General features: G+C 36.9%; 1 protein-coding gene, 2 long non-coding RNA genes, 1 other non-coding gene and 2 pseudogenes across 35 annotated transcripts; 4 read left to right on the top strand and 2 right to left on the bottom strand.

The window, feature by feature from the left end:
• Positions 1–42627: 42627 nt before the first annotated feature.
• Positions 42628–43268, bottom strand: LOC126061649 (UV excision repair protein RAD23 homolog B-like; annotated as a pseudogene).
• A 41668-nt stretch (positions 43269–84936) lies between these two features.
• On the top strand, positions 84937–252726 carry USP25 (ubiquitin specific peptidase 25). Of its 8 annotated transcripts, XM_049858414.1 has the most exons (28): positions 84937–85086; positions 129299–129376; positions 130730–130870; positions 132479–132623; positions 136583–136666; positions 153021–153144; positions 166939–167101; positions 173913–173999; positions 186252–186389; positions 191117–191193; positions 193330–193403; positions 198457–198605; positions 204690–204817; positions 205211–205306; positions 206642–206803; positions 207441–207667; positions 210719–210789; positions 211456–211684; positions 213060–213260; positions 221324–221463; positions 226032–226145; positions 228276–228371; positions 238467–238645; positions 240460–240538; positions 242885–242964; positions 246718–246841; positions 251688–251883; positions 252194–252726. In XM_049858414.1, the coding sequence occupies exons 1-28, from the start codon at positions 85039–85041 to the stop codon at positions 252364–252366; spliced, it is 3603 nt and encodes a 1200-aa protein (XP_049714371.1). In that variant the 5' UTR covers positions 84937–85038; the 3' UTR covers positions 252367–252726. The 8 variants fall into 8 exon arrangements, with proteins under 8 accessions (XP_049714371.1, XP_049714374.1, XP_049714372.1 ...); XM_049858417.1 differs by lacking the exon at positions 130730–130870; XM_049858415.1 differs by lacking the exon at positions 136583–136666.
• Positions 252727–443412: 190686 nt separating this feature from the next.
• On the top strand, positions 443413–1041387 carry LOC126061472 (uncharacterized). 22 transcript variants are annotated; one of them, XR_007513794.1, is made up of 11 exons: positions 443413–443697; positions 498125–498218; positions 502847–502973; positions 655362–655422; positions 744457–744524; positions 751597–751793; positions 755780–755948; positions 768268–768321; positions 845000–845079; positions 931541–931586; positions 983065–1028347. It is a non-coding gene; the product is annotated as an uncharacterized LOC126061472 (long non-coding RNA). The 22 variants fall into 22 exon arrangements; XR_007513786.1 differs by lacking the exon at positions 744457–744524; XR_007513797.1 differs by lacking the exons at positions 443413–443697; positions 744457–744524 and adding an exon at positions 452173–452266.
• On the top strand, positions 470416–470501 carry LOC126061852 (uncharacterized; annotated as a pseudogene).
• Positions 717346–717452, bottom strand: LOC126061848 (U6 spliceosomal RNA). The gene has a single exon (XR_007513902.1). It is a non-coding gene; the product is annotated as a U6 spliceosomal RNA (small nuclear RNA).
• An 85-nt stretch (positions 1041388–1041472) lies between the features above and the next one.
• LOC126061475 (uncharacterized) lies at positions 1041473–1138153 on the top strand. Of its 4 annotated transcripts, none has more exons than XR_007513804.1 (6): positions 1041473–1045150; positions 1045544–1045657; positions 1052078–1076403; positions 1118714–1118777; positions 1128067–1129160; positions 1136640–1138153. It is a non-coding gene; the product is annotated as an uncharacterized LOC126061475 (long non-coding RNA). The 4 variants fall into 4 exon arrangements; XR_007513805.1 differs by lacking the exon at positions 1136640–1138153 and having other exon boundaries at positions 1052078–1069439; positions 1070810–1076403; positions 1128067–1131915; XR_007513806.1 differs by lacking the exon at positions 1136640–1138153 and having other exon boundaries at positions 1064306–1076403; positions 1128067–1131915.
• Positions 1138154–1153433: the final 15280 nt, after the last annotated feature.

The raw sequence follows: 1153433 nt of genomic DNA, 5'->3' as shown, positions 1-1153433 counted from the left end.
AGTTATTAGCACAGTGAATTGTAGACAGTAGGTGTTCAATAAACATATAATAAATTTATTTATATGCATAGAATGTCAATTTCCAAGGTATTTATTCAACTTTACTATACTAGATAGCCTTGCCTTTAAGTTGCATAAATTATACAGATGTGCTCTGCTTTATAAAAACCTACTTAGAATCTGTAATTTTTTACAAGTTCTATAGTGAAAATTTTGTTTCATTCCTTTAGCATACTACATAAATGCCACAAACCAAAACAATCTTGTAGACTTTTTATTTATGCAATATAATTCAATTACATGGCTTTCTCATATTTTGGTGAGGGACTATCTCATTCATAAATATAATGGAAAATTATGGACTTTAACATTTCCATAAAAGATAGCATATAGCAGTGTGAACCTTCTCTTCTTCTCAGGAGTGTGTATTCTGCTTTGTACGTTGCTAAGATACACTAAACTTAAAAGAACAAAAATGTGATTTGACTCTTTAAAAATAGGCTAGGCAGCTTTCTTATTTCTGACAAGATTAGTCTCTAGGGAATATATTCAATCTCAGCACAATCACTTACTGTTGTTGATTTCTGGTCTTGCTTTGATTAAATTGTGATTTGTAAAGATTTAAATCTTAAGTTTTACTGTTGAGATCGGCAAAATTATTTGCAAGCTTTACCCAAGTACCTCTGCCTTTGGCTTCCCATCCTTCATTTAGGCAATCTGTACAGAACAAGCCAGATTCATTTCAATGAAAAGCTACTGATCTCAATTTCTCCAACTTGCTAATTCGTGTTCTCTTCCATTTTTTCCTCCTTTTCCCAAAAAAGTGAGGTTATGCCACAGGCAAAGACCTATATTTTGAGGTGGCATGGTGGTAAAAGGGGTGGTCATATCATACTGAATTCCTACATTATGACAATCTTTTATAGTTGACCCAGTAACAAGCATTCTGGATATCTTTAAAAGGTTTAAGTTTTTCCTGTGGTGGAGTCTGACCTCAGAATCAATTATTTGCTCTTAGTTGTCAGTATTTCCAAGATGAATGACACTCCTGGTCATATCCGTAGCCACCAATCTCACAATCCATTCATGAATAAGAACTAAACAGAAAGTTGCTTTTACAGGATCCTATCCTAATGTACAAACATGTTATTATAATACTTTACCCTGTTTTCTCGAGCCATCCTTTGAAATCTTCTGTTCAGTTCTTTTATTTCATCATTTTTTTCTTTTGCTTTAGCTGCTCAACTTTTGAGAGCAAGTTTCAGAGTCTCTTCAGAATTCCATCTTGGTCTTTTCTCTTTCCTGTCTTCTCAATGACCTCTTGCTTTCTTCATGTATGATGTCCTTGATGTCATTCCACAACTCATCTGGTCTTCGGTCATTAGTGTTCATAGCGTCAAATATTTTCTTGAGACGGATCTCTAAATTCATACTCAGCGTTTCTCAAGCTGAAAGAACTGAAGAAAAAATTCAAGCCTCAAGTTGCAATAGTGAAGGATTCTACAGGGAAAATACTAAACAACGCAGGAAGCACCAAAAGAAGATGGAAGGAATACACAGAGTCATTACACCAAAAAGAATTAGTCGACGTTCAACCATTTCAAGAGGTAGCATATGATCAGGAGCCAATGGTACTGAAGGAAGAAGCTCAAACTGCACTGAAGGCATTGGCAAAAAACAAGGCTCCAGGATGGAATATCCACGATGGAATATCAATTGAGATATTTCAACAAATGGACAATGCGCTGGAAGCGCTCACTCGTCTATGCCAAGAAATATGGAAGACAGCTTCCCGGCCAACAGACTGGAAGAGATCCATATGTATGCCTACTCCCAAGAAAAGTGATCCAACTGAATGTGGAAATTATGGAACAATATCATTAATATTACACACAAGCAAAATTTTGCTGAAGATAATTCAAAAGTGGCTGCAGCAGTATATCAGAGAGTTGGGGACCTCATACCACCAAGGAAGCAGGGCCAGGAGCAGAGCTCATCCTTTGGACCTGAGATTCCTGTACTGAGATGCTCCCAGACCAAGTGAAGATTGATGACAAGGAATCTTCCTCCAGAGCCAACAGAGAGAGAAAGCTGACCCCTGGAGCTGACACCCTGAATTTGGACTTGTAACTTACTACACTGTAAAAGAATAAATTTCTCTTTGTTAAAGCCATCCATTTGTGGTATTTCTGTTATAACAGCACTAGATGACTAAGAGAGTGGTGGAGCTAAGCCCAGTTCCATAACCTGCAATCTTAACTAGTGCTAAATGCTTCTCATAATAAAATACATACGACTATGATATTTTAACCAAAACCCTACTGATGCATATTTAGGTATATCTAATCTTTTGTTTTTATGAAAAATGTTGTAATGAATATCCTTGTACATACATCATTGTGCACGTGAGTGTTTATCTACAGAATCAACACCTTGAAGTAAAACTTTTAAGTCGAAGGGCATGTACATTTTAAATCTTCATAAACATTGCCAAAAATGTCCTTCATCAGGAATAGTTTGATTTTATATTTCCAAGAACCACATATTAGAGTAATGTATTTTAAAGTTTCAAGTTATTTTTGGAGTGTATCTACATGTTCTTTGCTTTTCTTCTCTGTCAGGCTCCCTCCTACACTGAATTGAAACAATTATCTGAGGATTTGGGTCACAAATTGTTTTGTTCAAATATTCAGAAACTAAGCAAAGGTATGTCTTGGTTTTTCTAAAGGATAGGGATGGGTTGTTTTCTGGATAATTTGACCCATTCTTCATTTCAACTGGCGTACTTAAGTTTATGGATGTGAAGTAGAGAACCAATTTGTCACTGAGTTTCATGAAAATCAAACACCAACTAGACATGGAAAACTTCAGTTCCTGTATATAAGTTGTGAAATATCTGAAATAAATACAAAGTGAACTTACTACAAAATGATTTAAGAAAATAAACTTGAAAAGTAAGATGAAAATTTTGTCTCAAAGGAAATAATTGACAATTTGTACTTTGGTGACTTTTTAATGCGAAATGTTTCATCACACAATTTCAATCTAAGTGGATATTTTATCATGCCTTGATTTTTTTCAAATGCATAATGAAAATTTAATTGAGCCTCAAATCACAAAAGAAAAGCTAGATAATTTTATGAAAATTTATAATAACGTTTAAAGATACAATGTTTAAATTAAATCATACAAATAGAAGTTTTAATTAATTTTTGGTTTCAAGAAAAGCTGCATTTTATGAATAATTTAGCTTGCATTATGATGACATATTTAGAATGATTTTGAATTGAGTGACTATTAACGATCAGGTACCTTCCCACGTGTCAGCTCATTTAAATTTCGAAGAATTCTTCATCTCCCTTTTAGACAAAATTGGATATCAGAGAGGTGAAGTGACTTACTCATACACATACATAGACATAGTCAACCATGCCAGACCTCAAGTCTCACAACTTTGAGGCAGCAGAATTTGTGATGAACGAAAACATGTATGTTCTACTTCTGAATGTCGGTTGAATTAACCGTAACTACTTTTAGACCTCAGATTTTGAATATTAATTGTTGCAAGATTACCTACCACTCTTTAGATTGTCTAAAATAAACCGAAGGACATATATTATTTCTTGTCATTAAATTATATTTAGCCCTTTGCATTGCCAAGACTTTGAGGGCCTTGCGGAGGTCAGAGCGTCTTCAGTAGCATTACCAAGGCTCCTTCATTGTGCTGGCATTATTATTGTTAACAAAGGTGTCAACTCATTAGAGAAGACGAATGGTTTTACATTTAGATGTCACAAGTTCAAACGTCTTCCAGAGCCCCACAATTCGAGGATTAGGCTGGAATGAGTTGGTGAAGAGTTGTGGGCCCAGAGGCATAAGGAAGAAGCTGGTGCTTGTGAAGGTATACAGCTTCAAAAACATGCACATTATGAACCAGAGAAACCAAATGTACAGGTTGGGTGTATTGTTTTTGTGTCAGTGTCTTAGGTGCTTTATTACAGTTGAAGCTGAATAGTTACAGTATTCAGGAATAAAATAATAATAATAGAAAATAATTGTAAATTGAATTCTAAAATAGACATTTGTTGTTAATCATAACAACTTAGCAGAATAAATAATATTATATATAAAATTTGATTTTCAGCCTTGCTTGGAGAGAACACACTAATCAATAAATAAAAATTAAAAAGAACTAACTGGATATTTATCGAACAATACCATTAAGATCACACACAAGTAAAATTTTACTGAAGATCACGCACAAGCCGCTGCAGCAGTATATCAACAGGGAACTGCCAGAAATTCAAGCATATTCAGAAGAGGACTCAGAACCAGGGATATCATTGCTGGTATCAGATGAATCCTGACTGAAAGCAGAGAATACCAGAAAGATGTTTACCTGTGTTTTATTGACTGTGCAAAGGCATTCGACTGTGTGGAGCATAACAAATTATGAACAACATTGTGAAGAATGGGAATTCCACTTAATTGTGCTCATAAGGAACCTGTACGTAAATAAAGAGGCAGTCGTTCGAACAGAACAAGGGGATGCTGCATGGCTTAAAGTCAGGAAAGGTGTGTGTCAGGGTTGTATCCTTTCACCATACCTATTCAACCTGTATACTAAGCAAATAATCCGAGAAGCTGGACTATATGAAGAACTCAGCATCAGGATTGGAGGAAGACTCATTAACAACCTGCGGTATGCAGATGACACAACATTGCTTGTTGAAAGTGAAGGGGACTTGAAGCATTTACTAACAAAGATTAAAGACCACAGCCTTCAGTATGGATTACACCTCAACATAAAGAAAACAAAAATCCTCACAACTGGAAAAATAAGTAATATTGAGATAAACAGGGAAAAGACTGACGTTGTCAAGGATTTCCTTTTACTTGGAATCACAATCAACAACCATGGAACCAGCAGTTAAGAAATCAGGACACATTGAACTGGGCAAATCTGCTGCAAAAGATCTCTTTAAAGTGCTGAAAAGCAAAGATGTCACCCCGAAGACTAAGGTACGCCCGACCCAAGCCATGGTGTTGTCAATCACCTCCTGTACATGTGAAAGCTAAATGATGAATAAAGGAGACCAAGGAAGAATTGACACCTTTGAATTGTGGTGATGACGAAGAATATTGAATATACTGTGGGCTGCCAAAAGAACAAACAAATCTGTCTTGGAAGAAGTACAACCAGAATGTTCCTTGGAAGCAAGGATGGTGAGACTATGTCTCACATACTTCGGACGTGTTGTCAGGAGGGATCAGTCCCTGGAGGAGGACATCGTGGTTAGTGAAGCAGAGGGTCATCAAAAAAGAGGAAGACCCTCAATGAGATGGACTGGCGCAGTGGATGCAACATTGGGCTTAAGCACAATGATGATTGTGAGGATGGCGCAGAACCAGACAGTGTTTTGTTCTGTTGTACAACAACAAATGGATATTTAGGCATAAGAGGGTAAATGTCTTCCCCGATATCAAATTTAACTACACTGCTGTTATGATCTAACAACACAAGCTTAGATATCGGCTCTCAAAAGGAACGTGAACTAGAAACTTTGTGTTGCCCATACATTCTCAGCTACATTCAACAGAGGTTGCAACCATCTCTTCTTTTTGGGAAATTTTAGAGTGTTATAAAGATTTACACTATCCTTAGCTCTGGGGAGGCTTTTCTTCTCTAAATCCCTGATCTCCTGTTTGTAGAACCTTCCCTGTGAGAAAACGAAGTTGTACATATTTTTATATAAGAAATGACAGAATAAGCTAGAACCACTCTAATAAAATCTCTGTGTCCTATGTTGCCCATTTAAAACTAAGTTCTATAATATTTTATACTTTCTAAATGAATGAATACTGAGTAAATCATCCAATTATTTGAGGTATGTCAAAGTTGTTTTCAGGTTCTAGCTAAAAATTCAATTAGCTAACACTTAAAATATCTGACTGACAAAGGAAATCCATAGAACCTTATTCATAACCAGGACTGAAGAGCCATCTGTCACTCAATATGTTTATACCCAAACTATCTTTGCTCCATTAAAACATTGTCAACATAACCTATAAGTTCTTCCAGGTGCAGAATAAATAATCATCCATGACATAGTTTATGATTACCCTGATTACTGATACCTCTTTTCTGTCTTCAGAAACCCTACAGCATTTGTCCACATTACTAAGATATTTTATTTTATCATAGTTATTTGCACATATTTACCCTCTCCGATAGCACCAAGAAAACCCTGGTGGCATACTGGTTAAGAGCTACAGCTGCTAAACAAAAGGTCGGCAGTTCAAATCTACCAGGCACTCCTTGGAAACGCTATGGGGCAGTTCTACTCTATCCCATAGGGTCTCTGTGGGTCAGAATTGACTCTACAGCAATGGGTTTGTTTTTTGGGTTTTTTTTTTTTTTTTTTTTTTTCGATAGCACCAAAAAGGCAAGAGCAATATTATATTTCTTAACTACATTGTACCAAGGAGATGAATATGGGAATAGTTAAGAGGTAGTTCCAGCTGTCAAGGAATCAGAATTCTAGCTTGGTTTAGTGTTCCACAGAGTACCTTCCATATGATAAGTGCTCAGTAAAAGCTTTGGAAATTTTTAATGAGGGTCTGAGCCCATAATAATAGCCAGAAAAGAAATTCAGGCAGTGACTTGTTTTTCTTTTACTGGACATTGTATAAATATGCCAGTTAAAAAAAATTACAGTACAGAAAAGGAAAAAGGCAATGAATCAACGCTTTTATACTAATATATATTTTGAGAAAAGGTGGAAACTATAATGAATAATAGCATTACAGTCTCTGTTTTCTCTATTTGTTCTTTAGTTTTAAACCAAAAATCAAGAAGAATACATTTGAATTTTAGTCACATTCTTTAAATTTAGGAAAATATTTCCTAATAAACTAAAATGTGCACTTACTAAAAAAATATACTTGGCAGTTCATACGTTTCCACTATTTCACATTTTTAAATACAAGTAAAAACTCCAGGTAATCAGAGTATTAGAATTAAAGTAAATCACGTTCTATTTCTTTATCTTTACAATGTGCTCTCTTCATTTATTTTGAATCGACTGTTTAAATTTAGGAATATGTGCTATCACAGGTGTCGGAGACAGAAATTGCACCCAAAGAAAGCTCAAGCAATGCTGATTCCTTAAAAACTTACTTTTGGAATGAACTTGTAGAGCTGATTCACTGGTACAGAGGTGGTGTAGGGAGGGGAGGCGCTATATCACTGAAAAATTTCCCAAGTAACTGCCATATAGAACACGATCTTCATTGAAGGATGCTGTTGTTGTTGTCTTGTACCATTTCCATGACCATTGTGATATAGAGGGTTTTCACTAGCAAGTTTTTTAAAGTAGATCTCCAGGCCTTTCTTCCTACTCTGTATTAGTGTGGAAGCTCTGCAGAAACCTGCTCAGCATCATCACAACACACAAGCTTCCGCTGACAGATGGGTGGTAGCTGCCCATGAGGTACATTGACCAGGAATCAAGCCAGGTCTTCTGCATAGAAAGAGACAGTTGTACCACTGTACCACACTGCCCCTTATTAAAGGATAAGTAATATGGAAAAAGTGCCAATTTGAAGCTTGCATTTAAGAAACACATGCTGCCGATGAGTTGACTCTGAGTCATAGTGACCCTGTAGGACAGAGAAGAACTGCCCCACAGGATTTCCAAGGCTGTAAATCTTTATGGAAACAGACTGTCACATCTTTCTCCCACGCAGCAGCTGGTGAGTTTGAGCTGCCAGCCTTTCAGTTAGCAGCCGAGCACTTAACCACTGTGCCACCAGGGCTCTTATGCATGCATAAAACTCAGTAGTAACCCCAACAATTGTTTAGAACTCTGACCAACACAAGTTCTTTTTCTGGCAAGAGTATTTTATCATTGATATTACTTAAGGATGTGGTGACTGGCGATAACACAAAGCAGGCTGACTTTAGCTGGTTTTATTGTTTTCGAATTTTCCACACACACTGCTCTCCTTGATCCAAACCCTGCCCTTTGTATTCTCAGCCTGAACCTACTTTCGAAACATCATACTGAGTGAAATAAGTCAAACGTAAAAGGCCAAATATTTCACAATCCCACTTACAAGCAAAATCTAGAATAGGCAAACGCATAGATAAAAGTTTATTAATGGTTACCAGGGACCGGGGGGAAGGAGGATGAGAGTTACTGCTGAAGGGGCACCGAGCCGCTGCTTGGGGTGATGAAAAGTTTTGGAAACCAATGGCGGCGTTGGTAACACAACGTGCTGAATGTAATTGTCACCGAGTTGTACACTTAGAAATGATTAAAATGGCAAAGTTTTTAAAATTATATTTTACCAAAATTAAATGGAAAAAGGAAGAGATGATACTAGGTAGAGATAATGGTAGGCCTCAACAATTTATTAAACGGTGCCAACGGCAGTAATGAGCATTAATCATTGACAGGGTTTATCCTTTGCAAAGTACACAGAAGCTCTCTAAAAGCCTTTTTCAAGTTTAGCATGTCAAACTAGGATTTTTGTTTGGGTTATTACCAGAAACAGACTTAAGCCAATTTCCATGGCTACTATGGTTTTTTTTTCCCTTAACACTAAAAGGCATACAAGCTCTTACCTGTCAAAACTGACTAGATAAGGAAAAGGCCCTGCTTCTCACTTTTCACTGGCAGTAACATCTATGTAATGAAGAGATTAGAGGTGAAGCTCCAGAGTAGGCTTAATAACTAAGCTTCACAGTCAAACCTGTTTCTTTTTTTCCCCAGTTTTACCACAACAAGCAGTGTGACCTTGGGCAAATTTCTTAACATCTTTAAGCCTCAGTAAATTGATGATTATGATGGTACTTGCTTCCACAGAGTTGTTGTAAAGATCAAACATGGTGATTTGTATAGGTAGGATGCATGGTATCTGTGATATTGAATAACAAAGCACTCAAAATTTTTAGCTACTACTATTTTTAAAGGAGCCCTGGTAGCACAGTGGTTAAAGAGCCAGATTGCTAACCAAAAGGTCAGCAGTTGGAAAACATCTGCGACTCCGCTGGAGAAAGACGTGGCAGTGTGCTTCCATAGAGATTTACAGCCTTGGAAACCCTATGGGGTCGCTATGAATCAGAATCATCTAGATGACAGTGGGCACTATTATTAAAATTAAGTAATCACATAAACGAAGCCAAAAGCAGTCCCTTCTCTATCTCCCTCTTTTATCTCATCCTAAATTCCTTTCATATGGCTGCCATCAAAAAGATGATTAAACTGTCAGGACTTTTTTTTTGTTTTCAGTCTTCTCTCTTGGGATTTAAACATCCTCTTGATTTAATCCCCGAGAGAGATCTTCCTCTGTCACCGCCAACTAGCAGTATTTTTCTGCGGTGTGGCTGACACATGTTGCGTTTGCAATTCTGGTTTGCAGTCTTCCAGTAAATCACTCGACTTTTATTACTACAACATCAATTGTTTTGTCAGTGTCATATTATTGTGGGAGATCTTTAAATCTGACCTTAGAATCATATAAGTTTTGGGGATGCATTTCAAGTCCAGGGTTCGTTTCATTTGTGTAAAAAGATATACCATGGGCCAGTCTGCATATCCAGGAAAAGAGCTGTTGTGTAAATATCAGCAACCATATTGAGGTCTTATAAAGACACAACTGCAAAAAAGAAATCACTTTCCAGTCCAAAGACATTCAGAGCAAGTAGAATGTGAGCACAGCTGTGTGTTAAAATCTTCATCAACGGGTAACGAAACTAAAGGAGATCTCAAACCCAAAATGTTTTATTTGGGGGAGGGGGGGAACTTCAACTGGGCAACAATAAAAGGGTATAGCCCTTCAAAAACAACAACAACAACAAAAAGGTGTTCAGAAAGCACTTTATCAAGTTATCAAATGAGATACTAGCTTGTTTGAAGATGGTAACACAGGAAAATACCTTGGGTCAGCTGAAAACAAACATTATAGCTCCCCCGGCCAGCCCACCTCAACTGGTTTAAAGTCAGAAAAGCTTTGTTAGCAACTGGAAATTTTTTCACAAAAATATTCTTATGACTCAACTATGACACAACTGATTTATGTTGGTTAAAAAATCAATACATTCCATTTTTAATATATTATGACCACATTTTTCTCATTTTATGTACTATTCACTTTATTTTTAATTGAAATTTTACTTTTATTAATCTATCCTGCTAATCATTTATGTTAGAATAATAATGTATATTTATTGGTTTTGTTATCAAATTTAAGTTACGTTTGATAGTAATTTTATAAATGTTTTATAAAAATAAGTGCCTATTTATAAATATTTTATAAATTTGTACATAAAATGTATTAAATCTTTAGTGGTATAGTGTCATTTTATTAATTTCAACAATTCTTAATGAAAAACTGATGTCTATAACATAGTATTTCTTAAATTAAATACCCAAAATACTGGCATTGTAGTAACTCTATGTACACTGCCCTAGCTTGCTTTAGAGAAAAGAGAGCATTTGAAATCTATCTTCAAACTCATCTGACCTCATACAAACTCTGGTTAAGCCAGTAATATGCCAGATTAAAGAAGTACAATAATCAAACAATTTTTTCTTCTACGTTGACATTTCTTTCATCTTTTATACCTCCGTTTTCTTTTAGTGCATTTCACAAAAAATCATCTCAGCAAATTTAGACGTGTCCTTAACTTTCACTTATCTCTGTACTCAAAAGTCTATCAAATGTCTGTTTATCTTGACATTTTGGTAATGAAAATACATTCTATCATAAAAAAAACTAGAAAACATACTGGTGTTGAAATAAGCAAGAAACAGTTTCATGGAATGTTTTTATGTCACTTGAAGAAATTGTCACAGAGCAGCAGCTGGTTTATTGAGCATACAGGGTGGCAGTGCTGATGGATTCTTCTTTAACAAATGATACATATTGACATAATCTCCAGCCATAACCTAATGGCCAGAAACATACCAAGGTGCTTTGGAATACATTCAGTTTAAATTATCCATATGTCCCCCGTATTTGTGAAGTGACTAATACCCTTAATAATCTGTTTTGTCTTACATTGTGCTACGTTTATAAGACCAGTAGGTGTGTCTTTCAGTCCAGCTCTCAAATAAGCAGGTTAACAATCTTTCCCACCTTCATTGTCCTTGTGTGTTGTCATCTGAGAATTCTTACCCTGTAAAGAATGTGTAGGTTGATAAGAGGTCAGCCTAGTAACATGTCGAGAATAATTTAGAAACCATTCTCTCTGTTTTTATTTCCTGGATTTATTAACAAGAATGTGGGAAAAAGATTACAACTTTAGCCTAGGAATGAGAATTACTCCATAAATCGTTAAGATCGAAGATTTCAGTGACTCCTGAACAAGAAGGAAATTAAAGACAACATTTGAGCAAAAAAAGTTGGGAGTTCAGATATGAGTAATGAAGAGGAAGAGAAACTGCTGTTATAATTAATAAATATCTAATTTAAAAATAAATAAAGGACACATTTATGAATCATGTGGAAAAAGTTTGTTCAATACTTTAAATATCTCAATTTTAGAACTTCGCTTATGAACACATAAGCTGAAAAATTCAAATAAAATTGAAACATTCACCCAATTATTAGATCACTAGTATTTTCCTATTGCTTTATAATTTTCAGTATTAGGGTTCAGTTCAGGAAGTGGAAATCATTCTAGGTACTTTAAGGAAAAGGAGTCAAATCATTGAATTATGTGGTTACAAAATCTTTGCAAGAGTTGAAGAATTGAAACCTAGTATTGGCCTCCAAGACTGAACTAACAAGGAAATGACTCCCTCTGCTAGAATCAGGAAGTCAGGAAATCAAACTATTGAGTTAGTAGGGAGGCCAAGATGGCATCTTAGTCAGAAACATCTTGAAGTCTCTCTACAGAAAAAACCCAAGAAACCAAAAGAAATACAGATAACAATCCTCGAAACCTGAGCATTAAATGAAAAGATAAAAAATTAGTTTGGACGCTGATTAGAAGAAACTGATCCAAAAAGGTAAACAAAAAGAAATATGAAGCTGAGGGTAACTGACAGCTGACCAGCCATAGTGTGGCCATCTTGAGACAAAGCTAACAGAGATCTTAGGAGAGGAGCACAGAATGGCAACCTCACCAAATTCCCAACAGTAGAGAAAGAAACTGCACTGACATACACAGAGTGAAGCAGGGTGAGGAGGATATATGAACCTGACCTAGGGAGGAAAGATGGAGGGGGAAGAGCAAGAGCTCTCAGGATCCTGGCATCCACGGAGTAAGGAGGGAGCCAGGACCCAGAGACAGGGTGGTTACCAGTGGAGACCCTGACCATTGGAGTAGATGGTGCACACAGAGTGATAGATCCTCAGAGTGTTACCAGATTTCCCACCTGACCAGACTACGGGCAGCCCACTCTTCCTTGCATCTGATTGGGACCAGGCCTAGATTGCTGACCACAGCCAACAAGAAGCGGCCAGGCACTCTCACATGGTGAACTGAGGAGCGTGCTCCCCCTTCCCTACACTTCTGGTGATTAGAGGCACAACTCCTTCCCCATCCCTGCAGCCCCAGACACCAGGGACACAGTCTGAGCCCCTTCTTTTTCCCTCCCACCTAGCCCCTTCCACCAACTACCCTGTGCACCCACCAAGCAGTGGTAGTTGTAGAGCTCCCAGCCACCCAGCCCCACTCCCATCCCACCCGCCCAAGCAGAGAAGAACATCCTTGGCAACCATGCCCACCAGACCACACCACCCTACAGCCACATTGCCCCCACAAGTGGCACAAGACTGCACCAGTGACCCCACCCACCATCCGCCAACCTGCCACTCCAAACAGCAGTGGGCCACTCCAGTGACCCTTCCCACCAAGGCATGTATAGGAGAACATACTCCAGTGTCCTTCGGTCAGAGAACCAACAACATCAAACAACACCCTGAATTTAAGATACATGACAGCATCACCCAGATACTAACCTAGATAAAGAATTTTCAAAAACAAAGCTACAAGAATGAAAACAGGACACTAGAGATGTCAATCTGTAAACAATGACAACTTCAAAATAAAAAGGGGTAATAAATGGTATAGTTATAGAATTCCCATATGGAGAAGAAGTCAAGGCAATATCAAGATATAAACATAGGAAAATATAAGTAAATTTCAGGGTAAGGTAGCCACAAAGAAAACTAACAAACCTACTCACCAAAATAAAAAAAGAAGAAAATCATAAAGACTCAGTAAACAAAAAATCAGCAACAGAGAAGAAAATCCATAAACAAAGAAAATTAGTACAGAAAAGTAAGTAGAAAAAAGAAAGTAAACATACACATACACACACACAACAAAATGACAGCAGTAAATTCATACCTATCAATAATCACACCGAATGTTAGTAGTTTAAATGCACCTGTTAAGAAAAAAAAGAGTGGCAAAATGGATAAAAAACATGAGTCATCAATAGGTTGCCTACAAGAGACACACCTTACACGCAAAAATAAAAATAAGCTAAAAATCAAATGAAAGAGAAAAATATATCAAGCAAACAGTAATCAAGAAGGTGCAGGAGTGGCAATATTAATCTCTGATAAAATAGACTTTAAGGCAAAATCCAGCATAAAACTACATAATGATTAAAGGATCAATTCACCAAACAGCTCCAAAATACATTAAAAAAAAACCCTAACAGTATTGAAAAGAGAAATACACAATTCCGCAATAATGGTAGGAGACTTTAACACATCACTTTCAATGAAGGACATTTTATTTAAAAAAAAAAAAAAAATTCTGCTATAGTCTTTGTTATTTCCTTTTCTGGTGGCTGTGGGCTTCTTTTGCTTCTCTTTTCCATTTGTTTGAGTTGTAAGGTTAAGGTATTGACTTTTGGCCCTTTCTTCTTTTTTGATGTGTGTGTTCATTGCTATAAATTGACCTCTGAGCACTGCTTTTGCTGTGTCCCAAAGCTTTTGGTATGTTGAGTGTTCATTCTCGATTGATTCTAGAAATTTTTGGTATTTCATTTTCAACTTCTTTTATTACTCAGTGGCACTGGGTTTTTTTTTTTTTTTTTTTCCTGGATATAGCAGAAATAAATGAAACAGAAAAACATAGAATCAGCAAGACTGGAAGTCAGTTCTTTGAAAGAATCAATATAATCAACAAACCACTGGCCGAAATGACAAAAGACAAGGACGAGAAGATGACAATAATCCAAATAAGAAATGAAATGGGTGACATTTCAAAAATAAATAAATAAATGTAACACAACTGAAAAGAATCATAACAAAATTGTGAAATACCACATACACTCTAGCAAATTTGAAAACCTTAGAAGAACCGCATAATTTCCTGGAAACACACTACCTACCTGAACTAACACACACAAAAAAAAAAAGGAGGTAGAAAATCTGAACAGACCACCAACAAAAGAAGAAATCGAAGAGGTCATTAAAAAAAACTCTCAACAGCCACAAAAAAAGGCCTAGTCCAGACGGCTTCACTGGAGAAATCTACCAAAATTTCAGGTAAGGGTCGACACCAATACTACTCAAACTATTTCAGAACATAGAAAAGAAAGGAATACTCCCAAATTAATTCTATGAAACAGCATAACCCTGATACCAAAGCCAGGCAAAGTCATCACCAAAAAAGAAAATTATAGACCAATACATCTCATGAATATAAACATAAAAACTCTCAAAAAAAAAATTCTAACCAATAGAATTCAACAGCATATGAAAAAAATAATACATCATGACAAGTGAGATTCATACCAGGTATGCAAGGAACTTTCAACATTAGAAAATCAATCAAAGTAATCCACCACGTAAATAAAACAAAGGAAAAGAATCACGTGATCATCTCAGTCAAGGCAGAAAAAGCATTTGGTAAAGTCTAACACCCATTCCTAATAAAAACTCTCAGCAAAATAGGAATAGAAGGAAAATTCTTCAGCATAATTAAGGGCACATATGCAAAACCTACAGCCAACGTTATTCTCAGTGAAGAGAGACCGAAAGCATTCACCTTGAGAATGGGAACAAAACAAGGATGCCCTCTATCGCCACTCTTATTCATTTAATATTGTGCTAGAAGTCCTTTTTTTTTTTTTTTTTTTTTAGAAGTCCTAGCTAGAGCCGTAAGGCAAGAAAGGGAAATAAAAGGCACCCAAATTGGTAAGGAAGAAGTAAAACTACCCCTATTCTTGGATGATATGATCCTATACATAGAAAATCACAATGTTTCCATAAGAAAACTACTGGAACTAATAGAAGAATTCAGTAAAGTGGCAGGGTACAAGATCAACATAAAAAAAAATCAATTGGATTCCTCTACGCCAACAAAGTGAACTCTGAGAGGGAAGTCAGGAACACAATACCATATACAACCGCCCAAAAAAAAAAGATAAAATAGTTAGGAATAAATGGAACACGGGATGTCAAAAACTTATACAAAGAAAACTACAAAGCCAAGAGACCTACACAAATCGAAAAACATACCACACTCATGGATGGGAAGACTTAGCATTGTGAAAATATCAATACTACCCAAATCCATCTACAAATACAATGCAATCCCCATCCAAACTCCAACAACATTCTTTAATGAGATGCAAAAACTAATCACCAACTTCATATGGAAAGAAGCCCTGGATAAGAAAAGCATTATTGAAGATGAAGAAAAAAGTTGAGGCCTCACACTGCCTGATCTCAGAACCTACTATACAGCCACGGTAGTCAAAACAACCTTGTACTGGTACAACAACAGACATAAGACCAATGGAATAAACTTGAGAGCCCAGAAGTAAATCCATCCACTTGGACAGCTGATCTTCCACAAAGGGTCGAAGTCCATTAAATGGAGAAGAGAAAGTCTCTTTAACAAATGGTATTGGCAAAACTTGATATCCATATGCAGAAAAATAAAACAGTACCCATACCTCACACCATACACAAAAACTAACTCAAAATGGATCAGAGACCTAAATGTAAAACCTGAAAAAATAAAGAACATGGAAGGAAAAACAGGGACAACACTAGGGACCCTAATATATGGCATAAATAGAATATCAAACATAACTAAAAATGCAGAAACAGCAGAAGATAAACTAGATAACTGGGACCTCCTAAAAATTCAACAGTTATGCTCATCATAAGATTTCTCCAAAAGAGTAAAAAGAGAACCTTCAGACTGGAAAATAATTTTGGGCTACAACATACCCAACAAGGGTCTGATCTGTAAAATTTACAGAAAACTTCAACATCTCAATGCAAAAAGGACAAACAATCCAATTAAAAAATGGGCGAAGACATCCAGGCGGCTAACAAACAGATGAAGAGATGCTCGTGATTATTGACCATTAAACCAAAAAAAACCCAAACCCACTGCCGTCGAGTCACTTCCGACTCATAGTGACCCTTTAGGACAGAGTAGAACTGCACTGTAGAGTTTCCAAGGAGCGCCTGGCAGAATCCAACTGCCGACCTCTTGGTTAGCAGCCATAGCACGTAATCACTGTGCCACGAGGGTGTCCCATTGACCATTGGAGAGATGGAAATCAAAACTACAGTGAGAAACCATTTCACCCCAGCAAGAATGGCACTGATCCAAAAACCAGAAAACCACAAAAGGTGGTGAGGTTGTGGGGAGATTGGAACTGCTGAACACTACTGGTGGGAATGTGAAGCGGTACAGGCACTGTGGAAAACAGTATGGTGCTTCTTTAAAAAGCTAGAAGTAGTAATACCATATGATCCAACAATCCAACTCCTACGTATCTACCCTAGAGAAATAACAGCAGTGATAAGACTAGACATATGCACAGCCATGTTCATTGCAGCATTATTCACAATAGCAAAAAGATGGAAATGACCTAAATGCTGATCAATGGACGAGTGGGTAAAAAAAGCTCTGGTACATACACATACTGGAATACTAAAAACCCAATGCCGTCGAGTCGAATACTACACAGTGATAAAGAATAATGACAAATCCAGGAAACATCTCACAACGTGGATGAATCTGAAAGACATTATGCTGAGTGAAATAAGTCAATCGCAAAAGACAAACATTGTATGAGATCACTATTATAAAAGTTTTTGAAAAAAGAATTTACAGACATAAAGTAACATTCTTTGATTGCTACCAGGGACAAGAGGGAGAGGGAGGGAAAACCATCAACTAGATAGTAGGCATATGTTAACTTTGGTGAAGGGCAAGACAGTTCACAATATGGGGGAAGCCAGAACAACATGGCCAAGGCAAAGACAGACACTGAGAGATCTGCAACAATAAAAGGCAGCTATTTTATGCTAAATTTTGCCCTGGTGGTGCCGTGGTTAAGAGCTAAAGCAAGCCATGGCTGCTAACCAAAAGGTCAGTTCAAATCTACCAGCTACTCCTTGGAAGCACTATGGTGCAATTCTATCATCCTATAGGATTGCTATGAGTTGGAATCAACTCAATAACAGTTTTGTTTGGTATGCTAAATACTACAACATACACAACTTGCAATAACAGTAATAACAAACAATAATTTCCCAGTGGATACATAGGCAGATAAGTATGCTGGACAGATATGGGAAGGCATATGGGAATATACCCATTTGCATATACAAACTAAGTTGTGAATATCCCTACGTACATATTTGTATGTGCTGCATGTATAGTCATATATACAATGGAATACACAGGGACTGCAGTCAGGGAAACTTCTTAGACATAACCAAACACTTTGAGGGCCTGAGCTACTGGGCTTGAGGGATGAGAGCCATAGTTTTAGGGGACATCTAGGTCAATTGGCATAGCATAGCTCATAAAGTCAACGTTCTATGTCCTACTTTGGTGAGTAGCCTCTGGGGTGTTAAAAGCTTGCAAGCTACCATTTAAGACACAACTATTGATCTGTTCCCATTCGGAACAAAGGGGAGTGAAAAAAACCAGACTCAAGGAAGCAGTAAGTCCAAAGGACTAACATCCCACAAGAACTACAGCCTCCGCTAACCTAAGACCAGAACTACATGGTGCCCAGCTACCACCACTGACTGCTCTGACCAGGATCACAACAGGGGGTCCCGGACACAGCAGGAGAAAAATGTAGAACGAAATCCAAATTCATAAAAAAGACCAGATTTACTGGTCTGATAGAGACCATTGGAAGCCCTGAGACTATGGCCCTTAGTCACCCTTCTAACTTGGATCTGAAACCACTCCCAGGATCACCTTTCAGCCAATTAATAGACAGGCCTATAAAATAAACACAACACTCATGAGAAATTGCTCCTTAGAACAATCAAGTATACGAGACTGTCATAGTTATCTAAAAGCCCAAACCCAAACCCACTGCCATCAAGTCAATTCCGACTCATAGCGACCCTATAGGACAGAGTAGAACTGCCCCATAGAGTTTCCAAGGAGCACCTGGCGGATTCGAACTGCCGACCCTTTAGTTAGCAGCCGTGGCACTTAACCACTACACTACCAGGGTTTCCTCTTGGTTATCTAGTGCTGCTGTAATAGAAATACCATAAATGGATGGCTTTAACAAAGAGAAATTTATTCTCTCACAGCCTAGAAGGCTAGAAGTCTGAATTCAGGGCACCAGCTTCAGGGGAAGGCTATCTCTCTTTGTCGGTTCTGGGGGAAGGCCCTTGTCCTCAGTCTTCCTCTGGGCTAGTAGCTTCTCAGTGCAGGGACCCCAGGTCCAAAGGATGCACTATTCTGGCTCCTGTTTTCTTGGTGATATGAGGTCCCCATGCCTCTCTGCTCACTTCTCTCTTCTCTCTTATGTATCTCAAAAGAGATTAGCTTTAGACACAATCTAATCTTGTAGCTTGAGTCCTGCCTCATTAACATAACTGCCACTAATCCCATCTCCTTAACATCATTAAAAAAATAAAATAAAAAATCTTTTCCCCTTGAGTTGATTCCGACTCATAGTGACCCTATAGGACAGAGTAAAACTGCCCCATGGGGTTTCCAAGGAATGGCTGGTGGACTCGAACTGCCAACTTTTTGGTTAGCAGCTGAGCTCTTAACCACTGTGCCACCAAGGCTCCATTATCATAGAGATAGGACTTACAACACATAGGAAATTCACATCAGATGACAAAATGGTGGACAATCACACAATACTGGAAGTCATGGCCCAGCCAAGTTGACAGACATTTTGGGGAGATTACAATTTGATCCATGACAGAGACCAAAAAGAAAACACTTGCCCAAAAGCAAAGATGAGAAGGCAGGAAGAGACAGGAAAACCAGACGAATGGAAATGGGGAACTTAAGGTGTAAATAGGGAGAGTGCTGACACATTGTGGGGATTACAATCAATGTCACAGATCATTTGTATACAAATTATTGAATGTGAAACTAATTTGCTCTGTAAACTTTCACCTAAAACACAATTGGAAAAAAAAATTTTTTTAAAGCTATTGAGTTCAACTCACCACCACTGCTGCCCTCCAAGGGTAAGGAAAGCCATTTCCAGGACAACTGCCTCAGCTCCTACAGAATGAGCCCCTTGAGATCAGCTGCCTTCCCCAAGGTAATTGTCTGTTGACATTTTTGAAGCCAAGAAGAATTCCACTTCTGCCAGCAGAACATAGCGATTATACTTTGAAATCCTCCCCATTAATACCACACTGCCTCTACAGGGGTTGACTTGGCAAAGCCATTATCTATTTCTTGGTTATTCAGTTTCTATATAAGAAAGACCCATTTAGTTAAGATTTAAAAGAAAAAAAAAATCCAGTGAAAAATAGCATATAAAAAAAGTATATATATATAATAAAGACAAAGAAGGAATACTCTGAAACTTAAATAATAGACTACATTTATTGCATCAATGAAATGGATTGTTTAAAATTGATTACCCAAAGAAATAGTTGAGTATCAAAAATCCCGATAATACATATGGCAAATGTTCATTTTATATTATTATCTTTTTAATTTTTAAAGTATTTATTCATATAATTGCAGGAACATTTGCAACAATAAAATTTATTTCATAATATAAAGCATGTTGTTTCCTTGATACACTTTTTTTTTTAATTTGATAGCACAGTATGTATTTCATAGATTTGTATTTGATTACACCCATGAAGAGGAGCCCTAATGTACAACTTGTTCTGATGTTTCATTTTTGTCACTGTCACTATCAAAAATTCTGTTTCACACAGATGTGAGTAAAGATGGAAGCACCAGCCTTAATACTGTTTCATTTAATTTGAAATAGTCTAGGCAAACCAAGGCACTATGTAGGGAAGAACAGTTCCCACATCCCAAGTTCTTTCTTCCACCTCACTCACAACGGAGGGCAGGAAGGCCAATAGAGCCAGACGAGGTGAGAGGCTGAGGCACCCAGGCTTTAAATGACAGAAGAAGGTTATGAAACACTGCATGCAGTATGACCTCAGCTTAGGGAAAAAAACTGAAGACTGTATCAAAATTTAAATGACTATCTGCAATTCAGGAGCCCTGGTGGCGTAGTAGTTAAGAGCTTGGGCTGTTACTTAAGAGGTCGGCAGTTCAAATCCACCAACTGCTTCTTGGAAGCCCTGTGTAGGTCGCTATGAGTCAGAATCGACTCAACTGCACCTACCAACAAAAATCTCTGATTCATGGTATCTGGAGTGTCTTTATTTCTTAGAGGTTTTTTTTGTCCCCTTTTCCAAATTGTCTTTTTTTAAATAAATAAATTTTAAAAAACAGCATTTCTTTTAAAACAAACAAAACGAAAACTTCTAAAGAGTGTTGAATCATTAATAAATAATAGGCAATGATAGGTTCTGGGAACAAAGACAAGAGTAGATAGAACAGTGGTAGGCAAGTAAAGTTATCAAAATAAATATATGTGAAGATAAGTTTTGAGCACTATGGCTCCTATGAAGAAGAAAAAGAGAAAATGTTCTCAACTCCTTACCCTTATTTTTTTTTTTAATAATACTAATCCAGCTGAGTAAGAAACATTGAAGAGATCTTGTGGCACAGTGGTTAAGTGCTCAGCCGCTAGCCAAAACGTATGAGGTTCAAACCCGCCAGCCGCTCCTTGGGAGAAAGATGTGGCAATCTGCTTTCCTAAAGGTCGTAGCCTTGGAACTCCAGTGGGGCAGCTCTATCCCTTCTGTACAGGTCACTATGAGTTGGAATTGACTCGACAGCAACATGTAAGGAGCATTAAAGGTTCTGAAACAATATATAACAGAGTCAGGTTGTGCTTGAAATGAGTTTATTTCTTTTTAAACCACAAAACATCACTCATACATTACATTATTTTAAAAAGTCTTACTATAAACCCAATTCCTCGGATAATTAATAAAAACCAGAGCCGTGTATGAACATTAGACAGTGTTTGTCTTCAGTGTCATCTCTAAATATCTTGAATAACACTTTTTTTCTTATTTCCTAAACTTGTTTGGTGTGTAATAAATCAAACGATTTTTAAGTCTTAAATCACCGTTTTGTGTTTTTCAATATGTCGTTACTCAAAATGAATTTAAGTTTTTCTATAAAATGCCACTTTAATAAGAAAATGAATGCTATATTAGTTTCATTAGCGTCTTTCAAAAATAAGTTTTGCTTAGTCCATTCAGTAAAGAGGAAAACAGAAAATAATCTTCAGACAGGTCAAGTAACCTAAATATAAGAAAATACAGATGGGAAACCTGGAGTCTAGCGCCCATAATTTCTTATTTGGTCTCAAAGAGGTGACATGAGGCTAAAATAGGAGAATGCATAGAAAATGAACTTTCAAATTACAAAATACTATATATATGTGTATATATACGTATATGGTGGTATGAGCATCTAATTTATTTTAATTGGAAAAAAATATATATTGCTAACCCAAGATTTTTACAAAGGATCATAATCTGGATGTATAATTCAACTAATGGAATGAAAAAAAAAATATTGAAAAATTTTCTTTTTTTAATATACTTCATAATTAAATAATATAAAAAATAATCGCTAGGGGTGAAAAGAGTGTAATCCAGCTTCTCTTTGTTCCCCAAATCCACTGACATTTAGTCTGGAGAATAAAAAGGCATCAAAATCTAAACAAATAGTATGATTAATTGAAAAATGATTGACCCTAATTTGTATCTGTCAAGTTTGGGGGGTGGTTTTTGGTCTTAGTTTGGGTTTAGCTTTCTGGAAAAGATGACTTAGAAAAGCCAATATGATTTTGAAATTTTATAATTGTTGATATTTAAAGTCTGTTCTTAAACTGAGAAGCTTCTGTTTAATTCTCATCTCATAATGTGTTCAGAGATGAATCACCAACAAGAACTTCTCCGCTCATGTTTTAATTTCAAAGAAGATAGTTAACTGTGTAACTGCCCAAAAGGAATATAGAAATAATCATTATCGAGTAATAAGTTTATAGTTTGTCAGCAATTATGATTTCTGTATAGTTTAGTAGTATGGCCACAATATGTTTTTACGTATTATGGTCTTTTTCCTTCTAGTCTCAAAGACTATTTCTGAAATTAAGTCTTAAATCCTGAAGTTCATTATTAAGCCAAAGCAGGAGTTTATCTTAAACTCTTAGAAATGATAATTTTATGTTTATGCCAATTAAATAGGATAATACATTTTTCCCTCTGTGGTCTTGAAAAACTACACATACACATACACCCGCAACTTTAATTCATATAACATGATTTTTAAAACCATGTCAACTTGCTTGTGAATTATTATACCAATAAGATATAATTCACCATTAATTTATTTCCTCTAAGCATATACTGAAAATCAATAATGGTACTGCTCAAATGACTTTTCAGGCTTCACCTCTGGATCTTAGCACGTGGTGTTCTGAATCATGTTATGGATATACCCTTGTACTGAATGAAACACAATTTAAGGAGTTAAATCATCTTGAAAACAGAAATCAGCAAACACTGTACATGAATACAGATCCAAGTATCCATGGATAATTTATACCTTTCTATGAGTCAGAATTGAATCAATGGCAGTGGGTTTGGTTTGGTTATGTCAATGTTGATGACAATCATTGGAGAACAGATTGTGGATGAAACAGGGATGAAATTTCAAATGGACTGAAAGGGGATTAGCTGCTACTGTTTTGGAATCTCAGGCCTATGGAATGCTAGACTGCTAAACTGCTCTGCTCAGATTTTCTAGCTCAACAGAGTCCATAGTTACCGTTCCCACTCACTCCAAAATCTATGCCATCTCCAGTGGTAACCAATATTCTGTTTCTTAATTGCTCACTTTTTTTTCCTGAAATACATTCTGGTTCCTTTCAGGAACGATTCTTGTGTTCTTCCAAGTTTGGCAGCCTCCTCTCTCGCTTGTCTATTCAGAAATGGCCCTTAATCCAGGCATTCCTAGTAGATGATTTGTCGTCTGCATTACTACCATTTGGAGCACTGGTTGGAAACCCTGGTGGCGTAGTGGTTATTTTGAATCCACCAGCCGCTCCTCGGAAACTCTATGGGGCAATTCCACTCTGTCCTATAGGGTCGCTATGAGTCAAAATCAACTCGATGGCAATGAATGCTTTGGGTTTGGAGCCCTGGTGGCGCAGTGGTTAAGAGCTCGGCTGCTAACCAAAAGGTCGGCAGCTCGAATCCACCAGCCATTCCTTGGAAACCCTAAAGGACAGTTCTACTCTGTTCTCTGGGGTCACTGTGAGTTGGAATCGACTAGACAGCAATGGGTTTGGTTTTTTTTTTATTATTATTATCACTATTACTGACAGCATCAAACACCCAGACGCCAAGAAGGAACTCCTATAGTTATACTACATGTCTACATCCATGTGGCTCATTCATATTTGCTTAATTATCCAGGCTAATTTTTTCCTGTTACCCACCCTGCTATCCCAAGATGCGATATGTCTGTATGTCCTTGCGCATTGAGATAATGCAAAAAGATTTTAATATTCGCTGAAACAAAATATTCCAGTATTAATCTACTATAAAAGTATGTCACGACCAATGCAAATAATATGTGATTAAGTTATTCCTTTTTTTGGAGTAAAATGTATATTTACATAGAATCATAAAATTTAGAGTTGGGAAGAAGTTGCTCCTTATTTGGTAATAACTAGGAGTTGCCAGTGCTAAAGGGACTGGTCCACATAGATGTCCTTGTGACTTTGAATAGACCGAAGGGGTGGGAGAGATGTATGCTAAAAAATTCAATTTAATAATACATGAAGCCAGTGATGCATGTTTCCAAAGACCTCACTAAGCACATCTACCTTACTTTCGCTGCATGTGTTGCCCTATCCATTTAACTTCTGCTACCTTAAAAACCTTAAGAGGCTAGTAGGGTTGAGCTAGGGAATAGCTGGGAAGTGGTTAAGGTGAGGAGAATGGAGTCCAACAGAATTTTGAGGCTTTGAGGAGTGGTGGAAGGATTGACTGAAGTTTCTACTGTCACTGGTGAAGTGAGATTGATGAAGTAACAAGGGCTCCTGTTGTGAGCTGAGCAGGCAGTGATTTCATTTCAAAGCAGCTATAACAGAGCTCCTTCAAGAGAAAGAATCAGTAACTGTTTATATAAAGGGCAGAATCACCCATCTTCAATATCAAGAAAGTTACTTCACCTGTCTGTTAGATGGGTGTTGGAATGATTTAGGATGACTCCCACTATTCCCAATTACAGGAAATAAGCTAGCATTGTTGGAGGAGAATTTTGGGAAAGGCTTTTGACATCCACCTGCCCACACCTTTCAGTGAGGAAACAAAAAATTTTTATATCAGTAATGTGGTGGAACTGTCAAAAGTACAAGAAATCAGCTCAGTCAAGTATAAACCTAAAGTTGCAGTCCTATGTGCTTCTAAACAGTGTGAAAATTTTATTTACAAAAATCAGTACAGAGTATGTTATTGTTGCTGTTGTTAGGTGCTGTTGAATCCATTCTGACTCATAGCCACCCCATGTGACAGAGTAGAACCGTCCCATAGGGTTTTCTTGGCTGTAACCACTACAGAAGCAGATTGCCAGGTCTTCCACCAACCTAGAAAAATATGATCAGTATTTTGGCAAAAGGATGATATAAAATATTTGACAACTGGTAGCATGAGCATTGACCAATCAAAATGGGCCCAGGTCAGAGCATTGGAGAAGGGCCCTAGAATGTTTGGCAGTCCAGGGGAGAAGTTGGAGTGACCATGGTACAAACATGAGCACGTATTTCAATACTTGTACTTCAGTACTGTACTTGTACTGGCAAAAGAGTATATGTACCACCTGAGTATCAGCCTGCTTTGATATAATTCAACTTTTGATGACACTACCATTGCATGGTCCCTAACAACCTAATGTTTTGCTGACCAACCAAAAGGAACATACTTATTTTCAGAGATATTTGCACAGCTTTTCATTACTTGCTACACACATATTTTACTCTCCATCAATCATTTAGTCTTTTAGCTTTGGCTAGTTATGGTTTCTTTACAAGAAACTTTTATTCATATGAAAATGACGTCAAAACAAATTCTGTTGTTTTTCATAAAAATTCTAAGAGTTTGGTTGTCATACTAATTAAGGGTACAAATGTCTGGGACAATGATATATTTCATCAAAATTAAGTCAATATATAGCTAATACCAATATAAACATAGATAATAAAGTTTCACTTTGGGAGTCCCCACCAAAATTTATTAATAAAGAACAAAATTCAAAACAAATATTAAAGGTTTAAAAAGCATTGGTATTAACATTTTCCAATATTTAGATTACTTTATATGTGTACTACTCTATAACTGTAAAAAGCTTAGATATGTTTTCCTCAAGTTCAGCTGGGTATGCTTTTTATCAATGGCTTCAGCCAATTTACTGATTAACACAGTGATCATGGACAAACCTATTAATCTGTTTATACCTATGTACACCTATCAAATATTTGTACCTATTAATTGATTGAGTTAATAGTGTCAAAAAATAGCTAAGTAAATAACTATTTATACAAACTATCTGCATTTGTGCAATGTTTACTGAATCTTTTTAAAATTATGTTTAGAGAGCTTCCACATTGCTGTAAATACCTTCAACTATGCTGAACTTAAGAAGGTGCATAAAATTGTTTGTGTGAGTTTTAATGCCTTTCTAAACCTTTTTAAGTGACTGAAATCTTAAAAAGTGCAAGTACAAATAATGTTGAACTGGTTTTGAGAACTCTGAAAAGAAATCCAAATAAAACAGTAAAAGAGAAATCAAATGGACTAAAAATTAGGACAAACTCTTTCACAACTAAAATGGAAAAAGTACTCTGACAAAGCAAATAGCATTTGGAAATGCAAAGACCCCGTTGTGATAGGACTATTCAACATGGAGGAATATAACTTAGGAAAGGTCTTCCTACCATGAGTACTTATCTCAGTTAGAATACTTTGCTAGAACAGAAAACTTGACTCGAAGTGGCTTAAAAGTTAAAAAAAAAAAATGTATTGGTCAGATAACTAAAAAATCCAAAGGTAGGAATTCTTTATTTGGGACTTGGTCTACGTGTATAAACATGCCACCATGGATGACTCTCCTTGTAATACCATGATGACACATGCTTCCGCATGTACATTGTGAAGAAGTATGTGCTTAATTCAGCATTTCCAGCGAATGTCCCAAGATTAACACTCTTCACCCAGGTTGATGTCATCTGCCCACCTCCTGAACCCCACATTGTGTCCAGGGAGGTAGAATTAACTGATCGATGTAGCCCAGGTCACATAACCCATAGCTAGAGTGTGCTTTTGGCATCCTTGGAGCCATAGGGACTCCCCTCCAAAAACTAATTAGATACCGTTTGAAAGAGGGAATGGTGCTGGGAAAATATCCAGTGAATGCCCTCCATAGCAGAGCAATGCAAAAATATTGGGGAGAAAAATAGGCATATTAATTAAATACAATAATTGATGTCATGATGAAAAGTTTTCCTCAGCCGTGTCTTTCATATGTCTATGTTGCTATTAGAGCATTTTATAAGGTACACAGAAATCAAATCAATAGATAAAGTACAACCAGATATTCAGCAATGGTTTACATCGTTTGGTACCAAGATTAAATATATTACTGCTTGTTTTTGGTCATTGACAACTCACGTAAGTTTGGTCACTGGATACTAAATATTACATCTGAGCATGATGGGATTATCAATTATTCTTAAAATATATGAATGAATACAAAAAAGAAAGTAATATTTAATAACTACTCTGCCAGAACATCTTTCTGGCAAACATCTTTCTGATGTTTACCTGTGTTTTATTGACTATGCAAAGGCATTCAACTGTACGGGTCATGACAATTTATGGAAAACATTAAGAAGAATGAGAATTCCAGAACACTTCATTGTGCTCTTGAGGAACATGTACTTAGACCAAGAGAATTCATTCAAACAGAACAAGGGGATACTGAGTGGTGTAATTTTCAGGAAAGGTGTGTGTCGGGGTTGTATCCTTTTCCATACTTATTCAATCTGTATGCTGAGCAAATAATCCAAGAAGCTGGACTGTATGAAGAAGAATGCAACATCAGAATTGGAGGAAGGATCATTAACAACCTGTAATATGCAGATGACACAACCTTGCTTGCTGAAAGTGAAGAAGAACTTGAAGCGCTTACTGATGAAGATCGAAAACCACAACCTTCAGTATGGATTACACCTCAACATGAAGAAAACAAAAACCCTCACAACTGGACCAATAAGCAACATCATGATAAATGGAGAAAAGATTGAAGTTGTCAAGGACTTCATTTTACTTAGATCCACAATCAACACCCATGGAAGCTGCAGTCCAGAAAGCAAAATGCGCATTGCATTGGGCAAATCTGCAGCAAAAGACCTCTTTAAAGTGTTAAAAAGCAAACATGTCACTCTAAGAACTAAGGTGCGCCGACTCAAGCCATGGTGTTTTCAATCATCTCATATGCATGTGAAAGCTGTACAATGAATAGGGAAGACCTAAGAAAAAGTGATACCTTTGAATTATGGTGCTGGCGAAAAATATTGGATATACCATGAACTGCCAAAAGAACAAACATAACAGCCAGAATGCTCCTTAGAAGCAAGGATGGAGAGACTCGGGTTCACATACTTTGGGCATGTTATCAGGAGGGACCAATCCCTGGAAAAGGACATGCTTGGTACAGTAGAGGATCACAGAAAAAGAGGAAGACCCTCAATTAAATGGATTGACATAGTAGCTGCAAAAAATGGGCTCAAGCATAACTATAATTGTGAGGATGCTGCAGGACCAGGCAGTGTTTCATTCTGTTGTGCATGGGGCCATTATGAGTCGGAACAGACTAGATGGCACCTAACAACAACAACATTCTGCCAGAACAACGTATTTTGCACTAGTTACAGCTACTGATAAAAACAAACAGCGTTCTCTTGTTCCCATTATTCTGCCAAGAAAAATTCAATTGTTAGGGGAAAGTGGCAGTTAAGTACTTACATTTGGATAAAAGTTCTGGGAAAACCCTGAAGACTTCTAAGTGGAATGCATTTGAAACTAGAATTTTGTAGGAAATATAAATTTTTGATAAAACTGTTACTAAAAATACTGATGGAATATTTTAAACAGGCTGAAGAACACAGAATGTATGTGAAATTATTATGTAAAAATAATATTTCTTAGAAAATAGCTTTTACTTTAAAGAGAGGGAGTGATGAGATTAATCTGAGAACAAGAATACAATTTTTAGAGGTAGAATTCAGGGGAAAAGATGAAGACAAAATTTTTTACCTTTCTTTCTTGTACAAATTAAAAGTGAAATAACAGAAGTAGTGAAGGCCAACTTTGCAAATCATAGCCATGGCTACTCAGCTTATTTAACAGGCAAGGAGACAACTTAGGAAATAATAAAATAGTTCAAAATGTGTTTAAAATACTAGTTGTCGTTGTTAGGTGCTGTTGAGTCAATTCCAACTGATAGCAACCCCATGAGTTACAGAGTAGAACTGCTCCATAGGATTTTCTTGGCTATAAGCTTAACAAGAAGCAGATTGCCAGGCCTTTTCTTCCATGGTACTGCTGAATGCATTCGAACCATCAACATTTAGGTTAGCAGTCGAGCGTACACCATTTGTACCAACATAAAAAAAAAATTAATTAAAGAGAGTTTCTTAGTTTTGAACTTTGTTGAAAAGATGACTGAGACCAAGTTTTACAAGATAAATAAAAACCTTACCCACAACAGATCTAAATTATAGCCAGGTTTGTGATGGGTCATCTAATCTGAATTAAAAAATACCAAGTTTGTACCATGTTTAGGGAAAACACAAGGGTCCCATAGACATATTTTCATACAATACTTTTGAGATTTAGCAGTAATTAGGTTTCATGAAAACAAAAGAACCATTAAATGTTTTCAACAGCGTCAGTTCAAGATTAAAGTACACTAAAGACACATGACAAGGAAATGGATTGCATGATAGTGAATTGGACCTTGAACATGGGCTGGGGAATTGGAGAATGGAGGAGAGAGCTTTAAAGGGCATTATTCATTACTGGGACAACTGATAAGATTTGAAAAAGGAGTATGTGTTAGATGATAGTATTGAATCCTTATTGATTTTCCTGATTTTAATTATTATAATGTAATCGTATAAGAGCTTATCTTGTTCTTTGTATTTAGGGGTTGAGAGGAAATGTTTCTACAACTTAGTCTCAAATAGTTGAGAAAAAGTTTATTGAGTGATAGGATGATTAAGTAAATGAGGCCAAATATAAACATTTTGTCAATCTTGGTCAAGAATATACCCATTTACAAAAAAACAAAACAAAACATTGCCATCTAGTCGCTTCTGACTGATACCAACTCCATAGGACAGAGTAGAACTGCCCCATAGGGTTTCCAAAGAGCTCCTGGTGGATTCGAACTGCTGCCCTTTTGATTAGCAGCTGTAGCTTTTAACCACTCACTACCAGGGTTTCCCAAGAATATACAAGAGTTATTTATATGATTCTTATAACTTCTCACTAAATTTGAAGTTTTATCAAAACATAACTTACCCTAAAAAGCAATTTTTATGATTTGTTTCTCATAATATTGATTTTTCTCTGTCTTTCAAAGTGGAAAACTCCATCTCAAGGTATTTTGGCTACAGCTCTGTCCCCTAGACATTTAGCTCTAAACAAACCCCATCATTTAATTCTTTAAGGGACTTATGAGCTCTCTTTCCCACAATTAACTCTGAATTTGATACTATGATTACTGTGAAACCTATGAGTTTGGGTTTCAGATTGCTGTAAATCACAAACCAGCACAAAATCAATTAAAAAGTGTTTAGAGTTAGGAGACTAGGCTAATAGTCAAGAGGCATGATTCTATTATTATATCTGAACATTGCTGTTGCTGTGGGGTACCTTTGAATTGATTCCGACTCATAGCGACACTGTAGGACAGAGCAGAACTGCCTGATAGGGTTTTCTAGGCTATAATCTCTACAAGAGCAGATACCCAAGTCTTTTTTTCTAAGGGGCCACTGGGTGAGTCCTAACTACCAACCTTTTGGTTAGTAGCCGAGTGCTTAACTGTTGAACAACCAGGGCTCCTAATTTGAACATTAACAAATGTAAATTAGCCCAGCTTTACTCATATGAGTACTACGGCTCTTATTGCTTGAAAATTATTTTATAATACTGTTAAGCATTTTTTAATTTAAAAATATCTTTGTGTGTGTTGAGTTTAAATATAGAAGAGATAATCAGATTCCTCCAGAAGGTAATTATGATATAGATACATACAAAAATATTTTTAGTGGTGACAGCAACAGAAAAAAAGAGTCACCCTTATTATTCCTCCCACTGATTAGCCCTCGTTGAAAACTACATGTTTGGTTTTTTGTGTAGTAAAATTCAGAAAATAATTGGGGAGAAATTACTCATTCTTTTAAAATATTAGTTTCTATTTTAATTTCCAGTTTAAACATAGAAAACTCAAGACAGAAATATTATTTGTTCAATATTATTAATTAAAATACTCTAATTCTATCCTTACCTTGGAAACCCTGGTGGTGTAGTGGTTAAGAGCTACGGCTGCTAACCAACAGGTCAGCAGTTCAAATCCACCAGGTGCTCCTTGGAAACTCTATGGGGTAGTTCTACTCTGTTCTATAGGGTTGCTATTAGTCGGAATCGACTGTACGGCAATGGGTTTGGTTTTTCTGAGATCGTTACCTTACTCATTGCCATCGAGTCAATTCTGACTCATAACGACCCTACAGCAACAACAGCATCAATCCTGTGAGTTAAATTTTCAGAGACTGAAAACAGCAATGAATAAAAAGAGTATATTTTCAGGAATATAGAGTTTGTTATTAAAAAAGAAAGATCATAAATTCTGCATGATTACAATTCTGAATATGAATCTTATTTCTTACATATGAACATAGTTTGTCATTTCATGAGGAATTAAGCTTCAGTGGAAAATATGATTTGGAGGTTAGAATTCTTAAAAAATCATTATTGCTACTGAAAATAATTGTAATTTTCTTTAATAGTCTTATAATACAATTCCATTTAGTACAATGGTAATGCAAAATTTCATTTGTTCTATAAATTATAATTTAAAAAGCAAAGCATTGGTGTGTTATATTCTGGCCATTAAGAACCCTTGATTTCTTAAACAGGCTCAAATCAAGCCTGGCATGAAAAAGTAAATCATATTTTATATATATATGTATTTATAATTCTTGGACACTGAAGCATTAGGTTCTCTAAGAAAAATAGATATGATTGTCTACAAGTATTTTGGATACCTGCCTGAATAATGGAATGAAAGATACATAATGGTTTTCCATTGCCTTTCAATTCTTTGATTAGAATAACTTTTTCAATGTATGAAGTTGACACATCTTTGACGTAGATGAGTGTCTTGATGAGTCATTATTGTCACTGCATTTCTTCATTAACGGTAGAGAGTATGTTTCTGCCGTGTTTCTGGAGTGTTATGATAGAATTGTGCCGATCCCTTTTCGATGTCTTGGCCCGTTTGTGACTAAAGGCAAGCGTTGGAAAGATGACTGTCCCAATCTCAAGTACTGCCTGTTAATTGACTCTGTGTATGAAATAAATACGTCCTCTTAGCCATAATCATAACATGCTTTCCTACAATGGCCTGTGGAGAATGGCCACTGCCTAACGAAGTACCTTCTTGTGTAAGATGCCTGTTGCTCAACTAAAATTTATTTGCAATATTTATTTGTAATATTGCATTCTGAATCCATAAATGCACCTTCAGGGCTACTGCTCTGGTTCAAGCCACTACCATCTTGTCCACAGACTAACGTAATATCGTAGCTAATCTCCCTGAATCTTCTCTTGCTCAGTTAAAATGCATTTTCCATACACACTGAAGTGATTTTTTAAACACTATGACATTTCTGCTTAATACCTTCCAGTGACTTCTAATTGCACTTAAAATTCAAACCTATTTGATCAATATTTTGTGCTTTGTTGTGTGTTGTCTTTGGCCCATCTGACTCCTTCTGTTCCTCTGATATGCCAGCACGGTTTCTGCCTTGGGTTTTCTGCATTTCTTATTCCCTTCCATTCTAACATTGAGGTCTCTGCCCAAATCCCCCCTTTTCAGGTCGACCTTCCCTCTAGCTCTCTGTCTCCATATATCCTTGCATTGTCTTCATCATACTTATCACTATCTGTCAATATCTTACTTGGTAATGTGTCTTCTTTCTCCCCTAATGAAAACATATATTCCATGAGTGTCCCTACAAGAATACCTGGCACAAAGTAGAAACTCAATAAATATTCACTGTATGAACTAATCTGTAAAAAACGTTATCTTTTTTCTTCTTCTGGCTAGGAACTGATAATTTTGGTGAAATTCTGAAGTCTCATAAAGTGCTTCTTGACTGTTCATCAACATGGAATTTCTTTGATACTAAAAGTGTTTTTAGTTTAAACTATTTAATGCTCTTTTACCCTTTTAAAATTAAAAATTGTAGGTAAAACTCTGTTTTGTGGCTTTAGGGCAAATATCAGAATGTTTGCCTTTAGTTCAAATTCAACTGCGGTAGAAGTATTGTTGCTGTAGTATAATGAATTATGTAGTTTTTTTTTTTAATCATCATTGTTGAATTTGCAAATGCCAATTAATTGAGAGGAGGAGGTGGCAAAGGCAATGCCTTGTTTCATTGGTAGCGAAATAATGTTTATATATTCTATTGTTTAAAACATTGAGGAGGCAGTCCATACAGGCCATCTTCCTGGAAATGACATGAGTCAGCTTGCTAACCATGTCCTGACTTCATATTCTCCATTGTAATCATAGGTTTAGATCTGAATGAAAACTGTGAACAGACCTCTCTCTGGTCACTTGAGCACTGCACAGCCAACTGGAGTTATTTACTAGGCTCAGCTGTACGACAAAAGGAGCCCTGCTTGGTGCAGACATATAACCCCAACCAACATCTGACATAGTTAGTGGTGATGTATGAAAAATGAATAGATAGTATAGGTGAAGACTGATCAGCCTGTGTATTGTCAATCATCAATGAATAAACAAGTTTTGTTCTAAAAGTTCATTTCCAAACCAGCCATTTTTTTTACAAGAAAATATGCGTCTGTTTCTAAAGTTAGCTTTCTAGACAAGCCTATTAAGAAAAAACAAATTTTTCATTCATTCCTTCATCAGTATTCGTCAAACGCCTTCTCTGGTTCTAGGCAATACAGATGCAATGGGGAATAAAACAGACATATATACTCCCTTATGGAATGTGCTATCATCCAGGGAGACAAAGTATAAGTCAGTCACCCAGGTATATAATTATGAAATGTGACAAGTCAAATTAAAGAAGGTATAAGGTGTGTGGCAAGGACGCTTGACTTAACCTGAGGAGTCAAAGAAGGCTTTGATGAGAGACGACTTTTGAGTTGAGATTAGAAGAATAATGAAGAATTAAATAAGTAAAGAAGTTACCTGTTGCTGTCAAGTAGATTCCAACTCATAGCGACACTATAGGACAGAGTAGAACTGCCCCACAGGGTTTCCAAGGAGCAGCTGGTAGATTTGAACTGCTGACCTTTTGGTTAGCAGCAGAGCTCTTAACCACTGCACCACCAGAGCTCCAGTGAGGAAGTTGTGAAGAGTTATATTCAGTGCTAGAGAGAGTAGGAGTACAGGCCTGAGTTAGGAAGAAGAATGGCACTTTGAAGGAACTGAAAGAATAGGCTGAAATGAAGCCACAAATGAGAGAGAATGGAACAAAATGAGGCAGGATATAGACCACGCAGGATTTTGTAGACATTAAGTGGCCACTTATATTGTAAGTATGCATAACAGGATCAGATTTGCTGCATGGGCTGCTTTTACTGCAACATATTGGATGTAGAACATAGCTAAATGCAAAACTTCTACCGGAAGCTTAGAACCTCCCCCAGGTTAAGTAAGGAGTGGGAAAGGGGGCTAGCTGATGGCATCTAACCTCTTGATCCAATGGATTCATCTGACCCATTAATGAACAAGCTGTTATAATAAACTGGTAGAAACCTGTCTTGAGCATATACTTGATGTACCTGTTGAAGGAACGCAAAGTTTGTCATGATTACAAAGTCATTGATAGAGAATTATTTAATGATGCCATCAGCAATTACGAGAGACATTCACAACCTCGAGTTCTTGACATAAAAAAGCTTTTCATTTCCAAATAACCATTGAGAAGAACTTTCTCTTTGCTACATAAACTGAGATCTAGGAAGTATGTAGTTTGGATATGTTTAATTTATAAAAGCACTGAATTCAAGCATTAGAATCTATGGCCCTCAGATCCCCTATGACTTTGTTATTTGAAATGTGATCCAGGAGCTAGAAGCATTAGCAGCATCTTGTTAAAAATACAAAACCTCAGCCTCTCCCAGACCCAGTGATTCAGAATCTGCATTTTAACCAACTCTCCAAGTGATTTTTTGCACATTAAAGCTTGAGAAGCGCTGCCCTAGAATTTCATTCACATCTAGTACAGGAATCTCCATTTCAATACTTTCAAGGGTTTAGGTGTATGCTGGTTTTATTCAATCCTATTAATTTTTTTTTTTTATTAAAGTTAGTATCTCTGCCCTTTCAATATGTTGCTATTTAATAATGAGTTGTAAGAGCCAATTTGGAAGACTTTGGAAAATCTTAGACTCTTATTTTTAGAAGTTCCTATTCTTCAAGCTTTCTTCTCTTTCCCTCCAATAAGCATATTATTTCTACATCCCTATTTAAAATGCACGGTATAAAAAAAAAAAAATAGTATACCCAATTTTACTTCTAATGCTTTCCTGGAAGAGAGATAATGTTATTTGTAGAATCATTCACTGAACAGTGAATTTGTGGTAGAAATAAAAAGATTTTTATATCAATGACAAGAGGGCTTGGGCATGACAGAGCTCTTTTTCAGTAATTTTAAGAAGAGATGGTTCATTTGTAAGGGGAAGTTTATTAATGTTCTTTTTAATTGGCAAAGGAAGGTCTCAGAGCTTATTTGGAGCAGATTTTGAGTCAAAAGAGTTACGATGTTTCACGTCATAAAATAAGAGAAATTTTGTTTTGATATCTTGAACCTAGTATTACTTTTCTATTTATTGCCTTGACAAATTACCACAAATTTACTGGCTTAAACCAACACAAATCTATTACCTTGCAGTTTTGTAGATTAAAAGTCCAACAAAAGTCACACTGGGCTCAAATCAAGATGTTGCCAGGACTGAGTTCCTTTCTGGATACTCAGGAGAAAACACCTTTTCCAGCTTCTAGAAGTCGCCTGTATTCCTTGGCTCATTTCTCCCTTCCATCTTCAGGGCCAGCAATGGTGGGTTGGGTCTTTCTCACATATCATCAATCTGACCCTAACTCTCCTGCCTCCCTCTTCCACTTTTAAACCAAAAAAACCCACTGCCACTGAGTCAATTCCTACTCATAGGGACCCTATAGGACAGAGTAGAACTGCCGCATACAGTTTCCAAGGATTACCTGGTGGATTTGAACTGGCAACCTTTTGATTAGCAGTCATAGCTCTTAACCACTACACCACCAGGGTTTCCTCCACTTTTAAGGACCCTTGTAATTACCGTGGAGTCCCTGGATGGTACAAACCGTTAATGTTCTCAGCTGATAATCAAAAGTTTGGAGGTTTAAGTTTGCACAGAGGCACCTTGGAAGAAAGGCTTGGCAATCTACTTTTTAAAAATCAGCCATTGAAAACCCTGTGGAACACAGGTCTACTCTGACACACGTTAGGCTGCAATGAGCGGCAACTGACTACATGGCAACTGGAGATTACATTGGCCCACCCAGATAAGCCAGGTTCATCTCCCTATTTTAAAGCCAGCTGATCAACAGCTCTAATTTCATCTGTAACCTTAATTCCCTTTTGCTATGTAAGGTAATACATTCCATGGATTAAGACATGGACAGCTTTATCAGTTGCCATTGGGTCGATACTGACTCATAGCAACCCTGTAGGACAGAGTAGAACTGCCCCATAGGGCTTCCAAGGAACAGCTGGTGGATTCAAACTGCCAACCTTTTGGTTAGCAGCCAGGCTCTTAACCACTGCACTACCAGGTCTCCTGGACAGCTTTAGGGGTCCTTTATTCTACCTACCACGGCCCTTGTAAGGAGAAGTGTGTGCTATGGAATGGGGAGAAAAATGGAGAAGGAATTCTGGGGAGAGATAAAGAGAGGGCAGCCCTGGAAAGGGTGGCATGCTGTGACCACATGAGAAAGATAACCAGTGAGGTTTCCCTGTAGTAGGTACTGACTGACAATGAGATTTAAACTTTTTTGTTTTGTTTTTAATCATGGTTTTTAATACTCCATTTTTGGTTCATTCCTGTTCTATACAATTCTGTATTTCTCCATTAATCCCTAACATTTAAGGAAAAATCTGTCACTTAAGATTTCTTCTGGAATGAAGAAGGAGGGTGGCTGAAACTGCAGTTACCCATCCTGGAGTAAAGCCAAGCTCAGAGGAAACAGCTACAGGGCACAAATGAGTAGAAGAAATTGTGAATCAAGTCAGGAGCAGAAAGTCACAGCAAGGGACCACAGGAAGATCACCTCCTTCCCCAAGCACCACCACCCACAGGAGTAAAGAGAAGGTATACCTATGATAATTTATTTCAACTAAGCCGCAGGGACCATTGATTCAAAAAATACAAATGGATTTCCTCATATAAATTAGACACTGAGATACAAAGGAAATAAGACATGCTTCTACATTCAAAGTGCTTACAACACAGAGAGGGAGATTGACAAGTTAATCCCTATTATGGTGCAACGTATGCATAGAGAAAGGCATAGGGAGAACATGGGAGCAGAAGGAGAAACTGCAAAATCAGACTGCACACAAGGAAGACTTTCCAGAAGCTGTTTGGAATTATGGCTAGGATTACCATCTATGTGTACATGCAGAGAGGAAGCTGAGTATTTCAGAAACAGCTAACTACCACATGTACAAATGCATGATTTTAATATAGACACTAGAGGCATACTCCAATTGTCTTTGTTGCCACTCATTCTTTCTCACATTCATCACAGTGTCCCCGGGCTTTTTCTTCCTATAAAAGCACTGTGCTCTGATACCATCCACTCCTGCCACCTAAGGGTCTTCTGCTTCATCAGTTATACTTTTCCCCACTTGAGTCTTCAATTTTTTCCTTTCTTCTAGCTTTCTGTACTTATAAAGACTCTAATGTCTCCCATTTGTAATGAATTTTTACTAAGTCCTCTCCCACTCCCATATTTCTAGTTAAATACTGCCTTCTCTTGCTTTTCCTTCACTGCCAAACTTCTTGAAAGGATTATTTATACCAGATTTTTGCCATTCTGTTTACCCACCAATCTTTGCTCTCCCAGTTTTAAATTCCTCGGCCAGCGTTCCTAAAACTGCTTTCACTAAAGATACCAATGACTTCTTTGTTAAAATCCAATGGACATGTTTTAGTCATTAATTTTCAGAGCTCTCTAACACATCTGACATTGCAGCTAACTTTCTTTTGGGAATGCTCTCTCATTCTCTCTTCTGGGATTACACAGGTTCTGAGTCCCTTCCACCTGCCTAGCCAAGTCTCCATCCCTTTCTCAGCTTCCTCTTCCTCTAACTCTCCAATAAGAATCAATGTTCTAAGGTACATTCATACACATTTTTTATTCTAAATGTTATTCAGTGAAACATGTTTCTCATTTTAAGAACAAATATCAATATCCCAATCTGAAGCCTAAGTATGTACTCCAAAGAATTGAAAGCAGGAATAGAAACAGTTACTTGTACACCAGTATTCATTGCACCACCGTTCACAATAGCCAAAACGTGGGAACAATACAAATGTCGTCAGTGATTAAGTGGATAAACAAAATGTAATATGTACATACAGTGGAATATTACACAGCCATAAACAGAAATGAAGTCTTGAAACATGCTACAAAATGGATGAATCTTGAAAACATTATGCCGAGGGAGATAAGTCGGTCACTAAAGGACAAATATTGTATGATTGCCCGTATATAAAATATATGAATGCATAGAGACTAAAGTTTATTAGTGGTTATCAAGGGAGGGCAGAGGGGGGAAGAAAGGAGGAAAGGCTTTGCTTAGAGAGCACTGAGTTTCTGTTAATGGTGGTGGAATAATTTGGAAACAAACAGTGGTGATGTTTGCACAACATGATGAGTGCGATGAACATCACTGAATTGTACACGTATAAAATGTTGAATTGGCAAATGTCATGTTATATATACATATTTCACCACAGTAAAAGTTTTAAAATATATATTTGAAATGGGTTTTAGAATTCATTTTCACAGGTGTAACCTGTTACAAGAGACGTCCACATATTGCTTCAGAAGGCTGGCATTATCAGTAGAAAAATAAATTCTGAACCAGTTGCTGTTCAGTCGATTCCAACTCATGGCGACCCTTTGCGTGTCAGAGTAGAACTGTGTTCCACGGGGTTTACAATGGCTGATTTTTCAGAAGTAGATCTTTAGGCCTTTCTTCTGAGGCACCTCTGGGTGGGCTCGAATCTTCAACCTCTTGCTTAGCAGTGGAGTGAGAGTGCATTCACAATTTCTATTCTCTAGGGACTCCAAATGAAGCCTACAGAGAATGTAAATAGGGTTGTTATAAGGAATACACCAACCAAACCCACTGCTGTCGAGTCGATTCTGACTCTTAGCGACCCCATAGAACAGAGTAGAGCTGCCCCATAGCGTTTCCAAGGAGCACCTGGCAGATTCGAACTGCCGACCTTTGGGTTAGCAGCCGTAGCAATAAACCACTACACCACCAGGGTTTCCGTTATAAGGAATACAGTATGAGCAATATGCTGCCTTGGGCTGGTCCCCACCCAGATTTTCTCCCTGACATTTCTGTTATTGCTATTCTATGAAAGCAAATACGCCAACTTTATTTTTTTAAAAATTTGTTTGATTCAAGTGTGGGAACGGGACAGTGCAGTGGAGGGGAAAGGGTAGAAAGTAACTGTTTTTGAACTTCACTTTGAAGTTCTTAAAGACTAGCATAAAAATAATTAAAAGTAATGAGCTAACAATATCTAAATACAATTCCCCCTTTATTTTTTAAGTTAGTGGTAATTTTTCAGCAGGAAAAATTAAATTATCAATATCAAATAAACTACCATCTCTACTTTCTCTCAAATGATTGAGGTTGATTTTTTTTTTAATAGAAAACATCCTGAAAAAATAAGTCAAGAATATTTTTTTCCAGTATTGAGAAATATTTTACTACTTCTAAGGCTCTACCACAGCCCTCTGCCCACACAGTGTAGTTTTGAAATAACAGTTCATTTTCTTAAGAAAAATAAAGTACTTACATAGTGCTAGCCAAAACAAGTATCTACAGAGTGAATAGAAATACTAAATGGTCCAGGCAGCTGGAACCTGAGGGTACTTGCACAGGGAATACAGTGTGGATGAATGGAAACCCTGGGGTTGGGCAATGAATCAATGTGGCTGTGCTGACACTTAGAGAATTATCCCACATTTACTATAGAAACTTGATTTTTTTAGATTCATCCTTGTAAGTGCAGACAAAAATAGTCAAAATGATGTGCTAGTGCTGATGTTTTCACTTAAAGTCCACAGAAATATGGCAATCCCTAGTTCAGACTAAAGACAAACAGCACTTTGCCCAATTGATGTGTTCTGCAAAACTTGTTGGGAAGGTGCGTTTATTTTCTAAAAGTCATGTTGTTGTTATTGTCAATAGGTGCTGTTGAGTCAGTTCCAACTCATAGAGACCCCACGTACAACAGAACGGAATACTGCTTGGTCCAGCACCATCCTCACAATCATTACTATGTTTGAGTCCATTTTTGCAGTCACTGTGTCAATTCATGTTGTTGAGGGTTGTCTTAGTCATCTAGTGCTGCTATAACAGAAATACCACAAGTGGATGGCTTTATCAAAGAGAAGTTTATTCTCTCATAGTCCAGTAGGCCAGAAGCCCAAACTCAGGGTGCAAACTCCAGGGGAAGGCTTTCTCTCTCTGTCGGCTCTGGAGGAAGGTCCTTGTCATCAGTCTTCCCTTGGTCTGAGAGAATCAGTGCAGGAACCTCAGGTGCAAAGGATGCGCTCTGCTCCCGGCACTGCTTTCTTGATGGTATGAGGTGCCCGTGTCTTTCTGCTCACTTCTCTCTTTTATACCTCAAAAGAGATTGGCTTAAGACACTACGTAATCTTGGTGACCTCATCAGTATAATTGCCACTAATCCATCTTATTAAATAATAGTGCTAGGATTTACAACATACAGGGAAATCACATCAGAAGATTAAATGGTAGACAATCATACAAGGGAATCATGACCTAGCCAAGCCGACAGATATTTTTGGGGAACACAATTCAATCCCTGACAAGGGTTTTCCTCTCTTTTACTGACCCTTTTCTTTACCAAGCATGATGTCTGGCTCAGCTTGGATTCTCTAGAGAAACAAATCCACTGAAGTATATATATATGTAGAGAGAGAGAGAGAGATTTATCTCAAGGAAATGGCTCGCATAGTTGTAGAGGCTGGCAAGTCCCTAGTCCATAGGTCAGGTGTCAGGCTGGAGGCTTTTCTGACTCACAGAGCTGCAGGGGCTGACGAATCAAAGATTGTAGCTCAGATGGCTGCAGAGGCTGAAGAATCCCAAGACTGGCAGGCAATATGGCAGGCAGTTGGCTCAAGCCCCAAGAACCAGAGGTCAGATGATGACGAGCCTGATGCAGGATCTAGAGCAAGCGAGCTTTGCCAGAATGTTCATTTATATGTATATATGCATAGACAGATAGATGGATGGGTGGACGGATGGACAGATAGACGGACGGACAGATGGACAGACAGACAGACCGACAGACAGACAGACAGATAGACAGATAGATATAGATGCAGGCCACACCCCTAAGGTGATCTGATCACCACAGATCATATCAGGGAGGATAACTACATCCATTATATAACTGCCATACCACTGAGAATCATGGCCTAACCAAGTTGACACACAACCTTAACCATCACAATGTCCTTCTCCAGGAACTGGTCCCTCCTGATAACTTATCCACAGTAAGCAAGACAAAGTCTCACTATCCTTGCTTCTAAGGAGCATTCTGGTTGTACTTCATGTTTTTTTAAGGTTCCAAATAAAATTTGATATTTCATGAAAGTCTGGGATAAGACTTTTTTAATTTGAATAATTATATTTTTACATGTTTTTAAAATGTTAATTTTTTTATGTCTGACTCAGACTAAGGCTTCTCTTTTGTAGTTTATAATGGAGTAGAATTTTAGGTAAGGGTTTGCTTCTGGAGTCAACTTGTAAGGGAAAAAATTGCATCATATAATCAATGTTACCTTGAAAATTTATTACATTGTCTATAAAATATTGTCTATAAAACATAAAATATATAAAATATTGTTGTCAGTTGCTGTCAAGTCATCTCTGATTCATGGCAACCTTATGTATAACAGAATGAAATGTTGCCGAGTCCTGCACCACCTTCATGATTGCATATTTGAGCTCATTGTTGCAGCTACTGTGCCAATTTATCTCACTGAGGGTTTTCCTCATTTCACTCACCCTCTACCAAGTATAGTGACCTTTCCTAATGATTGGTCCATGGTATTTCTAAGCCGCATTGGAATATAATCTACCCTCTCTAGTCCAACATCCAGCTTCTCCCTCTACCTTGGTCCAGATTTTTGTTCCTTAAAGAACAAATAATATAGCTGTCTTATGTTTAGGACTACATTAGAAGATAATTATGTATATATAAACACTAGAATTATACTCAGGGGATAGATGCTTAACCCATGAGGGGTGCATGAAAACTACTGAGGAAACAACAAATAAAATCACTCAAACTATTTTTTCTTGCCTACCTTGTACAGCAGATTTTATTATATTGTGTCTGATGAATACTTAACACATTTTCTAAAATACTGAAAGAACATGTATAATAGACATTAAATAGGTTATTTCTAAGATCTGTGTAAAAAGATCCTACATCTTGGTCTAGAGCAGTAGGCCTCAATGGGGGATGATTTTTATTACCCTTTTGCTATGTCTGGAGACATTCTTGATTGTACGCTGATAAACCTACAATGCACAAGACAGCCCCCACATAATTTCCTGGCCCAAAATGTTACTAATGTCAGGCTTGAGGAGCCTCACTATTAGCTGCTTTAGGGCAATTAGCCATAGCCTGACCTTCTTTATCTTTAGGATTTCCCATTAAAAGACACTTGGCTATTCTGTCAGAGTGGTCAAAGCCAGCTCGCAGAGCTGTAATTATTTGTCCCTATTCAAAGTCCATTGACACAATCTCATTACCATATTCTTGTAAGACAGACCTGTCACAAATGAGCTTGTTGCATCTTCAGAAATTTTTAACTATGAAGAATCTCCTGACGTGCTGTCAGTTGACGTCAGACTGCTAGTCATTGGTGTTTCTGCTGGCTTTTCTGCAGGTGTCTCTTGTTTCGTTGCACTAGTAGGTGAAGGTTCAGAAGATGCTGTTGTTGATACTCCAGTGGTTGGTGCAGGTGTGGAAGAGGAAGCCATAGTCGGGGCAAAGGTTGGGGTTTGAGCCACAGCTGCCACTGTGGATGAACCAACTGCAATAGTGGTAGAAGGATTTGATTGCTGGATTATAGCTGGGACTGGTGTTGCCACGGCTTTGGGCTTTGTCATCATAATCACCACAAAATTCTCCTAAGTTTCTATTCTTCGAGGGCAGTATCATCATTAAGGGTTTTTGCCTGTGGAAATCAATATTTGTCCCACTACCAAAAAGGCGTCATTTGCTTCCAGTGTTCCACCCAACATGTAAAGAGCTTGAAAGTCATCACTCCTGTTCTCACAAGAAAAAATGTTAAAAACTTAAAATAAGCAACTCTTCTTAAATCTGTCAGAGAATAGCAGTGACAGAACAAACCATTGCCCCCCAAACTGGAGATACAGGCAGAAACAGAAAATCACAGCTTACCAGAAGCAGAAACCGACACTGGACCCAGAATTGGGTAGGGATGTTGTTGTTGTTGTTAGGTGCCCTCGAGTTGGTTCCGACTCATAGTGACCCCATGCACAACAGAACAAAACACTGCCCAGTCCTGAGCCATCCTTAAAATCATTGTTATGCCTGAGCTCATTGTTGCAGCCACTATGTCAATCCACCTCATTGAGGGTCTTCCTCTTTTCTGCTGACCCTGTGCTCTGCCAAGCATGATGTCCTTCTCCAGGGACTGATCCCTCCTGACAACATGTCCAAAGTATGTAAGACACAGTCTCGCCATCCTTGCTTCTAAGGAGCATCCTGGTTGTACTTCTTCCAAGACAGATTTGTTCGTTCTTTTGGCAGCCCGTGGTATATTCAATATTCTTCGCCAACACCACAATTCAAAAGCGTCAACTCTTCTTCGGTCTTCCTTATTCATTGTCCAGCTTTCACATGAATATGATGTGATTGAAAATACCATGGCTTGGATCAGGCGCATCTTAGTCTTCAAGGTGACATCTTTGCTCTTCAACACTTTAAAGAGGTCCTTTGCAGCAGATTTACCTAATGCAATGCATCTTTTGATTTCTTGACTGCTGCTTCCATGGCTGTTGATTGTGGATCCAAGTAAAATGAAATCCTTGACAACTTCAATCTTTTCTCCGTTTATCATGATGTTGCTCATTGGTCCAGTTGTGAGGATTTTTGTTTCCTTTTTATGTTGAGGTTCAATCCATATTGAACGCTGTGGTCTTTGCTCTTCATTAGTAAGTGTTTCAAGTCCTCTTCACCTTCAGCAAGCAAGGTTGTGTCATCTGCATAATGCAGGTTGTTAATGAATCTTCCTCCAATCTTGATGCCCTGTTCTTCTTCATATAGTCTAGCTTCTCGGATTATTTGCTCAGCACACCTTTCCTGACTTTAAAACAATCAGTATCCCCTTGTTCTGTCCAAACAACTGCCTCTTGACCTGTGTAAAGTTTCCTCACGAGCACAATTAAGTGCTCTGGAATTCCCATTCTTCGCAATGTTATCCATAATTTGTTATGCTCCACACAGTCGAATGCCTTTAAATAGTCAATAAAACAAGTAAACATCCTTCTGGTATTCTCTGCTTTCAGCCAGGATCCATCTGACATCAGCAATGATATCCCTGGTTCCACGTCCTCTTCTGAAACCAGCCTGAATTTCTGGAAGTTCCCTGTAGATATACTGCTGCAGCCCTTTTTGAATGATCTTCAGCAAAATTTTGCTTGCTTGTGATATTAAGGATATTGTTCTATAATTTCCACATTCAGTTGGATCACCTCTCTTGGGAATAGGCATAAATAAGGATCTCTTCCAGTCAGTTGGCCAGGAAGCTGTCTTCCATATTTCTTGGCATAGACAAGTGAGCACCTTCAGTGCTGCATCTTTTTATTAAAACATCTCAATTGATATCCATCAATTCCTGGAGCCTTGTTTTTCACCCATGACTTCAGAGCAGCTTGGACTTCTTCCTTCAGTACCATTGGTTCCTGATCATATGCCACCTCTTGAAATGGTTGAACATCGACTAATTCTTTTTGGTATAATGACTTTGTGTATTCCTTCCATTTTCTTTTGATGCTTCCTGCATCGTTTAATATTTTAGGGACACTTCAAAGATTATTGACTAATGGTTGGAGACTGAGCATGGACCACCTTTGAGAGATAAAGTTTCCTCCTTGCAGCTGTCGGGAGGGGGACCCATACTTTAGAGAATTTTACCTCCAGGAACCCCACCAGGTTCTCACTATAAAAACAGGGGGAAAAAAAAATCTCAGAATGCTTCCAGCAAGAGGAGGGGAAATTCAACTGTTTTGAAATATCCCCAGAGTGCTCTGTTCTCTTTAACAACAGCCTGCCCTCAAGGGAAACTATTTTACCAGAGCCTAACCTATGCAGGGAAACCCTAGTGGCATAGTGGTTAAGAGCTAGGCTGCTAACCAAAAGGTCGGCAGTTCAAATCCACCAGGCACTCCTTGGAAACTCTTTGGGGGCAGTTCTACTCTGTCCTATAGGGTCACTATGAGTCAGAATCGAATCGACTCAATGGCAATGAGTTTGGTTTGGTTTTTAACCTATGTGGGGTGATAGAAATACCCAACTCCAACTTCTAGTCTTCCAAATTGGGGAAGAGGAATAATCAAAAGGCACCATTCACCATCTGTGCTTTTACCACAAATCTTCAGCAAACTCTAAGAGGTCTAGTCCCGTGCACCAAGCCGAAGTTCAGAACACAGGCCCTGCCTGTACTTACAGCCAACAAGCCATGTTACATCCCCAGAGGCAGACCTTCTCACAGAACCCTGTCCAGACCTAAGCTCTCTTCTCCTCAGACCCACCTCCTTGCACTGCCCAAATTATCTTTTTCTGAGCGTTTTCTTGTGGTTTAGGTGAAAGTTTACAGAGTAAATTAGTTTCCCATTCAGCAATTTTTTACACATCTTGTTTCATAACATTGTTTACAAACCCTTCAGTGTGTCAGCACACTCCCCACTTCCTCCCTGGGTTTCCCGTTTCTATTCACCCAGCTTTCCTGCCCTTTCCTGCCTTCTGAACTTTGATTTGGGGCAAATGCTGCCCTTTTGGTCTCATGTGGTTGATTGTTCTGAGGTGCACCTTCCTCACACATGTTATTTTTTCTTTTATAAGCCTGTCTCTTGTTTGGCTGAAAGGTGATCTCTTGGAGTGTGTTCATTTCCAACTTTGAAGGGTATGTATGGGCCATAGTCTTAGGGTTCCACCAGTCTCTATCAGACCAGTAAATCTAGTCTTTTTAAGGAATTTGATATTTGTTCTACATTTTGCTCCCACTCTGTCCAGGACCTTCTGCTATGATCCTGGAGAGAACAGTCGGTGGTGGTAACCAGGCACCATCTAATTCTCCTGATCAGAGGCTGTAGTTCATGTGGTCCGATAGTACTTTGGACAAATTGTTTCCTTGAGCCTTTGGTTTTCTTCATTCTTCTTTAGCCCAAGTGGGAAGAGACCAATAGTATCTTAGATGGCTGCTTGCAAGCTTTTAAGACCCCAGTCACTACTCACCAGGGTAGGATGTAGAACATTGTCTTTATGGCCTGTGTTATGACAATTGACCTGGGTGTCCCCCAAGACTATGGCCCTAAACTCTCAAATCCAGTGCTTTAATCCCGCCAGGTGTTTGGTAATGGCTGAGAAGTTTTCATGGATATACATTTATATATTTGCAGTATATAAAAATATGCACGTAAATATGTATGTAGAGATTTCCATTGCCAAACCTATGTATGCTCATTAGTGTACCCCCATGTGCCATCCTACACCTGTTGAGCTTACATATCTGCCTATGTATCTACTGGTAAATTATCATCTCTTATTACTGTTGTTGCTGAATCATATATATAACAGCGTTTATCGTTGTTGCCTGTTACTCTCAGTGTCTTCCTTTGCCTTGGCCATATTGTGCTGACATCTCCCATATTGTGTCTTGTCTTTTCCTTCACCAAAGTTAATGCATGTCTACTATCTAGTTAGTGGTTTTCCTTCCTTCCCCCTTCCATGCCTGGTAATCATCAAAGAATATTTCTTCCTTTGTGTAAACCTTTTCTTGATTTTTTATAATAGTAGTCACATGCAATATTTGTCCTTTTGTGATTGACCTATTTTATTCAACATAATGTCCTTCAGGTTCATCCATGTTATTAGATGTTTGGCAGATTTATCATTCTTCTTCATCGTTCTGTAGTGTTTCACTGTGTGTATGTACCACAGTTTGTTTATTCATTCATCTGTTGATGGGCATATAGGTTGTTTCCAACTTCCTGCTATCGTGAACAGTGCTGCAATGAACCTGGGTGTGCATATGCCTATTCATGTCACGGCTCTTATTTCTCTAGGATGTATACCTAGGAGTTGGATTTCTGGATCATATGGTATTTCTATTTCCAGCTTTTTAAGGAAGCTCCATACCATTTTCCACAGTGGTTGAACCATTTTACCTTCTGACCAGCAGCGTTCTAAACTCCCCACAACCTCGCCAGTATATGCCATTTTCTGTTTTTTGGCTCAGTGCTATTATTACAAGGATGAGAAGATATCTCATTGTAGTTTTAATCTACATCTCTAATGGGTAATGATTGCGAACATCTCTTCATGTGCTTGTTGGCCACCTGAATGTCTTCTTTGATGAAATATCTGTTCATGTCATTTGCCCATTTTTTAAATTGGATTGTCTTGTTGTTGTTGAGGTGTTGAAGTTTTCCATAAATTTTAGAAAATAGTTCCTTGTCAGATATGTCGTTGCCAAAAATTTTTTCCCAGTCTGTTGGTTCTTTTTTTTACTCTTCTGAAGTCTTTTGATGCATAAGTATTTAATTTTTAAGAGGCCTTAGTTGTCTAGCTCATCTTCTTCTGTTTGTCCATTTTAATTATGTTTGATAGTCTATTTAGCTGTAAACAAGGGCCCCTACATTTGCCCCTATTTTTCCTTCCATGATCTTTACAGTTTTAGGTTTTGAGTTACTTTTTGTGCATAGTGTGAAGTAAGAACCCTGTTTCATTTTTCTGCAAATGGATATCCAATTTTACTAGCACCATTTGTTAAAGAGATTATCTCTTCTGCATTTGATGGATTTTTATTTTGTATGTCTTTTACATCACTGGTTAGATTTATTCCCAATTATTTTATCTTTTTGAGGGTCATTGTAAATAGCATTTTTTCTTGATTTCCTTTTCAGAGTTCACATTGTTAGTGTAGAGGAATCTGGATGATTTTTGTACGTCGATTTTGTACCCTGACACTTTGCTCAATACTTCTATTAGTTCCAGTAGCTTTCTTGTAGAAACTCTGGGATTTTTTATATGTAAAGGATCATATCATCTGCAAATAGGGATAGTTATACTTCTTTCTTACCAATTTGGATGCCTTTTATTTCCCTTTTTTGCCTTATTGCTTAGCTAGTACTTCCAGTACAACATTCTCTGGTTCCAGTTCTTAAAGAGAATGCTTTCAGTTGCTCTCCGTTGGTAATAATGTTGGCTGTAGGTTTTGTATATATGCCTTTAATTATGTTAAGGAATTTCCCTTCTATTCCTATTTTGCTGAGTTTTAATGAGGAATATGTGTTGGATTTCATCAAATATCTTTTCTGCATCAATTGAGATGGTGATGAGGCTCTTTTGTTTTATTAAATGTGATAGATTACATTGATTTTCTATGTTGAACCATCATAGCATAACTGGTGTGAATCCCACTTGGTCATGATGTATTATTTTTTGGATATGATGTTGGATTCTATTGGCTAGAATTTGTTGGGAATTTTTGCATCTATATTCATGAGGGATTTTGTTCTGTAATTTTATTTTTAAGAAGTGTCTTTATCTGGTTTTGATATCAGGGTTATGCTGACTTTACAGAATGAATTTTGGAGTGTTCTGTCTTTTTCTATGGTTTGAAATAGCTTGAGGAGAACTAGTGTCAATTCTTCTCTAAATGGTAGAATTCTCCAGTGAAGTCATCTAGGGCAGGGCTTTTTTTGGTAGAGATTTTTTATGACTTCTTCAGTTTCTTTCTGTGTTATGAGTTTGTTCAAATTTCTACTTCAGTTTGTGTTAGTTTTGGTATGTAGTGTATTTCTAGAAATTTGTCCATTTCTTCTAGGTTTTCAAATTTGTTGGACTACAGTTCTTCTAGTATTCTTTCATGATCCTGTTTATTTCTGTTGGTTCTGTTGTAATGTCACCCATCTCTTTTTTGTGTGTGTGTTATTTGCATTTTCTCCTTCTTTTGTCAATTTGACTAGTGGTTTGTCAATTTTATTGGTCTTTTCAAAGAACCAACTTCTAGTCTTGTTAATTCTTTCTATTGTTTATGTGTTTTCTATTTCATTTATTTCTGCTCTAATCTTTATTATTTCCTTTCTTCTGGTGACTGTGGCTTCTTTTGCTGCTCTTTTTCTATTTATTGGAGTTGTAGGGTTAAGATATTGATTTTGGCTCTTTCTTCTTTGTTGATGTCTATGTTTATTGCTATGAATTGGCCTCTTAGCTTTTTTCTGTGTCCCAAAGGTTTTGTTATATTGTGCTTTCATTATCTTTTGATTCTAGGAATTTTTTAATTTTTATTTTTTATTTCTTCTATGATCCAGTGGTTTCAAGCAGGGCATTACTCAATTTCCATGTATTTTATTTTTATTCTTTTTCTTCCTGTTATTGGTTTCTAATTTTGTAGCATTGTAATCAGAGAAGATGCTTTGTAAATTTTCTATGTTCTTGAATTTATTGAGGCTTGCTTTGTGGCCTAACATATTGTCTATTCTGGAGAATGATCCATCTGCACTGGAAAAGAATGTATTGTGCTGTCACTGGGTGGAATTTTTGTATATATCTATGAAATCAAATTGGTTGATTATGTTGTTTGGATCTTCTATATCTTTGTTGAGGTTCTTTTTAGTTGTTCTATCCTTCTTTGAAAGTGGTGTGTTAAAGTCTCCTACTAGTATTATTAAATTGTCTCTTTTCAATTCTGTTAAAGTTTGTTTAATGTATTTTGGAAATTTGTCATTGTGTGTGTAGATATTTATTATGGTTATGCTCTCTTGGTGGAATGACCCTTTAATCATTACATAATCCCCTTCCTTTTCTCTTATGCTAGTTTTTACCTTAAAGGTTATTTTGTCAGAAATTAATATTGCTACTCTTGCTCTTTTTGGTTACTGTTAACTTGATATAATTTTGTCCATCCTCTGATTTAACTTATTTTTACCTTTGTGTCTAAGGTATCTATCTTTTAGACAGCATATTGATGGGTCATTTTTCTTTTATCTATTCTGCCACTCTCTTACTGGTACATTTAATCCATTTACATTTAGTGTGATTATTGATAGGTATGAATTTACTGCTGTCATTTTGTTGCACTTTTTTTGTGGTGTTGAAGGTTTCTTTGTTGCTTGTACTTTTCTGTGCTGAGTTCTTATTGTTTATGCATTTTCTTTTAATTTACTTCGTTGATGTTGATTTTGTGTTTACTGAGTCTTTATGATTTTCTTTTTTTTTTTATTTTAGTTAATAAGTTTATTAGTTTTCTTTGTGGTTACCCTGAACTGTACTTTTATCTCCCTAAGTTTAAGGCAGTATGTTGTATCCTGAAATTGCCTTGACTTCCTCTCCATATGGAAGTTCTGCAACTGCATCATTTTTTCTCCATTTTTATTTTGAAGTTGCTGTCATTTACAGATTGACATCTCTGATTCCCTGTTTTCAGTCTTGTAGCTTTATTTCATTTTATTTTATTTTATTTTAGAAAATTCTTTATCTAGGTTAGTATTCGAGTGATGGTGTCATGTGTCTTAATCTTAGGCTGTTGTCTGACATTGTTGATTCTCTGTTTGAAGGACTCCTTTTATTATTTCTTTTAAGATGGGTTTGGTTTTTACAAATTCCTCTAATTTCTGTTTATTCAGAAATGTTCTAGTTTTACCATTGTATTTGAGAGACAATTTTTCTGAATGTATGATTTTTCATTGGTGTCTTAGTTATCTAGGGATGCTATAACAAAAATATCATAAGTGGATGACTTGAACAAAGGGAAGTTTGTTCTCTCAAAGTCTAGGAGGCTAAAAGTCCAAATTCAGGGTACCAGCTCCAGGGGAAGGCTTTCCCTCTGTTGGCTCTGGGGGAAGATTCTTGTCATCAATCTTCCCCGACTAAAGAGCTTCTTAGTGCAGGGACCCCAGGTCCAAAGGATGCGCTCTGCTCCCAGCACTGCTTTCTTGGTGGTATGAGGACTCCATGTGTCTTTGCTCACGTCTCTCTTTTATATCTCAAAAAATATTTACTTAAGACATAACCTAATCTTGTAGATTGAGTCCTGCCTCATTAACATAACAGCCGCTAATCCCACCTCATTAACATCTAGAGGCGGGATTTACAACACATGGGAAAATCATATCAGATGACAAAATGATGGACAATCACACAATACTGGGAATCATAGAGTAGCTAAGTTGACACACATTTTGGGGAGACACAACTCAATCTATAGCTATTGGTAGTTTTTTTCTTTCAGAATTTTATATATGTCATCCCATTGCCTTCTTGCCTACGTAGTTTCTGCTGAAATCAGAGTTTAGTCTTTTTGGTTCCTCTTTGCAGGTAACATTTCATTTTTCTCAAGCTGCTCTCAAGATTCTTTCTTTGTGTTTGGGTTTGGAAAGTTTGATTGTGATTTGTCTTGCTGATTTTCTTTTGTGGTCTACACTCTGTGGGGCTCATTGAGCTTCTTGGATGGATATCTTATCATCTTTCATGATATTGTGGAACTTTTCTGACACCAAGTCTTCAAAAAATTTTCTGTGTGTGTGTGCGTTTTGTCTCTTCCTGCTCTGGAATTTTGATTATACATAAATTATTCCTCTTGATAATTTCCCACATAACTCTTAGGGTTTCTTCATTTTTCTTTACTCTTTTTTCTGATTGTTCCTTTAACAAATTAATATCAAGGAATTTGTCCTCTATTTTGATGATTCTGCCTTTCATTAATTCAGTTCTACTCCTTTCCCCTGCCATTGAGTTATCTATTTCTAAAATTTTAGTATTGGTCTTCTGGATTTCTAATTACTGTTTTTGTGTTGTTTCCAATTGTCTATTTTGTCATTTCATTTTTGTATTGTTTCCCTGAATTCTTTTAGAATTTTGTCTATGTTTTCCTTGGTTTTGTCTGTGTTTTCCTTGATCTCTTTGAGTATCCTATGTATAATTATCTCAAATTCCTCATCAGCTAGCTTGATTACCAATTTCTTCTTCAGGAACATTTTCTGGTCCTTTATTTTGGTCACCTGCTTGAGCTATCTTGTCTTGTTTCTTTATATGATTTGATACTGTCTGTTGTCTTTGAGGCATTAAGGTGTTTTTATGTTAACTTATTGATTATGTGTTCATTTCCTTCATTCTGATTTTTTGTTTTGTTTTGTTTTGCTATATCTGGGTTGGTGGGGTTTGTGTGCTACACTGGTCTCTGGTCTCGTAGCACTGGAGTGTTCACTACCTTCTCCAGGAGAGCCAGGGCAATGGCAGTAGTGTGATTTTGGGTCTCTGTTCATTGATTGTCCAGGACAGTTGAGGAAAGACTGGATAGGAACTGCTGCTCATGAGTATACCTGACTTTGTATCCTAGTGGGTAGGTGGCAGGGCAAGGCGGGTGACTGGGTGCTCATGTGGAGTGTTCTGTGCCGCTAGGGCTGGTTGGGAGGAGCCACTGGGCAACTGAGTGTGCACATGGGTTGCTCTCAACAGCTCAGGCCAGGTGGGTGGAGGACAGCTGGCAACTGGGCACACGTGTGTGGCACTTTCCACTACTCAGGCTGGGTGGGTGGTGGCTGGTGGGCAACCTGGCATATGTGCAGGATGGGCCCACAGCCTGGGCTGAGTGGGCAGGGCTGGCAGGCGATTGAGTGCACATGCAGGGCACTCACCTCAGCTCAAGCCATGTAGGTGAGCTGAGGAGGAGTTGCAGCAAGACTGGGCTGGGGCAGCTCACACCTCAACAGGTGGGGAGAAAGGGCTATGGGGTTCTCGTTTCTCTACTCACCAGGGAGGTGCAGGCATATGGAGTGTGCCTCTCATCACAGGTCAAAGGTGCTGGGCCACCTTCTACTGGCTGCAGCCAACAATCCAGACTTGGCCCTGTCCAAGTACAAGGAGGGAGGTTGCTGCCTGGAGTCTGGTTGGGTGAGGAATCTCTTGCTGACCCTCTGGATCTATCACTGTATGTGCGCCACCCACCCTAATGATCAGGAGCTGCTGCTGGTGAGTAGTCCTGCTTCCAGGTCTCAGCTCCCTACCTGCTCAGTGGACACCAGGGTCTCTGGTGCTCTCATCCTCCTTCTTGTATGTTTCCTCCTTAAGATTCAGTTTATGTTCTGCTCATCTTGTTTCACTCCAGGCATATCTACAGTTTCTTTTTCTCCTAGCTGAGATTCTGTGAAGTTGCCCTCCTGTGCTCTTCTCTCAGAATTGCTGCTGGGTTTATGTTGAGATGGCCATGCTGTGCTGGGTTCCCTGGCCAGGTACTTCTGCTCTGTATCTCTCCTCGTTCACTGTTTTTGTTCAGTTTCCTTTTCCAATCAGTGTTTGATAATTCTTTATCCTTCCATTTGATGCTGTGTTCCAGGATTGTCATCTGAGTTTATTTTTTCACTTAGCTTCTTGAGTTTTTGCTGGAGAAGGGTGGCATGGTACATCCAACTAGTCTACCACCTTGATCCCTCCCCCCAAATTATCTTTTAAGTAACTAAATAGAATAGTGTCTTACTCAGGGTTCTCTAGAGAAACAGATGCTGATATATATAACCTGATACATATATATAATACATATATAAAAAAAACCGATGCACACATATGTATGACGTATATGTACGTGTGTATGTGTGTCTGTGTGTCTGGAGCCCTGGTGGCACAATGGTTAAGACCTCGGCTGCTAACCAAAAGGTCGGCATTTTCAATTCACCACCCACTCCTTAGAAACCCTATGGGGCAGTTCTACTCTGTCCTATAGGGTCGCTTTGAGTCAGAATTGACTTGATGGCAATGGACTTTTATATATATATGTGTGTGTGTGTGTGCGCGCGTGTGTGTCTATCTCCAAAAAAACACCAGTTGCTGTCACATTAGCTTTAACTCTGACTCATGGTGACCTTATTTACCTCAGAGTAGAACTGCAGTCCATAGGGCTTTCAATGTCTGAGTTTTTCCAAAGTAGATCATCAGACCTATCTTTCAAGGTGCCTCTGGGTGGATCAAATTTCCAATCTTTTACATAGCAGCAGAATGCATTACCTGTTTGTACCATTCAGGGACTCTGAGCTCCCTCTCTCTCTCTCTCTCTCTCTTTAAACAATTGTCTTGCTCGATTGTGGAGGTCTGAGAAGTCCAAAATATGTAGGTTGGGCAACTGGAAGAGTGAAGAGTAAGTTCTGGAAAAATGTCTACTTATAGTCGGGAGGAAGAACATACCGTTTAGGAAGCTTCCTTTTTGCTCCTGAAGCCTTCAACTGATTGGTCAAGGCCCACTCACATTATCAAAGGTAATCTGCTTTCCTTAGGGCCAAGTACATTCAATCACATGTACTACTCCATAGCAGCAACTAGACTAGCAGTTGACCAAATAACTAGGCACCGTAGCCTAGCCACATTGATACATAAAATTAACCATCACAATCAGTTTTTCTGATTTAAAAAGAAAAAGAGAAGAAAAAAATCATCCATTAGTATGTGAATTTTCATCATTCTAAAATTTCATACTGGAAAAATTATGTAATACTGTACTAAAAAAATTTTTTTAACTATTATTTTTTTAAGATCATCTTTCTTCTTTCAGCATTTTTCATTTAGTACTTGAAAAATAATAATACTCAAACATATATGATGGGGAGAAGGACGAGTTCAATCACGAGCTTAGTTTTGGACCTGCTATGTGTGAGGACCCTCAACGAAATGGATTGACACAGTGGCTGTAACAGTGGGGTCAAGCATAACAATGATTGTGAGGCTAGCACAGTACTGGGCAGTGTTTTGTTCTGTTTTACACGGGGCTACTATGATTCAGAACCAGCTCAATGGCACCTAACAACAACATGTGGAAATGCTTATAAATACCCATATGGAGTTGTTGAGTAGGCAGATATTAACTTTAGAATTTTAAGAGAAATGTCATGAAAGCTATGAGACTAAATAAGATTACCTACAAACTGAAAGTACATAGAAAACTAGAGTCTCTAAGGCAGACCAATTTAGAGATTATAAAGGTAAGGTAGAATGAGAACCAGCAAAGAAGGCTGGTGAGGAGTGGCCAGTGAAGTAGAAGGAGAAAATGAGAATCAAGATTGGGGAGAGTCCTGGCTTAGAGCAAAGGAACTATTTTAAGAAGTAAGGGATGACCATTTGTATCAAAGGGTATTTATTATGGTTAAATAGTACTGGGACTGAGAATTGGCCATTGAATTAGGTTCTCAGGGCTTTACTAGAGAGGGATGGCATGGTGCCTCTGACTAGTCCACCATCTTGACTCCTCCCCACAAAATTATCTTTTAAATGACTTTGGAAATATACAATTAGAAAAATATTTAATTAGGCTTCTAATTTCACTGCAACATATAAAAACATTTGGAAATGGTCACTCCTTCCCTTACAACAAGAAAAAACTGGACAAACTGAAAATCAACAAATTTTCTTGAATACATCAGGAACTGAATTCTCAAGACAAACTACTACCCTGAAATCTGGAGAAACAAGCTAATCCACAGAAACATAGGCCTAAACACCTGCAGTGGAAACTGCTGGAGCCATAAACTAGTACAGACACATAAATAGTAATTTTGATGAATTTCTAGATGCCAAGTGTGGACTAGAGTCCCTGGGTAGTGAAAATGGTTAAAATATTCAGCTGCTGATCAAAACGTTAGAGGTTGGAGTCCACCCAGAGATGCCTCAGGAGAAAGGCCTGGTGATCTATTTCTGAAAAAGATTAGCCATTAAAAACCCTTTGGAGCACAGTTCTAGTTTGACACACATAGGGTTGCCATGGGTCAGAACTGAGTTGAGGGAAATTGGTTTGGTTTGTTTTGGTTTTCAGTGTAGATTTGTGTGAGAATGAGAAACTTCTGGGAGCTACAATATTAGGGAACCCTGTTAAGAATTGAGTTCTGTACCCAAAAAATATGTGTTGACTTTCTGGTCCTTGAACCTCAGTATGTGATCCTATTTGGAAATAGGGTTTTTTGTCTTGTTAATGAGGTCTTATCAGCAAAGGGTGGATTCTAAACCTAATCACTTCTGAGTTATAAAAAGACTTGACATATATGCAGGGAGACAGACACCATGTGAGGGTTGTCTGCAAGTCAGGGAACACCAAGGAAACTAGGAACACCTAGGACTACCAGTGAGGAAGGAATCAACATGGCTGAGACCCTGATTCAGACTTTTAGAGTCCAGAACTGTGCAAAAATAAATCTCTGTTCTTTAAAGCCACCCACTTGTGTTGTGTTACAGAAGCAGTGGGTAACTAAGACAGGCCCTCATACTTCCTTTACTTCCAGCGCAGTCTCCAGGTTTTCACTGTGAAGATTCAAAAGAAAATCCTTGTGACTCTGGCTGGGGGAGGAGAAGTGTAATCTTTGAGAAATATACCCAGAGACTTATTTATAACAAAGGCCTACACTCCAAGGGAAAGGACTTTTCCAGAGCTTTATCCCAGCTGTTGGAAAAGAATTTGTTGCATCCCAACCCTCTCCAACTTTCCCGTGTCACCTAAAAAGGAGAGAGAAAAAAAAAAACGTAGACAACAGGGTTCAAGGTTTCAGGGAAATAGTTTGGGAATGTTGCAACCAGGGAAGAAAGTAGGGGAAGGGAAATGGGGAGAGGAAGGGAAACATACCCCTAGAGAAATGCTTGTAAAGGTCACAGCCCTGAGATACAGGCCCACTAAAAGAATGAGATTTAATTCAATGATTATAGCATGTTCCTTCTCTCCCACATCTTACCATAACCCCAGAAGGGCTCCAGAATAAAAACAGTGCATTATAGCTGAAAGGTGCAGACTCTCACTGAGGAAGGGTATTTAGGGAAGCCCAAGGTCAAGAGAGGAGACAAAAACAAGGACACTAGGGAAACTTGAAGCTTCTAACACTTATAGCTACAAAAAAAAAAAAAAAAAAAAAAAACAGCAAACATTAAACACAGCTAGATTAACTAATGGCATATTTACCTCAGTTCCTATTACTTGATATATAATGTCTACTTTTCAATAAAAAATTATAAGGCATGCCAAAAGGCAAGAAGAAACACAGTCAAAAGACAAAACAAGCATCAGAACCAGACTCAGACATGCACAGGTTTTTGAATTATTACACTGGGAATTTTAAATAACTGCGATTGACATGTTAAGGGCCCTAGTGGAAAAAGCAGACAACAGGCAAGAACAAATGGATAGTGTAAGTAGAGAGGTAGATACTCTAAGATAGAATCAAAAGGAAATTCTAGAAATCAAAAACACCGTCACAAAATAGTGAATTTCTTAGACAGACCCAGAGTCTTTTGAGTAGTGCAAATGGTTAACACACTTGGCTGCTAACTGAAAAGTTGGAAGTTCAAGTCCACCCAGAGATGACTCAGAAGCAATGCCTGGTAATCTATTTCCAAAAAAAAATCATCCATTGAAAAACCTATGAAGCACAGTTCTACCCTGATACTTATGAGGTCACCAGGAATCAAAGTCAACTTGCTGACAACTAATTTTTTCAGTGGGCTTATCAGCAGACTTCACATGGCCCAAGAAAGAATCAATGACCTTCAAGATGAGTTAAAAGAGATAATTTAAAGAATCTAAGCATTGTAAGAAGCATTAAAAATTATCTAGAGTATCAACTTATTTTTCTTTGAATAATTAAATTAAAAATATATTTTTTGATGTGATGTCAATTATGTAAATAATTAAACACTGCTTGTTTTCAAGACTATTGCAACTAGAAATACATAAGATTAACACAATTTTGATAGATGAAACTACCTATTTAAGTACCATTTGGCCATTGATGGACAATGCAGCACACAAGTTATGTAAGGCGATTATTTAATTAGAATTAGAGAGTCCATATTTTCCCACATTTGCATAGCATCTTGACTAATTTCTTAGCGTCTTTGAACTGTTACTTTTTCACAAAATTCCCTTACATTCTTCCTGCTGCATCTTTTACCCTTATCTACTTTGCTACTTTGATTCTTTCTGGGATTAAGGATCAGTTGTCAAATATTGGAGCTGACAGCTCTTATTTATGGCCTTGACTCCTTGGACTCCAGTGTTTAACGTCACTCCAGTCAGTGTTCAATTTCAGGTCAGCTGTTCATGTTCGAACATTTAGGTAACTTGTCTCGAAATATTCATGACACTGAACTATTGAAGGTCAAGTTACTGCTATGTGGACTTTTTAATTTATTATAATGTCAGGGGAAGAATAGTGCAGCAGTTTCTCATGATTATTAGATTTTCCTATTTCTATTGACTGAGAATGATATTTGAGTTCATATTATATATGAGGCATTGTGCTGGCGTAGAGGTGGCTAAGACCTGGCTCCAGCCTTCAAAGCATGATCAGGCCACAGCTGTGGTACTGGAATTACCTTGGGAACTTTTAAAAACATTTTGTCATTCAGGTTCCAGACTTGTGTGAGATGGGGGCCCACATATCAATATTTTTTTAAAGACTTTCAGATAATTCTAATTAACTGCAGAGCTATATAGTAAGGAACATATCACACACATGAATCTGGAAGTGATTGATAAGAATGACATGCACACACACACACGTTGGATTTCAGAGAACGGGAAGACCATATCCACTAGAGAAATCAGCAAAGATGTCTGAGCTTAACGAGCTAAAAAATTTTGAAGAGAAAAACCTGACATGAGTGGAGAGGGCATCCTGGCAGGGGAACAGTATGACTGAAGGAAGGGGAAAAAAAGAAAAGAAAAGAAAAGAAAAAAAAAAATATATATATATATATATATATATATGTATATATACATCTGACAAAGGCCGTCCTGAACACTAGAAGGGAGATAGACTTAGCAGGAAACCCTGTTAGAAATTATTGAAAAATAAGAGAAGGAGCACGGCTTTAGATGGAGAAGAACTTGAATTTCAGGGTGCTGTCATTACAAACTATTTCTGAAATAGTTTTTATCTTACTTAAATATAGAGAAGTGCTATTTATGAGCCTGACATCCAGCTTAAATTAAGACTCAGACATTTTTAACACAGTTGAAATCTCCTGTGATCCCTTCCCTAATTATAGCTGCCCTCACCCTCAGCAGAGGTAATTATCATCCTAAATTTGATGTTTATTATTCCCAGGCATTTCTTATGCTTTTACTATAGATGCTGATACTCCCAAACAAATCAAAATTTCCATGTTAAAAATATAAAGTATATAAGAGAAAAAATACAGAGCATAATGAAAAACGTGTTTCAGGATGTTAAGCCGAGCTGTAACATGCAAGAAGTTTTTGTGTCAGCTGGGAGTATTTGGACTAGTGTGTGAAATTAGCTTAGAGAGAACGGGATACAGATAAAAGAAAGTGAACGACATCTTAGTGCCTTAAATAAAGAGAATGAGGAAGCAGGATGAGTCAAAAAAAGATATTAGGCTTTGGACCTGAATCATTAAGATAATGATAGTGGTGTTGACAGAGCCTTTGAAGAATGGAGGAAGAACTGGTTTCCGGGAGCTTTGAAGTTCTTTTGTGTAATTTGGCCCTGTTGACCATTCCCTCATTCCTGAAGCACTCTTCTCCCCAGCTTTCTTCCATACCTCTGTTTTGGCTTTGCTTCTACCTCTCCAATTGTTTTTGCTGTCTCCCTTATGGCCTTCATTTCATATCCACCTCTTCTCTTCATACAGCTCATGCTCTCCTGGACGAACTTATTCATTCCGAAGCTTTAAACCACAACAACTGATGACTTCCAAATTCTGCATTGTCAACATGTATATCTTCTCAACTCCAGACCTGTATTACTAATTGCCTGTGCTCATTGCCCTGGTGGGGCAAATGGTTAAGTGCTCGACTACTAACCAAAAGGTTGGCAGTTCAAACCTACCCAGCAGCTCCATGGGATAAAGACCTGGCGACCTGCTTCCATAAAAATTACCAAAACCCACTGACGTCCAGTCAATTTCAACTAATAGCAACCCTATAGAACAGAGTAGAACAGCCCTACAGAGTTTCCAAGGAGAACCTGTTGGATTCAAACTGCCAACCTTCTGGTTAACAGCTGTCGCACTTAACCACTACACCACCAGGCTTTCCTCCATAAAGATTACACCCAGGAAAGCCCTATGAGGTAGTTCTATTCTGTCACATGGAGTCACTGAGTCGAACATGGATTTGATGATACCTAACAACAACCACAACCTTGCCATAACCACTTTTGACATGTCCAAAATTAAACTTTTTACCATCTTAATCATTTTCTGCTTTGCCCATCCCCTTTATTTTTAGTTTTTCTCTTGATTTCTAATCTCTGAAAATGTTTCCCAAGGTCCATCTTACCCAAGGTAAAAAACTGGAAGCTTTTTCTCACATATGTCCCCTTACCTTAGCTGTTCTATGTCTTCTCAGCCCATCAGTGTCATGTCTTGCTTAGTCAACCTCCTTTATCGTGTTTATATCACACCCACCTCCCAACTCTCTCCATTTTCTAATCTCAGATTCTTTCTCTCTTCTCTGGTCTATTATAATAGTCCCTAAGCTTGGGGTTAAGCTTTCCTCCTCAGTCTTAGTTCTGTCCAACTCCTGCCGTGGATCTCCCATACTGTTCTGAGTGATTTTTCTAAAACATGATTAATCATTCCCTGCCCATAGTGGGTGTGCGGGGCAAAGAGGGAAAAGGAAGACTCCTTATTACATTCTGCAGAGGCTTCCCGTTGGGTTTTTTCAGCCCTGAGATTCCACAGTGTTGACTAAAAAGCAGCAAATGGTACCAAGACAGAAGCTGAAAGAGAAGATGAATCTTTGGGGAGCTAAAAGATTTGGATTAAAAAACACAGGACTTTTACTTTTTTTTTCTCCTGCCATTCTGCTAAGTAATTTATTCAGCAAATATTTATTGAGCACCTACCACGTGCCAGAAACTCTTTCACTTGCTGTTATATATTAACTATTTTAACTCTCATAACAACTCATGAATGCAGATAATATTGTTCTTTCCCTTTTATAGATGAAGAAACTGAAGCACTTGTATGTTAAATTACCCAAGGTCCCACAACCTGGCAGGTAGCAGAACCAGGATCTGAACCCATGAAGTTTGCCTCTAGAGTCTTGTTACTCAACATGGATCAGAAGCATCGTATTACTGGGGATAGTGTTAGAAATGCAGACCCTCTGTCCCCACCACACACCTACTCAATCAAAATATGCATTTTTACGAAATTCCAAAGTGATGTGTAAGATTACTAATGTTTAAGAAACACTGCTTTTGAGTCTGGGTTCTTAACCAGTGCATTGTCCTCATGTATTAGTTGTTGACTTGTCCTCTCTTCTTCAGACACATGAGTTGGTCCTTCTTTTTACTGGCCTGTCAAAAAACAAATACAAGAATTATAACCCCAAAGACCTTGCTCCTTTACTTTTCATGTAATGGATGATAGCAGAAGGAAGCCTGTATGAGTGCTCTGAAGGCGAGCACCCAGTAGATAGCTGAGCTGCCCTGAACATTCTCTCTCCTTTTGTGGTTTTTAAATCATTTGTCTTAAATCTGGAATCTGATACTCTGAGCATAGTTAAGACAGGAAAGTAAGAGGTTGGCACTTCTCTGGTCAGGGGGAATATGAATGTATATCCTGAATATTTATTATTCTGACCAGTCCTTGGCATGGAGCATTTTATAACTCCTGAAGAGGAACTAAGTCACTGATGTTCGAAATGACCCCTGACCACTTTATGGTTGTCCGAACACTTGGTATTAATATAGTACCAATTGTTAGACAGGAGGGAAACAGAGGTGAAACCAACTATAACCTGGAGCCCAAGTATCTGGGATAGCTGGAGATTGGATGCCATTACTGCTATAACTGACAACACAATCAGACATCATGATCTTAAAGTGAGTTAAGTAACACGTATCTTCCAAGTTAATGGGGTAGGGGGGAGTGGGTTTCAGGATAAACTATAAATGACTTATCCTTATGAAACTCACTCATGGGAGCCTTTGGGGTCAGCCTCAGCCTTGACTTCTCACCCCTCTAGAGATTGTCTCCAGCACTTTGTTGGGTCTACCACTTAGTACTCAAAACTCCACCAAGCAGTGATATGAGAAGTGGATGGTTTACTAAAGATTTTGCAGTGGGAGAGAGAAGAATTGTCACATCACATACCTCGTAGCAGAAACATGCTAATCTAATTCCTTATCAGACAATGTTTCCTCCTCAATCCAAATAGCCTCTTTCTGATTTCTTTTTTACCTTCTTTCTCCTTTCATGCAATATCTAGCAAACCCCAGTCTTGTTCCTGCAATCAGTTCTAATCTCAGGATTAAATAATTTAAGCAAATCATAAACTGGATTTAAACAAAGAATGATGCATCTCCTAGCAGGTTTCACAATCCACCTCATCTGACCTCATTTTTAGGACAAGCAGGTCTCTTCCTAGCTGAGAGTGAGGATGTCTGCTATCAAGAAAACAACACTTTGCCCACACTGCTACGTTCTCCTCTGCTGTAGTACTTCCTCGTTTTCTCTGTAGGACTAGGAACAAAAGTCTTTTTATCCTCATAGCAAAGGGCTAAGTGGACATGCCACCCCACCTCCCCAGGGTTCAAACCACAAGGTGCCTGCTCTTTGGATGTGTATATGTATTTATGTGACAAGTATTAGAAACAGGTCTTTGGACCACAACGGTGACTCTGGGCACCTCACACTTCAATCAGAGAGGACCTACTTATAGATATATTTTTATATTTCCACATAATATTTTTTTGGAAAAGGGGCTCTAACACTAAAAGTTATTTTAAAAATATCAAAAACAAGTGATAGATGACAACATTTTACAAACTCAGCATTTATTACATGGTACAGGGCTCTATATGACTTAGCCTCTGCCAGCCTTCTCAACCTTGGCTCCTACTGTACTCTCCCTACCCCAATCATGGCCGGATGCTGCCAACCAATGCTCTTAAAGTTCCCAGAACGCATGTGATGTTTCAAATTTCTGTGCCTTTGTTCGTGCTGTTCTCTCCTTTTGCCTTGGGAGCACCTACATATATTTTGAGATGGTTTTTACCTTCTTTATGAAGACCTTATTGACCTTCCCCATTAGACTTGATCACATCTGTCTTTGTTACTCTGAACATACTCATACCATTGCACTTATATCACTTTTATTTGCATGTGCTTTATCTCTAGAAGACAATAAGCTTTTTCACAGGAAGAATTATCTTCCTTATTTACTCTTGAACCTCAGCCAGTGTCTGACTATTAGAAGATGTAATTTGAATCTTTGAGTGGATACTAATTGGAATGGTCATTTCTAAGCTTAAATGACAAGAGGCTTTGATGAAAGATAAATATTGTTGATGTACAACCTGTATTAGAGCATAATTATGCTTGGGAAGAGTTAATATGTTATGGGTCTTTTTTTTTTTTTTTTATTCTTTTAAAATGCCTTGGGTAAGCATACAGCGTTAGTAGTTTTGTCTAAGCTAGTACCTATTGTGTGTTACAGATAAAGGTGTACTTTTTAGTGCTCTAAAGTCTCAAAACCATTGCAGTTGGTCAATTCTGACTCATAGCAACCCTATGGAAACCCTGTTGGTGTAGTGGTTAAGAGCTATGGCTACTAACCAGAAGGTCTGCAGTTTGAATCCACCAGGCGCTCCTTGGAAACTCTATGTGGCAGCTCTACTCTGTCCTACAGGGTTGTTATGAGTCAGAATTGCCTTGACAGCAGTGGCTTTTGGGTGTTTTAAAGTCTCAAAAAAAAAAAAAAATCCTGGGAATTAAACACAATTATTTTTTATTTCCATTTCTAAAAATCTCTGCTCTGTTGACCAACAGAATTTTTCTTAATTGAGAAGAATTCTATATATCCCTCACTGTATGTTCTGCTTATTTTAGCAAATAAAGTCATTCCGCATCTTTCAGAATGTTTGTTATAGATATATGTAACACATGATACTCAGCTAGTTGTTGTCTTTAGACATATTATTAATGGTAATTTTTAATGTAGTATCAAGAAGAAGGATAATATTTCACCCATGTTAGAAAAATAAACTTAAAAATATGGTTAATGTGCCTGGAAAAATGGTTAGGCAAGAGAAAGATTTATAAATTAATTTCCCCACTAAAAAACAGGAGATATATTTATATTTGAAAGCATGTCAATAAAGTAGAATGCCTCACAGCTGAAAAGTATTATGAAAAATTATCACGGCCTTTAAGAACAAAAACAGCCTGGATATTAAGAAAATAAATAAGTAAATACAGACCAGACCATTTATAAGCTGGAATTAGCATGGACTTGAATTAAAACTTTGAGATTGTTAAAGTTCTTTTTGAATTGTACTAAGATAGGAAAAATCTATTTCTAGACCTGTGATTTATTCGTATTCATTCTATGACTCATATTTATGATTCAATTTGGGGCATTGGCTGGATATACATTCTACACAGAAGGAAAAGAGAAAAAATCTGTTTGTTACAGTAATAATAGAATTAGTAAAAAGAAAACTAATATGTGGAAAAATGAGCAGCTATTAGTATGCTATTTTATCTAAACATAAAAAGCAACTACTAAACTTTGGGGATCCAATTAAATACTGTTTGTGCCACAAACTATAGGCAGTATATGCTATTGTCAAATGTTAATCTCATGTTCAGGAATGATCAAAATACCAAAAACCAAAAAATCTAAAAAAATATTTTAACCTTCAAAAATAGAAGAAAATATTTCCCATGCATGTACACTGTACTTGCATTCCACAGCCACTTATGCCAAGAGTGAAGAATTGTACTGTTAAGTCTTTATTTAGTTGAGCTGAAGGATAAAAATATGTAAAATTCTTTTGATTTTTATCTATATCTATCATCTATCTATCTATCTATCTATCTATCATCTATCTATCTCACCCAGAAAACTATATATCTATCTATATATTGTATTTTGATCGTTCCTGAACATAAAGTTAATATTTGACAAAAGTATATTCTGCCTATAGTTTGTGGAACCAACAGTATTTAATTGGATCCCCAAAATTTAGTAGTTGCCTTTTATATTTGGATAAAATAGCATACTAATAGCTGCTCTTTTTTCTACAGATCAATTTTTCTTTTTACTAAGTCTGTACATACACACACACATGCACACACACACCCATATACATATAATTTCTGGCTTTGAGGATATCCCTGAGTACAATTTTGTTGTTGTTTTTAAGTTATTTTATTCTTCAGTTTGCCAAAAGGTAACTAATATTGAAACTCAGAAACCAATTCCAATTTGTTTGAGTGCATGTCTCATACCAATGAGGCTTTCTATTTAATATTTAAACACATTCATTAATATTTAAACAGCAAAATACTTGTGCTGAGTAAATTCTAACTAAAGTAAGGCAGAAACTATTTCACTGTTCCACTGTTCATAACCGTAAGTTTGGGGTTCTCATATATGAGGGGTTTGTGTGTGTGTGTGTATGTGTGTGTGTGCTTAATCACTTCAAGTCTATTCAATGTGATGTAATTTCCAGATTAAATTTGGTTCTAGTTGAACAGGCAAAAAAACTCAATTTAAACAAATTTAGAACATGACTTAATCGGAATTTAAAATGGCTTTTCTTAAACTTTTGTTTAGCTATATAATTTTAAAACCAAATAAAATCTTCAAGGGAACAGTAATATTTTTTTCAAACTCAAATTCTCAGCCATTGGTATATAAGTCTTTGCATTTTTGTTTAACTTATTTTAGATAGTCAGTTAATATTTTGCCCTTAAGAAACAGTTTAGAGACTTAAGAGGATAAATATTTGCAAACGAAACCCTTTGTTGCTCTCTTAACTGCCTGCATGTCAAATATCAAAAGTGAAGTAATAAGAAGGGTAATGCTTTATGAGGAATAGTTATTCCCCAGATCCTTAGGTTTAGTTGATTAGAACAAAAGTCCTAGTGTACCAGGTGGTCCCATTAGAAATTTGTATTTTAAATGACAATCAAAAATAAGTTGTAGGTAAATTTGAGTTTTTAGATAAGGACAAAGACAGTGTGGATTAAATGGGATATTTAAGAGCAGTCTGAATCTAGCTCAGAATTACCCTGGAAAAGCCAATAAGGCATATTGAATATAATTGCCAATGTCTTCAATCTATTGAAATAATTTGAGAGAATGTGTTTTAAAGGGCATGAAATGATTGCAAATAAATATTATTACATGAAAAAAAGCAAGCTACAGAAAGAGTGTATGGAATGGTACCTTTTATCCTCAGGATTAGATTCATAGAACATATCTAGAAGGAGAAAAAAACTTGTAAGATTAATTGCCCTCGGAAGGAAAACAATGGGATGGAATGAAAGAAATTTTTTCATCTGTATATTCTTTTGAAAATGTAAAATTTGGCACCATATGCACGTATTGTCTACTAAAAAAACAAACCAGCAAAAACACAGATGCCCAGGACCCAGTCCTACTGAACCAGAATCTCTGGTGTCTAGACGAGGCATTTGAATGCATATAAGCCCTACCTCCTATTTGGTACTTGCTGCCTTCTCTTAAGGCACATGAGAATATAACTTTCATTCCCTGAACTAGAGACGTACATGGGAGGAAGTCTTATGCTTCCTGGTTTTCGCAACATTTCCAGCTTAAAGAAGAAACCACACAATCCTATTGATCAGTGCGGTGCAGTAGTATAACTGCCATCCTCCTATTTTCTTACATTACAATCAGAGGTCTTCATAGATAAATTTCAATGTAACAGGATTATAAGACTATTAAAATTTTCAATTTCAAAGGGCCAAATATCAGTTAAGTGCCAACAATATGGTATTCTCACCAACGTTTGTGTTTTGCAAAGAGAAATTGTGAAGGCCTTGGGGAGGTGTGAGTACCAGACTCAGAGGGAGTAGCATTATATTACAGAGAGACTTATCCTCTCTAGGGTGATAGATGTGGGGCTGCCCATGGTTCCCAGCTTTCTCTTTTATCAATTTGTCCCCAGCGGGGTGCACTTGTTCAGGTTTTGCATGACATCCATGAAGATCAAGTGCCCCACCATTTTCTTCTTTTGGACACAATGCTGCAATTCAGGCCCCTTCCAGCCTTGAGCCCATCTCAGATCACTGATCAGTTCTTTGAGGTGTTCTTCAAGATTTCCCAGGATTTGGTATTGTCTTTTGAACACTGCCTTCTTGTTCCATTGATAAACCACTCCGGGGTGGTACGTGGGAAGGTGGTTCCTGCTCCATAAGGATCCAAAGAGCCAGCCTCCCCACAACCAGCATCCTGTACATTTCTGAGAGGAAGAAATGGATAGTTCACTCAGGAAGAGGATGGAGGCGGCATCCTACCTTCTCCTCTTACATGGGACCAGAATGGTGGGAATCAACTGGGCCTTTCCCAAGCTGCTTTCTCAATGTATGGTTTAAAAATCACAACAAAAGGTAGATCATTCATGCAATGAAAAGTAACCCTTGTACCTTTAGTTGTCATTAAGGGGAAGAGGGCCCTCTCATATCCTCTGGTACTAACTAGATGTTTTCTGGACATATTGGTGAAATGAGGGTGGGAACTCCATAAAAGAATTAGCAGGTCACTCCATACCTCATCCCATATGTACATAAGCTCATTAATATTAAATCGAGTTTGTGCTAGATGGTCTCAATCTTTTCTCTAAATTATGGGAAGAACCTGTCCCTGGACAGGGACATGTACAAGGATATAAGTGAAATCTGGGGGCTTGAAAAACAAGGATAAATACAATAGGCTTAAAGAAGGGATGAAGTATTGAATCACTGCTAATCTGAATGCTTGCTAATATAAGTTTGATAGAAGGCATGTCCTTGCCTAGTTTTTCCATTAGGCTATAAACCCATTAAAGGCAGACCCTTCTTATATTCCCCGGGAGTTCCATGGACTAGAATGTGTTACAAAAAGCTTTGTTGAGTAAATTTGAAAAGGTGCCCATATTTGCCTTGGTCTACTAGTTATAAACTTGATTCCTGCATGTGAGGGAAGGCCTTTACTCCAATGCAAGGGCTAGTTTAATAGTTTGAGTGACTTTTCTCTCTGACTTGTCACTCACCCAACCACCATATTCCTTCTTGGGCAAAATGTTGAATGACACAGAAAGCATAAAAAGCAGATAGAAGGAATACACGGAGTCACTGTACCAAAAAGAATTGGTCTATGTTCAAACATTTCAGGAAGAAGCATATGATCAAAAACCGATGCTATTGAAGGAAGAAGCCCAAGCTGCATTGAAGGCAATGGACAAAAACAAGCCTCCAGGAATTGATGGAATACCAATAGAGACATTTCAACAAAAGGATGTAGCACTGGAGCTGATTACTCGTTTACACCAAGAAATTTAGAAGACAGCTACCTGGCCAACCAACAGGAAGAGATCAAGATCAATATTTGCGTCCATTCCAAAGAAAGATGACCCAACAGAATGCAGGAATTATTGAAAAAATGTCATTAATATCATGCACGAGTAAAATTTTGCTGAAGATCATTCAAAAGTGGCTGTAGCACTACATTGACAGAGACCTGGCAGAAATTCAAGCCAGATTCAGAAAGGATGTAGAATGAGGGATAACACTGCTGATGTCAGATGAATCTTGGCTGAAAGAAGAGAATACCAGAAGGATGTTTACCTGTGTTTTATTGACTATCCAAAGGCATTGGACTGTGTGGATCATAACAAATTATGGATAACATTGCAAAGAATGAGAACTCCGAAACTCTTAATTGTGCTCACGAGGAAGCTGTGCATAGACAAAGAGGCAGTCGTTCAAACAGAACAAGCGGATACTTCGTAGTTTAAAACCAAAAAAGGTGTACATTAGTGTTGTATCCTTTCACCATACCTATTCAATCTGTATGCTGAGCAAATAATCTGAGAAGCTGGACTATATGAAGAAGATCGTGGCATCAGGATTGGCGGAAGACTCATTAACAACCTGCAATCTGCAGATGACACAATCTTGCTAGCTGAAAGCAAAGAGGACTGGGAGCACTTATTGATGAAGATCAAAGACCACAGCCTTCAGTATGGATTACACATCAACAAAAAGAAAACAAAAATCCTTACAACAGGGCCAATAAAAAACATCATGATAAGTGGAAAAAAGGTTGACATTGTCAAGAATTTAATTTTACTCGAATCTGCAATCACCGCCCATGGAAGCAGCAGACAAAAAAATCAAATGATGTATTGCATTGGGCAAATCTGCTGCAAAAAAAAAAAAAAAAAAACCTCCTTAAAGTGTTGAAAAGCAAAGACATCATTTTGAGGACTAAGGTTGCCTGACCCAAGCCATGGTATTTTCAATCACCTCACATGCGTGCAAAAGCAGTACAGTGAATAAGAATGACGGAAGAAAAATTGATACCTTTGAATTACGGTGTTCGTGAAGAATACTGAATATACTATGGACTGTCAGAAGAAAGAACAAGTCTGTCTTGGAAGAAACCCAGCCAGACTTCTCCTTGGAAGTGAGGATGGTGAGACTTCACCTCATATACCTTGAACATGTTATCAGGAGGGACCAATACCCCCAGAAGGATATCATGTTTGGTAAAGCAGAAACCAAAACTCAAACCTGCAGCTGTCTAGTCAATTCCAACTCATAGCAACCCTATAGGACAGAGCAGAGCTGCTCCATAAGATTTTCATGTAGCGGCTTGTGGATTCGAACTGGTAACCTTTTGGTTAGAGACCAGGCTCTTAGGTAAAGTAGAGGGCCATTGAAAAAGAGGAAGACCCTCAATGAGGTGAATTGACACAGTGGTTGCAACAATGGGCTCAGATATAATGATTGTGAGGATGGCGCAGGACCAGACAGTGGTTAGTTCTGTTGTACGTAGGGTCGCTGTGAGTCAGAACCGACTCGATGGCACCTAACAATGGTAAGCTGCGGTAGGAAGAATTCTGAGATGACTCCCAATGACCCACAACCTTATGTTACTCTCTTCCCTTGAGTGTGAGTAGGACCTGTAACTTATTTCTAATCAATGGAATATGGCAATGGTATTGGAATATGGCTCCTGAGATTATGTTGTATGGTAAAGGTGAAGATATTTTGCAGACATAATTATGGTCTTTAGTCAGTTGACTTTAGGTTAATCAAAAAGGAGATTATTCTGGGTGGACCTGACTCAATCAAGCAAGCTTTGTAAAAGAAGGTCTAGAGGTCAGAGATGGAGAGAGTCAGGGGCTTTGTCTTTCCTTCCAGCCTTGAAGAAGCAAATCACTATGACTTCTACAGCTAAAAGGAAATGTATTATGCCAACAACCAGGTGAGCTTGGAAGGAGACCCTCAACCTCAGAGGAAACACCAGTCCCAGTTAACTCCTTGATTCTAGCCTGTGAGAGCCTGGCCAGAGGATCAAGCCAAGCCAGGCCTAACCCATGGAAAACGCGAACTAATAAACATGGGTAATTTTAAGCCACTTTTTAAGGGGGTATTTAAGTTTGCAATAATTTATTACGTAACACAGAAAACTAATACACAAGTCTATGAAATTTTGTAAGTCTATTAACTTTGCACCACATAAAGCTGGTGCATATATCCTCATGTATTGCACGCTGCTTAAGGGAAGAGCTCATTTCTGGTTCTGTTTACAACTAAGTGCCTTCACGTAGCATATAAAAATATTCCTTAAATGTTCTTTGTATTAATAAATTCATGGCTGAATTTGTTTTTATAGTGCCCTTGTTTTTCAGTTCAATCCTTATGGTATCAAAGTGCCCTTGCCTATTCCGATTTTATTCCTTCTTGCTACTAATCACAACTACAGAACAAATTGTATCAATTAACCAGCTACGTTTTGATTATAATTAGCAAGCTTTAACATTGTGTTGTCTGGGGGAATTTTATCTCTTTGGGTTTGGGGTTCATGTGAGCTACTCAATGTATCTTCTTTCATATTTAATCATAAAGACATTCTTCCTTGGAGCATAATCACTCGTCACTTGACAATTGTTAAGGCATTCTTAAAGTGCATTTCCCATAGATGTTGTCCAATTAGAAGTACTGCTAGATACTGTTGCATTATACATTCTGTTACTCAGGAAAAACTGAACCACTCAGGGTTCCATGTTACAAATGTCAAAAATCAATTCTGCCTTTACAAAAGAAACAATCATATTGGAAATTTACCTGACAGCTCACAGAATAAAAGAAAGGATGGAAAACAAAGTTTGGGAAATGGGTAGGAACCGGAGGGGCTAGGTGGCTAGGACCCCAGACAAAGAAATCGCCTTCCAGCAACGAGGGCAGTGTGCTGCTACAGCCTGAGCCGGACAATGGACACTACTCATGATGTACTGACCACCACCATCTCTACCACTTCCCACCCCCACCAGAATGAATTCCAAACTGTCTCTGTTTCTCTGCCTTACTAGGTGAATATTCAACGGGCTTGAAGTAGCATCTGGTTGACAGAGTTCATTCTACGGATCTGAGACAGCATGTATCTGGCATTTTTGGCTTCTGCGGCAGGAGGTGGAGCTCTACCTCTTATCAAGACTCACACAAAAGTCAATTGCCCAAATATGGGTTCAGATAGTGGGCTACCCCTACCCAAAAACATGACCTCTGACACACATCTACTGCAAAATGTTGGTATCTTCTAGAAGAAGGCTCCCAGAATTTGCCTACTAGTATGTATTTTTTTTTTTTTATGTGCAGCTATGGGTAATTCCAATAAAGGAGAGTGAGGATTCTGCAAGCTTTAAGAAGTGCCATTTGCCCTTCGAAGTTTTTTTTTTTTTTTTTTTTTATGTTCCTTACTCTCAGCCTGACTATTGTAGAGACTCTGGCTACAGGACTTTCTGCTTGCAGCATGCAGGTATTATTTAAAACTAGCCAATATATTCGTGATCATTCACTTTGAGTTTTCAGTTTCCATGAAACAAAGTAAAAGAAAGGTCAAGTTTTTAGGATTTTCATTCAGCAGGCTCAAAACTGGGACCTGAGTGGGGACCTTTTTATTTTTTCATGTTTTAGATAAACACTTATTCTACTATGCTATCAAATTTAAGCTTAAAAAAAATTACATTATTTCTCCAAAATTCCTTGTTTAGCTGAATACCTTATATAGTGTGGGTATTCAATGCTCAGTTATGTATGCTGAATGTTTAATAAGCAAGCTTTCATTTTCTTTAAAGGGTGAAAGGAAATGTGATACGTAAGCCCATGCCTTTCTCCCACCCAGCGAAACACCCACACGGATCAGACACCCAAATGTGATGACACTCAGAAATAACGGATGTGTCAGCATGTTATCAATTGCTCTTACTACCATTCTTTCTCTACCAAGGCCTATAGCAGGTGTCATCTTCTATCTGAAACTTCGCTTTTTTCTTCCCAGACTGAGTCCATTGCTCCTTCCTCTGGGTTCCAGTAGTTATTTGTAAATAAATTTCCTTATTAACCAATGAACTTCCATTGTCTATATGTCTGTTTCTCCCACCAGACTGTGAATCATATCAGCGTAAAGACCCCGTGTTATTCTGGCAGTAAAGTATTCTCTATTCTGGGTTTCCAAATGACCTTGAATATTACTACATTTTTTTCTGTAGCTGACTGCTCACCAGGTTGCAAGCTCCTTCAGGGTATAGTTTTCTCATCTTTGTTCATGATACTGAAATTTAAAAGAGCAAGTAGGGAGTGACCATCAGTTTGTCTTAAATGAACTTGACACATACAAAACATGGACTGAATTTTCATTTATTTGGCAAAACTATTTTACTTTTGGAACACCAATGAAACTTTTGTGTGTGTGTGTGTCTGTCTGTCTGTTTTGGATGTTAATGTTAATCCCATTATGCCATGTGAAAAAGAGTTAGCATTACCCTTTGAAGAAAGAAAAAGATAAATATGAGGCTTGAATATAAGCCCTTAGTATAAGAATGCATATCCTCTTCATCTTTTACTGCACTTCTAATAAAGATCTGCAGAAGTGAGTGCTAAATAGATACCACAATATGTCTTTTCAAATTCTTTTTGAATAATGATGGCAAATGAGCCTGTTGCAAAATCCCTAACATTCTTTTAATCAGCATATGTCAAAGCTAAGACACCGAGTTCTTTACCTTTCTCCATTCAATACATATTTTCTGAGTCATTATTCTAATTACAAGTTTTAGTACAGTCACTTACCTGCTGTGTTGTGTTGTCAAGTCACTCAACTACTCTTAGACTAAGGTTTGCGCAATGGTTTAAAGTGCTTGGCTGCTAACCAAGAGGTTTGTGGTTTGAACTCACCAGCCATTCCGGGAAAGAGATATGGCAGTCTGCTTCCGTAAAGATTTACAGCCTTAGCCTATGGAGCAGTTCTACTCTGTCCTATAGGGTTGTTATGAGTCAAAACTGACTGGATGGTGCATAACAACAACAGCAACTACTCTCTGAGACAAGACAGGACATACAGATCCTAAAACCCACTGAGTGGTGGTTAGTAAGGGTCAAATGAGACACACTGTATGTTTAAGTAATTTATATATGGTAAAGTTTTTTTAAAGGATATAAATAAATATAAAACCTGTACCAAATCCCTTGCCGTCGAGTTGATTCCAACTCATAGGGACTCAGGATAGAATTATTAATGCAATAAAGTTGTATTTCTTAAATAGCATTATGGTTGTCTATCAGACCCAATTCCTAACTTCCAAAATTTCTGTACAACCACTGTATTAACTCATAACAGTACCATATATTAGGATTGTCCTTTGCTGTCTTGAGAATACTTCAAAATAAATTATCTTTGGTATTTTTTGTCTTCTAACAATAGAGAAGGTAGAACCACATTCTCTGCTTTAGTTTTTTATCCACACGTTTCTAGGGCTCCACTTTTTAATGTGATACAAGACCATTTCTAAATCTAGAGCTCAAATAGCTTTATTAATAAAAGATATTTTTAAAGATTTATTTTAATAAAATATAAAACCCATTGCCATCAAGTTGATTCCAACTCATAATGGTCCTATAGGACAAAGTAGAGCTGCCCTATAGGGTTTCCAAGGACAGCCTGGTAGATTGGAACTGTCAATCTTTTGGCTAGCAAATGAACTCTTAAGCACTATGCCACCAGGGTTTCCATAATAAAATATATATGATGTATAATTTATCAGTTTTGAGTGTACAATTCAGTAACATTGATTACACCCATGGTGTTATGCAACCATCACCACTATTTCCAAACTTTTTCATCACCCCAAACAGAAACTCTGTACCCATTGAGCAACAACTCCCCTCCTCTAAACACCTGGTAGCTCCAATTTACTTTCTGTCTCTATTAATTTGCCTGTTCTAGATATTTCATATATGTATAATCACACAATATTTGTTCTTTTGTGTCTGGCTTATTTCACTTAGCATAATGCTTTCAAGGTTCATCCATCTTATTGCACGTATTAGAACTTTGTTCCTTTGTGCAGCTAAATATCAAATAGCTTTTGAATGGTACTTGGATAAGGAAGAAATTTTGATTCAATTTATTTCTACCCCAATTTCTCAAAGAACCACATATACATGATACCTGAGAGGCATAGCTTCTTAGTTACCTAGTGATGCTGTAATACAAATATTACAAGTGGGTGGTTTTAAAGAACAGAACTTTATTTGCACAGACTTCTGGAGGCTGAAAGTCCAAATCAGGTTCTTGGGCATGCTGATTCCTTCCTCACTGGTAGCCCTGGGTGTTCCTAGGTTCCTTGGTTTGTAGATGATCCTCACATGGCATCTGTCTTCCCGTGTGTGGGTGGTTTCTAGGTCTCATCCGCTCTTTTTAATCAGAAGTGATTAGATTTAGAACCCACTCTACTGCTGTATGATCTAATCAATATAACAAAGAAAAACCTACTTCCAAATAGGATTACACCAACAGGTATACAGGTTAGGATTCTAACACATATTTGGCAGGGGGCACAACTTAATCTATAACACATAGAGAGCTGCCAAATCATTTTTTTCCTAGTTCTTACAAAATGTGTGATGGCAATGGAAGTCCACACAATAGGTTTTAAGTTTTTGGACCTAGGACTGCTTTATACTCTTAAAAATTAGTGAAGACCCCAATAAGCTTTTATATCTGTGAGTTAGGTCTATCACTATTATAAGTTAAAACTGAGAAATTAAAAAATATTTATCATTATACCATTTTAACATAAGTTGTACTTTTATGAAAAAATAACATATTTTCCCAAACTTAAAAAAAAAAAAAATTTAGGGAGAAGAGAGACATTCTTTAACATTTTTGCAAATCTCTTTAATGTCTGGCTTAACAGAAGACAATAGAATCCTCTGAACTGCTTTTATATTCAATCTCTTGCCATATGTTGTTTTGGTTGAAATACATGGAAAAAATCTGGTCTCACGAAGATACACAGTTGGAAAAAAGGGCACCTTGTAGGCTCCCTGAAGGGGTCTGAGGACCTCCAGGAATCCATCAAGCACACTTTGACAACTACTGGTCTGCAGCATAGGGCGTCTAAGTGCAGAAGCTTTTAAGTCAGACAGACCTTCTGCCTGGTTTCAAACTGGTTTAACACAAATTGTTGCTTGAACGCCCTTGGGCAATTTACTCAATCTATAAACTGCCGTTTCTTCCTCTATAAAAAAGAGTGTAATAATTCCAACTTCCTGGGGTTCTTGCAAGGATTAAATAATAAGTGTAAAGTACTTGGCACAGGTCCTAGCACATAGTAAATGCACAAAAATAGTTGTTATGTTGAGTTGATTCCAACTCATGACTACCCAGTTTGTGCAGTATAGAACTGCTCCATAGGATTTTCAAGGCTGTGATTTTAGGAAGAAGATTGCCAGGGCTGTCTCCTGAGATGGCTCTGGGTGAGTTTGAACCACCAACCTTTCGATTAATAGTGACATGCTTAACAGTTTTGAATCCCATATCCGCATTGAAAAAGAAGCCCAGAATAGTGATGACAACTGATATGACAGTAAGGTCAAGCTTAGAGTGAAGATCCTGAAATCAAAACCATAAAATTTAATTTTAAAATACGCTACCCTATTTTCACTTGTACAGGGCTTATTCCAAGAAATTATCCCCATTTAATTAGGGGGTAACATGATAGTGCAATCTGATGCTATGTTAGATTTCAACAGAACCATGCAGCTAACCTTACCATAAAAAAATTCAATGTGATATTCTTGATGAAAAAATAGACCAAACTAATATGTCAAGATAATAGTAGATTATTGCATTAATATCTTATTTTACAAGATGATATTCAATACACTAATCAGTTGCCGTATAGTCAGTTCCGACTCTTGGAGATCCCATGTGCGTCAGAGGAGAACTGTACTCCACAGGGTTTTTAATGACTGATTATCCAGAAGTAGGTCGCCAGGGCTTTCTTCCAAGGCACTTATAGGTGGATTCAAACTTCCAATCTTTCAGTTAGCAACCAAGCGCATTAACCCTTCACACCATCTAGTGACACAAGTTGTTGTTGCTGTTAGGTTTTGTCAAGTCAGTTCCAACTCATAGCAACCCTATATACAACAGAACAAAACACTGCCCGGTCCTGCACCATCCTCACAATTCTTGCTATGTTTGAGCCCATTGTCAAAGCCACTATGTTAATCCACCTCATCAAGGGTCTTCCTCTTTTTTGCAGACCCCGCCAAGCATGATGTCCTTCTCCAGGGACTGGTCCCTCCTAATAACATGTCCAAAGTATGTGGGATGATGTATCGCCATCCTTGCTTCCAAGGAGCCCTCTGGCTGTATTTCTCCCAAGACAGACTTGTTCGTTTTTGTAGCAGTCCGTGGTATATTCAGTATTCTTCCCCAGCACTATAATTCACAGGTGTCAATTCTTTGGTCTTCCTTATTCATTGTCCAGCTTTTATCTGTATGTAAGGCAATTGAAAATACCATGGCCTGGGACAGGCACACCTTAGCCCTCAAAGTGACATCTTTGCTTTGCAGCACTTTGAAGAGGTCTTCTGCAGCAGATTTTCCCAATGCAATATATCTTTTGATTTCTTGACTGCTGCTTCTTCCATAGATGTTGATTGTGGATCTAAGTAAAATGAAATCCTTGACAACTTCAGTCTTCTCTTTATCATGATGTTGCTTATTGGACCATTTGCAGGGTTTTTTTTTTTTTTTTTTTTTTTTTTTTTTATGTTGAGGTGTAACCCAAACTCAAGGCTGTCAGTAAGTGCTGACTCCATCAGTAAGTGCTTCAAGTCCTCTTCATTTTCAGCAAGCAAGGCTGTGTCATCCGCATATCCCAGATTGTTAATGAGTCTTTCTTGAATCCCGATGCCTCATTCTTGTTCATATAGTCCAGCTTCTCGGGTTGTTTGCTCTGTATACAGATTGAATAAATATGGCAAAAGGATAAAATCCATGTGCACACCTTTCCTGATTTTAAACCATTCAGTATCCCCTTGTTCTGTTTGAATGGCTGCCTCTTGGTCTAAGTACAGTTTCCACATGAACACAGTGAAGTGTTCTGGAATTCCCATTCTTTGCAATGTTATCCATAGTTTGTTATGATCCACAGAGTCAAACGCCTTTGCATAGTCAATAAAATATCTTTCTGGCACTCTCTGCTTCCACCCAAGATCCTTCTGACATCAGCAATGATATCTCTCATCCCACATTCTCTTCTGAATTCTGCTTGAATTTCTGGCAATTCCCTGTTGACATACTGCTGCAACCATTTTCTAATTATCTTCAGCAAAATTTTACTTGCATGTGGTGTTAATGAAGTTGTTTGACAATTTCTGCATTCTGTTGAACAGAATCCAAAAATGAATATTTTCTGCTTACTACTTAAGTTTTCTTCTTTTTTTCCTACTTGCTATAGGATCATTTGCCCAATGATAAATTTCTGAATTCTCATATCTCTAGTATGTATTTAAAGAAATTAAAGACTTTTACACTTGAATGTTGTGTCTTTTCTCCTGTTTAATTGAGAATACAAATAATCACCATGGTTCTTAGACCGGAGGTAAAATAGCTGTCTAGTAATAACTAAACAAGATCATTGGATATGATTTGATGTATTGAATTACTGCAGAAATGTCAGCAGAACAGTTACTTCTTGGTCTTCAGATATTGGACTTCACTTGACCTAACTATGTTGCTTGCCTTGTTTTTCTAGACTGAGAATATACGATTCCAGCTGACTAATTCTTCTTGGTGCTCACCTAATGGTTTTAGCATACCTACTTATAGGTTGAAAACCCTGGTGTCATAGTGGTTAAGTGCTACGGCTGCTAACCAAAGGGTTGGCAGTTCGAATCCACCAGGGGCTCCTTGGAAACTCTATAGGGGCAGTTCTACTCTGTCCTATAGGGGCACTATGAGTCAGAATCAACTCGAAGGCACTGGGTTTGGTTTTTTTGGCTTACTTATAGGTCACAGAGATGCCCTAATAATAGTAGTGAAAACTAGCTCACATATATTTAGTACCTATGCCCTGGTGGTCCAGTGGTTAAAGCACTGGAGTGCTAAAGGAAAGGTCAGTGGTTCGAACCCACCAGCTGCTCTGTGAGAGAAAGATGTGGCAGTCTGCTTCTTTAAAGATTTAGAACTTTGGGAATCCTATGGGGCAGTTCTACTTTGTGCTATAGGGTCGCTATGAGTCAGTATTGATTCCACAGCAGTGGGTTTGGTTTGTTTATGTGCTGTAAGATGAGTTCCCTAGGTTGAAAGGCACTGAAAATACGTAATGGACTCAAGTATACCAATGATCATGAATATGGTGCAGGACCAGGCAATAGTTAGATCTGTTGAGTCAGAGCCAATTCAGCAACTTACAACAATAATCACAAATTATGTGCCTTGCCATGTTCTAAGCACCTTACATGTACTAAGTCATTTAATCATCCAAATAATGTTATATTATTTTTCCCGTTTTATAAATGATGTAACTGATGAGTGAACGTATATCAGTAAGGGTCCTGTCAGAAAAATAGAATACTCTCTAAGTGTTTAAAACAGGGTTACTTAATTCAGGCCATAGGTTTTAAAGGTAATGGAAGAGCTGAGAAGCCAAACAGTACAGTAAGTTAAGCCAGAGGTTAACAATTGCAAGAAGTTATTACCACCTTTCATTTGGAGGCATTTAGGGAGAAGTCAAGGTTTCCAGCGAATCTTAGGACCCTGTGATGGTTACTGTTACGTGTCAACCTTGGCTAGACTATGATTTTCAGTGGTTTGGCAGACACTGGATTGGTGCTCTTCCATTATGTAATATAATGTAATCACTTCCCATTATGTGATCTCATGTGATCAGCCAACCAGTTGAAAGGGTGTGTTTCCATGGGGGTATGGCCTGCCTCCAGTATATAAATGGATATTCTGGTATAGCTTGTACTTTCTCTTTCTATCTCTCTCTCTCGACCCTGCACTCTGTCACCCGACCTCTGGTTCTTGGGACATAAGCCTGCAGAAGTCTTCAGTCTTCCACCTGACTCACAGATTCGGAACTTGCCAGTCCTTACATTTGTGTGAGCCATTTCCTCTCAATTGTGTGAACCATTTCCTTAAAGCAGATTTCTCTCTCTATATTTATATATATGTTTCACTGGTTTTGCTCCTCTAGCGAACTCAGATTAAGAAAGGCCCTGTCTCAAGGAGGAAGCTGGAACCAGGGTGAGTCACTGTGGTGAGAGATGGAGCTACAGAAAAGACATAGCCCAAGGAGAGTCCACCCAAAATGAGAGGGAGAAGGAGAAATAACCTAGCTTCTCCCTTTCCACCACACTTCAATACCTCACCTCTGCCTCTTGCTGGCCAAATTCATTCTGAAGCCAGCTGACCTAAAGAGGGGAATATGCAGGGGTAGTACTTCCTGTGATTCAGAGCAGAGCAGTAGAAGTGCAAAGAATGCATATAGGCAAGGACTATTGGGTTTGGTTTTTATACAAAAGGGTTAAGTGACTTGCCCAAGGCCACAGGGTTAGTAGGCCCTGTGGTTATTGGGAATTTGTATATATGTAGTGATCATGTCCTCTGAATACAGGAGAGACAAACCTTGGGAAGTGACATTAGTCATTTTTTAATATGTTGTTCCCTCTGCTCAGATGTTATTAGGATGATTTCAGGGAAATCTGCGACTATCACTGTAAAAGGGGAGGCGTTTGACTCTTGAGTACAGTATAAATGGAAGAAAGGAAAGAAATGAGGGGGCAAGTGTCTGGGGCCTCTTAGCCATCTTCGCCATAAGAGTAGGAATTTGGGCATGTTCAAGGTGAGGGAAGCAAGAGGTAACAGGCGAGAAACTTCTACTTGCGCTGGCTCTCAGTTGATAAAGTGTGGCTATTTCTCTATATAAACCTTGCTTTCTAAGTAGACCTTGCAGAGCAAGAGTTCAGAATAGACTAGGTTCCTTGTTCAATTCACAGAATGCTTTCCTCCATAACAATTTTAATTGTAAGTGTCAGTATTGATAGAGAATGTTGTGATACTATTCTTTAAGACATCTCTTACTAATAATCTGTGTGCTCATGGGTATAGGGCAGGAAAAGGAAGATTCGACATGACAAATGTTTGAAATGCACAATGAAGCAAAATAGATTGGCTATGACCAAAGAAGCAATATCTGGTGGCTCTCAGGGTATGAGACACCATTGAGAGTTGGAAATCCTAATAATGCCATACTTTGTCATGTTCAGAACCACAAAGCTGTCCACTTGGAATGAGAAAGTAGAGTTGGGTGTGTGCTGTAAACAGCATAAATAATTTTGTTTTCTCTTCTTCATGGCTGCCCAGTTAATTCAATAAGCATTTCATTGCACATGTATTAAGCAGACGATCCTAATGCAGATTGTAATCTATAAACACTCTATCACTGAATAGTACCATTGAGACATCATAGAAACCTTTTCTTCGAATTATTGCTTTTTGTTTCCTTATTGGGGAAAATAAAATTATTTCTAAGATATCAGTCCGGCATTATGAATGAGATGCCTTCCTAAGTCTGCCTGTAAGCTGAATTTGCAGGTGAGTTGGAAGAGGTACATACGGTTTTTATTTAGCATCAGTTAGTCAAACGTTTGTCTTAGTATATAGCATATATCTCACCTTTCTATGCATATGAAACACTTAAGAAACACTTCCAAACCTTACAATGCTTTCACGAGCATCACAAAATAGTGCCTGCGTTTGTTATTACAAACCATTGTATTTAACTTACATTTTTAATATAATTGGCTTTATGGTAGTATATTCTTTAGTACAAGCTTTCTGTAAGTCAGATGTTTTTAACTGGGGACTGTCTGTATACCTAAAGGAGGAAGATAGTTCTGATTTTTATCCAAGTACATTTAACAACTATTCTTTTGTCATGAAAATTGTTCACATCTACCCTATGAATTGAATGCTGCTCTTTTACTAACGGCTTACAAATGTGTTTTGGTAACAGAAGACTTTTGGTCTCCGGGAATGGATTCTCAAACCCTTTGTCAACAGAAAGAAAGGAATACTCAAGATGGAGGAGTACTAATTTCTTTAGTTCACATACAAAACACAACACTGAAAATTGTTAGAAACAGCATTTTGATGCAAAATAAATCTGTTTACTTTTAGACCTATGATTAAAAAACAAAGAAATTCATTTTATATGAAATCTATCACTTCATGTTTTTATCTGAATGTCCACGTTCCAGAGTAATGCAACAGTATACCAAAAAGAGTTATGAAATAGTATCCTCAGGGTATATAACTCCTGCAACCATATGTATTAAATCTGAGTCCTGAGCAAGAAAACTGGCATAGGGACAGATTTTGAAAAAGAATTAGGAAGTCCTCTCAATGGGTTTTATGTGCAAACTTATCTTAAATTCTCAAATTTCCATCTTGTACTTTTGCACTTGTGTGTTAACCAAAAGGTTGGTGATTAGAACCCACCCAGCAGTACCGTGGAAGAAAAGGCCTGGCAATATGCTTCTGTAAAAGATTATAGCCAAGAAAGCCCTATGGAGAAATTTTGCTCTGTAACACTTGGGTTGCCATGAATCGGAATTGACTCAATGGCATAAGACAACAACAACAATATTTAATTCATTCCAATTGTAAGCTTTCTAAAAAGAAATACAAGTAAGGAAACTTGAAAGTTTCTCCTCAAAGTTCTAGAAAATTACAGCAAGAAAAAGTAAGTAAATTATAGGAAATTATCAGAAATGAACTGGAAATCAAAGATCCAAGTAGGTAAATCTGTCTACCCTATGAAGAGTTCTGGAGTGCCAGGCGGGAGCTAAGGAGACCTGGGGGTGCAGGGGTTAAAGTGTCTGACTCCTAACTGTAAGGTCAGTGGTTTGAAACCACTAGTGGCTCTGTGGGAGAAAGATGTGGCAGTCTGCTTCCGTAAAGATTTACAGCCTTGGAAACCCTGTGAGGTCACTATGAGTCAGAACCGACTCTACGGGAGTGGGTTTTAGGTGGCTGCTAACCAAAATGTTACAGGTTCAAGTCCATCTGTAGGCACCTAGAAGAAAGGCCTTGTGATCTATTCTGAAAAATTAGCTATTAATAACCCTACGGAAATCAGTTCTATACTGACACATGAGTTGGAATTGATCTGACAGCAACTTTTTAAAAAATATTTTTCATGAAGAGATTTATCTTTTTTACCTGTACTAGCAGTATGAGGCCCTAGTTTAAAAAAATGTATATGTATATTTGTAGAGCTAAAAATTTTAACTCAGAGGAACACTGTATTGCCAAATTCTTGAAGCTAAACTTTAATGTCTGTCACTTTTTTAACCATGGTCCTAAATTTTTATGCTAAATTTAACTTTCTTAAGTTTAAATGTTATGAACCTGACAGATTTAAAAAAATACACATCTCTAATGCAGAGATACATGAGATTAGCATGTTGGAAAGATCTTTGGGCTGTAAGTGAGGAAAAATGGGCTCTTGCATGCTATGCTTGACACGTCACCCTTTTGGGGCCTCAGTGTTCTCCCAAAAAGATTTTTGCACTTGATGAGAACTGTTGCGTTATTCCTAATATTCTGAGTTTCCAACCATTCATGACTTTTCAAAAAGTTCTTACAAATAGGTAGGCCATCAATAAAATGAAATTTGCAATTTCTCAAAATCAAATGAGCAAATAAATATGAAGATTCAAGGGAATGATCACAAAAGGTGGTTGAAGGTATGTAAAGGGCAGACCAAAGAGGGTCGTAAAGCGTACAGGATTGTACAAAGCTTTATTTTAGAGTTACTATGATCCATGCTTATTAAATAAAACCAGATACTATTTCAGTTATCATTTACTAAACTTGCTTTTGTCATAGGATTAAAAGTTCTACCTGGATTTGCAGAGGTGTGTACCGTATTTGAGACAATATGAGCTCACCCCTCACCCTGCCAGTCCCCAGTGTAGCCCATGAAACTCAAGATGTTTTTCCAGCTAAAGATTGCTTTCTCAACGTTATATTTTCCTTTCAATTCCATATATAGTCAAGTATTTCACTTATGGTAGTTCATTGTTTGCTTAATATTATTAACTGGAATATTAGAATTATGTATCGTCTAGATAGTGATCCTCCTTTATAATGTTGTTTGCAGTGTAGGCCATATGTCATTTCCATTAACAGAAGCCCTGATGCTACAGCGGTAACCAAAAGGTCGGCTCAGACCCACCAGGAGCTCTGCGGGAGAAAGATGTGGCAGTCTGCTTCCCTAAAGATTTATAGCCTTGAAACCCTAAATCTCCGGGGAATAAATCCTATTTTTCTAGAACCTAGTAGAGACTGATGTATTTGAATGAATGAAGTAGATGGAAAAGGTCAATATTCATTTATGTAATGATTAGTCAAGTACATTTCAACGCAAGGACCTCTGACAGTCCTTTGCTTAAATCACACTTGGCTTTTCCCTTTGAGCAAGTTTGTTGCTTCTCAAATTCCTAGAAAGGAGAGGGGCGGGACAGGTTACATGGAAAGAAGCTGGGGCTAGGGACCCAACGCGGTTTTGGGACGTACCAGGGCCTGGAGGGAAATATTTGTTTTGGAGGCATGGGAAAGCGGGCGATCTGACAAGTCGTGGGCACAGGGAGGAACGCGGCCGTCGGGCTTCGGCTCCGAGATTCTCGGAGCCAAGGGCTGGAGCCGCGCAACCTGCCGCAGGGGCGGCACCCCAGCAGCCCCGCCCCCTGGGCGCGCCCTCGCCCAGCTCGGGGAGCGCAAGGCTCACGCGGGGCGGGGCGCGGTGGGGCGGGGCGAGGATTGGGGGCGGGCCTCCGTGCTGGCCCCGCCCCTCCCCTCCGCCCTACGGGTCACAATGTAGGGTTAGGGCGGCCGGCGGGCGGGGCTCGGCAGGGGAGGAGCCGCCGGGCGGGGGCGGTGACGGCGGTTGGGGGAGGGGAGGGGAGGAGGAGTCGCGGAGGGAGGAGAACAGCGCCATTCCGGCCGGCCGCTCCCTCCGTCCCTCGCTCCCTTCCTAGCAGTGACCCCTTATCAGCCAGAGCAGGAGCGCGCGAGCGCGTGACGCGTCCCGGCTAGCTCGCGCCCTCTTGCGCCCCAGCGTCCGCCGCCCGCTCATGGCCCGGGCCGCCGCGGCCGAGCCGCGCTGAGGCGGGCCGAGCCGAGAGGTGGGGCCGCCGCCGTGGCCCTCGCAGCCCGCGCCTCGCCGCCTGCCCGCGGTGCCCGCGCACGCCGGCCGCCATCGCCTTCGCGCCTGGCTGGCGGGGGCGCTGTCTTCCCCGGCCGTCCGCGCCGCTCCCTGGAGCTCGGCGGAGCGCGGCCGCCTGGGCCGGCGGAGTCCCCGGGAACCGGACGCTGCCGCCTGTGTCGCCGCCGCCGCCGCGGGGGCCATGACCGTGGAGCAGAATGTGCTGCAGCAGCAGAGCGCGGCGCAGAAGGTAAGGCGAGCCCGCGAGCCGCTTCCGACGTGCCGGCCTCGCCTCCGCGGCCCCGGCTGCCTCCCCTGCCACCCACCGCTCCGACGCTTTGCCCTGGGGGCGTCGCGCCCAGCGCGGGGTCGCCTGTGGGGAGCAGGGTGTCCTTAGCGTCTTTCCGTCCCCGTCTTTCTGCCGGTTATTTTCCTAGCACTGACGGTGCAGGGTGTGGAGAGCCCTCACATTCCTACACTCCTCTTCTTTACGCCTTCCTAATTAAAGTTTTGTCTTTCTTTTTAAGAATAGCCAGTTGTCATTTCTCCTGAACTCAGTTTGTATTTCGAAGGTAGGAGCGTTCCAGGCCTGCTATTTTGCAACGAGTCTCCACCAAAATCCAGTTGCCTGCCTTGAGGGACAGGTACATTGCCAGGTGGACTCTATGTAGAAGTAGGGGATTTGGTGGGTTCCTTTTTCTTTTTCCTTTTCTGGTTGTAGAAATTATCCCTGAAGTAAGGAAACCTTTTGACCATGTTTATTCCAGGAATCTTTTGTCCCCTAAGTTTGACCTTGTTCTACTCTTCACCCGTTAACTCCTGCATCAATCACACATTCTCATGGTCGCTCGCTGAAAAAAAAAATTTTTTTTTTCCTGTTTGGGAACCTTCAAATCTGTCATAGTGGAGAGTGAGAGGCTCTCTAAATACTGTAGATTTTGCTTTCAGAATCTTAAATGCACCATCATGGCTTGCACCATATTCTGAAGAGCAGTTGACCGTGACTTACGTTTTTTTTTTTCCCGTCGTTTGTGTGAAAAGCACTTTGGGCCAAAGGGAAACGTTGCTTTAGTCGTGTTGGAATTTTGGGGTCATTGAGGTTTACTGTGAGCCATCAGCAAAGCTGTGTTTGGTTTGTCGGGGTGAGTAATGAGTGCCCCACCCTGTTGTAGTTTTAGAGTAGTAGTTAACGCCTACCTGTGATTGTTTAACTTGAGCATAAGGCCTCCGTCCCTAACACAGCCTTTGTGTAAATTAAGCTTTTGCTTTGAGATTATTTTTAGGATTTTATGATAGTGCTTGAGGTAATTGAAGATGCTAAAGAATTTCAGAAAGCAAGGATAGTGCATTGTTATTTTAGGAACTTTGGGTAAGTTGTTTTTGGAACTTTTGTATGTTAGCTGTTACTGGGAAATTTAGAAGATTTATTGCAGACTGCAATTTATTTACAGTGAAATAATTCAAGATTTAATAGTAGGAGTTTAAAACAGTAACCTCCTAAACCTTCTCTCTTCTGTTTTGAAGACCTTAAACTTTAGTTTTTGACACCGTGTATGTCATGAATGTTAGTACTTAGGACAGGATCCTGAGGCCCTGTGAGTGCGAAGCAATCTTTAACAGGCTTGGTATCGTTTTGTCTATAGTTGTCTTCAGTGTTGAATATTAAATCCTGTTATTTTAAAGTGGAAAGAGTAGTTCATATTTTTCATACCTCTTAAGTTTGAACAATGGCAAGGAATTTGTTCTTTTCTCCCTTGACTTTGCTGGAAGTACACAGAATCAGAAAACGCAGAATAAATTTGTAGAATCAAGAATCAGATCACTGACAGTGGTCTTGGCAGTCAAGTCAAATTTCTTAGTTTAGTGAACCCCCTCCTTATACAAAGGAAGTAGTTGTTATTCCGGAATATTACCATTTTGTGTCTGGGGTGTGTGTGTGTGTGTGTGTGTGTGTGTGTGTGTTTTAAATCTTTTCATTGATATTGGGGAATTTTTTTTCTTGAGCAGTGTAATATAATTTTGTTTTGTTGTTTGCTTTCCGTGTTTACATGCTACTGCTTTGTTATCCTAGAGTAAAACTATTTATATGACTGCAAATATGTTAAACCATCTACCTCAAATAACTTGACAGATTTAAATCCACCAAGCTGGTAACTGGGAAGTGGACTTCAGACTTCAGAAGAAACAAAAGTGAAACTCTTCCTTTTCTTTTAGAAACTGTATGGAATATCAGTAAAAGGAGATGTGTCCAGTGTGTCTTGCACAGTCAGAATTTTAACCTGTTTTCTGTCCTTCTTAAAAAAAAATACATATATGTGTGTGTGTATATAGAGAGAGTGTGTGTGTAATATTGTATTAAAATAAATAGCCATATTGTGGTTGGAATGATTCCTATGTTTTCAAGATATTTTTTTTTCTTCCAGAGGGATGTAGAAGAAATAACCTTTTTTTCAAAAAGCAACACTACACAAAACTTTCATAGCTCTGTCATAGTTCACCTACAGAATAGCTTGTCACAATGTAGTATGAGAAGGCAAGTGGCTGCCTTGATGGGTTTTTTGCTTGATTGCTGAAGTTTGGCCAAGGCAAGGACTTAATGGGATACAGTAGAATTGCAGAGAGCTGCTTTTCTTAGGTTTAGATGCTATAAGTGAGGTGGTTTTGGCTGCAAATTAGTTACAATTAAATCCTGCGGTAATTTTGGTCTTGAACATGTATCTTTAGTCTTTGTGCTTGGTATTTACCTAAGTGGAGCGTCCTTTGACACATCTCGGATATTTGATGCACAGATTCAAGTTTCAAATGAGGATTCTTAGGGCAGCATTAGCATTTGGTCCTAGGGACCAAATTAATTTATAGAGCACTCCCCAATAAACAGGATATACTTACATTTAATACATCGATTTGAGTTGAATAAAGTGTAAAGTTAGGAGAACAAGCACTTTGCCTGTTATGTTTCACCCTAGGGTTTATAGCACTTCTTTGCCCTTTTTTTTTTTTTTTTCTCCACATGCTGTCAAGTCCATTGCGACAGAAGGGGACCCCATGTGTGTCAGAGTAGAATCGTGCTGCATAGGGTTTTCAGTGGCAGATTTTTGGGGAGTAGGTCATCAGGCCTTTCTTCAAAGGAGTCTCTGGTTGGACTCGAACCTCCAGTGTTTTGGTTAGCAACCAAACATGTTAACTGTTTGTACCATGTGGGGACTCCATTGTAGGAGTCAGTAAATATTTGTTCAGTGAAGTAAGGAATGAATGGCTTCTACAAGGGATGTGCATGTCTTAGTTCTTTAACTGATTTGCAAGTTTTAAAAATTATTCAGAAAGAATCAAAGCTTGAAACTGTGGAAAATTGTTAATTCTAAAAAAGAGTATTATGTGATAGGAAGACAGTAGAACTTGGGTTAGATCTAAATCACCTTTCTGTGACCGTGGGCAAGTCATTAAATTTGTCTAAATCTACTTTTAAAGCCTTATAGTTAGCATGATTAAACATGAACAACTTTGTATCTGAGTGTTTCCAGTTTAGCTAAGCAAGCATTTATTCTGGGAAGGGAGGGTAAAAAAGAAATAGTACAGGTAGTCCCGAATTAGGACGCATCAAGTTACCATGAGCTGCACTTGTGACAAACCACACTTACAACGGTTGGTTGGTTTTGTTTTTTTTTGGACATTTTATCGTTAGTAATATGTTGCAAAGCCTATGGGCTATCGGATTAGGTTTGAGAGTTACAGTAACTCATAAAATGATTAGAAAGCTTTTTATGTTTTCCTGTTCTTTGTTGAACATGGGATTAGATTGACCTCTTCAAAGTTGTTAGCATTTGGCCATATTTCACTTAAAAATTTAGGTGTGGTTCAACCTAAGTCCTTGTTACTTTGGAGGTTTGGCGAATATGACTATATTATATCAGGGCTGAGCATCTTATTTACAGCAAGTTTTAGATAAGGCTTACAGATTTTGCCTATTGTCTTTGTAGGTTTTCTGACTCTTCCAGAGTCAATTTTCTAAAATGTTTTATAGTTCTTAAAAATTTAGCAAGAAAATCTTAATTTAGATTTTCATAAATCTGTGCATAGGTGGGTATATGCCCTTTCTCATTCCTGTTTGTTTCCTTCTCAGTTATGATTGCCAGTATTGAACTGTTTTATCAGTCTTACCAAAATTTAGCTCAGTTTTTTTTAATCAGTTGTTTTGTTTTCTAATTTATTTATTTTTGCTTTTTTCTTTAGTGTGTAATTCTACCTCTCTATTTTTTTTTTTGGTGTATTTTTTTCTTTTTGCTGCTTAAATTCAGTACTTAGTGAATTTACCATCATGTTTAATAATGAAAAGCATTTTGGGCTTTGGATCTTAGCCTGATTTTGTTATGGATTTGACTTTCTTTTTCTCTCATTTTTTTTAAAGTTTTTTTTTTTTAACTTTTCAATATGTTACATTTTTTAAGTCTTTTAATTCTTCATTTCTAGATTTGATACACTGTTTAGAAAGTATGATTTGTAATGGTTTTATGTATTTATTGAGATCTCATTATCAAGTATATGAGATTTTGATGAACATATGAAAAGAACGTATATTCTTTGAAAGTTAGAGTTCTATGTTTATATGTTAAATGAACACAGTATTTATTTGACTATGTCTTTTGTTCGTTTTCTTGATATGTTAAATTCAGAGAGATGTTGATGACACCACTTTTGATGTGATTTCATCAAATTCTTTTGGTATTTCTAATGGCTCTAATTTGGACTTGTATTTGTTTATATTTTAGTAGGATTCAGCCACTCACATATATGGTGATAGGTGATTGTTTTCTGATTTTCCATTTTTTAGTCTTTTTCTCATTGTTTTGATGTATTGATCAAGTTTTCTTCGTATCACTTCTTCTACCCTTCATTTTTTAATTCTTTAATAGTTTGGAATTTTTCTTATTTCTCTTACTTTGAAACTTTTACTTTTAAACAAATATATCTAAACATAACTTTTCTGATAATGTCAAGAATTAATAACTAGGTTGCCCTCCTTCCCTCACCCCAGTAGGATAAAACCTTTAGCATATTTTCACTTATCACATTCCTGATGTTGATGGGATAATATAGAATTGTAATTCGAGATGACTAATTTTTATATTTTTTGAGGTATATTTCTTGTGTTTACTTTCCATTTCTTATATTTACAGACCCATTATTAATAGGTAATTAGCTTTTTGGAATTAGGTATTTAATTTTAACTACATGCTTTGTATTGTATAATACTGTTGAATCTCTCTCTTTTTTTTTTTAAACAGGTAAGTTAACTCTTAAGCTTTAAGATTTCCTCTTTGGTTTTAGAGTTCAGAAATTTCACCAGCATATGTGTTGTTCACGTATATATCTTTTAACAATCCTACGTAGGATTTTTCATCTCAAAAACTCAGTGTTTTTTCTCAGAAGGAATATATATTTTAAAATTATTGCTTCTACTTTATTCTTTTTCTTCTTTGTTAAGTTGCATTATTTGAACTTTAGGTGCTGTGGAAACCCTGGTGGCGTAGTAGTTAACAGCTATGCCTGCTAACCAAAAGGTTGGCAATTCGAATCCACCAGGCGCTCCTTGGAAACTATGGTGCAGTTGTACTTTGTGCTATATGGCCGCTGTGAGTCAGAATCAACTCGATGGTAATGGGTTTGGTTTGATTCATCTCACTTATTTCAAATTTTATTTTATAATTCTTATCTCTCCCTTTTTGCTGTATATAGTAGGCTAAGTTTTTAATCTAGATTAATTTTGTAATGTGCATTCTATATTTACTACTTCTATAGGTGATCAGTGGAAACCCTGGAGGCATAGTGGTTACGTGCTATGGCTGCTAACCAAAGGGTCGGCAGTTTGAAGCCACCAGGCGCTCCTTGGAAACTCCGTGGGGCAGTTCTGCTCTGTCCTGTAGGGTTGCTCTGAGTCGGAATCAACTTGATGGCACTGGGTTTGGTTTGTTTTTATAGATGATCAGTACTTTTCTGTTGTTCTAGTATACATTTTTAGTTGGTTCTGAGGTACACAGAATTGAGTTCATTATAAACACTGGTTTGTGATTTGGAGCCCTAGTGGCTCAGTGCTACGACTGCTAACCCAAAAGATTTGGCATTTTGAATCCACCAGCTGCTCCTTGGAAATTCTATGGATAGTTTTAGTCTGTCCTATAAGGTCACTATGAGTCAGAATATATATATGTTATATATATTCTGACCTTCTTTTATTGAAAAGTTCATCCTGTTTCCATTGAACCGAGATCTTACCTTGCCATATACAAAAGTTTTATATAAAACATTTTTTTTTTTTTTACCATGGCTCTCTATTCTATTCCATTATTCATTTTGCCCACTCCTGTGCCAGTGCCATCCTGTCTTACTGCTCTAGCTTTATAATAATCTTTAATGTTTTAATAATCTCTAATATCTTGAAAAGTGGATGGTGCGGTGGTTAAAAGCTCAGGCTGCTGACCAAAAAGTTGGCACTTTGAATCCATCAGGTGCTCCCTCAAAACCTTATGGGGCAGTTCTGCTCTGCCCTGTAGGGCTGTTAAGAGTTGAAATTGACTTGACAGCATTGGGTTTGTGGGTTTTTTTTTAATCTTGAAAATAAGTCCCTTCTCTTTGTTCTTCTTCAAAAATGTCATGACGCTTTATTTTCTTTTGAAATTTTAGAATAGTTTTACCAGGTTCTCCAAAAAACCCTGTTTGAGTTTTTTATTTATTTTGTTGAATCTGTAGATCAATTTTGGGATTATTGATATCTTTATTTTTTTTTTTATAAGGAGTTCTGGTGGCATAGTGGTTAAGCTCACAGATCGGCGGTTCGAACCCACTTGACTTCATGGGGGAAAAACCTAGGCATCTGCTTCCATAATGATTATAGTCAAGAAAACCCTATGCGGCCATTCTGCTGTGACGCACGGGGTCATTATGAGTCAAAAATTGACTTGATGGCACCCAGCAACAGTAACAACATCTTTATTACATTGAATCTTTCTGTCCATTAACATAACATACCTCTACTTTTAGTTAGGTCTTTTTAAATATCTCTTTTACAGTTTGTAATTTTATCTGTAGAACTGTTAAATGCATCTTTTGTCACAGGTAGTCGATAATTTCTGGTAACTATCACACATGGTATTCTTTAAAAATTACCCTGCTTAATGATTTGTTTCTGATGTGTACAAATGCAAATGATTTTTGTCTATCATTCTTATATCCAACCACCTCGTTCAACTTTACTATTCTAATAATTTCCCTGAAGATAATTTTGGAATTTCTATGTAGAAAATTATATTAAGCTTATGTAATGACAGTTTTATTTCCAATTTCTATGCCTGTAATTTCATTTTTTCATGTTTTCTAGCTGAGACTACTAATAAATGCTGATCAGAAGTGATGATACTGGATATCTTTATTGTATATATATATATTTTTATAACTGATTTTAAAGAGTGGATCCTTACTTTTCTATCTAATATACTTCTAAAATATTTACATGTGAAAGTTACATGAATTTCTTGAAGAACTGAAGAGTATCGTTGTGTTTTTAATTTTGGTTCCTGCACGTACTTTTTCCTTTGGGTCTTGGTGACCGCTGTGAAAGTTTTCACTTCCTAGGCTTCCTGGGATGGGGGACAGCCACTCTTCTGTCATCTTGGGTCCTCTGAAGTCTGGCAAGGTGCTTCCTTTTTATCATGGGTCCTCCTCCATCTTCTTCTCCAAGGATCAGCTTGGCAGTTATTCATCTGTGCCCAGATGTACGTAGAGTTGTTGTTGTTGTTAGTTGCCATCAAGTTGATTCCACCTCGTGACGAGCCCATATGTAGAGGTGGTTAAAAGGTCTTTCTTCCTCTGACACTGTTGTTGTTAATTGCTGTTGTGTTGGCTCCGACTCATGGTGACCTTATGCATAACAGTGAAATGTTGACTGGTCCCATGCCATTTCCATGATCTTTGATATGGTTGATTGTTATCTATAAGATTTTCATTGGCTTATTTTCAGAAGTAGATCACCAGATCTTTCCAGTCTCTCTCGGTCTGGAAGCTCTGCTGAAACCTGTCCACGATTGGTGACCCTGCTGGTATTTGAAATGCTGAGGGCATAGCTTCTAGCATCAGAGCGACATGCAAACCACCACGGTGTGACAGAGTGTCAGATGAGTGGTAGACACTGCAATACACTTTTACTCCAATGTCCTAGAACTGCTGTAAGTACTGATCTCCACCAGTGGCATTCCTTTTTCCTGCAAACATAACTGATGAGTATGGCACCATAAATAGCACATAATAATCATAGATGAATATTGTATATGAAAAACCAAATTTGTCTTTTGAAAGACAGTTTAGGGATGTCACTATGCAATGTGTTGTTGTTGTTGTTAGGTGCCTTCGAGTCAGTTCCAACTTATAGCAACCCTGTGCGCAACACAACGAAACACTGCCTGGTCCTGCGCCATCCTTACAGTCATTGCTGTGCTTGCCTTGTTGCAGCCACTGTGTCAGTCCACCTTGTTGAGGGTCTTCCTCTTTTCCACTCACTCTGTACTTTGCCAAGCACGATGTCCTTCTCCAGGGACTGATCCCTTCTGATAACATGTCCAAAGTATGTAAGACACAGTATCGCCATCCTTGCTTCTAAGGAGCATTCTGGTTGTACTTCTTCCAAGACAGATTTGTTTGTTCTTGTAGCAGTCCATAGTATATTCAGTATTCTTCACTAACACCATAATTCAAAGTCATCATTTCTTCTTCGGTCTTCCTTATTCATTGTCCAGCTTTCACATGCTTATGGTGTGATTGAAAATACCATGGCTTGGGTCAAGTGCACTTTACTCTTCAAGGTGACATCCCTGCTTTTCAACACTTTAAGGAGGACCTTTGCAGCAGATCTACCCAATGCAATGTGTCCTTTAATTTCTTGACTGCTGCTTCCATGGGTGCTGATTATGGATCCAAGTAAAATGAAATCCTTGACAACTTCAGTCTTTTCTCCGTTTATCATGATGTTGCTCATTTGTCCAGTTATGAGGATTTTTCTTTTCTTTATGTTGAGGTGCTGCAAGTCCTTTTCACTTTTCAACAAACAAGGTTGTGTCATGTGCATAATGCAGGTTGTTAGTGAGTCTTCCTCCAATCCTGATGCCCTGTTCTTCTTCATATAGTCCAGCTTCTTGGGTTATTTGCTTGGCATACAGATTGCGTAGGTATGGTGAAAGGATACAACCCTGATGCACACCTTTCCTGACTTTAAGCCATCCAGTATCCCCTTGTTCTGTATGAACAGCTGCCTCTTGATCTATGTAAAGGCTCCTCAAGAGCACAAATTTAAGTGTTCTGGAATTCCCATTCTTCACAACGTTATCCGTAATTTGTTACGCTCCACACAGTCGAATGCCTTTAAATAGTCAATAAAACACAGGTAAACATCCTTCTGGTATTCTCTGCTTTTAGCCAGGATCCATCTGACTTCAGCAATGGTATCCCTGGTTCCCCGTCCTCTTCTGAAACTGGCCTGAATTTCTGGCAGTTCCCTGTCGATATACTGCTGCAGCCGTTTTTGAATGATCTTCAGTAAAATTTTGCTTGTGTGTGATACTAATGATATTGTTCTGTAATTTCCACATTCAGTTGGATCACCTTTCTTGGGAATAGGCATAAATATGGATCTCTTCCAGTCAGTTGGCCAGGAAGCTGTCTTCCATATTTCTTGGTATAGATGAGTGAGCACCTCCAGTGCTGCATCTGTTTGTTGAAACATCTCAGTTGATACTCCATCAGTTCCTGGAGCCTTGTTTTTCGCCAATGCCTTCAGAGCAGCTTGGACTTCTTCCTTCAGTACCGTTGGTTCCTGATCATATGCCACCTCTTGAAATGGTTGAACATTGACTAATTCTTTTTGGTATAATGACTTTGTGTATTCCTTCCATCTTCTTTTGATGCTTCCTGAGTCGTTTAACATCTTCCCCATAGAATTCTTCACTATTGCAACTTGAAGCTTGAATTTTTTCTTCAGTTCTTTCAGCTTGAGAAACCCCGAGCACGTTCTTCCCTTTTGGTGTTCTATCTCCAGGTCTTTGCACATGTCATTATAGTACTTTACTTTGTCTTCCCGAGATGCCCTTTGAAATCTTCTGTTCAATTCTTTTACTTCATTAATTCTTCCTTTTGCTTTAGGTGCTCAGTGTTGGTGAGCAAGTTTCAGAGCTCTTCTGGCAACCATCTTGGTCGTTTCTTTCTTTCTTGTCTTTTCAGTGACCTGTTGCCTTCTTCATGTATGATGTCATTCCACAACTTGTGTGGTCTTCGGTCACTAGTGTTCAGTGTGTCAGATCTATTCTTGAGATGGTCTCTAAATTCAGATGGGACATACTCAATGTCATATTTTGGCTCTTGTGGACTTGCTCTGATTTTCTTCAGTTTCAGCTTGAGCTCGCATGTGAGCACTTGATGGTCTGTTCCTCAGTCTGCCCCTGGCCTTGTTCTGACTGGTGATATTGAGCTTTTTCATCGTCTCTTTCCACAGATGTAGTCACTTTTATTCCTGTGTGTTCCATGTGGTGAGGTCCATGTGTATTTTTGTGTATAGTCACCATTTATGTTGTTGAAAGAAGGTGTTTGCAGTGAAGAAGTCTTTGGTCTTGGAAAGTCGTTGGTCTTGACAAGTTGTGCCACATCAGCAAATGAAGGTCCCGAAAGCTTTATTCTATCCATGTAATTAAGGTCGACTTTACTTTGACGAGGCAGGTCTTTCGCAGTCATCTTTTGAGTGCCTTCCAACCTGGGGGGCTTTTCTTCTGGCACTGTATAGCATTCCACTGCAATTCATAAGGTTTTCACTGCCTGCTTCTTTTCAGAGGTAGACTGCCGGGTCCTTCTTCTTAGTCTTTCTTAGTCTGGAAGCTCAGCTGAAACCTGTTTTCCTTGAGTGACCCTGCAGGTGTCTGAACAGTGGTGGTATAGCTTCCAGCATCACAGCAACATGCAAGCCCCCACACTACGACAAACTAACAGACACGTGGGGGCTATGCGATGTGGCCAAGTAGGTCGTGTGAAAAGTTGGATTTATAAAAGGACCACTTGTTTTTAATTTATTTTGGTAAACTTGTTTTAATTTCCAAGAATATATTGTTTGTCATGGTATCTTGTTTTATAAGTGCAGTAAGTAATTTTTCAAAGTTTTCTCTTTTTTTTGGTCTTAATTAACTTTGGGTACAGACCATCTGCTTTATTCTTATTCTTGGATCCTCTGAGTTGCTAAATATTTTTAAATGACCCAGTAATGTTTTCCTTATTTCTTTAGCCTTGTCAGAATAGGTCTAGATCAGAATTTCTTACAGTGTGGTTTGTGCACTATCTGTATTACTTGTAGTGGTTTCTAAAAATGCAGGTTTTTGTGCTTCTCTCTAGACCCACTGTTTCCAGACTCAGTTAGGCTGTGGCATTCAGAACAATAATCAACCCCATTGGTTGAAATTAATTAGTGTTCTTACAGATGGGCATGTCTTTAGCATTTGTGTAAATTGAGTACAGTGGTCCTCCAGGGGTTGAATTATCACAATACATCCAATTTAGTATAAAAGAGAGTCTGCTTCCCTTGAACACATGTTTCAAGTGTTTCTCCCCATCAGTGCACTGACATGCTTTCTAGTTGTGAAGGAGATGTCTCCTCCCTCAGCCTTTCATGGCAAACATCTCTATGGAAACCTAAAGCTTCAGGTGTGTAGGTGGGGCACTTGTCCCACCACCCCCAGAGGGACAAATTTAGTCTTTTTTTTATTCATTGTATCACTACAGCAGGGAATTTAGAATCAGTCAACTGTATATGCTAAAGTTGGAGTCTTCCTGTTGTTTCTTTTCCTCTGTTTTTGTTGTGTGTGTGTATATAAATCACTTCCGAAAGCTTCTTTTAAAAATTGTGAAACGTTAAAACTTATGATTTTTTAAATATAATAAATAATATGTACACACATATGTGTGTGTGAATATGCATGTGCGTATATATGAAGCCCTGGTGGCACAGTGGTTAACAGCTTGGCTGCTAACCAAAAGATCGGCAGTTCGAATCCACCAGCCGCTCCTTGGAAACACTGTGGGACAGTCCTAACCTACCTTATAGGGTCGCTATGAGTTGGAATCAACTTGAGAGCAATGAGTTTGGTTTGTTTTTTTGGTTTTTATACATAATGTTGTTAGTTGCTATTGAATGTGTTCCTGTTCATGGCAACCCTGCCTATGCAGAGTAGAACTGCTCCATAGGGTTTTCAAAGCTGTGAACTTCCAGAAGCAGGTTACTAGGCCTGTTTTCTGAAGCACCTTTGGGTGGATTTGAACTGCCAACCTTTCAGCTAGTAGTCTAACGCTTAGTCATTTGTACCACCCAGTTGTGTATGTGTGTGTATATATATATAAATAAGTACATATATACGTACAAAAAATGAAAAAAAAACAAACGCATTGCCGTCAAGTTGATTCCGACTCATAGTGACCCTATAGGATAGACTAGAGCTGCCCTGTAGGGTTTCCAGGGAGTGCCTGGTGGATTCGAACTGCTGACCTTTTGGTTAGCAGCCGTAGCTCTTAACCACTGTGCCACCAGGGCTTTTATATATGTATATGAATATGTATGTGTGTGTATATATACACATACATACACAAACACACACACAGAGTGATCTGCTTTCGTAAAGATTATAGCCAAGAAAACCCTGTGGGACAATTCTACTCTGTCACATGGGGTCACTATGAGTAAGAATCGAGTCAGTGGCACCCAACAACAACAACAACCTTTTGTAGCACCCTGGACATGAAGTAGTGTACGTTATTATCCCAGAAGTTGGTTTTGTGCTTCAGCCAAACTGCTCTTCTCTTCCGTATTTCAATAGCTGCTATCTTGACTTATTTTAAATTAATGTTACAGTGGTATAATTTACATAAAATGAATGTGACCATTTAAAGTGTGTATTTTGATAATTTTGGCACATAGATAATTTCCAGCACTCTAAAAAGTTCCTTGTATCACGTCCTGTTCCATAATTGTACCATCTTCATTTTACGTAGCCACAAATCTGACTTCTTTTTCTTTATGTCAGTTTGACTGACTGTTTTAGGTCAATCAAAATTTCTTTGTATCTGGCTTCTTTCTTTCAGTAAAATATTTTTGTGCTGCAGCCATGTTGTTGCATGTATCAGTAGTTCCTTTTTATTACTGAGTAATGTTTCATTGTATGACTGTTCCATAATCTGTGTATTCATGCACCTGATGGTGGACTTTTGGGTTGTTTCCAGTTTTGCCTGTTATTAATAATGCCACTACACGTACATTCGCGGGCAAGTTTTTGAGTAGACATATATTTGCCTTTCTCTTGTGCAAATGTGTAAGAATGGAATTATTATAAGATATTGCGGAACTATTATCTGAAGTGGTTGTACTATTGTACATTCTCATCAGCAATGTATGGGGAGTTCCAGTTTGTTGACATTCTTTTCTACAGTCGGTATTGTCAGTCTTTTAAGTTTTAGCCATTTTAGTGTGTATGTAGTGGCATTGTATGTGGTTTTAATTTGCATTTCTCTAATGACTAGTGGTTTTGAGCATCTTTCATGAGCTTATTGGCCATTTTTGGATTTTTTTTTATACTACATTTCATAAATTATCTTGTCTCACATTCTCAACAGGGACCAGGAATAATGATAGCTGCCTAGTCTTCCATGTCTGAAAATGGCAAGAATGTCACAGATGTAGCTAAAGGTAAAGCACTTCAGGACCAGTCACTATTATGTTCACAAAATTAAATTCCACAATTTTGCCTTCATTCTGTTTTTCTGAAACTACTGCCTATCAAAAAAGCTCATTGCTGAAGAATGAAAACCTTTTTCTTCTTTATGCCTGAAACTAAGCATTAAAGTTATCTGGAGAGCAAAGTGTCTTTAATAATTAATTGATTTCCCACAGAGAAGTCATTTATGATGCATATTTTATTACACAGAGTATAAAAATACCTTCACATCTCGGTTGGTTTGGCAGTTTGCAAAGAATGAGGACCAGTGGGAGGAGTGGAACGAGCTATGAAGAGGTAAACAAACTAGGCCCAGAAAGACTTTTCTTACAGATGCTGGCCCATCTAAGGACAAGGAAGAGGATGATCCTGATTTGAACTGGAAAAGAAAACATTCTGCTCGTTGTTGCTGTTCGGTCTGGCAGTTGGTGTGGATGGAGTGGGGATGAGGGGTGTTAGGCCATCAGGGCAGAATTGGCTGCCGAGCTGAGATTGCTGTGTACTCACTGAAGCAGGATGGATTTGTGGGAAGGGGTATGGAAAGAGGAACCAGAAATGATGAGCCATGAGTGGTTAGGACCTTTGCTATGGTGGCACCAATGTGAGAGCCAACTGTAATCTCACCTGTGCACCAATTCATGCATCTTAATTCATGCCCCAAAAAATGCAAAATCAAATGTTGCGGTTCCCTTGAGGTGGAGTTACAGAAACAAGTTTGGGCTGGAGATCTGGGGCTTGCCTCTTTTACAGAGGCTCTGAGTTGTGTCTGGATGCCTTAGCAAGAATGCCCCTGGAGTCCTCCCATGAAGCCTTCACCAAAGACTTTGGGGCAGGACAGGCCTGAGGAGAAGAGGATTGAAAGGAAACGAGAAGGTGTCCACTGAGTACGGTTTAAAATTCCCAGAATTTGGAGGGAAGCAGCAGCTCTCTGCAGGTTGCCAAGTGACAGTGGAAACTCTGCGTACCTATTCGGGTACTGTCATACAGACTCCCAGAATGGACTCCTGGGATTCCTCACCTGTGGGGCAGGGATGTCAAGCAGTATTAAGACTGCAGAACTAAGAGAGCAGACCTTTCCATCCTTTCTGGGTGGCATCAGAGGGAGGGCACCAGTGCAACTGAGCATGTAAGGTAGGGGCTGGGTAGGTGAAGGCAGCATATGAATAGGCCGGGGTCAGCACTGTGGCGTACAGTGGGTAGTACCCCAGGCTTCTGGGGTCACAGGAATTAGAACAGCCCCTTCAGATCACAGCGGTCCCATTCAAGGACATGTGGTCCTATAGCTTCATGAATGTTGGTGGAATTTGGTGTTGCCATTAGCTTGCTCTTAGCCATCTGGTGTTGGCTTGGTCAAACTTCAGCCTCAGGGTCTGTGGTGGTTCTCAGATGGGAGCCAAGGCCTTTCTAAGCATTCTTGGTCACTTTAGCAATGCGAATATGATCAGGGACTCTTCATACCCCTTGAGTTCTCTGAGCTTAATGTCCACAAGGAGGTGTCTAACAACATCTAGACCACTTCCTCCATTTTCTTTTTCTCCTTTTCTGGTGCCAGTACCAGTGCTGTGCTGCGCTCCACTGCTAACCTAAAGGTTGACAGTTTGAATCCACCCAGTGACGCCATGAAAGAAAGGCCTGGTGATCTGCTTGCATAAAGATTACAGCCAAGAAAACCATGTGGAGCAACTCTGCCCTGTAACACATGGGGTCATCATGAGTTGGAATCAATTTTACAGCAGTGGGCTATCGTTTACAGGTCTTTGCTGTCTTTTATTAGATTTGATCCTTTTTAATACTGTTGTCAATTATATTTTTTGTTTAGTTTTATACTAGAATCGTTCTTTGCTTAATAGAAAACAGTTGATTTTTATGTATTGAACTTCTGTCTCCTGACCTTGTTAAATTCACTTACTAGTTCTCTTTTGGGTGTGCAGATTCCATAGTTTTTTTTAATTATAATGTCATGCTGTTTGTGAGCATCACTTTCTGTATAACCTTTATGTCAATTTTTTTCCTTGTTTTTATTGCACTCTATGTGGTCTCTTGTAAAATGTCACATAGAAGTGGCGATAACATACATCCTTGCCTTGTTCCTTATTTTATGTAGAAAGCAGTCTTTTACCATTAAGTGTGATGTTAACTGCAGGGTTTTTTGTAGATGTTCTTTAAAGGTTGAGGAATTTTTCTTCTATTCCTTCATCGCTAATATTTTGTTAAAGATTTTTATGTTGTAGTGTGTTTAAGAGGAGCCCTGGTGGTGCAGTGATTAAGAGCTTGGCTGCTAACTGAAAAGTTGGCAGTTCCAACCCACTAGCTGCTCCATGGGAGAAAGATGTGATAATCTGTTTCTGTAAAGATTACAACGTAGGAAACGCCATGGGGCAGTTCTCCTCTGTTCTATAGGGTTGCAGTGAGTTGGAATCGACTTAACGACAACAGGTGTGGGTTTTTTCTTTTCTTTTTTTTCCTTTTCAAGTACTTTTATACTTCTGGATATACTACAGCTTAACCATTCTACTGTTGATAAACTATTTGGTTACCTTTTTGTGTGCTTATGGACCGCTGTAGTTCTTTTCTGTGAAATTTACATTTGTTTCTCATTTTGGATTGTTTATCTTTTAGGTTTGAAGGAGTTCTTTATATTTTAGGTACTACTTTTTTTTTCCCGGCTAATATATTTTGCAAGTATCATTTCCCAATTTGGACTTGTCTATTTATTCTCTTGATGGTGTCTTTTGTTGACTAAGACTGTGTAGTTTTAATTTAATCTCACGTATAGTTTGTTTTCCCACGTGCTTATCAATTTTTCATACTTTGGTGGCTTGCGTGTTGCTGAAAGCTGTGCCAGTGATATTTCAAACACCAGCATGGTCACCCCTGGGAGACAAATTTCAGTGGAGCTCCCAGACTAAGACAGACTAGGAAAAAGGACCTGGCAGTCTACTTCTAGAAGAATTGGCCGCTGAAAACCTTATGAATAGCAGTGGAACATTCTGTGATGTAGTGCTGGAAGATGAGCCCCTCAGGTTGGAAGGCACTCAAAATACGAGTGGGGAAGAGCTGCCTCCTCAAAGTAGAGTTGATCTTAATGATATGGATGGAGTCATTAAAAAGACAAGAGAGAAAGAAAAGATCACATGGATTCTGAAGAAATTCTGAAACTTGCTCTTGAATGTCTAGTAGCTAAAGTGAAAGGAAGATATGAAGTAAAAGAGCTGAAGAGAAGATTTCAAAGGGCATCTCGAGAAGACAAAGTATTATAATAAATTGTGCAAAGACCTGGAGTTAGAAAACCAAAAGGAAGAACATGGTCAGCATCTCTCAAGCTGAAAGAACTGAAGAAAAAAATTCAAGCCTCGAATTGAAATATTGAAGGATTCTATGGGGAAAATATTGAACAATGCAGGAAGCATCAAAAGCAGATGGAAGGAATATGCAGAGTCACTGTACCAAAAAGAATTGATCGATATTCAACCATTTCAGGAGGTAGCATATAATGATACTGATGATACTGAAGGAAGAAGTCCATGCTGCACTGAAGGAAATGATGGAAAACAGGGCTCCAGGAATTGACAGAATACCAAGTGAGATGTTTCAGCAAATGGATGCAGCACTGGAAGTGCTCCCTCGTCTGTGTGAAGAAATTTAGAAGACAGCTTCCTGGCCTACCAACTGGAAGAGATCCATATGTGTGCCCATTCCAAAGAAAGGTGATCCATCAGAATATGGAAATTATTGAACAATATTATTAGTATAACGTATGTAAAATTTTGCTAAAGATATTTCAAAACTGGTTCCAGTAGTACATTGACAGGGAACTGCCAGAAATTCAAGCCAGATTCAGAAGAGGACATGGAATGAGGGATATCATTACTGATGCTGGTGGATCTTGGCTGAAAGCAGAGAATACCAGAAAGATATTTACTTGTGTTTTATTGGCTATGCAAAGGCAGTTGACTGTGTGGGTCATAACAAATTATGTATAACAATGTGAAGAGTGGGAGTTCCAGAACACTTGAGCTCATGTGGAACCTATATGTAGACCAGGAGGCAATGGTTCGAACAGAACAAAGGTATACTGCATGGTTGAAAGTCAGGAAAGGTGTGTGTCAGGGTTGTATCCTTTCACCGTATTTGTTCAATCTGTATGCTGAGCAAAAAAGCCGAGAACTTGGCCTATATGAAGAAGAACTCGGCATCAGGATTGAGGAAGAGTCATTAACAACCTGTATTATGCAGATAACACAGCAGTGCTTGCTGAAAGTGAAGAGGACTTGAAGTACTTACTGATGAAGGTCAAAGATCTACAGCCTTCAATATGGATTACACCTCAACATAAAGAAAACAAAAATCCTCACGACTGGACCAACAAGTAACATCGTTATAAATGGAGAAGATATTGAGGTTGTCAAGGATTTCATTTTACTTGGATTCACAATAAATGCCCACAAAAGCAGCAGTTAGGAAATCAAATGATGTATCACATTGGGCAAATCTGCTCCACCTTTCCACTTCAGATTTCCTGTGTCCATTTAACCAGCTCCTGTCCTTTTCTGCCTTCACATCTCAACTCCAGACAGAAGCTGCCCATTTAGTCTCATACATCTACTTGAACTAGAAGTGCACTCTTCACAAGTATCATTTTATGTCTATAGCCTGTCTAATCTTTGTCTGAAGAGTTGGCTTCCGGAATGGTTTTAGTTCTCGGTTAATAGTAAGTCTTCCAGGGTTCCTCCAGTCTCGGTCAGACCATTAAGCCTGGGCTTTTTACTAGAATTTGAGTTCTGCATCTCACTTTTCTCCTGCTGTGCCAGGGAATCTCTGTTGTGTTCCCTGTCAGGGCAGTCATTGGTGGTAGTGGGGCACCATCTTGTTCTTCTATTCTCAGGCCGAAGGAGTCTCTGGTTTATGTGGCCCTTTTTGTCTCTTGTCTGTTGAACACTTTTTAATTGGACTGTTTGTTTTCTTGTTGAGTTTTAAGAGTTCTTTGTTTGTTTTGGATATAAGTCCTTTATCAGATATGTATTTTGCAGGTATTTTTGCCCAGTCTGTTGCTTTTCTTTTCATTCTTTTGAAGGATATTCTCTTAGTATGTTACTGTAAGTGGCACCTTAGGGAGTAAATTCTGTTATTATTGTCATTCATACTACACCTGTGACCTGTTACTCAGTTAATAACTATGATTTTAGATGGTCTTGAGTCATAACACACTCCACAGCAACTGGTTGGTTTAGGTGTCCCTGGGCTGCGCAGATAGTTAAACACTTGGCTACTAACTGTAAGGTTGGTGATTTGAAACCACTCAGGTGCATCGTAAGAAAGGTCTGGCAGTTTACTTCTGAAAGATCACAGCCATTGAAAACCTGATGGAGCGCAGTTATACGTTGAAACACATGAGGTTGTGGTGAGTCTGAGTTGATTGTACGGCATCTGGTTAGTAAAGCAGTGTTCTCAGCCTGTTTGTTGCAAAACCTTCATAAATGTGCCACCAAGTGTTGATCAAAGTTCAAAACATCTTTTCGATATAGTCCTATTAATGTAATGTAATTATTGCAGTGTTCTTCTAGAGTTCACAGGTGAAGAGGAATCTTCGGAATTTTGACTTGGAGTTGATTTAAGACTTTTGCTATGATGAGATGATTTGAATGTGTTTTACATGTGGCAAAGACATGAATTTTGGGGGACCAAAGGGTGGAATGTTGTGGATTGAATTGTGTCCCCCAAAAATGTGTGTCAGCTTGGCTAGTCCATGATTCCCAGTATTTTGTGATTGTCCATGATTTTGTCATCTGATGTGATTTTCCTATGTGTTGTAAATCCTACCTCTAGGATATTAATGAGGTGGGATTAGTGGCAGTTATTTTAATGAGGCAGGACTTAGGTTGTGTCCTAAATCAATCTCTTGAAATATAGAAGAGAGAAGCAAGCAGAGAGACATGGGGACCTCATTACCATCAAGAAGAAAGTGCCAGGAGCAGCACGTCCTTTGGACTCAGGATCCCTGCCCTTATACCTTCCCCCAGAGCCGGCAGAGAGAAAGCCTTCCCCTGGAGCGGGCACCCTGAATTGGAAATTCTAGCCTACTCGACTGTGAGAGAATAAGTGGTATTTCTGTTACAGCAGCACTAGATAACTAAGACAATGCCAAATAAATGTTATTTATTGGAACTCGTGAGTACTTTGCCTCGTGAACATATCTCAGAGCCTGGATAGTCAAGAGAGTAACTTATTGCTGTGCAGTGTGGTAACTGCTTTTGCTGACACTGTAAGCTGATATTATTATACTGGACTAATAATTATGTTGTGATAATTGGATCTTTTGTAGAGTTATTGTACTTTGTTGTGGTGAAAGTTTTAAACTCTTTTCAAGTGTGCTGCCAACATTTTTAATATTTGCATGTATATTACGAACACAAAGAAGTTGAGAATTATTGGCTAAGAAGATACTAAGTAGCAAGTAGGTCTAGATATTGGACAAGAATTTTGTGAGCTTACAGCCTTTTGCTGTGTGAACTTTAACCAAAAACATCAAACCCGTTGCCCTTGAGTCTATTCCAACTCATAGTGGCCATATAGGAGAGAGTAGAACTGACCCATAGGGTTTCCAAAGCTGTAATCTTTACAGAAGCAGACTGCTGCCACATCTTTCTCCTGCGGAATGGCTGGTGGGTTCAAACTGCTGACCTTTCAGTTAGCATCCAAGTGCTTAACCGCTGTACCACCAGGGCTACTGGTGTATGAACTCTGAGTACGTATTTTTAAACTATTTTCATTTGGGCTATACGGCATGGTAAAAATTTGGCTGCTAATACGTTATACTGTGTTTTCATGTCTTAACTGTAGGAATTTTCCAAGGATTAGTCCTTGATTTTCTACTTTATTTTTGCAAGCCATATCTTTGAAGATAGCATGTATTTCCTGAGTCCTTTGTGTTTGCTAGGAGTTGGAATTGACTTCATGGGAAAGGGTATGTGTTCATTTCTGCCAAGTTTGTATAATCAAAGTAAGTATAATTTTACATTCTCACATAAACTCTAGTTTCACATTTTCAACCTCCTTACTGTGGATTTTTTTTTTTTTTTTTTTTTTTACTGTGGATTTCTGCTTAGATATTTAGTTATCAGTCTGTACCTTGTCCATCGATTCATCCATTTATTTTTTGTTTTAAGCAGCTTGAAAAATAAATAAGATACAAAAAGCATACAGTTTGGTGGTGGTAGGAGACAGAAATGCGTATGTCATTAGAAGTTAAATGAAGTACTTACAGGATTTAGTGGTAGGATCAAGGAGAGACTGGGTAGTTGTATCCAGGAGGAAAAAGAAAAGATTCGTAGAGGGGGTAATGGTTGAAATGAACTGCTGAAGATACATATGTGGATTAAAAGTATTCCAGGCAAAGAGAAGCCCGTGAGCCAGGACAAAGAAACACAAAATGCTTTGGTATGTTGTTATCTACAAGTAGCTGTACATATATTGCTAACCATATAAGGCAAGGAGCTATGGTGGCACAATGGTTAAGCACTTCTCTACAAACCCAGCAGCTCTGGCGGGGAAAGACCTGGTGATCTGCTCCCATAAAGGTTACAGCCCAGGAAACCCTATGGGGCAGTTCTGCTCTATCCCATAGGGTCTGTGTGAGTCGAAATCGACTCAACGGCACCTGATAAGAACAACAACCGATAAGGCATATAATGTTGTATGGAAGTAGAAAGGATGAGTTAGGCTGGGACTAGATCGTGTATAGAATACTAAGAGGCTGGAATTTATTATATGGGGAATGGAAAGATTTAAGCTGGAATTCTGTGATTGGACTTGAATTTTACTTATAAATGCGGTCATAAAGTTTAATAACTGTTTTGTCTTGTTTAAATACAGGACAATTCATAATAAAAGACACTGATTTAAGTTTTATGAACCTGTAATTTTTTTTTTAATGAGGCTGAAGTTAACTTTTCCTTAGTTAATTTTTTAGTTAGCATATTCTAATGGGTTTAACACATTTATTTTCAAGAGGTGTGATGCTTTAGTGCCTGTAAACACTTGTAATAGGATTTTATACTTATGTCATTATTTCATCATAATTCTAGTGAGATTTGCTTGGAAGCCATTGTCCAGATGCTGGATGATTAGTGGTAAGGTTTTAGTTCATTGCTTGTCATTGAATGGCTTTCAGAATGAATTTACTGGTTTTATACTTTATACTATATGCTAACATTTGAAAGTCTAATTCAATGGATATTCTTATTCAGTGAAAAATAATGTCTGCATTCTGGCTTAATGATAGTTTTACTTTGCAATGAAAAGTTAGAATTTGTGACTCAAAAGAAAATTGACTTAGCTTTATAATTTTCGTGGCCCTCCTCACCTAGTGGTATTTCTTTTTCAGATATTAAAACATGGCAACATAATTTTTAAGATTATGAAAGTTTACACTTTTCCAACTATATGGGTATACTAAGCTATATAATAAACACTTATGCATAAGTTACTGTCTTAGTTATCTAGTGCTGCTATAAGGGAAATACCCCAAGTGGATAGCTTTAACAAAGAGAAATTTATTCTCTCACAGTCTAGGAGGCTAGAAGTCTAAATTCAGGGTGCCAGTTCCAGGGGAAAGCTTTCTCTGGGTCGGCTCTGGGGGAAGGTCCATGTCGTCAATCTTTAATGGTCGAGGAGCTTCTCAGCGCGGGGATCCTAGGTCCAAAGATGCAGTATTCTCTGGCTCTTGTTTCTTGGTGGTTTGAGATCCCCATGTCTCTCTGTTCACTTCTCTCTTTTATATCTCAAAAGAGGTTGATGTAGGACACAGCCTAATCTTGTAGACTGAGTCTTAACTCGTTAACATCCTCAAAGTAGGATTTACAATACGTAGGAAAATCACATCAGATGACAGTATGGTAGACGGTCACATAGTACTGGGAATCATGAACTAGCCAAGCTGACACACATTTTTGGAGGACACAGTTCTATCCATAACAGTTGCTATTCATGGAAAATGTTTAATTTCCTTTTCTTTTATATAAAAATCATAAGAGGAACATTTTCAGCATCAGATGATGAGTGGCAAGAAAACAACGATTTTTGCAACGTGTTCAAGCCAACACCTTTTAGGAATTCTTTTGCGTGTATTCTACAAAGATTAACTGTGTTTATAATTTCATTTGGAAGAATAAAATGCTGCCGAGCCGTTGCTTTAGGTATATGTTTTGTATTTTTTTTTAAATAATTTTTATTGTACTTGAAGTGAAAGTTTACAAGTCAGCCTCTCACATATACACTTATATACACTTCATTACATACTCCCAATTACTCTCCCCCTAATGAGACAGCCCGCTCCCTCCTTCCAGTCTCTTTTTTCGTGACCATTTTGCCAGCTTCTAACCCCCCTACCCTCCCATCTCCCCTCCAGACAGGAGATGCCAGCATAATCTCAAGTGTCCACCTGATGCAAGTAGCTCACTCCTCATCAGCATCTCTCTCCAACCCATTGTCCAGTCCAACCCATGTCTGACGGGCTTCGGGAATGGTTCCTGTTCTGGGCTTACAAAAGGTTTGGGGACCATGACTGCCGGGGTCCTTCTAGTCTCAGTCAGACCATTAAGTCTGGCCTTTTTATGGGAATTTGGGGTCTGCATCCCACTGTTCTCCTGCTCCCTCAAGGGTTCTCTGTTGTGTTCCCTGTCAGGGCAGTCATCGTTGTGGCCGGGCACCATCTAGTTCTTCTGGTCTCAGGATGATGTAGTCTCTAGTTCATGTAGCCCTTTCTGTCTATTGGGCTCCAAATTACCTTGTGTCCTTGGTGTTCTTCATTCTCCTTTGATACAGGTGGGTTGAGACTCATTGATATATCTTAGATGACGCTTGCTAGCGCTTAAGACCCAGATGGCACAGTTCAAAGTGGGATGCAGAATGTTTTCTTAATAGATTTTATTTTGCCAATTGATTTAGGTGTCCCCTGAAACCATAGTCCCCAAACCCCTGCCCCTGCTTCGTTGACCTTCAAAGCATCCAGTTAAGTCAGGAAACTTCTTTGCTTTTGGTTTAGTCCAGTTGCGCTGACCTCCCCCATATTGAGTGTTGTCCTTCCCTTCACCTAAAGTAGTACTTATCTACTATCTAATCAGTAAATACCTCTTTCCCACCCTCCCTTCCTCCCTCCCCCCTCTCTTTACCAGAAAAGAATGTTCTCTTCTCAGTTTAAACTATTTCTGAAGATCTTATAATAGTGGTCTTATACAATATTTGTCCTTTTGCAGCTGACTAATTTCACTCAGCATAATGCCTTCCAGGTTCTTCCATGTTGTGAAATGTTTCATAGATTCATCACTGTTCTTTATCGATGTGTAGTATTCCATTGTGTGAATATACCCTAATTTATTTATGCATTATTCCGTTGATGGGCACCTAGGTTGCTTCCATCTTTTTGCTATTGTAAACAGTGCTGCAATAAACATGGGTGTGCATATATCGGTTCGTGTAAGGGGTCTTATTTCTCTAAGATATATTCCTAGGAGTGGGATTGCTGGATCGTATGGTAGTTCTATTTCTAGGTTTTTAAGGAAGCGCCAAATCGATTTCCAAAGTGGTTGTACCATTTGACATTCCCACCAGCAGTGTAGAAGTGTCCCAATCTCTCCACAGGCTCTCCAACATTTATTATTTTGTGTTTTTTGGATTAATGCCAGTCTTGTTAGAGTGAGGTGGAATCTCATTGTAGTTTTGATCTGCATTTCTCTAATGGCTAATGATCGAGAGCAATTCCTCATGTACTGTTAGCCACCTGAATGTCTTCTTTAGTGAAGTGCCTGTTCATATCCCTTGCCTAATTTTTAATTGGGTTGTTTGTCTTCTTGTGCTTGAGTTTTAGCAGAATCATGTAGATTTCAGAGGTAGGCGCTGGTTGGAGATGTCCTAGCTGAAAATTTTCTCCCAGTCTGTAGGTGGTCTTTTTACTTTTTTGGTGAAGCCTTTAGGTGAGCATAGGTGTTTGATTTTTAGGAGCTTCAAGTTATCTGGTTTCTCTTCATCATTTTTAATAATGTTTTGTATTTTGTTTATGCCGTGTATTGGGGCTCCTAAGGTTGTCCCTATTTTTTCTTCCATGATCTTTATCGTTTTAGACTTTATGTTTAGGTCTTTGATCCATTTGGAGTTAGTTGTTGTGCATGGTGTGAGGTATGGGTCCTGTTTCATTTTTTTGCAGATGTATATCCAGTTATGCCAGCACCATTTGTTAAAAAGACTATCTTTTCCTCAATTAACTGACCCTGGGCCTTTGTCAAATATCAGCTGCTCATATGTGCATGGATTTATATGTGGATTCTCAATTCTGTTCCATTGGTCTATGTGTCTTTTGTTGTACCAGTACCAGGCTGTTTTGACTACTGTGGCTGTATAATAGGTTCTAAAATCAGGTAGAGTGAGGCCTCCCACTTTGTTCTTCTTTTTCAGTAACACTTTACTTATCCGGGGCTTCTTTCCATTTTGTATGAAGTTGGTGATTTGTTTCTCCATCACATTAAAAAATGTCATTGGAATTTGGATCAGAAGTGCATTGTATATATAGATGGCTTTTGGTAGAGTAGACGTTTTTACAGTGTTATGTCTTCCTCTCCATGAGAAAGGTATGTTTTTCCACTTATGTAGGTCCCTTTTGGTTTCTTGCCGTAGTACCTTATAGTTTTCTTAGTATACGTCTTTTACCTCTTTGGTAAGATTTATTTCTAAGTATTTTATCTTGGGAGCTACTGTGAATGGTATTGATTTGGAGATTTCCTCTTCGATGTTCTTTTTTTTGATGTAGAGAAATCCTACTGATTTCTGTGTTTGTCTTGTAACCTGATACTCTGCTGAACTCTTCTATTAGTTTCAGTAGTTTTGTGGAGGATTCCTTAGGGTTTTCTGTGTATAAGATCATGTTGTCTGCAAATAGAGATACTTTTACTTCTTCTTTGCCAATCTTGATGCCCTTTATTTCTTTGCCTAGCCTGATTGCTCTGGCTAGGACTTCCAGCACAATGTTGAATAATATTGGTGGTAAAGGGCATCCTTGTCTGGTTCCCGTTCTCACGGGAAATGCTTTCAGGCTCTCTTCATTTAGGATGATGTTGGCTGTTGGCTTTGTATAAATGTCCTTTATTACGTTGAGGAATTTTCCTTCTATGCCTATTTTGCTGAGAGTTTTTATCATGAATGGGCGTTGGACTTTGTCAAATGCCTTCTCTGCATCAATTGATAAGATCATGTGGTTTTTGTCTTTCGTTTTATTTGTATGGTGGATTACATAAATTGTTTTTCTAACGTTGAACCGGCCTCGCATACCTGGTATAAATCCCACTTGGTCATGGTGGATTTTTTTTTTTGATATGTTGTTGAATTCTATTGGCTAGAATTTTGTTGAGGATTTTCGCATCTAAGTTCATGAGGGATATAGGTTTAAAATTTTCTTTTTGTGTGGTGTCTTCGCCTGGTTTTGGTATCAGGGATATGCTGGCTTCATAGAATGAGTTAGGTAGTATTCAATTCTTTTCTATGCTTTGAAATACCTTTTGTAGTAGCAATGTTTACTCTTCTCTGAAAGTTTGGTAGAACTCTTCAGTGAAGCCATCTGGGCCAGGGCTTTTTTTTTGTTGGGAGTTTTTTGATTACTTTTTCAATCTCTTTTTTTGTTATGGGTCTATTTAGTTGTTCTACTTCTGTTTGTGTTAGTTTAGGTAGGTAGTGTGTTTCTAGGAATTCATCCATTTCTTCTAGGTTTTAAAATTTGTTAGAGTACAATTTATCATAGTAATCTGATATGATTCTTTTAATTTCAGTTGGTTCTGTTGTGATATGGCCCATCGCATTTCTTATTTGGGTTATTTGTTTCCTTTCCTGTATTTCTGTAGTCAGTCTGGCCAATGGTTTATCAATTTTGTTAGTTTTTTCAAAGAACCCGCTTTTGGCTTTGTTAATTCTTTTGTTTTTCTGTTCTCTAATTCATTTAATTCTGCTCTAATATTTATTATTTGTTTTCTTCTGGTGCCTGATGGATCTTTTTGATGCTCTCTTTCTATTTGTTCAAGTTGTAGGGACAGTTCTCTGATTTTGGCTCTCTCTTCTTTATGTATATGTGCATTTATTGAAATAAATTGACCTCTAAGCACTGCTTTCGGTGTGTCCCAGAGGTTTTGATAGGAAGTGTTTTCATTCTCGTTGCATTCTATGAATTTCTTTATTCCCTCCTTAATGTCTTCTATAACCCAGTCTTTTTTGAGCAGGGTATTGTTCATTTTCCAAGTATTCAATTTCTTTTCCCTGATTTTTCTATTATTGATTTCTACTTTTATGGCCTTATGATTAGAGAAGATGCTTTGTAATATTTCGATGTTTTGGATTCTGCAAAGGTTTGTTTTATGACCTAAAGTGTGATCTATTCTAGAGAATGTTCCATGTGCACTAGCAAAAAAATGTACACTTTGCAGTTGTTGGGTGGAGTGTTCTGTATAAGTCTATGAGGTCGGGTTGGTTCATTGTAGCAATTAGATCTTCCGTGTCTCTATTGAGCTTCTTACGGGAAGTCCTATCCTCCGAAAGTGGTGTGTTGAAGTCTCCTACTGTAATTGTGTAGGTGTGTATCTCACTTTTCAATTCTGTTAAAGTTTCTTTTATGTATCTTGCAGCCCTGTCATTGGGTGCATAAATATTTAATATGGTTATATCTTCTTGGTCAATTGTCCCTTTAATCATTATGTAGTGTCCTTCTTTATCCTTTGTGGTGGTTTTAACTTTGAAGTCTATTTTGTCAGAAACTAATATTGCCACTCCTGCTCTTTTTTGATTGTTGTTTGCTTGATATGTATTTTTTCCATCCTTTGAGTTTTAGTTTGTGTCTCTGAGTCTAAGGTATGTCTCTTGCAGGCAGCATATAGACAGATCGTGTTTTTTTTTCCCAGTCTGCGACTCTCTGTCTATTGGTGCATTTAGTCCATTTACATTCAGCGTAATTATAGATAAGTATGAGTTTTTTTTTTATGAGTTTAGTGCTGTCATTTTGGTGCCTTTTTTTGTGTGTTGTTGACAATTTCATTTTTCTACTTTTTTGTGCTGAGAAATTGTTCTTTGTAAATTGTGTGTTCCTCATTTTTATAGTAGTTGAATTTAGTTTTGCTGAGTCGTTATGTTTGTCTTGGTACAGAATTGTTAGACCTCTTTGTGTTTACCTTAATATTTACCCCTATTTTTCTATGTAAAAACCTAACTTGTATCATCCTGTATCGCCTTGGTTTCCTCTGCATATGTTAGATCTATGGCTCCTGTATTTAGTCCCTCTTTTTTGATTATTGTAATCTTTTACATAATGACATCAATGATTCCCTGTTTTGAGCATTTTTTTTTTTAATCTTATTTTGTTTTTGTGATTTCCCTATCTGAGTTGATACTAGGATGTTCTGTGACCTTGTGTTGTGTTGGTATCTGATATTATTGATTTGATGACCAAAGAATTTCCTTTAGTAATTCTTGTAACTTTGGTTTGGTTTTTGCAAATTGTCTAAGCTTGTGTTTATCTTTAAATGCCTTAATTTCACTTTCATATTTGAGAGAGAGTTTTGCTGGATATATGATTCTTAGCTGGCAGTTTTTCTCCTTCAGTGCTCTATGTATGTCATCCCATTGCCTTCTTGCCTGCATGGTTTCTGCCTAGTAGTCTGAACTTACTCTTACTGATTTTCCTTTGTAGGTGACTTTTTGTTTATCGCTGGCTGCTTTTAAAATTTTCTCTTTATCTTTGGTTTTGGCAAGCTTATGATAATATGTCTTTGTGATTTTCTTTTGGGGTCTATCTTGTATAGAGTCCGATGAGCATCTTGGATAGATATCCTTTCATCTTTCACAGTGCGAGAGAAGTTTTCTGCCAACAGATCTTCACCTATTCTTTCTGTATTTTCTGTTATCCCTCCCTGTTCTGGAACTCCAGTCACGCGCCAGTTATTCTTCTTGATAGAGTCCCACATGATTTTTAGGGTTTCTTCATTTTTTTTAAATTATTTTATCTGATTTTTCTTCAACTATATTGGTGTCATTTGCCTTATTCTCCATTCCCCCACTCTGCATTCCTATTCCTTGATTCAGGTCCTCTGACTTCCTATTGAATTGTCTAATTCTGTAATTTTATTGTTAATCTTTTGGATTTCTGAATGCTGTCTCTCTATGGATTCTTGCAGTTTATTAATTTTTTCACTATGTTCTTGAATAATCTTTTTTATTTCTTCAACTGCTTTATCAGTGGGTTCCTTGGCTTTTTCTGTGGATGCCTTATTTAATTACTGAGGTCATCCCTGATGTCTTGAAGCATTGTGTATATTAGTTTTTTATATTCTACGTCTGGCAATTCCAGGAATGTATCTTCATTTGGGAAAGATTTTGATTCTTTGATTTGGGGGTTTATAGAAGCAATCATGGTCTGCTTTTTTATGTGATTTGATATCGACTGCTGTCTTTGAGCCATCTATAAGATGTTGTAATGATTTATATTTGCTCACTGAGTCTTCTTGTTTTGTTTTGTTTCAGTACACCCAAATGGGCTACTAGATTGTGCTATCTTGATTGTTGTAGACTTTGAATCACTTATGTCCTATTACCCTATGGTTTGAGCTGTTACCAGATATATGAGCCTATGAGTCCATTCACTCTTCTTGAATAGAATCAGCTTAGGTGTCCTGATAGTGGGTCACGTAGTGTATGGTGTAGGCTGTCATCTATTAATGTAGAGGAGTAGTGGAGATGGTTGTATGCACCAGATTCTAGTAGTGGAAGGGGGTCACACTCTGAGGAGGGCAGGATGCTGACAGCCTTCCCCCACATGCCAGTGAGGTTGGAGTGTCTGTATTCTCTCACGCTCTCTGGTGCGTGGGCTCTGCAGCTGTACTTTAGGCATCCAGTGCTTGTATCTCTAAAGATTGGTAGGCGTCACCATCCTCAGACCCCTATAGCAGGTGGCTAGTAGTGTGGGTGGAGCTTCAGCCCTCAGTTCCCTGCTGTGGATCAGTGAGGGCTCTGTTTAATAGGTAGAGAGGCATCAGACCTCCAGAGCTTGCCTTTCCACAGCTCAGGTAAAACAATTACAATCAGATCTCTATCAGAATTGCCTTTGCATTATAATAGCCACCTTGTTCCCTGTAGGGATGAAAGCCAAAGACTATGGATCTCTTATGCTTGGCTGGAGCTGGTTTTGTATTATTATTCCAGTTTAGGGAAGCCAGGAAGGATTTTTTCCCCATTGTTAATTGCTGCTTCTCTAAGGCCAGGAGAAAGGGTTAGAAGAAGAAGAAGAAGAAAAAAAAAAAACACAACCCTGCAGAGCACTTTACTCCCTGGCCCAGGAAATTCCAATGTTAATGAATCCTGCTGAGGCAGGGAAGGGAGGGATCAGATAGATACGAGAGAATAGCTGTGGCAATATAGACAAAGTTACTTATCTTGTTTGGTGAGGACTGTTTTATCTGAGATGCCAGAGGGGCGTAAGGCCTGTGTGCACTGGCTGGGTTGAGATTGCCCCTGAAGATTGGGGCTGCGTCCAGTCCAGTGCTTTCTCTGTCCCGTGCTTTCTCCATCTCAGGAAGCCGTGATGAGCTCCTCCGTGTTTAGTCCAAAGCCCAGTGCCAAGGTTTTCTGACTGGGACGCTGGCTCCAGGCTCTGAAACGAGTCGCTGCTTCCCTGTGGTTTCTCTTTCTCCTGTCAGCCACGTTGGTGTGCAGCCTGCGTGCACTGGCTGGGTCCCCGCCGAGGTTACTCCAGGGGGTTAGAGCTGCGTCCTGTGCTTGCCCCATCTTAGTAAGCCGCGATCAGCCGCTCCGCTCTGGCACCAGGGAACCTCGAGGCCTTAAGGCTGTGGCGCGGGACGCTTGCTCCGGAAGCGGTTGCTGCTTCACTGCGTAGCTTTTTGCTCCCCTGTCACTCAGGTCAACTCCTTAGTTCTGTGTTTGATGGTCAGGGTTCGTAGATTGTCACGTATATAATCGAGTCACTTGTTTTTTCGAGTCTTTGTTGCAAGAGGGATCGGTGGAAGCTTCTACCTATTCAGCCATCTTGGTTCCGCCGCCTATGTTTTGTATTTTTAATAGATTAGTATCATGCTCTCAATTTTGTAATCTTATGCACTTCCTTGTCTTTTTAATTTTGGGGGCAGAGCTTTTATGAAATTATTTAAATGGGAACATACCTGTTGGTCGATACTGTACTTCTTTCAGGTGATTTGGAGCATGCAGTGTATAATTTTCGCCGTACCTTTCAAAGCGTCCCTACCATCACTTTTAAAGATGAGTATTTGTGCCAGAGCTGTTTTACTGCATATTTGAATAGTAATTCATGGTTTTGTTTGTTTGGTTTTGTGTTTTGCTCGGTTGTTCCAGAAAAATGTGAATAATAAAAGTACTCCAATACAAAAGTTGTACTCTGTGCTTACCGGTATGGATTTGGAAATTAGGGAGACCTAGGTTCACATGTCAGTTCTCCTGCTTTCTGTTTGCATAGTTGAGGTGGGTCAGTATTCTTAATCTTTAAGCCTTACCACCAGCATCTGTAAAATAAGGAAATACTTTGTAAATATGGTGTTGTGGAGGCATCTGACCTCCTCGTCTAACTTTGAAGCAAGGGGGAGAATCACCATCAATATCAGCCCAAGGCTGATTCCTGTGAAACAGAGGTCAGTCATAGATCCTTTCTGCAACCTTTTTTCCCAATTCTGATACCAGCCGTCCCTTCCACAGCACTGTCTCCTTCTCTGCTGGCTGTGATAATTGTTTGCAATGGGTATACAGAACTCACAGACCACACTCACAGTTACGGGGTTTATCAGGGAAGTAACAGGTTACTATTTAGGATTAGGAATGACTCATGATACAGTTCTTCAATCTGGACAGCCTGTTCTCAGCTGTGGTTGCATGCAGGCCTCTCTCTGGCTCACGGCCTCTTGGCCTGGCCTCTGCCCTGCTAGGGCAAATGTTATAAAGTTCTTTAGCTCTGCTAATAAGTGCCTGGGGCACCCCACTGTGCTAGGAAGCCTCCTGCTGAAGGCGCTCAGTTCTCTTGCTCAGTGGGTCAGCACATCCATTGTAACCGCCTTGGTCCTTGAGCTGGGAAGCCTACTGTGCTGTCTCATGCCAACCTCCTGGTTTGCTGCCACTGCTTCCCTGCCATTGCTGCTTGCCACCTTGTGCCATCTCCAATGTTACAACTCTTTCTGTTTCCTGGCTCTAGAAAGTTCTAAGCACAGGGATCCCAGGTCCACAGGATATGCTTTGCCCTCTTCTTCTTGATGGTAGACAGGCCCTTCCTTTGTAAAACTGACCAATCCCTTAAAGAACAAAGGAAGGAGTAAGGAGAAGTTCTGAGACTCAGTTCTAGCTTCCTGGATGGTGAAGAAGTTTGCTGAGGTGCTACAGGCTGAGACATTCCTGCAAATTTAGCTTTTATGGATTCGCAAAAGAAAATGGCTTAGACAGGGCTTTGAACTGGCTCTTCCCTGTTAAGTCATGGCTGAGGAAGTGAAACCAGAACAGACTCAGATTTGTAAAATTTGATTGAAGTAGAATGATAACCAGAACAGGAGAAATTACACGTCGAAGCCCAGGTAGAAACCTAATCTCCCTCTTAGAAAACAAGGGCAGTATACGAGTTGCATAGCAAGCAGGTCTCTTGCCCCTTGCGTTTTGAGCAGAGTCAGAAACAGTGGTACCCTTCTCAAAGATGGCAGCCGACCATACTGCTTTGAATGTATATCGCTCTCCACAGTCCTGTCAATAATCCCATCTCATGCATCAGGCTCTTGAAAGGGCTCACTGGCTTCTTCCGAACCTCTCATTCCAGGGCTTCAACATGTAATTTTTCCCATTCCAGTTATTGTTCTGGATCACCCAAAATTTGAGTCTGTTCTGGTTTCACGTAGTTGGCCATGACTGAGCCAATTTGAAGCTCTGGATTTAGAGCATATGCTTTATCAGAACCCAGCATATCTAGATGAATTTTTTGTAATAGTCAACAGGGTTATTACATGTGTTATTAGTCTGACCAAAAATTGTATTTGTTTGAAGAAGTTGTTCAGAGCATACATAGCTTTTGGGAATTACACCTACTGCTCACTTACCAACTGTCTTGTTATCTGACATTTCACTTACAACACTAGTAAAAAAATCTACTGACTGTTTCGTGCATTAATGAGGAGTTGGGATGACAACAGCAGCTCTGAAGCATCCCTTCCCTTGAGGAGGATGTCTGGCGGCCTCCGTGAAGCTGGGCTGTACTGCCCTGTGCCCTTTACTCCTCCTGCCAGTGGGAGCACTATATCCAGCTGCCACATGGGGCCAGCCTCCTCATTGGCCATGGCCTTTGGGCAGATGAGCAGGTAGCACCAAGCCAGCAGGCGCCTGTTCTGCATTCCCAGCTCCTGATGTGGCCTGAGGCCCTGCAGCTCATTCCTTTTTTTTTTTTTTTTTTTAAATTATTATTTAGGTGAAAGTTTACAGAGCAAATTAGTTTCTCATTAAACTGTTAATACACAAATTGTTTTGTGACATCAGTTGCCAGCCCTGTGATGTGTCAGCACCCTCCCCTTCTCCACCCTGGGAACCCTGTTTCCATTCATCCAGGTTTCCTGTCCCTGCCTTCTCATCTTTGCTTTTAGGCTGGTGTGCCCATTAGTCTCATACACATGATTGAATTGTGAAGCACGTCTTTCACATGTGTTACTGTTGGCCCCATAGACCTATCTAATCTTTGGCTGAAGGGTGAACCTTAGGAGTGACTTCAGTAGTGAGTTAAAAGCATGTTCAGAGGCCGTACTCTCAGGGTTCTCCAGTCTCTGTCAGATCAGCAAGCCTCGTCTTTTTTTTTTGTGTGTGAATTTGAATTTTGTTCTACATTTTTCTCTTGCTCTGTCCAGGACCCTCTATTGTGTTGCCTGTCAGAACAGTTGGTGGTGATAACCAGGCACCATATAGTTTTTCTGGGTTCAGTCTGGTGGACGTTGTGGTAGTTGTGGTCTAGTAGTCCTTTGGACTAATATTTCCCTTGCATCTTTGGTTTTGTTCATTCTCCTTTGCATCAGCTGGGATGGAACCAATAGATATATCTTAGATGACCGTTCACAGGCTTTTAAGACCCCAGTTGCTACTCGCCGCAGTCGAATGTAGAACATTTTTTTGTAGACTACGTTATACCAATTGAGCTAGATTGGTATAACACATCCCCCAAGACCTTGGTACCTAGCCCTCAGCCCAGTAGCTCAGTCCTTCAGGGCGTTTGGATGTGTCTGTGAAGCTTCTATGACTTTGCCCTGGTCCAGTTGTGCTGACTTCACCAGTATTATGTACTGTCTTACCCTTCACCAGAGTTACAACTTATCTACTGTCTAGTTAGTGTTTTGCCCTCCCTACTTCACCCCTCCCTCATAACCATCAAAGATTTTTCCTTTTTGTGTGGAAACATTTCCATGTGTTTTTGTAATAGTGGTCTCGTTCAGTATTTGTCCTGTTGTGATTGACCTATTTCACTCAGCATAATGCCTTCCAGATTCATCCATGTTGTGAGGTGTTCTGCAGATTCGTCATTGTTCTTTATCATTGCGTAATTTTCCATTGTGTGTATGTACTATAGTTTGTTTTTCCATTCTTCTGTTGATGGGCACTTAGGTTGTGTCCTTTTTTTTGCTGTTATGAATAATGCTGCAGTGAATATGGGTGTGTATATGTCTATTCTTTTGACAGCTGTTAGTTCTCTAGGATATATTCCTAGGAGTCGGCCTGCAGCTCAGAGTTGCTGTGGAGTGGGAAGGGAGGAAAGAAAGAGGCATTGAAGAGGGTATTTGGAAGAAATACATTCGAATTTAATGACTGGAACTGAAGCCTCTGCCTCGGTGGGACGAGTTCTCCTCCAGGTTCCCAGAGCCCTCACAGAAAGCCCGGACCCTTGATGACTCCCCAGGCCTGGAGGGCAGAGCAGGCTCTGGAGTCTTGAGTGCAGAGCTTGCAGGAGCTTGGGGTAGGTGGGAGCGTAGCCCTAGAGGCGGCTCTGCAAAGGAAAGTCTGACCCAGCACACGAGGAAGGTAAAGTGGTTAAGCCCTGGGCCCTCTAGTCACGTAGCCTGGCCTTACCTAGCTTTCTCTCCTCCAATCCTCCTTTTCCTCAGAGGAATAATCTATAACTGGACTCGTCACACTGATGAGCACATCAGTAAATCTTGTTGTTGTTAGGTGCCGTATAGTCGGTTCCAGCTGACTCACAGCAACCCTATGTACAGCAGAACGAAACACTATCTGGTCCTGTGGTGTCCTTAAAATCGTTGTTATGCTTGTTTGTGCCTGTTGTTGCAGCCGCTGTGTCAGTCCATCTCATTAAGGATCTTCCTCTTTTTTGCTGATCCTCTACTTTTCCAAGCACGGCGTTGTTCTATAGGGACTGGTCCCTCCTGGTAACATGTCCAAAGCATGTGAGATGAAGTCTCACTATCCTCACTTCTAAGGACCATTTTGGCTGTACTTCTTCCAAGACAGATTTGTTCATTTTTCTGGCAGTCCATGGTATATTCCACATTTTTTGCCAAGACCATAACTCAAAGGCATCAGTTCTGCTTTGCACTACGTTATTCATTGTCCAGCTTTCACATGCGTATGAAGTGATTGAAAACACCAGGACTTAGGTCAGACTCACCGTAGTCCTTAAAATGACATCTTTGCTTTTTAACACTTTAAAGAGGTCTTTTGTAGCAGATTTTCCCAGTGCAATTCATTGTTTGATTTCTTGACTGCTGCTTCCATGGGTATTAATTGTGGACCCAAATAAAATGAAATCCTTGACAACTTCAATCCTTCTATGTTTATTATGATGTTGCTTATTGGTCCAGTTATGAGGATTTTTGTTTTCTTTATGTTGAGGTGCAATCCATATTGAAGGCTGTAGTCTTTGATCTTCATCAGTAAGTGCTTCAAGTCTTCTACACTTTCAGGAATCAAGGTTGCTTCATTTGCATATCTCAGGTTGTTAATGCATCTTCCTCCAGTCCTGATGCTGAGTTCTTCTTCATATAGTCCAGCTTTTCGGATTATTTGCTCAGCATACAGATTGAATAAGTATGGTGAAAGGATACAGCCCTGATGCACACGTTTCCTTGACTTTAAACCACTCAGTATTCCTTTCTTCTGTTCGAATGACTGCCTCTTGATCTATTTACAGGTTCCTCATGGGCACAATTAAGTGTTCTGGAATTCCCATTCTTCACAATGTTATCCATAATTTGTTGTGATCCACAGAGTCTAGTGCCTTTGCATAGTCAGTAAAACATAAACATCTTTATGGTATTCTCTGCTTTCATCCAGGATCCATCGGACATCAGCAGTGATATCCCTTGTTACAAGCCTTCTCCTGAATCAGGCTTGAATTTCTGGCAGTTCCTGTTGATATACTGCTGCAAGCACTTTTGAATGATCTTCAGCAAAATTTTACCTGTGTGTAATAGTAATGTCATTGATGATTTCTGTATTCGGTTGGATCACCTTTCTTTGGAATAGGTGTAAATATGGATCTCTTTCTGTCGGTTGGCTGCGTAGTTGTCCTTCACATTTCTTGGCATAGATGAATGAGCGCTTCTAGCATGGCATCTGTTTGTTGAAACATCTCAATTGGTATTCTGTCAATTCTTGGAGTCTTGTTTTTCACCAGTGTCTCCTGTGTAGCTTGAACTTCTTCCTTCAGTACCATCGGTTCTTGGTCATGTGTTCCCTCCTGAAATGACTTAATATCGACCATTGCTTTTTGGTACAGTGACTCTGTGTATTGCTTCATCTTCTTTGATGCTTCTTGCATCATTCAGTATTTTGCCAGTAGAATCTTTCAGTGTTGCAACTCAAGGCTTGGATTTTTTCTTCAGTTCTTTCAGCTCGAGAAATGCTGAGCATGGCCAATGCCAGGCCATTTCAACTCACTAATGCCTAGGATATCGATGTTCATGTGTTCCGTTTCATTTTTGACGATTTCCAATTTTCCTAGGTTCATGCTTTGTACATTCCACATTCTGATTATTAATGGATGTTTGCAGTTGTTTCATTTTATTTTGAGTCATACCACGTAGCTGATGAAGGTCCTGAAAGCTTGACTTCCTTCACATCATTAAGGCCGACTCTACTTTGATGGGGCAGCTCTTCTCCAGTTGTATTTTGAGTGCCTTCCAACCTGAGGGGCTCATCTTCTGGCACCATCAGACAGTGTTCTGCTGCTATTTATAAGGTTTTCACGGGCCAATTTTTTTTTAGAAGTAGACTGCCAGGACCTTATTCCTAGTCTGCCTTGGTCTTGAAGCTCAGCTGAAACCTGTCCACCATAGGTGACCCTGCTGGTGTTTGAATACTGGTAGCATAGCTTCCAGCGTCACAGCAACTCGCAAGCCCCCATAGTACAACAAACTGACAGATGCATCAGTAAATCTTAGCTGTTATTATTTCTGTGAATGTATTTTCTAAATTAAAAAATTTGGACAAATGGATGGTCTGACAACAAAACAAAACGAAATCCTCCGTTTTCGCATATTGCAGATTTTCACATAATGACCTGGTCTTTGGGCCTGACCGTGTCGTTAAGTGACCATGACTGTTTATATTATCCTACTTTGAAAGTTCCTTTTTTTTTTTTTTAGTTAGTATAAGGGATTTTATTTTTTGATTGCAAGTAATTATAAAAATTTAAGTATGAGATATAGTAGAATCTAGAGATACATACAGATTTAATCAGACAAGAGAGAACTGCATTAGGAGTCAATGAAATTATTAGCATCAAAACAAGTTAAATACATGTTTTGTTTAAACTTTATACCTGGTAATTCAAGATTATAATTTGATTCACGAAAGTTTTTTTCCTACGTGTGTTCTGGAATATAGACACTCTGATTAAAAACAGACTGTTTCCCAAAAGTTATTGTGATTTGGATTTTTGTAACTCAAAATGCATGTTGCCATAGAAACCATGTTTCATGGTATTTGATTCTTATTTAGCTTGGAAATGTATTTAATTTTGCGTAGACTTAGTCCGTGGTGCTGTATAGCTGTATGTATGTATATGTGTATATATATATATATTTTTTTTTTGGGGGGGGGGGATTTCATTTAGTTTCTACTTGGGATGTATTTCTTTTAGTGGCCAGTTAGTATAAAAAAAAAAAAACCGGGGAAATTCTCTTAGAAGTATGGACATGATGCAAATTTCTTTTATTTTCTCTCTCTCTCTTTTGATTACTTGAATGCCTAAGATCATTTGTAGCCTTGGTTTCTAAGGGAAGAAGCTTTTCTTTAAATTCAGGATTCCTGGCATTTCTAAGCCTAAAAGGAAGTAGTAAAGAATAAAATTACGTCTTCAGACTTATATGGACTTACATGTATGTGGTTAAATTTAATACTAGTAGTACTGTTAACCCAAAAGGTTGAGATAAGCCTTGATCCCGTGGCAGTAGGAAATACAGCATACTCGAGCCATTCATATGACTACTATATAGATGACTTTCAGTAGGAAATTTCATAAATATTGTACTGTATATTCACCTTCAAGCAGGATGGATAGAGGTAGGAAATGGAGATTGTCTACACAGAAATTCTAGATAAAGGAAAGTGTAGAAAATTTTTCTTAGTAAGTGGGCCTGATTTATATTTGTTTCTTGAATCTAGAAGAATATAGCAAACTTACTTAGTTATTTGTTCTTACCAGCTTCAATAGTTTTTGCCTCTTCCCTGAGGATCAGCTCAGCTCTATGTTCTGATTTACTCCAGTTCGTCTCTGCAAACCCTTATATTCATTTATTTAACTAGTATTTATTGAATGCCTACCAGGTACTAGACTCTGTACCAGATACCAGGATTACAATGCTAAGCAAAATAAACAGTCCTTGCCTCCTTCAAACTTATGGTCTGGTGATGAAATAAGCATAAGTTTATAATTACAATCTGTAGTAAGTGTTAGGAGAGTCTCAAACCTTAAAAGTAGGCACCTGAATGTGCAGATGCCTTTGAAGTAGGGAGGAGAATGGTGTTTTGTAGACCCCCAAATACAAGTCTGGAGTAGAAGTTAAGAGAGGGAGTGAGTAGTGCAAGATAAGGATGGAGATAGAGATAGAGGTTATGGCATGCAAAGACCTGTTAAGCCATGGTAAGGATTGTCCTATGGGACAGTTCCTCAGAGAGCTGATAGGATATTACATTTGATGGGAAACAAAAGGTCATATAGTTCCCCTTAAAATTACAGATTAAAAAACAAAAACAACAGCACATAGCCCGACTCAGGAAATTAAAATCCTTCATTGCTCATATAGCTGCTTAGAGGCAAGTTTGGGGATTCCAAGAAAACTATATGCAAGACATGGTATGTACTTGAAATGGCCTGTCATACTACCTTGTGAAGAGTAGTATGAATGACTCCTTTCATTGAAAGGTAACTTTGACATGAGTACCACTTGGTGCCTTGCCTAGCAGTGCTTTAATTTACTGCATGTGATCTGGAAGTCTAAGAATGCTTTGTGATTTTTATGAAATCGTTTTTTTCCTCTAAGAACATTTTTAAAGTTTCTTAGAGGTCATTCTAACTTTGACCACCCCCCCCCCCCGCCCCGATAATGGAAACTTCTTTCTTCTTTTGTACTAAACGAAGTTTCATGTATATATTTGGAGATTCAGTTAAAGGAGCAAAGACTGACTTAGGAGTCACTTACCCCTTAATGTAAAAAGCTCTCCTGCTTTGCAGGCATCACTGCTTCAGTTGTTTTTGTACCATTATCTTAAGTTTTTAATGTCAATTTAATAGTGGATTTTGGCGGATAAGTTGTAATTTTTCATTGAATTATTAATCTCTAATATCAGATACCACAGAGAAAATATGGAAGAGATAGGGCCAGGGATTGGGAAAGACCTGGTTTTATTCCTGTCTACGCACTTAATGATCTCTTGACGTCTTCATTAGCTGTAAAATGAGAGCAGCTTTTTGGAGGATTGGGATGTGTGTATTAAATGAAATTATATACTGGAAGCACTTGAAACAGTCTGGCATACAGCAAGAGCATAATAAAATCTAATCTTTTTTTCTTGGTCTGAGCTAATGATCCCCTTTTTTCATCTTCAAAAAGTTACTCTAATATTAAATAATTTTGTAGCCTTCACTGAAACAAATTTTAAAAGACTCAGCATTAGGGTCAACTGGGGAGGGAAAGAATTTCTGTGAAATCCTTATTGATTTTTATGGCATCTTCAAGCCATTATATCACTTTGGGAGGTCCTCGGGTGGTGCAAAACGTTAAGCACTCAACTACCAGCTGAAAGGTTGGCAGCTCGCATCCACCCAGGGGCAGGAACACAGGCCTGGTGATTTGCTTCCAAAAGGCTGTAGCCTTGAAAACCCTATAGGGTAGTTCTCTGCACACATGGGGTTGCCATGTCTGAATTGACTAGACGGGAACAACAGCAGCAACAACATCAACAATACATCACTTTGGACGTTGTAATGTCTTGCCCTTCTTAGTCCAGCAGTGGGAACAGATTGAACTCATCTCCTTTGTTCTTTAGTAGATACAAAGTCCATGAAAGGAGGACCTGGGAGCTCAGAAAAGGAGCTCTAGAGATGGGAATGCATTGAATCCATCTTGGATCTGAAAATGCTAGTCAAGTAGGAAAGAAAAATAGGAAGTTTCTAGTTGAGGATCAGGGTATGTAGCAGACCAGAATTTTCATACATAGAAAGATACAAACCTTGAAAGACTCGAAATAGCAGCAACAAAAATTGCATGAATTGAAGGTGTAGGTTTTCAAAGACAGGAAAAGTACAGCTGAAAGATGCCAGTAACAAAGTAGAAAACTTTACAGACGAGATAGCTTCTCTGCCTTAGAGTTTTTCTAATAGCTCACTTCTTTTGACTGGTTTCCCATTTTTTAACTTAAAAAAACAGTAAGAAAATTCTTTCACCTTCTCTCCTTTCCACACAGTTGACTTGCATGCGCGCACGCACTTTCCTTCTCTCTCTCTTCCCTCATTTATTTTCTCTTCCTTCATTGTTTCATTTTCAGTTAAATTTCATGAGATAAAGAACCATGCTAGAGGTTCATCTGTTACTTTTGTCTAGTATATTTTTCTGTCTTGAATGAAACACCACACCACAACAAAATTTCAGAGGCCTTGCTTCTCTCCATAAAATAGTGTTCTTACTGTGTTTTGTGTCATTTAACAGTTGCTCTAGTTTTTATAGGAAACTACCCCAAAGCTCAAGGTCGTTAAAAAAAATACCATCATGTTCACGGCATCGTAGATTGGCTGAGGTAGCTTTTCTCCACAGGTGCCTGACTCTTTGGGTCGAGGCGTGCTACTCAGGTCCTGTTCTTCTTAAGGCGGTTGCAGAAGCTTAAGAGGCACGCCCAACCATACAAGCACTTTTCATGTCTGCTTGCAAGCTGTCTGCTAAAATGCTGTTAGTCAGAGTGAGTCACATTGCCTAGCCCACCAGTGGAACAAGGAAATACATTGTGTCTCTAGTGAGAGAAAGTGAAAAGTGACAAAGGGTATGGCTGCACGAATGGGTGACAAATTGGAAATCTACCTCTGGCTCTGTAGTCCTTTCTGAGCATTATAGCTGCGTGTACATTTTATCTGGTAGTAACTGGTTTGCGTATATACTATTTTGTATTTCACCTCTTTAGCTTAATATGATTTGTATATGTAACTTGTATATAAAAAACTTATAGATTATATATATATATTTTAAATGTATCATTGTTTGCTTAACTCAGACTGTGCTTCTAGGTCCATCTGCATCAAAATCGTTTGAGGTGCTTATTATAAATGCAAATTCCTAGGCCTTAACCCACACCTCTGGAATCGCAGTCTCTGGTGGTGGGGTGGGAGAATTTCCTCATTAACAAACTCGTCAGGTCTTTTTGTGCAGGCTAAAGTTTCAGAACCACTTCTTCAGTGGAAGGACATTCTCAGTGCTTCCATTTTTCCAGTATTATAAATTATAGTCATAAACATTTATACAAATGACTCAGTTCCTTGGGGGTGTTTAATACTCACTCCTTTTTTCATGATTGAATGATTTGTAGTTGAGGAAAATAATACTTTGTATATAAAAATGGGGTTTGGAGTTGTGGTGGTGATAAGGTTATAAACAAGCTTGTAAGATCTTTTAAGGTACTTTGTTTTTACTAAAAGAAGACATTGAATTAGATAAAGTGAATTCCTGTGACATTTTTATGCATCTTTTTTTAATGGTGAATGTCTCATGACTTAGTCATGGTTCCATTGATAGTTATTGGTAATTTTCTAAATGAAATTAAAAAAAAATTGGTAGGTTAAAGAAAATTATGCTTTTCATATTTCAGCTGTGTTAAATTTGGCAATTTGGTCTGTTATTCAACTATTCTAATACTTCAGGCATTATATATGACCTTGTTTATATGCTTTATTGTTAGATATTCTTGGTTATCTCAGCCCTTTAATAAGATTTTTATGGAAATGAAAATTTACTGATGGAATGACATGCACTGCCAATACCTATCAAATACATAGTCTTTTCTTTTTTTCTTGCTGACAGAACCCTGATTTCTTTTTCAGGGCAGCATTATGCCTAGCTGGAAAAAAAAAGAAAAAAAACTACTTCTCAGGCCCCTTTGTCACTGTGAGTGGGCAGGTGACATTGTTCTGCCCAGTGCAGTTTATGGGGAACAGTCACTGCTAAAGAAGGCAGATGTATTTGGCAAACACCTTTTGTCCTTTGTCGTCCCTTTATGCTACCTTTGTCGTCCCTTTATGCTACCTGGGACTTGGAAAGGAAACTGAAGGAGGGAACTGTGGGGTGACAAACATAATGGTGAATGTCTCACACTAAGGATGTCTGAGTGGGAAGAAAGGAGCTTGGATCCTTGATGCCTTGTGGGGTGTCCATATCAGATCTGTACTGCCCACCTCTAGGCTTCCTGTGTTAGAAATAACAAAGCAAAGCATTCTAGTTTGAAACCACCTTTTAGTTAGAACTTTGTTCTATGTAGCTGAATATAATTTCTGATACAGATAGTTTCTGTAAAAGATATTTGGAATAGTTTGTCTCAAAGCTAACTTGCAAAAAGAAAAAATCAAGCGTGTTTTGAAAGGCGCTTTTTGCTGTTCTGACATCGATGTATCTATATGCAGAATATTTTTAAGTTTTGTGCTTTGCAGTAATTTGAAATTTGAAGAAAAGTTGCAAGGTTAATGCAAAGACCTTCCATAGCTTTTTTTTTTCCTCTGAATCATTTGAGAAGTTGCATACATCATCATGCCTCTTTACCCCTAAATATATAGTGTGTATTTCCTAAGGATAAAGATAATCTCTTATATAACTATAATGTAACTATCAAATCCAGAGAATTTAATTTTAATATAATATTTCTATCAAGCAGTACATATTCAGATTTCTCTACTTGTCCCAGGAAATACTACAGATCATTTTTTCTTCTTCTAATATAGAATCTAATCCAATCTCATACATATACTTGGCTACCATGTCACTTTAAAACGAAAAACCCCAAACCCGTTGCTGTTGAGTCGAATCCAACTCATAGTGATCCTATAGGACAGAGTAGAACTGCCCCATAGAGTTTCCAAGGAGCACGTGGTGGATTCGAACTGCTGACCTTTGGTTAGCAGCCATAGCACTTAACCACTATACCATCAGGGTTTCCCATATCCAGTGAGCTTTCTTTATTTTATGGTGCTCTCTTAAAGTTTTTGGGAACTTGTTTTCAGAAATACAGAGATATAGGGAGGAACATGATTCTTACTTAGGGAGGTTTGATACTAGAATCCTATCCTGCTGCTACTTTTTCTCTCTAGAGTTCTGACCAATAGAGTATAAACAGATTTGAAACCAGTGGGAGCAAATGATCGATTCTGTATAGGGACCTTTTTTAACAGCTAGATTGGAGAACGGGATGATTGTCGTACTCCTTGAATAGACCTTGGCATCCTCATGATGCAATATACCTACCCAAAGTGTAGCCTGCCGAAAGCAAGCCTTTTTCAAGCACCCCAGGTGCCTGGATGTGGTCTGCCCTAGGGCTGGGGAGATATTACCAGCCAAAGAAAGCCATTGACATGGAGTCGATTTCGACTCACAGCAACCCTATGGGACAGAGTAGGACTGCCCAAAAGGGTTTCCAAGGAGCAACTGGTGGATTTGAACTGCTGGCCTATGGTCAGCAGCCAAATGCTTAGCCACTGCACCACCAGGGCCCCGATATTACCAGAGCTACCTGGATTTCAGTCAGTGGTCTCAAACTCATCTGTTGAAAGCATTAAACAGATGTTAACAGATAATCTGTTTTCTTCAGTTCTTCTCGGTCTTTATCAGTCCTTTTCTTGTTAGGAGGCAAAGATGAGCGTGTGGAGAATGGGGCTACAAACTGTTACTCCATTAAGACTTCTTTTAAGGTAGAAGCCCCCTTTTGGAAACTTGAGAATGAAATGAAAGCTTCGCACTACTGGTTCATTCTTCCTAAAAGAATGACGTTCAGTCTCTCTCAAATTTTGTGTGTGTGTTTCTTTTTACTCTAGTTTTAATTTGTTTTGTTTTGTTTTTAACCAAAGATTGTTTTTTTCCTCATTGTATGTTTTCAGAGTGTAATGGTTTTGTTTCTTTTCCCTTCCCCCAGCACCAGCAGACATTTTTGTATCAACTCAGAGAAATTACTGGGATTAATGACACTCAGATACTACAGCAAGCTTTGAAGGTATGGCCTTTGTTTTATGACATACAGTTTATGGTTTACCTACCGTATTTGAGAGTTGAGTTTTCTAGTTATGCCCTGTGATAGTAGAGATATAGGAATGGCCTTCTGTAATGTAAGAGCCTTACTTAATTTTGAGCACATTAGTTTTTAGCAGCCTGGTGTTCCAAAATAATCTTGTAGCAGATGACCTTTCTTCATGTGAAACACGTTTCATGCAAAATGATGGGTTGAGAATCTGAATGTCAATTGTAGGTTTTACTAAAGAGCCATACCTTGAGGTAGCAGTGGGGGGTGGGGGGGGCCAGGGCTGGTGGGGGTGGGCAAGGTGGTAGAGGAAGAGGGAGAAGAAGAAAATTAATAGAGGGTCAAAAGCATAAGTTTTTTTCCTCCCAATAGAAGAAATAGAAATTAGATTCCATTCAACTAATTCTACTTTAAATTAAGAACTTTAAACATCAAACTGTTCAGTATACGCAACAAATGAAGTGCATATTTTGGTCGTGTCTTATGGTGCACCCTCATGTCCACACCGAGGCACCCACATCAGCAATATATACATTGAAAAAGATCAAGCGAATGAAATATGTTCAAGAAATAGAACTCATCTTAGACTTATTTGTATATTGCTACTAAAGGCTTAAACCCAAAAAAACCCAAAGGCTTAAAGCAATATACAAATAAGTCTAAGATGAGTTCTATTTCTTGAACATATTTCATTTGCTTGATCTTTTTAATAAGCCTAAGATTGAGGTTTTTTTTTTATTTTAATTTTTGCCATTACAGGCATACTTGTGGCTCCAATCCCCGATTCTGAGCTAGGTGTATTTCATTTTTTCTAGAAATAATGTGCTTATCTTTTAGATGATGACAATCACACTCATCAGAGTAATGATAGTAATAGCTAGCACATGGTAAGGACTTACAGTACCAAGCACTGATCTAAGTACTTTACGTGGGCTAACTCATCCTCATAATAACCCTGTGAGATAGGCATTATTTCCATGCCCTCTTTAAAGATGAAGAAACAGAGAGGTTAAAGTAACTCCTTCAAGATCACACAACTAGTATGTGGAGGAGTTTGGGATAGAAACCAAGACAGCCTGATCCCAAAGTTACACTCTTAATCACTTTCTTTTACCGGAAGCTCTGCGTCACCTTATTTCCCCATCAAGAAAATGATGAAATAGTACTGTTTAAAGCATTAATGTAGGGTTATAGGAAGCCACTGAGGTACTTTGAGAAGAAGCAAAAGTGTTAGGCCTCAGTTTTGGTGATTATGACATTAGATGAAAACTCATTTTTTTCTTTATTCTGATATATGTCGTGACTCAGTCACGCCACTTCTGTTTTCAGAAAGTTCCATTCCCATTTTATATCTCTGAGTGTGAGATTACAGCCAATCACCTTGTGAGGGCAGAGTTTGGAAAATCACTTTTTTTTTTTAAACGTGCGAAACTATTGCTCAAATCAATCTTTGCCTACATTCCCTTAAAGGTAAGTTATGTGAACTGAGTATCTTTTTTTTTTCCCTTTTGTTTCAGTTACAGTTTCAGCTGTGGGGAAACCATTGTGTCTGAACCTTAAATTTTACCGCCCATACATTTGTAAGATGTTAATAATGAGTTGATACTCTTACAACTATACTGATAAGGAGTCTGCTTTTGGTAGTCACAATGTCAAATATTGATTTTACCACCTTTAATTTGAGAACCTTTTTTTACCCTCATAAGTAAATTTTGTGAATTCTTATATTCAGTGTATTATTATTATATGAGATGTTATTTGCAAAGCACATAGCAAATGCTCAGTGAATGCCAGCCATTGTTATTATAAATTATTTTAACAGTAGCATATTTTGGATGAGTCCTTTACTAATCTTATAGTGGTTGTGGTTGTGACAGATAACATACTTTAAAGCAGTGGTGCTTTTCAAACTTTGCTCTTATTTTTCTCTCCTAACTGGTTACTAGATTGAAATTGGAAAAGGTGGAGAATTTTGTTCTTCCAGTTGCTCAGGCCCAAGATCTTGGAATTATCCTTGACCCTTCTTGTATCACATCTCACCTTTAACATGATAGCAAATAGTACTGCACTCTTTGCTTCTGCCCTTTCTCTCCTGTTGTCTGTTCTCAACACACAGCCAGAGCGTCCTTGTATAATGTGACTCATACCATGTCAGTCTTGTACAAAACCATTCACTGACTTCCTGTTACACTCTGCATGTATGCTAAAGTTCTTAGAGCCCGCAGAACTTTACATGTTCTGGCTTTATGTTACGAAGATAACTTCATTATTAATATCTGGATTTTCTATGTTGTTTCAGTTAGCAGTCTTCGAACTGTGTTTTACTGATTGTCAACTGTACAGGGAATATGAATACATAACTGGGCAGGTTCCGTCTCATTATTTTTGCTCTTTCAGAAACTCTTGGTTATTCCAACATCAGCTTTCTCCCATATGAACTTTAGAATCGTTTTGTCCAGATGTGCTTTGCTTGAGAACTGTGTAAGATTTATAGATTTAATTTGGGTAGAATTGTCTTCTTGAACAATATTGAGTATTCCTGTATATGAGCTCTGTGTGTCTCTATTTACTATCAAGTGTCGGTACATTTTTTCTGTTTTCTTCATATGAGTTCTAGACATTTTGCTTATTACTTTTGCCACTATGTATGTATTCAACGCCCATGATAAAGGGAGTTTCTTTTATTGTCCTTGTTTGTAGAAGTACTGTTTTAAATATTAATTTTGTGCTCTTTTATATGGTTAGTTCCAGAAAACATTTTTTTACTTTTTTCATTTGCTTAAAAGTACAAGTTTGTTGTTACTGATTTTTGTTAAGCAAATATGAAAACAATGGAACACTAATGAATTAGTTATAGAATTAATTCTTATATTTGATAAGTAGTTTTAATTCATAGAACGGATTAATATTTAATATTTGGTATACTTTGTGTACCAAATAAATATGAATTGACACTATAAAATTAGAATCTGAAAGTTATTTTTGCCGTTAAGTAATATTTTGGAGAAAATCATAGAAGTCGTGAGAACTTATAGAGTTATTCCAAAATATTTGATGTTCCTGTCTTGATATTTGAAGGATAGTAATGGCAACTTGGAACTAGCAGTGGCTTTTCTTACTGCAAAGAATGCTAAGACCCCTCAGCAGGAGGAGACAACTTACTATCAAACAGCACTTCCTGGCAATGATCGATACATTAGTGTGGGAAGCCAAGCAGATGCAAGTAAGTTTTCTTCTTTTTCTCAATATTTTCATAAAATGTGATGAAAACCTCTCCTTAGGAATGTGTTAATTTTGTGTAATAAGCACAGGTGGAGGACAAAATCTTGGTCGATCTTGTTTTTATTTTGGGGGGGGGGTAGTTGAAAGGAGCATATTTTTTTTATCAGCTACCTTGTATTTTTTCCCAGATTAGAAGTAAAAGATTGTATTTAAGTGATACAGTCTTTCATAGAGCATGCCACATAGTATTCATTGATTTGAAACATGGAATAGTTAAAGGTCTCATTTATAAAATGAAACAAATTCCTAGAATTTCAGTGGGCACAGTCATTTGTTTTACAGGTTTTAAGTAGATGTGGAGGCCTTAAATTATTTTTGAAGGGAAAGTGTTGTTTCTAATTACTGACAGTTTACCATTTAAGAAGATTTTCCCTCTCTCTCCTCCCCCACACGCAAAAATAAGTAAATAAATAAAGACTTTGGAAAAAGGTTTACCATATAACAAGTTCCCCTTACCCCAATAAAATAAATTTGGGAAAAGTATATGAAAAATTTTACATGGACTCTGCTTTTTCTCCATAATATGTATACCTTGTGCTTATATGGCACTCAGAGTTTTTCAGAATATGTTGTTACCTCAATATCTCGTGGTTTAATAACTGTACTGTATAAAAATGCACCAGCTACCAGTATCAGTTGCCATTGAGTCAGTTCTGACTCATGGTGACCCTGTGTGTCAGAGTAGAACTCTGCTCAATATAAAAATGCTGTGTTTATTTTTATATACTGTGGATTTGGGAAGTTTGATAACTAAAGGGTATTTGAAGAGAACTTCAGATTTTTAAATAGACCTTCTCAAAGCTAGGCAGCCAGGAAGAAAGAGTCCATCCACATAAATATTTTCAGCTGTTGATTGGCGTTAAATACCGCTTACCCAGACCCAGTACCGCTTAGTGTTTATCTATTGATAAACTATTTTAATTTCCAATTTTTAGGGTGATCATAATAATTTTGGTCCATAAATGACCTTGCATCATCCAAAGCTGGAATACACCTTTCTCACATACATAGTAGGTGATAAGAGACATTTAATGTATTTAAGGCAGACCCAGTTGGTTATCTCCAAGTTCAAGGCAGACTGACTTGGTGCCTCTATTTACGTCTCTAGCTTCATTTTACCCTATTTTTCCTGTCCCACTTCATACTGTGATGAAGCAAAAAGACTTGATGTTTTTATACACCCAATGCTGTTCCATTTTTCTTTGTCTTTCCAATTGCTGTCCTTTCTGTCTGGGATTTCCGCCCCCTAATTTCTTTTGGTGTTAAAGTTCAGTCAGGAGCTACTTGCACTAGAATATTTTCCCTGAGTGTGTAGGTTGGACCAAGTACTTCTGCAGCACCCAGAACAAATTTCTATCTCAGTGTATCGTGCTTTGTAATTATTTACTTATGCCTGTCTTCCTTAACAAACTGGATGCTTAACAGGACAAGGGACCATCAACATTCCTACAACTTGTACATAAACAGTGCTTGGCACATTGTAGGTGCTCAAAAAGTGTTTGCTGAATTGTTTTTGATAATATGTGTAGAAAAGCTGCTTCAAAACCAATGGAAAGAAATTAAGAAGCTTTTTGTAAAAAGTTGGAAAAAAAGAGAAGTAGTATAAAGAATAAAGAAATTAGTATTTGATAACGTTTTTCAAGGTTCTGAGATGTGGGGGGAAAAGAAACTGGGTAGGCAGAAAAAGGAAAAAATGATTTAACAGAATGCTACTGGTTAAAGTGAAGGAAACAGGAAATTGACTAAACTTGTTCAGTGTTCTGGTTCAAAGAATAAAAGATTTTAGAAAGATAGTTGTGAACTTTTATTGTAGATGGTTCACTTTGTGATATGTGTGTGTGCGTGTATGGGAGAATGAGGATTTTAAGGCTCATAAAGAAAAGAAGATATCATATTTGTTGTGCAAAAGTGAGTAAATATTGCCAAGCCAAATAAGTGATAATACCTGTTCATGACTTTCCATAAAGGAATAGTGACAGTGTTATAGGGGACAAGAAGAGAAATTTGAATAGGTGCCCTTAGGGAGAAGGCAACCTGGTTTCAGAAGGCTTGTGTTTGCTGATAATTAAGAAAAAGAAAATTGTGTATGTGTGTTTATATGTGTGTATCTCTTGAAAAATATCCACTAAGTATTTTTATTTTCTACTTAAAAGAAAAATAGGGAAGTGGAGTTTCTGATTTCATTTCAACTGATTGTTGTATTGAGCAAATTCCTTGCTGTTTTGGTTTCTTTGTGTATGAAATGTGCCATCCTTCTAACCAGGATGTACTGTCTTATGTAATTGGGAAAGTGTATCCATAAAGTTGATTTGAGATTGTTGAGAAACAAGCTAGAAGTTTAATGTGATTGTATCAATAAGACAGTATCAGTTTGGAAGAAAATAGCTTATGAGGTAATAATCATATTTTTCCATTTAACATACTTGTATCATGTTTTATAAAGTTCTAGGAAGTAGCGTTGCCCTTGGGAAGTAGCCTTGATTCAGGATTTGCCTTTAATAGTGTCATAATATAGTGTTACATGGTTTAAAACCACAAAAGTAAGAAGTCATGCATTCAGCAAGTATTTTGAAAATACACTTTCTTTAAATTACTATTAAATTATTGTTGGCAAGAAATAAAGTCTTTTGAATTCCTGATAGGAGTGACAAAATTTACCTGTGGGGAAAAAAGAGAATAAGTAAAAATGAATATGTATTACAATGCAGGTTTCTTGAAACTCTGTAATTTCTGAAGGAAATAGAGTAATAAAATGATCAGAGTGTAAAGAAGTTCTCAAGGAATTGTACGTACACAAACCCTTTTTAAGCATTTTCTTAATTTTATGTGAAATGAATTGTTACCTGCAAGTTGATCATATTTACCTTAATTCTTTTAAATATGGCAGGGATTTTTATTTTTGGTCAAAATTTTTTTCTTCTTTTTTTAAGTATAGAATTTCTTAGAACCAGGGCTAAAGTTTAAACAAAGCTTTCAGTATGCTAACTTTACGTATGTCACACGTTTGGTTGCAATGCTGATGGAAGATCTATATTTTGAAATATAAGTCTTCATTAAATGCTAACTACATTTTTGTTGTTGTTGTTGAAATCTTCTGGTACATAACTGTTAGCTGTTTATAACTGAGAATTTCTTTTAGAATGAATAAAATGCATGTTTTTTGGTGAGTAGAAAAATTTAGTTTTTAACCATTATCCCCTGGAAGTCATGTTTGAGGCTTGTGGAGAAATTTCCGTTTATGTGTACCCTGACATATGACAGGATAAAGCAAATTATGTAATTTGATTTGAAGAATACTTACATTTGTGAGATTTCATATAATATTTATTTAAGAAGTAATTATATTTGTAATAGTAGAACAGTGATACGCTTTAGTGCATTTTACATTTCACATTTGGAGAAAATGAGGAAATGTTTTAAGGAAAGCTTGTAGTTTACAGAGTAGGGAATTCAGAAGTACCGAACCTGGTGTCTTTATTTTACTTTGGGAAATATTCCATACTATAATTTAATAATCTATAGAATTCTGGGAAAAGCTCAAATCATTTGTAATATAACTAGCAAAAATTCGAGGTACCTTTTTTTCATTTCTTAGGTCTCCTGTCCAGATGGGATATCATGAATTGTCAAATGAGTGCCTCCCAATCCCAGTTTAAATTGGGAATAAAGTTGTTTTGGGGATTTGCAGTCGAAATACAGATGGTAATGGGACTAGGGCACAATGCAGGGTGTTGTTACCTATCGTAGGTGTACTTAATCATCAGAGTAGAGAGTCTGTGAAGTTTTTGTGTCACGACAAACTCTGTCATAGACATGACTCTACAAGGCTTTGCCCGATTTGAGCTCTAATAGGAACATTCTTTGATGACCATTAAATTCTTCTGAACTTTCTTAAAACAGGAACAAAACAGTATATGCCTACCAGAACAAGATGTGCTACAGTTGAGCAATCAAAGTGTGGATCAAAAGATAAGAGGGATTTGGGTAGGTAATTTTAACACAGAAAGTAATGCCAAGTATTGACTTAAGTTTTAGAGAAATTGGTATAACAGATTGGACTGAGTGTTAACTGATAGACTGTTCACAAATTTATAATCAGTATACTTTTTTTTTGCCCCCCAGAAACCTGAAATATTTGGGAATGATTGGATAGAAAGTGAGAAAAATGTTGAGGCTCTGTCCTAGAACTCTGGCCATGGCTTTGTAGCTCACCCAGACTGATAGTGGTTTATACCACAAGTGATTAAACGCACTCCAGTCAGCTTAGGGTTTTAGTAACTGAACACTGATTTTTCACTTTCCCCAGGTTTGGTAAAAAAGATAGAAAAAATAAATAAATAAAAGTTAAATCTTTTTCTGAAAACATTTCTATTGCATGACACTATTTTGATGATTTAAAAAAATCAAGGTTAAACTTAAAAATGCAGTGGTAAAACGGGGCAAAAGTTGTTACTTTTAATTGATTAAACTTATATTCTGTTAAGACGTGAACTCTAGAATGACTTGTATAAATTTATAAATTACTTTTAGGGCAGAAAAATACCCATTGGCCTTTGAACTTTTTACTTACTAATATGGAATATTCTAATTTTTCTGTTCCATAATCCAAGTTGAAAAACAGTAAAATTAATGACAAAAACATAAGGCTTCCTCACTATGGCCCTACTTTAGTGCCATTCTAATTTTTGTAGCTATTATTGAAAACAGAACTAGACCATTGAGAGCTGAGCTGTTTCATAGCGTAGTCATTAGTAACATGGATCTACTTAAATATTAAAAGTATCAGTTCCTTGAGTGTACTCGCAGAGTGTTTTAAATGCTCAGTAGTAATCACAGGTGACTAGTACTTTCTGCATGGAAAGTGCAGGTATCGTACATTTACATCATCACAGAAAGTTCCATTGGACAACACTTTTAGAGTTCTGCAGTGAGAAATTGGACAAGCAAAGATCTTAGTGATGACTGAGGGCAGGGAAAAGGGGAGAGTAGAGTGAGAAACACAATTTACATTGCTTATATCTTTTTGCTTTTAAGTGTTCCTTTAACATGACACTTTTTACCCTGTCCTTTCACTTATTAAACAAAAATTTTAAATAGGATAGAACATATGTTCTCAGGTCTCAAAATTACTGCAGCTATGAAGATGAGTCAGTTATCTGTCTTCCATGGTCTAGATCTTGACCTTTTCATTTAACAGATATTTATTGATTGCCTAATATGTATCAGATACTTTTTTAGGACACCAAACAACCAAACAAGTAATCCCAGCTTACACAGAGGAAGGACAGACAGTAGACAATAAACAATGCTAGATAGTGGTGAGTTCACAAAGAACAATAGAGCAGGTTAAAGAGACAGCCTATGAGGATGCCGTTGTTGGCTGGATATGAGATATGCTTTTTTAGATAGAGAGCGGTCAGGAAATGACTCATGGATGAGGTCACATTTGCACTGAGACCTGAGTGGAGTGGGGAAGTGAAACTTGCGGATATTTGAGGGCAATGCATCCTAGCCTTGGGCTGTAGTGTTGTTTGGTGAAGAGAGGAATGGTAGTAACAAGGGCATGACTGAGGCTGAAGCAGAGTGAGCGAGAGCCAGAGTGGTAGTATTCTTATTTCGGATCTCCTGAATAGCTTCATGTTCGTACCTGCTTGTTTCTCTTCCTTCTCATGGCCCAGTTTTTTACAGCTCTTCTTAATTTTCCAAAACAACCATTCAGTTTACAGTCCAATCAGTTCCTGTATGTGGACTTTTTCCTTCAGTTGTTACTGCCCTGGTACATATTCTCAGTACTTCATTCCAAAGTCTTGTTCAGCACTTAACTCCTAACTTCCAAAATGGAATTCTGCTCATGCTGCTCCCCTGCCTAGATATCTCTGCTGGCGGTAAATATAAACTTGGCTTATTAAAAGAAAAAAGGTATTTCTCTTAGGCTTAGCATTATGTAGATAAGGAGAAAAACAGAACACTTTTGTTTCCCTTCCAAAATAAAAGATCTTTTGCATATGGAATTTGTATTTTAACTAGATTATGGGCTAAATGGTGGAAACCCTGGTGGCTTAGTGGTTGTGCTACAGCTGCTAACCAAAGGGTCGGCAGTTCGAATCCACCAGGCGCTCCTTGGAAACTCTATGGGCAGTTATGCTCTGTTGTATAGGGTCACTATGAGTCGGAATGGACTCGATGGCACTGGGTTTGGTTTTTTTTGTTTATGGGCTAAATAGGCTTTTGTGAACTCATTTAATATACATGTTCATGGGGAAAGGAATTATAAATTATAAACAATACATACATTTGAAGCCTGATTTATTGATAAGTTGATGGTTATATACATTTTGGAGTTAGCAGAGAGTGTTTGGTAGTTGGCATTTTACTCAAATGGTATTTTTTTGGAAAGGGAGAAATTTACTAGTGTGAGTTTCATGTTTTGATGTATATTCTGACCTAACAAGAAAAATGTTTTAATTTGTTCATTCTTGAAAATATTGGCAATTACTGCTTATATACTTTTGTCACATGATTTTCTATGAGTGACATCCAAACAACCAGAATGCTCCTTAGAGGCAAGGATGGCGAGACTACGTCTTACATACTTTGGACATGTTATCAGGAGGGATCAGTCCCTGGAGAAGGACATGATGCTTGGTAAAGTACAGGGTCAGTGAAAAAGAGGAGGACCCTCAATGAGATGGATTGAAACACAGTGGCTGCAACAGTGGGCCCAAGCATAACAACGATTGTGACATGGCACAGGACTGTGCAGTGTTTCATTCTGTAGTACGTAGGGTCCCTATGAGTTGGAAGCGACTCTATGGCACCTAACAACAACAACAACAACAACAACAACACTTATTCTCTGTTCATTTTTGAGTGTAAGCATGTGGAAAATCATAGGGGGCTAGTTTTCATTCTAAAATTGGTAGTTCATGTCACGTTTTGTGGAAATGGTTATTCTGCTCATTCCAGAGAAAGAAAAAAGGCAGGTTTACCTGTTCTATGTGAAACATTTTTCTTCTTAATATCTGGTCTTAAAAGGATTTGTATTTGGTATGTAGGTAGATTATAAAAATGATTTTTTCAGGATTGCTGTATTGTTATAAAATATCCTATGGAAAGATGGAGCTTTATGGAGTAACTCGAACATCATGGAGAAAATTGTTATTACAGTGAAACTATAAACAATGAATAAACCATTTCCATTGCTTAAAGGATAGAGTCCCAGCTTTTCAATTAAGTACTGGCCTCAGCCAGCCTTTCTACCGTTAAGCCCTATTATTCCTCCATACCAGCGGTTGCAGACTCAGATGTCTTCAGCAGAGCGTCCCAGCTGGTTTACAGATGTGTCTGTATAGTGACCCCTCAACTTCTGGAGCTGCTAGATGGGACTGGGGGTAACTTGAGTCATTGAGTCTGGTTATTCTAGCCACTAGCAGTTTTATCCTTTTACCCCAGTGTAAGGTACCATTTTTTTTTTATGTTTTCCATGATAAAAGGGTAAGGCCAAGTGTAAGATATTAGGAAGTGTTGGGGATGGGTGCAGAAATGGAGAGTGAATACTCTGTCTACAGGGCGCTACTTGTGCTGCGCTCTGGCTTGGGTACCGTGGTTATTGCTGTGCAGGAATCATGTGACCAGGTCTTCTTTTTTCCCCCCCCAAAAGAAGGAAGAAATCTTTGCTATGTTCACATAAAATCTCCTGATCTTTATATCTTGTGAATTATTTTGTAATTTTTTTAATCATATTGTAAAAATCAAAGAAAACAATTTTCAGTTATTGTTTGTTAAACATTCAGATCTGAGAATGTGGCATAGTGATTGTTTCCTTTTTGATTTCAGGATCCCTTGATACTCTTAAAAATTGAGGACCTCAAAGAGCTTTTGTTTCAGTTATTTTTGTTGATATTTACTATATTTGAAATTGGAGCCCTGGTGGTGCAGTGGTTAAAGAACTTGGCTGCTAACCAAAAGGTCAGCAGTTTGAATCCACCACCTACTCCTTGGAAACCCTGTGGGGCAGTTCTACTCTGTCCTATAGGGTTGCTGTAAGCTAGAATCGACTTGATGGCAATGGGTTGGAGAAAAATTTGGAATATATCTAATTCATATTAAAATAACAATCCTTTGTATGTTAGTGTAAATAATGTACTTTTTTATGGAAAAAAAAAAAACTATATTTTCCCAAACAAAATAAATTAGTGAGAAACCTACATTGTTTTACATTGTTGCAAATCTCTAATGTCCACTATAATAGAAGATAACTGGAACCTCATACCTGATTCTGCATTCATTCTTGGTTTTGGTTGATGTAGGTGAAGAAAATCTGGCTCCACACAGATGTATAGTTAATGGATCCCTGTTATCATCATCCCCTTGGCCATCGAGTTAATGGATAGCCTTTTTAAATTCTGTACCAAAACTCTTCGACTGGTAATTTCTTAAATATTAGTTACAGTGTGGAAACTGAAATCGTATCAGTGGCCTTCCCAAACTCTTGTTACATTAAAATTCATTAGTCTGTCTTGCCCTCTGAATGGATCTTTTACCCATGCATGATTTTATAACTGTGCATTGATAATTTGGAAAACATTTTCTTTTCGTTGTTGGAACAGTATTTAAAAAAAAGAAAATTGTTTATACTACCATTCATCTCACCAGTAAAGCTTTTAAGTACTGAGAAGATACCAAGCTCACAGTGGTTGAAAGAAGTTTTCCAAAATTCTGATTTTTTTTTTTTATAATTTTTATTGTGTTTTAAGTGAAGGTTTACAAATCAAGTCAGTCTCTCACATAAAAACTTATATACACCTTGCTACATACTCCCAATTACTCTCCTCCTAATGAGACAGCCCGCTCTCTCCCTCCACTCTCTCTTATTGTGTCCATTTCAGCAGCTCCTGACCCCCTCTACCCTCTTGTTTACCTTCCAGGCAGGAGATGCCAACATAGTCTCAAGTGTCTACCTGATCCAAGAAGCTCACTCCTCCCCAGCATCCCTCTCCAACCCATTGTCCAGTCCAATCCATGTCTGAAGAGTTGGCTTCGGGAATGGTTCCCGTCCTGGGCCCAAAGAAGGTCTGGGGGCCATCACCACCGGCATCCTTCTAGTTTCAGTCAGACCATTAAGTCTGGTCTTTTTATGAGAATTTGGGGTCTGCATCCCACTGCTCTCCTGCTCCCTCAGGAGTTCTCTGTTGTGTTCCCTGTCAGGGCAGTCATCAGTTGTGGCCAGGCACGATCTAGTTCTTCTGGTCTCAGGATGATGTAGTCTCTGGTTCACGTGGCCCTTTCTGTCCCTTGGACTCATAATTACCTTGTGTCCTTGTTGTTCTTCATTCTCCTTTGATCCAGGTGGGTTGAGACCAATTGATGCATCTTAGATGGCTGCTTGCTAGTGCTTAAGACCTAGATGCCACTCTTCAAAGTGGGATGCAGAATGTTTTCTTAATAGATTTTATTGTGCCAGTTGACTTAGATGTCCTTTGAAACTATGGTCCCCAAATCCCTGCTCCTGCTACACTGGCCTTCGAAGCATTCAATTTATTGAGGAAAGTTCTTTGCTTTTGGTTTAGTCCAGTTGTGCTGACCTCCCCTGTATTGTGTGTTGTCTTTCCCTTCACCTAAAGTAGTTCTTATCTACCATCTAATTAGTGAATACCCTCTCCCACCCTCCCTGCCTCCTTCCTCTCATAACCACAAAAGAATGTTTTCTTCTCAGTTTAAACTATTTTTCAAGTCCTTATAGTAGTGGTCTTATACAATATTTGTCCTTTTGCAACTGACTAATTTCACTCAGCATAATGTCTTCCAGGTTCCTCCATGTTATGAAATGTTTCACAGATTCCTCACTGTTCTTATTGATGCGTAGTAGTCCGTTGTGTAAATATGCCATAATTTGTTTATCCATTCATCCGTTGATGGGCACCTTGGTTGCTTCCATCTTTTTGCTATTGTAAATAGTGCTGCAGTAAACATGGGTGTGCATATATCTGTTCCTGTAAAGGCTTTTATTTCTCTAGGATATATTCTGAGGAGTGGGATGCTGGATCGTATGGTAGTTCCACTTCTAGCTTTTTAAGGAAGCGCCAAATCGATTTCCAAAGTGGTTGTACCATTTGACATTTCCACCAGCAGTGTATAAGTGTTCCAATCTCTCTACACCCTCTCCAACATTTATTATTCTGTTGTTTTTTTGGATTAATGCCTGCCTTATTGGAGTGAGATGAAATCTCATTGTAGTTTTGATCTGCATTTCTCTAATGGCTAATGATAGTGAACATTTCCTCATGTATCTGTTATCTACCTGAATGTCTTTAGTGAAGTGTCTATTCATATCTTTTGCCCATTTTTTAATAGGGTTATTTGTCTTTTTGTACTTGAGTTTTTGGAGTATCATGTAGATTTTAGAGATTAGACGCTGATCGGAATTGTCATAGCTAAAAACTTTTTCCTAGTCTGTAGGTAGTCTTTTTGTTCTTTTGGTGAAGTCTTTGGATGAGCATAACAAAAACTAACAGTGCCATCGAGTCGATTCTGACTCATAGCGACCCTATGAAATGAAATGCCCCATAGAGTTTGATTTTTAGGAGCTCCCAGTTATCTAGTTTTTCTTCTGCATTCTTAATAATGTTTTGTATACTGTTTATGTCATGTATTACGGCTCCTAACCTTGTCCCCATTTTTTTCTTCCATAATCTTTATTTTTTTAGATTTTTATATTTAGGTCTTTGATCCACTTTGAGCTCATTTTTGTGCATGGAATGAGGTATAGGTCTTGTTTTGTTTTGTTGCAGATCGATATCCAATTATGTCAGCACCATTGGTTAAAAAGACTGTCTTTTCTCCATTTAACTGTTTTGGGACCTTTGTCAAATATCAGCTGCTCATACGTGGATGGATTTATGTCTGGGTTTTCAATTCTGCTCCATTGGTCTATGTATCTGTTGTCGTACCAGTATCAGGCTGTTTTGACTACTGTGGTGGTATAATAGGTTCTAAAATCAGGTAAAGTAAGACCTCCCACTTTGTTCTTCTTTTTCAGTAATGTCTTATTTATCCAGGGCCTCTTTCCCTTCCATATGAAGTTGGTGATTTGTTTCTCCATCTCATTAAAGAATGTTGGGATTTGGATTGGAACTGCATTAAATGTATAGATCGCTTTTGGTAGAATAGACATTTTTATAATGTTAAGTCTGTCTATCCATGAGCAAGGTATGTTTTTCCACTTATATAAGTCTCTTGGTTTCTTGCAGAAGTGTACTGTAGTTTTCTTTGTATGCGTCTTTTACATCTCTTTATTCCTAAGTATTTTATCTTCTTGGGGGCTACTGTAAATGGCATTGATTTGGTGATTTCTTCTTCAATGTTCTTTTTGTTGGTGTAGAGGAATCCAACTGATTTTTGTATGTTTATCTTGTATCCCAATACTCTGCTGAACTCTTTTATTAGTTTCAGTGGCTTTCTGGAGGCTTCCTTGGGGTTTTCTGTGTATAAGATCATGTTATCTGCAAATAGAGATACTTCTACTTCTTCCTTGCCAATCTGGATGCCCTTTATTTCTTTATCTAGCCTAATTGCTCTGGCTGGGACTTCCAACACAATGTTGAATAAAAGTGGTAATAAAGGGCATCCTCTTCAGTTTCCCGATCTCAATGGGAATGCTTTCAGGCTCTCTCTATTTAGGGTGATGTTGGCTGTTGGCTTTGTATAAATGCCCTTTATTATGTTGAAGAATTTTGTTTCTATTCCTGTTTTGCCGAGAGTTTTTTTTTTTTTTTTTTATCATGAATGGGTGTTGGACTTTGTCAAATGCCTTTTCTGCATCAATTGATAAAATCATGTGATTCTTGTCTATTATTTATGTGGTGGATTACATTGTTTCTCTAAGGTTGAAGCATCCCTGCATACCTGGTGTGAATCCCACTTGGTCATGGTGAATTATTTTTTTGATATGTTGTTGAATTGGCCAGAATTTTGTTGAGGATTTTTGCATCTGCATTCATGAGGGATATAGGTGTATAATTTTCTTGTGGTGTCTTTACCTGGTTTTGGTATCAGGGATATGGTGGCTTGATAGAATGAATTTGGTAGTATTCCATTCTTTTCTGTGCTCTGAAATACCTTTTGTAGTAGTGGTGTTAACTCTTCTCTGAAAGTTTGGTAGAACTCTGCAGTGAAGCCATCAGGACCAGGGCTTTTTTGGAGGGGAGTTTTTGATTACCTTTTCAGTCTCTTCTTTTGTTATGGATCTATTTAGTTGTTCCACCTTTGTTTGTGTTAGTTTAGGTAGGTAGTGTGTTTCTAGGAATTCATCCATTTCTTCTAGGTTTTCAAATTTGTTTGAGTATAGTTTTTCATAGTAATCTGATATAATTCTTTTAATTTCAGTTGGGTCTGTTGTAATATTGCCCATCTCATTTCTTAATTTGGGTTATTTGCTTCCTATCCTGTTTTTCTTATGTCCGCTTGGCCAGTGGTTTATCAATTTTGTTGACTTTTTCAAAAAGCCAGTTTTTGGTCTTGGTAATTTTTTCAGTTGTTTTTCTATTTCCTGTTTCATTTAGTTCAGCTCTAATTTTTATTATTTGTTTTCTTCAGGTGCCTGTGGGTTCCTTTTGTTGCTCTCTTTCTATTTGTTCAAGTTGTAGGGATAATTCTTTGATTTTGGCCCCTTCTTCTTCTTGGATGTGTGCACTTATTGATATAAATTGGCCTCTGAGCACTGCTTTTGCTGTGTCCCAAAGGTTGTGATAGGAAGTGTTTTCATTCTCATTGGATTCTCTGAATTTCTTTATTCCATCCTTAATGTCTTCTATAATCCAGTCTTTTTTGAGCAGGGTATTGTTCAGTTTCCAAGTGTTCGATTTCTTTTCCCGTTATTGATTTCCACTTTTATGGCCTTAAGGTCAGAGAAGATGCTTTGTAATATTTCAGTGTTTTGGATTCTGCTAAGGCTTGCTCTATGACCTAATATGTGGTCTATTCTAGAGAATGTTCCATGTGCACTAGAGAAGAAAGTATACTTGGTTGCTGTTGGGTGGAGCGTTCTGTATAGGTCTATGAGGTCAAGTTGGTTGATGGTGGCATTTAGATCTTCCGTGTCTTTATTGACCTTCTTTCTGGATGTCCTGTCCTTCAGTGAAAGTGGTGTGTGGAAGTCTTCTACTATTATTCTGGAGCTGTCTATCTCACTTTTCAATGCTGATAGAGTTTGTTTTATGTATCTTGCAGCCCTGTCATTGTGTGCATAAATATTTAATATGGTTATATCTTCTTGGTGTATTGTCCCTTTAATCATTATATAGAGTCCTTCCTTATCCTTTCTGATGGATTTAACTTTAAAGTCTATTTTGTGAGAAATTAATATTGCCACTCCTGCTCTTTTTTGAATGTTGTTTGCTTGATATATTTTTTCCATGCTTTGAGTTTTAGTTTGTTTGTGTTTCTAAGTCTAAAGTGTGTCTCTTGTAGGCAGCATATGGACGGATCTTGTTTTTTAATCCATTCTACCACTCTCTTTCTCTTTATTGGTGCATTTAGTCCAGTTACATTCAGGGTAATTATGGATAGGTATGAATTTAGTGCTATCATTTTGATGTCTTTTTTTGTGTGTTGTTGACAGTTTCTTTTTCCCACTTAATTTTATGTGCTGAGTAGATTATCTTTATATATTGTCCTTCCCTCATATTTGTTGTTGTTGATTTTGTTTCTGCTGAGTCTCTATTTTTTTCTTGTATTTTATTTTCATGAGTAGGATAGTTTGTCTCCTTTGTAGTCACCTTGTTATTTACCCTTGTTTTTCTAAATTTAAACCTAACTTTTATGTCTTTGTATTGCCGTATCTCCCTCTCCATATGGAAGGTGCATGATTACATTTCTCAGTCCCTCTTTATTATTCTAATGTTGTCTTCTTTTATATAACATCGCTGTTACCCTGTTCTCAGCTTTTTTTTAAAAAAAAAAAAAATAATAATCTTGCTTTGTTTTTTTGGACTTCCCTGTCTGGGTTGACTTCTGGTTGCTCTGCCCAGTGTTCTAGTCTTGGGTTGATACCTGGTATTATTGATTTTCTAACCAAAGAACTCCCTTAACTATTTCTTGTAGTTTTGATTTGGTTTTTATAAATTCCCTGAACTTGTGTTTATCTGGAAATGTCTTAATTTCACCTTCATATTTAAGAGACAGTTTTGATGGATATATGATTCTTGGCAGGCAATTTTTTTCCTTCAATTTTTTAAATATGTCATCCCATTGCCTTCTTGCCTGTATGGTTTCTGCTGAGTAGTCTGAGCTTATTCTTATTGGGTCTCCTTTGTAGGTGACTTTTTGTTTATCCCTTGCTGCTCTTAAAATTCTCTCTTTATCTTTGGTTTTGGCAAACTTGATTATAATTATGTCTTGGTGACTTTCTTTTAAGATCTGCCTTATGTGGAGTTTGATGATCATCTTGGATAGATATCTTCTCACCTTTCACGATATCAGGGAAGTTTTCTGCCAACAAATCTTCAACAATTCTCTCTGTATTTTCTGGTATCCCTCCCTGTTCTGGTACTCCAATCACTCGTAAGTTATTTCTCTTGATAGAGTCCCACATGATTCTTAAGATTTCTTCATTTTTTAAAATTGCTTTATCTGATTTTTCTTCAAATATATTAGTGCCAAGTGATATATCTTCTAGTTCAGAAATTCTAGCTTTTACTTGCTCAATTCTGCCCTTCTGACTTTCTGTTGAGTTGTCTACTTTTGTAATTTTATTGTTAATCTTCCAAATTTCTGATTGCTGCCTGTCTGTGGATTTTTCCAGTTTATTAAACTTTTAATTATGTTCCTGAATAATTGTTCTAATTTCTTCATTTGCTTTATCTGTGTGTTCCTTGGCTTGTTCTGCGTATTGCCTCATTTCCTTCCTGATGTCTTGAAGGGTTCTGTATATTAAACTTTTTTATTCTGCATCTGGTAATTCCAGGAATGGACTTTCATTTAGAAGATCCCTGGATTCTTTGTTTTGAGAGCCTGTTGAGGTGATCTTGGTCTGTTTCTTTATGTGACTTGATATTGACTGTTGTCTCCGAGCCAGGTATAAGTTATTGTGTTAGCTTATGCGTGCTTACTGTGTCGTAGCTTCTTGTTTTGTTTTGTTTTGGTATCCCCATATGGGTTGCTTGAGTGAGTTATCTTGATTATTTTCGCCTCTGGAGCTCTGACGTCCTGTCCCCAGCTGGCTAGAGCTGTTATCAGGTATATCTGTCTAGGAGTCCATTCAGTTTTCTTGTATGAATTCAGCTCAGGTTTCCAGGTAGCTGATTATCAAGTGTGTTGTACAGGCTCTGTCCTACAGGCTTAGAGGGGCAGAGGTGATTGGCGTATATACCGGTATCTTTTTGCAGCAGGGGGTTACGCTCTGAACAAGGTAGGCGGCTGAGAACTGACCACCGAGTGTCTCTGAGGAAAGTATGTCCCTGTTCTCTAGAGCGTCCAGGTGGTTGGGTTCTGCAGACAGACCATGGGCACCCAGAGTTTTTGGTTGTAAGGATTGGGAGGTGCCACTTATCTTTGGGCCCCTGTTACAGGTGGCTGGGTGACCTGAGTGGAGCTACCAGTCCTTAGGTCCCTGATGTGGGCAGGTGAGGACCTTGTTTAATAGGCAAAGCAATGTCAAATGTCAAACACCCACCTCTCCACCGCACAACTGAAATGGTTGGAGCCTGCCAACAAGGGCCTATTCTCCCAAAAAAGCCCACACAGGTCCATGCAGAATGGAAAGATGCTCAGAGTCCACGAGTGGTTTATGCCTCAACAGGAGCTGCTTCTGTTCTGAACTCCCCTGGTTAGTGCAACTAGCAAAGTATCTTTTCCCCCAAATGCAATTTCTTTCCTTCCCCAAGGCCAGAAGAATGGCTCTAGGTGCTCAATAGGGCCTATCTCAGGCCCAGGGATTCAGCCGCTGAAGCTGGTTGGAGCGGGGGGAGCGTTAAAATATACGGAAGTACTTAGCTTTTGCCGTGAGTGCTGTTCTCCTCAGGTTCTGGAGGTGTGAGTAGGCTGTGTGGCTGGCTGCTTTTCCCTGACGAAACTGCAGCCCAACGCTAGTACCAGCCTGCTGCCGCTCCGGGAATGGTGCCTGAGTGCTCTTTGCGATTCAGGTCCGGTAACTCCTCTCCGCTTCTGAGCCATCTCTTCCTTCCCCTGCCCCTCAGTTCATTTTCTAAGGTTGCCTTTGAAGCTCCGGGCTCCCAGCTTGCCACAAATATACTCATTTCACTTGTTTTTTTCTGGTCTTTGTTGTAAAGAGGGCTCACCAGAAGTGTCTGTCTATTCCACTATCTTGGCTTTGCCCCCCAAAATTCTTGCTTCGAAGCTTGAAATTCATCATTGGCAATAAATACTCTCATTTGTTTTTCTTAAAATGACAGCCTTACTTTTTTCATTTATGAGGAAACACCTGCCAGATACTCATCTGAATAACCATAGTTTGTCAGCTATACTTGCAAATAAAAATTATGTTACATAAAAAAACAGTTTGTTTGCATCTCAAACATTATGCTAGTGTTTTTTCTTTAGACAACTACATACTTTGGGTATACAGCAATAGTACTTCAGGTATATTCCCTATTTCATCACACAGAATATAGAATTAAAAAAAAAAAAGAACGTGTAAATCAAGATTTGAAATTTAATAAAATTAAATTTTGCTTTTTCATTGAGGACATTCTTAAATGAAATTGACTTTTATTTTTTAAAATAGCGTGCATGATTTTGACTAATACAATGAATGTTCATTTACTTTGGTGCCACTGCCTTGATTTGCGGAAACCCTGGTGGCATAATAGTTAAGAGCTATGGCTGCTAACCAAAAGGTCGGCAGTTCGAATCTACCAGGCGTACCTTGGAAACTCTATGGAGCAGTTCTACTCTGTCCTGTAGAGTCACTATGAGTGAGAAGCGACTCGACTGCAGCGGGGTTTTTCAGGCCTTGGTTTGTGCTAACGTGCAACAGTTTTACACCATCAGTGCAAGTGTGACCATAGAGGAAAGGGGAAATAACATCTTAGTATTATTATGAGAATATTTTTTCCTTCCTGGACCCTCCCCTCAAAGGGCTATGGAGGGTTACCAAAATCCATGGACCACACTTGGAAAAGGCTAGAATAGAGAGAAGAACACTGCATTTAAACTGTCCAAAAACCCAAACACCAAACCCATTGCCCTCGAATTGAATTGTGATTCAAAGTGACCCTAAAAGATGGAGTAGAGCTACCCCATAGGGTTTCCAAGGTTATAAATCTTCATGGAAGCAGACTATTGCATCTTTCTCCTGTGAAGAGGCTGGGTTTGAACCATCGACCTTTCTGTTAGTAGCCAAGCACTTAACCACTGCACAACCAAAGTGCTGTATTTTAAATGGTAGATGACTTAAATTTGCTGTCTGGCCACCGTTCTCAAGTCTTACGATGTGCTTTATGTCGCAGAATCTCCGTCATCTCATCTATAAAAGAGGGTTAAAAACATTTTTGTTTTTGTGTGCTTCAGTTACAGTTAGTAAATTGGAAAAAGTTGTAAGTGCAAGTTGTTGCTCTTTCTAAATGAGTTCCTACTCTAGCCAGTTTGGTTTACTTATCAGTCATAAAACAGTAAACATCCTAGATGTTTTCAAAAGAAGGTATTTAGTACAAAGAATTAGAATCTTAAATCAATGGAAGGAATGGAGGAGGAGTTTCTAGCTCAGCCTTCCAAAATGACTCCCAGATTATTGCAAGACTGACCAGCCAGGGAAGCTGCACCCTCTGCCACAATCATGAAGACAGTGAATCAGGAGGCTGCCTCTGGGACTGCTGAGTCCAAGAACATGGTTCGGTAGCTGCAGTCCAGGGAACAGGAAGCCAGGATTAGGTAACTGCTGTTGAACTGTGCCTGCGCGTTGGAATGCAGAGGTCCCTTGCCACTTCTTTCTACCGTAACAATCTCTTGACATCCCTGAATCTGGAAATTGGATACTGGAATGCTTCTGTGGAGCAACCCATGTCTGTTCAATCATGCGGGAGAAAACAGCCATAAGCAGCAGCATAATGGCTTCCACCTCTCTCCTGCCTTCCAGATCTCATATGAGCGCATCCAGGTGGTGGAACTGAAATTTTATCCAGAACCTTAACTGCAAATGAACCTGAGAAGTAAATTTTTAAAAAATCTTCCTACCCATTTTCTGTAGTTGAAGAGAGCACTCTAGGAGGATGAGAGTATGGAGTCTGAGGGTTAATTGATCAAAAACCTGTTTTTCTGCTTCTCTGTGATTTTCAAATTATTTCATCTCCTTCCATCCTCTTACAAAGTTCTAGCTATCATTTAATGATTAGCGTAGTTCTCAGTTTTATGAGGCCATTCCATACTACTTCTCTTGTCCAAGGTTTTTCTAATAAGTTATTTGAGCTGAATGGGGTCACTACACCCAGGTGACACCCATTCTTAGCGCTGGTCTGGGTGGACTTCTGGAACTCTTTGGTTGTTGTTTGTAGGCATGCTCTGTCATTTCAGTTACCTTGCTATAACTCTGTTCCACATTTTACTTGATTGAATTTTTTTTTGGATTCTACTTATTATGTTATACTGTTTTTATTATACTGTCTAAGGACTTTAAAAACACGTACATACACCTTCCACAGCCAACTGTTATTTCTGGTATTTTTAATATTTTTCTAGCTACTGTTTGGAAAATCACTGTAGTTTTTATTGACATAGATTTTTGGAACTAACAATATGCATAATTTTTTTCCTCATTAAATTTTAGAATATTTGTTTCTAGTAGCTGTGTGTAACCCTACAGCCAGATATTAAAATATAGCTACCTTCTCTCCCATTTGCTACCTTTTTGTTTGTTTCCCTCTTGTAAAATTCTAGGATTAAAAAGAGAAAAAGAAAGAAATCAGTTTTTTAACATACCTAAAATAATTTAAAATACAAGTAAAATTAAGAGGAAAGCCCCGCCACTATAATTCTACCCACTCTAAAATAAGAGAATAGCAGGAACAGTTCTTGCTCTTTCCCACTTGAATTTTAACTCGCTATCCCTCTCCCACTTAACAATGTATTACAGTCCCTATCAGTGTTTAAATGATGACGGGAGATTGTAACATTGGCCTTTATATGGGTTAAGGAAGTTTACCAATATATACTGGGAATTGGATTAAAAAGTAGTAATATTTACCAATATATACTGGGAATTAGATTACTGAAGGTGGTAATAGCTGTAGCCTTTGTTCTTTGGAAAAAGGAGAGTGAATACTTGTAGCATCAAGGCTATTTTCTTAGTGGGAGGAGGCACAGTTAGTTTGTGTGTGTGTGTGTGTGTGTGTGTGTATGTTTTCATCCTAAATAAAAATCTCATTTTAAATTAAAAGGACTGCACGCTTATATTAAACAATTCAGATGCCACAGCTTGTTTAAAATAAAAAAAATAATAATAAACTGAAACCCATTATCATGAAGTTGATTCCAACTCCTGTCGACCCCATGCATTCCAGAGTAGAACTGTTCTATAAGATTTTCTTGGCTGTATCTTTATGGAAGTAGATCGCCAGGCCTTTCTTCTGAGGAATTGCTTGGTGGGTTCAAACTGCCAACCTTTAGGTTAGTAGTTGAGGGCAAACCATTCACACCAAAGGACTGCCTTGAAAAAATAGAAAGTGAAAGATCCTTATATTTCCTCATCCCATAACAGCCTTCCATCATTTCATACGTTAAACCATGTAACAGTTTGGCACATTTGTCTCGACTTAAAAAAAAAAAAAAATGCATATATAAATGTATACCTATGGTCAATTAGTTTCTGAAACATAATTTTGAGGCATCACTTATTAGGATTTGATAAAAAACATCTAGGTAGTACTATGGGCAAACTATAATGTTAATATCTTGAAAGGATAGTTGTTAAGCTGATAGGAGTTTTAATTGTATATTTGGGTTAATTTTAATTTCAGAAAACATAGATGTAAATGTTTAATTATGTTGATTTTAATTTTTATTGGTAAGGGAAATGTTTTCAGCAGTCTGTTATTAGCTTTTAATCAGAGACCTCAGTGAATCCTGAGATTGCTTTGCAATGAAAAATATTTTTGCTATTATTGCTTTAGATGTATTTTATAGAAAAGAAAGTTAAGTTAGGAAGTAATAACCAAGTTGAAATGTGTTTATTTGTATTCTCTTTGGGTAGGCTCTTATAAAAGAAATCTGGAATAAAGTTGGTGTTGATTTGGTTTGATAGGGTGTATTGGTTATAAAATCTCCATGATAAGAATTACTTTTCATTTTGTTTGACTTTGAATTTTGAGAAGATAGTTTTGCTTTTCAGATGTGATTGATCTCACTGGAGATGATAAAGATGATCTTCAGAGGGCAATTGCCTTGAGTTTGGCGGAATCAAACAGGGCGTTCAGGGAGACTGGAATAACTGATGAGGAGCAAGCCATTAGCAGGTAAAAAAATAATTTGTGTAAAGCAGCTATAAGTACCATTTATAACAATTTATAATTGGCTTTAACTTTCACAGGTAATAAGATATATTTTATGAAATTAAACTATTAATCATACTTCTGTTTGGGACGGGTATTGCTTTATGTTTTATTTTCTGATTCTTATGTGATTTGAAGCTTAGATTTCTAGGATTTGGGGGTAGCATTATGAGAGATTAAATTTAGGTGTATATTTTAGTATTTTTTAAATTTCCTTCCCCTTTTGGATGCACTGTCTGATTCAACTTCCAAACATTAGTAGCAGGGGTTAGCAGACTTTTTCTGTAAAGGGTCATTAGTAAAATATTTTAGGCTTTGTAAACCATATGGTTTCTGTTGCAGCTACTCAGTTCTCCTGTTGTAGTACAAAAACAGCCATAGCCAATGCATAAATGAGTGAGCATGGCTGTTTTCCAGTAAAAATGTGTAAAAACAGACCTGCCAGAGGGATTTGGCCTATGGCTGTAGTTTGCTGAGCCCTGATTTATAGTATGTTGATAGGTTTTCTTTTTCTTCCTTTTGGTCTTTTTTTTTTTTTTAAATAGCCAGGGTTCTAAGATGTGTGATAGAATACGTTTTTTTGATATAATAACAAACTTCAATTTGAAACAATTTGATCTATCCAGGGATCAAATAGATAAATTTGGCTTCATCGTTAATCAATGTTGATTAAAAACAAACAAAAAAACTCTTTAAATTACAGCTATAATCTTCTACATAGCTATTTCGAGGCAGTGGCAGCTCCATTTTACTGAAGAAGAAATTTGGCTTGTAAGAGGTTAAATGTTTTTTCAAAGATAGACAAGTACCATGACTCAAATTCTTTTCACTGTAATACAATTGATTGCTAGCAAGATGTACTAGCTTTCTCAGATAGATTTTCCTTGGAATAATATCAGTAGTATATTTCTTCTTAAATAACCTGAGATTACTGCATGGTAGGGTATATCTCAAATGCTATGTCTAGCAAAGGTGCATTATTTTCTTTTTAGTGTCTTTAATGTTGCTTTAGAAATTTCTTTGTAAGGCATTATATTAAGATGGGAAGACAATTAAAATGCATTGTTCCCCTCTTTAATTGTGGCTGATGTCATTTAATACCAGGGACTTTAAGTGAAAAGTGAAAATGGAATGGCTTTTTGGGGGCATCTTTTATTAGGCTTGTTTTCTGAAGGATCTGGAGAAGTTTGTCTGGAAAAGCATGTGTCTTTAAAATGGACATAATTATCTCAGTTATTAAACTTGACACTGCTTAAAGTTTGAAGATAAATATTTAATATATGAGTTGAATTTTGTATTTAAGGGGAATGATTATTATATGAAAAAGAGGTGATAAAATAGAATGAGTAATTGTAGAATTTTTATTTTAAAAATTATATGTACGTTTTGTTTATATGTATTTTTATTAGTGTATAAATAGTAAAAAGACTGGAAACATATGCCAAATTAATATTAGTATTTCAACTTATTTTGTGTTTTCTCATTTTTCTGAAAACATATAAACTAGTTAATAAAAAGTAAAAATAACTTTAAAGTTCAGTAATTAAAACTATTCCTAAGCTTATATTAAGTTAAATGTATATGTTCTATATTGTTTTGGATACCTATTTTTCCCCAACTTGGAAAAAAAAATCTAGGTAATGTTTTCTTTTTTATTCTTGGTCTTTTTATATTTTAATGTACTCTTAAAAGAGTAAATAGTTATATAAATATTTTTATTGTAGCTGACATAGTGAAGGTTTGACAGTGTAATATACTATAAAATTTTACATAAAATCAGAATCCATAGAAGTAAACATTTTGCAAAATGTTCTTTTTTCTTGGTATGTGTAGATTTCAAAATTTGCAGTTAAAAAGGGAATGTTAAATGCAAAATGTGCAATTAATAAGCACATATGTAAATCAAATTGTAGTAGCAAAGGAGGGAATGTGAGAATTCTAGCTAAAACTTTGGCAGAAATCTCTTTGTCCCCATTGGCTTTATTAAGGTTTAGGACTAAATTCAAAAGGGAAAATGATGTATTTTCAAGGAAGAATTCATATGTCATGTTTAAAAGTATACTGAAGTAGGTCACTAGGCCTTTTTTCTGCGATGCCTCTGGGTGCATTCGAACCACCAACCTTTCAGTTAGTAGCTGAGCGGAAACTGCGCCATCAAGAGACCTGAACACAGGTTAGTAGAAAATTAGAAACAACTAAAAAGATCATTAGTATACTGGAATTTGTATTAGAAGAAATTATCTAACCTGTAACACAGTCAGCTTAAAAGATGGAAAGTATGGAGGAAAGTTGAAAGACAGAGAACGTGGAGTGAGTAGATCTAATATACATTAACTGGTGTTCTAGAAGGAGGGGAGAGAGAGTGGTCCAGAGGCAAAATTTAAGGAGATAATCACGGAAAATTTATCAGAAATGAGAAGATGATCCCTAATTTCATGAAGCCCAACAAATTCTAATCAGGAAAATTAAGAGAAACCCATACCTAGATTCATTTATAGTATTACTCTAGAACACTTAAGAATAAGAGAATCTTATAAGTATTCAGAGAAGAAAAGGTATATTCCCCTTTAAAAATAGTGACAGTTAAGCGACAGATAACATTTCAACAGCAACAATGGACACCTGAAAAATAATAAAGTCATTTTCAATCAATAGAAGGAAAATAACTGACCAAATTGTATTCTTAGTGAAATAGTTTGGGAAAGTCTAACCAGAGCAGTTTCTTCATGATGAAAGCTCCAGGGACAGTAGTGAGAGACTAAGGTGTTCCATCCTTAGCTGTGGGGTAGTTGTTCTGTCACCACTGCTACAAAATCATTGTATCCTATTCCAGGAGCTATAATTTACTTTTTTGTCAATCATCCCTTACCCATACCTTGACCTCTCATGCAAAAAAGATCAGATAAAAGAGGAAAAAGGGCATTTTTATAGAATTTACAGAGACCCATTGTGCCTTCCACTTTGGCTCACATGGACCTTCTTAGGGGAATTGGGTAAGCAGTGCATTCAACCAAGTGGTTATTATCTTTATGACCTACTACCAATCAGTCCATCAGGAGAATTCAGACGTCTGAACTGCAGTTAAGTTTGGCGGAGAGACATTCAGAGAGCTTACCAACTAAGCTAGCCTGGGGTTGCCATTAGGGGAAAGGAAGAAGCATTGTGTCCAGGAATGGTCAGACTAGAATTCTGAATTTTTGAAATAGGACTGTATGACCCCTAGCCTTTTCATGTTGAACATTACCCAGGCAGCAGGGGGAATCACCTAAGAAAGTGTGTGGAGCCAGGAATAGGTGGTAGAGGTAAAAATGTTTTTGAGTTTTATTTGTGAGGAAGACATTCCAATGGCCAAAAATATTGCCTACCTTTTGGTGGTAGGAGTGTGAAAGGCTCATCAAGTACTTTGATTGTCGGCTATTGCTGTGTGGCTTTTACAATAAAAGGCGCATCATAGTTAGGTTACAAATGGGCTAGGAAAGTAAAAAATATGCAGATTAGTTTCAAGGCCTGTAAGGGTGTGGCTGGAGTTGGCTGATCAGACTGGAACAGCAACAAACACTAACTGGAAAAAGTATCAGCAGCAGTGAAGCACAGCTGATGGCCCCTAGAGGGGGTCAAAGGTCTGATGTCATCAGCCTACCAGGAGTGGGCAGGGATCACACTCCAGGCAGTGTGGCCGCCCTCAGCACAACAGAAACAGGTCAGTTTTGTCAGGAGTCACATATCCAGCGTAACAGTGGTAGCCTCTGTTTCAGAAACATAGAGTTCCTTAATTTTTACCCTTTATATGATTTCGTTATGTATTGCTCTGTTGGGGTTAATGATGGCTTATAGCATTGGTGGCGATCTGCATGGTACAAGCGTGATCAGCATCCTAATTCTAGTCATCTCATTAGAAAATAGACTTCACTACGTACCCATGACACTGGCTAAAATGAAAAACACTGACGATGCTGAGTATTGGTGAGTATATGGAGCAACTGGAAATGTCAGACCCTACTGGTGGGAAAGTACAAGGGTATAAGTACTTGGAAAATCTGGGAGCTCCTAATGAATTTCCATATATGCTATATACTAGCACTCTGTATTTCTACTCCAGGTACAGACCCAAGAGAAAAGAGTACATGTGTCTACAGAAAGACTCATGCAAAAATGTGCTTTGTTGATAATAACTAAAAACTGGAACAACCAAATGTCCATAATAGCAAAATGGATGAACAATGATGGTATATTCATGCAGTGCAATACTAAGCAATATAAAGGAAAATATTCCTGCTATTTGCAAAAATGTGGATGAATTCCCACACCAACATGTTGAGTGAAATAAAGAGTAACTGGTTTGTGATTTCATTTATATGATGTTCAAGAATAGGTACAACTAATTTATGGGTATAGCAGTCAAAATAGTGTTTATCTGGGGGATGGAGAGGACACTGTTGGATGGAGGACAATGAGGGTATGTTTGGGGTAATGGAGATTTTCTCTATCTTGGTCTGGTGGGGGACCTATAAGCATATAGATGTCTTAGTAACCTAGTAGTGCTATAACAAATAGTACAAGGGGATGGCTTTAACAAACAGAAATTTATTTTTTCACAGTTTAGGAGGCTAGAAGTTTAAATTCGGGTGCTGGTTCTAGGGGAAGACTTTCTCTCTCTGTCACCTCAGGAGGAAGGCCCTTGTCTCTTTGACCTTCTGCTCCTGGGCAGTCGTCATGTGGCTTGGCATTTCTCTCCCCCGTCTCTGCTTGCTAGCTTACATTTAATTTCTTTTATATGTGGAAAGAGATTGACTCAAGATACACCCTACACTAATCCTGTCTCATTAACATAACAAAAAAAAATTCCCAAATGAGATTGTAACCACTGGCCATAGAGGTTAGAATTTATAACATTTTTTGGGGGACATAGTTCAATCCATAACAATACATTATGTAAAAAAGTCACCAAATTATACATTCAAAATTTGTATATTATCTATAAATTATGTCTAATAAAATGCTTTAGGGGGAAATTTTACTGCATTTAGCTGTGTTGATGGATAATCACTATACAAAATTATATAAGAGACTGAGAAAGTAGATTTTTAAAAAGATAACATTTATAACATCTAAAACTATTAGAGACAAAGAATAAGTCTTATAAGAATTGCTCAAGAGACACATTAAAGAGTATGTAAATAATTGGAAATAAGTGCTATTTCACAAATTGGAAGACTGAACACCAAAAAACTGGTCAGTTCTCCTTAAATGAACTTATTGGCTCACTGCAGTCCCAAACAAAATATTCGTATATTTTTTCTTTTAGGAAACTAACCATGAGATTCTAAATTTATTTGATAATACAGAGAAAAAAGGGAGAGAATTTGCCATATCAGAAATCAAGACTAATTGCAGAGTTATAGTCATTATGAAAATGATCTGTGTTAGAGATGGTACCACTGCTCAGTGGAGAATGGAAGATCTATTTAATTAAACTGTGTTTGGAAAATTTGATATTTATGTGGAAAAAAATAAAATTGTGCTTCTTCCTTACACCATTTGATAAAGCTAATTACACACACGAAAACCCAAAATATAAAATGTTTAAAAGATAATATGGGAGAATATTTTTGTATTTTTTATTTTTATACCTCAGGATAGAAAAGTGTTACTTAAAGACAGAAAAAGCATCAATCTTAAGATAAAGATTCATAAGTTCCACTCTGTTAGAAATGAAGAGTTCTGGTTATCAGTCACATAGGGTCACTATAAGTAGGAATCTACTTGATGGCACCCAACAACAGTAACATTTATTGGTCACCCTAAGAGAATAGAGAGGTGAGATGTTAAAAAGTTATTAAACATTAAAATCTCACCCTGCTCTTTGGAGAGGTTTGTTTTCACATATACTATAGAGAGCAGCCTTCTTTTGTTTGACCTGGTTTGGGACCTCCTTTTTCATAATGCTAATGTGGTAACTTCAGTTTTTTCATCTTTGACATTAGTATTTGGTGTGTGATTTTGAATAGTAGTCATATTAACTGGTCTTCCTTGTAGGCTTGTGGATACTGTCATATCGCTGACAGTGTTTCATTTCAGGATAGGTCTTGAAATGTTCTTCTTGACAGTGAATGCGACACCATTCCTCTTCAATTTGTCATTCCTGGCATAGTAGACTGTATGATTGTCCAGTTCAAAAAGGCCAGTACCAATCCATTTCAGTTACTAATCCCTAGGATATCAATCTTTAAGCATTTCATTTCATTTTTGACAGTTTTCAGTTTTCCTTGACTCATGCTTCATACATTCCACGTTCTGATTATTAATGCATGTTTCCAGCTGTTTCTTCTCATTTAGAATTGGGCCATATCAGCAAATGAAGGTCCTGAAAACTTTACTCAATCCACGTCATTAAGGTAGACTCTCCTTTGAGAAAGCAAGTCTTCCCCCGTCATATTTTGAGTGCCTTCCTACCTGAGGGGCTCCCCTGCCGGCACTATGTCAGACAATGGTCTGCTGCTCTCCAAAAAGTTTTCATAGGCCAATTTTTCAGATGTAGATCTCCAGGTCCTTCTTCCTAACCTGTCTAAGTCCGAAAGCTCTGCTGAAACCTGTCCACCATGGGTGACCCTTCAGGTATTTGAAATACCAGTGGCATAGCGTCCAGCATCACAGCAACACGTAAGCCACCATAGTACAAGAAACTGACAGATGAGTGATGGAAGATTTTTGTCAACTTCTGCATTCTGAAATTGGTCAAATATGCAGTCAAGATGCATTGGTGATTACTGATGATTGAAATGTGAAAGTTGAAAATAAAGAAGGATCAGTAGTTGGAAAATATGGCCTTGATGATAGAAATGACGACAGTGATTGTGTGATAGAATTTTGCATGACCAACAACCCACTCACTGAAAATACCTTTTTTTAGCAGCATAAATGGCAGCTATACATGCGGACCTCACCAAATGGAATACACAGGAATTAAATCGTCTACATCTGTGGAAAGAAAATAGGGAGTAGCTCAGTATCATCAGTCAGAACAAGGCCAGGGGCCGACTACAGTTAATTGCTCAAATGGAAGTTCAAGTTGAAGCTGAAGAAAATAAGAACAAGTCCACAAGAGCCAAAGTGTACCTTGAACATATCTCACCTGAATTTAGAGACCATCTCAAGAATGGATTTGACACATTGAACACTAATGACTGAAGACCAGATGAGTTGTGGAATGACATCAAGGACACCATACATGAAGAAACCCAGAGGTCATTAAAGAGACAGGAAAGAAAGAAAAGACCAAAATGGATGTCAGAGGAGACTATGAAACTTGCTCTTGAACACAGAGTAGCTAAAAGGAATGGAAGGAAGTGATGAAGAGAACTGAACAGACAATTTCAAAGGGTGGCCTGAGAAGACAAAGTTAAGTATTATAATGAAATGTGCAAAGACCTGGAGTTAGAAAAACAAAATGGAACAGACTTGGCATTTCTTGAACTTAAAGAACTGAAGGAAAAGTTCAAGCCTTGAAGTGTAATATTGAAGGATTCTGTGGGCAAAAAATCAAATGATGTAGGAAGCATCAAAAAAAAAAAAAAAAAGGAAGGAATGCATAGAGTCACTGTAACAAAAAGAATTGGTCTACGTTTAACCATTTCAGTAGGTAGCATATCAATAAACACCAATGGTACTTGAAGGAAGAAGTCCAAGCTGTACTGAAGGCATTGGTAAAAAATAAGGCCCCGGGTATTGACAGAATACCAATTGAGATATTTCGACAAACAGATGGAATGTTGGAAGTGCTCACTCGTCTATGCCAAGAAACTTGGAAGACAGCTACCTGGCCAGCTGACTGGAAAAGATCCATACATAGGCCTATTCCGAAGAAAAATGATCCAACAGAATGCAGAAGTATCAAACAGTATCATTAACATCACATGCAATTATGCCGAAGATAATTCAAAAACCATTGCAGCGGTACACCAACAGGGAACTGCCAGAAATTCGAGCCGAATTTAGAACAGGATATGGAAAGAGAGATATCATTGCTGATATCAGAAGGATCTTGGCTGTGTTTTATTGACTATGCAAAGGCATTTGACTATGAGGATCATAACAAATTATGAATAACTTTGTGAAGAATTGAAATTCCAGAATACTTAATTGTGCTCATGTGGAACCTGTATATAGACCAAGAGTTAGTTGTTCCAGCAAAACAAGGGGATACTGCATGGTTTAAAATTAGGAAACCTGTGCATGAGGGTTGTATCCTTTCACCATAGTTATTCAGTCTGAATGCTGAGCAAATAATCCAAGAAGCTGTACTATATGAAGAACTCAGCATCAGGATTGGAGCAAGATCCATTAACAACCTGCTTATGCAGATGATACAGCCTTGCTTGCTGAAAGGTAGAAGAACTTGAAGCAGCTACTGATAAAGATCAAAGACTACGGTTTTCAGTATGGATTACACCTCACCATAAAGAAAACAAAAATTCTCACAATGGGACCAACAAGCAACATCATGATAAGCAGAGAAAGGACTGAAATTGTCAAGGATTTCATTTTACTTGGATCCACAATCAACATCCATGGCAACAGCACTCAAGAAATCAAGTGACACATTGAATTGGGCAAACCTGCAGCAAAAGACTTCTTTAAAGTGTTCAAAAGTAAAGATGTCACTTTGAGAACTAAGGTAACCCTGACTCACGCCATGGTATTTTCATTTGTCTCATATGCATGCAAAAGCTAGTCAATGAAAAAGTAAGATCGAAGAATTGATGCATTTCAGTTATGTTGTTTGTGAAGAATATTGTATATAAGCATGGATTACCAGAAGAACGAACAAATCCGTCTTCCAAGAATTACAGTCAGAATTCTTTCTTAGAAGCGACGTTGGTGAGACTTGGTCTCCTGTACTTTGGGCATGTTACTAGGAGGCACCAGTCCCTGGAGAAGGACATCATGCTTGGTGAAGTAGAGGGTCAGCGAAAAAGAGGAAGACTGTCAACAAGATGGATTGACACGTTGGCTGCAACAGTGGGCTCAAACAGCAACAATTGTGAGGATGGCGCAGGATGGGGAAGTGTTTCATTGTACATAGGATTCTTATGAGTCTGAAACGACTTGATGGCACCTAACAACAACAAATGTCGTAACTGAGTAGCAGAGGACACTGCTAGAAAGTCAGTGTTCCAAATTTAACTACATGAACGGATCTCTTGCCATAGTTCTGTGTTCCAGTTGCCAGTCAATTCAGTGTTGAGGACTATGGGAGTTTGGACTACATAACTCTTGAATTAATGTTCAACATACAGATTTCACCTTCAGTGTGGATAGTCCTTTCCCTGAAAATTTAAATTGTATGTGTGTCATTATGTGCACACCCACACAGACCTTTCTCTCCTCATGCAAATGTATTTGATTGCTTAGTTTTAATTTCATGAGCTTGGATAGTGAGAAATAGTGTGGGTTTATACTCACTGTACTTTAGTGTATAAGGTTTGTATTCAGAGTAAATACAATCATTCTGAACTTAAATTTTTTTAAGTCTTGATAGATTTTTACTGATGACTTAATCATGGTCCCCAATCTGATTTATGAAATTTTTCTTTTCTACAAAATAGTAAAGTGAATATATGTAATGAAACATTCATAAACAGATCTCATTTTTTTTTTTTTAGTTCATAAAAACCTCAGAATATAACTGACAGTATGTTTATATGTGAAGAGAGCCTTTAAGTATATATTAGGTGCTTATAGAAATTCAGTGAAAGAATCATCGATTTATCACACATCTTCAGTATTCAGCCTATGGGGGTAAAAAAGTAAAAATGTATTTTAAAAAACCCAGTGCTGTCGAGTCAATTCTGACTCATAGCAACCCTATAGGACAGAGTAGAACTGCCCATACATTTCAAAATCATAAACATTTTATTCTGTGTTCAAATTAAGTGGATAGAAGTATTTCACACGTATGTTTTAGGAAGATAAACATGCTGCCTTATTTTGTAACATTTTGACATTTATGGCCTGTATTATATACCTTTTGGATTATATTATCATTTAAAAATGTAATAGTTATTTGTGTCTCGTACATTTTAACCATATGCTCCAAAACAAATGATTTTCTTTTCTCCTTCCTTTCTTCCTTTTTTCCTTTCTTCTTTTAATTGGTTGATCTGTACAGCTTAAATGATAGTCATGTTTTTCAGTGAGTATGACGCTTCCCAAAAAGGGACTTGGTGAGTTTAAGTGGGTAGTTTTCAACATTACAGCTGTAAACAACACACATAAAACAGACAAAAAAACCCAGGAATCTATACAGTGAAATTTTAATGGCAAAGTGAAAATTCACCATAATTAAGCGCTTTAAGCATTCTGTATAGTGTGTGGAAAGATTAGACACCAAAGCATTTTGTCATCTTTTGTATTGCTGAGTGCCAAGGTCATGACCGGTGTTAGGGAGAATAAGAGAGCAGGTGATATGTGGCAGGGGTTGGTTTTTGATTTGTGGCTCATGGAGTTGCCTCCCTCAGCATGCTACATTTTGCTGTTGGCTATTTATGAGCTCCCTAAGATTTGTAGAATTTATTATCTCTCTCTGTTGGCAGCCTTAGTATCTGGAACTTAGCTGTTGTGTATTTTATACTTCAGAGCCTGACTTTATATTGGCGAGGCCAGAGAATGAACCCTTACGTAGGACCTGACTTTATAAAAAGCTTATATTCATAGTATCAGTACTGAACTTTAGGAAGGGACAAGGGCTTGGGAGTAGAGTAGTATTTTGGCTAGAGGCCGAGCTTTTGTTTAAAAAAAAAAAAAAACTAAGAGGTGATGGAATCTAATATCTGATCATCCATTCACTTCATACACTTGTTTAACTGCTACTATTTGTCATGTAGACTCTACCCAGAAACCCAGTGCCGTCGAGTTGATTCCGACTCATATTGAAAGACTCTAGGGATAAAAAAGAAAAAATGATAATAATTGGTGTTTCTGCTCTCTAAATACTGATGGGAGAGACTGCTTGATTAATAAATATTTTCGGTGCAGTGTAATAAATGTGCTTTTAAAGTTCTTTTGGAGCCAAGAGGAGGTGGTAGGAAGACACCTAATGAGGCACATTGTACTCATTGCTATCGAGATTCTGCCTCTAGGGACACTATAGGACGGGGTTGAACTGCTCCATATTGTTCCCAAGGCTGTAAATCTTTGCGATAGCAGACTGCCATGTCTTTCTCCCATGGAGTGGCTGGTGGGTTCGAGCTGTCAGCCTTTTACTTAGCAGCTGAGCTCTTTTTTTTTTTTTAATTGTGAACAGCTGAGCTCTTAACCACTGTGCCTCCAGGGCTCCTTAGGCATATTGAAGGGCCCCTGTAATACAGTGAGACCTGTGAGAGCCAGAACTCCACAGGACTGCCTTGTTCTTCTGGGTCTCACAAGGTTTCCATGCAGTCTTACCACTTTTCTGTCACTTGTTTTAGTGGAAAATATTTGAGTTTTCCTTCTCTGACAGGTTACCACCTTACACAGGTTTGGGTTTTCACAGGTTTTACTGTATCTGAATGTGCTGTAATCTCTAAATCAAGGAGGTCACAAAGTCACAGTATTCCTTTTTTGTCTGTCTTCTTTTAGCACCGTAATTCTACCATATGGTGTGGTTAAGGAATTTTACAATGAACCTGCTCCCATACTTTTGTTATAGTGAATATCGTATCTATAAAATAGAGAAGCCCTGGTGGTGCAGTGGTTTAGAGCTTGGCTGCTAACCAAAAGGTCGGAAGTTTGAATCTAGCAGCTGCTCCTTAGAAACCCTGAGACAGTTCTGCTCTGTCCTGTAGAGTTGCTGTGACTTAGAATCAATTCAATGACAGTGAGTTCGGTTTTTAGGTTTTATAAAATAGAAATATCATTTAGGAAATGGGTATTATTATTATTACGTTATCATTATTGTCGTTTTGTTCTTATACTGTGCTGTACCGCCCAAATAGGCCAGTGGGAGTTCTCTTAAGTCGACTCTTTGACCTTTTATCAATCCCTCTTGTGTTCTTGAAAACTTGCTTTCTGGTAAAAGTGGAAATCCTGATTTTTTTCTGCCCTTGTTTGTCTATCTTCCAAGAAATTCTGATTCTTTGTTATGGTAAATAGTTTAAGAGAAAAAGCCTGGGATGTCGGTTGCCTAGGACAGTTGATTTTGGGCAAAGAAAACCCTTAGAAGTGATAGAAATGTAAACAGTTTATTTTTAAGTACATCAGTTTACCTGGATCTCTACATTTTAGCATCTCATGTGGTGACCCACTTTTTTTTTTAGTGTATGGCTTTATTGCCACTGCCCCCCGCAGACTTTCCTCCTGTATCACAAAGGTTATTTTAAATAATGCTGTTTTATAACACAACTACACTGTATGTAATGTTGTAGATATTATTGTTAGAGATAAGAGAATAATTAATTTTTTCCATAATTATGAAATATAGCTATATTATTTTGACATTAACCTGATAAGGAAAACTCTTTAGGATAAAGATGGTGTAGCATGAATGAAATTTTCTCCAGAAGCTGAAAAGTTAGAAAAACTTATTTTTGCTGATAATAATGTCACTATGATTTATTCTACCTCTGAGTTTTCTAATTAATACAAAGTGGGTTAAGGCAATCTGCATATTACTTATGCTTATTTAGTATAGTAAGTAGCAGCATCTCTTGAGAAGGCAAACTTCTTGGGTAAACCAAAGAGGTTAAATAAGGTAAATTCATACGTGAAATTATGGGTCATTTAGTGATTTTAGGTTTATTTTTGTATGCTTAGAAGCAAGAAAAGCTTTATTATCAAACAAAGTAACATTACTTTGCCATGTTTAGATATATTGAGGGTATCCTTTAGAATAGTTTATCTTAGAGAGGTTAATAATCTTTTCTTATTCTGATAGTTAGGTATTTTCACTACTTTTATTCCTAAGCAAACTTTTAGGTGAAGAAGTGCATACAAAAGCATTCTTGTCCTTTCTTTAGCTATCATGTATCTCTAGGACTGAAAAAAAAAAAGGACCCCTAGAATTTCCCATATTTAACCTCTTTTTATAGAGGAGGTAGGAGCCCTGGTAACACAGTGGTTAGAGCACTCAGCTGCCAGCCGAGAGATCGGCAGTTAGAAGCTACCAGTGGCTCCACAGGAGAAAGACATGGCAGTCTGCTCCTATAAAGATTACAGCCTGGAAAACCGCATGGGGCAGTTCTCCTGTGTCCTGTAGGGTCACTATCTGTCGAAATTGACTCTGCAGCAGTGAGTGTTTTTTTTTTTTTTTTTGGTTTTATAGAAGAGGAAATTGATGCTTACAGCAATAAAAAGTATATGATTTCTTCAATTTTTAATATTGATGATTCGAAGTAATTGTTACATTAAAAAATAGTTATGATAAGTGGTAAGCATGTGCTTTAATACAATGATTTCTTAGAAAACTTACCTACTTGCTATATTCCTGATACTAAACCTCTAATTTGGTGAAAATTTATTCAACTCTATAATATTTTTTGTGTTTGATATGTGCTTTTTCTTAGGAAAAAGGCTGAATTTCTTTTGGTCTGTTGGCATTTTCAATTGCTATGTTCTTACAGAAAACTGGTAACTGGAATAAAGTTCATGTTAACTATTACTTCTCCAAATAGATGATCCAGAACTTGAGTAATCAAAATTGTTAGGGCTTATGGTTTATTATTGCTTAGGGTGTAGCCTTAAATTAAAACTACTTTTTTCAACATTTTCTCTCTATTGCTTAAGAGTTCTTGAAGCCAGCATAGCAGAAAATAAAGCATGTTTGAAGAAGACTCCTACAGAAGTTTGGAGGGATTCTCGAAACCCTTATGATAGAAAAAGGCAGGACAAAGCTCCTGTCGGGCTAAAGAATGTTGGCAATACTTGCTGGTTTAGTGCTGTTATTCAGGTAAGGTTCTTTATTTGAATCTTATTTGGTGGGCATGGTAGCAGGGGAAGTGGGTCAAGGTTGTGTTTCTTTTACGTTGTCTACTTTAAACATAAACATAGACCAGTGTTTAATATGCCCGTCTGTCTAATGAACTAGGTTGGGAATTGCAAGCCTCAACCCTCGTCAATCCCCAGCATGGAGTTTTAACAGTAGAGCACTACCTGTGCTTCTTTTACCTGGATTCATTTCTGCTCTGCTGTTAGGGATTGTTGTCAGGGTGGAAAGAAGACATTTTTTGAATGAACTTTTCCGTAAATTTAGTGAAGCATTGTAAACAAGATAAGAAATCAGAATTGGCTGTTTGTAGGTCAGTGCTCAAAAGTGAGGTGGCCTTACCTCCTGGTTTGCCGGTGCAGTCCTGGTTTACTCCCATTGTTGATCAGTTGGCAGCTAATGTCTTAAAGCCCTCTTTCACGCTCAGAAGGGTTGTGGATTGGATAATAAAATTATATAGTGACCTTACTCATAAACGATGTGATTCCAGGTTGCCTAAAATACAAGCATCCTGAAGGCAGAGAGCACATCTTCTGTTACTGTTCTATAACCAGCATATAGTACACTGTCTAGTACATTGAAGGAGCTCAGTTAAGTAATGAATGAATAAATTAACTGAAAAGGGATGTGTATGGTTTGTGCTATAATAGAAGACTTAAGATGCTTCTGTCACCCAAATGATATGTGTTATTTTTGTTAGTTGCTGTCAAGTTGGTTCTGACTGATGGCAACCCCAAGCGTGCAGAGTAGAACTGCTCCATAGAGTTTTCAAGGCAGTGACCTTTCAGAAGCAGACAGCTAGGCCTGTCTTCCAAGATGCCTGTGGGTGGGTTTGAACTGCCAGCCTTTCGTTTAGTAGTCCAGTGCATAACCATTTGTGCAACCTAGGGACTCCTCAGTGACGTATAAAATACCTAAACTATTAAGTGAGGATATTGAAAAAAGGTTGCATGTTTAAAAAAAATAGGATATTATTTATTGTGTTTAGCCATACTACTTGCTCTTATCTCTTTAATTTTTAAATTTTCATCAAGAAACAGAAGTGCATAGTCAAACCCAAAAACCCCATGGCACTACAAGGCTTAAAGCGAAAAAGAGCAGTGCTATGCCACAAACCTCTACCTCATAGTCTTGCTTCTTAAAGGCAGCCACGACCAGTTCTAGCTGATTCTCCCATCGGCTGTGCTCCCGTTTCTAAACTCCAGGCTTTTCTGTTGAGATAGCTGAGAATTTAGCTCTCCTTTTTCACCCAGCCAGAATTACCTTTTCCCTTCATTTCCCAACATAGTTATATATAACAAGCCAAAAAGTCAGTAGTCAGTGTTTATATTTTCTGTGGCTTTGTAAATATCAATCCCTAGTAAGCCAGTGATCCAGTGATTCACTAGGACTACCCCCTGTAATCTTTCATTTTCTTGGAGTCAACTGCTGCCTTCCCCCCCACCCCATTTTTTACATATGGATCCTTGAAAATTTCCAGATACTCTAACATCTTTATTATAGTCTTATCAATAATATTTTCTATATCCTCAAACATTATCAGTTCCTTTTTTTTTTTTTTCCCCACTTGGAGATAATCTGCCACAGAACATTTTTCTGCTTTAAATCTAGACAGGATTCTGATTCTTTGTAGTTTAAGCATGGTTGCTGACTTTACAAAAGTAGGTCTAGAGAAGGAGAGTTGGGATCTCGGGGTGGGAGTCATTTTGCAGGTTTTTATTTAACCTTCGCATTTGTTGTCCTGAATCTCATTCCCCTCCTCCCTCAACACAGACTATGCCTAATGATATTTTCTGAGTCTGAGCCTCTTAAATTGAGCTATCTCCAAAGATTATATTTCCCATATTTCACAGAGGGTAGAGTAGTTGTCTGACTATTCTGAGCCTGGGGAAGGACATAGGGCTTTAATTGCTCTGTACACAGAATTTCAGCTTTCAAGCATGCCATCTGTTTTTAGGCCCTGCCTCACCTTGAGGTTATCACTTACGTGATTGATATCCTTCCTTTTTTTTTTTTTTAATCCACCAAGGACAATTTGGAAACCCTGATGGCGTAGCGGTTAAGTGCTAGGCTGTTACACAAAAGGTCAACAGTTTGAATCCACCAGATGCTCCTTGGAAACTCTATGGGGCAGTTCTACTCTGCCCTGTAGGGTTGCTATGAGTCAGAATCAACTCTATGGCGATGGGTTTGGTTTTTTCGTTTAAGGAGAATTTATCATGCTTCTCCTCAAGTATCATCTATTGTAGATTCACAGTTATATTTCTGTCTACTTTCTTAATTCTGTAAGAGTACACTTTCTTTCTTCCAAAAGTTATTTGAACTCTCATATCCCGATAGCTCTCTGTTTTTAGCAAGAGTCGAAAACTTCATTTTAACAGGTGTTTTCCAAAATTCACGTTAGTTGTGGATTGAATGAATGGATACTTTTTTTCCTCATTGTGCATCAGTAACAAACATAATTTAGGCAACAGTGACAATTACCTTCCCTACCCCTTTTAAAGGAGTGTGTCAACCAATACTATGACTGTGACTTAGGATGTAAAGGGTTTGGGATTTTTAATTTCTTTGACTTGTTATATGGAGTTCCACTTTGGGTAATAGCAGGCTAGGTTGTTTTAGGCCACCTTCCTGGTCGTATTTTGCTACACCCCAAACAAAGCAAAACAAAAATAACTTGTTGAAGCCATTGAGGATTGCCAAAACAGTGAAGAACTTTGAGGCTAAGCTCTGGGAGAACAGGGATGTCCAGAGAGTAAGTCTGGCTACAGATTTTACTCCTTGAGACAGTTCCAGAAGTGTCTACTGACTCACTGAGAAGCTAAGCGAAGTTCTTCACAGACTTGGTGTCCGAGTAAATATCTCAGACTTTCAGTTAGAATTCCAGAGGACTAGAGCCTAGGATTAAGTAAGAATTGGGAGTAGTTAGAGCAGGTTTCAAAGTTTCTAAATTCCGTCTTCAAACCATCTCAGAATAAATTATATTAAGATGATCTAGGAAACCCTGGTGGTGTAGTGGTTAAGAGCTACGGCTGCCAATCAAAAGGTCAGCAGTTTGAATCCATCAGGCACCCTTTGGAAACCGTATGGGGCAGTTCTGCCCTGTCCTGTACGGTCGCTATACATCAGAAATGACTCGACGACAGCGGGTTTTTTTAAGATGATTTAGGATTGCAAAATAGCGCCAGTCTAGCTGCCTGTCAGAAAAAATGTAAATTATCTCTGGTAGAAGATAGTATCTAGAACTTTGAATTATCTCCTTAGTTTTTTACATACAATGTCTAGCACTCAGATCAGTCATAATCAACCATTTCAGAAGATTGGATGTTTCTGAAAATTAAGAAAGAAAAATGGGCAATAGAAATATACCTACGGGGAATTATTGGTCATAGGTAAAAATGAGTATGCTAAAGCAATCAAAAGCAAGACTGAGAAGTTTGGGAGAAACTTTAAAAAGAAGAAAAAATGAGTTTTAAAATTGAAAAGTATAATAACTGAAATTAAGAAGCTAGTGGGTAGGTTTAGCAGCATATTAGACAAAACCAAAGAATTTGTTAATTGGAAGATTGGTCTGAAGAACATTTTCAGACTGAAACCATGAAATACAGATAAGAGTTTATGAAATATTTTGAACACGGGGAAAAGTACTAATATAGTATATTTGTAATTCCAGAGAGAGAGTTAAAAGAGAACAGGGCAAAAGCAATATTTAAAGGATGATTATTGAAAATATTTTAAACCTGATGGAAGAGATCAAGCCACAGATTCAGAAAGCACTAGGAATTAAGTTGGATCGACGTAAAGAACACTGCGCCAAGGCACATCGTAATAAAACAGTGACGAACTGTAGACATAGAGAAAAGCCTTAAAGCAGCCAGAAGGAAAAAAAGACATATTACCTTTATACCCATTGCCATCAAGTCGATTCCGACTCATAGCAACCCCGTAAGACAGAGTAGAACTGCCTCATAGGGTTTCCAAGGAGCAGCTGGTAGATTCGAACTGCTGACTTTTTGGGTAGCAACTGAGCTCTTAACCACTGCAACGCTAGGTCTCCGTACTACCTTTATAAAGGAGTAAAAATAAGACTGACAACTGACTTCTCAATAGAAATGGTATCTTTAAAGTGCTGGTAAAAAATAGCTACCCATTTAGAATTCTATATCTAAAAAAAAAATATCCTTCAAAAATGAAGAAAAAACTATTTTCGGTCAAGCAGAAGCAGAAATAATGTGTCACCAGTAGTCCCGTACTCAACAAATGTTCAGGGAGAAGGAATCTCTTCAGTGGGAGTTCAGAGGGTAAAAATCCACTGGGATTCTCCTCCTTTGCCAATATTTTCTTTCCTGTTTAAATTACTTTTTTCCCTAGCTCTAAAGCCCATTTTTTCCCCAATACTCATTGCAGCTATCGTTCTTCTACCATTCTGCCCAAAAGGTGACTCCCCAGTTGCCAAATCCCAAGGATGTCTTCATGTCCTTACCTCATTGGAATATGGCAACGTTTAACACTATTGCTAATTCCGCCCTTCTTGAAACTTTGCCAGTGATTCTTTGATGTACTTCAGAATCTGCTGTGGTACTTTATCTTTGTTGAGAGGCTTTGGCATCTGAATTTTTTAAAGTTCTACGAGTTACTCTGCTGAACAGCTTCTTACTATTTCTGCTTTGTCTTTGCCATAGCTCCTTTTCCTCTGGCTTTTAAATACTGCTGACCCCCAAGGTTCAGATTTTGGTCTACCACCCCCACCACTCACTGCCATCAAGCCGTTTCCTACTCATAGCAACCTTATAGGACAGAGTAGAATGGCCCCATAGGGTTTCCAAGGCTTTAATCTTTACAAAAGCAGACTGCCACATTTTTCTCCCATGGAGTGGCTGGTACTTCAAACTGCCAACCTTTCAATTAGCAGCTGAGCATTCAACCACTGCATCACAGGGCTCCTTGATCTCGGCCATCTGCACATTCATTCTTTCTGGTTTATATTTTCTTCTCATTGTTTTAATGTGCTGTCTCAAGGTTGTATTCCTCTTGATGGCAGAGACTTTTGATGTATTCTGTGCCGTCTGTATTTCTTGTGTCTGGCATTTAGTGGGTATGCCATAAATATTTGCTAAATAAATAAGGTAATTATCTCTTGTGTTCATATTTCTTAGTTAAGTTCTTCCAGATCCACAAGAAAACCAAAATATGTTTCTATAATTTCTACAATTACGTTTATGGTTTTACCTTTCACATTAGGCCTTTAATCCATGTATATATCCAGCTGTATTTTTTTTTAATAGATTGGACCTGTTTTCCCAACACCCAACTAAACAAAACCTTGTTTTCCTATTGATTTGTGATTTATCTTCTATCAAGGTGGCTAACTCATCTTTTCAAAAAGTTAACACATTATTGACCCTTTACAGTGATTTTTAAACTTTGTAAACGGTGAATCACAGAAAGGCATGCATTTCATGTTGCAAGGCACTTTACGTATACAAATACACATGTACGTAAAATATCTACAGTGAAAATTTTACAAGCAGTACTGTGTGGTGCATTTACTGTGTGATGCTGCCTGATATTTTCTGTTGTATGACATTTCATTATTTAACAAGTGCTCTTCATGATGCCATACAGGTTACAAGCTGGAATTAAAGCAGGTTGCTCCAGAAAGCCTTCCCTTGAGCCATCTTTCCTCTGCTCCTGTTATACTCTGCAGGATCAGTATTACTGTATCCTGGAGCCACATTGCTATTGTTATAACTATGTCTGTGCCCTTTCTAGAGTGTGTGTCTCCTTTAGCATAGGCATTATATGTACTATCTTTGTGACACTGTCATCTAGCATCTGGCTCATAAATTTATTGGTGCTATATATTTTTTGAGATTTATTGTGATAAAAATGTACATAACAAAACATATATCATCTCAACAATTTCTGCACGTACACTTAGGTGACACTGATTACATTCTTCAGGTTGTACAACCATTCCTGCTATCCTTTTCCAAATCATTCCACCATTATTAACATAACCCCAGTGCCTCTTAAACAAAAGCTCTTTACCCTTTCCTCCCTCTCCTAGTAGCCACAAATAATCTTTGGTTTCTGTATTTCGTATACTTGGTATAATAAAATATTTACCGTTTTGTTACTGACCTATTTTGCTCAGCGTGGTTGTTTCAAGGTTCATTCATGTTGTGGCATGCATCAGGACTTCATTTCTCTTTTTAACATTTTGGTAGTTTCTGCCTTTTGGCTATTGTGATAAGTACTGCAGTGAACATTGATGTACAAGTTTCTATTTGCGTTCATGCCTTCACCTCTTCTAGGTATATACCTAGGGTTCGGATTGCTAGGTTTCGTAGGTTTGTAGAATTAATGATACTAACAGATAACTTGGGGTAAACATATCTACAAATTCCTAGACCTTGTGCTTGTTTACGTTTTTATTTTGAGGACATTGCTTATTAATTGCACAGCAATATAAAATATGAGAGGCTTTAATAATAGTACTTTTTAAAAGTTGTTCATGTATGATTTTGTGTCTTGGAGTAAAATAAGTATTGCTAAAGGCAGTGGGTTTTTAATGCTCAAAAGTAGTGTATCAAAATGTAAGAAATGAGACTTTTTCTCAGGGAAAGAACATGGGCCTCCTTACAGCTGTAAAAATTTTGTGTGAAAGTAATACAGTGGCCAAAAATAAGTGTCTGAGACTCGTCATATTTTTACAGTTCTGTCAGTAGGATTTTCCTTTAGATTTTCTTAAATTATTGTTATTCTTTTTCAGTCATTATTCAATCTTTTGGAATTTAGAAGATTAGTCCTGAATTATAAACCTCCATCAAATGCCCAAGATTTACCTCGAAACCAAAAGGTAAGATTAATAAAAGATTTTTAAGCAGAGATATATATACCCATTAAATTTTCTTATCTGTGATTGTTTTTTTAGGGACATTTGGCTCATCAAACCTGAAACTTAATGTCCAAATTTGAATGCCATCTCATTAATCTCAACTACTGCATTAATTTTCTATCCTTTATCAATATATTATAACTATGATTTTTTCTTCCTCTGCACATCAGAATAATACTCCATTTTTTGTGTCATTTTATTTTCATTTTTGCCTGTCAAATTTCATCAAGTTTTTAGGTTATAATTCAAGGTCTTTCCTGAATTGTCTTCTGAAAAATTGTGTAGAAATGGAATTTTTAAAAATTGATTCTCAGATGAGCCCTTCAAATAACTTTTGCATTGGCTATTTTTGCACAGATAGTCCCCGACTTACAACAGGTTTCCATTGCTATGACTTTGTCCTAAGTCGGTTCTGATGTAAGTCAAATACTTTTTTTTTAAGTTTTCATTATTATTACCTTTTGTTATCGGTATCTTTATAAATCTAATCTTTGTTGGGGGTTTGAAACACAATGTATATACTTACAGATATATTTCAATACATACATGTATAAAAAATTGCACAAATCATAGAAATTTACTGCGATGGAGAAGAAAAGTTAGACGATGTTGACATTTTGTCAGTTGTGGTAATAACTCCACTGTGGAAGGTTCTGTATCATGTGGAGTGTATCTGGGAATGAGGATAGCATTTTTAGTCAGAAAATTAGTGAGAGTTGTCTCTGTGGTCTTTTTCTTTTTTTCTTCACATATTTTGCAGTAATACAACACTGCTTCCTGAAAATGCCTCTCAACTTTAATAAAACAATCAGCATTTGAGTTCATGTTTTCAAGCAACTGAAACCCCTAATTTAGTTTATTAAAAACTCTAGCTAATTCTTCTCTCTGTAAGATATTTTAACAACTTTTCTCCTTCCTTTTCCTTATTATGTCTTCCTTCTTAGCATTTCTTTCCTCTTCAAAATCCATTAAATGCTTATCTGTCAGTTCCCCATATTTGTGACCTATGAGCTCTTCCACATTAGCGATATCAAGTTCTAAATTCAGCATTCTTGCCATATGGGTGATTTCTCCACCAATCTTTTCTGTCATATTATCCTGGTCAAATGCTTGGAGCGTGATAACATAACTCAGCAGTTTTTTCTAAATTCCCTGTACGTATCTTCCTGTAACTTCTTCCCAGGAAGATGCAATGTTCTGGATACATTGTAATGAAGAATATCACAATGAAATTGGCATCAGTGTTGTAACAGTGAGATTGCAGTCCTAACTGCTGTTGGGCGTGTGCACAGCTCAGCTGCCGTATGTCTTTAGAGTTATGCATTGCTCACCTTTCCATCCATTTTGACTCCCTACAGCAGAAACCGTCACAGTCTTTGTCATAGACCAGGCCATAGCCTGTTATACGGCAGTGTTGTGAACAGTAAATCATAACATTGAACATCTGTGTGTGAACATCTGAAAATGATGATGTCATCAAATTATGCACTGCCACATTGTAGTATATGTTATTAATGATAAGATATATTTAAAAAAGGATGGTTATAAGTGCAGTTTGTCTTAAATATGTCTCAAGTCAGGGACTACCTATAGTGTAAATACATAACTTTTTTTTTTTTGTATTTATTGTGCTTTAAGTGAAAGTTTACAAATCAAGTCAGTCTTTCATACAGAACTTATACCTTGCTATGTACTCCTAGCTGCTCTCTCCCCCTAATGAGATAGCACACTCCTCCCCTCCACCCTGCAAGTACATAACTTCTATTTTGTAAGTTAGCATTCTTATATAGTCACAATATAATGTGACTGAGAACACTGTAGGACCACATTGGCTGGGTTCAGGCTGTGGACCTAGAGAAAATTACTTGGTCTCTCTGTGCCTCAGTTTTGTCATCTGTGAAGTACAGATATGATAGTAATATTTTATAGAGTTGCAGGGAGGATTAAATGGGATAAAACATGTAAAATGCTTAGCAGTGCCTGGCACACAGTACTAGGTGTGAGGTATTGTTAGTTATATTTCTATATCTATTAGCTTTTTAAAAAATAGACCCAATTTCCACACAGAAATTCATACTTACTGGAAAAAAATTAGTTATGGAGATGAAATACTTGAATGCAGGGCTTTTGTAATCTTGCCGCAAAGAACCTACGGCAGTAAAGTAGCCAAGTCACAAAGATAATGGCATTAAAGCTTGAAGTTTCAATAAAGTGTTGAACTTAGAGTGACACATTGTCAGTCTTAGTGATAAATTAGTAAGCTGTTTTTCTTCTGGTGTATGATTTTTAAAAACTCTTACTCTGCAAACATCTGAAACATGTATAATGCAAACAAATGGGAATATAACTTGATTAATAACCTACTTTTCAGCAAATCTTTGGTCAGTAAAGTGTAAGGCTGATATATAGAAATCGTTTTCAAAAGGGAACCAAGATCCCCTGACAACTCCTTACACCTCCAGAGAAATTATGCAAAAATCATTACAGTTTTTACATTCAACTTCTTTGACTTTCACCTTCCCTTACTGCAGTTTGTTAGTATCAACAATTCTTCTCTCTTCTAATGTCTCAGTTGAAGTGTATCTATAATTTAACTTAAGTTATTTAGAATCATTATATCCAATTATGTATTTATATGTGACTTGATGTTTTATGTTCCTGGAGTTCAGTGTTTTTCAGAGCTTTAATTTCTTTTATTCTTCAAAGTGCTGAAAAAGATTTGTTTTGTAACCTTATTTAAAAAACATTTGGATGTTCTGATGTGTGTATTTTCAACAACAAAATAAAATAAATTATTAAGGAAAACTTGCGAAAACAAACAGCAACAGCAGAAACAATGGCAGTAACCCATGCTTTGTATACTAGGGCTTGTTTTAGATTCAAGAAAATGTTCAACTGAATACTAGGGAGATGTAAATCCAATCTTTGGCACCTTTATAAAGAAATTTGTTACAGTAGAAGAGCTAGCATTTCTAAATGTCTCTTTAGCTTAAGAATTAAAGAACTCTCTCACTTATATTCCAAAAAAGACACTTAGGAGAATAGTGTGCAATTTTACATGATTGTTCCTCAAATGAAATTTTTCTTTAATTTGACATGTTGACAGCAGTATACACTATAACTTAACACCTTTGAAACAAATGTGGGTTTTATAGATAATTATCAGCCACTGGAGCACTGGTAGCATAGTGGTTAAAGCTCTCGGCTACAAACCACTGGTGGCAGAGTGGTTCAAGCTCTTGGCTAGAAACCAAAAGGTCAACACTTCAAACCCACCAGCAGTTCTGAAGGAGAAGATGTGGCAGTCTGCTTCCCCTAAAGACTTACAGCCTTGAAAACTCTGTGGGACAGTTCCGCTCTGTCTTACAGAGACTCTGTGAGTCGGAATCAACTCGACAGCAGTGAATTTGGCTTGGTTTTTTGATCAGCCACTGATTGGTGCTGTGTTTACTTGAGGTGATAGAAGGGACAGTTTTATAAAAGGTGTTATATGACTTTTCTCACTTATCATTTGATAATGAATTTAAGTCTAACTCATATAATGTTTACAACTACATTGAGCTTGAAAACACTTGGATCAATTTGATCAGATCACAGAGATGTTATTTGTGTGCTATGATAAGCAAGATTTTTTTTTATTAGCAGTTAAGTTTCCACAGGTATTATAAACATGTCGAGTGAAAAAAAGAGATGGAATCTTTGAAATCAGCTTACACTTTAGGTAAAATGGGGCCAATATTATCAATCCATATTTATTTGAACTGTTGGACATGACAGTATCTAGGAGAATTATGAAATTACCAGAAATTTAAAGATAGATTCCCACTGTAACCATCTTCCTTTCCCACTTCCACATATTCTCTTTTGGCTTAAAAAGCACAAAATGATAACAAAAAGCTATTAATTTAAGGAAACAAAGATGCATACCAAAAACCAAAACCAAACCCGAGTCGATTCCAACTCGTAGCACCCCTATAGGACAGAGCAGAACTCCCCATAGGTTTCCTAGGAGTAGTTTGTGGATTTGAACTGCTGACTTTTTGGTTAGCAGCCAAGCTCTTAAGCATTATGGCACCAGGCTCCGTTAAACATGCATAAGCTAATAATATTCAGAGGAAATAGCCACATAAATAGCTAAAGTCTTTTTAATTATAAGGGTATATTATTTGTAAAGTCTTGATTTAGGGTGACTATTTCCAAACAAACAATATTTTCCCGACTTGCTACTACTTAGAAGTGAGAAGCAAATGAGAAGGGAATGTGTTTAGCTGAATACTGTACTATATTCCTGGAACAAATACCTGAAGATATTTTGAATTTTATAAATAAAAGAAGCATGCTGAGATTTTTGCCTCTGGCCATGATAAAGTAACAGAGACTGGATTTACTCTCCCATCTTAACCGCCCCCCCCCCAAAAAAAATGGATAAAACAACTGTTTTCAGTAACTGTACCATAGGTAGCACAGGAGAGGGTATCCTTGAGGGAAGAGAATCAGATGCGGTGAGCATTGTGATTGCTAGGCTAAAGCATAGGGACAGGAAACCCAATCAGAAACAGTGGTATCCCTGTAGTGAGGACATGGAGCTTATAGTTTGGGAACAGGAAGGCACCTAAACGTGTATCACGTAAGAACCTTACAGCACATAAAGTATAAGAGCCTTAGCACTAATACATGGTAGATTTAATCAAACCGTGTCAATAGGCACATTAAGTAAAAAATATGAATAATACAACCCTTTTAAAAGGCAGAGATTGTCATACTGGATTAAAAAAAAAAATAGAGCAGCTACATGCTGCCTACAAGAAAGCCCACTTTAAATATAAAAGCACAAATGGGTTACAAATAAAAGAATGAAAGAGTAATGCTAATCAAAGCGAAAGCTGTAGAGGCTATTACAATCTTAGTAGATTTCAGATCAAACATGTTGCCAGGAATAAAGAAGGTAAATTTCACGTTGATAAATGGGTCAATTCATCAAAGGGTTTATTCACCTAATAACAGAGTTTTAAAAGACATGAAGTAAAAACTGACACAAATGAAAGGTAGAAAAGACAAATCCACAATTAAGGACAGAGAGTTTAACACCCCTCTTTCAATCTACAAAGCAGGTAGGCAGAAAATCAGTAAGGATGTAGAAGATTTGAACAGCACTGTCTACCAGTTGCACCTGATTGACATTTATGGAACATTAAAGCTGACTGTGTTATAATATATATTCTTTTCAGGTATACATGAAACATTTACTAAGATAAACCATAATCTGGGCTGTAAATAAACCGCAATAAATTTTAAAGAATTTAAATAATACAAAGTGTGTTTTCTGGCCTCAGTAGAATTTAGACATTAACAACAGAAAAATATCTAGAAAATCCTCAGATTTTTGGAAACTAAATAATGCAACTTTGAATAGCCCATGGTGCAAAAAAACATACAAAAAAAAATGAAATGATGACAGAATATGCTGAACTGAATAAAAATTAACACATGACATATGAAATTAGTAGAATGTAGCTAAAGCAGTGCTTAGTGGAAAATTTATGAGCTGAACGCCTTATTAGAAAAGAAAAAAGGTTTAAAATCAATAATGTTAGTTGTCACATCAAGAAATCAGAAGAAAAAGCATATTCCAGAAGTGAAAAAAATAATAATAATAAAGAGCAGGAATCAATGGAATAGAAACCAGAACAACAGTAGAGAAAATTAATGTCACCAAAAGCTGCTGTTTTGAGAAGACCAGCAAAACTGATAAACTTCTAGCTAGACTGAGGTAAAATAGAGAACACATAAATTGCCAGTATAAGGAATGAAAAGGGGATATCATTCCACAACTTCTGGACAATAAAATAGGGAAATAGGTCAGTAGAGATTAGGGGGATATTATAAACCAGGGACAAATACCTTGAAAACACGGACTATTGAAACTCACTGATGAAGAACTAGAAAACCTGAGTTGCCCTATATTACACGGAAGAAATTGAAGCGTGGGTTGAAAACTTTTTCACCAGAAAATTCGGCAGCACAGATAATTTTGCGGCTGAATTATACCAAACATTTAAGGAAGGAATAATACCAATTCTCTATACTTTTTCCCAGAAAGTTAAAGAAGAGATAAAACTTCCCAACTCATTTTATGAGCCCAGGATTATCCTGATACCAATATATATATATATATATATATATATATATATATATAAAACGAGAAAACCACAGACCAATACTACTCATGAATGTAGAGGCAGAATTTTGTAGCAAAGCTTGGCATATTGAATCCAGCAGTATATGAAAAGGATGGTACATCATGGACAAATGGGGTTTATCCAGGCAAGATTGGCTTAGCATTCAAAAATGAACCAGTGTAATTCACCTCCTGATTAAAGGACTGCCTCTTGGCCTCTGTACAGGTTCTGTATGAACACAATTAAATGTTCTGGGTTTCCCATTCTTTACAACGTTATCCATAATTTGTTATGATCCACAAAGTCAAATACCTTTGCATAGTCAGTAAAACACAGGTAAACATCTTTTTGGTGTTGTCAACTTTCAGTCAAGGTCCGTCTGACATCAGCAGTGATAACCCTCATTCCTCATTCTCTTCTAAATCCAGTTTGAATTTCTGATAGTTCCCTGTTGATGTACTACTGCAACTGTTTTTTAGTTATCTTCAGGAAAAAAAAAAAAAAAAACAAAAATTACTTAAAACATGGAATACTTAGGGATAAACTGGAGAAAAGATATGTATGAAAGACCTCTGCACTGAAAACTGTAGAACATTACTGAGAGAAAGAATTGCTAAATATAAGGAGGAATATACTGTATTCATAGATTAGGAGATTCTGTACTGTTAATACATCATTTGTCTTCAAATCTATAAATTCAATGTAATCTCAAACATAATTTCAACAGGCTTTTTTCATAGAAATTGACTAACTCTAAAACTATGTAACAGTTTTAAAAAGAAAAACAATGTTGGAAGAATCAGTTATAATGCTAAAGTGATAAAGACTCTGTTATTGGCAAAAAAAGATAATCATAATAGAGCCATAGGATAGAAGTGAGAGACCAGAAATATGGCTCAGTGGTTAAGAGCTACCGCGAGCTACGGGTGCTAACCAAAAAGGTCAGCAGTTCGAATCAACCAGCTGCTCCTTGGAAACCCTATGGAACAGTTATACTCTGTCCTATAGGGTCGTTGTGAGTCAGAATTGACTCAGTGGCTGCAGGTTTGGTTTGTGTTTTGATAGTGTTGAATGGACTTTCGTCAAAGTTGTCAAGACATCAATGAGGAAAGGAAAATCTTTTCAACTACAGTGCCATATGTAGGAAAATAATCCTTAACCCTTACCTGATACTATATATAAAACAATTTATAATGGTCTAAAGAACAAAAACTATAAAATTCTTGAAGAAAACTTAGAAAATGTTAGTGACTTGGGTTAAGTGAAAATTTCTTAAATAGAACAAAAAACAACTTACCTGTACCTATAAAAGAAGAAAAAATTGAAAAATTAGATCTCTTCAAAGTTAAAACCTTTTAACCTTTGAAAAACGTATGCAGAAGAAAATGCAAGCTACAGACTGGGAGAAAATATTTGCAAAACATATATCAGACAAATCAGTTGTATCTAGAATATATATAGATCTTGTCTAACTCCATAGGAAGATAACCTATTTACTGTATTTTGAAAAAATATTAACAGACACATCACCAAAGAAGATAGGGAGATGGTAAATAACTACATAAAATGGTGCTCGATATCATGAGCCATTCGGGAAGGGCAAATTAAAACCAGAGATGCCACTGCATCCACTGGAATGGATAAAATTAAAACAGCAGACTACATTCAAGTGTTGGTGAGAATATGGAACTGGACCTCTCACTATACTGATACTGGATTTATGAAATGGTATAACAACTCTGAAAAACAGTTTGGTTGTTTCTTGTACATCTACCTTAGGACCAGCAATTCCCCTCCAGGATTTTCTACACAAAAACATGCACACCAATATTCACAGCCGCTGGAACAGGCTCATTGATAAATAAGTTCTAGTATATATGTGCAATGCAATACCACTCAACAATAAAATGGAATGAAATACTAGTACACATAATCATATGAATGAAGCTCAAAATAATTGTCAATTGCAACAAGCCAGACTAAAATGAGTACATCGTGTGTAATTCAAATAATATAAATTTTTAGAAAATACAAAGTGACTTTGGTGTATGGGAATGGTGAGGGGAGGGATGAGGGATGGGAAACTTTGGGCAGTGGTTACTTGATTGTGGTGATCCTTTCATGGACACATACGTGTGTGGAGCTCATAAATTATGGTACAGATTTTTATATATACAGTTTACATCAGTTATACTTTGATAAGCTGTTATAACAAAGACAAAAAAGTTGTCTTCAGGACTAATGGACCACAAGTACCACAGCCTCCACCAGACAGTCTAGCACAACTAGATGGTGCCCAGCTACCACCACCAACTGCTCTGAGAGGGATCACAATAGAGGGTCCCAGACAGACCTGGAGAACAATGTAGAATTACATTGTAACTCACATACACACACACACAACAAAAGACCAGACTTACTGGTCTGACAGAGACTGGAGAAACCCTGAGAGTATGGCCCCCGACACCCTTTTAACTCAGTACTGAAGTTTGCCTTCAACTAAAGATTAGACAGGCCCATAAAACAAAACGAGACTTAGGGGCATAGCAGCCCAGGGACAAAGACGAGAAGGCAGGAGGGGACGGGAAAGCTGGAAATAGGGAACCCAAGGTCGAGAAGGGGAGAATTTTGACATGTTGTGGGGGTGGCAACCAGTGTCGAAAAACAATGGATTGTTTAATGAGAAGCTTTTTGCTCTGTGAGCCCTCATCTAAAATACAAAAAAAAAAAAAAAAAACACAGATTAAAAGAAAAGTTGATTCTGTCACTTTTTGCCAGCTTAATGGTTGTTTCACTGGAGGGACATATTCTTGAGGCTGCATACTCTCTCATTTTCCATGAAGTCATTCAGCATGCATAGCACTATCAGCTGCTGGCTATATCCCAAGTCCCTATACCACACAGAGAGGCTTTGGGGCCTGTAGTCACACTGGCCTTTTTTCTCTTCTATTCTAACCAGAAGGAGGAGTTGGACCTCAAAAGTCATACCAGTTCTCTACCCTTTCCAAAAAAAAAAAAAAAAAAGTTGTCCCCATATAATATGGTGCTATTTTTGCAGGTTAGCCAAATTTTTTGTTCTCAGTTGCCATCAAGTCAATTCTGACTCACGGTGACCCCATGTATGCAACTCCATAGAATTATCAAGACTGCGACATTTCAGAAGCAGATTGCCAGGCCCGTTTTCCAGGGTGCCTCTGATTGAGTTCAAAAGGCCAGCTTTTAGGCTGGTAGTCGAGTGCTTAACAATTTGTGCCTCCTAGGTACTCCCGAGTAGTTTTTCTTAATAGTATTTTCATTTTGCTTTTTGAAATTCAGAAGCATTTTCTATCCACAGGAATTGTTTGCAAGCAAAACTATTTTAGTATATTACTTTTCTTCTGTGCTTCTTAGCAGAATTTTACTTAGTTTTCAAAAGTCATTACTTTTAACCTTGCTACTTTGCAGGGAATGTCTGAAAAAAAACTATTGATTTATGTGCAGTGGTAAATAAAGAAATTGATCTCAGAAAATTAAGGGTATTTGTGGAATTCATTTTGCGAATGGACATTTTTAATATTTATGCTTTTTAAATTTGTTTATATAGGGTACTTGGTGGGGGGGTAGGATGTACCAGAGAAAAATCAAGAATTAGTTTTCTTTAAAAATGTTGCATTTTAGTCTTTCACGTTGATGATGTTTATTGTACTTAAAGTCTCTATTTTCTGTAACTTAGTATTCTGTCAGACTTAGTGCACTTTGTGATTGATATAATGATACATAATTTTTAGATCTTGTGCCAAGTATTTGTAGCCTGTTTTATTCCCTTCCACCTATCACTTAGGACTGATTTGATGATATTGTTCTGGACAGCAACTATACAGACACACACACACATATACATACGTGCTTGTGCAGTTTTATACTGTTTATAATGTTGAGAACGCCAACTATGTAAACTTGGAAAATTTTTCTTATATTTAAGTAGTATACATAAACTTTATCTCTTAAAATTTTTATGGCAAGAAATAAATATTTTAAGACACTCTTGTCTGATTTGTTGTCTTGTGGCACAGTGGTTAAGAGCTCGGCTGCTAACCAAAAAGGTCGGCAGTTTGAATTTACCACTCATCCCTTGGAAACCCTATGGGGCAGTTCTCCGCTGTCCTATAGGGTCACTATGAGTTGAAATGGACTCAATGGCAATGGGTAAATGGGTATTTAAAAAATGGGTAATAATTTTTATTGTGCTTTAAGTGAAAGTTTACAAATCAAGTCAGCTTCTCACATGTAAACTTACATACACCTTACTACATACTCCCATTTACTCTCCCCCTAATGAGTCAGCCCGCTCCCTCCTTCCAGTCTCTCCTTTTTTGACCATTTGGCCAGTTTCTAACCCCCTCTACCCTCCCATCTACCCTCCAGGCAGGAGATGCCAACATAGTCTCAAGTGTCCACCTGATGCAAGTAGCTCACTCCTCATCAGCATCTCTCTCCAACCCATTGTCCAGTCCAATCCATGTCTGACGAGTTGGCTTCGGGAATGGTTCCTGTCCTGGGCCAACAGAAGGTTTGGGGACCATGACTGCCGGGGTCCTTCTAGTCTCAGTCAGACCATTAAGTCTGGCCTTTTTATGAGAATTTGGGGTCTGCATCCCACTGTTCTCCTGCTCTCTCAGGGGTTCTCTGTTATATTCCCTGTCAGGGCAGTCGTCTGTTCTAGCCGGGCACAATCTAGTTCTTCTGGTCTCAGGATGATGTAATCTCTAGTTCATGTAGCCCTTTCTGTCTCTTGGGCTCATAATTACCTTGTGACCTGGGTGTTCATCATTCTCCTTTGATCCAGGTGGGTTGAGACTCATCGATGCATCTTAGATGGCTGCTTGCTAGCGTTTAAGACCCCCAGACGCCACAGTTTAAAGTGGGATGCAGAATGTTTTCTTAATAGATTTTATTTTGCCAATTGACTTAGATGTCCCCTTAAGCCATAGTCCCCAAACCCCTGCCCCTTCTTTGCTGACCTTCAAAGCATTCAGTTTATTCAGGAAACTTCTTTGCTTTTGGTTTAGTCCAGTTGTGCTGACCTCCCCTGTACTGAATGTTGTCCTTCCCTTCACCTAAAGTAGTTCTTATCTACTATCTAATCGGTAAATACCTCTCTCCCACTCTTCCTCCCTCCCGCCTCTTGTAACCACAAAAGAATGTGTTCTTCTGAGTTTAAACTATTTCTCAAGATCTTAAAATAGTGGTCTTACACAATATTTGTCCTTTTGCAACTGACTAATTTCACTCAGCATAATGCCTGAATTACATTTTTTAAAGTTTCTTTTAAAAAAAAAAATTGATAACATGGGTGGTTTTTCTTCTTTCTGGAAGGTTTGGTTTATCCACCAATAAGAATTGTTTACTTTGTGTAGCAAAGAGGTGTGGAAGAGGTGTATAAATTCTAATCCCTGAGAAACTTGAAGTCTTTCTGACAAATAATACAAAATTAAGTTTTTGAAAAGGAAAAGTAGAAGGATGGTGTATTACTCTAAGTTCATCACACAGCAGTGGCCTTTGGTAATTCATTGTTGAATGAAAGGTGTTTATTTCAGTAGATGTGGAATTTGAAGGGGTCATTGACTTGGAAGTGTCTGGAAAGGCTACTTGCAGGAGGAGGAGGAATTTGCTTAAATGCTTTTATTGGGTATAAGAGCGCCTGGAACGTAGTGAGCACTCACTGAAAGTTGTTATTGTTGCTGTCATCACTAGCAGCTGGACCTTGCTGAATAGAAGGGTTATAATAAACAGGCTTGAATGAGGATCATATTCCTGCCTGGGCAATGACAGGCACAGAAGTTCTTCGTGGTTTGCTATGAATATGTGGTACTGGAGTTAAAATTGTGAGCCTAGTACCAGTTAGAGTCTCTGCTGTTCTTACATTAATTATGGTAGATGAGTGCTGAACACATCACTAATCTATATCCTTTAGTTTAATTGTTGATTAATTTAAATATCTGCTTACCAGCAAATTCTTATAATCTTCATTTAGGTTTTGTTTGTTTTTTAATAGGAGCATCGGAATTTGCCTTTTATGCGTGAGCTTCGGTATCTATTTGCACTTCTTGTCGGTACAAAAAGGAAATATGTTGATCCATCAAGAGCTGTTGAAATTCTTAAGGATGCTTTCAAGTCAAATGACTCTCAGCAGGTAGCTTTGTTGTACTTACTGATTTATTAACCATTTTGTATTTTATTTAATCTGATTGTTCTTTACACAGCGTTTTCAGTGATACATGACAATTTAAGATGTGGTTAAATAACCAGGAGCCACTTGGAACATTGTTTATTTAGAAGACTGACTTTTAGATTAAGGAAAAAAAAAGAGAATAAGGGCGTTGAAATTGTGAAGATAAATGATTTCTTAAAAATAATATTGGATATTTTCCTATAAAAATACAAAATGTCTATAAATGAACCAATGTTTTCACATATAATATGAGAAATCAAAGAAAGGAGGAAAGCAGAAGAGAAAGGAAAAAAGTAGCAGAGAATAATAGCGACAATGTTAGAAAAGATGCCAGTGAAGAAGTTTGTTTTTAATTAATTTTATTTTTATGTTCTAATTATACTGCACTGTGATTAGAGAAAGTTGCTTGTAATATTTTAACTAACGAAATTTTCTGATTCTTTTGTAACCTAACACATGATCAGGGAGTCCTGGTGGTACAGTGGTTAAGTGCTCAGTTGCTAACCAAAAGCTCAGTGGTTTGAACCCACCAACTGCTCAGTGGAAGAAAGATGTGACAGCCTGCTTCTGTAAAGATTACATACAGCCTTGGAAACCCTATAGGGCTGTTCCAGTCTGTCCTGTAGGGTCACTGTGAGTCAGAATTCAACTTTGCAGCATTGTGTTTGGTTTGGTTTTTAATTCATGATCATTTTTTCTGAATGTTACATTTATATGCTTGAGAAGAGGGTATTATCTCTATAATTTTTAAGTGTAGTATCCCATATAGATCTTTGGGATCTGCCTGATTTATATTGATCCTGGTAGATATGGTTGCTTATTTTTGTCCTCTTTACCTCTCTCATCCTGAGAAAACCCGTTGCCATCATGTAGATTCTGACTCATAGCGACCCTATAGGATAGAGTAAAACTGCCCCAGAGGGTTTCCAAGGAGCGGCCTGGTGGATTTGAACTGCTGACCTTTTCGTTAGCAGCCAAATGCTTAACCACTGTACCATCAGGGCTCCCTTATCCTGAGAGTGGTGTGTTAAAGATTATTTGTATTGGTTCCATGTATTTCTTCTTGCTTCTCCTGTACTTCCTGTTTTATATAGATTGTGTATATTGTTTGGTACAAAGATATCTATAATCATTAAATCTTCATTGTCAATTGTGACTTTTAGCATCATTAAGTATCCTGCTTTATCTAATAGCACAGTCTTAACCTCTACTATTTTATTATTTTGAGTTATTTTATTTTTAGTCTTTTTGTATTGCTGCATTTTAATTGTCTTTTGCACATAGCATACAGTTGAGTCTTCATTTATAAGTCCATTTTAAAATCTTTTTCATGTGGGAGATGAGTGTGTTAATTTCCTAGGGCTGCAGTAACAAATTACCACAAAGTGGATGGCTTAAAACTACAGAAATTTATTATGTCACAGTTTGGCAGGGCTATGCTGTTCTGAAGGCTCAAAGGGAGAATCTGTTCCATGACTTTTTCTTAACTTCTGGTATTCGGGCAATCCTTGGCATTCCTTGGCTTTTAGATACAGCATCCAGTCTGTCTACAGTGTCACATGGCCTTCTTTCTGTGTGTATATCTCCTCTACTGATAAGAACACCAGTCATGTGGGGTTAGGGCCCATCATCATGACATTATCTTAACTGGATTTCATCTGTGAAGACTCAGTTTTCAAATAAGATCACATTTAGAGGTACCAAGGGTTACGATTTTGACATATATTTTGGGGGGTTACAATTCAACCTATAACAGCAAGTTACACCCATTTACATTTAGTCATAAGACTGATCTCTTCTTGTGTTATGTCTTATTATTTTTTCCATAGCTCAGGTATGTTTTGTCTATAATTTTCTTCCCATAGTTTTTTGTATTCTCTACTTCTTAAACTTCTGTTTTTTAGATCTTGCCCTTCCTATTTTTACTTTTCTTTCTCCAGTCCTTTTCTCTCATGTTTTCCATCTTAGAATCTTTTTGTTATGTTTTCTGGGAGATTGTCTTCACTTTATTTTCCAAATCTTCTGTTGAATGTTTTATTTCAGCCATCATATTTTTTTTTTTTTAGGATGCTCCTTCTGGTTCTGTTTTTTATTTTTATACTTTTTTGTGGCTTTTTTTTTTTTTTTTTTAGTATATATACATATATATGTATATGCACACACGCACGTATACATATATATGCGCTGCCTCCCCCAGTGGCCTTAGTATACAATTAAACTTTAAAAATCACTGCTGTTTCCTGATACCTCTTTTCCTCTGAAACTATTTTTTTTTCTTTTTGTTTTACTTGTGTTGGAGGTATTCCACAGATGTGATCTTCGGGTATATTTTCATATTTAAGGATGAAGCTGCACAAAGTTTATTAGGAGTTATATGTGTAAAAGGAGACAACTAGCTGTTATTCTGTTATCTGCCCTGAATGTCATAGTGGAAATGCCTTTACTTTGAGCTAGCAGTGTAGACACTAATGAGTTTTCTCACTGTTGATTCTCTTTCTCTAGAGGTCTTTTAGAGGAGAACACACGTCAGTGCAGGCTACAAAGAGTTTGATTCTCTTCTGTTCCCCCAAACACTTGAATCTGAAGTACACATCAGTGACTTAGTAGAACAAATCAATAAGTAAGCATCATTATTTAAAAAAAAAATATGGATTCATACTTACATTTAGTATTCTTCCTAAATATTTTAAGTATAGTCATGCGTTGCTTAACATCCATGATACGTTATGTGATTTGGATGTTGTGCGAACATCAGCCTTGGCCACATAACATCCTTTCAGGCAACGTCCAACCATATATGTGTCCATGGTCCCATAAAGTTATATAGTACAGGAGGAGGTAGAGCCTGTGTCCCTGCCCCCAGCAGGAGCGAGGGAAGGAGAAAGGCTTTCAGGGAAGGAAGAGGAACAACAGTAACTGCTGACTGTCGCCAGAAGCTAGGAGAGAGGCATGGAGCAGATTCTTTTTTCAGAGCCCTTCAAAGGAGTCAACACTGTTGGTACACTGATTTCAGACTTCTAGCATCCAGTACTCTGAGAGAATAAATTTCTGTTGTTTTAAGCCACCCAATTTATGATACTTTGTTATATAGCACACTAGAAAACTAATACAATTTCTTAAGAAGACAGAGTATATATACTCAGAGAATGTGTGTGTGTATATATATATATATATACTTTCCGAAGAGTATTATGATAACTAGGAAACCAGTTTGTTTTCTGCTAGATATAATCTTTCAAGAAAAGTAAAGTTATAGAAAAGTATAAAAAGTTGTTTTAAGATGGTATTTTAGTTTCTTAGAGCTGCTGTAACAAATTGCCATAAAGCCAGTGGCTTAAAACAACAGAAATTTATTCTCTCACAGTTTGGAGGACAGAGCCTGAAATCAAGTTGTTGGCATGGCCATACTCCTGCAATGGCTCTGGGGAAGAATCCTTCCTTGCTTCTTCCAGCTTCTGGTAGTTCCTTGGCTTGTGGCAGCATAACTCCAGTCTCTTCCTGTCTTTATACGGCCTTCTACTCTGCGTGTCTTCTTTGTCTTCTCTTTTTCTGTCTCATACTGACAAGTGTGATTGAATTTAGGGCCCACTCTAGCGATCCTTACCTTTATTACATCTACAAGGACCTTTATTTCAAATGAGATCACATTCTGAGGTTCTAGTTGTAAGTGGTATGGATATTTATAACTAGATTTTTGTCCTGAATTATTTATTTTTATTATTGTAACTTTATGACTTTGGAGCAATTAAGCTTTCTAGACCTCAGTTTCAACATTTTTAAGATGCATAGTTTGGTCTAGATGGTCTTCAGCAAACTCCTAGCCGGAAAAATATATGATAGTAAGTTAATTTTATACCTGGGCCTATTTTTATTAGTAAAGACATATTGCTTATACTGATTTAATCTGCCTTTGATTGGACAGTCTTAGTGGGGTTGATTTATTTTTTCCTGTTTTCTATATGAACATATTTTCTATGTTCCAAGCGAAATTATTTGGAAAAATTATGGTAGCTGAGAAGTGCAACTTTTATCATCTATTCCTGTTTTCCTGTGTTAGGGAGCCAGGGCTGAAGCAAGGAAAGGTGAAAGGTGATGTATGTGTTGGTTCTGAGTAGATCAGGTTGAGGTTGATGGCGCAGTGATGTAATTCTGCTTCACTGAGAACTTGACAGTCGGGGGATCAGTGATTGGTTGGACTTAACCTTTCCAAGTTAACAGATACATTAGTTAAAGTGGATGTGGCTAAAAAAGTTGTGTAAGTTGAAGTTAGAAAATAAATTTATTGTCCGAAAGCACTTTTCTTCCTCCCATGAGAGATGCCATTAATAATCTTTATAAAAGGAAGACCCCTTTGGTAGTGAGGGCCCTTCATTTTATAAAGATTCATTACAGAACTCTCTTTTGGGATATAGCTCTTTTTTTTTTTTTATCCCATTCATAAGTTTGAATTTTAATATTTTTTCCTAACAGTGATGTCAGTATAACGCACGTTTTTCTTAAATATTGATTTCATACTGATTAAATTATAAAAATTTCTTGCATATAATATAAAACACTTGATATGATAACCATTGTATGGGGAGTCAGTAATTACACATTTAAATGACTGGCTATAGATTTTATGTTGTGATGTTTAACATCTTTATAAGTAGGCACGAATACCAGAAAGACTTTTTTTCTTTCCACAGCAAGACGTGAGTGAGTTTACACACAAATTATTAGATTGGTTAGAAGATGCCTTTCAAATGAAAGCTGAAGAGGAAACGTAAGTTACCATGAAGTTTAACAATGAGATTTTAGAAGGTCATTTTTTTCCTTTTATGTATTTAGTATCAACTGAAAAATGGAACCAAGACAGACTTATGGGAATCTAAATATTATCTGTGTTATTTACAAGCTATTTGTAGTTTGTGACTACAAATGCTGAATAGCTTCGGGTGTTTACTGTAAGATCAGAATCTATCCAAAAAGATCAAAATAATGAACCCCAAAAGGGTTGATCCACCCATGCACAGGTCTTTTCCTTAGATTCAACAGTCACCTTCCAAGAGGAGGAATAGGTTAGCGGTGGTGGTGGAGAAAGGCTAGGAGTATTAATTCTGCTGAAGTCCTTTTGCATGGAAACATGAGAACAGATAAAAAGTTTCTTCTCAATACTCCCTAGCTTGTTATGGTCTGCCATTTGGGTCTACTCATTAAGGCTGGTTATTTAAAATGTGTGACTTCGCCTCTGTAGAGGAGGAAATTAGCATGCTTTCATGATGATTGCCCCCTCTCAAATGAGATCACTCTCCTAATACAAACCCTTTGTTCCATTGTGTGCCTTTTTGAAACACTGGTGGACCATGTAGGCTTTGCTTCCCCATGGCTCTGACATGAGTCTTCAAGGTGCAGTAGTTAAATTACTGCATAAACACTGCATACCCAATACTGAAATTTTCTTTCTTTTTTTCTATTTCTAAATTATGTCCAGCTTCATTATCCAATAAAGATCATTATTAATGGTCTATAATGAGATTAAATTAAGGATGTTCTAATAATACAATGTTAACAGCAAAGATTGGTCCCAAACTCTCATAATGACCCCCTTTCATTACCAAATTTCCAAGGAAGACTTAAGTTTCCAAATGACATTCCCTTGATCTTTTAAGGTAAAATTTAAATAAGGCAAGGTCAAAAATAAAATCTCTTGCAATCCAACAAAAAGAAAAACCATTTGTAAGTTTTTTAGGTCATTCAGCCTCAGCTGCACATGCATCATTTCTGTGCCTAAATAGACTAGGGTCCTACAACTCTAGCCTGCACATCTCTATCCTATGGGTGTAGCTCCTGTAGGACTTCAGAGGCTGAATGACTCGTATAATTAATATTGGCCCCTTACTTTTGAAATAAAGAAACAAAAGCAAAAATTTAAACCCTTTAGCTGTTTGTCAAAATTATTATTTCCAGAACTTAATTCTTAGCGCAGTCCAGATACAAGCTGCCGTTGCTGAAGAATTGTCTTCGTTTTAGTTCTGCCAGGATGCCAGTCATAAAGGGTCAATTGGTTGCAGACAGCGAGCTGTGAACTTTAAATTCAGTTGGGAGAAATGTCTCAAGAGATTAATTATGACACTAAGGCCACAATATCTGAGGAGAAAAAGGAAATCAATTTTTTTGGAAGCTGTCTGCTGTCGTAGGAGGTGGCATTTGAGAGCTGCTTTGGCAGTGAGTTTTTGGAAAGTGCTTCTTTCCTTGTATCTGAAAGTGGAGGGCTGACCAGAAACACTTTGGAATAGCACTAAAGACTACCACGGGATTGTAGTAAGGATTCTATGAATCACTGACCATCAGTTGCTCTAAGTATTAAATGGTGAAGCATGTAACACCCTTATCAAGGGACAGCAGGCTTTCGTTGCTGATGGTCTGTGTACTCATCTGTGTAAAACAGGAAATGAAATATTAAAATTTTATAGAAATGTATGCTGGCTGAGAGTGGATTTCCCCCTTCTCAACAAGTTCAAATAAGTATATTTTGTTCAGACTGAAAATATGAGATTTAATTTTGTAACAATAATAAAAATAGCAAGCACTTACTGAGTATGTACTGTCAAGTACTCTTTGAAGTGTGTTCCGTATATAAACTCATCTTAACCCTTAAAACATTCCTGTGAGTTAAATTACTATTATCTTCAGTTTGCAGGTGAAGAAATGAAAGAATAAATTTAAGTACCTTTCCCAAGGTGACACTATAATTAGTAGGGCCTAAGTGCATTTTTTTTTTTTTAAGTGCATGATTAAGTGCATGATAACCACAAAAAACATTATTGTTGTATGTTATAGTTTGTTTCATATTTTGTGTATTTATTATTTATAAATCCAAAAATTATAGCCACATTTATGTTTTTGTAACATGCTTTAGGGATGAAGAGAAGCCAAAGAACCCGATGGTAGAGTTGTTCTATGGACGATTCCTAGCCGTGGGAGTGCTTGAAGGTATAGTTGGCTCATGTTTACTTTTTATTACAAGTGAAGGGATGTTGTTATCCAGTGGCTCCTCTATCTTGATAGTGACTCAGTATTTGTTGAACAATTTTTATTTTAATTTGACTCGCTCTGTTTAGCAGTTTCTGTTACATTGCCACTAATTATTTGCACAAGAACACAGAATCAAGTGACTGAAAAGGAAGGTACAGAGTGCCTTATCACATGCTAATTGGTATTTACTGAATCTTACCCTGATAATATTTCCAGTGAGAGTGCATCTTTTACACTGTGAGTTGTTGGAATATAGGGATTTATGGGATCCTTTAATTTTTTTGTTTTTTTTTTTTTAGAGAGAATATTGGGGCTTGGTATGGTGGTGACTTTTTATTTTGAAGAATTTCAAGCCCTACGTGTGCTAGTCTCCTCTTGAAAGCTGAACCTACCAATTTAGCATAGTCAGGGTAGTGTAGGGTCACCATTTTTTAAGTGATTATGAAATGCTTTAGACACTAGTTTTCAAAAAAAGGTATACTCTATTTTTTGCCAAATTGCTTAAGAGTGATATTACTTCATCTACCCCGAATACCTGTTAGTTATAATCCGGACCTAATCAGTTTCTCTTTGATTATCCTAGCAAGGGAAGGAAATTGGGCTCACTGTGTGTACTGCATATAATAATAAGTCCCAAAGCATAAATTTTTAAAAAAAATTATTTTCCCATATTTCTCAATCAGTCAATATTTGAAAATTATTTATCTCAAATCCCCCAAAGTATAAAATTTGGAAGACTATTTTTCTTTTAGAATCTTGAGTAATGAATTCTCATGAAGTTTTGTTTGAATATAATTTTTTAGTACAGGATACAGAACACAGCACAAGGCAGACATTAACTCAAAATTTATTCAGGCATTTAAAAGATTATATTGAGGTGTCAGTATATTTTTGTTGGCCTCAAACATGAAATATTCATTATTCGAGTGGAATACTTTACATGGTGCATTATGTTCCAATTTGGGATGCTCGTATTATTGTACTGGTTTTATTTGAAGTACAATACTGTATCTGAAGTGGTAGCTTTGTCAATTAATATTAAAATCTTTGTGCTCGATGCCAGTAAGTTGCTTCAAAGAAAGTGTGCTGTACAAACATGATTTTAATGCATTTCCACATGAATGATATGTTTGATTGAGCAAGATATTTTAGAGCACTTTCTTATCATTTTTGCATGTATTTTCCTATGCCTTATTTTACACCAGTGCTCCTTAATTAGAGGCAGTTTCACCCCTCATGGACATCTGGCAATGTCTGAAGACATTTTTGGTTGTCACAGCTAGGTGGGTGGGGGGGTGGTTGCTATTGTCATCTAGTGGATAGAGGACAGGGATGCTGCTAAACATTTTGTAATGCATGGAACAGATATCACAGTGAAAAATTATTTGGAACAAAATGTCAGTAGTGTCGAGGCTAAGAAATCTTATGTTAGACCACTGCTTCCCTACCTTCTTGGTTTAAAAAAAAATCCTGCTAAGTTGATTTATTCTATCAGATTATACCATCGTTTTTGATGAATTCATCAATCGACTTCCCCAATCCTTGTCTCTTTTTTTAATTGAAGATTAACTCACATTACCCTCTCCATGTTAACTCTTGCCGTCGGCTTCGGTTTCCCTGCCCACAAAGATGATCCTTTATATACTCTTGCTTTTCATTTCCTTGACTTCCTCATTGACACTGACTTTCCCTTGCCTTCTGCCTCAGCTGTCAGCTCCTGCTGTGATATGCTATCATTGCCATTAACTCCACTACCTCTGATAACTCCAATCATTTCCAGTTGTTTGCTAAAGCCCCCAAGTTCTTCAGCTTTTCCAGAACTTCTGGTTCCTTGACTCCTTTACTTTGTTCCTATTCTCCTTTCCTGTATTTCACTTGCTTCCTTGTTGATCATTACTTTCACTCTTACAAATATCTAACACTCTCTTCCTTGCTTTTCTTGTATTCCACCTGTGTATTGTCTGATCCTCGTTAAACTATCCATATTCTCTCTGCATGTACTGACTAAATGAGTGTTGGAGAAAAGTCACACAAATGAGCCCATCATATCAAGTATCTGTAGTGATGCTAAGCTCCACTGGTCTCAATCCTGTAACCTGCTTTGTGGTGATACTTGTTTTGTTTAATCACTGTCCTCGCTGCCATTTTCTTCAGGAACTCTTTTTATCTTTCCCACTCATTTCAAATCCAAACTTCTTAGTCACTTCATTCTCTGAGAGTGACATTAACTCAAACTTTCTGAATTTACCATGAAGCTAATGAACCTTAACCATGGGTCCTCTCCAGGGCCCTGAACCTAATTTCGTGTTTGTACTTTAGTGTTTTGTTTCTTAAGAAAGACTGCCTCAGATATCTAAGCTTCAGGCTCCACAACCTGGATCCATCCCTTCTCCACCATATAATAAGAGAATTATCCAGTCTTATATCAGAAGGCAACATGCAAGTCATCACAGTACAACAGACAGATGGGGCAAATCTACTGTAAAAGACCTCTTTATATTGTTAAAAACAGAGATGTCACTTTTATGACTAAGGTGCACCTGACCTAAGCCAGGGTATTTTCAGTCACCTTACATGTGTGCAAAAGCTGGACAATGAAAAACGAAGAGTAAAGAAAAATTGACACATTCAAATTGTGGTGTTTACAAAGAATATTGAACTGCCAGAAGAACGAACAAATCTGTTTTGGAGAAAGTACAAGTAAAATGCTCCTTAGAAGTGAAGATGACGAGACTTCCTCTCAGGTACTTTGGACATGTTATCAAGAGGGACCAATCCCTGAAAGAAGATTATCAGGGTCAGTGAAAGAGAGACCCTCACTGAGATGGACTGACATAGTGGCTGCGACAATGGCCTCAAATGCAGCTACAATTGTGAGGATGATACATAGTGAGCAATGTTTAATTCTGTTATACACAAAGTCGCTATGAGTTGGAGCTGACTCTGGCACCTAACAACAGCACTATCAAAAGGCAATTCTTTATACACATGCAGAAGACCATGCCTTCATGCTTTCACTAGACCTCCCTCTGTCCATTATCTTGCTTTTCTTTTGTATCTTAAGCTTCTCCCTCTCCACTGGGTCTTCCTCATCAATATTAAGACATGGTCTTGCATCTCACATCTTAAAAAATTTCTCCCTTCGCATACTATTTTCCAATGAATATTCTAACTTTGCTCCCATTCAGTGTAGAGCCTTTTAAAGGGAGGAGTTTGTTTTCACCTGCTTACTTTCCATTTATTGAACCCACTCCACTCTAACTTTTGACCCCACGCCTCACCTAAAATGGATCTTTCTAAGATTACTGATTTCCTACATATGGTCAAATCTATTGGCTCCCTCTCAGTTCTCATGTTGAACTCTTCTCAACTTTTAATGCTTTTTGACTCTACTCTCTCCTCCTGCTTCTCGTTTTTTCCATTCTTTCCTTGAAAATGCATTTCCCTGGCTTCTGTGGCACCAGATTCTCTTGGCTTTTTTCCTTTTCCTCTGGGTACTTCTTAGAAGTCATATTTGTAGTCTCTTCTTGCATCTGACTGTTAAATACAGGTGATCATTGGGACTAAGCTTCCTTTTCCTTGGTCCTTCTTTCTTTTCCTGCGAGCTAATTTCCTAGGTAATCACATTCACTCCCTCAGTTCCCTGCTATCAATAAGCCAGCAGTTCTCCAATTTATATTTTCAGACCAGAAGATTAATCTTAGTTATGGACTCAGATCCAACTCTCTTTTTAATTTTAAATTTCGTAGGTCATTTTAAAGTAATGATTGTCATTGCTACCTCAGCACAAAAGAAGAAAAACCCGTGCTCTCCAGTGGTGTCCTTTTCCATAAATAAAAAGCAGTCCAACTATTCACACTAGAAATCTTGAGTGTCATTCTTGATACCTTCCTTATTCTTCTCTCCTCCATCCTGCCAGCCAGCCAATTAATCAAGTCCTGTTGGTGCTCCCTCATTAATATATGTATAAATGTGTGTGTGTGATTTCATCTTTTTTTTGTGTGCATTTTTACCATTAACACCGTAGTTCACAATTCTTTTATTTCTAGATGGATTCTTATATCTTATAATTGTCTTCCACCCACTTCTCATAAAGGCCATAAGTATATTTCGAAGACATAAATCTGATCCTATCATTCCTAGGATTTAACCATTTGGAAATTTTCCATTGTACTCAGAGTACTGTGAAAAAAATTCCTTAACAGGGACAATAGGACCTTGTAGACCTTGACCCCCTACCTGACTGTCCATTGTTACCCTCCCCTTCCTCCCCCAAAGCTATATTGTCCTTCCTTCCTTATTTTTTTTGCAAACTTAGAGCCTTTATACCTTCTGTTCCTTGGCGGAGAATACTGTACTGCCTCCCCCCTCCCACTCCCACCCTCACCCACCCCTGCACCCACCCCAATCTCTCTGGCCTGGATGACTCCCACTCTCTGGACAAGTTTAGGTTTAAATGCCACTTTGTCATGAAAATCTTCCCTCCTCTACCTTCCAGCCCCCAAGACTTGGTTAAGTCCCCTTTTTATACTTCTCATAATGCCCTGTCTCATCACACCTTTCATAATACTTAAAATAATAAACAATTATTTATGTGTAATTACATGTGCAATTAATGTGTATAATGGCTTTCTTTCAAACGAGGCTGAGAGTTCCCTCAGTTTAGGGACACTTTTTATTCACTGCAGTATATATTCTCTGTTTAGCACAGTATCTTGTTCTTAGAAGTTTCTAGTTGAAAGAATGAATGGATGTACATATATATGTGTATATAATTACATACAGACAGACATCTGTGTGTGCAGTTGATACCTGTGGCTGAGTGTGAATGTACATGCATGCATGAATAAACCAACAGGAAATTTATAGTCACTCACTCCTCTGTGGAACATAAGATCAGTGGCACAGTTTTCAGGTTCAAGAGGTAATTCACATCAGCATCTACTTTTAGTAGCTAAAAGACTATTTTGAGAAACATTGATTTAAATTAACATTTCTCCCCCTCCTATAGGTAAAAAATTTGAAAATACTGAAATGTTTGGCCAGTACCCACTTCAGGTCAATGGGTTCAAAGACCTACATGAGTGCCTAGAAGCTGCTATGATTGAAGGAGAAATTGAGTCTTTACATTCAGAGAATTCAGGAAAATCAGGGCAGGAGGTGAGTTTAGCATCTTAATTACTTTTTTGCCTCCTCAGGGTCTTTCTTAAAATGTTACAAAGTATGGTGTAAGGCTGTAGTTACACAGCTACCTAGTAATTGAAAAGAATACTCAGAAAAATGTGTTTGGATTTCATTATGGTAATTTAAACATATTCAGAAGTCTCTGAGTGGCACAGATGGTTAAGCACTTGACTATTAGCTGAAAGGTTGGTGGTTCGAACCCACCCAGAAGCCCCTTGGGAGACAAGCCTGATGATCCGCTTCTGAAAGGTCATAGCCTTGAAAATTCTATGGAGCAGTTCTACCCTGCACACACGGGGTCACCATGAGTCCAAACCAACTTGATGGCAACCAACATCAACAACAAACATATTCCAGAAACTTATTCTGCACAGTCGATACAGTCTGTAATCTATGTTAAATTCTCATTTAAACAATTTACTTCAAAATTTTCTGTTAAAGTCCTTCTACCATTTTCACTAGAACCTTTGAAGAGGACATAGCTCAGTCTGAAGTACATTTTTAATTTTTTTTAAAGACTTTTCAATGAAAGTGCCAGCCATTAGCAGCATGCTTGTTCTGATATTAAAGAAGAAAAACATTGATATTAAGGTCAATTTTTATGTAGACACACACTACATCAAATATTATTGGAATTTCTCCAAGCCTGAATAGACAATACCAAATCCCCTTTACATGTCAGATTGCTGTATGATTGCACGAAGGGCAAATGGAGTGACTTGACTTCTCAGGAAAGAAATAATTTTAAAATATATTAAAAACCTATTTATTTCTACCTGTCTCTATTTGTGTACCCATCTCTGTCTCTACCCATCTCATAGCTCCATCTGTGTATCCATCTACCAAGGAGTGTTATAAAGCAAAGGACAGATTATGTGCTTCAGAATCAGCTGTAGTTAAACAATATCTGATAACTTGTCTAGATGTAAGCTCCATGTATGAGGGTAGGGATCTTTATCTGTGTTACTACTGTATCCATAGTGAATAACGTGCTAACTGCAAATGGTGTTGCATGATGGATATTTATTGAATGAATGAGTGAAATGTCTCTGTGCTTAACAAAACAGTGTCTGAGGCCTTTAGCCTGAAGAGGTACTTAATAAATATTAAGTGAGAATACATCTCTGTTTATCTAAAAAGGGACTGAAGTCTTGTTTCTTTGAGAGTAGATTGATGGCTTTTATCTGACTTGTAAGTCATCATTGTTTTTTGTTTTTATTTTTGTTTTCCTGTTCCTGCTCTATCCTTACATCCTCCCCTGTGTGCACATACCCAAACAAAAAAAGAAAGAATATGTAATAGCATCACTGATTCGGAATATGTAAGGTTAGCTTTTTTTTTTTTTAAAGAGAGAGGATATGTTTGGGATAGCTTTTCTCTGCCTGTCATAAAAAAATATATAGATCCTCTATTTCAGTGATTCTCAGAAGATGGCTAGGCCCCACTTCACGTCTATCAGATAGAGCCTAGGATAGAGATAGGGTAAAAGGGGTATAAGAGCTCCAGGGAGATTCTGATGTAGACATCTAATTAAGAATTTTTAAGTTTACCTTATTTATTTTGATTGGGAAACAGATCTCCAAAGCTTGGGATTTCCCCAGGCTTGCACAGTGGCACGAGAAAGCAGACCCCTTCTAAAAGATGATGGGTTGGGATGAAGGCAGAGTCGGGATAGCATTTTTCTTACCTATCGGAGTAGCTTATAAGTGAAATGAGCTATAGTTTATTGGTAAGTGATTTTTCTCACATATTCCTAACTTTTAAAATTTAACTTTGAACCTGAATCTCATTTTTTTATTAAAAAAAAATCTAGTTCTCCATTTTGTTTCTGGCTTCATACTTGGAATATCCTAAGCTATAATATGTAATTTCTCCCTAGGTTTTCTAATTAACCTAAAGAATAAAATACTTTTTTACCTTCTCTAAAGCTTCTGAGGAGTTTCAATAATAGCAAATTTGATTACCTGTGATTTCTATTACCAATTGCCTGGTTTTTCTGGCTATAGTAGTTTCAGTAATAATTCAGCTTGCTTAAAGAGAGTGTCACTCCTTAGACTAGAATATCTTACAAGTTTTTAATCACAGATTTAAATTATAATTTTACTGCATTATGCCCTTCAGAATAACCATTTTCTTCTTGAGTCTCCAACAACCATTGAGTAACATTTGAGGCTATTTCTAAATTGTCACACTGTCTCTGCACTATTATTTATTAAAAAATGTTGATCTTACTGTGACACGGAAGACATCTCTTGCTGAAACAGCTGGAGTCAATATAGGAAGCTCTTCAGTCTTCAGAATTGCTCAAGTTAAAGCATTCAGTGGCTGTAAGAGTTTAAATTTCTGGAGTGTCACACTAGACACAATTGAATAAATAAAAAAGTTATATGTGATATAACTACTTAGAAAAAAAATTTTTAATATAAATTTTGAATTTTAATTAACTGGTATGCAATGTATAAATTAGATTCTTCAGGAAACTTGGAGATACCTTTTGAGTGCCTATGAGAGAGAAAAAAAAAATCCCATGGTAAATACCTTACTTCTCTTGTGGATATTCACTACTAATAATATGTTGTGCCTTTTTGTAGACTTTTGCTATGCACAGTAAATACTGGATGTGTCTGTTCATACTGCCCTGAAACCTTCGTTTTTCACTGAGCGGTATATTGTGTACATTCTTCTATGTCAGTGCACAGCTTTACACGATTCTGTGTAAAACCTGCAGGCTATCACACAGCCAGTATTTATAAAATTAAATTGATTTAAGCAATAGCTAGACAAAGAGTGATTTCAAAGAATGTCTTTGAATACATACGTTTGTGCACGTATGAGTAATGTAATACAGTCAGAATTGGAGTCTGAGTTACAGGCCAAATGTCCCTTCACAATATTCTACCAAGTTATATTAAAGTACTAGAAAATGATTTCCCTAAAGAACTAAATTAGAGAAGTAGTATCTAAATGTACCCTATTAGGTATATGGAGATGTTACTGTACAGGTAATTTATCTTTTTAAGTGAATTGGCGTATGAATGAAGGCAGTTAGATAATGAGAATTAGCTTTCAATTGAAACAGAAAGTGCCTAATTTACATCCTGGCTTTGTTTAATGTTCTATGGTGAATTTGAAATTGCAGGTGTGGTTTCTCTGTTTTTTCTGCATTCAAGTAATCTTACCACAGAATCAAGATATTTTAAACACCCTAGTGGAAAAACCAGCTATTGAAACCTGTAAAAATGATTACATTCTCTCCAGAAACTATTTCTGTTAATAGGTCAGATTTATAGAGTCACTTTGCTAATTCACGAGCACTTGCTGCTAACCGAAGGGTCTGCAGTTCCAGCCACTCCAGGGGCGGAAGATGTGGCAGTGTGCCTCTGTAAAGAAATACAGCCTTCGAAACCCATGGGGCAGTTCTGCTCTGTCCTATAGGGTCCCTGTGAGTCAGAATTGACTTGATGGCAGTGGGTTTGGTTTCTATTTTTTTGAGTATGTTGCCATTGCCCGTTATAGAAATTAAGTGCTTTATTCACTAACTGCAGAAATATATTGCTCCTGTTGTTTCATCATATAACACCCCCATTGCCCCACCCCCCCAGAAAAAGTTAATAAAAATGTGTTTAGAGATATGAAGAACCAGAATCACTTTTACGTTTTATGACCTCCAGCCAATAGCACTACATACATACCAGTTAGGTTACCGAGAAATAAATGTAGTTCAGTGGAAAGAAAGTTTTTTTTTTTTGAAGGAAAAAAATTATTTAAAATTCTCATCATACTACTATACATGAATATAGCTTATAATCCTAAAATTGCAGAGATGGACATCCCCAAAATAATTTTTTAAAGTAAATTTTGGGAATGTCTGGTTGTCTCCTGTTGTCACCATCAGTTCTAGAATGAGAAAGTGAAAGCCTTCCTGTTGTGGCAGGAGAAATGGACGGAATGTAACAAGTGTAACGTGAGCACTCTTAGTAAGGCGTGAAGGCTGTTTCCTGTACTTTTCGTGGTATTACAGAGGATCATTTTATTTATTCTGGTCATTATAGGTTCTCCTGAAGTAAAATATGAAACTATTTCATTTTAATGGTGACAGTTAAAGTATTAACAATAAAATATGAAAGTAATATTTCTTGAATGGTACTCACTTGGACATAATTACTGAGTATCATAAAACAGAGTAGAGAATATTATCCTAAGGCATGAGAAGTTTTTTTTTTGTGTGTGTGACATATGTAGATATATTTATTTCTTAATTTTATGTGTAGATTAAAACTAATTTCAAAATTTTTTCGCCAATGCCACGTGAGAACAAAATAAGTAAGCAAACTTTGCTTCTTAAGTTTTAAAGCTTAAGAGATACTTCTGATATTAGAACTTTCATAACTTTATTCAATTCGTTTTAGTTAATGTCTGTGTAAAACAAATTCCCTAAAACTGAACTTTTGGCAAAAGACAAACTGAATCCAACTTGGAAAGTCTAGGTTCAGGTCCTGAGCATTTTGTCAGGGAGAAATAGTTGTGAATAACCGTTTTATTGCCGTTATTTAGAGAAAAGTAGCGTTCAAGAGCTAGTCAAATTCAGTTTGCCAGGCGCGCATCATTCCTTATCTGAAGGTTGGCGTTTACACCCGTGTGCTCTTAGCTTATTGAGAGATGTGTGGGTGTCTTTTGTGACATTTGAAAATATCACATACATGTGTTAGGTAGTCCTTTCTTTTTACAGTGCACATTGGAGGGCATATAATAAATGCTTCAGAAATGTTTGTTCAGTTATTTTTTTACTTCCATATTTGCTGATTACAAGTTAATTTTCGTTTCTCTTTAAATAATATGTTTATGTAAAACTTAAAGCTATTATATGAAAGCCATTGTTTTTTGAAGTTTTATTGAATTTCGTGCCTAATTGAATAGTTGCCTGTGGGGGAGGGAGGGTGGCAGGGAAGGAATACACCTGTTCTTACCATCATGATTTGGCTCACAGCAATGAGGCATTTAACTATTGAAGGTTAGTCCTTTAAAAGATTTTTAACTGTGCTTACCACAAATATAAATTTTACATGTAGATTAAAATATCATATGTGTAGATAAAATATAAATTTTATATTTGTTAGTGATCTTTTTCTTAAGTTAATCTAAATTTCAGCAGGAAAATAAAGTTTAAAACAAAATATCAGAGTTATATTTTTAGTTTTTAGCACTAGAGTTGTAGTCATTTCATGATACAAAAGTATTTTTTTCCTTTGCCACATCTTACAGGTTACTTTGTCACAGATATTTGACAGTGTGGTTGATTGCATCCAGTTTAAGTACCATTTCTAAGAGTAACACTGACAGAATATCGAAGTGTCCCAAAGATAGAGACTATGAAGTCATGATTTTTACGACTGTCTTTTTCTTTGCATTAGAAATTTTAATTAAAGGAATTATCATGGAAGAACAGGTATTAGAAGACTTTTCCCTTTCCTGATTGTTATCTCCACTCTGGGAATTTTCAAAAGATGTGAAGGATTTTTAGGGGGAAGTTGAGTTTTAACTGAATTGTGTAGCCAGTTACCTGTTTGCCGTGTCAGCATTGTGGTAATGCACATAAAAATGCCTAAAACTCTGAGACTAGAGAAGTCCCGGCGGTCATGGTCCCCAGACCTTCCGTTGGGCCAGGACAGGAACCATTCCCGAAGACAACTCATCAGACATGAAAGGGACTGGACAGTGGGTAGGAGAGAGATGCTGATGAAGAATGAGCTATTTGTATCAGGTGGACACTTGAGACTGTGTTGGCATCTCCTATCTGGAGGGGAGATGGGAGGATAGAGAGAGTTGGAAGCTGGCAAAATTGTCATGAAAGGAGAGACTGGAAGGGCTGACTCATTAGGGGGAGAGCAAGTGGGAGTATGGAGTAAGGTGTATATAAACTTGTATGTGACAGTTTGACTTGATTTGTAAACGTTCACTTGAAGCTCAATAAAAGTTAATAAAAAAAAAAAAAAAATGCCTAAAACTGTGGTGAGAAAATAGGAAGGGGATCGATATTAAGGCTTTTTTGTTTTCTTTCAGCATTGGTTTACTGAACTGCCACCTGTGTTAACATTTGAATTGTCAAGATTTGAATTTAATCAGGCACTGGGAAGACCAGAGAAAATCCACAACAAATTAGAATTTCCCCAAGTTTTATATCTGGACAGGTATGGTTTGGCATACCATTATGACTTCGTTTTAAAACAATTTAGTAACAAGATGAAGAATTACTGTGTTTAAATGAAAATATTGCTTAATTTTCTTAGAGTTAACATCCACTTTTTGCATAACATACCTAATACCATTTTTCGAGGGCAATAGAGTTCTCTTTGTATTAGAAAAGTATAGTTACTGGGGAAGATGTTGTAAGGAAATTAAAAAACAAGATTATTTCAACAGTCTTTCAATTTCTTTTAGAATTAATAATTATAGTATTTTGTATTGTTAGTCTAACATTTTGTTGTAAAACTTTGAATGAAATGGTGTCTAGACTTAATGTTGTATCTCCTTCCAGGATTTTTAGAAATGCTAATGATTGCTGTTTTTCTTTTTCTGGATAGATACATGCACAGAAACAGAGAAATAACAAGAATTAAGAGAGAAGAGATCAAGAGACTTAAAGATTACCTCACAGTATTACAGCAAAGACTAGAAAGGTATTTTAACTTTCATGAAATTATAAAATAACTATGAGAAATCACGTATTTAGTGACTATGTAAACCTTTACTTTTAAATTTGTCTTAAGTGATTTGCAATTCTAGGAGTTAATAATTCTTCATTGATCTTTTACTTGAATAAATTAGTTTTGACTTTCATTGGGCATTAAAAATAACCAGAGTTGGCTTTAGAAGATTATTTTAGCATTTAAAATTAAATAACAAGTAACGTTAACTGTTAACAGATAATGTTCATGGTGCTGAAAATACCATATTTTTACACAAATAGTGCGTGCCTTTTACGTTTGCCAGCCGTAACCCCGCAAGAGGTATTTTTGTAAGCACACTGTGCTAATTTTTCTTGATAGCAACATGTGAAGAAAAATTGGCATAGCCGCACTTTAGAGGACACACATTATTTGCGTGAAAACTGAGTACATATAAAGTAAAGCTAATCTAATATTGAGATAATTTCTTGCATAAGACGAAATATCACTCTTGAAATTTCCATTAAAACAAATGGTGACTGAACTTTTCTCCTTAACACGTAATACACAACTCTCAAATACCTATCAGGGCCTCACAGAAGCTTTATAAAAGAGCCAAAGGGGACCAGATATAACATGATGGTTGGCGGGGTGTGGAGCCTGGAGAACACATCCCTCTGTAGGAGGTAGTAGCTACACCCAGCACCAGTGAAATGGTGCCAGGTGTGAATATGATCTCATTGTCACCTATAGCTTTTGATTGTTTCCAAGAAAAGCCAGTATCCAGATTGTCCAGTGTTCTTCAGGTCAGACTAAAGTCTAAAGATTCAAATTTGGCCTGAGGGATCCCTGTTTGCAATCTCCGATCTAGTCTGTGTTGCCTTATTTTGGTATTACTTTGAAGATCAATAGCCTAAAACTTTTTATACAAAAGCAGTCTGTCATCGTAAGTTCGCAGTTTTTATACTTAAAAGTTTTGGTAATCATGCTGAGAAATAATCAGAGCGAAAAGGTAGAGGTTGATAAAAGTTAGCATCTTGATCATAAGATCAGATGACAGATCTAAAAATAAAAACAGCCTCAGGAGAAAAGTACCATCAGTTTTTTCTTCCTATTGAGTTACAACTTAGAACAGCCTTTAAAAATAATAACAGTATATACACACATTCAGTCGTAATTAGCTTTGTTTTTCTTCCTTTGCTAAACATTGAATTTATTTGAAAGCAAAATCAATTTAGTTGTTGAGGAAGATTTGTTGAAGTATTTTATCATGTTTTATAACAATTGTTGAAAAACTAAATGTGCTGTATATACAAATAAAAACGTTCACACATTTTATGTTAACAGATACTTAAGCTATGGTTCGGGTCCTAAACGATTCCCCTTGGTAGATGTTCTACAGTATGCATTGGAATTTGCCTCAAGTAAACCTGTTTGCACTTCTCCTGTTGATGATATTGACGCTAGTTCCCCACCTAGTGGTTCCATACCATCGCAGACATTACCAAGGTAAAAAGTTTTTTTGATGCAAGAGACAGCTATGTTACGTGTATGACATGATAAGTAATAGATTGCCTTTAAAGAAGGCCTTATAATGCATGTTTTGATTTATTTTAATGATCTCTTAAAAAGATTCACTTAAATTGCATGCCTTCTGGGTTTTTATGTGTGGGTTGAAATTTTTATCATATTTTTTTCTGTTCAGAATTATAGTTTCATTATTTTTGGTATATAAGTTTCAACTTTTATTGAACCATGAAAATAATACTGTTAAATTAGAATTCGTTTCTGTAATTAAGGTAGTGTTAGCAAGGGCAGTCTTTATAATTTCAGTGTACATGAAATTTGGCTCTTTAAAAAAAAAAAATCAAGCCATTTCTACTATAAAGTCATAATTTCAATCTTACAATAATATAAACCCATTGCTGTCAAGTTGATTCCGACTCATAGTGACCCTATAGGACGGAGTAGAACGGCCCATAGCATTTCCAAGGAGCACCTGGTAGATTTGAACTGCCACCCTTTTGGTTAGCAGCTATAGCACTTAACCACTAAGCCACCAGCATTTCCAACAATAATATAGTCCTTGTACAGCTTAAATTTAGAAAGTTTCGTAATAAATATTCTATTTTTTAAAAAAATACAGCACAGCAGAACCACAGGGAGCTCCTTCTTCAGAAGTGCCAAGCACATCACCTGCAGCAGTTGCTGCCATTTCATCAAGATCAGTAATACACAAGCCATTCACACAGTCTCGGATACCTCCAGATTTGCCCATGCATCCAGCACCAAGGCACATAACAGAAGAAGAACTTTCTGTGCTAGAAGGCTGTTTACATCGCTGGAGGACAGAAATAGAAAATGACACCAGAGGTAAGAAGCTTTTCACAGTGTAGCTACTGTCACCTCAAATGGATATGTATAATATTGTTAAAATTGAGAAGAGAATTCACCTGTGGATTTCATATTTTAAGTATTTTAAAATCCTTTTTTCCCTCAAAAGTGTTTTATATAAGATAATCTAGTCTGGCTTCCGAATTTTATAGTCTTAATATCAGATTCAAAGGGGTTGAAAGATTTTCCAGGATTACTTAGCTGATTAATGACATAACAGGTGGTATGAGTTCTTGTTTAGTGCTCTAAATTTATAACAAACTCATATTTACAGGTACTCCATTGGTGAACTGCCTTATAGCATCAAAGTTTTAATGTATCAGTTATGTACTTCCCCTGTGACTGCACAATGAAGTTTATATAATTAAAAAAAAAATTCTTTAGGGTTAAGAATTAGAGGTGTGAATTTTAAGTTTTAACCTGCTTTTACAGAAATTTCCAAATATGATCTCTGAACCCAATGCCAGTCTTTAACAGAGCTTTCGTTGGCATGAAACAAAATAAGAAAAATAAAACAATGCTTTGTGAGGGGTGTGGGGTGTGTGTGTGCACGTGCACGCACACGCACACATACCTGTGTTTTGATGTTAAGTTTTCTTGATCCTTTCTTGGAAGGAATGAACCTTTATTCTGAAATTATGTCTTCTTCCTGCTTTCTGTTGTTAATTTTTTAAAATAAACTGATATTAATATATTATGGTAGATTTTACTGTTATATTTTTCCTTGTCAAAATATAGTAGCCCATTCAATATTATCCTATCGATCCTTGAAAAAAGAAAAATGTAGGAACTACTGTTGTATACTACAAGGTTGAAATTGATTGAATGATGCAGATTGTTAGAGTTTAGATGAGCACCTTGACTTTTTCTAGACATTCAACATGTGAGTAAAGAGCAGTCCTAATTTAATAGGTTTAATAGGGTGTGATGGTGACTATTTAACAGTTTGTATTAGTAGCTGTAAAGATTTTCCTTAACATATTTCATATAGAAGGGAATTTCTTATGTTTGAATTTATTTGAGAAACATTCATTAAGCACATGGTATTTACTGAACACTGTACTAGATACTGGGTAATATTCTACTAGGTGTGGCAGATCCTGATTGTTTTTGTAGGATTAGATTAGAAGGGTAGAAAATAGGAAGTTTTTTCTCTAAATTGGAAAATCACAGTTTTTTTTTTTTAAAAAGATACAGAACACAGTGTTTCTCCATTACAGTATTTTGGTATTTGTGAGGAAAGTTAAAAGTAATTTATTTAGTAAAAAAAAAGTATCAAAGTTTGTGGCTGGTTTCTAAAAATAAGCACATTCACTTTAAAAATATCCCTCTATGTCCTTGAATTCCAGTGTAGAGAAGTAGTAGAATTACCAGTAGTCTATATTTTTTTTATGTCTGTTAATACCTGGTTGCTTTTGTAGAAGCATGTGGAAACTGTGAAATTATCTGCCTTGCAGGAAGAAGAGGTTGAGAACCACCAATATGTACATTATTTTTGTTTTGTTTTGTTTTTAATCAGATACTTTTAAAAGATAAGCTGAAGAATAAGAATTTATCATCTTTTTAAGGATTTCTAAATATGAAGACTTGCTTCCTCCATTACTGTCCTTGAATCAAATAACCGTTGCTCAGTATTAGGATATGGTTTTAATACTAAGCTGTCCCAGTTTTACGGTTTTCTCAATGTGATTTGCCATGTAGTAGGTAGTTATTAATTTTTTTTTTTTCCTGCTTGATTTTTTTTAAACCTTATCCTCAAATGTATGCCTTCGGGTATTCTGTTTAATATTTTACTATTTGAAATTTTAGATTATTCTATTCTTGAAATTCCATTCCTTTGGATTTTTCTGTGAAAACGAGTAATAAAGGTGGTTTGAACCAAAATATGGCTTGAGGGAGGAAATAACTTGAAATATTTTTTAGAAACAACCGACAGAGGTGGGTCATTGACGAGAGGTGAAAGGGAGAAATCAGGGATAATTATGATTCCCGTGTTGATAGCATGAGAAAATAATAAATGAATACGCTTTGGAAAAAAAGCCAAGCTGGTAGACTAGCCGGTCCCTTCCTCAGGAGAGGAAGTAGAAATATGATTAGCTCACTTTTTGGCCATTTTCAGTTGGAGGAGCTTGAGGGACGTTCCTGTGATAAAGTTTTAGATATATAATACTGTGAAACAGGAGGGAAGGTTTTCCTTGGCATATTTGTTTTCTTTTTTTCATCTCTGCTAATATTAGCTACTAGCATTATTTTTTACACTATAGTGTTCCAAAGTATGGATATACTGTAATTAATTTCTGTATTGATACTCATTGCAAATAGTGTTGGGTTTCTAAGTACGTATTTATACACTTCTGTAAGTAGAATATATTTGTGTAATATTGTAGAATGGACAATCAAAGTAGAATGCTGCATAATGGAATTCCCATAATTTTATTTCAATTGGTGACTATAGTGGATTTTTATTCATTTGTGTATACCATATTTTTACGCAAATAACGGCTTACCTTCTACATTTGTTCGCTGACTGTGCCCTCCCCCACGATGTGTTTTCATAAGTGTACAATGCTAATTTTTTTTACAGCAACATACGTGGGGTGAAGAGGGTGCAGTTTGCAAAACAAATGTAGAAATTGTGCATCATTTGCATAAAAATACGGTATATACAGGGTATGTGGTGAAGTTATTTTGTTTCACTCTAAAGTTCTGTTTTATATCAATATATAAAGGAGGAGTCCAGCTTTAATTTTCATTGAAACCTTTATAGATTTGAACAAATTTCATTTTTATTGGCTTCGTACATTTTCCATGTGAATGATATTTTATTTTATATTTTAATTATGCATTTGTACATTATCTTTCATTAAGGATAACTATACTTTATACAGATTCTAAATATTAATTTTTTAGGAACAGTTTTAGGAAATTTTCCTTACTCTCACATGTTATTAGGGAAATCTGGAATTCCTGCTTTAAGTCTCGGTGGAAACATACTCGATTTTAATTATTAGTGACACATTATATGCTTAGATTTGCAGGAAAGCATATCCAGAATCCATCGAACGATTGACCTAATGTACTCTGACAAGTCTATGATCCAGGTAAGTGAAATTTCTCCCTTACATATTTGGCTATAAAATTGCCAATCTTAAAGTTTCCAATTGATATTTTCCCCATTCAATTGTGTTCTCATACTCTACTTACTGCCTACATTTCTGTTTATTATTTTACAATAAGATGTATTCAATTTTTTTGGAAAGGCTTAATATTAAAAAAAAAATTCCTTTGGGAGAAAAATAGATGACTGTTTAAGGACACTAAGAAGACAATGGGAGAAAAGTTACTTTGTAGCTTTATATACATTACATAAGTTATTTTGTTAAACACAGCCGTCATATTATACTTGTGAAGATTTAGACAAATCATGTGCTATTTTTAATACTGGTCATCGTAAGTTCTTTATTGGGTTAATAACTAACCTAAATAGGTAAACAAATACTATATTCACAACAAATAAGTCTTCAAATTTTTGAAAATCATTCTCTTATCTATACTTCTACCTCCTTTATGTATCTTTAGCTTACTTAACATCCCTCTTTTTTATTATTTGTATTTCATAGATTTTTTTTTTGTATTCCGACCAGTTTTCTGTTGTTAGAAAATATGTTGTTCTCGTAATATCCTCCAGATGATTAGTTTGTGGCTACATGAGATGTGCTGTAATGGACGACGTAATTGCACTTTAACTCTTCTTTTTTCACATTTAGGTTCCTTATCGCTTACATGCGGTTTTAGTTCATGAAGGCCAAGCGAATGCAGGGCATTACTGGGCATACATTTTTGATCATCATGAAAACAGGTGGATGAAGTACAATGACATCACTGTGACAAAATCGTCATGGGAAGAGCTAGTCAGGGACTCTTTTGGTGGTTATAGAAACGCCAGTGCATACTGTTTAATGTACATAAATGATAAGGCACAATTCTTAATACAAGGTAAGAGTATGAAATTTATAGGTTGCGTATATGTTTTTAAATAAGTAACCCTTTTATGTAACTCTGGTCTGTGGTGCGAATGCGTAAGAAATTCACTCAGAGTGAGGGATATGAGGAGGAAGTGCTTGCTGTTGGGTTCTGGCACGTGAGAATGCTGAAATCGAGAGGTAGTGTGATCAGGGCTGAGAATTGGAATGTATTTTGTATTCAGCATTAACTACTAAATGTACATTTGACCTTATCTTTCCTTGCTAAAAAACCTTTAATAACTACATCCACTTATTAACTCATACTTAAACTTTTTAGCCTCTGTTTTCTGCCTTCTGACCATCTGCAGATTCATATACCACTGTTCTGCATATTGAACTTTATGTACTGCGCTGATATTTGATCCTCTTACTGTATTCTCCTTACACCATGCTGTTCTGCACATTTATATCTATGTGTTCTTATGTTATTTTTTTTTTCTTTTTTTACCGATAATGTTATTTCGTTCTTCCTTTGCCTAATTCCTGCTCATCTGTCAAGACTCAGTTGAGGTGTTGGCTCCTCTGCAAAGTTTTTCTTGATCTGCAGAAAGTATCCCATTTTGTGCTCTCACAGCATACCCCTGTCCGGCATTTATTGTTTTGTGCTGGAATTCAGTGTTGACTTGTCTTTCCTACTTCACTCTGATCTGCTCAAAGCCAGGGACCATGACATACCATGCCTTCAGATTTTTGTTTCTGATATTTTAATATGGGTGCTCCATCTAGGAAACAAGGCTTGTTGAAACTGATACAGTTAACTTTCCTTTTGTATTTAATCATTCAGTGAAACTAGGTAGGCGGTCCATTTATGACTGAAAAGTAAAGCTATTTGCATGCATTTTTTTTTTATGTATGGTAGAGGTTGAGTAACTTAAATATTATTCACATATGTTCTGAAAAAATCTTGCTACATAGTAGTTTTCATGAGTAAATATTTTTTTCTATACTTAGATAAAGAATTTTAGTTTTATTTCAAGAGTTTGAGTTATTCTAATTTTTTGAGGAGTTCCACTTCATGAGTAATTAGGCATCCCTTTTACTCTTATAATAGCAAAAAGTAGTAGTATTACAATGTTTGAGTAGCAAAAATTTTGGCTTTATATCTTATATCATTTCTACTCTTCAGATTTAAAAATAATGCTTAGAAAATTACTTATAAGGGATTATAGTTATTTGCATCATTGCTTTTCTGGGCATTTGAGTTTTCTTTAAAGTTGTAAGTACAACTGATTTGTTAAAGGGTAATAATTTATAGTTTAAATCTCTTTGAAATGCGTTCTGTTTTGAGCTTTGCATTTTTCCTTTAATTCTTGATTTTATATTGGTTTTTAAAATATGATTTGCAGAGGAATGTAACAAAGAAACTGGGCAGGCCATTGTTGGAATAGAAACATTACCACCGGATTTAAGGGATTTTGTTGAGGAAGACAACCAAAGATTTGAAAAGGAATTAGAAGAATGGGATGCACAACTTGCCCAGAAAGCTTTGCAGGAAAAGCTTTTAGCATCTCAAAAACTGAGGGAGCCAGAGTCTTCTGTAACAACAGGTTAGTCAGTCCATTTTTATTAAGTTGTATTTTTTTATTAAGTTGTATTTTATTATCAATAGTGCTATATTTAGTGTTGGTGTTTTGTTATTATATGATCATTGAAAGATATGCTCATTGAAAAAAAAAATCAGCTATCATAAGTATGAAAAAGCAGTAAAAATTATCTGAAATTCCATCACTCAGAGAAACCGTAAATCACAGTTTAGTTAACCCCTCTGCCGGGAAGCGCTTTCTGTATAATGCACCTTTATCAGGGTCAGTCAGAGGATTCTGTTGGTGGTTTCCTCCACCCGTCCTGCCTGCTCTGGGGCTCGGCTTGGCAGGGAACAGGAAAAGCTGTGAGATTAGCAGGCAACTCAACCAATTCACTAAAGCTGTCAAGGCAGTGAACTTCACTAAGTTCAGATTTGGTATATCCCTGAATACTTTGTGCAACATTGAAATACCACCATTAACAAAATATACTTTATTTGATTTTTTCAAAATTTTTAAAGTTAAAAACAAAACTAACCAAAACTATGTATTTTATATATTCCAACTAAAAAAGTGTATAGAAATGTAAAACAGGAGATACATTTATAAAAATATTTTAAAATTATTACCTGATGAAATCAATAAAATATTCAAAGTAAACAGTATATGAAAATGAACAAAATGTGTTCAGCAGAATTGAAACTAAAATGTTTTTGATCTTTTTTTAAAAAAAAAAAAAGATTAATTTCATTGTCACTAAATTGAGAATATATTTTAGGGTGATATATTTCCTGCTGCAGAAAAAGTACTATTTCTTTAGTCTAGTTGGAGAAATGAAATGAGATAAATTAAACTCATTTTCCTCAAACTCATTACTCTCTCTTTTTTTTAGTAACTACCCCTCTTCATTTTGTCCATTTTTCTTAAGTCTCTCCTACTTTACACTTAAGCCTTCTACTGCTAACTCACAGTAATACATATTCTCCATTGATATTCCTATATGATAAGGATTAGCCAACATTACCCAAACTTTTAATTTTGTTGTCTTTTCCTGGTCAATATTTTCCACCATATACTTTCCATACTGTTTGTAATTAAAAAAAAAAAAAAAAAATTTAGTGGTAGGTTTTAGGTATACATTTTTATTTCTTAGTATTTAAAATTAACTTGAAGAGATTACAGATATACTTCTGAGAGAAGCCAGAGTACCTAAGAGATAAAGAGAATGAATGTTCAATTCACATGTAACTATTATGACAATTGCCCAGTCTGGGTTTAAGAAAGCAGTAGTAATACTCTCTCAGTAGGAAACCATGTATCCTTTATTGAATTTATGAAAATATGTATTTTGTTTGAGTTAGTAGAAACTGAATGGATTAAGTCTATACATTTGGGAAGCAAGATTGTTATTTAAAAGTGATTTCTATTACTGTACTATCTTTCTTATATTAAGAAATCCATCCTCTGTTGCAGGGGCATTTAACGTAGCACAACTGAATAAGGGAACTGGGTACTGTTCACGGAACACTTATCATTAGTGGAGAAATTTTATTTCAACGCCCATATGATCCTCTTCCCATTTCTTTTCAGAGTTTTCAAAATAAGTGACTTGTCTAATTTGGTATAATACTTCTCAGCATCTCAAAGAGAACCTGTATTTAAATCTCCTAAGTGCATGCTAGGCTGATGAGTGAAAAGTAGAAACAGTATAAGGAGATCTTGGTCTTAAAATCCATCAGAGTGATTTGCCTTCCTTCCCTGCAAATCTTCTCAAAAAATCTGTACTGCAAGAACCATTAAAATCCAATTTCTTCTGAGTAGTATTATGAAGAATATTAATTTATATAATATTTATCAAATTAGTATTTGTCATTCTTCTGCTGAAATGTGATCAAGAAATCCGTGTGCATCTATTCTGTAGTACCATTCATAGTCTTACTGAAAGTAAAATAAATACTACGTGGTAGAAGACTATTGTTTGGTCTATCTTTTGCTAACTCCCTAACCTACTTTTGCAAAGGAAAACTTACCTGAATACTTTTGTTTTGATTTCTAATAATAGTCCCTTACTAAGGAGCAGCATGTAAGAATTAACCCAGGAGAGGTTTTCTGAGTGCAAGCAGTACACACCATCTATGGTCAGCTAAGAGTTAAATCAGGAACTCTGGAGGAGGGGTCTAGAATATGCATTCTTAAAAAAAAAAAAAAAAAAATTCTTAAAAAGATTTGGATAATTCTGAGGTATACACCTAGTTAGCAAGATGGCTCTAGGGTATGTTTATAAAACAGAGACATTGTCCTGATGAGAGAAGCGCTCTGCCTGAGTTACTATTTTATTTGTGTTACTCTCATCTTGTGTCAAAAGTATTTGAGACCCTTACAACATACCTAGCATACTCCAGTTTTCTTTTTTAATTAAGAAACCAAAACAAAGGAGCAAAAAAAAAAGTAGAAAAAATAAGGAGAATGTGGTTAATATTGGAATGAAATGTATCCCATAAGATTTGTTAAATTTCCCCAGAAGTGACATGCAGATTTGGCTCTGAGACTTCTTTACAAACACCATTTACAAGTAAAATATGCTGATGTCCCAGAAAAATACAACTGGTTCCTGAGACTACAACCTGGTAGAATGCATAGTATCCTCAAGTGTTCTTAAGTTCCTTAAAAGCAGGGACTGGGGTGGTAGTCTTACTTATATCTCCAGCACCTCATATAATAAATGACATATCATGTCCCATGAATGTTTTCTGAATCGAATTCAGTCCCTAGGAGATTCCAAAGAGTTTCCTAGAGACAACCCACGGTGTAACAGAATATCAAGATTTCAAAAGTATAGCCAAGATAATTCTGTAGTAGGGAAGTGAGGGAAAATCGTGTGATGCAGGTGTAGCACTCTCTTCTAGATAAATTTTAGGTTCAACTCAGGTGGTGCAGTGGTTAAGCATTCAGCTGCTAACCAAAAGGTTGGCAGTTCGAATCCACTAGCTGCTCCTTGGAAACACCATGGGGCAGTTCTACTCTGTCCCATAGGTTTGCCATGAGTCAGAATCGACTTGATGGCAACGGGTTTTTTATTTGTTCTGGTTCCTAAGCCCCTCCCTACCATTCCCCTGAGATTCTGTTTGGAGCAGGGTGGGGCCCAGGAATATGAACTTTTAAAAGTTCCACTGGGTGTTCTGTGTAGTCAGCTTAGCATGGTTCCTTCCATAGGCTGCCTTTTAAAGGTGATATTGAAGAACATAACCAGGGAATACACCTAAGTAGAAACACTCGCCGTCACCACCACCACAGCTCCACTGCTTCTACAGGAAGGTGGACCGAAGGAGCAGGCTCATCGTGCCCTCAAAATTTGGGGTTTTCTGTGACATCCAAACAAGTGAATGAAACCGCTACATTATTAACATATGACATGGCTAGAAAATCCCTTAAGTAAGATATAGCCATTCAAAAACTCAAATGAAGCACTCATAGAAAAAATAAATGATTTGGAGCCCTGGTGACACAGTGGTCAAGAACTCGGCTGCTGAACAAGAAAAGATCAGTAGTTCGAATCCACCAGTGCTCTTTAGAAGCCCTATGGGGCAGTTCTTCTCTGTCTTGTAGGGTTGCTATGAGTTGGAATCAACTTACAGCAGCTGAAAGTTTGGTTTCTGTTTAGGTGCAGGAATATTATATACCTCATAGAGAACTAACTGGTCATTCACAGTGAAATGAGTTTATTCAGAAATTTATAGCCGTAAGTAGGGAACCAGGGAACACTATCAGGATAGATTCACACGGGTTACAGAGGTAATCACCAGCTGTATTCTAAGTAGTAGCCTGAACGATATATACCAACTGAAGAATTAGTATATAAACTGTCAGTTAGGACATAAAATAAACAGCGTGGTCTCTTTTATTGAGTTTGTACCATTTACCCAGGCCAGCAGTGATGAGCTTTTTATGGGTTATAGGATGAGTAAAAATCATTGTGGTATTTCCATGATAAAAGCTGTTGTTTTTAATAAAGAAATGGAAATTGCCTAAATGTACAGTAGGGTATTAGTTATATGAGTCATCCATACAGAATACATTATAATAGAAGCAGTAAAAATTATGCTGACATAAAAATGTTTGCTATAAGTTATAAAACTGTATATTCAGAATAATTCCCTCTTCATTTAAAAACAGTATATGTATATAGATGATGTCTAGAAATATATAACATCAAATATATTAATAGCACTTATCTCTCGGTAGTGGATAACGGTTTATTTCCTCATTTTGCTTATTTGTTTGTTCTAGAAAACATGTTTTTACTCTTTTGGTTTAACAAAATGAAGCCAAATCCACTTTTCTTTTTATGCAGGTCCTCTATTATAATCTGACCCCCTCGTAATTCTTCCAACATTACTTTTCCTTTTAGTACCCAGAGTTTCATCTAAACCAGATTACTCCCTATTTCTCTTACATTTAGACAACTTTCCTATCCTTATGGCGTTGCTCATGAAGTATCCTTCACTTCAAAAATGTCGTCTTAACATCAGTGGTCTTGAAATTTTACCCATTCTTCAGACCTTTCTCATACCCCAAAGTCTTGATAAATCCCTCTCATATAACCCCTACAGCAACTATTATCCTTTTCCTCTGAATCCCAAACTATTCTCACTACCAAATGTATCATATCATCCTATCCCTCTTTCTGTCATTACAGTGCTTTTGCATATGCTATTCTTTCTGCCTGGAGCCTTCTCCTTTCTCATCTTCAAGATAATCCTTTCTACAAATCCTTCAAGGTGCAGCTCAGTTGACATTTCTTCTAGAAAGTCTTTCTTAACATGCACCATCATCCCACGTGTGTGTATTGGGTCCACAGTGCTTATCTAGATCCTTGTGCATAACTCTATTACTGCATTTAGCACACTGTGTTGCAATTAAGTGTATACGTACATGGTTTTTCTGAAAGTTTTTTAAAACAAGTATGTTGTGTCTTTGTTTCCCCCTACATTTTAATACCTGGCCTAGTACTGACAGTGGCGCAGGCTTGATAAACAGGTTGTGAATGCGGTTTGGGTTTTTTGATTCCTGTTTGTCAGGGTTTCAGATCCTTGTAGGTTCACCTACTGTGATTACAGCACCACTCATGTAAGGTCCCTGGGAGATAATCCACAGGGGAAACTCTAGAGGAAATGGTTCTGTGTGACATTAGGGCAAAATCATTCTGCCCTACTCATGAGGTTGTTGGACTCAAATTCCTGTGTGAAAAAAAATCTCGACCCTGGTGTCCTAAGGTGGATTGGACTATGTTGACCAGCTAAAAAAAAATTTTTTTTTTTTTCCTCATAAGTGCTTATTTTACATAAGATTCTGCAGGTTTCAGTGCTGTAGAGCAATGCCAGACCAAATAGATTTCTTTGATGCTTAATCATGGTAGGCTTACATCCTCATAACAATTTTGACATTTTATCTGTTATGGGGAGAAGAAACATAGAATAGAAAAAGCTAAGAAAAGCTTTATCAATAAGAGGTTTTGTTCTGTTCACCCCTAAAGCAACTGGCTTAAGCCATCTATCACAGAGCCTTCCAGAAATGGAACTCTCCTAAGCTGGAGGTAGCCCAAGGTTTTCTTTATCTGTCATAAAGAACTGAAAGAACATTGCAGTTCAGAGTCAGGAAGTACAGGAATGAAAACATTTATCTTCTTTTAACTTCTTGCCTTGTCACGCATATTATAAACTTTTCCACTTCTAGTTTTCCTTATCATAGAAAATTTTACCTCCACCAACCTAGTTACTCATGCCAGAAACCTAGAGTCATTCTTTATATCTAGTCTCTAAGCTTCAAGCACAAAATATATGTTGAATCAAGTCATTGCTTTCTACCTCTGTTGCTTTCTCTCTTGCCTGTACTGTTCTAGTACCTTCACTGACCTATAGTTTCAGTCTCCTCTCTAATCCATTCTTCAAAATATACCCAAAAATGATTTAAAAAAAAAAATTGCCATGTTGGCATCATATTTAAAGTCTTTATTTACTTTGTGTTATACTCAAAACTCTTTCATGACTTAAAGGCCCCTAATGATTTTGCCCCTACCTGTACATCTCTTGCCATCCTCTCTGCTTGTACTGTATGTAGTCCAATACACTGGGCTTCTTTTGGATCCAGCCTATGCTTGCTGCATGGGTTCTTCATTCTTCCATCTGGCAAACCGAGCCCATCCATCGCTCAGCTTAAAAGCCCTTTATCCCATATCCTACAACCTAAATTCACTACCATCCAGTTTTATTCCTAGAATGTGCTATTGTAATATTGTCATAATTCATAATAATGTGTGTGATTCTTTGTTTAATGAATTCCCCGTAATTGACTATAAGCTTCATGGGGACAGTGACTGGCTCTTTTGTTCACACCTGAATTCCCAGTGCCTGACCTAGTGCCTGTCACATAGATGGGTTAATTAAAATTTGTTGGGTAAATGAATGATCATGTATGTACTTTGAAATTATAATTTTTTGAAATAATTCACGTTGAGAAATTTTTTTAAATTAATATAATATTAGATAGGAATAAGAGGATTTACTTTGTGTTATACTCAAAACTCTTTCATGACTTAAAGGCCCCTAATGATTTTGCCCCTACCTGTACATCTCTTGCCATCCTCTGAGCACAGACCCACTTAGTCAATCCGAGTAGCAACATAGAACATTTTAGGGTACTTTCTTATTCCCCATATCCGTTCATTAAATTAGTTATTAGTTCGTTTGTTCCATTATGTTATTATATGCCTATTGTATGCTAGGTATTTAATTATGCTAGGTATTGAAGAATCAGCAATACAGAAGAGGGATAGCGTCCCTAGTCTTGAGATTCCTACGTTCTAGTAGGGGATGTAGCCTTTAAACAAATACAACAGTAAGTCATAGTTGTGGTAAGCACTGTTAAAAAGAAGGTATAAGTTACTCTGGGAGTGATTTTGCCCCACCAGGGGACATTTGGTAATGTCCGGAGATGTGTTTACTTGTCACTCCTTGGTGGAGAGTTGGTGGTACTACTTTCATCTTGTGGGTAGATGCTGGAGTACACTGGACAGCCGTCCACACCAAAGAATTATTCTGTCCAAAATGTTGATAGTGCTGAGATGGAGAAACCCCACCCTAAAAGGTTATCACTGGGAGACCTAGCCTCTTCTGGAGTAATCAAATACTTACATAGGGAAATGGCATTTAAGCAAAAATGACAAGTGGAAGTTACTAGATGGGGAGAGTGAGAGAGTAGGTCAACATACAGGCACAGGAAAGACTATATGGAAGGATCTGAAGGACATACCCTTCCTTTGGTGTATTAGTAAACACCCCCCCCAAAAAAAAAAAAAAATTCTTTATGCATGTTCCCCTTTGACCAAAGGATGAAGGGCACAAGATGATGGTGAAGAGATAGGCAGAGGTCCACTTATGTAAAACCTTATAGGTTGTGAAACGATTTTGAAGTTGTCTGTAAAGCACACTTCATTCAGAGTACATTGTTGGCTATAAGGGTTCTGAGTTCAGGAGGTGAGTAACAGTTGGAGATATATATTTCAAAGTTATCTTCACATGGATGGCATTTGAAGTCTTGAATTTGTAATGGTACCAGTTTGTGAAATTGTTTTTGTTTTTCCTCTGCCAATACTCAGCTTACCAGGGGCAGTTTCAGAAAACATAGAAGGTTGGGCTCATTCAGGGTTAGGGCTTTTTCAGGTGTGCTGTCTGTGGAAACTGAGACCAGGATTGCATACAAACCAAAAACTTCTTCTTTTGGTAAATTGCTAATGATTTTCCGAAATTAGATTTTGGTACTTACCATGTCAGAATAATTTATTGTGAATTCCTTAACTTAAATTACAATGAATGCTTCAGAAATTATTTGTGTTTTCTTTGTGTTTTTTTTTTTTTGGTGAATTCTTGGGGGGAAGTTCATTATGTTGAAGGATATTATACTTTAAATAGAACAGTAAAATTGGTTGTTATATAAATTCAGAATTATTAGAAATAAGTAATGTAGATTCATCTTAGTGTAGACTCTCTGTGATTTATATTAGATACACAATTGATTCTTTTCTCATGAAGCACAAGCGGGAGAACCAGAATACCTAGAGCAGCCATCAAGAAGTGATTTCTCAAAGCACTTGAAAGAAGAAACTATTCGAATAATTACCAAGGCATCACATGAGCATGAAGATAAAAGCCCTGAAACAGTTTTGCAGTCGGTAAGAACTTTTCTTTTAGCTCTCTGAACATAGCCCTGTTGGCAGCATTTCCTAGGAACGTGATGGTGAGTGACCTGTCTGGGAGTCAGGAGACACAGCGTCAAGTGATAGCCCTACTGTAGGTGAGCAGTGACCGGGGCACCCACCTAATCCCAAGGCTGTCACTTCCGAAGCTGTAGATACAAAGATGCTTTTCGTATAGGTTTCTGTCTGCCTGTTAGAGAATTATGAACAATCATAATCATAGACTAAATTGGCCATTTGATTTTGAACTTTTAATAGAGCAGCATAAAATTTAGCAGTAGTTCTGCTCTCCCCTAGCACTCTCTCCACCTGGAGCCTTATTACATTAGAAGAGTTGGGAATTTAAGGTGTTATTTTTATTGCTCCATAAAGTGTGGTTAACAATGAAATCATTAATGCCCTAGGTTAGAGTATTATTAGCAGGAGCGACGTGATCTTAAAAAATTGTTTATGCATATTTCAGTGGGATAGAAAAATTCTTATCTTATTATATTCTAATTCTCAGGTATATGTTTTTATATCAGTAAGTTGAACACATTGGTCTTATACTACGTTATTATCATATGATAGACTGAAAGGTGTTATTTGAAGAATTTAGAACTACAAAACCTTTCAGTCGCTATGATTATATTTTGTTTTTGTAGTAAGCGTGAGCACCTCTAATGCTGGTTTCCTGATAGCTGATTTTAGTATTTGAACATTCCCCTCCTAGAGAACTAGAAGGAACAGTGCATGACAAAATTTTACAGTGCAGAATTTTCTGCTAAGGAAGTAAATTTAACCTGCTAATTCCAGTGAGGTCTTTAACAAATAGGACTTGATCAACCAAAATTTTCAATAGAATATTTTGTTAATTACACTAAATAATCAGAAATTACTTTTTTATTTCATTTCCTGTTTGGAAATTTTTGAAAATATTTTAATATATCATCTTACCAAAAAAAAACCTTTTAATATATTAATGTAATTAGATTTTCTTCTTGAAGATTCCAAACATTGTATAAAAATAATGCCTCAGAGGCTCTAAATGAGCTTTGATGAACATCTGCTAGCTGTAAAGTATTTAATGAAACATGCTTTAATGAACCTGGGATGCGTGTTTCTTGGGGGATGGTGGAACAGGAAAAACTCTGGGCGGGAGAAGGAGCCAAGGGGTAGGTGCAAGAGAGACATTTTTGCCTGATACAAAAAATTATTTTGCCAGGGCCTTTGCTAATTAAGATTTTTGCTAGAACCTACATTATGGCTAGTGAGAATCATCCATTTAGCTCGAATTAGAAAAACAAAAGCATTACATATTATAAAATCATTTTTTTAGTTGACTATTCATTTGTTATTTAAATTCCCAGAAATTAGCACTTAAGTTTTGATTATGTACTTACTTACTTAACATCAGTATCGTCTTGTAAACTAACAGCCTACTGCCTCACTTTCACGTGAAAAGAGGATGACACGGAGAGAATATGATACTTTTTTTTTTCCCCATTTACTTGTCTTTTTGAGTAGTGCCCACAGTTGATCCTATTGTCTGTATAAATCCTGCAGCATGTCTAAGGATATGTCAGCGGCCATCTGGAAAGGCCTGTGGTTCTTGGTCTCATGGCCAGTTGCTTAAAAAAAGAAAGAAACCATTGCTGTTGGTTCGATTCTGACTCATAGCAACCCTATAGGACAGAATAGAACTGTACCATAGGGTTTCCAAGGCTATAAATCTTTGTGGAAGCAGACTGCCACACCTTTCTCCCATGGAGTAACTGGTGGGTTTGAACCACCAACCTCTCAGTTAGCAGCGGAATACTTAACCACTGCGTCGCCAGGGTTCCCGATCATTTGCTTAGAATCATGGTAATCACTCCTTGTTTGGGTTTTCTCATTTAATTCTATAGATCAGAAGCTTAACTGCATAGGCTAAAAAAGTCTTAAGACTTTGAATTAGATAGTCCTGGGTTTTTTAATATTTGTTTACTACTTACTAGCTACGCAACTTTGAATAAGTTGCTTAATTTCTCTAAACCTCACTTTTCTTTTCCACAAAATAGAAGTGATTGTAGGATTAATTAAGGTTATTCATTTGAAAATACCTGACATGTATAGGCACTAAGTAGCTGTCTCCATGGCACACAACAACGTAGCTGTTAGGTCCTCTGTGTTACTTAAACCTAGCCATCTTGCAAATGTAACAATACATTATTAAGTTCCAACTTCAGTGTAAGAAGAGCTCCTGGGAAAGCTTAGAATCACAAAAACCATAGAGAGATATTCTCAAAATATTTATGCAGCTTGAGCTTTAGAAGAATGCCTTCAATTTTAAATGGAATTCTTTAGAAAATTTGAGAAGTACAGAAAAGTAGACTTCAAGAAAGAATCATACATATTCCCACTACCAAAGTTAATCATATGTTGATATGTTGGTACTCTTGATTTTATAGACAGGTTTGGGATTTATTTTACATAGTTGACCTACTACTGCATATACAGTTTTATATCTTACCTTTTCTGTTTTTACTCTTCTAGCCTTGTAATCATTTCTCTATGTCACAAACTTTTGTCAAAAAAAAAAAAAAAAACACATTTAATGGCTGAGTACTATTCCATTGAGTGATTCAGTTCTTGTTTACTTACCCATTCCCCTGCTGCATATTTGTTTCTATTTTTACATTATTATAAACAGTCTGCTTGAAATAAAACTTTTCCGATTTCGTATTATTTCTTTAAGATAGATTCCCCCACAGTTGTTACAAGATTAAAAACTGTGGTCATTTTAAAGTTCTGTAGCCAAGGCGGTTGTAGTCATGCAGCTTTCTAACAAATGTTTTATGAGACCATCTTTTTATTTATTTTTCACTCGGGCTCTTAAGCAAGCCCTTAAGCACTGTGCCACCAGCGCTCCTGGATAGGTAATGAATTTCTGGTATTTAGCGAAAATATTTTATTTAACACCTTTTAAGTTTAGCCTTTTTGGAGGTGTTTGCATAGGGCCCAATTATAATAGAAAAAAATAAACACACATTTATTTTATCTCAGCGAACCCAAAAAACGTCACACTGAAATCCTTTGTGAAAAAATGTAGTGGCTTTGGATTACCTGAACTTAATGAATGATACCTGAGAATTATTCTGTGGCTGAAGCTTTTTTCTCCCACACTTTTCACCATGTAATTGATCAGCGTTGTGCTGCTGAAACTCTTCTGCAGTAAGTGGGGAGGCTTACAAAACATTGATGTTTCCTAAGTGCGGTTTTGTTTTTCAAAAGGAATATATTGTTTTATAAGGATCAGTATTCTAAGTCATAAATTTCCAAGTTGCTACTTGCCATAATTGCCTTAACTTTATGTTTTCTGTTTTAAGATAATTTCAGGTAATTAATAAAAATCTTTTAATTATTCTTCTAACTTCTTAACAGAGGAATTTATTGTAACACCTTTCAAGTTTAACCTTTTTTGAAGTGTTTACTGGGATTGATTTGCTGGTGAGGAATTCTTCACCCAAAAGTCCAGACAGATTTTTCCGTTTACCTGTTTATATTTCACTCTCTTGAACAGAAACCTGGTGGAAGTATTCCTCATTCATATGCTGGAAAGATTAAAAATCTGTAACTAAATATCATGGGCCAAATGTTTAGCTATAAGATACGTGTGATAGTCATATTTGAGCTAGAATTATTCAAATACAGCAACTTAAAGTAGCATAATAAAATAGTATAATATTGGTAATACCTGCCATTTATGGAACAACTTTAACGTACCCGGTGTTGGGTTAGCTGGATATTCTCTCTCATGATCACAACAACTCTGCAGGTTGGTCATTTCCTTTTGAAAAGTTGAGGATCCGGGTAAAGTAAGAAAATCTTTTCTAACATTCTTATGGTTAAAAATAACATTCATTTTAAAAGGGAAAAATTCCCGTCTTGGCCATTAGTTATGTTCTGTTGTTTAGTTATTGCCTGTGCACCTCTGGAAAACCAGAAAATGTTCACGTGCTGAAATTTACTCTAAAATTTACTGTATATTACTCATGCTAAAAATGTCTATTTTATGTCAGAACTGTGCTTAGGAAAATATCTATGCTTAGGGACACTGTTCTTTATAGTGCAAATTGAAATTAGTTAAGCAAGCTGCCTTCAAACACCTGAAGTACTTTAAAAATGTGTTTGTAGATAAACAGTAGGACATGCTAGTTATAAATCTGTTCAGTGAAATAAGACCTTTTTGGAGTTACTGGAATTTTTTTTTAACGTAAACTTTAGCTTTATAGATAACACTAGTAAATATAACTTCAGTGTTTATAATTTTTAAGTACTTGGAGTCCGGAATGCTTTGTGGGGTAAAAAAAAATGAAAACTTAGAGTTTGGGAGGTGAAGGCGAAGCTGTAGATCTTGTACTATCACTTGATTGATATATTTGCCTCTGTTGTTCAGTTTTAAGTGGCTTCGTTTCATACTAAGCAAATGCAAATATTTTAGAAGACCAGAGAGTCTGTGCACTCAAACTTGGTGTTCCCATTGTTCTGTTTCTAATGTTGATACTAATGATTCTCTTCTGCAGAAACCTGGAAATGCCACAAGCCAGCCAGCTTCTAACCAGCGAGTTGTAGAGGTGGCGATTCCTCATATAGGGAAATTTATGATTGAGTCAAAGGAGGGGGGTTATGATGACGAGGTACCTTTATTATAGCCCTCTGCACTATTGCTACTTATTTTTTGCTATTTAATAGAAGTACTTTGGGCATGCCTGCACCCTCACACTTATGTTTATTGCACATAATATACAGCTTTGCCACCCATGGTCTGAAATTACCTTACCAGTTGCTAACAGAACTTTGAATTTTAAATGCAAATTTAAGCTTATGAAATTTGTCAAAAGAATAATTTTACGTTTCTGGAATTCTTTTATGTAGAAATAGATTAATTTACTCTCAGGATGATGGATTACGATAGGATTTGTTTAATTAATAGAAAACTTTTGAGCATTTAATGATTTTATTTTCCTTTCCTGTTTTACTTGAATTATTTATAATACTTTTTGCCCAGCATTATCTACCAGAAAATCCTATAGCATCACTGCAAAATAGATAATTGATGTTTTTGTTTCTGCTACTTCTCTGCATGCCTGAGAATTGAATGATTTATCAACATCACCAAGTGCCTACAGGTGTTCATAGTGGCCCTTCCCTCTTATTTGTTTTTACCTCTTTGCTGTGAACACTCATTTATTTAGGCAGTTTTTCAACAGTGTAGGAGCCCTGGTGTCACAGTGGTTAAGAGCTATGGCTGCTAACCAAAAGGTCAGCAGTTCGAATCTACCAGCTGCTCCTTGGAAATCCTATGGGTCAGTTCTGCCCTTTCCTGTGGAATCGCTGTGAGTTGGTTTTGGTTTTCAGTAGCTCGGAGACATTTTCACTTCTCATGATACGGTTCTTAGGAATCCAAATGAAAATGTCTTGTTATCCTGGTCTATGAAATTATTTCTTTTCTTTTTTGCTTTTCTCTCTGAGATTCTTAGAGTTATTATTTTCCATATTGAAGGCCAATAAAACCGTTTCTGAATAGTAACAACAAAGAAGACCATGTCTGTGGCCGGGGGACGTTTGAGAAAAACCTTGATGGATTATATTAGCTCATTTGTTGATTTTTACTGGCATAGATAAATGAGAATTGAACATATATAAAATAGAGTTTTCCAAGTAAATTTTTTTCAGGTTTACTCCCAGGTTATAGGTTAACTATTAAAAAAGATCTAATCTCCAAAACCAGAAATGTTATATGTAATAACATTAATATCACTGCTAACATAAGAAAGCATAGGCTACGAGGAGAATATGAGGCAGATTTATGAGATGGGAACTGGTCTGAAGGGTTTTTCTTAAGTGTATAATGTTAGACATATTATAACTTTCAGTGTCTAATCCAAAATAAATCCATGGTTATTAAGCTTCAATGAATCAGATAACGGGTTGCAGTCTCTTGAATTGCTCTAGTAAGATAGCCTCATAGCGCATTGAACTATTCCATTTTGCAGATATTTTAAAATGTAAACAACTGAGGGTAATAAGCTATTATGAAAGCAAAGAAATACTTTAGTATTTATTTAGTCATTAATAACATTGTTCCAAGGAATTTTTAATTAGCATATTGGCTCTTGAAAATTAAGGAAACTGGCATGTTTTTAATAAAAATGTTAATGCATTGATCAAGCACCTAAGTGTTAAATGTTTGTATTTGAGTGAGCCTTCTGGCATTTAATAAGGTAGAATTGTGATTAATCATTTAACACTATCTTTTGTGTTAGTACTTGTGCTGTTGGTTGATTTTTTTTTTTTCTTAATAGTTGGACTGACAGTTTAACAGTGCATGTGCCTTGGAACTTTTAAAAATAAGTCATATGGATACAGGGCTGCTGCTTTCAGATATGCAGGTCGTATAGATATGCGGGGGGCCTAGCCAAAGGGCAGAAGTGGGGTTAAAATTGAGCTCACTCAGGGCAGCACACTTTTCTGATTTGTCTGTCCAAGTGAGTGTGCATTTTTTAAATTTCTCAGTTCAGAAAGGGTGCTTTTTTGCAGTTTGCACAAAGGCACCATGTCAGCTAGCTGTCCCTGTATGGATGATTTCAAAAGCTGCTTACCTGCATATCAGATTACATTTGGTGTATTTAAAAAATGCAGCATTTGATATATGTAAATCGTGAAACACAAAGGAGCTTTTAACTTGCATGTAAAGAATTTATTTTGGTTTTTGATTGTTTTATGTTAACAATTCAAAAACTCTTACTTTAAATCCCTCGTGGCAGATCATGATGACACCAAACATGCAAGGTATTATCATGGCGATAGGTAAATCCAGGAGTGTGTATGACAGGTGTGGCCCTGAAGCGGGGTTCTTTAAGGTACAATTAACGTTTTCCTTCTCTTCTTTTTTTTAAAGTAAACTTTAAAAAAATGTTTTATTTTCTTCATTTAAATCTGGTTTATCTGTATAGATTTTCTTTTCCCATCTTAGCCATGGCCACTTGACATCCCAGGGGGAGGGAGGCTTTTGTACATAAGTCAAAGACTGATTTTCTTCTTTTAATCCAGATAATTAAAGAAAAACAATGTATTTTACCTGAGTTTCCCTAATAGTACTCCTCTGATTTGTTAGCAGAAATTTGAATTGTGTTTTATATCTGAAGGGAAAAAAGGGAATTGATGAGTAATAATAGGGACTGAGTAACTGCTTCTGATAATAGTTTATTTTTTTTCATTGTTAATACTGTTAGTCCATATTATAATATTTTTTCTTTAATTTTATTATTATTTGATACTAAATTGCTGTCTTCATTGCATGTTTCTAAAATGATTTATTATCATATGGTTCTTATTTGTTTCTTATTCGCTTGTTTTCCTCATAATTAATTTTTGATATTCTACTCGTTTCAAGACATGTGAGACCATCAAGCTGATGCACTGCTCCATGACTAGATTTTTTTTCCTCTAATAGCAGATCTTTTAAATGTTTTTGTTACAGCATTATCTGCTGTCATATTTGAAGGCTGAAAACACCATTTATGTCTTGTCATTTAATTTAGATTAACCAGAAATCTTCCTTAAATTGTTTTACTCTCCTCCCTTTTTTTGAAAACAATTTTATTGAAGTATAATTAACACATAATAAACTATAGTCTCCTTTCTCTTTTGACGTCGTTAGTGGCCATCAAGTTGATTCCAACTCATGGTGACCCCATGTGTGCAGACTAGAACTGCTCCTTAGGGTTTCCAAGGCTGTGACCTTTCAGAAGCAGATAGCTAGGCCTGTTTGCCAAGGCGCCTCTGGGTGGGCTTGAACTGCCAGCCTTTCAGCCAGTAGTCAAGTAATTAACCATTCGCCCCACCAAGGGACTCCTGTCTTTTTTCATTAAAACTGCAGTTTTCCATGCTCTGCTCTCATCCAGCTCTGTCTTTAAAAGCTGTTTATTTTCCTTTTTTTCATTATATAGTGCAAAACCAAGACCTTGTGCCTTATATCAATACCATGTTTTTATGCAGATAACACACACATTCTATGTTTGTTTGCCAATCGCTCCCTCCCCCTCGAGGTATTTTCATAAGCGTGCTATGCTAGTTTTTATTTACAGCAACATGTTAAAAACAAAAAAATTGGCATACTGGTGGTTATGAAAACACCTTGCAGGGAGGAGGGCATGGTTGGCAAATAAACGTAGAAAGTGTGTGTTATTTGTGTTAAAATACAGTAAATATATTTAAATTTTTAGAATTTGGGTGACCCAACCATCCTTTTGTACCAAGGATTGGGGGATTTCCCAGGATTTAACACTTTGGATATTACACCAGAACGTCCCAGGTGATTTGTTCCAGTACAAGGTGTTCACCCTAATAGGATCCCATATTGAAAAACTGCTCTTAAAAAAAAAAAGAATAGGAAAGGAAAAGGAAATACTCTTTTGTAGTTATGTTTCCGTACTAATTTCTTAATTTTTTTATGTTAAAAAATTCATCCACATGCCTAGGTGGTCTACATTTCCTCTCAAAACAAAAAACACTGAATATATGTCTTAAAATTTTCACCTCTTTCTTGTGGAAAAGTTATCTGTAATTTACTGTGTATTGTCATTTTTTGTCAAATTATGTATCTTCAAGTTGTATTGGAAATCTCATTTTTATTAAATTAATACATGCATGTAGTTTAAAGAGTCCAACTAATTCTATACACTGCAGACAATAGTCACCAACTTCTCAGCAGTAACAACTTTCAGATATTTTATCTGATCCTTTTGGTTTTTAATTCCATATCTTTAAATAGCGTGCTTGTCTTTTGGTAATTTTTGTAATTCTCAAGTCACATGTTACCTGTGGAATTCTCTATGTGGTACTGTGAAAGATAAATATGTCTTCTTTCTTCTCTTGTCCCACATATACATACTGATACACGCAGTTCCCATCCTTCTGTCTTCATGTGCACGCACACACTCATACACACGATGTTTACATGTATTAAAATCTTTTGAATTTGATTAAATCAGAATTAAATGAAAAATTATTTACATTGTTACTGTGTATGCTACACAGGATTGAGCTAAGTCATAAACATTATATTCCTTTTTCCCTTAGCTTTCATTTTCCTTGGAGTTAATAATTATTTTGTTTTGGGGTTTGCTTAGTGTTCTGTGTATATCACTGATGCAATTTGAAACTCTCCACCAGTTGCGTAAATCTCCTCTTAGTCTGTTCTTGGCCAATTTTATCTTCTTGGGGAAGTCTAAGCTGGAGCTTTATGTCCTCCCCTCTGGACTGATTGGTCTTTACTCCTGATGCATAACTAGTATCTTGAGATTTCCTTTCACCATTACCCTGGGAGTTCCCTTTGCATCTTTCCTCTTTTGTGTTTTCTGTATCTGTTACCTTTCTCTTTTTTGGTTTGCCTTCTGATTCTGATGGAGCAGTAAGAAAGAATGAGCTATCAAAAGAATAAGAATCAGGATTGTGAGAAAGGTAATGGTCACAATGGTTTTCTTAAGCAGATAATGTTAGACATATTGCACGTTTCAGTGTATAACTGAAAATAATTTCTATGGTTAATAAGTTTCAGTGAATCAGAGGAAAGAGTGTTCAAGCATCTCTTTAGAAGTTTGAGCAGAGTTTGAAGTTTCACTTGTGGCTATAGCATAAGAAACTTTGGTCTTTTGTCAGATGTTAAAAAACATTGTTTCAGTATCTATTTCACTAACCACTCGCATTGTTGTTAGGTGCCGTCCAGTCAGTTCCGAATTGTAGCAGCCCTGTGCACAATAGAACAAAACACTGCCCAGTCCTGCCCTATCTTCACAATCAGTCGTTGCTATGCATGAGCCCGTTGCTGCAGCCACTGTGTCAGTCCATCTTATTGAAGGTCTTCCTCTTTTTCGCTGACCCTCTACTTTACCCAGCATGGTGCCCTTCTCCAGGGACTGACTGGTCCTTCCTGATAACATGTCCAAAGCACTTGAGACAAAGTCTCGCCATCCTTGCTTCTAAGGAACGTTCTGGCTGTACTTCTTCCGAGACAGATTTGTTTGTTCTTTGACAGTCTGTGGTCACATCCTCTTACTGTTGAAAAGCTACTCAAGTCTGGAATGTACCTTAGGGAGGAAGTAGCTTAAAGCTTATTACAATCAGGTTGCTTTAAAGCCTAGGCCCACCACTTAGAGCTTGATCTTGGGCTTGTTATTCAGCCCCTTTGTATCTGTTTCTCTAGTTCTTAAATGGAGATGATGGTAAGAATAATAGTAGTATATATTTTATTGGATAATTGTGAGTGTTAAATAAGTTCATCAGTTTTATACACTTAAAGTAGTATCTGGTAGATAGTAAATGCTCAAAGTTTAGCTGTGTTATTGTAATTGTTATCACTAGCTTTATATTATGGATCCATAATTCTAGTCCTGATGCAATGGAAGATGGAAAGTGAGTCTGCTATTCTGCTATGTCAGTGTCAAGACCTTCATCTTCCAATATAACTTTTTTTTAACTTTTGTATTAGAAATTGCTGATAACCATTTCGAACCTACAAATCAGCAGTTTCATATGGCTCCGCTTACTACCTATAATCACAAAACCTTCCTTCCTACCTTTTTTATCTGTATAATGTATATGTGTTTATATTAGTGTACATTTTCAAGCATCTGTAATTGAAAAATACATATGTGTGTAAATCATATTAAGCACTGTCAGCTGTCTCTAATTAATGTATGTTCTTGGTAGAGGACCAAATAGAATAATTTTTTTTTATATTCATATTTTCTATCTTGGCAATTTATCCTAACCATTATCAACATTCAGAATTAATTCACAGAATATGTGAATGATAGTATCCAACACATGATAGCTGTTTCTGTCTTCCTGTTTTTCTTAAATTAGATATACTATATAAACATTTTTATTCTTTTTAGTGTTGTTGTTGTTAGGTGCCACCGAGTCAGTTCCGGCTCACAGCGACCCAGTGCACAACAGAACAAAACACTGCCTGGTCCTGCGCCATCCTCACAATCATTGTTATGCTTGAGCTCATTGTTGCAGCCACTGTGTCAGTCCACCTTGTTGAGGGTCTTCCTCTTTTCTGCTGACCCTGTACTTTGCCAAGCATGATGTCCTTCTCCAGGGACTCATTCTTCCTGACAGGTCCAAAGTATATAAGATGCAGTCTCGCCATCTGTGCATCTAAGGAACATTTTGGTTGCACTTCTTCCAAGACAGATTTGTTCATTCTTTTGGCAGTCCATGGTATATTCAGTATTCTTCGCCAACACCACAATTCAAAGGTGTCAGTTCTTCTTCAGTTTTCCTTATTCATTGTCTAGCTTTCACATGCATATGATGCGATTGAAAATACCATGGCTTGGGTCAGGTACACCTTAGTCTTCAAGGTGACATCTTTGCTTTTTAACTCTTTAAAGAGGTCCTTTGCAGCACATTTACCCAATGCAGTCCATTGTTTGATTTCCTGATTGCTGCTTCCATGGCTGTTGATTGTGGATCCAAGTAAAATGAAATCCTTGACAACTTCAATCTTCTCTCCGGTTACCATGATGCTGCTCATTGGTCCAGTTGTGAGGATCTTTGTTTTCTCTATGTTGAGGTGCAATCCATACTGAAGGCTGTGGTCTTTGCTCTTCATTAGTAAGTGCTTCAAGTCCTCTTCACTTTCAGCAAGAAAGGTTGTCATGTGCATAACGCAGGTTGTTAATGAGTCTTGTTTAGTTTATTATAAATGAGATAATGCATGTAGAGCCCCTCAGACAGTGTCCTGCCAGATAATGAACACTTAAAATTATCTGTTATTAAATTCATCATTACCATTTTTGTTGATGGGTATTTGGGCCATGTCCAATATTGCTGTGAACATTCTTGTACATATATTGTTCTTGTGCATATATCGTGAACATCGGCAAGTAGAATTGCCACGTTAAAGTGCTTGTGTATTTTAAATACCGATAATACTACAAATTGCCTTCAAATAGTTTTACTAGTTTATACCCTATTCATAGTTGTAGACAAAAATGACAGAATAAGCTTGTAATTCCATTTTTTAAGGTGTATTTCTTGATCTTTGGTGAGGTTGAGTATCTTTTCGTAAGATTTGTAATAGTTGCTCATTCTTATGTTAACTATCTATTCATCTTCTTTGTACTATCCAAATTAAATACATACATATATGAACTAAGCATATGATCTACTAATACAATTCATTTTTTAATCTGCTGATTGTTTTGTGCTTTATCATTTGTCTTTTAAATTTACGTTTGGTATCTTACTGTGCAGAATTTTTTTCATTTGTAAAATACAATCTTCTTTATAGTTTCTGGGTTATATGATTCTACCAAGATTATACACATATTTAATTCTTCTGGAGCTTTTTATGGTTTAACTTTCTCTTTAGATTACAAAACACATGAGTTTAGTTTCCCCAAAATAGAGAAATAACTCAGTAGTCCAAGTATAAAATTTTGATTAATGTATCTTTTTTTATGCTGACTTGAAATGCCATTTTTATCATATACTAAATTCCATTTACAAATTGGTCTTTATGGGATGGCACTGTTTTTTTTTTTTAATCCCACTGACCTTCTTCTGTTTTGAACAGCCTATCTGTTTTCACTCCTGGACATTTATAATATATTTTGACATTTTGTAGGAAAAACAGTTTCTCATTTTCTTTAAGGAAAAAGTTTGGTCTCATATATTTTTCTTTTTTGATACTTTTTAAAACAAGTTTGCCAACTCCCTCTTTAAATCCCATCAGATTTTGATTATATTAATGCATTAATTTAGTATGAGGTAGAGAATTCCACCTACTAGTATTTTCAGTCTTCAATGGGATATGATACACCTTTTCACTTTGTTTCCGTGTTATATTCTTTGGTAAAATTTTATTATTTTACTTCATAATGTTCTATACCTTTCTTACTTATTTTATTTCTAGAATTTATAAGAACTGGGTCATTTTTCTACACTTTTTCTACCAGGATATTTATTGGTAGAGTAGGTACTACGAAAACTAGAGTTTTAAATATTTATATTGTATCTAGTAACTTTATTGAACTCTTTTGTTTTCTAGTAGTTTTTCATTTGAATATTTCAGCAGACTGTCTCCTTGTTATTATCTCATTATTCCCATTGTATTCTTATTTTATTTCTGGTTTTAATACAGTGACCAGGAGTTTCAGAACATGGTTGAATATTAAGATAATGGTAGCATGCCTCTTTTTCTATTTCCTGATTTTAATGGGAATGTCTCTAGTATTTTATTATTAAGTATAATGTACAGTCTTGGTTTCTTATAGGTCACCCTGATAAATTTAAAAACATTTTCTTACAGTTCTTGTTTAAGAGGTTTTTTTTTTTTAAACTCATGGGTGTTGGAATTTAGCATTTAAAATGCATCTATTGAGATGCTGAAAAAATTTCTCCTTAATAGCGATAAAGATTTTAACATTGATTTTTTTAATCCCTGTAAACAGCATCTATCTTTTGTAGATTCTTTTTTTACACTATGCAGTTTATAAAAAATGAATATAGGTGTTGGTATCTAGATACATAGATGAAATTAATCTAGAGTTTCTTTTTTTAATATTTGTCTATTTTTGATATTCAGATTATACTAGCTTTATATAATCATTAAGGAGGTTTTTCCCCCATTTTTCAGGATCTGGAGCAATTTAGATGTCACAGAAATCATCTAGTCCTTGAATATTGCTATAACAGCACAGCTTTAAAATAGTGTGGGCCTGATTCCCTTGTTGGGTACAGATCTTGGGCAACCTTTTCAGTTATTCTAGTTTTGCTGGGTCTCTTCAGTTTTTCTACCTCTTAAAGATATCCCGGTAATTTATGTTTTCCTAGATAATCAGTTGTTTAATCTAGGTATTATGATTTTTTGGCCTAAAAGTTAGATGTATGATTCTTTTACAAATTTTAAAACTTTTTCTGTGTTTTTGGTGTTATTGCCTTTCTTATTCTTAGTGTTAAGTATTTTCTCCCATTTTAGTCTTCTGTTTGGCTTTTTGAAAAGAAAAAAGCCTTTGACTGTCAAATTACCACATTATTTTATTTCTTTTATTTTCGCTTATTTTCTTCTTGAAACAAATTTCATTCTATATTAAATTTGAATTTTCCTTTGCATATCACTGGCTGTATCCTATAGGCTTCCATAGCTCATATTCCCAGTATTAATATAATTCTGATCCCATTGAGTAAAGAATAGTTTAGAACACTATCATTAAATTCCTAAGGTTTTGTTTAGGAATTATCTTTATTATTTTTATTGTATTGTGGTCAAAGAATATGGTCTGTGTAATTCCTGTCCTTTGGGATTTGAAGTAAGTTTTCTTTATTTCCTGTTACACTGTCAGTTTTCAAAATATTGTCCTTAGGCATTTTCTAAAAAATGTGCTCAACTAGTATGACCGTTGAGTGGCTCAAACTGTTAAGCATTCGGCTGCTAACTGAAAGGCTGATGATTCACATCTACCCAAGAGTGCTACAGAAGAAAGGCCTGGCAGTCTACTTCTGAAAATTCACAAAACACAGCCGTTAAAAACCCTATGGAGCACAATTCAACTCTGATACACATGGGGTTGCCCTGGGTTGGAATTGAATCAATGGCGGTTGGCTTTTTTTTTTTAAGCTCAACTAACCTTATTTTAGATATAAGAACATTGAGAGTTAGAGGATTCTGTGACTTGCTTATGTCACAATTAGTAAATAGTATATATAGTTATTTCAATCTTAATCTAATCAATTTTGATTAGATCTTTCTGCCTTCAGATATACTGTATGTTTGTATAGCTGGTATGTGTATAGTCTTAAAGTCTTTAAGAAATTACAAATTTTAAATATAATTTAGAAAAGTAGAAAAAAATCCATGTAGAAATTACTTGGGTCTTTAAAACTGAAGGAGGCTTCAGAGGACCGAGACTTAAACCATTCTTGTTGAGTGGGTCCTCTGTAGATAGAGGAGGAGAACAAGAAAGGGCACCATACATGCCGAGAACTTAATGAGCAAAGGCATTTATGCATTTGTGGAAAGATTAACCTGATCTAGGGGAGAAGTAGTCCCTGTTGAAGAGGAATAGGAATCAAGACTGGATAGTTAACTTTGGATCTGATTAGGATAGGAGGACAATGGTGAAGGTCTGGGTAAAAGAGAGGTTAAAAAATAATTAGAAAGTAGTTCTGTCAGCTCATGACCAATACCACATTTTATTTTGTAGATGTATGGTATGGTTTCATTGAAGTATCTGCAATAATTAGTTACCATCATAGTCAGCCAAAAAATATGCAAAGGACAGACTTACTCTAGTGGTGGATTCTGAGGAAGAGTTACGAGGCAAATCAGACAGCTCAGCAGTGCTAACTTTGCACATAATGGCAGGTTGTGAAGACACCAGCTTGGAACATCTGTTGAGAATGTGAAGGACCGGATATGATGCCAGTATATTTTAAAAGTCAGAAAACTTCCAAAAATGGGAGGTTAAAAATAAAAATTAGTGGAGAAATAGATTTAAGCTGATGAAAGTTTTTTTTTTTTTTTTTTTTTGTCCGTTTGAAATATTAATCCTAGAAATTTAGAGGCGCCTTTCTATCTCTACTGGTTTAATAGATTGAAAGCACTGTGATCGTGACCTTAACTTGTGAAAATTCAGAGAATCTTAAAATAGAAAAGGAAAGAGGTAAACTACATTTTTTCCCCAAGTTAAAAAAAAAAAAAAGGAAGATTCATAAGAGTTTTAAGCAAGCCTTATGTGCGTTAGAATCTTATATATCAACATGTAATTAATTTTCGTGGTTATTTTTAACCACAGCAGTAAGACTTTGGAATGACATTCTGAAAATAAAGTTTATTCAAGGGACAAGTATTTTAATCATTTGTATTAGCAGATGCTTCTCATATTCTTTTCATAGTGCTAAGCTATATGGAAAAGACTTACCAGCCTTCTCCTCAATGAAATATAACTAGAATATTTCACTTAAAGTTTATCCCTTCTGTAACATGCAGCCAGATAGGTGGTAATTTCTGTATTGCCAAGAATTACTTAAGAAAGTCATGCATTTACAAAACAAAACTAAAAAAACCTTCTAAAGAGAATGGATTTTTTGTAATATATTTTGCATATTTTAGCTCCATATTTTTGTGGTTAATAGAGCTAAAATTTAGATATAAGTCTAATATAAATAAATATAAAAATGTTATCTAATTATATGGACTTCTTGTATACAGCAATATTTGATGTATGTCACCGCATAACTCTATATGAGCAAATAATTTCTACATTATTTCCCCATATGTGAAAACATGTATTGCTGTGTATTATTATGATTCCCCATTGTAATTAATTGTAAATTCTGAGGTGTTTCTGTTAATAAAGAAAAGATAAGCTCAAGCATCAAGGTAATAATATTGGTAACATTCATTAATAATCATTATACTAATAAAATTCAAACTTTGCTCAGTAACATGGGATTCATTCTGTGTTAGCTACATCAGGGCTGCTTGTATCATCCTTTATTTGTGGGCTGTTCAGCTCAAAAGAAGTTCAAGAGCCGGCCATTTTCTTCCAGATATGGACATTCTGAGGGGTTCCATTTCAGTCCTAGGGTTTGGAGTATTAGAAATGCAGATCATACGATAACAAAGTAAAGTGGGAGAAGGTAGCATCTCAGTGCCCAGGCTCTGAACATAGAAGTTTGACAGGATCGCTCACTCTGTGAGCTCGGATGTATTAGTCTACCACTTCTGTGTATGAAAGCAAAAAGAGCATTTGTATAGTGAAAGGATGTGGTCAATAATTTAGAAAAAAATTTTTAACTATGAAATATGAACAGTATTCTTTGATGTTTATAAAACTTAAAAAGGAGAAAATTGAATTGAGGAATAATTAAAATTATAATATTGAAGGATTTTAATTTTTATAATTAACCAAAATTAGCATTTTCATTGCATTTTCTAGGCAATAAAGTTGGAGTATTCAAGGTTGGTTAAATTGGCCCAAGAAGATACCCCACCAGAAACAGATTATCGTTTACACCATGTAGTGGTCTACTTTATCCAGAACCGGGCACCCAAGAAAATCATTGAGAAAACATTGCTAGAACAATTTGGAGATAGAAATTTGAGTTTTGATGAAAGGTAATTTGAATATACAAAATATCTAATTCATATGCTTAAAATTATCCTTGTATTTTTTTAAAAAATCCCCAGCGTAATTGTTAAATGTTTTTATTTCATGCGTACACAAACACATTTTTAAATAAATACAGCACAAAATTTGACTTCACCTAATTTAAACAGCTGCTTTGTAATTTCTCATGGACTTTTAAAGTTTGGACTGAAAAATAACTGCCATCGTTTAGTAAATTCCAATTGTGAACCAAGATGCTAAGCTAAACAGTATACACATAAGAGCATATAATATAAGGACTGCCTGATGGGACTCAATATTTTCACAGAAAAAAAAAAAATTTTTTTTTCAGCCTTTGCACTGTGGACCTTTTGGATTAGGTAGTTCTTTGGTGTGAGTAAGGGGGCCTGCCCTGTACTGTAGGATGTTTAGCAGTACCCCAGGCCTCTACCTACTCGATGCCAGTAGCATCCTCTAAATTGCGAGAGCCCAAAATGTCCATATTGCCCATTGTCCCCGGCATGGTGTGAGGAAGCAAAATCACCCCCGTTCGAGAAACACTGGAGCAAAGTGTTGAGTCAAGTATGTAACCAAACATCCTTTGACAAAAAGAGAAGGCATACAGTGGTTAAATTAATTTTGGATTTTCCAAAAATGTTTTTCTGTTAAGAATTAAAATTTAATCTGGTTAGAATGAAACAAAAAATATTTGGACCCCATGTAAAAGTCCAAGATACAGAAAAGTATTTTAGAATACAGAAACATTTATGCTATCTTGGAGCTTATTGTAATAGCATTTTAATTCTGAAATAAATGATTATCTTTTTACGATAATCTCTAAAAAATGTGTAGCCGAGGAGAATTTGAAGAAAAACAAAGTACCTGGATTCAAATCCTGCTTCACTAGGGTGCCTGGCATGAAATTAGTAATTAAATAATCAAGTAAATGGCTTTGAATAATACCTGGTAGATTTAGGTACTTGATGAATCTTGGCTAGTATTACTGTTTTGCTACATATGGCTGCAAAGAGCTAAGAAATGCGACTGATTATGGCCCTCATCATCTGGGCTGTCACTGTCCTATGTTCCCATCCGTATGTTCTTTTGAATTTGGTGAAGGTGTTAATGGAGTAATCCCATTAATTTTTTCATCCTTTGCAATTGTCTGTCCTCGGAATTGCAAGTAGTCAATCTATTTTGATAACCTGATTTATCTTTTGCTTGCAAGACAGGTATATATGATTAATTATAATGTGTGGGGATTTTTTTTTAGCAGTCATTCTGATCATAAAATCTATTGGAATGTTTCCATCCTTACCAAAAATGATAGGCACATTTTGGATTTCTCCTTTTTACTATTTAAAGATAATACCATTTGGTGGAAAAATAAGATTTAGTATCTGTTGAGCTTGCTTAATAGATACACATTGTACAAAAAAAACACTTTTCATATTTTTTCCATATGCAGTTTTTATTTCATCTTTCAGTATGTGTTCAAGTTATCTTAATTCCATTTGGGTGGCCTATTGTAAATTTGTATATTTATTGATACAGCATAATTTAAACACTACAGCCAAATATAAATATAACATGATAACATGGTAGATTTAAATTAGAGTCATTGATGCTATCTTTATACGCGTTGGTCCAAAAAACACATTTTTCACGTAAGGTTATTTGGGAGTTGTTTGCTCAAAAAAATATTGCCCAGAGACAGCGTATTTCATTTTTATATGTGCTTGGTAGTTTAGTTTTTGTGTAACACACGTTTTCAGTTTATGGATTTTGCTTTTGATTTGGGAATACATTTCTTTTTTTGAAGGTGTCACAATATAATGAAAGTTGCTCAAGCCAAACTTGAAATGATAAAACCTGAAGAAGTAAATCTGGAGGAATATGAGGTAATGTGCCTTTTTAGAGGTTGAACTATGGATTGTGGGATTCAGTAATTCCCTGACATTCCTTTAATTTCAGTACAAGCACAACTAAGTTTGAATTTGTTACGGTTGGTAAGTAAAAACTAAATTTCTAGGCCAATGCCCAAGTTATTAATAACTTTATAAATTATTTTAGGATTAATCGATATGATGGCACGTAAACCAAAAGATTTGAAACCAAAACAAGGAATTTTTTCTATTTTGTTTTTAAGTACAGTCTTCTTTTATATTGCAAGATTAGTTCCAGCTACTTTTTTGTGAACTTTTCCAGCTGAAGAACAATACAACAGATTATATTATTTTTGAAATTGGAATTACATCATAACTAACATTTATGAAGTGCCTGCTATATGCCAGGCATCCTTCTCAGCCCTTTGTATGTACTAACTAATTAACCCAGACAGTAACAACAAATAGAAGCTCAAAGGCATTTACCCATAAAGGACACCATTAACCAGAGAATTTTGACCAAGATACATGATCTGGAACCATAGATATCCAGAATATGTTTCCTCATGACCATGAGGAGCACATTGAGTCTTGTTTTAGTTAATAATGACTCCACATTCACGTCCTTTAAATGAGCTGAGCTCTCTAGCCATGTTCCCAAGATTCAGGTTGCAGGGTACTTAATTTTTAAATGTGATTTGAGCCTGCAACCCCTCAGGTTGCTTCATCAGATTGGATTCAACAGTTTTTATTCTGAAACCTTCTCATTTTCTAACTTCAGAGCAATTAAATCTTTAAATAGCATGTTCTTGGATTCTGTATATCCCCCATATCTTTGCCTTTCTCAAAGTCATGGGTCATAAACTTTGACCTGAAGACCAAATCTAGCTCACCACCTGTTTTTATAAATAAAGTTTTATTGAAACGCAACCATTTGTTTTATGTATTTGTGGTTGTGGCTGCTTTTGCATTACAGTGGCCAAGGTAACTAGTTGCAATAGAGACTGCAAGGCCTGCAAAGCCTAAAAACATTTATTATCTGGCCGTTCACAGAAAAAGCCTTCCTATTCTTCCTCAGTCACAACTTCTAAGCCTATTCTAATGACAGCATGGAATAGCAATTTGAATACCTTCCCCAGAAAAGCTAATTTAATACTTGCACAACAGCTTTTACCTTTATTTGTTTTGAAGGTCTACTAATATTATGAAAATTGTACCTTGAATAATTAAAATTGTTTATATTCAGGGAGAATATTATGGGCCAATAACTTGCCTGTGTGTTTCTTTCTTTCATTTGCTTTTAAAGATTTGTATATAAAAGCTTTAACATTTTTATTATTAGTATCTCTTTTATATTGAGTTTTACTCAAGTTTTTCTTGAATCTATTTTTATTAAATAAATTAAGAAAATCATGATTTTGTTGTCTTCTTGAGTTATAGTATGTCAGCTCCGAGTCATCTAGTTTTACATGCCCTGTAATTGTTTTTTGAGTTTTTTTTTTTTTTTTTTTGCAGAGGCTGGGGTGTGTGAGGAGCCCTGGTGGCACAGTGGTTAAGAGTTTGGCTGCTAACCAAAAGGTCGGCAGTTCGAATCCACCAGCCGCTCCTTGAAAACCCTATAGGGCAGTTCCACTCTGTCCTGTATGGTCGCTGTGAGTTGGAATCTACTCAACAGCAGTGGGTTGGGTTTTTTTTTTGGTTTAGGATATGTGAAACGTGCTTTCTTTGCAACTATCCTGTGAGTCGGAATCGACTCAATGGCAATGGGTTTGGGTTATGGTTTTTTTAATCCACTTTACCATTCCTCTGGTAAATAGACTATTCAGGTAACATATTTAAAATGAAATTTACCACAAATTTGGAAAAATTAAAAGGTTAAATAAATTTATAATTAGCATTTTTTCTATTCTTTAAAATTCTGTATCAGGTTACAGTGTTCAAGCTTTGATTCATTTCAAAGTAATAACTTCATTTTTATCTCCATAGAAATTTAGCAGACATTCAGTGTGTTGTAGGTACTTTAATAATACGCTTTTATGATGAAGAATTTTGAGAACAAGAAAGATAACCTGATTGATTATCCTGTTTTTATATTTTTTTATGTCCTAGTGAGATCTTTGCTAATTCCTCATCAATACTTAGTAACTTTTATTTTCATTATTATATTAGTAAGTGGTTTTGTTAAAAGTTAAAAAAGTCTTGAGTTTGGTCTAATTTATCTTAAATTTGAACTCTTTGCTTCCGTTTAATTCAAATAGTTATCAGAAAACTATTTGGTAGTTTTGTTACTTTATGAACAGTCTTCATTTCCAATTTTATTGTGTTACTCTATGTATTTTTAATATTTTCGTTTACCTACAGGAGTGGCATCAGGATTATAGAAAGTTCAGGGAAACAACCATGTATCTGATAATTGGGCTAGAACATTTTCAAAGAGAAAGGTAAGGCAAAGTGAAAAATTTTAAGCTTAATTTTTTAAAAATTTAATTTAATAATTAAAAAGCTTAATTTTTGTACTTAATTTTGGTCAGTGTTACCTTATTTAAAGAAAAAGTTTTAGTCACTATATATATTTTTTAATAAACTTTTAAATGACAGTTTTAGATTTACAAAAAAAAATCACAACGATAGTATAGAGAGTTCCCATGTACCTTCCACACAATACATTTTTTGAAAATATTTTTTCAAACTAAGTCTGTAAGATTACTATTAGTGTCTTTGTTTTTGTCAGTTCCCAAACACTCCAGGTGAAACATAGAACAGAATATCAGTCTAATCTAGACTTCAAAAAAGAGATAATGTTTCCAGTCTGTCTCTTTGTCTGAATTTTCAGGTATTATAAAAAATATAACTGTGGAAATCTGATTGCTGCTAAGTAATGTGACTCCAAATGTAGCTTAGATTGTTTTTCATTTGAATTATACATGGTTTTAAATGTAAGTTTAAATTTCTACTTACTAAATTATAATATTGTTATGTATTTTTTATTATTAAGAAGAAAGGATAGATCTTGATTCATAAATGAATCATAAATATTTCAGATTGTTCACTCTTTTGTTTTTACTTATTTCTCACATATTTCTTAATTCATATTCTCTATTAATTTTTAATTTAACCCTGGTGGCATAGTGGTTGAGAGCTCATCTGCTAACCAGAAGGTTGGTAATTCAAATCCACCGTCCACTCCTTGGAAACCCTAGGGAGCAGTTCAGCTCTGTCCTGTGGGGTCGCCATGGGTTGGAATTGACTCGATGGGCAAAGTGTTTTTACAATAACTTACTTGACTAGGGTTTTTTTTTTTTTTTTTTTTTGGACAAAATACTATATTTTAAAAAACAATGTCACATTGCAGCAAAAAGAAAGGTGTATTGAATTTTTTTTCAAACTTTCTGTCTTAGTTTTTTTGTATAAAGTGTAAGAACCTTCCACTGAGGTACAATGCTATTTTTTTTATGGCAAGATGGACTGTTTCTACTAGAGCTGTGCTCTTCAAGATGATGTTCATCAGCCATGCATGACAGTTTAAAATGAAATTAATTAAAATTATTAGAACTAGAATTTCAGTTTTTAGGTCAGACTAACACTTTTCAGATCCCCAGTAGCTGTAAGTGGCTAGTGGCTACCATATTGGCCAGCACAGATGTGGAACATTTCCATCACTGCAGACAGTTCTGTGGACAGTGCTGCTCTAGACACAATGCTGTCTGTTTACAGTTATCAAATGAGAAGATTATGGTGTACAAAGTAACGTGAATATTTACATACAGATTATTAAAGTCCTTGTCACTGTGTAGTTCGAAAGAATTCCCTTTGGTTATTGAGATGGAAAATTGTTTTGATTGTTAGCTCCATTTTATGAGTTTATATTTTAGTCAGGGTTTTATTTCATTAATAGGAATATTCAAACTCACTTTTAGGTTTTCTGAGATTTGTGCTGATGTGACAAAAGTATTAATAGGATATTGCACTTGAATAGAATGTCTAAGACCAAGGAAGGTATTTCCGTTTTGCAGATGCAGAAACATGTTTCCACAGAGACGAAGTAACTTTGTCAAGTCACACAACCAGGGGGCTAACAAAAATAAGAGACCCAAGTATTTTTGTATAATTTAAAAAAAAACAGACAAATACAAAAAATATTGTCCATGTATCTCTCACTAAGAATTAAAAAAGATGGAACTATCACTTTTTAGCTACATGCATAGCTCCTACATTAGCTTTTCTCAGTTAACATTTGTTAAAGGATTTTAAGATAGATTTCAGAAGTACTTTAAGATTTTATAATTGGCTAATCAGTTCTTAAACATATACTTGTTTGGAAAGCCACAATTTCGGGATAGTAAATGTTTATTAAATTGGAAAGATTATCTAGAAAATCAGTAATAGTAACAAATAATATGGAATATCTTAAAAAGAAATGGTAGTTTTTAGTTTTATCACTTTAAATATAGCAGTTACTAAAACTAGCAACATATAAAACATTGCCAAATGGTTCTGTGAAATTGTTTTTAATGAAAATGGTAATACTTGAGAGCCAGGAGTGAGATATTTACTGATGGGCCATTGCCACTTTGGAGTAGTGAAATGAAACCAGGCCTTTACGAACCATAATTTCAAATGAGTAAAGTGCAGGATAAGAGGTTTTAGCAGGGTACATAGTCTTAATGTATCTTAAATAAGAAAGCAGTGGTAACTGGAATGCTGAGTCTTATTCTGGATTATTTTGCAAATAAAAGCTTAAGCATTTTAAAGGTTGGTAAAATGTAGAACATTTGTATACCTCAGTAGAAAATTGGAACAAGATCATTGTTGCCAAGCTATTCTCAGAGGGGAAAGCCAGATATGAATGTCACTCAAGGGAGACCTTTTTAACAGGAAACCTGATAGCTATAAACGAAAAGAAATTTGTTCCGACTACCTATTAAATAACAACTACCTCAAAATAGTGGCATAAAATGGCGTTTAATATTATGGTTGCTTCCTTCTTTTTCATAAAACAGAAAATCTTCAGCTGAGATAATATCCATATTTCAAAATAAATTTTGCACTCTTAAGTTTTCTCAAAAACAAACTTCTAAGAAGTCATTTTCAAAAAATGCTTGTTTTAAAACTTATTTTTCGTGACAGTTTTAGGTACGTAGTTTGATTGTCACACGTGTGTATTAATTTCCAAATAATTTTGTATTTAACAGTTGAGATATAGAAATGATTTTATATCTGAGCACATTAATTGAACAAACAGTAACAGCAGTTGGCAGTATAGAGTTTTAAAATTTTCTTTAAAATATTTCACTCTAGACTGTTGTATTTTTCTTTATTAATCTATGATAAGATAGTTTAGATTGGAAATACTGACATGAAACAGATATCTTAAAGTATCTTTTGTATCTCAATTATACACATAAATGGATGTATAGGTTTTTTCCTATAGCATGCTAACAGAAAGTTATTTTAGAGACAAATATATTCTATTAAACATTTTTCTTCTACTCCCATTTATAAACCTAGTTTGAAATTCGTTAAAGTCTTGTATTAATTATATTAACTATAACACGTAGGCCTAACCCTGTCAGCCTTTTCTATCAGGTTTTTTTTTGTTGTTGTTGTTACTTTTTAATCTCACCAGACTGACCAGCTTTAAAAGCATTCTTTTCCTTTTCCACTTTCTCCGATTTCCTTTGGAAAATTCTTCCCCCATCCTCTACATTTTTCTGAATGCCTGGAGCAGTGCTTATACAAAGGGAAAAAGTACTGAGTAAATAGTCACTGAGTGAATGAACAATTGATGTTTGTGATCAAAAAAACAAGTAACCTGACCCTTTTCTTCATTTAAAGGTGACTTTATGTTTCTAAACAAGAAAATTGTTGGCTTTCATATCAGTCTTAATTTTTAGTCCAGAAAGCAGACATTGGAAAAATAAATACCTAAGAAGACGAAAGGAATTATCTGAATTCATCAATTTTTAGCCTTCTTAAGTAAATTTCTAGTTCCTAATTTTTTAAGTCTTAAGACTTAACTCTCTCCTTTTTTCAGATGTTGTTATTGTTAAGAATATGCTCTCAGCCATACAGTCTGTCCAGTGGTATTTTTTGCTGTAATGTTCTGAATAATCAAAATTTGAACGTTTTATAATTTAGTTTTTTTTTTTAATAAAGGCGAAATACTAATGTGATGTTTCTTTTTAATTTTTAAGTTACATAGATTCCTTGCTGTTTCTTATCTGTGCTTATCAGAATAACAAAGAACTCTTGTCCAAGGGCCTGTACAGAGGACATGATGAAGAGTTGATATCACATTATAGAAGAGAGTGCTTACTAGTAAGTTGAATGTATATCATGTGTTTACTTGGCCATTTTGTATTACTTTGGGCAAATTTCCAGGCTCGTGTTTTACCAGTGATTGACTCTATAACCTATGATGTCAAAAGCCATGGTGATATCTATACCATGGAGTCTTTAACACAAGATGAGGGAATGCCCTTAATTCTTTATTTTTCCTTCTTTATGGCTTCTAAGTGTTACAGCTGATAAACCAGAAGTGTTCTTAAAATGGGATCAGAATGTTTAAGTTCCTCTGTTTGGATTTCTTCATCACTGCTGTCACTTCTTTTTTGGTAAGGGAGAAGGGACTGCATAGAGCATGAAGAAGTATCATTTTTGTTTTCCAGAAAACTTATAATGAATTTTTCAAAGATTTTATAAATGATAATATGTTTAGTGTAAATAATGCTAAAGAATTCATTGTGTAATAGTATCCTTTTTTGTAGCCGGTGGTTGGTAGTTTTTTTCCTCAGATATTTTCAGTATGTGCTGAAGTATTAGTGTTTTATAAATCTTTTTTACATTTTAACTGTTTGCACCAGTTTACTCAGAGTGTCTAAAGACTTTATACATGTTCCCTAAATCAGCTAACCTATATGTCAAACCACAAATTTCATCTTTTATGTCTTTCTGATTAGATTTCACTATGTTAAATATTACTTCGCTCTACATTGTGAACTCCTAAGTTCTGATCTTTTTTTCTTTACAAAAATACGTATGTATATAGAAAAAGGTATTCAGGAGTGATTGGTTTTTGAGCCTCCGTAAGTTCGTTACTTGGTTTATGTGTACTTTAAAAACTTGAAGGAGGTGTGCCTGTGCAACATTTTCTTTCAGTAGAAATGTACAATGTGCATTAATTTTAGTCTGCAATACGTCTTTATAATTTTTGAATGGCAATATAAGACTGTGATCTTACTATTTTTCCTTTTAGCTGATTTTACTCGTTTGGGTGTATTTTTAAACTTGAGTTATGTGATGGTTTGTATTCATTGATGACAATATTCTTAATTTGGCCAGTTTCAAAAGGTTTTTGAATCTACCCCCTGAGAAGGAGGAACTGAATTATAAATATTTTCAACTTTTAAAACACAAACACACATGAAGATTTATATAAATATATAAAAATATGCGTTGAATGTATTAGAGCAACTTTTATTTAACTTAAAACATTGGGATATGGAAATATTTTGGTAAAGGTAATTTTATACATAAATGCAACCAATACTTAATGGTTGCGTTAAAAAACATTCAAAAAATGGTAGACTTTCTGTTTCCATTTGATTACAGTGAACCAGCCACACTCAGTTTGTTTTACGTAGGAACATAAGTGAAACTTCACGATGATCATTTTAGTATTTTTTTCAGGTGTTTTCATATTGAGTATTTACTGAGTGTCAGGTTTTGAGAGATACAAAAATGAGTAAGACACGTTCCCTATTCTCAGAGAACTCCATTTGGTGAGAGGCATAGACAATAATTTTTATGTTCTGGGATAAGTGCCATTATAAGAAATGTGCAAAATAATATGCCTAGAATTCTTGGGGAGAACTTTGAAAGATAAAATGAAAAGAGACACTATATGAAAAGACATGGAAAATATATGACAGAAAATGAAGATAAACTCATTGTGGTTAGGTTATGAGAAACAGGATTAGGTGGAAGTAATGAAGTTGACAGTACTTACTGAGGTCGAACTATGAAGAAGCTTACATGCCATTCTAATAAGATTGCATTTTATTTTATACATAGTCAAGAGCATTTGTCAATTTGATTAGGTTTGACATGGCCAGGCTTGATTTTCAGAAGATAATTCTGACCATATTGTACTAGAGGATGGCTAGAAAGGAGAGGAAATTGAAGTCAGGAAGCCTAGAGGGAATAGACAGGGAAAGGAGGATGAGAGTTTGAACTAAGGTAGAAGTGCATCAGATATGACGGACGAGTGTATAGAAGATGGTGAAAGAAATAAAATCAAGAACTTGGTAACCACTGGATGAGTGAAAAGAGAGAGGAGTCCAAACTGCCTGACTTTCTAGCTCTGTGTTTGACAATTGGGGGGATCTAAAAAGGATGAAAAAATAATTTTTTATTTTTATTTAAAAAGGATGACCAAGGTTGGTTTTGAACATCTTAAATTTAAGGTGTTTCCAGACACTCTTTGATTCAGTGAAATTAGAATAAAGCTTAACATTAACTTTCAGGATAATAATAACTCACATCTCCTTGAATACATGATACATGTTGCCAAAAATTACTGATAGTCCCTGACTCACAACATATTTGAATTACGGCAGACCATACTTATGGACCGTCCTTGTTTGTTTGTTTTTGATAGATCTTATTATTAGTACATCTTTCTGGGAGGAAGTTACAGGAACATGCGTGCAGGGCACATGGACAAAATTGCTGAGTTACATGAACACACTTCTAAGCATCTGATCAGAATAATATGATAGAAGGGACCGGTAGAAAAATCATCCACATGGCAAGAAAGCTGGATTTAGAACTTGGTATGACTGATGGGGAACAGCTCATAGATCACAAAAAAAGGGAAGCTGACAGATCACGACTTAATGGATTTTGAAACGGAAAGAAATGCTGAAGAAAGAAATAATGAAGAGGAAATACAGAAGTTGTCAAAAAAAATTTATAGTGAAAGGATTAGCTAGAATTTTTTCTAAACTCTATCAGGAGCTTCAGTTTCTTGAAAACATGGACCCAAATACTGATTGCTTTGCTAATGTTGGTTGAGAAACAGATTTGGGAAGCAGTGAGATATAACCATGAAATATATGAAGAAAAAAAGAAAGGGACCATCAGACAACTATCACTAATTTTCTGCCTGGAGACGCCATGTCCATTCCCAGGGATAATCCAGGTGATCCAGAACCTTCCACAAGTGGAGTTATTACTGTAACTGACAAAATGCTGTTGTCCAACTCTTCATCTTTAGAGTAGATTTTTATGATTTGTGTAATTTTTTTATGTATGTATGTGTGTATTAAATATATCTGTAAGTTTATGTGTAATGTTTCTAACCTCCAAAGACAAATAAAGATCAGATTTATAAAGATACTGATAATAAAATACAATAATAATGAAAATTATATAAAACAAAAAAAATGATTTATGACAGTCGTCAGAATGGAGCCCTGCCGTAAGTCGGGGACTATCTGTATAGTACATACTTTCCAGGCTTTATCACACTTAACCCTCTTAACCACTGTTGAAGGAAGATAAACATTCCATTTTTCATATAAAGATATTGAAGATGAGATTTGAATAATTTTCTCAAATTAGTTAATTAGTGTCTGAGTAGGGCTTTAGCACAATCCAGTCACCAAAGTCAAGAATAATTGTACAAGAATGATGTAATATAAACATGAGTAATATAATTCAGTTTAAAACTGATTTAAAAAAAATTCAGTTTAAAACTGATTATTTAAAAATAATATTTACCACGCTATAATAGCATAAGATTTCAGACACAAATCCTCAAATATATAGCTCTTATTGTATCTATATTCCTTATCTATATCTTAAATCTGTGTCTCTTATCTCATGGATTTCTTCTACTGGCTCAGAAGGTGTATGTATGGTCTCTGCTGCGGTTTGCTGCCAGTTTTTGTAAATAAGGTTATAATGGAACACAGGCATGCCCATTTATTTACATATTGTATATGGCTACTTCGTGCTGTCATGGCACAGTTGAATAGTTGGAACAGAGACTGTTTGACTCACAAAGCCTGAAATGTGTCCTATCTGGCATTTTACAGAAGAGTTTGCCATCCTTGTACTAGACTGTAAACTCTGTGTGAGTTTGTCTGTATTACTCCCTTGGTATCCCCATATCTAGAAAGTTTCTGACACATAGCATGTACTCAGTAAGAATTTACGAAACGAATAAATGAATGGATTACTTTAGGTTTTTGTAGCAAGGGATATAACAGTGCTTATTCATTTGACATTTATGGAGAAAGTGATGAGCTTTTCAAAATTAATATGGAGTCTGAATTTCTTTATTTTTTTTAATTACTTTCGAGTGCTGGTCAGATTTTAGATTGGGGAAAGTTCAGTGGTTTCAGTAGTTGGGACCTATGGATAAATCATTTTCTTTGGAGAATAAATAAAAAACGGCCTCTACAGTGATGAAAAAAGGAAGACAGAAAAAGAATTGATGCGTTCAGACTGTAGTGTTGGCAAAGAATACCGAATATACCATGGACTGCCAGAAGGACGAACAAATCAGTCTTAGGAGAAATACAACTGGAATGTTCCTTAGCTGTGAGGATGGCAAGACGTTGCCTTGCTTACTTGGACATGTCATCAGGAAAAACCAATTGCTAGAAAAGGACATCATGTTTGGTAAAGTAGAGGGTCAGCAAAAATGAGGGAAGCCCTCGTAGAGATGGATTGACACAGTTGCTGCATCAGTGGGTTCAAACATACCGCGAAGATGACGATGGACCAGGCAGCATTTCCTTCTGTTACATACAAGGTTGCTATGAGTCAGAGCCGACTCAATGGCATCTAATAACACCACCACCAATAGTGAAGACTGAAGTAATAGAATCTGAACATGAACTTTAAAAACATGTGACAGTATTTTCCCGGCTGCTTTCTGGTTGTGTTGCTGGTGCCATTGTTTTATGGCAGCTTTTTCTAAGAGATTTTCAGTGTTCAGACAGGTTGAGATTGTTTTTCCTGACTACCATTTGCTCTAATACCATTTGTGAACATACTTACTATGGTGTCTTCAGTATTAACACTTAAATGAAGGTCTTTTTATTTAATTAAAAAAAGAAACAAAATCTGTTGTTCTTTTTCTCATTGCATTAAGAAATTAAACGAGCAAGCTGCAGAACTGTTTGAGTCTGGAGAGGATCGAGAAGTAAACAATGGTCTGATTATCATGAATGAGTTTATTGTCCCATTTTTACCCTTGTTACTGGTGGATGAGATGGAAGAAAAAGATATACTTGCCGTGGAAGAGATGAGAAATCGATGGTGTTCCTACCTTGGACAAGAAATGGAATGTAAGTTTAAGTAATGCCTACTGGGCACCTGAGTTGTGATTAAAAGCGGATAGTATTAGATACTATTCATTCTTACTGCTTTTAATATTCTGTAATATTTTTACATGTATATCACTGCTTTTTTTCTTATTTACAAACTAAGCCATGCACACCACAATTTTACGTTTTATATTTTACTCCTTCCTAGCGTTTTACATATTTTGAAATGAAACATCCACTGACCACTCCAAGTTATTAAATAATGTGAGGACAACATTCCTCTCCCTCTCTCTCTCTATCTTTAGTTACATCTAATTGTTTGTATTTGCAGCAAACCTCCAAGAAAAGTTGACAGATTTTCTGCCTAAACTGCTCGATTGCTCTACGGAGATTAAAGGTTTCCACGAGCCACCGAAGTTACCTTCGTATTCCACACATGAACTCTGTGAGCGATTTGCCCGAATCATGTTGTCCCTCAGTCGAACTCCTGCTGATGGAAGATAAACTGCGCACATGTTCCCTAAACACACTGTATAAACAATTTTTAGTTCTTAACCCTTGCCTTCCTGTCACAGGGTGTGCTTGTTGCTGCTATAGTTTTTAACTTTTTTTTAATTTTAATAACTGCAAAAGACAAATTGACTATAATACTTTAGCCAGACTGCAAACAATAAAGCTGAGAATCGCATGGCACTCAGATTTTGTTTTAACCAGAACTGATGTATAATTACAAACCTGATTGATTTTATTATGGCAAACCATGCTTTTGCCACCCCTCTGTTACAGTATTACTTTGCTTTTACCTTTTCTTTATCAACAGCTTTGCATTCAGTCTGGATTCTTCCATGACTGTAGCCATTTAAGTGTTCTGCATTATGTACAATGCATAATATTTGGTAGCTTGTAAATGAAATTAAAGAATAAAGTTTTATTTATGGCTACCTATGTGTTTGTAAGCAGGTATATTGTATATTAGTGTATTATTTTAGTAATAATATATAAATGAATTTTGTCTTGGGATTAAGATTGGGTGATAAACAGATTGATACAGTCTTTTAATTTTGCTCTAATGTCAGCACATTGGACATTTACTAAATATTTGACATTTAAATATATTTATATTTTTTACTAAGTTTTTGAACTTAGTATGGCACCTAAACCTATTTAGAATTCAAATACTGTTTTCACTGAAATGAACGGCTGATTTTTAAGTCAAACCACACTGAAACTTTTAACCTTTTCTTAAATTAACCTTTTATTTTTTTATGTATTTATAACCAGTGCAGCAAGGTGATGATTTCAAGAGAAACCTGGAAAAAGTACTTGAATAAGGGCTACTTACTTGTGAAACTTATATGTGTATATATACATACACACACATACACACACACGTATTCTTCATAATGGAGAACAATGTTTTACATTATATAATCATTCTATTTTTGTAAATTGTATACCACTTTAATTGAAAATGTTCTCTACTAATCAGTGCTGTGAATGAAGTTGATATTGTTAAACTAGAAGTTGTGAGCATCTTTCCTGCTTTTATTTACCTCCTTTCCAAAAAGGAAATATCTGTAGAACCTTTTGTAGATGGAACTGCTGTTTAAGTTTGATGTAGTCATATTGTGAATGCCAATCAATGCTTTAAAGGTAATCATGTTATCAACAACATATTTTTGAATTTATAAAAAATTCTTTATAAACAATATTTTGTTAGCATAGTAAAATATTCATTATACCACGTGTTTGTTTGTTATAGCGACGCCAAAACCAATGCTCTTTGTAAGTGCCTCAGGAAATACTGGAAGGAGCAGGAAGAAGAAAATATTAAACGATTATGTGATACTCTTTATAGAGGTATCTTTGTACTGTTAAGATATTAATGACAAGAAATGGATACTGTGTCTGTTATAAAAGTTAGATCTTGCAGGTTTTAACTATTGCAGTGTGTTTTGGTTTCGGTTTTAAATTCTCTACTGAGCAGAATTAGTATTCTGTATTGGGTTTCAAAGCCTATGAAAAATTCAGACACTTCTTATGTATCATCAAAGCTTTTGTAAACTCTCCAGTTTTTTATGATATTCAGCAGTAAAGTTGTTTGTGTGCACGTGTATAATTGACCACTGAGACATAAAATGCTCAAACACAAAATGGAAATTACTTCTTTCAAGTGACACATCCAGGGAGTCATGTGGCTCTTGTGTTGAAGGTAAGTCAGATTGCTGTTTACTTTGTACTTAAAAACCCGATTATTCCTAATAATGAATCTGAAATACTTACTTTAAAGAAAAGACTTTTTTCTAAGACCTGGCAAAACAGCTTGTTTTTATATCAGCTGTTTATCTGGTCTTTGGTCAGTGAAATTCTCTTACATTATTTTCTGGGTTACATATAATTTATAGTTAGTAATTTAAAAATTGGAATCCCGTAATACTATCGTTTGCTGCAGGTTTCATTGTAATTTAAATGACTCTCCTTTGGTTACTGTGGTAGTCCCTTGTTTCTCCCCATAATTAGGTTTTGAAGTAATTCAGGGTAGAGTTCGTGGTGGAAGAACTTAAGACTTTATAGGAACTTCTAGTAAGTATAGGTTTTAGGAAGACTGTAGTCATGAGTGAGCTGATGAGGACAGGCCCTCTTAGCGCTTTTCACATTCACTAAAATAGATGGTGACCATACACTAAATCAGTACACGTAAAGTGTGGTCCCCAGACCAGTTTCAGCTTCACCCGGGAACATGTTAGAAGTGCAGTTCCTGAGCCCCTCCCACAACTATTGATTTGGAAACTCTAGAGCTATCTGATCTTCTCCAGAGAATTTGGATGTTTGCTGAGGTTGGAGAACTACTGTGCTACATAAGGCTGTCAGCATTCTGTGCATCTTCAACTGACGCCATATAATTTCAGTGGACTCATTAGCCCTTGTTTGTTGGAAACGTCTCTGTATTTCTCTCACCTTGAGCAACTTCAAGGAAGTGATTAGAAATCGTTTTGCTTGATTTGAGATTTAATTGATAATAAGGTGGATTTTCATTGTACCATGAATATGTTTCTGTTTTGCTACAGTGTTTTTATTCTTACTCCTTTGACTTCCCCTTTTCCATCTCTCTCTTCACCCCTAACCTGGAGATACCTACCAACTATTGTGGCCACACCTTGTTCCATGTTCAGAGAATATTATGAGGTGCACATAAGCAGTAGTGGGGTTTTTGTTTGTTTGGGGGGGTCATTGTTTTTTTACAGAAATGAAGTAACCATCTGTTTAACACGTTTATTTTCTAGACCCAATTCCTTCTTTTTCTAATTGGCTTTTTTAGGAGTAACTTAGAATTGCATAAGAATAATAATAATTAGTCATGATTGAGGGAACTATATGAAAAAATGAATACACATTTATACACATAAAACTAAAATTTCAAATATCTTTAATCATTAAATGTACAGCTCTTCTCAACGGCTATTGGAAACTTTCACTGCTATACACAACCTCCTGCTCAACAGATAGCTTTTCCTCTCCTTCATTGAGAAAATTGGGTATATTGGGTATAATTGGCCTTTCAACTTTGTGCCTCCTACCTATAAATTTATAGTGAATTATTACTTAACCAGGGTATAACAACAGGATGCTCAACATCAGTAACCCAAAATTATGAGGAAAGTATAAATCAAGTCAAAATTTATTATGAAGTAGACTTAGAAATTTAGTTAAAAAAAAAAAAAAAAAACACTGCTATTAAGCCAATTTTGAGTCATGACAACCCCGTATGTTACAGACTGGAACCGCTGCATAGAGTTTTTTCTCTGTAATCTTTACAGAGGCAGATTGCCAGGCCCAGTGAAGCCGCAGAGTGGGTTTGAACTGCCAACTTTTAGGTTAGCAGCCAACCACAAACCACTTGCACAACTCAAGGGAGTTTTTAGTAAAAAACATCCATTATAAACAGACATCCATTGTTCAACTTCCATTAGTTAACATCCATCCATTAACTTTTACAAAAGTTTTCCATAGTCTTTTGTCCTTCTAGTACTAGGCTGAAGCCTGTACATAGTTTGTCTTCAGCAGATCATCCATATGTGTGTAAGATAGATAGGTAGGTAGGTAGATACATAGATAGATACATAAATAGATACATAGATGATTGGTTGATTGATTGATATCTGTATATATATCTATATATAGCCTAGGGCTAGATCAGTAGTTCTCAACCCTGGTTGTGCATCAAAAGCATATGAGGATTGTCTCCATGAACAGCTGCCTTCTTTGCTGTGAGACCAGAACTGGATGGTGCCCAGCTACCATTACTGAGCATTTTGATCGAAGATTCTATAGAAGAATCCTGATCATAAGGGGGAAATGGAGAGCAGAATTTCAAATTCTCATGGACTTCATACTTTCTGGAGCCATGGAGGCTGGATGAACCCCTGAAACTATCTCCCAGACATAGTCTTTACCCTTAAGAATATTCCCTGAAGTCTTCTTAAAACTGAACAATAGTTTAGCTTAACTAATAAAAAAGGTCTGCCTTGAGCATTATGCTCTTCTCAGAACTATATGGGATCAAAGTGACAACAGCAACTCAAAAGATGACATAGGAACCTTAGAGGGCAATGAGTTTTATGTTAATGAGGGAAGAACAACTCAGAAAAGGAGGATGAGAATGGTTGTACAACTCAAACAATGTAATCAATGTCACAGAATTGTACATGTAGAAACAGTTGAATTTGTGTATCTTTTGCTGTGTATATTCTCAAAAAAAGCTTTTTAAAATAGGTGTGTGGACACTATCATGTGTATTCCTAAAAGTCTTTTAAGTTGAAAACTGGTTTCAGAATTCTTGCTCTAGATGGGTGTTTCTCCAACATTAATTTATCTGAGAATCATCTCTGGTCCTTTCTGAAAGACTGAGTATGCCTAGAGTAAGGTAGAGGAATTTGTTTTTTTCATTACTGTATGCACACGAAATGGTGGAGGGCTTAAATTTACCTGTCTACCTTAAAGAATAACCCGTTGCCGTTGAGTTGCTTCCAACTCATAGTGACCCTGTAGGAAAGCGTAGAAGTGCCCCATAGGGTTTCCAAGGAACAGGACACACCCACGTCTCTAACCAAAGATACACTCAGATGTTCTTCAGTGCTTAACTTTAGACTTTTCTCTTTCCTATGCTGAGTAGAACCAGACTGTTAAGTTCAGATCCTGGCTCTGCCACTTACTAGCTGTGAGTTGACCTTGAGTGAGCTATTTAATGTTTTTGTGCCTCAGTTTTCTCATTTATAAAATGAGAATCACAACCTTCCTTACAGAGTTATTTTAAGGGTTAAACGTGTTTCTACGTACAAAACACTTAGAAAATGCTTGCCACATAAAAACCAGAAAAACTAAACCATTGCCGTCAAGTTGATTCTGACTATTCAGTAATTGTCAGCTTTTTTTTTTTTTTTTTTTTGCAGTATGATACTATTGCTTATTTTTGCTCCTAATGTTCAAGATCTTTGGCTTGATAAGACAGCCTTCTTTGGGCTACTCTCATTCCTACTTGCATTCCTTGTTGCTTCCTTCTGTGTCTATTCCTGAGATAATCGTATTGCTGAACACACTGTGATTGGCCCTCTTCTCCCTGTCTTCACCTTCCCTGGATGATCCTGTCTACTAGTTTGTCTTCCTGTGCTACCTACATGCTGATGATTCACATATCCATATTTCCAACCAAACCTCCCTCCTGAGTTCCAGACCCGTATGTATCCAGTTGCCTGTTCAACATGTGTTCTGGGTGTTTCACAGGCACCTTAAATTTAGCACAGCTTCTGAATTCATCACTTCTTCCCAAACCTGATTCTTAAATTCCTTTGGTGAATATCTGCCATTGATCATCAAGTGTTGACAAGTCAAATTTAATACGTGCTGTCACTGCTACTGCTGATAAAGTATCTTATCTCTTAATTTGGGCTATTGGACTTGTCCTGGAATGGCCTCTCTTGTCTTTGATCTTGTCCCTGTAATCCATTGTACACACTGTTGGCAAAACAATCTTTCAAAGTGGTTTGATGTACAAGTATGTTGTCCACTTCTGGCCTGAGAGCCTTTAAAGAGAGAATGTGTCTCTTGTAACCCCAGAACCTATTAAAATATCTGGCAACATAACACATGTGCGGTCTTGGAGGTTCTCCAGCCCTCCAGTCACATTATGCTTGTACTGTCCAATATGGTAGCCACTAGCCACATGTGGCTATTTAGATAAAATATTATTGAAAATTATAGTCACACTAGTCACATTTAAACGCCGGCAGCCATGTTTGACTTTTGGTTACTGTATTGGGCAACACATTTGAGAACGTTTTCATTATCTCATGAAGTGTTTTATTGGACAGAGCTGCCCCAGATTCTTTCCGATGTGGATACCTTACACAATGCGCCATTATCAGGGCAACGCTAATAGAAATAGCAAGCAAAAACAAAGTAACTTTCTTTTCCCTCTCCTGCCATGCAATTTCCCTCTGGTACTTCTGATTGGCTGAATCAAATAGGCAGCTGTCAAAAGAGTCAGGGAAACGTAGTTTGCGGAGTCCCAGCCCCAGCATTACAGAGCAGAGGATAAAAAGCCACTGTTGTTGATTCCAAATCATAGCAACCCTAAAGGACAGAGTAATAAAACTGCCCTATAGCATTTCCAAGGCTATAATACTTACAGAAGCAGACTGCCACATCTTTCTCCCCCGGGAGCAGCCGGTGGATTCAAACTACCGACCTTTGGGTTAGCAGCCAAGTGTTTAACCACTACACCACCAGGGCTTCTCAGTCACAGGATAGAAGGGTGGTATTGAAGCTGATAGACAATAGGTAACGAACCAGCACACTAGTTTCCTCTCAAAGACATCTTTCTATCTAAAAATACTAATCATTAAAACTCCAGATATTCGGGAATTTCTGTATATCTGGGGGATGAACAGAAAATGTACTAGTTCTGATTGAGTTCTTGTTACTCTTTTCTGTCGAGTGAGAAACCTTAAGGGATCTATTTAATGCTTCTCTGTTTTATCAACAGGGAGGGATGTACATACTATAATATGAATTCATGCCCATCTTTTCATTCACACACCACATGATCTGTCGGGTGGTACTTACATAAAACAAAATGTAAATAAGTAATGAGACAAAAAATAATGCACCCAAATCTACCTACCCAGAGTAGTTACTAGGTGACGTTGAGTCGGTCCCTGACTCATGGGGTCACCGTGAGTGGACCGGGTAACCCAGAGTTAGGCACTGTTGCCATTTTTTGTGTTGATGTTTCTAGACTTCTTTCTATGCACATAGGCACACACAACTGTACTTAAATGATTTTTGACTCATAAATGTAGACATTTCCAAGAAAGTGTGTATACATCTACCTCTTACTGCTATACACAATTTGATTGTAAGAAGTACACTGTAATTTGTGGGCATATATAGGCTGCTATGTATGTCTACATACATATTTGTGTATTTTGTCTTTCAGCTACATTTCTAGAAGCGTAACTTCTTTCTGGGTTACTGGGTATGCAGATTTAAATTTCTGAGCTAAATTGTCAAAATACCTTCTACCAAAGTGATTCCAGTTTATTCTGCTGGTTTATATGTGCATGAGAGTGTGTGTCTTCATACATTAAACATAGACTACTATCAGTCTTTAATATTTTCCAAGAGTTTATTTGTAGGTTTTGTTTTATTTTTAGTGAGTGAACAAATTTAACTATACTGGTTGCCCGTATTTCTTGTGTGGTTAACTATTGGCTGTCTTTTGCACTTTTCTTTTTGGATGCCCACCTCTCTAAATTTGCAGTAGCTCATATTAGGAATTATTGACCCTCTAAATTTTTTATTATTATACACATTAAAAATATTTTTTTTCAGTCATTTAAGAGTGTTTATAATGTTTTATAACCATTTTTATGTTATCACATCTCTTGGCCTGCTTTATGATTTGTCTTTGTTATCATGTTGAATGAATTTTCCCTGTCCAAGATTATAAGCATACCTGTTTTTTTAATATTTTGTTTTTTCTGTAAGTCTTTAATGCACTTAGAAATTATATTAATTTAAAGGCTAAGGTATAGACTCAACATTTTCCACAAAAATTATCAATTTGTCTTAATACCATTTATAAAATCCTCCCCCCACTGATCTAAAATATAATCATCATTAGATAATATATTTTTATATTTTATATTGACAAACACTACTGAGTTCCATTTGTCTTGGTATTTATTCCATTACCATTACTAATTTAATTCCTGTTGCTTTATATTATGCTTTAACATTGATTTTAAAATATTTGTTGTTACTCCAACACACACACACACGCACCTTTATTTTTTCAAAATGTTCTGTAGTTTTACAGATAAAATTTAGAATTATTTAATCTCCTTTCAAATAAAAATTGTTATTTTGATTGTAGTTACCTTGACTACATTGATTGACAAATAGAGAAATCATGGTTTCTTTAAAATATTGAGCCTTCTTGCCTAGTATTGTTTGTCCTTTGATTAGGTTCATATGTCCATTAGTAGAGTTTTATTCTCATATTTTCTTATTTCTAGGCATTTTAATGTGTTAATATTTCTATGTTAATAGTGAATAAGCTTTAAAAAAATGTTTTCTAATGTTATAGAACAGTGGTTCCCAAACATTTTGGTCTCAGGACCTCTTCACACTCTTAAAAATTATTGAGACCTCAAAGTCAGTTTTTGCTAAGTTATGTCTATTGATATTTACTGAGAAAAATAAAACGTTTATTTTAAAATGCTAGTTTTAAAATGACAATATGTTAACATTATATATATATGCATATATATATATATATATATATATATATATATATATATACACACACACCCAGAACCCAGTGCCGTCGAGTCGGTTCTGACTCAGCGACCCTATATATATGGTTATTTTAAATGAAAAATAGCTAAATTTTCTGCCTGGTCCTTTTTAGGAGGCTGGTGTGCCTAGCCTGAGGTTTGAAAGAAATAAAGCACTAATTATAACTGCCCCCGCTCCTTAAAGTAATTACAAAAATTGTGCTGTGCACACACTTCCATATGAGCATATAGAATTAAAGTTTGCACTATGAAGGTCTAAAAAATGATTATTAAAAAAATCAGTTGAAATCATTTTTCAAAACATGATTCCTCAGAAATTTAGAGAATTTCTTAGATAAAAATTGTGTGACAATTTGGAACTTCAGTACACCTTCATAAGTCATGGAATTTTCACCCAATAAGACACCTGATATTTCCTTGAGTTGCATTTCCCTTACCCAATATTTTGAAAATGCTTCAGGGAAGAAAACTTACCAGGTATCCTTTACTTCTCTCAAATACTCAACTTTGCACTCTCCATTATTTAAACATTGAAAAGAGTTGCTTCATATATTTTTATTCAGTTTTATAGTTACTGATGTCAGGAAGGTCATTCTGATACCAGCTGTTCCATGATGGATAAATCACAGAAATCTATGAATCTTTTAGGAAGTAGCATAGGAGAGTATCTTTGAGACCTTGGAATAACAAGGAATTTCTTAAACAACATAGACAAAGCATTAAACATGAAATGTTTGATAAATGTAACCAATTAAAATTCTTTCCATCAAAAGATTAAGAAAGACATGTAGTGAGAGAAGATATTACAACATGCAAGATGACTGGACTAATATCAAAGTTATGTAGCGAATGGACTTACGGTTTGGGGAAAATAATTATGATGGCATAATTTCTGAAATGTTCCTAGATCCTTTCATAAAAACAGATCAGCTTGGATATATGAAGGAAAAACCCATAGACGGCATGCTCATAAACCACACAATATGAGTGGATGGAGCCAGATTACAAATGACCACAATATTTTTGCAAGACTTAGGCATGTTTAGCAGATGTGTGGAGGTAGAGTAAATAAAAAAGGGGAATTTTGTCTGTCCAAAGAGTCTAAAATGCAGGCATCACTAACAAATATCTGTAAAGAAGACCAAATCTGAGTGGAATCTGCAAGTAAATTGAGAACAACTGATCAAACAGGGAGAAGGATCCATTGGCTCAAATTTGTGTATGAGTACAAAAGGACATCAGGGATGCTAAGGTGTTGCAGAAAATCAGGGTGCTGAAGTGTCTAATGCCTAAGAAATTAAAAAATGCTTAAAAAAAAAAAAAAGGACAGAGATCATCCTGAGACCAAAGCTGCCAGGGAGAATAAAATCCAGTGGAGATGGACCTGAGCCAAAATTCAATCGATTGACCTGCATCAGCCCCTACTCTTACTGAAGCACTGCAGTGGCCCCCCTGTTGCTCCAGGAGTTAATATCATTTTAGATACAGTGTACTTCATCTCTGAAATGTTTGATTTTATCCTTTCCTTCAGTGCATGGTTATCTTGGTAGATGGCATAGGTCCCTTTAGGGGAAGTCTAGGAGTCTTAAAGTGTAGATATTTTTACAGTGTGATTGGGGCCTTCTTCAAGAGGACTAGACCTCCCCTTCGTTCAAGTGGCTCTGAATCTGTGAACTGGCCGAAATCTTGGAGTTGACTGAGGAGCCATGACTGTTCATTTGTCTGATTTAAGTCAAACAACCACAGCTTTTCTTTAATAAGCTGTCTATATTTCAGTCCCAGGGTGACATGATCAATTAGATACTGCCAACAATTTCTGCAGATCAAACCATTGAAATTACTTTGACTCTGTGGGTCATTATGGTAAACATGTCCACCTTGTCTGCTGGTTCAGTGATGTCACATGACCCCTAATACCCCTGGGATGCTACCATTCCCACTGAATTCAGGGAATGCATTCTGAGGGCAGCATTTCCCACTGTCATTTTTAGTGCACAGAGAATAGCCATGACTATTCAACAGCCACAGCTCTTCAAGGATGCTAGTGACTACTTCACCAAAGTATTTCCCTAAGATTTGATGAAGAGAGTGTCTTCTGGACTCACTAGAGACATAGTCAACAGGTCAGTGTGCAGATCCTACATAGTTAGCATTTCTTTCTACCTAAAACTTTGGAGACCTCTGTATACTGTATACCAAGGATGTTCTGGCATCCTAACTCTATTTAGTGTAGGCTCCTTTTGAATCCAAGTTTCAGTCAGCCAATCAAACTGTTAGATCTACTCCTAGCTACTGGAACCAACAATTTAATCTTGATTTTTTTTTTGAATTTTTATTGTGCTTTAAGTGAAAGTTTACAAATCAAGTCAGTCTCTCATACAAAAATTTATGTACACCTTGGTGTATACTCCTAGTTGCTTTCCCCCTCACGAAACAGCACACTCCTTCTCTCCGCTCTCTATTTTCATGTCCATTTGGCCAGCTCCTGACCCCCCTGCCCTCTCATCTCCCCTCCAGACAGGAGCTGCCCACATAGTCTCATGTGTCTACTTGATCCAAGAAGCCCACTCTTCACCAGTATCATTTTCTATCCCATAGTCCAGTCCAATCTGTGTCTGAAGAGTTGGCTTTGGGAATGGTTCCTGTCTTGGGCTAACAGAAGGTGTGGGGACCATGACATCTGGGGTGAATATTGATTCTTAATGCCTCTATATCAGTCCAAACAAATCTTCCATCACTCTAATCCAACATCCATTCTCACATATTCCTTTGGTCTCTCTCAATATAAATATTTGGTATGAATGGTATCTCTTCTTGGGTCATACTTTGAACTGTACTCACTGGGGCCTGCTGGGACTTGCACTTGGTTATAGGCTTAGAGGAAATGAAAGGCGGTGAGAGTAAACATTGAGGAGGACCATCAGTAAGCAGCAAGACAACGACCATCAGTAAGCAACAAGCCATTCGAGGTAATTCAGGCAAGGGAAGTCTAAACTCGGGAGGAAGAGATGCACTATTGACAAGATTCAGAATTTTGGGTTTAAAGTTTCTCAGCTTCATTGGAAATTATATATCCCCATCCCAATATTTACAGTCCCACTCTTTCCCTACTTACAGGAAACCTGTAATACTGTGAATTCCTTTGCTTTTTAACTCAGTCCCCCACAGAATTAGACTTTGGGTTTGGTTTTGGAAACCTTGACCCTGTGGCTACAGGAGATACAGGTTTCATTTAAGAGAGTTTCAGTATCTTTCTTGTCCTTTACCTGGACTTTGAGCTTCATATTTAAAACTCTGAGCTTATTCTTTGTTTCCCCAAATTCTTCAGAGCACTTAGAAGCAACTGACCAATCCCTTTATATTCCTTATCTCCACTAAAACATGGCAGAAGCTAGTCACCCAAAGTCTTGCCTTGCCATAAGCCTGTGATTACAGGTGACTTCAGGTTTGTGTCACTATTTTGCCACTGCAATCCATGAACTACCGTTGTTACCTTTACAAATGGCAACTTTAGCTTCTTTAAACCTAAACAGATTGGTGGGGGTGCTGAGAGGGGCTGGATTCTAGATGATTGTCATCAAGACTCTGTTCTGGAACCACTTCTGGTGCCAGTAACTATGAATCAGGTTAAATGAAGAATGGAAAACTACTATGACTTATGGTATAAGACACTTAATATTATAAGAATAAAAACTTACACAATTGTGGAAAGATCTGGGAGGTGGAACTTCGGGAGAGAAATTGGAGGATCAGAGAAGGTGTTACCGACCAGTAGATCTGGGGAGCCAAGCATGCCCAGTTGCTGGATGGGAACTGAGAAGAGAAGTCTCAGAGGAAGGGAGGTCTGCACAAAGATGTGCCCCTGAGTCATATGCTACCACCGGTTATGGTCCTAGGTCAACCAACAATCAACACGGTGAGCGCTCAAGAGAAGAGACTATCTGCAAGCCAATATAAAAAAAACTCTGACAATCCAATAAAGAAGTGGCCAAAGACTTGAACAGTCACTTTGGGGGGAGGGGGGAGAGGGGGTAATTTTATATATATATATATCTCCACATACTCCTCACTTATCAACTATCTCATTATCCAGCATTTCACATTTACAACAATAGTAAAAAAAAAATTATTATTTAACATATTAGGGATGTACATCTGACAGTAACAAATGCTAAGGTGTGAAGTGAGAGTAATGCTGGCTGTGATGGTTAAGGTTATGTGTCAACTTGCTGGGCCATCATTAGTGATTTGGCAGTTATGTAATGATGTAGTCATCCTCCATTTTTGCATAATGTTGATTTTCACATAATGACCTGGTCTTTGGACCCTAACCATGTCAGTAAGTTAGGAGTGCACGTGTGTGTGTGTGTTGCTGCAAAAGACCTCTTTAAAGTGTTAAAAAGCACAGATGTCACTTTGAGGACTAAGATGCACCTGACACAAGCCATGGTATTTTCAATCACCTCGTATGCATGCAAAAGCTGGACAATAAATAAGGAAGACCGAAGAAGAATTGATGCCTTCGAATTATGGTGTTGGCAAAAACATTGACTATACTATCCACTGCCAGTAGAATAAACTGTCTTGAAAGAAGTACAGCCAGAATGCCCCTTAGAAGCGAGGAGAGACTTCATCTCACATACTTCGGACATACTATGAGGAAAGAACAGTCTCTGGAGAAGGACATCATGCTTGGTAAAGTAGACTGACAATGAAGGAGAGGAAGACCCTCAACGAGATGGATTGACATAGTGGCTGCAATGATGGGTTCAAGCATAGCAACAATTTTGAGGATGGCGCATGCCAAGCAGTGTTTCGTTCCATTGTGCACAGGGTCACTATGAGTTGGAACCAAATTGACATCACCTAACAACAACAATGAGTGTGTGTGTGTGTATATATATATATATATATAATGACTGATAAACATGGAAAGGTGCTTAATCTCATTAGTAACCAGGAATACGATTAAAACTACAGTGAGATGCCATCAAATGCTCACAATATTGGCAAAATACTAATAATGCTTGATGTTACTAAATGTTGGTGAGGTTCTGTAACAATAGAAACACTCAAATGAACCTATTGGGTGTGTAAATTATTGCAGCCACTTTGGAAAAATGTTTAGTGTTGTGTTAAAAACCCAAAGTTATGAATATTTTCTTATTCAACAATGTCTAATTGTTTTCCCTAAAGATTCTTAGAGGAGCCTGGGTGGCGCAAATGGTTTGTGATCCACTGCTAATCAAGAGACTGGTGGTTCCAACCCACCCAACAGTGCTGCAGAAGAAAAGCCGTGGTGATCTGCTTCTGTCAAGATTACAACCAAGAAAACCCTATGGAGCAGTTCTACTCTGTAACACATGGGGTTGCCATGAGTTGGGGACCGATTCAGTGGTAGCTAACAAGAAAAACAACAAAGATACTTGGGTATACATGTACCAGTTTACATGTGAAAGAATGTTCTTAGAAACATTGTTTATACAAGCAAAAACTGAAAACAACCCAAGTATCCATCAATAGTAAAGTAATAAACTGTAGTATATTCATATAATGAAACATCAATACAGCAATAAAGAGGAACAAACCACAGCTTCGTATATCAATGTGGAAAATTTTTATAAAGACAGCACTGAGTGAAAGAAGCCAGACAAGTGTATGGAGTGTACCTCCATTTATTTAGTGTGTTTAAAAAAATTTAGGTAAAACTAAAATATGTAGGAATGCCTTCAGGAATGATAAAACTATAATACACTGTTTAAAAGCTATATTTAAAAAGGCAAGAAAATGGTTGCTATAGAAGTTAGAATACTGATTAATTCTAAGAGGCAAAAATGATGTGTCCTTGAAAAGGAACATCTGGGAGACCCCTGGACTTGTTTCTAACTTCATGTTTTGTTTAAATTATGTGTATATATGTAATTTTGCTTTTGGATTTATAAGCCTAGATTTTAGAGTGGAATTATCCCCTGGAGGTATACATTTCAGATTTATCAGCTCTGAGTTACATTTAATGCCAAGGGAATTAATGATATCGTGTCATAAGATGATGTAGAGAAAAGATGGCCCAGGACTGAGTTCTGAGTAGCATTAATAGGCCCTGAGTTGGTGGGAAAAGCAGCGAAAGAAATAGAGAAGAATATCCAATTAAATAGTGAAGTCTGTGTGTCTCTTAGTCCAAGAGAGAAGAGTTTTTCTAAAAATAGGAAGTGGCCAACTATGTGGAATGCCTCTGAATAAAATGAGGACAGGAGACAAGATAATTTTGACAGGCGTTGTTTCAGGAGAGTGGTAAGGACAGAGACATGTTGAAGTGGCTTCAAGAGTTCCAGCAACACTGTTGGTCACACAGCTAGAAAACACTCTCATTAACAGGGTACTTACATATTGATAAAATATTAAAAGAGTTTAATGTATGGCACAGACTGGGAAGATAGAAATAGTCTCAGTGGCCACGTTTCAAGAAAGCCCGAATCCATTTTAACCGACTATACTAGAAAGAAGACTGAATTATTTTCTAGCCTCTCCAAAGAAAATATTTCAAAATTGTTAACTTATGAAGGGATGCAGTCAAAAATGTAAGGAAAAAATATTATAGCGGTGACTGAATTCTGTGATAATTCATTGGTATTTGTAATCTTGTAATTATTGGATTTCATATTCTAAGTAAATATTAACTTTTCTGCAAAATGTTTTGCATTTTTCTATTTCTACAAAATATTTTGCATTTTTTCATTAAAAAGGTTCTCATTCCACCGTAAACTGAATCTGTGGGCCCACAAAATGTAATTCACATCAACGAGCAGGAGAACACAAAGCCCAGGACCCAGGCAAAATGAACTTGAGAAATTTCTGCATAAACCATGATTCTCGTAAGGCAAAACCATCAGGAAAAAAGAAGAAAACCTCTCCAACGAAGACAGTGAAGAATCTTGTCTTTTTATCCTTTTGTCCTTGATGGAAGGAGGAATTCACAACCACAAGCCATGTGTGTGGAGATGTGGGCTTGGAGCTAGAATTCACATTGCATACAGGGTCTGAAAGATCTCAGGATTCGAATCTGAGTGGCTTCGGTTTGGTAGTGACTATAGAAATCTGACAGTGTTGTTGTGTGTCCTTGAGTCAGTTCCGACCCATAGCAACCCTATAGGACAGAGTAGAACTTCCCACTAGGGTTTCCAAGCCTGTAATCTTCAAGGAAGGAGACTGCCATACCTTCTACCTGCGGCACCAGATCTTAACAACCAGAAATGTTGAAATAAAAGATGGGGAAAATGCTGGCCTGTGGAACATGTTTTTTAAGTTGATTTTATAGAAACAGTGACCAAGAAATAAACATTTGCAGAAACTGACATTAAGAGTCGCTTTAGAAGTTGATGTTAGAATGGAATTTGTATCAATTGTGATGGTGTTTTATAGTATAGGGAAGGGAGAATTTCAAAAGGTAGGGGACTGAAATGGAATAGAGGGAGGCCCTCTTATGTTTATCAGATTGATAACTCATCCAATAAATGTGTTCCTAAATTATTTTTAGAAGCTTTCTCTTATCCTACCTTGAAGTGGACACAGAGAGGAGTTGCCCAGCTTCCCTTCCCAGGAGCACTTATGGCGGCTGTCAGGTCCTTGGCTGCAGAGGGCTGCCTCACCCATGGACACGCCTTCCTGGGGTGGCCCCATCTAATCTGGGCAGGGGAAAAGGCCCAACACAGGGCCATATATGCTCCAGAGCTCTCGCATGAGTTGACCATGTCTTTGATCATCACAGTTCATCTTCCTCTACCCAACCCTAGTTTTTTCTTTTCCTTTCCTTCCACTGCCGTTTATCTCTTCTGCACACCAACATCATCTCAGTGTCTCTTCCAGAGAACCCAGCCTGTGATGCATGTTTACCCAAACTGCTGTGATTAGTATACTTATACAAAAATAGGGCCACATTAATTTCTCAAGCAATTATCTTTAATTATAGGTTAATAAACTGGTGTTTCGGTTGATAAATAAAGCTATTTATTAGTTTCATTAATCCAAACTAGTTCATCTGGGGATGATCATGCTGGTTAATAGTGAGTTTCTGAAATAGCAAAGATAAATGATTCAGCTGGAGGCTCCCTAACATGAAAACTTGCTAATTTGTCAGATTTCGCTATACCTTCACCGTGTGTACATGTTGTACGGTCTTCTAATGGCACTGATAATTTAAAAAATGCTTATGCCTGAAGAAGGGACAGTTACAGTAGTTACAGGGAGAAAACGTGATTGTTGTCTTCGAAATTCCCAGTAGGTGGTGTCCTAATACTGTACTTAGGGGATAGTGTTTTTACATGAAGTGGAGAAAGAAGAGAATGCTAATATACTCTCTCAAATGTGCATACTTTCATTTAAGAAGCTACTTTTAAGATGACACTGCTATAAACGTCTCAATACTTCATTTCTTCAATTCATATTTTTACAAGGAAACATGTACAAAGAGACAATCTTTCATTCTCTGTGGAGTTATGTAACACTACACAATCTGTCAAAATGTTCCCAGAAAGATTTCCCATGATCTATTTTTACACTCATATCTTAGACATACGAAAAACTGTGCTTGTCCTGGCAGTCAACCAGACAGGGGGGACCTGTGATAATCACCACCACCTTTATTTTGCACTCCAAATATTTTCCACTTTTAGCTACTCTTTTCAACTCTTCACATCCTAAATGACTGACCTTGCTGTGAAGCTAGCTATTTCTGGCTGAGTTGAATGTAATCTTAATTTTCATACCTGACATTTCACTAATCCTTATGTTTGCTTTGGCAATACATGCACTAGAATAGTTAGAATTCAGAGCTTAACGTGACCTCTGCAAGGATGACTTTCAATCTGGTGAAACGGTCCAGGTTAGGTCTCCCCAGCTAGATTATAAACTTGAAACCATGGTCCGTGGATTCGTTTTTTTTTTTTTTTTGTCTGTCTCTTTGTTTTGTGTTTTGTAACCTTCACAATGTCGGTTTAAACTGGGCAGAAGCAGAAAGTAGATGTATGGCCCCCGTATCTATAAGAAAATAAACTTCTGTTGTTTTAAGCCACAAAGTTAGTGGTAATTTGTAGTGGCAGCCACAGAAGGCTAATCCACTCGGATTGTGGCTCCTCATTGTCCTTTGAACACCTTTTTTAGTGGGTTCCTGGGACTGTGAAGGAAGTTAAGCAGTCACCAGAACCCCCTTTTTTTTTTGTCGTGGAGAAGGCAGAAGAACATTTTAGCACTGAGTGCCACGTTACCATCTCTGGTATTTTTTGGTAAGCTGGGATAAAGGTCGATAGGAGTTCACCATACAGAATGCACAGGGAACATGCAAAGAAAGTCTGTCTCTTCAGGATTATTTGGAGAGGCCGTGTTCCTGTTTTAACCTATGGATACCCCACCAGAGACTAAGTTTATCAGACTTTCGAGTCTTACCGTCCTTAACTGTTTGAATACATTCCACCTACCATTTTTCTGAAATCTCTGGTGCTTACAGAATGCGAGAGCTGACCTAAATGTAGTAGAAAAAATTTGGGGACATTCTAGTATCCTTTCACCCTATTGCAGCTAATATTTTGATTTCCACTGGGCTAATTACACCTTTCCCAATTTATGACATTTTGGAGATACTGCAAATCACGGTGTTCTCTCTTTTTCTAAGCGAGGGATGGGCATGGGACCTAAGCTAGAAGAGTTGGACTCACCCTCCAAGGACTTTGATTTTTGAGTCAAAAATTTAAGGACAGAAGGGTTCTTGGAGCTCATTCTGTCCTGCAGTGATCATTGCTGGATGCTCAGGTAGTGCCTGCTGCCTGAACCTCTAGAGCTGCTCTTGTTCAGGTCTTTCCTGAGCCTGGTTCTCCAGACTCCCTGCCAATTTTGTGAGCTTCTCAATAGCATTCAAATAAATTTCATAATTGCTTAGGGTGGACGTAGTAAGTTAAAGAACCTTAAGTCTACAGGAAGCTCCAACAAAGTAAGTTCTAACATCCTAAGAGTAATCTGCCCCTGGGGCAGAAGGATGGAGGGCACCTTTAAGTGGGAAAGCTATAAAAGGAAAAGCGAGCCCACGCATTTATTTAGCTAAGCAGAATAGTCATCCTGGTTATCTCTAAATATTTTCTAAAGTTCCTTTGACCCATGTGCTTTACAATGTTTACATTAATGATAGGGAGTAGCCTAGCATTCTGGTAATGTCAAAAAGTGCTTTCAATTATGTAATCCAACATATATACAAATCTGCTTCTATTTAAAAGTACACAGTTAATTCTAGTTTCATTTGGCATTTTTACTGATAAGTATCTGCGTGAATATTTCAGCAGTATTTGCACTAAGGAAAGTTTCTTTTCAAACAGCAGCTATAAAACAAATTAGCTTGGTAATATTTATTCTGTTAGGCAGTATATCCTATGTTGGTAGTAAGTGAATACTTCAAAATTAATGTCTCCTTAAAGAAAATTTGTGTGACAACATTTTATTAAGGTAAAGTCTTAGATTTCCTACATTATTATACAATGATTTTTTAAACAAAATATTTTTTGTCAGTCATTTTTTAATCTAAAACTGTTTGAAGGTATTTATCATTCAGGGTCTAATCAGAAGACAGGAACCATATCATAATTTTAAAGTAAAAACTTAATTTAAAGAATTATTAACTGTAGCAGGGGATTACCTTCACAGGGAGAAAAAGTACTCTAAAGAATAATGGAATAGCAGATAAAGGGAGAAGGCACTACTTTAAACATGAAGCAAAGCATCAAAGGAAGGAATGGATCCAGTAGAGGTACCTACCCACCCCCATTGGATAGGCTGTGGTCATGGCAATGACCGACTGGATGGTAGAGAAGTTCTCTAAGGTATATGGTCAGCAGAAATTACTGGGAAACTGCCTTCTGGGGTGGTTGGAAAAGTTGTTCATAGGGAGGTGCTGTTTCACGGAATTGCTGCCTAACTGGGTGGTGTTCTGAGAAGCTGCCCTCTGGGGTTCCAGGGGAAGTTACCATGGGGAGGTACCATGCAGTAGAATTTACTGATCAGAGAACTGCTGGGTATTCCAGTCACTGCTTCACGTTTTACTCCACAGAAGCACACAGAGAAAAACACTAGAACCAGTAAGAAAAGCACCTTTTTCCTGCAGTGTTGCTCCAGCTCCCCCTACTAGCAACATTTGACATCGTGTCATCTGACAAGAAATATTTGCAGGGTTCAGCTATAGTGCCACAAGCAGGGCAATGAAGGGTGTATTTGAAGCTGAGAGACACATTGATAACTGACACAAGGTATGTGGGATTTCTTTTTTTTTTTTTTTAAGTAAAAGCAATGAAGTTTTCAAGACTTCAAATTCATTGATGTATTTCAATAAGGAAAATCAATCCTTAAAGAAATTTTTCATAGGCTTTCATATAGGTGTTTAAACCGTATAAACAGGAATTAATATTCAGAGCTAATATTTAGTTTTAGCAATCTACCTTTGAAATAGTTACATCTGTGCACTGAAAGTGCTACAATTCTCAGTTTTAACTTGTGAAAATGCTCAACTGGAAAATAATTTTCTTATAAAAGGGTCTGCCTGCCCACTATCAGTTTCCTAAGAGAAAAATAACGGTTTCTCAAAAATTGAGTTCAGATTGTATTTGCACGGTTAGTGCCACACTGAGTTTTGTGTTCTGCTGAATTATCTAAGACATGGAATCATATTCCATCCAGTACGATTGAATGGGAATGAATAGGCCATCAGCTAAGGCACAATACGTTGCAGATTGTAAAGCAGTATGTAAAAGTACTCTAGAAGGATTTCTGTTTTGACTCTACCTTTCCTAAAGTTATTTAACGCATGCAAAACATTCACAATTCTATTGGTAAAAATGATTCTTAAAAGCTGTTGAAGTGACACGGCAGAACTTGTTAGGTGGGCCGCTTTACGATATAATCTTATTACTTTCTGTGACTGTTGGGATTTACTATAAAACAGATTCTAGATGTTATCTGGAGGAAAACTAATTTCTTCCAGGTGGGTTTGAACATTACTGGAACTTCAGACAGCTGCCACCCTCTAGGCTTTTCTCCAGAAATCCTGGCATTTCATACTACCCTTATACTGTTCATAATCCTTACTGTTCAGAATTTGTTTTTTGATGGCTGCAAAACTAATCAGAGAAGAATTAAATTGGACCAAGGGCTTGCTATTTCCTAGGGCATTACACAGAAATATGACCAACCCACTGTTGTCAAGTCAATTCTGAGTCATAAAGACCCTACAGGATGGAGTAGAACTTCCTCATAGGATTTCTAAGGCTGTATGTCTTTATGGAAACAGACTACTCGACATCTTTCTCCCACGGAGTCTTTGGTGGACTTGAACCGCAACCTTTGGATTAGCAGTCAAGCGTTTTAACCACTGCGCCACCAGATCTCCTAGAAAAAATGACCAAATCGTGAAGAATCAGAAAGAATGTTTTCTACAACTGAGATTCTTTGTATGTTAAAATTTCTGGCGTTTACATACTAACATAAGGCTTAACCATAACTCAAATTTAATTTATAAAGGTTTAGAAGTTTCCCAAAATCATTACCATATTTTCTAATCATGCATAAATAATTTATGATTTAAGCAGAAAAGAAAATTCAGCATAAGTAATCTCATATTTCTGTCTAAATTGTATAGCAGAGTGTCTGAGGTACCATAAAGTGGAGCACAGACCACTTCGCATATGCTGTTTTTTTTAAGTTTCTCTAAAAAGTTTTTATGTAATTAATAGTCTAGCTCCCTTCCCAAGATTAGCCCTGCCGACCAAACTCTTCATCTCTTAATTACTATAAATACTGGTTTCATTTTGCTTACAAGTAATTTTCTGCTTCCTACATTTTTGTGGTTTACGAACTTTGAAAAAATTATAATCAGTGTACTATACCTTGGATAACTCCGCAATACTACAAAGTCCAGTGTAGAAAAGCTCCATTTTCTGTGTTTTGGGAAATTTTTAAAAACTTTTGTTTATAGCACAGTCAGATAGTTTAATTTGTTCTATAAGACAAGAGGAAACCCTGGTGGTGTAGTGGTTAAGAGCTATGACTACTAACCAAAATGTTGACAGTTTGAATCCACCAGGCGCTCCTTGGAGCAGTTCTACTCTGTCCTATAGGGTCACTACGAGTCAGAATCAGCTTGATGGCAATGGCTTTTTTATAAGACAAGAACAATTCCTGACAGCTATGGTAAGCTGTTAAAAAAAAAAAAATAAGAGCTGCTAAATAAGAGAAGAGCTCCCTAGTTTCTTTCCTCCCTTCCTCCCTCCTCCCTCCCTATCTTCATCCCTTCCCCCCTTTCCTTTTCCCCTTCCTTCCTCCCTCCCTTTCTTCCTTCCTTCTTTCCTCCTTCCCTTTCTTCCTTCCTTCATTTTAATATTCAAATTGAATACTCTCCCCTTTTTTCTTAACAGGCTTCATCTCTGAGTTTCACAAACCTCCAAATAAAACAAGTAAAAGTCATTAATTTGTTATTTTATTTAAAAGGAAAAATTAGTCACCCACAATTTTTTTTCCCCTCTCTTGAGGGTAAGAGCCAGGTGAGAAATATTCTGTTAAGACAAATAACCATGCAGCTGAAGACGCCCAGTGGTTTTGAAACCCCGCTGGGGTCTGTCAATTTTTGCTTTTATAAATGGAGAGGTTTACAAGAACCAGAACTTTTACAGTTTTATCTCAGAATTAAAAAAAAAAAAAAAAAAACCTGTAAAAAACTTGAATGGCTTCTGACATGACATTATCTCATAATCATTCAGTATAAAATTTGACAAAAAAAAGAGAAAATAGTGCTTGCCCTAAATGGCAACTTAAAGGCTATCAAATTCAGTAAAGTCAGTTTGATTTTGTTTTTCAAGGAACTAGATTTTAAGAACTCTTTAAGGAAGGACGGTAGTTCAAAGGAAATAGGAAATTAACTATTTAATCTAAAGTTTAATGGACCACTTCTCTTCACTAGGTTCCATTCTCACAAATAACATCTGTAATTATGTTAGACAATATTTGAATAATTCTAATTTACAAGCAGTTGGGTATCTGGGCATGTGATTATAGGCTGTGTGTGCTGCGGTTGGGAAGGGTGGTGGAGGAAAAAATGAAAATAAATATTTATGGACAAATGAACCTACATCTATAACTCAATTCAAAATCATTTAATAATAATTTGTGTAGATGAGGTGGAACTTGAATTATTACCCTAATTCTTAATTTTTAAATCAATGTTCCCATTTCATTTTGTAAAAACCCATTATTAATTGATATCATTAATTTCTTTATTGTTTTTGATGCTGGGTAATCATCTTCAAAAACACATTTCATTAAATGAGAATTATAATTTACTAGATCTATTTTAATTGAGCTGGGCAACTTCACTGAGAAACCAATGCTTACGATAAAACTTCTAACAAAGAATGATTATTAAATTTCTTGTCAGGTAATTCCAACATCAGTGTCATCTTGGTGTTAGCACTAGTGATGGTCTTTTCTCATTCAAGTTGAGCTTTTCCTGGTTCTTGGTTTGAAGAGTGATTTGTGATTTTATTCTGAACATTTTTGTATTATGTTATGGACTGGATCTTAAGTAAATCTCCTGTTTTAGTAAGCCTCCTCCGACACTATTGCAGCAGGGATGGGGAGAACTTCCTCCCTACTGCCAGGTGGGAGTGGAAGCCAGGCTGCCTGTTAGGCTTTTTCTGACAACAGGGAGGTTGGTGATGGTTATCTTAATACCGCTGGGTAGGGGTGGAAATTTAAGGTCCCACTAAGCCTTTGCTGACACCTCCATATTGGTTCCCACATGGCCTCCACTGTTGGGGATGTCTTCCTTATCCCTAGGCAGTGGTGAATGTCCTGACTTTCCACTAAGCCTCTTCTCTTACTATCCCAGCAAGGGATAGTGAGAGTCTTTCAGAATAAAAACTTTATTCTGAAAGACTATTGTAGTAGACAGAATGCTCAGAATTCAGGAACTGCAAAACTCTCAAAATTAAACAGAAAAAGTCTTTTATAGGAAGGTAGTTGGACAAATGTGGGGAAATGACCAACAGGATCTGACTTTGGTCAGCTGATTCTTGGGATTAGTTGGTAAGGGGGTGTGTTCTCAGGCTTGGGTGAAAACAGGGTTCAAGGGCCTGTAGGGAGAAGAGAAGCTTGACTAAAGTTTGGCCAAGCCAAAGTAGAGGATAAAAAATGGACAATTGTGAAGATTTGGTGACCCCTGACATTGATGGTGGTGGTGAGGGGATTCCTAAATGCTTCGTGGAGGTGTACTTTCTGGCTGACGACTCAGCCTTCTGTAATACCACCCTAGCAGGGATGGGGCATGAAAGGATGCTTCATATAGCTGGGTGAGAGTGGCAGTCTTGGCCACCTATCCCCTTGGCTTTTGCTGACAGGGTTTGTGTAGGTCACATTATTTTTTTTTTTTTGCCATGGTCTTTGTTTGCAGTAGAGCGGTTACTGTTTAGGCTGCCCCTTTCATGGTCCTTTGGGTAGAGAGAGCAGGCTTTTGTTGGAGCTTTCTTCTATCTATCCCCATTGGCATTTCCTGGTTGCTGGTTTCTTCAGCTCCAAGTTGGGAACATAGAAAGCAAAAAGAAAATCCAGAGAACTCACTATACTACCTTTCCTTGGATCCATGATCCTTAGCTAGTCTCTCAACCATTCAGAGTCTTCTTATGTTTGCTTTATTTATAGCGTCCCGGGTATTTAACTGTGCTTTAGTGGGAGCTTTAGTGGGAGAAATAGGGAAAAGTACCTCTACTCCATCTTTCCAAACTGAGAATGAAGTTTTAGGGCTCGATAGCAGAGCTATTAAAAAAAAAAAAAGAGGCTAGAGCTACATGGGAATAGGATGGAAGGAATTTACTAAGAAAGCCCTCCGGCCCCCTGGATATGATGAAGCTGCACTTTGGCGTTGTAGCCAGCATATTCCCACAGCAGTATTTCCCAACTGTGACCACATTGTCCACAAATATGCACTTGCCCACTTTGCTCTCCCCCAGGATGATGGGCCATAAATGCACGTATCTTTGGGGAGAAATTGCCTTAAGCAATACCAGTGGCTTATTGAAGCTATCTCCAGGATTCTAGCTTAAGTGTGAGCAGATCCAACACCCAGTGTGATTATCTATTTACTGGTTAAGTGCTAAAAAAAAAAGTGTCATTTGTTTATTTTCTTTTTTATTTACCCATACAGAAACTTGACTTCTCTCAGCATGGTTTCAGGTGAAAGCAATGCAAAACTTGGCATTACCATGAGTTCCATTTAGACAGAGTTTTGTGGTTTTACCAGACTTACAAGCCCTGAGATTTTATTTTAACTCACATCTCTTAACCTCAAAGTTTCCCCAGCCAATGCAAATCAAGTTGTTTTTGGAAGAAGTAAATTCTGAAGAAACCTAAAAACCCCCTATTCTTCAGTTCTCCAATGTTCCAGCATTGCAGTTACAATTTCCCACTCTTTCATCATAGCCAGCTGGGGTGAAACTTTGTACAATATGGATTGATGTTTAAAACCAAGATAGAAATCACGACTGAGAAACCACTAAGATATTATTTTAGGAAACTTAAAACCCAATGTATCACCTGGGATCAGTGTGGAATTTACTCTGCAAATTTAATCGGAAAAGCATAGTTTATCTAACATCTTTCAAGTATATGATTTGAATATGTGCTCCTTTTTTCCCAGTTTAAGGAACAAGACAATTGTGGAAAAATTTGAGGCAGTTGGCAATATTCTTATATATGAGTCCTGTATCACAAAGCCTTGTGAGTACTCTCTGGAGGGAGTGGTGAGATAAGGAACAGTGTCTCAAGTCAAAGAACTGGACTGAGTAGGTACTTCGTTTCCTTGGACCTTCCCACCTCAGTCCACAACTCCTCTTCTTCAAGTCTGAAATAAGTTTAAATAGGTTTATGAGTTGCCAGACTCTATTATGAAAGATAAAAATTATGGTACAAACATAAAGCTTTAGAGGAAAATATGTTATTAATTACATATTTTAAAGTGTTTGATATGGTTAAAATACAGGCCAGAAAGTTAATACAAAGAGGCAAGAACAGGATTGCCAAACTTTTTCTCTAGAGGACCAGATTGTACCTAGTTCAGACTTTGAAGGCTAAGAGGAAAAATCCAGAATAAGCAAGTAGTTATACAACAATAAAGAACATAAATTTCTATGAAATGTTTATTGATAAAATTCAAAATATAATAATAATAATAACAGTAGATTTTGTATTGTAGGTCTACTAACGAGAATAATTGAAATCTTTTTTTAGGGAGACTAACATTTCACTTAGTTGAAGTTCAAAGTTAGTATTCTTGTTGAAATTGGTTACAAATGTTCATCTGTTAATGCTGATCTGCAAGGAGATTTTTTTTTTGCCTTTTTTTAATTGCGCTTTAAGTGAAAGTTTACAATTCAAGTCAGTTTCTCACACAAAAACTTATACACACATTGTAATGTGACTCCAGTTGCTCTCCCTATAATGTGACAGCACACTCCTCCTCTCCACTCTATATATCCCACGTCCATTCAACCAGCTCCTGTCCCCCTCTGTCTTCTCATCTCGCCTCCGGCAGGAACTGCCCACATAGTCTCATGTGTCTACTTGAGCCAAGCATTCTCTGCACCAGTATCATTTTGTGTCTTGTAGTCCACTGTAATCATTGCTGAAGAATTGGCTTCAGGAATGGTTTTAGTTTTTAGCTAAAGGAGATGTAAGGAGATTTGACGTATTTCATCTTCGGAAGTACGTTTTCACATGTTTTTTTTTTTTTTTTAGGTACTGCCAAATACCGATGTCAGTCCTCAAGCATATGATTTTCATCAATCATATTTATTATTTGGAATACATCTATAAAATTCTGTTATATTCTTTTCTCGACATTTGCCATTTAGCATACCATTATACTGCAGATAAACCACTTCCAATTGAAGGTTATGTGGAAACTCCCAGTTGCAAAAATGGAATTGTAAACATGGTAATTTCCTTTGCAGTCACATTGAGGTCTGAAAAATGCTTCTGGACCTGTAGGTTGAGTTTGGAAAATATACATCTTACAAATTTTGTGGGAATGGAGATCTCACTTCTTGTTTTAATTTTTGACAGCATGGGAAGTGTATAAAACAGTTTGAAATTTTTGTGATCCAAACAAAGTTAGTTGTGTCAAAATGACTTTACCACAGTATATGTGTTGCATATAAACACTGTAATTTAGGTTGAATTCATTAAGAAACATTAAAAGATCAATAACAAAAGGTAATTTCAAAGCATTCAGGGTTCGATAATAGTGGTTAAGGTCAGTTTGTCTCATTCAGAAAATTTCAATTTAAGCCTCGTTATAAAATTCACAATAAAAAGTTTACCACTACTAAGTCATTGAACTGGGGTGTGATAGGGCAAGTCAAAATATTCTGTTTCTAATTTGGCAAAAATTTACAGAAATAACGATAACAAGAGCAGATGAAGGTCTTAACTGAACTACTGGTTCAATAACGCGATAAATTCAAACACTGCAAATTATCTTCTGTTGAATAATATAATGAACAATTATAGGCTTTAAACATCTTGGATTTTTAGGAGATTTGTAAATTTTCCTATCTCCTCATGTATTTTTACCACTATCAGTTTTAACATATTTTAGCAAATTTCACTTCATTTTGTATTGAATTAATGTTTCCTCAAATTGAAAGTAATATCACCTGAAGTTCTTCCAGAGCCCTGGTGGCACAGTGGTTAAGAGCTGTGGCTGCTAACCAAAAGGTAACCAGTTCAAATCTACCAGCTGCTTCTTGGAAACCCTATGGAGCAGTTCTACTCTGTCCTATAGGGTCACTATGAGTCGGAATCAACTTGATGGCAATGGGTTTGGGTTGTTCCGTTTTGTTTCTCGGTAGTTGTTCCACGAATACTATTCACAAAGGCTAATTCTTTAGTCACTTCCAACCCAGCATTGACTCTTCTAATGGACAACAACTCAACAGTGTCGGTAACATCTTTCAAATTTTCAAGAGCCAAGGAAAATCACTCAAATAATTTCCTTGTTTTTTAATTGACGTTGCTTCTAATGTCCTAAATTCTTGGAGCAATCATTGTTGCTAAAATTCTAATAACCAAAAATCCATTGTAGCCAAGTCAGTTCCAACTCATGGTGGCTGCATAAGCTCCAGAGTAGAATCAAGCTCCACAGGGTTTTCTTAGCTCGAATGTTTGTGGAAGCAGATCTCCGGGCCTTTCTTCTATGGTGCCACTAGGTGGGTTCAAAGCATTAAAGCTTTCTGTTAGTAGTTGAGTGCAAACCATTTGCACTGCCCAGGTACCTTAAAAGGCTGATAGTTTTCTTGATATAAAGCCGTTTAATCAAAGACCATTCTTAGCACCCAGCCGATACAAAATTAGGCAGCAGGCCATACTTTGCTGATCCTTGGGCAAGAATATTGACCCAAAGAAGTTTCTTAAGCTTAAAATATAGCCACAATTCCTAGAAGAATATGGTTTAGATCAATGTGTCTAAAACTTGAGAGATACATCTCTTTTAAAGAAAGAAATATTTTCACAATATCTGGGTGTTGACTTAATTTTTTCATAATGTTTATGAATGAATATTAATGTTTATTGATGAATATTAATCAAAGAGGCTTGTTATTCCTACAATCCTCTAGTTATAATTTATTGAGAAATTAAATGGGAACAAAGTGGTAAAGCCAAAGATATTCCTACAAAAATTAGTTTAACGGGCAGATGGTTTTATTTTTTTGAAACAAAAAAGCTGCTTATTATGAGTATAATTATAACCCCCATAGCATTGTCTAGAAGCTCTGATGGTGCAGTGGTTAAGAGCTATGGCTGCTAACCAAAAGGTCAGCCGTTCGAATCCACCAGCCACTCCTTGGAAACCCTATGGGGCAGCTTTACTATGTCCAGTAGGGTCACTGTGACAAAGTGGGTGGCTTTAAAGAACAGGAATGTATTTTCTCACAGTTTTAGAGGCTAGAAGTTAAATCAGAGTATTGACTGTATTGATTCCTTCTTCTGCCTCTGAGAGGGAAACTGTTATGTGCCTCTCTCCTAGCTTCTGGTGGCTTCCAGAAATCCTTGACCTTCTGTGGCTTGCATCTGCCCCCATCATCCCATTGCCATCCTTCTTCTCTGTGACTCTCCATGTCTCTTCTGCTCTTTTATAAGACACCGCTGGATGAGATTAGGACCTACTCTACTCCCGAATGACCTCATGTTAACCCTTTCATGACCACCGGGATATACAATTGCTCACCCAATTTTCCACCTCTCAGGTTCATTGGAAAGCTGCTTTCCCACTGATGGTGCGTGCTGCCACAAGGCAAGTGCCTTTATACTGTTTGAAACTGAAAAAATCAGTCATGTGCTGCAAATTACTTTTTCTGTATGGTGTAGTATGAGGAGTGTGCATTTTTGGTAGGAGAAAGAAATTTTTCTTTTCTGGGATATATTATATCTTTCTGAGTTCTAGGGCGTATCCAGGGCTAGAATTAGTGGAACAACATATACACCTCAGGACGTGAAGGGTAGGGTTGTTGGAGGAGACCAAAAAAAAAAGAAAAAACCCATACTACCTACCAAAAATTCACCAATACTCAATGATTCAGCATGCTTCCATTAATGAAAACACTTGGTACCAACAAAAAATTCAAAACATAAAATAATATCTTCAAAGACTCTTTTTCCAAAGAAGGTCGTGTTCACAAGTACCAGGGGTTAGGACTTCAACATATTTTGAGGGGGGACACAATTGAATCCATAAAAAGCACGCTAAAAAATTTAGCGTGTCTCTATTTCCATGCCTTCCCTGATAAATCAATTCCTCTGAGGCCTTTTTCTCTCTTCGGGAAACTTCATTTACACAGCATATATTTATATCATTTGGCCTTTACTTTGTGTGAACACATCACCAAGGCATTGTGTTGGTTTCTGTTTCTCATTAGCCTGTACAAGTAACCTAGTATTACTAGAGCTTACATATATGTAAAGAAATATAGACACTGAGACAACAAAGCAGTATTGATACTCATGCAAATAATTAATAATTTTTAGTTTATGACCAATGTGACAATAAAATATTAAAAATTAAAAAAAAATTATTCTAGAGAAAACGCACAATCTAGCAGAAAAACTGATTTAGATTGCACTAGTGACAACGACAGAACAATATGGAGCCTCATGTGTGGTGGCCAGTTCTTCCTTGGGCTGAGGTTATTTTAATATTTTTAAGATTCTAAAATACAATAAATGCTTGTCCAATCACCCACGGACCCTTATTTGGGTTGTTGTTATTTGCCCTCAAGTTGATTCTGACTCGTAATGGCCCTATCTGACAGAGTAGAACTGCCCCATAGGGTTTCCAGGGAGCGGCTTAGTGGATTTGAACTGCTGACCTTTTGGTTAGTAGCCTGAGCTCTTAACCACTTCACCAGGGCTCCCTTATTTGGGTGGAGTGGCTTATATTATGAAAATGGCTTTCACAAAGGGCAAAAAACATATATAAAAATACCATTTTATAATTTTCTTTCCCTCACACTTTCTCACCATTTTTGTCCTAAAATGTCTTTGAACTAAATGTGTTTGAATTCCTGCCCTGTTATTTACTTAAGGAAATTGCTTATCTGTGTCTCTGTGTCCTCATTTGTAGAATAAAATAATAAACCCTGCCTCATAAGATTTTTTTTTTTCATAAGATTATTATAGGATTAAATTGACAACAGCAACTTGAATGATTAGATAGGAAAGTTAGGGGGCAGTGAATTTATGTTAACAGGGGAGGAACAGCTCAAAAAAAGAGGGTGAGAATGATTGCACAACTCTAAGAATGTAATATCTGAGAATGTAATGAAGCAATATGTCGACAGGGAACTGCCAGAAATTCAGGCCAGTTTCAGAAGAGGACGTGGAACCAGGGATATCATTCCTGATGTCAGATCTATCCTGGCTGAAAGCAGAGAATACCAGAAGGATGTTTACCTGTGTATTATTGACTATGCAAAGGCATTCGACTGTGTGGATCATAACAAACTATGGATAGCACTGCAAAGAATGGGAATTCCAGAACACTTAATCGCGCTCATGAGGAACCTTTACATAGATCAAGAGGCAGTTGTTCGGACAGAACAAGGGGGTACTGACTGGTTTAAAGTCAGGAAAGGTGTGCGTCAGGGTTGTATTCTTTCACCATACCTGTTTAATCTGTATGCTGAACAAATAATATGAGAAGCTGGACTATATGAAGAAGAACGGGGCATCAGGATTGGAGGAAGACTCATTAACAACCTGCGTTATGCAGACGACACAACCTTGCTTGCTGAAAGTGAAGAAGACTTGAAGCACTTACTGACGAAGATCAAAGACCACAGCCTTCAGTGTAGATTACACCTCAACATAAAGAAAACAAAAATCCTCACAACTGGACCGATGAGCAACACCATGATAAAGGAAGAAAAGATTGAAGTTGTCAAGGATTTCATTTTGCTTGGATCCACAATCAACAGCCATGGAAACAGCAGTCAAGAAATCAAAAGACACATTGCATTGTGCAAATCAGCTGTAAAATACCTCTTTAAAGTGTTTAAAAGCAAAGATGTCACCTTGAAGACTAAGGTGCACCTGACCCAAGCCATGGTATTTTCAATCACATCGTATGCGTGTGAAAGCTGGACAATGAATAAGGAAGACCAAAGAAGAGTTGACGCCTTTGAATTGTGGTGTTGGCAAAGAATATTGAGTATACCATAGACTGCCAAAAGAACGAACAAATCTGCCTTGGAAGAAGTGCAGCCAGAATACTCCTTAAAGGCAAGGATGGTGAGACTGTGTCTTACATACTTTGGACATGTCAGGAGGGATCAGTTCCTGGAGAAGGACATCATGCTTGGCAAAGTACAGAGTCAGCTGAAAAGAGGAAGACCCTCAACGAAGTGGATTGACACAGTGGCTGCAACAATGAGCTCAAGCATAACAATGACTGTAAGGATGGCGCAGGACCCGGCAGTGTTTTTTTCCGTTATGCATAGGGTCGCTAAGAGTCGGAACCGACTGGATGGCACCTAACAACAACAAGAATGTAATCAATGTCACAAGATGGTACATGTAGAAACTGTTGAATTAATGTATGTTTTGCTGTGTATATTCTCAACAGCAACAAAATTTTTAAAGAAAAGATTGTTATAAGGATTAAATGAAGAAGCATTTTAAAATTCCTGTAACACAGAAAATGCCAGAAATATTGGTTTTCTTTCTTCTTGGACATCAGCAGTTAAGTAAAAGAAAAAGATGCTTAAGCCAATTTTGGTTTGAAGTACAACCTAAAACAAGTATCCATGAGTTTCTCTCCACAGATCGAGGGACAAGTGAATTTTAAAGTTTGATGTGTTTTTAAAAATTACTCTAAAGTATTAATTCAATGGCATAAAATAATAATAAAAAGCTCACAGATATAACCCATGTTTTTGATATCCCACGTTATGATACTATATTCAAACTCGGTCCCAGGCACCATTCTACTCATCCAATTAAAGAAGATTACACGAATAGATTGCTGAAGACTACTTCCTTTCACGTGGCATTAACATTGATTAAGTACTTCAGAGTAGTATAGGTGATGTAATATAAGCTAGGATAATAATCAATTAAATGTAGCATAAATTCAATTTTAATTGTGAATTACATCATAAGGTATAATTAGGTAGAAATTATACATGGTTTCAGTTTATCTAATTACTGTGGTAAAAGATATAATACTTGAGTCAAATACTGAGGGTTTTTTTTTTTCTGTGTTTTTGTCATCCGGTTCTTTATTGTTTCCCTTAAGAGGCTTTGTTACCCCATCCCTTTTTTTAAGTTGCAGTTCACACTCTTATACTCAATTTCCACATTATTTCATTTTCTGTGAAAGAGCAAACAACTCAGGAAGGAAACGAGAACTACAGTATCAGTCTTCAGATACTGAGAGCAAAATGAAGAGGCACTTCCTCTTCAGATCCTCTTTGAATTCAAGTCAGTTAGCTCTTCCTGAAAACAATTTTGAGTTACACTCGTTGATACGAACATCTTCCTCAGATATTGTTCTGAGGCGCTACTACCTTATAGTCTGTGTGTTGAGATCGCGAGCAGGCATAAGGAAATGTGTTTAAACTGTTATTGTGCTCAAGGGGCATTAAAAACCTTGAGTTTAAAAATGACAAAGGGAATGATCTAATACTAACAAACTCATGGAAGTTTTAGGATTAAAAGCGATTAGTATATTTTCTTAGTGGCATCTTACAAATCTCTTTAAAAATTCCTATTTTTTTAAAACAATTTTCAGCACATTGCTAAAAACTATTCAGTGCTGGAAGCACGGCACGACATGTTTTATGTTTGCCTTTCCTGAACTCTCATTCATATATGTTAAACATTTTCTCTCTTTTTAAAATCATTTGACAGAATTCAGTCCACTGGGTCCTGACTCACTTCTATGTATTGTCACAACTTGGTTTTCAAAGATTATTTGACATCCAAAAACCAACATCCTTAGAGAAACTTTTTGGTTGGATTTTGGTAATCTGTTTTCCTTTTGAGCAAAACTTTAAAACTCCTTTGATTAAAGGAAACTTGTCTTAAGACTAAAAAAAATTATTTGGTTCCTATCCAAAATTAGAAAAACAAATTATGAGGTCAGTTCTCATTCTATTATGTGAATTATTATAATACGTCAAATTATTTGAGCACTTACTTAGATTTTAAAGTACTTTTGAAAGTATTTTCTAAAATCTATACATTCACCTTTTTTTTGGTATTGATTATGCCCATTTTGTGATAAAGGAGTAAAAGAGTGACTCGTCTGTGGTCACTTAACCCTAATTAGTGGAAACGGTGCCCAGGTCTTCTGATCCTCAACTCAGCTCTTTCCGCAAGGCTTCACTGCCAAATCCAGCCTCCACTCATTTCGGTTGCATGGTTTCCTGTTCACGTCCCAGAAAAGCAAGAGTAATGCAGCTGTCTGTGTTTTTGCAGCTGAGGGAAGTGAAATAAAGGGTCACCAGGGTCAAGATGACAGCGGAACTCTCAGAGCTTGACTCCCTGTGCTGCTGCTCAGCCCTGCCAGTCTTGCTGCCTTTGGAAACATCCAGGAAAGGAAACTCTCCTTTCTTGTACTCCAAGTATTCAAAGGTGGGCAAATCTTGTGGGGTTTAATAAACATAAAAAGAGTATCAGCTTCACCTAAGTAGCTTGCAAACAGAGGAAAGAGAAAACAGTGTGCATTAACGTGTCTGGTATGGGAGTTTGAGATGTGGTGAAAGATAGTGGAAATGATCACAAGTAATTAATAAATATGCAGATAAGTGAGATAACTAGTGGATAAGTGGGTGATTAATGGGTACCTCATTTTCCCTTCTCTGAACTATTGATAATAATAGTTTCTTCATAAATACAATGGGAGACTGTAAAAATTTCTTCCAAAAACTTTCAACCCTAAACTGTGTGGTTAGAAAAATATTTTTATGAAACTAATAAAGTCATTAGAACTTGTTGACAGAGCCGATCTGTTTAGAATGAATCTTACAAAAACATGCAAAAGGAATGTGTGTTGTTCTGAAGCTAAAGTTAAGAGAAAATATAAAGTCAGAATTATGGAAGTAAAAATATATATATATATATGTATTTCACCCAAATATGAGTCACTTCCCATAACCTTCACTGATGTTTTTACCAGTTGGGCATCTCTCAAGTTTGTGTAGCAATTTAGAAAGGAGCACTTTTAGGCATACACTAAAAGAAGGAATCCTGACCTGCTGGCACAACAGTTAAGCACTTGGCTGCTAACTGAAAGGTTGATGGTTTGAACCCACCAGCAGCTCTGTGGAAGAAAGACCTAGCAATCTGCTTCTGTAAGGATTACAGCCTAGAAAGTCCTATGGGGCAGTTCTACCCTGTCACATAGGATCACTATGAGCCAAAAATTGACTCTACGGCACGCAACAACAAAAAATACGAAGAGCTTTATTTTCCAGGTAGATTCCATTGACATGTTTTCCTAATAGGATCCCTGCTGTTAAGATTAGAAAAAAAAAAAAAAAAAGATAATTGGTGTAACCAATAACATCAAGTTTCATTTACATAATGTTATTGTTGACTGCTGTCCACTTGGCCCCCAGCTCACGGCAACCCCATATATTACAAAGTAAAACTGCTCCATAGGATTTTCTTGGCTGTAATCTTTACGGAAGCAGTTCACCAGGCCTTTCCTCCCTTGAGATGCTGGGTGGTTTGAACTGTCAACCTTTGTATTAGCAGCTGATCACAAACTGGTTGCACCACCCAGACTCCTTATGTAGCAAACCTCAATAACTAAGACCCATGTGCAGTATCCTATGCTGTTGATGCTCTATGACTTTGAAGTCAAGCATGCTGTTCGATTAAATTCTAGTAAGAAGCATTGCTTCTTACAATTCTATTAAGAACAATGGTAACGGTTTTATATATATGCATATATATATGCATCGTTGAAGCCCACTGCTGTTGAGTCCATCCCGACGCATAGCGACCCTATAGGATAGAGTAGAACTGCCCCATAGGGTTTCCACGGAGGGTCTGGTAGATTCGAACTGCGACTTTTGGTTAGCAACCATAGCTTTTAACTACTATACCACCAGAATTTCCGTATATATACGTAGTACTTTGCAATTTACTTATTTCCATATATAATATTTTATTTATTGTACTATCAGAGTTTAAATGCTGTGGAGAACAGAAATTTTCTGAAATTGATTACACAATCCAAGATAAAGCTTACTTCCCTTCTTCTCTACTCTCACATTCATATATTTTATCCGAATCATTCAAATAAAAATATTTAGGGTGAACTGAAGTTAAAGAATAAAGTGAGAATGGGTATTGTTGACAATAAGCAGCCTCTATCCCATCATCGTTCCCCCAGTTCAGCTTCTTGTAGCACTGTTCAGTCAGATAAATGCCCAGGTGTGCAATTGTTGGGTTGTACGGTAGTGGCCTATGTAGTGTCTCAACTGCCAAAGGGTTTTCCAGAGTGGTTGTACCATTTTACATTCCTACTAGCAATGCGTCAGTGAACCAATTTCTCCACATCCTTGTCAGCATTCGAGGTTGTTATTTTCTCGTTTTAGCCATTCTGATAGATGTGGAGTGATGGCACGCTGTGGCTTTAATTTACAATTTCCTAATGGCTAATGTTGAACATCTTTTTATGTGTGAACTTGCTGTCTGTATATCGTCTTTGGTGAAATGTCATCACGCCTTTTGTTCATTTTAGTTGAATTTTTTTTATTGTTGAGTTTTAAGAGCTCTTTATATAGTCTAGATACTAATCTTTTGTTGGATATGCAGTTTGCAAATATGTTCATCTAATCTGTAAAAAAATAAAAAAAATCTGTAGCTCGTCATTTTGTCCTCTTTTTTTAAAAAAAAATATTGTATTTTGGATGAAGGTTTACGGAGCAAATTAGTTTCTCATTAAACAATTAATACAATATTGTTTTGTGACATTGGTTGCCAACCTCATGACATGTCAACACTCTTTCCTTCTTGACCTTGCGTTCCCCATTACCAGCTTTCATGTCCCCTCCTGCCTTCTGGTCCTTGCCCCTGGGCTGGTGTGCCCACTTAATTTCATTTTGTTTCATGGGCCTGTCTAATCTTTGGCTGAAGGGTGAACCTCAGGAGTGACTTCATTACTGAGCTATAAGGTTTTCGGGAGGCCATGCTTTCGGGGTTTCTCCAGTGTCTGTCAGACCACTAAGTCTGGTCTTTTTCTTTTTATTTGTGAGTTAGAATTTTGTTCCACATTTTTCTCAAGCTCTGTTCGGGACCCTCTATTGTGGTCCCTGTCAGAGCAATCAGTGGTAGTAGCTGGGCACCATCTCATTGTACCGGACTCAGTCTGGGGAGGCTGTGGTAGTAGTGGTCCATTAGTCCTTTGGACTGACGTTTCACTATTGTTTTTAGTTTTCTTCTTTCTCCCTTGCTCCTGATGGGGGGAGATCAGTGGGGTATCTTAGATGGCCTCTCACAAGTTTTTAAGACCCCAGACGCTACTTCTTTTTGTCCTCTTAACAGGATTCTTAACACAGAATTTTTTTTTTTTTTAATTTTGATGTGGTCTAATATTTGTAAATTTTTCCTTTCATGAATCCAAATCTTTGTCTAGCCCTAGACCCTGAGTATTTTCTCCTATGTATTTTTCTATCAGTTTTTATTTGACATTTAACTTTGTGATCCATTTTGAGGTAATTTTTGCATAAGGTATAAGATTTAGGTTGAGGTTCAATTTTTTTTTTTTTTTCTGGGCATTCAATTGCTCCAGCATCGTTTGTTGAAAGACTATACTTTCTCCACTGAATTACTTTTGTACCTTTGTCAAAAGTCAGTTGGGCATTATTGTGTGGGTCTATTTCTGAGTTCCCTATTCCGTATTGATCTATGTGTCGATAACTCTACCACTATCATGCTGTATTGATAACTGTAGTTATACTATAGCTCTTAATATTAGGTAGAGTGATTCTTTCCACTTCATTCCTTATTTCTGAAATTGTTTTAGCTATTCTGGGCCAGTGCTTTTCCATGTAAATTTTAGAACAAGCTTTTCTACAAAAATCCTTCCTGCAATTTTGATAGTAATTGCATTAACCCAAAGGATCAATTAATTTCTTTCTTTTCTTTTTTTTTTAACAGCTTTAGTGGAGCTATAGTTCATATACAATACAATTTACCACTTAAAATCAAACCAGCTGCTGTCGAGTAGATTACAACTCATGGCAATCCCATGTGTGTCAGAGTAGAACCGTTTTCCACAGGGTTTACAGTGGCTGATTTTTCAGAAGTGATTGCCATGCCTTTCTTTTGAAGTGCCTCTTGCTGGACTTGAACCTCCAGTTTTTCGGTTATCAGCCAGGCATATTAGCCATTTGCACCGCCCAGGAATTTAAACCATTTAAAGAGTACAGAAAACCAAACCAAAACAAAAAACGGCCATTGCTGTTGAGTCAATTCCGACTCACAGTGACCCTGTAAGACACAGTAGAACTGCCCCATAGGGTTTCCAAGGAGCAGCTGGTGGATTCAAACTGCCAGCCTTCTGGTTAGCAGCTGAGCTCTTAACCACCGTGCCACCAGGGCTCCAAAGTGTACAACAAAGTGGTTTGCAGTATATTCACAGTGTTGTGCAATACCACAATCAATTTTAGAACATCTTTATCATCCCCAGAAGAAATCCTGTACCCCTAGTAGTCACTTCCCATTCCCCACCCCAACCTGTCTTGTCCTAGGCAACCACCGCTAATGTACTTTCTGTCTATACCAATTTGTCTAGTCTAGAAATTTCATATGAATGGAATCATACAATATGTGACCTTTTGTGTCTGGCTTCTTTCACTTAGCACAATGTTTTCAAGGTTCGTCCATGTTGTTGTATCAGTTCTTCATTCCCTGTTATTGCCAAATAATATTACGTTGTTTGGATATATCACATTTTATTTATCTATTCATCAGTTGATGGAATTTTGGCTATTTCCACTTTTTTGATGTTACAAATACTGCTGCTGTGAGCATTTATGCACAAGTAGTTACGTGGACATGTTTGTATTTCTCTTGGGTATTTAACAACTACGAATGTAATTATTGGGTCATATGGTAACGCTATGCTTAATCTTTTGAGGAACTACCAAATTTTTCCAAAGGGGCTGCACTATTTTACATTCACAGCAGCAATGTACGATGGCTCCAATCTCTCCAAACCTTCACCAGCACTTGTTATTATCTGTCTTTTTACTATAACCATCTTAGTGGGTGTGAAGTAGCATCTCATTATGGTTTTGACTTGCATTTTCTTAACGGCTAATAGTTTTGAACATCTTTTCATGTGCTTATTGGCAGTCTGCAAGCATTCTTTTGAGAAATGTCTATCTAGAGCCTTTGCTCATTTTTGATTGGCTTATTTATCTTTTTTGTTATTGAGTTATAACAGTTATTTATACATTCTAGGTATAAGTCCCTTACCAAATATGATTTCTAAACCCATTCTATGGGTTTTCTTCTCACGTGCTTGATTATATAGTTTTCAGTACAAACATTTTAATTTTGATGATGTCCAATTTACCTCATAATAGGACATCATCAAAATTAAAATGTTCTTGCTATGAATCGAAATCGACTCGATGGCACTGGGTTTTGGGTCCAATTTACCATTTTTTTTTTTCTTTTGTCACTTATGGTTTTTGTGTTGCATCTAAGAAGGCTTTGTGCAGCTCAAGGTCATAAAGATTTGCTCCTGCTTTTTTCTTCTAAGAGTTTTATGGTTTTAACTCTTGGGACTTAGGATACATTTTGAGTTATTTTTTTATGCATGGCAGAAGGAAGGGGGTCTAACTTCATTCCTTTGCATGTGGACATCCAGGCATCTTAGCAGCATTTGTTGAGAAGGCTACTCTTTTCCCACTGAATTGTCTTGGCAACCGTATCAAAAATCAATTGACCATATATGTAAAGCTTTACTTCTGAACTCTAAATTCTGTTTTATTGATCTGTACATCTATCCTTAAGCCAGTTCACAAGAACTTGATTACCTTAGTTTTTTGTGAAGTTTTGAATTCAGGAAATGTAACTCCTCTAATTTTGTTCTCTTTTATCATGATTGTTTTGGATATTGAGTCCTTTGTATTGCTATACAAATTTTATAATTAGCTTGTCAATTTCTGAAAAATAAATCAACTGGGACATTGATAAGGGTTGTGCTGAATCTGTAGATCAATTTGGGGAGTATTGCTGCCTTAGCAATATTATTAGGTCTGTGTCAATTGATTTTTGACAAATGTGCCAGCATAAATCAACAGGGAAAGTGTGGCCTTTTTAATAAATGTTGCTGAATCATACCCTAAATGCAAGAGCTAAAATTATGAAACTTCTACGAGAAAATTTTTATGGCCTTGGGCTAAGAACAAAAACTTTCTGGGTACAGCACCAAAAACACAATTTATAGTAGAGAAAATTTGATAAATTGGACTTAAACAAAATTGAGAACTTTGACCTTTAAATAACACCAACAAGAAATTGAGAAGACTAGTCACAGTTTGGGAGAAAATATTTCCAAATCACTTATTTATTTAGGTTCTGATATCTAGAATATTTAAAAAACCTTTAAAATTCAATAAAAGAAGAAAAAATTGCAATAAAAATGGGTAAAAGATTTCAGTATGTATTTCACCAAAGAAGATATAAAAATATTCAATAAGGACAGAAAATGATGCTCAACATAATTATTCATTAGAAAAATACAAATTAAAACCACAATGAAATATCACTACACACCCACAAGAAAGGCTATCATAAAATCTGACAATCTAAGCATTGACGAGTGTGGATAAACTGGAACCAACCCTCATACATTGCTAGTAAGAATGTATAATGTTGAAGTCACTTTGGAAAATAGTTTTTAAAGTTTTTTTAAGTGTTCCACTATCTCTCACTCTAAGACACAGCAATTTCATGACTAGCTACCTTCTCAAGAAAAATGAAAACATTTTTCTCCACAAAAACACTCAAATAAATGTTCATAGAGTCATTATTTATAATACGCCCCAAAAAGGAAATAGTAAAAATTTCTAGTAACAGTTGAATGGGTGAACAAAATGTGGTACATAAATACAATGGAATACTATTTGGCAATGAAAAGGAGTGAAGTACTGATAAATACAATAACCAACATGAACTTCAAAACATTATACTCAGTGAAAGAAGCTGGGCACAAAATTCTACATCAAGCGTGATTTCATTTATGTGGAGTTACAAAAAAGGCAGAACGAGAGACTGAAATCAGATCAGTGTCTGAAGCTGAAGTGGTAAATCATGGGTTGATTGAGAACTGGCATGAGAAAATATTTTGGCTTAATAGAATTTTCTGAAACTGTAGTGATGATTGCAGGTCTGTATGCATTTACTAAAATTCAGCCTCAATAAAGTTGAAAAAAGAAAAGAAAAATTAAAAAACAATATTTTACAATTTATAGGAATTTTAGGTAAGCTAGTTCTTTGGAATTTAGTTCTTTGGAATTTAGTTGGAAATTATTACTACTGATTTTCTGTTCTCTCTGCTAACCATCTTTCCTTACTTTCTGTTGCCTTAAAACATTAGAATGAATTTGGGAAAAATTTAAGTGGACAATTTCCTCTCATTATATAAGGTGACATTTATAAATCTGAGCTAATTTCAGTAAACAGATCTTGCTTTTGGATTCCTCTCTATCTGTTCTATCTCCTGAATTTTTCTAGTGCATAGGAAGTATTACCATGCGTATAGCCTCATTTGCTTTTTTCTCTTGTGGATGCTGCTTTTTGATTTGTTGCTGTTGTGTGTTGTTGAGTGATCCTGATTCATAGTGACCCTATAACGAAAAGTAGAAACGCCGACAGGATTTCCTAGGCTGTTAATCTTTACAGGTTAAGAGCTCAGCTGCTAACCACAAGGGCTGACAGTTGGAATCTACCAGCCGCTCCTTGGAAACCCTATTGGTCAGTTCTACTCTGTCCTCCAGGGTGGCTACGAGTCAGAATCAACTGGACAGCAATGGGTTTGGGTTTAATCTTTACGGGAGCAGATCACCAGGTCTTTTGGTCAGCAGAGCAACTGGCAGGTTCAAACAGCCCACCTTTCAGTTAGCAGCCAAGCACTTAACGATTGCATGACCCGAGCTCAAAAAAAGGGGGCCTTGTTCCTTTGCATTCCCTATTATTTCGCTCTCCCTTTGTTCTGTGTTTTAGTCACTTATCATACTTCAATTTATCCCCACCAGGTATGTTTGATTGATTCTGATGTTGGCCATCAGGCCCTTTAATACAAGTTTATCACAACATGTTTAAGCAGTGCTTCATACAGCTGTATCCTAGCCCTTTATAATAAACATATCCTGCCATCTCCCCATTTTTGTAATGATGGGCGTTGTTTGAGTGGGACGAGTGATCTATGTGTTCAGATAGGATTAAAAAGGTCAGTTTTCACAGATGAGCGTTATGCTTTGGATTGTAGCTATAGTCCCTCTAAATACCTGTCACTATAGCCACTATTCCAGTACCTATCACTGTCGGAATATGCCTCCTGGGCATGTATTTTGCCTGAAGGAGCAGGTTAAAAATACGGCTCAATAAAATTTCTTATGGCTACTGAACATTCAGTTATATTGGCAGAGGTAATTTTACACCCATTACATATTGCTTACAGCTGGGCTTCAGCGAATCTCTACGAGTTTCTTTTTTCTCTCTAGTTAAACTCTCACAGTTTTATTCTCAGTACTAGAAGTGATATCTGTTCTGTTGTCAAAATGTATATGTGTCCAACTCCACAGTTTTAACTTGTTTTATGATGAGCAGCTCTTTACTAGTAGTAGACTGATAATGGTAATGTTCAAGGATACTGATAAGATTACAGAGGGAGGAGTTGCCATAGACCTTTTATTCCCCAGTAAGCAATCAAAAATAAAATATATACAAAAACACAAATACATATCTTTTGTTATATTTTTATATTTATGATTTAAGATAAATATGAAGTAATAAAAAAATCTTAGCTGATGATTTTCTGTTATTTCATGCCTTTAATTTTGGAGGTTACATCTTAAAATGATAGCCTGGCATGGCAGGAGGCTGCCAAAGCCATGGCTTAATCCAAAGGCAAGAGAGCAAACGTGGTTCCTGGTGTTAGCTTATTTGGTATAACTAGGATGCTAATGAGGAGGAGGTTGATGCTGCTGCTGACTTTTGCCATGGAAGGCGGGGATATTGTTTTTGAATGCCATCCTGAAACATCTCTCGAACAACATGCTGTGTTGTGTGTCTGTGTATGTGTGTGTGTGTATACATCGATCACCAGAACAATGACAGGCATATTATGTATTATAAAATTATTGTTTCAAATGGCAAACTTTTAGGTATGCATTATATATCTCTCTATGTAACAAAATTAGCTAAATTAAATTTTCATCAGGCACTTTTCTTAAATCAATGGAGAATTCTATCCTATTAAAAAAAAAATCACTCCATTTTCTCAATTAAGAGAAAACATGGATTATAATGAAAATGCTCAAGATACGGCAATTGTTGCATGTAATTCTTGCATGCGTTAGTAAATATTTTGAACTCTTGTTAGTAATTATTTATTAAGTACATTACTTTTTTTTTAATTCTGTAATTCTGCTTTGTTTTACAATAGCAATAAATAGTAGGACCATGGATTTTCTACTCTGCTTTTAAAAAGTATGGCTTCTAGTTAAAACAAGTATTGCCAACCCCTCTCCGCCCCCCATGATGGTGAGTGTGCTGGTCAGTTGAGCTAGTGCTAGGATTCGAGTCTCAGAGTTAAAGATCCTGAGTCTTGCATTTATTTAGTCAATGATGCAATGACTGATGTTGACAATAACAATGCCTCCTTGAGACAGGCTAGATTAACAGAACAGGGTTAGAGTGAAAAAATATTAACTAATACAAAAGATAATTATTATAGAATGATCCTTTTTTATCAACAACCAAAATTACACATTTTCATGTATCTGGGTAATGAATGCTTGATTACTCCTCTATTGTGTTGAATTGAGATATAACTTGAGTTTCATAAAATATTTGTTTCTTTAGCAGGCTTGAAAATCCTTTTTTGAACCATAGATATCTAGTATATGAATCCATTTAGACCAACTGTATTTTTATAATTTTAATTCGTTGTTTCGTTGCAAAAATAATTCACTGTAGAATGTTTAGAAAACAAGGTTAAGAATAAAAGGAAATTACTCATAATCCCACTATCCAAAGATAACAACTGTTAATCACTTCTTCTATATCATTCCGTTTAAAAATGTGCACCTAAATTTTTGAACAAGAAATGGGAGTATAGTGCACATATTATTATATATTAAAAAAAATTTAATTGACTTCAGTATCTCCAGATTTTCTTTGCCTGTAGGTTTAGAGGTGTCTGTGGTAACCTATCCAGCTTTTTCCTGAATTTTCTCACACCTTCTCTACAGAATTTCAGGTTTTTCTCAAATTGCAATAGAGTTATGTCTGGGAATTTTCTAGTGGTGACTCCATTTGTTCCCAAGGTCCTCTTCCATGCATTCACAGTTATGAAGTTCCCGTTAGTGCCATGTCCTATTGGTACTTCTATATCCCACCAGACTGTTACGAGACATTATCGTGACCAGTACACTCCTTCCTTTCTTCACTGGGCATTGCCATTGATGTAATGGAGCTCTCACGGGGCATATTACGCAAGAAAATCAGCCACTTAGTAGAAAAGCCTGGCTGTACCTCCTTGGTGTTACAGTCTGTAAAAAAACCAAACCACACCCATTGCTGTTGAGTCAACTCATAGTAATCCTATAGGACAGAGTAGAGCTGCCCCATCATGTTTCCAACAAGCGACCAGTGGATTCGAACTGCCAACTTTTTGGTTAGCAACCGAACACTTAACCATTGCACCACCAGGGCTCCTAGAGTCTGTTAGAAGGATGCTAAAGAAATACTTCTGTACTCCTGTGTTGCAATAGGAAAATAGCTAAATAATCCACAGTCAATACAGTGGATAAAATGCAGCCATTTTAACTGATGCTTAGAATGACTTTTTTATAACATTGAGTGACCAACCATACGTAAAATCAGGCCTTGCAAAGATGGAGGCACCTGCTCACCGGAAGATGTTCCAGGCCCAGACTCTCATAACACAAAAGAGAGTGGACAGAACACACCACATGGTGTGAAGACAGTGACTCTATCTGAGGACAAGAAATTGAGACAAGGGGATTCGCCCAAATCTAATTCTTCCCACTAAAACCTCCACCCAGTCCCCTAAAACTATGACCTACAAGTCTCCCAGCATTCCAATTTTTCTTTTTCAAATCTCCTTTTTCTTGAGAAATGAGTGAAAATTTCAGGAGCGTTGAGCTTCCCCTAGAATGTGCCTCGATTAGTCTAGACTTTAAGCCTTACCTGAAAAAGACTTAGATTGCAATTTGCAGTCCAAGGTAAATAACATTTTGTTCTCACATGCTTTCCACAGATCTCTGCTAAACCCAAGGTATAGTTCCTCACATTTCTTCTTCCAGACCAGTTTGTTGAAGTTGTCTGATAAGAATTATTTACTTGCTGCTCAAAAATAATTTCCCAGGTATATACCGCCAAGATTGCCTTTCAAACTTAAATTCACCAGGCAAATTTGAAGTGCTTTAAAAGAAGAGTTCTTCATAAATTTTCTAAATAAGTTACTGTTTCCCTCATCACCCATGCCTAAACATGTTGGGTTTCAAACTGCCTTTGTTTATCTGCTTTGCCTCCAGCTTTAAAGAAAAATTGGTCATGTTTGCTTGTTGCGTTTTTAAACATGAAATGACACGATTAGATCCATTTTAAGAGTTCGGGGCAGCAAACATCTGAAATGGCTGTTATTTAGGTTGCAGCAGCAGGCATAGCTTAAAACATGCAAACCCACAATGAGGTGAATTGAGGACTGATTTTTTTTTCCACTTGCTGTTGTTGGGATCAAATCAAAATTTGTCAGTCAGTGAATGAGACCTCTGGATTTATTTGTCCTGGCTCTGCTAGTTAAACTAAGCCTACCACTTTGGGCAAGAAGCTCACTACATTTATTCTAACTGGTTGACAGTTTTATTTGTAGTCCCTATTTAAAATGGAGAAAGTGAGCCCAGTCCTTAAAACTTTGGCTTTGGCAAAACCACTTTGGACAAGATGCAGAAGGCTAAAGAAGGAGAGGCTGAATTTTTTCCCTTAATAAACCTTGCCTTTGTAAAGCTGGCAAACCACAACCTACTAAATGATGGGCAAGCTCAAGCATGTTCAATGCCAGCTTGACCTAGAATTTCTTTACCAGTCAGCACACTAGCTTCTTGTCACTGACAGTGTCAATACTTTTCAGCCTCATATTCTAGAAGAAACTCCTTAAACTTCTGAAGTTTTATAAATATCATCTGAGGCCTTGGCTTATGTATAGGAGCCAGGCTGTGGCTTCGTAGGTGCTTGATTACTGTTTGCAAATTTTTTCTTTTTGGTACAACTTAGAATAATGAATCAGCAATCAGAAAATCTTAAAGAATAGCCTCAAAGTGAACAACTTGTTGTAACAATGAGAAGGAAAATGTTTTCTCTGATTTTAACTACTTTTATCCCTCCATTCCCTGTATGTGAACAATAAGGTCAAAATGGTTGGGAAAAAAAAAAAAAAAGACGAGAGAAAGATTAATATATTTACCAGAAAAGAGACTGGGAGCTAATAGAACAGAGAACTACCATACTTTTACCCAAATAATGTACATCTTCTATGTTTGTTTGCCTGTTGCGCCCTCCCCCCGTGAGGTATTTTTGTTAGTATGCCAAGTTAATTTTTTTTCTTTAATAATTAGAATAGTGCACTTACAAATATGTCTCTTGCTGGGGGGCCGTGGTTGGCAAACAAGCATAGAAGATGCACATTATTTGGGTAAAAATATGGTAATAAATATTTCATTCAATTAAGCATCATTTTTATATCTTTATTGAACCATAAAAGGAGAGTTGGGAAATGAGTTTATCTGAGAGACTCAAAAACTGTCCTGTCCTCTTTTGAGGAATTTCGAAGCTGTTTATTTTTGGTGGCATTATATGTATGTTTGGTTGACACTCATTTCAACAAAACCGACCTAGCAATGCTTTTTCCAGACCACTTCTAGAAGAATGTTGGGAATACTAGACATTTGACAATTGTAAACTTCTAGGTCCACTTCCTGATACTAGCAAGGTGACCCATACACCTGTGAGTTAGTTCTTCACTTTCGTTGTTGACTTTGTTTTTGTTGTTGTTTTGCGTTTTATAAAGAGAACTGCTCCATTAAATTTTCTTGGCTATAATCTTTATGGAACCAGATTACCAGGCCTGTTTTTTCATGATGTCACTGGGTGGCTTTGAACCGCCAATTTTTTGGTTATCAGTCAAGTGCAAACTGTTTGCACCACCCAGGAACCTTAGTCCTCCACTTTTTATGGACACCAACTGGGCTCAGCCAGGCTCCACCCTTCAAATAGCTATTGAAAAAATGTGGGTTTTTTTGGTAAGATTTATTCACTGATCTACACATATTTATAAAAGTTTTACTATGACCCAGGTAAAGTCCCTAGTTGTCACAAATGGTTTGTGTTCGACTACTAACCAAAGAGTTTGTGGTTTGAACCCACCCAGTGGTGCTGCGGAAGATAGGCCTGGTAATCTACTTCTATTAATATTACAGCTAAGAAAACCCTATGAAGCATTTCTACTCTGTAACACATGAGTTCACTATGAGTCAGCATCAATGTCAACTAACAACAACAACAACCACCACATGACGCAGGTACTGTATAGATACTGGGATAATCCAGTGAACAAAACAGGTAAAATTTCACATTCCCATGGAGATTATAGTTTATGAGAGGAAGAAAGTGACAACACCCAATAAGCGTAATAAATGAATAATACAGTTTGTCCTTTAACTTTTTAAGAAGTTCATAAGGGTTATGAAATATAAAATGTGCAAAGATAAACAGGATTATGAGTATGGGGATTGTGGTAGTTCACCATTGTAAATAAAATGGTAGGGGTAAAAAAAAAAAAAAAAACCCACTGCTGTCAGGTTGATTTCGACTCATAGCGAACCTATAGGACAGAGTAGAACTGCCCCACAGAGTTTCCAAGGAGCACCTGGGGGATTTGAACTGTCGACCACTTGGTTAGCAGCCGTAGCACTTAACCACTACACCACCAGGTAGGGGTAGGGATCTTTAAAACAGCAAAATGCAAGAAAAATTGACAAAGGTGAGCGAGAAAGCCATCTGGATATCTGGGGGAGGTGTATTCTCGGCAGGGAGAAAAGCCACTCTTGAGGTGGGAGTGTGCCTGGCAGTTGAGAAAGAGCAAGAAAAGGGGCCAGAGTTGAGGGAGTGGAGAAGGGAGATACAGGAGATCAGAAGGTAATGCAAAGGCAAGTCAGAGAAGGCTTTTTTGATCACTGTAAAGGCTTTTACTCTGCTCGAGAAAACTACTGGAGCATTTTGAGTAGAGGAATAACATAAAAGACTCCTCTGGCTCCAATGCTGAGAATAGATGAGGAAAGAAAGGTGGAAGCAGGGAGACCAGCCGGGTGGCTAGTAGCAGTCATCTACGCAGATGATTGGAAACCCTGTGGCGTAGTGGCTAAGAGCTACAGCTGCTAACCAAGAGGTCAGCAGTTCAGAGCCACCAGGTGTTCACTGGAAACCGTATGGGCCAGTTCTACTCTGTCCTATAGGGCCGCTATGAGTCGGAATCAACTTAACGCCAATGGCTTCGGTTAGGCAGATAATGATGAGGGTTTGAATCAGGGTTGTCACAGTGGAGGTGGTGAAAAGTAGGTGGATTCTGGGTACACTTTGTAACAAAGCTAACAGGATTTCATGAAGGATTGAATATGGAGTATGAAAGAAGAGTCAAGGATGATTCCACGGTATTTGGCCTGAGCAATTGTAAGGGTAGACTTGCCATCTACTGAATAGAGAAGACGGAGGGTCCAGCAGGTTATGGGAGGAATATCAGCAGTACCATTTTGGATTTGTTAGGATTGATAAAGTAGAGGGTCAGTGAAAAAGAGGGAGACTGTGAACAAGATGGATTGATACTGTGGTTGCAAAAATGGGCTCAAATATACCTACTATCATAAGGATGATGCAGAACCAGCAAAATTTGTTCTGTTATGTATATGGTCACTATCAGAACTGACTTGACTGCATGTCTTAGTTATCTAGTGTGCTATAACAGAAATACCACAAGTGGATGGCTTTAACAAACAAAAATTTATTCTCTCACAGTCTAGGAGTCTAGATATCTGAATTCAGGGTGCCAGCTCCTTGGTGAAGCGTTTATCTCTCTGTAGGTTCTGGGGGAAGGTCCTTGTCATCAATCTTCCCTCGTTCTAGGAGCTTTTCAGTGTAGGGACCCTGGGCCCAAAGGACGAACTTTGCTCCTGGTGCTTCTTTCTTGGTGGTATTGAGGTCCCCTATCTCTCTTCTTTTATCTTTTGTAAAATAAAAGGTGATGCAACCATACCCCAGGGAAACTCCTCTCAGATCAAGGATATAACCTGAGTAAGGGTGTTGCATCCCTGGAAAGATCAGTCCCTGGAGAAGGACATTGTGCTTGGTAAAGTAGAGGGTCAGCAAAAAAGAGGAAGACCCTCAGTGAGATGGATTGACACAGTGGCTGCAACAATGGGCTGAAGCACAACAATGATTGTGAGGATGGTGCAGGACAGGGTGGTGTTTTGTTCTCTTCTACAAAGGGTCGCTAAGAGTCAGAACCGGTTCTATGACACCTAACAACAACAGCAACAACAACGACAATTTTTCTTCATTAACCATAGGCAGAGTTAGGATTTACAGAACAAAGGAAAATTACATCAAATCACAAAATGGAGGACAGCCACACAACACGGGCAATCATGTCCTAGCCAAGTTGACACATACTTTTGGGGAATACAATTCAATTCACGCACTGCAACTTACAACAAGGCTTGAGATGTCTATTAGATCGTCATGTAGAAATGCCCAGAGTCCATGGGAAAGGTTCAGGCTGAAGATGTAAACCCAGGCTTCATCTGAAATGGTAACTTCTGGACTAAAAAAGAAAATCAAGCAGACTTTAAAAGATCTTTTAATACCACTCAAGTCCACTGAGGACTAAGTACTTCTAGAAAGAACAACAGCCAACTATGAGTGTATGTTGCATACAGTACCTGCATGCCAGGTACTGTTCTAGGGTATTACCTGATTTATTCTTCAGGCCAATAGGGTTTCCAAGGAGCGGCTGGTAGATTCAAACCGCCGACATTTTGGTTAGCAACCATAGCTCTTAACCACTGCACCACCAGAGCTCCAGTAGGTAAAAGAGCCAGAAATCAAACCCAAGAAGATGGGCCCCTGGGTCTGCCTGTCCTTAATGCATGTGGATTCATGTTTTTTAAACAAAAGTATTCAATCCTTTGCTGAGGTGCTCAAATTGTTTCATCTTTGGGTAGTGAAACCGTTTCCTTACTTTAGGCCAAGATATTCTAGATTCTTCTTGTGCATTCCTACATTACTCCTGAGTCAGCCATTTCTCAGAATTCCTAGTTCCTTTTAGTAAAAAATAGTGTTCAAAATCACAGTCAGAATAACACATATTCTCAGTTATTTCCTGTACCACCTGCTTCCCTAAGCTCCTTGTTTCCTCAAATATCTTCTCTGCCCTGCAAATCATCAACCTCTGCATCCCTACAGAACAAGATCAAGTCTGTGCTTTCTCCAAAATGCCTTTCTTCTACCTCATGTCTCTTTCTTGTCACTGCCCTATTACTCTACTTCCCGTCAGAGTCAAACTTTCCGAAAAAGTAGTTTACTTTCTGTCTCTTATTTACTCAATAATCTTTTATTTCAACAGATTGCAATGTGGCTTCTGAGCTCTCTCAGGTCAATCATTTTGCCAAAGCTAATGGGCACTTTTCTGTCACTTTACTTGACTTCTCTGAATCATTTGACACTGCTAGCTATTTAACTCAGGATTTCTCAGCTGCGGCACTGTTGACGTTTAGGTGCTGGATAATTCTTTGCTGTGGCCTGTCTGTGCGCTGTTGAGCGTTTATCAGCATCCCTGTCCTCTACTTACTAAATGGCAGCAGCACTCCCCAAAGTGTGACAGCCCACAATATCTCCAGATATTGCCAAATATCCCTTGGGGGGGGGGAATATTGCCCCTATTGAGACTATTGCTCTAACAAAGATGGTGCAGAAATCAAGTCTTAAGGCAATTTTCCAAGTAAAAAATATGAGGAGGGGCAATTATCAAATGGAATTGTAAGTGCTAAGTTCCATATGCCTGAAAGGAAATCAAGCGTTTTAATAACAGCTGGTGTCAAGTCTGGCTGGATCTTAGGGGGCAAGTGGGGAATTATAGGCAGAAGCCATATGAATCAGGAATGTGTACGCCATATTAGGGTGTTCAGGCTTCATCCTGCTGCTCCTCTTCCGTACAGGGTGGATCCAGAGGCAGGGATCCTTTGTATCTGCCAACGACCTTTGGACACAAGAGATGCTCAATAAATATCTAATGAACAAAGACATGCTTGGTTCCAAAAAGCTTCTAACAGTAGTGGTAAGAATTAAAAGAAATATAAGCTCCTGTGTGTATAAAAAGGGCTAATAAAAAAATATTGACATTAACTTTAATAACTAGAGGTGACCTTTTCCTCAAAAATTTCTTTTTCTTTAAAAAAAATTTTATGTGGGTGAATTGTATGTCTGTATTAGTTTTCTGTTGCTACAACAACAAATTACCACAGAACCTGTGGCTTAAAACACTGCGTATTTATTTTCTCACAGTTCTGTAGGTCAGAAGTCTTGTTGTTAGCTGCCTTCAAGCTACCCTACAACTCTCAGTGACCTCATGCACAACAGAACGAAGTGCTGCTTGGTCCTGTGCCGTCCCCATGATTGGTTACCACTGGACTGTTGTAAACAATAGGATAGTATTAGCTCATTTTCAGAACTAGATTGCTAGGCCTACTTCCTAGTCTGTCTTAGTCAGATAGCTCCACTGAAACCTGTTCAGCATCATAGCAATACACAATCTACCACTAACAGATGGGTGGTGGCTATGCACGAGGTAAGTTAGCTGGGAATTAAACTGGGTCTCATGCATGGGAGACAGGAATTCCATCCCTAAACCACGAATGCCAGGTCAGAAGCCCGAGATGACTGAATTGATTTCTTTGCTCGGGGTCTCACAAGGTTGACATCAAGGTGCCAGTGGCCTGGGCTCATGCCTGGAGTCTCTAGGGGAAAAGCCTGCTTCCAGGTTGTTGTCAGAATCCAGTTCCTTGTGGTTACAGGACTGAGGCCTCCGTTTCCTTGCTGGTTGTCAGCTGGGGGCCCTCCTTAGCTCCGCTTCTCTTACTGACTGACACCTTTCTCTGACTGACTCTTCTCCCTTCCTCTTCTGCTTTTAAGGGATCATGAGATCACATTGAGCCTACCCAGGTAATTCATGATGATCTCCCTATTCTAAGGTCAAGTGCTTGTTGTTGTTGTGCATCATTGAGTCAATTGCAACTCCTAGTGACCCTATACGGCAGAGTAGAATTGCCCTGTAGAGTTTTCTAGGTTGTAATCTTCAAGAGAGCAGATCGCCAGGTCTTTTCTCCTGTGGAGCCACTAGCAGGTTCAAATCACTGACCTTTTAGTTAACAGAGAGCACTTAACCATTGGGTCACCAGGACTCCTTTGTTAGCTGATTAGTAATCTTAATTACATCTTCTAAGTCTCTTCCCTGCAGTAGCTGGATTTGTGTTTGGTTGGATAACCAGGGGATAAGAATCTTGGGATGATATCTTTAGAATTCTGCCTATCACAATGCAATATCTTGAGGTAACTTATGCCCAAATGACGGTGGTTCTTCTAGAACAGGACAGAGAGGAAGAAAGCCAGGTGGTAGCAGAACACCGGCTGCCTGGGGAGGAACTGACATGGAAGAAGTGATCCAGATACAGATACTGATGAAAAAGAAATGGCAGAGTGGGGTGTCCTATTTTTGAGGAATGTTGCAGTGTAATTTGCAGTGCAGACAAAGCCATTTTCCAATTAGGCCAGAAGTGGGAAAACCAGGAAGCAGGGGCTAAATGGGAGCCAAGTGAACAGTTGGTCATCATTTGTAGAACTGGCCTGTCCATAGGCACAGTTCTCTTGTACTGAATAGGGGTCAAGGCAGGGTCCTTAGTTGGTGGAGGCAACCGAGGTGCACGTATGATACTAGCTAGGGAACAGGTCGAAAATAAATTATTAAGCCAATTTCAAAATGAGAAGATTGGAGAAGTAGAGGTATAATAACAGCAACCTAGGAAGTCAACTGAATGCATCCCTCAATGTCACCGAGTTCTGGTTCTTAAATGAAGTAAGCCGTTTCTCTAAAAACACCTAACAGTTCCTCAGTGCTACTGTGTGAATACTAATATCTAGTCTGAATCCTTCTATCTCTAGGAAATGTCCCATGTCTCCCCTATATATGTGAAGACATAGGTGATTTAAAATATAATCTGGATCAATACGTTACTGTCTTTTACAGATGGAAGAGGGCAATATCCCTCAACCAGCTCTTGTTCCCTTGACTTCAAAACATTGTTTTATGCCTGTTGGTTTTCTTTTTATCATTTGTTATCTAGAATTTTTGAGGTCGTAGACAAAATATGAATGTAAACAGACAGAACTTTATTCCCTCTTGGTTGTAAGTACTTTAAAACATTTGTTTTTTGGTCTACAAAAAGAGCCTGTTTCTTGGTAGCTTAGAAGGAATCTTGTATCTGAGAGGAGAATCTTAATTGGTCCTTTGGGTAAGACTTATTGTCAATAAACCCGGGAGGCAAAGTGAAGAAGAATTTCAGAGTCTGTAGTATTTAGAGCTCTTTCCTGAGGCACATTTCCTGGACCCCTTGCTTGTTTGTCTTGTGGTCAAAGACTTTCATGCCAGATATCCATTTGCTATTAGATGTGTGTGTGAAAGAGGCGAGGAGGAAAGTGGTTGGGGGAAAGGTGAGTAATTACTGAGTGGTATCTCTCTGCTTTAAGTCAGCTCGCACCTTGATAATGAGCAAGTTTTCTGCTTCACATTTTTCCTCCAGCTAGCTGACCTGGCCAAAACTTAATCTAGCAGATGATTGACTGTGGCGTTAGCCAACACCACGCTGCTGCCAGCTTCCTGTCCTGGGCCTCCTCTCCCTGGGTTTATTGTATTTCAAGTGTGGTTCTCATCCAGCTGGCTCACTACCCCAAAGATTGCTTTAATTGTGACACGGACAGGCCATAAGCTGAATTATGTCTCAGAAACATCAGAAATACTTCCCTTTTTCTAGTCACTGATGGGCTCTGTCATTTACTTAACCACCTGTATCGAAATCCATATGTTTGTAAAAGGCAAAGGGAAAGCAAATGCATTAATTGGTGTTAATTAGTCTTTTAGATCATCACACAGCTTTGACTGATGTTGTACACTTTGCTATAGAATATTGGAATTTGTTAAGACAAGAATAAATTGGTGTAACAATGATTATGATTAGTGTAGCAAGTAATTGAAGTAGAACAAAAACAACAGGAAGAAGACAAAGATTGGATTCAACAACCACAACAAAAAAGTGATGAGATTTGAAAGGATGTTGTCTCATTAATATATGGTCAGTATTTCCCAGAAATCCAGGCTTCCCTTGCAGTGAATAAAGGTTGCCTTATTTAAAAATGCCTAGGTTGTTAACTGAACCAGTTGGTAGTAGGCACGAAATTAAACGGTCAGTTGGCTACCTGAAATTGAGTTTCAATATGTTGTTGGCAAAAGACTATGTATTGATGGCTCAGTACAATCTACCCCAAATCTGGAAAGTTAACTAAATACGTGTTTTTTTTTATTGTTGGAAAAATACCTTAACAGCTGAGCTCTTATCTACTTTACCACGAACGCTCCATAAATAACACAGATACATTTTATTAAGAGTGTATCAGTGAATATAATTTTTAGGTTCAGAGGACAGAATGATATATATATATATATAAATTAATTTAAATTCATAGAAGTCTGAGACATATACTAGAATGCCAGTTTTTGTTATTTTTTAAAAAAATGTAAATGCAACTTCCCCATAGACTGGATATGATATTGGTAGGCTCTAACATTCTTTAGACACACTGAAAGACAAATTATAATTGCAAGTGAATGTAAAGTCAGAATATGGAATTTATCTTGGACAAGATAACTTTGAACTCTCTTCTGTAGATATAGCACCAATGCTGTCTGAAGGACAAGATTGTCTCAAAGAGTGCAGAATAAGCCCAGATCAGGCTCAAGGTCACTTACCCCACTCTTTTTTTACTGTGTACTAAAAAAAAAAAAAAAATTTTTCCCCACTTTGGGTAATTATTTTGTTGATAACTTAAAATTATATGAATGCTATTATCTGTTCTAAGCTCAAATGGGATCATGGAAGTTATCTCTTCCTTGGAAAGTTGGTGTTTGGTAAACTCCTCAGCCATCCATTTATAAAATATTGCATAGTTGTATAAATTAACATATGGCCAAGTTTAGTCATTGTAAGTGGACTAAATTATATTAATTCTTTTTTTAAGTAATATTTTATTGTGTTTAAGGCAAAAGTTTACACAGCAAATTAGGTTCCCATGTAATAATTTCAACACAAATTATTCAGTGATAATGGTTACATTTTTCACAATCTGTCCTCATTCTCATTCATTTCATTCTGGTTGTACCATTTCCAGTACTCTTTAGTTTCCTGGTCCTGTACCTTCTCATCTTTGCTTTAGAGTAATTTATGACCATTTAGTCTCATGTAGATGATTTTTTAAATGAGCTTATTATTCATGGGTGATAATTTTTTATTTTATGAGCCAATCTTTCATTTAGCTAAAAGGTGACCTCAAGGGATAATTTTTATTGAAGGTTTAAAGAATATCTCAGGGCGGTCATCTCAGGGAGTACTCTAATCTCAACAGGTCCAGTAAGTTTGGGATTTTTAAGAATTTGAGTTCTGTTCCACATTTTTCTCCTATTCTATTAGGATCCATCTATTGTGGCCCTGATCAGAATGGTTGGTAGTGGTAGCTAGGCACTGTCTACTTTTTCTGTTTTCAGGGTAGTTGAGGCCGTGGTTTGTGTAGGCTTTTAGTCCTGTAGACCACTTTTTTCTCTGAGTCTTTGGTTTCATTTTTTCTCTTTTGTTCTGGGTTAGTAGAGAATATAACTTTATGAACTCTATTATGCCAATTAACTGACTTGTCCTATGAGACTGTGGTCTTACACCCTCAAAAACAGAAAACCAATCCTGCAAGATATTTGGTTATGTCTAAGAAATATCTGTATCTGTGTCCCCTATGTGGTTTATTATATATATAGATATCCTTGCATGCACACATATCTGTGTGTACATATGCCTATAGGTATATCTATCTATGCATACATCCAAAAGAGCCCATTGCTGTAGAGTAGATTCTGATTCATAGCAACCCTGTAGGACAGAGTAGAACTGCCCTGTAGAGTTTCTAAGGAACAGCTAGTGGATTTGAAGCTCTGACCTTTTGAATAGCAGTTGTAGCTCTCAACCACTGCTCCACCAGGGCTCCATGCACACACATGTACCCACATATTCATACCCGTACACATATATGCCTATATACATATTTGTGCACCCACACACATATTTTTGGTTGTTGTTGGCGTTGTTGCAAAATTATATTTGTCATATCCTTTACCAAAAACGTCCTTTTCTCTTGTACACTTCTCAGCGACATCGTTTACCTTGGCCAAACTGTGTGCATTTCAACCACATTCAGTGCTACCTTATCCATCACCAAAAATGACTAGTGTCTTCTATCTCCAGAGTGCATTTGCCCCACTACCTATTTCTCCACCCATCCCTGGTAACCACCGATGAGTGTTGGTCTCTGTATGTAGATCTATTCTTATCTTTTTATGAGTGTGATCACACAATATTTGTCTTTTTGCGACTGACATTTCATTCAGCATAATGTCTTCCAGATTTATCCACATTATAAGATTTTTTAAGACTCATTATTATTCTTTATGTTTGTATAGTATTCTATTGTATGTATTTACCACTGTTTATACATTCATCTGTTGATGGGCACTTACAATGTTTCCATATTTTTGCTATTGTGAATAAGCTGCAATGAACATAAATGTTCGTATGCCTTCCATGTACGTTTTATTAGATCTCTAGGTTATATACCTCCCCCACATATCTGTCAGTTTGTCATACTGTGGGAACTTGTGTATTGCTGTGGTGCTGGAAACTATGCCACCGGTATTCAAATACCAGCAGGGTCACCCATGGTGGACAGTTTACAGCTGAACTTCCAGATTAAGATAGATGAGGAAGAGAGACTGGTGGTCTCCTTCTCAAAGGAATTGACCAGTGAAAACCTTATGAATAGCAGTGGAACACTGTCTGATTTAGTGCCAGAAGATGAGCCCCTCGGGTTGCAAGGGACTCAAAATACAACTGGGGAAGAACAGCCTGCTCAAAGTAGAGTCAAGCTCAATGATGTAGATGGAGTCAAGCTTTCTGGACCTTCCTTTGTTGATGTGGCATGACTCAAAATGAGAAGAAACAGCTACAAACATCCATTAGTAATTGGAATGTAGAATGTATGAAGTATGAAACTAAGAAAATTGGAAATTGTCAAAAATGAAATAGAATGCATAAAGATTGATATCCTAGGCATCAGTGAGCTGAAATGGACTGGTATTAGCTATTTTGAATAGGAAAATCATACAGTCTGCTATGCTGAAAATGACAATTTGAAGAGGAATGCTTTGCATTCAGGGTAAAAGAAATTTCAAGATCTATCCTGAAGTACAATGCTATCAGTGATAGAATATTATCCATATGCCTACAAGGAAGGCCAGTTAATATGACTATTATTCAAATTTACACACCAACTACTAAGGCCAAAGATGAAGAAATTTAAGATTTTTACCAACTTCTGCAGTCTGAAATTGATCAAACATGCTATCAGGATGCATTGATAATTACTGGTGATTGGAATGTAAAAGTTGGAAACAAAGAAGAAGAACTGGTAGTAGGCTTGGTATATGGTATATGGCCTTGGTGATAGAAATGATGCTGGAGATCACATGACAGAATTTTGCAAGACCATCAACTTCATTGCAAAACCTTTTTTTCACCAACATAAATGGCAACTATACACGTGAACCTTGCCAGATGGAACACACAGGAATAAAATCCACTACATCTGTGGAAAGAGACAATGGAAAAGCTCAATACCATCAGTCAGAACAAGGCCAGGGGCCTACTGTGGAACAGACCATCAATTGCTCATATGCAAGTTCGAGTTGAAGCTGAAGAAAATTAGAACAAGTCCATGAGTGCCAAAGTACAACCTTCAGTATGTTCCACCTGAATTTAGAGACCATCTCCAGAATAGATTTGACACATTGAGCACTAATGACCAAAGACCAGATGAGTTGTGGAATGACATCAAGGACATTATACGTGAAGAAAGGAAGATGTCATTAAAAAGACAGAAAAAAGGAAAAGACCAAAATGAATGTTGAAAGAGACTCTGAGCATTGAGTAACTAAAGCAAATGGAAGAAATGATGAAGTAAAAGAGCTGAACAGAAGATTTCAAAGGGTGGCTTGAGAAGAAAAATTAAAGTATTATAGTGAAATGCCCAAAGACCTGGGGTTAGGAAATCAAAAGGGAAGACATGCTCGGCATTTCTAAAATTGAAAGAACTGAAGAAAAAAATTCAAGCAGTATTGAAGGATTCCAGGGGGGAAATATTAAACAACGCAGGAAACATCAAAAACTGATGGAAGGAATACACAGAGTCACTATACCAAAAGGAATTGCTGGACATTCAGCTGTTTAAGGAGGCAGCATATGACCAGGAAACTGAAAGAAGAAGTCCAAGCTGCACTGAAGGCATTAGCGAAAAACAAGGCTCCAGGAATTGACAGAATACCAATTAAGATGTTTCAACAAACAGATGCAGCACTGGAAGTGCTCACTCATCTATGCCAAGAAATTTGGAAGACAGCTACGTGGCCAACCAACTGGAAGAGATCCATATTTATGCCGATTCCCAAGAAAGGCGATCCAACTGAATGTGGAAATTATCGAACGATATCATCAATATCACAAGCATGTAAAATTTTGCAGAAGATTGTTCAAAAGTGGCTGCAACTGCCCATCAACAGGGAACTGCCAGAAATTCAAGCTGAGTTCAGAAGAGGATGTGGAATGAGGGATATCATTGCTGATGTCAGATGGATTCTGGCTGACAGCAGAGAATACCAGAAAGATGTTTATTTGTGTTTTATTAACTTTGCAAAGGCATATTTAATATGTGTGTGCATCATAACAAATTATGGATAGCATTGCTAAGAATGGGAATTCCAGAATACTTAATTGTTCTCATGGGGAACCTGTACATGGATCAAGAAGCAGTGATTTGAACAGAACAAGGGGATACTGCGTGGTTTAAAGTTAGGAAAAGTGTGCGCCAGGGTTGTATCCTTTCACCATACTTATTCAAGCTGGACTATATGAAAAGAACAGAGCATTAGGATTGGAGGAAGACTCACCAACAACCTGCGTTGTGCAGATGACACAACCTTGCTTGCTGAAAATGGAGAGGACTTGAAGCACTTGCTAATGCAGATCAAAGACCACAGCCTTCAGTATGGATTGCACCTCAACATAAAGAAAACAAAAATCCTCACAACTGGACCAATAAGCAACATCATGATAAACAGAGAAAAAATTGAAGTTGTCAAGGATTTCATTTACTTAGATCCACAATCAACACCCATGGAAGCAGCAGTCAAGAAATCAAGCAGTGCATTGCATTGGGCAAATCTGCTGCAAAGGACCTCTTTAAAGCGTTGAAAAACAAAGATGTCACCTTGAAGACTGAGGTGTGCCTGATCCAAGTCATGGTGCTTTCAATTACCTCATATGCATGTGAAAGCTGGACAATGAATAAGGAAGGCCAAAGAAGAATTGACACCTTTGAATTATGGTGTTGGTGAAGAATATCGAATATACCATGGACTGCCAAAAGAAAGAACAAATCTGTCTTGGAAGAAGTACAACCAAAGTCCTCCTTAGAAGCAAGGGCAAGAGACTATGTCTCACATACATTAGACATGTTATCAGGAGAGATCAGTAGCTGGAGAAAGATGTCATGTTTGTTAAAGTACACGGTCAGTAAAAAAAGAGGAAGACCCTCAATGAGATGGATTGACATGGTGACTGCAACAACAGGCTCAAGCATAACAGTGATTGTGAGGATTGCACAGGACCAGACAGTGTTTCCTTCTTTTGTACATAGGGTCGCTATAAGTTGGAACTGACGTGACAGCACCTAACAACAACAGGCTATATGTCTAGGAGTGGGATTGCTGGATCATAAGTATGTCTATGTCTAGCTTTTTGAAGAAGTGCCATACCATTTTCCACAGTGGTTGTACCCTCTTACACTCCCATAACAGTGGATAAGGCTTCCAATCTCCCCACATCCTCACTAACATTTGTTGTTTTCTGTTGTTTTTTAATGTGTGCCATTTCTTCAGGGGTGAGGTTGTATCTCATTGTACCTTTGATTTACATCTAAAATTTTTTTATTTTTATTTTTTTAATGGCTAATGATCATGAATATCTTTTAATGGGTTTTTTTGGTCTCACGAATGTCCTCTTTGATGAAGTCTCTGTTTATGTCCTTTGCCCATTTTTTAATTAGATTATTCATCTTTTTGTTGTTGAGTTGTTGAAGTTTTCTGTGTATTTTAAAGATGAGACCCTTATCACACATGTTCCCAAAGATTTTTTTCCAGTCTGTAAATTGTCTTTTTACTTTTTTGTTGGAGTCTTTTGATGAGTGTAAGTATTTAATTTCTAGGAGATCCCAGTTACCTAATTTGTCTTCTGTGTTTGTGCATTTGCAGTTGTGTTTTATAATCTGTTTTTTTATTTTTTAATTAGGTCAGATAGTTTTGTCCCTATCTTATCTTTCAGGAGCTTTATAGTATTAGCTTTAACATTTAGGTATTTGATCCATTTTGAATTAGTTTTTTGTGTATGATGAGAGGAATGGATGGTTTTTTCATTTTTCTTAAAGTAGATATCCAGTTTTCCCAGCACCATTTGTTAAAGAGACGTTTCTTCCCCATTAGATAGACTTGACACCTTGTCAAAAATCAGCTGCCCATTGGTGGATGGTGTCTTGGCTATCTGGTGCCACTGTAACAGAAATACTACAAGTAGATGGCTTTATTCTCTAGCAGTTTAGCAAACTCGAAGTCCAAATTCAGGGCACCAGCTCCAGGGGAAGATTTTCTCTCTGTCAACTCTGAGGGAAGGTCCTTATCATCAATCTTCCCCTGGTCTAGGAGCTCCTCATTGCAGGGACCCCAGGTCCAAAGGATACACTCCCTCCTCTCTTCTTGCTTGGTGGTAATGATGTCCTTCTCCTTTCTGCTAGTTTTTCTCTTTTACATCTCAAAGGAGATTGCCTCAAGATACAACCTAATCCTGTAGATTGTTTTCTGCCTCATTAACATAACTACCTTTAATCCTGTCTCATTATCATCATAGAGGTTAGGGTTTACACATAGGATAATTACATTAGATCACAAAATGGAGAAAAATCACACAATACTAGGAATCATGGCTTAGCCAAGTTGACACACATTTTGGCAGGACACAATTCAATCTGTAGCATTACATCCTTTGCCATCCCCCCAAAATTCATGTCCTTGCCACATGTAAAACACATTCACCCCATCATATCATTCCAAAAGTCTTAAATCAACTCCAAGTCCAAAATCTCATCATTTGCAAAATTCCTCTTCATCTGTGAAATGTAGAATATAAATTATCTGCTTCCAAAGTACAACAGTGGAGCATATAAATTATCTGCTTCCAAAGTACAACAGTGGAGCAGGCACAAGGTAGATATCTCCATTTTAAATGGGAGAAATTGGAGGGAAAAAAGGGATACCAGGCAACAAGCAAGTCCAAAACCAAGAACACATTACATTAGCTCTCAAGCCTTGAAAATAATCCTGTGTTCTCTGAGACCATTTAGGCAATGGCCCTGCCCTCTAGACTCTGTGCTTTGACCACACTGTCCAATTTCTGGGTGGATGCCCCTTGACCCTGGGCTTCAGCTCCACCTTCCAGACCACTGGGCTGGCAACTCTGCTCCTTTGGATTTGGGTGGCCCCCACTCTCCTAGTCTGTTAGTTGGCAACCCTACCCCCTTGGCTCTGGCAAGCCCCATTCTTCTACCCCTTGGGCATGACAACCCTGACCCCACAGGTTTGGGCAGCAGATTGAACCCATCTCCCTGGCACTAGTGAAAGGCAGCCCCACACCCAGAATGAAGTTGGTAAAGATCTGACTCTTTGAAACCTAGGAGGACGTGGCTTCACCCTTTGAGACCCAGCAGGCCATGGTTCCACCCTTTGAGACCCCAGAGGTTGTGGCCCCACCCTTTGAGATAGAGGTAGCTCTGCTTCTTATGCACCTTTCCTCATCAGCTTCTGTTTCCTGGTTCCTTGGCTTGTTGGCCTCTCAGCCCCTTGGGCCTCTTGGGTCAGTCCAGCCTCTGTCCTGCTTGAGCAAGTGCTAGAAAGTTCTTTAGCTCTACCAATAAGTGCCCAGAGGCGCTACACTCTACCAGTAAGCCTTGGCCCAAAGGCACTCATCTCTCTAGATCCATGGGTTGGGTACTGAGCCCTTTTGCACTGGCCTTCTAGTTCTGCTGCCGCCGTTTCTCTGTCACTGCTTCTTGCCATCTGCAGTGTTACAGTTTTCCTTACTTCCTTCTGATCCCTCTCCAGTATTGTCTTTGATGTACACCAACAGTCTCTTTAAGACAATCTAGGCTTTTATATTAGGTACTTGAAAACTCTTCCAGCCTTTACCCATTACTCAATTCCAAAACTGCTTCCACATTGTAGATATGGCACCCCCAATGCCAAACTCTGTCTTAGTTTTGCAGTGCTGCTATAACAGAAGTACCACAAGTAGATGGCTTTAATTTATTCTCTCACAGTTTAGGAGGTTAGAGTCTGAATTCAGGGTCTCAGCTCCAGGGGAAGACTTTCTCTCTCTGTTGGATCTGGGGGAAGGTTCTTATCGTCAATCCTCCCCTGGTCTAGGAGCTCCTCAGCACAGGGATCCACTCCTGGCTCTTCTTGCTTGGTGGTAATGATGTCCCTCTCCGCTCTGCTCTCTTCCCTCTTTTATATCTCAAAAGAAATCAACTAATGATGCAACATAATCCTGTAGCTTATGTCCTGCCTCATTAACATAACTGCTTCTAATCTTGTCTCATTAACCTCACAGAGGTTAGGATTTATAACACATAGTATAATTACATCACATTACAAAATGGAAGACAACCATTTAATGCTGGGAATCATGGCCTAGCTACATTGTCACACCTTTCGGGGGCATATAATTCAATCCATAACAGCAACAAAAAAAACCAAACCCATCATTGTTGAGTTGATTCAGACTCACAGTGACCCTATGGGACAGAGTAGAACTGCCCCACAGTGTTTCCAAGAACTGGCTGGTGGATTCGAGCTGCTGAACTTTGGGTTAGCAGCCAACCTCTCAACTAGTGTGCCACCAGGGCTCCGAATTCGTAATAGATGGGCTTATTTCTGAGTTCTCAATTCTATTCCCTTGATCTATGTGTCTATCATTGAATCAGTACCAGGCCACTTTGATTACCGTGACTGTATAGTATCTTCCTGCGAGATGGTGAAGTGTGAGGCCTCCTACTTTGTTTTTCAAAATTGCTTTAGCTATTCAGGACCTCTTTCTTTTCCATATAAAGTTGGTGATTAGTTTTTCCTTTTTCGGTAAAGAATGTTGGAATTTGTTTTGAGATTGCACTATATCTATAGATTGCTTTGGGTAGTATTGACATTTTCACATTGTTAAGTTTTCGAATCCATGAACATGGAAGGTTCTTCCACTTACATAGGACATTTTAGTTTCTTGCATTAGTGCTTTATAGTTTTCATTGTGTATGTCTTTTTCATTCCAGGTTATGTTTATTCCTAGGTATTTAACCCATTTTGTGGGCTATTATAAATGGTATCATTTTCTTGATTTCGTTTTCAGTGTTCTCCTTGTTAGTGTAAAGAAACCCAACTGATTTTTGTGTGTTGATCTTGAACCCTGACACTTTGCTGAGTTTTTCTATTAGATTCTGTAAGTTTCTTGTGGAATTGCTGGGATTTTCTGTGTATAGAATTATGTCATGTGCAAATAAAGATAACTTTACTTCTTCCTTTCCAGTTTGGATACCTTTTATTTCCCTTTTTTGCCTTATTTCTCTGGGTAGGACTTCCAGTACAATATCGAATACGAGTAGTGATAATGGTCATTCTTGCCTTATTTCCATTTTCAAGGGGAAGGCTCTCAGTCTTTCTCTGTTGAGAATAAATGTTGGCTGTTGGTTTTACATATATACCCTTAGTTATGTTGAGGAAGTACTCCTCTATTCCTATTTTTCTGAGAGTTGTTATCAGGAAAGGGTATTGGATTTTATCGAATGCCTTTTTTTTTTTGGCATCAATCAAGATGACGGTGTGGTTTTTTTTCCTTTGTTTTATTTACATGTTGAATTACTTTGATTGGTTTTCTAATGTTGAACATCCATTGCATTCCTGGATGAATCCCATTTGTTCATGGTGTATGATTTTCTTAATATGTTGTTGAATTCTGTCCACTAGAATTTCATTGAGAATTTTTGTGTCTATATTCACGATGGATATTTGTCTGTAATTTTCTAAGCTATATTAATTCCTGTTTGTAAGGTACATCAGTCTCACCACTAAGCTTACAACTATAATAAATGATATTTCTTCTAAAAGACTTCATGTAGCTTCTATGTAACCATACTTCCACTTTAGAACTCTGTAGACATTAGAAGAAGAATCTGAGCTCATATGTTTTTCCTATTTGCTCCCAGCAATAATAATATTAGAAAAAGAGCCTCTGTTTTTCCAGAGTTTTAGCATGTTTTACAAAGTCTCTGCACATAGTTATAGGATAATATTCAACAAAGAATTGTTATACACCCACTCCTCACTTATTAACATGATTAGGTTCTGAAGACCAGATCGTTATATGAAAATCAGCATTATTCAAAAATGGAGGATGACTATATCAGATGGCAAAATAGAGGATTGCAGCATCATTACATAACTGCCAAATTACATTATTATATAACTGCCAAACCACGGAGAACCATGGCCTAACCAAGCTGACACAGAATCTTAACCATCACAGCCAGCGTTACTCTTGCCTTGCACTTCAGAGATTTTTAATGCCAGTTGTTATGTCATTAATGTGCAAGATAGTCAGATAGTAGCTTTTTTTTTTTATTATTGTTGTTAATGTGAAACATCGGATAATGAGAGAGCTGATAAATAAGGAGTAGATGTATAATATATTCACTAAGTTTTCTAGTACTATCATACAGATACCTAGAATTTTTTGTTCCATTAGACATAATAGCTCCTAAAGAAATGGAGTATATCAAATTGTGGATTTACTTGAGAGTTGAAGGAATTTAGCTAAAAAGAATATTTATGAATTTGTGAGACACAAGATTTCCCATGTAGTTTTATTTCCATATGATTCCTGTCACCTCATGTAATGACTTTTTTTAGAAGTTATGGTGGAGAGCGACAGAATAGCATCCTGTTTCATTGTTCCTAGCATAGACACTTCATCCTGTGGCCGTGATGATGGGATTTTCTGGTTAAGGTGAAGGATGAGAACTTGTGTGGTCTCTGTGATACCTCATTGACCACTGGTGTCACTGTCTTTGACATTTGTGAGACTCATGCTCACATTTGTCCCCTTCTCCTTCTTTAGGAGCAAAAAAATCAGAGATTTTATATATAGTGCCTATAATTCAATCTCATAGCACCTACTAAGAGGTGCTGCTACGTTCTGCCAAAAAATGTAGCCACTTTATTTTATGCACAGCTATAAATTCATGACCTCATTTTCACTTGGTTAAATATAAGAAATAAACTGCTCTCTATATTCAAAGCATGAAATAGATTGCCTTGGTAGATAGTCACTGGAGGCATTGGAAATCTGGCTAGGCAACTTCTTCAGTGAATTTGGACTTTTTTAAATCAGAACTGTCCACTCTATCAATTATCCTTTGATCTCCACCATATTGAAAGCATTTTACCACATTTCATAGTTATTACACTCTACACTGAAGAAATAAAATGTGAAAATACTTGTAGTAATCCATAAAGAATGATGTTACTTTCCATTGTTTCTTCTGCAAGTTTTAGTATTGAGTTTTTTCATAATGAATAATAATTTGTAGCTACTAACTGCTAAACCCAGTGGCTTACTAAATGTTTCTACCTTTATTGCTAATTTGGTTATTTTAGCTGCTGTCGAGGTGGTTTTGATTCATGGTGACCTCATGTACAACAGAACAAAACATTGCCCGATCCTGCACCATCTTCAAGTTCATTGGTATACTTAAGACCCATTGTTCCTTCCACTATATATTTTGAGTGTCTTCTAACCTAGTGGGCTCATCTTCCAGCACTATTTTGGTTAATATTCTTTTGTGATCCATACTGTTTTCACTGAATAATTTTCAGAAGTAGATTGCCAGAACTTTCTTCGTCATTTGATGTAGTCTGGAGGCTCTGTTGAATTCAGCCCACCATGGGTGACCCTGCTAGTATTTGAAATAATAGTTTCTATCATCATAACAACTTGCAAGCCACTACAGTTTGACAAACTGACATAGATTGTGATTCTTGCTAATAGAACCCCAATTTTGAGGAGGATGGCAATGTTCCCAGCCCCACATGTTAACATATTATTGGTTTAGCCAAATATGGCATTTTTATTGTCCTTTGCCAGATACAGAATTTTTAAGAGTCAAAAAAAATAGCTAGTACAGGAGGGAGCATGTGACAAAATTTAAACCAATGAGATATAAAGAAAATCCACTGGGGAATCTGGATACATATTTTGATGAAAAGAAGGATTTCTTGCATCCGTTGCTGTTTGCAAGCCCCATTGAAAGTATTGTTTAAATTTTATCCAAGTTTTTCTTGTTATTACAGTGGGAGAAAAGGTTTTTCATATCCTTCAACATCCTAAATAATCTTTGAAGTCCATTAGTGTATCTTAATGCCATCATTTAATATTTAAAGGACAGTAGCAGGTGGATATTAGAAGGTAATGTACCTTCCCTACTTCTGGTAATTTTTTTATATCCTATCAGGTCATTACCATAACATTCCTGTTCCTCTGTGTGCTCATCCTCATTCTCTGAAAGAAGGAAGCATGGCACATTCTGGTGAGTTTGAAAGGGGAACCTAGGGATGCATAGTCAAGACTCTTCCTTTGTTATTTAGGACCAACTCATTCTCTTTAAAGTTGTTATCTTAGTTAGCTAGTACTGCTATAACAGAAATACCCGAAGTGGATGACTTCAACACGCTGAAATTTATTCTTTCACAGATTTCACAGACTAGGAGGCTATAAATCCAAATTCAGGATGCCAGCTCCAGGGAAAGGCTTTCTCTCTGTCAGCTCTGGGGGAAAGTCCTTGTCATAAACCTTCCCCTGGTCTAGGAAGTTCACAGCACAGGGACCCTGGGTCCAAAGGATGCACTCGCTCCTGGCTCTTCTCTCTTGGTGCTAAGAGGTCACAAGATAGACAGGTAAGCTGCTAGATCAAGTCCCAAGAACTGGAGGTCAGATGAACTGGAGCCAGCTGCAGGATCCAGAGCAAGCAACAGCCTATAAGCCTTGCCAGAAAGTCCACCTATATTGGATGGAGGCTACACCCTCAAGGAAACTCCCTTTCAACTGACTGGCTACTCACAGAAGACCTCGTCATGGAGTTGATCGCATTATTATACAATTGCCAAACTACCTCATAACTGCCAAAGCAGTGAGAATCATGGCCCAGCCAAGTTGACAACTACCTTAAAAATTACCATTGCTATTTTTGTTTGTTTGTTTTATATAACTAATAAGCCCAACAATGTCTGTGAATAAATGAGTAGATCTATCCAATTCATGGGATCAGCACTTTATTCAGAATTCCTGAATGCAATGACCATCTAATTCCATATCTGCTTTCTTAACCACAAAAGTGATGTTTTGGTCTTAATGGACTAAATCTTTTGATTATTGTTCAATTGGTTCAGAACTTGAGCTGCTAAGAAGAATGCTGGTTACTGGGCTTTCCTGAAATCTCAATTCATTGTTAAGCATTGCTATTCAATGCCTATATATAAAGATCTCATGTGGAGCACAAGAATATAAAGTACTTATTTATTTCCAATATATAAAGAATCATTTTTCAATATAGTAATCTATTTTTCAGGCTTTATACTGATATTGAACAATTTTTGAATAAAATTGCATAGATACAATAATAATGAATTAATGAAGAACATTAATTGTACTTTATGCATTTGAAAAGGGGTAGTTCTATTAGGAAGTTTTGTACATTATGAAGTAGTAAGTTATTAAATGGCCACATATATAATAATAGAAATTTTAAAAAATGGTGTCCAGAGATGGGTAAATAAATTCTACAGTGAAACCTGCAAGAGCTGAAACTTGATGGAACTGCCTTATTTTTCTGGATCTTGCAAGTTTTCCACCTTTGAGAGTGTGCAGTCTTACCACTTTTCTATCACTCATTTTCGTGGAACATATTTAAGTTTTCCTTCTCTGACAGATTTCTGCCTTACACAGGTTCTGGCTTTCACAGGTTTTACTATATAATCTTTCACAAATGATAGGAGCATTCAGAAAGCTGCCATAAATAACAATGAGAGGATGAAGGCAAAAGAGACAAGTCACATAACTAACTTCAAAGAAAAATATATTATGGGGAAAAGTTACGAAAATAAACATGTAGGGGAGTGTGACTTTCAAAAGTCAAGATCAAGGCAGCACAGTTGTAAGAGAATGGGTCTTTGAGAGTTGATGAACAATGGGTAAGGCAGAAGTAAGATACGGTGAAGTGGGTTAGGGTAAAGGGGAGTAGATGTAGTTGGAGAAGGTTCTGTCTTCCATTGTATGATGTAGGTTTTAGGGATAAAAATTATGTTTGAAATGGCCCTGGGATGCTACAAATATAATTTTAGTGTTAAATATTTTGTCTGTTTTCACATTGTCAAGTAAATGGTAACGTGTATACTAATTTGACAGACAATATGAGGAGAAAGAGACTTTTCAGTACAGTATTTTAATAGATTTAAAGTTCGGGGCAAGTGATTTAAAATTCTGTTTTTGAGAGTTATTGTATTTTTATTTAACTTACTTTGTATAGGAGTTTATTTTTATTTAGTTTGGGATTTGTATTTACTCAAAATGATTTCCTGCCATTGGTTGGAGAAATCAAATGTAATGAATAATTAAAATTTCAAGTGAAGACCTCATTAGTAAAGGTACATTACAGCTCTGAAAAATTCTATTATTGCCCAAATGATCCTGTGAATATTAACGACATTTTGATTTCTTTGTGTGTAAACCCTTATTTTTTCCTCAACTGTTTTAACTCTTGCTGGATATATATATATGTTTATGAACTTAATTAATGATTATACTAATCTTTGTAATTTGTTATTGCGCTTTGTTTTAGATATAGAAAATAGTAGCTGAGTCTCCTCTTTCATGTACACATACTCTGAAACCTGTTTCTTCAATTAGTTGAAGAAGTCCTCATTTGAATTTCATCGAACTTCTTCTTTTTCATCAATAAAGGACAGAATGTGTGGCTGCGTTAACTGCGAGCAATGTACTTACTCAATCACTGCGGAAGCAACCTTTACTTAGATTGTTCGTAATCAGAAAATTATGATCTTCACTGTTTAGGCAATCACCTTTGACATTTTATCAGAATTCAAGCATATTATTATTTTAGTGGAGTAATTGCTTCAATCACCTAATCAACCTCACTAGCTTCAAATTAAAAGGTGATGGAAACTGTCATCTTGGAAAGCTTTAGGACCCTCTCTGTAAAGAATGTAAGAAGTCAGGTTTTCTTCTGAAAGTACAGGCAGTGCTTAGAGTTCTCTCTTCCTTGTCTCCTGGGGTCACTGAGCTTTCCGTTCTTCAGAGGGCCAGAGCTCTAGGTTCAGCATGGATACATAAACCCAGGAAGAAAATTATGTTCAGGAAGAAAACCGTGACCTACCAGATTATCATAATCAGGAAAATGTTTATTTCTATGAAAGCCATCTCCTCGCTTGAGACTTTCAACTGAAAATATGTATCAGTCATTAGATAAAACTTTGAAAATCAATTTTTGTATGAAATTTCATCTTCATTTTCCAATTTGGAATGGTAATTTGAATGTAATCTCTCATGTTTTCTTTCATATGAAATCTTTCATACTTAAACCTATAAGTATCTTTGTTTGCATTTTCTAAGACAGATAGAGCTGAACTTCAAAGAACATCCAATTTTCCTAAACATATAAGCATCTTGAAAAACCAGCATGAAAGAATACATCTAATTGAAAAACAACACATTTTTTTTTTACAGTGCGAAATCTCAGAAGACCAGTTTTTAGAAATGTCACCACAGGACACAAAATTATACTTTAAAAAGATCTATTTATCCCAACTACCACCCGTCTGTCATTTTGTTGTACTGTGGTTACTTGCATGTTGCCGTGACGCTGGAAGCTATGCTACCAGTATTTCAAATACCGGCAGGGTTATGGTAGGTAGTTTTTATTGGAGCTCCCAGACTAAGACAAACTAGGAAGAAAGGCCTAGTGATCTACTTCCAAAAATTAGTCAATGAAAACCCAATAGATCATATCAGAATATTATCCAAAATACTGCTGGTGGAAGATGAGCCCTCTAGATTGGAAGACACTCAAAATACACAATGGCTGAACAAGGAACTTGAACATGCCAATGATGTTAAAGGTGGCACAGGTGGGCAATATTTTGTTCTGTTGTACATGAGGTCACCACGTGTCAGTGCCAACGAGGCGGCAACTAAAAACACCATTTATACCAAAATTCCAGATATTCCTCCCTCCTTTCATCCACGTGTTAGAAAAAAGTGGTCTCTTTTTTCCACTATTTCCCCTCATTTTCCAGTCACTCTGGCGCCTCAAATTTCATCCTGTCTTCTCCAGCCAGCAAGAATGATCCTGCTGGAGTTTGGCATCCTTTTGTCACCCAACCGCACCCCCAGGGGTTGCCTAGGGGATGTCCTCAGCAAAAAGCTATGTAAACAAGGTTTTTACCTGGTGAGCTTCCCTTGTTTCAAGAAAGACTCAAAGGCTCTCCAGTTTCTTCCTGAACTTATTTACTCTCCAAGGCCTTCTGAGTTGCCTTTTATGTTTGGTTCAGAATTTTGAATAGTTGTCTATAGGTGGATTAGCTACTTCGTTGTTCTTTTGGAATAAATTTTATAATAAGGGTTCGTATTATGCTGCAGGAAACCCTGGTGGTGTAGTGGTTAAGTGCTACGGCTGCTAACCAAAGGGTCAGCAGTTTGAATCCGCCAGGCGCTCCTTGGAAACTCTATGCGGCAGTTCTACTCTGTCCTATAGGGTCCCTATGAGTCGGAATCGACTCGGCGGCACTGGGTTTGGGTTTTTTTTTATTATCCTGCACACTTGAAAAGTAATTAAGGAAAAAAAAAAGAATAAACTCTCTGTGAGTGGCTTTATGAGACACAGAGAATTAACCCAGTAGGAGCAGTACACTTTTTCTGAGAGGAATATAGTTTATATTGGATATATAAATTGGAATGTAATAATCTATTTAAACAGTCTTATTAACATATGTAAAAAACTGAGTGTTTGACCAAAGACAAGGAAGGAACAAGCAATAAACCAAGGTAAAAAGTATTTACTGAACACATACTTCGTGCTTAAAAGATCACATTTTAGTTCATAAATAGAATGTGAAAATTTCTTCATCTTTCAAGGTCCCCTTTATCATTCAGCTTTTAAAATCATCTGGAGAATTTTAACTATTTGTAATAATTTAAAAATAATTTTTAATTATTTAATTGGATTTAATTTAATATTTTAATCAAATTTAAATATTTATTTTGGGAAGATAGAGGCAGTAGCCTAAATTTTGCTTCACCCTGAATTCTTCCGTAAATACAGAGATGTAGGAAAGAAAACCAACTGGAAAGCGTGGTTATGTGAGAACAGGAGTCAAAACTGTAAGGGGTCCTCAGGGTCTAACTGACCGGTTAGTTCATGGGGACCATGTAAGGCCTGACAGTGAGTTCCAAGCAGCCTGGACTCTAAGAATTCTGGAAAATAATAAATGGAAGCTCCCTTCCAGGTGAAAGCCTTGCACTAGGAGAAATTTATGGAAGTAGAATCCAAATTAGGGATGACAAAGCTGAAGGAAAATGTTGGTCCAGGATGTGGAAGGTGGCGATCTTTTTCTGTAAAGGGCCAGCTAGTAAACTTGCAGTTTTTATTGCAGGCCACATGAAGTCTCTGTTGCATGTTCCTTTTTTTGCAACTCTTTTGAAGTTCAAAGGCAGTACAAAAATAGGCCCAAGGTCCATATTTGGTCCACAGACATTAGTACGCTGTCTCTGATCTAGGTTAGAATGAGGAGGAGGTTCAGAGGAAGATGACCTCAGAAAATCAGATCCATGAAAACAACAAAAGAGGGAGCTCTAGAGCCACAATGCTGAGAAAGATAGCATGGCCGGCCTGCCTTTCTTTCAGAAAGGACAGCCTGCTTCAAAAGAGCAACAGAAAAAGGTGAGTTGTATCTCAAACCAATTTAATGTAAGGAAAAAGACAAGGAGCATCAAAACATCCCTACAGATAATGAAAGTACTTGAGAGACTAGCCCACAGACAAGTCAGAACTGCAACTAATAGTTCAAAACAAACTACACTGAAAAAATAATAAAAAATATAGAAAAACAACATAAACTAGAATGGTGAAAATACAGAAACATATTACTCTGAAGAAACTGTTCACAAATTTTTTTGTAATTAATTTTTTTTTTTTCATTGAATGTTGATTTTGTCTTGCTAATAATGTGGGCATAAGAAAGGCACCATCTCTTTCTAGTATTTTTTACCTTGGAGAGGATCTCTGGGTTTTGTAAAGGCTATAATCAGACACTGCCTTAATTCTTTGTTCCTTCTTTTACTAGGTATCTTGGCTGAGAGAGAATTATTTCCTATCTTTGCAGCTGTCCAATGGTAGGTGTATTTACTAAAATGATAAGAATTTAATTTGTGAGGAATTTTTTTTTAACAGGTACATGGTAACGGAAATAATATTTATAATTTCGGAAGTTAGAATAAATCAGCTCTGTTTTTAATAAGCAAATTATATGGTGAGATGGATGATAGTTCTTACTCCATTGTTGGTTTGATCAAATCTCAGGGGATGATTAAATCTACTGAAATTCATCAAGTTTGTCATTTATCTGAAAGATGACCTTTCTTAGGCTACCTAGTGCACTTAATCCATTATACGACTGTACACCATTCTGGGAGGAGAGGAATTCCATTTTTCTAGTATTACCCTTCTTGCAATCAATGCTATTCTCAGGAGAATTTTTGTTTCATGGACTAGATGTTCTTTGTAAATTCTCAACATGACTTAATATAAAAATCAATGCATCTTTAGGTAAGTTCATTTCTATTATTAGATCTAGCTGTAACTTCACGCTAGTGTGTTTTGAAATATAAGCAGCGCCATACCACAGGGCATGGCCCTTTCCTGGTAATGCATTAAATTTCATTATGGTAAAAACCATTACAACAATACAATCTACCACAGGTTTAAAAAAAGTCTTAGCTCCAGCTGATTGCCAACAATGTTTATGCTTTAAGGTTCTCATTACCTTACTAGTCTCCACTAAATTAAAAAAAATGCTTTTGTCCAGGTTATGTCTGTATTAGTGATCACACCTCCCAACAACTGAACACATGGGTTCTGGTTTAGCAAGAACTCAAGGAAACACTGTGACACTCAGAGGGAGGAGGAGTAGACAGCTTCTCTGGGAGCTCACAGCAAAAGAGGAAAGCAAAAGAGTGGATGCAGTGTTCAAGGAGTGTTTAAAAGATAAATGAATATGGACAATTTATTTCATAAAGAAACAATGATCAATTCTTCATTTTGTGTATTTATGAAGCATCCTGCCCAAATTAAAGAAAAGGCGTAAAAAGGACTCTTGAGGCATTTGAGGTCTGTTTTAGTTTATTCCATTTCTGACCGAGGAGGTGATTAATTATCCTGCGCCTTGGTTTTTCTAGCCATAATAATTATAACATTCCAGCACAAGGAAAGAATTTTGTCACTCTTTGAAGTGGTTGCAGAGGGATTTGCCTTGAACTATGATTTTTCTAGAATCTAGAGTACACAGAACACTTTAGTGGTTGCATTTTCTATTGATCTTACTTTCCCATTAGAGCACAACTTTCATGATCCCCACATATATTTAAAGCTGTGTGGCTTTCTATTGATCACCCATGTTTTTTATTATCCATGGAAAAATCTCACTTTCATATTCCAGACTTTTTAATTAAGTGCTTGATTGAAATAGTCATCCTATGTTTTACAAGTTTAACGTCATCAGAAGAGAGATCCTTTTGAAGAAAACTATTATTATAGGTACTCAGTCGGGTTTCAGCAACTTTACAGAAATTCTCTGAGCCTGAACTTGATGCCAGTCTGAAAGGTGCTCTCAAGACAAGTTGGAAAGTAGTATAGAGGCAATTATGAGGACAGATGTAGAAAATCGACTTTCGAAGCTTCATGGTGAAATTTCAGTATTTAGTTTGAACTATTTCTATAAAGTTAGACACCGTCAAAATAATTACACATAAAAATAGACTTTAAAGACAAGTAATTCTTGAGTTATCCACCAATTTGGATAATGAGACTGTCTATATCCCTTGATTAGCTCTGATTAGTTCTATGCCACTATTTATTTAATATAGCATATTTTCTTCATTGGTTAGTACTCTGTTGTTAAAATTTTGTAATATCACCTTCACTCTTAAAAGCATAGGTACGTCAACAACAGATACATAGACCAATGGAACAGAATTGAGAATCCAGAAATAAATCTATCTACATATGAGCAGCTGATATTTGACATAGGCCCAAAGTCAGCTAAATGGGGAAAAGACAGTCTCTTTAACAAATGGTGCTGGCATAACTGGATATCCATCTGCAAAAAAATGAAACAAGGCCCATACCTCACACCATGCACAAAAACAAACTCAAAATGGATCAAAGACCTAAATATAAAATCTACAACAATAAAGATTATGCTAGGAAAAACAGGGACGATGCTAGGAGCCCTAATACATGGCATAAAAAGTATATAAACACCAGAAGAGAAACTAGACAACTGGGAGCTTCTAAAAATCAAACACCTATGCTCATCCAAACACTTCACCAAAAGAGTAAAAAGATTACCTGCAGAATGGGAAAAAGTTTTTAGCTATGACATTTCCAATCTGTGCATGATCTCTAAAATCTACATGATACTGCAAAAACTCAACTACAAAAAGACAAATAACCCAATTAAAAAATGGGCAAAGGATATGAACAAGTACTTCACTAAAAAGACATTCAGGTAGCTAACAGATCCATGAGGAAATGTTCATGATCATTAGCCATTAGAGAAATGCAAATCAAAACTACAATGAGATTCCATCTCACTCCAACAAGGCTGGCATTAATCCAAAAAACACAAAATAATAAATGTTGGAGAGGTTGTGGAGAGACTGGGACACTTATACACTGCTGGTGGGAATGTAAAATAGTACAACCACTTTGGAAATCAATTTGGTGCTTCCTTAAAAAACTAGAAATAGAACTACCATACAATCCAGTAATACCACTCCTTGGAACATATCCTAGAGAAATAAGAGCCTCTACACGAACAGATATATGCACACAATGTTTATTGCAACACTGTTTACAATAGCAAAAAGATGGAAGCAACCAAGGTGTCCATCAACGGATGAATAGATAAATAATAGAATACTATGCATCGATAAAGAACAATGATGAATCCACGAAACATTTCATAACATGGAGGAATCTGGAAGGCATTATGCTGAGTGAAATTAGTCAGTTGCAAAAGGACAAATATCATATGAGAACACTATTATAAGAACTTGAGAAATAGTTTAAACAGAGAAGAAAATATTCTTTGTTGGTCCAAAAAGGGGAGGGAGGGAGGGAGGTAGATGGGTATTCACTAATTAAATAGTAACCAAGAACTATTTTAGGTGAAGGGAAAGCCAACACACAATACAGGAGAGGTCAGCACAACTGGACTAAACCAAAAGCAAAGAAGTTTCCTGAAAACAATGAATGCTTTGAAGGCCAGTGTGGAAGGGGTGGGGGTTTGAGGACCATGGTTTCAGGGGACATCTAGGTCAACTGGCATAATAAAATCTATTAAGAAAACATTCTGCATCCCACTTTGGAGAGTGGCATCTGCAGTCTTAAATGCTAGCACGCAGCCATCTAAGATGCATCAATTTGTCTCAACCTACCTGGAGCAAGGGAGCATGAAGAACACCAAAGATACATGGTAATTATGAGCCCAAGGGACAGAAAGGGCCACATAAATCAGAGACAGCATCAGCCTGAGAACAGAAGAACTAGATGTGCCCAGCTACAACCAATGACTGCCCTGACAGGGACCACAACAGAACCCCTGGGGGAGCAGGACAGCAGTAGGATGCAGACCTCAAATTCTTATAAAAAGACCAGACTTAATGGTCTGACTGATACTAGAAGGACCCCAGAGTTCACGATCCCCAGACCTTCTGTTAGCCCAAGACAGGAACCATTCCCCAAACCAACTCTTCAGACAGGGATTAGACTGGATTATGGGATAGAAAATGTTACTGGTGAGGAGTGAGCTTCTTGTATCAAGTAAACGCATGAGACTTTGTGGGCAGCTCCTGTCTGGAGGGGAGATGAGAGGGCAGAGGGGGTCAGAGGCTGATTGAATGGACATGAAAATAGAGAGTGGAAAGAAGGAGTGTGCTATCTCATTAGGGGGAGAGCAACTAGGAGTATATAGCAAGGTGTATATAAATTTTTATATGAAAAAGTGCCTTGATTTGTAAACTTTCACTTATAGCACAATAATAATTTTTTTTAAAAAAAGCATAGGTACACAAAATGTACTTTAAAATTCAACTCATTGCTAAGTGACATGAGCTGCTTTTTAATATTTAATATTCTATGTAAGTTAAAAGCATCGTGGGAACCATAACCTAATGTTAAACAATCAAGTGAGATGTGGTACAATTTTTTTTTTTTTTTTTTACCTCCAACATGGCTGGTCAAATGTGAGAAGGAAAACCTCCATAGCTGTCACAGCATGGTGAGTCTCTTTGTGGGTAGTAGAGTGAAAGTGGAAACAGGACTCTTTCAATAATTTCAAGAGTCCTTTTGGACCTTTGGTTTCTGTCTTAGGCTGGGTTCTCTGGAAAAGCAAAACCAGTAAAATGCATAAATATATATATATATATAGAGAGAGATTTACATCAAGGAAATGGCCCATACAATCCAGTAGAGGCTGGAATGTCCCAAGTTGGAAGATCAGTATCTATTCAGGCTTCTCCTGATTCACTCAGCCACGGAGACTGGTGAACCCAAGATCAGCATGTCAGACAGCAGCGCTGTTACTCACAGGCTGCGAAGATCAATGAATCCCAAGATCAGAAGGCAAGATAGAAGATAGCTGCTAGCTCAAGTCCCAAGAACCAGAGGCCAGAGTAGCAGAAGCCAGCTGCAGGATCCAGAGCAAGCAAAAGCCCAAGAGTCTTGCCAGAAAGCCCACTTATATTCTAGGCAGGCCACACCCCCAAGGAAACTCCCTTTCAACTGATTGGCTACTCACAGCAGATCCTGTCATGGAGCTGATCACATCATATCAAATTTCATCATGGAAGTGATCACATCATAATATGACAGCCATAATACATCGTAACTGACAAATCACTGAAAATCATGGCCCAGCCAAGTTGACACACAACCTTAATGATGACATTTTCTTTTTCTAAGGATTAGTGGAATCACCATGAGTAGGAATTGACTCTAAGACAACAGGTTAGTAAAGATTACAGTAACCATTTCTTCTTGTGTTTTTCCCCAGCTGTACATCACAATTGGCAAGCAACATTTTTCAATATGGTGCAACTAATCTTGATCCTCATGAACAAAAAAATAAAAAAAGAATACAAGTAGTCGTGATTAACAATGCATTCAAGTTAACAACTAACGGCACTTATCACAGTCTGTCTTTTTTGTTTTTTTACATCTTATAGTTAGAATACGTACTACTTACAATAAAATGTTGCAGCGGGTAATTTGCTGATGTTGTCATTCTCACATATTCACTGCCTGATGTTCAGTGATACGCTTTACTGTTCAAAACACTGCCATATAGCAGGAGATGAAAACTAAAAAAAAAAAACAAAAAGGGAAGGAGATACTTGACTTAGGTCAGAGCCGACTAACGACGGAATTGTCGAAACAGAACCCTTTCTTAGGTCAGGGGCTGCCTGTATTGAAATTGATTACAAATTGATAAAGCATGCAAGGTTTGTAGCCCATCATGCTACAATGCTGTTATTCAGTAGAAAGAACATACAAGTTGGCATGAGGGACTTCTAAGGAGCATTCTGGCTATACTTCTTCCAAAACAGATTCATTTGTTCTTTTAATCCTAATCTGCCCATTAACAGTGAAGTGGCCTTGGGAAAGACCCTCAATATTTCTGGGTCTTCATTACATAAAGGGCCAAACAATGGGATTTCTTAGGTGTCTTTGTATTGTAGCAATCTGTGAATGTTTTCTATTAGTTGCACTGCTAGAAAATTTGTATATTTTAGTTTATAAGAAAGGATCACATTTTCATTTTATGTGATTTGTCTGAGAGATGAAGATAAAGCCTAAAATAGTTCTAAGAAAGTTAGGCTATTTTACTCAACATCCCTTCTGGACTCCCTATAGATGTATTTAAGAGATTAAGGAGAGAAGACCAAGAAGAAAATTAACACTTTTCAGTTATACATCCTTCGGTGTCAAAGAACAATTTAAAATATTGAAAATATTTTCCACCAGAATTCTTGACTGGCCAGAGCATGTTGATATTAAATTCAGCGTTTTTTTTCTGGACAAGTAATGAATTTTATGCTAATCATGTCTTTGTTCAATTCTTGGACAAAATCTTAGCTCTTCAGTAACAGGCTTTTTAAATTCTATTTTGTGATTGCAGTAAGGCATCTCTAAGGATTTATTTAGTGATGCATGCCAGTAGGATGTGGCCTTTTCTTGAACCCGTCAGAATTGTGACTTTTCTTTGAACTCTCGGCTGCTTGGCGCTACTGACCTTGTTGCTCATTTATAAGTTGGGTGCCATTTATCACTCCCAGACTTACAGATATTGTTGTGGAAAGAGACTGAATGCAATCATTCATGCCATTGCCTCCTTCTAGTGCTGCCTTCCAGCTTCCTTCCTTACAGGATAAGTGATAGGGAGAGATTAGTGACAAAGCTGGGATTCTATTGAGGTATTGTGATGTAACTGTATCATAAACCACGAAAGTGAGGCTCAGGAGATTCGAGATCACCAGAATGCTGAGATTAAGTTACAGCAGCCACAGTCGATCTCTGTCAATATGTATTTTGTGATGGTTTGTAATCTGCCAGTAAAATATGAGCTACCTGTAGAAAATGCCTTTTTTTTTTTTTACAGTATTGACTTTATTATACAGCTTCTGCAAATTCAGAGCTTAAAAGAAATATTGATTTTTGTTTTTACAAACACATACAGACATTTAGATACCATTAAAAAAACTTTTTTTTTTTTTTTTTTAATTTAGCCATAGGTTTTAACTCTGAAACTCTATTGGTTTCTCATATACCACTTGAAATATTTAGGGCTTAATATTTTGAAACCGAACCTTTTATGTTATGTGTGAAACTTTACAGTAAAAATGTATTAATTGACTTGATATTTTATTTACTTAACTCTTCTTGTTGTTAGGTGCCATCAAGTTGGCTACAACTCATAGTGACCCTATGAACAACAGAATGAAACACTGCCTGGTCCTGCACCATCCTCACAATCATTGTTATGCTTGAACCCATCATTTTAGCCACTGTGCCAGTCCATCTTATTGAGGGTCTTCCTCTCTTTCGCTGACCCTCTACTTTTCCAAGTATGATGTCCTTCTCCAGGGACTGGTCCCTCCTGACAACATGTCCAAAGTATATGAGATGAAGTCTTACTACCCTCACGTTTAAGGAGCATTCTGGCTGTGCTTCCTCCAAGGCAGATTTGTTCGTTCTTTTGGCAGTCCATGGTATATTCAATGTTCTTTGCCAACACCATAATTCAAATGCATCAATCCTTCTTCAGTCTTCCTTAGTCATCCAGTTTTTGAATGCATATGAGACAATTGAAAATACCATGGCTTGGATCAGGTGCACTTTAGTCCTCAAAGAGATATCTTTGCTTTTTAACACTTTAAAGAGGTCTTTTGCAGCATATTTACCCAATGTAATATGTCCTTTGATTTCTTGACTGCTGCTTCCAAGGGTATTGAATGTGCATCCAAGTAAACTGAAATCCCTAAAAACTTCAGTATTTCCTCCATTTATCATGATGTTGCTTATTTGTCTAGTTGTAAAGATTTTTGTTTTTTTTTTATGTTGAGGTGCAATCCATGCTAAAGGCTGTAGTGTTTGGTCTTTATCAGCAAAGTCCTCTTTGCTTTCAGCAAGCAAGATTGTGTCATCTGCATAATTTAGGTTGTTAATGGGTCTTCCTCCAATTCTGATGCCACGTTCTTCTTCATACAGTCCAACTTCTCAGATTTTTTGCCCAGCATACAGATTGAATAAGTATGGTGAAAGGATACAACCCTGATGAACACTTTTCCTGATTCTAAACCACACACAGTATCCCCTTGCTCAGTTTGAACAACTGCCTCTTCATCTATGTACAGGTTCCTTATAAACACAATTAAGTGGTCTGAAATTCCCATTCTTTGTAATGTTATCCATAATTTTTTTATGATTCACACAGCCGAATGCTTTTGCGTAGTTAATAAGAGACAGGTAAACATCTTTCTGATGTTCTCTGCCTTCAGCCAAGATCCTCCTGACATCAGCAGTGATATCCCTTGTCCATGTTATCTTCTGAACCTGGCTTGAATTTCTGGCAGCTCCCCGTCAATGTACTGCTGCAACAGTTTTTGAATTATCTTCAGCATAATTTTTCTTGCATGTGATATTAATGATAAAAAAAACAAACAAAAAAACCAAACCCATTGCCATCAAGTCAATACCGACTCATAGAGACCCTATAGAACAGAATAGAACTGCCCCATAAGATTTCCAAGGAGCGACTGGTGGATTCTAACTGCCAGCCTTTTGATTGGCAGCCATAGCTCCTAACACCGTGCCACCAGGGCTCCATGATATTAGTGATATTGTTTGATAATTTCTCCAATCTGTTGGATCAACTTTCTATGGAATGGGAACGAATGTGGATCTCTTCCAGTTGGTTCGCCAAGTAGGTGTCTTCCAAATTTTTTGGCATAGACAAGTAAGCACTTCCAACATTGCATGTTTGTTGAAACATCTCAATTGTATTCAGTCAATTCCTGGAGCCTTGTTTTTTGCCAATGCCTTCAGTGCAGCTTGGACCTCTTCCTTCAGTACCCTCAGTTCTTGATCATATGCTACCCCCTGAAAAAGTTGAATGTCGACTTATTCTTTTTGATACAGTGACTCTGTGTATTCCTTCCATCTTCTTTTGATGCTTCCTGCCTCATTCAATATTTTGCCCATAGAATCCTTCAATATTGAAACACAAGGCTTGAATTTTTTTCTTCAGTTTTTTCAGATTGAGAAATGCTGAGTGTGTTCTTCTCTTTTGGCTTTCTAACTCCAGATCTTAACACTTAGGATAAATTAAAGTCATAAATTTGGTATATCCATATCATTTCAGCTGACTTGTGCTTTTAGCAACACATTTGTCAGCCATTTTGTGGGAGGAGGTTGTCCAGATACCACAAGTCTGTAGGGATATTGATAGATATTATTCATTAAGTGTACCAAAGAAAGCCTGGATTAAGCTAGTATAAACAAATGTCTTTGGAATCTTTTCAGGAATCTTTCATATTGTAATAATGACTTTGGCTTTACTTCTCTTTAGTCTAGAGCCACAGTAAACTGCATTGCCCAAATGATTTGACTATGAAATATCAATTTTCCTGGAACATCCTGATAGTCTACTGTTGAGCCCCACTCTTTGGAAACCAATAATCTAGGCCTACTCAAGATATTGCTGGAGGGTAGTATCTAAAATAGATTTTTATTAAAGGTATTTTAAGAAAATGCATCAGGCTTTTAAAGCTCATACTGACTCTTTGGTTAGAAGAGCAAAGGTCTGAGATTCAGGATTTCTGGATTTTCTTCTAGTAAGGAAAATAGTGGCTAACATTTTTTAAGCATTTTTTTAAATATATCATCTGTATTAGTAGCAATAACCCTGAAGGCTATTGTCACAATTTTATAGATGTATAAACTGAAGTGCATAGATATATTAGTTAATTTTAGCCCCATAAAATATCTTTCTTTGGGGTTAATTGACTTGTCCAATATCTCACAGCTCTAAATGGTGGTGTTGTACATCAGGTGGGATGAGTTCAAGTGCCAGTGTTTTGAAATTTTTCATCCTTTTTACTCTGTAGCAGTGTGGTATAATCTTGAGCTTGGTACTCTAGTTTTTGGACTTTAGTTTTCATATTCATAAAAGTGAAAGAACTCAACGATCTCTAAATCTCCTCAGCTTTGGAATTGTTATTTTATACTTAAATTATTATTTACTAGCCTGTCTAAAGATTTTAGTCAAAATATTTTTTGATACTCATATATCAGTTATCCCAAAAACTAAATAAAAATGTAAAAATACATTTCCTGAATAAATAGTTATAATGGCTGACCTTTATATAAAACTCCCAGAACTCAGAGTGTGTTATAGAATCAAGGGAGGAATTTTGCTCTGCATTTATAAATATACTTAAGACCAGTGTAAATACATGACTTGCCTTAAACACTGGGGTTTCTTAGACATGGATTGAACTTGTGAAGAGGGTGTGTGCCTGTTTGCCTTCACCTGGCTATCCTTGTTTACCAGATAAAGGAGTCCATTCTGGTGCCTGGACCTACAGCCAAGTGGGAGGAGAGGGGTGCTGAATGTCAAAACAGATTCACCAACATTAAAAAAGCTTAATCTTTATGTTATTAGAAGAAAATACAGAGTAAATAGAGTTGGTTAAATCTCAAATGACCAAATGAATTTAACTATTTTTTTCCTCCCACATTTAAAGCATTTTTAAGCTGTTTATGAACACCAGGGTTTCTCACTCTTTTTATAAACGTATGCCTCTCAAAAAAAATTCTTAAATTTTCCTTTCCCTAGATTACAACAAATTCTCTCAACATTACTGTATCTTATTATCAGCTATGAACTAGATTTTGTAAGCTATGTTTTCTGTGGTTTGCAATATTTATTACTATGGAACTGCAGAATACTTTTGTTTACTTCCTGAATTTTCTTTAAAAAATATACTGAATATGATTTTTAAACTATGTATCTCTCTTTTCTTCACCTTATACCTTGATATTCTGATGTCTTCCCTCAATCGTGTTCTATGTGGTGAATCACTGGCAGAATAAATGTCTTTCCAGGCTATAGAGTGGTTTTTCTTTCTCACTTCACCGTCATGGGAAAGATTCCTCTCCATTTTCAGATGGAGACCCTGGAAACAGTGCCTGCATTGGGCTGAGCTATTTGGTAAGTCAGTTCGCTGTAGGCTAACTGAGTCAAAATAGGAATTAGGTAAATGCTCATAAAGAATAATATTTTTACTCAACATTCACAGCTACTATGAAATAATGGATTTCAGGTAATTTTTTGAAGACAAGTAGGCTTTCACTTCACATTTGACTTTAATGATTATTGAAAAAGTCATCTTGGAAAAAAAGCAAAGACTTCATAATTTTTTTCCCAAGATTCTCTCTTAATCCCTTGATATTTAGTCATTTGCTTTTGAGTCAATTGTTTTTTCTTTGATTGCTAAATACTGTAAAATTTCCTTGTCAGTTTCTGCACATATAATGCAGTCCTCCACAATCACTTTCATGGATTTCATGAAATCCCACATCTTGTGCAAAGTTTGTAATTTTACCTAGCAATCAATTTCCTTTGTCAGAATTTTACAACTCCTGACAAGAGATGAGAGACTGATTCCATTAAGTGGTTGATACAATGGGCAGGTATAAAATTTATCATCAGGTGGAAAGGAATGTTTGAGTGAAGTGTAGTTCTTTTAAGTCACAATTTCATGGTGAATTTATTCATGTTATGTGGTTTTGTGGAAGTGGTGTGTAAAAGAAGAAACACCGAGGTGTCACAGACCCCTTTTATGCTACATAGCCTTCCTGAGAAATAGCTTTTGTGTAAATAACAGGGTTTATTCTTCATATTTGAATACTTTACATATATCTTCTTAGGTATCTCACCATCGTCCAGACTAAGAATTCAATGACATTTATGAGGCCATCCACACTTATCCCTTGTCCATCTCCGAAATGAAGAGACATTAGAAGCTAGCATACGGATAGTCACTCACAACTAGCTCTTGGATATACCCAAGACCTCACAGCTTATTGACTATACAATACCTGAAACACTACATATAGGTAAACCTGAATATTGACCTCTGTGTCTATGGACAAGGAGCACTGCTGTTTGGCAGCACGTGGAGGTCTGTGACACTCCCTGAGGGACACGTGGCTTGCTCTGACATGGGCATGGATCTATGCAAGGTCTCATAAAATCTGAGTGCTTTATCCAAAGCAAACATCAGATTATTGTCCCTCTAGATAGTCCATTCTATGGAGCCCTGGTGGTACAATGATTAAGCATTCAGCTTCTATCCAAAAGGTTGGGAGTTCAAATCCACCAGCAGTTTTACTTTGTCCTATAGGGTTGCTATGAGTTGGAATTGATTAGATGGCAGAGGGTTTGGTTTTTTGGTTTTAGCCCTTTCTATTCAGTGGGAATACCTAACAGGCTATTTTTGCTTTTCTTTAGAGAATGTTCATGGAAATTTTACTGACATGTTTCTTTGCCAAAATATTATTTTTTCCTATAGGAACAGTTTTGGTAGGTGATAGCTGTTATATTTCTGACCCAGCATAAAATTACTCAAAAAAAAAAATGCAACAGCTATAAATAAAAGACTATAACAATTGAAAGTAGCAAAATTGTGCTCAAAGCCAAAGAATAGGGGAAAATATATTGTACATTATCAGTTATATACCAAAAATATTACTATACATTTGACTAAAATGTATAGCTAGTTGTGATAAACACTTACTAAATAACTACTTTGTTTTCTTAGAAATTAGAAAGTATTCTTTGGATTTTTTTTTCAGTAAAAACTGTTCAAGGAAATTTGAATTAATGCCTTATTCTTCTTTCAATACATTTTTCTGCACCAAACAGATGTGTTTTGCAAAAATAAGTCACTCTTTCTCTTTTTTTGCCATTAAATCATTAAATATTGAGTGAGGCTTCCAAAGACATCAAAACTGATTAGGGGTGGTGGTGAAATTTACCTAAAGCAGTTGATGAATTGTGAGGACCTCATAGAAGTGTATTCAGGGAAAGTCCCTTGAAGCAAACATTTGTGCTCTTAGTGGTGGCCATGTAATGTTTGTTTATGGCATGTTCAGGTCACCTGAGCCCTCTCTGGAGATGGGGAGGTTTAAAGGAGGGTAGCAAGAGAACAACGTCTCCCTGTAGTTCTTGGCATTTTTTACTCTCACCCTCCTTGTGGTTGGCACCAGTTCAATATTTATTCTCTTCCTATCTTGGGGTGAACTAACTTGTAGGTTCCCAACTTGAAGGTTCTCTGTGACTGACCTCCATGAGCCAAAGACATTCTGCTTATCTTTCCCAGCCCTTAACTGTCTCTAACGTACAGCCATACTTCAGGTCCAGGTTAAGTATTCAGACAAACATACTCGTTCTAAAGAAATGATAGATGTAGAATAAATGAAGCAGGGAGACTGAGTTAGCTTCAGAGTCCATTTTGCATGTTAAATCACTGAAGTGTGGGAAGAATAAGTGGTGAAATTAGAAGCCTGGTGTGAAAGATAGAACCCAAGATTAGAATTCAGAAAATGTGTGCTACTGATGGTTCTACCACTGATTTGCTGCATGTCTTTGGGAAAGTGTTTAACCCCACTGAATTTCAGTTTCTTAATCTGTAAAGTGAGTATATTAGACCAACTTAAACATCAACGACTGTGTGTTTATGGATGTGATTTTCCTTTTTCCCTTCTGCCACATCCGAACAGACAAATGCCGATTACACAGACAAGAATAAGTACAAGGAAATTTTAATTTGGACACCTTTTTCTTAACTATTAGGATTTTTTGTCTTATTTGTATGTAGTAAAAACAGGAAATATGTGGGTAGCATGCATTTGCCCCTAAACTTCAATGTGAAATGCCGATGTCATACCAAGAGGCTTTACAGATGTTTGAGAAACTAAAAACGTCAGTATCATATGGGTCAGAGTAAAAGCTCATCCGACTCAGAAGCTTCAGACTTTAATAGGACCACTTGTGCGGAGAGGATGGGGGCTTTTTTCTTTGATCTTTATCACAAAGAGTAAGATTGGAGGTTCTAAAGTATAATTTCACCTTGATAAGGATCTTTTATTGCTGATGTTATCTAAAGCTTTTCTTGAACCTCCCGTTTTTAACCTCTACCACCTTTCATCAGGTAGATGAAACCAACTGAGTAAAAGTGTACATTAATTGACCAAAAAATGCCTCCTTCGAGATTGAAGGACATGCTCCCTTTTATGAGTATCCTGGACCTGACGATGAACATGTGATCATTCCCTACCTGTCCTTCATGTATTCATATCCTTCAGCTATATTTTTCTCACAGTCCTTCCCTTTATAAATTGAACATCTTAAATACCTTTATTCTCTTTCCATTTAGAAACTTTTATTTCACATGGATTATTTTAATTGCCCTTGAGTTGCAATAACCACAACCGCCACTACGTATGAGTAGGTAGAAATTGGGAAGTGAGAATACTGGATAACTAATGGGAAGAGAAAAATGGTGATATCAGGGTCAGAACCTTGGGTTTGCAGTTCGTGTTGTGGGGCACTTAACTTTTCCACAAATTCTTGCCCATCTTGTGAATATTGACATAGTTTCAAATACTCAGTTCCAATATCCATGTACTTTGTGATGCCTTCCTTCATTTTCCAACAACAACAAAAAAAACACACCTGTTGCCATCGAGTCAATTCTGACTCATGGCAACACCATTTGTTATACAATAGAACTGCTCCATAGGGTTTTCTTGGCCGTAATCCTTATGGAAACAGATCGCTGGATCTTTTTTTTCTCACTGTGCTGCTGGGTAGGTTTGGACCACCAATCTTTAAGTTAGCAGTTGAGAACAAACCATTCGTGCCACCCAGGGACCTTTCCTTGACCTTACCCAGGCACATTTGGTTTTCCTTTCCATTTTTCCATAGTATAAATGCATATTTACTATCAGGTTAAAGCCCCCCAGTTCCACAACCCCTGCTAGGAGTCTGTGAGAGGCAGAAAAATGTATAATCATAAATATTTCTGTTTTTCAAAAAATAGTTTGCAATTGGATATGATTTGAGTCTCATTGCGCTCATTGCAATGGCTACATTTTGGGGGGTAAAGATAAGCCATTTTAGCTGCAGGGGTTTTTTTTATGGAAATATATTTTAGAATTTTTTGATACAAGCAAAAAAAATCCACTTTTAGTTAGGAAGTTTATTTTGAAACATGAGAAAAAATTCATATAAAAACTAATGGAAGGGTGGAGCCAAGATGGCGGACTAGGCAGACGCTACCTCGGATCCCTCTTACAACAAAGACACGGAAAAACAAGTGAATCGATCACATACATAACAATCTACGAACCCTGAACAACAAACACAGATTTAGAGACGGAGAACGAACTAATACGGGGAAGCAGCGATTGTTTCCAGAGCCTGGAGCCAGCATACCAGTCAGGTACGGCACAAGCACAGAGACCTGCTCCACCCCCCTGAACTAACCCCGGGAGGGGGACTAGCCGGTTCCACGGGCGGCGTGGGACGCAGCCGTTAGGAGAAGTCCCCGGGAGGCAGTGACTGATCTTGGAGCAGAAAGAGTAGCATCCGAGCCGGGGAACCGTCCCACAGGGATTTGGACTGCACGCAGGCGGCTTCATTAACATCTGAATAGCCTGAGCCAGAGGGAGAACTCTGATAGGGATCTGACTGCAGTTTTTTTTTAGCGGATTTTCTGGAAAAACTAGTTTCCCAGTGATGGCTCGGAGACAACAATCCATATCAAACCACTTAAAGAAGCAGACCGTGACAGCTTCTCCAACCCCCCAAACAAAAGAATCAAAATCTTTCCCAAATGAAGATACAATTTTGGAATTATCAGATACAGAATATAAAAAACTAATTTACAGAATGCTTAATGATATCACAAATGAAATTAGGATATCTGCAGAAAAAGCCAAGGAACACACTGATAAAACTGTTGAAGAACTCAAAAAGATTATTCAAGAACATACTGGAAAAATTAATAAGTTGCAAGAATCCATAGAGAGACAACATGTAGAAATCCAAAAGATTAACAATAAAATAACAGAATTAGACAACGTAATAGGAAGTCAGAGGAGCAGACTCGAGCAATTAGAATGCAGACTGGGACATCTGGAGGACCAGGGAATCAACACCAACATAGCTGAAAAAAAATCAGATAAAAGAATTAAAAAAAATGAAGAAACCCTAAGAATTATGTGGGACTCTATCAAGAAGGATAACCTGCGGGTGATTGGAGTCCCAGAACAGGGAGGGGGGACAGAAAACACAGAGAAAATAGTTGAAGAACTTCTGACAGAAAACTTCCCTGACATCATGAAAGACGAAAGGATATCTATCCAAGATGCTCATCGAACCCCATTTAAGATTGATCCAAAAAGAAAAACACCAAGACATATTATCATCAAACTCACCAAAACCAAAGATAAACAGAAAATTTTAAAAGCAGCCAGGGAGAAAAGAAAGGTTTCCTTCAAGGGAGAATCAATAAGAATATGTTCTGACTACTCAGCAGAAACCATGCAGGCAAGAAGGGAATGGGACGACATATACAGAACACTGAAGGAGAAGAACTGCCAACCAAGGATCATATATCCAGCAAAACTCTCTCTGAAATATGAAGGCGAAATTAAGATATTTACAGACAAACACAAGTTTAGAGAATTTGCAAAAACCAAACCAAAGCTACAAGAAATACTAAAGGATATTGTTTGGTCAGAGAACCAATAATATCAGATATCAGCACAACACAAGGTCACAAAACAGAACGTCCTGATATCAACTCAAATAGGGAAATCACAAAAACAAACAAATTAAGATTAATTAAAAAAAAAAAAATACACATAACAGGGAATCATGGAAGTCAATAGGTAAAAGATCACAATAATCAAAAAGAGGGACTAAATACAGGAGGCATTGAACTGCCATATGGAGAGTGATACAAGGCGATATAGAACAATACAAGTTAGGTTTTTACTTAGAAAAATAGGGGTATATAATGAGGTAACCACAAAAAGGTATAACAACTCTATAACTCAAGACAAAAACCAAGAAAAACGTAACGACTCAACTAACATAAAGTCAAACACTATGAAAGTGAGGATCTCACAATTTACTAAGAAAAACGCCTCAGCACAAAAAAGTATGTGGAAAAATGAAATTGTCAACAACACCCATAAAAAGGCATCAAAATGACAGCACTAAAAACTTATTTATCTATAATTACCCTGAATGTAAATGGACTAAATGCACCAATAAAGAGACAGAGAGTCACGGACTGGATAAAGAAACACGATCCATCTATATGCTGCCTACAAGAGACACACCTTAGACTTAGAGACACAAACAAACTAAAACTCAAAGGATGGAAAAAAGTATATCAAGCAAACAATAAGCAAAAAAGAAGAGGAGTAGCAATATTAATTTCTGACAAAATAGACTTTAGACTTAAATCCACCACAAAGGATAAAGAAGGACACTATATAATGATAAAAGGGACAATTGATCAGGAAGACATAACCATATTAAATATTTACGCACCCAATGACAGGGCTGCAAGATTTATAAATCAAATTTTAACAGAACTGAAAAGCGAGATAGATACCTCCACAATTATAGTAGGAGACTTCAACACACCCCTTTCGGAGAAGGACAGGACATCCAGTAAGAAGCTCAACAGAGACACGGAAGATCTAATTACAACAATCAACCAACTTGACCTCATTGACTTATACAGAACTCTCCACCCAACTGCTGCAAAATATACTTTTTTTTCTAGCGCACATGGAACATTCTCTAGAATAGACCACATATTAGGTCATAAAACAAACCTTTGCAGAGTCCAAAACATCGAAATATTACAAAGCATCTTCTCAGACCACAAGGCAATAAAACTAGAGATCAATAACAGAAGAACGAGGGAAAAGAAATCAAATACTTGGAAAATGAACAATACCCTCCTGAAAAAAGACTGGGTTATAGAAGACATCAAGGAGGGAATAAGGAAATTCATAGAAAGCAACGAGAATGAAAATACTTCCTATCAAAACCTCTGGGACACAGCAAAAGCAGTGCTCAGAGGTCAATTTATATCAATAAATGCACACATACAAAAAGAAGAAAGAGCCAAAATCAGAGAACTGTCCCTACAACTTGAACAAATAGAAAGTGAGCAACAAAAGAATCCATCAGGCACCAGAAGAAAACAAATAATAAAAATTAGAGCTGAACTAAATGAATTAGAGAACAGAAAAACAATTGAAAGAATTAACAAAGCCAAAAGCTGGTTCTTTGAAAAAATTAACAAAATTGATAAACCATTGGCTAGACTGACTAAAGAAATACAGGAAAGGAAACAAATAACCCGAATAAGAAATGAGAAGGACCACATCACAACAGAACCAAATGAAATTAAAAGAATCATTTCAGATTATTATGAAAAATTGTACTCTAACAAATTTGAAAACCTGGAAGAAATGGATGAATTCCTTGAAAAACACTACCTACCTAAACTAACACATTCAGAAGCAGAACAACTAAATAGACCCATAACAAAAAAAGAGATTGAAACGGTAATCAAAAAACTCCCAACAAAAAAAAGTCCTGGCCCGGACGGCTTCACTGCAGAGTTCTACCAAATTTTCAGAGAAGAGTTAACACCACTACTACTAAAGGTATTCCAAAGCATAGAAAATGACGGAATACTACCCAACTCATTCTATGAAGCCACCATCTCCCTGATACCAAAACCAGGTAAAGACATTACAAAAAAAGAAAATTATAGACCTATATCCCTCATGAACATTGATGCAAAAATCCTCAACAAAATTCTAGCCAATAGAATCCAACAACACATCAAAAAAATAATTCACCCTGATCAAGTGGGATTTATACCAGGTATGCAAGGCTGGTTTAATATCAGAAAAACCATTAATGTAATCCATCACATAAATAAAACAAAAGACAAAAACCACATGATCTTATCAATTGATGCAGAAAAGGCATTTGACAAAGTCCAACACCCATTTATGATAAAAACTCTTACCAAAATAGGAATTGAAGGAAAATTCCTCAACATAATAAAGGGCATCTATGCAAAGCCAACAGCCAATATCACTCTAAATGGAGAGAACCTGAAAGCATTTCCCTTGAGAACGGGAACCAGACAAGGATGCCCTTTATCACCGCTCTTATTCAACATCGTGTTGGAAGTCTTAGCCAGGGCAATCAGGCTAGACAAAGAAATAAAAGGTATCCGGATTGGCAAGGAAGAAGTAAAGTTATCACTATTTGCAGATGACATGATTATATACACAGAAAACCCTAAGGAATCCTCCAGAAAACTACTGAAACTAATAGAAGAGTTTGGCAGAGTCTCAGGTTATAAAATAAACATACAAAAATCACTTGGATTCCTCTACATCAACAAAAAGAACACCGAAGAGGAAATAACCAAATCAATACCATTCACGGTAGCCCCCAAGAAGATAAGATACTTAGGAATAAATCTTACCAAGGATGTAAAAGACCTATACAAAGAAAACTACAAAGCTCTACTACAAGAAATTCAAAAGGACATACTTAAGTGGAAAAACATACCTTGCTCATGGATAGGAAGACTTAACATAGTAAAAATGTCTATTCTACCAAAAGCCATCTATACATTTAACGCACTTCCGATCCAAATTCCAATGTCATATTTTAAGGGGATAGAGAAACAAATCACCAATTTCATATGGAAGGGAAAGAAGCCCCGGATAAGCAAAGCACTACTGAAAAAGAAGACGAAAGTGGGAGGCCTCACCTTACCTGACTTCAGAACCTATTATACAGCCACAGTAGTCAAAACAGCCTGGTATTGGTACAACAACAGACACATAGACCAATGGAACAGAATTGAGAACCCAGACATAGATCCATCCACGTATGAGCAGCTGATATTTGACAAAGGACCAGTGTCAATTAACTGGGGAAAAGACAGCCTTTTTAACAAATGGTGCTGGCATAACTGGATATCCATTTGCAAAAAAATGAAACAGGACCCATACCTCACACCATGCACAAAAACTAACTCCAAGTGGATCAAAGACCTAAACATAAAGACTAAAACGATAAAGATCATGGAAGAAAAAATTGGGACAACCCTAGGAGCCCTAATACAAGGTATAAACAGAATACAAAACATTACCAAAAATGATGAAGAGAAACCCGATAACTGGGAGCTCCTAAAAATCAAACACCTATGCTCATCTAAAGACTTCACCAAAAGAGTAAAAAGACCACCTACAGATTGGGAAAGAATTTTCAGCTATGACATCTCCGACCAGCGCCTGATCTCTAAAATCTACATGATTCTGTCAAAACTCAACCACAAAAAGACAAACAACCCAATCAAGAAGTGGGCAAAGGATATGAACACACATTTCTCTAAAGAAGATATTCAGGCAGCCAACAGATACATGAGAAAATGCTCTCGATCATTAGCCATTAGAGAAATGCAAATTAAAACTACGATGAGATTCCATCTCACACCAGCAAGGCTGGCATTAATCCAAAAAACACAAAATAATAAATGTTGGAGAGGCTGCGGAGAGATTGGAACTCTCATACACTGCTGGTGGGAATGTAAAACGGTACAACCACTTTGGAAATCTATCTGGCGTTATCTTAAACAGTTAGAAATAGAACTACCATACAACCCAGAAATCCCACTCCTAGGAATATACCCTAGAGATACAAGAGCCTTCATACAAACAGATATATGCACACCCATGTTTATTGCAGCTCTGTTTACAATAGCAAAAAGTTGGAAGCAACCAAGGTGTCCATCAACGGATGAATGGGTAAATAAATTGTGGTATATTCACACAATGGAATACTACGCATCGATAAAGAACAGTGACGAATCTCTGAAACATTTCATAACATGGAGGAACCTGGAAGGCATTATGCTGAGCGAAATGAGTCAGAGGCAAAAGGACAAATACTGTATAAGACCACTATTATAAGATCTTGAGAAATAGTAAACCTGAGAAGAACACATACTTTTGTGGTTACGAGGGGGGGAGGGAGGGAGGGTGGGAGAGGGTTTTTTATTGATTAATCAGTAGATAAGAACTGCTTTAGGTGAAGGGAAAGACAACACTCAATACATGGAAGGTCAGCTCAATTGGACTGGACCAAAAGCAAAGAAGTTTCCGGGATAAAATGAATGCTTCAAAGCTCAGCGGAGCAAGCGCGGGGGTCTGGGGAACATGGTTTGCGGGGACTTCTAAGTCAATTGGCAAAATAATTCTATTATGAAATCATTCTGCATCCCACTTTGAAATGTGGCGTCTGGGGTCTTAAATGCTAACAAGCAGCCATCTAAGATGCAGCAATTGGTCTCAACCCACCTGGAGCAAAGGAAAATGAAGAACACCAAGCCCACATGACAACTAAGAGCCCAAGAGACAGAAAGGGCCACATGAACAAGAGACCTACATCATCCTGAGACCAGAAGAACTAGTTGGTGCCCGGCCACAATCGATGACTGCCCTGACAGGGAGCTCAGCAGAGGACCCCTGAGGGAGCAGGAGAGCAGTGGGATGCAGACCCCAAATTCTCATAAGAAGACCAAACTTAATGGTCTGACTGACACTGGAGGAATCCCGGCGGCCATGCTCTCCAGACCTTCTGTTGACACAGGACAGGAACCATCCCTGAAGACAACTCATCAGACATGAAAGGGACTGGTCAGCGGGTGGGAGAGAGACGCTGATGAAGAGTGAGCTAATTATATCAGGTGTACACTTGAGATTGTGTTGGCAACTCTTGTCTGGAGGGGGGATGGGAGGATAGAGAGAGAGGGAAGCCGGCAAAATTGTCAAGAAAGGAGAGACTGAAAGGGCTGACTCAAGACGGGGAGAGTAAGTGGGAGTAGGGAGTGAGATGTATGTAAACTTATATGTGACAGACTGATTGGATTTGTAAACGTTCACTTGAAGCTTAATAAAAGTTATTATAAAAAAAAAAAAAAAAAAAAAAAAAACTAATGGAAGATGAAAACAAATGCAAATTAATTGAAGTTATTCTGACATTGAGAAGCAAATTGTAACAAAACATGTTTAAATTATACCTAAAACAGTAACTCACTGAGAGGAAGAGACCATTTTTGAAAGGGCAAGGCAATGAATATACCTATTATACCCATTGCTGTCGAGTCAATTCTGACTCACAGCGATCCTATAGGACAGAGCAGAACTGCCCCATAGGGCTTCCAAGGAGTGGCTACTGGATTCAAACTGCCAATCTTTTGGTTACCAGCTATAGCTCTTAACTACTAGGCCACCAGGGTGTCCAAATCAATAAAGAATTGTTAATTAATTAATGAAAAGGAAAGAATCATAAGAACATATTGAAAAAAATTAAATTTATTGTTGATTCAACATGATTATTGCCTTTGATGAGGATAACAGAAAACTCCTAATGACATCAAAGCAATGAAGATATCTGTGACAAACTAGTTAACGAATGTTGTCAAGTCAAAACATATGTGAGATAGTCACAGTACAAGAAAGATTTTAATGCCTGAAAACTTATTTACGTGAAAGAAATTTGATAAAAGTTAAACCAAATTGAATAACAACCTAAATATTTTCATAACATTAACAATAAGTTGTGAGGCTGAAAAGCTTAACTATCAATAATAAAAAAACATATTTTAGTAAATTAGCTAGAGAAAAGACTGACTTGTCTGATGTTTGTGAAGTTTGTGATATTTTCATCTTTTTAAATTTTGCAATTTTTTGTGGTTTATTTTGTATCCTAAATATTCATACACATGCCTAATTTTACATTTATAACATCATGTAATCTTTCTTAAAGAAGGTTTCTCAAATGGAGTATGTTTCTGGCCCACAAAGCCTGGGTCATCTTCCATAGCACACTTTTCATACTTCAGTTAGTGTTTATTTTATTTTATTATTTTTGACTGTCGGTCTGTTTATCTCTTATGGAAGAAAACAAGAATTTTCACTTTTAAAACTCCCATGCTTAACAAAGTGCCTGAAACATAGGAGTAGAAATTGCTAGATAAATGATTGTAGGATGCAAGGGTATCTGACATCATGGGGCTAGTCCAGAGGGACTTTCTCATGGACAGTTCTCAGAGTCTCCTGCTTTCACTAATAAAATGTAATGAGGTGGTCAGATGAAAGCCAGTACATGATAGCAGTTCATCATTTTGGAAACTTACAGAATATATTTTTGAAAGGTTTTTTATTTCATCCTTCCCCAGTTGTGATGGAAAGTAGAAAATTCTTTCTCAAAACTAATGATGACCCTTTGGAATGTGAGGAGAAATTTATATCAGAAAAGAGGTTTACATCTCAACTTTCTTTTGGCTTTGAGTGCAAGTTACAAATAAAACAAACTCTTAATGTGATCTTCATTTAGCTTAAGGGTACATTTAGATGTGTATTATAATTTATTTTCTACTTTTTGAATATATGGAGAGCACAAAGTTAGAGTAACTCAATACTTTAAGTTACGAAAAATGCAAGATAACAGTAGAAACTGTGTGCAAAGGAAAGAAAGTGTATATGGGAGATCTCTGTACTTTCTGTGCAATTTTTCTGCAATCCTACAACTGCTTAAAAATAAAGTTTTTTTAAAGAAAAACTAACAATAAAGAAACATTCTGTTCCCCAACCCAAAAAACACTATTTTGTACAAGTCTCCTTCATTCGATCAGCAAATAATTATTGAATACCTAACACTATGAGTGCCAGATACCAAGTTATAGAGTGAGAATGAAGAAACACATAAAAACACTCTTTGACCCCGATGAATCCAGGTCTAATTTTGGGGGGTATATTATGAGTAGAAACAGAGTGGTATGGAACAAGGGAGAGGCAAAGGACTAACTTGGCTTGGATAAATTAGGAAAAAAGTCATCAAGCAAACTGTGTGCATGTTTGTGTTAGAATCATAAGCACTCCAGGGTTGTAAGACGATATAGAGATTATCAATCTGCAGATTAGGTACAAATTTTAAAGCAAAAGATTACAGGGTCTGGTATAGTCAAATGGTGAAACTTTTCATTGATTTATTCAACAAATGATTATTGAGTACCAACTATGGGCCTGACACAGTTGTAGGCATCAGGTTCACACTGTGAAAAAACAAAACAAACAAACAAATAAAAATCTCTGCCCTAATGGAGTTTACTTCCTAGTGGAGTCAGACACACAGTTCTACCTGCAGCACATCAGGTTGTGATAAATTAATAACTGTTAGATTAGCTTTTAGAATATGCGAAAACATTCATCTGTGTAGATCATAATAATGCATAACATTATGAAGAACGGGAATTCTAGAACACTTAATTGTGCTTATGTGGAATCTGTACATAGATAAGTAGAGACAGCTGTTCAAACAGAACAAGGGGTACTGCCTGGTTCAAAATTAAAAAAAGTGTGTGTCAGGATTGTATCCTTTCACCATACTTATTCAGCTTATATACAGAACAAATAATCCAAGAAGCCAGACTACATGAAGAAGAATGTGACATCAGGATTGAAGGAAGACTTATTAACAACCTGAAATATGCAGATGACACAACCTTTCTTGCTGAAAGTAAAGATGACTTTAAGCACTTACTGATGAAGATCAAAGACAATATCTTCAGTACAGATTATACCTGAACATAAAGAAAACAAAAATCCTCACAACATCATGATAAATGGTAAAGAAATTTAAGTTGTCATGGATTTCATTCTACTTGGATCAGCAATCAATGCCTATGGAAACAGCAGTCAAGAAATCAAATGCATTGGGCGAATCTGCTGCAAAAGACCTCTTTAAAGTGTTAAAAAGCAAAGATTCCACTTGGATGACTAAGGTTCCCCTGACCTAAGCCATGGCATTTTCAGTCACCTCATATGCATGAGAAAGGTGGACAATGAAAAAGGAAGATAGGAGTAGTGACACATTTGAATTGTGGTGTTGGTGAAGAGTATTGAATATACCACGAATTGCCATAAAAAAACAAACAAATCAGTCTTACACAAAATACAGCTGGAATGTTCCTTAACAGGGATGATGGTGAGACTTTGGCTCACTTACTTTGAACACATCAGGAAAGACCAATTGCTAGAAAAGGACATCATGGTTGGTAGAGAGTCAGCAAAAATGAGGAGAACCCTCAATGAGATGGATTGACACAGTAGCCACAAAAATGGACTCAAATATACCAATATTCCTGTGTCATGAAGGTGGCCCAGGACCAGGTAATATTTTTGTTTTACATAAGGTTGCCATGAATTGGAGCTGACTCCATGGCAACTAAGGACAACAACAACAATGATCAGCTAAAATAGGAAAGGGTGAGAGGGATTCTGGGAGGTATTGTAATTTTAAATAATTTGGCCAGATGAGACTACTGAGAGATGATATTGAAGGAAGACCTGAAGGAATTGAGGATATCTGGTTATATTGGGGGAGAATGTTGAAGGAGAATTTCTAGTATATGGAAGAGCACAACGTAAAGGTCATGAGGCAGAAACATGGCTGCTGCCTCTAAGAACAGCATGGAGGCAAGTGTGGCTGGAGCAGCATGAGTGGTTGGAAAGTGTAGGAAATGAGTTTAGAGGGAGAATGGAAGTTAAGTTACATAGGAACATAAGCAGTTATAAATTCTTTGGCTTCTGTCCTTAGTGAAATGGGACATAGAACTGTTTGAGTAACAGCAAAACATAAGATGACGTATATTTTCGAAGGCTTTCACTGACTGCTATGAAGAATAAAGGAAGAAAAGAGATTTATTTAGAAATCTGCTGCAATGACGCAAGTGAGAAGTGAAGTAACTTGGACCAGAGAGGTAGCAGTGGAGGTCTTGAGATGTAGTTGAACTCTGGATATATTTTTAAAAGTAGAATTAATAGCGTTTGCTAAAAAAAAAAAAATGGATGAGAGACATAAAAGGAAGAGTGGTCCAAGAGGATTCTCTAGTTTTTGGTCTAAGCAGCTAGAAAGATGGAAAGGATGAGGTAGACTGTATACGGAGCAAGTTTGGGGCATAATAATAGGTTCCTCCCACAGGCACACAAATATTAAGACTGAAATACTTAATAATCAAGTGGAGATGTCAAGTAGGCAGCTGGATATAGGGTACTAGGGAGGAGAGCAGAGCTGGAGATGAAAATTTGTTGATTTTCAATACATAGATGATATTTAAAGCACTCAGTGAGGGAAGTGAGCAGAGAAATTAGTGGAGGCCCAATAACTGGTTGCTGAGAGCTTGGTTAGAAAGAGACACCAGCAGAGTGAACTGAGAAGAAATGGCTACTGAGAAAAAAAGGAGATTGCTTTCTTCCAGAAGTGAGTAAAGAATGTGTGTAAGGAGGGAAAGAGTTGAGAACTGCTACCAACTTCAGCCAAATGCTGAGAAGCGTCAAGTAAAATGACTCCTTAGAACTAAGGATGCGATTGGTGACTTTGAAGAGTGTTTCAATGAAGTGGTAGTGTGAGAAAAGCCTGAATGGAGTAAGCCCCAGAAAGAATGCAAGGAAAATTGGAAATGGTCAATACAAACTCTTTTATGAGGAGTTTTGCTATCAAGAAAAATAGAAATGAAGTGGTGGTGAGAAGGGGTTTGTGAATAGGAAATGCTTTTATTTTATTTATTTAGTTTTTGAGGCTGGAGAAAAGATGATGTTTCTATGTTATCCTGAATGTTCAGAAGGAAAAATCACTGAAGCAGGCGTGGGGAAAAGATTCTTCGTATGTCTTTGATTTTGTCATAATTTTCTTTTTCTGGAACACAAGGGTGTAATTTTTGACAAGTGGGAATAAATAGATAATGGTTTTCAACCTTGTCTTCCCAGTAGAATTACCGGGGAACTTAAAAATAATAGTAATAATAATGCCCACACGCTACCCCCGCACAAATGAGTGAGATGCTCTGATCCATCTGGTAGATTTCAAAAGCTCCCAGGTGATCCTAATATAAAACTACAGAACTACAGAGAAATATAGAACTACAGAAAATTAGTAACAAAAATATAATTAATAACGAAGGTAATAAAATGTACTAGAACATATTCTTATCAATTCTCAGCCTAATGGAAGAAAACAAACAAAATGACGGTCCCACTGAAATATCTGCAAATATAACAAGTCCCAATTAGTTTAACAACAAAACATAATCTAATAATAAACATTTCTTTTTATTTATGATAGATTTCAAGTTGATACTTGCTGAATTCTTACAAATCAGAAGAGGGAATTTCTGAAGAAATAAAAGTCAAGTAAAAAAGTAAAATTTTCTGGACTGTTTGCAATAGAGAAATTAAGTGGAAAGTTCTTAATTGAGAAGACTGGCTGGGAAAATGGAGAAACAGATAAATGTTATAAATACGCTTTCCCATGGAAAAATAATTTCTACTCTATAAACAAGTATGAAGAAATGACAATACTGTAAATGGTTAAAGTTTAGCTACATTGCTTTGGGAGATTATGATTTGCCAAGTGTTTCTACCGTATTCTCTCATTTATCCTTTTTATAGAAATGGTAAAACCTAGATTCAAACACAAAACTTGGTCCTTCAACTCTGAAGCCTATGCTCTTTGCACCGTTGTTGGCTAATCTTTCAGCTTTTGAACTAAGGGCCAGCTACACACATAGTTTACAAAGCATAAAAAAAGGCTTTGACTTCTTAGAGTTAATGAATGAAGGAGATAGTTATTCTTAATTCCTCAAGCTTAGTATATCAAAGATAGTCTAAATTACAAAAATTTAACATAATTAAAAAAAAAATTCACTGGGGGCCTTGGCTTTCAGCTGGCCTGTATTTCGGACAAAGCTTATGCATCTGATTGAATATAATGGTTAATCTGGGATGTCACTAGTTTTCACACATCTGGGAAGAAAATATTCAAGGTTGTTTGAATATCCTTCAAACCCTGAAGACAAACCTGCTAATTTGCAGTAATTTTTCCTCATATTGTAGTTGATAATCTTTTCTTCTCTTTGGTCACAACCATTTCAAAAGTTGCTGACTCCTTTTCTCTATAACATTCAGCCATTTCTTTCTTCCTTCTCCGTATGATCTTTTTTTCTCCTTCTTTCTCCATTTTATTGGGAAGAAGATTTTGTCCCTATTTGTTTTCTGTTAATCAGTGGGGTTCATGATAGAGTGGTGAATTATGAAATCAGTTAACTGTGACACAAATGACATTTTTAAAAAAAGGAAACAGAAGAGAATAGAAAATACCAGTGCGTTTTTTTTTTTATAGCATATAGTAAGATTAGGTATTGTTTTATGAAACTTTTTTTTACTATATACATATGTGTGTATGTATATATACACATGTACTGGATGGGATATAAAATTTATTTTTTACTGGAAATCACAGTAAAAGGTTAAAAGCTATGGGACTAATAAATGTTAAGGACTTGAAAAAATTGTGCAAAATTATTTTGAGTAGCATATTCTAAAAACTCAACCAAGTATAGGCCATAGGCCAGGGTTTATGACTATTTTCCTTATGGTGATTATTTTAAAATTTTTGTGGTAGCAGAATTTGGCCTTGTTTGAATTTGCCATAATGTTCATTCATATTAAGTACATCCAGGTTGGAATGGATTCAGTTCACAGAACAATCTGGCCCTCAAAAAAGAGGTGAAATGAGGAGAGACTTTTTTATATTCATACCTAAGAGCCCAGACAATTTGTCTTTCTGGGAGCTGCTTTCACCTTCCTAGCCATACACTTTTATTAACAAGACTTAATTTAAAGGAGATTTTTCTCATGAAAAACTAACTTACCAATCATCCATGTATCAACTTACAACTAATAAATGCTTAACATGGAAATGACTGGTGTGGTTTTACATCAATAAAAGGAACATGGCCCATTCTTATTTTAGGATGACATGTTTTATTCTCTCCTTTTCCTTACTTTTCCCTTCCAGTCAGTGCTGTGGGAATATAAGAAGTATTCTTTAAATTCTTATTTTATATTTAAAAAAAACCTTTGAAAGTTAGAAATAGAAATACCATATGATCCAGCAATCCTACTCCTAGGAATATATCCTAGAGAAATAAGAGTCATCACAGGAGTAGACATATGCACACCCATGTTCATTGCCTTGTTCACAATAGCAAAAAGATGGAAACAACCTAGACGCCCATCAACAGGTGAATGGATAAGCAAACTATGGTACATACACACAACAGAGTACTACACACGATAAAGAACAATGATGAATCTGTAAAACATCTCACAATATGGATGAATCTGGAGGGCATAATGCTGAGTGAAATAAGTCAATGACAGAAGGACAAATATTGTATGACACCACTACTATAAAAAACTCATGAAAAGGTTTACACACAAAAAGAAACAATCTTGATGGTTACGAGGAAGGGGATGCGTGGAGATGGAAAAACACTAAACAACCAATAGATAAGTGTTGACTTTGGTGAAGGGTAAGACAGTACACGATACTGGGGAAGCCGGCACAACTTTTCCAAGGGCAAGGTCATGGAAGCTCCATAGACACATCCAAACTCCCTAAGGGATCAAATTGCTGGGCTGATGGCTGTGGGGACCATGGTCTCAGGGAACATCTCGCTAAATTAACATAACATAATTTATAAAGAAAATGTTCTACATTCTACTTTGGTGAGTAGTGTCTGGGGTCTTAGAAGCCTGTGAGTGGCCATCTAAGAGACTCTACTGGTCTCACTCCTTCGAGGAGCAAGGGAGAATGAAGAAAACTAGAGATAAAAGGGAAATATTAGTCCAAAGGACTAATGGACCACAACTACCATGGCCTCCACCAGACTGAGTCTGATACAACTAGGTGGTGCCCAGCTACCACCACTGACTGCTCTGACAGGGATCACAAGAGAGGATCTAGGACAGAGCTGGAGAAAAATGTAGAACAAAATTCTAACTCACAAAAAAGGACTAGACTTACTGGCCTGACAGAGACTGAAGAAACCCTGAGAGTATGGTTTCCAAACACCCTTTTAGCTCAGTAATGAAGTCACTCCTGAGGATCACCCTTCATCCAAAGATTAGACAGGTCCGTAAAACAAAATGAGAATAATAGGGTGCAGCAGCCCAGGAGCAAGAACTAGAAGGCAGGAGGGGACAGAAAAGCTGGTAATAGGGAACCCAAAGCTGAGAAGGGAGAGTGTTGACATGTCGTGGGGTTGTTAACTAATGTCATAAAACAGTATGTGTACTAACTGCTTAATGAGAAGCTAGTTTGTTCTGTAAACCTTCATCTAAAGTACAACTGAAAAAAAAGAATCTGAAAAAAAAAAACTCCATGTATCAAATAATTACTTGATTATTTGTAAAGCTGGCTTGGAAATTAATCAAGAAGCTACCAAGAATTTACTAAATCTGAATGGCAAAAGAAGAGTATGATGTAATTCCTACCAGGTAAAGTTTACAGTTGGGAGTAAGATGACTTTTTTCCAAAATAAGTAATAGAACACTAACAGGAGACAATATTGGGCATAGAAATGTATGGTGTTTGTGAAGAATATTGAATGGACTGCTAGAAGAATGAACAAATCTGTCTTAGAAGAACTACAACCAGAATGCTCTTTTGAAGTTAGGATGGCGAGACTTCATCTCATGTACTTTGGACATGTTACCAGGAGGGACCAGTCCCTGGAGAAGTACATCAAGTTGGTAAAGCAGAGGTTTAACGAAAGAGAAGAAGATCCTCAATGAGATGGACTGACACAGTGGCTACCACAACAGGCTCAAACATAGCAATGATTGTGAGGATGGCGCAGGACCAGGCAGTGTTTCGTTCCATTGTACATGGGGTCTCTATGAGTTGGAACCAACTTGAAGGCACCTAACAGCAACAACAACTCATTCGTCTGGTCCACCATTCCATATTACTACCAGTCTTATAAATTCCTTGAACATGTGCTAGTAGTGAGTAAACATAGTTCATTATTATAGTGGGGGTAATCAAAAAATTTTGTTGAGGGAAGGTGGATTTTTTTGTGCCCTTAAGACTCAAATAGTGCCATCAGGAACCACATAGAAACACAGAATGTTAGAAGTGGAAGGACCTTGTAGATTACTTTGTTTTGGGGATTTGGACACTTTCTCGTGCCCTTGAAACTCAAACAGTGCCATTGAGAACCACACAGAAATACAGAATGTCAGAAGTGGAAGGAGCTCAGAGGAGATCACTTAGTTTTAGGGATTTGGACACTGTACCAATAGTCCAGAGCTCCAGGGCCTTATTCACAACCATCAACTCAGAAAAAGAGTGGTTCTCAAATTCAGGGATTTGGAGTCTGGTTGAGTGATCAGAGCGCCTTTCAGGCCTCTTGAAATACCTACAAAATGACTGTGATCAAAAATGCCAGGATGAGGGCTGTAGTCAGCCACAAACACAAGCGTACTTGTAGTTATATATTTTATTACAAAAAAATCATAAAGATGTGTGTTTACTCCATAGTGTATCTAAATGTTTTCGATGATATACAACTGCATGAATCTTGTGTGCCAGGAAATTGCATTGCATTTCTGCTCTAACTGGTATACTCCCTGACACATCACCATGTACCTCTAAGGTACATATGCACCATCCCTTGCAACCTTTAACCTCCCTAGGCTGAGAATGAAAGGATAAAGGGAAAGAAAATGGGCCATTTCATTTCATTGTTATATGATGCTTATTGGGCTGTTGTGCTTAAATAGAACATCCATTTTCATGAGTCCCTAACATGATGACCTTGTAACATGGTTGTTGTTATTGTGTGCCGTTGAGTCAATTCCAACTCATAAAAAACCCGTACCAAACCTGTTGCCATCCAGTCAATGACAATTCATAGCGACCCTATAGGACAGAGTAGAGCTGCCTCATTTCCAAGGGGCACCTGGTGGATTCAAACTGCCGACCTTTTGATTAGCAGTCATAGCTCTTAACAGCTACACCACCAAGGTTTCCTTCCAACTCATAGTGACCCTATATGACAGAGTAAAACTGCCCCATGGGGTTTCCAAGGCTGTAAACTTTATGGAAGCAGACTCCCACATCTTAATCCCACGGAGCGGCTGGTGGATTTAACAGCTGACCTTTCGGTTAGCAGCTTAGTGCTTAACTATTGCCCCACCAGGTTATTTAAATTTGCATTAGATCATGTTACACCAAATTAAATTTTAAACTGATACAGTGTACTGTCTACAGTATATTGTTTTCACACGCCATCTTTTACCTACATTTAGTTGCTGTGTTCTACTCTTTTGATTTCCGGCAACCCAGCTATGTCTGTATGATTCCCTGGATCTCCAATTGTCTACACTTTGAGTGAATCCATCAATCACAGAAGTTGTTCTTTCACAATGTAATGACTCGGAACTATCTGTACCGAACTTTGTTTATAAACCACCACTAACATTTTAAAAAAGTTTTAACGTTTTATGAACTATTTTTAGCATCCACCTGGGATTTCTCAAATAATGCAGGAAGAACAAATGACTTGTGATGCTGTTCTCAGGTCTTAGAGATAAAACAGATGCTTTTTAAGGTTCTGTTCATCATTTATTTAATCTCAAGACAAATCAGAAGAGCCTGAGTCTTCTCAAAATGTTTCTGGAATGAAGTACTTTCATAATACTGTACTTTTCCTGCCATAGCACTCATCACACTTTCATGACCTGGCTTGAAAATTCTTAGTCCCTACACCATGTCACCCTGTCACCACTCTATCATTTGCTCTGATATAGCACCGAGTATGTAACATGTATCAAATGAATTTTATTGTATTAATGAGGGAGGACTTTGGCTGTTGGTAAGATTTCATCTGATATTTCATTTGTTTATTGGCTAGGACGTGATGTTGTTTGACTAGCACCGTATTTAGTTTACTGAGTATAATGATAATATGTGTGCATTTTTCTTCAGAACTTATTTCTTGAATTACCTAAGAGGCTCTTATCTTAGTTATCTGCTGCTGCTATAACAGAAGTACCATACGTGGATGGCTTTAACAAACAGAAATTTATTTTCTCACAGTTTAGGAAGCTAGAAGATTGAATTCAGAGCACCGGCTCCAGGAGAAGTCTTCCTCTCTGTCGGCTCTGAAGGAAATCCTTGTCTGTTCAGGTTCTGCTTCCTGGTTCCTTGGAGATCTCCTGCGTCTTGGCGTTTATCTTACCCCATTTGTCTGCTCGTTTGTTTGATCTCTTTCATATCTCAAAAGAGATTGACTCAAAATATACCCTTCACCAATCCCGCCTCATTAATACAACAAAGACAGCTCATTCCCAAATGGGATTATAACCACATGCATAGAGGTTAGGATTTAAAAGATTTATAATCTGAAAGCAGGCCACACCCTGAGAAACTCCCCTTCAACAGATTGATTGATTACATCATACTAGATTATATTCCGGACAGTGATTACATTGCGTTAGATTACATTAGGGAACAGCACCTAGTCTAGTGTTTGTCAAAACCACTGGAAATCATAGCTTACCCAAGTTGTACATAAAGTTAAGCATTACATATATGGAATAGGGTCTGCATATGTTCTGAAGTGCGTTCCCTGCTGGCATTGTAAAGAATTTTAGACGCTCTTACATATGCAGGGGTTTTCCTGAGCAGCAGTCTACCTTAGAGTAGAGCTAGCTCTATCCTTTGAACAGTCCTGATATTTTCAGAGTTGTTATGGACAGAGCTATGTCCTCCAAAAATAATTGTTTTAAATGTTGTGGGTTCCTTGACTATAGTCAGCATCAACAAGGGCTTGACTAGACTAGATTGTGGGTTTGTTAGTAGATCATTTATTGGAAAAGCACTGCACCAAGCCAACTGGAAAGGCCAGCTGGAGTAAGGAGATGCGTGGTATCAACTGCAGCAATGGGAGCTAGAAAACAGGAGCATATTATCTTGAAAGTAGTGAGGGAAAATAATTGTTAGCCTAGAACTCTCTATTTGCTGAATCTTTAAGAGTAAGACAAAATAAAGCTTTTTGCAGACAAATGAAAATGGAGAATATTTCCCACCAGCCAGCCTACACCGATTTTAACAGGAAGGTCTGAGATGTGAGCAGGAATGGTGGGCAAATAAAAAACATTCGTGTAAATCTAAGTATGTATTTACTATATAAAATAATTGCAATGCTTTCTAATTGATGGGGCAGAAATCTAGACAAGTAAATACAGAACAACTAGAGAATATAAACAGAAATGTCTGATTAGAATGAAAGCATTCTGAATTTGTTTAATTATTCAGGGTACTATTCACTTCAGTATTTAAATGAAACATACATATTAATTTTTCTAAGAAAATAGCTAATAGAATAGAAACAGAGTTAAATTACTCATTTAAACTTCAAGTTTTTCACCTCTATACTTTGGTATTTAAACATGCAAAATTATAATGCTGACAGCAGAGGGCAGGATATCCCTGATACTGTGTTGATCATTTTTTGAAATCACAAAAACTATCTAATGTTGTCCCTGAAATTGAATGTTTCATATGTTGAGCCAGATACTAGAGATTTTATAAATTTAAAAAATACTGAAGACACAATTTATATTTTATTAAATACAGAGATCCTGATATGACTTGTGCGACATTAAGATTTAGCTTCTTGACAAGCAAATGTTATATTTATTATTTTTGTTAGGTGCCATTGAGTTGATTTTCGACTCATGGAGACCCCATGTGATAGCGTAGAACTGCTCCATAGGGTTGTTTAGGCTGTAGTCTTTACAGGAGCAGATCACCAGGTCTTTTCTCCCATGAAGCCACTGGGTAGGTGTGAACCGTCAACCTTTTGATTAGCAGCTTAGCTCTCAACCATTGGTTCCCCAGGGCTCTATTGAATTTTACTAATATATTTTGAGAGTCATTTTCTTTTCCTTCTTCTTTGAAAATAATGTTGAAGCTTTTTTAGTTAAAAAAAAAAAAAGAGGGAAACAACAAAGCGACTGTATAGAATGGTGAGAATCGTATTTTCTAAGACTGTGGAAACCTTGGTGGCATAGTGGTTAAAGTGCTATGGCTGCTAACCAAGAAGCCGGCAGCTTGAATCCACCAGGCGCTCCTTGGAAACTCTGTGGGACAGTTCTTCTCTGTCCTATAGGGTCGCTATGAGTCAGAATCGACTCGATGGCAGTGGGTTTGGTTGTTTTTTTTTTTTTTTAATAAAACCCAGAAACAATGCCTTATGTGGTTTCTGTATATGATTCTCTGGTTATACCCTTTCCCATCCTATAAATAACTTAAAAATCCTTCTTCAATTCTGAATCTTTTACAAAGTCTTTGTGGCTCAGTGTGGATACAATTTGGTTTTATATCCTGTTGTAAGTAACTGCGTTAATATGTTAAAAAAAAAATTCAGATTCTTACTTTTCTCTCAATAAATGAGATATTTTATGCTGCTGCCATCTTTATGTTAATTATTCTGATTAAAGTGTCAAAGTACAGAGTGTAACTGTACCTTAAAATTTTCTTAAGTAGTTAGGTTAGAGTAGGTTATACAGTGATAAAAAATCACCCCAAAATTTCAGTGACTAATGACAACAAAGGTAGATTTTTAACTCATGCTACAGGGCCACATGGGTTGGCCTCAGCTCTCTGCCTTGTTGTCTTCACTCTGGACCCTATGTTGATGGAGCAGCCCTTATGTGGAAAATTCTGGTCTCAGAACACTAAAAATAATAATAATAATAAAACAGCCCACTGCATAGTTGCTCCAACAATTTCTGCTTGGAGGTGACATGTTTCACTTCTGTTCACTTTTCTTTGGTCAAAACAAATCATATAACCAAGGCTAGTATCAGCAGGTGGGCAGTGGTGGCTCAGTGACAGAATTCTTCCTTGACATGTGGGAGGCTTGAATTCGAATCCTGCCCAAGGTACCTTATGCATAGCCAACACCTATCTGTCAGTGGAGGCTTGCTTATTGCTATTTTGCTGAACAGTTTCAGTAGAGCTTTCAAATGAAGATAGACTTGGAAGAAAGGCCATATGAGGTACTTCCAAAAATCAGCCAATAAAAACCCTGTGGATCAAAATGATCTGATCTGTAACCAATCGTGAGGATACCACAGGACCAGAGCTATACATGGGGTCTCCATGAGTTGGGGACTGACTCGATGGCAGCTAACAACCACAACATCAGTGGAGTGGGAAAGTATAATTCCTCCCCAGAGATGGGCAAATAACACAACCTATTATAGCGTACTTATGATCTTTGTTAGAAATCTAACCAAAACTTTAGTCAACTGATTTGTATAAATTACTTGTTATAAATAGTGTTCTATAAATGTTATTGTTGTTTAGTATTCAGTCATAGAGAATTCTGAAGGAAGTATTTAGGAATCTAATAAGTGAAGCCTTTAGAAATGATTGTATCTTGTGTTGGTGATTACTAATGATATGGAGTATTAAAAAGGTACTTAAAAGTGAAATGGTAATAGGTTATGAATTTACTTTGCTTTTACAAGGTGATGAGCTGGCAAAGATTCTGTGCTCTGGGACTCTCCTATATGTTTCTGAGATTATAGGCCAAAAAAGAGAGAGAGGAAAACAAAACATTTTTCTTTGTAGAAATAGATCGTAAGTCTTAAAAGAATATCTTAATGAAGATAGTGTTTTAAATTTACAAGGCACTTGCATGAATTTGTTCATATAAACTTCACCATTACCCTGGTAAACTAACAGGTGATATAATCGACATTTTCCTATGGAGAATACAGAGGGAGAGAGAATTGACTCAAGGTCATATGACTAGTCTATGCTAATACAAAGATTGAGAGTTTAGTTTTCCAGCTCTTCTTTCTCTTGCCCATAGATTGTGCAACTTCTCAATTATTTTAGAAGTCTTATGTAATATTGATTCATTTGGTATTCGTGGATGTGGCTCTCAAATTCTGGTAAAGACCTAGTATTACAAAAATCAAATAGCTGATCCAGTCTGTTATTATTATTATTTTTTACTCTATAAGCAATAAGAAAAAATTAAATATGTTTAAATCAAAAATCTTTTCCCTACTGCCTTGAATTTCAAATAACTTTAAATGTCATCCAATATTATGACATTTAGGGGCAAATTTATTAAGTGGTAATAGTTTTGAAACTAAGAAAAATATATAGATAGTAGGATTTGTTAAACTAAATATTTCTATATCAAAAAAAGCACAAACTTGTCTCTTCCTTTTCCTTTCCATTTTTTAGAAGGTGAAGTACTGCCTAAATTTCCGATTTACATATTTGTTGTGAAATAATGTTGTTAAAGCCACATTTTGTTGGGGAAGCTACATACCTTGTTTACACTAGATGGTCATCTAAATCTTTTTGCTCTCCAAATCGCAATTCGTATTAACTGGTCCGTTTCTTTAGAACAGGTCTGTGTAGAAAGCCACAGGAATTATTTGAGAATGACTGAGCCTTCACTATGGAGAGAGAACCGTATTTATTTTACTTTTTCTTATTTTATGGTGGTTCATTATTAAAACACAGGCTTGAATGTGAATCTTGCTTTACCACTCCCTAGATCAGGGGCTGGCAAACCATGGCCCGTGGATCCAACACCCATTTTGGTAACACAGCCACATTCATTCAAGCATTTTATACGGATTTGTTAGCTCTCCACAGCAGAGTTGAATAGTTTTAACAGAACTAGCAAGTCCATATTAGTTACTTTCTGGCCTTTTTAGAAAAAGTTTGCCGACCCCTGATCTAGATGGATGATCTTGGCCAACCTACTTAAATTTCTGTCCCTCAGTTTTCTAATTATAAACTGAGAACTAAAATAGTGCCTACCAACTTGGGTTACCATGAGGATTAAATGAGTTACTGTATAAAAACAGGGTAGTGGTAAAAAAAAAAAAAAAAATTTGTAAGCGGACAGTAAATGTATCACAAATGCTAGCTACTGATAAAACCATAATCATATCTAGAAAATATAAGGTGGCCCATATTTCCTCCTCACGAGCTAACAAAAACTCCTGTAAGAATAATCTCTAGTTATGTTTGTCAAAGGTCTGGATTCTTTCTGCATTGTTTCATTTCTGCTGAGTCTTTTATTTACGTGTGTCCCATGAAATTCCAGCCTCATGCATGCCTGCTCTGGAGTGTCCCTTCCTGTAGCAGACCCTTTCTTATTGTGGAAAAATCTCCATTTCTGCGTCTGGAATTGCTCAAAGGTCACTGTAAGTATTGAGTCTTTAGTAATGATTAGTTCCCCTTCAAAATGCTTTCTAAAATGCCTGTATCCAGGCACTTTTATATGGGGAATTGTTTTCCTCTCTGTTTTCAGAGAGCTCACAGTTTTGCACTTTGTTTTCTCAGTGGACAAGAGAAAGGCTTTATCCTGCTTGCTATTAGGCATGAAGATTTTTCATGTGCTGAAAGCAAGTTCTTTGTTGGGCAAAAATATTTTAGTCTGGCATCTTTAGGCATTATTACTGGAACAAATTTAGGGGCTTTTTGTTTTATCATTTTATGTCCAATATCAGGTAAGCTACAAAACATGTAAAGACTCATTTCTTCACCTTTGTGAATTCCAATATTTTCTTAGCAGACTACTTTTTGAATATAAATAAAATATGTACAGTTTTTAGACATTTTAAGAAAGGCAGAAGAGGGTAAAGAAATTTAAAAAATCCACTCTAATCTTTTTTTCCAGTTTGGGCCCTTTGTGCCAGTGTGTTCTCTCCACATGTTATATGTGGTAATATATTACATACTGTAATATATTTACATCATTAATATGCTTTAGTATATTCTGTCTTTTTTTTCTTGTTATATTTTACCATGTCATTGATCTTTGCTGCATAGTGAGTGCACAGTCTGTGGAAGTATCATAATTTATTTAAACGTTTTCATAGTGTTGGAAAATTTCCATAAATTGTTGCAACTTATCTGGAGGATTTTTTGTTAATATTGTACAAAATATTAAATTGAGGTACCTTTTCAAGTAGAAAATTTCACTTTTAGGAATTTATCCTAAGGAAATAATCATACAGGCTCACACAAATATGAATACTGGAATGTTCACGTCAGAGTAGAGCTTATAATAGTGAAAGACATTTTGCAGCCTAAATGTCCCAGAGTAGAAGATTGCACAAGTAACTTACAGCGAATATTTCCGATGGAACACAATGTGGTTAAAAGTGAAGGGGCTCATTTTTATTTACGTACATGAAATTTTTTTTTTAAAGTGAAATAGAGAAAATCAGAAAAATTGTTTAGCTGATCTTAGTTTGGTAAAAACACACATATATAAGAATATTAATATCTGGAAGCATATACTTCATGATACCAACCATAGTTGTCTCTAAGTGCTGGCATCGGTGATGGCTCCTTTAAAAATTTTTTTCTTTGTAACATTTGATGGTGATCCCTGCATGTGTTACTTTTGTTATTAGGAAAGAAAACAAGGATAATTTCAAAAAGTAAAAAGGATTTATTAGGTATAAGACTCTTTATAGGTTTGTGTTTCAGTTTATTTACAATAGTTGAGCGGGTTATTAGAGACGGTTCTTCATAGTGGACTCTTCTTTTTTTTTTTTTTTTTAGTACCCATAGAACTTTATAATGACTCTCTCTCTGATTCAAACGTGCTAGGGAAATATTTTTTATACAGGATCGTTGGATCCATATACAGGTGGGGAAGGTAGGACCCCTCACGTAGGGTGGAGGGGCCTATAGCTAGAAGCACATGTTTTATATGATTTCTCCAGAAAGCTTCACAATTCATGGATGAAGGAAGGAGACAAAAAGGAGATTGAGTAGGGGCCTCATTTGCCAACATTAAGAAATTCTAGCACTTCCAGCTGAAATGGCAGCTTAGTCAGACACACCACGCTGTCCCTTTACAGCAAAGACTGGAGGAATCAAGTGAAACAGATACAGATCACGATCCTGGAATCCTAACCATCAAATGAAAGGATGAAGAACTAGATCACACACCAAATGGAAGAAGAAACTGACTGAAAACAGTGAATGAAAAAAGACAAAGTAAAGGGACCCTAACAGCTGGCCTGGCACAGTGTGGCTTTCCTGAGACAAAGACAGCAGCAATCCCAGGTAAGGAGCACAGGAAGCAACTTCCTGGAATTCCCAACAGGGCACAAGTAACTGTGTAGACATACCTGGAGTGAAATAAGCTCCTGATTGCTGGCTGCAGCCTATAGGAAGAGTCCAGGATAATTGCCCAGTGACCAGAAGAGCACACCCCTCCTACCCCCACCCACCTGGTGACTAGTGACACAAACCTGCCCATCCAGTGGCCCTGACCACCAAAGACCAAGGTAGGAGCCCCCCCAGCTCCAAATGCCACCCTTCCCCACCACCAACACATGCCTTGACTGCCAATCCCAATGAGCAGCAACAGGCTGCTCTGGTATGGTACCAGCCACTCTCAAATAGCCGAGTGGGAGTGACTGCATGCCTATACACTTGCAAACCAGTCACTCACTCAGCAAGTAATGGCATCTGAGTGCCTGCACACTCACCAGCTCATCACCCATCCCTCCCTCCCCCCACCCAGTGACTGGTGGTGACCAGGTTCCCACATGCTTGCCCACCCACCACCCAAACCCCCTGCCCTCCATCCTCCCCCTCACCACCCAGCAATCAATGGTGACTGCATCCTTGCTTGCTTGCCACAGCCACCACACCTGCAGCCCCACCCACTTGACAAGTGCAACCACCCACTCTTGTGCCACTGGACAGATGACAGACTGTGGTCTACACCTGCCCAGACTATATGTAGCCACCCAGCAATACCAAAGAACAGAGGCTCACATAATACCAACCTCTGCCCCACTCACCTGAAGACAGGTGGTGAGTACTCCAGTGCTGCCAGACCTGAGACCAGTGAACCAAGCAAGCCCCGCCAGCCTCGATATAACAAAACAAGACCAAAACAAAAAAATTAGAATGAAGCAAACAAACATAAAAACAATGCCCCCAAGACAACAAACAATATCAAATTATATGAAGAAACAGGACAACATGCCTCAGGAAAGTGACCAGAATAAAAAACCAGAAAACCTTCTTGAGGAAGAAATGATAAGGAATTCCAAAGACTTACTTATGTATAGAATCCTCAAAGAGATCAAGGAGAACACAAACAAAACTCTAGAATTCAGGAAAGCAATACAAGAACAAAATGACAAAATAAGTAGAAAATTAGAAACCATACAAAAACAGCAACTAGAAATTCAGAAGATTAACACTAAAATTTCAGAAATAGATAACACCCTGAAAGGACAAAGGAGTAGAACTGAAATAATGGAAGACAGAACCAATGAAATACAGGACAAATCCCTTGATATCAATCTGTTAGAGGAACAATCAGAAAAAAAAAAAATGAAGAAAGCCTAAGAGTTATGTGGAACACTATCAAGAGTAATAATTTTTGTGTGACTGAAATTCCAGAATGGGAAGAGACAACAACAACAAAAAGCACAGAGGAAATTTTTGAAGATTTGCTGGCAGAAAATTTTCGTAATGTCATGAAAGATGAGAAGATATCCATCCAAGAACCCCAACAAATCCCACATAGGATATAGCCCAAAAGAAAATCACCAAGACATATCATAATCAAACTTTGCAAAACCAAAGACAAAGAAAGAAACCTGAAAGCAACCCAGGAAAAATGAAATGTTACCTATGAAGTAGAACCAATAAGACTAAACTCTGATTTCTCCTCAGAAACTATGCAGATAAAAAGGCAATGGGAATAACATATTAAACCCTGAAAGAAAAAAAAAAAAATTACCAACCAAGAACTATATATCCAAAAAATTATATCTCAAATACAATATCAAAATTGGGACTTTTCATATAAACAGATATTAAGGGAATTTATATAAAAGAGACCAACCTTACAAGAAATACTAGAGGAAATCCCTTATACAGAAAACCAACAACATCAGACAACAATCTGAGATTAAGACACATGACAACATCACATGGATAGTAACCCAGAAAAAGAATTTACAGAAATAAAATAAAGCTACAAGACTGAAAAGAGGAGGAATAAATGGTGTAGTTACAGAACTTCCTCTCAGTGTGGAAGTTCTGTAACTATACCATGTATTCCGCCTTTTTATTTTGAAGTTGTCATCATTTATAGATAGATGTCTCTGGTTCCCTGTTTTCAGTCAAAAAAATGCAGAGCATATTATCTGATCACAATGCTATAAAATTAAAAATCAGTAATGGGAAGAACAAGAAAAAACTTAAATACATGAAAACTGAATAACACCCTGTTTAAAAACCACTGAGTAATAGAAGAAATAAGAAATGAAATAAAAAATTCATAGAATCAAATGAGAATGAAAGCACAACATATTGCAGCAAAAGCAGTGCTCAGAGGTCAATTTATAGTGATAAATGCACACATCAAAAAAGAAAAAAGAGCCAAAGTCAACACCTTAACCCTACAGCTCCAACAAATAGAAAAAGAGCAGGAAAAAAAAAGCCTGCAATCACCAGAAGAAAGGAAATAATAAAGATTAGAGCAGACATTAATGAAACAGAAAAAACAATAGAATCAACAAGACTAGACGTTGGTTCTTTGAAAAGGTTAATAAAATTGACAAATCACTGCTCAAATTGACTAAAGAAAGGGAGAAGAAGATGCAAATAACACAAATAAGAAAGGAGATATGTGATGCCACAACAGAACCAACTGAAACAAAAGGGATTATAACAGAATACTATGAAGAACTGTACTCCAACAAATTCGAAAACCCAGAAGAGATGGAGAAATTTCTAGAAACATACTACCTACCTAAACTAACACACTGAGTTAGAAAATTTGAACAGATCCATAAGAAAAGAAGAAATTGAAGAGACCATTAAAAAAAAAAAAAAAAAACTCCCCCCCCAAATGCCCTGGCCCAGACAACTTCACTAGAGAATTCTACCAAATATTCAGACAAGAGCTGACACCCATCCTACTCCAACTATTCCAGGACATAGAAAAGGACCAAAATGCTCTCAAATTCATTCTATGAAGCAAGCATAACCATGCTACCATAGTATGTTATCACAGTATAACTTTGTCTATCCTCATTAACACAGAAATTGGTTTTAGAAATGGAGTTCTACCATAATTAAGTGTTCTTGGAGGCAATGGGAAGGCAGTGAGAAAACCGATGCTGGAGATAACAAAGAGGAAAATCCATGTTATGTAGGTAAAACATTTGGTGAAACTGTAGCATGCTATAGCTTGGAAAGCAGACCCCATGCCTGGTCAACCTTTAGCTCCTAGATGGGAAGCTGGAAAAAAGTAGTTGTGTGTGTTATCCGCTATTGGCTCTGCTTGTTAAGGTATTACAAAAAAATAGAAAGATGAATTCAGAAAAGAATTGGCTGGTTTGCAAGCAGAGGTGGGAAGAAATGTGAATTACTATATTATTGGAAAAGCCAAGTGCTTTTAGCCCCTACACTGTAAAAAAAAAAAAAAAAAAAATTTTTTTGCAGAGGAATTTTACAGAGACTTTAAGTAACAAACATTAAATAAAACCTTTCAGTTGATTAAAATAACTGAAGGCAGAGAATGATTTAAGAGTGAGGCCTTCCCACCTATTATTACAGATAAACTTAAGGAACCCATTGCCCGTTGCTGTCAAGTGGATTCCGACTCATAGTGACCCTATAGGACAGAGTGGAACTGCCCCAGAGGGTTTTCAAGGTGTGGCTGGTGGATTTGAACTGCTGACATTTTGGTTAGCAGATGTAGCTCTTTACCAATGGGCCACCACTAAATTGAGAGAAAACTATATGGACTTGACAGAACAAAGAGCTATAAGAGATTTGAAAACTAAGTATTTAAAAGTATGGGTGTGGTTACTGGCACATGGAACTGACTGGAAAGAAGTAGGGAAGAAGTCTCTTAAGTATTTGAGAGAAATGTACTGCCAAAGAAACCACAAGCTTGTACGAGGCTGAAAATGACCTTTGTGCACACAATCTTATTTGAGCAATAAGGAGGCTGAGAAATCTGTGCAGCCCATGAAAAGACTTATTTTCAGATACAGCCAAGGAGGGAAATGGAAAAGAAAGAACCTTTCAGAGGGTGGAGACAGAAGCCACACACAAGATAGGGAGACTTCGCTTGTGTGTCCTACAGGACTTCAGGATTTATATGGGCTGCTGTTTATGTCCCGTTCTTCTCCTTTGTACAAGTGAGTGTATTGTTGTAGTCATTCTGTCCCTGTCCCATCTTGGTTTATTGAGTGTGTGTATGTAAGCAGATGGGGACAAGTCATTTGTTTTTAAATTCATAGGTCTCTAGACCAAGAGAAGCCACATCTGAACTTGGTAAGGACTTTGGCACTTCAGATAGAGATGCTGGACTCTGAGATTCATGCATTGAGTAGATGGACTTCAAGTTGTCTCCCATGTGGAAGTATTCAGTATGTATTGTGTGTGGCAAGAAGAGTGAGCTGAATGTTTAGTGAGAAGGAGTTAGTTGTTGTTGGTTGTTAGGTGCTGTCAAGTCAATTTGGACTCATAATGACCCCATATGTCAGAGTAGAACTGCCCCATAGGGCTTCCTAGGCTGTAATTTTCAAAGAAAGGAGCTCTGGTGTATAACGGTTAAGCCCTCAGCTGCTAACCGAAAAGATCAGCAGTTTAAATTTACGAGAAAGTTGTGGCAGTCTGTTCCATAAGATTACAGCCTTGGAAACTCTGTGGGAAAGTTCTACTTGTCTTATAGAGTTTTATGAGTCTGAATTGCCTCGATTTTTTTTTTTTTTTTAATATTTACAGAAGCAGATTGCCCGTCTTTCTCCTGCTGGGTGGGTTTTGAACTGCCAACCCTTTGGTTACAGCTGAGCACTCAACCATACTGCCACCAGGGTAATGGTAGAGATGACTGTTCTTTACCATAATTGGTTCTCCCTTTGCTTGCAAATTTCTCAACATCACTTGAAGTTATGTCAGGGACATAAGAGAGAGTTTGAGAAGGCAAAGCTCTTAAGAAAAGCATTTCATTACTGTTCACAGTTTATTGGCAAGTTATGCCCTTCAAATTATATCAGGGACATAACTTACCAATGAACTGTGAAAGGGAATGTCATGCTTCTCCCAAGAGCTATGCTTTCTCTAAGCTCTCTCTTCCCTTGCTGTAGCAAATGCTGAAGCCTGGTGTAAAATGGCAGCAACACGAGAGGGAAGTGTTCATTAGGCTAGGTCCCTGAAACGCTCTGAAGAGAAGCAGCTTTTGTTAACCCACGTCAGATATACATTATGTGCAAGGTGAGAACCTTTGCTGTGCTAAGCCATTGAGATTTGGAGTTAACGTCAATTTTACAACAGGTTCTCTGTTTTGAAAAGCTCACCTGGTGTAGACCACTAAAATAAGAAAGTAAAAGCTGTTCAGAATAAAAACTGTTTAATATAGGTTCAAGCTAGGGAAAAGCTGAAAGCTCCTTTTTTGGCAAATTCTGATCCCTAAAACTCTATCTCATGGCCCCTGAAATTATTCCTAAATCGTGAGAGGTAAATTATTTTATTCTAAACACATTCAATTTTTAACCTTTTAACCACCCCAAAAGACTGATTAAAGCCGCATGTATATTCTTAATACAATATGTTGTTTTTCATCTGTAATAATGGACATGCGGAAAGCTATGTAACACCTGATTTAATTAGGCTGGTCTCATTTCCCAAGTTAATTTATTTTTACCTAAAGACATCAGAGTAACTTGTTAAATATTTTATAAGAATCAGAACAAACAACGTTGTTTACATTAGGGAAATGAAGCACTCATTTATTAAAAAAGATTCACATATTCTTTGTACATTTCTATTAATATAAACATACCTTTATATTTGTATTATAAAGAAGATTTGAATTTTTTTACTAAGTGAACACTAATGTAAATTATATGGAGGTTTAATATGTGGTAATGAGTCAAGAATCTCTATCCAAAATATGCCTACAATGGAACATTTATCATTCGGCTTATTGTTTGTCCCTGCTCTGAAGAAGAATGGCATTTTCTTGTTGTTGTTGAGAATATACATGACAAAGCATACACCAGTTCAACCGTTTCTGCATGTACAACTCAGTGACATTGATTACATGAAGAAGAATGGAGGTTTGCAGGAAAGGTAAATAAAAGTGCTAAAATGGAGAGTTATTGCTGATGGAGAACCTATGGAAATTGAGATTTAGTTTTACAGGAACAAAGAAAACCAAAGTGGACAGATAAAAGTGAAATTAATTTTTTTTTCTAAGAAAGATACACACAGGCACACACACCTTTTTGGTTTACATAAATTATTGTTTCCAATTACACTGCATATAACAGTGTGGGGATTTGCAAATGTTCATGTCTGAAAATTGAAATTTGCATGCAAAACTGCCTGAATTTTTTAAAAACCGAAGAAATTCCCCAAGCTTTTTTAGGTTAATTTGCTAATGTTGCCTCTTCTTTCCTTGTTTCAACTCAGCCCTTTTCTTTTAGAGCGCAGTCTAGGTTTTATCTCTTTCTCAAGGAGATCCAGATTTTGCACTCAACTTGCCCATAACTAGAAGACAGGCAGAAATAAATAATCCCCTCGAAGATCCACTTGACACGAGTACTGCATTTTATGTCTTATAAGGCTGGAAAGAAGTCTGACTTTGAAGTCACTGCAGGATTATGTGACACTTACAGAAAATAACTGCCCCCTCCACCCCCACCCGCCACCCACCACACACACACACACACACACACACACACACACAGCTGGAGCTGTCTGGCTTTGGAATTCCCTGCACTCGTGAATTCACTGACGCTGAACTGTAAGGTTAATACTTCATTTCTAGGAAAGGAATGTTTACTGCAATTGTATAGTATGATTCTCTCGTGGCTCAGACACGGTTTCTTCCTAAGGGTCCTTCACACAGACCAAGGAAAGTGTCATTCATTTTTAGGACTGAGTCTGTATTGCTGCTTTGGAACCCGCATTTGTAAAAAGCTTTAAAAACCCTTGCTAATGATCGACTTAACAGCAACAGGTTTGTTTTTTTTGGTTTTAATAGTGATCATAGCAACGAATAGAAACAATATTATTTTTATTCCTTAAATTATGTTAATTACAAATCATTTATTTGTATTTCCTAGTGAGGTAGAATATTGCCTTCCTTCTCACGGCATCCCACAAATTCTCCATGAAATAATACTGCGTTGAGGATAACCCTTTGTTGAGAAGATCTAAATGAATTTCTTTGCTATTGTAAAATTTAAGCCCTTAGGCTTTAACTCACAAAGTCTTTTAATCATTGAAAACAAAAGTAAAATTATATTGGAATTGGAGACAACTATCCAACTTTTTTTTTTTACCCTAAAAGTTCAAATTAAAACAACTGATAAAAATACTTAGTGAGCCTACTAGAAGAACACCTGTGGAGCTAATTTTAGGTAAGCAGACAAAGTTTTAAGGCAGAAAGCATTCAGATGGCTGAAGCAGAAAACTGTCAATACTTTTGTAATAACCTTTCTGAGACTCATTGTTGCTGTTTACTTGAGCATCTCTGAGAGGATAATTCCTTTGCGTCTTTACTTGTTGAGTGGGGGCATGTCTCTATTTTTTAAATGATTGAGATAGTTTCACTTTCATGGATATTTTATCTGTGCTCAAAAACCCAAATAGAGCCTGTTAACTGATTAATCTGGATATTGGAAGCATAAATACAAATTAAAACCAACCCCCCTCTCCCTACCAAGTCTTTCTGGTTAACTAACAAAAATAAACAAAAGTGACAAGTTTATTTCTCATAAATAAACAAACAGAAAAAACCAAGACAACCAAACGCCAACTGTGACTTGGCTTATAAGCAATTTTTTGAACAATTAATGGAAAAATGATTTGGTTTAATAAATTGAGAGACTCAGGATATGCCGTTTAAACCAAACATGAATTTTTATGTATATACATAAATAATAAATGCTAAAATTCATAAAAAAAAAAAATTCAAGTAGGTAAAAGATGCCTTTTTTACCTCAGAACACTACATCATAACTTGACTCCACTTCATTGCGTTCTTCCTGCATTTTGATGATGACACATTCTAATTGCTCATGCTGCTGGAGAGTTCTAAAATGTGTACTTCTGATTGCTTTAGGAACTCTTTAAGAGACTGCAGAACTCTGATAAAAACAATTAATGAATCAGTAGATAATAAACAGGAAGAAAACATTAGAGGCTTTTCAATTACTTAGCTTAAGGAAGGGAAGCTTATATTGCCAGACGTCACTGAATGATGACATTTAGGTAGAAAATAGAAGAAATCTTTGTGATTATAAAATAGATTGTGAACTAAGAGTGGGCTTTCTTTTGTGGTGAGGTTATTAGTAGAGACACTTGGTAGTATTAGTGGTAATAACTTTTACCGATTGCTTACTATGCACCAAATACCTGATCAAAGCTTTATAAGAATTCTCATTTAATTCATTCCTCCTTGCAATCAGGAAGTTGGCTTTATGTTACAGATGAGGAAACCAAGGCTTAGAGAAATTTGCTTGTCCAAGGTCACAAAGCTAGAAGGTGATGGAACTGAGACTGTAAATGTTACTTAAATTCTTGGAGTCTTACCACAAGAACTACAGCCTCCACCAGTCTGAGCCCAGAAAAACTAGATGGTGCCTGGCTACCACCACTGACTGATCTGACAGGGATCACAATAGAAGGTCCCAGACAGAGTGGCAAAAAAAAAGTACAATAAAATTCAAATTCACGAAAAAGAACAGACTTACTGGTCTGACAGAGACTGGAGGAACTCCTCCGCTAAACTAGGGCCCCCAGACACCCTTCTAACTCAGAACCGAAACCACTCCTGAAGTTCACCTTTCAACCAAGGATTAGACAGACCTATAAAACAAACAATAACACCTGTGAGGACCGTGCTTCCCAGATCAAGTATTTGAGACAAAATGGGCAACACCTGACCAAAAGCAAAGACGCAAAGGCAAGAAGGGACGGGAAAACTGGACAAATGGGGAACTGGGGTAGAAAGAGAGAGGGTGCTGATGTATTGCAGGGATTGCAACCAATGTCACAAAACAATTTGTGTGTAAATGTTTGAATGAGAAACTAATTTGCTCTGTAAGCTTTCACCTAAAGCACAATAAAATTTAAAAAATTCTCTGAGTCTTAGATTTTTTCCTATGTAGAATGACGATAATAAGACCTATTTCCTAGGGTGTTTAGTAGTAAATGAATTAACACATATGGATACACCTAACACGTTGTTAGGTGCCATCGGGACGACTTGACTGCACCTAACAACAACAGCATGAGTTTATTAATTATTATTTATCCTCCTTAATCAACTACGCATATACAGCTAAAATGCTATCGTTAATAACATTATATTCAAATTACTTGTATACCCTCTTACTGATCTACGAGTTCTGGGAAGAGCTGGTTGGAAGAGTGTTTTAATCCTCTGGCATCACCAGATATAGCACTTGGTACACTTTGTGGTACATGGGAAGCATGTGAAAGTTTGTTGCATCTGTGACAATGAATGGCAGAAGGAAGCACATTTAACCATCTTAGTCAACTTGTGCTGCTGTAACAGAAATACCACAAGCGGGTGACTTTAACAAAGAGAAGTTTATTTTCTCACAGTCTATAGGCTAGAATTCCACATTCAGGGTGTCAGCTCCAGGGGGAATGCTTTCTGTTCCGTTCGACACTGGAGGGAGGACCTTGTCATCAATCTTGCCCTGGACTAGGGGCTTCTCTGTGCAGGAACCCTGGGTCCAAAGGATGTGCTCTAGCCCCTGCTGCTACTTTCTTGGTGGTATGAGGTCCCCCCTCTCTGCTCACTACTCTTCCTTTTTATCTCTTGTAAGATAAAAGGTGGTACAGGCCATACCCCAGGGAAACTGCCTTTATATTGGATCAGGGATGTGACCTGAGCAAGGGTGTTAGATCCCACCCTAATCCTTTTTAACATAATCTATTCTTGCCTCATTAACCACAGGCAGAGATTAAGATTTACAACACATAGGAAAATTATATCAATCACAAAATGGAGGACAACCACACAGTACTGGGGATCATGGCCTAACCAAGTTGACACATATTCTGGGGGGACAAAATTCAATCCATGACACCACCATTGACTGGAAAGCAGTTGTACTACATGGTTCCGGTTTTAAAATGTGCTTACTCTTTGAGCAATTTTACTTATAAAACTGTATCCTAAAGAAGTAATAAAGCATGTGCACCGAAACGTATTTTAAGCTAGGGCCATTGCAACACCGTCATCAATCAGGACAGATAGAAACATTTTGATTTGTCCATTTAAAAACTGTGACACAAGCATACAATGGAATAGCGCAAAGTCACTAAAAATGATGTACAAGAGCAATATCATGATAAATGGAGAAAACATTGAAGTGTCAAGGATTTCATTTTACTTGGATCCATAATTAATGCCCATGGAAGCAGCAATCAGGAAATCGAACAATGTATTGCATTGGGCAAAATCTGCTGCAAAAGACCTTTTTAAAGTGTTCAAAAGCAAAGATGTCACTTTAAGGACTAAAGTGTACCTGACTCAAGCCACGGTGTTTTCAATAGCTTCATATGCAAGTGAAAGCGGGACAATGAATTTCTGGCAGTTCCCTGTCTTTTTTTTTTTTTACCCTGTCAATGTACTTTCAATGTACTGTTGCAACTGTTTTTGAATGACTTTCAGCAAAATTTTACTTGTGTGTGATATTGATATTGTTCTATAATTTCTGCATTCTGTTGGATCACCTTTCTTTGGAATGGGCTCAATTGTGGATCTCTTCCAGTCAGTTCACCAGGCAGCTCGCTTTCAAATTTCTAGGCATGGATGAGTGAGCACTTCCCCAGCACTGCATTGGTTTGTTGAAACATCCCAGTTGGTATTCCATCAATTCCTGGAGCCTTGTGTTTCGCCAGTGCTTTCAGTGCAGCTTGGATTTCTTCCTTCAGTACCATCAGTTCTTGATCATATGCTACCTCCTGAAATGTTTGAATATTGACCAGTTTTTTTTGGTATAGTGACTCTGTGTATCCTTTCCATCTTCTTTTGATGTTTCCTGCCTCGTTTAATACTTTCTCCACCAAGCCCAAGCCTAGTGCCATCGAGTCGATTCCGACTCACAGTGACCCTATATAGAATCCTTCAAAATTGAAACTTGAGGCTTGAAGTTTTTTTAGTTCTTTCAGCTTTAGAAATACTGATGGTATCATTATTGATAACTAGGCTTTTGACATAGGGTCTCAATAGCAGATGATATTTCAGGTTTTTAAATTCTTGAGCAAACCATACCCTAAAAGAGATATTTCATATCATGAAATTATTTAAATCAATGTCATTTAGGTTAGCGGCCTCTTTGGTTTTGCTGCTGTAAATGAGTAAATATAAGAGTCTTTAAATAGTTTTTCAGTCTGCTTCCGTAAGGATGGAAACCCTGGTGGCGTAGTGGTTAAGTGCCATGGCTGCTAACCAAGAGGTCAGTAGTTCAAATCCACCAGGTGCTCCTTGGAAACTCTATGAGGCAGTTCTACTCTGTTGTATAGGGTTCTATGAGTCGGAATCGACTCGATGGCAATGCGTTTGGTTTTTGGCTGGGCTCTGTAAAGGTATACAGCCTTGGAATCCCTCTGGGGAAGTTCGCTGTGTCTATAGGGTCACTGTGAGTCTCAATCGACTCAACAGCAAGGGGTAAGTAGTTTCTCAGATTGTTTGTTTTCCACCCCTTGTGCTTACATGGTGACCCCATGTGTGTCAAGAGTAAAACTGTGCTTAGTAGGGTTTTCAGTGGCTGATTTTTTGGAAGTAGATCTCTAGGCCTTTCTTCTGAGGCCTCTCTGGGTAGACTCAAACCTCTAGCTTTTCAGTAAACAGTGGAGAACATTAATTGTTTGTATGACCCAGGGACTCCACATGGGTGCAACTGGTTCAGTTTTCTTGTTTTTTTTTTTTTTTTTTTTGGTGCTTCCGTGAAGGTCAGAGATACAGAACTTTGAATCCCTGCAATAAGGGATTTGATTGTGGGTTTGATGATGGGAAAAGCCACAGGATATTTTTGAAAACTTTTTTATGCGTATTTTTTTTAAAAGATATAAGTATTCATTAATATTAAATGAGCAGTTAGATTTCTGGCTATTTCAGAGAAATATTGACAATGGAACACTTGGTTCTACAGCAGGTTGGCTCTAAGCCCATTGTAGGAAGGGATTATTTTATGAGAATTCAGAAAACTTCCCCCATTCCATCTGTGGAGAGAGTGGAGCCTTGACAACTGTTGTTTGTCATAGTGGACAAAATGGGATGTAGGGGGGGAGTCACAGGAAGCAGGCCAGAAATATGGAAAAAATGTGCATATGAAATATGAGTAGAAGAGTAACTGTGATCCCAGGGATCAAATGTGGGATCAGATTATGAGACTTCAGAAAAACTAGACTCCTGGGGGTAGCTATAGAATATTTTTTATACTTTTATTTGTAATTTGTGGGGCTTTAAGCAATCTCTAGTGTGGCAAAAACTCAGGCAAATTTGTGCATAATTGCCCTGTACCTTGTCCTTAAAGAGAATGCCTTTCATGGTTTCTTATTGTCTATTATGATTTCTGCAGTTGAGCCTTCCCAAATGAAGTGAAACAATTAGAACACAGAGTAAATGTGAATATGGCTTGGAAGAATTTGGATGACTCTTTTCTATATAATTCCAGTTTTCATGTAAATAACTGTGACTGCAGTTTTTATAAAACTTACTCTTCTCATTGAAGGACTTTAAGTCTGAAGAATAAAAACTTAGTTTTGGGTATTGACCTATGGGATTCAATAGTGGAGACCACCAGGTCCCTACCGTTATGTGAAACAAATGAGATTTAGCTTACAGTAGGGTCTGTAATTATTCAGATCCACCAAAAGTAGCTCCTGACTTTGATTTTGCAGAACACATTAATATTAATTTTGTTATTTGAACATTTGCTTTTCTTATAACAGAATCCACATGCTTGGTTAAGGCCAACATATGCTGTTTATTATGCAGATTTATCTGTTCCTGATGATACAGCCCATAAATCTTATCTAAATTAAGGCAACACCATTTCTCCTTTGTGCCATTTTGGGGATGACGTTGTTGGCTAAAGAAGCATGAGGAAGAATAAAATACTTTTGCTTATTGAGTGTGACACACAATATATTTAGATTCCTTTGTGAGATGTTCTGATTGTCCTCAGTAGTAACGCCATTGCAGAGTAGAACTTTCAGCATTTCCATTATAAGTCCTTCTGTTTGTGGAGTTATTTTGATTAGTTTTTGAAATCTTTCTAGTAGTTGCAGATAAGCTTACAAGCCACATGGATTTTTTACTTTTTAATTGGCAGAGTGAAACTAGGATTTTTCAATTGACTGGTTTGTTTTAAAATCTGAGATAAAGGGTACAACATTAATGAAACACAGGCTTAAAGTGGTTTGGACGTTGTTTTTATTCTTTTTGTCTGAAAATAAGTAAAAGGTCAGTTACAACAGTCAGATAAATATCAGAGCATTTGTGACATGAAAAATGGTTTGTTAACTGTAGCACTGTAAGAGCTAACTTTGTTAACTTTGTTAGTGGCTTCTTAATTATCTTTATAAGCAAAACCACTTATTTTTCTTATTGAGTTGTACTGAAGCTAGCTTTTTGTGACAATTTCACATGCTTCTGTATTCTTTATTCAATGCTTTATTTATTAAGTGCATAAATACAATAGTTTCTGTGCAATGTAGACCATAGGCTTGATATCAAGGCTCCCAATCCCTGATCTGCGAAACAGACATATGGGCACAACCAACTTGTTGGACTGATTATTATATTTAAGGAATAGCACAAACACTACCTTCTCTAAAGGCAGTTTTCCTCTATGATTTTTGTTTCCTTGTTCATTTGTCCACTTTTTCTTTCCTCAGCTGGAAGTTATTTCCTTTGTCTATCAACTTTCATGGTGAGTATCTTAGGCTGGGTTCTCTAGGGAAGCAAAACCAGTAAAATGTATAAATATATATCTATATATATATACACAGAGAGATTTATATCAAGGAAATGACTCGTGTGGTCGCAGAGGCTGTAACATCCCAAGTCCATGGGTCAGATTAGAGGCTTGTCCTGATTCACGTAGCCACAGGGGCTGGCAAACCAAAGATCAGCAGGTCAGGAACAGGGCTTTTGCTCACAGGCTGTGAAGATCGATGAATCCCAGGATTGGCAGGCAAGACCACAGGTAAGCTGCTAGCTCAAGTCTCAAGAACGAGAGGTCAGACAAACAGGAGCCAGCAGCAAGATTCAGAACCAGCAAAAGTCCCTGAGCCCTGCCAGAACATCCTCCCACACTCGATGCAGGCCACAGGCCCAAGGAAATTCCTTTTCAATAGATTGGCTACCCACAGCACATCCTATCATGGAGGTGATCACATATCAAATATCAACAGGGAAGTGACCACAACATCACAAGACTGCCAAAACACTGAGAATCATGGCCTAGCCAAGTTGACACACAGTCTTATCCATCACAGTCCACCCCTTGTCAACTCGGCACCTGTACACATCTCCTTAAACCATGCACAATTTCTGAGTAAAGACAATTATAGTCATGCTTCTGCCTAACATGATACAATGAACACACATACAGCCGAAAATGCACTAGCCCTATTTGCATCTTATACTTGTTAAGTAAAGAAAACAAAAATATTTGATGCACACATACAAAGCAGAAATCTCATAACAATTGCAATCCTTGTTTTCGCAACTGATCGTGTGGCCATGACTGGTATTCAGAACTACCTTCTTCTACCACCCATTCTGTATTCCCTTTACCCTCAGCAAACACCTCAGCTGGTTGTAGTTCTTTGCATGGTGGGGTGACCCAAACCTTCATTCCTGAAGGGTCTGGGCCATTACTAGTAATGGCAGAATTGAGTTGCTGTAGTTTGCCATTGACTTTAATCATAGGGCATGGTAGTACTAAGAGACACCCTAATGGATCTCCTGCATTGCAGTCATACTCTTCTTTTCCTCCATTATGTAATAGCAACCTGATTTCCTCTTGGTAACCAGGATCAATCACACCAGCCTGTATGGTAACTCCCTTCTTTCCTTGCTGATTCAGTGGAATAAAGAGCCCAAAGTGGCCAGGTGGCATTCTTAGCATTCAGTTCAATGTAATCAGTGATGTGTCTCCAGAAGGCAGCATTCCTGCCTTTGGAACTAAGACCTCTAGAGCTGCAGAGCATAAAGTCTTGCGGGCAGGAAGCAAAAATCTTGTCCATGGGTCATTAGGGGTAATAGAATTGTGCCAGTCTCAATTCCACCCCTTGATTTCTGGACCCATGAATCCTAGCTATGGGAGATACAACACTATATACTGGATGCTGGTTTAGAGCATATATAGCTTCCTGGAGAACATTGCCCCAACCCTGCAAGGTATTGCCGCTGAGCTGGCACAAGAGTTGTGTCTTTAGAAGGCCATTCCACTGTTCTATCAAGACAACTGCTTCAGGACGATGGAGAACACGGTAAGACCAGTGCATTTCATGAGCACGGGCCTGCTACCATACATTCATTTGTTGTGATGTGAGTACCTTGATCCAAAGCAATATGTGTGGGATACCGTGATGGTGGATAAAGCATTCTGTAAGGCCACGAATGGTAGTTTTGGCAGAAGCATTGCATGCAGGGAAGGTAAATCCATATCCAGAGTAAGTGTCTATTCTAGTAAGAGCAAAACGCTGCCCTTTCCATGATGGAAGTGGTCCAGTGTAATCAACTTGCCACTAGGTTGCTGTTTGATCACCTGGAGGGGTGGTGCCATATCAGGGACTCAGTGTTGGTCTCTGGTGTTGGCAGTTGGACAATCAGCAGTGGCTGTAACCACGTTGGCCTTGGTGAGTGGAAGTCCATGTTGCTAGGCCCATGCATAACTTCCACACTCAATGCAGGCCACATGCCCAAGGAAACTCCTTTTCAACCAATTGGCTACTCACAGCAGATCCCATCATGGGAGTGATCACATATCAAATGTCAACAGGGAAGTGAAAACAAAATCACACAACGGCCAGAACACTGAGAATCATGGCCCAACCAAGTTGGCACACAATCTTAACCATCACAGTGAGTTTTATCTTTAAAGCTTGATCACAAGGGACAGATTAATTCAAGTTGCTTCAATGGAAAGTTTTTTATTTGTTTGTTCCAGTGGAAAAGGCTGATTCTTCTAAGAACCCCTTTGGCCTGGAAATAGACTATCCTCCGTAATAGAGCAGACATTCTGGGTCTTTCCCTATCTTATACTGGGGCTCTGTGGTTTACCTCCTTGGCATTTCTATTCCTGTCTTCTCTGTCTGACATTGCCCATGCTGGCCTTGTCATTCAGCCTTTTTACATGAACTCTTTCTCTCCTATTGCTGGATTTTTTAGTTCTAATTTCTTAATACCATATGACCATTTTGCTTTCCAGGTCAGTTTACCTCCAGGGTTTGCAACAAACCCATGAAATGTATCACCACATTTGTCCTATAGCCTTCTCTCATCACTGACTCATGGGTAAGCATCTCTAAGTAGAGAAGCAAGATCTTAATGCATATTACATATTTGGTTTTTCAGTGAATTCCTAATAAATGGATGGTGAATATTCTGTTTATAAATACTAAAAGTGAAGTGTCTAAGATTTCTGGTTCTACTAAGGATAATCAGAGAGCAGGAGCAGGAGTAAAGAGTATAATAATTAGTTAAAAATGGATTTAACATTGGGGCAAAAATGTCATCTACTATATCTTTTTATGCTTTGAAAATGATATAGAAGTGTTTTCATCTGCTAGTAATTGCCATGGTTATATATAACAAGACTTTATGTTATAAAAACTTGTAACATTGGTCCAATGAGTTCTTTTCTGTTTTCATCTAATCTCACCTCTCTGATTTGAGTGTTGACTACTTTTGTCTTCTTGAGCTTTACTTTTTTTTTGGCTTCTAAGACATTACTCTGTCCTCTGTCTCTTTACCTCTCTGATTATTCATTCTTGGACTCCTCTGTTGTATATTGTTTTTATACCAACCTCCCCAAGAATTTGTGTCATTCTGGCTATTGTTTTGGATGTGTTCTGAATTATACAACAATCCTGTCTTAGTTATCTAGTGCTCCTACAACCGAAATACCACAAGTGGGTGATTTTAACAAACAGAAATTTATTCTCTTATAGTTTAGGAGGCTATAAGTTCAAATTCAGGATGCCAACTTCAGGGGAAGCCTTCCTCTCTCTGTCAGCTCTGGGGGAAGATCCTTATCATCAATCTTCCATGGTCAAGTAGCTTCTCAGCTCAGGAACCCTGGTCTAAAGGATGTGCTCCACTCCTGGCTCCTCTTGCTTGATGGTAATGAAGTCCCTCTTCTCTCTGCTTGATTGTCTCTTTTATTTCTTAAAAGGGACTGACTCAAGATACAACCTAATCTTGTGGATTGTGTGCTGCCTTACTAACATAACCCATGGCTGCCTCTAATCCTGCCTCGTTAACATCGTAGAGGTTGGAATTTACAGCACATAAGATATTACATCAGATCACAAAATGGAGGACAGTCCACAATACTAGGAATCATGGCCCAGCCAAGTTAGCACACATTTTTGGAGGACACAATTAAATCCATAACATTCCACTCTTTGGCCCCCCAAAATTCATGTCCTTCCTACATGTAGAACATATTCACCCAGTCCTATCATTCCAAAAGTCTTAAATCAAGTTCATATTCCATCCTGGTCCAAAATTCCTCTTCATCTGTGAAATCTAGAATACAAGTTATCTGCTTCCAAAGTACAATGGTGAAACAGGCACAACTTCCACATTTCCATTACAAATGGGAGAAATTGGAAAAAAGGGATGACAGGCACCAAACAAGTCCGCAGAACACATTACATAAGTTCTCAAGGCTTGAAAATAATCCTATATTCTCTGAGACCATTTAGGCAATGGCCTTGCCCTCCAAACTCTGGGTGTTGGTCACACTCTCTGGAACCTGGGTGAAGGCCCTTTGGCCCTGGGCTTCAGCTACACTTTTCAGGCCCACTGGGATGACAACTCTGCTCCTTCAGATCTGAGCAGCCCCATTCTCCTAGTCCGAGTGGCAACCCTAACCCTTTAGCCCCAACAGGCCCCGTTCTTCTGCCCTTTGGGCGTGGCATCCCTGATCGCTCAGCTTTGGACAGTGGATCCAGCCCCATTCCTCTGACACTTGTGATCTGAAGTCCCACACTCAGGAACTGAATTGGTGAAGATCTGACTTTTTGAAACTTTCTCCTGAGTCTGGAGGGCAAAGCCATTGTGTAAATTGTCTCAGAGAACTGATGATTTTTTTCAAGACTTGAGGGCTAACGTTTTCTTCTATTTGTAATGGAAATGTCTAGCTTGTGCCTGCTCTGCCGTTGTACTTCTGGAAGCAGATAACCTGTGTTCTAGATTTCACAGAGGAAGAGGAATTTTTGGATTTTGAACTTCGAGTTTATTTTAGACTTTTGCTATGATATGATGGGGTGAATATATTTTAGGTGTGGCAAGGACATGAATTTTGGGGGGCCAAAGAGTGAAATGACATGGATTGAATGGTGTTCCCCCAAAATATGTGTCAATTTGGCTGGGCCATGATTCCCACTAGTGTGTGATTGTCCACCATTTTGTCATCTGATGTGATTTTCCCATGTGTGGTAAATTCTAATCTCTAATTCTAAGGAGGCAAGAGAGGATTAGGGTGGGATGTAACACCTTTGCTCAGGTCACATCCCTGATCCAGCGTAAAGGGAGTTTCCCTGCAGTGTGGCCTGCACTACTTTTTAACCTACAAAAGTTAAAAGAAAAGGAAAGCAAGCAGAGAGTGGGGGACCTCATACATTCAAGAACGCAGTGCTGGGAGCAGAGTGCTTCCTTTGGACCCGGGGTTCCTGTGTGAGAAGGTCCTAGTCCAGGGGAAGATTGATGACAAGGACCTTCCACCAGAGCCAACAGAGAAGAGGAAGCCTTCCCATGGAGCTGACACCCTCGATTTGGACTTGTAGCTTACTGGACTGTGAGAGAATAAACTTTTTCTTTGTTAAAGCCATCCACTTGTGGTATTTCTGTTATAGTAGCAATAGATGACTAAGACACTATGAAAGTTAATGTGTCTGGTTTTGTTCACCATACTATCTTAGAATATAGTATAGTGTGTGATACATAGGTACTAGGCATTGAACAATAAATACTGAAGGAAGGAAAGAACGATTCAAGCAAGTGAAAACCACAGTTCATTATACTTTATTATATTACGTATTTATATTCAGTGTAACTGGGCATTCCGATAAATTTTTTTTTTTTTTTAAATCAGGTCATTACTAATTTTCACTCATATCCAGTCCTCTACTGCTTCCAGACACAGAATTTTGCAAGTCTCTGCCTACATAGAGTTAGGCATGGTCATGTGACTATCCCTGGCCAATACAATCTGAGCAAAAGTGATACGTATTACCTGCAAACCGAAGTATTTTAACTGCTTAAATCTCCTCCTGCCACAGTAGATTCCTCTCCCAGACTCCACCACTAGCCAGCAATGTACATGTAGAACAAATGAGAAATAAACCAGTTTTGTTTTAAACCACTGAGATTTGGGAATTGTTTGTTACTACAAAATAACCTAGCCTATTCTGATTCATATAAGTAAAAAAAAAAAAAATTATGTAATGCTTGGAACATAAAAATATAAAGTAAGAGCATCTCCTTAGTACAAAAGATGAAATGAAACAACAATCTTTCAATATTTTGAAGATTGCAAATTAAAATTTCCACTCTTAAATTTTTTAATCAATCACTTATGTACCATGTTGATTACGTGACTTTTGTAAAACAGATAGGAGTGTTTTTATTAAAGATTGCGATGATATCTGGCTTATCAATAGAAGGAGCAACATATACTTTTGGTTTTGAAGTGACTAAATGGCAAAGGAAATGTGCTGGGGACTGTGAAGAAGACAGCAGATTTAAATTGTATTACTTCAGTTATGTGATATCTTAACAGTTTACATATCATCATGTTAGCTAACAATTGGCATTTCTGTTTAGATGGCTTAGTAAAAGCAATAAGTTACCATATGTTTAGAACACTTAACCAAATCCAAAATTTCAGCGATGTTTCTGCTGATTCATTTCAGAGGATATGTGGGAGCCTGATATAATGAATTATGACATGGCCTATAAGAAACATTTATAGAAAAAAGGATTTGGATAAGAAAAATAGTTGTGTTCTTAAGTATTAACTTCTTAAGGGTTTTAAAAGAACTAGATGTTTTGCAGGAACAATAGAAAATGGAAAGATATTAAATTAAAAAAAAGTTCAAATGTCTTGGTTCCATTTCTATTATACCATCAGAATATGATTTGTCTCTTCTTTCCTATGTTCTATATATCTTACTGGAAACCCTGGTGGAGTAGTGGTTAAATGCTATGGCTGCTAACCAAAAGGTCAGCAGTTTAAATCCACCAGGCGCTCCTTGGGAACCCTATGGGGTACTCCTACTCTGTCCTATAGGGTTGCTATGGGTTGGAATTGAATTGATGACAACGGGTTTGTTTGTTTTTGGTTATATAGCCTAATGGATAGAGTGGTTGTTAAAATTTACTAAACCAATTTTAAGATTTTTTTTTCCTCTTCAATATCTTGTTTTTATATAACAGACAAGATTAAAACAATTGAGTTCTTTTAAAGTCAACATTTCAAGTGAAACAAAGGATTTATTTAGAGCATATAAAATAGTCACTGAAAGTGTTTCAGTGAGAAAAGGTCAGTAATATTATAATCTTGTTTATTTCAGTTGGCATAAAAATAAAAATTACAGATTTTCTTTTAAAAATAATGTAATGTATCACTTACGTAAAAACCTCAGGGGTGGAAAAAGTTAACCAAAGATGCTCTATCTGATAAAATAAGCTTACCCATAAAGGTCTTTCTGATTTAAAAAATGAATTCTTCTAGGACTAGATATAATCAAGGAAAACCTGGTGGCATAGCGGTTAAGTGCTATGGCTGCTAGCCAAAAGGTCAGCAGCTCAAGTCCACCAGGCACTCCTTGGAAACTCTAAAGGGCAGTTCTACTCCTACCTATAGGGCTGCTATGAGTCGAAATCGACTCAATGGCAACGGGTTTGATTTTTTTATATATATATATAATCAAACATAAAACAGAAATGGAAACAATGCTATTTCTCTTAGTTTTGTCATTTTATATCTCTGCTTTGTCTATTACAATGTATATTTTAAGTCTGGCTGCTCTTTTTTTCATTTTATAGAAAGATTTTGTTTGTTTTGTGTATCTCTGAGTTCTGAAGAGTTTTATTATTTTTCTGTCACTCTTCCTTAAACAGTTTTTTCCCACGAATAAAAATGTATCCAAGGTGATAAAATGTAAACTACTCTTCCTAATACTGTGGAGGAAGTATTACTCTGAGGAGTTTCAGAATTTGGCCCAGTTTCTTCCAAAGGCCTAAACAGACTGCGCAGGTAGAAACATAAAGGCTATATATGAACTTAAATTACTCACGAATATGATTTTGAACCACTTGTATTAGTTTCTTATTGCTGTTGTAACAAGTTGCCATGAACTTAGTGATGTTAAAATCATAAATGTATTATCTCACAGTTTTATAGGTCAGAAGACAGGTCAACTGGATCTTCTGTTTACAGTGTCATAAGATTAAAATCAAGATGTTGGCAGGGGTGCGTTTCTTTCTGGAGGCTCTGGGGAAGAATTAGCTTCCAATATCACTCAAGCTGTTGGTCAAGTTCAGTTCCTTACGGTTGTGGGACTGAGGTTCCCAGTTTCCTGCTGGCTGTTAGCTGGGGACTAGTCTTTGTTTCTAGAGACTGCTCTCATTCCTTCTCATACTTTCCATGTGACCTTCTCTGGCAAAGGTAGGTCGAATCCTTCTCACACTTTGTCTTTCTCAGATTTTCCTTTCTGCCTCATCTCTTTTGCTGAAGAAAGATCTCTGCTTTGAAGGGCTCATGTCGTTAGATTGGGTCACCCATTTGATCCAGGCTAATATCCCATGTTAAGGCCCATAGCATTCATTGCATATATAAAATTCCTTTGCCACATAAGGCAACATATCCAAAATTCCAGGGATTATGGCATGGACATTTGAAGGAGGGTCATTATTTGGTCTCTCACACTATATTATAGTCTAAAGTCTTAGGGGTGAAAACTGCCTCCACAAAACTATCTAAAACATATTAAGATTATCCCATTGTTATGGATCTTAGCGAAAACAAGATTTTGTTTTTTATTTTTAAGATAAATTTTATACATATTTTATTATTAAATATGACATGCATATAGAAAATGCATAAAATAAACATGTAGGCTTTAATGAATTATCATAAAACAAGGGCTGTGTGGCTACCACCTAGGTGAGGAAATAGAATCTTGTCAGCTTTGTCAGCAATTCAGAATCTACCTCATGTCCTTTTCAATTAGTGCTTTCTTCTTTCCCCACAAAAGTAACTACTATCCTAATTTTATATCTGATTTTTGCTTTTCCTTTTAATTTTACTACTGAAGTTAGACTCTAAAGTTTAGTTTTGTCATTTTTTTTTTTTTTACTTTACGTAAACAGAGACTAGACTGTAGAGACAGAAGAGTAGAAACAAGAAGACCAGTTACGAAGCTAAACTAAGTCATTCAGCATTCAGATGCCAGTCAGATTCCAGCGTTCCTAACTACTTATGCTACACCTTAAGTAAGACCCAAAACAATGACCTGAGGTCAGAAGTAGGTTAGACTGACCTCAGGTCCATTAGACTATTTCAGGCCTCATTCCTTTACCATCAAATAATAGAAATGGGTAAGAGCTTGGGAGTGGAGTCAGACTACAAGTTCTAGAATCAGACCATCTGATTCCTTCTCCACTTGTTAGCTGCCTGAATTGGGGTAAGTTACCTTTGCTCTCTGGACCTCAGTTTTTTCATCTGTAAAATGGAAGTAATAATAGTATCTACCTTTTTTTTTATAGGGGTGGTGCATAGGTGAAATCAGACAATAAAGTGCTTAAGCCAATTATTGGCACAAAGTAGATACCTATCAATTTTAGCTATTATTATTATAATTTCCAGTCAGGGTTTGTCTTAGTTATCTAGTGCTGCCAAAACAAATATCACAAGTGGAAGGCTTCAACAAACAGAATTTTATTCTTTCACAGTCTAGGAGGCTAGAAGTCAAAATTCAGGGTGCCAACTCCAGGGGAAGTCTTTCCTTTCTTTGTCAGCGCTGGAGGAAGGTTCTTGTCATCAATCTTCCCCTGTTCTAGGAATTTCTCACTGCAGGGACCCCAGGTCCAAAGGACAAAGACACTCCTGGTTCTTCTTTCTTGGTGGTATGAGGTCTCCCTGTCTCTCTTCTCGATTCTCTCTCAGAAGAGATTGACCTAAGACCCCACCTAATCACATAGATTGAGTCCTGCCTCATTAACATAACTGCCACTAAACCTACCTGATTAAGGTAGGATTTACAACACATAGGAAAATCACATCAGATGACAAACTGGTAGACAATCACACAATACTGGGAATCATGGACTAGCATAGTTAACAGATATTTTGGGGGGACAGAATTCAATCTATAATATTCCACTCTTTAAAAAAATTAGCCCCCCAAAATTCATGTTCTTGTCACATGTAAAACACATTCACCCCATCATATCATAGCAAAAGTCTTAATTCAAACTCCATGTCCAAAATCCAAAAATTTCTCTTTATCTGTGAAATCTAGAATACAAGTTGTCTGTTTCCGAAGTACAATGGTAGAATAGGCACAAGCTAGACATTTCCATTACAGATGGAAGAGATTGGAGAGAAAAAAGGGATAACAGGCACCAAGCGAGTCAGCAGTACACATTACATTAGCCCTCAAGACTTGAAAATAATCCTCTCTTCTCTGAGACCATTTGCACAATGGCCCTGCCTTCCAGACTCTAGGTGTTGGCCATACTTTCCTGATTCTCTGTGGAGGTTCCACAGCCCTGGGCTTCAGCCCATCTTCCAGGCCCACTGGAATGGCAACTCTGCTCCCTTGGCTTCCAGAGGCCCCATTCTGCTAGTCCATCTGAGTGGCAACTCCACCCCTCAAAACCCCAGAGGTTGTGGCTATATACTTTGAGACTGAGGCAGCTCTGCTTCCTGTGCTCCTTATCTCTTCAGCAACTGCTTCCTGGTTCCCTGACCTTTCAGCCCCTTGGGACTCTGCGCCCATATCTGCCCTGTTTGAGCAAGTGTTCCAAACTCTTCAGCTCCACAGACGAGTGTCTGGAGACACCCCACTCTACTAGTAAGCTTCGGCTGAAAGGCACTCAGCTCTCTTGCTCCATGGGTCAGCTCCAGGGCTATCTTGCGCTTGTCTCCTGGTTCTTCTGCTGCTTCTAGCTGTCTGTGCCATCTCCAGTGCAACAGATCTCCTCATTACCTTCTGAGTCCTCACCAGAATTGCCTTTGATATCCATAATTCCACCAATAGTCTCTTTAAGGCAATCTAGGCTTCCAGCCTCTATTCATTCACATTCAAAACAGCTTCCACGTTTTAGGCATCTGTCAGAGCAGCACCCTACTCTTTTGGTACCAAATTTTGTCTTAGTTATCTTGTGTTACTATCATAGAAATACTACAAGTAGATGACTTCCATAAACAGTAGTTTATTCTCTCACAGTCTAGGAGGCTAAAGTCCAAATTCACAGCTCAAGGGGAAGGCTTTCTTTCTCTGTCAGCTCCAAAGGAAAGTTCTTGTCATCCATCTTCTCCTGTCCTAGGAGCTTCTCAGCACAGAGACCCAGGTCCAGAGGACGTGTATACTCCTGGTTCTTCTTTCTTGGTGGTATGAGGTCCCGCTGTCTCTCTGCTCACTTCTCTCTTTTGTATTCAAAAAGATTGACTTAAGACACAACCTAATCTTATAGATTGAGTTCTGCCTAATTAACATAACTGCTACTCATTAACATCATAGAGGTAGGATTTACAACATAGGAAAATCACATCAGATGACAAAATAGTGGACAATCAAGGATTACTGGGAATCATGGACTAGCCAAAACTGACAGAAATTTTTGGGGGACACAATTCAATTCATAACAGGGCTTAGTAAGATTATTTGAGATATACGAGATTCAGATATCTTCCTGATACTCTGCTCATGTAAAATCGTCAAATTTTTTGAGGGTATCAGGTCACCGCCTACTTGGAAAGGAAATTGAAACAGCCTTCCTCCACTCTGAAGCATGATGTCGCATTCCATGTAGCATCTTTAAATTTTCGTCTAAGAGAATACCTGAAGGAATGTTACCGTTTAATCACTTCCTGTCCAATATTTGAGCACTGTACATGATCAATATGGAGAAATATAAAATTCACAAAAATAAGCATATAAAAAATCTATAGTCTTGCCACACACATTTTAATATCTGTATTCTGATGTATTTTCTTTCAATTTTGTGTTGAACATAGTTTTGATCTTACTACTTTCACACATTACTATTTTGTTTTTGAAACTTTACATTAAAACACAAGTATATTAGTCCTCATATTTTAATATTATTTATATGTTTGAAATTATTTGCATATTATTCCAAAAAGTAGACTTTCATAGCTTATCATTTTTCACAAGGATTGATTGAAAATACTATTTTTCCTACTTTTAATTCTATAAACACTTTTGTGCTTTGAATCCCCATATTTAGGATAATTCCATAGAAGTGATTATCAGAATTTATGTGGTAGTTTGAAAAATTAGTCGCAGTTCTCACACCTCCTATATCCATTTGTCATGCCATTTTTGCAGCTTCTCCCATTAAGAAGTGGAGTCTGTTCCTCTACTACTTGTATCAGGACTTGTGACTTGCTTTGACCAATTGAATGCAGCAGAAGTGACAATTGTGCCAGTTCCAAGCCAGGATCTCAAGAGGCCTTGCAGTTTCTGCTCTGACTCTTGGAACTCTTCCAGCTGCCCTGGGAACAAGCTGCTGATTGATGAGAGACACATGACCCATTTGCCTCTGTCCCTCCAGCCAATAGCCAGCCAAATGCAGAAGCAAAGTTGTCCCACTGAGCAGCAACTGATGCTAATACATACATGAGGCCTGCTGACCAGAACTGCCCGGTTAAAAGAATACTAACAAATGGTTGTTTTTTTATCTCACTAAATTTTGGCGTGGATACAATCTATTTGGCTTAAAAGAATGAACATTTTATTGTTGTTTTTTGAACTGTATGTACATGATTTTTTTTAATTTTATTTATTTATTTTTGTTATTGAGAATATAGGTAGCAAAACATACATCAGTTCAACAGTTCTTATGTGTTCAGCTCAGTGACACTGATTACATACTTCAACTTGTGCAACCATTCTCACCCTCCTTTTCTAAGTTGTTTCAGGGTATTAACAGAAACTCATTGCCACCTAAGGTTCCTGTCTAATCTCCCCAGTTGATGTTGTCACTTTGATTCCATATAAATAGTTCCTAAAAGAGCATAATGCTCAAGGCAGACTTTTTTTATTAGTTAAGCTAAACTCTTGTTTGGTTTTAAGAAGACTTCAAGGGATATTCTTGGTTTAAGGTTTAGAGATTATCTCAGAGCATTAGTTTCATGGGTTCATCTAGTCTCCTTGGACCCAGAAACTCTGGATTCCATGAGAATTTGGAATTCTGCCCTGCATTTTTCCCCTTTTGATCAGGATTCTGCTATACAATCTTTGATCAAAATGTTCAGTAATGGTAGCCAGGTACCACTCAGTTCTTCTAGTCTCATGGCAAAAGTTGCAATTGTTGATGGAGGCAATTAGCCACACATTCCATTACCTCTTCCTATTTCTTTTTTATATTCAATTTCATTTGCTATTTATTTATTTTTTATTGTACTTTAGATGAAGGTTTACAGAGCAATTTAGTTTCTCATTAAACAATTAATACACATATTGTTTTGTGACATTGGTTGCCAACTCCATGATGTGTCAACCCTCTCCTCTTCTTGACCTTGGGTTCCCCACTACCAGCTTTCCTGTTCCCTTCTGCCTTCTTGTCCCTGCCCCTGGGCTGGTGTGCCTATTTAGTCTCATTTTGTTTTATGTGCCTGTCTAATCTTTGACTGAAAAGTGAACCTTAGGAGTGACTTCAGTACTGAGTTAAAACGGTGTCTGCAGCCATACTCTTAGGGTTTCTCCAGTCTCTGTCAGACCAGTAAGTCTGGTATTTTTTTGTGAGTTAGAATTTTGTTCTACATTTTTCTCCAGCTCTGTCTGGGACCCTCTACTGTGATCCCTGTCAGAGTAGTCAGTGGTGGTAGCTGGGCACCATCTAATTGTGCTGGACTCAGTCTGGTGGAGGCTGTGGTAGTTGTGGTCCAGTAGTCCTTTGGACTAATCTTTCCCTTGTGTCTTTGGTTTTCTTCATTCTCCCTTGCTCCAGGTGGGGTGACACCAGTGGAGTATCTTAGATGGTGGCTCACAAGCTTTTAAGACCACAGACACTACTCACCAAAGTAGGATGTAGAATATTTTCTTTATAAACTGTGTTATGACAGTTGAGCTAGATGTCCCCCAAGACCATAGTGCTCAGCCCTCAGCCCAGTAATTTTGTCTATGAAGCTTCCATGACCTTCTCTTGGCCAAGAATAAACATTTTTAAGGCATGAAAGTCATATTGACAAATTATTTTCCAAAACCATTGTAATATTTTGCTCTGTTACTGGTTTTTAAGGTTTCCAAGTCTGTAATCTTTATGGAAGCAGACTACCACATCTTTCTCCCAAGGAGCAGCTGGCAGGTTCGAACAGCGGACCTTTCGGGTAACAGCCAAGCACTTAACCACTGTGCCATCAAAATAAAATTGGTGTTTTAATTGTAAGTGAAACTTTTTCAAAGTTTTTTTTTTTTATTCTGATGAAATAAACACTAATTTGGTTGTAATTTCATTGAAAAAAAATCATATTTCAATGTGAATTTTTTCCCAAATTATTTTCTAAGCCTTGAGGTAATATTTGCCAGGTTAATTTCCTCTTAAGTCATAGAAATCCAGTGAAGATAATAATTTTCAATTTGCTAAGTCATATCTTTAAAGGAAGTCTGTTAATGCATAATAACCAGTCCCCCATATTTTTAATTCAATGACTATCATATTTATTACAGATGATTACACTACAATTTCTACCACTATCATATGACTGTATTGGGTGTTGAGCTCAGTTATTGTGACTACTCAAGGTTGTTAAAAGTCATGTGGTCATTCTTGGCTCAGAATAGAAAGCACGAATACAGGATAGTTATATTCAAATTAGAAAATTTGCTTCTGAGTCAAGCAGATGTGCAGAAAACATAGACAATATACTGGCCTTTATACTTGTGAGACTGAAATGTTGCTAGCACTCAATGTTTTCTCATTACTTACAGGATGAAAGCACTAATTGGATCATTTATGTTGTTTTAAGCTGAAGGTAACAAAACCCAATTCAAACAGCACTAAAATCTAAGGAGACTCTTTGGTGAGGCTGCTATTTATCCAATTCACACCAGGATAGCTGTATTAGTTTTTTATAAATTGAAATACATCTTCACTGGTTACTAAATAGTATAACTGTATCCACAATAAGTAGTAGAATTAGTTAATGAAAAATTAGCATATAAAATTAATACCTGCTACTTACGGTCACAAAAGCTCGGTGCCCAATAAAATTCATCTAGCTTGTGACTTTGTGGGGATCGAATGGTCTCATCTGAGCTCAGCTGATTTCAGCTGTGCTTGTTCACATGGCTGCCCTTAGCTACAGGACAGCTGTAGGTCAGCTAGCTGTCTTTACTGATCTTGGGTAGTCTTGCTTACATCTTTAAGAGTCAGCTGGGTGTTGGTTGATCTAGGATGGCTCTTTGCTTGGATAATTGGGGGGACTCGGCTCTGCTCCACGAGTCTCATTCTCTGGAAAATTAGCACAGGTAAATTTTCATGGTGAGGGCAGAGTAGCATGCCCAGGCACACACATGCTTTTCAAGCTTCTACTTGCATCACACTTGCTAAAATCACATTTGCTGAAACAAGTCACCTGGCTGAACCCAGTGTTAGTGTGGGTGGGCACTGCAAAGTTACATGGCAAAAGTGCCTGCATATAGTGGAGAGTGGTGAAGTACTAAGGCCACTGGCAAAATCAAATTACCGCAAATTCATTAATGCAAGTTAATTGAATATCACAATTCAAACCAAACCTGCTGCCATTGAGGCAATTTTGACTCATAGCTACCCTATAGGATAGAGGAGAATTGTCCCATACGGTTTCCAAGGCCACAAATCCTTATGGAAGCAGAATTCCACACCTTTCTCCTGCAGAGTGGCCGGTGGGCTTGACCACCAACCTTCAGTTTGGCAGCCAAGTGCTTTAACCACTGTGCTACCAGGGCTTCTTGAATACCACCATATGTACTAATAAATAGTCCTTTTCTTACAATGAAATCCAGAATACTCACAGCTCCACTTGCAAGGTTGATCTGTGTCATGGTAGGCGCTGTTTACATTCTTTAACATGTGCTCTGTGTTTTAGGAGTATCACCATTTTGTCATGAATCTGCTGCCATTGCTTTGAAATACAAGTGTCCCTTATTTGATAGTTAATTTTATGGGTCAGGCTATGGTGGCCAGTTGTTTGGTCAACCACCTGCCTAGATGTTGCTGTGAAGGTATTGTGCAGATGTGATTAACATTTACAATAAGTTGAGTCTAAGTAAAGCAGATTACCCTTGATAATGTGGGTGGGCCACATCCAATCAGGTGAAGGCCTTATCTGCAAAAATCGAAGGTTTCCAGAAGAAGGAGGAATTCTGACTCAAGACTGTAACATAGAAATCCTGCCTGAGTTTCAAGCCTACAGCCTATCCTATGGATTTCAGACTGGAATATGCCAATTCCTTAAAATAAGCCTCTCTCTATATACATATCCTATTGTTTCCATTTCTCTGGCAAACCCTAATAATGTATAAATCTGTAGAGATAGTTAGAATTTGGACAGCTGCAGATGCCTGTTCTGTAAATATGAATCTTCTGATGCTGTGGGAGAACAGCAAAGATTTTATGGAATAATATATTGAACTGCATCTTGGAATATTTTCTGATCCAGGCAAAAATTAGAAAAGCTTCTTATGTTTTTTGATAATGTTTAAGAATTAATATAAAATAAATAAATCATTTGTATTTTTTGAATGGTAAACAAGTTAGGTATTACAACAAAATTTATGAGTAGATTATCATTACTTTTGAGTATTGAAAAAATGCGAAAAATTTGTGTCAATATAGGTTGAAAATGCTAAACACGTGTATTTCATCAGAATGTTAATCATATTCTATTAAATTTGATGGGGCAAATAAAGAAAATCTGAAATCATCATTGGGGGAAAATCATCACTCAGTTTTACATATGAAGGATTTGAAAAAACTTCCAAAAATATTTTTTCCGAGAATGTCAATAAAGCAAGTAATAAATATTTAGAAAGCACCATCAGAATTTTAACAATATTTTATGTCAGAAATAGTCAAGCACCTTCAGATATGGAATATAAATAGAACTTCTCAAAAAGAATGATAGTGATATTCACATATTGTCATAATCTAGATTTGTGGCTCCACTTATGAGAAAACATATATTTCCTTTTGCAAATGTTTGGAGCTTCCCAACATTTTTTGAAAAAAATGTGCAAACTAAGCAGTAGAATTTCAATTATTATTGATGAAGCTTCAGTCGTTTCACATAAGAGTGATCAATAATTAACTTACAGGATGAAATTGAAGACAGAAGATAGCTTAATGATCTTCATGCATGGTGGAATGAGAGGAAATGTCATTTAAAATACTAAACACAATTTTTATTATGGGTGCTTATGAAAAATAAGTGAGAAATATTTCCATAAAAATCATATTATGTATTTTCACAAAGTTAGTGTCAATGTAATATGAAGAAGAAAATCTGGCATTTAAGCCAAATTTTTATAAAAATTTTCTTCATGTTTTAATTTGGCACTATATTATTACATTTAGTATCTGGACAAGGCAATAAAAGATATAAATCAAGTAAATCATGAAATTCCTTTCTCAATGAACTTTATATTTACCAACATTTATTAGATAAACATTAGAATTAAGTAACATTTTTAACTGGCTGGGAATTGAAATAATGAAAATTGGAAAAGTATCTGTATCTCTACTGTCAGTCTGTGCCACTAGAGCAGCAAATGTGGTCTGGAAAATTTTCAAGCATTGAATATCCACTATAATAAAAAAAAAATAGACATTGTGAAATGAGAATAATTAAGCACTTGGAAAGTGAACTGGATAAAGAGATTTTATAGTTTAGCTACTTTATTTAGTTTTACTAAAAAATCTGTTTCGTTAAACCTGGCAATTTAATGCATGAAAAAAATCAGTAAATCTATAAAATTAAATAAAGATGTAAAAGAGAAAAAGATAAAGAAATGAAAACATATGATATAACATTTGAAACAAAATAATACCAGTGAAGACTATTACATCTGTTGTTGTCGTTAGGTGCCATCCAGTCTGTTCAGACTCTTAGAGACCCTACAGCATAGAGTAGAACTGCCCCATAGGGTTTCCAAAGACTGCCTGGTGGATTTGAACTGTGAACCTTTCGGTTAGCAGCTGAACTCTAACCGCTATGACACCAGGCTTCCACATCTATTAATAAATTATGTAAAAATTGATATCATAGTGAAATAGTTAATAAACTTTTGAAGTACTTTAAGTTATTGAATCCTGACTTCTTTTCAAATAATGTGAGGCTGATATATGGTTAACAAAAATTAATAAAATTTATTAAATAATTAATAAAAATCAGTAAAATAAAGATAACTAATAAAATATGATATTCCAGTTAACTTTATCAATTAGTAATAGACATTTAATATGCAAAAATCACAGAGTATTATAAGCTAGAAACATTCTGAATGTAATTTCTGTTCGATTAGCAGGAATTACAGATGATTGGATGCCATGAATTATATTTCTTATGTTAAGAAAAATTTCCTACATATACAGGCTTTATCAGGTAATAATAATTTTATGGAGAAGTTTTTGGAAGAATTGATGCAGTTTCTCATGTCAGATCAAGGGCATTATGTAGCTAGAGATAGTCACATCAAAGAAAAGATCACAACCATTTCTAAAAATCAAGAAATGATTTGGAAGATACTAGAATGATTTGATGAGTGATTTTCATGGTGATTTCTAAGGTATAGCACATATCACTTAGTAAGCAGCTTTCATTTTAAATAGATATAGATAGTTCATTATATGTCGATTTATATGTACTTTTGTAGCATACCATACAGGTATTTCATTCTGCTTATCGGCTCCCATAGCTCTAAGCCCAGAGACAGGAAAGACTAGGGACAGGTTTAAGCTGGTGCCTCCACCTGTTTCTCTCCAGCCCCTTTGCCTCTAATTTCCTCTGTATGGACTTGGTTCTTCATTAGCAGAATTCCCTACTGGTGGCAAAATACTTGAAGCAATACCAGCTTGTCATCCTCATGTTGTGACAATCAAAGAAAAAGTGTCTTCCAGTGGCTTTCTTTCTCAAGAGCAAGGATGTTTGATCCCCAGAAATCCGTAGGAAACTCTCTCATCTCATTTTTCCAGACTCATTCACATGCATGTTCTAAAGCTGGGGTCTGTTACCCAGGGACTGTCATACACAGAACAGTATAAGTCAAGTTCCTGAGCCAATCCTAACATAGTAGATGACATGTCTCCTGGTCAGTCAGGGATAATGCCCTTAAAGGGGATTTAGAATTGGCCACCTGTCATATTCAATGCAAACCTGCTAGTTTAAGGTGTTAACATCTTCTGTGGCTGGCTGCCAACTGGAATTTCTAGCAGCATCCCTTGCTACATCTCTCTAGGCACATTAGAACCCAAGCCAGTCTGAATTGGGCACAGTTCCCTGAGCCAACAAAGCAGAGCAAAGCCTTTAGCCTCTTTTTCTTTGGTCACCACAATCTGGAATGATGTTTCCTACCCATCAAAATCCAAATGCCTCCTCTTGTCCTGAAGTTGATTATCTTTCTAAACTGAGCCTGCAGGACTTAAAATAACAAGATGGGCCCTTTAATAACATCTTAATTAACTGTTTCTTGTCCTTGGAAAATATAGAAGGTCACCTAAATCTGCAAGCAGGATATTGAACGTTTGGTTTAATAAAGTAAATTGATCAGAGTTTTAATTTAATCTGTGTTCTTAAGAAAGTGGAGAAACAGCTTTCCTGGGAAGCAGATTTAGGGTGGACTAAAGATCCCTGGTGTTGCAATGGTTAACCTCGGCTGCTACTAGAAACGTCAGGGGTTCAAACCCACCAGCAACTCTGAAGGAGAAAGATGTGGTAGTCTGCTTCTGTAAAGATTACAGCCTTGGAAACCCTGCGGGGAGTTCTACTCTGTCCAATGGGGTCGTTATGAGTCAGAATTGATTCAACAGCACACAACAATGACAACAATGGTTCTTGTTGTTAGTTGCCCTCAAACTGGCTCTGACTCATGCTGACCTTAGGTGTTATAGAACAGAACATTGCTGGGTCCTGCGCGGTGATATGTTTGAGCCCATTGTGGTGGTTATTGACGATTTCCATAATTTTGTCTGACCCTCTGTTTTACTAAACATTGCTATTCATAAGGTTTTTAATTGTATTTATTTTGTTGTTGTTGAGAATATACACAGCAAAACATACACCAATATAATAGTTTCTACATGTACAATTCAGTGACATTGATTACATTCTTTGAGTTGTGTAACCATTCCCACTCTCCTTTTCTGAGTTGTTCTTTCCCTGTTAACATAAACTTACTACACCCTAAGGTTCCTGTCTAATCTTTCAAGTAGGTGCTGTCAATTTAAGCCCATATAGGCAGATGTTACAGGAACATAATGCTCAAGGCAGGCATATTTTACCAGTTAAACTAAATTATTGTTTGGTTTTAAGACGACATCAGGGGATATTTTTGGTTTAAGGTTTAAAGATTATCTCAGGGCAATAGTTTCAGGGGTTCATGCAGCCTCCATAGCTCCAGAAAGTCTGAAATCCATGAGAATTTGAAATTCTGTTCTGGATTTTCCCCCTTTGATCAGGATTCCTCTTTAGAATCCTTGATCAAAATGTTAAATAATGGTAGCCAGGTACCATCCAGTTCTTCTGGTCTCATGGCAAAGGTGGCAGTTGTTCATGGAGGCCATTAGTCACACATTCCATACCCTCCTCCTATTCCTGACTATCCTTCTTCCTCTGTCGCTCCAGATGAATAAAGACCAATTGCTGTGTCTTGGATAGTTGAAGACTGCTTGCAAACTTTTAAGACTCTAGATGCTGTTCAATAACTAGGAGGTAGAACAGAAGCACTAAATGTGTTATTAAGCCAATTAACTGAAATGTCCCAAGAAACCACAACCCTAAACCTCCAAACCAAGGAATCAAATCCCATGAGGTCCATAGAATTTTCATTGGCTAATTTTCAGAAGTCGATTCCCAGGCCTTTCTTTCTAGTCTGTCTTAGTCTGGAAGCTCTGATGAAACCTGTCCCCCATAGGTGATTCTGCTGATATTTAAAATAATGGTGGCATAGATTTCAGCATCATAGCAACATGCAAGTCACCACAGTACAATAAACTGATAGAAATGGTGCCTAACAAGGGTTACTGAAGGCGAAGTAACTAGAACTTTGAGAAATAAACTGTGAACTATTGTGATTCACTTGGCTATGTTTATGGGGGTGAAGGGATTAAGAAAAAGCACTGTGTTCGGTCTTGGAATGAAGTAGTAAGAATGGGGCCAGTGGCTGTCACTGGGCTTAGCGTGATTAATGTTATTGTCTGGTACACAGGTCCTTCTCAGTAAATTCTTGAACAGATGCCTTGTTAGATACATGTAAAATGGTTTATCCTTTCCCTCCTTTTGTATACACAGCATCTAACATGGTATTTCATTTCCATTTTTCCTCTGTCCTGCGTAATTGAGCAAAGCCATGTTGCCTCTGACTCTTTAATCTTGGGTGAAGTTCAACCCCCTGATCCAATTTCAGATTTGAAGAGACTGAGATGAAGGAGTCAAGTTTCAAGGGAGTGAGTGTGGGAATGGCTGAAGCTTTGGGAGACCCTCCATTAAGTATCTTGTCTATAGCCCCAGTTCTCCAGCAGTTAACTGGTTAACTAGTTAAGATGTAAATCTAATAGACCTCCTGTGAAGATGAAATAGTGGAAACCTGGGGACCTAAAATTTGTATTAGCAAAGGGTCTAAAACTCCTTTATTTACATTATCTTAATTATTAAAGACTCCAACTGCATTAAACAGCTCCAGAGAATGTTTGCTCAGGGGAAGTCTATATTTTTGGCAAGCAATAAAATGTTGAATATTAATAGAAATCATCCCTAATCCTAGCATAGACAGCTCTCTTGTTATTTCCTTCTGAGCTTTTCCCAGATTTATACCTTTGTAACATACCTAATACAGTTTTTTTTTATCTCAACTTTTCTCTAAATCTGTCATAATTTTTTTCTTTTAGTTGATAGTAATTTTATTATTAAATTAAATCAATTTTCCAAGGAAGGCCCTTCAGTTTCTTACTGTCTAAATAATCTTGCAATACACAAATTAATGCATTTTTTTCAAGGAATATACATTATGTACAACAGTTTCGTTACTCTCCAGATTATGTATTACATTTAGTTGATTTTACTTATTTTTAATTATCTCATATCCAGACTCACAGCATATCCTAAGCTCCTGGAGAAATATAGCAATATTTATTGCTCAACTTTTCATTTTCTATAAAACTAGAACCATGCCTAACGCATAGTAAGTAAATGGTAAATATTTGTGGCATTGATTTGAGTTAATAATCGAAATCTTTTTTTCCAATTAAAGTAAATGTCCAGTTACTTTATGTTTTGGTAAATTTCTACTTTAGGATTTTAGCATTTTTTTTTTTTTATTAACTGCAACTGGTGTTCCCTATTCTTGGTGTATTTTTTAAAAAATGGAATGTTTACTGTTTTTCTGAGTAATGCTTGCAAGAGGACATGTTTATCTTCTCCAGGATATGCCAATTTTACGATCTTTTCTGTCAAAGCATGCATTATTTACTATAATTTTACTAATTTATTAAATAATTATATCCTTGAATTTATAGTTTGCATTTGAGATAGAATTAAGGGTAGAGCTATTTTAATGTTCACATACTAAAATAGTGTTGTTTCTTTTGTGAATTGTTTGCTATGACTTTGCTCATTTGTAGGCTATTTTTAATTCGTAGAACAATATACATATAATTAAAATTTTAATATTCTGTTGCATTTGCTTTAGTTTTTTCAAGTCATTATTGTATATTTATTTGTGTCAAAAATTTAGAAAATTAAAAATTGTATATAGTCATTTATCTCTTTTCTTAGTTCAAAAGTTATTCATACCCCCACTCTTCCACCATGATTGACTATTGCTCTTAGGTGCCGTCGAGTTGGTTCTGGCTCATAGTGACCCTATGTACCACAAAGACACTGCCCAGTCCTGCACCATGATCACAGTCATAGTTATGCTTGAGCCCATTGTTGCAGCCACTGTGTCAGTCCATCTCATTGAGGGTCTTCCTCTTTTCTGCTGACTCTGTATTTTACCAAGCATCATCTCCTTCTACAGGGACTGATCCCTCCTGGCAACATGTCCAAAGTATGTAAGACGCAGTCTCGCCATCCTTGCTTCTAAGGAGCATTCTGGTTATACTTCTTCCAGGAAAGATTTGTTTGTTCTTTTGGCAGTCCATGGTATATTCAATATTCTTCACCAAACACCACAATTCAAAGGCGTCAATTCTTCTTTGGACTTCCTTATTCATTGTCCAGCTTTCGCATGCATACGATGTGATTGAAAATACACGGATTGGGTCAGGCACACCTTAGTCTTCAAGGTGACGTCTTTGTTTTTCAACACTCTGAAGAGGTCCTTTGCAGCAGATGTGTCCAAGGCAATGCTTCTTTTGATTTATTGACTGCTACTTTACTTCCATGGCTGTTGCTTGTGGTTCCAAGTAAAATGAAATCCTTGACAACCTCAATCTTTTCTCCGTTTATCATGATGTTGCTCATTGGTCCAGTTGTGAGGATTTTTGTTTTCTTTGTGTTGAGGTGTGATCCATACTCAAGGCTGTGGTCTTTAATCTTCATCAGTAAGTGCTTCAAGTCCTCTTCACTTTCAGCAAGCAAGGCTGTGCCATCTGTATAACTCAGGTTGTTAACGAGTCTTCCCCCAATCCTGGTGCCCCATTCTTCTTCATATAGTCCAGCTTCTCAGATTATTTGCTCAGCATACAGATTGAACAGGTATGGTGAAAGGATACTACCCTGATGCACACCTTTCCTGACATTAAACCACACGGTATCCCCTTGTTCTGTCTGAACAGCTGCCTCTTGATCTATGTACAGATTCCTCATGAGTACAATTAAGTGTTTTGGAATTCCTGTTCTTCGCAATGTTATCCATAATTTGTTATGATGCACACAGTCGAATGCCTTAGCATAGTCAATAAAGCACAGGTAAGCATCCTCTGGCTTTCTCTGCTTTCAACTAGGATCCCTCTGACATCAGTGATGATATCCCCGATTCCACATTCTCCTCTGAATCCAGCCTGAATTTCTGGCAGTTACGTGTGGCTATATTGCTGCAGCCACTTTTGAATGATCTTCAGCAAAATTTTGCTTGCGTGTGATATTGTTTGATAATTTCTGCATTTGGTTGGATCACCTGTCTTGGGAATAGGCATAAATATGAATTTCTTCCAGTTGGTTGGCCAGGTAGCTGTCTTCCACAATTTCTTGGCATAGACAAGTGAGCACTTCCAGTGCTTCATCCATTTATTGAAAACATCTCAATTGGTATCCCGTCAATTCCTGGAGCCTTGTTTTTTGCCAATGCCCTTAGTGCAGGTTGGGCTTCTTCTTCAGTACCACCGGTTCCTAATCATATGCTACGTCCAGAAATGGTTGAAAGTCGACCAATTCTTTTTGGCATAGTGACTCTGTGCAGTCCTTCCCTCTTCTTTTGATGTTTCCTGCATCGTTTAACATTTTCCCTGAAGAATGCTTTAATATTGCAACTCTAGTCTTGAATTTTTCTTTAGTTCTTTCAGCTTGAGAAATGCCGAGTGTGTTCTTCCCTTTTGGTTTTCTATCTCCAGGTCTTTGCACAAGTAATTATAATACGGTGTCTTCTTGAACCGCCCTTAGAAATCTTCTGTTTAGTTGTATTACTTCATCGTTTCTTCCTTTTGCTCTAGCTACTTGATGTTCAAGAGCAAGTTTCAGAGTCTCTTCTGACATCTAGTTTTTTTCTTTCTTTCCTGTCTTTTTAATGACCTCTTGCTTTCTTCATGTATGATGTCCTTGTCATTGCACAACTCATCTGGTCTTCGGTCCTTAGTGTTCCATGTGCCAAATCTATTTTCGAGATGGTCTCTAAATTCAGGTGGTATATACTCAAGGTCATACGTTGGCTCTCATGGACTTATTCTTATTTTCTTCAGCTTCTTCTTGAACTTACATATGAGAAATTTATGGTCTGTTCCACAGTCAGCCCCTGGCCTTGTTCTGACGATATTGAGATTTTCCATCATCTCTTTCCACAGATGTTGTCGATTTGATTATTATGTATTCTATCTGGTGAGGTCCACGTGTACAGTCACTGTTTACGTTGTTGAGAAAAGGTATTTGCGATGAAGAAGTTGTCGGTCTTGCAAAATTCTACCATGTGATCTCCAGCATCGTTTTTTATCACCAAGGCCATATTTTCCAACTACTGATCCTTCTTTGTTTCCAACTTTCACATTCTAATCACCAGTAATTATCAATGCATTCTGATTGCATGTTGGATCAATTTCAGACTGCAGAATCTGGTCCATTTCTTCATCTTTGGCCTTAGAGGTTGATGTGTAAATTTGAATAATAGTAGTATTAACTGGTCTTCCTTGTAGGCATATGGATATTATCCTACCACACAGCATTGTACTTCAGGATAGACCTTGAAATGTTCATACAGGCTATTGTAAATTTATTAATTGGCCTAATTTCAAACTGTCATGTCTCAGGGAATAGGGAGGCCCAAGGAGAGAGATGGGTGAACGGAGAGACAGGGGAGCAGTCAGAATACACACACACATATATCTATTAAATTTGCTGTCTTATATGGGTGTGTTTTGTGGTCCCGCAAAACAAATTACTGATCACAGATCACCGTAACAGATGTAAGAGTGATGAAAAAGTTTGAAATATTGTAAGAATTACCAAAATGTGACATAGAGAAACAAAGTGAGTATGTGCTGTTGGAAAAATGACACTAATAGACTTGCTTAATGCAGGGTTGCCACAAACTTTCAATTTTTAGAAAACGCAGTATCTTCGAAGCATAATAAAGCAATGTGCGTTAAAACGAGGTATGCCTGTATTGAACAATTGTGGAATTTCTAAGCATCAGCTGGGGGAAGCCTGTTTAAGTCTTCAGTTCAAGTTCAGGTCAAGTGTCTTATTTTGGGGCCCAGGCTGAAGAGGCAATGGCTACCTGGGCCGTGCAGTTTCCATGGAGAAGACAGGAGGCTACCAGGAGAGCAAGGGGAAATATTCCACACCTGTTAAGGCCTAGGCTCTGGCTGAAATACTGATCACATCCGCCAAAACAAATCAACCAGCCAAACCTAACATCAGTGGAATGAAGTATTATACTCCTTCCAAGGAGTTCAAAGAGATGGAAAGAAGTTTGCTGAACAATAGTCTAATCTATGCAGAGGCACTCTGCAAATATTTAATGGCCTTTGGCAATCTATTTACGTATACCCAAGAGTTTGCTGAAATGCTTTTGGGAAGCTCTGTATGCTTTGGCAAGGCTTGCTGATTGCATTCACTGATGGATGATTAGAAAGTGATGCCAAACATTTCTTATGGGCTGGTCAGTTTTCCCACCACTGTCCTACCTGAGTGCTAGTCAGGGTCCTAAAGGGGTTTGGAGGGCTGTTCTCATTATTCAGCATGCAGGCTCTCACTTATTTCTCCTTTTACAGTACAGCACTGCATCCTTGCCATCAGCTGTGCCTCAGTTTCTCCTTGGTGTAGCCTCTCTGGGAATCAATGTTTCAGCTGTGGTGAGAGATTGTTAATCATATGGTTGCACAGGCTCATAAAGGACATCTGAGGCTCCAATACTTCTATTTAAGATTTTCTACATGTTTTATGCCTCATCCTACAGCCTTATTCCCTTACCTCTGGTAATGGTTGTACTTTAAATTCATGAGAGTTTCTAGGGTTTTATGACATGATTTGGCTTCATATCCTGGCTTCTCTCCATAAAGTCACTTAGCTTAAATCTTTTGTTACTGTTCTTTCATCCATATGTTAGTCTCCAAAATTTTATTGACCTCATGTTAGTGCTTTTGGAGCCCTGATGGTGCAGTGGTTAAGTGTTCGACTGCTAAACAAAACGTCAAACCATTCAAATCCACTAGCCACTCCTCAGAAACCCTATGGGACAGTTCTACTCTGTCCTGTAGGGTCACTATGAGTCAGAATGGATTCAATGGCAATGGGTCTGGGCTTTTTGGTTCAGAGCTTTTATTTCCTGTTTCAATTTCTTTGCCTTTATGGGTTAATTTTTTTTTTTTTTTAACCATATTATGCCATTTTAGTGGGGTATGGAGAGAGAGCACAGAGAAATGCATAGATCGGCCGTGTTTTTTGGAAAGTGTCAGTCATGATATATTCTTATGCTGTCTATGGTGGACAGATGATTCCACAGCATCAGTTTCTTGCTTAACCATTTTTAACAAGACCTGAGATTTATCAGTTATGTAGTTTCGAAGAAGTTTGCCCTAATTGACCCATGCTGATCATCATTACTGGTAGAGAGGAGGGTGAAGACTCCATTACTTGGCTTCATATTTGTGTATGGAGAGAATTCAGCTGGAGTAATACTCCCAATCCCTCGCTTACTCCTCCTTACGGAAGAATGATATATGATTGTGAGTTGCAAGAAGAAACTCAGTCCTTAGCTCAACCCTATTCTCCCTTGTTAGATTTGCCCTGTGTGCGATCCTATTTTCTTCCATGGGATACGTTTACAGTGACCAGCTTTGCCTCTATGTCTATGGAATCAAGTGCGAACCAACACATTTGGCCACAATCTAAGCCATGTTCTCTATTTAGCCTATCAGTAAAAGGGCTGACATCTTGTTCTCCATATCTTTGTCCGTGGGTTTTATTTTTTAGCTGTTTGTGAACTTGAGAAAGAAAGAAAAAAGCTGTTAAGTTTTATATTAAAAAAAAAAAAAAGTTTCCATGGAGTCAGTTCTGACTTATGGTGACCCGTGTGTGTCAGAGTCAAACTGTACACCATAGGGTTTTCAATGGCTGATTTCTTGGAAGCTGATCACCAGGTCTTTCTTCTGAGGTAACTTTAGGTGGATTCAAACTTTTGGTTAATGGCTGAGCACATTGATTATTTGCACTATTCAGGGACTCATCTGTTATATTAACTCCATCCCCCAAAAATCCACTACATTATTCCATACCCCATGTAACAATGCTTAGTTTAGTTATAGGCATGGGGGCCAGGCCTAAGCAATAGTGTATGACACCCCCCTGGCTATGGTGACTGGTTCAGAATTGAGAAGAATCTAAGTTGCTCCTATAGAGTGAAGCCCAGGACTTTCATTTGATGTTTTAGGCAAAAGACATTATCTCTGCTTCTAGATAGTTCTATGAGAAAATGTCATGTTGGGAACAATTGCAGCCTTTTTGCACCCATGGCAAAGTCATCCAGCACATGAAGGAGGAATTCAGAGTAGAGAACTGAGACAGAGCTCAGGTGGAATTACACCACTGAAGCCCACACTGTTTCTAGACTTTTCATTTATGTGGGTTAATAAATTCTCTTTTCTGTTTAAGCCTATTTCAGTTGGGTTTCTTATCACTAAAAGTGTCTAATTTACCCAGGACTAAGTTTACTTAAGCTTTAAGAAGGGATATGTGACAGGCCACAATGCATGATTGGCAACAGCACCTCAGAGGGCTTGGAAATCCTGTGTGTGGTTTCTGATACCCTCATGTCTCTGTTGAGATGCATGGGATCAAAGCATATAAGCCGCCTCAATGTCCATTCTCTCTGGAAGACCTTTCAGGTTTTACATCTCTGTACATGACATCCTTCTCAGATGCATATCACTGACCCCATTCTCCAGGGCAGCAGCATCTCATCAATACAGTTACTTGTTACTCAATAAACAATCTGAACAAAGAGCTACAAATATTTGGTCTGAAGTGTAGTAACCTTGGGTAAATTCTCACTAATCTTAGATCTAGTGTCCAGCTATAATTCTTTGAGTTAATGTGCAAGGAACGTTTTAACAAAGGTTAAATCCTCAAGTGTCCTTTTAACTTTCTCCTCCAAATTAAGATCCTTTGAATATTAACAACTACAGCAAAACAATAATACACTCCAGGTTACGAGGAAAATGCTTTACTTGTACTATTTCAATTTCTTGATCTTCTGTGGTGTAAGTATTTATTCTCCTTTTACATAGGTTAATGGGGATTCTGGGGAGAAAGTTGAAGTGATTAGATAACTTTGATAAATGTTGAATATTTTATCTCTTCTCCATTCCATAGTTAGTGGATTCCTTTTCATGGGCTCTGAGAATTTTTGCAGTAAAATGCTTATCTGGATTTTTCTTCTTATGTGTCTTTTAAAAATACAAGTTACACTGCTTAGTAAATTTTCACTTCCTTGCTAATTAGTCTCTGATTTCTTCTAAGCCCAAAAGCATCTGGAAGATTCTAAGGGAGTCTAGCAGAATGTATTTAAAGTTTGTCAGATTTAAGTTCAAAACTTAATGGCTGTGTTATGCCAATTTAAAAATCCTTGGAATTCCAGTTTCTTCATTGCTGAAAATAGAGATAATTATACATATATCAGAATATTGTTATGAAGAAGCATGAGATAACAAACGTAACGCACCCAGAAAAAAACATTACATTCATTTCCCCTTTAGATTTAAATGGCCTCAGAGTTAAGGGCAAGCAGTCTACATATTTCTATTAGTATAATCCTTTTAGGGATGGTAAAGTTATAGAAAGACATTCGCCTTCCATTCTACTTTTCCCCAGAGGTGAGTGAGACAGAGTTAAACTCTTATTTTAAAACAATTTTCTAACAAAAGAAGCTTCTCTTATTAGCAGCCTAAATTATTATTAATGCAACTTGTTTATTCCCCCAAAACCTTCAGTATAATGCAGGGGCAGTCATGGCTTCAAAGATCTGCACTGAGGCCATGCCTCCTATTGCTCCCAGCCAATAACTAAGTGCGACAGGGCTACTAAAGCAGTCCCTTTCTGGGGAACAGGAGACTTCTCTGATGGCCCTTTGGCACCAGGAATCCACTCCTTTACTTGGCTGCTGCTTTGCTTTTTTTTTTTTTTAATAATACTGCAAAAAAATCTAAAGAAGAACTCTGATCCCTTACAAGTGACTTGTGACTTGTTGTACTTGGGGAGAATTTGGGGACAGCTCACTTTGAAACCTTTTGCAGTTCATTGTTTTGGAGTTCTGTTTTTAGTTTTTGTTTATCAGCCATACATTTATGTTCTGTTCAGGGGAGCGGGTCTTAAGGACACAGGAAGTAGCCCTTCTAGTTCCCTGTCTTCGGTTATTGTCACAAGTATATATTTCACACACATACCGTATCTTTCCTATAGATATACTGATTTTTGAGCAATGTTAGTTCTTGTTATAGTTAAAATGACCCTATTTTAGTACCAGTTTTGTTAGATTGAGATGAAGTTGTCAAGGATTTTATTCTACTTGGACCAACAATCAATGCCCATGGATGCAGCAGATAAGAAATCAAATGACTTGCAACATACAAATCCACTGCAAAAGACCTCTTTAATGTCTTAAAAAACAAAGGTGTCACTTTGATGACTAAATTGTCCCTGACCCAAGCCATGGTTTTGTCAGTCACCTCACATGTATGCAAAAACTGGACAATGAAAAGAGAAGACAGAAGAATTGATGTATTTGCATTGTTGTGTTGGTGAAGAATATTGAATATATTGTGGACTATCAGAAAAACTGACAAATCAGCCTTAGAAGACTTCAACCAGAATTCTTCTCTTAAAAAGCAAGCATAACAAAACTATGTCTTGCTCACTTTGTACACATTATCAGGAAAGATCAATAACTAGAAAAGGGCATCATATTCAGTAACAGAGAAGGTCAGCAAAAATGAGAAAAATCTCAATGAGATGGATTGACACAATAGCCTCAACAATGGGCTCAAACATATCAAAGACCATGGGGATGGTGCAGGACCAGGCAATGTTTCATTGTGTTACACAAAAGGTCACCTTGAGTCATTTGGCTCATGGCAACTAATAACAACAATAACAATGTCAGATTAATAAATATTTCTGAGATTTAAATATTGCTCCCTCTGAGTTCCCTTGCTATGATGGCGAACAGGTTTCAACAGAGTTTCCAGACTAAGACTAGAAAGAATGATTTGGTGATCTACTTCTGAAAAATTAACCTATGAAAATCCTATGGATCACAACGGTCCAATCCCGTTGTTCATGGGATCTCCATGAGTTGAGGGTCAACTCAACTCATCACAGCTAACAACAACAACCATCTGTGTCCCACAAGTCTTTGCCTATGATAGTGGATTTGGGAGGGTAGAGCCTGTACTTAATTCTTATAGCTAATCCAAGAACAACTGGAACACAACCTTTTGCTACAGATCTCTGTTTGTGTCCTCTGATACTGGAAGGCACACAGTCCTTTGTTGTTGTTCTGTAAGAGGTTATTTTTATAGATTTAAGTTACATGCTTAAACTTATATAACCCATTAACTTCAGAAATGAAACAGTATTAATTTTCTCTATGAAATTTTAGACAATTAGCACACTTCGATTTCCCTTTTATTCCCCTGCTTCTGTCCCTCAACATCAAAAATTTTGTTAATGTGCTCTGAGATTTAGGCCTGAGTTTGTTTAATTAAAATTATCGTTTTTATTTATTTATTTTTGGGGGCATTGAATTTTCACGTTATACATGGCTTATCATTCAATAATTTAATGTTGGTATTTTATATTAGGAGCCCTGGTGGCATAGTCGTTAAGAACTCAGCTGCTAACCAAAAGGTTGGCAGTTCAAATCTACCAGCTGCTCCTTGGAAACGCTATAGGGCAGTTCTACTCTGTCCTGTAGGGTTGCTATGAATCAGAACCGACTCAACAGCACCTAACAACAACAACATTTTATATTATGACAACTTCTACATGATTATTACTTTTTAAAAATGAATTCAATGTTTCGGCACCACTACAAATATTTATTTTAATTACACATGCTGAGGTAGAAAGGAAACTCTGGTGGCATAGTGGTTAAGAGCTACAGCTGCTGACCAAAAGGTCAGCAGTTCAAATCCCCCAGGCATTCCTTGGAAATCCTATGGGGCAGTTCTACTCTGTCCTATAGGGTTGCTATGAACTGGAATCGACGCGATGGCAATGGTGGTTTTGAGAGGTAGAAATAAGACTAGGCTAGCAGGTCTTCGTATGCAGTGAATTATGGAAAGGGTGTGTTATGAAGAATCTTGTCTGTTGAAGGGTCTTTGATAGGTAGCTGATAAAGGGACAGAGCTATGGGGTAGTCAGTAGGCAGGACAGAAGAATGGGGTAGTCACTAGGCAAGAGGGAAGAATATCACTTTCATTTTCCTACAAATCTTGGAGGTCTCTGACCTGCACATCTCAAAGATCTTTTAAGCCTGCAGAATTATACTTTTCATTAAATAGTGGTTACTCTCAAATTACAAAACCACGTAGAAATCCAGGACATTATCTTCTGCTGCAAAGCACCAATGGAACCATCACCAACATGTCTTTTGATTTTGAAGATCAAATTTCCTGGAAGTAAGCTGAAGCTATATTCTATAGACACAGTTGCAAAAAACTAATTTTCTCTTCCACCCTTCCACACACATACTGCACCCTGTCACCACTACTGGATACTACTGAATTATTCATTTTTTTCCCAATTCATTATCAAACAACAACAAAGAAAAAGTGTGGCTTAATTTATCTAGGCTCGTGCCTTAAAGTTCAAACTAACAATTCATATATCAAATTATTTAGATAGTTCCTTTATACCAGCTTCTAAATTCATTAGTTCTATATTTGATCTGGTGGTGCAAACAGTTCAGAGGTCCGCTGCTAACTCAAAGGTTGGCGGTTTAAACCCACCCAGCTGCTCCACAGAAGAAAGATCTGTAGATCTGCTTCCGTAAAGATTAAAGCCAAGAAAACCCTATGCGACAGTTCTACTCTATTACATGAGTTCACTCGACAGCGTCCAACAACAACATACTTGATTCATTTTTAGATTTCTTCAGATAGTTTTTTTTTTTTTTTCCTGGAAAGGGAACTTTGAAAATTTATAGTTTCTAATTCCCCATATATTTTAATCTGTCTGTTGCTTTGTGTTGAATAACTATTAACTGGAGAGAGAATAGAATTCTGGAATCACACTGTCTCTATCAATTATCTCTCACTATTATTCTGACGTTTTACATAGGGAAAACTGGCATCTGCTTGATTTTTGTGTGTCTTTTCTGTTCTGTCACGTTTCCAGGGAAGGGCACTAATAAATGTCGACCTTTGGAGAACCATGCTGATATGCAGAAGCTTGCAGAATTTTTTAAAATTTATCCTTATCATTAATACTTTCACCAGACTATTTTCTTTGTATTTTTTCAATATTGCCTGCCGTATAATCAGTGTTTAATCTGAAGATTCGTATTTTCCCTCCAGTCAAGATTTCATCTATTACATATTTGACTTTTTTTTTTTCAGTTCCATCGTTCTTTTCTTCAAAAACGGTAATTATCTGGTAGATTAGATCAGAGTTGTATGCCTCCATATCTCTTACCTTCTTACAGGACATTTTTGTATTCTTCCTATTGGGAGGATTTGATGCTATAAATTTTATATTCTACAATATTAATTCCTCAATTTTCTGCTTTCATAGCCATTTTCAGTTCTGATACAGTTTTGTTTACTTCCTTAAATTATTTTCTTAACTTTTTAATTGAAGGATAGCATAATCACAGCAAAGATCACAAATCTTAAGCAGAGACCTAAATGAAATTTTATAACCGTACACCTGTAAAGTCACCACGCAGATCAAGATATAGACTGTTATAGCCAGAAACTCAGAAACCATCCTCTTTTCTCCTCTAAGTCAACCCTCCACAAAGGCAGCGGATGCTTTCATCTCTATCACCATAGATTAGTTTTGCCTGTTTTTGAACTTTACATAAATGGAATCATACAGTATGTACTGTTTTTTGTCTGACTACTTTTACTTAATATTATATTTGTGAAATTTTTTAATATATCAAGAACTCGTTCATTCTCAAAGATATCTAGTATTTTATTGTATGAATTTATTTACCCATTCTATTGTTGGTGGGCCATTGGGTTGTTCCAAGTTTGGGGCCATTATGAATAAGGCTATGTATTTTCTTAAAATGTCTTGCAACACATACATGTTCTGTCTGGAGATGAAATTCCTGTGTCATAGAATATAGGCTTATTCAGCTTTCATAGATAATGACAAAAAGCTTTCCAAAGTGATTGAATTTATATCACCATCAGCAGTACAGGAGAGATCTTTTTTTTCAAAATCCTTTTCATTTTAGCCATTCTTTTGGTGGGTAGTAATAGCTTATTGTGGTTCTAGTTTTTTCTTCAGTGAATGATGATGTTTAGCGTATTTCGTATGTTTATTGGCCATTTATTCTTTGTAAAATGCTTCATTTAGCCTTTTGTCCCCTTTTTTAAATTGAGTTGTGTGCCTTTTCCTTATTGATTTGAATGGATTCTTTATGCTTAACTTCTTTCTCCTAAAGATCCCATATCACTATTTTTAAAATATCTCTCTCCTTTTTCACATCTTATTAATTTAGGAACCTTAAATATTTCACTTTGCTGAAAGATCACAGCAGTTACTATCTAACATTTCCTCAGCTTTTTGGGACAAATCTTCACATAGAACATCTTCATTTTCACACATGTAAACAGTGTGACTACATTACAGTCATGTAGTCAGAAGTATAACTAATTGGAGCCAATCCTGCTTCACTGTTTGGAAGCATTTGTATTACCCGCCCTCTCTCTCCTCTTTTCAGGTAACCGTGGCATGCCTAGAATAACACCCCACCTATTATGTGCCCAGGAGACCTTGGTGGTGCAATGGTTAAGCGTTTGGCTACTAATCAAAGGGTCGGTAATTTGAACCCACCAGCGGCTCCACGGAAGGAAAGACCTGGCCATGTGCTTCTGTAAAGATTACTGTGTAGGAAGCTCGACGGGGCACTTCTACTCTGTCTAGGGTCACTATGAATCGGAATCAACTCAATGACACACAACAACAGTAATTATGTGTCCAGAGGTCCATTAAGATCAGTAATTGCAAGGAAATGTGACTTTAAGTACTCGGTGATGTCCAGATCTTGGTTACCTCTCCTATGTCACATAGTGGACAATGGAGCTGAGACACTTGATGCAGCAGTGGCAACAGGAAAGGTTTCAGTGGCTCAACTTGAGTTCACGATCATAAAGCACTGGTAGAGACTAGATCCTGTACTCCACGAGATCCCTACGGGCATCTTTCTCACACAAATTTTTCATTCACTTTGCCTGAGAACCTCCTCTTCTCAGCAATGAAATCTAGAGTGCTGTGTTGGAATCGGTAGAAGATTCTTTCCTTTATGGATCAGAACCGCAGTCCTCTTTCCTACACCTCCCAAATATAACTTGAAGTTAGATGACTTTCCTTTAAAGCCTCAAAGCACGAATGAATTTAATAGATTGATTCCTCTTCATTTCAGGGCCACCCTGATGGTTCATATAAAAGGATACAAGTGAAAAAAACAGAAAATGTGGAGGTGGGAAACTATGGTGGTCCCACAGTCACTGCCTGATAAATTCGCAGTTCCTGTCTTTTCTGCATTTGGGTTCCCTGTATCTTTGTTATATCCTTTTAAAAAAATCTAATTTGAGTAAGATGTTTCCTTTCCAGACAAAGTCAGTTCTTAAAAAGACAACCCTAAACTGCAGACAAGAATCACCCGTTCTTCTCTCAGTTTTGTCATAAATTTGCTATTTATGCTTATTAGTGTGAAGAATTAGTTTTCCCTTCTCTCTTCTCTCATAGTGTTATCCATCCCTCCACTATGGTACTTCCTATACATACTATAATGATTTATTTGAATATTTGTCTCCCTCCCAAAAGGGAGTGATTTTTATTATTTTCATCTTGGTATTCTCAGCACCTAGTATTGTGCTTGCCAAGTAATATGTACTTAATACTTTTAATTGAATCAATAGACCACTGACTGTGAAGTACAAGTCATTTAACAACTCTTTGGTGCAATTTGCTCAGAAGGAATCAGGATAGAAAATTCCAGAAGTTTCAATTACTAAAATTTGACCACTGGTCTTCAGGTTCCTTTTGTCAACCTGGACATCTGTTTAGTTTTTCTTTCCTATCTTCAATATTGCTTTCTTCAGCAAAAAAATTTTTTTTAATTGTATTAAGAGACAAGCATTTTGAACATTTTGGATATTCCTTTCTTTGTTTTTCTCTCTCTACTTATGTTTACATATGTGTAGTTTATATAACAGTTATTGAAAAGTTGAGTTGTTGCCATCAAGTCGATTCTGACTCATAGCAACCCTATATATATAAATGTTACAGAGATGCTTAAAAGAAAAAAAAAAAAACTTTTTATTATGGGTGATGAGTACATGAGATAGAAAGAAGATTGTAAAAACACTCATGTACTCATCTTCCACTGATCAGCACAAGGCTAACTTAATTTCATCTCTGCTTCTCTCAATCCCCCTGTCCTACTGGATTATTTAAAAGCAAATCTTATACATCATACCATTCTATTTGTACATATTTCATCATGGAACTCCAAAAGTTCAGGAATCAGTGTTTCCTTTCAAAGAACCAGACTGGTTTGTGGTAAGTTAATTATTAAGAAATCAAGCTCTAATAATTATTTGATTTACGCTGCTGTGCTTAGAGATTTGCAAAGCTCAGAACTAAAATGTGACTGATTTTAGCAAAATGGCAATGTTTTTCACAAAAAGACAATTGTAATTAAAATGTAGCAAACATCTTTTTTATTTTCCTTTTCATCACATCTCTGACGTTTCTAGCTCTTTTCTCATTTTTTTTTTTGGCTAAGATCAGTAGAGACCTGCAACTCCTCTCTCTTGCTATACATTCCATTCCAATGAATGTGACAGTTCTCCAAAAGTTATGTAGGACTTTAAACTGTATAGGAAACCTTAGTCCAACATAATAATACAGATTCATGTTTCACTGGGCACAGTCGTTAAGTAAGTATTACCCTGGAAAGTCTTCCTCCAGCTGTTTCAAATTATTTTCATCTCATAGGTCATGCTTAATAGCAGGGAGGAGACTATTGCTAATGGTTTCCCTTGGAAATTAATCTGTCACTCTGGTGAAAATATAAAGTTTGAGCAAATGACCTGGGACCCATAAATTTAACAGCCTAAGCATATTAATACACTTAGCAAAAATATAACAAGATTAAGTAATCGATGAGGATTTCCATTAAGAATGAGAAAATAGAGCACATAGAGAGGAAGATTAACAGCCTTTCAAACTGAAGTACTCATAAAATGTTAAAAATAAATTTAGATTTCAGGTAGTGATGGTTGAATTCTAATGCTATGAGTTGGCAATGAGGACGGCAGTTGTATACAATCAGTGTCCTGGCCTGAATATATTTTATTCTATACCTAAAGCAGAAGGTTAGTAAAAACGAAGAAAACTCTCAATGAGATGAATTGGCACAACAGCCACAACAATGGACTCAAACATACCAGTGATTATACAGATGGCACAGGGCCAGGCAATATTTCGTTCTATTAAACATACGGTCGCCACTAGCTGGAGCTGACTCGATGACAGCTAACAACAGCAACATACATTCGTGACACTAAGATGGCAGGAAGATTGTTCCCTGTAGACTCAGCATAAAATAAGCTTTCCATTTCTCTGATTGCAGTCACCCCAAAATTTTCAAAAGTTGCCTTATCACCTGGGGATTGGATGACAATGTCCAATCATAAGAGTTTGGAGAAATCCTCCTCCACTGAGCAAACTACACAGTTTCTAATCACATATATGCACAAGATTGTTAGAGACACAAAGGCTCAGATCCTAATTGCATACCTGTCCTAGAATGGGTAAACTCAAGCAGATTTTTACATTTCTCTGCCTTAGGTTGTTAATGTATCACTTTCTCTGGCATTGAATCTGCCAGATAATTTTTTTTAATTTCTTACAATAATTTATTTCATATCTCCTTTAATTCGCTCCTGTTTTTACTCTACTTAATTCCCACACAGTAGTTCCAACTTAAAGGCTGCTATAAATTACTTCCAATTTTTCCATGTTCTTATTTTCCGTAATTCCAATAGCTCGTGAACAGACTCTAAATCAAATTGATACTTACAGCATCAAAGTTCAGTACAGGTGAGCTTAATTTATCTCTGGAAATATATGGATGAATCTGCAGTGCAGATAGTGGTTGTATTCTTATCTTCCAGTCTCCATCTCTAGCCACAGATACTCTGTCAAGCTTTTAAAATTTTTTTCTACCGTACACCTCAAAACAAACAAACTACAATATTCCTTTAGATTACTAAAGCCCCTACTGCAAATGAGTATGAAAAAACCAAAAAACAAAAACAAAAAAAAACTTTGACAAGAAAAAGGGGCACCTCTTAAATATCAGAAAGGAAGATGGCATGGTTCTCTTTTACACTTAGACATCAAAATCGAATGTTTATTAATAGATGATGTGAATGGGGTAAATAAGAATTTTTTTTTTAATCCCACTGACACGGTAATTCCACTTCTGATAATGTAAGGAAAAATAGATAAGGAAGAAAAATTGAAGCACAAAGTAATTCATTAGAGTATTTTTATGATGGCAAGCAGTGAAAACCATCCATATGTTACATTGCAGGTGAAGGGTTAAGCAATAGTTTAGTAAATTTTGGAACATGTATTCAATATACCATTATCTACTCATTCATAATGACAGAAAACATTATGTAATTATATGAAAATTCGTAACTATAATATAATTACTATTGTATATAACATCTATGATAGCTATGCAAAGCAAAAAAAAAGTGTATTTAGAAAATTACAGAAAAAATCTGCAGGGGTTTTATTTGGTGATATAATTATGGGTAATTTTCTATATTCTACTTAATTTTTTTTCCATATTTCTTTCAAATGAATGCAACACCACTACTTAAATTCTTAGAGAAGGTTGAACAGCTTTTTTTGTAATTAGTGCTCTGTTCTAAGCTTAATCCAACTTACGTGACCCAGAACAGCAGCCTGCCATATTAAAGAAAATGATTACTTTGTTATATTGAGATATATGAAATAGAAAGGGTAGGAAAATGGTAAAGAAAGAATCTAAGTGGGGTTGCACGCATTTGTTCATTGCAAAATTCTTTTCAAATTTGCTGAACGTTTGAAATTTGGCATGATAAGACACAATATTGAGAACAAAAACACTTTCTGAGTTTTCAGGGCACCCTTTTCTGTAAATTGGAAGCTCCGTTATTACTCATTTTACAATTCTATTGTCTCTGGTTTAATCTGTGTGGATGCAAAATAGTCAAATGCTGGAGATGATGCAACTGCATCTGTGATGAGTAATGAAGTTTTCCTTCTGCTTTTAGCCGTCTTGACTGTACATTGTCTCTATGGATTAATAACGATATTTTATACATTTTCTCACAAATTTTATCTTCTCTATTATTTATCTTTACATTTTTATCCATATGTAGATGTAATATTTTAAAAATATATTTTTAGTGAAACAAAAGTACAGCTTTCACAAATGCTATCACTGTAAATATATGTATTCACATGTATGAAGTCTACTATGCATGTTACACACAGATATATAAATTAAACATTATTAAGAGGATGATAACCAGCTGTTCTCCCTCTTCAGTGTTGCCAGGATAAATGGAAGTGGAATAAATATATAGCAAAAAGGATTCCATTATGCACGTGTATTTAATTTGGGAACAATGCATGTTTCATTGAATTGATGTGTGTGTGTATATATAATAATCTGAGTATAGAAATAATTTGCTTGAGAAGCTTTATCCGGGAATGCATGTGTATCAAGTTAACAAGTTCAAATATTAGTTATAGAATTTTTTTTAATGAAATCATAAATTGAGTATAAAAGGCTAGAGGTAGTATATATATTCAATATTCTGTTAGGTGAAGGAAAGATAAAAATATATTTCATTCCAGAAATACTGTTTCCTTTTAACGTTTATTGTAGCTTGTTTTTTTTTAAACAAATGAAAAAGACGAATTAAGTCTGCTTTCATCAAGAAGACAGAAGACCTATAGAGGCCTTTAGAGGAGTCTTTCTAAATGGGCTTTGTTCTTGGGTCTGTATTTAGTAAGAGTGTTTAGATCAATCCTTTGAAGATATAAATTTTGGGGGACCTTGCTTTGATCAGAAACCCTGGTGGCATAGTGGTTAAGTGGTAAGGCTGTTAACCAAAGGGTTAGCAGTTCGAATCTGCCAGGCGCTCCTTGGAAACTCTATGGGGGCAGTTCTAGCCTGTCCTGTAGGGTCGCTATGAGTTGGAATTGACTTGACAGCACTGGGTTTGGTTTGGTTTTTGTTTGTTTTGGTCAGTGTAGTGATATGGAAAAGGACTAATGATATACATTTATTTTCAAATTTCCTAGCTGGGTTCTCTAGAGAAGAAAAACCAGTAAAGCATATAAATATATACAGAGATTTATATTAAGGAAATGGTTCACACAGTTGTAGAGGCTGTAATGTCCAAGCTTGTGGGTCAGGTTGGAGGCTTCTCCTGATTCACATAGTTGCAGGGGCTGGAGAACCCAAGATCGGCAAGTCAGACAGCAGGGCTCTGGCTCACAGGCTGCAAAGATTGGCGAATCTCAAGATCAACATGCCAGGTGGCAGGAAAGCTGCTAGCTCAAGTCCCAAGAACTGGAGATCAGGTAAACAGGAACCAGCTGTAGGATCCAAAGTGAGCAAAAGCCCATGAGCTTTGCCAAAAGTCCGCCTATATTGGATGCAGGCCACACCCCAAGGAAATTCCCTTTCAATTGATTGGCTACTCACAGCAGATTCCATCATGGAAGTTATCACATTATATCAAATCTCATCATGAGATTGATCACATCATTACATGACTGCCAAACTACATCATAACTGCCAAACCACTGAGAATCATAGCACAGCCAAATTGACACACAACCTTAATGATCACACCAATTTACCCAGAGGCTTCCTTTGGCTCTTTGCTTATAAAAATGTTCTTTTGAATTTGTTTACCTATACTTTTAAAAGGAGCCCTAGTGATGCAGGGATTAAGAGCTCAGCTGCTAACTAAAAGGTCAGCTGTTCAAATCTACAAGCTGCTCCTTGGAAACCCTATCGGGCAGTTCTACCATGTCCTATAGGGTTGCTATGAGTTGGAATTGACTCAACGGCAATGGGTTTGGCTTTTTTGGTATACTTTTGAAAAAGCATTTTATGTCCACAGAGTTAATGATACAAACTTTAACAAGAGGACTATCTAATACTAACTATATAGTACGAACTGTACTAATTAGTGTTAAGTCTGAGTACGAGTAATGGAAAACCTTAAATAACAATGGCTTAAATAAGATAGAAATTTATTAGTCTATTAAAAAAAAAAAAAGTCTATTACATTCAAGAAATCTAGAGGTCAGTTCAGGGTTGTTACGGTGTTCCAAAAGATATCCAAATCCTTATATCATGTTGTTTCACCATGTATCGCTCCCATTATCAAGGGTAACACCTGATCCAAAATGACTGATGAACTTTCAGCACTCTAGCTATCAGCTTGGAAGAAGGTAAAAGGGCACACCACCTTCCTTTAGGCAGATTTCTCACAGAACACATCAGTTTATATCTCATTTTCCAGAATTTAGTTACATAGTCACACCTAGCAGCAAAGGAGGCTGGGAAATACAATCTTTATTCCATCTGGCTATGCACCTGGCTAAAAATCAGGGTTATCTTATTGTGGTAGACAAATTAATGGCTCTCTGAAGATGTCCACATCCTAATCTCTAGAACCTGTAAATATGTTACTTTAAGTGGCAAAAGACCCTTCAGTTATCTGATTAAGAATCTTAAAAGGAGGTTATCCTGGATTATCTAGGTGGGTCCAATGTAATTGAGACAGGGAAGAGATCAGGCTGGATGAATTAACTAAGGGGCTACACTTCCAGGCTCTGTGTGCTTGACCAGCTATAAATTACTGATAATCTTCCTGAGTTGTTTTTTCACGGCCTCACCAGGTGCAGAGCATACACAGTAAAGATCAGTGTGGTCTATGGATGACCTTCCACAAGAGACAAACATAAACAGGGACCTCTCGCCGGGGCTCGAAGCAAGATCCAGAGGCATCACACATGCACAACATCCCGGAATAAGTCCTGTTCGACATCCCAGCAGCCTTTGTGACAGACCCCATCTTAGTTCCAGCAACCTTTGTGAGGAAGTCCATCTTGAATTCTAACTGCAGGCACATGTGATTTCCATAATCCTTCCCCTTCTCCTAGAAATCTCCACCTATCTAATGAATAAAGACAATGCCTTTTTCCCACCTAAGAACTTTTATAAGAACTTTTATAAGCCCTATGAAATCCTTTGTCCAGTGAGAAACTGGAGGCTAACATAGATGGAAACCCCTCTCCCTCGTGAGCCTTTTACTCTGTCTCTGATAAACCTTTGCTTGTGTGGAATCTCTGAGCTTCTCCTAGGCATTCTTGGTCAGAAGAAGGTAAGAATCTAAGCAGGGCTTAGTCCCGAGCTGGGAAGCCCTGTCCTGTAACAGAATCACACGGGTCCTTATCATAAGAAGGTAAGAAGTTCGAAAAAGGAAGCAGAGGTTGGAGTCATATTCTTTGAAGACAGAGAAAGTGCAAGCAGCTAAAGAATTTAAGTGGCCTCGAGAAGCTGGAAAAGGCAAGGAAATGGATTCTCCTTTAGAGCCTCTAGAAAGAACCAACACTGCCAAAACCTCATGTTAACCCCTCAAGACTCATTCTGTATTTCTGACTTCACAGCCCCGTAAGAGAAAAAATTTGTTATTGTAAGCCACTAAGTTAGTGGCAAATTTACCCAGCAGCAATAGGAAATTAATAGATTTACTAAGGAAAAGGGAAATGAATATAATGCCAATTAGTAGTCTGCCATATGTTTTCAGCATTGTAGCCATATTTTTGGCTTGAGAAACTATCTGAAGTCTTACATGGGATTCAGTGGTCCTATGTCATTGGTAAGTGAATAAATACTCTGATCTGGTTGCCTGAGTACTTAGGGTTTAAGCACTAAGTAATTAACTTAAGTACAGCAATTACACAGCCGCCAGTGCTGTGGGAGAAACCTTCCAGAGGTGCTTTGTGGCTGGTGGTCTGCCTCCCAGGCCTCACTGCTCTCTGTCTGAGTGCATACTTCCCTCCCCTCATCCCACTCCCTGCCCCCAGGCTGGTAGTTTGGTTTGGTAATCTCACATCACATGCTGGTCACTGCCCTTTTGTGGTCATTCCTGGCCCTACATTAGTCTCCAACTCAGATTTTAAAATAATACTCACCAAATAGATGATATTGTTAAAGCTTTGCCCCCTATGGTAGGCAGGAAAGTGGGACTCCAAAGATGGCTTTATTCTAGGTCATGCTCTGGTGACCTTAAAAAGAAAATGTAAGTATATGGTGGTACTTTTTGTTCTAGAAGGACTTAGAGACACTTCAATGTGTGTTATATCATCAACCTTTTACTATGGTTAACAGTTAAAAAAACAGAAAGAAAATTAATACATGTACAAAGAGCACCACTCTCAAAATTCAGGTGTTGTAAAATAATCTTTGACCAGATTCTACTTTGCTGATTTAGGAATGTATCCTAAGTTTTATATTATATTGGCAGTAGGCTATCTGTGCAAGTCCAGGTGCCTCTTTTCCTCAATCTGCCTCAGAGGAAGTCATGGCAGAAATCAGTTCATTTTCTTCTCTTTAATACTAAAAATAATTTTTAAATTGTCTCAGCTTTTTTTCACACCTCTCCACTACCATGGTACACTACCCTTTAATGCTCTGAATCATATAAATAGAAAAACATGATTTTATTCTGAAAATAATTTGTTAGAATATTGATTATCAGGGAGACTGAGGAAAATGACGTGTAGTGTGTATATATTTGGGGCTGGACACCAAGGACGATATTTTAACATGTTATTTCATTTTATAAAAACATTCTAAAATAAGTTTTATTATCTGTTTTATACATGAATAAATTAACCTCAGAACAGAGAAGTCAAGATTCAACCTATGCTTCCTTCCCAAACCCGTGTGTTTCCCTCTCTATTATTTATTCTTACTTACTCTCTTAGAAATAACCCATTGCTCTGAGTCAGTTCCAACTCATAGCAGCCCTATAGGACAGAGTAGAACCAAGACAGGAAGCAAAGGTCCTGAGATCGAAGGATCCCTGTTTGAAGAATAGCAGAGACTGGTGTGGTTAGAAGAGAAGCAATTAAAAGAGAGATAGGCTATACTATCAGGGAGGTAATAGGTGGTTGGGTGTGGAACCTAGGGACTTATTAAAACAAGGAACAGAGGGCCCCCCCAAATCTACAAAGTAACAAGAAATGAGCCAGGGTGCAGAAACAAAGCCATTCCCCTGAACAATGGGCAGGGTATCAGAAAATGGCCCGCAAACTTCTTTAAAGTTACCTTTCAGAAGCAGCTGGAGACAACCAGCCCCAGGGACATGCCCAGAACATCCACCTGTGACCGCTATGTGACCTTCCACCAGGGGCAGTGAGGGGCTACAGCCCCAACCGGGGAATCAAACCCAGGGAGAGAGAGGCTGCGCAGACACGACACCCCATAATAAGTCCTGCTACGAATCCCAGAGGCCTCTGGGACAGGAACCATCTTGGAAAGCTGCTGCATGCGCACTTAGTTAACATATCCCCGCCTGTGTCTGTGAATAAAAATGAATCAACTCCTGCCCAAGAACTTTTAAAAACTCTGGCCTGTCTTTTGTTCTGTGAGGTGGGGGTATGTACGGTTCTAGGCTCTCCTCGTCTCTGCTTCCAAGACTCTTCAATAAAGTTTTGCTTGTGTGGAAAACTCTACGTGCCTTACCTGCTCATCCTCGACCAGTGAGAGGCAAGAAGCTTATTCCGGTAACAGAACTACCCCACAGGGTTTCCAAAGAGCAGTTGGTGGATTTGAACTGCTGACCTTTTGGTTAACAGCCTTATTTTAGGGAGAAATCAATGTGGGAAATCTGTGTAATTACATGTTGAAGGGAGATGCTATGAATTTTAACACTCTTTAAATATTAATTAAGGGAGCATCTATATGATCTTAACCATCTGGAAAAATGTGAAGAAAAAAGTGAATAAGCTGAATGTTTCCAAATACTTGTACATTTGGCAGCTTTTAGCTGAATAATGCATATGCTTCTTGTCATTTATTTTTTAGCATTTTACTTGGTTATGCTTGTTGTTAAAAATACATGGTACATAATTATGTAAAGAAAAATAAGTTAGTTCTCCATTCCTTTCCCCAATCCCTTTATTAAATAGTAGCCACCGTTAACACATGGGTGGCTATCCTTCAACTATTTTTAAAATTGTGCCTATAAATATAGAATGCACGCACACACAACCCACATGTGGAATCATGTTTATTGTTCCATGGTCTGCTTTTTATTTCCACTTAAGGATATTTTGATACTGAAGGAAGAAGTCCAAGCTGCCCGGAAAGCTAAAAACACAGCTGCGGGAATTGATGGAAAATACCAACTGAGATGTTTCAATAAATGGATGCAGTGCTAGAAGTGCTCACTTGTCTATGCCAAGAAATTTGGAAGACACCTTCCTGGCCAACTGACTGAAGAGATCTATATTTACGCCAACTGAAGGGTGAAGTTATTAAACACTATCATTAATACCACATGCACACAAAATTTTGCTGAAGATCATTCAAAACTGGCTGTAACAGTATATCGACAGGAAACTGCCAGATATTCAAGCTAGATTTAGATGAGGACATGAGACCAGGTATATCATTGCTGGTATTAGGTGGATTCTAGCTGAAAGCACCTCCACGTGTCAGTCAATTTGTCATACTATGGGGGTTTTCATGTTGCTGTGATGGTGGAAGCTATGCCACGGGTATTCAGATAACAGCAGGGTCACCCATGGAGGACAGATTTCAGCTGACCTTCCAGACTAAGACAGATTAGGAAGAATGGCCCAGCAGTCTACTTCTGAAAAGCATTAGCCAGTGAAAACCTTATGAATAGCACAGAACATTGTCTGATATAGTGCTGGAAGATGAGCCCCCCAGGTTGGATGGCACTCAAAAGATGACTGAGGAAGAGCTGCCTCCTCAAAGGAGAATCCACCTTAATGATGTGGATGGAGTAAAGCATTCGGGACCTACATTTGCTGTTGTGGCACAACTCAAAATGAGAAGAAACAGCTGGAAACATTCATTAATAATCAGAACATGGAATGTACAAAGTATGAATGTAGGAAATTTGGAAATCATGAAAAATGAAATGGAACGCATAAACATGGATATCCCAGGCATTAGTGAGCTGAAATGGACTGGTATTGGCCATTTTGAATCAGACAATCATACAGTCTACTATGCTAGGAATGACAACTTGAAGAGGAATGGTGTTGCATTCATCGTCAAAAAGAACGTTACAAAATCTATCCTGAAGTACAATGCTGTCAGTGATAGGATAATATCTATACACCTACAAGAAAGACCAGTGAATACAACTATTATTCAAATTTCTGCTTCAACCACTAGGGCCAAAGATGAAGAAATAGAAGATTTTTATCAGCTCCTGCAGTCTGAAGTTGATCGAGCATACAATCAAGATGCATTAGTAATTACTAGCGATTGGAGTCCGAAAGCTGAAAATAAAGAAGAATCAGTAGTTGGAAAATATGGCCTTGGTGATAGAAACAATGCTGGAGATCAAATGATAGAATTTCGCAAGACCAACAACTTCTTCATTGCAAATACCTTCTTTCACCAACATAAACATGGACCTTGCCAGATGGGACACACAGAAATCAAATTGACTACATCTGTGGAAAGAGACGATGGAAAAGCTCAATATCATCAGTCAGCACAAGGCCAGGGGCCAATTGTGGAACAGACCATCAATTGCTCATGTGCAAGTTCAAGCTGAAACTGAAGAAAATCAGAGCAAGTCCACGAGAGCCAAAATATGACCTTGAGTATAACCCACCCGAATTTAGAGACCATCTGAAGAATAGATTTGATGTATTGAACACTAGTGACTGAAGACCAGATGAGTTGTGGATTGACATCAAGGACAGCATACATGAAGAAAGAAAGAGGTCATTGAAAAGACAGGAAAAAAGAAAAGACCGAGATGGAGGTCAGAGGAGATTCTGAAACTTGCCCGCGAACGTTGAGCAGCTAAAGCAAAAGGAAGAATTGATGAAGTAAAAGAACTGAACAGAAGATTTCAAAGGGCTGCTCGAGGAGACAAAGTAAATTATTATAATTACATGCGCAAAGAGCTGGAGATGGAAAACCAAAAGAAAGAACATGCTTGGCATTTCTCAAGCTGAAAGAACTGAAGAAAAAATTCAATAGTTGCAATAGTGAAGGATTCTATGGGGAAAATATTAAACGATGCAGGAAGCATCAAAAGAAGATGGAAGGAATACACGGAGTCATTGTACCTAAAAGAAATAGTCGATGTTCAACCATTTCAAGAGGTGGCATATGACCAGGAACCGATGGCACTGAAGGAAGAAGTCCAAGCTGCTCTGAAGGCATTGGCAAAAAACAAGGCTCCAGGAACTGATGGAGTATCAATTGAGATGTTTCAACAAACAGATGCAGCGCTGGAGGTGCTCACTTGTCTATGCCAAGAAATATGGAAGACAGCTTCCTGGCCTACTGACTGGAAGAGATCCATATTTATGCCTATTCCCAAGAAAGGGGATCCAGCCGAATGTGGAAATTATAGAACAATATCATTAATATCACACACAAGCAAAATTTTACTGAAGATCATCAAAAATGTCTGCAGCAGTATATCAACAGGCAACTGTCAGAAATTCCGGCCTGTTTCAGAACAGGACGTGGAACCAGGGATATCATTGCTGATGTCAGATGGATCCTGGCTGAAAGCAGAGAATACCAGAAGGATGTTTACCTGTGTTTTATTGACTATGCAAAGGCATTCGACTGTGTGGATCATAACAAATTATGGATAACATTGTGAAGAATGGGAATTCCAGAACACTTAATCGTGCTCATAAGGAATGTTCACATAGATCAAGAGGCAGTTGTTTGGACAGAACAAGGGGATACTGATTGGTTTAAAGTCAGGAAAGTTGTGTGTCAGGGTTGTATCCTTTCACCATACCTATTCAACCTGTATGCTGAGCAAATAATCCGAGAACCTGGACTATATGAAGAAGAACGGGGCATCAGGATTGGAGGAAGACTTGTTAACAGCTTGCATTATGCAGATGACACAACCTTGCTTGCTGAAAGTGAAGAGGACTTGAAGCACTTACTAATGAAGGTCAAAGACCACAGCACCTCAACATAAAGAAAAAAAAAATCCTCACAACTGGACCAATGAGCAACATCATGATAAACAGAGTAAACATTGAATTTGTCACAGATTTCATTTTACTTGGATCCACAATCAACAGCCATGGAAGCAGCAGTCAAGACATCAAAAGACGCATTGCACTGGCTAAATCTGCTGCAAAGGACCTCTTTAAAGTGTTGAAGAGCAAAGATGTCACCTTGAAGACTAAGGTGGGCTAGACCCAAGACACGGTAATTCCAATCGCATCATATGCATGTGAAAGCTGGACAATGAATAAAGAAGACCGAAGAAGAATTGACGCCTTTGAATTACGGTGTTGGCGAAGAATATTGAATATACCATAGACTGCCAAAAGAACAAACAAATCTGTCTTGGGAGAAGTACAACCAGAATGCTCCTTAGAAGCAAGGATGGCAAGACTGCGTCTTACACACTTTGTGCATGTTGTCAGCAGGGAGAAGGACATCATGCTTGGCAGAGTACAGGTTCAGCGGAAAAGAGGAAGACCTTTGACGAGGTGGATTGACACAGTGGCTGCAACAATGAGCTCAAGCATAACAAAGATTGTAAGGATGGTGCAGGACCGGGCAGTGTTTCATTCTGTTGTGCACAGGGTCGCTGTGAGTCAGAACCGACTCAAAGGCACCTAACATCAACAACAGCTGAAAGTACAGAATACCAGAAAGATGTTTACCTGTGTTTTATTGAGGACGCTAAGGCATTTGACTATGTGGATCATAAAAAATTATGGATAACACTGCAGAGAATGGGAATTCCAGAACACTTAATTGTGCTCATGAGGAATATTTACATGAATCAAGAGGCAATTGTTCCAACAGGACAAGTGGATAATGCATGGTTTAAAGTCAGGAAAGGTGTGTGTCAGGGTTGTATCCTTTCACCATACCTATTTAATCGGTATGCTGAGCAAATGATCTGAGAAGCTGGACTATACCAAGAAGAACGGGGCATCAGGATTGGAGGAAGACTAATTTACAACCTGGGTTATACAGATGAGACAACCTTGCTTGCTGAATGTGAAGAGGACTTGAAGCACTTACTGATGAAGATCAAAGACCACAGCCTTCAGTATGAATTACGCCTCAACATAAAGAAAACAAAAATCCTCACAAGTGGACCAATAAGCAACATCAAGATAAATGGGGAAAAGATTGAGGTTGTGAAGGATTTCATTTTACTTGAACCCAAAACCAATGTCCGTGGAAGCAGCAGTCAAGAAATCAAGAGACATTGCTTTGGGCAAATCGAGTGCAAAAGACCTCTTTAAAGTGTTGAAAAGCAAAGATGTCACCTTGAGGACTAAGGTGCAGCTGTCCGAAGCTGTGGGGAATTCAATCGCCTCATATGCATATGAAAGCTGGACAATGAATAAGGAAGATCAAAGAAGAATTGACGCCTATGAATTGTGGTGTTGGCAGAGAATATTGAGTATACCGTGGACTGCCAAAAGAATAAACAGATCTGTCTCAAAAGAAGTACAACCAGAATGCTCCTTGGTAGCAAGGATGGTGAGAATATGTCTCACATACTTTGAACATGTTATCAGGAGGGATCAGTCACTGGAGAAGGATATCATGCTTGGTAAAGCAGAGGGTCAGTGTAAAAGAGAAAGACCCTCAATGAGATAGATTGACACAGTGGCTACAATAATGGGCTCAAGCATAGCAACAATTGTGAGGATGGCGCAGGACTGGGAAGTGATTTTTTCTGTTGTGCATGGGATTGCTATGGGTCAGAACCAACTCAACAGCACCTAACACCAACAACAAGGATACTTTGTCGACATCTTACTGTATAGATAGCTACCACCTAATTTCCTTTTAATGTTAATGTGGTTACTATATGTCATTTAGACAGAGCTCAAGATAGTATCTAGTAAGTGTTATGAAGAAATCATCAATGTGCTCAAAATGTTCTACTTCACAGGAAAAAAAATGAGTAGAAATAAACGAGTCTTACTTACGATTTATCCTATGTTTCACTTCTAGCATCACTTATAATGGTTAATTTTATGTGCCAATTGACTAGGCTACAGTTTCTACTTGTTTGGCCAAACCCTAGTCTAGCTGCCGTTCCATAATGTAATCTAATGTAAATTGCAATGTAATTACCTTCCATAATGTAATTGAATGGAATATAATCAATCTGTTTAAAAGAGAGTTCCCTATGATGTGTTCTGCCTTCAGAATACAGATATTTTGGCAGATCTCTCTTTCTCTTTCTATGTCATCAGTGATTATATACATATATTTGATTGGTTCTGTTTCTCTAGAGAACCCTAAGACACACTAATAAATTGAAGTGTTGCTAAAGAATGTGTTTCATTTAATGTTTATTTTTGGCAAATTTTTATTGGCGGCACGCATGTTTTTTATTTATGATCGTACTTGATTACATTTTTTTAAGGTTGTCAAAAATGTTAAATTTATTAATCATAAAAATTCAACTTTAAAGAAAATTGTAGGCAATTTTGTGGGAAAAAAATGAGACTGTTAAAAAAAATGTATTCTTCAGAAAATTTCCAATGACATGGTATTAGATCTAAAACCAAACGAAACCCTTTGCGGTCAAGTCAATTCTGACTGATAGCAACCCTACAGTACAGAGTAGAACTGCCCTGTAGGGTTTCAAAGGAGCACCTGGTGGATTGGAACTGCTGACCTTTTGGTTAGCAGCCATAGCTCTTAACCACTACACCACCAGGGTTTTGCTATTAGATTTAGGGATAGCTTAAATTGATTAAAATATGTAAATAATGACCAAGAATAATTTTCCTTATACTATTTTTGTTATTCTGATAGTCCATATAAAGAATGATACTTTTTTTATCTTACTGTACATAGATATGTTACTTTAAATTCTTAAATAAGATTTTAAAAATATTTATGGAATAAAATTATTTTATAGGACAATCAATATATAATAATTGGGTAGGCCCTGGGGTGATGGTATAGTCCAACTATCACCACCATTGCCAACAGCAGCTCAGCTAACAGTGGCCTCACAGTCCTGTTTTGTCTAACCTGGAGGAGTCCTTACTCTGTAGACCACTGAAACCACTGAACTGGGGCTGCTCCTCGGAAAGGAACGTGAAAGATACTGTGATGGATTGAATTATTTCCCCCCCAAATATGTATCAACTCAGCTAGGCCATGATTCCCAGTAGTGTGTGATTGTCCACCATTTTGTGATCTGATATGATTTTCCTATGTGTTGTAAATCCTACCTTTATGATGTCAATAAGGCAGGATTGGAGACAGTTATGTTAATGAGGCAGAACTCAACCTCTAAGATTAGGTTGTGTCTTAATTCAATCTCTTTTGAGATATAAAAGAGAAACAGAGAGGCAGGAGGACCTCATACCGCCAAGAAACAAGAGCCAGGAGAATAGCGTGTCCTTTGGACCTGGGGTACCTGAGCTGAGAAGTTCCTCAACAGGGAAGATTGATGACAAGGACCTTCCTTCAGAGTTGACAGAGAGACAAGGCATTCCCCTGAAGCTGGTGCCCTGAGTTTGGACTTCTGGTCTCCTAGACTGTGAGAGAATAAATTTCTTATTGTTGAAGGCATCCACATGTGGTATTTCGTTACAGCAGCACTAGATAAATAAAATAGGCACAAAGGGGCAGAGTTCATTTTCTAGTAGTTTGATGCTTAAGTTTATCTTTGGCATTGCTTGTTTGCTGCTTTGATAGTAAATTCAAGTAAAAACAACTTTAAAAAACCCACTGCCATCAAAATCATCATTTCCTTCATTTTTCAACCTAGATCAGCCTTTGTGGTCTGGTCCAGGCCCACTGATTTAACCAGGAGTGTTGATGTAATACCATTAGGCTATTGGGAAAGGGTTGAAGTAAAAGATAAATCCTCATTTTCTCTAGTTGCTGTTAGCGGCTGTCAAGTCGACTCCAACTCATGGAGACTCCATGTTCAACAGAACAAAACGTTGCCCTGCCCTGTGCCACCTTCAGGATTGTTGAGTCAGTCCATTGCTTTAGCCACTGTGTATTTTAAGTACCTTTTTTTAACCTAGAGTGGCCATTTACTATTTTGGACAACATTTTTCTATGATACATAAAGTTTTCATTGACTTTTTTTTGGAAGGAGATCGCCAGGCCTTTCTTCCTAGTCTGTCTTAATCTGGAAGCTTCCCTGAAACCTGTCCACTGTGGATGACCGTGCTGGTATTTGTAATAGTAGCGGCATAGCTTCTAGTATTATAGCAACAAACAAGCCATCACAGTATAAACTTACGGATAGGTGGTGAATTTTGCCTGAAAGAACTCATTATTCTAAATAAAAAAAAAAAAACAAGAAATAGCATTTCAAATATATTGTGTATAAATATAAAGCAAATAACAGAAGAAACTGCAAAAATGGTTGCAAGTGGGGAATGGCGTTGGGAGTGAGGAGGAGAAAAGTTTTGTTTTAGTATTTGCTTTGATTAAAAAAAAGTAAGGTTAATTAAAAAAATAAATGCCTGCAATCTATAGTAGGAAATCAAGTTTTCCTTTTTCTGCCACCTCCAGTTTTCACAAGTCTCTAGTTAGGCATCTGAATTTCTCCTTTTTTTCTGACAGTTTCTGCATAAAAAATAACTAACTCACTATAATCTGTGGCCATGCAGACTAACCAGGATAACCTTGGAGCTGCTAAACCATTATGAAAAGTTCTCTGTTAGTTAAGTTTTAATCCCTTTTTTATTCAGAATTTTCTAACTTAAAGTATTATTGCATATTCATTCAAAGCCAGGATACCGTTGAATGGAACCTGGGAATTTAATAAGTTTCTTTATATTCTTACACAGCATTCCTAATGTCACAACAGAATAGTTAATTGTACTAGATTTAAAAGATCACCTAGTACCCTCAGTTATTCTTCTCACAATGTTAAAGAAAAACAGAGGCCATCCAATTCTGATTTTTTTTTCCTTTCTTTTTCTTTTTTTAATTGTACTTTCGATGAAGGTTTAGAGAACAAACCAGCTTCTCATTAAACAATCAGTAAGCTAGTACACATATTGTTTTGTGACATTGGTTGCCAACCCCAGGACATGTCAATACTCTCCCCTTCTGGACCCTGGGTTAGCTATTACCAGCTTTCCCATGCCCTCCTGCCTTCTGGTCCTTGTCCACAGGCTGGTGTGCCCGTTTGGTCTCGTTTTGTTTTACAGCCTTGCCTAATCTTTGGCTGAAGGGTGAACCTCAGAATTGACTTCATTACTGAGCTATCAGGGTATCCAGAGACCATATTCTTGGGCTTTCTCCAGTCTCTGTGATAACCTTTTTCATTTCTAACTGGGCTGCCGCTAATTTTTAGTTATTTATTTGTAGGAGTTTCCCATATTTTTTGAGTATGAACCCTTAGTATACATTGCATGTGTTGCTAATACCTTCTTGCATTAGGTTTCTTATTATATTATTCATCTGTTATTATTAATTGCTATCAAGTCAGTTCCTGACTCATGGTAATCCCATACATGTTGCAATGGAATGCTGCCCAGTCCTGCACCATGCTCATGATCATTTGTGGATTAGACCATTGTGGTCCATAGAGTTTTCATTGGCTGAATTTTAGAAATAGGTTGCCTTTTTTCTCAGTCTGTCTCACTCTAGAAGCTCCCCTGAAACCTGCTCAGCATCATGGCAACATGTAAGCCTCTACTGATAGGTGCGTGGTGGCTGCACCTGAGATGCATTGGTTGGAAATCAGTGCTGGAAAATGAGAATTATACCACTGAACCACCAAGGCCCCACACCCCAGCTTTCAGCTCCAGCCACAGTAATGCTGATTAACAAACAGCCACAAAAATCCAGTGGCATAGAGCAAATAAATAAATAAATGGCACAAAGCAAATAAATAATTTGTTCAGCTCAAGATTCTGCAGGGATCAGACAATCTAGGCTGGGCTCTCTAGTGCATTTACAGTCAACTGTGAATAAACAAAACAGCTCTACTCTTCCGGGCTAAACTCATTCGAATGTCTGTGTTAGCTGCCTGCGGTTGATGTAGGATGGCCTTGTCTGGTTCAACTAGGGCAATTTAGCTCTGGTCTATATACATGCCTTATCTTCCAGCAGGTTAGTCTGGATATGTATCTCCTCGTTGTTATGGCAGAGAGCAACAGAAGAGGAAATGCTCAAGCACTTCTCAAGCCTCTTCAGGTGTCACCTCTGTTATCGCTCGATTGGTCAAAGCTAATCAGAATGCCAAATACAGAATCAAGGGCTGGACAGAGACCCCACCTTTTTAGTTGAAGAACTGAAAAGTCCCATCTATCACACTTTCCCTTTTGCTCTATTAATGGCGTCTTGGGATACATGTAAGTTCCTAATTGTATATAGTACAATTCGGCTATCTTTCGTTTATGGTTAGTCACTTTTTCCCATTTAAGAAATGTACATCTATCCCACATTCATGAGAACACTGCCTTAGGTTTTCTTAGAGAAGCTTTATTTGACTATCTTTTAAATTTAGGTCTTTAACTCACTGTGAATTCATTTTTGTACAGGCTGTGAGACAAATGTCAAGGTTAATTTTTTAAAAATATAGATATATAATTGTTCTAACAGAATCTGCTGAAAAATATTTTTCACTTCTAAATAAGAAGAGAATGAGTAACTTTTACAGTATGTCATAAGATAATCGTAGGTGTGTGGATCTGCTACAAGACTACTTCCTTCTGTTGGTCTTGTCTACTTTTGAAACAATACTATACAGTCTTAGTGTATCTGTCTAGTAATTCTTGATGTTTCATATAGAAATCTTGATATTGTCTTAGCTATTCTAGCCATTTTGGAATTCCATATACATTTTAGAATGAGCTTCGCAGTTTTCACAAAAACCTGCTGTGAATTTGACCAGGATTCCACAGAAACCATAGATCAGTTTGGGGAGAATTGACGTTTCCAATATTGAGTCTTTTAATTTATAAAAACGATATATCCCTCAGTTTATTTAGGTTTTCAATTTTTTCTCTTAATAATATTTCTAGTTTTCGTTCAGAAAGCTTGTACTGTTTTATATTTATTGCTAAATACTTCATTTTATTTTACAATTAGTGGAATTTAATTTTTTTAATTTTATATTTGTTTGGTTCTGGCATACTTATATTTTTACTTAATGTTCAGCAGTCCAAAACATTTAATTATTTTAATAATTTGTACTTTTTGAGTTTTCTATATACATAATGAAGCCATCTGCAAATATTGACAATTTTATTACTCATGTTGAGATATTTATATCATTTATTTTTCTTGCCTTATTCCACATGCTAAGACCTCTAGTACAATATTGAGCAAAAATGGGTCATAGTTGATATCCTTGTTTTATGCCTGATCTAAGGGGAAAAACATGCAATATTTTACTTTTAAGAATCACATTATTTATTTGTGTTTGTATATATATTTTACCAGCTAAGAAGTTGCCCTAGTATTACTAGTTTGGTATGAGATTTTTTTTTTTCTTAAATAGATTTGAAGTTTATCAAATGTTCTTGGTATATATTAGGGTGATTGGATGATATTACTTCTTTATTATTTAATGTGATAAATTATACTGATTGTTTTAAGACATTAAAGTAACACGGTATGTCTAGGATAAACCCTACTTGGCAATGATGTTTTATCTCTTTATATATAACTGACTTCGATAAGCTGATGTTAGTTTAAAATTCTGCTTCTATATTTATGTGAACTATTGTGCAGCTTTCTTCGTTTGTGTGTAAAATCCTTGTCAAGTTTTGGTATAAGAATTATGCCAGACAAATAAAACAAGTTTGAAATTATTCCATCTTTCTATAGTTTCTGAATGATTTGATATGAGATTGGAATTGTGTCTACCTTAAATTTTTGGAAATATTTAGTAGTGAAGCCAATGGGTCTTAGAGTTTTGTGACTAGGAAATTGTTTAATCAGGATTAATTTTATTGAACAGATATGTAACTTTTCAAATTTTGTGTTAATATTGATAAGATGTATTTTTTAAGTAATTAGTCCATTTCATATAAGTTTTCCAATTTTTTGGCATTGCTATTTTTAATATCCTCCTTAACTTTTTTTAAATGCCTTTGACTTCTGTAGTGATGTTCCCTTTTTCATTCTTCATGGTAATTTGTTGTTACTTTTTTTTTAATAATTAATATTAAGTTTTTTTTATCAATTTTGAATTATTTTTTAAAGAACCAGCTTTTAAAAAATTGATGTTCCCTATTTCATGTTTGCTTTTTGTTTTGTTGATTTCTGATCTTATATTTACTGTTTCCTCTTCTACTTTCACTGGGATTAATTTAGTTTTTCTCTCTTTGGATAAAAGTTTAAATAATTGATTTTAACATTTTTTTCTTTTTTAATGTATGCATTTAAAGCTATAAATTTCCTACAGTCACTGCTTAGGCACATCCCCAAATTTTGGCATATTATGTTCTATTAACGTTTTGTTATAAGGAGCCCTGATGGTGCAGTGGTTACATGCTTGGCTGCTAACTGAAAGGTCGGCAGTTCGAACCCACCAGCTGTTTTGGAGGGGAAAGAAATTTTCTGTAAAGATTACAGCCTTAAAAATCCTACTGGGCAGTTCTACTCTGTCTGATAGGGTCACTATGAGTCAGAATTGACTCAAGGGCAATAAGCTCAGTTTTATTATTTTTTATTTTCTGGTTTAATGTTTAGTTTAAAAACACTTCTAATTTCTATTTTTGTTTCTTCTTTGACACATAAAAGTTCACAAGCAGCCATCCAAGCCACAACAATCCATTCACCTGGAGCAATAGAGGATAAAGAAGAGTCAAGAATAGGAAGAAGAAATGAATTGAATCAATTGACTACATCTGTGAAAGAGATAATGGAAAAAGCTCAATATCATCAGTCAGAACAAGGTCAGGGGTCAACTAAGGAGCAGACCATCAATTGTTCATATGCAAGTTCAAGTTGAAGCTGAAGAAAATTAGAACAAGTCCATCGGAGCCAAAGTACAACCTTGAGTATATCCCACCTGAATATAGAGAGTATCTCAAGAATAGATTTGAGGTATTGAACACTAACGACTGAAGACCAGATGAGTTGTAGGATAACCTCTAGGACGTCATACAAGAAGAAAGCAAAAGTTAATTAAAAATACAGGAAAGAAAGAAAAGACCAAAATGGATATCAGAAGAGACTCTGAAACTTGCTCTTGAACGTAGAGCAATTAAGCTAATGGAAGAAATGAAGTAGAAGAACTGAAAAGATGATTTCGAAGAGTAGCTTGAGAAGACAAAGTAGAGTACTATAATGAAATGCGCAAAGGCCTGGAGTTAGAAAACTGAAAGGGAAGAACTCACTTAGCATTTCTCAAGCCGAAAGAACTGAAGAAAAATTCAAACTTCGAGTTGCAGTATTGAAGGATTCTATGGGAAAAATATTGAAAGACACAGGAAGCATCAAAAGAAGATGGAAGGAATAAACAGTCATTGTACCAAAAAGAATTAGTAAATGTTCAACTATTTCAGGAGGTAGCATATGGTCAAGAACCAATGATGTTATTGAAGGAAGAAGTCTAAGCTGCACTGAAGACATTGGCAAAAACAAGGCTCCAGTAACTGATGGAATACAAATTGAGATGTTTCTATAAATGGATGCAGTGCTGGACATGCTTACTCATCTATGCCAAGAAATTTGGAAGATAGCTACCTGGCCAACGGACAGGAAGAGATCCATATTTGTGCCCATTCCAAAGAAAGGTGATCTAACAGATGTGGAAATTATTGAACAATATCATCACCATCACACTCAAGTAAAAATTTTGCTGAAGGTGATTCAAAAGCTGTTGCAAAAGTACAGTGACAGGCAGCTGCCAGAAATTCAAGCTGAGCTCAGAACAGAATGTAGAATGAGGTTTATCATTGCTAATGTCAGATGGATCTTGGCTGAAAGCGAAGAATACCAGAAAGATGTTTACCTGTATTTTATTGACTATGCAAACGCATTTGACTGTGTGGCTCATAACAAATTATGGATAACATTAGGACAAATGGGAATTCCAGAACACTTAATTGTGCTCATGAGGAACCTGTACATAGACCAACAGGCAGTCATTCAAACATAAGAAGGGCATACTGAGCGGTTTAAATGAGGAAAGTTGTGCACCAGGGTTGTATCATTTCACCATACTTATTCAATCTGTTTGCTAAAGCAAATAATCTCAGAAGCTGAACTCTTTGAAGAAGAACGAGACATCAGGATTAGAGGAAGACTTATTAAAAACTTAGGATGTGCAGATGACACAACTTTGCTTGCCAAAAGTGAAGAGAGCTTGAAACACTGATGATGATTCAAGGCTACAACCTTCAGTATGGATTACACCTCCACATAAAGAAAACAAAAATCCTCATAACTGGATGAATAAGCAACATCATGATAAATGGAGAAAATATTGAAGTTGTCAGGGATTTTATTTTACTTGGATCCACGATCAAAGCCCATGGAAACAGCACTCAAGAAATCAAAAGATGTATTGCATTGGACAAGTCTGCTGCAAAAGTCCTTGATGACACTTAAAAACAACTCATGATATTAATGATCAAAAGGTAACATAGTCACAGGTTCTGGAGATTAGGATGTGGACATCTTTTTAGGGCTATTATTTTGCCTACAACAGAAGGAATCACAGAACAGAGATTGTTGTTAAGTGCTTTTGTTCTGAATCATAGCACTGTCTGGTCCTTAAACACCCTCACAATCATTGTTATGCTTGAGTCCATTGTTGCAGCCACTGGGTCAGTCTACCTCCTTGAGGATCTTCCTCTTTTTTCCTTGACACTCTACTTTACCAAGAATGATGTCATTTTCTAGGGACTGATCCCTCCTGATAACATGTCCAAAGTATGTGAGATGAAATCTCGCCATCTTCGCTTCTAAGGAGCACTCTGGCTGTACTCCTTCCGAGACAGATTTGTTCATTCTTCTGGGAGTCCACGATCTATACAACATTCTTTGCCAATACCATAATTCAAATGCATCAAGAGAGCTTAATGAAACCATAAAAACTGAGAAAGCTTTTGGCAAGTTAAATTTCTGCTTCTCACCCCATCTACCCAATGGGATGGGCATATGAAGAAAGTTAGATTACTTTTAGAAAATGAAGAAGCAGAGCTTCCTTTGCACTTTTGTGTCAGAGGGTGAATAGGTTTTTTACCTCACTTTATGAGATAAGGTTTGACAACTTTCTTACTAATTTCTGATTTAGCAACCACTGCCTAACCCTTCAAGCCCCTATTATTTTCTGCTCTGAATTTTTTGTTGATACCACATGTCTTCATTAATGGAAGCATGCTGAATCATTGAACATCATTGACTTTTCGGTAGTTAATATTGATTTTTTTTCTTTCCCCTTCCCGCATCTACTCTTAGGGTCCAGGGAATATATGTTGTCCCACTAATTCCACCCCCAGTCTCCCTTGAGTCTACTGGGACATATGTGTTCCCCCAAAAAGTTTTCAAAATTTCTATTTTTCCTACCAAAAATGCACACACCTCATACAACACCCTGTAGAAACAGTAATTCATGCCCTTTTTTTTTTTTTTTCAGTTTCAAACAGCCATAAAGGCCCCTGCCTCACAGTAGCACCCAGTATCAATAGGAAAGCAGCCTCGCAATGAACTGAGAGGCAGAAAATGTCAGCGAGCAACAGTGTATCCCACTGGTCATGAGAAGGTTTTAATATAACTCTGAAATTATCCCAAGACTTCATTCTTTCCAATTCATCTTGGATGTTAATAACAATTTGACGTAGATGAAAACCATTACCCAAAGACAAAGAGACAATTCTAAATGCTTGGTGGAAACTTCTCAGATGAAACATTTTCATTCTTCTTTCCAAGCTTTCTGTTATTCCTTGTACATAAACCATTTGCCACCTAGTTAACCCCGATTCAGGGAGATCTGATGTGTCAGAATAGAACGGTACGCCATAGGTTTTTATTTTTTTTAATTGTTGTAAAAATATGGATAACACAACAGTTGCCAATTCAACCTTTTTATGTATACAATTCAATGACATCAATTACAACAATTCCATTGTACAACCATCTCCAATATCTGTTGCCAAATTTTCCATTATCATAAACAGAAACTCAGTGCTTGCTAAACAATGATTCCTCTCTCCTTTCCCCCTCCATCCCAGCTTTGGTAACCACTATTAAACTCTGATCTCAATACATTTGCCTGTTTTAGGTGTTTTATATCAGTGAGATCATAAAATATTTGTCCTGTTATGACTGACTGACTTCACTCAGCATAATATTTTCATATTGTAGGCTGTATCAGGACTTCATTTCTCTTTATGGCTGAGATATATTTCATTGCATGTATATAGCACATTTTGTTTATCCACTCATTTGTTGATAGATGTTTGTTTTTTATGGCTGATTTTTTTGGGAAGTAGATTGCCAGGCCTCTCTTCCGAGGTGTCTCTGGGTGAACTCCAATGTCCAACCTTTATGCTCAGCCAAACTCAAATGCGTTAACCCTTTGCACCACCCAGACACTCCTTTTTGTATTATAAGAGAACCAGTAATAATAATTACAGAGCATCAAGTTAACACTTGCTGAAAACTGTGGCTGATTTTTTTCCCCCCAAAGGAATATTTCTATTCAAGTGCTTAATCTAAGTTTTTCTTTTTCTGTGGGTACTTAGTTGTCATGATTTATTATGTTATCTTCATGAAGATAAACAATCTTTTATTAAAGCAGCTGGGACCTTTGCAAGAGAAATCGGGTTTTAAAATGGAGATATGAAGTGTTTTTTTTTTTTGTTGTTGTTGTTATTGTTCCAGAGGGGATCCAATGCTAGCCTTTCTGATTTCAGTATAAAAGGGATCAATCATAACTCTGCACTAAAAAGTATCCTTTAGAAAGAGACTTGTGGATTGGGAGAGCCATCAGTGACACCTTTAAAAATTCTATGCTTCTTGCATCCTATAAAAATGATCATTATTAAAAGATGGACACTTAAATTTTAATCCGTGTGTTTGTGGGAACAAAAACCTTCAGCTACCTGGAGCCATCCTAGTGATGAACAGCATCTTGTTTTGTAGTCCGTCTGTTTGTCATCGTGTAGACAGAAACATAAACAGTGGCTTCTTGATGTTGACTGCAGTATGGATATTTTCCCACATTTATGAAAACTGTTTAAAAAAAATTTTTTTTCCATAAAGAATGAGTTACATTACAGGACTGACAAGTTGCTTTTTAAGTTATCAATTTTTGCATCTCTTTCCAAGTTGGATCTACTTATAGAATACTTTTCCTGATTTGAAATTAACATGATTAACTGCTATTTCACATTCTTACAGCCAATTTGTGTTGACTTGGCTCCTTTGGTGAGATCACTATGATCGAGTTTAAGGTTATGCTTTTGATCTTTTAAACAAGTTTGCTTCTCTCCATTCTGAAAATACAGATGGCACTCATATCCCTCATACAGTTATCTTATAAATATGTGTCTTCGACCTTACAGAAGGAGAGCATAAATTCCTTGCCTAGAGTAAAACTCAGCCAGTTAAGAATATCCTGACAGCAGGTTAGAACTGTATTTTTAATAAAGGATGGCAGCATGATGGGTGAAATACACTAACTAGAGACTAATTTTCTTTGGGGATCATCGCAGTTGGAATGTGCTAGGCGCTCCTTGGAAACTCTACGGGGCAGTTCTACTCTGTCCTATAGGGTCGCTATGAGTCAGAATCAACTCGATGGCACTGGGTTTGGTTTTTGTCATCTTTAAAAATAATGCTTCAATTCTATGGTATAAATTTGGTCTAAAGCCTTCAGTAAAATGATTCCAAATAAGATTTTATTGAATAGTTATGTAATATTTGAGTAGTATATTGAAATCTGGCAATTGCAATTTTGTTTAGGGTATGAGACGAATAATAAATCCCCATAGTAGAATATAACAAGAAAAACCTAATGTTGTTTTCAAGTATGCCCAATAATTCAAACTATGATTCCGTTTCTAAATAGGAAGTCTTAACTTCACTTGTTTAGCGAATTATAATATGGAAAACCCGTTGCGGTCGAGTCAACTGCGACTCATAGCGACCGTACAGGACAGAGTATAACTACCCTAAATAATTTCCAAGGAGCAACTGGTGGAATCGAACTGTTGAACTTTTGGTTAGCAGCCATAGCTCTTAACCACTACACCACCAGGGTTTCCAATACTTACCGAAGGACACCCTTCATTTCAGTGTTCATTTATTTACACGGGTCAGATATGGATCATCCACTACTCTTGTTTATAAAATTAATATATTTAGCAAATTCCTTTGTATAATAATAAAGTTTCCAAGGTACTTTTTGTTAAGCATATCTGATAATATGAGCGTTCAGTCTCTGTTTTGATCTTCACTTAGCGAAATGAGCAACTAGCAATTGTGTATTACCTCTATGATTTCCTTGAGCCTCTCTGTGCAATGTCAGATCACACAATTGAAATGACTGGATAGAAGAGTTGTGTATTCTTTTTTTGAAAGGACTAACACAATTGTATGTGTGTTGTATATATTTATACGCATATATGTACGTGTTATGTATATATATACACGTGTGTATATACATGGGCATGTGTGTATACTGGTGTGTAATGGGCATAAAGACTACATATCTTAATTTGATTTATGTAACAACATTTTTATAATTTACTTCACAGTTTAGAAAAACTGGCCTTTGGCAGGAAAATCATCAAAAAGATGAGGCAAGTAGCTGATTAAGTGTTTCTTTTCTTAACATTTTCTGCAATCACCTAGAGAACAGCATCTTACGTTAAATATCAAGTAACTAATTTACATCTTTGATTTTAGGTGTTTTGATTTCAATGTATGTAGCAGTTCAGGGATCAAAATGTATTATTTTCTTATGTTATCTGTGTGTGTGTTTGTGTTTATGATTGAGCCTTGGGAGCGCTTATTGATGTAGATAGGAATTTGCCTACCCCTTTTCCCTCATCCCAAAAATTGGTTTTTGGAAGGTGTAGATATAAAAACCATGCTTTTCTTTTAAAATGCTTAGAAAATGCAAAATCAACTTGAATACATTTTGTGACAAAAATCTTGAAAATAATAACAAAAATGGACTATAAAAAGTAAATTGGTGAAAAACCTTATGAGTATTCTTTCTCCTTGGTGTGGGTATATTATAGGTTATGTACATGTATCTATATGGATATAGATGATTTAGTTTCTTCTAAAGTGCCTACTGTAACAGTGAATTCCATTCCTAATGAAAAAATCGTGAGCTAAATGTCAAAATACACCAATAAATATTGGTAGACATTGGTGAAATTCCACCTTAGGAAATAATTAACCCTCAAAGCTTAACATTCTAACTTGGAATGAGAAATATGTAAATTATGAAATAATAAAAAATCACACAGCCCCTGAGAACATCCCATTTTGATGATATTCTAAGTAGCTATAACACAAAATACAAATTTACCTGCAAACTCTGGAGCCGAGGTTCCCATTTCCAAATGCTTATTTCTTTACAGTGTGGCTGAATGGCCATGAAGAATGCAAACTGGCTTTACTTTCCAAGTTCATTATACTTACACATTTTTGGGGTAGGTTGTCTACCTAGATCCTTTATTATACGATGAGGTAACCCCCAAATGAAGCCCCCGAACATCTTCTCTTCCTTGTCATCATATGCTGCCATTCTCCACCTAGAAATAAATACACTCTGTATGCTGGACGACCATGCTTTTTCATCTTCTGCTGCAAAATCAGCAGTCCTAACATCTATTCTGTTCATGAATATGTAAATACAATGTGCATACAATAAAAAAAAAAAAAGAATTAGGGAGTGGTTCCCACCACAGACTGTGCCTGATTCTGATTAACTAATACATGAAGAGCGAAGGTTCAATTTCTCAAGCATTTGAGTCAATGTTGCAAGAGATGCTATAATTATGTAATAGGAAAATGCATAAATGAGACATATGCAGAGGCTCATAATAGTTGGGCTCCTAATAAATCGGCATCTATGCGTAGCTGTGGTCATGCATGCAGATTCACTTATTAGTTCACTCTGATCCCCAGTAACAAGGGAAAAGTGCCTTAGGTTCTTAATAACCTTTTATGTGTTGACTAGGTTCCAACCCCACACCTCACTCCAATAAATGGCTAGAACAATGTTTAAATTCTATATATATGTGTGTGCATGTGTATGTATATACATATACATATATATGCATACATATATACATTTTTTCTTTTGAAGAGGAGAAAAGCTGACAATATCAATGACAAAATCTGCTGAAGTATTCTGGAGGAAGCATTAAATTCTGGGCAGGAAATAAATGGTGGATTTTATTCTTGAAACAAGCAAGCGTGTTCATGCAAATTTTTCGGCATGCATGCCTCTGCGCCACTCTGCAAACAGGGCTATTGAAGCTCGTGCCTGGTAATTAGGTTGATGTAATTACAGTGAAATAAAGGCAGCCTCACTGATAATTTTACAGTGAATATTAAAGACATATGTGCCTTCCAGTGTACAGCAAATGAACCTGAACTGCTGTCAAGGGCTAGGGGGACAGTGGGGCCAATGCACCTATTGTGTTCCTGCTGCAGAAAGGAGCCTGCCGATTGGCCACTGTCTGCAGCACATAGCACTGTCTGGTTATAAAGGACTTGTCTAGGGGAGAGCCTGTAGGTACTCCATTGTCTGGTAAAGTTCATATGACTGCATTCTTTTTTGCAAGGGGGGTGGAAGGGAGAGTGGGAAGGAGGGGGTGTCAGCTCAACTGTAATAGCTGCACAGATTTTTTTCTCTCTCTCTCTCTCTGCCTCTCCATAGATTGTTTCTGTTTCCTACCCTGTCTCATTTTGCATAGCTCAGAAAGAATGCTAATTAAGATCCCTTGTCTTAACCTGAAAATAATGACTCGGATATAATTAGTAATCGGCTGAGAGTTTAAAATTCTGGTAGGGGACCAAAAACATCAGTTACGGTACTTAGGAGGGAAATGAAGAATTATTTTTCTGTAATCAAGGTAAACATGGGAGAGGGGGCTTTCCCTCCCATCTTTTTAACCAAATTTAACCAATGGTGTTCTACTGCAGATGAGAGGATACTGTATTTCAAAACTATTTTAGTCATCAAATTGCAAGAACACAAATCAGTGGCAATCGAAGCCTTCTTAATCCTCCTTAGGATGCAATTCAGATGAAAGAACTGCTTTTTTTTATTATTATTTTTCTTTTTGTATGTGTGTGTTATAGATGGATCTGAGAATGCTGTCTGGGCTTGGTGCCAAGGGCTGGTATTTCACAGCAGCGACTGCCTCACAGACGAGCTGGGGGAAGCAGGAGGGAGACTCTTTCTTAGGGTGCCACTACTATGGAGACACAGCTGGGCTGAACAAGATTTGCTTCAAACAACAACAAGAGAGACAGAAAGTATCTGGTTCAACCGCTGCCCAAGCAGGCAGGCACCAGAAGAGCTAGCAGCCAATCCGGCCATGCTCGAAGCCAGCTCTGCAGCTCAGCCAATCAGTGACATCACTGGTGAGAAACTCATTTACATCATGCAGTAATGAACTTCGTTTAACATAGCCTCCCTCCTTCCCTCCTACCCTCCCTCCCCTCCCCATATTAGGTCCTTTCATTAATTATTCTGCTGGCATAATTTAAACCGCGATGCAAAAATGTGGCTACATTCTCACTGATAGCTTTTTCCTTTCTTTCCCCTGCATTGGTGTCTGCCGTCATTGAAAGTGATTCTGGGCACAACTCTGTTTGGACCTTGCAAAATTAGCTTCTCCTCAACAGTCTTAGAAAAAAATAAATCTTTGTTTTTATCTGCCCCTTCCCCCTTATGAATAGCAAGCTTTCTCCAAGTTGGGGTTCAGAATCGCACAAAAAGATGCACTGCCATGGAATTCGCAGTTTTTCCTAGCAATCTGCGTCTTAGTGCTGTCTTTAATGTTTCCAGATTTTATGCTGCAGTGGCCATTTTACATACAGTGCTTTATCCAAAAAGCTCTTAGGTGCGTCCATCACAATGCAGCAAAGTTCACTCTTGTTATATTTCATTCCTCACTGCTCTCAGCCAACATGTGATTTTATTAATGAATAGAACTGAGGTCATTTCTGGACAAATCTCCCCCTTCCCATCTCAGCACAATGCACCTGATTTGCATCCATTTACTAGAAACACTGAATGCAAAAGCCAGTGAGAAAAGAAGTTAAGGCACCAGCTTACATATTATTTCAGAATATATCTCCACAAAGCTGTTTGTTTTTCAGAATGTATAATATTTAATATTTGTCATAGTATTTCTTATAAAATGCTCCATCTCCATTCCCAATGCAATACCGTTAGCAAATTTATTGGATTGTTACATAACCAAAGCAGAGCGAATGAAATAATATACGCGAATGGGTTTCTTTCTTAGCAGAAAACCGTTGGCAACACGATCTTCTGCTGCGCACTTGTATTTAGTTTGTCGGGGATAAAGTCGATTGTTCTATAGATAACTTCAGGAGGTTGGCATCATGTGCCATGTGAAGATTGCAGTTTGCTTTAGAGAATCCCAGAGAGTGAAAATGGGTCAGACTTGAACATGATTTCTCTTAAGCCGTATCTTTGTTGCACATCGGCATTAAAGGAATACAGTTTCTGGCAGAGAAGGTAAAGTTTTCATCTTTATTTTTGGAAGAATGTTTGGAATATACTTATATAAAGACATGGAATTTTGAAAACATCGACAAGGGTTTCCGTAACAGTGCTAGATTCCTTTTGGAAGCTTAAAGATTACAATGACAGGCATAGTCACTTTTTAAGGCATAGAAAGGATTTAGACGCTACACCACGGCTCTTTTAATTCGGGAGGCATTCCATCATCCCATCATCAGTATTCAGGTGGCGACTGTCCTGAATCAGCCACAAGCTCCCCTGCTGCAGATCCTGTAATTTGAATCATGTGTAATAATATATTATCCTACTGGGGGCCTTCTTTCAGTAGGAGGATGGTTTATACATTCTGCAGTAAGAGAACTTTTGGCTCCTGGCCGACTCATAGCCATTACTCACATAGGCAATCACGACTGTCTTCCTTAAGGAATAACATCTGCACGACCTCCCGAGCCAAAAATCTGCAGCCTCCCCCCACGTTATGAATTACAATTTCTTAGAATTGGGAACACTTGACAAAACTGAAGTAGAAAAATGGAAGGTTTTAAGGGAATGGATCAACATTTTATTGAGCATGCCCTCAGGCGAAAGCGCGAACTCCCATTCCTTTGAAAGCACGGATAATGCTGAGGAAATGGGGCCGAAAACACACCTAGCTGCGTTCTTTCGGTTTTTTAGACACAGCTGAAATGCAAGGGTTTTATGAAGAGATGGCCGTCTCTGTGTCTTTCTCTGGACACCTTAGCAAGGTCCTGTAAAGGGTGTGACAACGTGGAGGGATGAAAGAAGGGCGGAGTTGGTTGTGAAAGCTGAGGAGCCTTGCCCCACCTTAGGAAGGAGGCAACGTGATATTGCAGAAGCCATTTTGATCTAGGAGTTAAAAGTTCAAGTACTGGCTCTGATTCTTTCTCTTGTTCTGACCTTGAGCATATCACTTAATTTCTCTCAGTTTGTCCTTATCTGTGAAAAATTAAGTACACTGCCAGCCCACAGAGATAATCTCTGTGTGGAACACCCTCCCGTTTTTAAACAGTTGAACTCCTTCTTTGCTTTTAGGACCAGGTCAAATGTTCCCTCTCGTGTGAAATCTTTTCAAATCACCGTGGCCAGAATCTCTCACTTTTCCATGCTTATCTTTGTACCTCCATTCTTGATTGTGTGGTAGTCGACATTGCCGTCTGGCCATATGTGTGCATATTTTTTGGCACTAGACTGAAAGCCCCTTGGAGGCAGAGAGCACATTGAATTTATTTTCTATCCCAGAACTGTAAGAATAATAAATTATGATTCTGAGTTTCAAATCGACGTTTTAATTAGTGAGTTAAAGTACATTGCAAGTTGTGGAGGGTTATGTGGATCCCAAGGATTACTTTTGTTATTAACCATTACCACCTTGTACCAGCTGATGTCAGCTTTACCTTATCAATGGGATGCGTCTCATTTCACTGGCCTTTCAGTAGCACTTAGAATGAATGGTTGCAGCTTTATTTTTCTTAAACAGTTGGAGGCAATTGTAAATCCTTTTATTTATCAAATTTGGAATTAAACCAACTTAGTTTGGTTTATAAAACTTAAAAATAAACGAAATTGATGCAAATTAATTGCAAAGCAGCCATGATAAACAAATTACAGTATCCGGCCCTACTGTTAATGATGTAGAAGAATTAATTACTTGGAAGAGGTAAGCAATTAATGTTGGATGTTGAAATGCTCGACAAAGCATACTAAATCAGGAAATCTGAAATCCTGAGGCTTATTCTTGGTGTTACAATCGAGATATGTATTTTAATCTATAAAATAGCACAATATAATCTTTTAAGAGCGTATTTCTAGCTGTTTTTAATATTATCTAATAGCATAATGCCAAAATACGATTGCTTTTATGTTACTCGTCTATTTAAATTTGTATTTTTGGCTACTGTGCTACTGCTAAATGGAAATTAATTTCTTCGCAATCAGTGGTGCTCTTGTTATTATGTTTACAAGTTGTTTTTAGATTTCAAAAATTCAATTTCAGACTATTTTCCCAGTACATGTTATGAGAGGGGGGAATGGATACCTAGACATAAATATATATTTACTTTTCATATATGGAAAAATAGAAATTTTAGAGTTGGAAATCATCTAGTGTGAAATCATTATTTCAGTAAAGTCTTGAGATGAAAGTTACCTTGCACAAGTTTACCTTTCAAGATCCTGGGACAGCTAAGCCTGTTATTCAGAATTCAGAAAGACTGGTTTAATATTCTCTCCACTCCACCAAATTACCTTCATTTTTAAAATAAAGCAGATAGGCTTATGTGATGTATTGTGCTAACATAAATTACATTTGCTCATTTGTCTTTGTGTAACCCACAAAACAACACTCTTAGTGAAGGATTCCCACTTGAGGTGAAAAAAACACAAGACCAGAGCTTATTGAGGTGTGTTTTCTCTACCGTTCTACAATAATGTAATCACCTGCAATTGTGTCGTTACTGATATCAGTTTTCTTTAGAAATAATTTTGGTTTTAATAGAGAAAAAAATTGACACAGAATATCCATATTCACTTTGCAGTGGATTTGAATTCAACTAGCATGAATATTGTATGTTCAATTATAGGATTGTTTAAATAGATTTGGGCGGAGCTAGTTTGCACTTTTTTTAGCCAATGAATTGTGCTGTTATTTTTAACTTTTTTCTGCTAAAGTCTTCAGTTATCTCAATATTGAAGCATTTCCTTCTAGCCAGTGTTTAAAAATAGAATTCTGAACCCTCCAAGTACAGTGTGATGAATTGTGCCTACCCAGATAGCTAATATTTCAAAAAGACAATAAAAATAGTAAGAATCAGTTCAGCTTCTTCTATGCAGAAAATTACAATTGAGAGCTCAAAGAATGAGTAAATGTGGGACATCTTAAATTAAAAAAATATTTATATAATTTTACATCATGGTTTGAGACATGATAACTAAAAGCCATTTCCATCTGAATAATATTGTATTTCCTATGTTTATTATTTTATTTTTATTTTTTTATTAATGTACCACATTTTCTTCATAAATAACGTGTGTGTTACATGTTTCTTGCCCACTGTGCAATTCCCCCTTGTTGTTTTCTTATTTTTGTAAGCATGCTATGCCAATTTGTTTTTACATGTTGCTGACTTCAGTTGATACTTAGAAGACATAATTAAACTATGAAATAAGCAGACCTAACATAACCTAATGGTTTCACTTAAGATGATCTGATAAGGTTTTCGCGTTCAACTGTTGAGCTAATGCACTGTAATTAGCAACTTAAATTAATAGAAACAAACGCTCAGTTCCGATTGTTTATTTTCTAATTGCCTGGGGACTACCAAACTCGATCCATGACTTCTTGACCATGGATTATACCTTTGTTATACAATTATGATCAAAGGAAACATTTTAGGACAATTTTTATACACAGAAGCAGGAGATTAAAGAAAATGAACAACATGAAAGAAAATGAACAGGACAGTACGATTTACCTGTAATTTGGGAGGACGGGTGAACGAGGCCAAAATGCACTTCTGGAAACGTCACACGCCATGTTACGGTATATGCATTTCTGCACTTGTTATGCGTGTGTGCACTATTTACATGGGTGTGTTATTTGTGAAAAATACAGTAGTGATAAACCAGATAGAAGTAATAAAACATACCCATTTATTTTGGTAGTTTTCTTATTCCAAAATTAGCTCTTGAATTAGAAAACTGGGGTAACTATTGGGACCTACCCTTGTATAACAAAATTATGAGGCTTGTGACTAAGAAACACTTATTTGTGAGATGGCATAGAAATACATGAAACTGGACTAAAAGTTTGCATCTTTCTTCATTCTCTTCTACTTAACCCCTAAAGCATGCTCAATATCAAGAGCAGTATCAAGTTTATTTAGGTGCTAGTGAGTATTTCATGACATTGATGATAACATGTCTTACTGTTAGTGAACAGTAGTAATGCTCCATAACTAGTTGCTGGGACAAGAAGAGGAAGAAAAGATTATGCATTAATGACTAATATTCACTGGGGATTACTTAAATGCCATATGCCACACTATACAAAGCATTATTTTCATTTAATCTCAAAACCAATCATCTAAGCTAGTTTTATTCTCATTTTACAGATGAGAAAACTGAGTTTCAGAAAGGTTAAGTAATTTGCCAAAATCTTGTGAATAATTAACAACAAAACTGGCACTCAAACCAAGGATTCTAACTTGAGAGCCCACATTCCTAATCCTTACACCCAAATTGAATAATCATGTGATTTTGCTGTTTGGCCGTAGGAGCAGAATTTTTTTCATGTGTTACATCCATAAATAATTTATCTGGTTCGGTTTTGTTTTAGGTGTCCACATACATTTTTGCCTTAGTATTTTATACATCAATTCGAACACTATTGACCTAACTATATTATCCAGGTTAATGTTTTCATTATATTTTAGTATTTATGCAACAATTAAGATCACTTAAAGTAATGTATACAAAAAAAATTTCTAAACAGTAAAGTTCTAGATGAATATAAGGTCATGATATTATCAAAATGTCTTCATAAGCCTTAATCACTAAAAATGATTATTAAGCTAAACGTTTCCATTTTCTCTTTCCTCTAGATGCTTCACTTATTAAATATATCACCTATCATATGAGAAAATGTAATGCTTATTGATTTGGCAATTGCAGAACGTCAATTAACAGTCTCACCAAACTCTGGCTATTAACAAATTTAAGGTCTTGATTCTTCAAGGATGTTTCGCTTTTTTCAGTTCTGGTTACACAGCTTGTCTCTGCAATCCACTGGGCTCCAGGGTTGCTAAAAGAGGAGAATTTTGCAGCCACTGATTCTGTATTAACAGATCTTATGCCAGATGTTTTTTAAAAGATTTTTTTTCTAGATCTTTTAAGATTTTCCTTTCTTTCTTTTTCTAAGATTTTTTTTTTTTTCCTAGTGGTTGACACTAAAGGACATAATCAACAAGTTGTTGAACTTAACAGAATCAGTTTAATTTTGGGAAGGCAAAGGGGAAAGCGGAGTACTGACAGTGTCCTACTTTCCCTGATGGATCACTGTCCGGTTTCATGCTCAATTTCTTTTTGTATTTGTCTCTCAATTATGTCATGCACTTACTACGTGCCAGAAACTATGAAGATAGTAATCTTAGTCTCTTGAACTCTAGCTTCAACATTGTCACTGATGTTGATTGTAAAAACGCTGCATATAAATATATACTAATGTATATTACAGCTGAAGTGTTTACACTTATTGCATGATTTGTTTTGCCACACCCTCAAAATTTCTAAAATAGCCATAGTTTTGAACCTTATGATTCCCATCCAAGTTTAATTCACTTTATCCCTGGTTCTTTTATAATCCTGACACCTAGAACTCAAGCTGATGCTTCTGGGAAGGTCTAGGGAATGCAAGGTGAAGCAAGGCTATCATTCTGTGTTCTGGAGACAGTTGTTAGTTGCCATCAAATCAGCACCACCTCATGGTGACCTTATTCATAACAGAATGAAACATTCAATGCCTGGTCCTGTGCCATCTTCATAATCATTGGTATGTTTGAGTCCATTGTTCTGCTATCTTGTGGTGGATTTTGACCTATGGCTTGTCTTCCAGCACTATATCAGACAATATTCTGTCATGATCCATAAGGGTTCTATTGGCTAAATTTCAAGAGTAGATTTCCAAGCCTTTCTTCTTAATTTGTCTTAGTCTGGAAGCTCCAGTGAAACCTGTTCACCATGGGTAACCCTGATGGTATTTAAAAATACTGGTGGCATAGCTTCCAGCATCATAGCAACATGCAGGCTACCACAGTATGACAAAATGGTAGACTGGTGGTGGCTGCAGACAGTAAGTCTGTTGATGTGGTCTAAAGACTTCATTAGCAGTTTTCAGGGGCATTTTATGATTTAGCCTGTGCCCATAAACCCATAAACCCAAAAACCAAAACCGACTGCCTTCGAGTGGATTCTGACTCATAGTGACATTTATAGGACAGAGTAGAACTGCTCCATAGGGTTTCCAAGGTTGTAAATCTTCATGGAAGCAGACTGCCACATCTTTCTCCCAAAGAGCAACTGGTGGGCTCGAAACACTGACCTTTAGGTTAGCAGCTGAGTACTTAAACACTGTGCCACCAGAGCTCCTTCCTCTAATGCTCAATAATTACCTTTGTACTTCCAAGATACCTTTACATTCATTTTATCAAAATTTCCTCTATGTGGATAAGAGTCAAGGTTAATGTAGCAGTTTCTCTCATTGCTTTCTGAACCTAGCAAGGAAATAAATCATTAGTAAAATTTTTGAGATATTTATTTATAGAATTTTTAGTTTTACACAATGGAAACCAGAGCCAAAAATAATTAAAACTACGTCAGTTACTAATTAATGATCACTTAAATCAGGAGGGCAATATAGAAGTGGTTAGGGGCATAGGGTCTCTGGCTAAATTTCCCAGTTTTGAATCCAGTCTCCATTGCTTACTAGATTCCTGACCTTAAACAAGGTATATAACTTCTGTGGGTCTAAATTTCCTCACCTATATGACAGTACCTCCCTGATGGAATTGTGAGGACTCTGGTAGTATAAACATAGAGACATTCGTGGTCTCTATTCAAAGTGCAGAGCTTATTTGGGAAGTGTCCGTGTGCATGTATGCATTTCAATAAATATTAATAGAGCGTAGTTCAGTGCTATAAAAGAGGTGTGTTCATGCTGTGTAAACACCTTTGTTCATTTCTTCCACTCCGCCACTCCAGTAATCTTTTTCTCTTCTTTGAACAAGTTATCAAATCATTGTTAATATCATTATCAGTTTCATCCCTTCAAATATTGGTTTCATTTTAAAAAGTTGTGAAAATAGAATGTAAAATCTTTTAATAATATTGTTATAATTTTACAATACAGTGACTAACAATACGTAATTTATTCTACTTTTTCTCCCTTACTCATTGCACGAATCAGAAAAGAAAAAAAAAAAAAATCCTAAGACAAATCTAAAAATGTACGAAGCCAATTATTTTGACTTTTTCAAACTTCTCTAGTGCAGGTAATATCTCAGACCCTGATACCCTAAAACAACCAGTGGCTAGATCCTTAATCAGTGGTATTCTGAATAGAATTTTAACACACAGTCCAAATGTCTAATGCTAGTGAATCAAATACAGGTCTTCCCCCGATTTTCGGAAGTTCGCTTTCCGCCCCTTCGCTTTGACCGAAGACCTACATTACATTAGTACATGTTTTCGCTAACTGAAAGAAATCTGAAGAGGATTTTTGCTTTTACAAAAAAGCGGAAATACCGTTCAGTGTTTGTTTTGCAGCCAAGCAGTTGAAGAAACAGCCCGCACCCGGAGTACTGAGAATGGCGTCGCCAGCTCCCTCCCCTTGAACTACACTCAGCATCTCAGCTTTTACTATATGTTAGTATTATTTTAGGTTTTACGTGTTATCTTGTATGATTTGGTAGGTTATTTTTTGCGTCTGGGAACACGCAAAAATTTTTCCCACGTTAAAGGATGGCAATTGCGTCTTTGCTTTACGACATTTTGGCTTACGGAAGGTTTCCTAGGAACGCCCTACTTTGGGATAGCGGGGTTAGCCTGTACTTCATACTTAACGGGCTTTCCAATAGCAATCTCTGTAATACTTAGGAAAAAATAGATATATTCTAATCAGAAGACCTGGGTTAGAACCCTCTGCAACTGCTTTAAGCCTTATTTTTCTTATAAAATGACAATAGCAATAGTGAATGCCAAGCAAGAGGATTGTGTGGGTTAAATGAGAAGACTTGTGGAATAACATTGTTTTCTCTTGCTCCTGTAGGGTTAGGAAAGCTTTGTCAAGTGTGTGTTTCAATATCATTGAGTCAATTTGATTTCAATAAAATGCCAGCCTCTGAGTAAACAACCTGTAGTACTATGTCTTCTATAGAACAGAGAACGACAAGATTGCTTTTATTTAAATTACTAATCAAAACCTTTAGTACAATTGATTGTAGGGAGTTGTGAATGTAAATTAATTAAATCAGTCTGTTTTCTTATCTTAAGCTGGGAACACTAAGACTAAAAATAGTTGCATTTTAAACAGAGGTGCTTTTTCTTTCTCTGAATAACTGACATGTTTGTATTTGGATAGAGAAGAAAATCAGGGAGAGGTTCCTAAGACTGAGGTGGAGGGACAACATGTTCAAAGGCATACAGGTTTTTAGGTCAATAGTAATCCTGCAGCTAATTATAAGGAGTGTCATTAGGTTGAAGGAATCACATTGTATAAACAGTGTCATATTTGAGCCCCTATCTGCCAATTTTATGATTTTTTTAATAATTTTATCTCATTTATTAATGTTTGTTACCATTTTCTTTAAGCTTTATCAGTGCTTTTTCATGGTGTCAGTCGTGAAAAGGTGATTAAATGAACTTTGTTATAGGTGTAGTTATTGGTTGAACTACATATATAAGAAAATTGCATATATGTTTCGGGTATCTTATAATAATTTTTTTTTAATAATCATCTATCTTTTTATTTCCAATGATAATTAGTTAATACACTATTAACCATCTGTCTTAGTTATCTAGTGCTGCTATAACAGAAATACCACAAATGGCTTTACAAAGAGAAATTTATTTTCTCACAGTCTAGTAGGCTGTAAGTCCAAATTCAGGGCGTTGGCTTCAGGGAAGGCTTTCTCTCTCCTTCGACTCTGGAGGAAGGTCCCTGTCTTCAATTTTTCCCTGCTTGAGGAGCTTCTCTGCACAGGGACCCTGAGTCCAAAGGACACGCTCTGCTCCCAGCACTGTTTCTTGGTGGTATGAGGTCCCCAATTCTCTACTTGCTTCCTTTTCCTTTTATCTCTTTTAAGATGAAAGGTGGTGCAGGCCATACCCCAGGGAAACTCCCTTTAGATTGGATCAGGGATGTGACCTGAGCGAGGGTGTTATATCTCATCCTAATCCTCTTTAACCACAAGCAGAGATTATAATTTATAACACATAGGAAAATCACAAAATGATTTTTCATGACATTTTTGTGAAAATGTGACAATCACACAATACTGGGAATCATGACCTAACCAAATTGACACGTATTTCTGGGAGGCACAATTCAATCCATGACACCATCACTGGAAATATTCTTGGACATCAGTGCCATTATGCATTAGAACCTATTTAGCTTTTCAGTTTGTGAACACTTCATTTTTCCAAGGAGTTAAGCTTGCCTGATGGTATCTTGCCAGCCTAGTCTCAAATTCTTTAAAAATTGCATTAAGTTATATTAACAACTTATTATGCCTTTGTTATTTAATAATCAATTTTCTAGAATTGGTTAACTGGGTTCACTGTAGAAACATATTCTTCACTGATACAGACTTCAGCATGGGTCTGTTAGAGACCATACACCATTTCCCCAGGGACAGTTCTAGTTTATGCTTGTTTTCCATAGCAATTATCAATGAAAAAAAAAAAAAGGCTCCCTTTTAATTTTCAATAGTATGCCATTTTAGATTAGATATTATGGGACCACTGTCATATAAAATAAAATTCTTGAATTTTGTGGCAAAATTCTCTTTTAAGATGTTTTGATCTATTGTCTTCATGAGGGTATTTGTACTTTGCAGATCATGCAACCTGAGTTTTGGTTTTGAAAATATGGTCACTACAGTGATAGATAATTTTGTTTTCATGTGCTAGACACTCAATGTGTATTTGTTGAATTGAATTCACTTATTTGACCATCATATTTAATTAGTAATCTTGCCTAGACTAATAACAGGAAGGAGCTGAGAATACTAATTTATCCAACAAATGTTTGTTGAGCACCATCTATGTGCCAATCACTGCTATAAGCAACAAATGACACAGCAGTAAAAACCAAATTGACAGTCTCATGCTCTAGGTTGTGAAACTTGTGTTCTAAAGGCCTTAATGGGGTAATGATATATATTATTTATTATGTTATACTGATGATATGTATTTATTATGTTATACATTACAGAGTCATCAGTATATGTTAACATTACATTGCTCTTTTATACAAGTTTCCTGGACAAAAGCAAGGCTTCCTTTAAAACCCACCTATTCTCATAACTACCCCATAGAGTTTCCAAGGAACCCTTGGTGGATTTGAACTGCAGACCTTTTGGTTAGCAGCCATAGCTCTTAATCACTAAGCCACCAGGGCAACTTGATGGCGATGAGTTTTTGGTTGTTCCTGTAAAGAACTCTCCATGGTTAAGGTTAACTTTATACCATGTAGTCTTACTATGTTTATTTTCCTTTTTCTGACTCAGTAGATCACTCGGCATCTTAGGTCCTTGTTGTGGATTGAATTGTTCCCCCCCAAACTGTGTGTCAACTTGGCTGGGCCATGATTCCCAGTATTGTGTGATCGTCCACCATTTTGTGATCTGATGTGATTTTCCTATGTGTTGTAAATACTACCTCTTTGATGTTAAAGAGGCAAGATTAGAGGCAGTTAGGTTAATAAGGCAGACTCAATTTACAAGATTAGGTTGTGTCTTAGGCCAATCTCTTTTGAGATATGAAAGGCAGAAAGGAGCAGAGAGACAGGGGTACCTCATACCACCAAGAAACAAAAGCCAGGAGAATAGCGTGCCCTTTGGACCTGGGGTCCCTGTGCTGAGAAGCTTCTCGACCAGGGAAGATTGATGACAAGGACCTTTCCCCAGGGCCAAGAAAGAGAGAAGGACTTCTCCTGGAGCTGGCACCCTGAATGTGAACGTCTAGCCTCTTAGACTATGGGATAATAAATTTCTTTTTGTTAAAGCCGTTCCACTTGTGGTATTTCTGTTATAGCAGTGTTAGACAACAAAGACAGTCCTCCTGGAGTTGATGGTTCCAGTTGCCCATGATTTTTCTGTTTGCATTAGTTGTAGTGAAAAAACATCACAAAGTTTAGTAAAGCAAAAACAAAGTTTTATTTGGCATATATTCAAAAAGGCAAAAGTGGGAAGTGGACAAGCATGCTGCCAGAGCCATGTCTGCCTGAGTCCAAGGAAATATTACAGGATAGGCAAGAATGGCAAAACGCACAAGCATGCTGCTAGAGCCATGTATGCCCAACCATTTCAAAATGGGCAAAACCATCGAAAGCTTCACCTTTTCACAGACTGACTAGAAACTGTGATCCTCCATTTTGAATTGTCTTTCTTTACAATCATTGGTTCAGGTTTCAGTAATGACAATCAGGAGGGTCTTCATTGGTCCAACAATTTTCTATTCACTAAATGTTAATAGCAAAAGATAAGAGTGGAAAGCCTTTTGTGTTCTGGTTTATTGGCTTATGTGAAAGGTTCTCTGGAAGATATTTCCCAAGATTATCCTAGCTATTGTCCTTATATCTCAGGGCCCAGTTGATGTGTCCTTGTGAGTCCTTGTGAGCCCAGCTCCAGCTGGGTCACATTCTCCATGCTCAAGGACAGGGAATAATGATTTCAATATTATTTCCTAAATCAGATTCAGTAAATAAGCAGCTCAGAACATTAAATTCCTAGTAGTCTTGATATCATCCTGTGTTCTAGCCAACAAGTTCATGTACACAGAAAACTTCTTACCTCATTAATCTTTGAAAACTTTTTTTTTTTTTTTTAAGGAGGACAGGTTATTGTTATTTTCTACCAACATATAATTCAAAATTTTTAAATGCATCCTGGAGCTTCTCAAATGATTTCTGAGTAAGCACCTTCTCTTGTTATTTGACTCTTCATAAAGTCCATGAATATTTTTAAACTTTAATGACTTAGGTTATGGGCATAAAAGAAACAATCAGCAGTTTATATACTAAAGCATACTCATTCAAAGTGAGAATAATGATATCATAAAATCGGAACCATTTAGCGTTTGAAACAGACTTAAAATGTTCAAGTTTAATTCTGTATTGTTCAAATGTGCACAGGAAACATGGAAAAGAAATGGTAATTGACTTGTCTAAATTTATAAAGCTAATTTGTGGCAGAGTCAGGAAAAGAAAGCATGTTTTTTTTAAATTTTGATTTTAAGAATTCTGATTATAAAGTCACTATTTTAAGTTTGAAATTCTGATTATAAAATTACTATTTTTTTAAGTTTGAAAAATTCAGAATGTGTATGAAAAAATTAACATTTTTAGTTATCTTACTCTATGTAGATTGCCATGGTTGCATAAACTCTATTTTAAAATATTACACCTTTTGAATAATATTGAAGTTTCACTCTCTACACAATTTTGTAACTTGCTTTTAAACACTAGAAGAAACATTATGTGGTATCATACCAGGGATGCAAGTTTGGATTGCAAATTAAGGAAGAAGGATCTTTTAATTTAGATATAGAAAAACCTTGCATTTTTTTGATTAAAGATTTGCAAATTCTTTGAGAAGAGATAGAATAAATATAGAAGTAAATACAGTTTGCAATGTTATCCATGATTTATTATGATCCACACAATCAAATGCCTTCGCATAGTCAATATATCATAGGTAAACATCTTTCTGGTATTCTCTGTCTTCAGCCAAGATCCATCTGACATAAGAAATCATATCCCTTGTTCCATGTCCTCTTCTGAATCTGGCTTGAATTTCTGGCAGTTCCCTGCCCATGTACCGCTCCAACTGTTTCTGAATTATCTTTAACATAATTTTACTTGCATGTGATATTAATGATATTGTTTGATAATTTCTATATTCCATTGGATCACTTTTCTTTGGGATGGGGACAAATAAAACCTACTCTTTCAGTTAGTTGGCCAGGTAGGTATCTTCCAAATTTCTTGGCATAGATGAGTGAGTGCTTCCAGCGTCGCATCTGTTTGTTGAGACATCTCAATTGATATTCCATCTCTTCTGGTGGCCTTGTTTTTTACCAAAGTCTTCAGTGCAGCTTGGACTTCTTCCTTCAGTACCACCGGTTCTTGGTCATATGCTACCTCCTGAAATGGTTGAACATTTACTAATTCTTTTTGGTGCACTGAGTCTGTGTATTCCCTCCGTCTTCTTTTGATGCTTCCTGCATTGTTCAATTTTTTGCCCATAGAATCCTTCAGTGTTGCAACTCAAAGCTTGAATTTTTTTTCTTCAGTTATTTCAGTTTGAGAAATGAAAGCATGTCCTTCCCTTTTGGTTTTCTATCTCCAGGTCTTTTCACATTTCGGTATAATATTTTACTTCGTCTTCTCCAGCTGCCCTTTGAAATGTTCTACATTCAAGAGCAAGTTTCAGAGTCTCTTCTGACACCCATTTTGGTCTTTTTTTTTTTTTTCTGTCCTTTTAATGACCTTTTCCTTTCTCTGTGTATGATGTCCTTGATGTTATCCTATAGCTCGTCTGGTTTTTGGTCATTAATGTTCAATACGTCAGATCTATTCTTGAGATGATCTCTAAATCCAGATAGTGTGTGCCCAAGGTTGTACTTTGGCTCTCATGGACTTGTTTTGATTTTTCAGCTTCGAGCTTGAACTTACATATGAGCAATTGACAGTTTGTTCCACAGTTGTCCCCTGGCCTTGTTGTTACTGATAATATTGATGTTCTTCATCGTTTCTTTCCACAGATGTTGTTGATTTGAATGCTGCGTATTCCATTTGGTGAGGTCCATGTGTGTGGTCACCATTTATGTTGTTGAAACAAAGTATTTGCAATAAGTTTTTGGTCTTTCAAAATTTTATCGTGTGATCTTCCATGTTGTTTCTGTCACCAAGGCCATATTTTCTAACTACTGATCTGGGATAAAATTCAGAAAGTATATGGAAAAAATTAACATCCTTTGTTATCTTACTCTATGTAGATTACCATGGTTGCATAAACTCTATTTTAAAATCATTTCCATTGATTCATTTTGAGATTATGTGTCAACTTGGCTGGGCCATGATTCTCAGTGTTTATATGTAATAACTCCCAAGATTGAATCTGCTGCGAGTAGCCAATCAGTTGAAAGAGAATTTCCTTGGGGGTGTGGCCTACATCCAAATATGAGCAGGTGTTCTGGCTTTTTTGCTCACTCTGGATCCTGCACTGTCTCCTGTTCATCTGACCTCTGGTTCTTGGGACTTGAGCTATTAGCTTATCTGCAGATCTTAGAATTCATAGATCTTCACAGCCTGAGAGCAGGAGCCCCACTCTCCCACCTGTGAATCTTGGGTTCTCCAGCCTCTGCAGCTACATGAATTGGGAGAAGCCTCGGACTTGGGTCATTTCAGCCTCTGCAATCACACGAGCCATTTCTTTGCTATAAATCTCTTTCTATACATATTTAAACGTTTTACTGGTTTTGCTTCTCTAGAGAACCCAGCCTACGACATGATCTTTCTTTGTTTCCAACTTCCATATTCCAATCACCAGTAATTATTAATGCATCCTGATTGCATATTTGATCAATTTCAGACTGCAGAAGTTGGTAAAAATTTTTAGTTTATCTTTAGCATTAGTTGTTGGTGCATATATTTGAATAACATTAGTATTAACTGGGCTTCCTCACGGGCATATGAATATTTTCCTATAATTGACAGCATTATACTTCAGCATAGATCATGAGTTGTTCTTTTTGATGATGAATGTGACATCGATTCTCTTCGATTTGTCATTCCTGGCATACTAGACAATGTTATTTTCTCATTCAGAATGGCCAATACCAGTCCATTTCAGCTCAGTAATGCCTAGAATATTGATCTTTATGCATTCTAGTTCATTTTTGACAACTTCCAATTTTCCTTGATTCATACTTTGTACATTCTGTGTTCTCATTCTTAATGGATGTTTGCAGCTGTTTCTTCTCATTTTGAGTCATGCCACACCAGCAAATGAAAGTCCCAGAAGCTTTACTCTATCTGCATCATTAAGGTTGACTCTACTTTAAGGACGCAGCTCCTCCCCAGTCATCTCTGAGTGCCTTCCAACCTAAGGGCTCATCTTCCGCCACTATATAAGACAATGTTCCACTGCTACCTGTATGGTTTTCACTGGCCAATTTTTTCAGACGTATGTCACCAGGTCCTTCTTAGACTCTCTCCACAAGCTACTTTTTCTTTATTATTTCCAAGGAGTGGTAGACTAAGTCTAATTGTGTATTTGACAAAGAGTAATTACAGTTAACAGCCATGATCTCATTTCCATTGATTCATTTTGAGATTCTGTGTCCATTCAAGTTTCTAATGGTGCAAGGTAGATAGTAGGGTCAAGGTATTTTAATAAAGATTAAGGAAATCTATGTTTAAATGAAATGAACCCTTTGTGCTGTTGAACAAAAAACACTGGGCTTCAAGTTTGTTTGTTACCCCAAAAGTATTTGAATCAAAATTCTAGTCAGAAGTCCTTAGTTTTAATGCTAGCCTTGCCACCAGCCATCTATGTGACGTTGGAACACTGGTGTTTACTGGTTTATACATTTATACAATGATGGGCATGGTACCAGATCTGGTGTTTCAACATTTATTTTTTCTCCTTTTTAGAAATAGAACCCTTTCTTAAATGAAATTTTCTCAGAAGCCCAAAATATAAAACAGATAAAACTGTAATTGTTCTAGTTGGATTCAGGGTGGGGACCCAGAACCCTCCCCCCTCCCCCATCCTGCACTTTCAGGGGTACCCAAGTGTCTCGGTGACAGCCTCAGAGATCTGTTGGTCTAAAATCACTGGAGTGAATAATTTCTAAGGTTCCCTAGAGTTTGAACATTAAACTATTATTATTTTGTTTTGTCTTGTCAGTGTCTAATAATAAATATAAATTATATTTCCACTAGATGGCAGTAGATGAAACCTTTGTTAGATCTGTTTCAACTTCACATTTAGACTGCTTAAAAATTTTTCAGACTTGAATTTCCTTATATTTTATGCTTTAAAATGTTTGTTTTTCTGAACCTCATTTATTTTTACTTAGTATCCTATTTTCACTATATTGTGGAATTATTGGTAACTCAAGCAGTTTTTACGATACCTGTTTAAAAAAAAAAAAACAAAACAACCCTGGTGACTTAGTGGTTAAGAGTTATGGCTGTAACCAAAAGGTCAGCAGTTTGAATCCACCAGGCACTCCTTGGAAGCTCTATGGGGGCAGTTCTACTCTGTCCTACAGGGTCACTATGAGTCGGAAAATACTGGAGGGCAGTGGGTTTGGCTTTGGTAAAGCATTAGCCTTGGTGGCAAAATGGTTGAAGAGCTTGGTTGCTAACCAAAAGATCAGCAGTATGAATCCACCTGGTGATCCCTGGAAACCCTACTGGGCAGTTCTACTCTGTCCTGTAGGGTCACTATGAGTCGCAATCCACTAGACAACATGGATTTGGTCTTTTTTTTTTTTTTTGGTTTGGTAAAATATTACTTGCTCTGGTCACAAGAGTTTTAAAAAAATGCATAATATTCAAATAAATATATTTAGATGAGCATCTAATTTTTTTTAGTAATACTGTCGTCCCTCCATATTTGTGCATCCATGGATTCAACTAACGACAGATCAAAAATATTCAGGAAAAAAAAAAGTTCCCCAAGGCAAAACTTGAATTTGCCATAACCTGAGCACTCCGCTGAATCCACACGGATGAAGCGGTGTGTAGGCATCCCGTGCTGTCACCTCCCGCCATTTCACAATCCTCAGTCTCTCTGCAGCGCTCGAGAGCATTGTTCTCCTCAGGTCTATTTAGTTTGCTACTTGTTGTGTGCACCCTTTATTTCTGTGGAAACATGGCTGCTAAAAAGCAGCGAAGTGGTCAAAGCAATCCCTCAAAGGCTAAGGGGGACTGTAAGGTGCTATCTCTTGATTAGAAAATAAAAATCTTAGATCTTTTGAAAACTGGTCTGGTGCTGCCGAAGTGAGCCGTAACATGGGAAGAACAAATTGAGCATGCGCACAATAAAGCTGAAATTCGCGGAAGTATTAGTGCTGACCGCACAACACCAAAAATGGTCTCTCTGGTGTGTGATGAAGTGCTTGCAAAGACTGAGAAAGCACTAAGTGGTAAGTGTAAGCAGTAACAGCTATTTTCATAGCATTTACATTTTATTAGGTATTAAGTGACCTGGAGATGATTTAAAGTATACGGGGGGATGTGCATAAGTTATATGCAAATACTACGTCATTTTACAGTGTTTCCTTCTGTGGTACATAAGGTCGCTATGAGTCCGAACCAACTCTATGGTGCTTAACAACAGCAACAACGTCATTTTATACAAGGGAGTTGAGCATCTGTGCATTTTGGTATCCATGGGAGGTCCTGTAACCAATCCCTGGTAGATACCGCAGGACAACTGTACCTCCTTGGTTTTCCAGCTTCCTGACCTATAACTCAAAGGTAGTAGCAACAGGGTCACTCTCATTTCCTATTCCATACTACTTGCCCCCTAACCCTAATACTGAAATTCTGATGATAATAGAAATATGCGTTGTGTATACTGTTAATGTTACAAGATAGAGATGCTTTCAGTTTATATTAACCAAGACCAGACTCATAGCAACCCTGGGATAGAGTAGGACAGTAATGTAGGGTTTTCAAGGAGAAGCTGGTAGATTCGAACTGCTGATCTTTTGGTTAGCATCTGTAGCTCTTAACCATTGTGCTGCAAGAGCTAACCTGTTGCCATCGAGTTGATCCCGACTCAAAAGGAGTCTATAGGACAGGGTAGAACTGCCCCATAGGGTTTCCAAGGAGTGCCTCGTGAATTTGAACTGTCAACCTTTTGTTTAGCAGCGGAACTCTTAACCACTCCACCACAAGGGTTTCCAGAGCTAGGTGGTAGAAATTCATTATAAGGATAACCAGGAAGTGAGATAGCACAGGAAGCCGCTCTGTGCTCCGGAGGAGGGACTAAACAATAAATTCTTCTTTGCAATTTCGCAGCAGCTCTAGTGTTCTCCAAGACCCACCAGTTATAGTAACCTTATGCAACACTATTGTTGTTAAACTGCGTAGAGTTGGCCCTCCATTCATGGTGATCCCCTTGTTGCCAGGTAAAATCCCCAGGTTTTGCTCGGCCTGACTTGTTACCGCCAATAAACAAGAGGCAAAGGTGAGAGATTTAGAAAGACGCCTTTATTTCGTCCTTCAAGGAAAAGGAGCAATCGGGCTGCTGCCTCCAAGATTGCTCACAGGCAGCTTGGGGACCTCGGTTTTTTCAGAGAGCGGACAAGGAAATGTAAATTCATCATGAATATTCAGGATTGACCTTCTTGCAGGTGCTCAGAGCTTGGGGATGACTATGCATTTTCTTTAGACAAGGGTTCAATCCCCCAGGATGGAGGAAGAGGTTGATTTTCTTCCATTAAGATGATAACTCACCACCCAGAGGTGGGTTGGGGCCATCTGTGGCCCATTCTGTGATTATCTTGTCAAGGACAATTTTAGAAGAATGTGGGGTTTATTCTGCTTGGTGTAGGAGGATAAGCCAGAGCAGATGTCTATTAGACGGGCTGGGCTCTGAGGCTGCCTGCCTCACTGTGCGCAAAAACCATGCCACCCATCATTGGTTGGAGATCAGACTGTTGTGACCCATATGGTTTTCCTTGGCTGTTTTTTCAGAGGTAGATCTCTAGGACTTTCTTCCTAGTTCATCTTACCCTGGAAGTTTTTCTGAAACACTCAACACTCAAGCCTCCACTGACAGACAGGTGGTGGCTGCACATGACATGAATGGGCCAGCAATTGAACCAGATGCCCTGCAAGGAAGGCAGTGATTCTACCACTGAACCACTGATAGCTTATGCAACACTGAGCCTTCCTCCTTTTGTGTGTCACTTATCTGTACTCTCCAGCATGAGAGAACTGGTTGGGTCAATTTGCGCCTGGGGAGTGCAAACCGTTAATTGCTCAACTACTAGCCAAAAGGCTGGCAGTTCGAATCCATCCAGAGGTGCCTCGGGAGACAGGCCTGGTGGTCTGCTTCTGAAAGGTCACAGCCATGAAAACATTGTGGACAGTTCTACTCTGAGCACATGGGGTCACCATGAGTCAGAATTGACTTGACAGCAGCAAACAACCCCAACAACAAAAATCTTCCACAGGTTATCCCTAACAGAAAGAGTCTTGTGCTGCTTCGTTAACGCTGAATAGATCTCGGTGAGGGCAGCTTACACATGGAAGGGCGAACACCCGAACATTCAAAGTTTATACCTGTTGTCCAGGTGAAATTAGTCCTAGCTTCCCATTTTATTCTCAGAATCATCCCAATTTGAATGATACATTACATAGCTACCTGAATATATAGTTATCTTTTTCTTAAGCAATAATTCTTGTTCTTCAGGGCAGGGTCATGTGGTTCTATCTTTGTTCCTGCAAGAAGAACTGCCTGAGGCTACTTTCCCAGGCAGGGGCTGTGGGGCCAACAACAGGCATTTAAGCTGTATCTACTGACTGCCAATTATGTAGTCCTTAGAACAAAAAAAAAGATCATTTAGGAAAGAAAGCTAGCTTGAAACTCAAGCACTCTCCCTCATTAGTTCTATTTTAGCCCCTAGATAAAATCTTTCTCCAATGCTATGTGGAAAAGAGGATATGATTTTCATTATCATAGATAGTGCAAAGCTAGAAAAGAACTTTCAGTGGCTTGTCTGTATTACACTAGAAATATCAGGGAAAATTCCAAAATTAGAGCTTTAAAGATGGTTAGTTCACCATCTTTTCTACATAAATGATAGATTGAGTCTTTAATCATCATTCTTAATAATAATTCACATTGCCATTAAATGTATAGGAAGTAGTTATCTTTCCATCTAAGTCATTACCGAGAATTCTCTTAAGTAATCATCTTTGTATCCTTAAATACTCTTTTCCCACATTAGTCCTTTATCATTTTAATTGAATACAGCTAATATAGTGAATCATAGATCGCAAAGCCTTTCCCCCTTTAGAACTGGTTTATAATGAACAAACATTAAGTGATCGTTTGAAGTATTTAACTCAAGGAAGAAGAGACTGAGTTGTACCAATCTCCAAAATATTAAGAGTTTTTCAGAGAGAGCTATGATGAGCTACTTGCCTATCTTCATACAGAACATCAGAAAGAAAGATTAAGTCATAACTTGAAACGTTTTGTTTAGAACAATTTCCTGAATCCTTGTTTCCTTGCTGTTAGAATGGGCTTCTGAAGACATTTGTGTAAAGGTTTTTCTCTGGAAATTATTTATTTCACTTACGGTATTTCAGACACTGTTACGCTGAATTGGAAATGGTGGACATAATGGGCTCACAGATGTTACTTCGAGCAGATAAAGTATGGAAATGCCCACTTATTTGGTTGAAAACGTCGTAGGTCTGACTGAAAGATTAACTTCTGTCGCCAGAATCCCATTTCGTTTTCCTCATCCTGAACCTAAATAAAGAGTACTATGTGTTAGCCTCCTAGCAGTTAGGTGGTGTCATATGACTAGCTCTGGCCAATGCAATATGACCGGAAATCATCTGAGTTACCTCCTGGAATAGTGTGAAGGAGCCAGCGTGCCTACACTCCTTGTTCTTCCAGCTTAGTGATGGTGGAGGCCGTGCATATGATGGCATAGCCACAATATAGAAAGAGCTTGGATTCCCAAGATTCTTCTTGAAGGGAGCTGTGCAAAGAGAATTTTGAATGAAGAAACACTTTTATGTCCTAGGCCACTGAAATTTCAGGGTTCATTTGTTGCCATAGTGTAGCCTGGCCTTTTTTGCTAATAAAGGGAATATTGAGGCTTTGTTTTTAAATTTTTATTTTATTTTTATGACTCAACTTCGTTGTCATCAGAGCTGAGATTCTTTCAAGTAAGTGTTAAGACAGTCATTACTTAAAAGCACAAAAGGCATAAAAACAATTTACAGTATAAAACGTTTGTAATTTGAATGGGACAGAAATTATTTGGAACCTTTAGGCTAATTTTAGCACCATATATAATCTGTAAAATCCTTAAATTAAGAAAAAATATGTAATGCTTTACAGAGTGTGGTTTAAAGATTATTTTGTAGTTTTATAGTTCTCTGTTTTCATTTTGTAGAGTAATAAAAAAAAATAGTGTTGTGAAATTAGAAAAATCATAAAGTTTCTGTGACATACATAAGCTTTTTCAGCATAGGAACATAAATGCATTTCACCTGATAGATAGGGGGACCATATATTTTGGTTGGCTTAAGGCAGTCTCAATTTTTGCCTGTTGTCTCATTACAATTATTAATAATGTCTCCTTTCATTCTAAAATTGTCCTTAATTGGATGATACATCATATCATAATGTCAGTGAGGTCACAATGATCAGTGATAGTTTGGAAAACATGTATCTGATACAGTTAAATGTCCATTTTTCTCACCTCTGTGGAACACATTGCCTCATGGAAATAACATTATATGGGGGTGTTAGCTACTCAGGCCAGCCCACAAAAGAGTTTTAAATCCATGACTGAGTTAAATCATGGTGATTAGTAAATTTAAAATAAAATTTATAGGTTTTTGTGGATTGGCTCAGGAACCTAACCATCATGTATATAAAGCATTGCATCAAATCAAATGAAAAATGTGGTCTGGTTTCCGATAACCAACTCACCAAGGAGCTTGAGAACATTGGTTCATTTTCATTTCAGTATAAACAGTGGTTTTGAAATGCAAATTCCATTTTCTTAAAACTTTTTATTATGGAGCATTTTGAACATACCAAAAGTAAGTAATAATACATCAAACCACCATGTAGCTCTCACCCCAGGCCAAATAACCATCAACTAATGGCTAGTTCTGGAAACCCTGGTGGCGTAGTGGTTAAGAGCTACGGCTGCTAACCAAAAGGTCGGCGGCAGTTCAGATCCACCAGGTGCTCCTTGGAAACTCTATGGGGTAATTCTACTCTGTCCTGTAGGGTCGCTATGAGTCAGAAGTGACTTGATGGCAACAGGTTTGTTTTTTTGGTTTTTAATGGCCAGTTCCACCCTATCCACACCCCCTCTACTTTTTCCCTCCTATAGTATTTTGAAGTGAATCTAAGACTTCATATCATTTTATCCATATGTATTTTAGCACTTATCTTCAAATGATAAGGACTCTTTGTTAAATGAAGTTTCCATATAATAGTATATGTTTAAAACATATTTGTCAAAATAGGTTTGAGTTGAAGCTTAACACTCCAGCATTTGGCCACATTAAATGGATACTATCTCTTGAACTAACAGTCTCGCCATTTCACCTTTATCAGAACAAATTAACTTCTAAACATTCCAAAAGTAAACTCGACATTTCCCTTTAGATAATTTAGAAATATATGTACACACTCCCAACCAGAGATCAAGGAGCTGTGAAGATGTGTTCTTCAGCTGTCTCCTTTTGAAGTCTGTGCTCAGACACTTCAGATAACAGTGTAACTTAGGTTTCTAGGGAACGGAACAGCCTGTTCTTCAAGGAAGAGGTGAATACCTTCGTTGGTAGGTTAACTTCAAGAAAAGTAGTCCTAATAAGTGGAATTTATGGAGCCAATATTAAAAAAAGCCGATATTAGGAGAGCTAAAATAATGTCTTGCATTGGCCTGTTTATTGAGACTCGGACACAACAGCATGCTATAAACAAATTTGATTTACTTTGTGCTAAAATCATTTCTGTATAACCTTTTAATATGCTTAATAGGATTTTTAGGAAGGAAAAAGTACCCTTTCTGGTTCATTTTTTAATTAAATGGTATTTATGATTTGTTTAAAAAGAGAAATCTAAACTACTTTTTTTCTTTATCAGATATGTAATTGAAAGAAAAGAGGGGAATTAATTTATTTAGTACAAATTCTATTTTTAGTAAACTTAAGACATTTTGGAAAGTTGCAACAGATTGTTTATATATTGTACCAACTTCTTGGAATTCTCTCTCCCTCTCTAATATATTCTGTATTAGTTGCCTACTGCTGCCATAACAAAATACAACTATAGTGGCTTTAAACAAGAGAAATTTATTCTCTCACAGTTATAGAGGCTAGTAGTTCTAATTCAAGGTGTCAGCAAATCAAGGCCCTGTTCTCTCTGAAGGCTCTCTGGGAAGATCCTTCCTTGTCTCTCTCAGCTCTGGTAGCCTCAGGCATTCCTAGGTTTGCAGCCGCAGTGTAACTCAGTGATCAATGGACGTCTTCTCTGTCCCTCTGAGTCTCTTCTCTTTTCTAAGGACACCATCATGATTGGATTAGGACCCACCCCACCCTCGTATGACCTCATGTTAACCGATATTTTCAAAGACCCTATTTCCAAACACTGTCATGTTCACAGGTACCAGGAATTAGGACTTCAACGTAAATTTTGGGGGGACAATATTGAATCACGGAGCCAACTCGTGTGTTACCCATTGCCTATTGCTGTGGAGCCGATTCTGACTCATAGCGACCCTAAAGGACAGAGTAGAACTGCCCCATTGGGTTTCCAAGGAACAGCTGGTAGATTTGAACTACCAATCTTTTGGTTAGCAGCCACACACTTAACCACTGCACCATCAGGGTGTGTGTGTGTGTATATATATATATATATATATTTATATTTATACCCTATGTATATACCATTTATATATATATGATTATGTTTTGGGTGGCACTGGAGATAAGGTTTACCATAATTTGATAACTACCCTTTATTTTATCTTTGTATCAACGGATGAAGTTGATCTTTGACTTCATTAGAGTGTTCTATTTAGATTCCAGTGCAGGAACAAGCAGCATGGTAAAGGGCATAGTTCTGTTCCTACCACCTAGTAGCCACATAACCAAGGTAAAACCTTGGTTTTCTAAGTATAAAATGATAATACTAACACTTAACCTACAAGAGTACTGTAAAGATTAAATGGCATTATTTACATCAGTAAATTTTTAAATCAGTTCTCTTTTTGCATTTGCGTATAATAAAATGGCCAGCTTTAAGTTTAACTTAAACAAATACAGTCTTGTAACCAGCACTGTAATCATGGTGGAGATATTTCCATCACTCACTGAGGTTCTGTTGTAGTCAGTCCCCTCCACTCACCCTCAGCTTTGGTCAACAGCTTACCTGCATTCTGTCATTACAGTTTTGCATTTTCTGGATTTCATATAAATGGAATCATTCAGTATGTAGTTTTTGTATCTGGCTTTTTTTTTACTCAGCATAATGCTTTTGAGATTCATCCATAACATTGAATGTATTAGTAGATCATTTCATTTAATTGCCTGCTAAGTAGTATTTTTCATTAAGTAAATACATCACAAGTTGATGGACACTTGTGTTGTTTCCAGAGCCCTGGTGGTGCAGTGGTTAAGAGCTTGGCTGTTCTGTGAAGCAAAAGGTTGGCAGTTCAAATCCACCAGCCACTCCTTGGAAACCCTATGAGGCAGTTCTACTCTCTGTCCTACAGGGTCGCTATGAGTTGGAATCAACTTGGCGGCAACGAGTTTGGTTTGGTTTTGTGTGTGTGTTGTTTCCAGTTTGGGGCTATTATGAATAAAGCTTCTGTGAATACTCAAATGCACATCTTTGTGTGGACATATGTTTTGTGTATCGTAGGTAAATACATAGAAATGGGATTGTTGGATCATATGGTAAATTCATGATTAACTTTTAAAGTAACTGTAGAAGTATTTTCCCTTTAAAGTGGCATATCATTTGCAGTCCTGCCGACTATCTGTGTACCAATTGCTCCACATTCTCATCAATACTTGCTATTGTCAGTCATTTAAAAATTTTTAGCCATTCTGGTCTGTGTGTAGTAATATTATCTCATGGTAGTTTTAATTTACGTTTCTCTGAGGCCTAATATTTTTAACATATTTTCTTGTACTTATTGTCCACTTGCATATATTCTTAGGTGATGTGTCTATTAAAGTCTTTTTCCAGTTTTTATGTTATTTTTTTCTTCTTGCTATTGAATTTTAAGAATTCTTTAAATATCCGTGATATAAGTTCTTAATCAGTTGTATGTTTGCAAATGTTGCTCCCACACTGTGGTTTGCCTTTAAAGTCCTTAACAGTGTCCTTTTTTTTTTGTTTTAACTTTATTCAAGGACTATTTATTTGATAATATAGCTCAAATCAGAATCACTTGGAGGGCTTGTTAAAATAGAAATTGCTGAGCTCCACGCACAGAGTGTCAAATTCAGTAAATCCAAGGTGGGAGATGGATAATTGGTGTTCCTACACGTTCCTGGGTTTTCTGGGACACGTTCCTAGGTGGTACTGATGCGGCTGGTCTTGGGACCACACTGGAGAACCACTGGTCTTGGGACCACACTGGAGAACCACTGGTCTTGGGACCGCACTGGAGAACCACTGGTCTTGGGACCGCACTGGAGAACCACTGGTCTTGGGACCGCACTGGAGAACCACTGGTCTTGGGACCGCACTGGAGAACCACTGGTTTAGTAGTTGAGTGAGAGTTAAGGAGCATCTGGAATTCGTTTGATTCTTTAAGATTGTCTTAATAGTGGCCTTTCAAGAAGGAAAGCTTTTAATATTGAAGACTAATTGAAAAATTTGTATTTTCTGTGTTTTATCTAAAAGTCACCAAGATATAAGTTTTAGCTATTATATTTAGCTCTATAAACCATTTCAAATTTTTTTATAGCTTAATTAGGGGTCAAGATTAATTTTTTTGCATAAATACATCCATTTTTTTCTGTTACAATTTGTTGAAAAGACCCACTTGCACTGGCAGTGCATTTGCTAAGATTGGAGTGATACAGCGAAGATTAGCATGTCCCCTGTGCAAGGATGAAGTATTTCATATTTTTGAACCTGCTTTGCTGTGTGTACTTTCACCAAAAATATAATGAAGTAGCACAAAAAATTAACCCCCACAAAAAAACAAATTGACCACGTCTGTGACACTCTGTTCTGTTTAATTGATCTATATGTCAATCATTATGCCAATACCACAATGATTTGATATTTTAGCTTTATAGTAAACCTTGAAGTCAAGTAGTATAAATGTTTCAACTTTGTGCTTTTTCAAAGTTGTTAAGGCTATTCTAGGCTCTATGCATTGCCATTTACTTTTGGAATAAACTTGTCAATTTCCACATAAGTACGTGCTGAGCTTTTAATTGGGAATACCTGAGCTATAGGTGAATACGAAGAGAATTGAAACCTTTACAGTGGTATGTCTTCTGATCCATGAACATTACATCTTTTTCCATTTGTTTAGCTGTTCTTTAAATGTACCCAGTAAAGTTCTGGAAATTTCAGGATACAGGGCTAGCATGCATTTTGGTAAATGTAGTATTCCTGTATGCATTATTTTTGTTGCTATGATCATAAAAAATGTTTTTATTTCAAAATTTAGTTCATTGCTAGTATATAAAAAAGTAACTGACTTCTGTGTATTTACTTTGGATATCATACCTTTGCTAAATTCATTTCTTCTAGTAGCATTTTTTGTTTATATTTCTTTGAATTTTTATGTAGATGATCCCGACATCTGCATATAAAGATAGTTTAATTTTTTCTTTCTAGTATGGATGGAATTGATCGAGTGATTGTATTATTGTTATAATTTTTTTTTCCTATTTCACTAGCTAGGACTTATACTAATTTGTTGAAAAAAGTGGTGAGAATAAATTTTTGCCTGGCTCCTGATCTTAGCAGAAAGCATTCAGCCTTTCACTATTAAGAATGGTGTTAGCTGTGAATTTTTGATGGATTTTTCTTTCAGGTTGAGGGCATTCCCTTCTATGTATAGTTTGCAGATCATTTTTATTATGATTAGATGTTGAATTTATCCAGTGCTTTATTCTGCATCTAATTTAGTAAGTGTCTTAGGTTCTCAGTGCTGCTATAACAAAAATGGCATGAGTAGGTGGCTTTAAACCGCCCCCCCCCCAAAAAAAAGAACATAAATTTATTTTCTCACAGTTCTGGAGGCTAATAGTCCAAATCAAGTCTTGGCCATGTTTGTTCCTTCCTTGTTGCTAGTCCTAATATTCCTTGGTTCCTTGTAGACAGTCCTTATATGGCATTGCTCCTCTCCCCTTGTCACCCATGTGTGTCTCTGTCTAATCTGTTCTTCTTTTTTTTTTTTTTTAACTCAGAAGTGGTTAGATTTAGAACTCACCCTACTCAGGTATGATATAATTAACATAACAAAGAAAAACCCTATTTCCAAACAGAATTGCATTCACAGGTACAAAGGCCAGGAATTCAACATGTATTTTGAGGGGACTCAATTCGTTCCATGACACTAAGCATATGATTTTTGTTTTTTAGATAAAAATATTGTGAATTATATTGATTGTTGAATAAGACAAACTTTCATTCCCAGGATGATACGTTATTTCATTTTATACATTGTTTTATTTTGTTTGGAATTTTTGCATCTCTATTCAGGAGGGATATTGATCTCTTTTATTTCTTTAAAATATTGCCTTTAGTTTTTGCATTAGGTAATTCTGGCCTTATAAAGTTACTTGGGAAGTAATCTCCTATTTTCTGGCACTTTTTGTGTGAAATCAGTATTTTTTCCTTAAATGTTTGGCAGAACTCACCATTGAAGTCATCAATGCATGATTCTTTGTGGGAAGTATTTTAATTATGACTTCAATGTCTTTAATAATTATAGAATTTTAATATTATAAGATTATTCAATCATCTATTCCTTGTGAGGGAGCTTTGGTCATTTGCATCTATCAAAAAGTTAGTCCGTTTTACCCAAGATGAGAGTAAGCATGTAGCTGTTCATAATATTTCCTTTTCATCCTTTTAATGTCTGCAGGACCTTTAATGGAATCCTGGTGGCGCAGTGGTTAAGAGCTCTGCTGCTAACCAGAAAGTCAGCAGTTTGAATCTACCAGCCACCCCTTGGAAACCCTATGGGGCAGTTCTGCTCTGTCCTATAGGGTCTCTATGAGTTGGAATCGACTTGATGGCAACAGGTTTAGACCTGTATTTATGTCTGTTCTTTTGTTCCTTATATTGGGTATTCATTGCTTTCTTTTCACTCTGTGGATTTGTCTGTGTTGGAGAGAGTTGTAGCAAAAGCTGTAGTTGCCACTATCTTTACGTGGATTGGAGTGTTAGATATTTTTCACTGTGATTAATATTACACAAAGTTTAAAAAGATTCTCTTGCTCTGCTTATCCAACCAGAGGCCTTTAATGTGGATGATTTTGAGCATAACCCACCTTAAACATACTTGAGAAATGTGGTAATGCCTGAGATTTGCCATTTTTCTTCCTTCTTTGCTTCTGTCCACTCTCTTCCCGTCTAATTTTTCTAAGTGGTGTGTGTGTTTCAGATGCATCTCTTAACAAAATCCTTTCATCTCAATCTCTCTAATGTATCTGGAATTTGTTTCTCTCTCTCAATCACTACCGTCTCTACTAACTACTACCATTCCCAGACTGAACTATAACCCTCTCATTAGGTTTTCTACTTTTGCTCTTGTACTCTTCTAATTCCTTTTCCACACAATATCCAAAGAGGTGTTTTAAAAATAGAAATATAATCATGAAATTGCCCCCTGCTTAATATCATTTGGTGGTTGCCCAAAATTCTTAACATGTCTCATCTTCATAACTCAGCTCCTGCAGGCATATCCAGCCACATTTATGCACTAGATCACTAGTTTCTGTGCTTTTTTTTCCACCGTGATCACAGTAAGAAACACATTTTGTACCATCATCCAGTACACATGCATGCCTGAAACAAAAGATTTTACAAAAGTATTTCTTTTTCTGCGTATACACGCACGTGCACACACACTCACACATATGTGACAGATTTGAATGTGTGATTAAATACCTATTTTCCCTCACTACATGGGATTAGGAACTGTATTTTCCTATTATTGGCTTTTTGCATTATCTTCAGTACCTAAAATAATGCCTAGCGCAGAGGAGGTACTCAGGATATGTTTGTTGAGTGAATACACATTAATCTTTGAAGCATGCCTTAATATTGCATGATTTGACCCTTGAAACCATTTCTTTTTAAGATTTGGAAACACTTTGTCCTTTGTCCAAATGGCCGTACTTTGCCAGAGGACTGTTATCTCCCAAAATACTGCTCAGTAATGTTGATTTGGTTTATAAATTCCAATATATAGAGAAAAATAAATATGTAGAAATTATAAAGGAAAACCATACAATTAAATTTCTTTCTTCCTCTGACACCTTTCTGGGTAAAACATACCTACTTTGAATTTTGATTTGTACAAGGCCTTTGTCAAAATATATCTTAGGAATCTCACTGTTAATTGGCCTTGAAATTTGTATTGCAAATTCAACTGGTTGATTTTTTTTTTTATTTCATTTTTAAACAACTTCATTTGGAGTTATACTGAATATATAAAGAATCCTTTCCCTAGTTTTTAATGTATTCTAAATAGAAACTAAAAGCTTAAGTAATGCATATAAAAGTATATAATGGGAAATTTTTTCCCTCAATAGTTTGCAATTAAATTGTTTTCTATAGTGAAAGTAAAGCTAAGAAAATATTTCCCATTCCTCTTTATAGATGTCGTTGTATGTGTTAACTGCAGTAGTTTACAATTGCGATAATTTCCTTTTGAAATAGGTAATAGTAGCTATTTCAGGAATAGAAATTCACACATTAGACATTAAAATATATACTATACAATATTGGAAGACAAGCTAAATCCTTTTTTTAAAAAAATATTTGTATGTTAACTTTTTAAAAGGAGAACATCTCATTCTTTTTGTCCAGATATTTTTTGTCTTCGGGCAGAAATACATTTTCATTTAATAGACTCGATTCATTGTTGTAGAATCCATTAAGCAGTAACCGAGTGCCTGAAAGCTTTAGGTGTTATAAAGGATGTTGGGAAATCTGATGAAATGGGAATCTGAGCTGGACAGGTAGGATTCATTATGTTTGGGAGCAAACTAGAGTCAGCTTTAAGATGGATTCATCATGGCAGTTTATAAAACCATCCACTATATAATTGGTGTGGTGTTGCACAGATAGACTTCCTTCCTAAGACCTGAGCCATTTAAGTGTTGAATATAATTTGTGTTAACCTCAAGCACTAAAATCAACTCATTTGGTAAAGTGCAGTGGTTACCTATTAACTCTTTGGAGGCCCTTATACAGTTTATCTTTAGTCCAGGATTTGAATGGAATTAGAAGTATGTTACTCTAACCCAACTGGCTTCGAAATACTAGCATATACCAGGAGTGAACCAGAAAAAAAAAAAACAAAACACTAAAATCATCTGTTATTTGTTTTTCTTAATAGATATTGTTTTTATTATCTCTTCTGAAATCATTTAAAAGAATAAGGTTATTCTCATTGATTTTTATAATTAAAGAAAAAATGGAAAGGAAAACAGGCTCAAAAATCAGTAGTGGTTAGGCTAGTCTTCCATTTTGCTACTCAACCCTTGAATTTATATATAATTCAATGATACGTCCTCCTAACAATGATTTATTAGTTAGGAATTAACCATTTTTGTTGTTTTGTTAGGTGATTTCAAGTTGGTTTCAACACGTAGTGACCATATGTACAACAGAACTAAACACTGCCGTTCACAGTTATTGCTATGTTTGAGCCCTTTGTTGCAGCCACTGTGTCAGTCCATCTCTTTGAGGGTCTTCCTGTTTTTTGATAACCCTCTACTGTACCAAATATGATGCCTTTCTCTAGGGACTGGTCTCTCCTGATAGCATGTCCAAAGATTGTGAGACAAAGCCTCGACATCCTTGCTTCTAAGGAGCATTCTGGCTGCACTTCTTTTGAGACAGATTTGTTTGTACTTCTGGCAGTCTGCTGTGTAGTCAATATTCCTTGCCAGCACCATAAGTCAAAGGCATCAATTCTTCTTTGGCCTTTATTCATTGTCCAGCTTTCACATGCATATGACGTGATTGAAAATAATTCCCACATTCTGCTGGATCACTTTCTTTGGAATGGCATGAGTATGGATCTCTTCCAGCTGATTGACTAGGTAACATAGACAATTTCTTGGCATAGACAAGTGAGCACCTGCAAGCACTACATCCGTTTGTTGAAGCACCTCAATTTGCATTTCATCAATTCCGGAACCTTGTTTTTCGCCAATGTCTTCAGTGCGTCTTGGACTTCTTCTTTGAATACCATTTGTTCTTGATCTTATGGTACCTCCTGAAATGATTGAACATTGACTAATTCTTTTTGATACATTAACTGTGTATTCCTTCCAACTTCTTTGGATGTTTTCTGCATAGTTCAATATTTTTCCCGTGGAATCCTTCTATATCACAATTTGAGGCTTGAAATTTTTCCCTAGTTCTTTCAGCTTGGGAAATACCGAGCACGTTCTACAATTCTGATTTTCTAACTCCAGGCCTTTGCACATTTCGTTATAATACTTTGCCTTTTCCTCTTGAGCTGCCTGTTGAAATTTTCTGTTCAGCTCTTTTATATGATCATTTCCTCCATTTGCTTTAGCTACTCTGTGTTCAAGAGCAAGTTTCCAAGTCTCTTCTGACATCCATTTTGGTCTTTTCTTTCTTTGCTGTCTTTTTAAGGACTTTTCTTCATGTATGATATCCTTGATGTCATCCCACAACTCGTCTGGTTTTCGGTCATTAGTGTCCAATGCATCAAATCTATTCTTGAGATGATCTCTAAATTCAGGTGGGATATACTCGAGGTCATACTTTGGCTCTGGTGGACTTGTTTTAGTTTTCTTCAGCTTTGGCTTGAACCTTTTTATGAGCAGCTGATGATCTGTTCTGAAGTCGGCCCCTGGCCTTGTTCTGATTAAGTTGCAGTAATAACTTTTAAAGTAACTAGGAAAAACTGAAAGAATTATTTAAAAAAATTATTTTTTAAAAAATTCTCTAAACTTGAATGAAGAACACCAAGGTCACACCATTAACTATGAGCCCAAGAGACAGAAAGGGCCACATGAACCAGAGACTTACATCATCTTGAGACCAGAAGAACTAGATGGTGCCCGGCCACAACCGATGACTGCGCTGGCAGGGAGCACAACAGAGAACCCCTGAGGGAGCAGGAGAATAGTGGGATGCAGACCCCAAATTCTCATAAAAAGACCAGACTTAATGGTCTGACTGAGACGAGAGGAATCCTGGCGGTCATGGTCGCCAAACCTTCTGTTGGCCCAGGACAGGAACCATTCCCAAAGACAACTCATCAGACATGGAAGGGACTGGGCAATGGGTTGGAGAGAGATGCTGACGAAGAGTGAGCTACTTGTATCAGGTGGACACTTGAGACTGTGTTGGCATCTCCTGTCTGGAGGGGAGATAGGAGGGTAGAGAGGGTTAGAAACTGGTGAAATTGTCACGAAAGGAGAGACTGGAAGGGCTGACTCATTAGGGGGAGAGTAAGTGGGAGTATGCAGTAAGGTGTATATAAGCTTATATGTGACAGACTGACTTGATTTGTAAACGTTCACTTAAAGCTCAATAAAAATTATTTAAAACGTTCACTTAAAGCTCAATAAAAATTATTTAAAAAAAAATTCTCTAAACTTAAAGACTTTACTGCAGACTTCTCTATTTCCTGACCAGCCTTTAAATTTCTCTTCTGCTATGATGGTTGCAATTTTTGTTTCTCAGCAAAGTATAGGGATGCTGATATATTTTTTAGTTACATTCTTTACTTTTGTGGCCCCCTCCTGGGTTAGATTATGGTGGGTAGCATTAATGTTGTTAGTGCTAACCTTGGAAACATGTAGAAGTCTTGGCCATCTGGCAGCAGGAGGTGAAACTGGATAAAGACATTTAGAGAAAGAACAAGGCAATTCCTGATCTGAAGAAAAAAGGGTTAAAAAGTTCAAGTATGGCTGTTTCTTCATACAGCATACTACACTTCATCTCTGTGGCTTCACTCAGTGATAACGGTCAGAATTTGTAATGTCATTGTAATAGCCATCTTTGTTTTTGCTATGTCTACTATTGTACCTTCTTTTCTTGGAATTCCACCTTTCATTCTTCTTCATCCATATTGGTATATTGGTAAAATATAATCCCTTGTTGCCTCTGTTAATACATCATTGGTGAACATCTTACCCAATCTTGGCTAACGGAGATCCTTCTTGATTTGAATTTGGGACTGAGAACTAGCTCAATTTTTATGAGTGTTTGGGTTTGAACATGTAAAATTCAAGAGTTGTCAAAGCTGTTGTTTTCTATAGTTGGACTCGGACAGAAAAGGCAGTATGCAGCAAAAAAGAACAAAGAGCAGATAAGTAGAAAGGATGCAAAATTAGAATATGTCCTTGGTTCCATTATGCCTGAGGACTGAATTCATTCCTCTTAGAGACAAGTGTGTAACTTGGCAAATGAGACAGTCCTGAGTACAGTAGCAGTAGAGGTGGCTTCCTGTTGATAATGGCTCTTTGATCTTGTCACTTTGCTAATGTTGGTGACTAACAGATTATGTCAGTGATGATGTGGTTATGGAACCAGCAGCTATACTAGAAGATTCCTAATTTGTCAGGCAGCTTCCTGATTGTAGAAGATTCAGTGGCTTCCTTTTTGGCCTAGTTTTATGTTTTAGCTAAGAGTTCTTTCTGATGTTTAACCTGAAGTATTTTTGTTCAGTCCTCCCAGTGATTCTTTAAGCCATTTAACACCCTGTAATAAATCATCTGGATCTCAGATTGCCAAGGGTGGATTCTGTTCCCTGCAACTCAGCTCTAACAAATAAACAAGTAAAGCATGTAGAACACTGTCACATAAAAAAAGTAAGCATTAAAAATGTGGTAGATGGTATTATAAACTTATTTATTCACGTGTACTTGGGATTTATTGGTAAACAAACAAAATCCATATCTTATTATCTATTTGATGGCCCTTATACAGTCCATGAGGAGCCCTGTTGGTATAGTAGTTAAGCACTTGGCTGCTAACTAAAACGTTGACAGTTCAAACTCACCAGCCACCCCAAGGAAGAAAGATGTGGCAGTCTGCTTTCTTAAAGATTTACAGCTTTGGAAACCCTACGGGGCAATTTTACTCTGCCCTGTAGGGTCTCTATGAGTCTGAATTGACTTGATGGCAGTGGGTTTGGTTTTGGTTCTGTACGGTCCATCTTTAGACCAGGATTTGAATGGAGACAGAAGTGTGTTACTCTAATTTGACTGGCTTCCGAAATACCAACATATGCCAGGTGTAAAGGTATATTTACTAATGTCATTTATTATTTACTTACATTCTAGTAGGGTGAGACAAAAAATATATATATTTTTAGAAGGTAATAAAAGCTAAGAAATAAGAAGGGGAATCAGCATTTCCAGTATTAAATATGGTGATCATGATAGGTGACATTTAAACAAAGACTTGAAGGAGGTTTGTATTATTATTTTTTAATATTGTTTCACTATACACAATTAAAGACAAAACTTTAATGTCTCCTCAATATTAATTTACTTTAATGAGCCTATAAAATGCTTAAAGAAAAATCCCATCTTGTTACCTTTCCAAGTGTCATTATTCATCTTCTTCAGATAATAATTAATATATAGGCTTTAACGGAAGTCTTCCCTCCAGACTGACTCGCACAAATTTTCAGAATCTGAGGATTGTTGTTTTTTAGTATTCCACTGAGATCCAGATTGAAGAATGGGTTGCAACTGACAAGGAATTACTTATAGCTCATTAGGTTTGAGATGTAAAAGCATAACAATAACAAAAGAAGAGAATTTTCCTGGGTGTCATGGGTTGAATTGTGTCGCCCCAAAATACATGTCAACTTGCTTAGGTCATAATTCCCAGTAGTGTGTGGTTGTCCTCCATTTTTTGATTGATGTAATTTTCCTATGTGCTGTAAATCCTAATCTCTACCTGTGGTTAATGAGCCGAGATTGGATTATGTTAAAGAGGATTAGAGTGGGATATAACACTCTTACTCAGGTCACATCCCTGATCCAAAGTAAAGGGAGTATCCATGAGGTGTGGCCTGTGTCACCTCCTTTTATCTTACAAGAGATAAAAGGAAAGGAAAGTGAGCAGAGAGTTGGGGACCTCATAACACCAAGCAAGAACCGCTGGGAACAGAGCATGTCCTTTGGACCCGTGGTTCCTGCGCTGAGAAGCTCCTAGACCAGGAAAAAATTGATGACAAGGACCTTCTTGGAGAGTTGACAGAGAGAGAGAAAGCCTTCCCCTGGAACCGGCACCCTGAATTCGGAATTCTAGCCTTCAAGACTGTGAAAGAATAGATTTCTTTTTGTTAAAGCCTTCCACTTGTGGTATTTCTATGACAGCAGCACTAGATAACTAAGACGCTGGGTTTGAGAGTTTCACACAAACATGGCTTACAAGAAATCTTAGAAATCATAAATCACAATTCTTATTATGTACAAATCCCTTATAAACCAGCAAAGATCATTCCAGTTTTCCAAAATGTCTCCAAACTGAATACAGTGTTTCATTTGAGATTTGACAAAGGCCTATAAACATGGAGTTTTTATCCTCGTTCTGGGTGCTCTACATTTTTAAGTTTAGTTTAAGCTTTCATTAAATACTTTTGCCTGTCATTATATATCACATTATTGAGCAACATGGAGCTTGAAATCCATTAAAAATCTTACCTGTTATTCATGTTCACTCTACTTACTTGTCTATACCCTTGCAGTTCTGTTTTTCAAATTCTTACCACCAAATTTTATATATTTTCCCTGTTAAATTTCATCTGCTTAGATTCGAATCATTGTTTTAATTTTTCAATCTAAGTAGACCCTGACTTGTCTCTCTTACCACCCTTCTATAAGCTCTTCTCTATTCAGACTTCCTGGGATTGATGAATGCTTTGATTGTTGTTGGGTGCCATGAAGTGAATTTCGACTCATAGCAACCCTATGTGACAGCGTAGAACTGCCCCATAGTGTTTTCTCAGCTGTAATCTTTATAGAAGCAGATCACCAGGTCTTTCTTCCTCAAAGAGACTGGGTGGGCTTGAACCACCAAACTTTTGGTTAAATGTATCAAAATAGAAGACAAAGTCTAGTGGCGTGATGCTAAAAATATCTCATTGATTTCCCGTTGCTTCCACACTCAGGAATGATAATCCAATTATTTACACATTTTCTGGTGTAAAGCATTGTGTCCATTGAGTAGATGAACTTCTGTATGATTTGGTTTTCTTGTATGTATTATTTATTTGTTCTTTTTATTTATTTATTTGTCTTTAAATGGGAATTGTATCACGAAACTTGAAATTCTGCTATTAGAATTAAATTAGATAAGTTAATAAAATGCCTGGCATATAGGAAGTGGTCTTTGAGCTTAAGTTCTCATCATTTCTCTTTGGCTTCCTACCTGTTTTCTTAGTATGTTGATACTGCGCAATCCTGTCCACAGGAATATAATGACGTTCATGATTAAAAATTTTTCTGAAGTTTGTATTCACAATGACTAGACTATTGCCCTATCAAACTAAAAGTATTTAAGTCATAATTTCAACTCGTCTTTCCTTCTTTGCTTGGGATCAAGCATAATTCTAATATACAGAAGTGGTGGAAGAAGGAAGGTCTAGTGTGTAGACCTTGGGTTCAGAGGTCAGACAGGGATGATTTCAAATTCTGTCTCTATCCTTCTGCATAAGTCAGTGAACTCTCAGCCTGAATCTCTATATCCGTAAATGGGGTTAATAATAGTTTTCTATCTAAAAGCTATGAGCACAATGCAGAACCATAGTCAGAATTAAAAGGGCCTTCAATAAGAACACTCTGACCATAAGATCTTCAAGAGTCTCAAGAGTTAGTCAAAAAAGGCTTTTAGTTTATACAGAAGAGTATATGAGGCTAGAAAGGACTTGGTGGGGGGAAATGGGATGAATGGGTAGGATGATCTGATAGTCAGAGATCAGAGAATACTTTCCCCTGAGGCCAGCCTGTCTTCAGGGAGGAGTCCTTAAGAAGGGCTTGTTTGCTGGCTCAGGCTGAGGTTAGGCCAAAGTTTGGGGGCCTGGGGAATGGAGGGAATCTTAACCAAAGTTTGGTTAACAAGCATCTTGTTCTCATTTGTTTCTGATCAGGGGACAGAACAGGTCAGTTAATCAGTTATGCGACAAAGAATGAGAATTTGGAGGGTCTGTGTCTGGCCTTGTCCTAAAGCAAACAAGATAGGCACAGTGTGTCTTACCTAAGAAATATCAGTAAGAGTGGCTCTTTGTAGTAAGTCATTGTTAGAACACAAAGAATCAGGGGATTTCTTAACCTTCTCTTGTTTTCCAGGCTTGGGAAAAGTTCAACATTGTCAGAGGCGAGGGGCTATTTCAAACAGGATGGTTTGGAAGACTTGAGAGACCTAAAGGAGAGAAAGTCATGTGGCTGGGGGTGGAGGTGGGGGAGGCTGAAGCCAAAGGGTGTTTGGCTAGTTAAGTAACAGTAAGGAGGCCAGCATGGGCACAGGGAAGAACAGTGGTTGATGAACTCAATGCAATAGCCGGGGTCCAAACACGGAGAGTCCTGTAGTCACTGTGAGCACTTGAACCTTTATTCTGAGTGGTTTGAAGATTTTGAGAAAAGCAGTGACATGATTTGACTTATGTTTTAAAAGTATCACTCTGGCTGGTATGTTAAGTATAAACCACAGCAGAGGTGAGGGTAAAATTAGGGACACCAGTTAGTGGTTTGTTGGTTTGTGTATTTGTTTATATGTGTGTATAAACCAAACCCAAACCCAAACCCATAGCCCTCCAGTCGATTCTGACTCATAGTGACCCTAGAGGATAGAGTAGAACTGCCTTTTAGGGTTTCCAAGGAGGGGCTGGTGGATTCAAAATACCAACTTTCAGGTTAGCAGCTGAACTCTTAACCACTGTGCAACCATGGCTCCATATGTATGTAGAAGCAAAGAAAATCATGTGTCTGGGAACATGGTGGTAGCTTGGAGTTTGTGAGACATACCTGAATTTGGGGTATACTTTTTTGAAGGCAGAGGGGATTTGCTAGACAATTGGATATGGCTTATAGAGAGAAAGACAGTAGCTTGCATTCATGAGTAAATCCTGTTTTGTTCTCTTATTATTCAGATGCTGTATTATCCTTTGAAAAAGTATCCTGAGATATGAAGGAAAGGGGAGCACCACAGTCTTGTTACTACAGCATTTCCTGTAGAATCAGTGAAAGCATTAGGTTAGTCTAGAAAATATGATAGTGGTGTTTGTGGTAATGAAGAACGTGAATGTTCAGGGTCTGAGTTTTTTAAATTTGGCCAAGAAAACTTAATTTTGAGAAGTTAAAAATACATAAAAGGAAAAAAATTCTTACTAATACATTATATTTTCCAGGGCTCTCTATTAAAAAGAAATCAAGCTTAATTACCTAAACTGTAATTAAATTTAGGAATGAGCAAGTACAGAGTGGATTTTGAGATTTACTTATATACTTACTGTACCCATGACTGAAATTATCTGAAAGCAAATTGGCTATTGGATATTTAGTCTGTTTTAGGGAACAAAGGCATTCAGTATAAATATGCCAAGGGTTTCATTGCATTATGGATTAAGGTTTTAAAAAAAATCAATGATAATTACGTAATTTAGAAAATGTACAATGAAAAGTAATTTTTGCCAATTTCAGTTGCCATTAAAGAGCTCAATTTCATTATTTGGATTTGCATTTTAAAATAATAAAAGTTATTTTTGTTAGTGCCTTGGGATTATTTTTAGGAAAAAGACAATCTCATCTATTTGATTCACACTTTTTGTTTTTTTAATGCATCTACACATTTTATCACATTTTAATAAGGAACCAGAGATAATTTTATCTTTGCTTTCGTTCTCGTATCTCCAGTTATCATTGTAGTTCTTTATACAGTAAAACCTGAGAAAGCTGGGACCTGTTGTGTAAGGCAGAAACGTGTCAGAGAAGGAAAACTCGAATATTTTCCACTAAAAGGAGCCATAGAAAAGTGGTTAAGACTGTAGCCTGTCAAAGGCAGAAAACTTGTGAGACCTGGATAAACAAGGCAGTTTCGCTGAGTTCCAGCTCTCACTGTATTAAGAGGGTTATGTGGCTACGAAATAAGATGCTTTTCATAAAAATTGTCAAGTTCTAAAGTCGTATTCTTCTTTCTTCTTTCTATGTTTGTATATGTTCTTATTTCATAATATTTCATAGTGAGGAAAAAATCTTTTTTAAGTATCTAAGCCTCTAACCCCAGAGTAACCTTGCCTAGCTAAGGAGAATATTCTTAACTGCAGAAAAGTTGTTCCTTAACAGATTTTTCATTCTTAGTACCTTTAGCATAAGTTTAGAACTCAGCTCTCAGACCTGAAAACAAATTATGTTAATGAGAGAAACCAGATGCGCCAGGGAGTGTAAATGAATTCCGGTCCCTTTCCTAACCAACCTTCTGAAGGAAACTAGAGTTCCCTTTCAGATCACTGTGCATCACCCCTTGAGATGAAAAATTTACCAGCCATCTTAGACTTAGTTGATACCTATTTGTTCATTTAAAAGTCACTTGCAAGACTACAAAGAATGATATCACAATAATCAAACCAGCTTTTATAAGCTGTGGGAGATTGAAGACGTGAGTTAGCAGTGAGACCCTAGTTATTTGTGGAATTAGAAGCAGTTCAAGAAAATGTTCGTGATTGTACTCTATGTTCTGGATCAAGGATTTTCAGAAAAGTAGCCGTACTTTTCCAGCAAGCTTTAAATCTGGAATATTTAATTGATAGTCAAAGAAATCAATTAGAATGTCTGATCTGTGTCCTTTTGAGAAGCAAAATCTACTTGATTCCAAATAGGTAAATCTTTTAGAATATTGTTTAAAAAATTTTTTTAAAAATTTTAATTGTACTTTAGGTGAAGGTTTATAGAACAAACTAGTTTCTCATTAAACATTCAGTGCACACATTGTTCTGTGACATTGGCTAACAACCCCACGACATGTCAACACTCTCCCTTCTCAACCTTGGATTCCCTATTACCAGCTTTCCTGTTCCCTCCTGCCTCCTAGCCCCTGCCCTTTGGCTGGTGTGTCGCTTTAGTCTCATTTTGTTTTATGGGCCTGTCTAATCTTTGCCTGAGGGCAAACCTCAAGAGTGACTTCATTACTGAGCTGAAAGGGTGTCCAGGGGCCATAGTCTCAGGATTTCTCCAGACTATGTCAGGCCAGCAAGTCTGGTCTTTCTTTTTGAGTTAGAATTTTGTTCTACATTTTTCTCCAGCTTTGTCAAAGACCCTTTATTGTGATCTTTGTCAGAACAGTCAGTGATGGTAGCTGGGCACCATATAGTTGTACTGGACTCAGCCTGGTGGAGACTGTGGTAGATGTAGTCGATTAGTCTTTTGGACTAAACTTTCCCTTATGTCTTTAGTTTTCTTCATTCTTCCTTCCTCCTGAAGGGATGAGACCAGCTGAGTATCCCAGATGGCCGCTCACAGACTTTTAAGATCCCAGATGGTACTCACCAATGTAGAATGTAGAACATTTTCTTTATAAACTATATTATGCCAATTGAGCTAGATGGTCCCCAAAACCATGGTCCCCATAGCCCTCAGCCCAACAATTCGGTCCCTCAGGGAATTTGGTTGTATCTATGGAGCTACCATGACCTTGTCTTGTACAGGTTGTGCTAGGTTCCCCAGTATTGTATACTGTCTTACCCTTCACCAAAGTTATCACTTATCTATTGTCTGTTTAGTGTTTTTCCATCCCCACCCCTCCCCTCCCTCATAACCATCAAAGTTTGTTTCTTTTTGTGTATAAACCTTTTCATGAGTTTTTGCAGTTGGTCTCATAATATTTGCCCTTTTGTGATTGACTTATTTCACTCAGCATTATGCCCTCCAGATTCATCCATGTTGTAAGATGCTTCACAGATTCATCCTTGTTCCTTATTGTTGCATAATACTCCATTGTGTGTGTGTGTGTGTGTGTGTACCACAGGATGTTTATCTATTCATCTGTTGATGGGCATCTAAGTTGTTTCCATCTTTTTGCTATTGTGAACAATGGTGTAATAAACATGGGTGTGCATATGTCTATTTGTGTGATGACTGTTATTCCTCTAGGATATATTCCTATGAGCGGGATTGCTAGATCATCTGGTGTTTCTATTTCTAGCTTTCCAAAGAAGTGCCATATTGTTTTCAAAATTGGTTATATCATTTTGCACTCCCACCAGCAGTGCATAAGAGTTCCGATCCCCCGCAGCCTCTCCAACGTTTGTTATTTCTTTTTTTTAAATTCATGCCAGTCATGCCATGGTGAGGTGGTATCTCATTGTGGTTTTGATTTGCATTTCTCTAATGGCTAGTGATCATGAGCATTTGCTAATATGGCTGTTGGCCGCTTGAATGTCTTCTTTGGTAAAGTGTCTGTTCATTTCCTTTGTCCATTTTTTAACTGGATTATTTGTTTTTTTTTTTTTTTTTTGTTACAGAGGTATTGGATTTTCTTGTAGATTTTAGAGATTAGACCTTTGTCTGATTTGAAATAGCCATACATTTTTTCCTGGTCTGTAGGTTCTCTTTTCACTATTTCGGTGAAGTCTTTTGATGAGCATAAGTGTTTAATTTTTAGAAGATCCCAGTTATCTAGCTTATCCTCTGGAGTTTGTGTGTTGTTGGTGTGGTTTGTATCCTATTATCACCGTGTATTAGGGTCTCTAGCATTGATCCTATTTTTTCTTCTATGAACTTCATAGTTTTTGGCTTTATATTTAGGTCTTTGATCTGTTTTGAATTAGTTTTTGTATATGGTGTGGGTATGGATTGTTTCATTTTTTTGCAGATGGGCATCCAGTTTTGTCAGCACCATTTGTTAACAAGACTGTCTTTTCCCCATTTGATGGACTTTGGGTGCTTGTAGAAGATCAGGAGACCATAGGTGAATGGATTTATATCTGGGTTCTCAATTCTCTTCCATTGGACAATGTATCTGTCATTGTACCAGTACCAGGCTGTTTTGACTACCATAGCTGTATAGTAGGTTCTGAGGTCAGGCAGTGTGAGTCTTCCTGCTTTATTTTTCTTCTTCAATAGTGCTTTACTTATCTTCCATATAAAGTTAATGATAACTTTTTCTATTCCTTTAAAGGATGTTGTTGGTATTTGCATTGGGATTGCATTGTATTTGTAAATCACTTTGGGTAGAATTGTCATTTTCACAATATTGAGTTTACCTATCGGTGAGCATGGTATGTTTTTCCGTTTATGTAGATTTCTTTTGGTTTCTTGCGGTAGTGTTTTGTAGTTTTTTTGTATAGGTCCATTACACCCTGGTTAGATATATCCCCAAGTGTTTTATTTTTTTAGGGACCATTGTAAATGGTATTGTTCTTGTGATTTCCTTTTCATCATTCTCTTTATTGCCGTATAAGAATCCAACTGATTTTTCTGTGTTTATTTTGTATCCTGCTACTCTGCTGAATCTATTAGTTCCAATAGTGTTCTCACAGAGTCTTTTTGGTTTTCTATGTATAGTATCACATCATCCTCAAATAGGAACAGTTTAACTTCTTCATTACCAGTTTGGATGCCCTTTATTTCTTTTTCCCTCATTATTGCTTTGGCGAGAACTTCCAGCACAGTGTTGAATAGGAGTAGTGATAAAGGGCATCCTTGTCCTGTTCCTGTTCTCAAGGGGAGTGTTTTCAGCCTCTCTCCATGAATGATATTGGCCATTGGTTTTGCATAGATGCCCTTTATATGTTGAGAAATTTCCCTTCTATACCTACGTTATTGACAGTTTTTATCAGGAATAGGTGTTGGACTTTGTCGAATGCCTTTTCTGCATCAATTGAGATGATCCTGCAGTTCTTGTCTTTCCTTTTATTTATGTGGTGGATTACGTTGATTGATTTTCTAATGTTGAACCAACCTTGTATACCTGATACAAATCCTATGTGGTCGTGGTATATTATTTTTTGATATGATGCTGAATTCTACTGACTAGAATTTTGTTGAGAATTTTTCATCTATATTCATGAGAGATGTTGGTCTGTAATTTTCTTTCTTTGTGGTATCTTTGCCTGGTTTTGGTTTCAGGGTTTTGCTGGCTTCATAGAATGAATTTGGCAGTATTGCTTTGTTTTCTGTGTTTTGAAATAATTTGAGGAGTACTGGCATAAGCTCTTCTCTAAATGTTTGGTAGAATTCTCCAGTGAAACCCTCTGGGCCAGGGCTTTTTTTTTTTTTTGTTGGGAGTTTTTTTTTTTTTAATTATCTTTTCAATTTCTTCTCTTGGTATCGGTCTGTTCAGATTTTCAACATCATTTTGTGTTAGTTTTGGTAGGCAATGTGCTCCTAGAAATTTGTCCACTTCCTCTAGGTTTTCAAATTTGTTGGAGTATAGTGTTTCATAACACTCTTTTATGATCCTTTTTATTTCAGTTGGGTCTGTTGTAACATCTCCCATTTCATTTCTCATCTGTGTCCTCTCTTGGTTTTCTTTTGTCAGTTTGGCCAGTGGTTTGTCAATTTTATTAATCCTTTCAAAGAACCAACTTTTTTTTTTTTCTATTCTTTTTGTATTCTCTATTTCATTTATTTCTGCTCTGATCTTTATTATTTCCTTTCTTCTGGTGGCTGTGGACTTCTTTTGCTGTTCTCTTTGTATTTGTTCAAGTTGTGTAACTAATATTTTTATTTTGTCTCTTCCTTCTTTTTTGTGTGCATCTGTTGCTATAAACTGACCCTAAGCATTACCTTTGCTGCGTCCCAGAGGTTTTTGTATGATGTGTTTTCATTCTTGTTTGATTCAAGGATTTTTTTTTTTTAATTACATCTCTGATTTCTTCTGTTACCCAGTGGTTTTTTAAAAAAAAAAACAAAAACAGGGTGTTATTCAGTTGCCATGTAATTGATTTTTTTTTCCTTGCTCTTCCTGTTGTTAATTTCTACTTTGATGGCATTGTGGTCAGAGAAGATACTTTGTATTATCTCAGTGTTTTGGATTTTGTTGAGGGTTACTCTGTGGCCTAAGATGTGGTTTATTTTGGAGAACGTTCCGTGTGTGTTGGAAAAGAATGTGTACTTTTCAGCTCTTGGGTGAAGTGTTCTATATATGTCTGTAATGTCAAATTGGTTGATTGTGCTCTTTAGATCTTCTGTCTCTTTGTTGAGTTTCTTTCTAGATGTTCTGTCCTTTACCAAGAGTGGTGTGTTGACGTCTCCTACTATTATTGTGGAACTGTCGATTTCTCTTTTCAGTGCTGTTAGAGTTTCTTTTATGTATTTTGGAGTCCTGTCATTGGGTGTGTAGGTGTTTATTATGGTTAAGTCTTCATGATGGATCGTCCCTTTAATCATTATGTAGTGCCCTTCTTTGTCTTTTATGGTGAATTTTGTTTTAAAGTCTGTTTTATCTGATATTAGTATTGCCACTCCTCCCTGCTGTTTTTTGGTAGTTATTTGCTTGATATATATTTTTCTCCATCCTTTAATTTTTAAATAAATTTACTTCTTTGTTTCTAAGGTGTGTCTTTTGTAGACAGCATATTGATGAATTCTGTTTTTTAATACATTCTGTCATTCTCTGTCCCTTTTTGGGTGCATTTAGGCCATTTACATTTAGTATAATTATTGATATGTGTGAGTTTATTGCTGTCATTTCGTAGTGCCTTTTTTTTGTTGTTGTTGTGCTTACATTTTCTTAGATCCTCTTACTCTCTTGTGCTGAATTCCTTTTGTTTGTGGATATGTTTTTCATTTCTTTTGTTTTTGTAGATTTTGTCTTTATTAAGACTATGTTTTTCTTCTTTATTTTGATGAGTAGGTTTGTTAACTTTCTTTGTGGTTACCTTGAAATTTACACTTATCTTCCTAGGTTAGAACCAGTTTATTACTACTTGGTATCAACTTGCCTTCCTCTCTGTTAGAAAGTTCTATACCTATACTGTTTATTCTCTCTTTTATTGTTCTGATGTTGTTGTCATTTAGAGATTAACCTCTCTAGTTCCCTGTTGTAATTCTTTTGGTTTGAATAGTCCTTGAGAGTTCCTTTCCTAGTTTGGCATCTGGTTGGAACAATCTTGCATTCTGGATTCAGGCTGTGGTCTGATGTTGTTTGTTCTTAGACCAAAGGACTCTCTTTAATAGTTCTTGTACGTTTGGTTTTTCCATATTCCCTTAATTGCTGTTTATCTGGAAGTGTCCTAATTTCACCATCATATTTGAATGAGAGTTTTGCAGGATGTATTATTCTTGGTTGGCAATTTTTTTCTTTCAGGGTTTTGTATGTCATCCCATTGCCTTCTTGCCTGCATGGTTTCTGCTGAATAATCAGAGCTTAGTTTTATTGTTTCTGCTGTGTATTGACTTTTTTTCTCAAGCTGCTCTCTTAATTTTTTCTTTGTCTTTGGTTTTAGTGAGTGTGATTATGATACGCCTTGGTGATTTTCTTTTTGGTTTATCCTATATGGGGTTCTTTGAGCTTCTTGGGTGGCCAGCTTTTCATATTTCATGATATTAGGGAAGTTTTCTGTCAGGAATTCTTCAGCAATCCTTTCTGTGTTTTCCGTTTTCTCCCTGTGTTCTGGAAATCTGATCACTCACAAGTTTTTGGTTTTAATTGTACCTCACATAATTCTCAGGGTTTCTTCATTTTTCTTCATTCTTTTTTCTGATTTTTCCTCAAACAGAGTTCTTTCCAAGTGTTTGTCTTCAGTTTCAGTGATCTTGTCTTCCGTCATATCAAACCTGCTCCACAGCCCTTCGATGACACTGTCCATTTCTGAAATCTTGTTGTTTATCTTTTGGGTTTCTAATTGTTGTTTTTGTATGATTTCTAGTTGTGAATTTATTTTGGTGTTTTGTTACTGTATTATTTTCTTGAATTCTTCCATTTTTGGGTCTGTATTTTGCATGAATTTGTCTGTCTTTTCCATGAATTTGTCTGCCTTTTCCATGAATTTGTCTATTTTTTCCCCATTTTTGTCTGCTTTTTGCTTCAACTCTTGGATAGCTCTGAATACTAGAGACCTGAATTCCCTATCAGGGAATCCTAGTGCCTTTTCTGCTGCTGGAAAGTCATTTGGTGTTTTATTTTGGATGCCTGCTGGAACCATCCCATCCAGTTTTTAAAATATGTTTTGGTATTGTCTGCTGTCTTCAGGACATTCAGTAGTTATATTCTTCATTTATTGATCATAGATCTGATCGTTTCAGAAGGTTTTTACTAGCTAATGCTCTTCGGAAGTAGACTGCTGGGTCCTTCTTCCTAGTCTGTCTTAGTCTGGAAACACACCTGAACCCTGTCCTCCATGGGTGACCCTGCTGTTTTCTGAATACCGGTGGCATAGCTTCCAGCATCACAGCAACATGCAAGCATCACAGCACGACAAACTGACAGACACATCATGATAAACGGAGATAAGATTGAAGTTCTCAAGGATTTGATTTTACTTGGATCCAAAATCAACAGCCATGGAAGCAGCAGCCAAGAAATCAAACAATGCATTGCATTGAGTAAATCTGCTGCAAAGGACATCTTTAAAGTGTGGAAAAGCAAAGATGTCACCTTGAAGACTAAGGTGTGCCTGACGCAAGCCATCATGTTCATGTGAAAACTGGACAATGAATAAGGAAGACTGAATTGTGGTGTTGGCGAAGAATATTGAATATACCATGGACTGCCAAAAGAACAAACCAATCCGTTTTGGAAGAAGTAAAACCAGAATGCTCCTTAGAAGCAATGATTGCAAGACTACTTCTTACATACTTTGGACATGTTGTCAGGAGGGATCAGTCCCTGGAGAAGGACATCATGTTTGGCAAAGTACAGGGTCAGTAGAAAAGAGGAAAACCCTCAATGAGGTGGATTGACACAGTGGCTGCAACAATGAGCTCAAGCATAACACCGATTGTAAGGATGGTACAGGACCAGTGTTTCGTTCTGTTGTGCATAGGGTCACTATGAGTAGGAACTGACTTGGTGGCACCTAACAACAACAACTGTTTGTTTTGCCCTACCTTCTTTTTGTTCTATTTTGTTATTTCTTAGCATGCAGGCTGTGCATTCTTTGTTGTTTACTTGTCTGTGGTCCTGATACTTTTCACCTCCTTGTCAATGGGTGGGGCCAGTCACTCAGCTATGGTGTAGCACTGCAGATCCAGCTGAAGGGGAAAAGCTGGGGTGGGTTGTTTGTGGCACATACTAGGTCCAACAGGTCAGTATGGCAATCAGTGCTGGACTGGTTATGGTAGGCCATGCCTATGCTGTTTGGGGGTGTGATATTCAGTGCATGGTGCAGGTAGGCAGGAAGGGGGGGGCTGTGACGTGTGGAGCTAACATGGGTACGGGAATGAGGAGAGAGAAACAGGATCCAAAAATAAAGAAAGAAAAAAAAAATAGAGTACTGAGGGAGCTTGCCATTGGAGTGGAGAGATGAGAAACTGAGAAATGGAGAAAAACAAAAAGCAAAAAAAAAAGAGAAAAGAAAAAAATAACTAGTTAAAAATTTGGAAGAAAAAAGAAAAGAAAAGCCCCAATGGGTCCTACTGGTGCAGCTGTAAATCCTGGGAAAGTGGCTCCCAGTCTGGGTGATATAGCCTGGCTGGGGGGTGTAGATGTCATGTAGCACCAGGTATTCAGGAGACAGGAAAAGAAGATAAGTATAGAGAGATGAGAACTGAGAAATGAAGAAATACAGAAACAAAAAAAGAGAAAGAAAAAAGAAATGCCCCCAAGGATCCCATCTCTGTGGCTGTGCAGATTGGAGGAGTGGCTCCTAAGCCGTGCAGTGCAGCCTGGCTAGAATGGCCTCCCAAGTCATGAGAAGAAAAATAAAACAAACAAATAGAACAAAGCAAAATGAAACAAACTAAGCCAAAAAAAAAAAAGCCTTGGGGATCCCACCAGCGTGGTGTCGCAGGCTAGGGGAGCGATTCTCCAGTTGAGCGTTGCTTTCACAGCCTTTCAAGAGGAAGCAAAGATGGCACAGGGAGCCATTGTTTGAGAGAAAGGACGGGGAGGTGCTGGGGGGCATGGAAGAAACCAAAAGAAATGGAAAAAAGCAACATCAGCAGCAGACAAATATTGCTCAGTTTTGGTGGGGGTGAATACAAGCGGCCCAGGGCTGAAGCAGTTGCCTCCGGGCCAAAAGGCTATGGCCAGCGGGAAACAGAGAAGGCCGGGGGCAGGGGGAGAGAAGTGTGGGGGTTAGGAAACCATATATAGCTGGTTACCGGGTGCCCTGTCTCCGGCTGGGAACTTCATGAAGCTGCTTTCCCATACCCCTTGCCCGCTGATCTCTGATGTGGGTGGGGCGAATCCAAGCAGGATGGACACTGTACTTCCCGACCAGCCAAGCCACTGCTGCCAGCCAGGAAGCACAGAGTTAGAGCAGAGGGAAGAGTTGGGGGGGTGGGAATGCATGTATCACTAGTTACCGGGTACTCTGTCTCCTTCTGGGAACTCCATGAAGCTGATTTCACATGCTCCTCTTCTGCCAATCTCTGACAGGATTCCATGATGGAGAATCTGTGCTGCATTACCTGATATGGAACCTCTGCACGTATCTCTCCTCACTCTCTGTTCTCTGTCAGTTTCTTAGTCCATTCGGTGCTTAGCTGAGTTTTTATCTCTTCATTTGTGCTTCACTTTCCAGGACTGATATTTATGTCTGTTTTGCTTAGTTTATTGGATCTTTGCTGTGGAGGGACAGCATGGTGCTTCTATCTATGGTTCCACGTTGGCCGGAAGTCCTTTTTTTAATCTTTTATTTGAATTTAGGTATTATCTATTTTTTATTCTTAGAACCGACTTTATTGAATGCGTATCCTTGTTCTGCCATAGAGTAGCTCTCATTTTCTCTCTAGAAGCAACTTGTTCTTGAGAGGCAGATGTTTGACTCATCTGTTGTTACTACTCATTTCATTTCTACAGTTTATAGATGTGATTAGCAACTTTATAGCACTTTACAAGTTGCTTCCATAGACATTGTTACATTTGAGCCTCACATTATCTTTGGAAAAAGATGGGAGATTATTATCTTCAATGTATAGATTAGGAGACTGAGTTTCAAAGAGAATCTGTGACTTGCCTTTGGGCACATTGCTGTGGGGTGAGATAAGTGCAGTTAGGACTTACCCAGTAATTCTGACTCCTGAATCTTTGACTCTTTCCTCTAACATTGCATTATTTCTGAAGAAAAGTAAAGCCTAGATCTTCTACAATAATGACTTCTGTCATGATTATCAGCCTTCAATATGATCATGACAGGGGAAGAGCTGCCTCCTCAAAGTAGAGTCGACCTCAATGACGTTGATGGAGTCAAGGTTTTGAGACCTTCATTTGCTGATGTGGTACAACTCAAAATAAGAGGAAGCAGCTGCAAACATCTGTTAATAATTGGAACATGGAATGTGTGAAGTATGAATCTAGTAACATTGAAAATCATCAAAAAGTGAAATGTCATAGATAAACATCGATATCGTAGACATTAGTGAAATGAAATGGACTGGTATTGGCCATTTTTTTAAAAAAAATTTTATTGTGCTTTAAGTGAAAGTTTACAAATCAAGTCAGACTCCTTAACGAAAATTTATAAACTCCTTGCTATATAAAAAAAAAAAAATTTTTATATACTCCTAATTGCTCTCCCCCTAATGAGACTGCACACTGCTTCCCTCCACTCTCTCTTTTCGTGTCCATATGGCCAGCTTCTGACTCCTTCTACCTTCTTATCTCTCCTTCAGACAGCAAATGTGGTATTGGCCATTTTGAATCAATCTATGATCTAGTATGCTAGAAACAACGTATTGAAGAGGAATGGCTTGGCATTCATCATGAAATAGAACATTTCAAGATTTATCCTGAAGTACAATGCTGCCAGTGATAGAATAATATCCACACACCTACAAGGAAGGCTAGTTAATACAACTGTTATTCAAATTTACCAACCACTAAGGCCAAAGCCAAAGATGAAGAAATTGAAGATTTTTACCAACTTCTGCAGTCTGAAATTGATCAAACACGGAATCAAAATGTACTTTTAAAAAAAATCTTTTATTTGAATTTAGGTATTATCTATTTTTTATTCTTAGAACTGGCTTTATTGAATGCGTGTTCTTGTTCTGCCATAGATTAACTCTCATTTTCTCTCTAGAAGCAACTCATTAATTATAATTACTGGCAATTGGAATGCAAAAGTTGAAAGCAAAGAAAAATTGGTAGTTGGAAAATATGGTCTTGGTGATAGAAACAACGCTGGAGATCACATTATAGAATTTTGAAGACCAATGACTTATTCATTGTAAATACCTTTTTTCAACAACGTAAATATTGACTGTACATGTGGACCTCACCAGAGGGAATACACAGGAATCAAACTGACTACACATATTGAAAGAGATGATGGAGAAGCTCAATATCATCAGTCAGAAAAAGGCCAGCGACTGACTGTGGAACAGACCAATTGCTCATATGGAAGTTCAAGTTGAAGCTGAAGAAAATTAGAACAAGTCCACAAGAGCCAAAGTACGACCTTGATTACATCCCACCTGAATTTAGAGACCGCCTCAAGAATAGATTTGACTCATTGAGCACTAATGACAGAAGATCAGACGAGTTGCGGAATGATATCAAGGACATAGTACATGAAGAAAGCAAGAGATTATTAAAAAGACAGAAAATAAAGAAAAGACCAAAGTGGATGTCAGAAGAGACTCTGAAACTCGCTCTTGACTGGTAGTTAAAGCAAAGGGATGAAATGATGAAGTAAAAGAGTTGAATAAAAGATTTCAAAGGGTGGCTTGAGAAGAGAAAGTAAAGTTTTATAATGACATGTGCAAAGACCTGGAGTTAGAAAACCAAAAGGAAAGAACACACTGGGCATTTCTCAAACTGAAAGAACTGAGGAAAAAATTCAAGTCGTGAGTTGCAGTAGTGAAGGATTCTGTGGGCAAAAATATTAAATGACCCTGGAAGCATCAAAAGAAGATGGAAGGAATACACAGAATCATTGTCCCAAAAAGAATTGGTTGAAGTTCAACCATTTCATGGGATAGCATATGATCAAGAACCAATGGTACTGAAAGAAGAAGTCCAAGCTGCACTGGAGACACTGATGAAAAAAGCTCCAGGAATTGATGGAATACCAATTGAGATGTTTCAATAAACAAATGAAGCATTGGAAGTGCTCACTAGTCTATGCCAATAATTTGGAAGACAGCTACCTGGTCAACTGACTGGAAGAGACCCATATTTATGCCTATTTGAAAGAAAGGTGATCCAACTATATTGGAAATTTTTGAACAATATCATTAATATCACACGCAGGTAAAATTTTGATGAAGATCATTCAAAAGCAGTTGCAGCAGTACATCAACAGGTAACTGTCAGATATTCAAGCTGGATTCAGAAGAGGGAGTGGAACAAGGGATATCACTGCTGATGTCAGATGGATCGTGGCTGAAAGCAGGGAATACCAGAAAGATGTTTACCTGTGTTTTATTGACTATGCAAAGGCATTTGACTATGTGGATCATAACAAATTATGGATAACACTGCAGAGAATGGGTATTCTAGAACACTTAATTGTGCTCATTAGGAACCTCTACATAGACCAAGAGGCAGTTGTTTGAACAGAAGAAGGGAATACTGAGTGGTTTAAAATCAGGAAAGGTGTGCATCAGCAGTAGTCAAGAAATCATATGAGAGATTGCATTGGGCAAATGTGCTTCAAAACACCTCTTTAAAATGTTAAAAAGTGAAGCTGTCACTTTGAGAACTGAAGTGTGCCTGACCCAATCCATGGTATTTTCAGTTACCTCATATGCATGTGAAAGCGGGACAATGAATAAGGAAGACTGAAGAACTGATGCCTTTGAATTATGGTGTTGGTGAAAAATATTGAATATTTCATGGATTGGCAGAAGAATGAAGAAATCTGTTTTGGGAGAAGTACAGCCAGAATGCTCCTTAGAAGCAAGGATGGTGAGATTTCATCTCACATCCTTTTGACGTGTTATCAGGAGGGACCAGTCCCTGGAGTATGACATCATGCTTGGCAAAGGAGAGGGTCAGCAAAAAAAATAAGACCTTCAATGAGATGGACTGACACAGTGCATGCAACAATTGGCTCAGACATAGCAACGATTTCGAGGATGGTGCAGGACCTGGCAGTATTTCCATTCTCTTGTAAATAGGGTTGCTATGAGTCAGAACTGATTTGATGGCGTCTAATAACAACAACAACAATGGTAACTCTAAGAAGCCCTGGTGGTGCAGTGTTTAAAATGCTCCACAGCTTACCAAAAACATGGTAGTTTGAACCCACTGGCTTCTCCAAAGGAGAAAGATGTGGCAGTCTACTCCAGTAATGATTAACGTCCTTGGAAATCCTATGGGGTTCCTGTGAGTTGGAGTTGACTCAACATCATTGAGTTTGGTTTTTCGTTTTTGGTAAGTCTGTGTTTACTAATTTGAGGAAATTCTGGACTGTTTTCCAAAGAGGCTGCATCATTGTACATTCCCATCAGCAGTATACGAGAGTTCAGCACTTGCTATTATCTGACTTTTAAATTCTAGCCTTCATAGTGTGAAATGGTACCTTGTAATAGTTTTGATTTTCACTTCTCTGATGACTAATAATGTTGAACTTCCTTATATGTGCTTATTGACCATTTGTATATCTTCCTTAATGAAGATCCTTTGCCCATGTTTAATTGGGTTATTTGCCTTTTTATTATTTACTTGTAAGAAAAATTCAGGTATATGATTTATAAATCCTGGTGGTATCCTTTAAAGCACAAATGGTTCTAATGAAGTCCAATTTATCTATTTTTCTTTCGTGGCTCATGATTTCAGTGCCATAGCTAAGAATCCATTACCAAATCTGAGGGCATGCAGATTTACTCTGTTTTCTTCTAAGAGTTTTACAGTTTTAGCTTCCAGATTTATGTATTTGATCCTTTTTTTTTTTTTGCATATATTTTATAAACATTTATAAAATATGCCCTGGGTATATAAACTGATGGTGTTGGGGTGGGGGGTGGAAATGCATGGGATCGTTATTCCCTAGGAGAAAAAATAATTATATTTGGATACTGGAGAACTTAAGAAACAGGTCACTAGGATGATGATATAGTATCATTGATCATTGGAAACAATAACAGAAGAAATATATATATGTGTGTGTGTGCGTGTCAAACACACACACGAGAGAGAATGGTAGCTTTGACTTTGGGAAAATAGTGATTCTTAAATTAGGGTAAATTACTTAAGATAACATGAAGAGGACCAAAAAAGAAATGGTTATTTGAGTTGAACACAGATCATGTGCTGTCATGAGTTTTGTTCTAATATTTGAGATGGTAACATCATACTTAGTGTAATACATTGACAAATTTCTATGAGCCATTTCTGCCAGGGCAGAGGATGAAATCAGGGTTTTGTTTTGTTTTATTGGATTTGCTGTTTGTAGACTGAGTTGCAGGATAATCACATCTTCTTTTCCCATCTTGATTTTGTTTCAAAACCACAGAATAAGACACCAAAGAAAGAAGCAACCAGCATCTGGTGCACCTTTGAAGGAGAGGCATTCAAGGGTCAGGAACAGCCTCAGCCTTGGACTCAGGGTGAGTACTAAGCACTCCAAATGAGTGTCTTTGAAAGTGGAGATGACTGCATGTTGTATACCAATTTCCTTTTTGAGTTAATTTTGTACATGGTGTGAGGCAAGGGTTCAATTTCATTCTTTTGCATGTAACTATCCAGTTGTCCTGGAAACCCTGATGGTGTAGTGCTTAAGGCAGGCTGTTCAAATCCACCAGGCACTCCTTGGAAAGTCTATGGTGCAGTTCTACTCTGTCTTCTAGGGCCACTATGAGTCAGAATCAACTCAATGGCAGTGGGTTTGGTCTTGGTTTATCCAGTCGTTCCAGCACCGTTTGCTGAAGAGATTACTCTTTCTCCATTGAAAATTTTCTTTCTTGAAAATTATTTGACTACAGACATATGGTTTTAATTATGGACTCTCAGTTTTATTCCATTGATCTTCATGACCATCTTGGAGCCAGTACCACACTGTTTTGATTATATTGCTCTGTAGTAAGTTTTGAAATTAGGAAGTATGACTCCTCCTACTTCGTTCTTTTTCAAGATTGTTTTTGGTATTCTGTAGCATTTGTACTTCTATATGAATTTAGGATGAACTTGTCAATTTTTACGAAGAATCACCTGGAATCCTGATAGGGATAGCATTGAATCTGTAGATCAATTGGGGGGGTATTGCGATCTTAACAATTTTAAGTCTTATTCATGAGCATGGGATGTTTTTCTATTTATTTGTATTTTCTTTAATTTCTTTCAACACTGATTTGTAGTTTTCAGAGTGCAGGTTTTGCACTTATTTTGTTAAATTTATACCTAAGAATTTTACTCTTTTCGATGGTATTATAAATTATAGTGTTTCTGACTTTTTGTTGGCTATTCAATGCAAGTGTATAGATTTTTGTATATTGTTTTTGTATCTATATCCTGCAGTCTTGCTTAAATTGTTAGTTCTAAGAGTTTGTTAGTGAATGTCTTTGGATTTTCTCTATACAAGATCATGCAATTTGCAAATGTAGTTTGACTTCTTTTCAATTCAGATGCTATGTATTTATTTGCTTAATTACCCTAACTAGAACCTCCAATACAATGTTGAATAGAAGTGGCAAGAGCAGATATCTTTGTTTTGTTCCTGATATTGAGGAGAAAAGACACAGCCTTTGACCATTAGGTATGTTAGCCGTGAATTTTTCATGGATGCCTTTTATCAGGTTGAGGAAGTTCCTTTTTATTTGTAGTGTGTAGTTTTTTTTTTTTTTTTTATCATGAATGGTTATCGTATTTCTTAAATGTTTGTTTTTCTGTGTCTATAGAGATGATCATGTGATTTTTAAAAATTATTTTGTTATCATGTATTACATTAGTTGATTTTCCGATGTTGTATCCCTGGGATAAATTGCTCATGATGTATAATTCATTTTATATATTGCTGGATTTGGTTTGCTAGTATTTTGTTAAGAATGTTTGAGACTGTATTCCTAAGAAATATTAGGCTTGGTTTTTTTTTTCTTGTGATTTCTTTGCGTGGTTTTGGTATCAGGGTAATACTGGCTTCAGCAAATGAGTTGAGAAGTGTTACCACCTCTTCTATTTATTAGAATAGATTGTGAAAAACTAATATTATTTCTTTGTGAAAAACTAATATTATTTCTTTAAATGTTTGGTAAAATTTAGTGTTGAAGTAATCTGGACTTGCCTTTTTTATGTAGGTATCTTAGTTATCTAGTGCTGCTATAACAGAAATACCACAAGTGGATGGCTTCAACAAAGCGAAAGTTATTCTCTCAGTGTCTAGCAGGCTACAAGTCCAAATTCAGGGCATCAGCTCCAGGCAAAGGCCCTCCCTTTCCTGTCAGCTCTGGAGAGAGGCTCCCATCATCAATTTTCCCTTGGTCTGGGAGCATCCCAGCACAGGATCCTCAGGTCCAAAGGACACGCTGTGCTCCCAGCACTGCTTTCTTGGTGGTATGAGGTTCCCAAGTCTCTCTGCTCGTTTCTTTCTTTTATATCCCAGAAGAGATTGGCTTAAGACACTATCTCATCCTGTAGATCTCATCTATATAACTGTCGTAAATCCATCTTATTACATCATAGTCATAGGATTTACAACACAGGGAAATCACATCAGATGATAAAATGGTAGACAATCATAGAATCATACAAGGGAATCATGACCTAGCCAAGGTGACAGATATTTTGGGGGGACAGAATTTAACCCATGAGAGTAGATGTTTTTGTATCTGAGTCAATTTCTTCATTTGTTATAGGTCTATTCATACTGTCTCTTTCTTCTTGAGTCAGTTTGGTTGTTTGTGTTTTCTAGGAATTTGTCCATTTTTACCTCTTTTTTCAAGTGGAATAACTCTTGCTTAGTTTTTTTTTCTTAGGTCTCTTTTAAAGTAGCAAGGAGCAGTCAACAAGCACTGACACTTTAACTTTTTAAAATGATTTCCTCTAGAGCTGCACTGAGGTCCCTGGGTGGTACAAAAGTTAAAGCACTCAATTACTAGCCAAAAGATAGGTGTTCAAACCTACCCAGAGGTGCCTTTGGAGACAGGACTGGTGATGTGCTTCTGAAAGTCACGACCTTGAAAACACTATGGAGGAGTTCTACTCTATATACATGGGGTTGCCATGAGTCAAAATGAACTCAATGGCAACTAAACAACAACAGAGCTGCACTGTCCAATTTGCTAACCAAAAGGTCGGCAGTTGAATTCCACCAGGCATTCCTTGGAAACCCTATGGGACAGTTCTACTCTGTCCTAGAGTGTCGCTATGAGTAGGAATCGACTCGATGGTAATGGGTTTTTATAAACATGTGGCTACCTAAATCTAAATTAATTAAAATTAAAGAAAGTTTAAAATTCAGTGTTGCAGTTTCAGTAGGCAAATTTAAGTGCAAGAGCCGCATACGTCTAATTGCTAATATTTTAGACAATACAAACACAGAGAATTTCCATCATTTTTTTCTGTTTATGTTAAAGTTCTATTAGACAGCACTGCCCTAGAGCTAGAGATTAATAATCTTACAGTTTTCCTTCTAACTTACACCAGATGTTTTTTGTTGTTATTGTTAGCTGTCTTCGAGTTGACTCTGACTCATGGTAACATTATGTACAGCAGAATGAAGTATTGACTGCATCATCCTCACAGTCGCCAGCATGTTCTAATCCATTGTTGAAGCTACTATGCCAATACAGTCTCATCAAGGGTCTCCCACACCCTCGTTGGTCCTCTATGTCACCAAACATAATGTCCTCCTCTAACAATTGATCCTCCTAATCATGAGTCCTCAGGAGAAAGATGGGGCAGTTGGCTTCTGTAAAGATTTACACTCTTAGAAACCCTATGGGGCAATTCTACTCTGTCCTATAGGACCAAAAGGAGTCAGGATCAACTCAGCAGCAACAGTTTGGTTTGGTTTTTCATCATGGGTCTGAAGTGAAGGAGGCAGACAGTGTCCTGTTGTGCCCCATGAAGTTTTCATTGGCCAACCTTTAGAGGTAGATCACCAGACCTTTCTTTCCAGCCAGTCTCAGTCTCAAAGCTCCACTGAAACCACATGTGAACCTGCTGTTATTAGAAATATCAGTGCCATAGCTTCCAGCATCACGGCAACCATGCAAACCACCACAGCTCAAGAAACTGACAGACGTTAGCAGTGTCACGAACAGAGTCATCAGCTTCTTTGTTGGTAAAATTTTTTAGGTTATGAGCTTCATTTTTGAATGATTGGCCGGGAATGTGTCAGTTTTTTGGGAGCCAAGTGTCAGAAACTACATATTGTTTCTTGTAAGCCTGCGTTTCAGGAAAGGAAAACTTAGATCTTTTTCCTGGTAGTATAAGCATGCTTGTCATTTTTCTCAGCGCTCAGAAAGGAGTGAGGTTTGTGTTGGTGGATGTTGGGAGCAGGGTTTACCATTCAGCTTGTTAAATTTTACTTAATTTCTCCATTTTCAGATGACATGTTGGCCTTCCACTGTGTGTCCTGATTGTTAGTCCAGGTTCCTTTTACTTCAGCCTTGCTCTAGGGTATTTTCTTACGGCCTTTCCTACTTGACTTTAATTGGGCCAGGGATAGATATCCTTTTGTAATCTGAGTAATTTTATGACATAGCTGGTATTTTACAAATAAAAAACCTGAAGTTCCAAGAGATTAAATCAGGTCCTGGAGGTCCCAAAGCTTAATACATGTCAGTCTTAGCAGTTTAACTATTTATGTTTGATTCTGTCATGTGCTTTAAGATCATATAATGTAGTAGTTAAGAACATTGTTTTTTCAAGGCTTTCTGCCTGGGCTCGAATCCCAGATCTACCACGCATTAACTCTGTAAATTTCTGCTTAATTTTTCTGCATCTCAGTTTCCCCATGTGTAAAACGTTGATAATAGTAGTATCCACATTATTGGGTTGTGAGGATTAAGTACATTAATGTGGTAAGGTTTTTGATCAGTGGCTAGAACAGAAAAAAAAAAAACCCGTTACTGTCAAATCCATTCCGACTTATAGAGATCCTATAGGACAGAGTAGAACTACATCGTAGGGTTTCCAAGGAGTGCCTGGTGTATTCGAACTGCCGACCTTTTGTTTAGCAACTGAGCTTTTAACCAATGAGCTGAGCAATTTCTCTATAAGTGTGTTGTCGTTGTAGGTGGCCTCAAGTCAATTTCAACTCATAGTGACCCCACGTGACAGCGTACAACTGTCCCATAGAGTTTTCTTGGCTGTAATCTTTACGGAAGCAGATCACCAGGTCTTTCTCCCCCTGGAGCTTCTGGGTGAGTTTGAACTGCCCACCTTATGATTAGCAGCTGAGAGCTTAACCATTGTACCAGCAGGTCTCTTTATATGAGTGTCATAAATGTATATTAACTGTAAAGAAAGAACTTTTTATTATTGAAGACTGAACATGAGCTAAGTGGGCTAATAATAGTAATAATAACATGCTGATCTGTTTTAAGGGAGAAATAGAGCAGCTAAGCCCTGAGTATGGCTTTCATACTATGATTTAAAAAAAAAAAAAAAACCTTTAGATTAGTTTTAGTGAGTTTTCCATACTATATCCATTCATTTCTATTCCAAAAACCCTTTAATTTTTGTGTCTTGTAAATTTTATTCAAAACCTGTAGAAAACCTTTTCCCCATAACAAAATTGCTTTAAAAACATAGTTCTCAAAATGTTAGTGCACAGGATGGGAGAAGTAGTTATGGGAACTTTATCCTGAAACAACCTCCTTGTCTGCTTGGCTTTTATACTTCAAACTAAATCCAAACCACTTGAAGCCTGAGTGCCATCAGCCTCTGGCAAAATTCAGCTTCTTCGTTCCATGTAAAAGTGAATCATGTTTTAAATACTCTGACAGCTAGGATATAAATTCTTTAGTTTATTCACCTGATCTTATGAATATTCTTTTTCACCCTATATGTGGATTATAGAGAGACAAAAATATATATGTATATGTATATACATAAAAACATGGAATATAAAAATGTCTTCATCTAATCATGGAAACCAGAGGGAGAGAGGCTGACAGATTCATGCTCTATACACACGTTTTAAAGTTGAGGAGGAAAGGACATGAGAAAATACTTTATAGGCTTTGCTGAAACCAAAGCATTTGGAGAACAGTTTAATACATTTGCCAAATCACAAATACAACTGGGTTCTCCCACAGCTCTTTTAATTGAAAGCAGATTTCTGTGCTAATTCTGTATGTGGAGAGAGCTCTAACAGTATTTCTCTTCAGAAAGTAGGGTATTATGTTTGCAATGATCACTTCTAATATCGACAGCTCATTGGCAAAAAATTTTGTTATAATCCAAATAATATCTCACTAGTAAATTTCCAGTATGTGTGAGCAGAATTATTACCTTGTTGGCTAGTTATTGAATATGTTTAAATTAATAATTAAATATAAATAACAATGAAAATAATTAATAATCATGCTAACCAGGTATTCTGTGTTTGGAAAAACTATAGAATTATGAACCATTCCTACAGAATTTTAAAAATATATAAATATGTATATTAGAAAGTAAAAGTCCCTTTCTGTTTGTTGATGTGAAGTGAGAGAAAATTTGGTTCTTTTATAAACTTAGAAAATTTGCCAAATTTGTAACATTTTAATATGGTAATTTAAGAAGAAAGACTCTGATTAAATTGGAACAAAAGTTTGTATGTGTGTGCATAGAAACTGCTAGTTCTTGAGTACCAAGGTGGATTTTAATGCTAATATGATAAACCAAAAACCCAGGGCCATCGAGTCGATTCCGACTCATAGTGACCCTATAGGACAGAGTAGAACTGCCCCACAGAGTTCCCAAGGAGCACCTGGGGAATTCGAACTGCCGATCCTTTGTGCAGCCATAGCACTTAACCGCTACACCACCAGGGTTTCCGCTAATATGATAGAAATACAATTATTCAAAATTTATTGGCAAAGTGGTTAAGAGTCAGTTTAATTTGTCCTGTAAGACAAGAGGAAAACCTGGTCGTGTAGTGATTAAGAGCTATGGCTGCTAACCAAAAGGTTGGCAATTCAAACCCACCAACCACTCCTTGGAAACCCTATGGGGCAGTTCTACTCTGTTTTGTAGCATCGGTATGAGTTGGAACAGACTCAATAACAGCAGGTTTAATACTGACATACTATTTTTAAAGCTCAGTGTATTATGTCCTTAATAAGAACAGAGTATTGAAATTGTTTTTTTTTTTTGAAGAGTAATTTCAAGGCATTATTTCATATTGTCTTATAAAGTATATTAAATATTGAAAAGAGAGATGTGGCATATAGTTTTTAAATACAGCTTTCTTTGATAAGAATCCATGTAGTGGATAAAGGATAAAATAATTTTTTAAATAGTCTTGCACTCATTGAACAGTTTTAGACTGTGCCTATAAGGTACCTTTATAGCAATACATACTTCTGTACCAGTAATCTATACAAGATGGCATCATCATGATTTTACAAACCTTATTCTCTTTGAAAATAACATAATTGATTTTTTTACATTTTTATTATAACTTGGAGAAAGATGTGGGAGTCTGCTTCTGAAAGATTACAGCCTTGGAAACCCTATGGTGCAGTTCTACTCTGTCCTATAGAAAACCAAAAAAAAAAAAAAAAAACCAAAAAACAAACAAATCTGTTGCCATCGAGTCAATTCCGACTCATAGGGACCCTGTAGGACAGAGTAGAACTGCCCCAAAAGGGTTTCCAAAAAAGCAGCTGGTAGATTTGAACTGCTGACCTTTCGGTTAGCAGCCTGAGCTCTTAACCACTGCACCACCAGGGCCCCTATCCTTATGCAGGGCCAGCTAAATAAGAGCCTGTGTGCGCGTCAGTCTGCTCTCACAACCATCCCATGGGTAATCACTACCCTGACTTTTAACATCAAAAGTTAATTTTGCCTGTTTTTCCAGGTTTCTTTGGTGCCTGGTTATTTTACTCATATTATGTTTGTCATATTCATCTATGTGACTGCATATAGCAGTAGTTCATTTTCTGGTTTTATAGCAAGTGTACACTAGCTCATGAAATGAAGTATAGAATGTATTTTTTTCCTAGTCTCTAGAATAATTTATATAAGATTGTGTATGATTTTAAATTCTTCATTCCTTAAATGTTTGTTAAAATTCACTGATGAAGCCATATGGCTCTAGAGTATTCTTTGAGATACTGTTGCCACACATTTTAATTATATACACACATATACATATGAATTCACATATATATAAATATATGTATATACATACACACAAATAGAGGAAAATACATAAATGTTTATTGACAAATTAATGAATTGTCACAAAATGAACACGCTACGTAGAACAACTAGAGAAATAGACATATCCCAGAAGCCGTCTTTGGGCTTCCACCCGTCTACCTCTGTTCTCACCACCATCCCATGGGTCACCGCCACCCTGATTTTTAACATCAGAAGTTAATTTTGTGTGTTTTTCCAAGTTTCTTTTGTGCCTGGCTTATCTCACTCGTGTTACGTTTGTCATATTCATCTATGTGACTGCGTATAGCAGTAGTTCATTTTCATGGTTGTTAGGTTTTGTAGTGTGCGAATATTCCACAATTTGTCAATTGCATGGTCCATGCACATCTTTAGTTTGTGGCTATTTGATGTTGTTATAAATGTTCTTATACAAGCCACTTGTTCCGCATATGCATATATTTTGTTGGGTATATCCTTAACAGCAGGAATGGAAATCCTATTCAGAAGGGAACTTCCTCTTTATTAGATAATACCCACCTATTTGTGCGTGAGCTTTCCTGTTGCTGCACATCCTAGCCAACAAGTTATGCTGGTGGGTGTAGTATCCCATTGTGTTTTTACTTAGAATTTTTCTCATCACTGGCGAAACTGAGTACCTCTTACTATGTTTAGGCCATTTGGATATCCTGTTTGTAAATGCCTGTTCAAGTCTCTTCACCTTTTTTACTAAATTAGATTTTTAACTTTTTACTTGACTCATAAAAAATTGACTGTATATTTTAGATATGAACCTTGTAGGCTATATGTGTTGCAAATACCTTCTCCCTCTCAATGGGGTTACCTTTTCACTTTTATAAAGGTGTCTTTTGACAAATATAAATTTTTAATTTTAATGTAATCTATTAATCAATCTTTAATGGTAGTGCCTTTTTTTTTTTTAAATAATGTTCAGGAAGTTTTTCTCACTCTGAGGTTCTGTTGATATGTATTCTCTATATTATCTTCTAAAAGTTTGTTTTGACTTTTTAATTTAGGTATTGAGTCAGCCTGGAGTTGATTGTCCTAAGTGGTGTAAATTAGATATATTTTAATTTCATGTATATTTATGAATTACATAAGTGTTGCTTTATAGGGTCAGCGTTTGATTAGATATATCTGCATATCCATCGCGTTTCTTGTGCTTCCTTTCACCTTGCTTCTTAGAGTTTTAATCGGGGGTTATTTTCCTTATGCTTGAAGTGTATTATTCAGAATTTCCTTAGTATATGTCTGTTCATTGCAAAGTTTTTAAATTTTTGTTTATTTGAAAGTATCTTTATTTTACCTTCATCCTTTAGAGACTTGTTCATTAGGTATAAAATCCTTGGTTGAATTTTATTTTACTTTTTAATTTCCTTTATTTTTTACTTCACTTTACTTTTATCTTACATTTTACCGTACCTTAACTACCTTATTTTAGTACATTGAAGCAACCGTTCCAATGTCTTTTGGCTTCCAGTTAAGTCACCCATCAGTCGTTTGAAAGCAATTTATCCTTTCTCTATCAATTTCTCTCTCTCTTTAATTTGCTCCTTGCAGTTTTCTTAGGGTCATTGTGAATATGTCTGTTTTTTATCCTGCTTGGGTTTCATCGTAGCTGGTTGCCATCGCGTTGCTTCCAATTCATGGCAACCTCATGTGTGCAGACTAGAACTGCACCATAGGATTTTCAAGTCTGTGACCTTTTGGAAGCAGCTCGCCAGGCCTGTCTTCCCAGGCACCTCTGTGTGTATTTGAACTGCCAAACTTTCAGCTGGTAGTCAAGTGCTTAACCATTTATGTCACCCCAGGGACTCTTGAGTTTCATTAGGCTTTTGAATTTGTGGATCGATGTCTTTTTCAATTCTGAAAAATTTTCAGTCACTATTATGAGTTGGAATTGACTCGACAGCACTGGGTATCTCTTAAAATACTGCTTATGCTCCTTTCTCTTTCTGAGATTCAAATTAAATGCATGTTAGATTTTTTTTACAGTGTCCTTTATGTACCTTATTCTTTCCCATGCAAGTCTTTTTATCTCTCTGTGCTTCATTCTGGACAATTTCATCTATTGTATCTTCCAGTTCACAAATTTTTCTTCAGTTGGGTCTAATTTGATGCTAAATTCATTAGGTTGTTAATTTTTTTTTTTACTGTTCTATATGTTCTATGTGGTTCTTTTTCAAGTCTGTTATGTCCATTGAGGGCACCTTGTTGCAACTTTCCAGCTTGGCTTTTACTTCTTAAAAATTTGAACTATGATTATTTTACAATTAACTCGGTCTCATTGAGTCAATTCCAACTTATAATGACTCCATAGGACAGAGTAGAACTGTCCCATAGGGTTTCCAAGAAGTGGTTGGTGGATTCAAACTGCCGACCTTCTGGTTAGCAGCCGGACTCTTAACCACTGTACCACTAGGGCTTCATTTTACAATTAAAAAAAAAAAAATTTACAATTAGTGTCTGTTAATTGCAATATCTACAGTCTGTATGGGTCTTTTTCTGGTGGACTTTGGAAGTGACATCTTTTTTCTTGGGACCTGGTTATCCCTGACTGTGGGCTGAACATAGTGTTTGAGAAAAAAAAGTATTAATAATCGTAGAAAAGCTTTGAGGCCTGTAATAATATTATCTTCCTTCACAGAAAATTTCAGTTTGCTTCTGCCAAATGTTGAGTGGTGGTAGAAATCCTAGGCCTCCTTAATCTAATTTTAAGACTTTACGGTTCGTGAGCTCTCAATAATACAATGCTGAGCTGCAGGTATGTATAGTGGCTGGTTTATTTCTGTTGTTGTGTGCTATCAAGTTGATTCCAACTCATAGTGACCCTATCAGACAGAGTAGGACTGTCCCATAGAGTTTCCAAGGCTGTAAATCTTTACGGAAGCAGACTGCTACATCTTTCTCCTACAGAGCAGCTGGTGGGTTTGAACCAATGACCTTTCAGTAATCAGCCAAATGCTTAACCACCGTGGGTTTCCAGGTTTATTTCTAGTTCATCTAAACTTCTAGGAAGCAGTTTTTTGTGACTGTGATCTTGATGTAAGGGGTGCTTCTAAGCTTAGTATAGGCCAGCGTTGTAGTTGTTAGGACTCCAGTTTTTGCATTTTGATCCACGCAAGGCTGCCAAACTGCAGCTTAGCTTCTTTCTTTCTTTCTAAATTTTATTTATTTTGTTGTTATTGAAAATATACATAGCAAATCATATACCAATTCACCAGTTTCTGTATGTACAATTTAGTGACATTGATTATATTCAAGTTGTACAACCATTCTTACACCCTTGTTTGAGTTATTCTTCCCTCAACATAAACTCACTTGCCCCCTAAGATTCCTATCTAATCTTTTGAATTACTGTTGTCAATTTGACCCCATGTAGATAGTTCTTAAAAGAATATAATGCTTAAGGCAGGCCTTTTTACTGGTTAAGCAAAACTATTGTTCAGTTTTAACTTCAGGAGATATTTTTTGTTTAAGGTTTAAAGATTATCTCAGTTCATCCAGCCTCCATGGCTCCAAAAAATATAGTCTCTGAGAATTTGAAATTTTTTTCTGCATTAGCCCTTCCCCCCCTTTTTTGAACATCTCATTGTGGTTTAGATGATAATTTACAGAGCAAATTAGTTTCCCCTTCAACAATTTATACATGGCTTGTTTCATGACATTGGTTGCTGTCCCCTCGATGTGTCAGCACTCTCCCCACTTCCTCCCTGGTGTCCCTGTTTCCATTAACCCAGCTTTTCTGCCTCTTTCTGCCTTCTGAACTCTGTTTTTGGGCAAATGCTGCCCTTTTGGTCTCATATGGTTGATTGTTCCGGGGAGTACATTCCTCATGGGTGTTAGTGTTCACTTTACAGGCCTGTCTATTGTTTGGCTTGATGGCACAATGCTTAAGAGCTCTGCTGCTAACTGAAAGATCAGCAGTTCGAATCCAGAAAGTGCTCCTTGGAAACTCTGTGGGGCAGTTCTGCTCTGTCTTACAGGGTCGCTATGAGTTGGAATCAACTTGGCGACAATGTGTGGGTTATTTTTGGCTGAAAGGTGATCACCAGGAATGGTTATTTTCCCCCTTTTGATCAGTATTTTTCTATGGAATCTTTGATCAAAATACTCAGTAATGGTGACTAAGCACCATCCACTTCTGGTCTCATGGCAAAGGAGACAAGTAGCCACACATTCCATATCCTCCTCCTATTCCTGACTCTCCTTCTGCTGTCGCTCCAGGCAGCTTAGTTTCTTATCTTTTTCTTTTCATTTAGTTAGTAGCCCCGATATAAAATTAGCCTTGAGAGCTGAGTTGTTTTATGAGTTCCCATCCTCTCCTGGCTCTTGGCCCAGTAGTTCTTTATGAATTTATAGGTTGGTTTATACTTTAAAGATGATTCGTTTTTAATATTTAATTTGGCTATTTTTAGTTGTTCTCAGTAGGAGGGCTAGTCTATGATTAGCAGGAGCTGTGATTTCACTTTTACAATAATGGGCATTAGAGTAAGGAGAACAGACACACTACCATTTTCCTCCATCCCCATATATATCAGGGGATAGGCCTATTGCCAATAATGATATTAAATTCAGAAAAGGCACTGACTTCTGAAATCTATTCATCCCAGATTATATGAAGCTGTTGAACAAGCCAGTATTCTGCAATACCTAAAAGAGTGCTTTCACTTTTATGAATATTGTTCAAAATACTTTGAATTTTTGTTTGTTTCTCTTGCTTAATGGGTTTTTTTTAATGCTTACCACAAAGACAGATAACTTTTTATAAGCAAATGCAAATGGGTGTGCCAAGAACATTATTGAAGTGATTGCTCATTTTTAAATTAATGTAAGGTATTAGAAATTGGAAGGTAACCAGTGAAAATCTGGCCATAAGATGCATGTAGTAGTAATTGCTAAAGGCAATATTCTACATTACCAAAAATTGAATTACCTTCACTAAATACTAAACCCAATACTATTAAATTATTTAGATTATCAGCAGTTTAAAATTACAAACAAAAGTAACAATTATATAGTCTGTCCACAGTTAACCAGAAAGTTAGATTAAGCACGACACCAAGTTAATAGTAATAAATTTTACTGGATGCCTCAATCATATTCCATTATTCCTTCTCTGTCAAAAATGCAGGTTATCTAACTGTGTGAAGGAGCCCTGGTGGCTCAATGGTTAAAAATTTTCCTTTTGATTTCCCCTTAGGACAATCCTATTTTGTTTTATGTATGTTTGTTTTTTTAGCGCTCCATAATTTTAAAAGTGGCCTTGCAGGACTCCAAGTGCGTGAGTGAAAAAACAATCCTTGGACCTATTCAGTATTGCAACAATAGGTCTTTTAAATCACTTTTATATATGACATTTGTTAAATGATCATACTACTTACTGTTCTGCCTGTTGAAACATTGACTAGGTAAGGCATGTAATCTTCAGAGGGATGATAAATTTCACATTATTTCATATCAAATAAGACACATCAAAACATTTGTGCTCTTATGTATCAATGCTCAAGTCACACTTTCTATTTCAGCTCTTTTACAACTTCAGAAGCAAAAGAGATGTTGGCTGATACCTGTGTTATTCATTCACAATAGCTTCCATTTGCATCACTCTTTACATGACTACATGTGAGAAAAACATAGGTTAAGAATGAAAATTATGGCACTCATTGTGAAGTGAGACAATGCAAGTGCAAAGAAGTTAACTCGGTCAGAGTTCTGTAATTCTGTCTAGCTTCAGACCCAGTGCTCACCCCAGCAATCTTTGGTTAGTTTTTTTCTTTGAATTTTCACCCCTCCCCTTTTTTTTTTTCTTTTTCCTACCATAAAGTACTCTGATATTTCAGCTTTCACGGAATGATTTCTGCAAATTATGCATTGATATTTTGGGGAGATTTCTTGAACTTTCTGTTTAATAAATGATAAAAATGTAGTATGTGAGATGTGTTTTCATATCTGAAAGGGTTAATTCTTTACCATGAATTACTCTGTCTGTTGAATAAGCTTTTTCTGCCTTTACAGTGTTGCAGTATAGCTCTGTAGGTAATATGGTTGCCTTTATAATTTAAGCATTCATGGAGATTATTTTATGTCTAGTTGGCGAGGCAGGGCAACATTTTAAATTTGATTTTGGAGTGTCTAACCAAATCTTTGAGAACTGTAACTTGAGGTGAAACCTGCTAGCAGTAAGTCCTTCATGTAGCCCAAGGGCTTGTTTGGTTTTGATTAGTTTTACTAGACTTCATTTGGTTTCAATTAAACCTTGAGACAGGCCAATGACTTCCATGAAAAACGTGGGTTTCTCAAGTGAGAAAATAACTTTTTTTTTTTTTTGTGGAAGAGCATAATGTTTTCTTCACTGGAACAAATATCTACTAAATGACAATTTCGAAAGCTTATATTATCAGAATGCATAGAGTAAGATACTCGCAAATCGAACTGCCTCATGCTGTTTTTGAATATCCATTCTCTTTTATTATGATATGACAAAATGAAAATCACTCCATATGCTTTAAAAGCAATAGCAAGACATATTTAATTATATAAACGTCATAACCTTTTATGTTGAACTACACATTGTGGGAAGCAATTTGATTTAAAAATGAACAACTATTCTAGTGAATCTAGGGAATATTTTAATTCATTTCCTTTATAAGAGACTGTATTTCAATATTACATGATCACTCAGGCTTTGCCCAAATGAGACCACTTACTTAAATTGTAAGTCTTTTATTACCTAGAAGGACATCTGTCAGTGTAATATCTCTGGGTATTAGTTAAAAATAATGCATATTATTCACTTGTGAAGGGGAAGGAGTGGAGGGAAGGAAGGAGGGCATCAAACAGCACATCCTGAGGTTATAACTGTATTATTTCCCCTGAAACAGAAATGTGATCCTTAGTCCTTTAGAGAAAACACTCAGGAGTGAGGTCTCTTATGTTTTCCAAATGTTTATTTCATCCTAAATGAAATCTTGGCTTCTTTTTACCTCCTAAAATTTTAATGTAAAAAATTCTCTGTTGGATAATGAAGATAAATTTGAAGATAAATACAAAACAAACCTAAAAGGAGTACTATTGGTGATAGAATGTGTACATTTCTCTCTCTTTAAAAATGTGATCCCCTGACTTTCAGGTAACATTGGTTTCTCCCCAGTGGTATCCCCCAATAGCTTATCATTTGTTTAAGATTATGCCAAAAATATTGGAATTGGAAATACGGAAGACCAAAACCAACCTGTTGCTATCGAGTTGATTCTGACTCATAGCGATCCTACTGGACAGAGTAGAGGTGCCCCATAGGGTTTCCAAGGAGCGGCTGGTGGATTTGAACTGCCAGCCTTTTGGTTAGCAACCGAGCTCTTAACCTCTGTACCATCAGGGCTCCAAAATACATGTACTAAAATTAGACATATAAAGCTAAGGACATTATCATAATGCTCTTTCACATTCTCAGCATCAAATGAAATTAATGAATATGAGAATACCCTGCTCGTAAATAATGACATGCTTGTAGAATTTAGAATTGGCAAATAAATTTATTCAAATATGTAAGAGAATTTAACATTTACCACCCTGGACAAAGGGCAGATCACATCTTGAATAAGCATCTTCCAATTCTGTGATCCTAACACAACAAATATGTCTTATTTACAGGTGTTTTTAAATTGAACTCTTCAAGTTACTGCATTCCAAAATTTGAATAAGATCAACAGCCTCCTCCATTATTGTGTTGTTTGTTCATGCCTTATGTGGTGACAGAAATTAAAATTACATCTGGCATGCATGTGGATAAAGAGAATGGTGACAAAAGCGCTGACTTGGTCTTCAGACTGCCCTGATTTTGATTGAGGTTCTGCCATGAATTCACTTGGTGTATTAGAGCTCTTTACTTCACCTTGTTGAGCTTCACTTTCCTAAACTAGAAAAGAAGTGGAACCTCTCAGTGGTTCTTTCCAAATCGAATATTCTGTTAGCTTAATTTACTTTTGTTAGCATCGATTTATGCATGCTTCGTATAACTTGAATGCTATAATGTTAATTTTATATTATTTTCAGCCTTATAATTTTTTAATTTATCTTGAAGAAAGTAAAACTAGTATGCTGGTAAACGTCTTTATTCCACATCTTACTATTAATCTAGATGAGTGGATTCTATGTCTCTACAGGCCTATGTGGAGCCCTGGTGTTGCAGGCGAACTATGGCTGCTAACCAAAAGAGTTGACAGTTCGAATCTACCAGCCACTCCTTGGAAAACCTACGAAGCAATTCTACTTTGTCCTATAGGGTAGCTATGAATCAGAATTTAATCAATGGCAACGGGTTTGTTTTTTGTTTTTTTTATTTTTTGTTATAGACCTATGTAGAGCTGTAGGTCAGTATAAAGAAAAAAAAATAGACCGAGAAAAAAAAAAAAAAGAAACCAAACCTGTTGCCATCAAGTCGATTCTGACTAATGGCAACTCCAAGTGTTACAGAGGAGAATTGTTCCACAGGGTTTTCTTCGCTGTAATCTTTATGGGAGCAGATAGCCAGGCCTTCCTTTTGCAGCACCACTGGGTGGATTTGAAACACCAACCTTTCAGTTAGCAGTTAAGTGCAAACCCTTTGCACCACCTGAACTGCCTATTAATTAATTATAGTGTATTAAGTGCCTATTATTTTATCTCCCAGATATTTTACAAGACCCCATGATCCGAGGGATTAGAAATTCAAAGATGAATAAGGCATGGCCTCTGACTTTAAATTCAGTCTTATCAGATAGAAAGGCATGTAAGCAAGTAAGCAAAATGGAGTATGATAAATAATTATCAGTTCAACTTTTCTTAACCAGGAAATCTCAAATTTATTTATATGTAATTACCTCAGATTAATGCTCATTAGAAGCAAGAATAACAAGACTTTGTCTCACATACTCTGAACATGTTATCAGGAGGCACTTATCCCTGGAGAAGGGTCAACGAAAAAGTGGAAGCCCCTCAAGGACATGGATTGACACAGTGGCTGCAACAGTGGGCTCAAGCATAATGATAGTGAGGATGGTACAGGACCGGGCAGTGTTTGTATAGGATCGCTATGAGTCTGAACCAACTCGATGGCACCTAACCACAATTACCTCAGATTAGTAAAAGTAGTGGTACTTCTTTCAAAGCATTAAAAATGGAAACTAATATGTATTAAAGTTCATTTAGAAAACTAATATGTATTAAAGTTCTCAACACATCCATCAGAAGATAGATTGATGTAAGTATCTCACATATAGAGGAACATAGTCTTGACCATGAAAAGCTTACTGCCTTTGTATTAAATTTCATTGTATTAAAAGAAAGGAAACAAGAAGGTAGTGACCCACATTTTTACCCAAGTGTTAGAGGGATATGTCATAGACTACATGCCTACCCCTGAAGAGTTGCAATGATTGTTCAGCTGGAGAAAATGCACTTGCGAGCAACTGTGGGAAATGGAAGGCGTTGATGACATTCACCACAGGCATGCACCCGACCACTTATTTTCCTGGATGGATTAATGGAGGGATGTGGAAATTGGGTTTTCTAAGGACAGGAAGATCTTTCTAACATAACAAAATAGTGAAATGAAAAGCAACTGCACAATATCTTTCTGTCCTCTTTCATTCTTTATATAGTTATGTAAAAAGCTTTACTCCTAAAAAAAAAAAACCTATTTTTTTGGAAGGTTTGGCTAAGTCATGGGATCAGCTCTGGATTTCATTGTAACCCAGATTTTGGATAACCACATTTTCTTAAAATGTTCAGTAGACTGAATTGCTTCTCTGGCTTCTGCTACTGATCACTGGAGCCAAAAACTCTCTGAGTGGAAGCAGGTAGTCACCAAGACACAATGAGATTTGTTCCTTCATCCTGGCTTTAAGGAAAAGATCTTAAAAATTAACCCCCTTAGCCTAGAAAACTTCAGTAACCTTTTCAAATACCTCTGAGGAATCTCCGTACTTTGTAGCTCAATGTGTTAGTCCACCCTGTTTGCACTAGGAGATTCTCAGCTCTACGGACTCTCATTTGGAGAAGATGGAATATAAAATCAGTATAGTCTGGATTTTGTCTTTGATAAAATTCTTTAAAACAAGAACTGTAGTTTGACAGCTTTTATATATAAAGGCTGCTGGAATAGAGTGAAATAGTGAAATATAGGCTGATTTTTTAAAATCCCACTAGAATGCTAATTAAGAGTATATATTTCCATATTGACTAATTTTTTTTTCCTTTAAGAAATCAAAATAAAATGCAGCCTATTATAGTGAGAAAGCATTGTACTTTTTGATAATTTCGAAGGCTTTAGAGACATTAGTGTGTTAATCCTACATACTATCTGGAGATAGCACTGGACTGAGAACTTAAATGTTTGTGTTCTAGTCTTCAATCTGTCATGTGCTACTTATATTATATATACTCATTTGCATCTTCTGGAAGAAACCATTAAAAACCCAGTGCCACTGGTTGATTCTGACTCATAGTGACCCTATAGAACAGAGTAGAACTGCCCCATAGCATTTCCAAGGAGCAGCTGGTGGGTTTGAAATGCTGACCTTTTGGTTAGCAGCCAAGCTCTTAACTGCTGTGCGAAACCACTAGTGGTAATCAAATATCCCATGTGCTCACCAACATTTTCCAGCTTCCCCTGTGGGGCTTCTCGGACAAAATATGAACGTTGATACAGGGGATGTTTGTCACTTCCAGTCTGAGGGAGTTAAGTGAACTAGGGAAAGTTTTCAGTGGTTCCTGTCATCTGCAAAGCAGTAAGCAAAGACCTGAAAATTGGAGATTTGTGGTGGAAGCAAGCAGATTCCTGAGTTGTAAGAAGTGGAGAAGAGCCACTTGCTCATTGTGACATGAGCAAGAAATTGACCTTTGTGATGTCTAGCCACTCAGATCAGGGTGTTGTTTGTTGCCATAGCATACATAGCCTAGCCTATCTTGACTAGTATCTCTCTGGGAGTTATTGTAAACTGAGAGGTTTGGAGACTTCTGGACTCTGTTCCAGGCTGAATTCCTGAGATTCTTCCTGGCCATATATCCTTCATTTTACAAGAGAAGGATCAGAGAGTTTTGGAGAGAATTGACAGAGGTCACAAAGTAAGTTCAGGACAGCATGGCACAATATATTTCTCTGAGACCATGGAGATTCATGTCCCCTTTGCTGTATTTTCCACAACCCATCAGATTGGCTATGGGATGATTCACATTGGCCATTAATAAAATGCCAAATTGATTCTGTTCCTGCCTAGTGGTTTTTGGCCACTTAGGCATGATGTCATTCTATGATGTAATAGATGATTCTAGGGCCTGCCTTCTAACCCAGAGACCTATCTATTACATATGACATCTGTTAGTATATATCTTATATTGTCTACTTTTAATTGGAGGAAAGAACTCCTTATTTTAATTTGAAGAAGGTTATTGAATAAAGCCTTTATGGAGTTTTAGACCCCAAAGCTGATTTCATAACATTTGAATTTAGAAGCTTAATGCATTTGTAACTAGTTGGTAGTTGCCTGCCTTTAACCGTCAGGGTGGAGATGACTACAATCAAAACAACGGTCAATCATCAGAACGTAAAATGCAGTACATGTGTATTTATTTCCTAGGGCTGCTGTGACAAAGTACCATACGGTGCATGGTTTAAAACAACAGAAATTTAGTCTCTCACAGTTCTAGAGGCTAGAAGTCTGAAATCAAGGTGTTGGCAGGGCTGTGGTCTCTGAAGGCTCTAGGGGAGGAATTCTTCCTTGCGTCTTTTGGTGTCTGGTGGTCTCAGGCTTGTGGCAGCATAACCCTGATCTCTGCCTCAGTCTTCACTGCCCATCTTCCCTTTATAATTCCCTGTGTCTCTTTCTTTTTATGAGGACATCAGTCATATTGGATTAGGATCCACCCTACTCCAGTATGACCTCGTGTTAATTTAACTACATACATCTGCAAAGATGTTCTTTCCGAGTGAATTCACGTTGACTGGTACTGGGTTTAATACTTAAACATATATTGGGGGAAAAAAATCAACCCATAACAACACACAAACACATATTGGTGAGGATTAAATGATTTAATGGCTGTAAAGTGCTTAGCAGCAAAGGGCCTGACACAGAGGTAATAGACAAGTGTATATTAAATACAACAAAGAATATGATGATGATGAATTATGGGCTCTGAGAGTTAGAATCTAGCTGGTTTCCCATCTAATTTTCCTCTTTGAGAGCCCCTGAAATAAGTCATCCAGTTTTTATTTGAACATTTTGATACTAGGGAATGTGGTTGTATATTATGTGATCACATATTTTTACCCAGGACCCATTATTATCCCAATTACAGATGAGAAAACAGACTTGAGGGGTTAGAGGATTACCCAAGATTACACAACAAGTAAGGCCCTCCACTGTTGGCCTGTGAAGTTCACAATCCTTCCAGTATTGTTCCTCCTCTTCTTAGCAGGGAAAATCCTGGTGGCTTAGTGGTTAAGTGCTACAGCTCCTAACCAAAAGGTCGGCTGTTCAATACCACCAGACACTCCTTGAAAACTCTAAGGGGCAGTTCTGCTCTGTCCTATAGGGCCTCTATGAGTCAGAATCGACTCAACAACAGGGATTCTTAGCAGGAGTAGAGGGGCCATGTGATCTGCATGCAGTACCTCCATAAGTTCTGCTATTTTTCACTGGCTGAGAATCCTTTGAACCCAAACTGTGGGCAGTTCCATTCTCAGGGAGCAGCATCTTTGTTCAGCTACTAATTCAGCTATTTAATAGTCTGTCTAGAATTTTGTCATGGGGTCACAAAAATCTTTTCTCTGAATTTCTTTAAGCTTTTTTCCTAGTAGGTAAGGTGTGTGTCTTACCAACCAAACCAAAAAACCCACTGCCGTCGAGTCAATTCCGACTCATGGGGACCCTATAGGACAGGGTAGAGCTGCCCCATAGGGTTTCCGAGGAGTGGCTGGTGGATTCCAACTGCTGACCTTTTGGTTAGCAGCTGTAGCTCTTAACCACTACGCCACCAGGGTTTCCATGTGTCTTACCAAGCGTCTTAAAAATAAAGCCTGGCACAGAGTAAATGTTTATTGATCGTATAAACACTAAAAAAGCACAAGTAAAAGTGAGTTTTCTTTTAGCATAATTTGGACTGAAGTGAATGTTCAAATATTTGAAGGCTCCTATCACTATAACTTGCCTCTGAAACAGTTTAGTTTTCTGTAATAGGAAAGCATCACACCTCTTATTTCTGTCACTGTGTAGTCTGTAATTTGCTCACACACTTGTCATTTGTTTTTCTTCTTCCCATTTATTAGAAATCTAAGCATTCTGCCTCTCTTTTTTTCATATGTGAATCTTCTTAATTCTAATTCATCCTTTTATATTGTTTTAATAAAATTCATTTTTTGTTTTGTTTTTGTTATGCTGAATAAGGTGTGCCTGGCTACCATTTTGTTCGAAACATTATCATCAGATTGTATGTTTGCCTCATATTATCAATCAGAGTTTTTTAATAACCGTATTCTTGCTATTATTAGCAAAACAGGCCAGGGTTAATCTTCTCTATTACTTTAAATTAGCCATTTTAAAATGGGTTATTTGTTTCCTGAGGCCAAGTAGTCTGTTCTTCTCAAAAATATACTTTTCAACACTTACACGATTATAATATTCCCCCGTAACCTTTCCGATTCTTTAGCTCCTTGAGGATAATATAGTGGAAAGATTATGTGGAAAAATGAAAGGTGTATTTACTCTGGGTTTGAAGTCTAGCTTTACCACTTGGTACCCCTGTGATACTGAGGAAAATATTTAATTTTCCTAAACCTCATTTTCCTTTTCTGTAAAAAAAGAATGATATGCAATATAAAATAAGGATTAAAAGCACAGACTCTGGAACTATGCTGCCTGATTTGAATCCTGCCTCTGCCATTTACTGGCTATGTTACTGTCATGGATTGAATTGTGTCACCCAAAAAATATCTGTCAACTTGGCTAAGTCATGATTACCAGTATTGTATGACTGTCTACCATTTTGTCATCTGATATGATTTTCCTGTGTGTTGTAAACCGTATCACTATGATGTAATGAGATGGATTAGCAGCAGTTATATTGATGAGATCTACAAGACTAGATAGTGTCATAAGCCAATCTCTTTTGAGACATAAAATTGAGAAGCTAGCAGAGAGACGGGGAACCTTATACCACCAAGAAAGCAGCACCAGGAGCAGAGCGCTTCCTTTGGACCTGAGGTTCCTGCATGAAGAAGCTCCTAGACCAAGATTGATGGCACGGACCTCCCTCCAGAGCCGACAGAGAAACACTTCCCCTAGAGCTGACACCCTGATTTTGGACTCGTAGTCTACTAGACTGTGAGAGAATAAATTTCTCTTTGTTATAGCCATCCACTTGTGGTATTTCTGTTCTAGCAGCACTAGAAGACCAAGACAGTTACCTTGGGCAAGTTATGTAACCTCTCTGTGGCTTACTTCACGTAGTGGTAGTTCGGAAAATAATAGTATCTACCTCATATGGTAGATACAGAGAGCAAGCCCGTGAGAGCCAAAATATGACCTTGAGTATATCCCACCTGAATTTAGAGACCATCTCAAGAATGACGCATTGAACACTAGTGACTGAAGACCAGAGGAGTTGTGGAATGACATCAAGGACATCATACATGAAGAAAGAAAGAGGTCATTGAAAAGACAGGAAAGAAAGAAAAGATCAAGATGGATCAGAGGAGACTCTGAAACTTGCTCTGGAAAGTCGAGCAGCTAAAGCAAAAGGAAGAATTGATGAAGTAAAAGAACTGAACAGAAGATTTCAAAGGGCCTCTCGAGAAGACAGTATTATAATGGCACGTGCAACGAGCTGGAGATGGAAAACAAAAAGGGAAGAACATGCTCAGAGTTTCTCAGGCTGAAAGAACTGAAGAAAAAATTCAAGCCCCAAGTTGCAATAGTGAAGGGGAGTCTATTGGGAAAATATTAAACGACGCAGGAGGCATCAAAAGAAGGTGGAAGGAATACACAGAGTCATTATACCAAAAAGAATTAGTCGATGTTCACCCCCTTCAAGAGGTAGCATATCATCAGGAACTGATGATACTGAAGGAAGAAGTCCAAGCTGCTCTGAAGGCATTGGTGAAAAACAAGGCTGCAGGAATTGATGGAATATCAATTCAGATGTTTCAACAAACAGATGCAGCACTGGAGGCAAGAAATATGGCAGACAGCTTCCTGGCCAACTGACTGGATGAGATCCATATTTATCCCTATTTCCAAGAAAGGTGATCCAACCGAATGTGGAAATTATAGAACAATATCATTAATATCACCCGCAAACAAAATTCTGCTGAAGATCATTGAAAAATGGCTGCAGCAGTATATCGCCAGGGAACTGCCAGAAATTCAGGCCGGTTTCAGAAGAGGACGTGGAACCAGGGATATCATTGCTGATGTCAGATGGATCCTGGCTGAAAGCACAGAATACCAGCAGGATGTTTACCTGTGTATTATTGACTATGCAAAGGCATTCGACTGTGTGGATCAGAACAAATTATGGATAACATTGTGAAGAATGGGAATTCCAGAACACTTAATTGTGCTCATGAGGAACCTTTACATAGATCAAGAGGCAGTTGTTCGCATAGAACAAGGGGATACCGATTGGTTTAAAGTCAGCAAAGGTGTGCGTCAGGGGTGTATTCTTTCACCATACCTATTCAATCTGTATGCTGAGCAAATAATCTGAGACGCTGGACTATATGAAGAAGAATGGGGCATCAGGATTGGAGGAAGACTCATTAACAACCTGCATTATGCAGACGACACAACCTTGCTTGCTGAAAGTGAAGAGGACTTGAAGCACTCATAAATGAAGATCAAAGACCACAGCCTTCAGTATGGATTGTACCTCAACATAAAACAAAAATCCTCACAATTGGACCAATGAGCAACATCATGATAAACGGAGAAAAGATTGAAGTTGTCAAGGATTTCATTTTACTTGGATCCACAGTCAACAGCCATGGAAGCAGCAGTCAAGAAATCAAAAGATGCATTGCATTGGATAAATCTACTGCAAAGGACCTCTTTGAAGTGTTGAAGAGCAAAGACGTCACCTTGAAGACTAAGGTGCGCCTGACCCAAGCCATGGTATTTCCAATCGCATCACATGCATGTGAAAGCTGGGCAATGAATAAGGAAGACTGAAGAAGAATTGATGCCTTTGAATTGTGGCGTTGGCGGAGAATGTTGAATATACTATGGACTGCCAAAAAAATGAACAAATCTTTCTCGGAAGAAGTACAACCAGAATGCTCCTTAGAAGCAAGGATGGCGAGACTGCGTCTTACATACTTTGGGCATGGTGTCAGGAAGGATCGATCCCTGGAGAAGGACATCATGCTTGGCAGAGTACAGGGTCATCGGAAAAGAGGAAAACCCTCAACGAGGTGGATTGACACAGAAGCTGAAACAGTGAGCTCAAGCATAACAATGATTGTAAGGATGGCTCAGGACTGGGCAGTGTTTCTTTCTGTTGTGCATAGAGTCGCTATGGGTCAGAGCTTACCTGACAGCACCTAACAGCAACAACAACCTCATATGGTGGTTGTAAGGAATAATTAAAAATATATATGTACATGTGTACATATATGTATATCTATACATATATATTCATATACATATAAAAACCAAAAATCCAAAACCATTGCCATCAAGTCGATTCTGACTCATAACAACCCTGTAGGACAAAGTAGACTGCCCCATAGGGTTTCCAAGGAGCAGCTGGTGGATTTGAACTGCTGACATTTTGATTAACAGCCGAGCTCTTAACCACTGTACTACTAGGGTTCCTGTAAGGAAACACTGGTGGTAGTGTGATCAAGAGTTTGGCTGCTAATAAAAATGTCGGCAGTTCACATCCATCACGTGCCCCTTGAAAACCCTGCGGGTCAGTTCTGCTGTGTCCTGTAGGGTCACTATGAGTCAGAATCAACTCAACAGCAGCAGGTTTTTTTTTTTTTTTTTTTTAATATATATATATGTGTATGTGTGTGTATATATATGTATAGTAAAACCTACAAAAGCCAGAAACTGTCAGGTGGAAACCTGTCAGAGGAGGAAAACTCAAGTATTTTACACTAAAACGAGTGATAAAAAAGTGGTAAGACTGCATCCTGTCAAAGACTGAAAATTTGGGAGACCCAGAAAAACAAGGCAGTCCCATCAAGTTCCAGCTCTCACAGGTTTCACAGTATGTTTGTTTTATCTTTCAGATTGTCATGGGGGTTCAAAATAATGCTTGATACCATGCTTGATGCATCGGTAGGTGCTCATGATGACTTATTAATTTGCATGTATGTCTTGGAGCTATGATTGGAGTTTAACTCAGGAATTGGTAAACTTTCTGTAAAGGATCAAGACAGTAAATATCCAGGCTTTGAAAGGCCTCTACTCAACTCTTCATTGTATAGCAAAAGTGGCTGTGAACAACGTGTAAATGAGCAGTTCTGCTCTGTCCTGCAGGGTCGCTATGAGTCGAAATCAATTTGATGACAGTGGGTTTGTTTGTATTTTTTGGTTTTGGCTCTGTCCCTATAAAACTTTGTTTGCAAAAGCAAGCTGTACATTGGATTTGGCATTGTACTGTATTTGTGCTTTGTTTCTCTCTCTACTCTCAGTTGTTTGACTAGTGAGGTTTCCTATAGTTGTGCCAGAACAGAGCTCGATTTTACAGTGCCAGTTTGAACTTATTAAATGGAATCAGGAATAACTTCTTAGAATCAAGTCCATTCATAATAAAAAGAACTTCTTTACTGTGATCTCTTTTGAGCTTATAATCTTATGATTTTTCTTTTTCCAGAAATGGGTTTAAATTCTTTTTCTTGTTCCAAGGTCTTGTGCCCCCTCTTCACAAGGTATTATCGTATGCATAGTGGGCAAGGCTCAGATGACTACGGACAATTGTTAGTGTACTGAGTCCAAGTTTATTTCTTTTTTTGAAATTGTCATGTTGGCATTAATTCATTGCTGGCCAAATACTACCCAGATCTAGACTGTGTTTTCTAAGTACAAACTTCTAGTCTTCTTCAATATTTAGTGTCTGTCATTTTAAATGCTGAAACTGAGGACAATTTTGCACTTCAAAAATAAAAGCATTTTGGACTTCATTTAATGTACTTTGGACATGTTATCAAGAGGTAGCACCCATATCGGGGTGTGCTTCTAGGAAACTGATCAGATGGCAAAGCCTAAATGAGAAATACTATTTTACTGTCATCTTTTTGGAATAAGAAAATACTTAGAGAGAGAGAAGGGGCACTGTTCTAAAATCCAGAAAATGCATATGCTTGGAGAAATTCCTTTAATCTTTAGGAAAGCAAGATAGAAAAACAAGAATATGGTTCGGAAATGTGAGGGTTCAGTTAAGACTTTTGTTCTAAGAAGATTCATAAAAGAATTTGCAGGGCTAGTTCCTTGTAAACTGTGATGGTTTTTCGTTTATTTATTTTTATTGTACTTTAAATGAAGGTTTACAGAACAAACTAGTTTCTTATTTAACAGTTAGTGCACACACTGTTTCATGACATTGGTTAACCATCCCACGATATGTCAACACTTTCCCTTCTCAGCCTAGGTTCCCTTTTACCAGCTTTCCTGTCCCCTCCTGCCTTCCAGTCTTTGCCCCAGGGCTGGTGTGCTTCTATAGTCTCGTTTTGTTTTATGGGTCCATCCAATCTTTGGCTGAGAGCGGAACCTCAGGAGTGACTTCATTACTGATCTGAAAGGGCATCCGGGGGCCCTATTCTCATGGTTTCTCCAGTCTCTGTTAGGCCAGCAAGTCTGGTCTTTCTTTTTGAGTTAGAATTTTTTTCTACATTTTTCTTCAGCTCTGTCTGGGACCCTCTATTGTGATCCCTGTCAGAGCAGTCAGTGGTGGTAGCCGGGCGCCATCTAGTTGTATTGGACTCGGTCTGGTAGAGGCTGTCGTACATGTGGTCCATTAGTCCTTTGGACTAATCTTTCCCTTATATCTTTAGTTTTCTTCATTCTTCCTTGCTCCCAAAGGGGTGAGACCAGTGGAGTATCACTCACAGGCCTTTAAGATCCCAGACCACATTCTGTGATGGTTAATTTTAAGTGTCAACTTGGCTAGACTATGGTGCTCGATTGTTTGGTCTAACACTAGTCTAGACTGTGTTATGGAGTAGTTACATGTGATTAAGTCAGGTAGTCTTAAGTAAAGCAGATTACCTTCTGTAATGTGGGTGGGCTTTTTCAAATTAGTTGAAGTCCTTAAGAGTAAAAAGGGAGTTTTCTCTAGGGACTATTCTGCCTTCAGACTATGAATAGACATCTTCCCAGAACTCCTCCACTCTTTGCATTGCCTAACCTATGGATTTTGGGGCACAAGACTACAGGAATCTTCAACCTTTTGCCTTACCTACAGATTATGGCTTGCCACCCCCCACAATCACATGAGCTGATTCCTTAAAATAAATCAATATCCTTTATCTCTATAATCTCTGTAATAATCTATTATCTGTATGTATCTATTTAAATCTTACTAGTTTTCTTTCTCTAGAGAACCCTAAGACATAAACACTTGTAAGAATGACAGAGTTTCTGCTTTCCTTCCTCAGGGAAACTAAGATCCAATTGTTTAAAAAGCATTAATTGACATTTGTGGAAATCCTATTTGCTAGGCACTATTTTTTTTTTTATGGACTCTGTGGAGCCCTGGTGGCACAGTGGTTAAGAGCTACATCTGCTAATCAGAAGGTCAGCAGCAGTTCAAATCCTCCAGCTGCTCCTTGGAAATCCTATGGGGCAGTTCTCCTCTGTCCTGTAGGGTTGCTATGAGTTGGAATTGACTTGATTGCAATGGGTTTGGTTTGATTTGTTATGTAATTGCTTTCCATTTTTGGAAGAAAAATCCTTTATAGTATGCCTAAAGTAAAAACTTAATAGATGTAGCAACATGGAAAGCTACTTACAACTTAGTAACTATAAAGACAACATACAAATTTATATGTTTATTATGGTTACTACTATGCTAAATGTGTGTGTATGTGTATAAAACGGAAATGAACAATAATAAATGATTTCATGTTAAATTGGTGGGACTAAGTTGTTTTTCTTATTTTCCCTATTTTTGAAGCTCTGGTGTCTCAGTAATTTGAATTATTCTATAAACAAGTTTTATTGAAAATTAAAAAAATTAAACATACTCATTTCCACTGTAAACGTTCCTCATTCTTATATTCACCTTTGCAGCAAGAACCCCCCATTTAAGTCTTGATCTAAAAAAGCCTAATTAAAAAAAAAAAAAAATTAGGCTTTGATTATAAATGGAATATACAGGCTCTCTTAGTATTTCGTATAAAGAAAAAAACCAAAATATATTAATTAATATATTTCATGGTGATTCGTATTTCCTAAAATGCGTTCACCACATTATCTTCCCTGGTTGGTTGAGATATTTGATATTATTTCCATCTTACCAGACAAGTACACACACTGGAAGTGCAGCAGAACAGGTTTCAATCTTTCCCTTACTCCAGTTAAATCACAATGGCAATCAAAATTTATTTAGAAATATTAATATAAGAATATATGATAGTAATAAACAGTGTAGTAAAATAGAACTCGTAGATGTAATCGTTAATTTGTGCAATCTTGAAGGATCTGTACTAATTAAATATTTTTGTTTTTTTGTATTAAATTTTAAAACTGTAAAGAATATTACAACAGTAGAAAAAATTAAAAAATGGAAATATTAACATAGTTCCACCATCCAAAACAAATGATTTTTTTTTTTTGTATTCACTTATCTGTTGTTTTATGCAGTGATAATTGTATGAAAGGCATAATGCTTTCAGTGACAAAACCTCACCCATTTGGGGGTTGGATGTGCTTATAGATTTCAAAGGCCAAAGGATCAATGCCTTTCTTTGTGGGAGAGACATTTTCAGGGAGTTGTTCTCTCTGCCCTACCTCATTACTCCTCCTCTTTCACCTAGTCCTCAAATCTAGAATAATTTGTAAAACCCCTCCTACTTCTATTACCAAGAGTGGAGAGGAGAAGCATTTCCTGACTAACAGTAATTTTGAATAGAGTAAATCTTCTTAGGCTCAAACATTTCATAGAGTTGTGAAGCAGAAAATTAGGAACAGACCGTAGCTGAAGTTAAAGAAACTCAGTTATGGGAAGCAAATGCAGACCAAATGAGTGCATTCGTGTTGTTGTTAAGTGCCGTAGAGTCGGTTTGGACTCACAGTGACTTTATGTACAACAGAATGAAACACTGCCTGGTCCTGCATCATCCCATGATTGTTGGAGACTTCAGCCCATTGTTGCAGCGACTGTGTCAATCCATCTCGTTCGGGGTCTTACCTTTTTTCGCTGACCCTGTACTTTACCAAGCATGATGTCTTTCTCCAGGGACTGGTCCCTCCTGACAATACATCCAAAGTATGGAGATGAAGTCTTGTCATCCTCACTTCTAAGGATCATTCTGTCTGTACTTCTTCCAAGACAGATTTGTTCATGCTTTTGGCAGTCGGTGGTATATTCAGTATTCTTTGCCAACACTACAACCTAACAGCATCAATTTTTCTTTGGTTTTCCTTATTCATTGTCCAGTTTTTGCATGTGTAAGAGGCGATTGAAAATACCAAGCCTTGGGTCAGGCACACTCTAGTCCTCTAAGTGATATCTTTGTTTTTTAACACTTTAAATAGGTCTTTTGCAGCAGATTTACCCAATGCATTGCTTCTTTTGATTTCTTGACTGCTGCTTCCATGGCTATTGATTGTGGATCCAAGTAAAATAAAATCCTTGACAATTTCAATCTTTTCTCCATTTATCATGATGTTGCTTATTGGTCCATTTGTGAGGATTTTTGTTTTTTTTATGTTGAGTTGTAATCCATACTGAAAGGTCTGGCCTTTGATCTTCATCAGTAAGTGCTTCAAGTGCTCTTCACTTTCAGCAAGCAAGGTTGTGTCATTTGCATAATGCAGGTTGTTAATGAGTCTTCCTCCAATCCCGATGCCCCGTTCTTCTTCATATAGTCCAGCTTTTCAGATTATTTGCTGAGCATCAGATTGAATAGGAATGGTGAAAGGATACAGCCTTGACACACACCTTTCATGACCTGAAACCATGAAGCATCGCCCTTGTTCTGTTTAAACCGCTGCCTCTTGATCTATGTACAGGCTCCTCATGAGCACAATTAAGTGTTCTGGAATTGTCATTCTTTGCAATGTTATCCATAATTTGCTATGATCCACACAGTCAAATGACTTTGCATAGTCAATGAAACACAGGTACACATCTTACCGGTATTCTCTGCTTTTAGCCAGGATTCATCTGACATCAGCAATGATATCCTTGGCTCCACATCCTTTTCTGAATCTGGCTTGAATTTATGGCAGTTCCCTGTCAATTTACTGCTGCAATGACTTTTGAATGATCTTCAGCAAAATTTTACTTGCATGTAATATTAATAATTTGTTGGATAATTTCCACATTCAGTTGAATTACCTTTTCTTTGGAATAAGCATAAATATGGGTCTCTTCCAGTCGATTGACCAGGTAGCTATCTTCTAAATTTCTTGGCATAGACAGGTGGGCACTTCCAGCACTGCATCCGTTTGTTGAAACATTCTCAGTTGGTATTCTGTCACTTCCTGGAGCTTTGGTTTTTGCCACTGTCTTCGTTGCAGCTTGGATTTCTTCCTTCAGTACCATAGGTTCTGGATCATATGCTGCCTTCTGAAATGTTTGACCAATTCTATTTGGTACAGTGACTCTATTTCTTCCGTCTTCTTTTGATGCTTCCTGTGTCGTTTGATATTTTGTCCATAGAATTCTTTACTATTGCAACTAGACGCTTGAATATTTTCTTCATTTCTTTCAGCTTGAGAAATGCTGAGCGTGTTCTTCCCTTTTGCTTTTCTAACTCCAGGTCTTAGCACGTCTCATTATACTACTTTACTTTGTCTTCTCGAGCTACCCTTTGAAATCTTCTGTTTAGTTTTTTTGCCTCATCATTTCTTCTTTTCTCTTTAAAAAAATTAGCTACTTGTTTTTTCAAGAGCAAGTTTCAGAGTCTCTTCTGACATCTATTTTGGTCTTTTCTTTCATGTCTGTCTTTTTAATGACCTCTTGCTTTCTTCGTGTATGATGTCTTTGATGTCATTTCATAACTCATCTCGTCTTCAGTCATTAGCGTTCAATGTGTCAAATCTGTTCTTGAGATGGTCTCTAAATTCAGGTGGGATATACTCAAGCTCGTACTTTGGCTTTCATGGGCTTGTTTTAATTTTATTCAGCTTCAACTTGAAATTCCATATGAGCAATTGATGGTCTGTTCCGAAGTTGGCCCCGGCCTTGTTCTGACTGATGATATTGAGCTTCCCATCATCTCTTTCCACAGATATAGTAGATTTGATTCCTGTGTATTCCGTCTGGTGAGGTCCACGTGTACAGTTACTGTTAATGTTATTGAAAAAAGGTATTTGCAGTGAAGAGGTGGTTGGTCTTGCAAAATTCTGTGATGCAATCTCCAGCATCATTTCTATCACTAAGGCCATATTTTCCAACTACTGTTCCTTCTTCTTTGTTTCCAACTTTCATATTCCAATCACCGGTAATTATCAGTGCGTCTTGACTGCATGTTCCATCAATTTCAGACTACAGAAGTTGGTAAAAATCTTTAATTTCTTCATCTTTGGCCTTGGTGGTTGGTGCATAAATTTGAATAATAGTCATATTACCTGGTCTTCCTGGTAGGTTTATGAATATTATCCTATCGATGACAGAGTTGTATTTCAGGATAGATCTTGAAATGCTCTTTTTGACGATGAATACAATGCCATTCCTCTTCAAGTTGTCATTCCTGGCATAGTAGACCATATGATTGTCCAATTCAAAACGGCCAATACCAGTACATTTCAGCTCACTGATGCCTAGGATGTTAATGTTTATGCATTCCATTTCCTTTTTTGACAATTTCCAATTTTCCTAGATTCATACTTCGTACATTCCACGTTCCGATTATTAATGGATATTTGCAGTTGTTTCTTCTCCTGGTGCCTGAGGGTTTCTTTTGTTGTTCTCTTTCTATTTGTTCAAGTTGTAGGGATAATTCTTTGATTTTGGCCCTTTCTTCTTTTTGGATGTGTGCATTTATTGATTTAAATTGACCTCGGTGCACTGCTTTTGCTGTGTCCCAAAGGTCCTGATAGGAAGTGTTTTCATTCTCATTGGATTCTATGAATTTCTTTATTCCATCCTTAATGTCTTCTATAATCCAGTCTTTTTCGAGCAGGGTATTGTTCAGTTTCCAAGTGTTTGATACCGTTTCCTGCTTTTTCTGTTACTGATTTCCACTTTTATGGCCTTATGGCCAGAGAAGATGCTTTGTAATATTTCAGTGTTTTCGATTCTGCTAAGGCTTGCTTTATGACCTAACATGTGGTCTATTCTAGAGAATGTTCCATGTGCACTAGAAAAGAAAGTATACTTGGTCGCTGTTGGGTGGAGTGTTCTGTATATGTCTACAGGGTCAGTTTGGTTTATTGTGACCTTTAGATCTTCTGTGTCTTTATTGAGCTTCTTTCTGGATGTCCTGTCCTTTACCGAAAGTGGTGTATTGAAGTCTCCTATTATTGTGGGGCTGTCTATCTCACTTTTTAATGCTGATAGAGTTTGTTTTATGTATCTTGCAGCCCTGTCATTGGGTGCATAAATATTTAATATGGTAATATCTTCTTGGTGTATTGTCCCCTTAATCATTATATAGTGTCCTTCCTTGTCCTTTATGATGGATTTAACTTTAAAGTCTGTTTTTTCAGAAATTAATATTGCCACTCCTGCTCTTTTTGATTGTTGTTTGCTTGATATATTTTTTCCATCCTTTGAGTTTTAGTTTGTTTGTGTCTCTAAGTCTAAGGTGTGTCTCTTGTAGGCAGCATATAGATAGATCTTGTTTTTTAATCTATTCTGCCACTCTCTGTCTCTTTATTGGTGCATTTAGTCCATTTACATTCAGAGTGATTATGGATAGGTATGAATTTAGTGCTATCATTGTGATGTCTTTTTTTTGTGTGTTGTTGACAGTTTCTTTTTCCCACTTAATTTTATATGCTGAGTAGGTTATATATTGTCCTTTCCTCATATTCGTTGTTGTTGACTTTGTTTCTGCTGAGTCTGTATTTTTTTCTTGTATTTTATTTTGTTGTGTAGGATAGTTTGTCTCCTTTGTGGTTACCTTATTATTTATCTCTATTTTTCTAGTTTTAAACCTAACTTTTTATCCCCTTATCTTCCTCTCCATATGGAAGATCTATGACTACATTTCTTAGTTTCTCTTTATTGTTTTAATGTTGTCTTCTTTTATGTAATAACATCACTATTACCCTGTTCTGAGCGTTTTTTTTTTTTTTTAATCTTTATTTATTTTTTTGATTTCCCTGTCTTGGTTGACTTCTCTTTGTTCTGCCCAGTGTTCTAGTCTTGAGTTGATACCTGATATTATTGATTTTCTAACCAAAGAACCCCTTTTAGTATTTCTTACAGTTTTGGTTTGGTTTCAATGAATTCCCTAAACTTCTGTTTATCTGGAAATGCCCAATTTCACCTTCATATTTGAGAGAGAATTTTTTTTTCCTTCATTTTTTTGTATAAGTCATCCCTTTGCCTTCTTGCCTGCAGAGTAGTCCAAGTTTATTCTTACTGGCTCTCCTTTGTAGGTGACTATTCGTTTATCCCTAGCTGCTCTTAGAATTCTCTCTTTATCTTTGGTTTTCGCTAGTTTGATTATAATATGTCTTGGTGACTTCGTTTTAATATCTACCTTATGTGGAGTTCGATGAGCACCTTGGATAGATATCTTCTCTTCTTTCACAATATCTGGAAAGTTTTCTGCCAAGAAATCTTCAACAATTCTCTCTGTATTTTCTGTTATCCCTCCCTGTTCTGATACTCCAACCACTTCTAGGTTATTTTCCTTGATAGAGTCCCACATGATTCTTAAGGTTTCTTCGTTTTTTTTTTTTTTTTAATTCTTTTTTCTGATTTTTCTTCAAATATATTAGTGCCAAGTGCCTTATGTTCAAGTTCAGAAATTCTGCCTTCCACTTGCTCAAACCTGCTTCTCTGACTTTCTATCGAGTTGTCTACTTCTGTAATTGTATTGTTAATCTTCTGAATTTCTGATTGCTGTCTGTGGATTTTTCCAGCTTATTAAATTTTTCATTATGTTCCTGAATAATCTTTTTAATTTCTTCAATTGCTTTATGTGTGTGTTCCGTGGCTTTTTCTGCATATTGCCTCATTTCCTTCCTGATGTCTTGAAGGGCTCTGTATCTTACTCTTTTGTATTCTGCCTCTGGTAATTCCAGGAAGGCACTTTCATCTGGAAGATCCCTGGATTCTTTGAGAGCTTGTTGAGGCAATCATGTTCTGTTTCTTTATGTGACTTCATATTGACTGTTGTCTCCGAGCCATCTATAAGTTATCGTATTAGTTTATTTTGTTTGCTTACTGTGTCATAGTTTCTTGCTTTGTTCTGTTTTGATATGCCCAAATGGGTTGCTTGAGTGAGCTAGCTTGACTATTTTTACCTTTGGAGCTCTGACATCCTGTCCCCTGATGGCTAGAGCTGTTATCAGGTATATCAGTCTAGGAGTCCGTTCACTTTTCTAGTATGTGTCCAGGTAGCTGATTACCAAGTGTGTGGTACAGGCACAGGGGTGATTGGTGTAGGTACCAGTATCTGGTTGTGTGGTACAGGGACAGGGGTGATTGGTGTAGGTACCAGTATCTGGTTGCAGCAGGGGGTCACACTCTGAATAAGGCAGGGGGCTGAGAATTGTCCCCTATGTGTCTCTGAGGAAAGCATGCCCCTGTTCCCTAGAGTGTACAGGTGGGTGGGTTCTGCAGACAGGCAATGGACACCCAGTGTTTTTGGTTGAAAGGACTGGGAGGTACCAGTTATCCTTGGACCCCTGTCATGGGTGGCTGGGTGACCTGAGTGGAGCCACTAGTCCTTAGGCCTCTGATGTGGGTAGGTGAGGACCCTGTTCAATAGGCAAAGCAATGTCAAACATGAAACAGCCACCTCTCCACCACACAGCTGAAACGGCTGGAGTCTGCCAATAAGGGCCTATTCTCCTGAAATAGGCCCACACAGGTCCATGCAGAGGGGAAAGGTACTCAAAGTGCACAGACGGTTTATGCCTGGACAGGAGCAGCTTCTGGCCTGAGCTCCCCAGGTTAGTGGAGCTGGCAAATTATCTCTTCCCCCAATTGCAAATTTAGTCCTTCTCCAAGGCCGGGAGGATGGCTCTGGGCACTCACCCGGGCCTATCTCAGGCCCAGGGAAATGAACAGCCGCTGAAGCCAGCTTGGGGTGGGGGTTCGGTAAAATATATGCAAGTACTTAGCTTTGGCCGAGAGCACCTTTCTTCTCAGGTTCCGGAGGTATGAGTAGGCTGGGGGTTGGCTGCTTCTCCCTGAGGGAACTGTAGCCTAACGCTAGTACCAACCCACCACTGCCGCTCCCAGGAATGGTGCCTGAGGGCTTCCCACGATTCAGGTCTGGTAACTCCTCTCCACTTCTGTACCGTCTCTTCCTCCCCCGGCCCCTCGGTTTGTTTTCTAAACTTGCCTTTGATGCTCAGGGCTCCTAGCTTGTAATAAATATACTCATTTCACTTTTTTGGGGGGGGTCTTCATTGTAAAGAGGGCTTGCCGGATCCGTCTCTCTATTCCCCCATCTTGGCTCCGCCTGTTTCTTCTCATTTTGAATTGTGCCACATCAGCAAATGAAGGTCCCGAAAACTTAACTCCATCCATATCATTATGGTCAATTCTACTTTGAGGAGACAGTTCTTCCGCACTTATCTTTTGAGTACCTCCCAATCTGAGGGGCTCATCTTCTGACACTATATTAATATTCTGGTGCTATTCATAAGGTTTTCACTGGCTAATTTTTTTCAGAAGTAAACCACCAAGTCCTTCTTCCTAGTCTGAAATCTGTCCATTACTGGTGACCCTGCTGGTATTTGAATACCAGTGGCATAGCTTCCAGCATCAGAGCAACACTTAAGCCCCCGCAGTACGACAAACTGACAGACGCCTCAGGGAGTACATTGATAAGAAGCATAATTTTATGCTCTTCTTTTTCACTTATACTACTTCCAAGTTATAAAAGTTTCTCTATCGAGAGTTCTGGTAAATATTTAATTCCCCATTAGCCTGACTTTAAAAATAAATATCGTTTGATTTTAAACTATTTAACTCTAAAATGCATTTGGAATTTATTTTGGTGAAGTTTGTGCATAGTTGCATTCAATAAATTTTTCCCATTTTGGTAACTAGTCCCAGAATTAATTAAATAATCCTTTCACTTCATTTCTTGTCATATCATCTTTATTATATATTTCATTCTTATAATTGCCTGTAAAAAATCCATTGCCATTGAGTCAGTTTTGACTCATAGTGACCCTATATGACAGAGTAGAGCTGCCCCACAGGGTTTCCAAGGCACTAAATCATTATGGAAGCAGATTGCTACATCTTTCTCCCATGGAGGGGCTGATGGGTTTGACCCACTGACCTTTAGGCTAGTAGCCAAGTGCTTAACCACTGCACCACCAGGGCTCCTAATTGGCTATAGTCAAACTATTATATTATACTCTAAATATCTATGAGTCTAGTCTTAGGCCAGGTTCACACTTTCAAAGAGAAACCTCACATGGACATGGCACAGTATCATTGGCTTTACCCGCATCTATACCCTTAGCCTTTCCTCATGTTACTCTGGATGCAATGCTCATGCTCTTATCTAAGGTCACCCCTCTACTCCTACACTAAGTGGCTTCTTGTCTTATCAATTCAAGGACAATCCTTCCCCAACTGCCCCATCTTTCTGCTTCATCATTAATTTCATCTGTCGCCTTTACTGGATCCTTGCTAACTGCATGTAGATATCCTGCAATTAATCTAATCTTACAAAAATAAATAACTCACTGACCCCACATGGCCATCTAGCTACATCCATTTCTCTGCTCTCCTTTAGGACAAGACTACTCTCTGCCTCCAATTCCTTTCCTCACATTCTCTCTGGAGTCCATTCCAAGCACACTTTTTGTCCCAACATTCTACTGAAATAAGTCTTTTCAGAGTCACCAATGACCTCTGCATTTCCGAATTCAGTGGTCAGTTCTCAGTTTTCTTCTTGCTGAAGCATCATTGATACAGTTAATCACATCTTCATTCTAGACTTCTTTCTTTACCTGACTTGGAGACTCCACCATCTCTTAATGTTCTTCCACCTCAATGACCCATCCTTTTTTATCTCTTTTCCTAGTCTCTCCTTGTTCCTGGCCTCTTAGACACAATTCCAAAACTTCATTATAGGCAACAATTTTGTGGCTTTGAGATTTGAGCAGGGCTCAACTGGAGTGATTCTTATGTTCTATGTAGGGTTGACTGTGGACAATTGGTGACATTCAGTTGGTGGCTGATCTGGTCTGGAGGTTTTCAAGGAGATCACACTCATGACCCTGATGACTTTGTGGTTATAGCTGAAAGGCTGGACTCCGCAGAGTCCATCTCCTTATTGGTATAGTTTAGATTTTCTCTATCAGGATAGTTGGACTTCTTTTGTGGAGGTTCAGGTCTCTTGATCCAAGAGATCAAGGGAGATGCTGCCGACCCCTTGAAGCATAGGTCTGGAACTGGCATAGTTTCACTTCTGCTATGTACTCTAATGATCGAAACAGGCAAAGGAAGAGGGAATTGACCCATCTCTTATTTGGAGAAGTTTCAAAGAATTTCCTGCCATGTTTAATGTGCCACAAACTTCAACCCCCTGATGTTTTAATAATGCTGGTATATCTCAGATTTCAATCTTTATGTCTTTTATTTTCAATCTACTTATTCCTTTGATAAACTCATCCAATCTCTTAGCTTTAAATATGACTTTAAATACCATCTGTAAGCTCATGACTCCCAACTAATACATTTCCACGTTGGACTCTGGAACTCTAGACTCTTAAATATTCAATTACTTTCTCAGTCTCTTCACTTAGACGTTTAATAGACACCTCAGTCTTGCAGTGTACAAAATCATACTTTCTGTTTTCTCTTTTAGATCTAGTCCTTTTCCAATCTGTTATTCAGACCAAAATCCTTGGGATCATCCATTACAGCTGTCTTCTCATATTCTGCATCCAATTGAACAGAAAATTTTCTGGGGAGTATGTTCAGCAAATATCCAGATTCTGGCTACTTGTCCAGATTTTCACCACTCAGTCCGTGTGACTGGCATTGCTTACCTGGGATATTAGAACCACCCCTTAGCTGGTCTCTCTGCTTCTTTCTTTCCTTTTATTCTCTATTTACCAAGTAGTTGCCAAAATTGTGCTTTACAAATGTACATCAGATTATGTCATTGTTCTGTTCAAATATTCTAGTAGCTTCCCTTTGCAGCATCAAAATCAAAGGCTCACAGTGGCCTACAAGGTCCCGCATGTGCTTGCCTGCACAGCATGCCTGATATTATCTGTTACTATTCACCCCTTACTCATTGTCTCCCACTACTCAGTCATCCCTTGCTTCTCCGCAGTCAAAAAAACCTGACGCCCTCGAGTGGCTTCTGGCTTCTAGCATCCCTATAGGAACTGCCCCATAGGGTTTCCAAGGAGCGGCTGTAGCTCTTAACCACTGCACCACCAGGGCTCCAAATCAGGACAAGTGAATTCCCACATCAGAACCTGGAAGACTCTCTGCTCGGGAGGCACCTCATCAGTGAGACCATCTCTGACCACCCTGTATCCAATAGCAACTCCTATCACTGGAATCCTTGCCGTTAGCTGAATTCTGGCTCCTAGTATAATTTTCACGGAAGCAGACTGCCACATTTCTCCCATGGAGCAGCTGGTGGGTTCCCACTGCTGACCTTTAGGCAGTTAGCAGCAGAGCCCTTAACCCCTGTGTCACCAGGGCTCTTTACCTCCTACTCCAGTTTCAACTTTCTTAATTTCTCACCATTTTATTTTTGTCCATTGTACCTATCTCCACCTGTTGTTATCTTACTTGTTTTTATTGATCCCTTTCCTATTAGAAGTAAACTTCCTAAGGAGAGTATTTTTTAGAATTATGGAGCAGTTTAGAGTTACCATTTGAAAAATAATACACCCGCATTAATAACACTTCCACAGATATAACACCTGGAAATGATGAAATTAAGTAAAGCAGTTCTGGCATGGTGAGGGGAGGTTGTGTGGGTGGCTGCAAAGTTGGCAAAAAAGTATATAATGTGTGCATTATTTGCATAAAATAAGCTGTATCCTCAGTGCCTTTGACTGAAAGAATCAATATTATTCTGTTTTAATATATATTTTCTTAATTATTTTTTTTTCAAAATTTACTTTGATAATTTTGCATTTTTATAATTTAGAACTTTTTGATTAGGACCTGTTAGGAAGTATTATTAATTAAAAGCCCTGCATCTGGGCATTGTGAGACTGAGTTAGAATGCCACCTTAGCCACTTACCATGTGACCTGGGGAAAATGACATAACCTCTCCATAGAAACATTAGCTCCTTTCTCCCACCTATAAAATGAGGACAACAATAATACCAATCACCCATAGATGCTATAAGGATGAGTTGAGGTAATGCAAACAGAGCACTTTTCCTAGTGTCTAGAACACCGTAGGCACTAGGTAAACGTGGGCTACTATTTTCTAATGCCAAATATCCTAACTGAGGAAGAAACACAATATTTTATCATTTAATCTTTTCATATAGTAACATAATTTTTCTCAGACTCAGAGGTGATAAAACATAAATCTAAAATTTAAACAGGATTAGGGTCATTTACTAGTAAGATTATCATAAGCATGCTTTTTTTTTTAATTCTAGCGGATGAGAAGTTTTATTTTATTTACATGTTTTCTAACTGGTTCCTGCTATCTTATAGAAAGGCTATTAATTTGGTGTATTAGGTATCTAGTCCATTCTACTCAACTCTTAAAGTAATTGTTTACTTGGTGTGTTTGGCTTTTCTAGAACATATTTTTGTCATAAGGAAATTATGAAATTTTATCTTTTCTACTCTAATTATCATACCTTTATTTGTGATAATTGTCTTATATTTGGTTTAAACAATTAATATTTATGTTGAAATGCATTTGAACATGTTTTTTCTTATTTGAAAGAATGTTTGGAGAGTATTTGGAATATTGTCAATGAAAAAAGTGATCTGATTATTTTAGTATTATACAGTATGTTGAGCAAAATGTCACTCTGCAACTTATAAACATATTAGGAATATTGGACAGTTTTTAGAATATTTTATTGCTTCTTGATTATTAGGTAACATTATACAATTTTACCAAATCATCGGATATTATTTTAATATTTTGAAAGTTTACTTTCGCTCTTAAAATTATTTTAAATGGCAAAAGTTCAACTGTAAATAGAATAGAAATCACAGACTTGTTCCAGAGTTCATCTTAAATTGTGCTACAAAGATTATCAAGACACTGCAATGAATTTGATGTGCAAAACTTCATAAGGACTATGATATAAATACTAACTTTTATTAGTCAATACAGCCAGGATACCATCTGATTTAAGAACAGTAAGAGTATCACATATACCTTTAAGATGAACAAATGTTTTAGGGTAATATTACCCCATCGTTACTGTAACAGGTTTAGATTTCTTCAGATATTGGTTTATATATTCTCATATTTCCTCCTTACTTTTATTCTTTGAAAAATGGACAAAGTCAAGAATACGGTACCCTTCTTCAGCAAAGCTGACTCTCACTTGTGAGATTATTACGTGTCCCCCTCTTCCGCTTGGAAAGTTTCTTACTTGTCAGGCAGGTAGCAGTGACAGCGGCACTCCCAGAAGTCATGGTAAACTACTTCACGGGCGGGCTTTGTGGTGGCAGTGGTACTGGGAGATCTTGTGAGGTGGGTGTTGTTATCATTCTTCCGTATGGTTCTACCTCACAGACCCGTTGCAGCTGAGGCCACCGAGCTCGTGATGACCCCGTCATGACCCCGTGATGACCCCGTGAGTGTCAGAATAGAACTGTCTTCCACCTCGTTTTCAATGGCTCTTTTTTTTTGGATGGAGATCACTAGGACTTTCTTCTGAGGCACCTGTGGGTGGACTTGAACTTCCAGGCTTTCGGATAGCAGCAGAGCGTGTTAATCATTTGTACCACACCTAACAGAGTACCTGGTATTCAATAGGGGCATCCAGTAAACCTGGGTTCAGAACCAGACTCCACCTAATGCTGGCTGTGGGTGATATGATCAGGATCTCCTAACCTCAGTTTTCTCCTGTATAAAATGATGATAATTATCTGTTTCCTAAAATTGTAGTGCAGAAAAAGTGGCTTCGTAGCTCTCAAGTGCTTAGCAAATAGCTAACCGATCTGAACCATTTGCCATCTGGTTGATTGTGACTCGTGGTGACCTCATGTGCACATAGTAGAACTGCTGCATAGGATTTTCAAGGCTGTGATCTTTGGGATTCGAACTGCCAACCTTGGTTTGATCTTTGGGAAGCAGATCGTCAGGCTTTTCTTCCAAGGTGGCCCTGAGTGGATTTGAACTCCCAGCCTTTCAGTTAGTAGCCTAGTGCTTAACCATTAGTGCCACCCAGGGACTCTTGTGGTCCCCCCACATGGCCTTGTTAATTCGCCGTGCTCATATCTGCTGGTGAGCCTTCCCTTTGAATGTTTGTAATCTGGGGTCCTTCCTGCTTATAAGAAGACATCATCCCATTTATCTCCTGGGAACATTTTAGAAGTCTCTTTATCAGAGAGATGAATTTTTAAAAGAGAAGCCTAGTGGAAGATATCTCAGAGGCTCTCAGCAGACAAAAAATACAAAGTACTTGTGAAAATGTGAAGCTTTCAAGACCTGTTATCCTCAGTGTTTTTCTGTGGTATCAAGAAATGGTGCTATGTAAGCTAGAATGAACGTTCAACTTTCTCATCACAATCACAGTTGATGAAGTAGTTCAACATGTTCTTTCTCAGGAAGAAAATATACAACATATATACTCACTTTTGAAATTGAGTGTATGTCTTCCATAGGTTCTCTTAATCTTCATATTATTTGTTCATAATTTTGATACTGGTGCCTGGATTTTCCTTGTCTTGGCTTCAAATAGAAATTATTAATATATATCAGAGAGGTTGTATGTTATTAAGGGGAAATAATTGTTCTTTTCAAATATTTTAATGTTGCCATCGCAAATTTAAAATGTATATACAAAATATTTTTTGGTTAAAGGAACAACTATTTCTATTCAGGCAAGTTTTTTTTGTAAAGAATCCTTAGATTGCAAAAGGCAACTTTATAAAGCGACGATATGTCACCACAGAATCATGGTTACACGGATGCCACGGTCACTTGGATTCATGCTGGAATTTCATACCAGTAGCACACATTTTAGGAGATTCTAAGCATAAATGTGCAGCAGAAATAGTCTTTCTGTTTAAAAAAAAAAAAAAAGCTTTTTTAATTACTTAGTCCAAATAGGGAAGAAGGGCTAAGTTTGAATTCGTGGCATATTGCTATAATACACTATTAGCCTAATCCTTCATTTTCTTGTCAATTAACGACTTATCTTTATTCAGTGATTCACTTATCAGTAATTCGCTGGGTATTTTAAAGCTGGTTGTTAAAAATCCCTTTGTTTATGGCAATAAGGCACCATTCATTTTGTGAACTTTATAAAACCAACCTCTGCCAATTTTGCTCTTTGAGAATAGCTCTAAAGACATGTTCCCACAGTAATTACTTATTCCAGAGATGTTCATTAAAGAATGGAGTAAGAGGCAAGGGTTTGAAACAATTGTATCCCACCAAAGCCAGCTTTACTGAGCACCTTCCCAGCATCTACAGTACTTAATGTACATTAGAGGAAAAACAAAACAAAAAAATCCCTGGAAAACATTTACACAAAATTTGCAATTTTGAATGCTATTACCTGTAGTCGTGTTGCAGATATAGGGTATTATTTTTCCATAGTTACATTTAAATGAACGACTCACCAAAAGGTTGGGGAAAAGCTGGGGTGCTATTGAATGTGGGCCCAGCTGTCCATCATATACCTGCTGTGAATAGTATGGGTCATTCTAGTGTCACTACTCTCTATTGCCCACTGACCAATGGCGACCAAGATGTGAAGAGAAAGAAGCGGAGAAAACTCAGTGAAGCCGCTAAATCTTAAAGGAGGAAAACGTAGTAATAAAAAAGATGGCTTTAGAGTTGTGTATTTCTTTTAGAATTGATTGACTTTTGTAGAAGAGTAGGAAGAAGAGTTGAAGTCTTTGGTTGTCATCAGAAGGGAGGTGCTGGAATGTGTTTAGGTATTCATAGCCATCGGTGCAGTTACGGTAAACTCTCCCACTGGGCCTTAATGGGTGCAGGAAGAGAGAAAATTCAGAGCAAGAGAGTGAGGGAGAGATTTTGTGTATCAGCCTGTCAGTGACAAATCTGAATGATAAACCTCTTACATAAATGAAGTTTCATTTATTTCTGTTATGTGAGAAAATACACCAGACAAAAGAAGGAAATCAGAGAACATGGGATTGGGTGTTATTTCCTAACCTAAGTGCTGTACAAGCTAGAAACCAATCATGTGTGATGAGCACATTCTTTGAATGCAAGTAACGCAGGCAAACTACTTTTCTAAATGCTTAGAAACAGTTTGCCAAACTTTAGTTTTTTGTACACACTATTGTTCTCCTTTCGTTTAACCCGTATAATCAGCGAGATTTCAAATAAAAAGATAGCTTGGTTTCATTAAAAATAATGTGTTTGTTGTCTTGGAGTTTAAACGAATGATTTTACTCTAAAATCTCAAGGTCCTGCATGATACCAGCAGTGATAGTACTGACAGCCCAGAGCAGAAACGATCAAAAACCAGCAGAGTTTCTATGGGTCATACCTCAAGAAGGGTGGAGATCATTTTATTGTGGTATCTCAGAATACTGGTCAGGATTCCCGTTGCTAGTATTTGCACTCCATTATGGAATCTCTTTAGATCTCAGTTTCTTCATATGTAAAATGGAGATACAACAATACCTGTCTCAGTTTTTTTTTTTTTTTTCAAATATGAGTAGATGAGATTTCCTATGAGAACTCTGAGGTCATTATCTGGTACATAATAAGTGTTCAATAGATGTTGGCTGTTTCTTCTTCTTCAAAAAATTTCTATCCTAGTTATAATTCGTATACTGATTACTAAAAATTCTATTAAAAAGGGCAGAAAATAAGAATCTGTGTAATTCTGCTATCCTGATATGCACACAATTGCTATAACTGTCATTTATATTTATTAAGATGGAATCCCGTTCCATATAATGGTCATGACCTTTTTTTTTGTCCTAATTGTCATTTCATGAACTTCTTTCCGTATCGTAAATACAGAAATACCAAAACCTAAAAACTTGGTGCCATGGAGCCGATTCTAACTCATAGCAACCCTATAGAATGGAGTAGAACTGCCCCATAGGGTTTCCAAAGCATGGATGGTAGATTCCAACTGCTGACCTTTTGTTTAGTAGCTGTAGCTATTAACCACTGCGCCACCCAACTTTTTAGTTCCGCATTGAGATACATTGTAGTCCGTAGTTTAATTAACTACCTGTGATATCTTAAATATTCTTTGTAGATGTGGACTATAAGAAATCCACACATCCACATTAAGTGGTCCTGGTGTGTTTTGGCTGGCCATTAAAAATGACTTTAGCCTTTCTTAATGCTTAGGGGGCAGCTCAACTGTGCCCTATAGTGTCGCTATGAGTCGGAATGGACTATACAACAGTGGGTTTGTTTTTTTGGATTTGATGCTTAGGTCTGTATCCCAGCCCTGCCACCTGATGACTGCGTGCCCTTGGACAATTTACATAACCTCACTGGGCCTCAGGGCTTTTTGTTTTATTTTGTTTTTTACATTTGTAAAATGGTAGTAATAAAAGCATCTACCTCACACAGTTGTGTGAAATAAGTTACGTAATTTTTTTTTTTTTTTTTAAAGCCCTTCTGACGGGTGTATGTTATATAGTTTCACTGCTGTAGAGTTGATTCTGACTCATAGCGACCCGGTAGGGTTTCCAAGGCTGTAAATCTGTACAAAAGCAGACTGCCACATATTTCTCCTTTGGAGCTGCTGGTGGTTTTGAAACGCTGACGTTTAGGTTAGCAGTTTATTGCTTTAACCACTGCACCACCAGGGTTCACTGTTATCTGTTAGTGCTTGATAAATGTCAGCTTTAACCAAAACAAAACAAACCATTGCTGTCCAGTTGATTCAACTCGTAGTGATCTGTAGGACAGAGTAGAACTGCCCCATAGGTTTTCCATGGAGCACCTGGTGAATTCGAACCAGCCATAGCTCTTAACCACCATGCCACCAGGGTTTCAGCTTTAGGATTCAGTTTTAGGACCTGTAAAATCCTAGAGTTCCTCCCAAATCATCAAAGAAAAATTACATTACACTTCTGAATTAGGTGAATTTTATTACTGTAAAAATTTTGTTTGCAAACATGATATTGTACTGCAATGTGCATAAGTAATCTTAGGTGTTTATATGTAAAAATATGAGTTTATTCAGCAGACTCCATTCCCAAACCATACTGGTTAGAGGAGAGTGTAGTAAAATTATTTCTGAGCACACTGCACACTGAACAAGTTGGAAATGATCACCATTGGACAATAACAGCTAAATTAATATTTTGCAACTTCTATTTTCTGTTAACATAACGGGAATAGGTCTTGCCCTTGTCAATGACGCTGGTTTACTACACCATGTTGATAGGTACAGGGATGGGGGCATAGGAAAAGGAAGATACTACCCCCTTTAAGGACAGAATTGGGTTTTTTTTTTTTTTAATCTGAAGGGACGCTGAAATTTTGTCCTTCAGGTGTTGCAATAAATTCCCTCTTCAATGACCATTCCTTCTTAAATTCCTGCATGTAGATGTGGCCCCCTTATAAGGTAATTCTGGGGCAAAAGTCACCTCATAAAGAGATTTGCCACCTGTTGAGAAACGTGAGGGTACAAGAATACTAAGATATTGACAAATTTCTTCTGGCCCACAGTGGGCCTGGCAGGATGGGTCAGCTAGAGCTCTTAGACTAGTCCCTTTTACCTCCAACAGCGTCATCCACTTCTGCAGAGGGTCTTATATAAGCTTAAGTTTCTCTGTGTGCCTTAGCATGAAATAGTTAGAAAATGCACATTTGAGTTTCACTTTCTACTTGTTCCACTTACTAAAATAATGAACAACAGACGTTTTAATGAAGTGTTCCTGTGATTTTCCCTTGTCAAATAGATTAACTTGCACCTTTGCTATATTTATAGTACAGGTATGAAATTCTAGCATAGTTAACCAGTGTTTCTGAAAAATTTGGAGACCCATTGATCCCTTGGATCCCTAGAATACATCTAATGACCTAGTATGAGAAACGTTATTCTAAAATTAACATAATTTAGTGCCCACATTACTGTAAACTCTGAACTTTTGCAGCTGAAACCAAAGGAAGTATTTGATTGTAACTTGGCCATTGAGACGATAAAAAAGTGCACTAGTGTTAAAATGGCACTAGAAGATGATCAAAATAAAAATCACAATGTTAAATATTTCCTACTTTCATAGCATAAACAAAACCTTACCCTCTAGGGAGTAAAGCAAATAGTTTTATTGAAGAATGGAGCAGCTATAGCTGGGTAGCACTGAGTAAAAATACAAAGTGCTCTGAAGGGGTTAGATAGAGATTTTTATATACAGTTTAGAGGAACAAATAAGTCTTCCTTCACATCATCTTATCTATTTTGACATTCTTTCTGAAAACAGTCTCCACAAGCAATCTTTCAAAGTAAAGTCACAAAACCTCCTCCTTAAGTAATATTTCGCAAAAGGTCTAACCACGTCCTTCCTACCTCCTTGATTGCTCAAGGAAAGTAGTTAAAACTTTGCAAAAGTGGAAAATTCAAGGTACAGTTTCAAAGTAGAAGTGGAGATTAGGAACAAAATGGACTCTGATTCAAACCTGTCAGCCATCTTAATTAATTTAAGTGCCTCAGATTTTTAGAGTGCACTTACACATTTCCCCCTTTTGATAATGAATCTCCATAGTGATCCTTTGATCACTATTATAAGAGTACTTTCTTCCACATGGACTCATTATCCAGAGTGTTTTTTGTTCATGGATTAAAATCATCCTCCATTTCTTCACAATGCTATAGCTCAGACATTCTGCTTCTGTGATCTACTAGGTGAGGTAGGTGTAGAGCTGGCCCACATTAGAAAGAACAGCTTAACTAATCTGAAGGGCTAACTCAGGGTGTGAAACTAGCCTTCTCTAAAGATTCGTGGTACATAATCCTGTGCATGGCAAGAGGGTGATGGACTGGTTGCAAATGTTAGACAGACATTTCATAAAACATTTGATTATTCCTGTAATGATGGTTGTTGTTGTTGTTTGGTGCTGTTGAGTTGGTTCTGACTCATAGCGACCCCATGCACAATAGAACGAAACACTGCCCAGTCCTGAGCCATCCTTACAATCGTTGTTATGCTTGAGCTCATTGTTGCAGCCACTGTGTCAACCTACCTCGTTGAGGGTCTTCCTCTTTTCCACTGACCCTGTACTCTGCCAAGCATGATGTCCTTCTCCAGGGACTGATCCCTCCTGACAACATGTCCAAAGTATGTAAGATGCAGCTTCATCATCCTTGCTTCTAAGGAGCATTCTGGCTATACTTCTTCTAAGACAGATCTGTTCATTCTTTTGGCAGTCCATGGTATATTCAGTATTCTTCACCAACACCACAATTCAAAGGAGTCAATTCTTCTTCAGTCTTCCTTATTCATTGTCCAGCTTCACATGCATATGATGCAATTGAAAATACCATGGCTTGGGTCAGGCGCACCTTAGTCTTCAAGGTACGTCTTTGCTCTTCAACACTTTAAACAGGTCCTTTGCAGCAGATTTACCCAATGCAATGCATCTTTTGATTTCTTGACTGCTGCTTCCCTGGCTGTTGATTGTGGATCCAAGTAAAATGAAATCCTTGACAACTTCAATCTTTTCTCTGTTTATCATGATGTTGCTCATTGGTCCAATTGTGAGGATTTTTGTTTTATGTTGAGGTACAATCCATACTGAAGGCTGTGGTCTTTGATCTTCATTTATAAGTGCTTCAAGTCCTCTTCACTTTCAGCAAGCAAGATTATGTCATCTGCATAATGCAGGTTGTTAATGAGTCTTCCTCCAATCCTGATGCCCCGTTCTTCTTCATATAGTCCAGCTTCTCAGATTATTTGCTCAGCATACAGATTGAAGAGGTATGGTGAAAGAATACACCCCTGACGCACACCTTTCCTGACTTTAAACCAATCAGTATCCCCTTGTTCTGTGCGAACAACTGCCTCTTGATCTATGTAAAGGTTCCTCATGAGCACAATTAAGTGTTCTGGAATTCCCATTCTTCACAATGTTATCCATAATTTGTTATGATCCACACAGTCAAATGCCTTTGCGTAGTCAATAAAACACAGGTAAACATCCTTCTGGTATTCTGTGCTTTCAGCCAGGATCCATCTGACATCAGCAATGATATCCCTGGTTCCATATCCTCTTCTGAAACTGGCCTGCATTTCTGGCAGTTCCCTGTGGATATACTGCTGCAGCCATTTTTGAAACGATGATGGTTACTATAATTAAAATGATTAGGCCAGTTTGTAACACAGAACACAGCCATGAACCAATATTAGTCGGTAACCAACTACTAATGGCATCTTGGAAAGGAGAATCAGACATAGGAGGTATTGAATGTAGCCAAGTAGCCTGTTGGCTAATTTTTCTGATGCTCTATTTCTCCTGTGTTGTTAATAGAGACACAAGAGGAGGTATTGCCAATAGCACAAACTCTGCCTTGCTGAACTGAAAGGAAATCTAGAACTATTTATTATCTAATACTACTTAGCAAGGAGTTCTAAAGACTTCCATTGAGCACACATTCTGTCTGTAATGTCATCAGCAATTTGATACATTGTAATGGATAAATTATGAAGGGATTTTCCAAGTAGGGAATACCATAATTAGGCAGGAGTCCTCAACGGAATACCCAACCCATTCCAGGTTTGTCAGCTATTGGATTAGAGAATGAAATATCATCCTTTCATATCCTACTGAGAATTTTCAAATCACTGGTCCAATGCATACTTTCATTATAGGAGTGAATATTAGAAACCAAAAAAAAAAAACAAACAAAACCAATCCTCTTCCTGTCGAGTCAGTTCTGACTCATATCAACCCTATAGTTCAGAGTAGAATTGCCTCATATGGTTTCTATGGAGCAGCTGGTGAATTTGAACTGCTGATCTTTTGGTTAGCAGCCAAGCTTTTAACCACAGTGAATATTAGGGGAACTCCTAAAAGCCCTAACATCCATTAACCCCACATTCTCCAACCATCTAAGCAGGGCAGTGCCTAAGCATAGGGCTCATCACTAGGGTTAGGCTCTCTCATCGTGCTATAATTGGATCCTTCATACCAAAATACATATCCATGGAAAGCACAAATAATCCCATTTCCAATATAATTATCTGAGAACAGAATAGTTCTGTTAACCTGCTCGAACCAACTTTCAGGGAGAGAATTGTCACAAATGGGTAATTGTCCTAATTTCACTGGGCTACAGAGTCTAATATGAAGCGAGGACAGATTATTAGGTTTTGTTTGGCTTCCATTTAGACAAGATGGCAATTAACTTGTGTGCAGTGACAAGGTCAAAATACCTAGAGGAATCAGCAGTTTGTAGTGGGATATCAGTTTGGCAATACTGCAGTAATTTCCTAAAACTGTGATAGAGACCAGGTCAATTTCTGTATTTGACCAATTCAGTGTCTAGCGTACAACATGGGTTAAATTGAAACATGGTACCTGAGGTTGAGTCACCAATTCAGGAAGATGCCATAGCCTTACACATATGGGTCATTTAAAGGTAACATAAAGATTAGTAACAGTTTCAGGCACAAGACTATAATTTGATATTGGAGACACTAGTGGATCTGAATTTTCTTGTCCTGATTGCAGATTGAGGTGACAGATCCAACATTCAGTCAAATCACTGATTGGGTCCACTTAACAAAAGCATTTTTGTCCCAACCCTCATATAGAATTACTATGAAGAGAAGAACAAAGGTTAAACATAATTTCATGTTGTATGAGTCTTACCAGGAGACTAAACCACAGTTGTACAACAAAGTTAGCAGCATTAAAATAGCTACAATTATTAGTTGAAGTCCACAAAATTCAGCAACATGCATGTGTTCTTGTTTTGTGATCTTGAGACTAGCTGCCTACCTCAGATGTCATCTGCTTCTGGCCACGAGGGTGTTTAAGTGTGACCTTCAAATATCTGGAGGGCTGGCTAGTCCAAAAAGATGTTTTAGCTCTTTTTAGCTGAGACAAATGAATCCAAGGCTTAACTCCTAATTTGGCTGCACAGGGGTTCAGATTCATTTCTTGGAGTCTATGTGCAGAATCATTTAAAACACTCTGACCATACTTAGTCAAAACTTTGACGTGAGCCACAACATTTTCTAATCCTATTTGAGGTACAAAAATAAAAGCTAAATGATTATTGAGATACAGATCTGGACTAACGAGCTCTTAGAAAGGGAGATGTCAGCTGGAAGAGATAAGTAAGTTAGTATTTGACCTTGGGTCCAGCTCAGTTCCATAGTACATCTGCTGATCCATTCAGGTGGGAGTCAAGTCCAAAGGTTAGAGCCATAAAATCAAGATGTTCTGTTTGGGCTAGAAAAATAGCAAAAATTAGGAGATGATAAAAACTCTTACCATAAGATATTCTGTAGCCAGTAAAGTGTTATTAGTCACTGAAAAAGCTGATCCTTATTTTTTTTTTAAAAAAAAAGGGAAGAAGAAAGAAAAAAAAAGTTTCTTATATCTAGACAGTAGAACATTGAACATCAGCAATACTTTCCTAGAAATCTTGTAGTAATTCTTTTAGTTTACTCAGTCCTATGTAGTTAATTTTGGTTCCATGCAATTCTGGATAATCAGCAGTCTGTGAACCTGTCAGCCTCTTTACAAGAATTCTGGAAATCTTGATTTAGTCTACTTGTATCTATGGTCAGTATATCACAGACCTTTTCATAAGTCCAATATAGTCCATCTTTTTGTTGAAATATTTTGGCTAGTTGTTTTCAGTGAATCAGCAAAGTAAAACTTATCTGCAGATAATGACTTAAAAATGTCCCTCATTAACTTATAATAATAATAATTCTTAAAAGTGAAAGACGGAGGCGGAGCCAAGATGGCGGACTAGGCAGACGCTACCTCGGATCCCTCTTACAACAAAGACACGGAAAAACAAGTGAATCGATCACATACATAACAATCTACGAACCCTGAACAACAAACACAGATTTAGAGACGGAGAACGAACTAATACGGGGAAGCAGCGATTGTTTCCAGAGCCTGGAGCCAGCATACCAGTCAGGTACGGCACAAGCACAGAGACCTGCTCCACCCCCCTGAACTAACCCCGGGAGGGGGACTAGCCGGTTCCACGGGCGGCGTGGGACGCAGCCGTTAGGAGAAGTCCCCGGGAGGCAGTGACTGATCTTGGAGCAGAAAGAGCAGCATCCGAGCCGGGGAACCGTCCCACAGGGATTTGGACTGCACGCAGGTACGCCATAAACACGGAGAGTTGCTCCACCCCCTGAACTAACCCCGGGAAGGTGACCATCCGGGTCGCGCGGGCGGCGTGGGACGCAGCCGGTAGGAGAAGTCCCCGGGAGGCAGCGACTGGTATTGGAGCAGGGAGAACAGCGTTCCAGCCGGGACACTCGGTCGCGGCACAAGCACGGGGAGCTACTCCACCCATCTGAACTAACCCCGGGAGGGGGCCCACCTGGTTCACGGGGGCGGCACGGCCACGCGGCTGGAGGGACGAGAAGTCCCCGGGAGGCAGCGACTGATTTTGGAGTCGAGAGTGCACCGTCCCAGTAGGGGAGCCTTGACGCTGGGCGTGGGGCTGGAAGCGGAGGATCTGACCGTGACTCCAGCGGGCCAGACCCCCCGGGGGCAATCTCCACACAGACAGCACACATAGGCGACGCGCCCGCGGGAATCTCAGATATAATAGTCTTTCCAAGCAAGACAAGCAACTCTGGCTATATTCTGAGTTGCTACTCTCCTATCTCTCTGTTCCCTCCCCCACCCTCCCCAGGCGGCTTCATTAACATCTGAATAGCCTGAGCCAGAGGGAGAACTCTGATAGGGATCTGACTGCAGTTTTTTTTTTAGCGGATTTTCTGGAAAAACTAGTTTCCCAGTGATGGCTCGGAGACAACAATCCATATCAAACCACTTAAAGAAGCAGACCATGACAGCTTCTCCAACTCCCCAAACAAAAGAATCAAAATCTTTCCCAAATGAAGATACAATTTTGGAATTATCAGATACAGAATATAAAAAACTAATTTACAGAATGCTTAATGATATCACAAATGAAATTAGGATATCTGCAGAAAAAGCCAAGGAACACACTGATAAAACTGTTGAAGAACTCAAAAAGATTATTCAAGAACATACTGGAAAAATTAATAAGTTGCAAGAATCCATAGAGAGACAACATGTAGAAATCCAAAAGATTAACAATAAAATAACAGAATTAGACAACACACTAGGAAGTCAGAGGAGCAGACTCGAGCAATTAGAATGCAGACTGGGACATCTGGAGGACCAGGGAATCAACACCAACATAGCTGAAAAAAAATCAGATAAAAGAATTAAAAAAAATGAAGAAACCCTAAGAATTATGTGGGACTCTATCAAGAAGGATAACCTGCGGGTGATTGGAGTCCCAGAACAGGGAGGGGGGACAGAAAACACAGAGAAAATAGTTGAAGATCTGCTGACAGAAAACTTCCCTGACATCATGAAAGACGAAAGGATATCTATCCAAGATGCTCATCGAACCCCATTTAAGATTGATCCAAAAAGAAAAACACCAAGACATATTATCATCAAACTCACCAAAACCAAAGATAAACAGAAAATTTTAAAAGCAGCCAGGGAGAAAAGAAAGGTTTCCTTCAAGGGAGAATCAATAAGAATATGTTCTGACTACTCAGCAGAAACCATGCAGGCAAGAAGGGAATGGGACGACATATACAGAACACTGAAGGAGAAGAACTGCCAACCAAGGATCATATATCCAGCAAAACTCTCTCTGAAATATGAAGGCGAAATTAAGATATTTACAGACAAACACAAGTTTAGAGAATTTGCAAAAACCAAACCAAAGCTACAAGAAATACTAAAGGATATTGTTTGGTCAGAGAACCAATAATATCAGATATCAGCACAACACAAGGTCACAAAACAGAACGTCCTGATATCAACTCAAATAGGGAAATCACAAAAACAAACAAATTAAGATTAATTAAAAAAAAATACACATAACAGGGAATCATGGAAGTCAATAGGTAAAAGATCACAATAATCAAAAAGAGGGACTAAATACAGGAGGCATTGAACTGCCATATGGAGAGTGATACAAGGCGATATAGAACAATACAAGTTAGGTTTTTACTTAGAAAAATAGGGGTATATAATGAGGTAACCACAAAAAGGTATAACAACTCTATAACTCAAGACAAAAACCAAGAAAAACGTAACGACTCAACTAACATAAAGTCAAACACTATGAAAGTGAGGATCTCACAATTTACTAAGAAAAACGCCTCAGCACAAAAAAGTATGTGGAAAAATGAAATTGTCAACAACACACATAAAAAGGCATCAAAATGACAGCACTAAAAACTTATTTATCTATAATTACCCTGAATGTAAATGGACTAAATGCACCAATAAAGAGACAGAGAGTCACAGACTGGATAAAGAAACACGATCCATCTATATGCTGCCTACAAGAGACACACCTTAGACTTAGAGACACAAACAAACTAAAACTCAAAGGATGGAAAAAAGTATATCAAGCAAACAATAAGCAAAAAAGAAGAGGAGTAGCAATATTAATTTCTGACAAAATAGACTTTAGACTTAAATCCACCACAAAGGATAAAGAAGGACACTATATAATGATAAAAGGGACAATTGATCAGGAAGACATAACCATATTAAATATTTACGCACCCAATGACAGGGCTGCAAGATATATAAATCAAATTTTAACAGAACTGAAAAGCGAGATAGATACCTCCACAATTATAGTAGGAGACTTCAACACACCCCTTTCGGAGAAGGACAGGACATCCAGTAAGAAGCTCAACAGAGACACGGAAGATCTAATTACAACAATCAACCAACTTGACCTCATTGACTTATACAGAACTCTCCACCCAACTGCTGCAAAATATACTTTTTTTTCTAGCGCACATGGAACATTCTCTAGAATAGACCACATATTAGGTCATAAAACAAACCTTTGCAGAGTCCAAAACATCGAAATATTACAAAGCATCTTCTCAGACCACAAGGCAATAAAACTAGAGATCAATAACAGAAGAACGAGGGAAAAGAAATCAAATACTTGGAAAATGAACAATACCCTCCTGAAAAAAGACTGGGTTATAGAAGACATCAAGGAGGGAATAAGGAAATTCATAGACAGCAACGAGAATGAAAATACTTCCTATCAAAACCTCTGGGACACAGCAAAAGCAGTGCTCAGAGGTCAATTTATATCAATAAATGCACACATACAAAAAGAAGAAAGAGCCAAAATCAGAGAACTGTCCCTACAACTTGAACAAATAGAAAGTGAGCAACAAAAGAATCCATCAGGCACCAGAAGAAAACAAATAATAAAAATTAGAGCTGAACTAAATGAATTAGAGAACAGAAAAACAATTGAAAGAATTAACAAAGCCAAAAGCTGGTTCTTTGAAAAAATTAACAAAATTGATAAACCATTGGCTAGACTGACTAAAGAAATACAGGAAAGGAAACAAATAACCCGAATAAGAAATGAGAAGGACCACATCACAACAGAACCAAATGAAATTAAAAGAATCATTTCAGATTATTATGAAAAATTGTACTCTAACAAATTTGAAAACCTAGAAGAAATGGATGAATTCCTTGAAAAACACTACCTACCTAAACTAACACATTCAGAAGCAGAACAACTAAATAGACCCATAACAAAAAAAGAGATTGAAACGGTAATCAAAAAACTCCCAACAAAAAAAAGTCCTGGCCCGGACGGCTTCACTGCAGAGTTCTACCAAATTTTCAGAGAAGAGTTAACACCACTACTACTAAAGGTATTCCAAAGCATAGAAAATGACGGAATACTACCCAACTCATTCTATGAAGCCACCATCTCCCTGATACCAAAACCAGGTAAAGACATTACAAAAAAAGAAAATTATAGACCTATATCCCTCATGAACATTGATGCAAAAATCCTCAACAAAATTCTAGCCAATAGAATCCAACAACACATCAAAAAAATAATTCACCCTGATCAAGTGGGATTTATACCAGGTATGCAAGGCTGGTTTAATATCAGAAAAACCATTAATGTAATCCATCACATAAATAAAACAAAAGACAAAAACCACATGATCTTATCAATTGATGCAGAAAAGGCATTTGACAAAGTCCAACACCCATTTATGATAAAAACTCTTACCAAAATAGGAATTGAAGGAAAATTCCTCAACATAATAAAGGGCATCTATGCAAAGCCAACAGCCAATATCACTCTAAATGGAGAGAACCTGAAAGCATTTCCCTTGAGAACGGGAACCAGACAAGGATGCCCTTTATCACCGCTCTTATTCAACATCGTGTTGGAAGTCTTAGCCAGGGCAATCAGGCTAGACAAAGAAATAAAAGGTATCCGGATTGGCAAGGAAGAAGTAAAGTTATCATTATTTGCAGATGACATGATTATATACACAGAAAACCCTAAGGAATCCTCCAGAAAACTACTGAAACTAATAGAAGAGTTTGGCAGAGTCTCAGGTTATAAAATAAACATACAAAAATCACTTGGATTCCTCTACATCAACAAAAAGAACACCGAAGAGGAAATAACCAAATCAATACCATTCACGGTAGCCCCCAAGAAGATAAAATACTTAGGAATAAATCTTACCAAGGATGTAAAAGACCTATACAAAGAAAACTACAAAGCTCTACTACAAGAAATTCAAAAGGACATACTTAAGTGGAAAAACATACCTTGCTCATGGATAGGAAGACTTAACATAGTAAAAATGTCTATTCTACCAAAAGCCATCTATACATTTAACGCACTTCCGATCCAAATTCCAATGTCATATCTTAAGGGGATAGAGAAACAAATCGCCAATTTCATATGGAAGGGAAAAAAGCCCCGGATAAGCAAAGCACTACTGAAAAAGAAGAAGAAAGTGGGAGGCCTCACCTTACCTGACTTCAGAACCTATTATACAGCCACAATAGTCAAAACAGCCTGGTATTGGTACAACAACAGACACATAGACCAATGGAACAGAATTGAGAACCCAGGCATAGATCCATCCACGTATGAGCAGCTGATATTTGACAAAGGACCAGTGTCAATTAACTGGGGAAAAGACAGCCTTTTTAACAAATGGTGCTGGCATAACTGGATATCCATTTGCAAAAAAATGAAACAGGACCCATACCTCACACCATGCACAAAAACTAACTCCAAGTGGATCAAAGACCTAAACATAAAGACTAAAACGATAAAGATCATGGAAGAAAAAATTGGGACAACCCTAGGAGCCCTAATACAAGGTATAAACAGAATACAAAACATTACCAAAAATGATGAAGAGAAACCCGATAACTGGGAGCTCCTAAAAATCAAACACCTATGCTCATCTAAAGACTTCACCAAAAGAGTAAAAAGACCACCTACAGATTGGGAAAGAATTTTCAGCTATGACATCTCCGACCAGCGCCTGATCTCTAAAATCTACATGATTCTGTCAAAACTTAACCACAAAAAGACAAACAACCCAATCAAGAAGTGGGCAAAGGATATGAACACACATTTCTCTAAAGAAGATATTCAGGCAGCCAACAGATACATGAGAAAATGCTCTCGATCATTAGCCATTAGAGAAATGCAAATTAAAACTACGATGAGATTCCATCTCACACCAGCAAGGCTGGCATTAATCCAAAAAACACAAAATAATAAATGTTGGAGAGGCTGCGGAGAGATTGGAACTCTCATACACTGCTGGTGGGAATGTAAAATGGTACAACCACTTTGGAAATCTATCTGGCGTTATCTTAAACAGTTAGAAATAGAACTACCATACAACCCAGAAATCCCACTCCTCGGAATATACCCTAGAGATACAAGAGCCTTCATACAAACAGATACATGCACACCCATGTTTATTGCAGCTCTGTTTACAATAGCAAAAAGTTGGAAGCAACCAAGGTGTCCATCAACGGATGAATGGGTAAATAAATTGTGGTACATTCACACAATGGAATACTACGCATCGATAAAGAACAGTGACGAATCTCTGAAACATTTCATAACATGGAGGAACCTGGAAGGCATTATGCTGAGCGAAATGAGTCAGAGGCAAAAGGACAAATACTGTATAAGACCACTATTATAAGATCTTGAGAAATAGTAAACCTGAGAAGAACACATACTTTTGTGGTTACGAGGGGGGGAGGGAGGGAGGGTGGGAGAGGGTTTTTTTATTGATTAATCAGTAGATAAGAACTGCTTTAGGTGAAGGGAAAGACAACACTCAATACATGGAAGGTCAGCTCAATTGGACTGGACCAAAAGCAAAGAAGTTTCCGGGATAAAATGAATGCTTCAAAGCTCAGCGGAGCAAGCGCGGGGGTCTGGGGAACATGGTTTGCGGGGACTTCTAAGTCAATTGGCAAAATAATTCTATTATGAAATCATTCTGCATCCCACTTTGAAATGTGGCGTCTGGGGTCTTAAATGCTAACAAGCAGCCATCTAAGATGCAGCAATTGGTCTCAACCCACCTGGAGCAAAGGAAAATGAAGAACACCAAGCCCACATGACAACTAAGAGCCCAAGAGACAGAAAGGGCCACATGAACCAGAGACCTACATCATCCTGAGACCAGAAGAACTAGTTGGTGCCCGGCCACAATCGATGACTGCCCTGACAGGAAGCTCAGCAGAGGACCCCTGAGGGAGCAGGAGAGCAGTGGGATGCAGACCCCAAATTCTCATAAGAAGACCAAACTTAATGGTCTGACTGAGACTGGAGGAATCCCGGCGGTCATGCTCTCCAGACCTTCTGTTGACACAGGACAGGAACCATCCCTGAAGACAACTCATCAGACATGAAAGGGACTGGTCAGCGGGTGGGAGAGAGACGCTGATGAAGAGTGAGCTAATTATATCAGGTGTACACTTGAGATTGTGTTGGCAACTCTTGTCTGGAGGGGGGATGGGAGGATAGAGAGAGAGGGAAGCCGGCAAAATTGTCAAGAAAGGAGAGACTGAAAGGGCTGACTCAAGACGGGGAGAGTAAGTGGGAGTAGGGAGTGAGATGTATGTAAACTTATATGTGACAGACTGATTGGATTTGTAAACGTTCACTTGAAGCTTAATAAAAGTCATTATAAAAAAAAAAAAAAAAAAAAAGTGAAAGACATTATGGGAATTAACTACAAAAGTAATGCAAAGCCAAATAAAACCAATGAAAAAGAAACTTCAGAAAAAAATCTCTAAATATAATGATTAACCTTATTTTCAAAGAGCTTTTAGAAATAATACATAATAATCTTGAGAATAATATTAAATAATTAGGATGTACCAAGAATATATCAGGATTATTCAGTATGACCTGAATAAAAAACTCAACAAATAAACAGTGTGAATTCCCCAGTTAAAATCATTGGCCTTGATGATGCTAGATTCAAAGAAAGTTGTGATCAAGTTAGCAAATGAAATAATAAAATTATGACATAATATTGTATGCTTGTCATCTAATATCAGGCAAGCATCGTTGACATATAATTTTAACAAAGAAAATTTGGTGCTTCTCCTGATTTGACAACATGTTTCATGTAAAACGTAATAAATAAACCTTTTTTTTTTTAGCACCTTTTTATAAAACAGATACAAATCTTTTGTGACTTTCTATAAAGTTTCTGAGTCGTCAGGAGCCTATAAATCATTGAGAAACAATACTTGAGTTACTTAACCAAAGATCTTAAGGGTAAAAACCTTGGCTTTTTTCAAAGCCATGCAACTTGGTTTTTGACTCAGAAATTTTTTTATTTTTGCTGAATCCTTGCCTTCAAAGCAGATTGCATAAAGAATACATTAACTTTTCAGACCAGTAATCAAATTTGTTATCTTAACAGTGAGAGACTCAATTCTTTGCTATTTGATCTTGAAGTTCTTAAAAATTCTCATAAATTAACCCATCCAGCTTTTAGCTGCAGTAAATAAGATTTTTAACTATACCAAATTCCCTTTTAATAAACCTATTAAATTTCCTGTCCCTGTTACATATTTCTTATAGTGCAACCCATTAAGTGGCCAACATGAACGCATTTATTACCAGGCCTAAATATATATATATATATATATATATATATATATATATATATATATATATATATATATATATATATCCGTTCTCTGTGGCATGAAAAAGTAAGCACTTATAAACTTCAATTATAATGCATATCCATTAACTCAAATTAATATCAGTGTTACTTAAAAATCTTGGAAATTAATTTAAGCCTCTATATTACCAAACATAATTACTGTTGAAGTAAAGTTTAAGTAGTTTATCTTTCCATTCAAAATTTTTTTTTTTTTTTGCCGTTTCTTATATTTTCTCAATCTAACGTTTAGATTTGTCTTTTTTTTTAAATATTGATCACCCATGTAATTTGTGGTAATTGTATTAGGACAGAATTTTTTTTTTTTTCTTCTCAATGTCCACATTATTTATCTTATTTATTTATTTTTGTCTTAAATGGTCTTCACCTACTTGGGAAGGGTCCTTCAAAAGATTTCCTGGATCTGCTTCAGAGGCTAGGGGCTCGGGAGGCTTAATCCTTATCCTGCCCCACTCTGTCTCTCTTTTGGCTCATGATCACAGACAAGAATCAGTCACCCAGATTAATTTACATATGTTTAAATTGGCTTAGGTATTATGAAAGGCAAAAGATAACCAAATTATTTCCCTTTTATTCTTTACTATTCTCTTGGTAAGCTATTTTGCCTTCTCTTTATCATAACCTTATATTTACCCAGTAAGTACTGAAACTCTTTTGCAATTCTGTAAATGAGACTATTAGTCTTTGCCTAATCATTTTTCTTTTCTCTGGGCTTGTCCTGTGCCTCCCTTTTCCCATTGTGGAAATAGTAGTTTCACTTTAAGACAAAATTACCCCTTTTCCTTAAATAAAACACATTTCATGTAATATCTAGCTTAAGTTACTTAAAAGGTTTTTCATTTAAGATTCTGCTCTCAAGGTTGACATAAACATAGAAAATCTTTGTCAGAACAAATTTATTTTTGTAATTCCTATTTAATTTATAAGTCTTATTTACCATTAAACCAATCAGAGTAAGTTGTTTTGAAGAAATATTATAATCTGATTTAATAATGCCATCTGGAGGTAAAAAATTATATTTTCATAAGCCTATCTTTTGCATCCTTGATTGGACCCTTTAGAGAAGTAATTCAGAATAATTTTCCCTTTTTAATGCCTTGTTATACCAATCGAAATAAACAGTCTGTCCCTTTCAGTGCACTTTTCAAATAGACCAATTTATATCAAAGTTTCTCAGAGTAGCTACTAAAAGCCCAGGTGTAAGAAGCAGTTTTTCTTGGAAGATAAAAGAACTGAGATTTTAGACAGCCCCATGGAAAACACCAGCCAAGGCCTTCAATCTGATACAAGACAGAAACTCAGAGACAATGCTCTCGAATAGAGGCAAGCTTTCAGAAAAAAACAAAATGAAAACCACATAAACTCACTGTTCTATGCGGCCAGCTCAAAAACCAGGCTTATATAATACCACACAACACAAGCAACCCAGATTCTTAAAATGTATACAGCAACGCCTGGATTGATACAGAAAAACATATCTTAGATAAACTCATTAATTTGCCAGAGTCTTAGATGGAGGGATTTTATTCAGACCCTTTCATTAAAACTGAGCATTAAACAAAAGTTCTCTGAGAAGGACAGCCCAAATGGGAACTTGTTTCCCCAAAGTAATTACTGAGAGTTTAAATTACTTCAAGTATATTCAGTTTATAGTATTTTTGAAAAAGGAACCCCAAACCGGTATCCTGGTAGGGGGGAGGTCCAGGCGCATTTATCAAGTATGTTAATAATTAAGTTGAAATTTTGGTTCCCCAGAGTAAAATAAAGTTCCTAGCAAGGAGTCTGCCAAGGGGTTTGGTCAGTATTTTGTTTCACAGTGTGCCTCCATTGCGTGAGAGTTTTCATGTGGTTGGTGGGCAGCCTAGTACTCTAGCCCATCTCATGTCCCAGCTTATCCTTTCCTGGATGTCTTTCCGTTGGTGACGAGCACCCTGGAGGCTTTTAGGATGCTGAAACCTGTGCCCATATATATATATATATATATATGTGTGTGTATTTTCAATTTTTATTGTGCTTTAAGTGAAAGTTTACAAATCAAGCCAGTCTCTCACACAAAAACCCATATACACCTTGCTACACACTCCTAATTACTCTCCCCCTAATGAGACAGCCTGCTCTTTCCTCCACTCTCCCTTTTTGTGTCCATTTCGCCAGCTTCTAACGCCCTCTACCCTCTCATCTCCCCTCCAGGCAGGAGATGCCAACATAATCTCAAGTGTCCACCTGATCCAAGAATCTCACTCCTCACCAGCATCCCTCTCCAACCCATTGTCCAGTCCAATCCATGCCTGAAGAGTTGGCTTCAGGAATGGTTCCTGTCCTGGGCCAACAGAAGGTCTGGGGGCCATGACCACCGGGGTCCTTCTAGTCTCAGTGAGACCATTAGGACTGGTCTTATGAGAATTTGGGGTCTGCATCCCATTGCTCTCCTGGTCTCTCACGGGTTCTCTGTTGTGTTCCCGCCCTGTCAGGGTGGTCATCATTTGTAGCTGGTGTGCCCATATATTTTTGCAGCTATGAAGACTTTGCGATTCCTTCATAACAACCATACAAAGCCTGGTTTTATTCTTTTTGAACTTAATTCTTTCTGCCAGCTAGAGACTTAGCCTCTTATTTTAGACCTTAAATATACTAGTCTCTCTAATTTAAAGTACCCTAAAGTGGTCACTTAATTAACAAACTGTCATTAGGGAACTCAAACTAAAATCCAAATACAAACAAGATCTAGACCCATAGTTCTTGGCCATGTAGCAAGCCAGAGTTCCACTAGGAAAATCAGCTGCTTTCTTGTGTTTAGTATACCCATACTGAGACAGTTCTAAGTGCTACGGTTCACCAAAACTCCCAATAAATATTGGAGTTTGTACTGCAGCAAAACAAATTTGTATTTGCAAGAAGTAAAACAAATCCACAATAAAACTTGAGGAGCTGTCAATGCAAGGAAGCAGAACTCCGATTTTTATTGCTGTTGTTAGGTGCCATCGAGTCAGTTCCAACTCATATGGACTCTATGTACAACTGAACAAAACACTGCCTGGCCCTGTGCCATCCTCACAGTCGTTGTTAGGCTTGAGCCCATTGTTGCAGCTGCTGTGTCAATCCGTCTCCTTGAGGGTCTTCCTCTTCTTCACTGACCCTCTACTTTACCAAGCATGATGTCTTTCTTCAGAGGCTGATGTCTCTTGATTACATGTCCAAAGTATGTGAGACTTAGTCTGCCCATCCTTGCTTCTAAGGAGCATTCTGGCTGTATTTCTTCCAAGACAGATTTGTTCATTCTTCTGGCAACCCATGGTATAATCAGTGTTCTTCACCAACACCATAATTCAAAGGCGCCAATTCTTCTTTGGTTTTCCTTATTCATTGTCCAGCTTTCACATGCATGTGAGGGGATTGAAAAAACCCATGGCTTAGGTCAGGTGCACCTTAGTCTTCAAGGTGACATCTTTGGTTTTTAACACTTTTAAAAGAGTTCTTTTGCAGAAGATTTGCCCAGTGCAGCGTGTCATTTGATTTCCTGACTGCTGCTTCCATGAGTGTTGATTGCGGATTCAAGTAAAATGAAATCCTTGACAGCTTCAGTCTTTTCTCTGTTTATCATGATGTTGCTTATTGGTCCAGTCGTGAGGATTTTTGTTTTCTTTATGTTGAGGTGTAATCCACACTCAAGGCTGTAGTCGCTGATCTTCATCAGTAAGTGCTTCAAGTCCTCCTCTCTTTCAGCAAGCAAGGTTGTGTCATCTAATTAACGCAGGCTGTCAATGAGTCTTCCTCCAATCCTGATGCCTCATTCTTCATATAGTCTAGCTTCTCAGATTACTTGTTCAGCATACAGATTGAATAAGTACGGTGAAAGTATGCAACCCTGATGCACACAGTTCCTGACTTTAAACCACCCAGTATCGTCTTGTTCTGTTCGAATGACTGCCTCTTGATCCATGTACAGTTTCCTCGTGACCACGATTAAGTGTTCTGGAATTCCCATTCTTCATTATATGTTATCCATAATTTGTTATGATCCACACAGTCAAATGTCTTTGCATAGTTAATAAAATACAGGGAAACATCTTTCTGTTATTCTTTGCTTTCAGCCAGGATCCCATCTGACATCAACAATAATATCCCTCATTACATGTCCTCTTCTGAATCCAGCCTGAATTTCTGGCAGTTCCCTGTCAATGTGCTGCTGAAGCTGCTTTGGAAAGATCTTCAGCAAAATTTTACTTGTGCGCGATACTAATGATCTTGTTTGATAATTTACGAATTTGGTTGGATCACCTTTCTTTGAAATAGATGTAAATATGAATCTCTTCCAGTCAGTTAGCCAGGTAGCGTCTTCCAAATTTCTTGGCATAGACAAGTGAACACTTCCAGTGCTGCATCTGTGTGTTGAAACTTCTCAATTGTTATTCTGTCAATTCTTGAAGCCTTGTTTTTTGCCAATGCCTTTAGTGCAGCTTGGACCTGTTCCTTCAGGACCATTGGTTCCTGATCATATGCTACTTCCTAAAATGGTTGAATGCCAACCAAGTCTTTTCGGCCCAATTAAAGAGGCTATTTACCTTAAGACAACTCCTGAGAATTCACAGAAATGGAGAGCTCAAATGGCTCAACCAGTACCAAAGCCCAAGTCCTAGATGCCTCGGGTGTTGCAGAAGGTAATGCACCTTCAAATCCCGCTTCTGACACCAGAAATGTCAGAGCACAAACAAAACCTTACTCCGTAGGGAGTAAAATCAAGAGTTTTATTGAAGAGTGGAACAGCTATAGCTGAATAAAAATACAAAGTACTTTGAATGGGTTAGGTAGAGAGAGATTTTTATATACAGTTTAGGGGAACAAACAAATCTTCCTTCACATCGTCTTATCTGTATTTTTGTTCTGAGAACAATGAGAGCAATCAGTCTTTCAAAGTAGAGTCACAAGACCCCCTCTTTACGTACCATTTCACCATACATCTGACCACATTCTTGCTCCCTCCTTGAGTGCTCAAGATGGGTAATTAAAACTTTATGAGTGGAAAATTCCATGTACAGTCTATACACTGAAGTGGAGATTAGGAGCAAAATGACTTCTGATTCAAGCCTATGTCAGCCATCGTAGTTATCTCAAGCACCTCAGATTTTTAGAGTGTCCTCACACACCATAGAAATGTAGAAACTTCTAAGAATATATGTATGTAGACTACAGGCATGTATTATTTTATAGCAGTTGTTCACAGAATATAGCCTTTAGGTCAGTAGATCAGCACCATTTGGAAATCTATGGAAAAGCAGATTCTTGGAACCCACCCCAGATCTAATGAAGATCAGGGGGCACAGCCTATTCATCTGTGTTTAAGCAAGCTCTGGATGTGCATAGTCATGAGAACCACATCAACGAGACCAACTGCTTTTAAAATTCTTACACACCCTTTGTGTTATTCTTCATTTATCCTATGAAACAATATCCTCATTTGATTTAGACTGGTGAGATTTCAAATCCTTAAAAAAAAAAAAAAATCATTTCAGAGCCAGTCTGTTACTAAGGAGAAATTTGGTTTCATTAATTTATAGTCAAATCTCATTAAGCAATTGCTGAGAATAACAGTACCTCAAAGAGTAAGTGAAATCTCAGATTTGACTTTGCCCTTCAGCATGAAAAAAAAAAAAAACTGAAACATTTTCACATTTGGAGGTATCTCTCTTCAAAGAGAGGCAGTCATGTTTTATTGCAAGCTTAATATTTATTAAGGAAGCCTTGATAGACTGCTTATTGAAACTTGTAGGACATTCTGCACCCTAATTTTGCTTAGCCTCTCCTAATTGGCATTAGGTCAGAAAATTTAACACGGTGACTACTTAGTTTATTTGACTTTTCCTACCTCCTAAATCAGAGTTAAGATTGACTTTGGAAGGAGAAGGAGGGGGTGTCATATTACTCTTGGCCTGAGTGAAAACTTTTTTGGCAGGAAAAACTTAAAGCTAAAACTTTTTGTGCCCTCCTTATTGCCACAGCTGACTTGGCTACAGACTTTGCTGCTGTGAAATCCTCTTCCAATCTCCTAACTCAGTCATAGTTCTCCAGTCTCATCTTATCGCTGAGTAATTATGGTTTCTGGGCTCTCCTTAGAAGGGCCGAAAAGAACGAAGGAACATGAATTCCAATAGTCGAGCCTTCTTTTTCCTACCATTTCATGCATTATGGTGTATTATGTCTTGACCGCATAACTGCCAGCATGAGATTAGTTATCATCCCAGGGATCCCAACCTAGCTTTTGTGACAAAATGTCCAGGATATGCATCATTTCTGCAAAAGTAAGGCACGTAGGGGTAATAATCTAGTTTTCTTTTGAACCTTAAATGGATCTAATGTCTGTGTTGCCTAAAGTTCCACCACTAGAGCCCTTGCAGCTTGAGGCTTCTCCTAGAGCCCAAGTGAGGAGGGAGGGGTGGTAAGTGTTGTGGTCATTGGAGGAAGGGGGATGGTCAATGTAAAGTCCAGGAGAGAGAGCATCAGCCTGGGCTGGGGTGGGGCAGAACCAAGGTTGTTAAGCAAAAAGAATTCAAAAGTCACCTCTAATTGCCACATCCCAGGGCAAACAGTTAAATCAAATGACGTGTTGCATTGGGCAAATCTGTTGCAGAAGACCTTTTTGGAGTGTTAAAAAGCAAAGATGTCACTTTAAGGACTAAGGTGTGCCTGACTCAAACCTTGCTGTTTTCAGTTGCCTCATATGCGTGAGAAAGCTGCACAGTGAATAAGGAAAACCAAAGAGTTGACACCTTTGAGTTATGGTGTTGGCGAACAATATTGAATATACCATCGACTGCCAAAAGAACAAACAAATCTGTCTTGGAAGAAGTACAGCCAGGATGCTCCTTAGAAACAAGGATGCTGTGACTACGTTTTACATACTTTGGACATGTTATCTGGAGGAATCAGTCCCTGGAGAAGGGCATCATGCTTGGTAAAGTTAGAGGGTCAGTGAAAAAGAGTAAGACCCTCAACCAGACTGATGGACACAGTGGCTACAACGATAGGCTCAAGCATAACCACGACTGTGAGGATGGCGCAGGACCGGGCAGTGTTTCATTCTGTTGTGCACGTAGGGTCGCTACGAGTCAGAACCGAATAGGCGGCACCTAACAGCAACAACAGGGGAAACCAGTGATGAGATTTTGATGAATAAACTTGCAGCTACTTATCACTTTGGATATACATTTACATTTTTATACAAATGAAACCATATTTTATATTTCTTTTTAACCTGCTATTTTCATTTAAAAATTTATCATAATCATCATTTTTAGATCACAAATTTTCTATTACAATAACCTTTATAAAATTTTTGTAGTATTCTCTTATAGATTGTAATTTAATAATTTATTAAAACAATTCTCTATTTTTTGAAATACTCACTGTTTTCATTTTTAGGATTAGACACTTTTTTAAGCTATCCCACGATTGCTAAGCATAAAACCAAAAATTGTCAGCATGAGCTTTCACATTCTTTTACCTTTTAATTTTATATATTTTCCAGTAATAATACATTTAAATTGTTCAAAATCAAAACTATATTAAAAATATGTACTGAGATGTCTTGTTTCTCCTATTTTTATTAGTTTATTTTGCATACTGCCAATATCTTTAATACAAAGGCAAGCAAATATGAATATATATATATATATTGTTTTCTCACTTTTTATTTTACAAAGGTAGCAAAATATAGGCATCTTTCTGTACCTTAAAAGAATTAATATCTTATATCCTGAAACTCCACATCAGTACATAGACTGTGTATGTATATAATTTTTATAAATTTTATAATTGATAATATATACAGTATTTTCCTGGCACGTAGTGTTCATTGTTTTCTCTGGCAGCATTGCCCTCTATTGCTGAACACTTGGATTGTTTCCAGTCTTTGACTACCACAAGATGAAAAATCTTATGCATACGTCATTCCATTCATATATAAGGATATCTGTTGAAATTATTTGGTTAGGGATAAACTATTATATTTTTCTAGAAAATCAATATTTCTCTGAAGCACCTAATATATGAATTGTCCTCATTTCTGAAGTATAGTATGTAGGTGTTTATTTACAGGAGTAGCATAACGATCTGGATTCACATATATCACTTCTCATTCAGTAATTTTGAAAAAATAAATTTTGTTGACAGGAAAGAATTCCAGTTTACTCTGGGGGGGAAAAGTTAATATGAGGGACCATTTAATTATGAGAAATAAACATGGAACTGTCTTCCATGATTTTCCACAGATAGAGGAGGAGAATTAGTATAATTTAAATGTAGACATGCTTCTGAAATTTAAGTTTCTTCACCCATTTGTATGTGGTCTTACTAAACATTTTGTTATATATTATATGTTTAAAGGGATTTATAATTATCTAAATATTCTAATCTTTCTCCAATATTTTTAATATCTACGTTTTTCTTATTTTAGTTATGAGCATTTTAGTAACTATATGATGATATTTTTTATTTTCATTAAAATTTTCTAATTACTTAGAGAAAAGTTGGTTGCCTGAGAATTTGGGACTAATTAGTTATATGTATGCTTCTGAGAAGTTATGTACTGGAAACATCATAGTATTTCACTTTGAAATTAGTTGACCCAATGGCTAGTAGGAAAGGAAAGTATGTAAGAATTTTTGAGAGGAGGATGAGGGTTGAATTCTTGATTCTGGATTTTCTTTTCCCGTACTCTTCCCCTTGTTGAATAAAATTAACCAAAAACCAGTTGCTGTTGAGTTCACTAGGACTCATAGTGATCCCATGTGCGTTAGAGTAAAACTGTGCTCCATAGGGTTTCCAATGGCTGATATTTCAGAAGTAGATAACCATCGTTTCTTCAGAGAAGTCTCTGGGTGGACTCGAACCTTTCAGTTAATGCCAACTGCATTAACCATTCTCATGACCCAGGAACTCTGTTGAATAAGATTGTTGTTATATGGTGCTATCAAGTCGGTTCCGACTCATAGAGATCCTGTGTACAACAGAATGAAACACTGCTCGGTCTTCTATCATCCTCACAACTGCTGCTATGCTTGAGCCCATTTGTTGCAGCCACTGTGTCAGTCTATCTTGTTGAGGGTCTTCCTCTTTTTTGATCACTCTTTACCAAGTATGATGTTCTTCTCCAGGGACTGGGTCCTCCTGATTACATGTCCAAAGTACACGAGATGAAGTCTTGCCATCCTTATTTCTAAGGAGCATCCTGGCTGTACTTCTTCCAATACAGATTTGTTTGTTCTTCTGGCAATCCATGGTATATTCAGTATTCTTCGATAACACCATAATTCAAAGGTGTCAGTTCTTTTTTTGGCCTTCCTTATTCATTGTCCAGCTTTCATATGCATATGAGGCATTTGAAAATACCATGGCTTGATCAGGCGCACCTTAGTCCTCAAAGTGACATTTTTGTTTTTTAACACTTTAAAGAGTTCTTTTGCAGCAGATTTGCCTGATGCAATACGTTGGTTGATTTCTTGACTGCTGCTGCCAATGGCATTGATTGTGGATCCAAGTAAAATGAAATCCTTGACAGCTTCAACCTTTTCTCCATTTCTCATGATGTTGCTTATTGGTCCAGTTGTGAGGATTTTGTTTTCTTTACGTTGAGGTGCAATCCATACTGAAGGCTGCTGTCTTTGAACTTCATCAATAAGTGCTTTAAGTCCTCTTCTTTTTCAGCAAACAAGGTTGTGTCATCTGCATATCTCAGGTTGTTACCGAGTCTTCCTCCAATACTGATGCTGTGGTCTTCTTCATATAGACCAGTTTCTTGGGATGTGAATAAGATAGTAGATAAAAAAAAAAAAGTCTTTGGATTACATCAAGGAGCCCTGGTGGTACAGTGGTTAAGAACTGGTCTGCTAACTGAAAGGTTGATGGTTGGAAACCACCAGCTACTCCAAGGGAGAAATATGTGGCAGTCTGCTTCCCTAAAGATTTATAGCCTTGGAAACCCTTTGGGCAGTTCTACTCTATAGAGTAGCTATAGTCCTATAGGGTGACTATGAGTTGTAATCGACTCGAGGGCAGTGAGTTTGGTTTGGGAATGCTTCAGTATCTGGTATTTCATCATGTGTTAAAATTTTTTTTTCTTAGACTTTTCTCATAAAACTTAAAAAAAAAAAAATTGATTTTTCCATGTTTGTGAATTAGATATCTTAGCAGAAATGATTGTATCTAAAAGTCCAGAGTACTTATACTTCTCTTTCTTAGACTACTGCTTCCCGGTAGACTTTTCCAGAGTGAGTTTATATCTCAATTACAAAAGAAGTTACATTTGCAATGGGAATGTATTGTCTGCTATGACCATTATCCTTTCATTTAAAGGATGTCTTGATACAGACTTTTGGCCGAAGCCTCAAACTGGTGCACAATTACAGGGTGTTATGTACTGTTACTTTTAACGAATTACGCTTGATAACTGGGTTCTCTTCCTGCAGACTTCTTGAAGTATGCTCTCACCTTTCAGATATTTTGGCCTGACATTAATCCAATGATTTCACTCTTTTTGTTCCCTTAGACAGGGTAATTTCGTTGAAGTTTTCCCACATGTCCAAAATCTGCATTAGCTATTTGGTGTGCTGTAAATTTAAAAGCCAGTAGTATTCATCCCATTCCTTATACATACAAAAAACAGATGTAGTGATTACACTGTAATGTTCCTGGCTAAAGTAAATTTAGATGCAAGAAAATCGCCTTTATATGTGCTGGAGTGAAGCATACCATTCTTTCTCGTTTCTTTTAATGCTACTTGACAGAAGTGAAACTTCCGAGGAAGACTAAATAAATGAGGTGATATTTTATAAGTTAATGAATGAGTTGCCTTGATCTATGGCTCCATTATACTCTTTTCATTGCTTCGCAGAGCTCTTAAAACACAAAATGTGGTGTAAAGGGTAGGTAAGCTAATTTAAACATTTCCTTAAAAGTAGGCAGTGAAACACTCTTACTGTGTTTACCAAAGGGCTGAGAGGAGAAAGTCCTTTGTTTTAGAAGATATTATGAGACAAAATGTAATGTGGAAATCAATCTTCTTTTTAACATAACAAATATTAAAAGTGAACAGTGTTTAATGCTATAAAAATTGGCTAGTAAAACCAAATATAATAAAACAGTCTTTCAATTGACTTTAACCACTACTTTGATATTACTACTGATATTTCTATTTTGCCAAGATTGGTTTGTATCATATCTTCATGAGCATAGTTTTATAGTCAGTATACATCATCCTGTTAGTGCCAACTTATTTTGCATTGATGATTCTGAGAGTTCTTTAACGTATTTTGGAAATCTATGCAACTGATTTGAGCAAAACTATTAAAATATCCTAGACTTAGTTAGCGATCTTTGTTCATAAGTAACAAAAGCTAACTTGAGCCAGCTTAAACCAAAAATATATTTATTAAAAGGCTGCAGGATTGTCTCATGCAATCTGATACCAAGAATGTGGCTTGCCCTTCAGGAGAGACTGGAACTGGATACTTAACGTCTGGTGGAATATTTTCTCTGTCTTCCACCTCTGCTTCTCCCTGAGTACCTATCTCATCTTTGTTCCTGTGCCAGACTGCTGCTTCCAATCCTCAAAGAAGTTGGAAGAGGCTCAGTTCACAGTCAAAAGTTTACAACTACTTCCAAAGAGCTAGACTAAGCTATAAAAGAATTTTTCAACCCCAATTCTAACTTCTTGGGAGGAAGAATTTGATTGACCCAACATAAGTCTATGATGAGGAAAGACAGTGCCACTTAGTCCCAAGGAACCACCACTGTGAACAGTAAAGGCACTTCCAAGACAAGAAGGACTAATGTAACATCCCATCGAATGTTCATTACAACTCCTGTTAGATAACACGTGTTGTTGTTATTGTGTGCCATTGAGTCAATTCTAACTCACAGCAACCCTATAGGACAGAGTAGAGCTGCCCCATAGGGTTTTCAAGGCTGTAATCTTTATGGCTACGACTCCTCTGTCAGTTTTTCGTACTGTGGTGGCTTACGCGTTGCTGTGATACTGGAAGCTATGCCCTCAGTATTTCAAATACCAACAGAGTCACCATGGTGGACAGTTTTCATTGGAGCTTCCAGACTAAGACAGACTAGGAAGAATGACCTGGAGAGCTACTTCTAAAAAAAAAACTAGCCAGTGAAAACCTTATGGATAGCAGCGGAACACTGATAACAGTGCCAGAAGATAAGCCTCTCAGGTTAGAAGACACTCAAAATACAACTGGGGAAGAGCTGCCTCCTCAAAGTAGAGTTGACGTCAATGACGTGCATAGAGTAAAGCTTTCGGCACCTTCATTGCTGATGGGACAAAACTCAAAATGAGAAGAAACAGCTGTAAACATCCATTAGTGATTGGAGGAGGGAATGTACGAAGTATGAGTCAAGGCATCCTATGCATTAGTGAGTTGAAATGGACTGATACTGGCCATTTTAAATCAGACAATCGTATGGTCTACTGTGCCAAGAATGACAACTTGAAGAGGAATGGTATCCCATTCATTGTCAAAAAGAACATTTCAAGATCTATCTTGAAGAATAATGCTGTCAGTGATAGGATAATATCCATACACCTACAAGGAAGACCATTTCATATGACTGTTATTCAAATTTATGCATCAAATTTATACAGAATGTCAAAGCTGAAGAAACGGAAGATTTTTACCAACTTCTGCAATCTAAAATTCATGAAACATGAAATCATTATGCATTGATAATTGCTGGTGATTGAAATGTGAAAGTTGGAAACAAAAAAGAAGGATCAGTAGTTGGAAAATATGGTGTTGGTAATAGAAACCATACCAAAGAACTCATGATAGAATTTTGCAAGATCAACAACCTATTCATTGGAAATACCTTTTTTCAACATAAATGGTGACTATACATGTAGACCTGGCCAGATACAACACTCAGGAATCAAATCGACTACATTTGCAGAAAGAGACAATGGATAAGGTCAGTGTCATCAGTGAGAACAAAGCCAGGGGCTGACAGTGGAACAGACCATCACTTGCTCATTTGCAAGTTCAAATTGAAGAAAATTAAAATAAGTCTGTGAAAGCCAAAGTGGGACCTTGAGTATATCCCACCTGAATTTAGAGATCATCTCAAGAAGATACTTGACACATTGTACAGTAATGACTGAAGACCAAGCAAGTTCTGGAATGACATCAAGGACATCATACATGAAAAAAGCCAAAGGTCATTAAAAAGATGGGAAAGAAAGAAAAGCACAAAATGGATGTAAAAAGAGACTCTGAAATTTGCTCATGAACATAGAGTAGCTAAAGCAAAAGGAAGAAATGATGAAGTAAAATAGCTGAACAAGAAGATTTCAAAGGGCTGCTCTAGAAGACAGAGTAAAGTATTATAATGAAATGAGCAAAGACCTGAAGTTACAAAACCAAGAGGGAAGAACAAGTTCAGCATTTCTCAAGCTGAAAGAACTGAATAAAAAATTCAAGCCTCTAGTTGCAATATTGGAGGATTCTATGGGCAAAATATTGAATGATGCAAGAAGCATCAAAAAGATGGAAGAAATACACAGAGTCAGTGTACCAAAAAGAATCAGTTGATGTTCAGTCTTTCAAGAAGTAGAATATGATCAAGAACCTATGGTATTGAAGGAAGAAGTCCAAGCTGCTCTGAAGATATTGGCAAAAAACAAGGCTCCAGGAATTGACAGAATACCAATTGAGATGTTTCAACAAATGGGTGCAACACAAATGGAAGCTCACTTGTCTATGTCAAGAAGTTTGGAAGACAGCTACCTTGCCAAACGACTGAAAGAGATCTATATTTATGCCCATTCCAAAAAAGGTAATCCAACAGAATGCGGAAATTATTGAACAAGATGACTTTTTTTTTTAGAAACTGATACAGATTTTCAAATTTATTTTTCCAGTGGAATTATTGAAATTTGAGTCCATATCCTTTGAGGAATAATAATTATATTTTTGGTCTAATTTGCTGTTGTTAGCTGCCATGCAACCCCAGGCACAGTGGATCTAAATGCTGCCCAGTTCTGCACCATTCCCATGATCAATCATGGATCAGACCGTGTGATCCATAGGTTTTTCACTGGCTGGCTTTTGGAAGTAAATTGCCAGGCCTTTCTTCCTAGCCTGTCTTAGTCTGGAAGATCCGGTGAAACCTGTTCAGCATCATATCAACACTCAAGTTTCTACTAATGTATGGGTGGTAGCTTTGCATGAGATGCACTGTCCAGGAATCTAACCCAGGTCTTCTCCCTGGAAGGCAAGAATTCACCCACTGAACCATTCCTGCCCCAACTTGGTCTAATTTACTTATTTGTAATTGCCTTTAACTTGGATTTTGAAATCTTCCACTATAACGAGTTAAGAAGAAGAATGAGAAAGTTAAAATATCTTTGGTCATGTTAGTAAAAAGAAAAAAAGTTTTTCTCATTCATATTTTTTAATCATAAATGATTTCTAATAATGGCAACTCTCTCCAGAAGCACTTTGGGGCTTAAGGACTGATGTTAGTATGTTATGCTGATCCATCAACTTGTTTTCAGTGCTGATTAGAAAAATGATTTTGTCAATGAAAGCCTTGTGTAGAATTCATTTATCTGTACATCTATTTTTAACAACTCGAATTATCTGCATAAGAGCATGTAAGTATACTCATGCGCGCGAGAGACTGCATGTTGGGGAAAAATCATGGGACTGGCATTAGAAAATTACTTCTTTCCTACTACTTTTCTGTGTGACTTTTAGTAAGATAAGGAACAGGGAAATTAATCTTTATTTTCCTAGGAATTACTGTGAAATGTACAGGGTAAGGTTTGATAAAGAGCCCCTGGGTGGCACAAATGGTTAAGTGGTTGAACACAAAAGGTTGGTGGTTCGAATCAGTCAGAGGTACCTCTGAAGACAGGCCTGGAGATTTGTTTCCGAAACATCACAGCCTTAAAAACGCTATGGAGCAATTCTACTCTGAACATATGGGATCGCTATGAGCAGGAATCGACTCCATGAGAACTAAAAAAAAACAAGGTTTAATAATATCTAAGGTCTCTTTGGGGCCCTGGTGGTGCGGTAGTAAAGAGCTCGGCTGCTAACCAAAAGGTCAGCAGTTCAAATTCACCAGCCACTCCTTGGAAGTCTTATGGGGCAGCTCTACTTTGTCCCGTATGTCACTATTCTATGTCCTAAGAGGTCACTATGAGTCTAAATCGACGCCATGGCAACGGGTTTTTTGCGTTAAGGTCTCTTCTAACTCTAACATTTTATGCTTCTATGATAAATGTTAATTTTATATATAAACATAAATTCCAACTTACTAGCTCAAGGTAAAAACTAAAAGCCAAAAAACCAAACCCATTGCTGTCCAGTCGATTCTGACTCACAGCGACCCTATGGGACAGAGTAGAACTGCCCCATAGAGTTTCCAGGGAGCACCTGGTGGATTCGAACTGCTGCCCTTTTGGTTAGCAGCTGTAGCACTTAACCACTATACCACCAAAGTCTCATTATTTTGAAAATTGGTAATAAATAATGAATGTGTTCCATTGCCCCCTATTGTAACCTGTCTCTAGTCTCCTTAGTATTCTTCCTTTGTGGCCAGTCCAAGAACTCCAGAGAAGATGACACAAACCAAGGATCGGCACTGATTTCTAGCATTCCAGAAACAATGTGGCAGGGAGAAGATGCTCAATCAATGTTATTTTCACTGCCCTCCCATATTGACATTCTTGTTTGTAGGCTGATCATCAAACAAGCAGTAGGAAGACTCAAAATTAATAAGAAGAGAAAAGAGGAACATGAAACATGTTTAACTGTGGGGAAGCCCAGTGTTTCAAGGCAAGAGTAAAGAGCTGACTCCCAACTTTTTAAGTTACAGCTTATCCTCCCCTCCCCCACCGCACCCCCACTCCAACTTAAGATTTTTTTTTTCTGTGAATGAGTGGGTGAAAAAGAAACTTACACCGCGAGCCATTTTCAGGTTCAGCCAGGAAAGTAAGGCAAGAATGCAGTATTGCAACAAACACGCAGGGGTTAGGGGTTGGCATTTCAGGTTTCTGGTACCTGCTGTACCAAATTTTCAGAAACGTTCACTAACTGCCTTTATCTCCCTGGCTTTTCTTTCAGTATCTCTACATGAAGGAGTTTGACCTAAGTTTACTCTAAGCTCACTTTTAATGTAAACATGTTGGAGTCAAGATGTATATTCATTACGTTCATGTAAATAAATTTTTTTTTCTACATAGTTATTCAGTTTTTAATCTCCAAAGTGATTTTTCAACACCTCTACTTGTTATCATTTGGAACATGTTCAGGGAATAAAAATAATTCAAATATTTGTCTAAGCAACAGAGAGAGAGAAGTGTAGGCATTAAGTGACACATTCTCTTTCCTGTGCTATTTTCTATCCTTTCTAAAGCATTAGAAGCCCACGCCAGCTTTTGAGAGTAAGTCAACTTCTATTTGTACATAATTGCTAATAGAGGAACAGGAGATCTTAAAACGAAACAAGCAAAAGCCATAAAACCAACAAAAACAAAACAAGGAAATTTCATGACAAACTAGCTGGAGTAATAATTCATAATAAGTGAAAAGGCAAACATGAGAATTATTTTCACAAGGATGATAAATAAGCCAAGTTTTTGCTCTTTTAGGCTCTCAATTAGGCTGTAACATATACTCCTGCAAAAGGATAGCTCTGAATGTCCTAGAGGCATAAAAGAGGGTGGGCCTACTTAGTTTATTTCTAAATTGTCAGCTCTTTTTTTTCCATTCTTTCAGTAAAATAAACTGTTTTGCTGAATAAGGGCGTTAAGAAAAGGCCTGAGTGAGTCACTCCAATTTATTTCCACATTCTGAACAGTCAATAAAGGAATTTATTGCCTCATTAGGCATTTTGAGTAGATTTCTGGAAACCTGGATGACATCAGACAGAAAAGTAACCTAGTAAGAAGTTTTTAAAGTGTTGCAGCTGAATTTGTTTTTGAAATTGCAAGTGGCCGGTTAGGCTGGAATGACATAGTGATTTACTTCAAGAAACGGTGCCAGACAGTGGGCTCGTGTCAAGGAAGGGAGGAGGAAACAGCATATATATATTTAGCAAGATTGGTTTTAAAAACTACTGTTAAGAAAACAGAAGAAAGATAATTGAAAGAGGGTGGGAATCTCAGTGATCAGATCAAGGGGGAGCTTCTTCCCAAGTGAAGACAAGAAAAGTTGGGCCACTGAGACTAGGTGGTTAGCGTCCACCCAGCAATGCATATAGGAACACATGCTCTGAGGTCTGCCCTTACATCCTCTTTCCTTTTTACTTGGCTGATATTTAACTCTAAGTTCAAATGTTGTTAGGTGCTGTATAGTCGGTTCCAACTCTTAGCAACCCTATGTACAGCAGAATGAAACACTGCCTGGTCCTGCTCCATCCTCACAATTGTTGTTATGCTTGAGCCCGTTGTTTCAGCTACTGTGTCAATCTGTCTCCTTGAGGGTCGTCTTTTTCACTCTACCCTCTGCCAAGCATGATGGCCTTCTCCAGGGACTAATCCCTTCTGTCAACATTTCCAAATTATGTGAGATATAGTCTCGCCATCCTTGCTTCTAAGGAGCATCCTGGTTGTACTTTAATAAAAAAAAAATAGACTTCCTTCAAATCAAGGCACAGGTAACCACTGAACCTCACTCAGGTTGTGGGCTTTAGACTCATGAGTAGTCAGATGAAGGTAGGATCCTTCATAACCCTCTGTTGTTGTTACTGTTGTTGTCGTTAGCTGCCACTGAGTCAGCCCCTGACTCATGGCCAGTCCCGTGCACAAGGGAGCGAAACACTGCCTGGTCCTGCACCATATTCATGATGAGTTGAAGATTGGACTGTTGTGATCCATACAGTTTTCATTGGCTGATTTTCGCAAGTAGATCTCCAGGCCTTTCTTCCTAGTCTGTCTTAGTATGGAAGCTCTGCTGAAACCTGTGCAACATCGTAATAACACACAGACCTCCACTGACAGACAGGTGGTGGTTGTGTCTGAGGTGCATTGGGCAGGAATCAAATCAGTCTCCCACATGGAACGTGTGAATTCTACCGCTGAACCACCAGTGCCTCCTCACCACCTCCTACACTTGCAATAATCTTTCAGTTAGGGAAAACCTTTCTTTTAAAATGAACAAAATTTAAATTGATGGTTAAAGTAAATGTTGAATTTACTTCAAAATGTAAAAAAACCCAGGAGGCAAAAACTTATAGAACAGATGATTTATTAATAAATAGGATACAGCGACTCACTTTCCTAAACTCACTTTCTTTCTGTACTTTCAGCAGATAAACACATTAATCATCATCAGTCTGCACTGTATCAAAAGAGAACTTGATAAATGAATCACGGCCGACCATAAAACAAGGAAGTATCAGGGGCTTTTCCAGATAAAAGGAGTGGAAATATTTGTTCCCTGTACACAGATATATATCTTATTCTAGAGCCATGTGGCGTAGTGGTTAAGATCTCAACTGCTAACCAAAAGGTCAGCAGTTCAAATCTACCAGCTGCTCCTCCGAAACCCTATGGGGGCAGTTCCACTCACTGTGTCCTATAGGTTCTCTAAGAGTTGGAACCGATTTGACAGCACCTAACAACAATATATCTTATTCTATTTAACAGATTTGAGTTCCCATAAATTTGGAGGAAAAAACGGGTGGGGTGTGGTGGGATAAAGACTTAACCTGAATTTTCTTTTAGTTAGTCAAGGATAGATTTCCCAGCCATGTTTCATGTTCTTATTATAAAAGACTCTAACTTTTAGGAGAAATGTAGGAATATAAAAAGAAGGAAATATTTTCTTCATCATTGAGCCTCTCAGTTCTCCCAATTAACACCTTGCTACCAATGTCTACTGAATAGCTACAAAATAAAAGGTAAAAAAAGAAAAAAAAAAAAAGATACGGTGACAGGATAAAGGGAAGACATTCAGAGAAGAGACCTTGCTTTGCGAACCTTTCAGGACATGGTTTCCTCATCCATGAAATGTAAGATTTGAACTGGATGGCTTCAGATTGCTTGTGAAGTTTTAAAATTCTGTGGACCTATCTTGGTGGTCTAGAGGAAATTAAAATTCACTTAAAACTTGAAGGGGAGAATTAAAAGCAGCAAAATGGAGAAATTCTTCATTACTCACTTTCTAATTATCATTATAAAAGTTCTAGACCTGAGACCTTGCCAAGTTTAAGATCTGCTATTTTATGTATGTGTTTTTTCATGCCCCAATTATCTCTTTCTGAGAAAATATAGGGTCATTTGTTTTTAAAAGATTATTTGTTGACTGTGATATTCATTGATGTTCATTGGTGGTTCAATTCAACAAATACTGAATGAATGCCTACTATAGGGTTGCTGTGAGTCAGGATCATCTCAACAGCACCCAACAACAACAACAACAACAACGTATTTTACGCAGTAAGCAAGTCAACAGACCGTACCAAAACCATGACAAGTAATCCTTTGTTTAGGGAGCTTAGGGTGTGTCTGGTACGTAATGGGTACTTACTAAACACTTGTTGAATGAATGTATAAGGGAAAGAGTACATTAGAAATGCTTTTAGAGAAATGTATATATACGTACACTTATACATAAATATATACCTAAACGTGTGTGTGTCTTAGATAGACTGATAGCTGCCACTGAGTGACTCTGACTCATGGTGACCCTTTGTACAGCAGAAGAAAATGTTGTAGGTCCTACATCATCCTCACGATCACTGGTATTTTGAGTGGCCATTGTGGCCGTGGTGCCAGTCCATCTCACCGAGGCTCACCCTTGTATTTTCTGGCCCTCTCTTTCACCCAGCATGATGTCCTCCTCCAGCAAATGATCCCTTCTGGTGACTTCTCCAAAGAAAATGAGTCAGACAGTATTCTGCTGTGATCCATAGGTTCTCATTAGCTAATTTTCAGATCACCAGGACTTTGTTCTTATTCTCTCTTAGACTAGAAGCTCCACTGAAATCTGTTGATTATGGGTAAGTCTGCTGGTATTTGAAATACCGGTGGTGTAGTGTTATCGACTGAATTGTGTCCCCCAAAAATATGTGTGTCAACCTGGCTAGGCCGTGATTCCCAGTGTTGTGTGATTGTCTACCATTTTGTCATCTGATATGATTTTCCTATGTGTTATAAATCCTACCTCTATTTTTTTTTTATGATGTTAATGAGGCAAGATTAGAGGCAGTTATGTTAATCAGGCAGGACTCAATCTATGCGATTAAGTTGTGCCTTGAAGCACTCTCTTTTGAGATATAAAAGAGAGAAAAGAGCAGAGAGGCAGAAGGACCTCATACCACCAAGGAAGTAGTGCCAGGAGCAGAGCACATCCTTTGGACCTGGGTCTCTGTTCTGAGAAGCAAATAGACCAGGGGGAGACTGACGTCAAGGGCCTTCCTCCAGAGCTGACAGAGAGAGAACCTTTCCTTTGAATAAAAAAAAAAAAAAAAATAGGTGCCCTGAATTTGGACTTTTAGCCTACTAGACTATAAGAGAATAAATTTCTGTTTGTTAAAGCCATCCACTTGTGGTATTTCTGTTGTAGCAGTACTAAGATAACTAAGACACATGACTTCCAGCATCACAGCACCGAACAAGCCACCACAGTGCTATAAACTGATGGGCATGTGTATATTAGAGCATATGATATGTGTATAGATAGCTATACAAAAGAGAACATGAAAAGCTTTGCTTCCAGAAAGTCATGGAAATATTTCAAGTAAACATTTGAACTGAGTAGGCATTTGTCTTCATTTTCTAGGGCTACCATAATAAAAACCACAGAGCAGGTGGCTTAAAAGAACAGAAATTTGTCTTCTCACATTTCTAGAGGCAAAAAGTCCACAGCAAGGTCTCAGTAGTGCAAATTCCTTCTGTGGGCCTCTTTTCTAGATTCTGATCGTCTGCTGGCAATCCTTGACTTTCCTGTTCTTGTAGATGGGTCCTCACATGTTGTCTGTCTCCCCCTTGTGTGTGTGTCTGTGTCTATTCTGCTCTTTTTATGAGGGCTTAGGTTCAGGACCTACCTTACTCCATTATGTCCTCATTAGCATAAAAAGAAAGCCTCAATTTACAAATAGGTTCATATTTACAGATTTACAGGGTTAGGATTTTCATATTTCTTTTGGGAGGACAAAAGTCAATCTATAACAACATTCCAAAGCATATAGCACAGATGAAAGCACACCAGTTTATGGCATGTTTGATACTGGATTATTGAACATACATGTTGTGAAGAGCAGTCAGAGAGCATGGGAGGTAAGGCTGGAAAGGTGGCTGGGGAAAACTTGTCAAAAATTCTTATGCCAGACTGAGGAGTTTAACCTTCATGTTATAAATAATGGGAAGTGTTTTGTCTATAAGGAGACAGTGAGGTAACCAGGTTCGTTTTGTGACTTCTGACTCTAGATGTATGCCCAGAGGGTCTGAATTAAACAGTTGAAGATTTCCCCCAACTTTTCACCCATGATGTCAGTCTTTACTTTCTAAATTAATTTACTTTTATAATTAACTGATGATGTTTAAACTACAGCATTGAATAGGTCTTTTCAAATTATACTTTAACTTTCTGGAGTTTCTGGTATGCCATCCTTCTCTCCTCACCCATTCCCCAATATGTTTTAGACTGGCAGATATATTATACGAACGCTGATGCTGTTCATCTGTGGATGGCGAAAAAGGGTTTGTGCTCAACTACCTACCTAAAAGTTGGTGTTTTGAACCTACCCAGCGGTGACACAAAAGAAAGGCTTGGGAATCTCCTTCCATAAAGATTACAGTGAAGAAAATCCTATGGAGAAGTTCTATTCTGTAACACAGAAAACCCTGTAACACATGGGGCTCCATAAATTGGAATCAATTTTGATGGCAGTGTGTTTTTTTTTTTTTTCTCTTTTGGAGTGCTGTTCATACCCTGGAGACCTGGTGGTACAGTGGTTAAGAGCTCCACTGCTAACCAAAAGGTCGGCAGTTCAAATCTACCAGCCGCCTTGGAAACCCTATGAGGCAGTTCTACTCTGTCCTATAGGGTCTCTGTGAGTTGGACTTGACTCGATGACAATGGGTTTTTTTGGTTTGGGTTCATATTCTAACATAGCCATAAAGGCAATGGAGTATAACAAATTTTATAAACCAAGATAAAAACAATAACATAGAGAGCCAGGAAAAATGTATTTAACAGCATGAGTGCTAGAGCTGAATGTCTGAGGTTTTGTCATGGATTGAATTGTGATTCCCAAAAATACGTGTCAGCTTGGCTAGGTCATGATTCCCGGTATTGCGTGGTTGTCTTCTGTTTTGTGATCTGATGTAATTATCCTCCATTTTGTGATGTGTTATAAATCCTGACCTCTATACGTTAATGAGGCTGGATCAGTATGGAGTGCATTTTGAGTCACAGCCTTACAGGGCTCACTCAAATCACATCCTTACTTAAGTCACACCCTTGCTTGAGTCACACCTTTTATTTTACAAGAGATAAAAGGAGAGAGAAGCTAGCAGAGAGGGGAGGGACCTCACTATCACTAAAAAAGAAGAGCCATGAGTGTAGTGCATCCTTAGGTCCTGGGGTCCCTGCACTGAGAACCTCCTAGATCCAGGGGAAGATCGATGCCAAGACACGTGGAGATCTCCAAGGAATGGCAGGCCCACAAATGTTGAAAGGAGACAAGGACCTTCCCACAGAGCTGACAGAGGGAGAAAGCCTTCCCCTAGAGCTGGCCCCTGAAATCAGACTTCTAGCCTGTGAGAGAATAAATTTCTGTTTGTTAAAGCCATCCACTTGTGGTATTTTTGTTATAGCAGCACTGGATAACTAAGATAGGTTCCAGTCTTGTTTTTTCCACTGACTAGCTGTGACCTTGACCAAATGACTGGAGTCTTTGTGCCTCATATGTTATGGAGATAATCTTACCTTCTCTCCTTGAGTTGGCTTAAAGATGAAAAGAATTAATACAGAAGGTAGCCTGACGTACAATAAGAGAGCAACAAATTGATGTAGATGTTATTTTCTTGTTAGATAGTAGAAGAAGCTGGTACAGTCTATGTTCCTGCCTTACATTGCTCCCTTTGTGACTCCATGAGTGATGGTGATTTTGTTGTAGAGTGCCCCTAGTTCTTCTCACCTCTTTTACGAAGAAATGCCATCAAGGTCTTCTCTTTGTTGGTATCTATAATTCTGCAGGATTCAATACCTGAACTCAAAAGCGTGTTCAAATCTCTTAATGTTATATTACCACTTCTTATTATAACCAAACCCCAACAACATCATTCCCTTTTCTTGTCCTTTCTGTTTTTAATGGTGGCATTTTTCTATCTGCCCCAGGCATTCATTTGCGGACTATTCCTTGGATGTTTGCTTTGCGTCAGGCTGTTCGAGAGCTACCAAATCATTTCTTTATCTCAGTACCACTGCCAATCTAAGAGAAAAAAAAAAAAAAAAACTCATTTTTATTAATGTTGTTTTAAAAATCTTATTTTTCTAAGGCTTTATTAATCTCTGTGGCTCTTCTCCAGATTTATTCAAGTTTTATACATCCTTTTTTTTGACTTGTAGAGACCAGGTTGGGATTCAGCTGATTTAGGGGGATTGGGGCAAGCAAGACTTAGAACATCAAGTTCCAACTGGGCCAGGAGTTCTGAAAATACCCTGGTCTCCTGCTCACTAGAAAGAATTTTACCAGAAGCCATTGCCTTCTGTACTGCAGCTGCTTTTTCCATCATCATCCTTGGCGGTGGTTTCAATTCAGACCTATTTTGATTATGTATAAAATATTTAAAAAATGCTTTGGAAGGGAAATGACTGCAAAATGCAAGCTATTCCTGAAATTAAACTTAATTTAAGAATAATCCAGCACTGAAAAATCACAGTAAGAAAATGGTCAAAGTTAAAAAAAAAAAAAATCTGTGATTGATTTAATATTGATTTTATCAAATTGCTATGGTCAACAAAAATGGAAATATTATAAATACTATTAATATTATCTACCACTTGTCTGTCAGTTTGTCGTACTGTGCTGGCTTGCATGTTGCCATAATGCTGAAAGCTATGCCATTGATATTTCAAATGCCATTAACTCTAGAAGAAAAAGTAAAGTATTATAATGAAATGTGCAAAGACCTAGAGTTAGAAAACCAAAAGGGAAGAACATGCTTGGTATTTCTCAAGCTGAAAGAACTGAAGAAAAAATTCAAGCCTTGGGTTACAATATTGAAGGATTCAACAGAGGAAATTTTGAACAATGCAGGAAGCATCAAAAGAAAATGGAAGGGATATACAGAGTCACTGTACCAAATTGGTTGATGTTCAGTTCTTTCAGAAGGTAGCATATGATCAAGGACAGATGGTACAGAAGGAAGAAGCCCAAGCTGCACTGAAGGGAATGGAGAAAAACAAGGCCCCAAGAATTGACAGAATACCAATTGAGATGCTTCAAATGGATGTAGCAATAGAGGTGGTCACTAATCTATGCCAAGAAATTTGGAAGACAGGTACTTGGCCACCTGACTGACAGAGGTCCACATTTGTGCCCTTTCCAAAGAAAAGTGATCCAACAAAATGTGAAAATTATTCAACAATATTGTTAATATTACACACAAGTAAAATTTTGCTCAAGATCTTTCAAAAGTGGTTGTAGCAATACATCGACAGGGAACTGGCAGAAGTCCAAGCCAGATTTAAAAGAGAACTTGGAATTAGGCATATGATTACTGATGTTGGATGGATTTTGGCTGAAAGCTGAAAATACCAGAAAGATACTTACCTGTGTTTGATTTATTACGCGAAGGCGTTAGACTGTGTGGATCGTAAAAAATTATGGGTAACAGTGAGAAGAATGGAGATTCCAGAACACTTAATTGTGCTCATGTGGAACCTGTACATAGACCAAGAGGCAGTTGTTCAAACAGAAAAAGGGAATACTGTGTGGTTCAAAGTCAAGAAAGGTGTGTGTCAGGGTTGTATCCTTTCACCATACTTATTCAATCTGCATGCCGAACAAATAATTCAAGAAGCTGGACTATATGAAGAAAAATGCAGCATCAGGACTGAAGGAAGACTCATGAACAACCTGTGATATGCAGATGACACAGCAGCCTTGCTTGCTCAAAGTTAAGAGGATTTGAAGCATTTACCGATGAAGATCAAAGACTACAGCCTGTAGCATGGAGTAGACCGCAACAGAAGGAAAACAAAATCCTCACAACTCGGCCAATAAACAACATTATGATAAACAGAGAAGAGATTGAATTTGTAAAGGATTTCACTTTTTTTGGATCTACAATCAACGCCCATGGAAGCAGCAGTCAAGAAATCAAATGATGCATCGTACTGGGCAAATCCATTGCAAAAGATCTCCTTAAAATATTAAAAAACAAATATTTCATTTTGAGGACTAAGGGGCATCTGACCCAAGCCATGGTATTTGCATCTGCTTCCTATGCATGCAAAAGCTGGACAGTGAGTAAGGAAGACAGAAGAATTGATGCCTTTGAATTAAGGTGTTGACAATGAATATTGAATATACCATGAACTACCAGAAGAATGAACAATTCTATCTTGGAAGTAGCACAGCAAGAATGCTCCTTAGAAACAAGGATGGTGAGACTTTTTCTCAAGTACTTTGGAAATGTTATCAGGAGAGACCAGTGTCTGGAAAACGATATTATGCTTGATAAAGTAGAAGGTCAGCGAGAAAGATTAACCCTCAACAAGATGAATTGACACTGTGGCTGCAACAATGGGTTCAAACATAACAACAATTGTGATGATGGCACAGGACCAAGCAGTGTTTCGTTCTGTTGTACATGGGGTTGCTATGAGTCAGAGCTGATTCCATGGGCCTCAACAACAGCAATTAGTATTATACTACTTAATATAATGAAATGTCATGAGACTCTTTTCATCATTTTGGGAAAGCTGCTTGTTTGCTTTGCCTCCTTCAATAATACTTATCAGTTCACGACATCTTGCATTAGTGTGAAAACGTTGTATTCATATGGTTGTTAGGTACCACTGGGTCAGTTTCAACTTATAGTGACCCCATATGACAAAGTAGAACTGCCCCAGAGAGTTTTGTAGGCTGTGAAATTTAGGATAGCATATGGCCAGGTCTTTCTCCCAAGGAGTGGCTGGGTGGGTTTGAATCGCTAATCTTTTGGTTAGCTACCAAGAGCTTAACTATTGCATCATCAGGGCTCCTTCAGATTAGTATTACTAATTGTATCTTCTTTACATGCTGTTGTTGTTCACCTGAGTTGAGCTTTCCATATGTTTTAACTTTATACAGTGGAACTTTATTCAGTTTTGTTCAGCTGATCTCTTCCAAAATGAATGACATTCCAGAATTGGGTAGAGTCCTAGGTACCACTCTGGCTTCATATAGCTCTGAATACCAAAATTATTGTTTTTTTCCCCAGACTAGGTAAGTCATCGTCTGAAGTAGAACTGGAAGACCAACATATGGGCTATGGGATAATAATAGATATGCCATACGTCAAAAACATAAAGGCCCATTACCTTAAACAATGTGAAATTATGAGAAGAGAAGAAAAGAAAAATAAAATAGCATGTCTGACACCCTTTTTAGACTTTACCACTCTCTGTCTAGAAACATGTTTCAGGTAAATAAAATATGTTCTTACGTGAATACTAAGAACGATATGAGCAATTTATAGTTATTACAAAGAGTTTTTACCATGCCTGCGGAATTTCACAGAGGGCCATTAAAAATCCATTATGGTGTCTTTCGTGATCCACTGTGTTTCCCAAACCACGATAATCTTATGTAGGATCAGACTTACAGTATACATTTCTATTTGACACCTGGGCCAAATTCTGTGTGCTTACATATAATTACTAGGGAAGGTGTTTGTTGCCTAGTTGGCCATTTCTTTAAAGCACGGTAGAACAACATATAGTAATGCTCTTTAAGGAAAGTTCTCTCAGGTAAAAGCTCAATTTAAACTTGAATGATATGCTTAGGTCCATTTATTTGCAATATTTGAGAGAAATTTGCGTGTCGAGTAGGAAAAGTTTCTTAGAATCTTTTATTTTGATAACTGAGTTTGATAAGAACATCACCACTTACCCCTGGGAAAGTTGATTTTCTTTGCTCTGCTCAGGTGGTCCATTGGCTTCCCAAAACATCCACACTCTGCCACCTCGGCATTCACAGTTCAGGTCTCCACTAACATTTTTACTTCTTCCGTAGTTACCTTTCCACATAGATCCACCCAGAGTCACCCTTCCAAGGGTATGTTTATCCCTCCATGTAGGCAGTCATGCTTTTCTCCAAACACTTTTTCTTCTGCTCCAGTTTTTCTGCTCTACAGGTCCCTTTGGAAACCCTGGCGGCGTAGTGGTTAAGTGCTACGGCTGCTAGCCAAAAGGCTGGCAGTTTGAATCCACCAGGCGCTCCTTGGAAACTCTATGGGGCAGTTCCACTCTGTCCTACAGGGTCGCTATGAGTCGGAATTGACTCTACGGCAGTGGGTTTTTTGGTTTGGTTACAGGTCCCCTGGAGTCCGTGAGTGGCATATATGGTTAATGCTCTAACCCGTAAGTGAAAGGTTGGAGGTTCTAGTCCACTCAGAGGTGCCTTGGAAGAAAGGCCTGGCAATCTACTTCTGAAAAATCAGGCATTAAAAATGCTGTGGAGCACAGTTCTAGTCATTTTCCCATCTGTTATCTTTCTGACAGCAAGGACTCTGTCTTGAACATTTGTTGTCTTTTCAGTAGCTGTCTTTTAACCCCCTGCCATTAAGTCAATTCCGACCCATAGTGACCTCGTAGGACAGAGTAAAACTGCCACACAGGGTTTCCAAGGCTATAAATCTTGACGGAAGCAGACTGCCACATCTTTCTCTTACGGAGCCGCTAGTGAGTTCCAACTGCCAACCTTTCAATTAGCAGCCAATTGCTTAACCATTGAGCCACCAGGGTTCCTTAGCTGTTTTTTAGCTAATCACATAATGAACCTCAATTCTGTATTTAAATCCTAATGTAGTTAAAATATGATGTCCTTTACTTTGTTGTTTTCATTTTTACTAATTTAAAATTAAGTGTATGTTTGTGGTTAGAAATAGTATGTTTTTTTCCTTGTAAGCAAAATGTATATGTACATATATTCATATGAGTAATTGAGACTCTTACAGAAAATCTTGCTGTATTTTCAACTTGGTTAAGAACATAAATGAGTTTCTCTTATTTTCCAAGTTTAGCTTTTGTTTGATGTATTATGTTCTGTGCATAGTTTATAATATAGCTTTGTGGTCTCCTAAAGGCTAAGACCCATTTTTCTCAGACCATTTAAATCTTCATTAGGAAAAAAAATCTTCAAAAAAGTACATGGACTTTGAACTAAATTTTGACATGCTTAAGAAAGTCAGTGTTTAATACATTACCTTGAATTTGGTATCATTTGAAAAGCAATCCAGTTCTAAAAAAATAAAATGAAATAACCTCTCTGAAGATAATTTCCAGACCCAACCCTCTCCTTCACCGGGAAACAAATTACAAAGGAAGTCTTTACTGAACAAAAAATATTGAGATAACTTGTGGAATTACTGATGGGCAACTCAGAAGCTGTTCCCTAAATATTGTCCATCTATTTTTTTTTTTATTGTTTATCATTTTCGTTCTAAATCAAACTCCTAAATAAACTGAAGAAAAAAGAAAAAAACATAACTGTAGATACCTAGATAACATTTTTCAAAAGGTCAGGGTAAATCTCTGTCTAAAATGCATTATGAGACAAGTAGGAGCCTGCAAATATTACTTATGCTAAATGAAGCAAATGAAACAAATTCACACTGATTATTTTTTCTATTAGGTATTGTGTAAAATTAAGCTGAGAACTGTGGTAAATTAAAACAGAAAACAGAAGACTGGGTTCTTGCTCTCTTAGGGTGTACAGTCTAAGAAAGAGATAAGACAGTCGTAAACAGACACACACACATATACATAATTAACGTCTCAAGACAGCATAAGATAACTGCCAAGGGAGGGGCACAGTTTCAATAAATAAAAACCAGTGTGGACGACTATGATCTGAGAAATTGTTACAAAGGAGGTAGAATTTGAAATAAGCCTTCACAGAAAAAAATCAAAAAGCCAACAGTTGCCGCTGAGTTGGCCCTGACTCCTAGCGGCCCCATGTATGTCAGAGCAGAGCTGGGCTCTGGAGGGTTTTCCATGGCTGTGACGTTTTGGAAGTAGATCGCCAGGGCTTTTTTCCTAGGTATCTCTGGGTAGATTTGAAGGTTTTTATCTCTGGGTAGATTTGAACTGCCAACCTTTTGTTAGTAGCTGAATGTGTTAACCATTTGTGTCACCTAGGGCCTCTAAGTCTTCAGCGAGAGGCAGGATTTTATTAGGTAAAAATCAGTTGACTGATTTTGGGTAGGAAGAAAAATGAAATTCAAGCTGCAGGGGTATCTTAGGCAAGGTGTGTTTGAAGGAAACATTAGAATGGCTAAAATGGAAGCATTTTCAACCAACAGAATCTTATTTTATTTTTATTTATCTGTTCCTTTTTACTTTGTAGCTATGAGTTTACTACTGTGTTTTTAACTAGTTCATGCTACCATGCTTTAATATCTCTGCATTTTTAACAGTTGTTAAGACGTAAACTCTGAATTCTTGGAGACAAATGACCCATTTTTTTAAGGGTCTGACCACTCTAGGGGAAACAATGACGTTAGCTGCTAGAAGGTTGAGCACCTTGCTCACAATGAAATGTCATCCTAACATGCTGTGATCTGTTGTTGTCTTTAGGTACCGTTGAGTAGATTTAGACTCATAGCGACTCCATGTGAAGAACTGCCTCATAGTGTTTTCTAGACTGTAATCATGACAGAAGCAGGTCTTTTTCTTCCATGGAGCAGCCGGGGAGTTCAAACCACCAACTTTTCTGTTAGCAACCTAACATTTAACCATTGCACCAGTGTGTCCTAACAGAGTCAAAAGCTTTGGCTTCTTTAGAAGCTAAACCAGGAGTGTTACGATTCACTCCTACACCTCCTTTCCTGTGCCTGAAAAGCTTGATTTCAGGTCCGTATCGTGGCGAACAGAAATACCCTCTGAAATTCTTTTTTCCTTTGAGCTGGCAAGATTATGACCAGTTCCTGGGGGGGATGGGACATTTTTTGACTCACCAATTTGACTGCCTTAAACCACTGAGAACCATCCTGAAAATGATCCAAGACCTCTCCTTCAACTATCAATAAATATCTTTAGATGAGTTGGATTACCTGGATGGTACAAAGGGTTAACTTGCTTGGCTGCTAACCAAATTGGCTACTAACCGAAAGATAAGAGGTTCGAGTCCACCCAGTAGCATCTTGGAAGAAAGGCCGGGGGATCTGCTTTCGAAAAAATCAGCCATTGAAAACCCTGTGGAGCACAGTTCTGCTCTGAAACACGTGGGGTTGCCATGAGTCAGAGTCGACTCAAATGGCAACTGGTTTTTGGTTTTAGATGAGTTGAAGAAGTGACTAGAATAAAACAGCAATTTGCCAGGCCCCCTGTTGTGTGTTTTTAATTCACACAAACACATGGCTACATCCAACAGAGGTGACCTGCAGTTTCCCCTTTGATGTCACATACCATGAATTCCCATTGCAGTTCAGGAACAAAGGGAACCTTTTAAAGCCTTCCTCTAACGTTGCCTGAGCAGATACTGACTGTGACCCAGGAACAGAGATGACCCCACCCATGCTCCTACATTTAGAATCATAAACATCAGAAGGACCAAGATGCTTGCAAAATGATCCAGTGACTTTGATTTCTCTTGGGTGGTCAAAGCACAGCGTGTGCGATATTTTTACAAACTATGATTCAGTGAGCACATAGTTTTAGAGAGTTTTGTTTTCATGTTGTCGGTGTCAGTGGAAACAGTTGTGCTTTCTGACATCTTACTGCGGTGGCTTTTTCGGTCATTTTGAGCCACTTTTCCAAGAATACTGCATGTTGCCTGGCCCCCATTCCTGAAGAAATAAGTAGGATTTAGATTGATCTGTGGATAATGCATGTTCTCCAAGGATGGCAGAAGGAAGAAACATCAGACTAGGATGCTCTCCAGAAATAATACGGAGAATCTCATCCTGTTTTGTAAACTCTCCTTGGACTTTGCTCTCTGGGTGTTGGGTGGGAATATTATTTTTAAAGAGCCATTATACTTTGAAAGGTGTTATTTTGAATTGTATTTGTCTTAGTGTAGAGAAGGATAAATAAGACATTAGTATTAACAGGCTCATAGAATCAGCATCAGGGTACCTGTGGGAAGTTTTTGAATGAGCGCCTGTTCTGAATTTACAAATCAACATTTCTTCTCTCCATCCGTTTTCATTTAGATTGCGCATGGTAATAGTAATATGGGAATAAATAACAATATACAATCAGTGCTCCCCTTGAAGAAAATTCAGTGTTCTGAAAACCAGGTAAAAAGAATACAGATGAATTTATGAATATATATTTTCTTTATAAAAGCAGCTATTTTCTTTACAAACTTGATCTACTGATTCCTTTAAGAAGTTATATTTACTATCAAATTTAATATACAGTTTATTGACAAAGATTAGGTTACATCTAACATTTCATATATAGGATACACAGAATGTGTAGAATGAATTTCATCCCTCTATGAAGAATAGAATGTTTCACCAAAGCACGCATTCATGCATTAATTCATTAATGGGATAGTTATATTTGTTGTACAGACTACTTTTGTGGAGACACTTTAAAGAAAAAAAAAAGAACATATGGTTATTTCATTTGCCTTGTTGTAATTCTAGACAATGGAAAGAGAAATCAGATACATTTTATGTTTCTTTAAAAATAATTTTTAGTTTTACCAAATAATTATATGTGCATATATTTAAAAATAGAGGAAATTTAAAGGCTTGTAATTGAAGAAATGAACCATCTGGCACCACTACAGGAAGGCAACCACTTTTAACTTCTTTGTTACTTTACTTTCATGATTTTAAATAAAGTATATATGGCTAGATCATGATTCCTCAGCTTAGACATTATCTATTAACTTCTTATTTTAAGCTTCCTTAAAACCCCCAAATTCTTCACTCTATCCTCCCAACAGAGCTGCATCACCATTTTAGTTTAAATCTATATCTGGGTTTTTAATTAGTAAGAGTTTACATAGTTTCTACTGCTGAGCCTGGTAACATGATTACATTCCCTTTGTTGTAGAATTTTTATTTTTCCTTGACTTAATAAGTGCCTCATTAAAAAATTTTTTTTTTTTTTTTTTGCCCAATTTCCCTCTCCTTCTCTCTCTCTCTTCTAATATCTCCGTTTGTCGCCCTTTCCCATCCTTCAGTCCCTCCTTTGATTTTTGGGTTTTTTGTTTTTTTTTTTTTGGCTAACCTTTCTCAAATCCTCCAAAGTCTTTATACAATACTTCTCTATATGATTCTCTCCTCAGTAAAGCTTGACAGGTACTCTAGCAAGTTTTTTTTTTTTCCTTTTTTCTTATTCTTTCCCTTGAGGAAATCCCTCTGGGGACTTTCTCTCCTCCATCTTTCATCCAGTCTGGCATCCTAAAAAAGATTTTTTTTTTTTTTTTTCTGTCATCCTGGAAATTCCCTTTTTCAATGTTGTAAACTTACGTTCTCCTTTTATTTGGTTTTCTCTTTCCTTTTGCTGGAGCTTGTGTTCCAGTAACATCTTGAGAAAGGCTCCACAGGCTAGTACTCTTTTACAAACTTGGATGTCAGAAAATATCTCTATTCTGTCCTCACACTTGGTTGAATCTTTGGCTGGGTATAGAATTATAGATTGAAAATAATTTTCATTCAGGGCTTGAAAAGTATTTTCCCATTATATTCTAGCTTCCAATATTGTTATTGGGAAGACCAATGCCATTTTGATCCTGATTTTTTTTACATATCACCTATTTTATTCTTTGTAAGCTTTTAAGACCTTCCCTTTATTCCCAGGGTTCTTAATTTTGATCAGAATGTGTCTTGGTGTGCATCTTTCTGTATCCTCTGTGTTGAGGTACTCAATTGGTCCTTTCACTCTGGAGACTCATATTGCCAATTATGAAAAAATGTCTTATGCTATATCCTCAATGGTTTCTTTACTAGCACTTTTTTTGTTTCCTAATCTTTATTTCTTGGAAAACAGTTTGAGAGTTGTATTATCTACACTATCTGATTTTTTAAAGTCTTTTCTCTCATGTTTTTATGAGTTTGTCTTTTTCAGTTTAATCTTTATTATCTTTTAACACTTTAATTCAGCTTTTTATTTTGGTGCTCATATGTAAAATTTGTAATAGTTCCTTCTTGCTTTCTGATTATTTCTTTTGTTTTGCATCCTGTCATGTTTCACCAAGGCAATGTGTTTTCTCATGTTCAAGGACATTAAGTGTCATTTCCTTGAAATTTTCTTCTCCTCATCATATATTTTCTTTATCTCTGAATGCCTTCATTCTTTTCACTGGTTTTGATCTTTATTTTTGTTATTGCCCAGGACAAGCCTTCACTGTCCAGTCATATTTTTGAGTGAGGCACTACAAACCTAATTAGAATGTTTGTGTGCAGAAGTGGTGCTTGTCATCAGGTTGGCTTCACTTTTGGTCCATTGGATGGCAGTTGGCTGTTTTGGTAGGAGAGGCCCATGAAAGTCAGAATCTTGGGTTATTTTTCTATGTGGCAGCTTAGTTACTCAAGAGAAGAATCCTTAATCTTCTGTTTGAGGAAGGTCAGGTATGATAATTCTCCATGTATGTAGACTTTCACCTAACCCATCAATTTTTGCTGCCTAATGTGTTATAGATTGGGTCACTCTGGTCCAATTTCTCCAGAGATGATCCTTTTTCTTTCCTTTAGAATTGGGACGGTAGTTACCTGATCCCTGTACAACAGACGAGTGATCATAGATATGCGTCTAACTTATCCTCTTGAGTCTTTCAAACAGTCTTTCTGTTTTTAACTCCTGGTCTCAACCTCATCTCTGACAATACCTGGATAATCCAGAGTCTGAGCCTTTGTTGGATTCTGCTGTATGAGCATGCCTGTTTATTTCTAATCAGTATCTCCTATTTACAGTCAATTTATCTTTTTTTCTACTCTGGTAATTCAAATGCCACTGTTCCATCCACATTCTACCTTCATATATTGTGCTTTAGACTTATAAAAATTCTAGTTTTAGCAAATACTTAAGTTTGAGTGGTAGGCTGTGATGGCTTCCAAAGGGATTTCAACATCCTAATCCCAAGGACCTAAGGATGTTTTCTTGTTTGGAAAAAAAGTGTCTTTGCAGATATAATTAAAGATCTTGAGGTAGGGAGATTATCGGATCATCAAGGTGAGCAGTAAATGCCATCATAAATGTCCTTATAAGAGAAAGGCAGATGGAGATTTGACACACACAAGGAGAAGGCAATGTGAAGATGGAAGCAGATGGAGTGATGCACAGTGATAAGAAGATATTACAGTGAAGTGGCTATAAGCCAAGGAATGAGCAACCACCAGTGGCTAGAAGAAGCAAGGAATAAATTTTCCTGCCAACCTCTGGAGGGAGTATGGCCCTGCCAACACCTTGGTTTTGGCCCAGTGGAACTGATGTTGAACTTCTGGCCTCCAGAATTGTGAGAGAATAAATTTCTGTTGTTTTAAGCCAATGAATCTGTGGTAGTTTGTTACGGCAACCACAGAAGTGAATGCAGTTTGTATTAGAGTTTCTCTTTCCGCTTTATTTTGGAAAGATTTTTTAAAAAGAGAGATGAAAGATTTTTATTTCACCTGCTTGAAACTGCAATTCTTTAATTCTTTGAGTATAGTTTTTATTTCTCAGAATTTTGTGCCTGTATAAGGATTATGCCCATTTTCAGAAGTATAAATGCTTTCCCAGATACGGAATAGGAAAAAAACATGACGATGTCTTCATTCTTTCTTCATTCTTTCCTCTCTTCTTATTACGTGTGTCTCCTGTCAAAGCAATCTTACCTCTCCCCTTTCCTCTTCTTTCATTTCCATTTCCAATAGTCTGTTGATTACCTACCGAGTGTTGGGCATTGTGAATACAAAAAACAATAAAGCAGTTTCATTGCCTTCCATGAGCTCACCATCTATGAGAATAGAAAAGGAACAAAAATAAGATTTGTTTAGTGTAAAATGTAGAGCCAAAGTCAAGAAGCAAATTACAATACTGTACTGTACTAGCAATACTGTGCTAAATCCCATGTATGTAGTCACACAGAACTAGTAGTGAATAGTTCTGCTTGCAGAGACTAAGGATTTATTAAGTCATGTTGGAGCAGGGTCTTAGGGGATGAATTAGCATTTTATGAAGAACTAAATGGAGGAAAAGCATTTCAGGGTAAGGACCTGACTCTAGGGAAAACACGCACATGTTAAAGAACACTAATTGTTTGAGTCAATTATTTAAGTTAAACAGGATGTCTAGAAATTTAATATGCCCGGTGTGTAGATTAAATGCAAAGGAAGTGTGCGGACATGGGGACGTGAGGCTATGAAGGTTGGAATCAGGTTATGATGAACATTTTTTGCTGTCTTAGGAAGTTGAAATATCTATATAAAAAAAAAAAAAATGGAGCCCTGGTAGTGCAGTGTTTAAGAGCTATGCCACAGCTGTTAACCAGAAGGTCGGCAGTTCAAATCCATGAGCTACTCCTTGGAAACCCTATGGGGCAGTTCCACTCTGTCCTGTAGCGTTGCCATGAGTTGGAATTGACTCAACAACAATGTGTTTTCCAAGGTGCCTATGGGTGGACTTGAACCTCCAGCCCTTCAGCCAGCAGTCAAGCATGATAACCATTTGTACCACCTGGGGGGAATTGAAATTTTTATTATTTTGTAAATGGCTTGAAAATTGAGGCTTTAGCAGGAAAATGACATGGTCCTACTTGTCCTTTAGAAAGAAACCTCTGACAGCATTTGGATTATTGCACTGATGAGGAGAAGCTGGGAAATCCAGTTAGGATACTCTTGGGAGAGACCAGGTGAGCAGCAGATGACAGTGACATGAGTCAAAGCAGAGGCAATGGATAAAGTTAAGAGAATGGAGTCAATAGACAGTTGAATTTCTACTTTGAAATGGAAGTGGTAAGTGTAATGCTAGGGGTCATAGAGTGCAATAGGACCCTTGGGTCAAGTGACCTAACCAGGACTATGCAGGGACAAACAAGATTGAGTCTTAAAGAGAAGGGACAAGTTATTTGAAAAAGAATAGGAGCAGGGAAACAGACTGTGCTGCAGAGCTTTCCAAACAGAGGAAACTACCCAAGAAAAGGCTTGGATGTGAGAAACAGAATGGCTGCTGGATCCACTCTAAGTGGTGTGCATTTGCCAGCGTAGAAACTCTAGTGGGAGACTAGGTGGAAGGAACCAGACAATGTAAACCTCTGTTACTTCCTCTATCCTTTCCTTCCCTAAACATTCACATTTATATTTATACCGGTATGCCTGGGACGGCCTTCTTGTCAACCGCTAGGACTTTTTCCCATTTGAAATATACTCAGAGTTTCTATTTTTCGGGAGAACCATTCCAGATACGTGTTCTTGGGAGAAGTTTGTATACATTTGCACTTGCTAAAAATGATATCTTTGACTATTTTCTTCATTTGTAATTCACCATTTATTCATTCAGCAGATATTTAACAAGGAAGGAGAAACACCCAAGACTCTGCCTATGACTTCCATTGTTGGAATTCTAGCACGTTAGCAAAATGCTCTCTTGTATGACAGGTATTAAAGAGAACACCCTCATAGCAGGTCTTTGTAGTTTCTGCACTTAAAAGAATTCTGTGACATTATGACTGTTTCTTTTTGAGCTTTGGTTTATGGAAGGAAGGAGGGCAGGAGCAGAATAAACTTGTAATTTGTAATGTACTTCAAAGTGCTTTAGGTCAGAAATTCACATACCTTTTTGAGCACATGCTATAGTTAGAATCAAGTTACATATGTTAACTCTTTGATCCTCACAGCAACCCTAAGAGGTAGGTCCTATTATCATCCCCCTTTTACAGATGGAGAAACTGAGCAGGAATGGAGTTTAGTAGTAGTATTAGTAATTATTTATTGCTGATGTTTTGAATTACGTTCTGGACATCTGTGGACCAAAGCTGATCTCAAGCCAGGCTACAGAATAGGAGACATGTTTTCTCATTGCCAGGGACGTATACTGATAACCAAGAGGTTGGCAGTTCAAATCCACCAGGTGCTCCTTGGAAACTTTATGGGGCAGTTCTACTCTGTCCTATAGGGTCACTATGAGTTGGAATCAACTCAAGGGCAGTGGATTTGGCATCCCTGATCCTCGCAGACTTGTCTTTCTTGGCAAAATCCTTCAAACAGGCTTTTCCTTGGATGATCTTAAATATCCTAATCTTAGGTCTAATAATAGTTGCAGAGTGCTTAATGTAATCTGTGTATGTAATATATTTTATTTTTACAGGAGCTACCATTGTGAGCATTTTACCCATGTAAGAACTAGTATCTTGGTACTCCAAAGATTTTGGCACCAAGGGGAGCTAGAGGGAAAGATAATTTTGGGTAGGCGGACCTATCCATACTCCTCAAGTTGTGGCATGTAACATTTCTTATATCACCTGCTCATGAAAGTCTTGGTTTATCTCAAAGAGATTCCACTGTAAGTGCCAAATAGAGTCTTGGCTCTTATTCTTGGCTGAACTCTGCTTCCCTACATAGGCCTAATATACTAGAACACATTTACCTAATGCCTCTAATTTCTTTTCCTTCATTGATCTTATTACCACTTGTCTTAGTCATCTAGTGCTGCTGTAACAGAAATCCCACAAGCAGATAGCTTTAACAAAGAGAAATGTATTCTCTCACAGCCTAGGAGGCTAAAAGTCTGAATCCAGGTCGCCAGCTCCAGGAGAAGGCTTTCTTTCTCTCTCTGTCAGCTCTGGGGGAAGGTACTTGTCATCAATCTTCCCCTGGTGTAGGAGCTTCTCAGTGTAGCAACCCTGAGTCCAAAGGTCGCACTGTTCTCCTGGCTCTTGTTTCTTGATGGTACGATGTTCCCCTGTCTCTCTGCTCACTTGTTTCTTTTATAACTCAAAAGCGAGCCTGGCTCAAGATACATCCTAATCTTGTAGATTGAGTCCTGCCTTAATAACATAACTGCCTCTAATCCTGCCTCATGAATATCATAGAGGTAGAATTTGTAACACACAGGAAAATCACATCAGATGTCAAGATGGTAGGCAATAACACAATACTGGGAATCATGACCTAGCCAAGTTGACCCGTTTTGTGGGGAAGCAATTCAATCCATAATATCACCTTATCTTCCCAACTCTGTTTCTGGGCGTCCAGGTAGGTTTAGCCACCCAACAACTAGAGCAGTTCTTCACTGGATGGAATATATTGACAGTGAGGGGCCCATGGGGACTATTCAGTATCCCCTGTGTGCTCCCATTTAGCCCTGACCTCACAGAAGATCTTCCTCTCAGGAGCTCAACACTTGCCCCTTACACAGCTTCCTGTAGGATCAGCCTTTACCTCTTACACACAAGACAGTGACTTGTGCTTTTGCTTTCTCCCAATTTGTGACTTTTCTCCATTCTCCTATATTTTGTAAATTCCTTTTTTTCCGTCTATGGATCAAACTGATACATTCCAACCACTCTAGCTTTCTCATCCCATCTTCTGTCATCTCTAGTCAAATTATACTATTTTATACATTCTACTCTAAAGTCTCTAGTTTTTTTTAATACATTCTACTCTAAAGTCTCTAGTTATGTCTATATAGCAACATGTATCAGACTATTTGTACGCATTCATTTCATATCACCCCTTCAGGAGTCACGTTTCCTCTTCCTTCCTATCTCTCCTTCTAATCATTTATCAAATTATGCCAATTCATCTAATTCTTCCTTCTTTCTTTCCTTCCTTGTTTCCTTCCTTTCTACCTCCATATTTTACTTCCTTTACTTGTATTATTTGTTTGTTTTTACAAGATCTTCAAATGTCAGCATTCAGACTATATTTTTTATATATATCTACCAAAACAACAAATTATGAACAGAGTGCTCCTGGCCAACCTGATTCCTCAGTATCAGATTTTACCTTTGCGTTCTAATGCTGTGTCAGCTTTCACTTTTAACTAATGACCCATTTGTGTAGTTAATTCTTTTTTTTTTCTGTCTTTTCTTCCTTTCCTTCCTCTTTTTTTTTTTTTAAACCAACCTCATTCAGCTCACCACTTGTTCACATCCTAAGCTGTAGTAAGATACTTTCCTGCTGCTGTACCAATCCTTTGGGACCCATAAGGACAAGGAGGGTCTCAGACATGAGTTATTTTAGATAGTCTGGGAAAATTGAATTAAGGGTCGAAGTACTAGGTGCTGTGGGAGGGCATCTGTCACTGAGAGAAAGAGATTACTCTTGCCATGTGCTTGTGAAGGAGAAAATAAAGGCTGCATACATGTACATACATTGTTTTATATACATATGTTTTAAACTTTCCTATAGATTTAAAGTAATAGGGTAGAAGCAGTGAAATGAAAGGGAAGGGAAATTTTTTGAGAAAATGATAAAAGAAGAATCATCCAAAGTACCGACTGACTAGATATGGGAGTGTAAATATTTTAGAGATATGGGAGTGTAATAATTTAAGAGCTTCAAGATTCATGATAAAGCAAAAATCTAGAACAATAAAGTTGGAAGTGCTGGTAAATTTCTTTTTTTTGATTCTGCTAGGTATGCCCACTTTTCTTTTGTTTAATGAGTGTTTCTGTTTGTTTTTTGTTTTTATAAATGTTGTGACATTGTTAAAAAAATTAGAAAGAAAAAATAAAGCAAAAACAATCCATGATTCTGTCATACAGAGATGAAATTGCTATCAACCTTTAAATACTTAGTCTTTTTTCTATATTCAGATACCCAATTTACAAAATTGGAATCATACATTATCTGGAGTTTGTGCTTTTCCTGCTTTTGCTTACCTAAAATTTATATTCCATAACTCTGTATAATAGTGATTGAAAATAGTTATATAATACTATACCATGAAAATTGATATACTCTATTTTCAATTTTATAGGCAGTTATAAACAACATTGTACAAAATTGTTGTTCTGTCTCACTGATGACTTTCTTTTGAAAGAATTCTTAATATAATATTACTAAGAATCATATCCAACTTAGGGGCCTTTGCATGGGTGTGTCTATCTCCAGAAGTGCTTTTCTGCCATCTATTTTCATATCTGACTCCCACGTTTCACTCAGTTCTTGCTCAAATATGATCACACCACAGAGCCGTTTCTGTGAGCACTTACCTAAAATGTCATATTCACTCCCTCCAAAATCATTTGTTATCCCCTTACCCTGCGTTATTTTTCTTCTCAATGTTTAATAGTACTTATTATGTTAAGTTTACTTGTTTACTTGATTATTGCTCATATCTCCACCTGCTAGAATCTAAGCTCAGTGAGGGGAGGAATGATGTCTGTTTGCTAAATGCTTTATCCCCCATGCCCTGAACAGTGCTTGGTGCATATTAATTTCTCAATAAACATTTGTTGGGTGCATAGATACATTTTTTAAATGCAGGAATTTTTGGTACATATAAACAAGCTGCTTTCCAGAAATCTCGTTTCAATTTATACAACTTTTAAGTATTAGAATACCTATGTATGAGGACACCCACTTCACCACAGAATACCCAACTTTGTGGGTTAATAAAAAAAATGCAATTTATAGATCTTTTACATGGTTTTTTGATGTTGTTTTTGTTTGCATTTATTTTATTTCTTTGATTCATCTGTTCCTTTATCCATTTTTCATTAAGGTCTTTATTCTTTTAAACTAATGTACAAGAGTAAATATGCACTGTGTTGAATTTTTTCATATTTTATAGGTATTTCCCATCTTCTATAACATGATTTTTAATTTTCCTTATGTTGTATGAAATCTTGAATAAAAGTCATATGGAGCCAAGTATTTTAATATTTCTTCCACTGAGCTCACTGTTGCTATAGGTTTTAAACTTAACTCCCTACTTCTTTAAGTTTTCATCCGTATCACTAGTATGATTTTTCAGGGCATCATTTCGGATCCTTACTTCATTTTATTCCTTATCCACTCAGTAATTTCTTATTTTTAAAAGAATGTCTTTCCATTTTATCTTGTTTTCATTCCAGGCCATTTTCTTTGTCTTGTTCTATATCGTAGAGGTCATGTCTTCCCGAATTCTATTTAAAAAGCCTATTTCATCTGACTTTTTAATACATTATATTCAGTTATTGTTCTCCTTCTGAAAATGTTCTTTTCCCATTTTGTCTGTCATATTTTTATATAAGGCCCCATTTTCCATTTGCTCAACACTGAATTAGACTAGATGTATCCAATGTCAGATTTGCCACCAGGCAGCACCTGTTGTTTTCTTACTACCCACTTCGTGCTGGTTAAATCCCCTTCTTGTCACTACAGCTGGGTGATAGGCTGGTGTGCAGACCTCCCAGCTAAAGACTAGAAAGCATATATGCAGTGTATCTTTTCAAGTAAGGTGATCTCCTGTATCCCAGATTTTGTTTCACAAGCATTAAGAGCTACAATTCCTAGTATGTGCTTTTTTCCACTATCCTACTATCTCGGCTACGTCTACATTAATTACTTTTTTGGATATATGACATGTCACTGCCGGTACCCTCTCTCCTTTCTCTGTTTTCAAGTCCTAATATCAAAATAAGTAGCCCTAGTGGTCCAGTGGTTAAGTGCTCAGCTGCTAACTGAAAGGTCCGTGGTTTGACCCCACCAGCCTCGCCATGGGAAAAAGGTGTGGCAGTCTGCTTCCATAAAGATTACAGCCGTGGAAACCCAGTGGGGGCAGTTCTACTCTGTCCTATAGGGTCACTATTAGTCAGAATCAACTTGATGGCAATGAGTTTAATATCAAAATAGGAAGAGAGAGTTCTGTGGGGATATTATATATGCCAAGAAGCAGCACCTTCTATTGACACCCAATATAATTATAGCAACCTAGGTTTTGGTGTAACAGGTCCATGACTCTAACTAAATACAGTTAGTCAAGCATGTTAAGTGCTTTGTTATCTTTCAGATGGATAGCAATAATCTGTCTACATGGATAAATGGATATAGACATCCTCTTATTTTTTTTAGTCCAACATCATTAGCCTTAGAAGAATAGGACTGTGGCTTATATTCTTGCAAGAGATTGTTTTATTAATAATCATTTTTAGCATTACTGCACTGGGTTTCTGGGTTAGATATATTTTTCTGTGTAGGTATTTTTAACAGAAAACTTACTGAGACCAACTTAGGATTGTGGACTCCTAACCAGATGTGGTTAAAAATGAGAAGTTTTATAGTAATATTTTTGAAGTCTTTAATTTTAACTCATCACTTCATCCAAAAGTCACTATTTTCCACAGCACTGCAGGTGATTAGAGGTAAGTGTACAGATATCGAATAGAATTAGTGTAGAAAATGTCAACATCTAATGTCAACACCATATAATAAAAAATAAAATAAAATAAGTGCCTAATATTTTGCTGTTACTGCCTAAATGCTTCCCCCAAGCATCTGTCAGTTTGTCATACTGTGAGACCTGTGTGTTGTGATGCTGGAAGCTATGCCACTGGTATTCAGATACCAGCAGGGTCACCCATGGCAGACAGGTTACAGCTAAGCTTCCAGATTAAGACAGACAAGGAAGAAGGATCTGGTGGTCTACTTCTGAAAAAACTGGCCAGTGAAGACCTTACGAATGGCAGCAGAACACTGTCTGATATAGTGCCGAAAGATGAGCCCCTCAGGTTGGGAAACGTTCAAAAGACGACTGGGGAAGAGCTGCCTGCTCAAAGTCTACCTTCATGATGTAGGTGGAGCTGAGCTTTCGAGAACTTCAATTGCTAATGTGGCACAACTCAAGATGAGAAGAAACAGCTGCAAACATCCATTAATAATCAAAATATGGAACATACGAAGTATGACGATTTTGGAAATCATCAAAAATGAAATGGAATGCACAAAGATCAATATCCTAGGCATCAGTGAGCTGAAATGACAGGTATTGACCATTTTGAATTAGACAATCATATGGTCTACTATGCTGGGAATGACAAACTTAAGAGGAATGGTGTCACATTTATCATCAAAAAGAGCATTTCAAGATCTATCCTGAAGTACAGTGCTGTCAGTGATAGGATAATATCCATTTGCCTACAAGGAAGACCAGTTAATACGACTATTATTCAAATTTACGCACCAACCACTAAGGCCAAAGACGAAGAAATGGAAGTTTTTTTTTTTTACCAACTTCTGCAGTCTGTAATTGGTTGAACATGCAGTCAGGATGCATTGATAATTACTGGTGATTGGAATGCGAAAGTTGGAAACAAAGAAGGATCAGAAACTTGAAAACATGGCCTTGGTGATAAAAATGATGCGTGATAAAATTTTGCAAGACCAACAACTTCTTCATTGCAAATACCTTTTTTCAAATACATAAATGGCGACTATACAATGGACCTCGCCAGATGGAATACACATGAATAAAATCGACTATATTTGTGGGAAGAGGCTATGGAGAAGCTGAATATCATCAGTCAAACAAGGCCGGGCCAACTGTGGAACAGACCATCAATTGCTCATATGCAAGTTCAAGTTGAAACTGAAGAAAATTGGAACAACTCCACGAGAGCCAAAATATGACCTTGAGTATAGCCTACCTGAGTTTAGAGACCATATCAAGAATAGATTTGGTGCCTTTAACACTGATGACCGAAGACCAGACAAGTTGTGTAATGATATCAAGGACATCATACATGAAGAAAGCAAGAAGTCATAAAAAGACAGGAAAGAAAGAAAAGACCAAAATGGATGTCAGAAGAGACTCTGAAACTTGCTCATGAATGTCGAGCTGCTAAAGCAAAAGGAAGAAATGATGAAGTGAAAGAACTGAACAGAAGATTTCAAAGGGTGGCTTGAGAAGACAAAGTATCATAATGACATGTGCAAATTGCTGGAGATAGAAAACCAAAAGGGAAGAATGTGCTTAGCATTTCTCCAGCTGAAAGAACTGAAGAAAAAATTCAAGCCTCAAGTTGCAATATTGAAGGATTCTACTGGAAAAATATTAAAAGACACAGGAAACATCAAAAGAAGATGGAAGGAATACACACAGTCACTATACCAGAAAGAATTGGTGGACCTTCAGCCATTTCAGAAGGTAGCATATGATCAGGAAGCGGTGGTACTGAAGGAAGAAGTCCAAGCTACACTGAAGGCATTGGTGAAAAACAAGGCTCCAGAAATTGACAGAATACCAATTGAGACGCTTCACCAAACGGTTGCAGCACTGGAAGTGCTCACTTGTCTATGTCAAGAAATTTGGAAGACAGCTACCTGGCCAACTGACTGGAAGAGATGCATATTTATGCCTATCCCCAAGAAAGGTGATCCAACCAAATGCAGAAATTACAGAACAACATCATTAATATCACATGCAAGTAAAATTTTGCGACCGCAGCAGTACATTGACAGGGAACTACCAGAAATTCAAGCTGAATTCAGAAGAGGACTTGGAGCCATGAATATCATTGCTCATGTCAGATGGATCCTGGCTGAAAGCAAAGAATACCAGAAAGATGTTTACCTGTGTTTTATTGACTATGCAAAGACATTAGGCTGTGTGGATCATAACAAATGGATAACATTGCAAAGAATGGGAATTTCAGAACACTTAATCGTGCTCATAAGAGCCTGTACTTGGATCAGAGGCAGTCGTTCAAACAGAACAAGGGGATGCTGCGTGGTTTAAAGTCAGGAAAATTGTGCATTAGGGTTGTATTCTTTCACCATGCTTATTCATTCTGTATGCTGTGCAAATAATCCAGGACGCTGGATTATATGAAGAAGAAAGGGACATCAGGATTGGAGGAAGACTCATTAACAAACTGTGTTAAGCAGATGACACAACCTGGCTTGCTGAAAGTGAAGAGCACTTGAAGCACTTACCGATGAAGATCAGAGACCATAGCCATCAGTATGGATTACACCTCAACATAAAGAAAACAAAAACCCTCACAACTGGACAACTAAGCAACATCATAATAAATGGAGGAAAGATTGAAGTTGTCAAGGATTTCATTTTACTTGGATCCACAATCAACACCTATGGAAGCAGCAGTTAAGAAATCAAAAGAAACATTGCATTGATCGAATCTTCTACAAAAGACCTCTTTATAGTGTTGAAGAGCAAAGATGTCATCTTGAAGACTAGGGTGCACCTTACCCAAACTATGGTGTATTAAGTTGCCTCTTTTGTATGCAAAAGCTGGACAATGAATAAGGAAGACCAAAGAAAAATTGACACCTTTGAAATGTGGTGTTGATGAAGAATATTGAATATACCTTGAACTACCAAAAGAAAGAACAAATCTGTCTTGGAAGAAGTACAAGCAGAATGCTCCTTTGAATCAAGGATGGCGAGACTGTGTCTCACATACTTTGGACATGTTATAAGGAGGGATCAGCCCCTGGAGAAGGACATCATGCTTGGCAAAGTACAGGGTCATCAAAAAGGAGGAAGACCCTCAGTGAAATGGATTGACCAGTGGCTGCAGCAACGGGCTCAAGCATAATAATGATTGTGAGGATGATACAGGATGGGGTAGTGCTTCATTCTAGTGTACATAGGGTTGCTAGGCGTTGGAACTGACTCAAGGGCACCTAACAACAACATCTGATACTTAGAAATTTTGTCTTTATACCACCATGAAGATGTAGTGTCTTTTTGAATGATTTCCGATTAATTATAACATAGGAGAAAGATATTGCAGCCTGCTTCTGTAAAGATTGTTGTTAAGTGCTGTTGATTCAGTTCCAACTCATAGCGACCCTATGCCCAACAGAACAAAGTACTGCCCAGTCCTGTGTCATCCTTACAGACTTGGAAACTATGGGATAGATCTACTCTGCCCTGTTGGTTGGAATTGAGTCAATGGCAGTGGGTTTGAGTTTTTTTTTTTTTTTTTTGTAACATATTTTTAATTATTGTCATATTTATTCTAACCTTTAACCAAAAAATAGCATCTATAAATACACACGACAGGGTTTTGGTGGTAGCATTATCTTGACCTATTGAGGTCTGTCCCAAATTAAATAAACAGCAGAAAATGGTCTGCTGTATCTGACCATGGAAACCCTGGTGGCACAGTGGTTAAGAGCTATGGCTGCTAATCAAAAGGTCGACAGTTTAAATCTACCAGCTGCTCCTTAGAAACCTTATGGGGCAGTTTTACTCTGTCCTGTAGGGCCACTTAGAATCAGAATTGAGTCAACGGCAACGGGTTTTGGTATCTGACCATAGCATCTAGAATAGCATACCTTTTCCCCATAAATGAAGATAGAAACTGAGTGAACTGAAGTTGACAGTTTGTTTTCAGTAGTATCCTGGTACTGATATTCAATGTGTAAAATATCACACTTTCACAAAAGGGATTATTTTCATAACCCATGTGTAATTCAGAAATGTCTGTGGTTGTTTTAGTCAACTGGACATAAAAGAATACATTATGGACTATGAAATCACCAAGGCCCTTTAAGTGCTGGTGTATGTTTTATGTAAGTTGTTAGTGACCTCTTTACACTTACCAGAAAGTTCTCTGTTTTGTGCAAGCAGAGGCTCTGTAACAATAGAGGCCAGATCTTTGAGGTATGTGACTGCAGACTTCTAAAGTATAAGGCCTGGTCACCTTGTTGACTCCCAGGGGTTAGTTGTTAATCTTGGATGAAGGAAATAAAGCATGCTCTTCACAACAGATGAAAATGGAGCATGGAATTACAGGGTGGCATTAAATTGTAGAGCTTTCTAAAGACTAGGTATCCTTCAAGTTTTATTTTGTTTTTGGTTGCTATTGCTTTCAGAAGCAGATCACCAGGTCTGTCTTCTTAGGCACCTCTGGGTAGGTTCGAATAACCAACCTTTTGGTAATAGTCCAGCACTTAACCGTTTAGGCCACCCAGGGACTCCTTATGCTTCAAGTAGTGATTAGCAATCTGGATTTTCTACACATCTACTGGCTACATCGCCAAAGTGCTTTTGAATAGTGCCTGTTTTCAGTACATGAAACAGGAACAACTGATTGGCTAAGACTGAAAGATCGTAATTGTTTTTATTATTATTACTATTTAGCTTATTTTATTTTTTTAAACTTATTTAGAAGCGATATTAACCCCCTTTCCAAACGTGTCAATGACTCCCTATTGTGTATTAGAGAAAGTGGAAGCCCTTCATTTCTGCCCTAACCCCTACCCACAATTGATTTTAATAAGCTTATTAGTTTCCTCTCTATTAACTGTATTTTTCAAAATTTACCCTATCCACTAGAGAGTGTTATCTGGTCACTGTTTCTCTCACCTATCTGAATAAGAAATTTTCGTAGAGTTTAAAAAAACGTTTTAAATTTTATTTTAATTCATACAGTGCCCAATATAAAAACAATTACATTCGCCAAGTTAAAGCTAATGCCGTGGAAGTGCTAAATTCAGTATCTAGATAAAATATTGGTGTTCTTGTATAGTTTGAAACAGGTGACATTTTGTTGCATCGCCAAGTACGTAGGGTGAGAAGATGTGGGTGTGGCAAATCCATCTCTGAGTGACGGCCTTTTTGGGGTGTTAGGAGAGATGGTCTAATCCCACCATTATAAAAGCATGCATTCCGTAGTACTCAAAAGCATGTATTTAATCAGAAATGAAATTTCTTCCTATTTCTGTCATTGATCTGTTGATGATGATGGTGACTTTTTGTTTTTTTAAGGTGTTTTGGGAAATGTATGAAATTTAAACATTTAGTTTTAGAGACTGAATTTCTCTTTAGTGTTTTGGTTATTTTCTGTTATTTTTAATTCTTATTTAAAATACATATATGTATAAGAGTGAAAGCATTTGTCTGATTTAGGGAACAAAATGAGATTCTAATTAAAGGTAGCTAAAAAAAAAGAAATCATGACGTTTAGAGAACAGTAATCTTGAGTTAAAAATAGCTATTCCTACCCCCCCCAATGATGTTATTTTGATTTCCTTAAGCATAGAGAACTTTGTTTGTAGTAGTTTAACTTTGCCTTTAGGTATAACAAATCAACACTCTTTAAAAAACTAAAATGAAACTCAAGTGATTGATGTGTATATGTATCTCACACATTAATTACTTTGTCATTTCTATATTCCCAGCTTGAAATTCAATATAAAAGAAACACTTTACTGCTCCATTCTAAATCCTGTTTGATTCAACATGGATAAAAATATTGTTTTGGATTTCTCCATAGGGAAAAAAAAAATCACCAACTGAATCGAATAGTAGCTACTGTAAAAAAGAACTTTGTCTTTGGTATGCTTCCTTTCTTTAGCAGACTTTCTATTAAAAATATTTCTGGATGCGAGTGCCTGCTTGGTTTGGGTTATCTAAGCTGTAATAAGTAGCCTAGGGACCCCTGAAGGCACACCCCACACACTTATGCTGTGTGACCCAGGGTCACAAGTAATGGCTGCAAGCTAATTGATTGAGAAAGGCTTGTCTGGCGGGGCCTCTTTTCGTCCTCCTTTTACATTCCTAAGTTCTGTGAGAGAGGCACCACTGGCAGCTCAACCTCGCAAGGAAGGAAAAAAAGAGAGAGGAAGTTTCTCTGTGTTCTGATTACACTCCGAATTCCCTTGTAGTGAGCTTAACTCTCTCCACCCACTTCTTACCAAGAACTCCTTAACTTGAAGGTGAACGACTTAAAGCTTGATCCCAGAGAGTTCCCCGAAAAGTGACTTGGGTATTTATCGCACTGAAAGAACAAATTGCCTACTGCTGGCGGTGGGAAGCGTATGGAGATTATATTAGAACTTCAGCAAAGTGCAGAGCCGCATAATACAGAAGCCGGCACTCAGATTGACAGGCAAATAAGCCAGCTCGTGGAAGGGGCCTCTGGGTGGCAGCTCTGGGCTATTGGGTGTTGGACAACTATAGGCAAAACTGAGATGGAACAGGGGCAGAAAATAGCACACTTGTACTCTACGCAACGTTGCTTTCTCATGGTGAGTGCAGATTTAAGATCCTATTTTAACATCTACTTTCTATTTGTATAAAACAAGTGCAGAAGTCTGTTGTGCTTTGAGGGAAATTATGTCAAGAGCATTTTTAAAAAAATAAGTTCTTGGGTGATTTGGTTTTGTTTCTGCTTGATTTCACATTAAACTTGGCAGTGCTCATAGAGGAATACAATATTTGTATTGTCTGGCGTGTCCCTTTTCTTAAAATTGTCCTTTTGTTTAAATCACTCTACTCTTCAATCTGAATAAATATTGTTTTAGGCAAATCATGTGTGGAATAGATGATGAAAGAACAACGGGGTGACAGAATATATGTAAACATTTCATTTAGTCTGACTTTGTGTCCCTTCTCCGTGGCTTCAAGTTTTGCTGCCTTATCTTCGGAATATATGGCACAGTGTGTATGAAAAGAGCTTTGTGTGAGAATTCCTGGCAAGTTGAAGGGTCAGGGCCTGTGCCTTATCTTACTGCCAGCAAGAATCACTGGTGCGTCCTCTTATTTTTTAACCCGAAAAAAATAAAAGAAAAAAAGTGCATGTTTACATATTAAAAAGCAAGTGTGTTTTGGTTCCAACGGTCCCCTCTTATATTTTTGTGTGTATTATTCCTGGCACAGGGTTGTTTAAACTTCTTTAGAGAAGCAGCATGCAAACTTCTTTTGTTTCTTTTTGTCCTATTTGCTCACATTTCATTGTAAAAACTTTGCACACAGTTTAAAATTTTTTTTTTTTAATTATTTTGAAACAAGATTGAGTAATTTTATTTCAGTGCAAATATTTTAGATGTAAATAGGCTTTCTCTGGAGAGAAAAAAATACCTCAGAGTGTAAATTGTGCTTAATATTCTAGTTCAGCCATATTTAAATCCTATTTTAAACGTGTTTCTTGTTAAAAACAAAAAAGGTCAGATCCTACAGGGACTCTACCTACAAGTGTAAAAGAAGAAATAAAAAAAGAAATAGTTCTCCTAAAATTGCAAATTGAGTATTACAATGTTAAGTGCCAAAATATTATTGCGGTCATTGACTTTGTTGAAAAAGCAGTTTTATTAACAAGGTGACGGCATTAAATGTTACCCAATGAGATGAAGTGAAAAATGTGTTTTCCACACACAGCTGATTTGGTAAAACATAGAAGTCTGCATTTTTATTGTGTGCTTCACATTCATTGAAACTTTTTAAAGAGCAACTGTGTAATAAAAATTTGTATAATTATTTAAAAAATAAAATGTCCCAAGGCAGACTCCTTAATATTTTGAGATTCGTAGCTTCTGTTTGCTAAAGTAAATTAATAATCTGAAGAAAAACATAGCAGAGTGATTGTGGAGATATAAAAGTTTACAATAAAGAGAGGAACGCTTTTAATATGAATGAATGTGCTTTTCCTTTGTCAGGCAATTTTGAAGCATTACTTACCCCTCCGTTTCCAAAGATTTATTGAAAACTATCAACTGTTGCAGAACTAAGAAGTAGTCTTTATTTTAATACAAAAACTATGTATAAAGAGGATAATTATTTTCAAATTATTTCTCGGATTTAAAACAAGCTTCTTTCAGCAGTTACAGAATGTGATTGACAAACCCTTTGCTCAGGGAACAGTTTCATTATGTTCTTCACCTGTTAACATTCGTTCTTTTTGACCACATACACAATCCCTAGCTGCTTACTAGTGCTGTAGGAAAGGGAAAACCTTTTTTTTTTTTTATTAAGAGAGAGAAAATGTTCAAGCTTTCATTTACATGGAGTCTTGAGCTTTTAAAAATTATGTTCTCATCAAAATCACCTGAAGTGTTTTTTTTATAAGGTCTTTTGTTAAGATCCTGATATTAATAGTCAAGAGAGGAAATATAAATTCTTTTGTTTTTCCTTTAACTATTTCTCAGAAAGTAAAGTTATGGTGTAGCTAAGGATTTATGAAAGACTTTGTCAAGAGATCAGCCTTTTGTAAATTTCTCCTTTTGGAATAATTAAAAAAAAAAAAAATGTTTACTCTTTGTCTATTCCCTCCAAACCAACCCAGGGTCCAGAAATTAAGGGGGAGCTTTGTTATTTTCCTCAGTTGTGAAGTGTGACCACAACTCAGGAAGTTACTATGCTGCACAAAGGTATTCCTTCTAATAGAAGTACATACATTGTGAGAAACAAAAGGTAAAAGACCTACAACTTAGGCTTCCTAACATTTTATCCTAGACTAATATCATCAGTCGTTTCTGTTCATGCTTACTTATTGGTTGTTTGCCGAGGTGAAGGCATTTTTTTAAAAACTGAGATCAACTGTAGCATCGTTTTAATGCCATGATTTTTAAAAACATATTTTCTTGTATAATGCTGATTTTCCACAGAAGTTTAAATTATATATTAGATTAATAAGAGACAGTGGGACTGTGTTCAAAATCATATCCGGTGATCTCTCTGTTATATATAAAACACACAGATGCACACACACACAAATATAGATACACACATCTTGTGCTTCCTGCCTGCAACATCTTGAGGCAACATCTTTCCCACTTACCCAAACCTCTCAGTATCTTCATTATTTTTGAAGAAATGTATGGATTAAGGAAAATGAAAGGAAGACAAAAGTTCTAAATTTAAAAAACTGAGGGATTCACCAATGATGTGAAGAGTAATGCTAAGCACTTGTCACAGAATATATCATGAATGGCAATATCATTGCTTGTTGTGTATATTTGTTCCCATATCAGCTATTCCTTATCCTCTCTCTGTATTATTATATTACTCTCCTTTCCAGACTGTGTCTGTGTGTGTATGTGTTGTGTTTACCGCATTCTGACTTTATGGTGACCCCATGTGTCAGAGTAGAACTGTGCTCATAGGGTTTTCGATGACTGACTTCTCTGAAATAAGTTGCCAGGACTTTCTTTGGAGGTACCTCTGGTATTAGCTCATGGAGAGGGTTATAAAGTGGTGACCTGGCCATATGCTATAATTATTATACTCATGACTTACTTCTTTAATTCTTATGGGCTATACATTTCAGGTTTGTTCAGTACTCTTGTAGCAATAGACATCTGTTGCAGGAATATGTGCCTTCTCTAATAAATATGAATGTCATATCAGCTATACTCTTGTTTCAACTATATCAATCAGTTTGCTATAAAGACGATTTGTCCTATCATAACAATTGGGCCGAATCGATAGGATTGATACTGTTACCTTCCCAGACAAATTACGGGTCCTCAAAAAGCTTTCCTAGAGAGAGGCAGTACGGTTTTTATTATTCTTATTAGGGAAGAGAGAACGTAATGGTTGTTCGTCTTTCCAGATGCTTCAATCTGAGGACTGACATCTTCCATAAATGATGAAAACCTCTTAGGCATGTTCATTTCAGACATTGCTGCTTTGCAATTAGCTCTAATCTCTTTTACTTGAACTCCCTAGTAGATGTATATGGAGCCTCACACGTATTTCTTAAATGTGTTTTCACACTTCTTTATACTTCTGTCCATGCTGCATTTTAGGTAATTACTCAGGTATATCTTCTGTTTTGCTAATTCTCTTTTTGACTATGTCCATTCCGGAATTTTTTTTTTCTGACTGTACTTCTTTTGGGGGAGAATTCTAAATGGTTCTTTCTTTCCTAGCCACTTTTATTGTTTTGTTTCTACTTATTGCTCTTTGTAAAGACAAAGAAGAAATAGTAGCAACTTGAAATTAGTCTTAGAGTTTGAGAGCAGAAAATATAGATATGTTTCTAAGAAGCTATTGACAATATTTCCCCCAAGTGGGTTACTTATGAAATAAACATATTTTTCTCTCTTTCCACTGGTTTTTCCTCCACCACATTGCTATTAGTTGCCATCAAACAGACTCTGACTCATGGCAACCTAATGGAGGACAGAATAAAACCTGGCCCAGTTCTGCACCATCTTCTTGATCATTGATATGTTTGAGCCCATTGCTACAACCACTGTGTCAGTCCATCTCACAGAGGGTTTTCCTCGTTTTCACTGACCCTCCACTTTACCAAATGTAATGTCCTTTTCTAGAGTCTTTCCTGATGACATGAGCAAGTAAGCAAGGCGAAATCTTGCCATCCTTGCTTCTAAGGAGTATTCTGTCTGTACTTTCTCCAAAACAGATTTGTTCATTCATGATATATTCAGTATTCTTCATCAACACCACAATACAGACGTTTTAATTTTCCTTCAATCATTTTTATTATTCGGCTTTCACATACATATGAGGTAGCTGAAAAGACCATGGTTTGGGTCAGGCTTACCTTGGTTATAAAAGTGATTTCTTTGCTTTTTTACACTTTAAAGAGGCTTTTTGCAACAGATTTGCCTAGTGCATTATGTTTGATTTCTTGACTGCTGCTTCCACAGGCACCGATTGCTGATCCAAGTAGAATAAAATCTTGGGCAACTTTTAATTTCTTTCCCATTTAGCATGCCATTTATTGGTCCGGTTGTGAGGTTTTTTTTTTTCCTTCACATTCAGGTATAATCCATACTGAAGGTTGTAGTCTTATTTATTTATTTATTCTATTTGGTAATTTTCCTACTCTCCCCCTCCCATTCCTGGTAACCATCAAAGAATATTTTTTTCTTTTTCTTATTTTCTGTGTGTAAACTTTTTGTTGTTACTTTATAATAACTATCTCATACAATATTTGTCCTTTTCTGACTGACTTATTTCATTTAGTATAATGTCCTCCAAATTTCTCAATGTTGTGAGTTGTTTCTCGGATTCATCATTGTTCTTTATCGTTGCATAGTATTCCATTGTGTGTGTGTACCATAATTTGTTAATCCATTTATCTGTTAATGGGCACTCAGGTTGTTTCCATCATTTTGCTATTGTGAATAATGCTGCAATGAACAGGGATATGCATGTGTTTATTAGTGTCACGGCTCTTACTTCTTTAGGGTGTATACCTAGGAGTGGGGTTTCTGGATCATATGGTATTTCTATTTCTAGCTTTTTAAGGAAGCATCATACTGTTTTCCGTAGTGGTTGTACCATTTTACATTCCCACCAGTGGCATATAGGAGTTCCAGTATCCCTATAACCTTGTCAACACTTGTTGTTTTCTGATCGGGGCCATTATTGCTGGGGACAAGATGGTATCTCATTGTAGTTTTGATTTGCATCTCTCTAATGGCTAATGATCGTGAGCATTTCTTCATGTCTTTGTTAGATGCCTGAATATCTTCTTTGATGAAATGCCTGTTCATATCCTTTGCCCATTTTTTAATTTGGTGGTTTGTCTTTTTGCAGTTGAGCTATTGAAGTTCAAATCCGCCAGGCGCTCCTTGGAAACTCTAGGCGGGAGTTCTACTCTGTCCTACAGGGTCGCTATGAGTCGGAATCGACTCGACGGCAGTGGGCTTTTTTTTTTTTTTAAATAAATTTTAGATATTAGATCCTTGTCAGATATGTCTTAGCCAAAAATTATTTCCCAATCTGTAGGTTCTCTTTTGGAGAACTATTTTGTTGAATGTAAGTGGTTAATTAATTTTTAGGAAGTCCCATTTATCTAGTTCATCTTCTGTGTGCATTTTTTGTGATGTTTAGTATTCTGTTTATGCCATACATTAGGGCCCCCAGCATTGTCCTTAATTTTTCCTCCATGACTTTATAATATTAAATTTAGGTCTTTGATCCATTTTGAGTTAGCTTTTGTGTATGGTATGAATATGCGTCCTGTTTATTTTTCTGGAGAAAAATACGCAGTTTTGCCAGCACCATTTCTCTTCCTCATTTAATAGGCTTTGGTCCTTTGTCAAAGATCAGCTGTCTGTAGGTAGATGGATAAAGCTATAGTCTTTAACCATTATCAGTAAATGCTTCAAGTCATTTTCATTTTGTGCAAGTAAGGTTGTCATCTGCATATCACAAGTTGTTAATGAGTCTTCCTCCAATTGCATTCTTCTTCATATAGTCCAACTTCTCGGATTATTTGTTCAGCATACAGATTGAGTAAATATAGTGAAAGGATGCAACTCTGCCACACATCTTTTTCAGTTAACATACAGTAGTATCCCCTTGTTCTGTTCAAACGGCTGCCTTTTGTTCCATGTACAGATAGGTTCCACATAATCACAATTAAGTGTTCTGAAATTTCCATTCTTCTTAATGTTATCTATTTCACCACATTAGCCTTAGTTCCTCTTGTAGGCACTGCTTCTATTCATCCCTTAGCTCTGTGAAGCTTCAGGGTTCTGTTTGGGCTTCCTTCTTTTCTATTTCATCCATTGAAATACTTTCCTGTTTCATCCATCTCCATGACTTCAGATAGCATTATAAGCCAACCTCTAGCCTGTTTCTCCCTCCCAAACCTTTAACCAGTATATCCAATTATCATGCCCAAATCTGATTCATCTCCCTGCCAGAAACATTTTTGATTAGTCTATCACCCATTTGTTTGCTCAGAACAGAAAACAGGGCTTTAACCTCTCTCACACTGGTATCTTTATGAGATACCAATTTCATTTCTTTGAATTTTTGTTTCTAAGCATTTCTTTGATCATATCTATTTGTTTCTCATCATCTGATTGACATTGTTCTATTTCTATTTGGAGCCAGACTGCTTGGGTTGGAATTTGGATTCTGCCACTCCTTGACCAGATGAACTTGGGCAAGTTATTTAACTTCTCTGAGCCTTAGTTTCCTTCTCTGTAAAATGGAGATGACAGTTGTACCTACCTCCTACCTCATAGAGAGGTTGCGAGGGATTAAGTGAATTATATACACACATATATTTAGTATCTATATATTTAATAAATATATATATAAATAGTAGCACATATATTTATTTGCATGTATATATACATAAAATATATGTGTATATTATATGTGGGTATATATAAATATATATATATATACACACACACAAAAAAAAAACCTGTCGCCATTGAGTCAATTCTGACTCATAGTGACCCTGTAGGACAGAGTAGAACTGCCCCATAGGGTTTCCAAGGAGTGCCTGATGGATTCCAACTGCTTACCTTTTGGTTAGCAGCTGAACTCTTAACTACTGCGCCACTAAGGTTTCCACATATCTATCTAGTTCATCTTCTGTGTGCATTTTTTGTTATGTTTATGCCATACATTAGGGCCCCTAGCATTGTCCCTAATTTTTCCTCCACGACTTTATAGTTTGAAATTTAGGTCTTTGATCCATTTTGTATGTGATACATACACATACAGACTGCATATTATATACATATATATTTTATGTATATATACACACAAATAAATATGTGTGTTACTATTTTTATTTCCCTCCAGATTATTGCAAAAACCTCTTAATGTTCCATTTGAAATGAAATATAAAGCCAAATACACAAGGTATAAATACAGTTCATATAATATGAAACTTAGTGGAAGATACTTATAAGGAGTTAGTTGTTGTTAGCTACCATTGAGCTGGCCCTATGCACAATGGAACAAAGTGTTGCCCAGTTCTGTACCATCTCCATGATCTTTCACAGAATGAAGCATTATGATTCATAGGGTTTTCCTTGGCTGATTTCAGAAATGGATCACCAGGCCTTTCTTCCTAGCTTGTCTTAGTCTGGAAGCTCCAAAATCTGTTCATCATCATAGCAACATGCACGTATCCACTGACAGGTGGGTGGTGGCTGCACACGAGATGCACTGGCTGAGAGCTGAACCCAGGTCTCCTGTATGGACTGCGAGAATTCTACCATTAGATTGATTTATATTAGTAAATCAAAAGAGCTTGCATAAGAAACTTTTACTTAGTTAGGAGATTGAGGTTGTGTTTATTTTGAATCAAAGTGAAGAATGTCGATGACTTTGAATAATCCCTAAATGATCTTTAATATTTGGCAAGGCTGGTTTTCAAACACAGGCTATACAGTATGAACAACCAGGAGAGATTGTGAGTTGTGCCAAAACGTCTTTGACCACCATAATTGGAAAATGGAGTTATTACCACAATTGAAATGAAATAGCTTGAAAATGTCCTTTATTCTCTATTGAATATCCTCTGAGTCTTGACACTATTTCATGGACATTTTTTACCAAATTGTTGGAAGTTCTATCTTAGAAGCTTTAGTACTAAGAAAGTGTACATTTCTAACACAAAAGTATAATTTTATCTCTTTTGGAAAACTAATAAATCAGAAATTAACAATTTTAATTCAAAGTTAAGATAACCAAAATGTTAGGTTAACCAAAATATTGCCTATAAGTTTAATACTTACCTCTATACGAAATTTTGGCTAGTTTTTTTTTTTTTAAGTCATTGGCCTGCTTTATTTTTTAATTTTAAGGATTTGCAAAACTATAAAAAGACTCGAAGGACTGAGTGAACAAACATCAAATGTTCAATATTCTGAGATAAGGAATTGAATGTAAGTGCTTGATCTGGGAAATGATGCCAGGAATCATTAATAAAGCAATGGGGAAAAGTAAGAATGAACACTGATACAGTATGGATCACTCTGGGAAACGGGGGATGGGTCATGTTGGGACCTCTGAGGGACTGGTGAAGCACTTCAGAGTTGTGTAAACCCAAGGACAAGGAAGCTAGGGTCCCAGAAACCTGGTGCCGTCGAGTCGGTTCCGACTCATAGCGACCCTATAGGACAGAGTAGAACTGCCCCATTGAGTTTTACAAGGAGTGCCTGGCACATTCGAACTGCCAACCCTTTGGTTAGCAGCCGTATCACTTAACCACTATGCCGTAAAAAAAAAAAAAACCACTATGCCGTATGTACCCACAATTCATGTCTGTCATTGGTTGAGGGTTACTGCTGGGGACATTAACTCTCAAGAATGCCAGACCACACCATTGTACTGAAGCATGCTATTGGCTAGAGAACACCCTTGGGCAGTGAGTGAGTGGCAGGTGCTTGCAGTAAGGTGCTCTCAGTATGCAAGGGAACTCTGAGTGCCAAGGGTATATGTACAGAATACCAATAGCGTCTTCGTTGTATTTTTCATGGGCATTTAAGTTGCTTCCAAGTGTTTTGCTATTTCAAACAATGTTTCAAAGAACATCATTGCATATATCTCCTTGTGGACATATACTCAATTTTTCCAAGGGTATATATTCAAAAGTAGAATTGCTGTGTTGTGAGATATGTGTGGTCTCAACTTTACTAGAATTCTGAAATTACTCCACAAATATCTGTACACATTTATGTTTCCATCAGCAGCTCTGCGAGTATCTTTTTGCCTACATCCTTTCTAGCCCTTAATATTGCTCAACGTTTTAACTTCTAGATATCAATTGGATAAAAGCATATTTAAATTTTTAAATATGTATTTTTTAAATTCCTTGTGAATCTAGAAGGGATTTGTAGTAAATCTCTGAAACTGAGGGAACAAAGGAGATCTTATGTATATACAGAATTTCTCTGTAATATGCTATTTATCATTTAATGTGAATTTACTTATTAACAATTCAAATGCTTTCTTCAGTTAATTGTTTCCTTATACATTTACCAATTTTTTATTAGGTTGTTTCTCTTTTTCTTGACTTTTTGGCATTCCTTATCAATACTCTGGATATTGATGCTTTGTCTGTATATATGTTGTAAATAATTTCTCCCAGTCTGTTCCTGGTTTTTAAACTTGTTATGGATTTCTAATAATGGAAGTTTTTTTAAATTTTTAATTATTTTTGAATATGTAATGTATTCATAGCATTGAATCCTCATGTATAGAAATTTATATAGTGAAAAGCCTTCCTTTGATTCTTTTTCCCATCTTCTGTCTTCCGCCCTTTCTGTTTTAGTTTCCTCAGGCTGGCATAACAAAGTACCACGGTTTGGGTGGCTTATCAGAACAGAGGTTTATTGTCCCATAGTTCTGGAGGCTAGATGTTCATAATCAGGGTGTCAACCGTGTGGATTCTTTCTGAGGGTTCTGCTGGAGAGTCTGTGCCATGCCTGTCTCCTAGCTTCTGGTGATGGCCAGTGATCCTTGGTGTTTCTTGGCTTGCAGCTGTACCACTTCAAATTCTGCCCCTATTGTCACATGGCCGTCTTCCCTCTGTGTCTCTCAGTGTCCCCTCATCTTTTATAAAGACAACACTGTAACGTCATGTTAATTTAACTGATAACATCTTCAAAGAACATATTTCCCAAACAAGGTCATATTCATAGGTACCAGAGGTTAGGACTTCAGCATACCTTTTTAGAGGACATAATTCAGTTCATAACATCATACCATACATACCTTCCTAGAGTATTTTTTTTTTTAATATAAAGCAAAGAAAAACAAATTCTTATCTCCCCTACCTCATTATATACAATGTTTTAAATGTTGCTTTTACCATCTACTTTCAAAAACTCAGCCGTTGTAAACCCTAGGGAGCATAGTTCTGCTTTTGTCACACATGGGGTCACCAGCAGTCGGGATTGACCCAAACACAACTCATTTGTTTGTTTTTTGTTTCTGTCATGTAATATACTGTGAAGATTTTTCAAGATGTGTAAGGTACTGTGCTACATACTATGAGGGATGAAGATATGAACACAATACACAGCATACCCACTGAAAGCTTAGTCTCACATATGATGCAGAAAGAGTCCTTTGGTTAGCTGCGGCTGCTAACCAAAAGGTTGGCAGCTCCAATCCACCAGCTGCTCCTTGGAAACCCTATGGGGCAGTTCTGCTCTGTGCTATAGGGTCACTATGAGTCAGAATCGACTCAACGGCAACAGGTATATGTGTACGTATATGTGTGTATATATATATATATATGTATATTTCCAAGTGGAAGAATTAATATTCTTTATAATAATTGAGAATCATACATCAAGAAAATACAATTTATTTGGATACCACCAAATAATTTGATATTTTACCCAGCATCTTAAACACAGTTTTGTTTTTTTTTTTTTTTACAGTTGAGGGCAGTTTAGCAAATGTATAATTAAAGAAAATGTGTGTCAAGGACAACTACATGTCAGGCACTGTGACATGTGCTGGGAGTAGAAAAGTGGCTAAGGCAGACCATCCTTGACTTGAGGGGAGGTAGAGGTTTTTTTAGAGGTTGAGACTAAAACAGCAATCAGGATGCACTGGGTACAGTATGACAATGAAAGGGCATCATAGGAGGTGTAGCACATTGGCAAGGCACCTGATTTTCAGGCTGAGTCATGTGAGAAGTGGAGTTAGCCAGGTAAAGGTGAGGGATGTTACAGGCAGAGGAAACAGAAAAAGTTCAAAATGGATGAAACACAGAGTGCTAGGAGTGCTGAGTGACTAATAAGAAGCTACAGAAATAAGTACCAACTTACTTCTAAAGAAAAACCGTGGTGGTGTAGTGGTTAAGCGCTACGGCTGCTAACTAAAAGGTCGGCAGTTCGAATCCACCGGGCGCTCCTTGAAAACCCTATGGAGCAGTTCTACTCTATCCTTTAGGGTTGCTATGAGTCAGAATCGACTTGACGGCAGCGGGTTTGGTTTTTTGGTTTTACTTCTAAAGACCTAGTTTGAATTCAGTCTTAAGGGAACTCAAAACCAGTTGACACTCAGTCAATTTTGAATCATGGCAAACCCAAGTGAACAGAGTAAGACTGTTCCGTAAGATTTTCAAGGCTGTGACCTTTCTGAAGCCCATCTCCAGGCCTTTCTTCAGAGGTGCCTCACAATGCCCCCAGTGCCCTCACAGGAAGCCCTGAATCTCGGTGTCTCGTCAGGCCCTGGATTGTGAACTCGGAGCTTGCAGGGGTAGAAGTGGAGCCCTGGAAATGACTCTGCAAGGAAAGCTCTGACCCAGCACAGGAGAAATGTGAAGTGGTTAAGCTGTGGGCCCTCCAGTCACACTGCCTGGCTTTATCCAGCTTTGTCTCCTCCAAGCCTCCTCCTCAGAGGAATAATCCATAACTGGACTTATCACAGTGATAAGCACATCAGTAAATGTTAGCTGTTATTATTTCTATGATCATATTTTCTAAATTAAAAAAAAATTGGACAGATGGATGGCCTGAAAACAGAAAGAAAAAACTCCATTTTCACAAAGTGCCGATTTTTGCAAAATGACCTGCTCTTTGAAACCTAACCATGCCGGTAAGTGAACAGGAATTTCTTTGTTAAATTCTTGGAAGTGCCATTGACTAAAAAATTCAAGAATCACTAGATTAAAATTATGAACAGTGCCATATTTTTGCACAAATAACGCATGACTTCTTTGTTTGCCAACTGCTCTCTCATCCTACAAGGTATTTTTGCAAATGTACTATGCTAATTTTTTTTTTTTTACAGCAACATGTAAAAAATTGGCATAGCAGTGCTTACAAAAATACCTCATGGAAAGAAGGAGCAGTTGGCAAACAAACGTAGGAGGCATGCGTTATTTGCGTAAAAATATAGTAGTTGACCAGAAAAGATTCTGAGAAAAAAAAAAATCAATGTTTATGAAGCAGGTAGAGGAAGAGAAGTTCAAAAGGAGATGGTGAAAGAATGGTCAAAGAGGTAGGAGGGAGCATCATGGAAGCCAAGTATGTTATTTAGGGAAAAGCTAAGTAACTACATTAAAAAAAGATTCCAAAATTATGTCCCCTAAAGCAGAAATTTATTTTTCTCGTATTACAAGGCAGCCTATCCCTGCTAATGAGGCCATTCTGCTCCACAAGATCATTCAGGAACCCAAATTACTTCCATCCTATTGCACCGTCATGCCCTAAATTGTTGCCTTGATGGCTTGCAGACAGAGCTGACCTCACAAAAGAAGGCAGAAAGAGCCAAAACTTAGGGATAGCTGCCTGTCTTGTCTTTAAGTTGAAGACAGTCTGGAACACAGCCACAATTAGATGTGAGAAAAAATAGGAAACGCAGTCTTTAAGTGGGTGGCCATGTGCTTATGAAGGAAGGGAGAATGGATTTTGGGAGGGGTCTATCAATCGCCACACCAACTTTTTAAAATACTGAATGATTAGGTAGGTTTATACATCCATGTAACAAATATTTATTGAGTGACAGCAATATTTGGTTATTATTCTATGATTTATGGTCACTATTTTTTTTTTTTTATGAGTTGGAAGCAACTCAACAGCAGTGGGTTTAGAAGAAAAATCTACTACATGTCTGTCAGTTTGTAGTACTGTAGTGGCTTGTGTGTGCTGGAAACTATGCCACTGACATGCTAACAGGGTCACCCAGTGGTGAACAGGTTTCAGCAGAGCTTCCAGACTAAGACAAAGTAGGAAGAAAAGCCTGGTGATCTGTTTCTGAAAATTAGCCAATAAAAACCTTATGGATCACAACAGAACACTGTGTGACTTGCTTGCTTTGGACATGTCATCAAGAGCAATCAATCACTGAAGGAGGACATCATGTTTGATGAAGTAGAGGACTAGCAAGGGCAAGGGAGACTCTCAGTGAGATGGACTGGCACAATAGCCACAATGATGGACTCAGACATGTTGGTGATCATGAGGATGATGCAGAGCCAGGCAGCATTTTGTTCTGTTGTGTGTAAGGTTGCCATGATTCATACTTGATTCAACAGTAGCTATCTATCTATCTAACAAGGAAAATCAAATAAAAGGATAGAAATGCTATTTTCAGATACTGCATTAAGGGAAGATCTATTATATTAAAGACTAAAAAGGGTCTTTTTGGGTTAGAAAATATTGATATCTCCCTCTTTGGGTGATATTTGCCGTAGAGTTGCAGATCTAGAGAATTGGTTGGGAGAGGAAAAGGAGAGTTGCTAATTAGAAGGGGACTCAGAGTCAAACGAGAGTTATGTTTTCAGAAGTTTGGGAGAAAATTGACCATAGTTATTTCCTAAAGACAAGATGCATGCAGAGGTAAGGTTGTTGAAGGTCTCAGGATTGGAAGGAGGGTGGCAATGATGGATACAGGTATGAGTGGTTCACACATGATGGCCTCAGTATTCCCTAAGCAGGAAGTCAGGAAAGCTACTGAGAATGGTGATGGTGTGGGCTGGGTGGAGTGCTTGGTGGAAATTATGAACGCATGGAGTTGTTATGAAAAATTCCAGCAAATACAAGATGCAGAAGTCTAGGAGGGAAGAAGTGTGTCATGAATTGAACCTGTGTTAGGGCTTTGCTGGGTATATGTAGTGGAAAGTACCTACGCTATGTAAGAGAAGGTGGTGATAAGAATTGTTTAAATGTTGAAACTCAGTATTTATCCTACATAGTAACAGAAATGGCCTCTCAGAAGAGAGTTGGCTAGGGAACTGCATACCCCAGTTCTAGTAATGCCTGAGTTTGTTAGTTAAGTGGTTGAGAACTGTGTTTCAGGTTACGTTTTTCAGGGCCTTTTTTTTTTTTTTTTAATTTAGTTGACTTCTTATTATTTTTGTTATATTATTACTGTTGTGTAGGGGAGTGTCACAGATTGAATTGTGTCCCTTCAAAATGGGTATCAATTGGCTAGGTCATGAGTCCCAGTATTATGTAATTGTCTACCATTTTGTCATCTGATGTGATTTTCCTATGTGTTGTAAATGCTATGTCTATGATGTTAATGAGGTGGGATTAGCTGCAGTTATGTTAATGAGGCAAGACACAGTCTACAAGATCAGGTTGTGTTTTAAGTCAATCTCTTTTGAAATATAAAAGAGAGAAGCTAACAGAGAGACAAGGGGACCTCATACCACCAAGAAACAAGAGCCAGGAGCACAGCGCATCCTTTGGACCTAGGGACCCTGCCCGGAGAAGCTCCTAGTCCAGGGGAAGATTGATGACAAGGACCTTCCTCCAGAGCTGACAAAGAAAGAAAGCCTTACCCTGGAGCTGACGCCCTGAATTTGGACTGGTATCCAACTAGACTGTGAGAGAATAAACTTCTGTTTGTTAAAGCCGTCCCCTTGTGGTATTTCTGTTGTAGCAGCACTAGATAACTAAGACAGGGAGTAAATTCACTGTCTCAGTTACAAAGTTAAGAGGCCAAGTCATAAAAATATTAAAAAAAAATAAAGCCATAAATGAATTCCTGTTGCATTTTGCTATTTGCTTTTCTATATTTTTAACGTCTGTCTGTCCCTAGTAGACTTACTGGTTTTACTTCATGTAATAACTAGAGAAATTGGAATTTCTGGAAAAAAACAAAAACCATAAACATACAATTTATAAGCCGTTCGTTGATTTAATTCATTTAACATCCTGTGAATCACCTTTTATATTTCATTAATCCCTAGTGTTTGACCCTAGAGCAGTCAGCCTTTCTTGACATCATATTTTTTTTTTTTATGACTTGATTCTAATCATTTTCTTTTGATCCTTTAGATATTTGCAAATTTCCACCTCAAACTTTTATTTTTTTATTATGGTGACATTAAATATAGAGCTACCATGGTCAGAACTACAAAGATTTTTCCTTTTTAATTTTTATTGTGCTTTAACTGAAAGTTTACAAATCAAGTCAGTCTCTCATACAAAAATTTATATAAACCTTGCTACATATTTCTAGTTGCTCTCCCCCTAACGAGACAGCGTACTCCTTCTCTCCACCCTCTATTTCCGTGTCCATTCAGCCAGCATTTTTCCTTTTGATGATAATACCTGACATCATGACATTTCAACTTTTCAAGGCTTTTAGTTTTCAATTTTTTACGTAGTTCAGAGTTTCTGTTAATTTGTTAGTTCTCAGATTATTACAGGGCATATGTCATTTAGACCCATTGAGGTAAGTGTTTGTTGTTGTTTGCTTCTTTCCAGGTAAGCCTATTTTCTCTTGTATTTATTTTTCCCTGAAATTTTGTTATTTATTATTTATTACTTTGTCTTTCCTCCAAGGGCACAAATGACTTTATGATTTCCCTCTGGCCTTTCAGTTGAATTGATTTGTCTTGTCTGACTTCTCTTTCTTCTGAACGGTGTATATGCTTTCTGCATTTGCAACTTGTAATATGTTTCTTTGAGGTAAAATTTCTGTTTGCCTTCGGACCTCTGCACAATCTTTCTTGTTTTGCTGTTTCTTGATCCTTTATGATTCTCCTATACTCTTCTCCACTGTCGAAACGGTCGTCCCCACAGCAGAAACTTCACTGATTTTCTGTAAAATATCTCTCGTACCAAAGAAGAGGTAAACATTTTAAATCTTGAAACTAAGTATGGCATTCTTTGGCATCAGCCTTTTCTGTGTTAAATTTTGATAACTCATAATTGGCTTTCTTATTGTTCTCATCATCTCAATCAATATGCTCACGTCAGTCAAATACAAATTGGTAAGATTAGATTTCATATGTTCTTGAAGGCAGGATATCACAACACAATTTAGCCAGATTTTTACAATCAATATTCATTTGCACTATTTACGCACTAGAAATTACAGAGGGGAAAATGTCACAGGAATATGGCATGAGTCATCTGGGTTTAGCGCTCTTTAATCAACATTTAGAATTCTTCAGTGGATGGAAATAATGATCAGTGCCTACTAAATTTTATTAACCTTTTAATCACTATTATGCATTTAGTAAATCAGTTCAATTGTTTATTAGAAATGGCTAGTTATAAACAAATTATGAAAAGCAAAATTGATACTTGATAGAAGAGATACACACACACACACATCCATTAGGTAATGTTGTATTTCATATGCAATGTGCAAAAAGTAACTGAAATGCTTTCAATTAGATCAAGATTAAAAAAAACAAAACTCTGTAATTTGGAAATTCCAGGATGTATCATTAAAAAGGAGCAGACAGAATATATACTCTTTGGAATTCTTAAAGGTTACTCATTAGTGAATCCTGTTATTTCAAAATAATAGTATTAATCTTGTAGGAAACTGTGGGTTAGCTGGCTTTCTTTTATGTTTTTAAAGCCGTGAGATTCAAATTTTAAAATAAGAAAAATTACACATCCTCCATGTATTTTATTGTACCTAATATTTTCCCGGAGTCCTGGTGGCGAGCTATGGCTGCTAACCAAAAGATTGGCAGTTCAAATCCACTAGCAGCTCCTTGAAAACCCTGGGGGGCAGTTCTGCTCTGTCCTATAGGGTTGCTATGAGTCGGAATTGACTTGATGTCAACTGGGTTTTTTTGGGGGGGAGAGGGGTTAATATTTCCTTAAAAGCCCTGGTGGCGCAACGGTCAAGCTCTCAACTGTTAACTGAGTGGTTGGCTGTTCAAATCCATCAGTTGCTCTGAAGGAGAAAGATGTGGCAGTCTGCTCCAGAAAAGATTGACAGTCTTGGAAACTCTCTGGGGAGTTCTACTCTGTGCTATAGGGCCTATATGGGTCAGAATGGACTTGATGGCAACAGGTTTTTGTTTTTTTGGTTAATATTTCCCTGGCAGTGGTGGACATGGGGATACAAAGATGACTATGACTAAGTCAGGGTTACCTCTCTCAATAAATTCTTGCATCATTCTAGTCCACTTCATTTTGCGGAATGTGTGACTATTGCTTTTAATGATACTTTTTTTTATCCTACTTCTTTTTGATTTTGCCATTTAATTAATGTCTATTAATCTAGTTTAATTTCTTTGGGATTAGCCTTTGTTTTCATTTGTTTAAAGGGGAGGAATGCTGTATGTTGTCTATCAGCAAGTCAGGAACAGACTTGTTACATTCTTTATCACTTGCTGAGGACTCTGGTAGGTGCTTTGGGATTTACAGAGAAATATCTGACCTAAGTTCCGCTCAGCAGTAGCTGGGTGGCGTTGTTGTTATTGTTGTTAGTTGCTGTCAAGTTGGCTCCAATTCATGGTGACCTTAGTGGAACAAAACATTGTCTGGTCCTGTCCAGTCTTCTAGCACTATATCAGAAAATATTATGTTGTGATCCATAAGGTTTTCATTGGCTAATTTTTCGAAGTAAATTGCCAGGCCTTTCTTCTGAGTCTGTCTAAGTCTGGAAGCTCTGTTGAAACCTGTCCAGTGTGGGTGACCCTGCAAGTATTTAAAATACTGGCGTCATAGCTTCCAGCACCATGGCAACATGCAAGCCACTACAGCATGACAAACTGACAGACAGGTGGTAGTGAGTGGCATTAGGGAAAGTTAATTAACTGCCTTAGGCCATTTTCAGAAAAAGACAGGATATAAACAGACTCATTAATTAATTCAGAGTATAAAGTGGTACCAACTGAGTGTTATAGAAACAACAAACAAGGTGAGAGCATGCAGAATAAACTGATCAGAAAACATCATGTAAGAGCAAAGCACCTGCTTTGCCTTGAGCACTAGGAGGAATTTGGATATATAGCTAGGAGTAAAAACGTCTAGCCCAGTGAACTCAGTGTTAGAAGGTCTGGAGACTAAGTCCATACAGAGATAGCAAATCCCAGGACAGTGATAGAGTCCAAGTAGAGAAACCATTAGATGCAAGCAACAGCATGAGGGTGGGTTTGGCACTGGAGGAAAGATGAATTGGCCATGTCAGTCAGGTACAGTCATTCCAGAAAATCCATCCAAAAATAGGACCAGGAAAAATAGAAGTAAGACCTAGTACTGGGGGTGGAATCGTGGAGAAGAAGCGTATACCCAGTTAGTAAATACCTGAGCCAGGAACCCTTTCAGGTCATCTACCTTTTTGCTAAATTGGTAAAAAAATTATTTTAGAAGCTTTGAGACTAGGACAAGTTCACTTCTTAAACGTGTAAATCCATCTGTTTTATGAGGTAATGGGCATAGAAATTCCAGGAAGTCAAAAGAGATGGGTAAGATGGGGTCAGGCCTGGCCTCCTAATAGTGTGTTCCAAGGGAGAGGAGTGTGGTAACTTGGGCAAAGTGTTTGATCTTTCCTATTTACGAATACTTTGCCAAAGCTGCAGCCGGCAACTTTTCAGTCTCAATTTGCTCAAGGGCCAAAGGCTACTGATCTGGTGGTTCACTGGTTTCTCATTGTTTCTAGGAGAGAAACAAGATAGGCTGTGGAGGATAAGAGGTTAATTTGGGACGATGAGCAATGCCTGTTACCAGAACAGAAACTGACAGGTGACTGACCCAGTAGAAACAAAAGTGCAGAGGGTAAGGATGAGGTGTGTTCACCTGACTTATAGAATGGCTTGCAATGCATTTTGATTTTGAACGGAGATAGTTGTCTTGAGAATCAAAAGGGCATATATGAAAAGAAAAATTCTCATGAAGAAAGATAATAGTGTTCCACTGCAAATAGGCAGAAAACCAGAAAACGAAACCCAGTGCTGTCAAGTCGATTCCGACTCATAGCGACCCTATAGGACAAAGTAGAACTGCTCCGTAGAGTTTCCAAGGAGCACCTGGCAGATTCGAACTGCTGACCCTTGGGTTAGCAGCTGTAGCATTTAACCACTATGCCACCAGGGCTGAAGGAATGCATAATTCTGGAGAAACAGGGATGTCAGGAAAGAAACTGATGTTAGACAGATGAGATGAGCTTAGTTTTAGGAATAAGTTGGTGAGGGATGGTGAGAAAGTTGAGAGCAAAAATCCCTCAGGCAGTTGGGAACAATGAAGGACAGAGGTCAAGCCTGTATATTTTTCCTTTAAAATAAGCATAACTGAAATGTAGCTCACAATGGTTTTTATATCCCATGAAAAAGTTTAGAAAATAATTTCATCTTCCTTTAACTGCAAGAACATTGGAGGACATACTGTTTTGATGAAAAAGTCATAATTCATTGCTGGTGAGTCCATTCCAACTCCTAGTGACCCTGTTGGACAGAACAGAACTGACCCCTAGGCTTTCCAAGATTATGAATCTTTGCAGAAGCAGACTGCCACATCTTTCTCCAGTGGAGTAGCTGGTAGGTTCAAACTGCTGACCTTTCAGTTAGTACCTGAGTGCTTTAACCACTGTGCCACCAGGGCTTCTTCAATAACTCATACAGCGACCAAAATCAAAGTAAAACATGCTGATGTCTTCTGATACCTTTTGTGAGTCAATCAAACACATATTGTACCTGCTACAGAGTCCCTGGGTGGTGTAAACAGAGAACACGCTTGGCTACTAACAGTAAGGTTAGCAGTTTGAGTCTACCCAATGGCACCTCAGAGTAAAAGCCTGGCAATCTTCCCAAAACAGCCATTGGAAACTCTATGGAGTATGGTTTTACTCTGACACAGACAGGACCACTGTGAGTTATAATCAACTGGGCAGCAACTGCTCCTGGTACCTGCTACATTTACTATTTATTTAATTCAGGTACAACAGCCTGCTCAGGTAGTATTTGCCTAGGAATCAGCATAGAAACAGGTGAGAGAAGAAAGCCATTAAAGTGTACAAAGCTTAGACTGAATGTAATTAATTTCATGTAGTAAATATATATTAGCCTCATAAGAGTTGTTTGTATTTGTTCCCAAACCAGTTTATGCCAGTTGTTTGTGATTTTATGGCATTTAATTGAAAATTAAGCAAACTGATGAAATATGAATAAAAAGAGAGATTTTTTCCTTGAAAATCAAGCTGATTGCTTTGAAAGAGGTGATAAAAAATAAATTCCTAAAAAATATTTTTTTGAATCAGATATGGGCTAGACAAATATAAAATACTACAAAATATTATAAAAAGTAAGATGATGTCTATAATGGAATTATTTCTCTAAGTTCTTGATCCATTCTAAAATATATTAAATTTGAAATCATTGGTAGTATATCGTATGCACTAAAAGCAACAAAGAATTACAACTGATGGACATATAAGTGAAGACAATTTACTAGATCTATGGAAACCCTGGTGGAGTGGTGGTTAAGGGCTAGGGCTGCTAACCAAAATGTCAACAGTTTGAATCTGCCAGGTGCTCCTTGGAAACCCTGTGGGGTAGCTCTGCTCTGTCCTGTAGGGTTGCTTTGAGTTGGAATCCACTCGATGGCATTTTTTTTTTTTTTTAAATCTATATCTGTATCTGGAGCCCTGGTGGCACAGTGGTTAAAAGCTCAAGCTGCTAACAAAAAAAGGTCGGTATTTCTAAAACCACCAGCTGCTCCTTGGAAACCCTGTGGGGCAGTTCTGCTTTGCCCTGTAGGGTTGCTATGAGTTGGAATCTACTTGATGGCAATGGGTTTAGTTATATCTATATCTATATCCACATAATGTACTTACAAGTGTATGTTGTCCCTGAGTGGTACAAAATACTAACACACTTGGCTGCTGACTACAAGTTTGGAGGTTCAGGTCTATCCAAGGGCACCTCAGAAGAAAGGCCTGGTGATCTGCTTCTGAAAATTAGCAAAAAAATACCTTATGAATCACAACGGAACACTGTCTGACTCACTTGCTTTGGACACATCATTAACAGGAATCAATCACTGGAGGAGAAGATCGTGTTTGGCCAAGTAGAGGGCCAGTGAGGGCGAGAGAGACCCTCAGTGAGAAGGATTGGCACAGTAACCACGATAGACTCAAACATGCTGGCAATTGTGAAGATGATGCAAGACTGGGCCAAGTTTCATTCTATTGTATGTAAGGTTGCCACGAGTTGGAGTCAACTAGAAATCAGCTGAGAAAAGCAATGACAGTTAAGGAGCAGAATTATACGTGATAAATTTCATGGTCAGGCCAGATTTTTAGGTACAGTAATAGAGGAGTAAAGAATCTTTTGTAAAGGAAGGGCTTCCAGGAAGAGGTAATATTGGAGCAGAGCTTGAAGCATAGGTGCTCATCACTAGGCAGAGACTGAGCATGCTATGTGAAAAATGACATGACAACAGGAAGCTATCCAATGTCCAGAGATGAGGATCTATGATGGGTGCAGTGATAAAGATGTCTGAAAAATATTTTGGGATCATCTCATGATAGGTCTTAAACACCCTATTTAGAGTCCTGAAGCCATTCCAAAATCTATATCTTATGCTTGAGAAAGAAAGCTGTGTTTAGAACAGACTAGAACGGAAAGAAATTAGGGACGGAGTAGTGGGGAGTTACTTAAACTAAGGTAGTGGGAATGGAAATGAGAAAACAGATAGGCAACACATTTTAAAAAGTAGGTTTAAAAACCTTTGAAATGGTTTGTGTTGGTGAGTAATCTAGAAGCATTGTACAGCACTGACAGGGTGTCCTCAGTTGTCAAGCCTTGGAAATTATTTGATGAGTTCCAAAGGACACTTAAAGTTGATCTTGTTAACTAAAGAGTATTAGAATCTGCTCAGGCGAGAATTTTTCTGCATTTGCACAATGCTGTCTCTGCGAGCCTTGAACGTGAGAGAAACACAGCAAAAATATTTTGCTTGTGTTGTAGCCACAAATTACTGTATTTTGGGAAACGATTTCTGAATAAGCAGTAATACAAGATAGGCTCCCCCCTCCCCCTTTTTTTGAAGCTCTCTCTAGGCATATATATTCCATTTATTTTTTTACTTTTTTTTTTAATATTTTTTATTGTGCTTTAAGTGAAAGTTTATAAATCAAGTCAGTCTCTCACATAAAAACTTATATACACCTTACTAAAAAAAATACTCCCAATTACTCTCTCCACAATGAGACAGCCCGCTTCCTCCTTCCAGTCTCCCTTTTCGTGGCCATTTTGCCAGCTTCTACCCCCCTCTACCCTCTCATCTCCCCTGCAGACAGGAAATACCAACATAGTCTCAGGTGTCCACCTAATGCAAGTAGCTCACTCCGCATCAGCATCTCTCTCCAACCCGTTGTCTGGTCCAATCCATGTCTGATGAGTTGGCTTCGGGAATGGTTCCTGTCCTGGGCCAACAAAACGTTTGAGGACCATGACTGCCGGGGTCCTTCTAGTCTCAGTAAGACCATTAAGTCTGGTCTTTTTATGAGAATTTTATTTCATTTATTTTTAAGTGTTTGCTTTTCTTTGACCAAAATTTTACGGCTCTGATCTTTACTCAACACTTAATGGACTTACTGTCAGAGGAGTTTACGGAAGGGTAAATGAATTGCAGAGAGTTTGAAGGCTTCATGAATCCTTTGAATTCTGCAGGTCTTCAGTGAGGCAAAGGGTAATATTGGAGTACCTCTCATTTTTTTTTCTCAAGTAGCACATGTAAGTTTCCTCCGCCTATTCAAGAATATTCATTGCATAAAACACACTCCAGATATGAGGGTTTGAGGGCCGTTTTCTCTTTTTTTTATGATGCAAGGGAAGTATTTAAATGCTCAAGGAGAAACATATTCTCTTGTACTCCCATCAGACCGTCTAACAACAACTTACCAGGTATAAAACATCAAATAGTGTTGATGTAGAATTTGAAACCTGCTTTCCAGGTGTTTTGCCTGGAGAATGTTTTCCGTGAGCTACTGAAAATGTTTTTCCTCCAAGAAGATAGCCTAACACGGTTAAGGCCAAGACAAAAGCTCTTCATCAGTTCCTGCAGGGAAGTGGTAACAAAGACTATATGACAGTCATGAAGTTATGATTAATGTATAACTTTTAGAATGACAATATACTTAAAATTATTCTAACTTTAAGAGAAATCATCTTACTTTTATTTTGCCTGTTGTATGCTGTTTAATTGTTAATTTTAGACTGCCAATTGGAAATATAGTACAGTAGCAGAATTCAAAAGAAAGTGCATTAATTATAATAGAGATTTCTCTCTAATCATGGTTTCAGATGATTTTCAGTTATAAGGGGGCAGTATTTATATGCTCTTGAAATGCTTTAATCTAAGGTACAGTTTTTCTTTTGATAATGGATAAATTCCCAAACTATTAAAAGGAGAAGGGCAGGACATTCCTAAAAGTGCCTGGGGTTATACTTACTAGTTCCTGTCCATTGATAGTATTTAGAGAGTAGGGAGAGTTTTGATAAAGTCAGTAGAAAAAGGACTAGTTGGGTAGCAGAAGATACGGGTTTTCCCTTAGGTTCCTTTCTTTTTGGCCCCAAAACTTTTCTAAGTTCTTGGTTTTGATATATGATAACAGTCCTATCTACTTCATAGAGTTATTTTAAGGGTCAGATTATTACATGTTTTAGCATACAGAGAGAACAGTATACAGTAAGGATTGATTCTGAGGTAGCTCCAGTATTTTTGTCCTTAGATGACCTAACCCCCCTCACACCATTCTCACAGCTTTCTTCATGGTTCCTAGCTCTATAAAGGAGTCTTAGTACCCACCAGCCTCTGTTTTCACCACCCTGAAGAATGATTCAGTTTGTGCATGTTGCTGTTGTTAGCTGCTGTTGGGTAGACCCCAGATTCATGGTGACTCCATGCACAAAGGGACAAAATGATACCTGGTCCTGTACTATCCCCATGATGGCTTGCAGATTTGACCATTGTGATCCATAGGTTTATCCTTGGCTAATTTTCAGGAGTAGATCAGGCATTTCTTCCTAGCCCATCTTAGTGTAGAAACTCTGCGGAAACCTGTTCGGTTTCGTAGCACGCCTTCACTGACAGATGGGTGGTGGCTGCGCGTGAGGTACGTTAGCTGGGACTTGAATAGTGTCTCCCACACGGAAGGCGCGATTTCTACCACTGCTTACCAGTGCCTCATAGGACAGTGATGAAAATAAATAAGGAAGGAGTATAGATTTTACCCTATAAATATTATTATTAAATTACTTCTGAAGGCTTCCTCCTCCCTCCCCAAATGGTAATTCTTATTGTATCACACCATTCTGCTTAGTTTTTTTTTTTTTTAAATCTCTTGGTATTTTATTTTGGTATTTACCTTACATTTATCTCAATATCTTAGAATTTGTGCTTTGAGAATTAGCCTGAAAATGTGTAGTGATCAGGTGCTGTGGTTAATAACTGTTGCTGAGTTCAAATAGAACTCCAAGAAGATGTGTTTGATTTTTTAAAAATGTTTTTGGATAAACTAAGGATTTACTTTCACTGACTTTGAAATAGTATGAAACTGAGGAATCTGCACACATGGGGTCGCCATAAGTTGGAAGCAACTGGAAAGCAACTATAAACAACAACAATGGGAGGGAAAATTACTTTCTCTCTGGCACACCTAATCACCCTTTCTCCTATTCTGTAGGGCAACATTACACAAGACTAAGTAGTTTGGATACAAAACTTATTTAAATAAGGTAGCAAAAATGAAAAAAAAAAAAAAGGGGCAGTTGAAACTGATGGGTAAAAAACAGTCTCTGAAGCTAAGTTTAAGTGTATGATCCTTGGGCTAAATCTTTCGGTGAGGTCAGCTGGGTAGTTAGAGGGATTTGATGTGTAAAACCAGGGAGAATTACATGTTGGCATGACTTGAACAGGCCCAAATATTTATGGTTAATATAAAACATTTCTCAATTGAGAATGACAGGCATACATTAAAGTAAGGATAATTAAACTTTGTCAAGTGTCTTGAGGATCCTAAAGGATTCAGTGGATCGTTAGGGAAAATATTAATTAGGATGATTGTATGTGTGTGTGTATTTTGTGTGTTTGCTGTGTTTTTCTATCTCTTTACAACTTCTTTAAGTGCTAGGATGTCTTTTCTGGTTCTTTTTTAGAGTAGGAATTCTATTCACCTGTTATTTTTTTCACCTTTTTTTCCCCCCAAAAGGAAGGAAGACCTATAGTTTTTTTTTTTTTTTTGAAGTGCATAGGAAAGATTAAACATTTTAGCTATTCTCTTATAACTTTTCCTTTGTTGTTCAAAAACAATAATGTTGCCATCATTCAAAAATGATTACAATAATGTTGACACTTCACAGATAAGAACAAGCTTATTTTTCATGGGAAATTTACAAATGACTGTTGACTCTCCCAGATTGCTAAAACAAAGCAAAACCAGTTTTTGGTACTGCAGATCTAAGGTAACTGTCTCCAGCTTAATAACAATCAGGAAGAGGATGAACTCAATAGCAGGAAATACAATCTAGCAGTGAAATTTGTTCAATTACGGAAGAAAATTCCAACGGAAATGGTGGAAATACCAGCACTTTGGATAAGTGAAACCCTGCTGGATGCAGCGTTCGGCTGTGTTCAGTAAAGATGCAGTATTGCTCTATGAAGGAATAGTTCCCACATCACTGATTATTATTTAATGAGTAGATTAATGAGATAAAAACTTAGCATTTTACTGCCACTTTTAAGTAATTTGGGCAAATCAAGAGGTATGGGAAATCTGACATACTACACCATAAATAAAATGAGGTACTCCCCCTGGCAGAATTTGGGTGCTTGTTAGTTCCTTTTGAGTCAACTCCAACTCATTGAGACCGCACGTAAAATAGAATGAAACGTTGCCTGGTCCTTCGCCATCTTCACGATTGCTGATATGCTGAAATCCACTGTTGCCACCATGTGTATTTTGAGTGCCTTTGAAACTGTGAGACTCATTTTCCAGCACTGTATCAAACATTATTCTGTTGTAATCCATAGGGTTTCCACTGGCTAATTTTCAGAAGTAGATCATTCACTGGTCACTAGGTTTGGCGTCATCCAGTGCAATAATCATGGTGTACCCCCCCCCATGGCTCTCCTCCCATACCAGACCACACAGAAGCCTTAGTAATGTTTTTTTGTACTATTACTCATAGATCCTAATTCCTGTATATCACTCCTTCTTTTCCTTTAATTACTACTTCATTTTCAAAAAAGTTATTGATAATAGGTTCATGAATACTAATTACCACAATATTGTAGCTAAAACACCAGAAAATTGGACAGAATCAGTGACTATAAGAACACCAGCAGCAACTAAAACAACAGTATACTTGTAGCACGTGCAGACAAAACCACGCGATTCAAAGCATCATTGTAATTGGATAATGATGACAGCTCTGACAGGAGGGTATTAGAAGGTTCAAAAAGTAAATTAGCATAGCATTTTAGCCTTGTAGGTATATTGATATGAAAATGTTTTTGTTGTTACAGCTAAGAGATATTTATATAAAAAAAAAATTTCTGCTGAAACACTGCACAAAAACGTTACAGACAGTCATTTTGGTTTCACCTCGTCTAATAGTGTCACCCAGTGTGCTCTCCTCCTCCCACACTTCCCTTGTGATACCACGGAGATCACCAGGCCTTTCTTCCTAATCTTAGACTGGAAACTCCACTGAAACCTATCCACTGTGGGTGACCCTGTGATTTTTGAAATACTGATGACATAGCTTCCAGCATCATATCAAGCCACCACAGCACAACAAACTGACAGCCAAGTGGTGGGCATATGCAGTCTTAAAAAATGTTAGAAAAAGATACGTTTGGTTTTGTGAAACACTCTTACCCATAGTGCAAAGTCTTAACTAGGTCTGACGACTTATGGATATATCTTTAAATTGGTAGAAACACAGGAGAGCATGGCAAGTTCGAGATGATGGGATGATAGCGTAGATTTGATTATGGCAAGCTGGAGCTAAGCAGCTTTTGAGATCAGATAACAATATGTGAGTTTCTTTCTCATCAAGCCTGTAACATGTTTCCCCTAATACAGATTAAGACTGGATGAACTATCATTATCCTTATGGCTCGTCCATAACATAATTAGGCCGTGTCAAGGCAATGTGTTTTGAGTGAAGTGTAAAATGATTTTTTTGTTAAGTTATAGTAATGGTCACAAGAATAATTCACGTAAGGATAGAAATGCGAACACCTATAATAGTAATGTGAAAACATATTTATCTGTTTTTGTTATGTAACATTTTCAAGATTCAAAGTCTTGCTTACGTGACAGACACATGAAGGATGGTTTCAATTACGCTGACCCTGTTGCTGGAGTTTGTGTACCAGGTGTCCAGACCACAAAATGGAAAATGCAATCTTTGCCTTATGTAAATACAGTACTAAGATCAGCTTGCCTTTTAAGTGCCTGATTGCTATTTAATTACAGAGGATTTCTCTTGAAACAGAACAACCCAAGTAAAAACAGCAATAAAGAGCTCATTTCACAGCCTCCCTGTCCTTTCTGCGACATGGAAAGAATGTGGTATATCTGGTAACTTTCTATAGCCAGGTTTATTAAGTGATGGACACTATATGTTTTATAAATACTGCTTTAAAATATCTAATCAGAATATTTCTAACTGAAGTACAAGAATGCCCCTTGGAAGCAAGGATGGTGAGGCTGCATCTCACATACTTCGGATGTGTTGTCAGGAGGGATCAGTCCCTGGAGATGGACATCATGCTTGGAAAAGTAGAGGGTCCGTGGAAAAGAGGAAGACCTTCAGAGTGTCAACAGTGGCTGCCACAATGGGCTTAAGCATAACAACAATTGTGAGAATGGCACAGGACCAGGCAGTGTTTCGTTCTGTCGTGCACTGGGTTGCTGTGAGTTGGAACCGACTCGACGGCACCTAACAAAAATAACAACAACAAAACTTGAATAAGAGGTATTTCTTCCTATTCTTGTGGCATTTTTATGCAAGGGTCTTAAAGCAACTACGATGTGGTAGAAAGAGTATTGGATCTGGAGGTAACGATCAGCAATTCAAATTCCAGTGTTAGGGTAGGCTATTTCTAGAGAAATTTCTTTTTTTCTTTCTTTTGTTGTGATTTAAGTGAAGGTTTACAGCTCAAGTTAATTTCTCATTCAAAAATTTATACATATACTGTTTTGTGACATTGGTTGCAATCCCCACAATGTGACAGCGTACTCCCCCTTTCCACCCCAGGTTCCCTATGTCGATTCGTCCGGTTTCTGTCCCTCCCTGCCTTCTCACCCTGCTTCTGAAGAGGAGCTGCCCATTTGGTCTCATATATTTGATTGAACAAAGAAGCATGTTCTTCACATGTGTTATGTTTTGTTTTATAGGCCTGTCTAATCTTTGTCTGAAAAGTGTCCTATAGACAAGTTTCTTAACCTCTCTGAGCCTCCTGTAAAAGCCTCAGTAAAATGAAACTAATAATTATTACTGTCTTGGGCTATTAAGAGAATTAAATGGATTGCTTATATGAACAGTCATTTAAGAGGATATTTACTGAATTTTATTTCGAAAAATAATTTACATTGAAATGTTTTTGGATTTCTCTTTTCATCTCAAAGGCAATCATATAAAGTAGATTAAGGGACATTATTGAGAAACGTATAACATTTGGATTTTCCTCTTATTTATAAGATTTTTAATTTATCTATAATTAGAATATAATTACCTCCTCTTTTGATCTCCTTTAAGTGAATTATTCAGCCATTTTTCTCTATCATGCTGAGTTAGAGGAGGTATATATATATATATTTTAAAATATTTATATAACTCTTCTAAAACTATTTCTCAATTATTTTTTCTTAAGTAAAAAAAAAAAAAATTGTGTTTTAGGTGAAGGTTTACAGAACAAACTAGCTTCTCATTAAACAGTACACACATTGTTTTGTGACATTGGTTAACAACCCCACAACATGTGAACACTCTCCCTGCTTGACCTTGAGTTCTCTATTACTAGCTTTCCTGTCCCCTCCTACCTTCTCGTCCTTGCCCCTGGGCTGGTTTGCCCCTTTAGTCTTGTTTTGTTTTATTGGCCTGTCTAATCTTTGGCTGAAGTGTGAACCTCAGGAGTGACTTCATTACTGAGCTAAAAGGGTGTCCAGGGACCATCCTCTTGGGGTTTCTCCAGTCTCTTGTCAGGCCAGTAAGTCTGGTATTTTGTGAGTTAGAATTTTGTTTGACATTTTTTCCACCTCTGTCTGGGACCCTCCATTGCAATCCCTGTTAGAGCAGTCAGCAGTGGCAGCTGGGCACCGTCTAGTTGTACTGGACTCAATCCGGTGGAGGCAGTGGTAGTATTGGTCTATTAGTCCTTTAGACTAATCTTTCCCTTTGTCTTTTTTTTTTTTCCCCTTTGTCTTTAGTTTTCCTCTTGCTCCCAAAGGAGTGATACTAGTGGAGTATCTTAGATGGCTGCTCACAGGCTTTTAAGACCCCAAATGCTGCTCACCAAAGTCCAATGTAGAACATTTCCTTTATAAACTGTGTTATGCCAATTGAGCTAGTTGTTCCTGAGGCCATGGTCCCCACAGTCCTCAGCCTACTAATTCGGTTCCTCATGGAGTTTGGATGTGCCTATGGAGCTTCTATGACTTTGTCTTGTACAAGTTGTGCTAGATAAACCACTATTGTGTACTGTCTTACCCTTCACCAAAGTTACCACTTATCTGTTGCCTAATGAATGTTTTTCTATCACCACTCCTCCCCTCCCTTGTAACCATCAAAGATTGTTTCTTTTTGTATGTAAACGTTTACCTGAGTTTTTGTAGTCTTGATCTCATACAATATTTGTCCTTTTGTGATTGACTTATTTCACTCAGCATAATGCCCTCCAGATTCATCTATGTTGTGAAATGCTTTGCAGATTCATCATTGTTCCTTACTGTTGCAGAATACTCCATTATGTGTATGTACCATAGTTTGTTTATCCATTCATCTGTTGATGGGCATCTAGGTTGTTTCCATCTTTTTGCTACTGTGAACAATCCTGCAGTGAACATGGGTGTGCATATGTCTATTCGTGTGATGGCTCTTATTTCTCTACGATATATTACTAGTTGTGGGATTGCTGAGTCATGTGGTATTTCTATTTCTAGCTTTCTAAGGAAGCATCATATCGTTTTCCAAAACGGTTGTATCATTTTTCATTCCTACCAGCAGTGCATAAGAGTTCCAATCTCCCCGCGGCCTCTCCAACATTTGTTATTTTCTTTCTTTTTTTTATTCTTGCCAGTAATGCCAGGGTAAGATAATATCTTACCTAGTGCATTACATTCCTAAGCACTTTATTATGGTTTTGATTTGCATTTCTCTAATGGCTAGTAATCATGAGCATTTCATCATGTGTCTGTTAACCACTTGAATGTCTTCTTTGGTGAAGTGCCTGTTCATTTCCTTTGCTCACTTCTTAATTGGATCATTTGCCTTTTTGTTGTAGAGCTGTTGGATTTGCCTGTAGATTTTAGAGACTAGACCTTTGTTGGATTTGTAATAGCCAAAAATTTTTTCCCAGTCTGTACATTGTCTTTTACTCTTTGGTGAAGTCTTTTAATGGCGTCAGTTTTTAATTTCTAGAAGATCCTTGTTATCTAGCTTATCTTCTGGAGTTTGTGTTTACTAGGTATGGTTTGCATTCTTTTAATGCCATGTATTAGGGACATTTTTTTTTTTTATTAGGGACACTAGCATTGATCCTATTTTTTCTTCTATGATTTTTGCTTTATATTTAGGTCTTTGATCCATTTTGAATTAGTTTTTGCGTATGGTGTGAGATATGGGTCCTGTTTCAGTTTTTTTTGCAGATGGACATCAGCTTTGCCATCACCATTTGTTCAAAAGACTGTCTTTCTCCAATTTGATGGACTTTGGGCCTTCGTTGAAGATCAGGTGACTGTAGGTGGATAGATTTACATCTGGGTTCTCAATTCGGTTTCATTGGTCAATGAATCTGTCATTGTACCAGTACTAGTCTGTTTTGATTACCGTAGCTCTATAGTAGGTTCTGAGGTCAGGTTGTGCGAGTCTTCCTACTTTATTTTTCTTCAGTAGTGCTTACCTTATCCAGAGCTTCTTCCCTTTACATATAAAATTAATGATTAGCTTTTCCATCTCTTAAAGAATGTTATTGTTATTTGGATTAGGATTGCATTGTATTTGTAAATTGGTTTGGGTAGAATTGTCATTTTCACACTGTTGAGTCTATCTATCCATAAGCATGGCATATTCTTCTATTTTTGTAGATCTCTTTTGCTTTCTTGCAGTAGTGTTTTCTAGTTTTCTTTGTATATGTCTTTTACATTCCTTGTTAGATTTATTCCTAAGCACTTTATTTTTTCAGGGGCTATTATAAATGGTATTGTTCTCCAGATTTCTTTTTCACCATTTTCTTTATTGGTGTATAGGAATCCAACTGATTTTTTTATGTTTATATTGTATCCTGTGACTCTGCTGAATCTATTAGTTCCAGTAGTTGTCTCATGTAGTCTTTTGAGTTTTTTATGAATAGCATCATATTATCTGCAAATAGGAACAGTTTTACTTCCGCCTTACCAATTTGAATGCCTTTTTTCTCTTTTTCTTACCTTATTGCTCTAGCTAGGACTTCCAGCACAATGTTAAATAGGAGTGGTGATAAAGGGCATCCTTGTCTTTTTCCGGTTCTCAAGGGGAATATTTTCAGCCTCTCTCCATTAAGAATGATGTTGGCAGTTGGTTTTGTATAGATGTCCTTCATTATGTTGAGGAATTTCCTGTCTATAGCTATTTTATTGACAGTTTTTATCAGGAATGGGTGTTGGACTTTGTCAAATGCCTTTTCTGCATTGATTGAGATGTTCACATGGTTTTTTCTTTTATTTATGTGGTGGATTGCATTGATCGATTTTCTAATGTTGAACCATCCTTGCATATCTGGTATGAATCCTACTTGGTTGTGTATTATTTTTTGATATGAGGCAAAATTCCATTAGCTAGAATTTTGTTGAGAATTTTTGCACCTATATTCATGAAAGATAGTGGTCTGTAATTTTTTTTTTTGTGGTGTCTTTGCCTGGTTTTGGTATCAAGGTTATGCTGGCTTCATGGAATGAACTCAGAAGTATCCCTTCCTTTTCTGTGTTCTGAAGTAGTTTGAGTAGTACTGGTGTAAGCCTTTCTCTGAATGTGTGGTAGAATTCTTCAGTGAAGCCATCTGGGCCAGGGTTTTTTATGTTGGAATTTTTTTTTGTTACCTTTTCAATCTCTTCTCTTGTTATGGGGCTGTTCAGATTTTGAACATCAGTTTGTGTCAGTTAGAGTAGGTAGTCTGTTTCTAGAAATTTGTCCATTTCTTCTAGGTTTTCAAATTTGTTGGAGTTCAGTTTTTCATAATACTCTGTTATGATCCTTTTTATTTCAGTTGGGTCTGTTGTAATGTCCCCCATTTCATTTCTTATTTGGGTTATTTGCGTCCTCTCCTGTTTTTCTTTTGTCAGTTTGGCTAGTGGTTTGCTGATTTTGTTGATCCTTTCAAAGAACCACCTTTTGGTTTTGTTGATTCTATTGTTTTTCTATTCTCTATTTCATTTATTTCTGCTCTGATCTTTATTATTTCTTTTATTCGGGTAGCTGTGAGCTCCTTTTGCTGTTCTTTTTCTATTTGATAGAGTTGTGTTGGCTAACGTTTTGATTTTGTCCCTTTCTTCTTTTTTGATATGTGCATCTATTGCTGTAAATTGGCCTCTGAGCACTACCTTTGCTGTATCCCAAAGGTTTTGGTGTGAAGTGTTTTCATTCTCATTGGATCCTAGGAATTTTTTTACTCCATCTTTGATTCTTCTTTTACCCAGTGGTTTTTAAGCAGAGTGTTATTCAGTTTCCATGTAATTGATTTTTTTTCCTTGTTCTTCCTGTTATTAATTTCTACTTTGATGGTGTTATGATGAGAGAAGAGTCTCTGTATTATCTCAATGTTTTGGATTTTGTTGAGGGTGGCCTTGTGGCCTAAAATGTGGTCTGTTCTGGAGAACATTTCATGTGCATTTGAAAAGAATGAGTACTTTGCAGCTGTTGGGTGGAGTGTTCTGTATATGTCCGTGAGTTCAAGTTGGCTGATCGCAGTCTTTAAATCTTCTGTATCTTTGTTGAGTTCCTTTCTAGATGTTCTGTCCTTTATTGAGAGTGGTGTGTTGATATCTCCTACTATTATTGTGAAACTGTCAATTTCTCTTTTCAGTGTTGTTAGAGTTTGTTTTATGTATTTTGGAGCCCTGTCATTGGGTACATAGATATTTATTATGGTTATGTCTTCATGGTGGATTGTCCCTTTGATCATTATATAGTGCCTGTCTTTGTCTTTTATGGTGGATTTTTCTTCTTTATTTCGATGAGTAGGTTTCTTAACTTCTTTGTGGTTACCTTGAAATTTACCCTTATCTTCCTAGGTTTGAGCCAGGCTATTATTACTTGGCATCTCCTTGCCTTCCTCTGCATGAGAAAATTCTATACCTGCATTGTTTATTACCTCTTTTATTGCTCTGATATTGTTTTCATTTGTAGATTAACCTCTCTGGTTCCCTGTTTTCAATAGTCCTTGAGAGTTCATTTCCTAGATTGGTATCAGGCTGGTGCAATTTTGTGTCCTAGATTCAGGCTGTCCTAGATTCAGGCTGTCATCTGATGTTGTTTGTTCTCAAACCAAAAGACTCCATTTAATAATTCTTGTAAGTTTGGTTTTGTTTTTACATATTCCCTTAATTTCTCTTTATCTGGAAATGTCTTAATTTCACCATCATATTTGAATGAACATTTTGCAAGGTATATTATTTGTGATTGGCAGTGTTTTTCTTTCAAGGTTTTATGTATGTCATCCAACTGCCTTCTTGCCTGCATGGCTTCTGCCAAGGAATCAGTGCTTAGTCTTATTGTTTCTCCTGTGTATGTGACTTTTCATTTTTCTTAAGGTGCTCTCAGGACTCTTTCGTTGTCTTTGGTTTTAGCAAATGTCATTATGATATGCCTTAGTGACTTTGTTTTGAGGTCTATCCTATATGGGGTTCATTGAGCTTCTTGGATGGCCAGCTTTTCATCTTTCATCATATCAGGGAAGTTTTCTGTCAGCAATTCTTCGATGATCCTTTCTGTATTTTCCATTTTCTCCCTCTGTTCTGGAACTCTGATCACTCCCAAATTTTTGTTTTTGATTGTATTCCACATCATTCCCAGTGTTTCTTCATTTTTCTTTGTTATTTTTTCTGATTTTTTTCAAACAAAGTGGTATCCAAGTATTTCTCTTCAATTTCGCTGATCCTGTCTTCTATCATTTAAAACGTGCTCCTCAGACCTTCTATGGCACTGTCCATTTCTGTAATCTTGTGTTAAATTTTGGATTTCTAATTGTTGTGTTTGTATGATTTCTATTTGTGAATTTATTTTGGCATTTTGTTCCTGTATTATTTTCCTGAATTCTTCCATTGTTTTGTCTGTATTTTCCATGAATTAGTCTGCCTTTTCCATGAATTTGTCTATTTTTTTCCGCAGTTTTCTCTGCTTTTTGCTTCAACTCTTGGATAGCTCTGAATATTAGAGATTTAAATTTCCTGTCAGGTAGTTCTAGTGCCTTTTCTTCTTCTGGAAAGTCATCTGATATTTTGGATGACCACTGGATCCATCCCGTCCTTTTTTTTTTTTTTTTTAAACATGTTTCAATATTTTCTGCTGTCTTTGGGACACTCAGTTGTTATTTTCTTTGTTTATTGATTGTAGATTTGTTTGTTTCATCCTGCTTCTCGTCTCATTTGGTTATGTCTGAGCCGGTGGGCTGTGCACTCTTTGTTTTTTGGTCATCTCTGGGCATGATAATTTTCACCTCCTTGTCCAATAGGAAGAGCCAGTCGCTCAGCTGTGGTGCAGCAGGACAGATACAGCTGAAGGGTGGGGGCCAGGATAGGTTGTTTGTGGCATGTACTGGGGCCAAAAAGGTGGACTGGGAGTCAGTGCAGGGCAGGTTCCTGTATACCATACTCAGGGGTGTGGTGTTCAGTGCATGATCACATAGGCAGGAGGGATGGGGGAGGTTGTGATGCGTGGAACTAAGTTGGGTATGGGAAAAAGCGGAGAGAGAAGCAGGAGCCAAAAAAAAAAAAAGTGTTGAGGGAGGCTGCCGTTGAAATGGAGAGATGAGAACCGATAAATGAATTAAAACAAAAAGGAAAAAAGAAAAAGAGAAAAAAATAAATAAGAATTAAAAGGAAAAAGAAATACCCCCAGGGCTCCCATCAGCAACTGGTGAAGTGGCTTACAGGCCTCGTGGCACAGCCCATCTAGAGGGGGCAGAAATGGCACAAAGGGCCAGGTATTTAGGAGACAGGAAAAGAAAGAAAGTAGAGAGAGATGAGAAACTGAGAAATGAAGAAAAACAAAAAGAAAAAAGAGAAAAGAAAAATTAATTAATTTTTTAAAAAGTCCCCAGGGATCCCACTGGCAACCAAGGAAGTGGCTCCCACGCCTTGAGGCACAGCCCAACTAGAAGGGACAGAGTTGGCACAGAGCACCTGGTACTCAGGAGACAGGAAAAGAAGGAAAGTAGAGAGGTGAGAAGCTGAAAAATGAAGGCAGACAAAAAGGAAAAAAGAAACAGTAATAATAATAAATAAAAGAAAAAAAAAAGAAAGGCCCCCAGGGATTCCACCAACTCAGCTGCACAGACTGGGGAAGTGGCTTCCAAGCTGCACAGTACAGTCTGGCTAGAAGGGGTGGAGGTGGCACAGAGTGCCAGGTATTCAGGAGATAGGAAAAGAAGGTACATAGAGAGATGAGAAACTGGGAAATGAAAAAGAAAGGGAAGGGAGGGGAGGGAGGGGAGGGAGGGAGGGAGGAAGGAAGGGGGGAAGGAAGGAAGAAAAAGAAATGCTCTCAGGGATCCCACCGGCATGGCTGTGCAGGCTGGAAGGGTGGCTCCCAAGCCATGCAGTACAGCCCTCCTAGAAGGGGTGGATGTGGCACACAGTGCCCAGTATTCAGGAGACAGGGAAATAAAGTAAGAAAAGAGAGATGAGAAACCAAGAAATGAAAAACAAAAAGGAAAAAAAGAAAGAGAAAAAAAAGTGCCAGGGATCCCACCAACATGGTGGCGTGAACTGGGTAAGCAGTTCCCAGCTGAGTAGCACTTCACAGTCTGTCAAGAAGATGCAGAGATGGCACATGGAGCGAGATGTTTGAGAGAAAGGAGAAGGAGGTGGTGATAGACAGGGAAGAAACCAAAAGAAGTGAAAAAAGCAACATCACCAACAAAGAAATGGCACTGAAGGAGCTGGCCAGTGTTGTCAGGGCAAATCCGTGTGGCACAGAGCCTGTGCCCCTCAGCCTGCAGTCACTCAGCCCACTGGAAAGCGGCAAAGGTTGAGCAGGGGGAAAAGTGTGGGGAATGGGAAAGCATGTATCACTGGTTACTGGGTGCTCTGCCTCCTGCTGGGAGCTCTGTGAACCTGTGTTCCTGTCCACCGATCTCCAATAGGAGTCAAAGATGGCATGTCTGTGCTGCATTAGCTGATGGGGGCCTCCACTTTTATCTCTCCTCACTCTGTTCTGTCTTAGTTTCTTACTCCTTTTGGTGCTTGGTTGAGTTCTTTGTCTTTTCTTTTGACGCTTAGGGTTCCAGGATTGACGTTTGTTTCCGTTTTACTTAGTTTTTCTGGTCTTTTTTGTGGAGGGACAGCATGGTGCTTCTTCCTATAGTGCCACATTGCCTCCGCCTCCTCTTAAGTCAAATTTTTTGACTGTTTAAAATGTTTTTCAATTTCATTCTCAGATATCATTTATTTATTTCGTTAATCACATTTGAATAACATGACACATGATCCTGTTGTGCATATATATGTATGTATGTGTGTGTGTATATATGTGTGTATATATATACACACACACACACACGGCACTGCCAGATACTAGAGTTCAGTCTTCACTCAGCTCCTTGCTTTACTTTCTGGAAATAAGGAGTATCTTAGGTGTATAGGTGTTGAACAGGGTCCAAATATTTCTATCAATAGATTTTCCTTTCCCTGTGTATTATTTAAGATAACACAGAATACAGGTGGGTGGTACAAAAGGTTAAGCACTTGACTACTAACCAAAAGGCTGGAGGTTCGAACCCACCCAAAGTACCTCAGAAGAAAGGCCTAGAGATCTGCTTCCAAAAGATCAGAGCTTGAAAACCCTAGGGAACACAGTTCTATTCGGACAGACATGGGGTCGTCATGAGTTGGAATCAATTCAATGGCATCTTTTTTTTTTTTTTAATTAGAAGATCATCAGGACTTTCATGCTTCTGTCTTCAACATCTGGCCTCTCGCACACCCTGATGCACAAAATAGCCTTAAGATGGTGACTTAAAAAAAAAAAATGTATGAGAACCAAGTGTCATTGAAACTTCTATTAAAATCCTCTTGACTATTTTATTTCCTGTTGGAGGTTATAGTGATATAGATAAAACACCAATATTTGTCTTCCATCATTCAATATTTATTTGGGATACTCTACGATAAGCAAATAATCTGAGAAGCTGGACTATATGAAGAAGAATAGGGCATCAGGATAGGAGGAAGACTCATTAACAACCTGTGTTATGCAGATGACACTACCTTGCTTGCTGAAAGTGAAGAGGACTTGAAGCACTTACTGATGAAGATCAAAGACCACAGCCTTCAGTTTGGATTACACCTCAGCATAATGGGAACAAAAACTGGACTAATAAGCAACGTCATGATAAACTGAGAAAAGATTGAAGTTGTCAAGGATTTTATTTTACTTGGGTCCACAATCAACACTCATGGAAGCAGCAGTCAAGAAATCAAAAGACCCATTGCATTGAGCAAATCTGCTACAAAGGACTCTTTAAAGTGTTGAAAAGCAAAGATGTCACCTTGAAGACTAAGCCAGGGTATTTTCAGTTGCATCATATGCATGCAAAAGCTGGACAATGAATAAGGAAGACCGAAGAAGAATTGACGCCTTTGAATTGTGGTGTTGGTGAGGAATATTGAATATACCATGGACTGCCAAAAGAACAAACAAATCTGTCTTGGAAGATGTACAATCACAATACTCCTTAGAAGCAAGGATGGCAAGACACATCTTACATATTTTGGACCTGTTATCAGAAGTGATCCGTCCCTGAAGAAGGACATCATGCTTGGTAAAGTACAGGTACAGAGATAAAGAGGAAGACCCTGAATGAGATAAATTGACACAGTGGCTGCAGCAATGGGCTCAAGCATAACAATGATTGTGAGGACGGCGCAGGACCAGGCACTGTTTTGTTCTGTGGTTCATAGGGTTGCTGTGAGTTGGATTCGACTCAATGGCACCTAACAACACAGCAACATGGTAAGGGTAAGTTAGGTAAGGTAATAAAAAGGAAAAGACACATATCTTACAAGTGAGTATTTTTTTTTTATAATCTGGAAAATAATATAAAATGTAGAAAGCAAAACATGAACAAATGGCATACAGTTTACAAACTACTGTCAGAAATGAAGTATCAGAAGTTTCAACATAGCTTTATTTGTAATTTTTCTATTAAAATTGAGTATTTGTTTTGAAGTCAATTGTTTTATCTTTATTAAGTACACGAGTGCTCAGTAATAAAGTATAATGAACTTACTATCATTTAAAGAGGAAATTTCTTTTTGTTACCAATACCTGTTTTTAAAGTGTAGTCTTAATTAAGAAATTATAATCTTTAACCAAACACCTGTTGTTCTATTAATCAATTTACTTACCTATTATGTGAATTAAGTTGGTAGATTTTAAAGCAGAGACCACCACAATTTAGTTAAGTTCATCAAAGAACTGTGGAAGGAGGAATTTTCATTGTAATTTTAAAGCTCATTTAATGAGCAGCTATTTGTGCTTGATGCTTTCATATTTAATTATCATTATTATTATTCCAATTTAGAGATTGGAAAACTGAGGCTGAGAAAGATCAAATGCTTTTCCCGAAGTCAGTTTTTTCAGTCCAATTCCAACCAGAGTCCAAAGGGAGGAGATTTCTCAGGGAAAAAAATAAAAACAAAACATTCTGTATTTTTTCAACTGTGAAATCTACCAGCAACTCTTACACCTTTAAGAGTTTTTCTGATATTGAAGAATTTACAATTACCTATATTTTTCCACTAGGCGTTATCTTGGGAAATATTGCTTGGCAATAAAGTGTTATTATTATTTCCTAAAAAACTATATGAATAATGTACAGGTTCATAGGTTTACTACATTTAGGTCTCTCATTCTGTTTAATAGCTGTATAGTAATGTTGTTGTTGTGTGCTATTGAGTCAATTGCAATCATAGCAACCCTACAGGACACAGTAGAACAGCCCCATAGGGTTTCCTAAGCTGTAATCTTTACAAGATCAGATCTCCAAGTCTTTGTCCTGCTGAACTGCTGGTGGGTTCCAACTGCTGACTCTTCAGTTGGCAGGCAAGTGCTTAGCCACTGTACCACCAAGGCTCCTTATCCATTGTATAGATACATCAAAATTTATTGAAACATTCTTATGTTATTCAGTGTTTATGTTGTTTCCTCTTCATTATTTCAAACAGCCCCATAATAAACACCACTGTGTATACCTTCCTTTGCATAAGAAAAATTGAAAGTTGAATTTAAAAAATACCCTTCAACAATTTGTTTAGATGTTTCTATGTGCTACTATAAAGAAAAAAAAAAGACTCAAGACGTAGAGTGATACATGTTATCAATCATGTATATGGTAAAAATTACATATGTAAATGTGTAACAATGACTTAAATGATGCACACTGAACAGTTTCCTCTGGAAAGCAGAATGAAATTGGAGTAAGGGGTGAGGGAAACTTTTTTTATTGTGCTTTAGATGATGGTTTACAGAACAAACTAGTTTCTCTTTAAACAGTACACATATTGTTTTATGACATTGATTAAAAACCCCACAACATCTTTCTTCTTGACCTTGGGTTCCCTCTTACTAGGACTGTGATCACTGACAGAGCCATCAGTGGTGGTAGCCGGGCACCATGTAGTTGTATTGCCTCAGTCTGGTGGAGACAGTGGTAGACGTGGTCCATTAGTCCTTTGGACTAATCTTTCACTTGTATCTTTAGTTTTCTTCATTCTTCCTTACTCCCGAAGGGGTGAGACCAGTGGAATATTCTAGATGGCTGCTCACAGGTTTTTAAGACCCCAGACGCTGCTCATCAAAGTATAGAACATTTTCTTTATGAACGATGTTATGCCAGTTGAGCTAGAAGTTCACTGGGAAGGGAAACTTTTAATTTCAAATATGTGTGTATTGTTTGAATCTTTTAAAATGAGGACAAGCCTATATGCTGCTGTGTATTTAAAAATGAAAAGAGAAACTTAAATGTAATTAATATAGAGGTGTCAAAGTAAACAGCGTGAAAAGCATCAATTCTAATTTCCATAACTTTAGTGTGGTGGAATTCTGATCCAGATATGCTTGGGTATATTTTATGGTCTTTGTGGTCTGAGACTCCTCATATTCACTAACATGTGAATTTATAGATAAATACGATAAAATAGTACAACTACAGTCGTGTGTCACTTAACATCCATGATACGTTCTGTGAAATAAGACGTTACATGATTTGGAGGTTGTACGAACACCATATTATATAGGCAGTGTCTGGGTTACAATGTCCTACTTACATACAGCCCATAGTTATGAACCAACCCCATAAAGCCCATTGTATTAAAAATTTGAGGTACGTACAATGGTTTATAATAACAAACGATGATCTGGCAGCGCCATTTCTTTGTATACAAGAGACATGAGATACACACATTGCATGAGAAAACCTGTTGTGTTTGCTACATCCAGTTATGTCTGCTACATCCTGCTCTCCAATTGGGATTTCTGAATTTATGGGACCATGGATGCGTATGTGGTCAGACATTGCCCGAATGAATGTTATATGGCGCGTGACTATATCTTGGCTTCCAGAGCAAATCATTTCCATCTGCACCACTTTACAAGTATAGCTCTACCTCAACCACATGAGTCACATTACGCATGTTTTCTAAAATCACTATCTGCAGAAGGCTGTAAGCAATCTGCCGGTCACATGATTTGCCTATGGTTGGTTTTGGCAAAAAGAAGCAAAAGCTAACAGAACTTTTAGCTGTATTCAGAAATAGTGCTGATTGAATTTAAGCTGAATATGCAGTATATTTTGGTTGCTTTTCCTTTTCCCTAAATTTTGAAGTTCAAAGTTTAACTTGGAACTGTTTTCTCAAGTTTAGCCGTAGCCAAAGTCCATGAAATGGCTTATGTCTGTCAATAGTTGACCTAATAGATTTGTCCTGTGTTGACACTTTGTTCTCTTCATACTAGACAGTTTATATAATACAATAGGTATGCTATTTTATGTGCGCTCTACTTAGATAATCGCGAAAAATTTTGATAATTATTTAGAAACATTCGTTTTTCCTTTTTTTTTTTCTTTTAGGTAGAGTTCAGGATAAATTATCATCAAGGAATTCAATATTCTTTATTAATTCAAAAATATTATTCAGTGAACACCATCCATATAACTTGGATTATCAAGAGAAAGCCAGTATAGTGAGAAATTAGAGATAAGAAATCATTGAGCCCCATAAAATGTTAGATTTTCTATGAGAAAGCTTTGTAAAAACAGGAGTAAAATATTCAAGAACCTTCCACCAGGACTATGAGAAAGAGTTCCTTTTAAAGTAGGGAAGCTTGAGAAGGATTGGGCTGGGTAGGGATGGGATGCGCATGGGTGGAGGTGGGGACACAAGGCTGACAGGAAGAAGTTGGAGAGGGAAGAAAAGCATGAATCGGCATGTCTGGTACTCCTGGCTGCTAGGACATGGGGAAAGGGTATGGTGAGAGATAAGAATGAAGGTTAAGGAGGTAAAGCAGGGATCAGATCTTGGAAACCATCAGAAGCCACCCTAAAGCCTGTGGACTTTTTCCTTTAGATAGTAGAAAACTTTTAAAGGATTTTTAACAGGTGAGCAACTGAGATGTGCACTTAAGGAAGAGAACGATGGCAGCAGTGCAGAGGACAAATGGGGGGGGTGGGGTGGGGCACACAATAAGTGGAATTAAAATGGTTCAGATGATTTTGAAGACATGGAATAAGGTTAGAGTGGTGGCAATGGACAGGAGAGGAATAGAAAGGATATGTTAAGGAAGTAGAATTGACAAGACTGGGTCAGTGGTAAAATTTGGAGGATGTGGAAAATGGAGTGATATGAGTTGATTCCCAGGTGTCTGTCTGGAATTAATGGGTGAATGTTGATGCTCTTCACCAATAAAAATAGGAGCAGAGGTTTAGTAAAGGTAAGGATCTCAGCGTTTAGCTAATTTTTTTTTTTTTAAGTGCATATGGGAATCCAGGTGGCAACGCTAAGTGGATAGTTGGATGTACACTCTGGAGGTCAGAATATAGGACTGGATTAGAGATATAGATTTGCTAAGTCATCAGCATTTAATAAGTGGAGTGTTGATATTACTCCAGGAAAAAATGTGGAGAGGAGAAAGAATAAACTTAAGAATAGCAGTTTGCTGAAAAATATTATTTAGAGGAGGGTAGTACAGTGGTTAAGAGCTTGGCTGCTAACCAAGGTCAGAAGCTTGAATTCACTAGCTGCTCCATGGAAATTCTATAAGGTAGTTCTACTCTGTCCTGTAGGGTCACTGTGAGTTGGAGCTGACTCGATGGCAATGGGTTTGGTTTTTTTAAGCCAGTAAAGAGCTCCCAGAAATATTCCACAGGATGTAACAATTAAGAGTTTATTGAGGATCTTTGTGAAATCAGTTTCAATAATGTAGTGGGGTTGGAAAACCACACTTAATGGCATGTTATTTTTGTTGCTGTTAGTTGGCATTGAGTTGATTCTGACTAGTGGCAACTCCATGTATGCAGAGTAGAACTGCTCCATAGAAGTTTCAAGGCTGTGATCTTTTGGAAACAGATCTCCAGGCCTGTCTTTTGAGGCACCTCCGGGTGAGTTCGAACCATCAACCTTTCAGTTAGTGGTTGCGTCACCCAGGGATTCCCCCCAATTCCATAGTTGAATAAAAAGTAAATGAAAAGGGTAAAATTAGTGAGTCCAAGTGCTTATTTGAGGAGCTTAGCTGTGAAAGACAGGAGAGGACATTAACTAGATGGGTTCACAGGGTAGAGAGATGTATTATTTGTCAAGATAAGAGATACTTGAGCATTATTAATGATCTGTAGAAAGGGAGCTGGTACAAGAGATGGAGAATATAGAAGAGATGGAAATTACTCATGAGGCACAAGTACATTTACTCGCAATAAGATGCAACAGAGTTGGAGAGGTTTCACCGTAAGAACTGATCATCTGTTCTTATCATCAAGAAAATTGTTGTTGCCAAAATGGAAGTTTTGATAAGACGTCTTGTTAACTGTGATTTATATAGCTAGCATCCTTATACCTGCATGGGCAAAATCACCAAAACAGTAATCCTTACTTGTGCTTCACCATATACAACTTTTCCTCTCTGTCGTTGTTATTAGTTTCTGTGGAGTTAACTACGACTCATGGCAACACCATGAACAACAGAAGGAAATGGTTGGCTTGTCCTGCAGCATCTAAATCATCATTGACATGCTCAGTCTGAGTGACTTCAAACTTAAAGACTCATCTTCCAGCAGTATATTGGGCAATATTCTGTTGTGATCCATAGGGTTTTCATTGGCTAATTTTTGGTAGTAAATTGTCAGGCCTTTCTTGCTACTCTTTCTTAGTCTAGAAGATCCACTGAAACCATGGGTGACCCTGCTGATATTTGAAATATTGGTGGCATACCTTCTAGCATCATAAAAACAAACAACCCAGTGCCGGCATCATAGAAACATGCAAACTGCCACAGTCTGACAAGCTGACAGATGGGTGGCAGATGTTTCTCTCTAGAGACAGCTTTTCAGTAAATGGCTAGTTGCGCAACCCAAAAACCCGAGTCATACTTGATTTTCTGTCCCACGGTCCATTCTTCAGACATCTCAGCTGCATTTGCTTCTGCTCATTTCCACAACTGCATTTAAGTTGAAAGTATCAATACATCATGCCTGTACTACAACTCAAAATACACAGTGACTGCAGTAATGGATTCTAGCATGTCAACGATCGTGAAGATGGTGGAAGGCCAGGCAAAGTTTCTTTCTGTTCTACGTGGTGTCACCATGAGTCAGAGCCAACTCAGATAATTCTAACTTGCCTCACCACTTATCTAGAGCCCGCTCCCGCAACGCACACACCATCTATTTTCTACCTAGCTAAAAACCCAAAACTCGTTGCCGTCAAGTCGATTCCGACTCATAGCAACCCTACAGCAGTCAGAATAATGTCATAAAAGGTAGATCAAGTCATGTATTTAGGTAAATAATGTCATAAAAGGTAAATCAAGTTAAGATTTACCAGTAATAAGCAATATAATACGTAGAAAAGACAATCTTTGACATCTCTTCTAGCCAGATGACAAACAATATCCATGCATGCATTTTGTGTTGCAAGTAGAGAAATCTGAGAGAAATTTATAAGTAGAAAAAAGGAGACTACAAGAGGAACACACTGGTATTTGATATTTTTGAAAAACTCAAAACTCACCACCAAGATTTATATAAGGACACTAATTATATGTAAGGACACAGTGTAGGTCAATAAGCTCCGAGAGTCTTCTTAGGAATGAGCTAAGTTTAATTCTAGAGGTGGAAACCACTTGAGAAAAACCTGTGGAGATCCTATGTACTGTACAAACTTTTCTCCAAGGAAGGTGGAATGAGTATTGGCCAAAGTCAATGGTTATAAACCTTGGTGATGTGATTATGATTTCTACATGTAATAATTCTGTAAAGAAAATACACATAATACTCTTATATGATGGAGTTGATCATTAGAAGCAGAAGATACACAGAGACGTGAATTTCAAGTTCAGAAAATTCTAGTGATATATAAACAGGTATTTGTAGTGAAATTATATATGCATGTGTATGCTTTTGTATATATAACTATGTATGTACACATGTATATATGTGTATATATATATATACCCACAGTTCTACTCTGTCCCATAGGGTTACTGTGAGTCAGAATCCACTTGAAGGCACACAACAGCAACACAAGTTGGAATAGACTTGATGGCACACAGCAACAGCAACACCTGGATTCAGCTCCATCAGCTGCTGACTATGTGATCCTTGATGAAGTGCTAGACCTCAGTCTCTTCTTCTTTATTATAAAAGAAAGGAGTAGATTCTTCTCAGATCTCCTCTGAAATATCTATGAGTTGATTCTTTTTGGTGAAATGATTCATTAATTCAGTATTTGCATGTTATATTGATGAAGCTTATGGGGATCCAAAGTAAAATTTTGTTGAAGATAATTCAAAAACTGTTGTAGCAGTACATCGACAGGGAACTGCCAGAAGTTCAAGCCAAATTCAGAAGAGGACATAGAATGAGGGATATATTGCTGATGTCAGGTGGGTTTTGGCTAAAAGCAGGGAATACCAGAAAGATGTTCACTGTGTTTTATTGACTACAGAAAGGCATTCAACTGTGTGGATCATAACAAATTTATGGAAAACACTGCAAAGAATGGGAATTCTAGAACGCTTAATTGTGCTCATGAGGAACATGTACATAGATCAAGAGGCAGTCGTTTAAAACAGAATAAAGGGATACTGTGGGTTTAAAATCAGGAAAGGTGTGCATCAGGGTTGTATCTTTCACCATACTTATTCAGTCTGTTTGCTGAGCAAATAATCCAAGAAGCTGGACTATATGAAGAAGAATATGTTATCAGGATTGGAGGAATATTTATTAACAGCTTGTGAAATACAGATGATACAACCTTGCTTGCTGAAAGTGAAGAGGACTTGAAGCACTTACTGATGAAGATCAGAGACCACAGCCTTCAATAGATTACACCTCAACATAAAGAAAACAAAAATCCTCACAAAGGACCAATAAGCAACACTATGATAAATGAAGAAAAGATCGAAGTTGGCAAGGATTTCATTTTTCTTGGACCTAATCAACACCCAGAGAAGCAGCAGTCAAGAAAACTGACTATGTATTTCATTAGGCAAATATGCCGCAAAAGATCTCTTTGAAGTGCTGAAAAGCAAAAATGTCACTTTGGGAATTAAGGTGTGCCTGACCCAAGCCATAATATTTTCAGTTGCCTCATATGCATGGGAAGGCTGGTCAATGAATAAGGAAGACTGAAGAAGAATTGATGCCTTTGAATTATGGTATTGGTGAAGAATACTGAATATACTATGCGCTGCCAGAAGAATGAACAAATCTGCCTTGGAAGAAGTACAGTCAGAATGCTCCTTAAAATGAAGATGATGAGACTTCATCTCATGTACTTTGGACATGTTACCAGAAGGGACCAGTCCCTGGAGAAGGACATCATATCTGATAAAGTAGAGGGTCAGTGAAAAAGAGGGAAAAAAAGAGATGGATTGACACAGTGGCTACAACAATGGGCTCAACCAAAGCAACAATGCTGAGGATGGCGCAATCCCGAACAGCATTTCGTTCCGTTGTACATAGGGTCACTATGAATTGGAACTGACTCGACGGCACCTAACAACTTGGGGAATCTGAGGATCAACTGTGCTAAAACAGATATATTCTTTAGAGAATGGAGGCTAACCACATTTGCTGATTTTGGACTGTCACAAGGAAGCTTGACAATCACTTTACACTTATAAACAGTTTACATATCTTTCTGTGAATTGTCATAATTTTAGGCAGAACTTGGTCTTGTGTTTAGTACATTATCTTGACCTCTTTGTTTTCTAGATTTTAAATGAGAGTTTTATACTCCAGCAAACCTCCTAATTGCCTCATGTGAAAGTCATTCTAAAATAATACTTCCAAAGTCATTAAGATAATATATCTAGACTGGAATGTAGTTACTTATAGAGTATTGGTTGGAGGTATGAAAAAGGAGTGAGAAAGGTGTTTTATTGGTCTAGAAATTCAATCTTAAAACTGTGTCACTATATTTTGCAAATGCTAAGCAAACCACTGAACTCAATGCTAAATATGAAACAGTAGTTAAGAAATGATTCGCAGAAAAAATGCCAAGGTTTTGGATTTACTTTCTCATGTGGAATCTATTTACTTATTTGAACATGTGGAATTTTTAATCTCCTTAGAATGTTCTTAAGCTTCACACTGAGCCTAGAAGTTAACACAGATTCCGATCAGTAAGCAAATAAAAAATTCCTTTTAAGACATTCAGTGGAAAAATACAAATATGTTCCTTTCCCATTGTGAAAGATTTATCTTTGCACAAAATGTCCATCAACAAGTCAAAGATATTCAGATATTTAGCTAAGCCCTTTGTGAGCCAAATGTATCTTGAAGACTGAAGAAAGAATATTCACTGGAAACAGGCTTGGCTCATAATAGAACTGCATCCTGAAATCTTGTTTATATTTTTATTCTATACAGTTTATATGAATGGGAAAGTATATTCAGTGTTCAATGAATTAATGTCACTAGAATTAAGATCGTGAAGGCAGACACTTAAAGTTTTATGTTCATTACAGAATTTCTACTGCCTAATTCAGTGCCTGCTGTAAATCGGAGCCTTAAAACATATATTCTGAATCAATAGTGTTGAAAGAGGATAAGCTAATCTTGAGACTTACTATCCAAACATAGCATTGTCCCTAAGCATAAGATCTTAGCCAAGCCATTTCACTGTCTTTGGATCTCATTTTCCTCATCTTTTAAAAATAAGGACTTTTAGATTGATGAATGATCTTTTAGTTGTACAAAAGCACTTGGCAATCACAGTATTATATCTGAAATATTCTTGTAAACACTACCTTATATAAATGTGTTGCTACAGGTGACATAATTACTAAACTTATATATTAGCTCACCTAGTATATAGACTTAAAATTTCAGAACACAGATTATCTTTTATCAGACTGAAATATTATAATACACTCTCTCCTCCCACAGAAAGTTTATCAAATGCCATTAAAAAATAAGAATGCAGTGTGATCTCTTGGCTTTGTTTAAGGAAATTACCAAGTCAGAGTTCAGAATGAATTATTTAATTTATCTGCACAGTGTGGCTCCTGCAGGTCGGGGTCAAGGTTGAGGGCAGGCAGGCTGGAGGGTAGACCCTAGCACCAAAGGTGGTGTGTAAATAAAAGGATGTGCTACTTCCTGAGTTAGACAATATTCATATTAAATGAAAATCCTAAGTCTGTATCCTTATGGATGCGTGGAACAGGTATAAGTCAAACATCAAATGGAATTAACATATTATAAAATGATATACAAAATATGTTTTATTGACCCTGCTCAATAAATCTTTTTCAGATCTTGAGGATTTTTACTGGGGTAATTGTCCAAATGAAATTCCAAGCATTCTATCCAACTGGTAAGTTGAATCACTAATTATATCACAGCATAGTCACCATGAATCAGAATCTACTTGATGGCAGCTAACAACTGACAACAGTTTCAATAGGTAATTAATACATCATTCTGAGTATAAAAATGAGAAACTTGAAATACTGCTCTTCACTCATTTTTAAGTCTTCTTTTTTTTTTTAAATCAAGATGGATAAACAATTTTTTTTTTTATGTTTTTATATTATCATCCCGGGTTACAAATACAGATTCTAAACTTGAGAAGTATTTAACACTTTCTTTTAAAAAATGGAATAAAATTAAATGTCCAGAATTTATCTGCTACTAGTGTACATATTTTGTAAACCATTTGTAGGTAAGATTGTACATCGAAAATATCCATTTAAAATTCTCTTTCTCGATAATTATGCTTCATTTATTTTCTAATAGTAAAATTATAAAAATGTAAATAATGAGCTTCATTTGATACATAATTAACTATGCTTTAAAATGATATCCAACTTTGTACTTCGTACATTTGATACCTTGGTAAACTAGTCAAATATTACTTTGAGTATCATTTTCATTAAAAGTTCGCCGGGTTTGAATCCCTGCTCCCCACTCACTCTCTGCGTGCTTAGATTTCCTTATCTGCAAAATGGAGCAAGCAAAACATAACTAGCTCCTGGGGTTGTCCTGAGGATTAAAGAAGTTAACACAAGTAAGTGCTTAGAACCCAAAACCAAACCTGTTGCCATCAAGTCGATTCTGACTCATAGTGACCTTATAGGACAAAGTAGAACTGCCCCATAGGGTTTCCATGCAGCAGCTGGTGGATTCAAACTGCCGACCTTTTGGTTAGCAGCTGAGCTCTTAACCGCTGCACCACCAGAGCTCTATAAAATATTACAAAATTATCCATATATTTAAGTGTTAGATATTAACAAAATTATCCATTTAACTGTGGTATACAAATTCAGACAAATATTATTAATTTAAGTATTTTTTTAATTCTGACACCTCATTTAACTATTTTATTGCTAATGACTTTCATGATTGTCACTTAAGTATGATGTTGACTGTCTAAGTTTCCTTATCATGTTAGGAAGCTATCTATTCTTTATGAACTAAATTAGGTTATCGGAAATTTCTATTGAAGTTTTTTAAATCTCTAAACATATAAATGTAGTTTTTGAATCTGTTGAGGGTTTTTTTTTTTTCTTGTTAACTATTTGATTTGCTAATATTATGTCATCCTTGCATAGTTAAGACAAAATCCAGTTGGTTGTAGAAGCTTATTCTTTTATTATATACTGGAGTTTAATTCCTTTTTATTTACTTGGAAATTTTGCAAAATGGTCACAGGTAAGAATAGTCTCTAGTATTTTTTATTGCTTGCCAGCTTTTTGGTACTGTTAAGGCTTTATACACGTTGGAACCTTTAAGATACTCTATCTAATCATATCTAATAAATAATCTGGCACAGAATCTATTTTGGAGGTAGATTTTGAAGTTTAAAAAAAGGTTCATCGAAGATTCTTTAAATTTTGTAGAAATTCTGTTTATCATTGGGTTAATATTCGATCTGATATTTTGTATTGTCTAACTTATTAAGCCTGTCCTTTTATTAGAATATTTTTTACATTACAGTCTTATGTTTTATAAAATTATTGCTAGATAAATTTGATAGTCTCTAAGTATTTTTTTTTAAGTATTTCTAATTTTCATGTGTTTTTCCTTGTTTTTAATTGATTATGTATATTGAGTGTTTACATATCCTACTGATTCTTTCAAAAAGCCAAACCTGGAGTTATTTATTCCTCTGCTACTTTTCTCTATTCTAGTTTGTTAATTTCTGATAAATACTGTCTATTTTTCATTCCATTTTTAAAATCTTGAGGTTTATTCTATTAAAATATCTCTAAGAGGGTATCTTGAGTTTACATTAGGCTTTGAATATGATCAGTTTTTTTAAGGTTTTAGGAATTTTTTATAACAATACATAATCCCTCTAATATACTGAATTGAGTATAGTTCTATTTAGCATAAGTCAATCAAATTTTGTAATATTTTATTCTGTCTACTAAGAAGAGATGGAACCAGTCTGTGTAAATTCTTAAAAAGTTCAAGTCATCCGTCTGGATTTATAGTCTAGACAACATTTAGGTACCAAATGTAAACTAATCAGTTATATGAATAGATCTTGTTTAGGAAAAAGAGTCTCTGGGGAATGTGGGGATCAATTCTAGAGGGGTAAGACTATGGCCAGAGAAAACAATTAGGGATCTATCGATGATCCAACATTTCCACTTTTAGGAATCTGACCTTTAGAGATACCCTCCTGTCTTGGAAGGAAGTGATAAGTGGTCTTGTTCTTACCCGAGGCTATTCCTACCACTTTTCCTGATTCCTTCCACTTTTCCTTCATCCATGACATTTACTGCGTCAGATTTCCTTCTCAGTCCCTTTGTGATTCTTTGGGGGCACTAACCTCTTAAAGGTAAAACAGAATTGCTTTCTTGTCTGGTGAGTTGCTATCCTTGCCCCTTCCTTTTCTTTTTAACCATGTTGCTATAGCTTATAACAGCCCAGATACATCTCTACCAGGCTTTTAGCTTTGGCATTCATCTAGCCAGCCATCAAACATGTACTGAAAATCAACCATGTGCTAGGCACTATGCTAAATATGAAAAAAGCTGTCTCCCTACCACAGATAGAGCCTTTAACATCTATGCTAGAGAGAGCTTAATCTCTTGCTAGAGCTCTCCAGAGTTCAATATCTCCAGTTGGCGTTAGTATTGCTCCGATTTGTTGACCTGAAGGCACCAAAAACTTCAATGAGCTCAGTTTTTTTTTTTTTTTTTTTATCTTTAATCTATACCTCCTATATTCCCTTTCCTGGCTGATGATTGGTAATAATCGAGACTGGAATTCTAATATGTGCTCAGTATATAATTCTTATCATTAATGTTTTATGCTATCCTTTTCTCTCTGTCTCATTCTTTACCAAGTCTCACCAAAATCCTATTGATCCTATTTCTGTATGTATCCCAAACTTCTTCTCTTTACCTCTGTATTTATTAGTTTCATAATGAATTACTACTCTTAGTCTTTTTTTAAGCTCCCAGCTTTTTCAATCTTCTTTCCTCCCTTGTACACCAATAACACTGCCACCAGAGATATTCTTCAACTTGTAATGGTTATGGTAGTCACCCATTCTAAGGTTGTTGATGACTCTGCATTTCTTAGAGGATAAAGCCCAGATTCTACGGTGTGACATTCAGTTTTCTTCACAACCTGGTACTAAGTTCATCTCTCCTCAATTTATTTGCTACCCAGTGTTCTCATCCTCTCTCCCAATCTAATTATATTTGATTATGGCGTCTTCATATTGAGACCATTTGCTGACATATGACAGGCAGCAACCAGAGTTGGTAGATCATTATTTTGAAAATATTTGAAAAAGCAGGAGCTTGTTTTTACTCAGTGGCAGTTGGGGTTTGTGTGTGTGTGTGTGTGTGTGTGATCTCTTGGGGTGGATCAGGGTGAGGAATTTTTGTTTAGTTTGGTAACTTCTGGATGCTGTTAAAGTTTCATATTAGGTGAATAGCATAGAAATGGCAGCTGTGTATATGACTTAGAAATGTCCTAGTCTGTGCTGTGTATTATGGAGGATAAATTGAAGCCTACAGTAAAAAAAAAAACAAAAACAAAAACAGTGACTTATTCAGAATTATAATTGGAGTTGCTCTGAGACTGAGGGCTCCCAAGTCTGTGGAGACTAATATAAACAATGGTTTGGGTTTTGAAAAGGGTTTTAAGAGATGCGATGGACTGTAACTATTACATAATACAAATTAGATTATTCAGATTTGATTAAAAATGGCTACATAAATATACCACCAAGTAATTTATCTCCGAGGTTATATTATTATTAATTTTTTTCTTGACATTTGTATTGTAGTTATTTATGAGCTTGTACTTTTCAGTATTTTTTTTTAAGGCATGTTTTTAAGTGAATAGGTGGGTCTTAAGCTCTGAGTGGGGGGCTGGGGTGGTTAGAAATACAGGAGTCATAAGGATGTCATTAAAGCCTTGAGGTGGAGAGACTGACATCAGGATGAACAGTTTCATTCATGGACTTCACACAATTTGGGAGCTCTGGTGGTGCAGTGGTTAAGACCTCAGCTGCTAACCAAAAGGTTGACAGTTCAAATCCACCAGCTGCTCCTTGGAAACCCTGTGGGGCAGTTCTACTCTATCCTAATGGGTCACTGTGAGTAGGAATTGACTCAACAGTAATGGATTTGGTTTTCATTTTACACAATTTGGCTCAAATAGAAGTTGTAGTCATTCTCCTTGTCTTTATTGTGTGGGATCTAGCAGCCAAACTAGATTTTCCTTATCATGTTTTTGTTCAGTTGAAAGTTTTGAAACACAGGTAAAGTCTTTGAACTTACCTCTTAAATTTCAAATGCTTAGTCATGCTTTTCTAACTGCCAAGATCATTTTAGTTCTTAATAGTGACATATGTAGTATTCCATGCATATTGTCCATGACATAGTCTTTGAACTAAACAGATGATAGTTTGCTTTGGTCATTTCAATATTTAAGGAAACCACATAGAATGTACTATGATTGCATTGATTTATCAACCGTTGATATATTCCCCCCAAATTTCTATTTCATATGATATGTCACAGTTTACAAAACACTCCCACATGTATTGCATGTGGACCATTGACTACCATCTGTCTTTCTTGTGAACATGGACTTTAGTGCTTATTATACTGACATTCCCAAACTTTCTTTTCTAGTCAGATCCACTCCTGTAAATATCAGTTTATGAATGAAAATATCATATAATTGTAGTGTAGTTCTGCTTCATGGCAACAGGTAAGTTTTGGCAGTGCCACCATTTTTGTTTGTGTAGCAATGTTTTTGCAATTAATCAACTATTTAAGTTTCTTGTTATAAAACTGAGTGAATCACAACAAAAAAAATTAGAGCACTGGCATTGGTGGATAGAATTGTAGGACTCAAAAATGGGAAGTAATTGAGATGAAGATGTCATCATAGTTTGTGTCTTTAACAGGCAACTTGTAATCAAGAGGGGATTTATATTTATTTTTAGTCCTGTGAGTGTATCCCTTACAACTTTGACCTTTCAGAACTCATATATTTTGTCAGTTGGAATATACTAGGTTATTCTGTAGGCATAAACCAGTGCTTCATTTCATTGGTTTATCTGAACAGAAGTTTACTTTTCTCTATTACAAAAGGGTCCTTGCATATTTTAATTACTCAGGGCCCAGGCTGATGGAGACATCATCTTGACGCATGTGGCAGAGAAAGGGACACTGGTGACTGACTTGCTGTTAGCTGCTGTTGAGTCAGCCCATGACTCAGGGTTACCCACTGCACAGGAGAACGAAACACTGCCCAGTTCTGTGCCGTCTTCACGACTGGCTGCAGATGAGACTGTTATGATCCATAGGGTTTTCACTGGCAGATTTTTGGAAGCAGACCACCAGGCCTTCCTGCCTAGTCCATCTTGGTCTGGAAGATATGCTGAAACCCATTCAGCATCATAGCAACACACAAACTGCCAATGACAGATGGGTGGCGGCTGCACATGAGGTGCACCAGCGTTAGCAGAGAATCCAACCTGGGCTGTCTCACATGGAAGGTGAGAATTCTACCACTGATCACATGGAAGGTGAGAATTCTACCACTGAACCATCACTGCCTGTCTTAGTCAGGGGCCTGAGCCTGGGTGTGCTGTATGTCACATTTGTTCACATTTCATTGGTTAACACAAGTCACATGGGCACACCTAATTAAGAAGGCCTCGAAAGTACATCCATACTTTGTGCCTGGGAGGAGAGGAGAACTTGAGTATTTGTAAACAAATGTTGTCTAAATGAGTTACTTTCTGAAATGACTTATTTATGATCCTGGGTGACAGTATGCCTTTTCCTTCTCAGCATAAGTCTATATTATAAGGACTGTTGAATATTATTATTTTCCTCAGATGCATAAACTGAGAATCCCAATGACTGCGTGGTTCCACTATACACATGCAGCTGGGAAGAAGGGGAATCAGGTTTCTTATATCTTTTCAGCATAATTGTTTCTCCATATATTTAATTAATCTGAAATCTGTATTGGGTTCTGATACTTAATACTCTGTGGTGTTTTTGTGTAATTGCTCCTTTATTTCATAACCAAATAAAGAGCGAATTTATGATAATGCATTCTTGGCTTTAAAAGGTAATTTATAAATATTACTATCAATATGTTTCCTATATTTACCTTTAGACAGTATTTTAGTGTTAAAATTTATTCATGTCCTAAGTCCATGTTTAGATTTTCCCTAGTAAATTATATTCTGTTAAGTATGAGAAGAAAGCAAACCATTGCACATTTAGAACAGAATTTATTAATTTGCTAAGCAAACTTTTCCTTTCTTTCTTAGGATTTAAAAAAATAATTAAAAATTTTCTTCTGTTTCATTTTAATTGAGAGCAAAACCAACCATTACGTTTTTTGCAAAGGTGTATATGAACAGGCTTCTTAATATATGTAAATATAGAACCTGTCTTTTTTCTTATATAATCGTAAAGCATTTACAAAACATGTGAATGCTGATTCTACAAACCATTTTTTACAAAATATAGACCACTGTTTTCAGGTGGGAAACCCTGGTGGCGTAGTGGTTAAGTGCTGTGGCTGCTAACCCAAAGGTTGGCAGTTCGAATCCACCAGGCTCTCCTTGGAAACTCTATGGGGCAGTCCTGCCCTGTCCTATAGGGTTGCTATGAGTCAAAATCGACTCAATGGCAACGGGTTTGATTTTGGTTTTTGGTTGTCAGGTAAGCATAATTTCCGTCACGATTCATCAGGACTATGATGTGAATAGATGAAGATGCTCCCATGAGCTCTCATGTAGCTTTCAATCCACAGTCTATTAACAGAAGTCTACACTTGGAAATTACTTTTTAGCATTGAATGACTCTAAGACCAACTGGGAGAGTGTAATTCTTGAAAAAGAATAAAATTTCTGGGTTCTTTTGTTTTTGTTTTTTTACTTATGGTTTGATTCTTAGTATGTCTACAAACATCCTAGGCTATTTTGTACTTTTTTGATTAATAAATACTTAAAATATGTATTTATATCCTAGGGATAGAAGATTTTAGGTTTTATGGCTTTGTTAGTGCTTTAGAAATAATCAGATCACTTTTAATAAATATTGTCAAATTCCAACAGTGAATTTAACACACAAGGAGGAACATTAGTTCTTGAAGGCCATCAGGGCACCACTATTTCAATGGGGAGAAAAAAAAAAATTTACTGTTTCTTAGTAAGATTTAATTTTTGTTGAAATTCAATGTTTCAACTGAAAATATAAAGAAGCAAAAACAATCCACTAAGGGACAATTTCTGAAGGGTCAGGAGGGAAGTTTTCATTATGCAAAGCTCAGCCTATGGGGAAGTCACTTAATGCAATTATATCATGTTAGAATATTGCCCTTTATTGTTTATTATTTTAATTTTAAATAGCGATTGTCAGAAGACTTAATGAACCAAGTATGATTTTTAAGTATGTTTCTTATGTTTAAGGCTATGCACATGGACTTAAAAATTCAGAGATTATATATAAAACCCTTATGGAAGCATGTTGTTGGATAGGTTTAGAGTGTATCAGGTTTTTCAAGGTCATTTCCGATAACTTTGCAAAGAAGCTGTCAAATAAGGGTTGAGTCAGGTTTTCCGTAAGAAGCACAGTTCTAATTTCATGAGAGCAGAGTGGTTCAAATGGGCTGCCAAATTCTTTCTTTCCAAAGTTTGACGTTTTTGGAACATGTGGTTTCCATTTTGTTTTCTTCATTAAAGAACTCCATTTAATAAAGTGTTTTATTATAATAACTTAGTGTTTGAGATTCAATGGAAAAAAGCTCTTTTATAAATTTGAATAACAGGATTTTATACTCATCATTTGTTCACAAAGGCAGCTTATTGATGCATAATTTTCCTGTTAATACTGTAGGATTATTGAGAAGTACTTCCATCCTTTATGAAATTGAATTTTATTATTTCAGAAACATAAAGTCCCAGCCCACGGCTTGTACTCAGGAATCTACCTGCATCTTGACACATTTAAACCAAGCCGTGGTGAACGGTTTAGCTCTGTTTCCTCTTCCTTCTCTGTATGCCTGTGGTTCTCATACCTATATTCCTTTCTTGAACTTTGAAGTCTGGGGGAGATAACTTTCTCCCCAGGACTAACCAGCAGGGGGGCCCATATTTCCCTGTTTTGGAGCTGCAGGGTATTTGTTCTACCCTGTTTTCAACCAGTGGGGGACCCCTTTTCTTCCTGGCAGCTCATTTTTTCATCAGCACAGAATGAGATTCAGAATTGGAAATGGTGTTAATTAAATGTTTTCTGTACAGGAACAGCAAGTCCACAATCTTGGTATATCAACCGCACTTGGAGGTGTCCCTCTCCACCTCCCACCTTGGTTGAGACTACAGGCAATGGAGCTTATCAAAAAAGACATGTATAAATATTTGTCAGGACATAACAGATGTTTAGAGGGCTTACATTTATTTACATCTATTATTGTGAACCTGTTTAGCCATGTGAGGTGCTATCAGGACTCCTGGCTGAAATATTTTCCTCTATAATATTTAAAAAAAAAAAATTTTTTTCCTCAAGAAAATAATAAAATTTCTTTTAAATATCTAGAATAAATTTTCGAGAACACGTTTATTGTAAAATTTCCAAGAATGTTGTACTACACATTATGTAATATTCCTCTTGAAGACAGCTTGCAGGTTTATTAGCTTTAAAATGTAACATTTACAGAAATGATCCATTTTATACTTCTCCCTTATGTACGAATGGTTAGAGTAATGAATGGAAAAGTAACCAGATTTTGATTGGTTTAAATAATTTAAATGAATAATTAAATAAAAATTCTTAATCTCTACTCTTCTGTTTTTAAAAATCGCAGTTAAGTGTAATGCTACAGTGTCAGGTTTTATATGTATATATATACATACACACATATATGGATAGAGTGCGAGACTATATTTGAGTAGTTGTGAAAAAATTTTATTCTTCCATTATGTAAAAAAAAATAGAAATGATTAGAAAGATAGTAACTCATTAGTAGATTTTTCAAAAGTTTTAGTTGAATAGATATTTTTTTAAAAAGAAAATAAAATTATATCAGGCATTTGTCATTTTTTTTAATTGGGACAATATAAAAAAATTAGAATTTAGTGGTTGATCTCATTCTTTAAACACATTTTGAAGAAACAAGTAAGAGAAATTAATACTTTCAGATAGAAAGTTTTGTAATTATGTATTGTTTTAGGAAGAATTTTATTATCACAATGGAATAATATTATCTACGATAAGATAAATGTTAAATTTAGATGAAATACAACTTCTAAGTGCATAAATTAACATTTTCAATTACAAGTACACGTTTGTAATAATTGTACTTCAGTGGATTGTTATGTATTGATTAAGTAATCACCATTAAAAAGTGAAATAGTACTTAAAAGTAGACATTTACAACAAATCTGATATATTTTCCAATGAAGTCATTTATTGAAAAATTGTGAGTATACTTAGCATGGTTTTTCTCCTGTAGTTTTTGAGCTTTTTTTAGGTTAAATACATATTTCTTCTTATAAAATAAAAATTATAGAATAATTATTTGATAAATCCTTAAAACCTTTGTGCTTGGATAGAACAAGTTTGGAAAACTCAAATTCCTTGGTTATGACCTGATTTTTTAATAATGATTTAATGTTCGTTTGGTGAATATGATGAAAACATCATGTTAGGTATGGATATATGGTACCATGGTTTGGAGTTTGTGTTTTGTTCAAAAGGTGTTTTTCTGTGTGAATTAGACATGCTATTTTTATATTCCAATTCAGTACATATAAAGCCTAACTTTGTTTAATTCACGCTCTCTGAGGTTTCCTCAAAGAGGGAAGGATGTCTCCTTTAAAAGAGACATTTTCTTAGAAGAATAAAATGTCTTTTAAAATGTTTTTGAGGTAGTGATAAAATTTTTTAAATAGTATTTTATTGTGTTTTAGGTGAAAGTTTACACAGCATATTTGATTCCCCTTTAACAACTTTTTATACAAATTGTTCCGTGCCATTGGTTACAATTTTTACAATGTGTCGGAATTCTCATTATTTCCATTCTGTTTGTTCTGTTTCCATTAATCTCTCTTCCCTACCCCTCCTTGCCTTCTCATCTTTGCTTTTGGGAAACTGTTGACCATTTGGTCTCATGTAGTTAATTGTTTAAGGGAGCGCGTTATTCACGGGTGATATTGCTTATATTATAAGCCATTATACTATTTGGCTGAAAGGTAACCTGCAGAAATAGATTCAATTCCAAGTTCAAAGGGTATCTAAAGGTGGTAGTCTTGGGGGTTCCTCCAATATCTATTGGTTCAGTAGGCCTGCCCTTTTTTAGAAATTTGAGTTTTGTTCTGCATTTTTCTCCCATTCCATCTGGGATTTGCCATTGTGTCCCTGGTCAGAATGGTGGGTAGTGGTAGCTGGGCACCATTTTACTCTTCTGGTCTCAAGTTAGAAGAGGCTGTGGTTCATGTGGGCTATTAGTCCTGTGGACTAGTTTCTTCTTTGAGCCTTTGATTTCCTTCATTCTCTTTTGCTCCATACAAGTAGGGACCAGTAGTTGCATCTTAGACTGCAGATGCTACTCACCAAACTAGGATGTAGAACGTTATCTTTATGAACTGTGTTACACCAATTGACTAAGTTGTCCCCCGAGACTGTGGTCCCAAGCCTTTTGACCCAGTAAACCAATCCCATGAGTTGTTTGGATATGTCTAGGAAGCCTCCATCACTATGCCACCTATGTAGTTTGTTATGTATGTGGATATATATGCAGCACAAACGTGTATATACATATGCCAGTGGATACACCGGTACATGCACGTGCATTTGCTCAAATGCTTCTTACTGTACACATACATGCCTCCATATCTACCTATGTAACCACACACATTTTTTTAATTGTTTTTACTGTTGTTCCAAAGTTGTATAAGTTGTAACATTTACTGAAATTTTCCCTTTTTTTCATATACTTCTTAGTGTCTTTATTTACCTTGGCCAAGTTGTTCTGACTTCACCCATATCTGGGATTGCCTTCCCATCAACAAAAGTAACAAGCGTCTACCATCTAGAAAGTGATAACCCCCTTCTTCTCCCTTCCATCTCTGGAAATAATCAAAGAACTTTGCTTTCTCTGTGTATATCTATTCTTAACTTTTTATAATAGAGGAACCATGCAATATTTGTCTTTTTGTGATTGACATTTCACTTAGCATAGTGCCCTCCAGATATTTCCATGTTATAAGATGTTTCACGGACTCTTCATTATTCTTTATAGTTGCATAGTATAATGGATTGAATTGTGTCCCTCAAAAATACGTGTCAACTTGTTTAGGCCATGATTCCCAGGATTGTGTGGTTGTCCTCCATTTTGTAATTTTCCTGTGTGTTATAAATCATAATCTCTGCCTGTGGTTCAAGAGGATTCGGGTGGCATGTAACACCCTTGCTCAGGTCACATCCCTGATCCAATATATAGAGAGTTTCCCTGGGGTGTGGTGTGCACCACCTTTTATCTTATAAGAGATAAAAGGAAAGGGAAGCAAGCAGAGAGTGGGGGATCTCATAGCACCACGAAAGCAGTGCTGGGAGTGGAGTGCATCCTTTGGACCCGGGGTTCCTGCCCAGAGAAGCTCCTAGTCCAGGGGAAGATTGGTGACAAGAACCTTCCTCCGGAGCCTGCAGAGAAAGCCTTCCCCTGGAGCTGACAGTCTGAATTTGGACTTCTAGCCTACTAGACTGTGAGAAAATAAATTTCTCTTTGTTAATGCCATCCACTTGTGGTAATTCTGTTATAGCAGCACTAGATAGGGGACTAAGACTCGTAGTATTCCATTATATGTATGTACCACAATTTGTTTATCCGTTTATCCATTGATGAGCACTTAGGTTGTTTCCATATCTTTACTATTTTGAATAATGCTTCAATGAACATGAGTGGGCATATGTGTATTCATGTCACTGCTCTAATATCTCTAGGATATATACCTAGGAGTGAGATTGCTGGATAATAAGGTATTTCTATTTCTAGATTTTTGAGGAAGCACCATGCTGTTTTCCATAGTGGTTGTACCATTTTACAATCTTTTACAATCCTACCAGTAATGTTTAAGAGTCCTGGTCCTTCTACATCCTTTCCAGCATTTACTGTTTTTTTTTTTTTTTTGATCATTGCCATTTTTGCAGGGGGGAGATGGTATCTCATTGTAGTTTTGTTTTGCATATCTCTAATGGCTAATGATTTCAAGCAACTTTTCATTTATTTGTTGGCCACCTGAGTGTCATCTTTGGTAAAGTATCTGTTCATGTCCTTTCCCATTTTTTCATTGTGTTATTTGTCATTTTGTTGTTGAGCTGTTGAAGTATTCTGTATTTTAGAAAATAGACCTTTATCAGATATGTCATTGCCAAAGCTTTTTTCACTTCTGTAGGCTCTCTTTTGATGAGGGTACATATTTAATTTTTAGGAGGTCCCAATTATCTAATTTATCTTCTGTCATTCATGCATTTTTATTTTTGTTTGATAGATTATTTATGCCAAAAATTAGGTTTCCTAGTTTTGACCCTGTGTTATCTTCCAGGAGCTTTATAGTTTTACCTTTGACATTTAGATCTTTGATCCATTTTGAGTTAGTTTTTGTGCGTGGTATGAGGTATGGATCTTGATTCATTTTTCTGCATATGGATATCCAGCTTTGCCAGGACCATTTGTTAAAGAGGCTGTTCTTCCCCATTAAACTTTGGCTCTCTGTTGAAGATCAGCTGCCTGTAGATGGATGGATTTTCTTTTGGACTGTCAATTCTATTCCATTGGTCTATGTCTGTCATTGAACCAGTACCAGGATGTTTTGATTACCGTGGCTGCATAATATATATATTTTTTAATTTCATTGTGTTTTAGGTGAAAGTTTAGAGTGCAAATTAGTTTTTCATTCAAAATTAGTGCACAGATTCTTTCATGACATTGGTTGCAATCCCTGTGATGTGTCAGCACTCTCCCCCTTTCCCTTTCTACCCTTGGTTCTCTACGTCCATTCTTCCAGTTCTCCTGTCCATTCCTGCCTTCTCATCTTTACTTTTGGGCAGGTGTTGCCCATTTGGTCTCCTGTATTTGATTAAACTAAGAAACATTTTCCTCATGTGTCACTGTTTGTCGTATGGTAAGATTCGAGGTCAAGATTGTGAGGCCTCCTACTTTGTTCTTCTTCGTTACTATCGGTTTAGCTATTCAGGGCCTCCTTCCTTTCTATACTAAGTTAGAGATTAGTTTTTCCATTTTATTAAAGAATGTTGTTGGGATTTAGATCAAGATTGGATTATTTCTATAGATCACTTTTGGTAGTATTGACATTTTATGTATTAAGTCTTCCAATGCATAAGCATGAAATGCTTTTCCGTTTATGTATATCCCTTAGTTCCTTGCAGTAGTATTTTATACTTTTCTTTGTGTAAGCCTTTTATGTTCCTGGTTAGGTTTATTCCTAGGTATATTATCCTTTGGGGGGTTATTATAAATGGTATTGTTTTTTTGATTTCCTTTTCAGAGCCCTCCTAGTTAGCATAAAGGTACCCAACTGATTTTTGTGTGTTGATTTTGTACCCTGCCAATTTGCTGAATTCTTCTATTAGTTCCAGTGGTTTTCTATTAGTTCTTGTGGTTTTCTACGTATAGGATCATGTCTTCAAATGGGATAGTTTTATTTCTTCCTTTCCCATTTGAATATGCTTCATGTCCCTTTCTTTGCCTTATTGCTCCAGCTAGGATTTCCAGTACAATATTGAATAAGAGTGCTGATATGAGACATCTTCGTCTCGTTCCTGTTCACGAGGGGAATACTCTCAATCATTCTCCCTTGAGAACAATGTTCGCTGTTGGTTTTGCATATATGCCCTTAATTGTGTTGAGGAATTTCCCTTCTGTTCCTATTTTGCTGGCAATTTTTATCGGAAAAGAGTGTTGGATTTTATCAAATGCCTTTTCTGTGTTAATTGAGATTATCATGTGATTCTTTTCCTTTGCTTTATTTATGTGGTGACATACATTGATTGATTTTCTAATATGGAACCATCTTTATATCCTTACATCCCTGGTATGAATCCTACTTGATATGCTGTTGAATTCTTTTGGCTAGAATTTTGTTGGAAATTTTTACATGTATATTCATGAGGGATATTTGTTGTCAATTTTCTTTTTCAGTGGTGTGTTTGCCTGACTCTAGTATTAGGGTTATGTTGGCGTCATAGAATTACTTAAGGAGCATGACTTTCTTTTCTATGTTCTGGAATAGTTTGAGTTAGTGTCAGCTGTTCTCTGAATGTTTGGTGGAATTCTCCAGTGAAAATGTTTGGGCCTGGGAGCTCTTTGTTGGGATTTTTTTTTTTTTTTTTAATGACATCTTCAATTTCTTCTTTTGTTGTGGGCCTGTTCAAATTTTCTACCTCTATATATTATTATATGTGTTAGTTTAAGTAGGTAGTGTGTTTCTAGAAGTTCGTCCATTTCTTCTGGGCTTTCAAATTTGTTGAGGTATACTTTTTAATAATATTCTGTTAATGATCCTTTTTATTTCAGTTCTGTTGTAATGTCACCCATCTCATTTCTTATTTTGGTTATTTGCATCTTTTCATTTTTTCCTTTGTCAGTTTGGCCAGTGGCTTGTCAGTTTATTGATCCTGTCAAAGGACCAATTTCTACTCTTGTTGATTTTTTGTCATTTTTCTGTTTTCAATTTCACTTATTTCTACTCTAATATTTATTATTTCCTTTCTTCTGGTGACTGTGGACTCTTTTTGCTTCTCATATTCTATTTGTTTGTGTTGTAAGATTCAGCTATTGATTTTGGCCATTTCTTCCTTTTTGATGTATAGTTTTTATTGCTAAAAACTCTCCTCTGAGCACTGTTTTTGCTGTGTCCCTAAAGGTTTTGGTATGTTGTGTTTTCATTCTCATTTGATTCTAAGAATTTTTTAATTTCATTTTTAGTTTGTTCTATAACCCAATAGTATTTAAGTTAGATGTTATTCAGTTTCCAAGTATTTAATTTTTTTCCTTGTTCTTTCTGTTTATGATTTCTAATTTTATAGTGTTATGATCACAGAATATGCTTCATATCGCTTCAGTGTTTTTTAATTTATTGAGGCTTGCTTGGTGACCTAAAATATGGTCTATTCTGGAGGATGGTCCATGTGCATTGGAGAAGAATGTGTACTATGCTGCCATTGGGTGTTGTGTTCTTTATATGTTTATGAGATTAAGTTTGTTGATGGTGTTATTTAGATTTTCTGTATCTTTCGTTGAGTTTCTTTCTAGTTGTTCTGTCCATCATTGGAAGTGGTATGTTAAAGCCTCCTACTATCTAAGTTATCTAGTGATTGCTATAACAGAATTGCCACAAGTGGGTGGCTTCAACAAACAGAAGTTTATTCTCCCATAGGCTAGTAAGCTGGAACTCCAAATTCAGAGCATCAGCTCCAGGGGAAGGTTTTCTCTCTGTCGGCTCTGGAGGAAGGTCCTTGTCATCAATCTTCCCCTGGTCTAGGAGCTTCTCAGACACAGGCAACCCAGGCCCAAAGGACGGACTCTGCTCCCAGGGCTGCTTTCTTGGTGGTATGAGGTCCCCCCGTCTCTCTGCTGCCTTCTCTCTTTTATATCTCAAAAGAGATTGGTTCAAGACACAATCCAATCTTGTAGATTGAGTCCTGCCTCATTAATGTAACTGACACTAATCCCATCTCATCAACATCATAGAGACAGGATTTACAGCACACAGGAAAATCACATCAGATGACAAAATGGTGGACAGTCACACAATACTGGGAATCACGGCCTAGCCAAATTGATACACATATTTTGAGGGGACACAAGTCAACCCATGACATCTGCTATTATTGTAGAGCTGTCTATTTCTCTTTTCAATTCTGTTAGAGCTTATTTATGTATTTTGGAGTTCTGTCATTGGGTGTATAAATATTTATTATGGTTAGGGCCTCTTGGTTGATTAACCCTTTAATCATTATATGATGCACTTCTTTGTCTTTTGTAATGGCTTCTGACTTTTTTTTTTTCTGACTTAAAGTTTATTTTATCAGAGATTAATATTGCCACTTCTGCTGTCTTCCAGATTGATACCTCAGGTTCTCTGTTTTCAGTGTTGCAGCTTTATTTTACCTTTGAGAATTCTTTATCTGGGTTTGTATCTGGGTGATGCTGTCACGTTTCTTAATTTGAGGTTGTTGACTGATGTCATTGGTCTCTGGAGGACTCCCTCTGATATTTCTTGTAAGATTTGTCTGATTTTTACAAATTCCCTTAATTTCTGTTTTTTTGGTAGTGCCCTAGCTTCACCATCATATTTAAAGACAATTTTGATGAATATATGATTCTTGGTTGGCAATTCTTTCTTTCAGGGTTTCATATATGCCATCACATTGCCTTCTTGCCTGCATAGTTTCTGCTAAGAAATCAGAACTTAGTCTTATTGGTGCCTATTTTTAGGTACTATTTCACTTTTCACAAGCTACTCTCAGTATTCTTTCTTTATCTTTGGTTTTAGAAAGTTTGATTATGATATGTCTTGGTGACTTTCTTTTGAGGTCTATCCTGAATGGGATTCATTGAGCTTTTTGGAAGGAAGCTTTGTTGTCATTCATATTAGGGGTGTTTTCTGCCAATAAATCTTCAAAAAAATCTCTCTGTACTTTTTTCCTCTTCTTCTGGAATTCCTATTATGCAAAAATTATTCCTCTTGATAGTGTCCCACATAACTCTTAGGCTTTCTTCGTTTTCCTTCATTCTTTTTTTCTGACTGTTCCTAAAACAAATTAGTATCAAGGGCTTTGTTCTCTATTTCCCTGATTCTTTCTTCCATTGATGCAGTTCTACTTCTGTGTCCATCCATTTATTTATCTGTCTATAATATTGTTAATCTTCTGGATTTCTAGTTGTTTTGGTGTGGTTTGTAATTATTTATTTTGTCATTTTGTTCTTGTGTTGTTTTCCTGAATTCTTCTATGGTTTTGTTTGTGTTTTCCTTGGTCTCTTTGAGGATCCTATATATATATCTTTTCAACGGCACTGGGTTTTTTTTTTTCTGGGTATATATCTTTTGAATTTCTTACGAGGTAGTTCTATTACCATTTCTTCCTCAGGAAGGTTTTCAGCACCTTTATTTTACTGACTTGTTTGAGCCTTCTTATCCAGTTTGTCCATATGATTTGTTACTGTTGGCTGTCTCTAAGGCATTAAGGTTTTAATTTATTTATTTATATATTTCTTTATTGATTGTATGTATGTTTACTTTGTGCTGATTTTTTTTGTTTTGTTTTGTTTTGATGTTTCCGGAGCTTTGTGTCTTCCTTTTCTTTTTAGAATGTTTTCCTTTTTTGTATTACTTCAACTGTTGCGGTTCTTTCTTACAAGTGATTTTGGTGGTGTCTGTTGGCTAGATGTGATTTCCTCTCACTAGAGGGTATGTTGGATCACACCCATGTGAGTCTTCTGTGGTTAGGTTCATATGTCTTCCCTTACTGGATTGAGTGGAGGTGGAGAGCAGGTTCTTTCTCTGATATTAAGTGACAAGTGTTGGGTAATCAGAGTCCCTCCACAGCCCTTATGGGGCCACAGGGTCCTTCCAGGTTGGTACTAGCAGTTACTGTGTTCTCTGGAGGTCAGGGCAGGATGTCTCCATATCCACTGTGAGGGAGTGCTACCCAAATGGATGGGAGAGGCCCACTGTGTGTTCAGGAATTGGCTTCTCAGTAGGCGATGGAATATCAAGGAGTTTCAATGCCAGTACAGATGACCTGCAGGAACTGTTTGGGTGTGGGATGGGTGACGTTGCAGCTGGGCAGATGTTGGATGAGGACACTAGGATCTCCTCATCATTTGGCAGAGGTGCTGATGGCACCTGTCAGAATGTAACTGGAGTTGCAGATGAGGTGATGTTTTTGTATGGCTGGGACATGGGTACCGGGAGCATTGTCACTGGTTGTTGGGACAATCGCTGTGTATATGCCTTCTACCAGGTGGTTAGGATGAGGGTGCATGACTCAGTGGTCACCAGGTGGGTGGCACGGGAAATTTCACCACTAGTTGCTGGGCCACCAGGATGGCAGGGGTGGCTGAGGAGGGTGGGTGGGTGGTACATCATGGGGGTGGATGGAGCAGAAACAAGTCTCTGGTTACAGGGTTGATGGCACAGGAGTGCATGTTGCTGATCACTGGGCATGCTGGGCTGTGGGGAATGGGCAGGGCAGGCCCGAGCCTCTGGCCACAGGTCCGAGGGTGCAGGAATGTGTACCATGGATAGCTGGGGAGGAGATCACACCACTAATGACCAGGAGTCAGGGGGCGGTGGCGGGGGGACACACGTGTTTCCCAATCTTGGTTGTGGACACTGGAGCACTCCTCACAGAGTATAACTGGTGATCAGGACTCAGCCCCGACCAAATGAGAGGAAAGGGGGCTGTCCCAGAGTCCAGTCGGGTGGGGGGGTCTCTAGCCACCACTCCAAGGACCCTCCACTTCACCAGTGCTACCCACCCAAATAGTTAGGGACCACAGCTAGTGAGCTAGTAAGCAGTTCTGTCTGTGTTTTCATTTAGTATGAAAGCCATGCTGTACAAATCTGAGAGTAAAATAGAGCTCATTTTTATGAAAATTTTCAGAATATAACCTGTAGCTATTTCAACTGATGCAGCGAATAGATAAAGATGTTTTGGAAAATTCAGTCAGTTGGCTATGCTAATATTGTGATAGAAACCTGTTTGAAATCCATGAATTCTTGCAAATATATAGTGATGTTCTAGTAATCTGGTTATAAAAAGTGCATCTTCACTTTTGAGACAATAAGAATTAACATTTTTTTAAGTGACTTTCAGTTTGCCATAAAACACTTAATATTTATCTCTATGTCCTTAATACACAATTGTCACAAACTTTGTTTCTCTGTTTGCTTTGCTCTTCTTTATCAATCTTATAATCTTTTCAATGTTTATGTGTATAATTAGCAGCAATACTTGGAATGAGACTACTTTGATTTCCCTATTTAAGATGCTTTATCTCAGGAAAGCTCTATATTACTAAAAAAACAACAACAAAAAAAAAAAAACTAGTACTGCTAAACTTGATTAAATGGAAATTTTTTGTGGGGCTATTATATTCTCTTTCATTCTCCAGGTCCCTTGTATCTCACTACTGTTCTTGCCGTTGTGTAGACCAACTGAATTAGATTAGGTATCATTTCCTATTTAAAAAAAAAAAAAAGTCTATGAGATTAAAAAAAAGGATATCATGAAATATCTTGTCTCATTATGCCCCTACTATATCATGTCTGAAAATATCTCAGATTAGAAAATACGTCAGTCCCCACTTTCAACTGACATTAATAACAAAATTAAATATGGATACAATTGATTTTGACAAGGTTTATACTAAGCACTCTAAGCCATTACTGGAAGTTAACTCTAAACTGTAAATCACAAGATCTGGGATTCTACTGTGTCATCTAAGGTAGAGGTTTTAAGCCAAGGCTAACACAAGAATCATCAGAGCAAACTGTTATTAAAAGAACATAATCCCCAGGTGCACCCCAAGAAATTCAGATTCTTTAATAAATTGTGAGTGTGTCACTTGAATTTACATTTCTTAGGAAGAATCTCAAGTGATTCAGGTATAGATAATCTACAGTCAACATTTTTAAAAAATACTGTGTAGAGCATAAATTTGAGGGCATATCTTTTTTTATTACAAATTTGTGTTTTTTGTTAAGCAAAAATAATTGTTTAAAGAAACACCATACCCTAACATTATCACATATCATTTCTTAAGATACAGCATCTTCAGAAATAGAGATTTAATGACCATTATGTCCTTGAACCTGAGTACCACTCTTTTTGCAGGCTTTTTCTGTCATCCCCTGTTGATGTTCTAGAATGTTCTACCATAAATTTTCTGAAGTGATTCAGATTTTAATCATTCTTTCCTACCAATATAGTGAATGATAGAAATGTCTCAGAAGATTTAGGCACTTCTAGCGTCTACACTATATCTCTCAAACTCCCACTGACAGGAAAACAAAAAGTTTTTGTTTTATTCTTCAGACAAATTATCACTATTTGGGGTTCAAAAATTATGATTACAATAGCTAGAAGTAAACCATTGTACAAAGATAATATTTTATAGCTTAAAAACACCTCCTCAGATAATGATGGTCAGCCCTTCTCCTCTCCAATTCCTCTGCCTCTCCCTGGACAGGAACTGTTCTCAATTAGTTTCCCCCATGGGAAAGGAATGTCATACATTCGTTTAAATTAAGGCAGTGATTTTCATCTGAGAGATGAATTGTGTAGGTTATAGTAGTAATAAAGCCCTGTTGCTGTCAAGTAGATTCTGATTCATAGCAACCCTATAGGACAGGGTAGAACTGCTCCATAGGGTATCCAAGGAGCAGTGGTGGATTTGAACTGCCAACCCTTTGGTTAGCAGCTGAGCTCTTAACCACTGAGCCACCAGGAGTTCTCAGTAGCAACAGTGTAGAGATTATCTGCTATAGAGAGTCACTGTTAATGATGGAAGTATCTCATGTCTGTCTGAACTGCGGAATGCAAAAAGATTGGAAACAATGTATTATGGTGTTAGTCACTGATGATGGTTTATAAGGATATCTTCTAGGTCTTTGTATTTAATAGGGAATTACTAAATAGCCCTCAGTCTAACCTGGGTGGCACAAACAGTTAAGTGATAGACTGCTAACTGAAAGAGGCATCTCAGAAGAAAGTCCTGGCTGTCTGCTTCCAAAAATGCAGCCATTGGAAACCCTGTGAAGGATAGTTCTGCTCTGACACACATGGGGTCACCAGGAGTCAAACCCGACTTCAGAAGGCAAGAGGCAGCTAAAACAGCAGCAGCAACTCTTGTTGTTGTTGTTAGTTGCCATTGAATCAATTCCAACTCATGGCGTCCCCATGTGTGCAGAGTGGAACTGCTCTATAGGATTTTCAAGGCTGGGACCTCTCAGAAGCAGATCGCTAGGCCTGTCTTCCAAGGTACCTCTGGGTAGGTTCGAACCAACAACCTGTCGGCTAGTAGTTGAGCACTTAACTGTTTGTGCCACTCAGCAACGACTCTAACTTAATGGAATAAACGCTCATAATACAATTTCAGGCCCCATGGCTGACTGTTGAGAGAAGGCATTTTGGGGCTGATAGGGCATTTTTGTTCTTGGCATCTGTCAGATCGCATAGGTACATGTTTAGTTCTGTTTCTGATTTTTTTTTAAATAATATTTTATTGTGTTTTTGGTGAAAGTTTACACAACTAGTTAGGTTTCCATTTGATCATTTCCACACAAATTGTTCAGTGATGTACAACAGTCACGAGACTCCTGGTGCAGCCTCTACTCTAGCACACCTAGCTGGGTGTATAGGCAGCTCAAGAGCAGCTCCCTACCTCTGTCACAGTTTTTTTCAATTCCGAACGTTGGTCCTGGGTCAGAGGTGTAGTGAAGAAGAGAGGGGGACATGGGGATACTTGCCACCAGGAGCAAGTCCAAGGGGGCACCAGATGAGGCACAAAATGACATTCTGAGGTGCACAGATATGAAAGGCGCCTGAATGAGGCAGCTGAACAAGAGAGGGAAGGCGTTTCTGCTGAAGACTCACTGCTATCAACGTCGATTCATCTTGGAAAATGAAGTGGGGCGCGGTTTAGAGATTGTCTTTGGGCACTGTTGCCCTTGCTATGCCCCTGTCCTAGATAAGTAAATGTTTTGATTATAATTAGTTAACAAAAATCTAAACTGATGCACTGCCTGCCAATATACACAGACTTTCCAGTGGCAGTGATTTTAGATCTAATATTCTAAAATTATTTAAAATTTTAAGAATTATTAAAATTTTATAAAATTATTTATAAAAAATAGAATTATTTAACTGTTTACATTGTGCTGGTTCTACCAAATTGTTTACTCTTCCTGTTTCTTTTCCTAATATCACATATATTATGTTTGTATCTAGTTAAACTTATTTAATACTTTCTCTTTTATGCTTTCAGCACAAAGACATACTGAAATACATTGGTTTCAAAAGCCTGAATTATAGTAGAATTTGTGATAGCATTTTACATCTCAGTTGATATTGATTTTTTAAAATACATTTTCTTCAAAAACATTCTTATTAGATCATTTTGTGTATTTTAAACTATTATATTTACATTGAAAATTAAAGAAATCAGAGTCATTAGAAAACCATTTCTGTTTACTGGATCTTCTTTAAACTGCAATCCTGTTCTCTAAACAAGAGTGAGTGGTTTACCAGATATTTTCCTATTTCTAGTTTATGCAATGGGCCATTTTTTTTTTCTTTTCTTAATGAGAAAGCTAAAACTTTTTCTCACTATGATTTGGCTTCATTTGTTACAAAAGATTACAAAGTAATTGAAGGAGAATGAAAACTAAATGAAATAATTACATAAGCAATCTAATTTCTAGGTGTTAATTCAATTCCATTTCTAATCAATTTTCTGTATTTTAAACTTCATTTGCTTTCTATCTACTTCTTGCCTGCAGGCTTAGATGTCTCAAATTATGGGATGGATGCATCCCTGAGTACTTAGCATGATAACACAAGGGAAAATGCCACTCAGAGAGCTAGACTAATACGTTTAACAGTTACTCTGTTATTTAGTAGTTTCAAACTCCAGATGGCCATGTCCAGTTGATTGGATCTTCTTTGTCCATAAGTTAGAAATCTGTGATGTGGAATTGTATGACCAAAAAAGGGTAAAATTTTGTTTTACTAAAGATGACCTTACTGCTTCTGAGATATTTATAAGGGAAAGAGGTAGTACACCAAAATGGAAACGTTAAGCAAGGTGAGTGAAAACTTTTAAATTGTGTTTTGGTCAGGAAATTAAACCAAATTTACAGATACAAAATATATGGTCATTTAAAATGGTCATTTACATTTCTATAATTACAAAGTTTCCATGTTTCCCACCAACACATTTACAAATCTGAAAAATAATTAACTGAGAAATCCACCCTGGTGGCGCAGTGATTAAGAGCTCAGCTGCTAACCAGAAGGTCGGCAGTTTAAATCTACTAGCTGCTCCTTGGAAGCCCTATGGGGCCGTTCTGCTCTGTCCTACAGGGTCGCTATGAGTCGGAATCAGCTCAGTGGCAATGTGTTTGGTTTTGATTTTTGGCCCCCTTCTTCGTCTGTCAGTGTGTCGTACTGTGGTGGCTTGCCTGTTGCTGTAATCCTGGAAGCTATGCCACTGGTCTTTCAAATACGAGCAGGGTCACCCGTGGTGGGTAAGTTTCAGTGGAGCTTCCAGACTAAGACAGACTAGGAAGAAGGACCTGGCAATCTACTTCTAAAAAAAACATTGGCAAGTGAAAATGTATGAATAGCAGTGGAACGTTGTCTTCTGTGATTACTTGTCTCTCAAATTAACAAAGCTGCTTTTGAAGCTGAATAATGTATATATTAACCAAAGCCGGGAGAAATAAGTAAAAGTACATGTGCACCTGACTGTTAGCATTATAACACGTCTCCCCAGCATAAGTGATCAGGATATTAAATTTATGGTAATTGACTTTAACAGTTTTTGTCAAAAAATTATTTTCAAATGTGAATAAATAACTTCTTAGCCAACTAGTCATCCTTGGCAAACCCTCATATTTGAATAAAATTGAAAAGGTTTTTGTTTTGAAATTTGCTTTTAGGTTTCCTTTTGAAAGAAATAGGGGAAAACCTCACAAGCTTTCATGGAATTGTTACTAGGAGACAGAACCCTCCATAAAAATGCCATGGTAGCTTTTTGGCAACCTTGAACTTACATGAAGTTGATGATTAAATTAATCCTGACCATCTTTTATTGTTCCTCTAAAAATATTGAAGCCCTGGTGACGTAGTAGTTAAGTGCTATGGCTGCAAACCAAAAGGTTGGCAATTCAAATCCACAAGCCACTCCTTGGAAACCCTATGGGGCAGTTCTACTCTGTCCTGTAGGGTGCCTATGAGTCGGAATCAACTGGACTGCAATGGGTTTTTAAAAAAAAAATTACCAGTACCAGTTGTTGTCAGGTCCATTCTGACTTTTGGCAACCCCATGTGTGTCAGAATAGGGTTTTCAAAGGTTGATTTATTCACAAGTAGATCGCCAGGCCCTTCTTTTAAGGTGCCTCTGGATAGCCTCAAACCTCCAACTGTTTGATTAGCTGCCAAGTGCATTAACTTAAACATTTACACCACGCAGTGTCTCTGCCTTTAAAAATGATATATTTAGAAATATTTCCTTAAAAATTTAACTACTCAGTTCTAAATATTTCTGCTGGTCAAGTCTATGGGGCATGGGGGACCATTTTAGGGGTTATTTACTAACAAATTTCCTAGGCTCCTCCTTAGTACAGACTGATTTTTAATAAAAATAACATCCATGGTTTAATAATATTAATGTGTTCACCTTTTTGTCCTAAACCAGTTACTTTAAAACGTATATAGAATGGCAGTATTACCTGTCATGCGCAATATATGTTGGCTAATTTCTAAACAAGGGGTTGATTAACTGTACTAAATACTAGGCATTAAATCAAGCTTTTTTTATTCTTTGTTTATTGTCAATACACCTAGTTCTTGATGGCATCTATCAAGAGGCTAGTTCTTTATACGTCTTCCTCTGTTGAATTTTTGTGTGCATACCTTTGTTTCTCTGTGGCTAAGCATACAGCTCTAAATTTTATGATTGCATGTGGCAACCACCTCCCTTATCGACATCTTGAAGATGGATTAAGTGAAGCTGGGTTTTTGGATTTTGCCTTCAGTCCTGCCAGAGAAAAATGCCTTCTCTCCTTTGGGAACCTATGCCACTCATGAAAGAAAGCCATAAATAATTGTGCTTCCCACCCCCATATGCTATTCCTTAGTGATCAGGGGTTTTTAATTTTTTATTGTCTTACTGTGTCATGGGTAGGCAAATTCCACATTTCTCAATTATCTTGAAAACTTTTCAAACCTCTAACATGTATTTGATATTTATAGGATTAGGCACATTGAAGGAGCCTGTTTTATAATGCTCCCATATCTGATTGTAAGCTTTTGCTTTTAATTGTGACAGACTGAAAGCTTATTCTCAAAGCTGCTTCCAGAGAAATCTAATTATTCTTGGTTGGGAATGCTTTCCTGGTGTTACCACTAGCCTCCTGGGTACTAAGTATGTCTGATGATAGGTGATTCATAAGTGCAATGTGACATTTGCCAATGAGTTGTTTTGTCACAGGTTATCCATTTTGTCAGACATGTTATTTCATCCCGAGCTTTAATGTGACTATCACGTTCCCGGGCAAGTAGCTGAGAGTGTCACACAGCTTGTCAAAACCATAATGCCATTTTGAACCAGAATACATAATTTCTAAATCAGAGCATGTGAAATTTAAACAAGGATCCTACTAAGTCACAGCTAATTTCTGCCTTATATGCTTAGTAACCTGGGGTCCTATGGATGAGTATTGGGCTGCCATAATCAGCCTTTGCAAATAAGTTAAGTCAACTGAAGCATAGTTTCTCGCTAAGCAGGCTCTGCTGCTACCTGTTCTCGTGTTAAGTGACTGTGTGGGTTTAAAGAAAGAATCTATTTGTTCAGATGACAAAGTGCGTGAATCATTTGTGACAAACCCAGAGTTTCTGCTTTTTTTTTCTTTGTATAATTGTAGTGTTCCTGCCTCTAGTGTTGTTTTACTTGCCCTTCCATCTTCAAGTAAGCATACCAATTAAAAGGTGAATCTATATTTAAGCATAATACATGTTGATATAGTAACAATTTTGTATGTGTTCTGTGTAGTCAGAGGAGCAGAAGATTAGAAACAAAATTCCAGCATCAATACAGTGTAGATTTCAAGGCCATTCTTAAAAATAGCCTACTAACTCAACCGTTTTTTAAATAAACAAGTGAAATTGGAAATATTTTGTCACATATAATCCCTTTAATTAAATTATGTTGAAATTAACTAGTCATATTTGGATTTTCAGGGTATCCTTTTTTTTCTTTTAAAGTGATTTTTTTTTTTAAGATTTAATTTAAGACGTTATTCAAAATAGTATTTCTTTAATGTTTGAGAATATGTGGCATGAAAATTTCCTGGGTCTAAAATATGATAATAAAATATGAGTTATTTAGAAAGTTTTGTTTCTATTTTAAAAGGAGTATTAAAATTGTGAAATACAGAGTTCATAACCACTCCTGCTTATGGTATTCTAGAAATTTGTAAAAAGAAAGTAAATATCTTGATGTAATTTGTAATTTGCCAGAAGTTAGATCAAGATATTCACTTTGGAATGTATGTGTATCTCCAGAATAATTGTGACAATAAAGCAAGCCAATTTAATGGTTGACTCTAAGGAAAGAATATACAAAGACGTAGACCGTAGTGGGGAGAAATAATGGTAACTTTTACATCTATTTAAACACAAAACTAAACTTAGTATCGGAAGGTGATATGGTAATAGAAGTACTGTATATGTAAAACCCGTTGCCATCAAGTCAATTCTGACTCATAGCGACCCTATAGGACAGAGTAGAACTGCCCCATAGAGTTTCCAAGGAGCACCTGGTGGATTCGAACTGCCGACCTCTTGGTTAGCAGCCACAGCACTTAACCGCTATGCCACCAGGGTTTCCAACTCTATGTATAAACCTAATTAAATTAAAAAAATAGGAAGTGGGAGAGGTAAGATGGGGACATATGAAACTGCTAATGTCTTCATATTTCACAGTAGAGCGTCATACAGAGTTATACCTTTGAACACGTAGCTTTAAAAAGTTGTAATGCTTTTACTTCTTAATAATTTTCATAATTTTTTTCTTGAAAAGAAATTTAAGGATGTATCTTTTTTGACAAATAGTAGAAATTCATCACTGTCTCAAATTTCACTTGTTTCCTTCTTTTGTTACACTCTATTGAAATAAAATTCAGTACTTAAAAACAGCACATGTAATGATTTAATATTCATAAAAATATAATTTACTATTGATCCATCCATTCATCCATTTATCTATCCATCCATATTTATGCATAGAAAGATGTCTGGAATGAATTTCACCTAATGTCAATTCAAGATATTTCTGGGTGAGAGTTTTGGGTGTTTAAAAAAAGTTGCTGCACATTTTTATGTCCTGACAAATAATTTTTTAAGTTCTTTATGGTAACTGTGACTCCTGTTAAAAAATAAAATAAAATGATTTTTTTCAAAAAAACACTGTAACAAATATGCTGTGTCAGTTATCTAATGCTGCTAGAAATACCACAAATGAACAGCTTTAACAAAGAGAAATTCATTCTCTCACAGTTTAGAAGGCTAGATGTCCAAATTCAGGGTGTCAGCTCCAGGGGAAGGCTTTTTCTCTCTTTCGGCTCTGGGGGAAGCTCCACGTTATAAATCTTCCCCTGGTCTAGGAGCTTCTCAGGTCAGGGACCCTGGGTCCAGAGGACACAGTATGCTTCTGGTGCTGCTTTCTTCGTGGTATGAGGTCTCTGCTCAATTCTCTCTTTTATATCTCAAAAGAGATTGATTTAAGACACAACCTTATCTTGTAGATTGAGTTCAGCTTCATTAACATAACTGTGCCTAATTCCTCCTCATTAACATCACAGAGGTAGGATTTACAACATACAGGAAAATTACATCAGATAACAAAATGGTGGACAGTCATACAATCCTGGGAATCATAGCCCAGCCAAGTTGACACACATTTTTGGGGGACACAATTCAATCCATAACATGCTGTTACAATTCTGGGAGGTAAGGTTATGAATGATATGGATGGCTTGTGGTGCAGGGGTTAAGATCTTGGCTGCTAATCAAAAGATTGGCGGTAGAAATCCACAAGCCTTGGAAACCCTATGGGGCAATTCTGCTCTGTCCTATAGGGTCACATTGAGTGGGAAACGACTTGACAGCAGTAAGTTAGATTTTTTGCTTTGGATGCCTTGTTTACTTTTTGTTCATTTCAATAACTTTTTAATTTTAGAAGGTCTAAACCTTTTTTTTATGGGAAACTTTTTAAAAATTAAGAAAAAAAAAAAAAACCCAAATCATTGTAGGAACTACTATCGACTAGGAATAGTACTTCTAAGAAAAGAGAATTGTACAAGTTCTTATTTTCATAATGTGAAGCTATGTTCTGCCTCTTACTCAGTAACCCCAATGATATTTCTGTCCCTTTGGGGAACAGATTTTGAACCTTATAAAATGGGGTGGGATTTTCCCTGAGGATGGAGTTTATTAGTGCAATATCTGCATTCTATGAAAACATCTGATAATTTTCTCCATACCGTCTTGTTTTCTGGCTTAATTTTCTATTGAATAACAAGGCTAAGTTTTAAGAATAATTCACAGATTTTTCTTTCCAGAGAGTTTAGACCAATAATTGTAAATGTTTACATTAATGCACTAAACAAGTAGCATTGCAGTTTTATAAATATTTTTGAAATGTATGCTCTTTTAATTTTAAAAAGTAAGTGTCACGTCTTAGATAGGTAGGTCCGTTTGAATTGTTATAATCAAAACCCATAAAACCTCCCATAAATAATGATGCTTCAGAAGGAAATTTTAGGAGTAATTTCCATCCACTTTCTACATAATACATTATCTCATCAACATAGCCTAATGTCAAAGAGGAGTAATAGAATTAGTGCTTGCAAATGAAACATTGATAAGCCTTATTCATTTGAGATGAAATCTAGGAAGATGGAGAATGGAATGATACATTTTAGAAAGAGAAATGGTGAAATATATGAAAAATATTTTTAGAAATGACTGTCTTCAATGTTTGAAAAGAATGCTCCTTTTGTTGGTTTGTTAATTTGCCATAAATATATTAGTAAGCTCGTATATACCAAATTTAGAATCAAAAGATTTAATGTGTATAGTTTTTATATATTTATACCACTCAGTGAAATTCATTATTTTTACTTTATCTTTTTGTCTCAGTACTTACCATAATTCTTGCCATGTGATGGGATGTCACCACAGGTGACATAAGTGTTTATTAAGGTTAGAATCGACTTAAATTCAGGAAGATGGATCAATTCCAATGAAGGATTTTCTATTATTTTCGAATTGTAAATCAGTCAAGAAACTGATCTAATCTTAATCCACAATAGTTTATATGAAAACTGAAAGATTATTATAATATTCTATTAAAATATAACTGTCTTATAGTTATGATCCCACCAGTCCTCTGTCATACTATGATAGATTGCATGTTGCCATGATCCCGGGAGCTATGCCTCTGGTATTTCAAATACCAATATGGTTGCCCATGGTAGATAAGTTTCAGCAGAACTTCTAGACTAGGACAGACTAGGAATTAAAGCCTGGTGATCTACTTCTGAAACTAAGCCAGTGGAAACTATGTGGATCACAACAAAACACTGTTCGATGTAATGCTGGAGTATGAACTCTCTAGGTTGAAAGGCACTACACAATAATCACAACAATAGATTCAAACATACTAATGATCCTGAAAGCGGTGCAGGAACTATAGATCAGATCATAACATGGAGGACAATCACATGATTCTGGGAGTCATGGCCTAGCCAAATTGATACACATTTTGGGGGGACACAATTCAATCCATAACAATGGGATTGAATATTATTTAGAAAGGTTTCTTCACTTGAAATAGCAATTACAGGTAGAAGCTCTTCTCTGTCGATTTTTAACTTTGTACTTATGAGTTCAGGGCCATCTGAACTCTTGGAAGCTTGTTCTGTAGTGTAAAATGAGGGTGATATTATCTGCCTTTTGCAACTCCAAGAGTTGTTATGAGAATTAGAATAATTAGTGAATAGATTGTGGAAAACAGTAAAGTCCCATCTCAGTGTAAGGTGTTTTGACAATCAACAGATCTGGGTAGAGCCTGATGTTGCTGTTAGGTGCCATGTAGTTGGCTCTGACTCAATGGCAACACTATGTATAATAGCAAAATATTGCCCAGTCATGCTCTTAATAGTAGGTATGTTTGAGTCCATTGTTGCAGCCATGGTGTCAGTCCATCTCCATGAGGGTCTTCCTTTTTTTCACTGACCTTCTGCTTTACCAAGCATGATGTTCTTCCCCAGGGATTGGTCCCGTCTGATAACATGCCCAAGTAAGCAAGATAAAGTCTAGCCATCCTTGTTTCTAAGAGCATTCTGGCTGTACTTCCTTCAAGACAGATTTGTTCGTTCTTCTGGCAGCCCATGGTATGTTCAACAATTCTTCAAATTTTCCTGATGCTATTTTACTAGTCAAATCTGTCTTTTCTACTTATGTTTTCCTCCCTCATTTACTCTGGTTCTCACTTTAGAGGGTAACGTTCTGTTTAATTTCAGAGGTACTCCCAATCTAACGTGCTTAGGCAAACCCCCATCCAGGCCTGTGTCTATGGTATTTTCTCTAATAATTTGTGAACTATAATTTTCAATGGGGGATTCCACCAAAGTATTTTTAAGTAAAATAAATTTTATTGCTGTTTTATTTTATCTATTAGATAAAATTTCATAAGTTTATGGAAGCCATTGAATGGAAACTAGTGGGTTAGCCCTGAAAGGAATTTTATGAAAGGATAATGCAATTTCCTCCCTTTAATAAAAGCATTGTACAACTCACATTTAGTTTATATTGATTGCTTTCTGACACGGAAATAAACCAATCTTTATTTTATGCAGGGTTTCCTGTTAGTGGTGATATCAAGAATATAAATCTTCCCTTGTGACTTCTATTTCTGCACTTTTCTCCAACCTGAAGTAACCCTAAGCAGATTTTTAATTAAAGTAATGTGAACCACCAAGTATTTCACCCCTTTTATGCATGATCAAGTTACCATAGCATAAATATATTCCAGTTCCCTTGTAAACTCAAATTTTATGACTGGGTAATAAAATCTTCCTTTCTATGGCTTGCAATTTTATTTCCACCTTAAAAGAAAATTGGTGTAGTCTCTTGACAGTACATAAATAAAATGTGTGAATTGTGAGTAATTCATACAAAGGTAAACTAGATCGGGATTGCAAATAGGGACTTTTAAGCCTCTTTCAGTTACTAAATTTGTTTAGAAAATGAAGTGATGGTGTACTTTTTTTCTACTGAACTTATTTTTGGTAGGATTTTATATATACATGAAGTATGTATATATACTTCTATCCGTGAAGTATATATATATATATATACTTGTGTATATGTATACATATATATGTTATATATACTTATATATAAGTGAAGTATATATATACTTTTATATATATGTATATATATATCTGTATATAAATATATGTGTGTGTATATATATATATATATATATATACACACACTTCATTGGAAAATTAGAATTGATTTGTGAAGGAGACCAGCAATAATATTTTAGATTTTAATCAATGTTTTATTGTATATAGCATTTAAAATTCCCAGTCTTAAATCGGAAACCACTGCCACATCTTTCTCCTGTGGACCAGCTAGTGGGTTCCAACCGCCAACCTATAGGTTAGCAGCCAAGCACTTAACTATGTTTCCACCAGGGCTCCTATTTAGGAATATTGGCGTAAAATAATATTATCAAATGGTGGCTGCACATTTTGCATGCTACCATATGTAATCACACATGCTAATATAGGCTAGGACTTAAGAGGTAATTTTTGGAGGTAGATCAACTTCCAAGTACTTTGTGACTTTGAAAAAGGTCTTAATCTTTCTAAGTTTCGGTTCATTCAGCTGTAAAAGTGAGAATAATTATATTATTACCTTTAGGTTTGAGAAGATTAGAGATAATGCAGTTGTTAGAGTGCCTGGCACAAAGGAAGCACTCAAAAATGCTAACTATTCTTATTATTTATTCATACTTTAAATTACTAAAAGCCTTTCCATTGTCTTAGTCCTAAATGTTGTTGTTGTTAGATGCTGTCGAGTTGGTTCTGACTCATAGTGACTCTGTGTACAACAGAATGAAACACTCTCCAGCCCTTCTCCATCCTCACAATCCTTGGTGTGCTTGAGCCCATTGGTGCAGCCACTGTGTCCATCCTAAATAAGAGGCCTCAAATGTTTTAGAAGATGGTCTGTGAACTTGGGATTTGTGTCTATCATACAATACACTAGCCAGAATCCGTCTGTGGTCTTACACTAATTAAGGACTTTTTAATGGTGCTTTCAAAAACTTGTTAGGTTTCTATCCCAGATCTGTCCATGTCTCAAATTAGTTCATGGTAGTTCTTGCATTTTCTTTTTGTTCTGCCATAAGAGATTATTACTATTTTTTTCTCTCTTTAATGTGCCCTTGCTCTTCTGGTTGAGGGTTATTATATCATATGCTAGACTTTCAGATACTTAGAGATTTACCTTGGTTTAGAATTGGCTGAAATTATTTTTCTTTCTTTTTATATGTCCTTGGAAAGCTTTGTTGGGTAAAAATTAATGGGTAGAGTCTGAAATAATATTAATACCTTTAAATGTTTTCCTCACACTGCTTTTTAAAACACCGTAAGTAAACATACATATATAAAAAACACAGTAAAACCAAAACCCGTTGCTGTCGAATTGATTCTGACACACAGCGAACTCTGTAAGCCAGAGTAGAACTTACCTATCAGGTTTCCAAGGCTGTAAATCTTCACAGAAGCAGACTGCTACATCTTTCTCCTCTGGAGCCGCTGGGTGTGTTTGAACTGCCAACCTTTTGATTAGCAGCTGAACGCTTTAAAGGCTGGATCACTAGGGCTCCTTCATACATGTATAAATATAATGTTTCATTATTAGTAGTAGGCACCCGTTGATTTTCAACAGGGAACTGAATTTAAGAAGTCACTTAAGAACTGAACTTTTTTACCTAATGTGCGTCATTCTTAGAACTCTCGAGGCTGCAGGGCTAAATTTACCCATGTGTAAGTAGAGATGCTGAGTGATGTAGAAAGAGATCAGAGCACTTGTCTTGAAGATAGAATATTTGTACTCTAGGCACAGATTTGCCATTAAAATCTGGTGAATTTGTTCTTCCACTTATTTATTCTTCTCCACTTTGTGTGATGAAGAATGGAAAGAGCAGAAATTAAAAGTAATGTGAAAAAAAAAAAGAAAAAGCCATGAAGACAAAAAAAAAAAAAAAATGTCAGGAATGAGGCTAAAGATGTATAACATTAACGATATATACCCTAGCTAGCTATAGGTTGTTGTTGTTAGGTGTTGCCGAGTTGATTTTTCAATTTACAGAAATTCTATGTGACAGAGTAAAGCTGCCCCAAAGGGCTTTCTTGTCTGTAATTTTTATGGAAGCAGATCGTCAGGTCTTTCTCCTGTAGAGCCACTGGGTGGGTTTGAACTGCCAACCTTTTGGTTAGCAGCCCAGTGCTTAACCACTACACAACCAGTGCTCCTTTTGCTACAGGTAGGTTATAGTGTTTGTTTAAAGCTTTTTAGCAAGCAACACAGTAAGGAATGCCTAGTGGATTTACAAAATTTAGAGTGTTTATGAGACTAAGAATCAACTACGCCTAAAGATGATGAATGCCTTTTTTGATACTAAGATCAGGAATGAATTTCTGTTTTGTGTCTTAATAAAAAGAACATGGTGGAAAGTAAAAGATAATGTCAATTGCAACATCTTAAAAAACAGCGATGAGTTTCTTGATAAAGTCACTACTTCTCTTGGCCTCAGCTTTCCCAGCAAGGAGGAGATGTTTGGGCTTCATCTAAGGCTCCTTGCGTATGGCTCTAAACTGAACCTGGTGAGTTCAATGGATTGTTAAATGTGAACTTGATCATACCAAAATAGGAACTGTGAAGGAATTAGACAACTCATCCCCAGCTTTTGGGCTGTACCTGTATTAGCCTCTTTCCATTCCTAATGTTTTAGTTGTCAATAGGATCAACATGGAAACGCTGGTGGCATAATGCTTAAGAGCTACAGCTGCTGACAAAAAGGCCAGTGGTTCAAATCCACCACATACTCCTTGGAAACCCTATGGGGCGGTTCTACTGTGTCCTGTAGGGCCACACAAGTTGGGATCAACTCAACGGCAGTGGTTTTGGTTTTGTTGTTTTTAAGATCAACATTAAAAAAAAAAAAAAAACTTGTGTACTGCTTTTCTGTTTTTGCATATTTTTGATTTTTAAAAGATAATTTTGTATTTCAAAGGCATAACTTTTTTTTTGCATAGGCTCATTGGTGCAAATACAGAATTACAGTTTACTCCTTTATAGCACTGGATAGAGAATTGAATGGAATGCTTTTCTAGGAGGATAGCCATATATGTGCATGTTTTCGAAATGCTGTTACTCTTTTAACCCTATTGCTGATTTACTCAGAGACAGTTAACCTTCACAGATGGCATTTCTTTTAACTTAGAACTATTATTTAAGTCTTTTTAATCAAATTAATTTTTTATAAGATATTCTCATAAGCCTAAACACCCAACCATCATATGCATGTGCAATGAATAAGGAAGACTGAAGCATTGATGCCTTTGACTTGTGGTGTTGGTGAAGAATACTGAATATACCATGGACTACCAAAAGAACGAACAAATCTATCTTGGAAGAAAAGAAATACAACCAGAATATTCCTTAGAAGCAAAGATGGAGAGACTGCATCTTACGTGCTTTGGACATGTTGGCAGGAGAGATCAGTCCCTGGAGAAGGACATCATGTGGTCAGCGGAAAAGAGGAAGACCCTCAACGAGATGGATTGACACAGTGGCTGCAACAATGGACTCAAGCATAACAATGATTGTAAGAATGGCTTAGGACCGGGTAGTGTTTTGTTCTGTGGTACGTAGGGTCACTATGAGTTGGAACTGACTCGACAGAGCCTAACAACAACAAAACACCCGACACTGAGGGATTAGATAGCAAATGCCTGTTTCATTTTGTTTGGTCTTATTTTTCTTAAGTTGTATTACCTGTTGCTGTTGAATCTATTCCAACTCATGGTAACCCTGTAGGACAGAGTAGAACTGCCCCGTAGGATTTCCAAGGAGCAGCTGGTAGATTCAAACTGCTGACCTTTTGATTAGCAGCTGAACACTTAACCGCTGTGCCCCCATGAATGCACCTAAATTATAGTGTCTTAGTCATCTAGTGCTGCTGTAACAGAACTACAACAAGTGGATAAATTCAACAAAGAGAAATTTTTTCTTTCATAGTCTAGCAGGCTACAAGTCTACATTCAGGGTATCACCTCCAAGGGAAGACTTTCTCTTCCCTGTCAGCTCTGGAGGAAGGTCCTTTTCATCAATCTTCCCCTAGTCTAGGAGACTTTTAGCGCAGGGGCCCCAGGTCCAAAGGATGTGCACTCCTGGCTCTGCTTTCTTGGTGGTATGAGGTCTCCATGTCTCTCTGCTCACGTCTCCATGTCTCTCTGCTCACTTCTCTCTTTTATATCTTGAAAGAGATTGGCTTAAGACTCAATCTAATCTTGTAGATCTTATTAACATAACTGCCACTAATCCATCTCATTAACATCACAGTGAGATTTACAACACATAGGAAAATCACATCAGATGACAAAATGGTGGACAACCATATAATACTGGGAATCATGGCCTAGCCAAGTAGACGGATATTTTGGGGGGACAAAATTCAATCCATGACACATACCAAAAAACCAAGCCAAACCCACTGCCGTCGAGTCAGTTCCGACTCACATGGCACATAGGGTGTACTTAAATAATGCAGACTACTGCAGTTTATACTATATGTGTCATAATAACAAAGTTAAAGAACAAGGGAAAGGGTTATATTTTTTTCCCCAAAACCAGTGCAACTAGGAATATTATCCTGGTTTCTTGATTATTAAGTCCTTCTTGTTTCCCACATAGCATAATGTCTCTCCTAATTACGTAGTTAAGTAAAATTCACTACTCTCAAGCATTCTGAGATTATGTCTCCTTAAATTGTATTACATCATAGGTTTCTTTATCAAATAATTGGTCCACAGGGAGCTCAGTGGATTGAGTGGAAAACTGCCTGAAAGACTTGTGGGAGATTTCTCACAAGATAGAATATTGGAGCTTAGTGTAGGAATTTTCCAGATGAAGAAAGACAAAATACCATTACAGCTGCAAAGACGATAGACTGTGGTTGGGGACTGGAATTAGAGATGAAAATTCTATTATCTGAGAAGTTTTCTGCTTCAACTATTAGAAAGCACAAGTCACACTGCCTTAAGGGACAGTATCAAAGATACATAAAGAAATACATCCAGTAAAAAACAGTAGCTCAAACAAATTAAAAATTTGCTCCTGTTCTACATAAATGTGTGGAGGTAGGCAGTTCATCCACGGCAAGTAGGTTGATTCTGCTCCATGAAGACATCATGGTCCCAGATTCCTCCTATTGGCCACTAGTTTTCCAGATTATGCATAGCTTCCTAAAAATATCTATGTTATAGAGGTTATAATACAAGTGGGAAATAACCATTTTATATATATTTTTTTTTGCAAAATTTAATTTTAGAAACACCTTTTATGTTTCTTAGGGCATTTGTGGTTGTACTAAACACTGTTTGAGAAATGCTACATTGATTGCTTACCTGTTACTTTTCAACCCTTTAGTGTCATGAAAATGCCTTTGGTATGTCATGGCTCAAGGGGCCCTGATGGCCTGACAGTTAAGCATTTGGTTGCTAAATTAAAGATCAGCAGTTCAGACTCACCCAGCAGCTCCATGGGAGAAAGACCTGGTGATCTACTTCCATAAAGATTAAAAAAAAAAAAATTACACCCAAGAAAATCCCATGGGACAGTTCTACTGTGTAACATGGTGTCACTATAAGTCGGAATTGATTCCGCAGCACCCAACAACAACATGTTCATTATTTCAGGAATCTCAAATATATCTATGTTGAATAAAAATAAAAAAAAAGAAGGAAAACAAGGGCCTCGTTTTAAAGACCTGGTATTATGCACTTTTTAAATAAATTTATTGGCCTTTAAGTTGGAAGGATTTAGATAACGTTATAGGGAAAGTGGAAACCCTGGTGCTGTAGTGGTTAAGATCTGCAGCTGCTAACCAAAAGGTCAGCAGTTCAAATCCATCAGGCGCTCCTTGGAAACCGTATGGGACAGTTCTATTCTGTCCTATACGGTTGCTATGAGTCAGAATCGACTCTACAGCAATGAGTTTGGTTTGGTTTGGTTTGTATAGGGAAAATAATAATTCAAAAAGAAAAGTTTCGGGAATGTGGCTGTGACGTAGTTATTAGTCACTATTTGGACTAAAATAAAAGGGACAAATGAATGTATGGTGTTACAGTCATTGTCCAAAGACACCTAAAACAGGTTAGTAATGTCTTCATTTCAAAATCATGTATTAATGCTGTGATGGAGTTGGGCTTTATGCAGTAGATGTTGTCTGGAAAAGCAATTCACAGGATCCTTACTGAATTTATGAACTGTCACAGAGGTAAATTCAGAGTCCTAAAAGAAATGAAATTATCAAAAGCAAGGACTCTTGGTCATTTCTTTTTTTATTAAGGAAAACCAAGTAGTTGTAAATCAAATGAGAGATTGAAGTATTTCAGGGATCAAATTTCACAATATCAAGGGTAAGGTGTGAACATTTCCACCAAGGAGAAGGTAAATGAATTGGAACTTTTCAGACAGTAGGAGAAGTCTTCAGATCATTAGTAAAATTGTTGCTGTTCTTTTGAGTAGAGTGACTGCTTACTTGTATTCTTTGTCAGTAGAGGACTAATAAGGAGAGTTTAGATACAAGGAAGTCCTTTTGAATAAGAAAAGGTAGACATGGAATATGTCTATTTGAAAATCTTCAAACTAAAGGGGATTTTTTTTTTTTTTGGTACTTTTTATTTATACTTATTATTTTTTTATTTTTGGATTTATTTTTTATTGTACTTTAGGTGAAGGTTTACAGAACAAACTAGCTTCACATTGAAGAGTTAGTACACATATTGTTTTGTGACATTGGTTAACAACCCCATGACATGTCAACACTCTCTTTAAAGGGATTTATTTTTATAGCTAGTTTAAACATTTGGTTTTTTTGGATCTGCATACCTGACAATATTTTCTGAAATCTGTCCTAGATTTTTATTCTGTTTCAAACTCAAATTTTGTATAGATTTTTCTCAGTCATTTAAGTTGAATCTATTAAATGCCCCAAGCGTTTTAAGATGTTAATTGTATATGTAAGACAATAACATGGAGAAAACGGCAGCCACTTGAATGGCTTTCGTAACCCTTGTGTTACGTACTTGAATCCTGCCAGGAACTCTGTGAGGCAAGTTAATGATTCCTTTTTTGCAGATAAGATATTTAGACCCACACATATTTAAGGAGCTGATGTTTTCATAATTCCAGATGAGAAATTTAAACCCAAAGCTGTGGGACACCAAGTCCCCAGTTCTCCACTGTACCACAAATTATTACTTCATAAGGTTAATATAAGCTTGTCATAAAATTATTAAAAATAAGGTCATTCATTTAACAATTTATTTTTAAATATATTAATAAAATATTGATAAAATAACATTTATGAGTTGCACTAGGCGTTGGGGATATGGGAGTGAGTGAAACAGAAAAAGACAGGATTCTTGCCCTCATCGAGCTCATGGTTCTTTGGGGATCCTTTGGGTTACGCAGTGCAGGTGAGTGGAATACCTATAGCAACATGTCAACATGTGTAATAGTTTGTTTCCTTAATATTTTTTAGATGCAGATCAAATGTATCTTCAAATAAAAATAGACTTGAAATGATTCCAAGAAATATATATTTGCATAGAAGAACACATGGTATGATTGCCAAAAAAAAGTCAGCCTTGGGGTGATCAAAGGTTTTACTTACATCCCCCACCAGTACCACTGCCTGAGCATCTCATGCAGGCACACACACTGACAGAGCACACACACACCCAGATAGTCAACATGTATAACCCTAAATGTGAAAGGAGCAAATTATGCCCCTGGATCCCTGGATTAAGCTTTTTGAAAGCTCAGTTCTGTTTTTCAGTTGGTTAATGTAATTATAGTCTATGTTTTATTTTATTATTCTTAGTAATTTTCAAATTGTGATGTCCATCTTATGTATGTTATTATATTATTACTTATCAAGTGTCTTATTACAGTTATTACTGGGAGCTTCTCTGAATTTCCAAGAACCACAGCCCCTTCATAAGATACATATCCCGTTTTTTTTCTGTTTAAAAAAAAGTACAAAATTTGTGTTTTTTTTTTTTTTTGCCAAATGCCAGCCCCTTAAATTAGTGTAACCCATGATATAAGTAAAATAAATCCACTAACAGTAATGTAGGACCAATGTAGAAGACAGTTTAGTGTTTACTGTTAATTTTACTACAAGAGAATCAGAGCATTTCATGTATTTAAAATTATCAGTCTTGCCAGAAATACCTAACTGAATCATTATTCTATGTCTTGTGCTTCTACAGATGTTGTGGCTGAAAATCATGTAAAAGAAAATTCCTTTTCCAACTAGGAAATTATGATTTAGTTGGCAAAGAAGTCACACATATAAACCAAACCAGCACTTACAAGGGAGGGAAAACCTTAATAATTGGCATCACAAATGGGTAATTATCTACAAACAGAGAAAACTGCTAAAGAATACAATTAATAGAATTGTAAAAATTGGGCAGTGTATAAATATTAGTTTTTTAGGCCAGAACATACACACAAAAGGAGATAGCAAAGAGAGGTTTCAATTTGGAATTAAAGAAAGATAGAGGAAATGTTAAGGATTGCAAAAAAGACAAATGAAATTTTGTCCTCAATTTCTCCCCATGAAAAACTGTTATTTAAAATATTACTGATATGACTGGTTAAAATCTAGCTATACATCTCAACCTGAGGTAAGAGACCTCCTGGAAGACAAGGCTATAAGATTTTTTTCTCAGAAAGTATATTAACATTATTCTAATTGGGATTATGATTATCTGATGAAATTTAATTAATGTGTATTAACAACAAGCCCAATGTGCACTACATTATGGACAGGCACCCAATTCTCTAATCTTCTTAGGCTGTAAAATACACATGCTGGGAAATGAAGACAGAGAAAATAGGATGACGGCAGTGACTCGTGTTACCAGAAAAAAATAGCCTTTATTCCCGGTAGAGCTCATTGTATCTTGAGCCTCCATGGAAGAGAATAGTTCTGAAAATTTATTGGACATTGATGGCCCTGGGAATGAACCATGGGAGTCTCTTCACAAGCTTCATTTCTTCTTTTTTTTTTTTTTCCTTATAGTGGTGCTTGTGGTCTACTTCATAAAATTTTAAGAAAATTTTGATGTGAAAATGTGCCATTCTCTAAGATAGGCTACTGTCTGTTGCCAAGTATGAGTGGTGGTTCCACGGTAAGGAGGATGGCTATGTGTCTTATGTATTTGCCATCAAACGTGTTTTAAAGTTTGGAGCTTTATAGATTAGTCTGTTCACAATGCAGAATTACCCAGATAATACATAGAATATTTAAATTGTCATCAACATGGAATGATAATTTAATCAAACTGCTTCTCTGTAATCTGGAGAGTCATGTGCCATAGAATCCAGGTCATCTCAAACTCATAGCAAACCTGTTGCCATCGAGTTGATTCAGATTCATAGCAACCCTATAGGACAGTAGAACTGCCCCCATAGGGTTTGCAAGGAATAGCTGGTGGATTCGAACTGCCAACCTTTTGGTTATGAGCCATAGCTCTTAACCACTATGCCCCCAGGGCTCCATGTATTATAATACTATATAATAATGCATGATATAGTTGTCTATCAGGTTAAATATCTAAATATTGATAGCATATATATAATTGACCATTTCAATGACTGAATAAATGAAAGTAATCTACTAAGAAAAATGTAAATATACATGAAAGCTAACATTAAAAGAACATTTGTTTTTTGTCGGTCATTGCTCTATATGCTTTAAATATATTCTTATTTAGCCTCACATCTTCCATGCAGGATAGATATTCTTTTTATCCTATTCTACAGATTTATAAATGGAGTCTAGAAGGTAAGGTCTAAAGTCACATAGCTAGTCATTGATAGAATTGAAATATGAACCCAGGCAAACCAACTCCATTGTCTGTACTTTTAATCTATAGCTATACTGCTAAGTAAACTGTGATGATCAGATATTTTAATTATGTTCAAAAGGCTTTAGGTAGGAAAATTGTGGTGCTAATGTAACTACTTGGCTTCTTGGCGTGCACTGTAATCGTATTAAATTTAATGTGATGAGTACTGGGTTCCATACACAAACTTTTTCTGAAGAGTAAAATTTCAGCTGTTATCCCTTTTACATGCACTGTATTAATACCACAACCAAAACCCGTTGCCATCGAGTTGATTTCGACTCATAGGTGCTGTAGACCAACTCTAGATGCAGCCAGCTTGATCGAGGGCACAAAAATTCATGTTACACCCTCTCTGCAGTGCAGATTAGAACTAGTTACTTTAACCTTTCCTCCTGAATCGAGGCCTGTTCCAAAAATTCTGATCACTTGAACCTCAATGATCATTCTGCAACTTCATGATGCCTGAAGCCTCCCACTGTCATGACCAGCTATTGTGCTGGATCTGAGGCTCCAGTTCTTGCTGCATTCAACCCAATCTCTTGGCACTCCATTTGGACACTCTACACAGAATTGTGGATTACCTGCCTTGGAACATCTACCTTAGTTCTGGTTATTTTTCCTCTGTGTTGACTTTCTTTTTCAAAGTTATCTTCACCCATGCTACTAAGCTACTAGGTTCCAGTAAATTTTCATAAAGCATTGTGAGCTAAATGGTATCATACAGCAAAATAACCTTTGTAATAGGGGTTTTTAGCTTAACTTCAACCCACTGTTGAACTACAGAATTCCTCTGGAGCCCTAACATTGTATATATTCAAAAACGATTTTAGCAGTACACCGATGGGGGACTGCTGGCAGTTCAACCCAGATTAAGAAGAGGACTTAGAATGAGTGATACCACTGCTGATGTCAGATGGGTCATGGCTGAAAGCAGGGAATACCAGAAAGATGTTTACCTGTGTTTTATTGAATATGCAAATGCATTTGATTTCTGAATCATAACAAATTATGGATAACATGGTGAAGAATGGGAATTACAGAATACATTAATTTTGCTCATGCAGAACCTGTACATAGACCAAGAAGCAGTGGTTCAAACAGAACAGATACTCAGTTGTTTAAAATCAGGAAAGGTGTGAATCAGGGCTGTATCCTTTCACCATACTAATTCAACTTGTATGCTGAGCAAATAATCTGAGAAGCTGGACTATATGAAGAAGGATGCGGCGTCAGGATTGGAGGGAAACGTGAGATATGGTCAGTCAAATTGAGATGTGCTGGAAATATAAAAGATACACTAGACTTTGGAGAGTTAACATGAAAAATGAGACATAGCTTAAAAAAAATGGAAAACACTATAATTTTACTGATGTTATCAATTACATCATAACAAAACAAAACCTATTGCTGTCAAGTCGATTCCAACTCACACTGGTCCTACAGGACAGTAGAACTGCCCAGCAGGGTTTCCAAGAAGCGGCTGCTGACTTTTTGGTTAGCAGTGGTAACAACCACTGCACCACCAGGGCTCTGGTAATATTCTGCCTACCCTGAAATAAGTAATAAAATATCACAGCTTTGAAGAAATATTCTGGAATCACTACATATTGCTATAAAATCCGTTGCCGTTGAGTCAATTCTGACTCATAGTAACCCTAAAGGACAGAGTAGAATTGCCCCATAGGGTTTCCAAGGAGCACCTGGTGGATTTGAACTATCAACCTTTTGGTTAGCAGCTGTAGCTCTTAACCACTACGCCACCAGGGATTACAAATATTGTTATAAAGCCAGTAAAAAATGCCAATTAATTGGTATGCGTGGCTATAAAGTCAAATACCGATATGTGGGCCATTAGTAGTGATTACTAAAAAGCAGGTAATTATATATATTTGAATATATCTCCTCAGAGTAAACAGGATAAGACAAGCATTTCAGTAAAAATTCCTTAAGAAAATAAATTAGAGTGCATCCCTGTCACAGTACAAATAGAACACCAAATATTTTGGAAATCACTGGTAGAAAACATAGGGAAAAATAATAAACCCGAAGAAAATGCAACATTTCCCTGAATATTAGTACATTAGTGCATTAGGAATAAAATGCAATAAGTACTAATCAAAGTGATAGATCATTGGCTATCCCTATGAAGGTTGTGTTTGCTGCGTTAAGTGGTTCTCACCTCATCTTATGTGTGCGGGTCTTAATCTTTTATTTTGAAGAGTCAACTCCCAGTTTACTTTTTTGGTTTTCTATGAAATGGGTATATTTTATTTCTAAAGTTCTACTTCAACTGGTGATTTTATAATTTCATATTTCAGCTACATATGCTATTATGATACACAATATAGCCCACATTCTGGCAAGTTTCAAATTTCACAAAGATAGTGAAACTTTCTTTCATTAAGTCATCAATATGCCTTTCCACCAGAATTTGGAGGTTCTGCCTTAATTTTGGCTAAAATTTTTTCTTTTTTAGTATTTGATCTTATTCTTGAATTATCAGAATTATGTGTAGGAGACTATGTTTTGTCAAACTTTGAATCATGTGGAGCTGTCCGGATTCTGCATTTGAGCCTGTTGTGACCTGATCTCATTTATTCTTGGCACAGTGGCCAAGATACACGGGACTGGGGACCTCTTGGGTGGCGATCATCTCCAGAGTTAAATAAACCTGAATAAGGCACATGTATGTGATTGAATTTTACTTCAACCTATACATATTCAAAAATACAAGGGTAGCATTCTTGGCAAACATATGTTGGGAATTGCCATATTTATTTCTTTAAAAAAGAGTTTTTGTTTTTTTTCTCCCCTAAACCAAGAAACTAAAATTTGGTGAAAAAGCTAGTTTTGAAGGTTTTGGCAAGCCTTTGTGTTTTAACTATTTCTTACTTGGTGTTGGGGTTTATGGAAACCTGATGGCATAGCGGTTAAGAGCTGCAACTGCAAACCAAAAGGTCAGCATTTTGAATCCACCAGACACTCCTTGGAAACCCTATGGGGCAGTTCTGCTCTGTGCTCTAGGGTCGCTATGAGTTGGAATCGACTCGACGGCAGTGGGTTTCTTGTTTTTTTTTTTTTTTGGAGTTTACATAGCATGTAATTTTTGATGTTACTTATAGCTAATACTTTAATTCTATTGTAGATGAATTTATTTCTGAAAAGTGATCAATTGTTGAATAAAAGTTACGTTAGCAATATTAAATTTACAATTTAGAGACAGTTTATAGTATAACTATGACAAGGATATATGTTATGTAGTCTTAAACAATTACAGCCCAGAAAACTCTATGGAGTAGTTCTGCTCCTGGGAAGCAAGTCACATGGGATCGCTCTGAGCTGAAAGTGACTCCGTGGCACCTAACAACAACAAGAACAACATACATTGACTAGATGCAATTTTAGTCATTTGGATTTATTTTTAACAGCTTTAATTTCTAAATACCATATCATACCTCATTTTTCCTTCTAATATTTATATCATCTTATAATCAAATTAGCTCATTTGAAATAACTCACTCCAGTGTTACACCCTACAGAAGCATGGATATAAATAGAATAAGCCTTTATATGTCTTGTTTGACATTTTATACACTTAACATATAACATATTCTCTTACTTAAATGCAAAGGACTACATATATTTAAATTAATAGCAAGGGGGGACCATATTTTAAAAATCTTCATTATAACCTTTAAAGCCATGTCTAGAATAGGAAGATGCCCTGGTGCCACAATGGCTTGGCTGCTAACCAAAAGATTGGCAGTTCGAATCTACCAGGCGCTCCTTGTAATCCCTACGGGGCAGTTCTACTCTGTCCTCTGAGGTCACTATGAGTATGAATTAACTCAATGGCAATGGGTTTTTTTTTTTTTTTTTTTAGAATAGGGAAGGGAAATAGGGCCAGAAAAAGAATATCTCCTGTTTTACATGTCCATGGAGTGCTTTAATGGCTTAAAAATACTCCACATAGAAGCAACTGCAGTAGTAGTTTGAGTTTGAAAAATATGTGTATCTCGATACTGCAATGTCTTTATGGCTCAAATAATTTTTTTTTTCAAATTTTCATTAAAATATACTTAACCTTCCTTAAACCACAATTTTTTTTTTCACAAAAAGAATAGTATTTCCCACTACCATATTCGTCCATCAGAGCATCTGAAATAATTCATTAACATAATCTCTTGTCTATAGAAGTCGCTCTCTAAGCGTTGCTCTGTGGTATGTATATCTCATTTAGAAATTAATCATAATGGACTTGTCAAAAGTCTTCCCTAATTTTCTTTAAAAGTTTTTATTTTTTAAATAAGTGGACTTTTTTCTTCAATTTTAATATATTTGAAGGCAAATACCATATTCTTGTATATCTTTATTGTGATCAATCAAAATTTTGCTCTTGGTTAAGGTAGACTTTTTCGTATGTACAGTGCCTATTTTGACACAGTAGTAATAGAAGCTAACATATATTGGAGAGTCCTGGGACCCTGAAACTGTTTATATGCTCAGCTGGGTGGAGGTTTGAGTCCACCAGAGGCACCTCGAAAGAAAGGAGTGGAGGTCTACTTCCAAAAAATCAGCCATTGAAAATCCTATGGAGCACAGGTCTACTCTGACACACATGGGGTTGTCATGAGTCAGAATCAACTCAATGGCAGCTGGTTTTTGACATATATTGAGTTGTTAACATTTCGCAAGCATTCTTCTGGAAAATGCATATTAGTTCACTTAATTATCACTATAATCCTTTGAGATTACATCTATTTTACAGATGAGGAAACCAAGAAGAAGGGTTAGCAGCTTGCCAAGTTCATGTAGCTAGTAAAAGGCCATGCTTTCTTTAACCCCAAAGCTTGGTCCCAGAGTTCCATGATGTCTTCGACTTTCTGAATCTGTCTTCCTAAATATATAACTTTCTTTTCAAGTATGATTCTCTCCCCCCACCCCTAAAGAGCAGTGCAAAGAGAAATGAAAAAGAAAAAAGATTGAGTAAAGGAAAAACTGCAGTAGAAGTATGCCAGTTATAAAAGCCATGCAGTCATTCAGCATCAGCTGCCAGAAGCCAAGGTGGAAACGAAGTGTACCTCTTGTGATGTGAGAGGAAGACTCATGCCAGTCACACTTCAAGGACTGTGGAATGGGCAGAGTCCTTGGAAACAGCTGAACATTAGGTCAAGATACCCCATTTGTTATATTGATCTTTGATGAAATTTACAGGCATTATATTAAAACATCATTCAGTGAAGATGATTCTAGGAGGACATTGCAATTATCAGAATGCGAGACTATACTTCTGTTTCCTTAACTGAACTGAAAGAAATTTAGGGGGCCTTGGAGCCCAGGTGGTGTAGTGGTTAAGAGCTCGGTTGCTAACCAAAAGGGTCTGTAGTTTGAATCCACAGTGGCTCCTTGGAAACCCTATGGGCAGTTCTACTCTGTCGTATAAAGTTGCTATGAGTTTGAATTGACTCGATGGCAGTGTTTTTTTTCTTTTTTTTTTTGAAGAGTGTGATGATAATGATAAAGATGATCGTGATGAAAAAACCCACCATTTTCTTGGCAGCACCTACGCTTTAAACCCTTTTGAGGCCAGTGATATTATTCTCATTTTACAGGCCAGGAATCTGAGGTTTGGACAGGCCAAGAGACATGTAAGATTAAAAAGCTAGTAGGTAGCTGAACCTATATCTATGTCTACAGCTACATCCGTGCTCTTCTTCATTACACTGTAGATTTTTTTCTCGTATAGATATTTTGAAGGCAAATGACTGTATCAGAAATTAACCGTGTATCTCTAGTCTAGGTATAACATCAATAATGCTGGGCAAAGATAGCTGTACAAGCTATCCAGCAGGTTGTGTTATGGTTAACATTTTCCTGCTGAACCAGAAGATTCTTGTTCAAGTGGTGACCACTTCACCTAGCTTTATAGGAAGGGAGGAAGTATCAATTGAATAAGCAGTAGTCTTAGAATGAAGTTCTAATTTATCCCAATTGGGTATCGTTCTTATTTTAGTAGAGAAACACTGACGTATCTCTAGGTTTGTCTGGAGCTCTCTGGAAGCCTTGTTAAACCTCGTATCATAAAACCACGTTGATATCTACTCCTCTGAATGTAAATACACATATCCATATCTAGATTAGAGTTCTCAGTTGCTTCATAACTTGTTTTTACCACCTCCAGGCTACTTCTTGGGAACAGGTCCCCTCTGTGGCTCACAGGGGTTCCAGGCACAGAAGAAAGTACTCTTGGTTGCCACCTTCCGAGGACCCATGGAAATTAATGTGACACATTGCTCAGAAAAAAAAGGTGGGGGGGGGATAGCACTACTCTAGATCTAGACTGGTATTTTGAAAACTCATGTTTGAAAACTTAAGAGAAATTTGTCCAACCGTTGATTCCTGTTTCTCAGAAAATTCCCATCCCAATAGAAACTGAGGTTTGGTAATACGGATTCTCATACTCATACCTCTATGAGTCAGAATCGACTCAAAGGCACACAACAACAGCAACAACAACAATACGAATTCTGTGCTAAAATATTACTATTCCTTTGGCAATTAAAGAAAATAAAACAACACAAAGTTTTGCTGTGGTACAATTCAGTAACATATAAGTCTCGTTATTTCACCTAGTCCTGCTTAAATATTGGAAACCCTGGTGGAGTAGTGGTTAAGAGCTATGGGTGCTAACCACAAGGTCAGCAGTTTGAATCTACCAGGTGCTGCTTGGAAACTCTATGGGGCAGTTCTACTCTGTCCTGTAGGGTTGCTACGAGTCAGAATCAACTCTATGGCAACAGGTTTGGTTTGGTTTTGCTTAAATATTAAATCCATTACTTTAAAATTAGCTTATTGATTAATTCTTCCATAAAAGGAGAAGTGTACATATATATTTCAGATCATTCTTCCACTTTCGAAAAGAACTCTTTTCACATATTTGTATAACCTTGCACACCTGTCCTTAACATTCATTGATTTACCATTTTAGATAAATTTGAGTGTGTGTAAGGTTTACCTTCTCAAACATTACCTAATAACATTTTTAGATATAGGGTGTTAAAAATTTATGTTATCTTTAGTCAGATAAGATTTATTTATGTATGCTTTAGAAATATTTTTTAAACTTTTATTTAAATTTTATATATTTGAAGATTAGGTATTTCAAGAACAGTTGAAATTTCTTTGCTTCCAGAAATAGTATAATGAATATTAATTATAATAATATAAATCAGTGTTAAAGAATAATGTTGAACTCCATGAGACACCTGGGATGTTTAATATAAAACTGAATTTACTTTCATTTTGGAAATTGATCAAACTTCTTTGACTTAAAATTTATGTAAGTGAATACTTTGGACTACTGATTCTTAGGATTCACATACTAAAATGTTACCTATGGCTATAGAGCAAATACATGTGCTGTTTATTAATATATAATAGTACATTTATGGTTAACCTAATAGTTCCTTTGTTTTAGATGAATAAAGCGAGGTAATTTATATGACTTTAGATAAATAGTGAGATAATTTATATTACTTTATTATATGAGTGGTTAATGAGCTATTTTCGTGTTCCTTCTACTTCCCTTTTTTTTGGAAACTCTGTGTATATGAGTGTTTGGGTGTGTGTGAATTTCATCTTCTCAAACATCTGGTGCCATTTCTAGACATAGAGTGTTAGAGATTTACATTATCTGTAGTCAGATGAGATTTATTTATGTATACTTTAAGAATATTTTTTAAACTTTTATTTAACTTTCTTTGACACATGCAGCTGCAGGAAAGAAAAGTTGAATGATAGAAAGATTGGAACCATTTATGTGCAAAGAATATAAAAGTTAATATTGCTTTGTTGACCAAAGTAAAATGGGGAAATAGAAGATTTACTAGTGCCAAGATATTAATGAGAGTTAAGAATATAACTTTTTATTCTGGAAGTAGACTAGAATGTGGTAAAGCAATCCACAAACCTGAAGCACAAATGGAGACACAATTTTAATTTTTTTTACTCCTAGTAAAATCATTATCAAGTTGAAATGAAAGTTAAGTGCATTTAAAGACTTTTTGACTAGAAAATATAGTAGATCTCTTTCAGGAACTGCTGGGTAAACTTCTTTCATCTTTTTTTTTTTAAATAAAACATATTATTTCCTATTCACGATAAGGGTGGATAATAGTGAAGCACTTAGTTAAAAAAAAAAAAAAAGGCAAAAAATGTAACAAATTCACCCTTTAGGTTCTTAAGTCATTTTTTTTTTTTTTTGTTCTTTTGTTCTGTAATTGATTGCTAGCACCCCCTTTAACCCACCTTAAAGGGCAAGCAGGAAATTCATGTTTTCCTTCATCAGCCCATCCCTCTGAAAAGCGTTCGATATTAAAACAGTTTGCAAGGAGCAAAAGCAGAGGAGACAAGAGGCCCAGCTAGACTGTAGCAAGGTTAGAAGATACATGCAAGATTGCCTGCAACACACCTCGGGTCTTGTTCCTGACCAGTATTTGCATGGAGATACCAAGTTAATTAGGGTATGACTGTTCTTCGCTTTATATGTCTGTGGCTCTCTAATTCATGGGGTGTCATAAAGCTATGGGAAGGTCTTTCCAGCCATTTGACACAAACTGGGAAAAAAATTAAGCACTGATATTTCCTTTTGCCTGAAGGTTCTTTTCAAACAGCAAAGTGCTGCAGAGGCAAAGTTGATGTTGTTGTCAATTTGCTGTGGGTGTCAGAATGTGTCTTTTGTCTTTTTTGCTCCCTGCTTTCCCTGATGATCAGGTGCTGCAAAGAGAGTTGTAGAGAGGGGTGGGGTGTTGGGGGGGGGGGTTGGTTCAGGAGGAGGTTACACGGCAGAATTCCCACGAATGCTGGCGAAGGATAAAAAACATAAAGGAATCTTGTTTTTCTGAACTAGAGGATTCTCTGCATGACTTCCCCACTGTTGGGGTGATGAGCTTTCAGGCTGAGATTTTATTAACAATTCATATGGAGATCGAGGGCAGTGGAGGGGCAGGTTCTCACATAAACTTGATCTGTCCATGAATGCAGTTCTCTGTTTGCCCTGACCCTGCATGGCTTAAGACACTGCCTGTGAGGCCAGTGTGCTAGACACAAAGAAAGAAATGAAAAGCAAGCGCATTCCAGGAGTCTGCACAAAGGAGTCCAGCCATTTCTAGTCGTCTCCCCAGAGAGGATCTTATCTCTGCGTGGCCAGAAACCTCTCAAATGTTTATTTCTGCACCTAAAGTCTGTAAAGCCGTGTGGTTATTTCACTAAATAATATTCTGTAGTGATGTTTCTCTTATTGTTATTTTTATTTTTTTTGTTTTCTGAACTTGTTGAGACTAGCAAACTATCTGCAAGGGTACATGTTCTGAAGTTTAGTTTTAGAAGTCACTGGCCCTGAATTTTTACTTTGTTGATCGGTAGCCACCTTGCAAAATGAGCCCTCTCCAGCTTTAGGAGAAGCCAGCGCAACATTTCAAAGCTTGATTTGACTTTGGGATGCCTCTTTGTGGCACCGCAACTTGGAAACTTGTGGCAGAGAGTAAATGCATGGGACGAAACTGACATGGGGTCACAAGCAGGAACGGCATAATACCCAGTGACCACAGACAAAGTGCTAGGTTAGAAAAAACAACGAAGGAGCAAGTGGAGAGTAAAGTCCCAGTGGTCTGGAAGGGCAAAGGGGGCTAGGAACTTTCACATTGTAACATTTCTACAATTATTGGCAGTTCGCTGTATCTAGAAGCTCTACCAACAGCATAATGACAAACTCTCACAAAACATTTCTCTGTAACTCAGTACAATAGATTTTGTTGTTTAACAAATTTAAAGCATGGATAGGTTTAAGAGATAAAAACTTGATACACATCATGTGTGCTGAATTACATGTTTCCACAGATGCCTAAAAATCAGAAAATCCAGACCCACAGACTCTTAAATTTTGCGTATGCATTTTAGCCTTCTAGTTGCTTCAAACTTTTACGGTTCAAGAATTAAAATAACTAGTAGAGGAATGCAGAGAAAATGTCAGTCATTAGTATAGGTTTTGTTCCTTTAATTTTATAGCGGTTTTATTTCCATGAAATTAACTGTTGTACTTGGGCTAATTGTCAGTAATTGGTGACAGAATCACTTCATTGTTTTTCTATGCATGATGCTAATTAGGGTCTTTGCAATATTGGCTCAATCATGTTCTGTATTTTTACCTTCTATGTTGAGTCAGTGGTAGATAATATCACATGCAACTCTAAAAAAATCTATAGGATAAAATGTTTCCATTAATTATTAAACAAGCCTTTTAAACAGCCTCTCATAAATTAATTTTAAAACTTTGAAATTGAAAGTAGATATTATTATAGGTTTAGCTGGTTTCATAAAACATCAACAGATTTTTGTTTTGAATTGAATCCTACTGGGATCATCTTTAAAACATAACAATTATCAATTTTAACTGCTTAGTCACATACATTTGCGTTATTCTATTTGAGCCTGCAACGTTGAAATTAGTATTGTTAAAAGCGCTTTTAATAAGGTATCTCAGGGCTGAGTGGGATTGTCTTTCTTTTCATACCTGATGGTTAAATTGATTCCCATAAAATATAGCATATTATTTATTCTCGTTCTCTAACTGGTTTGTGTTCTGTTTGGTTTTGCTACATGAGAATACTGTTTGAAGAACTGTATTTTCAATGGAAAAAATATATGAAATATAGAGATAATAAAAGCTTGGTTTATGTATTTTTTGAGCATAGAAAAGTACGTTACACACCAGTGACAGGTTGGAAACAGAGAAAATAGGAGACAGTTCTAATTTTTAAAGTGAGATCGAATCACGATGGAAGAAAGTATTACACTTACATTTCTATTAAAATGACCACAGCCGTTATTATTTTGTTCATTTTTTTCTTAAAAGAATTCTTCTCAACCAATTCCTTTATGATTTTTATGAACTTGTAGTTACAAGAGTTTTCTAGTACTTTGAAGAACAGTTGCCTTGCTCCTTTTCTTTATTCTAAGATACTTTTACCAATCAAGTGACATTTTGTATTTTACAACACAGTTTGTTTTAAATGCATCCATATGTATAACTTAGAGCCGGGAGTCTCACAATCGTCCTGAATAAAGTTTTTATGAAGTGATTAAAAAAAAAATAATTGCCTATTAAAAGTAAAGACTGGTTTGAGCAGGGAGAGAAGAAACCTAACTTTCAAATTGAAAGCATTCATTGTTATAGCAAGACACATATGTACCAAATCTGAAATTAGAGAAAACTCGTGAAATACGTATCTTGGCAGGGGAATTGTTTAAATTTTCTAAAGCTGTCAGCCCATTTTCTCTATTTTTTCCTGTTAAAGAAAAAGTTCAAATGGAAAGCTTCACCTTTTGTGCAAAGTTGAAATGTTTTATTATTTCAGGATTGTTCTACACTGTACAAAACCAGAACAATTCAGTAGCTTCCAAGGGGGAAAAGCACAAATGAGAATCTTTCTATCATATAAGAATGTCCAGAAAAAAGCGATAATAACTATTAAAGTCTATGGTTGTTTCCTTAAAAAAAAAAAAAAAGAATCTTTTGATTCCAACAATTATTTGAATAACCATTCAGGCTCTTTTGTAATGTGTTGTAATGAGTGTGTGTATAGCTTTTAAATGAAGAATAATCATGAGAGAAAAAACTCAAACATAAACTATGTTTAGATGGTTCATTTCAATAAGTTATCTCATAGGTTTAAGCTAAGGTTCTTTTTTTTTTTTTTGCTGTAGATAATAAATTTCTCAAAGTAAAATTCAGTTTTTTTCTTTTACCTTATTGATGTATATCCAATAATGTTCCTCTTTTTTTTTTTTGTCAGTTTCAAATATATAGAATGTGAAAAATAAAGAAGTTTGAGACTGACTTCAAATTTGAAGAACGATAAAGCAATGTGAAAGTTACTCAGAGAAAACAATTCTTTTATTCATCCAGACGTATCACAGACTCTGGAGTGTACGATAAGATGCGAATTTTCTTACTTGAGTATTCTACTAAATATTCTGGGAACACACAAGACAAGAAGTGGGACTCGTAATATTATGACCCATACCCATGAGCATTTGAATACTATGAGAAAACGTATATAATAAATCCAGTCAGCTTCTTGTGTAATCACAGTCGACAACCATATAGACATCGCTGTGGCTAGCACAGGTGGCAGTCAGCACTACTCTGGCCCCAGACTGCTCTTAAAATTGTAATCAGTTTCTTCAGCCCAACACCTCTGATTAGCCATAGCCTCATTTTTAAAATTAAAAATAACTCACGCCCAATAACATCAACAACAGTAACCACCCCACAGCATTAACTCTGACCTACCTAGCCTATGTGGGGTCAATCAGCTTCCCCAACAGAAGTTGCAGCCACATGGGGAGGACCAGACCTCAGTCTGGTACTGGTAATCTCTGGCACTATTTGTTATATTTTAAGTTCTTGTTTTATAGTGATGTGCTGGTTCATAGCAGAAATATCCCCATTCTCTTGCTGCTTAACATACTGCTCACCAACTAAAGCACCATAGCCACAAAATTAAAACTGATCAGCGGTAGAACACACTTATTCCAAACTAGTTTTAGTTCATGCTGTCTGAATGAGTTCCACATTCCGTGAAACTTGTTTTTTCCCAAGGATTAAGCTCTTTCAGCACTTGGGAAATGGGCAGTGGCTCTATTAAAAAGCGTAAAGCACAATAAAATAATACGCTAAGCCTTGGGTTGCTCTAGTGTTTTCTTATTTTAGAATGTACTGAGTGCAAGTTTTATATGTCTCATAGTATACATGTTTCTGCATAAAGACACCTCCTACTCTTACTATTATATCCATAGTTTCTGGGACCCTGTTCTTTTTTTTTTTTTATCACCATCTGTAGCTGGGGAAAATTTAGATAACATCAAACAAGTCTCAGCAAGTAAAAGATGGACAAAACAGGTTCATTATTACATGCCATGTGTCTCACCTGGTCAGGCAGTCACAGACTCCTGTTTCAGGTGGCTGAGGTGTTCTGATGAAACCAAATTATGTATCTTACACTTTTCGTGCCTCAAAATTCATTTTTCTAGAACTTAGGAGTAACCTGCAACCGATGAATATTTTGCAAATTACCTAGCTATCTGCCAGCTAAAAAAAAAAAAAAAAATTCGTCGTATTTTTAAAAGGACAGGCTATTTCAGATTCTATCTCCAGGTGTAATTGAAAAAAAAAATTCAAGCTCAGATCACTCTTTGAATATATTAACTAACTCTCTTTTTAACCTACTTGTGATAAGATATATATTTTGTCATATTATGGTAGTCAATGTATTTTTTTTTGTAAATAATTTAAAATAATATGTAAAATTTAAAAAGAACTTAGATACTGACATATGCTATGATACAGACATATGCATTATTGTTTAAAGTAATAAAATAGTAAACCAAAAAAAACCAACTCAATGCCGTCGAGTTGATTCCGACTGATAGCGATCCTATAGGCCAGAGTAGAAAAATAATAAAATTATATAAAATACCTGTGGAATAGATATCTGTGGAGTATATTATTTCATGAAAAGTTACATGGCTGTATAAAGTAACTACAGGAAGAGAGATCAGTCACCTATACCTAATTAAATTTTGAAATAATGTAGAGAAAACGTACTGGAATAAAGAAACAAATCTGCAAATTTTTAATTACATTGAGGGCTTATTTTTATTTAAAATATAGACTACTGTTCCAGGAAGAACTTCTAACAAGCTCAAGTTGTAAAGTGTCACATGAATTAGTACAACATACAGGCTAGGCAAAAAAAAAATATATATATTATTTTTTTTTTCATAGGCTAGAGTATGGTCACATTGTAAATTGTCAAAGGTTTGAAAAAACAACATAGCAAGCCACATGAGTTAACACACGCATATTGAGTGTGGGCGATTCTTAACCTTCTTGATTTTTTACATGTGCAGTTTCGCTCTTTGGTTTACTTCTTCCTGTGATTGATTCCCAGGCAAAGCCAGAGCTCTTCAGGAGAAGGTTGAGATTATAATCACGTCAGCCTTTGCTTTTAGCAGGGTGATGAGGTTATCAATAATGCATTGGATATCTCAGGAACCTCGTCCATAAGGACATCACAGCTGCCTGGGTTTATTGTAGGACTTACAGATTTAGCTGAGATGTCACCACATCTGCTTTTGAGCCAGCCATTGATGTAGTCTCAAGAAATCTTGGGGGCATAGGGAGAGCGGGTGAGATTATCTAGCTGAAACATTGCATCTGAGAAGGTTATTTAGGGGGCAAGAATACATCTATGAAATTGCTTTTTTAAAGAAGCCTATTCAATACTCCTTTAATAACCTTTTGTCTCCCCCACTCCTTCCTAACGTTTATAAGTTTTGTTGTTGCTCTGACAAGTTTATTCATATCCTAACAGCTTGTCTGCCAGCAGGGTTCATGTTCTATACTTGGGCTTTCTGGTCACGGTGGTGGCTGAGAGTAATAGAGAGGGGGATAAGTGAGTGTGGAAATGCAAAGCTGTCTCTTCTTACATTTTATCGATCTCATTCTGGTGTCATTCAATTAAGACAGAAATGTGATGGATAGTCCCGGTACAGATTCTGGGGTTGCTCTTCATCCACTGCATAAAGCTTTTGCATTTTATTTTGGGGCTGGGATGGGGTGGGGAAAGGGCATGGGCAAGTGGGAGAAATCAAAGATACTATGTGATCTGAATGACAAATCAATGTCTAAGGATACACCAAAATGTCGAACATGCCACGTTTATGTTTTCTCATACGCAGAGTACTTCTGTTGATGTATGGGATGGGTTACTAGAATTTAATGTAGGGTTAATTCTTGTTCATTATTTTCAAAGACATATGAGCTATCATCCTCCTCCTCCCAGCCCAAGATAATTAAAAATGAACCATATGGAAAAAGACTTGAGTCAAACTAATGCAATTTTTGAAGGATAAGTAAGTGAGAAATTCTGTTCTCATTTTTTAAGGGCCAGGGATTCCAGCTTGACCTTTTAGCAAAGAGATTTTAAATCTCACAAATTGAAAAGAGTAGGTAAAACTTTTTTTTAACTTTTAAAGGAGTTGTTACTGTTACATATGCATTCAAGTAAAATATCAGAATTTAGGACTATGTAAATTCTGATCCTTATTTTTTACTGACATCTTTTTCCTTAACTACATCACTACCTCCCTTCTCTGCCACTACCTCCCTTCTCTGCCAGTGTTCAAGTGAGAGTAATAGTAATCCATGAATCTGAGAAGCTGTAACCTAACAACTCACATTATCAAAATGGTTTACTGTTTAAAGAAATTAAGATAATTTGTGCACACATATATTATAAAAACAAGTTATGCTTAAGCAACCTCACTTCGACCCTCTCAAAGCAATGACAGCTTCGAATGGAGCATTCAGGATTTTCTAATCAAGGTTATGGTTTCTGATAATCAGTCCAAACTGGAAGACAGCGTGGAATAAAAATACAAGCAGGAGTTTTAATATCAGATCTAGATGTTCATGCCCAGGCTCCTCTGTGTCCTTGCTGTGTGGCTTTGGATAAAACACATGAGTGTTCTAGATTAAACTTCATTTCTTGCTCTGAAATTGGAGATACGAGTAACAAAGAACTGCTGTTAGAATTATGAGATTTAAAACATGGAAATGCCTACTGTATGCTTGTCCTGTGTACTTGGCCTTTGGAAGGCATCAAATGCATTTAGTTTCATCCTGAATTCCCCTTTGTAGTTTTGACACTGAATAATTTGGTCCTATGATAAGCTTGCTCAGTCATTTGGGAAGGGAATATAAGCAAAGAAAAATAATATATGTGGGCCCATGAGTCAAAATTTTTCTAGATCCTAATTCACAGAAGCAAATTTACAGTCTACGGGATATTTTACTGAAGAAATTTCCAATTTTTCGCTAAAGGTTTGTACTAAAATTGTGTGGTTGGAAGGAACTCTGTGTATCAGGCTTTAATCAAAGTTGTATTTGTCAAAGATGTCTTAACTATCATACTTTGACCCTGAGTTAAAGAGCAGCAGTTAGCTAAAGCGGTTATTTACTAATTTTACAGAGGTTAAAGAGCAGTGATTTAGATGGGCATTTAAATGATAGCCCACATTGTAACCACTTAATAACCTGGAAACACACAGAATCTTGTATTGCTGGTATGAGCATAGCCTGGTAAACATTGTTGAAAGTTCAACATACGTGTGGAGTATGGTAGGATCTGACTTTCCTAACGTTTTTTTGTTTGTTTTCCTTCTGAGGTCATACATTTTTAAGTAGGATGTCTAAAGAAAACCATCTTCATGAATCCTCAAATATATATCGAATAATAATTGGCATCTATTTAAGGAAAATGCATTGGGAGTCTGCTCCCATAAAGATTTACAGCCTTAGAACCCCTATGTGGTAGTCCTACTCTGTCCTGTAGGGTCGCTATGAGTCAGAATTGGCTCCATGGCAGTGGGGTGTTTTTTGAAGCAGCTGAAAAAGGGTAGCGTGTAAGTAAAAGATTTTCCTCTATGATCAAAACATAAATAATGTTAGTATTTCTGAGGAAAGAGGGGTTTTAGCCTGTATTTTGCACATGATTTCTTCAATTATGTAATTTTTTAAGTGTATGCTAAGGCTGCATTACGTGTCCTTTCTGAAAACTACCAACACTTCAGTTGAACATATTTTAATGAGTTTTAACAGATTCCTACACTCTCACACAATAATTGTGCAATCAGCACTGTTGTTGTTGCTAGGTGCCGTTGAGTTGATTTCGACTCAAAGTGAACCTATAGGACAGAGTAGAACTGCCCCATAGGGTTTCCAAGGCTGTAATCTTTATGGAAACAGACTGCCACATCTTTCTCCCATGGAGTGGCCAGTGTGTTAGAACCGCCAACCTTTCGGTTAGCAGCCCAGCGCTTAACCACTGTGCCACTAGGGAGCCTTTTTTTGCAAGGCAGAGTTCCTTAAAAAGTGTTGTCTTCATCTTTCTGTCCACCGTGCCTGGCTCCTACTTAATTAGCATTCCAAAAGTCAATTCCAACTCATAGCAACCCTACAAGACAGAGTGGAACTCCCCCGTAGGGTTTCCAAGGAGCAGCTGGTGGATTAGAACTGCCAACCTTTTGCTTAACAGCCATAGCTCTTAACCACTGGACCATCAGGGCTCCCTAGTCAGCATTAAAAAAAAAAAAAAACACATTACTGGGGAATAAATGTATTTGTGTGTTTGTATGGGGGATTAATGCAAATCATTTCAGTCATTGCATAAAAAGTATATAGAGTACTCCTGATGTCCTAGGGTCATAGTTTTTTCCTCAGTAAGGTGAGAATCACTATGGTGTATTTAGTTATTCTCAATTACCCTTTGAGGTAGTTCAAGTCTAATCTTTAGGACTTCAGCAATCTGTTCAGTATCTGCTTCCCTCAATCTCTCTGTCTCTTCTTTTCCTTTTTTCTTAAAGAAACCATGTCCTTTGTGCATGAAATTTTGGCCCTAACATCATGGTTTAGAATGCTTCTTCAGCAGGCCACTGCCACATATCTTAAATAATTTCTTTCCAACTTAATCAAAAGCCTTTCTTAACTAGTATCTTTGGTTAAGGTTCCAGCCTAAGACAACTTCAGTCTGACATTTTCCAACTGAGACTATGAGTAAATTAAATCTTTTCTCTCAGTTGGCTGTTATCTCTCTTTCTCTTTGTTATTTCTTTTATTTTTCACATTGTATTCATCTCCTCACATTGAGAACTCTAAAGAATCATAACGTTGGAGTTTTAGACTTCACATGAACCTCAGCAGTCACACACTGCATTCCCATATTTTTATAGGTGAGGATCCTGAGGCCCAACAGGGTAATTGCTCAAATCACAGAAACATTTCAGGAAATGCCCTTGCCCTATGGAAAAATCTAGATGCCCCATTAAAGGATCAACCCTATCATCTTGTGCTGGAGTTTGAAAGCTGTCAAAAACCCGTTGCTGTCGAGTTGATTCCAACTCATAGCAACCCTATAGGACAGAGTAGAACTGCCCCACAGGTTTCCAAGACTGTAAATCTTTTCAAAAGCAGATTGCCACATCTTTCTTCTGCAGAACGGCTGGTGCGTTTGAACTGCCAATCTTTTGGTTAGCAACCAAGCACTTAACCACTGCATCACCAAGGCTCCTTTTTTTTTTTTGCAAGGCAGAGTTCCTTGAAAAGTACTATGTCTTCTTCTTCTTCCTGTCCCCAGTGCCTGGTGCACAGGGGGAGGTCGATAAACTCTTGTTAAAATAGTCATGTATCGTTAGGTTATATTTCAAGATATTTTTAACACAAGATCTCTCAAACACAGATGTGCTAGTTACACATTCTTAAGAGCCCGAAGAGGAGTTTGTCATATAAATACATCTTGATAATTTTCTCCCCTTCAAGATTTTATTGTTCCAGAGGGAACAATTAGGACTCTATTTTTGTTTCCCCTCAAACCATTCCTTGGAAATTAGTATTAGCATTAATACCTTTATGATTTTTGTATTGGAATGAGGGGAGCTACATATAACACAATAGAGGAAGAGAAGCTTCATTTGAGCTTGTTCGCTGAGTAAGATTCTTCCTGAGAATTCCTAGTGGCCTGCTACAACATAGGAATATGGCAAGGCATTTCTGGGAAGGAAAGCTTAAGCAGTACTCTGCTAAGAATGTCAGCTATACCCCAAAACTTAAGACATAAGAAAAAGTTACTGAACATAAAAATTAGAAATTCTCTGTATTGATAAACTTTCTCACTATGTTCTCAGCAAGGTCTTTTACCTTATCTCTCACTAAAATTCAATTTAGCCCTTAATTTTTTTTTTCCTTCTCACAGATGGGTGTAATATTGTCTATTTGACTGTTCACGTGAATTACTCAGTTGAGTATTGAACCGTATTTGTCTCTGACCATTGGGCACAGCAAACATTCTAAAAGACTGACTTGTAACAAATTGATTCCAAAGTGTGGGCAAGTGGAGGGTGGTGGGCAGGCATGTATCTAGATAAGATGCTCAGTGTTTATAACTGAAAAGCCAGGGCCTTCTGCTTCCAACTGGTGACACAAGCAAAAGTCAGTTTGGCACTTCTAGAAGTCCATAATTGGAGAAGTCTTAAAATATGGATATGCACTTCTTGGCTCATTTTTTTGTGTGTATGTGTGTGTTCTCTATTTTATACTCATTTTAGCTAAAGGTTTATGAATTTTATCTTTTCATAGAACCAGTTTTTTATTCATTATTTTTCTCAATTGTTTTTTGGTTTTCTATTTTATTGATTTTGCTTTGATTTTTATTACTTTCTTCCTCTCCTTTCTTTCATTTAATTTTCTCTTCTTATTGTATTCATAAAGTGGAATTGTAGGCTATTGATTTTTGACATTTTTTCTGTTCTAATAAATGGTGTTTAAAGCTCTAAATTTCCCTCTAAATTCTGCTTTAGCTGCATCTCATAATTTTTTTTTTTCAGTTTTTTTTTTGTTGTTATCGTGCTTTAGGTGGAAGTTTACAGAGCAAATTAGTTTCTCATTAAACAATTAACACACAAAGTATTTTGTGACATTGGCCACCAATCCTGTGATGTGTTAACACTCTCCCCTTCTCCACCTCAGGTTCTCTGTTGCCATTAATCCAGTTTTTCTGTCCCTTCCTGCCTTCTCATTTTTGCTTGGGGCCTGGTGTGCCCATTAGTCTTATATACATGATTGAATTATGAAGTAGGACCCTAACATATGTTATTGTTTGTCCTATAGATCTGTCTGATCTTTGGCTGAAGGGTGAACCTCAGGAGTGACTTCAGTACTGAGTTAAAAGGGTTTCTGGGGGGCCATGCTCTCAGGATTCTCTGCTCTGTCAGACCACTAAGTCTGGTCTTTTTTTTTTTTTTTAATGTATTTTGTGAATTTGAATTTTGTTCTACATTTTTCTTGTGCTATGTCCAGGACCCTCTATTGTAATGTCTGTCAGAGCAGTTGGTCTTGGTAACTGGGCACCATCTAGTTATTCTGGGCTCAGTCTGGTGGAGGTTGTGGTAGTTATGGTCCATTAGTCCTTTGGACTAATCTTTCCCTTGTGTCTTTGACTTCTTCATCCTTCTTTGCTCCACCTGGGATGGGACCAGTAGATGTATCTTAAATAGCCATTCACAGATTTTTAAGACCCCAGTCACTACTTACCATAGTCGGATGTGGAACATTTTTTTCTATAAATTAGGTTATGCCAATTTAGGTAGATGTCCCCCAAGACCATGGTCACCAACCCTCAACCAGTACCGTGGTCTCTCAGGGTGTTTGAATGTGTCTGTGAAGCCTCGATGACTTTGCCCTAGTCATGTTGTGCTGGCTTTACCAGTATTGTGTACTGTCTTACCCTTCACCAAAGTTACCACTTTTTTTTAGTTAGTGTTTTTTCCTCACTACTCCTTCCCTCCCTCCTAACCATCAGAGATTGTTTATTTCTGTGTGGAAACATTTTCATAATAATGACCTCATACAGTAGTTCTCCTTTTGTGATTGACTTATTTCACTCAGCATAATGAATGCCCTCAAGATTCATCCTGTTGTGAGATGTTTTGCAGATTCATCATTGTTGTTTATCACTTTGTAGTATTCTATTGTATGTATGTACCATAGTTTGTTTATCCATTCATCTGTTGATGGCAAAAAATATAGAGCACTTCATACATTTACATGTCATCCTTGCATGGGGGACATGCTAATTTTCTCTGTATCGTTCCAATTTTAGTATATGTGCTGCCAAAGTGAGCATTTGGCCCATTTCTTGTTGTGTCAGATTGTTTGTGTTTTTCTCCACTGAAGCAGGTTCATAAAGAGAAAGGCTTATTGTTTTAGAGTGAGTCTCAAAAGAGGTCTACACCTCAATTAGGTCCAAGTGTTCCAGGGCTCTTCTGGAAAGTTTGCTTGGTCATTTTACCCAAGAGTGATAAAAAGTCTTTAAAGATCAACTCCAACGAATTCAAGTTCTCAAGAAACTCCCTGATAGAAAAAAGAAAATCACTGTGCATAAGTGGACGTGCATACTTGTTAGGTCACTTCTTCCCAGTAGAATAGACAATTTAGGGAACTATATTAGTGTTTGTATGACATTACAAATTATGAAATTGAAATAGTGCATGTTAGCCCTAATGGCTATCATTAGATAATTATTACCTGGAGTTCCCATAAAGCAGGGGAGAATTCTCAGCTTGGTTGATGGAAGAGTGTCTTCAGCTGGGTTCTCTAGAGAAACAGTGTAGCATATATATAGAGAGAGTGAAGCACCAGTGAAGCATACATATATATATAGAGAGAGAGAGAGACAGAGAGAAACATAGAGAGACAGAGAGAGAGAGATTTATAACAAGGAAATGGCTCACGTGGTTGTAGAGGCTGGGAAGTCCCAAGTCCTTGGGTTAGGCTGGAAGCTCCTCCTGATTCACGTAGCTGCAGGGGCTTGTGAACCCAAGATCAGCAGGTCAGACAGCAGGCTTCTGGCTCACAGGCTGCGGAGGCAGATAAATCCCAAGATTAGCATGCATAATTGTAGGCTGCTAGCTCATAGGCTGTGGAGGCTGATGAATCTCAATATTGGCAGGTAAACTGCTAGCTCAAGTCCCCAGAATCAGAGGTCAGATGAACAGGAGTCAGCTGCAGGATCCAGAATGAGGAAAGGCCAGTGAACTTTGCCAGAATGTCTACATATATTGTATGCAAGCCACAACCCCAAGGAAACTCCCCATTTCAACTGATTGCTCATAGCAGACCTCATCATGGAGGTGATTACATTATATCAGATCTCATTATGGAGGTGATTACATCATTGCATAGCTGCCAAACTACACTGTAAGTGCCAAACCACTGAGAACCATGGCCCAACCAAGTTGACACACAACTTTACCAATACAACCAGCTTCCTTCAAAAGTACCCTAGGTTATTTCTTCTTTTTTTAATATTCCCAAAGACCATCACTGTTTCAAGGTAAAAGAAATCATGGAATGCTTGGTATAATTCAAATCAGACACAAAATTAAATAAACAAAACTCCAAAAGAACAAAATAACCACAAGCAAACCAAAGCCTTTCAATGGTAGGCACAGATGTATGTTCTGTTCTTTTTTATTTGTTTAACTTTTTGTCCGTTTTGATTTTATCAAGTCACAGTTTACCTCACAAAGTTTCAAATGCAAAATAAAATTGGATTAGATTATCTGTAATACTCCTAACAGAGTTAGCAGCTTACGATTTCACAAATATGTGACAAGCTCCCAAATGCCTATAGTATTTTATATCTTTCTGACTACTGGGAGGTAGGTCTTCTATTTTTTTTTTTTTTTGAAATCAGCAAAAGTTAATAAAAGTTCACCTATATGTGAGCACTCTCTTCAGTGCAGAGTGATATGAATGTAAAAAAGACATGGCTTTAAAAATAAAACAAACAAACAAACAAAACCCATGAAAGACATTAAACAGCTTTCAATCTTGTTAGGTATAAAGGACTTAGCATTAAACAGATAACTAAGAATTTTAAGTTACTTCTAAGTGCTGAAGGGGTGGAGCAAATTATACCGTCATCAGACCTTCAGAAAAGATCTGGGCTCTTTTCTATGTGGCCTGTGGCAATCAACAGAAGGCTTTGTGGAGGAAATATGTTTTTGAGAATCATTCTGAAAGTTAGAGACAGACAAACCAACGAAGAATAAATTTCAGCCAAGTCTATAACTCTGCTCCCAACTTTAACACAGTGGGAAAGTATATGTTATAGATAGAGAAAATGGACCTATTAAGGTTGCCCCTGGACATCATAGGGGTGATCTAGAGCAAAAACAAAATTTAATAGCATTTGTTGCATGCCCCCTGCCCCGGGTAGACTTAATCACTGGTTTGAATGACCCAAATCAAACCATGGGTCCCAATCAATAAATATGTAGGTATAATGTAAAACAGCAGCGACACTTTTACATTTGTGTGTTAGACAGATGGCTTGAGTGGATGTGTGTAAAAGGATGTGTGTAGGGAGAGTTTTTTTACATCTTGCATAAATACATAGAGATATCTATCTGCAAACACCTTTTAGGTATTTTCTAATATAGACTGAAATGTTACAGACTCAGAGTGGGAGAGAAATAGTGTAAAATGCCATAAGAAGTCATAACATGTATAAAAACAGGCCTCCTAATTTCCCACTCATCCACTCCTAAAATTTCGCTTCTTTCCAGTTTTGCCTGTCTCAGTAAATGGCATGAACACCCCTCAGTATCTCAGTGTAAAACCTGGGCATGATCTTGGATTTCTCTCTTTTTTTGACACCCACATTTTTTCTATCAGGAAGTCCTGCCAGCTCAATTTTCAACTCTGTTCCAACATAACCACTTCTCTCTACCTCCAGGCTACCCACTCTTTCATAAGCCACCCTCATCTCTTGTCAAGCTACTGCAATGGCCTTCTGCGATTTCTCTTTCCATTCTTCTCCCCCTAGAGTTAATTTTCCACACAGCAGACAAAGTGATTTTTCAGAAGTGTCAATTAGATAAAACCTTCCAACAACTTCTCATTAGAAAAAATCACAACTGCTTACCCTTTCCTACTTGAACCTGCGTTATGAGTCCTCTGCCTATTTTTTCTACTTTATTCCCTACCACTTTCCTGTATTTGCATTCCCACATGGGACACTGGCCTTCATCAGTGTCCTCTGAGGTGCCATGTTCCTTCCAGCCTCAGGCACTTTACACTTGTTGCATCTGCCTGGAGCATTCTTTCCTGTAGCCTTCATAAGGCTTCCTCCTTATTTCATTCAGACCACTGCTGACGCATCACACTCTCAGAAAGACGTTCTCTGACCTCCCAACCACTGCTTCCAACTCATTACTCTCTGTCTCCTTGCCCTAATTTATTATTTTCCTCCATAGCATTTATCAGTACCTGGGCTTATGTTATAGATGTGTTCATTGTCTCTTTCTCTGATATAAGACTCGTAAGAGCAGAAATAGTCTCTATTGCTCATCTCTAGCCTCAAGGAGAATAGAGGGCACATAAGAAATGTTCTATAAGTATTCATTGATTGGATTTATTAAAATAAAAGGGACATAGTTTGAAATGTTTCCTCTAAAGGAATGAGCAATTATTATGTAGTTATTAGGACCTGGGTTTAAACTTTAGTTTGGACATATCCTTGCTTTCTGGATTGGGGAAGTCACTAAACAGCTGAGATTTCTCCTTTCTAAAAAGAGACTAACACTACCTATCAGGCTGGTTTATAGAGACCCATTGCCATCAAGTCGATTCTGACTCATAGTGACACTGTAGGACAGAGTAGAACAGCTCCATAGGGTTTCCAAGGAGTGGCTGGTGGATTTGAACTGCCAACCTTTTGGTTAGTAGCTGAGCTCTTAACCACTTTGTCACCAGTGTTCTGATTTATAGAAAGGATTAGAAACAATGGACATTATGAACACAATGGTCAGCCAATAAGAGATGCTTACTGATACTATAGTGGAAATAATAATAGTGAAGGTTAATAGTAATAACAAGAACTCATTGCTGTCGTGTCGATTCCAACTCATAGCGACCCTATAGGACATAGTAGAAATGCCCCATTGGGTTTCCAAGGAGTGGCTGAGGGAGTCAAACTGCCTACTTTTTAGTTAGCACCTCTTAACCACTGTGCCACCAGGGCTCCAGTAATAACAAAGTGCCCTAGATTCTAGACCGGTCTACTTCACCAAAGCAGTGTAAAATGAAAAGATTCATCCTTCAATTCATTTTCAGGGACTTCTACTTGACTCTTGAATATGTGCCCCGGGAAAGGGAATAAGAATCATAACTTAAATACTTTAAACTTATATGGGACAAACACATTAAAAAATACACAGAGGGAACAATTTCACATTGGAAAAGAAAATCGATCCAATGACCTAATGTATCTTGTTATTGTTTCTGGGGAGAATGTGTATGTTTAATTCATAGAATCTTTCACTGCTTTAAGCTGGAGTACACTTAAATGAAAATTGTGCTCTTATCAACAAAATTGAATTTAAAAAAAACACACCAAGGATTTCAGTCTTGAAAACTTTTTCTATAGAATATATTAAAATTCATTGACTAGATTAATTCCCACTTATACTTCGTGTGATTTATAGAAAGCCTGCCTTTCCTCTGAGAAGATAACACATGTACTCTTGCAGGTTAAATAAAATAGGCCCATGCTAATTGCTTGGTAAGCAGAGAACGGGCTGGATTTCAGCCTTGCTCACTTCCCTGATCAGTCTTCTTTTTCACAGGGCATAACCGAAGCCACATACAGTAGTAGTTGTAATAGTTAAGGGCCATCAAATTGATTTTGGACTCATAGTGACTCCATGTGACAGAGTAGAACTGTCCCATGGGGTTTTCTTGGCTGTAATCTTTATGGGAGCAGATCACCAGGTCTTTCTCTCACAGAGCCTCTGGGTAGGTTTGAACCCCCAGCCTTTTGGTTAGCAACTGAGCACTTAACTAATATTTAGAGGGGAGCAAAAGCTCTGCTACAGCTTTCTTCAACTGGAAATTTAATAGTACTCACAATAAAGGAAAATTATGATTTCTGAAACAAAATATAAATATGTCATGTTTATTGTAGATCATTGAACATTAATAACCCAAATAATAAAAGATATTACGCAGGCAGCATGCTTGTCAATATTTTTTTTATTGTGCTTTTTTTTTTAAGTGAAAGTTTACAAATCAAGTCAGCCTCTCATGCAAAAATTTATATACACCTTGCTATGTACTCCTAGTTGCTCTCCCCCTAATGAGATAGCACGCTCCTTCTTTCCACCCTGTATTCCCCGTGTCCATTCAGCCAACTTCTGTCTCCCTCTGCCTTCTCGTCTTGACTCCACACAGGAGCTGCCCATATAGTCTCATGTGTCTACTTGAGCCAGGAATCTCACTCCTCACCAGTATAATTTTCTATCTTATAGTGCAGTCCAATCCCTGTCAGAAGAATTGACTTTGGGAATGGTTCCAGTGTTGGGTTAACATAATGTCTGGGGACCATGACCTCCGGAGTCCTTCCAGTCTCAGTAGACCATTAAGCCTGGTCTTTTTACGGGAATTTGAGGTCTACATTCCACTGCTGTCCTGCTCCGTCAGGGATTCTCTGTTGTGTTGCCTGTCAGGGCAGTCATCAGTTGTAGCTGGGCACCATCTAGTTCTTCTGGTCTCAGGGTGATTGAGTCCCTGATTTATGTGGCCCTTTCTGTCTCTTGGGCTCATAATTACTTTGCATCTTTGGTGTTCTTCATTCTCCTTTAGTCCAGGTGGGTTGAGACCAATCAATGCATTCTAGATGGCTGCTTGCTAGCGTTTAAGACCCCAGATGCCACTCACCAAAGTAGGACACAATGTTTTCTTAATAGATTTTATTATGCCAATTGACCTAGAAGTCCCCTGAAACCATAGTCCCCAGACGCCCACCCCTGCTATTCTGGCCTTCGAAGCGTTTGGTTTATTCAGGAAACTGCTTTGCTTTGGTTTAGTCCAGTTGTGCTGACCTCTTCTATATTGTGTGCTGTCTTTCCCTTCATCTAAAACGGTTCTTGTCTATTATCTAATTAGTGAATACCCCCCTCCCTCCCCGCCCTCGTCACTGTCAAAGAATATTTTCCTCTGTGTTTAAATTATTTCCTGAGTTCTTATAATAGTGGTCTCATACTATATTTGTCCTTTTGCAGCTGACTAATTTCACTCAGAGTGGTGCCTTCCAGATTCCTCCATGTTATGAAATGTTCCGCAGATTCATCATTGTTCTTTATCGAAGCGTAGCATTCCATTGTGTGAATATACTATAATTTATCCATTCATCTGTTGACGGGCACCTTGGTTGCTTCCATCTTTTTGCTATTGTAAGCAGTGCTGCAGTGAACATGGATGTGCATACATCTGTTCATGTAAAGGCACTTATTTCTCTAAGACATATTCCAAGGAGTGAGATTGCTGGATCGTATGCTAGTTCTATTTCTGGCTTTTTAAGGAAGCGCCAAATCGATTTCCAAAGCGGTTGTACCATTTTCATTCCCACCAGCAGTGTATAAGTGTTCCAGTCTCTCCACAACCTCTCCAACATTTAGTCTTTTGTGCTTTTTGGATTAATACCAGCCTGTTGGAGTGAGATGGTATCTCATTGTAGTTTTGATTTGCATTTCTCTCATGGCTGATGATCATAAACATTTTCTCATGTATCTGTTAGCTGACTGAACGTCTTCTTTGGTGAAGTGCATGTTCATGTCCTTTGCCCATTTTTTTTTTTTTTATTAACTTTTATTGAGCTTCAAGTGAACATTTACAAATCAAGTCAAACTGTCACATATAAGTTTATATACACCTTACTCCGTACTCCCACTTGCTCTCCCCCTAATGAGTCAGCCCTTCCAGTCTCTGGTGACAATTTTGCCAGCTTCCAACTCTCTCTGTCCTCCCACCCCACCTCCAGAGAGGAGATGCCAACACAATCTCAAGTGTCCACCTGATACAAATAGCTCACTCTTCATCAGCATCTCTCTCCTACCCACTGTCCAGTCCCTTTCAAGTCTGATCAGTTGTCTTTGGGAATGGTTCCTGTCCTGGGCCAACAGAAGGTTTGGGGACCATGACCGGCCGGGATTCCTCTAGTCTCAGTCAGACCATTAAGTATGGTCTTTTTGTGAGAATTTGGGGGCTGCGTCCCACTGATCTCCTGCTCCCTCAGGGGTTCTCTGTTGTGCTCCCTGTCAGGGCAGTCATCAGTTGTGGCCGGGCACCAACTAGTTCTTCTGGTCTCAGGATGATGTAAGTCTCTAGTTCATGTGGCCCTTTCTGTCTCTTGGGCTCTTAGTTATCGTGTGACCTTGGTGTTCTTCATTCTCCTTTGATCCAGGTGGGTTGAGACCAATTGATGCATCTTAGATGGCCGATTGTTAGCATTTAGGACCCCAGACGCCACATTTCAAAGTGGGATGCAGAATGTTTTCATAATAGAATTATTTTGCCACTTGACTTAGAAGTCCCCTTAAACCATGTTCCCCAAACCCCCACCCTTGCTCCACTGACCTTTGAAGCATTCATTTTATCCTGGAAACTTCTTTGCTTTTGGTCCAGTCCAGTTGAGCTGACCTTCCATGTATTGAATATTGTCCTTCCCTTCACCTAAAGCAGTTCTTATCTACTAACTAATCAGTAAAAAACCCTCTCCCACCCTCCCTCCCTCCCCCCGCTCGTAACCACAAAAGTATGTGTTCTTCTCAGTTTATACTATTTCTCAAGATCTTATAATAGTGGTCTTATACAGTATTTGTCCTTTTGCATCTGACTAATTTCGCTCAGCATAATTCCTTCCAGGTTCCTCCATGTTATGAAATGTTTCACAGATTCGTGACTGTTCTTTATCAATGCATAGTATTCCATTGTGTGAATATACCATAATTTATTTAACCATTCATCTGTTGATGGACACCTTGGTTGCTTCCAGCTTTTTGCTATTGTAAACAGAGCTGCAATAAACATGGGTGTGCATATATCTGTTTGCGTGAAGGCTCTTATTTCTCTAGGGTATATTCCAAGGAGTGGGATTTCAGGGTTGTATGGTAGTTCTATTTCTAACTTTTTAAGAAAATGCCAGATGGATTTCCAAAGTGGTTGTACCATTTTACATTCCCACAGCCTCTTCAGCATCTATTATTTTGTGTTTTTTGGATTAATGCCAGCCTTGCTGGAGTGAGATGGAATCTCATCGTAGTTTTAATTTGCATTTCTCTAATGGCTAATGATCGAGAGCATTTTCTCATGTATCTGTTAGCTGCCTGAATATCTTCTTTAGTGAAGTGTGTGTTCATGTCCTTTGCCCACTTCTTGATTGGGTTTTTTGTCTTTTTGTGGTTGAGTTTTAACAGAATCATATAGATTTTAGAGATCAGGTGCTGGTCGGAGATGTCATAACTGAAATTTTTTTCCCAATCTGTAGGTGGTCTTTTTAATCTTTTGGTGAAGTCTTTAGAAGAGCATAGGTGTTTGATTTTTAGGAGCTCCCAGTTATCTGGTTTCTGTTCCTCATTTTCGGTAATATTTTGTATTCTGTTTATGCCTTGTATTAGGGCTCCTAAGGTTGTCCCTATTTTTTCTTCCATGATCTTTATCGTTTTAGTCTTTATGTTTAGGTCTTTGATCCACTTGGAGTTAGTTTTTGTGCATGGTGTGAGGTATGGGTCCTGTTTCATTTTTTTGCAAATGGATATCCAGTTAGGCCAGCACCATTTGTTAAAAAGACTATCTTTTCCCCAATTAAGTGACACTAGGCCTTTGTCAAATATCAGCTGCTCGTATGTGGATGGATTTATATCTGGGTTCTCAATTCTGTTCCATTGGTCTGTGTGCCTGTTGTTGTACCAGTACCAGGCTGTTTTGACTACTGTGGCTGTGTAATATGTTCTGAAATCAGGTAGAGTGAGGCCTCCCCCTTTCTTCTTCTTTTCCAGTAATGCTTTACTTATCCAAGGCTTCTTTCCATTCCTTATGAAGTTGGTGATTTGTTTCTCCATCACTTTAAAAAATGTCATTGGAATTTGGATCAGAAGTGCATTGTATGTATAGATGGCTTTTGGTAGAATAGACATTTTTACTATGTTAAGTCTTCCTATCCATGAGCAAGGTATGTTTTTCCTCTTAAGTAGGTCTTTTTTAGTTTTGTGCAGTAGTACTTTGTAGTTTTCTTTGTATAGGTCTTTTACATCTTTGGTAAGATTTATTCCTAAGTATTTTATCTCCTTGGGGGCTACTGTGAATGGTATTGATTTGGTGATTTCCTCTTCGATGTTCTTTTTGTTGCTGTAGAGGAATCCAAGTGATTTTTGTATGTTTATCTTATACTCTGAGACTCTGCCAAACTCTTCTATTAGTTTCAGTAGTTTTCTGGAGGATTCCTTAGGGTTTTCTGTGTATAAGATCATGTCATCTGCAAATAGAGGTAATTTTCCTTCCTCCTTGCCAATCTGGATGCCGTTTATTTCTTTGTCTAGCCTAATTGCTCTGGCTAGGACCTCTAGCACAATGTTAAATAAAAGCGGTGTTAAAGGGCATCCTTGTCTGGTTCCCGTTCTCAAGGGAAATGCTTTCAGAGTCTCTCCATTTAGCCTGATATTGGCTCTTTGTATAAAAAAAAAAAAAAAAGTATAGATGCCCTTTATTATGTTGAGGAATTTTCCTTCAATTCCTATGTTGCTGAGAGTTTTTATCATGAATGGGTGTTGGACTTTGTCAAATGTCTTTTCTGCATCAATTGATAAGATCATGTGGTTTTTGTCTTTTGTTTTATTTATATGGTGGATTACATTAATGGTTTTTCTCATATTAAACCAGCCTTGCATACTTGGTATAAATCCCACTTGGTTGTGGTGGATTATTTTTTTGATATGTTGTTGAATTCTATGGGCTAGAATTTTGTTGAGGATTTTTGCATCTATGTTCCTGAGGGATATAAAAGGTCTGTAATTTTCTTTTTTTGTGATATCTTTACCTGGTTTTGGTATCAGGGATATGGTGGCTTAGTAGAATGAGTTAGGTAGTATTCCGTCTTTCTATGCTTTGAAATACCTTTAGTAGTAGTGGTGTTAACTCTTCTCTGAAAGTTTGGTAGAACTCTGCAGTAAAGCCATCTGGGCCAGGGCTTTTTTTGTTGGGAGTTTTTTGATTACTGTTTCAATCTCTTTTTTTGTTATGGGTCTATTTAGTTGTTCTACTTCTGATTGTGTTAGTTTAGGTAGGTAGTGTTTTTCCAGGAATTCATCCATTTCTTCAAGGTTTGCAAATTTGTTAGAGTATAATTTTACGTAACAATCTGATATGATTCTTTTAATTTCAGTTGGGTCTGTTGTGATGTGGCCCATCTTGTTTCTTATTCGGGTTATTTATTTCCTTTCCTGTATTTCTTTAGTCAGTGTGGCCAATGGTTTATCAATTTTGTTAATTTTTTCAAAGAACCAGCTTTTGGCTTTGTTAATTCTTTCAATTGTTTTTCTGTTCTCTAATTTATTTAGTTCAGCTCTAATTTTTATTATTTGTTTTCTGCTGGTGCCTGATGGATTCTTTTGTTGCTCACTTTCTATTTGTTCAAGTTGTAGGGACAGTTCTCTGATTTTGGCTCTTTCTTCTTTTTGTATGTGTGCATTTATCGATAGAAATTGGCCTCTGAGCACTGCTTTTGCTGTGTCCCAGAGGTTTTGATAGGAAGTATTTTCATTCTCGTTGCATTCTATGAATTTCCTTATTCCCTCCTTGATGTCTTGTATAACCCTGTCTTTTTTCAGGAGGGTATTGTTCAGTTTCCAAGTATTTGATTTCTTTTCCCTAATTTTTGTTATTGATTTCCACTTTTATGGCCTTGTGGTCTGAGAAGATGCTTTGTAATATTTTGATGTTTTGGATTCTGCAAAGGTTTGTTTTATGACCTAATATGTGGTCTATTCTAGAGAATGTTCCGTGTGCGCTAGAAAAAAAAAGTATATTTTGCAGCAGTTGGGTGGAGAGTTCTGTATAAGTCAATGAGGTCAAGTTGGTTCATTGTTGTAATTAGGTCTTCTGTGTCTCTGTTGAGCTTCTTACTGAATGTCCTGTCCTTCTCTGAAAGTGGTGTGTTGAAGTCTCCTACTATAATTGTGGAGGTGTCTATCTCACTTTTCAGTTCTGTTAAAATTTGTTTTATGTATCTTGCAGCCCTGTCATTGGGTGCATAAATATTTGAAATGGTTATATCTTCCTGATCAATTGTCCCTTTTATCATTATGTAGTGTCCTTCTTTATCGTGTGTGGTGGATTTAAGTTTAAAGTCTATTTTGTCAGAAATTAATATTGCTACTCCTCTTCTTTTTTGCTTATTGTTTGCTTGATATATTTTTTTCCATCCTTTGAGTTTTAGTTTGTTTGTGTCTCTAAGTTTAAGGTGTGTCTCTTATAGGCAGCATATAGACAGATCATGTTTCTTTATCCAGTCTGAGATTCTCTTTATTGGTGCATTTAGTCCATTTACATTCAGTGTAATTGTAGATAAGTATGTGTTTAGTGTTGTCATTTTGATGCCTTTTTATGTGTGTTGTTGACAATTTCAATTTTCCACTTACTTTTTTGTGCTGAGACGTTTTTCTTTGTAAATTGTGTGTTCCTCATTTTCGTAGTATTTGACTTTATGTTTGCTGAGTCGTTACGTTTTTCTTGGTTTTTATTTTGAGTTATGGAGTTGTTATACCTCTTTGTGGTTACCTTAATATTTACCCCTATTTTTCTAAGTAAAAACCTAACTTGTATTGTCCTATATCGCCTTGTATCACTCTCCATATGGCAGTTCTATGCCACCTGTATTTAGTCCCTCTTTTTGATTATTGTGATCTTTTACAAATTGACTTCAATGATTACCTGTTTTGAGCATTTTTTTTTAATTAATCTTTATTTGTTTTTGTGATTTCCCTATTTGATTGATATCAGGATGTTCTGTTCTGTGACCTTGTGTTGTGCTGGTATCTGATATTATTGGTTTTCTGACCAAACAATTTCCTTTAGTATTTCTTGTAGCTTTGGTTTGGTTCTTGCAAATTCTCTAAGCTTGTGCTTATCTGTAAATATCTTAATTTCGCCTTCATATTTCAGAGAGAGTTTTGCTGTATATATGATCCTTGACTGGCAGTTTTTCTCCTTCAGTGCTCTGTATATGTCATCCCATTGCCTTCTTGCCTGCATGGTTTCTGCTGAGTAGTCTGAACTTATTCTTATTGATTCTCCCTTGAAGGAGACCTTTCTTTTATCCCTGGCTGCTTTTAAAATTTTCTCTTTATCTTTGGTTTTGGCAAGTTTGATGATAATATGTCTTGGTGTTTTTCTTTTTGAATCAATCTTAAATGGGGTTCGATGAGCATCTTGGATAGATATCCTTTCGTCTTTCATGATGTCAGGGAAGTTTTCTGTCAGCAGATCTTCAACTATTTTCTCTGTGTTTTCTGTCCCCCCTCCCTGTTCTGGGACTCCAGTCACACACAAGTTATTCTTCTTGATAGAGTCCCACCTGATTCTTAGGGTTTCTTCATTTTTTTTAATTCTTTTATCTGATTTTTTTTCAGCTATGTTGGTGTTAATTCCTTGGTCCTCCAGATTTCCCAGTCTACATTCTAATTGCTCGAGTCTGCTCCTCTGACTTCCTATTGCGTTGTCTAATTCTGTAATTTTATTGTTAATCTTTTGGATTTCTGAATGCTGTCTCTCTATGGATTCTTGCAACTTATTAATTTTTCCACTATGTTCTTGAATAATCTTTTTTAGTTCTTCAACTGCTTTATCAGTGTGTTCCTTGGCTTTTTCTGCAGATTGCCTTATTTCATTTCTGAGGTCATCCCTGATGTCTTGAAGCATTCTGTAAATTAGTTTTTTATATTCTGTATCTGATAATTCCAGGATTGTATCTTCATTTGGGAAAGATTTTGATTCTTTAGTTTGGGGGGTTGGAGAAGCAGTCATGGTCTGCTTCTTTATGTGGTTTGATATTGACTGCTGTCTCTGAGCTGTCACTAAGATATGGTAGTGATTTATTCTATATTTGCTCACTGAGTCTTATCTTGTTTTGTTTTCTTTCAATGTAAGTGGATGGGCTACTAGATTGTGCTGTCTTGATTGTTGTAGCCCTTGACTTACTTATGACCTATTACCAGCTGGTTTGGGCTGTTACAAGATATATATGCCTGAGTCCATTCACTATTCTTGAGTAGAATCTGATTTTGGGTCATCAAGTGTGTGATGCACCCTATCACCTATCCACCTTGAGAAGTAGTGGTGATAGTTGTGTGCACCAGATTGTAGTAGCAGCTGGGGTTCACACTCCAGGGGGGCTTTGTCCATTTTTTAATTGAGTTGTCTTTTTGTTGTTGAATTTTTGTAGTATCATGTAAATTTTAGAGATCATGCTTGTCAGTATTTTAAGGCTGAAAAAAATTTAGATAAATTTGTTCTGGTAAGCAGAATAGGGTGAGATAGGGAGGAGTCATTCCGGAATTGGTTTTGAGTAATACCTGCTCTTAAAGATACCTTCAGTGTTCAATTTAATTCTAATGATACAGAGCATCCACTATTCTGTTGGACATTTCAAGGTAGAAAAATATGAAAAAACAGTTTTAGATATTACAAAAGCAACAACTGGTATATCCATCATTGTAATGTGTGTTGTCGTGTGCCTTCGAATCAATTCCACCTCATAGTGACCCCATGTGACAGAATAGAACTGCCCCATAGGGTTTTCTTGGCTGTAATCTTTACAGAAGCAGATTGTCAGGTTTTTCTCCCACAGAGTCGCTGGGTGGGTTTGAACCACCAGTCCTTCAGTTAGCAGCCAAGCACTTAACTGTTACACTACCAGGGCTCCTTCCCTATAAAGTAGGGTACAATAATAATGTCATAACAGCAGAGAAGGAAGGTTGAAAGAAGGAAAGTCTACATACTGATAGGTGGATCAGAAAAGTTTCAACAGGAGAAGTGGCCCGCCTCCTTGGGAGCTGTTCAAGGGCTTTTGCATTAAAGCTGGCACTTCGAGTGAGTGAGAAAATTTTCAGCTGGAGGGGAACAACATGAAAAAGGCGGAAATAGGAGAGTATGAGGCCTCTTCAAGGAACAGTAGAAAATCCAGTTTGGCAGTAGTACAGGGAACATGAATAGAAAGAGGGGTGTAAGTTGAAGTTGGTAAGATATAAGGGCCATGATCTAGACTAAGATTCCAGAGAAGTTTCTTTTGTTATTACTTTCATTTTTAAGGTAATATTATTTTTGAAGGTCTTTAAATAAGATCAGGTTTATAAAAAATGACTGGTCTTACACATGTAGAATGAACAATCTGAGTCAGGAAGAGAAGAGGTGGTATTTAGGAGGATTTTCTTGTGTAGTACCATTGAGCTTTAATAAGGATTTAAAATAAAAATAAAGCAAAGACAATAGAGATGAAGAATTTGCATGACTTAGAAGCTGGATGAAACAAAAAAATTAAAAAAATATAGGAGAGTTAAAGAACTCTGAAATTTTTTTGCCCAAATAAGTAGAAAAATAATGGTACTATTAACAGATTAAGTAGTTAATTTAAAAGACATACTTAGAACTCTGGGAATTTATAAAATTTGTTTTGATAAAAACAAAAGCAAGCTGGCCTATATTGTTAGCAAATTTGCGTTCAGATATATGGTATATTCTTAGTTTCTTTGCAACTCCTTAAGATAAAATTAACTCATATTTATTCACCAAGTTCCCAAACTTTTTATGTAGTTGTATATTTCTGCACATATTCCTGTTTTATATAATTTAATCAGATTTGATTTGCAAATGTAAATAAGCTGATGTATTTAATCAAGGTTAAGTAAAGGCATAACACTGAATAACAACCTTTTAATCCTGATATTTAAATACCTTTCTCTTTCAGATATTTTGGGTACACATAAGCCTTTTAGCCTTGCCCTCAAAGTGATGATTGATTATTTAATGTTTTATTTTTAGTCATACGGAAAAGTTATAAAAAATAGTACATAGAGTTTCCATATACTCTTTACCCACCATCCCCTAGTGTTAACATCTTACATAACCACAGTAAACTTATCAAAACCAAGAAATTAACTTTGGTAAAGCTGGCTTATTTTAATGCTATTAATCTCTCAATCATTTTTCTTACATATGTAAAACATATACATGTAAAAATATATATACATCCCCCCAAAAAAACCCACTGCCATTGAGTCAATTCCAACTCATAGGGACCCTATAGGACAGAGTAGAACTGCCCCATAGAGTTTCCAAGGAGCAGCCGGTTAATTTGAACTGCTGACCTTTTGGTTAGCAGCCATTGCTCTTAACTACTGGGCCACCAAGTATTCAAATATACATGTGTAAAAGCATGTATGTATATATATGTAAAAACATAATAGCTTACTATTTATATGCTCTCAATGCTGTTTTAAGCTTTCAGTCAGTGAGCTCTGATGTGATGGACTGACTGTCAGCCAAGGACTATTGACACAATCTCCTGCAAATGATCGCAGGACTCTATCATGATCTCCTTTTATGTTATTTATTTAGGATTCAAGAAACAATTTTGACCCATTGTTAGCTGACAAAAATATTTGCAAGTAGTAGCAGTTTGCAGAAACAAAAAGAAAAATTGCTGGATTTAAAATTTTGAGTTCAGTAGTGGCTAGGCATACAATGAAGGAAATGGTTAAGAAGACAGTGAATAGAGATCACTGGGCAATTAAGGCTGATGGACATTCTTTGACATTATTAAGGACATTATTTATATCCCTGGAGGCTGGGAGAAATGGCCAGCAATTCTGTGAGGAGCAGGAAATGAGATTTATGTTTGGCGAGGACTTTTATATCCCTCCAAGAGAAAATTTCTGGAGTGCTGAGTTTTAAACCTGGCGTCAACCCACTCCAGTTGGGCTGCCAGCCTTACTTAGCCACCCAGCCTTGTTAAATGCCCTCATCCACTGAATTACTCAAGCCCAAAACCCAGAAGTCATTCTTTTCTTGTATATGTGCTTTAGGTGAAAGTTTACAGCTCAAGTTAGTTTCTCATACAAAAATTTATACACACATTGTTATGTGACCTTAGTTGCTACCCTTATAATGTGACTGCACATTCCTCCTTTCTACCCCAGATTTCTCTTGTGCGTTCAACTAGCTCCTATCCCCTTCTGGCTTCTCATCGTGCCTCTGGAAAGGACCTGCCCATTTAGTCTCGTGTATCTACTTGAACTAAGAAGCACGCTCTTCATGAGTATCATTTATGTCTTATACTCCAGTCTATTCTTTGTCTGAAGAGTTGGCTTCAGGAATGGTTTTAGTTCTGGGTTAACAGAGAGTCTGGGGGCCATGTCTTCTGGGGTTCCTCCAGTCTCAGTCAGACAATTAAGTCTGGTCTTTTTTCTAGAATTTAAGTTCTGCACCCCACTTTTCTCCTGCTCCTTCAGGGACTCTCTGTTGTGTTCCCTGTCAGAGCGGTCGTTGGTCGTAGCCGGACACCATCCAGTTCTTCTGGTTTCAGGCTGATGGAGCCTCTGGTTTATGTGGCCCCTTTTGTCTCTTGGCCTAATATTTGCCTTGTGGTTTTGGTGTCCTTCATTTTCCTTTGCTCCAGTGGGTTGAGACAAGTTGGTGCATCTTAGAGGGCCACTTGCTAGCTTTCAAGACCCCAGACGCCACTCACCAAAGTGGGATGTGGAACATTTTCTTAATACACGTTTTTATGACAGTTGACCTAGATGTTGCCTGAAACTCTCATCCCCAGACCCCAGACCCTACTACACTGTCCCTCGAAGTGTTTGGTTGTATTCAAGAAACTTAGCTTTTGGTTTAGTCCAGTGGTGCTGACTTCTCCTGTATTGTGTGTTGTCCTTCCATTCACATAAGATAATTCTTGTCTACTTTCTAGTTAGTGAATTCCCCTCTCCCTCCCTCCCGACTCTTGTAACCATCAAAGAATGCTTTCTTCTGTGTTTAAACCTTTTTTTGAGTTATTATAATAGTGGTCTCATACAATATTTATCCTTTTGCAACTGAATGATTTCAGTCGGCATAATGCCTTTGAGATTCACCATGAGATGTTTTGCAGATTCATCTTTGTTCTTTATCGTTGCGTAGTATTCCATTGTGTGAATATACCATAATCTGTTTATCCATTCATACGTTGATGGGCACCTAAGTTGTTTCCATTTTTTGCTATTGTAAACAGTGCTGCAGTTAACATGGGTGTGCTTACATCTATTCCTGTGACAGCTCTATTTCTCTAGGATATATGTCAAGGAATGGGATTGCTGGATCGTATGGTAGGTGTATTTCTAGCTTTTTAAAGAAGTGCCAAATCGATTTCCAAAGTAGCTGTACCATTTTACATTCCTGCTGGCAGTGTATAAGTATTCCAGTCTCTCCACAACCTCTCCAACATTTATTATTTTGTGTTTTTTGGATTAATACTAGCTTTGTTGGGGTGAGATTGGTATCTCGTTGTAGTTTTGATTTGTATTTCTCTAATGGCTATTTGTCTTTTCGTGGTTGATGATTTGTGGTATCTTGTAGATTTTAGAGATGAGACCCTGATCTGATATGTAGTAGCCAAATTTTTTTCCCAGTCTTCAGGTTGTCTTTTTACTCTTTGGTGAAGTTTTTTGATGAGCATAAGTGTTTGATTTTTAGGAGCTCCCAGTTATCTAGTTTCTCTTCTGGTGTTTGTACAATGTTAGCTTTGGTTTGTATTCTGTTTATTCCATGTATTAGGGCTCCTAGTGCTGTCCCTATTTATTCTTCCATGATCTTCATTTTAGATTTTATATTTAGGTCTTTGATTCATTTTGAGTTAGTTTTTGTGCATGGTGTGAGGTATGGGCCTTGTTTCTTTCTTTTTTTTTTTTTTTGCAAATGGGTATCCAGTTATGCCAGAACCATCTGTTAAAGAGACTGTCTTTCCCCCATTTAATAGACTTTGGGCCTTTGTCAAATATCAGCTGCTTATAGGTGGATGAATCTATGCCTGAATTCTTAATTCTGTTCCATCAGTCTATGTATCTATGGTTATACCAGTACCTGGCTGTTTTGACTACCCTGGTGGTATAATAAAAAAAATACATTCTAAAATCAGGTATTTTGAAGCCTCCCACTTTGTTCTTCCTCTTCAGTAATGCTTTACTTATCAAGGGTTTCTTCCCTTTTCATATGAAGTTCGTGTTTTGTTTCTCCCTCTCATTAAAAAATGTCATTGAATTGTGCTGGAAATCCTAGCCAGAGTAATTAGGCTAGATAAATAAAGGGCATCCAGATTGGCAAGGAAGAAGTAAAAGTATCTCTATTTGCAGATGACATGATCTTATACACAGAAAACCCTAAGGAATTCAAGAGAACTAATGAAACTAATAGAAGAGTTCAGCAGAATATCAGGATACAAGATAAACATACAAAAATCAGTTGGATTCCTCTACACCAACAAAAAGAATATCGAAGAGAAAACCACCAAATGAATACCATTTACAGTAGCCCCCAAGAAGATAAAATACTTAGGAATAAATCTTACCAGGGATGTAAAAGACTGATACAAAGAAAACTATAGTACACTTCTGCAAGAAACCAAAAGAGACTTACATAAGTGGAAAAAAATACCTTGCTCATGGATAGGAAGACTTAACATTGTAAAAATGTCTATTCTACCAAAAGAAATCTATAGATTTAGTGCACTTCTGATCCAAATTCCAACAGCATTTTTTAATGAGATGGAAAAATAAATCACCAACTTCATATGGAAGGGAAAGAGGCCCCTGATAAGTAAAGCATTACTGAAAAAGAAGAACAAAGTGGGAGGCCTCACTCTACCTGATTTTAGAACCTCCTATACTGCCAGAGTAGTCAAAACAGCCTGGTACTGGTACAACAACAGATACATAGACCAGTGGAACAGAATTGAGAACCCAGACATAAATCCATCCACATATGAGCAGTTGATATTTGACAAAGGCTCCAGAACAGTTAAATGGGGAAAAAAACAGTCTCTTTAACAAATGGTTCTGGCATAACTGGGTATACATCTGCAAAAAAATGAAACAAGACTCATATCTCACACCATGCACAAAAAAGAACTCAAAATGGATCAAAGACCTAAATATAAAATCTAAAATGATAAAGATCATGGAAGAAAAAATAGGGACAATGTTAGGAGCCATAATACAAGGCATAAACAGTATACAAAACATTACTAACAATGCAAAAGAAAAACTAGATAACTGGGAGCTCCGAAAAATCAAACACCTATGCTCATCCAAAGACTTCACTAAAAGAGTAAAAAGATTACCTACAGACTGGGAAGAAGTTTTTAGCTATGACATTTCCAGTCAGTGCATGATTTGTAAAATCTACATGATACTGCAAAAACTCAACTACAAAAAGATGAATAACCCAATTAAAATATGGGCAAAAGATATGAACAGGCACTTCACTGAAGAAGACATTCAGGTAGCTAACAGATACATGAGAAAATGTACACGATCATTAGCCATTAGAGAAATGCAAATCAAAACTACAATGAGATTCCATCTCACTCCAACAAGGCTGGCATTAATCCAAAAAACACAAAATAATCAATGTTGCAGAGGTTGTGGAGAGATTGGAGCACTTACACACTGCTGCTGGGAATATAAAATGGCACAACCACTTTGGAAATTGATTTGGCACTTTCTTAAAAAGCTAAAAATAGAACTACCATATGATCCAGCAATCCCACTCCTTGGAATATAGCCTAGAGAAATAAGAGCATTTACACAAACAGATATATGCACACCCATGTTCATTGCAGTATTGTTTACAATAGCAAAAAGATGGAAGCAACCATGGTGCCCATCAATAGATGAATGGATAAATAAATTATGGTATAATCACACAATGGAATACTATGCACCAATAAAGAGCAGTGATGAATCTGTGAAACATTTCATGACATGGAAGAATCTGGAAGGCATTTTGCTGAGTGAAATTAGTCAATTGAAAAAGGACTAATATTATATAAGACCACTATTATAAGAACTCGAGAAATAGTTTAAACAGAGAAGAAAATATTCTTTGATGATTAAGGCGGGGGAGGGAGGGAGGGAAAGAGGGAGAGTGGTATTCACTACTTAGATAGTAGTTACAAACTATTTTAGGTGAAGGGAAAAACAATACACAATACAGGTGAGGTCAGCGCAACTGGACTAAACCAAAAGCAAAGAATTTTCCTGAGTAAACTGAATGCTTTGAAGGCCAGTGTAGCAGAGGCAGGGGTTTGGGGACCATGGTTTCAGGGGACATCTAAGTCAGTTGGCATAATAAAACCTATTACGAAAACATTGTGCATCCCACTTTGGAGAATGGCGTCTGGGGTCTTAAACGTAAGATGCATCAATTGGTCTCTACCCACCTGGACCAAAGGAGAATGAAGAACACCAAGGACACAAATAATTATGAGCCCAAGAGACAGAAAGGGCCACATAAACCAAAGACTACATCAGCCTAAAACCAGAGGAACTAGATGGTGCTCAGCTACAACCAATGACTGCCCTGACAGGGAACACAACAGAGAATCCCTGACGGAGCAGGACAGCAGTGGAATGTAGACCTCAAATTCCCGTAAAAAGACCAGGTTTAATGGTCTGACTGAGACTAGAAGGACCCTGGTGGTCACGGCCCCCAGACCTTCTGTTAGCCGAGGACAGGAACCATTCCCAAAACCAACTCTTCTGACAGGGCTTGGACTGGACAGTGGGATAGAAAAAGATGCTGGTGAAGGATGAGCTTCTTGGATCAAGCAGGCACTTGAGACTGTGTTGGGCATCTCATATTCAGAGGGGAGATGAGATGGCAGAGGGGGTTAGAAGCTGGTGGGATGGATATGAAAAGAGAGAGTGGAGGGAAGGAGTGGGCTGTCTCATTAGCGGGAGAACAATTAGGAGTATATAGCAAGGTGTATATAAATTTTTGTATGAGAGACTGACTTGATTTGTAAACTTTCGCTTAAAGCACAGTAAAGATTTTTTTTAAAATGTCATTGAAATTTGGATCAGGATTGCATTGTATCTGTCGATGGCTTTGGGTAGAATAGACATTTTCACAACGTTGAGTCTTCCTATCCATGAACAAGGTATGTTTTTCCACTTATGTATGTCTGTTTTGGTTTCTTACTGTACTGCCTTGTAGCTTTCTTTGTATAGGTCTTTTATGTCTATGGTTAGATTTATTCCTAAATATTTTATCTTCTTGGGGAGTATTGTAAATAGTATTGATTTTGTTATTTCCTCTTCGACGTTCTCTATGTTGGTGTAGCAGAATCCAACTGATTTTTTTATGTTTATCTTGTATCCTGATACTTTGCTGAGCTCCTTTATTAGTTCCAGTAGTTTTCTTGAGGATTCTTTTGGGTTTTCTGTGTATAAGATTATATCATGTGCAAATAGAGATACTTTTACTTCTTCCTTACCAATTTGGGTGCCCTTTATTTCTTTATCTAGCCTAATTTCTCTGGCTAGTACCTCCAGCACAATGTTGAATAAAAGTGGTGATATAGGACATCCTTGTCTGGTTCCCATTCTCAAGGGGAACGCTTTCAGACTCTCTCCATTTAGGATGATGTTGGCTGTTGGCTTTGTATAAATGCCCTTTATTATGTTGAAGAAATTCCCTTCTATTCCTATTTTGCTGAAAGTTTTTATCATGAATGGAGGTTGGACTTTGTCAAATGCCTTTTCTGCATCAATTGATAAGATCTTGAGGCTCTGGTCTTTTATTTATGTGATGGATTACTTTGATTGAAAAACCCAGAAGTCATTGTTGATTTCTCTTTGTATAATTCCCAAAATCTGATTCATCAACAAGTGCCGTTACTTTTACCTTATAAATATTATTTAATTTTAAACGTTCCCATTCTGCTCATCTCAACTGCTATAGCCTCAGACCTGTCTCTCTTGTTTCAGACCAGAATTATTGCAATAGTACCCTACCTGTTCTGTTGGAGTTTATCCTGGTCCTTTTTTAACCTCTTCTTCATAAAGAATTCAGGTTTAGGTTTTAAAATCATGAATCTGATCATGTCACTTAATACCTTCCAATGTCTTTCCATTGCACGCTGATGTCTTAAAAAATTCCTTTAAAAAGGACCAAAGGTTGCTGCCTACGTACTGCTCAAAAATCTCTTTTTTTGCCCAGCTGCAGTCTGCTGCAGGCAAGACAGCAATGGCCAGGGAAGCAGAAGGGTTCTCTCTTCCAGCATCTTCCTAAGGGCAGTTTTTACAGCATGGTATGGACATGTTGGGAGGAAGAGGAAGTAAGGACATCAGGAAGTTTTCATTTTACAAATGCTGTCTTAAGTGGGCTTCCTACTCTCTGGACCTGGCAGTTGTCTAAAGCTCTTTAGGGAGCACATCAAAAATCACCACTGGGGACATTCAACTGCATTTTCTATACCGTGGGTGATATACTGTGCAGTGCTCAGCTCGGATACTTTAGGTTCTACTCCACACAGACACTCTCTTTCTCTCATGGTGTCCATTGCCTGTTCTGGAGTTTTATTAGAAAAGATTTACAATTGTTCCATTTCAGCGTCTTTTCATGCTTGGAGCTACATTAAACCATGGGCAATGCCCGTGCATTCTTTGCACCAACAAACTCTGGAAATTCAAGCAGGTTCCAACATTGCAGAAAGTTCTCCCTTGATCTTACACTAAGGTGGCCAGTTAGTCCATGTTTGCCATTTACATTTTCTGGGCAGGAATCAATGGCAAGTCTGCTGTGTCTCTCAACTGCAGCTGTCCAGGTGCTCCTACTTAAACCCCTATGACTGAAATAAAATGGAGGGGAAGGTATAGCACTCTTCAGAAATGCCTTCCTCAGAAATCCCCTCACATCTCTTCATTCTGAGCCTTTTATAACCTCAGTGTGTTCAAAGACGCCTACTTTGAAATTGCCACAAGGACATTTTTTAATATGATATCTTAGTAAACTGTTAATGTAATATATTCACATGTACATATAATTCCATGGAAACCCTGGTGGCGTAGTGGTTAAGTGCTACGGCTGCTAACCAAATGGTCAGCAGATCGAATCTGCCAGGCGCTTCTTGGAAACTCTATGGGGCAGTTCTACTCTGTCCTATAGAGCCGCTATGAGTCCAAATCGACTCGATGGCACCGGGTACATATAATTCCTTAAGATCTTATATCAGCTGACAATTTTAACTCTGTGATTTTAAATTAGAGCTATCGATTTAAACATTTAAAAGTCTTTTTAGTGTATAAAGATTGGTATAGAAGACCCATATCAAAAACTTTTGAATGGAAACCAAAATACTGCAGTTTCAAGAGTGCACTCTTAACATTAAGTGAAAAAATTCTAAATTTATATGTATTAAGCATCTCTATCAGCCTTATTTTCATCTTGTGAAGGGCTAAGCATAAATCTCCTGGAGGGGGTATGTCTTTACATTATACTCAAATACGTGTGGGATATTTGTTTGGGAGGAAGTTCACTAAACAGAAGCCTCAACCTTCACATGAGTTTAAAGGATGTTGTTCTTAATCATGTGTTTAATATCAGAATTATAGTGCTTTAATGATTTGTTTTTAAGGGACTGAAAAAGTACAATGAAATTTGTGATTAAGTATCTCAGTCAGCAGAAACACCTTGTAATTTAACTTAATAGTTATGTTTTACTAATTTCTTATCCTGATTTGACCACAGCTTACTAACAATGATCCCAGGTGCTTATCCAATCTTTAGAACTTTGTTCTTTTTGCTTTTAAAGAACATATCTTTCCCAAATAGCTCTAAGCAGTAATTTTAAAAATATTTGAAACCTTAAGTAATATTTTAATTGAATATTACTGATTATTGTTAAGTAGAAAATATTACCATGCTTATTATCCAAACCCACTGCCGTCGAGTCGATTCCGACTCATAGCGACCCTATAGGACGGAATAGAACTGCCCTGTAGAGTTTCCAAGGGGCGCCTGGTGGATACGAACTGCCATCCTCTTGGTTAAGAGCCGTAGCACTTAACCACTATGCCACCAGGGTTTCCTCATGTTTATTATAGTATAAGGAAACCCTGGTGGTGTAGTGGTTAAGAGTTCAGCTGCTAACCAAAAAGTCGGCAGTTCAAGATCTACCAGGCGCTCCTTGGAAACCCCATGGGGCAGTTCTACTCTGTCCTATTGGGTTGCTATGAGTTGGAATTGACTTGATGTCAATGGGTTTTTTATAGCATGAAGAAGCAACCTATATGTGTGTGCTGGTCAATTCACTCATTTGTTCGTAAACTGAAAGTAATTGAGTTAATCCTTTTAGTGTGTACTATTATGATACCCTTAAACTTTTTAGTTGAATATTTAAACAAAAGGTATAATTAAATAAAATTTAATTGGTGAATTATTTTATGATGTGAGTAGGCAAACTTAGAGGATGTGTATGTTCTGGATAGAGAAAGTTACATTAATTTACTTCCAGAATCTTGTACCTCACCCAATTGCCAGAGTAACCCAAGTTAGCATTACTTTTAGGAAGGAGGCTGTTTTTTTTTAGCTACTGAGAATAAAACTCAAAAACTAATGTCCCAAGTATGCAATTTCCAGCTAAGAAATATTAGAAGATCTGTATTATTCTTCAAATATTGTCACAGAGATTGTTTTTTGGTATTGTTAAAAGAGTATTGTCTAATAAAATGGTGGTGCATTGGTTTGCAATTGATGGCCCCAGAATCTAAGCAGGTTAGAAAAAATTCACACCTTGTGTCTCATTCCTAAGAGACTCTGCCTCAGTAGGTGTCCACTGCCCTCAGAAGGAGATGCAAACTCTTCCCTGTGACTGGTAAGTCCTTGAACGGTAAAGTTTCCAGCTCCCCTCTCTGAGCTTGTGTCAGGTCACTCCCTCACCCTCTGGTTGTGCTCCAGTAGATCTTGTTGCTGTTGTTAGTTGCCATTAAGTTGTCTCCAACTCAAGGTGACGTTATGTATAACAGAATGAAGCACTGCCCAGTCTTGTGCCATCTTCATGATCGTTGGCGTGTTTGAGTACATTGTTTTGTAGTGCCTTCCAACCTAAGGGGCTCATCTTCCAGCGCTATATTGGATAATATTCTTTTGTGATCCATAAGGTTTCCATTGATTAATTTTCATAAGTAGACAGCTGGGCCTTTTTCGTAGTCTGTCTTAATCTGGAAGCTCTACTAAACCCTGTCCACCATGGGTGACCCTGCTGGTATTTGAAATACCTATAGCATTGCTTCCAGCATCACAGCAACATGCAAGCCAACACAATTCGAGAAACGGACAGATGGTGATGGCCAATAGGACTAGTCCCCTCTTACCATTACTGTCGAGTCCATTCTGACTCATAGCAACCCTATAGGACAGAGTAGAACTGCCCCATAGAGTTTCCAAGGAGTGCCTGGTGGATTCAAACTGCCAAACTTTGGATAGCAGCCGTAGCACTTAACCACTATGTCACTTACTGCTTCTAAAGTGCTGGTTATCTTCCTGCCTTGAGGCCCGCACACAAGCTATTCCTTCTACTGGGGAAACTTTGCAGGCTATTCTTCCTATAATTGAGTGGTTCTTGTTTTTGAAATCTCGTTTCAAGTACTACATTCTGGAGACCTTTCCTCTTGTCTTTTCGTGATCACCCTATTCATGTAGAAACTCCTTCACTTTCTTACTCCCATTATTTTCCATCATAGCAGATTATCCTTCATATCATTTTAAAAAAAATCTATAATTATACTTTAACACTGGGGACACTGCTGCAAAAGTGTTGTTGTTAGGTGCCCTCAAGTTGGTTCCAACTCATAGCAACCCTGTAAAACACCACCTGGTCCTGCACCATCCCCGTGATTGTTGCTGTGTTTCAGTCCATTGTTGCAGCCACTGTGTCAGTCTGTCTTGTTGAGGGTCTTCCTCTTTATCGCTGACCCACCACTTTACCAAGCATGATGTTTGGTAATGGTCCCTCCTGATAACATATCCAAAGTGAGATGAAGTCTGGTCATCCTAGCTTCTAAGCAGCATTCTGGCTATACTTCTTTCAAGACAGATTTGTTCATTCTTTTGGCAGTCCATGGGATATTCAATATACCAATATAAAAAGTTAGCAAATATTTTTGAATGAATGAGTGAATGTCTTCACAACCTGGGAGAGCACAAAGGTGATAAAAAACATTAGTTGAATCAATGAATGGATTTAAGACCAAAGGGCTATTTGACATAAAATATTGTCAATATCTGTTTTACTTTATGAGTGATTTCAGAAATATGTCTTTTTGATAGCAGACCTCTTATTAAATGATTCACATCCCCAAAGAACATTTACCAGTTTATGGAAAGCTTTCATGGCATATCATACTAATCTTTCAAACAGTTTTTAATTTGACAGAATCTGTCAATTAATTAATGTTCTCTAGAAATAAACTGTGGTGTTCCAACTTTTATTTAGCATGTTTTTTTGTTTTTTAAATAAGATATAGGCTGAGAGGTCATGTTTTCCATTTTCAAGACCATGTTTCACAGTCAAATATACACACATGCCATCCATGTATTGGCTTTTGATAGCAAAGACGATCGTACTCCAGGAGTCTAAACTCTACTTTTAAAATTAAGTAGAAATTGAGGTGCACGAGCCACTGCATTGCTGGGCTCTTAGCAATAGATTTGAACTTGAGGCTTGGCTTTGATAAATAATATTGACCAAGGTTTATATTTTTTTTTCCTAAAACCATAATAATACATATTTTATTTGATTAGAGAACAGTGTAGCTAAGAGATTGTGTTTTACCTGCAGCACCAGAACAACAATGAAAGCACAAAAATTTGTGTTGCCTACTTATGACACGTTATAAGCATTTTTAATATGGGCCTATGATTGTGTAACACTTGCTATATTATTTCTAAAGTTTTACCATTGAAATGTATATTTTAAATGGCTACTTTTTGAAATTCATTAATTCAAAATCATTCCTTTTACTAAAATAAAAGGGAAACTAATAGTAAATTATATTGATTCAATTTCTTTAAAATTTCTTCAATATAGAGAATGTGTATTATATGAATTGGTATGGTTAAACAGCTTCTTTGGACAAATTAATTTTTAAAAAGAAAAATTAAGTCACATTCTAGCCCTATTTGTTTTTCGAATGTTAGAGGAAAATAAAGAAACAAACAAATGGAAAACACAGCTAGTGATTTCTGTCTTTCTTCAGGAATCCTGGCATTCAAGACAAACTTGAATAGAATGTGAAGAATGAGCCTGTTTGTGACTTTTCAGAAGGTTTGTCTCTCATTTACAGGAATACATGATGAGGTTTAATGTAAAACCTAATATTAAAAAAAAAAAACAATAAATACAGTGTCATGGAATGCAAGTTTGAAAGCCATAGTTCCTAGAACTTCCCAGTGTAGCTACAGGAACATTTAAAGCAATGTGACAGTTCATATCCAAAATAGTAGAAGTAAACATGTTAAAACAAGCACATAAGGTTTTCTGTTTTGCTTATGTGCGTTTAAACATCAGAGTGATGCCCACCCTTGAAGTGATCTTTCTGCTTTTTAACTGATTGTATTAAGAATGGTCCAAGCTAACCGTTACTCTAAAATAACGCTTTCTCTTTCTCCTAGTCTCCCCTTCTAAGTACAACTTTTGTGACCTGTGAGTTCTTGCCAGAGGCTTGGTCTGTCCGTCTCTGACCTCCACATTCCAAATTTGCTCTGATAAAGTCCGTTTGTACACAGAGCGTGATTTGTGCAAGTAATCTCTGAGTATGGCATCTGCTTGCTCAGTCTGAAGAGCATAGCCTGGCAGATAGATCAGATAGAAGCACAATAGACAGGATCTCTCAGTGGTGAAGGCCATTGAAGACAAGGAAACACAACTGAACAGCAGCCACATTCAATGCCTATCAAGGCCATAAGAAATTGGGTTCCTGTGATGAGTTGGAGGAAGAGGACTTCTAGGATGTCTTCTAGGCAGTGTCAGTGTCTTTCAGAGGCTTTGACATTAGGTTCATTGAAAAACCATAAAACTTGTTGCCGTTGACCTAATTCCAGTTCATGGTGAGCCCATGTATGTCAGAGTAGAATTGTGCTCCATAGGGTTCTCAATAGCTGTAATATAGAAATAGATTACCACGCCTTTCTTCCACTCAGTGCCACTGAGAGGATTTGTACCACCAATCTAGCGGTTAGTAGCCAAACACAAACCATTCTCGCCACCTCATTGCTTATTTATTCAGGAAATACAGTGATGAGAACATCCCTTTATGGTCAGAAACATTCAGGGCATCATTACAGTAAAAACAATACTGAATGGTGACAAAAAGCATGATCTCATAACGTTTTCCTACAAGAATAAAAGATTGAAATAAATTTGGAATTGCATTTTCCTAAGTGGAGAAAAATTACCCAGATTTGAACATTTCAGGGTCATGAGATTTACATTAAATGATGTAGATGTTGTGTTTTCTATAAAACAACCAAATAGTTCTATTTAAATTTGAGTTATTCATATCATATGGAAGGAGTGGAATGCATTTTGAATAACAAATATATTTTAAAAATTATATAAGAAAATTATAAATTGTGTTCTTCCTGAGGGCATTCATTTACTACATGTTTGAGAAGGAGTGTATTTAAATTGAAATGCATAAAATTGATGTGAGATCCGAAAACATCCTCATTTAGGAAATAAAGTATAAATAATTTGTTCAACCACCACAAGTGGTTTATCGTGTGTTTTCACAAAATTTGTGGATATAAAAATTGTCTTAGATTTGATATTTAAAAACAGTTTAAATGATGGCTGTATTATGTATAAATAGAGCACACAATGGGCACCGTTCTTTTGTTTACTGAGATAACCTTTGGGCGAGAAAAGTATAAGCAAAAATCTTGATAATTTTCAGGCAAAATAAGATTAATCAGAATAAAGTCATTTATTGAACAATGGGAGGAACATGGTATTTGAAATAAAGGATTTTCATACTCAAATTTCAAAGGAGAATTTTTGGTGTATGTAAATCTCTCTCAAAATATCAAAAAGGGTATATAATAATGTCTTGATCACAGCAGAGTCAATGTAGACAGAATTCTTTGTAAGGTTTTCATTGTTTAAAAAACAATGATTTTTTAAAAAATGAAACATTGACAGAGGTTGTACACTTAATTTTTGGTTGGAACCTATGTTGCAATACCAGTTGAGGTATGTTTGTTTTAAATGACCATGCACACTAATTGGAAAGAAAACAATTCCCTGGGAGCTATATCAAATACAGCCTTCCAAATGGTATGAAAATTTTCCAGGGATCCATATTGTCCTTGGACTTGGCTGTTGTATTATACTTTAAATGGAATTGATTGTGTGGTTGTAATGAAAGTAACAGATTGATTTCTATCCAGTGTTACAAAGAGTAAATAGAAAAATGTTCCTGTCTTGACCTGCATTCGTAACCGATGGGATTTGCTGGCTTTAGACCCAATCCTTAATAAGAGATAAGATGCAAATGTAATAAAACTGGCTTCAAAGTTAAAGGATCTTTTCCAATGCTCATCAAAGATGTTTCTTGCTGCATTTAGATGTGTTGTATTGATTAGATCACAATCACGTAGGAAATGTTACTTTCTTTAAATGCTATTCATAATTTATCATGTAATTAGCATTCATAGAGTTGTGCATTTATAAACATAGTAAGATTATTGAAGTGGGGTTATGTCACAGTGGCATTCTTTTAAATAGTGCTTAAAATGGAATTGCCTTTTTTAGGCACCTATTGTGTCTCAGGGAATGGTTAAATGATGGTTTCATTTTGGATGTAGTAAACTGTTTATGGTTAACATATTTTTGGTTGTGAAGCAAATTTTCACATTGCAAAATATGAGAAAAAAACATAATATGAGTACATTGTAGTGGTATTTCTAAAGGAAATTTATGCTGAGTGGTATTTTCTGGGGGTAGTCACTCAGAACGATCGGTGTATCATTTGTTAAGAAATGAATAGTGGTGATGGTTGCACCAAAACAAAACAAAAAAGAAAGGAAATACTTGTTTCTGATAGTGAACTCTTAGTGTTTTTCCTCTATTCTTTTCTTGATAATTCAGAAGATAAACATAAGCATTAGAATTATATTTTTTTTTTACTATAGTAGCCAGTGCATTTTGAGCCTCTTTTCCTCTTTCCAGCCCACAAAACAAGGAACTTAAAATGTACAATTGCTAACTTCCCTTTGCTATAAATGAAGGAACACAGAAACAAAACAAAACAAAACCCTAACAATTCGCTTATAAGCAACAGTTTCTTCACACATTATGTGACTATTTTTGGATTTGTTTTATGTTATTGGTAAAACAGTTTAGTGTAATGATGCCTAGATGAGACAAAACAAAACAAAATTAAAAAAAAAAAAAAAAAAACTAACACATTTGACTGCCGATGTTTCTCAGTTGTAGCTTCCAAGAGCTCTCTATTCTTCCCAGCCCACTTGATACCCTGCAGGTTGTGGCAGACAACGCACAAGAAAAGCTTAGACATCGAGCTTGCACGCGTCTTGACTCCATTTTAAACCTTTTGTTCACACCAGGGTGGCATTTTTTCACACCGCATGTGGCAGTTTTGACTCCTATCCAGCTTGTCTTATAAAATCAAAGTCTGTGATTTTTTTTTTTACATTCACAGGGCAGCTTCCTGAACTGCCACTGCTGTTTGTGTCTTTCCTGGTGATGGCTGCAGAAGTTTATAGCAAAATGGGTTTGGGGGGCAGGGGAGAAAGAAGAAAATAGAATGAAAAATATTCTCTTGTGCAACAGAGGAAATAAGTTTTGAATCAAATAGAGGTTAAATTTATAAAGATAGTATATGGCAATGAACTATATTGACCTCTGCTTTTATTTTTTGCAGCACTCTGCTTAATAAACAGGCTAATTTAAAAATAAATATGTATAATGACATCACTTTTAGGTTGCATAATGATATTTTATAAAAAGCCTTCATGCAACTGTAAAACAAAATCTTATCCTCAGATTAAAAGAATTATTTTCCCGTAATATATATCATATTCAGTGAAGGCAAATGCATTTTACATTTAGATGTGATCGCTCAAGATGCCCTGTTGTATTTTACATTCTGCTGTGTATCAAATAACATCTATTACTAAAAAAGAAATTATACTCTGAACCACATTTAAACAATTTTATAACAACTTAATCATTCTTAAAGTATTCTTCTTCCCCCAACTATGTTTAATTAAAAATATCACCTGAGTCTTCATTCATTTCGTATTTTTCTAATGACAATTCATTTCATATTTTTCTAATGACTATTGGATATTTCAAAGACATTTCATAAAGCAATAATTATTATGTAACAGTGGAAGTGGAAAATCTTACCAAAGGTAAAAGTATGCACTTGTTTTTATAGAGCAATTATTAGGGAAGGGTATGAAAATTACAAATAGGAAATCTCTGTGTAAATGACCTGCCAATAATTCTTCCTCTCACTCTCTAACTATATGTTTATCTTTGTACCATTCCTTGGTAATTTTTACTTTTGTTTAAAAATTACCTTTCATTTGTATTGACAAAGACATATGAAAAGATATTCGAAAAATATGAAGACAGACTTTTCAGCTTTTAGTATTAATCTTATGTGATTTAATTCAATATTTTTTGGCTGGGAGATTGGGGAAGATTTATATTTTAATCAGCAAGTAGATAATGGTTATATGATTTTTTAAATATTTTCTGAAATGATAGAACAGCCACATTCTCATATTTTTAAATTACTGCTTTTTGTACAATAGTAGTTCAATCACAACATAGAGAAATGAAAAATTGGTTAATAGAAATAAATCTTTAGGGCACTAATAAGTATTTATGAACAGTGTTAACAAATTTTAAGGCGAATCTTATATTTTATTGAATTTTAGCTACAAAGCCAAAAGTGAAACCACACTAACTAGTGTGTTGTATAATTAACATAAAAAGGAACCATATTATTGTGCTTTAATAAAAAAAAAAATATATGTAACAGTAGTTGCAGACTATAGTCTTTATGCCTTCTTCCAGGTAATACCTAGACAAATTCAATACATTCTAAGTACTCATTAAAATATTTGAAATATGAAATATATCTATTATCATAAGAAAGAAGTCACTTTGGAGTTTAATTTTTTTTTTCACTTTCTGAAGTCACAAACCGTGATTGACAAGAACGCAGTAGAGAAACAGCACTTTGTTTTAAGTTTTGTAAGTCCTGAAAAAAAAAAAAGGCACTTGAAGTTTTGTAAGTCCTAGCAGACAGAAATCCTGAATGTGTTTCCTTTTATAAATAGAAAACTACTTCAATTGTAAGTTCTACAAAATATTAGAAAATGAAGCCAAAAAAAAAAAAAGAATTCATGAACAACTAAATCCACATGATTAATGGAAATAAAAGCCTATTTAAAACACGCAAAATGCAATGTATTTTGTAGTCTGGAATTTTCTTATGATGCAAGATATTTATCAGGTACAATCTTTTGCCTCTCTTTTAGTTAATTTAAAATCAGACCTTATTAGAAAAATAAAGGGAAGAATTCTTTATATTTAAATATAAAAAATGTACAAACTTAATAAAATTTTTGTTATTAAAAAGAAAACAAATGAGTGACAGCAAGTTAAATGCCCAAATAAACATACTTATTCAACTGAAGTTTGGTGTTAACCCCCATATATCACTAAACGGCATCTGGAAATCTACCAAACCATTTGAATTAACTACATATAAAAAAGCAAAATAATTATTATCTAAAAAAAAGTCAGTTAAGTTTATGAAATAAATTTACCTACTTTGGCAGCTCGTATGTTGAAAAAAAAAAGTGTGACATTATTTCAGGCACATACCACAGAGTGTAGAAATACATTTAACTCATCATTTATCATTATCTCGTTAGAAGAACCCAACTTTTATTGCTTCAAGTTCCTTTTTTCCTACCCTCCCCTCCTACTCTCTTCATTTCTTCAGATTGTTTTCTGGCCGGCGTATCTTCCATTCGAAGCAGAAGAAAATAAGACCCTCAAACAGACACACAGAAAATAGCTACCACCTAGCTGCAGAGAAATAGTTTTCCTGTGTTTGGCCTGTCCTTCTGTGTTAATAAAACCAGCTCACACATTCTGCCCCAAAAATTCAGCTTGCAAGTAGTAATCCTCTGCTACTTAAAGATGGATGAAAAGACTACTCATTGTGAATTATGTTTCATCTGTCACAATAACCTTCTTTATTCTTTCATGGACCTCCCCTTTGCCTGTGGCAGTTAGAGAAACTAGGTATGCCTTGAACTATGAAATGGTGGTTTCTTAAAGCTAAACAAAACCCAATAAAAACCAATGACACATATAGACAATGCTTGCTAAGTAATATCTTGAAGATAAGCATGTCAGGCATTTGAGGTGAACTTGACTTTATAAGCATTCAGTAAAAGAATACATTTAGAATGAGCAAGTGTTGTAGTTGCCATTGGTTATTGATGACAAGCAGTAAATTGTGATTATATTAAAAATGAAAAGTAAAGAACATATGTTCGCATTGCCTGCTTTGTAATTAAATCATGTCATAAGCTAGATACTATAGATATGGCATTTCTTTAACATGCCAAATCACAGGGTTGACTTTTTGTGCCTTTAAGTATATTTTAATGCTCCAGAATAACATTCTTACATTTTTTTTAAAAGGGGAGAAACAAAGAAAAGTTTCCTGTAACAGAGCTTATCAAACATTTCTGTTTAGCAATGTTATTCTAGCAACTTAAAATCAATGTGATTATTTGATTTACTTACTCTTAAAATCACTGAAATTACCTTGAAGCAGGTCAAGTTCACCTTTCTGGAATTAAACCTGTTAAATGATAGATATCATCTAATCATCTCCTTAAAAAGACACCTCAACTTTCTGGCTTAATAGGGTACAGTAAAAGTTACTCTGCTTCTAGTTACAAATGAGTGCAGCTAGAAGATCTGAAAAAGCAACAAAAGAATACAAACATAGTTGATAGAAAAGACAATACACCTTCTACCACCAAACGAAAGTCATTGCTGATGAAGTAATGGAAACGGTCATCTTAGCAGTTTGATAAAAGCATATAAGTGATTAAAGCTAACAAGAAATTCATAAAGTCTGAAGAAAAAAAAAGAGACTAAAAGGAAAACCTTTTGGCCACTGCACAGGTTGGGCACAAAAGTGCTTGCTAAGCTATCTATTTCACACATGCAACGACAGAAGGTTCGATATTCATTCGATCGATGAGTAAAAAGGCACAATGGCAAAATCAGACAGACTTCTTTTCAAATACGGATCTCCAATGTCCCCCTACAGTCTGCAGACGCACGGCTGGTGGTGTGGCTCAGACGGAGCAAGGGTTACATCAAGGCTGTTCTCTGGACCGTGCAAACAGTCTAGACCAATGACCTGCAGCATCATGCCCTTTGAAGAAGAGACAAGTTCGGTCATGATGAAGAAAAATCAAGGCGTACCCCTTTTAACAATAGGGAGCAGCTCGAGGCTGCAAAGAGGTAAGCAGGGGTAAGAAGAAAACGGCATCTGCTTCCATGGTTACAGGCCAACTATGAGAACCTTGCTTTTCAAGGGAGTCTGTTCTCAGGCTCCCTCACGGGGTATGTCATGCATTATAACCAAAGGCAGGTTGAGCTGAAATCCGCATAGTTATTTCAGAGTAAAATGATACAGAGCACATGGCTGGCAGAAAAAAAAAAAAAAGTCACATGACTATTAAGAACCAGACTTGAGCTATTTCAGAATAGAATTTTTTTCCCTTGCAGATAAAGAAAATAAATTTGTAAAAAAAAAAAAAACAGTGATGATAAACATGATTTTCATTTCTCAGGCTTTTATGCGAGTAGAGGTCAAGAACCACCCCCCGCCCCCCCCCCCCCACCAGTGGCAGGACCATATAGCCTTTTGTTAATATTACTTTATTATGGATATCATTTTAAAATATTTCTTTTTTGATGGACCATAACATAGCATATATGTTCTGGTGAATTTTTCAGCAAAGCCCAATTCTTTTTGATTTCTTTTTTTTTTTTTTTCCCCCATGTTCACGTTCATTTCCATGGTTAGATCTCAGGAGGAAAGGCAGGAGGTTTGGTGAGAAGCTGCAGGCTTTCCTCTGCCTTTTGAAATATACTGAAAGTGAATTTAAATCCGTGACAAAACTATTAGCCTTTGACAATAATTCGCTTTCTCATTCATGCGTTTATATCTTATTCTCAGCTTAATAAGTTGATAGATTTTTTTTTTTTTTTTTTTCGGCTAGATGTTTGGTTACTAAGGTTGAACTTTGTGATATGGTATACCGGCAGCTGGTGGTGTTTGCGAAAAATTTGACCAATATAAAGCGTAGTGTGTTCTGTGTTTTTGAGAATAGATCTACTATAATAAGCACATGAAATGCAGAAATGAATAATTAACATAGATAAAATGCTCCTCTAACTGTGTACCACAACAGAGTATTAGAAGAGCTCATATTTTTGTCTTCCCAGAACATGCAATTAACTATATATGTCCCATATAGTTTATCCTTGGAGCAATTTTTGTTTTAAAGTATATTATTAAAATTATGAAAAGAATGCTCTGAAGGACAAGGCATAAAAAAAAAATTGTACTAACTTTATTTTTTGAAAGGTATGTATATTACTGTAAATGAGCACCAAATGGTTCTGTCGTATGTGGCTCTTCATTTCAAACGCTAACCTCGGAAGTAAATTTTCTTGTAGTTTTAAAAAGCAGTTAAGCGGTGGTGACCACAAGAGCAACAATTTGGTGCTGTCAGTCGAGAAATTAGAAAATAGTTTGGTGGCGTGGTTTCTTCATCCTGATGCCTTGTTTTGAGCTTAGCTTCCTGGGTAAACATATGTATGTTTTTTTCTTTAAATGTGTAAAAAAAAAAAAAAATTTTGTTGGGATACATTAATTTGTAAACTTGCATGGTAAGTAAAAAGTATGTGGTAAAAAACGAATTACGGAAGTGTCATTTTAGTATACTAATAATTCATGTACTATTACAAGCAACAAACTTATTATCTTAAAGGAGTCATGTTTGTTCTAGTTTATTAAATCGTTTATGTACCCCTCAGATAATTCAACATCAGAGTTTCTTTTGTGTAATGAACAGACCATACTGTCAAAGGCGGATAGTAGATAATTTACCTGTCAATTCTCCAAAGGAAAACAAAAACAAATACTAATCACCAAGGTATACAAATTGCCTGATAATTTGAGTTGTGTTAAAGGAAAATGAGGCTATGGTATGAAATCTGTGGCAAAATAGGTACTTGGATTTTTTTTTTTTTCCCTTTCTTTTAACATTTAGCCAATCATCCTGTTCTTTTGTTTTCAAAAACATGTTAATTTTTATGAATAGTTATATGTGGAAATATATCACTCTAACTTGCCAAATGTGTATATATGTAAACACTTTGAGATATCCCATAGAAATAGATTGATAGTTATTAAAATGCAATTACTTTAACAAAATAATATGAAGATAAGGACATTTAATATTGGGTGTTTAGGGAGAGGAAATGACAGCTTCTCTCCTTAAAGATTCGCCATATCTGAGGCATTAAGTAGCTGAGTAATATGTACATGCTGCATGTAGTTTTCAACAAAAATCCCACTCAAATAATAAAATGTGTTAGATTTAAATATCCCTTACAGTTAAACTTTAAAATAATTAGTTTTTCCCTACCCCTTGCGATATCGAAAAAAAAAAAAAACTAAAATTGGCCTTACCAAATGAAATATTTACCCTTATAAGGGAAATTAAAAGACTGAAATTTTCTAATGTCTGACTGACTGATAGTAGTTATGGTAGATGGTTTAGTAGATAATAGGTAGTCTGATGGTGAATATAAAAACCAAAATAAACCAAACCCGTTGCCATTGAGTCGATTCTGACTCATAGCAACCCTGTAGGACAGAGTAGAACTGCCCCATAGGGCTTCCAAGGAGTGCCTGGTGGATTTGAACTGCCAGCCTTTTGGTTAGCAGCCACAACTCTTAACCACTACACCACCAGAGTTTCCGTAGTGAATATAGTAGATGCTAAATAAATATAAGAAATAAATGGAAACCCTGGTGGAGTAGTGGTTAAACACTAGGGCTGCTAACCAAAAGGTCAGCAGTTCGAATCCGCCAGGCACTCTTTGGAAACTTTATGGGGCAGGTCTACTCTGTCCTATAGGGTTGCTGTGAATCGGAATTGACTGGACGGCAGTGGGTTTGGTTTTTTTGGTTTAAGAAATGAATGAGGCTGTAGTTGCACCATTGAAAGAATTACCTTAAAAGAATCCTACCTCAGGAATGAGAGGACAAAATTTCCAATCTATTTTTTCTTTTCTTATGACATTTCTACAAAATGAGTACTTTTTTCAGTAATCTGTGATTACTCAATCCCTGAGTCGGAATTAACTCGACGGCACTGGGTGGTGGGTTAGTATGTGTCCAGTGAAACTGGAGGTGCGTGATTAGAGCTGTGTCTCCCCAGTGGGGTTCTATGAAACATTATTATTTCAAAAGACGTCAGTAGGTGTCCAGGAAGAAAAAAATCCAGGAGTCAGAAAAATATAGGAGAGGTGTCACCATGAGCTGGAATCAACTGTACAGCACATGACAACAACAGCTATGTTAAATAGCTTTCTTATGTGCAGTACTTTTCAGACCCTTTAAAAGACTAATATATGTAGCATATCTCCAAAAGAGGTATATGATTAACACCATTCTCCAAAATTATTTTATCAACTTTTTTCACAAAATACTTATTAATTATATAATCGAATTCCAGTGGTTTGCTGAAGCTGGGTTAAACCATCTTGGATGGACCCACGACAATAATCTCTTCCTGAACTCCAATTTCAGTAACATCACTTTCTTATCTTGAAATTAACTGTGACCATAGCAGGAGTATTTACACCATAGAAATTGGCAAACACTACAAATCAGGACTTTGTTTTTTTGAGAATCTATTGTCAAACACTTACCAGCACACTATGGACTGATTTCCTTTCTGATTTTATCTCTATTGATAAGTTATGAGCACTAAGAATAAATAAGTTCTAAGGTTTTCTGTTCATCACTATCTTGAGTACAAACTATTTAAGTCAAATATGAAGTTTAGACAGAAATGAGAAAAACAGCCTGTTGTGGAAAATACTGGATACTCTCACTTTTCTCAAAAGATATGTCTATTTATTTTAGGAAATTATATAATTTATCTTTCTGATTTCTCTAATTTGCCTGGATAAACATTATGTTTATCCCTTTATCACTTTCCTATCAAAACATTTATATAAGCCAATATACAAGTGTCTAGTCATTTCTAAGTGAGTCCCTGACAACAGGGTTCTTAAAGTTGTCAGACGTCCCTTGAATGTGTCTCCAACTCAGCCCCACCTCATTATCACTGAGTTTTTATCAAACTTAGAGGAGGTATTTTAAAGCAATTTACACTTCTGTATTACATATCATTTCATTTCAGGTATTTTATCAGCTGTATTAACCCACTTGACATCTTGGGTGAGATTATTAGGAGGAAAACAAAAATGGAAGATCTACGGATGAAGACACTGAAATACACATCCTGACAGAAAAACCACTTAATTAACAATCGATCTTTTATCTATTAAATTACTGTGGACAGGCTGCAGGTAAAATCTCTAAATATGGTAGATTATAAGTATAGATATTTGCCTAAATATAGAGGACTTAGAATTTTAAATGAATATTTCTTTTACCTTATTGATTGGAGAGATATGTTCTTTCATGATATGTTTTGAAGGGTCTCTGGGATCTACTTTGTGATAACACATGAAATGATTTATATTTTTGTTCTAGTTTTCCTTTCCAAACACATGCACCCCAAACACTATGACCTTTAATTTAAATGACCCTCAAAATAGGTAATTCATTTGAGTGTATTTTTGGACCAATATTGGGCTGTTTATTGGAAATTCAAGCATAACTAAGACATAGTCTTTGCCTTGTAGACCCCACCGTCAAATGTGAGAAGAAATCAGCTTAAATGTACTCATATCATGAGATAAAAATCATCTGAATATGTCTCTGTTCTAGGAATGTGACTATTTACATCTAATATACATCTATATAAAACGCTCTCAATGTTCCTTGAGCTTAATCCCAGGATTTCATATACTTTCTGGATTCTACTCTCATCTTCGTTGTTGCTAGTTGCTGACTCATGGCTACCTTACTTGTAAAAAAAAAAAAAAGAATGTTGTGGCTATTTTGCCAGTCCTTCTTATTGAGGGTTTCCCTTGTTTTCATTGACCCTCTACTTTATCAACCATGATGTCCTTCTCTAACATTGGTGTCCAAAGTAAGTGAGCCAAATTTTTACCATCCTCACTTCTAAAGAAAATAGTAGGTATCATGGAGAGCTCAAGGTTCACAAATACAACTATGAACAGTAACACCAAGATGGCAAGGACATGATTCATAATATAGTCCTAAGTAAAGAGTAAGTGAAGATGAATAAATTGCAGAAACTATTTATAAACACAGAAGATATTTCTGAGAAAGTGTAGATTCCCAAAGGATACTTTGCCATTCCTATAAGATAAACATAATAATTTCTAAACTCAATGGAAATTCCCACATACATACAGCTTAAATAATATAGTGGATGTGTTTATGTGCATTTGTATGTGAGTGTTTGCATGTGAGAGAAAGAGAGAGAGGGATAACTGTATGTTTGAATACTAATTGAATGAGATGTTTCTTGAAGTTGGAAAAAAAAATTGTTGAACACACTAATATTTATCTGAAAACTCTAAAACTAATGAAGAGTTGTGAAAGGATTTACTTTGTCATTATGTCAACCATATTGGAAATGCATACGCAATATTTTTGTTATTGTCCATTGTCGTCGAGTCGATTCCGACTCATAGCGGCCCTATAGGACAGAGTAGAACTGCCCCATAGAGTTTCCAAGGTGTGCCTGGTGTAGTCGAACTGCCGACCTTTTGGTTAGCAGCCATAGCTCTTAACCACTATGCCACCAGAGTTTCCTATACAGTGTTTAAAACACTGGAAAATTCTTTTCTATGCCAAGATTTCTAACCTGGAATAATTCTTTCTTTCAAACAGTATTTCACAATTTTGAAAATATGTTAATGTAAACTATTTACACCTAAATGTTTTCAAATGAATTATTGTCAGATATTCAACACTGTTGATTTTGAAAGATAATTAAAAACTTATATGCACTATTGTCTTTTAGTTACAGTTCAAGAAACAGTCCTTGTATATGTTGTTCTTAAGCACCTCTCTTTTTTATAATACATAGTGATTTTTAAAAAATTTCTATCTAGAAAATTTAGTTCATCTTTCCAAAACTAGCTCAGCTATCCTCCCTTCCATAAGTTAGTATCTCCCTTCTCACTGAAACATTTTCCCTTCCTACTTTCCCTTTTTCTTATCCTCTCACCTTCCTTTTCCTTTTGTTAAGTTTACATTTTTACTCAGGTAAAAATAACAGTAATAGACAGCAATGGGAAAATTTTAAACTATATGTGGAAATCCTTTCACTGGAAAGCTGTAGAAACTGTGTATGAAATTTAGCCCTGAACTTGCAACCACTTTTTAAAATATGGTTTGTCTGAGCCTTCTAAAATTGGGGGGGTGGGGGGGGGCGGGGAATCACCCTTCTGAAAGTGGAAATGAACTTCCTACTTCTGAGCAGTCTTTTATCTGAGGGGTGAGGGGTACATGTGTTTATAATAACCCTGTGTAGGCTGCATATTCCCTTGATTGGAAGCAACTTTTGCAAAATTACTGTTTATTATTACTAACATAAGATCACCAAAAGTGATTTCCCTTAATTAACATGTCACAACCTTCAGATTTTTGTTGATCATCCAATCAGTTCTACTTAGCTATTGTGTGTTTGTGTCTATGCAGACCCCCGTTAAAATGTGTTGATGTAGTCTTCTTTCAATATTTTGTTTTTGCAAATGGTTGTCGACTGCAGGTATGCATCACTTAACGTCCAGAATAGTTCTGTGGAATAGGACACGTGATTTGGACGTTGTGCAAACACCATATTATATACAGGACAGAGATGCTCAGCACGTTCACTGGTCAGCCCAGGACCATCCGCAGCTGCCACTATGCCAAGGGACTGTGTGAAAACTTTATCTTCCCTGCCGTTCTTGCCGGTCTCCGCTGGCCTTAGAGAGCCACACCCAGCCCCTGCCTGCCCGCCACCAGCTGGCTAGGCTGGCCTGCCCGCTGGTCTGCCACCGGCTCCCTTCCCTTCCTTCCTCCCTGCTTGCCTTCTCCACTCCACCTAATGGGCTTTAATTTCTCCAGCCCCTCCCAACCCATCTCTGCTTCCTCCTCTGCCTCTGCCTTTTCCCCAGGCCACCTTTCCTGCTCCTCCTGCTACCACTACCACAGGCCAGTCAGCTGGGCAACCGCCCCGGAGGGAGGAGCCTCAGCCTGGTGGCCAGGCATCACACTCAGGGAGGCAAGGTCAAGTGGGGCAGTGGCCTTGCAGGGCATTCCCCCTCAGCAGCTCCATGGTATCTACGAGGTCCCTGCCTGAGGCAGCGTGGTGGGAGCACGGATGGGTGTCAGGACCCTTTCCCCATTCCTCACCAGGACAAGGGGGACACAGGACCTGGACAGCTAGTAAGGGACAGATAGGATAGTTAGTCTACTATGTCCTGTTCTCCTATTGGGATTTCTGAACTCTGTTATAACCTTATGGGACCATAGATGTATATGATATGGGATACCTGTATTTTGCTTGCTATATTACTTTGTGTTCCCTTTTGTATTCCTTTTTTTCTCAGAGGCTTGATTGAATTCTTAATACTCCCACTAGTCTGCTTTGTTTTACTTTAATTAAAAAGAGGTTCATTCCTTTAAATCTTACTTTTTAAGAGCCATATTCATGGACCTAAGCTATGTTCCTTTTTAAGTCACATTTATTATCATATATTTTATATAAATCATATTATCATGTAATAATTATACATATTATTATTAAATAAGGGTAACATTTCTATATGAAGGCTATTATATTGTATAGGAAGACATGTAATAATTATACATATTATTCTTCAATAAAGGTAAGATTTCTGTATGACCGCTATTATACTGCTATATAGGAAAGCAGATAAAGTTATATCGGTTTGTATCAGTTAAGCAGTTAACTTTAATAGTCCCATGGAACACCTTGCAGTACTATTAGTATTCAGGCATCTGGGGGGGAGTCTAGAATTCCAAACTCCCAGGGAATGGCAATGCTCCTGGTCTGTAAATCACACTTAGACTGTCAAATATTGAGAACCTTGTTCAAGTTTTGAATTTGCTACTGATTCTGATGTTGGCTTAGAGACTTAACCTTCCAGATCCAGTTCCTTATGTATAAAATAGGTGCAATCATGTTTTTCCTAACTGCGCACGGATTGTCCTGTGGTTCAAATTAATTATGAAAGTGTCTGATAAAAGAAGAGCACAAGAGGTTATAATGCCACCAGATAGATCCACTCATCCTTTAAATAGTATATTTTAGCCTATTAACTTAATTTCCAAGGAGCCCTGGTGACTCAAGGGATACGGGCTCAGATGCTAACAAAAGTTTGGCTAACAGAACAGTAGTTCCATGGGAAAAAGACCTGGAGATCTAGTCGCATAAACATTAACAGCCTAGAAAACCCTATGGGGCGGTCTACTTCATCACATGGGATCGCTATGAGTCAGAGTCTGCGTGACGGCACCCAACAACAACCTAATTTTCTGTTCGGTAAATTCTGTTGGAGTCTACCCATTTAGCTTAAAGTAATGGACTGTTTTAAGATTATCTTTCAAAATTTTTGGCCTTCTTTCACCCTCCTCATTTTGTTCATTCAATCATTTATTCATTCAACAGACTTTTATTGATTAGCTATTGTGCACCATGCATTGTACTTCTGATAATATACCAAGTGTACCATACTTCAGATGATACAATTGGCTCTTTCCATATATGTCTACTTTTCTTCATTCTCTTGAGTAATTTCATTTATTGATTTCACTCTGTGCTGTATGTTTCCCATATCATTCCCTTTTGCCTTCAGTAGAGTGTCATAATTATTAATCTGAAGGTTAAATTTTTTTTTTCTCTTTGAAGCAATTGTATTTAATTTCACAAATACTTATTGATTCCCCATCATATGCCAGATTCTCTGCAAAGGAATACAAATATAAAGAAGATACAGAAGGCCCAGTTCTTTTCTAAAATAGTTTATATTCTACCTGGGGGATAGAAGATTGAGCAATTTCTCCAATAATTCTAGTAGAAGGCCAGATATGATGGGTGCCATGAGGAAGACTTTAAAGTGTGCTGTATGAAAGGAGAAATCACAACTGATATGAAGGATTTGGAAAATACTTCTTAAAGGTGGTTAAACTGTGATGGGAAGAGATGAGAGGAAGAAGGGGGTAGATATTACTGGTGGAACAAATTGTACTTTCTTTTTGTTTTACTTCTTTTCATGCTAAGTGACTTGGGCCAGTGGTCTTGGTTGGCTGATGTAAAGATCTTGTCAGTGTATGAGATAAATCTGGAAAATCTCAGTGTAGTCACATGGTGGTGGCCTTGGGTGCTAGCTGTAGGAGTCTGTATTTAATTGTGGGGACATTAAGAAGTCTTCAAAAGTTAACGTTATTGATGACGTTTCTCCCATATATTCAAAGTCAGTGCATCATTGAAGTCTGTGGTTGTTGTTGTGTGTCATGGAGTTAGTTCCAACTCATAGCGACCCTATAGAACAGAAACCCTATATAAGATTTCCAAGGAGCAGCTAGTGAATTCGAACTGCTGACCTTTTGGTTAGCAGCCTGAGCTTTTAACCACTTCACCACCAGGGCTCCTGTAGAGTTAAATGTAAATTAACTGTTGAGATCTGAGTTTCATACAGAGCATATTGGCAACCTCCAGGTAATTCTTTGCCAGTTTTCATCAAGGTTGTGTAGCGTAATAGACACGGTAAAGGAACTGTGTGAAGATAGCTAGCTTCTAGGCCTGATTCACTAACTTACTCGCTTTTGGACACTAGACGAGGCCTTAACCTCTGTGAGTCTTAAGATGTTTTTCTTACTGAGGGAAACAATAAACTGCCTATTTTCAAAGGTTTTTGTGTGAGATAGATAAATAAGTTCAAAAATTCAAACTTTAAAAAGGTAACACCTAAACCCGTTGCCACTGAGTGGATTCTGACTCACAGTAACCCTACAGGACAGAGTGAACTACCCCACAGGGTTTCCAAGGAACGGCTGGTGGATTCAAACTGCCTACCTTTTGATTAGCAGCCAAACTCTTAACCTCTGTGCCACGAGGGCTCCTTAGAAAAGTAAAGGCCGCTATGAATATAAAGGTATGATGTTCTCCTTACATTTTTCTCCACACTTCACCATTCCTCTTCCAGGGTAGAAACCAAGGAGGAGGCCGTGATCTTTTCTGCCTTAACTCCTTCTCCTTTAAATGAAATATCACCTTTTCACTCATTCATTTACAAATTAGTGTGCATTTCTTGAGAACGTATCTAAAAATTGATGTTTTGTCTATTCTCCATTAAAACCCTAAAACCATTCACAAAGCCACTTGCTTCTCTTTTACCCTGTAATGAATTTTTATTCATATGCAGACTATACTAATTACTTTGTCATTCTGGCCTTAGGTCAAATATTACCCTTTCAGATATTCAATTCCCACCCTCACCTGCACCTCCCCACCCCCCCACCCCCCGCCACAGACACAGGATCACTCACCTTCGTCCTTTTATTTGGGCTATGGCACTTTTCACTACCTAAAATTACTTCCTTTGTTTATTTGCCCGTATATCTCTTTATTCAATAAGATTTTATTCATTATGTTACAAACACTAGTGATATTATAGCTCTATCCCCAGTCTTAGCAACTGGGGTCATAGCCATGAACCAATGTGCATGCCCTTAAGGAGACAGACAGTAATGAATAATAATAATAACTATTAGTTAGCTAGCTATGTAAATGTCAGGTGGTAAAAGAGTGCTGGAAAAAAATAAATAAACAAGCTGAAGGGTTTGAGAGTGAAGGCCATTATCAGATGATCAGGGCAGGGCTCCCTGATAACGCCATACTTATTCAAAGACCCTAAGGAAATAAGGAAGGGGACTAAGCACTTACGTAGGGAAGAAAGTGTTCCGAGCAGAGGGAACTGGAAGTAAAGGCCTTAAGGTGGGACATGATTGCTTTGTTCAAGAACGTGTGAGGAGGCCAGAGTGGCTGAAGTGCGGTGAGAGGGCAGAGGAGTGAGCCTGAGAACAGAGTTAGAGGGTAGGTGACTAGGCACAGACGCATGACTCTGTAGTCTGAGATTTTACTGCGTGCAAGATGGCGAACCTCTGGGAGCTTTTGGGCAGAAGACACTCAGAGTGTGGTCACTCTGGCTGCTGTGGTGAATAGGATATAAACTGAGAAAAATAAAAATAATGGGAACCGGTGGTATACTAGAACTGTCTCCTCCCAGCTCACCAGAGGTCACTGTGCACATCTCCTACCGGAACCGAGATCAGGGACCTCATGGCACTTGAAATAAGCCATGGTGAGAGTATTTACACCATGGAAATCTTAAAAGCTGTAAATCGAAGCTTCCTTCCTTCCTTCCTCCTTCCTGGCATCCCTCCCTGCTTCCCTTCCTCTGTTCCTTTTTTCTTCCCTCCCTATTCCTTTTCTTCTTCACTCTCTTCCTTTCTTTCAGAGTATTATAAATATTTTTTATTATTTATAAATAAATGTATGAAAAACATTTACCAGAACATCTTTGATGAGACCACTCAGATCAGAGACTATTGCAACAGTCCAAGTGAGATACGGTGATGGCTTAGACTGGGGTGGTAGTGATAGAGGTGGTACAAAATGGTCAGATTCTGAAAGGAATTATCAAAAGAACCCTGGCATGCTTTGCTGATGGATTGAATATGTGTTGCTAAGAAAAAAAAAAAAAAAGTATCAAGAATGACTTCAAGGTATTTGGCTGAGTAACTGGAAGAATAGTTGCTATTGGTTGAGATGAAAATGACTTCAGGAAGAGCAGTTTGGAGGCGAGAATCAAGCATCTGATTTTGGATATACAAAGATTGTGGTGCCTACTAGGTCTACCCAAGTGGAGTAGAAAGGTTGGGTATGTGAGTGAGGAATTCAGGAAAGGAGTCTGGATCCAAAACCAAAACCAAACCCAGTGCCGTCGAGTCGATTCCGACTCATAGCGACCCTATAGCAACCGTATAGGACAGAGTAGAACTGGCCCGTGGAGTTTCTAAGGAGCGCCTGGTGGATTTGAACTGCCGATCCTTTGGTTAGCAGCCGTAGCATCTAACCACTATGCCACCAGGGTTTCCGGAGTCTGGATAGGAGTTACCAATTTGGGAATCATCAGTAAAGGGAATGCGTCTGTTATCCACTATTTCCATGGGGACTAATTGCACATCAGGTATTTGAAGTTTTCATATAGAACAGAAGAAATGTCACTGCATAGCTATTGCAAGTTTTTGAGTCTGTTGAGTCAGATGTTCTCTCAACGCATATTTTTAAATTGTGGTGAGTATATAGCTAATGGGGCCCTGGTGGTACAGTGGTTAAGTGTTTGGATATTAACCAAAATGTCAGCAGTTCAAATCCACCAGCTGCTCCTTTGAAACTCTGTGGGGCAGTTCTACTCTGTCTTATAGGGTTGATATGGGTTGGAATCGACTTGACAGCAATGTGGTTTTTTTTTAATATAGATAACAGAACATTTACCATTTCTACAATTTTCACATACACAGTTCAGTGGCATAAATTACATTCATTATGTTGGTAAACCATCACTATTAACCATTCCTAAATTTTTCTGTCACCCTTAAGAGAAGCCCAGTGTCCCCCAAGCATTGTGCCTTCCTTTCCCCCTTCCCCTTCCTCCCATTTAATCCTAGTAACCACTAACAGACTTTGATCTCTAGATACTTGCTTATTCTTGATATTTTGTATAATTGGGATCATACGCTTTTTTGACTGACGTATTTCACTCAGCATAATGTTTTCAAGGACTGGATGCATTTTAGAAATACAACTTCAGCAACTAAGTAGAATTTGAACTACTTGTTACTCCCTAGTACATATGCTTTTGCTTCTTGGAACCAGTCAACTTACTATATCACTTCTCAAAATGTGATCCCAGGACCCAGGACTCCCTGCATCAGAGTTAAATGGGTGTATTTAACAATGTTGATTCTGGGAATCAAATACTGACCTATTAAATCATAATAGTAGTATAGGACCCTGAAATCTATCTGCATTTTACCAAGCAGTCATTGTCATTAGTATACACATAAAGATTTGGCCACTCCTGCTATAAGATGTAAATGTGAAGTATAGTATGTTTCCTATCTTCTTGTAAGTATCTCCCATTGTAGAAATTTTAAATGATTGCTTATATAATTTATATATTTCAACTTGCCCAGTCCGCATTCTGTGAGTCAGAATGGACTCAATGGCAACGGGTAGTCCATATTCTAGGTCCCTTAAGTTTTTTTTTTTTTTTTTAAGTTTAAGAGTAGATTTAATTTCAGTCATATAGTTTTAAATCTTTAGTTAAGTAACTCAATTGCAAAACCAAATTCCATCATCACCTTTATTTCTTGCAAAAAGAGTATTTTTAGGATATACTGGAACTTTAAGATATACTGTTTATAACAGGAATATTTGGCTTTTAATTGTAAATACTCAATTACTATGGTAATTTATATTATTATAGCCATTTGTGTTGTTCACTATGTATTTCTGATTCTCCCCACTTCTGGCCACAGGATATAATTTCCTAGCCCCCTTGTGATTTGGGTGGGACCACAAAAGGAGTTGTGGCCAATAGATGTTGTACCTAGGGCAAGGACATTTCATTGCTAGCATTCCTTCATCCTTCTTGTGTGGTGATAGGCCACATTTGATATAGCTGCCCCATTATCCTGCTTACTTAAGTTACCATGACAGACAGAGCTCCCTGGTCAACCTGTAATGGACATTTAGTGTGAGTGGAAAAAAGGCCTTTGTAATTCGAAGCCACCACTATGGGTGTTGGTTGTTACTGCAGCATAGTCTAAAGCATCCTGACTGATGATTACTTTATCTAACAAAATTGAGTTACCTGAACCTGAGTTCTCTCCTATTCAGGAGGCTGATATTGTAAATCAACTGAAGCTAAATTGTTTCTTTCAACAGTTGTCAGGGACTTTTGTCAATTTTTTTAACTTTTGACAGTAAGTGATAGATAGGAGCTATATGTCTTCTCTCCTACAACTTCGCTACCAGATGATTTATTAAAAAAAAAAAAAAAGTTACAGGTCAACTTCTGTGAATGTACATTTATTAACAATCAGATATAAAATTGGTCAAACATCCTGTTCTAGTAAGCTTGGGGTAGTTTCCGTTCTGTCTTTTTAGGCTCTCCATCTGGCTCCTTGTAGAAAAGGCTCACTGCCAAACAAATGCCACAGTATTCTGGTGGCAGCCTCAATGAGCCTTCTAGAAGGAACAGGTGAAGGAGCACTCCTTTTAAGTTGCAGGTTGGGTAACAAGTCAAACAAAATTTTAGGTCTAGGGTGCCGTTTCAAATGTGTTAAACTCTTAGAATTACACTGCAATTCTTACACTTGGTTCACACAACAGGGAGGTGATTGCCCAGTATTTCTAGCCAACCGTGCATTTTGATCCCCACTTATCACACCAATGAAAAATTATTTGTTGCAATTCTTTGTAAGTTACCAAGTCTCATGTGCAATTTCACCAAGCAATATTTGGGATTTTGAAGCATTTATCACAGTTGCCCATGGAGTGTAAACTCTTGATTAGGAAATTCTGAATCTTGACCAACCTTAGAAGGTGAATCCTTAAATAAAATTCTTCAACTCTTACTTTTTCTAGTGTGCAGATTAAAAATAAACTAATGTACTACATCCTGAACATACTGGAGCATTTTAAAGTACATTACAGATACTATCAGATGTTACAGTACTCAATTTTTAATAATTTGTATTTTGTTTTCATTAGCTCAGTAGTTTCCTCCAGTATTAAATAATTTGAACAAATATATATATATATATAAGTGAACCATTTATATACTGTGTCAGGTTTTTTACACAATAACAATGACAAAAAAATAAAATATACTGTGTCAGGTTTTTTACACAATAACAATGACAAAAAAATAAACATCAGTTTAAATGGAAAGTTTTGCAGTGTTGGGTTATAAGCTTAGATTCTGCTTTCCTCTTTCTGCATATTCATGGTCTGGAAAGAAGACTGCTTTCCTTAATATTTTAGTTTCCAAATATTTTGCCAACTCTGAATGAACTAGGTCAGCGGAGGAAAACATTCTTTCTGTAGCTTACATTAATATTCTGCTGTTTAAAAAACTGGACTTAGCCCATCAATCATTTTGTTAATAATTGTAGCTTCTCACAGAGTTGGAAAAACACTTATAAAACCTCATCAGTAAGCATATGTTTTCCAAAATCTTCACCTCATTCCGGAATTCTTTTAGTTTACTGTTACGGATAAATAAGTCCTGCATGGCTCTGACAGCAAATAAGATTGGTTAGGAAATAAATTGTAAATAGAACATATTCAAACCAAAAAAAGAACAAGCTCATTGCTGTCGAGTCGATTCCGACTCATAGCAACCCTGTAGGACAGAATAGAACTGCCCCATAGAGTTTCCAAGGAGCGCGTGGTGAATTCGAACTGCCGACCTTTTGGTTAGTAGCCGTAGCACTTAACCATTGTGTAACCAGGGTTTCCCACAGAGCATATAAGATGATTTATTTGCAAAAAATTTCTAAAAACATTACTTGGAGTAGTGTCTTGAATATTATAATTTTAGACATTAGATTTATTTTACAATGATATATTTTAATATTAACATTTTAAAATAAACCTTTATTTAAAAGTAGCATTTTAAGTAAATGCACGGAGACAAAATTTTATTAGTGGTTATCAGGGGCTAGAGGGAGAGGGAATGGGGAGTTAGTGCTTAAAGGATACCGAGTTTCTGTGTAGGGGATGAAAAATATTTAGAAATGGATAGTGGTAATAATTCCAAAATATGGTGAATGTAATTAATATCACTGAAATATACACCTAAAAATGGTTAAAATGACAAACATTTTATTATATTTATTTTACCACAATGAAAAAAATGTAAAAGTAGCATTTTACTAATAGTCCCTGTAATTGAAAAAACAAAAAATAGGTTTTATAAAGATAGTCAACAAATTCTTTGGTGGTGTTTTGCTTGTTTACCCATGTGACAATTTTTTGTCTCGAAAACATTGTGTAAACAATAAAAACAGTAGCAGTAGCACAATTTGACCCCAAAGTCAATTTATGCAAATGAAACTTTGGCTGAAAATCATTTTAATATTTTTATCAATTTTCACTCCTATAAACTGCTTGAATTTTGCATGTTATATGTATGAAAGCTTAAGAAAAAGACCTACAATAAACAGAATTGATTATTCCTAGCCAAGTACTTTGTTAACATATAGCACAGTGGCTTTTAGGGATTCAAGAGGGTCTGCTTTAATGTAGAGGCGGTGGTTCCAATTTACAGATTATAATATTTAAACTTAATTTAGATATCACATTATATTAAGTATATTTTGGTTTTAAGATAGATTTTTTTGAGAATAAATCTGAAACAAACACCTTGAATATGTTAACCAAACCCAAACCCATTGCCATTGAGTTGGTTCTGACTCACAGTGACCCTATGAGACAGAGTAGATCTGCCCCATAGGGTTTCCAGGGAGCAGCTGGTGGGTTCGAACTGCTGACCTGTTGGTTAGCAGCCGAAGCTCTTAACCACTGTTCCACCAGGGCTCATATGTTAGTTCATGGTAATTTTTAACATTGGTCATATCTTTATTTATTTCTCCTTCTTTCAGGTTACTGATCATTAACATGGCATTGGCAAAGGGATGGCTCGGAAATAAATAAAAGTAAGTCTTACTTGAAAGTCGTATTGCTTTAATATTGCTCTATAACTTACCTTAACATATCTGGCAAGTTTTCCACTCTAATTCTTTATGCTAATATAGCGCATAGGACATGAATAGAACCTCTAGACCTCAAAGTATGTTTTTATGTGAAGTCAAAATATTTTTAAGTCAACTCTGAGAGTCAATAATTTTTGGATTTGGCAAGCTGCAGCATACTAGTCCTATTTTTGAGAAAAGTAAACAAAAGTATTTCCTTCTAATTCAGCGTCCTTTTTTTCCCCCTTAAACAGTTTTTCCTTTTGGTGCAAATGCTTACGAATTCAGTGTTTTTACAGTAACATTATGTATCCTGTTTCTTTTCCTTGTGCTGAAAATAATGAACATTTATGCTGAATTTAAACTTTTGTCAGTCAGAAGATATACTTATTAAACCAATTGAAATAGGTATGATAAGAACCCTTCCTTTCTTTATTGGAGTTATATGATCCCGGTGAGTAACACAGCTCTATCGAACATTTATATGTTACTGTTGCTCTTTTAAAGCTATGAATCTTAATCCATTTTATAGTTACAGTAAAACATTTTGATCAGTCATATGCTTTCTTCTGAAATGAACATATATCATATGCAATGGACTGGAAGAAATACTTGACTTTTTCTTAACAGTTATTAGAATAATTTAAAATGCCTATTTTGGTTAAATTATTAACCAACAATTTAATAAAATGTTTTTTTAATGTAATAGATTTACTTCCCCTCCTGACATTGAATTATACCATGTTTATAATCTTTCTTACTCAAACACAGCTGTTGCAATGATACGCTTATTAAAGATAGCCTCAGAAATAAAAGGCAGGAAAACAATATTAAATTAAAATAACTGGTGAAACAGATTACATGTATATACATTTTTAGATACGTAATTATACATTATATGTAATATCTAACCAAAAAAAAAAAAAAAACCCAAACCAAGCCCGTTGCCGTCGAGTCGATTCTGATTCATAGTGACCCTGTAAGACAGAGTAGAACTGCCCCATAGAGTTTCCAAGGAGCGCCTGGTGGATTTGAACTGCCGCCCTTTTGGTTAGGAGTCGTAGCACTTAACAACTAAGCTACTAGGTTTTCCATATATAATATATAATTATATTTAAATAAATTACATAATAATATCTACATAAATATTTAATATATATATATATAATTATGAAGGTAACGTATTATAAAATTCCAATTAGAAAAGAGATGTGTAAAGAGAACATTACTAATCCTTTCCTTCTTCCTCTCTGGGCCCCCTTCTCTGAGGTAGCTGATTTCAAAGAGGGATGTACACTCTTCTACCTCCTTCCTAGGAGCTTCTCCAGAATTAGAAAGGATAGATGCCCATTTTTATGTCTCTTTTGTCAGAGGAAGGGATATTTTTGCCTATGTGGTTTGTTTTTATAAACAAACTACCAAACACATTGTTCTTCAGCTTGTTTTTTCCATAGATATCCCTTCAGGTCAATATATATAATAGTCTATATTATGGCACATTGACTTTTAACTAAAAAAAAATTTAAATCCAGGTATTCAGAGTCTTCCTCCTATCAGCAGCCACAAACTAGAAGGCACCAGTATCACCATGACCTGAACACCTCAAGGATACTTTAACTCCCAATCTGAAAAATAGGTGAAAATAACTCCAATGCTTAGTTTAGAGCAGGATAACAAGATTCACAAAGTAAATTGTAATTCAATAAGCAGTGAGTTATTTTATTTATCTGTATATTATGGTGTTGTCTTTGTCCAGAAATACCTGATTCCCACTGCAGCATACGTACTGTTTTGCTGTAATGTAAAGGCTCCATTTTAACCAGTTGCCATTCAGTTGATTCTGACTCATGGCAACCCCGTATGTGTCAGAGTAGAACTGTGCTCCATAGGGCTTTCAATGGCTGATTTTTTGGAAGTAGATTGCCAGGCCTTTCTTCTGACGTGCTTCCAGGTAGACCAGAATCGCCAACCTTTTGGTTAATAGTTGAGCGACTTAACCATTTGCACCCCTCCCCGTCCCAGGGACTTAACACACCTGATGAAAAACTCACATTGTAAAATCATATGTTTTTAGTGGAAATGAATAAGGTAGGATATGAATTTGCAATTTTTTGAAACTTTCACCAGTGGTTCAAAGGTTAAAAATATTCAAGATTCTCTTTAGATTAGGATTAGTTAGAGTGAGGAGAAAAAAAAAAAAAACACTGCAATAACAAATTAAGCCACATACTTCTAAAAATGAATGTAATTCTGGGAAGATAAACGTGGTAAAATCACATTTGAGAGAAAATTATGTCACTTAATGAAAACGTTATCAGCAATTTTGTTTAGAATGACACAGATCATCACAAAGAAGTATGTGCGTATGTAGATGTAGATATATAGATATGTTGTTGTTAGCTGCCATCAAGTCGACTCCCACTTACAGTGATCTCATGTACAAGAGAGGGAAACATCGCCTGGTCCTGCGTCGTTCTCACAATCGCCAGCTATCGTGCTATCCATCTCTCCAAGGGTCTCCCATGCCCTCGTTGTCCTACTTCACCAAACATGATGTCCTCCTGTAACGATCCCTTCTGATGACAAGATATAGGTATACGTGTGTATTATTATATATATTGCATCCATATTGATAAGTGCCTCTGGCTTTTGTCCCCTTAAATTTTGCATAAAGAATATTTTTATTTTATACCATTTACATCCTAACACAATAATATAACAAAGCTAAGTTGTACTTTTGAAACTTTTTCAAACTAACAAGTTTTTAAAAGATTGTGTGTGTGTGTGTGCGTGTGTGTGTGAGTAGCAGTGAGGCTAGATTCAGAGTTAACTGTGGATCAGTAGGATTTAGCCCAGCTGAAGTGTGAAGAGAAAGTTGACAAGAATGATTCTATTCAATCTATCGATATTTATTGAACACTTAGTATGTGTCAGGCACTCATCTAAATGGCAGTGGTGCAGTGGTGAACACAAGTCCCTGCAAGAATGGATGTTACATTCCAGTGGGGGTGGGGGAGAGCAGACGTTAAGTCAACAACCAAACCGATAAAAATTTTACCATACTGTGTTTGATAGATACCATACCAGTTGCCATTGAGTCAGTTCTGACTCAGGGAGACCCCATTTGTGTTAGAGTAGAAATGCATATGCTCCATTTGTTGTTGTTGTTGTCTGCTGTCGAGTCGATTTCGACCAATAGCGATCCATATGACAGAAAACTGCCTCATAGGGTTTTCTAGGCTGTAATGTTTACAGGAGCAGATTGCCAGGTCTTTTCTCCCATGGAGCGCCTGGTGGGTTCAAACTGCTGACCTTTTGGTTAGCAACCAAGTGTTTAACCATTGTGTACCAGGACGCCTTATGTGCTCCCTAGAGTTTTCGTCTTTTCTTTTTTAATATTTTATTGTGTTTTCAGTGAGAGTTTCTGTGGTAAATTAGATTCCCATTTGACAATTTCTCTACAATTCATTCAGCGACATTAGCTACATTTTTCACAATGAGTCAGCAGTCTTTTTCATTGCATTCTGTTTGTTCCATTTCTGGTACTCTAGTTTTCCTGCCCCCTTCTCATCTTTACTTTAGAGTAATCATTGACCTTTTGGTTTTATATAGATTTTTTTTTTTTATATAAATAGAGCACTGTACTCATGGGTAATATCCTTTATTTTGTGTGTCACTCTGTTACTTCACCAAAAGGTGGCCTCAAGGGATAGTTTTAGTTCAAGGTTTAAAGATTATCTCAGAGAGCCCTCTGGTCTCAATTGGTCCAGAAAGTCTGGACTTTTTAAGAATTTGAGTTCTGTTTTGTGTTCTTCTCCCATTTAATCAGGGTTCATTTATAGTGGCCCTGATCAGAATGGTCAGTAGTGGTAGCTGGGCACCATCTAGTTCTTGTCTCAGGGTAGATGAGGCCATGGCTTATCTAGGCTGTTAGCCCTATAGACCAGTTTCTTCTCTGAGACTTTGATTTCCTTCTTTTTCTTTTGCTCCATGTGAGTAGAGACCAATAGTTATATCTTAGATGGCTGCTCACAAGCTTTTAAGACCCCAGACAGTACTCACCTCACCAGAATAGAGAACATGAACATTGTGAATTGTATTTTGCCATTTGACCAGGTTGTCCCATGAGACTAAGTTCCTAAGCCTTCAAACCCAGAAAACCAATCTCTTACAGTGTTTGGTTATGTCTGAGAGGTATCTAATCGTTTCCTCTATGAATATATAGGCCTGCACACATATCTTTACTTACACATATATATAGTTACTTCTATGTGTGCACACTTGTGTATATACCTGTACCTACCCATACACCCATATGCCTTAACACATACATATGTGACCATACACTTGGTTTTTTTTTTTTTGTCATTATTGGTGTTGTTGCCAAATTATATATGTCAGATTCTTTAGTGCAATAGCTTTTCCTCTTGAATGATTCTTAGTGACATCATTTACTTTGGTCAATCTGTGCTCACTATACCCACATTTGGTGTTACTTTTCTTGACTCCAAAAATAACAAGTATCTAGGGTCTAAAGCCTGTCCTGTAGGGTTGCTGTGAGCCAGAATCGACTTGACGGCACTGGGTTTGCTTTTTTTTTGTTATGGTCTAAAGCATGACTCCTCTTCCCTTCCTAGTAACCACCAATGGACATTGGTCTCTGTCCTTGTCTTCTTATAAAAGTGGGATTATACAATATTTGTCCTTATGTGATTGACTTATTTCACTTAGCATTATGTCCTCCAGGTCCATTCATGTGATAATATGTTTTGTGGACTCATCATTGTTCTTTGTGGTTGCATACTATTCCATGGTAGGTGTGTACCACAGTTTGTTTATCCATTCGTCGGTTGATGGACATTTAATTTGTTTCCATTTTTTTGCTATTGTGAATAAAGCTGCAGTGAATATCGGTGTGCAAATATCTGTCCATGTCTCTTTTATTATATCTCTAGTGTATATACATAGGAGTGGGAATGCTGGATCATAAGGTATTTCTATTTCTAGTTTTTTGAGGAAGCATCAACCTGTTTTCCATGGTGGTTGTACCATTTTACAGTCTCACCAGCAATAAATAAGAGTTCCAATCTCCACATCCTTTCAAACATTTGTTGTTATCTTTTTGTTTTGTTTTTCTAAATCAGTTCCATATTAACAGGGCCGAGATGATATCTCATTGTCATTTTGATTTGCGTCTCTCTAAAGGCTGATGATCATGAGTATCTTTTCATGTGTTTGTTGGCTGCTTTAATATCCTCTTTGGTGAAGTGTCTGTTTATGTTCTTTGTCCATTTTATAATTGGGTTGTTTGTCTTTTTGTTGTTGAGTTATTTAAGTTTTCTATAAATTTTAATGATTTGGCCTTTATATTTCCTTTCCAAAGATATTTTTCTGAGTCTGTAGGTTGTCTTTTCACTCTTTCGATAAAGGCTTTTGATGAGCATAAGTTTTTAATTTTTAGGAGGTCCCAATTATCTATTTTGTCTTCTGCTGTTCACGCGTTTGTAGTTATATTTGTTAGCCTGTTTTTACAGATAGGTCCCATAGTTTTCTCTCTCTGTTTTCTTCCAGGAACTTTATAGGTTTAGGTTTAACATTTAAGTTTCTGATCCATTTAGAGTTAGTTTTAGTGTATGGTGTCAGTTATGGGTCCTGTTCCATTTTTCTCCATAGGATTCTCAATGGCTGTATGTTTAGAAGTAGACCTTCAGACTATTCTTCCAAGGTGTCTTTGCATGAACTCGGACCTTTACACTTTCAGTTAGCAGCTGAGCTCATTAACCATTTGCATCACCCAGGGACTCCGTTGTGTTTGGTAGGATCACGTAATGTAAAGAAAAATAAAATTGAGTAGGAGGATAGAGGCTAATGAGACTAATAAGGATAAGACAACTTTTATTTTAAGTTGGAAAAGGCTTTTCTGAGTAGGTAGTCTACTCATGAAGGAGCATCCTTGACCTGTAGTTATCTGGGAAAGAACACTCTAGGAAGAGGGAACAGCCAGGGCCAAGTTCCCATGGAGAGAACAATCTGATATATTTGAGGAGCATCAAAGGGGCCAGTGTGGTTGGGCAAGGCCGCCTGAAGCTTTGTTGGCCATGGTAAGGATATTTGATTTTTTTTTTTCCTAAGTCAAATGGGATGCCATTAGAGAGTTTTAATCAGGCAAGAAATTGATCTAATTTATGTTTTTTACAAGATCACTCTGCCTTCTAAAGAATAGCCTGCAGGGGGTGAAAGAGGATGTGGGAACTAGTTGAGCGCTTATTGCTGTGCTTGAAAAGAGTGGAGTCCCTGGGTGGTGCAAATGCTTAAGCACTCAGCTGCTAACTGAAAATTGTCAGTTTAAGTCTATCCAGAGGTGCCTCAGAAGAAAGCCTGGAGATCCACTTCCAAAAAAAACAGTCAGTGAACGCCTCATGGAGCACACTTCTACTCTGGCACACATGGGGTCACTATGAGTTGCAGTCAACAAAAGGCAACTAATTTTTTCCTTTTTTTTTTGGCTTTAGGTGCTTTTAAACAGAGTGATTTGAATACCATGGTATGTGATTTACAATTTATTTTTAATCCTCACAATGGAATAAAATAATAAATGTAGAATTTTTAAAAGACTATTGGCATATACTAGGTTAATTTAAATGTCGATGTATTTTCATCACCTTGATCGTCATCATCAAAACGTATAAAAGATATGATTAGGAAGAATGATGGTGCTCTTAAATGTTTTTAGAAATTTGATTTTTTCTACTAAAGACAAACATAAGTTGAAGAATTTGGAGTTGTGTTATACTACATAAATAAAATATGTGAAACACTCAAGACTATTTAGTCTAACAGTTGCTGTGTAACTTATAATTAAAACACAATTTAAAAAAATAACAGCTAAAATAAGCCTTTTTTCATAATTTTTATTTGCAATTTTTAGATGAAGCCCTAATCAAGCTTTTTAATTTCATTATCCTAAAATTGTGTTACCATGTATGTGTATTTATTTTAAGTCAACTTTTTCCAGCACCAGTTATTCTTAGCCAGGACTGTCTTCTGTAAACTGGTTTTATCCGTCTATCTATCTATCATCTACCTACCTAGCTATTAGTGCTAAGCCAAAATTGATGTAGATTGCACGCACATATACGTCAATGTGCACGTATCTTAACTGTATGTAGTCTTTGAAATCCATGGTTTAGCACATGGAGAGAAGCATATTAAATTTTAAAATGACATAAAATCTTTGATTATGCTCAAAAAAAGAAAAGTTTTGCAAGAAATATCACTGACCACCAGTACGTAGTATATACATATAAAATAATATATATTAATAGTAACTCATGTAGTCAATCATACAATCATTAAATGTCAGTTTGGAAGTATATAGTATCAGAAAATCAGAAGATAGTCCTTATATAAGCTTTTCTTCAAATAGTTGTATCTTTAGCTTCCTGAAGACGGCTTTCTTAGCAAGAATTTATATGGCATGTAAATCAGTTTTGTGGGTTTTTTTGGTTTGTTTTGTTTCTTTTTAGCCTGGCAGAGCATGAATGTTGCTAATTTTCACTTGAATTTCAAATACTTATTTATATTTTCAAATAAACATCTTTGATATAATAAAAAAGCAAAAACAGACCTCTAAGTCAAATGGAAGAATACTGTTTTTGTTGTTAGGTGCCTTCCAGTTGATTCCAACTCATGACAACCCCATGTGTGCAGAGAAGAACTGCTCTGTAGGGTTTTCAAGGTTGTGACCTTTTGAAACCAAATGGCCAGGTCTGTCTTCTAAGTTGCCTCTGAGTGGGTCTGAACCACCAACCTTTTGGTTAGTAGTTGATTGCTTAACTGTTTGTGCCACCCAGGTATCCTAGAGAAATACCAGTGCAGGTAAAATCTTCCAGTTTTCTGATCTATGTCTGTGACTCGACGGCACTGGGTTTGGTTTTGGTTGATTTGGTCTGAAAAATCAATTTATGTATTTTAGAAACTTAGGTATGTTTGTTCGTCAATATGATGTGTAAATAAACTGGAGAATTTAAACATATTATATATTAGATTAGCAGAAAACAAAAACAAAATATTTTTAAAAATCATAAAAGGTATTACTAATGTTCTAAAATATAAAATGTCTCTATGCTTGTTTCTTTTTTAATAATATTTTCAACTTAGTCATAAATGAATTTATATAGCTAAGGCTAAATCTAAAATAATCTAATGCTGACGTTCAGGCTGGTCTCAGCTAAATTATATATAATTAACTAATACATTGTTGACACTGAGCTCATTTTGGGTTTTAGATGTAGAACATATGTTGTAAAAGTTAGTTTGACATATGTCAAACACCTTCAAAATGTATGTATCAATATTTATGTAATATACTTTCATAAATACATCTTTGTGGAATGATCTTGAAATCAAATTACTGGTGTTTAGAAAGTTAATATGACAATAACTAAACAGAACTGAGATTTCAGACTAAAAACATAAGCCCAGGCCTGTTTGTGATTGGCCCAGCACATAGTGACTTCTGAAAGCTGTCAACATAGAAAGCTGTTGGTTTGGCCGTTCACGCTGCTACCCAGTGGGCATACATAGCTCAGCTGATGTCTAGGGGCTGTTGGATTGTGTGAGCACACATAAGGGCTTCTGCTTCTCTGAATGGGAAATAAAGGCCCCTTCCAGCAGTTTAAGATTCCTTCCTTATAAGGATGTAGGCTGCCATTGTCCTAGACCTGGCCATGAGAGAGAGTATGGTTATTGGTGCTAAAAATAATAATAATACATATGTACATAAAACAGAGAGAAGAAGGAATTAAAATAGTAGCAAGATACCGTGATCCCTCCCCAGAGGCACAGGCCCCTGGTGAACCCTGCTGGGGGATATGAATTAACCTCTAGTGTGTCCAGGAATCTAGCATTGTGGGTACCCGTCTTATGCTGACTATAAATGCAGTGTTGAAATATAGCTATTTTTCATACTAGGTAGCATCTATACGTAAGCCAGCTACTTCATTCTGATTAAACGAAGAAGCTCAATTTTAAAATGAAAAAAACTGCAACAACAACAAAAACTTGCCTTTGTTAGACTAATTGAAGGATCTCAGGTTAGTCATCAAACTGGCCCCTGCCCTGTCAGAGATTTTTAAAAATGTGACTAGACTTGCCTTACCCTTTACTGATCACGTTAAATCCTAACTCCCCAGCAAGATACAGCTTTCTCCTGCTGGGAAGCAGCTCTGTTGCTCTTAGTTGCTATCAAGTTGGTTTTGACTCACAGTGACCCCACGTGTACAGAGCAGAACTGCTGCATAAGGTTTTCAAAGCTGTGACCTCTCAGAAGCAGATTGCCAGGCCAGTATTCTGAGGCACCTCTGGATGGGTCGAACTACCAACTTCTCCACTAGTAGTCAAGTGCTTAACTGTTTGTACCACCCAGGGACTCCCTGGGAGGCGCTCTAGAGTAGCACTATTCAAACTGTGGTCCTAAGACTAGGCTCTTATGAGAATTGTTTGATACCAGTGAGAAAAAGAGATAAGTACAAAAATTGAGAGTAAGCCTTCAGAAAACTTTGTAAGTTTTGACAGTTACTTTGTGTCTGTTTAATTTAATAAATGATAGACTTTTTAATGTTTTTTTTTTAGTCAGTTTTTCTAGTAATTCATTTTTATTGTAGCTTTAAAAGTATCATTCTGTGATAGTTTGAGAAGCACTGACCTAGCATTTACACAGTTTTAAGATTGATCATTTAGGGCAACTCTGATCTCCAGGAAAATGTATTTCTACTCCTTGAAACACTGAGACTTATTATGTCCCAGAAGGAAGTTATATTTTGATCAATAAATTTCTTATTATTACTTCTTACTCATTTCTTTAGAAACCCTGGTGGTGTAGTGGTTAAGTGCTACCAAAGGGTGGGCAGTTTGAATCCGCCAGACGCTCCTTGGAAACTATGTGGCAGTCCTACTCCGTCCTGAGTCGGAATTGACTCGGCGGCACTGGGTTTGGTTTTTTTTTTACTCGTTTCTTTAAAGAAATTGTTAAATAGTTATGTGAAAACATTATGAATGCAAGTAGTATTTAAACACTGAATAGATTGTCAATGGAGCTGCATTTATGTGTTAAAAATCCTATTATTTTACTGTAAACTCTTATTCTGTTTCACTGTTTTTGCTTAACTTCTATGGAGTTTTTGCAGATGGTGCTGTTAAAATATTTATTAAGAAAACACTTAATGAAAGATGAATTTATCAACCCAAGATGTTATTTCTCATGAAAATCTTTCAACTTCTGCTTTTAGAAACTATAAATAAATCGCCTTTTATAAAGAAGAAATTGAAAAATCTCTTTAAAACCTGGAATAATGTAATGATTTATTGGCAGTTATATTAACTAAGTACCTCATTTTAGAAATCAGCTGTCTGCTTTCAAACCCTTACCAATGAAAACTATTCATAATAGCTTGATTCCTATAGCTAGGGTAAGAGATGCGAACATGACTGCTTTTAATCTTGCAAAGCCTGCGCTACAAAATTTAAACATAGACATCAATAGAGAAAACTGTTCTCTAATTTGTCACTAAGTCATTGCTCCGTATATTAAAACCAGCAGTTCACAAAACCCTCACCCACAAAGAGTCATTGTTGGCTGCACATGTGGCAAGCTGGCAGCTGCTTTACATGTATTATTAAGTTGCCGTTACTGCCATCTAGTGGACAGAAACAATCCCCGTCACAATGTCTGGAAGTCCTGCAGTTCTGGAAAAAAAGGGAAACCCACAGTTAGTGTCTCTTGCTTAAAGTAAAATAACCAACTGGAAAATACAATCGCAAGGAGATTAAAACATAACAGACATTCATTTACTAAATAAATTAAAGACTTATGTCAGAAGTCAAGGGCGGAGGGAGTGGGGAAATGTGCTTGTATCTGTGAGATACATTTTGTATAGAACCAAAATTACGTATAAAGTGCTATTTCTCACTGAACACAGTGAGTTCACATGAACCAGGGAATTTTTATTACTTGTTTTTTAATAGTCTCTTTACCTATTTAAATGTAGATCAGTTGTTTGGGATATGCTCATTCTGTCTCAAAAATTAAGACAGCCTAGATCAATTCTGTCATGATCCATAGGGTTTTCTCAACACTGCGTCAAGACTTTTAACATCTAACGATGGCGCAGGACCTGGCAACATTTCATTGTAAACATAAGGTTGCTATGAGTTGGAGTCAAGTCAGCAGCAACTAACAACAGCAACAACAGATCAGTTCTTTTCAAACTTTCTGGAACATTCTAATCAGCTAGGCATCTTGTTACAATGTGGATTCTGACTCAGTAGGTCAAGGGTGGCGTCTGAGATTCTGCTTTTTGAACAGCTCCCAGGCGATGCTCATGCTACCATTTAAAATCAGGCCCTGTTTGTGCAGTGAGGGCTTAGGTTGAAAACAAAAAAAAAATGGCGAGCGGGAGGGGGAGTCCAGAAATGGAGCAAAACCCCTCAGAGTACACTCACTGTATATTATCTTGTTGTAATGTACTAGTTAATTCAACAGCTTTTACAGTGAATTTACCAAATCCATTTCTTGGCTTAACTGCTTACTACGTACATAACCTTGGGCAAGATACTTAACATCTCTGAGCCACAGTTTCGTCATCATCTGTAAAAGAAAATAACAGTTACACCTGTGTCCTGTGGTTCTTACGAGGAATAAATGAGCTAAAAATCTCTGGTTAAATCATATGAAGTTGTGCTTTTTGGAGGTCAAATACAAGCATTCACAATTTTATGTGATTCAACCTAAATGTGTGAATTATTCAGCATACCGTCTAGCGTCTAGTGGTCAGTAGATGTTAGTATCAACACCAAGTGTCACCGAGTAAATTTACGGACGCATATGGATACACTCATGCCCCAGAAAGTTTGCATTCAGTGACAAGGGAATTTTGAAATTTCTACAAAGGAAACCTTATAATGAATCTATGAAAGGTACCATTACCTGGAGGTTTCATTGAAGGATAAAATACATAGGAAATTTGTGAATTAGTTCTGTAAAAAAGTTCAGATGGGTGTGAGAAAACAAAGATTCGCATTAAATAAGTACCAGGATTGTTTACTTGTGCCTTTTGATAGTACCTGAAACCAAGCTTGGAAGGGACGGGCGATGCATTTTTATTCATTATCAAATTCATATCATGGAGCAGCACCTATAAAGGATGAGGACAGTAAAGGACAAGGACTCTGGATATATTTAATAATACAGGAAGTCAGTTGTGAGGAAAGTAGGCCACAAAAATATATATCGTTTTGTAAATTGTTAGAGCACAGACCATCATATTTTATGTATTTGAATTCTCTGTCATGTGTTTCTTATGCTATGAATTATAAAAAATTGTTACAAATTATTCATAAAGTTTTGCTGAAAAATAAGATTTTAGCACTATGATTAGATGAAAGGATAATAACTTTTATCCATTTGGATGAAAAAAAGCTCTGTGTCCATTTTAGTAAAGTTAGTGACTTTGCCGATGTGATTAGATCTTTTCTAATTTTGATCCTCAGATTTTAAGTTTTTCCTGACGTGTACTCATTTTTGCCTGTATAAAAAGGAGTATAGTTGGTGACCTGCAGAGAAGTATATGAAGAATTCCGAAATCTAGAATTACATGTTAGCATTAGGGTAAGATTTTATCATTAACTTTTTTTTATCATTAACTTAAATTGGTATCATTTGAGAGATAACACATTTTGTCTTTCTGTAAATTATTCTTTTCTTGAAAACTTTAGTAAAAATTTGAAATATTGTCAATGTTTTGATGTATATAACAAGTTATAAACCTATTTTGTAAATATAGTCATTTGTATTACCTGCCATGTAATTTAGAGACTAACTTTCTACGTTGCAAGGATGGTGGCAGGAAGAATGTAAGCCAGTATAACCCATTGAGAGTGGACAATGTAATGCCATTAAGGAATAAAATTACTAGACTGTACTTACTGGATGATGAAATCAAAGCTGGTGTTATAAAAAGGGATCAAGGACTCACTGAATTCTACTTCCCAAAGATGCCATTCCAATGTTCTGTAGTAGCAATTAAAGGAAAAACAAACTACCAGGCATCATATGACATAAAGATGGTTTTGAGAGATCATAAAACTAAACATATGAAAGTTATTAGTCTATTCTCCTACCTGCATGCCTACATTTGAATGGAAAGTTATGCTTGATGCATCTTTAGAAAAATAAAAGGGAGAAGGCTGTGGTGGTGATGCCTTTAGCTCTATCTCAAATGATTAAGGCTCTCCAGTGTGGTATAAGGACTGAGTGGATGTAATCACACACACACACACAAAAAATATATATGGAAATCGAGGCAGGATAGCAACACTTACATCACCTGAGGCAAAACGAATTAACCTTCGGTATCTTAGTTCCCTGTTTATAAAAAAGAGAATTATGAGAATTAAAGACATTTATCATCATCCTGGAGTCCCCTGGTAGAGCAAAGAGTTAAACATCTGACTAGTAGCCAAAAAGTTAGTGGTTTGAACCCACCCAGAGAAGTCTCTGAAGACAGGCCTGGCAATCTGCTTCCAAAAGGTCACAGCCTTGAAAACCCTATGGAGCAGCTGTATTTTGCACACACAGGGTTGCCATGTGTCGGAATTGACTTGACAGCAAGTAACAACAACAACGTCATCATTCCAGGCACATAGTAAGTTCTTAATAATGGGTGGTTATTACTGTTTTTCTATTATTGTTGGTGCTGTTTCAAGATGGAGAGAGATAATCTTTCAAGACAGAGATAAACTGGTGTAAACAAGTTCGACTAAACACTGTGTCATAAATATGTGGAGTATAGTAGGACAAAAGCAAACTGTTGTTGTTAGGTGCCGTCGAGTCGGTTCCGACTCATAGAGACCCTATGCACAACAACGAAACACTGCCTGGTCCTGCGCCATCGTTATAATCGTTGTTCACTATATCAATGTTCCGCTGCTATTCATAAGGTTTTCACTGGCTAATGCTTTTCAGAAGTAGACTGCTGGGTCCTTCTTCCTAGTCTGTCTTAGTCTGGAAGCTCAGCTGAAACCTGTCCTCCATGGGTGACCCTGCTGGTATCTGAATACTGGTGGCATAGCTTCCAGCATCATAGCAACACACAAGTCCCCACAGTATGACAAACTGACAGACACATGGGAGAAGCAAACTACAGGGTCAAAATACAAATAGGTTAGACTAGTTTAGACACATGTGTGAATGCTAGATGGTCACTTCTTCACTTGTCCCCCTATTGTTACTAGGAAAAAAAAAAAAAAATCAACAAATATGCCAAGAGGGCCCTTCAGTTTACTGAGCACTTTCATATGTGACTTCATTTCACCCTCATATCAACCCTCCCAAAATACCTAAGACCAGACGTTATTTGAGAAAAATTCCCAAAATAAAACAGAAGTTGTGACTTTTCCAAATTCACATGGTGACACTTGAGGACTGAGCACCATGTTTTCATACTCTAAGCCCAACGTCTATCATTTTTTAAATAATTTATTTTAATTTTTGTTGCTGTTAAACAATTTTTACGTGTACAATTCAGTGACGTTGATTACGTTCTTCAAGTTGTGCAGTCATTCTTATCCTCCTTTTCCCAGTCGTTCCTTTGCCATTAACGTGAGCTCACTGCCACCAAAGGTTCCTATTTCTAGTTGCTGTTGTCAGTTGGATCCCATATAGACAGATCCTAAAAGAACACGACACTCAAGGCTCTATCTTTATCCATGCTGCGTAGCATATGGTGGGGATGGCTAAGGATTGAAATTCTTCTGTGTTCATTATATTGGATTCTTAGTCCGTGAGTTTATTCAAGAGGAAAATGATGACGAAAATACATTAATCCATGGTTTTTACAATTTCTGTAAATAGAAATGCTTGGACATCGTTGCCCAGATTTAAAGTCATACTTGTCTGTAGCAGCTTCAGTTTTGACAGTGCTAAGGGGCAGATACTCTGTGTTTCCGCAGATTGGACAGAGTGAGTCTTACCCATACATTACGAAGAGTATCAGTAACAAAACCTGTACCAAGAAGCGAACTGCAAATCTCTTACAGTGCCACCATGGAAAGACATAACTGTTAGCCCAATTTTGAATACCTCCTTTTTATATTTTTTACACATATATACTTGTCTTTATGCAAATTTGCTCATACAGTATGTTTGTTGTTTGTCTTCTTTTCTGGATGGCCTGAACTTTAGTAGTTCTATTCACCAACACTTTACAAAGGTCCAGGCAGAATTTTATTATCATGACTTCTTCTAAAATTGTTCACATTTGGTTAGTGCTTTGGCCTGAACCTCCAAATATCAGCATTGCTTCACTTCAGAAAACAAGCTGGTTTAGTTTTACATGGCAACCATGTATAGCTGGATTGGTGAGCTAATATAGTAGTGAGCAACGGTTTAAAGATCACATTTATTGTTGAAAAGTTTGCTACATTTCATTTTCATGCTTCGTTATAAAGTTAGAATTTTTTCAGTATTGGTATTTAAAAGGCATGTCATTTATTTTGTTAATTAGTACGTTCCACCTTAAAATCTGTTGTTCTTCAAAAAGAAACTTTGTTCTTTTCAGGGTTCATAGAAGCAAAATGACTTAACTTGCTGTCAGAGTACTCTTTTCTGGATGGATGAAGTGAAAACCCCACATGTGTATAGCAAGATTGTTTTAGGTGACAACTCCAGGGACCAGCAAAAATTTGTTGCCTAGAAGAGATATATAGTTAATTAAGATTGACAAAAATTATCCTTGAAATTTACAATTTAAAGCAGCTATTTAAATTATCCATGACCTGTATAGCTGAAGAACGAGAAAGAGAGGAAAAAAAGAGAAAGAGGAAGATTTGCTTGAAAAAATAGACTTTAGATAAAATTTTAAGGAATAAAACATACAAACAAAATTTAATTCTTCAGATTATCAGTATAAAACACTGCCAGATAATTTGCTAATTAAATAATGCTGGGAACAAAATTAAGTACTAATGAAAATGTTGTTGCTCAATAGGTTTTTAAATAACATTTGTGTTGTACAAGTAAGAAATATTTATTATAAAAAGAGAAAAATGCAGATAAATAAAAAGAAGGGAAAATACAACCCTTGCTCAGAATATAAACGATGTGCATTTTGGTATATAACTTTTCACGTATTTTTCTATGCATATTTTTTCATACATCAATTTGTTCATATTGCACACATTCTTTTGTAAGGAGCATTTTAACTTAAATATTAGTGACAATTTTTCATGTCACGATAGCCTTGGAGAATTTTGTGTTCATGTTTTAATGAAAAAGAAGTTCTTTACTGTTTAAGAACTTAGCTCCTCCCACTTGATTTTCAAAAAATATCTCTTTGGAAATCATAGGAAGCAATAATCCAACATAGTGTAATTTTCCTGATAACTCCACATAGAGTTCATAGTGTGAAACCTAGGTGCTTGTGGGTGTGATCTTTGAGCATGAAATCTCTGTTTAAGCTATGGAGACCTGAGGGCATTCTAGTACACATGTGAATAGAGAGTTCTTCATCTCAGAGTAAGGGACGATGAGACTGGACATGCTAGGGGACCTGAGACTAAGCTGGGGTATAGACTGTAGGATATAGAAATAGACCAGGTACAGAAGTAAGTGAATGGGAACCAGGAAACAAGTTGATGTGTTAGGGTTGGAACACATGTCCTTGTGGAAGAAAAGGAGAATGGGCTTAAGTTATAGAGAACTGAAGAAGCATGAGTACTTGATATGAGCAGCAATGCATAAACTAAAAGTTAACTAAGAACTACGAACTAAGAGACTAAAACAGATATAGGTCACAATAATAAAATAAAGTCTTTAACATGTATGAACACCACTAATAATTACTGATGACATGGTGGTTTAATACACTATCCTTAGACTCAAACACCTTATAATCTACATGATACAAGCAGACATGTTCGTCAAATGCTGTAATATCAGGTACTATATAAGCCCTGTGGTCCAAGAAGTAAGTGGTATAGAAATTCATAGAGTGGAAAGGTTACTTTGGACTTTGGTGGTCTAGAACTTGATGATGACGATAGCAGCTAAGATTAAGAGTATTTTATAGACTTTATCTGATTTTATCCTCACAACACTGTGAGGTAAGTTATTATTATCAAGAAGATAGTGGGTATGGTGATTGCAGTCTTGGGGCCAAACTGACTGGATCCCAGCCACATACTATTATGACCTTAGGCAACTTATTTAACTGTGTTTCAGTCTTCTATAAAAAAAAAATAATAATAGTACCTATCTTACAGCGTTGTTGTAAAGACTAAACACGGTAGCATACATAAATTACTTCGAATTAAACTGTAAAATTTTTATTTATTTATTGATTGTGGTGAAAGGTTTGGGCAATTTAGGTGATATACCTAAGCTAGGAGTCAACTCCAGCTCTGCTGCCTTCTGAACTGAGTTCTTAATTCACCCACTTTGATGCTTCAAGCTTTAAGCATGAAATGAGTCAAAGATAGTTTGGATTGTGTTATTCGAATAATAGGGAAGAGACTATGAAAGGAATTTCATTGTTGTTGTTACTATTGTTGTTGTTGGATAGAGGAAAGGCCCAGTTTGGGCTGGTGATGAGGCCTTCAGGGAGAAATGTGTCTAACTGTTGACCAGAAATCCTGGAATAGAACTCCAAACAGAGTTGGAGTGGAATTTGAGATTAGGAAGATATCTATGTAGAGTCAACAGTTAATGCTGTGAGAGTAGATACGATTACCAGAGATACAGTATGTTAAAAGGAAAAAATATAAAATGATGCCAAGTCAGAAGTCATTGCTTTATTAACCATTGGGAAGAGAAGCTAATAAAGGAATCAGAGATAGAGTTGGATGAAGAATCCAATTGGAGACAACAGCCTGTTAGCACAGAAGGTGAAATCAGAGAATTGTAATAAGGTTAGGTGGGTGGAGGCTCTGAACTATGTAAAAGTCATTTCTGGTCTGTTGGTTCTGAAATTGCTCATGAGTTACAGGCCTCAGGGGTTTGAAGAGGCTAGTTCAGTTTGTGTGGGGTGGGATGGGGGGTGGGGAGGAGTACTTTTATTTTTAGACTCCCTAATACCCAGAGGTTCTACTTCATTTTGGTCCATTCTAGGCCTGTCATGCATTTCTCTGTGATTACTTTGAACCACTTTGGGGTCATATAGAATTGTGGTGTGAGCATTGATTTCACCATGTCTTTAAGAGAAGAAAGTTTTCTTCTAGGGCTACCTTCATTTTCTCTCTTTCTGAACACACTGTCTTAGAAATACTGGAGACCTGGAAGCAAAGGAGCAGAGAGCTTATAACCCTCAGTTTTACAATACTAATCTCCTGTGACTACTCAAGTTTAAGTTGATTACTGTTAAATAAAATTCAGTTTCTCAGCTGTAATATCTGCATTTCCAGGTATTTAATAGCCACATATGACTATTGAATACTGTATTGCACAAGGAAGAATTGTAGAATATTTCTGCCATCCTGAAAAGTTCTATTGGACAGCATGGCTCCAGATAGTCTGCATCTTAAGACTTCTGTGATTTTTAAACAATCTTGTAGCCCTAAGACTAGATTTTCACATGTATGAAGATTTTCAACCATAAGAAAGAGTCTTAACCTCTTTCAACAATAACAGCAATAAACAAATCTTTTTCTTTATATCCTGTTTCACTAATGGTCCTAGTCAGAACATTACCTTTAACTCACCCATCTTGTGCCTAAATTTTCAACTTTCAAGAAAAAAAAAAAAAAGCTCTCTGTTTTATTTGCATAGCCACAGATGATCACATACCAACTGCTTGTTCAGGCTATCAGTGTGATAGAGAAATTGTATGTAAAAGCTAATTAACATCTCAGAAACAAAATAGCTAAGGGAGTGTAAGAATTTGTTCCTTATGAATCATTAACTAAACAATTCCAAATTTAGATTATATAATTACTATTTTTGAGGCTCTTTGAAAATGAAAGAAAATGCCTTCTGGAGATATTACCTGGAACTGCTATAAGATAAATATACATTTTTCAATTTAATAAACTTTGATGTGCATTGAGGAGGAATAAATTCAGCTTGTCAAAATGACATTTTTAATGATTTTGATAACTACTGTGAAGAAATAATCTCATTGTAACTACTATGAAGCTTGCAGTTATTTCGTCGAAGGCATGTCATCTGCAGATAATTAGTGTTTATTTGTTCAAATATGCAAACTACTTCCAAAATATTACCTCTTGATATGTTACATGATGACCTCCACCATTTTTAGATAGGAAATTTGCTGTTTAAAATGAAGACCAAGCAATGCTTTTGCATACATTTTTAGAAATCTGAGAACACATAGTATTATCAACGCAGCTCTTACTTCAACATTGATTTCATTTTTAATTTGCGGTGACATCATTTCAGAGGAAAAAGAAAGACTTCTATGCACGTTTCACCTAGTTTTTGGCTTTTCTTGGTTTCTGTTTACCAAAGACACCAATTTACCTTTCAAAGAAATGTTAAGTTTCAGCCTCATGTGGAAATGTTGGGAAGTTGAGTTTTGTTTTACTATTTGTATGTCATTAAATATAAGGCAGATTCTCTTTGGAGAGGAGTTTAAAATAAATGGAACTAAACTGGGCCCCCAAGTTAAGAATGATGGTAAAACAACAATTTACATGCTGTTGATTTTTTAAAACTTTGTCAGAGAAAATTATAGTAATATTTTACCAAAATCAATTCTACTTTGAACTAAAGTCTAGGAATAAGTTTTCTAATGATGAATTTGGAAGCCTTAGTTATGGAATGGCGGAAAGCAAAATAGCATAGTTAAATGATAGCAATTGTTGTGTGCCATCGATTTGACTCTGTCCTACAGGACAGAGTAGAACTGCACTACAGGGTGCTCTAGGCTGTGATTTTTAATGGAGCAGATCATCAGGTCTTTTCTCCTACGGAGCTACTGGTGGTTTCAAACCTCTGATCTTTTGTTTCCTTTCAGTTCCCAGCTGACCACTTTAGCCGTTATGTCACCAGAGCTCCTTGGCGATAGCAACAGCCAGAGGATTAAGCTATAATTTCGGAAACATCCAAATCAAACCTGGGGTTCAAATGAAAGAAAGTTGTTGAAGTTCTTTTCTAAAACAGTTTTAATTTTTATTCACTCTACAGTTGCTAATTTCTCAAGTATTTCTGTATGCCATTATTGTTATGCATTTCCTGAAGGCATAATTGAAAGTCACTTCATGTATGTTCAATAAGTTCAGGTTAGCATGTTGACTCTGAATTCTCCATGCGGAAATGTTCAAATGATGGTTGGATTCAGGGGCTTGAAGCTTAGGGCAGATTTCGGTCCCCAAGATAAGAAATGGATTGTCTGCTTGGGTATTTTGGATTTTACGTTTTAAGTTGTATTCTAGGGTGAATTCCTCTATTTGATCTTGAGCTCTTGGGTCATTCAAGTTCTGTCACCTTGGTCCTTTGAGTCAATTTGTTTACTTATACATTTTCACAAGAGCGTGGAGTAGCTATGCCGCATAATTGAACTTCTGTACCTTCTTTCAGCTATGAAATCATGATTCAGTAGTCTGCTATCACCCAGGCTTCTCATGTGTTACGTTTGCCTCCATTAGTGTTCTATAATTGTGGCTTCAATATCAGCTTAATTCAGTTCCAGGTCTTGTTTTTGAGAACTTAAGTTTTAATTTAGAATCATATGAGGTGTGTAATGGTTAGATTTTCCTTATGATGCACTGTAATAATCTGTTTTGGAGTTTCTTTGGTGGCTGATATATCACCAAATACTGGATGGTTATGGCAGTAGAAGAGGGCAGCTGTGATTCAGTGGTAGGAGGCAAGAGTGCAAGCCATGTGAACATTTAGAAGGAATCCAACAAATGTAGGATAAGATGACATTGTTTTAATTTGCATTTCCGTGATTACTAGTGAAATCACCTTTTGATATGTTCATAGCCAGTTTGCTTTTCCTCATTAATAAAAAAGTAATAGGAATACTTATTTTTAACTTTTGCCACTTTCACTATTGTATTATTTGTCTTTTTCTTAGCAAAAAATAACTGCCCTTTGGGGCAGTTCTACTCTATCCTATAGGGTCGCAATGAGTCAGAATCAACACGATAGCAATGGATTTGTTTTTTTGATATATCTATATACACACACACATATATATAAAAAAAAATTTTTTTTTTTTTATACATATATATATAAAGAGAGAGAGACAGAATACTAATCCTTGGTTAGCTATATTTTAGCCTTGTGATTTTCTTCTCACTTTATTTAAAAATAACTTGTGTTTTGTAGAATTATTTAATTTTCACTGAGTAAAATTTATTAAGATTTTCTTTTATAATTTACACTTTGTGAAGTGCATTTAAGAAATTCTTTCCTACCCTATGGTGTTACATGGTGCTGTATTTTCTCCTACATGTTTTAAATTTTTGCTTTTCATGTTTTTGTTTCTAACTTATCTGCAATTATTCTGCATATGGTATGAAGTAAAAAATCTAATTTATTGTTTTTCACATGGCAGTGTTTAAGAAGCATTAATTTAATAGTTTATCATTTCCCCCACTGATTTACAGTACCCCACATTCATAGGTAGAATCATAAAATATCCCATTTGCTTGGTGTGGGCTCCATTTACACCTGTATCCAGGTGTCATTATTAGTAGTGACTTCTTAGAGAACTAATTCGAATCGTTAATTCCCCCTCATCATATGTTAAGTTTCCCATATAGTTCAAGGGTCTGCGTTCTGTTCCAGGGCCCAGGTAGCGCTGTGGTTAAGAGCTTGGCTGCTAGCCAAAAGGTCAGCAGTTGAATCTACCAGCCACTCCTTGGAAACCCTATGGGGCAGTGCTACTCTGTCTATAGGGTTGTGATGAGTCGGAATCTACTTGATGGCAAGTTTTTGGTTTGCTCTGCTCCGTTGATCTATTTGTCCAACCCTAGACCAGATCTAACCAACCAAAACCAAACCCATTGCCATCGACTGGATTCCAACTCATAGCACTCCTGTAGGACAGAGTAGAACTGCCCCATAGCATTTTGGCTGTAATCTTTACTGAAGCAAACTGTCACGTTTTTCTCCTGCGTAGGCTGGTGAGTTTGAACCGCCCACCTTTTGGTTAGCAGCCTAGTGCTTAACCACTGGACCATGAGAGTTCCTAGACCAAACCATACCATGTAAATAATAATTCTTTCTTTTTCTTTTCATATATATATATAAATTTTTTATTGTGCATTAAGTTAAAGTTTACCGAGCAAATTAGTTTTCCTGTCGAGAGTTTGTACACAAAGTGTTCCATGACATTGGTTCCATTCCCCACAGTGTGCCTGCCCTCCCACCATTTTCATCCTAGGTTTCCTGTTGCCTTTTGTCCTGAACTGCTGCCCCCTCCCTGCCTTCTCATCTTTGCTTTCGGGCAAATATTGCCCTTTTGATCTTGTATAATAGATAGTTCTAAGGATCACATACCTCTCAAGTGGTGGTGTTTATTTTTATTTATCTACCTATTTATTTTTTATTGTGCTGTAGATGAAGGTTTAGAGAGTAAATTAGTTTCATTAAGCAATTAATACCCATATTGTCTTGCGACATTTGTGGCCAACCCCATGACGTGCCAGCACTCTATCCTTCTCGACATTGGGTTCCATGTTACGAGCTTTCCTGTCCCCTCCTGCCTTCTGGTCCTTACCCGTGGTCTGGTGTGACCATTTAGTTTTGTTTTATGAGCCTGTCTAATCTTTGGCTGAAGAGTAAATCTCAGGAGTGACTTCAGTACTAAATTAAAAGGTTATCTGGGGGCCATGCTCTCAGAGTTTCTCCAGTCTCTGTCAGACCAGTAAGTGTGGTCTTTTTTTTTTTTGGTGGGGGAGGGGAGGGTTAGAATTTTGTTCTACGTTTTTCTCCAGCTCTGTCTTGGGTCCTCTATTGTGATCCCTGTCAGAGCAGTTGGTGGTGGTAGTCCGGCACCATCTAGTTGTGCTGGGCTCAGTCTGGTGGAGGCTGTGGTAGTCGTGGTCCATTAGTCCTTTGGACTAATCATTTGCTTGTCTCTTTGGTTTTCTTCATTCTCACTTGTTCCCAAATGGGTGAGACCGGTGGAGTATCTTAGATGGCCTGTCACAAGCTTTTAAATAATAATTCTTGATACCTGATACTACAATTCTACCTACTCTGCTTTTTGTCTTCAAAAATTATATATTCTTTGCTCTTTTCTATATGAAAGTTAGAATTAACTTTTCATATTCAAAGGAATTTCCACTGTGATTTTGATTGTAATATGAACTGAATTAAAAAAAAAAAAATTGGGGGTGAAATACTTAAATGTTTTAAGTCCTTTAAAAATGTTTTTTTTATGTCAAGAGATCTTAAATTTCTTTGTTAGATATATAACAAGAATGTTACAGATTGTGTGGCTATTATGAGTAAGCTCTTTTCTTCTGTTGTGTTTTCAAATTGTTTATTACAAAAGTATGAGTACTCTATTGATATTTTTTATTTTCATCTTGCAGCCAAAAACCTTTCTAATTATTATATTAGTTCTAATTGTTTTTAAACTTTTTTATGTCTACTTGTTGACCACAAATTAGTTTTCAATTCTTAGTTGTTTTTTTTTTTTTTTCTTATTGCATACCATGATTTCTAGAACAGCATTGACTAGAAGTCACACTTCCTTTTCATCTTATGAATTTAGTGTGATTGTTTCTAACATTTCCCCCACTAGGTACAGTGTTAAGAACAGACTTTTGATATTACTCTTTACTGGGTTAAAATGTTTCTATTGGTTTCTAGTTTAACAGATTTTTTTTTTTTCCCCTCATGAATGAATGTTTAATCACCTCTCTGATGTGGTTCCTATATAATTTTAACTACTATACTTAGCTAATTTTAAATTATAAAAGATTATCTAGTGGGGAACCAGCATTTATTCTCAAGGTAATCTCTTACCTTTTAATACATTGATTATAATATATTTTAAATACATTAATACAATCTGATTTGGCCTGCTTGGACTCTAAATTTTTTTATCGTACTGTTCTTATTTGATCTTACCTGGAGAGCTTTCTGTCTTCTATCTGTGAAAAATGTTGTGTCCAATTCACAGTATGTGTCCTTTGAAGAGATGGCAATATTTGCCTGTAACACTGAGTCACTTGCTGAGTTGTTATTAAGTTGTTACGTAAAATTACATCCATCTGAAGTGAATTAAATTTCCAGTGTTGTGGTCATTGTTTGCCTTTCCTATCTTTATACTTCTCTATTTGTTTAGGTATTTATGGGTACGTGTTCATTTTGAGTGAAAGGCCTTTGTTATGGGATTTCTCCCCTTTCACTCTCTCTTTCTATTCTCACCAATTTTACAGTTGCCTTCTTACTTCCCTCCCCCACTGGAACTCTAGGTTCAGGAAATGTTTTCAGTCTTCTATTCCACATATGTGTTGGAAAGCCATCATCTCAGTCACAGAGCTAGTGGCTGGCTTAGTTTGGTTTCTGGTTGAAAAACTATCTGGATACCCATTGTGATGGATCAAAATGTGTCCCTCCAAAATTTGTGTTGACTAAGCCATGATTCCTAATATTGTGTGATTGTCCACCATTTTGTCATATGATGTGATTGTCCTATATGTTGTAAATCCTATCTCTATGATGTTAATGAGATAGGATTAGTGGCAGTTATATTAATGAGGCAGGACTCAATCTACAAGTTTGGGTTGTATCTTGAATCAATTTCTTTTGAGATATAAAAGAGAGGAGTGAGCAGAGAGATGGGGGACCTCATGCCACCAAGAATGAAGAACGAGCAGGGGAATGTGTCCTTTGGACCTGGGGCCCATGTACTGAAAAGCTCCTAGACCAGGGGAAAATTGATGACAAGGACCTTCCCCCAGAGCCAACAGAGAGAGAAAGCCTTACCTGGAGCTGACACCCTTAATTTGGTCTTCTAGCCTCCTAGACCATGAGAAAATAAATTTTTGTTTGTTATAGTCATCTACTTGTGGTATTTCTTTTGTAGAAGCACTAGATGACTAAGACAATCATTGATTTAAGCCCTGGACTTCCTGTAGAATTAATCCCCCAAAGAGCTTCAGCTGTAATTGTTTTTTGTTGTTGTTATTTGTTTTCTTTGTTCATTTTGTTTTAATCTCCTACTCAACAAAGGAACTTTTTCCCAATCCTTCATTTCAGACAAAGAATATGACTCCTTCCCTGGTCCCTCAACTCATATAGAAGATCTTTTGTTCCCCCCGGGGATGAACTCATGATCCCTTCTGTTCGCCTTCAAACTGTGGGCCTGACCCTTCACCCCACTCTCTGATTTTCGTTTCTCTTATGGTTTTCAATCATTGCAATTTCATCTTGTTTTTGAGCCTGGCTATGTCTTCTGGATTTTCTTTTTTTTTTTTTCTTCCTACACTATATTTAGCTAGCTTTGTGTTTGAAGTGGTAGGAATATGTCAAATCATGAATGCTGCACCATCTTGGCTCAAATTCTTTTACTAGAATAAAGCCTATACTTTCTTAAAAAGTGCTGTTTAATCAGAGTTCCTGTCTTAGTTATCTAGTGCTGCTATAACAGAAATACCACAAGCGGGTGGCTTTAACAAAGAGAAATTTATTTTCTCACAGTCTAGTAGGCTAGAAGTCCAAATTCAGGGCATCAGCTCCAGGGGAAGGCTTTCTCTCTCTGTTGGCTCTGGAGGAAGGTTTTTCTGGTTAATCTTCCGCTGGACTAGGAGCTTCTCTGCACAGGAACCCTGGGTCCAAAGGACAGACTCTGCTCCTGGTGCTTCTCTCTTGGTGGTGTGAGGTCCCTTACTCTCCACTGGATTCCCTTTCCTTTTTATCTCTTGAGAGATAAAAGGTGGTGCAGGCCACACCCCAGGGAAACTCCCTGTACATTGGATCAGGAATATGACCTGGGTAAGGGTGTTACAATCCCACCCTAATCCTCTGTAACATAAAATTTCATCACAAAATGGAGGACAACCACACTATACTAGAAATCATGGTCCAGCCAAATTGATACATCCATTTTTGGGGGGACATAATTCAATCCATGACAGTTCCCTAAACACAGTTTCTTCAAATTAAAAATTATGTTTAGAGTGAGCTATTTGTATCAGGTGGACAGTTGAGACTGTGTTGGCATCTCCTGTCTGGAGGGGGGGATAGGAGGATAGAGAGAGTTGGAAGCTGGCAAAATTGTCACGAAAGGAGAGACTGGAAGGGCTGACTCATTAGGGGGAGAGCAAGTGGGAGTATGGAGTAAGGTGTATATAAACTTATATGTGACAGTTTGACTTGATTTGTAAACGTTCACTTGAAGCTCAATAAAAGTTAATAAAAAAACAAAACAACAACAACAAAAAAAATTATGTTTAACAATATTAAGAGAGATTTTCCTGGTGACCTAAAATTTTGAAGGAGACCCAAAATTTGAGGACAATGATATATGTGCTCACACATCATAAAATAACTTGTTACTAGAGAAAGTAACCTGTCTAATTCATCTTGAAAAGGAACCAAATCAAAAGGAACACTTCTCAGAGCAAGGAGATCTCAGCAGAAAGAAAGAGCCTTGCGGGCTCTGAGCTAGCTCCGGAATGATAGTATCAGAGAGAGAATGTCTCAGGTATAGATGATGATGAGGATGGAGAAGTGGGATTGTGAGGACTGAATCATTCTTCACGTTCTGAGGATTGGGTTCTTGCTGATGCTTACCGTCCACTAACAAGAACAGCTTGTTCAACGAACCTTTTCGCAAAGTTTTCACGTTAGGCACTGTTTTTCCTTGCCATTATATTTAATAATGCTGTGTGAGAAATCTTAAAAGAAATGGATACTATTTTGAAATATTCATGTGTGTACAGACTTTTTGATTGAAGCAAAAATGTTTAATGAAATCAAACCTTCCAGAATTTAAATTGCAATCCAATTCACGTGAATACAAATGAGCTTAAAAATAATATTGCATATGTATAAAAAGTCAAATAAGGGAAATATAAATCAGCAACTATATTTGTATCTGTTTGACTTTAAGCCGTGATAAAAGAATTACTCTGCTGTGGCTCATTAACACACTGCTAAAAAACAAATCATAGTTTTTTTTTCCATCTTATGTAATGTTTTATTTTGCCCGATTACATGTTCTCATAAAATAGACCTCTGTGCCTTATATAATGTGGAAAAAGTTATTTCTGAGAAATGTTAGTAGTAATAAGGTAAACTGTCTTCGGATTGGAAACCCTGGTGGTGTAGTGGTTAAGAGCTGTGGTTGCTAACCAAAAGATTGGTAGTTTGAATCCACCATATGCTCCTTGGAAACCTTATGAGGCAGTTCTGCTCTATCATATAGGGTCACTGTGAGTCAGAATTGACTCGACAGCAATGGGTATTTTAGGATTAAACCAACTGTTGTCAAGTCAATTTTAAATCATAATGACCCTATAGGACAGAGCAGAACTGCCCCATAGGGTTTTCCAGGCTGTAAATCTCTCTCCCACAGTGAGGCTGGTGGGTTGGAACTGCTGAACTTCCCGATAGCATCTGAGCACTTAACTAGTGCTCCTCCACAGCTCCTTACTGTAAGATTACTAGGGGCTTATATGGAAATCAGACTTTAACACCATGTAAATTTATATAACATGCACGTTTAATTTCATATCTTTGCTGTTGTTGTTCTGTTCCTTGTGTACCTATCCTGATACATTCCTTGTTGGTTCTCACGTTCTTCAGCAGTTTTCTTCTCCAGGCCCCCTTGTCTTTACTCTCTAAGAGTTCAATTAATTGAATGGTATTAGTGGTAGTGCTTTTATATTTTACATTGCTAGAGTAAATGATTCAGCATGTGATTCAGACCAAAAAAAAATAAAAAATGCCCCTTCAGCCAAAACCTTCTCTAAATTACATTGGACTATAGGATTTAGTAATATTTGATATTTATAAATATTAATTGCCAATATAATATTTAGAGTTGGTAACTAAATCATATTTATTAATATTAAAGATCTACTTTTTTAGTGGAGATTAATCAGCATAGTCTCCATTATCGAGTATCTGTCAACCTAAATAAAAATAAACATGAGTATGAACATGTAAATGCAGAAAGAACAGCTCAAAGTGCTAGAATAGGGAAAAAACGATTAAGTACATGAATGGATATTTATACTGTATAGAATTTTTATTTCATATTAATAATTAACTGCCTACAGATGTATAATTTGGCCTTTGTAATAAATGTTGTCTTTCAATTTCATTTACATATAATGTTATGGGGAAATTCTGAGACTTTAAGAAGTCTCCAGAGGAGGTAAAAGGAAGAGATTCAAAAGCAAATGTGAATAAATAGCTCATATTTATCTTTTATTGTGAACTTAATAGTGACCTGCATAAAGGTTTGTCATCCAGTAAACTTATTACTAAAACTTGCCCATACTGTAGGTTGACATGAACAGGGGAAAAAAGTAAGTATAATTAATTTACCAAGACTCTGAAATATGCTAAACAAGGTAAGAATAATTTTGAAAATTTAAATTGATACTGAGATGTAAATAAATTAATTTCATCCTTCTCATCATCATTGTTCTTAATGAGAAAGCCAGATTTTTTTTGCCAGTATTATTTATTTTAGTTTAGATTTAAAGCTGGTTCCTGATATATGAATTGACTCTTGTGTCTACTCTTCTGAGATGTTATTGATTTAAACATGTTGATTAAATTTTGCAGTAACTTAATTACAAGATTCATAGGTAATCAAGCCATAATGTAGTTTATAATTTTATAATATGAAAAGACATTTCTCTAGTGCTCTGGAGTTTTCAAAATGCCTTCATAAGCATTATCTCTTTTGAGTCCTACAGCAGCCTTTGCAGTAGGAAGTAAACCAGTTGCTGTCCAGTTGATACCTACTTCTGATGACCCCATGTGTGTCAAAGTAGAACTGTCATCTATAGGGTTTTCAGTGGCTGATTTTTCAGCAGTAGATCACCAGGCCTTTTCTTCCAAGGTGCCTCTGGGGGGACTTGAACATCCAATCTTTTTTCAGTACCAGTCCAGCAAGTTAACAGTTTGTATCACCCAGGAACTCTTAGGAAGTGGTATCCCCTTTTTTGTTGCTCTTAAGGAACTCTGGTGGTGCAGTAGTTAGGCACTATGCTGCCAACGGAAAGGTTGGTGGTTCAAACCCACCAGCCACTCCATGGGAGAAAAATGTAGCAGTCTGCTAAATTCTACTCTCCTGCAGGATTTCAATAAGTCAGAGTTGACTGGATGGCAAGGCTTTTGTTGTTGTTGTTGTTCTTAGTTGCCATTGAGTAGATTCTGACTCATGGTGACCCCATGTGTGCGTAGTAGAACTGCTTCATAGGGCTTTCAAGGCTGTGACCTTTTGGAAGCAGATTGCCAGACCTGTCTTTTGAGATGCTTCTGGGTGAGTTCCAACTGCCAACCTTTTAGTTGAGTGCTTCACCATTTGTACTACCTAGGGACTCCGTCTCTCTTTTAGAGACAAAAATATTAAGTTGGAGATATAAAAATACTCAGCTTTTAAATGGTTGAATCAGAACACACTTTTTGTCAAGAGAGGGAGAACAGAGTTGAGGTTAGGTGTCTGGGCCCTGGAGTCAGGTGGTCTGTATTCAAATTCAGAATTTACCATTTACCAGTTGTATGCCCCTGGAACACTGATGGTGTAGTGGTTAAGAGCTTGGCTGCTAACCAGAAGCTTGACGGTTAAAATCCACCAGCTGCTCCTTGGAGACCCTATAGGGCAGTTCTACTCTTTCCTATAGGGTCACTGTGAGTAGGAACGGACTCGAGGGCACCTAACAACAACAACAGTTGTATGCCCTTGGGCAATTACAAAATCACTTTAGGCCTCAGTTTAACTTAATCTGTTAATTGGAAATGATAATATCTTACTTATCTTCATTATAGGGTTGTGATGATTAAATGAGTTGGTATCAGAAAGTACTGAGAACTTTAACCACGGTGTCACCAGTCTCCTCATTAGGCTCAGGAAGTAGTAAATAAATAGATTCATGAATAAAAAAAATTCACTGTATATAACAATATTGCTTTATCAAATTGACAATTGGGTAAACAGGTTTTGAAAAGCTATACTAGATGTCTTGCAATCATTACATAATGACGTAATCTGAGTTTTTTTTTATACATATGGGTTTATAAAAGACATTGACATGAACCAACCAACATAAGTAATAGTAAAATTTAGAATAGCATTATTTAAGTTTTTCAAGGTCATTTTTTTCCGGTACTTTTTGTTTTCATTTTAAGATAGATGTCATTGTTTTTTGTTTTTTTTTTCCTTCTTATCTTTCCTGTATGTGACACGTTCCTATCTGTAACATCCCTCAGTCCATAATGTATCCCCAGTAGTTGTAGAGGTACACGTATAAACATCCTTCCAACCCACACTCCTAACCTTCTTCCCCAACTCACCCTAACCCTCATCTCTGCCACACCTACCTCAGTCATTGAAAATATGACTGGTGAAGTGACTAACACGTCCACTACTACAGTTATCAAAATGAATGCACAATGCATGTTAAAGAGAGTCTTCAGCTTCATGGGATTTTGGCTCAAATGTAATCCATATTTTTCTTTCCCTTTTTTTTTTTTTTGTGGCTGAGAGCACTACATGAATTTTTCTTCCTTTATCATTATTAGGTACCAGATGTTGAATATAGATACTTAAGACTGAAAAATCTGCCCAGTAATATTTAGTTATTTATAGATAAAACCTAGATATGGCAATGGACTTGAGCATACCAACTATTGTGAAGGTGGCTCAGGACCAGGCAACTTTTCATTCTGTTGTACATGGGTTTCCATGAGTGGAATCTGACTCAAGGATGTCTAGAGTGCTTTCTAGGAATATAACCTTATGTCTAGAGTGCTTTATTTCCTCATTAGATCCTGATGAAATGCATGTGAAGGAGGCAAGGCATGCACGTCACCCAGTTATAGAATTTAATAAACCAAAGCTCCAAGGGTTTTTTGTCCAATTCAAGGTATAAAACCTGTTGCCTTTGCGTGAATTCCAACTAATAGTGACCCTGTAGGACAGAGTAGAACTGCCCCATAGGGTTTCCAAGGCTGTGATCTTTGTGGGAGTAAATGTAGGTATGCCAAAAAACCAAACCCAGTGCCGTCAAGTCGATTCTGACTCATAGTGACCCTATGGGACAGAGTAGAACTGCCCCCATAGAGCTCCCAAGGAGCGCCTGGTGGATTTGAACTGCTGACCCTTTGGTTAGCAGCTGTAGCACTTAACAACTACACCACCAGGGTTTCCAATGTAGGTATAGAACTACATAATAAAACGAGATCCTAGATCTTCTGTATCCACTAAATATATATGTAGGTATGTGTATGATGGGTGCATTAAACACATGCACATTTGTGAATGTGTGTATATTTGAATGGATTTTCTCAAGACAATATGGTAATACACATAGTGGTATCTGTCAAAGGACAAAATTATATACAGTATCTGTTTATGTAACAACAAATAAAATGTGTGCAATTGTCTATAAAGAAAGAAATCGTCAGTGGTTTCCAATTAGCAATCAAATAATTTGAGTTTCTTTGGATGATAAATTTTGTTCTTTTAATACAGTTTTAGTAACTAAATTGTTACGTTATTATTCTGGGATCATAGTAATAAGTATACCTGTTATTAAATTTAAAATAAATGTTCAGAATATGTGGAAATAATAAAATAACCAGTTATAGTTAGTATTACAGTAAATATTAAAGTATTTACAGAAAGACCAAGATTTCCTGATGTGGATTTAAAAAGTGATAAATGGCTTCAACTGTAACTGTAAGCAAACCCAGTCCTTATGGAGTTACCTATGAATGTGGCCATTCACTTGAATGTCATTTTTGATAATTTTAGGATAATGTTCAACCTAAATATAAATTGCATCTATACTAAATAGAAACCTCAAAATTTATACTTCATTTAACTCTGGTAAACGTTCTTCTTTTTGAAAATTATCACTTGGTGTGAGAGTTAATTTTGTGCATTTCATTACTAACTGACTTTTGAGAGCACTTTTAGTTTTGAGATGGAAAGTAATAGAACTTTCTTTTAAGGTTCTTTTATGCTATGAATGAATCTAATGTCTTTGAAGAATGGCAGTGTCTTTATAGTTTAAAAGACAAAAAAAGACTAAGATTGGCTCCCCCAATTTAATCTAATGCTAATGAGACTTCTTATTAAGTTTTGTGTAAATAGAATTACGTATGTAATTAGTGTTGAGAATCATATGGAATCCATCGGGAATGTGTATTCATATGTGCCTCTACAAGACATCAGAGGAATTTTGCTTGTAAATATATACTTTATTATATTTTGCTGCCACAGACTGCAATGTCTTAAAATATTTCATAGTTGTCTATTTCTTGAGGTGTTTTAATGATATTTTCCCCCAAACATTGAATTTGATGTTTTGAACTGTGCTTAGATGCCACTTTGCCAAAACCATTGTTAAGTGGTTTTAAAATGTAGTGCCATTTATTTATTACATATTTAAGTAGATATATTCTAGCTCTGTACCTGACACTTCATATGGATTACATACGTGTTTGCCTACATAAGGAGGGAATTAATTCTCATAAAGCTTGAAAATTCTCCTGGAAACACATCTTCATCTTGTGGATTCTTATAACATTGGTGTTAAAAACACAATGGCCCTAATGAATTTCTCACATTGTTTAAGCTCGTGGTATACCAGATCCCTCCACTCCCATAACAACCCATTGTATTGGGATTTTATTTTACTTTGGTTATCCATTTGTAAATATGAATAAAACAAACCTTTAGAGTAGGAGATTGATACACAAATAAGTGTCCATTGGAAGTGAAGCTCTCTTGATTGTGGAGGAATGCAATAGTCGCTGGTTGATTTGATGGAGCATTTTATATATAAGCATTAACTACTAACAAACCCAATTGCCATGGAGTCGATTCTGATTCATGGTGATCCCATGTGTGTCAGAGTAGAACTGTGCCCCATAAAGTTTTCAATAACTGATTTTTTTAAAGTAGTTCACCAGGCCTAAAAAAAAAAGGTTTTTTTTTTTTTTTTTTTTCTTTAGAGGCATCTCTGGGTGAACTAAAACTTTCCATCCTTTGGGTTAGCAGCCAAGCATGTTAACCATTTACACCACCCAGGGGTTCCAATATAGGTATTACTACCTTTTACTTTGATAATAGATAGGTTCCAGACAAACTGTATACAGATCACACCTTGATAATTTTGGAAAACAAAGAGTTATTGTTTAAAATTAATGATCCCTCAATTATCAATATATTATGTAAAAGGAATCCCTACCAATAGAGTCATGTCCCAGGCATGTAAAAAGTTTACTCACTAGGGTGTATGCAATAACCCCTCATGCTCTTTTGTAGCAGTCTTGGAATTTCCCCCCTTCCTTTATAACTTCCCCCTCATTGCTATAGTCCTGGTTACTGCCTGGGAACCCCCTTGCAATTCCACTTCCCACCACTCACCTTTTTCCAGTGACAGTTTCCCACTTTTCTCCAGATCCCAACAGCAATGCCCTGCTTTCTATAATATAGGAAGCTCTGAGCTGACCCCAACTTTGGTTTTTACCTTTTATGAAAGGGGAAGATACTTGAGGAAACATCTGTATTTTTTTCTCTACAATGAGCCTATCTTTGCTCATACAAACAGCAACCATTAGCAAGTATGTAATCTTTATCATTCTCAGATTTTTGAGGAATCAATGAGAGTAAGCAGCTTTTAAGTAGTTAGAACAGGGCTTGGCTCTAGTAAAGAAAGTTCCTAGTAAGTAAATGTTATATATTATTATATTATTTTCTCTTTGCTGTTATGCAAACACATTAAGTAATATACAAGTATGCATCATGAATGGACAGCCAGGAAATTACCTCCAAGGCTATTTTCTTTCTTTCTACTTTCTAGCCGGGTACATGTAACAGTCACTTTGTCACTTTTCAGGAAGTAAGAGGCTGTTCCTTGAGTGTTCCTGGAGTGTGTATGTGTGAGTACACACATATCCAGTCACCACTGAGTCAACTCCGACTCATGGCGACAGGTATGTCAGTGCAGAACTGGGCTCCGTAGGGTTTTTAGTGGCTGATTTTTTGGAAGTAGATCACCAGGCCTTTCTTCAGAGGCAACTCTGGGTGGACCCAAACCTATAACCTTTTGTTTAGCAATCGAATGAGTTAACTGCACCACGCAGGGACTCCATGCACGTATAGGTGATGACTATTAGAAAGGCGAAGTTTGCAAAGACATATCCACAACTAAAGGTATGTTTTTATATTTAATTAGCACTAACTAATATTATGATGTAGATCCTAAGGACTCCTGTAAGAAAACCTTGATAATTTTAAAATGTCAGAAGTTTTCTTGATAAAGGAAATATCCTGGATCATCATCCTCTCCTTTTCCTTATTGAGCTTGTTGGACTAGTTCCCCATCTTTCTATAACCTCAGGCAAAGACTGGAGCTCTGACAGGGAGGTGAAAATTTATGAGTTTGTTATTTGCTTAATGTTGTATTAATAATATTTGCTTGAATGAACAACTTTGAGGAAAATAGTATTTGAAGCTGTATATAAACTTATGACATAGTCTTTCATCTATGTTGTTTAAACCACTGCTATACATATCAGCATGTATTTGTGTAAAAACATAGATTTAGGGAATAACACCATCAGCTAGATGTGGTAACAAGAATGTTCAAATCTAGATTGACTCTACCTAAATCTCTGACACTTAAACTTAAGGATTTTGGCAGGAACTGCCAGGTGGCTGAAATAAATGAAGAAAATGGGAATAGTGCCAATTAGAATATTGGAAGAAACTCAGAATTCAATGGTTTAATAATGTTTAATATTGTAAAGCATGTTACTATGATGTATTTTGTCAAAATTTTAAATATATTTGGTCATTTCAAATGATCCTGTCACCATTTTATAAAATTTTCACGTTTGAAAAGTTTATTTTTCAAACAGCAATGACATATCTGTATGTTTTATAAAATTTGAATGCATTGAATAGAATGGCTAGCTTTGAATAAGAAGCCCTGGTGTCTCAGTGGCTAAACACTTGGCTGCTAATCTAAAGGTTGGCAGTTTGAAGCCACCAGCTGCTCTGCAGGAGAAATATGTGACAGTCTGCTTCCATAGAGATTACAGCCTTGGAAACCCTATAAGGCAGCTCTGCTCTGTCCTGTAGGGTCACTGGAAGTTGGATTCGACTCAGTGACAATGGGTTTGATTTTGGTTAGTTTCGAATATTTTTTTTTTAATTTAGTGTAGTTTCTACTGTAAACCTAGTCTACACTAAAAAATACACCCAAACTCCAAAATGATATATTTAGAGACACAATTTAGAATTCAGTATAGATTAACAAATCAAATTATAAATGTGTGTAATACCTAGGTTTAAAAGATAACCCATATTTTCTAGGTCTTACAATAGTTTTTAAAATGTTCAATTTCGAAGAAAACTAAACAAAATGTCTTCACACAATTTTAAATGACTGTTTAAAATATAAATGCAAAATATTTTACATCAAGTAATGATCACACTGATTCAAAATTAGTTTATAACTTTTTATTTCACGTTCTTAATTGTATATCAATTACAAGAGTTCTTGATATATCATTATTATAGTGATTTTTATAGATGAGGGCAGTTATAGTTTAAGACACACCTCCAGCCCATTCATTATAACGTATATAGCTGTTGAAGAAGAAAATTTCATGCTCTGATAGGAATCAGAACAAAGAGTTTTATTGAGGAAGAGCAACTCAAGTTGGGCAGTACGTAATGAAAGTACAACGTGCTCAGCCATTTTGGAAAAGGGCAGAGTTTTTATACTCAGAGTTCAGTGTGACCAATACCACAAACATTTCAAAAGAACAATTCTTTCTTCATATCAGTTCCTGATAATAGTTTGGGTAAGCAATTTTTGGAACATATTTGTTACATGCTTTCTGGAAGGTTCTTGGCACGTATTTTCTGAGGACTGCTTCTCCTCTCCACCCCCTCCTTTGGCTGCCCAAGAGTGGCTTGGGTTAACCCCTTATTGAGGGTTCACTTGGAATTCTGCTATGTTTTCAAGGTCTGCGAGCGCATTCCCCCCTTTTGATCAAGTCTCCACTAGGGGGTGCTGATCACCCACAGTTGAGTATCCTTTCTTCTGCAAGGACTTTGCTTCCTTGAGGAGTTTCAGTTAACCAAAAATTGTTTCCTTCACCTTACCAAGCTAATAGGCCTCATCTTCAGGGTGGGTAGATCCTTATTGGGGTTATGGCAGCAGGCTAGACCAAATAGGAGGAAAAATTTCAGAACAAACTCAAGCAATAATCGTCAACACAAAACAACCAGAGAAACAAAGGTGGGTCCTCTTCATTAATCTCGACACTGGTAAGGGCTTAAGACTAGAATTCAAGGTAAAAGAATATACATACATAACAAAAAGGTCAAATTGAAGTGTGAAATCAGTTTTATTCTAAGGACTCGGTTTCTTTGAAATACATGATTCTTTTCATAGAGAAGTTTCACCCTGGATGTAGGCCTTAGCCATTTCATACAACGTTTGATTAATCCTACAGTGATAAATGTCTTAGTTATCTAGTGCTACTATAATAAAAAATACCACACGTGGATCACTTTAATAAACAAAAATTTATTCTATCTAGGCTAGAAGTTCAAATTCAGGGTGTCAACTCTAGGGGAAGGCTTTCTCTCTCTGTCTGCTCTGGGAGGGAGGTCCTTGTCATCAGTCGTCCCCTGGTCTGGCTGCTTCTCAGCACAGGAACTTCAGGTCCAAATGATGAACTCTGCTCCTGACACTGCTTTCTTGGTGGTATGAGGTCCCCCATCTCTTTGTTTTTTTCTCTCTTTTATATCTCAAAATAAAATGACTTAAGACACAACCTAATCTTGCAGGTTGAGTCCTGCCTCATTAACATAACTGCCTCTAATCCTGCCTCATTAACATCATAAAGGTAGGATTTACAACACATAGGAAAATCACATCAGATGACAAAATGATGTGCAGTCACACAATACTGGGAATCATGGCCTAGCCAAGTTGACAGATATTTTGGGGGGATACAATTCAATCTATGACAATAAGTAAAGAAATTAAAAGAATTAAGCTGATTTGTAATATGAAATGTAGCCAAGAACCATACCATTGGGTAACGAATTAAAGATCTCTAAAAAAGGATAGTCAGGCATAGGAGGTATTGAATGCAGCCAAGTAACTTTTTGGCAAATTTTCCTGATGTCTTGTTCTACTTCTCCAGTGGTGATTATCTGAGTGCATCAGGAGATATTAGCAATAGCACAAACCCCTCCTTGCTGGGCCAGGAGGAAATCGAGAACTATTCTATCATCTAGTACCACCTTAACAAGGGATTCTAAAGATCTTTGTTGAGCAGTCATTCCATCTGCAACATCATCTGCAATCTGAGCCAAGGTAGTAGGTAAGTAGCAAATAATTTCTCAAGTTGGGGAATACTGTAATTGGGTAACAGTGCTCAAAGGAACACCCATCCCAATCCAGGTTTATCAGCTATTGGATTATGATCTGATATAGAATCTTTTTTATTTCAGATAAGGATCTTCAATGTACACTTTCATTATAAGAGTGAGTATTTCTGGGAACTCCTAAGAGAACTAATATGCATTGCACTCTCATCCTCCAATCATCTAAGCAGAGCGATGCTGAAGCATAGGGCCTATCACTTGGGTTTGGATCTTCTACTATGCTATAATTTGACCCTCTACATAAAAGTGTGTATACAGGAGGAGCACAGATCGTATTGTTTCCAGTATAATTGTCTGGGAAAGGAATAGTTTCATTAACCTGCTTAAGCGAATCTTCAGTAAGGGAGTTATTACGCAGGGACAGTCAACCTAATCTCTCTGTGCTCCAGAGCTTATTACAAAGTGGGGACAAGTTGTTTAAATCTCTCTTCCCCATAAGCAATTGGAAAATTGAGTTGCACTTTGGGACAAACTCAGGAAGTACCTAGGAGAATCAGCAGGGTAAAGTGGAAAAGTCATATCATTAAGGCAGTACTTCTGTTATTTGTTCCAACTGGCAAATTATTTTATCTTAAAATAATCCAATCTTTGTTCCATGATATAAGTTAGGTTGAAGCATGGTACCTGAGGTTGGGCTAACAGTTCAGGGGGATGCCACACCCTAACACATATGGCTCACTTAAAGGTAATGTTGAAATTAATAGTAGTACAAGTAATAGTAATACAAAGATAACCCAAAAAACCAAACCCACTGCCGTCGAGTCAATTCCAACTCATAGCGACCCCATAGAACAGAGTAGAACTGCCCCATAGAGTTTCCAAGGAGCACCTGGCGGATTTGAACTGCTGACCTCTTGGTTAGCAGCCATAGCACTTAACCACTACACCACCAGGGTTTCCAATACAAAGATACAAGATTATAATTTGATATAGGAAATGCTAATGGTCTGAATTTTCATGCCCAGATTGCAGATGGGGATGACACATCCAATGTTCAGTCAAATTGATGTTGGTAGGTACTGACTGGGCTAATTTAATGCATGCATTCTCTTCTCATGTGGCATATGACACCACTGAAAAGAGAAAGATAAAAGTTAAATGGACCTTCATGTTGGATAAAATTACCAAGGAGGAAGACCACTAATATGAATTAAAGCTAATAACATAAGAATAGCTACAATTATAATGCAAAGTCTACAAAATTCAGCGAGATTCATGAACTTTTGTTCCATGTTTTTGGGATCAGTTGTCTACTTCAGATGTTATGTGGTTCTGGCCACTAGGGCGTTTTAAAGTGACTTTTAGCTTTCTATATGGTTGACAAGTCCACAGAGGTGTCTTGGCAGTCTTTAGTTGTGAAAAATGGATCCAAGTTTTAACTCTCTGTAATTTGGCAGCACACAGATTCATAAGGAGAACTAGATACATCCCTTTCCAATGAGGTTCTAGTGAGCCTTTTGATTGATGTGTTTTCCAATACACGTAGACTCCTGGGACAATGTTAGTCACATTTTGGGATTCTAACTTTCAGTCATCAAAGAATTCTTTAACCTGTGAAAAATATTCTATAGTGTATTGGATTAAAGACTGCAGGTTGAACAATCTAAGAGTCGGTATAGGCAACATAAGGGAGGGCCATAGGTCCATAGTGGAGCCCAGGTGGTGAAGCAGTTAAGAACTCAGGCTGCTAACCAAAAGGTTGGCCTTTCAAATTCACCAGCTATTCCGTGGAAACCCTATGGGGCAGTTCTACTCTGTCCTATAGGGTCACTATGAGTCGGAATCAACTTGATGGCACACAACAATAGGTTTTCCAGTAATTACCTCACGTGGAGTAATTCTTTGGGATCCAAACAGTATAGATCTTAAGTTCAAAAGGATTAAAGGAAGAACCTTAAGTCAGAATAAATTTAGAGCCTTTAAAAGCTTGGCTAATTGAGTTTTTATTATGCTATTAGCCCTTTCCACTAGTCCAGAAGATTGGGGGTGTTAAAGGCAATGAAATCTCTAAAAAACAGGGAATTGGCCAATGAAGTACATCCCTTTATCACTACAAAGGGAACCCTGGTGGTGCAGTGGTTAAGGGCGCAGGCTTCTAACCAAAATGTTGAGTTTTTCGTTTGTTTTGATTTATCACTACAAAGAGTCTTTGGTGCTTTAAAAATTTTTCTGAAGTTAATTCTGTAAAAGTTGGTAAACAAATTTGAGGGGTCCTTTTTTTATTCAGAAACCCTAGTGGTGTAGTGGTTAAGTGCTACAGCTGCTAACCAAAAGGTCGGCAGTTCAAATCTACTAGGAGATCCTTGGAAACTCTATGGGGCAGTTCTACTGTGCTCTATAGGGTCTCTGTGAGTTGAAATCGACTCAACGGCAACAGGTTGGTTTTTCTTTATTCATCATGAGGGTAATAGTAATTTGGAAGAACCTTGTAGTTTTGTAACAGCAATTTCAGAAGGGAGTGGCAGAGCATCTAAAAGATCTGCCACTAAAGTTCCATTTTTATGGCAGTATAAGAAGAGGTTAAAAATCCTCTTTGCTTACATAAAATGCCAAAATCTTTTACAAACCTAAAGCGATATCTAGAATTAGTGTGAATATTAACAGACTTTCCTGAAGCAAGCATATGTGCTCTAGTAAAAACCAAAAAAACCAACCCATTGCTGTCGAGTCGATTCTGACTCATAGCGACCCTGTAGGACAGAGTAGAATGGCCCCATCTGTTCTATAGGGTCACTACGAGTCGACTAGGAGGTTGAGTATAGTAGTAAATTATCAACATATTGCAGCAATTTGTATTTGTTCATAAACTGCAAAGGGAGAATTTGAAAAAATAGGTGGGAGATTCAGTAAATCCCTGGGGCATTATGATCCAGGTAAATTGTTGATTTTCTCCCATGAAAGCAAATATTGACTTTCAGGATGCACAGGAATACTATAAAAAGCACTGCAAAGATTAACAATTGTAAAAGGGATGGTGTTTGGAGGAATATTAGAAAGCAATGAATGAGGGTTTGAAACTACTGGAGACCTAAAAATAATAATGTGGTTAATGGCCCATAAATCCTGAACAAACCCCCATCCTATATTGTTTGGTTTCTTCACAGGAAGAACAGGAGTATTGCAAAGGCTGGTGCAGGAGACATTCGAGCCTTTAGAAAAAGAATCTTGTATAATGGGAGCTGGTCCCTCCTTAGCATCTTGTTTAAGGGAATACTGGGGAATCTTTCTTAAGGGTTTAGATGTACCTATTTGAATCTTAATTCACTCTGTTAACAGAACCCAACTTACATCTGTGGACATAAGAGCCCACAAAGTTTCAGGGATTAAAGAAAGAATATCAGGGGGAAGAGAGGTAGGTTGTGTTGAATTATCATTATGTGTGACCAACACTTGCAAGCAGCAAGCAACCTCTTCCTTTTGGCTCTATTCTAATTGAAAACCTATGTCGGTATTTTTTTGGACATTGGGCAAACTTAATAATGTTTCCCTATTTTTAGTAAATTGCAATGACAGTTCCATTTAAACAAAAGATATCAGCCCAACAAATTGACAGGGATTTGTTGAGTCACTGAAGAGACATCCATAGTCAGACTTGGGCAAGGGTCTCAATGATGGTTACCTCAAGACCAAAAGTTTTCCTCATCTTGGTGCCAGGTGTTATAGAGATCACAGTCACATGCAATGGTATCTAAACATCCAAGACATACAATTCTTTTCATTTTCTCACTGAACTTTAATTGTAACATAAGGCCTTTGGTTCTCCCTGGTGACAGAAGGACCTAGGCTTAATTCTTACTCTTATTAATTATTTCTTAAAGTCAGAAGATCTGTGCAAAATTGGTCCAGAGCCCTCAGTCATTTGTGGAGTTATGCCTCCATCATTTCAAGTGCAAGCAGCATGGGTCTAGCCTCGTTGCCTGGTAACTTGGAGGCAGTCCCTCCCATTTTAGTTAGCTGTGACTATGTTGTTATTTGGTTATTGTGGCAGGGAAAGTTGTCAGAACATTCTAGAACAAGCCACTAAGGTCTCTTCAAGGCTTCTCAACACAAACCTGTTTTGAAGAGATTTTTTATTTGTTTTTCTTGCTTTGCACTGGGTTTTCAATCAGTGCTGGGGATTCAGAAAGCTGTTATTTGGGAGTCTAAATTTTCCCAGTCCTGTGAGCCTTTTATTTCTTGTTTCTTTATGGCTCAAATCAGATCTTTCATTTTCAAATTAGAGGGATCTCCCTCTGCTCAATATTGTTGGCAAAGGTCAGCTGTAAGGGTATTATCTTCTTTTTTTTTTTGACCTTGTTTATCCGCAGCTTTTTTTTTTTTTTTTAGTAACCAGAGCCACTTCGCTTTGTGGGTTGATTCCACTCCCTTCCTTCCCATTTTTGGCCTTTCAGATGTTGATTCCTATTGCCAGATTTCTGTCTTTACAGATCTCTGCCAGTACAATACCTTGCTAATTCCACTTCAAAATAGGACTCTGCAGTGGAATCTTCATTGCTTCTGGAGGGAGTTTTCCACTCAGCATGTTCTAACCATAGCTGAGTTGCTTCAGGACCATTTATCATATGGACTAGTTGGAACAGATCTGGAAGCCAAGATCAGTAAGCTACTACAAGGATTTTAAATTTCACAGCAAACTTGTAAAGGTCTTGACACAGCTTTGGAAAATCTTTCACAATGCTACACAGCTCTGAGCTTGTCCAGGAGTCAAAAGTAATACAGGGAGGCTCCTCAGCTTCTGCACTAAGACAGATTTTAAAGGGCATTTCAGACAGAGGTTTCTCTGTTTCTTAGGAAAGAAAGAAAATTCAGGTAAAGTATTGTTGGAGGTATAGGAGAGTAAAGAAGGGTACAAAGGTGACTCAGCCAGGAAAGGTGCAGATAGGGTAGGAGCAGAGTTTGTGGCATTGGAGCTCCTTATTTTGTTTGGTTAATTTGGAAACAGTATCTTCCAAAGAAGCAATTTTACTGTCTTGATGTCTTTCAGAAGGCTCTAGGTACCCATCAAAATAGGCATCCCATTGACTTTGTTTAATCTGGGAGCTCTTGTTTTCTAATCTACTGTGTAGAAAAACCAATCTAGACAGGTCAAAAGAACCCCAGAGTGGCCACTGACTTTCCAGACTATCTTTAGTGAAGTCATGCCAACCAGACAAAAACTCACATGTGAAAGGACCAAAGTTCTTGTTTATGTAGTGGGCAGGAGTCCTGAATCAAGGCTCCAACTTTCCCCTAGATTTGGCATTTCCCATTTCCAAAAAGACAACAAAAGCTTACTTGCAAAAACAAAAGCAGATCCTCAACAAAACTCGAAGAGCTCAACACAAAGGAGTGCAGCTCGGATCAGAGAGGCTATTTACCTTGAGATGACTCCCCAGAGTCTGCAAAGATGGATAGTCCAAACAGCTCACTGGTACCAAAACCCAATTCCTCAACCTCGGGGTCATTGAATGTAATGCACCTTCAAAGTTCCACTTCTGACACTAAATATGTCAAAGAAGAAAATTTTGTACTTTGTTAGGAACAGAAGAAACGAAGTTTTACTGAGGAATTTTAACTTGAGTTGGGCAGCACAGAGTGAAAGTATAAAGTGCTCTGACGTGAAAAACAGCAAAGTTTTCATATTTACGGTTCAATGTGACCAATACCACAGACATTTCAAACGAGCAATTCCTTCCTCATGTTGGTTCTGATAACAGTTTGGGTAAGCAATTTTGGAGAACTTTTACATTACATGCTTCCTGGAATGTACTTAGTGCATATTTTCTGAGGACGGGTTCTCCTCTGCTTCCTCCCTTATCTACCCAAGAGTAGCTCAGGTTAACCCCTTATTGAGAACCTGTTTCAAATGCCTTTATGTTTTGAAGGTCTGCTAGCACATAAAAAAAAAAAAAAAAGCACATAGCTATCATTTTAATCAAGGCTAAAAATAGGAAAGTTAAGATATATAACTAAAGATTTTCATATAACCCAAAAACCAAACCCAGGTGCCATCGAGTCAATTCCGACTCATAGCGACCCTATAGGACAGAGTAGAACTGCCCCATAGAGTTTCCAAGAAGCGCCTGGCGGATTTGAACTGCTGACCTCTTGGTTAGCAGCCGTAGCACTTAACCACTATGCCACCAGGGTTTAGATTTTCATATAGCCCCCTCAAAATTAAATTTATCAGCAGCCTCTTTCTAAATAAGAATTTTTTAAATAAGAGTTTTGTTTTTCCTCTACTATCAAAGGAATTAAGGAGCTCTGGTGGTGCAAATGGTAAAGCATTTGGCTGCTAGCCAAAATGATGGTGTTTCGAAGCCACCCAGAGGCTCTGCAGGAGAAAGACTTGGAGATCTGCTTTTGTAAAGATTATAGTCTAGGAAACCATATGGGGCAGTTCTACTGTGTCACATGGGGTTGCTATGAGTCGGAAATTGACTCAATGGCACTTAACATAAAACACCAGCACATCTAAAGAATTGAATGAGTATCATCTGGAAAATAAACTAAAATGCAGGAGTAGCTATGTCATGACAATATCAGAAAAATAAAGTGCCTATTGAAATACAAGTGTATGTTAATATAGTAGCATAATTTTACCACAGATCTATTTGCTTTAAGATTTAAAATATCTAAAACAAATGGGAAATCACAATCAATTTACAAGTAAGCAGGACGGTTGATTTGGGGAGGCGCCACCCTCCTTGTTCAGATACTTTGCATGGATTAAAGAGGAATTTTGCTATTTATAATAGTTAATGATTGTGATGGTATGTGTTGAACACACAACATCACCATTTTACAAATTAAAAGCTTTCCTAATTCAAATTCGCTATTGCTGCACCTTTAGTCAAAAAGAATAAAATTATTTTGCAGATGATTAAATTTAATCGAGCTTTTAATCCTGATCATTATTGCAACTTGTTTTTAATGAATAATTTGAGAAAAAAAATCAAATGTATTCAAATTACACCTTGAATTTCAGGTTGTTGTTGTTAGCTGCCTTCTAGTTGGCCTGGCTCACAACAACCCCATGCACAATGGAAATTGTTTCATTGGTAATGAAACACTGCCTGGTCCTGTGCCATCCCCATGTCAGTTGCATATTGAACTATTGTGATCCAGTGGGTTTTCATTGGCTGACTTTTGGAAGTATATTACCCAGGCCTTTCTTCTGAATTTCAGATAGGATTTATTTATTTATTTAATAAAAGGGCTGATGCACTTTTGAGGTATTCTTGACTGCGCTTAGACCTGATGATAGGCAGGTTAGTGAACAGGTAGGTAGGAAATAATTATTCATGAGACTAAATCTTGCAAACTAACAGAATGCAAATTGTTTTAGGTGCCGTCAGTTCCGACTCATAGTGACATAATGTACTACAGAATGAAACACTGCCCTGTCCTTTGCCATGCTCACAATCATTGTTATGCTTAAGCCCATTGTTGCAACCACTGTATCAGTCCATCTCATTGAAGACCTTCCTCTTTTTCGCTGATCCTGTACTCTACCAAGCATGATGTCCTTCTCCAGGGACTTATCCCTCCTGATAATGTGTCCAAAGTATGTAAGACACAGTCTCGCCATCCTTGCTTCTAAGGAGCATTCTGGTTGTACTTCTTCCAAGACGGATTTATTTTCTCTTTTGGCAGTCCATAGTATATTTAATGTTCTTCTCCAACACCATAATTCAAAGGCATCTATTCTTCAGTCTTCCTTATCCATTGTCCAGCTTTCCCATGCGTAATATGCAACTGAAAATACCGTGGCTTGGGTCAGACTAAAGTGCACCCAACCCAAGCCATAGAATGCAGCTTAGAGTAAATCAATTCATGATTCCAAGTAACCTCAATGATAAAAGAACAGTTTTGAACTTTACAATAATTCAGCCCCATTCCAGCTCTTTACAATCATTATGGGAAATGATCATTGTGTTAAAAAATTATTGTCTTATATAAAACAATTAATTGTCTTCCACAAACACTCTTAATTTAGCTTGAGGCAGGCATTGAATGTACACATAAAACATAATTCAAAATCTGTTTTAAATCTTCAGACTCAAGGCTAACATGCCTGACAAGTGTTTCTTAGGGACTTGTGGCTCATGAATTGCCATATTTAAAACAGGAGTAATATTTTGTACCAACTGGAAGCTGCAGAAATGTTTCCTGTGGACTCTGGATGGAAGAGGCAATCAAACGGCCTGATTCTAATAATCTTCTAAGAGACAAATCAAGAAGACTTCTCAGCAAGGCCAATGGTGCCTTTTCCATTATCTTTTGGGATGAACAAAACCCTTGGACCTAACTGGCAGCTTCTTCTTTACCTCTGTCCACTTCAAGCCTTTCCAAGATACGATTTCCCAAAGTCCTGAATGTAATCCTCATGCCGAGAGAGGGCTAGAGAAGATTTTATAAACTTCACACAGAAAAATACAAGAGTCGTGAAGCCATTTACTGATCATAACTAAAGTATTTTGACTTTAGCGATGCTCCCATTCACCACACTGAAAAGCCGTAAGAAAAAAATGTTATATATTTGTAGGTAATATCTTCTTTTATTATTTAAGCTGTATAAATTCAAATCTTTCAAGCAGAAAATTCAGTCAAGTGAGATCCATTGATGGTTTGAGTTCAAAGGCAGTGAGCAAATGGAAATCATTGCTGCATCTCTCATTTCTCCAGTGGACATTAGACCACTCAAAATGTGTCACATAATTTACAGTCCCTTGATAGTAATTGAATATACACATTGAGAGTGCCCTGGCAGAACACTTACAGAAGATTGAGTGCAGGAGGGCCTGCTTATGTTATTTTTGGCCCCACTCTGGTTTTTGCTTTTTAAAACTTTTTTTCTTGATATTAATTTCAATCTGATCATTTCATCCTATCCAAACAAAAGCTTTGGTAAAAGAGGTTAAGAGCAACATCAAAGAAATTGTGCATTTTCGCTTTTTGAGCCATGAGGTATTGTAATATAATAAGAAAGCAGAAGAAAGACAAAAAAAAAAAAAAAAACCTGCAATTTACCAAAGTCATTTTTAAATTCCAAGAATAGTAGAATTAAGCAATAAAAGCAAGAAAAATGACTTTGGAGCTGTTTACATATGCCAATTGAGATTTTTCAAGATTTAACTTAGTATCTCTATCTTAATATTTATCATGTCTATTAATATTGAGATACAAGGGGATATAATTTTGCCCTTAAATGTGTGAAATCATTAAAATATTTTTTCCCTTTAAAAACAATAATTCTGAGTCTCTGTATTTTGTGCATGTGCTCTCAGATATTTTTAATCCTCAGTCATGTATTTTTTTTTTAAAAATCCATTTATTAAACTTTTTTTTTTTTTTTGTCATGCAACATAGAATCTATCTTGGTAGTAACCTTTAGTATTTAACATGCTACAGATCGAAGTAGTAAGGATTTCATCTTGATTTTATAAAGTCTATTGAATATTCCAAACAGGTCATGGGTAAATTGGACCTGACAGAAACTGCTGTTTGAAAAGCATTTTTTTTCCTTTTTATTCATCCCTCCACCCTCCCCCGCCTTTTTGAACACATTTGTAGTGTTCAGTAAAGATTCTCCGATATCCCGTGGACCTCTATTCTCTCTTTCTCCCTCTCTTTATATATATCCCCCCGAAAAAAATTTTCCACTGTTTCCCTGAGGCAAACGGTGTCCCATGTGACCAAATCAACTTTTTCTGGCCACTAAGATGTACTTTAGTGCATTGCATTTTATTGAGACCAAGCTGTGGGAACTAAAAGTAGTTAATGAGAAAATGTTCTTCAAGTGACTGTTTTTCCACCCTGAAGTTAAGTGAGAATATGGGCAAGTAATTTAATTAATAATAATACAAGTTTGTTTCATTTTCTGCATGGGGATAATTCCTCTATCTTAAGATATTTTGTAGGGTGATTTTTTTTTCTTTTTTTTTTAAGACCAAGCATTCCTTTTTTCTAATACTTAATAGGTAGATAATCATACATAAAAAGGTAAACTTTTACCTTTGGAAACATTTTAGATAAAATGAAAACATTTTATGAGATTTTCAAAGTAATCTTTTTTTTTATTATTCATTATTCATAATCTGTTTTTCTTGCTTACTTTCACTTTACTTTCGTTTTTTCTGATCTCCCTGCTGTCTTTATCTTTGAAACTCTTGCTTTATTTTTTTCTTTCTTAATAAATCTATTTTCTTTTTTCCTAATCTCTTGTCCTCATATCCTTTGTGATATTTGTTAATCTTCAGCGTCAAAACAAAACAATGGTGTGTGTGACATAGTACCATAGTAAATATTTTTATAAGTTTTACTTTGCTTTCCATAACAAAAAAATCGTATTGTTTTTATGGTAATTGCCAGGCATTGGTTATGGTATTTGTCATTTTCTGCATGCTATCCATGTGTTGTTTTTGCCTTTGAGTTAACTCCAATTCATGGCAGCCTCATGTACAGCAGAACAGAAGGTTTCATGGTCTTATGTCATCCTAACAATTGCCTACTGTCTTGGTCATCTAGTGCTGCTATAACAGAAATACCGCAAGTGAATGGCTTTGACAAAGAGAAATTTATTCTCTCACAGTCCGGCAGGCTAGAAGTCCAAATTCAGGGCACGAGCTCCAGGGGAAGGCTTTCTCTCTCTGCTGGCTCTGGAGGAAGGTCCTTGTGATGCAACAGTCTTCCCTTGGTCAGCGTAGGAACCTCAGGTGTAAAGGATGCACTCTGCCCTGGGCATTGCTTTCTTGGTGGTATGAGGTCCCCCACTCTCTGCTTCCCTTTCCTTTTATCCCTTGTAAGATAAAAGGTGGTGCAGGCCACACCCCAGGGAAACTCCCTTTACATTAGATCAGGGATGTGACCTTAGTAAGGGTGTAACAATCCCATCCTAATCCTCTTTTACGTAAAATTACAATCACAAAATGGAGAAAAACCACACAATGCTGGGAATCACACCCCAGCTAAACTGATACACACATTTTTGGGGGGACATATTTCAATCCATGACACCTACATATTCGAGTCCATCGTTGTGGCTAACATGCCAATCTATTTCATCAAGAGTCTCCCATGTCCTTGTTGGTCCCCTACTTCACCAAACATGATGTCTTCCTCTAGCAATTGATCCCTCCTGATAATGTTTCCAAATCAGGCTAGTGGGACAATGTTCTGTTGTGATCCATTAAGGTTTTATTGTCTAATTTTTGGAAGTAGATCATCAAGCCTTTTTCCCTAGTCTGTCTTCATCTGGAAGCTATGCTGAAACCTGTCCACCAGGGGTGGCCCTGCTCGTACTTGAAATACTGGTGGAATAATTTCCAGCATCACAATAATATATAACCTACCACAATACAACAAACTGACAGACAGATGGTGGACTCATGTGGAACTCATAATAATTAAAGATGTGAAGATTAGAAAAGTTTTCAGAATTTTTTCTTCCAGCAAGTCCAACCCATACCTCAAATTTCCAAGCTTTGTGAACAATGTCAAAAGCTGATGTGGAGTCTGTGAAGGCAAGGCTGAATGCAACTGAAAAAGCAAGTACAAAAATAAAACACAGCACACAATAGTAGGCACAGACACTACTATGAAAACATGCAGTTCTTAAAAAAAAGCTAGCGACCTTTGAGATCTTTCTAAGAACTTTCATGCTTTTTCTCTCTAGTTTACCTAGTCAGTAAATACTTGATGAACGCTGTCAGTCTAGATGATGGGGACTAACTAGACGCAATCTCATGCTCTGAGGGAGATTATTGTCTTTTGATGATAAACATGTTTGCAAATAACAGAAAAATTCACTCAGGGATTAAGATGATTTTTTGGCTATTGTTATCGTTTTTGTAGTATGGGCTAAGTGAAGGGGGCAAGGTTATAATCATATAATATGATTTGTAATAAGATTGCTAAAGGCAGAGGACTTTGATTTAATTCAAAACCGTGGGAGAGATTGCCTCACTCTTGACTTAGATACATGACTTATTTTTATCTTGCATTTAAATGTAACTTTTCTTTTCCCTGTGGTGGTAATCAGAAAGAGTAGGAAGCACAGACATAACATTATTCAGTTTTAATTTGAGCATGCCTCTGCTGCCGGGAGTAAGTAGATACCACATACAGCAGTATTTTAGCATTTGTATAAAGAATTTATGATCTAGATCAATATGTTATAAAATTTAAAATGCCATACAAAAAGTGGTTGAGTAATAGATACAGACACACCATTCAGCCTGTATTTTTTGATATCTGAATGTGTAGGAAGCGAGCATGTGCTTATCAATATATCATCATTTAGCTCTTCTTGACCATGTTGCTGCTGATTGGTAATTTTCTCTTCCAGTTGCTGGATATCTCTTACTGAATCCTGGGAGGGACTGTTAAGGGACCAGAGACATGATGTATTGGGTCTACCACCCACTATTGCATGCTTCCATTTGTATCAGGATAAGTAATCTTTCCTGAAAGCACCAAGGCTCATTAAGCAAAACTCAGGTCTCCCGGACTAAAAAATAAAGGACATACAAGCATAACTAAGATAAAGCTTTGGGATACAGACGGTGTCTCCCTGGAATCTAAGAGAACATTTTGGATCCCTAAATGGTTACCTTGAAGACACTGGGAATAGCATACGCCTGTGTGTGTGTGTGTGTGTGTGTGTGTGTGTGTGCGCGCCTGTGCACCCAGCCACCCCACCCCCCCATTCACAGATAATATAAAGATAAGCACTTCATATTAGAAATAATACCAATAAGTCAGAAAACTCAAAGCTAAGTAAATACTTTTGATAATAACATATATCAACATGTAATATATATAATATATAATAACATTATGTATTAACTAATTTTATGTTCACAGCAACCCTATACTGTGTAATAATATTACCTCCGTTCTGTAGATGAAATTGAGACACAAGGAGATTAAGTAATATACATAGCTAGAAATGGCAGGGTGAGAATTTGAACCCCAGTAATCACTCCCACCAGCTTCTGTAAAGATTACAGCTTTGAAACTCTTTGGGGTGGTTCTACTCTGTCTCCTCAGAGGGTTGCTATGATTCGAAATTGATTCAATGGCAGTGAGTTTGGTTTTGGTTTTTTGAATCTTACTTCTAATTCTGTGTGCTTAATCGCCATTCCAGACTGCTTCTCTGACAGCTGATCTTCGTTGTAAACTTTGAGTTCATGTGATAAGTAGTTGAATAAACTAAGATAAATACTCTGCTTGATTGATTGATTTTAGTATTTCGGTGAAAATTATTTTATTATGCATAAAACCTTCTTGGAGGTAACTATAAAAGATTACAACTAGAGAGTACACTAAATAAAATGAAAGTAATTTTATTTAAGAGAATTTTAATAAAATTAGATTATAAATAACGAGGAACCAGAGGAAAATTGAAGAGAAAAGGGAAAGTTCAAGGTAGTACAAGTTCATCAAATAAACAGTTCTCTATCTCAGGAACAAATTATACCAGTCTGCAAGAAGGACAAAAAGAGTAACAAGATACTACAACCCGAGACCTGCAAGTCAAATGGGAAAGCCACAAAGAATGGAATTCAAGCCAAAACCCAAAGGAAAAAAATAGCACAACTGGAGAGAGACTCAGCAAAAAGCTAAATAGAAAGGAAATGCAACCATAACTAAAACTTAAAACAAGAACAACAACAAATTATCCAGCTGCTAAAATAACTTGGTTATCCTGCAGCCTCAATTGTTTACTTCCCAATTTAGAAATTATATTTGCAATGAGTTTGAAGTGAAATTTATGTTAGCAAAACTTTTCTTAACATATAAAAAAAGCCAAGCTAAGGACCACATGGAGTCTGTGTGGTGCGGGTAACATGCTTAGCTGCTAACTGAAATATTGGCAGATTGAATCCACCCAGAAGTGCCCTGAAGAAAGGCCTGGCAACCTACTTGCAAAAAATCAGCGATTGAAAGCCTATGGAGTTCAGTTTTACTCTGACATACATGGGGTCATCATGAGTCAGAGATGAGTGGCATCAGGTGATCAAGGATTATAATTGCAGAAGAAATTATCTCAGAACATTTTAGAAAATCTCTTTAAGGTCTAACAGGTGGTATGTAATTTGCAAATTAGAGATCCTCAATAATGAATTAGCAATGTTTTCTTTGTTAAGCTGAAGTCAATTGATATGTTTAATGAAAACCACTAAATACTAAAAGGGGGAGATTCTGTATTTGAATCTTGTCATTAAATTAGACAGAACCTAAAAAAAAAAAAAATTTTTTTTTTTTTTTTAATCAATGAGTATTTGAATATATTGCTGTACAGGTCTGCATACATGCTTCCTGGTTTTGCTAAAACACTAAACATTTCATTCTGATCTTATAGTTTAGCAATGGAATAGCGAGAGTGGTTGACCGCAATTCAAATTTAATTATCTTTAAATACTAACCTCTAAATTGTTTCTGTTAAATCAAATGGCATTGATTGATCTACAGTGAAATCAATGACATGCGCTCAGTATCAGAATTTAAAGATTTGACCAGGAGTTCTTTAATAAGTTCACGTCAAATACAATTTCTTAAAACAATTATTTCTTTGCACTTTTAAGTCTTCTGAAATTCTTGAATTTGAAGTCTTTGAGAATTTACAGGTCCAGACCTAGGAATCTGCCAGGAGGCTGGGGGAGGGAGGGTGTGCATGAGCCCGGGTAACTAAAGGATCTGACGCTCCCAGGCTTGTTTTCCTCACCGAACATTTATCTCTTTGGCATGATGAAGGGCGGTCCACGGTGACTGTAAAAACAAACGCGATTAGCACCAACGCAGCATGTGTTAACACTGCTGCAGCCTAACGATGAATGAGCTGTAAGCGATGCCAACACCTGTGCTCCACGAGGTTGAGTGACACCCACACCCAGCGAGTCATGAGCGCTCCAGCACATCTAGGCACATCTCACCAATTACAGCGGTTATGGAGGAGTTCTGGTCTAGCCATTCTCACTGTCTCAATCTCTGCTGTCATTATTTCTTTATTTGTTCATTCATTCTTCCACAATTTCACAGTGGGCTTGAAATTTTGGGTACCCAGATATAAAAAATCTGTGTTAGCCACCAAAACAAAACAAAACAAAAAACCTGTTGCCACCGAGTGGATTGCGATTCACAGCAATCCTATAGGACAGAGTAGAACTGGCCCGTGGGGTTACCAAGGAGCAACTGGTGGATTTGAACTGCTAAACTTTTGGTTAGCAGCTAAGCTCTTAACCACTGTGCCACCACACAGTAAAATTAAGTAACCCTAAATCCTAGGTTATTAGCAAGTGTACTTCATTAAAGAAATAATGCTTGCTTTTTCAATACACTGTTGTATGAGGTATTTATCATACTTGGCCCCTGATGCTGAAGGAAGTTATCAGGCATCTCAGCTAGATTGACTCTGTATTTGGCAATGCCTGGCCAAAGCCAAACCAAATTCATTGCCATTGAGTTGATTTTTGACTCATTGTGACCCTATAGGACGGAGTAGAACTGCTCCAAGGAGTGGCTGGTGGATTCAAACTGCTGACCTTTTGGTTAGCAGCCAAGCTCCTAACCATTGTGCCATCAGGACTCCATCAGTGCCTAAAGGGATTACTAAATTGCAGCTTTTTATAAAGACAATCTCAGAACAAAATGACAATAGCTGAACACGTACAATGGTGTGTTCTATATTTACTATACAAAATACTCAACGTAAGTATAAATATTTCTATGTAAAGAAAAAATTTTGAGCAATGGCTCAGTGGTAGAATTCTTGCCTTCTGTGGTTTGATTCCTGGCCAGTGGGCCTCAAGCACAGCCACCACTTGTCTGTCAGTGGAGACTTGCATGGTGCTATGATGCTGAACAGGTTTTAGAGGGGCTTCAAGACTGAGAGACTAGGAAGAAAGGCCTGGTGATCTGCTTCCAAAAATCAGCCAGTGAAAACCCTATGGATCACACTGGTTCAGTCCCATTGTGCATGGGGTTACCATGAGTTGGGGGCCAGTTTGAGGACAGCTAACACCAACAACAACAACATTTCTTCCAGTCTGTTTCAACAAGAAATAGATGATTCTGTTCCTATCTGCAACTTCAATACCATTGAGTGATCTGTGTTATGCTATATATGGTTCCATGTCCCATACAGTGTTTCTGTTGCTATAGCCATATGATGTGAATTATTTCCTCTATCCTTAATTTATACCTTGTTTTATTTATAGCCATCCCTCCTATCATCACTTTGCCTCAAAAATCAGTTGAGAAAAATATCTTTCCTGTCATAAATGTAATTCCTTTATCTTTGGGTAGACCATCCCTACCTGGAGGAGCTTGTGTATATATTTATTTCTTCCAAATTTCAAAACTCTTTACTCTTTTAGTTTCCAGCTGACACTTTTGCTCTAACTCCAAATTTAGTCACGGTCTTCTATTCTTAAAGCAAATTGTGTTTCTAATTCTCTTATTTTTTGATGATATTTTCTTCCTTTCATGGGCCATTTTCTCAAACAGCCCAAATCTATCACGCTTATGTTCCTGTATCTTTTGTTTTCATCTTTCCCTCTAGAATTATTAACGGAATGCCTGTATTTGAGGTTATCAATAAACTTACTCTTGTAAAATCCGTAACTGTTTGCTTTTACTATTTTTCTTTTTAATTGTGCTTAATATTTATCTTAACAATCAGATTGTAGGTTCCTTGATCATAGGGACTATGCCTGTTTTCTTTTCACAAGAAGCCTTATGGAGTAGATGGTAAAAATATAGGCGCTGGAGCTAGACTCCCTGACTTCAAAAATGTTTATTACCATGTACTAGCTGTTTAACCATGGGAAAATTTCTTAACCTCTCTATTCCACAGTTGTCTCATTTGTAAAACGGCAATTAATAATATATAGTTCATAGGACTGTTGTGAGGAAAAAAATGAGTTAATGTAAAGAGCATAGTATAGACATTGACACATAATAAATATGCTATATGTTTTAGCTATTACTACTATTTATCTATTGTTACTATTACCATCTCTGTAATTCCAGAACCTAGCACTGTGCCTGATACATACTAAAATTCCAACCAGTATTCTTGGATGAATGATTGAAATGAATTAATGGATACTACACTTAACACCACTAATGTTGCCACCTCTTAGAAAAATTTATCTCCTTTGATTACCTACATGCTGCTCAAAGTATTGTCTTTTCCTATGAAGTACAATTCCATTTTCCACTCTTCTCTGTTAGTCACTGGAAAAATCTGCACAGTTTTCTGATCTCATCTGCGACTATGCGCCTTACCTTGCGCACCACACGAAGTCACAGTGGCCTTTTTCTCCTTTGAACAGACCAAGCTTATTCTTGCCTTTGGCAATATGTGATTGCTATTTACCTCTGCAGTGCCTTCCCCTTGGGTTATCACTTGGCTGGTGTCTTCTTGTTACTCAGGCTCCGTTGAAATGTACTTTCCTCAAAGAAGTCTTTCTAGATACTGTCCCCCCACCTATTATATGTTCCTTGTTTATTGTCTTCATATCACTACCTGAAATTAACTTCTCAATTTTTTTTTTTTTTAACCTTATTGTCATCTATCTTCCCTACTAGGATGAAAGTTCAGTGAGGACAGGGACTTTGCCTGTTTGATTTACCATTTTGGTCCACTGCTTGACACATTGTAAGTTTTTTATGAATTATCTGTTAAAATACATTAACAAACGAAGCTAGGGGCAGGAACCATATCACCAAGAGCCTTGTATGTCATGTTTTATAAACGGAATTGTATTCCAAAACCAACAGGAACCATCCAGAAATGGTAGGAAAAAGGTAGACACATGTATTTAAGAAAACTTTACAGAAGAAGATGTATCTGAGTTAACACTTGAGGAACAAGTGAAATTTTTACGAAAGCAGAGGTGCCTTTCAGTGAGAAGTTCTGAAACGATACGCCAGTCAGAGGTGCCACAGAGAGTGCGGTTTGTTCAGGAGATGGTGAGTAGATCAGTCTACCTATTGCAGAAGTTTCCTTAAACTAGTGGTGGTAGAAACATTGAATGGTAGAGAGGAAATACGAGGCAGGCTATTCTTGCTGGGCGAAGTGATTTGGAATTGTCCTCTAGCAAGTGATGTTATTTGAAAAGTTTTGCAACTGGAGATCAACATAATGAAAATTGTAAGAAAAAACATCCTCGATCAATCAAAGCTCTCTGATCCTTTAAGGCCCCTCTTAAGACCACATCTTAAGATAAGGACCTCCCTAATGAAAGTAATAGAAAGATACTCCTGTGGAGTTTCTAGAGACAGTCTAGTTCAAGACTTTCATTTACATGAACTTGGATTCAGAGAGGTAATGACATCTCAGGATAAACTGAACCCCCTAAATTTAAATTAGCATTTATTCAAAGATTTTTTTTTTAAAATAGTCCATTTTCTACCTAAAATTTCTCATAAGAGGGATGGTAACATTTTCAAAACTGCTTCACAGGGTAATTTTGAATTATTTTATAGACTAGGTTTCCTTTTTGTAATAAACCTAACAAGCATCTTATGATAAAGCAAATAGGGTCTAGCATTGATTTGGACATATTTGTATAGGGTCGCTATGAGTCGGAATCGACTTGACGGCACTGGGTTTGGTTTGGTTTTGGTTGTCAAGTTAGAGTATCTTTGTCTTTTTTTAAAATCTTTGTGGGGGATAATAAACAAACAGTTCTTCCGATAACAAATTGACTATGGAAAATTGTGGCCACCCACATTATGTAAACAAATTTTACAAAACCAGCAGCAAGGTTTAGATTCACATCTTTTTTTAATTTTATTGAAACATCTATGGAATGAAAAGTAATGAAAGACTCAAAATAGAACATTTTTCCATTTCATTTGAAGGAAAAAAAAAAAGGACACATGAAAAGCTCTATTGTAACAGTGAAAGGATTTTGGGTATATTTATGTGTTAAGGAATTTCTTGACAATGAACATCCGCTCATCCTCTTACAAGCCAGTGCCTCGTATAAAATTGTGGCGTAGTGGTTAAGTGCTATGGCTGCTAACCAAAAGGTCCGCAGTTCGAATCCACCAGGCGCTCCTTGGAAATGCTATGGGACAGTTTTACTCTGTCTGTAGGGTCGCTATGAGTCGGAATCAACTCCAGGGGAATGGGTTTTTTTTTTTTTTTTTTCCAACATTTACATTATTTCTCAGTTTACTTCTCACACCACATCACTAATTGTATTAATCAGATGCCTAAAAATCTCTTAAGCTTCACAAAAGAGGAGCCCAGGTGGTGCAATGATTAAGCACTAGGCTGCTAACTGAAAGGTCTGCAGTTCGAACTCACCAATGCTCCGATAAAGATTACAGCCAAGCAAAGCCTGTGCGGTGGTTCTACTCTGTTATATAAGGCCATTATGAGTCAGAATCGACTCAAAGCATGCAACAACAACAAGCTTAAAAAATGAGGTTCTCCAAAAAATCTTCTCTTTTGACTAGCATTTGAGTTAAGATTAAAAAAAAAAAACCAGTAACAGCAGCACTTTTTGTGTTCCTTGTTTACTCTGTTGCATCAACTTATTATTTTAGCCTTCATTTCAATTTTTTTCCCCAGTGGCATATATTTATAACTTCCAATTTAACTAGGGGCTTTTGAGCTTCTTTGCCGTATTTGGGAGATATGTGACAGTCAGTTTGCAAAACTTGAAGTTGTTTGCTGCTTTCTCACAGGGTATCTCCAGTGGCGTCACAGCTTCCAAGAGGCTAACAGACCTACGTCTCTTCAGTCTTTGGGGTGGAGAGGAGAATCTATTGGGGAAAATGAACCTTAAGCCGAGCACTTCAGTAGCTGCTGGGAAGGGGCTATTCATCTATTGACTGAATAGGGGAAGGGCAACAATTTTGATAAATCGGGACAATGGTGTGAAGTGTGGACGTATCTGAAGAAACATTTTAGCCATTTCAGTGTATATCAAGGGAGTTTTCTATCTATATGATAATTTTCACTGCTACCTCTTTATATTCTAAGCATACAAATTAACAAAGGAGGCATATATGTCTTTTGTGGGCCGGCCGAGTGTGCTATAACCCTATCGGCATGCAAAGGTTCTCCTTTGATGGTAATATGCTCTCTGGCCCTTCCCTGGGAGTAGAAGATCCTTGGAACTCTGGCCTTTGTTCTCATATCTTTGGTTTGGTGTCTGGCCTCACTTGTGACCGACAAAGTAAGCATCTTGAATAAACCTCAGCCTCTGATTTCACATGAATCCTGACTTCGTCTCCAACTGTCTTGTTGGTTGGATTGATTTCCAGGCAACCATACTAGTCATGGAAATGCTGGTGGTGTAGTGGTTAAGAGCTATGGCTGCTAACCTTTTGGTCAGCAGTTCAAATCCACCAGATGCTCCTTGGAAACCCTATGGGGCAGTTCTACTTGTCCTATAGGGTCACTATCAGTTGGAATGAACTCGATGGCAACAGGTTATTTGTTTATTTTTATACTAGTCATATCCTAAGCCCTTGCCATGACAACATGACATCAGGTAAAATTAAGGATCTGGGAACTTGCGGTTCCCAGATCCTTTATTTTTTAATCCCTAAAATAGACATGAATATTGAACCTATGGAATATGTCACATTCACCTTCTTGCAAGTTTTATCAGCAATACTACATATTACACCAGTTAAACCAGTTGTGACCCTATCTGTTTCAGATGTATGTCAAAGGAGAGCTGTGTTCCATAGGGGTTCCTTTGTGTCCGTGTGTGTGACTTATGGTGAACCCACGTGTTACAGACTAGAACTTATCCATAGAGTTTTCTTTGCTGTAATCTTTATGGATGCAAATCGCCTGGCCTGTTTCTTCCGTGATGCCATTCAGTGGGTTTGAATCATCAACCTTTTGTTTATCAGCCAAGTGCAAACTGCTTGTACCATCCTGGACCTGATTTTGTCAGAATTAGTTTTCTAGGCCTTTCTTCAAAGGCAGCTCTGGGTGGACTTGAACCTCCAACCCTTTGGCTAGCGGCTGAGTACGTTAACCTTCTGTACAATTACACCAGATGTTGCTAAATTATCTTGGGTAGATACTACCGATCTTGAGTTATATGTTACCTCTGCTTAAAGCTACAATCTAAATTACCTTCTGATTTTGTCTTTTCCCAACAGTACATCTAACTGTTTTGTAGTTCTACTCATTACATTCACTAGGCATTCCAAGCATGGAAAAAAAAAAAAATTCTCCCCCCAAATAACCGTACATAACAGTTGCATGATATTTTATCTTTACCTTTGCGTGATCGCATCAAAGTCTTCTACCAGCCATTTAGGGGTTGGCATCAGCAGCAGCATCCACATTTTATAGATGAGACAAGGGGCACCCAGGGAGTTGCTGTGACACATAGCAGAGTAAAGACTTGATCCTGTTCCTTGACGCTAAAGAGAGCATCCCGGTGTCCCTGTCTTCTTACTGTCCCCAAACAACCCTTCCCTGATAACTGACCAGCTCACCCTGACTTTCAAAGAGCTGGCTCTGTCAGCCAGAGGAAAAAGACCTTTCAGTATAATTTCTACACTGACCACCTGTCTTTTTCCATATTTAGACTTAATTTGTGCTGCTAAATAAGGTCGCCCCATGGCCAAACAGACTAAACTCTGAATTTTAAACAGATACTTTGTTTATAACTGCCTTAAGTCATTTTTTTTTTTTTTTAGTCATTAGTTCTCAGGATGAAAATACTGGTTATTTTAAGTTCAAAAAAACTTGGTAAACAGACCAGAGAGGATTTTTTCCTTCTTTATTTAATGCCCAAGGACAAAACCTCAGGATGTTGCTGTTTGAATCTCACCGCCATGGTGTCACAGCCTTCCCCAGCTGAGCTTTCTGAGTGCCCTCATAGCTGAAGACTACACTCCAACCCTCTAACCACAGGGCCTGCAGACGGGGGCCTGCCAGCACCACATCTGAGGCACTCAGTGTTTGCAGGACTCGACTGTTTTCCATTCCTGCTCTTTAGTGGGTTTCCTCCTTCACCACCTCTGAGAAAGCCACAGTGTCCGAAAGAAGGAAGCAGTCCAGCATCAACAGTCAGGGATCTCCATAGCTTCTCACCGCTCCTCCTCCCTCCATCCCACCCCTGCATCCATGAGTCAAGAATACAGAATTTTTTTTTTTTTTTTTTTAAATCTTGTGTTAGACAGAGTCCTGCCTATCCTTTTGGCTTTCCTACATGCTGTTAATTTTTGGAGAAAATAGAAAAAAAAATTTAATGGAGAATACATCATTTTATCTCATTTCCCCTTATTTTACCCTTTATGTGCTCCTCCATTGTGCTGACCCAACACTGTGTACTATGTGTTAACTTAAAACTTCCTCTGTACCAGCATTATGTCACCTTACTATAAAGAAAGGAAACCATTCATGAACATAATATACCTATCTCCTCTTTGGCATTCTTTGTGACTTTGTGGGTATACATGAAATGTATATATATACAAAAGATATACAAATGCATACATATATTTGTATGTGTGAGTATATATACACACAATATACACACAAATGTACAAGTATATATTTACCTCTGACTTTGTTGATTTAACAGCTATTTGTAGCTTTTTTCTTCTAAAGGCTAACATTTGGTAAAATGTTTGATCCAATGACAGTTACATCAGCCTGCCCTTTTAGTTCAAGGTCATTCCACTTTTTGAGAGAGTGGCACTATTCTAACTCTACTCCAATGATCTGAAGATTTAACTAACTCTACTACACTAACTGCATGTGCCATTTTGATAATTTTCTAGCACCTCAGAACTAGAAATTTGAAAGGTTTAAATGGTTAAGAGACAATAAAGAGAGAAGGTGATAACCATTTCTGGACGCATGGGTATGTTAATCCCAAACATGGAATAAGGAAGTACACCTATAAATGAATAAAATTTAGAGATAAAGTGTGGATTCTTCTCACCTATTAGAAAGAGGTCAGGAAGTAAAGAATCCTTGAACATGCTTGTTCTACATTAATTCAGATGTAGCCTGACGTCTCTGGTTTGACTCAGTGGCTACAATGGGCTCAAGCATAATAATGCTTGTGAGCATGGCGCAGGACTGGGCACTGTTTTCATTATGTAGTACATAAGGTTGCTATGAGTTGAAACCCACTTGATGACACCTAACAACAACAACAGTCTAAAACGGTTGCGATAAGTGCCAGGACAAAGACCATAATCCTAAAAAATTGTCATAGGAGAGACTGAAAATGCATAGGTCTTCCTAATCAAACAACAGGAAAGGTTTGAATAAATACTATATTGCAGGTACTGTTTTTAGGCTCGAGAAATAATAAGATGACTAAAGCATTTTTCTGTCCTGAGAAAGCACACAGCCCGATTTGGGAGAAAACCAAACCCAAAAAAGCCAAAGCCACTGCCGTCGAGTCAATTCTGACTCATAGCGACCCTATAGGACAGACTAGAACTGCCCTGTAGAGTTTCCAAGGAGTTGGGAGAAAGAGTACCAGCAATACAGAATTATGATTTGGAGATATGATCCAAATTCTTGAAAATATTGAACAAGAGCCATTAACTCTCTTGAGAAGTTTTGAGGATACTTTCTGGAAAAAAACAAAAACAAACCAAACTCTCAGCCGTCCAGCAGATTGTGACTCATAGTGACCCCACAGAACAGTGTAAAACTGCCCCATAGAGTTGCCAAGGAGCGCCTGGTGGATTCGAACTGTCAACCTTTTGGTTAGCAGCAGTAGCACTTAACCACTATGCCACTTTCTGGAGAAGAGTTACATTTATCAGCCTGCAAATACATGTGTGTGTTTCAAGAGAGTCGGAACTAGAGCTGCATCCAAAACAAGCCATACTTTCTCTAAGAGACTCCTGTGCTAGATGTGTTTCCTGACTAGACTCTTGCCCTATGTGTGGAACTCAGAGCAGTTGTTTCTGCTCCTGCCTCCAACCCTTAGCTGTTACTAATTTTAAGTTTTTTTTTTTTTTCTCCTGGAGCATCAATGTTATCTCAGTTATTACTTCCATCTGTTTTCTCACAGCTTCTATCCCATTTCTGTTCTGTCTACCAACTACAAGCACGAGGTGATAACTTATCCAATGATAATTTATCTTTTGAAAACACTTGTCAGAGATTTTAATAATTCTGTATATGTTTTCTATCTTTGCATTCATATTTCAGGGAAATTACATTTAACAAGTTATTGAGCTATGCATATCCTAAAGAATATATATATATATACTTTAACCCCCCCCCCCCAGTTTATTAAAAAAAACTGCTTTTGGTGATATTTTGATGACGACCATAAAAAGATAAATTTGTTGAAATACTGTTGAGTTAGAAGTTAAAGAGGATGATGGGGCAAACCAGAAATAACATTTGTTCCATCAGGATCAGTGAGAATTTTTACTTTGTTTGAACCTGCTTCCCAATTCGGAAAACCTCTTAAGGTAGGTTTTTGTATAAAAATAGAATATTAGTTGGGGAGGGGTGGGGAAGAGGTATAGAAAGTTATGCATAGTTTTCTAAATATCTAATGTAAAACATACATAAAAAATTTCCATTGCAATTAATTTAAAAGCTGCGTAATCACTCTGTGGACCTGATAGTTACTACTGATTCCTCCGTTTAGGATACTGGTGAAACGTATAGCCAGAGCTGCTAAGAAAAAAAAAAAAAAAAGATACCGTTTCCTATTTCAGTGTGAAGCCTTTTATTGTCTTGTTTCTGTGCCCTCAGTCGGTCCCCTTGCCATGCCCCTGCCAGTCCTTATTCCACGGTGGTCCCCATGGAACATGACCGTTGCTTGCGCAAAAGTTGATGCATTTGATGTACTAATGGCATCTTGTGTAATTGCTTAAAGCATATCAATTGTATTTTTTCTTTGTTTGGTGTATTTGATTTCTATTAAAAGCTGCTGCCATCAATTTGATTCCAAATTGGCGTATGTGGCAATTTAAAGAAAGTTGATTTTTTTTTTTTCAACATTTCTAGTTAACTCTATGACAGCTCATAGAGCCACGGGGCAAAAGTGAAGATAGAAATGGGATGGTATACTTCATAAACTGTCTTGGGAGTTGAAGAAAAGGAAACTTCCATGTTCTAACTGAAAAAAAAAAAAAAATTCCTACACTGCTTAGAAAATAACCAGGATAACTGACTTGTAAATCTGGGTAGTTCATGTCCATGTAAATGTGTTTTCAATGACCTTAACTTATTGAAAATATTTTCAATAATTTATTGAAAATCTAACATGACTACAGGTTTGTTTGTTTTTTTTTTCATGTTTTTGAAATACCTGAACTCAGACATTACCTTCCATAAAATAATAACAATAAAAATAATAGGCACTATGGTAAATGTTTTACATGTAAGGAAATCGTATCTTTAATCATCAAAGTTCTTGTCTCAATACTTAGTACAATATAATTTAGTACAATCCTAGTTGTAACACTAATAACTACAACTATTAAGTTGTAACTGTGATGAATTAAAGATATTATTTTAAACAAAGTTTTTTTTTTTCCATTTTTAATACTGAGATTTTTTTTTTTTTTTGTATTGATATTAACCAATGCTTGGGGAGTAACTATTAATGGATTAAGAAATATTTTAATTAATTTCTAGTTTCTAACCTGAAATCTGTACCTTTCCAGAGGACCTGGCTCCCCTTTGTGGTTAGACTTTTCTACTCCACAATAGTGCTCGTGTCTGTAAGGACCCTTCTCTTTAAAAAGGGCAATTACTGCAACATGGAGTGTTAAAGTGGAGTTCCCTGCATGCTTTGTGCCTGGTTGCGGCAATGTTTTAAACACAAGATATTATAAGAAATAAATGCCAGGTGGACTCATGAGCATCTTCTGAATTATGCCATTGAACCTTGGGCACCCAACATAATAAGAAGGCTGGTTGCTTTCACATTGTTTCAACATGAGAGAATCCATAATTTTCTTGTTTGCAAATGCCTGCCTCCTCACAAAATGCTCACTTACTGACTTACAAAGAATTCTTCCACATTGCAGGGACCAATGTTTTGATATGCTTCAAATTATAATTTTAAATGTGTTTTGAGAAGATGCCTCTGAACAGTATTGGGATAGAGAAAATTTGAAAGGGTCTTTTCATTTTTGCCCAAAATTGAGAACTTGGCTACATAGAACTTAAAATATTTTGGGCAGGTGAAAGTTATTAGTTTTAATGTGTACTTACATTCTGCTCACAAAGTACCTTTGAGATAAATGTATAATTTGTGTTTGCTAAATGTATTTATTTTTAGGAATAGTGTTTCACTAAGGGCTTTTAATTCCAGTTACTGGAAATATATTTATGCAAGATATAGATGGGTCTTCCCTCATTCTTTATTGAAATGATCTTTATAAAATAGTTCTTAAATGACTAAAAGGAAGAAATGCACATTGTAAATTGGTACCTGGTGATACATTGAAGTAAAAATAAATTGTAAATGATTTTTGCCTGGATGAATCAATATAGAGCTGCTATAATTTTAAGTAAATACACATATAAACCTTTTCATCATAAAAGAAGAGATGTCAAGTGATAATTTTCTTTTCAGGGAATTGCCCTTCTGCCACTCCCCCAAAAGATGGATCAAGCATATACCAGAGAAAATTATCTCCCCTGTGTTCCAAGAAGTATTTGAGAGATAGCTCTAAGTTGTTTTTATTTTAAAATGTGAGATTACAAATACCACCTTTCTGTTTGCGAAAAGAGTAGGTTCTTGTAATAGTAAATAAGTTTCTCTACATTATGTTCTACCTAGGATTAGAAGAAATTTATCTAGGGAAGGCTTATTATTACTTTTAGATATTTATACCTCTTTTAACTCACCTTCCTCTTCTAAAGGAACCTTGGTGGTGCAGTGGTTAAAGCGCTTGCCTGCTAACCAAAAGGTCGGTGGTTCAGAACCCACCAGCCCTCTGTAGGAGAAAGATGTAGCAGTCTGTCTGCTTCCATAAAGACTTACAATCCAGAAGCCCTATGGGGCAGTTCTACTCAGTCTTGCATGGTTGCTGTGAGTCGGAATCTATTTGATGGTAGTGGGTTTCCTCTTCTAAAATATTCTTTCTTCTGTTCATGACTCTGATAGCCTCCAGATTGCTGGGGAAACATGGAATAGCAAACTGGAAAGACTGTATATCCATAAAGAATTGGCCAACTACCTTATTGCCTTTCCTTTATGGTATTTATGTATCAAGCTGATAAAGTTTATGGTTGGGATACTCTTCTTATAATATGTATTGTGGAGCAGTGATTAAGGGCTATCTATGGCTGCTAACTAAAAGGTCAGCAGTTCGAACCTACCAGCCACTCCTTGGAAACTCTATGGGGGCAGTTCTGTTCTGTCCAATAGGGTTGCTATGAGTCGGAATCGACTTGACAGCAACAGGGTATAGGGTTGCTATATGGGAACAGGAAACCCTGGTGGTGTTGTGGTTAAGTGCTACTGCTGCTAACCAAAAGGTCAGCAGTTAGAATCCACCAGCCGCTCCTTGGAAACTCTATGGGGCAGTTCTCCTCTGTCTGATAGGGTCACTATGAGTCAGAATCAACTTGACGGCAGCAGGGTATAGGGTTGCTACAAGGTGGAATCGACTCAATGGCAATGGGTTTGGTTTTAGTTTATCAGTGTTACTGGAGGAGTATATTTTAATCTTTCAATTTTTTTTCCTTGTGTCTTTTTTCTTCTTTCTCCCTCCTATCCTCATGCGCTCACTTCTTTTCTTTCTTTCTTTTTTTTTTCCTTCCCTTCTTCTTTTTCTTTTTTCATTGTTGACTTTCCAAGTGGTATCTTAAAGAATTCCACTTCTGTGAAATTATTCTGGATTTTGTTGCATTTGCTTGGTTTCCCAAAAATGTTTTTTTTGATAGATTAGCATGTTTTGTTGTTTGACTTTGAATTTTTTTGTGTTGAAAGTTGACTCAAATATGACTTCAATTAAAAATATAAAAATAAAATTTGCATTAAATTACATGTATGAGTATTATATTTTTTAGAATAGCTTAAAGCTTAATATACCTCCTTTCATTCTACTGGTAGCATTTAAAATTTCATTCCTCAGTTAAAAAGAGAACATTTTAAACATACCAATAAAAATGTTGAGCATCTTGAAATCAACATTTGTAAATAGTTGACACTTTACTTATTTCTTGAACTACTAACATTCAAGATAGTTTACATATTTTAAATTGTCACAGCTCTTCACAATCTAGTCGTGGCTTAATTGTATCCTTTCAACTAGTTTCTTGTTTATGCTTTGGTATAAAATTCTACTATTGATAAATGCCTTTAACTTTGTAGACTGGTTTCCGTATTTAAAATTTTCAGAATACTGCAGCCCTAAGCAATATTCAGGTTATTCTCAAATATTTTTTTTTTTTTGTCTAAAGAGATAATTTCCTAAAACTAATTTTAATTCCTCAGGTTTTGAATTTAATTTGTAGAGGACTGCTTTGGAATGAAAGAAAAAAAAAATCAGCTATTTTTTATGACCGTTGTGGTCAGCCATTCCAAACATAAGCACATCAAATATCATTATCTCAAAGAAGTATAAGTTCTTGCTATTTGAAGAGTCAACATCACAAATTTTCGTATGGGAAAAAATTTTGCATCTCTGGTAATAGTTACTTAATCATTTGTTGGAAAAATGTTGCTAGGTGCTATTAAGTCAATTCCGATTCATTAGCGACCCTATGCACGACAGAATGAAACACTGCCTGGTCATGTGCCATCCTTACAATTGTTGTTATGCTTGAGCCCATTGTTGCAGCCACTACATCAATCCACCTCATTGAGGGTCTTCCTCTTTTCTGCTGACCCTGTAGTTTACCAAGCATGATGTCCTTCTCCAGGGACTTATCCCTCCTGACAACATGTCCAAAGTATGTAAGACGCAGTCTCTCCATCCTTGCTTCTAAGGAGCATTCTGGTTGTACTTCTTCCAAGACAGATTTGTTTGTTCTTTTGGCAGTCCATGGTATATTCAATATTCTTCACCAACACCACAATTCTCAAAGGCATCAATTTTTCTTTGGTATTCTTTATTCATTGTCCAGCTTTCACATGCATATGATACAATTGAAAATACCATGGCTTGAGTCAGGCACACCTTAGTCTTCAAGGTGACATCTTTGCTTTTCAACACTTTAAAGAGGTCCTTTGTAGCAGATTTACCCAATGCAATCCATTTTTTGATTTCTTGACTGCTGCTTCCATGGCTGTTGATTATGGATCCAAGAAAAAGGAAATCCTTGACAACTTCAGTCTTTTCTCTGTTTATCATGATGTTGTTTATTGGTCCAGCTGTGAAAAATGCATCATACTTCATCTATTTTAATTGCTATAGGAATTTTTACGCCAGTAAAAAAATTAAAATGCTCTTAGGATTCTAATATGATCAAACGTATAAACTGTGCCACAGACATCCTAAGTCCTGACTCATCATCTTTCTGAAACTCCCACCTAGGAATGAAAGGCACTCAAATGGTGAGGGGAAAAAAAAAAACAAAAAACTTAATGGAAGAACAAATGCCCACAGAGTACTACATGAAAACTTGAACAAATCTTATCTTAATCTACAAATTTGAGTTCTGAATTAGAAACCAATTTTTTTGGAAAAATTTTCAGTGTGAAATTAATTTTTTTAAACTTGTGTCCCCAGTGTGAGAACATATTTATTGCTTTCACACTTAAAATTTTAATAGGATCACAATCAAGGTTATTTGCTAAAGCTTGTAATAAAATTCATTTTATCAAATTTTTAAAATCTCGATTTTATCAAAATAAAAGTTTGAACCACATGGAAAATCATATATGAAGCTGCATACAGGTGGCATATATTAAAATTACAGGTGTTATTAACTTTTCCTTAACTATATATGATTATTAAGATTTCCATAATCAAATATGTAGTAAACTCACCTTCAGAATTAAATTCTAAAATATTTACAGAGTTACTTGTCTTAAATACTGCATCTTCTCCCAGGTCCTTTGGGGTCAAAATTTGAAGAATTTAAATAAAATAGAAAACACTTTTTTTTAAATTATTTTTCTTAAATCACTTGGTTGTCTTTCAGTATGGCTGTCACAAGGGTTGAATTTTCTGGCAGTTTTTTGAGTTCAAATATTTTCTTTCTTTTTCAGCCCACGAATCCAAATTTTGGTTTTGAATAGTGTTATAGATTGAATTATGTCCCTCAAAAACATAAGTTGTAAGTTCTAACCTCTAGGCCTACAATTGTAATCCCACCTGGGAATGGGTTGTCTTTGTTATTTTAATAAGGCAATATTAGTGCAGAGTGTATCTAGAGTCACTCTATGAGATGCGAAAGAGATTAAAAGCAATCTAGCAAGCAGAGGTGGGGGAAGAGATGTCAAGCCACCTGAAGATATCGAAGAGCAGGAATTCAAAGAAACAAGGACCTTCCTCAAAAGTTGGCAGACAGAGAAAGCCCTCCCCTAGAGCTGGCACCCTGAGTGCAGACTTTTAGCCTCCTAAACTATGAGAAAATAAATTTCCGTTTGTTAAAGCCACCCACTTGTGGTATTTCTGTTATAGCAGCACTAGATACCTAAGATAGCATGGTTGTTATACAGCTTTTTGAAAGTCAGGCAGGGCCTAAGAATGGAAGTCATCAAAGTGACATCTTTGCCTTTTAAAGCTTTAAAGAGGTCTTTTGCAGCATATTTGCCCAGTGCAATCTGTGGTTTGATTTCTTGACTGTTCCTTCCAGGGACACTGTTGATCCAAGTGGAACGAAATCATTGAAAACTTAAATTTCTCTTCCAAATATAAGCAGAGGTTGGGTATATGGGTCTGGATTTCTAAGGAAAGCTTGGGCCTAAAAATATAAATTTGCATATGGATGTCACTTATGGAGTGACTGACGATAGAAAAGATGAGAGGTCCAAAGACTGAGCCCCGAAACATTACAACAGTTACAGGTCAGCAAGATAAAAAAGAACTTATAAAAGATACTGGGAAGATATGGCTGAAAAGGTAGAGGGAAACCAAGTAAATCAAGTGAGGAAAGTGTCTCAAAGAAGAGAGAGTGACCAACTGTGTCACATGCCCGTACTAGGTCAGACACAAGGAAGCTAAGTTCAGCAGTGGTGTACAGGTCAATCAGAAGTCAGCGTTTACCCATGGTTCTCAACCCCCAGTGAATATTTTCAATAGCTGAGACATATTTGCTTGACACGACTACAGGGAATGCTACAAACATCTAGTGGGTAGAGGCCAGGGTTGCTGCTGTAATGCCAGAACAGCTCCCCACAACAAAGAATTGTCCAGCCCAAAATGTCAACAGAGTTTAGATTCAGAAACCCTGATCTAGACTTGGGGAGGATAAGTAAAAATTGCCAGCATCGATATGGGACAGGTAAGATACAAAGTGTCCAGAAATTTTGTAAGTGACTAAAGGAACAGAAAAAAAAATGACAAGACTTAGTGACTAGTCAACAGAGATTATACATAAATAATCAAGCTTAGTTTATTTCAAGAATCAAGTACCACTGACAAAAACAAATCAGAAAGAATTGTTGCTTTGCTTTTGTGGGGAAATGTGTTTGATTTCACAGTTGAGTTTGATGGTGAGACATACTGCTTTACCAGTTACCAGCTGCCATGGGGTCAATTCTGATTCAGAATTGTATATCAGAGTAGAACTGTGCTCCATAGAGTATTCAGGGCTAATTTTTTGGAAATAGATCACCAGGTCATTCTCTGTGGTGCCTCTAGGTGGACTCGAACCACCCACCTTTCAGTTACCATCCATGTTAAGCATTTGCACTACCCAGGGACTCAGTAAATAATTGGAATTATGGTGCCGGGGTCCAAGAGAAAGGAAAAAAATGACATCATTGCTCTCTTAGACAACCCCTGGAACTCCATTCAGTACCCATGTAAGCATATACAATATTCAGAAGACAGCCTGAGAAATACAATCTAACTCTACCCCATCAGCCTTGTCCAGGACCTCACACTCTTCCTAAGGAATTTAGAATGGAAAGCTGACTTCAACTCACCTTTTGGATGTAATGCACACTGTTGTCTCATCAGCCATGAGTTTTGTTTCTTCCCCCTGATATCTGCACCCACTGTTCCTCCCCTCCTACCCCCACTACACACGCACCGTTTATATCACATCCAATGTATAGTCTCCTGTCGCACTAGGGATTGGCCCCAACTGAAGGCTTTTCTTTAAGACTTCCTTCCTCTTGCTATTCCCCTTCACCAGACATGGCTGCCTACGTCTTACACTTCCATTTCAAGACACTCATTTCTAGAAGAAAGGCCTAATTTTGCCTTAGCAAACCTTTTATTTCTGTATTCCAAATAATATTATATCTAAGAATTCAATGTTTTGAAATAAAGTATTGCTCCATTTCAACCATCAAACTTTTACTGAAAACTTTTTCTAGATGCTATTACAAACACAGCAATGTCTTCCTCATTGACGTTGCTTGGTTTAGTTGATAATAGAGGAGAATTAAGATTGTCGAAATTGGTGAGGGAAAAAAATGTAATAGCAATCGGGAGAGAGTTGGAGTAACAGGTACATTTTATTAAAAGCCGCCACCACGGGGCCAGTTGCTCTTGAGTTGATTCTGACTCATGGCAGCCCCATGTGTGTCAGAGTAACCTGTGCTCCACAAAAGTCTCAGTGACTGATTTTTTGGAGGAGCCCTGCTGGCACAGCGGTTAAAAGGTCAGCTGATAACCAAAAAGTCAGCAGTTCAAATCCACCAGCCACTCCTTGGAAACCTTCTGGGGCAGTTCTGCTCTGTCCCATAGGGTTGCTAAGAGTTGGAATCAACAAGGCTTTCTTCCAAGGCACCTCTGGGTGGACTCAATTCTGCAACCTTTTGGTTAGCAGCTGAGTGCACTATCTGTTTGCCCAACCCAAGGAATCCTTATTAGGATCAGGGACTATCAAATCTGACAGTTTGCCCCGAGACTTACATCTTCCAAAAAAATTCACTTTCTAAATAAAGGAGCTTGGAAATCTGTCCCAATTAAGTAAATTATTATTTGTGGGAGGATCTAATTATAGAACTCTGTTAGAAAAAGGATGATTTTTGATGCTGATAAACTCCCCAAACAAAAGATTGTATTAAAACATACATTATGGTTTCTTTTGCAGTGTATATAGTGTCTGCAACGTGTCTGTCAATTCTGGTTGTACACTTGAGAGAGAATAATCTTACTGCTTGTAATTGAGATTGCTGTAAACCAAAAATAATCATGATTATGTAAATAGTCTATTGAAAGTGACATAATAATTAGCATACGTGTGATTAAGAAATATAATGGCAGATATGATAATTAGTTTGGATCTCAATCCCTATTACAATCACAAAATGCATAGTTCTCAATAAAAGAACCTGATGACTATGTATTGTACCTTTTGAAAGGAAGTTTGATGTATTAACGTTTTTGATGAGTGTCATCCTTGCTGCTGACCCAGATCGTAGTGCTAGACATTCACATACTTTTCACTTCTCCATCTGCAGGACTGTAATATGATTTGAAACCTTTACTCTGATTTTGATCCAATACATGGAATTATGAACTAATTCCATGTTATCAACAATATGTTGTCATATTCTATGGATACACATGTTATTGCTGGCTTATAGTAGGACCTAGAGACCTGTGTGCTACACAAATATTGCCAAACTGCTACTCCATATTTTAAAAATATTTTTATTGTTTTTTGAAATATAGTGGTTTACTTTTCCAGTTTTGTATTGTGATGGCTTTGTGTGTGTGGGTGGGTGGGTGTGTGTGGGTGGGTGAACCTGATTATCAAACTGTTCACTTAAAAATGATTTAAACAGGCTATAAGATGAATGAAGTATAAGTTTCCAGTTAACCTAGTGTTCCCTACGCTGAGAAATTGGCAGAAAAAGACAAATTTGCTCATGAATTCTTTTTCCCACTAACTTCCACTTTAAAAGAAGAGCCATTTCCTCAAAGAGAAAAAAATGTCCAAAAAAAAAAAAACAGCATTAATTGGAAAAGTTGAAATTGCAAGACCAAGAGGTGCTCAGAAATCTAATTATTTTAGAGAAGTATCTCTTCTCTTCATAGGTATTCAGTTAAACTAGTTCATCTACAAATGGGGGCTCTGTAGACATGCATCTGGGGTCTTGTTTCCCAATGCATGTTGTCTGGGACACTTGTATCACTAGATCTCTATTGAGTCTGTGTAACTGTGTTTTATCTCTCTCCCCATTAAATATTCTAATTCTCATGAATGGTTTCAAGGTTCTAATAACTCCAACAGCAAAGAAATGTGGTTAACTTGCTTAACCTGATGTTTATCAAATTTATTTCCTGAGGGAATACTTTTTTTTTTTTTTTTTACCGTGACCTTGGTTGCATAGTGGTTAAGAGTTCGGCTGCTAACCAAAATGTTGGCAGCTTGAATCCACCAGGCACTCCTTGGAAACCCTGTGGGGCAGTTCTAGTCTCAGTTGTAATCGACTCGATGGCAACGAGTTTTTGTTTTTGTTTTTATGATCAATTAACATACTGTGAGACTATTGTTTCATAGAGCAAATCCTGCTAAAATGTTTTAGCAGTGATTGTTAGAATGAAATTTGTATTCAATTTAAGAAGAGGTTTTTAGTTTTGTAACTCCTCAGCTGACAGCTTGCTCTTAAGTTGTAGGACAATCTGAAATGTTGCCTTTTTGGAAATGGGCAGGTGAATAGTAATTGGTTACGTTCTAAACAATGCACTTAGAGAATTATTTCAAGAACCAGCAGCTTGGGAATTTGCCAGGTCCATTTTGGAGAGGGCAACTGAACTTTGTATTTCATACTTTGGATTTTATGGAAATATGCAGAATTTGGGGAAAGAAATGTGTTAAGCAGCATTTAATTAAACTGGACTTAAATGAGGGAGGGGTTAGTATGTAGTCGGAACGGATAATTTTCTAGGAGCCCAAGGCTCAGTAAGACCCAAACTGTCTTCCTCAGATCCTGTCGCTCAGTGAATTCCAACCCTGAAATTCCTCTATCTCCCCTCTCATTTGAATTAAATAATCAAAACAACCCTTTCATTTTTCTATCCCATGCTTTTGCTTAGGCTTTTCCTCTTCCTAAACTTTACTTCACCTTTATGTCTCAATCACTACCCATAAGTGCCTTCAAGTGACCTTGCCTCCTTAACTAGTTTTTCTCATGCTGTCCTTGGTGGACAGCTGTTTGTCTGGGCTCCTGTGAGGCAATCCAAATGTTCCCTCCTTCCACATCCCCAGATGACTTTGCTTGCCTCATTATTAATAACACATTCTATGAAATACTTTTGTTGGGAAACATGTATAATTTTCCATGTTTGAAAATTTTTGATGGAATTTTGATGAGACACTCTTCATAATCAGAGACCCTGTTTCACATGTTTTAAGTAGTGCCTTGCAGAAAGTAGGTACTCAAAATTAGAACGGCATGGCAACTTCCAGATTGCCCTCGATTATATTTTTTACATTGTTAGAAATGAAAATGCAGAGTTGAAAATCACATTCTGAGATTCTGTTTATTAACTTATTTCTGAAAATATGCATAGACCACTTCACATGTAAACAGGGAATTTATTTCTTTGGAACCCAGGCATTTTTTGGTGTATTTTCTTAATGTCACTTGGTACAGGTAGTTTTCAGCTGATTAAAAAAAGAAGAAGAAGAAAGAAAGAGAAATATGGTACTTAAAATTGCATCATCAATTTTGCTCCCTTATTACCCCCCGCCCCCTCCATAGGGTTCTTGACCCATTTTTTCCTTGGGTAGAAGTCTTTCTTTTTTTTGACTTTTTATTTTTTAATAATTTCAGACTACAAAAGAAATTCAAAAATAGTACAGAAATGTCCTTATACCTTTCAGCCAGCTTCCCCAGATATACCATCTTACATAACCATAGTACAATTATTGAAACCAGAAAATTAACATTGAAACAATTCTATTAACTATTTATATAGACCTTATTCAAGTTCCCTCAGTTGTCTCATTCTTGTGGTTTTTGTCAGTCCAGAATCCAAGAACACACATTACATTTAATTTTCAAGTCACCTTAATCTCTTCTAGTCTGACTACTCTGAAATCTTCCTTTTTCCTTCATGACCTTGACAGTTAGGAAGAATACTATTCAATTACTTTTTTAGAATGTCAATTTCAGATTGCCTGATATGTAAGCAGCCGTTCTATCCTTGGAGAAATATATTCATAGTCGTAGTAACGTGAGGAATGTTCAGTTGGAAAAACTTTGCTTTTTCGAATGGTTTTTTGAATGATACCATTACTTTCCACGTGTTAAGAGTATTTTAGAGGTTTGTAAAAACGCAAAAAATTGTTCATTTTTTGCAGGTGTTTGCCCTGTAATCTTTTTGAAACTTTCATAGTGAGATTATGTTTCAGAGCTCTGTAAGCCTCTGCTTGACGTAAGCATGCACCTCTTATCAAAAAACATTTTTAAACTGTGAGGATTAAACACACACGCACACACACATTACATGTATTCTTTCTTCGTAATTTGTAGGTAGTACTATACCACTTGATATGCTGATGTTCAAAGTGATCTATTAGTTACCTGAGCTGAGAAGTCTAAGGCTTGATGCGCCTCTTCAGTGAATATCACGGAGAAACCACATTCAAAATATGCTATTTTTAAATTGATGTATATTATATAATGCTTGTTTGATGTATTTGCATTCCCCTTTCCATTCTCTGATGTGTCTTTTTCTCTGGAAAACTTTTCCAACCCTGCCTTTTTCTTAAATTCCCCATTCATTTTGACCATTTCTTGCATTGGCCAGTTTACTGATTTGTTACCCTAACCAGTCCTTGACTTAATGCAGTCTAGTTTCTCTCCCCACCACACCACTGAAACTGCTCCCTCAAAGAGGGTAAATCACTTTCTAACAGCTAAATACAATAGCTAAATCTGCTACTTAAGTGCATCATTTGGTAATGTCGGCCATGACCTTTTTCCATGAACCTCTTACTTTCTCATAATATTCGAGATACATTTTCTCTGGTTCTCCTGTTGCTTCCCTGAATGTTTCTTTCCATCCTTACCGTCTTTTATTTGCCTCTTAAAACCCTTTTATTAGCAATTTTTTATTTAAAAAAGTTTTTTTGCTGGCATATATTTTCAGTATTGGAATGCATGCTTACTAATTGTGTTGAAATTTTTGGTTTTTTAAATACATAGTTTGAGAAATATGACCTGGTAATACAAGCCGCCAATAAGGTGGGTGGTACTCCACTGCCACCGATCTGTGGTATAACAATATACCGACAAGAGCTAAATAGGGAATTTATAGCTGGTGCTGTGTTGGAATCAACTCAATGGCAATGGGTTTTCCATTAGCTTACATGGAGAACTTCTGGTTTTCCAAATATGACACAGAAAAACCAAAATAAATCCATCAGGGCTCCCTAACTGTCACAGAGGAAAGTCATAATTACATTTGCAAGCCTTATCTCACAGAAATAAAGGAAAAAAAGGCAAAAGTTTATAAAACGAACACATTGAGGAAGCATCACCTAATAGAATGCTCAACCTACATAACAATGAGGCTCCAACTCTGTTCTGCTAAGTTTTACACATTTCGAAAAAGACCCTAAATGCCTTAGAACCCAAATAACATACTACCTATGAGGTCCAGAGGTATAAAAAGTGGCTGGTATACCATTTAGCCAAAATAGTAAATAAAGAGCTAAGTATAGGCATTGCATAGAATTATTCTCTAACCATGCCGTGTGTGTACTGCCAAGGGTTTCATTACCACCTTTATACAAGTCACTCAGTCTTTACCTGTAATTTGGTTATCCATCCCGAGCTTTAGATCTGAATTTTCCATAGATACTCCAAATTCAATTAGCCATCAAACTAAAGTCATTAATCCCTGTTTTAGACACGTTCTGCTTATTTCCTCTATCTCTACTCCCCCAGTTAGGCTGAGGTTAAATCCATGTGTTATGTTCTCCCATTACACTGTCCTCTGCTTCCTAACCCATGCTATTCTCTTAATCTGAATAGTTCTTTCTCTCTCTTTCTCTCCACCTTTAAATATGCTGGTTTTTTCATTGAAGTACAACACAAATTCTATCTTGGTGATGCCTAACCTGACCCACTGGAAAAGAACTGAAAGACCCTGACTTTTGTAATTAATTTCCTAGTGTTACATTGTATCATCAATTGTAGACGTGTCTCTATTGCTTTCAATATTCCATTGTAAATCACTCAAGTGATCTTCCTGTCCTCCCAATCCAGGTCAGTGAGTTGCTGAATTGTCTTAAAATGAATCACCCATGGTTTGTTGGTGTAGTTGCTTGTTGTTTTTGCTTTTGTTTTATTTAGTGGAGCCTGCAAACAACATCTTTCCTCCCAGGGCTGATAACGCCACAGCATTACACAGAGGACTTTGGCATTTCTAATTCACTCATTCTAATATGAGCAGGAAAAAAACTAGAATGAAAGAAGTTGGGAGTCTCTAGATAATAATGCCTTCCTTCTCAGGGACTCAGAGCAGTTCTTTTGAGGATTACTTGAGTAAAACCATTTTATCAAACCAAATATAGCGAGACAGGAAATAAAATCATGGGTATTTCCAACTTACTCTTCCTCCCATCGGAAATCTGTAGATCAAAAAAGTATCTTTTCTGAATCATCAATTCTTGAACTTAATGACTTCTTCGTCTAATTTATCTAATTAGGAACTGTTAGCACTTCAGACAGGTCCATTAAAAACAAGAGCAGCTAATCACCCAGCTGTTAACCCTAGGGACAAAAGAATTTAACACTTTTCAAAGGTGAATAAGCACATTTTGATGTCTTAACAATGCTCAATAAAATCACATATACTTAGAGACAATCTACTGATATATTAATTGCTTCTGGACCTAAATCTCCTAATAAATATTGAAAATAGTTAAGGAATATTGATCATTACTTGGGAGAAATATTTGTATGTATTATTTTATAATCCAAAATACTTTTCAGGAGTTTTTTGCTCCTTCTGAGATGAAGAAAACTCTCCAGGTCAAGATCCAAACAGAGAAGAGAATGCGATACACGAAGTGGTAAGTAACTTGCAGATACACTAATGTGACCAGGTTTCTGTTACTCCATTGAGTAGTTAGCAATTGTTAAGTGCATACATACAAAATACCTCCTTACGCTAAAAATCACAGTTAAAAATAGTTGCAAATAATGAACATAGCTGAATCAAACTTTGTCAGCTCCTGTAAGTTGATTTTAATAAACTTGGTATAAAAGACACTTGGCTGTCATATAAAAAGCTTATTTTAATTTTATTTTCACAAATGCAGGGAGAACTCAAGATTGCTTGTATGGTTAGGACAGACATATTTGTGCGCCTACAAACATGGAGTTTCTTAAGATAGCATATGGTTTGTATAATAGGAAGCAAAGACTTAACAATCTCTTAAAATTTGGTTATCATTACTTTAGGTTTTTCATACTGTTCAAAATAGATATGCAACAATTAAATCAATATTTCTTGATGCTCATGGGACTTTATGTTGGAGTTCCTTAGTGGTACAAATGGTTAATGTGCTGGGTTAATTACCAAAAGGTTAAAGGTTCAAGTCCTCCCAGAGGCACCTCAGAAGAAAGACCTGGGCATCTACTTCCAAAAACTCAGCACAGTCCTACTCTGACACACATGGGGTCACCATGAAGCAGAATCAACTCACCAGCAACTGGTTTTAAAGGACTTTATATTAGTATACAAAAGCAAGTTTGTTTTATTTAGTTTAGAAGAATCTCTAGTGTCATGGGTAATTTTCTTTTCTTGGTATGTTTTCTACAGTGGGTATTAGAAACATATTTATTAGGTATACACCACCCATCTGTCAGTTTGTGATATTTGTGTGTTGCTGTGATGCTGAAAGCTATGATGCTGGTATTTGAAATAGCAGCAGAGTCACTCAGGTTTCAGCAGAGCTTCCAGACTAAGACAGACTAGGAAAAAAGGCCTGGCAACCTATATCTGAAAATTAGCCATTGAAAACCCTATAGGTCAGCAGAATATTGTCCAATATAGTGCTGGAAGATGAGCCCCCTATGTTGGAAGGCAGTACACAATGGCTACAACAATGGACTCAAACATCCAAAGATCACAGAGATGGCACACGACTAGGCAACTTTTTGTTATGTTGTACACAGGGTCACCGTGAGTCAGAGCTGACTATAAAGCGAATAACAACGATTATTAGGCATGCCTCCATTTCTCTGTTTCACTTTGCATTCTATCCAGAAGACCCTCTGTGGGATCTCCCAGAAAATGAGTGGTAGAAGGTTGAGAGAATAAAAGAGAAATAAGGGAAGAGAGTTCATAGTTAGTTTGGGAGCAAGGGTGGAGATGGCAAAACATCCCTTCTGCTCTGTAGTCTGCTACTGTCCCCACTATCCCACTCCATCCTATGCAGGAAAATGCAACAGGTTTGGAATCAAAGACATAGTGGCATGAACTAGATTTTTCTTCCAGTGGTCACATTTAGTTAAGATCTTTCTCATAGGCCAGAAGGCCTTGAATTGGGGTCAGTGAGCTTTAGATAAGATGATCAGGAATCGCTCTGAAATTACATGCAATATTTTGTGTGTATATTCATTTCCCATCGATTGGTAAATGGGTTTTTATCAGTTTTTCAAAGATACTGCTGACACAAAAAGACATGAGCTACCATGGGGCTACGAATTTAGAACAAATGCAATTAATTAAAATGAAGGTTTCTGAAAGAAGTGGAGTTCTAGTATATTTATTTTCAATAATATTTCAGGTGGGATTGGCTGTAAAATTTGTATCCTTTTGAGGGTTTTTTTTATATTATAGATCTTCAGAGGAATAAAAACAATTCAAAAGGGTTTTGTTAGTACTTTCCCTTTTGTTAGTCTCTAACACCTCAGCCAAATTTTGAATTGTTATTCTTAGAAATAAACGTGTGTGTGTGTGTGTGTTTGTGTGTGTGTGTGTTTGTGTATACACACATATACCAAACCCGTTGCCATCGAGTCAGTTCTGACTCATAGCCAACCTATAGGACAGAGTAGAGCTGCTGCATAGGATTTCCAAGGAGCGGGAGCGGTTGGTAGATTCAAACTGCTGACCTTTTGGTGAGCTTTTAACCACTGCATCACCAGGGCTCATATATATATACATGTATATATAACCCCATTTCTGCTCATTTCTAGTAATTTTACAAACCTTTACATAACTTTTCATCTATTCTGTGTCTGAGCACATATTTTTTTAAAGGCATCAATTGGTTTGTAAATATTCTCCTGATACTTGCCCCTGTTACATAAATATTAAGCTCTCCTGCTTTCATGATATTTTTACTCACATTTATAAAAACAAGTCTGATCCAGTTATAATTTTTCTTTCTCTTGCCTGGAATGTCTAGCAAGTATTTGCTCTACCTGCTATCCCTAGACCTGCCAGTTTGAACACAGGGCCCCCTACCTCCATTCCGAATCATGAAGTTGTTTATTCCAACAGTGCATTTTATGTTCACCGAACTGTATTAACAAAGATTCTTAGTCTGTGTCCATGTCAAATAATAACTTTTTATTTTTTTCATTAAATACTCATTATAAAAAAATCGTTCAGATCCTTTGGGGATTTCTTTGATGGGGGGAGCGGGAGAGATCATACTGGTTTCTGACAAACCCAAGGAGGAGCCCTGTGCCAGCTCGTGTCTCTCTTTGATGGCAAAAACATTTCTCATTTATATCTGAAGCCTATTAGCTTTTGACATGGTCCCAGAAGTTTTTTTTTTCTTTTTTCTTTTGTAATGTTTTTCTTCTCTTAGTGAATCTCTTTTCCAGAAGAAAAAGTTGAAATTCAATAAGATCAATGTAGAAGGCCAAACATTGCTTTGAGCTATGGTATTATTTCTCAGCCAGATGCTTGTCTTCTTCTGCACAGCTGCAAAACATCTCTGTACACAGGGGTCCCTTTAGTGCCAAGGGGGATAAACAGAAAGGGATGGAAATAGAGCCGCTGTTGCATGGATGACCCCACTCAACTCTGCCTCCTTCAGCAAGTTTCACTTTTCCTTAGAATCCTCAGAGGAATGCTTTGCCTAACCACCTATCCCAACGTTTAGGATTTACTTTTATGATGGTCATTTAATATTTCTTGAACATAAACTTTTGGCTAGGGTAACTGGAAATTTAAGTTTATTAAATTTTTACATACTTAACTATGATCCACAGGGTATTTTAAACCCGGTCATTTGGCTTCAGATATACTTTCTTACCACCCAAAATATACAATGTGAAATGTACAAGAGGTAATTGGATAAAGTACCTTTTCCAAGACCTCAGTATCTTATTTCTGCCAGATAATAGAGAACAAATATACAGTATTCCTATGATTAAACACACTAGATATAGCTATGAGCTTAAATTTCTAGAAAATTAAACAGAAGTGGTAATGAGTTAGAACTTAGACCCTTAATAAAATAAATAATGCATATAAATGTGTGAAAACCTAGCTTGAGAAAAAGCCAAGCCATTATAGAAGAGATAAATGATTTCTAAGACACTATACTACTAGGTAAATGTGTTAAAAGTAATAGGACTGTAGGTTCTGACTTGGAAGTGTTTCCATGATATATTTTGAGGGAAAACAAAATCAAGTCAGTCAAGTTACATAGTATGGCAAAATTCCGTTTTTTAATAGAAAGAACGATACCAATATTAAATTATAGCCACCTTTATTTTTTAAAAAATAAAAAAAAAAATTTTTATAAATATATATGGAAATGCTGGTGGTGTAGTGGTTAAGTGCTATGGCTGCTAACGAAAATGTTGGCAGTTCAGATCCACCAGGCATTCCTTGGAAACCCTATGGGGCAGCTCTAATCTGTTCTATAAGATCTCTAGAAGTAGAAATCGGCTGGACTGCACGGCAATGGGTTTTTTGTTTTTTTGTTTGGCTGGGGGGGGCGGTCTTTGTCTAGTCAGTTCACTTTTTCACCACTAGGGGTGTCCAACGCCTGCCAAAGCCTGACCTGGCTGCCTCTAGACCATCCCTTAGGAAGTGACCTGGAAGTAATGCTGCTTACTGCTCCAGCCACCTAGAGTATCACATTCACTAGCCTTCTTTCAGGTTATTCTAAGATACTCTCAGAAATTGATTTGTTGTCCATGCAAGGCAAGTTGTTAACAAAGTCTAACTCCCATTTGTTGACCCCAAGCTGAAGACTGATCGACTGACAGCTGACCTTGAAAGAGTATCAGTGTTCATGGATAGCTTACATTTTTTTAAAGAAACATACATACCTGAAGGAGTAGATGGTACATTTTCATGTACATACAGTGATTTTTGTATACGATTTGCATACTCTGTGTTCCTGGGCCCGTAGAAAAAGCCATTGCCGTCGAGTCGATTCCAACTCATAGCGACCCTATAGGACCGAGCAGAACTGCCCCATAGAGTTTCCAAGGAGCGCCTGGCGGATATGAACTGCCGACCTTTAGGTTAGCAGCCATAGCACTTAACCACTATGCCACCAGGGTTTCCGTGTTCCTGGGCCGGTACCGTCAATTCTCCAGGCTTTAAATTTCCACGTCTGTTAAAATCAAGTATATAAAAATGCACAAATCATGATTTCTTTTGAGGATTGAATGACTGATTATATGCAAAGACTTAGAACACGACCTGGCACAGAAAAAGTATTAAGTATTAAATATGGTGATTAATTGGAAAATATAAATCATGATATTCCTCGTTAATGACTATTTTTAAGGAATAATCATAATAGTGAATATATGATATATAGATAGATTTTGCATTGATTCCCTGATTCAAATATCAGCAATTATTTATAAAAGGTGGCTAACATTTCTCAGAACAGAAAGCTGTTCTGATCTATAGTTGCCATTTTTGGCAGGCTAAGTGTTTGAATAATAATAACAAAAAAATAACAATAATAAAAAATTACAGCTTATTTTGATGCTTCCAGGAGCACAATTCAAGTTTTAAATAGGTGACAGATCATTAAAAGAAGCAAAAATGTAATCCTAAAAATTAGTTGAATCTTTTTTTCTCAATACAGATTTAAAAACAGTCACCAGAAAGGAGAATGTTAAGAGGGTAGTTACTGCCAACATTGATAAATGAAGAAGTTGTATTTGCCTTGGGAAAGATAGTGATTGCCTTAGTTTAATTCCCATCTAGAAACCGATATAGAAATAAGTAACCATCAAAAGAAGTCCCTGGGTGGTGCAAAGGGTTAATATGCTCCAGGGAAGAAAGGCTGGGTGATCTACTTTCAAAAAATCAGCCATTGAAAATCCTGTGGAGCACAGTTCTACTCGTACATACATGGAGTCACCATGAGTGGGGCTCGACTCCATGGCAGCTGGTTACTGGAGCCATCAAAAGTGGAGTGCCGTATTTCTGACCCGGTCTTCATCTGTCTAAGCCAAAGGGGGAAAAAAAAAGGAAAGAGAGTTGGGGTGAGGGGGCATGGATAGGGAGCAAAAAAAGCAGGCAATGAAAGAAATTTAAGCATAAACAAAGGGCACTAAGGTTTCCTGTTCAATACATCTCCTCTGCCTATTCTATAGATTACATTGACAGCTATTCAGCTTCTTAGACTATTAAAGCCCTCTGCTGTTGAGTAGATTCCAATTTATGGCCACCCTATAGGAAGGAGTAGAACTGCCCTGTAGGGTTTCCAAGTCTGTCACTCTTTATGGAAGCAGACTGCCCCATCTTTCTCCTGTGGAGCAGCTGGTGGGTTTGAACTGCCGACCTGGGCTATTAGCCATTTACAATTTAGCTTGAATTAATTTAATCAGATAACCAGATTAGGATTTTGCTTAGGGCCTGCCAAAATCAGTCACCCTGAGGAAATAGGAGTTTTGGTCTAGATGTGGAAATCATTGGAAGTTTGATACTGAAGCAGAGAGTTGCTGCTAAGGAAGGACGAGAGTGAGTGGTGAGGAGAACCTAAGGCAGCCAGAGGGCAGCATGAGGGCACTGGGTGCCTGAGGGCTGATTTAAGGAAGTTTACCCAGAGGTGGGTAGTTGCCCAAGACAAACAGCATTCTTTGCACTTTGGCTAAGATCCCTGGTGGTGGTAAACATTGTTGATATCTGCTCTGGTTACATTTAATCACAGTGATGTTATGTGTGGGATTAGTGCCACCAAATTTTCTAAGACAGGACAAGTGAAGTTTATGGGTTCATATCTGCGTGTCTGTTCAGATTTACATCCTACTGGTTTTGTTTGGTCAGAAATCCTGGTGGCATAGTGGTTCAGTGCTACAGCTGCTAACCAAAAGGTCGGCAGTTCGATTCTCCAGGCGCTCCTTGGAAACTCTGTGGGAAGTTCTCCTGTGTCCTATAGGGTCTCTATGAACCGGAATCGACTCGAAGACAGGGTTTTTTTTTTTTTTTTCTTTTTGGTTTGGTTTGTAATGACAATTCATTACTTATTAGATCTTTTCTCTAGAAGATTAATGTGGAATTAATCATGTTTTTAACTGTCTTGATATTTTAACCCTAAAGCCTCATTAGCAGCCCATATACCGTATTTTACATGGGACTTGTGAAGTATAGACTAGACACATCAGAATTCTGATAGGTGTTTTGTCACTGCTGTTGAGTATTTCAGACTTCTTCTGAAGGGTATATATTTGCAATGTTGTAAGTTGCACGGTTTGGGGGATGCTTTGGTAAAAGACCTTGTTAGATGATGTTGGGGGCCTGTTTGCCATCAGTGCCTTCTTTCTGAGGGATCCTAATCTCCATTTCAATAAATTATATTACTATGTTCGAGTTTCAGCAAAAGAAATTATTATTAGAGCACATATAGTGCATTAGGATCTCAAGCTAAGTTTGTATTAGCATCATTATTTCATTCTAGCTTCCAAAAAATTATGAAGACTCTGAACATTTAATCTGAAGAGTTAAAGTTGCCTGAACCTAAAGCAGCACTTCGGAACAAAAATAGGGAGACTATAATACAATTTGGAGCCCTGGTGGTACAGTGGTTAAGAGCTAGGCTGCTAACCAGAAGGTGGGCAGTTTCAATCCACCAGCTGCTCCTCAGAAACACTGTGGGGCAGCTCTACCCTGTCCTTTATGGTCACTATGATTCGGATTCGACTTGATGGCAGTGGGTTTGTCTTTTTCGTTTGTTTATAATACAATTCATTGTAATTACATTGAAGATAAAGAAACTCAAACACAGGAATAAACCAGATGAGAAACAGGCACTTGATGCATTTTAAGGGAACAGACATTCCCAATAATAAAATCACTTAACTGGAGTGTTAAGTTATTCATTCATTTTGTTCTTTCAGTCTGTGACTGAGGGTATGAAATAATTCGAAAGTGTTTTCTATTTTCCAGATTTTGTCTCTTCCAGTTCTTGAAATTGTATTTATTCCTTAGACTTCATACTAACAGTTTTAATCTGTAAATATCTATATTATGTATATAATTAAAGATCACTGCTTTATTTAATATTAAATATTGTACTAGTCATTCTCTCATTAAATAATTCACATCACTTGAGGTATTTTCTCAGTTCCAAGGACTGTGCTGAATACTGAGGATGCAAAGAAGGAAATGTAGTCCCTATTTTTAAAATGTTGGGAGCATATAGGTAAGAGCAAATGACAATGGATATTTGTGTTACTTAGAGATATGTACTGGGTGATGGCAATACATAGAAAGGATGCTAAACTAGACCGTGATCAGGAAGGAGACATGAACATCTTACCAGTAGACTTGAAAGCGTGTGTGCCTAAAGAGAAGATAGTCAGGCAAAGCACTGGAAGGAAACACTCATTTTGGGGAGAGAAAGCATGACAATAAACCAAGTTCTATACACTGATGGTATAATATGCCAAAATATGAATAATTTGCAAGAGATTTTACTGGAGAGAAAGTGATGATTATATCACAAAGAATAATTATACAGTATATGCCTGTTACGTAATAAATACTCAATAATACTATTTTTAAGAGCCCTGGTGGCTCAGTGGATAAGCACTTGGCTGCTAACCGAAAGGTCGGCAGCCTGAATCCACCAGTGGATCCACAGGAGAAAAGACCTGCTGACCTGCTCCCGTAAAGAGTACAGCCTAGGAAACATGATGGGGCAGTTCTACTCTGTCATATGGCGTTGCTATGAATCAGAATCAATAGCACACAACGACAGCACAAATATTATTTTAGAAACAGTATAGATAGTGATCAGGAACTTAGATTCTGTGTCAGATTGGATTTAATCCTGTTTTTCTATTTATTTGAACAGTATTTAAACTCTCTAAGCCTAAATTCATCATCTGTATAATGGAGATTATAATGTAGGTATTTCATTGGGCTGAAGTGAGGACTAAAGGAGATCATTCATATGCCTTATTTAGTACTGTTATTACTCAGTTGTAGAGGGTCAGCAGAAAAGAGGAAGACCCTCAATGAGATGGACTGACACAGTGGCTGCAACAATGGGCTCAAGCATAACAACGATTGTGAAGATGGTGCAGAACTGGGCTGTGTCTTGTTCAGTTGTACACAGGGTCACTATGAGTCAGAACTGGCTCAATGGCACCCAACAACAACAACAACAGTTACTCAATTAATGTTAGGTACTGCTGTTGCTCTTATGTAAATAACATTATTCTCCATGACATGACTTTGAAGTGCAGTTATTACAGACACATTCATAGGAATTTAGTTATAAATTGTATACATTGGTGTTTTACCTCAGAAAATATCTACAAACTATATTAGACTTTCCTACTTATCATTATGGGGCTCTACAAATTTTTTTCTATGAAAAACACAAATAAGTGAAAGGACTTTGTTGTCTAATAATTCTGATATAGCATCACAGATTTGTACACAATTTAGCCATTGTTAGCAAGTACTGCAATATAACAGCCTGTTATTGTTTTCAGTGGTCATCAAGCATTGTATTATGAAGAATGTACTGTGACAAATCTGTTTTCAAATACAAGGAAAGGAGAAGAAAAAGAAGTATGGTATCTTAGGGAAGATTTCCAAGTCCAAATTCCATTTGAATTCCTGTGTTTTGGGTTCAGCTTGAATAAGAAAGGCCCTATAGTCAGTTGTTAATTTTGATTCAGCTTTCCATTAGCCAGCATGCTTTATACAATTTTCTCAAGAATAATATAATTTCTTAGTTCTTGATAATTGAAGATTGTCTCTCTGTTGCCTTTACACATGAAGCAAGAATTTGCTAGCCTAGCGGTAACAGTACTTTGCATAGCCAGTGAAAGAAAAGCAAACTCATACTGGCTTAAACAATAAGAAAATTTACTGGTTTACATAACTGAAAGCAATGCATTTCCATAATATCCTAAATTGCAAATTAATCTTCTTTCTCTTCTCTATCTTTGTGATGTTGTCTTTATCCAAGACATGGTTCTGTCATGCTTACAAAAAGGTGACTCCCAGTCTTAAATGCCTCAATTGACATGAGGAGAGACTAGACCAATTTAGGTCATGTGCTCACGCTAAACCAATTCCTGTGGCTGGAGGAATGCCATGTATTGATTGGTTTATGTCTGGTTTTCAAATAATCCTAGTTGTCTAAGGCAATCACAGTTCACCTATGAACTATACAGTTGGATCTACCATATTTTACGCAAATAACACACGACTTCTACATTTGCTTACCAACCACACCCTCCCCCTTGCAAGGTATTTTTGTAAATGTACTATGCTTTTTTTTTTTACTATGCTTATATTTTTTTTACAGCAATATGTAAAAAAAAATTAACATAATGGGGATTACAAGAATACTATGAGGAGGAAGGGTGTGGTTAGCCAACAAACATAGAAGGTGTGCATTATTTTCATAGAAATACAGTAAATCCCATAATTCAAAAAATTTACCTCAATGCTATGTCAAAAAAAAAAAAAACTGGACCCGTTGCTGTCAAGTGGATTCCAACTCATAGTGACCCTATAGGACAGGTTAGAACTGACCCATAGAGTTTCCAAGGAGTGCCTGGTGGATTTGAACTGCCGAAATTTTGGTTAGCAGCTGCAACACTCAACCACTATGCCATCAGAGTTCCCCAATGCTATGTAGACATAGTTAATTTCTAATACTGTATGGAAATAATGTGAAAAGCCCATTCTTGTCCCTTTGTGGATAATGCACATAGACAGACATACATGTTCTTTTCTTCCCATTTTGATAATGACAGGATTTGCCTTTCAAATTTCTAATTTTTTTTTTTTTTTTTTTTTTTTGCTAGAGTGGCCTAGATCTGGGTCTTCTTCCATCAATTTTGCCAGGCACATGGTGAAGAGCATAATTTGGAATTAGGATTAAGAAAGTTCTCTTCTACTGTATATTTGATTTTTGTATTTGTTCTACCCCTCAGACACATTAATTATGAACTGCCTTTAGATTTTTAGTTCTTTCTATTGACCAATTCCTCTTCTCTTTCTTGATTTCTTTTCCTTTTGTTTTCCTAGAGGATTTTAAATCTTTTTGATCTGCTCATTAAAATCTTGTTTTTCATTTGAAATATTTTTTCCTCAATTATATTTTTGTATGCTATGCTTTTCCAGGTGTTCCAATGTTTTGTGTAAAAACTGTTTAGATATCTTGATATCTTTGTTCTCTGTTCTCACTTCAGTTATCTGGCATAGGAGAATGGTTAGCTGTTAAACAAGTAGGAGCAAATTAGAGGAAAAAGAATGAATCTGATTTTTGGAATGGAGGTGTGATGTTTATAGACATTTAAAAAATAGTGTCTGGAGCACTATAGAGGTGCTTGTGCTGAGAATTTCAAACAGTCAATGAGATTTCTAAGGCAGTACAGTGAGAACTGAAGAAAAGAAGCCAAGGAGGGAATATTGAACAAAATCTATATTTAAAAGAATTGAAAATAGAATCTGATATATAAGAAGAAAAAAAAAAAAAGCAGGAGAAACAGTGTCGTGGAAACCAAGGGAGTATTTTTATTACTTTAGTATATATCTCTTAGGAATTACCTTCCTAGCTATTACTTCCACTTTGAAGACATTATTTGGGTAACATACCCATTAAAGGTTTAAATTAATAATTTTTCTTTTCCCTTTAAAATACTTTTCCATGCACAATTAAAAAAAAAAAAAAACCTTAAATTTTGGAACAGTTTTAGATTTACAGAATTATGGCAAACATAGAACAGAGAGTTTGCATATACCATATTACATTAAAAAACAAAAACCAAACTGTTGCCATTGAGTCAATTCCAACTCATAGTGACCCTATAGGACAGGGTAGAACTGCCCCATAGGGCTTCCAAGGAGCAGCTGGTGGGTTGCAACAGCAGACCTTTTGGTTAGCCGAGCTGTTAACCACTGCACCACCAGGGCTCCTTTCCCCTTACTTTAGTGAGGTATATTTGTCACAATTAATGAAGCAATATTGATACATTATTACTAACTGAAGTCCATATTTTATTCAAATTTCCTCAGTTTTCCCCTAATGCTCTTTCATTGTTCCAGGATCCCACCCAGGAAACCACATTACGTACATTTAGTAGTCATGTCCTCCTAGGCTACTCTTGATTGTGACAATTCCTCAGACTTTTCTTATTTCCTGTGACCTTGACGGTTTTGAAGATTACAAGCCAGATGTTTTGTAGAATATTCTTCAAATGGGATTTTTCTCACGCTTACACTGGAGTAATGCATTTTTTAGAAGACCACAGTGATAAAGTGCCATTCTTACAACATAATATCAAGGCTGACTACTATCAATATAACTTATCACTATTGATTTTAACTTTGATCACTGGGCTTTCGATACATTTGTCAGGTTTCTCCACTATAAGCAAGTTGCTATTTTTCTCCCTTTCCTCACTGTAATTTTTGGAAGAAAGTCACTACGCTCAGCCCAACCCTGAATGACTGGGAAATTTTGCTTTGCCTCCTTAAGAATGGCATATACACATAAATTATTTGGAATTCTTCTTCACAAGATATTTGTCTATTCTCTCCCATTTATTTATTCAGTCATTTATTTATATTCATATGGGCTCATGGATATTTATTTTATACTTTGAGTTATGAACCAATAGTACTTTGTTTTATTGCTCAAATTGCACTATCAGATTTGGTAATTGGGACCTCTTTCAGTTGCTTTCCATATCCCTTTGACATACCCCCATCATTGTTTATTATTTATTTTTATTTTTTGCACTTAATTTTTGGCACTACAAGATGCTCCAGTTTCATCTTGTATATTCCTTACCCCAGTCCTAGAATCAGCCATTTCTCCAAGGAGCCCTAGTTCCTTTTATTGGAAAATAATATTAGAAACCAAGATCTGGGAAGTAGGTATACTCACTGCTATTGACATGTCATTGTTTCTAGACCCTTTCAGCTTATCAAGCAAGGACATGAATATTAACCAGTTTAAAAACACATATCTATAAATATTTCTATATGTAACTGTCTATACCTATATTAAGCTAAACATGTGTTTGTGTTGATGTCTCTGACTCTAATTCACTATCATATGATAATTCTAGACTCCTCTTCTTGCTTGCAGCCCTGGTGATGCAGTGGTTAAGAGCTCAGCTGCTAACCAAGAGGTCGGCAGTATGAGTCCACCAGCTGCTCCTTGGAAACCCTATGGGGCAGTTCTGCTCTGTCCTGTAGGGTGGGTATGAGTTGGAATTCACTCAACAGCAGCGAGTCTTCCTGCCTATCTGTAAAGTCTTATTTCAACAGTAAGAAACCTCTCTCCCACCACCCATCATCCATTTATTTAATTTATTCCATTTGTTGTTCACTTCCATAGTGATTTTAGAATTGTTAACTTGTACCCCCATTTGAAACAATGTCATCAACTGTAATACAGTATTGTGTAAAATTCATTTGTCTTATTCTTACAGACTCTATTCATTTACAAAATTACATAAACCAAAACCAAACTCATTGCCATCATGTCAATTCTGACTCATAGAGACGCTACAGGACAGAGTAGAACCACCCCATAGGATTTGCAAGGAAAGGCTGATGGGTTCAACCAGTCAAGCTGTCAATCACTGTGCCACCATGGCTCCAAAATTTCATAGTCAGTACTTCATTCTCCATCCCCTTCAGTGAGGTTGCTTCCTACTTCTGTGAACATTTAGATTCTTCTGTTACATTCTGCAGTCCATCCTGGAGTCCCCCAACCTCAAAAATAAATTGTTAAAAAAAAAAAAATTACAAGCATTAAAATTTACACTTCATTCTGTAAAGTTCTATGAATTTTGACAAATGATTAATGTATCAACTTATCATATCAAATAGAATAATTTCACCACATAAAAAACCCCGTCCTTTACACATTCAACTACACTGTGCCCCAGTTTCTGACTACCCCCAATCTGCTTACTCTCTATAGATTTGCCTTTTCCAGAATATCATACAGTTGGAATCGCACAGTATGTAACCTTTACAGACTGGCTTCTTTCACTTAATTGCTCAATACCTCATTTGTTTTTATCACTGTTTTTATCACATTGTAAGGATGTGCCACAGTTTGCTTCTCCATTCACCTATTGAAAAACATCTTTTTTTCCCCCAAGTTTTAGGAAATTATGAATAAGTAACTAAAAACAATAGTATGCAGGTTCTTGTGTGGACAAAAATTTTCAAATTAGTTGAGTAAATATTTAGAAGCATGATTGCTGGATTGTATAGTAATACTCTGTTTACTTTTGTAAGAAACCACAAAACTTACTTCCAAAGTGACTGTACCATTTTGCATTCCCACCAGTGATGAATAAGATTTCCTGTTGTTCTAGCTCCTTGTTAGCAATTAGTATTGTCAGTTTTTCGGGGTTTAGCCCCTCTAGTCGGTGTGTAGTGGCTAGCACCACATTGTTGTTTTAGTTTGCAGATAGCTAATAACAACGATGCTGAACATCTTCTCATAGGCTTATTTTCCACCTGTATTTTTTTGGTCCGATCATTTGTCCACTTTAAAAAAATGGTTGTTTGTTTTCTTATTCTTGAATAGTAAAAGGTGCAGTGGTTATGCTAACTAAAAGATCAGCAATTTGAATCCACCAGTGGCTCCTTGGAAACTGTGGGGCAATTCTACTCTGTATGGCAATTTTACTCAGTCCTACAGAATCACTGAGTCGGAATCAGCTAGACGGCAACGGGTTTGTATATTTTTGATACAATCCTTTATCAGAAATACGTCTTACAAATGTTTTTTCTAAGACCTTGGCTTGTCTTTGCATTCTCTTAACAGTGTCTTGCACAAGGTAGCGCTTTTTAATTTTAACAAAGTTCAATTTATCAATGTTTTGTTTCGTGGACTGTGTTTTTGGTATTGTATTTTAAAACTCATCAGCAAACCCATGGTCAAATAGACTATTCTCCAATGTTTTCTTCTAGAAGTTTTCTGGTTTTGCATTTTAAATTTGGGTCTTTGATTCATCTTAAATTAGTTTTTGTGAAAGGTGCAAGGTTTGTTTTTAGGTTCCTTTCTTTTGTTCTCAGAAGGACATACAATTTTACCACCAAAACTTGTTGAAAAGACTTGTCTTTTTTTCATTGGATTGACTTTGCTTCTTTGTCAAAGTTGACAATATCTGCATGGGTCTATTTGTTTTTTTTTTAATTTGTTCCATTGATCTGTGCGTTTATTCTTTCACCAATACTATGTTGTCTTGTTTATGGTAGATTTATCGTAAGTCTTGAAATCTGGTGGTGTGAATAATCCAACTTTGTTCTTCCTTTTCAGTATTAGTTTAGTATTCTGGGTCTTTTGCCTTTGCAGGTATACTGTAGAACCAATGTGTTGATAGCTACAAAATAACTTGCTGAAGTTTTAATGGAGATTGTGCTCAATCTATAGTTTTTTTTTTTTTTTTTTTTATAGTTACAAAGTATTGCCACCTTAACAATATTGAGTATTCTAATTTCTGAACTTGGAATATTTTATTCAAGAGTTTTTTAAATAATCATTTTGTAATTTTCTACATATATGTTATGTACATATTTTGTTAGATTTATACTTATTTCATTTTGGGTGCTATTATAAATAATACCCTTAAATTTTCAAATTCCAATTGTTTATTGCTAGTTAATAAGAAAACAATTGACTTTCATATATTAATTTTATATCCTGAAGCCTTGCTATACTCACTTTTTTTGTTGTTGATTCTTTGGGATTTTCTACATAAACAATCATATAATCTGCCAATAGAGACAGTTTGGTTTATTATTTTCCAATAGTTATAATTTCCTTTTCTTGTCTGATTACACTAGTTAGATCATCCTGTACAATGTCGAATACAAGTAGTGAGCTTTATGAGAAAAGCAGTTAGTTTCTCATCATTAAGTATGATGCTAGTTATAGGGTTTTTGTATATGTTCTTCCTTAAACTGAAGAAGTTACCCTCTATGCCTGGCTGGCTGAAAGTTTTTGTCGTGAGTGGTGTTGGATTTTGTCAAATGCTGTTTTGCTTGTTTCAGTTGAAAAGATTTCATCATTTTCCTTCTTTAGTCTGTTGATGTGCTGAATTATGTCCATTAGTTTTTGAATGTTGAACCAACCTTGTATATACGGAATAAATATCGCTTGTTTGTGGTATATAATTATTTTTATACATTGTTGGTTTTGAGTTGCAAGTATTTTGTTGAGGATTTTTGTGTCTGTGTTCATGGGTAATGTGGGTGTATAGTTTTCTTATAATGTCTTCATATGCTTTTAGTCTTAGGGCAATGCTGAGCTCATTAAATGAGTTAGGAAGATTCTGCCTGCTTTAATCTTTTCGGGGAGACCGTGGAGAATTGGTATTACTTCTCCTTTAAATGTTTGGTAGAAACTGCTCAGTGAAATTATTTGGTCTGGTGATTTCTTTATAGACATGGGAATATTCATGTTATCTATTTCTGCTTGTGTGTGTTTAGATTATTCTCTGTCCTTTGTAAAATGTATTTGATAAAATATAAAAGTACTCCTCCAGAGATTTCCTTAAAAACAGATTTATAGAGCTAGAGAATGCAGTGAAGTAGGCAATGGTTAGTAAAGACTTAGAATGGTAATATGAAATTGTCTTTGAAAATTTGGTTAGATTAATAAGAATAGATTGTCTTCTTTCTATTACTTAAATGTGCTGGTTTGTATGTATGTGTGCCATGTGTCTGGGCACACTTGTATTTACAACACCAGGTAAGAAGTACAAAAACATTTCTTTCTATTTTGACAACTGTGTTATATTATCTTTTATTTTAATTTTTTCATATAATCTCCTTAGAAAATATTTGAGTCATTTAACATCATTTTCTTATAATCATTTAAGATTTGTCGCATGATTACGTTCAACTCATATTTAACATTTCTTTGAAATTATTCCTCACTGTTTTATGGGCATTCTTATAGGAATTAGGTGATCAGAGTAGCAATGTGCTGATATTAGTATACCTCACTTAAAGTGCAAGCCATTATAGTATAGCTTGCATTTTCCTTTGAGTAGTAATGGCCTTTTGTGCACAATGGTTGTATCTTGAATTTTATTTAAAATGTTAGCATTTCAACTACTGTGGGAAATAATAAAGGAAATGTTTACCAAAAAAAAGATAAAAGTTGCTAACAATCACAATTTTACAAAAGCAGTGATATATTTAGGTACTTTAAGACATTATATCATGTAGATATGAACTTAAAAAAAAAAAAAGCCACTGCCACCAAGATGATTCCTACTCATGGCAACCCCATGTGCTATAGAGCAGAACTGCTTCATAGGGTTTTCCTGACTGTAATCTTTCTGGGAGCGGATTGTCAGGCCTTTCTTCCTTCATGCGGGTGGGTGGCTTTGAGCGCTCAACCTTTAGGTTAGTAGTCAAGTGCAACAGGGTGACAAAAATACAGCATTTTTTTTTTCTTAAAAGTGTCTTTCACAATATCTTGTTTATATAAGTATTTGAATACATGTTTTTCAATATTATTATAACATTCTATCACATTTATAAAATCATCAAACAATGTCGCTTCTGCGTTCCGAAATGCTCAACAAATACTGAACCACGCTCTTTAGAATTAGCTGTTGCTGCTCCTGGTTTGCTTACTAGAATATCAACAACGTGAAGTCAGGGTCTGTTTTTTAAGTCTGTGTAACACTTAACCTTGTGCCCCACACAGAGTCTGCCTTATGTATAAATTTTGAGAAGATGGATGAATGGAAGAATGAATAAATGAATGCCCATGTCATGTATTGAATTTTGTCCCCCCAAAATATGTGTCAACTTGGCTAGGCCATGATTCCCAGTATTGTGTGATTGTCATCTGATTTGATTTTCTTATGTGTTGTAAAACCTACCTGTATAATGTTAATGAGGTGGGATTAGTGGCAGGTATTTTTCTTTTTTATGTTAATAAGGGGAAACCCTGGCGGCATAATGGTTAAGTGCTATAGCTGCTAACCAAAAGGTTGGCAGTTCAAATCTGCCAGGCGCTCCTTGGAAGCTCTACGGGGCAGTTCTACTCTGTCCTGTAGGGTCGCTATGAGTCAGAATTGACTTCACGGCAGTGGGTTTTTTTTTTTTTTTTTTTTGGTATGTTAATAAGGCAGGACTCAATCTATTAAGATTAGGTTGTGTCTTAAGTCAACTTCTTTTGAGATATAAAAGAGAGAAGCCAGCAGAGAGGCATGAGGACTTCATACCATCAAGAAACAAGAGCCAGGAGAATAGTGCATCTTTTGGACCCAGGATCCCAGTTCTGAGAAGCTCCTCCACCAGGGAAGATTGCTGACAAGGGTCTTCCCTTAGAGCTAACAGAGAAAGCCTTTCCCTGGAGCTGGCACCCTGAATTTGGACTTCTAGCTTCCTAACTGTGAGGGAATAAATTTCTCTTTGTTAAAGCCATCCACTTGTGGTATTTCTGTTACAGCAGCACTAGATGACTAAGACACCCATACTCACATGCCAGCTGTTGGGAGTTATCAGATAAATCCGTATCTTATTGTATCACTGAGCCAATGCACTTTCTCTTACCTCTTCTGGACCAGTGTATTAGTTTACCAGTGGCTTTTTTTCTTCTAGTCTCACTCTACTTTCTTCACTTGATAATCTCATTTACCCTTACATATAGGTTGATAATCTATTTAATAGAGCAACTATCTCATCGTATTCTCAGGTTCTGCTGACCTTTGGGGGAAGTATTGTAAAAGGCATGTACATCAGGGGGTGGAAATCTTGGCGGCCGTCTTAGAATTATGCTTACCACAACCAACATAAATATTCTTAACCCAGTTCACTTCCTGTCACCATCTTGCTGCTTCAATATCACGTAAGTGGGTCTTTGATTTCTTAACCATTTGAACAAATATGGTTTCTCTTGGGGATATTCAGATTTATTCTCTGACTTATTTTATCTTTGACTGCCTTTAGCCTCACTTCATTTACCTTTATCTAGACTTTCTTGCCAGGTAGCCACATTTCTTCCTCATCCTCTTTTAGGGTCCACTCCCTATAGAAAGATTACTGGAACCCTCCTCTTACAAAGACTTTTTTTTTTTTTTTGTACTTCAGATGAAGGTTTACAGAACAAGCTAGCTTCTCATCAAAGAGTTAGTATACATATTGTTCTATGACATTGGTTAACAACCCCACGAAATGCAAACACTCTCCCTTCTCAACCCTGGGTTCCCTATTACCTGCTTTATTGTTCCCTCCTGACCTCCAGTCCCTGCCTGAGGGCTGGTGCACTCCTTTAGTCTTGTTTTGTTCCATGGGCCTGTTCAATCTTTGGCTGAAGGGTGAACCTCAGGAGTGACCTCACTACTGAGCTGAAAGGGTGTCTGGGGGCCATACTCTCAGGGTTTCTCCAAAGACTGACCTTTTTTGGTTCCTACTTTCAATGGAAATTTTTATCCATACCAGGCGTTGGTCATAAATTTTCTATACGTCGGAACTTTTCTGAAAAATCAAGTTTCACATACTATTTTTTAATGTCCTAGAAAAAGCTAAACAACAACAAATCAGTTGCTGTCGGAGTTGATTTAGACTCATAGAGGCCCCATGTGTTTCTGAGTAGAACTGTACTCCATAGGGTTTTCAATGGCTGCGATCTTCCAGAAGTAGACCATCAGGCTTTTCTTCTGAGGCACCTTTGCGTAGACTTGGACTGCCAACCTTTCGGTTAGTAGCCAAGTGCTTAACTGTTTATACCACCCAGAGACTCCAAAGGAAAATCTAGGCATCTAAATTATTCCATAATTCTTTGAAAAGTCTGTACATATTAACTGTGCACATACTATTTCATTGCGTACCAGACAATGACTTAAGCATAGCGTTCCTGTTCAAAATCTGCAAGTGAGAAGAGGGATCATGGACGAGTGGCAGCTGTGTTATGTTTTCCTTCATTATTAACACCAGGTTATGGCTTTTATGTAAAACTCTGGAATATACATAGTTTCTCCTCTTTTCTGGAAAATATGTATGAATTATGCTTCCATCATAAAGTATATGCTCTGTTGGAAAAAAATCAAGCACTTAAATATAGAACCAAATTTTTTTTCCAACAGTAGTACAATTTCTGACTCTTTTTGCTTAGACATGATGTGAACTAACTGCTGTTGTACCCTGGGTGCCTAGGGACAAGACAAAAAAGCAGTGTGAGAGCATTACTGAGATCAGCAGAAGCTACTGCAGAGCCACCATTTTACATCTACTCTAGAAGTACATAGAGAATGTGATAGTGGATGATAATTTGTTCATTGTAGTAGACCATTTCGAGAAGTATGTTGAATATTTTTTGGAGCATAAGAAAAGGACACGAAAGAAACTGTTTCTCAGCATTTTATTTGATTCTACAGAAATTCTGAGAACCAAACTATATTCTGCAAAATATGAAGCCAAAGCCAACAAGAATTATATATATACACACACACACACTATATATGTATTGTGTACATGTGTGTGTATATATATGTGTGTGTGTGTGTATATATATATATATATGGAGCCCTGGTGGCTCAGTGGTTAAAAGCTCAGCTGTTAATCAAAAGATCTGCAGTTCGAATCCACCAGCTGCTCCTCAGAAACCCTACGGGGCAGTTCTACTCTGTCCTGTAGAGTCGCCATGAGCCGGAATCAATTCAACGGCAATGGGTCTGGTTTATGTTTTTTGGTATAAGCATATATATATATTGCTTGCAGAATAAGGATAATAACTCACCTGCTGTGTAATATTATCATGGTATGTATTTTTAATGACTTGAGTCTTCCAGTCTATGTACATCCATAAAGCCTAGTAGTGCAATTACTGTATTGCCATTCTCATCACTTCCTATCTGAGGAAATAACATTTTATTATAAAATTCCAGTTTTTGTACTTTAGATCTTTAGTTTCTAAGATATGAAAACAGACATATCATTTGGGTCAAGAATGGAACCAAAGTAAACTCTCTGCTTAAAGCGGAAGCAGCAACTTTCCGAAAAAATTCCTGGACGTACTTTCAGTTGTCTCAGACGCATTTCTTTTCTGCTCATCTTTTCACTGCATTGTGGGCTATCATAGTCAGATTGAGATCAGTTACATTTAAAAAAAAGTTCTATAGGCTATTTGCCCTAAATAAGATGGCATACTTCTACCCCGATACAACAACAGAAACTAAAATCCCTATATAAAAAGTACTGGCTTCTCTTACCATCATATTGGAATTAGTTTCCTTGTCCAATGCATAGTATTGAGTCAGGAGTAAGAATGACTTGGTTATATAGTCTGTGTTATGACAGTCCTTTCTACTTCTCTTGCTCTTTCATCTGTTGGATGAATGACAGGTTTGTTTTACTCCATGGACGTAATTTTTGGCTCCAACTTAATGTACAATAGATCTTAATTACCGGCTCCTTTCCTCTTTTTTTTCCTACATTTGATTGTTACTGAAATTATACTTTTCTTAACCAACTTCTCTCTAGTTTCTTTTTCATGTTAGATTATTAATGAACACATTTTAGTGTTTCACTATTCAACACGTCATTTTTGCACTCAGTCTACTAACTAGACATACTTGGCAATTTAGGAAAGGTAAATTAGGCCAACTGGTACCTTTTTATATGAGATGTGCTTAGGTGCTGTTTCTGGAGGACTTCTACAGAGCGTTGAACACTCACTATTCTTAGAATTGTGTCTCTAGTTCTGTGATGCCAGCTCTCCATCTTGCTAGGGTTGAAGAGGTTTGGGTTCGGATGAATGGGTTCTATCTTTGTGGTATGTTGTCAGGGCCTTAAGAGCCCTGGTAATGCAGTGGTTAAAGCGCTTGGCTGCTAACCAAAGAGTTGGTGGTTCAAACCCCCCAGCCGCTTGGCAGGAGAAAGTTGAGGCAACCAGCTCCTGTAAAGATTTACAGCCTTCTAAATCCTATGGGGCAGTTCTATTCTGTCCTATAAAGGCCGCCATGAGTCAGAATCCACTGGTTGCAGTGGGTTTGGTTTTTGGCAGTGTGTAGGGACCTTCTTATTGCTCTACACACGGGTTATTTTAGTGTTAATTTGAACACATGAGAAGAGTTTATCAAAGCAATGCAGGAATCCCTGTTGCCTTCAAATTGCAACTCTCTCCCACGATATAAAATATCACTCTTCTTTAAAAAAAAAAAAAAATCATAAAATTACTCTAAACCGCCAGATCCAAATGGTGAGCAACAAACATCCATATTTACCATACGGAAGAGGGTTACAATTTGCTCTCCAATGACAAATCCCAACCTGGAACAGATTTCAGCCAGGCAGCCAGCCGAGCTCCAGGGTGAACGGCACAGGCCCCGGTGGGTGCAGAGCTCGGAGCCGGAAAGCAAACAGCTGCTGTAGCCTGATTTGAGTTAAAATAGTGTGAGTGTTTAGTCTGGCGCACGGCTTCAGGGGAGATTGGCAGCTGGGTCAAACAAAGTCCTTCCATTGGCTCTCTTCCCAGGCAGCTTCTGCTAGTATTTAGGTACTAGTGCAGTGGAGGGCTCTTTTCTCAGGCAAAATCTAACATCTGACCGCACCCTCTTTACTTTTTCCAAAAAAAAAAAAAAAAGCACCCAGCTTCTTTTCCTTCTTTCGTAAAATACATTCTCCAGTAGACAGTCTCTCTCACTAATTGTGTATTAGCAGTGTATTTCATCTTGAGAGCTGACGCACTGGGCTCTCAACGTAGTGTGGAAAGCAGCCTGTTACAGTGCTGGATTCATAAAAGGGCCTTTATGGTTTGTGAAAGAATATCTGTGTGCTTAGGCAGGAAACTTTTTGATCTGCAGAAAAGCCAGAAGACATCTAGGTAAGGCTGTGTATCAAATCTACTTTGGGGAGGAAAGTTGGGCGGTGAGAATGGCTAATCACAACCGCTGAGAGTTTGGAGGGAGCATGTTCACTTCTGTAGAAGTTTAAAAGGTACTGACTATTGTTTGCTTCCTTTTTTTGTTTGTTTTTTTTAAATCGTAAAGGAATACCGTGATCTGCATTTTTTAGGATCTTTTTTTTAGGATCTTGTTTTCTGCGATTGAACCGACTATACTGGATATAGTAGTTTTCTTATATGGCAAAATCTTTGCAAACTGCCACCGAAAGAAAGTGTATTTAGCAGGGAAATTGACAAGTTTTAAAGGGTAATTGTACAATCATTTGAGGACAGAGGAACACTGCATTAGACTAACAAGGGTTTAATTACCAAAAAAAGTTTAATGTTGCTTTGGAAGGAATATTAAGTAAGTTGTCTTTGTCTCTTACTTTTTAATTTTAGTCGCTGATTTAGCCTGTTGGGTCACATTTTTTGTTAGTGCTGAAGGCTGCCATGAATCCGTAATGAGGCCCCTTTGCACATGATTTTGGCACTTGGCCAAAATCAACTTCCCAGCGGCAAGCTTTCTCTAAAGAACCTGGAGCAATTTTTTTTTTTTTTTTTTTTTGATTAGAAATCATGCCTGAAAGCTGCCACAACCGGTTGTGTGGGCATGTCAAAACGACTTTATACAGTAAATATGAAACAAGTATTTTCTTCGAATTTTTCCCATATTGTTGTTTTTATCATTATGAATTTCTTTGCTTGTTGCCACCTAAAATAGGTTAGAACAAGAACAATCGTAAAGAAGATCTGTGCGATTTTTGGTTTTTCTCAGCAGACCAGAGTAGGGGTGATCATCTCATTGAGCGGTATACAGTGCAAAAGAGTTTTTTTCAAAACACTTCAGGATAAATAACAGATGAATTCCTAAAACTGTTCATCTCTGTAAGTAATACTCAGTGAGCAGTAAGTAATGAAATTTTCTAGAAGTTTCATTGTGTGTACCGTTAAGCCTAACATTTTAATACGATTTTTATGTATACTAAAATATTGTGGCATTTGAGATTTAAAAAATATTAATGGTTATCACAGAATTAAAAAAATTCAGTAGCACCTTGATATTTCTAACAAATGTATTAATAGAAATGTTTGGTGTATAAATGTAGCTGAATAACTTTAAATAATGGTATATGATTGCTATTTGGCAATAAAAAAGGCATATTTCATTAAAAAAATTTTGAAGCTTGAAGGTGTACACTCAATTTTTGGGAACATTATTAATTTTGATATTATTGTAAGTGAATTTTGTCATGTAAGCTAATATACGTTATTTTATACTCCAGTGTTTTAAGAGTTAAGTGTACAAGTTGCAGTGAAATACTAATCAAATATTAACAACCTAAGATTTTTAATAGCCCATTATAGCAAATCTTTAAACATTTACAATAGGTAGATTTCAGAGTATATAAAAACAGAAAAGTAGAGTTTTGATTGCATTAAATTTTTAAAGAAATCTTGTTACTGTCCTAAAGACTATTTTGCCTTTCATGTTAGTCTGTTATAATCTAGAGTGCAACTTTATTTTTTCTTAGAAATAATCATATTTCTTTTTCTTTAAAACACTGCTGAAAGCCTGATTATTCTCTTTTAAGAGAAACCTGATTTAGAGCTTTTTTTCTTAGTAGGTAAATTTATAATACATTTATCAGTACATTTATCTTCTCTTTATTATTATACAGTGTAGAATGTTTCTAATTTCAGTCATAGAAAAAAGTGAAAATTAACTTTAAGTAAATTTTAGGATTAGGAAAATACATCTTGATTCCCTTTAATTCATTTTCACATGTTTTATTGCTTTGCTGTGTACTGCCTTATGAACTGAATACACTTTGCTATCAGTTGAACTGAGGTATAGAGTGTTTGAAATTATCATAGCAGTCAGTCAACATTAAAATATATAGGCATTATAAATTGGGGAAGAGCAATACATACCCGTTATTTCTAGAAATCTACCTGGGTACGTGCTTTATTTCTATTTGAGTCCAGAGAAAGTCTCTTAGTTAATGCAATCTTTGTTATTTAAAAAAAGAAGAAATTAATATAGACAATAGATTTTCAAAATTTGGATAAAAATGGAAACATTTTATCGTTTACAATCATTAAACAGGTGCAGGAAAAAGAAGATAGTCTATCTTGTTCAGCACAAGATTCTTGCTTAAAAAAAAAAAATTCTATTTAAATTCTATTTTTGATTGAATTTTATCCCTGCCACACACAAATATTATCTTTTTTTTAATTTCGAATCTGTTATTTTACTTGATACTTGAAATCGGCAGAATATTTATCTAACGTTCGCTAAGAAATGTTTCAACTTAAAATTACAGGCCTTTTGGTTAATTAGAGGCCTTAACAAAGTAAATGCCATCAAATGGAGAACTTGTAGGGTACACAGATATGTTAATTTGTGAGTAGAGGAGAAACTTAATTGTACACACAATTACTGGCAAATATTTTTGAGTTGATCTAGAAACAGGTAAGTGTCATGACAAATATAAAACGTACGTTTTTCTGAAATAGCTAAGAAATTTATTATTTTTGCTATGGCAATGAATTATAATTGAGGATTTCAGTAGTGTAGGCTTTTTGACAAAATTATTAGCTGACATTCCTTGGGACCGTAAATGCAAAACACGGATTATATTTTCTTCATTCAGTTGACATTTTAAGAACAACATTCAGAAATGCAGTTACTCTTAAAAAGAAGACTCTTTCAATATGTTTGTTGAATTTCTTCTGTTTGTGAAGAACAGCTTGAGTAATTCCCTTCGTTCCTCGTCTTCCCCATGCTTCTTGGAAAAATTGAAATCTATTCCTCTTTAAATGTGGAAAGCATTTCACTCTTCATAAAAAAATGAAATTCATTTGTGGTTGTCAGTTTAAATTATGGGCCTTTATCGTTTTAAGTATAACCATGTTTTTTGTTGTTGTTGTTTGTTTCTATTATATAACAAGCACATGAGATGCTTTCTTTCCTCCAATTAAAACAGACATTAAATAATCATTACTGAATTTAGTATGGCAAAGAGGGCTTTAAAACTGCAGTATTATAGTCACAATTTTAAGAATGTGAGAAATGTTTACAGCAGGGCCTTTTAGGTGAGCGCTTCATCATGTAAATGAAGTGCTTTGTTCTAAATGGTCTAAATTCCAGCAATGAGATAAATGTATCGCTACATTAGATAGAATATAATTACTGAATTCTGGCGCAACTTCATTGACCTCCGCCATGAAAAATTAGTATATGTGGGATGATCTTGGACTTCCAATAACGAAATTAGATAAGTGAAGCACATGAAGACACCAACCTTTGTTGTTTGGAAAAAGTATGTGCCAAAATAAAAGGAGATGCTTTGCATGCAAATTGCTTATACTCATATTTCGTCATTTCGTTAATACAGATAAACCTGGAAGCATTAAAAATTCATTGCAACTTGTAATTAATTTGTAAAGCACTTGTAAGACTTCTGCCGTAGAATCAACTGCATTGCTTTATCCTTTTATGAGATGAACAACTGTCAGAATTCCAAGCAGCCAACTATGCGTTAGATGATCAAATAATTTTTTAAATGTTCTTAAATTCAAGTGCAATTAATATTGAATAAAAAGAATAGGGGTCTCTAATTTAAATCCTTTTCATGCAAAAGACTGGCCAGATTGCACTTGTTGCATTTTTTTTTTTTTTACTTTATATTGGTTTTTAAGTTATCATAAAGTAAATGTTTCTATTTGATATGGTTTTTAAACATGATAGGGTTCATTTTACAAGCAACTTGACCTATGATATATTTAAACAACGGTGATTTATGTCCAGCTGTATATTCTTCTCTCACATACAAGACAGAATAGCTCAACAAAGTTCCCGCATTTTTGACTCCCCAAATTTTTTCTTAAACAACTCTAAGCATTTTTTGAGTTCTTTCTTGCTTATGTGTTCAGGTGTGTTTGTTGGCCTGCCTATTTGTCTGCTTCCTGAGATGTCTGTCCCATGGGTGTTGGTTTTTTCAACAGGAAAATCTAGTAGCAGTCTCTAAGTTTATTCTTATGACACATTACTTTGAATAAAAACAATTTTTGATTTTCTTGGTCGGTTTAGTCAATATACAAATTAGTTTAAAAGGTCTCGTCGAATACAATAATTTCTGATAATAATAATAAAGCACTTAATAGTCAACACATACTAGGGTTATTTATGTGTTTTTGGAGTGATTCTAAATACGCAATTATTGGTTTTAAAGATTGACTAATTTACAGAAATTCTGGAGTGTTGTAATTTGCTTAATAATTAAGGCAATATAATTATATAATTGCGTCCAATTTGCTATTATTGGAACGTTATATAATACCTATCTTTAAAAATAGTGTGAGACCAAACGGTGCCTTACTTTCCATTTCTCCCAGTAATAGAAGAGGTCGACATGTATAAGGAGTGGGAGGTGTCTGAACATTATTTCCCCCAAGAAGTTCTTTGCTGTGACTATGAACTCCTTTACTATTTGCAGTGATTTTGAAGGGAGTGGTTTCCTTATTTAAATGTTTATATAAAAGTGTGGAAAATGTGGCCTTTCTGTGGACTTTGGTTTAAAAACTAAAATAGAAGGTAAGATTGAGATTAATGACCTGGTGTATTTTAATTGCAATGGATTACAACTTGCTATTCATAAATAAGCAACAGACTATGACAGGACAGGCAGTAGGTTCTGAGAGCAGACTTCGTTTAGTCTTCGGGCACTGCTGGTAAAGCATGGCGAGGGATGGGGCTGGACGGTCTGCAGGATCGATGGTGGTTTGGGCCTGTGCGGTCATTTTCCAGATTTAAGTCTCTGATTCTTGCCTCAGAGTCACATGTCATTGATTCTAGATATTTTTAACCAGAGAGGGGGTTACGCTGGAACCCCCTCTGTCATTTGTGTGACCTACTGGAGGTTCTGTGATAGAGTTTCTTTAGCAGAAGTATTCTTCAATGTAGAGTGAAGTTTTAAAAATCACATTTTGGGTAGGTCAGCTCAGTCAGTTGGGTAAATCAGCAGAGTGGCAAAGCCAGCTCAGCTTTAGTAAGTTTATTTCGTTTTTCATTCCTCTCTAAACCTGGGCACTTTCTTGAGAAATGTGGATAGTTGTGCACAAAAGGTTCACTTGCTATAAACTGCACAACACACATGTTCTCTTGTGGTGGGCTAATAAACTATGTTTTGTGTACAAAATAGCATATATTGATACATATCACGTGCCCCAAATATTTAAGCAATGATAGAAGAAATCGTCCTGAAATAAAACTTCTGAGATTGACTATTTTGCGATAAAAAAAAAATACCCAGTGCCATCAAGTCGATTCCCTACAAATTCCTTTTTAAAGCATTATTTTTTAAAATTTTATATTTCATTTCTTATGAAGCACAATGATCTGGATGTGAATTTTCTGCTGATGCAGCAATTTTTGAAGAGGGGTGTGTGTGTATGTGTATGTGTGTATATATATTTGTATATATGCATACTTTGGACATGTTATCAGGAGAGACAGTCCCTGGAGAAGGACATCATGGTTGGTAAAGTAGAGGGTCAGTGAAAAAGAGGAAAACCCTCAATGAGATGAATTGGCACAGTGGCTGCAGCGATGGGCCCAAGTATAACTGATTGTAAGGATGGCGTAGGACTGTGCAGTGTTTCCTTCTGTTGTACAAAGGGTCACTATGAGTCAGGATCAACTCCACAGCCCCTACCCACAACAGCATACGTGTGTGTGTGTGTGTGTATATGTATACATATATATATATATATGTATATATATATATATGTATGTACACTGGAGCTCTGGTGGTGGAATGGTTAAGAGCTATGGCAAGCTACCCCTGCAGACATATACATATTTCCATACATTTGTTTTTTGTTACCAGTCATTCAATTCTGACTCATGGTGACCCATGTGTGTCAGAGTAGAACTGTTCTCTATAGGGTTTTAAAGGCTGTGACTTTTGGAAGCAGATTGCCAGGCCTATCTCCCAAAGTGCTGCTGGGTAGGTTCGAACCACCAACCTTTCAGCTAGTAGTCCAGCACATAACCATTTGCACAACGCAGGGATTCTTTATATGGATACACACACTCACACACACACACACACACACACACATATACACACATAGTAAGTGAATGTTCTGTTGGATTCTAACCTGATCGCATGTTCTTTCTTTACCATTCCTGAGCCCATTCATAATAGTGCCTAGAGAGATTTTTGTCAACAGCCAGTTTTAGATGCATTCAGGTAGTATGCTCTTCAAAAAGGTTGATGCACAGAAAATTCCTGCTCACCTGTGTTTTAGCTGTTTCTGAAACGTCTCTGTTGTCCCAAAGAGAATCAACAATGATATAGAAATAAAGAGTGATTTGTGATTTTCGCAGATGAAACAGAGTAATAATCAGTTCAGAATACTTATAGAGTGATAAGATTTTTCCATTGACATATTTTTGCACCAACAAGTTTCATTTGGAAACTGGTACTTGTTACTAGAAGGTAGTAATTTACTTTGGTAATCGGTAGTTCAAAACACCTGATTCAAGACAAAGGGCTGACTTATTGACTAGGTAGGTCTTATGTAAAATGTAAGCTATGGACACCTCATATCAGGAATTTGTTTTAATTTTTGATGTTGAAACCGTTGAATATGAATGGCATAGCATTTGCATGTGTTCAGCTGTCAGAATTAGCCACATCTACCTATGAAATCTATTTTCTTACCCCTGAGACAAATAAGAAACCTAATAATAATGAAGTATCTTAAATTTTTTGACTTAAAGCCTACTCAAGATCACACTCACAGCAGCTAAGTCGCGTAAAAGTCTGGAATAATAGCAAGATGAGATTATGTAGCCCAAAATGAAGTTACATCCAAAGCACAGGTGTTTACTAGCATTTGTGTGGTCAGATATAACAGGTTAACTTGTCCCTCCTCTCTTGAGAAAAGTATAATAAAAGGTGCTTTCCAAATGTACAAATGCACAGGTGCTTCCTTCTAAACTGAATTTTGCAGAAATGGGCTAAATTTTAATGGGTTTAAACATCACTACATTTTAATGGTTTCAAATTGGATTGGAGGCATCCTTACTAGGTTTACCAGATGAAAAGAATTATTACTTATGAAAACCTGGAATTATTTCAGCTTAAGTGACAGCAGAAGCATTAAGGTATTAGAAATTAAAACCAGACCAGAATTTATAGTAGTTTTGTGAAGATTATTGTGTGTATAAATCCACCCTAGTCTACATGTAAAATGACTGAGAAATAGCAGGAAAGAGTATGTGTGCATAAATATGTGTGTGTTCACAAGGGGTGTGTGTGTGTGTAGATGTAAGAGATGTTTATATTTTCTTTGGCTAATGATAAGGAAAGTATCCAGAGTAAATTGTAGGTGCATTGATAGGAAGACTATTAAACTGTTTTTGTGTGGGGATTATAAGCAATGACCATGAACCTATATTTCTGGAAAATCATTATTTTTTAAATCCGTATATTTTACTTACAGCAATTTATGAGCACAGTAGAGATAAGCTACAATCATTAATATTATCTCGTTAGGTAAAGCCTGTTTTTGACCAAGTTTCCCTGGGCATGAAAAAGACTTCATTTTTCTACATTTAGAAATTAGTGGATTTTTGTAAAATCTTTTGGCAAGACATGTTGATGGGTAAGGGGAGAAGAGAAAGTGGGAGATGGGAGGTTGCATTGGATTAGGAAGCAAAAGAACTTTTACCCTGTACCAGCTCAGAGATTTATCATAATCAGTCCATTAATATTTCAACAATAGTTTGCTTTTCTTAGAGTATTGCTAAAAGAATTCCAAAACTTTGACCTTGGAGATAATTAGTAAGCTGACTCATAGGTTATGAGTGTGCTGATGGAACCTGTTATCTATCCTGTCTACAACATTCTTTCAAGTGATTGACTCTGGCCCTTGAAATATTATACATGTCCAGTCATTGATGCAACGGTTCATATTTTGTGCAAAGTACCTCATATATCTCATTTATCTTAATCCTTTAAATAAACATGAAAAGGTGGGGGTAATTATCCCATTGTATAGATGGGGGCTCAGAGTGCTTAATAAGTTTTTCAGAATTTTAGGGTTAGTAAGTGTTGAAGGCAGGGTTTGAACCTGTGTTAATGGTGCTTCTATCCTATGCTGTTATCCATTATACTACATATTTAGTGATCTTGTACCTTGAGAGTAAGAGGAAGATTAACAATCTACCCTCTAATTTGAATGCTTTTTTTTTTAACAGTTGAAAGAAGAGCAGTCCAGAAATACTAACCTCAGCCATAGCTAGAGAGTAGTAGGAGACAGAGGTGCTTTATACTAAAGGTATCCGAAAGTACCTTGAATATTATGCGACGTTAAGCAACAGCCAGTTATCAACAAAAACAGTATTTTTCTCCAAACAAAAATGATAATATCTCTGGGCAAGGCTTGCATTTTCAATTTTTTTTTTTCATTGACCAGTGGCTTAATACAATAAAAGCTGTAGAAAAGCACAATAGGAAACAAATAACTCGTCTCCGTCAGGAAATTGCACAAACTTGTTTTGTCAACATATGTGTTTTTATAAAGGAAGAAGCACAAGAGTTGGAGAAGCGCGGTGAGTTTTCACTGTGGCACCTATACCTCTAATGCTACTGAGCAATACTTTATTACAGCGTACCACAGAAGCAAACATGTAGAATCATTCCTGAGATGCTTAACTGCTCTAAAACAGATGTTTCCCACTGACAACCATGTCTCTTTACTTTAAAATTCAGAATTTGTCTATATTACATGCTTGTGTAGAAAGAAACACAGAATGCATGAAAGACAAGATGTTGACACCTGTTTTAAAAATTAGATTTCTCACCTCTGAAAGTTAAAAGAAATGAGGATCTGAGTATAAAATACAGTTTATGAAACTTTATTTAAAATTAAGTTTTATTTAATGGAAGATCTTATGATTCAGAAATACTGTTTAACACTGAAAATTTTGACTCAAAATCACTTTTCCTAAACACAGACATTTGACTCATTGATTTTAGAGCCATGATCATTGAAGATTATTTTTCCAACTCTCTTGTTTTAAGTAAGGAAAAGTGGTAATTTAAAGGTGGAAAATAATGGCTTTTCTGTCCATGGTAATAGTGCTAAAGTCTGGGACAACCAGCATTTGAACCCATATCTTTTTCCTTCCAACTTCATATTCCTTCCATTACCTAGACCCCTTAGTTATTTATATCCAGCTGGAAAATGTTCTGTATGTTTAATTGCATTTTAATGACTGCCGTTGTACCATTGAATTGGCCCTCAACGCGTGGAGACCCCATGTGGAAATGTGATAGAAAGGAGTTTTAACTTCATCAATAAATATAAAAAGGTTAATGCAAAGTATATATAATTAGATATAAACTCGTCCTTGAACTATTTCTTTAAATTCATATTATTAAAAGATTCTAGTTTATAATTGTATTCTTAATTTATGTTCTAAATTACTCCGATCACATAATGAGTCTTGTTGAAATGTTCACTGAGCATCCTTTCTGAGAAATTACAGATGTCCTTTGGATTTTTTTCCCTTTTTAATGGCTTTGAGATTAATTTTTTAATTGAGATATTTAATATGCACAAATCTTAAGAATACAGCTGGATGATCATTTTACATGTTTTCATGTATCATCGTATGTGTACATACATATAATCACCTCACAGATCACCATATAAAAAGAAACAGCACTGCCAAACACTCATTCTCATCTGACATTTATCAGCATAGGTTCCCAAGTTTTGATTTTCATATTAATAAGTATGCTTTTTTATTTTTTGGTCTGACTTATTCAACATTTTTTCTGTGTGCTTTACATGTGTTACATATATAAATACGTTATTTTTCATTGCTGTATAGTAATTCTTTGTGTGAATATATGTGTTTTTCTAAGTAGATGCAGAAGAAAATATCCCTAGAGATATTTAAACCTTTAGTCATTTCTTTGCTCTCTTTGTTTATTATACATATGTATCTAGAATTATAAGTCAGCTCAAACATCCACTCTTTTTAACTAAAATATCAATTTTTGAGGGGATTCCTTCTGGATAGCTGAACTTTTCTGGTACAAAACTAAATTAAGCCATTCTCTTGGAAAAAAAATAATTTGGAATGAATTTTAACATATTTAACCCTATAATTTCATATATGAGCAAAATAAGATCCAATATTTTGACAACAGGGATGAATATTTGCATGAAATGGGAATAGTTTTAAAGAGACTTTTGTTGCTATTGTTCATGCTGTTTTTTGATAGTTTAACAATTTTGTGTGTCTCTATATTCAAATAGACATATTTAAGTTGATTTACCCTACTAGGAAAGCACAAATATTACTATTAAAAATTAAAAAATATATATATTATGGAAAATGTAAAAAGTAAGATTAAACCAAGTTGTTTAAAAGTTCATTACCAACTTACCTGCTGAGTTTATTTAAAGCATCTATAGAGTGCATCCTCCAAGTGCTAATGAATGTATCTATTACACTGATGTATTGACAGTCTGGGGCTGTCATCTGGATAGTGTTCACATTTGCTAATAAGCAACTGCTTTAAGTAAAATAGAAAAAAATAAATAACAGTAAACCTGTTGTCATCAAGTTGATTCCAGCTCATATTGATCCTATAGGACAGGGTAAAACTGCCCCACAGGGTTTCTGAAGAGCAGCTGGTGGATTTGAACTGCTGACCTTTTGGTTAGCAGCCAAGGCCTTAACCATTGTGCAAGCAGGGCTCCAAAATAACAGTAGTGTGTTAAAATGTAGTTTGCAAAGCTCTTTCACATAATACACACCTTAACTTTGGGAGAGAGTAAGTGTAACACTCTCCTCATCCCAAAGAGTGAAATAATTAGTATCTTAGAGCTGTAACCTGTGCAGAGATTTTTTTTTTCACTCTACTGCCATGTATTGCAGCAGAGTATATTTCTGTAAACAATGGGATCCCATATAAGAGATCCAGGGTAAAATAGTGGGTTAATACAATTCCTGATAATATTTTTTTAAAAAACTGATTTTTGTTTATATTTATTGTGCTATAAAATCCCTTTATAGTCTGGAAATTGATCAACAAGAAATGGTAACCAAATCTGGTTTCTGAGCTTCCTTGGGGGGTTGTATTTTAAAGACATTATAGCTTGTAAAAACAATAATACCGCTGTCTAGTATTTTTGCTTTTAAATTACCAGTTCACATTTGGCCAAGGTCAATGATGCTTAAACCTTGTTATTATTTTGACAACTATACAATGCCCAGTAATGATTTCATTTCTGACACCAGCTGGCAATGAGCTTCTGTCTCAGATAAATTCATAGTTGGGCCAGTCACAATTCAAACATGTAATGGACACTACAGAATTCCACTGCCATGCTTCTGGTTAATTAGATTCATTTGTATCTAATAGAAAGAGAAGACCAGTTTTCTGCAATTCTCCTCCCCACTCCATTATCATTTTAGGTATTAAATATATTTTTTATGTGTGCAGTATCTGAAGGCCTCAGAATAAATAATGTGGACATAAAAAAAAAAAAAAGACTAGCTTGTCATACTACTATACTGTATATTGTAGAAATATGGTAGACTTCCAAGTATCGTCCTCTTTAAGTCTGGATGCTACCTTGTACCAATTGGCCTTAACTGACCCGTGAAAATGGATGTAGCTAATCTGATCTTACCATGTAGAAAGTCAGGTTCACAGCTTGGACTTAGAACAACAGAAGGAGCCACCTTTGAGGAAGCAGCTGATTTTTGAAAAGCCAATGTTTATTTACTGAATTCATCAGAAATAGGTAGAGATCAGGAAGGAAACAACAGCAGAAGGACTTCAAGATATTTTACAAGTGCCTCCACTTAGATATCGTTGACTGTATATGTCAACTTAGTATCCATTTCCTCATGAAGAATGCTTTGAACTTTTCACTAGAAATATTTTTCTTACTGCTCTGTTAACACATGCCTCTTCTTCTTGCCAAAGTCATTTCATTTTTAAAAGATACTTAATTCATCAGTCCTCATTTCTGTTCGTTTCTAAATCTTTATTTGCTTGCTTTAATTTAACTGCTATGATAACACAATCAAGGTCTTCAGGAATAAGTATTATCTAAAAAAAAAAAAGTATTATAATTCACAAAAATAGTATGCTTTTGGGTACCAGTAAAGCTATAGTAGAATATACATAGCAACTAAGGTTTATATATTCTTAGTTCTTGGAAATCATTTTATGCTAAATCTGGCAGAGTTTAAATCTCTGGTTTTTCTGATCTTTGGGGGAAAACAATAATAATTATTTTTAATTAACGGCAATTTATTTTGAACCTATAGGTATTTATACTTTGAAAACACTATTTTTAATTCATTAGTTTGATATACAGCAAGAAACAGTACATCAGTGGGTGATCATTTTTCCCCAGTGTTGTTTTTCTTTGTGGAGACAAAATGAATTTGTATTTAAGTACTATGAACAATAGTAAGCACTGAATATGTTTTTATTTTGCCTAGACTAATTGTGAAGTGGTAAAGTACAAAATTTCTAGCCAATTAAAATGCGTTTTAAACTAAAAGAATTTACTGCATGTGATAGCCATCTTAAATAATCATAGTTACAATAAGTTGTCTTTTGAAAAGTGGGAATATGCCAGATACTTCTTTGATTTTTCTTGTCTTGTTTGTAAGGAATTCTAGTTTATAGAAAAATGGCAATTCTGGCCAATATGAACTGTCTTAGTTACCTAGTGCTGTCATAACAAAAGATACCACAAGTAGGTGACTTTAAAGAAGAGAAATTTATTGTCTCTGTTTTGGAGGCTAGAAGTCCAAATCAGGGCATTGACTTTAAGGAAGGATCTTTCTTTTTCTGTAGCTTAGGAGTTCCTTGGTGTCTTTCCCCACCCATTGTGTATCTCTATGTCTATTCTGTTCTTTTTATAACTCAGAAGCGATTAGGTCTAGAACCCACACTACTGTGGTATGATCTCATTAGCATAACAAAAGAAGACCTTATTTCCGAACAGGATGATATATACAGTTATGTTGTTATTGTTAGGTGCTGTCAAGTTTTTTTTTTTTTTTTTTTTGTCAAGTTGGTTCCAACTCATAGCGACCCTATGTACCTATACAGTTATAGGGGTTAGGATTTCAATACATATTTTGAGGGGACACAATTTAATCCATAACTTGAACCACAACAATTCTCAGACCCCACTAAGGAGAAAATTACCAAGTGGAATATCATTCTCTTGCCTGTCAGAACTATTTATTTTTATTTCATTGTAGGTCCTGATGCCAATTCTTGTCAACAAATACAGATTTTATTTTTAGTTTGTTTTACGGCCTTCTTGTATCATGGTTTATTGTTTTGTTTTTTAAAAGGTAATTGTGTGTGTGCATGTATACGTGTGTGATTTCTTTGGGCATGTTTTTGAACATGGTAAATGGCCACTTACAGATCTCTTCACAAAATGAGAATTTATTATTGTCATTTATGCAGTCAAATGAACACATAGTGCATACTTTTAATATTCAGGCCTTAGGAAATTTTAATGTTCAATGAAATTGTACACAAAAATGTTATAAACAATAAAGAATCAGTACCATTCTCACCTTTGAGCGCCTTTTAATTAGTGTAGTAAAATGGAGCAGAAGATTTCTAGTCTTAAAAGTATTTTTTTCTTGTGGATTTAATGATAACTTTTGAATCCTTCACTTCATAGTATCATGGTTCTCACATTCATGTCTGCTGTCTTTATTTTCTGTGTGACAGCTTATCACTGGGAAATTTCTTAACTAATCACCACAAAGATTTAATCAAAACCAAGGCATCTGATTATCAGAAATAAAACCCATGATGCCCACCATCCAAAAAAAAAAAAAGGAAGAAGTTGAGGATGCTTGGGAGCAAATAAGTTTTAACATAAATATATATATATTAAAAAGACTGGGAAATATATAATATAATGGATCCCTGGTGGCATTGTATTATATATATATATATATATATATATATATATATATATAGTTAAGAGCTCGGCTGCTAACTAAAAGGTCAGCAGTTCAAATCCACAAACCGATCTTTGCAAACCCTATGGAGCAGTTCTACTCTGACCTATAGGTTCGCTATGAATCAGAATCGACTCAATGCAACAGGTTATATAATACTTGGAAATGCTACTACCTCTTGGAGAGTGGGCTGGGCTTTGAGGGGAGCAGTAGAGTAATATTAAAAGAATGGACACTGGAGTTAGATTGCCTGAGTTCAAATCCCACCTCTACCACTTGCTAGTTATCAACTCTTTGGAAAAAAAAAAAAAAAGAAACCTTCCTTACCTTACTTTCCTTATTCTTAAATTGGCAATAATAACAGACTTTATTTAATTGAATTGTTAAGTAAATAAAAAGTAATAATGTCTCCCCAAATTAAATGAAGATGTATAGAACTTAATCTGGATGTGGGAGTGATTAGAAATGAAATGGGAAAGGAAGCAAGTTTCTACTGAAATGTTACTCTTTGTCTTTATGGTGTCATTGAAAGGAACATTTAAGTATCCAGTGGCTTGCCATCATGAAGGTTAAAACAGAAAACAGAGTAGCAAGTTCTTAGAACATGGAAAAATAGTGAAAGTGGCTTGTTTCCTCTTTCTCCAGGTGTGTGTGTGTGTGTGTGTGCATTATTAACTGGAGGGTCTGCTTCCATAAGGATTACAGCCAAGAAAACCCTGTGGGGCAGTTCTGCTCTGCAACATGGGGTCACAATGAGTCGGAATCGACTCAACACCACAGAACTATAATAAGTGCGTTAATTAAACTGGGACAAAATTTCCAAGATCCACTTCTCTTCTCACAGTGCAAGTTCACATAAAAAAGGGATTAATTAAAAAAAAATGTAATTATATGTATATTCACAGCTTTCAAGTTGGGAGATGATGAAATATGCATTCTCAACTCTCCTGTTTCTTTCTGGAATCAATTGTCTCCCTTAGTTTTCTTTTTTTAAGTAACTGGTTATTTTGATTACAGTCAAAAGGCTGAATGGTGTTCACAATTATCTTCTCTCTCTTTCTGACACTAAGTCTATTGTTTTGTAAATTGAGGGAAAAGAATACCAGCTGAAACCTGGTATGATTTTGTAAAGTTTGGAAAGAAAATCAATATTTAGCTTAATTAATGTCTTTTTTGTACTGGTCTGAATATTTACATTTAGAATAACTCAAGCTTAATTCAGATGTAAAGACATGAAATGGCATTTCATAGTCAAGTTAGCCAGTTTTTTCATTAAAATTTATCAGTGTTCATGTCAGGAAATCTGGAGTGGAAATGAGGAATAGATGGCCACATTATAGAGATAGCAACTAGGGTCACGTAACAATGTGTATATAAATTTCTATATGAGAAACTAACTTGAGCTGTAAACTTCCACCTAAAGCATTTAAAAAAAAATTTTATCAGTGTTCATGTATCTTGCCTTGCTTAAAAGTCTTTTTTATCTACTATGAGTTTTAAATTTTGATCTTTTTTATTTCATTTGAATTTCCAGTGAAAGAAACTTTATGGTTGCACAGCATTTAAGAGCTCAGCTACTAACCAAAAGGCCAGCAGTTCAAATCTACTAGCTGCTCCTTGGAAATGCTTATGAGGCAGTTCTGCTATGTCCTGTAGGGTTGCTATGAGTTGGAATCAACTTGATGGCAATGGGTTTGTTTTTTTAGTTTTAATCTAATCTCTTTATAAAAAATCCAATGAGTCCATTTTAAGAGCTAGGTAGATGATCTCAGGATGAATATCCATTAGTGATGAGCACAGTATTTGATCTATGCCGATCTGAATCTAAGAAGTTTTGCCAGTGTGGGACCTCTTGCACTACAAATACCAAAAGAATCAATGTTTCTGATCTGTGAATTTTTTACAAAAATGTTAGCCCTACTAGTGAATATGGAAACCCTGGTGGGATAGTGGTTAAGTGCTACGGCTGGTAACCAAAAAATCCGCAGTTTGAATCCACCAGGCACTCCTTGGAAACTCTACAGGGCAGTTCTACTCTGTCCTACTGGGTCACTATGAGTCGGAATCGACTTGATGGCAACGGGTTACTAGCGAATACATATATTTTCTTCAGGATCTAACCAGAGGCGTAAATCAAGGAACAAATTAACTGAAAGGAAAAGTTAAAAAAAAAAATTGAAAAAAGAATGAATGCTTTGGAAAAGGAAATGACTTGCTGGTAGAGTGGTAGATTAGGTTAATTAATGCAACTAGGTTTCAAAAACTAGAGAGTTGAAGGACAAAAAAGAATGCCCAGGAATCTTGAGTGTAGTAAAACAAGCATGTAGCACGGGGCCTGGCATGCTATCTGGGTATTGCTTGAATTAAAAAAAAAAAAAGGAAATATATCACTCGGTTGGTCTAGGAGTTTCTGAGAACATCTGTACACTATCTGCCCAGCATGATAATGAATTCCAATCATCTGTCACTGCCTACTGCCACTTTTTTTTCTAACGCCACTCCAACCATGTCTCATCAGAAAATTAAATTTGCAGCCATACAAGTTTAAGGTTATTTCCAAGACAAGCTTCCACTGTGCTAGTTCGTCCTGCCTGTGTGTGCTAAAATATTGCAGCTAGAATATTGCAGCAATTTTCTCACTGATCTCCAAGTCTATTCTCTCAACTCTGCTATGGATTCTTTATCTTTTGCCTCTTTCTTCCTTCAAAAATGAAGATCAGATCACATCTTTACTTTCCTGAGAGTGTTTTACCTCTGACTTTGTTGCCTGAATAACCAAATCCCAACTCCACAGCTTGGCTTTAATGGTTTGCGATAAACTCACCTCCATCCTTGTTTCTGACTCTTCTTATTCCATGGCTATTTCTATGATTAGATCTGTAGCATGTTGCTCGTTTGTTTAATGTACCATGATAACTCTTTTCTACCTTAGTCCGAGATACTTCTATTGTCAAAATCCCATTTCCTTTTTTCTCTGCCTAGAATTCTATTTCTGACTCTTATTAGCTGTGGCAGTTTGGGCAAGTCATTTAATTGTTGTTTTGCTTTTTTATTATTATTTGTTTTGTTTTTTGCAGGGTATGAAATCTTTGGGGTCAGATGTGTTTTAGAATCCAGTATAGCTTGAATTTCAGAAAAATAAAATAGTGGATATCCCATATATTGGAGTCCTGGTGGTTGGTGGTACAGTGGTTAAGAGCTTGGCTGCTAACCTAAAGAGAGGCAGTTGGAATCCACCAGCTGCTCCTGGGAAACTGTATGGAGCAGTTCTACCCTGTCCTATAGGTCGCCATGAGTCGGAATTGACTTGAGGGCAGCGGGTTTGGTTTTTTTAATTTATTTTTTATAACATATATAATAACCCAGCAGGGTCTGGGTCAGCAAACTATAATCACACACATTTATGCATTTCATTGTATGAATATTGTCACTAAAAGGAGTAAAGAGTATAAGTAGCTTCGCTCCACAATTAGGTGGCCACAAACTTGAAACATCTGATATTTTTCAAAACTATTTGGATTCAGAAGTGCAGATTCCAAAAGGAACTATAAACCTCCAGTACCTATCTCAGAGACTTCAGATAAGGATTTAATGAGATGACATGTTTAAGAAACTGGGGACAGTGCCTGGGACCTGGTGAACACTCATTAATGTGTAGCTGTTATTATTATCATCGTGATTTATCCTTCAGAGTTCCATTTAAATATCATGTCCTCTGCAAAAATTCCCTATGGCTAATCACACTTACCCTGTAATCCTTATAAGATCATTACAGGTGTGTTGCTCTTTGCCTCTTCATGTGATTAGTTTTTTGCATGTTTGTCTCCACCTGCTCCTGACTATAATATATTTAATGGCAAAGTATTTTGTATTTCCAAATCTGTACACTCCCAGTGCCTTTCTAGGGTCCATAACATCTCTTTCCATCTCTTCCCTCTGGTTTACCTGGATTCTCTTCCACATCCATTGAAGACAGTAATATGATTCTAGCTTTGTAGAAAAACTTCCTACTCAGAGATATCATGACTTCTCCCATTTTGTCTGGTGCAGACAGAATGTTATTAACTTGTATGATAGAAGCAAACACCCCTTCTTGGAACAGGATCTCTGCCTCTGATTACTAAGCTAGATGCTACTAAAATTTAAACACCTTCAAGGCTTGACATGGGTAATGTAATTTTTAATATCTTTGATAGAGATTTCTTTCATTTTACGTAATTAAATGCAGTTTGAAGAAACTGTCACAGGGATTTAAAAATCATTTTAGATTCCTTCTACTAGAGGAAACACTTAACTTTTAATAAAGTTTATTTGTTTTGAGTTGAGAGTATGATATTTCATTTTCATAATAGGTTTATGTAAGCTTAAACTCTGATGGTCTGGGATTTTTTTTTTTTTTTTAATGTCAGCTTGTTTTTTTCTTTTTTAATCAGCCCTTAAAAGAGTCTAACTTGATTTCACAACTTTACATACATATACCTCCAAAATTTCTTGAAATTATTGTTTTGGGTGTAAAAAATATTATTCAAGAGATTATTAGATGCAGAGAGTAATAACACTAAAGATGAATTTGCAACTTTTGCAGAGGCCCTAGTAAGTGAGAGCTGCTTGATCCTTTGGGTTTATAAGAAAGAAGGGAAAAGGAATTTATAATAAACAACAAAAGATTAAGAATCAATTAGGTTGTTTAGAGTTAGGAAGGACTTCAATATGGAAATGAAAATGGGATTTAACTGAGATTACAAAGTGATTTTATAGGGTTGGTAACTGTAACCTCTTTGAGAGCAGAAACTTGGTCTTACTAGTATTTGTTTCTTCCAAAAAAACTTGCATTTACATGTCATTGGCAGATATTCAATTAATACTAAAGTGATCTTAAACAAAAAAACCAACCCCGTTGCCATTGAGTCGATTCTGACTTATAGCAACCCTGTAGGACAGAGTAGAACTGGCCCATAGGGTTTCCAAGGCTATAATATTTACAGAAGCAGACTGCCACATCCTTCTCCCACAAAGTGGCTGGTGGCTTTTGGTTAGCAGCTCATCACTTAACCACACTGCACTACCAGGGGCACCTTTATGTGAGGAACCTTTTCTCTGCGTTTTTTTTTTTTTTTTTTTTGTAAGTTATAATATATAGGTGCTTACAATGGCTCAATAGAAGTTTGGAAGAACGATTGTGAAAGCACTTAGGAGGTGTATAGAAATGGATGAAGAATAAAGTTGATAGAGAAAAAGTGATGGCATTTTGAAGGGAAGGAGACGTTATGAAGAATTTAGTGCTTCTTAATTTGCTTGGTTAAACAAGCTGAACTTTCCAGAAACTCCATCTTTTAAAACATGACCATCACATATAACAATAAAGATAATAGCAACAATAGATAATAGATCTTCAAGAAGCTCTCTGGGTATACACAATGCGTTGTGCCTCCAGGATCAGTTCTTGACTTACAACCGTAACTTTTTTAAAAATTTCAAATATTATCTCCATAGTCAATTTCTACAAGCTTGGAAGTGTATAGTTAAAGATGAAAATGTTAAAAATTGATTTTGTTTAATTACCAGGGCTTTTAAATTCTATGTTATCATTACAGTTATATGTTTATATTTTGAAGATTTAACCAAGGAGATAAATTTCTCATATATTAATAGCTCTTTTCCTAATAGTTATTATCTATAGAAATTATTATGACTAAATTGTTTTAGCACTGATACATACCACTTTAACATAAGATAATTTTTATTTGAACGTACTATAAAGATAGCATCCAGAATAAAAAAAAAAAATTTAAATCAATTGCATTTCATTTAAACTACTTTTGCTGTTAGCATTCGTTAAAAAAACTGACAATAAAAAAAATTTAAAAAAACGTTGCCTTCCAGTTGATTCCAACTCATAGCGATCCCATAGGGTTTCTCAGGCTGTAAGTCTTTACGGAAGCAGACTGTTACATCTTTCTCCCACTGAGCCGCTGGTGGTTTTAAATGTCCAACCTGACAGTAGTGGATTTTAACTGAATGTTCTGATCAATAATAGAAGTCAGAACTTCAAAAAATAAGAATTACTAGCGGTTAATGTTCTTGAAATTGTTTATGTCAGTAAAAAGTTAAATAAAGAAAAAGAAGAAGTAAATCAAGTTCTCCAGAATGAAAGAATAATCACTGTATGAACTGTCTTGTTGCCTTACCTTCCTGGACTAACATATTCAGAAATTAAAATACTCAACATATGCTATTATATGCTATTAGAGAAACAGTGGTGGTCTTCAGAAATCATACTTACTTCAAGCAAAGAAAATAACTTCAGTGAGAACTAGCTGAAATAATGACAGATTTGTAGATCATGGTCAAAATAATGCCATTACCCAGTGCATGGTTGCTACCTGCAGTTTTGAAATCTATACAGATAGTTTTAGAAGGCCTCTCCTATGTAAATGCAGTTGCAATAATAGTGATAATATGCAAGTGCAGAATAATTTGGGAGAGGAAATTTCACAGGAGTTATGTTTTAGAGCTAAAGCTATATTTGTGTAATGGTATGACCAATTTCACCTTTGGTAAAGCATCTCTTGAAATGAGAATTTTAGTATTTTAGGCATTATTACTTGAGTCTTCCTCTTCCTCAGCAAGGTGGAATTGACACAGTGATGGTGACAATGGGTTCAGGCATAACAATTGTGAGGATGAAGGACTGGGCAGTGTTTCGTTTTGTTGTATATAAGGGTTGCTGTAAGTCGGAACCAACTCAATGGCACTTAATAACAACAACTTGAATCTAGAAGTGACATTTTCCTGATTTATTTATATGCTGCTTTATATGCTCCATTCAAAACCGAGCACTCCCCAGGATGTCTATGTTTAAAAAGGAGACCACAGCTTCATATTGTTTTTATTATTCTTAGTTGCGGTTGAGTTGATTCCGAATCATGGCGACCTCATGTGTGCAGAGGAAAACTGTTCCGTAGAGTTTTCAAGGCTGTGACCTTTCAGAAGCAAATCGCCATGCCTGACTTCCAAAGTGACTCTGGGTGGGATCGAACCACCAATCATTTGGCTAGTAGTCGAGCATTTAACCGTTTGAACCACCCAGGAACTCCCAGCTTCAAATACTCAAGAAAATATTTTTCTTTATTCAATTTCCAATCTCGAACTGAATTTAGTATTGAACCGAGTTTACTGATTGCATACAGTTCATTGTGGATAGATTTAACGCAGTGCCGTCGAGTGGATTCCGACTCATAGCAACCCTATATGCGTGAATTGATAGATTTACATATGTGTAATGTAAAGCTTTTTTTAAAAAAGTGTTTTAGAATGAGGTATGTTGAGAAAATGAAAAAAGAAATTTACTTAGAAAAAATGTGAAACAAGAACATTCTATCCTTTGCTTCAGAAGCGAGGTTGGTAATATGGTCTCTCTATCTAATATTCAGCCAGCTTTCCTGCTTCCCAGTGAGCTCTGCCAGTTTTCTCTGTTCTATTTCAACAAACTACTTAAGGAGCTGCCCTAAGATGGTCATTCTGCTACTCAGTGTCTTGCCCCAAACCACAAATCAGCTCACAGATTTCCTTTAATATCCTGTAGAAAGGGATGAGATTGGTTGGGAAAGCATCTAAAAACCCATTGCCTTCAAGCTGAGTCCATCTCATGGTGAGCTCACATGTTAGAGTAGAACTGCTCCACAAGGCTGTCTTCACTGTAATCTTTCAGGAAGCAGATCATTGGGTCTTTCTTCTGCAGGCACAGCAGAATAGGTTCGAACTGCCAACCTTTAGGCTGGTAGTTGAGCCACAAACCTTTTGAGCTACACAGGGGCCTTTTGGGAATCCATGTAGAAGAAGTTATTTCTAAGAATATTATTTTTTATTAAAAAAAACAAAACAAACAAACAGAAACACCCATGCTTCTCCCCTACTTCAGCACCCCCAGGTTAAAGACTATTTCTTACTTACGTCTATCCACTGTTTTGTATATAGAAAATCCTTTCCTCGTGAATGTTTATAGAATAAGTTAGAAATTAGAAGCAAGAAGGATTCTTTTTTTTTTTTTTTCTCATTGCTTTCAGGGTTAAGGCAAAACTGCTGGTATAAATCTTTTTTTTTTGTAATGAACTATGGTCTATAGAGAGCAAGAGAAAGAACATCAGAAAGGGGAAGAGAATTAGCGAAAGTTGGTCAGTACTTAGTCCAGCCTTCCATTTTAACTTAGCATTTAAGGCCCTTCCCAATCAGCTCGTCTGAAACTCTCACCAGGCTTTAATGTGCCATACCTTTTATAACTCTATACATTACAGGTACCGTTCCACATGCGTGAAAAGTCTTGCTTTCCTTTTCCACCAGAAAAATGTCTGCTGGTCCTCCAAGGCTTTGACACATCCTTTGAAAAATCTTCCCTTCCTCCCCCCGGCAGAGTTGATTGTTCTTTTTTCAGAAGGTACATATCTCTATCACAATGAATGATTTTCACATTGACTTACAAATATGCATTTATATACATGTCTGCTCTCAGGCTAAACTGTCAGCTCCTTAGAGCAGGGACTATTTCTTACTTATCTTGAATTCCCAATACCTTCTATTATGCTTTTCATAGTTGGCATTCTATGAAAGGCTGATTGATCTCTCTAAGCATTCAGTCAGTCTAGAACAATAATAAAATACATTTATGATAAAACCATGTATGATCCCAAACAGAGGTTTATGCTCTCTGTTGCCTCGTTTTCCCCCCATAAAGTACTTAATTACAGGGGAAAAAAGCAGAACACCAAATTTAGGAATGAAACAAGATTTGCTTCAGAAACACTAAGTTGGATAATTTATATAAAATATCCAGAGTAGTGTGAATATCATATTAAGAGAAAACTGAGATTATAAAGTATTTTTCCTGAAAGTTGGTCTCCAGGAATGACTTCAGCCAAACCATAAACAGGTCCATAAAATAAACAATAACACCTGCGAGGAATGTGTTCCTGAGAACAATCAATTATACGAGAACAAAAGGGCAACATGTGCCCAAAAGCAAAGATGAGAAAGCAAGAAGGGGAAGAAAATGAGGACAAAAGGAAACAGGCAACCTAGGATGGAAACGGGGAGAGTGCAGACACATTGTAAGGAATAAAACAAACAAAAAAAAAGAGAGTAAGAAAAAGTATATATTTTTCCAAACTGTCTCTCAGTTCTTCCTAGACAACTGAATTGTAGAGTAGAAAAAAAAATTAGATAATATCTTGTTCAATTACACTGTAAATGTACATTGAATAAGTGAATGACTGAAGCCCAAGGATGTTAAGTGGCATACTCATGACCTATCTGTTGGCAGCAAGACTAGGACTAGAACTCAGATCACAAGGTCAAGCCAAAAATAAAATCTTGATATTTAAAATGATGTGATTTTTTTTTTAACTTTTTGATTTTCAAATAATTTTAGACCTATAGAAAAGCTGCAGAAATAACAGAGTTCACATATATCCTTCATCCAGGTTCCCCTAACGTTAACAACTTACGTAACCGTAGTGAAGTGGTAAAAACTAGAAAACTGTAATAGCAACTCTGGGATCCCACGTTACATTTTGTTATTGGGCCTCTTTGTCTCCTTGATCTTTTACAGCTTTTCAGTCTTCTCTTCTTATGACCTTGACACTTTTGATGAGTCCTGAACAGTTGTTTTGTACAGTGTTCCTCAGTTTGGGTTTGTCTGACGTTTTCTCATCATTATATTGAGGTGCTGCGTTCTGGGCAGTAATAAGGGATGTGCCGTTCTCAGCATAACGTATCAGAGTATGCGGTGTCCACATATCTATTACTGGTGAAGTTCACCTTGAATGAAGTTCACCTTGATCACTTGGTTAAGGTGGTGTCCACCAGGTTTGCCAACGTAAGGTTACCGTTTTTCTTTTTGTATTTAATGTTAATCTAGGGGGAGATACTTTTAGATTATACAAATATCCTGGTTTTCTTCAATCTTTTGCTCACTGATTTATTTTGTGGCTCAAATTATTCCAGCTTTGGTCATTGGGGATTTTTTTTCAGGCTGGCTTCCCTGTTTATTTAACGTGCGTTTTTCCTTTTTTGAGCGCTTTGTTTTTTTGGATCACAAGATATTCTAGATTCCTCTAGTGTTCCCCTAACAACCTTGAAATCAATCACTTCTGCAGGGAGTTCTGGTTTCTTTTATTGGAAAATAGTATTTAGAAACCAAGATCTGGGTGATAGATACGCTTAATGCTTGGAGTATTCTTACTTACAGGCCCTCTTAGAGACTAGAGCTAGGGAATATATGTATGCATAGACACTCATCCATATTTTTTTGTATATTTCTCTCTCTGTACTGGTGTATTAGCAACTTCAAGTTATTACTGGTATCTGTGATTCCAGCCTTATACCCCAGGGTCCATTCTAGCCTTCCACCTTTACTTATTATTTGTGACTCTTTTCTCTAATGGTGAAAAATCCTTCTCTTATTATCTATGCTATACTTATGTATTTTTTCAGTCCTAGTACACACATAAAGTGGTTACAGAATTGGTAACCCTTACTCCTGTGAGAAACAGATTTACTAACCAAAGTAAAGTAATTATGTACAGTTGTTTTTGCCTTACAGGAGCCACTCAAAATATTTTGTTTTTCCAAAATTACTCTGCTTAGTTATTTTCTTCCTCGTCCCCTTCGTTGGGGTTATGTTATTGATTTATAATATAATTAAGTTCCTTTGTTAATATTCCTGTTCACTTTGTATTCCTCTCACATTCTGGTTGATTTTAATGTTTTATTAATTTGGGGGGGGGGCATGTGAGAATTTTCTAGGGCTATAGGAGGCAAAACCATTTCAAACGTTATACTCAGGAAGTGCTGCTCCTTCACGATCACGCTTCCCCCTTCCCACCAGTTCCTCTCTCACCCCCTGTAGGTAACCCATTTCTTTAGCTTCTGGTTTATCCTTTCTGTATTTGAGAAGATACATGTTTATTTTCTTCTATAACCTTCTTTCTTTCAAGAAATGTAGCCTGCTATAGATACTCTAGCAATTTGCATTCTTTATTTAACAGTTGATGATGGAAACCACTCCACATCAGTTCATGGAGATCTTCCTCATTCTTTTCTATGGCAATATTGTACTCCATTATGTTGGTCTAATTTAATATATTCAACAACTTTCCTGCACATGAGTATTAGATCCTTTCCAGTTAAAAGCACACTGCAATAAATAACCTTGTGCATATGTATTTTTCTTACTATTAGGGTTGAGTTTTTAGTGTAGATTCGTAGAAGTTGGATTGCAGGGTCAATAGGTAATTGCATATGTAGTTTTGTCAGGCATTGCCAAATTTTGTTCCGGAAGGGTTGGCCCAATTTGTATTTCCTCAGTAATGTGTGGGAGTACCTGCTTCCCCATATCCTCATCAAGAGAATGTTATGTCATTCATTTTTGCCAGCCAGGCTTATAGTTGAGAAATGGTATCTCAATGTCATTTTAATGTACCCCTCACTAATTACGAGTGAATTAGAACATTTTTGTGTATTAGGGAGCTATTTTTATATCTGCTTGTGGAAATTGTCAGTTCACATGTTATTCTAATTTTTATATCATGTTTTGATATTGTCCCTCAATTTTTAAGGAAGTGTTCTTAATATATTTTGGTTTGGCTATTTGTCTGTGATATATGTTCCATTTTGTCCCAGTATTTTGTTGTCTTTTGACTTCAAAAACTTTCTTGTGAAGACTTTTAAAAATTTGTATGTAGTCAAATTTACCAGTCTTTTTTTTTTTTTTTTATTGCTTCCGGGTTTTTAATCATCCTTTGAGAGCCTTTACCTAATCCATGGTTAAAGAGGAATTTACTTATATTTTCTTCTGGTACTCGTATGGTTTTATTTTTACATTTATATTCCTGATTAATTTGAAGTTTATTTTTGTGTATGCTATGAGAAAGGTACCAAATTTTTGTGTTTTCCCAAATGGATACCCAGTTGTTTCAGCAGCATGTATTAAAATGTTTATCTTTACTTAGTGATTTGAAGTGCCACCTTTTACATGTCCCAAATTTTAGTATGAACTTGAGGCTGTTTCTGGACTTTGTATTCTATTTTCCTGAATCGTTTGTCTAAGTATTTGTAATACTACACTATTTTGGAAACCCTGGTGGTGTAGCAGTTAAGAGCTGTGGCTGCTAACCAAAAGGTCAGCAGTTCGAATCCACCAGGCGTTCCTTGGAAACTAAATGGGGAAGTTCTACTCTGTCCTATAGGGTTGCTATGAGTTGAAATCAACTCGACGGCAATGGGTTTGGTTTTTTGGTATTTTGGTAATATACCGTTTTAATTATAGAGGGTTTATAATATGTTTTAGTATCTGGTAAGACTATCCTCCCATATTTTTTTTTCTCTTTCATTGTTTTCTTGGCTATTCTTTCACATTTCTTTTTTAAATGAACTTTATTGTTAACTTGTCTAACTCCGTAAAATAGCTTGCGGGTATTTTTATTGAGATTTCATTGAGTTTGTAAATTAATTTAGGGAGAGCTCACATCTTTATAGAGCTGAATTGTCTTAGTAGAGAACTGGATATGTCCTTCTGTTTGTTCAAGCCTACTTTTATATCCTGAAGGGGTATCTTAAACTTTTAAAATTTTCCACATTTCTCGATGAATTAAACCTTAAGAATTTAATTTCCCTTATTGCTATTGGAAATGGGATTTTCTCTGTCTTTACCTATGTCCTCTAACTGTTCGTTTATTTGTATATTGAGCCTAGTGGTTTTTGTATTTTAATGTTATATCATGCTGCTTTACTTGATTCTTTAATTGTTTAAATTAACTTTATCACTGATCCTCTGGGTTTTTCTTGGTATACTATCATATCTGAAAATATTATTTCTTCTTTACCTATTCTTATGCCTCTAGTTAATTTCTTTTATCTAATTGATTGGCTTATACCTTGAGTACAATATAGAATAATCTTAGTGGAAATGCCTCCACTGTTTGTTTGTCAAGTTAGGCACTGGCTCTTATGAACTAAGACATATGTATTCATATTACCCCTGGTAAGAAATTATCCCTCAATTCCTGTTTTTTTGAGGTTTTTATATTATACTTTAGGTAAAGGTTTACAGAGCAAATTAGTTTCTCATTAAACAATTAATACACATATTGTTTCGTGATGTTGGTTGCCAATCCCACAACATGTCAACACTCTCCCCTTCTCAACCTTTGGTTCCCCATTACCAGCTTTCCTGTCCTCTTCTGCCTTTTTGTCCTTGCCCCTGAGCTGGTGTGTCATTTAGTCTCCTTTTGTTTTATGGGCCTGTCCAATCTTTGGCTGAAGAGTGAATCTCAGGAGTGACTTCAGTACTGAGTTAAAACGGTGTCCGTTTTTTGTTTTTGTTTTTAATGAATGGGTATTTAATTTTGTCAAAGCCTTTTTCAGCATCTGTAGAAACTTATGATTTTTTTTCCTTAGATCTATTAATGTAGTATATGATGGTAATAGATTTCATAATAGGGAAGTGACCTTGTATTCCCGGAATAAATTCCACTTGGTACTACCCATTGCCGTCAAGTAGATTCCGACTCATAGTGACCCTAAAGGACAGAGTAGAACTGCCCCATTGAGTTTCCAAGGAGCACCTGGTGGATTCAAACTGCTGCCGTTTTGGTTAGCAGCAGTAGCCCTTAACCACTATGCCACCAGGGTTTCCACCTGGTCATAGTGCATTATTATTTTCTTAATTTGGTGTTGGATTCTGTTTGTTAATATTTTATACCATATTCTTGAATTAGTATGTATGTGTGATATTGGCCTTTCAATTTCTTTCTTTGCGATGCCTTTATTTTGTTTAGGTTTTATTATTATAATTGTTTTTAAAAAGGAATTATGAAGCTTTAATTCCTTTCTGTTGTATTAGAATAATTTATAGAATCTTTGGAATATATGGTGTTTGAAGTCATGGTAAAATTCCCCTTTGAGATCAACTTGGCCTGGTGGTTTTTTGTGCAGTAATCCTTAATAACTGTCTCTATTTTTCTATAAGAATTGGTCTAGTTACGATTTCTAACTATAATGGAATCATTTTGGTAATCTTTATTTCCCTAGGATACCAATGCAGTTTTTCAAATTTGTTTGAATAACATTCTCTTTGTGTGTGTGTATGTGGTAATATCAATTGTTATTTCCTTCTTGTCATTTCTTATTTTGCATATTTATGCTTTCCTACTGTTTTTTTGATCAAGTTAGTGAATGGTTTCCCCTTTTGTTAATATAAAAAAAACAAAATTTTGATTGATCTACTGGTTTTGTGTTCTGGTATTTTCCAATTTTTCTTTTTTTATCTTTATTATTTTGTTTTTGTTTCTAGTTTTTTGAATGGGGAATTCAATTCATTTATTTCCATTCTTTCATTCTTATTAATACAAGTATTCAGTCCAATGATTTTTTCTTTTATTGAATGTGTCGTGCTTTCCTTGTCATTATTTTTAAAATTTTGCTGTTTTGGTTGTATTTTACCTGTCACCCAAGAGTTGTTCAATGAAAAGTTTTTAAATTTTTCATCTATGGAAATTACTGATATTTTCTCTGCAACCTAATATATGATGCATTTTAATGAATATTCTATGAGTCCTTAAGAACACGTACTGTCCATTATCAGGAAGGAAACTGTGGTGGTGTAGTGGTTAACTGCTATAGCTGCTAACCGAAAGGTCCACACTCCTTGGAAACTCTATGGGACAGTTCTGCTTTGTTCTGTAGGGTCGCTGTGAGTCTGAATCGACTCGATGGCAATGGGTTTTTATGGGTTATTATCAGGAAAGAGAGTTTAATATATATCCTTAAGATCTACCTTGTTGTTTATGTTGGTTAGCTCTTCTACTGCCTCACTTATTTTTGTGCACTTGATCTGTCTTGTGCTGTGACGTTATTAGAGTTTCTTTTTATTAGTGTGTTTCTTATGTCTCCTTGTATCTCTGGTAGATTTGGCTTCACAAATGTGATATTGTGATTTCTTTAGACCCTTTCCAGTTAACATGTTTCCATGGATGATTCATAAGCCCTATCTCATTTAAAGAATGGGTAGAATGTATTGGAACAGTCTTAACACTTAACCAACAGAAACAAGGTTCTATTAGCTCTTCAGTCCATAAATCATCTGGACAGAATTCAAAATAAATTCAAAGATTTGTCCTTTCTTAAAATGAACTCTGTACCAAATTATACTGTAGAGCACTGTCTATATTTGTCATTATAAAACACTTTTTTCTCAAAGATAGCTTATTTTATATTATAATATTTAATATTAAATACTTCAGACCCTTAAACTGCTAAAATTTCATAAAATTTAGCCTAGTGCTCCCCAATTCTGGTTGTGTATCATATGAGGAGCTTGTTGAACATGTAGCTGCAAAGATCCCACTACTGGGATTTTGGTTCAGGAAATCTGAATGTGGCCTGAGTTCCTAAAGCAGGAAGTCTGGGACTACATTAGAGAATCACTGATACAGTCCTAAAAATTTTGCAGGTGTTCCTCTTAATCAACAGTTAAGGACTCTTCCAATCACTTTGATATCCCCATGAATTTAAAACTGTTATGGTGCTTTGCTGATGTCCTCTTCTGGACCTTTGGTATTTTGACTTAATGACTGTGGCACATATTCAACTATTCAAGACATGTTTCAGTTGGCAGCACACATACCAAGGTTCTCTCCTTGATGGAATATAATGCTTTTCCTAAATTTATCACCCTTATCTTCCCAGACAAGAGAAGTCAGAGGAAACGTACTAATACCTGATCTAACACCTTTAAATAAAACTAAAGGATGTGAAGCTTTAATAAATTTGTGCCCATAATACTAAGCTATAATAAACCCTTCTATACTGTAAATATCTGGACATTTAGTAAAGACCATGTGAGTTATATTGAAAATACAAAGAACAAACTTCAAAAGAGATTGTTCAGAAAACTGCAAAACTAAACTATAATTAGCAAACTCAATCAAACAACAGGAATATTAGTTAGGAGTGAGGCTTTTTATAGGTTAAGGTTTTCCTAGACTTTGAAACTACTGGTTACTTCATAATGACAGGTAGAGCAATATCCTGAAAAGTCTTTGTTCTGGGTTTTTAGTTATTTTGCTAAAGCCCCAGGCTCAGTTTCAACCAAGCCTACATTACAAAATTATTACACTGAATTCTCATTCAATAACTGAACAAACTGACGAATAGGAGCATCCCATCCCTACAATTCTCTACAAAATGCAAAGAAAAAGACTACATAAATTTACTGAGGTTAAGAGCTGTGGCTGCTAACCAAAAGGTCGGCAGTTTGAATCCACCATCCACTCCTTGGAAACCTTGTGGGGCAGCTCTACTCTATCCTGTAGGGTGGCTGTGAGTCAGAACTGACTCCACAGAAATGGGTATATTGCAGTTTAGGGAGCCCTGGTGGCACAGTAGTTAAAATGCTTGGCTGCTAACCAAATTGTCGGTGATTTGAACCCACCAGCCACTCCATGAGGAAAGATGTGGCACTCTGCTTCCGTAAAGATTTATAGCCCTGGAAACACTATGAAGCAGTTCTACTGTGTCCTACAGGGTTGCTGTGAATCAGAATCGACTTGATGGTGGTGGATTTTGGGTTTATATCGCAGTTGGCTGGTAGTTTCTGTTAAGCTGGTAGGTAAATTATTTATCCCCTCCTTTGATTGCAAAATAGATGCATTTAGTAATTCTGAGAATACTCATATGTTCTTTGATACTGTGAGTTTCCATGTTGCACGCTGACATTCATTTTACAAAATGATTCTGGGAGCATTTGAGTATTGGTTGTTTTTTCAGTGGTGAAACAGAGATAAAGTGTTAAGGGACGCTCTGCCCCAGGCTATAAATGTAAGCCTCTGGAATGACTAGAAGCTTGGAAAGAAGTTCAAATTCTTGTCTTAATTTTTCAAGCCAGGGTTTCTCTAAAAACAAATTTTTAAATTTTGGTATAAATTTAACCTTTGATTCCTTTTCATAATGGCCATAACCATATAGAGCCTCCTTTGGCCTTATTTCAGAGTTCTTCACCTAATGCTGTTGGAGGCAAAGCAGAAGTCAGGGAATTAGACTAATTTGAAAAACGACCAAATTATTATTATCCTGGAGCAGGGCACAGTTGGAGTTTATCAGTGAGTCATTTCGTAGCCTCTGGGAATGTTTCTATCTTCTGAATCCTCTGCTAATATTCTGTATCTTCCAAAGCAACTCTGTGGAGGAATTAAGAGCAAAATCGCCCTTATGCAAGGAAGGCAACTTTATTCACTAAAGGTAAAGCAAATCTTGTCACTTTTTACTCTGACTCAGAAGCAGTAAGATTAAAAAAAAAAAAACCTACAGAAAATCATTGTTCATTAAATAATATAGTATAATTTTTTTTTTTTATATACTATGTATGGCATCATCTGTAATACATCAATAGCTGTACCGTGGGAATCTCATCAAATTCCCATTCTTGTTCATTGGAGCAATGTAGAAAACCGGATACAATTAAAGCTCCTTACAAAGTAATTCACGAGTAAAAGGGATTCAGTTACGTTCAGGGTCAAATTATGTCCCACTGGTAGGAGCCCTGGTGGTATAGTGGTTAAGAGTTTGGTTGCTTACCTAAAGGTCAGCAGTTCGAATCCACCAGCCACTCCTTGAAAACCCTATGGGGCAGTTCTACTCTGTCTTGCAGGGTCACTGTAAGTCAGATCTACTCAATGGCAGCAGGTTTGGTTTCGGAAACCCTGGTGGTGCAGTGGTTAAGTGCTAAGGCTGCTAACCAAAAGGTCAGCACTTTAAATCCACCAGCTGCTCCTTGAAAATTCTATGCGGCAGGTTTACTCTGTCCTCTAGGCTCGCTTGAGTCAGAGTTGACTTAAGGGCAACAAGTTTGGCTTTGTAGAGTTTATTTTCCTCATTATTACCCAGAATGCAGTGGCTAAGGGCTTGGCTGCTAACCAAAAGACTGACACTTCGAATCCACCAGCCGCTCCTTGGGAACCCTATGGGGCAGTTCTACTCTGTCCTATATGGTCGCTATGAGGGGGAGCTGACTTGGTGGCAATGGGTTCTATCCATGTCTCATCATGCCACTATTGCACTGTGATCAAGGCAGTGTCAATATTAAGCAAAGAAAGGAAAAATGACACAATTTTGAAATGAAATGACCAGACAGTATTTTATTCCATGTTTCTGATATAAATATGACTGAAGGAGAATCAGTGAAATTAGTTCACTTAAGTGTTAATCATGCATCTCGATAAATACTTAAATATCAATTGACATGCAGATGTTTTGCTGTTCAACAGATGCCTTACGGTGATATATGCACAACTGCATTCATTTCAGAGTTCCGAATGTGTCAGAAATACCCTGGCGCATTGTTCAGTACTAAGACTAAAAAAGACTAGTAAAGGTTTATTTGCACAGATATAGATCTGAGGCAAGGTCGTCATCAGATCCTAGTCAAAAGAAAGCAGAGTCTATAGTTATAATAATACTATGCACATTTTAAACAATATTTAAGGAGCCCATTGTTTTGAACAGTGTCATTGGTGCAAAGCCCTGTGGTAGTGGCTTTTATGCCCATCACGTCTTTTAGAAACAATCATTATTAGTAACAAGATATTAAATACAATTTTAAACAACTTTGGAGCTAAACTTGGTCAGGTAATAATCATTTTTTAAGTAGTATGTTGGTAATAGCTGCTTCAGATTTATAATAAGCAGTATCTAGGAAACCCTGGTGGCGTAGTAGTCAAGTGCTAAGGCTGCTACCCAAAGGGTCAGCAATTCGAATCTTCCAGGCGCTCTTTGGAAACTCTATGGGGCAGTTCTACTCTGTCCTATAGGGTCACTGTGAGTCAGAATTGACTCGACAGGACTGGGTTTGTTTTTTTGGTTTATTAGAGGGATAGTTTCAGGATTTTTTTTTTTTTTTTTTTTACCAGAGGGGAAAGGAGCATTTTAGTGAGTCTGAGTTCTGCTGTGATCATAATTTAGTTTGTGATCGTAATAATAATGCTAAGAATAATATTGTAGCGTCTACCATGTATTCAATATTTGCTTTGTTCCAGGCTTGCTGCTAGACACTTTACATTGATCATGACATTTAAAAATCACAGCTGGTATTATATTAGACATTTCCGCATATACAGAAGCCAGTCTCAGAAAAAAACTAGGTAACTTACCCAGGGTTTAACTTCTCCGTAATTCATTCTCATTTCTAAGTAAGTCTTCTCTCTTTGGTTAAGCAATATCTTTTGAAAAACTGCCTTGTTTGCACAGTGCAATAGTGGCAGAATGAGACAAAAATATTATTGTTAGGTGCCTTTGAGTATATTTAGACTCATAGCATCCCCGTGTGTCAGCATGAAACTACCCTGTAGATTTCTTTTGGCTGTAATCGTTACAGAAGTGCGTAGCCAGGTCTCTCTCCCACAGAGACCTTGGGTGAATTCAAACTGCTGACCATTTGGTTAGCTGCTCAGTGCTTAACCATTGGCCTACCAGGGCTCTTCACGTAAGGGCAGGCCTCCTTTTTAGGCTTTCTGGGTAATAGTGAGGAAGTTATACTCTACTCAAGGAATAATTTGACCCTGAGCAAAACTGAGCCCATTATAATTGTGAGCTACATTGTACGGAGCTTTAATTGTATCTGGCTTTCTACATTGGTCCAGTGAACAGGATTGTGTGTTTGATGAGATCTCCACGGTATAGACATGATATTATAGTTGATGTTATGTACACCATATGAGACAATTATGTAATGAACATTGACTGTTAACATTTTATATTGTCTTTCACTAGCAAATGTTTCATAAGAAAAACTTTTGTATTCTATGAAGTGTTGATAGAGTACGTATTGTGTCTAATGGAAAATTATGAAACATACATATTGTATTAAAAATAGACCACTACTGTTTTCTCCAGTGCTCTGTACTTGTAAAGTACGGTAATGTCTGAATATCCATTGAACTGTTGTTTTTGTTGTTAGCTGTTGTTAACAGTTCCCAGGTCCTTCTTCCACAGTGCCACTGTGGATTCAACCCGCCAGTCTTTAGATTAATAGATGATTGCAAACTGCATCACCCAGGTATCTTGGAGTACAGCAGTTTGTGATAAAAATATCAATTTTCGGATATGTTCCCAAAAAGTGCACACTCATTTCTAAATGAGCAAGTAAAAAGATTATATTTTATTTAAAGGAGGGAGAAATTGAGGCAGAAAGGATAACTCCCTTCAAGACAGCCACCACCCTAGAAGAGAGATAGTGAAGGGTGTAGAAAAATAGAAGGATGAACATAATACTTTTATATCTACTAGGGCCTTTCCCTTTTTAGACCCCCTAAACCAAAAACCAAACCCATTGCTATCGAGTTGATTCTGACTCATAGCAACCCTACATAGGGTTTCCAAGCTTATGAATCTTTAAGGAAGCAGACTGCCACATCTTTCTCCTGCAGAGCAACTGGTGGGTTCGAACAACCAACTTTTTTGGTTAACGGGCAAGCGCTTAATCACTGCACCATCAGGGCTCCCTGGGTACTGCAAATGGTTCGCACTTCTCTACTAACCTAAAGGTCGGTTTGAACGTATTCAGCAGTGCCGTCAAAGGATGGCCTGAAGGGTTACTTCCATAAAGATTTCAGCCAAGAAAACTCTGTGGAGCTATTCTACTCTGTAACTTGACACCAATAGGTTTTTTTTTTTTTTTTGGAATGTGGTTCCTGGTTTGTATTTCTTATTTTAACTCAAGTTATTCAGAGCAAATTATGACGTTAAAGTCCCTAGAGTTTTAATTTAAAAAAAAACAAACTTTAAGAAGATATTTAAATGTCCATGTTTATTGAGTACCAACTCTGTGCCAGATACTTTGCTTGAGGCCTGAGGACAGAAATAAATGATCCAGCCTATTGGTTGAGGGATACAAAGAAATCATTGTTTATTTGGGGTTTCTTTACCTGAAGTTCATAGTCCCCATGAAAGTCTGTGGATAGGTTCCAGGACATTCATGAAACACTAAAATTATGTGCCAACTGGTGTGGGTGTAAGGATATGAGCATTTTGCTGGGGAGGGTGCTCATGGATTTCACTGGATTTCTGAAAGTTTCATAATGTAAGGAAAGTTAAGAATTACTAACCCCTTCTTCTTGGCAATGGAATAAGCTAGTTTTAGCTTTGAATTTTGTGACATGTGAAGAAATTGTTGTTCAAAAATGTTACCTAAAGTCAAAACCAAAAAAAAAAAACCCACTGCCATCAAGTCGATTCCGACTCGTAGTGACCCTATAAGACAGAGTAGAACTGCCCCGTAGGGTTTCCAGGGAGTGCCTGGTGGATTCAAACTACTGACCTTTTGATTAGCAGCCATAGCTCTTAACCACTACACCACCAGGGTTTCCACCTAAAGTCAAGTAACCGTTTAATGGCAGATCCTGAGTAAGAATTGTGGTCTCTCTACCTAGCCTAGCATTTATTTCCCACTACAAATTCATTTCATTAACATTATTTCAGTCTTTGCTCAAACTCTAAACTGTTGACTAGCCATATAACCCGAAAGCTTTTTTCTACATTTTTTCACCTGTTAAATGGAAACATTGGTCTTAATAAGGAACATTCCAACCCCATCATTAAACATCCAAACCCTAGTTCAGTTTTTATTTCTGCTCAATTCAAATGGCAACCAGAAATTTTTAAATGTATTTTCCTGGGTGTAGAGCTAATAACAGAATGCTGTTCATCCAAGTTACTATATCTTTTATGTCTCATGATCATTGGTCATTGTAATGGTAAATCACCAAAAAAAGATTCTATTGTATTTCCCCTATTCTTTGCCAACGAGGTCAAGAACATAAACTAACAGAATTTTAGATATTTCAGCAGGATTAGGACGTGGCGTCCTGGTTAATGCTGCTATCCAGATATATTAATCTGAGGAGCCCATTCTCCATGCATTCTGATCATCAGTGCTTAGGCTCCCTTTTTTTTTTTTTTTTTTTTGCTGAGCTCTCAGGTTTCATTTCTCTGTGGAAATAATTCAAAAGTATCAGAAAAATTGTGTTTATCAGTTATCAGTTTAAATGATAGAAATTCAGTCCTTTCTTACATAATCACAGATACTGTCATTTTTAGCAAAGCTTTTTATATATTTGAAAATTGATTAGAGTATTTACAATCATTGTTTGAGAGCTGTATTAAAGATTTTATTTATTCTTAATTAAAAATTGAAAGCCACGATCTTATCAAAAGAAGTAATGTGCCTTTCCTATTTTGCCATTATGAAGAATGAAGTTAATGTTACATTTCAAGTACTTATCTAGCATTTTGGAACTCTGGTGCTGAAAAATAGAAAAGAATTAGGTCAGGTTTCGCCTTTGAAAAAAGGCATTTTTACTCAGATACACCACTGGGTGGAGTACATTGCTAGCCCAGAGCCTAATATTATTGTGCTCTGGAGTCAGTTTTTCTGTGCCAAAAAGGAGAAACTCCTAATCAATTTTGAGGTTGTGTGTATTGTTTTAAAAATCTGGATATGTTTAATAAAGGCTAAATAGCTAGAATATAATGCCATCATTGAATATGCTCCGGCCTTGAAACTTTCAAGAGTCAATCAATCTTTCCTAGCGCCATGGGAGATAAGGGTTTGACACTCGGCCTAGAAAACTCCAAGGAAATTATTTGGAAGAAGGCCATCTTATATTCTTGTCAAAAGAGCAGCTGCAGTTTGGTCTGAATTAGAGCTTTAACTCTACATGGCAAAGCTTATTTTTGATAATGAAATCAACCTGTACCTAGATACTGAATTTGACTTTTCATTTGATGTTGCTTTGATATACCTTATGTTGGAGCAGAGCCCCAATCTTATAATAAAATGGAGATCTCTCAGATATGCTGTTGGACTGTTGTTGTCAAAGCATTTACTAGAATTTGACCTTCAAAAGTTTACGAATGAGAGTAATTACATAGCAGGTGTTAGTGTCACAAGACTTTCAAGTGTTCATTCGTTTTCTGCTACTTCTCTCATCTTTTCTGCTCTTGTCCCCTTTCTTTAACTCATCCTCTTTAAATGTTGGAGAAAAAAAAAATGAAATTTACCAACCAAGCCTAAAAATCTCCAGCTGTACCAATCAATTGTGCTTTGAAACTTTGGAACTCAGTAAATTTTCTTAATGAAACTATTTAGAATTTATAACTCTACGTAAAGATTTTTATGTTCTTTGAGAGAGAGGAATCTTACTTTGAAATTCCTTTGTCTTTCTTTTATTCCTTTAATTGTATTAACCTGCTTATAGGACTGCTTCATTTCTTCTAAGCTTTCAGCTTTCAGGCTTTGCTCTATAGCTTTCATGCTTCCAAGCCTCTACTCCTGCTCCATTTTCCATTCTAAAATGAGTTCTCTTTCATCTGTTTTTTTTTTTTTTTTGAAAACAACCTCATACTCTGCATTTCAGTTTTTCTTTCCAATGCTGTTAAAGATTCTTTAGCCTCTCCCTTCTCTCCCTCTCCCTTCTCCCAAGTATAGCATCTCATCTCGCTGTGGTTTACCCAGGGGAGGTACTTTCTTGTACGCAGCTCAGTGCTATGATGATTTCAATGGTGCCAGCATATTTTAACCACATCATTATCATGTAGTCCCAAAGTCTTGCTCGCTAAAAACACCATCTTTAACAGGATTTAGTTTCCATTAATCAATTTTAGAACTTGAGATGCAAGAACAGAAAGCATTTATTAGAATGTTCCCGGCTTGTTCCCACATTCATTTCATTCTCTTGACGATGGAAGAAAAAGGAATTGTGCAGGGGTCTTTGCTCCCTTGATGCTTACCTCTCCTTTCTGTACCCCACTGTGCCCCCCAAGCCTATTCTTCCGTACAGTAGTTAAATCGGACCATGCAGCAGGATAGTATTGTGTGAACTGGTGGCCACACAAGTACTTCGTATTCACTGGAGGTTTAGAGGTACAGCAGCTGCATATAAATATGCATAGTTGAGAGATTCATGATGGTGCCTCCTCATTCTAGTGCTGGTTGGCTGCAGTGCAGGCACTACAAATCAATGAACATTTCCCCCATCCATCAGCTGCTCGCTTGCAAGCAGACAAAACACTTACAATGCCAGAAACCCACAGAGAGCTCCTTAGTGAACGAAACCTCACTGTCACAAGATTCAAAATAGCCCTCTCCCTCCCAGCCTGAACCTCCACAGTTCTGGACCTCAAATGTCTCCCGCCCCCCCTCCCCCTACCCCAATGTGGATCACAGCACTTAAAAAAATAACACCAGGAAAGAAGGGGGGGCGGGAAGAGCAATGATAAACCAGGGGTTTGAAGGTCCTCACATTACACTTGTCACAAAACAAAAGAGTCTTTGAGCATTAACCCTTTGAGAATAAGACCCATCATCAAGATGGATCTGCTTATGTTGACTGAATTGCTTTACAGTTGTGGGTTTGAGTGTTAAGCCTTTGCGTATGCAAAACATTGTACCATGCTGTGGCAGACATTTGTAATTTATCTATAGCTATTAGATTGTTCTGGCAATGGAAGAAGTTATGATATGCTGACACGAGAATAAATCAGAGATGCATTTAATAGTAGAAATCGTGTTTTCTCCCACTGATGAGTAATTTTAGCAGAGAGGTAAGATATATTTATATTGTCAACCATTCAACCCATATAGAAATTATAATAAAGGCATAATGTCATCTAAAAAATTTGCATGTAATAGATTAATGAACATTTTCCCCATCCATCAGCTGCTTGCTGATGATAAAAAAAATTGAATTTAATTCCTGATGAAAAGCTATAAATTCATAACATCTCTAGATGTAATATCTTTTCCATTTTTGGATGTATTAACATTGGCAATATAAAATAGTTCATACTTGCTTAGAGCACTTGGCTATTAGATAACAGCTTACAATACCTTATTTGATAACTTGCCAGTCAAGTTTCCAATAAAAACAGTAATCCATTCAATTTTCCACTTATTTATTTATTCATTCATTTTTTTCAACTGTCAAATACCGTAGCGCCACGGAACATAAAGCAATATGTGACAATTTCTATAGACCCTGTTTTTAAAATGTGAATATTCTGGTTTGAGAGGTAGGAAGTATAGCTGTATAAATGGTCATGCTACTTTCAAATTTTAGAAAACCTATAGTTTGGCATGTCAAAGGTACTCAGTAAATATTTGATAAGTGTATGACATTTATTCAAAATGTACCTAGCTGATTAAGTATGCTAGATTACCATATAGCAGGAAAAGTAAAAACAAATTTTGTTAAGTTAGTTATAATTATCCATGACTTTAGCTCAGAGAAGCTGACTGACAGGCCCAACATTTATTTGCTTGTGAGGAGTAAAGTCAACATTTGAACCCCTGTCTGCTTAACTGCAGAGCGAACCCGTTCACTTCCCCTAAGCCATGTTGAATTACAAGGCAGAATGTGATAAATACCCCAATGGATCAGAGGAGGTAAAGATCACTTCCAGCTGGGATGACCAAAGAAGACATCATTAAGAAGGAGTAGCATTTGAGCAGGCCTTTGAAGAACAGCAACAGGAATAAAGCAGAAATTGCAGACAGGGCCAGCACTGGCAAAACCTTGACTCTGAAAAACAAGTTGCCAGGCGGATAGGCATCGCTTTGAGTGAAATGAAGGCTTTAAATAACACCACTATTTAAAGACTTGCCAACCAGACGTATTAGAGATAGAATCCACACATGGATTTATATTTCACGTTTCAAGAGAAAGTAATTAAACTCTCTGGGCCTCAGTTTCTTCCTTTCTAAAGCAAGGCAGTTGAACCAAATAACCACAGAAGCCTCCTCTCTCGTTAGTTCCATTTTGCAGTGCTTTTTACTTTTTTCCAGAATTAAAAAAAAAAAGCAAGAAGTAACTGATTCAGCGTATATCAGTTATGTAACCTGCGCATATGTAGTTATTCTTAGAACACAAAGCATATCTACATTTTACACATCTTTCTATGCTTCTATCTATCTATCTATCTATCTATCTATCTATATATATATACAACAGTTATTTGCATTTGCCTGGCTAATCTAAGCTCAAGATTTTATTCCAAGTGAGCATTTTTCTGCCATTTATTTCCCTCCAGTTTGCTTTCCATTAGTGTTTGAGCGTAAACTAATTATTGTAACAATTTAATCAATACACAATGAGAAAATAAACATACAGATGTGATAAACAACAAGATTGGGGTATTATGCATACTCATACTATCTGTTTCTGTATTTCACCATTGAAGAAGCGATACAGACTTGAAATATTAGACCTGAATTCATCAAAAAGGCATTTGCGGTTTTATACAAATTTTTTAGTAGAGTCGCAAATTTTCCATTGACAGTTTCACAAGATTTCCCCAGACAGTATTCAATGCAGTGTTTATCAGATGAATATGTTTGACAGTGTTTACTTATCAGATGAATGTATCAGATATACCAATACACATATATCAAATGAACATACAGTGTGTGTGTGTGCCCACGCACATGTGTACGTGTGCCCACGCACATGTGTACGTGTATGTAAAAAAGTTGAGGGAATGTGAGAATTTGAAAGAATAATCCAACAATACTTATTTTTTCCTGCCTTGAAATCTTTTTTTTTTTTCTGTCAATATTTTCACTCTGATTTTTCTTCCCACACAAGAAAAGAGAACAAAGAAAGTGGCATTTTGTTTGAATTTGGGGTGAGAAGAAAATTAAACATCATTTTTTTCCCATAATTTTTGCTGAGGTTACTAAGGGGATTTTAACTGGGAGCTCTTCCTACAATAGAATTGCCCTGGATAAAATTCCATCCTGCCATTGTTGTGCCCAAACCCATTCAAAGAGAACTGGATGTCATGCAAGGCCCAGACTCTTTCATTTTCCATCTTACACTTTCTCTTATGTTTTAAAATAGAATGTTTTCACAAAATCTGATTTGGCTTCCAATGTATTTGGAGTTGAGCTGAATTTATTAGGGTAGTTTTAGGGAGCTGAATAAAATTGAACCCAACTTGCAGAAAACAATGCAATGCCTTGATCATATTAATTCTGATTCTGATCCTAAGAGGGGATAGTTCAAGTTCATTTTAGTTAAATGAGTTCATGATCAAATTAGCTAGACTTCTTAACAAATATTAGCGAGCTCCAGCTATATTCATTAGTGCTCAGTGCTGTTAAGATGAAAGGAAACATAGTAAGGTGACTTATCTTTTACGTAGAGAAATAGGATTTGACCCCTGAAAGGTTACCTGTTCAAGGTATTACACAGATAAATTTTCAATGAGTTATAAGTTATTTAAATTGTTTGGAAGTTCATGATAAGAAATTTGCACAAAATCGCTTCTGTGTTAACTAACACCTGGCACTACTTGATAAAGGAAAGGGCTTCTAAGTGAATTTGCCTTTGGGTGCATTGTGAGTAGGTGGGAGCTGAAAATCACTGCTCCAGGTAATGAAAATAAATGGAAAAAAAAATGAACCGAGTAGTCATTTAATAAAAGAAGATAAAACTATATCTATGGACAGATTGCACAGATTGCAGTAGATTTTGCTATTGCAGCCAAAAACAATAATCCCTTCAGAAGGTGCAAGTATGTTTTTGTAGATATGATATTAGGTTAAAAGAATTTTTGTTATCTAAAGATATTTCTCATAATGAATCCCTGATGGTGGAGTGGTTAAACGCTGGGGTCGGTGGTTCGAATCTATCAGCTGCTCCACGAGAGAGAGGTGTGGCAGCCTGCTTCCATAAAGATTAACCCACTGCCGTCGAGTCAAATCCGACTCATAGAGACCCTATAGGACAGAGTAGAACTGCTCGATAGAATTTCCAAGGAGCGCACCCTGGAAACCCTATGGGGCAGCTTGCTATGAGGTGGAATCAACTCAAAGACAATGGGTTTTGGTTTGGAAAGGCATTTCTGGTGAAGGGTCTGAGTTACTTTTAAGTGGGACCATTAACTTTTGTGAAATAAATTTGTGAAATTTATGCCATATAAAAATTAAGAAGGTTTTTTTTTTTAGTAATTTCACAACCAATGATGGAATTGAATGCTTATATGTTAAGAAAAAGTAATATTAATACCAAGAAAGTACAAAACATCTTAAGACTGGAGCTTGGATGTTATGTTAACCTAATCCAAAAATCAAACCAAACCCGTTGCCAACTCATAGTGAACCTAATAGCGTTTAGTATTTCCTTTCCTTTTTTTTTTTTTCAAGGTACCGTCTATATTTAATCTGTTCGAAACAGGTGTAGTAAAAAGTTACATTGGAGTTAACTTCCAGAGCATGTGAATTGGCATCAAATTAATCCATTTACTATCTCAGTGAACTTGGACGTGTATTTTTTTTTTTTTCCTTTACTATGGAGTTCTACCAAACATTTATTTATTTCATTGTACCCTAGATGAGCATTTACAGAACAAACTAGCTTCTCATTGAACAGTTACTACACGTATTATTTTATGACATCGGTTAACAACTCCACAACATGTCAACATTCTCGCTTCTCAACCTCGGATTCCCTATTACCAGCTTTCATTTCCCCTCCTGCCTTCTAGTCCTTGCCCCTGGGCTGATGTGCCCCTTTAGTCTCGTTTTGTTTAATGGACGTGTCTAATCTCTGGATGAAGAGTGAACCTCAGGAGTGACTTCATTACTGAGCTAAAAAGGTGTCCAGGGGCCATACTCTCAGCGTTTCTCCAGTCTCTATCAGGCAGTAAGTCTGGTCTTTTATTGTGTTAGAATTCTGTTCTGCATTTTTCTCCAGCTCTGTCTGAGATGCTATGTTGTGATCCCTGTCAGAGCAATCAGTGTTGGTAACTGGGCACCATCTAGTTGTACTGGACTCAACTGATGGAGACCATGGTAGTTGTGGTCCATTAGTCTTTTGGACTAATCTTTCCCTTGTATCTTTAGTTTTCTTCATTCTCCCATGTTCCTGAAGGGATGAGACCAGTGGAGTATCTTAGATGGCCGCTCACAGGCTTTTTAGACCCCAGTTGCTACTCACCAAAGTAGAATGTAGAACATTTTCTTTATAAACCGTGTTATGCCATTTGAGCTAGATGTTCCCTGAGATCATGGTCTCCACAGCCCTCAGCCCAGTAATTCAGTCCCTCAGGGATGTGTCTATGGTGCTTCCATGACCTTGCCTTGGACAAGTTGTATTCGCTTCCCCGGTACTGTGTACTCTCTTACCCTTCACCAAAGTTACCACTCATCCATTAGACATGTATTTTAAACCTTCTTAATAAAGCTTAGTTTTCTTTGCAACAAAATGTCAAATAAAAATTTCGGCTTTACCTACCTTCCGGAATGACTGTGAGGATTCTGTAAAAAGTAAGTGAGCATGCTCGAACAATGGTCAAGTCCACACTTGAGACGTTGTCATTGCTGTTGTATTACCTGCTTTGTTCTCTATTTTTTTTCCTTTGTTCTCTATTTTTTTCATCACCAGTATGTTTTAAATTCTACCTTTTAATAAATTTTCTGTAGGCAAAAATTATCAATGCTCTATTACTTTAGTCCTTTGTCCTTTTATACAACTCATAAAATCCTTACCTAATAAGTTTGTTTATTATTTTAATCTGTGGTTGGGTCAGAGGTGAAGTGAGAAAATTAAAAAGAACTGTAAAATGTAGTCACTAGAAAAATCTAATTGTGGGCAAAATAAATTATGAGAAAATAACCAAAAAAAAAAAAAAAAAGCCAAAACCAAACCCATTGCCTCCAAGTTGATTCTGACTCATAGCGACCCTATAGGACAGAGTAGAACTGCCCCGTAGGGTTTCCAAGGAGTAGTTGGTGGATTTGAACTGCTGACCTTTTGGTTAGCAGCCAAGCTCTTAACCACTGTGCCATCAGGGCTCTGAGAAAATGACAAAAATTAATTATTAGGTTGTAATTGGTGGGCTCTTTAACAGTTTTATTGAGCACTGATTTTCCAAACCATGTTATTTCTTAAAAAACCTAAGTCTGTTGAAGTAGTTGAAGAACAATGCTTAAATGAACATTTAAAAAACAGTTTTTATATTCAAAAAGTACTATTGATTCTACAGTAAAGTACCACAAGGCAGAAATATTATTAGCTAAACAAACACATATTTGATTGAAAATAATTAACTTTAACCAAGTTGCCATTTTTTAAATCAGTGGCCATGAACCTCATATTCAGTTTTCAAATAAAACTTTGAGCACCAAAAAGCTTAGATAACAGGACACCATCTAATCTACAGAGTGATTTATTTGTTTCTTCATAAGCTAGTTGGGTCCAGATAATAATTTGAAGTATTATTCATCTCTGATTTGAAAATGATTTTGGTTTTCTTAATTTGGCATTTCCTGACTTACTCACTAAGTGGTTCTCATAGATGAAACCTAGAAATTTCCACCGGTATAGTCATGGCGATGCTTTGAGTTTGGGAATCACATTTTGAATGTTCTGATTCTAACTGTACCATGTCATGCCTGGGTCATATTACTTAAATCTTTGAGTTCCAGGCTTCGTTCTGTGAAAAGGGGTATTATTATCACTTCCTTCCAAGTTTCTTGTGCAGATGAAATGGGATAAGGTACGTATAAGACACATGATTTAGCTTGATGCCTGCCCCATGTTTAAACCCACTGCCATCGAGTTGATTCCGACTCATAGCGACCCTATAGGACAGAGTAGAACTGCCCCATAGAGTTTGTAAGGAGTGCCTGGCACATTCGAGTTGGCCGACCTTTTGGTTAGCATCGGTAGCACTTAACCACTATGGCACCAGGGTTTCCATATTTAATGCTAAGTAGTTATTTATTTTTTATTTTTTTTAGTTATTAGTGTTGCTACTCACCCAGCCATCCGTTAGGTATTTATTAGGTTCTGTGCTTGGAAGTGAGAATTGGAAGATAAATCTAATACATTCTTTGCTCTTAAGGAAGGTTCAGAAGGGTGGAGGAGCAAGTGATGAGGCAGACAAAACAGGCAATTACAGTATAAAAGTATGCAGAGAAATGCAACGGAGAACATCAAAATTTCTAATTCAGATTGGAGGGGAGTGAATGGTCACTCCGCAAATATTTATTTAGTACCTACTTTGTATTAGTCTTGTCGTAAGATCTGGGAATACTACGGTGAGAAGAAAAATAGGTATTGTATGTTTTATAGGGACAGGTATCATCTTCTGGGAGAAGATGGTATTCTAATATCACTTCAATAAATATAAAAACATAGTATAAATATAAAATACAGTTTACACTATAAAATATATGCATTTAAAAAAATTGTAATAGTCATGGCAAAGTAATGTAATGGTATTACAGGGGGCAATGGACAATGTCTGGAGTTGTCACAATGGGGGAAGTGCTCCTGACGTCTAATGGGTAGAAGCCAGGAATGATGCTCAATACCCTGCAATGCACAGGACAGGCCCTCCCACAACAAAGGATTATCTAGGCCAAAATGTTAATCATGCCAAGGTTGAGAAATCCTGAAGTAACCTCACCATCGCTTATAGAATATAAGCCAATGAAGGCAAAGATGCTCATCTTTTTTTTTCTTTTTTTTTTTTTTAACTGTTATGTCCTCAAGGCCTAGAATTAGGTGCATAAAAGGTGCTCAGTGAATATCTGTAGGGTGAAGGAATGAGTTGTGAGTAATTACCAGGAAAAGGAAACAGCATGTTCAAAGGCCCTGGGTTTAAAGAAAAAAACAATCTTAAATTAAGGAACTGGAAGAAGGCCTGCAAGCCTGGAATCAGAGCAAGCAAGAGGGAGGTTCAGTTGAGAGAGCCTATGAGAATGGGCTTATAAATATTTAAAATCTAATTGCAAGAATCAGTCATTAATATATAAAACCAAAATTGTTTCTCCTACAGTTTTATTTTATTCTCAATGGAAAACACATTATACATGCATAAGTAAATCCAACCCCCCCCCCTTTTTTTTGGTCTTTGAGTGAATTCCAATTTACAACGACCATATAGGACAGAGTACAACTGTCCCGTAGGGTTTCCTAGGCTGAAATCTTTACATGAGCAGATTGCCAGATCTTTTCTCATGCTGAGGGATGGGTGGATTTGAACCAACAACTTTGGGTTAGCAGCCAAGCACTTAACCATTGCTCTACTAGAGCTCCTTTACTTTGGTCCTGGAAAAAAAAAAAGACAATTCCAATTCCAACTCATAGTGACTCTATAGGAGAGAGTAGAACTGCCCTGAACAGTTTCCAAGGAGTGGCTGGTGGACTTGAACTGCCAACCTTTTGGTGAGTAGCCAAACTCTTAACCTCTGTATCACCAGGGTTCCTTCTTTGGTCCTAGAAGTCCAAAATTACCCAGCTTATGTTTTTCCGTCTTTGCTAATTTCTGTTTTCCAGGTTCTCAGAATTGTGGCCTAGATCAAGAGCCTCAGGAAAGGGTCCTTTAATTGCTTTTAAACAAATTCTGAAGCAAGAGCAGATTATTGGCCTCTGGAATAATCTGAGCTCGTAGAGGAGTGGTTCGGAGGGAGTGTTCATGAGGTGGGCAGAGTGCTAGGGCAGACATAGGATGAAAAAGCTGCACAATCCGCCCTTCCTGCCAGTTGCATCCAACCAGAGTGGGACGTGACTTCCTCAGGCAACGGTCCCTGACTTTCTAGACTGGGCTATGTCTCAGTGTTACAAGCTTCCTGTCTATCATTTTTCAATGATGCCTACATTATAAATACTTTCAATTCTCATGTATTGATGAGAGAAGGATTAAACAGCGTGTGAATTAAATATGGTGAAAATAATAATGATAGTGATGACATTTGTGAAAATCTCAAGATGTCTTACGAGTCAGCAAAAATGTCAATGTATTTTTAGGTCTCTCTCTCTTTTATAATTATACTATAAGCTGTTCACTCCATCTGTGATTACCAGTAAGGAAAATAGGCCCCAGTGCCTCACTCATGGACACACACACACACTCACAAACACAAACACACACACAAAAACATTTTGCCAAATTCCTCTCCCAGGAGTACAGCAGTAGCCAGCCAATTTGAAGGCAAAGTGAAGCCTGGCAATACATCAGAGGAATATAATTGAGGAAGTGAAGGAAGAAAGTAGGAGACATGCACCCCAGTGTTCATCTCTGCCCATCTCAGGTGCCATAGTTTTTGAGAAACTGAGAACTTTGTAAGAAACAGGCATTGGTAATAAACCATTTAAATCTTTTGGCTACATCAAATCAAACGATGTAGGCAATAACGTTCCTATTGTTGAAATTGTATTACTTACATACTTTTGTGTACTATTGTTTAACTGAAATGTGTTTCTAACTAGCTGATGTAATTTTAACCGAATTCTGTTACTTTGAGTCCAGTTTGTACAATGGTGTAATGAGAAGCTGCTAGGATCTCTCTCAGTTTCCTAAGGGAACTCATCAATCTTTGGCCCACTTTGTAGCTCTTCTGGTACAGTGAAATGTTTCATCCTCCTGGCAGATAAAGGGACTTCAAGGTTAGCAGTTTCTACATCGAGGGATTTTATGTAAGTAGACTCAATTGAGAATGGGGACTGAGATTCTGCAGGCTCAGAAATCCTCACTGTCACGTAGGACAGTGATTCTTGCCTAGATATGCAGGTCAGTGTCATCTACGAGACCTCCTCAAAATGCACATGTTTGAGTCCAATCATGGACATTCTGCTGCAATAAGTCTGGAGTGGGGCCTTGGCATGCGTATTTTGAAAATACTCCCGGGTCATCCCAAGTACTTCTGGATTAGAAACTACCTATCTAGGGTTTTCTAATCAGAGCCATACTACATTTCCATTTGTCCCGTTAAGTTCCCTAATACTTGGAGTATTCACTATTAAACAGAACGTTAAGGGACCTCATTCTGAGGGACAGTGACCTCTGCCCTATGAATTCTGGAAGCAGACTAGCCTAGCTTGTTCTGCCTTTCTTCCCACATTCTTACTTTCATAAAATATCAAAGCCCTAAATTTGTTGCCCAAGTTTAAATAATATTTGAAAGAGAATATATGTAGTTTAAAATATCTAGTCATTTAAAATGGTTTTGAAGATCCTGTGTGCTTCTTTGAGAAATCATATTTTAGATTATATTATTTACTTAAAAGGCAGTAATGAAACAAACAATAGTTTTAAATACATAATGAGAAAACACAATAATTGTAATTATCTCCTATAGTTGTTTTTGTGTGTCACCCTGTCGATTCTGACTCAATGGGACCCTAAATGACAGAGTAGAGTACCCCTAAATTTAGTATCTAACCCAGCTAGACTGTGGGCACCTTGAAGCTCATAAATACTTTAATTAAAATGTGATTCATTTTCTCGTATACTTGAAATGGCATAGAAATGACTTGTTTTCAAATTAATGTTTCATTTACACTTTATATATACATGGAAGAAATCATAGGCTCTCTTTAATGTATTTGATATACATAAGAAGAACTTTATATATATATATAATCACTGCCAACTCATAGCAACCCTGTATACAACAGAACGAAACACTGCCTGGTCCTGTGCCATCCTCGCAATTGTTGTTATGCCTGAGCCCGTTGTTGCAGCTACTGTATCAATTTCAATGGGGATCTTCTTCTTTTTTGCTGACCCTCTGCTTTACCATCCAAGACGTCCTTCTCCAGGGACTGGTCCCTCACGATAACATGTCTAAAGTACGTGAGATGAAGCCTCTGCATCCTTGCTTCCAAGGGACATTCTGACTGTACTTCTTTCAGGACAGATTTGTTCATTCTTCTAGCAGTCCATGGTATATTCAATATTATTTGCCAACACCATAATTCAAAGACATCAATTTTTCTTTGGTCGCCCTTATTCATTGTCCAGCTTTTGCATGCATATGAGGCAATTGAAAATTCTGTGGCTTGGACCTGAATTTAGAGACCATCTCAAAAATAGATTTGACACAATGAACCTAAGATCAAAGACCAGACAAGTTGTGGAATGACGTGAAGGAAATCACACATGAAGAAAGGAAAACCAAAACCAAACCCATTGCTGTCGAGTCAATTCCAGCTCTTAGCGATCCTGTAAGACAGAGTAGAACTGCCCCATAGACTTTCCAATGAGCACCTGGTGGATTTGAACTTCCAACTTTTGGTTAGCAGCTATAGCTCTTAACCGCTATACAACCAGCAAGAGGTCATTAAAAAGACAGGAAAGAAAGAAAAGACCAAAATGGATGTCAGAAAAGACTCTGACACTTGCTTTTGAATGTAGCTGAAGTGAATGGAAGAAATGGTGAAGTAAAAGAGCTGAAAGTAAGATTTCAAAGGTGGCTCGAGAAGACAATGGAAAGTATTATAGTGAAATGTTCAAAGACCCAGAGTTAGAAAACCAAAAGGGAAGAACATGCTCAGTGTTTCTCAGGCTTGAAGAACTGAGATAAAAATTCAGTCCCTGAGTTGCAATATTAAAGGATTCCATGGGGAAAACATTGAACAAAGCAGGAATCATCAAAAGAAGGAACACAGAGACACTGTACCAAAAAGAATTGGTCAATAATCAACCATTTCGGGAGGCTACACGTGATCAAGAACTGACTGTACTGAAGGAAGAAATTCAGCCTGCACTGTAGGCATTGGTGACAAACGAGGCTCCAAGAATGGATGTAATACCAACTGTGATCTTTCAACAAATGGATGCAGCACTTGAGGTGCTCATCCATCTGTGCCAAGAAATTTTGAAGACAGTTACCTGGCCAACTAGCTGGAAGAGATCCATATTTTTGCCAGGTCCGAAAAAAGATGGTTCAACAGAATTCAGAAATTATCAAATAATATCGTTAATATCACATGCAAGTAAAATTTTTTGAATATCATTCAAAAGTTGTTCCAGCAGTACTTTGACAGGGAACTGCCAGAAATACAAGCCAGATTCACAAGAGGACTTGGAACCAGGGATATCATTGCTGATGTCAGATGGATCTTGGCTGTAAGTAAATACCAGAAAGGTGTTTACATGTGTGTTATTGACTATAGAAAGGCATTCAACTGCATGGATCATAACAAATTATGGATAATATTGCGAAGAATGGGAATACCAGAACACTTAATTGCCATCCTGTGGAAACTATACATAGACCAAGAGGCAGTCGTTTGAACAGAACAAGGGGATACCGTGTGGTATAAAATCAGGAAGGGTGTATGTCAGGGTTGTATCCTTTCACCATACTTATTCATTTTGTATGCTGAGCAAATAATCCGAGGAGCTGGACTATATGAAGAAGAACTGGGCATCAGGATTGGAGGAAGACTCATTAACAATCTGCAATAAGCAAGTGACCCAACCTTGCTTGCTGAAAGTGAAAAGGACTTGAAGCGCTTACTCATGAAGATCAAAGACCACAGCGTTCAGTGTGCATTACACCTCAACAAAAAGAAGACAAAAATCCTCACAGCTGGGCCAATAAGCAACATCATGATAAACAGAGAAAATATTGATGTTGTCAAGGATTTCATTTTACTTGTATCTACAGTCAGTACCCATGGAAGCAGCAGTCAGGAAATCAAACGACATATTGCATTGGGCAAATCTGCTACAAAAGATCTCTTTAAAGTGTTAAAAAGCAAAGATGTTACATGTATATGTATATATACATATATATGTTGATTTTTTTTTAATGTAAATTCTGTTCCTTCTGTTCCTACAACACCATTGAAAGCACTCCCTAAAGGTCATCCAATGAGCTCCTAATTTCCAAATCTAGGGAATATGTGAAGTTTTTACTGCATTGGACCTCTCAGATGGCTATGACTTGGTTGATGACTCTGTTGAAACTCTTTTGGCTTCTGTGACTATCCCTGTTCTTTTTTCCCCAGTTTTTCACTGTTCCTCCTCTCTTTCTCCTTTCCCTCTATGGACCCTTGAGATATTATTTATAAATATTGGCTTTCTGCTCCCCTCATTCTAAACACTGTCCCTAGGTCAGATAATTGATTCACATAATCTCAATGGTAATTTGCCTAATGTTTATCTCCAACAATGACTTCTAATTTGAGTCACATATCCACCTGCCCTTTAGGTAGCTCTACCAGGATGTCTTAAATCTCAAAATCATATCTCAGCATTTTCTTCCTCAAATTTACTGTTACTCTTATACCTTCTTTCCTAAGCGATAACATCAGAATGACCCGCTTCCCAAGCTGAAATTTGGGAGTCATATGTGACCCCTTCTTCAACTCATCACCCATATCATCTGACTCCTCCCAACAAGGCCTCGTAAATACTTTGTGAAACTTTCTCTTCTCTCTCCCTAAATATTCCCGTTCCCTTGGTTTTTTTTTTTTTTTCTTGGTTTAGGCCCACATCACCTCTCTTCTGAACTACTACCAAAACCACCCATTGCTGTCCAGCTGATTCTGACTCATGGCAATCCCATGTGTTACAGAATAGAACTGTTCTATAGGTTTTCTTGGCTGTAATCTTTATGAAAGCAGATTGCCAGGCCTTTCTTCAGCAGCACTGCCGGGTGGGTTTGAACCACCAACTTTAGGTTAGTAGCCAAGTGTAAACTGCTTGTGCCCCACAGGGACCTTTGAACTTACAAAACCCTTTTAGTTTCTTTACTCCAAGTCTTGCCTGAGTTTCTACATTAAGAAAAATTTTAACCTATCACCTCCACATGCACCGAAGTTTACCGACTGTGTGTAGCAGGAATAGCAAACAGCATCGATGCCATGACTTCCCCTTCTTGCATCTATGTAAAATATTGATGATCAAGTAAAATGTTCTGTTTTACTAAATCCTAATATTCCCTTGGAGGCCTTGTGGCAGAGCAGTAAACAGCTTGGCTGCTAGCTCAAAGGGTGGCAGTTCAAATCCACCAACTGCTCTTTGGAAACCCCCTGGGGTTGTTCTACTCTGTCATGTAGGGTCACTATGAGTTGGAATCGACTCAACGGCAAGGGGTTAATGTTCCTTCAGGCTCTTTCTCAAAACAGAACTCAAGCTACCCTGGTACATCAGATAAGATCTGGCAAATAAGATTAAATTCATTTGCCATGCTGATTAGGATAAATACCTTTGCCTGACGTGAGGTCATCAATGACCTGGCCTTTGTCAAATTCTCCAATTTCACTGAAGCCACTCTGCCTCATATTCCATGTAACATTTTGCTGATAGTACAGTGAAACCTGTGAGAGCCGGAACTCAATGGGACTGCCTTGTTTTTCTGTATCTTCCAAGTTTTCCACCTTTGGCAGGGTACAGTCTGACCACTTTTCTATTCCTTGTTTTAGTGGAAAATATTTGCATTTTCCTTCTCTGACAAGTTTTTACCTTACAGGGGTTCTAGCTTTTGCAGGTTTTCCTGTAGTTTCCTGTTTTTATTATGCTGTTTCTCTTTCTGCACTTTGGTTATGCTGGCCCCAACTTTTAGCTGATTCCAATCCTGGTTAGTTCTTACCAGTCATTAAAGAGTTGGCCTAATTCTCACCGTGCTCCTAACTCCAGCCTGGGATGAAGAACTTCATCCATATTCTTATAATTCCCTGGGCGTATCTCTGTCAGTGTCTATCATCACTCTTGGCACAGTCACTTACCATTTTACTGACTGTGTCTGTGTAACTTGCTAGACTATAGGCACGTAGAAACAGAAAACACTCTTTTATTATCCTTTGCAGTTCTGGGACAACTTATATAGTATCTGGCACATCACGAAGGACTGTATAAGATGCAGTAATTAATTTTAAATGCATTGCTGCCTATGGGGAAAAAATAGGCGTCCTGTGTAGGAGAGGCATTTGTCTTTCTTTTCAAACAAACATCACTAATCGTAGCAGCCATTCCCAGCCCGACACAGTCCACTCTCAGTGCATCTAACTAATTTATGTTGCCATGTCATTGTAGGAATTTGAATTTTAGACATCGGTATAAAGCATATAAACAGTAAATAAATTTTCTGAAGAAAATTATGTATTTGTTGAAATAATGAGTTAATGAATGTAGAGAAAACAAAACTTTTTTGGATACATACATGTGTATATATATATAGGGTCGCTATGAGTCAGAATCGACTCAATGGCAGTGGGTTTGGTTTAGTTTATATATATGTGTGTATATTATATGTATATATAAAACATAATATATATAATATATACATATATGCATACATATATATATATAAAACCAAAAAAAAACCAAACCAGTGCCGCCGAGTCAATTCCGACTCATAGCGACGCTATAGGACAGAGTAGAACTGCCCGCATAGAGTTTCCTAGGAGCACCTGGCAGATTTGAACTGCCAACTCTTTGGTTAGCAGCTGTAGCACTTAACCACTACTCTACCAGAGTTTCCATATATATATATATATATATATATAACACATATAACACATATACATAACTGTTTGTCCTTGCCCATGTTTCAAAGACTACATATTGGCTTGATTTTTGTACGATGCACAATTTACTCATCTCAGAGACGTGCTTTGGTTTTATGTGGTTGATTAATATCTAATAGAAGTATTTCAAGTAAGTTTTATAACATAATTCATACAAATTTTTTCATCTTCTTAGTCATACACTGAAAAGATAACTGTATATCCTGGTGAAGTTTGCCATTAAAATCTGTTCTTACAAGTCATGTTCATAGAGTCCTCAAGTCATATTTTTCTAAGTTTTCTTCAACATTTATTTGTGTTTTTCTTTTTTTATAAAACTAAACAGGAGGATTAGGTGTTAACTTAGTGATTGCCATATTGTCTGAGTCTTATTTATTGATCAAGCTGTGTGTGTGTGTGTGTGCGTGCGTGTGTGTGGGTGGGTGTGTGTGTGGGTGTGTTTGTATGTCTATTCACTGTTTAGAAGGGATGTAAGAAGAGTGAGGACTGAGGAAAAAGGGCTTAGTTTCAAAATACAAATGTTCAGTCATTTGATCCAGTAATATATGGGCTTTTGATCAAGACCTTAGCCGAACAGGATCTTGTATTTTACACGGAAGGTTTATGACAATCATGAGTTAGCAATGTGAAATATTTCTGCTTGACTCACTGAAATATCAATCAATAGTACAGAGTAGTTTTTTCTTCGGTGCTGAATATAATTTGGCAACGCTTAGATTTTGAATGTGTTGAACTGGATTTGTTTTAAAATATGACAGAACATGTGTACTGGCCAATTCACAGAGATGAGTGGGTGTATAATCAACAGTTGGGGTGAGGAAAATATCTGGGCAGCAAAGAGAAATAGTATCCTGTGATCTTTCTTTCATGTTAGCCAGGCAAGCCAATTTCTACTGTAGGAAAAATGGAGAGAGAAAATCTAACCAAGGATCATGGGCAATTTTCTGCATCTTCATGTATGAGCACACAGGTAGGAATCATTTCCTCTAGAATTATGTCATAACTCCATTCATTCATTCACTAGAGTTTCCTGAGCACTTCCCATTGTCAGGCATAACAAGTGAGCGCTGACTTGGTTCCTGCCTGGTGGCAAAGAGTGACAGATAATTCAACAGTCACACAAATAAAAGTAAAAGTTTAGTTGTTAGCAATGCTGAGAAGGAAGAGTGCAGAGTATATAATCAGAGGAGTGGGAAAAGGCCTGGCTGAGGAAGTAACACTTAGGCTGAAATTAGGAGGATGGCTAGAAATTAACTTGGCACAAAGGGGGAGGGGGAGAGAAAACTATGCATTATCTTGGTCATGAATACATACATTCTTAGTAAATGTAAAAAGCACACATGGAAATTACACACACTGACTTCAAAATGTCGTTGGTATCGGGAGGAGGGGAAGGGAAAATTAAACGCATCGGCTATAGTCAGGTATGTATTCCGCCCACAGCGTACACTTGAGAAACGGGGACAGATCGTGAACATTTAGGCAGATAAATATATAACATACAGTTAACTAACTACTAACCCGTTGTCACTGAGTCCCTTCTGACTCATGGTGACCCCATGTGTGTCAGAGTAGGACTGTGCTCCATAGGATTTTCGACGTCTGATTTTTTGAAAGTAGATCACCAGGCCTTTCTTCAGAGAAATATGACCCTTCTGGACGTTTGTGTTTTGAAGTATTTTTCAATGACTTTTATAAAGCATAAATTTCCAATCAGTGGTTCAGATCTATGAGATCCTGGAGGAGGCTAGTTTAGCACTGATGGCAAGATAATTGTACCATGTGTGTGGAACAACCCTCAAGAAGTGAGTAGAAGCTAAACCATCAGGTCCTTGTCAACTCTATGAAGAGGCTCAGTCTTTCTGCTAAGAGTAGTGGGAAGATGTTGAAGGATTTTAAGCAGAGGCGAAAGTGATAGAATTGCATCTGTAATTTTGAAGACATTAATAACTTCCATTTTTTCAAGAAATTTTAAGCTAGTGCCTATCATCTGCCAGGCTCTGTGATGAGTATGGGAGATAAATTGGTGATAAAACTGAATAGGTCTTTCTACTAGGAGACTCAGAAGTCTAGAGGCGGCTGAAATTTTTGGTGTCATCTGTGGATGAACTCATTAGTTAGACGTTTGAGATTTCCCAGTGAGTTTTTGTTCTGTACCTTCAGCAATCTGCCTATTATCATGTGTGACAAAGTTTGGGCGATCTCGTTGACTCTAATGCCTTAGGGAATTTTGGTAACTCACCAGTTTATTTGTAAAAAAAAAAAAAAAAAAAAAAAAGCTGGGGTTTTTGTGTAAATTAATAGCTTCTTATATTTTATCAGTTTTCTGTTGTATCGATGTACTATTAATGTGATCCTTTTCAACTTGAGGCTTCAAGTCAAGGTCAAGAAATCCTAGGTCAAGGACAGAAGGGCCATATGAGGTGCATGTTCATTGCTAAAACAAAACCAAACAAATAACACCACTTTCAAATATCAATTGAGGATTGGAGCTTAACAGCATTTGCCAAAAAGGATATTTAAAATTCAAATAGCAGTGATAAGTTCATTCGATATTTTCCTTTTTTCAAGCGTGTGTGTTTTTTTTTTCAAAGATACACTTTCTAAGTGATTAGCTACTGTGAAGGACCTGGGAGAAGTGATGAGAATATTTATTTAAGTAACTCTTGTAAGAATATATGATCATACGAAAGGATAGCATCTGATTCAAAAGATCTCTTTAAGATAATCTTTTGCGTGCTTTCCTCCGACTTCAATATTTCCCGTTGATTTGACATCGTTGTGATGTTTTCCATAGAACTTGGCTGATGCGCCTTTAGAGAGAAAGGAAGCACCATTGCCTGGCACCAAGAGAATGTAGGTATTAGTCTTATTTTGTTGTTGACCCACTCTCTTTAGTTGCATAGAAAATAGGGCTGCAAAATTATACTAGTGATTTAGTGGGCCTGGAAGTAGATTTGATATAAACCCAAATTTTATTTTAGTAATTTAAGTAGACATCATATAGAATAAATTACCTTATATTTTTCATAAAACAAGAACAGTTATCTTTCTGGACCATAGTGGACTTTTATATCTTAATTCTCGGAACATCTAAACCTCAGCTTATCATACTATGAAAAAATTACATTGTGTCCAAAATGTAAAATCTACTGATGAATTCTGGGGAGGAGTGTGAAGGCCAATAAGTGTCTATGCCTTTCTTAATTAGCAGTTTGATAATTACAAACAGATGATTTGTAAATACCCTTTCATATGCTTGAAGTTTCTTTACTTTTATAGCCAAATAATTAAGTGTTGTTACAGCAAATCTGTGGTGTCAAGTAAAAATGAAATTGTTTTTTAAAATTACATGAAATGCTGAATTTTCAAGAGATAGTATAGAAATCTAGAAATTGCGTTAGGGCTTAATAGTTATCTGAGTTTACCTACCATTTTACGTTTCTAAATTTAGCTTTCTGTTACAAATTTTACTGTTTATGTTTTTTAAATTATATATCCCTAAGCTAATATTGAGGAGCCCTGGTGGTAAGTGGTTAAGCACTAGGCTGCTAACTGAAAGGTCGGTGGTTCGAACCCACCAGTTGCTCAGCAGGAGAAAGACTTGGCAGTCTGTATCCTTGAAGATTACAGCCTTGGAAACCGCCTTGGAAACCCTATGGGGCAGTCCTGATCTGTCCTATAGGGTCCCTATGAGTCAGAATTGACTAGACGGTAATGGGTGTTTGATTTAAGCTAATATTGACATACGTTTTTAAGATAATCATGAATAAAGTAACAATTGACAGAATTACACATATTTTTCTTGTGCAAATCTCAAAACATTGGTAGGATTGTGTTAAGCCTAATAAAGAATAACTTTATATGTCCCCAAATATGGCTAATTAAATTGTTTTGTTTGATTGAGGTCAGGGAACAAAGCGAAGAGTAAGGTAAGTTTATAAGCAGTAAAGAGTGAGAATCTTAATTTAAAAAATGGGGAACAACTAGATTTTCAATTATTTTATTTGTTACTACATAGATTCAACCCCAAAGGGGAAAAATAGAATTGCACTCCTGATTTGGGCAGCCACAGTTTCACTGTTTTTAAACCTAAAATTTAAGGCAGTATGATGCAGTATAAAACAAAGGGACTCAGAGTCCGAAATCTTTAGATTTGGTGCCATCTTTCTTACTAACATTTAGACAAAGTTACAGAACTGATAATTTAACCATTCATCTGCCTTCAGTTTCCTGAATAGTATTTACGTCAGAACTTTTATGAAAGTGGCAATTAATAATTAGGGAACATACTTTGGAGAATTCTAGGACATGGAAAAAAGTATGAAGGTTATCATATTAGATATTAAGAATTGAGAGAATTGCCATTGTGGTGGAAGGAGCTTTATGTTTAGTCTTCAGAGGCAGTCAGTAAGATAGATAGTACTGCAGAAACTGGATTTTAGAGGGACAGGAACACTTATGAAAACCCTGTTTTTGCCCCTTACAGTATTTGTGATATTAGCAAATTACTGCATCCTTTTAAGTATCTGTTTCCTTATCTATAAAACTGAAATGAGTAAGTAACCTAGGATGCCATTGCTGTCAAGTCGATTCCTACTCATAGTGACCCTATAGGACAGAGTAGAACTGCTCCATAGGGTTTCCAAGGAGCGGTTGGTGGATTCGAACTGCTGACCTTTTGGCTAGCAACTGAGCACTTAACCACTGAGCCACCAGGGCTCTTAACATAGGATGGTAAAGCTAAATAAAGCTCAATAAATTCACTTCTGGTCATTTATCTTTAATTACTATCTATGTCCTTCTTTGTAGATATTTACCTATAATATTTTTTTGTCAGATAATCTACGAGAAAATATATGTGCTACAAAAAGTTAGCAAAGTGAATGTGGCTATCCCATTTTATAGAAAGATCACATATTGACATAAAGTAGAATCTCAGGCACATCTGCCCTTAATAGCAGAACGAAGGGGAAGGTGTTGATAGCTTATAGGAAGTAGCTTTACCTCTTCTTTTTGTTCTTATTCTTCATCTACCACTTTCTCTGGAAACACGAACCCCCTCCCCTTATTTGCCCCTTTCACTGCTTTATTTCTCTTCACAGCACCTATCATTGTCTGTCATGTTACATATCTATTTATAAATTTGTCCATTATTTTTGATAGAGTATAAACTCTGTGAAAGCAGGAACTTTTTATCTTAGATGTGACCTTCTCCTAATCAAAATTATTATTATTCTTCCTAAAAGTAAAACTCGTTACATTTTTAGGGATAAAGTATTCTGTATTTCATTCACTGTAGGCAAAAGAAAATACATTTAAAGGCATTGTATGTCATGTGTGTTTTTAACAAATGACACATTAAACTTACTTTGTAATATATAAAGTAAACATAGCTAAAAATCACACTTCCTGGATCTGTGTGATTTTTCAGATTCAGCACATTTTACTTACATGGAATATAGTTCCTCCTAAGGATTTTTTTTTTTTCCTAGGAAGGTATCTAACGTGACAACCTGACGATCTGTCATTGGAATGCTGTCACTGCTTTTCTCAGATCATCTGACAAGACCTCTGCTAGGCCTGTACAAGTTGCTTAAGAAACTTCTAGAACCGTCCGAGTGGGCGTGTTCCAACTGTCACTTGGGAAAAAATGATCACTTGAGATCAATCTGTACAGCAGGTCTTTTGGCCGAAAACCAGTCATATCATTCTCTCCAATAGAGCGTTTGTGGGAAACAGGCCTTATCAAATTCCTTGGGCATGAAGTTACTGCTGGAACTGTTCTCAAACTATTCTATCACCATGCAAGGAAGCTGCAGCTTTTTAAATGTCAGGAGTGGCCTTGTAGTGATTTTGACCGTCTTATGATTGTTTTTTTTTGTTTTTTTTTTATGATTGTTAGGGAATAAAGGTGGTTATAATACTATGAAAGCTTGGGGTCTTATACCCTTTTTTGAGATGAATCTGTATGCCATTAACTAAACCACAGCTTCCTGATATAAAGAGAATAAGATTAAGAGACCCCAGACTTTGATTCAAAGTGTAAAATCAGAGTATTTAAAATGTAAAAATTAGGGGAGACAAATGAGTGTGAAATGCCTAGGAGGGAAAAGGTGCTTAAATAAAAACACAAATAAATTTAAAAATACATATTTTTAACCTGTGTTCATTCAGTAGAAGAATACAGGTTTTTAGGTAAAAATGAACTACTCATAGACATTACTTGATTGGAATACTAAAAAGGAGCTGGAAGGTAGACCTAAAAATCTAAAAATTGGGACAGATTTATTGCTTGTTATTCCTAAAAAAGGCAATACTAATAAGGCTTGTGGAAAAATCAGAAGAAAATAGACGCAGTGCTAAAGAAAAAAAACTTTGCTTGTAAATATCACAGTGTACATCTTAATTCATTTATGTATCTAAAAAATAATAAGACCTATCTAGACAAAGAGTTTTTAATCAGTTGACCTACAGATGATACATTTTACATTTTATTATAATAAATATGTTAAGTATAATTCCCTGTGTGTTTGTTAGAAAATGTGTGTTTATTTTGTGTTAGAGTTGTACAGTATAGACTAGACATTAGATTGGTTGTTCCTAGGTAGTCTTGGTAGAAATGGCAAGGTTTCATTTTGCTCCTGTTCTTCAAATGATTAGAGCAACTCGTTTTACTTATAGGGTATAAACTTGTTAGTTCTTCCCCTGGTGAAACAACTTAAGCCTTTAGGACTGAATACTTAAATACATTCATGCAATATTTTCAATTCCCTAGATTGTCAAAACTACATTTTGCTAAAAAAAAAAAAAAAGATTTGTTAAGTCTTTTTCATAGCTTCTTAATAAGCAATAGTCTCTTCAGTGGAAAAGAAGGAGTGAAGAATGCAAAAATGGAGTTTCTAGTTAATTTTATATTAAAAATACTAACTTGACTTGTCTCTTCTTTGTCCTCCAACTCTCATCTGGAAATGGAATGAGGGATTTTTTCAAAATCTCGCCTTCCACATTATGGTAATCACCCTAAATTGACAGTTATTTACATCATGTATGCAACTTCTTAAAATTTCAGATGTGTTTATTTACCATAACCCTGATTTTGGAGATATTGAAAGAGCCCCAGACTTTAGTATCTAATCAAGGGTATTTGAGAACATAAAATACCTAATGGATTAAAACCATTAGAAGTATAGAATTCAATGTTAAACCATATTTGCTTTTGTGCAACATAACGGTGTTCACCCACAGTGGCATATGATGTTGATTAATTCATATGTCTGTAAAATAAGAGGACTGAACTATGATGATACTTTTTCTTCTGGAAAAATAATACACACACATTGTACTTTACAGCCCTATAGCATCGCTATGAGTCGGAATCAACTCAATGGCAGCGGGTCGTGGTACTTTACTGGTTAGTGAAATTTCAAAAAGTATGTTTTCTTGTAATCTACTTTGTGACTTCATTTCTCTTAAATATCAGTTGTTTAAACTTTGGCACAAAAATAAAATTGTCTCAAGCATTCCTTCTTAATAATTTAACAAAAATCGTAAAAACCAAACCCAGTGCCATTGAGTCGATTCCGACTCATAGTGACCCTATAGAACAGAGTAGAACTGCCCCATAGAGTTTCCAAGGAGCACCTGGTGGATTCGAACTGCTGACCATTTGGTTAGCAGTCATAGCACTTAACTACTACACCACCAGGGTTTCCTAATAATTTAAGCAGAATTGAAAAATTAGAGTAATAAAATCCAGCAAATATATTTTATTATTAAATAGTGCTTTATGTCTTTAGAGACGCTAGCTACTCTAGTGTCATATATCCCAACCTCTCAAAACATATAAACTTCACATTATTACAATACGTTTTACCTAACGTCTTCTTTACACTTGATGGGACTTTTAAACTTCCGATGTTCATCTTTTCATGTTCTGCAAAGGAAACAGGAATTAATCATTCCCTGAGTTTGCTCAGCAAGGGAAGATGCATCTTACTGATACTGTGAGCTTGCAACACGGCACACACCAAGCTGTTTCTGAGATTATAGCTTGGGAAAACATTCCCACACCTATTGTGATGTTGCTTTCTCCATTGCCAGTCTCTTAAAATTCTAGGTCTTGATACTATAGGGGTGGATTCTAGGCTTACATAATGTTGATTCTGTTACTGCACTTTCTAAAAGCATGGAGGTTACTATCTGTTAAAAACAAAACAAACAGGGCCCGAAGTTAATGTATATCTCTTAAAAGCATATACAAGAAATGGTTTATTAACTGTTATAAAACTTACATTTCATGGATTAAGAGTCACACATGATTATATGTTTTTTAAAAACATGAAGTTGAGCTAGGCAGCAAAGGAGAATGATTCCATTACTGCTTATAATGGTGCTGATAAATTTAGAAAAGGGAAGCATACGTTAAAGAGGTAGTGGTAGGTTTTTTTTTTGGTTTGATGTCTGCCCAGAAAACAGATTTTACGTAAGGACTACTGTTCAGTTACTCTCATAACCAGCTAATAGCGTTACCTACTGGTTTTGTCACCTTTGTAGCTCATGTGTGTTGTCTCAGGATTTTTTTTCTGCTTTTTCTCATTTACTTGTAAGCAGCTTATTGGTATCTTCCTCCTCCAAGGACTGGGGCTTTGAACCTGGTAGATACAGTAAATGTTGATGACATAGGTCATTCATTCAGGCAGGAATAAAAGCTTCATGGAAAAGATGCCACTTATTGAGAGTAGAATACACTATTCCACTTCCTCTGTTTCTTTCCTATCCTGAAAGTTGCAAACAATTAAATAACAATGCTGTGGAATGAGTATGAGGCTGGGAGACAGAAATTCTACCCTGAGTTCTGTCATGAGCTAGCTATGCAACTTTGCTTTGCTTCTCTGTAAAATGAGGAAGCTGAACCCGTTTATTTTTATATTACCTTCCGGTTCTAAGACTAATTCTGTTCTAATGAAGGGCACCAGAAACTCCTTACAGTGAGTCCCAGTGATAGGTCATATCTCTCTGAAATTCCTAGGATGTAGAAATGGGCCTTACTCTGAGCTGAAATCTTAAAATCATATCCACAAAATATACTGCAATCTCAGTACCTGTGTTTTTAATGATATGTTGTTGTTGTTGTTAGGTGCTGTTGAGTTGGTTCTGACCCATGACGACCCCATGTACAACCAAATGAAACACTGCCTGGTCCTGCACCATCCTCACAGTCATTGTTATGCTTGAGCCCATTGCTGCAGCCACTGTGTCAGTCCATCTCGTTGAGGATCTTCACCTTCTTTGCTGAACCTCTACTAAGCATGATGTCCTTCTCCAGGAACTGGTCCCTCTGATAACATGTTCAAAGTACTTGAGATGAAGTCTTGCCATCCATCCTTCTAAGGAGCACTCCAGCTATACTTCTTCCAAGACAGACTTGTTCGTTCTTCTCTCACTCCATGGTATATTCAATATTCTTCACCGACACCATAATTCAAAGGCATCAATGATATAAGATGTGTTATTAAACCTATTCAGTCACCTCATATGCACGCAGAAGCTGGACAATAAATAAGGAAAAACGAAGAAGAATTGATGCCTTTGAATTATGGTGTTGGCAAAGAATATTGGTTATACCATGGACTGACAGAAGAACGAACAAGTCTGTCTTGGAGGAAGTACAGCCAAAGTGCTACTTAGAAGCAAGGATGGCGAGACATCGTCTGGAGTACTCTGAACATGCTCTCAGGAGGGACCAGAAGTGTATTGGTTAAGAGCGCAACTGTTAACCAAAAGGTCGGCAGTTCGAGTCCACCAGCTGCTCTTTGGAAACTGTATGGGGCAGTTCAACTATGTCCTATGGGGTTGCTATGAGTTGGAGTCAACATGACGGCAGCTGTTTTTTTCATCTGTTTGTTTGCTTTTTAGTCAGTAGAAACCAGTCCCTGAAGAAGGGCATCATGCTTGTTAAAGCAGAGGGTCAGTGAAAAAAAGAAAGACTGTTGATGAGATGGATTAACACAGTGGCTGCAGCAATGGGCTCGAACATAATGGCAACCATTGTGAGGATGGTGCAGGACCAGGCACTGTTTCATTCTGTTGTACATAGGGTCACTATGAGTCAGAACCAACTCGACATCACCTAACAACAACAAAAATTAAATCTAGATCCCTTTTTTGGGTGTTACTTTGTTGTTCTTTAGTTGTGGTATTGCTTTGTTTAGCAGTATGGTATGCTTTTCTTCTTTCCTTTTCATCTTTACCAACTGTCAATAATAAAATTACTAAATTGACTAACGCTTGTGAACAACAGTCTTAATCTTTACACCCATGCTCTATAACCCGTTGCCATCTAGTCGATTCTGACTCATAGCAATCCTATAAGACAGAATAGAACTGCCCCACAGGGTTCCCAAAGCTGTAAATCTTTACTGAATCAGACTGCCACGTCTTTCTCCTGTGGAGCGGCCAGTAGGTTCGAACCACTGAACTTTTGGTTAACAGCTGAGTGCTTAACCACGGTACTGCCAGAGCTACTTCCATGCCCTGTAGTATCCCCCAAAATGCTCAACCCACATCTAATGTTTTTATTCAAATACCTTGTGTCATTGTCAGTGTTGTCAACCTCATGTATACGTGTGGAGGGAAGAGACGCAGCCTTGCCAAAATGCATGGTTTTCAGCAAATGGACAACTAACACTTGTTGAAAATAACGCTAAAGCAATCCTGCTATTTTCTTATTCTCCAAGTCATATGTTTTCTGTTTCTTTTTCAGGACATCCTTAAAGATTATTCAGAGAACATTTCACACAGCTATAAAGGTAGGAAAAAAAATGCTTTTTTGGTTATAAAATATACTGCATTTGTTTTAGCTGTGTTTTAATAATTTACTTCCCATGATGAATAGGGAAACCCTGATTAAGTGCTATGGCTGCTAACCAAAATGTCAGCAGTTTGAATCTGCCAGGCCATCCTTGGAAACTCTACAGGGCAGTTCTACTCTGTCCTATAGGGTCACTATGAGTCGGAATTGACTCAACGGCAAGGGGTTTGATTATGATGAATATAGATAAAATTGATGTTGCTTATTTCCTAAAAGTGAAAAGTATATCTAGTTCCTTGTTAAACCTGAAATCATCCAACACTTAGTTGTTTAATCAGTTTGATTTTTTCCATATTATTATATTTTATGTATTAAAAGAAGAAAAATCCATTGTCGTTGAGTCAAGTCTGACTCAGAGTGACCCTATAGGACAGAGTAGAACTGCCCCATAGGGTTTCCAAGGAGCGCCTGGTTGATTGGAACTGCCAACCTTTTGGTTAGCAGCCAGACTCTTAACCACTGCACCACCAAGGTTTCCTTTTATGTATTATTGTAGACAAAATTCATTTTATCTTTTATATTTTTATATTAAGCTCTCTAGAGCTTAAATTGTATTTAACATTATTATATACAATTTCCATGTATCAGGGAAAGAAATTTATATTGCTAGAGCTGAAATTCTGTTCTCTACCATGATTTCATATTTTCTTGCTATTCTAACCTGTAATTTTAAAGAAACAACCAAAGTAACCATAAGCATAATTAGTTTTCAGTGATTTAATATCCTAAGTGTTAATTTGGAGGAATTTACTTCAGTATTAGGTTTACTTAACACAGTGCCAGAAAACATGGCCCTTTTCTTGGCTAGAGCATATGGGAAGGTAAATTTAGAATTTCTAGTCTAATAAATACTTCTTTTCTGATAATAGCTTAATTGTAGCTATTTCAAACAAAATTGTTTAATTGTGGTGAATCATATGCAAATTGTTCAGATGTAGGTCAACCCCCACTCCTGTGTTCAAGCATTTTTTCCTAATCACAACTAACTGTTCAATGCCTAAAAGAGGCAGAATGGTAAGATTTAAAACAAAAACAACCCCCTCCCCCCCACCCCCAAAAAACAGCAGAAAGCAACGGTGGGCCGGGAATCAGAAATGCACCATAAAAATGGAAAAGCTAGGGGCCTTTATTTCTACCTTGGCTGATCATCTCTTATGCTTGTTGTGTGTTTTCAAAGAATAGTTTCGTCACCACTCATCTAATGGATGGCTAACAAACCCTGGTGCCTCTGGGCCTCTTAAGTTTCTTCATTGTGTCATTCTTGTGTACTCATTGAACTGAAATAAGGATTGAGTAAAACAAAGAATGTAAAATGAATCCGTGAATCCTCTAAAACTGTATGGAAAAAACTGATTGCTGTAGAGTCAATTCTGACTTTTAGCAACCTTATAGGACAGAGTAGAACCCCATAGGGTTACCAAGGCTGTAATCCTTACAGACGCAGACTGCCATGTCTTTTTCCCAAGGAGCAGCTGGAGGGTTCCAACCACCAACCTTTCTGTTAGCAGCCCAGCTGCTTTAACCGCTGCTCCAGAGCGTGTCATAGTTGGTGTTCTGGTCCAGTGACAGAGGAGGGGGCCTCATATACCTGAGAAGCAAGAGTACTTTGCGTGGCTCCGGATGAGGGCCCCCTCAGACGTATTACAGTTGTAGAAGCTAAAGAAACCTTTTATTTTTCTTAGATGTTACATTGTAGTCCATCATATGTTGTCTACTGTACTTTCAAAGATTTTACCAATGCAATAAATAATAATAAAGCTGGTTGCATGTTTTATTTGTTCCATTTGCTGTCTTTCATCTTTAAGTGATTATTGCCAATGATTTTGGTATAGTGACAGAAAATAGTGAGCCTTGTTGGTTATCGATGACAATCTTATTTTGGCTTTAATTATAAAATTAGAATTCTAGCTAATGCAAATATGATTTTTTTTAGTTTTTTTTATTCATTGGAACTTGATTATTCAATAATTGGAATTTATATTCCTATATGATGTTTTATCTTTAGCTCTTTCTGTACATTAATTTTTGAAATTAACTGGGCAACTATTTTTCAAATGATTAGAGCAGGAAAAACAGATGGAACATACTTTATATTTCTTTCAGTGGAAGTATCTTTGTCACTTGAATTATTTAAAGTAAGAAAAAATGGAAAATTTTATCAAAGAGAATGTGATGTGTCTGTCAAAGTCAGCTACTACTAAAGTTTGTATATTTATTCTTCCAGGTTATCTCTGTCTTTCTCTCTATATATAGATCAATTAATACCAATATATGCATATCACATTTACATACCATTATACATGATTCTGAGTTTTAACATTTTAATTATGGACAGACTTCCAAGTCAATATAACTAGGTTATCTATTTCATCCTTTTTTAATGTTTGCATATTAGTCAATTTCTGGATGTGCCGTGATTTATTAAATAGGTACTCTAAACATTTTTTAAAATAGAATAAAAGGAGATTCCTCCCCCCTCCTTAATTATACTTTCGGCAGGCATACAAAAGAATTCTCATTTTTACACTGGATCAGGAAATTAAGGAGTGAAGAAAAAGCGTTACAGTAAAGAGACATAAAAGATATTAGGAGTGTGGACATAAATGATCAGGAGAAAGAAAAGCTAATAATATGAGTATTTGTGCAAGTGTATTGTAGGTATGTAAAACTGAAATTCTACTGATTTTTTTCAAAATTCACTCCAGATGACAACTCCTTGTCTTACATCCCCATAGCATTTCTGGGGGAAATAGATGTTATCATACTATGTCACTGTCTTGCTATAACAGGAATACCACTAGTGGATGGCTTTAACAAAGAGAAATTTATTTTCTCACAGTCTAAGAGGCTAGAAGTCCAGGGTGCCAGCTCCAGGGGAAGTCTTTCTTTCTCTGTCGGTACTGCAGGAAAGTCCTTGTCATCAATCTTCCCTTGGTCTAGGAACTTTTCAGCGCAGGGACCCAGGTCCAAAGGACACGCCCTTCTCCTGGCACTACTTTCTTGGTGGTATGAAGTCCCCATGTCTCTCTACTTACTTCTCTCTTTTACATCTCAAAAGAGATTGGTTGAAGACAAAATCTAATCTTGTAGGTTGAGTCCTGCCTCATTAACGTAACTGCCACTAATCCCATCTCATTAACATCATAGAGATAGGACTTACAACACATAGCAAAATGACATCAGATGACAAAATGGTCGACAATCACACAGTACTGGGAATCATGGCCTACCCAAATTGATACACATATTTTTAGGGGACACAATTCAATCCATGACAATCACATATAAAAATTCATTTTGTCTGTCTCTTCTACCTACTAGGCTGTTAGCCACTGCAGAGTAATGACTCCATGTTCATTCTTGAACTTTATGCATGCTGAATAAATGTTGGTTCAGCTAAACAGGAATGAAGTGTGAGAAAGTGAAGGGATCAGGTAGAAATGCTAATCTTACTATAACTTTATAGAGTGCCGTAATCTGCCTCTCCAGTAGTAGTGGAGTAAATCATAATCAATTCTGATAGATTAGACACAAATAATATAAATACATGGTTTTCATATGTAATCAAAATTATTTTAAATCAGATTCGAATAGCCGTTTGTGGTATTCATGCTCAAAATCATACCTACAAGTGAAGTATTGAAGAAAAAACAACTTTGTGAAAAAATTAGTGTAATTTTAATATTGCTGAACTTTTTTTATATGGTGCTTCGTATGTCCCTCACAGCCTCCTGTGTTGTAGCAATTACTCTGAGCATTTTAAAGATGACAAGGCTAAAATCCAGAGGCTTTCTTGAGTCATTCAGTTCTGAAACGATCAAGCCAGAACTGGATCTCCACATCCCTTAAATCATAACTTGAGAACAATTAGCCATGGTGGGGGTGGGGGCAGTGGTGTCTGCGGATATTTCTCAGTTATAGTTTATTTTGCAAAAAAAAAAAAAAAATGTATTAAGTTATGCTAGATAGATTAATCATGGAGTTCAATTTTTTTTCCTCGTGACTTTCTTAAATATGCTGTATACTAAAATGTAGAGTAATACTAAAAAGAGGGCAGGCACTAAGATCCAGATTCTCTGACTACAGAATTGTTTCACCTTCAGCTTCATTATTGGGGAAGAATTGCTTCACACTTTGTCTTAGTCATTTTTTTTAATAAGGGTACTAGTAACTGCCGTCCTTCTCCTTCAAAGGTGTATCTGAAAACACCTTGTCGGCAGTAAAGCATTATAGATAGGCAAGATATTATTACCATTGTTGTTGCTATTGTTAATACTAAAATAGAATGGGCTGAATTGGACTGAAAATGTACGTGGTTATTTATAAAATAGCCTACTGTGTGTGTGTGTGTATATATATATATATAAAGAAGCAATTTTTTATACTATTCTGTTACAAGAAAGGGAATATTGTTTTTAGTACTTTGCATAATGCAGGTTGCTACTTATCTTAGGGTTCTCTAGAGAAACAAAAAACACATACATGTACATACATACACATACACAAAGAGAGAGATTTACTTCAAGGAGTTGACACTCACAATGAGAGTGGGGAGCTGACAAGTCTGAAATTCATAGGTCAAATGACAGGCTGGAGATTCCTGCAGGCTTACTTTCTAAAACCCGGGGGTCAGGTGATAAGAAGAGTAAGGGCGTCAGGGTGTTCTGGCAAAATGTCTACTTATACTGTAGAGGTAGAACACACACTAGGGAAATTCCCTTTTTGTTCTTAAGATCTTCAAATGATTGAGGACTATGCACATTATGGAAGATAATCTGCTTTACTACCTGAGGTCAACTGATTTAATTACGTGTAATTACTTTATCAAAGCAAGTAGGCTAGTGTTTTACCAAAGAACTAGGCACCATAGCCTAGCCAGGTTGACCAATAAAATTAATCTTCGCACTGTTCATGCCATTTGAATCTTTGACATTGTCTCAGTTGGCAAAAGTATAGTTAGCATCAATTCGAATCATGCTTGAAAGAAACTCTGATTTCATATAACTCTGAATTCCATGGTAATATAAATTTAAAATGCCGTAAGCAGATGTACCCATTTCAATTTTTTTTTTTACAGAAAAAGATAAGACTTCGTGGGTGTAAACTTCTGTTTTGAAACTATATGTAACACCTAGCGCATCATGGTTTTTCTCTTCACCAACACCAACTCCGATTTCACATTTTACTACTGCACAAGTTGTTGGAAAGGACCAAGGTCCGTCTTTCATCTTTTCCTCTTCCCTTTCTCCCTTTCTTCCTTCCTTTTTTGAGCCGGTTGCTGATCTTTTTAGATACAGAGCTTGAAACAATGTTTCTAGTGCATACTTTTGCAATTGGTTTGTTTTCAAAACCCTGGAATGCTCATTGTCATTTATTTAGATGGGTTGTAAACTCAAGTGCTTACAAGCAACATAAATGAGTGTATCAGATCAAATATCAGACAATGGGGAATGGTGTGGACTGAGGAACAGGTGATCAATTGTATGTTCAATATAAAAGGGCTGTTATTGTTGTGTGCTATTGAGTCCTGGTGGTGTAATGGTAAAGTGCTATGGCTGCTAACCAAAAGGCTGGCAGTTCGAATCTACCAGTTGCTCCTTGGACACTCTATGGGGCAGTTCTACTCTGTCCTCTGTCCTATAGGGTCACTATGAGTTGGAATCGACTCAATGGCAGTGGGTTTGGTTTGGTTGGTTTAGAGACCTAATATGACAGAGTAGAACTGCCCCATTTACAGGGATTTTCTAGGCTATAAATCTTTACAGAAGCAGATTGCCAGGCCATTTCTCCCATGAAGCTGCTGATGAGTTCAAACTGCTGACCTTTCAGTTAGCAGCCAAGTACTTAACCATTGCGCCACAAGGGCTCCTTCATAAAAGAGTTCCTTCTATTCATTTCTAGTCAATTTTTCTAGCCAATTGTACGTTCCTGTAGCCAGGATTTCTGAAGCTTTAGGAAGTTGTAAAATTTGGGATTTTTATGTAAACTCAAGATTTTTGAATGTTGGCTCAAAAAAAAAAATCTATGTTAAAGAAGCTGACATGTCATAGGCAGGCAATTTGGCATGACTTTGAACACCCTGGTGGTGTAGTGGTTAAGAGCTATGGCTGCTAACCAACAGGTTGGCAGTTCGAATCCACCAGGCACTCCTTAGAAACTATGGGGAGTTCTACTCTGTCCTATAGGGTCGCTATGAGTTGGAATCAACTCGACAGCAGTGGGTTTTGGTTTGATTCATAGATACTTGGTAAATATTTGCTCAATAAATGAATGAATATTAGACCTCTACAGGAAATAGGAAAATTGAAGAACACTGTGACCTTGTACTCTCTGTCCATTAGCAATTTTATATAATACTTTAGGCAGTGCCGTAGTCATTGCAAAAAAATCTAAAGACCTACCTCTCAGTCTGTCTGTGAATTCCAGACACCAGAAAGATCAGAAAGGGAGAGCAAGAGTGAACCAACTAAGAGGGTGCTGTTAAAATGTATTCCTCTCTGCTAAAGAATTATGACTGGGAAACATTTTATTTTCTTTGACAATGTTTTGTCTACATTTTATTTACTTTATGCCACCAATCTTTTCTTCAAGCTTTCTTCAAATTTTTAGTCTTTCAGTATCTTAAAAGAAAATTATTATCATAGTTATCTAGTGTTGCTGTAACATAAACACCACAGATGAGTGGCTTTTGTATTTTGTCACAGTTTGGGAGGCTAAAAGTTCAAATCATGGTCTCAGCCATGGCCATGTTGATTCCTTCTGGGCTCCTCTCTCCTAATTTCTAGTGTCTGGTGGTAATCATTGGCATTCCTCGGTTTCCCATGGCATTCTTTGGCATCTGTCTTCTCCCTGTGGTATTTATTTTGGTATTTTTATAACTCATAAGTGACTAGATTTAGGATCCACCCTACACTGGTATGACCTCATTAACATAACAAAAGAAAAACTCTGTTTATGAACAGAATCACATCTGCAGATACAAGGACCAAGAATTCAACTCATATTTTAGGGGAACACAATTCAGTCCATAACAATGATGAGTATAGATAATGGGTGTGGAGGAGGTTAAATGGAGTCTGTCACAGAATAATTACTGAATACGCGTGAGTCCAGTGGATGAATAGGTTGTTTTACATTATGAACCTTTAAGATTTACCTTCTTTTTGATATCTATCCCACTTTCCCTGTGCACAGACTCCTCCTTTGTTTACATTTGCTCATACGTTTGTCTTCTGTAGTAGAAGTGAGAATCTAGAGGCTATAAACAATGTCTTTAATTTTTTTTGAAAGTTATAAACTTAGAGAAAATTTGCAAGGAGAGAACAAAGAACTTTCTCTACTGAACTACCTGAAAGTAAATTGTGGACCTGATGCCCCTTTACCCTCAAATACTTTAGCATATATCTCTTACAAACAAGGACACTCTCCTACATAATCACAATAGAATAGTCAGTATCAAGAAGTTAGCATTGATATATGACTATCATCTAATCCTTAAGTCCCATTCAGACTTCATCAGTTGTCCAAATAAATTCCCAGTAGTGTCGCTATGAGTCGGAGTTGACTCGATGGCAATGGGTTTGGTTTTAAAGTCCTGTTAAAAAAAAAAAAAAAACTGTTGCCATCAAGTTGATTCCAACTCAAAGTGACCCTATGGGACAGAAAACAACTGCTCCTTAGGGTTTCCAAGGAGCAGCTGGTGTGTTGGAACTACCAACCATTTTTTTGATTACCAGCCGAGCTCTTCACCACTGTGCCACTTGTAGAGTGTAAGAATTCATTTCAGAATGATGCAACTGACTTTGTAGTCATATTTCTTTAGTCTCTGTTAGTGTAGAAAAGTTCCACAGACTTTTCTTGACTTTCATAACCTTGACACTTTTGATGATGGTACATGTTATTTTGTAGAATGGCATCCAGTTTGGGCTTGTCTGATGCAGGGACCATATCTTATGCAAGCATGGATCCTAGCATCTAGGACAGTGTCTGGCATGTAGATGGTGCTCAATAAATGCTAATTGAAGAATGAGTTAGTGATTGAAATCATCTGCTGAGTAACTGAATCTAAAATACGGAAGGGAAAAAAAAAAAAAAAAAACCCAAAACTCAGATTCTGGTGTCTTTATGTTGTGATATAGCTTTTTGTTCTTCAGTTCATGTAGTAAACATGCATACACTGGACACTAGTTTCTTTAGAGCCATGCTTTTCCAAATGTGGTATGTAGACTGCTTTCAGTTGGCAGACAGCTTCTGGTTCATGGTAACGTAACTAGAGAAACTGGGAATAAGCACTGAGAAACCTTTTTAGTATTTTGCAGAAAGACTTCCCTTCTCCTTCAATCCAATAATAATTCTTTAAAATGGTTTGCATTTTATCTGTCTTTGCTTTTTAAATTTAATTTACCTAGTTCTTAATTTACATTGTAATTTGCAATTGGGATTTGATTTGGAGCCTGAAGAATGGGTAGAATCTGTGTAGTTTATGAAGTGGAGAAATGGACCATTTAGGCATAATCAACTGTTAGAGTATGCGTGTGTGTTTGCACCTGTGGGCGTGTGTGTACTTGTTCGCATGAGTATGTGTGTGTGTGCATGTGTGAGCATGCTTGTGTGTGTGATCATTTTCTGTGCATGTGCACTTGTGCATGTTTGTGTGCATGTGTGCACGTGGGTGTGTATATACAAGTGCATGTTCACATATGCATATATGTACATGTGTGCATTTAATAATGTGCGTAAGTTCATAGAACTGCATGATCTTGACCTTTGCTTTAAGTTTTCAGCTGTAAAATAGGGATGGCATCGGGCAGTTCTCCTCTGTCACTGGCGTTGCTATGAGTCGAAATCAACTCAGTGGCAACATAACAATAACAACAGACTAAATGGTGATATTATTCCTTTCTTCTCGGAAGTTCGTTAGGAGCTTGAGAAGGAAAAATGATGGTAGAATGGACTGAGCATAAAAAATAATATCAGGGGAAAGAAAAATAAAACCTGAAAGGAAAGAATGCATTGTTGTATGAAATTTAATTTACATTGGCAGCCTTCTTATCTCAGCAACACTCAGCTGAGTTCAACACATATTTATTAAGTGACTGTCACAGAACTGACAATGGACTTGCCCATAAACAAAAAAAACCTGATGTCATCAAGTTGATTGCACCTCATAGCGACCGTATAGCACAGAGTAGAACTGCCCCGTAGGGTTTTTGAGGAGCGGCTGGTGTATTCGAACTACTGCCGACCTTTTGGTTAGCAGTCTGAGCTCTTAACCACTGTGGCACAAGGGCTCAGAATATGAAAAGAAAAATAAGACACAGAACTTGTCTTAGAACCACTCCAGTGATTTGGGTAAGACAGATAAGCAAACATGACTTCAATTTAGTGACTGAGATATTCTTTGAGTTGTTTGCTAGCACAGAGGGAAGGTGATAGGTAGACCAGCCTCAAAGGCTCCTTGGAGGAGAAGACACCCATAAAGACTCTTGAAGAGTAAACTAGACTGAAAAAGCAGAATGGGGAAGGAGTACAACTTGATAATCAGCATTCAGTCCAGGAGATGGTGCTTTGTTAATGCTTAATAAATACCTGTTGAATGAACAATTTAGTTAGAATTAGCTGACAAATTAGTGGTTAATGTGATTTTTAGGAAGAGGAACTAGGCAGAGGCATAGAATGTTAAAAAAGCATGGCGTTTGGGAGAAAGCGGTCTTTTTACAGTTCAGCAGTAAACCTGTTGCCATCAAGTCGAGTCCTACTCATAGCGACCCTATAGAACACAGTGGAACTGCCCCAAGGGGTTTCCAAGGTGGATTCGAACTGCCAACCTTTTGGATAGCAGCTAAGCTCTTAAGTACTGTGCCAGCAGGGCCCCAAGTTCAGCAGTACCAAAAAAAACCCAAAAACCAAACCCATTACTGTCGAGTCGATTCTGACTCATAGTGACCCTATAGGACAGAGTAGAACTGCCCCATAGAGCTTCCAGGGAGTACCTGGTGAATTCAAACTGCCGACCTTTTGGTTAGCAGCCATAACACTTAACCACTACGCCACCAGGGTTTCCAAAAAAAGCAATAGTGGAGCATAAATTATGAGACAAAGGGAGGTGAGTTGAAAATACAGACATAAGTAAAAGCCTGGTATTAGGGACCTTTCTCTGAAATACTAAGGTTCATAGCTTTATCTATGAGCAACAGGACCATGGTAGTGCGAGATTTGTGTTGCAGTTTGATCATAGGTGACTAAGTGTGGATATGGGGGTAGTGATACTCATTAGTAAGCTGTTTCACTAGTCCTGGCAAGAAACAAGGAAGACCTAACATAGAGCAATAAAGGTAGGAGAATGGATATTGGTGTACTGATTAAGGAGTTCTTTGAAAAACAAAATCAGTGGAACTTCTCACTTATTTAGTGGAGGAAGAGGCAAGTCACAGCTTAAAGAGAAAGGATGAAAGTTAGAACAACTCGCAGATTTCTAACCTGTGCTCCTGGATGGATAATATCCTGAATTAAGAAAAAGTATTTGGAAGGACAAGTAAGTATTTGGAAAGATGGAAGAGACATAAAAAATAATTCCATTTGTGCTATGACGTTTGAGGTGCCTACGTGCACATGTAATATACAGTGTGTATATATAGCAGGGGCTGTCTGTCTACACAGAGTAATGTCAAAGCTTTACTTTCTCATTAACTTATTGCTGTCAAATTAACTTATTACTTGGCTACACTGTTTGAAGCTGTAGTAATTAATTCTATATTTCAAAAAATGCCACAGACAGAGGAGAATGTTGTAGCTTAAAACTGGTTCCAGGCCTGTGAAAAACATCATGTGTCTCTATTAAGAAAGCAAAGAGGAAAACTGTGGCAATGACGTGCCTGAACCTGTCTCAGTTTCAATTACCCGGATTATTGAGGCAGAACCCACCTCTGTGCTTGATTCACCCTTATAATTGCATTAGTTCTCTACTTTACCTTGCTTGTGGATATCTTCCGTTTTTTCTACTATTATTAGAAAGGAAAAAATTCACTTTTTTTTTTTTTTTTGGTTATTCCATTAAAAAAAAAAAACATTCACAATAGACTTTAAAATTCTAAGAAGTAACATTTTATTCAGCCTCAGTATTTAGAGCAATATTCTGAGCTAAGGAGAGACAATTAACCAGCATTCACCTCTCTGTCATCATGTGATAGTTGACTTACTGCTTACTCCATTTTCACAAAAAGCCTCAGTGACTTAGTTCTATCACTACTGAACCTGTGCATCTCCTGGTTCAAGATGCCCAAAGAGTTCAAATAGATTCTTGAACTGTCCGTATATTTGGGTCAGTTAGGCCTCCAGTCAACTTAAGCACCTGCAGTGGAACTGAGAATGGATTAGAGTCAATGGAAAGACAAGACTTTCCCCTCCATCCCTCAACCATAGCCTCAGCTTTTCCACATAGAAACCCAAAAGCCTAGGATTTCAATGAGGTAAAGACCTTTATTGACAGCACTGCCATCATCATTCCCCATTAATTTTCCCATAATATCTACTTAGTTACTTTTGAACTAAGTTTCCATTTTAGAAAAGGCAGAATAGTAAGGTAGCACATGAATAAATTATAACTCTCAAATAATCTCATTGTATTATCTTTTATGTAAGAGAAAGACAAAATTTATGTGATGCCATTAATTTTCCCTGCCCATCGTCGATGAGAAAAGGTAAAGTTATTAGTAGCCAATTCCATTTAAATGCCTAAAATACTAGAGGAAAAAAAAAAAAGGCACCAATAGAATCCAACATACATAAACCTAAGTTTGAGTGTTTCAGATAGCATAATGTTTAGGGTACTGAAACTCTTCTGCATGATACCATAACACTGGGTATATGACAGCATGCGTTTGTCAAGACTCATAGAAGGAACGCCAATATAAGCTATGGACTTTAGTTAATGATATTGTATCAATATTTACTCATCAATCATAACAGATGTACCACACTAATGCAAGAGTTTATAACAGGAGAAACTGTAGATAAGAGAGAGGTGGTTGTTGCTGTTAGGTGTTGTCCAGTCGGTTCCAATTCATAATGACCTTACAAACAACAGCATGAAACTCTGCTCAGTCCTGCACCATCCTCACAATGGTTGCTCTGCTTGGGCCCATTATTTTAGCCACTGTCAATACATATCATTGAGGATTTTCCTCTTTTTTGCTGACCCTCTATTTTAGCAAGCATGATATCCTTTTCCAGGGACTGATCCCTCCTGATAGCACGTCCAAAGTACATGAGAAAAAGTCTCGCCGTCCTCACTTCTAAAGAGCATTCTGGCTGTACTTCTTCCAAGACAGATTTGTTCATTCTTCTGCCAATCTATGGTATATTCAATATTCCGTAGTTCAAGTGCATCAATTCTTCATTCTTCCTTATTCGTTGTCCAGCTTTCCCATACATATGAGGCAATTGAAAATAACATGGCTTGGGTCCGTGGCACTTGAGTCCTAAAAGTGATATCTTTGCTTTTTAACCCTTAAAGAAGTCTTTTCAGTACACAATATAGGGGAAGGCAGCATAATTTGACCAAGGCAAAGTCACAGAGAATTCAGACATACCCAAACACACAGAGGTACTGAGTTACTGGGACTGAGGACTGGCTGTGGGGATCACCTGGGTCAATCGGCATAACAAAGTTCATAAAGAAAATGTTCTACATCCAACTCTGGTGAGTGGAGTCCGGGGTCCTAAAAGCTTGCCAGTGGCCAACTAAGATAAATCTACTGGTCCCATCCCATCCAAAGCAAAGGAGATTGAAGAAAACCAAAGGCACAAAGGAAATATTAGTCTAAAGGACTAATGGACCACAATACCACAGCCTCCACCAGCGTGAGCCCAGAACCACAACCACTTTGACAGAGGTCACAAATAGAGGGCCCCGGACAGAGTGGGAAGAAAATAGAACAAAATTCAAATTCACAAAAAAGAAGACCAGACATACTGGTCTGAAAGAGACTGGAAGTACCTGCAAGACTACGGCCCCCAGACACCTTTTAACTCAGAATTGAAGCCACGTCTAAAGCTCACCCTTCAGCCAAATATTGTTGTTGTTAGGTGCTTGTTGGTTCCCACTCATAACAACCCTATGTACAACAGAACGAAACGTTGCTGGGTCCTGCACCATCTTCGTAATCGTTGTTATGCGTGAGCCCATTGTTGCAGCCACTGTGTCAATCCATCTCCTTGAGGGCCTTCCTCTTTTTCCCCGACACTCTGCTTTACCAAGCATGATGTCCTTCTCCAGGGACTGATCCCTCCCAATAACACATCCAAAGTATGTGAGACACAGTCTCGTCATCCTTGCTTCTAAGGAGCATTCTGGTTGTACTTCTTCCAAGACAGATTTGTTCATTCTTTTGGCAATCCACAGTATGTTCAATATTCTTCACCAACACCACAATTCAAAGGCATCAGTTCTTCGGTCTTCTTTATTCATTATCCAGCTTTCACATGCATAGGAGTTGACCGAAAACACCACGGCTTTGGTCAGGCACACCTTAGTCTTCAAGGTGACATCTTTGCTTTTTAACACTTTAAAGAGGTCTTTTGCAGTAGATTTGCCCAATGCAATATGTCTTTTGATTTCTTGACTGCTGCTTCCATGACTATTGATTTTGGGTCCAAGTAAAGTGAAATCCTTGACAACTTCAATCTTTTCTCCATTTATCATGATGTTGCTTATTGGTCCAGTTGTGAGGATTTCTATTTTCTTTATGTTGAGGTATAATCTATAGCAAAGGCTGTAGTCTTTGATCTTCATCAGTAAGTGCTTCAAGTCCTCATCACTTTCAGCAAGGAAGGTAGTGTCATCTGCATAACGCAGGTTGTTAATATTTTTCCTCCAATCCTAATGCCCCTTTCTTCTTCTCATAGTCCAGCTTCTCGGATTAATTGCTCAACATGCTGATTGAATAAGTATTGTGAAAGGATGCAACCCTGACGCATACCTTTCCTGACTTTAAACCACATAGTATCCCTTGGTTCTGTCCAAAAAACTGCCTCTTGATCTATATACAGGTTCCTCATGAGCAGAATTCAGTGTTATGGGATTCCCATTCTTCACAATGTTATCCATAATTTGTTACAATCCACACAGTTGAATGCCTTTACTTAGTCAATAAAACACAAGTAAACATCTTTCTGGCGTCCTCTGCCTTCAGCCAGGATCCACCTGACATCAACAATGATATCCTGCGTTCCAAGTCCTCTTCTGAATCCAGCTTGAATTTCTGGCAGTTCCTTGTCAATGTATGGCTGCAGCCACTTTCTAATGATCTTCAGCAAAATTTTACCTGTGTGTGATATTAATGATATTGTTCAATAATTTCCACATTCACTTGGATCACCTTTCTTTGGAATAGGCATAAATATAGATCTCTTCCAGTTGGTTGTCCAGGTAGCTGTCTTCAAAAGTTCTTGGCATAGTCAAGTAAGCACTTCTAGTGTTTCATCAGTTTGTTGAAACGTCTCAGTTGGTATTCCATCAATTCCTGGAGCCTTGTTTTTTGCCAGTGTCATTAGTGTAGCTTGGATCTCTTCCTTCAGTACCATCAGTTCCCAATCATATGCTACCTCCTGAAATGGTTGAACGTCAACCAATTTGTTTTCGTATAGTGACTCTTTGTATTCCTTTCATCTTCTTTTGACACCTCCTGCATCATTTAATATTTTCCCCATAGAATTCTTCAATATTGCAACTCAAAGCTTAAATTTATTCTTCAGTTCTTTCAGCTTGAGAAATGCCCAGCCTGTTCTTCCCTTTTGGTTTTCTAGCTCCAGGTCTTTGCACATGTCATTATAATACTTTGTCTCCTTGAGTGCCGTTTGAAATTTTCTGTTCAGCTCTTTTACTTCATTTCTTCCATTTGCCTTAGCTACTCGAAGTTCAAGAGCAAGTTTCAGAGTGTCTTCTGACATACATTTTGGCCTTTTCTTTCTTTCCCATCTTTTTTTAATGGCCTCTTGCTTTCTTCATGTATGATGTCATTCCACACCTTGTCTGGTCTTCAGTCATTACTGTTCAATGTGTCAAATCTATTCTTGAGATGGTCACTAAATTCAGGTGGAATATACCCAAGGTCATACTTTGGCACTTGCGGACTTGTTCTAATTTTCTTCAACTTCACCTTGAACTTGCATATGAGCAATTGATAGTCTCTTTCACAGTAGGTCCCTGGCCTTGTTCTGACTTGAGCTTTTCCATAGTCGCTTTCCACCCAAACCAAAAAAACCAAACCCACTGCCATCGAGTCAATTCTGACTCCACAGATGTAGCCAATTTTATTCCTGTGTATTCCATCCGGCAAGCTCCACATGTATGGTCACAGTATATGTTGAAAAAAGGTATTTGTAATGAAGAAGTCATTGGTCTTGTAAAATTCTATCATGTGATCTCCAGCATCATTTTTATCACCATGGCCATATTTTTCAACTACTGATCCTTGTTTCCAACTTTTGCATTCCAATCTCCAGTAATTATCAGTCATCCTGATTGCATGTTTGGTCAGTTTCAGATTGCAGAAGTTCGTAAAAGTCTTCAATTTCTTCATCTTTGGACATAGTGGCTGGTACATAAATAGCTGTATTATCTGGTCTTCCTTGTAGACATATGGATATTATCCTATCATTGACAATGTTGTACTTCAGGATAGATCTTGAAATGTTCTTTTTGACAATGAATGCAATTCCATTCCTCTTCAAGCTGTCATTCCTGACATTGTAGATCTTATGCTTGTCCTATTCAAAATGGCCAATACCAGTCCATTCCAGTTCAGTGATGGCCAGGACATCAATGTTTATGCATTCCATTTCATTTTTGACCATTTCCAATTTTCCTAGATTCATACCATGCTAGACTTTAGAGACTCAATATGAGTAAGTAAGAAGTATGTGCACAAATTTTTAGCGGAGTGAACAAACCCTTAACCCTAGCCTTCGCAAAAACTTCAGGTATTGCTGCCCAGAGAAGGGAAAGTGAAGGCTGAGTTTTGAAGATTAGGCGGACTGACGTGGTGGATAAGGAAATTCTGAGAACCATAAAAAATAATGATGGAATGAATAACAACTTTGAGGAATAACAATATAATGTTCCTGGAATTCAGAGAGCAGTTAGGTGAGAGGCTAAGCAAGTAGGCGTGTGCTAAATCACAACTAGAATTGATTCAGTGGCACTGGGTGACTGGATTGAATGCAATACTGACAAGTTTGACTGAAATTCTGAAGATAGTGAAGATCAGCTGAACACATTTAAGCATGAACATGAATTGATCAGGTTTACAATTTAGAATGATCCCTTGATGTTCTGGCAAATGTGAAATTGATGTTCAAACTATAAATGGTAATGGTTTGAACCAAGGAAGGATAAGTGAGAAGATATAGTTGTGTAGGTTACTGGAGATATATTTTGGATATCAAATTGACAGGACTTCACCATTCAGTGGTTGTGGGAGGCTAGGTCAAATTGAAATCTAGAATGACTCCAAAGTTTTGTAAGAAAAGATAGATAATATGAAAACAATAAAATAAAAAAAACAGGTTTGGGGAATGATGAGTTTAGTGATGAACATGGTGAAAGTTTGAAATGTCTAGGATACGCTCAATTAATTATGTAAGCAGAGTGTCGAATAGGTACACCTGACCCTTAAGAGAGAAACCCAGGCTGGAGACAGCGATTTGGGTGTCATCAGCTAAATGCGTAGATGGAAGTTGACACATAAGTGTGAATGTAGTAGTTGAGCAGTATGTTTATGGCCAGAACTGAACAGAGCTTGAAATCATGGTGAGCCAGTGTTGTTGGTATTGTTGTTAGGTGCCATTGAGTCGGTTCCGACTCATAGTGACCCTATGCACAGCAGAACAAAACACTGCCTGGTCCTGCATCATCCTTACAATCGTTGTTATGCTTGAGGTGAGCCAGTAGATTTCATAAAATTATAATTGCAGTACCGATGTGTCAGATGAGTCTCACTCATAATCCTGATGCCTTTGAATATTAACGTGGAATGTTTTCTTTACTATATCCCTTGTATTCAAAAGACAAGGATTCAGGGCGTAAGAAAAACCTTTCTAAAATAAAAGCATGAACACCCAAATCTTGGTATGTTTTACATTTCTGCGAATCTTATTCAAAAAAAAAAAAAGCTTTGTATTTTGATGCACAATGTTCAAACCTGTAATGTTCAGATATGAGCACAAACATATGATGAAAATTACTCAGCACCCAGGATCCCACTTCTTCCTACCATTTTTTAATAGTTTTATAGCACCAAATGGCAACTAATAACAACCAATAGCACCCAACCACTTGAAGATCTTTCTCAAAGTGTGAAGTTTTCAAAGATCTAATTCACTCAGCCATGGCAATTTTTTCCTACATTAGCTCATCTGAAAGAATGCCAACGACATAAAAATAAGTGGAGTAAAAATAATATTAAATATTTGATCTTAATAACATATTGCTCAACTCCTATTAATGTAGTGTCACCTTCATATGATTTAAAATAACTGAGCAGAAGACCAATTTCATTTTCTACACTGGAGAACAAAGTTACAGAAAGGTTAAATGACCCCTGAAAAAAACGTAGCTGGACAAGGTTTTTTTTTTTTCTTTGCGATTTAAACAGGTTTTAGACACCTATTAAATCTTATAAAACATATTTTAGGCCAATATTTTAGTCAAGCAGATGGTCAAGTTTTAATGAGACCTATAAGCATTAGTGAGGTCTCTGCAGTCAATATCGGGAAGGATATGTGGTTGAATGTCACAAAAATGAGTTGATCCCATAGTCGTGAAGTTTTTTAGGATCGCTCACTTGTTAATATATTTTATTGTCGTTAAGATACAGGGTGTTATTCAAGCAAATCAATGATCTTTTGTCAAAATTAGAGATAAAATATAATCAACTAATTTGATAATAGCCTTTTTCTTATTGTCAGAAAGCATATCATTATTTTCGTCATATTACCCTAATCATCCCCTCAGTGGCAGAAGTGGTTAAGCGCTTAACTCCTAGCCTAAAGTTCCCAAACTACCCTGAGGCACTTTGGAAGACAGGCCTGGTGATCTGCTTCCCAAAGGCCTTGGAAACCCTGTGGAGCAGTTCTACTCTTCACGTATGGGGTTGCCGAGTTGGAATCGACCGGACGGCAACTAACATCACCACCGTAATCGTCATTTTAAATTATATTGAGCCATATTCAAGTCACAAATAAGCAGAGTAAGCCTCTGTTCTTTAGAAAAGTCATTTATAGTCAGATTCGAAAACTGAATTTCTTTTTAAAATCGCATCATCTATTTTTACAACAATAAACTTTTTTGGAAAAATATATTGCATCGCAAACAAAAATTAACTTAATCTATTATCATGTGGGATAATTTGAAGATCAGTCATTACTCACTAACCCATTGGATGAGTAGATCCTTTGTCATCTCAAGACCTCAGCTCTCATTCCCTCCCTGCCCCACCCCTCTGCTCTCTTGGGTGAAATATGTCCTTGTCTAGACAGCCACTTATTAACTCTGACCTGTGTACGGCCAATAAATATCAAAAGCATTGGAATGTTTGCAAAGAACACTTAAAAAGAAAGCAAAACAAAACACTTTTATAAGGGAGATAACAAACTCCCTTCCTAGCTTCTAAATTATCTATTTTGTCGTCTGGAGTATGGTTTTGAGGGTTTCAGGATGGGCAGGATAAGGGAAAACAGGGACAGTGTGTTTGTTTGAATCAATGTTGAAGAATTATGTCATCCAAGACTGGTATGTTCACAAGTTTCTTGATGTAATATGTAATTAAAATGAGTGCTTGTTTATTTTAACATTGCTCCAGTCTCCTTTTAGCAGGACGTTTATATTCTGTTTTTATGGGATATATATTTAATTTAGTATCTAAAAATAGATGTCTCCTAAAGCTTAATTACTAACATATTTTTCCAGCTTAAAATTTCATGAGAAAAAAAAAACAAAAACCTGTTTTTTTATTGTCAAGAACCCATTAGAATATAAAAGTTTCAATCATCTTAAGTTTTAAAGAATTCATGTATTCATAAGGCAAAAAAAATCTTTAAGAACACTTTTGACAATAAGTTGCATTAACGAGAATAAGTGTTTGCTTTGTAAAAAGAAAGCCTTTCCTCTCATAGACAAATGAGTCAGATATTTAATTTTTTGAAGGAAATGTATTTGAGATGTTTATTTTCTCATTTATTTAACTTTCATATACATCCCTCCTTTGACATCTTCACCCCATTCGGCTTAGTCTAACTCACTGTTTCCTTGATCCACAGCTAGCTTCTCTTACACCTTTGGGATTTCTTTTTTTTTAATTATAAAGATAATTTTTATCTTTTTCTCTGTTATTCTTCCTCCCTGTACACCTTACAAGAAATGACCTCATGGACTTCTCTAACACAGCCCTTTTTTTATCATTTTCTTGTTACTTTCTCCCTGCATATCTGCTCTTGCTCTGGCCTCAGTGTTGTCTGGTAAGGGCCACTTTCCCAGGTATGGCAACACTCTACCATGTAACCCACTCTATGAATAAATGTCCAGCAGAGCAATTTATTGTACTTATTTGATATCTGGATTCCCCTAAAATTATATAGGCTGAATCATTTTTGTATTCCTAGAACCATGCTAAGTGATGGCTGGTATGTCCTAGGTGCTCAATAATTGTTTATTGTATGAATGAATATATGAACAATCCCATAATCCAGAAAAAAACAGTTATACACATTTAAGATTTCCCTTAAGTGTTATTGCTTAATGTTTATGCAATATTATTTTTAGTTGATATAAAAACATATTCTACCTGCTTTTTATCACCATTTTAATGTTTTTAAATAAGTATTTTCTCAGACAAATCAAATTTCTTTGTATGTAAAAATTTATCGGCAGCTCAATACATTTCATGTATGTACCATACCTTAATTTCATTAAGATAATTATGATTTTATAAAAATATTTATATGTATTTTAATGTTCCCTTTGGCTATATCTCTGGAAATGAAATTACTATGATCCTGCATAGTAGTACTTTTGATACATTTTTCAAAATTCATTTTGAAAAAGATAGTACCAATTTATATTAAAAAACCAAAAACCAAACCCATTGCTGTTGAGTGTTCATGAGACTTCCAGATTCACCCATCTCTTGCCAATACTGGAAACTGCTATGATGTTTAATCTCTGCTAATTTTTGAATTTGATAAGCATAAAAAATTATAACTTGCCACATGAAACTAGATTTCTTTCACTTATAATAGGTAGTGGAGAAATTTTTGAAATGTTTTACACTGATTTTGCAATAGTCTTCTAGCTTCTAGTTTTCACATTTATTGCCTCTAAGCCACTACTACCAAAGTGATATTCCTATAGCATACTTCTGACCACACCAGGCAGAGAATACCAATGGTTTAGAGTTATCCACAAAACAAATTCCAAATTTGTGACCCAGATTACAGTCTAGTCCCAACCTCCTTTCTCCTCACGGAATTTCTCAACCCTCCCTCACACACCCTGTGTTTGTGTCCAGTTGATAACATTTTTCAATCTCCTTGCCTCTGTAACTTTTTTTCTCTTAGTTTAATGTGTATTATTGCATTTAGTTTTCTATTTTTCTGTTTTAGATGTTCAGTTGTACCTGAAAAGTCTCAATACTGATATTTCAAAAGACCTTTGAGATCATATCCTACAGTTCCAAGATTTAATTGCAATGGAGTAAAACTCCATTCAAATCTTGTGTTTTTCAATAACTTCCAGACCCACATCCAGAACTTTCCAAAAATGTTTATAAAATTCTAGCTGCTGAGTCTTTGAAAAATAGCTAAAGACATATAAATAATAAGTATGTGAACCAATCTGATGATTTAAAATAATTTACATATGTTAGTTGTGTTCTATGTAAGTATGAATGTACATTTAAGTTTAATTAGATGATTATGTAAACTAACTTCATATAACTATCACAAATGGTAGTCGTTAAACTCAATTTATTTTTGCAGGATTCTTAGTTTACATGTGTTTCTTTTTTTTGATAATCTCCCTTCCATCCAGCTGAACACATGTATGCTCCAAAGAAAAACTGAAAACAGTAATCAAGATATACACCCAGTTTACAAGTAAATTATCAATGTAAAAGATAGACCAGTTGGTTCGATATCAGTTGCATTGGCTTGTGTTTAGGCCTGCAACTTCAAAAACTAGAGAATAAAACAAGGGGCTTAATTTTTGTTTTGTTTTGTTTTTTCCCATCCCATTTTCTTTTCCCCATAGTCAATATCACCTGCCTGGTTTGGTTCTATGTCTACATCTACATCTTTGTCTATGTCTATATCTGTGGCTTTATCTTTATTTTTGTAATTATATGTTTTTTAACTTAATATTTGCACCTAATATTCAGTAAATTGTGGCATTCTTTTAATAACGAATAATAGGTCCAATTTTAAAAGCTAGAGATACACAGGAAATCGATCAAGAATTTTAAAATTGTTTACGTTTTTCTTTTTAAAGTAACTCTCTCTGAAATAGCTTGTTATTCCTCTAGTCTAGGTAGAGTTTGAATTTTTTTAGCATTTATTCATTATGATAGTGTGACAACAGAAAGTATAGTTATTGATTTAGGTTAATTTAGAATGAAAAGTAGATAAGATTTTCAGGTCATACACTAAATTATCAGGATCTTCATTTATTAATGCATTTAACTTATCAGAAATATAGATTAACTTTCAACAGACTTGATGTTTTTATATTATTCAGCTTAATTCAACTAAAGTAAATAAAATGCCTCTATGGCAAGAAATGACTTTGGTTTTTTGGTTAGACACTTTATTTCTAGAATCTTCAAACACCATAGTAACACAAGGTTCAATTCCAACGGTTTAAGACCACACAAATAGTACAATGTTTAATACTTGGTTTAACAAAATAGAGGCATTAGCACTCACAATTTTGCCTCTTTTACATATTGACAGGGCTCTTTAATGCAAAAGATCAAAGACTCCCTTTTAAAAAGAAAACCAAAAATCTCCATGCTAGAAAATGGGGAAAAGCTGAGTTTGAAATTAAATCCTTAGTCTCATAGGTTGGCTTTTCTACAGTTTCAGCCTCAATTTTTTGCGTTAGTTCCCATTTGAAGCAAAATGAAATTTGCCAAAGCTAAGTGCTGTCTGTTGCTAGTTTCTTTTTGTTTTCTTTATATAACATTTCTCTTTTTAATCAACCTGTCTCCTGTTTTATTATTTTCTTTGATCTCTGTTCCCTTTTAATTTTCCTCTTTTTTTATGTAGTCTTTTTTTGCATCACCCTGTTCCTTCATTCTCTTCTAAATCCTCATACTTGAATATAATGACTAGACTTCGATGCAGTCTCATACTTTTGTCTGCTTGGAATAAGTAGGCATAGACAAAAATGTACAACTTTCTCAGTACCATCCTCCCACTTCTACTGTTGTCGTAATTTATGAAACTATAATATAGGAAATTTGAGTAAAGGTTTTCAGCATGTAAATTCCATCTCTTATAACTCTGTACTGGTTTGGAGTGTCATTTATCTACATCCTTACCTTTGATGAGTGTTGATTATTATAATCTGTTTCTAATTCTAAAAGAGGTGACAGTGCCCATCTTTAAGGTATATATTTCTAGTGCTTGCATCTCATTCCACTATGAATTATTCTTGCTTTATTATGGAAAGAGGTACTATGTAGGAAAAGTGCTCAGGAGTCATGGACCAAGGAAAGACCTGAGAACCTAAATATAATGGAAACTCATCTAGGTTCAAAAAAAAAAAAAAACAAACTTATTGCTGTTGAGTCAATTCCAACTCATAGCCACCCTATAGGACATAGTAGAACTGCCCCATAGGGTTTCCAAGGAGCATCTGGCAGATTCGAACTGCTGACCTTTTGATTAGCAGCCAAGGTCTTAACCACTGCACTACCAGGGCTCCTCATCGAGGCTAGGTTGCACCAAACCACAGTATTTCAGACCACACACTATACTTCGTCAACACTTTAGTTAAACTGGTCTTTTTTTTTTTTAAATCGTATAATCAAAACCAAAATAAAACATAACCAACCAAAAATATTTTAATTTTTCACTTTTTGGTTGGTAGTTTTGGCACCAAGCACTGATGCTTTAATCATAGATGTGCCTTTGTTACTGAGGAATAGAGCAAGAAAGGCATTTAGAGCAAAGCAAAATGCATCTCTTCACATAAATGAACAGGACATTCATGCAGATACTGTGGCAGGTAGCCTGACTCTCCCTCATCTCTACTTTGACACTTGGAACGGGTAACTGAGTTTATAAGAGAAAACTAAATACTGCTTGTCTTAATGTTTAGAGAGTATGAATTAGAGCTCACAAAATGGAGTTCATGAATATAACTATGTGCAATACTGGTGGAAATTACTAAGTCAATGATTTGGGTTTCAGGCACCAGTACATTTCGTTTATTAAAGGGATAGTTGGGTGTAGTCAGCCTCCAGGGAAATGGCTGCCTTCACATTACTGAACTTGGGCTTTCATTAGCTTAGCTGTGCAGGGCAGAGGGTATGAAAGGGGACCATTAGACATTGTATTGTGAATCATTTAGATTTTTCTCAGGGTAAATGAAACACAAATACTGATAGAACTTCTGCTTGATTTAGTATTGGTGTTGAAATAACAGTTGTTTTGGAAAATTAAGAGCAGGAAAAATAGGAATAGAATTTTAAATTCAATACCCTGCGTCATTTGGAGAAGTAAAAAGAAAACAGACATTTTGGATTTGTGGAGGCTTCTTAACTAATTTCTGAGTTTTCTGAGCTATCTCCTATGCCTTAAAGTTGTGTAAAAAGACACAGTGGCCATAGATACTGTAAGAAGAACACACCACATGTCTTTTGTTGTTGTTTGAAAATGCTTTTTTTAAATTCAAAATTTTTTTAAAAATCAGATTTCTGGGAATAGTCCTACAATGCTAAAACATATAAAGAAATAAATTGGCTACCACAGTCCTCTTACTTTCCGCATTTATATTATATCCACTCATTTCCATAGATCATCCATGAATTTGACCTTTCCATTCCATTTCATACAACCTCTTGTATTTCTCAGTCCTCCACCTTTTTAAACAATTTCCTCAGCTCTATTTCTTTCCAGAGCTCTAGGCATCCCACTATATATTAATCAAGCTCCACTCTTCAAATATGATTAATATATGGGGCACAAACTATTAATAGCCTTGACTGCTAACTAAAAGGTTGGCAGTTCTAGTCTACTCAGAGGTACCTTGGAAGAAAGTCTGACAATCTACTTCAGAAAAATCCGCCATTGAAAACCCTGTGGAGCACGGTTTCATGCTGACACACATGGGGTCGCCCAATTGGAATCAGCTCATGGGCAGCTAGTTTTATGTATGCAAAAGTATTAGGATTGGCAGATTACATGGTTAAGAAGAAGGGACAGGATATAGGCATGTGAACCTAAGGAAAGAGTGCTGTTCCAGACGGGAAATACCACCTCAGAGAGCTCCTCCTGTTAGACTCCTTCTTGTTGTTTGGGTTGGTTGGGATCATTGACCAGTAAGTCCTGTAATTTTAGCTGAGTCACACTTAAAGTGCCTATTGATTTAGACTGTCACTTCTTTATAAGTCTATAACAATTATACAGGAATTCTGAGGAGAGCTTATTTCTAGAATTAAAAGTAGCATTTAACAAAATATACAGACAAAATAATAAACTGAATAATTTACAAAAGGACAAAAGGCTTTCAAAATGGTTAATCTATCCCATGCATAACCATGGGATCACTAAACTACCCCATTAGTGAAATTGAACAAGAATTGATCACATCTGGGGTATATGGCATTGTCACTGACCACAGAACTCAAAAAACTATAATTGCTAGCTTTTGAGGGGGGGGTTAAAAAAAATGAAAAGAATCAGAAAGAAAATAAAATTACTTCAAAAATTCAAAAACTAATTTTAATAAAAAATGTTAAGTGTGTTCATTGCCCAGGTCTGTAGTATTTATTAATATAGTTGTGCCAGTTTTTGAGGAAATAGCAAAAGCCTTAAATGCCATATGGTGTTTTGGGGTTGATTCCTATACTGTTCAGTGGATGTAAGTGTACACTTTGGTGTTAGCAAAAATTAGGCTTTTTACCTGACTTCTGATGATTCTACAATATCATCTTACACATGTGTACAGACACTGGAAAGTTATTATGTATAAGAGTTTTACCTTATAAAGTCAACAGCATGTAACAAATATTAACTTTCCCAATAATCATAGTTTAATTAAAAAAAAAAAAATTTTTTTGTTGTATTTTAAAAACCACTTCCACTACTGAAAAAGCAAGGAGAAAATGTTTTGCAGATTCCAAAGTAGGCAGGAAAATAATCTAATTTTGTTATTGCTTATAAAAATGAACTGTAATTGATCAATAATTTTTGAGTGCTTGCTGTATTTTAGCCAGAGTAGAAGATACTAAAGTAATTAATGTATTACCTGTCCTCAAATATGTTATGATATTATTATTGAGATGTGCCTTGTGCACATGGAAGAGTATTGAATAATAAAAAGCCATTTTACCAGGAAGTGTTTTTAGGGCTACAAGATTCGAGAGGAGATGTGGCCTACTGATGGTGGCAATAATAAGAGGATGTTTCATGGAAACATCAGGATTAGAATGGTGTAGGTTATGTAGGACTTTGTCAGTATAAAAGCGGAGGGCATTTTATATATGGGAAATCACATGAATGAAAGATTGCAGTTTCCAATGGATATGACCTTTGATGAAACAATGAGAAGATGACCCTGTAGTATTGGTGAGTCACAGTACGTAAGTTTAGATAAGAATAATGGGAACAGCTTATGTATGGATTTGATATCTAAATAGAAAAGTTTGTGTTTGGTGTGGTTTGAAACAAGGATCCGTGATTGATTTGTAAGCCGAGTTATAACATATTGAAAGCAGCATTTAAAATGTATTAGTGCGGAAGCAGTATGTAATAAATCAGTGACAGTTGGAAGGTAGAAAGAAAGGGGTGAAGCAGGTGGAGTCATGAAGGCCCATAGGAAAGAAACATTTGCAGTAATGCAGGTGTGGAGTGAGCGATAGGCTTTTAGCTCCAGGGGTTGGCTGTTAGAGTGACATGAAAGGCGAGGATACCTGAGGGATTTGATTTACGATAGCACTGTATATCTATATTTCAATCTTATAAATACAGCACTCCTCATGTACTTGGCCTGAAGGTTGTTTGTTTAGTTCTGCGAGGAAAATATATTACCATGAATGCATCTCCCAATTAAAGGCATTATTAAAAATCCATATTGTCCTTTCTATATAAAATAAAGATAGTATTAAATAGTACTACACACCCACAAAGAGCATGCACTTTGAATTATTTTCCTACAGTGGCAGTAGAATTTGCTGAAGCAGAGATATGCACTCAGTTTATCCCCATTATAAATAATACCAGGTACTTTTGAGACTGTTGGTAAGGGCTAGTGATCCAATTGATGGCTTGGGATTGAAGGCTCTGTACCTACCAAATAGAAGGTAGCTGGTACTTAATGGGTACCATCCCCAATAGTGTCTTTAATACCATCTGCTAAGAAACTGAACCAATTTATCACATGTGTTATGGATGATAAGCTAGCTGCCAGAGATGGTTAAAAAAGGTTAAACTAACAGGATTTCCTTTTGAGTTCTCTGTCAAGGGATCCTTTTGAACTCTTCACTCTTTCTGTAGATTACTTGTCATAATACAGGTTCCAGAATAAACAACATATTTCATGAAGTCATGAGGTTGGTGTTAGTATTAACTTGTTTTTGCTGTTGTGTGCCGTTGAGTAGATTCTAACTCATAGTGACCCTATATGACAGAGTAGAACTGCCCCATAGGGTTTTCTTGCCTGTAAAGGAAGCAGAGTGCCCGGTCTTTCTCTATGGAGCTGCTGGGTGAGTTCAAATAGCCAACCTTTCAGTTAGTAGCTGAGCACTTAACCTTTGCACCACCAGGGCTCCAGTATTAACCCTGTCAATGATAAATAATTACATTTTCCATTTTTAAAGTATTAACTCATATTAGGCTTATCAATTAAAGTACCATTTAGAGGTCATTTATGAGATGGAGTTCAGCGATACAAATATGAGACTTCTCATAAAGTAGGAAATTTCATCCCTGCTTACTGCAAAATGAGGCCCATCTGGTAATTATAATGTGAACCTTAGAAACAAAGGTTTGCAGTTTTTGTTGCTGCTGTAGTTGTTTTATCCTTACAAGTGGTATTAAGAACCTTGACCCTGTACCCTCTAACCTGACTAAAAAATAAAAATAAAACCTGTTGCTCTCGAGGAGATTCCAACTCAGAACAACCCTGTGGGACAGAGTACAACTGCCCCATATGGTTTCCAAGGAGTGGCTGGTGGATTCCAACTGCCGACCTTTTGGTTAGCAGCTCTTACTTAACCAAGTGCACCTCCAGGGCTTCCAGTATAGGATAGCTCTCGTGTATCAGTGTCACATAAATTGTACCAGCAACAGCCTAGGCAGTTCTATTTGTCCTGATCTTTTAACAACTGATTTACTCATGTCAATAAATTTGACAATTAAGTGATCCAAATAAACTGTTTTAAAAGCACGAAAGAAGACTTTTAATATGTTTCTCTCCCTTCCACAGCCAAGTCTTTGTGTATCTATTTTTGCCATGTGTACCTCCCTGAGAAGAATGCTATTTATATAGTAGATATTAATGGATTTTATTGCTATAATCAAATTATCTCTATGTTGTAGAGTAGATCATAGAAGAATTGTAGAAATGTCAATAAAATGCGTGAATTTTATTTAATGGGGCCCGTATGTTTTAGGGCTCTTTGAACTGTGTGGTTGCAATTTCTATTTTACAAAGGCTACATTTGAAAAGCTCTAAAAATTTGCTTAGGGCAATATAGCCCTTTCATTTTTTAAAAGAGGAGGAGAAAACTTCCACTTTCTGAGTTTTACCTCAAGAGCTCAAGCTGCTAACAAAAAGATGGTAGGTAGTTCGAATCCACCAGCAACTCCTTGGAAACTCTATGGGGCAGTTCTACTCTGTCCTGTAGGGTTGCTGTTAGTCTGAATTGACTCCACGGCACTGGGTTTTGGCTCTTTGGTTTTGAGAAAAAACTGTATTAGGGCTTTGGGGTGACTCTGACAGGTAGCCTAATTGCCTTGTCTATAATATAAAATAAAAAGTTGGGGTTGGGGAAAGACTTAAGCTATATAGAGAGTTCTCTGTTTTGGGCCAATTTAGCTGCTCTTTTCCTGCAAATATAGTAATAATTAAAACATACTTAGCACAATGGAGATTGCCTAAAGAATAAATGGCATATTTTGTTTAGGATGAAGAAAAACTGTAAATAGTTTAGATGAGAACATCAAGATGAAAGAAGTGAAGTTGTGCCAAGATCTTGGGGGGACAGGGAGTATCACAGGCTTTTTAGAGCACTAAAAATAGCAAATGATGAATAAAGAGTGCAGCAACATTTAATAAGTGTTTTGATATTTTTGGTGATTACTTCAGAATATGAACTCTATTGAATAGACAAGCATAAAGCAGATTTAAAATATCGAATCAAAATGTAAGGACCAAGAGTTGATGGCACCAGATTGCACCATACTAAAAGGGAAAAAAACTGAAGTTGCTATTTTAGATAAAGCCTTAAAATAACTATTTTTTCAAAAATTCTAACTATGCGGAATTAATATAAGCCAAATTGGTGTAGATTCAAATCAGGAACTTGATATTCTTACTCTAAAACATATTATCATAATATACTTTGAGTATGTTGTAATAAATATATGAAAGTTTATTTTTAAATGTTTGTCTGAAAATTGCTCATGAAATATTTTTCTGCGAGAGAAATTTGTATAAGTAAAAGAAACGATAATTCAGTTTCACAAATAAGAATTTTTATATTACAATTCAGTTTCTATTCAGTGAAAAGTCAGAAAGAGTTGGGTAATATTTATTTATTAAGTTCTAAAGGGCACAAGGAAACCCTGGTGGCGTAGTGGTTAAGTGCTATAGCTGCTAACCAAGAGGTCAGCAGTTCGAATCCCCCAGGCGCTCCTTGGAAACTCTGTGGGGCAGTTCTACTCTGTCTTATAGGGTCGCTATGAGTTGGAATCAACTGGACGGCAGTGGGTTTGGTTTTTTAAAGGGCACAAGTATCTCATTGTCTTATGAGCAGTACCTGGCAATTTTTTTTTCTCTGATTAACCACTTATAATCTATTCCAGGTCTTCTAATCTATATATCACAAAGCAGCCAGTTAAAATTTTTGTTTTGTGTTTAATTACTTGTATTTACTAATCATAGAATGTGTATTTTCAGTGTACTCTGTAAGTGGTTATTTTCACTGGAAAAATTATTTCACTTGATTTATTTACAGTTACTACCATTTCAAAAAAAAAATACATTTTTTCATAAAATATTTTTTCCATCAGTCTGTGCATGCATAGCAGAAGAGAGAATGCAGAAAACATAAATAAAAGTAGGTGGTAGGTGAATGACCAAACTGTGGTTGCACAGATCTTTAGGAAGAATTAAGGAACTGCTTTTTTTTTTTCATAAAACAGAAATTGGTAATGAAAGCAACGGTAAATGGTTACAAACATGCTTTGCTGTAATCATGATACACCAGATCTCCGCAGAAGAGCTTATAAACCGTGGATGTTTGCACACATGTGTGGTGTGTATGTGGGGGTGGAGAGGAATGTCAATGACTTTAGTATTTTGGATTCATGTTCAGTTTGGTTGCACAATGGTATTAAGAATTCTGGGAAAAAAAAGACAAAATTTTCTATTTCTGCAAATATATTTTATCTAATACAACACATCCAAATTTACTCTAAAAGCATTTCAATACCATTGGCCGCTCGGGATTTTTCAACAAGTGGAATCAAGAATTGATAACAATTCTGCATCGGTGGTTGATTAGCTCAGTTGGGATGAATCACTGAGCAAACCAGAGGAGCGTAGGAGGGGCAGATAAAACATGCCAGAAACTATAACGTAGACTGTGTGTGCGTTGTGGTAGATAAATACTTGTAAACTTTCGAGGTGTGTAAGTCCTTCCTGATAGTCATCCAGAGTCCTGAGGGTGAATGGTTTGCCTAATGGTCACGGTTACCTTATCTTGATCATAAGCGTGATCATAAGTATGCTTCGATTGGAAATATCTGCCTACTGTGATGGAAAAATCAAGTTCAAAGCAAATATTTTGCTAAAATAATTCATTTTATTAATTCGTTATCATCAGCGATAAACTCAACATAATATCAGTCATGAAATATCACCTTTAAAAAAAGAGAGTTTTATGATCACATGTCTTTTACACACTGTGTGCCATGTTTGCTCTTGGAGATTCACAATGCACTTCAGCTCTTCTGTGCTTGACTTAATCAGTTTTTCCATAGTTTTGATGAGGAACCCCGTGTAACTGGTAAATTTAGGTTTGGTAAACACTTACAAAAGCCATGGGATAACCAATTTTTTTTTTGTAGTATGATTTTATAATGTGTACTTTTTTTTTTTACTAATCTTCACATTGTTTATGTTAAAAAAAATCTAAAAATGCATGACGTACCTTGTAAATTGTTGTTTTGTGCCATCGAGTTGATTCCAACTCATAGTGATCCTAGAGGCCTGCCCCCTCGGGTTTCCTACGCACCTAATCTTTTCTTTTCACCGGATCATTTCTCCCACAGAGCCACTGGTGGATTTGAACCCCCAACCTTTTGGTTAGCAGCTGAGCACTTAACCATCCCACCACCAGGGCTCCATACCTGATAAATAGTGTTTCTTATATTGAAATTTCGGGTTTCATTTGCAGGACTAAAAGAAGCTGTTTAGTATATACACTATGTTGCAACGTATAGAGAAAGACTCTGAGAATGTTTTCATTGCTGCAATTATTATTTTAAGCACAGGTGACTCCTGTTGCCTTCTAGTTGATTATGACTCATAGGGACTCCATGAATGACTACAGATATTAATAATTATTTATAAAGCAAACTCTATATTTGTCAATTTTTTCAGGATGTTAATTTGGTCAATGAAAATATTCAGTTTAAAATTTAGTATAAAACTAAACTTTTTTTTTGATATCTTGGCAATCAACTTAATTATACAGGTGAGAACAACTCAACCCTCATTAATTTGGCAAACATTTTGAGTACCTCTTTTGTGCTAGGCACTCCTCAAAGCACCAGTGATACAGCAATGAACAAAACAGAAATATATCCCTGTCCTCATGGAGCTTACATTCTAATAGGAGAAGCTAACCCCTCTCCACTTCTCAAATACATTGAAGTAAATAACCCCCAAAATTAAATGAATAAAAATATTTATCAATATGGAATTAAAAGCTAACATATCTTTTTAAATTGTAAAAAGATATGAGGGTTTTAGGGAGTTGAACATGTTAATTTGCTCTTTTCCAAAGAAGCAAAGGATTGCAGAATTATACCAGTGCAAAATTTGTTATGTATTTAAAACCCCTATAATGCTCTCCTTATGAAAATAAGTTATTAAATTTTACTTGTGTGTTTCCTTCTTGTAACATTTTCTTTTCCCTATCTCAAGCAAACTCTTAATAATCAATTCCTTAGTCACTGTTCTTATTTAATTCAGCTGCATTGGCTGACTGAATATAAATGAATTTTCAGACAGAACAATGAACTAAATTAACTATATTAATTTTGTGATTCAAACTCTTTAAAACACCTGTGCATGTCATAATAATTTTATCTTTAAAACATGTGACATTTTATCCAAATATGAGGTTTCATTGTAACTGTCAAATTTGAGCCTATACTTTCTGTCTAAACTTTATTCTCTTTTTCAACTGTCCTGGATTAATAGAGATTAGAACAGAGACTATGTTATTTCCCAGTGTAAGAAAAAATCTGATAATAACCTCAGATTTGTGATTATCCATCAAAATACTAAGTTGTAATTATTCTTTAAATAAATGTAATAAGTCTTATAGGATAATTGTACTTTTTTTTTTGTATTTCTACTTCACTTTAAATTAAGCTCTATTAGAGATTATTTTTTAATTTAACATAAAACAGCACTTCAGAAAATGCTTCCTAAGCAACATCAAGCTTACTTGAATTCTCACTGATTTCCAAAAGTTACCGCAAACCGAAGCCTAAACATTCCTTATATTCATCTACGCATAAAACAGACAATCAAGATAATCCAGGTTTTACCAAATTCAAAGCTTTTATATGGTAAAATATATAAAAAAACATGTCATTTTAACTATTTTAAGTGTACAATTCAGTAACATTAATTACATTAACCATGTTGTGGCACCATCAAACCAAAGACCAAGCCAAACCCTTGCCATCTAGTTCATTCTGACTCACAGTGACCCTAAAGGACAGAGTAGAACCGCCCCATAGGATTCCCAAGGAGCGTCTGGTGGATTAGAACAGCAGACCTTCTGGTTAACAGCCATAGCTCTTAATCGCTGAGCCACCAGGACTCTGTGCCACCATCACTACTGTTCGTATTCAAACATTTTCCATCACCACAAACAGAAACTCAATATCCCTTAAGCAGTAACTCCCTACTATCTCTCCTCTCAGCCCCTGGTAACCACTAATAAACTTTTGTCTCTATCTGTTTACCTATTCTAGATATTTTATATAAGTGGAATTACTTTTAGAGGAGCCCTGGTGGTGCAGACATTTGAACTGACCAGCTGCTCCATGGGAGAAAGATATGGCAATTTGCTTCCATAAAGGTCTATAGCTTTGGAGACCCTGTGGGGGCAGTTCTACTCTCTTACAGGGTCACTATGTGTCGGAATCAATGGCAGCAGGTATATAGACTACTTTTTACTTATTTTATGCAAATTTTATTTTCCAAACAATATTCAGTGGTCTAATCTAGTCTAAAAAATACTCAAACCAGTCATACAGGACAAGTAAAAAGTCCCCGTGGGTCATGGGGAGGGGAGATGGGAAGGGAGGGAGACAGTAGAGAGAAGAAGAAGAAAAAATTAAAGGAACTAAAAAGTACATTTTTTTTTTTTTTTTTTATAATTTAGATGGTTTACAGAGCAAACTAGCTTCTCATTAAATGGTTAGTACACATATTGTTTTATGACATTGTTAGCACTCTCCCTTTTCAACCTTGGGTTCCCTCTAACCAGCTTTCCTGTCCCCTCCTGGCTTCTAGTCCTTGCCCCTGGGCTGGGATGCCCCTTTAGTCTCATTTTGTTTTATGGGCCTGTCTAATCTTTGGCTGAAGGGTGAACCTCAGGAGTGACTTCATTACTGAGCTAAAAGGGTGTCCCGGGACCATACTCTCGGGGCTTCTCCCAGCTGTGTCAGGCCAGTAAGTCTGGTCTTTTTTCTTGAGTTAGAATTTTGTTTTGTTTTTTTCTCCAGCTCTGTCTGGGATCTTCTATTATGATGCCTGTCAGAGCAGTCAGTGGTGGTAGCCAGGTACCATGTAGTTGGACTGGACGCAGTCTGATGGGGGCTGTAGTAGTTGTAGTCCATTAGTCCTTTAGACTCTTTCCCTTATATCTTTAGTTTTCTTCATTCTTCCTTGCTCCCCAAGGGGTGAGACCGGTGAAGTATTAAAAGACATAATTTTTAAAAACACAAAATGCTTAGTGGGAAAAAAAAAAAAGTAGCGTAGTATAGGAATCAAATTTCTTGGGCTTTATGTCTTGGATATATTACTTCATGCAAGTATTTTAATCATTCTGAGCCTCAATTCATTGCTTTGTAGATGAGAATAATAGTACCTTCCCAGCTTTTAAAGATGTTGTATCAAATGTTATATGTAGATTATATCATCATATACATGTACAGTAATGGCAGCATCATTGATGTTTATAAGAAATACTGGTGGAAAATTTTGCTAAATTGTTTTTGGTTATTTAGTATCTTCAATTGGGCATAAAACTCGGGCTTGAAAAATGGCTGAGATAGCTAACATTATTTAATGCTTAGGCAATAGGTTTGCTTTTGGTTTTGGATGTACTAGGCTTAATCTGAGCCCTTTCTGTGAATTTATTTACTTAATCCTTGACACAACCCAATGAAGATCTTTATCCCTATTGCAAAGGAGAGGAAAATGAGCAGAGATTAATTAAATGACTTAACCAGGGTCATAGTGTAAAAAGGGCCTCAGGTTATCTGGTCTACTCTAGTCTCAACAGGGCCATCTGTTTGACAGAACCTCTCCCCCCATGCAGCTTTCCAGCCTCTGTTTAATAATATCTGAGTAAATGAGGTGAAGTATTCGGGTGTGCTCATTGTTTTGCAAAGACTTACTACCATAGTGTTCCACCGTTTTAAAAAAAATACTTGCTTATTATTAAGTTGATATTTATCTCCCCTATTATAAGCAACTAAAGTATCTGGAACTGTAGAGAGAAAACCATGTCTGCATTTTGTTTTCACCCCCTACTCAGCCAAGCTTTTCCTTATTACTGTTCTCAATGGTAAATAGCACATTCTACTTCCATAACCTTTTGAAGGAAACACCTTTGGACTTACATTAAGGAATTTTACACGTTTCATCATTTCTACAAGATTATTGGCTTTTTGAAGATGAGGAGTCATGTCTTGCATAGAACTTGGCATATAAAGCAATACTCATTAATTATTAAATACTAAAGGAGTGAGGGACATTTTGACACTATTCTAATAGCTTGGTTATCTGTTTGTTCGTCCCCCCCCCCACCCCTGGACCACAGAAGATTAAGTAAATAAAGAGGTAGCAGAAGCCACTACAGTTAGGGACAGGATGACATGTTTACAGAGACAAAGAAGAAAGGAAAGTTAATGAAGCTGATGGAATTAAAAATATATAATATAAAATATGATAGAATATGTAATATAAATATACAAAAATGTAAACACCATGTAATTTAGGGATAAACAACCAAATTTTATTTTTTAAAAACTGTATAGACACTCTTCTACGTGTAATAGGCTACATAGGTCCTGAATGTTATGGCAAGTTGTTATTGTTGTTAGGTGCCGTCGAGTGGGATCTGACTCATAGAAACCCTATGTACAACAGAACAGTACACTGCCGGGTCCTGCGCCATCATCACAGTCATTGTTATGCTTGAGATCATTGTTGCAGCCACTGTGTCAATCCATCTCATTGGGGGTCTTCCTCTTTTACAGTGACCCTCTGCTTCACCAAGTATGATGGCCTTCTCCAGGGACCGATCCCTCCTGATAACATGGCCAAAGTAGGTGAGACATAGTCTCACTATCCTTGCTTCTTAGGAGGATTCTGGTTGTACTTCTTCCAAGACGACAGATTTGTTCATTCTTTTGGCAGTCCATTGTATATTCAGTATTCTTCGCCAACACCACAATTCAAAGGCGTCAGTTCTTTTCCAGTCTTCTTTATTAATTGTCCAGCTTTCCCATGCAGATAAGGCGATTGAAAATACCCTGGCTTTGGTCAGGCACACCTTAGTCTTCAAGGTGACATCTTTGCTTTTCAACACTTTAAAGAGGTCTTTTGCTGCAGATTTCCCCAATGCAATGCGTCTTTTGATTTCTTGACTGCTACCTCCATGGGTGTTTATCGTGGGTCCAAGTAAAATAAAATCCTGGACAACTTCAGTCTTTTCTCTGTTTATCATGATGTTCCTTATTGGTCCAGTTGAAAGGATTTTTGTTTTCTTAATGTTGAGGTGTAATCCATACTGAAGGCTGTGGCCTTTGATCTTCGTTAGGAAGTGCTTCAAGTCCTCTTCACTTTCAGCAAGAAAGGTAGTGTCATCTGCACCATTCATGTTGTTAATGAGTCTTCCTTCAATCCTGAAGCTCCATTCTTTTTCATATAGTCCAGCTTCTCAGATTATTTGCTCAGCATACAGATTGAATAATTATGGTGAAACAATGCAACCCTGATGCACACCTTTCCTGACTTTAAACCACGCAGTATCCTCTGGTTCTGTTCGAATGACTGCCTCTTGATCTATGTAGAGGTTCCTCATGAACACAATAAACTGTTCTGGAATTCCCATTCTTGGCAATGTTATCCATAATTTGTTATGATCCACGCAGTTGAAAGCCTTTGCATCGTCAATAAAACACAGGTAAACTTCTTTCTGGTATTTTCTGCATTCCGCCAGGATTCATCTGACATCAGCTATGATATCCCTGGCTCCACATCCTCTTTGGAATCTGGCCTGAATTTCTGGCAGTTCCCTGTCGATATACTGCTGCCGTTCCTTATTGTGAAAGACTATTGTGTTCTATTACAAAGCTGGGACACTGTGTTCAATCATATTTTAATAACCAAAGTTGACAGTAATAACACCTAGAAAATGAAATCCACATAGAAAACTAAAATTTAAACATATTCTGTTTAAAGAATCAAAATGTACCATGATTTCTAAAAATATATACTTCTATTAAAAAATATTTTCCTCTTAGCAAAATAAAATTTCATTACACAGAAATAATTTGTGGGATATTCCATTCTCTAATGATGTCATATAAAATCTATAGCCCTATAATATCCTTCTTATAGCTAAAAATTGGGGACCACTAGAACTGATGAAAGTGAGGTCAATTAATGAACAAATCGCTTCCATTCTTTTTCTTTCTTTTTTTATAGCTACACGTGGTATTTTGGTAAATAAGGAATGCTCTTAATTTTTTTTTCCTTAATTTATGAAGGTAACACAAATAAAATTATTGTTGAATTACTGAAAAATTGAAGGTTTTCAATAAACAGAAATCAATATTGAATCATAATTGGAAAAAGTTTATTATTAGAATCATAGTTGGATCAAGTTTGTATGCACAGTATGGATGGTAAACACTTTCGGTAGCCCATGCAATGATTCCAAATCTAAGGATCCCATAAGATTTTTGTTTTTTTCCAGAGAGATGAAGGTACATAAAAACTGGTGGAGTCAGACCACTGGCCATCAATATGGGAGTGATCTGGAGAATTCCCATTATGTATCTGGAATAAGTGTAACAAAATTGACTACAGATGGAAGCAGATGAATAATCCATGCATTTTGCTAATTCTGCCCACTCTTGGTTTAACCACACCTCTTTTAAGGAGAATTTGTCATCACACATGCAGAAGATATGCAGACCTGGAAGATGGCATTGTACCAACACAACCACAATTTAGTGGGGAGTTTGTGGGTAATTTTTTCTAAAATCAAAATTATTTTAAAATATCAGTAATTGACAGTGCATATTTGAGGGTAAAGTCAGGTCATATGTGACTTTTCAAAAGAAGAATTTTCTATCTACTATTGAAAACAGACAGAGGAAGTAGGTCTCAGGAGATGTGGTGAACAGAAGTCTGAGGTGCACTTCCTTATGTACTCCCAGACACTTCCACAGCATTGTAGGCCTGTTGTTCACAAAGAGTGGATTGCCTCTACCTTTCCGGGATGATGTTAATTATGTGTATTTTTGTGATTCCTCAGCCATCCTTACACTACACTCAGACGTTACTTGAGCATATTCATTTGAGTGCAGAGAAACACTCCTATCAAGGAATCCATTTGCTAAAAGGGAACATGAACAGGTGTTCTCAGTTCAGAGGATCATGCCCTTCCCAGTAGTATCCTCAATTACTACGTCAGACTTGAGATCAGTTCTTTAGTAGACAGCTTTGTCTCACACTCTGCCTATTACCAAAGGCTTTACCACTTACTTCTGGGGATGCAATAGATGAAGTCACATGAATTTGATAGCAAGTCAGGAAAGCCCTGATGGTGCCTCTCATGAAGTAGAAGGGGATGCCCTGTCAATTTAGGATTTTGTTACTTAACTCTTCTAATAAAAGCTTGCATTTTGCTAAGCAGAGGTTCTTATAGACTGTCATCGTATTGAAATCTGAAAGTAGTCAATACATAAATTACAGCTCCTAAATAGGCAGGAAAGATGAGCTAGGCTGCCAGACTGCCATGCGTAATATATGAGGACTTACCTGGTGCATAAACTAGGCAAGAAAGTATCGTGCACATTTAACATGAATGTTCTTAAACGAAGTCAAATTAATGAGACAATTCACAATTTTACTGGTCTGCAACATTTTTATCTATCAGATTTCATCATTTTAAACCTGTCATGGTTTATCTTGTCAGACATTTAATACAGCACTAAAAATAATAAGTAAATAAAACCAGTTGCAACTGAGTGAATTCTGACTAATGGCGACTCATGCGTAAAGAGCAGAGCCACACCTCATAGGGTTTTCAAGGCTGTGACCTTTTAGAAGCACATTGCCAGGTCTTTTTCTTCAGGTGGCTCTGGGTGGGTTTGTAGTTAGTAGTTGTTGAATGCTTAACGGTTTGTACCACCCAGGGACTAATACAGCACTACTTACCTACCCATTGCCACCGAGTCGATTCCGACTCATAGCAACCAGAGTCTATTAAAAGTCACATGGGAGAGCATTTATGACATATGTTTTGATTTATTGGCTTGATTTTAATTTTTTTTTTTTTAAGCTCAAACTAATTAGTTTTAAGCCTTTGTCATCTGGTTTGCGTGATTTCAGGAGCATGATTGTGGCTTTCCAAATTCTTAAACCAGCCAAAGCCTCAATAAATCTGCGAATTACTTGAGGGCCTGTCTCTATGTCTGAGAAGGCTCAGATGTTCTAAAGCAGCAGGCATTTTTAAAAATTGTTTTTAAAGGACCCATGTACTGAAAGGTGCATGCTATTCAGTTTCTGTGTTTTGGAAAAATAAAAATTTAAATTTATGATTCCTTAGTTAATGGCAAAAGTAATAGATAAAACGCTAAGCCACTTGAAACACCTGTGTTATCACTCACTGTAAAAAGAAAAAAGCACACTATGTCCAAAATGCATCATGGGCAGTGTTATATTGGCAAAGATAAAAATGCTTATATGAACTTCATGCTCTTATAACTTGGATCAGGGAAACTAATCTTAAAGTTATCATCTAAATCAATCAGACAGTTGACATAAGCTGATTAGTATCATACGGGGCCTTGGTGGAGCAATGTTTAGCTTTTGGCTGCTATCCAAAAGGTCAGTGGTTGGAATCCACCAGCAGCTCCAAAGGAGAAAAGTTCTGGCAGTCTGCTCTGCTCCCCTAAAGATTTACAGTGGAAAACCTTACTGGGCAGTTGTACTCTGTTATATAGGGTTGCTATGAGTTGGAATTGACTTGAAGGTACACAACAACAACAACAGTCATACTTTGGGGTGCTCCATAAATATTAATAGTTCTGAATTCATATCTATCAAAGGGTTTGACTAAGACTTTAAGTGTATGTATTAACCCAGTCAAATCTGGGAACTATACTTCATGTCAATAATGATAAAATATAACCTTACTTTATTTTTTTAAAAATCATGTTTGTTTCATGCTTCTCACTCCATTCAAAATGTGGGCATCATCTCTCACCTGATACAGACAAAGATGCCGGTCATGAGTTCTTAAAGGTCATGAGTTTCTTAACTATTCTAGGTGTTAATTGATCTTAAGGGTAAAAAAATAAGCAATTTCATTTTCTACATTAATTATTTAGTAATCAAAGTAAAAAGTCTTTGTTCCTTGTCTAATGTGAAGAAGAAAGATCTGCTAACTCCAGTTCTCTAAAGAAATTCTAGGCAATCTTGTCTGAGAACCCCAGAATGTTCTTTAATTATATGATTGAATAACTGCCTCATATAAATAATTAAGCATAATTTTGTGGGGGAAAATAACTTATTTCTCATGAAAATAACAATTCTATTGGTAGCCAACCTCAAGAATATATTTCAAGAATGTACAAATTTTTACCTACTGTCCTTCCCCTCAACTAGGCTTTGCTTTCAAATTTTGTTTTGCCTGACCTGATTTTATTTTTTCTTGGCTTAAATTTAATCTCAGTTTTCTTGTCCTTGTCATTGACTGCCTGTTTGTTTGTTTGTTTTTTTCCCCTGCTTTCTATGCCATCTCTGCACCTCCCCTAACCCACCACCATGCGAGAACCTCCTGCAACCACAACGTATTACACTGTTTCTTAGAGCCTTTTTTCTTTTTTGTTTTCATCTCCTGGTCTAAATAAATCTAAATCTTTCAACTAGTTTATCTCATGTAATTTCCTCTTTTAACCCTTCTCAAGGCATGTATGTGAAAAGTAGTAGTATTTTTCACTAAAATTATGAAGAAATTCAGACGAAAGGTGATTTGGGCCCGATAACTTTGTCCAGTGTTCTACCTTGCCCCACGCTCCCCGTTTCACAGTAAAACTACTGTTTGTATCCCTTTACAGGCTGATGAGAAAGGAAAACACAGATGGAAGGCCAAGGAGAGGGAATTTCTAAAAGGGGATGTAGAAGAAAAGAAAAATAAGGTCCTAGATAAAGAAATCAAAACTAAATCATGAAGCAATAAAAATCTCCAGAAAGAAGTAGTTTAGCCCAGAGGATCAGTAAACTACTGTACAGCCTGTGAGCCAAAGCTGGGGCCTGTTTTTGCAAGTTAAGAAAGATTTTTAACATTTGTAACTTCCAGCTCTATGTTGAACAAGGGTAGGCAGATAGCCATGCCTTCTTCCTGAACACAAGGGGAATGTATTCAGTCTTTTGCCATTAAGTATGTTAGCTGTATGCCTCTTAGAGAAGATCTTTATCAAGTTGAGGAAGTTCCCCTCTATTCTAGGCTGCCTGAGAGTTTTTATCATGAATGTTTTTTTAATTTTGTCAAATGCTTTTTCTGCATAGTGATTTTTTTTTTCTTTAGCCTATTAACATGGAGGATTACATTGATTGATTTTTGAATATTGAAAAAGCCTTCCATCCCTGGAACAAGGCCTTGTGACCATGGTTTATAATTCTTTTTATATAGTCGTCTTTTAGTGTCTCCAGGGGATTGGTTCCAGGACCCTGCTGGATACCCAAATCCTCAGATGTGCAAGTCCCTTATATAAAATGGTGTAATATTTGCATATAACCTATGCACACCCTCCTGTACACTTTAAGTCATCTCTAGATTACTTGTAATACCTAATACAATGGAAATGTTACCTAAATAGTAGTTATACAGTACTGCTCAAACAAGTAGTGCGGGAGAGAGACTGAGGATCTGTGAGATGGGGGAGGCTACAGCAGGGGATGCCTACGCGTCGCTTCATCCGTGGGCACTCGGTGTGCTCAGCGCAAAGCAAATTCAAGTTTTGTTTTTTGGAACTTTCTTTTTTTTTTTTTAATATTTTCGATACACGGTTAGTTGAATCCATGGATGCGGAACCCAAAGATACAGAGAGCCAACTGAATTACTAAATTCTATTTGCTAATATTTTGTTAAAGACTTGTGTCCATGGGGATATTGGTCTGTAGTTTCTTTCTTTTTTTTTTTTTTTTTTGGCGGGGGGGCTGTCTTTGTATGATTTTAGTATGAGTAATATTAGCTTTATAAAATGAATGACTTTTTAAAAAAGATTCTGTAGAATTAGTGCTAAATCTTTAAACATTTGTTAGAATTATTCATAGAAATCATTTGGGCCTGGAGAATTTTTGAGCAGAACTTCTAATTGACAAATTCAGTTTCCTTAATTATAAAAAAACCCAGTTACCATCCAGTTGATTCTGACTTATGGTGACCAATGCGAATCATAGTAGAACTATGTCCCGTAGGGTTTTCTGTGGCTGATTTTTCAGAAGTAGATCACCAGGCCTTTGTTCTGTCGTGCCTCTGCATAGACTCAAACCTCCAACCTTTTGGTTGGCAGCCAAGACCCTTAACCTTTTGCATCAGTAGGGCTATTCAGATTATCTATTTCCTATTGAGTAATTTGTGTCTTTTGAGAAATCAGTCCATTTGATCTAATTTGTGCAATTTATGTGTGTAGTATTGTTTTTAGTTTTCTCTTATTATTTCTGTATATATGCGGGCTCTGTAGTAATATCCCATGTTCCATTCCTGACATTGATCATTTGTGTCTTCACTCTTTTTCTTTTATCAGTCTTGCTGGAAGTTTGCCAAGTTTAATGATTTTTTTTTTTTCAAAGATCCAACTCTTTGTGTCATTGATTTTCCCTATTTTTTTGTTCTCAATTTCATTGATTCATGCTCATATTTTTATCATTTCCTTCCTTCTGGTTACTTTAGATTGACTTTGCTCTTCTTTTTCTTGGTTCTAGAGGTAAGAACTTTGATGACTGAAGATTTTTCCTATTTTCTAATGTATGCATTTTATTGTTGTTTTGAGGTGCTGTTGAGTTGGTTCCAGCTCACAGCGATACTGTGTACAACAGTATAGAACATTGCCAGATCCTGTGCCCTCCTTACAATCGTTGCTATGCTTGAGCCCATTGTTGCAGCCACTGTATCAGTCCATCTCGGTGAGAGTCTTCCTCTTTTTTGCTGACCCTCTACTTTACCCTGGAGGTGCAGTGGTTAGAGCTTAAATCCACCAGCTGCTCCTTGGAAACTGTATGGGGCAGTTCTACTCGGTCATATAGGGTTGCTATGAGTCAGAATTGACTCGACAGCAACAGGTTTTGGTTTGGCTACTTTCCCAACTATGATATCCTTCTCCAAGGACTGGTTCCTCCTGATAACATGTCCAAGGTATATAAGACGAAGCTTTGCCATCCTTGTTTCCAAGGAGCACTGTGGCTATACTTCTTCCAAGTTAGATTTGTTCATTCTTCTGGCAGTCTATGGTCTATTCAATATACTTCACCAACACCACAATTCAAAGGCATAAATTCTTCTTCAGTTTTCCTTATCATTGTCCAGCTTTTTTATGCATATGAGGTGATTGAAAATACCATGGCTTGAATCTGGTGCATCTTAGTCCTCAAAGTGACACCTTTGCTTTTGAACATTTTAAAGAGATTTTCTTCAGCAGATTTACCCAATGCCAATACGCCATTTGATTTCTTGACTATTGCAACCACGGATCCCTGGTGGTATAGTGATTAAGAGCTTGGCTGCTAACAACGAGGTCAGCAGTTCAAATCCAAATAAACTTAGAAACTTTATGAGCCAGTTCTACTCTATCCTATAAGATCGCTATGAGTTGTAATCCACTAGATGGCAACAGGTTTGTTGGGGTTTGGCTTCTATGGACGTTAACTAAGTGTATGCATTTAGTGCTATCGATTTCCCTCTCAACACAGCTTCATCTGTGTCTTAGAAATTTTAATATATTGTATTTCATTTTTATCTATGTCAATGTATTTTTTACAATTTCTCTTGATACTTCCTTGTTGCCCCATGGACTAGTTAGAAAAGTGTTGTTTAATTTCCAAGAGTTTGGAGATTTTCCTATTAACTTTCTGTTACTGAGTTGTAGTTTGTTTACATTGTGGTCAGAAGACTGTCTGTCTGATTTCAAGTATTCTCAATTTGTTAAGGTTTATTTTATGGACCAGGATGTGGCCTGTTTTGGAATATGTCCACTGAAACTCGAAAAGAATGTATATCCTGATGTTGTCGCGTGGCATATCCTATAAGACTGGTTGATAGTGTTGTTGAGCTCTTCTATATCGTTCCTTATTTTGTTTAGTTGTTCTATCGATTGCTGAGATAGGGGTGTTGACACCTACAGCTGTAATTGTGGATGTATCTGTTTCTCTTCCCTGTTTTATCAGTTTTTACTCTACGTATTTTACAGCTCTTTTGTTTGAGGCATATACATTTAGGGTTTTCATGTTGGACCGACCTCTTTTTAATTATACAACGTTGCTCTCTGTCCCTGGTGATTTCTTTATATAAGTCTATTTTATGTAGATACTCCTATTTTTTTTTTTTAAATAAAGTTTGCATGATATATATTTTTAAATCCTTTTACTTTCTACCTGCATGTATCCTTATATTTGAAGTGAGTTTCTTGTAGTCTGCATATACTTGGAATATGTTTTTTAATTCATTCTGCAAATTTCTGTCTTTTAATAGGGTGTTTAGACAAGTTACATATAATTTAATTAATGATATGTTATAGTTTAAGCCTGCCATTTTATTTTTGGTTTTCTATTTTTTCTATTTGTTGTTTCTCTTTGTTCTGTTTACTGGCTTCCTGTGGGTTACTTGAACTTTTTTTTTGTGGAAATTTTAGAATTTTGACTTATCTAGTGTATTTGAGTGTATCTCTCTGTATAGTTTTTTAATAACTTTTCTACATAAAAAAAAGCACATTATATATACATAACTTATCACAGTTACAGTCAGCTCGACAGCAACTTTTTTTTTTTTTTTTAATTAGCCTACAGATTTTATCATTTAACAACAGTTCAAGGAAGTGTAGAAACTTTGCCTCCCTTTATGTACCTTAACCCTTCCCCATTTATAATAAATCGCCTTACATATTTTTTCTGCATACATTTAGAATAACATCAGAGAGTGTCACAACTTTTCCTTCCACCATCAAATATAATTTAGAGAACTCCAGGGAAAGACAATCTATTATATTTATACATATTTTTGTTTACTATGTTCTTTCTTCCTTTCTGATGTTCCAAAGTTCCTTCTTTTATCATTTCCTTTCTGTTTAGTAAACTTTCTTTAGCCATTCATTTAGGGTGACAAAGTATCTTAGTTTTCCCTCATTTGAGACTGTCTTGATTTTCCCTCATTCCTGACCTGAAGGATATTTTCAATGGATATAGAATTCTAGGTTGACAGTTCTTTTCTTTCAGCAATTGAAAATGTAGTGCTCCTTCCTGTAGCCTGCAAGGTTTCTGATGAGAAACCTGCTGTCATGTTTTTCCCTTACAGGTAAGGTTATATTTCTCTCTCACTGGTTTCAAGATTGTTTTTTTCTTTAGTTTTTGTTTTCAGAAGTTTGACTATAGTGTGAATTTCTTTGAGTTTCTCGTTTGTGGGTTTGCTCAGCTTCTTGAATCTATAGGCTTATGTCTTTTGCTAAATTTGGGAGTTTTCAGCCATTATTTCTTTGAGTACTTTTTCAAGCTTACCCTCTTCTCTCTTTCTGGGACTCTGGTGACACAAATGTTATATCTTTAGTTATAGTGCCACAATTCTATGTTCTTTTTTTTTTTTTTTTAATCTATTTTCTTTCTGTTATTTAGATTGGGTAAGCACTACTCTTATGCCTTCCAGATCAGTGGTTCTTTCCTCTGTCCTCTCCATTCCATTGTGAGTTCATCCATTGAGCCTTGTAAGTTATTCTATTTTTCAGTTCTAAAATCTCTATTTGGTTTTCCTTTATATGTTCTCTTTCTTTGCTGAGACTTAATTTTTTATTAGTTTCAACTATGTTCATAATTGTTCACTGCATCATCCTGTGATGCCTAAAAGCCAAAAAACCATTGCCATTGATTCCGATTCATAGAGACCATATAGGACAGAGTAGAACTGCCCCCATAGGGTTTCCAAGGCTGTACCCTTTACAGAAGCAAACTGCCACATCTTTCTCCCACGGAGCAGCAGGTAGGTTTGACCTGGTGACCTTTTAGTTAGCAGCCGATCACTTAACCACTGCACTGTTTTAAAAATTTCTGTGACATAAGTTTAATACCTTGGTGTACACATATATTGATTGTCTTTTTTCATTCAGTTTGACATCTTCCAATTTCTTGTATGAAAATGATTTCAGTTGAAACTTGGACATTTAGGGTATTTTCTTAGGAGACTCCGGATCTTATTTAATCATTCTTTTTTAGCTGGCATCTTCTGACACCACACCAATAGGGGAAGGGGCAGTGGTATCATCTTTTCAGTGCCAATTGTGGGAGGAAATCCAGGTTCCTCCCTCAGCCACCATTGACCCCTAAGGTGAGAGGGCTCTTCATGACTGCTGGGTGGAGATTAACAGTTGCTGTTCCCTAGTAGACTCCTACGGATAGCTGCCAGGCCAGGAGGGATAAGAGTGGCTTGCCACTGCTCCCCTCCTGATCTCCACTGGCACTTCAGGGGTGTGGGAATAGCAGGGTGACCTTGTTACTGCTGAGCTGTTCCAATGCCCTGATCCTTCACCAGGTTTTTCTGACACCAGCTGTGAGTGGGAAGGGCACCTCATTACTGTTGAGTTGCAGGGTGGAAGTCCAGGCTCCCCACGTAGTCTCCACTGACAACACATTGTGGTAAGAAACCTTGTTATCACCAAGCAGGAATGAAAGTTCTAGTTCCCTACTTGAATTTCCCTTACACCACCCTGGAGGGTGGCTAAGGAAGGGTTGGAGTGCCTTGTATTAGCCTGGCAGGGGTGAGCATCTAGGCTCCCCACACAGCTTTTGCTGGCCTGGGTGTAGATGGGACCACAGGTTGTTTGTTTGTTTGTTTTGTAGTGTGACTGAAGCAAAGTGGTACTGTTGCAAAGCTTTCTGTCTTTCTAGTCTGCCCCTTTTCTGGTCTTTTGGCTACACAGAAAACAGGCTTTTGTTTTTTTTTTCTTAGGTCTACTCCAGTGGCATTTCCAGGTTATGGACATCTTTAGCTCCAAGTCTGAAAAATAAATCCAGGGGACTCACTTCTGTGTCGTTTCTTGGGTCTCCAGGTCTAGCCAATCTGTCTTAACTCTCTCCATCTTTCACAGTCTCCTTACATTTGTTTTATATATGTAACGCTGAGGTTTTTAGTTGTGTCTTAGGAGTGTTAGGACAAAGTACATCACTGTCTTTCAGGAAGCAAAAGTCCCCTGTCACATTCTTTTAATTCTTTTTTTTTTTTTAATTGGGAGGGAAACATAAAATTTTCACATTAGGTTATTTAAGAAACTTAAACAGAATTATGAAAAATTATTTAAATATATTTGTATTAAAATATAGAAGGCATCTCTATTTGCAATTTTTTTTTCATAATTCATTTCTTTTCTGCTTTCCAATTTCTGCCAATTTGTTACGTGATTAGTTTGTCTCCATTAAATGCTCCTTTAGGACACGGAACACTTCTCTTTATTCAAAAAGTACTCTTTACTTTTGAGTATTTTTTGAATGCCTCCTGCATGATGTGGTAAGCTCTTTGAAAGTCAGGGTCATGTCCATTTTGTTCACTGCTGTTCCCCTGTGTCTACCACAAGGCCAGGCACACACTAGTACTTCATAAATGCCTTCTGAATAAATGAATGAAAACTGGAAATTTAAATTTTCTTTTATATGAGGGACCACCAGCTTTCTTCTTGCTGGGCTATAGTATGGGGCACATGTATCTGCCGAACTTGACTCCCCAACAGGCACTCTGAGCATACGTTTAAGACACTAGCAAAATTTGTCCAAAATTTTACAAGATGAAGTTTTCATTTCAGCACATGTGTAAGTTTTTTTGTCTATGGTTTATAATTGTTTGTATTTTGAGTTACAAATGGGGAAGACACCATAATGGTTCGGTGTGTGTGGGTGCATTGCATTCATGCTTACATCTCCTAAAGAAAGTGGCTTGAAAGACATGACACTGTAAAGACCACAAAACCATTTTTGGAATATATTTCCTAGTTCCTGCAAACTTTTTGTTTTTTCAAAATGAATCTCTTTCTTTAGGCAAGTCATAATTTGACTTTCTTTTAAAACTTGTGTCATTTATTGTTCAGTGTGTGTATGCGTTGGGGAGTGGTAATGTTTGTCCATCATTTCGCTAAAGCACGAAATATAATTTTAAATTCCTTGCAAGTATAATTATATCTTAGATAACGATTCCCCAATCATTGAAACCATTTTTAATGGAGTTGGGAGAAAATGGTCCTTTTTAGCACTACTCAGTAGGTTTGATTTAAATACTCATAACACTTGCTTTCCTGCTTGGCTTCAGATTCTGCTTAAGGAAATTGTGAAAGATTTAATTCACTGTACTTTTGTTAGAAAGTATGGAAATGTTTGTACATGGGAACTTTTCGCCTGCTGGAATGGAAATTCATTGAGGAGGGGGGACGATTTCATTTTATTGCCTAAGAGCTGTTGCTATATTCCCTACAAATTTCAAAGGCATCTTTCATGCCACACAGAACTGTAGCCAGTATAGGAACAGAAAGAGCACTTCTCACACGTGTCAGTCTCGCAGACTTGTACAGCAGCTGTGCTAGGTGCTGATGGAGGATTACCACGGGAGCCAGTTGCAGTGTTTTGTGTGGTTGAAGAGACAACTGGCTCTCTCAGGGGATCACTTTGATGGAGATGGCAGCAATAATGCATCCCCACTGTTGCTAGTGGATATCGTGGCCATGCAGAACAAAATCAGTGCCAGATAAAATCAGAAAGTAATGAAAAGCAAGAAGAGATCTCAGAGATTAAAACAAATGTCCTGGCTTATTGCATTCACTTGCGAGGAAAAGGAGTCAGAGGAAGGGATGCCTTTCACTCAAAAAAACTTGCAGCGTGCTCTGTCAGTTCATTTGAAAACCATTTGGGTGTGTTGTGAAATAAAGTTGCAGAGTAGGCATGTTCAGACCTCTATTTGCTACATTTAGTAGGAAAGATTTTTTTTTTCCCCTCCTCTTAACTACAAGAAGCCAGAGTTTTCTGTGCAAACGAAACAGGCGTTGCAAGAATCAGATTCACGTTGGACGACTCTTCACATTCCAAGTCATCATTGCATTAGGCAGCACAATTCCATCTCTGGTTGATGGGCAGAAAATGTGGGCAGCTTGCCAGGTAGACGTTTCCATGACTCCCAGCCCCCAAAGGTGATGCGTTTTTCAGCTAATTCAATGAAGAGTGGGCTGAACTTTGGGTCTAAACGAGACAATAGCTTCCTTCGCAGTATCAGCAGAACAGTTGATGGGAATGCACTCTACATTTGGCAGAGAATCATGTGACCTTATGACTGAAATTTTGTGATGGTGCCAACGGGGACTTGGAAAGCAGCAACCGTCCTGACTTTTTTCTTCTTTCCTAGCATGGCTCAGAAAATGGTGGATCTTAATACTTGACTTTAGCCAGACTCAGCAAGCGATTGAGCTTTGAAGCACAACTTCGCCTTTATTCTGGGTTTTTGGCAGGCCACCAGGAGGCTGTCCCTTTCACGCCTGATAAATCCTGCTGCTTATCTCTAAATAGAAAAAAAAGAAGAAGAAAATATAAACAGAATATTAAGGCATAACAAGTGAATCCTAAACTTGTATGTGCTTTTCGTTTTTGCCTTTTCTCAGTGCTGATTTATTTTTTTAACGTTAACACCCTTTCTAGAATCCAAGTAGGTTTTTTTTTTTTTTTTTTTGGTTTTTAATGAACAGGCATTTGAACTGGGCAAACAGGGCGACAGCAGCAGTGAACATGAGATCATTGCAGCCGGATAGCAAACTGGCGCTCAGCCTCCTCACCCTTTGCTTCAAGAGACAAACCTGTGCAATCCTCATTTCTAAAGTCAGCACAGGCTGGATGGATTCCTGGTCGCTCCCACCTACCATTCTGCTGCCAGTGACGGCAAGGATTGGTGCAGCTTCTGCGCAGTGCTTTGTGCCTGGAACACCGAGAAGGATGAAAAGAAGACAAGCACCCAGGTCCTTTTCTCCAAGAAATAGCAGGAGCCCTGAAGAAAAAAAAAATCTGAGTTTGTCCTACTACATGCGAGAGTGCTGAAAAAATGAGACGCTCCTGCTCCAAAACAAAAACAAACAAACAAACAAAAATCCAAACCAAAACAAACCAAAAAAAAAAAAAGCAGACATTGACTTGTGTAACTACAGAGACATCGGGCTTGGCAAAGCAGCTTTTTAAGGCAACATAACCAAATGAGCCGTCTATATTTTTTATTATTTCAAAAACCATGGCATAACTAGCAATATATTGAACTTGGTGAAATCGCACCTTTCATAAGCAGGTATAACTTTTTGTTGTTTCTTTTTAAGCCTTCTGTTATATAAAGGAATCCTTGAACTTTCAATTTACTCTTATTTGACTCATGACTCACTTTCCTCTTACTAACTTTTTCCTTTTGCTGTCTTGCTCTAATCCTGTTTAGTACAGAAACTTAAGTAAAAGTAGAAAACTCTGTATGAAAAAGACAGTACCTATTTTTATTTCTGATATACACAGAAGTTTTCAAAAGACATGAATGTGTTATCTGTGGGTTTTGTTGTTGTTCAGTAGTAATTTTTTGCTGTCCAAGAAAAGTGTTTAGACCTAGTTGGTATGGAAAATAAATCTCTCGAGTGCTGTGACTCGTAATTTGAAATGTGCAAAAAGCAACTTTTTGAACTACTAAAAAAAAAAAAAAGAGTCGTATTAGAATATGTGTTAAACAGCGAAGTTATATTTAAATTGTTAACAAGGATTTCAGTATAACAGAAATAGGGATGAAGGGAACTCAGTCGCTAAGTAGAAAAGAAGTTCCTTCCACAGAAATACTCTTAAAATATATTTTAAATGAAGCCTTCGTCCTAGAACTGTTGGAAAGAATGTTTGACTTATCCATTAAGCGTTTTATTATAGTAAGTAGAAACAAACTTATTTTAAGTTTAAAGCAATGTATTGGCTCCACAGATAAATGCATTGCATTCTAATTCTTTTGTCTGTTTGTAGAAGTAAAATGCTAAGCATTTTATTCATTTATGGTTCAATGTGTAAGGATTAGCAGATGGAGTCCATATATTTTTATTTAAATAAAAATGTTTCTAAACGTGTAAAACTTGTTAAAAAGAAAACGCTTTTGAAATACACATCTGTCAAGACTATAATGTGAATATTAAGAAATGATACTATATTATATACCATAAAAAATAAAGTTTAAGCAAATTGTGCTTTTACAGTCATATTTTGTTATATTGAAAATAAGTAGGATAAACAATAAGAAATGTTTTAGAACTGATGGATTCTGCTTTCTTTGTTGTTATTTGGTGAAGAACTATGGTAAATTAAAAAAACCCTTTATACTGATAACATTTAAATGAAATGTTTTCTTAGGCTTATTGGTTATTGTTCACTAATTATTTAAAAAATAGCTCTTGTTCCTCCATGCTGCCTCAGCTAATAGAATGTCAACTTTCACAGGCTTAATTAACATTTATAAACCTGTTTTCATGTTTAAAGAACCTTTAGTTGAAAAAACATTATTTTAAATGTTATTTTTAGGAGCCATTAATCTCTACACTCTTAATTATCTTATTAAGCTCCATGCCAAATCCAAATCTCTTTTCAGCTTTCACTACTTCATTGTGCAAAACCTAGTCAAGTCTCTAACAGCCATGCCGCCTTTCACTTTGAAAACTGTTACTGTAAAACAACACCAACCAAAATGAAAGCCTAAATGCAAACTATGAAATCACATTTATGTCATATGAGTAGCTTTGGGTGGGGCCCATGAGTCTTCCTAGACTTTTTTTTTTTTTTAATGCTTTAAAAGGTTTTGCCCATTTTGATATTGTGATTTCTTCTCGATCCCCTACCTTCATTCCCACCATCCACCCAGATGCACCTCTTAGAGAGCAGCTTGCTGATATTTCTCCTTTTGTGGTTGTTTTAGGGAAAAACTTAAAATGGATATGAAAAGTGAAGAAAAATGATCATAAGAGAAAATCATCTCAGGTAAAAATATCCAGCAAAAGACCAAATAATATTTAACATTTCTAAAGAAAAAAAACAATTATTTTGATAGTGTGCAGTTAGAAGAATTCATTTCATATTCTTTCAGAACCTAGCTGTTGGAATTTTCATGGATGGTTTTCATTTGAGAATTTGAAATATTATTATGTGCCTTTGTGAAAAAGACTTTGCTTTAGCTTGTGATCAATATACAGTTCATGTCCCTTTGAGTATAAATCTTTATACTCATACATATAACATATATGCAAAATGGTTAATTAGAAAGTTATTTAGAAAAAAGAAAAATTATATTTTTGCACTTATCGTACTACCTAAAAGGAAGTGAAATCTGAAAGAGAAAATAAAGTCATGCTTTTCTTTTAAAAAATGATCTAATAAGAGAAAGAAACCAACATATATACACATTCTTTCAGTTATGATAAAACCTAAAACAAGTGTCTTTTATTTTACATCTAAATTCATAAATATATGCTGAAATATTTTGCTACAATTGAATGCATGATTGTTTATTTGTTATAGTTTCTCATAAATATGGGAATTATTTGAAACAAATAATTGTGAAAAATTATGCAGCCCAAATGATCTATATAAAGTATATAAAACACATTTTGTTATATTTCTTTCAAAACATCCAGAAGCACTAATTTGCATATAGTATTACTATCTTCAAGATGAACATATGATTAAGAAATGTTAAATGATGGTAAATATGAGTAAAATGACTGTACAAATTGTCATAGTTTTGTTGCAGTTTAGAATCTTTAAAAATATGTGTGGCTAGATTTATGCTTAATTTGCTGTGTGTTTGCACATTGTCTGGTGGTTTAAAAATTTTTTTTTAATAACAATTTCATTTTGCCCAACCCCTTTATCAGATCAGAGTTATATGTGTCATGTATTATGCTTTAAGTATCTTTTTTGAAAAATAAAGTATATGTTGTTTTCGAGACAAGGTTTCCTGTTTCGTGCAATGGACCTGGAGTATAAATGTCAGCTTGTAGAATTAGCAATAATGCTATCGATGTGTTGGTAACTTTAGTTTTCTCTTGTTAATTTATCCAAATACTATAAAGTTCATTATCAGTGCAACTCTAGACATATATGTATATATTTAGGGCTTTTAAATAACTTCCAGTGTTCTCTGCTTAATCAACAAGATCTTCCGTCTTTTATGAGAAAGTTATAATGTTACCAATTCCTTAAAACCACTAACTAACCGAGGTTTTATAAGAATTAAAACAAGACAGTCTGTTACCCAATTAGCTTAATAGTTAATTTGGTTTTCATTACAGGCTCGTAATACTACATTTATGCCTCACAATTACGTAATTCATGCATGCGTGTATTTTTTTTTCCTCTTAAAACTCATTGTTAGTTAGAATAGTCTAACTCCAGAATATTCACTATTAAAGGTAACGTATGAAAAATCTTTCAATAAACTTTTTTTTTTTGATTCTCATGTATGTCAAAGTGTATTTAGTTTAGGGTATTTATGAAGGCCTTTAACTTGGAGTATGCATCCTTAGAATAGTTTACCAACTATTTACACTAAAGGATCAATATTATTATTTTTGTCTCCTAATTTCATCAACTATTTACCAGAAATTCTACATCAATAGGGAGCCCATGTGAGATGTTGCCCATTGGCATAAACCCGTAGATCCGATCTTGTGGTGAAGTGAACCGCACAAGCTCGCTTCTATGGGTCTGTGTCAGTGTGGTAATCTGACAAAACTCTGTGCACAATGCTGTTCGATAATATTCCAATAGAATTCCTGTTAAACTTCAGTGGACTATATATTTTTAAAATAATTACATTTTCCTTTGTTTACCATGTATATAGTAATTTTCATCTGTCTTACAAGGCAGGTTTCAATTGTCTACAACTTTGTAGCACAGCCATTCAAAGTTGAATCCAAGAGTAGTAAATTGTTTAAGAAAGCTGAATTTTTTTTGTAACAGGACTTGAACCAAGATCTGAGTAGATTCTGGTCAGAAACTTCAGTTCAAACTGTTGTAATTAGTGTACCTCATCAACTTCAATAAGAAAATTAAAGGCTGGATTTACATGTCACTATTGAGCCTATTTTTTTATTTATTTATTGAGCCTATTTCTCCTGAAAAATGAGGCCGAGCACTATTGACTCTTAGTATCACTGATTGCTAGTAGAACTATGGTAGGAGAGATGTCAGAAGGCATTATATATGATCTATGCTAGAAACCCAAGAAGTTGGGATTTTCCTACTAGGCATATTTTAGATTTATTGGTAAAATGCTAGAATATTATATCTACATCCTTGCCAAGTCCTTAGGTGTATGGCCGCCATATTTGGAGGAGCTGACTGAAGATATGATAAGGAGTTTGAAGCAACATTGGAAGCTGTGTGCATCCAGGTTGAGGTAGTAGGTTGTATGGTTTAGAGTTACACCCTGGGAGTTAACTGTACAACCTTCTAGCTTTCCTTGGAGCACACTTGAGCCATCGAGGAATTCTTCATCACTTTAATCTGATCGAGGCAATTTTCTGTGCAAGAAGGTAATGTGTCATGAATATTTTAGAAGATTAATTTGAGCATTTATTACATTAAAATGATCATTTCAGAGCTGACAACTAGTATTTCATTTACATCCGCTTATGAACAATGGTAAAATGATACTTCTAATGGGTTATTACTCTATAATCAAATATTTTAAAGAACAGGTGGATATTTGAAGCTTTTTTGTCTGTTAAAAAAAAAAATATTCACCAAATTGGGCACTGAATTTTGCAAGCTGATCATTGGTCTCTTTATTTATTCATTTATTTAGGCTAATTAGACACTACAATAAAAAGTGTCTGCTAGTATTAATGATTCTCATAATGCATTGAGTATTGCTTATGACACATTACTTTCTACCTTATATTATGGCTACTTATGTGCTTGTTTATTTTTTTCCCTACTAGACTGTAAGCCCCTTGAGGGCCAAGTCCATGCCTTATTTTGCATTGTATCTCTTGCAATGTCTTACACATAATAAGCCTTATACACTCATTGGATGAATAAATAGAGCACAGCATTAACTCTGTGAAGAGTTTCTATTGAAAATTTGAATGGGTTGCCACAGTGGTCACAGATCTGACATTTGTTTATTAATCTTAAAATTTGCATAACTTTCTTTCCCAGACTGCCCTGTATGAGTAATATACTTGATTTGATTTTTGACTCATCTTAAACATAGAATTTAAAACTTAGGAATACTTTTTCTCTAGAATAAAGGGAATAGAGCAAATTCATTTTTATTAATAAGTCCATAGAAATTTGTATTTCTAAATTTAGGTAGTGTATACTCCTATTGTATTTTTAAACATTAAACACCCTTGTTCCCAATGAATTGTTTTTATTTTATCATCAGTTTCATCTAAGGATTATATTTTAAGTCTCATTTAATATTATAATTTTTAAAATATCAGATTTTTGTATTTCTTGTGCTTCCCTTATTTTTGTTGTACCCTTTATCTTTCAAAAGTTGTACCTGTGCAATAAACCAATAACAACTCAAGAAATTAATAATAGATAAGAATTGTATAGTTTGATAATCGGAATATGTTTTTGTTTAATAGGAAGTCACCTTACAGCGTTCCTTACAAAGCAAATGGGTCTCTTTGGAAATCTGTTAGCTTGCTGTCACCTTTAGTAGCAATGGATGGTATAATGTGTACAGAGGCTAGTTTGCATAGATCATTATTCATCACAGAAATAAATACTAATTGACATTTGAACTATTAATTTAATATTCCAAATATGAAACATTGCATAAAGAAGAAAATATTTTTAGATCCAAATATATGTTAGGAACCCTAAGATTCTGGATATCAGGTAATGAGCTTTTTAGAACACTTAGGCATCCAGAGTATCTCAGAATGAAAAAAACTGACCAACAGTGATGGTGAAGAAGGAACTTCTAAACCCTCAAGAGGAAAAATGAGTAAGCCTTAGAAAGTTGAATACCAATGATTTCAAGCAAAACCATTTGACTGGTATGCAGAAGTAAAGACTAGTAGTCTCTAAGAAACAGCATTCTTTGCAAGGGCGTATCAAGGAACAATGAACAAGAGGCAGGAAACAAAGACCAAAAAAAAAAAAAAAAAAATACAAGAGATGAAAAGGAAAGTGATTCATAGCAAGCAGGAGGAATGTTCTGTCTAATGGTAGCAGTTCAACACAAGGATGGCATAAACACACAGCACAGTTTTAAACAATTACATCTTCCTAATTAGTTTAGCACTTGAGAACCCAGGATCCCTTTCTTATGTGCATATATATATGTGTATATATATATATGTTTACATGTGCACTTCTATATGATATGCATAGCTTTGAAGACCAAGTCAAGTATACATGAGTGGGCCAAATAGAACACTATTACCAATACATGTAGCCTATTTCCATGTAATTCAATAGAGTTAGTGTGTCACAGAAATCAACTATGATAAGCAGTTTAAGTGTAATCTTATAAAAAACAGTATGATAAATTCATAGAATTGTGGTCTCTTTTAGACCCTGTGTACAAAGTGAGTTGATATTATAGAAGAATAGCTGAGAAGTGACAAAAATGTAGCTCTGATCCATTATGTTAGTCACGCAGAAATCATAAGAAGAATTCTGAAAGACAGAGGATACAGTTAGCATCGACAAAGGGGAAAAAAAAATTTCTCTGGAGGGTGAGAATACTACATGGGAGAATTATGCTTTTGCCTTTGATTCATAATAAATTTTGTTACTCCAGTTATGGAGGCTATTTAATTTACTAAATGTTTATGAGAAAATGGCAAATGACAAAGGTTCAAAAAAATTTTTTTTAAATAAACTGAAATCTAGGACCACTGTGGATCTCAATATCTAGAAACAGTTAAATCACGTTCAAGAAATGAGGGGAGATGTACATTTAAAAGGCTAGCACTCAGTTATGGGGGAACAACTATCCAGACTGAATCATTCCCACAGGGATTTTAAGTGGTCAGTTTTACTGTATCTAAACCCGTGAACCAGTTGCCATTGAGGCAATTCCGACTCACGGTGACTCACGTATGTCAGAGCAGAACTGTTCTCCTTATGGTTTTCAAAGGCTGATTTTTTCAGAAGTGGATCTCCAGGCCTTTCTTCTGAAGTGCATCTGGATTGACTCAAACCACCAACCTTTTGGCTAGCAGTGAGCGCATTAACTCCGTGCACCACCGAGGGACTCCTACTGTATAGCAACTAGCTGTCTACTTTTGATGAAGAGGAAGTGTGAAAATTCAGGAAACAACTAACTATCAGTGAATCATACCTTTCTTAACCAATATTTCTTTGGATATTTTGGGGCACAAATCGGGTATATCTTTATGTTCGTAATGTCTGATCTACCTTGAATGTTTTGTAGAGCAAGCAGGAAGGTGTTAGAGTGGGAAGAAAAGAAGGAATAGAGAGAGGGAGGAGAGAAGGAAGGAAGAAAAGAAAGAAAAAAACTGCAGAGCAGTTGATTGGGCCTCACCTGACAAGTTCAATTTGGTTCAAAATATTATGAATCAAATTGGCCAAAATAACTATCAGATAAATTATTTGACAACTGGACTGAGTCTTCTTGAAAGCAATCCAGCAGTACATAAATTATGTTATTAGAATAAATGAGTCATTTTCTGTAAATAATCATTTTGTTTCTTTTATTCCCTATTATCAAGCACTGACTCATGATCATAGGTGATTCCTCAAGATTCCCCAAATGACATGATACAGGATTCTGTCCCCCTGAGCATTGTTTCACACCCTCTCCCAGTTTTTCTGCCACAGAATACAGGACTAATTTGTAGTCACTGATCTTGACCATACTCATACTAGGTATATCCCTGTCCTTCTCACTATCTCTATATATTTCTGTCCCTATGTTCCTAGCCCTATACTTTTGCCAAAGATCCCCAGTGGTGCAATGATTAAGCACTTGGCTGCTAATCGAAAGGTTGGTGGTTTGAAACCCATCTATCAGCTTGTGCTTCCTTAAAGATTACAGCCAAGAGAATCCTGTGGGATGATTCTACTCTTGTCATGTGGAGCCATCCTGAGTTGGAATCGACTTGACAGCACCTAACAACAACAACAACAACAATCCTTATATCTGGAATATTTCACACCCTCTCCCAGTTTCTCTGCCACAGAATACAGGAATAACTGTTGTGGTCACTCATCTTGACCATACTAAAAGTCCTTTTAGGCAACTTCTCCTGTGAATTATCATTAGGAGAAGGGTTAGATGTACCAGAATAGGATATAGCTCTTTAATTTCTACCACCGACCACCACTTCAAAGCAAAATTACTGCCTATTGAAATCATGTTCTTCGGTATCCTTCTATATAACTTCTTCATCCCCAAAGCCTTTACTGATTCCCTGAGAGACAGTTTCTCATTTCTGAATCGTCATGGCCCTTGCAACTTTAGTTCCCACAGTTTTCTCTGACTTTTTAGTGGTAATTGCAAGCGCCCAAAGGAACTTTGATTTACCTTTGTATCTTTTGCAGCGCTTTTTTTTTTTTTTTAACTCCATAGATCTTAAATGAATGCCTGCTGGATTGAATTGAACTTTCAATCATTTATGAGTAATGGTGAGAACTTCTCCATACTTTACATTAAACTTTGCTTCAGAAGTAAAGTCTTGCGTCATCTGAGATATTTCTAGGCTCTCAGAAATATATTATTAAGGTATTAGGATTTTTCTAACACTGCTTTGAGAAGTCTACAGGCCAATCTCGATTAAGCCCATGATGCATGGTTTGAAAGTTATTATGAAACTAGCTAGTTTCTGTTGTTTATAATCAATCTAAGCTTCTTGAGTACAGAAATACGTGTCTTTTCAAAACTCATAATTTGTAATAGTATTCGTCTTACACAATGGCATCAAGGACTCTTTGGTTAATGAACAACGACTACAACATAAAAAAGAAAAGCATGTGATCTAATGGAGCAGTTCTGCATTTAAATCTTTAAGCTGTTTAGGAGAAAAGAGGAATATCACTTTTAACTTTGGGGAAGTCTGATGGTTTCTTTTAATTTTTTTTAAGCTGGCATCGTCTTGTGTGTGTCTTCATTTTTAAAATTACTCTATGTGGAAGGTATGACTTAAATAAACATCTACCCATGTTTCTCCCCTACATCTGATTCTTCTTAAATCCAAGTTCTGTTTCTGCCCATTCTGAACTCGTAGAGATCGTTTGACTCCAGTTATATAAACCCTTGCATTTTCTGTTACTTTTTGTACATTTCTGTTGTATGTAGTAAATTTGGAGTGCAAGCACTATAATTTATGTGTACTTTTATTCAGTAGGCATTTAATAAATAGCTGTCCATTGAAATTAAAAATAAAATAAATATAGATAATGAGAACCGTACAGATCATCTGGCCCGTTTTCCAAATAATGAAATTAATTTAAATGCAGAGAGTTTAATGATTTCGCCAAGGTCAATCCACTAGTTATGGAAAACTCTCAGATTTCTACCAAATGATCTATCCGAGAAGAAATATTTTGTTTGCTGTCAACAGATTTTATGATAATTCTCAATTTTAATGTGTCATTAAGCATATTTTAATAAATTACCTGAGAGAAATTAGAGAATAGAATTTTTCTTTCTGGAAGCCTACAGATAACACAATTATCTTAGGGCTCAATATGATAGATATATAGTTAAAAGTATTTAAAATTAGATCTTTATCTATTCCATTCTCTATTTCCTAGTACAAGTAAACTCTTGCTCTTCTGGGCATAGAGAGGAGGTTACCAGCCTCTTGTTCCACCCTAATAATATTTCTTTCTTCCAGAACCTTTCTCCAGGAGAGGTGAGGATGGCCTAAAAGTTGGTAGTATATCTTAAGTAAAAACAGAAAAGCGATATTTACATTTCTGTTGCATTGTGTTAGCTTGGCATTGTGTTGCTTGGGAGAATGAAAGTTAATATGAAATAGTAACAATACTGAATCCAGCCTCAGGACTCAATGGTCCATGCCCCAAATAAGATATGCAAGGTATCATTATGCAAGATGCATTAGCAAGAATCGTGAACTTAAAGAACTTCAGGGTTCTGGCAGTGTAATCAGCCATATTTTATGGCCTGAGGAGGTAATGGGGATGGCGGTGAACCAAAGAAAGTATATTCCTTCACAGTATTCCAAAATGATTTTGTTGTTGCTGTTGCTTTTGCTAGGTGGCACTGACCCTATGCATGACAGAATGAAACACTGCCTGGTCCTGCGCCATCCTCACAATCATCGCTGTGTTTGAGCCCATTGCTGCAGCCATTGTGTCAATTCATCTCATTGAGAGTCTTCTTTTTTGCTGACCCTCTACTTTACCAAGCATGATGTTCTTCTCCAGGGACTGGTCTCTCCTGATAACATGTCCAGAGTACATGAGAGGAAGACTCTCCACCCTTGCTTCTAAGGAACATTCTGGCTGTACTTCTCCCAAGACAGATTTGTTCATTCTTCTGGAAGTCAGTAGTCTATTCAATATTCTTTTCCAAGACCATAATTTGGATACATCAATTCTTCTTTTGTCTTCCTTATTCATTGTACAGTTTTTGCACACATATTAGGCAATTGAAAAGACCATGGATTGGGTCAGGCACACCTTAGTCTTCAAGGTGACATCTTTGCTTTTTAAACTTTGAAGAGATCTTTTGCAGCAGATTTGCCCAATGCAATGCGTAGTTTGATTTCTTGACTGCTGCTTCCAGGGGTGTTGATTGTGGATCCAACAAAAATGAAATCCTTGACAATTTCAAGCTTTTTCTCTGCTTATGATGCTGCTTATTGGTCTAGTTGTGAGGATTTTTGTTTTCTTTATGTTGAGGTGTAATCCACACTGAAGGCTGTAATCTTTGATCTTCATCAATAAGTGCTTCTAGTCCTCTTCACTTTCAGCAAGGAAGCTTGTGTCTGTCATCTGCATATTGCAGGTCATTGATGAGTTTTCCTTCAATCCTGATGTCACGTTCTTCTTCATATAACCCAGCTTCAAGAATTATTTGCTTAGCGTACACATTGAACAAATATGGTGAAAGGATCCAACCCTGACACACACCTTTCCTGATTTTAAACCACACAGTATCCCTTTGTTCTGTTCAAATGACTGCCTCTTGCTTGGTCTATGTACAGGTTCTGTATGAGCACAGTTAAGTGTTTTGTAATTCCTATTCTTTGCGGTGTTATCCATAATTCATTATGATCCACATAGTTGAATGCCTTAGCATAGTCAGTAAAATACAGGTAAACATCTTCCAGCTGTTCTCTGCTTTCAGCCCAGACACGTCTGACATCAGCGATGATATCCTTCATCCTATGTCCTCTTCTGAATCTGGCTTGAATTTCTGGCAGTTCCCTGTTAATGTACTGCTGCAACTATTTCTGAATTATCTTCAGCAAAATTTTACTTGTGTGTGATATTAATGATATTTTTCTATAGTTTCTGCATTCTGTTGGACCACATCTTTTGAATGGAACAAATATGAATCTCTTCCAGTAGGTTGGCCAGGTAGCTCTCCTCCAAATTTCTTGGCATGGACAAGTGAGCACTTCCAGTGTTGCATCCCTTTGTTGAAACATCTCAGTTGGTATCCTGTCAGTTCCTAGAGCTTAGGATTTCACTAACGCCTTCAGTGCAGCTTGGACTTCCTCCTTCCGTACCATTGATTCTTATTCATATGCTACCTCTTGTTGAAATGACTGAACATCAACTGATTTTTTCTGGTACAGTGACTCTGCGTATTCCTTCCATCTTCTTTTGATGCTTCCTGTGTCATTCAATATTTTGCCCATAGAATCCTTCAGTATTGAAACTTGAAGCTTGAATTTTTTCTTCAGTTCTTTCAGGTTGAGAAATGCTGAGAGTCTTCTTCCCTTTTGGTTTTCCAACTCTAGGTCTTTGCATATTTCATTATAATACTTTGCTTTGTCTTCTAGAGCTTCCCTATGAAATTTTCTGTTTACCTCTTTTTCTTCATTATTTCTTCCATTCAGTTTAGCTACTTGTTAAAGAACAAGTTTCAGAGTCTCTTCTGAAATCCATTTTGGTCTTTTCCTTCTTTCCAGTTTTTTTAATGACCTTTTTCTTTCTTCATGTATGATTTCCTTGATGTCATCCCACAACTCATCTGGTCTTCAGTCATTAGTGTTCAATGTGTCATATCTATTCTTGAGATGGTCTCTACATTCAGGTGGGATTTACTGAAGTTCATACTTTGGCCCTGTGGACTTGTTTTAATTTTCTTCAGCTTCAACTTGCACTTGCATATGAGCAGTTGATGATCTGTTCTGCATTCCGCCCTGTCCTTGTTCTGACTGATAATATTGAGGTTCTCCATTGTCTCTTTCTACAGATGTAGTCGATTTGATTCCTATGCATTCCATCTGACAAGGTCCACGTGTATAGTCACTGCTTATTTTGTTGAAAAAAATGGCTTAATCTAAAATTGGATGCCAAGGGCAGCCCATTTTCCTTCTCTGAGACTAAGACATCATATAGTAAAACAAAATTGTGACAAATCAGTTCTTTTAAATGAACCCAACAACATCTGTTCTGTAGTTGAACTAAATGACTTGGAGAGTTTCCTCATAATCTGTGAGATTCTATGGTTCTTTAAAGTAATTCTAAGGTTCAAAAAAAGATTAGTTCTTAAACACTAATGTGGCTGATGCCATTATTTCAAATAGACATGTATGGTTTATGACAGCCTAAGTATTTCCTTGTATTTAAGTGACTACTGAAATATATTCACTGGTGAAACAGCAAGTAGCAATTATTTGTTATAATATTACAGTATTATTTTGATATTATTTTAATGATACAAATGTAGTAGTGATAGGATTCCTAGTGGTAGTAGGTAGTTTTAGGTTTCCTTTTGTATCTAAATTTCAGTGTACAAAACAATAGTGAAATTGATGTAATTCTTATTTCTCAAGTAATTGATGAAATAGATATGGATACTATTTTCTAGTCAGGAAAAATTAAAGGTTGAGTAGAGATATGTAAAAGAATGAGCGCAATTAAAGTTCAAGTGTTCTATTCTTCATGTAAGCTTTACACTCAGGCAACTGGGGTAAAGCTCAAGAGTAAAGTCACATTGGGTATTGTTGTTAATTATATTTTATTGTGTCATAATTAAAAAAAGAGTTATGCATAAATGTAGGATCAAATCAGGTTCCTGTCCATAAATTTTTCAATCTAATTTAATCAAATGAACTTAAATTTGGTAAACAGAAATGACACAACCAATTACTAAAACACTGAATTTGTAGTCATAGAAAAGATACCAGTTTGTAATTTTACTATGTTAATAGAAACTTATTTAATGCAAGAGTAGCTGATCAGTTAATCCACAAAAGTTTTTGAAGAAAGGAATCTTAAAAATTAATGCACATATATAGCACACATTTCGTTAAATTTTAAACATTGATTACACATTTATTTGCTAATATTTTGATGTAAGCCAAGAGCTATTTTTAACTTTAGATTTGCTGATTAAAAACCTTAGTCATCTTTTCTTTCTGTAAATTCCATAATGTATCATCTGTGATTTCTAATTTTCAGTTGCTTCATTAATGTTTTTTTTCATTAATGTCACTAAGTGCAAATATAACGTAAGTTAATCAGAGCAGAAACCTATATTTTCTGTGATTTTTCCCAGTTTTTTTTAAATTGTCTTACCTACATCTAATTCTATAGCATTTTTTAAAATGATTGGTTTTTATTAAATCTTCCCAAATTTTCAGCTTACAGGCATACAACAACATTCTTTTCACACTCAAATTGAAATTGAGTTATGCAATGTTTAATTAAATTATGCAACTTCATATAAGCCCAGTGAGCATAAACTGGTTCGGGAACTAATCACTTGATGTGAACTGAAATAGTAGGATGTTCTAGAACTTTCTACAGTGATAGAAATATTCTCTGCACTGTCCAAAACAGTATCCCCTAGCCACGTGTAGCTGTTGAGTACTTGAAATATGGCTAATGTGACTATAAAGAACTGAATTTGTCATTTTAGTTAATTTTAGTTGATTTAAATTTAAGTAACTACATGTGTCTAGTGTATCCAACAGTACAATTCTGGAAAGTAGTCCACTTCCATTTAACATGCTGAGAACCTCAGTGGAGAATGTCACATAATCTGTAAAATGGTGGATGGTTTAGGGTACTTTCTCTGTGGTTGAATGAAGATAATCTATACCATCTAGGGGGTAAATGGTTTGGGAAGCTCAGAATGGATTTTGAATGCATTTTTGTTTTTTTGTTTGTTTGCTTGCTTTGCTTCTATTTGAGCATGGATGTCATTGGGAGAATTTTAAAACTTTGTTCAAAATAAGGAAGCCAATGAGAAAATCATTACAAACTACAATGATTTTTAACTTTCCGTTAGCATTCAATTTAGCACAAACCAAATTAGTGTAACAATTTTGCTTCTCATGTTGGCCAAAAAAAATGCCCTTAACTTGGAATCATATATCCATAGGAGCCATAGGTTGAGTCTCTCGGCCCTTTGAAAATATTTCTAAAATATTAACGTATTTGGATGCATTCAGTTTTTTGAGGAGAAAGTCCCAATTCTTGTCAAATTTTCATAGGATTCCATGAGTTCCTGAAAAAGTTAAGAATAAACCACGTGGGTTACTATTTAATGCTTTTTAAGGAGCCAGAAGTTAATTCTGATGTAAACTTTGATATCTTTGAAAGCCTTTTCTAACAAATATAGTAAACATCCATTTCAAATGATATATATGTAAAGGATATAATTAAATTACATAATATGAAAATTCAAATATTACAGAATGCATAATTTATATGTAATTTAATTAAATAATGTATGCATAATTTAATTAGCTAAACCTGTGGAACATGATTGAGAAGAAAAAAATAGTTTACAGTAAGTCTTTGGAAGGATTAAATAAAATAGAGTGGCTATAGCCACTGTCATACTAGATTTGAACATTCAACTGTAAATTATTGGAAAAATCGTAAAAATATAGATTGAGTCTTCTCGCTTTTTACTATGTAAATACCTTTAAGTTCTTGCTTATGAATGAATAGATTCATTAATGGTGCATTATGGGTGCAGTTTATGAAACATAAAAAGACATTCACTGGTCCTATACTCAGTGAAAGGACTTGTCTCACGTGAAAATATAAGGGAAGAATTTGAAAATAGTATTTCTATATGTTTTAAGATAAAATAAAATATTTACACTCTTAATATATCACCTTTTTCTGCTTCCTTTCTAACTGGTATTTTCATTTAATCCATCAACTTCAGATCCCAAGCACGTAAAAACAGTGGCTTCTACTGTAATAATTTTAGTCCTCTTTTAAAAGTGAGAAAACCACAGTTAGAAGGTTATATAATTCCCCACAACCACATATATGGTAAATCCTAGGACTGAAACAGATGTGTCTTACACCAAAGGATTTCATTTCAACTGAAACCCAAAAAAAAAAAAAAAAAACCCACTGCAGTTGAGTCTATTCTGAGTCATACTGACCCTACAGGACAGAGTAGAACTGCCCCATAGGGTTTCCAAGGAGCACCTGGTGGATTTGAACTGCTGACCTTTTGGTTAGCAGCCATAGCTCTTAACCACCATGCCACCAGGGTTTCCTTATCTCAACTACTTTGTTATAATACCTCCTGTGACAGAGGTTCAGCAACTTGAAAAATGCGGGCACCCATAGTCAAAGTTTCGCAGCAAACTTTCTTTTGCGCCATTAGAATGACAGTACAATCTCAGAGCTGGCCAGCCCTTTCTGTACTTCCAGAGACGTTTTCTAGACTATTGCTTCTTTTAATCTGGAGGTCTACACAACAAAAGTTCAAGGAGTTGTTTTCTGCTTCTGAGTTTTTTATAAACAGTACTATAACATTGCAAAATCTACCTTAAAAAAAAGCAAATTCATTTGCTTCTAACGGGAATTTATCAGCTCAGTGTGGTAAAATGTTTATCTAATGATAAAGAGAAACTTGGTGCAGCCTCTCTCTGTCTTTTAAGGAATGATTACTTCTGCTCTGAAAGTGTAAGTATTTCCGAACATATGGGGGGAGGTGGCGATGGACTAAAACCCTTCCCTCACAGAGTACTTGAGAAGATTAATTGATCGGATGTTTGTGAAGTGTCTGGCATCATTCCTTGTGTAGTGTAGGGACTCAGAGATGACTTCCTTGCTTTTTCCCTCTTGCCCTAAAGATACTGGTTTGACCCCTTGCTCGTTCCCTTTCTTGCTCTGGATTTCAAGACCTCTTAGAGTTGTGGTTCTCAACTTTATTGCTGGAGGACCTGAAAGGGTTAGGAAATGTGAAACAGGAGAGGGTGGAGTTTGAAAAAGCTGTCAGTGCTGTTAAGATTATTGCCATTCCAACAGGCGTCCAGTTTGTGATATGATATCAGAGGCCTCAGGAAGGCGACTCCTGCTCCGGAATAGCTTGGCCTTTCATTGCACCTTAACCTTGGAGCACAGTTACTATTGCTCACTCCCCAGTGATACGGGGATTGAACTTGGGTCCTGGAGTCAGGCACGCCTGAATTCCTAACAAGTCAGAGTCAACCACTGCTGCAGAAGCTGACCTTTTCATCAGTGCTTGGTGATCATCTGTAAAGTGAAAATTATAAAACCAGTGTTGCAAGATTTTTGTGAGGATTAAAAATTATGTGCGTGGTATGTATGGTGTGTGATATGCATATATATATGTATATATATATATTCACGCATACACATACACACAAATACATTCATATGCACCCAAATGTATATGCTCACAATATAATAGAAAAAAAAATACCTAGTCAATAATAGAAGTTGAATAAACCAAAAAAAACAGACCCACTGCCGTCGAGTCTATTCTGACTCATAGCGACCCTATAGGACAGGGTAGAACTGCCCCATAGAGTTTCCAAGGAGCCCCTGGCAGATTCGAACTGCTGACCTTTTGGTTAGCAGCCGTAGCACTTAACCACAACACCACCAGGGTTTCCAGAAGTTGAATAAAACATAAATATTATTACTATCATTACAGATATTAAATGGTGTAAAATACTGTTCATGTATTAAACATCCCCTACATGCCCAGCGCTGCAGAATTTATATCGTAAGATCCAGCCACAGGAAACAGTGGGAAGCTATTGTTTTTGTTCTGAGACGCCCCCCTCCCTATCCCTTCTTTGCCTGTTGAATATCATGGCTTGGTTGCCTGGATTTGTTATTTTGAATAGACCACATTTCAGATATTCTTCCCGTTTTCAGATCATCGTACACAGTAAGGCTCACTTTTTTCTCCAGAAATTACAGTCCTTTTTAATATTTTGAAAACATAAGTAATCTGTATTATGTATAAAGTGAATGATAAATTTCTTAAGTGCCTTAGTTTTCTTTTCTGTAAAGTAGGGATAATGATCCCTTCCCATCACGCTTCTCTAGACTGTTGAGAAGATCAAAATATATAATGTAAAAGAGAGCACCAGCATTCACACAAATAAGAAAATTAGCTAAATCTATCTACTGGAAGTAGAGCAAGTCTTGTAAGCTGACTTTTAAGGAAGGAAAGTAGCAAAGCACTCTTTGCTTGTCCGTTCCCCAGGGAGGACGCCTCTCTCTCTCATATTTTTTTCACGCTCTTTCTCACCTGTGTTCCTAGGTCCTGCTCAGACTTCCCTTGCTTGACTTGTTGCATAGCATCTACCTTGATCACTATGTGTAAGTTCCTTTTTCAGGCCTAGCAAAGGCCAAAAGTGAGAACATGATGTGTAGGTAAATAAATGAATGAATGACAGAATTAATCAAATCCAATAATGAGAGTAGCTTACAGAAATTTGTTATTCAGTTCATACAAAACTGGATGGTATTGGCTCCATTGTAAGTGATAATGAATAATTTGCCAGTTTTGGTCATCATCTTGGTCATCAAGACCACGGGGAGCTGGGTCTTTCGTGTAATGTTTTCCTAATGGCCTCCTCTTGTAAAGGCAGTCATTTCAGTGTGAGCAAGGTATGCACACCCTTCCTGTTTGATAATATTGATAACACTGAACAGTTCTCACAGAAAAATGTGTGAGTCTCTGTTTCATAATTAATTTTAATTTATTTTTTAATCTGTAGAAACTAATTGTAGCTTGCCATGCTGGCCCAGTGAAAGCCTATTTGGTAATTTTATTGTAACCAATATTACTTTCCAACTATGGACTGGAGGTTTTTTAACTAGGTCAAAAGTTTGTGAGTCTTTGAATATGGCTTTCTTTCCTCTTTTCCTCAGGCCGAATAAAATCCCCATCTCAGGGTATTTGACTGTTTCCCAAGGCAGAAAAACTCCCAGGGAGCAAGCAACAGGGATATAAACTTCAGTGGTATAATGCATCTGAGCCCTGATACCCATTTAGCACTGTTCTGTTCCTATTCTACAAAGACATAGAAAGACCAAGCCACCTCTCTGAGTCCTTGGTGAGGGCCTAACTACTCCCCAGGAGTTAGCATCTTTACCTGCTATAGCCCTAATCACTTACCATTTTATTGTGTTGTCATAGATTGCAGAAGCTGGAATCAAAACCTCATCCATTTTCAACTGCTGAATCTTTTATCGATGGCTGTGAGCCCCGGTGGTGCCGTAGTTAAGAGCTCAGGCTGCTAACCAAAGTGTTGGCAGTTTAAATCCACCAGCCGCTCCTTGGAAACCCTGTGGGGCAATTCTACTCTGTCTTATAGGGTCGCTATGAGTCGGAATCGACTCAACAGGTTTGGTGATTTTTATGAAAATGGTATGGTGTTCAGAGCAGGTCTTTGCAGATTTGGTGTGTGATTGTCAGAGTGGGGAAGGTGGACCTTTCTTTGCTTACATAGTTTCATTCTAAAGTGTGGGCTTTTTAGAATGAATGCTCCCAGATTTAGTAAATGATAATACAGAATTCCCAGATAAATTTGAATTTTAGACAAACAGCAAATAATGTTTAGTATCAGTATGTCTCATATTTAATGTTGTTTTCATTATTTATCTGAAATTCAGATTTGATTGGACATCCTATATTTTTAATTGGCATTGCTATTTAGATAGCATTTTCCACAAAGTAGTGTTTTGTCCCCATTTCTCTGTATATCCCCCACTCTCATTAAATAAGGAAAGTAGGACCCAATGAGAAACTAGAATAAGATTAATGCAATGAAATATCAGGAGAAAACATACAAAATTTAATAAAATTTTATTAAATTAATAGAAAATTGGAGAGAAATATTTTTTCCTAAATGTCAGGATCATGTAAAATTAGTATTAGTTTGTGTTCCATAACAAATGATGTTTAATAAATGGAAACCAGTTGATAACATCAGTATATAATTTAGTAGATAAAAAAAATTATTATAATGTCATTGCCATGTTACCTGGTGTCCTAGTGTGTTCTGTGACATTTTTTAAGAGTTCAGGAGGGAAAATTTTCCAGAAAATGAGCATTGTGGTTAAAGGAGTTTCACCTCTGAGTTCGTGGAAAGCATGGCTTGCTTTTTACATGGTCTGTTGTTATTAGTTACTTGAAAACCTCCACTAGCTTTTTAAACATCAATTGATGTAACAAGAGAACTCTTACACACATAGCATTTGCTGTGTCTTTGTTAGCCTCAGACTTGTTTGAGTATTTTACATGATGCTGTAAATCTGAGTTACCTACTCCCTTACACGTGTCACAGTTCCAATCTTTCTTACACCCCGATCTCTTCCTTCCCAAACCATCCTAGCCACCCAGCAGAGTAGCTCCCACACTTACCAGTTTTGTTCAGATCCTCACCAGAGCTGAGCTTTCCAGCTCAGTCTCCTCCCCAAGTTCATCAGCTCCAAGTTGCCTCCAATTCTCCCAGCCTTGCGCAGAGAATCACAGACCCGGCAACTTTCAAAGTGTCACCCATCGAGCCACATACGTGTTTGCCCAGATGTCTACACACAATGAATCTTTTTATTCAAGAAGGAAATTTGTTGTGCAAACTTGGCCTCATTTCGTCTATTTGACATACAAAGACCTATAACCCTTTACCTTTGAGTAGATTCCAACTCATAGCAACCCTATAGGACAGAGTAGAACTGCCCCCATAGATTTTCCAAGAAACAGCTGGTGGATTCCAATTGTGGACCTTTTAGTTAGCAGCCGAGCTCTTAACCACTGCACCGCCAGGGATCCACATACAAGGACAGAAGCACATAAACATTAGGAGATTGTTTTCAAAGTCATGTTGTCACTGTACTAGTTTCTAACGACTGCCGTGACAAAGTACCACACACCAGATGGCTTAAAACAACAGAAGTTTATTTTCTCACAGCTATTGAGGCTAGAAATCCAGTTATGGAGATTAGAAAGCAGGGCCATGCTTTCTCTGAAGGCTTGTCCTTGCCCCTTCTAGCTTCTGTGGCAGCATAACCCCAATCTCTGCCTCCAGCTTCACATGACTGTCTTCCCTTTGTGTCTGTCTGTCTCCCTGTTTGTTTTATAAGAACCAAAATGACATTGGATTAGGACTGACCCTGTAGTGTGACCTCGTATTAACTTAACCAGTTACATACGCAAAGACCATATTTCCAAATGAGGTCACATTCACAGGTACCATGGGTTAGAACTTCACCATATCTTTTGCAGAGCACAAATCAATCCGTAACACTCTTTGATAAGTTATTGTAAGTTTCCTACTGCTGCTGTAACAAAATATCACAAAGTGCGCCGAGCTTTAAACAACAGAAATGTATTGTTTCACAGTCCTGGAGGCTACAAGGTTGAGATCAGGGTGTCAACTGTGCTAATTCCTCTGAGGCTTTGAGGGAGAACCTCATTCCTGCCTTTCTCCTAGTTTCTGGTAGCTCCTTACTTGTAGTTACAGGGTTGCATGTCATCTTTCTTCTATATGTTCTCTTTTATAAGGACAGCATTCAGATGAGATTAGAACCTACCCTACTTGGTATGATCTCATGTTAACTTGCCTGATAACATCATCAAAGACCCTATTTCCAAACAAGATAATGTTCACCGGCACCAAGGGTTAGGACTTCAACATATCTTCTGAGGGACACAATTTAATCCATCATATAAATCCAGGCTAGAATCTAGATCTTCCTTTAGTATATGGGATCATTAGGTCCCAGAGGAGTGCCTGTGTAGTGAAAATAGTGAATGTGCTCAGCTGCTAACCATAAGGTTGGAAGTTCAAGCCCACCTAGGGACATCTTAGAAGCATGGCTGGTTGACTTACTTTAGAAAAATCAGCCATCGAAGACCCTATGGAGTACAGTTCTACTTTGGCACACATGGATCACCAAAGTCAGAGTCAACTCGATGGCAACTCATCTGGTATAGTCACAGAGTGGTGTTTTAGTGAGAACTAAATGAGAACATAAAGCACCTAGCTGAACTGCTTATCTTGGACTTTCAAAAAATGTTTGTTCCGCCTCACCTCTACCCCGGCCCCACCTGTTCTGCTAATGTGAAGCAGGTGTGTGGTAGACAATTTGTTAATTTCTTTAGCCAAACTAGTTGGGGCTAAAAACTCCATTCATTTATCAGATCTCTGCCTAGCTTGCTTTTTTGACAGTGACAAATTTATTTAATTTTTCTCTTCCTGGACATGGTTCTTTTGTCATACGATAATGTTCTATTATTATGTGATTCTGTAATCTCCTCTCCCTATGTTTGAGTTTGACTCATTAATAAGCATGTATTGTAACTCTATAAATATTTTCAAATGAATAAGTGCACAAATAAATGGTAGTGCCCAGGTTGTTGCCATTTTCCAACTGTTCAATGACACATTTGAAAGTAATATAGATACTATATTATTTTTATGAGTAAAGTAAACCAGGGAATATTTTAAAGCAATTGAGTTAAAAAATATTGTTCCATCTATCTAAGTTAGATTTTTATGCAGTTGCACAATATTTTTCACTTTGATTTTTTTTAAACCTCTGACTTTCTTTAGGAAACCCTGGTGGAATAGTGATTAAGTGCTACCACTGCTAACCAAAAGGCTGGCAGTTCGAATCCACCAGGTGCTCGTTGGAAACTATGCGGCAGTTCTACTCAATCCAATAGGGTTGCTATGAGTCAAAATCTACTCGACGGCAATGGGTTTTGGCTTTCTTTAACCTCCTTAAATTCCCTCCCTTCTCTGTATTTCCCTACACAGAGTAGCGTGTATTTTGTAAAAGTTTTTTTTTACATTGGGGCTCCAGGCCCAAGTAGCTCATGAACAGTGTTGCATAATGAAAGGTAGTACGGTACATCAGCACAGGCTTTGGAATAAGACAGCCAATATGGATGTATCATTTTGTAGTAGTGAGGGACAATCCATAAGCCTCCCTTGTCTTAACTATAAATAGGGTAATAATACAGCGTAGTGGTTTTGTGCAACTAAATGAGATAATTAAAAGTTGTTACCTTGAAGTTGATTCCCATTCATAGTGACTCCATAGGGCAGAGTAGAACTGTTCCATAGGATTTCCAAGGAGTGGCTTGTGGATTCAAACTGCCGACCTTTTGGTTAGCAGCCAAACTCTTAACCACTGTGCCACCAGGTCTCCAATAAGAAAGCATAATTTAAACTGTGTTATAAATTGCTTGGTACATGGAAGAGAAGAAATGGAAGCTATCGTAATACGATAATAAAGATGGACACATGATGAAAATCTTTGCTTATTTTGTTTCTTTGCCCTAAAAAGTTCTTAAATAACTTTTAGCTCTGGAAAAATTACATTCATTGTTTAAAATCTGTTTATCTGCTATATTCATATTAATACGTAATGAATGATTCTTAGTTCTTAATTGACATTGCACAATTTTCTGTTCTGACTATTCTTTAGATTGTCACTTTTTACAAATTAATCCTAAGTAAAACTAAAGGCATTTGGACAATCATTTACTCCAATATCGCCATTTAATAACTGAGAAAACTGAAGTTCAGTCTCATGAACAACATTTTCTGTGATTATTTGTGTAATGAACGTCTGCCTTCCGAGTAGTCTGTGTCTCAGGAAGGGGAGCGCTATGTCTAGTTTTTGTTTGCGTGTTTGTTTTCTATGCCATTTCACCTGGCACAATGATTGGCACAAAGTAGACCCCCGATGCATATTTCTGGAATGAGTGAATATTTTGTGAACAGGCTTCTTAATTCTAGGGTAGTGTTCTTTGTACTATAGTGTATTGCCTTTCAGTGATACTTACTAAAAATATCTCTTGAGAGTTTTTGAACATCCTGGAATATCCATACAAAGCTGGCCTTGACAAGATCTGAGAACTCTTCTGGTTCTAGAATACAATCACCTAACTGGCATTGAAGATCAAATAATTCATACTCCTAGAAGCAGGCCAAGGGGAAATTGAATCTGAGAGAGAAGTAATTTTTTTTTTTTTTTAGAATAGTTGATTTAAACACGTGGATCTTCTTCTCTTGACATCAAATCCATTGGCCCTTTCTTTTGTCTAACAATCTGTTGTTTAAAATTTAACTTCACAACAGTGCCTATGTTTTGTTGATGTTGACCGTCTGCAGAATGCTTTCATACTTGTTACTACACTTCTACTCCATAATTTCCCAGGGCAAGGCAGACAATTATTAAAATCGGTGTTTTATAGATGAGAAACTAAGGCCTGATCTGAATTCAGACTCGCTTTCTCCCATCATAAAAACACTGTACAATTTAAAAAAAAAAAAAAAATTTTTTTTTTTTTTTTTGCATGGATGGTGCTGCATTAGCCCTGTGGAGGTGCTATTCTACAGTAGCAAAATAAAGTTAATATTCACCCATGTAATTTCTAGCAAGTCTCTAGAACAGTCAGGGGTTATTGCACCATTGAACCCTCATGCAAAAGGCCCCTTCAGGTCCTTAAACTAAACAGCTGGCTAGTTTGGATTGTAGTTTAGGGAAACAAGCTCTACATTCAGCGATTAGCACTTAAATTGAGCAATAACCCTCAATAAGCCCTTTATTTCCCTGCTTGGGGACAGGGAGATCCACAAAAACAGACAGAGTGCGCTCCAGTTCGGACTGTCAGAGTTTGAATCACTTATTAGATTTATGGCCTTGAGCAAGATGTTTAACCTCTCTGTGCCTCAGATGCTTAGAGGTGTCAACCTCAAAGGTTCTTGAAGAAAAGTAAATGATTTAATAAATGAAATAGAACAGTGCCTAGCCTACTTCTACACTGTTGAGCGTAATGAGTGCTCAATACATATTAACCCCTGATTGTTCTTCGTGAAATTTAAAAGGGACAGCTTCATTCCATCTGGGATGGAACGTATGCATATTTTCTTTATGTAAATAAAAACAATCCTTTTAAATCAGGAAATAAAAGAGATGGGCGTTAATTTCTCCATTTATAATTGAGTGAAAGGTGGTGGAGTGCCACAAATGATTAAGCACTTGACTACAAGCCACCAGTTAGTTGGTGGTTTGAACTCACCCAGAGGCGCCTTGCAAGACAGGCCTGGCGATCTGCTTCCAAAACGTCACAGCCTTGAAAACCTCATGGAGCTGCCTACTGTGTACATATACAGTCGCCATGAATTGGAATCAGCTCTCCAGCAACTAAAAACAACATTATTGAGTAATCCCTATGAATTATATTTTTAGCAAAAGCATCTTTATTAGTTTTGATCATGTTGGAAACTGAACCTATCTCCTCTGGCAGTTTTGGCATCACATTGGGAATGTATATAATTTTATGTGCTAGATTCTGTCTTGATACTTGCTCGGAATTCATCCCTTTATGGTTATGATTAATAATGAAGGGTACAAATTTGCCATAAGCATTTAGGTTTGATTTAGACATAGGTTAATATTATGTCAGCCTTCTGGATAGCACAAACAGTTAAGCACTCAGCTGCTAACCAAAAGGTTGGTGGTTCAGATCTACCTAGAGGCACCTCAGAAGAAAGCCCTGGCAATGTCCTTCCAAAAGATCACAGGCTTTGGGAACCACATAGAGTGCAGTTCCGTATGAGATCGCCACAAGTTGTGATCAACTCGTCGGCCACTGGTTTGATTTTTGGTTTTGGTTTAGTATTGTTTACTTGTAAAATATTTAACATTCCAAGACTGTCCTTTTTTGATTGATTTTAATACACTCCTATTGTAAAAGTAACTATTATTAATCATTCCCATTTTCCTATTAATACAGCTAACAAAAAAAGAAAAAAAAAACCACCATCAACAACAAACGAGTTGCCGTCAAGTCTATTCTGACTGATGGTGACCCTATATGGGTCAGAGTAGAACTGTGCTCCCTAGGGTTTTCTGCAGTTGATTTTTTGGGAGTAGAATACCAGGACTTTCTTCTGAGGTACCTCTGGGTGGATTTGAACAGCCAATCTTTCAGTTAGTAGTCCAGCGCTTAACTGTTTATATAACCCATGGACTCCTGTTGAAGCAGCTAGTACATTACAGATCAGAGTGTTAATAACTGGTTGCCGTCGAATCGATCCCGACACATAGTGACCCTATAGGACAGACTAGAACTGCCCCATAGAGTTTCCAAGGAGGGCTTGGTGGATTCGAACTGCCAGCCTTTTGATTAGTAGCCATAGCTCTTCAGCACTTTGTCACCAGGGTTTCCAAGAGCGTTAATAGAGCTCTACAAGTGATGGAATTTCCTAAAATGTAAACTTTACATCTAATAGGCCGTCAGAGGCTCTTCTCTTCAAGACAGTGAAAACTCTTCTGTTCCAGCACTAACCACTGAAAAGGAAATCTGTCCCTAAGAGGTTGTGTTGTTTGAATACCAATATTTCTTATATGGCTGTCATTTCCAGCATTTCATTTTCCAAAGGTACTTTTTATAAACATGTAATGTCATGGTCCATTATCAACCACTAATGGAGAATTTTATGACTAACTTTTGTACCAAAAACGATTATTTGCTGTGTGAGGATAGACTTGCAAAACAAGATATGGTAACACTTAAATGGCCACTTATTTTTAGTAGAAGACTGCCCTGACTGTGGCCTAAAATTCAGATTTCCATCTCGTGGCATCATTATATCCACATTATCTCCAGGCCCAGATGGGTGTCTCTTGTGCTTAAAGAGCATGAGGGAAACCAATTTGATTAAATAGGCTGCTGCTTATCATTAGGAAATTTGAGGATGGAAAAATAATCGTTTGTGTAATAAATATACGGTCTGAAGCCACATTTGTTCTCTAAGGTAATTAGCAATTCAGTTTATTCAGGAGCCAAGAAGGCAACAGATTTTTCTATGGCATACTCTTTTTCATAGAGAATAAAAATCCATTGCCACTGAGTCGATTCTGACTCATAGTGACCCTGTAGGACAGAGTAGAACTGCCCCATAGGATCGCTATGAGTCAGCATCGACTCAACGGCACTGGTTTTTTTTGGTTTTTATAGGGTTTGGCACTGGGTTGGGTTGGGTATAGGGTTTCTAAGGCTATAATTTTTCAGAAGCAGAATGCCACATATTTCTCCCGTGGAGTGGCTGGTGGATTCAAACCTCCAACATTTCGGTTAGCAGCAGAGTGCTTAATCATTGTGCCACCAGCGTTCCTTTTTCATAGAGAATTGTGGGTATAACACTTGATGAGCTAAGTTGAGCTAAGACAGCTTTGAATATTTGAGAATTATGGGAATTATCCTGTAGCTCATTTCTTCCCTTAAACCCATAAAATTATCTTTTTAGTGTATTTTGCAGTTTAGGAATTTTGGAGCTCTTCTGTCTTGTTTTTATTGCATGTGTTGAATATTGGAGTCCATTAACATTATTTAAAAATACCTTCATCTATTGATGTTGCTACAATCTATTTCTAACCTTGGACACCTGAAGATAATTATAATGAAAACAATGATTCAGTAGAACATAAAATTTACATTTGTATTGTAAATAGTGCTAAAGGTATTTAGCTTTCAGTCTAGATTCTATGCATTGAAATATGAGGTAAAAATATTGCTATGGAGATTTATTTTCCTTTTTACTTCCAGGACTTACCCATACTTAAGAAAAACAAAAATACTTGAAGTGTTTGTCTTATAACTAATCTCCACTGGAAGATCTTTCAGACACTGTTGGCTTGTTGTTTAAAGTGTAAATGAGTAGGATAAAGAAAATTATTAAGCAAAATTGAGATGAAGTGACCCCCTTGAAGACACAGAACCAGTTTGTGGCTATGCCAAGAATCAAACCTAGATCTGGTTTTTCCACATTCTTTTCGATACTCCTTTAAAAAAAGTCATTGTTCTAAGATAACTGACCTCAGTTCATGATTCAGTGTCCCCACTTGTCAGCACAAAATAAACCTCACACTAGTATAGTGTTTACATTAATGTTCAAAATGTAAATGTTAATATGATAACCCAGTGATATGTGATACTTAACCCTAAATAGCAATATGATGTGACAAATATATTAATATATTAAACTACTGTTTTGTTAATTTAAGTATTTCTGTGGAGAGTTTTCTTTTTAACTTAAAGAAGCTAAAGTATATTTAACTCAAGCCATGGCCTTTACAATTGCCTCATATGCATGCAGAAGCTGGACGGTGACTAAGGAAAACCAAAGAAGAATTGATGCCTTTGAATTATGATGTTGGCAAAGAATATTGAATATACCATGGACTGCCGGAAGAACGAGCAAATCTGTCTTGGAATAAGTACAGCCCGAACACTCCTTAAAAGTGAGGATGAAGAAACTTTGTCTATCTTGCTTACTTTGGACATATCATCAGGAAAGACCATTTGCTAGAAAAGGATATCATGTTTAGTAAAATAAGGAAATCAGTGAAAATAAGGAAAACCTTTCCATGAGATGCATTGACATTGTAGCTAACAGTGGGTTTAGACATACCAACAATTGTGAAAAGGGCACTGGACGAGGCAATGTTTTGTTCTGTTCTATATAAGGTCACCATGAGTTGGAGTTGACTCAATGGCAGCTAACAACAACAAATGATAGGCAAAACCAGCTGGAGTGGGAGAACACTTCTGGATTTTTCAAACTAATTTAAGAATATGCAATATATTCAGGGACATTATTAACAAGTTTTTTGTTTTTTTTTTTTTCCCATCACAGTGATGGAATTCTGCTGTTACAAAGGGCATTTGTAAAAACACAAAAAATGATAAATAAGTTAGAAGATTTTGGCAAAACAATTGTAAGTTTATGGAAATGTAGTTCAAAATATTGTGTTGTTACCCATATGAATAAAAATTTTCATATCTGGACAGAAAAGGAATCATAATAAATGAAATAGAAATTGATGACTTCATTCTACTTGGGTCAACAATCAACATCCATGGAAGTAGCAGTCAAGAAATCAAATGACATTGCGTTGGACAAATCGGCAGAAGACCTCTTTAAATTTCTAAAAAGCAAAGGTATCACTTTGATGACTAACATGCACCTGACCCAAGCCATGGTTTTTACAATTGCCTCATATGCATGTGAAAGTGGGACAATGAAAAAGGAAGACAGAAGAAAAATTGAGGCATTCGAATTGTGTGTTGTGAATGATATTTAATATGCCATGGACTGAAAGAAGAACAAACAAATCTGTTTCAAAAATACAATCAAAGTGCTTTTTAGAAGCTAGGATGACCAGACTTTGGCTCACATACTTTGGACACGTCATCAGGGTCAGCAAAAAAGAGGGAAACTGTCAGTGAGATGTATTGAAATAGTTGCTACAACAACGGACCCAAACATAGCAACAATCATGAAGATGGCACAGGACTGGGCAATATTTTGGACTGTTATGCATAGATTGTTATGAGTTGGAGCACACACACTGGCAACTGACAACAACAGTTCAAAATAGAAAAATTCCTGAATAATGGAAAAACAAATAATATAAATACATTTCCATGCAATTTGGAAATAGATAGATCATTAAAAAAAAGATTATAAAAGCATAGCTGCATGATCTTTGAAACAAGGCTAAGACATAAGAGATTTAAGAAGTATCCGTTACATGCATCGCACCATCCATTCCTTTCTTCTCATTTTCTTTTCCATTGTCTGAAGATTTTTTTTGATTTCCATGGTGTCTTCGATGTCTCATTCTCTAAGAATCTTTCCCAGGTCCCACACTCTTTAAGAATCCTTCCCAGACTCCACAACTCTGTATTAGAAACTCTCCCATGTGCTCATTAGCATCGTGTGCTTTGCCCAACCTTTCCATAATATGATTATAGGAGCTTATTAAAATTGCCAAATTACCTGGCATTATCTCCCACTGGACTCTCAATTCCAAGAGGATAAGAACTAGATGTTCCTTTACTTAACTCAGTGTTTGACACATACTAAGTGATCAACACTGATTGAGAGAAGGGATATTCTACTTAACTGGGACCTGTGTAGCTCTTTATAGGAGTTCCTGGGTGGCACGAATGGTTAAATGCTTGATTACTAATTGAAAGGTTGGTGGTTCCAATCCACCCAGAGGTGTCTAAGAAGAAAGACCTGGCACTATGAGTCAGAATTAACTCGATGGCAGCTGGCTTGGTTTGATTTAATTCTTTATAGCTTACACAGACAGTGCCTCTTATAAGGCTCTTTACAACTTTTTCAGTTCATCCATGTCATACATGAGGAAGATGGAGCTCAGGCAGGCTAAGTGGCCACACACCACAAATGGCAGAGTGAGAAAAGCTCTTTCCTAACTTATTTTATTCAACAGATCTATGTTAAGCATCCTCTATGTGCCAGACTTTGTGTCAGAGCTGGGAATCCAAAGATAAAGAGGGCGTGACCTCCTGAAGCTGTCTGCCTAGTCAGGGAGGTAGACTATAAACAGTAGTCATCATACAACGCGCTAAGAGCTTTGACAGATCAATGCACGCTCTGCTATGGGATTTCCAAAGAAGAAATAAATGGCTCTGCATATTAAATTCCCGATTTTATTTTGTTTTGTGATGTTCTTTTAATACCCTTCCGTGTCTTAACGTTTAGTATATAACCACCCTAATTCAAAAACAAGGTAGGCAAAGGCCTATACTAGTTAATCAGTTTAAGTAGAGCAATAGTATTTCTAAACTAGTTTACATTATTGTTCATATTATACACTAATTTAAATATCAAAAGAAAGTCTGTATAAAGCATAATTCCTGGTAGTTTTCAATGGCTTAATTAGAAAAATCATTATCACTGTCATTTATGTAACTTGGAATCCTAAGATAAATCTCAAGAGAGAATTACCGTAAGCACATTACAAGAAGAGATGAGTAGAAGAACTGGGGTAGGAGTGCAATATGGCAAGACGATGGCTTAGCGTGAATCAGGAACTTGCAAGAGTATTCTAGAAAGCAGCTGTGTGCTGAGTTTTGATCAGAAGGCCCTTCTGGAAAAAAAAAAAAAAAAAGGCGTTCATTCTGCTATTTTTAAAATAAAATAAAAAAATTTTTGCTGGCTGAATTAAGGGGTTTATTTCCCTTTCCGCAGTTTTTAAATTTTTCTTCAAAGACAAGGAATTAGCCATGGAAAATAATGCCCTTTAATGATAAATGTTAATAAAATATTTTACAGAGTGAATAAAAATAGGTAAATGCCAATAAACAACAGGAGCCTGTTCGCATTATTTAATAATCACCGAGCCATTCAGACTCCGAAGCAATGAAAATACTGTGAAGAACGAGTCATGGACGTATCAGGAGACTATCTGCTAGTCCTTTGAGGGAAGGGGCCGTGCCTTTGTAATCTGTGTATCCCCAGTGCTCAACATGGTGCCTCACTCATGACTGAAGGGCTTCAACTCTCCCAACTCAGGGTTGCATTCTTTAATTTAAAAGTAGAGAACAAAATTGAAGAAAGGTTGGCAGTTTGAATCCACCAGGTGCTCCTTGGACACCCTGTGGAGCAGTTCTTCTCTGTCCTGTGGGGTCATTATAAGTCGGAATAATCTCAATGGCAACAGGTTTTTTTTGTTTTTGTTTTGGTTTTGGTTTTGGTTTACACCAAGTATAAGATGCCCTGGTTTGCTCGATGGTTAAGCGCTCGGCTACTGACCAAAAGGTCACAGTTCAAATCCAACAGCAGCTCCACAAGAGAAAAAACTTGCTGATCTGCCCCCTCAATGATTTCAACCTAGAAAACCCTATAGGGCAGTTCTACTCTCACCTATATGGTCTCTGAGTCAGAATCATCTTGATGGCACACAACAACAAACAAATGTGGATAAAGTGAAACTCTGCTTTAAAAATCTAATTCCAAAATCCTAAAAGCAAGTAGTACAGGAACCCTGGTTGCGCAGTGGTTCAGTGCTCGGCTGCTAACCATAAAGGTAGGCAGTTCAAACCCACCAGCCACTCCTCGGCAGAAAGATGTGGCAGTCTGCTTCAGTAAAGATTTATAGCCTTGGAAACCCTATGGGGCAGTTCTACTATTTCTTATAGAGTCTGAATTGACTCGAAGGCCACAGGTTAAGAGCAACTAGTAGCCAGTAATTTTGTACTTGGGAACCCACCAAGTGTTTAAAAGTATCTGCCTCCTACCGGGTGGTGCAAATGGATAACACACTCGACAGTGAACGGAAAGTTTCGAGGTTTGAATTCACCCAAGCGCACCTGGGAAGAAGAACCTGGTGATCTACTTTCAAAAAACCAGCCGCTGAAACCCCTGTGGGGCAGAGTTCTACTCTAACATAGGGTCCCCATAAGTCAGCGTCAGCTTGATGGCAGCTGGTTGTTGTGGTGGCTTCCTACTGAAGCAGCCAAACCAGTGACAGTGGGCAGAAGCCAAGAAGGGAGAGCCACCCCTTTCCAGTATCCCAGGAATGCACACTCAACGCATTCCCGGAGCACCTCCCCTGCTGATGACTTTATGCAGTCTAGTGGCTACCCACCTCAAGCTGCTCTGTGTAAAAATAAAGAATAAAAATTTAAAAAAGGGAGAAAGAGAGATGCTTTCCTGGATTTGCCAAGTTGCCCCACACTGGTAACCCTCCCCCTTGTAATTAAAGAAAGAAAGCCATAGCCCACTGTGAAGAGGTGAAAAGCATGTGCCAAACATTTCTGATAAAGGAAATGGAAAGGTCAGCAGGGATAACTGGAGTAGTCCACATTGAAAGAAAAAAACAAAACCAGAATTTTCTACATATTCTTCCCTTCTGGTCACTATCAATAATTCTTTGGTTAAATCTCCAGCTGACCGTTCCCAGTTGACTACCCCTATATTCCTGGTTTAAGAATGGAGGAGGAGGTGTTTTAACTTAAAGCTACCCTTACCTGTGGCTTGGGGGCCCTGGTGGCTCAGTTGTTAAGCATTTGGCTGCTAACCAAAAGGTCGGCAGTTTGAGTCCACCACCTACTCCTTAGAAACTCTATGGGCCAGTTCTACTCTGTCCTATAGGGTTGCTATGAGTCGGAATGGACTGAACGGCAACTGGTTACCTGTAGTTTGGTGGTATTGAATCAGCAGATATTACAGTGTTCATAAACCATTTGCCTGGCTACTTACTAATCAACTGCATAAGGAAACCCTTTTCACCCTTGATGACCAGAAGCAGTAAATCAGCAAAAGTGGGCTATTTACAATACATCAGTAGTTTATACCGTTTTGTAGATACTTATACCCCTCAGGGAGTTCTAGAACTTCATATGTATGTAGATGACTTCCTCCCCCTTCCTTTAATTTTTGTCAGTATCAACTATGTACTTCTTAGCAAACATGTCATAAAACTTTAGCAAAATTCTAAAATTAAAAAATGAGCCACACAGAACTAATATTTCTACTTTAATGTAAAAAAGAAACAAACCCATTGCTGTCGAGCAAAGTCTAATAATTATTGGTATTTAGTATGATTTACTTATCCTTATGTATTAACACCTGCTATAAAACAAACTTGGTCACGTTTTCACCAAAAGGACACCAGGCTTCGATCTTCTTTGAAAACAAATCTCACATTCCAGCTTCATATTCTGTTGTTGTTATTTGCTGTCAGCTTGGCTCCGATTCATGCGACTTCATGTATAGCAGAATGAAACACGGCCCAGTCCTGCGTCGTCTTCCCGGTCACTGGCATGTTTGAGCCCATTGTCGTGGCTGTTGTGGCAGCTCGTCTCATTGAGGGTTTCCCTGGTTTTCTCTGACCCTCTGCTTCACCAGTCATCATGTCCTTGTCCAGCAACTGGTCCGTCCTGATGACCTGTCCAAAGTGTTTCTAAGGAACATTCTGGTTGTATTTCTTCTAAGGCTGATTTATTCATTTTTCTGGCAGTCCCTGGTATAGTCAATATTCTTCACCAACACCACAATTCAAATTCATCAATTCTCCTTATGTCTTTTTATTTTTTTCATTATCCAGCTTTCACATGAGTATGAGGCAATTGAAAAGACCATGGCTTGGGTCAGGAGCACCTAGTGTAACATTGCTTTTCACTAGGACTGCATATTAACCTGAGGTCATAATGTTGCTTTTAAAATCCCTCTCTTTCCTAAATTGTAAAAGTAGAAGATATGGAAGGTTTTGTTTGCCTCACAGCAAATCCTAGACATATTTTGATCTTGCTTTTAAAATCAATCATTTATGTAAATATTTATAAAATATTTTAAAATAAGTGTCTTTTATCGGTGCCTGCTATGTCACTTTCTATACACAGTAAATTTCATACAAATTCTGGTTACTCAGGTTTTTAAGATGTTACTTTGTAATTCATCCATGATATGAGATATGATCAATAAGTCAGGTTATTTTTATAGATCAAAAGCTAGAAATAAACTTCCCTGAAATAGCTGTGTTTCTGTATACCGTTCTGCCAGTAAGAAAATGTATGTCCCTGGATATTGTCTGGGTGGTGTTTTCCTAATTCTGGAATTGACTCAACGGCACTGGGTTGAATGCTATATAATTCTGTTTTCTTGACTATATTTCAAACTTTTGGCATTTTTAATTTTCATCATTCTCAGAATAAATGAAGTCTTAAGTGTCTTGCCTTTACTAATTATAGAAAATATAACAATTTGCAGTACAGACCCTCAAATGGAAATTTTGTGGGTCAGTAGAGGAGCACCAATGAATTAGGAGCGAATTTATCTGCAAAGTTCTGAATAATATTTTGGTAACTATTATGTAGCTTGTTAGTCTAATAGTTCCCCTGTATGCAGTTACCAGGGAAGATTCTTTACCAGTCATCCCTACAACCTCGTTTTCCCATTTGCACATGATTTTCAAACCTGAATCCCTCTTGGGGAAGGGAGTACAACATGAAGGTTTTTGAAGAAATAATATAGAGACAAGAGCTAAAAAGTTTAGCAAGTAGAAAAATAAACATATTTTAAGTGTTCTAAATACTGTAATTTAAACGTCAATATAGTCATTGTATATGTTTAAAATTGAACACTAAAAGAGTGAACGTAAACTTTTATTTAATTATAAATGTTTCAACCTAAAACTACAGCTATTGAAAAGTGCCTAAAATATATATAATTAGTCAGGAAAGAGTTACATTTACGGGTGAACTTTATCCTGTACCGTCAGACTATGATGTCTGTGGTTAAACATTTTGTAACCTAAATTTTTACAAAAGAATCTTTTAAAAATTTAGGACCTTTCATCAAATAGAATGTCCTTAATTTTATTATGGATCCCACTAAATAATTGTTTTAGGTTCTTTTCAGTGACCATTTTTATTTAAAAGGCATTTCGTTGTTGTAGTTATGTGTCATCGAGTGGATTTTTGACTCCTAGTATCCTTATGTGACACAGTAGAATTGCCCCGTAGGGTTTTCTAGGCTATAATATTTATGAAAGCAGATAACCAGGTCTTTCTCCTGCAGAACTGCTATGTGGCTTCGAATCCATCAACCTGTCAGTTAGCAACTGAGTCCTTAACCATTGTGCCACCAGGGCTTCTTAAAAGTCTTTATAAGGGAATACAAGTGAACAAGTTTTTAGGGTATTTAAGATGATCCTGAGCTTTTTGTTCATGTTAAATACTATAAGCTTATTAAAAAAATAGGGGTGAGGAAACCCTGGGGTGTAGCAGTTAAGTGCTATGACTGCTAACCAAAGGGTCAGCAGTTCGAATTCACCAGGCGCTCCTTAGAAACTCTGTGGGGCAGTTCTACTCTGTCTTGTAGGGTCGCTATGAGTCGGAATTGACTCGATGGCACTGGGTTTGGTTTGGTTTTGGTATAGGGTTAAGAGTTAGAGCTGCTAACCAAAATTTTGGCAGTTCGAATTCACCAGGTGCTTCTTGGAAATCGTATGGGGCAGTTCTACCCTGTCCTGAAGGTAGGGTCACTATGAGTTGGAATAGTCTCAACGGCAACGAGTTTGGTTTTTTGGTTTATAGCTTTACAATGTTGTGTCACTTGCCAAAAGGTATATTTCCTACTTTTCCTTTTCTCATGTAAAGCTTTAAAGAGAGAACCCATATCTTTTAGAATATGAAATGTACCTATCATGCCTCATTCCCTCTCCTAAGGACTGACTCAATTTTAAAAATGATTTTTAATATCTAAGAAATGAAAAATTATGAGACCATGTTGTAAAAAATGGTCAATTAAAAGAAAAATTATTTTTTTTGTGTGTGAACTCAACACCTTTCACCTCAGATTTTTTTTAAGTCAAGTTTAATGTATACTTTTAAAAAAATCAAGCTTTACCTTGAATTATTAAAATTAATGAAAGGCTCCCATATTTTTCAGATTTCCTCCTCTTCAGAGTTCTAAGGGGTTTACTCTGAGACCACTTACCCAAGCCTTAGCATTTTTGGTGTTCTTATTTTCTCACTGGCTGTTAATACCTCCAACACCGTGCATCAATACTGGGAAGTCTTCCTTGAAATGGATAAGTGTAATATCCTCAACTTTGCTTACTAAGTTTTTCCTAGGAAAATGAATCCTCCATATATATATATATATATATACATATATATATATATAATTTTTTTTTCCCTGTGCATCTTGCCTCCATATTTGGGCAAGAATCATCTTGCCATTAATTTGTTGTTCAGCTAAATGCAAGGAGGGTGCCACATTTTGTATCTCTTGCAAACCAAGAAAAAGTATTGCCCGTCAGAAAACATTTGTTAAATTTTACTCTACTTATTTCCTTTGTGTAGTTCACCCACATGTGTGAAGGCATGCCAACCTTCTTTAGTAAGATCAGTTTATAGGTGAGGCCCAATTTTAAATATCCTAAAAGGCACCTGATCTATTTGATAATACGCTGTCAGCACCCAGAGTTCCAAAGCATTGACGAAATTAAGTGTATGCATTCAGTATTGAAAGAAAGGTAATTAAAAGCACCGAGAAACTGCTTTGAAGAATACATTACCACACGGTGGCACAGCCACGTAAATATGATACCACCATCTTATGGAATATACAGAAAAGGGGTGACTCTTGTGCCAAATAAACATTCTTCAATTAACACTTCACAATATGTGGTGTGAACTTTCCTAGTCTGTGTTTACTCATCCTGAGGCTGCTACTTTTAATGCCTCAAAAACTGTTGCCTATATATTTTCTCCTTCTGGAGGATTTTGGGGTGAAGGGATGAGGGATCAGATTACAGACACATTTCCTTCTTGACTCATTCTAACAAACTAAGCAAAGGGAAATGAATACCAGAAAGAAGGCCTTCTTATGGCAAATTAAGCATTTGTGTAAATAGAGGTTAGAGAGGGCTACAAGGAACCTACTGGCATAATCAGCTCTTAGAATTGGAACGTATAGTACTTATTTTGAATTCTGTAATTACGTTACCCATATATGAAAATTTTCTATCCAGGATGTTTTTAGTCATAGATTTTAGGAGAAAAGTCACCATAGTATTGTATCGTGAGGTCTTGAATAGGCATCTTGACATTTATTTTCTATTTGCAGAGAAATGACAGGTTTCCAAAATGAAATAGACTGTTACTCATTCTGTCCCTTTTGCTCGTGGAGGATTTGTTCTCTTGTTTATTTGTTTTGTCTGTACTACTCTTCCTTTTTTTTTGTTTTGAAAGAACGCATATTCCTTTCAGTATTTCTATGTACTTTAGTGAAATAGTCCATCTCGGTTCTGAATAATTATGAATAGGCTTGTATGTAATTCTTCAAAAACTCTTAATGCTCCAATAATTATGTCTTTTTTTTCCATATATTTATATGTATTCTGAACAAAGAAGAAATACTATTCTTAGTGTGGCTTAAATTACTTTGCTCCTGTTTGCTCAGGAGGCCCAGTGGTGCAGTGGTTAAGCATTCAGCTGCTAACCAAAAGGCAGCAGTTTGAGTCCACCATCAGTTCCCTGGAAACCCTATGGTGCAGTTCTACTCTGTCCTCTAGGGTCACTATGAGAGTTGAAATTGACTCGATGGCAACAGGTCTGATTTGGTCTATTTCTTCAGGAATACTCATGCCTCTTGGGCCAACCAGAAGTCACATCACTCACTAGTCTGCAGACCTCAAAATGCAAGGATTTTATGTATTAGTATAAGGACATATTTCCTTCACATTTGTTAGTAACTACAGTGAAACCTCTGAAAGCCAGAACTCAACGGGACTGCCTTGTTTTTCCAGGTCTCACAACTTTTGTATCTCTCCTTTTGGTGGAAAATATTTCTCTGACAGGCTTCCACGTTACATAGGTTCCAGCCTTGGCAGGTTTTACTGTTTTTCATAAGCTTATTTTTCTTTTCCAGTATCTATAACTTGAATGATCTCTTTTTGCTTACATTAAATTCACAGTCATGTTTCTAATGCTGATGTTCTAATAGTTAAGTAATTCTTTGGGGCTCAGATTTCGGCTTTGATTAGTCCAACCTAGACTGTTTATTCCAGTTCAGTGTCATCCCACCCCCTCTGAGCTTCCTTTTAGGTGGTGGTGGCAGCGGTCAGTCCAGCCTCACGCAGGAGAAATAGGGATGGGCTTGGCAGATAAACCCCTCAGTGAGTCCACACCATGCCATGTTAGATACTTGTTAAGTCGCCTGGTTGTTCCAGCATAGTTAGTGTGATGCTTTTTGAACTATGGGCAGCTGGCCTTTGCCTTGATACATATATTACCTTTCTCATCATTACTGGCATTTTCTTTTCCACTTATTATTTCACTGGAGAGGACAGAGGCTCTAAATCAGCCCTAACTCATGGTGACCCCATACAAAATGTAATAGCAATTTTGGGGATTATGGCACACTAACCATGTCTCTGATATAGAAAATTCTCATATTTTGAGGTCTAGCTATCAAACATCACTTAAGTATTAGTTGAAAGTTTCCAACAAGGAGACTGTCTTGGTTATCAGGTACTGCTGTAACAGAAATACAAGTGGATGGCTTTAACAAAGACAAATTTATTCTCTCACAGTCTAGTAGGCTGGAAGTCCAAATTTAGGGCATCAACTCCAGGGGAAGGCTATCTTTGCCAACTCTGGAGAAAGATCCTTGTCATCAATCCTCCACTGGACAAGGAGCTTCTCTGTAAAGGAAGCCTAGATCCAAAGGACACACTGTGCTCCCAGCACTGCTTTCTTGGTGGTATGAGGTCCCCCATTCTCCGCTTGGTCCCCTTTCCTTTTATCTCTTGTAAGATAAAAGGTGATGCAGGCCTCACCTCAGGGAAACTCCCTTTACATTGGATCAGGGATATGACCTGAGCAAGGGTGTTACATCCCACTCTAATCCTCTTTAACATAATCTAATCTTGCCTTATTAACCACAGGCAGAGATTAGGATTTACAATACATAGGAGAATTGTATCAATCACAAAATAGAGGACAACCACACAATACGGGAATCATGGCCCAGCCAAACTGATACACATATTTTTGGAGGATGCAGTTCAATCCATGACAGAGACCATTAACTGTTAGCTTTAAAACTTATTGCCACTGAGTCGATTCTGACTCATAGCAATCCTTTAGGACAGAGTAGAACTGCATCATAGGGTTTCCAAAGCTACAAATCTTCATGGAAGCAGACTGCCACATCTTTCTTCCATGGAGCAGCTGGTGGGTTCAAACAGCTGACCTTTCCTTTAGCAGCCGAGGACTTAACCCCTCTGCCACCAGGGCTCCTTACCTAGAAGTAAAAATATTTTTTTCAAAAATATTATTAGAATAGGATATATTGGTTTTAAATTTTTTATTTAGGATTGGGTTTAATTCTTATATGAGTAATGTGTTCATTTTATCAAGGCTAATATCACGAGAATGAGGGAAGTGGTGGTCCCATGTGGGGCCTTGCGTGTGGGAGACTTAGATTTGATTCCCGGCTAGTTCACCTCATGCACAGCCAGCACCGGCCTGATGGTGCTGGTTTGTGTGTTGCTATGATGCTGAACTGATTTCAGTGAGATTCCAGACTAAGACAGACTAGGAAGAAAGGCCTGTGACCTACTTTGAAAATTAGCCAAGGAAAATCCTATGGATCACAACTGCCTGGTTGACTACCGACCCTAGGGTTGGCACAGGACCAGACAGCATTTTGTATGTATAAAGAGAAAGAAGTGGAGAAACATTATTGCTTGAAAAAATGATCTAGCATACATTTTTAATTACTGTAATAAATTGAATCAACATTTGTTAGCAAAATACAACCCGAACTACAACTACCTAACTTTAGATAACTGGGTAAAATTAATAAGGTGTAGGGTTGCTATGAGTCAGAATCGACTTGACGGCACTGGGTTTGGTTTGGTTTGGTTATGGGAAGTAAGCACTAAAGTTTTGAAAGAAAAAGAGGCAGTCACAAAATCAGGTCTGGTGAGTGAACCATTTAGAATTTGGTTAAAAGCATCTGTTCTGTAGATGAGTAGTGGGTGATATGGAGGTTGTCAGGTAAGCTCCAAGTGGAATAGGCTATAAATTGGTGAAATAGGAGAAAAAAGAGCGTGATCAAAATGTGTTTTGAATCTCATATGTTGCTAAATTCTGAAGCCCTTAGTAATTTCAGCATTTTTTGTTATTATGTACCACTGTTATTTCTTGCAAACAGACCATTCTGTCAGTTTTCTTCGCCATCTCTTATTCTTTTAAAATAATATTCAACACCTTTTGTGCTTAATTGCAAAGAAAACTTGCAGTTTCTGTAAATTCTGAAGTCAGTGGTTTTGAAGATAAAGCAAACCATTCTGATAAAGGAACACAAATTCCTGACATAGTCGAAGTATGTAAAAACTCTAAAGTGTTTGAATCCCCCCAAAACGGTAGGCACAGCTTAGGTAACTATCCTGAAAATTAAGAAGTCAAAAACTGCCTCTTTGTTTAGAAATTCTACTTGCATGATTTGTTCAAGATAGCCCTTTTGTGAAAAGGATTTTGACTGTAAAGAGTGAATAAATGAATGAATAAGCATTTTTTATTGAACAAGCTTGGCTTTGTTCTCTGACTGCTCTTCCTTTGTTGTTGTGATGTATGCTCCCAATTCATGCAATGCCCAACATATTTTCCTTCTCTTTAAGAAATATCCCTTAGTCAAATATTATTTGGAGATTATTATTTTCACTTCTAAACAATGTTACATATATATTCGATATTTTCTTTTTGTTGACAGACATCTATTTTGAAGCATCATCTAGAATATCGATAAAAACCTTTCCGAATACCCTCAAAACCCAAAAACCAAACCCATTGCCCATGGAGTAGATCCCAACTCATAGCAACCCTGTAGGACAGAGTAGAACTGCCCCGTAGGGTTTCCAAAGCTGTAAACCTTTATGGAAGCAGACTGCCACATCTTTCTCTCTCAGATCAGCTGGGAGGTTTGAACAGCCAACTTTTTGGTTAGCAGCCAAGCACTTTAACCACTGTACCACCAGGGCTCCTAAATACTCTCAAGGCTGCCTGAACAAGGGCTGAAGGGTAGCAGCTTCTGTTCCTTATTTTCTATATCCCTTCTATTTCCCCCACGTTTACTGAATGGAAGCCCTGGTAGAGTAGTAGTTAAGTGCTTCGGCTGCTAACCTAAAGGATCGGAAGTTCATATCTGCCAGGCACTCCTTGGAAACTCTATGGAGCAGTTCTACTCCATCATATAGGGTCACTGGGAGCTAAAATCGACTCGATGGTTATGGGTTATTTACTGAATGTTTTCTAAGTAATGGATAAAAAGAAAATGAAGATATAAAAATTATCTAAGATACATGGGCATGTACAACCCATTTTACCATCGTAAATTTGTTTATCTGAGGTTTGGATTAATTATTGCAGTCACAAGTCTAGCCCCTTTATTTGAAAATGCACCAGGCAGATAACCTCCTGTCTTAGTGAGGAAGCCCACCATTGCTGAAGCTCTTAGGAACGAAAGGAAATGGTGTACGGAAGAAACGAGTAAAGAAAGGACGTGTGAATATTGTTTTCCTGATTTGTTCACTCACCTCTTTTTGCTTTTATTTTTTTAAGGCCCATGGGCAAGTAGTTATTTTAAAATTTGTTGTAAAGTTGCCTTTTCAAAGGAGTCTAAAATGCCTTTTATATTTTTCATTGATATGCAAATCTAAAACTTCACTGGAAAGCATATGTAAATTAAGGTGGCATTATTAGAGTTTGAAAATTTTTTGAACTCAAAATGGCTGAGTCCTCAGATCATGAAAATTCCACAAGTCGTCTGTATTTCTTTGTAACCTCTCCTGACCTTGTACACCTCAATCAGTGGAAGAAATTCAGATTTTATCCTTTATCTTTTGCTCTGCTTCAAAAGTTCCAAACTCAGCAACTCTGTCACCTTGTTCCAGGTGCATAAAGTCAAGTATAAAAAGTATTAAAAAAAAGAAATATCTTTCTTTCTTCCACTTAACAAACTTGCTTTTAAGAGTAGCAGGTAAAATAATCCCAAATCAATCTGTTACATGGAAATGTTATTTTACATTTATATGGCATTTTTTGTATTCATTGGGCTTAACGTTGCAAACTTGACCTTCCATTCCAATATGGCAGCTTAATACTTTTTCAGATGAGGAAGGTTAAGTAGCCTGTCTGTATTTACATGATGAACATGTTAGAATTCAAACTCATTTTCTGAGTTTTAATGCATTCTGCTTCCCTCTTCTTTTTAGTTTAATTTCCCCAAATTAAATTCTCAGAGTTGGAGTGCTGGGTGCTTTGAAATTTTAATTTAACAACCTGTTGCCATTGAGTCAATTATGACTCATAGGACCCTATAGGACAGAGTAGAAATGCCCCATAGGGTTTCTAAGCAGCGGCTGGTGGATTTGAACTGCCAACCTTTCAATTAGCAGCCGAACTTTAACCACTGCACCACCAGAGCTCCAAATTTTAATTTAGACTCCTGAAAAACACTTGTTTATGATAGACTTATGCTTACTTTTCTGTGATTTAAGTGCTTGTTTTCAAAAAGTTTTAAAAAATGTTAGAAACGTAAATGAAACAAGAATGTAAAGTTAAGCCTCTGAACTGGTAGGTTTTTTATTTTGATAAAATCCTCGTGGGAGTTCTGGTCCAATCTTTGATATCTGAGAACATTTGTCCTCTGGAACAGACATGTGGAATATGTCTCTGGAAAGTGGCGTGTTATTAATGTTCTATTTTATTGTATATCTGTAGACTATCACATAGGAGAGAATAGAATATTTTGTTGGTATATCCTTTGAACCTTAAAGTATTCAGTGGCTACTTATGTCACAGGTCTATAAGATAAAGAAAAGTCTAATCTCAGCCTAAGTTTTTGGTCATATAATGTGTAGCCAGATCAGAAATAGATGGATAACAAAATGGTTGAATAATGAACAGATGGGAAAATGAATGAATGAATGAACCTTATAAGCAAAGGCTTTAATGAAGTCGTATTAAATATCATGATTCTGTGTGTGATATATTGTGAAATACAAATAAAAAGCACTTTCTCTAGGCTATTAATTATTTGGTTATGCCAGAGTTATTCAACTACCTAAATTGTTATGACCTTCTCACATTGAAATGTTATCCAAAGGAGAAAATTCAAACGTAGGAACATGATGCCTGGACAAAAGTATTCATTTCAACACTGCAATAACCCCCAATTTGAACCCGTAGAAATTCTGAATAGTAGGGAAAAGGTTAAGCTAACTATGGTGCATTCCCACCATGATTTTTTTTTATAACTCCTATTTAAAATGAATACTAGAAAGAACATGGGCTTTGGGATCAGATAGACCTAGGTTTGAAACCTTCTGTCACTTCCAAACTATTCACAACACAAAGAGTCTCCTCGAATCTCTTTGCCCTCTCAGAGGTCCTTTGTAGGGTCCCCCTGACATGGCACAGACTGCCTATGGTGTTGTGTATGTTCAAGTGTGTGCTCTCAGAAAGGCCGAATCTGTTTTGAGAGGTAGTCTGACAAAAGTTGGAATCGACTGGATGGTAAAGGGTTTAGTTGGTTTTTTTTTTTTTTTTGGCCTGACGAAACACTTAAGGAAGGGATTAACTTTGGGATCGGATAGGCATGTCAAATTTTAGCCATGTGCAAGCAGTGTGGTATTTGGTACATTAATTAACTTCCTTTCAAGCTCAGAGTCTTTATCAATAAAAATGCAACTAATTATACCACTCACTTCATGGGATTATTATGATGAAAAAATAAGATAATGTATACCAGCACCAGGCTAGGTAGGGATTAGTTGTCTAAAAAATGGTAATTATTAGTGCGCTTGTTGTTGGGTGGTTATGCTAAACTAAAACTCCTACAAAAAAATATTTTAAGTGTTCATTTTTGCATAAATAATGAAGTCCAAATATGACATTAAAGGCTGTCCATTACCATGTCTAATCCACCTACCTGGCCATATTTTCTACCAACATTCTTTACATATACCAACATTCTCAACACAGCAGCCTCCTGATCATCTCCCAAATATTGCCTGAATCCCCACCTTTGAGCATTTTCTCCTGATCTGCCCTCAGACCAGATTGCTTTTCTCCTTCCTCTAGCTTTGCCTATCGAGCAATCCTTCCCATTCTTCCAGCGTCAACTCAAGTGGAGCTTCCTGCTACAAGCCGTCTGTAAAGCACTCAGTCTGAATTGTTTCTCTCCCCTCTGTTCCTACAGCACATTGTATTTAATACTATGGGTCACATTTCCCATGTATTATAATTTTGTTTGTTTGACTCTTTCACCATATTTTAAGTTTTTTGAAGACAGAGGCCATCTCCCCTCAGTTTACTAATCTTTTTGTACATAGTGAACATTCATAAAATGTATGTCAATTTGAACTCAAAATTTACAGAAAGCTTAGAAATGACCTTGTGTAACTCCTCTTGGTAGGTGTGTGCCATTTGAAGTGCCCACATGAGTGTGATTTTTCTCATTTTTACATATCACATTTTTATTTACCCGACATTGGCTCTAAAAAGGCAAAAAATATGGGGATACTTGACCCCAAATCCCTTTTCCCTCTCTTCATTTTAATTAAATGCATAGATGGAAGGTTTATGGGTACAGTTATATGCGTGTAATTTTCTTTCTTCCTAGACTAGTTGATGGACCTAATCTACTATCTAGATTACAAAACTGGAAAATTTGTAATACTTCAAGATATTGAAAGATAAATGCATTTGATTGACATGGTAGCTTTGAAAAACTTGTGGATCTCTCAGAAAAAGAAAGAATCAAGAGATTGCAAATGTAATGTTTTACCATTCTTTCTTTAGAAAAAGGAGAAATTTTTGGTCTTAAATTTCACTAACTGCAGAGGTGGGTGGTGAGACTGGGGAGAGAAAAGGCCAAAATTTGACCCTAAACTGAACTTCAGCTGATCTTGAAGCATTCCTAATTCTGGTCTGTTAAAAAAAAAAAATTCTATTTTGAGCAGGCTGGTCTATAACTTCACCCATTAATAGGTAATGTCAATCAGGTCGCTAAAAACAAGAAAAGTTTCTTCTGTCTATTCCTGATTTCTTGATTTACATACAAAGTTATGGACCATTTTTATAAGAAATAACTCTCTGTGTGACTGAAAAGTTCAATTAAATTGCAAAATTGTATGTATGTATATAATTTCCTTCTTAAGGAATTTATACCCAAATTAATGGCTTGTTCTTTCTTGACTTAGAGAATTAGATAAACCCTTGAAATAAGCATACTAAAATGGTTAATGATGTCACCTTCTTTCAAGGAGCCAGTACATTTGATAACCCACTCAAACAATCAAAATGGTCTAAATGTAATCTTCTCTTTTTAAATATTCTGATTGCTTTCACTAGGTATTTTATATTTAATAAATAGTCACATTCACTATATAAATGAATCCAACCAAGATCCAACTCTGTGTAAAGAAGTGATTGGATTGACAGTCTTTGGCAAAGAAAACCCATCAGATTTTTAAACTGTTAAGGTCAGAGTAGATTTTCAAAAACATTTTTTCCTGATCATATCAAGTGGTGAACGCAAACTTTAAAGTTCTCCAGTATTTTCCAAGTCAGTATAAGATCCAAGCCAAGCCAGTTGCCATCGAGTCAATTCCGGCCCATAGCGACCCTGTATGACAGAGTAGAACTTGCCTGTAGAGTTTTCAAGGAGCAGCTGGTGGATTCACCTGCTGACCTTTTGGTTAGCAGCTGTAGCACTTAACCACTATGCCACCAGGTCTCCAATATAAGATCCAGTTTTCTTTTATCAGAAATGGAAAGAAATTATTTAAATATTACATTACTTTCTTTTTAAGAGCTAAATTAGTTCACATGTAATCTTAACTTGGAAACTTTATTTGACTTAGAAAAGTTCTAAGATAAGTGTTAAACATCTTGTCTTATGGGCCCCTTCCCCATTTCACCTCAAGTTGCTTCTTCAACCCCGTCTTACAGAATTCTCCTTAAATTCACCTTTTATCCAGTGATACTGGACTTCTCACTCTTCCCTGAATATGTACTTTTATTGCTTTCTATCCTGCTAAGTTTCAAACCACTTATAAACATGTAAAATTCTGCCATTTTTCCTTGAAGACTGGATCATATTTGTGTACCATTTATAAATAAAATACATGTATAAGAAAACATATAGCTATTATAAATAAATGCTACCTTTATTATTAAATGTGATTATTAGGGTTTAAAACTCTTAACTAAATAACAATCCAATATAATTATTTAGGATAGTTTAATGGTCCACCACCACTACTGCCAGTTTCAGCCCAGTTGATTTCTGACTCATGGAGACCCCATTTGTATCAGAGTAGAACTGGGTCTCATAGGGTTTTCGTTGGCTGATTTTTTGAAGGTAGATCACTAGGCCTTTCTTCCAAAGTGTTTCTGGATATATTTGAACCTCCAGTCTTTCAGTTAGCAGCCAAGAGCATTAACCCTTTGCAATACCCAGGGACTACATTTTAATGGTAATTATACTGAAATACATATTTTTAAAATTTATGTTGTTACTATCTTAACTTCTAGCCCCAAGGAATTAAAACTATTGTATTTATTATTATTATAATGACTGTTATTATCACCAAAATATGTTACTTTGAACCTAATGGCTTTGAAAGATTGATGAAATGACAGTAGTACTTAAAAAATGTCAAACTAACAAAGATTAGACTGGATTATAAGACATAAAATGATCTCATGAAGAGAGTGCTTCTTAGCTCAAGATACATAAGACGAAATGGGCAACTCCTCTCTGGAGGTGAGATCAGAAGGCAGAAAGGGACAGGAGCTGATTGAATAAAAAAAAAAAAAAAGTTTTTTTTTTTTTTTAGACACTGGAAATCTGAGGTGGAAAGGAGGAGTGTGCTGTGTCATTGTAGGGAGAGCAGCTAGAGTCACATAACAATGTGTGTATAAATTTTTGTGTGAGAACTAACTTGAAGTGTAAACTTTCACTTAAAGCACGATTTAAAAAAATCAAACTAATATTAACTAAATTCTTTAGCATAAAAATTCTTTAGCATAAAAAGAGCAAAATATGTTCACAAATAGACATGGAATACTTGCCTAGTGTATACTGTTTTCCCTTGGTCTACTAGTTCAAAACTAGATGTGAAACCCAATTTTTAGTTAATGAAGAAGAGTGAGAACTGGCACATATTTTTAGAGTTTAACAAGCTTATGATGAAATAGATATAGATAGAGTTGATTTTCTAGAAAGTTTTCGTAGCATATATTGCAAGGGCTACACAGTAAATATTTATTTTATATTTAAAGTATCAAAATATTTATTTTAAAACATGTTTATTTTTGTAAATAAAGGTACAAAGAAATGGGTAAAATGGTAAAAGAAATCAAATTTTAGTAATACTAAATTAAGTCATAACTAAATTAAGTCACTGTGATTCACAGGGTTTTCATTGGCTGATTTTCAGAAGTAGATTGCCAGACCTTTCTTCCTAGTCCATCCTAGTCCAGAATCTTCACTGAATCCTGTTCGGCATCATAGCAACAAGCAAGCCTCTGCTGAACCCTTAATAACTTGTGATATTTAATTAGCTGGGCACATTACAAAGTATCTGCTGGGAAAGCATGTAAGACAAGGTATTTTCTAATAAGAAAATTATTTCTTCTCTCTATGAAAATTGGTATGGGAAGTCTTTTTTGTTTGTTTTATAAACAAATAATTGAGTTAACAGTTTCTAATTGGTAGAAGTGATTTTCTACTATAAATTATGAAAATTCTTAAATATTTTTACTTATTCAAATATAATAAGAATTTATTTATATAAAGAAAAAATTTTTTATATAAATAGATGTGTGTATATGTTTATATGTGTGTAACATTTAAATATTTCAAAGTTACAGTTTTTTTTAAATAATATTAATTTGAGAGTAGATAGGTATCACAGGATTCTGGATTATGTGCAAATTAAAATACCTAAAATGTTTATACATAGCACTGAAAACCTCATTCATGTGAATGTAATTATGAAGAATACATTAATATTGTAGTAGAGAACAAAGTGTGGGAGTTGCCTAATTTTAGTCTTATTTTAAAACAATGAGAAATGTAACTAGTAGTTTGATTTTAAATGATTATGTTCATAAAATTAAGCTGGGTCCGTTCAAGAATTTTCCCTCCAGTCATCAAGGATGTTATCTAGTAGACTGATTATTTCTGGATTGGTTGGTTTAAATGTTAAAAGGGGGAGTTTTTTTTATGGTGTTCACCCCCAAAGCAATGAAATGTTTTAGTGGGGAGGAGATGTGGAATTTGTGCATTTCAGGACAACTGAACTGGACATTAGAAATTATGCAGATCAACGTTCTTATTTTACAGGTGAGAAAACAGGTCCTGAGCGGTTATGTCTTCTAGCAGATCCCACAGCCAGTTAATAGGCAGAAATGGACATAAGTGCAGAGCTCCTACATTTTTGTTAGTGCAATTTTCTGTTACCCTGAATTTTTTAAAAATAGTTCTCACCCCATTAAATTGTCATTGTTGTTGTTAGCTGTCATTGAGTCGGTCCCAGACTCATGGCGACAAAATAAAACACTGCCCAGTCCTGCGCCATTCCCATGATTGGCTGTGAATAGGACCATTGTGATCCACAGGGTTTTCATTGGCTGATTTTCAGAAGTAGATTGCCAGGCCTTTCTTTCTAGTCCATCTTAGTCCAGAATCTTCACCGAACCTTGTTCAGCATCGTAGCAGCAAGCAAGCCTCTGCTGAATGAATGCTTCATTATTTATGAAACCTCATTTCTAACTGCTCCAGACTATGTGTTTGTAGCCTGTGTACACAGTGACTGCCACGGAAGAACCAGTCACATGCTTAACAAGTGAATGAACTTAAATACCTTTTTAGGAATTTAAGGCCTCCTGGGGAATTGCTGGGGCCCTGGTGGTACAGTGGTTAAGAGTCTGGTTGCTAACCAAAAGGTCGGCAGTTCAAATCAACCAGCTGCTCCTTAGAAACCCTATGGGGCAGCCCTACTCTGTCCTCAAGTGTCGCTATGAATTGGAATCAACTAGACGGCAATGGGTCTGGTTTGGGGAGTTGCTACTCACTATGTGATCATCATCAATCACTGAGTATAACCTGAAAAGCACACTTTATCACTATATATATTTTTCACTCTTTTTAGTCAGAGGTACAATTACTAAGGAAGCCACTGATTATTGATCTAGAGTAATAGAAATAGCCACCCACTTGAATAAGATAGTAAAAACACCTTGTTGCTCGCATATTAATTGATCTAGCTAGAATAGGAGAAATAAAGTGTATTTGTGACTTGTCTGTCTATATTTTTAACACGGTAAAACTGAGTTGAAAAGTTTGCCAGTCATATATATTCATTTTCCAAAAACAAGTATTTTTTTGATGGTTGTTGTGAAGAACATGATGCGTTTAAATCAAGTTATGGTGCATAGCATAATTTGAATGCCAAGAATACTTCTGTTATTTACTCTTCCAGGCTTTTTTTTGGTTTAAGTTTATGCAACTTTTATGGAAGCCTTTTTGCATCAAGGATTGATGGCTTCGGCTTTTGTTTTTTGAGAGTCCTAGCTTTTTGTCCTACAGGCAGTTGTATTTTTTCTAAGATAGAGCAAAAGTGGCTGCTGCCCCTTGGGTTTCTCTTCTTTCTGTGCCAGAACCACCTCCCTGCAAGGCTGCTTATGGAACCATCCTAATCCGCCTTTCTTTCTCCCAGGACTCTGGCTCCTTGGGGATTTGCCTGCCTAGCTTGATGGAGGTATTCCAGCTCTGCTCTCTTTCGGATAGTATTTCTCATTCATTTTATCTAAATAGAGGATTATATGAGCTAAACATGATTAAACTTGAGATATGAGTAGGTACATTCCTGGTATCTGGTTTTGTTGGAGGGTCGGTTCTTACGATGTTTCTGCATGTAAGGTAGTTCTTTAATGTAACTGTCTTTAAATAGTGACAACTCATGGCAAAAAGTTTTGAAGAAACTTAAGCGAGTTATTTCAACCAGGCATTTAAGTGCTTAATTCAATTAGCGACTCATAAAGTCTGTGTTGATGAAGATGCCAATAGTCTGTATAAGCAGTAATTGCATGAAACGAACATTTTGTAGAAGGGAATGTGGGGTTTGTAGATCCTTAGGCAAATCTTCACTGTTGGTTGGATTTATTTAAAGCGCTTTTCTGGTCACCTTTGAACCTCAATGATTTCTCCAGATGTACAGAAGTGAACAATGTCAAAATCTTGCTGCTCCAGCAGAACTGATTCCAGCTGGCTGGGAACTGGATCTGCAAGTCATTGGTTACAGCTGTGTTTCGATTTATGTGATGGTTGAAAAAATAAATTACCCGATTAGATGGCTAGAAAGAGGACTCTTTGTTTAGCCCTTGTGTGGGGACTGAAAGTGTTTATGGTGCTGTTTTCTACGCAGTCTTTGCAAAGTAAGCTGGACAAATAGACTTATTCAATACTCCTAAGAAATGTCGCATATTCAGCTTTAATTCTTTACTAAAGAAACTGTATTTTTTATAATGCTTTCATCCAGCAAGTGTGTTAAAGGTCTAGCATTTAAAAGAAGCAGTAAGTTTTCCGTCCTACTGAAAGCACTGTATTTAGTAATTGAAAAGCAGTTTTCTTTTGCTTAATGTTGTGTATACGTTAAAACATGTCTTTGTCAGGCGCAGAAATGGAAATCCGTTTGCTCTTAAATTCAAAGCTTTATGATAGCAAAGCATCTGAGCATAAATTGTTATTTAACCTTCCTCCTTCTTGAGTTATGGCTCATGACACATAAGGGAAAATAAATTAATTGAATCGCTAAATAAAGAAATATAAGCAGGCATTACTGCAAAGAAATAGACACGCCTGTGGGCCACTCAGGCTATGAAGGTTTTGATATTGTGAATATTTTCTTTGTTACCTAAGTTTATAGAGAGAATGGGTAGAGTATTAAACAGCATGTAACTTTTCATATTAGTAAAAGTCAAGATGCTAATAATTCTTGGAGGTTTAAAATACACTCTTTTGCAAAATAGTCTCCCAAGAGGAACGATATAATACTGTATGAGTGTTTTCTTTTTTTGCATTATTTTTCGAATGTTGTTTAAGTTGGGTAATTCAGTTTCATTTCAGTTACAAGGCTGTCAAGATCAATGGATTGTTTGCAGTGCAGCTAGCTCCACTGAGGTGTTAAAAAAATGAACACATAGGTAACTCTGAAAAGCTGGCTGCAATGATGCTTTCGTTGTTATTTTCCAAAACTGACACTGATCTTCTAGATGGATTCAATACTTTTTGAAAGTCTTTTCTTTATGCTCTGTACAATCCTAAAAAGGAACCTGATTCTCCAGTGAATTTGAAAATGGTGCTACCAAGCCCTTGATAAGGTGTCACGATGTCCACCAAGTTCAGTAGCAATTCAGCATGGGAATACTCAGACATGTATCATATTTTCTAAAAACAATGATTTTTTTAATCCATTTCATTTCTTAAGCTGAGATATACATTATGGAGTTTAGGTGATGCAAAATAAATAACCATAATGTCTCCAAAAGGAGACAAAGGTGGGATTGATCTGTCTTGAATTGGCAGTTCTGCTGTGTCAGTCGGTTTTCTTGATCGATGAAAGTATACCCTTTGACCCTTAACAAAATCAATGTGATTGATTGAAAAGGATGGGAACAAAGCAAGAGAACACAGGGTACACTTGAACCTTCAGTGTTCAGAAATATCTAAGTTATGTTTGTAATGCTTGGAAGTGTGTAGCGTACCATGTTTTCCTCCACCCCCGTCTAAGTGAAACTTGTTGACCTTATTTTGGAAACCCGTGTAATAGTTTGAACTTATGCTATTGTGCCATTCTTCATAAAAGAATATGTTTTGAAAAAACTTATCCCATTGTATTTATACTTCTAAAAGTATGTTAGTCAGGGAGCAATGATATCTAACGCCAAGCATAAAAAAAACCAAACCCACTGCCATTGCGTCGACTCCGACTCATAGTGACCCTATAGGACAGAGTAGAACTGCTGCACAGCATTTCCAAGGAGCACCTGTGGTGGACTTGAACTGCCGACCTTTTTTTGGTTAGCAGCCATAGCTCTCAACCACTACATCACCAGGGCTTCCAGCATAGAGATAGCAAAGTGAAATTTCTATCTTGGAAAGAATACTTACGATACTGTTTCAAAAATTATTTTAATGGGAAAAAAATCTGGAAAGTATAAGCATCTATAAAGAGAAGATTTTTAATTTCATATAATTTACTGTATCCTTTGTGAACTATTCCTGTTATGATCAGATAAAACATTTTCTTTTCTTTATAGTAAAAAAGAAAAACCTAGAAAATAAACACATTTCTTCATATTGAAGATAACTCTAAAAATTTAGAATAAAAGTGATTATGCAAAACCAGAATAATAACTATTTCCTAATAACTTTATTCTATCTCAATTAAGCAGCATTTCAAAAATGAGTATTTTTAAAAATCAAAAAAGATGTTTTTCAAAGTTCTTTAGAGTTGACAGGAATTTTTTTAACCTGTAATTCATCCGATTCTCTGATTTTATTTTTATTCAAATTTATAAAATCTACTTAAGGTTTTATAAACAGGTTTTATCCTAAAATGTTTAAATGCATAACTAAAGCTAAAATATGTTTATTCATCCAATTAATTCTAAAGTGGTTTTTTTGTCCATATAGGTTCATTTTTGCAATCGGTTATTCAATCAAATTATGAGTTCATCATCTGAGGATGTATACGGATTGTATACACATGTTTTAAATCTTAGAAAATTGTTGTTGTTGTTAGCTGCCTTAGAGCTCTCCCCCGCCTCGTAGTAGACCCCCTACACAGTGGGACCAGACCATTGTGATGCACAGGGTTTTCATTGGTTGATTATTTGGAAGTAGATCGGCAGGCCTTTCTTCCTAGTCTTATTCTGGAAGCTCTGCTAAAACCTGTGCAGTATCCTAGCTTCACACAAGCCTCCACTGACAGGTGGGGGGTGACTGTGCATGAGATCCCCAGGTCTCTGGTCTCCCGCACATTGTAGAGAATTCTACCACTGTAGCACCTCTGCCCTCAGAAATTACTACTATCTTTATTTCTAAAATGAAATTATTTTCTGTGTCATTCCAAATAAATAGAAATTTAAATGTAAATAGGGTAACACACATGAAATATCTAATACAACATTTTGGTATTGCCGCATTGTGCAGCTAATATGAAATGATGTATTTCTGAGATTCAATTACAATGCGATATATCACAAGGACCTAGGAAGAGGATATACTATTAGTCTTACTGGGCAGAAGTGCTGCGTGACAGTGTTGTGAGTATTAAATGAGATAATTATGTATACAAACATCTAAATAATAGGTGGTAATGCAACATGTGTTTCCAATTTTACTCCCATTCCAGTGCACAAAATTTTAGAGCTGAATTAGGCCATGGTGATAACCTAGTCCTCCCTTCTAATTTCAAAGACTATTTTAAACAAAGATTCTGAAGGCTAAGTGACTCATTCAAGATCATAATTAATTACTGAACTGGCACTAGAGCCAGTTTTCCTGACTCTTAGATCACTTCTCTTTTCACCTCCCCACTGTTTTTTCAAGGATTTGTATGTAGTGCCATAAGCAAAAAAGTATTTTTCTATAGTTATGCTAGTTAAAACATAACTTGTTATTGACCGTGTGCCATCATATTCAGACTTCATTTACGATAATAATTCTAAAGTCATTTGGTATCATTTAAAACTCGCCCACTTATGTCCTCTCCTAAAAAGCCAAGATTAATTCTTTTCTTTCTAACCTGTTAGGAAACACATCATTAACACAGCAGAAATGTTCATTTATTATTAGTATATGGCACAGTGCTTAAGAGCTCAGTCTGCTAACCAAAAATATTCGCAATTCGAATCTACCAGCCCCTCCTTGGAAATCCCATGGGTCAGTTCTACCCTGTTCTATAACATTGCCTTGCATCAGAATCGACTTCACGGCAGTGGGTTTGTTTGTTTTTTCAATACTCCTACTAACTATTGGGGAAAAAAACCCTACGGATTTAAATATACTATTGGTGGGTTATGATACAGCATTTTTTCACGGTGCCCAGATTGCCCCTCATTATCATTCCCTGCCTTTTCCCTGGAAGAGAAGCATTCCATCAACATCCTAAAGACCTGTTTGCTCATGCACAATGGTGGCTATTGTCACTTTCCCCTCATGACCTCCCTCATGTTCATGTTTTTGCTCTGTTTTTCCTAAGATTAGCTCTCCTAAAGTCTCCTCTCTGTGATGTGACTGACTGTGGTCCCCTTGTGGATCTCCACCACAGTCTGGATTGTAAAGTGGTTTGCACACTTGGGAAAAGCAGAGATAGAAACAGAGAGAGAAAGAGGGAGAGAGAGACGGAAAGAGAAGGGGAACTACTGCTAGTGTTATAAAAAATAATCGCATCCAATTCCTAAATCCAGGAGTGAACGTTAGATTTCACATGCCATGGTCTAAAGAATCGTTCCTAAAAGGAAGGAAAGTCTATGTCATTATTTTTTTTTCATGATAGCGTGATTTTCTGCACTTACATATATCAAAAGAGAGGGGTAGTAAGTTCAGGTTGACAAATAAACCTTTTGCATCCTAGTCAGAAAACCTCTGAGTTGAACACTGAATTATTCTCTAGTCCAAATACTAAAGTTCTAAAAGAAAAATATAGATCAGTTTTTTTATTCTTGGTTAAAAAACACAGTATCTTTCACCATGGAATTTTTTAAGTAATAACTCATATGCATTTATAATGTATTTTCATATTGCTTAAAAAAGTTAAAGCTGATTTGTAACTCCAAGCTGTCTTATTAAGAACTACACACACACTCACACACACCCCTTCTATTTTTCTCAGCACTTTATTTCATAGAAAATGTCCAGCTAGATCTTCCCAGTCCATTGACATCTGATTCTTGTCCGTCTACCCTTTAACTGCTCTTTCTTTTCTCTTAGAAAAAAAAAAAGAGTTTAACCATAGTCATTGCTGTTCTGCTCTTAACTTCTTCATCCATCTAGAAAACAGAGAGTTCTCACCTTCTGTGAACAGTATTTTTTTTTTTTAAGGACTTTTTGTCTGTATTTTTGCTACTCACACTACTGTTACAGCCCTTCTCTATTGAAAATGGAAATGGGCGTTAGTTGCCACTACAAAGTGCGGTACTCTCACTTCTGGGAAGGTTAGACACACAAGCATCTCAGATTTATTCTGACTGAGTATTTTTTGTGTCTTCTGATGATTTTGTTATAAACTACCATAAAGTAGTTTCTATATAAGCCTTGCCTTTAAGTAATCTTGTACATTTCAGAACCATTAGCAAATAAAAGCATTGGGTGCCCTTCAGTGAAAAGAAATTCTCTTTATTTTAGATCTACAAATAAATCAATACCACTTCATTCACATGCTTTCTCACCTTCAGATAATGCCACCCTGAAAAGAGACTGGAATGAAAATATTGAATTCCAAAAATCAGTTAAGATATAAAGCTTTTCACAAAGCCAGTTTAAGTAGACAGTGTCCAACAGAACTTTCTGCGAGGTTGTTTGATGTCGGCATTGTCCAAAATGGCAGCCATCAGACACATGGCTCCTGTACATATGCAACATGACTAGGGCAACTGAGGAACTGAATTTTGAATTTTGTTTCTTTTTATTTAAAATAGCTACATGGGGCTGGTAGCACTTTATTGGAGAGCACAAGTTAGGTGAAATAAAAAAAATTATACAAGTAGTAAAAACAATATTTTGTACAGGTCCATTAAGTCTGAGTTCAAGTTTGAACTGTAGATTATCTTTTGTCTGCCATCCCCCTTACACATAACCTCACCAACTACTTGAAATATGATTCCCATAAGACTAATTTCAAATGGCTCTTATAAGAAATAAAAGGTCCCTGCCTTAGTTGTAAGATAGAAGGCAGGTCGTATTAAAGTATTTAGAGGAGTTAATGATAATGCCTTCTTAAACTTAACATAACATTTGATAAACATTCAGATCTACCTTGATTATATTTTCATAAATTAACAGAACAATCCCAGATAGCATATAAAAATAATTGGTCTAGCAAGGCCATGCTTGCATTTCATTGTTTTAATTCAGTGTAAAACAGAGTCAAAAATTGACCTTGGTAAATCCTTTAGCCATAGCCAAGGCATAAACTCTCATTTAGGTCTGCTTTAGTACTGACGATTAGAAGTTTAGAATAAGGAGAGACCTTAGGCCCATATCTATGACAGCGGTAATTGAACTGATTGATTACAACATCTTCTTTCAAACAAATATTGATTTAATCAAGTCTGTACTCCCATTGGCCCTAAAGGTGGTCCTGATAGAAGCTTCAGCCTTGAAACTGGCTAACCCCTGTCTGGACATAAATATTTTAAATGCATGCCCATTCAATTATAATTATTACTTTTCTTCAAACCTTTTTTTTTTTCCTACTAATTTTCTAAATTCCTTGGTTATTATGTTTATGTTTTCTGTAAAGTTAAAGTGATGTGTGTATCCGTCCCTGTATATGTAATAAAAAGAGTTGACATGGATTGGGGGGGGGGAGTTGTATTTGTGTCTGTTGTTTCTGATTCACAGAGTGAAAAGTGAGGTGTTTGTGCAGACAATGCACAGAGCTGAGATATCAGTAGGCAGTTTGCTGTAAGCACGTGTTCAATTATTAAGATAGTCGACTTTTTATGTCTGATAGCCATAGCGAGGTCATGACATTAATTTATCCAGAGTATTGTGGGCAACTGTCTAGAAAAAAAAAAAAAGCGTAAAGGACACAGATAGTGGAGAAAGAAAAAAAAAAAGATGGGTGTGAGCAAAGAGAGATGGAGAGATGACAAATTCACTGCACACACAGCAGGAAGAAGTCGGCAGGCATCTCACTGTTGCCGGCGATTAGTATTTTCAGCTATGCTGTGCGTGTGTTCATTTTTATTTCAATTTCACGTTAAATTCCAACTTGACCATTATGCCTGAATCTTCATTTTCTCCAATCTAATTTCATATATTATTTGCTTCTTTGATGCTTAATGATTTTTTGCCGTCCATTCCTTTTCCTCTTCTCTTCATTCTTCCCCTTCTTCTTTCCTTGGCTAAGTTTCCTTTTCCTCCTCCCTCTCTGATTCTTCCCCTTCCTGCGTCTCTCTCTCTGTCTCCTTGAATTTATGCGTTTAACTCCATATTTCCTTCTGATGCCCATTTCTTTTTCACTTCAGTGTTTTGGTTTTTGTGATTTTCTTTTCCTTTCAAAGCAGGAGACTGTACGAGCTGATTTTAGAGATTCATGTCCTACTTCAAATGCTTCTTTCTCTTTACGGGTTTTGTCATGTTTTCTTCGGAGCCTCTACAAATAGGTGCCCTTCACGTTTGCTGCCACAGTTTTGTTGCCAAACTGCTACCTTAGTTGGTCCTGCAGTCTGCACTGCATGCTGGGATCTGTCTGTGTGGGTAAACTGAAATCTCTACAGAACCAGCCAGCATTCATTCAGGTTGGCTGGAGGATTGCCGTACTTAGCTTCCCTTTGTCCGCATTTGTTGTATGCTGCAGAGTCACGATGGCTAGCTCTGTCTGGCAAGTAATACAGAAATATTGCTCACATAGGAAGGACAGGTAGGCAGTTTACCACACTCTGTCATTAGAGGGAACAATTGAAGAACAATTGAAGAACAAAGGAACCGGATAAATACGGATATACTGTCTTTTGGGTTCTGAAACACTGTGGCACAAACACTACCGTATTCAGCCAAATATTTTACTTCCTTTTGTAATAATGCAATAGTTCATTAACTTCACATACGTGCACACATCCATATTTTACGAGAACACATGTATTCAATCTTTAATATTTACAGCATATAAAGTTTTTCATAATCTCAAAGACACATTTGCAAACACACAGCTATTATTGTATAAAAAAGTTCTTAAAAATATACTGATATCCTCTTGGTCGATTACAGTCCAGCAACTAGAATTTCAACAGTTTAAATCATATTGGTGATTCAGATCCTGGCAACTCTTATAATTCCTGTGAAATGAGAGCACAACTAATAAAAATATTAAGCATTATTTGTATTAAAATTGTAGTGCATTTTCATTATTAAATGGAAGCCATTGATCTACAGAGAACTGCCTCACTTGTGTGTCTCTTGGGCTGTCTGGGGCTTCTTACAGAAGTGGAAAGACTCCTTTGCTCTTTCTTCAGCCAATGGGGAAAAGAAATGAAAGCGTAGAATAAAGTCTAGGACGGTTGCTGGCATTATCTCTCTCTCTGTCACGTGTGAGCTGGATGCCTGCTTCCTGAGACAGTGGATCCAGGGTGAGACTGTGTCAGAGCCTGTTTGCACAACTGCATTTGGAGATCTGTCTTATTGATTAGGGGGGAAAGGGGTGGGAATCAGAGGGTGAGGTGAGGGGAGGACCAACTGACTACTGGCTCACTGAAGCACACGACATTTTCTTCCGGAAAGATGTCAAACAACTGAGACACTGCCACAGAGGAAGTATAAACGTGGAAAAATAAGGAGAGTCTGGAAGAAATGAAGGCATTTCTTATGAGAGCCTTGGGGCTTTTTTTTTTTTTTTTTAATTTTCCTTTTATCATTTTTGACCTGCAAGGGCTAGACTGACAGAGTCATGCAAATGCTGCAGTCCAGCAGGTCTGGGAGAGGGTGGATGCTAGACTGTGAGTTAATGTTAATGATGAGTGCAGTGAAAATACCAGCCGCCGCCACCCCCTGCACACAGAAGCGCTCTGAGTCAGCATCAGATGCTTTGCCTCGCCTCTTGCTGTGTGCCTGTATGCCTGTGCGCGCGCGTGCTCGCTCGGGCATCCGTGTCTAGCCGAGGGGAGGGGGTGGCGTGTGAGTGCGTGGAGGGTAAAAGCCAGTCAGTCAGTGAGAAGCAAAGGTACGTTGGAGAGCAACTAAAATCTGACTGATTTCCATCTTTGGAGCATCAGATGTATTCCCTAAGGAGGATGGGTCTCCGTGATGGGGGTGGTATAATTATGTTAATGTCATATTTATGGAGGGGTGAGATTTTTCATTCTAATAATTGGTTGAATGCTATGGTCAAAAATTGTAAAGCCATATTCAGTTTTTTTAGGAAAAGCATGGACTTATATCTAAGGACTGTTTTATTTATTTATTTTTTTGCTTTTTGTGAGTGTTGTTTTTTTTTTTTAACTATTTACTATTTTAAGCTATAACTGATTCAGTATGGAAAAATCAAATGATAAACAGAAAGAGCTCTTATATAATGCTGCATTACATCATGGAACAGAATATTTAAAGTCTTTTAAGTCAAAGTAAAGATCTGGACAGGGGGTGGGGGGCAGTGGTTGGAAAGGGGTGTGGTACTTGGGTGGAGGAGGGGGGGCAGTTAGCAAATATTTTGTTCAGCTTAGCTTTCCTTGCAGCTTACTTGGATGATTCACCTATTCTACAGGAAAACATTCTAATTCTTTCCGTTTTTTCTTTTTTTTTTCCCCCTCCTCTTTTCCCTTTTAAGATCAACCACTTCAGAAGAACCAGATTCCACTTCGGTGGCCAAGACTTTTATGTTATGGCTGGTCCGATTGTTTTACCCTGCGTTCTATGCTTCTAAACCTTGGATCATTTCTAAAGTACAAATTCGGTTCTCGAACCACAAATGAGGCTAAAAGATCGGAGGAAATTCTGTGAATATATAGGATTGGGATGGTGTACTATCAAAAGTATTGAGCTTTATAATGCAATTATTTGAAAAATAGAATCCTTTTTTTTTTCTTATGATATTGCCAGCATTTTAAATTACGTGTTTATTAAGTGGCATTGCTCAAATAGCTACAGAGTTTGCGTGGAAATATTTGCTGTCCGAATAGTTTGGAGATTTAAAGAGAAATCTCAAGCTTCAGAGGTATTAAACTGTGACATGCAAAAAAGTTTTTGTATTTTATTCTTAACTGCAAAGGTATATGTTTAAATCAGAGTTAAAGTGTTATATATCCCGGGCCCACTTAACAGTTGGCTGTATAGAAGTGTAATGGGAAGCAAAATTTCAATTAGGTTCCCATTAACTGGCATATAATCCTTCTTTAATGTAATAGAGGCTATGATGTTGCTGTACAAATGTGCTAGAAACAGATTTTAACCCATTTTCAGTCTCTTTCTTTGGAGCTAATGGAGTGACTCTTAACTGTTCATTGTTTGCATTGTTTCTCATATTCTTCATTATTTTAAGGTCTGGAATTAGTCTTTAAATGGATATCATGATTATTCAGTTCATCCTAATTTTTTATATATCCTATATATTTCTACTGATGTATTTTGATAAGTATTTAGAGGAAAAAGTTTCACTGAACCCAACTGTAATTTCTAAGCTATCCTTATTACTGGAAGAAGAATTCTCCTGCCTCAAACCAGACTTTTCCTAGTCCCTGAGACCCTAACTTGTGAGGTATTTTAGTAACATCACAAGTCAGGCTCTTGGGACCTAGGCGGAGGGGAACCAGCAGCTTTGGACCTTATTGATTGTCTGCAGTTACCATCAGAACAAAAGAACATACCTAGATTCTGCCCAGGAGTAAAAAAGGGTGCTTTCCTTTATAAGCAACAATGTTTTCACCATGACCCACTCCCAAAAATACTGCTATCAGAAACTGTACTCTCTAAAGTGATTGCATAGTTGTACTGAAATAGCATTTGTATTGTAGCTTAACAGTCATACAAAAGCAATACAACCTATCTGTATAAGAAGCAAAATTAAAACCTGAGTGTTTTAAAAATATTCCTTTTGTATTTTAAGTGACTAGTATAAGACGATATCTCCTTAGTTAATAATGAATAGTTGTTTATATTTATAACTTTTTTCATCTGCATAGAAATATGTATGTTAGGTACTTAAATAAATCCTATATGTTTCCATGTAACTGTGGCTCAGGATATGTAATATATAGCTATAATCATGCTTGAGGCCTAGAAAGAAAATGATTTACAGCCTTCTTTACTGTTTTATAATTGGTATTTATTACCATAGTTTCCTTAGTCTTTTAACCAAACAGAACGCTTTATGTATCTTAACGATTTACCTGTTGTGATAGTCCAAGAGAGTTATCATCAGTAATTTGGGGAAATATAATACATTTTAGTGTTTACATTTTACTCAGTATATATTATAGACCTTTGTGAGATAAAACAGTAAACAAACAAAAAAAAAACAGTAAACACCACCTATGAAATCAAACTGCTCTTAGTTCATCTGTCAACTGACTCTTAACTGCTCAGTTTTCATTCTATACGAATTTTAGTTTTATAAGAAATAGCTATTCCAAGTTTAATGTGTCATATTTGAACATTATTAGACACTGCCACATCAAATATGTATTTTTTGTGATAGAATCAATATGTTCAATCCATCTAAAAATTTTACAGTAATGTTCCAAATATCGAGATTCAAAATGGAGATAAGAGCCTTTCCATAACAGAAGAAGCAGAGTGACTTCATTCTTTTACATATTGCATTATATGGGTACCCTAGATTATATGTGTCTTTTCCGTTGTTCAAATAAATTTATGAATATTATAGAATACGATATGAAGTCCTAAGTCCCCATTTTGTTGAATTTAATACAATCATGTATGTTTTAACTATCACAGAATTTAATACAAATCACCCATGAGTTACAGTTCCTAAAAGAATTGAGATAATAATATCATAAACATATTCCTCATCTATACAAGGCACATATATACAAGGCAGTGGGTTTTATACAAGGCACGTAGAATATGTTTAGGCATGCTATTTACACTGTACTTATTTTCATTATTTATGTCACCTACTTCATTCATCTAGAATCTCTGAAACTGAGTGTGGGTATGTATGTGTATATAAACATGTTTAAAACTCCGAATGAAAGGAAGTAATATAAACAGTAAGGATCTTGAGTAGTATTAATTTTTACTTCTTTTAACCTTCTTCTTACGATAATTAAAGATTTTTCAAAGTTAAGTTTCTCAATACAGAGACCTCTCTGTGTATCTGTATGCACACAGAAACTCGATTATATTTAATAACAAAGTTTACACCTGGTTCAGAAACTACCTCTTGTATAAAACAATATCACATACAGGTATATGTTTACAGACACCTGTTTTAACAGAATCATAAAGAATATACATAAGATCTTCTATTTAATTTCAAAATAATATAAGGGATATATGTTTATTGGTTACAGTAATATCCAGTACAATATATTCCAAATGCAAGATTTTCTTTTTATGCTCTCATGTTCATGAACTACACTATATATTAACTTCTACTTCGTAACAAAAATACGGAAGCTGAATATAGAATGCAGTTATGTTTGTGTATTTCCCCATAAACATATATAAAATATACGTCAAGTACCTATTTTTTACACTCTCTGAACCGTCTCTATGTCACCATCCTGGATACGATCTGTTTTTTTTTTGTTTTTGTTTTTTGTGAAAGCATCAACAATAGACCTTTTCTTTTACTGCGTAAAGGTGTGTAGACATACAAGTGGGTGAGTTCGTTTCTATAAACTACTTTATGCTATATATGTACAGACAGATGCCATTTTTTCTGCATTTCTCTTAACTATCACAGGATAATATTGTTTAGGGGTGATATAATATGATTTGGAAGATCATATCATGTTAAGCTTAAAGCAAAAGGAGCTATCTACAACAAAGAGGGAGAAAATGATGTGTGTTGCATACAAAAAAAGCAGTGATATTAACAATTCCATGGCTTCCTGGTTGGGAGACCAGCCTGAGCCAGACGCATATATTAAGGGCTGTCTGCTGCCGATGTGAGCTTGCTCAATGCGGTGGAAATGAGGAATCACCTCATCTCTGACACCAGCTTATTTGTACATTTTAATTTTGAAATAGGAAATCACTGTTTTACATAAATTTATTAACCCCTGCTTGATTCTTTTTCTCTCTCACATTGTTTGCTGATGTACTGTCAACTTCAAGTTCTTTTTTTTTTAATACCATCACTCAACTTAAACATCTATCGGAGACCAGTGAAGTAGTAGTTTCTCTCTTGTCTCCTTTGTATTGCTGTGTTAATATTGTGATTCTTGTGCTTTTAACTTTTCATCTCTGTAAGGAAAACAGCAATTCTTCCAAATGGCATTTTTTTTTTTTTTAAAGCCTTTTAGAATCCACCAAGACAGCCACTTCTGGATTTTTGCCAAATCTAAATATGATTATATTTCATTCCAGGGTTCATGGGATCAATATCTTTCTCAGTATAAAAGTCCTTAACACTTTAGTATTCCACTGAAGCTACGGAAGAGGTATGGAAATATTCTTAAATCATTAAGGCTACAGTAATAATGTCTAGAACAAGATAAGTATCTCGGGAATACCATTAGAAGTTAATTACTAATGAAATTAGATATGTAATATATCTACCTTAAACGCCTCTACAAAGGGGCATGCTGGTACATGTGCCTAGGCTTGGTCTATTTCACCTGGTAAATATGAAAATGGTTTCACAAGCTGTCGTGTTTGGCTGAGTATTGAGAAGAGCAGTACATAAAGGGTTAGCTAATGCCCAAATTTCCTTGCCATTTACACACGCAGGGCGGCCTACGTTTCTGTGGGCTGCAAACGCAGGCATCATTTTGATTGCTTGAATTCTTTTGTTTAATTTCTAACTAGACATTTAACTTAGCGCTCGAATCCCACTGATCCCTTAGTGACTGCGTTTGGAAAAGGAAAACAAAGTTCCTAATATGGAGAAGTTTTTAAAAATCCTGGGCATTTGTAAATATTTGAAAAATATACTTTTTAGCATACCTCTGTGAATACATATTTAGTATGCAGAAAGTTAGATGCTGTTATTATCTATGTGTTGTTTACTTTTCCTGTATATCAGTGGCCAGAAACACACTGAGGCATTAATATTTTTTTTTTCTCTGTCTTCATTTTTAAGAATTCGTAGTCAAAACCATATAAAAATTGCCATCTTCCTAAGATCATCCACATCATTTCTTCAATAAGCTAGTGTCAATTTTCATTGAATGTTGCCGTTTTCTACATATTAGGTGCAGCTTTACCAGCTGAAGCATGTATGATCCCAGCCAGTCATGCTAAGTTGTGGGTTAAGAATTTACTTCTGGAAGTTTGAAAGCAGGTGAAACTTAAAAGGTAATTAAGTGAATTTATGATTAAATTGTTTCACATAATTGTTCAGCTAATTCTATGCATATTTTAGAGCCAATTTAAAACTGAAAACTTCTGATAAGGGGAAGTAAATTTTTCATTGTTGATATGAGTTGTGTGATTTTGTGTTATAATGATTAATTCCTAAACAATCAAAACAAGGTAAAAATAATCCTGGACTGCATCTGTTAGATCAACTAAGTAGGCATAACTCTGAAGTTTCTTCTGGGCCTTATAAGGTTTGTTGTTTTTTCTTTCTTTTATTGGAGGGGGGTGGCGGCTGGGGGAGGCAGTGTTTTGGGTTCTTTTGTGTCAGGTAGTCATCTTTAACCGCTTACATTTTCTAAGATTTTCCAACTTTTTCCTTTTTGTTGGTAGGTATGTAAGGATTTGTGAGCACCAAGTGACCATTCTGAGAATCATCTTTCCTTGGCTTTGAATTAACTTTCCCTCGGCCATGAGTCAACATCAGTGTTTCATACATCCAAACAGGTAGGTCTTTTTCGAAATTCTCCTATGTCGTTTTCAAGAAATATAAGGGAATTGTGAGCTATTATCAGTTTATTTTGTAATTCCTCCCCACCCCCAACTTCAGAACATCTTCAGTAAGAAACTTGAGTGGTGTTACAGCTCCAGCCAACAGAAAAATTTGGTTCTGTGGAACTTTTGAGATGTAATATCTTTCTCATGGTAGACCTCCTAATCTTTGGGGGAGAGAGGGAACCAGTCTCTGGTTATTACTCTGTTATTCATCACACTAAAAGACCAGCCAGTGCATTTGTAAACCTGGGGGAGGTTTCTACATTAGACAAGATTTTTTGTTGGGGGATTACACCACAGTCTGTTTCCTCCACTTCTCTCTCTTTTCCTGGCCCCCCTCCACCCAACATGGAGCCTTTTCAACTTCTTCAAAGAGGTGGAAAAAAAAAGTAGACTCTTTATTAATGGCAGAAAACAAACTGGCTGCTGGACTTCCGAGGCAGAGCTCTAATAATAAAGCAGGGTAGGCACTGCGACAAAGAATTCTTGAATGTACTAAATATATAGGGAAGCCTATTTAAATTCACCAGAGGGGCTTAGAGGACAAGCAGCAGAAAGTTTAGAATTCAATTCAAGCCATGCCAGAAAATAAAAATGTACTTTAAAAAGGATTTCTCAAACAATTGTTCAAAGAAATGTCAACTTTGAAGATTCTTTCTAGAATAATGAAATTTGTACTCTAATTTGTGTGATGACTTTTTCAATTAGAGAGAAAAAATGATTAACAGGATCTCAAAGGAACTGCATCTGATGTTTAAAGAAAATGTGTTTTTTTTCCATAGGGTTTGGTCCAGTGAGGGCCTCCTAGTGCTCTGACTAAAAACAACCAAATACATACATGGAACTGGGAGATAATGCCTTTTTTTTTTAGCAGTTAGGCATACCAGAACAGGAGTGCTCTTTAGTTCATTTTCTTGCATTCAATTGTTTGATTTAAAATATTTTAAATAAATGAAGTAACTCAGAAAAGAGCAAATTGATGATAAATAATAGGACTCTGTGATGCCAAATTTGAAACATAAAATGATCCTTATTTCATCTCTTCATTTATTTGTCTATAAGACATGTGCATCTATAAAACCAAAAAACCAAACCCATTGCCATCCAGTCGATTCTGATTCATAGCAACCCTGTAGGACAGAGTAGAGCTGCCCCACAGGGTTTCCAAGGAGTGGCTGGTGGATTCAAACTGCCAACCTTTTGGTTAGCAGCCATAACACTTAACCACTATGCCACCAGGATTTCCATGCATTTATAAACAAACAAACAAAAAAAAACCAAACCCATTGTCATCGACTCCAAAGCAGTACCTAAATCCATAAGAATATATTTGTTTATATTTTATTAGTCCAAATGTTGAGATAAGAAGCTGCCTATAAAATTTATTCAAGGCTAGTATGGTCTTGACTTAGGGATAAAAATTTTAGCAAGATTTTCCTAAAGTTTTCTTATATTTGACATGGATTTTGGGGAAACTATTGTCATTTTCTGTCTTCTGAGATTACAAGTTATTAAAAGGAGAGAAGCTTGGACTCTCTAGTAGTCATTTTTATGATCATACTGGTGAGATCCTGCTTGACAATGAAGCCCATGTAGAATTCACAAGTTTATAAATATAATTTTTCAACTCAAAACAAGCTGTTTGTTCATTAAGTAATCCATTTAGTCACTAATGCATATATAGCATAAATGAAAAAAAAGAATTCAATGAATTAAGGCTGGAGCAACGTATGGGATCCAAGAGATATGTGGCCAATTAGGACTTTACTATTTAATAAAATTTGACTGACTTCAAAATAGTATGTCAAGTATGTGTATTAGTCATAGAAATTATATATTGACAAAAAGCAGTTGTTACCGTCTATGCATATAGAGGAAACCCTGGTGGCGTAGTGGTTAAGTGCTACGGCTGCTAACCAAAGGGTTGGCAGTTCAAATCTGCCAGGTGCTCCTTGGAAACTCTATGGGGCAGTTCTACTCTGCCCTATAGGGTCGCTATCAGTCAGAATTGACTCCAGGGCACTGGGTTTTTTATGCATATAGAGGAAGCCTAGTCATCATTTACCAAACAACTGAACTGATTTCCATTTGTTTATGTTTTAATGACATTTTAATATCAAGGAGTTCAGTAGACTTAAATGATTGATTCAATTAAATAATCCAGGTAAATTTCTTAGCCCATCCCCTTGCACCTAGTAAGCAGTCAATGAATATCAGCTCACTTCTTCCAGTTTGAATCTTAATATTTGCTTTCACCAAATTTTTTTTTTGTCACCAAAATTTACTGTGTACACATGGTCCCAGAGGCTGAGCTGTAGACACCATTAGAAAACCTTTCCAGTTCCAGGGCCATTCTAAAATTGCTTACTGAAAATGCCTTTACCAAATGTTTCCTAAATGTCAACCCTAGGAAAGCTAAAGAGAACTCTTGCTTTCAAATAGCTTATGTCTACAAAAAACGTCTTTCACCTGTCCAACAATATTTATCCTTTTTTGTATGCCTTACCCTTTTTATACGTCCCTGGATGGTGCAAATAGTTAACACACTTGGATGCTAACAGAAAGGTTGGAGCTTCAATTCCACCCACAGGCACCTTGGAAAATGAGACCTGGTGATCTACTTCTGAAAAATCAGCCATTGAAAACCCTGTGGAGCACAGTTCTACTGTGGTACTCATGGGGTCACCATCAGTTGTAATAAATTCAATGACAAATGATTTAGCATTTTATGAACCCTATAAATTGGCAGTTTTCTTTTTTACATTTTATAGATGAGGATTGTATATGGCTTGTCCTGTTTTCTAATTGTAAATGAGATAGCTCATCTATATATTTTGAGTTGCTTTGAGCAAGATATGGATTATTGTTAATACTTTACAGTACCTAGATTCTGTTCATATTATTTGCTGCAGTATGCAAAGATTAAACAATTAAAAATAAAAATGGGTAGACCATGACAATGTTAGTAATTGCGGTTTATAAAAACGGTTATTCCCAGAATAACTGAACCAAAATGCAGTATTTACATACGGCATCAATCTCTCTCAATAATAAATAAATATATAAATAAGCCATCATTTAATTTTTGAAAAAGAAAATTAAGTTAAATATAATGATACTGATCGTGCAAAGTTGCGTAAAGCGTCAATTACATTAATTAGGCAAAAGATCAAAACATTCTAATTGGGCTATTCTCTGAGAGTTAACAAAATAATGCAAAGTAAAGTTGGGTTTTTATGCTTCTGCATCATAAATACCACCAATGAACTTGAATAGTGAGGTAAAAGGCAGAAGACCTGAATTCTAACACCACTAATTATCTCGTGAAACTCAACCTCTCTGCTTCTCACTTTCCTTATCTACAACTATTGATTGATAAAATAAAGGTGTGGAGGAAGATGATTTTAATGTGACTTTCAGGTAAAACATTATAATGTCATTGCATAGTTGGACATTTTCCATTCCTTCCAGGGGTTTTTTTTGAGTCAAAGGAATAGGGAAGAATTGTTATTGTTGACCTTGTTAGTTGTCATCCAGTAGACTCTGACTCATGGTGACCTCATGTGTGAAGAGTAGAACTTGAATTACTACATTAGTCAGGCTCTTTCAGTTGCAAATGACCCAACTCAAACTAGTTTAAGGGAAACTGGATATATATCATTTCCTCCTCCTCCTCTTCTTCCTCCTTCTCTCTCTCTCTCTCTTTTCTCTCTTCCTCTCTCACTCCTTTCCACTGTGTTGACTTCATTCTCAAGTAGGCTATCTCCTTGCACTGGCAAAGATGGCCAGTGACAACTTGAAGCTTGCATCATTTCTACAGTTTGATTCCAGAAGAAAAAAAGAAAGATTTGCTTTACCCTTGCATTAACTTCAGTTGGCTCTGTTTTGGTCACTTCTCTGTCCAGAAGCAGGTTACCCTGACTGGTCAGCCTGTGTAGACGGGCAGGACAACAATGTTATTTCGGCAAGGCCATGAGGAAAAGGAGAGTATCTGTCAGTGGCAGAAGATGAAAGAAATTCAATGCAGGCGAAAATAGAACAGGACTCACAACAACCACTACACGTTTCCAAATTGTTTAGTATAATGATATTTTACAGGATTCTGGTCAAGTGTGTTTGTCTTAGTGAACTCAGTGGTTCCTATCAATATACAGACAATATTAGGTTATTCAGCCCAAATGTGCTGTGTTCAGCACGGTAACTATAAGAAAGTCTGTGGCAGCAAATCTCAACTTTGGGTATCATGGAGATTAATCACGTTGTCTTAACATTTTCCATGAACACGGCATGTATCAGAAAAGTCAGCATGTGGTCTCATTTGGGAATTTGACATTTTAAAATTACTTAGAATTATTAGAAATAGGAGTTTGATAAAGAAGAGGTAAGGATTTTACCCTGTTGTCCATTATCTATCCTCAGCCACTGCCTACTTAGGCCATTTTGTTACAGCAGATTTTATGTCCTTTCCACTTCCACCTCAAATGTTAAGCCACTAAAAAAACCAGTTGCCATGAAGTAGATTCAGAGTACAACTGTGCTCCGCAGGGTCTTCAGTGGCTGATTTTTCAGAAGTAGAGCATCAGATCTTTCTTCTGAGGTGAGGTGCCTCTGGGTGGCCTCAAACCTCCAACCTTTCAGTTAACGGCTTGGTGCAGTAACAATTTGTATCACCCAGGGACTTCTTCTTAAATGTTAGGGAGCTTTATGTTCTTGACTCTTGGGAATCTTTTATTTTAGTTTATGAACTGATTTCCTCCTCTTTACTATCTCCTGTGTACACAAACCCATTGCTGTCTCACAATTCCAACTCAGAGCCACCCTATAGGACAGAGTAGAGATGCTCCATAGGGTTTCCAAGAAGTGGCTGGTGGATTTAAACTGCTGGGCCTTTGGTCAGCAGCCAAGATTATGCATGTGTGTGTGTGTATATATATATATGTATATATGTATGTATGTATAAAATACTTACAGTATATGAATAAGATGTTAGATTTTTATCCTTTACTTTTTAGTGAAAAAGTATGAACCGGACAGTTCTTAACTTTTTATTATGAAGCAATACTATTTAGGGATTTTCCTCAATGCAAAAAAAAAAAGATTAATTTGTTATGAATAATGATTCTAATGCAAAACATTTTGGGTTTTTTTTGTGATGCAGATGAGCAAAGCTGTAAATATAATTTAGAGAGTTTGAAAATTGATTTTAACATCCACAATTCTTCTTGCTAATTAATCAAATTACAAAATTATGCTGTGGTTTCCAGTATATTAAAATAAATTCTTATACTTGGAACATCTGTTTATGCTTTTATCATGAATGTGTGTTTCTAAGAGGCTGAAATATAAAATAGATTGCCATAAATAATGCTTGTAATTTGTTCTGTGGAAGTATGATACCTACTCTGCTTCTCAGTGCTTGTTTGTTTCCCACAAAGTTAATCTTCCAGATTGCATTTTATCATTTCCTTATCAAGACGGAGGAAGAAAAACTCAGGTCTTAGATAAGCCTTGCTGATTGGTTGAGAATAGAGATGGCTGTCATTGGCAGCATGGCTCCAGGCAGTCAGCTGGTACCATCGCTTTGTCTCAACTATAAATCACAGTGCTGTAATGGCCAAGGCTGACACCTTGACATCTTCAAGAAGAGTAAAAGACCTGATTTGAATGGAAATCAATTTCATTTCACAAATCTTGATTTACCACTCCAAGTCTTTTCTTGTATCTTCTTGAGACTTATTTAGGATTTTCATGATCATCGGTGGGTTATTTGAGTATCATGACTTCTTTTAGATGGAAAATCGTATTCTTACTTTTTCATTCTCAATATAGGAAAACTGATTTTTAAAATTGTATATAGGAAAAGAAAATGACCAGTAAGCCAGATTTTATTTTAGCCACGATCCCCTGATGGCTTAAGAAATAACAATAGTAACAACCACTATTCAGTTTTGCAAAACTCTTAAAATGTCTATGATTTAAAAATAGAAAGTGTGTATACACATATTCAGATTAGCCTTTGCTTATCTAATTGTATATAATATCAATTATGGAGTGATTTTAAGTTTCATTCAAGCAGGTCTCAAGCCTAGTATCCTCTTAAATTTTTTGTTTTATTTTATTTTTATATTCTTGAGCGTTAAAAGAAGGCTTTAAGTATCCTAGAGCCAAAGAGAAATAGCAAGAACTTACTTGTGTTAAATAGATTGAAGTATTAAACATTCCCTCAGTTTTTCTTTTTTTTTTTAATCCAGAAAAATGAAATAACTCCACACTTTAACTAGTGTGAAAAGAAGTTCTTCTTAGAATCTTTTAGGAGCTTGGCCTTAAACATTTAAGAAATTTTATTTACTCTGTTTTTTCTTCCATCCTTAGGAGAACACTGCAATTTAACACTGTAAAAGGGAAGACACTTCTTAGTATTTTCTGCTTGATCCCTCTCCAAAAGTGATTTAAGCTTAGTGAAAGCCAGAGATCTTCTAAACACAATATTAATGAAGATTTGGACATGACTTCTTTTTCTTTTCAAGTATGGAAGGATTACCACAATTCCTGGTAGTGGTTTCTCTTCATAATCTTCATTATTAGTCCTCAACTTTGTCTCAAATCATGCTTCTAAACAGGACTATTCATTGATTGCTAAATTTGTTATTTTGTAATACCCCATAAATGAGTAGAATTACAATTACAAACAGGAGAACTCCTAACCCTTAAATCTTTTTATCCATCCTGCCACCCATCCAACCATCCATTTGTAACCTATGCAAAACATGACCCTGTGCTAGGTGTGTGAGGAACACAAAATGAACTAGAATTTCTCCTTCAGAGAATATTACATTCTGATGAAAAAGTGGAAACCCTGGTAGCGTAGTGGTTAAAAGCGACAGCTGCTAACCAAAGGATCAGCAGTTTGAATCCACCAGGTGTTCCTTGGAAACTCTGTGAGGCAGTTTTGCTCTGTCCTATACGGTTGCTATGAGTCGGAATCGATTTGATGGCACTGGGTTTGGTTTGTTTTGGATGAAGAAGTAAGAAAAGCAAAATATTTATTTACTTATATTATTGGGTCAGAATGTGACAGATCCATAAAGGAGATACAAACACAGTACGTTGGAGTTTGAGAGGAGGCATTTACTCTAGTCATTGAGAGTCAAATAAAATTCCCTGGAGGAGGTTGCATGTAGCTGACCTCTGATAGATAGAAAGGGCCTCTAAAGGAAAGTTTGAAAAGGCTGGGCATTCAGGGGGAGGATGCAACATGTGCAGTCATGCAGAAACAGAAAAGATGGGCTATATTTGCCATTGAATTTTGTTGGAATTTTAGGTACTTTTGTATAAAATGCCTTTTGAAAGGTAAATTGTGGTCAGATTGTAGGGAACCTAGAACCCCACAGGGCTCTCCTGATAATCATCATATTTCCTCTGTGAACCAGCATCTGATTTCCTTGGGCCTCCTATTTCAGTTGATGGAACTTTGATATCAGGCACGTTGGATTGGTGCTGTGAGTGTGACATCAAGAGGCAGATACCAAACAAATAATGGAAAAATTGGGAGGGAATACATAGCTTTGGAAATCATTCTTATAAAAGCATAGGTAAACATTTTGAAGTCAGTGACCCAGGCTTCTTCTCTCTTGTTACTCTCCTTGAATGACTTCAGTTTCTAAGATAATCTCCGGGTGGCCACTGACGCACCACCATGTTGGCCATTTTCAGCCAGTAGAAATAAAAAGGAGAAAATAGGGCATTGCCCTTCCTTTTAAAGAAAATTTCTGGAATTTTTATACACACCTTCCACTATGCTTTTGGTTAAACCTTAGTCCCTACGAATACCAAGCTTCAGGGAAGGGGAGACCAGGAAATGTAGACTTTATTAAAGTGGTTATTTACGCAGTTGAAGCAGAGGAGAACTGATATTGAAGAAGAACTAGCAATGTCTGACATAGCGAACATGTACAATTTTGACGTGTCCAGTAGTAAATGAAACCGAGACATTTTATCTAAGTCTTCAGCCTAAGCAATGTATTGTGATTGGAAATAGGTACAAGTTTCTTTATAACGTTTTATGAAAACATATTTCATTTCAAACTCCTGTTGTACTCAAGTGCTTCATATCCTGAAAATACTAGAATCCTCCCATATGCAAACTGGAAAGATAGACTCCCTGGTTTCAAATGGAGTTAAACTTACTAGTCAAATGTAATTAACCCTACTAATCTAAAGCCATCTAACTCAAGACACTTTCACAGTATTCTAAAGATAACTAGTATATTTACAAACTCTGTTAAACTCTCCCTGCATAATGATAACAGATGTTCATATTAGAAAATTTCAAATAGAAAAATTGGATGTACTTTTTAATTCCATCATTCAGAGAATAATACTTGTTATTATATAGTATACACTCATATGTTCTTTCTCTTTCCCTCTCTCATTCACCCACACATATACACTCAATATGTTCATAATCTTTGGTAACTTGCTTTAATTGTTAACCACTAAATGAACACTTTTCTGCCATACCGTCATTGTAGCATTTGTTCGTTATGTTATTGTTTGACTATTAAATAATTTATTTAACCAGTCAGCTCACAGGTATCGATAGAGTTTATTTTCATCTTTTTGTTTTTTGTTAACATAAGCAGAATTCTGTTGCTAAATAAACCTTTTTATAATTATATATAATGATTCCCTTGGGCTATTCATTGGAACAGGTGATAATGGGCTAAACAGAGGTGGTGGTAGTGGAATAGAAGAGACAAGGAGGGATTTGAGAAAGATTTAGAAGGTAGAACTGGCAGAGCCTAATAATTAAATGTATAGTAGAATAGTATCTGGAAAATTTAAACCAAGTTTATTACTTCCTAAAATTATGCTTATTCTTATTTTTCTCTACTCATTTGATCAGTGACGTTTATTGCTTTAGTGGGAGGGCAGGCACAATCAAGAGCAAAGTCAACAGAAGATTTAAAGTGCCTATTAATTATTAGATTATTTTTTAAATATTATATCAAGTCCAGAAAGCTCAAAATAAACTGTTCTTATTTGTCCTGAGAGGGGAAAAGTTTTATTCTGCATTCCAAAAGAGCAAATGACCAGGAATATTAGCCTGATCCTAGAGGCCTTGAATGATAGAATTTATAAAAAATGAAGCTAAAGTTGAGAAGGATATGAATTAGAGACAGTTGTCCATCACGCAGGACAGCATGATACTTTCTAGGCTGGGGATATTGACGAGCCTGTGAGAGCATGAGAGTGAGAGAATTGGATGTGGGCGTTCCCTGCCTCATTGCTGGTGTTGCAAACTCTGAGGGAGGAAAGAGGGTTAGATATCCCTTAAATAAGCCTAAAGACCAAAGCCCTCCCCCATGGAAGTCTGTGAATAAACAGCACTGCATATGCCTGCAAAAATGGCAGCAGGGAGAAATAGAGAGAGTCTAAACTAGCACCCTTCCCGTCCAACGCCCAACCCATGATCTACCCCCAAGATTGCCCTTCAGAAGAGCACTGAAGAAATCTGCAAATGTTTACCTTGTCATCAAGAAGGAAAAAGGAGACAGCTGACAGGTGGAGAATTCTGTGACATTTTGGAGGGTCCAGACACCAGCTAGAGCCAAAGGCAGGGCTTTAACCAGCAGTCTCTGCTCCCTGAGAACAACTGTATAGTTTTACTGCTGAGGGAAGGGTTTCATAAAGAGTTCTCCAAGAGTAAAAGACCAACACCCAAGACGCATTTTAGCAGAGGTCAGCAAAGACCAGAAAACAGTGAACAGCCTTAATGAGGAGAGGAGTAGAGAGAGGAAGTTTGAAATACATTGTATTTTTTATTATATGCTAAATTGTCAAGTATTATAGAATATTTTATCCATTTTAAAATGGTAGACCCAATAGTGATAACTGTATTTTGTTATATTTCATTTTTCTTTTTCTTCTTAGCAAGTGAATTAAGACCTTTGGAACATTTGATCATGAGAAATAGCTATCCAAAGGTAACATCAGGTTTCCTTTCTTTTAAGTTACTTTCTAGACATTACTTGTTGTCTTTTTGTCTTTATACAGATAATCAGGTCATTGGCCCCTAACAAATAGGCCCATTTATTTATTCACCCAGTCAGCAAACACATATTGAGTGTCTTCCATATGTTGAGCAGGTTATTTTAAGTTGTAATTTTTAAGGATTGTAATTTTATTTTTTGTATTTAAAATTTATTATATTTGTTTAATGTTAATTGAATGTGTCAATGTCTTGTTCCAGGGTGAAGCATAGACTTTATACAGTTTTCTCTCACACACTCACACACACACACACACACACACACACACACACACACACCCATAAACATATAGAAAAGATTTATGAGGCTGGAAAAAATGTGTAATGGAATAGTTTCGGGAGACCGTGCTATGTAAAAACACAGCACCTCTCTTTAAAATCACTGACTAAAAGACCATCGTGAGACAGGAAGAAAACAGTATTATTTCTTTGTTAGTGCTTCCAATATCTTTGCTGGGAGTTCAAGTGGAACATAATGCGGTGAAATCTGGTGACTTCCATCATTATTAAGCTCATATCTGCAAGCTAATCATGTGTGATAAGGCTGAAATGTAAAAGCATTTGAATCAATAGCTTTTTCAGATGCTTCTCTGATAAAATTGCTTCATTTTCTTTTCTAACTAATTAATTTCTTTAAATGGAAAGATTAAGAGAAAAACTTATTTATATTAGGAGTAACAGGATCCAAACAGTGTGTACTGAACTTCGCTGCTTTCGCTTGGCATCTTTGCAACCAGGAAGACCCTCTGAATAATCAGATTTCAGAAACATCTGTCTTAGAAGGAGGTATACCTTCTGGCATCCATTTACTTTCAAAGGAATTAAGCGTGGGTCAGGAGCAGAGGTTAGGTTACCTCTACCTGGAAATTAATCAGAAAATCATTTTGTCTTTGATGTTGCTTTTCTGTTCTCTCCACCCCCCACACCACCCCGCATGCTTTTATTGTTTACAATCCTCCATTTCTTGCATCCCTGGTAGTTTAAAGGAATTTGTGGTTGTGGATTTCCGTATTTACATAATTATATACTGAGTGTATAATAGGGCAGAGCAAAGAGTTTTTAAAAGATGTGACATCTTAAAGAAAATTTACAGACATTTATAAGTGACTCTAAATTATCGCCAAATTTCAGGTTATATTCTTAGTCCTAATTTTCCATTCCATGTTCTCATTTGCATTACTGTAAAGTTATTCATGCATATGAAAAGGATATTACTCGTCTCCATATTCCAAACCCAATGTGTTTATAAGTCATACATAAAGAAACATACTTCCATATCTGTATATCAATACATATATATGTGATTCAGATTTAGCATTAGCAGCCGGATATCAAGCCTAAGTGATAATATCATGTGTTAGACGTGTCTTATTACATCATTAATGACATATCAAAATTGTCAAATATGTTGAAATCCAATAATTGTAACTGACAGGCTTTAGCATGATCTGTTTCCACTGGGAATGATTAAAAAAAAAAAGAATACACTTCTGAGTTCTTCCTCTAAGTGCATATGATAAGCTCTAGTTATTTCTGATAATATTTTTAGTGAGATCTTGTCTTCACAGTATTCACAGTAACTGGTTTCTGAGGTTCTTTATGTTCATAAAGTCATACCATCTCCTACATTTATAAACCCAGAGCTGTTCCAGAAAGAACTACAAAGATGAACTGGCAAGAGGAAAATGACCAACTTGGCAGGAATTCTCTCCTCCTAATGTTGATTTTTTTTTTTTTAATGTTGATTCTTCTTAACTCAATATCCCAGGAAATTATTTCACTTGAAACTTTAGGCAGAGTTCACAAAGAAAAATAATTTCTCCGCTACTCTCCAGTCACTGTGAGTCAGAATCAACTTGATGGCAACCTCCAGTTTCACTCCTACCCTTTAGAAATGCAAATGCGTTGCTTCAATTCCCAAAAGTTCTCCTCCAAAAATATCTCGGCATTTGGGAAGAAGAGGAAAATAGGATGATAGTAAATTTCATGAACACAAACCTCTTTCATTACAATGACGAGGTATTCAGGAATCCCAACCATTAGTGTCCTGCTTTATCTGTATTTGGGGATGGCATGGAGAAAGAGAAGGAGGAAGTTTATATTTTTCTTTCTAAAATTAATTCCCGGTTAGCCATTTGCTAGTAGATTACTTTTAAGCCCAGAGGACCTGTAATTGCATTCTTCTTTTGAGTAATTGTAGCGGATATTAAAGTGACTAGACAATGGTAGTCATGTATAGAATAACCTGGTTTTCTAGACAGATCCACTTGTCCAAGATCAAACGGCTGCAGCACATTTAGGGTTACAGTCTCCTTCCCTTTCTCCTTATTCTCAACCGCAGTGGAGCTTTTTCCAACGTTGCCATGGTAACACTATATCTGGCTGCTAGCTCTGTCGTAAGTTATTGAACTGAGACTGGCTTTTGGTTTAGCAGATAATTAGGTTCTGTCTCACAGGTTCATTTTCCTGTGACTGGGACGTGAATATGACCTACAGCTGGCCTCAATTTCAGTGTCACAGACAAAACTTTAACCCTTCCCAAGCTTTCCAGGCACTCTCCCAGGCTTTGCTCATGAGGTAGAAGATGTCCAGTACAGATCACCCACACCTCAGGGAGAATTACCCAATCCTCATTTAATTCTTTTTTGTCTTCATCACAACACTAAGGAAAATATGGCCAAAGTTATACACTGAGGGCATTTTCAAAATTAAAAAATATATCACCAATATGATATACATGTATAAATATATAAATATGTACATATTTTGTTGTAATATATAAAACTTTTTATGGTCTATATCATTCGCCCGATTCTTTATTAATTTTTAAGTCACATTGATGTGTCTTTTGTAGTCATTAGGAATCGAAAATATTTATATTTTAAAAACGCTGTTCTCAGGAATATTAGCTTGGTACTTTTACTCTCAGCTTTGAGAACTGTCTGTCCATTGATTCATGCTCCTCCCTCTCTTTTATACACCCCAAATTTTAGCTGACATTGAAAGACTCCTTTGGAGTCACAGACAGCTCCGTGTCACCGCGAGCAACACCGTCACTCCAATAAAATGCCAAAATGTTCACTCAGGGCTTGAATCTTGCTGGTTTAGAAAACCACTGCTTTTGCAGATTGTATTTGAAAGATTCCAATCAATTCAAAGATCTGCCCTTTGTTTAGGACAAAGAGAAAAACATAACTTTCGAAACATGTATTCAATTCACAATATCAGTGGCAATAAGAAGGTCTATGAGGTTAATAAGAGAGAGTATGCTTTTGTATGTCCAACAATGAGAAAGACCTTCAAGGCAATCTGCTTAAAAAATTTTAGTGCATATCATCTAAAATCTTAACATGAAAGGATAAGAAAGGAAAAAGGGAACATGAAGTAAAGAAATTCCATAACTTACTTGGCTGGAGAATCACAAAACTATATGTTAAGAATGACAGGTAAAATTTGCTAAAAGAAAGATTGGAAGAATCAAAAATTAGAAGTGGAAACAGGATTTGTGTCTTTGACTGTGTGTCTGTCCTGCATAGACTGTCTCTTGTTTTAATCCATTCCTTCCGTTCTCAAACTCTCAATGAAAAGAATACCATGAACGACAGCAGCCTCTGATGCCCTTAGTGACAGCAGCCACGGGCCCAAAGATGTCCTGTGCATGCTGAGTACTTAGCGAAAGGGGGTAAGATCAGGGCCAGGGGAGTTTGTGTAAAGTTTAAGAGAGAGTGCCAATACGTGAGCGACTCAGCTATTACCTATCATTGTCCACTGAACCAAGCTTCTTTTAACTTCTAATCTCGAGAACATAGCACTTGTTGTTACCTTATAGATATTAGTAAGGACTTGTTGAATGCAGGGATGGATTATCCAATAAGCGAGATAAGCATGGGCTTAATTATGTTTACTTACTAATCTGTAGTCCACAATTTCACCTGGTTTTCACCACTTCATGTGTAAAACCAGGTGAAATTGTGCAATACATATTATAGGAAGTAAACACAAGCCCGTGCCTACCTTTCTGAATGTTAGCTGGTGTATATTGTATTTACTGGGGTTAATCCGCCCCTGATTGAATGAATATGTGAATTCTTCCCCACTTTTTTTTATTCCATGAGTCGGAATCGACTCTATGGCAGTGGGTTTGGTTTGGTTATCTATTCCATGTAATTTACCATCCAATTATAAGCCTTTTTATAAGTCTACAAACATTTTCAATCCAAAATCCTTTTATTTGTCTTGTGGTTCCCCATAACCACCAAACCCTCTGCTTGGAGGACATCCCTTGTCTGCATTGTTGTAATAGCCTCCCAACTCGTCTCCTTCCCTCTCGGTACTCACTACAGTCTCCAGTACACACTGGGGACAGGGTTCTAATCTAAAATGCAAATTACTTTAAGTCGGCACTCTACTCACAACCTTTCAGTGGTTTTTCCTATTGATTAGAATAATATACAAAATTCTTACCAGGCTTACAATGTCCTACATGTCTTGCCCTCTGCCTGCCTTTCTGACATCATCTCTCACCCCTCTTTCTCTTTCACTCTCCATCTTGGCTTTCCTCAAGCCAGCTGAGTGTGTCTCCACTGGTCTCTGCTCAGATGTCACCTCCTGAGAGATGCCTTCCCAAAACATCTTAAATAGCACCCCAATCATTCTCTAATACCTCACCTGCTATGATTTTTCTGATCACTTAAGAAGTGCCTATCAATTCCTGGTATGATATCAGACAATTAGCAAACAAGTATACGCCTTTCCCATTTAGATATACAGTCCATAGGGACAGGGGATTTAGTTATTCTCTGGTGTATCCCTAGTGCCTAGAAACTGGTAGGCCGGAACCTAAGGGTCCTTTAATAAGTATTTGTTGAATAGTTAAATGAATGAATGACTGAATAAAGAGATTCGGATGGTGTGCCTAGATTCGTACTCTGTGCAAGACCAGAATGTGTGTGTTGCTGTCAAAATGAATAAAATCTTTCTCTACATGATGGAATTGCATACGTAGACATGATAAAATTCAGGGACATAGTTTATATTTCTGTCAGTGCCTTTGTCAGCACAAGGTAAAACAGGGGAATTGAAGCTTATCCCCTTCTCATTCTTGTAGGAACTGAGGTATCAGCCATAAATCAAACACATTGAAACTCATTCACTGAAACTATCATGTAGAACAGAGACCCACAGACTTTTTCTGTGACTTTGATAGTGAATATATTTCACTTTGGAGACAATACAGTCTGTATCATAACTACTCATTACTTAACTACTTTTGAATCTAGAAAGCAGACAGAGACACTATATAAGCAAACACAGCAAATGTCTGTGTTTCAATAAATCATTGTTTATAAAAGTAGGAAGCCTACATATTTAGCCCACAGGCTGTAGTGTGCTGATACCCGATGTAGCAAGTGTCTTCATAAACCCTTGCCTACACCCCCCCCCCCCGCCAAGGTATCGAGGGAAAATACAATGCACTATGGTTCCTTTACCTGGTTCTTGCCAAGGTGAACGGGAAATGAAAGAAATTGGAGGAAGCCTAGTAGGTGGAGCATGTGAGTGGCACAGCTACTAAGGTTAATTTCTTTTTATTCTTTCAAAGAAAAAAAAAGTTGTCATCAAGTTTGCTCATGTGTATCACAGTAGAATTATGTGTTCCACAGGGCTTTTAATAGCTGATTTTTCAGAAGTAGATCCACAGGCTTTTTTTCCAAGGCACCTCGGGGTAGACTCAAACTTCTTTTCATTTAGCAGCCAACCGTATTAAATCATTTACACCACTCAGAGACTTCCTTTTAATCAGTCCCTAACTTTTAAACTGTCCCTGCATTAGCAATTACTGGGCCATATTATCCTCCCAATGACAAAATTTCTTCTTGATGAATGAAGGATACATATGGTAATATATTTGTAAATGTCTAACCATGGGCTCTTTGGGGGAAAAAGAAAGACATTTACTGATTTCTGTAAATTCTTCCATTCTGTTCTTTTCAAACTACCTATGTGATGTCAGTGAACATGGAGCTGGGAAAAACTTCAGAGTAGTCTCCTGAGCCAGTATGAGCCGGCTCCAGCCCACAAGTGGATACACGTTTACAGCTATGGCACTACGCACTGACGTTGCAATCTGAAGTAAAGAATAGTAGGCTTGATAGGAGCCACCAGCTGGGTGATCTCTTGGAATGCCAATAAATAATGAAAAAATAAATATAAATGTTATGTTGTATATAAAGCACTGAGTTCAGTGTTTGGTTAAATTATATACTCGGCAAATGGTAGCTATTATCTTCTTAGTTTAAATTATTATAAACATTAGAAGCTAAATGTTTAGCTACAGACTCAATCCGCTTCTAATGCCTTTGTGTTAATAAGGCCTCTTAACATTAAAGCAACAAAGATAAAGGAGTTTTATACAGCTAATCACGATTCTGCCCGGCTCAAGGTTAAGATAGCAACAAAATACTCCAACCAGAATAAAAGACGTCTTCACTTGACTGCAGCTCTTCATACCACTTCACAAGGGTCAAGCTGTGTTATTTTCCTTCAAAGTTAAACATAATGCATTTTAGGAGCGCAGTTCAATTATCGATTGAATAGTGGGTTCAATTTGGCTATAATCCAAACAAATATACCTCAGTGAGTTCAAGACCAGGGATGGGCTAATAACGGGGCAAAGGTTTCACCCAACTCTCCAGGCAAACACTCAGATCAAATTAGTAACGTGGATATCTTATATATTTAGCCACAAACAATACAGTTTAGCCCTGGTTGGACAAAATTGATGAAATAACCTTTCAAAATACTAACAGTGCTTTGAGTAACCAGCTTCCATATTGGACAGCTTTCTGAAAGAAATTAAAGAAAATATATACATGGGCCCTGAAAGAGATTAATACGCAGTTTAGGTCTATTGCTTAGTCTTTGGGAGAAAGGGCTAAAATATGATGTTTTAAATACTATAAACAAACTTTTTGAGCTGTTACCCTCTACTATCTTCTGCCCTTCCCCTTCAGTCTAACAGTTTAAATTTCTACACTTCTATAAAAGGAATGACTTAGCATTTATCCGATAAGGTAAGGAGAGTATTTCCTTCCACCTTCTGGATAATCTTGATCTTTTCATCCATGCTTCTATTGGCCCACAATGCGAATGCATTGGTATTGCAGTGGTTATCCAGGTCTGCTGCTTAAGGGCCCTCTGTTCTGGAACGTTTTGTCAGTGGAACACTTCAACACAAACCCTGTGCAGATGTTCTCCTCCAAACCCAAATATTACTTAGTGAGTCAAATTTTCTCTGATTTAGTGAATTCTCCCGTAAACATTTTTGCTCCATTTTCTTTTGCTTTTTCTGTTCATACTAATGTTAATGAAAACATATATTGATGTAAAATGTAATGTAATGTAAAAAAAAAAAATAGTCTTATATTGATAGTTTTCTTTTAAAAAAAAATTCTATTAAGGAAAATTCCAAATGTATAGAAGAGTAGAGAGAAGTATAATAAACTGTTACATGTTCCTGTGAAGTTCACAGCTTCAACTATTATTAACTTATGACCGGTCTGGTTTCATCTATACCTCCTCTCACTCATACCCAAACTCTTGGATTATTTTGAAGCAAATCTCTGCATCGTATGATATGTGTGCATGTGTAAGTATCTCAGTATATACTGCTAACAGATGAACACTGTTTTTTTTTTTTAACCACAGTGGCATTGTTACACCTAGAAAATTTTACAGTAGTTTTTTAATATTATCAAGTATTCCATAAGTGTACAAAATTTCCAAATTGTTTACCTTTTTTTTTTTTTTTACAGTTAATTTGTATGAGAATTCAAACGAGGGTCACACAGGGCAGTTAGTTCACGTATCTCTAGTCTCTTTCAATCTGTAGGTTTCCCTTTCTTTTAGTTGTTTGAAATTTATTTGTTGATGAAACTGAATCGTTTGCCTTTGGTTTTCTCTTGCTCTGGATTTTGCTGACTGCATCCTGTACTGTCATTTACCGTATTCTTCTGTCCTCTGTTTTTCCTGTAAGCTGAGAGCTAGACTGAAATATTTGATCATATTCATTTTCTCTCTCTCTCCCTTTTTCAAGATTCATTTCTAAATAGTATTGTGTACATCTCAACATGAAGCACATAGAAAGCCGACCCTCACTGTGACTAAGTGGGAAGATGTTTGTGATTTTATGAGTATATTATGTTTGAATCATCTAGGTATCAAGTATTTCAAGGTCGTATGTTAGAATATAATATTTCATTCGTTATTACATGATGTTTAAAAAAAAAAAAGCACCTTGATCTTCAGGGATTCAAAAAACTGAGCAAGTCTGAGCATCATTGCCTTATGGATTATCCTCCCAATCATATATCTGAAAATGGATTAAATTCTGGAGAGATTCTAGGGCAAGTGGCCATGAACACACACAAGGTACATATTTAGACCTTCTCCAGTCTAAAATAATCCTAGGTCATTCTCAGCATACATAAGGGAGAATGTTGAATTAGAACCAGACTTCTGTGATGACTTAATTTTCTAATTTGTATCCTTAGAAAAGACCAATATGGACTAGATTCAAAGCGTCAGCATTGTCTCGTGGTGGAATACAGTAAACCATTCCAGCCTAATTAGAGAAGATGGTGCATCCCTGTTACTACCCTGGAAAGCAGGCTTGAGATGAAAGTATGAAGAGATGATATGAAATGTCAGCTGTCTTTGAAAAACAGAAATATGTGTATATTATTGTGAGTGGAAAAAGAAAACATGTGATTGCTTAGGTCTTCTCAGAAATTTATGGCTTTTCTAAAGGCCCCCTCTATGGTTGCCTTTTTTATTCTTATGAAAAAAATGGAAAAAAATAGTAATCTTTAATGTCATTTTTAGTGTTTTTTCATTATGACAGAACTCTAATCTCATATTGCCTGGCAGGCATGATGAGGACTTATTTTTTCATTATGTATTTATGGAGACTAATTAAATTTTAGTTTACCATTTCTATGTATGTTTTTAGTTCAAAGTTGTGCTTTTGCGTAAAAAATACTCCAATTATTCAAAAATACAATACTAAAATTAGACCTGTATGCTGTTTTGACACTGTTAAAGGATACCCTACATTGGCTCTAAGAGTTGTATTGGGTTAATGAGTTCTCTTTAAGTTCTAAGGTTCCCTGGATCTATTTTAATTCTTAACCAAGAATTCGAGAGGTTTTTTTCAGGAAGAGTTACATAAATCCACAAAATTTAAATGTGGGAGTCTATGACCCACTTCTTATACTTCTACTCTTCAGCTTTTACCTCAAAAGTAAGAATATGGACATGATGCTTTGAATTATAACATATTATCATTCTCCTTTAAAAGATGTTTACTATATTTTAAAAAATCTCTTTAATCTGATATGTAATTTTTAAATTTTACTTCATGTCATATGTAACTTGCCACAGTTAAGAACCCGGAGCAGGTTGAGCCTAAAGGGCTAAAGGATGGGGTGATTGTTAAAATAGCCCAATCTCAAATTTTTTACAGAGCGGTAGTAATAAGGTGCCCTGGGCAAAGTTGGGCCAGGTATTATTACACTTCTCATATGGTGGGACTCTTATTCTTTTATTTCATATTTCGTAATATGTAGCTTTAAGAAAGTCATTCTCTTAACTAAGGTGATTTTGTATTGGTTGCTGTGACAATGCTTTTTCCTTGTTAGAATATGAAAAGAAGTGTATGGAATGCAGCCTATGCTGAGAAATAAGTCAGTTTTTCTTGGATCTATAGAACCCGCATCTTAAGGATTTTACTCAGGAAACTAAAATTCAGTTGAGCTGTAAAAAAATGGCAATTACTCAGGAAGCCTCAGAAGGTATATTTTAGGAGCTGTTGATGTGACAACATTTAGTGGTATAATGTGAAAACAATTTTATGAAGTGAATTTCTCTTGAATATGTAGCAAAATACATTTGCATTAAATTCAGTGGTTGTTAAGTATGTAGTTTATGTACTTGTGTGACAATTTAACATTTTGTTTGTATTCATTTATGATTCACTTAAAAAAATGTTCTACTGTTATTTGATTGATTTATAGAGAGCATACCGATTCTTATGGTGCATCATTTAAATTCTATATTTGTGGTAGAGGTTTTTTTTTTTTTTCCCCCAGACAAGTTATACCTTCCATTAACATTTGAAAATAAACATTTTTCGTTTTATCCTGACAATGGCAAAACGCTTATATGGGAAGACGTGAACCAGCACTATACATTTTAAAGCACTCCTTTTTTCTTTTTTCCCCCTTCGGGTTTTTTTTATTATTATTATTATTAACTTTTATTGAGCTTCAAGTGAACGTTTACAAATCAAGTCAATCTGTCACATATAAGTTTATATACATCTTACTCCTTACTCCCACTTGCTCTCCCCCTAATGAGTCAGCCCTTCCAGTCTCTCCTTTCGTGACAATTTTGCCAGCTTCCAACTCTCTCTATCCTCCCATCCCCCCTCCAGACAGGAGATCCCAACACAGTCTCAAGTGTCCACCTGATATAATTAGCTCACTCTTCATCAGCATCTCTCTCCTACCCACTGTCCAGTCCCTTTCATGTCTGATGAGTTGTCTTCAGGGATGGTTCCTGTCCTGTGCCAACAGAAGGTTTGGGGACCATGTCTTAAAGCACTCCTTTTTTAATGAGTATTGTTGACTTATATTTGACCAGCTGATGCATTTATGTTAGGAGTGATCTAGTATTTTTAAGGCAAACAAAATTAAACAGATATTTGTAAGAGCCAAATCTAATACCTTGACCAATTATGCATAAAAGCTTGGCATTATTAGTTGCAATTTTAAAGAAATAGAAAATGGTGACTATAAAAGAGCAGACTCCTAGAGTTGAAAGATATCTTAAAAATCATCCATCCTCTCCCCTGATGCGGGAATCCCTGAACAATACATCTGGCTTATAGCATTACACTCTACGAATTCATATTTTCAAAGATGAGGAGCTTACTATTTTTTCTAGGCAGTTGATGATAACTTTGGATAGCTCTAATTTTTCGAAAGTTCTTTCCCATATTGAGCCAAATTTTGTCTCTGGAGCAATATCGACTGTGTCTACTCAACAGTACTTTGAATATTGGAGGACAGTTTTCATGTCTTTCTGCCCCACAAACGTTTAAATATGTTATAACACTTTTCAAGGATCTCCAAAATTATTCTATTATTATTATTTATCTACACAGAAGTTAGCCAAACTGTGAGGCTGATGGCACAGTCTTCCAGACTGCCAAGTCTGCCCAAGATTTTTTATTTCACCTGCAAGAAGTTAGGGTCCAAGTACAATATCAGAGGGAAGAGTCCACACAAGATTACCCTCACTCACTTCTGATGCCAACTTACGTTTGGGGTTTCCCAAAACCATCCTTAGTATTCATAATTCATTAGAAAGACTCACAGAGCTCACTGAAAGCTATTATACTCACAGTTATTACATTTATTACAGGGAACAGATACAGATACAGCAAATCAACCAGGTGAAGAGACACATAGGTCAAGAGTCTGGGATGGTTCTTCAATGTGCATTAACCGCTGCAGCTTTCGAGTGGATTCCAACTCATAGTGACCCTATGGGACAGAGTAAAACTGCCCCATAGGGTTTCCAAGGCTTTAAATCTTTACGGAAGCAGACTGCCACATCTTTCTCCTGCAGAGTGGCTGGTGGGTTCGAACTGCCAGTCTTTTGGTTAGCATCTGTGCGCTTAAACACTGCACCACCAGGGCTCCTTACTCTTTCATTATTGATGTGTGATAAAATGCAGAGTATTGCCGTGTGGTCCAAGGGGTCCACCATGAGACATTTCATTAGTATAAAATATCAGATGTGGTCTGAGGGCCCATCATCAATAACAAAATGACTCCATCAAGCAGAAAATTTCAAGGGTTTAGAGGTTCCCTCCCAGAAGCCAAGGGCAAAGACCAGCCCTTTCTCTGGGTGAGGCTAGATTCCTTACTACACATCATCTACTATTTTCTTGGCTAGAACACTTCAAGTCCTTAATCTTACGTAAAATACAGTCTTAGAAGCTCAGCATATCTTGGCTACATTTCTCTTGACAATCTCAACGCCTCTTTAAAAATATATACCCCCATTGTTGTTGTTGGAGCCCTGGGGGCATAGTGGTTAAGAGCTCAGCTGCTAACCAAAAGGTTGGTAGTTCGAATCCACCAGCCACTCCTTAGAAACCCTATGGGGCAGTTCTACTCTGTATTATAGCGTCACTATAAGTCATTATCGACTTGACAGCATTGGGTTTGTTTTTCTTTCTTTGTTTTATTATAGTTGTTAGTTAGTTAAAAAGTTGTTGTTAATCCTGTTGATTCTCACTTATGGCAACTCCATGTGTGGAAGAGTAGAATTGCCTTCCATAGGGTTTTCAAGGCTGTAACATTTCGGAAGCTTTTCTCCAGGCCTGTCTTATGAGGCATCTCTGGGTGGATTAACTGTTTTTGGCACCCAGAGAACCTATATTCCCCCTGTTATGGGTTGAACGGTGTTTCCAAAAAATATGTGTTATATATCCTAACCCCTATACCTGTGGTAAAGAGTCCTGGCAGTGCAGTAGTTAAAGTGATCAACTGCTAACCAAAAGATCGGCCGTTCAAAACCACCAGCAGCTCCACGGGGGAAAGATGTGGCAATCTGCTTCTGTAGAGATTTATAGCCTCGGAAACCTTATGGGGTCACTATGAGTTGGAATCAATGGCGGTGGATTTGGTTTTATACCTGAGGTAAGGAGCCCTGGTGGTGCAATGACTATGTGCTCACCTGCTAACCACAAGGTCAACAGTTGGAACCCACCAGCTGCTCTGTGGCAGAAAAAACTTGGCAATCTGCTCCCATAAAGTTTACAGCCTATTAGGCCATTCTGCCCTGTTCTGTAGGGCTGTGAATCGGAATCGACTTGAGGGTACATAACAATACCAGTGGTTATAATTTCATTTGAGAATGGGTTTCCTTTGTTATATTAATAAAGGAGTATTCGTGTAGACCAAAAAAACTAAACCAGTTGCCGTGGAGTTGATTCCGACTCATAGCAACCCTATAGGACAGGGTAGAACTGCCCCATAGGGTTTCCAAGAAGCAACTGGTAGATTCGAACTGCTGACCTTTTGATTGGCAGCCAAATGCTTAACCATTGCACCACCAGGGCCCCCTATAGAATTGCTTTATTACGAGTGCTGTTTCTATAACCTGACCCTTGCCTACCTCTTAAGCCTTTGCCCTCACCTCTGGGTTTTCTTTCTCTCTACATCTGTACAGACCAGTATGGTAGCCACTAATCACATGTGGCTGTTGAGCACTTGGAATGTGGTTAGTTTGAATTGAGATGTACTGTCGTGTAGATGTTTGCTGGATTTTGAAGCCAGTATGAAAAAAGTAAATGTCTCATTAATAATTGTTATATTGTTTAATATGTTGAAATGATCATATTTTTAGGTATATTGGAGTAAATAACATAAATTTCACCTGTTACTTTTTTTAATTATACTTTTTATTTTGAGGTAATGTTAGATTAACATGCAGTTGTAAGAAATAATACAGAGAGATCCCACGTGCCCTTTACCCAGTTTCCGCCAATGTTACCATCTTGCAAACCTGGAGTGCTGACCCTCTGCTCTGTCAAGCATGATGCCCCTCTCAGGGGTAGGTCCCTCCTGATAACATGTCCAAAGTAAGCTAGATGAAGTCCTGCCATCTTTGCTTCTAAGGAGCATTCTGGTTGTACTTCCTCCAAGATAGATCTGTTTGTTCTTCTGGTAGTCCATGCTATATTCAATATTCTCCAGCACAGTAATCCAAGTGCATCAATTCTTCTTTAGTTTTCCTTTTTCACTGTCCAGTTTTTGCAAACATATATGGCGATTGAAAATAGCATGGCTTGGGACAGGTGCACCTTAATCCTCAACGTGACATCTTTGCTTTTTAAGATTTTAAAGAGTTCTTTTGCAGCAGATCAGCCCAATGCAGTCCTTTGATTTCTTGACTCCTGCTTCCTTGGACATTGATTGTGGAACCAAATAAAATAAAACCCTTGACAACTTCAGTCTTTTCTCGGTTTATCATGATGTTGCTTATTGGTCCAGTTGCAAAGATTTTTGTTTTCTTTATGTTGAGGTGCAATCCATACAGGTATCATTAGACCAGTATTATATGTTAGCACACCAAGTATCACAAATGTACTTTGTTTAACTTAACACATTTATGTGACAAAATCATGCCATAAAATTATGCCTCTCAAGTGCAAAGTAGTCAATAGAGGAATAAAATGTTTCTTATCTCCAATAAAATATTTGAGCTGAAATTTGTACTGAAGCATATTCAGGTATAAAGGAAAAGATTATGGTGGGTTTTGTTTCCTGATTTAATGATTTTGAATACTGAGCAGGTAAAAATAATACAAAATAACTTAACAATTGCTAATGGTTATTAAGAGTTTACTATGCATTATGCATAGGGAGGGAATAGGACAGCTGGTAATAGGCAACCCAGGGTTGAGAAGGGAGAGTGTTGACATGTCGTGGAGTTGTTAACCAGTGTCATACAACAATATGTGTACTGTTTGATGAGAAACTAGTTAGTTCTGTAAACCTTCATCTGAAGTTCAATTTAAAAAAAAAATTTACTATGTACCTGGCATTTTATTAAATAATTTACCTGGATTATTTTATTTTAATATAACAGCACAAGTAACTACAATAATTATCCTTATTTTGAACTTGAGGAAAAGGATAAGAGAGATTAAATTAGTGGCTTAAGATCAGACAACTGATAATTATTATAACCAGAATGTGATTCTGTGTAACATGAGGGTTCAAACCTTTACTATTGATGCCTCATGTCTCTTACTTCAATAATTTAAATCGGTCACTTAGGTTAATCATGGAGGTGATGTTCTCTTTGTTTTCACATGACTTATAGTCATCAATATTTTTAGTTCACGTATACTATGGTAAAGTAGAATCATTTTTTTCTCCCATGCCTTTACATTTATTGTGTTCTTATGGCCTTTATAGGAGCCCTGGTGGTATAACGGTTAAGCTCGCAGCTACTAACCAAAAGGTTGGTGATTTGAACCCTCTCAGTGACTCCAGGGAAGAAAGACCTGGCGACCTGCTTCTGTAAAGATTACAGCCAAGAAAACCCTTTGGGGAAGTTCTAATATGTCACTGAGTTAAAAATTGACTTGATGGCACCCAACAACAGCATTGTTGCTTTTATAGAAGTTACTACTAGTGGCACAAATGGTTAAGAGATTGACCACTAGCCAAAGAGGCACCTTGGAAGACAGGCCTGGCAAGCTGCTTCCAAAAGGTCACAGCCATGAAAATTCTATGCACACACGGGATCGGCATGAGTCAGAAACAACTAGCCAGCAACTAACAACAACAATAACATGGTCTTCATAAACAAAACAAACAACAATGAACCCTTGCCAGAAGTGAGTTAATAATTCTGGCTCCTTCCATTTCCTTACTGCAACCCCTCATTGAATTTCCTCATAAATATCTATGTGCCAACAATATTTAATTTTCATGATCATGTAATCTCGGTGTTATAAAAAGTAACACCACATTGTAATATTTATAGTTATTTCTGGAGTAATAATGTAATGCAGGTTATTTTTCCTAATTAACAATATTAAATCCTTATTAAAAATTAACTGTTTATTTGGCCATCTATTTACGTATTACCTCTGAGTCTGTGTTTGGAATTTGTTACCCTTCTTTCTACTGTACCTCTTCCATCCAGCAATTTTTATGTGAAAATCGTTGCTTTCTAGGATCACTTTGCCTTTACATGTTGCTGTTTTGTTATTGCTACATTTCACTGGAATGTTTTCATTATGTAACCAGGGAGAGTTCTTTACACCTGGGAACGTTCGCTCCAAATAGCATAGAGATATTTATTTATTTTCCTAAAATATCAGCTTTGATTAATAATTATATATAGGCTTTGTTCTTCTTATCTGGGTGTCAACAGTAATTGGAATCCATATCCATAGCCTACCTTGCAATCATGCTGCAAAAGGCCAATAAATTCCCGCTGAGTGTGTTACTTGTTAAATTTGGTGCATTACATTCAGGGTAATGAATAAAAGCAGTGGGCCCTTACCGTCTGGCTGCTTGAGGAAGGCTAGAGCCGCCAGACTCCCCCGAGGCCGTGAGCCGGCTTAAAACAGTGACAGGCAGAATCAAGGGAGTCCCCGAGCATCATAGTTCAGTTTGTCTCCCTCATTTCCTCTTCCGTAGAGACTCAGAAGGCTCTAGGGAGGTGAGGTAATCTTATCCATTAAAAGTCACCACATTTTCATAAAATGCTGCATGCTCTGGTTTCATTAACAAGCAAATACAGTTTCAATAAATAGTAATGTATTAACTTTCAGCCAAAGAGATGAGAATATTATTGAATGTAAACTAGAGTCCATACCTCCATGCAATTTACCTTGTGTAGCTACATGTCTATTATGTATTCATTTGTCCCTGTTAAACATACACATAAGTATTTTTATATGTGTGAATAGCCAATGAAGCAAGCCCCATACATACTATACTTAAGCAGATAATGAAAAAAAAAAAACTACCACATTTTTAAGCCTGTATGCAAATCTTCCTTAGTAAACAAATACATTCTTGATATGAAAAAAAAAACTTTATAATATAAATATTTTACATGGAGTATAAATGTACAAATGCAAGAATGTTAGAGCAAACTGGTCTATATTCATAGTTTACTGTTTTGTTTTTTCTCTTGATACCTGAGTGAAAATCACTATTCTCCCAGCCTAACAATTGTTATACACTATTGCACCTGCCAAAGCCAGCTGGCTCCCTTGGTCCTTTGATTTGTTGTGAATGTTAGTATCAATCCAGAAAGAACAAGGCTCTAAAAGAAGAGAGATAAAAATAGTTTGTATTAAATGACTTATATTCTTGAGTGTCTTGGAAAACGTATCATAGAGTGTCCTTTGCTCTCCAGGATATAGCAGCTGGTTCCAAAGACCATGGTGTATCTCATTAGAGAGATATTAGATCTAATTATGCAACATATAAGTGAGATCATTACAGCAACCTTATTCCAATGAAGTCAGTAAAGCACATATGAAATCTTATACTCTGCTGCTTGAAATAATTTTTGCAAGCAAACGTGAGGAATTAATGATGACTTGAAGTGTACACTGAAAGATGTTGTAAACCAGTAATGAATATTTGACATGTCATGAAAAAAATAGCGCGGCAGGTATCCTGATTAATTGTGTAGAGATGAAAATGAACTTCCTGAGCAAGTGTTATCTTTTCATAGAGGAAAAGTGTTTTCTAAGCAAAACAAAACAAAAAGGTAGTAGAAGAGTCATATGTGTTGTTGTTTTGTGTGTATTCTTTGTGTGTATGCGTGTGTTCAGTTACCTTCTTTATTTTTTGGTAATTTTACTACATCGGAGATTTTCAAGCCTTAGCAGGCAACAGAATCACTGTTTGACACCCAATCTTTGAGAACCATAGGACTGTGTGACAATCGCTGTAGAAGATATTAAATCATATTATCTCTTTGATTACTTTTCCGTGAGACAACGGTTCAGGGATTCTATTCTGCTTGGTTTTTTTTCAATCAAGTTGTGTCTCTTTGAAAATCTTGATTCTAATACAAAGAAAGCTACTCTTAAAATAAAACTAAGGCTATTTGCTTGACAAGGGCATTGGGCATACTTATAACAACATATGTAAAAAACAATAGCACAGACATAAAATGAATAGATATTACCAGTTTCATTATATACCTAGGAGGAAAGATGCTAAAAATAATTAGAGGTCTCTACTCTCTGAAGCTAATTGAGCACACATGTCATCTCTAGACATCATCTTTTTCCTAAGAAGCCTTTAGTGTTAACTACTAAATTGATTGATTTTTGTCAAAGAAATCTTAAATTAAAAAAGGGTTTAGCAATTTGATCAGGACTATTATCATATCCAGAACAACTGTCTAGTTGGCTCCCTTCATTGTAAAGGAATGTTAACCACAGCTTGAATGGTTTTGCTAATTTATGACCTAATAACCATTGCTGTCAAATTGAATCTGACCCATAGTGACCCTATAGGACAGAGTAGAGCTGCCCCATATCGTTTCTAAGGAGTGGCAGGTGAATTCAAATTGCTGACCTTTTGGTTAGCAGCCATTGCTCTTAACCACGGAGCCACCAGAGCTCCTTATAACCAAATAATGTGTTTGTAATAAAATACAACCAAAGGCTTGCATATGAGTTCTTGTATGTGTGTGTGTGTTTTATCTTTACCTGTTTTTCATTCCAAATCAACCATTATAATTATTATGCTAACAATTGCTATTTAAAGTCTGTTTCCAGAGAGAATAATTTGCTTGGCTCTATTCATGTAGCCTTCGGAATTAGATTATTGGCTCTATTCATGTAGCCTTCAAAATTTTTTGGTCCATATTCTGAACTCAAATGTCTGAGATTCCATGATAATCAGGGAACATTTACTGTATTTTTACACAAATAACACATACCTTCTACGTTTGTATAATACCAACAAGGTATTTTTGTAAGAATACTATGCTAATTTTCTATAGCGACATGTGAAAAAATTAGCACAGTAACACTTATGAAAATACCTCGGGGGAAAGGGTGTGGTTGGCGAACAAACGTAGAAGGCATATATTATTTGTGTAAAAATACAATCTGTGGTAATTTTGACTGAAAATAAAGGAAAAGATAGTGGGGCGCATGTTATTTGTGTAAAAATACAATTTTGTGGTAATTTTGACTGAAAATAAATGAAAAGATAGTAGGGCACAGATATTAGGTCTAAAATATCAAGTTTTCTTGTGGAAGAGAAGCCCCAAACAAATTTATAGAGCGACCAAATATCTTTAAAAAAAAAAAAAAAAAAATTTATTTTATTATTATTTTTTTAATATCTTAATTTTTGAAAAACTGGCTGGGTTATGATCTCTCTTTTTCATGTTGGCTTTAACTGAGCTACCTGACCAACTATGAGAAACCCTCTTGGTGAGAAACCTCCGAGAGAGCTAGACACCCCATTTATCTGCATGTTAGAAATGATGAAATGGTTATTACAGTGATATAAGCGCTCTTGGATCAGATAACAACACAATTTGTCTTTAAGCAATTTTTCAGCTTTTTTATACACATATATTTAATTTTTATTAGAAGAGCTGACCAAGGTAGAGAAAATCCATGACCTCACATTTAATAGTTAGGGAATTGCTTATCAAATTATATAATTCAGAACACTTCATCAAATAGTCATATTTGTTAATGTTCATCTTGATACAGTTATCCTAGTCCCAAAAGAAAGCTCTGTTTTACAGGAGCACTACTTAAGTGTTTAGAAAAGTTCTTTCTTGTATTAAGTTGTATCCAGTGCATAACTTGACTGAGGGTTTCCACTCCGTTGACTCTACTATGCTCAGGAGTTCTTAATATCGGCTGCACTCTGGAGTCGTAGAAGAGCTTTAGAAAACACTCCTGTCTGGGCCCCAACCTAAGACATTTGGATTTAATTGGTCTGGGGAGAGTCTCGGTCCTCGTGAATTTTTTTTTTTAAATCTTCCCATGTAATTCTAATGTGCAGCTGAGTTTGAGACTAATGTTTGCAGTTATTTTCAGGTAAATTCATTAAAAGAACTAATAACAATAAAGTTAGTGTAAGTGTCTCAAGTGTAAGAAGAGCCCAAGAATATGGTTGTTGTTAAGTGCCATCGATTTGGTTTCAGCTCATAAAGACGGCTGTGTACAACAAAATGAAACTTTGCCCGGTCCTGTGCCATCCTCACAATCGTTGTTTGAGCCTATTGTTGCAGCCGCTGTGTCAGTTCATCTCGCTGAAGGTTTTCCTTTTTTTCACTGACCTTCTACTTTACCAAGCATGATGCCCTTCTCCAGGGTCCGGTCCTTCCTGATAACATGTCCGAAGTAAGTGAGGCAAAGTCTCACCATCTTTGCTTTTAAGGAGCATTCTCACTGTACTTCTTCCAAAACAGACTTGTTTGTTCTTCTGGTAGTCCATGGTATATTCAAGATTCTTTGCCAACACCATAATTTAAGCGCATCAGTTCTTCTTCAGTCTTCTTTATTCGTTGTTCAGCTTTTGCATGCATATGAGGCAATTGTAAATACTATGGCTTCGGTAAAGCACACCTTAGTTCTCATAGCGACATCTTTGATTTTTAAACACTTTAAAGAGGTCCAATGTAATACATCATTTGATTTTTGGACTGCTGTTTCCATGGGCCTTGATTGTGAATCCAAGTAAAAGGATGTTTTCATTTCCATTATTATGGGTTTGTGTGTATGTGTATGTTTTCCATCATGGCAAAGATGGGGTTACCACAGTGAAATCCACTTTGTAGATCTGTCATAATTTTGTTGGTAGCATGTTTGATGGTAATATATGCTGAAAGAAGCAATACTTATTATGGGAGTTTAAGTTCAGATTCTTATCTTCCCTCTCTTGTTATGTTGCAATAGATTTCTAACCAGAATCCACAGAGCAAATGATGTCCCAGGCACTGTGCAAGGAATAGGAACACAGTGATGAACAGGCATAATGGAATGCTTTTAATATTCTTGGTAATGTTTATACAATTGAATGGAATTATGAACATAGTTGGTGAAATAAAGGACAAAAAATATTTTTAAAAATTATAACAAATGATAGTGACTTCATATTGAAAGAGTAGAACTGTTCAATAGGGTTTCCAAGGAGCAGCTGGTGGAATTGAACTGCTGACCACCAGGGCTCCAATATAGGTTATATTAACAAAATTTAGAAAATGGATGCAAACATGGCATGGGAAGAAAAATTAGGAGGAGAACAAAAGGAAAGATGTACTAAATTTTTCCTCTTAAGTTATTGTTGGATGTTGTCAAATTGTTTTCAACTCATAACGACCCCAGGTGACAGAGTAGAACTGCCACATAGGGTTTTCTTGGCTATAATATTTAGTAAAAGGACCCAAGCATACTGCTTCATTTTTGGCTTTGATAGTGTCAAAGTATGTGGACATTTTAGAGAGAAATGTAAAGTAAATCTAAAATATAAACATGTTGAATGCCTACCAAATCACAGGAAAAGAACCACATAATTTAAATAACTGAAATCAGGAAATAAAAGGCAAAGTCAAGCACAATGTGTATAAAATAAGATCACTCTCATAAAGCCAGACACATCCACTAGATAATAAGTCTATATTCATTTTATTATTATGTTTAAATGTAAACCAAAAAAAACCCCGTAGCCGTCGAGTTGATTCTGACTCATAGCGACCCTATAGGACAGAGCAGAACTGCCCTATGGAGTTTCCAAGGAGCACCTGGTGGATTCAAACTGCCAACCTTTTGGTTAGCAGCCATAGCATTTAACCACTAGGCCACCAGGGTTTCCTGTTTAAATATACATATTAAAAATATAATATAAAGCTCACAAAAGACTGCTAGGACAGAATGACATATATATGTTAAAAAAAAAAACAAACCCAGTGCCGTCAAGTCGATTCCGACTTATAGCGACCCCATAGGACAGAGTAGAACTGCCCCATGGAGTTTCCAAGGAGCGCCTGGCAGATTTGAACTGCTGACCCTTTGGTTAGCAGCTGTAGCGCTTAACCACTACGCCACCAGGGTTTCCTGTATTTTTATAAAAAATATGTTAATAAGCACTGGATAAAATATCAGATCCACACAAAGCCAACCAGCAGGAACATTATTATTGTAAAATGTGAGATTCAAGGCCATAAGTAGCAGAGAGTTCTACTATACTGCTAAAAGGTATATTTTATTATGAAGTTACAACAATCATGAACATTATCAGTAAAACATAAAACAAAAAGTAATATACAGAGAAATTGATATAAACATAACTTTTTTTAGTATACTTTGATACATGAAATAAATTTAAGACAGTTATAATTTGCTATGAGCAACTTTTTTATGAACAATAATGTAGAATTTATTGAAATCTATAAATATCTGTACTTTACAATGATTACACATTTTTTTCAAGTGTCTATGGATTAGTTATCAAAGTAGATCAGTATTAGTCAACAGCAAGCAAATTATAAACAACAGAAATTACATATGGCTACAATTCAATAGTACTAAAAATATTTTTTTTTTAATAAAAATACCCAGACTGCTTCAGATTTAAAGCAAACAATTAAACAAAAGCAACATTGAAATAAGCAATCTATTTCCTTAAATAACTCTTGGACAAATAGAAAATTAAGACCATAACTATAGACTGGTTAGAAAGCTACTAACGTTAAAAAACGTTAGAGCACCATATTTCACCACTGGTATATTACCAAAGATATTCTCAGAGGCAAATTTATAGGCTTTAACACATTACTTTAAAAATAATTATAAATAAATCAATTCTTGAACTGAAGAGCTTAACTAGAACACAATAAAACAATACAAATTTAGGGACAGAAACCCCACAACTTCAACTGAATTAGAGAAATCATATATCAACAAGTGAATCATGGAATTAACTTTTTTTAAAGAAGTATTTTTTTTAATTTTTCAGCAAGGAAGAAAAATTAAACTAATTAGAAATGAGAAAGAGAATATAACAGAGGAAATTACAAAAAAATAAAAATAAAAAAGACAGGGAAACCTTGTTTAAGAAGTTAATTGCAAATTTCAAGGTGAAATACCAGCAAATATAATTTCTGTAGAGTATTAAATATTAATACCAATACTTCTGCTTATCCCAGGAAATGCAGATAATTTAAATGACAAATTTATAATATTTGACCTTATGTCTTAGTGTCTTAGTTATCTAGTACTGCTATAACAGAAATACCACAAGTGGATGGCTTTAACAAAAAGAAATTTATTCTCTCAGTCTAGTAGGCTACAAGTCAAATTCAGGGTGTCAGCTCCAGGGGAAGTCTTTCTGTCTTCGTCGCCTCTAGAGGAAGGTCCTTGTCCTCAGTCTTTCCCTGGTTGAAGAGCTTCTCAGGCACAGGGACCCCCGGTCCCAAAGGACACGCTGTGCTCCTGGTGCTACTTTCTTGGTGGTATGAGGTCCCTAACTCTCTGCTTACTTCCCTTTCCTTTGATCTCTTGAGAGATAAAAGGTAGTGCAGGCCCCATCCCAGGGAAACTCCCTATACCATTGGATCAGGGAGGTGATCTGAGTAAGGGTGGTGTTACAATCCCACCCTAATCCTCTTTAGCATAAAATTACAACTACAAAATGGAGGACAAACACACAATACTGGGAATCATGGCCTAACCAAGTTGATACATATTTTTGGAGGGACACAATTCAATCCATGATGCGTTATCATATGATAACATTCTATGTCTCCCTATATATTCATGTTTTCTTATAGTCCATAAATATGTTCTAAATATATCCATTACAGTTTTATATTTTTGTGTAAATCCAAATAGGATCTTTTTTCCTGTCACATTTTTTTACCTGTCTGTTGCTGGTTTAGAGGAGCCCTGGTGGTGCATGGCTAAAGCTGTCAGCTGCTAACCAAAAGTTCCTCGGTTAGAACTCACCAGCTGCTCCATGGGAGAAAGATGTGACAGTCTGCTTCCGTAGAGATTTACAGCCTTGGAAAGGCTATGGGGCAGTTCTATTCTGTCCTATAGGGTCACCAAGAGTCAAAATCGATTCCATGGCAGTGGGTTTGAGTTTGGTTATTGCTGAATTAAAAGGGCTCAAAATCCAATGTAAACTACAACTTGGATGTAAATAGAAAATATAGTATCCATAATCTTTCTCTTAAATCCACACACAAAATTTGGCAGAAAAACAAATGAAATGTCCAGTCTGTTTTAAACTTACTCTGAGCTACTGTAATAGAAAATACTCAATCTTGCATTTGCACAATTTTTCCCCTTCCCATCATCTCTTCCTCAGTGGTACCTGGGAATTTCACGCCCACCAGGGGATCAATTCTGCCACTGAGAAGAATAAACCCAAATTTTGTCTCAGATAAGGGAATATATTTGAAAATGTCAACATTTTCTTATCAGTATTTATTATTAAATGGTCAGTTTTTAAATTTTTTATTTATATACTTTGTATGTCTTTATAAATGCATCATTTTTGTTTTTTTGTAGAAATAATGCCTTTTTAAAAACTACATCTTAGCTTACAAGAGACCTGCATTATATTCTATGCTTCGCTTGTTTCTTTTATCATTATGTGTTAGATTTTAACATTACTGGTCTTGGAACATGCTGTTCCCTACTCTTCCCACCCCTAGTTGCTGAAGCTCATCCAGTTTATTCATGTAATGCGGGCTAGCCTGACTTACAGGATCTTTGCAGATTCTTAGGGTATAGGCCTACTCCATGGGAGTGAAAAACAAAACAAAACAAAAAGCTTCCATCAAGCCCATTCTGACTCACGGCTACCTCATGTGTGCAGAGTAGAACTGCACTCCATAGAGTTTTCAAGGTTGTGACCTTTCAAAAGCAGATTGCTAGACTTTCCTTCCGAGCGGCCTGCAGGTGCATTTGAACTGCCAACCTTTTGGCTAGTAGTGGAGCACTTAACTCCTTGAGCCACCCAGGGGCTCCCATCATGGGGGTAGGCAAAGTTTTATCTCAAGCCTCACTCAAGAAGATTGATCTAGTATGAGCCCTTCTCCAGATTTCATTCTCATTTACAACTCTTCTTACTGTGACAACTCGCATCCCATAACAGGCAGTGAGAGCATTACCAAGAGCAACAGGATCGGCAGGCTTTGGCTCTTTGGCCCCAGTGATCTCATTTTGTTACTTCATTTTTCTCTTGGTAGACTGGGAAACCTGGCACTTGCCAGCCTGCACTTGAAGAGTGTCAATCTTTATCATCATGTTCTCAATTTCTTAATGCTGAGTATTTGTTCACAAATGCCCCACCCCCAACATCTAACAGAAACTCTGTACCAAACCAAACAAAACCAAACCTGTTGCTATCAAGTTGATTCCGACCCACAGAGACCCTATAGGGCAGAATAGAGCTGCCCCACAGAGTTTCCAAAGATCAGCTGATGGATTCAAACTGCCGACCTTTTGGTCAGCAGCTGAACCCTTAACCACTGCACCACCATTCTAAAAAAAAAAAATCAGTAATTCATACACTTAAATCAAAATTATTTTGAGCATCCTCTATGTGTCTGACACTGTCCTGGGTACTGGGAATAATACAGAGGTGAACCAGACAAACAAGATCTTACATTCAAGAGGGAGGATACAGCCAACAAATAAGTAAAAATATGTGATAAATTTCTGAGATGCAGGAACATATGTAAGATAAATATATAAGAATTTCAAATAATACTATGAAGAAGTTAAAACAAGGTAATGTATAAAGAGTGATGGGGTGGGGGATAGAGGTGAACATTAGAAAAAGACGTAAGAGAATGCTGCACTAAGATGACAGTTGAGTAGAGACCCAAATGACAAAACGAGACCATGCATCAGGAAATAAAAAAATACCATTTTAGGCAAAGGGGATAAACGTTGCAACGGCAATGAGCTGAGGATAATAGCTGTCTAGGATGACTGGAAAAGTGAACAAATAGGAAAAAAGTAGGAGCTGAGTTAGAGGCAGAGTGGCAGACAGAAGCTGATAAAATACATGGCGGGCCCTGGGAGACATTTGGGTGTTATTCAAAATGAAAAAAAAAAATTATAGCCAGAGGGAGGGTGGTATGATTTGCCCAGGTTGGGCCAGGTAGCCCTTGGGTTATGTTTTAATTTGGCTGCTGTTGCTGCTGCCAAAGGGTGTAGACAAGGAGGAGCATTTCCCAGTGGGAGTCTTGGTTCTGGGCAGATAAAGCAATGTAGTGCGCTTCAAAATTCTGTTCAGTACCTCTGTTATAAACCCCTTAACAGTTAGTCCCCGCATATTGTCAAGCACCAGCAGCTACAGTTTTTGCAAAGCCAGCTTTTTCTAGAAGGTTACATTTTCCCCTACTTTTTCAGATTTTAGATTTTATGATCTTCCGTATAAATTTAAGGCCATTTAAAGGGGCCACTCAACTGGAATATAATCCAGGGTTGGAAAATTATCTTTGTTACGCTGATTTGTTGATTACCTGGTGGTTAATGCTGACTTGAATATTGTCTATTTCCTCTAGGCATTGGCTTCCAATAGGATTTCATTGGGCTTTGTGTTTTAAATTTTCCTCTCTTTCATGCTCTGTTATTTGTCATGCTTATTTTCGGCTTTCTTAGTAAAAATCATTGGATCCTGGAGGCATTTGCTAGATATCTAGCAAGGAGTATCTTACGACTTCTAAAGATGTCAAACTAACTGGGGAAGAGGGAGTAAATGGACAGTGATGCCAGAAAAAAGGAGAAAATCTGGGAGCAGAGAGAAAAGGGAAACTAGAGATGATCAGATCGTAGTCATATATAAAAAAAAAAAAAAAAGAGCCAGAAGAGTTATGAATTGCTGCAGAATTAATAAGATGGAAAATTTCTCCAGGAAAAGAGCCAAGTATAGCTAAAGAAAAAACAGCATAAAATGTAGGAAAACAAAATAAGAGAAAAAAAATTGAAAAGCAAAACAAACAAAAAAGACCAAAGTAGAAGGGTAAGGAGTAAAACAAAGAATGGATAAATTAGGAAATGGTGTGTTGCACTAAAGCGAATGTGTTCTGTTTTCTTTATTTTTATCTTAACTTGCCCTGCATTTCTCCAGCACCAAAGCCAAACTGGAAGGATAATTTTGTTTATATGCCCAATTTGCATAATTGTGCAATATAAATTACAATGCTAATTAAGGACAGCCCTCAGGCTTCTGGAATTGGGTCAAAGTGGCTCCTGAAGTGCAGGGAGGTTGGAGCATTGGCTCTGTCGCTCTCCCACTGCAGGGAAAAAGGCGAAGAGAAAAGAACCTTTCTGACAGAGTGTGAAATCTTGTCAGATTTTGTCGAAGACCCAGAACTGTATGTCTCACTCGAAATCTTGGCTCTGAAAATCATCTTTGTGTGTTTCCACAACGAAGCACTAAAAGCTAGAATTTCTCCTGAGTACTGCTTTGGTTATCTTTTTATGAGTTCTTTTCTCACTTTCTTTTTTTTTAATCCAGAGAAAATTTTTTAAACTGTAGAAAACTGAGTGTGAACTTGGCATGCAATATTTTCTCAGTGGACTATTGCCAGAATTGCCCCAAACTAGTGCGTGGTGTGCCCTGCTCAGGCTCCTGTGAGCCTGGGGAGGATGACAGGCTCGTTTCTGAGCTTTAGTTAAATCCATGTCCTTAAAACTAAACTATGGCACCATACCAGTGCTACATCAAAAATTCAGTCCCAGAGAGTTTATTCCCTGCAGTTATCGTAATAAAGGATTGTAAAGTATAGGTTCTACACTATCTTTAGGTAGGTTTTTTTTTTTAAGGAAAGTAGAGTAGGGAAACCCTGGTGGCGTAGTGGTTAAGTGCTACGGCTGCTAACCAAAAGGTCGGCCATTCGAATCCACCAGGTGCTCCTTGGAAACCCTATGGGGCAGTTCTACTCTGTCCTATAGGGTCACTATAAGTTGGAATTGACTCGATAGCAACGGCTTGCTTTTTTTTTTTTCTTTAAATATTCGAGTAAACGGTAGCGTAATTATAATGGAGAAGCCTCCATTTAGGCCTGCTCTGAACATGGCTTCCAACCGGTTCATTCCTGTTCAAACCTGTGCTGAGAATTTGCATTTCTAACAAGTTCCCAGGTGATGCTAATGCTGCTGGTTAGGGATCAATTCTGAGAGCCACTAGTAATCGTTCCCAAAATTTAGTATACGTAAGAATCCCCTGGGATTCTTGTTAAACTGTAAATGCAAATTCTCGGCAGGAATTGTAACCAAATGAACTGATTCCAAGCACTGGTTCTAAGGGGGTGTTTTTCAAGCTTTTTTTTTTTTTTTTTTTGCCACTGGGCCCTGACCTGAAGCAAAGGCTATATGCAAAATAGAAAAAACAGTTCCAAAACTACTCAGGTTGAAGAAAGGATGACAGGGGTGGCAGTAAGGGAGGTCTAGGGCCCTATCTGAGGCCACTCCACCACTTAACTCTCTCCCCCTTCACCTTCCTAGAGTATGGAAGCCACTTCTCCAATGATTGATTGTTGATTGACTGACTACCTAACTTGGGTACCATCATTAATTAGCTGAACACCTGATTTTAATTTTAAGGTGCCAGAGGTTCTTTTTACTAGAGTCATTATAAGAAAAATGGGCAAATCTCATGACCTGTTTTGCATTATTCCCAGCATTATTAGGCTACTTTATTTTCTAAGTCGATGTTTCCCAAACTCTTTCATGCTCAGGCACGTGAATAAAATGACAATATTTCTGTGGAACACTAGGCTAACCTGTAGGAGAATTGGGACTCTGGACAAAGCTGTTCATCTTCCAAGGTGACTGGCTCTGGCCAACCAGCCCTCCAGCCACATTAGGCTAACAGATTAGTATCATGTGGCACATCAGTAGACCTACAGCCGGATCACATGCGGCAATCTGTATAGCAGTAGTGTTCAAGTGGTCAGTGATAAGGAGTCCTATGGCCAAATCAGTGCGGGCCACGTTAAGTACACAAAGATGACATGTTTATTCCAAGAATTGTGCTAAAAGCAATTCTAATCCCCCTTCCCTCAAACTTTTCTCCACTCTCAGTCCTCATGGTTCAGGTGAAACTGACCTACTCTTGACTGGAGGGGTCAGCATTTGATCTTTCCTGGTCAGTGAGAGTAGGTCATCTCCCAGGCTACAGAGATTGGTTCAGGGGTGGACAATGACTAAACTCTGACAAATCAAGACAATCTTAGGAAGAGTTGGATAAATTGGCAAATTTTTAGGAACACTGTTTGAGTACGAAGGTATGGCCATGACTGGATTTTCCAACTTACTCCTGGTATTTGACACAATATGCTTCCCATTTTGCTTAAGCTAGTCAGAATTGAGTTTCATTTTCAACTGGAAGAGCCCTGATTGATGTATCTTATCATCTTCCAAAAATTTAGATCTAATAGGGTCATATGACAGGTTAAAAATCTCATTGCATATAGGATAATGCTAAAATCTTTCATCTAATTATAGATAATAATATATATATGTAGGTTTACCTGATATATAGGTTTACCTATACTACAGTCAATGAGGGGGTGGTGTTCTCCCACACTGGTTTATTGATGACATTAGTCAAGAATGGACAGGGCGGTCAGTGTCTCTAGACTGGTGAGTATCCTTTTATTATCTTGGTTGAACAGTCCTCAATATATAGGTTGTTGGTTGTTCCTGAAGCTGATAGGCTTTTTTTATAGATTTTCTTTCTCTTTTCTATAATTGTTCAATATCTAGTCATTCCGGGTTTTCTCTCTGGTCTTTACTTTTGTTGCTAATTTTAAAAGTATAATTTTGGCAATAGGGACATTTTAGAGAAGACTTTCTGATGGTTGTGTATGTATTGAGAACAGTATTATACAGCAATTGTTCTCAAATTGTGGCTTCTGATCCATTTTCCATTACCTGGAAAATAGTTAGTGATGCATATTCTAAGGCCCTAGCATAGGCCCCCTAATCAGAAAATCTGGGGCTATGGCCCAGTGATCTATGTTTTAACAAGGTAACTTCATTGCATGCTAAAGTTTACAAACAGTTGGTGAGGAGGATCAGGTTTGGAGAACATCTTGGCTGAGGGCTTCCTAAAACCCTTCCCCTCATTACTCCAATATATTTTACTCATATTTTAAAATTTCTGTTTCACTAGAATTTTCATTTATATTGGGGACCCATTCACTCCTAGGCTGGGAAGTTGTAGGAAGTACTGAAAGCACTGGGCTTGGGGTGAAAATACAAGGGTTTGAAGCTTGGCTTTGTCACTTAGTAGCAATATAACCTTAATCATATTCCTTAACTTCACAAAATGGAATAATATTCATACTAACTAGTCTTCCTTTAGGCGTACGGTGTTGTGCAGTGTTGTACTTCAGGAGAGATCTTTTTTTTATTTTAATTTTCTTTTGTTTTTTAATTGTACTTTAGACGAAGGTTTACAGAACAAACTAGTTTCTTATTAAATAGTCAGTACACACATTGTTCTATGACATAGGTTAACAACTCCACGGCTTGTCAATACTCTCACTTCTCAGCCCTAGGTTCCCTATTACCAGCTTTCCTGTTCCCTCCTGCCTTCCAGTCCCTGCCCCAGCGCTGATGCACCCCTGTGGTCTTGTTTTTTTCCATGGGCCTATTCAATCTTTGGCTGAAGAGTAAACCTCAAGACTGACCTCATTACTGGGCTGAAAGGGTGTCTGGGAGCCATACTCTCAGAGTTTCTCTAGTCTCTGTCAGGCCAGCAAGTCTAGACTCTCTTTTTGAGTTAGAATTCTGTTCTACATTTTTCTTCAGGAGAGATCTTAAAGTGTTCTTTTTAACAATGAATGCAACGCCGGCCCTCTTCAATTTATCATTCCTGGCATAGTAGACCATATGACTATCTAATTCAAAATGGCCAGTACCAGTCCATTCCAGGTCAGTAACACCTAGGATATCAATCTTCAAGCGTTCCATTTCATTTTTGACAACTTCCAATTTTCCTTAATTCTTAGTTCATACGTTCCGCTTTCGGCTACTAATGAATGTTTGTATCTGTTTCTTCTCATTTTGAGTTATGCCACATCAGCAAATGAAAGTTCCAAAAGCCATACTCAAACCACATAATTAAGGTCAACTCTTTTTGAGGAGACAGCTCTTCCCTGACCGTATTTTGAGTGGCACCCAATCTGAGAAGCTCATCTTCCGGCACTGTATCAAACAATGTTCTACAATGATCGATAAGGTTTTCACTGGCTAATTTTCTGAAAAGTAGATCACCAGGTCCTTCTTTCTAGTCTTTCTTAGTCTGGAGGCTTTGCTGAAACCTGTCCACCATGGGTGACCCTGCTGGCATTTAAAATACTGGTGGCATAGCTTCCAGCATCACAGCAACACACAAGCCACCACAGTATGACAAACTGATAGACAATTTTTGTACCAATCACAAATGCCAAATATAGAGAACTGAAGATTTTTTACTAACTTTGGCGGTCTGAAATTCATCAAACATGCAATCAAGACACATTGATAGTTACTGGTGATTGGAATCTGAAAGTTGGAAACAAAAAAGGATCAGTACTTGAAAAATATGGACTTGGTGATAATAATAGTTCCAGAAATTACATGATAGAATTTTGCAAGCCCAATGACTTATTCACTGGAAATATCTTTTTTTCAACAACGTAAATGGCGGCTATACACATGGGCCTCGCCAGATGGAACACACAGGAATCAAATTGACCACATCTGTGGAAAGAAACAATGGAAAAGCTCAATATCATCAGTCAGAAAAAGGCCAGGGGCTGACTGTGGAACAGACCATCAATTGCTCATATGCAAGTTGAAGCTGAAACTGAAGAAAATCAAAGCAAGTCTGCAAAAGCCAAAATATGACCTTGAGTATATCCCAACTGAATTTGGAGACCATCTGAAGAATAGATCTGATGCGTTGAGCACTAGTGACTGAAGACCAGACGAGCTGTGGAATGACGTCAAAGACATCATACATGAAGAAAGCAAGAGGTCATTGAAAAAATAGGAAAGATAAGAACAAGATGGATGTCAGAGGAGACTCTGAAAATTGCTCCTGAATGTTGAGCAGCTAAAGCAAAAGGAAGAAATGATGAAGTAAAAGAAACGAGCAGAAGATTTCAAAGGGCAGCTCAAGAAGACAAAGTATTATAATGACATGTTCAAAGACCTGGAGGTAAAAACCAAAAGGGAAGAACATGCTCAGCATTTCTCAAGCTGAAAGAACTGAAGAAAAAAATTCAAGCCTCAAGTTGTAATAGCCAAGGATTCTATAGGGAAAATATTAAAAAACACAGGAAGCATCAAAAGAAGATGGAAAGAATACACAGAGTCATTATACCAAAAAGAATTAGTTGATGTTCAGCCATTTCAAGAGGTAGCATATGATCAGGAACTGATGGTACTGAAAGAAGTCCAAGCTGCTCTGAAGGCACTGGTAAAAAACTAGGCTCCAGGAATTGACAGGATATCAATTGAGATGTTTCAACAAATGGATGCAGTGCTGCAGGTGCTCACTTGTCTATGCCAAGAAATATGGATGACAGCTTCCGGGCCAACTGACTGGAAGAGATCCATATTTATGCCTATTCCCAAGAAAGGTGATCCAACCAAATGCAGAAATTATAGAACAATATCATTAACATCACATGCAAGTAAAATTTTGCTGACGATCATTCAAAAATGGCTGAAGCAGTATATTGACAGGGAACTGCCAGAAATTTAGGCTGGCTTCAGAAGAGGACGTGGAACCAGGGATATCATTGCTGATGTCAAATGGATCCTGGCTGAAAGCAGAGAATACCAGAAGGATGTTTACCTGTGTTTTATTGTCTATGCAAAGGCATTTGACTGTGTGGATCATAGCAAATTATGGATAACATTGTGAAGAACAGGAATTCCAGAACACTTAATTGTGCCCGTGAGGAGCCTTAACATATATCAAGAGGCAGTTGTTCAGACAGAACAAGGGGATACTGATTGGTTTAAAGCCAGGAAAAGTGTGCATCAGAGTTGTATCCTTTCACCATCCCTAGTCTATCAGTATGCTGAACAAATAATCTGAGAAGCTGGACTATGTGAAGAAGAACAGGGATCAGGACTGGAGGAAGACTCAATAACAACCTGCGTTATGCAGATGGCACAACCTTGCTTGCTGAAAGTGAAGAGGACTTGAAGCACTTACTAATGAAGATCAAAGACCACAGTCTTCAGTATGGATTGCACCTCAACATAAAAAAAAGAAAAATCCTCACAACTGGACCAATGAGCAACATCGTGATAAACAAAGAAAAGATTGAAGTTCTCAAAGATTTCATTTTACTTGGATCCACAATCAACAGCCTTGGAAGCAGCAGTCAAGAAATCAAAGGACACATTGCATAGGGTAAATCTGCTGCAAAAGACCTCTTTAAAGTACTGAAAAGCAAAGGTATCACCTTGAAGACTAAGGTGCGCCTGACTCGAGCCATGGTATTTTCAGTTGCATCATATGCATGTGAAAGCTGGACAATGAATAAGGAAGACTGAAGAAGAATTGACACCTTTGAATTGTGGTGTTGGTGAAGAATATTGAATATACCATGGACTGCCAAAAGAACAAACAAATCTGTCTTGGAAGAAGTACAACCAGAAAGCTCCTTAGAAGCAAGGATGGCAAGACTGCTTCTTACATACTTTGGACATGTTGTCAGGAGGGATCAGCCCCTGGAGGACATCATGCTTGGCAAAGTGCAGAGTCAGCAGAAAAGTGGAAGACCCTCAAGGAGATGGATTGACACAGTGTCTGGGCAGTGTTTTGTTCTGTTGTGCATAGGGTCGCCATGAGTCGAAACTGATTCCACGGCACTGAAGAACAACAAGGAAAGTATTATTGAAGGTGCAGTTTTCATTGTTATTTTTTTATTATCATTTTTACATTAGGGGAAGAGCACTAGACTGAGAATCAGCAGACATGAGAACTGGTCGTGACCTTGACTCACGCAGCTTGGGTATCGTGCCTTTGGAGAAGTCTTCTTTTCAACCTATTCCCAATGTTACGCATTTCCTCCATTGTGCTTTCTTCTACTTTGTGCCATATCTTACTTAAATATGGTTACCCATATCTTATTCTACTGTAATTATGTATTCACATGCCTATGTTTTGTATCAGGTAGTGAGCTTCCTGAAGGCAGATAGTTGGTCTTATTCTTCTTGGTATCTTTAGCACATGACCTAGCACATGTTTGATGCTCAATAAATGTTTACCTGACTGAAATGCACTCAATTAAATTGAATATAACTTTTGATTAATTCTGTAAAAATGCTGCAAGCTTATTTAAGATTCTTGGGAGGACATTTTATTTCAATTCTGACTAAAGCAATTGATGTGGTTGGGATAAAGTCTATCATCTTGTTATTTGTTTTCTATTTGTCCCATCTGATCTTTGTTATTTTCCCTTCCTTTTTCTGTCTTTATTTGGATTAAGTAAATATACTTTATGACTCCATCTAACCTCTACATGTGGTTTATTAATTATACCTTCTTGTTTTATGTTCTTAGGAACTCATCTACTAGTTACAATGTGGATTCTTAAAATATCACATTGACATACAGATGATCTTATACCTTTTAATGTAAAATACAAGAACCTTTCAGTAATGTGTCTCCATTTCACCTACCATCCCCTACCAACTGGTTCTCAAATGAGGACATTTTTTTGACCTGCCCAGGGGACATTTGTTTAGAGATATTTTTGATTGTCACACTGGCCAAATGCTACTGGCATCTCATGGGGTAAAAACCAGAGACACTGTTAAGCATCCTACCATGCCCCCCTTAACAAAGAACAACCCCCCCAACAAAGAATTATCCAGCCCAATGTATCAAAAGTGAAAAGACTGAAGAACCCTACTTTATAGATTAAATTTTTATATATCATGCAAACAACACAATAACTTATTATTTTGCTTTACATACTGAATTATGTTTTAAGGAATTAAGAAAGGAGAAGAATATATTTTATATTTCCCCAAACATATACCATTTATGGGACTCAGCATTAATTTGTGTAGATCCCAGTATTTTTCTGAAATCATTCAGGACTTCCTTAAACATTTTCTGTGGTGCTATTATACTGGAGACAAATTCTCAGCTATTACTTGCCAGAAAAAAGTTTTTATTTTGCCTTCATTTTTGAAAGTTATTTTTCACTTGGTGTAGAATTCTGGGTTTCTTTCAGCACTTTAAAGATAACTGGCTTTGTATAGTCTCTGATGAGACGTCTGTCTTTGTTCTTACGTTTGCCTCTCTATATAAGATGTGTCTTTTTTCTCTGACTGGTTTTAATTTTTTTTTTTGTCTTCAGTTCCTGGTTCTCATATGTTGTGTCTTAGTCTCTTTTTCTTTGTATTTGTCCTGTTTAGTGTTCACTGAGCATCTTGTAAATATCAGTTTTTCTTAAATTCAGGAAAATTTTAGTCATTTGATCTTCACAATATCAGTAAATATTTGATCTTCAAATTTATTTTAACATATTAGTAAATATTTGATCTTCAGATGTTTACTCTCTCAACACTCCTTTTTGAGGCTGCAATTATACAGGGTTTAAACTGCTTGATGTTGTCCTGCAGATCACTGAAAGGTTTTTTTCTTTTTTTCCATTCACTCTTGTTTGTCCTCTCTGTGTTTCATTTTAGGTAGTTTTTATGCTATTCATTAAAAGTTCATTAATCTTTTCTTCTAAAGTGTCTAATTTGCTGTTAATCCTGCAGAGTAAATTTTTTAAGTCAAATACTTTATATATTCCGTTTTGTTCTCTTTTTATGTCTTATTTCTCTCCATACTATGTTTGTTTTTCTTTAAATAATTGAATAAAACTATAATTGTTGCTGTTAGTTGCCATTGAGTCAATTCCAACTCATGGCATCCCCGTGTGTTACAGAGTAGAACTGCTCTATAAGATTTCCTTGGCTCTAATCTTTTTTTTTTAATCTTAACAGAAGCAGATTGTCAGGACTGTCTGATGAGCTACTACTGGGTGGGTTCAAACTGCCAACCTTTAGGTTAACAGTTGAGCACAAACTCTTTGCACCACAGCTATTTTACTACTCTTTGTCTTCTAATGCCATCATGTCTATCATTATTTTCTCCTTTTATTGGCTGATTTTTTTTTTCTCCTAGTTAGATGTCTTGTTTTCCTGCTTGTTCTCACATCCAGTGATTTTTGCTTGGGTGCTGGATTTGTGAATTTTACTGTGGCGATGGCAGAAATCTTTGTTTTCCTTTAAAAGGTGGTGGCCTTAGTTCTTGAGGGCAGTTAAATTGTATGTAGTTCAGCTTGCCTTATTATTATTTTTTTTTGAGATTTGCTTTTATTTTCTACTGGATATATTTAGGTTAGCTTTTACTCTAGGTATAATTTAGCTCCACTACCAATCCGAGGCTTTTTTTTTACATTTCTGCTGAATTCTCATAGTGATCAGTTAGGATGCTTCCCTCTGGCTGGAGCAAATGCAAAGGATCCTAGCCCTGTGTGATGTCTAGAAACTGTTCAGCTAACAGCTCGCAGTCCATTTTTGCCTGTTCTCATGGGTGTTTCTGGTGGTGCAGTGGTTAAGAGTTCGGCTACTAACCAAAAGGTCGGCAATTTGAATCCACCAGCCGCTCCTTGGAAACCCTATGGGGCAGTTCTACTCTGTCCTAGAAGGTCACTATGAGTCAGAATTGACTCGACAGGAACGGGTTTCGTTTGGTTTTTCATGGGGTTTCATCCTACACGTGCTCACCTTAGTATACAGCTAAGACTCGGAGGGATCCCATTAAGATTTCTGGTGTTCTTTTTCTGCATAGCTTCCTCTTCTTCGGGACTCTGATTCACTGCTTCTACCCTTTCAGACTGCCTGAATTCCAGTCTCTTTCTTCTCAACTCAGTGAGATTGCTGTGTTCTGCTTGGAATCATCCTCCCTGTTTCAGCTTCTGAATGTCACGGCATAACCAACAGAAGAAACTTTGCAGGTCACATATGTCCATTTCTCTTTCTGAGACTCTTCTACCATAAATCATATGTGGTGACATGACTACAAATACTCAAGCATTTTAAATGTTTCTTTTTTCAAGCCTTACACATTTTAATGGAACATTGAAAAAAGGTCCATGTTGTGTACCATAGCCTGTGTCTCAAGAGAAATATAAGCACATTTACTGGTTGAGATAGGAACGCCATCCCTCAGCCATGGTTTTTCTTAGAGAAAACGAATAAAAATTACGTGAACTTACTAAAACCAAAACCAAACCCAGTGCCATCGAGTCGATTCCGACTCATAGCAACCCTATAGGACGGAGTAGAACTGCCCCATAGAGTTTCCAAGGAGCACCTGGAGGATTCAAACTGCCGACCCTTTGATTAGCAGCGGTAACACTTAACCACTATGCCACCGGGGTTTCCCTAAACTTACTAGACAAATTTTTTTCAAAAGTGTGTCTTCCTTCCTTCTAAACAAGCAAAGCAAAGCAACAGAGAAAAGTTTCAGAGTGACCAGAAATTCTAGAGAAGAGAGAAAAATAGTTTAGCTACTCTTTGCTACACCAAAGTCATCTGCTTCTCCCCATCACCCAACCCTTCTCAAAAGGCAAATAAACATATCCAGTAATTTTAGTAACAGTGAACTAACTCCTGGGTGGGCCTCAGTCTCCCACTTCACTCCCACAGATGGCAGAAATGATCCCAAGGGTCTGAGAAAGAAAAATTACAACAAAAGGTTAAAAGGAATTCGAGTTATGGGGCATACAGAGGTACAGAATCAGTAACAGAAGGTGTAAAAATTGTCTTTGAATGTGGAGTAGCAGACTCCTTATTCCTGTGAAGATATGGGTTGTGTCTAAATTAACCCTGCCCCTGGCATGAATTTCAGAGAATCAGATACTTTTACAAATTGGCTGCTGCTGTTAACAACGGCTAAGCTGATGTATGGGATGAAGGATTTAGGTTGGGAAGTTTAAATACTTTGCACATTTCAGACTCTAACGCAGAGGTTGTCAATCTGTTTCTGCAAAGGGTTAGAGAGTAAATATTTTGGGCTCTGCAAGCCATACAAACTTTGTTGCAAATAAGGAAATCTGCTGTTGGAGAAGGAAAGCAGAAATAAACCTGTTGCCATGTAGTAATCAATTTTGACACCTGGGGACCCCATATGTTTCAGAGCAGAACTGTGCTCTGTAGGGTTTTCAAAACTGACTTTTTGGAGGTAGATCTCTAGGCTTTCTCCCTTGGCAACTCTGGGTAGATTCAAATCACCAACCTTTTGGTTAGTAGTGGAGTACCTAACTATTTGGACAACCCAGAGACTCCAGAGCAGCAATCCAAAAAAAAAAAAAAAAAAACATTGCCGTTGAGTCGATTCAACTCATAGCGATCCTATAGAACAGAGTAGAACTGCCTCATAGGGTTTCTAAGGAGCGGCTGGTGGATTTGAACTGCCAGTCTTTTGGTTAGCAGCCAAACTCTTAACCACTGCGCCACCAGGGCTCCAGAGTAGTAGCAAGAGATACGTGAAAAATAATGGGCATGACTGTTCTTGAAAGCTGTAGGTTGACAACTCCTGCTCTAAAGTACTAACTTCTGAGGAACAAGAATAGCAGCATGTGGTGTCATAGATTGCTTTTGTGTGGCTTTTCTCGCCAGGGTCTTGTAACTCCCACCCAATCACTTGGGTGGGACTGTGCGAATAGGCCAATTGTGGCCTCCCAAGGGGACTGGTCAGTTTTTCCACCCCAACAGGCTTAAAAGTGAGAACCAACTTCACAGCAAAGAGAGTATCCCACCACCATCAAGGAAAAACAGCGTAGGAGAGACCAGCAGAAGACGGTATAGTAGGCTTCTCGGCCCTCGGAGCGAGAAAGCTGAGTGCCTTTGGGCAGGAGGCTTGTTGGTGGAGTGGGGTGCCTCGGAGCACTTATTGGCAGAGCTAAAAAAGCTTTATAAAACTTGCCTGAGTAGGGCAAAAGTGAGGAGTCAGAGAAAGGTGTGCCTGCAGACACAGATGAAAAGAGGCTGTCCTTGTGGAAGAATTGTATCCTGAGTGTTCCTGAACGTGAACTGTAACCTGTTACATCCCTAATAAACCCCATAACCATGAGTATGGTCTGTGAGTTCTATGTGGCCATTGCCAAACCCAACAGAGAAGTAGAGAGGGCTGTGTGAGGGATGTTTGGTGTAAGGATTGGTAAAGATGGCAAAGAGAGGCAGGTCTGACCTCCGCCTCATGAAATCAGCTTTGGGCTGTTAATCTCGATTCTCCTCCCCCTCATGAAGTTAGAGGAAATCAGACGCTGCGCCCATGCCATTTTTACAGAGTGGTTGATGCTAAAGTTGTTTGGGGAAGAGACAGGCTAAACTCCAACTCTCGTAGTCATTACTAATAAACAGCCCTCGAAGGAAAAAGCTTCCTGTCCATGCGAAAGAACAATCAGTACAAACCGCTAGGTCCCGTTCCAACCAGAATGCTGCCCTCATGCCCCACTCCACAGCTGTTTTTCAACTCGCATTGCACTGGAAAATATCGAGACGGTTCGTCTGACAAAGAGAATGATTTAGGCAGTTTTCCTGAATGCCAGGGATGAAATATATTATTTTTCACAGCCTAATCAATTAAAATATTTCAACAGCTTCAAGTTGAATCCTGATAGTTGCACGAAAGCAGTGGCTCTCAAACAGGGGAGATTTTGTTCCCCAGGGGCCATTTGACAATGTCTGGAGACATTTTTGGCTGTTAAACTGGAGAGAGGTTGCTACTAGTATCTTGTAGGTGGAGGAGGCCAGGGATGGTGGTGAACATTCTACAATGCACAGGACAGTGCCCCCACCTACCAACAAGAAAGCATTGTGCAGCCCCAAATGTCAGTAGTGCCCAGATCGAGAAACCCTGAATTAGTGCTTTGATAAATTCTTCCTTAATGAAAATAGTTACAACACAAAATGTAAGCCCATTTTCTGGAGGAATCTTGAGAGTCATCACCGCAAAAAAATGTTCTCAGAACACAATGCTCCCAAGTGGTTTGCAGAAGAAGGAACACTTGTGAAAATATTTTGCTTTTTCAAATTAATACAGGGGAATAAAAGAATGTCTCTTTTATTTTTAAGATCTGAATGCAGTATCTTTCAGAATATGACTTGAAAAAGTCTTGCATTGTATCCAGAGTCTTTTATAGTTTATTTTCTCTAATCTTGACACTGGATTTAAGGTATGAAATATAGAAATGTTTAAAGTTTCCAACATGTACGTGCCGTAGGTTGGAATTACATCAAGCCTGAAGAATAAATTAACTGGTTAATTCTGGGGACTGGAACTTTGAAAGAAAGAAGGCTTAAAACATATGATAAAAGAGAAGCGAAGTTTTTGTAATGTAGCCTTGGAGAGAGCTTAGTGAGGCCTTGGAATTGCCTGTGAATTGTGTGCTTCTCTGTTGGGAGGAGCTAAGATGCAGTTGAGGCCGGGCTGACAGAATCGGGTCAAAGTGTTCTGTTCCATTTGGATGTGTCTTAACTCTTTAGTTACTGTTGGTTTAATGGTATAGCAGTCACTTTTTGCCTCTGGACCTCATAGGTAATACGTTATTCCAGATATAATGCATTTAGCCTCAAGGTGGGTCCCTTTGAAAATGTGTGAAGCTCTGCAGACTGGAGTTGGAGCCTCATTGTTGTGTAGGTTAAACATTCTATTAGGCGATGCTTCCTGGATGTGTTAGTTTTGAAAACTTTAGGCTTTTTTCCCTATACTTCTGTGAGATAAGGCATGCAAGCATAATTATGGTTTCCTGCGTGATAGTTAGGGAGTCTGTTGGGTTTGTTGTGGTTTTTCTGTGTCATATTTGGAAAATCAGAGCTTCTTCCTGTAACCTAGTGGAAAGGTGCCCACAATAAATTCTTCGTTTAGTTCTTATTGGTATATTATACCACAGACCGGTGGCACCAGAGTGCCACTGGCCTTGTTGGTGGCTTGTATTACCAGATCGTGTTTCTCAAAATCCATATTACAAACCAAAAATTTAAACACAGTCAATTAGTAAGTATGCATTCCAAGACTGAAAACACATGCCATCAAAAAAAATTAAAAAAATAAAAATTTAATAGCTGTTTTAGTTATCTAGTGCTGCTGTAACAAATACCACAAATGGATGGCTTTAACAAAGAGAAATTTATTCTCTCATAGTCTAGGAGGTTAGAAGTCCAAATTCAGGGTGCCAGCTCCAGGGGAAGGCTTTCTCTCTGTGTCGGTTCTAGGGGAAGGTCCTTCTCATGAATCTTCCCTTGGTCTAGGAAGTTCTCAGCACAGGGACCCCAGGTCCAAAAGATGCACACACTACTGGCTTTTTTTGCTTGGTCATATGTGGTCCCTTTCCTCTGTGCTTGTTTCTGTCTTTTATATGTCAAAAGAGATTGACTCAAAACACCACCTGATCCTGAAGATTACGTCCTGCCTCGTTAACATTACTGCCTCTAATCCTGCCTCATTAACATCATACCAGCTGCTGTTGAGTCAATTCCAAATTAACATGATAGAGGTTAAGATTTACCACACGTAGGATAAATATATCAGATCACAAAATGGAGGAAAACCACACAATACTGAGAATCATGGCCTAGCCAAGTTGTCACACATTTTGGGAGGACACAATTCAATCCATGACAGTAACAAAAGGGTTCTAACGTGGAGTTACTAGGATGGAGCTTAAGTTGTATAATGCCGAGGCTGGAGAAAGGAAAACCACTCCACCCCACATATGGAGTTTCCCCAGTGACTTAGTTAAGTATGTTAATCAATGTTACTCAAAACTATCAGGAGCTATTAAAATTTATTAAAGCATCCAAATTATTCAATGACTGCTGGGTAAGGAAGTAGGAACTATCCAATAAATTATCCCTCAACCAAAAATAAAATACACCGAACTGGTTAATGTAACATGTAAACAAAGCTCCTTTTTTAAATAAAGTTTTTATTTAGATTAGCTTTGGATTTACAAAAAAACAGAAGATAATAGAGTCTTCCCATATAACCCATATCCAGTTTCCCCATATTATTAGTATCTTATGTTAGTATGGTACATTTGTCACAGTTACTGAACTAGTATTGATATATTATTATTAATTGAAGCCCATAATTAATTTGTGCCGTTGTTGTGAGGTAATGTTGAGTTGGCCCCCGACTGATGGAGACACTATGCATTACAGGGTCTGCTCCATAGGGTTTCCTTGGCTGCAATATTTATGGAAATAGTTAGCCAGGCCTTTCTTCTGCAGAGCTTCTGGGTGAGTTCAGATCACCATCCTTTGAGTTAACAGCTGACCACAAACTGCTACCACCACCCAGGAATCTATACTTTATTTAGATTTCCTTAATTTTTGCCTACTGTCTTTTTACTGGAACTCTTGTGGAGCAGTGTTTGAAAGTTTGGCTGCTAACCCAAAAGGTCAGCAGTTTGAATCAAGCAGCTGCTCCTTGGAAACAGGGAGTACGGGGCAGTTCTACTCTGTCCTGCAGGGTCGCTACGAGCCAGAATCGAGTCGACTGCAATGGATTTTCTGGTTTTTGGTCCTTTTGCTATTTCAGGGCCCCATCAAGGGTACCACCTTGCACTTAGTAGTCATGTCTCCTTAGTCATCACTTGGCTGTGACAGTTTCTCAGACTTTCTTTGTTTTTGATGGCTTTGACAGTTTTGAGTACTAGTCAGGTATTTTGTAGAATGTCTCTCAATTGGGATTTGTCTAATGTTCTTCTAATGATTAGACTGAGGTCATGAGTTTTTGAGAGGAAGACCATAGAGTGCCATTCTCATCGTGTCATGTCGAGGGAACATACTATCAACGTGACATGTTGCTGTTGATATTAACCTTGGTCACCTGCCTAAGGTTGTGCAGATAATTCAATTATAAACTGAATCATTTTGAAGTAGTGAAATTGTGTAGATTCAATAACATATGCTATATAAAATGGCTTGAGAGAATGTTCAGATTTCTTTTTTCTATTCCTTTCTTTTTTTAAAATCATTATGTTTTCTTTTTGAAAAATATTCACTTAAATATTTCTTTAATTGAAACCATAACTATTTCTACTGTTTAACACCCAATCCTAGACTACCTCAAACCAGCCTTATATGTAACAATCTTTGTTTCTGTGAGATAGCATTAAAGGACACGTCCCTTTTTCCAAGGTGAAATAAAAATGCTACGACTACTACTACAGATAATGATGATAATTTTAGTAAGAGCATCATACATTTTTTTGTAGCATTTTCACATGCATTATCTCTCTTCTGCTTGAGTCTCATAACAACCCCGTAAGGAACTCAGAGTGGATACTATGCATTTAGTCATAGTTAAGTATTTGTTGTAGTTTGCTTTCAATATGACAAGAACTTACGTTTTGTATGCATCTTCATTGTGTTGTGAATGGTAATACATATGAATGGATAAGGAAAATGACAGCCCTTCCTTGCCTTAAAAAATTTACATTTGTAAATATTTGCATGTGTGTGCCTCATATATATATTTGTAAGAATAATCCATCCTTGTGTCTCGTATATATACTTGTAGGAATCTATCCATTCAATGACTATCCTCATAAAGGAAATACTGAATTTTCCTATGTGTTTGCAATTAGCAAGATGCCACATTTCACTAAAATCAGATTTCAGAGTTTGTATGTCCATAAAGGAAGTAATTTAACAGCTAATTGTCAAAATTATACTGACACCTGGAAGTCAAGTGATTAGCTGAAATAGATAGAATGTTATTTTAGAAATTATTCTGAAATTTTGGTTGTTAGAATGAACCCCCAAAACTATTGCCCTGAGATATTCTTTAAACCCTAAACCAAAAATATCCCCAGAAATCTTCTTAAAACCAAGCAGTAGCTTAGCTTATCTAGTAAAGAATGTCTGCCTTGAGCATTATGCTCTTTTAAGAACTATCTATGGGATCAGATTGACAACAGCAACTCGAAAGATTAGGTAGGAAGCTTAGGGGGCAGTGAGTTTATGTTAACGGGGGAGGGACAACTTAGAAAAGGAGAGTGAAAATGGTTGCACAACTGGAAGAATATAATCAATATCACTGAATTGTACGTAGAATGTGCTGAGTTGGTATATGTTTTGCTGTGTATACTTTTAACAACAGTAAAATAAATTATTAAAAAAAAAGAATATATGGGTAACTTGAAAAAAAGTTGGAAATTTAGTTTAATGTGGTTCTGGATTGTGCCCATAGTTACCTGGCAGAAACAAAATCAAATACTTCAAAAGAAATTCACTCTAAACACAGTCCTCAAAGAATTTTCACAGGTAGCTTTCTAAGACATGTGCCTTCATTTTTCAAAAAATCACTAAATATAAAAGGAACAACACATTATGAGCAAGAGTCACCAGAACAATAAACTACATATTCAGGCCCACAAAGATTAGCCAGCGGGATTAACAGATATGGAATATGAAGTAAACGTGTTTTTTATATATTTAAAGTCATATGTCAAGGATGTAAATATAAAAAGAAATATAAGACTATCCTATTTAATAAGGCAGTTTTGAAGATGTTATCAATGTAACTTCAAACAATTAAAATATATTTGTGGAAATTAAAAACTCAGTAAACAAGGTATTCATGTTAGAAATATTTGAAAAGAGACTTCCATATGGTGGAGTGGATACCAGACCACTCATATCACTGAAAACACATTGACATAACACAGGAGTTCAAATAAACTCATATGAATCAGAGATCATAACCAGAATAAGAATTTACTAATAATTTTACTAATACAATTAAGTGTGAGGCACAGGTAAAACATTGTCATAGCTCCCCAAATCTTTCTTGCTATAGCAGATGCACTCTGAGTGGGTACAGATTAACATATGAAATCTCCAAGTGTCGTGACAAAGAAACATTTTGGGTCACAAAACATTTCCATTTTACATTCACAAAGTTATACGGAGTATATGACATTTCCAGGGAACCATGTTGAATAAATCCATGGATTACATGTTTGTTCACTCTAAGCAGTTTTAGACAAACAGGTATATCCTGCTAAAAGAATTTCATAAATAAGGGCTCCTCCACTAATGCATAAAATTTGCTTGTTTTTCATAAGAAGTTCTACCCAGAGGCAACTTGAAAGAAAGGCATGATGGTCTACTTCTAAAAAATCAACAGCTAGAAACCCTTTGGAGCACAGTTCTGCTCTGACACTCGGGATTGCCATAAATTGGAAACTACTCAATGGCAACTGATTTGCTTATATACTTGTAAATAATTAATTAAGATGTAGGCACTTAAGTTCATGTGTATTATACTTTAATAAAACGTTTTTAAAAAAGAAACGGAACTAGCAATTTCAATGTATAGTTATAATTTGGACTCAAACATGCTTTAAAAGGTACAATCTTCATCAGACAAAAAAATTAACACCAGCTATGTGAAGATATTTGGGGATTATTATTGATTTTTATGTGCAGCAATTTAAAAAGTCATTATCTATTAGAGACTCTTGCTAAAATATATGCAATGTATAAAATATATAATGAAATCATAGCTGGAATTTGCTTCAAAACAAATATGGTGGGTGGGATGTGTATAGATGTAGGTACAGTAACTTTGGCCAGAATATGATAAATGTTGAAGTTGAGAGAGGAGTACGTCGGGCAACCTCATGTCATTCTAACTTGAATATGTTTGAAGTACATTAAAAAGAAAAACAAACTAAAAACTGCTGGGAAAGGTCATGAAGTATGTTTCCCCAATTATCTGCTAATCATACAAAAAATAATCAAATTGAAATTCTAGAACAAACAAAAAAAACTGGTAATGAAAACTCAATGATTGGGTTTAGCAGGACTCTAGGTGGAACTCAAAAGAAATTTAATAATCTAGAATACATTGCCAAGGCAAAAATGTCCAAACTTATACAAAGGATGACAGAAGGCTATAAAACACACCAAAAAACATAATTGACAAACAGGGCACAATTCAAAAGTCTAATATATGTGTAATTGGAGTTCCAGAGGGAGAGAATAGAGACCATGGTATAGAAACACTATTTATAGAGTTAATGCTGAGAACTTTCCCAATTTACAAGAGACATAATACACAGATTCTGTAATAGCTACAAACTTTTATCAAAATACATATAAAGGAAATCATATAATATTATATCTACTGTAAACCACAAAGAAAGTGGAAATCTCAAAAACAGCCAGGAGGACAAAAAGACATATTATCTTCAAAGAAGCAAAAAATGATAAAACTGACTTCTCAACAGAAACAATGAAAGAAGAAAAATAAGGGAATGATAGGCTTAATGCTGAAAAATGTAACTGACAGCAGCACACTCTACATTTAGTGAAATTTGCTTCAAAAATAAAGATAAAAACATTCTGAGTCAAATCCTGAGAGAATTTGTCACCAAATGCCTTCAGGAAAGAGAGTTTTTAGTATGTCGAAAAGACCCAAAATGACAGCTTGACATACAGAAAAGAGTGAAGTTCAATGGTACATTTAAATACATGGATAAATTAAAATGTATGTTTACCATATAAATTAATAATGGTAAATGATTTGGGGATATAGAAAATCAAAATATAACAAGGGTACATAATTAGGGAGAAATCAATTGAATTAAAGTTTGAAAGTATTTGCATTTTCCTGAAGTTTCTTAGAATTTATGTTAGACTTTAGTAAGAAAAGGATTTGTTTTATAATCTCTAGGCTAACCAAAAGAATAACAAAGAGCCTAACAGACATGGGGAAATTGAATAATAAAAATTACCTAATCAGTCCCAAAGAATTCAGTATAAAGTAGAATAAATATAATTTTAAAATAGCTTATTTTTTATATATGCATTTGAGTTATGATTTTGGTGAAGAATGACTACCAGAATAACGAACAAATATGTCTTGGAGGAAGTACAGCCAGAATGCTCCTTAGAAGTGAGGATGGCAAGACTTTGTCTCACATACTTTGAACATGTTATCAGGAGGGATCAGTCCCTGGAGAAGGACATCATGCTTGGTAAAGTAGAATAGAGGGTCAGCGAAAAAGAGGAAGATCCTTAAAGAGATAGATTGACACGGTGGCTGCAACAATGGGCTCAAGCGTAAGAACCATTGTGATGATGATGCAGGACCGGGTAGTGTTTCATTCTGTTGTACATAGGGTTGCTATGAATTGGAACCAACTGGACAGCACCTAATAACATATATAATAGCCATACTATCCCATGATTGGTAGCTTATCATTTATATACTATTGAATTTCCTTTGTGTTAAAGTCATTCATTTTTAAAGGATCAATTTTACTTTGAGAATTAAATATTATCAAGGCTTGTTTAAGTGTCTTTGTAGAGCATCTAATATTAGGCCATGAAAAGGCACATGCTAAAAAAAAAAAAATAGATGCTATTGTGGTTTCCGCTCAGGCTGACGGTAATAATGTGGAATGACAGGAACACAGGCTTAGTGAGAGGATATGAAGTCTGCTAAGGGCATGGCTAAGGAACACCGGGTTCACTGGTTGACCAAAATCACTGGGCTTTCATTTTGTTGGGAGTTCCTGGGTGGCGCAATTGGTTAACTACTCGGCTGCTAACTGAAAGGTTGGCGTTTTAAATCTGCCCAGAGTTGCCTCTGAAGAAAGACCTGAAGATATACCTCCAAAACATAATCATTGAAAACTCTATGAGCACAATTCTACTCTGAAGCATATGGGATCACTGTGAGTTGGAATCAACTTGGTATCAACTGGTGGTTCATTTTGTTGAGTGAAAAATGCAAACCCAGTACTTGTTCAGTGGGTAGAGAACACAATTGTTGTTATTTGCCATCTAGTCAATTCTGACTCATGGTGAGAGAATACAATAAAGGGAATTATTTAGGAGTGCAAGAGAAAAAGATAGATGAGGTGTTTTTTCGGGCCAGAAATTATGAGCGAGATATACCTAAAAATCATTTAATGGAATATTAGCATATGAAATATCATATCTTCTCATAAAATATTCAGTAAAATATTTATTATTAATACTTGCATTTTTTTGTTTGGATTCGTTTTTCATCAGTATGATGATCCCAGTTCCAAAGTTAGCAGATTGACAATAAATGATGTTATGAGAAACTCTCAGTATTACTGAAAAAAAGAAAAAAAAAAATTTTTTTTAAAGAATCAAAGCAAAGAAAGCTTGATTTTGAAATTCTCATACAATTGCTTAGAAATTCTAGAATCTACTGACTAACCAATAGCAATTTATCCAGCCTTCAAAAATAATAATAATAATTTTATTTTTTTCAAAACAGGAAATATGAAATTTCTTGCTTGCTTTTAGTTCATAGTCCATTCCCCCTTCCAGAGCTCTTTATTCCTGAATTTACCAAATCCTGCCTAACAAAGAAATCTTTGTTTTCCAACTCATCATGCCTCAGAAATTACTTTTTAATACCGGAAATAAAAATTTAGGTCATTGTAATATTTTTGAAATTCAATAGGACTTTTCCTAGAGGTTTTTGGATTAAAAATGCCTATCAAAAGATCTAGTATGTTCCAACTGGCTCTCTATGCATCTCTTATATTACTCAAAAATTCTGGGAAAGTATATTTATAATTCAAGTTATTTTTTTCCAAATGAATTTCTTATAAGACTGTCTTGTATTTCTACAAAGTTAAACGTCACTGCAAAAATTTAAAGTAAGCTTGTAAGTCTCTTAAGTATAAAAACTGTAGATTAATGAAATTGTTAAGGTATTTTAAAGGTTACAGAAGTTATTTGATTTACTTCGTTCACAGAATCTCTAAGGAATTAAAATTTTATTTAGCTTCAGCTGAGAGCTTAGAATGATAAATCAAACTTTACTGGCCTTTGAGCTGTCTTTCTTAAAAATGTGAATGCTTTTTTAGTTTGAAATTAAGAATTACGTTTATAATTTTTTATGGACTTTTATCATTTTTTCCCTGAGGTGTGAGATGGTATGATAAATTTATTACTATATGGATGCATTTTCCTTTTTTTTTTCTTATTTCCAAGAGCAAATATATTCTCTGGAGGTCTAAAGATTCATTTAAATAATATTTGTCCTTACTATCTTTCTTGGAAATTTAATTAATTTATGAGCTAACCCTGCCATAATGTTTACTTGGTGGTCTCACTTTATAAATAGGCATAGAGAAAGGACAAATCTGCCCATTTCATATTAAGAAACAAATGGTTCACTTGAGAATGTGTCAGCATGTGTATTCCTTCAATAAGCCCTTGAAAAAAAAATTAATGAAAAGTAAATAATTGTTTTTCTGTACCGAAAATGAAAATGCTCTCTGAAGTGATCTGTCTTTGTTCCTCATGTCCCGATTTCTAAAGTGTTTACAATATTCCCTTTCTGATCACCCTAAATCTGCCCATTACTAAAAGGCCAGTTCTGACCTGCTCTCCCTGTTTTTGGGAAGATTGCCACACTCCCCACAGTGCACTGCATGACTTTGCTCTGGTCGGTGTGACAGATTCCCTCAGTCTATCTCTTATCTCTTTAACTGGAAGACAACAGCAATTTCTTTTACTCCTCTCATATTTCTTATACCAACTAAAACACCCTGAACATTTTTTCTTCTCAGAAATGCTTATGCTACTAAATACTTATTCATTGATTGTGTGACACAAAAAATGATCTCTGGTGACGTCAGGATGATGTGGCTATGTTATAATGGAATGGAACTCTGTTTGTCAAGAGAAGTACTGAGCTGGATACTAAATTAATTCATAAAGCCCAGTGCTCACTTAATATGACTCTCTAATGAATTCAGTTAAGTTCGAAAAATATTTATTGAGCACCTACTATGTTCTGGACACCTTGTTGTCATTAGGTGCTGTTGAGTCAGTTCTGACTCATAGCAACCCTATATACAACAAAACTAACTTCTGCTGGGTCCTGTGCCATCTTCACGATCGTTATTATGCTTGAGCCCGTTGTTGCAGCCACTGTGTCAATCCGTCTTGTTGAGGATCTTCCTCTTTTTTGCTGACCCTCTAGTTTACCAAGCATGCTGTCCTTGTCCAGGGACTGGTACCTTCTGACAACATGTCCAAAGTATGTGAGATGTAGTTTTGCCATCCTGGCTTCTAAGGAGCCCTCTGGCTGTACTTCTTCCAAGACAGATATCAGTAGGCAATGGGGATATTGGAGCAAATAGAACTGATACAAATCTCTGATCGTTGGAATTTTTTTAAATTGACAAGAAGACAGGCTCAGTGAGAGGATATGAAAAGCCTTCCAAGGGCATGGCTGTGGAACACCAAATTGGTTCCATTTTGGGCTTTCATTTTGTTATAAATGAAAATGATATAAGTGATCTGAATACATCTGAAAGGACACTTGAGAGGACATCTTTGTGGACAAAGGCCCTGAGTCAAGAATATGCCTGACTTATTAGAGGCATAACAAGAACAAGGTCAAAAAGTTACTAAGGAGCCCCATGAGGTAAGGTCTTATAGGGCACTGAAGTATAATGGAAAGCCACCAAAGGATTTTGAACATAAGAATGACATGATCTGACTTAAATTTAACAGCCTCTGGACTACTATATTAGAAATTGGAAGATTACTTGAGCTTTCTCCTACAAATGACATTCTGTGGCCTCAAGATTTTCTCTTCTATTTTCCTTGATGCTTATCATAAAGAGGTAGTTATTGATAATCCATACATCATGACAATTTTTCCATAGCACATGTTTTATACATATACATTTGAGAATAACATACATATGTGGGAATAAGAGAATTTCCTTTAACATGATCAATCAAAGAAAACAAGAACCTCTTTTATAGATATTCAAATGCTTTATATATCCCGATAGTCTTAGGTTCACCCAGAACAAGTTTTCTCTCCTTACTGTGCTGGTATTTAAGCATAGAAATGTTGCCAGAGAAATCCTGAAAGTTAATCAACATGAGCTTATTTTTTAATTTTTTTTGTGATTATCTACATACTTTTCTGTGCAAGTTTTTAATTTAAACCAAATAAAAAAGCAATCCTTCTTGTCATCATTTTAGCATATGTCATCTAGTCAGGGTTTAGGTAGTTCATTTTCACAGCTGTGAATATATTTTAGCCAAAGAGCATCTTATCAGGGAGGTAAGTATGGCATGTATCTACTGGGAATATGTTTTAATGTGTGAGTCTTTTTAAAATTTTTTCACATTGAGGGAGACTTCTGAGCAAAAATAAATTTGCATTTCAAGTTGTATTATTGCCAAAAATTGCTAAGTATTCACAATTGCCACAAATACTGTTAACATTAGATAAACAATCGATAAAATCACAAAGAATGTGTAATGAACTAGGAAAGCCTTCCTTTTTTTTTTAAACCAGTTTGGGAATCTTTCCATCCCTTTCTTCCAGGAGCAGATCTTACTTGCTTTTAGGGAACATCTACCTGTCTCCTAGAAGGGAGGTCAAACATGTTGCCCAATGCCTCCTAAACGTTGTAGAAAAACTGTGACCTAGGCTGATATGATCATACTTCTTTCTCTTCTCAGACATCTTGATTGGTACAACTTGTGGCTAAGCAACTCAAACTAAAGTAATTAGAATTCCGTACTGGAATTCTCTGAACTGATTATGGAGGCATAACTTTCTTTTCCTCTTGCTTAGTGAGCTCTAAGTGTGTAGCTCTGGAGTCCATGTTTACTGACATACGGAAAAATCTAATTTGCAGAAGGAAACGATGACAAAAGGGAATAGATAGAGATGAAAGATTTACAGACATAGATACAGATGGTGGAGGATGGGTAGAGGGGGAGACAGAGAGGGAAAGACATTGTCTTATCCCAGTTCTGTGTCCTTGGTTTGTATTGCTCTACTTCCTCTCCCCACTACATAAACCAAAAAAATTCTTTTTGTGTGTGTGCAGTAAAATACACATAACATAAACTTTACCGTTTTAACCATTTTTAGGAGTACAATTCAGTGGCATTAAGCATATTCACAATGTTTTGCAACCATTGCCACCAGGTGCACCCAGAACACTTTCATCACTCCCAAACAGAAACTCTGTGCCCATTAAGCAACAGCACTCTGCTCCTCCCCCCACCCCCCAAGTTTCCGGCTGCTACCATTCTACATTCTGCCTCTATGAATTCTCCTACTCTATATACCTTATATAAACAGAAGCATACAGTATTTGTCCTTTTGCGTCTAGATTATTTCACTTAGCATGTTTTCTAGGTTCACCCACACTATAGCGTGTACCAGAATTTCATTCCTTTTTTTTATGGCTGGACAATATTCCAGTGTATGTGTATACCACATTTGGTTTATCCATTCATCTGTTAATGGGCACTTGGATTTTTCACATCTTTTGGCTATTGTAAATAATTCCTCTATGAATATTGCCATAAAAGTATCTGTCAGAGCCCATGCTTTCAATTATTTTGGGATATATCTAGGAGTAAAATTACTGAGTAACCCTACATTTAACTTTTTGAGGAACCATCAAACTGTTTTCCAAAGCAGCTGCACCATTTTACATTCCTACCAGCAATGAATGAGGGCGCCAATTTCTCTACATCCTTGCCAATATTGTTGAAGGAGTATTAATTATGTGATCCTCAATGGTCTTTGATTGCTGGTGGGTGGAAGAGTAGTTTCAGAGAGGGAAGAATCGAAGAAATGGGAAAGACCTGTCCCATAGATCCTTCTGTATCATATGGAATGTTCTCAATTTTAAGTGACAAAACTGAATTCAGATTTGCTTGAGCAAAAAAGTAAGCTTGGGTTATGGGATTTAAATTCCAGTGACAGTAATCCAAATGAAGTCCTTAGGACACAGCTTCTCTCTGAGTACTCGCCTTGCTTCCCTGTGTGTTTGATTGATTCTCAGAGAGGCACTCGTCTATGCAGAGAGACAAGATGGTTGTTCATATGTCCATATTTATACTGCCCAAGCTTCAAGTCTAGAGAAAACGATTGTTGCTCTTTTCTAGTCTCCAAAACCCCGGAGAGTAGGCTACTTGAACATGATGGGCTTGATATATAGATACTAAACAAGTAATTTAACATCTCTTATCTGTAAACAGGGAATAACAATAGTGAGGGAATAACAATAGTGTAGTGAGGAATATGAGTTAATTTACAAAGAACACCTAGAACAGTGCTTGGAAAATATAAAGTTCTACAACAGGATATACATCTGCAATCCATTATAATCCACTGCTTGGTAACCCAGCACACTTAATCGTATATATCAGTAATAGTAGTAGTAGTGGCAGGAGAGTAGTAGTTGTTGTTGTTTTTGTTGTTAGTATTATTGTAGCAATTGTTTTTATCTACCCAGAATGCTTTACCATCATTCGCCTTGAGTTAACAATGCCAGTCAACTTTGTGGAATTCCTCCCTTTCTCCATGTAGTCATTTTGTTGTTGTTGTTAGGTGCCATCAAGTCAGTTCCAACTCATAGTGTCCCTATGCACAACAGAATGAAACACTACCCGGTCCTGCGCCATCCTCACAATTGTTGCTATGCTTGAGTTCATTGTTACAGCCACTGTGTCAGTCCATCTTGATGAACGTCTTCCTCTTTTTTGCTGACCCTCCACTTTATCAAGCATGATGCCCTTCTCCAGGGACTGATCCCTCCTAACAACGTCTTCAAAGTATGTGAGACATAGTTTCGCCATCCTTGCTTCTAAGGAGCATTTTGGTTGTACTTCTCCCAAGGGAGATTTGTTCATTCTTTTGGCAGTCCATAGTATAGTCAATATTCTTAGCCAACACCACAATTCTTCTTCGTCTTCCTTATTCGTTGTCCAGCTTTTGCATGCATTTATGAGGCAATTGAAAACACCATTACTTGGGTCAGGCACACCTTGGTCCTCAAGATGACAACTTTGCTTTCTAATGCTTTAGAGATATCTTGCAGCCAATTTGCATTAGCCCTCAAGGCTTTGAAAATAATCCTCTGTTCTGAGACCATTTACACAATAGCCGTGCCCTTCAGACTCTAGGTATTAGCCTCACTCTTCAGATTCTGAGTGGAGGCACCTCAGCCCTGGGCTTCACCTCTGCCTCCCAGGCCCACTGGGACAGCAACTCTGCTCCCTTGGCTTTAGATACACCATTCTCCTCTTCCATTTGAGTGGCAACTCCACCCTTAGAAACACCAGAGGCCATGACTCCGCTCTTTGAAACCCCTGTGGTCATGGCCAGACCTTTTGAGACTGAGGCAGCTCCACTTTTTGTGTTGTCTCTTTAGCTTCTGCTCCCTGATTCTTTGGCCTCTTGGCTCCTTTGCCTCACATCCACATCTGCCCTGCTGGGGCAGGTGTTCCAAAGTTCTATAGCTCCAGCGATAAGTGCCTGGAGGCACCCCATTCTGCCAGGAAACCTCCTGCACACAGGCACTCAGCTCTCTCACTCCGTGGGTCGGCTCTAGCCGCTGTCTTTCACTGGTCTCCTGGTTCTCCTGCTGCTGGTTCTCTGCTATTGCTGCTTCTCTGCCACTGCAGGTTCTCTGCTGCTCTGGTCCTCTGTTGCTGTTGCAACTCTATCCATTCACAGTTTCAAAAATGCTTCCACATTTTAGGAATCTGTCAGAGCAGGACCCCACTTTCTCGGTACCAAATTCTGTCCTAGTCGTCTAGTGCTGCTATAACAGAAATACCACAAGTGGATGGCTTTAATAAAGAGAAATTTATTCCCTCACAGTCTAGTAGGGTAAAAGTCCAAATTCAAGGCGTCACCTCCAGGGGAAGACTCCCTGTCTCTGTCGGCTCTGGAGGAAAGTCCTTGTGCTCAATCTTCCCCTGGTTGAGGAGCTTCTCAGGCACAAGGACCCCTGGTCCAAAGGAGACATTTTGCTCCTGGTTCTGCTTTCTTGGTGGTATGAGGTCCCCAACTGTCTGCTTGCTTCCCTTGAGAGATAAAATTTAGTAACAGACCACACCGAGGGAAACTCCCTTTACGTTGGATCAGGGAGGTGACCTGAGTAAGGGTGGTGTTACAATCCCATCTAATCCTCTCAATATAAAATTACAACCACAGAATGGAAGACAACCATACAGTACTGGGAATCATGGCCTAACCAAGTTGATAGATACATTTTTGAGGAGACATAATTCCATGCATGACAAATAGGTATGGTGAAAGGATACAGCCCTGATGCATACCATTCCTGACTTTCAGCCATGCAGTGTCCCCTTATTCTGTCCTAACAACTGTCTCTTGATCTATATACAGGTTCTTCATGAGCACAATTAAGTGTTCTGGAATTCCCATTCTTCTCAATGTTATCTGTAATTTGTTATGATTCACACAGTTGAATGCCTTAGCATAGTCAAACACAGGTAAACATCTTTCTGGTATTCTCTGCTTTCAGCCAGGATCCATCTGACATCAGCAATGATATCCCTGGTTCCATGACATTTTCTAAATCTAGCTTGAATTTTCTGGCAGTTTCCTGTTGATACACTGCTGCAGCCATTTTTGAATGATCTTCAGCAAAATTTTACTTGCATGTGATATTAATGATATTATTCAATAATATCCACTTTTGGTTGGATCACCTTTTTTGGGAATAAGAATAAATATGGATCTCTTCCAGTTTGTTGGCCAGGTATCTGTCTTCCAGATTTCTGGGAAAAGACAAGTGAGCACTTCCAACGCTGCATCTGTTTGGTGAAACATTTCAATTGGTATTCCGTAGATTTTCCAAGCCTTATTTTTCACCAATGCCTTCAGTGCAGCTTGGACTTCTTCCTTCAGTACCATTGGTTATCTCCTGAAATGGTTGAACGTGGACAAATTCTTTTTCTAGAGTGACTTTGTGTATTCCTTCCGTCTTCTTTTGATGCTTCCTGCATTGTTTAATATTTTTCTGGTAGAATCCTTCAGTGTTGCAACTCAAGGCTTGAATTTTTTCTTCAGTTCTTTCAGCTTGAGAAATGCCGAGTGTGTTCTTCCTTTTTGGTTTTCTATCTCCAGGTCGTTGTGCATGTCATCGTAAAACTTTACTTTGTCTTCTTGAGCCATCCTTTGAAATCTTGTGGTCAGCTCTCTCACTTCATCATTTTTTTCCTTTTGCTTAAGCTACTTCATGTTCAAGAGCAAGTTTCAGAGCCTCTTCTAACATCCATGTAGGTAGGCCAACATGTCAAATCTATTCTTAAGATGGTCTCTAAATTCAGGTGGGATATACTCAAGGTCATGTCTTGGCTCTTGTGGACTTTTTATAATTTTCTTCAGTTTCAGCTTGAACTTGCATAGTTGTTTTAAAGGTGTCAGTAATGGTGTCCCTCTTTTCCCAGGATTTTAGATTGACCAAGTGATGTAGGCTGAGACAAATGTAATCCTGCATCTTTGAAACGCAATGATTTTTCTAAAAAATAAACATGTGACACAGTCCTGTCCAGAGAACTTCCCTAAAATTTTCTAAATAGGAAGTGAATGAGGGTAGCTCTTGATTCCTTTTGGATAGAAAGCTACAAGTATGCAGACCTGAAGCCATAGGGAACTTTGTTTCTACCACATGGACATAGTTTGTCTAAGAGAGGATTGAGAGGGAGCTGATGGCATTGATTATTCAATTCCAGTCCCTAAGGCCTAGTTCTTAGTCTTTTGATTTTATTTTTAGCTATTTTATTATTCTTCCTAGCTATGTTCATAAAAAAAAAAAAAAAAAAAAATCCCCCCATCATTTTTTTTTTTTTTTTTTTGTCTTAAGCTTATTGTTCACAACTGGAAGTGGCTAGAATAAGTTAAGATGTTATTAGGGCTAAAGAGTGCTTTACAGTTGGGCAAAGGCCTTCCAGAAAGTTCATTATAGGTCACTAATTCTGAGAGATTCCTTAGAGGTCGTTGGGATCAATGCGCTTTTTGGTATTGATAGGTCAAGTGGCTTAGGAAAGGATGTGTTAGCTTGTAATTTCAAGAAGAATACAGCTAGCAGATCATCGGAAAATGGTAATATCTAGTGTGGCAATAGAAAGGGGGGAGGTATGGAGGAGAGGGGTGATTTACAAGTCCATGACCTGAACCATAAGATTTGCCAAAGTTCATAAAACTCTGGGAACTGATTCTTATTAACCAAATTCACATCCCAAAATGAGTCTATATTAATTTAGAATGGGAGATCAACATCGATCCTGAGACATGAACGCTATCTAAAGCGGCATTTCCTACTGGCAGGCAAGCTCAGTGCGGAGACTAATATGGTGAACGCATTTCTTTTTTTTAATATTTTATTGGGTTTTTGGTGAAAGTTTACACAGGAAATTAGATTTTCATTTAAAAATGTTTATACATATTGTTTAGTGACATTGGTTACATTCTTCACAATACATCAGCATTCTCATTATTTCCATTTTGGTTGTCCCATTTCCATTAATCTAGGTCCCCTGTCCCCTTTTGCCTTCTCACCTTCTATCTAGGGTAAATGTTTATCATTTGGTTTCACCTAGATTCTTTTTTGAGGGGCACAGTGCTCACAGGTGATATTATTTATATATGGGCCAATCTGTTATTTGGTTGAAAGATAACCTCTGGGAATGGTTTGAGTCCCAAGTTTAAAGACTATCTCAGGGCAATAGTCTCAGGGGTTATTTCCACCTCTACTTGCCCAGTAAATCTGGTCTTTTTTAGGAATTTGAGTTTTGTTCTACATTTTTATCCCATTCTGTCTGGGATCAGCTACTGAGTCTCTGGTCAAAACGGTCAGTAGTGGTAGCCAGGCATCATCTAGTTCTTCTGGTATCAAGGTAGGTGATGTCATTGTTCATGTAGACTGTTGGTTCCATAGACTAGTTTCCTCTTTGAGTTTTTGGTTCCCTCCTTTCTCTTTAGCTCCAGATGAATAGAGATCAATAGTTGTATATTAGATGGCTGCTAGCAAGTTTTTAAGACCCCAAACTCTCCTGGTGAGTGCATTTTAAAATGAAAAGTGTGCAATCCCAAACACATAATCTATGAAATTTAAAAAAAGGTAAGTTAGCAAGGGAGAATGAAGAAAACTGAAGATATAAGGGAAAGATTAGTGCAAAGGACTAATAGTCCACAACTACCACTGCCTCCACCTGACTGAGTCCAGTACAACTAGATGGTGCCCGGCTACCACCATTGACTGCTCTGACAGAGATCACAGTAGAGGGTCCTGGACAGAGCTGGAGAAAAATGTAGAACAAAATTCTAACTCACAAAAAAAAGACCAGACTTAACTGGCCTGACAGAGACTGGAGAAACCCCAAGAGTATGGCCCCTGGACACCCTTTTATCTCAATAATAAAGTCACTCTTGAAGTTCACCCTTCAGCCAAAGGCTGGATAGGCCCATAAAACAAAATGAGACAAAAGGAGCACACCAGCCCAGGGGCAAGGACTAGAAGGCAGGAGGGGACAGAAAAGCTGGTAATAGGGAACCCAAGGTTGAGAAAGGAGAGTGTTGACATGTCGTGGGGTTGTTAACCAAGTCATGAAACAATATGTGTACTGTTTAATGAGAAGCTAGTTTGTTCTGTAAATCTTCATCTAAAGTACAATTAAAAAAAAAAATTATACGCACACACAAAAAGTTAGACTTTATCGAAATTTAAAATTTTTCTCTGAGAAAGGCAATGTTAAAAGAATCAGAGACTGAGAAAATATTTGCAAATCACATATCTAATATAGGACAGGTATCCAGAATACAGCAAAGCACCTGTGCCGGAGTGGTTAAGTACTAGACTGCTAATCAAAAGTTTGGCAGTCTGAACCCATCAGCCACTCTTTGGGAGAAAGATGTGGCAGTCTACTTCCATAAACCTTATGAGTCAGTTGCCTTATAAACTCTATGGGGGCAGTTCTATTGGGTCCTATAGAGTCACTATGAGTCTGAGTCTACTCAGAGGCAATGGCTGTCCAGAATGTATAAAGAACAATTAAAACTCAACCATAAGAAAACACATGATCAAATTAAAATACAGGTAAAAGGCCTGAACAAGCACTTCATCAAAAATATACAAATGACAAACATATAAAATAAGCACATCATTTTTATTAGGGAAATGTAAATTAAAACTATTACAAACTACCACTAACCACCTATTAGAATGAGTAAAATCTAAACAAAACAAAACTGACACAACAAATGCTGGCAGTGATGTGGGGCAGCAGAAACGCTCATTCGTTGCTGGTGCAAAAGTAAAATAGTTCAGCCGCTTTGGAAGACAATTTGGTAATTTCTTTAAAAAGTCAAATACAGACTTAACGTAATATCCTGAAATCATACCTCTAGGAATTTGCTCAGGTAGTGTGAAGACCTAAGGCCACGCAAAAACCGCTACACAAATTTTAATATCAGCTTTATTCATAAGCTTAAAAAAACTGGAATCACTAAAAATATGTCCCTCAACAGAAGAGTGGATAAACAGACTGTGGGACATCCCCGCAATGTGATACTGTTTAATTATAAAAGGAATACACTATTGATTCTCACAATTATAGGAATGAATCTTCAATGCATTTTACTTAGTGAAAGAAGCCTGATCCAAGATGGTACATATTGTACGATTCCATGTATGTTCTAGAGAAGGTAAAAGCTCTAGGGACAGCAAACAGACTTGTGGTTTTCAGGCACTGAAGCAGGGGGTGGTTAAGTGCAAATGGGAGGCACGGTGAGAGTTTAAGGGTAAAGGAAACTGGTCTGTACATTACTAGACTGTTGCATATATTACCTTACGCATTTTTCAAAATCTGTAGAACTTTGCATCATGAAAAGAATTTTAATGTATATGACCAAACTCACAAAAAAAGAAAAACGTCAAGCAGGGTGTTTAGGGGTATCCCAGGATGGAATGGAGACTCTTAATAAATGAATCTAACAGTTTCAAATATATATGTCATAACCTCACATAAGGTGGTGGGGATGAAAAAGAAGTTGACCTAAGTAAGTTTGGAAAATAATGTTTTGACTAGAAATTCTAAGGTTAAAGGCAAAGAGGGACTATATATGGACATGATACTCTATTGGTAATTTTTTTTCTCAAGTGAGTATTGGTTAACAATTCTTGAACTACTGCACATGTATACCATGCTTGAACAAACAAGTAAATGAATGGTAGATGGAAAAACCAGGTTTCTCCCTGTCAGAGAAAGAAATTACAGATAAACAAGAAAGAAAAGCTAGAATGAACCCTGGTATACTGAATTAGAGTTGGAGATATCAGTATGAATTCATGTTTAATTTAATACATATATACAAATAGATATATACAGAAAGAATTACACATACGTGTGCATTCATGGGTTATTGTATATACGTATATTGCCTTGTTCTTTATGCTGAGAAAGCTTTAAGCATTGACATCAGAGCAGTAGTGGGCATACCCACGTTCCAGGTTTTGGTTTCTACATACCATTCTCTACCAAGTAGAGCCCTGGTGGTACAGTAGTTTAAGAGCTCAGGCTGCTAAAAACAAAAAAGCAGTTCAAATGCACCAGCTGCTCCTTGGAAAGCATATGGGACAGTTCTATTCTGTCCTATAGGGTCGGTATGAGTCAGAATCAACTCGATAGCATTTTTTTTTTTTTTTTTAATTCTCTACTAAAAGATTAACCAGGTATGGCTAACTCTAGGGTTAGGGCAGAGAAAATATAAGGTGAGCCCGGAGCATCTTATGGAACCAGAAAGTAAGAAAGTTCTCAAAAAACAAAAAGATGGGACAGGAGACCCATTCTGAAAGAGCTCCAATGGCCAAAGCTGGGACAGGCTGACAGACAAAATGAATAATGCACTATAGGATTATAACTCAAATTACAAAATACCCAATGTACAGCCCAAAGTATAAAAAGTATGCATGATCCTACACTTATATATACAAATAATTGGGTAAATAATTAAGTGGAGGAGAGGAGACAAATCTTCCTTAGGGGAGAATTCCAAATAATATACATAGGTACTTGCCCCTACAGGAAGTGGAACTTGCTTTCCACATGCCCTCCTCTCCCATGAGGATGCTTTAGACTTTGTAATGTTTCCAGAGAATAGAGTTGGGAATGGGAGAAAGTAGCAACTTCTGTGGAGAAACCTGGCAAACACTACCTTAACCGTGTGATAAATGTAAATATTAATTATCAGTGAAATCAAGTGACTATCATGTAACCTCTGGTATAATGTGAGAAGAATGGTGCTTCACCTCAGTGGTATATTTTTTAAAAAACCCATAACTCCAGTCTAATCCTGAGAAAAACTTCAAATAAACCCAGGTTGGGGGCATTCTACACAATACCTGGCCAGGACTTCTCACAACTATCAAGTTCATGAAAAACAAACACTGGGCAATAGTCATATACCATAGAAGACTGGGGAGTTTTGACTACTAAATACAATGTGGTGCCTTTGATAGGATCCCGGTGGGCCCGACAGAAGGCATTATGGAATGTAAAAACTGGTGAAATCCAAATACAGCCTGAAGTCTAGTTAAGAGGTTAGTAATAATGCACAAATGTCAGTTTCTTAGTTTTGACAAATGTGCTACAGTAATGTAAGACGCTAACGATGAGAGAGAATTGACTGAGGAGGACAGGGAAGTCTCTGTACTATATCTGTAACTTTTCTGTAAATCTAAGGTTATTCCAAAATAAAATGTTCATTAAAAAAGTACGAGTATATTCAATATTCTTAACAAATAAAAAAAAATTTTTTAATAACAAATATTTTCATTAATTTATGAAATGCCTTTTTTGAGGTAAAGATAGTTCTGTCAGAAAATAAAGGTGGTGGTGTTTGGGTCAAAATACATGGATAAATACTTCTGATTAGTTTTCTTCTTTTTCTAGCACTACAGCAAAGAGTGAAGAATCTGTACTGTCATCCCTTATTGTGGCCCCTTAATTCACAATATGTGTGTCTAAAATTAGTCAAAAGAAACAAAGGAAGCATTGGCATTTTTATTTCCATAAACACTAGCAGATGCAGAGTCAGGAGGTCTGCCCAGCCACAACCAGTGGGCGGTCTCAGTGTTTGCTTCCCAGCATGGTCTTATTTGAATAATGGTGGCAAATTATATATGACTTTATTAAGCACCTTTCACTTTTTGGAAGAAAACTACTTTTCATTAAATGTAAAATAATAATAGTTATGTTCATGATGATACCAACTATCCATCATAAAGACCGTATTCTTTTTTTCAATTACTATAGAAATCACTTTATGTTATGTGTTGAGCATATTGCAAAGTCTAAATGCAGCATAAATTTTCTCTACTATGTCTTTCTCCAAGCTTGAGTGTAAAGCAAAAATAAAACCTTAAAACTAAAGGCTGAACTCAGTGTCTAGAAGAAAGAGTTAAAATAATAATAAAAAAAGTTTTCTGTGAGGAACTGAGTTGAAAAGAGAGTGTAAGAGCTGCTTCTAAAATTTGCAAGTAGCCCTAGTGGCTCAGTGGTTAAGGGCTCAGGTTGCTAACCAAAAGCTTGGCAGTTCAAATCCACTAGCCCTCCTTGGAAACCCTATAGGGCAGTTCTACTCGCTATGAGTGGGAATTAACTCGATGGCAGTGGGTTTTTTAATGGGTCATGAGTTAAGCAGATTTATGAGACAAAGAAAAGTGTCATTGATTAAATCTAAGTAATAGCAATGACAGTAGTAATTGTAGTCAGAGCAAGCCTTGCTAATGAAAGCATTATAAGACCTATATAGTATTTTTAATTTTAACAAATGCTGTTGTTTTAAGGCATAGATAGTGTAAGTACACTGATTTTCTCACTTTTTAGGAATGAGAATCAAAAGGGATCATTTAATGAAAATTATAAAATCAAAGATAAATACAAGTATAATAAACTAAAATCAAGTGGTATAAAAAGAAGGAGAAGGGGAGGGAAGATGGAATGCAGTAATCCCATCATTGCTTATGGTAGAGTGGCTAAACACTAAGATACAGAATAGGAGCCCTGGTGGCACAGTGGTTAAGCACTTGGCGCTAACGAAGAGGTTGGCAGTCTGAACCTACCAGCTGCTCTACAGGAGAAAGATGTGGCAGTCTGCTTCTGTAAAGATTGCAGCCATGGAATCACCTATGGGGTGCTTCTACTCTGTCCTATAGGGTCACTATGAGTCAGAATTGAATTGATTAGAGTGAGTTTGGTGTTTTGGAAGATACAGCCTTTTAGTTAAAAAATAAGTAATAAACTCTGGTATACTTATGTAAAGTTATGAAATTTAATCTTCGAGGAACCTGTTTTGCACAGATTCTTCCACAGTTGTTGTGATTTCTAATTTTAAAGTTTTCACTTGCTTAGTTAATTTTGTGTACTTACTTTGTAGTCTTTTTTTTTTTTTTTTAAGAAGTCCACCAAAATTGTGCAAGCTTTAGATTCTGCAAAACTTGGGTCCATGCCTGGTTTTAAAGGTAAGCATTTATTTATTTTAAAAAGATAAATACAAATATACGTAAAAAAGCATACACACTCATACACAAAACAAAGACAATAAGGAAAGAATAAAATATATATTGTTTCTTTTGAAAACTATAGAAACTGAATATATATGGGAACAGAAATAAGATGAAACATATCTTGATTTAAAAAATATGTATGGACTGAACTTATTTATTAAAATGAAAATGCTCTCATTTTGAGAATTAAACCACAGAAATATAAACAACATAAAATATACCACTGTATGAAAGGGTGAACTCCACAGTGAACATCTAACAGATGAATTTCTATGCACTGAAGGATATAGCATCAACAGTCAGAAAGCATAAGGAGAATACCTGAAGTGACTTGAACAGAATAGCAGCAGGTGACTTTTGTTCACCTCTCTAAGTGCGTGATAGATCAAGTAGTCATAAAATAAATACTTATATGGAAGAATTAAGTATAAAAATTAATGGAGCTAGAACTAATTGATATAAAATTGACTGTTCCCTGAATATAAAGAGCAAGTCTTCTTTAGCACCCATGGGACATTTATACTAGGACACACTCATACGCACATACACACATACACACCCACACACATACACACATCCCTAGCAGCTGAAATCAGAATATTAAGTAAAAGAGGAGCTACAATTGTCCTAATGTCAAATACTGTTATCAGGAACCTTGAGTTTGTGGGAAATCGATGATTACTCCTTGGGTGCTCACAAGGTGGGTAGCTAATCTTGAAAGCTCTGCATAACAATTGGATGGACAAAAAGAATTCACAATATCAGTAAAAGAAGCCAGAGGAAAATGGTAAACAAATCTTCAGGAGACTTTAAAAAAGAAATTGTAAATATAGAATTATATACACAGCAACATATCTTTTGAGATTAAAGTGAATGCATTCTGGGAAAATTAAAATTGAAATAGTTTACTTCCAAAGACATTCAGTAAGTTAAACTTCTAAAAGTGTGTATTTTAAGAAGAAATAAGATGATCCTATATTGAAAGTATAAAAAGCGCCCTGCACAAATATTAATAAAAATGTAAGTAACTATATGTAAGCATTGACTCAGTAGAAATAGTCACTTACAATGTGTGGACTCATGAAAAAAGAGAACAAAACATGGTAATATATAGCATATAAGCTGGAAGGGAGTGTTTAGAATTAAACACTTTGGCACCTGAGTTGTTCAGGAGGAGTATAAAAATACAGATTATATTAATGTTTCCTAACAATAATGCAATTAAGTTAGAAGCCAGTTGACAATAACAACAAAAATAAAGGCCACACCGGAAACACACATTTGAAATTTTAAGAAAAAGAAATAAACAAATTTTATAAATAGTTCAAGATGAACTATATAACAGCTCTTAACAACTTGCAAAGATGTTCTATTTTACTCATGAGAGAGATACTGATAAAAACTACAACGAAATAACATTTTTGTGGACCAAATTGCCCAAAACGAAAATGTGTGATGAAACACTCATATTTTGCCTATCTGTTATATAATGCTGTTTCAAGTTCAAATTGTATAATCACCATGAAGAAGAGCTGGCATTATTTTTAAAAATTACATTTTGCCCAAGTAATTTTATATTTTTACAAATTTATATGATAAATATACTTACTTGCAACATCTGGAACATTGCAGATGGAAATTCACAACAAACTAAAAGTTCATTTTAAGGGGAGAGGTAACTAAAGCAAGTTCTATTTTAAGATAGAATATTACAGTGCCATTGAATAGAATGAGATTTATTGTTTTACATTTCACATTTAGGTCTATAATAAATCTAAAAAAAATGAACATAATGAACATGAAAGTAGTAGGTCAAGTTTCCTTTTTTTTTTTCTTTCTTCCCCATGTTGCAGTCTAAACAATTGGCCTCTATATATCAAGAAGATCCTTCTTCCCCCCACTTAATTTCAGTGGCATCTTTTATTTTGTGAATAAATTCTAGACTCTGTATTCTCTTCCAGAATATTTGTTCTTGCACCTGTATCACACTGTATTAACTAGTCCTGCTTCATAATAAGTCCTCATGTCTGATACAGTATGTCATGCAACTATTTTCCTTCTTCAGTATTGTCTTGGCTATTCTAGATGCTTTGCATTTTCATAGAGTTCTTAAAACGATTTTGTCCATTTCCACAATAGAAATTACAGGTATTTAAATTGTGGTTGCATTAAATTTATAAAAATATTTTCATGACATTGATATAGCTAAAAATTCTTTAAACAAAAAAGTAGTCCTGACTATAAAAGAAATGATTGATAAATTGTACTTTATTAAAATTAAGAATTATGGTTCAACAAAATACACCATTAAGAAAATAAAACGGCAAGCCACATACTGAGATGTTTCTCTCTTTCATCTTCACTCAGTCTTTGTCTTTCTCTTTCTCTCTCACGCACACATACATTCCACACAGAAATACACACACACATATATGTGAACAATTTAATATAGGCTCTCGGATACTGAGAATACATATACATACCTGTATATGTGTATCTCCAAGGCTGCAATGAACAAATTATGTACACACATACACACTATATATACCAAACCCACTGCCTTCGAGTCAATTCCGACTCATAGCGACCCTATAGGACAGAAAACTGCCCCATAGAGTTTCCAAGGAATGCCTTGCAGATTTGAACTGCCAACCTCTTGGTTAACAGCTGTAGCATTTAACCACTACACCACCAGGGTTTGCATATATATATGTTGTTGTTAGTTACCATCATGTCAGTTCTGACTCATAATGACCCAATGTACAACAGAATGAAACACTGCCTGGTCCTGCACCATTCTCACTATCATTGCTATGCTTGAGTCCATCACTGTAGCCATGTGTCAATCCATGTCTTTGAGGGTCTTCTTCTCTTTTGATGACTCTGTACTTTACCAAGCACGATGTTCTTCTCCAGGGACTAATCCCTCCTTATAACTTGTCCAAATTATGTGAGACGAGGTCTTGCCATCCTCACTTCTAGTGAGCATTCTGACTGTACTTCTTCCACGACAGATTTGTTTGTTCTTCTAGAAGTCCATGGTGTGTTCAATATTCTTTGCTAACATCATGATACAAAGGCATCAATTCTCCTTCAGTCTTCCTTATTCATTGTCCAGGTTTCACATACATATGAGGTGATTGAAAATACCATGGCTTGGGTCAGGCGCACCTTAGTCCTCAAAGTGACATTTTGGCTTTTATATATATATATATATATATAACCTGCACAAATCAATAAGAAAAAGGAAACCTATTTTAAAAATGAACAAAAGATTTTAAATGAAAAATGAACAAAAAATATGTGATAGTTTTCTAAAGTGTTGATAATATTCTGTATCATGTCATTTGGCTAGTGGTATCATAAAAAATTTTTTTTTTATGATAGGTATCTATATATGTAAAATTTCACTGAACTGTACACTTACAGTGTGCATTTTACAGTATACAAGTTATAACTCAGTTTGAAAGTAATAAAAAAGAACAAGAAATTTATTTACTGATACAGAAAGATCTCCAATCTATATTGTTAAGTGAAAAAAAGGTGCAGATTATTGTGTATAGTATGCTACTATTTGTATATTTTGTGTATACATATATGTGCAAAAATAAATAATTTATATAAAATTTGATTATGTAGAATATGCCTGAGTAATTACATAATAAATTAGTAATAGGAGAGGCCCAAGTTAACGACTTAGTCAGACACACCATAGTGTCCTCCTTTAAAAAAGACTCGAGAAACCAAGTGAAGTGGATACAGGTGACAACCTTGAAACCCTGAGCATTAAACAGAAGGATGAAGAATTAGGCCAAACACTGAGAGGAAGGAGAGACTTAACGAAAACAGTGAATGAGGAGATTTATGGATCGTAGGCACCCTGTCAGCCAACCCAGCACAGCATCTTGAGATAAAGCCAACAGTGTTGCTGGGTAGGGAGCACAGGAAGGCAACTTCACAGGCTTCCCAACAGAAGACAGAAATACTGTGTTGACAAACCCCAAGAGAAACAAGAGGATATCACATCCATGTGAGTAGTACTACCTCCAGTACTTTTCAAGAGAGTCGAACTCCTATAAATTATTCTTACCCTGCATTCAGTCTTAAGGCCCAGTCATTGTTTCCATGTGTAGTAGGTAGAATGCACCTTCATGAGAAGTTCTGCAATATTCCAGGGCAATGTTTCTGCTTTAGCTCTTAGTACTGCTTCTGTTATAATGAAGAATACATTGGTGGTAATTTTCCTGAGATTCAAATTCCTTTAGTTTTATTTATCATTTATTAGTTTTACTTATTTATTTATTACTGCTTTTGGAGTGAGGAAGAATGTATTGTACCATGTTTTGAAAAGTTGAATGAAAAATAATAAAAAAAGGCTAAAAAGGAGACTAGAAAAAAATGTATGTGCAATCATTGCCAGGTGCCTTTGTGTTTTACCTCCTGTTTTGCAAATTTTCAAGACATAAAAAAAATTTTATCCTTGACTCATATCACCAGTATTTTTTATATCCTGGGTCTGCTGGGACATATAGGATCCCACATAATGGGTATCAAAATCCATAACCGATAACAAAAATTCTGAATAGATTCTTTAACCAGCATGCCTTCCATTAGTGAAAACATGTAGTGTCAACAAAAACTTCAAAGGAGAAAATAATTGGGTCTTGAAAGGGGTATAATAAAGCACAAAGCGGACAGAGTTACAGAGACTTCCTAGACATATTCAAACACCTTGTGGGATTGGTTTACTGGATTAATAAGCTTAGGATCATAGTCTCATGGGACAACTCAGTCAATTGGCATAACATAGTTCATAAAAATAATGTTAAAAATTTGTGAGTGGTCATCTAAGATACAATTATTGGTCTCAACTCGTCTGGAGCAAGAAAGAATAAAGGAAACAAAAGATTCAAAGATGAAAGTCGTCCACAGAACTAATAACCCACATGAACCATGGCCTTTTCTAGACTAAGAGTGGAAGAACTAGATGGTGCCTGGCTACCACTACCAACCATTCTGACCGGGGACATAATAGAAGGTCCCAGATAGAATGGGAGAAAAATTTAGAACGTAATTCAAATTCCTAAAAAAGGCCAGACTTCCTGGACCAATGAAGACTAGAGGAACCCCAGAGATACGCTTTGCACTTGGAAGTGAAGCCACTCCCGGAGGTCACCTTTTAGCCAAATAATAGATTGGCTTATAAAATAAACAATATAACGCTTGTGCTCCCTTAAACAATCAACTATATGAGACCAGATGGTCAACGTTTACCCCGAATCAAAGTTGAGATGGCAAGGAGGGGCAGGGAAGCTAGATTGATGGAAAAAACACAAACAGAATGGAAATAATGAAAATGCTGACACATTAAGAAAATCGTAACCAATGTCATAGAACAATTTGTACAAAAATTGTTAAATGGAAACCTAATTTGTTATGTAAACTTTAACCTAAAACATAGTAAAATATTTGAAAAAAGAAAGTGAGAGAGTTTGACCTCTGGTTGACAACAGTGAGAAGACTATTTTGCACTGTATCCTCTTTTTCAGTTTTTGCATAAGGTACTTGTATTATCTCCTAATATAAAAGTAAAATAAAATTTGAAATATAATTAATGCCCAGAAGTTAAGATTAATGTGGATTCTTGTTAACAAAGAATCAAGCATATGCCAAGGACCAAAGTGAAGTATTACAGCAAAACTGTTAGAAAGTTTGATTCTCTGTGGAGAATCAGCAGTAGTTTACCAAGGTTATAAATATTACACTAATAGTAAGTAGGATGCTTCCTGCCATAAGTAAAATTTTAAAACAAATAAATAAATGAAAATGAAGACATTCAACCAAAGGACTCTATAAACCCTGTATGGTGAAAAAAAACCTTTCCCCTCCATTCCCATTGGACAAAAATTGCAATTTTACTGTTTTTCTTCTAAAAGGAGTTGATAATCACCTATCCAGGAGAATTTCCCTTTGAAACTGAAATCTAAATACTAACCTTTGGTTACTTTTGCCAAATTCATTTAAGAATCTTGTAAAGGTCATTTTAGTGTTACCAATGAGACTAACGATAAACATGTCCACCCTTGGCTATAGTCACCGTTACCAGTGCCTGGAGACACATTTTCAAGTTTAAAAAAGTGGTTTATGAGTGTATTATCTCTCCAACAATTACATCTGTTAGCAATGTAGTGTATAAACTTTACAGTTGATGAAAAATTTTAATATAGGCTTTTGTATACTAAGATTACATGCAAAAGGAAAATAACATTTTATTATTGTCTTCTAGGCATCTTTCCTTTTACTTTTCTGAGTCAGCAACATGTGCAGGCTTATGTCTCTGAGTGGTTAGCTAACCTCTGCCAACCTTTTACCCAATGTTAAATTCCTATTCAACAAAGAATTCAGAGCCCTCCCCCCACCCTTTTTTTTTTTTTAACATGTTGGCCCATGTCTACAGATTTAAACACGACAAAACAAATGCTTAAAATGGAAAATCTTTAATTTAAAAATACAATCAAATCAAACCACAACTTCTTCCTACAATCTTTGAGAAAGTCTTCCCTTTCCCAGGAAGAAACACATTTAACAAATTTAATAACTGGATAGCGAATGATACTCCCAGAAGTCACTCTGTAACTACATTTTGAAATCCAAAGTGTTTATTGGTCTTTCTTCAAATACCTAACTTATCTATTAAAATTCTGCACTGTACACCTGGTGGTGCAGTGGTTAAGAGTTTGGCTCCTAGCCAAAATGTTGGCAGCTTGAATCCGCCAGTTTGAAACCCTATAGGGCAGTTCTACTCTGTCCTAGAAGGTTGCTATGAGTCAGAATGGACTCAATGGCAATGGGTCTGGTTTGGTTTCTCCTATTCTGGAAGCCTAATGGCCAGATTTTCTGTTTTCTTGCCTTGGGCAATGATTATGCTGTGAACATTTGACCTAGTATGGGATTTAGAATCTTAAGGACATGGCCAAGGGTTAGCTTTGCAGTTGAGCATACAGCACTTGCCAACTTGCATGTACTGAGTAAGAAAGCTGTTTCCAGGACAACAGAACCAATGGGGCATCCCAGCCAGACTACTCTTGTAGTGAGAGCCTTATTGTTTTCCTGATGCTTCTCCTTCCTTGTTCTTGCCTACTTATTTTGCCTTCCCATACATTGTGCATGGTATCAGATGTCCTTCCAGTATTATTCTTCCTGCCCAGACTAGAGTCAGTTTCTGTTATTTGCAGTTCAGAAGCCTAAATGATATAACGTTTCATCTGAAAAATAAAGTATTACTTATGAAGGATACATTTTTTTCAGCCATTTGTTCCATGTCATACAGGTCAATTTATTATATACAGATACTGTTACCATCTATCCTTATCTCTCCCAACATTTTCACTTTTGGATTTCTATGTCAATAAAGGGAGCCCTGGTGGTTCAGTAGTTAAAAGCTTGGCTGTTAACCAAAAGGTAGGCAGTTCAAATCCACCAGCTGCTCCTTGGAAACCCTACAGGGCAGTTCTACTCTGTTTTATAGGGTTGCTATGAGTTGGAATTGACTCCATGGCAACAGATATGTCAATAAGGAGAGTGAAAAATTCAATTTGTCTACCATATGCTTAGCTTCTCTTTTTCATTGTCATGAGGCATGTGTAGTACAAGGAAGGGATCAGGGGAGAAACCAGAGGATGGCAGTTACTAACTAGGCTTAAATTCATTAGCTAGTGTCCTGTGAATGCATTTGCCTGGGGTAAAATTATAAATATTGGACTTACTTCATTCTGAAGTCAGCTGTTTAAAGAACTGTCAGATTTAACTTCCAAAGGAAAATATGAAATGAAGAAACAACGGAAAAATGAAAAGTAATGGAAAACTTTAGTGTCTTTTAAGTGCTATTTAACATTATTTTAGTTAGTACTCTACATCAGGCATTGTTCCAAGTGGCTCAAATCAGGGTTTCCCAGCTGCAGCTCTACTGACATTTTGGGAAGGATAATTCTTTGTCGTAGGGGGCTGTAATAGGCTTTGTAGGAAGTATAGTAGCTCTTCTGGCCTCTACTAGATGCCCTAGCAGTATCCCCAATTTTTATAAATGAAAAATGTTTCCAGAAGTGGCCAAATATCCTCTAAAACCAAAAAAAACAAAAAAACCTTTGCCATCGAGTTGATTCTGACTAATAGAAATCCTGTAGGACAGAGTAGATTTGCCTCATAGGGTTTCCAAGCAGTGGTTGGTGGATTTGAGCTGCCGACCTTTTTGTTAGCAGCCTTCATGGGTTGAACTGTGTCCCAACTTGGCTAGGCCGTGATTCCCAGTGTTATGTGATCATCCACCATTTTGTCATCTGATGTGATTTTCCTTTGTTGTAAATCCTACCTCTGTGATGTTAATGAGGCAGGATTAGAGGCAGTTATGTTAATAAAGAAGGATTCAATCTACAAGATTAGGTTGTATCTTGAGTCAATCTCTTTTGAGATATAAACGAGAAGCAAGCAGAGAGATAGGTAGACCTCACTGGGAAGTTCCTCAGCTGGAAGATTGATGATAAGGACCTTCTCCCAGAGCTAACAGAAAGAGAAAAACCTACCCCTGGAGCTGGAGTGCTGAATTCTGACTTCTGGCCTTTTAGACCGTGAGAGAATAAATTTCTCTTTGTTAAAGCCATCTGCTTGTGGTGTTTCTGTTATAGCAGCACTACATAACTAAGATAGCAGGTGAATGTTTAAACCCTGTTCCACTAGGGCTCCAAATATCCTCTGGACCAAAATACCAGACCCATTGCTGTCAAGTCAGTTCTGACTCACAGCAACCCTATAAGGCAGAGTAGCACTGCCCCATAGGGTTTCCAAGGAACAGCTCGTGGGTTTGAACTGCCGACCTTTTGGTTAGCCACCAAATGCTTAACCACTGTACCACCACCTCCTCCCCCTACCAATTGAGAACCACTGTTTTAGATGAATTTGCTGATTTAAGCCTCAGAACAAACCCATGAGATAAGAATCATCAATATTTCCCTTTACCAGATGAGGAAAAGCACACACAAATATGCTTGGTTAGTCAATCAAATAAAGTAGCTAGTAAGTGGGAGAAATGGGATTCAAACCTAGGCAGTCAGAGTCCAGAAGTTTTATTCACATTATTGGTTAGGCTCCAGTGTTAGTTAAATTCAGATATTTATTGAATTCATCTGAGAATGTAATTCAGATAAAAATTTATACATTCTGATTATGTTTTCTGAATTTTTATTTGCAGAGACTCCTTGGATAGTCAGTGGCAGGATCCACCATACTTAAGCCCACATTGAAGTCATCATCCCTGGATTTTGCATAAACGTAGAAGAAGCCTTGCTGGGGAAAAGATCGGGAAATCTGATTTTAAAAAGTCAACATCAGTATCTTGTAACATTAAATTAATAGCACAGAGACAGTTTTAACTCCCTTCATGTAACATGCCGTAGAGCTGAGAGCTGAGCTGACTCAACCCCATCCCAGCGTAAACCCACCTCAATTTCAAGACCACGCTCACCTCCAGACAGTTCTGGTGAAGCCGAAATAACAACTGGTTTTGGCCTAAAGCTCCTGAAATTGGAGTACCTGCAGAGTTCATGCAAGAAGAACTTGGAATCTCTGATATTTCAGCCTAACTTTCTAAATTTCAAGGACCTTTTTGCTTCCCTAAAACACAGGGTGTAAGTGAAAGAAGGAAACGAGATATGCAGAAAATGGGAATGTGGGGACAGAAAAACAGAGAAGAAAAGAAAATAACTGAATTACTTTTTGTGAAGGCAGTTTTGCTCCTTTAGGAGCTTTTTCGTTTTTTAAATTTAGTAATACGCAAATCCTTTTTAAGTTTGTTAGTCTCCAAAGTTATTAATTAAATTCTGCCAAGAATTCTGCTTCTAGGAAACAAACAAGCAAATCCATAAAATGTCATTTTTCTTTCTAGATTCGGAAAAAAGCTTATACTTGTCTACCTTTAGATATTGAAAAAAATCGATCTTCAAACCTACTGTTTAAGCCTTTGTAGCTTTCTAACTTGGCTAGCTCACAGGAGTCGCCGGGATGAGGATTGAACTTGTTTTTTTTTTTTTTGCAAAATTAGGAGAAATGCTTTGCCTGAGATAAAAATTCCAAAGACTGGGCTAAAGCTAAATGGAACTTAGTGCCTTATAGGCTCAATGCAGACCATAATTGAGTTTTTATTTGCCCTTTCAAGGATTTATGCAAAGCTTTATTCCCTCAGCAGAGTACACACAAGTCGACATTTTTCACAGCCTGACTTTTCAATTATGGATCCTTTGGAAAGTTAATGATGACTGTATTGTTAATACTGCCAACATTGTGTCAGTACGTTCAAGATTCTGTGATATTAAATATGCTGATGTAAAGATATATGTCATTTCTGCTCAGCCTTGTGCAAACAATCCAGCTTAAGTGATAGAATTATAGGCAAATCCTCTCCAGAGATAAAAGCAGAATGGAATTCTGTTGAGACCAGTTAAAAGCTTCTCTTGTTTCAAGTGGTTTGTTAAAGAATCAAGGCCAAAATTTTAGAAGTTAATTGTATGGAGTCTCTCACTCAAGACTTCTGGCTAAAGTTATGATATTTTTACCTGATGGTTCTAACTTTGGGGGTGAGGAAAATATCATTACACACCATTTAGGCAATCATTTATAGTTTCAAAAAAATCCATACAAAGTAAGTTTCTGAGTAAAATGATTGATAATATTTAAGATATCAAGAGAATGGCAATAACAATTTTTCAGACAGCAAGATAGTTGTAAGGGTTGAGACCAAATATTTCCCATCACGTAATTAGTATAACAAAGCTAGGATCATATTCTTAATGTTTACCCTTCACAGTAAACCCTCATGTATTGGTTAAGAGCATTGGCCATTGTTCAAGTTTGATGGATCCCAGATGTTTAAATATAGTGACAGTTCATTGATAAAATGAGTTATAGCAGACAAAGCAACAAACCAAGAGCACATTCTTCTCAAAAGTAAAATAAATAATAAATGTGATATTTAATCACATATTTAAGATATCACTGTTCCAGACTGTTTTACATTTTTTATTACTTAGTTCCAAATCTCTTGTCTAATATACCCCTTTTAGACAATAAATTCTAATAATGACTTTATTTCCCATGTATAAAAATGTCTGTCCAATAGTTTCAGAGAACGAAACCTTATTTGGCATGAAATTAAAGTGTATGCTACACTTAAAAAATACTTCATTTGCTGATAATGACCAAATGGAGCAAAGTATTTGGTGCAGAATAGAAATTAACTGATGATAGCAAATAACAATGAGCGAAGGTTTTATTACACGCTTTTTTTTTTTTTTTTTAATCTCTGCTATCTTAGTATCTGTTTTTGTTGTTGTTAGGTGCCATTGAGTCAGTTCCAACTCATAGTGACCCTGTATACAACAGAATGAAACACTGGCCACCCTGTCCTACGCCATCCTCACAATCATTGCTATGCTTGAGCCCATTGTTGCAGCCATGGTGTCAATCCATCTCATTGAGGGTCTGCCACTTTTTTGCTGACCTTTTTTTTTTTTTTCTACTTTAACAAGTATAATGTCCTTCTCCAAGGACTGATCCCTCTTGAAAATACGTCCAAATTATGTGAAACACAGTTGCAACTTGGTGCTTCTAAGTAGCATTCTTGTTGTACTTCTTCCAAGACAGATCTGTTGGTTCTTTCAGCAGTCAATGGTATATTCAATATTCTTCTCCAAGGCCACAATTCAAAGGCATCAATTCTTTGATCTTTTTTATTCGTCATCCAGCTTTCACCTGCAGAGGAGGCTATTGAAAACACCACGGCTTGGGTCAGGTCCACCTTAGTCTTCAAGATGGTATCTTTTCTTTTCAACACCTTAAAGAGGTCTTCGCAGCAGATTTACTCAATGTAATGGGGTTTTTGATTTCTTGACTGCTGCTTCCATGGGTGTTGATTGTGGATCAAAGTAAAAGGTAATCCTCGACAACTTCAGTCTTTTCCCTGTTTATCACGATGTTGCTTATTGGTCCAGGTGTGAGGATTTTTGTTTTCTTTTTTTTTATGTTGAGGTGTAATCTATACTGAAGGCTGTGGTAGTACGGTAGTATTAATTTAAAGGAAAAGTAGATGTAGCTAAATAGATAAACATTATACTTAGACTTTATCACAATAATATAAATATTAGAATATATTCTTTGAGGCTATTATTTAATAGGATATTTTTAATGTTTCAGTAACCATATTTACTTAAAAGACAGAAATATATAGTATTAGTTTTCAATCTATACAAATTATTATATGAACATCCACATATAAGTTCAAACAAAAATAAGCAGAGACTAGGAAAAAGCAATGTTTTTTCCAGAGGTCAAATTCTGTCGTATTTGTATTTATTGTTCTTGTTTATCTTATACAGTATTTCCAGTGGAAATGAGTTTGATGAGGTGGGAAAGTGAATAAGCACCCCATCTAAACCTGATGACTTGAATTTATCATTAAACTGAAAACAACAAACCCATCGCCGTTGAGTCAGTTCTGACTCACAGCAACCGTATAGGACAGAGTAGAACTGCCCTGTGGGGTTTTCAAGGAAAGGCTGGTGGATTCGAACTGCTAACTTTCTGGCTAGCAGCCTGAGGTCTTAACCACTTCACCAAATGAAATTCAAAATGAGTGCTACTTTTCAAAGTAACTTAATAATAATAGGAGGCTATATAAAATTTTGTGAAAAAAATATTTCATACTAGAGAAAGCCAAAGATTATTATTTACTTAAAAATAAGTGATCCAGGTCCTTGAACAAAAGTTCAAAAAGACTTGTATACTGTTACACACATTTATGAGGGATGGAAAATTTTGGGGAAGGAAGGACAAATGCACACAATTTTTTATTAAAAGTGTTGATAATCCGTAATATTGAAGCTTAATCAGTTCTAGAAGTAGCCAAAAATCTAGTAAATAATTGAGCAACACATCTAGGTAAATCTTTGTTTTGCTTTGGTTTTAGTGGATGATGGACTAATGTTGGTATGATTTATACACTGCGAAAATTTTTTTTTTTTTTTTTACTTAAGACAATTCTGAAAAGCTCTGCAAAATATAAATTAAATTTCTTTATTGAATGATGTAATTACCATGTATTAATTTTGTTTTGCTGCATAATAAGTTACCCCAAACTTAGGAGTTTAAACAACACCCATTTATTAGCTCACATTCCTGAAGATCAGAACTCTGGGCGTGGCATAGCTGGGTTCTCTGCCGAGAAATCACAAGGCTAAAATCAAGGCGTTGGCTGAACTGCATTCTCATTTGGAGTTTGGGATCTCTTCTAAACACATATTATTGGGGCATGATTCAGTTCCTTGCAGTTAGAGAGCTGAGGTCTCTATTTCCTTTCTGGCTGTCATCTTGGAGCTACTATCAACAACAAGAGCCACCCACATTCCTTGCCACGTGGCCCCCTCTGTTTTCAAAGCCAGTAACAATGAATAATTTCTTTCTCATTGTCTCTCAGACTTTATATCTTTTTTTTTTTTTTTTGGACAAGGAGAGCACAGTGTTTTTTAATGGCTCACTTGATTAGGCCCAGCCTCCCCCTACCAGGATAATCTCTGTATTATTTATTTAAGGTCAGTTGATCTGGAATTTTAATTACTGCTGAAAAATCCCTTTGTCATAACACAGCATTATCATGGGAGTGATATGTCATCATATTCACAGTTCCACCTATACACAAGGGCAGGGAATCACTGAAGGGTGAGGGCCATCTTGGAATTCTGTGTACTGAGTCCATCCTAACTGAGTGCACCACTTCCACCAATCTCTAATATGCTGCCAGAGAGTTTTTTTCAAAATGAAAATATGATCAAGTTTTTCAATACCACCACCAACAGCATCCCCCCCAAAAGGGCTTAAAATATTTTGTAAGATTTCATTTGTCGATTCTTATGATAGCACACTTGACTGTTACTGCTTCAAATATTATTTCTGTCTTTAAAATCCTCATATTCAGTGCTCCAGCTCCATTTACCTACTCTCAGTCCAGATTACATACCAGGAATCTTTTTTGGACATTTCTCGTCTTCTGTCCTCCTTGTTGGAATATCCATTTAACCAGACCTCCCTGCTACCTCTCAAATCAATACATGCTTTTTAACTTGGTAAAAAAAAAAAAAAAAAAAAAAAAAAATTTTATCTCCTTTAAGCACCTTCCCTACTACTTTGGCTACATCTTCACCACCTTCAGTCTGTGATAACTGTTTCTCCTCTGTGATCCCACATGATTTGTGTAAATGTCCAAATTTCTCATTCTGCATTTCAGTTGTCCCTCTCCCTACTCCACTGGATTGTGATTCTGCTGAGAAACAATCGTTCTGAAATTTCTCTCTTATCTTATTTGGTTTATTCCTAGTGTCAAACATAGTGCCTGTGCCCAAAAAAAAAAAAAAACTGTTCAATTCATGACATTTTTCAATCATTTAAACATATCTTTAAGAGGCAGCTGAATTAATTATTCTATAGTCTGGTTATTTCACTTATAAATCCATTAACTTATGGCTTAGAAGGAGCTGACAATATACTAACTTTCATACTCATGGGGAAGTTTGACTTCCTTAGAACTAATTCAGTAATTGACCAGGTAAATGGTTAACATAATTGTATAACTTGAGAGCCTTTATTATACTTTTATTTTGCCCAGTCAGGAATGGTTTTAGTTTTGGGCTAACAGAGAGTCTGGGGACCATGTCCTCTGGGGTCCCTCCAGTCTCAGTCAGACCATTAAGTCTGGTCTTTCTACTAGAATTTGAGTTCTGCACCGTACTTTTCTCCTGCTCCGTCAGGGACTGTTTTATTCCCTTTCATTAGCAGTAGTCAGGAGCCTTCTAGTTCTTCTAGTCACAGGCTGATGGAGTCTCTGGTTTATATAGCCCTTTCTATCTCTTGGGCTCATATTTTCCTTGTGTTTTTGGTGTTCTTCATTCTGCTTTGCTCCATGTGGGTTGGGACCAATTGATGCATCTTAGATGTCTGCTTACTAGCTTTTAAGACCCCAGACACCACTCCTCAAGTGTGATGCAGAATGTTTTCTTAATGAATTTTGATATGCCAGTTGACCTGGATGTCCCCTGAAGCCATGGCCCTCACACCCCCCGCCCCTGCTACTCTGTCCCTTGAAGTGTTTAGTTGTATTCAGGAAACTTCTTAGCTTTTGGTTTAGTCCAGTTGTGCTGACTTCCCCTGTATTGTGTGTTGTCCTTCCCTTCACCTAAAATAATTCTTGTCTCTCCCTTCCCATCCTTGTAACCATCACAGAATGTTTTCTTCTATGTTTAAGACTTTTCTTGAGTTCTTCTAATAGTGGTCTCATACAATATTTGTCCTTTTGCAACTGACTAATTTCACTCAGCATAATGCCTTCCAGATGCATCCATGTTATGTTTCATGGATTCCTCATTGTTCTTTATTGTTGCATACTATTACATTGTGTGAATACACCATAATTTGTTATCCATTCATCAGTTGATGGGCATCTAGGTTGTTTCCATCTTTTTGCTATTATAAACAGTGCTGCAATGAACATGGGTGGGCATATATCTGTTCGTGTGAGGGCTCTTATTTCTCTAGAATATATTCCAAAGAGTGAGATTGCTGGATCCTGTGGTACTTCTATATATAGCTTTTTAAGGAAGTGCCAAATCAATTTCCAAAGTGGTTGTACCATTTTACATTCCCACCAGCAGTGTGTAAGTCTTCCAGTCTCTCTATAATCTCTCCAAAATTTATTCTTTTGTGTTTTTGGATTAATGCCAGCCTTGTTGGGGTAAGATGGTCTCTCATTGTAGTTTTGACTTGCATTTCTCTAATGGCTAATGATCGTGACAATTTCCTCATGTATCTGTTAGCTGCCTGAAAGTCTTCTCTGGTGAAGTGCCTGTTCATGTCCTTTGCCCATTTTTTAATGGGATTATTCATCTTTTTGTTGTTGAAGTTTTGCAATATTTTGTAGATTTTAAAGATTAGATGCTGACTGGATTTGTCATAGCCAAAATTTTTTTTCCAGTCTGTAGGTTGTCTGTTTACTCTTTTGGTGAAGTCTTTGGATAAGCACAAGTGTTAGATTTTTAGTAGCTCCCAGTTATCTAGTTTCTCTTCTGGTGCTTGTGCATTGTAAGTAATGTTTTGTATACTGTTTATGCCACGTATTAGGGCTCCTATCATTGTCCCTATTTTTTCTTCCATGATCTTTATCATTTTAGATTTGATATTTAGGTCTTTGATCCATTTTGAGTTAGTTTTTGTGCATTGAGTGAAGTGTGGGTCTTGTTTCAGTTTTTTGCTGATAGATATCCACTTATGCTGGCACCACTGGTTAAAGAGGCTGTCTTTTCCTCAATTAATGAACTTTGGCCTTTGTCAAATATCAGCTGCTCATATGTAGATGGATTTATGTCAGGATTCTCAATTTTGTTCCGTTAGTCTATGTATTGTACCATAGACTACAGTACCAGTAGTTGCACCAGTACCAGGCTGTTTTGACTACCATGGTGGTATAGTAGGTTCTAAAATCAGGAAGTGTGAGGCCTCCCACTTTGTTCTTTCTTTCAGTAATGCTTTACTTGTTCAGGGGCTCTTTCCTTTCCATACGAAGTTGCTGATTTGTTTGTCCATCTCATTAAAAAATGCCATTGGAATTTGAATCAGAACTGTATTGTATCTATAGATCGCTTCGGGTAGAATAGACATTTTCACAATGCTGAGTCTTCCTAGCCATAAGCAAGGTATGTTTTTCCATTTATGTAGGTCTCTTTTGGTTTTCTGCAGTAGTATCTTGTAGCTTTCTTTGTATAGGTCTTTTATGTCTCTTTAGATTTATTCCTAAGTATTTTATCTTCTTGGGGGCTATTGTAAATGGTATTGATTTGGTGATTTCCTCCTTGATGTTCTCTGTGTTGGCGTAGAGGAATCCAGCTGATTTTTATATGTTTATCTTGTATCCTAATATTTTAGTGAACTGTGCTATTTAGTGCTGATAGATTTCTTGTGGATTCTTTGGGGTTTTCTGTGTATAAAATCATATCATCTGCAAATAAAGATACTTTTACTTCTTTGTTACCAATTTGGATGCCCTTTATTTATTTTTCTAGCTTAATTGCTCTGACCAGGACCTCCAACACAATGTTGAATAAGAGTGGTGAGAAAGGGTATCCTTGTCTGGCTCCCATTCTCAAGGGGAATGCTTCAGAATCTCTCCATTTAGGATGATGTTGGCTGTTGGCTTTTTATAAATGCCAGAAGGGTACGTTTTTAATAAAAGTTACAAAGTCAGACAGACTTGAGTTGTTTTGCATTAATATATTGGAATTATCTTGGGTGTACTTTATATTCTAATTTGTATTTTTCTATTTAATTTTAATTCATTATGTTAAGAAAGATTCCAGGGCTGGAGGGTTCCCTTAAGAACTGATTTTCCCGGGGTTGCCAGGCACACAAAGGCATTTGTATAGTTTTCCTTTTCATCAACACTGATTGAAATGGCCACTTTCTGGCCAATTTACTTATTCTCCACCCTTTTCTTATTCTCCACTTTAATATTCTTTCTTTTTTAGTGAATGGTGAGTTAAAAAAACAAAACAAAACAAAAAAAACTCTTAATTCCATCATGCCTTAGCCCTGATTTTATTATTTTGTAGGCATATTCAGACTCAAGAGTACAGATTGAGGGGTATCTTAGATATCTAGTGGTGCTATAACAGAAATACCACAAGTGTATGGCTTTAATATACAGATTTTTTTTTTTTTTTTTTCTCACAGTTTAGGAGGCTAGAAATCTGAATTCAAGATGCTGGTGCTAGGTGAAGTTCTTCTCTTTCTGGAAGCTCTGGAGGAAGGTCCTTGTCTCTTCTGAGTTCCTGCACCTGGGTGATCACCATGTGGCTTATTATGTGTCTTCCATGATCTCTGCTTTGCTGGCTCATTTAATTTCTTCATATCTCAAAAGAGATTGACTCAAGATATGCCCTATACTAATCTTGACTCATTAACATAACAAAGAGAAACCATTCCCAGATAGGATTATAACCATAGACATAGAGGTTAGAATTTACAACACATATTTTGGGGGGACACAATTCAATCCTTAATATTACACCCTTTGGTCCCCTGAAATTCACGTCCTTGCCACCTGAAAAACTCATTCACTCCATCACATCATCCCAAAAGTCTTAAGTCAACTCCAAGTCCAAAACCTCATCTCACAAATCATCTAAACGAAATATGGGTGAGACATTAGGCATCTTCCATCCTAGGGCAAAATTCCTCTTCATCTGGGAACATGTGAAATCTAGAATACAGGTTCAAACCCACCGGTTATCTCCTTCCAAAATACCATGGTGGAACAGGCATAAAGCATGTATTTCCATTACAAATGGGAGAAACTGGGGGGAAAGAAGGGATAACAAGTAACAAGGAAATTGAAAACCCAGCAGAACAATTTACCTTAGCTCTCAAGGTTTGAAAATAATCCTCTGTTCTCTGAGAGCGTCTAGGCAATGGCTCTGCCCTCCAGACTCTGGGTGTTGGCCATGCTCTCTGAATTCTGGGTGGAGACCCCTCTGCTCTGGGCTTCAGCTCTGCCTTCCAGGCCTACTGGGATGGCAATGCTGCTCCCATAACAAGGGGTTAACATTAACTGCTAACAAAACACTTATCCTAAAATGCAGATGGTAGAATTACAGGAACAATTCTTAAGGGAAATAATCTGCTTAGTAAATACAACACATACACACACCCCAAATGGTAGTAAAAATTAATTTTGGGGGAGAATTTTCCTGGTGACATTGCAGAATGAGAATATGGTCCTTTATATTGAATCGTTTTGAGCTTAAGCAACTGGATAGGTTTCTGGAGGGGAGAAATATTTTAAGCATTAGCATGTATAAATTAAGTTATAAGAAACAACTTATTCAGTGTTTATACAACACTTCAGCAGTCTGCACTAACAGAATCATATAAACCCATTGCACTAGTGTGGAAAATTTTTAACAGCTTATACCTGGCTTCTCTCTGAATGTATTATCAAGTCTTTCATTAAAAGAAAAAACTTAACACTGTGCCTTTCCTTCAAAGTATGCTATAGTCTTTAAATAGACATTCCTTTTTGCCTTCCTCTTATAAGCAATTGACAGTTTACATTCATTGCCAAGAGTTAGTGTTTTTAAGAAAATTCTAAGTAGAGTAAACATTTGTAGGTGACTTTTAAACATTTGAAAACATTTATTTGAGAATTGATTGTGCTCTTTAAAAACGGTGAATCTAACAGAAAGTTGCCTTTTCCTTGTCTGTCTCATTTTTATTCATAAATAATAAAGTTCTCTCATGGATTTTCTTAATTGTCAACTTGTGGTTGCCTGTATTAAGAGTAACTTATTTGGATTATAATTTTTTTTTTTTAATTTGCTTTCTTCAAATAGTAATAACTTTGAATTTTACAATTTTACATTGAGGACAAGATTTTTCTTCTGGACAATATTTCCATGTACTTATTAAATTGATTAAACTATATTCAAATACATCTATTTTCAAACTCAAATCTTCCACATTGTATCTTTAAAATTTAAATGTGAGAAACTTGGTGAAAATGATATTGACCTTCTTCTGAACTGATAAAAAGAGAAATGCTAATCAGTAACCTTGGATCTCGGCTCTTTACTAGAATGACCTGGGGATGAGCAGTAAAAATTTTGACATTCTGGCTGCATCAAATTGAAGATTAGGACCTTGGCACCATAACTTTTTTAAATAATTCCCCGAAATTTCCAGTGTGCAAGCAAGATTGAGAACCATGACTCTAAGCTGGCAGTTCTCACTTCATTGCACGTTAGAATTAGCCATGAAGCGTTAAAAAATTCTTTTAAAAGTCCAAAAGCTCACTTGATACCAACTAAATCAGAAGCTCAAGGGTGGGACCCATTGATCTACTGTTTGAAAACTGTTCCTGGTGATTCCAGTGTGCAGCCAAGTTTGAGAACTAGTGATTTAGATGGACTATCAGTTTATCAGTTTAGACAGTTTGTCCATATGATACGTTGTGTTAGCTTGTTTTTGTCTTATTGGGTGGTGAGAATGGAATAAAGGGAAAGAATACTACTGCATTTTTTAAAAATGCTTTTTGTAGATTCTGTATATTTAAAAGCAATTTAATTACAACTTGACTTGTATTCAAGGTGAAACAGTTGAAACTTTTGCATAAAAACAATAAAAATGCTTAATGAAGATCTGGAGGGTATTTTCCCAGTACCATTATATCGTTCATTCTTCAAATTGTCCACAGGTAACATATCTCGTAAAGATAACAAGCATATGCTGAACAACTGTTATCGAACATACATCCTTTTCTTACAAATTGTGCCCTTCCTTGAAAACTGTTCAGTGATAGATGGTTTATTTCTTTACGTCCTTAGGTTGTATAAGATGTAGCATTTCCAAAAAATGTTCCGACAGTTTAGTCTGGATTGAGCTTGGTTTCTGCTGAGTCCTACTACCATATATATTAAGTTTCAATTCATGTTTTAAAATTTACAGTTACATCTTTTTCAAGAAGCATTCCAAAGAAAAGTTAAAGTCAGGTCAATTTTTTTTAACTGTGCTAGAATGAAAAGCCAAAATCATCATAAATTTTTTCCAGAAGAATTATGTGTATCCCTATATATTCCAACAAAATATTTGAGGTAGTTCTCAGTCAACTGTGATTATATAGGTAGGAGCATTTAATATGGTCTTTGTGTTCTTCCTGTAGCAAGTGAACTCTGCCAATTCAGTTCAATGTAAAGATACTTAAATTACAAAACATGGAACAAATTAAAATTTGAGTAAGTTTTCTTATTGCCTGGTGAAAAAGCCTGTAAAAATCATATACTGAAATAGGTGTTAAAACAAGAGTTTTACCAAATAAAACATTCAAGTTCTTAAATTTCTTATTTCTGCATGTGACATCAAAATCATTATCAAGTCCTTGTTGTTGGAGGCCTGGTGGCATAGTGGTTAAGAGCTCATCTGCTAACCAAAAGTTTGGCAGTTTGAGTCTACCAGCTGCTCCTTGGAAAGTCTAGGGGGCAGTTTTACTCTGTCCTGTAGGGTCGCTATGAGTTGAAATCAATTCCACAGCAGCAGATTTGGTTTTGTTGTTAGGTGTTGTCGAGTGGATTTCAACTGATAGCAACCCCATGTGACAGGGTAGAACTGCCCTATAGGGCTTACTAGGCTGTAATCTTTACCGAAACAGATCACCAGGCCTTTCTCCCATGGAGCTTTTGAATGGGTTCTAACCACCAACCTTTCAGTTAGCAGCTAAGCGCTTAACCATTGCACCACCAGGGCTCCTTATCAAGTTGTTAAAGGGCTAATAGAATTAACTCTTTTTTTCAAAAGCCAGTAGACCACGACTGTTAAGAAATCTCCAAGTGTTTATGTGTGTGGGGACATATGTGCGATATAGGAACCCTGCATAGGGTAACTGTGTTCCTATATCACACACACACACACACACACACACACACTTTTTTTTTTTTTAACAATTATCTCTCTATTGGCTTTTGAAATTATGAGATGATTTTACTCCTACTTCCTTATTATTGCCCATATTCCAGTGATAACTCTGTGTACAAACAAGATTAAAAGCATTCATGTTTCAATCAAAATTATTTTTCTTGCTGGAGCTATCATTCGCATCGGGGTAAATGTATGAACTCAGGTGGGAAATCATTCAAGAGGCTAGATAACTCAGTGGAACAGTATTTAATCAAGATTCTACATGATCAGCCAAAAACAACTTGTGTCCTTGATTCACGGTGATTCACTCCCACACTCCCTGGTTTATGTTGGATGAGTTTTCTCGAGATAAATGTCTGTACCAGGTGAGTTCCTAAACCCTTGTTGAGCACATGTCAATGAATTCAAAGGAGTCCTCTGTGCTAGAAAACCTGTCTTACTGTGACCATGGAAACTCTCACTGTGACTTTTAAACCTTTTGTTTGGTGTGGAGCGCTAGCTGAATCCTCATATCAGCTATAAGATCTATTGAATAGAAATGAATGAAATGCCATAGTTATGGAATAGTGAGTAGGTCATCGAGCTACTGAATCAACCAGCCCTAAATTTAGCATCTCTACACTTCTATATTTAAAAAGATAAAAATCGTCAGAGACAAAACTATGCATATTGTCCCTGAACATAGATATTAGGAATTCACAGCCTAACTCAATTGAATCATTTAAAAAATATATATTTTACCAGTAGAAAGAACATGAGTTTTGTTTGAGATTACCCAGTTCAGGGTCTGAGACACCACCAATTACTAGCTCTCTGATAGTAGGAAAATTACATGGTTTAAATTCTTAGTTTCTTCGTTATTAAATGGAAGTAATAAAACTATACAGGAGTTTGTAGTAGCAGCTAAAAGGAACAATGGTTGTAACATATACAATAGAGCAAGTTGCACACATTTCGTATGTGTGTGTTGTTAGGTGCTGTTGAGTTGATCCTGACACATAGTGACCCCATGTGACGGGGTAGAACTCCCCATAGGGTTTTCCAGGTTATAATCTTTACAGGAATAGATCATCAGATCTTTCTCCTATGGAGCGGCTAGTGAGTTCAAACCATCAACCTTTCAGTTAGCAGCCAAGTGCTTAACTGCTTTGGACACATTACCCATCTAACCCATTGCCACGGAGTCAATTCCAACTCACAGCAACCCTATAGGACAGAGTAAAATTTCCCCATAGGGTTTCCACAGAGCTCCTGGTGGATTCGAACTTCTGACCTTACGGTTAGCAACCAAACTCTTAACCACTGCACCACTAAAAAAAACTAGGGCTCCACATTAGACCCATCAAAAATATGAATTTTTCTACGTGATAAGTGGTTGGTTCTACCTGGCTCTGACAGTGGGTTGACTTGAAAAGTGATGAAATAAATAATAATATTACAGTGCTAAAGCAAAAACTATACAAAACCAATTTTTTTTTCAACTTTTCCCTGTAATAATTTTCCTTTGACCCACTTTCTATTTGTTTTCCTCATTCATCTGGAAGATTATACTCTTTTATTAAGCCCAATCACTCCATCTATACAGACGCATACTTTGGCAATAATGCCTGAACATATTCTTAAGCCAAAGTATGCAGTTTAGATCAAAGCATAAGCATGAATTTGTGAATATTTGAACTCTGAAAATATATTTTTAGACCTAATGGTAATGAAAAATATGTGATAAATCAATACAGTTAGAAACCATCATCACTTTACTAACTTATCTAAAAGCACATATATTCATGCTTCTAATGTACTTACAGGGGCCCTTGTGATGCAGTGGTTAAGAGCTACTAACCAAAACGTCGGCAGTTCAAATCTACCAGCTGCTCCTTGGAAACACTACGGAGCAGCTCTATTCTGTCCTATAGGGTCCCTATGAGTTGGAATCAACTGGTTTGGTTTGGTTTTTTAATGTGGTTACATAAACACAGTACCACTCTATTTCAAGGCAGAAGTATGTGTGGCATGACAGCCCCAGAAGAACTGAAAATATTAAATGATTACCACTCTACCTGTTATCAAATTTATTAGGGACATTTCAACATAACTACTATTTCACTTAATTTATTTTTAAAACCCTAAAATTTATTTTTCCTTAGAAAATTTTGACTCGAGCATTTAGTAGGTTAACTTTTTATTATAAATATTATCAGGGATTCAAAAATTTGCCTTTCTAGAAAAGTTTGCTCAGAATAACTCAAAAAATGGCTGCTTTAAAAGAAAGTTTGTTGAAAAAGAAGATTTAGACATTTTTTGCCTTTGGTCTCATGTGCTTAATATTCACTGTGTGAAGACTTCTGACCATTCTTCATCCTAGGTCTTTAAGGATTTCGATTAGTACTATCTAACTGTTCAGCTCTGTTGCCAGTACAAATAGTTTGGTGACATCAGGGTCTAAATACTAATAGCAATTTTACATGCTCTGTGATTTTCAATCTTTAGACATCTGTTCATTTCTGTCACTTTAATTTTATTTTGAAATGTATTGGAAATTAACCTTTAAATTGCCACTTAAAAATGCTTTATTCTAATCATGATGAAAACTTTAGACAAATCCCAACTGAGGGACATTCTACAATAGACTTAGCCAGTACTCCTCAAAACTGCCAAGGTCATAAAAAAGAATGAAAGTCAGAGAAACAGTCACAGTCAAGAGGAGGATGCGACAACTAAATATAATGTGATATCCTGGATGAGACCCTGAAGCAGAACAAGAAAGAGCTAGAAGGCCAGTTGGAGTCCTCACCTAAGATATTCTGGGTTGGCATTGGAAGTGAAGGTCTTTTCATTTTCTCATCTTGGGTAAGGAATGAGGGAGTCATGGGTGCGCTGCTGTTGCACAAAGAAAGCTGAGAGACTAAGACTTGCCTGTAGAGGAGAAAAAATGAAGGATGGAGTCAGAAACATAGCAGCGATGGCACCCAAGATCCAGGTTCTAAAAGAAGTAAATTTTTCCAGATATGCCCTGTTCTTTTAATCTCCTCAGCATCTATTACTTTCCAACAAATTCTCTTTCAAGTTATTTGGCATTGGATTTCTGTCACTTGCAGCTGAAAAAATGCACATCCTATACCAAATCCATGTCTGTCAAGTCGTTTCTAACTCATAGTCAATCCATGTATATTTGGATATGTCCGTATACCGTATACAGGCATATTCAAATATATACATATTTATACATTCAAATATATTTTACTGGTTGGAATAACTCTACAACATTAGGTTGCCACATTTCTTTATTTTTTCTGTATGAAATTTAATCTGGCACAGCACTGACTTCCCAAGATTAATGAAAAGTCAAGCCTTGGTTATTTTGTAGGACTCTTCTTTCCTATTATGGAATCATGTAAGAATCCTGGGGCTTAAAAAGAAAATGAAGAAGGGTATCTGTTCTGAGCCTATCGTATCTGCTGTTTCCAAGGCCAATTGTCTAGATATGTATGATCCAGATGAAGGCAAGTACTTTTGCTGAGGCAGCTAATCTTGCAGGCCACATTTGGGCCCCAGCCTCTATGATGTTAGAGGTACTGTATAATACTGGGGCCCTAGTCTCCACACTCATAGGATCTGGCATCAGCCTCTCACCCACTCATAGGACTTCCCTCTCTGAAGTCAGGTCACAAGATTATATATAACAAAAACATCATCAAACTATTACAAGATTAATTAGACTCAGTGGTGGAAAGAATCTGAAAAGCTTTCCAAATGAAATAATGTTTGAGCTATAACTTAAAGGAGTAACCTTACATAGAAGTGGTTTTACAATTTTCCTGGCTTTGTCCACAATGCCTATATGGCCTTAAGCAAGTTACTTGGCATTTTCTTCCTGTTTTTTTTTTTTTTTTTTTAATTGTACTTTAGATGAAGGTTTACAGAACCAACCAGCTTCTCTTTAAAGAGTTAGTACACACATTGTTCTATGACACTGGTTAACAACCTCACAACATGTCAGCATTCTCCCTTTTTGACCTTGATTGAACTCCCTATTACCAGCTTTCTTGTCCCTTCCTGCCTCTTGTCCCTGCCCCTGGGCTGGTGTGTCCCTTTAGTCTCATTTTGTTTTATGGGCCTGTCTAATCTTTGGCTGAAGGGTGAACCTCAGCAGTGACTTCATTACTGAGATGAAAGGGTATCCGGAGGCCGTACTCTCAGGGTTTCTCCAGTCTCTGTCAGGCCAATAAGTCTGGTTTTTTTTTGTGAGTTAGAATTTTTTTCTACATTTTTCTCCAGCTCTGTCTGGGACCCTCTGTTGTGATCCCTGTCAGAGCAGTCAGTGGTAGCTGGGCACCATCTAATTGTACTGGACTCAGTCTAGTGGAGGCTGTGGTAGTTGTGGTCCATTAGGCCTTTGGACTAATCTTTCCCTTGTATCTTTAGTTTTCTTCATTCTCCCTTGCTCCTGAAGGGGTGAAACCAGTGGAATATCTTAGATGGCTGCTCACAGGCTTTTGAAACCCCAGACGCTACTCACCAAAGTAGAACGTAGAACACTATTTTATAAATGATGTTATGCCAATTGAGCTAGATGTTCCCTGAGACCATGGTCCCCATACTTGGTATTTTCTTGATTCAGATTCTTCATATAAAAAAAAAAAATAGTATTATATAAAGATACAGGAAATAATATATATATTATGATAATCACAAGGCCTGGCACATAGTATATATGAAGTCAATATTAATTATTTTTAATTCAGTAGAAATGTTATTGTCTGATACATTCAAAATCAATAGTTATGCCAAAAATGCTTAAAGTAGAACACCTCACTGAATTACATATACATATCTTAATTTTTTTATTTTGCCTTATATTTATAAATACATGTTCATTCACCAAAGTTTTGATGTAAGGCCAAGGCCATTCTTTAGTTTTTTTTTTTTTTTTTGAGTAATACACTTTATTTTTTAGAGCAGTTTTAGGTTTACAGAAGAGTTAAGCAAATAGTGCAGAGAGTTCCCATATACTCCCTCTCTCCACTGCTCAGTTTCCTTGTTATTAATATTAACATCTTGCAGCAGTGTGGTGCATTTGTTACAACTGATGACCCAATATCGATACACTATTATGAACATTATTAAAATCCATAGTTTTTAGGCACTACGGTGGTGCAAAAACTTAAGTGCTCGATTACTAGCTGAAAGGATGGTGGTTTGAACCCACCCAGTGGAAGACAGGACTGGTGATCTGCTTCTGACTGAAAGCTCACAGCCTTGAAAACCCTGTGGAGTAGTTCTACTCCGCACATGTGGTATAGCCATGAGTCAGATTCAACTCAACTGCAACTAACAACAACCACAATAATAGTTGACACTAGGGTTCAGTCTGTGTTGTACAGTCTATCTGTTTTGACAAATGCGCAATGTCATATATTCACCATTATATCATACAAAAACAGTTTCACTGCCCTAAAATTTCCCTGTGGGCTTTTTTTTTTTTTTAATGTGCTTTAGGTGCAAGTCTGGGTTAAGTGCAAGTTTATACCTCATTAATTTCTCATCCAAAAATTTATACACGTATTGTTTTGTGGCATTAGTTGCAGTCCCCCTTTCCACCCTGGGTTCCCTGTGTCCCCCTTTCCACCCTGGGTTCCCTGTGTCCATTCGACCGGTTACTGTCCCTTCCTGCCTTCTCATCCTACTCTTGGACAGGAGCTGCCCATCTGGTCTTATATATCTGATTAAACTGAGAAGCACATTCCTCATGTGTATTATTTTTTGTTTTATAGCCCAGTCTAATCTTTGAAGAGTGAGCTTCGAGAATGGTTTCATTTCTGGGTTAACAGTGCATTTGGGGGCAATAGTTTTGGGCATTCCTCGAGTCTCTGTCAGACCACCTAGTCTGGTCTTTTTACATAAATTTGAGTTCTGTCCTATGTTTTTCTCCTGCTCTGTCTAGGACTTTCTTTTGTGTTCCCTATCAGGGTGGTCATTGATGGTAGCCCGGCACCATCTAGTTCTTCTGGTCTCAGGCTGGTGGAGTCTCTAGTTCATGTAGTCCTTTAGCCCTTTGGGCTAATATTTTCCTCGTGTCTTTGATTTTCTTCATTCTCCTTCGCTGCAAGTGGGATGTGACAAATTGATGTATCTTAGGCGGCGACTCACAAGTTTTTAAGATTTCAGATGCCACTCACCAAAGTGGGATGTAGAATATTTTCTTAAAAAACTTTGTTATGCCAATTGACCTAGATGTCTCCCAAAACAGTGGTTCCCAAGCCCCAGCCCCAGCTACTCTGTCCCTCAAAGTATTTGTGTTTGTCCGGGAAACTTCTTAGCTTTTGTTTGGTCCGGTTGTGCTGACTTCCCCTGTCCAAAGCTGATCCTTGTCTACTATCTAGTTAATGATTTCCCCTCCCCCACCTACCCCACCCTCATAACAACCAAAGAAAACATTTTTCTGTGTTTAAACCTTTTCTTGAGTTCTTATCATAGTGGTCTCATACCATATTTGTCCTTTTGTGACTGAATAATTTTCACTCAACATAACAAGGCCACTTTTTTTAATATAGATATTCTCGATGAAGTCCCAAGTAAGTTTCCATGCATAATTCTCACCCATATTGAATCATCCAAGATTTTCTACTCCCTGTATTAGTATTTGCTCCATTTCAAAGATGCTTGCAACACAAGAGGAATGTGGAATCCCTCCATATTAAAAAAAAAAAAAAAACTTGTTTTACGGTTTTCATGGTTTTTACATTCATATTGGTTATTGACATAAATCATGTAAATATACAAGTAAAGTGGAATATAAGTGTCTTGAAGCCAAAGTTTTTGTCATTTTTGTTCACTACTGTATCCTGAGTACGACAATATCTGGCACATAGTAGGTGCCCTAAAAATATTTGATTAATGAATGAATGAATCTAAGTACCATTTAGTAGTTTAGGAAGCAGAATTGTGTGGGCAGGGCAGTAAGTTCAATGGGTTGTCAGCTGTAGTCAATATACTTTACAGAGCAAATGAAGAGTGCCATTTAATCAGGAAGGTTGGTTAACTGGATAAGAGCTTCAATTATAACATATTTTGTACACAGTGCTATCAGGTTATGCCAGGCGCCACAGATTCAAAGATAATAATAATGTTTCCTGCCTTTGGGTAGTTGGACAAACAAGCATGCAAAAAGATGACGAAAATACCTATGATAAGTATCACGATAAAAATATGGGCAACGTGCTAGAGAAGACATTTGTAAGATGAGGTAAAGTCATGGATTGGCTAATGGTAAAGTAGAACAAAACATCCATTTTGATTCTTCCCTCTTCATGTGAGCTACATAACAGAATTCACTTTCTTTTTAAGGTGTCTGTCTTCTAGTTTAAACCTCGTCTTTAGAAGCAAGAATTGAGAGAAGCACAATTATAAAAGAAAAATAAAAGGTGTATCTGAATCATGAGGTGGAAAGTTTGCCTTTTTATGTTTCTGATCATCTAATCTGATTTTATGCCTGGTATATTACAGTGAGTCTCATTAGACTCAACGTTATTTTTACATCAGTTCCTTGGCAGGTACCAAACAAACAAAAAGAACCCAAACCCATTGCCATCAAGTCAATTCCAACTCATAGTGACTCTAGCGACCCTATAGCACAGAGTAGAACTGCCCCATGGGATTTCCAAGGAGCAACTGGTGGATTTGACCTGCTGACCTTTTGGATAGCAGCAAAGCTCTTAACCACTGCGCCACCATGACTCCCTTGGCAAGTACAGTTAGTAGAATTTGATAGAATGGGAGACAGTCTTTCTTTTCACCATCTGAGCATAAGCCAAATGAAAGTAATGTAGATGGACAAATGGAGCTCAAATGTTGTCTTTTTTTTTTTTTTTTTTTTAACCAGGTAGTTTATCTGAGTAGCAGCAATGGGCTTCCAAATACTGAAACTCAGAACTATCCAAACTTTCCACTCATACTCACAGTGAATAACTGTAGACTCCCACACTGGAGTTCCACCCTGTCAAAGGTTAGGCGAGGAAGCTCATCAGATGCTTCCTATAGGCAGCTGGTTCTATGACCAGTTCTTACCCTAAGATTTCCCAGTTAGAACTCAGTTCTCCTCTGAGTAGAAACAAACAAACATTTTTTTACACTAATGAATGTTACTCTACTAGGACATGAAGTCTTTTCTTCCCATATATAAAAGAAGTAAGACCACACATAACATTTTATTGGTTACATTTTTATTTTTGATCATGATAGGGAAGAAAAATGAAAGAAGAGATTTTAGACAAGAGGGTATTAGGGGACTTTAGACCACCATTTGGCCTGAGACTGGTTTTGAACTTCATCTGCATTTTACAAAACCAGTACGTACTACATATACCCATTGGGTCAATAAGTTTAATTCCAGGGAATGTATTTCATGTCAATGAATGTGTAGAACAAGTGTATAATGAGAATGCATTATGCTCACCAGTAGGTATTTTACTAATAGAATATGCATTGAAGTGAGGTCTTATTGCATCAATAGTTTAAATTACAACCTGGTTATTTTGTCCTAATGAAATCCAGCTAAAATTATCAAAAGGCAATGCCAGGCCATTTTAATAGCTAAATGATAAGAACAGACAAAAACTGCAGCTTTTTCATTCCATCAGAAATATTTATTCTGAAAATCTATCTAAATAATTTAATTGCTGCCTATGTCAGCAGTAGGAAAAAAATAAATAAATAAAAGCTAAGATTTCTAATACTTTTTTTGGCCAGAGAATGTAGTTGAAATTCTTTAGTGATCTGCAGCGTGCAATTCACTTTCATCTTAGAAGAAAACTACTTGGGTCAAAAGTCATTGCTTAAGTCCCTAGGTATATTATGAGACACAGAGTGTTGAACTCCAAAGCCATTATCAAGTTTCTGATAAAAGCTTTTGTCAGAAGAATTCTAATTTTTTTTTTTATAGTTATAGTTATTAATGTGCATTGCAGAGCTTTAGACTCTAGCTTCTACCCTTGAGTTGCTGATTCGGTGGAAACATGTTACAACCAAGTTACTCTGGTAATGGGCCTGAATTCTTTCTCTGCACCATTACTTGGGCTAAGTCTATCTAGAGAAGTTATTCTCATATGTTGCTTCCCAGGAATGTTAATGTGCTTCCTCTTTCATGTGTTTTCTTGGAAATACAGCCTGTTGAAAGAAATAAGTGCCAACTATCTTAAACTCATTTTACCTAACGTGTATAAAACATCTTCCTCTTTGAAGATTGTTATGGGTATATATTTCAATTTGATAAACGATGTTCTTTAAGTATTGGGCAATTCTTGAGAATTCCTATGCAGATCTTCCACTTAATAGATTCTGTAAACTAAATGTCTCATACCAGGTTGATTTGGATAAGCATGAAGAGGAATACACAGTATAATGAAAAGGGGCATTCCAATTTTTTTTTTTTTTTAAGTGTTAAAATTTTAATTGGGATTACTAGGAAACAATCAGAATATGTGTAACTAGCTTCATTGGATGGAATAAACAATTGGTTAAACACACATAAATATTTATTTATTTTATTGTACTTTAGATAAAGGTTTACAGAACAATCTAGTTTCTCATTAAACAGCACACACATTGTTGTGTGACATTGGTTAACAACCTCATGACATGTCAACACTCTCCCTTCTCAACCTTGGGTTCCCTATTACCAGCCTTCCTGTTCCCTCCTGACTTCCAATCTCTGCCCCAAGACTGGTGCTCCCCTTTATCCCCTTTAGTCTTGTTTTATTCCATGGGCCTGTTGAATCTTTGGCTGAAGGGTGAACCTCAGGAGTGACCTCTTTACTTAGCTGAAAGAGTGTTGGGGGTCATACTCTCAGGGTTTCTCCAGTCTCTGTCAGGCCAGCAAATCTGGTTTTCTTTTTGAGTTAGAATTTTGTTCTTTATTTTTCTCCAGCTCTGTCCAGGACCCTCTACTGTGATCTCTGTCAGAGCAGTCAGTGGTCATAGCTGGGCACCATCTGGTGGAGGCCATAGTAGTTGTCTTTCTATTAGTCCTTTGGATTAATCTTTCCCTTGCACCTCTAGTTTTCTTCATTCTTACTTGCTCCCGAAGAGATGAGACCAGTGGAGTATCCTAGACGGCCACTCATAGCCTTTTAAACCCCAGACACTACTCACCAAAGTAGAATGTAGAACATTTTCTTTATAAACCATGTTATGCCATTTGAGCTATATGTTCTATGAGACCATGGTCCCCACAGCCCTCAGCCCAGCAATACGGTCCCTCAGGGAGTTTGGAGGGGCATTCCAATCTTGATGGTTCATCCAAGGAAATGTCTTAGCTTTGTAATACTCCCAAGACAATATAACTTTATTGTTTGGTTTTTTATTATGTGTTACACAAACAGATAACATACAACATAACTATATGGTTTTATACTCATTTATTTCACAAATTATACTGAGTGATAACGGGTGTCAGGTACTGTGTTAATCACTAGAATTAGATGATCTATATCATATATATGCATAAAAATATATATATCCCTAGTGTCCTTTAAGAGCCCTATCATGGAAGATGTTTAAAATGTGTATTATTATATCATCTCCTTTCGTTCACTGAAGTGTAGTAGCTCTATGCTTAATATCACTGTATTATTCTGGAAAATTTAATTTTTGCATAAATTATGCTAGAAATCCTATGATGCATTACGAAGCCAAATAGAAATTATCTCATGGCTTGAGGCTGTTGTGGAATGTTGGTGTCACTGTACTCATTACAGTTAATTATTGAGAGGTGGCTGAATTGCCTCAAGTAATTGTTTAAGGTTTTTCTCCCTATGATTGCCTGAAATGACATTTTAAATGTAGGCGATTCCCGCCCCCCCCCACCCTGGACTGAATGTCTTCAGCAAGTCCTATGATGACATCTGATAAGTGCTAGAAAATCTCTCCTGCTCCCAAATACCTTCATCACAGCTATATCATAGACTCAAAATGACTACCGTTGAAACTTCTCTGTTAGGTTAATACCTATACTATGAAACTTCTGTTTTAAAATAAGAGTACAGTAGAAAACAAGTGTATTTAGCTCTTATTAGTTCTTAATACAATTATAATTTGTCAAGTAGATGGTAGAGAATAGAACATCTATCAAGCCAAAAATAATAAATACTAAGGTTTATTACAGTATGCTGTTGTTGTTGTTAGGTGCCATCGAGTCGGTTCTGACTCATAGTGACCCCATGCACAACAGAATGAAACACTGCCTGGCCCTGAGCCATCCTTACAATTGTTGTTACGCTTGAGCTCATTGTTGCACCCGTTGTGTCAATCCACCTCATTGAGGGTCTTTCTCTTTTCCACTGACCCTATACTCTGCCAAGCATGATGTCCTTCTCCAGGGACTGATCCCTCCTGACAACATGTCCAAAGTATGTAAGATGCAGTCTCACCATCCTTGCTTCTAAGGAGCTTTCTGGTTGTACTTCTTCTAAGACAGATTTGTTTGTTCTTTTGGCAGTCCACGGTATATTCAATATTCTTCGCCAACACCACAATTCAAAGGCGTCAACTCTTCTTCGGTCTTCCTTATTCAATGTCCAGCTTTCACATGCATATGATGCAGTTGAAAATACCATGGCTTGGGTCAGGCGCACCCTAGTCTTTCAGGTGATACCTCTGCTCTTCAACACTTTAAAGAGGTCCTTTGCAGCAGATTTACCCAATGCAATGCGTCTTTTGATTTCATGACTGCTGCTTCCATGGTTGTTGACTGTGGATCCAAGTAAAATGAAATCCTTGACAACTTCAATCTTTTCTCCGTTTATCATGATGTTGCTCATTGGTCCAGTTGTGAGGATTTTTGTTTTCTTTATGTTGAGGTGTAATCCATACTGAAGGCTGTAGTCTTTGGTCTTCATTAGTAAGTGCTTCAAGTCCTTTTCACTTTCAGCAAGCAAGGTTGTGTCATCTGCATAACACAGGTTGTTAATGAGACTTCCTCCAATCCTGGTGCCCCGTTCTTCTTCATATAGTCCAGCTTCGCGGATTATTTGCTCAACATACAGATTGACTGACTTTAAACCAATCAGTATCCTCTTGTTCTGTCCAAACAACTGCCTCTTGATCTATGTAAAGGTTCCTCATGAGCACAATTAAGTGTTCTGGAATTCCCATTCTTCACAATGTTATCCATAATTTGTTATGATCCACACAGTTGAATGACTTTGCATAGTCAATAAAACACAGGTAAACATCCTTCTGGTATTCTCTGCTCTCAGCCAGGATCCATCTGACATTAGCAATGATATCCCTGGTTTCACGTCCTCTTCTGAAACCAGCCTGAATTTCTGGCTGTTCCCTGTCAATATGCTTCTGCAGCCGTTTTTGAATGATCTTCAGCAAAATTTTGCTTGCGTGTGATATTAATGATATTGTTTTATAATTTCCACATTCACTTGGATCACCTTTCTTGGGAATAGGTATAAATATGGATCTTTTCCAGTCAGTTGGCCAGGAAGCTGTCTTCCATATTTCTTGGTGTAGACGAGTGAGGACCTCCAGCACTGCATCTGTTTGTTGAAACATCTCAATTGATATTCCATCAATTCCTGGAGCCTTGTTTTTTGCCAATGCCTTCAGAGCAGCTTGGACTTCTTCCTTCCATACCATCGGTTCCTGATCATACCCCACCTCTTGAAATGGTTGAACATCGACTAATTCTTTGGTATGACTCTGTGTATTCCTTCCATCTTCTTTTGATGCTTTCTGTGTCATTTAATATTTTCCCCATAGAATTCTTCACTATTGCAACTCAAGGCTTGAGTTTTTCTTCAGTTCTCTCAGCTAGAGAAAAGCCAAGCGTGGTCTTCCCTTTTGGTTTTCCATCTCCAGCTCTTTGCACATGTCATTATAAAGCTTTACTGTGACTTCTCGAGAGGCCCTTTGAAATCTTCTGTTTAGTTCTTTTACTTCATCAATTCTTCCTTTTACTTTAGCTGCTAGACGCTCGAGAGCAAGTTTCAGAGTCTCCACTGACATCTATCTTGGTCTTTTCTTTCTTTCCTGTCTTTTCAATGACCTCTTGCT

The sequence above is a fragment of the Elephas maximus genome, chromosome 18, assembly GCF_024166365.1.
Source record: "Elephas maximus indicus isolate mEleMax1 chromosome 18, mEleMax1 primary haplotype, whole genome shotgun sequence".
NCBI lineage: Eukaryota > Metazoa > Chordata > Mammalia > Proboscidea > Elephantidae > Elephas > Elephas maximus.
Note: the sequence above shows the minus strand (reverse complement) of the source record. Positions and strands in the feature narration are given on the sequence as shown.

Bases quoted from the DNA above. Each gene is read 5' to 3' on its own strand.
- USP25 (XM_049858414.1), top strand. From the start codon at position 85,039: ATGACCGTGGAGCAGAATGTGCTGCAGCAGCAGAGCGCGGCGCAGAAG. The intron at 207,668-210,718 runs GTAAGAAGCTTT...TTATATGCTTAG, and splicing joins AATAGAAAATGACACCAGAG to ATTTGCAGGAAAGCATATCC. The intron at 211,685-213,059 runs GTAAGAGTATGA...TATGATTTGCAG, and splicing joins GGCACAATTCTTAATACAAG to AGGAATGTAACAAAGAAACT.